The sequence below is a fragment of the Schistocerca cancellata genome, chromosome 5 (assembly GCF_023864275.1).
Source record: "Schistocerca cancellata isolate TAMUIC-IGC-003103 chromosome 5, iqSchCanc2.1, whole genome shotgun sequence".
In the NCBI taxonomy this organism is placed as follows: domain Eukaryota; kingdom Metazoa; phylum Arthropoda; class Insecta; order Orthoptera; family Acrididae; genus Schistocerca; species Schistocerca cancellata.
In genome coordinates this window covers 13,625,255-14,778,687 of record NC_064630.1, presented here as the reverse complement: position 1 = coordinate 14,778,687, position 1,153,433 = coordinate 13,625,255, and the positions used below count along the sequence as shown (strand labels likewise).

General features: G+C 43.7%; 2 protein-coding genes, 2 non-coding genes and 1 pseudogene across 4 annotated transcripts; 4 read left to right on the top strand and 1 right to left on the bottom strand.

Annotated features, from left to right (window-relative positions):
• Positions 1-63,532: 63,532 nt before the first annotated feature.
• LOC126187877 (G-protein coupled receptor Mth2-like) lies at positions 63,533-67,370 on the top strand. Its single transcript, XM_049929210.1, has 2 exons — positions 63,533-64,391; positions 65,828-67,370. The coding sequence occupies exons 1-2, from the start codon at positions 63,568-63,570 to the stop codon at positions 66,363-66,365; spliced, it is 1,362 nt and encodes a 453-aa protein (XP_049785167.1). The 5' UTR covers positions 63,533-63,567; the 3' UTR covers positions 66,366-67,370.
• A 160,091-nt stretch (positions 67,371-227,461) lies between these two features.
• On the bottom strand, positions 227,462-978,986 carry LOC126187749 (discoidin domain-containing receptor 2-like). Its single transcript, XM_049929002.1, has 19 exons — positions 978,898-978,986; positions 808,314-808,428; positions 603,392-603,623; positions 584,314-584,461; positions 548,120-548,169; positions 546,977-547,073; positions 542,769-542,902; positions 521,027-521,243; positions 483,815-483,961; positions 468,183-468,313; positions 467,991-468,152; positions 467,771-467,936; positions 451,578-451,783; positions 313,729-313,881; positions 274,321-274,433; positions 267,465-267,632; positions 263,257-263,349; positions 247,880-248,021; positions 227,462-227,830 (listed from the first exon to the last, which is right to left on the bottom strand). Exons 1-19 carry the CDS (start codon positions 978,962-978,964, stop codon positions 227,462-227,464), a joined length of 2,910 nt encoding a protein of 969 aa, XP_049784959.1. The 5' UTR covers positions 978,965-978,986.
• On the top strand, positions 264,776-264,893 carry LOC126189311 (5S ribosomal RNA; annotated as a pseudogene).
• On the top strand, positions 376,717-376,791 carry Trnat-ugu (transfer RNA threonine (anticodon UGU)). The gene has a single exon. It is a non-coding gene; the product is annotated as a tRNA-Thr (tRNA).
• Trnas-cga (transfer RNA serine (anticodon CGA)) lies at positions 559,009-559,083 on the top strand. Its single transcript has one exon. It is a non-coding gene; the product is annotated as a tRNA-Ser (tRNA).
• Positions 978,987-1,153,433: the final 174,447 nt, after the last annotated feature.

Here is a 1,153,433-nt window from a genome sequence, read left to right as displayed (position 1 = left end):
TTGTACCTATGTTTTCCTTCCCACTTTCAGTGATGGCCCATTTCAGAGTTCTCCAATCCTCTTCAACTGTTCTGCCTACTGAGCTATTCCTTGTTGCTGTATCTATAGCCTTAGAGAACTTCAACATTATCTCGTCATTCCTTAGTACTTCCGTATCCCACTTCTTTGCGTATTGATTCTTCTTGGCATCTTAAATTTCAACCTACTCTTCATCACTACTATATTGTTTTTGAAAACAGTCTACAAAAACAACTGTGTTTATTCTAACTGCTCTTCACGATAACACGAAGCTGTTCAATAGGATTTCAGTTGTCTTCCACAAATCTATGGTAAAAACCATTGTAAGATTGGCATTACAAGATTCTCTCACACCATCTCCCCTAATACTTCTCTACACATGTAATACAAGTTTTCAGTATTCAGAAGTTCAGTCATATCGAAGTTGTTGAATATGGTGACCTAACTGATATAATGGGTGTGACGTCATAAGCGCGTGACTCTGTGTGAGATTGCTAGGTTTTCATATATTTTTAGGTTTCAGATATATATTTTAACGGTTTAGTGATAATATTTACTATATAAGTGACTTATTAGTGGTTTCTTGACTCACCTCTGCCTTTCTTGTGCTGTGACCTGATATGTGTGAGTGTTTCGTATCGAGCAACTTAACCTGTGTTTACATTCCGCGCTGACCAGTTGCAGCTGTAGCGGCGCATCGAAAGCTTAGTACTAATTAATTCAAAATGGTTCAAATGGCTCTGAGCACTATGGGACTTAACATCTGAGGTCATCAGTCCCCTAGAACTTAGAACTACTTAAACCTAACTAACCTAAGGACATCACACACATCCATGCCCGAGGCAGGATTCGAACCTGCGACCGTAGCGGTCGCGCGGTTCCAGACTGAAGCGCCTAGAACCGGTCGGCCAACTAATTAATTGTTTGTATAGTGGTTTATTTAGGAACTTTAGTAGTCTTCAACCGGTGTTCTTGGAGTTTTCTGGTGAAATAATTTCAGAAGAAATTTTTGGAAACTGCTTTCAGTTTCGTTACTGTGTCATTAGACGTTTGATTTTTTTTCTGTTTTAATCTTTTGTTATATTCTCATTTGTTGTTGATTAATACTGTCAATAATAGTAGTTACTTCCCTTGCACAGCAAGTTTGTGATTATTGTAGTCAGTTTTTTAACATCTTATTGTAGTAGCGGAACTTAGATAAAGTAGTTTTCTTGTTTCAATAACTGTAAAATTTTACCATGAGTGAGAAGTGTGGGCTTTGCCGTAGGTTCGTGAGTAGTGGATTGCGGTGTGAGACTTGTTCGAAGTATTTTCACTGGGGGGAATGCAGTGGGGAAGCCAGTGGCATTCTGGTGAGATCCTCTCCTGGAACTGCAGGTTGTGTAGCAAGAGTAAGTTGATAGAGGAGCAGGAGTGTAAGATCTGTGCCCTTCAGGTGCAGTTGAAAAACGCACAGGAGGAGCTAGATAGGATGAGGAGGGAGAAGGGGGTCGGGGAATGGGAGCTGGTTGTTGGCAAGAGATCTGCTAGGAGAAGGAGATTTTCATATAGTTTTACTATTGGTGTTTGCAATAGATATTACTAGATATTACCAACTGTCAGAGTCTAGTGGAGTGGAATCTCTAGTAGCTGTAGATGTAGGAAGTATGCAGTAGACCTAAGTAGTTACGGTGGATAGAACAGTTGGAAAGTCGAAGAGAAAGAAGAAGGTTCTGCTGTTAGGTAGTTCTCATGGCAGAGGTGTAGGCCAGCATGTGCAGGAAGTGATGGGGAGTAAGTACCAGGTCACCAGCATTGTGAAGCCTAATGCAGGATTGGCTCAGGCGACTGTTAACATAGGGGGGTTATGTAGGGATTTTACTAAAGAGGATCAGGTAGTGATTGTGGGTGGGGCTGGTAATAGTATTGACAGGGATGGGGAGTATGACATAGATGGTGACCTGGAAAAGATAGCCACTCAGACTAGCAACGCGAATATGCTTTTCGTGGAACTGTTTCAGCGTCACGGTCAGCCTCATCTTAATACACCCGTCAGGCGTAATAACATGAGACTTGGGGGTGCGCTGATGACAAAAAGCATGGGTCACATTTCAGTGGTGTCGGTGGAGTCTATCAGCGGAACGGGTTTCGCTAGACATGGCCTGCACCTCAACAGATATGGAAAGGGGAGGTTGGCAAAGCTTATAGGTGACAGCATAGGTGAGGGTGGTGGGATCACTCATTGGAAAATTCCTGTAGCAGTAGGGTGTTAGAGCTGCACCTTTTTTAGATTGAAGTCAGCTGAAAGGTATTCCTGCCTAAGGGAAGTCTCTCTAACAAAGAAACCACTTTCGACAAAGCTTAGGCATCCGATTAATGAGGGATTAGTATATTTCATCAAAATATACAAGGTATTAGAGATAAAGTTAGTGAACTGCTTATAGATGTTGACTCTGAAATTATTGGTATATCTGAACACTTCTTAAATAAGGAGATAATTCAGTGGCTTCCTTTACCAGGATACGGGTTGGCTGGCATTTTTTCTAGGAGCTCTTTGCGGTGTGGGGGAGTAGCCATGTATGTGAAAAACGGTATCCCATTTGAGTCAATTGATGTTTCAAAGTTCTGCACTGAAAAGGTGTTTGAATGTTGTGCAGGTGTGGTTAAATTTAGCGAAGCTAAACTTCTAACTGTTGTTATTTATAGATCCCCAGACTCCGATTTCACAACATTTTTGCTAAAGCTAGAGGAGGTTCTTGGTTCACTTTATAGGAAATACAAAAAGTTAGTTATATGTGGTGACTTCAATATTAATTGTATAAGTGACTGTGCAGGGAAAAGGATGCTGGTAGACCTCCTTAATTCATATAATCTTATGCAAACCGTATTCTTTCCAACGAGAGTGCAAGGGAACAGTAGAGCAACCATAGACAACATTTTTGTTCATTCCTCATTACTAGAAGTGCATTGTGTTAGCAAAAATGTGAATGGCCTTTCAGATCATGATGCACAAATTTTAACTCTAAAAGATTTTTGTGCTGCAAGACATGTTAAATATAGTTATCAACTTTTTAGGAAAGCTGATCCAGTGGTTGTAGAGACCTTTGTAAACCTTATCAAGGATCAAGAGTGGCAAGATGTTTATAGTGCTGATACAGTAGACGATAAATATAGTGATTTCCTCAAGACTTTTCTCGTTCTCTTTGAAAGTTGCTTTCCGTTAGAACGTTCAAAACAGGGTTCTAGCACAAACAGGCAGCCTGGTTGGTTCAAATGGCTCTGAGCACTATGGGACTTAACTTCTGAGGTCATCAGTCCCCCAGAACTTAGAACTACTTAAACCTAACTAACCTAAGGACCATCACACACAGCCATGCCCGAGGCAGCATTCGAACCTGCGACCGTAACGGTCGCGCGGTTCCAGACTGTAGCGCCTAGAATCGCTCGGCCACCCCGACCGGCAGGCAGCCTGGGTGGCTGACTAGAGGGATAAAAATATCCTGTATAACAAAGTGGCAATTATTTCAAAACGTTAGAAATAGTTAAAATGTAAATGCAGCAGCCCATTACAAACAGTATTGTAATGTACTTAAAAAAGTTATTAGGAAGGCAAAAAGTATGTGGTATGCAGATAGAATAGCTAAGTCTCAGGATAAAATTAAAACCATATGGTCAGTCGTAAAGGAAGTGGCTGATGTGCAGAGACAGGTCGAGGATACAGAATCAGTGCTTAGTGGGAATGTCCGTGTTACTGATAAGTCGCATATATGTACAGTATTTAATAATCACTTTCTGAATATAGCAGGTGAACCAAATAGAAACCTAGTCCCAACAGGGAATCATATAGCGCTCGTAGAAAAAAGTGTTCCCAGACTGTTACCTGAAATGCTCCTCCATGATACTGACAAGAGGGAGATTGAGTTAATAATAAAATCACTGAAGACCAAGAACTCTGATGGATATGACGGGCTATCTATCAGAATACTGAAGTATTGTTCTATGTATGTTAGCCCAGTACTTAGCCATATCTGTAACTTTTCCTTTAGGAGTGGTCGGTTTCCTGACCGATTGAAGTACTCGGTAGTGAAGCCACTTTATAAAAAGGGAGACAGGGATAATGTTGACAATTATAGACCTATTTCTATGCTATCGCTGTTTGCTAACGTTATCGAGAAGGTTGAATATGCAAGGTTACTGGAGCATTTAAATTCACATAATTTGCTGTCAAACGTTCAGTTTGGTTCTAGAAATGGTTTAACAACTGAAAATGGTATATTCTCTTTTCTCTGTGAGGTTGTGGACGGATTAAATAAAAGGTTGCGAACGGTAGGTGTTTTCTTTGATTTAACTAAGGTTTTTGACTGCGTTGACCACAAAATATTACTGCAGAAGTTGGACCATTATGGAGTAAGGGGAGTAGCTTACAATTGGTTCGCCTCTTACTTTAAGAACAGAAAGCAAAACATAATTCTCCGTAATATTGAGAGTGGTAGTGATGTTCCGTCCCAATGGGGCACTGTTAAGTGGGGCGTTCCCCAAGGGTCGGTGCTGGGGCCACTGCTGTTTCTTATTTATATAAATGATGTGCCTTCTAGTATTACAGGTGTTTCAAAAATTTTTTTGTTTGCTGATGACACCATCGTGGTAGTGAAGGATCTTGTGTGTAATATTGAAAGAGTGTCAAATAATGTAGTTCATGAAATAAGTTTGTGGCTTGTGGAAAATAATTTGATGCTAAATCACACTAAGACTTAGTTTTTACAGTTTCTAACTCACAATTCAACAAGAACCAATATTTTGATCAGACAGAATGGGCATATTATAAGCGAGACGGAACAGTTCAAGTTCCTAGGCGTTCGGATAGATAGTAAGCTGTTGTGGAAAGCCCATGTCCAGGATCTTGTTCAGAAAATAAATGCTGCTTTATTTACCATTAGAACAGTATCTGAAATAAGTGACAGTTCAACAGGAAATTAGTCTAGTTCGCATATTTTCATACGCTTATGTCATATTATTTTTTGGGGTAATTCTTCTGATTCAAAAAGGGTATTTTTGGCTCAAAAACGGGCTGTTCGAGATATATGTGGCGTAAGTTCGAGAATCTCTTGTCGACCCCTATTCAATAGTCTGGGAATTCTGACATTGCCCTCACAGTATATATTTCCTTTAATGTCGTTTGTTGTTGGCAATATTAGCTTATTCCCCAGAGTTAGCAGCTTTCACTCAGTTAATACTAGGCAGAAATCAAATCTGCATGTGGAATGCACTTCCTTGACTCTTGTGCAGAAAGGAGTGCAGTGTTCTGCTGCATCCATTTTCAATAAGCTACCACAAGAACTCAAAAATCTTAGCAGTAGCCCAAACACTTTTAAGTCTAAACTGAAGAGTTTCCTCATGGCTCACTCCTTCTATTCTGTCAAGGAGCTCCTGGAAGAGCTGAAAAATTAAGCAAATTCCAGTGTTACATTGTTGATTTTCTTTATTTAAACTTACGAATTGTCGCCTGAATATGTTACTTATATTTCATTTTATCTGTTTCCACTATCGTGTTATAATTTCATGTATTGACTCGTTTCATGACTATGCAGACTTCTCCAAATTTGGTCCCACGGAACACTCTGCAGCGGAGTGTGCGCTGATATGAAACTTCCTGGGAGATTAAAACTGTGTGCCCGACCTGGACTCGAACTCGGGACCTTTGCCTTTCGTGGGCAAGTGCTCTACCAACTGAGCTACCCAAGCACTGTCCGGCACAGAGTGTTAATGTGCCAGGAAGTTTCAATAAATAAATAAATGAATGAATTCTGACAGCATGTACTCCGAGCTGAGGGAAGGTTGCTTAATCAAGCCTGTTTTCATACTGCATCATAAAAAATAAGAAGATAAATTTTGGGTCTGTGTAGTTTTATCATCTGAATATAGAAGGGTTGGAAAAAGTGGAAACACCGGGAGAAATGCAAATGCTAGCCAAGCCTGCGGATTGCACTGTTGTATATCTATCTCTACCTCTACTTCTACATCTACATCTATGTGATTACTGTGCAACTCACAGTTAAGTGCCTGGCAGAGGATTCATCGAACCACCTATAACCTACTTCTCAACCGTTCCAGTCTCGAACAGTGCACGGGAAAAATGAACACTTAAATCTTTCTGTGCGAGTCCTGATTTCTGTTACTTTATTATGATGATCATTTCTCGCCATGTAGGTGGGCGCCAACAGAATATTTTCACAGTCTGAGGAGGAAGCCGGTGATTTAAATTTCGTCAGGTCCTTCCGCAGCAGAAAATGCCTTTATTAACGACTGCCATCCGAACTCTAGTATCATATCCATGGCACTCTCTCCTCTATTTCGTGATAATACAGCACAAACTGCCCTTTTTTTAACTTCTTCCATCAATCCTATCTGATGTTGATCCTACACCGCACAACAACACTCCAGAAGAGGGAGGACAAGCGCAGGATTAGTCGTCTTCTTAGTAGAACTGCTGGAATTTCTAAGTATTCCTCCAGTTTACGTTTCTTTTCTGTTCTTTTTTTTTTTCGCCGCAGCATTATCTGTGTGATGGTTCCCATTTAAGGTGTACGTGATTGTAATCCGTAAGTAATTAGCCGAGTTTACAGCATTTAGATTTGTCTGACTTACTGTGTAACAGAAATTTAGCGGATTCCTTTTAGTGCCCATGGCTTCACGCTTTTCATAATTTAAAGTCAATTGCAACATTTTGCATCATACAGATATTTTATATAAATCATTCTGGAATTTGTTTTGATCATCTGATGACTTTACATGACGGTAAATGGCAGAATCATCTACAAACACTCTAAGAGGACTGCTCATATCGTCTCCTAAATCGTTTATGTAGATCAGGAACTACGAGGGGGAACCCCAGATATTACTTCCGTTGTACTAGATGACTTTCCGTCATTTATTACAAACTGTGGTCGTTCTGACACGAAATCACGAAATCAGTCATACAACTGGGCCGATACTCCATGGGCAAGGAATTTAATTAGAAGTCGCTTGTGAAGAACGCTGCCAGTAACCTGCTGGGAATCTGAAAGTATTTAATCAATTTAACGTCTCCTGTCGATAGAACAAAAAGCTATTTGTGTTGCACAAGAACTATACTTTCTGAATCCGTATTGGCTATTCGTCAATAAATCATTTTCTTGGAGGTGGTTCATAATGTTCGAGGGCAGTATAGATTCCAAAATCGTACTGCAAATTGACGTTAGTGCTACGGGTCTATAATTCAGCGGACTACTCGTTTCCTTTCTTGGGCATTGTTGTGAGTTGTGCAACTTTCCAGTCTTCCAGTAGGATTATTTCTACGAACGGGTAGTTTCTATGATTGCTAAGTGTGGAACTATTGTATCAGAAAATTCTGAAAGCAAACTGGCTGATTCACAACCTGGACCGGGAACCTCCCCGTCCATAAGTGTTTTAAGCTGTTACGCTGTACCAAGGGTATCTACTTCTAAGTTACTCACGTTGACAGCTGTTCTTGTTTCGAATTCTGGAGTGTTTACTTCGTGTTCTTCTGTGAAGGAATTACGGAAAACCGAATTCAGTAACTCTGCTTTAGTGGCACTGCCATCGATAACATCCCCATCGTTATTGGGCTGTGAGGCTGTTGATTGCGTCTTCACATACGACCAGAGTCTCTTTGGGTTTCCTGCCACGTTTCGAGACAGATTTCGCCACAGATTTCGCCCTCAATTTCGAGCTTCTGTAAAACTTCACCAATCTTCAGGATTTTGCGTTCTTTTGAATTTGGCATGCTTTTCTCGTTGCATCTGCATTTTTTTTCTGACCAGTGTTAATCCGGTGCTTCACCATCGATTCGTCTAATTTGTTCTTCACCTGTGGATTGAAGCAGTCAGAGAACTGCTGAAGAAAAGCAAGTAGAATAAAATATGGCGTTTCAGTCTTCGATCGCTATTCTTTATTTTCAGTTACCGGTTTCGGGCTAGCTGCCCATCTTCAGATCTGTTAGACAAAGTTAAAAATCCAATTAATAAGAGAGATACAGTCAGTGATAGAAATATCTTAGTTTACAAAAGGAGTTTTGGAACGTATTAAATGCCAAAATACCATATATTGTAGTTACAGAGTAACTCGTCCGTACAGAACACTCGGTTCGCTGTCATAAGTAAAGTAAATTTTAATCTGTTAAAACCTTATATCGCAGTTTTTAAGAGTAACCTGATTGGTAACAGTAAAAAGTGTCCTCTACCTATAACAATTGTGCATCTGTTATTATTTCACCGTATATATTAATGGCGAATATTCTTTTTAATAAAACAATTTTTAAGGTAATAACACACGAATAATCTTTTTTGAGTGGACCATGAAACGAAAAATTTACACTAATTTAAAATTTATTTATAAACAAACATAAAATTGAATTAAAATGTAGATATTCTTTCGAAAACGTGCGTTTCCTCTTGTTTGTTTTGATTGGTGGTGGAGTGGATTTCCCTACGTCAGAACGTATACAACGCCACGCCGAGTCCTCTTCCGCCGCGCCCAATTCACCTCGCCGCCAGTACATAGAGGACCGTTCGGCTGTAGCTGTTTCCTACTGGGGCGTGCTGTTGCATTCAAGAGTAAGCCTAAAACAGGTCTTTAAAAATCTCATAATAATTCCTGTGCATAAAATCACTTTGCTCATTAAGTAGTAGGCATGGGGTTTTTCTTTGATGAGCGTATTTTCCAATCTCTTCGAGCACGTTGAGATACAGACTTTTTGGTGCTTTACGTAGAACCTCCATTTGTTCATTTATATTACTCACTTCAAGTCTACTCTCTTTTACGTGTGTTACAAATGCTGTTCGATTGCTATGACTGCAATGTTCCCTGTATCGAATTTCAAAATTCCGCCCCGTTTGTACTATATAATAACTGTCACATTCAGCACATTTGATCTTATATACTCCCGAATTATTGTATTTCATTTGTTTTGTCGTTGCTGGTTTATGTCTTAGTCTATGTGCCATTTGCCCTTCATTCTGAAATGCCACATAGACTAAGACATAAACCAGCAACGACAAAACAAATGAAATACAATAATTCCGGAGTATATAACATCAAATGTGCTGAATGTGACAGTTATTATATAGGACAAACAGGGCGGAATTTTGAAATTCGATACAGGGAACATTGCAGTCATAGCAATCGAACAGCATTTGTAACACACGTAAAAGAGAGTAGACTTGAAGTGAGTAATATAAATGAACAAATGGAGCAGCTACATAAAGCTCCAAAAAGTCTCTATCTCAACGAGCTCGAAGAAATTGAAATATACGCTCATCAAAGAAAAACCCCATGCCTACTACTTAATGAGCAAAGTGATTTTATGCACAGGAATTATTATGAGATTTTTAAAGACCTGTTTTAGGCTTACTCTTGAATACAACAGCACGCCCCAGTAGGAAACAGCTACAGCCGAACGGCCCTCTACGTACTGGTGGCGAGGGGAATTGGGCGCGGCGGAAGAGGACTCGGCGTGGCGTTGTATACGTTCTGACGTAGGGAAATCCACTCCACCACCAATCAAAACAAACAAGAGGAAACGCACGTTTTCGAAAGAATATCTACATTTTAATTCAATTTTATGTTTGTTTATAAATAAATTTTAAATTAGTGTAAATTTTTCGTTTCATGGTCCTCTCAAAAAAGATTATTCGTGTGTTATTACCTTAAAAATTGTTTTATTAAAAAGAATATTCGCCATTAATATATACGGTGAAATAATAACAGATGCACAATTGTTATAGGTAGAGGACACTTTTTACTGTTACCAATCAGGTTACTCTTAAAAACTGCGATATAAGGTTTTAACAGATTAAAATTTACTTTACTTATGACAGCGAACCGAGTGTTCTGTACGGACGAGTTACTCTGTAACTACAATATATGGTATTTTGGCATTTAATAGGTTCCAAAATTGCTTTTGTAAACTAAGATATTTCTATCACTAACTATATCTGTCTTATTTATTTTTACCTTTGTCTAACAGATCTGAAGGTAAGCAGCTAGCCCGAAACCGGTAATTGGAAATAGAGAATAGCTATCGAAGACTGAAACGCCATATTTTATTTAATGAACGAACGGGGAATTCCCATTGAGACAATCATGTCCAGTTTTGATAAATGCAGGTAGCTTCTTATGTGGTTCCTTAGTGAGATCTGGTGACAGTCGAGCCAGAAAATCTTGTAGTGTTAGCGCTAATTTCGCCCACAGACTCGGCATGGGAATTTTTTATGACAGTCAGCTGTTCTGCAGTTAACGGCTGAGCGTTTGCTGCACACATATGTCTTGGAAGGATCTGCGGTTCTAGGTGACAGTTAACTATCCATAATTCATCGAATCCGTTGTTAAACGAGACGACAGAGGCTGGGATGACCAAGTTATTCTTCAGTTTCTTCAGTGCTATGCTTCTCTTACAGTCCACTACAAGATCAATGGGTTGATTCATGGCATGACAGATGACAGTTACCTTTCTAGCACTGTGTAACATCCACGACATTAATTTTAGCTACAGGGTGACGAGAGGAAATTATGCCTCTAACAGTTATAAACATTATCTATCCCACACATAGAAAAACAGTGAAATAAAACAAAACGATGATAAGTATTAATTATTTATATAATATTTTATATGTAATGAGACATATCGATGTGTATCATACAAAGACAATGATAATTGTAAATTCCTTTTATGATTTGCGTTTGTCTTCCTTTGTTTTTACCTTTTTTTTTGGTTGTCTTTTGTAGGTTTCAGACGCAAGACGCATATCAAACTGAGGTCTGTTAAGAAGTTGTAATTATTTGTTAATTATTACTTGAGAATATAGTTCATTATTATTATAAATATGAGTGCATAGTTATTTGTAACTTTAATTCCTCTTTCAATAGGCATTATCTGTGTTAATTAATTCTTTCCGCTGCAAGGAACGCAGCCATTGATGATAGCGATTTCTATCGGATTTTTATCTGTGTTTCTTACGAAAGTATCAAAGGTTTGCTTGATGAAAATTAATCTCAGTAGTGCACAATATAAAAGTAAAGTTTAATAAGCATTAATTCAAATACTTATCCTGTTAAAAGGAAATTTTCTCTAACAGTAGAAAGTCTTGGTCAATTGTCTGCCGCCATCTTACCAATTATCTCAGCGGAAAATTCAAATTACACAACTCTGCAGACATAAATGCCGAAGTTAACAAAAACGTGTAAAAATAAATGTGCACCGGTGGTCCTGAACTCATTTTAATGAAAATAATTCGAATCAGATTGGTTCTTTAAAAACATATAACAAACTTTTCTTGCTGATCTAGTGAGCCGAAATTAATTACGTACAAGTTGCGAAGAATATTGTTTCAGGTAACATACGTCAGTGTTGTGCGCGGCTGATATTCGGTGGTTTTAATGATCATTTTGCTTAAGATAACTGTTTATAACATAATCAATAGTTGTATAGAATCTGTTGTATGAACTGTGATTTAGTGAGACTTACACAACTTACAGACAACACTTCAACACAACGTTAACTTGGATTCCTTTAGCAACTTGACCAAATCTTTAGCCGGGAGAAAAAATTATTTTGTAATTACTCACTGTAATGAAATAACATTATCATTTTCATTTACCAATTAGTTAAATGCCGAACCACTGATTAACACAGCAAACGCTGAATGCAGGAATGATCACTTCATCCAGCACACACAGTCTGCACACACTCGGATGCGCATCTTCCTGTCCACAGTATCTCATCTCGTCTAGCATAATCTTCGAGCCACCATAATCTATAATTACCTGAAAAGCTTTCAAAAAGTCCTATTCGAGAATGACATCATGACTACACTCTTGTAAAACGATGAATTCTAAGGGCTGTGTGTGGCCACTTATACCCACACGAATTACACATCTTCCTGTAGGTTTTACATATTTCCCATTAGCCACCTTAAGTAGAGATGTTTAGTTGTCGACGTATACGGGTTTCTGCAACTGGCGACTGACTGAATATGATGCTCCAGAGTCCACAAAAGCTTGGGCTGGTCGGCCATCCATGAGGATAGCGACGTAGTTTCCTATCACTTTTGTAGTGGTGGACGGCGGAGGATTTTTCTCTCCCACGGCCTCACCTCCAGGTTTTGGCGGCTAGGTGATCGGCTGGAGCTTCTAAACGGCGATGGAGACTTTGATCGGCGTGTTGGGCAGCGTCCCCTCCAGCGGCTAGCTTGCGGCGATGGTGACCTACGCCGCCCTGCACCCACATCTTCTTGTTCATCTTCGTCGTTCCGGAACTGGCGTCGACTAAGATCGGTCTGCTGTCTTCTGACGCGGGCGTCGTCAAATATCCGCCGCCTTTCTCGACAATAGCGCACCACATGTCCCTGTCGTCCGCAGTGGAAACACACTGGTTGGTTATCCTGTGTTCTCCAGATGTCAGTCTTCCTTGGTGCCCAAACTGGTTCCTCATGCGGCATTGTAGGAACGTAGCTTCGTCTGGGTCTCGACTCTTTCTCCGTGTTAAAGGGAAATGAAGGACGAGAGATTGGGTTCAATGTATGTTCCACTTCCTCCCTTATGACCTCTTGAAGCGTCTCGATTTTTTGCTCGTCGCGCAATCCAAGTGTCTTCTGAACATCCTTTCTCACTATTTGATGAAGAACACCTGTGAAATCAGTTTCTTCCGTCGATACGACGTTTGGAAGCCGTTCAAACTTCTTTTTTGATCCATTGACTATACATACAGGCACCATTTTATGAAGTCGTCTGCTGTCGAAACTTCCTTCAGAAGTAGGGCTTGATACATGTCCTCAGCAACACCCTTCACGAGATGTGTAACCTTATTTTCGTCCTTCATTCTAGGATCCACTACTTTACACAGCTCCAAGACGTCTTGAATGTAGGATGCTGTAGTTTCTCCAGGACGCTATGCCCTGCACTTTAATTTATCTTCAGCCTTGCACTTCTGTCGATGTGTGTCGCCGAAATACTTGCGCAGTTCCGCCTGGAATACTTCCCAGCTTGTGAACTTCTCCTCGTTGTTCTCATACCATTGCTTGGCAGTGCCCTCCAAGTAAAAAAATACGTTAGCCAAACACACGGTGTTATCCCATTTGGGGGGAGTTCTCTTCTCTGTGGCTCCCGCTACTAACTACTCCAACGCACATACCCAGAAAAAATTACAAGAACTCAATAAAACAAAACTGTATGTAACAATATGACTCAGTGTCACATACAGTCTACACACGAAGGAGTTTTGAAATTAATTTTGTAAATATAATTACAACCTACTTCTAGTGTACTGTAATTTTCATGTGGATGTATTGTTACTAATTACTTTGTGAAATATTTTAACTGGTTCATGTGTAGATATAATAGAAAAGTATATAAAATTGAGTAGAAAAGCAATGAGAAAGTGCCTGTGTTGTAAAAAGCTGTTTAGGCTCCAAAGGAAATACCACAGGACGTGAAGTGTATGACTGCAAAGTGGGAACCGCCCAGTCGGGCAGAAGCTAACTTGGGTGCAAGGCGTCCAGAGCCAAATTTGCTCAAACTAGAGCAAGTAAATGGATCAGATAGTCTCGGACGTTGGTTATTTGCTTTTCAGAACTGAAAAAGAGTGAGGGGCAAGGCTCCATAGCACCTTAGTGGATACTGACAGGGAGTTGTCTAAGTACAGTCAGAACTGTCATGTGTGAGCCATATGTACAAACAGGCTACACGGACGACGAGAGCAAAGACAAAACTTCACACTGCCTACTTTACAACTGTAAATGCACGGATCAGTATATGTTTCTTCAGCCCAATGTATCAGATGTGACAACTTAATCATATGCTTGTAGCAACTGATTGTCTCTTTTCTTGATACCTGGGATAGTCTCCTATACCCATGCTGCTTTAGGGAACCATGTTGTTGTTGTGGTCTTCAGTCCTGAGACTGGTTTGATGCAGCTCTCCATGCTACTCTATCCTGTGCAAGCTTCGTCATCTCCCAGTACCTACTGCAGCCTACATCGTTCTGAATCTGCTTAGTGTATTCATCTCTTGGTCTCCCTCTACGATTTTTACCCTCCACGCTGCCCTCCAATACTAAATTGGTGATCCCTTGATGCCTCAGAACATGTCCTACCAACCGATCCCTTCTTCTGGTCAAGTTGTGCCACAAACTTCTCTTCTCCCCAATCCTATTCAATACTTCCTCATTAGTTATGTGATCTACCCATCTAATCTTCAGCATTCTTCTGTAGCACCACATTTCGAAAGCTTCTATTCTCTTCTTGTCCAAACTATTTATCGTCCATGTTTCTAGAGAACCATAGCGATCATAAGGTCTGCAAATCACAATCTAGACTGACAGTGCAAGTAAAGGAGAGCAAATTTAAATGTTTGTAAGGAGGTCAGGGTGACCGCTGTTCAGCTGAAAGCGCTTTTATGGGTGCAATACGATTTAGCTCTCTCTCTCTCTCTCTCTCTCTCTCTCTCTCTCACTCTCTCTCTCTCACACACACACACAGACACACATTCTTGTGAAATAGATCTCTCAACCATCTAACTTCAGGTTTAAGTAATTTCAGCTGATATCATACGTCACAGTTTTTGACGTCTCTGCTCTATTTATATGAAGCACAACTCATGAGCCAAAAATAAATCTTAATTTCATTGTTTTATCGTTATAGCGGATTAATGGCATTGATCCAAGCCTTCATGGCAGATTAACTCGGTACAGAGATAAAATTGGAGGTTAAGCACATAGACTTGTGTTAGGAGCATCACGATTACAGCACAGACTCTATATGTTTTCACTAACGGGTAATTCACTTAAAATGCCCACTCACTCATCAATCGTGCAGCTGGTATGATGTAGCCCGTTACGAATTCCTCTCTTGCGTGAACCTCTTCAACTCAGAGAAGGACTTATACCCTACGTTCTCTGTTATTTGTGGGATGTATCCCAATCTATGCCTTCCCATGCATTTTTTACTCTTTTCACTTCCTCTTCAGCTATGAAAATTATCCCTGGTGTCTTAACACATGTCTTATCCTCTTGCTCCTTCTTCTTGTCAGTAGCCGGCCGGAGTGGCCGAGCGGTTAAAGGCGCTACAGTCGGGAACCGCACGACCGCTACGGTCGCAGGTTCGAATCCTGCCTCGGGCATGGTTGTGTGTGATGTCCTTAGGTTAGTTAGGTTTAAGTAGTTCTAAGTTCTAGGGGACTTATGACCACAGAAGTTGAGTCCCATAGTGCTCAGAGCCATTTGAACCATTTTTGAAATCTTCTTGTCAGTATTTTCGACATGTTGATTTCCTCCCTGATCCTGCTGAGATCCTCCTCCTTTCTTATCTTATCAGAGTACCTAATTTTCAACACTGTTCTGTAGCACCATGTCTCAGACACCATAATTTTCTTCCTTTCTGGTTTTCCCGCTGTCAGTGGTTCACTTCCACGTGCTCCAAAAGTACGTCCTCAGAAATTTCTTCCTTAAATTAGATCCTGTGGTTGATGTAAGTAGATTTCTTTAGGTCAGGAATATGTACATGAGCTGAAGAGTACTATGAGAAGGTTTTAACATACCGCCACCAATCACAAAATCTGTTGACAACTAACTTATTTATTTAGCGACATGCTTCTAAGGAATACCTTATCATCAGGAAATATTGGCATTACAAAAACGTTTAATACGTGTTTGTACATATACTGATGCTTCTTTACATGACTGCTGTGATCTTCCTGTGGAGAGAGAGAAGGGAAACCTAATAAAGGGCGATGTCACTTTGTGTATTGGTCTTCTGTTCAAAGGAAAATTTTATAAAACAGTCGCTGACTTTGTTGTGGCGTATCAGTTTTTTTTTATGTGTCGAGGCATTCCTATTTCCATGGCTCTTTTGGAGTTCTTCACCATTGCCTATTACACTTATCAAAACGGTTTCAGCTAGCTCCAAAAGTGGTCAATCCTCCTTCTTACAAACATTTGTAAGTGAACTCCTTCACTTGCATCCACGAATCGTAATCGTCAGTATTCAATGTTAACCTTTGTGTGATGAATGCTGATGAATAACCTTGATCCTTGAAAATGAAATTTTCTTTCTGCAGCGGAATGTACGCTGATACAAAACTTCCTGACGAACTAAAATTGTGTGCCAGACGGGGACGCGAACCCGGAAACTTTCCATTTTGGAGGCAAGTGCTGTACCAACCGAGGTACCCGAGCACAATGTAGAACCAGTCCTCACTGAAACTTCCTGGCAGATTAAAACTGTGTGCGCGACCGAGACTCGAACTCGGGATCTTTGCCTTTCGCGGGCAAGTGCCCTACCATCTGAGCTACCGAAGCACGACTCACGCCCGGTCCTCACAGCTTTACTTCTGCCAGTATCTCGTCTCCTACCTTCAAAACTTTACAGAAGCTCTCCTGCCAGGAAGTTTCATATCAGCGCACACTCCGCTGCAGAGTGAAAATCTCATTCTGGAAACATCCCCCAGGCTGTGGCTAAGCCATGTCTCCGCAATATCCTTTCTTTCAGGAGTGCTAGTTCTGCAAGGTTCGCAGGAGAGCTTCTGTAAAGTTTGGAAGGTAGGAGACGAGATACTGGCAGAAGTAAAGCTGTGAGGACCGGGCGTGAGTCGTGCTTCGGTAGCTCAGATGGTAGAGCACTTGCCCGCGAAAGGCAAAGGTCCCGAGTTCGAGTCTCGGTCGGGCACACAGTTTTAATCTGCCAGGGAGTTTCATATCAGCGCACACTCCGCTGCAGAGTGAAAATCTCATTCCAGTCCTCACTGTTTTACTTTCGGCAGTACTTCATCTCCTACGTTCTCAATTACATACAGTTTTAAGGTGTGAGAAAGTTTCATATCAGCGCACACTCCACTGCAGAGTGAAAAATTTCGTTCTGAAACCAACCCGAGGCTGTGCCTATGCTATATCTGCGCCATATTCTGTCTTCCAGGAGTGCCAGTCCTGCAAGTTTCACAGGAGAACTTCAGTAAGGTTTCGAAGGTAGAAGATGAGGTACCGGCGGAAGTGAAACTGTGAGGTCGGGTCGTGGATACTGCTTGGGTACCTCATTTCGTACAGCACTTGTCAGTGAGAGGTAAAGATCCCGGATTGAAGTCCTGATCCGGGACACAACTTTACTCTGCCAGAAATTTTCAAATCTTGACCCTTTTCCTGCATAGCTTTCTTTCGTAAAAGTTTGGTGTTGATGCCATATAACTACACCGTGTGATCAAAAGTATCCGGACACCCCCAAAAACATATGTTTTTTTCATATTACGTGCATTGTGCTGCCACCTACTGCCAGGTGCTCCATCAGCTACCTCAGTAGAGATCATGAGAGAACGGAATGGGGCGCTCCGCGGAACTCACGGACTTCTTTCTTGGTCAGGTGGCTGGGTGTCATTTCTGACATACGTCTGTACGCGAGATTTCCACATTCCTAAAAATCTCTAGGTACACAGTTTCCGGCGTGATAGCGAAGTCGAAATGTGAAGGTATACGTACAGCACAAAAGCGTACAGGCCGACCTCATCCCTTGACTGACAGAGACCGCCGACATCTGAAGAGGGTTGTAATGTGTAATAGGCAAACATCTGTCCAGACCATTACACCGGAATTCCAAACTGCAATACGATCCACTATAAGTACTATGACAGTTCGTCGGGAGGTGATAAAAGTTGGATTTCATGGCCGAGCGGCTGCTAATAAGCCACACATCACGCGCGTAAATGCCGAACGAAGCCTCGCTTGATGCAAGGAGCGTAAACACTGGATGATTGAACAGTGCAAAAACGTTGTGTAGAGTAACGAATCGAGGTACACAATGTGGCGATCCGATGGTAGGGTGTGGGTATGGCGACTGTGTAGTGCCAACAGTAAAATTCGGAGGCGGTGGTGATATGGTGTGGTGGTGTTTCCATGGAGGGGGCTGCACCCCTTGTTGTTTTGCGTGGCACTATCACAGCACAGGCCTACATTGATATTTTAAGCACCTTCTCGCTTTCCACCGTTGAAGAGCAATTCGGGAATGGCGATTGCTTCTTTCAACACGATCGAGCACTTGTTAATAATGCACGACAATAACATCCCTGTAATGGACAGGCCTGCATAGAGTCCAGACCCGAATCCTATAGAACACCTTTGGGATGTTTTGGAACGCCGACTTCGTGCCGGCCTCATCGACCGATATCGATACCTGTTCTCAGTGCAGCACTCCGTGAAGAATGGCCTGTCATTCCCCGAGCACCTGATAGAATGTACGCCTGCGAGAGTCGAAGCTGTCATCAAGGCTAAGGGTGGGCCAACACCATATTGAATTCCAGCATCACCGATGTAGGGTGCCACGAACTTGTAAGTCATTTTCAGCCAGGTGTCCGGATACTTTTGATCACGTAGTGTGTATTACGTTGATTGCTAAGTAGCGTGATTAAAAGCAAAGCGTACACTTTTGCGGCCAGCGACTTGGAAAAAGACCCTAGCAGGCGCATGTGGCGAGCCCCTGGCCAGTAAAACACCCCTACGTCTCCCCCCCCCCCCCACGCCGCTTCCCCCCTCCCTTTCTGTGTTTTACCGTCCGCTGCTCGGACCGAAGCGGTGTATCTCGCGCTCGGCTCCATCCCATTCGATAAAACGCCGAAAAAACAAATAAAATGAAACCTTTCAGAGCGGTGACGGGAAATGGTGTTCCCCACGTTATCAGCGCGTGATGGGCTGCAGAATGTTTCTCCGAAATGGATGATACTATCAAAACACTGGCGGATGAAATGTTACGCCCGCCGCGGCCGCTGTGGGCTGCTTCTGCGCCGCTTCGCGGAAGCCTGAGCCAGCGGTGGAAAACACTTTCCACGGTCGAAATCCACACCCGCGCGAAACAGTCGCATTCGTGTGAATGGTTGTGGTTTTGCTTTCCGACCAAGTTTTGATAGACTGTGAATGAGAGCATCCAGAATATTAATTCCGAGTTTCATTTCAGTCGGAAAGAGGTAGAATTGTTTTGTTACGTTGGTGGAAGTGTATATAAATTATGTTTGACTACAAGTCGACAAAACATCAGTACGCCTATATTTACATAAAAAGAAACAGATAAATTATTAATTTGGTGACACTGACTCGAAACAGTTGTTGAGCCTCTCATTTTAGTTACAGTTTTGGAGCTGGAGTCAAAACCTGCAATTACACTTTTTCCTCCCAATATTGTGCTCCACAAATCTGCATTTAGAAGTTTTGTGTATGTTTTAATTCTAACAGGATGATATAGTTCAAATTGTTCAAATGGCTCTGAGCACTATGGGACTTAACTTCTGAGGTCATTAGTCCCCTAGAACTTAGAACTTAAACCTAACTAACCTAAGGACATCACACACATCCAGATTGTAGCGCCTAGAACCGCTCGGCCACCCCAGCCGGCGATGATATAGTCAAAAGATCGAGAACATGTTATGAAAATGTCCGTCACGTGATCAGTATTGTTGTGGCCAGGTAAGGGTCCGCTAGGGCCCATGTAACGTACTATTGTTGTAGTAAGGTGGCCGTGTTTTGAGGCTTGTCACCAGAAATCTTATATTAACACGCACGTATCATATTGTTTGGCAAATTTTGTTGTAATGGTATCACTGCTAGTATGTCTGCAAGATAATGACATTTTGATCGAGGAAGTGGTCAACTACACTTTATAAACAATGGGCATATTTATTGTATTTAGATTCTAGGATGAGTAACCAAGACAAAAAAAAAAAAAAGAAGAGGACTCACACATAGGGAGTGATACGCGTTCGTCCAATGTCAATGTGTGAGTGAATGTCGTCGTATGCCGCTTGGACTTGTGATGATTCGGAGGGAGGCCATCAACTACACCACTGACTTATTTCTGGACGGTGTCCCCAGTGAAGAGTCTCCATATCGAGGTCGACCACATTCGTACACCTTAATCTATAATCGACAATTCACATAAAATTATGTAAAACTGAAACTTAAGAATTATTGATACCTTAAATGTAAATGTATCTGCGTTGATGTATTTACGCAAAAAGTTCCCTAACCCCAGTTTCAGAGAAGTATAAGAAGATTTGTTTATCGGTCAAAAAATCAGAAAACTTTTTGAAAGAGACTCAGAACGAAATGGTCAAATCTGGCATGTTGAAATCTGATAATTTTTTTACAGGAAGAAATCACCAAAAGCAATACACTGCTAAAAGTTTCAGCTGCTAAGACGGCTTGCAACTATTATTTTTAAAAATGTTGAAATTGGTCAGTTTTCCCGCAAGCAGACCTGCTTTTAACAGTGCCAGCCATTCCTGTGCAGTGCTCTAACAGGCGAATGAGCAGAAGCAGTTATGACAAGGGAGTGAGGCATCGTGGATGTCGCTCCTAAATCATACGAAAAATATTGTGTATCATTAATTTTTTTGGATAAGTTACAGTACACGCTACAGAAACTACCGTTTTCTGTGGGAATTTAGGTTGCTGCAACGGAAAATCATTTTAAAACAATCTTCTCTTGTTTGAAACATATTTACTTTGCAGTTAGTGATTAAGAATTTACCTCTTTCAGTAGTTTGTGTGGGCCATCAAACATATAATTATCGCTGGTTACGTTACCCAGAGCACAGCACAAAGGAACTCTTATTTAACCTATCTCAGCTACTAATCCGGTATGACGTCCTTTCAGAAGGGCTTTTGCCACCCTACTATTATCATTGTATCTTCTCATCTCCAGGATTTCACTTCTGGCATTTCGTGGGGCCGCAGTATTTCCCTTAATTTATGGCCAATTTCGACCTTGATGTCCTGCAATATACAGGGTGATTCAAAAAGAATACCACAACTTTAGGAATTTAAAACTCTGCAACGACAAAAGGCAGAGCTAAGCACTATCTGTCGGCGAATTAAGGGAGCTATAAAGTTTCATTTAGTTGTACATTTGTTCGCTTGAGGCGCTGTTGACTAGGCGTCAGCGTCAGTTGATGCTAAGATGGCGACCGCTCAACAGAAAGCTTTTTGTGTTATTGAGTACGGCAGAAGTGAATCGACGACAGTTGTTCAGCGTGCATTTCGAACGAAGTATGGTGTTAAACCTCCTGATAGGTGGTGTATTAAACGTTGGTATAAACAGGTTACAGAGAATGGGTGTTTGTGCAAAGGGAAAAGTTCTGGACGGCCGAGAACGAGTGATGAAAATGTAGCACGCATCCAGCAAGCATTTGTTCGCAGCCCAGGAAAATCAACTCGCAGAGCTAGCAGAGAGCTGCAAATTCCACAATCAACTGTATGGAGAGTCCTACGAAAAAGGATAGTTATGAAACCTTATCGTCTGAAATTGGTTCAAGCATTGTCTGCAGCTGATAAGATTAAAAGAATCGATTTCTGTGATTTTATCCTTGCTCAAATGGAAACAGATGAATCTTTCGTTTCAAAGATTGTGTTTAGTGATGAAGCAACTTTCCACACTAACGGGAAAGTCAACCGTCACAATGTCTGTATATGGGGCACTGATAATCCGCGGGAAACAACTCAGTATGAACGTGACTCGCCTAAGGTGAACGTTTTCTGTGCCATTTCAGCCAATAAAGTTTTTGGTCCCTTTTTCTTCGAAGGTGCTACTGTAACTGGACTACAGTATCTGAAGATGTTAGAGAATTGGCTGTTCCCTCAGCTCGAACAAGAAGCACAACAATTCATATTTCAGCAGGATGGAGCGCCACCATATTGGCACTTATCTGTCCGTAACTACCTGAACGTCAACTACCCGAGGCGATGGATCGGCCGCCAGGCAGCCCGTGACAGAGCATTTCGTCACTGGCCTCCAAGAAGCCCTGATCTTACCCCCTGCGATTTTTTCTTATGGGGGTATGTTAAGGATATGGTGTTTCGGCCACCTCTCCCAGGCACCATTGATGATTTGAAACGAGCAGCTATCCAAACTGTTACGCCTGATATGCTACAGAGAGTGTGGAACGAGTTGGAGTATCGGGTTGATATTGCTCGAGTGTCTGGAGGGGGCCATATTGAACATTTCTGAATTTGTTTTTGAGTGAAAAAAAACCTTTTTAAATACTCTTTGTAATGATGTATAACAGAAGGTTATATTATGTTTCTTTTATTAAATACACATTTTTAAAGTTGTGGTATTCTTTTTGAATCACCCTGTATGTTAATGACATGAACCCAATCACTTGAAAATAGCATAAAAGGCTGAAACGTAAGTCGTAATTACACAAACAACAATGCAGTCAAATGGTGATGTGTTCATTTAAAAATTATCGCACGACTGTTGCTCAGCAATATCAAAAACTGTTTATTTATAGCGTAATTGGTGTACTGTAACAAAACTACTGAACCATTGTTTTGGTAGAAAGCCACTCTGCTATCAACAGTCGTCAGCTGCGAATTGTAGGATTCCAGTTACGATTTTTATGCTGGTAAATTAATTTCTCCACTGGATTTTTAACTGAGGCCCCTTATAGCGTTGGTACACCTGATCCTAAACTTAGAGCGCGGGTGCAATACAATGAATGGTTTTTCAGTTTATTTCTAGAGAAGGGAGCTACCACAGAAGCTACTACAAAAGGTAGCCATCCAGACAAAGGTAACACTTTCTCTGCACTGTAACAAATAGTTTCGTATGTCGTTGTTGTGGTCTTCAGTCCAGAGACTGGTCTGATGCAGCACTCGATGCTACTCTATCCTGTGCAAGCTTCTTCATCTCCCAGTGCCTACTGCAACCTACATCCTTCTGAACCTCCAGTACTAAATTGCTGATCCCTTGAAACCTAAGAACTTGTCTTACCAACCGATCCCTTGTTCTACTCAGTTTGTGCCACAAATTCCCCTTCTGCCCAATTCTATTCAATACTCCCTCAATAGTTATTCTATTCTCTTCCTGTGTAAACTATTTATTGTCCATTTTTGTCATTCATACATGGCTACATTCCATACAAATACTTTCAGAAAAGACTTCCTGACACTTAAATCTGTACTCGATGATAACAAATTTCTCTTCTTCAGAACGCTTTCGTTCCCATCGCCAGTCTACATTTAATATCCCGATCCTCAGTTCTTTTGCTCCCCAAATAACAAAACTCATCTACTACTTTAAGTGTCTCATTTCCTAATCTAATTCTCTCAGCAGCACCTGATTTAATTCGAGTACTTTCCCTTATCCTGGTTTTCGTTTTGTTGACGTTCATCTTATATCCTCCATCCCGTGAACTGGTCTTCGAGGCTCTTTGCTGTCTCTGGCAGAGTAACAATGTCGTCGGCAAACCTCAAAGTTTTTATTTCTTCTCCATGGATTTTAATTCCTACTACTAATTTGTCTTTTGTTTCCTTTACTGCTTGCTGAATATAATGTTTGAATAACTTTGGGGATAGGCTACAACCATGTCTCACTCCACTGCCAACCACTGCTTCTCTTTGATGCCCCTCGACTCTTATAACTGCCATCTGGTTTCTGTACAAATTGTAAATAGCTTTTCGCTTCCTGTATTTTACCCCTGCCATCTCCAGACTTTGAAAGAGAGTATTCCAGTCAACATTGTCAAAAGCTTTCTCTAAGTCTACAAATGCGAAAAACGTAGTATTGTCTTTTCTTAATCTATCTTCTAAGATAAGAAGTAGGGTGAGTATTGCCTCGAGTGTTCCAAAATGTCTACGGAATCCAAACTGATATTCCCCGAGGTCGGCTTCTACTAGTTTTTCCATTCGTCCGTAAAGAATTAGTGTCACTATTTTACAACCGTGACTTACTAAACAGGTAGTTCAGTAATTTTCACACCTGTCAGAACCCGCTTTCTTTGGGATTGGAATTGCTATATTCTTCATGAAGTCTGAGGTTATTTCGCCTGTCTCATACATCTTGCTCACGAGATGGTAGAGTTTTGTTAGAGCTGGCTCTCCCAAGGCTATCAGTAGTTCTAATGGAATGTTCTCTACTGCCGGGGCCTTGTTTCCAGTTAGGTCTTTCAGTGCTCTCTAAAATTCTTCATACATTATCTCCCATTTTATCTTCATCTACGTCCTCTTCTACATCTACATCTACATACATACTCCGCAATCCACCATACGGTGTGTGGCGGAGGGTGCCTCGTACCACAACTACCATCTTCTCTCCCTGTTCCACTCCCAAACAGAACGAGCGAAAAATGACTGCCTATATGCCTCTGTACGAGCCCTAAACTCTCTTATCTTATCTTTGTGGTCTTTCCGCGAAATACAACTTTGCGGCAGTAAAATTGTACTGCAGTCAGCCTCAAATGCTGGTTCTCTAAATTTCCTCAGTAGCGATTCACGAAAAGAGCTCCTCCTTTCCTATAGAGACTCCCACCCGAGTTCCTGAAGCATTTCCGTAACACTCGCGTGATGATCAAACCTACAAGTAACAAATGTAGCAGCCCGCCTCTGAATTGCTTCTATGTCCTCCCTCAGTCCGACCCGATAGGGATCCCAAACGCTCGAGCAGTACTCAAGAATAGGTCGTATTAGTGTTTTATAAGTGGTTTCCTTTACAGATGAACCACATCTTCCCAAAATTCTACCAATGAACCGATGACGACTATCCGCCTTCCCCACAACTGTCATTACATGCTTGCCCCACTTCATATCGCTCTGCAATGTTACGCCCAAATATTTAATCGGTGTCGAGCGCTATGCTACTAATGGAGTATTAAGACATTACGGGATTCTTTTTCCTATTGATCTGCATTAATTTACATTTATGTATATTCAGAGTTAGCTGCCATCCTTTACACCAATTATAAATCCTGTCCAAGTCATCTTGTATCCTCCTACAGTCACTCAACGACGACACCTTTCCGTACAGCACAGCATTATCAGCAAATAGCCGGACATTGCTATCCACCCTATCCAGAAGATCATTTATGTTGATAGAAAACAACAGCGGACCTACCACACTTCCCTGGGGCACTCTAGATGATACCCTCACCTCCGATGAGCACTCACCATCGAGGACAACGTACTGGGTTCTATTACTTAAGAAGTCTTCGAGCCACTCACATATTTGGGAACCAATTACATTTGCTCGTACCTTAGTTAGGAGTCTGCAGTGGGGCACTGAGTAAAACGCTTTCCGGAAGTCAAGGAATATGGCATCCGTCTGATACCCTTCATCCATGGTTCGCAAGATATCTTCCATTTCCATAATACTGAGGTCAAGTACATTGCTCTTGTATAGACCCTCTGTATACTCCTTCCATCTTTCTTCTTTCCCTTCTATGCTTATGACTGGTTTTCCATCTGAGCTCTTGATACTCATTTCTCCAAAGGTCTCTTTAATTTTCCTGTAGGCAATGTATTTTATACCTGATGAGATATGCCTCTACGTCTTTACATTTGTCCTCTAGTCATCCCTGCTTAGTCATTTTGCACTTCCTGTCAATCTCATTTTTGCGACATTTTGTAACGCCGGAAATGCATATCCTCCTATTTCCATCTATTGTAGTATAATTTTTTTCCTTGTTTTGTTACCTCAAGATATGACATTTCTGTGTCTTTACATATTGTAATTGTTTTACTGTTTGTATATACATATTTATGCATTTATGTCAATGTATAATTGGTTTGTTTTGTAAATATTATTTGTATTTTTACGCTGGGTCTGACCTAGGGAAAACTATGCTATCGAACGAATACATCGATAGGTCGTGCGGAGAACCAAAGTGTTTAGGATCTTTGGTAGTGTTAACTCTCATGTCCATTATAATTATCCGGGCTGTTATGCCGTGGTCGGTTGATGAATTCTGTGGTGATTCCCAACGTTTCGTCTCCGACTGCGGGAGACATCTTCAAGGGGGTCCGTAGCTTGATGGAAGGTCCAACACACACACTGGCTCGCTACTGACTGCCGCTAAATTGGTCAGCTTCGATGTGGTATCGCTGTTTACCATGGTTCCACTTAATGATGTATTGGAACAGCTGGATCGAATTTTTCCTGCCGATATTTTAGAGCTGTTTAAGTGTTGTTTGACGACCACATACTTCAAGTGGAATGAACAGTTTTATGAGCAAACGGATGGCGTGGCTATGGGAAGCCCCCTAAGTCCCGTAATTGCAAACTTCTTTATGGAGAAATTCGAAGAACAGGCCTTAGGTACTGCCAGCAAGAAACCAAATGTATGGTTCCGATACGTGGATGACACGTTTGTGTTGTGGAGACATGGTAGGGAGGAACTAAGCCGGTTCCACGAACATCTGAACAGTATAAACTCAAGAATTCAATTTACAATGGAGGAGGAGGTAGACGGCAATCTACATTTTCTCGATGTGCTTGTGTTTAGAAACGAAAATGGTAGTTTGGGCCACTCAGTGTACCGCAAACCCACGCACACGGACCGTTATTTGCACCGGGATTCGAACCACCACCCACAACAGAAGCGGGGTGTTATCAAGACGTTAGCGGACAGAGCTAGAAATATTTGTGAACCTGACTTGCTCGACGCTGAGATGGAACATCTCCACAATGCACTAACGAAGAACGGATATTCGTCCGCCGAAATAAAACGTGCGTTGAGGCAGCCACGCAGAAATCATACTGACGTACAGGCTACTGCAAAATCTAAGGTTTTCCTACCGTTTGTTAAAAATGTAACGGAAAGAATAGGAAGGATCTTGACGAAGCGGAATATTACCGTAATTTACAAGCCCACCAGGAAGATACAGGAATACCTTAGGCCTGCCAAGGACGCTCGCAAACCATTGGAAAAATCTGGAGTGTATAGGATCCCATGCAGCTGTGGTGATGTTTATGTCGGTACCACCAAAAGAACTGTTTCTACACGTTTGGAAGAGCACAAGGGAAATTGTAGAAGAGGAGAAACGGAACGATCAGCTGTTGCGGAGCATGCTTTCCAGCCAGGGAACCACAATATTCGTTTCGAGGAGACGCAAGTTCTAGCGGCCACGAGCGGATACTACGAAAGGCTCTACAGGGAGGCAATCGAAATCGCTAAACACCCAAATAATTTCAACCGAAAGGAGGAGGGCGTCAAATTAAACGGTATATGGATGCCGGTGTTAAAGAAGATGTGTACCACTCGTCCACTACTGGGTGATGGCAACGGCGATCGACGGCGACGGACAGCGGCCAATTGCACTGACGTTTTCAAAACACGTGACGTCACGCCGCGGCGCGGGGGCGCGCGGACACGGAATTTAGCGGCAGTCAGTAGCGAGCCAGTGTGTGTGTTGGACCTTCCATCAAGCTACGGACCCCCTTGAAGATGTCTCCCGCAGTCGGAGACGAAACGTTGGGAATCACCACAGAATTCATCAACCGACCACGGCATAACAGCCCGGATAATTATAATGGACATGATATTTCCGGCCGTGAAAGTTTACATTTTAGTATCAGTGTTAACTCTGTCGCGTGGAGCGCGGGCAGAGAGAGTCTGTCTGGGGTAGTGCAGTGGAGCAGGTGTGTTGTGTGACGCTCCCGCGAGTTGCCGCGCTTTCGGGGTTGGGCAACATGTAATTGCCCTCGACTTGCAATGATAGTTTCTGACACGGTATTGCGGACGGGAAGCCTTAGCTGGCGCACATCAAGAGCCCGTTTCGCCTGGTGACCGTGTCGAGAAGAAGCCGCGCCAACATCCAGCTTCTGCAACAGCGACGGGCGACAATGCGTGACTGCCGCCACCTCCTCGATCGACGGCTTCAAACCTTCAATCAACCAACAAGGAAGACTGGAAGCACATGAAGTTTTAGAACTGTATGGCAGACCTCAGCTTTTCAAACTGTTCAAATCACAAAATTACAGCAACGTAGCATGAACCTTTGTTGCTCATTGTCCCCTGCATTACCAAGCAGGGTCCCTTCCTTTTCCAGAATGAACCCAAGTGTCGTTGAAATTCAAACGCCAGCTTCATTCGATTTCACTGCTTTAATTTCAAAGTTCAGTTAAGGTATTCGTAGCTGGTTACAATATTTAGATTACACAAGCACAAGTTAAGAGTGCGAGTTTTGTTACCATATTTTAGCTTACCTGTGACTGCAGTTCAGCTTGGTATGTACAAAATTTTACTATTGTTAATTGTTCAGAATCATTTAATTCAAGTTCAGAGTTAAATGTCTTATTTCTACATTGTGTAGATTCAAGTAGCTTTTGAAATGATTGTTGAGGTAGTCCAAGACTAACCGTATTTTACTGAATTTCGATGTGCTTCAGAAAGAAAGTTCACTATTAACTTCAGTCACTAAATTAACTTTCGATTTTCCAGTATTATTAATCCTTTTGCTAAATTAAGTCAGAGTGTAGCGAAATTTATTACTTCTGACAAACTTTCAGTTTTCACACTACACGTGTCAACCTTCAGTTGCCACGCTTCTAGTGCTAATTATATGTGTATTAACCTTTCTTTTTCAGTTACTATAGTAATTGTCCTTAGGACTGGCGACCGTAATTTCCCCCAAATCTCAATATCTAATTACCGCTAGTTAATTGTTAACGTAACGGCCGCACATTTAGTTTCTTTATTAACTTTACCCTGTTTCAAAATTAATTTCCACCAGTTTCATTAGCATTTTTCCTTTCATTTAGATGTAACCCTTTCCTCCCTCTTTACCGACAAATTAACTTCGGTGACGATTGCTTTTCCCAAATTTCCATTAGGTACACGCGGTTTAATTTTTCACTGTCATTAAGGTCGATAAGTGAGGGGGAGGATACAATTTGTATTCCATTTCGTCTGCTTCAAGCTAAATGAAGCAAGCGAAAAGGAGTAAAAACGTCCCAAAAATGAGGGTTTCTCCTAGCGCTCGGCCTTTTACCTACTTGATCCTCTGCTGCCTTCACTATTTCATCTCTCAGAGGTACCCATTCTTCTTCTACTGTATTTCTTTCCTCTGTTCTTGTCAATATATCGCCCGCAAATCTAACGCCGAAGGCTCGGAGGAGGCCGCAGTGACACGGGTGGGCGCAGCCGGCGCCTCGGCGGCTCTGCCGCGTCTGGCGCCGCAGCCGCAGCCGCATCCGCGGCGTGAGATCCGCTCCAGGCCTCCAGGCCTCCAGGCTGTGACGTGAAAGCGCGCAGAGTGGCGCGTGCATTAGCCGGACGCGCGGCCAGTTTCTCACTTGTCGCCGCGCCCGGGGGCGCAAACAGAGGCGGGAGCAGGGGCAGGCGGCCGTAATGGAGGCGGCAGCCACAATGGGCGGCGGCGGCGGCGGCGGCGGGGGCGGCGCCTCAGCGGGCTGCCGCCGCCGCCGCCGCCGCCGCCCACCCCCCTGTAATTAACCCGGGCGCAAACTGGGCCGGCAGGCGGCGGGGCGTAAATCTGCAGGGCGCGCGCTCTGGCCCGGCCGGCCCCGCTGCTGTGCTTTTGTGACGCCGCGACCTCTAATTGCCGAGCCGTGTTCCCCGCAGCTCCGGAAGCTCCGCACGCTCATTGATTAGCGGCAATTGTCGTAGGCGCGGCTCTCGGCACTGGCCGAGCCTCCACTGGAGCCGGCTCGGCTGTCGCCCGCTACCCCTCTAACCACCCCACGCAGCCAGCGCACAGTTCCCACATTTCTTGACCTCTGACCCACTTTACTTATTAATCGTGTGGCAAAACGTATACAAAGATCATGTCAACATTTAAGCACAGCTCTCCAGCGTAAAATATCTCAAATGCGAATAGCTATATACGGATATCAAGGTCTTTTATGTACAGGGGATAGGCAAAGTAGTATGAACAGTAATAGTAATGGGATGTAGAGATGGGCAAACTGAAACACGTAAATGTTTCGGAACAAATGAAACAGTACAATGTAATGTTTCGATACGGTGTTTCGAAACAGTGAAACAGTTTGTTTTGTAATCTAATAAACCTACACATTTTATCATCATGAATGTCTACTGTATAAGTATGTCCATATAAACACAAATGAGGTGCGAGAGCGCTAATCATGACGCAGAAAGTATGAAACTATCACTTGGGCGTCTTGGCAGTTTCGTATTTCCTGCAGCAAATGCGCTGCTTTTGTGTCATGTGACTTTCACTCTTTTCAATTGGCTGAGGAAAGCCTTAGCTGAAGACAGAAGAACCACCACCAACTGAACTGGAGGTGGGAGCAAACTGCAGAAACAACAGATATGCTACTGGGATTCCCACATTCCATTAGTATGGCTAATATACCCATCCTGCTAATTTCCATGCACACAAAGGGAATCATTATGCATAATAGACACAGTGACTATAGACTCACAAATAACGCCAAATAATTCGAATAAATAACAAAATATAACAGAAAAAAATTGTGTTTCAAGGTGTTTCGAACCGTTACTATGAATTTACGATGCTTCCCGTTCACCATTACACTATCAGTGATATGTCAAACAGATTGCTTGCAATTATACCTACATCAAATTTATATACATGTCTAATAACTGTCACTCTACGCCTTTTTTATTTAAAATGTTGTAGTCTTACTTGCGTTTCTTAATATGATTACTGTACATGAACAGAGAAGCATATGTTATAAAAAAGTGTAATGTAACTGAATGATTTTGACATATTTATTATTTTGAATGCGAATAGTATGCGTCGTTTTATTGTTTGGTTAGTGTTTATAAAGCAGATGTTACGCCATTTCGGAATAGGACTGTCAGCTAGAAACGAAGCTTTATTTTCGGATATCTTGAGCTTCATGCTATTGCTTGTCAAAAGATTTCGACACTCTTGAAAGTGTTTCATGAAGTGGTATGTTGTGTTTCAGTACCTGTGCCGAGCCCGAATCTCGTCCGACACAGAGCGGAATGAAACATCACTGTTTCGATACAATTAGTCCGTTCCAGGCGCAGGTGGACTGAAACAGTCTTATTTTGAAACAACGATACAGTTTCTGTATCTGGCTCGAGATCCGAGACAAGGGCGGAATGAAACACCACTGTTTCGAAACAGTGAACCATAGCCGTTCCGAAACACTGAAACAGTTCCAGGTATCGATACACTGTATAGAAACATAGAAACAGTGGCCAAGTCTAATGGGATGGTTGTGTTTGACAGTCAATGCACATGTCACGATGGACTGTGCGTATTCAGTGCGGATTAGGCATCAGTGCAGGTTCTTTACGAGTGGTGCACACTTGGTATTTGCATTCAGAGGCCGAGGTCCACGTGCCGTGAAAGACCTAACAGAGTTCCAAATAGGGCAGACTGTGGCGGCCCGGTTAGCTGGAGCATCAGTAACCAAGGTAGCCATTTATTCCATGTTTCAAGAGCAATTGTTCCAACAGTCATGACTGCCTGCAGAAAACATGGATAGACATCATCGCGTAAACGAAGTAGTGGGTGCAAACCAAACTACATGATAGAGATCGTCGTACGCTAACACGAATTGTGTCAAAACAACACAAAACTACGGCGGCTAAAGTGACTGCAGAGCTCAATAGCCATCTTCGATACGCCCTATCTATGGACACTGTCTTCCGAAAACTTCATAAAGCTAATAGTCATGGACGATCTGCTATACCGAAACCAACGCAAAGGCGTGTAAAACATGGTGTGAGGAGCATGCATCCTGGACGGATGATCAGTGGAAACACGTCATGTGGTCAGACAAATCAACGTTTTCGTTATTTCCAACATCGGGCCGGGGTTACGTCTGGAGAACGCGAAAAGAAGCCTGGTTGGTTGATTGCAACGCTTAAGCACGGAGTCGGAAGTGTGATGGTGTGGGCAGCCATATCGTGGTATTCTGCTGGTCCCATCGTTACTCTTAAAGGCCGTGTGAAACGTCCCCTTTGAATAATTATGAAACATCCCCTTTGAACAATTATACAAGACTGTGCTTAAACTGACACACAATATTTTTAGCGCAACGCAATCTGACTTTCAAAAATCCCTACAAAAGAATGGCCCTGACTAACATTAAACTATACCTTTCAGAAATCACTTACCTCACAAAAATCTTCATTACTCGAACTACTGCAATACAGCGAGCGCCACTACTGCCAGCTAAATAAAAGATTCAAACTACGGAAGGCACTAACTACTGATAGGGATAGTTAGCAAATGAAAGATATTAATAGAGAACAAACAATGTATTTACCTTAATAGTCATAATATATATCGCAGTTCATGACAAATTACAAAACTCCGCCATCTCTCTCCCCACATCCACCACTGCTGGCTGCTCACCTCTAACTGCGCAACGCTACGCGCTGTTAATCCAGCTGCCGCTGCCCAACACTACAATGGCAGACAACAATGCAAACTAGCCACAGACTGCACACAGCACAGCCAGTGATTTTCATACAGAGAGCGCTACGTGGCGGCGGCGTTACCAATATAAGAACCTAAACAGCCTACTTACAAGTGTTACACCCGACGATTATCTGAACAATTTAGGTGATCACGTGCATCCGATGATTCAAATATGTATGTACTACATGGTATCTTTTCTTTCGCACATGTCCGAAAGAACAGATACCACTGATGATCTTTCAGCTCTCGATGAATGAAATTACAGTCAAATCCAGACTTAAGCTGCTTACAGGCGTTCGTAAATATCAACAGGGACATCTGAAAATGTGTCCCGACCGGGACTCGAACCTGGGATCGCCTGCTTACATGGCAGATGCTGTATCCGTTTAGCCACCGAGGACACGGAGGGTAGTACAACTGCAGGGACTTATCTCCGGTACGCTCCCCGTGAGACCCACATTCCCAACTTTACTGTCAACACACTACATTTGTAGTGCCCCTGCACATTATACTCATTACTCGCGGCAGTGAATCTACCGGTTCCCGTAAGACCTTCGGGCAATGTGACTGCATCCGAAAGAACAGATACCATCTTCATATAGATAAGGGTTATCGGCCATTGATATTCTTCAGTACGGATGCAGTCACATTGCCCGAACTCTTACGGGAATCGGTAGATTCACTGTCGCGAGTAATGAGTATAGTGGGCAGGGGCACTACAGATGTAGTGTGTGAACAGTAAAGTTGGGAATGTGGGTCTCACGGGGAGCGTGCCAGAGATAAGTCGCTGCAGTCGCACTATCCTCTGTGTGCTAGGTGGCTCAGACAGATAGAGCGTCTGCCATGCAAGCAGGCGATCCCAGGTTCGATTACCGGTCGGGGCACACAATTTCGACTGTCCCCGTTGATATTTATCAACGCCTGTAAGCAGCTAAAGGTCCGGATTTCATTGTAATTTCATTCGATGATTCAAACGTTGTTCCCTAACGATGATGCCATATATCAGGATGACAATGTACCCATTCACACAGCCAGGACAGGCAGGAGCATTCAAATGAACTGCAGCGTCTTCCCTGGCCAGCACAATCCCCGTACTTAAACATTATCGAACCCTTCTCGGCGGTATTGGAGCAGATTTCCGCCTTCGTCGTCACTACACGTGTTACAAGAGGTTCTGGTCGGAGAGTGGCATAAAACTCCACTGGGGACTACACAGTCATTCTATGCCATTATTCCAAGAAGAAGCACAGCTGTATTAAGGGCAAATGGGGGCCAACGCCTTCTCAATAAACTATTCCCAAGTAAGTACAGGTGTTCACATTATTTTGCCTATCCGCTGTACTTTATAACATCACTCGTCGCTGTGAAAAATTCTTCGAAAGCACCCTTGTAGTCACGTGAGGGATTTGTCGACACAACACGAGCAGCTGTCTGTCGCTCCGCACCTCAGTCACACCATGCTGATGTCGATTTGCCCCACTTGTAGACAGTGTCTGCACACCGCCCATCCCCTGTTCGGATGCTGTTCAAGCAGTCCAAATTTCCCGATGCTGGTCGAATCCAGAGGGTTTCTTCTGGATGTGAGGCAGCGTCAGGCATTGTGGGGAACAGTTTTGTTGCCAGCAGCGTTTCCATTCGTCTCTGTTATTGAGTTCCATTTCCACGAGAGTCCTGGCTGTGATGAGAGTCGGTTCTCTCGATCCTAGTGTTTTTCGCTCCGCGGGAAGTACGTCGTCCATTACTGGAAGATCGGTGTTATTAGCAATCTTCCGATATTCACGCAGTAGGGCGCTCTTCCGTCTGATATCAGGAGGTGGAGTGTGGCTCAAGATACGTTGCCAGTATGTGGGAGTAGGCCGTATTGACCCACTAACGGTGCTCATGGCCTCTTTACGAGGTGCATTCAAGTTCTAAGGCCTCCGATTTTTTTCTAATTAACTACTCACCCGAAATCGATGAAACTGGCATTACTTCTCGACGTAATCGCCCTGCAGACGTACACATTTTTCACAACGCTGACGCCATGATTCCATGGCAGCGGAGAAGGCTTCTTTAGGAGTCTGTTTTGACCACTGGAAAATCGCCGAGGCAATAGCAGCACGGCTGGTGAATGTGCGGCCACGGAGAGTGTCTTTCATTGTTGGAAAAAGCCAAAAGTCACTAGGAGCCAGGTCAGTGGGGTAGGGAGCATGAGGAATCACTTAAAAGTTGTTATCACGAAGAAACTGTTGCGTAACGTTAGCTCGATATGCGGGTGCGTTGTCTTGGTGAAACAGCACACGCGCAGCCCTTCCCGGACGTTTTTGTTGCAGTGCAGGAAGGAATTTGTTCTTCAAAACATTTTCGTAGGATGCACCTGTTACCGTAGTGCCCTTTGGAACGCAATGGGTAAGGATTACGCCCTCGCTGTCCCACAACATGGACACCATCATTTTTTGAGCACTGGCGGTTACCCGAAATTTTTTTGCTGGCGGTGAATCTGTGTGCTTCCATTGAGCTGACTGGCGCTTTGTTTCTGGATTGAAAAATGACATCCACGTCTCATCCATTGTCACAACTGACGAGAAGGAAGTCCCATTCATGGTGTCGTTGCGCGTCAACATTGCTTGGCAACATGTCACACGGGCAGCCATGTGGTCGTCCGTTAGCATTCGTGGCACCCACCTGGATGACACTTTTCGCATTTTCAGGTCGTCATGCAGGATTGTGTGCACAGAACCCACAGAAATGCCAACTCTGGAGGCGATATGTTCAACAGTCATTCGGCGATCTCCCAAAACAATTCTCTCCACTTTCTCGATCATGTCGTCAGACCGGCTTGTGCGAGCCCGAGTTTGTTTCGGTTTGTTGTCACACGATGTTCTTCCTTCATTAAACTGTCGCACTCACGAACGCACTTTCGACACATCCATAACTCCATCATCACATGTCTCCTTCAACTGTCGATGAATTTCAATTGGTTTCACACCACGCAAATTCAGAAAACGAATGATTGCACGCTGTTCAAGTAAGGAAAACGTCGCCATTTTAAGTATTTAAAACAGTTCTCATTCTCGCCGCTGGCGGTAAAATTCCATGTGCCGTACGATGCGGCCATCTCTGGGACGTATTGACAATGAACGCGGCCTCATTTTAAAATAATGCGCATGTTTCTATCTCTTTCCAGTCCGGAGAAAAAAAATCGAAGGCCTTAGAACTTGAATGCACCTCGTAAGTTGTACTTCTATCTTTCTTACATGTGGACTACTAAGCTAGACAGGCGCACAGTACTCTGCTGATGAGTATACCAAACAGAGTCCTGATACACGGAGAGTGTGTGCTGACGATCCCCAACGAGAGCCGCAGAGTTTATGGAGAATGTCCTGTCTGGTTCTGAGGTTCGCAGACGTTCGTGCCAAGTGCTCCTTAGAAGGAAGTATCCTATCTAACATGATCCCAAGATATTTTGGATGCATATTATGCCGAAGTTTGTCTGCTTCAAAATAGATATAAAGGGCTACGTGTGCCAGTGTGCTGGACAGATAAAAACATGAAACTTCTGTTTTATTTGAGTTTGATTCCCACCTCCATTTACGAATATAGTGGCCTGAGATGTCTAGATCATAAGTTAGAATTTCTTCCGTTGTTTCAAACGTTTTGTGTTAAGTAGCTATTGCCAGTAGTCTGCATACCCAAGTTTTATTAACTGTGTTAGAGGGATATCAGATACGTAAATTAAGCAAGAAAGGAGGAATGACAGATCCCTGTGGTAAGCCATTATTGAATACTTTTGGGCAGCCATTGTCTCTTTCTTTAGTTACAGTCATACGTGTCTTCAAGATGGCGCTACAGAACAGTCACTTCCAGGCAAATATTTAATGTTGAGAAGCAGAGGCAGCCACATTATCTCTAAAGGTCTCCTGGCTAATTTCAATTTGTCACAAGAACTCTTACCCAAGCTAGCCTTAAACAATTTATGGTGGAGGTATCCTGCGTAATCGAAGCGGTGGTGAAGTAGTCCAACATACAAAACTGGAAAAAAAAGTGCAACAGCCTCAAGGACTGTGTTCAGCTGCACAGGGGTACGATAGACATGCACAATATGATGTAACAGGTGGCAGAGAAGCGCGCCGGGACCAAACGGAGAGCGGCCCATTAACAAACAAACGGACGGAAAGGACGGACACGAAACAACGACGGACGATCGAGATAGACCTTACGACGACAACGCGCAAGAAGCAACGGAGTGACAGAGACTACCAAACGAATCCAAGACTTCCACTAGTAATAAAAACAAAGAACGGTAAACACGCTGTCTGTTGTCGAGGCGATGTGTCAAGACCTTCGACCATAGATACTAGTAGACTGGCCTTGCTGTGCAGAAGTTATAGGGCTGGTGTGGCTCCAACATAAACCACGTGACTGTTGGCAAAACGTGGCGGGATTTCAAATGAGCGGTCTGCCATCCTCTGTTTGTATCGTATTTTACCCACATTTCTCAATTGACTGCCAAACGCTTCCAACAAAAACTACTTTTTTATTTGTGAAAAATTATGCCAGAACTACATTTGACCTGGATTTGTTGGAAGTACCATTTATAAAATCTAAAAAAAACGTCGAACGGCACTCTGGTGGGCAGCGGGACGAAGTTAGTATAAACTATCAATTATAGTAAAATGTCGTTAAAATTCTTTTAAACAGTAAGAGTGGGCTCGTGTCAAAACTTTAAACGTTGTATTCGCCACGTTTCGAGCTCTAGTCACTTGTAAAAGAAAATGGGCTATGGGAATTATGTCAACTATAGGCGTCAAAATTGTTTACATTAGGAGCAGGTCCATTTTAGAGTATCAATTTTAGGTGCACTTCAAAGGTTCAGTTCCCACTATTTTTACAAAAGTTTAAACTATCAGTTTAAAAAAAATGATATTTTAGATGAAAGGTGTGACTTTGAAGTGTAAGAAAATAATTTTGGACCCTATTTTTAAAAATGACAGACACTGTAAATATAAATTATAAATATACATTGTACATAATAACTAACCTATCAAAACACTTCTCCGCGGAGCGCTTCGAGCAAAGGCGCGTATGTGCAGATGGCTTAAAGTTTTTCCGTTTCAGGGCCTGTATCCAAAGCTGCCTTCGGTTTTCATCCTTACGGAACCTACGAGTAGGAACGAGAAACAATTATACATACTTCTGTAACTGAATTATCACAGATACTTTCCAAAATGTAATATGAGTCTGACTTTACAGGCACCACTTTCAACACATTAATTTACGTGGTACTCTATTTCAAGTGTAACAAACATATAAAACTCACTTCAGCAGATTTCAATAAACGCATCTGCGAATGTAATGCCATTTCCCCCGACAAAACGCTGAGTACAGCCATAAGCGCAACACGAAACAACCATGTTTTGCCAACATTCACGTGACTTTAGCCAAGAGATGTTGGAGCCACGAAAATGACGTCAGGGCCAGTCTATTATATTTATGGTCGAAGGTCAAGACGCACTCAACGATTAGACTCGCTGGGTGAGCGAGAGGCAGGCGCTTGAGTGCGCTATCGGGGGCGCCGCTATTGGCCGCTGGGACCACGTGTTCCACTGTGGCACCCTCACACTGAAAGCGGGCCAGGGGCCGTGGGCCGCCACAGCTTACGGCGCGATGGTGCAGACACCTCTAGGCGTCTTCGGCGTCCATGAGGTCTGGTGCGGAATCAAATTCCGCGGCACGCGGTACCAGACAATAGACATCTAGGCGTCTTCGGCGTCCATGAGGTCTGATGCGGAATCAAATTCCGCGGCACGCGGTACCAGACAATAGACATCGTGTGAGACATGAAAGGTATTTGCAGTTCCCAATACGGACGACCGCCGTCAGCCGTATAATGGAATGACGAGACTGAAAATTAGGGATTCCAGCCCGCGAGCGGTTGCCTTGACCGCTTTGGCTATCCATTCACGATTCACAGCCACACCCAAACTTCCGTATGTCGTCGATCATGAGTCACTGATGGTTGCAGGTCCGAAGGAGCATTGTACCGTACTTCTGAACAATACAGCCACTGCAGTATCGTATTTCTCGTACCAGGCAGTAACTTTCAGCTAAAATCGCTTTCCGCTGTGAAGTAATTACACAGTGTGTACGAGTGCAGGGTGTGACGCATGAACGAAGAGCTATGGAAATTTGGGTGTCGCCGTGAATCGTGCACGGATATCCAAAGCGGCTAAGGCGACTACTCGCGTAAAGCGAGACATCTGGCTTCAAGTCCTGGTCTAGCTCAAATTGTCGCTGTGTTCATTTCACTACATAGCTGATGGTTATCCGCATTCGAAGGTACGAATCCATTTTATGTATTTCGGCGTATACAGCCATTTATACGCCGCAGTGGCTGTTCCTTCAGAAATGCATCCATGTCCGAAGCAACATTGCATCGTACTTCGGAACACAGGCATTGTAATGTTGTACATACGGTTCAAATGGCTCTGAGCACTATGGGACTTAACATCTGAGGTCATCAGTCCCCTAGAACTTAGAACTACTTAAACCTAACTAACCTAAGGACATCACACACATCCATGCCCGAGGCGGGATTCGAACCTGCGACCGTAGCGGTCGCGCGGTTCCAGACTGAAGCGCCCAGAACAACTCGGCCACTCCGGCCGGCTGTCATCCATATTGAGTGGTTGTAGTGTTAGTGATTCATTTGTCACGGTCGCCGCCGATCAAACTGCGCTCAGAATGCCTGTCTCGTTTTTGACGTTGAAGGCACTAACTGTGCCCAGTTTAAGAGGTAAACAGTGTTGGCAGCATTCGTCCAATGGTACAAACATGCCCCACCGACGAGAATCGACTCGTGGTGAGCAGCTTCAACCATTCGAATGAGGCAGCGCAGTGGGCCTGCGTTAAGCTTTGAAACGTGGCGAAGTGATGAGCACGAATGTCGACGCTGTGACTTAGTACTACTTTTAAACTGTAACTCGTGTAAATGAGAGTAACCGCTCATTGTAGACGCAAATGCGGTTGCTGTACGAGCAACAAATCAGAAGTTATACCGAGTGTAATTAGGAAGGGCGAATCAGAATTCAGTTTGATATCGGGTGCTTTACCGTTATAAGTTCCACGATATCTCGAATGAACATATCGGATAAAATAGGAAAATTAAAAAAAAGTCTTAGTCCATATACTCTTCATTCCTTTTCCCAAATGAGGTGCTGAATTCTGCAAGAAATCAGTGCTCTCCTATAGATTTTAATTTTTTGAAACACTGCTCAAAAATAATGTTGTAATCGAGAATCGTAACACTACCTGGGTAATGCGGAGAGACAGTGTTAAAGGATGAAAACTAATATTGGACGACTCTGTTTTTCGTGTTAAGTTGTCCGCTTGCAGGGGCTATTAACACATACATAAAGGCATACTTTGTACACACAGGCAGCACAAAATGGCTCTGAGCACTATGGGACTCAACATCTTAGGTCATAGGTCCCCTAGAACTTAGAACTACTTAAACCTAACTAACCTAAGGACATCACACACACCCATGCCCGAGGCAGGATTCGAATCTGCGACCGTAGCAGTTCCGCGGTCCCGGACTGCAGCGCCAGAACCGCACGGCCACCGCGTCCGGCCACAGGCAGCACATCAACTACTTACTATTTTTATTATAAACAATGAATGAACTGATAAGTTTTTAATTTATTAGTGTTGTCTTAATTTCCTTTTATTGGGTAACACAAATAACGGACAAATAAGAAGATTTTGTGTATAACTTGTAGCATTCTCTTTCTTTATTTTTTCGAATGAAAATTTCGTTTTCTAATCAAACGTATTTACTTACTTTTTGACAGGAATTTGAATGCAGATGACGTTTTGATGACAAAACTGAAACTGAAAAATGAACCATTTAGATGGTAGGTAACATAGAAAACTTACCACGTACAGCTAACCGGCAACATTTAAAATTTCAATAATGAATTAATCCATTGGCCAATATTTGTTGTCTGTACGTGCATGAATACTCGTTCTATGATGTCTTGATCTGTAAGTCGACTCCTTTCATCACAAACAATACATTTAAAGACGATATATCTACGTATATACTCCGCAAGCCACAGTAGGGTACCATGGTTGATAGCGGGGGGGGGGGGGGGGGGGGGATGGGGGGGGAGGGGGTGAATCCCGTGTCACTACTAGTAATTTCCTTTCCCGTTCCACTCGCAAACAGGCTCCGAAAGCCGATATCAATGATATTTTGCTGAATGGTTAGCACAGTGACTCGTGTTGATGGCCCAGCATTGAAATCTACAGCAGTTTGCGGAAGGGTTGAACTTGTGGCACGTTGAACGATTCTCTTCAGTCGTCGTTGTTGCAGGATGTTATTCCGGCTGCAGCGATGTCGGGGACTTGATGTTTTACCGGGTTTCTGATATTCTCGGTACACTCGTGAAATGGTCGTACGGGAAAATACCCACTTTATCGCTACAGGGTTGTAGCCTCTCCCCGATGTTATTCAATCTGTATATTGAGCAAGCAGTAAAGGAAACAAAAGAAAAATTCGGTGTAGGTATTAAAATTCATGGAGAAGAAGTAAAGACTTTGAGGTTCGCCGATGACATTGTAATTCTGTCAGAGACAGCAAAGGACTTGGAAGAGCAGTTGAACGGAATGGACAGTGTCTTGAAAGGAGGATATAAGATGAACATCAACAAAAGTAAAACGAGGATAATGGAATGTAGTCGAATTAAATCGGGTGATGCTGAGGGAATTAGATTAGGAAATGAGAAACTTAAAGTAGTAAAGGAGTTTTGCTATTTAGGGAGTAAAATAACCGATGATGGTCGAAGTAGAGAGGATATAAAATGTAGACTGGCAATGGCAAGGAAAGCGTTTCTCAAGAAGAGGAATTTGTTAACATCGAGTATAGATTTAAGTGTCAGGAAGTCGTTTCTGAAAGTATTTGTATGGAGTGTAGCCATGTATGGAAGTGAAACATGGACGATAACTAGTTTGGACAAGAAGAGAATAGAAGCTTTCGAAATGTGGTGCTACAGAAGAATGCTGAAGATAAGATGGGTAGATCACGTAACTAATGAGGAGGTATTGAATAGGACTGGGGAGAAGAGAAGTTTGTGGCACAACTTGACTAGAAGAAGGGATCGGTTGGTAGGACATGTTTTGAGGCATCAAGGGATCACAAATTTAGCATTGGAGGGCAGTGTGGAGGGTAAAAATCGTAGAGGGAGACCAAGAGATGAATACACTAAACAGATTCAGAAGGATGTAGGTTGCAGTAGATACTGGGAGATGAAGAAGCTTGCACAGGATAGAGTAGCATGGAGAGCTGCATGAAACCAGTCTCAGGACTGAAGACCACAACAACAACAACATCGCTACTTCGGGGATGCTGTATCCCATCGTTCGTGGGCCGACTATAACACCACGTTTAGACTCACTTAAATCTTGATAACCTGCCATTGTAGCAGCAGTAACCGATGTAACAACTGCGGCAGACACTTGTTGTCTTATATAGGCGTTGCCGACCACAGCGCCGTATCCTGCCTTTGTACAAATCTTTGTATTTGAAAACGCACCCCTACACCAGTTTCTTTGGTGCTGCAGTGTGTAATAATTCACATTGAAGCGTTAAAGAAAATCTGAATACAAGTGCGATTGGAGATAAATGAAGTGCATCGAGTGACAACGATATTTCGATGTCTTTAAAACTGTGGTAGTTAATATATCCCAGCCACCACAAATTTTACATTTTGACAACTTTCAAACGCTTTATGCGATTTCAACGTATGATATCTCAGATGATAGTATTGCACTATAGCTATCGTCTCTGAAAGCTACGTATCTTGATCTAATTTATTTCTTGATTTGTTACACTTTTCACATCTTTTCATTAAGCAAATGTTTCCCAGAACATGGAATCTTCTACAATTACTTAGGTAATGAATACACCATGAATACCTGATATTTTGTCATACTTGTGTATTTATTTAATCACCAGTTTACTCTTTTGCGAGTAACTATATTTACATATTAACGACAAAAGATAATTCAAAAACATGGTAATTTAAGAAATGGTCAGTCACTTGCTTTAGCCAGCACCACTTTTGTGAAAGACTGTCATAAGACGCTTCTGACAATGAGGCCTAAATAACTTTAAACATATAATTTAATATAATATATAATTTAATATTATATATTGCATGACAATCTCGTGTCATTTATCGCAAGTGCACTTCCGCAGAAATACTAGCAAATTTGTTTATGAACAAACCATATTTTTGATTGTTGTGAATATCCTGAATCTGACCAAATATTTATAACATTTATGTATTTAAATATTGTTGCAGTATACAATATTACGAAAATGGTAGTTGCTACTCATCACATAGCGGAGATGCTGAGTCGCAGATAGGCACAACAAAAGACTGTAAGAAAGTGAGCTTTTAACCAACGAGCCCTTCGTCGAAAATAGACAGCATACTTACACACACACACACACACACACACACACACACGCACACACACACACACACACGTAAACGCAACTAACACAAACATGACCACAATCTCTGGCTGGGCCTCAGCAACCAGAGACTGTGATCATGTGTGTTTCTTGTTGCGATTGCGTGACTGTGTGTGTGTTGTCTGTTTTCGACAAAGGGGAGTTGGTTAAAAGCTCACTTCTGACAGTCTTTTTGTTGTGTCTCTCTATGACTCAGCATCTCCGCTATGTGATGAGTAGCAACTACTCTTTTCATAATGTTTTTGCATTCCATCCTAGATTTTCTATTGTTGTAATATGTTAGTTCAGCCCGGGGAGTGGTCAGGTTGAGCCAAATGATGTCTATACGACATCGGTACAGGATCATAAAAATTACTGGCTCTGCTTTGCTTGTGGTGGAGAGACACAGCACCTGTTCTGCTTCATTCGCCGTGTCTATCAGCGAATTTTTCTCGTTTTAAAATTTTAATTCCAGCATGTAATCGCAGCAATACGTGTCAGAAAGAGACTGTTGGCCCATGTGCACAGATCAAAAGTCCTGGTAGTAGGGCATAGGCTGCGAAACTGAAGAATCCACAAATGATTCTGGTTCACGTTGTGATCCCCACTAGAAAAGAAAACTTTAAAATAGCTACAACATCAAGTTCATTGAGACGGTTGGAACCCACAGCAACACCCTGACAGTTATTAGAATTATTCCTTAGGTTGTTGAATGAGACTACGGAATAAACACTTATCACTGACCTGAGACAGTCTCGTAACGTCAGTAGCTGATATACACTCCTGGAAATGGAAAAAAGAACACATTGACACCGGTCTGTCAGACCCACCATACTTGCTCCGGACACTGCGAGAGGGCTGTACAAGCAATGATCACACGCACGGCACAGCGGACACACCAGGAACCGCGGTGTTGGCCGTCGAATGGCGCTAGCTGCGCAGCATATGTGCACCGCCGCCGTCAGTGTCAGCCAGTTTGCCGTGGCATACGGAGCTCCATCGCAGTCTTTAACACTGGTAGCATGCCGCGACAGCGTGGACGTGAACCGTATGTGCAGTTGAGCGAGGGCGTATAGTGGGCATGTGGGAGGCCGGGTGGACGTACCACCGAATTGCTCAACACGTGGGGCGTGGGGTCTCCACAGTACATCGATGTTGTCGCCAGTGGTCGGCGGAAGGTGCACGTGCCCGTCGTCCTGGGACCGGACCGCAGCGACGCACGGATGCACGCCAAGACCGTAGGATCCTACGCAGTGCCGTAGGGGACCGCACCGCCACTTCCCAGCAAATTAGGGACACTGTTGCTCCTGGGGTATCGGCGAGGACCATTCGCAACCGTCTCCATGAAGCTGGGCTACGGTCCCGCACACCGTTAGGCCGTCTTCCGCTCACGCCCCAACATCGTGCAGCCCGCCTCCAGTGGTGTCGCGACAGGCGTGAATGGAGGGACGAATGGAGACGTGTCGTCTTCAGCGATGAGAGTCGCTTCTGCCTTGGTGCCAATGATGGTCGTATGCGTGTTTGGCGCCGTGCAGGTGAGCGCCACAATCAGGACTGCATACGACCGAGGCACACAGGGCCAACACCCGACATCATGGTGTGGGGAGCGATCTCCTACACTGGCCGTACACCACTGGTGATCGTCGAGGGGACACTGAATAGTGCACGATACATCCAAACCGTCATCGAACCCATCGTTCTACCATTCCTAGACCGGCAAGGGAACTTGCTGTTCCAACAGGACAATGCACGTCCGCATGTATCCCGTGCCACCCAACGTGCTCTAGAAGGTGTAAGTCAACTACCCTGGCCAGCAAGATCTGCGGATCTGTCCCCCATTGAGCATGTTTGGGACTGGATGAAGCGTCGTCTCACGCGGTCTGCACGTCCAGCACGAACGCTGGTCCAACTGAGGCGCCGGGTGGAAATGGCATGGCTAGCCGTTCCACAGGACTACATCCAGCATCTCTACGATCGTCTCCATGGGAGAATAGCAGCCTGCATTGCTGCGAAAGGTGGATATACACTGTACTAGTGCCGACATTGTGCATGCTCTGTTGCCTGTGTCTATGTGCCTGTGGTTCTGTCAGTGTGATCATGTGATGTATCTGACCCCAGAAATGTGTCAATAAAGTTTCCCCTTCCTGGGACAATGAATTCACGGTGTTCTTATTTCAATTTCCAGGAGTGTAGTTATACGTGTGACTTTGCACATAAACTTTTCAGTAGCCGTACCTTTTCCCACCCTAGTTTAATCCATAGTCATTCGTGCTTACTGCGCACTGGTGCTGATCGTTGCTGACAAACGAAGTAGACACGAGTTTTATTTCATGTGTTCTTTTCCTGTCTGTCACATAACGATGGTGCATGTGGCTAAGCCTGAAAAGAGCACTGGAGGCTCTCGTCATTTTTATTCCTTTTACTGGCAGCTCCTGCTGTGTTTACAATACCTGTTACCCACTAGACACGTAGCAAAATAAAGGTAGCAAGAGACACAATTTTCAACTACGGCAAGACTATTGTAGAACACAATGTAGTGGGTACGGAAAATTTCATTTTATTGTTGTTGTGTTCAGTGAAATTTTATACCTCCCTGTTGCCGGCATTAACTTTTTTAATCGTATTTCTTATGCCACACAAGATAATGTGAGCCGGTGTTCATTATTGTTTTATTGTCAATCGTTTGTTTAATCTTAGTTAACATCTCAGCTTTGGTTGGGCATATATAGGGTTAAGACAGATTATTTCTGGGTTTCAGTATCTCCTTCTACTGTTGTGTTATTATTTTTAGTAGAATATTTCCTGTCACTTTATTCTAAAGACTTTACGGTTCCTTAGTCTACCGTCCAAATTTTTCGGTATGAAAAATGCCGGAGTTATGTTGGCTGACTTCAGTTTCTAACCATTCCTCTCTGAGACGTATATATGAATATGGAATCTTATAAAACCTGTTATTTTTCTCTATAGCTGTCACAGTGATTCTCTTACACGCTTCCCCCCCCCCCCCCCCCCTCCCCATCGTTCACTAGTGTTTTCATACTTAGTTTCTTTATCATAGACCTAGGATACCTGTTATTCGCGGCGATATACTTGATTACTTGATTATATCGAAATATATTTCATATGAATCTGTTGGGAATATTATTTAATCCGTTTAGAAAGGAACCGAACGCAGCCGTTTTATATTTAAACTAGTGGTTGGATGATACATTCAGAACTAAGTCGCTACTAGACTCTCTCCCATAGATGTCAAACTCTAAGGTTTAAGTCTAAGTATGGCAAAGATGACCTCAGATGATTAAGTGATTTTTTTTGTATGTAACGGCCTGTTCTATTGCAACGTAACCTTCCTGTACTGGTGGTGGTAAAAGTCCACCTAAGTAGGTAGATTACCGTCGCTTTGACATGTCCTACCGCTCCTGCAAGCTGCCGTTTGTAGTAAATGGTTTCCTAAATTCGTGTGGTCCACGAAATTACTGGCCTCTGCGAGTTATTGCTGGGTATTAATAATTTCTAACGGAAGGTTTGAACGAACCGGTAGAAATTTGAACGCAACGGATAACGCATTTTTTTAACCACTACAGAAGGCACCCATACAGGGCTTAATAGGCATTATATAGCTTTTATTTGCTTTCATGACCCAGAATTCGACTGCGGTACTGACTGCCACCTATTCTTTATGATGGAAGGAGTAAATAATCAGTCGAGGGTAGAGATTAATTGATATTTATTCAATACCGGTGGTATTTCAACAACTAGTCGTGTTTCCCTTACAATGTACATAATCAAAACCGGTCTCTAGTTAACATGGTTCAGTTTCGCCACGTAATTATGGAATGGGACAGAGGAGCGCAGACCTGGCTGCAATGAAATTCTATACAACCGCACAATTATACCTAAACCCTCGGTTATTACATTCAGTTACTATAGATTAGTCAGAACAAGTTCCGCAAAGACAATACAAGCAAAACTAGGTCAGAGTGGAAGAGTATTTCGCAAATCTTTATCAAATCAGTGGGCATTAAAATCCGATACTTTTCCTAGTGGTACGAGTATTTTACTTAACGCACAACATCGCCAAAAAATCAACTCGTTATGGGGGTGCACAAGAAACATCACTTCAATGCTGTTCAACCAACATGTCCAAGTTTCAGTAGCCAATAGAAACCCAGAAAAATATGGACACATACTATTATTCCTTCCCTATTTTACACTCGCTCACTATCGTATGATTATTCATCGTGTAAAATATATTTTCAGAAAGAAACTACAATTTATCAGTGCGGCGGTTGCTCCAACCGACCACGTGGCGCGAAAGCAGGTTCACAAAGAAAACATATGGAAAATAAATAAAGATGCAAAAAATATTACTCTAAATGGAAGGGCAGATTAAAATACATTGAATGAGTGAATTTCCGTTAAGCACAGAGCAATAACGTGACCGTGAGCTTAAGGCACATGAATCTACAATTTATCAGGGCGGCGGTTGCTCCAACCGACCACATGGCGCGAAAGCAAGGTCAGAAAGGAAACATATGGAAAATAAATAAAAATCCCCAAAATATTACTGTGAATGGGCCAATGTTGTTTTCACAGACGAGTTCCGATTTAGTCTGGAGAGTGACTGTCGATGGATTCTCATCTGGAGGGAACGTGGAACACGATTTCGGGACTCAAACGAGAGTGATTCTCGATGGATTAGCATCTGGAGGGAACGTGAAACACGATTTCGGGACTCAAACATTGTGGAAAGAGACCGAGGTAGAGGGGGATTCCTAATGGTGTAGGTTGATGGTATGTTTACAACACGAACACCTCTTCATGAAATTGTGCAGGTGAATCAGCAGGGTTTAACTGCTGTCAGGTGTGGTGACGAGATCTTGGGACCTCATTTGCGTTTGTCCGCAGCTCGTGGTCGTGTGGTAGCGTTCTCGCTTCCCACGCCCGGGTTCGATTCCCGGCGGGGTCAGGGATTTTCTCTGCCTCGTGATGACTGGGTGTTGTGTGCTGTCCTTAGGTTAGTTAGGTTTAAGTAGTTCTAAGTTCTATGGGACTGATGACCATAGATGTTACGTCCCATAGTGCTCAGAGCCATTTGAACCATTTGAACCTCATTTGCGTTTGTTGAAAGGTGCTGTGGGCCAAGACGTCATACTGATGGCCGATAATGCTCGACCTTATAGAGCAAGGGTGTTTGATGTTTTCTTGGAAACGGAAGATATTGCATGCATGGCGTTGTCTGCTGGCTCTCCCGCTTTGAATATCATAGAGCATGTCTGGGATGCACCAGGGAGACGGCTTGCATCGCGTTAGCATCCACCACCACTCTCCAATACTGCGAGCAGCTCTGCAGGAAGAATGGACGTTATTGCCTCAACGTGAAACTGATGACACCGTTCACAGCATGTCCCGACGTTGTCAGGCCTGTATTACTGCCAGAGCTGATCACACTCCAGACTGAGCACATTAACGAGTTGTCGGAATGCGTGTGAAGAAGTTGAGAAAAAACTAAGAACTTTTTGTTCACCGTTACGGATGTTTAAGTTGTTTCCGTTCTCTATTCGTTACATAGTTTCTGCTTTACTATCGCCTGTTGATACGGTTTCGTGGCAAAGTAAAGACAACCTTGCAAAATTTTGTTTTGTTGCATGAACTATGTGCCACAAGTGTAGTTCTTGTTGAGTGCAAACTCTTTGGGAACTTGTCTTACAAGGGCAAGGCCTCAGACACGGCCAACCGATTCAGCTCAAATTTGCCAGGTCGCTTGTGTACAACCTAAAATGAAGGAATCTAAGATATTCTGGGTCAACACCCCCGAAATTTTGAGAAAATCGCTCCTAAAGGTTATGACGAGCAATCGACTCAAAATTGGCGGAATCGATAGATAACTGTAAATAGACCATTTTTCATCATGAGGTATAGTGTCCGAAAATGCATTCTTTTCCAGAAATCGAGGTAAGAGACTTTTACGACTGCCACTTCTGTACCCACATGGTAAACGCTTTTCGCCGATAGCACCGATAGCGCAACGGCCAAGGTAACTGGCTTGGACTTAGCGAACCCAGGATCGAATCTCGAAGAAACCTAGAGGATGTTGTTCTTTTCGTTTGTATTTTTCCATATCTCAATTAATAGGTTCAAATGGTTCAAATGGCTCTGAGCACTATGGGACTTAACTTCTAAGGTCATCAGTCCCCTAGAACTTAGAACTAGTTAAACCTAACTAACCTAAGGACATCACACACATCCATGCCCGAGGCAGGATTCGAACCTGCGACCGTATCGGCCGCGCGGTTCCAGACTGTAGCGCCTTTAACCGCTTGGCCACTCCGGCCGGCCAATTAATAGGGATAGGAGGGTTAATAAGGTAAGTATTATTATCATTCCTTATTGATTTACTTACCTTATTAACAATCCTATCCCTATCAACTGAGATATGGAAAAATACAAACGAAAAGAATAACATCCGCTACGTTTCTTCGAGATTCGAACCCGGGTTTTCTGATTCCCAGCCAATTGCCTTGGCTATTGCGCTATCGGCGCCGTCGGCGAAAGTCGTTCACCGTGTAAACGGCAGTTGTAAAAGTTTCTTTCCTCGATTTATGGAAAATTTTGCATTTGCGGACCCCATACCTGATGATGAAAAATGCTCTACTTACAATTAATTATCTATCGATCCCGCCAATTTTGAGTCGATTGCAGGTCATAACTTTTAGGGATGATTTTCTCAAAATTGCAGGTGTGTTGACACAAAATAACTTATAGTCCTTCGTTTTAGGTTGTACACAAGCGAGCTGCCAAATTTGAGCCGAATCAGTTGGCCGTGTCTGAGGCCTTCCCCTTGTTAGCTCAGTAGCGCCTGAGACGTAGACAACTCGTCGCACTCGTGTGTACGGCGGTGCCCCGCGCCTTCTAGAGCACGCGGCACTAGGGCGTGATTGCGAGGTGGGCAGGCAGCGCCCCCGGTCACACGTTCGGGGCGGACTGGCGTGTTAATTAGCCCGAGTGGCCGGCGGACCGGTGGCGCTGAATGGCCGCATTGTCCCGCGGAGCACTCCATTTACGGGGCGCGGCTGGACTGCGCCGACCGCTAATGAGAGGCTGGGCTGATGCCGCTGGCCCGAGGGCGCCGGCCCGTGTCAAGGCGTGGCCGGCTGGAGTCCAGTCCAGTCCAGTGCAGTCCAGTCCACAACGTCCACTCGGGAGGCCGCGTCCGAGGATGGCGACCGCGCCAGGACCGGCGGCCGCGTCTGCGTCGGAGCGTCGTAAGGCCGCTATCAGTTACGTCTTCTGTTCACCTCCCTACCTAGTAACCTTCATTTAGTATCAAAATTACACTAGGAAAGATAGGAAATACCGAAATTTTACCTGTAGTGTGTGCACAGTACTGTGTTGCAGATGACCCGTGCTCTAGGGGTAGCTTCTTTGGCTGGTAATCTGAACGTCATGCCTCCCGATTTGTAACCCACCCGAAGTTTCCCATAAAAATCGTAAGGAATGGCAACCGAAAGACTTCCAGTGTAAGGAGTAACTCTTGTTCTTATAAAGGCCTCGTCAAAGAGGATGGACGAGGCGACTGAGGTTACTCATGAAGTGTGTAACTGTCACGTAAGGGGCGGAAGAACCACCAGCAACGATGGGTGGCGTGAGGACAGATGGTTCAAATGGCTCTGAGCACTATGGGACTTAACTTCTGAGGTCATCAGTCCCCTAAAACGTAGAACCACTCAAACCTAACTAACCTAAGGACATCACATACATCCATGCCCGAGGCAGGATTCGAACCTGCGACCGTAGCGGTCGCGCGGTTCCAGACTGTAGCGCCTAGAACCACTCGGCCACTCCGGCAGGCGCGTGAGGATAGAGAAGACGACGGAAACCACTGCATGCAAGACACGTAACGCACTGGTATGCAGGGTAGTCAGAAACAGTCTGAAAAGCTTTTAAAAGTGTTGCACGATAGGCTGTGCTGAGGAATAATTGTTAAAGGAAAAGCTTGTCACGCTGCGACGTTTCCGAGTTAATTAACACTGAAATTAGCCAAGCATGCTTTTGCGCGAGCAAATTCAAGAGGCCCGCCAGGTACAGTGTCGCCAACCGTGTTCTTCGTTTGGCTGCCAGAAACCGAACAAGAGAGCGATACAAGAATAGGACCTGGGACGGTAGTGAAGATCGATCTCGAGCCAAAGGCTGAGCAGTCTAATGTACTATCATATACACTACGACAACAACTGACACAATTGTACCTGACAGGCGTCTTGAACGGTCTGGATAACTTCAGTACTAATTAACTCGGAAACGGAACAACGTGTCGAATTTTTTTATTATTTCTTAGCACTACAGTTCGAGTCACGAACGTTGGCGGTCGATTTTAGGCTTGTTCTGCGCAGCTACGTCACGTATTCTCCGACAGCCAGTGACTGTTCAGCAGTGTCCTGAGCGTTCTGCTGCGAATGCCGTAGCCCATGCGAGCGTTAAACGTGATCGTACCGAGTTGTATAGTGGATTTCTACTCGATTTGTTGCGAGCTGTAACCGCTGATGGTGGTGATAAATGATAAATTGTGCATAACCGAGGGAGAGACATAATTTGCAGGATATACGCTTCCTTCGAGCGCTTGCGCACACCCTAATGTCGCTTGGAATCGGCAACAATTCAGTTCCCGTCAGTGCCTCGACAAGCGGCAACCGCCATCGTCCGTGCATCGGAATATAACTGCCCTGCCACGCCCTTACAAGCTCTGCAGACTGTTTCTTACTACCCTTTACACACAGAACCTGTAATTGAAAAAGTGCCGGTCTCTACACTGGGAAAGGATTCCATATCAGTCCCCTAGATCTACATCATACTCCTCGAGCCACCTAATGGTGTGTGGCGGAGGGTACTTTCGGTACCACCATCTCATCCCTCCAACGCTGTTCCACTCGCGAATAGTGCGTGGGAAGAATGATCGTCGGTAAGCTTCTGTATTCGCTCCAATTTCTAGAATGTTGTCCTCGTGGACAATACGCGAGATGTATGTGGGTGGAAGTAATATGTTGTCCGACTCCACCTGAAAAGTGCTGCCCCGAAATTTCGGTAGTAAATCTCTACGTGATGCACAACGCCTCTCTTGTAACGTCTGCCAATGGAGTTTGTTTAGCATCTCGGTAACGCTCTCTCGCCAGCTAAACGTTACGTGTTACAAATAGCTTAACCTGCACCCCGCGTGCGTTGCTAGCTGCCTTCACCAAATCAGCCAGCCGCCGAAAGGAGCCGAGGATGGCCTCAGAATCTACATCTACATCTACATCTACATCCATACTCCGCAAGCCACCTGACGGTGTGTGGCGGAGGGTACCTTGAGTACCTCTATCGGTTCTCCCTCCTATTCCAGTCTCGTATTGTTCGTGGAAAGAAGGATTGTCGGTATGCCTCTGTGTGGGCTCTAATCTCTCTGATTTTATCCTCATGGTCTCTTCGCGAGATATACGTAGGAGGGAGCAGTATACTGCTTCACTCTTCGGTGAAGGTATGTTCTCGAAACTTTGACAAAAGCCCGTACCGAGCTACTGAGCGTCTCTCCTGCAGAGTCTTCCACTGGAGTCTATCTATCATCTCCGTAACGCTTTCGCGATTACTAAATGATCCTGTAACGAAGCGCGCTGCTCTCCGTTGGAACATCTCTTCTATCAAACCTATCTGGTACAGATCCCACATCGGTGAGCAATATTCAAGCAGTGGGCGAACAAGCGTACTGAAACCTACTTCCTTTGTTTTCGGATTGCATTTCCTTAGGATTCTTCCAATGAATCTCAGTCTGGCATCTGCTTTACCGACGATGAACATTATATGATCATTCCATTTTAAATCACTCCTAATGCGTACTCCCAGATAATTTATGGAATTAACTGCTTCCAGTTGCTGACCTGCTATTTTGTAGCTAAATGATAAAGGATCTATCTTTCTGTGTATTCGCAGTACATTACACTTGTCTACATTGAGATTCAATTGCCATTCCCTGCACCATGCGTCAATTCGCTGCAGATCCTCCTGCATTTCAGTACAATTTTCCATTGTTACAACCTCTCGATACACTACAGCATCATCTGCAAAAAGCCTCAGTGAACTTCCGATGTCATCCACCAGGTCATTTATGTATATTGTGAATAGCAACGGTCCTATGACACTCCCCTGCGGCACACCTGAAATCACTCTTACTTCGGAAGACTTCTCTTCATTGAGAATGACATGCTGCGTCCTGTTATCTAGGAACTCCTCAATCCAATCACACAATTGGTCTGATAGTCCATATGCTCTTACTTTGTTCATTAAACGACTGTGGGGAACTGTATCGAACGCCTTGCGGAAGTCAAGAAACACAGCATCTACCTGTGAACCTGTGTCTATGGCCCTCTGAGTCTCGTGGACGAATAGCGCGAGCTGGGTTTCACATGACCGTCTTTTTCGAAACCCATGCTGATTCCTACAGAGTAGATTTCTAGTCTCCAGAAAAGTCATTATACTCGAACACAATACGTGTTCCAAAATTCTACAACTGATTGACGTTAGAGATATAGGTCTATAGTTCTGCACATCTGTTCGACGTCCCTTCTTGAAACCGGGGATGACCTGTGCCCTTTTCCAATCCTTTGGAACGCTACGCTCTTCTAGAGACCTACGGTACACTGCTGCAAGAAGGGGGGCAAGTTCCTTCGCGTACTCTGTGTAAAGTCGAACTGGTATCCCATCAGGTCCAGAGGCCTTTCCTCTTTTGAGCGATTTTAATTGTTTCTCCACGCGGCAGGCGTCATTCGTGCCGACATGAGCCACTACATGCAGCCGGTTGCAGCCAGTGATCTCGATAGCCGCCGGCAGGGCCTCCTCCACATCACGGATGAGACCTCCCGGCAAACATACCGAATGCTCATTCTTTCCCGCCTTGCCTGCTACCTCCATGAGGGGCTCCATCACCCGCCTAACGATGAAGCTCCCAGTGACTAACATACCCACCCTCTACGCTTGTCCAGACTGGGCAGGAAAATCGACCGCTGGCCCAACAGGAGAGGCGTCTCGTGCTGGCTCAGAGTCATCATCAACACTGGGTAGCACCTCGTACTTGTTGCTAAGAAGTTGGGAGCCAGCCGCACGGCCTGCTCCCTCTTTCGCCTTCAGCCCAGTGACACCCGAACCCACCACTGTCTGCCACCCACTCTGGACTGAGGAAGGACTGGTCAGATGTTGCGTATCAGGAGCCGCTGCCACGTCCGGGTCACCAGGAGATTTCAGTGCCACCAAGGATGTCGCAGGTCTCGTCACTGGCGCCCCGACGTCACCGCAACTTCGAGCATCAGCTAGGAGCTTGTCAACGGTAGACAGCGCAGCTTCCAGCAGTTTAAGGACAGCAACCAACTCTGCTTGTGACCGTTCAGAACAAGCACAGTCCCTAGCCGTGTCGTACTATAATGTATTATGGTAAGAAGAATAGATGCTGAATGATGAATGCCTGCAGCTTGCCGCTAACTTTGTGTAATGTCTTGTCTGTATAGGCGTGTATCTGTTGCCTTTAAGATCCCTTCACTTTCACACATAAATCTATACAGTAAAGTAAGGGCCTCCCGTTTTGTCTTTAGGCTGATCCGTGATAAGACAGGCGAAAAATTAGACTAATGGAGGATTATTAGTATTTTCTCTAATTTTCATTCGCTCTCTCTCTCTCTCTCTCTCTCCTTTATCTATGTACAGTTTTTGATATAATATTTCATTACGTGAAATCAGCCAAATAGAATCTCAGGTGGAGCCCTTCGTCTTAGTATTCAGCGGCTGGCTTGCTGTAAGAGATCTTTACATTTATTATTATTGTTAAGCGCTGCATTCAGTTGGGAAAATCAATCGTTTGAACAATTCGTTCCTTTTACGAAAGATTTCGAATTCCAGATGTGTACGAAGCCTTTTTGGACGATTTAACAAAGACTCGGTGATTGCAGGCTCTCTTCGACACAGCTGAAACTTCCCCACTAATTACAGGGCCAACGCGATCATCAATGATTCAGACAAAGAACTCATTCGTTCATTCACTCCAGAATAAAAGGGGTCACAAACCTTATTTATGAAGGAAATTGTATATTCAATCCATCTCCATTACATGTCCAGATCTCTGTTGGTTCCAAGTCTTAATTATTTTCCGTTACAGTTTCTTTCTCTTCAAACAACCCGCTAGTGGCACAAATATTAATAGCTCGCTTTAGCGAGAAGAAAAGCAAATATGTCTCTTTTAGAAACCCGTCAATCTTTCAACAGATACTTCCGAAGCTGTCCTAGTTACCAGTCTAACAACCTTGGAGAATACATACATGTATCTCTGTTATTCCAAAGAATAAACGTACTAGAAAATACTTTGGCGTCGACGAGCTGTCGGCGCATATATTACTAGAAAATCAGATCAGATACTTTTCCAAAGTGAATGAATGTGGATGGTTTGATTGGCAATGATTAACTGGTGCGTGGTAGAGGGTATTTTCTGTGGGGACATTACAGTACTGTGTATAAAATAGATATAAGATCTCAAATATCGCTATCGAGTTTGAAATGTATACATAGTATACCAAAAGAGAATAAAGTAACACTAAAAAATTGCTGTGCAGATTTCTCACTGTACTCTGAGACCGCAAGCTATTAAACAGAAATAAATTTCTCTTCTGAAGTTAATGTATTTGCAAATACCTGTTATTAAAAACCCTATTTACTGAAAAGTTACTGCACGAAACAAATATTCATACTAGAATGCACCGATCTAAGCTGTATGCTGTCTACTAGCTCAAAATTAAAATTTAGTGACGCGACGGAGTTTATGGCGACGGGAAAATTCACGCTAGGAATCTGCCCTACACGACGATATTCAGAAGACCTACGCAAAAACAAAAACTACGATAAATTTTTTTAACCACTATTCTACACAATAAAATACACACGTATAGTTCACTTCTTTGCAGAAACACGAGAAAAAAAAACAAAGTCTAAATTAATTTACTGTTTGCCCGACAACTGCTGCTGGATATCCGGGAAGCGACTGCCACAGGCAGAGGACCTATTCGAGACTTTGTAACCGACAGAATAACATCCGACGACATGGAGCGTGGAATGTTGGATGTGTGAATGTGGTAGCGAGGCTAGACATCCTGAAAAGGGAAATGCAGAGGCTCAATCCACATTTGTTGGAGACCAGTGGAGCGAAATAGAAAGAATATATGGATTCCTAGTCAGAAGAAAATAACAAAATATTTTCAGCAGCAGAAAATGTTATAACAAGATTAGGTTTAGTTATGAATAGGAAGCTACGGCAGAGAATCAGTTACTGTGAACAGGATTATTCTCCTCAGAATCGACACAAACCAAAGCTAACAATAATATCTTTGATAAACATGCCGACATCACATGCTGGAAATAAAGAGACAGTGAAAGTATAAGAGGACTTTTTAACGCCTGATTCAGTATGCAATGGAAGATGAAAATCTAATAATCATGGATGTTAGGAAGGCTGTAGAAGAGGAGGGAATATGAAGTATTCGTGACTGTTAACATTGTAATTACTCTATCTTTTGAATTTACTTTTCGTTAATCAGCTAAAGTTTTTTGTCCCTCGATACTTTCAGAATTAACCGCAATGAGGGAACACTGGATACTTCTGTAATGTAATTAGTTTTCCATCAACGTAGAAATATCTGCTTACAGCTTTGTTTGTGTATCAGTGGCAATGTCAATACAGCATGAATTTATTCTCTGAGTTCGTTAATTCTGATACGATTAATTTAAATAAATGATTGGAATTTATCGTTATTGACCGATTAGACGGAAAACATTCCTAAGGAGAATCCGGCCTGACTTTAATTATAAAAACACATTTAGTTACAGAGCTGGAATAACGATCAGTACTTTTGGCCGTCAGAGAATACACGGTACAACTCATAATCGAATCTACCCTAGATATCTGGAGAGTAAAAAGGCTTAATGAGATTAGCTACCTACATGTACCAATTACAGTTATATTACCAATTAATTGATTCGATATCACTGTAGTGCATTTATTTGCTAAAAATCACAAATGCCACTGATCTGACAGGAAAGAAGTTACATGAGCGTCTTATTGTAAGATAGAATAAAACAAGTGAGGAGAATACAGCGTGTTCACGGCTTTATAATAAAGATAATAGGTACATAAAACACTGTTATAATGTCACTGGTAAAGGTATGAGAAGTACAGCTGATATGATAAATTTCTTGTACAAAATTATTTTCATTTATGTTTTTTCATGAAGTTTATTATGTGTAGAAGAAGGTGTTACGGAAGAATAAGGGCTCGGTACTAAAAGTGAGAGAGGAGGGTGACTAGCAGAATTATGCAATAAATTTCAGCGACTAACACCGAATGAAATCACAGAAGGAAGAGCTATACTTGTAAAAGACCCGGAGACAAGGAAAGATTCCACATGAATTACATCACGCAGACTTTCCGAAATTAGATCGTAGATTGCAGGGAGTACTCAGGAGCAGATACTGATTCGGATCAGAATTTAATAATGATGAAAAGTAGACTGAGGTTTAAGAGAATCGTACGGAAGTATAACATGGAGAGAAGTCAGATACCGTGAAACGCGTACGTTCCATATGTATTCATTACCAGCGATGGCGAGGCATGACAGAATCTCTGACCAGAGAGTTATTTATCGTTGCTAGTCTGCGCTTGACCGCGCGAGATGACAGTAGCAGTAGCGCGCAGGAGAGAGTAGCAGTAGCGCGCGGGAGACGGTAGTAGTAGCGTGTTGCGAGTCGGCAAGAGCAGTAGTGTGTGTGGAGTCGGCAGAGAGAACGGTTCATTTGCGAGTTGCACTCTGTCGACAGTAGTTGTAGCGAATGGACGGTTGTACTGAGCGGGCGTCGCTATGCGTCGGCGGCGTGCTCTCCCTCCATCTCTGGTCACGGTTCGGGACGAGGTATTTTGTTATAGAAGGTAATGATGCAGCATTGCGCTCAGCTAATAACATATGTTAATTGTAATTAATTTGTTCAAGAATTGCCCCAATAATAATTTTTATAAAGTAAATCTTTTAAAGAAGAGTAATCATTTCAATTTAAAGAATTTTTCCACCCTTTTGAAGAAAAAGATTCATTTCAATTCAAAGAATATTTCCTATGCATTTCCTCCAAGAATCAGAATTAAATATACGCCAGCATTGCACGAACCTGTGCCAAAAATAAGAGCAGATAGACATACAGTTTTACTGTGGTAAGAATTTATCAGGTTTGATTATTTCACAGGGCCATAGGTCAGCGCTGCTGCGCCACTCTCGCAGTGTCCGGAGCAAGTATGGTGGGTCTGACACACCGGTGTCAATGTGTTCTTTTTTCCATTTCCAGGAGTGTAGTTACATTACTTTCCAACATGTTACGCTCTACAATTCTTAGCCCTCTGGAAGCAGACGCCAGCAAATATATAGACATGAAGGATATAGATGTGGAATGTAAATAATGTTCGTTTTATTTAAAAAGCTTTAAGATTTTTCACATCACAAATTCGGGGAAATACGTCTCAGCACGGCCTCGTAAAGAAGAACTAGGGGGCCCTAAGGCGAAATCAAGAAAAATAAGAAGACATCAACAAATATATGGTCGTTGAAGGACAGATTCTGCATCTAGAAAAGATGAAACAAACTTTGGTGAAATTAAAAGCAAAGGTGCCAACATAAAGAATGAAAAGGGAATTCTACCGTTAAGTGTAGAGGAGAGAAAGGATAGAGGGAAAAAGTACATTGAAGGCATCTAAGAATGGAGAAAATGTCTGATGACGCGATGGGAGGAATGAGAATCGATGTGGAAAATAAGTGGGTATCCAGTATTAGAGTTAAAATTGAACAGAGTTTTGGAGGACTTGAGACTAAGTAAGGCAGAAGAGACAAATAACATTTCTTGAGAATGTCTAAAATCCATGAGGTTGGTGGTAACCAAATGACTATTCATGTTGGTTTGTAGAATGTATGAGACTGGAGATGTACCTTCAGACATTCGGAAAAATATCATCCACATTCAAAATAGCAGAGATAATTAATTGCGAGAACTAATGCGCAGTCAGATAATGGCTCATGAAACCAAGATGTTGACAAAAATACGTATACAGAAAAATATAAAACAAAATTGAGGGTCTGCTACACGAAGATCAGTTCGGCCTTTATAAAGCTGAAGGCACCAGAGAGGCAATACTGACGTTGTGCTTGATAATGAAGGCAAGACTGAAGAAAAATCAGGTCACATTCATAGGATTCGTCGACCGAGAATAAAAGCGTTTGATAGTGAAAATGATGCAAGAAGTTGCAAACTCTGAGAAAAATAGGAGCACTCTGTAGAGAAAGGCGCATCATATAGAGTATGCACAGAAACCAAGAGGCAACAACGCAAATGAATGATCCAGAACGAAGTGCTTCCGTTACAAGGCATTTATGTAAGGGATGTATGTTTTACCGCTAATGTTCAACCTATACGTCGAAGAAGTAATGATGGAAAAAAAATATAAGTTAAAAGGTGGGATTAAAATTCGCGGTCAAAGGACATCAGTGATAAGATTTGCTGATGACATTGTGAAAGTGAAGAAGAATCACGGGACGTGTTGTATGAAATGATCAGTCTAATAAGTACAGAATATGGTCGGGAGTAAACCAAAGAAAGACGAAAGTAATGAGATTAGCTATAAACTTAACATCAAAATTGGGGATCACCAAGTAAACCAAGTTAAGGAATTCTGCTACCTTGAATGTGCAATAACAAGCGATTAAGTACACAGGACTAATGTAAGTACAGGCGAAGAGGGCTGTTCTGGCTAACAGTCAAGTATCAAACATAGGATTTAATCTCAGGAACAAATTTCTGAGAGTGTATGTTTGGAGCCCAGCATTGTATGATAGTGAATCACGGAATGCACCAAAACCGAAAAATATAAGAATCGAAGTGTTTCACACGTAATGCCAATAGAAGGACGTTGAAAATCAGGTGGTGTGACGTAGTAAGGAGTGAAAAAGGTCTCCGCAGAATCAGTGAAGAAAAGAACGTATGGAAAACACTGACAAGAGAAACGACAAGAAAATGGGATATGTGCTAAGATATCAGTGGATAATTTCCAAGGTAGTAGAGGGAGATGTAGCGGGCAAAAACTATAGCGCAAAATAGATACTGAAATACATTCAACAAGTAATTGAAGACGTAGGGTGCAGGTGGTATTTTGAGATGAAGAGGTTCGCACAGGAGAGGAATTCGTAGTGGGCCACATGGAACCAGTCAGAAGACTGATGACATGCATCCCCCCCCTCCCGCTGCCTCCCCCCTCCAAAAACAGAAAAATGATTTCAGAAGAGAAACTGTAGTATTTATGTGTGATATTTGACTTATTGGCTTTCATGTTTTCAGTTAGTCTAAATTACTAGCGTAAGTTGCTGGGAAACAGCTGGTGATGGCGTATTGTCTTTCAGCAGTGTGCATTTCCTAATGCAGTGGTCGCGTTTTATTTAGAGAAAAATTGAAATTGTCAACGTTTAATTCAGGTTCTATTCGAAAATTGTTGATTTGTAACGTAAAGCAGAGATACGGTGTAGCAAAATGACAAAGCGCGAGAAAACGCTATTTCCTTCCAAAAAAAAAAAAAAAAAATAAATAAATAAATAAATAATAAATAAATAAATAAATGGTAAAATTATAAAAAAAAACGAAAAAAATGTCAAACAGAGCTTCAATGCTTTGTCGAGTTTATATAAAACACGTTTCTGTTACTCATAAACAACTTTTGCAGTTATGAATAATAACATAAAACACTTATAATAACAATAATTACATAATTTCTTATGTTTGTGCATATAAACTATAGATGCAGAAAAATTAATTGCTTTTGTTCCATAAAAGCCCAGAAGTTACTCTATCAACCAATTTTTATTACTTTTAAAATGAAATTTGTAGTCTGTAAGGCTATGAAATATACACTCCTGGAAATGGAAAAAAGAACACATTGACACCGGGGTGTCAGACCCACCATACTTGCTCCGGACACTGCCAGAGGGCTGTACAAGCAATGATCACACGCACGGCACAGCGGACACACCAGGAACCGCGGTGTTGGCCGTCGAATGCCGCTAGCTGCGCAGCATTTGTGCACCGCCGCCGTCAGTGTCAGCCAGTTTGCCGTGGCATACGGAGCTCCATCGCAGTCTTTAACACTGGTAGCATGCCGCGACAGCGTGGACGTCAACCGTATGTGCAGTTGACGGACTTTGAGCGAGGGCGTATAGTGGGCATGCGGGAGGCCGGGTGGACGTACCGCCGAATTGCTCAACACGTGGGGCGTGAGGTCTCCACAGTACATCGATGTTGTCGCCAGTGGTCGGCGGAAGGTGCACGTGCCCGTCGACCTGGGACCGGACTGCAGCGACGCACGGATGCACGCCAAGACCGTAGGATCCTACGCAGTGCCGTAGGGGACCGCACCGCCACTTCCCAGCAAATTAGGGACACTGTTGCTCCTGGGGTATCGGCGAGGACCATTCGCAACCGTCTCCATGAAGCTGGGCTACGGTTCCGCACACCGTTAGGCCGTCTTCCGCTCACGCCCCAACATCGTGCAGCCCGCCTCCAGTGGTGTCGCGACAGGCGTGAATGGAGGGACGAATGGAGACGTGTCGTCTTCAGCGATGAGAGTCGCTTCTGCCTTGGTGCCAATGATGGTCGTATGCGTGTTTGGCGCCGTGCAGGTGAGCGCCACAATCAGAACTGCATACGACCGAGGCACACAGGGCCAACACCCGGCATCATGGTGTGGGGAGCGATCTCCTACACTGGCCGTACACCACTGGTGATCGTCGAGGGGACACTGAATAGTGCACGGTACATCCAAACCGTCATCGAACCCATCGTTCTACCATTCCTAGACCGGCAAGGGAACTTGCTGTTCCAACAGGACAATGCACGTCCGCATGTATCCCGTGCCACCCAACGTGCTCTAGAAGGTGTAAGTCAACTACCCTGGCCAGCAAGATCTCCGGATCTGTCCCCCATTGAGCATGTTTGGGACTGGATGAAGCGTCGTCTCACGCGGTCTGCACGTCCAGCACGAACGCTGGTCCAACTGAGGCGCCAGGTGGAAATGGCATGGCAAGCCGTTCCACAGGACTACATCCAGCATTTCTACGATCGTCTCCATGGGAGAATAGCAGCCTGCATTGCTGCGAAAGGTGGATATACACTGTACTAGTGCCGACATTGTGCATGCTCTGTTGCCTGTGTCTATGTGCCTGTGTTCTGTCAGTGTGATCATGTGATTTATGTGACCCCAGGAATGTGTCAATAAAGTTTCCCCTTCCTGGGACAATGAATTCACGGTGTTCCTATTTCAATTTCCAGGAGTGTACAATGGACCAATAATAAACGACGTATGGTTTTAATTATGTGGAAAACGAACGAACAAACAAAAATAAACAGAAGTCGTCGCTTCCAGTTTCTCTCTGACACATTCATTTGGGTTTCTCTCCCTACCATTTTCGGCGTCATTTACTTTGCATGTGCTGTACCAAAATTACCCAGCCGTAGTTTTGATTAAATGAAACTTTGATTGTAGTACATATTGTGCTCAGTAATACGAAGCGTGTTCAATAAGTAATGTAACGCATTTTTTCTCAGCTGATTTCAATGAAAAGTGACGTATTTGTTGTGGGACATCGTGGAATATTCCCACTTCAGTCCGTATTGGTTCATGAAGTTCCGACAGGTGCCGGAGCTGTACGTAGCCTTCAAAATGGCAGGTGAAATCATGGCGACGGTCTTCTGGAACTCTGAAGAGGTTATTCTGTTTGGTGTCGTCCTTCACGGGGCAGCGATGAACTCGGAAGTGCGTTGTGATGCCCTAAGGAAATTGAAGAAACGACTTTAGGATGCTCGCCATTTTTCAAAGACAACGTAATGCCTCACAGAACTCTGCGCATCGGTCTGTTCTTCCTCATCCACCCTACACCCCGAATCTCGCACCTTCCGACTTCCATCTGTTTGGTCAATGAAGGATGAACTCCGCGGGAAGGAGTACCTCGATGAGAGGGCGGCTGCTGATGGAGCAAGACGTTGGCTCCCACTTCGACTAGTAGAGTGGCTCCATCCGCAAGGCGACGTGAGGCCACCGCACTTAATGGAGCAGTATTGAATAGTAGAGTTTTGTAGCTAAAAGGGTGGGGAATAAAAGAATGGCTCTGAGGACTATGGGACTTAACATCTATGGTCATCAGTCCCCTGGAACTTAGAACTACTTAAACCTAACTAACCTAAGGACAGCACACAACACCCAGCCATCACGTGGCAGGTAAAATCGCTAACCCCGCCGGGAATCGAACCCGGGAACCCGGGCGTGGGAAGCGAGAACGCTACCGCACTACCACGAGATGCGGTCAGTGGGGAATAATATGTAGTTTTGAAATCCTGAACAAAACCAACCCGATTTCATTAAAAAGAGTGTTGCATTACTTACTGAGCGTCCCTCGTAAATAATGGCATTATTTCGGAGCAGGTGCGAATTCGTGGCCATCAACGGTTGTCGCGGATTAGAGTAGACGTCGTTAGCGTTTCAGTTTTTTGGAGGATTCAGCTTTGTTTTGTTTCGAAATTGTAAAGTTGTGTAAGGAAACGAGAAACACGTCGTTCCGGTATAGACGCGTCATATCAGTTACAGTGAGGGAACCGCGGCGCTGTTTCCGGTGGCGACTGCGTGGCTTTGTCGGCTGGCGGGAGGAAGGGACGTCCGTCGTTTTCTCAGCCTCAGATAGCGGGCAGAGGTGTCCGCGAGCAGTCACTGGAGAGTCGGACGGCGGCGATGGACGCCTGCGCAGCGGCTGCGTTGCTCGTCTCGGCGGCCGTCTTGGCCGCAGCACAGCTGGGTCGTGCAGGCGAGCCGCCCGAACTGGAGTTCGACTACCGCGCGGTTCAGCTGGGAGGATACTCCGCAGCCACAGCCCCGACGTACCGAAGCGAGTCCCGGACCGCGGCTGCAGCCGAAACGGCAACGTCCGCTTCGTGGGAGTCGACACCGCCTTCCGAATACGGCTCGAACGAGACCGATACCGAAGAGACCGTCAGACGCTTTCTGGAAATAAACGCCAGAGCGTTGGCAGATGCCGAGTTCCAGAGGCGAGAAGTCCAGGTGCTGACGTGCTGTTTCGCCGAGGGCGAGGAGGAGGCGTGCGACGTGGAGTGCCTGGAGCACTTCGTGGCGAGCGTGGGCGGGGGCGGCGGCGGCGGCGCGGGCAACCGGACGACGGCGGCGGTGCGGCTGTGCAGCGCGCTGTACGGCCTGCTGGAGTGCCCCGGCGACCCCCGGAGCGCCCAGTGCTCGCAGTACTGCCGCTGCTTCAGCGCCGACCCGTGGGCGGACGCCGCCTGGGGCGCCGCGTCGGCGCTCTTCTTCGTCTGCACGCTGCTCACGCTGGCCGTGTACCTGTGCGTGCCGCGGCTGCGCAACCTGCACGGCAAGTGCCTCGCCTCCTACCTGGTGGCGGTGGTCGCGGGCGAGGCCGTCGCCACGGTGGCCAGCGCGCTGGTCTGCGGCGACCCCGACTCCTGGGTGCTCGCCGCCGTCCACTACCTCACTCTGGCGCGCTACTGCTGGGTCAACCTGCTATGCGTCGACGTGTACTGCAGGTTAGAGATGGGGGATGCGCTCTTGAACTAATTCATAGAGTTGAATCTTTCAAAGGAGTGAACAATCAGTGATTCAGAAAAAAAGAACGGTAGCTCCAAACGTTTCCCACGGCAGAGAGAGAGAGAGAGAGAGAGAGAGAGAGAGACGGAGCATATCAGCGGCGCCTCTGCTGGTCAGAGCACAGTGCACGCCACACAACACAGCCGGCGCCGGCCTCTGCCCTGCTTCTACCTTGGCTGCCTGCATTGTGCAGTGCCCCATTGGATTTTGTGTTTCACATATGCCGTGGCGTCTCTGTGCGTCCTCTGCCGCGTGCAGTGTCTGGCGCAGCTTAACTTAGCATCGCACTCTGTCAGCGATCGTTTCAGTCGCTCGTCCTGCCCTCTGGGCAGTTGATGCGAGCAACAGGACAGAGAGCCACCTAGCGGATAACATAGGAACTACTTGCAACAGCCTGCTCGCAAGGGAACTGACGATTTGTCTCGGAGCGGGTGAGTTCACCGCTCCCCCCCACCCTCGAAACTCGCCCGCTCAACGCTCACCCCACCATTCTCGACTCTAGCCAGAGCATTGAGCAAAGCAACTCAGGTGTCACTCTGGTCTCTGCGGTCTTAGCTCACGCTGTAATACAGCTCGTGGCTCGACCTGCTCGACTCAGTGCTTCTGCATCGGAGTTCGTCTCTACTGGATATTGTTCTTCGTAGTAATACCGCTATGTATATTACATTATTATGTTATGTATACATCATTTGTTTTTATTTTATTTTGATTTGTTTAAACTGATCAGATTAGGTTCCTGATGACTCCTCTTACTATAGGATTTTTATTATGGACACTCGAATTTACGCTTTAATTACGAGCGAACCGATAAACGTATCGCAAAATGTGATACACAAATATTTTCCTTGTTTTATTCTGCGTAAGGCTATATGCAGCACTTTAGTCTTACAGTCAAATTTATATTTTTTTTTTCTTATTCTGCTACGGATTTTGCGATTTTAGGCGTCTTCAGAAGGAAATGTTCACTTTAAAAATATATGGCTTGCGATGTATTTGTATGAGGTTAATGAAATTTTAATACTTTATAGCCAAATATATTGTTAATGTAAATCTCAAGTTACAACATTTTCCGATCACCCAAAAAACCACGATAGTGCAAAATAAATCAATAATCAAAAACTTTGCCATATCGTGGAAATTTTAATAAACAATACAAAATTCTTACTCATTATCTGTGTTACTTCAAAATAGGATCAAATAAGATCAAAATACAGGTATAGTACTGGAATAAACCAAGTTTAAAGGGCAATGTGCCTTACACTTATTTTCTATTGTAAATGAGTGGTGAGTCATGAAAAAGATCTAATTCATTTCAGGGAGTGAACAGTTCTGATCCGATTTCTGAAAAGAACACTTTTGCCCATCTCTACTGCAGGTGCCGGCCGTTCCGCTCGGTGCGCCAGCAGCCGCGCGCCCGCTGCCTGTCCCCGGAGCGCCGCAGGTTCCTCTGCTTCTCGGCGGCCGCCTGGGGCGGCTCGGCGCTCGTCTTCGGCGCGCTCTGGGCCTTCCAGGTGGAGGCCACGCCCGTCATCTACACCGGCATCGTCTTCCTCCTGCTGGCCGCCAGCTGCGTGCCGCTCCTGCTGACGCTGGCCAGGATCTGGAGGACGAAGCGGCAGACCAGGAAGAGCTGCGTCAACATCTCCAAGATGAGGCTCAACTGGTTCTACCTGACGTCGAAGCTGCTCTGCCTGAGTGGCGCCGGCAAGCTGCTGTCGGTGGTGCTGTACTTCACGGTGCGCGGCAAGCCGTACTACAAGTGGCTCTTTGTCGTGCTGAAGCTGGAAGGTCCCATCGTGTTCTTCCTCTTCGTGTGCAACGTCAGAGTCAGGGGCCTAGTACGCAAGCATCTTACGAACCTGGAGTGGATAAGCGGAGAAAAAATCAACGAGAACTGCAGTAAATACAGCTGAGTGAGGTGCTACAGTTGCGTGCCTGAACAATGCAAAGTGACAAGTGAGTCAATTCCTACGAACTTTACATATCACTGTGGATAACTGCAAATTTTAGTAAAAGTGGAATACATTTCTTTCTTTTTTTGAAAAATATGTAAAAATCTGCCAACCGGTTTCATAGGTTTTGTATATACCTTGACCAGGTTTCGTCAGCTCTAAGGGTGACTTCATCAGAAGGTAAGGTAATTACATGAAGAACATATCGTCAAAGACGTACAGTGATTTAAGAGCTGAGTTGCTCAAGTCATACATTAAAATATAAGACATAATGTTCTTCAAAGAGTCAAACATTAAAACATAAGTAACACTGGTGTGGTTTCAAAATGGCTCTGAGCACTATGGGACTTAACAGCTATGGTCATCAGTCCCCTAGAACTGAGAACTACTTAAACCTAACTAACCTAAGGACATCACACAACACCCAGTCATCACGAGGCAGAGAAAATCCCTGACCCCACCGGGAATCGAACCCGGGAACCCTGGCGACTGGCGTGGTGTCAGGAGACTGACTGTCTCCTCACACCACGCCGGTGTTACTTATGTTTTAATGTTTGACTTTTTGAACGACATTATCTCTTATATTTTAATGTTTCCTCACACCACGCCGGTGTTATTTATGTTCTAATGTTTGACTTCTTGAAGAACATTATGTCTTATATTTTAATGTATGACTTGAGCAACTCAGCTCTTAAATCACTGTACGTCTTTGACGATATGCTCTTCATGTATTTACCTTACCTTCTGATGAAGTCACCCTTATAGGTGACGAAACCTGGTCAACGTATATAGAAAACCTGTGCAACCGGTTGGTAGATTTTTACATATTTTTCAAATTTGTGTTACTGTTGCTGCAAACGTCAGCCATGTTCAAAGTTGTACATTTCTTTTTGATTTTGTGAATATTGTAGCTATGTTGTCGTTGTGTTTGATAAATAATTTTTGATACAAAATGCTACATTTCTTAAATGACGATTCTCCTTGTCTTAATATTTGTGGCAGCTCCCTTTGTGAAAATTCAAATTACCACTGGATGTAATTACATGTTATTTAGTGTCCTCATATGCCAAGTTCAGTAAAAATTTGAATTATTGTAGTCTGTCTCGGGTGACCGACCGCTAAAAGAGGCCTAAGATAAAAATTTCCTGGTAAAATTACCAGTGTTACGTACCTACGATAAATAAAGCCTATGCTTGTCTGTGAAAGTGGACTCGATAAGCAACCTGAGCTATCAGAAATCGGAATCTAACCTGCATAACACTGTGAGCATGTTGTATGAGTCACAGTTTCACTGTCGCCAGCCGGGGTGGCCGAGCGGTTCTAGGCGCTTCAGTCTGGAACCGCGAGACCGCTACGGTCGCAGGTTCGAATCCTGCCTCGGGCATGGATGTGTGTGATGTCCTTAGGTTAGTTAGGTTTAAATAGTTCTAGGGGACTGATGACGTCAGAAATTAAGTCCCATAGTGCTCAGAGCCATTTGAACCAGTTTTTTAGTTTCACTGCCATGTAAGCCCTGAACAGATCGTTACATGAAAAACTTAAAACTAACATTTCGGTAAGCTATCTGACTGCGTATTTGAATAAGAATTTACAAGTGATACAGAAACTGGTTTGTGCAACGGAATTTGCTGGATTAGACTACAAGACATCTTGTGGTGTCAGTGTCTCTATTTTGGTCCTAAGTTTTGCACTCACTTCTTTAGATGACTGCTTTTCTCCATGTGGTTTACAGCAATTCGCACCAGCATGCAGCAGCAGCGGCTAAAGCTTATTCTTACTAAGAATGAGTTTAATACAAAGAAGTTTGCTTGGGTCCTGTTAACTACTAAATAACTTGTTAGAATGGATTTCATAAATTAAGTCAATTTAAAAACTTCAGAAATCACCATGACCAATAGTAGTATGACAAGTATTAATAATTGCGAAATGACTGACAATGATCTTATAAGTATCAATAAAGGCTGAGTGCAAGATTAATAAATTACTTCAGTTTGAAAGTTACATTAACGTTTAACAAACACACCATATTTTTGAATTAAATGTGGAGAATAATTATTATTATTTGGGGGATAAACGAGGCTTCTTAACAAGCAAAACATGGGATTATTGCAAACTCGGACTAACAATCACGAGCCTAACCCTGCAATTGCGCTTTACGCTATGCTCGAGAACTTTACCTTGATTTCCACCTACAAGTGTAGTTAAACCATCTAAATCTCTTCTGGCCATATAAAAGAAAACAGGCCTTGAGTGTGGTGAGATCTGCCATCACCGACGTGAGGGCAGCGTGACACGTCTTCTGTCTCCGAGCTCTCAACCAACACTACTGAATTTCCCCTCTCGCAGACAGACCTCCTCTCACAACAATGCTTAGAATCGCGCTCCCATGTTTCGCCCTCGGATTGTTACTAGCGATGTCTGAGTGGTTATTTATTTCCATAGGGAATCGCAGAATATTACACAATGCAAACAATAGCCTTAAGTTGGCTGTGTGTTTTCTCCGATACTCAGTGTACTATGTAATCAATGTTCTGACACACTCCTTACACCAGTGTGAGAATTATAACTGAGGCCCTAGAAATCACAACTGACTGCACCCATAAACTTCAACCTGCTAACAAAATCAAAGAATACTAAATGATAAATCGAGGAGCAAACATTTATCTAAACTGAAGGAGTATGAAACAGGGACAAAAGTCATAAGCCATGTTTTGCAGGAGATCCATTTCTCTAGATTATACATTTTTAATTAAACATGAATTTAGACATTCTTAATTGGTGACAGTATGACTATACTTAACAAAAGTAAATCCTTCACCACTAAAAATTTTCAGAATTATACATTAAACTGGCTTTTAATAATCAGCATGTCTACTTTCGAAACGCAGTTTGGTTCGTGGCAAGCTTTGAAACAAACGTTTCAGGCTGGCTGTGTCATTTTCTACCTTTAACAGGTGGAGTTTTGTTTATGCTATGCCCCAAGTAATTGTTGCTAATAACGACCAAAATTAGAGCACTTAACGTAGACCGGAGTTTCGATACGTGTAGTACCAACACATTTGCTTGTCGTATTAAAAATTATGACCCTGAAGCTTTCTGATTGGCTGCAGAGTTTACGTCCGCGATTGAAACATAATAGTAGAAGAAATGTCCGCTTATGATACAAAACTCATACTTCACAAGCAAAAACGAATACTTTCTGGCAGTTTTTAACACACACATTGTTCAGAATCAAATATCTGATGGAAATGTCTACTATACACAACTTGTATTTAATTTTCAATCAAAGTGAAAGTGGCATATGTTCCGCTTCGATACTAGGGTCCTCAAATAGCAACTTAAAAAATTGCACACAGCATTAAATTACCTGAAAGGCATTGACAAAGCTTTAATTATAGTTGAGTAAGTAAAATCAAATAACTGCCCACTGCGTTAAAAGTACAGTGTACATATTCTTTGAATACTATTGTAAGCAATTCGCCTAACAGGCTTTAAACATTGTTATGCTACCCGCCTTGGCCTGGCGCAAATATACACACGTCCGTGAAGAACGAACACAATGCAACGACTGATTATTACAGCTTTAAAATCGTCTCCTTTTTTTTGTGACAATGTCGGTCTGTGGAGGCCGTGTTTCTCATACCGTTGCATGCTCTTCTACAGTTTCCCGAGTACCGCATCTCCTGGAACGCGAAGCTGGGCTCCGGTTTGGACGCCCTCAGACGTGAACATGATACAATTTTTTCCCGCTTTTCGCCCTTCCCAAATCATTCAGAACAGTTTCCATTTTCCTCGCCTTATATTCTTCATTTGAGTGGCCATATTGTTTCGAACTTAGAAGTATAAAAATAAACAGTCAACTGTGGTGTTCGAAATTGCGCTACGCTAAACTTCAAAAATGCGTAGTTCTGCAAAGCAGAGTAATATTACACCACTGTTACGTGTGCCTAAAGAAGAAAGGAGCCAAAGACGTGCTAGCAGAAGGCATTTCCTGATGTCAGCGAAAATCCAAAAAGAAATTACCAGCACTGATAATGCTTTAACTCACTTGAGCGAAACACTTCTGGTGAGAAAAACACGCATTTTTTGTAGCTGTAACGAAGTTACAAAAATACCCTAAGAAATACTAGCCTTATGTTTGAAATTAATACTTTAGTTGGCACTAAAAAAGTTTATAATTCGACCGTTACATATTGAAACACATAATGTCACCAATGTTCGGAAGTACTAATCTATTTTTACTACTGAAAGCCATTAACTTAAAGTTCAGAATCAAAACAGAATATTTAGAAGGCAGAAGGCATCATGTAAGTAAGTTCTGTAGCTTGGCTGAAGCCCCAACAAATCTAACACTTGAAAGGCAAACAAGTTTAATTTAAACACGGCTGAAGGCCCATGATTTAAGTGCAGGTAAAATTAATTTAAAAAAACACAAAGCAAAAAGCCTTATATTCAATTAGGGCTGAAGGCCCCACACAGTCTGATACTTGAAAGACAAGAACTTTAATTTTAAAACGGCTGAAGGCCGAATACTTAAAAAAGCTAAAACAATTTTTAGTAGGCAGAAGGCCCAAAGCATTATCTTTAAACAATATTTTACACAGGCTGAAGGCCCAAACAATCTAAGATTTAACAAGTAAGGAATTTAAAATTTAAAGCGGCTGAAGGCCCATTATTGAAAAACACAACTACAATATATTTTTGAAAGGCAGAAAGCCCAAAGCTTTATCCAAAAAAATATTTTAAATGAGGCTGAAGGTCCAAACCATGCAAGACTTGACAAAAGCCGCTGAAGGCCCATTATTTAAAACCCAACTAAAAGCATACAAATTCAAACCGTCGGCTATAAGCCATTAAAATACACAATCAAAGACCAATAAGAAAAGGCAATGCAGCCCGCGACGCTGACACGTTTCCCGTGGTCAGTCTGCTCTTGACATATTAACGTTCGCTTAGGCGAGACAGGTAGACGGCCCAACTACACTCCTGGAAATTGAAATAAGAACACCGTGAATTCATTGTCCCAGGAAGGGGAAACTTTATTGACACATTCCTGGGGTCAGATACATCACATGATCACACTGACAGAACCACAGGCACATAGACACAGGCAACAGAGCATGCACAATGTCGGCACTAGTACAGTGTATATCCACCTTTCGCAGCAATGCAGGCTGCTATTCTCCCATGGAGACGATCGTAGAGATGCTGGATGTAGTCCTGTGGAACGGCTTGCCATGCCATTTCCACCTGGCGCCTCAGTTGGACCAGCGTTCGTGCTGGACGTGCAGACCGCGTGAGACGACGCTTCATCCAGTCCCAAACATGCTCAATGGGGGACAGATCCGGAGATCTTGCTGGCCAGGGTAGTTGACTTACACCTTCTAGAGCACGTTGGGTGGCACGGGAGACATGCGGACGTGCATTGTCCTGTTGGAACAGCAAGTTCCCTTGCCGGTCTAGGAATGGTAGAACGATGGGTTCGATGACGGTTTGGATGTACCGTGCACTATTCAGTGTCCCTTCGACGATCACCAGTGGTGTACGGCCAGTGTAGGAGATCGCTCCCCACACCATGATGCCGGGTGTTGGCCCTGTGTGCCTCGGTCGTATGCAGTCCTGATTGTGGCGCTCACCTGCACGGCGCCAAACACGCATACGACCATCATTGGCACCAAGGCAGAAGCGACTCTCATCGCTGAAGACGACACGTCTCCATTCGTCCCTCCATTCACGCCTGTCGCGACACCACTGGAGGCGGGCTGCACGATGTTGGGGCGTGTGCGGAAGACGGCCTAACGGTGTGCGGGACCGTAGCCCAGCTTCATGGAGACGGTTGCGAATGGTCCTCGCCGATACCCCAGGAGCAACAGTGTCCCTAATTTGCTGGGAAGTGGCGGTGCGGTCCCCTACGGCACTGCGTAGGATCCTACGGTCTTGGCGTGCATCCGTGCGTCGCTGCGGTGCGGTCCCAGGTCGACGGGCACGTGCACCTTCCGCCGACCACTGGCGACAACATCGACGTACTGTGGAGACCTCACGCCCCACGTGTTGAGCAATTCGGCGGTACGTCCACCCGGCCTCCCGCATGCCCACTATACGCCCTCGCTCAAAGTCCGTCAACTGCACATACGGTTCACGTCCACGCTGTCGCGGCATGCTACCAGTGTTAAAGACTGCGATGGAGCTCCGTATGCCACGGCAAACTGGCTGACACTGACGGCGGCGGTGCACGAATGCTGCGCAGCTAGCGCCATTCGACGGCCAACACCGCGGTTCCTGGTGTGTCCGCTGTGCCGTGCGTGTGATCATTGCTTGTACAGCCCTCTCGCAGTGTCCGGAGTAAGTATGGTGGGTCTGACACACCGGTGTCAATGTGTTCTTTTTTCCATTTCCAGGAGTGTATATCCGATCCGCCGGCAACCCAACCAAGAGACAGTCAACGGACCCACCGACAAGACGACTTGCTTTCCACCTGACCAGTGCACAAGGAACTTAAAAGCCAAAACGTAAAAGGCGTAGCCGCCCACAACCAAGTATGCATAAGCTGTCAAAACTACACACACGTGTTGGACAGCGACAACACGGTGAGGAAAGGACACTGCCTGCATTTTACGTCAGCGACGAGAGCAGGTAACCGGAACGCTAACGGCCACAGGGCAGAAAATTCCGCTGGTGCACTTGGACTTCAAATATCCAAAATACAGTTAAACTCCACCGGATGGTGGCCAAACTTTCGCCAACTCGAACACTCGCTGTTGCTCACGGGAATACCCCCGACAGCCAACAATGAAAACCAACGGCACTATGTGAACAGTCTGGCTCCGGTAATTTAATCGTCACTCAACTTTGATGTCCTGGGTCGGTGAGCCACGAACCCCGTAGCAATCGGAACAGCTCCCACACACTCCGACACTGCGTAGAGATCGCCAGCGGGCCCTGTCCACTGCGCCGCACGGAGAATTCCTGGCTGATCCACACCAACCGACCGACTGCCGCACACCGGCTAGCCGGAAACCATAAGCACCAGGCCAAAGATAGTACTTGGTGCGAATATCGGTACACACCGCTGCTGCCACACGTAGAAAGAGGAAGAACCACGGCATATCCGCAATAACCATGGGAAACCAAACGCAGTCAAGGTTTAAACCGACGAATAATCTGGGGTCAGCACAGCTAATCTTGATTTTCGTACTCCTATTTTCCACTGTAACGCATAACGTTACAACTTCGTGTCAGGAGCGCAAAGCAAAACTTCCTGTGCATTTGTATTCACCATTTGAATTAAAATATGTATCGCTGTGAGAATGGAATGCAATGATGGGAATCTTACGTCTCTGACAAATCCTCGGATTTGTTACAGGTATATTTCATTTACTCCATTATAGGTTCTCTCTTCTTACGCAGAACACGTAAGGGGGAGGCTGCAGATTCATAGCTCTGGTCTTCAGTCCCCAACTGATGCCAGAATATTATCTATAACTTATCACTTCTGCCATCCGCGGCAATGATATACACCGTAGCTCACAGCCTACGTTCAGCTGTAGCTCAGCCTTTTAATATGCTGGATAAATCAAGTAAGAATTCGGGGAACGGCAAGGTCATACCACAATCACTTAAACCGTACTTAATAATATTCTACAGTGTTCAGACCAACGTTCGTGTTTAGGACACATGTACTTTACCAGAAGACTTGTAGCTTGTAGTATTGCGTGCTTTTTGCAAGTGTTAAATCACAACTAAAAATCTATATTAATTGTTTTTAACCTTTATAAAAGTACCCTTTTCGTTTTTCTTCATTGTACTCAGAACTGGACAGAACGTAGTGTACAGGTCTTCTGAGTTCCTTTAGATTTCCCTATATTTCTTGAATACTTTATCTTCAATATCTTTTGGTACAGCACACTGATGCATAAGTTGAACAGTATTGTGATGCAAGCTTTACAGTTGGAAACAAGACAGAAATAGTTTAGTAGCAGATTACGTTGTAAATGGATCTTAGGCTGGGTGAACAGTGGATCGTGACTACCACCAATTCTGTTCAAGATGGTTGCGTGGGATCGTGGTGGAACGCTGTTCAAGGCAGCAATCAAAGTCGACAATAATTTGACATTTTTTTTCTTCGAAAAGTTTAGATTTGAAACGAAAGTTTCAAAATTTCGAAATACACTAACGTTCAATAGATAAACAGCTGCGAAACGGACGTCGAAAAGAACACCTGCTCTAAATTTCCATTAAATCCTCACCAAAGTAGAAATGTTTGTCTATTAGTACCTAGCTAATTACATAATTGAATGTTAACGCTGTTTAAACACTGCTCGAGGAAACTAGCGTTGTATGTGAGGTTATTTATTGTTCTACGCACATAGGTACGACAAAGAAAAGTGCAGAATAGGACGTCGACTGCAGGATGTCCAAGTTGTTTGTGCTCCACTGTGGGTTACAGTTGACATTATTTTTGTTGATTCTGCGTTACGGTCTTTGGATAAAAGTTTGGAAAGTTCCCCCCCCCCCCCTTGATGTTTTATCTTATAGGACTTCTATGATTACTTAGTCAGACGTTCTAAGAAATACTGATACTTCTGGATACTTTTTATAGACAAATAATCGTGTATGTTTCTTTTACGGGCTGTGGAATTTCTATGAAGTTTACATTTGTTGGCAATATGACACTGTATATAAGTACTTATATGTGTGTGGTATGTTGTACATATTTATTAAATGAACTACACACTCATCTTGTCAAAAGCCGAGAATCAATTTCTTCTTTTCTTTTGTAACCCTCCCCCCCCCCCCTCCCCATTCTGTGAACTCGGTGATTACGTAATCTCTGGCAGTACGCTTTTGCGGTCTGTTGACCTTGGCCGCGGATAAGGACATGACCGCCAGCCACTATATCTAGAAAGTACAAAGAAGGGCAACTCGTTTCGTATTATCGCGGAATAGGCGACAGAGCCACGGATATCATAGACGAATTGGAGTGGCAGTCATCAAAACGAAGGCATTTTTTCGCTGCAGCGAGCCTTTCTCACGAAATTTCAATCACCAACTTTCTCCACAGAGTGTAAAAATATTTTGTAGGCACCCTCTACATACGGAGAAATGATCATCATAATACAATAAGAGAAATCAGTACTATCACTGGAAGATTTAATTGTTGGTTTTTCCCGCGCGCTGTTCGTGAGTGCAACGGTATGGAAGTAGTTTGAAGATGGTTCGTTGAACCTTCTGCCAGACACTTAAATGTAAGTTACAGAGTAATAATGTAGATACAGATGTAGAAATATTTATTTGCAATGGTTGCTGATTTCGGTCAGAATGTGACCATTTTCGAACCATTTGAATCACGTTGGTAGGCGGTGGCCGTGATCGGAACAGGTGTTGTGAATCCACGAATGTCAACCATCATCGTATGAACAGTCTGAAGATGGTTACATTCTGATGCAAACCGGTAACCATTGCGAACAAAGATTTTATTGTGGTCATGACAGTTTTTAGCCATTTTCTGAAATACAGTTAGTTAATGGATTTATTTACCACCATCTTGAAAGACAGCAGGTTTCAGCAAAATCTAATATTATTAGCAAATTTATTTGAAAATTCCCTACAGCTGGAGGAATGCCTATAAAATTTTCCATATGAGAAGATTCTTGCGAAAAACATATTAAACTACGTGTTTTTGCTGATTATAATTTTAGTAGATAGCCAAATATACATCGGCTAGTAACCACATCGGGTAGACTTCAGTAATCGCTGTACATTATTTTTATCGGCTGCACTGTATATGAGCAAACGAATGGCACTCATGTCGAGTTGTCGAGTATGGACGAAACGTGAAAATGCCTCGCTTGAACGAACCTTCTAACATAATGTAGAGCAAGTTCAGAGTAATTAACGGTTGGCCAGATGCGAGTAGCACTTGCGCTCTGACGGTTCCCTACGCACTTAATTGCGTTTACAGACAGTTCATCCATCCCGGGAATCGAGAATTTGTCGATTTTTTACCTGTTATAGTCACTGATACGGGCAAGGTATAGGTCGCAGGAAATCCAAGACTTCCGAGAATCTTTTAAGTTTGAAGTCGGTAACAAATGAGAAAAGAAATATTTTTTTCGCGTGATATTATTACAGTTTGATAATTTTCTCATTTTTTTTCTCTTACTTGTACTGTGAAACCTTACTTCCTGCTAAATTTCATGATCCTAGGCCAATGGGAAGAACCATACAGGTTTTGATGTGTGAATTTGCGAATATCAAAATACGTGACGTAAATGGCTGTATCTTTTTATTACACTAAGTTAAGAACTTCAACATTGTGTTACATACACAACCAATTCACAAAACCAGCAAGGCACATAAAAACTGGACACCCATTCGAAAATACAGAAGTAGATCTTAAGATACATTGCCCCTTCCAAAAATTGTTTACAGTGGATTTAATGGAATAGCTGGAAATTCTTTGTACACTTCAAAAACTACGGATAAAAATTTCTCAGTGACAAAGTACACAGCAAATCAGTTAACTGTATTCAAAAGTTTCTCCTTTGTATGATATTATGTTCGTTTTCAGATAGACTCTGCTCGACATAAACAAAACAGCATATAAACGTAATAGATAATTTGATAGTCAATCTACATCAACATCTACATCTACATGACTACTCTGCAATTCACATTTAAGTGCTTGGCAGAGGGTTCATCGAACCACAATCATACTATCTCTCTACCATTCCACTCCCGAACAGCGCGCGGGAAAAACGAACACCTAAACCTTTCTGTTCGAGCTCTGATTTCTCTTATTTTATTTTGATGATCATTCCTACCTATGTAGGTTGGGCTCAACAAAATATTTTCGCATTCGGAAGAGAAAGTTGGTGACTGAAATTTCGTAAATACACTCCTGGAAATGGAAAAAAGAACACATTGACACCGGTCTGTCAGACCCACCATACTTGCTCCGGACACTGCGAGAGGGCTGTACAAGTGATGATCACACGCACGGCACAGCGGACACACCAGGAACCGCGGTGTTGGCCGTCGAATGGCGCTAGCTGCGCAGCATTTGTGCACCGCCGCCGTCAGTGTCAGCCAGTTTGCCGTTGCATACGGAGCTCCATCGCAGTCTTTAACACTGGTAGCATGCCGCGACAGCGTGGACGTGAACCGTATGTGCAGTTGACGGACTTTGAGCGAGGGCGTATAGTGGGCATGCGGGAGGCCGGGTGGACGTACCGCCGAATTGCTCAACACGTGGGGCGTGAGGTCTCCACAGTACATCGATGTTGTCGCCAGTGGTCGGCGGAAGGTGCACGTGCCCGTCGACCTGGAACCGGACCGCAGCGACGCACGGATGCACGCCAAGACCGTAGGATCCTACGCAGTGCCGTAGGGGACCGCACCGCCACTTCCCAGCAAATTAGGGACACTGTTGCTCCTGGGGTATCGGCGAGGACCATTCGCAACCGTCTCCATGAAGCTGGGCTACGGTCCCGCACACCGTTAGGCCGTCTTCCGCTCACGCCCCAACATCGTGCAGCCCGCCTCCAGTGGTGTCGCGACAGGCGTGAATGGAGGGACGAATGGAGACGTGTCGTCTTCAGCGATGAGAGTCGCTTCTGCCTTGGTGCCAATGATGGTCGTATGCGTGTTTGGCGCCATGCAGGTGAGCGCCACAATCAGGACTGCATACGACCGAGGCACACAGGGCCAACACCCGGCATCATGGTGTGGGGAGCGATCTCCTACACTGGCCGTACACCACTGGTGATCGTCGAGGGGACACTGAATAGTGCACGGTACATCCAAACCGTCATCGAACCCATCGTTCTACCATTCCTAGACCGGCAAGGGAACTTGCTGTTCCAACAGGACAATGCACGTCCGCATGTATCCCGTACCACCCAACGTGCTCTAGAAGGTGTAAGTCAACTACCCTGGCCAGCAAGATCTCCGGATCTGTCCCCCATTGAGCATGTTTGGGACTGGATGTAGCGTCGTCTCACACGGTCTGCACGTCCAGCACGAACGCTGGTCCAACTGAGGCGCCAGGTGGAAATGGCATGGCAAGCCGTTCCACAGGACTACGTCCAGCATCTCTACGATCGTCTCCATGGGAGAATAGCAGCCTGCATTGCTGCGAAAGGTGGATATACACTGTACTAGTGCCGACATTGTGCATGCTCTGTTGCCTGTGTCTATGTGCCTGTGGTTCTGTCAGTGTGATCATGTGATGTATCTGAACCCAGGAATGTGTCAATAAAGTTTCCCCTTCCTGGGACAATGAATTCACGGTGTTCTTATTTCAATTTCCAGGAGTGTAGATCTCGCCGCGACGAAAAACGTCTTTGCTGTAATGACCTCCATCCCAATTCGCGTATCATATCTGCCACATTCTCTCCCCTACTACGTCATAATACAAAACGAGCTGCCCTTCTTTGCACCCTTTCGATGTCCTTCGTCAATCCCACCTGGTAAGGATCCCACACCGCGCAGCAATATTCTAACAGAGGACGAACGAGTGTAGTGTAAGCTGTCTCTTTAGTGGACTTGTTGCATCTTCTAAGTGTCCCACCAATGAAACGCAACCTTTGGCTCGCCTTCCCCACAGTATTATCTATGTTGTCTTTCCAACTGAAGTTGTTCGTAATTTTTACACCCAGGTACTTAGTTGAATTGACAGCCTTGAGAATTGTACTATTTATCGAATAATCGAATTCCAACGGATTTCTTTTGGAACTCATGTGGATCACCTCACACTTTTCGTTATTTAGCATCAACTGCCACCTGCCGCACCATCTTTTCTAAATCGCTTTGCAACTGATACTGGTTTTCGGATGACCTTACTAGACGGTAAATTTCAGCATCATCTGCGAACAAGCTAAGAGAACTGCTCAGCTTGTCACCCAGGTCATCTATATAGATCAGGAACAGCAGAGGTTCCAGGATGCTTCCCTGGGGAAGACCTGATATCACTTCAGTTTTACTCGATGATTTTCCGTCTATTACTACGAACTGCGATCTTCCTGACAGGAAATCACGAATCCTGTCGCACAACTGAGACGATACCCAATAGGCCCGCAGCTTGATTAGAAGTCGCTTGTGAGGAATGCTGCAAAACCCTACTGCAAACCGACGTCAATGATATAGGTCTGTAGTTCGATGGATTACTCCTACTACCCTTCTTAAACACTGGTGCGACCTGTGCAATTTTCCAATCTGTAGGTACAGATCTATCGGTGAGCGAGCAGTTGTATATGACTGCTAATTAGGGAGCTATTGTATCAGCGTAATCTGAAAGGAACCTAATCGGTATACAATCTGGACCTGAAGACTTGCCGTATCAAGCGATCTGAGTTGCTTCGCAACCCCTAAGGTATCTACTTCTAAGAAACTCATGCTAGCATTTAACCTCCCCACAAAAAATATAAATATAATTATATCGTTCACATTCAGCGTAACCTACCAACAGTTTACTTCCATAACCTTGGAATAATAAAGTGACTAATTTCTCAATAAAATTGTGGCTCACTTATAACCTTTCAATAGTTGACTGTGAATTTAAACTGGTAAATTTTGGACGTCAGCAGTGCTGCGTCATGGCCCTGAAAGATCATTCTGAATAAATCGAAAATTCTTACCTCAATAAGGTCGCCGGATAAAGCATATATATCTGCTGCTATAAGAAATTTTTCTGGCACAGCCGAGTGCAATGCTGGCCGATAGATTTGTCATGTATAAAAAGAACAACTGATTTTTCTCTTCAATAATCGGGATGACCAAGGATTGGAGAAATTAGTAAAATCTTTAAATTGAGTTGAATGATTGTCAAAAGTTAATTTTTATAAGAAAAATTATTATTAAGAGATTTTTTGTTAAAAGCATTTACATGGGACTTGATATAACAATACTACATATGCGCGAGGCTGCTTTTACCTTATACTACAACGCTCAGGCTCCGCCATCGTTCCCACACGACCGTCCCAGCCAACACGATACACCAGACTGCTCGCTAGCTGCTACTTACTCCAACTGCCACACAGTTCCTGCTGCTGACAACACTGCTCTCTGGTCTGAGATTCTCTTATACCTTTGATGTCGCACCTATACCTTACATGTCGCAGGCAGCGTATGAACAATCCATCGAAATTAAATCTGCTCGAGTGCGTTAGCAACAAATTCCTTAATCATGGACGTCTTACATAACCCTCCACTTGGGGGGGGGGGGGGGGGGGGGGCAAAAATTTGGCCGCGATGGTGAGTCAATTGGAATTGCCATGAGCAACAAATTTTTTTACAATCTATTTAGTTTACTAAGTCTAGTCACAGAATATATACATATATATAACATTATTGATAAATAATGTAAGTACAGAAATGAAATAGCGTGCACACACACTGAGGTCAGAACATATTAAGAAATGACAAAACGTATATGCTATGAGTACAAAATATATTAACAAATGACATAAAGTGCACATGCACTGTATAAGTCTTTAGCATTTTTACATGAACTGATCACATTAACAAATGAAATGGAGTGCACACACACTGTATAAGTCTTTACCATTTTACAAGAATTTAAACATATTGAGAAATGAAATAAAGTGCACAAGCACTGTATAAGTCTTTAGAATTTTAGAAGAATTTAAACATATTGAGACATGAAATAAAGTGCACACACACTGTAAAAGTCTTTAGCATATTTACGAGAACTGATCATATTAACAAATGAAATGAAGTGCACACGCACTGTAAAAGTCTTTAGCATTTTTACATGACCTGATCACATTATCAGATGAAATTTGTGCATATGCACTGTATAAGTCTCTATCTTTTTCAAGAACTAGGAAACAAGTGGGAAGGATAGCATCATGGTTGTAGCACAGTGGGTTGCATGTAGCTGCACTGAAAGTCCATATCTTTCTACAGAAGAACAACACCAAGTGAGACAATCTGAAGTTCTGCCGGCCGCGGTGGCCGTGCGGTTCTGGCGCTGCAGTCCGGAACCGCGAGGCTGCTACGGTCGCAGGTTCGAATCCTGCCTCGGGCATGGGTGTGTGTGATGTCCTTAGGTTAGTTAGGTTTAAGTAGTTCTACGTTCTAGGGGACTTATGACCTAAGATGTTGAGTCCCATAGTGCTCAGAGCCATTTTTTTGAAGTTCTCTTCCCTGAAGTATTTATCAGTGTAGCCAAAACACTGAAATGTTGTATTAATATTGTATGTTATCATTTTGGTAGTACATTAGGTACACCAAACAGTAGGACCATAATAACATCTCCATCGTTCAAGGTGGTGAACAGATTGATATGTCAACACCACATTCTTGTAGAATCATACTCGCACATCAACGTAGAATCAGTGCAAAAACCAAATATAATGCTCCATGATCATGAGGATGGACAGGACATACAGATATTGCAGTAATTACTGGTAATTATGTCAGAAGGTGAAGGACATTATGTCTCATGCTAGTCATCATTCAGAATTACACTAGTGTATCAACCGATCTGAATAATTATTGGCACTCATTGGCTAGTTGCTAAACATTTATGTAGTGTGTATGGAGTATTACAGAACATTATTCATAAGTCATCTCATTACAGTAATTATTGGCATGGCATTTATGCATGGGTCATCTCATTACAGTAATCAGTGGCATTCATTGGCTATTTACTTAACATTTATGTAGTATGTATGGAGTATTACTGAACATTATTCAGAAGTCATCTCATTACAGTAATTATTGGCATAGAATTTATGCATAAGTCATCTCATTGCAGTAACCATTGGCATTGATTTATAGAGTATAACAAAATATTGGCATAGCATTTACGCATAAGTCATCTCATTACAGTAATTATTACAGAACATTATTCGTAAGTCATCTAATTACAGTAATTATTCGCATCATAAGTCTTTTCATTACAGTAATTATTGGCATAGCATTTATGCATAAGTCATCTCATTATAGTAATCATTGACATTGCATTTATGCATAAGTCATCTTATAACAGTAATCATTGGCATAGCAGTTATAGAGTATAACACTACATCATTCAGAACTCATCTTATTATGGTTATTATTGGCATTCATTTATGGAGTATAACAAAATATTATTAAGAACTCATGACATTGCAGTAATTATTGGCGCTCATTGGCCAGTTACTAAATATTTCTATGTATGTATGGAGTATTACAGAACATTATTCATAATTCATCTCATTACAGTAATTATTGGCATAGCATTTGTGCATAATTATAAAACATTATTCAATATTACTCAGAAGTCATCATTCAAAACAGGAGTTACTGCGTGTAGCAACAAATTGTTAGTGTTTATATATGCTATCAAGCAAATGACATGACATATTTAAAATGTAGCAAATTGTAACTATTACTCAAGGTCTGTAGTACAATAATACGTAGATATAATAGATTCAATACAACAAAGAAATTTGTATTATATTTAGGACTAGAAATATATCTTAAACTGATAGCATTATTTAGTTATATACTCGTAATAGCTGGGACTGGTAATAAAAATTTTTTTTGCTAGCAATGCATTGCATTGGGATCGATAATTAATTGCTGTGCCATGAAAATATTTGCTTTTGACTTATTGCTGTAAATTAGGATTAATAACGTCATTTGTCATGAGTCAGCTGTACCAAGGTTATCAAACAAGTAGGGTATATGTGATCACATTCATGAATGATACTCAACTGGGTAAAGAAAATGAAAGTACTAGAACAGACTTAATAACTAAATGCTTATAGAATATTAATATCATGAAAAGCTTCTCCTGGAAAAAATACAAAATGGATTATTGACCTGAAAGAAAAAATGTATATTGTGCTGAAAAGTAGTAAACTTCGAATTAACAGGTAATGAAATGTGTACTTAATATGTATGTACTCTAACTGTCTTTCCCAAAGCATTCAATCATTATACTATGCAACATAAGACATACTGCCAAAAGGAACTGCAACAAATACTTAAATAACTACATAGCATCTCTTAACTAATAGTAAATATATAAACTTCATCATTATTCTCATCTGCAAAGAAAAACTTCATTATTCATATTACCATCATCATTTATTATCAACTGCAAAAATATAGACACTTCATTATTCATATTAATATTACCATTTACTTCATACAACTATTCATTATCATTCATTACTTCATATAGTATAGATTTTCTTACTTCTAGCATATATCATCACTAAAATTAACATCTGTAGTTCTGTCTGACAGCTGTAACGTCTAGAGAAACAAAAACAATATATTATGTAGTAATTAGAGAATTAGATGTATCATATTGTGTCATTGCATAAAATTATGTATTTTTTTTATTATTTATTTTTGAAAACGTCTGCGTCGGCGAGTAATAAAACCGACACAGAAGATAAATGTTAAACAGAGATAAAAGAAATGAACTAGTATATAATACGTGATGTAGATTAATGTCTTTGTCTTCTTAGTTTGGAAGTTGAGCGAGTAAGATCTCCTGTTGTTGTCGTAGAGAACGCGAATGTAGCACTCTTTTGTCGAAACTAAGCATTTGACGCCATTATGTCTGAATTCACAAAGGTCTGTAATCACTGAGATATTTAAAGGTTTTAATAGAGTTGTTTAAATGAAAACTTGTATCATTTATTGTTAAGCTTGCTTGCATATTATCCCATCCTGTTGAGACATTTTTCAGTTATATAAATATTATCTGTGGTGCTGAGCTGCGTGGAGAACGAAAAGCCGCTGCCGCGGCGTATTTAAACGACTTACGATATAGTCGAGCATACCGCAAGGAAGCGGTAAAATAATAGTAAAATAATATTATTTCTTTTAGCTCCCAGACTGGCAGTGAAGATCAGCGGATTTTATGATGTGTTGCAGATTGACGCGGGCTGCTGATCGGATATAATTTACAGTGCAAATAATTTAATGTACCTTCAGAATCTGATAGGAATCTTGCTGTGCTCCGTTATGATCTGGCAAACTTTATAGTGACAACGTATTTTTTAGTGAGAGTCTCATGTTCTTGGGCTAGTCGTGGTGTGAAATAGCATTTTAACGAGAGATAAAATCCACTGCGAACTTGTGTTTTCGAACGATCATACGAACTGTAACATCAGTGTTCATAACAAAGTAATTTCAACTTTTACTCATTATGAAGTAGGGAAGATATATTGATTTCTAGCATGAGTTGCAGTTACGAAAAATCGTTCCTTAAATTGTAGGCCAGATCCAGAACAATCAAACTTCCATATATACATTTTATTCCGCTAAAAGGTAATGATGATAATGAAAAGCAAAGCACAGCATTGATAAAAGTATTTCGCGTAACTCTTTCCGTAAATGTGTTGTTACAAAGAGAATAAATAAACCAAAGAGTAACAATTTAACAATTCGCGAGAGAGAACTATTACGCGAAACAGCCTGCATCAATCGCCTTGTATTCTGAAAGAAAAACAATTACTCAAGACTGCTATCATACGATGTGTATAGTATATTCTCGTTAATGCTTGTTAATTCTGATCCATTTACTCTTTATGACAATGTATTGCGTTTTCTTTCTTTCATTCCGATGGTGAAATTTCTATTTCATAGTAAGCCACTGTGGTTTGTTTAATTTATTTCTTTTACACGTTATTGCTTTCTGAAAATGATGAATAAGGATTAATACCTTGGATTTAAATCATATACTCATTATATAAAAACTTGTTTCTAGTGATATACCTAGGCATACAGCATAGCATGACAGAAAACGTATTATGTCAAAAACATTGCCAATTTTCAAGTACAAAAATGTACACACAGTATCATAATGTAGTAGCAAATAATGTAGAATAGTCAAGATATTGAGATGTCATAAGGCGAAATGTCAAAGTCAACTGGTGTTTGTTATATCTTAAAGATTACATAGTGCATACAGACAAAAATGCTACTTTCGATAGGAAGACAATCATACATACACAAAAAATGGAAAATGTGCATGGTCTGATGTCTAACGACAAGAAAAGCGACCTGCTAACCTTACCTTGCCGGGCACTTGCCAAGAAAAAATATAATCATCATCAGTAAGTGGTCATATAAATATCTGGAAATGGCATTACAATGTGATAAATCATAAAGTATGTTCATTCAATAAAGGGTTTAATATTGGAGACACGGTGATTGCTTTTGTTTTTTATGGTTCTCGAAGTTTCGACATGTACTACATTGGGGTGAGGAATGCTGCGAATTCTATATGGACCTGCGTATAGAAGCTCAAATTTACTGCATCTACTCTTTCCTCTGTTGGATAAATGATGTGTGCGTACTAATATCTTCTGTCCCATGTGAAAGTCACGGCGTGTAAAAACCTGTTTTTGCTGCCTTCTCAGGCGCACTTCGGCACGTTTGATGTTGTTGAGCGCAATGTCAATTATTTCATGGTGGCGTAGCCGACGTGATGTAGGAAAGGTTAATAATTCTTTAATTTTGTTAGGTGGTTCAACATTTTTCAATATAACAGTCGGAGATAGCGTAGTAGATTCATTTGGTATGGAGTTAATTACATCCTGGAATGAGAGTATGTGTGTATCCCAATCAATATGTTTTTATGGCAGTATATTCTACATAGTTTACCAATTTCTTTCATTAGTCGTTCAGAAGGGTTCGAACAAGCGTGATACCTGGATACATAGATTGGAGAAATGTTTCTAGCTCGTAACATACGTGTCCATACCGCAGATCGAAACTGTGGTCCATTGTCGGAAATTACTTTCAATACATGTACTACATGCAATAAAAAATGTTTTACAAATGCATTCGAAATAGATTTAGCAGTAGCTTTGCGTAACGGTGTGAAGGTAACAAATTTCGAAGTGAGTTCAACAGTGACAAAGACGTAACAAAAACCTCTACTAGCTCTGCGAATCAGACCAAAAATGTCTACAGCGGCCATATGTCTCAATTTAATCGGTACAATAGGATGTAACGGAGGAATATGTGAAATTGTGTCTGATTTAGCTCTCTGGCAGATTTTACATGACACTAAAACTCGTCGAATACGTTTCTCCATGTTGGCAAAATAACAGTTCTGTCTCAGTGTAAGAAAACATTTTCTGGCCCCATAATGTGCGTAACTTAAATGAGTATACCAAATTAATTTGTTAACAAGTTCGTCAGGAATACATAATAACCAGTTGTTGCTGTCAGGGTGAGAGCGGCGAAAGAGAATATTTTTGCGTACAGTATAATGGTTTCTAATGGTAACGTTATTCCTATCTTGCCAAAGGTGTTTAATTTCTTTCCATACGTTATCTTTGCTTTGCTCTTGTGCTATGTCACGTAATGACGACGAAATGAAATTTCCGAATGCAACTTGTTGAATATACATGAGGCTAAAATTTGCTTGGCAGAAGTTGGTTGCGATGTCTTGCTGATTGTTGCTGAGAGAACGGGATAGTGCGTCTGCTACAACATTTTGTGTACCTGGAATGTGAACAATTGTAAAATTAAATTCCTGTAAATAAAGTTTCCATCTGCTTAATCTGTCACGTGTAAATTTAGCGGAAAGAAAAAACTGTATATCTCTATGGTCTGTGTAAACGGTAGTATGTCTTCCATAAAGAAAATGCCTAAATCTGGTAAATGCCCATACAACACATAATGTTTCAAGTTCTGTAACAGAATAATTGCGTTCAGCAGGTGACAGAATGCGACTTGCAAAGGCGATGTTTTTAATTACTGTATTACCGTCTTCTTCAATTTCCTGAAAAATGTGTACGCCTAAAGCGGTGTTAGAACTGTCGGTGGCAATGGAAAAATTTCTGGTAAGATCTGGGTGTGATAAAAGTGGTGCATTCAACAAGGCATGTTTCAAATTAACAAACTCAGACTGTGCTTGGATATCCCAGGACCAAATAGCGTTTTTACCCGTCAATTGGCATAATCTAAGGGTGTCTAAAGCAGAGTAATGAATAAATTTACGGAAAAAGTTAATTAATCCCAAAAATCTGCGTAGTTGTTTCTTCGTCGTTGGAACAATAATGTCACGTAAAGCTTGAAGTTTTTCCGGGTCAGGCACAATACCTTCTACTGAAATTTCATGTCCAAGAAATTTTGTGAAAGTTTTGCCAAAGTGCGATTTGCTAAGATTAACTGTGAGTCCTTGTGCACGAAAAGTTTGCAACAGTTGTTCCAGAATCAGACTGTGTTCAGACCAGTTAGCTTCTGCAATGAGAATGTCGTCTACATACGTTGTGATTCAGTCTTTCACTTCTGTCGGAAGTATACTATTCAAACCGCGAATAAACGCTGTTGAAGAAATTGTTAAACCGAACGGTAATTTGCAAAATTGATAACAATCACAAAAACAAAGAAATGCTGTGTAATTTCTGCAGTTCGGCTGGAGCTGAATTTGCCAAAATCCCGATTTCAAATCTAATGTGGAATAAATAGCAGTATCATGAAATTTCTGTAAAAGTTCTTCTAGTGTCTGTGGTGTCTCAGATGTCGTCAAAAGTAATAACATTTTCGTGAACAAGATTCTGTGTATCAAAAGTATTGCTTACGTTGCTGGAAGATGCAACCTGTACTGTATCTAGTCAAATTCTTTCTGATGTGCTGTTATTTGCGGGAGGATGCTGTGGCAGTTCAACTATTTGAACTGTTCTGTTATTTCTTCCTGACGTATTAGGTTCGGGATGATACCGACTGTCTGGTTCATTCATGATAATCTGTTGTTGCGGATGATTCTGCTGCTGGTAAGACCGACTGTTACGCTGAAAACTGTGCTCATTACTTTTACGTCTGTCATAATAATCATTGCTATACGGCGCGTTGCGATACGAGTTGAAATGATGTGTCTTCTGTACGTAGTGATTTCCTTGTTGCTGTGTGTTACTATTTGTCGGAGCCGACGCTATACGTATACGCGGCGAGACATTAAAGCTTGGTTGACCTTGGACATTACATTCTTGGTAAGGAGTGCTAACAGGCTGGTTTTGTTGCTGTTGTGGTGAAAACCCTCTATTGTTGCCAGAATGTGTCTGCGATTGCTAAAAACTTTGTACAAACTGATGATTAAAATTTTGTCTATTATTACAATTATGCTGGTAGATCTTGTCATTTCGGCAGTCTCTAATGAAAACTGTCACTTTCAGGTAAAACTTGTCATATCAGGTTTTCTTCACTCATTCTTAATCATAGATAGATCGATAGCTGAAGAGCTCTTTTGACAGATATAAAAGATAGTAAAAGAGTAGGCATCAGTGGAGAAAACTAAAGACGAAATAGCACTACTACGGCTCGGGGCCCTGTGCACGCTATGGCACATATTCATCGAAGTGTAATGAATCCCCTGAGGTTTCTTACGCGCTGCAAATAAATTTTGTTTCTGCGTTGTAGGCGATGCCGGTGAAAATTCAAAAGCAAATTGTTGTATCCAGTCCAAAGGGTGAATCTGTATTCTGTCATTCTTAAATACCTTAAATTTTCTCATGGATAGAAAGTGCTTATAATCAAAATCATCGTCTCTGAATGTCTGAACAGGTTCAGGATTATATGATTATCCGTTTGTCTGTGTCTGTCCGGAATCCAAGTCACGTTCTCTCTGTAAATTACCTAAGTTATACTGGCTGTGTGAGTGTGACAAATGTTCAAGATGTGGCATATGCTGTGACGTGTTAGAGACTGAAACATTTTTCATTTCTCTTACTTTAAAACGTTCGTCAATTTGGCTGTTCTGTCGGTCAAATTTCGTGTCTACTTTCGCGTCCAATGTGCGTGAACGTTCTGCTGATATTAATTTAAACTCTTCGCGTAACTGTGTTGCGTTTTCAGAACATTGTTTAGCAAGTGCACTAATTTCATCTCTAAGTGATTTTGTTGTGGCTGCATGTGTATTACGTAACTCTTCGCTACTGTTCCTAGCACAAGCCTTAATTTCTTCCCGTGATTGTTCTTTAGTTTCATTACATTGCACGGAAATGGCTGTAATCTGTTCATTAAGCTGTTCAATAGAGGTGTCAATTTTTTCATTAATTTGTTTAAACGATCTGTCGGGGTTTTCATTTGACTGTTTGAAACTTTCATTAAGTTGTTTGTTCGATTCATTAAGTTGTTTATAATTGTTGTCTTGTTTTTCATTGAGTTGTTTGAAATTGCTGTCTAGTTTTTGATTCCACTGTTTGAGATTTTCATTAAGTTGTTTGTACATTTCATTAAGTTGTTTGAAATGGTTGTCGTGTTTTTCATTGTGTTGTAGTAATAATGCAATAACTTGATCCCAGCCAAAATTACCGACTCTTTTCTCTGTGCTGTGTGAAGGTGTATCTGCATGTGTCACGTTTTGTGTAAGCATTTGGTCATTGTCTGATTCACGAAAAGGTTTGCTAATCGGATGTGCACAGTTTGTCACTACACCGGAATCAAATAAATCTGACGTATTTTGACCACATTGTTCATCTTCGTGAGAAACATTAATCTGTTCACTGTGTAAATTTTGCAAGTCAGGTGTGTCAAACTGGGCAGCGTTCATTGTAACGGAATGTGCCGCGTCATTAATTGTTACATTTACTGTGGACATAATTGAATTTGTTTGCTCATCATTAGGATCAAAATCATTACTAGTGATCGGCATGTACTGATTATTTGTGATTAGAGGATTATCACTATTACATTGAGTGTCGCTAGTATTATCGGTCAAATTATTCGAGTTGGCTTTTTCACTCATTGCACATCGGGATGTACTGTTAGCAGTTTTTCGCGGCATTTTCACAAATCAAAGTTAAGCACAAAATCAAACAAAGACAAAGCAAAAATGCAACAAATACAATTACAACAAATAGCAATAAATTGCCGATGATCTGTGAAAGAAAGAGTGACAAATTAGTAAATGCGTTGCGCCAGATGCAAACTCCATTTAACATTAAGTAAATAAGAGCAGGTATAAAACTGAATACATCTCAGAAATTCACAAAAATACGATCCTGGCCGGTTGTCGACAAGTGTAACCTCCCCACAAAAAACATAAATATAATTATATCGTTCATATTTAGCGTAACTATCGTTCATATTTAGCGTAACCTACCAACAGTTTACTTCCGTAACCTTGGAATAATAACGTGACTAATTTCTCAATAAAATTGTGGCTCAGTTATAACCATTCAATAGTTGACTGTGAATTTAAACTGGTAAATTTTGGACGTCAGCAGTGCTGCGTCATGGCCCTGAAAGATCATTCTGAATAAATTGAAAATCCTTACCTCAATAAGGTCGCCGGATAACGCATATATATCTGCTCCTATAAGAAATTTTTCTGGCACAGCCGAGTGCAATGCTGCCCGATAGATTTGACATGTATAAAAAGAAACAAATGATTTTTCTTTGCAATAATCGGGATGACCAAGGATTGGAGAAATTAGTAAAATCTTTAAATTGAGTTGAATGACTGTCAAAAGTTAATTTTTATAAGAAAAATTATTATTAAGAGATTTCTTGTTAAAAGCATTTACATGGGACTTGATATAACAATACTACATATGCCATCGCTCCCACACGACCTTCCCAGCCAAAACCATACACCAGACTGCTCGCTAGCTGCTACTTACTCCAACTGCTACACAGTTCCTACTGCTGACAACACTGCTCTCTGGTCTGAGATTCTCTTAATACCTTACATGTCGCAGGCAGCGCATGAACAATCCATCGAAGTTACATCTGCTCGAGTGCGCTAGCAACAAATTCCTTAAGCCGTCGGCACACGGACCGTGCTGTCGAACGTTAACGTTGAGCGTGCCAAGTTCAACGTGCTGCTGAACGATCAGGAACGATGCGACTTGTGCATACGGTACGTGGGCCACAACGTGGTATACGCGATCGCAACGCACTCCAGCGGCAGCTGAGGGATGTTTCTAGTTCTTAAATCACACTGTTTACTCTACGGGCGCGCGTAAAATTCCCACGTTAGCTCTATTAAAACGCACATTTCCTCCATGGTCCTCGAAAAGGAAAGTACCATGTCCAGTCAGTAAGGACACAGGCTTGTAAAAGTTCCATTACATACACTGCGGTACAAATTTGGAATACTTCTCCGCATAAGATAAACATTATTTCATCATTCCCACATTTTAGTAAAACCCTAAGGTCCGTCTTACTTGATCACTGTTCCTACCCAGAAGCAGAATCTTTCCAACATGTGAATTACGAAGCGTAAAAGAAAAAGGAGCAAAATATCTTTATACAAGTAGTGCAAGCTGTCCTGTAGATTAAGCCAATCGAACACACCCCTAAAAAAAAAACGTGAACTTATATTTACATAACATCAAATATTATAGTATATACTTATATTAAACCGATAAGAAAGTATCAAAACTTAATAAAAACGCGAATGTAAGGAAAAAAAATTGAATGTGTCAAGACGCGAACCATCGCCCCATCAAACAATTAAATTTGGGCACATGATGCTACTTTTTTTTTTTTTTTGCATTTTGTTCGTTATTGATCGTTGTGTTTGGTCGTTGCGGACGTCGCAAGACATCCTGTTCAAGTTCGGTGGTTGATCCTTCCAGTCAGTTTTTTTTTTTTTATTACAGAGGTCTACTCGTTACGCTAAACCAATCACGCAACTTTTCCTCCTAATCATAGTATGTTACACCTTGCTGAAAACCTTAATCGTAGATATGTTACTAACTGAAATTTAATTATAACAAAATGCGTTTTACGTGGATCTTCAGTGTGTGGCTGCCTTCAAATAGCCTACTCTCATAATGCGCAAGTTGCAATAATTCTTTTGCCACGAATATGATGTTTCTCATTATTTTATTGCAACTAATCACGCAGTTAACAAAGGGTTTTCCAGTGATTGCCAATTTGCTGGTGCTCAGAACGGCATATATAGGCTTGAAATGAATGCCAATATGGCGCCTCACAACTCTGTACTGATGGGAGACGGCGTGCGTGTGACGTAGGTGGCGTTGTGCCATCTCATTGGTCAACGCTCAGGCGCACGCTCAGAATATCTGACAAGCCAGGTGTTGCTCTGCACGTTCGGAAAGACTCCTGAACATGCTATTCCACGCTATGACGTCAGAAACTCGGCACGCTCAACGCTCAATGTTCGGATGCACGGTCCGTGTGCCGACGGCTTTAATCATGGACCTCTTACAAGCAGCTGTTCGTGTTTCAAGTTCTGGAATATTCCAGTCGTCTTCCCTGGTGAAGGAATTTCGGAAAACTGCATTCAATAACTCCGCTTTAGCGGCACAGTCGTCGCTAACAGTACCATCGGCACTGCGCAGCGAAGGTATTGACTGTGTCTTGCCGCTTGTGTACTTTACATACGACAAGAATTTCTTCGGATTTTCTACCAAATTTCGAGACAATGTTTCGTTGTGGAACCTATTAAAGGCCTCTCACACTGAAGTCCGTGCCAAATTTCGCGCGTCTGTAAATTGTAGCCAATCTTCGGGATTTCGCGTTCTTCTGAACTTCGCATGCTTTTTTCGTTGCCTCTGCAACAGCGTTCGGACCTGTTTTGTGTACCATGGGGGATCAGTTCCATCTCTTACCAATTTATGAGGTATGAATCTCTCTATTGCTGTTGCTACTATATCTTTGAATTTGAGCCACATCTCGTCTACATTTGCATAGTCGGTTCGGAAGGAATGGAGATTGTCTCTTAGGAAGGCTTCTAGTGACACTTTATCCGCTTTTTTTAAATAAAATTATTTTGCGTTTGTTTCTGGTGGATTTGGAAAAAACGGTATTGAGCCTAGCTACAACGACCTTGTGATCAAAAATCCCTGTATCAGTCATGATGCTCTCTATTAGCTCTGAATTGTTTGTGGCGAAGTGGTCGAGTGTGTTTTCGCAACCATTTACAATTCGCGTGGGTTCGTGGACTAACTGCTTGAAATAATTTTCGGAGAAAGCATTTAGGACAATCTCGGAAGATGTTTTCTGCCTACCACCGGTTTTGAACAAGTATTTTTGCCAACATATCGAGGGAAGGTTGAAGTCCCCACCAACTATAACCGTATGAGTGGGGTATTTATTTGTTACGAGACTCAGATTTTCTCTGAACTGTTCAGCAACTATATCATCGGAGTCTGGGGGTCGGTAGAAGGAGCCAATTATTATCTTAGTTCGGCTGTTAAGTATAACCTCCACCCATACCAATTCGCACGGAGTATCTACTTCGACTTCACTACAAGATAAACCACTACTGACAGACACGAACACTCCACCACCAATTCTGCCTAATCTATCTTTCCTGAACACCGTCTGAGACTTTGTAAAAATTTCCGCAGAAATTATTTCAGGCTTTAGCCAGCTTTCTGTACCTATAACGATTTCAGCTTCTGTGCTTTCTATTAGCGCTTGAAGCTCAGGGACTTTCCCAGCACAACTACAACAATTTACAACTACAATTCCGACTGTTCCTTGATCCAAGCACGTATTGCCATGCACCCTTTGAGATTGCAGCCCACCCCGTACTTTCCCGAGGCCTTCTAACCTAAAAAACCGCCCAGTCCACGCCACACAGCCTCCGCTACCCGTGTAGCCGCCAGCTGAGTGTAGTGAACTCCTGACCTATTCAGCGGAACCCGAAACCCCACCACCCTATGGCGCAAGTCAAGGTATCTGCAGCCAACACGGTCGCAAAACCGTCTGAGCCTCTGATTCAGACCCTCGACCCGGCTCTGCACCAAAGGTCCGCAGTCGGTTTTGTCAACGATGCTGCAGATGGTGAGCTTGCCTTCATCTCGCAAGCAAGACCGGCAGCCTTCACCAAATGTGTTAAAATAAATTTCATAATTGACAACTTTATGCAAAGATTGTAAACCAAAAAATGTAACACTCCTGATGGCATACAAATTTTTTGTGAAACCTACCTCACAGTCATAATACCTGTGTAACATGTTTTAATTGTAAAAGCAAACAGTGTAAGTGATGATTTGCTTGTGTATGATATTCTACGTGATAGACGAGGCTCAATAATTGTACAATATAGGCACAAATACTGTTCCTAACATTGGCATGCAAGAAATCCCAAGATTTATTTTGTCCAATTTTTCCGATTGTAGTATAGCCTCAAAAAGACAACTACAGTTCAAGAGAAGCGGAAAACCTCACACGCAAACATCACAATAGTCAGTATGTAAACAAATGCACTTAAAAATGAAAATAAATTCTCGAAACGCGTTGTACTAAGCACGAAAAATTACGTCACTGATTCAGTTTTTAACTACTCAAATCATAATGACACAGTTTTAGGCTTTCGAAACACCTCGATTATGATGAACGAAACAAAGTCAGTATAAAGATTGTTTTCATTTCTACCTTCAGTTAAAAAATGGTTCACATGGCTCTGAGCACTATGGGACTTAACATCTGAGGCCATCAGCCCCCTAGAACTTAGAACTACTTAAACCTAACAAACCTAAGGACATCGCACACATCCATGCCCGAGGCAGGATTCGAACCTGCGACCGTAGCAGTAGCGCGGTTCTGGACTGAAGCGCCTAGAACCGCACGGCCACCGCGGCTGGCTACCTTCAGTTACCCAAGACTATGGAAGTGTTACCGTCATTTGCTTACTGTATCAATTCCTTAAGTTAATTATACAAACACATTTTATGATTTTGTTCATAGTCGTAATTCAGCAGCTGCTGTGCGTATGCTTTTAACAAAGACAAAAATTCCTCATCAGCTGCAGCTCCAGCTGTATCTAAAGCACATTCACCGGCCGGGGTGGCCTAGCGGTTCTAGACGCTACAGTCTGGAACCGCGCGACCGCTACTGTCGCAGGTTCGAATCCTGCCTCGGGCATGGATGTGTGTGATGTTCTTAGGTTAGTTATGTTTATGTAGTTCTAAGTTCTAGGGGACTGATGACTTCAGAATTTAAGTCCCATAGTGCTCAGAGCCATTTCAACCATTTTGAAAGCACATTCAGTCACACACTGCCAGGCACAAACTGCTGCAACTCGACTCTTTGTCGACAAGTAACATCTTTGGCCTACCCGGCGCAATTATCTTTGAAATATTAACAAACAAATGTTCACACATAATTGATTTTGTACTACACACACACAATTATTTGCATATTATCGAAGCTGCGGTGTCACCCGAAGAACGAAGCCGCACTCCACAGTTGCTAACTGACGACGGAACCGCAGGTAAGGACACTTGCTGCCAGACGTAGCGAGAAATGAGAGACGTCATCATAGACACGCACTCAAGAGTCTAAACACGCCACAGCTGTTCGAAGACTGCTTACGTCAGAGCGCAGCGCCGCTCAGGGCAGTCTACATTCATCTCTTACTGTGACAGCAGCGTCTTACTTCAGATCCAGCGGTGCGGAGTTGTATTAGAAGACAGAACACCGTATACCAGTTACAGTCAATTTGCATTGATATAATACTATCATTCTGTGGGAAACAAAGTCCTAATTGGTAAGCAACAGCTTCAGTAACAAATTCATTTCATTTATATTGACAAGCAAAATTCGGAGTAGGTATTAAAATCCATGTAGAAGAAATAAAAACTTTGAGGTTCGCCCATGATATTGTAATTCTGTCAGAGACGGCAAAGGACTTGGAAGAGCAGTTGAACGGAATGGATAGTGTCTTGAAAGGAGGATATAAGATGAGGATCAACAAAAGCAAAATGAGGATAATGGAATGTAGTCGAATTAAGTCGGGTAATGCTGAGGGAATTAGATTAGGAAATGAGACACTTAAAGTAGTAAAGGAGTTTTGCTATTTGGGGGGTAAAATAACTGATGATGGTCGAACTAGAGAGGATATAAAATGTAGACTGGCAATGGCAAGGAAAGCGTTTCTGAAGAAAATAAATTTGTTAACATCGGATATAGATTTAAGTGTCAGGAAGTCATTTCTGAAAGTATTTGTATGGAGTGTGGCCATGTATGGAAGTGAAACATGGACGATAAATAGTTTGGACAGGAAGAGAATAGAAGCTTTCGAAATGTGGTGCTACAGAAGAATGCTGAAGATTAGATGGATAGATCACATAACTAATGAGGAGGTATTGAACAGAATTGGGGAGGAGTTTGTGGGACAAACTGACTACAAGAAGGGACCTGTTGGTAGGGCATGTTCTGAGGCATCAAGGGATCACAAATTTAGCATTGGATGACAGCGTGGAGGGTAAAAATCGTAGAGGGAGACCAAGAGATGAATATACAAAGCAGATTCAGAAGGATGTAGGTTGCAGTAAGTACTGGGACATAAAGAAGCTTGCACAGGATAGAGTAGGATTTGAGAGCTGCATCAAACCAATCTCAGGACTGAAGACCACAACAACAACAACATATTGACAAGGAGTGTGTCTCAAGTTAAGTGTTCTACCTCAATGACATTTAATTTAGTGAATTACTAATTTTGTATTGAAACGTACCCTTATGAAAAATTGTACACGACTGTGCTTAAACATACACACAATATTTTTAGCGCAACGCAAACTGACTTTCAAAAATCCCTACAAAAGAATGGCCCTGAGTAACATTAAGCTATACGTTTCACAAATCACTTACCTCACCAATAATCTTCGTTACTCGAACTACTGCAATACAGCGAGCGCCACTACTGCCAGCTAAATAAAAGATTCAAACTACGGAAGGCACTAACTACTAATAGGCATAGTTAGCAAATGAAAGATTTTAATAGAGAACAAACAATGTATTTACCTCAATAGTGTTCAAAAGTCATAATGTATATAGCAGTTCATGATATCCAGTATTACAAATTTCAAAACTCCGCCATCTCTCTCCTCACATCCACCACTGCTGGCGGCTCACCTCCAACTGCGCAACGCTACGCGCTGTTCACATCCAGCTGCCCAACCCTACAATGGCAGACAACAATGCAAACTATCCACAGACTGCACATAGCACAGCCAGTGATTTTCATACAGAGCGCTACGTGGCGTTACCAATATAAGAACCTAAACAGCCTACTTACAGTTTGTGTGTGTTGTTGAATGTGCTCGACCTTCTCCCGAAGTAAACATAGGATTGCAACAACGCCACTACATAAGCTTTTAAGAAGATATATCATGACACTAATATGTGGCACTACTTGTTATGTTAACAGAATATTGACATATAAATTCTAAAGTAAGAAATAAATAAAAAATAAAAAAAAAACACGAGTGGGACGGAAATACGTAGATGTATAGACGTACAGACAAACAATTAACTACAATTCCAGAAAACTGGGTGATTTATTCAAGACACGGAGCTTCACAAATTGAGCAAGTCAGTAAGGCGTTGGTCCACATGTACCCTTATGCAAGCGTTCATTTGGCTTCGCACTGATTGACAGTGTTGGTGATGTCCATCTGATGGATATCATGCCAACTTCTGTCCAGTTGGCGCGTTATATCGCCAAAATCCCGAGGTGGTTGGAGAACGCTACCCCATAATGCCCCAAACTGTCTTCATTGGGGAAGATCCGGCGACTTTGCTCGCCAAGGTACGGTCTTGAAAGCACGAAGTCACTCAGTAGCAACTCATGCCGTTTGCGCGCGGGCATTTACTTGTTGGAATTTAAGTCCAGAATGTCTTGCCGTGAAGGGCAGCAAGATGGGTCGCAGAAAATCAGCCTGGAATCTCGCTGACTGGAGTAGAGTTGTGTTCGGTGACAAGTGCCGCTTCGAACTGAGCCCCGATGAACAGAGAAGATGTCCCTGGAGACCCCCGGAACAGCAGTGGGATACCAACCTGTCTGTCGCCCACCATATGTCGCGCCAACCTTGGAAGGCACGACGACAGTAACCCACTTTGAAAACTTGTTCATTGTTTTGCCCACCAGCAGAGGAGAAATAAATCGATGCGACGATACTCATCAGATGAATTGCCTACGTTTTCTGACTCACCTGCCCCCTAGCGGTATGCGCTGCAACTATTCCGGGGCACGCATTACGCTAGAGTTGGACAGATACTCCATCCACTGCGTGACGTCCGCTTTCCCCTTTTGTTGTCGTTGTTGATGTTGAGCCGCTACTGCTACAGCTCGGTCGGTGGAATGGAGACGCGACGCGCAGTGACGGATAACTTGGAACACCACCTGAAAATCTCTAAGGAAAATTATTCCTCGCGTAATGTATGAAAGTCCGTTTGCGAGTCCGCACAGTCTTCTCAGCGATTCGAACTGCTGGTTTTAATTGCCTGTTATTGCTTTATGATGATTTGCAATGCCCGGTTAGTTAGTTATTGCGACGTCGAGTGAATGATTCATCACCGGCGTCGTTTAACACCACTGAAGCGAGGAAAAATTCAATTGCGGTTCAGTATCAGTAGTTGTTGTTACGTTGCTAGGCAGAATTGTTCAGAGATAATCTACAATGTTATCTTGCTTTCGTGTATCGTAATATTATTTCGGCAAAACACTCCTTTCAATGCTCAATGATCACCAAGTCACTCTTTCAGTTAAAATGGTCACAGTCAATTAATTTTGATCATCAAGTGTCACACAGTTCAATTAATGATGGAGGCAACACGTGAGATTTCCATTACTGACGAACAATTTTTATTGTTCCTTCTTAGCAGTTAGTTTATAATCGTCACACCAAACGCACACCGATGGATCAGATCAATTACGATTCTTTTCAGTTCGGTGGTCGTGACAATTACAACTTCTACAATCGGCGTATTTGTATTATCCTCATCTGGTCGTTTTAATGTTTCCTGCTCAAGGCTAACCAGGTACTGCACTCTTCGATACTATGTCCATTCTTCGTTGTAAGTGTTCACTTTGACGAAGGTTGTGTCCAACCATAATATCTCCAATAATTAGAGTTCATTAACTCGTACACTATCAGAATATCACTTCCAAGTTCTCAAGTCAGACTATCTGAGAAGGAAGTCAGCGCATCTCTGTCACGCAATAGTACTTTTTTTGAATAGAAACAATCTCGTAGCGATCCGTTTGTAGTTCTATAATAAACGTTGCTCTCCCACGACTTGATAGCAAGCAAGCTAGCAAGCGACTAACATTTGCACGATTGAGCATTGTAGACGCATTGAATTTCCTTTTCGCCGCGTTTCACAATAAATGTTATCTCTGACCGACATATCACTTTGGACTTAACTTTCGTAGTACTGATTTGCAGTTATTACTGAGATGTTTGATAGCTAATTAATAATAACCTTTCTTTTTTTCTACCTTCATATCATGACATAGCACTCTGTCTTCAGGCCACGAGTGGCCTACCGGGACCATCCGACCGCCGTGTCGTCCTCAGAGGAGGACGCGGATAGGAGGGGCGTGGGGTCAGCACACCGCTCTCCCGGTCTTTATGATGGTATTCTTGACAGAAGCCGCTACTAATCGGTCGAGTAGCTCCTCAATTGGCATCACGAGGTTGAGTGCACCCCGAAAAATGGCAACAGTGCATGGCAGCTGGATGGTCACCCATCCCAGTGCCGGCCAGGCCCAACAGCGCTTGACTTCGGCGATCTTACGGGAACCGATGTATCCACTGCGGCAAGGCCGTTGCCCATATCATGACATACTCAGTAATTATTGAAATTGGTGTTCATCAAAACTTAAAGGTGTTATATTATTGTCAAAGTTGTCTTACCTGTCAGGATAACACTGTTCCCTACTTTAAACTATCATGACATTCTTATTTGGGTTTTCGGGTTTCTTGGGGTGTTACAACTGGCATTTTATTGTTGTGTGTATATATTGCAATTTTCGCACAGCCGTCTTGTGAATCCGCAAGAGCTACTAGTAAATAACTCTGTACTTGGGAGTCTTGTGCAGCGCGGGTGTTGCTGCGTCCTGTACCAGAACGCTAACACAGCAGCCGGGCAGCCAAAGCAACGCGGAGAAAACAGCAGCAGGCGTGGCGGAGCGCTCGGCTCGCCTCGGCGCGCTTCGGCACACTTCGGCTCGCTTTGGTCGCCTCCGGTCGGCCGGAAAGCGGCCGAATTAAAACGAAATTTGCGTTTGAAATCACATCCAGCCATGCGGGCGCCGCCGCCGACGCCGACCGTGCCGCTAATTAACAACATTTGGCAATAAGCTTTTCCGGTTATTTACGGACGCACTCCGGCAACATTTGATCGGCGTTATCCGCGGTCCCTCCTGTTTATTGGCGGGCAACATAAGGTTCTGATCCGGCTGGCCGCGCCCTTTCTGACGCGCGCGCTGCTCGTAATTAAACTGCTGCCAGTCTGCTCTCTGCCCTTTTCAGGAACGCGGTTCGCGCACCGAAAAGCGAGACAGCCGACTAGATTGAAAACAATAGTACACGACGAACTTCAAGCCTGTTGGAGCAGCTTGGGTCAGCAACTCCTGTTAATCAGTAAAACGAAAAGCCGGTACAAGTTGCAAATTTGTACTTTTTATTCATTCGATGACTAGTTTCGGGCCGAGATCAATTTTCAAATCATCATAACATAGTCGAGAATGGCGTTTCCGAGGATGTCAAAAACGTGCAATGAACTTTTACAGTGCACATATCTTCGGAAATGCCATTTTCGACTATGCTATGATGATTTGAAAATGGATCTCTGCCCGAAACTAGTCATCCAATGAAAAGAAAGTACAAATTTGCAACTTGGACCGGGTTTTCGTTCTGCTGAATTGTACATGCATCCTAAGAAGATATTGACATATAGCGCTGTGAGAGGAAAAGGTAGTTTCTCGGAACAAAAATAAAAAAATGGTTCAGATGGCTCTGAGCATTATGGGACTTAACATCTGAGGTCATTAAGTCCCCCAGAACTCAGAACTACGTAACCCTAACGAACCTAAGGACTCTGTAGGAGTCAGCAAGGGTTTCGAAAAAGACGATCGTGTGAAACCCAGCTCGCGCTATTCGTCCACGAGACTCAGAGGGCCATAGACACGGGTTCCCAGGTAGATTCCGTGTTTCTTGACTTCCGCAAGGCGTTCGACACAGTTCCCCACAGTCGTTTAATGAACAAAGTAAGAGCATATGTACTATCAGACCAATTGTGTGATTGGATTGAAGAGTTCCTAGATAACAGAACGCAGCATGTCATTCTCAATGGAGAGAAGTCTTCCGAAGTAAGAGTGATTTCAGGTGTGCCTCGTTGCTATTCACAATACACATAAATGACCTTGTGGATGACATCGGAAGTTCACTGAGGCTTTTCGCGGATGATGCTATGGTATATCGAGAGGTTGTAACAATGGAAAATTGTACTGAAATGCAGGAGGATCTGCAGCGAATTAACGCATGATGCATGGAATAGCAATTGAATCTCAATGTAGACAACTGTAATGTGCTGCGAATACATAAAAAGAAAGATCCTTTATCATTTAGCTACAATATAGCAGGTCAGCAATTGGAAGCAGTTAATACCATAAATTATCTGGGAGTAGGCATTAGGAGTGATTTAAAATGGAATGATCATACAAAGTTGATCTTCGGCAAAGCAGATGTCAGACTGAGATTCATTGGAAGAATCCTAAGGAAATGCAATCCGAAAACAAAGGAAGTAGGTTACATTACGCTTGTTCGCCCACTGCTTGAATACTGCTCAGCAGCGTAGGATCCGTACCAGATAGGGTTGATAGAAGACATAGAGAAAATCCAACGGAGAGCAGCGCACTTCGTTGCAGGATCATTTAGTAATCGCAAAAGCGTTACGGAGATGATAGATAAACTCCAGTGGAAGACTCTACAGGAGAGACGCTCAGTAGCTCGGTACGGACTTTTGTTGAAGTTTCGAGAACATACCTTCACCGAGGAGTCAAGCAGTATATTGCTCCCTCCTACGTATATCTCGCGAAGAGACCATGAGGATAAAATCAGAGAGATTAGAGGCCACACAGAGGCATACCAACAATCCTTCTTTCTACGAACAATACGAGACTGGAATAGAAGGGAGAACCGATTGAGGTACTCAAGGTACTATGATGTATCATGCAGCGTAACTTGCTGTGACAGTGCGAGAGAGAGACAAAGATATTGTTTATTACTCTGTGGCGGTCAGCGCTCACATAATTATTCTTAGGAGATAGTTTTTTTTGTTTTGTTCTTGTTAAGAGTAATTTGAAGGAGGAGAGCCATTCTTGTGATGTAAAAATCGACGCCATTGCGAGTTTGTGATTCATATTGTAAAATATAAGTGCATATGGAAGGAAATCAGTTAATAGAACAATAAAAATATTGTTCATTTCAAGAAGGTACGTCTTATTATACACCCAGCGATATACTGCTATTGTGATCTACTAATATCCCACAGCTGAGAACAGTTCCGACGGGAGCGTTCAGTTCTAGTGAAATAGTTCGATGTTTTCTTCGGAAAAGAAGTCACTTCATGGATCATTCAAATCCACAATAGTAACTGGACATTTCTCAGAACTGAAAGCAATCTGATTGCTATGCAACAGAGCCCCGAAGAATATTTCTCCGTACTTTGGTTACCACTTTCAGCTCAACACGGTATCTGCAGCATCTGGAGCAGATTTCTACAACAGCGGAAGAGTGTAATCGCTATCCGTTTCACACACCGCCCTGTGTACGCTGTATGTATTTACCCACAACAGTGAACAAACAGTTACTCACACACATAGAAGTCAATACTAGGTGGTGTGGAGAACCATTTCAGTATAAAGGCCCTGTAGAGCTAAATAGTAATTACTAGGCTAATTACTATTTAGCTCTACAGGGCTATGACATGTGTATCCCTTGATTACACCAGGTCTTTCTTGAAAGACTTCGTGATATTCCTGTAGAAGATCATATAATTGCTTTCTTTGGTGTTGTTGCAAATATTCAGGTTCTTGTACCTTTTCATATACCGTATCTTCAGGGTTTAAAACTGGTTGCAAGTAATTAATTTGGTAATACCGTACAGGTTTGCTATGTATCCACTTTATTTGCAGCTTTCGTCCCTGACAATACTTTCCATGGGTACTATATTCCCTGAGAAGATTCACTTGATGTTTCTGATCCATTATTGTAAAACTGGCACGGCCTAGAGAAAAATCGATATGCCAATTTCTCTCTCTAAATTCATCTATACCCAGGATACAGTCCTCAACCAATTTTTCTATTACAAGGAACGTGCAATTTATAGCTACATTTCCTATATCTAACTGGAGTTGAGTCTGCACTTTAACCTGAGAAGACTTATGACCAGTAGGACCTACAATTCTACAACATTGAACAGGAAAAACCGGTGGATTTGCTTTCTGGAGTATTCTTTGAAATAACTTCTCAGAAGCGACATTTACTGCTGCTCCTGTATCTAAAGTAACTTGCACAGTAATGCCTTCAATTGCCGCCTGAATTTTCGCAACAGGTTCAGTGATATGTTCCTCTTGACAAGGCATCATATCTTTCTGAAGTTCTTCTATTAATAATTTGCCATCATTGTACCGAAAGAAATTGACGCTTGAATTTTCGCCCCTGAGAACTTCCTCGACTGCACCGTCGGGGCTTCTGACAGTCGAGTTTAGTTTGACGATCGTCCATTATTAGTAGATCTCTGCTCCGTTACGTCGGTTATTATTGGTGGTTGATTTCTCCATTCATTTGCATTATCATTTGGTATCCAACCTGAAGTTTGTGGTTGGTTGTGATATTCTTGGGTTGGTTGCTGATATCGGCGTTTTTGCTGATAATTCCCTTCTTGATAGTATCCTTTCCTCTTCTTATTATTCTTCCTCCATTTCCGTTTATATGTTTGTTCACATTGTTGGTCATGATTACACTGGTCGGGATTTTCGTTACCAAATTTCACGTTTTTCTGGAAATAATTCACCTGTGGGTTTGGTGAATTGTGTGCAAAAGGTTTGTTTCCATACTGTTTGTTGTTACTATTATATTTGTTAGGTTGGTAACTTGGCTGGTTATAGCGCACACGTGATTCTTCGAACAGAATGTCTATTGAATCCAATGTGGCTAGAAAATCTTCCACATGTTGTTCAGGCACATGTAGAAGTTTTTCCTTAACTTCAAGTGGAAGTTTGCCCTTTAATATTCGAATGACATCCTGCGTCGGGATTGGTTCATTCCAGTATTTACTTTTATTTATATACTTCTCGAAATACTTTCTTAAAGATCCATTTTTGAAAGAAAAAGGTTGTGGGTCAAAAACTTCCTTACGTAGTCTTTCTTGTACTCCCTTATTCCAGTATTTGTGCAAGAAAGCGCGTTCAAATTGGTCATAATCTTGACACCAATCGGATGCTTCTGACGCCCACATCGATCCATCTCCATGTATGAATCCTGCAACGTACATAATTTTTTGTTGCTCAGTCCACATTTGCGGCAATATCCCTTTAAATTGCTTGATAAATACCACGGGATTGATCGACTTCCTTTCGGGAATAAATATCTGGAATTGACGATATTTAAGCATTTTTTCTTCATTCATGGTCACAGGTGTATTCTGGTGGCTACTTCGCGGCGAATGATAATCTCGATCATCTGTTTCTGGTTGATTACGTAAATATGCACCAATACATGGATATTGTTGCATGGATTCGGTTTCACTGGTTTCATCAGGAATAATGTCTGCCTTTGATAAACTGCAAGTAGTATGTGCCCCTCTAGTATTAACTAGACCTTGCTGGCATGCTTTTAATGTATTTTCTATCTTTGCTTTCCAAGCAGGAAATTCATCTCCTATATTCTCCTTAATCTCTTTAACTTCTACCTTAAGTTGTTCTTGTGCAGCTTCGTTGTTAACTTGCACGTTAGAAACCGTTTCTTTCAAGGTTTTGTCAACATAATTTCGCACTGTCTCGGTTTGCTCTTTCGCCCAATCTTCAATGTCCTTAGAGAATGCGATCTTATGTTCATTGAAAAGTTTCTCTATGTGTTTCTCGCCTTCGAGACTGAGAGTGTCTATCCTCCGAGTAAGCTCAATGACAGCTTGCTCGTTATCGTGCTTAATTGTATTCACGTCTTGCGCAATAGTGTTCTGTACATGAATAACTTCCTGCACTTGATGATTTAGTGTATCTTGACGACATAAGATGTCTTTGTATTTGTTTGTTAATTCCTGATACTGTTGTCCTTGTGTAACTATGAGTTGTTCCTGACTGGTAATCAAGTGACTCTGCTTTGTTTCCAAACTCTGGAATTTTTCAGTAATCTTATCATTTATTTCTTTTAGTTTATTAGATTGCTCCTGAGCCAAATTAAATTGCGCACTCTCCAATACTTGGAATCTACGATTCATGTCGTTTGCAAAATTAGATTGCGATGTTTCCAATGCCTTAATCCCTTGTGTTATGACAGTCAAACTTGACATCAGCTGGGATAACAAATCGGTATTCTCAGCAATTGGCGATTGCACTGGGCTTAATGAGCATTGTACCGACACAATTTTCGGTACAGTCATTTCGTTTTCGCACGCGTCTGTGTCAGAGATGAAATTCATGTTGTTTGTTGGTTGCTGCATAATTCTCTGGACTTCTTTCGACATATGAATGTCGGAACTAGCAACCGTTTGTGTCGACGGCGTGAGCGCATTAATTGCTGGTTGCTCAGCCGTAATCGACATATCGCTAACTACGGCGGTATTAAATTCTGTGGCACTAGTTGACGATGCATTCACACTATTTAATTCATTTTGTGGCATTGTGATGCGTGCTTGTTTATTGCCTTTGAACATAGATCTAGTTACCACCATGTAAATGAGCAATTGACAGTTTCTCCTCTAAATAAGTCCTACAAAAGTGACTATTGAACTTTTACACACGCAAAAAAAACGTGAATGTCCTAATGCTGTCAATGTACACTTTACAATGTGACACAAACACAGTACATAGATAACACATAAAATATTGTCTTACTATATCTACTGAAATACAGGAATTCTAGTAAAAGTAATATAGCAACACTATTTATACTTAGAAAATTAATAGCTGAAAGGTAACTAAATGCATAAATGCTCAAGAAAGCTAGTAATTCAAATGTTCTGGCCTTTTAGAAGTTTCTGCTCGGCTGCTGGGACGGCGTACTCGTTCTCTTCACAAGATACTCCCGCACGTTCAGTTAGCATGAAACATACAAAGGACCATAATGTAGTTACTCTATAAAACTAGACATATATACACACAATGAAACATTAATTACTAAATTACTAACATGGTTATATTTCATGTTCACTATGAGTGTTGTATCAGGATCGCGTCCTGTCTAACGGTAGACATTTATAAAGACTCCTCTTATTACTAGGCTAATTACTATTTAGCTCTACAGGGCCTTTATACTGAAATGGTTCTCCACACCACCTAGTATTGACTTCTATGTGTGTGAGTAACTGTTTGTTCACTGTTGTGGGTAAATACATACAGCGTACACAGGGCGGTGTGTGAAACTGATAGCGATTACACTCTTCCGCTGTTGTAGAAATCTGCTCCAGATGCTGCAGATACCGTGTTGAGCTGAAAGTGGTAACCAAAGTACGGAGAAATATTCTTCGGGGCTCTGTTGCATAGCAATCAGATTGCTTTCAGTTCTGAGAAATGTCCAGTTACTATTGTGGATTTGAATGATCCATGAAGTGACTTCTTTTCCGAAGAAAACATCGAACTATTTCACTAGAACTGAACGCTCCCGTCGGAACTGTTCTCAGCTGTGGGATATTAGTAGATCACAATAGCAGTATATCGCTGGGTGTATAATAAGACGTACCTTCTTGAAATGAACAATATTTTTATTGTTCTATTGACTGATCTCCTTCCATATGCACTTATATTTTACAATATGAATCACAAACTCGCAATGGCGTCGATTTTTACATCACAAGAATGGCTCTCCTCCTTCAAATTACTCTTAACAAGAACAAAACAAAAAAAACTATCTCCTAAGAATAATTATGTGAGCGCTGACCGCCACAGAGTAATAAACAATATCTTTGTCTCTCTCTCGCACTGTCACAGCAAGTTACGCTGCATGATACATCATATATGCCCCTCTTGTGGACGAACGTTTTTGGGCAAAAACAAACACGAGCGTTCACACAACACTATATCGATGATTGTTTATGACGCTGTATTAAAGTCCACTAGAGTATTAATGTCCACTGTATTTCTTATGATATTTGGTATTAGTGAATGACTATCTAAATGTAAATTATAGATTTGGTGCATATTATTATTATTATTATTATTATTAAGCATTACAATCCATGAAGGCTTTTTGCTGCAGAATGGACAATGTTGAACCACTTTGCTCTGTCTTTACAAGTAATTTGCCACTGTCTGTCATGTCCTAGTTTTCTGAGATCGTCTTGAATATTGTCCAAGTATCTCATGCGTGGGCGTCCAAGAGGTCGTCTTCCGGTGGGAATCTCTTCAGTCACTTTCTTGATGGTCCTGTTTGGTGGTGCTCTGATGACAAAGGCTGTTCTGAATTCCTGATGCAGCATATATGCATAGCTTACATGCTGCTTTTATTCATTTGTCGAGGATGGCATGAGATGTGATCAGAAACCTTTTTCATCATCACTCAAAGCTTCTGTCACTCGCCTTGGGATGTCTCAAACGGATAATCTAGCCATTCGGCCAAGCCCCACAAAGGAAAACCAAGGAAAACCTCGGGGTAGATTTACCATCCTCGTATTTCTCATTTGCAAAGATAATTAATTGAATTACAATGGAAAAAAAAAAAAATATTTACAATATGGATTTTTTTTTGTTGAATGAATTTAAACACTGTTCACAAAAGAAATACAACACTGTTAATCTTCTGTGTCTTGAGGTGAACCGTCGACGCGTTGATTTTTACGTCCATCTACGATTCCCTTCTATCAGTCATCTCCGGGTAACTGATTGAATTCTATTCCCATTTCACTGTCTCCTCGTGGGTATTATGGTTTTCCGCATATGGTTAACATGAAAATAAGAGTCAGTGTAAGTTCCGTGGAAAAGGTGTTTGATCTATGCTGAGCTGAAATAGAATCTAAGATTAAAGTTCTTTCTAATTCTCTGTCCTGAATTCGAAATATTCGGAAGTCGTAAGGTGTTCTTCATTTCTATCAACAACCCTAGAATGCACTATACACAAATCCAACTGGAGCTGCCGTGTCAACTTATGCTCGTCATCTTTCAGATGGACTTTAACACTTGTTGATGTGCTTGTAACTGAAAGGCATTCGCTCAGTTGGTAACTTCGCGAGCAACAATTGATACAACATAATTTACATACACAGGTATGTTACAACAATAGTACAATTTTAAAGACAATGTTCATCACAAAAGATTGAAACAAAGTGATATGCGTCCTTTTAAAACTGAGAACGGGTTACCCCTTCCGAACAGCATGACTTCAGCTCAGCGAGTAAAAAAAACAAATACAAACATACATTGAGATTGTTAAATTGACATAAGAAAAAAAATATCTTGCCATAGACCAGATTCATTTGAGTTACTAACCCATGGTCATTATGCATTGTGAAACCTGATTGAAGTTACTATCAACAAAATAAAAATTAAAAAAAATTTTAAAAGAAATCATTCATACTATAGCTAAATTCTCTGTATACTGAAAAGAAAACTTATCTTTACAGTGGAAAACAAATACATAATGCCTGCATATCTCTCGTACATTATGCCTGAAAAGAAAAACTAACTACTAAATTGCAAAAAAAAAGAAACTATCCTAAGTATGATTCATAGGTTTAATGAAAATTTTGTAATCAATATTATTTGATAAGAATAGTATTTTCAATCTTCAGAATCTTCAGTCATCATGAAATTGCTTTAACAAGTGATGAGGATACATTCCTTTCACCCTTCCATTCTTCACATCCTTCAAAACATAAGTTCCTGGATGGGGTATTTTGGTAATCACAAATGGTCCTTGATACAGTAATTGCCATTTTGTGTTCTTCCTCTGTATAAGTGAAGCCTTAGGATGAGTTTTTACTAAAACTTGGTCTTTCACTTTATATGTTTTTATTTTTCCAAGTCGATTGTCAAAATATATTTTCCTTTTTCTTGTCTTGTCCATTATATTAAGTAAGGATTGTCGTACTTTATTTTGTAGGTCTATTTTGTTAATAGCTACTTTAGGAATTGGTCGAATCCAGTCATTCTGTTCCTGTTTTCCAAACATCAGTTCGTATGGGGTGTATTCCGTCGTAGTATGTGGCATATTGTTTACAATTTCCTGAAAATCGTGAAGATAATCGATCCATTTGGGTTGCTGGTTGTGGCAATATGTTCTCATGAACCGGTTTAATTCACGAAAAATTCGTTCCACGGGATTCGCCGAAGGGTGGTACACTGATGTTAGAATTTGTTTTATATCACAACTGGCTAATGTTTGCCTCCAACGAAATCCAGTGAACATTGACCCATTGTCAGAAAGAATAGCCTCTGGTTTGCCAACCTTGACTATATAATCCTTGACCAGCTTCTTGGCTATGGATGCAGCAGTAGCTGATTTTAATGGATAAAGTTTGACATACTTAGTAAATATATCAAGAAAAGCTACAATATATTTGCATCCTCCCTTTGATGATGGTAGAGGACCACAGACGTCGACCGAAATGATTGACAGCGGTTTAGTGGGTATAATAGGATGTAGGAAATCTTTCACACAAAAATTTCCTGGTTTGGCTAGCTGACAAATTTTACATTTCCTTAACTGTCTGTGCACTTTCCTGCGAATGTTTGGGAAGTAGCAATATGCTTGAATCTTCCGAGCACACTTTAATACTCCAAAATGTCCCCAAGTGATGTGCGTGTGCAAAATTAAGTCATTCTCATTCTTCTCGGGAATACACACCTTCCAATTATCTGAATCAAGATGCCCTTTGAAGAATAAGACGTCGTTCTCAACTTTGTACAGTCTCTTCAGATCATCGTTTCCAGGCTTTGCTAAAGTTTCCTTTATTGAATGCCAACGAGGATCTTCATTCTGCAGTTTTTCCATGTTCTTACACATGTCAAGAAAATGTTTCCTATATATTCTATCAGTCATTATAAGAACATTAAATTCGGACGGATTGTCCGTGATGTTGATAGTTGACAAATCTCCATCTGGCATTCTAGACAGTGCATCAGCGATGAAATTATCCTGTCCGCTAACGTACTTAATTTCAAATTGAAACTCTTGGAGTGAGAGCGTCCATCTTGCTAATCTTGGATGTAATAATTTACATGTTTGCAAAAAACTTAACGCTTTGTGGTCACAGTATACTGTTGTCTTCGCTCCATATAAGTAATAGTAAAATTTCTTAAATGACCAGACAACGGCCAATGCTTCCCTTTCGGTAGTCGTATATGTTCTTTCACAAGCAGTTAAGAGTCGGCTCGCAAAGGCTATTGGACAGAAAGTTGATTTTCTGTCTATCATCCTTACTTGGAAGAGGCATGAACCTATTCCAATTTCCGAAGCATCTGCCATTAAACCGAATTCTTGGCTCATATCTGGATGATATAATATTTGTGAATTGACTAAGGCATGTTTTATTGCTTCAAATGCATTCTGACATTGTTGCGTCCACACCCACGGACTATTTTTGCGCAACAAGCTGTACAACGGTTCTGCATTAATAGAGTGGTCGTGAATGAAACGCCTGAAGAAAGAGACAACTCCGAGGAAGCCCTTTAACTGCTTTTTTGTTGTTGGAAGTGGAAAGTTTTTGATTGCCTTTAGTTTCTCGGAGTCCGGTAAGATGCCTTTTCCATTTATAAGATGACCCAAAAATTTGATTTTATCTCGAGCAAAGTGGGACTTTTGCAGATTTGCGGTTATGCCTGCTTCCTTGAAACGTTCTAACACTCTTCTCAATAAATCAACGTGCTCCTCCCATGTGGTCGTAGCTATGAGCATGTCGTCCACAAACAAAGTTAAATTGCTTCGAAGTGCAGGTCCCAATGCATAATCTAGAGCATTTATAAAAACTCCTGAGCTCACGTTTAACCCGAAAGGTAAAACCTTAAATTGATAGCTTCTACCTGCATGTACAAATGCGGTGTACTTTTTTGATGGTTCGTCTAGAGCCACCTGCCAAAATGAACTTCTCAAATCAATATTTGTTAAGTATTTCATCCCCTCGAACTTTTGAATTAGCTCATCGATATTTTCCGGATGAGTTCGCACGGGCACGATAATCTTATTTATCTGCCGTGCGTCTAGCACGAGACGAACTTTTCCTCCCTTTTTCGAGACAACATGAAGCGGACTACAGTATGGACTCGTCGAAGGTTCGATCAGATCCCATTCAAGCATCTGGTGGATTTCCGCATCAACTGCCTTTCGTTGGTGCCACGGTACTGGATAAGAAATACGGCAGAAAACTTGGTGTGGTATCACATCTAAATGACATGTGTATCCCTTGATTACACCAGGTCTTTCTTGAAAGACTTCATGATATTCCTGTAGAAGATCATATAATTGCTTTCTTTGGTGTTGTTGCAAATATTCAGGTTCTTGTACCTTTTCATATACCGTATCTTCAGGGTTTAAAACTGGTTGCAAGTAATTAATTTGGTAATACCGTACAGGTTTGCTATGTATCCACTTTATTTGCAGCTTTCGTCCCTGACAATACTTTCCATGGGTACTATATTCCCTGAGAAGATTCACTTGATGTTTCTGATCCATTATTGTAAAACTGGCACGGCCTAGAGAAAAATCGATATGCCAATTTCTCTCTCTAAATTCATCTATACCCAGGACACAGTCCTCAACCAATTTTTCTATTACAAGGAACGTGCAATTTATAGCTACATTTCCTATATCTAACTGGAGTTGAGTCTGCACTTTAACCTGAGAAGACTTATGACCAGTAGGACCTACAATTCTACAACATTGAACAGGAAAAACCGGTGGATTTGCTTTCTGGAGTATTCTTTGAAATAACTTCTCAGAAGCGACATTTACTGCTGCTCCTGTATCTAAAGTAACTTGCACAGTAATGCCTTCAATTGCCGCCTGAATTTTCGCAACAGGTTCAGTGATATGTTCCTCTTGACAAGGCATCATATCTTTCTGAAGTTCTTCTATTAATAATTTGCCATCATTGTACCGAAAGAAATTGACGCTTGAATTTTCGCCCCTGAAAACTTCCTCGACTGCACCGTCGGGGCTTCTGACAGTCGAGTTTAGTTTGACGATCGTCCATTATTAGTAGATCTCTGCTCCGTTACGTCGGTTATTATTGGTGGTTGATTTCTCCATTCATTTGCATTATCATTTGGTATCCAACCTGAAGTTTGTGGTTGGTTGTGATATTCTTGGGTTGGTTGCTGATATCGGCGTTTTTGCTGATAATTCCCTTCTTGATAGTATCCTTTCCTCTTCTTATTATTCTTCCTCCATTTCCGTTTATATGTTTGTTCACATTGTTGGTCATGATTACACTGGTCGGGATTTTCGTTACCAAATTTCACGTTTTTCTGGAAATAATTCACCTGTGGGTTTGGTGAATTGTGTGCAAAAGGTTTGTTTCCATACTGTTTGTTGTTACTATTATATTTGTTAGGTTGGTAACTTGGCTGGTTATAGCGCACACGTGATTCTTCGAACAGAATGTCTATTGAATCCAATGTGGCTAGAAAATCTTCCACATGTTGTTCAGGCACATGTAGAAGTTTTTCCTTAACTTCAAGTGGAAGTTTGCCCTTTAATATTCGAATGACATCCTGCGTCGGGATTGGTTCATTCCAGTATTTACTTTTATTTATATACTTCTCGAAATACTTTCTTAAAGATCCATTTTTGAAAGAAAAAGGTTGTGGGTCAAAAACTTCCTTACGTAGTCTTTCTTGTACTCCCTTATTCCAGTATTTGTGCAAGAAAGCGCGTTCAAATTGGTCATAATCTTGACACCAATCGGATGCTTCTGACGCCCACATCGATCCATCTCCATGTATGAATCCTGCAACGTACATAATTTTTTGTTGCTCAGTCCACATTTGCGGCAATATCCCTTTAAATTGCTTGATAAATACCACGGGATTGATCGACTTCCTTTCGGGAATAAATATCTGGAATTGACGATATTTAAGCATTTTTTCTTCATTCATGGTCACAGGTGTATTCTGGTGGCTACTTCGCGGCGAATGATAATCTCGATCATCTGTTTCTGGTTGATTACGTAAATATGCACCAATACATGGATATTGTTGCATGGATTCGGTTTCACTGGTTTCATCAGGAATAATGTCTGCCTTTGATAAACTGCAAGTAGTATGTGCCCCTCTAGTATTAACTAGACCTTGCTGGCATGCTTTTAATGTATTTTCTATCTTTGCTTTCCAAGCAGGAAATTCATCTCCTATATTCTCCTTAATCTCTTTAACTTCTACCTTAAGTTGTTCTTGTGCAGCTTCGTTGTTAACTTGCACGTTAGAAACCGTTTCTTTCAAGGTTTTGTCAACATAATTTCGCACTGTCTCGGTTTGCTCTTTCGCCCAATCTTCAATGTCCTTAGAGAATGCGATCTTATGTTCATTGAAAAGTTTCTCTATGTGTTTCTCGCCTTCGAGACTGAGAGTGTCTATCCTCCGAGTAAGCTCAATGACAGCTTGCTCGTTATCGTGCTTAATTGTATTCACGTCTTGCGCAATAGTGTTCTGTACATGAATAACTTCCTGCACTTGATGATTTAGTGTATCTTGACGACATAAGATGTCTTTGTATTTGTTTGTTGATTCCTGATACTGTTGTCCTTGTGTAACTATGAGTTGTTCCTGACTGGTAATCAAGTGACTCTGCTTTGTTTCCAAACTCTGGAATTTTTCAGTAATCTTATCATTTATTTCTTTTAGTTTATTAGATTGCTCCTGAGCCAAATTAAATTGCGCACTCTCCAATACTTGGAATCTACGATTCATGTCGTTTGCAAAATTAGATTGCGATGTTTCCAATGCCTTAATCCCTTGTGTTATGACAGTCAAACTTGACATCAGCTGGGATAACAAATCGGTATTCTCAGCAATTGGCGATTGCACTGGGCTTAATGAGCATTGTACCGACACAATTTTCGGTACAGTCATTTCGTTTTCGCACGCGTCTGTGTCAGAGATGAAATTCATGTTGTTTGTTGGTTGCTGCATAATTCTCTGGACTTCTTTCGACATATGAATGTCGGAACTAGCAACCGTTTGTGTCGACGGCGTGAGCGCATTAATTGCTGGTTGCTCAGCCGTAATCGACATATCGCTAACTACGGCGGTATTAAATTCTGTGGCACTAGTTGACGATGCATTCACACTATTTAATTCATTTTGTGGCATTGTGATGCGTGCTTGTTTATTGCCTTTGAACATAGATCTAGTTACCACCATGTAAATGAGCAATTGACAGTTTCTCCTCTAAATAAGTCCTACAAAAGTGACTATTGAACTTTTACACACGCAAAAAAAACGTTAATGTCCTAATGCTGTCAATGTACACTTTACAATGTGACACAAACACAGTACATAGATAACACATAAAATATTGTCTTACTATATCTACTGAAATACAGGAATTCTAGTAAAAGTAATATAGCAACACTATTTATACTTAGAAAATTAATAGCTGAAAGGTAACTAAATGCATAAATGCTCAAGAAAGCTAGTAATTCAAATGTTCTGGCCTTTTAGAAGTTTCTGCTCGGCTGCTGGGACGGCGTACTCGTTCTCTTCACAAGATACTCCCGCACGTTCAGTTAGCATGAAACATACAAAGGACCATAATGTAGTTACTCTATAAAACTAGACATATATACACACAATGAAACATTAATTACTAAATTACTAACATGGTTATATTTCATGTTCACTATGAGTGTTGTATCAGGATCGCGTCCTGTCTAACGGTAGACATTTATAAAGACTCCTCTTATTACTAGGCTAATTACTATTTAGCTCTACAGGGCCTTTATACTGAAATGGTTCTCCACACCACCTAGTATTGACTTCTATGTGTGTGAGTAACTGTTTGTTCACTGTTGTGGGTAAATACATACAGCGTACACAGGGCGGTGTGTGAAACTGATAGCGATTACACTCTTTCGCTGTTGTAGAAATCTGCTCCAGATGCTGCAGATACCGTGTTGAGCTGAAAGTGGTAACCAAAGTACGGAGAAATATTCTTCGGGGCTCTGTTGCATAGCAATCAGATTGCTTTCAGTTCTGAGAAATGTCCAGTTACTATTGTGGATTTGAATGATCCATGAAGTGACTTCTTTTCCGAAGAAAACATCGAACTATTTCACTAGAACTGAACGCTCCCGTCGGAACTGTTCTCAGCTGTGGGATATTAGTAGATCACAATAGCAGTATATCGCTGGGTGTATAATAAGACGTACCTTCTTGAAATGAACAATATTTTTATTGTTCTATTGACTGATCTCCTTCCATATGCACTTATATTTTACAATATGAATCACAAACTCGCAATGGCGTCGATTTTTACATCACAAGAATGGCTCTCCTCCTTCAAATTACTCTTAACAAGAACAAAACAAAAAAAACTATCTCCTAAGAATAATTATGTGAGCGCTGACCGCCACAGAGTAATAAACAATATCTTTGTCTCTCTCTCGCACTGTCACAGCAAGTTACGCTGCATGATACATCATAGTACCCTCCGCCACACACCCTCAGGTGGCTTGCGGAGTGTGGATGTAGATGTAGATGTAGATGTAGATCACACATCCATGCCTTAGGTAGGATTCGAATCTGCGACCGTAGTGGTCGCGCGGTTCCAGACTAAAGCGCCTAGAACCGCTCGGCCACACTGGACGGCTTCCCGGAAAAACGTACACAAAAAAAGTCTTTTCTTTCAGTTTGTCTCAGTGAATAAGTATTACGTCTGATCCTGACTGTGCGAAAGAATCTGAGTGTAGAGTGCCTGTACATTGATCACTGTAACTATAGTTTTGGCCATAGTAATTTAATTTTTTTAAATATTTTCTAACTATTGTATATGAGAAAACGTATAGTGCACACTATACAGGACTATAAGAAATCTGTCTATCAGTGTATTCTATTAACTCTATAAAATTTAAATTACCATACATCGGGTTTTTGATGAAGTCAAACATTGTCGTAAAAGATTTGTCTGTCATGAAAACTGGTAAGTACGGATACAAACAGATCAGAGTCCGCCCCTGGTAGCTGAGTGGTCAGCGGGACGGACTGTCAATCCCAAGGGCCCGGGTTCGATTCCCGGATGGTTCGGAGATTTTCTCCGCTCAGGGACTGAGTATTGTGCTGTCCTATTCATCATCATTTCATCCCCATCGTCGCGCAAGTCGCCGAGGTGGCGTCAAATCGACTGATGACCTCAGAAGTTAAGTCACATAGTGCTCAGAGCCATTTGAATCATTTGGCGTCAAATCGAAAGACTTGCACCAGGCGAACGGTCTACCCGACGGGAGGCCCTAGTCGCACGACATTATTATTTAACAGATCAGAGGTACCGACACTGGACGACAATATGGAAAAAAAAGATAACTCATTATCATGCCCAATACGGTACAGGAAACCCATCGGCATTGAAAACAGCTTCGAGTCTGGTACTATGTGGTTTTCAAGGGTATCATATACCATTCTTGCCACAAAATAGTGGCAAGTCCAGGTACGCTAATGGAGATAGATAGCGATCAGGTAAACTTCTGTCCAAAGTAGACCAAAAAGGCTCAATAACATTGAGACCTTGTGACTGTGCTCACAAAACCAGCGCTGGAGGATCTGAGCTGAGTGAAAACGGGCCCCGTCGTTTTAGAACACAGCATCATTATTGAGAAATGAATATTGTTCCATGGGATGGGCCTGATCACCCAAAACGGTCTCATAATCCGTGACATTAACGCGATCTTACGAAGCGTCCCATCGAATACCACTGTATGGTTGTCCAAATCACGACAGAACCCCCGCCATGTTTCACTCTTGACAGCAAGCAGTCTGCATCGTAGCTTTGGGACGACGTACTCGAGACGTAAAGTCGGCCAGAAGTCGGAAACTGTGCCGAACTTCATGCGACCAAATGACTTTCTTCCCTCGTTCAGCTTGTACTGCTTCAGCACCAGGTTTCGCATTTGATGGGTTGTTTTGGAATTCCGACTCGACCCTCAGTTCCCAGCTTATGGAGCTTCCTTAGTCTTATTCTGGTGTTGACGGTGTTCACGAATGCGACATTGAGTCTACAGGCACTTCTGCAGCTTTCGACCTCTTATTTTTCATCACAGTCGTCTTCAGTAACCGTCTCTCACGCTCACTCAACACGCACTTTCGTTCGTCTCGTCCGTTAGTGGATGCTGTTGTTCTGTTTTTCCTGTGTGTGGTACAAATCTTCATTACGTTGCCTCTTGAAACGTCAAACACTTCCTCTACCTTGGTTACGGAAGCATCCACCAAACGATTTGCCAACGTTCGAATTCACTCAGCTAAGACACCATGCAGTCGCAACTATGCAGCACGCCGTTCTGACCTAGACTGATATGTACTTGCAACGTACAGCGCAACCTGCAGGCGTGGCTAGAATCCGCATTTATGTTCAAGCATCTACACTCCTGGAAATTGAAATAAGAACACCGTGAATTCATTGTCCCAGGAAGGGAAAACTTTATTGACACATTCCTGGGGTCAGATACATCACATGATCACACTGACAGAACCACAGGCACATAGACACCGACAATAGAGCATGCACGATGTCGGCACTAGTACAGTGTATATCCACCTTTCGCAGCAATGCAGGCTGCTATTCTCCCATGGAGACGATCGTAGAGATGCTGGGTGTAGTCCTGTGGAACGGCTTGCCATGCCATTTCCACCTGGCGCCTCAGTTGGACCAGCGTTCGTGCTGGACGTGCAGACCGCGTGAGACGACGCTTCATCCAGTCCCAAACATGCTCAATGGGGGACAGATCCGGAGATCTTGCTGGCCAGGGTAGTTGACTTACACCTTCTAGAGCACGTTGGGTGGCACGGGATACATGCGAACGTGCATTGTCCTGTTGGAACAGCAAGTTCCCTTGCCGGTCTAGGAATGGTAGAACGATGCGTTCGATGACGGTTTGGATGTACCGTGCACTATTCAGTGTCCCCTCGACGATCACCAGTGGTGTACGGCCAGTGTAGGAGATCGCTCCCCACACCATGATGCCGGGTGTTGGCCCTGTGTGCCTCGGTCGTATGCAGTCCTGATTGTGGCGCGCACCTGCACGGCGCCAAACACGCATACGACCATCATTGGCACCAAGGCAGAAGCGACTCTCATCGCTGAAGACGACACGTCTCCATTCGTCCCTCCATTCACGCCTGTCGCGACACCACTGGAGGCGGGCTGCACGATGTTGGGGCGTGAGCGGAAGACGGCCTAACGGTGTGCGGGACCGTAGCCCAGCTTCATGGAGACGGTTGCGAATGGTCCTCGCCGATACCCCAGGAACAACAGTGTCCCTAATTTGCTGGGAAGTGGCGGTGCGGTCCCCTACGGCACTGCGTAGGATCCTACGGTCTTGGCGTGCATCCGTGCGTCGCTGCGGTCCGGTCCCAGGTCGACGGGCACGTGCACCTTCCGCCGACCACTGGCGACAACATCGATGTACTGTGGAGACCTCACGCCCCACGTGTTGAGCAATTCGGCGGTACGTCCACCCGGCCTCCCGCATGCCCACTATACGCCCTCGCTCAAAGTCCGTCAACTGCACATACGGTTCACGTCCACGCTGTCGCGGCATGCTACCAGTGTTAAAGACTGCGATGGAGCTCCGTATGCCACGGCAAACTGGCTGACACTGACGGCGGCGGTGCACAAATGGTGCGCAGCTAGCGCCATTCGACGGCCAACACCGCGGTTCCTGGTGTGTCCGCTGTGCCGTGCGTGTGATCATTGCTTGTACAGCCCTCTCGCAGTGTCCGGAGCAAGTATGGTGGGTGTGACACACCGGTGTCAATGTGTTCTTTTTTCCATTTCCAGGAGTGTATTTCTCGCGGTCTTCCCGTATTTTCGTCCAACCCCTGTAAATAACGGCAAGGTAACTGCGAAGAAAGCATGGGTAGCAGAAAAAATACTTCAGCTGATCGAAGAGAGAAGGGAGTACAAAACTTTTCAGCAGAAGACAACAACACAGCAATACAAGTCAGAAATGAAATAAAAGAGGACGAGCAGGGAAACCGAGGCGAAATGGATGCAGGTCCTCCACTTCTCTTGTGATTCTCCGCTCTTCTCAGATGCGTGGTTTGCTACTGCATTCTTTGTCACACACACTTGTTCGACGTGTGCGCGTCATGTGGCAAACGTTGTGTCATACGACGGTGAATTGTTGTCGTACGCTTCCATCAACTCAGCACTGATTGTTGCAGCGTTTTCCCCCTTCAAATACAGAAAAGGAATTTTTGCATGATTTCCACTTTTTTTTTTGCCTCTCCCAGAACCGTGCTACGGTACTGCGGGACGTGGATTCCAACGTGAACTTGTACTGCCGACACGTAACTTCAAATAAACAAACGAAATAATTACACAAATTTATATTTTTCAACATGACAATTACGACTTTCAACTTTCAGACTATTCTCCTACACCGTGAGCTAGGAAGAGCGAGGCTGAGGAGTGGTTAAGGCACTGGACACGAATTCAGAAGAAGAGAGTGAAAGACTTGGCCGGCCATTCTTATTTAGGTCTTTCTTGGTTTCCCTACCAGTTCTGGAGTAAATGCTTGGACGTAATAAAATAAAACACCTACAGCCGTCGTTTTTATGTTATTTTATTATATTGCATATAAAATGAAACACCTACCGTCGTCGTTTTGATGTTATTTTATTGTATTGCATATAATAAAATAAGGACGGCTGTAGGTGTTTCATTTTATTACATAAGTGAACGGGAGAAGCCCTCAAACCATCAGTCACAAGGATAGACAATTTGTTCCCTTCTCGTTCGACTGAGACCGTATACATCGCCTCTGATGAGGTCGATTTCGGAAGCATGTTGCACTGTAGCCCGTTTTCCTGCTTCCCTCTTTCCATTAGTCACGACAGACCGTCGACAGTGCCCGATATTGAAAATGGTGTATATCTGTTAACCAATTTTTTCCTACATATGTATCTCGTAACACTGAGTCATATTTAATGTGTCCAAGGTTTTTTTATTTACTGATTTTGGATATAACCTTTTTCAGCTGATTGTAGACACCTTTGAACAGACATAATTTTCGACTTCTGAACTCTTATTAATGTTACTTAACGTCTGCGACAATTTACTTACATCTGTGGTGCGAAGAGACAGATTTAGGTAGTCGAGGTTGACAGTTATCTCAATAAAAATAATATTCTGAAAGTAATCTTAGTAAAATGATTGCTATTATTTATTAAATATTTATCTTGTATCTTTCCACGTTAGAATTCGTAAACTTTTATCATAAGGAGTGGACTGCGATAATGTGTTGTAAAATGTGACTGCGAAAAAGTAACTTGAAAGTGTCTATCTGGTTTCCTGTCAGCTTAAACATTCCTAATGGCAAGACTAACTGCCTGAATACAACGCTGTCATTAAACTTTTAAACTCATAAATTTGCCCTGGAAAAACTCAACGTTTCCTTTTTTTTATTATTTAACTTGGGTACCTGTTGCACAATGGAAACGCTGTGACACTGCTCATGTCTTGAAAGCGCGTCGCATTTGCTGAGCTGGTGCAATGTGGTCTCGATATGAAAGAAAAAGCCAAAGCACAGTTTGTTAATAACAGATCCGAATAAGTAAAAACAATAACTCATATTTTGACATTGACACTGGATGCGGACAATGAGTTGAGATAATCTATAACACTGAATGTAATTACTTTTCTGACTAGAGAAGTTCCACACTGAAAAATTATCTCTTTCTTTGCTTCAAAAACATTAATACGCAAAAAATTACAATTCTTGAGCGGACAAACGTAAGTAGTCTTTAACATCAAAGGAGAACTTCTCAAAAATGCAACTCGTAAAAATGACATTAAATATTCAACCGTTATCACTAAACCCAAGTTCAAATTGAAAATTATGCGTGGCTGTTTATCTTTCCCTGTACTCAAATCTCCGGATGTCTGAACCAAGAACGCGTCACTACAAGCTGCCGCAATAACGTTCAATATCTAAAATCAGTTACCTTGAATCAAATCCTATTCTAACACGCTTCCAAATAATCATAATAAAATATTCTTCTCAGAATGTTTAAATCTCTCCCCTCGTCTCAAATAATTTATCAGTAAATCAACACGTTCCAGTTCCTCAGAACATGAATGCAACCGTACCACTCGGCCTATGCCGTACTACTGTTCATGGCACACCACTGCCGACTAATGTCTCTCCTCATCTCTCGATTAACAGTCCGCATCACCTCCCGCGCATCTTGCAAAGCAGAGATGGTGTAAGCAAGCCTACAAGTCGACGCAGCATCTCTGGTGACACTGCGTGCTTATAATTTCAAACAGTACAAACGGTCTTACGCGTTCACGGCGTCCAAAGACTAGAGAAATGAACATTAATTTACGTACGGATCCATATCAAGATAACCGAAACATACCGAAGTCCTCCTTTTAAAAAATACACTAGTGGCCATTAAAAATGCTACACCACGAAGATGACGTGCTACAGACGCGAAAGTTAACCGACAAGTAGAAGATACTGTGATATGAAAACGATTAGCTTTTCAGAGCATTCACACAAGGTTAGCGCCGGTGGCGACACCTACAACGTGCTGACATGATGAAAGTTTCCACCAGATTTCTCAAACACAAACAGCAGTTGCCGGCGTTGCCTGGTGAAACGTTGTTGTAATGCCTCGTGTATGGAGGAGAAATGCGTACCATAACGTTTCCAACTTTGATGAAGGTCGGATTGTAGCCTATCGCGATTGCGGTTTATCGTATCGCGACATTGCTGCTCGCGTTGGTCGAGATCCAATGACTGTTAGCAGAATATGGAATCGGTGGGTTCAGGAGGGTAATACGGAACGCCGTGCTGGATCCCAACGGCCTCGTATCAGTAACAATCGAGATGACAGGAATCTTATCCGCATGGCTGTAACGGATCGTGCAGCCACGTCTCGATCCCTGAGTCAACAGATGGGGACATTTGCAAGACAACAACCATCTGCACGAACAGTTCGACAACGTTTGCAGCAGCATGGAATATCAGCGCTGAGACCATGGCTGCGGTTACCCTTGACGCGGCATCACAGACAGGAGCGCCTGCGATGCTGTACTCAACGACGAACATGGGTGCACGAATGGAAAAACGTCATTTTTCGGATGAATGCAGGTGTTGTTTACAGCACCATGAAGGTCGCATCCATGTTTCGCGACATCGCGGTGAACGCACATTGGAAGCGTGTTTTCTTGATCGCCATACTGGCGTTATCACCAGGCGTGATGGTATGGGGTGCCATTGGTTACACGTCTCGGTCACCTCTTGTTAGCATTGACGGCACTTTGAACTGTGGACGTTATATTTCAGGTGTGTTACGACGCGTGGCTTTACCCTTCATTCGATCCCTGCGAAACCCTACATTTCAGCAGGATAATGCACGACCGCATGTTGCAGGTCCTGTACGGGCCTTCCTGGATACAGAAAATGTTCGACTGCTGCCCTGGCCAGCACATTCTCCAGATCTCTCACCAATTGAAAACGTCTGGTCAATGGTAGCCGAGCAACTGGCTCGTCACAATACGCCAGTCACTACTCTTGATGAACTGTGGTATAGTGTTGAAGCTGCATGGGCAGCTGTGTCTGTACACACCATCCAAGCTCTGTTTGACTCAATGCCCAGGCGTATGACGGCCGTTATTACGGCCAGAGGTGGTTGTTCTGGGTACTGATTTCTCAGGATCTATGCACCCAAATTGCGTGAAAATGTAATCACATGTCAGTGCTAGTATAATATATTTGTCCAATGAATACCCGATTATCATCTGCATTTCTTCTTGGTGTAGCAATTTTAATGGCCTGTAGTGTATTACGTAACACACTAAAATATCTATTAATACACTGTTCGCTAAAACTTAAGCAATTATTTATCTCCCTATCACTTTGACTTTCCCTTGATCCACTCTAATTGATTTTGAAAAGTGTGCTGACGTCTGCACCTCGCCTTCTGTATACAGTACAGGCTGTGTGTCTACTGCTCGTCACGTGCATTTCCTGTGATATTTTTGAAGGTATTTGAATATTAGCTTCTGCACTGTGCAGCTAGAGTCGTCGCAAACAAATTCTGCTCGTCATAACTTTCATGCAAAGCCCAGTGTTCGAGGAAAGCGTCGGTTTGTTTTCCATTAGGAACAAAATGATTTTTAAAGGGGTATTTTAAGTGCCGATTCGATAGAGCGGTCCAGAAGTAGAGCAGTGCGGTATTCGTTTTACATGTATGTATTCAAGGGCAGTAAAAGACGAAGAATAACCGGTACCCCAGCAGCGGGAGCACCGACCTGGGCCGTGCTGACTGCTACGGCCATCTAGCAGCGCTTCTCAGTCGCTGTTGCAGTACTCTTTATTCTAAGACTTATCGATAAATACTGCACTCGGGATTGCTGTATCGAATGGACACATAAAATATCTCTATGAAAATGATTTCGTTCGTAATGGGAGAAAAAAAACCGACACTTTCCGTCGACGGTGAGCGTAGTATGCAAGAAGTGATGAGCAGTATTTGTTTCATCTGACTCCAGCTACACATTGCAAAAACTAATTTGCAAATATCTGCTGAAACACCAGAGAACATGCGCCTAACAGCTCTTAGGAGGGACACCTGGTTTACTCTTATCCCCAACACAGCACTATAATGAAACATTTTAGAACACTCTGTAACATCCGCAAACTTTGTAAAACATTTGCAGACACTATATTTTGACAGCAATATCTTCGAACTCAAGCCCTGAATTTCGAATCCGAAACCTTCTTCATGAATGGACTTTGGAACGACATCATGCCGTGTAATCCCCCCGCGGCTGTGGGGTGGGTCACGCACCTATATTGGCGTGCACCGGGCAAACCACGTACACATTATTTTATTATACATAGTTGTGTCCTAGAAATCTCACGACAGATTTCCAGGGGTTGTAGATGGTGTCTTGAGGAACAATTCGATGATAGAAACAAGTGACCTGAAACGTCATTCACCTATGCTATAGTGCGCAGAAGTTGAAGGCACCGTCGCCTATACCGGGCCACCCCTTCGGCAGCAAACTTGACTTTGTACTCTGACCGTATGCGGAACGTCTCGCGATGTTGATTTGTTACCGACTGACTGTCACAATCTCCAGTCGAGAACACAGCACTACCAGCTGCGTAGACAAACCATATCTTTTACGAATGCGATGCTCTGTTGCCTCAGTCGATGACGGTTTCTGTCTCGCGTTGCCATCCGCATTGTTTTTTCGTATACAGGAGAAAAATAATCTGCAGGTGGAGACACACGTCAGAATCCGTCATCCACGGAAGCAACAGGCATCGAATTCAAAAGAGACATGGTCCGTCTATCCATCTTCTTCACCGGTGTCTCTGGCAATCCGTCGCGATCACTGCACAGTAAACGACACTGCAAGTTGTTCCGTCTACGCTCCGTCAGCGTACAAAGTCACGGTTTACTACCCTCGATTTGTTCCTCACGACGCCCTATACAGCCCCTTGAAATCTGTAGCAACATTTCTGAGACACCCTGTATATTGATTAGCAATCTAAAAGTGAACTAAATCGCTACCGCATTGTTAATCGAACAATGAAAAGTCAAAAACATGCGTGGAGGGAGCAATTACTGCAGGAAAGATTATCAAAATTTTTTGGCGAATGATACATGTTTCATTTCCCGGGGGATGTGGTAAATATAGTTAAAAAAGAAATAATTGAATAAGAAGTAATACTATCCGAAATGGACAATCGAAGGATGACCAGATAATAAGATGGTTAACTGTGTTCATTTCCCAGAGAAATGTCTGAATAACGAGGTAGAAATGGCTGTACGTGGCAATATTTTGTTCCGTGTTACTCTGTTCGGAAATGTCTGAATACGAAATGGATGAAAGAGGGCTATAATCCAATTATAACTTCTTGCAAGTTATCTTGAAAGGCTGTTAAAAGAGGTTGCATTCTATTATTTAATAACAGTTACGAATTAGGTTGTGGCGGGGTACCACGTAAAGCGCGGAAGAAGTTTGATTTTCCCAATAGTGAAAGGTTCTTGGAGATGAAGCCATTTGTATCTGCTATCGATAGAAAACATCCAGAAAAGGAAAATATAGCTGAGTTAGTCAAAAACGAGAAAGACGGAAATAAAAAATATTTATTTTTTCCCCATGAAATGTCTGGTCTTGAATGTTGTTGCTGTGCTCCTACATCTTCATTCATACTCCGCAAGCCACACCACTGTGCGTAACGGAGATACCCTGTACTATATCCTTCCCTGTTCCACTCGCAAACAGAACGAGGGGAAAACGGCTATAGCGTGAGTCAAACGTCGAAGTACACTCTGTTATTTCAACTACCTTGTTGGAATGAGAAATCTGAATATTCCAGTAAGGTATAGGTGAGGGGTCTATCTTTAACAGTACGTACCCAGCATGGGAGCCATCTTGAAATCGACCATCTTGAAACTAATTCAATTTTTTTTAAATGGAAATGGAGTCGTGTGAAATAACACCACCATTTTCCTATAAACAGATTCGAAGCAGCAGTTATGGTTCAACATTTGAAGTCATTTTGATGTCCGGAGAACGGAGTTTCCGTCTTAGCGGTAGATTTTAACAACCGGCATCCACAAAGACCTCCAGTTTCACGTAACACCGTCAGGTGTTGAATATCCAAATTCCGAGAAACTGGAACTGTGTCTGACAAGGTACGGGATGGTCGACCAAAAGGTACTACACACGAGACTGCTCTAGCAATTGTTTTGGCACCCTTAGTGAAGAGTACACACCTCAGCACAGGAAGTTTGTCAGCAAAATGTGGAATCAGGCAGTCAACGATAGTACGGGTCCTCCGTTCTTGTCAATGGCATCCATTCAGGATTCAGCTACTCCAGCGTGTATCATAGGCTGATCCAGACAGGCCTATGCAGTCTTGCACGTGGGCCCCAGAGTAAGTAAAACAAGATCCCTCTTTTGGACAAGGTACATTGTTAAGTGATGAGGCAAACTTTTTGCCAATGGTGAAGTCAACTTTCAGTCACATATACTGGAGAGACCACAATCCACACTAGATGCAGCCTTCCAAGGTAGTTGGTGAGGTAGAGGTTATGGTGTGGTGTGCAGTATGGGTTACCCATGTAACTGGACTCATTTTCATTCACCAGAACCTACATGTTCAACACTACCTGGAAACACTGCAAGAAGTGGTGTTTACCTCAGATGTACTTGGTTTTTCACAAGTATTTACTGCTTTTATAATATTTGTAAATGGGAATAATTCTGCAAGCTATGATGACATTATTTTGCCTATACTATGTAATACACACTTACATATTTATATCTTTTGTGTACTGAAAGTTCTTGATTGGTGGAACAACTGTACACTGCTATGTGTCTGGTAAACTACTTGGTTCGTCTTTTACTCAGCATTGGTCCAATGACCACAAATAGAGCCTTTTGTATTTACTTAAAGTTCAAAATCTGTGGAGTGGATTCTACATACAGTTATTTACGAATGGAAAATAAATTTAGCTATGTCGAGTACAATGATACGCTAATGACTATGCATATTGCTTATTACAGTACACCATGACTCACTGATTATGTGAAAAGATGCCATGTTTGTGTCTTCAAATTACTATTGCATTCAGCATTTGCATGGTCATGGATGATGAGAACTGAAAATAATTTTTGAAAAGGTTTCGTTCTGATATGACCATCTGCTATCGGATGATATGCTGTAATTATTGTATTTACTATCACAAATATAAATTTTAGTTACTGTGCTTTGTTTGCTGTTTCGTGGATTTTCTGCAAAAGTTTTGTCTAACCTGTGGTTGTAAAGTAATTTTGGAAGTGGGGTATTGAAACGTAACAGCTCATTCTTCATATGATGCCAAGAATTTATTTAGCATATCTTTCACACAACACTAAAGCTAATTCAGGTTGTTTAATTGACTGTTGTATCGTCAGGCATGGCCCATGTAAGTAATTTCACGTTTTGACCACCAAACTGTAATTTACAATAACATCTCGTCGAAGTACTCGTCAGTATTACAGCCATCTACTGCTAGGAACATGTATAATCAATTAGCTTAGTTACAAGTAACAACAGTTGCAGGGAAGCCTCCAGAGCATCAAGAGCAATATAAGTTAATGACATTCATTATTATTCTGAAGATACTTAGTTACACCTACCAGATTACAAGAACTTTATTTACTGCTACCATTAACGTTACGACATTAATTTCACTTTATTTTTTTCTTAGGACAACATTATTTTATCCCCAAAGTTCCAGTTACCACGCAGTATAGTAGTGGTAGCTGTTGTATTCTTCGCGAATAAATCTCTTCGCAGATGTACGAATCTCTGTTAGCCTTTTCCTGTCGTAATTTGCGTTTTCTCTTTTGAACTGAGAGTGCAACAGCCTCTGCTTCCACTGCATTTACCGAATTTCGTGTCCCGTCCTTAACCCACTTACTAGGCGTGTACTTCTGCAGACTGCGATTTACAATATGTTCAAACTTTGTCCAAAATTCCTCTGTGACCATCCTACTAGAACTAAGAGATGTCGTTTCAGTGTCTAAAAACTGCTTATCTTCTCTTCTTTTCTTTCTAGCAAGAACACTCTCCTAGCCTTCTTGACTGATTTATTAACTTCCATAACAGTAGTTGCTATAATGACATGTCTCTAGTCCTCATCTTCATACTGATGCTGTCGATAAGGTCCAGCCTGTTTGTAGCTTGGATGTCCTCCGTTACGAAAGACATTAAATGTGCTCGCAGTTGCAGATATGGACAACCATCATCTGTATAACAGAATGATGACAATGAGGATTTGTGTCGGATCACAATAAGAGGGGAACCAAGCTTCGAGTCTCTGTACGGCATAAATTTTCATTGTCGTCATTCCATGATGGTTGTCCACATTCGCAACTGTGAATACATTTCAAGTTTTCAGAAAATACGTTCGAAAGTACTTCGCAAGGCTGTCTGTACCTCCCCTGCCCCTCCCCCTCCCCAATGAATGTGTAGACACCTCAGCCTTTATTCAGTTGGTTGAAGTCGCCTCCAACTAGCGTTGCATGATCCGGGTGTTTCCACTTTGCCCACCGTAGACTTTCTTTGAATGACCATTGAACTGTCACAGCACAATCGGGTGGCCGGTAGAAACATCAAACAATTAACTTGGTTCCACCTACACCCGTTACACGTGACCAGATGACTTCACTCTCACACTCAGCTTCGAACTCAATTGAGACAATATTTTTGTCAACTGCAACGAACACTACTCCTTCTACGGCGTCTAATCTATCTTTCCGATTTACATTCCATGACTCGCTAAATACCTCAGAACTTTTTACTTCAGGTTTCAGCCAATTCGTGGTCCGAAGAATAATTTGAGCAGGAGAACTTTCCTGGAGGGCAGTTAATTCGGGAACTTTGTTACGAATGCTTTGACAATTTAGTGATAAAATTTTGGCTGTCGAAGTGTCTTTACGCTGAACGTGGTCTTACTTCACCTTAGCTGCTGTGTGTTCATCAGAGGACCACAGACTACCGCCTTGTCTAAAGAACTCTCATGTGCACTCCACAAGTACTCTGCTACCCAAGTAGCTGCTTTCTTTGTGTAGTACAACCCCGACCCATCAAAGGGAGTCCTACAGATCCATACCAATCTAGAAATCCGCATCCAAGACTGTCACAGAGCTGATGAAACTTTTGGTTGAGACCCTCCACTCTGCTCAAAACGAAGGACCCCGATCAAGTCTGGGACCACTGCTGCAAACTGCGAGCTCTGCTTGCAACCCACCCATGAGGTCAGCAGCCTTCACCACCTCTGCCACCCAAATGTATGAACTGGCGATGGCCTCAGAACACATGTGACGGACGTCGATGACGTCGACGTGAGCTATAACTTGCAGTCGACTGCGCCATGCGTGCACGACAGCCACTGGCAGCGCCACCTTTACATCTCGGATAACGCCACCCCCAGCAGAGATGCTGAGTGCACCTTGGCTTTCTTTGCAGCCGTCATTATGGGATCTTTGTAAGGGACTCTGTAACTTGTCTAGCGGTGGACCTCCTCACAACTACCAAACCTTCGGCCGTGTATGCCGCCTCGGACGTTGCTGAAGGAACAACCACCTGCTCACTCACAGGGTGAATGGGCGGGGTGAGACAGCCAGTCTCCACACTGGCCAGTCGCCTCGAGCGATGCGACGCGTTACCGCTCGCCAGTCATTCTGCAGTGAGTGCAGATCCACCGCATCAGTTACACTAGAAGGTCCCTCGACAGTAGAGCCCGTTGGCGAAACGAACAACACCTGAGGTGCCCCAGGTGACACGCCAGATTTTCCGTCACTGCTGCACCCTTAGGCAGGAGAGAAGCCTAAAAGTGACTGACCTTAGCCAAAAGCGTATCAGCTGTTTGCGAACTGCGGCCGTCTTCTCCTGCATCCACTCACAGCTTGCACACTTCCTACTTGCGCTAACAAGACTAACTGTAGAAGTAAACTATAACGGCAGAGAGAAACCTATACGTGCAACCTGCTGCCCCTCTGACGTGTCAGCAATGGTCGCTGATACTTTAACGAGCTGTGTAGCTGACTGTTCACAAGAAATGAAAACTGCGCTGCAGATTGCCTGTATTTACATATAGAGTTAAAAATGCGAGATTAAACCTCTTAAATAGAAAACACACACGAAACGTAAGAAGTATGCTATTAGTAAAATATAGCAAAAGCTAAATACTAAACTTGCCATGCTGGAGATATGAACAGACGACAGCAAAGTGCCTGACTCAAAGACAAAGTGTATGCCGAAGAGAAAAAAAATGATGGACTGAACTGGAGAGTGATACGAGTCACTGCCTATTGCAGATTTATTCTGTGCCACTCAAAAAGTGAACAGATAAATGTGCTTAGACCGTGCCAAAAGCATTCTGGAAGTTTTTTGCAAGAAAACAAAAAATGGGACAATGTACATTTGCTAGTTAGCGACCGTAGTGTAACATTACACGTGCACCCTGGGTAACGATAAATGAACTACTGGCAGTCAGATAATCTGAGGATCTCCTGACTATAAGACACTTTCAGTAAGAGTTATGTCACCAGACAGACCAAACGGCCCTTCTCAGGTCCCTCTGACCAGGAAACTCGGACCCGTGGTTCGAATTTGTCACATAAACATAGAAGGCATAAGCTATGCTAAGTGCCAGTTTCTATCAAAACTATTAAAAAATTACAACATTGACTTGGTTGCTATACAGGAAACTCACTGTGAAACAGTGCAACAACTAAATAAAAGGGGCAAAATACCAGACTATGAACTGTTGGGAGCGACCTATCATAGGTCTTATGGAGTAGCCACATATGTGAAACAAGATATTGAAAACGCTTTCCTAATTTCTACATCCACCAACGAAGACATTCATAACGTTGTCACAAAAATCGGAAGCATTACCGTCTCCAATATTTATAAGCCACCTGCTACACCTTGGCCAGCCCACGTTCTTCAAACTCAGCCACATCCTGCTGCATACGTTGGGGATTTCAATAGTCATCATGAACAGTGGAAGTATAAAGACAATGATGCAAATGGAGAAGCACTAGCAAAATGGGCAGAAGACGAATACTTATACCACGTATTGGATGCTAAGGATCGATTTACGTTTAGATCAGCTGCCTGGAGATAGGAATACAACCCTGACCTGTGTTTCGTCTCGTCCAACAACAGAGACCAACCTCTCATGGCCTCGCGTAGAGTTCTGCCCGACTTTCCGCACAGTCAACACCGTCCAATCATAATAGAAGTAGGAACTCAAATTCCCCTAATTACCTCTATTCCTCGCCCACGATGGAATTTTAAAAAAGCCAATTGGACTGGGTTCTCCACAGATCTGGACAAATGTTTGGGATGGATACCATCTACTAGCAAGTATTACCAAAGATTTGTTGGTGCCATGATAAGCACGGCCAAGAAGCACATACCAAGAGGGTACCGCAAAGAATACATCCCCCGATGGTCCCCAACCAGCGAAGAACTATACCAGAGCTTCCTTGAATCCGGAGATGAGGAAATAGCGGATGAACTGCTTCACAACCTGGATGCTGCCAGAAGACAAAAGTGGACGGAACCTGTAGAAAGCCTCAATTTCCAAACATCTAGCAGGCAAGCATGGTCACTGCTGAGAAAACTAGGTAGCAGCCCACCAGCACAACGACGAAAAGCAGCTGTAAGACCAAATGCCATAGCTGCACATCTAGTTAACACGTCTAGGACACCAAAGGGTAAAACGCATACAATCCAAGTGAAGCGAGAACTCAAAATCTTAAAACATGAAGCCACAGAAACTGGACACTCCCGCCATTTCTCTAGCGAAGACATAGAAAAAGCTCTGAAAGATGTCAAACCAACAAAGGCACCAGGTTTCGACAACGTTCATCCTGAATTCATAATAAACTGTGGCAAGTGTACAAAAGTATGGCTGGCTCAATTTTTCACAAACGTAATGCAAACTGGCAATATACCACAAGAACTCAAACGATCTAAGGTAATAGCTATTCTAAAGCCTGGGAAGTCAGCTGACAACCCAAAAAGCTACAGACCAATTGCCCTGCTGTCTGTAATTTACAAATTAGTAGAGAGGCTTATATATAACATAATTAGCCCAGAATTGTTCAGGACGATCCCAGTTGAACAGGCAGGCTTTCGGCCAAGTAGAAGTTGTACTGACCAGGTGTTGTCACTCACTACTTACATTGAGGCGGGATTCCAGAGAAAATTGAAAACATCAGCCTTTATTGACTTCTCAGCAGCTTACGGCACTGTGTGGAGAGAAGGCATCATGTACAAAATTCTTCGAGTAATTCCTTGCAAATCTATAGCACGCTTAATAGACAGCATGCTCAATGATAGGGTGTTCCAAATAAGTATGGACACTGACTACAGCTCCATCAAAAAAACTAAAGAATGGTTTACCACAAGGATCAGTGCTTGCACCACTGCTGTTTAGCGTCTATATTGCAGACCTGCCGGAAACACAATCAAGAAAGTTCGGGTATGCTGTCGATTGGGCCCTCGCTACAAGATGTAGCACAATTGAAGCATCTGAGGATACCCTGACGTAAAACCTGAAGATAATGGGTGAATATTTCCGTAAGTGGACTCTTCAACCAAATTCTTCCAAAACGGAGGTTAGTTGCTTACATCTCAACAACAAACTCGCTGGAATGGAACTCAACATTCGATTTGAAAACACCGTTCTCAGGCATAATAAAACTCCGAAGTACTTGGGCATGACGCTGGACTGAACACTATCTTTTAAAGAGCACCTGACAAAGACTGCCGAAAAATTAAAGACAAGAAACAACATTATTCAAAAGCTCTGTGGTACTACCTGGGGAACAACGGCCTCCACTCTCCGCACTTTGCTTTAGCAATTGTATTCTCGGCTGCATCTAACAAAGCTGAATAAAGGTTAAATGTTTAGGTAAATTTACAGCAGTCTTTAAAAAAGTCCTACACAGATACATACACTCCTGGATGATTTCTGGAGTAATTAAATCCACTCCAACGCAATGGCTCCCAATATTGTGCCACATCCCGCCGCCACACCTGCGACGTACTGACGCTCTTGCACGTGAATACAGAAACATCATGGGAAATGGAAGCCTGCCAATCCACCAAGACACTGAGGCTGCAAACACTAATAGGCTTCGATCTAGGAACGCGCCAACAAGAACAGCAATGACCTGTGTACAAGAAGGTTTCAGTATCACAAACGCATGACCTGAAAAATGGAACGCATGGCAAAATCATAACATGCCTTGCATCGCACAAAAGCCACCTGGTTTTGACCTACCACACAAAACGTGGTCCACTCTAAATAGGATTAGAACTCGTCATGGCGGATGTGCTTACTCCCTGTATAAATGGGGTAAAATACCATCCCCTCAGTGTGACTGCGGAGAAAGTCAGACCATCAGCCACATTGTTGAAGAGTGTTCCAGAAGAGCCTATAATGGGAGCCCCGACGACTTCCTGCTTGCAACTCCAGAGTCGATAGATTATGTTAATAGACTTGATGTTTGTTTGTAATCCGTAAACTTTGTTGTATTAGTAATGTTGGTTTGCAATTATTAACGTTTGTTGTATTAGTGATTTGTCTGTTTGTTTTTTATGTGTCTGTATTGCCATACAATAAATAAGTAATGATGTATATTAAATTTTTTTATCACTAATATTACTCAACTAGGATTCCAGTAAGTACTTAACGTAAATTGACCGGCATAGTTATATAGCTTTTGTGGACTTCTATTTACGATCCTCTCAGCTTCCAAATACACGTCTTCAGTCTGCGCAGACACCCTGCTAAGGCTGATGTTACATGATATTGAATAGTCACCAACCGAGATTCGCAGAAACACAGTTCAAATAAGGAATAGGGGAATGCCACAGTTTGTATCATCCAAAACAAAGTTCTCTGACTACCTCAGCCATTTAACTCCATTCCATAAATCATAAAATTATCTTAGTTGTTGATGAACTTACAGAATAAATCTGGTGGCAACCATGCTTGAACTTCCCACACCGAACTGTCACAGAGATGAACATCCATTTCTGTAGGCAGTGGTAGTCAGTCAGGATCAGAGTATGATTCTACTGCTGCGGGCTGCATAGACGAGAAGTCAAGCTGCAGCAGTCACTTCAGTGCTGCAACAGCTTCCCGCCTTCACACAGTAGTTCTGTGAGCGTGACGACGCTGAGGACAGTCGCTTTCTGCTCGTCAACTCGTTCTCTCTTCATGAAGTGAGCGTGAATGTAAGGATAGTCGTAACGTAGTATGACCAGTTGTTGGGACCAGATGGCATCTAACAAAGCTGAATAAAGGTTAAATGTTTAGGTAAATTTACAGCAGTCTTTAAAAAAGTCCTACACAGATACATACACTCCTGGAAATGGAAAAAAGAACACATTGACACCGGTGTGTCAGACCCACCATACTTGCTCCGGACACTGCGAGAGGGCTGTACAAGCAATGATCACACGCACGGCACAGCGGACACACCAGGAACCGCGGTGTTGGCCGTCGAATGGCGCTAGCTGCGCAGCATTTGTGCACCACCGCCGTCAGTGTCAGCCAGTTTGCCGTGGCATACGGAGCTCCATCGCAGTCTTTAACACTGGTAGCATGCCGCGACAGCGTGGACGTGAACCGTATGTGCAGTTGACGGATTTTGAGCGAGGGCGTATAGTGGGCATGCGGGTGCCGGGTGGACGTACCGCCGAATTGCTCAACACGTGGGGCGTGAGGTCTCCACAGTACATCGATGTTGTCGCCAGTAGTCGGCGGAAGGTGCACGTGCCCGTCGACCTGGGACCGGACCGCAGCGACGCACGGATGCACGCCAAGACCGTAGGATCCTACGCAGTGCCGTAGGGGACCGCACCACCACTTCCCAGCAAATTAGGGACACTGTTGCTCCTGGGGTATCGGCGAGGACCATTCGCAACCATCTCCATGAAGCTGGACTACGGTCCCGCACACCGTTAGGCCGTCTTCCGCTCACGCCCCAACAAGGTGCAGCCCGCCTCCAGTGGTGTCGCGACAGGCGTGAATGGAGGGACTAATGGAGACGTGTCGTCTTCAGCGATGAGAGTCGCTTCTGCCTTGGTGCCAATGATGGTCGTATGCGTGTTTGGCGCCGTGCAGGTGAGCGCCACAATCAGGACTGCATACGACCGAGGCACACAGGGCCAACACCCGGCATCATGGTGTGGGGAGCGATCTCCTACACTGGCCGTACACCACTGGTGATCGTCGAGGGGACACTGAATAGTGCACGGTACATCCAAACCGTCATCGAACCCATCGTTCTACCATTCCTAGACCGGCAAGGGAACTTGCTTTTCCAACAGGAAAATGCACGTCCGCATGTATCCCGTGCCACCCAACGTGCTCTAGAAGGTGTAAGTCAACTATCCTGGCCAGCAAGATCTCCGGATCTGTCCCCCATTGAGCATGTTTGGGACTGGATGAAGCGTCGTCTCACGCGGTCTGCACGTCCAGCACGAACGCTGGTCCAACTGAGGCGCCAGGTGGAAATGGCATGGCAAGCCGTTCCACAGGACTACATCCAGCATCTCTACGATCGTCTCCGTGGGAGAATAGCAGCCTGCATTGCTGCGAAAGGTGGATATACACTGTACTAGTGCCGGCATAGTGCATGCTCTGTTGCCTGTGTCTATGTGCCTGTGGTTCTGTCAGTGTGATCATGTGATGTATCTGACCCCAGGAATGTGTCAATAAAGTTTCCCCTTCCTGGGACAATGAATTCACGGTGTTCTTATTTCAAGTTCCAGGAGTGTACAATAAAACATATACATGCATACATACATGCACAATACACACATAAATATATACATAGAGTTGACAAAAGTCATGCGATAACCCCTAATATCGTGTCAGGCCTATTGCTGCCTCTTTTGCACATTACCTGTGCTCGACGGGAAGCGTATTTGATTAGAAATCAAATCAGTTCCGGACCGCGCCACCACTAAAATTTTGAAGAACAATAATCAGCAAAGGCAGCCGAAGACTTCCAGCATAAGAAGTCACCCTCATTCAGCCAATGACTTTGTCAAAGAGGATGTGGGAGCGACAGAGGTTTGGCGCACTCTCTTGCCCTTGATGTGCGTAACTGTCCCTAAAAGCAGAAGAATCAGCAATGATCTGAAAAACTATTCCAAATCTCTTTCAACTGTTAAACGTCAGACACGTTTCCTACGTCTTTAGTGAAGCCGAGACTCCTAGTCATTCCCTAGCTAAGTTAATTGCCATGGTACACGCTATTTGGCTGAAATAGCATGTACGTCGTTGCCATCAAATCGCTGTTAGTGCTCTCCATACTAGGAGACTTTGCAGTTTAACTCCTTACGAGATAAGACCAGACTGTGAACAAGCGTTCACATACTAACTTTCGCAATCGTCTCAGCGTGGCGCGAGTCGCATTGCTCAAGCACTCGACGATTTTCTGCAACAGAATAAGCGAATTGCTCTGTCTGCAATTTACCTGTAGCAACGCTGGTGGTCACGCGTTTTCTTTCTGGCCAATCAGAGCGTTAATACTTGTTATAACTCCACCCACTAGAGTTTTTGTAGCCTATCACAGGCGTCGTTTCTTTCGCATCGCAGAGTTTAAATTCTGCTACGTAATACTGAGATAAACAGCTTTTTCTTTCATGTGAGTTTTAACACAGGTGGCTACAGTGAGTTATCAGGGTTTTGAGCGTGGTTTCTCTTTACGTTTATCTGCGATCTCTGGCCGTGTTCCTGTAGAAAAGCTTTCCAAAGGGTTGTCGTTAAAACAGGGATAAGGGCTGAAGGGCTGCTTTTGCCGGCTGCCTCCGCAGTGACTCCGGCGTCTCATTGTGTCTGCCGTATGTCCCGCTGTGAAGGTTTTAGCCGAACGCCGGATGGACGTCGTAAAACTCTCTTTCACTCAGAACTGCGTCTCGTAGCTTTGGTCGGGGAAATTACTTGCATGCAATTACTAGTGTGGGTGTTGGTGGTTTACATGCATGAAATACTGGCTTATTCACTTCATCTACATCTACATGGATACTCTGCAAATCACATTTAAGTGCCTGGAAGAGGGTTCATTGAATCACCTACACAATTCTCTATTATTCCAATCTCGTATAACGCGCGGAAAGAATAAACACCTATATCTTTGCGTACGAGCTCTGATTTCCCTTATTTTGTCGTGGCGATCGTTCGTCCTTATGTAGGTCGGTGTCAACAAAATATTTTCGCATTCGGAGAAGGAAGTTGGTGATTGGAATTTCGTGAGAATATTCCGTCACAACGAGAAACGCCTTTCTTTTAATGATATCAAGCCCAAGTCCTGTATCATTTCTGTGACACTCTCTTCCATATTTCGCAATAATAAAAAACGTGCTGCCCTTCTGTGAACTTTTTCGATGTACTCCGTCAGTCCCATCTGGTAAGGATCCCACACCACGCAGGAGTATTCTAAAAGAATACGGACAAGTGTAATCTATGCAGTCTCCTTAGTAGATCTGTTACATTTTGTAAGTGTCCTGCCAATAAAACATAGTCTTTGGTTAGCCTTCCCCACAACATTTTCTATGTGTTGCTTCCAATGTAAGTTATTTGTAATTGTAATTCCTATGTATTTAGTTGAATTTACGGCCTTTAGACTTGACTGATTAATCGTGTAACCGAAGTTTAACGAGTTCTTTTTAGCACTCATGTGGATGACCTCACACTTTTTGTTATTTAGGGTCAACTGCCAGTTTTCCCACCATTCATATATCTTTCCTAAATCGTTTTTCAATTTGTTTTGATCTTCTGATGACTTTATTAGTCTATGAACAACAGCGTCATCTGCAAACAACATAAGACAGGTGCTCAGATTGTCTCCCAAATCGTTTAACCTATATAGATAAGGAACGGCGAAGGCCTATAACACTACCTTGTGCAACTCCAGAAATCACTTCTGTTTTACTTCATGACTTTTCGGCAATTACTACGAACTGTGACCTCTCTGAAGGGAAGTCACAAATCCAGTCGCATAACTGAGACGATATTCCATAAGCACGTAATTTCACTACGAGCCGCTTGTGTGGTACAGTGCCAAAAGCCTTCCGGAAATCCAGAAATACGGAATCGATCTGAAATCCGTTGTCAATTTTTCTAAACCCGTGTTGACTGTGTGTCAATAGACCATTTCTTCGAGGTAATTCATAATGTTCGAACACAATATATGTTCCAAAATCCTGCTGCATATCAACGTTAACGATATGGGCCCGTAACTTACTGGATTACTCCTCCTACCTTTCTTGAATATTGGTGTGATCTGTGCAGCTTTCCAGTCTTGGGTACGGATCTTTCGTCGAGCGAACGGTTTATGATTGTTAAGTATGGAGCTAATGCATCAGCGTACTTGGAAAGGAACCTAATTGGTATACAGTTATTTAAGTTGCTTCACTGCTCCGAGGATATTTACTTCCACGTTACTCATGTTTGCAGCTGTTCTCGATTCGAATTCTCGAATATTTACTTCGTCTTCTTTTGTGAAGGCATTTCGGAAGGCTGTGTTTAGTAACTAACTCTGCTTTGGCAGCACTGTCTTCGGTAGTAACTCCATTGCTATCGCGCAGAGAAGACATTGATTGTTTCTTGCCGCTAACATACTTCACATACGACCTGTATCTCTTTGTATTTTCTGCCAGGTTTCGTGTCAAAGTTTCGTTGTTGAAACTGCTGTAACCATCTCGCATTGAAGTCAGCGCTAAATTTCGAGCTCCTGCAAAAGATCGCAAATCTTTGGGTTTTTACGTTTGTTTAAATTTGGCATGTTTGTTTCGTTGTTTCTCGTTTTGTGTGCCAGGGGGGATCAGCTCCGTCGTTTGATAATTTATTTGGTATAAATCTCTCAAATGCTGTCCATACTATTTCTCTGAACCCAAGCCACATCTAGTCTGCACTTATATTATTAATTTTGAATGAGTGGAGATTGTCTCTCAGGAAGGCGTCAAGTGAATTTTTTCTGCTTTTTTGAATAGGTATATTTTTCACTTATTTTTCGAGGATTTGGAGATTAGAATATTCAGTCTCGTTACGACAACCCTGTGTTCACTAATCCCTGAATCGGTTTTGATGTTCGTTATTAACTCAGGATTATTTGTTGCTAAGAGGTCAAGTGTGTTTTCACAACCGTTTACCATTCGCGTGGGCTCATGAACTAACTGCTAGAAATAATTTTCAGAGAATGCGTTTAGCACAATTTCGAATGATATTTTATCGATACCTCCGGAATTAAACATGCATGTTCGTCAACATATCGAGGGTAAATTAAAGTCACCACCAAATATTGTAGTGTGAGTCGGGTACGTGTCTGAAATCAGACTCAAGTTTTCTTTGAACCTTTCAGCAACTGTATCATCTGAATTGGGAGGTCGGTAAAAGGATCCAATTGTTATTTTATTCCGGTTGCCAACGATGACCTCTGCCCATGAGCGCGGCTCTTGGTCTTGTGGTAGCGTTCCCGCGTTCGATTCCCGGCGGAAACAGGGATTTTCTCTGCCTCGAGATGACTGGATGTTGTGTGTCTTTCATCATCATTTCATTCTCTTTCACTCGCAAGTCGCCGTAGTGGTTCCCTTATCTACGTTCTTCCTGTGTTCAGCCTGCACCCTTTGTGACTGAAGTCCGTCTTGTGTTTTTCCGAGACCCTCTAACCTAAAAAACCGCCCAGTCCACGCCACACAGCACCTGCTACCCGTGTAGCCAGCCCCTGCGTATAATGGCCACCTGACCTATTCAACGGAACCCGAAACCCAACCACCCTTTGGCGCAAGTCGAGGAATCTGCAGCCTACATGGTCGCAGAGCCGTCTGATTCAGACCCTCCACTTGGCTCTGTACCAGAGGTCAGCAATCGGTCCTGTCGACTATGCTGCAAATGGTCAGCTCTGCTTTCATCTTGCAAGCAAGACTGGCACTACCTCTGCTAGCCACTCGAAACCAGAGAGAATCTCTTCTGATCCAAAGTGACACACGTCATTGGTACCGACGTGAGCAACCACCTGCAGTTGGCTGCACCCTGTGCTCTTCATGGCATCCGGGAGGACCCTTTCCACATCTGGAATGATTCCACCCGGTATGCACACGAAGTGCACATTGGACTTCTTACCGTCTTTCTCAGCCAAGTCCCTAAGGGGCACCATAACGCGCCTAACGTTGGAGCTCCGAACTTAGAATTACCCCACCCTCTGTGATTGCCCGGATCTTGCAGGCTGAGGACAAGACAGGCGACAGCATCTGGCTCAGCGACAGTGTCAGCCACAGACAGCACCTGCAACGTGCTTGTCAGACAAACCGGGGAGGCCTTACGTGTGGCCGCCTGGGAAGTCTTTCGCCACCTGCTTCGCCCCCGGGGGCGACCTCCCACTCGACCACAGGTGGGGGGTCAGCCTCAGTGCGAGTAGAAACTGGGTTGGCCACCGGTGGACCGATCGGAGGACTACTCTGATGTCCATACTAAAGACCGTGGAAAACTAAACTATGCAGATAAACGGACCATCGGTACGTGCTGCGCAACTTGTAATGCCGGAAATGCATATCCTCCTATTTCCATCTATTGTAATATAATTTTTTTCCTTGTTTTGTTACCTCAAGATATGACATTTCTGTCTCTTTATATATTGTAATTGTTTTACTGTCTGTATATATATATATTTATGCATTGATGTCGATGTATAATTGGTTGTTTTGTAAATATTATTTGTATTTTTACGCTGGGTCTTGCCTAGGGAAAACAATGCTATCGAACGAATACGTCGATAGGTCGTGTGGAGAACCAGAGTGTTTAGGATCTTTGGTAGTGTTAACTCTGTCGCGTGGAGCGCGGGCAGAGCAGAGGGAGTCTGGCGGGAGTAGCGAGTGGAGCAGGTGTGTTGTGTGACGCTCCCGCGAGTTGCCGCGCTTTCGGGGTTTGTCAGCATGTAATTGCGCTCGACTTGCGATGATAGTTTCTGACATGGTGTCGCGGAAGGGAAACATTAACTAGCGCACATCAAGAGCCCGTTTCGTCTGGCGACCGTGTCGAGAAGAAGGCGCGCCAACATCCAGCTTCTGCAACAGCAACGGCCGACAATGAGTGACTGTCGCCACCTCCTCGACCGACGGCTTTAAACGTTCAATCAACCGACAAGAAAGACTGGACGCACGTAAAGTTTTAGAACTGTATGGCAGACCTCAGCATTTCAAACTGTTCCATTTTCGTCACTATAATTACAGAAACTTAGCATGAACGTTTGTTGCTCATTGTCCCAATTGCATTATCAAGCACGGTCCCTTCCTTTTCCGAAATGAACCCGAGTGTCGTTGAAATTCAAACGCCAGCATTAAAGTAATATAGCTAATTCGTTTTCACTGCTTTAATTTCAAAGTTCAGTTAAGGCATTCATATCTGGCTACAATATTTAGATTACACAAGCACGAATTAAGAGTGCGAGCTTTGTTACCGTATTTTAGCTTACCTGTGACTGCAGCTCAGCTTGGCACGTACTAAATTTTACTATTGTTAATTGTTCAGAATCATTTAATTCAAGTTCAAAGTTAAATCTCTTATTTCTAAATTGCGTAGATTCAAGTAGCTTTTGAAATGATTGTTGAGGTAGTCCAAGACTAACCATATTTTACTGAATTTCGATGTGCTTGAGAAAGAAAGCTCACTATTAACTTCAGTCACTAAATTAACTTTCGATTTTCCGGTTTTATTAATTCTTTTGCTAAATTAAGTCAGAGTGTAGCGAAATTTATTACTTCTGACAAACTTTCAGTTTTCACACTACACGTGCAACCTTCAGTTGCCACGCTTCTAGTGCTAATTATATGTGTAATAACCTTTCTTTTTCAGTTAAAATAGTAATTCTCCTTAGGACTGGCGACCGTAATTTCCCCCAAATCTCAAATATCTAATTACCGCTAGTTATTTGTTAACGTAACAGCCGCAAATTTACCTCCTTTATTAACTTTACCCCTTTTCAAAATTAATTTCCACCAGTTTCATTTGCTTTTTTCCTTTCATTTAGATGTAACCCTTTCCTCCCTCTTTACCGACAGATTAACTTCGGTGACGATCGCTTTTCCCAAATTTCCATTAGGTACACGCGGTTTAATTTTTCACTGTCTTTAGAGTCGATAAGTGAGGGGGAGGTTACAAACTATACTGTAGAAACTGATGAAAACGCACGAACTGTGTCTAGTAATACGCAGATATTCGAAACGTAACTACCGAAGCACTCAGGTTAAACTAAATAATTTGCCCCAAAATTTGTTACTGATAGGATCGATCAGCACGCATGTTTTACGACGATGCTTCGTGAACTCAAATGGGAGTGAAGACGATGCTCCGCGTGGCACTGTAGTGGAAATTTAGAGAACTCGCATTTGAGCCCGACTGCAGAACGATTCCACTGCCGCCGACTTATATTTCGCGTAACGAGCACGAAGTTAAAAAGCGAGAATTTTTACTTTGCCGATAATCCATCTACGCCCACCTTACTGGAACTAAGTGATGTCAGTTCACTCTCTGAGATGCTAACAACTGATTACCTGTTCTGTCTAGCAGAAGCACTCTCCTAGCCTTCCTGACTGATTTATTACACCGTTCGTAACGCTAGTTACTGTCATGACATCATGATCGCTAATCCCAGTATCTATACTGACATTGTCATAAGGTCCGGCCTATTTGTAGCTACAAGGTCTAAGGCATTTCCGCTACACGTAGTCTGCCGAGCTAACTGTTCAAGACAGTTTTCAGAATGCGAGTTCAAAATAATTTCGGACGATTGTTTGTCTGTATCCCCACAATGAATCCATAGACATCCCAGTCTATACTCGGCAGGTTAAAGACGCCTCAAACTAGGATTGCATGATCTGGGTATTTACACGCTGCTGGCCGTAGACTTTCTTTGAATGACTCTAGAACTGCCACATCGGAATCGGGTGCGCGGTAAAAACATGCGACAATTAACTTGGTTTCACCTCCATCTGCTACACGCGACCAGATAACTTCACTGTCACACTCAACTTGGACCTCACTACAGACAATATTTTTGTCAACTGCAATGAACACTCCCTCTCCTGTGCTCTCTAATCTGTCTTTCCGATATACGTTCAACGACTCGCTAAATATCTCAGAGCTTTCCACCTCGGGTTTCACCCAGCTCTCGGTCCCAAGGATAATTTGAGCGCGAGAAAGTTCCTGGAGTGCAGTAAGTACGGGAACATTATTACGAGTACTTCGACAGTTTACTAATAAAATTATGACACTAGAAGTGTCTTTACTGTGAAAGCAGTCTGACTTCCCTTGTTGCCAATCGGTTGGCGAGTGTTCATCAGAACACCTGAAAGTACCGTCTAGCTTAAAAAACCCTCATACATAGTCCAGAAGTATTCTGCTACGCGAGTAATTGCTTCTTTTGTGTAGTGCAGCCCTGAGCTGTCGAGAGGAGTTCTACAAATCTTCACAATATAACGTAGATGAAGAAATCTGCATCACAGACCGTCACAGAAAAGACGAAGCATCTGGCTGAGACCCTCCACTTGGCTCCAAATGGAAAGACCCGATCAACTTTGGGAACAATGGTACAAGTTGCCAGCTCTATTTGCACCCCGTGTGTGAGACCAGCAGTCTTATACAACCATCAACGCCAGCCGCCTGTATGAACTGACTATGGCCTCAGAACCCATGCCACAGGCGTCGTTGGTGCCGACATCAGCCACAACTTTCAGACGTCTGAACGCTCCTCACTCGATAGTCGCAGGAACAGTCGCCTCCACATCTAGGAAGACGCCCTCTGGTGGTCATACCAAGGGCACATTGGCTTCCTTTCCAATCCTGAACGCTGTCTACGTAAGGGCTCCATAACGCGCCTAACGTTGGTGCTCGCGAGAGAACTAGTCAATCCTTGCCCCGTGAGCATGCTCAGACGCTGCTGAAGGAGCAGCCAGATGTCCTCTCGCAGGATGAATGGGCGAGGCCAGGTGGCCAGTCCCCACATTCAAATGGTTCTAATGGCTCTGAGCACTATGGGACTCAACATCTTAGGTCATCAGTCCCCTAGACTTAGAACTACTTAAACCTAACTAAGGACATTACACACATCCGTGCCCGAGCCAGGATTCGAACCTGCGACTGTAGCAAAAATGGTTCAAATGGCTCTGAGCACTATGGGACTCAACATCTTAGGTCATAAGTCCCCTAGAACTTAGAACTACTTAAACCTAACTAACCTAAGGATATCACACACACCCATGCCCGAGGCAGGATTCGAACCTGCGACCGTAGCAGTCCCGCGGTTCCGGACTGCAGCGCCAGAACCGCACGGCCACCGCGGCCGGCGCGACCGTAGCAGCAGCGAGGTTCCGGACTGAAGCGCCTAGAACCGCTCGGCCACAGGGGCCGGCTGTCCCCACATTGTAAAACTGAAACATGCTGAGAAGAGTGATAAAACAGAGGCAGTTATTGAAAGGAAGAGAAACAGGATATATCATACATTCCGAAAGAGGGTGGGACTTATAAAAACAATTTTAAAAGGATTTGTGGAACAGAATAGGAGGTGAGGTAGGAAATTGTGTCATTTCCTGGACGATGTGCTGGACGCTAACCACATACAGTGGCATTGCGAAGGAACAGATGGACACCCAGATATAGAGATGCAAAGGACCTGGTAACTTAGAAAAAAAGAAAAACTGACTATCATGACGATGAGATGTAAATGTAGATTTGCATCATATTTTCTCTTACAATGCGCTGTACCAGGAGACGAAGGCGTAAGAAAGCGTTCCCAGTATCAACAAATGGCGACCGGAAGCACTATTTTCTCTTCGACGAAAAAACATTATTTTTCTCTTCAGTTCCGTTACAAAAAGCGACGTAAGTACGTCGGCAGAGACGCGCTGGCTTCGATAAGCTGCCTCCCGGCCATTTGGAAAGGATGTAATATCCGTCATTCCCATCACTGTTTCATTAACTTTAACAGTGACAACGCCGAACAGGGAGTCGCATTATGGGATTATACCGGATAGACTGATGAAAATGTGAAAAATTGATGAGATGGAAAAAAGCGCTCCGTTCGGCTCGGAGGCGTGTTGACCGTTGGGCTGTGTTTTTTCCATTTCTGTCTGGCGCCGGTGTGTAGCGCGGCGGAAATGGCAGGTAGGGTGGTGGTGGGGGGGGGGACAGAGCAGAGTGAGGGAGGGAGGGAGGGAGGGACGTGGAGGGAGGAGGGGGCGGTGAGGCGGACGCGGGCCGTGGGCCGCAGCCCGGTGCAGATATAGAATTGCAAATGGTAACGGCCTGCGCGATGGAGTTGGAGCGCGTGTTGCCACTTGCTCTCTCCTTTAATCTCTCTCCCTCCCCCGTTCGCCCCTCACTCAACATTGCCCTTTCGAAACATTGCGGAACACGTCCACGGCCGCAGGAATTGCCTACCAGCGAACGAACTGCGCCGAATGTTTTGTTCGCCCACCAGGAAAGCACAATTCAAATCGTCTACGAAATAATCGTATAGGAAATTCTGGAGCGACTTTCATCGCTCGTTCAAAGCGGTAATAGTTTCCAGTTCTGCGACCAACTTTCATTTAGAAATGCAAATTTTGTACAAATACTGTTACGTTCCCGAACAGAAATGGTACACCGTGGAGCACCAGTCCTAAATGTTACAAACTTTGCGGAGATGTTCACCACGTAACGGTATTAAATGGTTAAAATTTCATTCCACTCGGAACTGATGTCTTTTGTCAGTAAGAGTATGACACGGGCTTGAATACACTCTTGTATCCGTTCTGCCATGAAAGCAAACAGCCACTGGATGTCACGGCTAATAATGAAAGATGCTGTCTTTCCATCACATCCTATACGTTGTCTGTGGGTGCCAAATCAGGGGACCAGGTAGTCAGTGAACGATAAGTACACTCCTCAAGGCAGCGGGAGGTGTTGGTGAATTCTGCTGGAATTTGCGTTTTGCTTCTCTAGTCATAAAGAGTATGACAACAGAGTTTATGGTTTTTCCTACGTACTATCAAGCATCAGTCTCCCGTCAACAATTACCAAATCAGGCCACTGAAATATCCAAATATCCAAAAGCTTCCCACTCCATGATTACAGGAGTTAGAGTGGTATGCGTCTTGAGAATGGCTACTGCGTGACACCTAGATGGTGTACGGACCTGTCCGTGCCCATCGGACCACCACACTTACAAGTGAGACTCATCGTAGAACACCACAGAATGACACTGAATGTCGCAGCTGCCTCTGACTGCACGTCATGCAAGTCTCTGTTGTGTGTGGTACAGCGTCAGCGGCAGACGACACTTGGCAACCTCACGTCTTGCACCAGCGTCCAGTAATCTGTTCTCTACAGAATGACACTGAATGTCGCAGCTGCCTCTGACTGCACGTCATGCAAGTCTCTATTGTGTGTGGTACAGCGTCAGCGGCAGACGACACTTGGCAACCTCACGTCTTGCACCAGCGTGCAGTAATCTGTTCTCTACAGTTAGCAGTGACCCTCTGCCTGTAACCTACGCCCGAACTGGAATCGTTGTCGTCATTCCAGTCGGTAGGAACAGTCGAACAGCGCTACGACCTTCTCTTGGCGCCCCAATCGGCAGCGAGTCCCACGCCTTCTGTGCACCCGTTCTGCAGCGGCTGCACTGTGGCTAGCTGTCTGTCTGGTCTATCGATACGATGTCCTCCGGGCATGCTGCATTGCCATCTGCATCTGAATAGTTCTAATAACGTAGGCACAATCAAGCACAATCAATAGCTACCTATCACCTGTGGGAATGACTTTTTACGCACTGAAAATATATAAAATGTACCCACATTAGGATGAAATTTTAAACAACGCGAATTACAGGCGTGAAAATACTGGAGTATCAGTTGCGTAGCGCTTGGTACGGTGTTCCTTGTCTAACACAGTTGATTTCCGTCAGTGTAGAACAACGGATGAAGTGAAAGATGGAAAAGCATGAAAAACTGGTTACGGCTAACAGAAAGAAAGTAGTACAACCTACAACGGTCATATAATAATCCCAGAATTTGCATAAAATCTGCGACAATGCAACAAGATGATTGTCACTTAGCAGACAATTACAAAATAAAAATTATCAACGTTTCATATGTACGCATATAAAAATGTTATCTGGAAACCATGTTGTTGTTGTTGTTGTGGTCTTCAGTCCTGAGACTGGTTTGATGCAGCTCTCCATGCTACTCTATCCTGTGCAAGCTTCTTCATCTCCCAGTACCTACTGCAACCTACATCCTTCTGAATCTGCTTAGTGTATTCATCTCTTGGTCTCCCCCTACGATTTTTACCCTCCACGCTGCCCTCCAATACTAAATTGGTTATCCCTTGATGCCTCAGAACATGTCCTACCAACCGATCCCTTCTTCTGGTCAAGTTGTGCCACAAACTTCTCTTCTCCCCAATCCTATTCAATACTTCCTCATTAGTTACGTGATCTACCCATCTAATCTTCAGCATTCTTCTGTAGCACCACATTTCAAAAGCTTCTATTCTCTTCTTGTCCAAACTATTTACCGTCCATGTTTCACTTCCATACATGGCTACACTCCATACAAATACTTTCAGAAATGACTTCCTGACACTTAAATCTATACTCGATGTTAACAAATTTCTCTTCTTCAGAAACGCTTTCCTTGCCATTGCCAGTCTACATTTAATATCCTCTCTACTTCGACCATCATCAGTTATTTTGCTCCCCAAATAGCAAAACTCCTTTACTACTTTAAGTGTCTCATTTTCTAATCTAATTCCCTCAGCATCACCCGACTTAATTCGACTACATTCCATTATCCTCGTTTTGCTTTTGTTGATGTTCATCTTATATCCTCCCTTCAAGACACCATCCATTCCGTTCAACTGCTCTTCCAAGTCCTTTGCTGTCTCTGACAGAATTACAATGTCATCGGCGAACCTCAAAGTTTTTATTTCTTCTCCATGGATTTTAATACCTACTCCAAATTTTTCTTTTGTTTCCTTTACTGCTTGCTCAATATACAGATTGAATAACATCGGGGAGAGGCTACAACCCTGACTTACTCCCTTCCCAACCACTGCTTCCCTTTCTGGAAACCATATAGCACTCGAATACATCGTGCTACGTCTGCAGTAGAGGTGCCAGACAGTATATGAAGAAGTCGGCTATAATCACTGAGCATCTTATATCACATACTATACAGAACTGAAGACAAAGCCTGTTCTAATTAATCACGATATGCAAATGTCCCAGAACATGGAGTCGTTCGCACCTACACGTATTATAAACAGATAGACTTTCCAGTCTATCTCGAAATTTTTTTAATAAGTAATTGATTATGTTTTGATTTAGTCATTAATAAAGACTCATGTCATTCTGATGGAATGCATCTTGTGTATATTTTACGAGCGCCTTTGGAAAATTGGTAATTTTATTGATATTTAATGAACCAATACAGTTGGAAAGAGTCGTGGAACGAAATGACGTGTGAAGAGATGTTCTCTGATATATCCATTTCCACGGAGATATCCACTAAAGAGGTAGGTAGTAAAAGTAACACAAGTTTATTCCTCTAACACAACGTTATCAAAATCCCCAATCTGTTATGCAGGTAAAATACGTTTAAGTTTCAAATTAAACAAATTTTTCCACAATCGAACCTAAAAGTTATGGTAGATGTTCAACGAGAAACGACATTAAATACACTGAATGACAAAAAAGAACTTCCTCTTTAAGGTGAGGCAAGTCTTGAATCTGAATAAAGTTAAGTTCAGCAGGAAGCAAGCTCCTTAGTTCTTGGGCTTGAAAACAAAGTCCGCACCATAGCTTAAGTCACATAAACAAAACACTTTCATAGTGTCTTACAGTCGTACTCCACAGGAAAACCATCGACGGTCAAACAGTTTAGAAAAAAATTTCTAAACCTAGCAAGGATAGACGCACTACTTTGTCAATGAAGAAAACAAACATTAGAAATTGTAAGTCCCAGCTAACACGCCGCCGATCACACTGTGTAAGCGAATGGGGGAGGGTGGGGTTATAGTTCCGTCTGAGTTGGCTAATTGTACCCATTCACCTCGTAAATCCAATCGTCATTCGCTTCTTCCCTTGCAGTCTAGGAACAGCAGCTTGAGTATTCCTGTAATAAACGATAACTATCATGGGGAACAAAGGATTGCCTATTACCAAAATTCTAGTTTTAGCCTAGTATGATCCACTGATGTATTTTTTAACACTTGCGCTACACAGGGCTGCACTGTTACACTCTTCACAAAATAACAAATATGTTGATTCACTGATACATGAAACGTCCCCTTAGAACATTTTATACAAGACTGTGCTTAACCTGGCACACAATAATTTTAGCGCAACGCAATCTGACTATCAAAGATCCCTGCAAAAGAATGGCCCTGAGTAACATTAAACTATACCTTTCAGAAATCACTTACCTCACAAAAATCTTGATTACTCGAACTACTGCAATACAGCGAGCACCACTACTGCCAGCTAAATAAAAGATTCAAACTACGGAAGGCACTAACTACTGATAGAGATAGTTAGCAAATGAAAGATATTAATAGAGAACAAACAATGTATTTACCTTAATATTCATAATTGACATCCAGTATTACAAATTATCAAAACTCCGCCATCTCTCTCCCCACATCCACCACTGCTGGCGGCTCACCTCCAACTGAGCAACGCTACGCGCTGTTCACATCCAGCTATAGCAGTTCTTGACAACAATGGCAGACAACAATGCAAACTAGCCACAGACTGCACACAGCACAGCCAGTGATTTTCATACAGAGTGCTACGTAACGTTGCCAATAAGAAAACATAAACAGCAAACTTACATAAAAAAACATAAACAGCCTACTTACATAGCCCCCATGCTCCCCACAAAAAATTTTATTGGCAACGTTACGTAGCGCTCTGTATGAAAATCACTGGCTGTGCTGTGTGCAGTCTGTGGCCAGTTTGCATTGTTGTCTGCCATTGTAGTGTTAGGCAGTTCTAGGGGACTTATGACCTAAGATGTTGAGTCCCATAGTGCTCAGAGCCATTTGAACCATTTTTTTTGTTGGCGCGCCTTCTTCTCGACACTGTCACCAGACGAAACGGGCTCTTGATGTGCGCCAACTAATGCTTCCAGTCAGCGACACCATGTCAGAAACTCTCATCGCAAGTCGAGCGCAATTACATGCTGACAAACCCCGAAAGCGCGGCAACTCGCGCGAGCTTCACACAACACACCTGCTCCACTGCCCCACCCTAGCCAGACTCTCCCGCTCTGCCTGCGCTCCACGCGGCAGAGTTAACACTACCAAAGATGCTAAACACTTTCGTTCTCCACACGACCTATCGATGTATTCGTTCGATAGCATAGTTTTCCCTAGGCAAGACCCAGCATAAAAATATAAATAATATTTACGAAACAAACCAATTATACATCGCCATGAATGCATAAATATATATATAGAAACAGTAAAACAATTACAATATATAATGAGACAGAAATGTCGTATCTTCAGGTGACAAAATAAGGAAAAAATTTATAGTACAATAGATGGAAATAGTAGGATATGCGTTTCCGGCGTTACAGGTTGAACACCACCACGTGGCTCCTTCACTCGTTCTGGCGAAAAACAAAGAAGCGACCATAGCGATGTTATTATAATCGATATCAGTGCTACTCGATACGTGCTTATAACTGACAGAGGACGTTGGCAGAGTCCATAGCGAAGCAAGCACAGCAGAAATCTTCTGGTCCGTTGCTCATAGCGACAAAACTGCTCTGCTCAGCTGGCACGCTGCCTCGCGTCGTGTGTCTGTTTACGGCGCGTGGGACTGCGGGTGCAGCGAGAGGTCAGGTGCACGCTGCCTGATGACATACCTACCGTGGGTGAACACTACTTTTATTCTTACTGCTCGCTTTTGTGTGATTAATACTTTCCGCCTAAGAGATGAGTTACGCCATAAAAGTCTTCCGTACGGCGTTATTGAATGAAAATATGCAAAATATTTCGGGAGGCTGCTACTTTTTTTTTTCCATGATTAGCAGTTATACGAAGAGAAGAAGTGGCCGAACTTAAGTGTTTCAGAAGCTCAGTAACGTGCTTCTTCTGGTTCAAGTTTTCATCAATATGTACACCAAAAAATTTGGAGGATTCTACCCTACTTACTGACTCCTGCTTAAGTGCTACATCAGTTGTTGGTATGACTATATTTGTTGTACAGAACTGTATGTAGTGTGTGTTTTTTTTCTATTCAAAATTTAGGAAGAGTCAGTTTTCAGACAAGCATATAATAATTCTCTAGAAAATATCACTTACTTGGCCTTCTGTTACTTTCCCTCTAATGGAATTTATTATAACTCTAGTACCATCTGGAAAAGTTGAGAGGTGGCATGAGCCCCCTCTCATATTTCTATCTTATGGTTTTCCTCTCTAATTGCATGCAGTGAAAAGTCGCTATTCCTTCACAAGCGGACTTCCCACGCAGCGTCTCTCGTCACCCGGGTGGTCCAGTGACAGGCGGGCTCTGCTGATCTGGAAAGCGTTAAGCCGACGGGCGTGAGGAAGTCGAGTGAATGCTTTGCAGACGCCGACATTGTCAAAAGACACGCCCGGAGGTGTCTGAAGTAGCGGCTGGGCTAGAGGTTCCGTTACTTCGCAGAAACTTAGCGAAAACACTTTCTGGCAGGCTACCAGCGAGGCGTGGGAATGACTTGTGTACCCAGGCAGCTGTGGCGGGAAAATTCCCGCGCTTTCTGCAAAATAGTAACTGTGATTGGCTTGCTCAGGACATAGCTCCGTGACGTAGCAAAATCAGCGCAGAAATTGGCGCCAAGAATCTCCATTGGTGGAATGGTAGTGCTCCCGCAATAGAGTAGAATTTTCCGCCAGTTTTCGAGTTGCTGATTGGAACGTTTAACCACGGCCACTGTCGTGGGGGCGGGAATGTTGTGTGTTCGGCCTGTACGGGTGCTCTAAGTAGTCGGCTCTCACCTTTCGGTCGAGGACGTCGAAGCAACCAGCCATCGCCTCCAGTATGCCAGATGGTGTTCTGGCAGTTAAGAAGACAGTTTGGTAATGTATGTCCGCAGCACCGGCAGATAGGGATTTTCCTAGGTGATAATCAGAGCTCAGCAGAGCACGCCTGTTCGTCTTTTTCTAACTTTGTTCTGTCTTGAGTAGCAGCAATTAATGTTGGGTTAGCTGTGTGTCTCTCTTAAGATTTGAGTGGCAAGGAATTGGCTCCACATACCACTTCGTCTTAAACCTCACAATCTAGTTTAGGGACAACTTCACCTTCATAGCGTTTGTTTGAGTATCCAATTTGAGCCAATTTGATGTATTATAAATGTTTCATGTGTTTTTGTTTATTATTTTGTGTTTAGTCTTAATAAATCATATTGTTATTTTGGACAGAACTTTCATTCTGTTAATCGGTAGAGCAACCCCATCATTCCTCACTATGCTAATGAAACCTTCGTTTATTTAACGTATTTATCAAATTAAATTTTTGCAGGTGCCAAACTCTCTTCTACTCCACTGGCAGCGTTGATTAGAGTCAGTTCGCGTATTTTTTTTAATCCTTGTGCAACAGCAAAAGTTGGAGTTAGAACAGGGGGGGCTTAGAGCATCATTTACATATGTAGATTCTAGAAGAATTGAGTGTTAAATACACTGCTAGCCCCGGCACCTCGAAAAGTTACCGATTTTGCTTGTTGTATGTTAAGTAACATTATAAGCTTATACGTATGTACGAACAAGAGTGAACTCAAAATTGAACCCTGTGGGATTCTGGGATTTTACTCCAGTCACTAAAATTTTCTACCTTTTCGACATTATGTGAACTATTCCGCAAAACTTTTGCGTTCTGTTTGTCAAGTATGATTCAAACTAGTTGTGTGTAAAGCCATCAGTTCTACAAAACTTAAGTTTTCCCAAGAAAGTATCATCATCTACACAGTCAAAGACTTTGGAGATAGCTGGAAAAAAAATACGAACTGGAGAAATATTATTATTTAAGGCTTGTACTATCTGATAAGTGAATGTATAAATAACATTCTCAGTCGAACAACCTTTCTGGAGTCTAAACTCTGATATACTAAGTACATTATTTCCACTTAAGTGTGTGATAACTATTGTGTACATTCCTTTTGCGAATATTTTGGGAAGAGATGTCAGTAAGGCAAGTGGAAGATAATTAGTGAAATCCGTCTCGTCACCTTTCTTGAGAAGTGGTTTCATGACTGTATATTTCAACCAGTGTGAAAAAATTCCCTGAGCTCGTGATGCATTGCATACGTAATTAAGGACATTACTTATTAAGACGCAAAGGAATTACACGCATTGGCTGAGAGTGGACAGTGATTCAAACGAATGAAAATTTGTGCCAGGCCGGAATTCGAATTCGGTCTCCTGCTCATTAGGCAGATGCTCTGTCCACTTTTTTTTAATTGAGTTAAAAGTTAATCCGTTACTCTGAAAGTTAACTTCGTCAATTAGCGATTAACAAATTAACTGTCTATCCACCCAGCAATGGCAAGCTCCGTGTGACGACGCCTTCGACTGTCGTAAGAATTCTGGTAAATAAACTTGTTACCTCTCACTGCCACTGTGACGCCATGACAGCTGACCATCTTACAGGGTGGTTGTAATGAGACTTTCACTACTTGAGTCAGTGCAGACGGAAAACTATTTACCGTGTGGGTACCCAACTTTACAGGAATGATGTTCACACTATGAGCTGCAGGATTTGCGTTGTTAGTAATGTTAGTTTCATGACTTGCCGTTAGGCGCCGTACTTGTATACTAAGACGTAGGGTTGAAACACAAACATCAGCGTGCATCGCAGTTGCCAACAGTCAACAGAGGTCTGGCCAAGGTGTGCAGGACTTTACTGGTTAAGCTGTCTCATCACGACAACAGCAATAGTGCTGCTGCCCTTAGCGAGTATCGACGCAGAGAGATCCTCTTTCCATGCCTGGGTTGAAGATCGTGATTCGGAGCTTCGAATTAAATGGCGATTTGGGAACTACTCCTGGAAGAGACCGACGGCAAATTGCTCCACAGATTGCCAAAGAAGTTACCGCTGCCATGCCTGAGAACGCTGGCCACAATGTCAACATTCCATGGTCCTGTCCTGTGACCACTCCTTTCCCTTGGGGGCCCTCTTAAGTAGTGTAGTGGCACCACCGTTTAGGATAGGGAAAGTTAGTTTTGTGCGATATTCGGAGCACGAGTTACAGCCAGGTGGAGGCCAGATTGCAGTAAGTTACGCATACCAGCAGTTGCGAAGGCAAATAGAGGCCACAGGGGTGTAGAACGGCTGGAGAGGGCGTACACGGCAGTTTCCATGGCGCACGTCACAGGCAGAAGAGGGACACTGGCCAACCTGAGCGTTATGCGTACGTGACACGAAGCTGCACGCTTGGCCAAACAGAGGCACACAGCCGAGTATAACTAGGTGCCGTTTTCTAACGAGATTCATTCAAGTGCGGCAGCTCTCCTGGATGGCAGGGCGTATCACACCGCCGCGCTACACGCAGCAACAGATGGGGCGACAGCATCCCAGTCTACAGCGGGTCATTGGTTCGACCCTCTCAGGCCGACACGGGGTCCGCAGCCAGCCAGCGGAGAGCCACTCTTCAGCTCACTACCGTGGGCAGTCGTCTTGTAACGCCGGAAATAGATATCCTCCTATTTCCATTTATTGTACTATAAATTTGTTTTCCTTATTTTTGTTACCTGAATATATAACATTTCTGTGTCTTCGTATATTGTAATTGTTTTACTATTTGTATATATATAATTATGCATTTATGTCGATGTATAATTGGTTTGTTTCGTAAATATTATTTGTATTTTTACGCTGGGTCTTGCCTAGGGAAAACTGCTATCGAACGATTACATCGATAGGTCGTGTGAAGAATCAAAGTGTGTAGGATCTTTGGTAGTGTTAACTCTGCCGCGTGGAGCGCGAGCAGAGGGGGAGTCTGGCTGGGGTGGTGCAGTGGAGCAGGTGTGTTGTGTGACGCTCCCGCGAGTTGCCGCGCTTTCGGGGTTTGGCAGCATGTAATTGCGCTCGACTCGCGATGATAGTTTCTGTCACGGTCTCGCGGACGGGAAGCATTAGCTGGCGCACATCAAGAGCCCGTTTCGCCTGGTGACCGTGTCGAGAAGAAGGCGCGCCAACATCCAGCTTCTGCAACAGCGACGGCCGACAATGAGTGACTGTCGCCACCTCCTCGATCGACGGCTTCAAACCTTCAATCAACCAACAAGGAAGACTGTAAGCACGTAAAGTTTTAGAACTGTATCGCAGACCTCAGCTTTTTAAACTGTACCATTTTCGTAACTATAATTACAGCAACTTATCATGAGCGTTTGTTGCTCACTGTCCCAATTGCATTACCAAGCAGGGTCCCTTCCTTTTCCGAAATGAACCCGAGTGTCGTTGAAATTCAAACGTCCGATTTCACTGCTTTAATTTCAAAGTTCAGTTAAAGTATTCATAGCTGGCTACAATATTTAGATTACACATGCACAAATTAAGAGTGCGAGTTTTGTTACCTTATTTTAGCTTACCTGTGACTGCAGCTCAGCTTGGTACGTACTAAATTTTACTACTGTTAATTGTTCAGAATCATTTAATTCAAGTTCAAAGTTAAATCCCTTATTTCTAAATTGCGTAGATTCAAGTAGCTTTTGAAATGATTGTTGAGGTAGTCCAAGACTAACCGTATTTTACTGAATTTCGATGTGCTTCAGAAAGAAAGGTCACTATTAACTTCAGTCACTAAATTAACTTTCGATTTTCCGGTTTTATTAATTCTTTTGCTAATTTAAGTCAGTGTGTAGCGAAATTTATTACTTCTGACAAACTTTCAGTTTTCACACTACACGTGTCAACCTTCAGTTGCCACGCTTCTAGTGCTAATTATATGTGTAATAATCTTTCTTTTTCAGTTACTATAGTAATTGTCCTTAGGACTGGCGACCGTAATTTCCCCCAAATCTCAAATATCTAATTACTGCTAGTTATTTGTTAACGTAACGGCTGCACATTTACTTTCTTTATTAACTTTGCCGGCCGCGGTGGTCTAGCGGTTCTAGGCGCTCAGTCCGGAACCGCGGGACTGCTACGGTCGCAGGTTCGAATCCTGCCTCGGGCATGGCTGTGTGTGATGTCCTTAGGTTAGTTAGGTTTAAGTAGTTCTAAGTTCTAGGGGACTGATGACCACAGATGTTAAGTCCCATAGTGCTCAGAGCCATTTGAACCATTTTTGAACCACCCTTTCTTGCCCTGTTCCGCAGTCAACGCTACACAAGACCCAAAACAGTCACTTGCCTGTACATCATACTACCGAGCCCAAGGAGGTAAGTTGGGTCGCCACCGCTATTGCGACATTACAGCTGGAACGACAGCATGCACATTTGTCGATACTTGGAACTCGCGCTGCGGCACACCAGAATCCATCACCACGGAACAGGGCTGCCAACTTGAATTGGTGCTCTTCACGGCATTCTGCAACCTTTGTGGTATTAAACGTACCTGCACCACCACCTACCACCTGCAGGGCAGTGGGTTGGTCGAGAGGTGACACATGTGCCTTGGCAGATCTTGAACCGAGACTCTGCCCTGCTTCTGGAAGTGTTCATTGCGTACAAGAAAGACCTGAAAGCATAGTCGGCCAAAATCTTATACAGTGAATCTCTGGTCCTCTCGGCAGATATCGTGCTACCTGCACAAAACACCGCACCTAAAGGATTTGTACACAGAGCCTCGTAAAACAGTAAATATACACTCCTGGAAATTGAAATAAGAACACCGTGAATTCATTGTCCCAGGAAGGGGAAACTTTATTGACACATTCCTGGGGTCAGATACATCACATGATCACACTGACAGAACCACAGGCACATAGACACAGGCAACAGAGCATGCACAATGTCGGCACTAGTACAGTGTATATCCACGTTTCGCAGCAATGCAGGCTGCTATTCTCCCATGGAGACGATCGTAGAGATGCTGGATGTAGTCCTGTGGAACGGCTTGCCATGCCATTTCCACCTGGCGCCTCAGTTGGACCAGCGTTCGTGCTGGACGTGCACACCGCGTGAGACGACGCTTCATCCAGTCCCAAACATGCTCAATGGGGGACAGATCCGGAGATCTTGCTGACCAGGGTAGTTGACTTACACCTTCTAGAGCACGTTGGGTGGCACGGGATACATGCGGACGTGCATTGTCCTGTTGGAACAGCAAGTTCCCTTGCCGGTCTAGGAATGGTAGAACGATGGGTTTGATGACGGTTTGGATGTACCGTGCACTATTCAGTGTCCCCTCGACGATCACCAGTGGTGTACGGCCAGTGTAGGAGATCGCTCCCCACACCATGATGCCGGGTGTTGGCCCTGTGTGCCTCGGTCGTATGCAGTCCTGATTGTGGCGCTCACCTGCACGGCGCCAAACACGCATACGACCATCATTGGCACCAAGGCAGAAGCGACTCTCATCGCTGAAGACGACACGTCTCCATTCGTCCCTCCATTCACGCCTGTCGCGACACCACTGGAGGCGGGCTGCACGATGTTGGGGCGTGAGCGGAAGACGGCCTAACGGTGTGCGGGACCGTAGCCCAGCTTCATGGAGACGGTTGCGAATGGTCCTCGCCGATACCCCAGGAGCAACAGTGTCCCTAATTTGCTGGGAAGTGGCGGTGCGGTCCCCTATGGCACTGCGTAGGATCCTACGGTCTTGGCGTGCATCCGTGCGTCGCTGCGGTCCGGTCCCAGGTCGACGGGCACGTGCACCTTTCGCCGACCACTGGCGACAACATCGATGTACTGTGGAGACCTCACGCCCCACGTGTTGAGCAATTCGGCGGTACGTCCACCCGGCCTCCCGCATGCCCACTATATGCCCTCGCTCAAAGTCCGTCAACTGCACATACGGTTCACGTCCACGCTGTCGCGGCATGCTACCAGTGTTAAAGACTGCGATGGAGCTCCGTATGCCACGGCAAACTGGCTGACACTGACGGCGGCGGTGCACAAATGCTGCGCAGCTAGCGCCATTCGACGGCCAACACCGCGGTTCCTGGTGTGTCCGCTGTGCCGTGCGTGTGATCATTGCTTGTACAGCCCTCTCGCAGTGTCCGGAGCAAGTATGGTGGGTCTGACACACCGGTGTCAATGTGTTCTTTTTTCCATTTCCAGGAGTGTATTTACCGTGTGGGTACCCAACTTTACAGGAATGATGTTCACACTATGAGCTGCAGGATTTGCGTTGTTAGTGATGTTAGTGTCATGACTTACCGTTAGGCGCCGTACTGGTATACTGAGACGTAGGGTTGAAACACAAACATCAGCGTGCATTGCAGTTGCCAACAGTCAACAGAGGTCTGGCCAAGGTGTGCAGGACTTTACTGGTTAAGCTGTCTCATCACGACAACAGCAATAGTGCTGCTGCCCTGAGCGAGTATCGACGCAGAGAGGTCCTCTTTCCATGCCTGGGTTGAAGATCGTGATTCGGAGGCTCGAATTAAATGGCGATTTGGGAACTACTACTGGAAGAGACCGACGGCAAATTGCTCCACAGATTGCCAAAGAAGTTACCGCTGCCATGCCTGAGAACGCTGGCCACAATGTCAACATTCCATGGTCCTGTCCTGTGACCACTCCTTTCCCGTGGGGGCCCTCTTAAGTAGTGTAGTGGCACCACCGTTTAGGATAGGGAAAGTTAGTTTTGTGCGATATTCGGAGCACGAGTTACAGCCAGGTGGAGGCCAGATTGCAGTAAGTTACGCATACCAGCAGTTGCGAAGGCAAATAGAGGCCACAGGGGTGTAGAACTGCTGGAGAGGGCGTACACGGCAGTTTCCATGGCGCACGTCACAGGCAGAAGAGGGACACTGGCCAACCTGAGCGTTATGCGTACGTGACACGAAGCTGCACGCTTGGCCAAACAGAGGCACACAGCCGAGTATAACTAGGTGCCGTTTTCTAACGAGATTCATTCAAGTGCGGCAGCTGTCCAGGATGGCAGGGCATATCACACCGCCGCGCTACACGCAGCAACAGATGGGGCGACAGCATCCCAGTCTACAGCGGGTCATTGGTTCGACCCTCTCAGGCCGACACGGGGTCCGCAGCCAGCCAGCGGAGAGCCACTCTTCAGCTCACTACCGTGGGCAGTCGTCTTGTAACGCCGGAAATAGATATCCTCCTATTTCCATTTATTGTACTATAAATTTGTTTTCCTTATTTTTGTTACCTGAATATATAACATTTCTGTGTCTTCGTATATTGTAATTGTTTTATTATTTGTATATATATAATTATGCATTTATGTCGATGTATAATTGGTTTGTTTCGTAAATATTATTTGTATTTTTACGCTGGGTCTTGCCTAGGGAAAACTGCTATCGAACGATTACATCGATAGGTCGTGTGAAGAATCAAAGTGTGTAGGATCTTTGGTAGTGTTAACTCTGCCGCGTGGAGCGCGAGCAGAGGGGGAGTCTGGCTGGGGTGGTGCAGTGGAGCAGGTGTGTTGTGTGACGCTCCCGCGAGTTGCCGCGCTTTCGGGGTTTGGCAGCATGTAATTGCGCTCGACTCGCGATGATAGTTTCTGTCACGGTCTCGCGGACGGGAAGCATTAGCTGGCGCACATCAAGAGCCCGTTTCGCCTGGTGACCGTGTCGAGAAGAAGGCGCGCCAACATCCAGCTTCTGCAACAGCGACGGCCGACAATGAGTGACTGTCGCCACCTCCTCGATCGACGGCTTCAAACCTTCAATCAACCAACAAGGAAGACTGTAAGCACGTAAAGTTTTAGAACTGTATCGCAGACCTCAGCTTTTTAAACTGTACCATTTTCGTAACTATAATTACAGCAACTTATCATGAGCGTTTGTTGCTCACTGTCCCAATTGCATTACCAAGCAGGGTCCCTTCCTTTTCCGAAATGAACCCGAGTGTCGTTGAAATTCAAACGTCCGATTTCACTGCTTTAATTTCAAAGTTCAGTTAAAGTATTCATAGCTGGCTACAATATTTAGATTACACATGCACAAATTAAGAGTGCGAGTTTTGTTACCTTATTTTAGCTTACCTGTGACTGCAGCTCAGCTTGGTACGTACTAAATTTTACTACTGTTAATTGTTCAGAATCATTTAATTCAAGTTCAAAGTTAAATCCCTTATTTCTAAATTGCGTAGATTCAAGTAGCTTTTGAAATGATTGTTGAGGTAGTCCAAGACTAACCGTATTTTACTGAATTTCGATGTGCTTCAGAAAGAAAGGTCACTATTAACTTCAGTCACTAAATTAACTTTCGATTTTCCGGTTTTATTAATTCTTTTGCTAATTTAAGTCAGTGTGTAGCGAAATTTATTACTTCTGACAAACTTTCAGTTTTCACACTACACGTGTCAACCTTCAGTTGCCACGCTTCTAGTGCTAATTATATGTGTAATAATCCTTCTTTTTCAGTTACTATAGTAATTGTCCTTAGGACTGGCGACCGTAATTTCCCCCAAATCTCAAATATCTAATTACCGCTAGTTATTTGTTAACGTAACGGCTGCACATTTACTTTCTTTATTAACTTTGCCGGCCGCGGTGGTCTAGCGGTTCTAGGCGCTCAGTCCGGAACCGCGGGACTGCTACGGTCGCAGGTTCGAATCCTGCCTCGGGCATGGCTGTGTGTGATGTCCTTAGGTTAGTTAGGTTTAAGTAGTTCTAGGTTCTAGGGGACTGATGACCACAGATATTACGTCCCATAGTGCTTAGAGCCATTTGAACCATTTTTTTATTAACTTTACCCCTTTTCAAAATTAATTTCCACCAGTTTCATTAGCACTTTTCCTTTCATTTAGATGTAACCCTTTCCTCCCTCTTTACCGACAGATTAACTTCGGTGACGATCGCTTTTCCCAAATTTCCATTAGGTACACGTGGTTTAATTTTTCACTGTCATTAAGGTCGATAAGTGAGGGGGAGGTTACAGTCTCAGCTCCCGACACATGCTGGAGACTTCCCGAGGCGAGACGCTGTATCGTGGGCGGTCATTGCCGCCGTGTTCTCAGGTACGCCAGCCAGGAAGAAGCAGCAGTGGTGCCAGCCTACGGCTCCCAACAGGGCTGTGCGGAGACAACGGAGATGGTGGCAGCTGAGTCGACTGCTGCAGCAGCCATCCTGACTTCATCGGAACTCTGACCTCAGCGGGCTGGCCAAGGCTGGCACGACACAGCGTTGCACTGCACAGGCCACTGGGGTGCTTCCTCAGCATTGCGGGGCCCTGTGACGCAGACCGAGGTGAATGGAGCACTGTAGTGTAAACAAATCAATCATTTGGAAAGTTCTCTCTGAGTTTCAATACGGCACCTCCTGGCACCCACCCACCACATTTGGTGTCTTTCCGCTACATTTGATCATTCTGATACATTCGGTGGCAGAAGCTGCCATTACAGTAGCGAAAGTTTAACTATAACAGCTCTGCACCTGCTCCGGCAAACATCCCACAATGTCATCGTGACATGCTATGAGATCAATAACCACTCGAGCCATTCTGATCCTGCTGTAAAATACATATCACTAAACACCCAAACCACGATTAAAAGAATGAAACTTCCATACATAAAACACCTTCAAACGTCTGATTACTGCACAAATGAGTTAACACGCTAAATATTGGACATTAATTGTATAAATACTTTCTAGCTGAAGACATTGCAGTTTTTAACAGATAGCAGTGCTCAGAATGTTAAACCCTTGGACTATGTATCGTTCAATGATATATTTTTGCAAGCACATTCAGTAGCCTATTTGGATACTGTCTGCAAAATCTGTTACAAATAGAGTCAGTAAATAAACAAAGAGAAAATCTCAGCTAACCTGGCCTCAGACAGCCATTCAGCACCGACCGACCGCCATGTCATCCTCAGGCAATGGCGTCATTTGACTGCAGTATTGACGGGCTAGCGGACAGCACACCACTCTCCAGTCCACTGCAAATCTTGGAGTCCCTACTTGTCATTCAAGTAGCACCTCAGTTGGCATCGCGAGGCTGAATGATGCTGTTCCTCACCTCACACCAAGGAAAAACCACTGGCAGTATCGAGAACTGAACTGGGGCCCTCTGTATGGCAGTCAGCCGCTCTCACTATCCAGAGATGGGCAATGCAGTTTGTAATGAAGAATTGCTAAATAAAGACATCTTACCTGATGCTCAAGCATGAAGGAGTAACTGATAAAAAAATTTCTTTTCATTGCTTTGCGGCGGGGGGGGGGGGGGGGGAGAAGGGGGAAAGGGGGAGAGGGGTGTCAGTGAGGAAAAGTTTCTAAGAGATTTGCAGTTACGTATGTAGTTGGTTGGATATCGCTAAGTGCTCTCATACTAAAGTAGAAGAGTAGTATAATTTGGATGATTTTCGCACTGTGACTCACACAGTCTTAAGACATATACAGTACCCAGTTTCTAACTTTAATACTTGTCATTGTGTGAAACCTTTAACTATGCTTATTCCTCTTTATGAGTAGATTATGCCAGCAATTGAAATTTTTAAGTTCGGTCAGTAATTATACGAAATTCTGCAAAGCAAATTATTTTTGCCCCTTGAAGCCGTTAGAAAGGCAACCAGGCAGCCTAAAATTGTGACTTAGCGACCGCTTCAGTCATTGCATGACATAGGAATCTGCCAGCATATGCTTTCAAAATACACAACCTAAACTCCACAGATAATACTTCAAAAATTTAAATAATAATCCATTTATTTCCGCTAACTTAAGCATTCACTAATGTCTTACTAAGAATATACAATAAATCATTCATTTTATTGAAACATGCAAGTTTGGACTTGGACAACACTGCTAAACATCGAGGTTTATGTGATTCATCTATTTCGCAAACTTGCTTAACGGGGAGCACGACCATTTCTAAAACATTTTTCATTTTCACTAAGTAAAGCTGCAGCACACACAATCTAAGACAATAAACAAATAGAAAATCCGCACCAGAAGGAAATATCTGAATGGGATAGAAGCCGGTATACGTGATGTACATGTACAAAAAAAGAAATGATTGTAATTTCAAAAAAAAACTGGATAATTCATTCAACCTCCCCCCATGAACCATGGACCTTGCCGTTGGTGGGGAGGCTTGCGTGCCTCAGCGATACAGATAGCCGTACCGTAGGTGCAACCACAACGGAGGGGTATCTGTTGAGAGGCCAGACAAACGTGTGGTTCCTGAAGAGGGGGAGCAACCTTTTCAGTAGTTGCAGGGGCAACAGTCTGGATGACTGACTGATCTGGCCTTGTAACGCTAACCAAAACGGCCTTGCTGTGCTGGTACTGCGAACGGCTGGAAGCAAGGGGAAACTACAGCCGTAATTTTTCCTGAGGGCATGCAGCTTTACTGTATGATTAAATGATGATGGCGTCCTCTTGGGTAAAATATTCCGGAGGTAAAATAGTCCCCCATTCGGATCTCCGAGCGGGGACTACTCAAGAGGACGTCGCTTTCAGGAGAAAGAAAACTGGCGTTCTACGAATTGGAGCGTGGAATGTCAGGTCCCTTAATCGGGCAGGTAGGTTAGAAAATTTAAAAAAGGAAATGGATAGGTTAAAGTTAGATATAGTGGGAATTAGTGAAGTTCAGTGGCAGGAGGAACAAGACTTTTGGTCAGCGAATACAGGATTATAAATACAAAATCAAATAGTCGTAGCTTTAATAATGAATAGGAAAATAGGAGTGCGGATAAGCTACTACAAACAGCATAGTGAACGCATTATTGTGGCCAAGATAAACACGAAGCCCACGCCTACTACAGTAGTACAAGTTTATATGCCAACTAGCTCTGCAGATGACAAAGAAATTGAAGAAATGTGTGATGAAATCAAAGAAATTATTCAGATAGTGAAGGGAGACGAAAATTTAATAGTGATGGGTGACTGGAATTCGGTAGTAGTGTATTGTAACGACGTAAGTTTTTTTATAAATGATTTTCTTTTGACATATGACCATGTGTAGACTTCGTCGCCTACGTCAGTTACAACACACTTCAAAATTATTTAAGTTCTTTAAATTGTCTCAGAATGGTTCTTGAACGAAACTGTAAAACATCATTTGAGTCGTATGCGCAGAATTACGTCACTCAGTCCAATTGGTTTGAGCAAACTTTTTCAATTTAGATGTCGTTTGTTTCTCCTCAGATATTATATTAATGCACGTTATCTGATTTAATAAGTATTAGAACCACATTGAATAAACTTTCGAGATTCAAACTCGCGATGAACGTTGTCAAAAATTAATAATCTTGTCAAATATATTATTAATTCATTCACATAATTCTTCATAAATAAATTCTCGGAACACGTATTTAAACTTTTGTAGCATTCACTAGTTTATTATCTTCCTACATATAGACGTGAACCTGAGCCTTGACAAGACAGAACTGAACATTTACAACATGATTAAACTTTCTATGACGTCATTGTTGTGCAAACATTACAAATCCTCAATTTTTTAATTTTTAGAAGCACGACGCAACAACTCGGTTTCGGGATCTTCTGTTGCTCTTTGGCTGTCGACCCGCGACGTATAGTGGCCGGCAATTTTCTCTCTGGTCGCGGCAGCGAAGATGCTGTCTCCGTTCGTTGCGCCGCCCTCTCCGTACATGAAACATAAAAAATAAATACAAAACTTTAGATAATTCTCAGCCATTACAAATGTTACAAAAATACATAAACAAAACAGTAAATTAAACTTATATTCACCTGCAAACTGGGCTGACACTGGTGGATGGGTGACGCTTCAATTTCGCGTCCCACTACAGTAGGAAAATGGAGAGAAGGAAACGTAGTAGGTGAATGTGTATTGGAGTTAAGAAATGAAAGATGAAGCCGCCTGGTAGAATTTTGCACACATCACAACTAAATCATTTGCCAACACTTGGTTCAAGAATCATAAAAGAAGGTTGTATACATGGAAGATGCCTGGAGATACTGACAGGTTTCAGATAGTTTATATAATGGTAAGACAGAGATTTAGGAACCAGGTTTCAAATTGTAAGACGTTTCCAGCGGCAGATGTGGACTCTGACCACAATCTATTGGTTATGAACTGTAGATTAAAACTGAAGAAACTGCAAAAAGGTTGGGATTTAAGAAGATGGGACCTGGAAAACTGAAAGAACCAGAGATTGTACAGAGTTTCAGGGAGAGCATAAGGGAACAGTTGACAGGAATGGAGGAAAGAAATACAGTAGAAGAAGAATGGGTAGCTTTGAGGGATGAAATAGTGAAGGCAGCAGAGGATCAAATAGGTAAAAAGACGAGGGCTAGTAGAAACCCTTGGGCAACAGAAGAAATATTGAATTTAATTGATGAAAGGAGAAAATATAAAAGTGCAGTAAATGAAGCAGGCAAAAAAGAATACAAAAGTCTCAAAAAGGAGATTGACAGGTAGGGCAAAATGGCTAAGCAGGGATGGCTAGAGGACAATGTAAGGATGTAGAGGCTTATCTCACTAGGGGTAAGATAGATACTGCCTACAGGAAAATTAAAGAGACCTTTGGAGAAAAGAGAACCACTTGTATGAATATCAAGAGCTCAGATGGGAACCCAGATCTAAGCAGAGAAGGGAAAGCAGAAAGGTGGAAGGAGTATACAGTGGGTTTATACAAGTGCGATGTACTTGAGGACAATATTATGGAAACGGAAGAGGATGTAGATGAAGATTAAATAGGAGATATGATACTGCGTTCAGCGTTTGACAGAGCACTGAAAGACCTGAGTTGAAACAAGGCCCTGGGAGTAGACAACATTCCACTAGAACTACTGACGGCCTTGGGAGAGCCAGTCCTGACGAAACTCTACCATCTGGTGAGCAAGATGTATGAGACAGGCGAAATACCCTCAGACTTCAAGAAGAATATAATAATTCCAATCCCAAACAAAGCAGGTGTTTACAGATGTGAAAATTACCGAACAATCAGTTTAATAAGCCACAGTTGCAAAATACTAACGCGAATTCTTTACAGACGAATGGAAAAACTAGTAGAAGCCGACCTCGGGAAAGATCAGTTTGAATTCCATAGAAGTATTGGAGCACGTGAGGCAATACTGACCTTACGACTTATCTTAGAAGCTAGATTAAGGAAAGGCAAACCTACGTTTCTAGCATTTGTAGACTTAGAGCAAGCGTTTGACAATGTTAACTGGCATACTCTCTTTCAAATTCTGAAGATGGCAGGGGTAAAATACAGGGAGCGAAATGCTATTTACAATTTGTACAGAAACCAGATGGCAGTTATAAGAGTCGAGGGACATGAAAGGGAGGCAGCGGTTGGGAAGGGTGTGAGACAGGGTTGTGGCCTATCCACGATGTTATTCAATCTTTATATTGAGCAAGCAGTGAAGGAAACAAAAGAAAAATTCGGAGTGGGTATTAAAATCCATGGAGAAGAAATAAAAATTTTGAGGTTTGCCGATGACTTTGTAATTCTGTCAGAGACAGCAAAGGACTTGGAAGAGCACTTGAACGGAATGGATAGTGTCTTGAAAGGAGGATATAAGATGAACATCAACAAAAGCAAAACAAGGATAATGGAATGTAGTAGAATAAAGTCGGGTGATGCTGAGGGAATTAGATTAGGAAATGAGACACTTAAAATAGTAAAGGAGTTTTGCTATTTGGGGAGCAAAATAACTGATGATGGTCGAAGTAGAGAGGATATAAAATGTAGACTGGCAATGGCAAGGAAAGCCTTTCTGAAGAAGAGAAATTTGTTAATATCGAATATAGATGTAAGTGTCAGGAAGTCATTTCTGTAAGTATTTGTATGGAGTGTGGCCATGTACGGAAGTGAAAAATGGACTATAAATAGTTTGGACAGGAAGAGAATAGAAGCTTTCGAAATGTGGTGCTACAGAAGAATGCTGAAGATTAGATGGGTAAATCACATAACTAATGACGAGGTATTGAATAGGACTGGGGAGAAGAGACGTTTGTGGCACAACTTGACTAGAAGAAGGGATCGGTTGGTAGGACATATTCTGAGGCTTCAAGGGACCACCAATTCAGTATTGGAGGGCAGTGCGGAGGGTAAAAATCGTAGAGGGAGACCGAGAGATGAATACACTAAGCAGAATCAGATGGATGTAGGTTGCAGTAGGTACTGGGAGATGAAGAAGCTTGCACAGTATAGAGTAGCATGGAGAGCTGCATCAAACCAGTCTCGGGACTGAAGACCACAACAACAACAACAACAATTCATTCAACTGAAGATTCCTCACATTTTCACCAAATCAATGTTGTGATGGTCCAACTCTTGCCCTTAACCAAGCAGTTATTGGGTTTGGCAATATTGATGGAGTTTTAGGTGTCCTCATGGATATCATGCTAAATTCTGTCCAGTTGGCACGTTGGATTATCAAAATCCTCGACCCCATTGGTAGAGACCACCTTTTAGTCCTTGTCACCATCTCCTCAGCCCATCGCCCCGCCCAGCCCCCTCACCTGCTGACCCTCAGAAGACCGTCCATAACTACCGCTGCGCCTGCTGGGATGCCTGCCGGGAATCCATTGCCTCACAGGTAGAAAGCCACCCACTTACCTCTCGCCATCTCGCTGACATCACCCATGTCTCGTCCGGCCTCCAGAAGACCATCACTGACGCTGCAGAGGTCCATGTTCCTACCAAATTTATCCACCCTCACCACCCTACTCTTCCTCTACAGGCTGTCCTTCTTCTCTGTGAATCCTGTGGGCCCTACCGCTTCTTCCTCTGCACCCATAACTGGGATACACTCCTCCACTACTGGCAGTGACAATGACACGTCCGAAACCCTTCTAACAACAAAGAAACGCCAGACGTGTACATACCTCTACTCCGTGCTCCTTGTCAACTCCTTCAAGTACTGGTCTGCATTCCACCCCTTACTGGCAGCCATGCCGCGCCTCATTACTCCCTTCTCCATGACAACCGTCCCTGCTAACCATTTTGCTTCCCATCTGTCTGAGGTCTTCTCAAATCGTGACGATCCCCATTTTCATTACTCCCTGCTCCCCACAGCTCTTTAACACACTGATACCTCTGTCCCGCCCTTCACCCCTAGTTACTGGTACTTGGATCAGTTACCATCCTCAGACATAAACACTCCCATTACCGCACATGACATCAAACTCATCCTCTGCTCCAAACGCAACACTGCCCCTGATCATGGCTGTCATCTACCACCACCTCAAGGAATCCCCCCCCCCCTCCTTCCTGGCTGTCTTTGTGACCCTGTATAATGTCATCCTCTCCACTGGCCTTTACCCTGACCTGTGGAAGATTTCCTGCATCCTGTTGTTCCTTAAACCCAGCAAACACCCTCTGACATCTCTTCATATCATCCCATCTGCCTCTTCTCTGTGTTCAATAAGGTCTTTGAGTCCATCCTCTCCCAATGTATTCATCACCACCTTAACCAGCACTACCTCCTTCCCCTTACCCAGTGTGGCTTCCTGCCTTGCTTGTCAGCCAGCGACCAGCTCCTTAACCTTACCAGTCTTCTTTCCCTCCAAGTTAATTCCCGTTACTACACTGTCTTTGTTTCCCTCGACCTCCAGGAGGTCTATGACTGTGCCTGGAATCCCAGGCTCCTATTTAAACTTCAGAGCTACACTCTTCCCACCAATTTCGTCCATCTCGTTGCGTCCTTCCTGTCCTGTCGTCCCTCCACCGGCCGGAGTGGCCGAGCTGTTCTAGGCGCTACAGTCTGGAACCGCGCGACCGCTACGGTCGCAGGTTCGAATCCTGCCTCTGGCGTGGAAGTGTGTGGTGTCCTTACATTAGTTAGGTTTAAGTAGTTCTAAGTTCTAGGGGACTGATGACCTCAGAAGTTAAGTCCCATAGTGCTCAGAGCGATTTGAACCATTTTTTTTGTCGTCCCTCCTATGTCACTATCCACAATACCAGTTCCTGTACTTTCTATCCTACAGCCAACCTGCCCCAGGGCTTCACCCTTTCTCCTCTCCTCTATCTCCTATAAACTGCAGGTATGCCAAAACCTCCTCCAGTTTGCTGACAACATCGCCTTCCAGGCCCTTTGTCCTACCCTTCAACTGTCCAACATACCCTTCAAACCCACCTTGACCCATTGACCACCAGATGCCATCAGTGGTTCCTTCGCATCAACCCTTCCAAGACCCAGATAATCGTCATAGGTCATACCACCTGCTCCTTCTGGCTCCACGTTTTTTACCTCACCATTTATGGTCGTCCTATGCACCTACCCTGAAATATCTTGGCCTCACCCTCAACTTTCACCTCACCTGGACTCTCCATCTCCTTATGATCCAACACAAAACCCCACCTGAAACTACTGTCCAGGTGAACATGGGGACTGCATTATTTCACCATCCTTGACACCTACAAATCCTTGACCCACCCCATCCTTTGTTATGCCACTGTCATCTGGATTTCTGTCCCTCCCACATTCTATAAAGCCCTCCAAATCCTTAAATGCTATGCACCCTGCCTTGCCTTCCATATCTGCCTCCTGTCCGCCACATGGATCCTCTATGACCTTATCCCCTTCCCACATCTTCTGCTTTTCCTCGAACACATCTCCCCCCCCCCCTGTACATAACGCACAGTCCCGATCCCACCCAACCCCTGGTGTCTTCTATCCTTTCTACCCCCAGGACATTGCCGCACCTTTACCATGTTGTCTCACCCTGTCTCAATCTCTATACCCTCCACCTCCTTTCCCAACGCAACTTCCAGTGCCTACACCTAACAGATGATGAGATTTACCCTGATATCTACCTCTGCTACCAACTATAACCCCACCTTCCCCCCTCCCACTCCTCAGGGCTCCCTCTCTCCTCCTCTTCCCTTCCCTCCCTCCTGTCTTTCTAGTGCACCTGTGTCTCTGCACTCACTCCTGACTTGCCTCCTCTCTCCATCTCCCATTCCGCCCATCTCCTGCCCCTTGGTGCGTCCCCTGACCCCCCTTTCATTTCATTCCACCCCCTCCAGTCCCCTCTCCCCCAGTGCCCCATCTTCTCCCCTCTTTTTCCCTCCTCTCAGACCTCCACTCCCTCACGATGTCCTCCCAACAGGTTTTAATCTTGTCGTGTGTGCTCCATCTAGTACAGTGGTTTTTAAGTGTTGTCGATCTCTGTGGCCAACTTTTAACTTGTGTGTGTGACTTCAGTGTTCCTTATGTGTGACACACATCACCCACTGTGTTTTTTTAACTTTATGTGTACTTCTTTAACCATACCACATGACAGTCTCCATGTACGTGTATATTTTAACCCCCAGTGTGTCCTCTTTTCATTTTCTCATGATCACTTTATCGACTTTTATATGTCTCGTTCTCCTATTTTTATGGACTGTATTATTCGGCTGATGAGCAGCGGATTGTGCCGCTGCCAGCCCTTCCCTGCATGTATGGGGCAGAAAAATGAAATCACAATAAAGAAAACAACCCACCCCTGGCAGTTAGCTGGTTGGTTGGTTCGGGGGAGGGGATCGAACAGTGAGGTCACCGATATCATCAGAGAAGGGAAGGGTGGGGAAGGAAGTCAGCCGTGCCCTTTCAAAGGAACCATCCAGGCATTTGCCTGAAGTGATTTAGGGAAATCGCGGAATACCTAAATCTGGATGGCCGGATGCGGGTTTGAACCGTCATCCAACCGAATGCCAGTCTAGTGGGCACTTAGTGATTATAACTCCTGATGAGAATGGCGGAGACAGCTATCGAATGCTTGAATGTTTTATTCGAAGTGGCACGTGTTACAAACCGAGAAGATTTCACTGAAGCATGCCACCGCGACACATCTGCGTAGTTGATTGAAGATGGAATGTCTGTGATCTGTAACTCTGATCACTATACGCTTTTCACCAACCGCTCTTAAATAAACGATCACACTCATACACATTCTGTTCCAGCGTCTTTCTCCTAGTACTCAATTCAAATACGTACCGAAATAACTACGTCAGCGATGACGACGTCAGTGACTGCACATATCACTGCCACACGTCCAGTGATCCCTTTACTTATATTTACTTTATCAACTTTGTTCGCGTGATTGAAGTTTACGTATTTGGTTTCACCTTTAAAAAATTTCTCCAGCTTTATTAAGGAGATTGGAAGTCAGAACTAGATTGTCACTGACCTAAAAGGTTTTTTGAGGGTTGGTTTCCACTGGCAAAAGCCGATATCTGACCACTGCTCGTCTCAGTTTTCACACTCTGGAAGTCAGAACTACCTTCTCTTGCAGGGACATAAAATGGTTTTGGGTGATGGGTTGCACTGGCAAAAACCGATATCACAATACTGCTCTTCTTAGTTTTGACATTTTTAATGAAAAATCATTTGAATCAATACATATATTTTAATAGAAGCAGGAGCTCTCGTCTCTGTCAACTAGTTTCACTTAAAAGATGATGTTTATTTAATTACGGTTTACGAATCAAAACATCGATAAAGAAGTATTACTAACATTCATGTCACTTTGCCTAGACAAAATCCGATTACAGTTTGGTCAGATAGGATAGTGTGATGCACATCATGATAACATTCTGTCACATTTTTGTTTTGGCATTTTTTGTTTTTGTGTGTTTTAACGCTTACCAAACCTTTCAACGCGTTTCAGTGAATACGTTTGACATGAACCGGCTATTTGTGAGGGATTCCCAGTGTTTATTTAGATACACTGAATTTCCTGCATTATTAGCGATCAGCGTAACTTAGTCTAACAGTATACTTAATTTGAGTTGCAAGACGCATCGTAGTTCTGAGTTAGGGCTTGTCTGACGTAATGGGAATGATGTCACTAGCCACTAGAATAAAATAAACAGCCTTATTTTAAAGGAAGTCTTTCTTAGAAGTAGCACTTGCGTGGGCGGTGAGAGTCTTGGGAGATGTTTTAACTGGCGACTGATGTGGATATGTTTCCAAGATGACGCTGCATTGTTTTTGCGTAGAGTAAAGGTGTCAATACAGACCCACCGTTACAGCAAAGTACTTTAGTCTTTCAGTGCAACGATCCCATGCGCTTGTTTACGTGCGGAACAGTAATAAACCAAAGCTATTCGAAATATTTGTTCCTTCTTCTTCTTCTTCTTTTCGTTTTGGCCATCTGCGGACTACGTTGATTCTCGACAGCTTCGTTTTTTCTGTATTTCTTCGTGTCCAATATTCTTTCATTCTCATATTTTGCAATCTTCTTCGCTCTTCTGCCCATGATGATTTTGTTCTGGGTCTAACGCTATCTTGGAAACCTGTGAAAGGTTTTGTATTTAAAAATCACCCTGTTGCCTACCTCGTGTCCCTGCATTCTCATTTCTTCCAGATCCCTTTGCACCTCTTGTGTCCAGCTTACTTTGGTCCTATTATTCACACGAAACTTTATCGTTTCATCCCTTATGGTTAAACAGCAACACAGCTGTGTTCCTACAGCGTAATTTAAGAAATGTATTGGTTTCTGCGTTAATCTCCTCTGGCCCATTCTTAGGATGTGTCAGAAGAACACGCTCCTCGTGATGTCCGTGATTCTATCTTCAATCTGTACATCGAGGAAGCAATGATGGAAATAAAAGAAAGGTTCAGGAGTGGAATTAAATACAAGGTGAAAGGATATCAATGATACGATTCGCTGATGACATTGCTATCCTGAGTGAAAGTGAAGAAGAATTAAATGATCTGCTGAACGGAATGAACAGTCTAATAAGTACACAGTATGGTTTGAGAGTAAATCGGAGAAAGACGAAGGTAATGAGAAGTAGTAGAAATGAGAACAGCGAGAAACTTAACATCAGGATTGATGGTCACGAAGTCAATGAAGTTAAGGAATTCTGCTACCTAGGCAGTAAAATAACCAATGACGGATGGGGCAAGGAGGACATCAAAAGCAGACTCGCTATGGCAAAAAAGGCATTTCTGGCCAAGAGAAGTCTACTAATATCAAATATCGGCCTTAATTTGAGGAACAAATTTCTGAGGATGTACGTCTGGAGTACAGCATTATATGGTAGTGAAACATGGACTGTTGGAAAACCGGAACAGAAGAGAATCGAAGCATTTGAGATGTGGTGCTATAGACGAATGTTGAAAAGTAGGTGGACTGATAAGGTGAGGAATGAGGAGGTTCTACGCAGAATCAGAGAGGAAAGGAATATGTGGAAAACACTGATAAGGATAAGGGACAGGATGATAGGTCATCTGCTAAGACATGAGGGAATGATTTCCATGGTAGTAGAGGGAGCTGTAGAGGGCAAAAACTGTAGAGGAAGACAGAGATTGGAATACGTCAAGCAAATAATTGAGGACGTAGGTTGCAAGTGCTACTCTGAGATGAAGAGGTTAGCACAGGAAAGGAATTCGTGGTGGGCCGCATCAAACCAGTCAGTAGACTGAAGACAAAAAAAAAATAAAATGCAATCCACGGTTCGTTCGTCTCCTAAACGACGCGTCCCAAGACCCTCCTGTGAATCTTTCGTTGCACCAGCTCTAGTCTCTTACGTACTCTTGTTCTTACTCGGTTAAGAGTTTTTGGTGTGTACAACGGCTTCAGAGCGGATCACTGTCCGGTAATGTCTCAGTTTTGCTTCGATCAAAATATTCTTCTTATTGTAGATGCTCGCAGTTAGTTTGAATGCTACATTAATTTCGTTTATTCCTTCCCCCATTGCTTCCCATTCTGTCAGCACAGTTTCTATCCACTCTCCTCCGTATTTAAATCTCTCCATATTCTGAATTTTCCCTCCTTCCACTTTAATCCATGTAGGAGCTACCTTGATGCCTGTCATACACTTCGTCTTCTCGACAGAGATCTCTAGGCCTGCCTTAGGCGCTTGTGTCTGTTGTAGCGAGGTCTGGTTAACCGCCTCATCTAATCATTCCGACAATATAACAATGTCGTCCATTATTTGTAACGCTGAAACACCACCTCAAAAATATATATGAAGCGGTGTGCCTCCATCCCTCTGCAACAAACGAGTACAAGCTACATATATCCACGGGAGTCGCGGGTCTGGAACCTACGTTACTGGTTGGGGCTCAGCGTGCAATACAGTTGATATTGCAGTTCTTGCAGAAAGTGTTTGACTCAGCACCAGACTTACTGGTACTCAAACCTGGACACAGATGGGTAAGTGGTCTATTATGTCGCACGCTTCTCTTCACATTTAACTGGTCCTTTAATTGGAAAATAAGGTATCAGCGTTTGATGTCCGTTCCACGAGTACGGCGCAAAAATGGTTTATTTTACTCCATTGTATTCGATCCAGTAACATTTTTATTCTTTGATCTACGTCAAATTATACACACAAAGCACTGTTACTAAACTGAACGATCTAAACCACAAGATCTTTGACTGCGAATAACCTAATTCGAACTACAATAGCACAGTTATTATGTTGTCTTCTATTGGAGGTCCGGAATATGAATCTTTGAGGCAAATACCTGGGGATTATAATTACTAATAACTTAAATTGGAATACTGGCAAAACACTTAGCAGCAACAAGAAAGGTATTAAAGAGATTGCCTACACTGTGCTTGTGCGCCCAATTCTGGAAGACTGTTGAGCGCTATGGGGTCCTGACCAGACGCAGTTGGCGAAAGAGATCGAAAAAGTTGAAAAGTGAAAGGCTCGTACTGTATTATCTCGAAATATGGGCGAGAGTGCCACGGAAATAATAAGGAAGTTAGGGTGGCAATCAACAAAAGAAGGCGTTTTTTGTTGCTGATAGATCTTTTCACGAATGCCATAATACACTGCGTGATCAGCAGTACCTGGACGGCTGTTAGTGGACAGTAATCTGGGGTGCCGTCTTCATGGCGGCTTGGGGTCTGCTGGAGACACTGAACGTCTGTGAAGGGACGGCAGCGCATTCTTCCCCAGTAGCCGATACCAGAGGATGTGGTGACGTTGCACGCTGGAATCTGGAGAGCAGCCGACGTCCTAGTTCATCCTAGACATGTTCCGTTGGCTATTCAGGTCGGAACTCTTGACAGACCAATTCATTTCATGAATTCTCACAAACCATTACCTCACAGATGCTGATTTTTGATCGGGCTCGTTGTCGTGCTGATGCAAACGGTCATCGTGTGTGGACTGTTTCTCTACTGTACGCAGTTCACTACGCTGTAGAAGTCCTCTCGCATGTAGCCTGTTTCACGTGTAATGACGGAACCACCCCACGAAAAAAAGCCCATGCCGCAACTCCACCTCCTGCGTACTTCACGTTGCCACTACACGCGATAGCAGGTAACGTTCTCCAACCAGCCCCGAACCCAAACCTTTCCAGCGGATAGTCACGGGGTTTAGCATGATTCATCACTCCAAATCTCTCGTTCTCATTTAGCTACGGTCCTACAGTGTCGCTCATTACGCCATCTACAGCAGCGGTTAGGTGGTTTACGGTATGAGCTTTCTTCGGTGATTACGGCGTGGTTCCCTCATTACGCGCAAGAAAACGGACATGTTTGAACACGTAGCGTAGTGCGTACAGCAAAGTGACAGTTCAGACACGATGCGTTAGCGTTGTGTTGATCACAAAGTATTGCTGCGGAATTCATCCATTATGGAATACTGGTAGTAACTCACCCTCTGGGTCATCTCTTACGTTAACAACAGACAGCAAAAGGCCATTATACACAGTATTGAGAATGGCTATGATGTGGGGTCTGAGTGGGGCAACGTCAAATCGGGGGTGCCGCAGGGATCAGTTCTGGGACCTCTCCTCTTCCCTATTTATATACACTCCTGGAAATGGAAAAAAGAACACATTGACACCGGTGTGTCAGACCCACCATACTTGCTCCGGACACTGCGAGAGGGCTGTACAAGCAATGATCACACGCACGGCACAGCGGACACACCAGGAACCGCGGTGTTGGCCGTCGAATGGCGCTAGCTGCGCAGCATTTGTTCACCGCCGCCGTCAGTGTCAGCCAGTTTGCCGTGGCATACGGAGCTCCATCGCAGTCTTTAACACTGGTAGCATGCCGCGACAGCGTGGACGTGAACCGTATGTGCAGTTGACGGACTTTGAGCGAGGGCGTATAGTGGGCATGCGGGAGGCCGGGTGGACGTACCGCCGAATTGCTCAACACGTGGGGCGTGAGGTCTCCACAGTACATCGATGTTGTCGCCAGTGGTCGGCGGAAGGTGCACGTGCCCGTCGACCTGGGACCGGACCGCAGCGACGCACGGATGCACGCCAAGACCGTAGGATCCTACGCAGTGCCGTAGGGGACCGCACCGCCACTTCCCAGCAAATTAGGGACACTGTTGCTCCTGGGGTATCGGCGAGGACCATTCGCAACCGTCTCCATGAAGCTGGGCTACGGTCCCGCACACCGTTAGGCCGTCTTCCGCTCACGCCCCAACATCGTGCAGCCCGCCTCCAGTGGTGTCGCGACAGGCGTGAATGGAGGGACGAATGGAGACGTGTCGTCTTCAGCGATGAGAGTCGCTTCTGCCTTGGTGCCAATGATGGTCGTATGCGTGTTTGGCGCCGTGCAGGTGAGCGCCACAATCAGGACTGCATACGACCGAGGCACACAGGGCCAACATCCGGCATCATGGTGTGGGGAGCGATCTCCTACACTGGCCGTACACCACTGGTGATCGTCGAGGGGACACTGAATAGTGCACGGTACATCCAAACCGTCATCGAACCCATCGTTCTACCATTCCTAGACCGGCAAGGGAACTTGCTGTTCCAACAGGACAATGCACGTCCGCATGTATCCCGTGCCACCCAACGTGCTCTAGAAGGTGTAAGTCAACTACCCTGGCCAGCAAGATCTCCGGATCTGTCCCCCATTGAGCATGTTTGGGACTGGATGAAGCGTCGTCTCACGCGGTCTGCACGTCCAGCACGAACGCTAGTCCAACTGAGGCGCCAGGTGAAAATGGCGTGGCAAGCCGTTCCACAGGACTACATCCAGCATCTCTACGATCGTCTCCATGGGAGAATAGCAGCCTGCATTGCTGCGAAAGGTGGATATACACTGTACTAGAGCCGACATTGTGCATGCTCTGTTGCCTGTGTGTATGTGCCTGTGGTTCTGTCAGTGTGATCATGTGATGTATCTGACCCCAGGAATGTGTCAATAAAGTTTTCCCTTCCTGGGACAATGAATTCACGGTGTTATTATTTCAATTTCCAGGAGTGTAAATGTTATTCCCTCCACTATTAAAGGTGATTCTAAAATACTTATGTTTGCTGATGACACTAGCTTGGTAGTAAACGACGTTGTGTGCAAAACTCACTCCGTTTCAAATGGTGCAGTTCGTGACATAAGTTCATGGCTGATAGAAAGCAAATCAACGCTAAATCAGAGTAAGTCTCAGTTTTTACAGTTTCTAACACAATTCAAGAAAATTCGACGTTTTAATTTCAAAGAATTGGCATATGATTAATGGAACTGGAGAGTTCAAATTTCTAGGTGTTCAGATAGATAGTAAACTGTCGTGGAAAGCCCATGTTCAGGATCTTGTTCAAAGACTTAATTCTGCCATTTTTACTATTCGAACGGTATCTGAAGTAGGTGAAATAACTAGTCTACTTTGCTTAGTTTTATTCACTTATGACGTACGGCATTATACTTTGGGGTAACTCTTCCCACTCTCAAAGGATATTTTTGGCCCAGAAATTGGCAATCGGGCAATAAGTGGTGTAAGTTCGCGACCCTCTTGTCGAACCCTGTTCACTAGTCTGGGTGTTGTAACTCTGGCCTCTCAGTATATATATCAGTTGCTGCCGTTTCTTGTTAACAATATCAGCTTATTCCCAAGAACTGACAGCTTTTTCTCAGTTAATACTAGGGACAAATCCAATCTGCATTGGACGAACTTCCTTGACTCTTGTGCAGAAAGGTGTGCAGTATACTGCTGCTTGCGTTTTCAGTAAGCTTCCACAAGAATTCAAAGATCTTAGCAGCAATCCAAGCGATTTCATATCGAAACTGAAAAGTTCGATCATGAGTCACTATTTCTATTCTGTCTGTTGAAAAATTAAGCTGATTCCTGTTGTTGATTGCGTTTACATAAACTTATCGCTTGTCTTTTTTTTGGGTTCATAAACATTTTATTTAATCTGTTATTTGGTCCTATGGAACCAGACGTGTAAAATAATTAAAATTAAAACAGAAATATATGGTTTTTTGAGAAGTTGCTGGACTGTCGTACTCCATCCTTTTGAACTCCCTGCACACGGTCATTGCACTAGCTGGACTGCTGGTAGCACTTTGGAACTAGTGAGTGATTCATTCCGCTGATAACACGCGTTTTTGTATAACCACCTCCCGCAAAGCTAGACACTCCCTGTTAGCCGGTAGGTGAGATCTGCCTGTTCTTGCTTCTGCTGTGGTTCCTCCCAAGCACTTCTGATTCACGTTCACAGCATCAACAGTCCCCTTGGGCACTAAATACATGGGTTGGAAAACACTTGCGACATACATTCGCAAATGAAGCCTGTCAACATAATGCAAATCTACAAAATTTCTTATATCTCTGCTGAATACGTCGTTTGAAACTTACAGATAGTTCGAGTCCAACAAATGATATTTGACGCATTCTTCTTGTTGTTGTGGTCTTCAGTCCTGAGACTGGTTTGATGCAGCTCTCCATGCTACTCTATCCTGTGCAAGCTTCTTCATCTCCCAGTATCTACTGTAACCTACATCGTTCTGAATCTGCTTAGTGTATTCATCTCTTGGTCTCCCCCTACGATTTTTACCCTCCACGCTGCCCTCCAATACTAAATTGGTGATCCCTTGAAGCCTCAGAACATGTCCTACCAACCGATCCCTTCTTCTGGTCAAGTTGTGCCACAAACTTCTCTTCTCCCCAATCCTATTCAATACTTCCTCATTAGTTATGTGATCTACCCATCTAATCTTCAGCATTCTTCTGTAGCACCACATTTCGAAAGCTTCTATTCTCTTCTTGTCCAAACTATTTACCGTCCATGTTTCACTTCCATACATGGCTACACTCCATACAAATACTTTCAGAAATGATTTCCTGACACTTTCTCTTCTTCAGAAAGGCTTTCCTTGCCATTGCCAGTCTACATTTTATATCCTCTCCACTTCGACCATCATCAGTTATTTTGCTCCCCAAATAGCAAAACTCCTTTACTACTTTAAGTGCCTCATTTCCTAATCTAATACTCTCAACATCACCCGACTTAATTCGACTACATTCCATTATCCTCGTTTTGCTTTTGTTGATGTTCATCTTATATCCTCCCTTCAAGACACCATCCATTCCGTTCAACTGCTCTTCCAAGTCCTTTGCTGTCTCTGACAGAACTACAATGTCATCGGCAAACCTCAAAGTTTTTATTTCTTCTCCACGGATTTTAATACCTACTCCGAATTTTTCTTTTGTTTCCTTTACTGCTTGCTCAATATACAGATTGAATAACATCGGGGAGAGGCTACAACCCTGTCTTACTCCCTTCCCAACCACTGCTTCCCTTTCATGTCCCTCGACTCATTTGACGCATGTTGGGCGTAAACTATCTTCAGAATTCCATACAAAATGTCTCCGTACAAAGTGTAGCACCACATACGAACGTCCTCAACATCAGTGCTCAAATACAAATTGTTGAACAACGACCGATCTGTGCATTTCAAGCGACTTATTCAGAACTGCTGTTAGGTTGAAATGTGGTGGATTTGTTACTCAGCTGATATCCGTTGCCTATGTCAGTGAGCTCTCCTGACCGACCCATTATGGAGTTCCAGCTCCTTTACTGGCAGCACAGTAGTCTCCACCACCCTCTGTACTGGTGGATCCATCTCACGTGACATCTAGTGGCAAATTCCTCATTACACAGGGCTATCCAGACACTAAATCAGAGTTCAGGTGTGAAGATGAGTTAGAATAATAACCTTAAAGCGGTTCAGTGCAAACCTCCAAATAGTGAGGTGTGATTTGCAGAATAATCATAAAAATGTAGATGTGAATCAACTGTCGATCACACCTCCCGCATAAAGACCTGTTTATGTTAGCCTCAGAGGACATTAAGAACTGCCATACCACTGACCACTTCGGTGACTGCCTCATGAGACATACACAAAGGCAACCATTAACAACTCCAGTAAAGAGATTTCGGTCCGAAGACTTACATCTGCATCTACATCTACATGATTACTCTGCAATTCACATTTAAGTGCTTGGCAGAGGGTTCATCGAACCACAATCATACTATCTCCCTACCATTCCACTCCCGAACAGCGCGCGGCAAAAACGAACACCTAAACCTTTCTGTTCGAGCTCTGATTTCTCTTATTTTATTTTGATGATCATTCCTACCTATGTAGGTTGGGCTCAACAAAATATTTTCGCATTCGGAAGAGAAAGTTGGTGACTGAAATTTCGTAAATAAATCTCGCCGCGACGAAAAACGTCTTATCTTTAATGATTTCCATCCCAACTCGCGTATCATATCTGTCACACTCTCTCCCCTATTACGTGATAATACAAAACGAGCTGCCCTTTTTTGCACCCTTTCGATGTCCTCCGTCAATCCCACCTGGTAAGGATCCCAGACCGCGCGGCAATATTCTAACAGAGGACGAACGAGTGTAGTGTAAGCTGTCTCTTTAGTGGACTTGTTGCATCTTCTAAGTGTCCTGCCAATGAAACGCAACCTTTGGCTCGCCTTCCCCACAATATTATCTATGTGGTCTTTCCAACTGAAATTGTTCGTAATTTTTACACCCAGGTACTTAGTTGAATTGAAAGCCTTGAGAATTGTACTATTTATCGAGTAATCGAATTCCAACGGATTTCTTTTGGAACTCATGTGGATCACCTCACACTTTTCGTTATTTAGCGTCAACTGCCACCTGCCACACCATACAGCAATCTTTTGTAAATCGCTTTGCAACTGATACTGGTCTTCGGATGACCTTACTAGACGGTAAATTACAGCATCATCTGCGAACAACCTAAGAGAACTGCTCAGATTGTCACCCAGGTCATTTATATAGATCACGAACAGCAGAGGTCCCAGGACGTTTCCCTGGGGAACACCTGACATCACTTCAGTTTTACTCGATGATTTGCCGTCTATTACTACGAACTGCGACCTTCCTGACAGGAAATCACGAATCCAGTCGCACAACTGAGACGATACCCCATAGGCCCGCAGCTTGATTAGAAGTCGCTTGTGAGGAACGGTGTCAAAAGCTTTCCGGAAATCTAGAAATATGGAATCAACTTGAGATCCCCTGTTGATAGCGGCCATTACTTCGTGCGAATAAAGAGCTAGCTGCGTTGCACAAGAACGATGTTTTCTGAAACCATACTGATTACGTATCAATAGATCGTTCCCTTCGAGGTGATTCGTAATGTTTGAATACAGTATATGCTCCAAAATCCTACTGCAAACCGACGTCAATGATATAGGTCTGTAGTTCGATGAATTACTCCTACTACCCTTCTTAAACACTGGTGCGATCTGCGCATGGTCGTGCGGTAGCGTTCTCGCTTCCCACGCCCGGGTTCCCGGGTTCGATTCCCGGCGGGGTCAGGGATTTTCTCTGCCTCGTGATGGCTGGGTGTTGTGTGCTGTCCTTAGGTTAGTTAGGTTTAAGTAGTTCTAAGTTCTAGGGGACTTATGACCACAGCAGTTGAGTCCCATAGTGCTCAGAGCCAACCGATCTGCGCAATTTTCCAATCTGTAGGTACAGATCTATCGGTGAGCGAGCGGTTGTACATGATTGCTAAGTAGAGAGCTATTGTATCAGCGTAATCTGAAAGGAACCTAATCGATACACAATCTGGATCTGAAGACTTGCCCGTATCAAGCGATTTGAGTTACTTCGCAACCCCTAAGGTATCTACTTCTAAGAAACTCATGCTAGCAGCTGTTCGTGTTTCAAATTCTGGAATATTCCATCCGTCTTCCCTGGTGAAGGAATTTCGGAAAACTGCGTTCAATAACTCAGCTTTAGTGGCACAGTCGTCGGTAACAGTATCATCGGCACTGCGCAGCGAAGATATTGACTGCGTCTTGCCGCTTGTGTACTTTACATAAGACCAGAATTTCTTCGGATTTTCTACCAAATTTCGAGACAATGTTTCGTTGTGGAACCTATTAAAGGCATCTCGCATTAAAGTCCGTGCCAAATTTCGTGCTTACACACAGCTCTCCAGACTTGTCCATCCTGTGCGAGCCTCTTCACCTCCGAATGACTACTGCAACCTACATCACTTTGAATCTGCTTACTGTATTCATCACTTGGTCTCCCTCTACAATTTTTACCCTTCTAGCCAAGCTGTGCCATAAATTTCTATTCTCCCCAGCTAAATTCAAAGCCCCATCATTACTTAAAGCGCTCTACCGATCTAATCTTCAGCATTCTTATACAGCACCACATTTCAGAGGACTCTCCTTTTGGGTCAACTGATTATCGGGTACGGTTCACTTCTGTACAAAGCTACACTTCAATAAATACCAACTGCAAAATTCTTCTAAAATTTATATTGGAAGTTCATTTATTCTCTTTGTTATAAATTCTTTTATTGTTATTGCCAGTCTGCATTTTACATCTTCTTTACTTTCACCCTTATAGGTTGTTTTGCTGCCCAGATAGCAATACTTACCTACTGATTTCATTGTCTCATTCCTAATCTACACTACTGGCCATTAAAATAGCTACACCACGAAGATGACGTGCTACAGACGCGAAATTTAACCGACAGGAAGAAGAAGCTGTGATATGCAAATGATTAGCTTTTCAGAGCATTCACACAAGGTTGGCGCCGGTGGCGACACCTACAACGTGCTGACGTGAGGAAAGTTTCCAACAGATTTCTCATACACAAACAGCAGTTGACCGGCGTTGCCTGGTGAAACGTTGTTGTGATGCCTCGTGTAAGGAGGAGAAATGCGTACCATCACGTTTCCGACTTTGATAAAGGTCGGATTGTAGCCTATCGCGTTTGCGGTTTGTCGTATCGCGACATTGCTGCTCGCGTTGATCGAGATCCAATGACTTTTAGCAGAATATGGAATCGGTGGGTTCAGGACGGTAATACGGAACGCCGTTCTGGATCCCAACGGCCTCGTAACACCAGCAGTCGAGATGACAGGCATCTTATCCGCAGGGCTATAACGGATCGTGCAGCCACGTCTCGATCCCTGAGTCAACAGATGGGAACGTTTGCAAGACAACAACCATCTGCACGAACAGTTCGACGACGTTTGCAGCAGCATGGACTATCAGCTCGGTGACCATGACTGCGGTTACCCTTGACGCTGCATCACAGACAGGAGAGCCTGCGATGGTGTACTCAACGACGTACCTGGGTGCGCGAATGGCAAAACGTAATTTTTTCGGATGAATCCAAGTTCAGTTTTCAGCATCATGATGGTCGCATCGGTGTTTCGCGACATCGCGGTGAACGCACACTGGAAGAGTGTATTCGTCATCGCCATACTGGCGTATCACCTGGCGTGATGGTATGGGGTGCCATTGGTTACACGTCTCGGTCGCCTCTTGTTCGCATTGACGACACTTTGAACAATGGACGTTACATTTCAGATGTGTTACGACCCGTGGCTCAACCCTTAATTCGATCCCTGCGAAACCCTACATTTCAGCAGGATAATGCACGACCGCATGTTGCAGGTCCTGTACGGGCCTTTCTGGATACAGAAAATGTTCGACTGCTGCCCTGGCCTGCACGTCCTCCAGATCTCTCACCAACTGAAAGCGTCTGGTCAATGGTGGCCGAGCAACTGGCTCGTCACAATACGCCAGTCGCTACTCTTGATGAACTGTGGTATCGTGTTGAAGGTGCATGGGTAGCTGTACCTGTACACGCCATCCAAGCTCTGTTTGACTCAATGCCCAGGCGTATCAAGGTCGTTATTACGGCCAGACGTGGTTGTTCTGGGTACTGATTTCTCAGGATCTATGCACCCAAATTGCATGAAAATGTAATCACATGTCAGTTCTAGTATAATATATTTGTCGAATGAATACCCGTTTATCATCTGCATTTCTTCTTGGTGTAGCAGTTTTAATGGCTAGTAGTGTAATTACCTCAGTAACGCCTCATTTAGTTCGATTACATTTCAGTACGTTTTACTTCTATCGATGTTGATCTTACGAGGGTCGGCCAGAAAATAATGCCCCGCATTTTTTTCTTCAACAATTCTTTATAGAACATGAAAATTACGCGCAAGAAAGAATGGTGTTTTATCTCCACACCTTATTTTTCCACGTAACCTCCATCCCCGTTCTATGGCCTTCCTCCAACGCGAAGCAAGGGCTTGTCTGCCCTGTCGGTAACAATCCCTGTCCCGATGGCGGAGCCGTGCTTCACTGTGTGAATCACCTCCTCATCTTCCACAAAATATCTTCCACGAATGGCATCCTCTAATTTTTTGAAAGACATCATGTTAACGGCAGTGACTGTTAAACTTTATTTCTACTATTGCAATATCAGCCTTACGCCATTATCACGTGCAGATGTTTTGGCTTTAAGCCATGTCAACTTTATACAGGCTGACACATTTATATGTCGTTGTCATCGTTCAATGGCTGAGAGAAGTGGAAGTCCGAGGGAGCTAGGTCAGTTGTGTCAGGTGTGACAGCCGCTGCAAATCGTAAAGCTCCGCCGAACCGCCTTCTGCTGAGCTCACCCTCCTTACTCTGCGACTAACTGTACTGCTGTAGACAGCAGATGCTCTCTGGACTTCGCAAAAGCGTTTCTGAATATTCCCCACAGTTTCTTTCTCTGCAGTGAGAAACTCAATGACGGCATGTTGCTTGTAACATACATCATCTACAAACGCCATTTTGAAAATGTCCTGCAGCTGCGCTATCTTTCGAAAGTGACGGAAACTTGGCGCCCTCACTCAGGATATTTCAAATAATACATACGTAACGTTTCGTGTTCGTAGCATTGTTTTCGGTTGAGAAAAAAAAAAATGTGGTGCACTATTTTCTGGCAACCCTTGAAGAATCTCATTTCAGGACATGCATTCCATTCAACTGCTCGTCCGAGTCCTTTGCCGTCTCTGACAGAATTGCAATATCATCGGCAACTCTCCAAGTTTTTATTTCTGTTCCCTCGAGTTGAAATACTTCTCAAAATTTTCGTCGTTTTCTTTACTGCTTCCTCAGTGTAGAGATTGAGTAAAACTGCGTCTCAACTGCTGCTTCCCCTTCATGCCCTCCGAGTCTTAATACTGAAGTTTGGTTTCTGTACCAGTTCTAAATAACCTTTTGCTTTCTGCAGATTGTCTTTGCGAAGTGAAAAAATTTCAAAGAGGGCATTAGGCCCATCGTAAGCCAAGATAGCGTGTGTAATTACGCAGTATTACTGATGTACTTACGGGGTGACAGTTACTGGACCATATCACATAAAATCCTTATAACTTCTGAACACTTTGCGTCACGACTCTCACACTGGGCAGTTGGCGGAGCGACATAATTAGAATTAGTATGCTCATGTATGATCTGGTTTAGCGACGAAGCCCACTTTCATTTGGATGGGTACGTCAATAAGTAAAATTGGCGCATGTGGAGGACTGAGAATCCGCACTTCGCTATCGAGAAGTCTCTTCAACCTCAACAGATGACTGCGTGGTGTGCAGTGTCCAGTCACGGAATAATCGGTGCTACATTCCTTGACGGTGCGGCGACTACTGAACGGTATGTGAAGATTGTGGATGATGATTTCATCTCCATTATCCAAAATGACCATATTTTGACAAGATGTGATTCACGAAAGACGGGGCTCGACCCCATCGAAGCGGGAGAGTGTTTGATGTCCTGGAGTAGCACTCTCTGGAGTACCCAGAGGCCACTGGCATGGGCCTCGATTGGCCACCATATTCTCCGGACCTGAACACGTGCGACTCCTCTTTGTGGGGCTATAATAAAGACAAGGTAACCCCAAAACCATTGCTGAGCTGAAAACAGCCGACCAGGAGGTCATCGACAGCATCGATGTTGCGACACTCCAGCTGTTCGTGCAGAACTTTGCTATTCGTCTGCGCCACATCATCGGTAATGATGGCGGGCATATCGAACATGTTATAATCTAAATAAGAATATCTGTAGTGACGTTTACAAGTTGAAAAAGGGGGGTGCACGTCGTAGTTCGTAACTAATTTACGTTTTTTTCCATATAGTTCAATAATTGTCACCCTGTATACTAGGCACTCTTCGGAGACTCCTGCTGGCAACAGCTGCAGAAAACGAGGTGGCAGAGTCGCGGAGTGGCTGAGGAAGAGCAGGCGGGGAGCTGGCGCGGAAGCCGCGGGACCGCCTAAGCACTCAGGGAAGCCAGCCAACAGGCTAGCTGCGCTGCTCATTACTCGTAAACAATGGGCGCCGCCCCTATGGGTTCTTAGCGGCTCGGCTCGGCGGGGATCGCCGCGTTTAAGTGGGGTCTCAGATCAAATGCGCAGCCGCCCCGGCCCGTCGCAGGCTTCGGCGGCCGAACGCGCGCCCCCATTGTCCCCGGGACGGGCGTCATTGTGCGCCAAGATGCCGTCGATGGCCTTTGTCGGCGGAGAGCAGGGGCGGCCTTTTTAACCCCGCCGGAGGGTCGAACAAATGGCCGGCTCCAGAGACAATCGCCGCTTTACGGCACTCCGCCGGCTGCCGCTGTGGCTGCGGTTGCGACGCCGACACCCCGAAGGCCGCGTCTGGCACCTCCGAGCGTTAGCCCGCCCGCGGCAGTTCAAGGCGTGGGGACTCCACATAAAGGTCCTTTTCGTTTTCATTTATAACTCACGAGACCTGTTTCAGCACAGGTCAGAGGGGGCTTGGCTACAAGTGTCCTAAGACCCCTCCCTCTTACCATTTCCAGACGAATGCCTGCAGGAAGCCATAGAGACCCCAGGAAAAACCGAATAAGGCCAATTCTCCCCCTACGAGAGCCTACATACCAACGGCCTTACATCGATTCCCCTCAGATCACCGAAGGTAGTGCTGTATGACTTTGCTAGGACTTGGATGAGTGAGACCATCCGGTCTGTCGAGCGCTGTTGGCAAGTGGCGTGCACTCAGTTCTTGTAAGGGCAACTGAAGAGCTATTTGATTGATAAGTAGCGCCTCCGGGAGAGCAGTTGTAACCTCCCCCTCACTTATCGACCTTAATGACAGTGAAAAATTAAACCGCGTGTACCTGATGGAAATTTGGGAAAAGCAATCGTCACCGAAGTTAAACTGTCGGTAAAGAGGGAGGAAAGGGTTAGATCTAAATGAAAGGAAAAATGCTAATGAAACTGGTGGAAATTAATTTTGAAATAGGGGTAAAGTTAATAAAGAAAGTAAATGTGTGGCCGTTACGTTAACAATCAACTAGCGGTAATTAGATATATGAGATTTGGGGGAAATTACGGTCGCCAGTCCTAAGGACAATTACTATAGCAACTGAAAAAAAAGGTTATTACACATATAATTAGCACTAGAAGCGTGGCAACTGAAGGTTGACACGTGTAGTGTGAAAACTGAAAGTTTGTCAGAAGTAATAAATTTCGCTACACTCTGACTTAATTTAGCAAAAGAATTTATGAAACCGGAAAATTGAAAGTTAATTTAGTGACTGAAATTAACAGTGAGCTTTGTTTCTGAAGCACAACGAAATTCAGTAAAATACAGTTAGTCTTAGTTACCTCAACAATCATTTCAAAAGCTACTTGAATCTACGCAATTTAGAAATAAGAGATGTAACTTTGAACTTGAATTAAATGATTCTGAACAATTAACAATACTAAAATTTAGCACGTACCAAGCTGAGCTGGAGTCACAGGTAAGGTAAAATACGGTAACAAAACTCGCACTCTTAATTTGTGCTTGTGTAATCTAAATATTGTAGCCAGCTATGAATACCTTAACTGAACTTTGAAATTAAAGCAATGAAATAGAATGATGCTGGCGTTTGAATTTCAACGACACTCGGGTTCATTCCGGAAAAGGAAGGGACCCTGCTTGGTAATGCAATTGGGACAATGAGCAACAAAGGTTCATGCTAAGTAGCTGTAATTTTGTGATGCAACAATTTTAAAAGTTTGAAAAGCTGAGGTCTGCCATACAGTTCTAAAACTTTACGTGCTCCCAGTCTTCCTTGTTGGTTGATTGAAGGTTTGAAGCCGTCGATCGAGGAGGTGGCGACAGTCACTCATTGTCGGCCTTCGCTGTTGCAGAAGCTGGATGTTGGCGCGCCTTCTTCTCGACACGGTTACCAGACGAAACGGGCTCTTGATGAGCGCCAGCTAATGCTTCCCCGTCCGCAACACCATGTCAGAAACTATCATCGCAAGTCGAGCGCAATTACATGCTGCCAAACCCTGAAAGGGCGGCAACTCGCGGGAGCTTCACACAACACACCTGCTCCACTGCACCACCCCAGCCAGATTCCCCCGCTCAGCCCGCGCTCCACGCAGCAGAGTTAGCACTACCAAAGATCCTACACACTTTGATTCTTCACACGACCTATCGATGTAATCGTTCGATAGCAGTTTTCCCTGGGCAAGACCCAGCGTAAAAATACAAATAATATTTACGAAACAAACCAATTATACATCGACATAAATGCATAAATATATATATACAAATAGTAAAACAATTACAATATGTAAAGACACAGAAATGTCATATATTCAGGTAACAAAAATAAGGAAAACAAATTTATAGTACAATAGATGGAAATAGGAGGATATGCATTTCCGGCGTTACACGGTGTGCTGAACACACGCCCCTCCATATCCCCACTCAGTGACGCCTGTGAGCTGAGGATGACTCGGCGGTAGGTCGGTACCCTTAGGCTTCGAGTCCTGTTCGGACGGTGCTCAGTTTACGACTCTACACAGCGTCAGTTCTGAGGTAACTACAGACAGACCATCAGTTCATTCGCACACTGGCAACAAAGGAAATGCTGGCCGCTGTGGAGGAGCGGTTGTAGGCGCTTCAGGCCGGAACCGCGCTGCTGCTACGGTCGCAGGTTCGAATCCTGCCTCGGGCGTGGATGTGTGTGTTGTCCGTAGGTTAGTTAGGTTTAAGTAGTTCTAAGTTATAGGCGACTGATGACCTCAGATGTTAAGGCCCACAGTGCTTAGAGCCATTTGAACCATTTAATAAAGGAAATCCTCTTCGCACAGCTTCAGTGTGTAACGCCGGAAATGCATATCCTCCTATTTCCATCTATTGCACTGCAAATTTTTCTCCTTATTTTGTTACCTGAAGATATAACATTTCTGTGTCTTTGTATATTGTAATTGGCTCTGTGCACTATGGGACTCAACTGCTGAGGTCATTAGTCCCCTAGAACTTAGAACTAGTTAAACCTAACTAACCTAAGGACATCACAAACATCCATGCCCGAGGCAGGATTCGAACCTGCGACCGTAGCGGTCCTGCGGTTCCAGACTGCAGCGCCTTTAACCGCACGGCCACTTCGGCCGGCTATATTGTAATTGTTCTACTATTTGAATATATATGCATTTATGTCGATGTATAATTGGTTTGTTTTGTGAATATTATTTGTATTAATACGCTGGGTCTGGCCTAGGGAAAACTATGCTATCGAACGAATACATCGATAGGTCGTGTGGAGAACCAAAGTGTTTAGGATCTTTGGGAGTGTTAACTTTGTCGCGTGGAGCGCTGGCAGAGCAGAGAGGGAGTCTGGCTGGGGTAGCGAGTAGAGCAGGTGTGTTGTGTGAAGCTCCCTCGAGTTGCCGCGCTTTCAGGGTTTGGCAGCATGTAATTGCGCTCGACTGGCGATGACAGTTTCTGACATGGTGTCGCGGACGGGAAGCATTAGCTGGTGCACATCAAGAGCCCGTTTCGTCTGGTGACCGTGTCGAGAAGAAGGCGCGCCAACATCCAGCTTCTGCAACAGCGACGGCCGACAATGAGTGACTGTCGCCACCTCCTCGATCGACGGCTTCAAACCTTCAATCAACCAACAAGGAAGACTGGAAGCACGTAAAATTTTACAACTGTATGGCAGACCTCAGCTTTTCAAACTTTTAAAATTGTTGCATCACAAAATTACAGCAACTTAGCATGAACGTTTGTTGCTCATTGGCCCAATTGCATTACCAAGCAGGGTCCCTTCCTTTTCCGGAATGAACCCAAGTGTCGTTGAAATTCAAATGCCAGCATCATTCGATTTCACTGCTTTAATTTCAAAGTTCAGTTACGGTATTCATAGCTGGCTACAATCTTTAGATTACACAAGCACAAATTAAGAGTGCGAGTTTTGTTACCGTATTTTAGCTTACCTGTGACTGCAGCTCAGCTTGGTACGTACTAAATTTTACTGTTGTTAATTGTTCAGAATCATTTAATTCAAGTTCAAAATTAAATCTCTTATTTCTAAATTGCATAGATTCAAGTAGCTTTTGAAATGATTGTTGAGGTAGTCCAAGACTAACCGTATTTTACTAAATTTCGATGTGCTTCAGAAAGAAAGCCCACTATTAACTTCAGTCAGTAAATTAACTTTCGATTATCCGGTTTTATTAATTCTTTTGCTAAATTAAGTCAGAGTGTAGCAAAATTTATTACTTCTGACAAACTTTCAGTTTTCACACTACACATGTCAACCTTCAGTTGCCACGCTTCTAGTGCTAATTATATGTGTAATAACCTATCTTTTTCAGTTACTATAGTAATTGTCCTTAGGACTGGCGACCGTAATTTCCCCCAAATCTCAAATATCTAATTACCGCTAGTTAATTGTTAACGTAACGGCCGCACATTTACTTTTTTTATTAACTTTACCCCTTTTCAAAATTACTTTCCACCGGTTTCATTTGCATTTTTCCTTTCATTTAAATGTAACCCTTTCCTCCCTCTTTACCGACAGATTAACTTCGGTGACGATTTTTTTCCCAAATTCCCATTAGCTACACACGGTTTAATTTTTCACTGTCATTAAGGTCGATAAGTGAGGGGGAGGTTACAAGTGCAGCTCGTCATGTATTTCTATACTGCACTTGTGCCCTGCCCCTCAGTTATTTATTGGACTTATTTCAATGTCTGGCGTCTCTTACAGTTTTTACTCTCTGCAGCACCTATAGCATCATGCAAAATCTTTGCTACTCTCTTACACAAGTCCTATCTTCCTGTCACTTCACTTTCTCATTGCTTCGCATATGTTTCCTGTAACATTATGTAAAGGATTATTTTAATGTTGATGCCTCATTCTGAACAGTTCTTGTTCATGTTATTAACTTCACGAACAGTTGTTCTCACTTTAATGACGATGTAAGCCGAAAAAGCTGAGCAGCTCCATCGTCCGACCCACAAAATTTGTTCTAAAGGGTAATTATCACGAAGGAAATGGTCAGCCTGCATCAGGCTGATTTAGTTGACCTCACTACATATTTCAAATACGATTCAGGCTATAAATATTTATCAATAGTAACTGGTGTGTGCTCCAAGTATACATTGGTTGCCCTCTAAAGGGTAAAACCTGTGTCGAGGTTGCAGATGCATTAAAAAATATTCCGAACCATTTACGAACGAGCATAAGTAATTTTACAACACTCGTTTCAGGAAGTTAATGCAGAAATACAAGATTAATCACCGTGCATCATTTTCTACACTGGAGTGATTCACTAGAACTCTGAAATGTGCCATGTTTAATCGTTTCTCAGCACAAGGTTATTTCAGATGGATTGATATCGTACAAGATGTAGTAAGTCAGTATATTACACAAAACACAGTACAATTGATATGTGGGCTGTAATCTTAGGAATAACAGCCTTTTGTCTGCGGTGTATAATGACACGAAGGTGACAGATCAATGAACATCTAAACTGAAAGTCGACGATTATGTTAGAATTAGCAAACATAATACAATTTTCTATCACGTTTTCAGATCAAACGGTCTACTAAGAAATTAAAAAATCAAGCAGTTCAGGAAACATACCCAAGAACATATCTTCTGGAAGATTACGTGCCATGACATGCACAAGGAGGTTTCTACAGAACAGAGCTACAGAAAATCAACCAGACATCCACAAACCTACTTGAAAAAATCGTATTAAGGAAAGGAAACAAATCTCTCGTGAAAAGATGCGTTTTATGAGAACCCACAGTTCCTGGATTGTTTTGTAAGATAATGCATGATTAAGAACTTCGCAGCATGGAGACAAGTGAAGAATAATAAAATTCCAGCCTCAAAGGCAGACAATTATACAATTGCCACCACTGGATGAGAATGATGTCATGTCCCCTCACCCATTTTTCACAGTAAGCTGTATGTGTCCCTGTTTCATTTCTATGGCAGTTAAAATACTGAGCTGCAGATTGGGAGTGCCAAATAAGCGTAACACAACTGGTTTACTAGGTCTCTGGTGTGTTTCGAAGAAAAGTGTGAGGACCTAAAACGCAGTTCAGACATTTAAGTGGACCTTCTTTTATGGCAGTAAGGTATCGAGTTGTGAGTGAGAGAGCTCAGTAGGTGGAACACCACTGGCTTAGAAGCTCTCTGACTGGCCAGTTTCCAAGAAATGAGTGCAGCTTAAGGAGTTGCTAAATGTGATTGGTTGGGCTCATATGGCAGTAAAATACCAAGCTGCGACTGGAAAGTGAAATATGTGTAACTCAAATAGCCTAGAAAGTCTCTGACTGGCCTGTTTCGAAGACTAGGGCATGGTGTAGGAAAGGGGAGAGAAAGAAGGGAAGAAATACAGCCCAGTGTTGTGAAGAGGAGAGGATGAGAGAGAGGGGTGTTGCTTATGAAAGGAGGAGGGGAGGCAAGAGGCAGGAGAAGGAAGGAGTGTTTGTAGGTGAGGATGATGGGAAGGGAGAGTGGGAGGGGAGGGGGGAATGAAGAAGTGTTTAATGGGAGTTTAAGATCAAATTTTATTTAGACTGCCCATTTCATTCATACTCGCCATAGAACAAAATAATCTCAAAGCATGGAACATCAATGTCAGTCGTTTGTCTCCAAAGAATAGTAGGATCCAGGTTTTTCCACATGCAGTTAACAGAATAGGCAACAAAAGATAGAAGAGTCAAACTGAAGAGAGTTAAAAATTCGCTTGAGAGACAAAAATCAAGTTTAATGAGTTTTTAGTATTGTACATACAGACATTATGAGCAGTGAGTCCACTAAGCATTGTACATGTATGCAGAATACTTGGCTCAGCCATATTGGCTGTCAAGTTGACGTCATGCTGCTGAGCAATATGGATCAGGCTGGATGCTGGGCAGAATGTCCGAGCAGTGGAGGCAAGGATAGGAACAAGCCCAGTGCAGAAATTCAAAGGACATGCCCACTGAGCAAGTAAGATGACAAGGTGACTGAATGTGTAAAATGTAGTATTAGTTACTGTGTACGGAATTAGATAAGTAATAGCTTCTGCATTCCTGCAACTCCCTGCCTATCTTTTAGGTGAGTGACAACCAATGTCTATCCATTCGTAAGAAGGTGGAAAAGTTAACTACTTATCGGACTTTTGTTTAATGAAGTGTCTGAAAATGAGTGATGAATGATGCTTTCGGAAGAGTGACAAAAGGAAGTAACTTGATTGTGATACTAGAACGTACTGAGGCAGGTGATTAACCAGCCTGTGATTTTAAGTACCATCCTGGAAATTTTTCATTTTCTTGGAACATAATTTATTTTCTGTGGTTCTGAAATTATGCCAGGAATATAATATAGCACTACAGTGTTACTGAGTTAACACATGCCAAATTTATATGCGTTTGACCAAAAATCACGGAGGTACAAATTGTTCTAACTACTTACTTGACTCGAGTTGTTGGACAGTTTCGTTTATGAGTTTGGTTCAGTATGGATGCACTGAACGAAGTCTCTCGTAAAGGCATAGAATTATCAACATTACAGAACCTGAAAATACTCTACTACTGCCTACAAATCACCTGCTACTTCTAGTGCAAAACAGACAGAATTGTTTATAGAGCGACGACATGTCGAATTCCTTGGTATGTAGGAAAATCCATTTAACCAAATTGTCAATAAAATCACATGTTACACGATATGAAAAATTGCCTTTCACTTCTACATTCAAGAAATAATCATCTCCCTGCACAGTAGTTTTTGTGTTTAAATTATTTTTTATAAGTTCGTCTTAACGGACAAACCACAAGACATACGTCTTTCTGTTGTTCTTCTTCTATTTCCTTGACGTTGTCCCACCTATATTATGGTATGCTAATGCGCAAGTGCCCAACCACATGTTTTTTCGTGTTGACATTTGTGTCCCAAGATGACAAATTTACATTCATGTTTAAAGAGGTAGCTTTAAAGATATTGTATTCACATTTCAAATAAGTATAATGCACTTGTGAAACTTTGAGTTACATATCTTACCGTTATTTGGAAATATAATACGAAAACTATTGTATCTAAGAGAAGTTCACAAAGAGTCCTTGCAACTTCTAGGAGCCTGTGGGAACAACAAAAATCTCAGTCAGTATCAATTACTTGCTATTCAACCAGAAGACGACTAATACGCGATCTTACACTTCTTAATATGGCTCATCTACTCAACAGAGGTTCCATCACGCACAGTTGCATTAGGCCCTTATAGAAACATGAATCACTGATGATGCACATTGCTTAACAAAGACAATAGTGAAATAATTAAGTAAATAATAAAGGCATAATGATCACTGAACGAAAAACAGTAAGAAATACGCTGTAGGATTGTTAAATGGGCTACAAAGCATAGGTTACTCTTGACTATACATTTATTCAAGCAAATTCACACAAATCTATGTTCAGATGATAGTCTCACAATCGTTTTTAACAAAATACTGATTCAAGAAAGCACAGAATGGTAAATGCGTAGCGAAAGCTAAGCATTCATAGACAGTAGCAAAAGTGGAGTAACTGCTTGGAGCTGACCAACAAAATCATTAAAAGCTGCAACGAAAATTTCAAAGTTCAATATCTGCATACAGGTCTTTAACAGCAAAAAATTTACCATCGTCAGAAAATATTCAAGTCACTGATAACTGGGCTGTTGCTCTACATTTACCAGCATTCAGATTTCCGCCCACGTGGTCTCGCGGTAGCGTTCTCACTTCCCGAGCACGGGGTCCCGGGTTCGATTCCCGGCGGGGTCAGGGATTTTTCCTGCCTCGAGATGACTGGGTGTTGTTGTGTCGTCTTCATCATCATCATTCATCTCCATTACGGTCGGAGGAAGGCAACGGCAAACCACCTCCATTAGGACCTTGCCTAGTAAGGCGGTGCGGGTCTCCCGCATCGTTCCCCTAAGCTCTGTAAAGAAGCATGGGACTTCATTTCCATTTTCCTCCCCATGAACCATGGACCTTGCCGTTCGTGGGGAGGCTTGCGTGCCTCAGCGATACAGATAGCCGTACCATAGGTACAACCACAATGGAGGGGTATCTGTTGAGAGGCCAGACAAACGTGTGGTTCCTGAAGAGCGGCAGCAGCCTTTTCAGTAGTTGCAAGGGCAACAGTCTGGATGATTGACTGATCTGGCCTTGTAACAATAACCAAAACGGCCTTGCTGTGCTGGTACTGCGAACGGCTGAAAGCAAGGGGAAACTACGGCCGTAATTTTTCCCGAGGGCATGCAGCTTTACTGTATGATTAAATGATGATGGCGTCCTCTTGGGTAAAATATTCCGGAGGTAAAATAGTCCCCCATTCGGATCTCCGGGCGGGGACTACTCAAGAGGATGTCATTATCAGGAGAAAGAAAACTGGCGTTCTACGGATCGGAGCGTGGAATGTCAGATCCCTTAATCGGGCAGGTAGGTTAGAAAATTTAAAAAGGGAAATGGATAGATTAAAGTTAGATATAGTGGGAATTAGCGAAGTTCGGTGGCAGGAGGAACAAGACTTCTGGTCAGGTGACTACAGGGTTATAAACACAAAGTCAAATAGGGGTAATGCAGGAGTAGGTTTAATAATGAATAGGAAAATAGGAATGCGGGTAAGCACCTACAAACAGCATAGTGAACGCATTATTGTGGCCAAGATAGATACGAAGCCCACACCTAATACAGTAGTACAAGTTTATATGCCAACTAGCTCTGCAGATGACGAAGAAATTGAAGAAATGTATGATGAAATAAAAGAAATTATCCAGATAGTGAAGGGAGACGAAAATTTAATAGTCATGGGTGACTGGAATTCGAGTGTAGGAAAAGGGAGAGAAGGAAACGTAGTAGGTGAATATGGATTGGGGCTAAGAAATGAAAGAGGAAGCCGCCTGGTAGAATTTTGCACAGAGCACAACTTAATCATAGCTAACACTTGGTTTAAGAATCATGATAGAAGGTTGTATACATGGAAGAACCCTGGAGACACTAAAAGGTATCAGATAGATTATATAATGGTAAGACAGAGATTTGGGAACCAGGTTTTAAATTGTAAGACATTTCCAGGGGCAGATGTGGACTCTGACCACAACCAATTGGTTATGACCTGTAGATTAAAACTGAAGAAAGTGCAAAAAGATGGGAATTTAAGGAGATGGGACCTGGATAAACTGAAAGAACCAGAGGTTGTACAGAGTTTCAGGGTGAGCATAAGGGAACAATTGATAGGAATGGGGGAAAGAAATACAGTAGAAGAAGAATGGGTAGCTTTGAGGGATGAGGTAGTGAAGGCAGCAGTGGATCAAGTAGGTAAAAAGACGAGGGCTAGTAGAAATCCTTGGGTAACAGAAGAAATATTGAATTTAATTGATGAAAGGAGAAAATATAAAAATGCAGTAAATGAAGCAGGCAAAAAAGAATACAAACGTCTCAAAAATGAGATCGACAGGAAGTGCAAAATGGCTAAGCAGGGATGGCTAGAGGACAAATGTAAGGATGTAGAAGCTTATCTCACTAGGGGTAAGATAGATACTGCCTACAGCAAATTTAAAGAGACCTTTGGAGATAAGAGAACCACTTGTATGAACATCAAGAGCTCAAATGGAAACCCAGTTCTAAGCAAAGAAGGGAAAGCAGAAAGGTGGAAGGAGTATATAGAGGGTCTATACAAGGGCGATGCACTTGAGGACAATATTATGGAAATGGAAGAGGATGTAGATGAAGATGAAATGGGACATACGATACTGCGTGAAGAGTTTGACAGAGCACTGAAAGACCTGAGTCGAAACAAGTAGAGTAGACAACATTCCATTGGAACTACTGATGGCCTTGGGTGAGCCAGTCCTGACAAAACTCTACCATCTGGTGAGCAAGATGTATGAAACAGGCGAAACACCCTCAGACTTCAAGAAGAATATAATAATTCCAATCCCAAAGAAAGCAGGTGTTGACAGATGTGAAAATTACCGAACAATCAGCTTAATAAGCCACAGCTGCAAAATACTAACACGAATTCTTAACAGACGAATGGAAAAACTAGTAGAAGCCGACCTCAGGGAAGATCAGTTTGGATTCCGTAGAAATACTGGAACACGTGAGGCAATACTGACCTTACGACTTATCTTAGAAGAAAGATTATGGAAAGGCAAACCTACGTTTCTAGCATTTGTAGACTTAGAGAAAGCTTTTGACAATGTTGACTGGAATACTCTCTTTCAAATTCTAAAGGTGGCAGGGGTAAAATACAGGGAGCGAAAGGCTATTTACAAATTGTACAGAAACCAGATGGCAGTTATAAGAGTCGAGGGACATGAAAGGGAAGCAGTGGTTGGGAAGGGTGTAAGACAGGGTTGTAGCCTCTCCCCGATCTTATTCAATCTGTATATTGAGCAAGCAGTAAAGGAAACAAAAGAAAAATTTGGAGTAGGTATTAAAATCCATGGAGAAGAAATAAAAACTTTGAGGTTCGCCGATGACATTGTAATTCTGTCAGAGATAGCAAAGGACTTGGAAGAGCAGTTGAACGGAATGGATGGTGTCTTGAAGGGAGGATATAAGATGAATATCAACAAAAGCAAAACGAAGATAATGGAATGTAGTCGAATTAAGTCGGGTGATGCTGAGGGAAATAGATTAGAAAATGAGACACTTAAAGTAGTAAAGGAGTTTTGCTATTTGGGGAGCAAAATAACTGATGATGGTCGAAGTAGAGAGGATATACAATGTAGACTGGCAATGGCAAGGAAAGCGTTTCTGAAGAAGAGAAATTTGTTAACATCGAGTATTGATTTAAGTGTCAGGAAGTCATTTCTGAAAGTATTTGTATGGAGTGTAGCCATGTATGGAAGTGAAACATGGACGGTAAATAGTTTGGACAAGAAGAGAATAGAAGCTTTCGAAATGTGGTGCTACAGAAGAATGCTGAAGATTAGATGGGTAGATCACGTAACTAATGAGGAAGTATTGAATAGGATTGGGGAGAAGAGAAGTTTGTGGCACAACTTGACCAGAAGAAGGGATCGGTTGGTAGGACATGTTCTGAGGCATCAAGGGATCACCAATTTAGTATTGGAGGGCAGCGTGGAGGGTAAAAATCGTAGAGGGAGACCAAGAGATGAATACACTAAGCAGATTCAGAAGGATGTAGGTTGCAGTAGGTACTGGGAGATGAAGAAGCTTGCACAGGATAGAGTAGCATGGAGAGCTGCATCAAACCAGTCTCAGGACTGAAGACCACAACAACAACAGATTTCCAAAAATGTTGTAAGTACCTAACTGGTTGACAATGATATATTTCTAAGTCAGAAAAAACACACCTGTACCCAAGTGGTTCTCTGGCTGGACAGTATCTTCAGAAGGCCTTATGAATCCAATCGCAGTAGGATAAAACACCCTCCAGGTTGTACGCCTGTTTAAAAGCTTTGTCACATGATTACTGCCTTAGAGAGTTTTGTGTCTTTGAACCTGACCACCTTCCATGAAATCAGATGTATTACCAAATTTACGCAGCATTGAATATACACATTAAATATTCTTGACTAAATTTTATGGTTTCATTTTCAAATATTCTCTCTACAGTTAACATTAAAAGTCAGGTGTATTTATCTTCTTCATCGTATCCAAAGTTGATGCTGATGCTTGTCACTAGAACTCATTTATACATAATCGCGCTTCTGTCCTATATTAGTCAAATGACAATATTACATACATAAAGTTAATGAACCATTATTAAACAATTAGGTGAAGTGAAATAGTAAAAGGATGGGATTCTCATGCTGACGATAATCTATGTGCATGTGGAGGATGATAGTCCCTAAAAGATTTATACATATTCTCTCGTTTATTTAACAATAGCAGAGACTTGTTCATTCTATAGGTGGCAGGAAATGTTCACAATGGCATGCCATTAGGATACATTCCATCTATGTATCATTAGTTACAAAATTTGTAATTCATTTTAGATTCAGTCATTAATAACATTGTTAATAATCTATTAGATATCTAAAGCAGAGTGTTTGTGTGTATATCAGGGATCCCCTCCCAAACCTCTGCATCTATTTGAACCAAATTTAATACAGAAACAGAAGGTCTCATGAGTATCAACACTGTGGTGTTTATAGCCTCCTAGCCCCAACAGGAGCAGATACAGGACAAAGAAGAGTTTTTCCAGCTCCTCATGTATAGGGTGCCCTGCATGACAGGCTAGTTGCGTAGGAATGGAGTCGACCTGTGAAATCAACCTGTTTTGTAGGCCAGACTACATCTCAGGGGCAATAAATGGTATTCCAAGCCTCAACATGTAGGCTGACCTACATCACTGGCATGTTGTGCTGGAATAGAACCCCACTTGCTTTACCGAAATTATTTATATTGTATTAGGGGCAAGTAAGTGATTTTCAAGCCCCTGATGTGTAGCTTGCCCTGCATGACAGGTATGTTACGGCAGTAGTGACGGCTTTCTGTATTGAACAGTATTGCAGGGACTACATGTACTGATGAGTACAGCTGGGGACAGGTTGAGATGGATAGAGGAGGGGGTGAACAGACCAAGGGGGACCAAGAAATGAACAGAGGGTAGGAGGGGGAGATGCATGAGGTAGGTGAAAGGTGTAGAGAGATGGTGGACAAGTGGAAAACAGAGGATGTGGAGATGGGGAGGAGGATATGGCTAGAGGGAGAGGTAGGAAGATGTGGTCAGAGAGGGTGTGGAGATAATGGACAAAGAGAAGGGGAGGAGGAGATGAAGAGACAGGAGTAGTGGGGAGGAGGAGATAAAGAGATGGAGATGGGAGAATAAGATGGGCCGACAGAAGGAGGAAGAGGAGGACACAGACAGGAGAAGGTAGTGGTGCATTCAATATAGGTGTCAAATACGTATGTGGGCAGATCTGTGGGGGAATATCTAGTAATTTTACACACATGGCTAATAATTTTACTGAGACTGTCTCGCTATCGCAAATCAGGCTCTAGATGTTATGTAATGTGTCTGTAAGTAGTTTTGGTGTTTTTAGTAGTTAACTTTTCCACCTTCTTACGAATGGATAGACATTGGTTGTCACTCACCTAAAAGATAGGCAGGGAGTTGCAGGAATGCAGAAGCTATTACTGATCTAATTCCGTACACAGTAATTAATACTGCCGCGAGCTGTGCCGCTTGCACAGTGGTGAAGCGGTGGGTGTTGCTGCCTGCCGTGCTACGGACCGCCGGTTCAAAACTGGTCACCACAAAATACTTGTTATATATTGTCTGTCACTACTGGAATGTTATCGAAATTTCTCGTGTAATATGCGATGTTTCTATAAATAGCAGTACTCTTCACCCAGGAGGCAGTTCTGTACTGTCTGTAAGTTGGTGTTCGTAGTAAACGTGTTTTCAGTGCTAAGTATTGTACTTCACTGACAGCTCTATCTTCGGATTTGGACTTGATTGTGGTAACGACGTGACATTGGTTGGTGGAGATGCTTCAAAACATCGTAATAACCGTGGTGCCAGTTAGGCAACGTAAAAGCCGTCAACTACTCGAGGCCAAGCATAACATTATTCCCAGGATCCGTATATTCAGGAGACAGACAAATTCCAAAACAGCAATGAGTCAGCTTTACATCAGGCATCCGTCAGTGTTTTCTGAAGACGCTAGTCAGAACCTGACGAAACGGCGGAAGTGATACAATCGTGTCGCCAAATACAACGGATGGGAAGATGTAATGAATTTGGCAAATGTGTTCTTTCATGTGGACAGCAAAACCCCGCGGTGGTTCGAGATAACGAACAGAAGATCAATAGTCGGGAAACGTTTGGTGACAATCGAGAACAAGTCCAGTTTAGTGGCAGAATGATTAAAGAACAGGGCCTTCAGGGTGATTTGGTACGTTTGTGTTTTCGAGGAAATTTTGAAACAAGTTTACTCATGTAGCCAACTGTTTGAGGATCTAAGTTCTCGCTGTACCTCTGCGTCTGCCAGCGGCAATTTGCGAAGATGTGCTATCACTGCATGGAAGAATGTTTCTTTTACATTGTGAAGGATGTTTAGAATCTGCCCGCATTATCACACCTGACTGCGCTGGCTTAACGATGGACAGAAAAACTTATTTTATCCTCCTTCCCAGTGACCGTTACATCCAAAAATATGTCTTTTTATCCGTTTTCTTAAGTATCGTATACTTCATATTCCCATTTTGGTGCTTAGAAGGCTGATAATGTGTGTCATGAACATTTCATCGACATAACGCTTACAAATAATAATTTTCTGTGCCAGCTTGGGGCTGTTTATGAACACATTTGTTTCTAAGTGAAACGTCTGGCGTTATTTGGAACACTGTAAAACGCAGCAGTCAATATCGCCGCAATTTAGTAGCATAAGCTTTAAACTAGCTATCTTTAAGAATACGTTTTAGTTCATTATTTTTTATTTTGATTTTATAAATATTTTAGGTTTTTTATTAAGATTATTAATTTAATTTTCAAATTTTTGTAATAATCATAGAATTAGTATATTTATTTGTATAGAATTTTTACCTTGTAAACTTACTATAAGGAACTAGGCAAAATTGATTTCCGCCTGTTTATGTGTGTGTGACTTCGGCTGGATATGGCGTACGTGGAGAAACTTGCACACTCGACCTAGAGGTGGTGCTGTGTGGTATTAGCATGACGTGCTCTGGGGGCCACTACTTCTTGTTCGGTGTATGCACTACCACAGTCTTACATATACAGCCACGACACTTCTGCTCAGTTTTGTTATTCACTGGGATGACAGCGCTCCAAGCGGCCAGTAAACGACACTTTTGAATACAATGTCGGACGAGTGCGAGTGGTATCGTTTGTATTCATTTGTAACCACGGAGGTAAAAAACGAGGGGAGTTGTTATTACGTCATAATCTTGAAGCCAACGTGCGCCATCTTACGTAGCCCAAAGCGTTGGGTTCCCCGTTATGTCACTCTGATGACCCCGTGTCCAGTTTCGAACGTTGGAGACATCTGTTGACTTTTGTGGTCGTATACCATATAGCACCTGGTGCTTTGAGTGTGTGGAGACGAAGTTGTTTCATTAAAAATGCCAGCTTGCATTGTTTACGCGTGTACTGATCGATCCAATGGTAATATAAAGTTTAAAGGGATCCTGTGTTTTTCACTGCCTTCCAAACCGCAAACGTTCCGACATCTGGTTCCCACACTACACACGGCTAGGTGACCACGCTGATTGTTGATGCAGCGTCTTAGACCATAAATTCCTCCAGCAGATAATTATTTGTTGTTAACTTTCTTCCCTCTTTAAAAAATATTCTGGCTAGGACAGCCGGAGACAGCGGTTATGCAGGTGTGTTGAATGTGTGTGTGTGTGTGTGTGTGTGTGTGTGTGTGTTTGAGTGAGTGCTTTGCTTCCTTGCTGGCCGCGGTGGTCTAGCGGTTCTAGGCGCTCAGTCCGAAGCCGCGCGACTGCTACGGTCGCAGGTTCGAATCCTGCCTCGGGCGTGGATGTGTGTGATGTCCTTAGGTTAGTTAGGTTTAAGTAGTTCTAAGTTCTAGGGGACTAATGACCATAGATGTTAAGTCCCATAGTGCTCAGAGCCATTTGCTTCCTTTCTGAGGAAGGCTTTGGCCAAAACCTAAGTGAACATTCTTTTCGTCGTGCCTGCCTGTTGGTAAGCGTGTGAGTAGCAATCTACCTGCTTCATATTAGAGTAATTCCGTCATGAAGTTTGTTGTAAATAACCCACTGCACTTCGTCATGAAAAATGATGTACATTGCTAGATGTCATGTGTAATTTTGAAATCTGAATCGATTGTGTGCGTACTGCGATGTTGTAAAGCTGTATTGCAGAAATTAGGCTATGATCTATGGCGTACACGAAGGCGCAGTAGCAGATAATGGTTAGCTGTGTTAAAGTGAGGAAGCACTTATAATGTTACGTTTCAAATGTAAAGTTTCAATTTATCGATGTGTTTAATTAAGATTATTATGTAATGATAACTGATCTGAGAAGGAGGAAGTGTAATGGAATCTTTTACTTACGTGACGAGGAATTATAACATAATTTTTTGAAGTCACTCTTTTATTATTGCAGCGTCATTTTTCACCTACCTTTCTCTTACAATTTTAAATTGATCACGTTTTATTAAAACAATAGAAAAGGAACCAAATGTGTTCCGAAAATACTTCGATTTCCAACTAACAGAGAACTCATTGTACCTCATGAGTGTCTCACTGTAGATATAGTAATTTGCAGCTTTAGCACAGCTTCACACAAGGCAGAAAAGTACAACAACGCGTTACTCAGATTTGCAAACAGTAGAGGTAAGGATTAAATATTTTTAAGCGTTCAGTTCAGTAAGGGTCAACTTCTTTCTTACTGAGACGTTTTTATTTTTTGCGTTCTATATCATTTTCAGTTCTGGGATCTGGGATCAATTTTGCAAAACTATTTATCGTAGATTTTATGTCAAAGTTCATTATTCAGGCATTTCATACTATTCAAAATTATTGCAGTCAGATTGTTAACTTTTACAATGTGAAAGACTTCACTTTACATCACGACATTTAATTATTATTACAGTGCAGCTTTGCCATTACATTACCACAGTACAAGTTTCATTACGACAGTTCATTTATTATTACAGCTCAGATCTTACAGTCAGAAACAGTACTTCAGTCTGTTTTTTTATTTAGATAACTTTCAACACAGTTACAATATCAGAAGAAAAAATGAGATTTATTACATCACATTAAGGTTGTCTGCAGTAAAAACAGGAATTCGGAATGCTGCAACCAAAACTTTTGATCACTTACCCACTGATATGAAGTGCCTGACAGACAGCAAATCAAAATTTAAAACTAAAGTGAAAACGTTTCTCTTCGACAAATCTTTCTTCTCCGCAGAAGACTATCTATTATTGTAATGTGTAAATGGTGATGGACAGGAAATGCGGACATCGATCTGTCTTTAACTAAAAAACAAAAAAACTAATAAACGATGAGCTTTGGGGCATACTTACAAAAAAAATTGATTTTATTATGAACTTACACATAACACATCATTATGATTTATCGTGCAAATGATACAAGGAACACGAAACTATCGTTGGCGTATCATAAATCATGGAATAGGCTTACGTACTTCGTCAACCTCAAAATGAAATTCAAAAGTAAAATGAAGCAGATGATCAAAGTAGACGTACATTCCAATTGTGATGTTTGGCTATACCTGAAAACTAACAGTTACTGGCGAGAAATATTCCAGAAAAAGAAGCAAATAAGTCAGTTTTGGAAAGCTACACCTATATGTTACTCAGGTTAGGCTATCATTACTAAAAAAAAATGACTTACATCCATGTTAAAGTAAAACATCTGTTTTGGGATCCAAGCGTTTGAGTCATTATGGTTTTTTAGCCCTGTAAGCTGCTCTTATTGGTCACACACTGAATGACGCATCATAGGGAAGATTTCAAAGCGAGAAGATGTGCAAACTACAAAGAGACTAATGCATTAAGTAAATAAAATAATCTCTTTTCTGCATGGAGGTATACTTCTGTGCAGTTCTGTTTCCTTTGAAATTTCAATAATAGTTCACTTTGTTGACATATACAAGACACAGTAGCATGCCTTGCCTCTTTCCTCACTGCACACATTTATGAGCTAACAAAGAACACGTAGGTAAGTTTTCTGCAAACGTGAACATTAAGAATCTTGCGCATACCAGTTGAAAGCTGAAAATGTAACGAAGAAAAAGCAGTTCCAGTGAGCAAACAAGCATTGGTTTGGGAGTTCAGCTTCATTTGCTATCGATAAATATACAGTGAAAGTGGAATTAAACGTATTACGAAAACATCCTTTTCTCGTCACATCCTTATCTTCTTGTTTATTCGAAATACATGAACAAAAAACAAGTTACACTCTCGAGGCCGAATGTGTCCTATTGCTAGAGCAAATACGTTTTCAAAAACAGAAAAACGATCGAAACTGTCTTCTTGACATTATGTTACTCGTGTAAACACTGTGAGTTTTAGCATTTAAAATAGTTGTTGCGCGCACACAACAGAAATATGAACAAGAAGAAATCGTAAACAGGAATCTGCAAATGTTTTGGACCTCTTACAGAGTAAGTCTAAAGCGCCATCTCCCTTCTTCTTTTATCTCCACGTTCGTAACATAGGTTTCACAAAAGGGAGCGTATACAGTGTAATAGAAGTTGACAATAACCTAAAATCCATACCAAATTTGTCTTTCTTCAGTTCCCTAAGGACACTCGGAGGTACGAAACAGTACACTACAACACAATTTATTTACGATTCTCTTCTAACGCACAGACATTTACTGATTAACGTTGTTTTCTTTTAAGAACAAAAAAATTGCTAGTAAACAGCAGAAGACCTGGCCTTTTACTAAAAGACATCGTGTAGCTATCCAACAACGTTCTGTTCGCTACACTTACAGCAAAATCACTAAATGTGAAACGCGTAAAACTTGTATAGAATTTCATACCTACGTCACTTAACGTATCAAATAAACTACCACAAGTGTAGCTGAAGAGAAAACCACACAGGCGTTGTAATAAAACGTCAAAGGCAATAAAACTCTTTCAGCAACTCGTTTTTGAAATAGTGCTACCTGTGAGTTACAAATTGGATGAATCTTTAACTCAGTCGTCTTTTGAATGAAAAGTAATTACAGTTACAAAAAGGTTAATGTGTCAGAAAGTCGAGTGATGTATAAGAATCCGTGAGTCATTAGACTCTACACAAAATTTTTTCGTATCGGTAAAAGTGGTCATCATAATAAAGAGCAGACAACTTTAGAAATATATGCTTCATAAAATACCGAGTTTATATTCTATGGCTTTCAGCAGAGTTAACTACAGTTATACACATGTTCGAAAGTATTTCCTTATGAGCAAGCTGTAGCGGATCCCACCGAATGAGTGCGATTCGGCACTATTTACATTTACTTCTCTTGACTGAAACGCTAAAGCATAATAATTATTTGTAGCCGGCCGAAGTGGCCGTGCGGCTCTAGGCGATGCAGTCAGGAACCGCGAGACCGCTACGGTCGCAGATTTGGATCCTCCCTCGGGCATGGATGTGTGTGATGTCCTTAGGTTAGTTAGGTTCAACTAGTTCTAAGTTCTAGGGGACTGATGACCTCAGAAGTTGAGTCCCATACAGTGCTCAGAGCCAGTTAAACCAATTATTTGTATAGTTAAGTATAAATATGTGATTCTTCAATTTCTCCAGGCGTATTTTATGACGAAATAAATATCGGGTGAAAATCCTGGTATGAGTGTGCATAGGACACAATATTTCGTCAATCGACCACGTTCTCATCATCAGGTGCGCTGATGTACTGACCTACATCAGCGCACCTCGTGATGGCAACGTGGTCGATTGACGAAATATTGTGTCCTATGCACACTCATACCAGGATTTTCACTCGAGATTTATTTGAAGTATAAATATAATTAAAAACAGACATTAATCTTGCAGGTGGCTTTCTCACCGCTATTTACTATTGAAATTTCGAGGGAGAGTGTTCCTTTAAGAGTCAGACAACATATTACTTCCTCCCACATACGAGGAGAAAATTTGAATAATTAAAGCCAACACAGAGGCTTACCAGCAATCATTCTTCCCACGCACTAGTCCGAGTGGAACAGGGTTGTAGGTCTCAGTTAGTGGCACAAAAAGTACCCTTTGCCACGTGCCAGTCACACTGGACTCGCATTCGGGAGGACGACGGTTCAATCCCGTCTCCAGCCATCCTGATTTAGGTTTTCCGTGATTTTCCTAAATCGTTTCAGGCAAATGCCGGGATGGTTCCTTTGAAAGGGCACGGCCGATTTCACTCCCACTCCTTCCCTAACCCGAGCTTGCGCTCCGTCTCTAATGACCTCGTTGTCGACGGGACGTTAAACACTATCCACCACCACCACGTGCCAGTAGGTGGTTTGCGGAGTATGATGTCGACGTAGATGCTGGTTGTCCTCGTGTCGTTCCAACTGTCGTGCTATGAGAACTTCCACAGCAGTGAGTGTCGTAACAGACTGTGTTACTACTGTGTCTCGCTAACGAACACAGGTGTGAAACGCCGACTACAGGAAAGCGAGGTGGATGAGGCAGTTACAGACAGTTACAGACAGCCGGGCGACCACCGCCATCGGCAGCGGCGGCTGGCTGGGGGCGGAGGGGGTGGAGGGAAGACCCGACCACGGGCCGCGCGGCTGATCCGCGTTAATATCGCGCCGCTCGCCGCCTTATTACGAGTATAATAACGGCACGCGGCGGGACGCGCTCCGTATTCAGCCGAGACACGGGGCCTTGCGGAGCCGCCGCCGCCGCCGCCTCCGCCGCCCCCGGGGGGCCGCGATATTAGCTGCGCCGCCTCCAGCTGCGAGCCGGGCCCGGGCGTCGCAACCTGCCGCCCGGGAAATGAAACTCGTCGCCACATTTGCGAAACAAAATTATTTTGTAAAGCAGACGCCTGCGAAATATCACCGGCAGCAGAACCCCTGCCAGCAGCGTACACTTGATGGTGGTCTGGAGGTTACCATTATTTTTCCCTTACGCGCGCAGCGATTACAGTACTGCGGCAGCTGGTTTCACTTTGGATTACGTCTTCTGACTGCGACATTCAAACTAGGAGAAAATTAATGAAAACAGCAAATTACTAATTGGTAGAACATGAGGACTGTACTCCTCCACTTGTAAGTAGGATGTTTATGTTTTTTTTATTGGCAACGTTACGTAGCGCTCTGTTTATATTTTCTTATTGGCAACGTTACGTAGCGCTCTGTATATACACTCCTGGAAATGGAAAAAAGAACACCGGTGTGTCAGACCCACCATACTTGCTCCGGACACTGCGAGAGGGCTGTACAAGCAATGATCACACGCACGGCACAGCGGACACACCAGGAACCGCGGTGTTGGCCGTCGAATGGCGCTAGCTGCGCAGCATTTGTGCACCGCCGCCGTCAGTGTCAGCCAGTTTGCCGTGGCCTACGGAGCTCCATCGCAGTCTTTAACACTAGTAGCATGCCGCGACAGCGTGGACGTGAACCGTATGTGCAGTTGACGGACTTTGAGCGAGGGCGTATAGTGGGCATGCGGGAGGCCGGGTGGACGTACCGCCGAATTGCTCAACACGTGGGGCGTGAGGTCTCCACAGTACATCGATGTTGTCGCCAGTGGTCGGCGGAAGGTGCACGTGCCCGTCGACCTGGGACCGGACCGCAGCGACGCACGGATGCACGCCAAGACCGTAGGATCCTACGCAGTGCCGTAGGGGACCTCACCGCCACTTCCCACCAAATTAGGGACACTGTTGCTCCTGGGGTATCGGCGAGGACCATTCGCAACCGTCTCCATGAAGCTGGGCTACGGTCCCGCACACCGTTAGGCCGTCTTCCGCTCACGCCCCAACATCGTGCAGCCCGCCTTCAGTGGTGTCGCGACAGGCGTGAATGGAGGGACGAATGGAGACGTGTCGTCTTCAGCGATGAGAGTCGCTTCTGCCTTGGTGCCAATGATGGTCGTATGCGTGTTTGGCGCCGTACAGGTGAGCGCCACAATCAGGACTGCATACGGCCGAGGCACACAGGGCCAACACCCGGCATCATGGTGTGGGGAGCGATCTCCTACACTGGCCGTACACCACTGGTGATCGTCGAGGGGACACTGAATAGTGCACGGTACATCCAAACCGTCATCGAACCCATCGTTCTACCATTCCTAGACCGGCAAGGGAACTTGCTGTTCCAACAGGACAATGTACGTCCGCATGTATCCCGTGCCACCCAACGTGCTCTAGAAGGTGTAAGTCAACTACCCTGGCCAGCAAGATCTCCGGATCTGTCCCCCATTGAGCATGTTTGGGACTGGATGAAGCGTCGTCTCACGCGGTCTGCACGTCCAGCACGAACGCTGGTCCAACTGAGGCGCCAGGTGGAAATGGCATGGCAAGCCGTTCCACAGGACTACATCCAGCATCTCTACGATCGTCTCCATGGGAGAATAGCAGCCTGCATTGCTGCGAAAGGTGGATATACACTGTACTAGTGCCGAAATTGTGCATGCTCTGTTGCCTGTGTCTATGTGCCTGTGGTTCTGTCAGTGTGATCATGTGATGTATCTGACCCCAGGAATGTGTCAATAAAGTTTCCCCTTCCTGGGACAATGAATTCACGGTGTTCTTATTTCAATTTCCAGGAGTGTATTTTCTTATTGGCAACGTTACGTAGCGTTCTGTATGAAAATCACTGGCTGTGCTGTGTGCAGTCTGTGGCTAGTTTGCATTGTTCTCTGCCATTGTAGTGTTGGGCAGCGGCAGCTGGATATGAACAGCGCGTTGCGTTGCGCAGTTGGAGGTGAGCCGCCAGCAGTGCTGGATGTGGGGAGAGAGATGGCGGAGTTTTGAAATTTGTAAGACTGGATGTCATAAACTGCTATGTATATTATGCTTTTTCATGACTATTAATGTAAATACATTGTTTGTTCTCTATTAAAATCTTTCATTTGCTAACTATGCCTATCAGTAGTTAGTGCCTTCCGTAGTTTGAATCTTTTATTTAGCTGGCAGTAGTGGCGCTCGCTGTATTGCAGTAGTTCGAGTAATGAAGATTTTTGTGAGGTAAGTGATCTGTGAAAGGTATAGTTTAATGTTAGTCAGGGCCATTCTTTTGTAGGGATTTTTGATAGTCAGATTGCGTTGCGCTAAAAATATTGTGTGTCAGTTTAAGCACAGTCATGTATGCTTGTTCCAAAGGGGACGTTTCACACTATATTCCACACGTACAAAATGGTGATCCAATTCATCCTCTCCTATGTCAAAGCTGCACGGACACCTGCTCCACCAAAGTTGTAAATCACTCCCTCTAAATCCTCGAACGTCGTCCACTCCACCTGGGGTTCATCGTGCTTTTATCTTCACTCACAAGGATCCGTTATTATCTCATAAAATACTCTCGCCTCCTCAGACACACTGAACACCTTCATACATCCTACATCACGGCCTACCTCATCTCCGATAAATATTTTGTCTCCCCCATAATTTCCAATCCTGGCATTCTCTCCCAAATAAATATGAACTGTCTCCTACACAGTGAAATCTGCCCCGATATATGTCCATCCTATCAATTACATATCTGACCCCCTACCCCATATCACATCCTCTACTTTCCTCTCCATTTTTTTCATTTTCTCTTCAGGTAGTGGACATACCCACAACTCAACCTACTATTCCCTTTCTCTGTTCCCACCATACACCCCAGCACCTACACTCAGCTGAACAGATTCAACTCCACGGATTCCTTCCACACACTAATCACTTTGCACCTTGTCCCCCGTCACCCATAGGTCTTTACACTTTTAGTGAAAATGCGTTCATCTCTTGTTCTTAAGATCGTCACCAGCCTTAAAAGTCTTTTAAATATATCTTTGTTATTTTTATTATATCTGTTAGTATATATGCCTCAATCTAATATGAAAAATTGCGCTACTACCTTTTAAGATCATTAATTGTCTTAAATGTCATTTAAGTATAATTTCATTGTATCTGCAAGCTCTTGGGTTTAATAAAAACTGAGGGAAGTCATCATAAGTTTATACAAATAGCATTTATAAGTATTTAAAATATTTTAAATCTATTTGTTCATGTACAAGAAAATACGCAGTTCCGTCACCAAACGCCTTTAGTTTTTTTTTTTTTTTTTTTTTTTTTTTTTTTACATAGAACGCCATCAGTGGCCTGTAATGAAATGTTAACAATTTGGATTGCTTTCCAGGTTCAAAAACTGTTCCTTACAAAGTTGGTTTTTCACTTACAATGTGTAATGGAAGACCTAAGTCGAAACAAGGCCCCGAGAGTAGACAACATCCCATTAGAACTAATGATAGCCTTGGGAGAGCCAGTCCTAACAAAACTCTACCATCTAGTGAGCAAGATGTATGAGACAGGCGAAATACCCTCAGACTTCAAGAAAAATATAATAATTCCAATCCCAAAGAAAGCAGGTGTTGACAGATGTGAAAATTACCGAACTATCATTTTAATAAGCCACGGCTGCAAAATACTAACGCGAATTCTTTACAGACGAATGAAAAAACAGGTAGAAGCCGACCTCGGGGAAGATCAGTTTGGGTTCCGTAGAAATATTGGAACACGTGAGGCAATACTGACCCAATGACTTATCTTAGAAAATAGATTAAGGAAAGGCAAACCTACGTTTCTAGCATTTGTAGACTTAGAGAAACCTTTTGACAATGTTGACTGGAATACTCTCTTTCAAATTCTAAAGGTGGCAGGGGTAAAATACAGGGAGCGAAAGGCTATTTACAATTTGTACAGAAACCAGATGGCAGTTATAAGAGTCGAGGGGCATGAAAGGGAAGCAGTGGTTGGGAAGAGAGTGACGCAGGGTTGTAGCCTATCCCCGATGTTATTCAATCTGTACATTGAGCAAGCAGTAAAGGAAAGAAAAGAAAAATTCGGAGTAGAAATTAAAATCCATGGAGAAGAAATAAAAACTTTGAGGTTCGCCGACGACGTTGTAATTCTATCAGAGACAGCAAAGGACTTGGAAGTGCAGTTGAACGGAATGGGTAGTGTCTTGAAAGGAGGATATAAGATGAACATCAACAAAAGCAAAACGAGGATAATGGAATGCAGTCGAATTAAATCGGGTGATGCTGAGGGAATTAGATTAGGAAATGAGACACTTAAAGTAGTAAAGGCGTTTTGCTACTTGGGGAGCAAAATAACTGATGATGGTCGAAGTAGAGAGGATATAAAATGTAGACTGGCAAGGAAAGCGTTTCTGAAAAAGTGAAATTTGTTAACATCGAGTATAGAATTAAGTCTCAGGAAGTCATTTCTGAAAGTATTTGTATTTAGTGTAGCCATGTATGGAAGTGAAACGTGGACGACGAATAGTTTAGACAAAAAGAGATATCTAAATGAACGCGTTTACCAGGGACACGTTTGGATTCTACCTGATCTGAAGGCCGTATACAGGAACACATTGCTCAGATTCCACCGGAGATGCTGCGAGTAACTGTTGATCACATCGTTTTACAGACGCAGCATTTCGTCGACGTCTCCAGTGCTCATACTGAACAAATTGTGTCAGTAGCAGTTAACAATAAAATCAGTGTTATGCCTTTCCCAATTGTTTGACCTTTTCTGCTCAGATCCCGTCCTTAGCCCATTACATATGGAAACATTTATATTCGACTTCCTTGCATTCACAGCGCCAGAATTGCACCTGGTGGCCAAAATTGGAACTAACTTTTTACCGTCGAAATTCGGTTCCCCGTTAACGCATTAGCATATTTAACACGTTCTCCTGCCAAATGATAGTTGGAGCCCATTCTAGACCTCTGCACTTTAATTAAAAGCATTCGTTGTTGTGGATGGTGGTGTTGCTCAATCCTTGTGGACTGCCAATTAGGAGCTGTTGATTACAGTAGGCTTCCTATAGGAAGTCTGGAAGCTTGTACAGTTGCACCTTTTTTCGGTCATTTGTTCACTGCCAGTCGTCCGAAGAAGCTGCTCCTCAGCCTGAAACATACAAAGACTGATCCGTTGGTTGATTCGGAGGAGGGAGCGAACAGTGAGATGGACGGTCCCATCGGATTAGGGAAGGAAGTCGACCGCGCACTTTCAAAGGAACCATGCCGGCGTCTGCCCGAAGCGATTTAGGGAAATCACGGAGAAACTAAATCAGCACTGCCGGACGCGGGTTTGAACCGTCGTCCTTACGAATGCGAGGTCAGCGTGCTAACCACAGCGTCACCTCGCTTGGTAACATATAAAAACAGAACACTGAAACTGAAGGCTGAAATATCGCATATGGTTTTAAAATTGGTAAAAGATGAATATGGGTGATGCGTCTTCAGTGTGAGTGAAAATCGTACATTACACATGTTGTTGTTGTTGTTGTGGTCTTCAGTCCAGAGACTGGTTTGATGCAGCTCTCCATGTTACTCTATCCTGAGCTTCTTCATCTCCCAGTACCTACTGCAACCTATCTGAATCTGTTTGGTGTATTCACCTCTTGGTCACCCTCTACGATTTTTACCCTCCACGCTGCCCTCCGTTACTAAATTGGTGATCCCTTGATGCCTCAGAATATGTCCTACCAGCTGATCCCTTCTTCTTGTCAAGTTGTCCCACATACTCTTCTTCTCCCCAATTCTATTCAATACCTCCTCATTAGTTATGTGATCTACCCATCTAATCTTCAGCATTCTTCTGTAGCACCACATTTCGAAACCTTCTATTCTCTTATTGTCTAAACTATTTATCGTCCACGTTTCACTTCCATACATGGCTACACTCCATACAAATACTTTCAGAAAAGATTTCCTGACATTTAAATCTATACTCGATGTTAACAAACGTCTCTTCTTCAGAAACGCTTTCCTTGCCATTTCCAGTCTACATTTTATATCCTCTCTACTTCGACCATCATCAGTTATTTTGCTCCCCAAATAGCACAACTCCTTAACTACTTTAAGTGTCTCATTTCCTAATCTAATTCCCTCAGCATCACCCGACTTAATTCGACTTCATTCCATTATCCTCGTTTTGCTTTTGTTGATGTTCATCTTATATCCTCCTTTCAAGACGCTATCCATTCCGTTCAACTGCTCTTCCTAGTCCTTTCCTGTCTCTGACAGAATTACAATGTCATCGGTGAACCTCAATGTTTTTATTTCTTCCCCATGAATTTTAATACCTACTCCGAATTTTTCTTTTGCTTCCTTCACTGCTTGCTCAATATACAGATTGAATAACATCGGGGATAGGCTACAACCCTGTCTCACTCCTTTCCCAACTACTGCTTCCCTTTCATGCCCCTCGACTCTTATAACTGCCATCTGGTTTCTGTGTGAATTGTAAATAGCCTTTCGCTCCCTGTATTTTACCCCTGCCACCTTCATAATTTGAAACAGAGTATTCCAATCAACATTGTCAAAAGCTTTCTCTAAGTCTACAAATGCTAGAAACGTAAGTACTCAATCTACCACAAATGCGTATGTTTTAGTTACAAATTTTGTTTACAGTAAATTACTCGAAAACTATTAGAGGTAGCTTAACATGGTTTCTTAGTTATTATTTTTAGGTTGAACTGAAAGATCATACAAATTTTTACATTTCTAAGTTTAGTATTTAGCGCCTTAACTTTTTCTTAAAAACGTAGATTCTGACTATAATTTTTATTCTATCCTGTTGAAATTTGCACCATTTATTTTTGACATACATTGGCACGTTATGACCAAATTGTCACTTTCTAGCTTTATTATTTAGCGCCACTTATCTTTTTCTTCCCCCCCCCCCCCCCATGAACCATGGACCTTGCCGTTGGTGGGGAGGCTTGCGTGCCTCAGCGATACAGATAGCCGTACCGTAGGTACAACCACAACGGAGGGGTATCTGTTGAGAGGCCAGACAAACGTGTGGTTCCTGAAGAGGGGCAGCAGCCTTTTCAGTAGTTGCAGGGGCAACAGTCTGGATGATTGACTGATCTGGCCTTGTAACAATAACCAAAACGGCCTTGCTGTGCTGGTACTGCGAACGGCTGAAAGCAAGGGGAAACTACGGCCGTAATTTTTCCCGAGGGCATGCAGCTTTACTGTATGATTAAATGATGATGGCGACCTCTTGGGTAAAATATTCCGGAGGTAAAATAGTCCCCCATTCGGATCTCCGGGCGGGGACTACTCAGGAGGATGTCGTTATCAGGAGAAAGAAAACTGGCGTTCTACGTATCGGAGCGTGGAATGTCAGATCCCTTAATCGGGCAGGGAGGTTAGAAAATTTAAAAAGGGAAATGGATAGGTTAAAGTTAGATATAGTGGGAATTAGTGAAGTTCGGTGGCAGGAGGAACAAGACTTCTGGTCAGGTGACTACAGGGTTATAAACACAAAGTCAAATAGGGGTAATGCAGGAGTAGGTTTAATAATGAATAGGAAAATAGGAATGCGGGTAAGCTACTACCAATAGCATAGTGAACGCATTATTGTGGCCAAGATAGATACGAAGCCCACACCTACTACAGTAGTACAAGTTTATATGCCAACTAGCTCTGCAGATGACGAAGAAATTAAAGAAATGTATGATGAAATAAAAGAAATTATTCAGATAGTGAAGGGAGACGAAAGTTTAATAGTGATGGGTGACTGGAATTCGAGTGTAGGAAAAGGGAGAGAAGGAAACATAGTAGGTGAATATGGATTGGGGCTAAGAAATGAAAGAGGAAGCCGCCTGGTAGAATTTTGCACAGAGCACAACTTAATCATAGCTAACACTTGGTTTAAGAATCATGATAGAAGGTTGTATACATGGAAGAACCCTGGAGATACTAAAAGGTATCAGATAGATTATATAATGGTAAGACAGAGATTTAGGAACCAGGTTTTAAATTGTAAGACATTTCCAGGGGCAGATGTGGACTCTGACCACAATCTATTGGTTATGACCTGTAGATTAAAACTGAAGAAACTGCAAAAAGGTGGGAATTTAAGGAGATGGGACCTGGATAAACTGAAAGAATCAGAGGTTGTACAGTGTTTCACGGAGAGCATAAGGGAACAATTGACAGGAATGGGGGAAAGAAATACAGTAGAAGAAGAACGGGAAGCTTTGAGGGATGAAGTAGTGAAGGCAGCAGAGGATCAAGTAGGTAAAAAGACGAGGGCTAGTAGAAATCCTTGGGTAACAGAAGAAATATTGAATTTAATTGATGAAAGGAGAAAATATAAAAATGCAGTAAATGAAGCAGGCAAAAAGGAATACAAATGTCTCAAAAATGAGATCGTCAGGAAGTGCAAAATGGCTAAGCAGGGATGGCTAGAGGACAAATGTAAGGATGTAGAGGCTTATCTCACTAGGGGTGAGATAGATACTGCCTACAGGAAAATTAAAGAGACCTTTGGAGATAAGAGAACCACTTGTATGAACATCAAGAGCTCAGATGGAAACCCAGTTCTAAGCAAAGAAGGGAAAGCAGAAAGGTGGAAGGAGTATATAGAGGGTCTATACAAGGGTGATGTACTTGAGGACAATATTATGGAAATGGAAGAGGATGTAGATGAAGATGAAATGGGAGATACGATACTGTGGGAAGAGTTCGACAGAGCACTGAAAGACCTGTGTCGAAACAAGGCCCGCGGAGTAGACAACATTCCATTGGAACTACTGACGGCCTTGGGAGAGCCAGTCCTGACAAAACTCTATAATAATTCCAATCCCAAAGAAAGCAGGTGTTGACAGATGTGAAAATTACCGAACAATCAGTTTAATAAGCCACAGCTGCAAAATACTAACACGGATTCTGTACAGACGAATGGAAAAACTAGTAGAAGCTGACCTCGGGGATGATCAGTTTGGATTCCGTAGAAATACTGGAACACGTGAGGCAATACTGACCTTACGACTTATCTTAGAGGAAAGATTAAGGAAAGGCAAACCTACGTTTCTAGCATTTGTAGACTTAGAGAAAGCTTTTGACAATGTTGACTGGAATACTCTCTTTCAAATTCTAAAGGTGGCAGGGGTAAAATACAGGGAGCGAAAGGCTATTTACAATTTGTACAGAAACCAGATGGCAGTTATAAGAGTCGAGGGGCATGAAAGGGAAGCAGTGGTTGGGAAGGGAGTAAGACAGGGTTGTAGCCTATCCCCGATGTTATTCAATCTGTATATTGAGCAAGCAGTAAAGGAAGCAAAAGAAAAATTCGGAGTAGGTATTAAAATCCATGGAGAAGAAATAAAAACTTTGATGTTCGCCGATGACATTGTAATTCTGTCAGAGGCAGCAAAGGACTTGGAAGAGCAGTTGAACGGAATGGATGGTGTCTTGAAGGGAGGATATAAGATGAACATCAACAAAAGCAAAACGAGGATAATGGAATGTAGTCGAATTAAGTCGGGTGATGTTGAGGGTATTAGATTAGGAAATGAGACACTTAAAGTAGTAAAGGAGTTTTGCTATTTGGGGAGCAAAATAACTGATGATGGTCGAAGTAGAGAGGATATAAAATGTAGACTGGCAATGGCAAGGAAAGCGTTTCTGAAGAAGAGAAATTTGCTAACATCGAGTATAGATTTAAGTGTCAGAAAGTCGTTCCTGAAAAATGTATTTGTATGGAGTGTAGCCATGTATGGAAGTGAAACATGGACGGTAAATAGTTTGGACAAGAAGAGAATAGAAGCTTTCGAAATGTGGTGCTACAGAAGAATGCTGAAGATTAGATGGGTAGACCACATAACTAATGAGGAAGTATTGAATAGGATTGGGGAGAAGAGAACTTTGTGGCACAACTTGACCAGAAGAAGGGATCGGTTGGTAGGACATGTTCTGAGGCATCAAGGGATCACCAATTTAGTATTGGAGGGCAGCGTGGAGGGTAAAAACCGTAGGGGGAGACCAAGAGATGAATACACTAAGCAGATTCAGAAGGATGTAGGTTGCATTAGGTACTGGGAGATGAAGAATCTTGCACAGGATAGAATAGCATGGAGAGCTGCATCAAACCAGTCTCAGGACTGAAGACCACAACAACAACAACATCTTTTTCTTAAAACAGTATTTTTGTGCAAACTATTGATTTAATTTCTTTAAGACTTAACATTTAAACGTGATTACATTAAAGTTTATGTTGACAAAGTTTGAATAAGAAATTTTGACTTTTAATTTTATACGTAATTATGGTGCAATACTTGTTAAGGTGACGTGGCGCCACTAGCAGTGAACTGGGGTAAGTCGTGGCACGTTCGCTCGCCTCTGCATCTCACAAACGATACGGCGCTCGTTTCGCTTCACTTTGTCTACTTAACATATTTAAGTAATTAACATTTGAAGAATCACATTCAAATGGCTCTGAGCACTATGGGACTTATCATCTGAGGTCATCAGTCCCCTAGACTTAGAACTACTTAAAACTAACTAACGTAAGGACACCACCCACATCCATGCCCGAGGTAGGATTCGAACCTGCGACCGTAGCACCAGCGCGGTTCCGGACTGAAGCGCCTAGAACCGCTCGGTGACGACGGCCGGCCATTTGAAGATTATAGGATAATGTGAACACGAGAAAGCCATTGTAAATGTGAAATACTGGTACAAAATGTTGTAACTGCCAGGCTGTTGAGTACAAGCGTGTAAACGTGTATTCGTTGTGTTGTACAGGTGCTGGATATCAGTTTGTGTGGTGGAATTTTATGCCTGTCGCACTTATTCAGTCAACACAGGGACAGTTAATGCTGTTTGTGTATGACTCTGGAGTTCTCATCCGGTGATGTCCCACATGAGTTCGACTGGAGACATGTCTGGTGATCGAGCAGGCCGAGGAAACGTGCCGACACTGTGTAGAGCGTTCGCGAATGGCAGGACGACAGGTCGAAACACAAGACTGACGTACGATTTTGCTATCAGAATCTGCGAGATAACCACGAAAGTTCTCCTGCTGTCATACGAAATCACACCACGGACCACAACTCGACTCAGTTCCAGAGTGTCTAGCACGCAGGCAGTCTGGCTGAAGGTCATCGACTTGTCCCCTTCTAACCAACACACGGCCATCACTGGAAACACAATACACCTCCACTCTGCCCTCCAATGAGCTCTCGCTTGGCACCCCTGTAGTGGCAAATGGCGATGTTCTGCGCAAATGGCGGTGGATAGCACGCTACAGCGTCTAGCTCGGAGCTGTGGCTGAAGTGACCGATTTGTAACAGTTAGTTTGTAAGTAGGCTGTTCAGGTTTTTATATTGGTAACGCCACATAGCGTTCTGTATGAAAATTACTGGCTGTGCTGTGTGCAGTCTGTGGCTAGTTTGCATTGTTGTCTGCCATTGTAGTGTTGGGCAGCTGGATGTGAACAGCGCGTAGCGTTGCGCAGTTGGAGGTGAGCCGCCAGCAGTGGTGGATGTGGGGAGAGAGATGGCGGAGTTTTGATATTTGTAAGAATGGATGTTATGAACTGCTATATATATATTATGACTATTAAGGTAAATACAATGTTTGTTCTCTATTAAAATCTTTCATTTCCTAACTATGCCTATCAGTAGTTACTCTGAGGACAATGTATGTCGCATTAGGTGAATCGCAAACCATCTTGTGCATGAATTCTTTGATATTCCCGTTTACTAGAACAGAAACCCTGCGTAAAGAACCTCTTCACCATTCTTTCGTAAGGTGAAGTTACCTAGTGCAAGGGGCCTCAGCCTTTTCTCCTGGTACACGTGGCTCACAGATGTACAGGGTATCTCAGCCGATTTCATGCCGTTCCTCTCACTTCTTTACTCTTTCTTCTCTGATTTTGGCCCGCCCCAAATTCCTTGAGGCGGCTGTTGGATCATGAGTGTGAGATTGTGAGAATTTCTCTCTACTCGCTCAGGGTAGCTTCGTTTGAAAATTCACTGGAACTTACACGAGGTGATTGACATTCAAAACGCAGCACTTGCAAGGCGTGGTGAGTTAATATTCAGCCGCCCCTGACGGGGGGAACAGACGTTGTTCGCAGTTGCCCCTAACCTGGAGAACAGGCCTAGATCAGCCAACAACTTTTATATTATCCCCAAAAGTATGGCTGCCTCTTCCGCCATTTTCACCATATTGCTGTCTTCATCTCTGTCTCCACTGCGTAACGCTGGTAAGGGGTCCGTGCCAGGTGAACCAAGGTTTTTTTTTGACAAGGTGGTAATGGTTCCTCTCATCCTTTCTCAAGCCTGCTGACGAAGGAATCCTCATTAGTGACTTGTTACGTCAGTGATGTCTTCAGCACTGTACTCTACTACCATCGTATTTCAAAATCCTTTTAATCTCTTCTCATCTGAACTTCTTATCATCCGCGTTTCACTGGTAGGTAAGGAAGGCACATACTATAAGAAACGCCTTCCTAACACCTGTATTTATGGATCAACGCATTTCTCTTTTTCAGACTTACCGCTACCAGGCTACATATTATGTCATCTTCATTCTGCCATCATCAGTTAATTGCTTTCTAAATTAGGAAACATCTGTTAATTTTGGTTCATAATTTGCTAATCTATTTCCCTTAATTTCATCTGATTAAAAGTGACTACACTCCACTACCCATGGTTTACTTTTCTTGATTTTCGTTTTATAAGCTGTTTTCGAGACACTGTCCATTCCACTCAATTGCTTATCCAATTCCTTAGTGCTCTCCGACACAATTATATTGTTATTGGTAAACCTTTAAGGTTGTTATTTCTGGTGCATGAACTTTTAATTCGTTTTCCAAATTTCTCATTGGTTTCCTTGTAGTGTACAAATTTAATTAGCTAAACCCCATATCACTCCTTTTCTTAACTACATCTTGCCTATCAGGTATTTCGACTGTTATAACTTCGTCTGATTTCCGTACAAGATGTAGATAAACTTCAGAGTCACATATTTTATACTTGAAGCCTTCAAAATTCCAAAGACTCAACAATACAGAAACTTTTTATAAATCTGCAATTGCTATAAGTCTGGGTGTGTCCCATTCCCGTCTATTTTATTAGAGGAGTCGTAGGGTCAGTATTGCCTCGCCTACTTCTACATTTCTCTGGAAGTCAGTCTGATCTATCCCCAGGTCGGCAGCTGCCTGAGGTTTCATTTTCCTGTAGATAATGTCTTTGATACTACGATTGTTACATTTGTCTTGAAGTATCAGACTATTTCGCTTGTCTCATGTATCCCACACGCCAGGTGTAACAGTTTTATGGTCATAAATTCTTACCACGATATTAAAATTCTAAAGGAAGATTATCTACTCTAGGTGCGTTGTTCCGACCTACGTTTTACAATACTCTGTCAGATTCTCGCCACAGGTTCACGTCTACCACCACCTACCACTTCCATTTCCCTAAGACTGTGTTGAAGTTTCCTTCTTTTATACAGCATATCTATACTGAGTGATTCAAAAGTCATGTCCCATAACACAAAGTCTGCATTGGTGATTCAATAGTCCTGGTCATCAGGACAAAGTCATATTCACTGATATGACAGAGAAGATCATTCGATGCAAAAACGTCTACTAAACATGGGATCCAAAACTATGAACTATGAGCACTTTTTCATCTTCGCTACTGTGAAACATGTTTTCTATCGAACAACTGTCCATAGCTCTTAAGATATCCAGAACTCTTAAGATATGCATTTTAGAGCCCGTACTGACCTAGTAATTTTTCTTGTTTTGATCCGTACTACCTCCTCCCAAAATATGGAAAGCAAAGAGCTTTCAGTAGAAGAGATCCATTTCACGGCATCGAAGATGAATAAGTGCTCATGGCTCTTCATGTATGTATATTAGAGGACATGTTTATTAGCTTTTTTGCTTCGAATAATCGTTCCTGTCAAATTCCTGAATACGCCTTTGTCGTATGGGCCAAGAATACTGAATCACCCATGTCGACTTTGGAACATGATCTTTGAATCACCCTGCATATTCATTCTACCATTCAGCCTTCCCTTCTTTGCTTGGTTCTAAAATGCCACCTTATCTCAAGACATTGATGCACCTGCTTCTCCTTTTCCCAAATGTTTCTTTTTTCTCCTATGCTCAGTATCCAGTGTTTTGTCGTGCGTGTTTCTACAGTTTTGTATTTCTGTTTTAGTCGTTATTGGACTGACACATAGCAATTTTAGTCAATATTATTTTTAAGAGGCTTGTCTTCCCTTTCGCTTTCTTTGTTTGCTGCACTTTAATATTTCTCCTGTCATCAGTTATATTTATTGACGCATGTGTTATCCAAGTACATCTACTTGGCTATTTGTTCCTTTGGTGGTTGCGCTATTTACTCCCTCGAATATACTAGTTTATCTTTTACTGTATTTTTTTCAGCTCTTTCGCTCAGTCATAGGCTAATGATCCTTTTCGAAAGTCTCGTATTCCCTACTTGTTCACGTTACACTTATTTAATTTCATATCTTTCTGGAGTTTGTTCACCTTTAAAAAGTATTTAAAAGCCAACAATTTATGGTCAGAGTCAAGATCTTCTCCAACAGTTGTTTTTCCTTAAAAGCAGGTTTCTAAATATCTTATGATTTCTTAAAACGTACGTTTGGAGAACAGCACTGCGTGGAAGTGTAGCACAGACTGTGCAAAAACTGCAAAAGAAGTAATTTGAAGCATTGGAAATGTTCCAATTTATGTGAAGCGATAAGCAACAAGAAGGCTCTGCGCAGAATCGGCGAGTAGAGGGAAATGTGGAAACTACTCCCAAGAAGAAGGGACAGGATTGTAGGACATGTGTTAAAACATCAAGGAATTCTTCCCACGGTACTTCAGGGAGATGTAGAGGGTAAGAATTGTAGACGAAGACACAGTATACCCAAGAAATAATTACATGTATTATGTGCAAGGAGTACTCGGAGACTGGGAGGCTGTCACAAGAGAGGAATTCGTGGTAGGGCGCATCAAATCACTCAGAAAAAAAAATCTTCTAGTACTTCAAGATCGCTTCCATGAGACAGTTTTCTTTCATGATTCGTTCAGTAAGTGTTAACAATGATTAAATTTTGCTCTGTGTGAAGGTATATCAGATGGCCTCCCATCAGATTCTTTTGCTCCAGTCCACGTTCTTTTATTACTTTTCCTTCACTTCTTTGCTCTACTCTTGAATGCCAGTGCCCATTCACAATTAAATTTGGGGCATCAGTTATACACTATCGACTAACGAAAACATATATCCTTGTATTGCTTTTAAATTGTTTGTACCATTGGACGTATTTAAGAATCATGAACCTATATCTGCATGATGGAAGACCTTTTTGGGAATTAGTGTCGTGATTCCGATGGCATGGTTACTTTCATTGGTTATAGACTGCATTGGACATACTCAGTAAGTGATTACCTCACGTCTAAAGCAAAAATGTTTCTGTAACGGTTTCCTCGTTCACCGTCTGATTGTGCTACTTGATCGTATCAGTCATGTAAAACACAGAAAAACAGTATCCTTGGTCAAACAAAGAGAAAGGTTTATTTTCAAGAACTTTTACAGACAGAAAGTAATTTTCTGCAAACAGTGATTTTTGAACCATATATCACATGACACATTTAAACTAACATCATTGCTCTTCAAAATGAAGTCAAAATGTACCGTACATGGTAGCCATATAAGATACAAAGTACATAAAAACGAAAAACACTTCTTATATGAATTCTTGTGTGTTCCCTCTACTTTGGATAATGTGAAGTTTCTCCAGATTATAGCAAATGAATACATACTGACATGTACTTTACATAAGCTATGCATAGGAATTTCTGAAATGTTTTATAGTTAGGACTGTCAACAGCCAATGGACCACTTACGATTTGGTAAATTAATGAATACGATTCTTACAACAACTACGTGTAGTGAACCAATCTGAACGTTTGTTTACTTAGACACAGATCATAACTCAATAGAAGGTTACTGCAAGGATTCGAAATAATGAGACAAACCTGTAATAATTTGTATGAAATTACTTTTCTAACAGAGATCAACTATATGTGATTGTCAAGTGGAAAGCCTTTTCGTAATCAGGATTAATTTTACAATAGAGAGGGTATGTAATTGTATTCTATACTACTGGGTTGAATTTCCTATGATAGAAGTTAGAAAAAATATTCTTTCTACAAGAGCACTGACTTCCATTCCACAAAGTTTTAGAACAATATCCCTCCAGGATGAGACATCGTGATGAAAATTCTGGAGGTACTTTTATTTATATGTATATATCTTCATTTATTTTATTTACAGTCATGTGTAGGAAAGATAAATATATTTTAGCGTTGAGAAGGCATAGCGTTTCGGCTAATAAAGAGAGATACAAAATAGCAAAACAACTGTTATCATTAAAATATATATGTTTGTCAAAAGTGTCCTAGTAACAGCAAATCTACAGCTACACATTTTTGGTTTAAAAGCTTACATCTTCATGAAGCGCTTTGAAACATTTCACTTCCAAAATTTGCTAAAGTCATGTTAACCATTAATTAAATAATGAAATTATTTTGAAATCAAAAGGACTACCAAATTTTCGATTGCATTTCAAGTCGTTGCATTACTTTCTTGAAAGTAAATTAGCAGATATGTACACAATGTTTGGTCCATTTTGAGTAATTAAACAGAAAGCATAGCTGAAGTAACTATGCTAATACTACTAACTAATCATATGAATGAGAGCTGCTTTTCTTTTAGAAGAACAGAATACTCTGATATGTAACAGAAATTTTACTTACAGCAATTAAAATGTGAGTGAAAGTCTTAATTTCATGATAATACTTTACGATTTGCCTATTAAACAAACTGTAACACTTCAGTTCTCACTGCTCTGATATTCCTCGTTAGGAGCACAGTCAGATGTGCTGTTTGCACAGCGATCTAGGCTCTTGATAAGTTATCGACGTCATTATCTAAATACTGGATTTCAAAAAAGTTCATTTTTACTCTACTGATAGTCTCTACAAAAATGCTATCTTACATATACTATACACTAATTAGTTTTAGGAAGCCCATACCGATATTAAAAATTTAACCCTAATCGTTAGTAATATGGGCATAGAAAACTGTGTTTAGGAGTCAAGGTATAGGAAATTGTTGCCAGTTACATAAAATTATTAAGGAGGTAAAAATGGTTAAGTGGAACATGCTGTACCCACCAGAGGAAAAAGTTTAGCTCTTGATGACATCGATCTAGAGCGATATCTGAATCATAATGAAACAACCAAGGAACAACACATACCGATCATAAGAGGCAAAGCAAAAGAAACCAGGTGCTGCACAGGGTGTGTGGCTTTCTTTTAGTCTGAAAGTAAATGTTCCTTGGCAGTGAAATATTGCTCAAAATGATGAAAAGATTTTCTGAAAACTGACGGAGTAAACAGGTTAATTTCGTTGTAAATCTGTTCAATAACGACACGTTTATATTGGCATACTAGTTAATTACTTAGGGTAAGAACAGAAAACGTTTATTTGTAAAATAAATTGTTTTTATGAATTATTTTACAGTATCTATGAAGGTTCTTTGGCCCTAAATATGCTCGATTTCGCTAGTTCAAGTAAACACTGTCTTCTAGAATTGTTACCAACGAATGAATGTCTGCCTCCTTTCAAAACCTCCAATTTACTCAAGTCGTTCTAGGGAGCGAAACGGTTGCTTCCTGTTATTCAGAAGGTTTTCTCAGTTAACATGTTAACAAGATATGACACCAAGTTACAGTAATCAATAATTCGAACATTAAAATTTGTCACACTTACAAATATTCATAGTAAGAATTTAACATTTTATAGACATATATATTAAAACATTTTATCACATATGAACACAGTATGTTTAAAGTCGTGTTTTGATACTTACTTGATTTAAATAGTTTTCAACATTTGTTGAACGTAGTAATACAAGTACAGAATCCACATAGTTACAGATCAGTTGTTATGCAGTCAGAAGACTGATAAAATGTGAGATATCTTTATCGCTTTGGTTTCCACATGTTTTAAATAAATTACGTTTTCCTCATATTTTACATTATCAACCATCACCTAGTCAAAATATGTTATAATAGTCTTCTGACAGCATCTTACATACAAACTGCATATAAAGCATGTACCAGCATCTTGAAATGTTAACAGAAATTACTTTATCGATTGTATCTCTATTTACATTACACAGATAATGATACCAACAAACATCAGTAACATCTTCTTAATACATGGTGAATTATTGCCTAATGGTTTATTCAGAATAAAAACACTCGATGTTCGCTAAAATGTGTAATATACCAACATATAATCTTTTACGTTGGTCAAAGGTAACTGAAAGTTCCATAACTAGTAACGGAGTCCTCTATATCTGCAATGAGAAAACGGCTTTAATACATGTAAACCAAAGAAGAAAATCTACTATCGCTGAAAAATATTTATCTACAGTGGGAAACCGATATTTTTTACTAACATGCAATATTTCTGAGAATATTTCTTCCCACAAACTACACATGGGCAACTGTATTTCACTCTCATTTGTTTTATTACCTGAGGAGGTAGCGGAAGAAGAAAAATAATTTATTTTTGTGCTGTGATATTTCAGAGAAAGGATTCAGGTTTATGCAGTCAGCTGTACACATTTTTGGTTGAAGGATGTAGTTCGTAGTGCAGAAAACTGGAATGACACTTGAATGCATGTATGAAAGGGAATGCCTGTTGTTGAATACATGCGTGTACAAATATCTTTGATAACGTAATAGTTAGAAGACTTACTCTGTTCTTTAATGTGCTCAGTGGATACTTGTATGCAACTGCTCAGAGAAATGTATTTATATACATACTGACAACATGTATTTGGTTCTATGAGTAACATGCATAAATATGTAACAATGGTACTGCCTACTGTATGCAAAAAAGCATATTGTTGGACAATTTCGTTGTAAAATATTCAGAAGGCAAGGATGCAAATTACCGTTAGGAACACAGACAGGAAATTCTGCTTTTAGTGAGTACGTGGTTTAAGATCGTGTGAAATAAAGAAGTGCTTATGGAACTGAACGAGCAATAGTTTCCGCGTACGTCAGATATCTGCTTTCGTCTCAGAAGTGTGCTGGCAACACTCGTAACAACAATGTGAGTAAATATTACACGGAACACTTAACAATTAATTGTCGACGATTTGTGGTTTTTTTTTTTGTTTAACCGTATTCGATTCACGCGAGGGCCATAATCCTCGCAGTTTTCACATTTTAAAGGCTCAGTCGGAGCTGTAAACGTATAAAAATATTTCGTACTACAAACATCTCATAGTAAAATTTTGTTCAACTACAAGATCTTGCAAGACTATTAGTGAGATAGTACTTTTAGGAGTAGGGCCTTCGAATGGGCTTTCGTGAAGAAGAGGGCAATGTCCGTGTAGTGCGAGGGGGTGGGGGTGAGTAGGGGGGGAGGGGGGGTAAATCGTGCGCGGTGGTGTGAGAGAGGTAGGGTAGGTGACAGTCGATAGGAGGCCAGTCTTCCAGTTCGGCGTCGGCAGACCGTCGAGTCGGTCCTAGCCGGGGGTGGCCGTCGCCGATGCCGCCGCCGCCGCCGCCGACGCCGGCGCCGCAGCCGCCTGCGCCTGTGGTGTGGGCGTGTAGCCGAGGTTCTTGCGCTGCAGGAAGAGGTGTATCTCGGCGAAGCGGGGGCGTAGCGCGGCGTCGCGGCGCCAGCACTCGGCCATCAGGTCGAAGAGCTCGCGAGGGCATGCGGCGGGCCGCGCGGGGCAGCGCTGGCGGCCGTCGTCCAGGTGCCACCGGCTGCAGTTCTCCACCACCTGCTGGTCGCTCAGCTCCGCCAGCGGCTGCACCGCGCACAGCGTCAGCGTCTCCCACAGCGTCACGCCGAACGCCCACACGTCGCTCTTGGTCGAGTACTCGCCCTGCAAGTGGGCGGGGCACACACACATATACAACGGCAGAGTCAGCAGCACGCGAGAACAAGAAAGAAAGTGAGAGGAGTACAGTCAATTCTGCCAACGATCTCCATGTCAGCAACTGTGACTGTACAGGGTGTTACAAAAAGGGACGCCCAAACCTTCAGGAAACATTCCTCACACACAAGTAAAGAAAATATGTTATGTGGACATGTGTCCGGAAACGCTTAATTTCCATGTTGGAGCTCATTTTAGTTTCGTCAGTATACAGGGTGAGTCACCTAACGTTACCGCTGGATATACAGGGTGATTCAAGAAGACTACCACAACTTTAAAAATGTGTATTTAATGAAAGAAACATAATATAACCTTCTGTTATACATCATTACAAAGAGTATTTAAAAAGGTTTTTTTTTTTCACTCAAAAACAAGTTCAGAGATGTTCAATATGGCCCCCTCCAGACACTCGAGCAATATCAACCCGATACTCCAACTTGTTCCACACTCTCTGTGCCATATCAGGCGTAACAGTTTGGATAGCTGCTGTTATTTCTCGTTTCAAATCATCAATGGTGGCTGGGAGAGGTGGCCGAAACACCATATCCTTAACATACCCCCATAAGAAAAAATAGCAGGGGGTAAGATCAGGGCTTCTTGGAGGCCAGTGATGAAGTGCTCTGTCACGGGCGGCCTGGCGGCCAATCCATCGCCTCGGGTAGTTGACGTTCAAGTAGTTACGGACAGATTGTGGAATTTGCAGCTGTCTGCTAGCTCTGCGAGTCGATTTTCCTGGGCTGCGAACAAATGCTTGCTGGATGCCTGCTACATTTTCATCACTCGTTCTCGGCCGTCCAGAACTTTTCCCTTTGCACAAACACCCATTCTCTGTAAACTGTTTATACCAACGTTTAATACACCACCTATCAGGAGGTTTAACACCATACTTCGTTCGAAATGCACGCTGAACAACTGTCGTCGATTCACTTCTGCCGTACTCAATAACACAAAAAGCTTTCTGTTGAGCGGTCGCCATCTTAGCATCAACTGACGCTGACGCATAGTCAACAGCGCCTCAAGCGAACAAATGTACAACTAAATGTAACTTTATAGATCCCTTAATTCGCCGACAGATAGTGCTTAGCTCTGCCTTTTGTCGTTGCAGAGTTTTAAATTCCTAAATTTGTGGTATTCTTTTTGAACCACCCTGTATTTCGTAAACCACATCAAATACTGACGAACCGATTTCACAGAGCGGACGTGAGGAGAGGGGCTAGTGTAATTGTTTAATACAAACCATACAAAAATGCACGGAAGTATGGTTTTTAACACAAACCTACGTTTTTTTAAAAGGAACCCCGTTAATTTTGTTAACACATCTGAACATATAAACAAAAACGTAATCAGTGCCGTTTGTTGCATTGTAAAATGTTAGTTACATCCGGAGATATTGTAACCTAAAGTTGACGCTTGAGTACCACTCCTCCGCTGTTCGGTCGTGTCTATCGGAGAGCACTGCAACATACATCGCGTTTCTACAGAACGATCTGCCAACGTTGCTCGAAAATGTCCCACTGGAAACGCGTCGACGTATGTGGTATCAGCATGATGGTGTACCTGCACATTCCGCAATTAACACTAGGCTGACCCTTGAGAGGATGTTCGACGGGCGTTTCATAGGACGTGGAGAACGCATAAATTGGCCAGCCCGTTCTCCTGATCTTACACCTCTCGACTTCTTTCTGTGGGGTACGTTAAAGGAGGATATGTACCGTGATGTGCCTACAACCCCAGAGGATATGAAACAACGTATTGTGGCAGCCTGCAGCGACATTACACCAGATGTACTGCGGCGTGTACGACATTCATTACGCCAGAGATTGCAACTGTGTGCAGCAAATGATGGCCACCACATTGAACATCTATTGGCCTGACATGTCGGGACACACTCTATTCCACTCCGTAATTGAAAACGGAAACCACGTGTGTACATGTACCTCACCCCTCATGGTAATGTACATGTGCTTCAGTGAAAAAGACCAATAAAAAGGTGTTAGCATGTGGACGTAATGTGCTGTTCCAGTCTCTTCTGTATCTAAAGTCCATCACCGTTCCCTTTGGATCCCTACGTAATTCGGTGCTCTCCGATACACACGATCGAACAGCGGAGGAGTGGTACTCAAGCGTCAACTTTAGGTTACAATATCTCCGGATGTAATTAACATTTTACAATGCAACAAACTGCACTGATTACATATTTGTTTATATGTTCAGATGTGCCAACAAAACTAACGGAGTTCCATTTAATAAAACGTAGGTTTGTGTTAAAAACATACTTCCGTGCATTTTTTTATGCTTTGTATTAAACAATTACATTAGCCCCTCTCCTCACGTTCGGTCTGTGGAATCGGTTCGTCAGTATTTGATGTGGTTTACGAAATATATCCAGCGGTAACGTTAGGTGACTCACCCTTTATATTGTACTTCCTCGATTCACCGCCATGATTTCATACGGGATACTCTACCTGTGCTGCTGGAACATGTACCTTTACAAGTACGACACAACATGTGGTTCACGCACGATGGAGCTCCTGCACATTTCAGTCGAAGTGTTCGTACGCTTGTCAACAACAGATTCGGTGACCGATGGATTGGTAGAGGCAGACCAATTCCGTGGCCTCCACGCTCTCCTGACCTCAACCCTCTTCACTTTCATTTACGGGGGCATTTGAAAGCTCTTGTCAACGCAACCCCGGTACCAAATGTAGAGACTCTTCGTGCTCGTATTGTGGACGGCCGTGACACAATACGCCATTCTCCAGGGCTGCATCAGCGCATCAGGGATTCCATGCGACGGAGGGTGGATGCATGTATCCTCGCTAATGGAGAACATTTTGAACATTTCCTGTAACAAAGTGTTTGAAGTCACGCTGGTATGTTCTGTTGCTGTGTGTTTCCATTCCATGATTAATGTGATTTGAAGAGAAGTAATAAAATGAGCTCTAACATGGAAAGTAAGCGTTTCCGGACACATGTCCACTTAACATATTTTCTTTCTTTCTGTGTGAGGAATGTTTCCCGAAAGTTTGGCCGCACTTTCTTTTAACACCCTGTATACCGATGAGTCATGATCCTACCTCCACTTGCTACGAGTGTTATTCGTCCACTATTAATCAAATTGCGAGCATATGGAGTATCGTCTCAATTGAGTGACTGGATTCGTGATTTCCTCTCAAAGAGGTCACAGTTCGTGGTGATAGACAGTAAATCATCTAGCAGAACACAAGTCATATCTGGCGTTCCGCGAGGTAGTGTCATAGGCCTTCTGCTGTTCCTGATTTACATAAATGATCTAGGTGATAATATGAGCAGCCCCCTTAGATTGTTTGGAGATGATGCTGTAATTCACCGTCTAGTAAAATCATCAGACCATAAAATCCAATTACAAAATGATCTAGAGAGAATTTCTGTATGGTGCGGAAAGTGGCAATTGGCACTAAACAAAGAAAAGTGAGAGGTCATCCACATGGGTACTAAAAGAAATCCGAAAAGTTTTGGGTATACGATAAATCGCACAAATATGAGGGCTCTCAATTCGACTAAATACCTAGGAATTACAATTACGAGCAACTTAAATTGGAAAGACCACATAGATAATATTGTGGGGAAGGCGAAACAAAGACTGCGCTTTGTTGGCAGAACACTTAGAAGATGCGACAAACCCATTGAAGACACAGCCTACATTACACTTGTCCGTCCTCTGCCGAAATACTGCTGCGCGGTGTGGGATCCTTACCAGGTAGGATTGACGAAGGACATCGAAAAAGTGCAAAGAAAGGCAGCTCGTTTCGTGTTATCGCGCAACAGGGGTGAGAGTGTCACTGATGTGATACGCTAGTTGGGGTGGCAGCCACTGAAACAGAGGCGGTTTTCTTTGCGGCGGGATCTATTTACGAAATTTCAGTCACCAACTTTCTCTTCCGAATGCGAAAATATTTTCTTGACACCCACATACGTAGGGAGAAATGATCATCATAATAAAATAAGAGAAATAAAGACAAGGAGATGCGCTGTCCCCGGTACTCTTCAACTATGTTCTGGATAAAGTCATAGCGGAATGGAGAAAACTCACGCAAAAACATGGAGTTGAGAAAGTGCAAATTGGAGGGAAGTGCTACAAAGCCATTGAAACCAACTGTTTTGCCTTCGCTGACGATCTCGCCTGTTTAGCTTACACACAAAAAGACACAATAAAACAAATAGAATTACTTAAAGAAACTGCTGAAAAAGCAGGCTTGCAAATTTCATTTGAAAAGACAGAAATCATTACAAATATCAAAAATCCACCAAAGAAAATAACTACGAAATACGGGAAAATACAGGTATCTAAACATTTTAAATATCTTGGTGAACTAATTCAGCCTGTGGCAAAAGGTCATCCAGCCTGCAGGGCTAGAATACAAAAACTAGAGACAGCAACTCACAACTGCAGACAAATGTATTCAAAAAAATGTATATCCAAAAACATTAAACTCAGACACTACCAGACTGTCATTAGACCGCAGATACTACATGCATCAGAAACACTGACAAATTTTACATACGCAGAACAGATAGAAAATTGTGAAAGAAGAATTGTGAGGACAATTCTTGGACACAGGAAAATAACAGATGATCAAGGCAAGCCTGTATACAGACTAAAAAGCAACAAAGAAGTGTATACGAAGTGCAGCAAAATTACAGACGAAATTAGAAAAAGAAGATGCTCCTTTTATGCTCACATCATGAGGATGAACCCGAATAGGCTTACAAAACAAATATTTTCGTACATCGCAAATCTAAAAAATAAAAATTTATGGTTTATCAACACAGAAAGAGATCTAAAAGAAATGGACATAGATCAGGAAACAATATTTAACAGAAACCTTTGTAGAAAAAAACTGAATTCATTCACGGGTTTCGGTGTGAAAATTAAGAAAACTTGTGGAACTAAATGGTCTGAAGAGAGAAAAGCCGCCCTCAGCGCAAGAATGAAAGAAGTGTGGACTGAGAGAAAAAAGACTTCCCAGATGCGCAAGAAATAACTGTTTTCACGGTCTTTAACGGCCAAATTTGTATAATAATAATAATAATAATAATAATAATAATAAGAGAAATAAGAGCTCGAACGGAAAGATATAGGTGTTCCTTTTTCCCACGCCCCATTCGGGACTGGAATGGCAGAGAAGTAGTATGAGAATGATTCGATGAGCCCTCTGCCAGGCATTTAAGTGCGAATTGCAGAGTAACCATGTAGATGTAGATGTAGATGTAGATGCACTGAGCTAGCCCATTAGCGCTCATTGTCCTCGACTGAGGGCATCCAGCTATTCCATCATTATTACAGTGCATGCTACCTGAAAACCAACAATAAGCTTTTGCTGCGATAAAGTTGGTTTCTTTCAAGAATGGGTACTGTCGTTGTCTTTCGAGGCTGTCGGCTTATTCTTATGACATCTGCATCCGCTCAGCCACACAACGCTGACTTCGTATCCCGCCTACCCGTCGGTCACGATCTGGACTTCGATGCCCACAATGACGTGTGGTTTTCAGGAGGAATCCGCCGCCGAGGAAGCCGTGGTCAGCTTTCCGCTGGACGCCGGCTTCTCAAACACCACACTGCGTCAGACCCAGTACTGCAGGAGGACATCCAGTACAACAGCAGGTGTTGTGCATCAAACAGGAAGACACACCCGGATCTACAATCTTTCTGGACGCGATGGCACGACCTATTGGTAATGCAAGTCATCGTCTTCCTGAAAGGTGATAAGAGGAGCACCGAGGTCCTTGTCCCACACACCCTTTGCCGGTAGGCCCTGAACTTCCTGCACCAAAGGCACTCAGGTTTGCTGCTCATAAAGCAAATGCCAAGACATCACACCTATTCGTGAGGTACGGACAATGATATTTCCTCCATGGAAGCTGCGTGCTCCACTGGCCAAAACAAACAATCTGCCCCACTCAGATCCTATTTCCCATGGCCCACTACTTCAGCCCCATGGTCCTGGATTCATTTCGATTTTGCCGGTTCTTCCAGGAGCCACTCGGCTCACCACAGTAGACGCAGCAACTGGATTCCCTAGCCTGACAAAGATTTCTTTCACTTCCTTGGCCCAGGCTATACAAGAGAACTGGCAAAGATTTTTGACCTTGGTGGGCTTCGCAAGTGTATTGCCACAGACACTGGACCACAATTTATCTCTGCTGAATTTCAAACCTTTTGTCAAACCAATAACATCTCTTTAATCCACACTGGGCCACTCTATCGAACGGGTTGGCAGAAATATCCTTCCACATTTTTAAGGCCCAATTGGATACTGTCTGTCATCACCAACCACTGAAAGACACGTTTTCCCTTTTCTTGGCATCATACTGAGATATGCCCCAAGATGGTTCCCCTCCAACAGAGAAGTTCCGTGGCCAACCATACTTCTCCAACCTTCCCATTCTTCATCCATGAGCAGATGAACCACCACATTCAGGATGCTGTCACAGCCACAGGTTCTCTGCACAAGACCTAGGGAGGGCCCTTACCTTCTTGCATGGTTACCTGTGGCAGTCACCTGTGTTCTCGGCAGAGCCATGTTGGAGGTGGCATATCTGGATGGCATTTTGGGCTGGAAGCGTACTGAGCAGAAATGCCCCTACAGAGGTCTCAGTCCACCACATGACTGCTTAACACAGTTCTCTGTTATACAGTCTCAGACGGCTGGAGAACTACCGTTGGGCACACCATAGCCTGTTCTCCCACCAGAAAACGTCACACACCAGACAACGGGACACGGATGTTATGAGTCCGCGATCCCGCTGGACGTGGATCCCAGACCAGCTGCCTCTCCCCCTAGAGACCGGAGACTGGGACGTCATCGAGGACACCAAAGTCTGTTGCCATCTCTCCATCTTCATCCTGCTGGGGAGGAATCTTGTGGTATGACAGCTGCTACAGCTAGTATGCACCGACGGCACCTCTGGGAACATCAGCCTGGCCAGTGGCCAGACGAACACGAATTCACGCCAAGCATCTTGTGACAAAGGAGAGCGGCAGCCACGGGCCGGCCAGCATACTTAGGTGCCCGCGCGTGACCTGGAGGAGCTGCCGCCGAGGAGACAAGCGCGGCCAGTCATAAATATACACTCCTGGAAATTGAAATAAGAACACCGTGAATTCATTGTCTCAGGAAGGGGAAACTTTATTGACACATTCCTGGGGTCAGATACATCACATGATCACACTGACAGAACCACAGGCACATAGACACAGGCAACAGAGCATGCACAATGTCGGCACTAGTACAGCGTATATCCACCTTTCGCAGCAATGCAGGCTGCTATTCTCCCATGGAGACGATCGTAGAGATGCTGGATGTAGTCCTGTGGAACGGCTTGCCATGCCATTTCCACCTGGCGCCTCAGTTGGACCAGCGTTCGTGCTGGACGTGCAGACCGCGTGAGACGACGCTTCATCCAGTCCCAAACATGCTCAATGGGGGACAGATCCGGAGATCTTGCTGGCCAGGGTAGTTGACTTACACCTTCTAGAGCACGTTGGGTGGCACGGGATACATGCGGACGTGCATTGTCCTGTTGGAACAGCAAGTTCCCTTGCTGGTCTAGGAATGGTAGAACGATGGGTTCGATGACGGTTTGGATGTACCGTGCACTATTCAGTGGCTCCTCGACGATCACCAGTGGTGTACGGCCAGTGTAGGAAATCGCTCCCCACACCATGATGCCGGGTGTTGGCCCTGTGTGCCTCGGTCGTATGCAGTCCTGATTGTGGCGCTCACCTGCACGGCGCCAAACACGCATACGACCATCATTGGCACCAAGGCAGAAGCGACTCTCATCGCTGAAGACGACACGTCTCCATTCGTCCCTCCATTCACGCCTGTCGCGACACCACTGGAGGCGGGCTGCACGATGTTGGGGCGTGAGCGGAAGACGGCCTAACGGTGTGCGGGACCGTAGCCCAGCTTCATGGAGACGGTTGCGAATGGTCCTCGCCGATACCCCAGGAGCAACAGTGTCCCTAATTTGCTGGCCAAGTGGCGGTGCGGTCCCCTACGGCACTGCGTAGGATCCTACGGTCTTGGCGTGCATCCGTGCGTCACTGCGGTCCGGTCCCAGGTCGACGGGCACGTGCACCTTCTGCCGACCACTGGCGACAACATCGATGTACTGTGGAGACCTCACGCCCCACGTGTTGAGCAATTCGGTGGTACGTCCACCTGGCCTCCCGCATGCCCACTATACGCCCTCGCTCAAAGTCCGTCAACTGCACATACGGTTCACGTCCACGCTGTCGCGGCATGCTACCAGTGTTAAAGACTGCGATGGAGCTCCGTATGCCACGGCAAACTGGCTGACACTGACGGCGGCGGTGCACAAATGCTGCGCAGCTAGCGCCATTCGACGGCCAACACCGCGGTTCCTGGTGTGTCCGCTGTGCCGTGCGTGTGATCATTGCTTGTACAGCCCTCTCGCAGTGTCCGGAGCAAGTATGGTGGGTCTGACACACCGGTGTCAATGTGTTCTTTTTTCCATTTCCAGGAGTGTATACAGTTTATACTGGCGCTTAGACGTCGTTCGGTTATCAGTGCTTGATTAATAAACGTAATGAAGTGCTTTAACTTCGATTATATCCAGGCCCGGATATAACGTTAGGGACGAATGCTGCACTGTTTCCATACAATCAATTGCCCTGTACACACTACTTCTCTGCTATGACTTACTTCACCAGAGGCGGACGGTCACATGATCGCCAGATATCGGTTCCACACCATCTACAGTGCTCAGAGCGACCTGTGTGCTCTTTCAAGGGTGTTGTAAATAATTTCTGTGTAGAGCTTATTTAAAAGCGATTCGTTGTTGGACTTGTACTCAAATGATCCAAGTTCAGTAACGCTTTGGGAGATCGTTTTGTGATTTTCAAGGCGTAGCTAATTTAATTGATGACGATACTACTCATGCAACTGAAATAAAGACAAATATTTATTTTCGGGATTATTTTACAGATGGACAGTAAGAAATCAACACACTCAGCTACTTATAAGAGGAGGGAGGGGGGGGGGCATCATGTTAGGGTGGATTCTGGACCGCACTGCAACTGGCCATTTTTCACATTAACAAGCAGAACCAGAGATGAAAGAAGAGAAAAGTAATTTTTGAGAACTTTTCTCTTGGAGAAACAGCAGTCTAGCTAAAAGTGCTTTAAAAATGAACACAAACGGTCGCGACCGCAAAGACATTTATTTCGGTGGTAACTGGTTTCGGTCTGTTTTTGACCATCCTCAGGCACCCATACCATGATGGTAGATGGTGGCGGTGAATGGAATGGGTGTTGTGACTCCAGCTGACGTTCGTGACGTCACGACGTCCGCTCAATTCACCGCCACCGCCTGTCATTCTGGTACGAGGGCGGTCGAAAGCTACCCAAAACAGCTTACCATTGAAATAACTCTTTTCGCTATCAAGACTGCGTCCGTTTTTGAAGAGAAATGTCAATTTGAGAGCTTATTGGTAGTTAAGCCACGTCATATTTCATCTAAACGATCAACGCGTCGACCCCTCTGATGGGATCTTCTTGAGGATCTTGTGTGTTCACTATTGACTAAAAAATGTCAGATCACTGTTGCGTACTCTTACAAAAGGGAGTTTTCCCGCGCTTGTGCTGGAGAAGTGGGATTATAGGGTAAAAATTCTTGAGGCTACCATTGGTGGGCAGTGGTCATTGGAGAGCAATTGAAGTATTCCAGTGCTAATGCAGAAGAAGGGGAGCATTAGTTACATCTGTTGTGGCTACCACTGACGGGCCATCGTCGTTGACTGCAGTGGACAGCACAGGAGTCGAAACATCAATCACTTAGAAAAAAAAAAATGACGCGGCCTAAGAAGCGAGAAGCGTTTAATTTCAGTGACACTGGTCACGAAAGCAACGAAAGTTTACAGACTTACATTAGAGGTAAGTGATTTTGAATATTTTACGAGTATTCAAATGGTTCAAATGGCTCTGAGCACTATGGGACTTAACATCTGAGGTCATCAGTCCCCTAGAACTTAGAACTATTTAAACCTAACAAACCCTTAGGACATCACACACATCCATGCCCGAGGCAGGATTCGAACCTGCGACCGTGGCAGTGGCGCGGTTCGAAACTGAAGCGCCTAGAACCGCGTGGCCACCGCGGTCGGCTACGATTATTCAGCCAGGCTGTATCAGGATAATCTGCTTTCCTTGGCATGGGGAAAAAAAGCACTCCGAAGACAGGCCACGAGTGGCCCATCGAGACCAACCGACCGCCGTGTCATCCTCGGTGGAAGGTGCGGATAGGAGGGGCGTGGGGTTAGCACACCGCTCTCCCGGTCGTAAGATGGTATTCTCGACTGAAGCCGCTACCATTCGGTCGAGTAGCTCCTCAACTGGTATCACGAGGCTGAGTGCACCCCGAAAAATGGCAACAGTGCATGTCGGCCTGGATGGTCACCCATCCAAGTGCCGACCACGCCCGACAGCGCTTAACTTCGGTGATCTCACGGGAACCGGTGTATCTACTAAGGCAAGGCCGTTGTTGTGGTGAGGACACGGGGCCTTAAAGGCGGAAGATTCAACCATGACCAACTGAATCAGGATGCAGTACGCCGTCACCTGGCTGAATACTGTAGAAATATTCAATATCTTCCTACACTGGAAAGACCGAAAATTACACAAGAAATATGTGACGTAAATAATTGTCAGGACTTTTTTGCAGTCATCACTCTTCTGAGACGTTAGATATGGCCCGCTACGAATTACCCTCTTGTGCCAGCCTCTTCGTCTCAGAGTAATGCTTGCAACCTAAATCCTCAATCCTTTGTTGGATGGCTTCCTAATTCCGTTTTTATCATGTTTACCATACTTTCATTTCTGCACCATTCCTGCGGAGTATCACCTCATTCCCAATTTTATTAGACCACCTAATTTTCAATATACTTCTGTACCACCACATCTCAGACACACTTTCGGCTGATCCCATTCACCAGCAGATCCTGTGCACCAGGCAGTACTGCTCGGCAGCCAATCACATGTTCCACATGATCACATTCGTCAGCTAATCCCGTGCACTGGGAGATCCCAATCGCTAGCGAATCCCACTCACCAGTCGATCCTGACTGCCAGCCAATCCCACGTGTTGGACTATCATGATCACCAGCTGATCCCACTTGTCAGCGGACCCTGCACTCCAGCTGACCCCATGGTCCAGCTGGTCCCGATCACCAGCCCATCACACAGAGTGGATTACAAAGCTGCTCTGGAGTCACTCTGCCATCCGTGCTCTGCGGTAACCCACTGATTTAGCTTGCAGCTCACTTCCCTGGCTAGTGTCCCTTCATCCATGTATGGCTTTACTGGATGTTGTCCTTTATCATAATAACAATGTATTTTCACATAATTGTTTTTATATATATGAAAGCACAATGACATTTTTTAAATTATTTATTTATTCAACCTGGTCGTACTGATGCTTGCAGCACTCTTCTTAGATTGGGCCAGAGTTTTAAAAGTAATTTCAGAACTTATTACAACACAATCACTTAAGAAATCATTTATTATTAATATGAGATTCTTCTTTTACCTGTCTTTATTGTGGATTTGCCTGTTGCACCATCTTGATTGAAATTACTGACCTTACCACCTTTTTCTCCATCTTTCGAAAGACCCTATTCCCAATATATAATTTGGGTGTTCTCTTGTTTTTCAGTCTTGTAGAATAGTCAATCCAGTTGTTTCTGTATTGCCTAGTCTATTCATTTAAGCTTTTCCCTGCCTGTTCTTCTCTGATGACAGCATTCATCCTCCTGTCAGAGGGTGTGTAACCAGCTGTTCTTCTCAGGAGTTGCATCTCCAATGCTTGTATTATTTATTCTTTTGTTTTGCACTGTACAGTTCATTTCCAAAAGTCATAGTTGCTTCTGACACTGTTTTGTAGAACTTGGGTGTAGTAACCTTTCTTATTTTAGATCAGAAGATTTTACACATTTTTCTGCTAATGTAATTAAATCTATCTACTTTCTTTTGTACATCCATTTCTGCCATGAATGAGACCATATTTCCGAAGAGACTGAACGAATTTATACTTTATATTTTCTGATCATTTATTATTATTTTGTTGGGAATTGGCTTCTGGCCTCTGAGTGACAGAACTTCTGTTTCCCTTGAAGGTACAAATAGATTATATCCCTTTGCGGTTGTGGATAAAACATTAACAGCTGTCTGGAGTGTGATCTTAGTCCAGGGAAATCATGTGCAGTGACTGTCGAACTAGACAACTATTTATCTAAGACTTGTTTGCCTATAAACAACTATTCCTTAAACTGGTGGGAAACGAGGAAATTGCTCTATGCAGTAATAATGTATGCAAGCTATGTTAGTGCCCTGTGAATGCATACTTTCAAAAGCATGACAAATATGCTCTGAGGAAAGAAACTGACTCACTTCAAATAAAAAAAGTTTTATTTGTAAATGATAACACTGATTAATTTTTCCTCTTTGGAGATATATATAGTAATAATGATTGTAAATGGATACCCTACATACTTAAATTAATTACATTTATGCTATATTACTTGTATTATATTCTGTCTCCAATAAAAGTATGAAAGCATAACAAGAATAGGCCTAATTTTGAAATTTTTCCACTTAGCAAAAAGTGTTTGGCATTTCGTTGTAAATTTTTTAAATAATACAGAAGATGAAAAGCAGATGATTTAAATCTCATAATTAGTGGGCATATGACAAACTAATTACGTCTCTTTTTGTGATATTACAAAACAGAACTAAATCAAATAAAGATACAGGTACAATGGCCTGAATTAAAAAGCCAAGGTAACTTTTTTTCATTTATTTTGGTGAGTCATGAAAAAGAGCTAGTTCATTCCAGTGTGTGGGAAGTTCTGCCCCGACCTCTGAAAAAATGGTTTTGCCCATCTATACCATATACATCATCCTACTGTGATACTTTTAACTGTATTCGCTATTTCTAGCTGAAAGTTATTGTGGAACGAATATAGTCTTTCTTCCCTCTCATTTGTACTACGAAGCGTATATTCTCCTGTTATTATTTGTTCTACTCGTTCTTCTACTACAGTGTTTCGGTCCCCCATGATTATTAGATTATCGTATTTTAGGTTCTGAATTACCCAATATTCTCATACTTTTATACTGTATTTTCTCTATCTCTTCAACTTCTGCTTGTGATGTCTGCACGTATAACTGCTCTGTTGCTGCTGCCATTTACTTGCTTTTGATTCTGATGAGAACAGTGACTAACTCTCTGCTCTACTTACCTATTCATAACGAATCCTACTCCTGTTATACTGTTTTCTCATGCTGTTGACATTACCGTATATTCGTCAGAGCAGGAATGCTTATCTCCCCATTTGATATCACTGACCCCCACTGTTTCTATCCGGCTGGAGTGGCCGTGCGGTTCTAGGCGCTACAGTCTGGAACCGAGGGACCGCTACGATCGCAGGTTCGAATCCTGCCTAGGGCATGGATGTGTGTGATGTCCTTAGGTTAGTTAGGTTTAATTAGTTCTAAGTTCTAGGCGACTGATGACCTCAGATGTTAAGTCGCATAGTGCTCAGAGCCCTTTGAATCATCTGAACCACTGTTTCTAGACTGTGCCTTTGCATTTCCCTTTTTAGTTTTTTAGCTTTCCTACAACGTTCCACAAGCCGACTTGTAGAATGTTATCCTTCGGTTGGTTATTCAGTCTTTCTCACATCGTTAGCTACACGTTGGCAGTCCCTTCCCAGAGATGAGAGTGGGAGACTAATCTGGAATCCATTGCCAATGGAGAGATCATCACGACTCTTTTTCAGTTAGATGCGACATATCCTATGGACACACACTGCGTATCTTTAATGCTGTGGTTTCCATTGCCTTCTGCATCGTCATGTCATGGATAATTGCCGAGTATTCCACCTTTTGGGGGGCAGTTTGTCACCGCAAACATAAGAGTGTGCCCTGAACATCTGTCCGTTCTTCTGCCCTCTTTGACATGGCTGTTAGCAGAACAAGGGCAACTTCGTAAGCCAGAAGTCTTTGGCTCCTGTTGCTCATCTCAAGGTAAATAATTAAATAGGTTTTTAAAAATGTGCACCTAAAAGCTATAGGCTTGATAGTTTTTTTGAAATTGCATCTAGTGAATATCCCATTAATTTTCTTTTATAACACGCAAGTTTGGTGATCCCTTACCACCTGGGAATCAACTGAAATCATCCACAATATCCCATTTGTTTCTATTTACGTCTAATCTTGTCAACTGGAAATGACTTAGTGTATTATTTTCTATTAAATTATAGGGAGCAAATCTGACATAGGTAGTACCTTCCGGCCAGGGTGGCCGAGCGGTTCTAGGCGCTACAATCTGGAACCACACGACCGCTACGGTCGCAGGTTCGAATCCTGCCTCGGGCTTGGATGTATGTGATGTCCTTAGGTTAGTTATGTTTAAGTAGTTCTACGTTCTAGGGGTCTGATGACCTCAGAAGTTTAGCCCCATAGTGCTCAGAGCCATTTGAACCATTAGTACCTTCCGTAATAATTCGATTTATAACACGTAGATGAAAAGCACTTTGTTGTGTACGATGAGTGCTTACCAAGGCGACACGAGAGATCAGATGAACAAGCTGAAAAATTTCCTATGAAAAATGTATGTTGTTACAGGACTCTTAACATTTTGCGATTCTTCAGGCCAGCAATACACGCTGTGTTAAGAGCCCAGGCAGAGCCACAGAGCAGCTATTGATATCAGAGACAATAATGTACTCTTTATACATGTTTTCGTAAGGAAGAGACATAACTCCAGCAATTCTCCGAGCAAAAGTAAAGTTTTCTTCTTATTGTTCTGAATCACATTCTGAAGCAGGTCATGAGGAGGTGTAGTTTGAGATCTTTTGTCATTGAAACTTACAGGTTTATGTTTACTCCTCACTGGTGTGGGCTCTGTACTAGATAGGGTTGATAGAAGAGATAGAGATGATCCAACGGAGAGCAGGATCATTTAGTAGTCGCGAAAGCGTTACGGAGATGATAGATAAACTCCAGTAGGAGACTCTGCAGGAGAGACGCTCAGTAGCTTGGTACGGGCTTTTGTTGAAGTTTTGAGAACATACCTTCACCCAGTAGTCAAGCAGCATATTGTTCCTTCCTACGTATATCTCGCGAAGAGACCAAGAGGATAAAATCAGAGAGATTAGAGCCCACACAGAGGCATACCGACAATCTTTCTTTTCACGAACAATGCGAGACTGGAATAGAAGGAAGAACCGATAAAGGTACTCAAGGTACCCTCCGCCACACACCGTCAGGTAGCTTGCGCAGTATGGATGTAGATGTACATGTTTATTATTATTCGAATTGGGCTTCTGTTTGTTAGCGAGTCTTATCTGCAATGTCTAGATCTCGTTGGTCAGACAGCTTCTGACATTCTACCAGCATCACTGGAGTCCCTCAATCAGCGCATTATTTCGCTCCCCCAATAGAGGCGCTGTTCTACATCTGGGTTCAGATCCGTCCATGAAACCTTGATATTTTTCCATCGTGCTACTGAAACTATACATGTCACTTGCTTTATCTTCATTAGAAGAAGCAAGGCACTTAATGGAAGAGGCTTTACCCACACCATTTGATACAATTGAAATTCCACCCACCTCTCCTTCTGAAATTAGGAAGATAATAAACTCTCTCAAGAATAAAAGCTCACATGGAATTGATGACATTTCCAGTAGGATAATAAAAGCTTGTTCCCAAAAAATAAGTGGGATTCTTAGCCACATTGTAATAGCTCTCTGAAGCAGGGTATTTTCCCAGACAGACTGAAGTATGCCATTTTTAAACCACTGCATAAAAAAGGGGATACGTCTGATGTCAACAACTACTGCCCAATCTCTCTTCTGACTGCCTTATCCAAAATTCTTGAAAAAGTAATGTATTGTAGAGTAGCTTCACACCTTTGTAAAAATAAAGGTTTAACAAAATATAGCTTCACACCTTTGTAAAAATAAAGTTTTAACAAAATATCAGTTTGGTTTCCAGAAGGGTTTTCAACAGAAAATGCTATATATACTTTCACTAATGAAATATTAAATGCTCTGAGTAACCGGAAGTCACCCGTTCCGATTTTTTGTGATCTATCAAAGGCTTTTGATTGTGTAAATCGTGGAATACTTCTAGATAAGCTCAAGTACTGTGGTATCAATGGGACAGTGCTTAAATGGTTTAAATCATACCTAACTGGAAGAGTGCAGAAAGGTGAAATAAACAGTTCACATAATATGCAAAAAACTGGTGATTTCTCAAACTGGGGAACAATCAAGAATGGGGTGCCGCAAGGTTCGGTCTTGGGCCCTCTGCTCTTCTTAATATATATTAATGACTTGCCATTCTACAGGGTGTTTCAAAAATGACCGGTATATTTGAAACGGCAATAAAAACTAAACGAGCAGCGATAGAAATACACCGTTTGTTGCAATATGATTGGGACAACAGTACATCTTCAGGCGGACAAACTTTCGAAATTACAGTAGTTACAATTTTCAACAACGGATCGCGCTGCAAGTGATGTGAAAGATATAGAAGACAACGCAGTCTGTGGGTGCGCCATTCTGTACGTCGTCTTTCTGCTGTAAGCGTGTGCTGTTCACAACGTGCAAGTGTGCTGTAGACAACATGGTTTATTCCTTAGAAGAGAGGATTTTTCTGGTGTTGGAATTCCACCGCCTAGAACACAGTGTTGTTGCAACAAGACGAAGTTTTCAACGGAGGTTTAATGTAACCAAAGGACCGAAAAGCGATGCAATAAAGGATCTGTTTGAAAAATTTCAACGGACTGGGAACGTGACAGATGAACGTGCTGGAAAGGTAGGGCGACCGCGTACGGCAACCACAGAGGGCAACGCGCAGCTAGTGCAGCAGGTGATCCGACAGCGGCCTCGGGTTTCCGTTCGCCGTGTTGCAGCTGCGGTCCAAATGACGCCAACGTCCACGTATCGTCTCATGCGCCAGAGTTTACACCTCTATCCATACAAAATTCAAACGCGGCAACCCCTCAGCGCCGCTACCATTGCTGCACGAGAGACATTCGCTAACGATATAGTGCACAGGGTCGATGACGGCGATATGCATGTGGGCAGCATTTGGTTTACTGACGAAGCTTATTTTTACCTGGACGGCTTCGTCAATAAACAGAACTGGCGCATATGGGGAACTGAAAAGCGCCATGTTGCAGTCCCATTGTCCCTGCATCCTCAAAAAGTACTGGTCTGGGCCGCCATTTCTTCCAAAGGAATCATTGGCCCATTTTTCAGATCCGAAACGATTACTGCATCACGCTATCTGGACATTCTTCGTGAATTTGTGGCGGTACAAACTGCCTTAGACGACACTGCGAACACCTCGTGGTTTATGCAAGATGGTGCCCGGCCACATCGCACGGCCGACGTCTTTAATTTCCTGAATGAATATTTCGATGATCGTGTGATTGCTTTGGGCTATCCGAAACATACAGGAGGCGGCGTGGATTGGCCTCCCTATTCGCCAGACATGAACCCCTGTGACTTCTTTCTGTGGGGACACTTGAAAGACCAGGTGTACCGCCAGAATCCAGAAACAATTGAACAGCTGAAGCAGTACATCTCATCTGCATGTGAAGCCATTCCGCCAGACACGTTGTCAAAGGTTTCGGGTAATTTCATTCAGAGACTACGCCATATTATTGCTACGCATGGTGGATATGTGGAAAATATCGTACTATAGAGTTTCCCAGACCGCAGCGCCATCTGTTGTTGAAAATTGTAACTACTGTAATTTCGAAAGTTTGTCTGCCTGAAAATGTACTGTTGTCCCAAGCATATTGCAACAAATGGTGTATTTCTATCGCTGCTCGTTTAGTTTTTATTGCCGTTTCAAATATACCGGTCATTTTTGAAACACCCTGTATATCCACGAAGATGCAAAGCTGGTACTTTTTGACGATGATACAAGTATAGCTATCACACCCAACACACAAGAATCAACTGCTGAAATTGTAAAGGATGTTTTTCAGAAAATTATTAAGTGGTTCTCTGCAAATGGGCTCTCATTAAACTTTGACAAAACACAGTATATACAGTTCCACACAGTAAATGGAATGACACCATTAATAAATATAGACTTCGATCAGAAATCAGTAGCTAAGGTAGAATATGCAAAATTTCTAGGTGTATGCATTGATGAGGAGTTGAACTGGAAAAAACACACTGAGGATCTGCTGAAACGTTTGAGTTCAGCTAGTTATGCTAATAGGGTCATTCCAAATTTTGGAGATATACATCTGAGTAAATTAGCTTACCACGCCTATTTTCATTCTCTGATTTGGTATGGCATCATATTCTCGGGTAACTCATCATTGAGTAAAAGAGTGTTCATTGCACAAAAGCGTGTAATCAGAATAATTGCTGGAGCTCATCCAAGATCATCCTGCAGACACTTATTTAAAGAGCTAGAGATCTTCACTGTAGCCACACAATATATTTATTCACTTATGAAATTTGTTATTAACAATCTGAACGAATTCAAAAGATATAGCAGTGTACATGGCTACGACACTAGGAGAAAGGATGATTTTCACTACTCAAGGTTAAATCTAACTTAGGCTCAGAAGGGGGTAAATTATGCTGCCACGAAAGTCTTTGGTCACTTACCTAATAGCATCAAAAGTCTGACAGATATCCATATAGCATTTAAAAGGAAATTAAAAGAATTTCTTAATGGCAACTCCTTCTACTCATTAGATGAATTTTTGGATATAGTAAGTGGGTAATTTCCCAACCCCTACAAAAATTAAAAATATTTAGTGTCATGTAATATTTTGTCTAATGTAATATCTTGTATAGACACCTTTTATTAACCTGACACGTTCCACATCATTACGAAGTGTCGTATTCATGATCTATGGAACAAGTACTAGTCCAATCTATAGCAATGTGTTTTTCTCGTTGGTTTATCTTCAACTCTTGCAACTAGCTTAACTTCTTGCAACTAGCTTAGCTTAAAGGAGTTCTGTTTTAGAAATTGCCATGGCTCAGATCATATTCTGTCGCGTAAAATAAGGATGACTGATGCGAGAAATGAGCTCCAGGAGTCTCTTAGATCTTCCTAAGCAATTTTTGACGACCTTCGTTGGAAGTCACAGAGGAGGGAAACAGCGTACACCACTTATACGGTAGAGGAGAGGAGAACGGAAAGAGGTGTGTGTTGTGGTGTGTTCACGGAGAGGAGAAGGGAAAGAGGTGTGTGTTCTGGTGTGTTTACGGAGGGGAGAAGGGAAAGAGGTGTGTGTTCTGGTGTGTTTACGGAGAGGAGAAGGGAAAGAGGCGTGTGTTCTGGTGTGCTTACGGAGAGGAGAAGGGAAAGAGTTGTGTGTTCTGGTGTGTTTACGGAGAGGAGAAGGGAAAGAGGTGTGTGTTCTGGTGTGTTTACGGTGAGGAGAAGGGAAAGAGGTGTGTGTTCTGGTGTGTTTACGGAGAGGAGAAGGGAAAGAGGTGTGTGTTCTGGAGTGTTTACGGAGAGAAGGGAAAGAGTTGTGTGTTCTGGTGTGTTTATGGAGAGGAGAAGGGAAAGAGTTGTGTGTTCTGGTGTGTTTACGGAGACGAGAAGGGAAAGAGTTGTGTGTTCTGGTGTGTTTACGGAGAGGAGAAGGGAAAGAGGTGTGTGTTCTGGTGTGTTTACGGAGAGGAGAAGGGAAAGAGTTGTGTGTTCTGGTGTGTTTACAGAGAGGAGAAGGGAAAGAGGTGTGTGTTCTGGTGTGTTTACGGAGAGGAGAAGGGAAAGAGTTGTGTGTTCTGGTGTGTTTACGGAGAGGAGAAGGGAAAGAGTTGTGTCTTCTGGTGTGTTTACGGAGAGGAGAAGGGAAAGAGGTGTGTGTTCTGGTGTGTTCACGGAGAGGAGAAGGGAAAGAGTTGTGTGTTCTGGTGTGTTCACGGAGGCTCGCTCACCAGCAGCAGGCTCTCCCAGGCCATCCAGCGCACGGGCAGCCGCGCCTGGGTGTCGCTGACGTAGTAGTCGCGGTCGTAGCGCGAGCAGTAGGTCGCGTGGTCCGACACCTTCACGCTGAACTGCGGGCCCACCACGCAGTTCCTGCAACACCACAACACCGAATCACACACTGTGCACTCTCTGAATCACACACACAACGCGTCCAATACCTTCATCCGTTCTCCTCAGTTCCCACTTCCGTTACTTTGCCCACGTAGGCAGCAACAAATACACTACTCAGCTTGCCCTCCATGGGGTGGTTGCACGCAACAACTGTGGTTGTACTGGGTTAGACAGAGCAGCGGTCAGTCGTAGTATTAAGTTGCTTTAGTATGACATTTATGGTTACAACGCAGATCAGATTTCGACCTGTGTCCGTAATGGTTGAACTGTGTAAGCATTCACTTGAACACGAACAACTGCTAGAATTCCGCACTGCACTGATAATGACCTGACACAGGTCGAAATCTGATCTTCGTTGTGACTATAAATGTCATATTAAAGCAACTTAATTCTACGACTGGTCGCTGCTCTACGAGGTCATTCAAGTTCTAAGGCCTCCGATATTTTTTTTTTCTAATTAACTACTCACCCGAAATCGATGAAACTGGCGTTACTTCTCGACGTAATCGCCCTGCAGACGCACACATTTTTCACAACGCTGATGCCATGATTCCATAGCAGCGGCGAAGGCTTCTTTAGGAGTCTGTTTTCACTACTGGAAAATCGCTGAGGCAATAGCAGCACGGCTGGTGAATGTGCGGCCACGGAGAGTGTCTTTTATTGTTGGAAAAAGCCAAAAGTCACTAGGAGCCAGGTCAGGTGAGTAGGGAGCATGAGGAATCACTTCAAAGTTGTTATCATGAAGAAACTGTCGAGTAACGTTAGCTCGATGTGCGGGTGCGTCGTCTTGGTGAAACAGCACACGCGCAGCCCTTCCCGGACATTTTTGTTGCGGTGCAGGAAGGAATTTGTTCTTCAAAACATTTTCGTAGGATGCACCTGTTACCGCAGTGCCCTTTGGAACGCAATGGGTAAGGATTACGCCCTCGCTGTCCCAGAACATGGACACCATCATTTTTTCAGCACTGGCGGTTACCCGAAATTTTTTTGGTGGCGGTGAATCTGTGTGCTTCCATTGAGCTGATTGGCGCTTTGTTTCTGGATTGAAAACTGGCATCCACGTCTCATCCATTATCACAACCGACGAAAAGAAAGTCCCATTCATGCTGTCGTTGCGCGTCAACATTGCTTGGCAACGTGCCACACGGGCAGCCATGTCGTCGTCCGTCAGCATTCGTGGCACCCACCTGGATGACACTTTTCGCATTTTCAGGTCATCATGCAGGATTGTGTGCACAGAACCCACAGAAATGCCAACTCTGGAGGCGATCTGTTCAACAGTCATTCGGCGATCCCCCAAAACAATTCTCTCCACTTTCTCGATCATGTCGTCAGACCGGCTTGTGCGAGCCCGAGGTTGTTTCGGTTTGTTGTCACACGATGTTCTTCCTTCATTAAACTGTCACACCCACGTACGCACTTTCGAAACATCTATAACTCCATCACCACATGTCTCCTTCAACTGTCGATGAATTTCAATTGGTTTCACACCACGCAAATTCAGAAAACGAATGATTGCACGCTTTTCAAGTAAGGAAAACGTCGCCATTTTAAGTATTTAAAACAGTTCTCATTCTCGCCGCTGGCGGTAAAATTCCATCTGCCGTACGGTGCTGCCATCTCTGGGACGTATTGACAATGAACGCGGCCTCATTTTAAAACAATGCGCATGTTTCTATCTCGCTCCAGTCCGGAGGAAAAAAATCTGAGGCTTTAGAACTTGAATGCACCTCGTATCTAACCCAAAATACACTACTGTCTGTAGAAAGTGAAACACCAAGACCGAGACATGCGATCACAATGAAATTTTTTCCATCGGTTAGGAGCATGACGCTACACAAAATTATTGGCATTAGAGACCTGTACATGCACTGTGACTGTGGAATTTTAGTACGGAGTAGCGCCAACACGTGCTATAATCAGAGCTGGTAGACGTCATGGAACCGAATCAAAGAGAGCCTGGGTATGTTGCTGGGGAATACTCTGCCACACGGTTTGTAGGCGCGCCAGCAATCCATCAGCTATGGCTACACGAGGACCTGAGCGAGCAGGCTGCCTACCCACCACGTCCAAGACACTTTCGATGAGTGACGTGTCATGGATCAGGCAAGCCAGGGAAGCAGTGGTACCCGTTGTTCTTCGAAGAAGGCTTGCACATTCCTCGCCACATGTGGCGGAGCGTTGTCCTACTGAAAATGGCATACGGGGCGGCCTGCAGGAGGGACAGTGCCTCGGGTTGCAGAACCTCCCCGATGTAGCGCTAGGTGTTCCGATTATCTCAAGACGTAGTAGGAGAGCTCGCGTTTTGTAGGCAATGGTGCCCCAAACCATCACACTTGGCTTTTGCCTACTATGCCGCTCAACAGTAGTCTGCCAGACTGCATTCACCACAGTGCCATCGAACGCATAAACGGCCATTACTGTAGTACAAGTTGAAGCAAAACGCTACATTCTACCCCTTAGCACGCCTGTGTCTGCTTTGAGGTGTGTGTGCTTTCACGTGCCGTTTTCAGTCTACGGCGTTTGTGGGTTCTGGTCAACGGAAGCCAACAAGATGGCATACGTGCCACAAGTCCGCAGAAGAAGGCATGGGACCGTCGACACAGACATGTTCACACTCATGCAGTGCTCCAAAGTCGTGCCTACACTGTGAACGAAGCAGTTCTGTCTTTCACAGCCAAGTGTCACGTTGTGGTCACACTGTGTCGTCCAGCACCCCGTTGGTGCTGTGTGATTCCCTGTTCCACCACTGGCTCTACCTAGCCCTCACTGTTGGCAGCGTGCCTTGTACGAACCGCAGACTCCCGAAGACCAACCATTATACCCCGCTTGAACGCACTCACATGCCGATATTCCGTGCTGTGAAGTTCTTGAGCCTTAGTGGCACTTTGCCACACGTTTCCACTTCGTGTGACGGCTTCGCACCAAGTGAGCGTTTCGTAACACTGATGCCCCCCTTCTAACAGCCGTGTACCGCGGGTCTCTAGAGGAACGGAAGGTACCAAATGATTGGAAAAGAGTACGGGAAGTTGCAGTTTCCAAGAAGGGTCGTCGAGCACATGCGCAAAACTATAGGCCTATACCTCTGACATCGATCTCTTGTAGAATTTTAGAACAAGTTTTTTGCTCGCGTATCGAGTCATTTCTGGAAACCCAGAATCTGCTCTGTAGGAATCCACATGGATTCCGGAAACAGCGATCGTGTGAGACCCAACTCGCTTTATTTGTTCATGAGACCCAGAAAATATTAGATACAGCCTCCCAGGTAGATGCCATTTTCCTTGACTTCCGGAAGGCATTCGATACAGTTCCGCACTGTCGCCTGATAAACAAAGTAAGAGCCTACGGAATATCAGAGCAGCTCTGTGGCTGGATTGAAGAGTTTTTAGCAAACAGAACACAGAATGATGTTCTCAATGGAGAGACGTCTACAGACGTTAAGGTAACCTCTGGCGTGCCACAGGGGAGTATTATGGGACCATTGCTTTTCACAATATATACACTCCTGGAAATTGAAATAAGAACATGCTCAATGGGGGACAGATCCGGAGATTGTCCCAGGAAGGGGAAACTTTATTGACACATTCCTGGGGTCAGATACATCACATGATCACACTGACAGAACGACAGGCACATAGACACAGGCAACAGAGCATGCACAATGTCGGCACTAGTACAGTGTATATCCACCTTTCACAACAATGCAGGCTGCTATTCTCCCATGGAGACGATCGTAGAGATGCTGGATGTAGTCCTGTGGAACGGCTTGCCATGCCATTTCCACCTGGCGCCTCAGTTGGACCAGCGTTCGTGCTGGACGTGCAGACCGCGTGAGACGACGTTTCATCCAGTCCCAAACATGCTCAATGGGGGACAGATCCGGAGATCTTGCTGGCCAGGGTAGTTTACTTACACCTTCTAGAGCACGTTGGGTGGCACGGGATACATGCGGACGTGCATTGTCCTGTTGGAACAGCAAGTTCCCTTGCCGGTCTAGGAATGGTAGAACGATGGGTTCGATGACGGTTTGGATGTACCGTGCACTATTCAGTGTCCCCTCGACGATCACCAGTGGTGTACGGCCAGTGTAGGAGATCGCTCCCCACACAATGATGCCGGGTGTTGGCCCTGTGTGCCTCGGTCGTATGCAGTCTTGATTGTGGCGCTCACCTGCACGGCGCCAAACACGCATACGACCATCATTGGCACCAAGGCAGAAGCGACTCTCATCGCTGAAGACGACACGTCTCCATTCGTCCCTCCATTCACGCCTGTCGCGACACCACTGGAGGCGGGCTGCACGATGTTGGGGCGTGAGCGGAAGACGGCCCAACGGTGTGCGGGACCATAGCCCAGCTTCATGGAGACGGTTGCGAATGGTCCTCGCCGATACCCCAGGAGCAACAGTGTCCCTAATTTGCTGGGAAGTGGCGGTGCGGTCCCCTACGGCACTGCGTAGGATCCTACGGTCTTGGCGTGCATCCGTGCGTCGCTGCGGTCCGGTCCCAGGTCGACGGGCACGTGCACCTTCCGCCGACCACTGGCGACAACATCGATGTACTGTGGAGACCTTACGCCCCACGTGTTGAGCAATTCGGCGGTACGTCCACCCGGCCTCCCGCATGCCCACTATACGCCCTCGCTCAAATTCCGTCAACTGCACATACGGTTCACGTCCACGCTGTCGCGGCATGCTACCAGTGTTAAAGACTGCGATGGAGCTCCGTATGCCACGGCAAACTGGCTGACACTGACGGCGGCGGTGCACAAATGCCGCGCAGCTAGCGCCATTCGACGGCCAACACCGCGGTTCCTGGTGTGTCCGCTGTGCCGTGCGTGTGATCATTGCTTGTACAGCCCTCTCGCAGTGTCCGGAGCAAGTATGGTGGGTCTGACACACCGGTGTCAATGTGTTCTTTTTTCCATTTCCAGGAGTGTATAAATGACCTAGTAGATAGTGTCGGGAGTTACATGCGGCTTTTCGCGATGATGCTGTAGTATACAGAGAAGTTGCAGCATTAGAAAATTGCAGCGAAATGCAGGAAGATCTGCAGCGGATACGCACTTGGTGCAGGAAGTGGCAACTGACCCTTAACATAGACAAATGTAATGTATTGCGAATACATAGAATGAAGGATCCTTTATTGTACGATTATATGATAGCGGAACAAACACTGCTAGCAGTTACTTCTGTAAAATATCTGGGAGTATGCGTACAGAACGAATTGAAGTGGAAGGATCATATAAAAATGGTTCAAATGGTCCTGAGCACTATGGGACTTAACTTCTGAGGTCATCAGTCCCTTGAACTTAGAACTACTTCAACCTAACTAACCTAAGGACATCATACACATCCATGCCCGACGCAGGATTCGAACCTGCGACCGTAGCGGTCGCGCGGTTCCAGAATCATATAAAATTATTTGTTGGTAAGGCGGGCGCCAGGTTGATATTCATTGGGAGAGTCCTTAGAAAATGTAGTCCATCAACAAAGGAGGTGGCTTACAAAACACTCGTTCGACCTATACTTGAGTATTGCTCATCAGTGTGGGATCTGTACCAGGTCGGGTTGACATAGGTGATAGAGAAGATCCACAGAAGAGCGGTGCGTTTCGTCACAGGGCTGTCTGATAAGCGTGATAGCGTTACGGAGATGTTTAACAAACTCAAGTGGCAGACTCTGCAAGAGAGGCGCTCTGCATCGCGGTGTAGCTTGTCCAGGTTTCGAGAGGGTGCGTTTCTGGATGAGGAATCGAATATATTGCTTCCCCCTACTTACACCTCCCGCGGAGATCACGAGTGTAAAATTAGAGAGATTCAAGCGCGCACGGAGGCTTTCCGGCAGTCGTTCTTCCCGCGAACCATACGCGACTGGAACAGGAATGGGAGGTAATGACAGTGGCACATAAAGTGCCCTCCGCCACACAACGATGGGTGGCCTGCGGAGTATAAATGTAGATGTGGACGTAGACACACAAAAGAGGGAGCCCTTGGGCGTACGTGGACGCCACCCCTCTGCTGTTTAAATCACTTTTTACGGTTCCGCTGTTCTACACGTCCTCTCATCGCGGCGTGTTGCATACCACTGCTTCTGAGTGTTTCACTTTTTACAAACAGTAGTGTACATCCGTCTTCTGCATTTGACCAAGACATTTTGTAGTGAGAAGGTCAATACTAAGGTTAAGTTACGACACAATGCTCATTTTAGTTTGTTCAGAAATATGCAAGTTCATGTTTTTGTCCCATTACAAATGTTAACTACTTGCGAAAATGTTACCAATAGCTGCAGTTCGTGTAAAGTTTTACCGAACACTTAAAAAGTTAAGTCTAACGTGATGTAAATATACTAGTACATATTGTTTCATAAGTAACTTCTGATGAAGTCTTTCACACTATTCATAAATACATGATTTAACGAAATGCAAATATTAGCAAAATTAGACACCCAGTAATTATGCCAGTAATTATTAAATAGTGGTTTAGTATTCTTAATTTCCCTAATATTTCGATTTTCAAATGTAAATGTTACGTGTCTTATTATTCCAAGTAATCACTTTATGTCCTTGGTTCATTTTATTCATCATCATTGCAATGTTATTAACCTGAAGTTAAATTCTGTAGCTGTAAATTTGAAAAAAACTGTAAATTCAACTAAGTTTCTACTACATGTGATTGGAATAGTGTAAACCCAGGCACCTACACACGTAATGTCAACGTTAGTCAACAGCTATTTTCTCAGGCACTGTACTATTGCCATTGCTTTTTGATTAACTTCTTTAACTGCTTTACTTAGAAGATTTCAAAATTTTATTAAAAGTCAGATCAAAATTCAACCTCCGTCTACATGCTTTTCTTTCAAATGCCACAAGACGCCTTGTACTGCAGGAACCTGGCTATTTACGACTCAGAGCAATGTTCAACACGCCCATATTATTCGTGGATAAAGTGTAAGAATTTTTACTACGATTTGTACATTAATGCTATACAATCGAAATTTCGTGTTAACTGCTTCGTTTTGACCAGTCAACTGAATCGAAGCATCGGGCTATGATGTTCCTATTTAAAACTAATAACGTAGCACGACATTATAATGCCTATAAACTAAATATACATTCATTTGTGAAACACGGAGAATATTTGCTCCTACCCACCTAGTAAACATAATTATGCCAATGTGTATATGTGCTGGATGTTTCTGAAGAAGAAGTGAGTACTCTATGACTCAGCTGTACAGGTAATTTCGACAAACGTGCACTCGAGTCTCAGGGATGGTGTGATATACAGTAGCTGCTTCTATATCCCCAGTTAAAGTACTTCACAGCTACTGGGCTGTACTACTGCCGCCAGCAATACAGCAAAAGGAGCTGTCCTGGCACTCTTGGCCCCTACTGTGTTGGCACTGTTGCTATGCAAAGAGCTTTGCCTGACAGTTCTCAACTAGGAAATTTTTCAGGCTGCGAATATTTCACGTATTACATGAAAAATGTACCTTTGGTACTAATTTAAATTAAGAACTGAATTTCGACGTGCTTAGAGCCCCAAATATTTGGAAATTTTTACATGACTTTTGTCAGAGATAGAAAATTTGAACTTCATACGTGATGTGAGTTGACCACTGACGAAGTGCTAAAAATGCTGTCTTCCAAATCTCATACATAGCAAACGCAATATGATATCCAACTTTGGAAAGACCTCTTGCCTAGTGAGACATTGTGGTAACCACTGAAAAGGAAAAGTCAGAGAATTCGGTAGTTTTACAGACATGTTACAGTAAGTCTGAAGCTCTATCCCAAACGAGAAAAGTTCACTTATTCGAAAAGTAACGTAACTAGGGTTCTTATTAAAATTAAGTATACATATTTTTTTTACGTTCTTAAAGACACTAAACATATCTAAACACATTCTACTTTAGGATTTTATAACTGATTCTCGTAGAAATTTTTCATCGCCATCGAAGGCAAGGCCTGTGTCGGATGGCTGCAGATTGTAGTTGTTGGGATAACATCACAACTTTGGATGCCAGTTAATGTAAAACAGACTGTAGGTGACACTCAAAGTCATATTGTGAGGCTGTGAAAGTATTACATATAATACTGAATATCCGGATATCCCAACATAGCACATATGGAGGTACTGTAATACAAACTCTCGATTTGCTAGAGAAAAGTGCCCTACTAAGTTTTCAGTGGGCGTGGTAGTGTATTCGTAAGAACTTACTCCTGTTTTTGGAACAACTTCTGTGAGTCTTCTACAGTTTGGAACACACGAATTCTACCCAACGTGCAGATGTATGGAATGAAGATGAATTAGATTAATATTATAATTTTACAGAAACTGCTGTCACATAAAAGGAACTGATCTTGCGAATTGTTGCTGCAGAATACTTATATGGTAATTGTAACAGTCTAGAGATCCCTCAAAGAAATTTTAAGCAGTTCATGAGAAATCAAGATGCGTTATTGAGCTATCTGAAACTTCCTGGCAGATTAAAACTGTGTGCCCGACCGAGACTCGAACTCGGGTCCCTTGCCTCTCGCGGGCAAGTGCTCTACCATCTGAGCTACCGAAGCACGACTCAGGCCCGGTACTCACAGCTTTACTTCTGCCAGTACCTCGTCTCCTACCGTACAAACTTTACAGAAGCTCTCCTGCGAAACTTGCAGAACTAGCACTCCTGAAAGAAAGGATATTGCGGAGACATGGCTTAGCCACAGCCTGGGGGATGTTTCCAGAATGAGATTTTCACTCTGCAGCGGAGTATGCGCTGATATGAAACTTCCTGGCAGATTGAAACTGTGTGCCCGACCGACACTCGAACTCGGGACCCTTGCCTCTCGCGGGCAAGTGCTCTACCATCTGAGCTACCGAAGCACGACTCACGCCCGGTACTCACAGCTTTACTTCTGCCAGTACCTCGTCTCCTACCTTGCAAACTTTACAGAAGCTCTCCTGCGAAACTTGCAGAACTAGCACTCCTGAAAGAAAGGATATTGCGGAGACATGGCTTAGCCACAGCCTGGGGGAGTGAAAATCACAAAGCAATGAGCCCTGTTAATAAGAACAAGATACAGTGTTTTAAGAGTATATTAAAAAGGTGCTATAGGATCATATACATACAGAAATTTATTCTACAGAAAATTCGTGTCAATATTTGAAAGTAGCTTTCTGAAAATGTTGTCCAGAAAATCCATTAAAAATCAAGTAAGCTATCTATAACAAAATGTATTAAAATCTCATGTAAGAGATAGAGTAAAATTTATGTGATGGACAGAATAAGTGATGATCTTACACTACTTGTACGTTAAAAAACTGCAATATCTTAAGGAAAGTCATTAAAATGTGAAGAAGTATACATGTCTTTACGTGAATTAATAATGCAGATAATAATATTCAAACTATAGGGAATATTTTCAAACAGCAGACAGGGCACCCAGTCACTATACCAGGTACCATAACAATTAAACTAAATGACAACGTTGTGAGCGATAATTCATCAGCTGCGAGTACTTCTAACAAACATTTCCTAAATATAGCGGTAGGGTTAAATGTCTTATTTAAAGGAGTAACAGAAGATGTGAAAATGTCATTCCAAAAAACGTTTTAGCAACTAGAAGTAGCACCAACACCCTTTACTTACATTAACGTAATTATAAAATTATAAACTGCAAAAACTCATATAGTCTTGATCGAATTTCAACCAGAATTCTGAAAAGTTGTTCTGTCTTCTTAAGTAAATTCATATGTTAAACTTGTGATGTACTACTAACAAGGGAATCTTTATCGACAGATTAAAACATTCAACTGTTAAATCTTCTTGTAAGAAAAATGACAAGAAAGACTCGAATAATTGTCGACTGATCCTTATTGACATCTGTTTCCAAAACATTTGGAAAAGTAATGTACTCAAAAGTAGTCTCACATTTAAGCAGAAAAAAATTACTTAGCGTATCATAGTTTGGATTTAAGAGGAGTGGATCGACTGAGAATGTTATTTATACATTCACTAATCAAATGCCACAAGGCCAAAATAATAAACTATCGCCAGTTGATATTTTTTCCGACCTTTTCAAGGTGTTTAGTTGCATTAATCATCCTACACTCCTAGAAAAACTTAAGTTTTATTGAAGTGATGGCTTTCCAAACAAGTGGTTTGAGTCATACGTAACAAACAAAACGCGAAGAGTTGTGTTGAATAGTAAAATAGAAAGGTAGAAAATCTTTGTGAGTGGGGAGAAATCGCAAAGGGAATCCCACAGGGTTATATTTTTGGTCCAATCCTATTCTTTCTTATATGCGAATGGTCTCTCACTTAACATTGAATAAGCACAGTATGTGCATTTTGTAGATGATACTAGTTTTATAATAAAGCCCATCAGACAAAAAGTAACAGTAGAAATTGTTAATTATGTTTCTCAACGAATTATCAAGTGATTCTCTCAAAATTGGTTCTCCCTACATTTTGAAAAATGAAACTGTATTCAGTTTTGTACAAGAAACAACATCAACAACTGATGTAGCATATGAACAGCAGTCAGTAAATAGTTTAGAACGCTCCAAATTTTGGGTTCTACATATTGAGGAAAACCTGAACTGGAAGAAGCATATTACTCAGCTTCTCAAACAATTAACTTCAGCTTCTTTTGCTCTTTTTGTAAGAGTTAGTTGATGAAATGTATGATGAGATAAAAGAAATTATTCAGATAGTGAAGGGGGTTGAAAATGTAATAGTCATGGGTGACTGGAACTCGATAGTAGGAAAAGAAAGAGAAGGAAACATACTTGGTGAATATGGAATTGGGTTAAGGAATGAAAGAGGAAGCTGCCTGGTAGAATTTTGCACAGAGCATAACTTAATCATAGCTAACACTTGGTTCAAGAATCATAAACGAAGGTTGTATACATGAAAGAACCCTGGAGAGACTGTAAGGTCTCAGATAGATTATATAAGGGTGAGACAGAGATTCACGAACCAGGTTTTAAATTGTAAGACATTTTCAGGGGCAGATGTGGACTCTGACCACAATCTATTGGTTATGAACTGCGGATTAAAACTGAAGAAATTGCAAAAAGGTGGGAATTTGAGGAGATGGGATCTGGGCAAATTGAAAGAGCCAGAGGTTGTACACAGCTTCAGGGAGAGCATTAGGGAACGACTGACAGGAATGGGGGAAAGAAATACAGTAGAAGGGGTAGCTTTGAGAGATGAAATAGTGAAGGTAGCAGAGTATCAAGTAGGTAAAAAGACGAGGGCTAATAGAAATAGTTGGCTAACAGAACAGATATTGAATTTATTGATGAAGGAGAAAATATAAAAATGCGTAAATGAAGCAGGAAAAAAGGAATACAGACGTCTCAAAATTGAGATCGATGGGAAGTGGGTTGGGTTGGGTTGTTTTGGGGGAAGAGACGAAACAGCGAGGTCATCGGCCTCATCGGATTAGGGAAGGACTTGGAAGGAAGTCGGTCGTGCCCTTTAAAAGGAACCATCCCAGAATTTGCCTGAAGCGATTTAGGAAAATCACGGAAAAATTTAATCAGGATGGCCGGACGCGGGACTGAACCGTCGTCCTCCCGAACGCGAGCCCAGTATGACAGGAAGTGCAAAATGACTAAGCAGGGATGGCTAGAGGAAAAATGTAAGGAGGTAGAGGCGTGTATCACTAGGGGTAAGATAGAGACTAGCTACAGGAAAATTAAAGAGACCTTTGGAGAAAAGAGAATCACTTGCATGAATATTAAAAGGTCAGATGGAAACATAGTTCTAAGCACAGAAGGGAAAGCTGAAAGGTGGACGGAGTATATAGCGGGTCTATACAAGGGCGATGGAAATGGAAGAGAATGTAGATGAAGATGAAATAGGAGATATGATACTGCGTGACGAGTTTGACAGAGCACTGAAACGCCTAAGTCGAGAAAAGGCCCTGGAAGTAGACAACATTCCATTAGAATTACTGACAGCCTTGGGAGAGTCAGGCCTAACAAAACGCTACCATCTAGTGATGTATAAGACAGGCGAAATAACCTCAGACTTCAAGAAGAATATAATAATTCAAATCCCAAAGAAAGCAGGTGTTGACAGATGTGAAAATTACCGAACTATCAGTTTAATAAGCCACGGCTGCAAAATACTAACACGAATTCTTTACAGACGAATGGAAAAACTGGTAGAAACCGACCTCGGGGAAGATCAGTTTGGATTCCGTAGAAATGTTGGAACACGTGAGGCAATATTGACCTTACGACTTATCTTAGAAAATAGATTAAGGAAAGGCATATCCTACGTTTCTAGCATTTGTAGACATAGAGAAAGCTTTTGACAATGTTGACTGGAATACTCTCTTTCAAATTATGAAGGTGGCAGGGGTAAAATACAGGGAGCGAAAGGCTATTTACAATTTGTGCAGAAGCCAGATGGCAGTTATAAGAGTCGAGGGGCACGAAAGGGAAGCAGTGGTTGGGAAGGGAGTAAGACAGGGTTGTAGCCTCTCCCCGATGTTATTCAATCTGTATACTGAGCAAGCAGTAAAGGAAACATAAGAAAAATTCGGAGTAGGAATAAAGATCCATGGAGAAGAAATTAAAACTTTCAGGTTCGCACATGATATAGTAATTCTGTCAGAGATAGCAAAGGACCTGGAAGAGCAGTTGAACGGAATGGACAGTGTCTTGAAAGGAGGATATAAGATGAACATCAACAAAAGCAAAACGACGCTAATGGAATGTAGTCGAATTAAATTGGGTGATTCTGCGGGAATTAAATTAGGAAATGAGACACTTAAGTAGTAAATGAGTTTTGCTATTTGGGGAGCAAAATAACGGATGATGGTCGAAGTAGAGAGGAATAAAATGTAGACTGACAATGGCAAGGAAAGCGTTTCTGAAGAATAGAAATTTGTTGACATCGAGTAGAGATTTAAGTGTCAGGAAGTCGTTTCTGAAAATATTTGTATGGAGTGTAGCCATGTACCACAGAAGAATGCCGAAGATTAGATGGGTAGATCACATAAATAATGAGGAGGTGTTGAATAGAATTGGGGAGAAGAGGAGTTTGTGGCACAACTTGGCTAGAAGAAGGCTCCGGTTGTTAGGACATGTTCTGAGGCATCAAGGTATCACCATTTTAGTATTGGAGGGCAGCGTGGAGGGTAAAAATCGTAGAGGGAGACCAAGAGATGAATACACTAAGCAGATTCAGAAGGATGTAGGATGCAGTAGGTACTGGGAGATGAAGAAGCTTGCACAGGATAGAGTAGCATGGAGAGCTGCATCAAACCAGTATCAGGACTGAAGACCACACACACACACAGTATTGCCAACACGTGAATCTGCCTCATGACATATTTTGCGTAGTTAAACTCAACAATATCTTATGTAATACTTTTATGTGGTAGGTCACCACTTAAAAACAAGATACCGATTGCACAATAGCAAGCATTAAGAGTAACATGTGGTGCTCATCTGTGGTCTTCATATAGATATATGTTCAAGGAGTTTAGGATATAATACATACAGTCACTAATGAAGTTCAGTATAAATGATTCATCAAAATTTTAGAGTAATACTTACAGTACAAGAGGAAAGAATGATCTCTAGTACCCATTATTAAACCTACCAGTGCCTCAAAAAGGAGTTCAATGCGCAACAAGAAAAAGATTTGAACATTTGTTGTATAACACAAAATGTGTGACTGCAAGCATAGAGGGTTTTAAATTTAACCTAAAATAATTTCTCCTGGACAACTCCTTCTGTATTGTGGGTCAATTTATGTTTAAAGGTAGTAGCCTGTGAAAGAAACGTTAAAAATAATAGTTATTATGTTTAACTGCTTGACACAACTAAAAACAAATGTGTTCATTAATGTTAACACAAATCATGTATATGTAACCTGTAAACTCACACGTTTCACATCTTTCGATAAATGGATTGTTCAAATGATGTATATAACATGTAACTAACAAACTAATTGATGATGATGATGTCGGTTTGTGGGTCACTCAACATCGTGGTCGTCAGCACCCGTACAAGTTACAGTCTTTCCATTTCCAGTCTCTCTACTAGCCGAATGATGACGAGATGAGGATGAGATGATGAGGACAACACAAAGACTCAGTCCCCAGGCGGGGATAATCCCCGACCTGCCCAGAAATCGAATCTGCGACCCCATGATCCAGAGGCAGAAACGCTTGCCTCTAGGCCACGAGCTGCGGACTAACTAATTGATGCATAATCTTCATATGCTGAAGACAGCAGTACAAACCCTACAGCTGTTTATAGAGAGTACTTTCAGGGCATGCAGATATCTATGTAGTCTACTGCTCAATACCTTCGGAGATGTAGTAGAGGACTTCTGAAATGTATTGGCTGAACAGGAGCCATTGGAATTATTACTCTTAACACACAACGCCGTGAGTGACTTAAAGAAGTCATCATTATAGCTGGCTGGCGAGTTAGCTACCTGCTTCTCCAGGGCCGTAATACCGTTAATTGGAGGTCAGTATAACAATTAATGGGTAACCTCCCAGCAAGAGTGGGCAAATCTAGAAATATTATATAGGAAATATGCCTTGGCACCAGAAGTGTAACACCACTCACGAACTATGGGCTCAGTCAGTGTTAGTGAATATCATCACCAAAGACAATCTTTCATTTGCAAGCGCTTACATACAAGACTGCATGAAGTGCTGCAGTGATCAATATACTGGGCTCGTATTCGAAAGGGGCGAGATCCAAATCTGCACCCGGCCGTATTGATTAAGATTTCTTGTGATTCCCCAAAACACAGGAGCTGAATACATGAGCGTTTCCACGGCATTCCTATATTTCATTCTAGAGTTTTCTCGACGTTGCTGTAACGATTCACTTTCCCTTTTTTTCAGATTACAGAAATTTTTTTGGAGATACCATTTGAATCGGACGTGACATGTAGATTGCTGTTTGGAAGCGTCTAATATGATAGAATAGATATGTTTAATGATGGACATGTCGCGAATTTTTTTGAGAAGCAGGAGAAAAATAACTTTATTTCATACCTACGGTCAGGATCCAACAAACTAAACAGGAGGAAACTCCACCGAAAACGAGGTAAATACCAGTTCAAATGTTTCATCTTGAAGAAATGTAACGATTGTACAATATAGTTTTACAGTGAAACATATGCTACTTTTGTGTACTCTCTGTGTTATACAGTATGTTAGTTGAATAACGGAGTACCTACCTTGCTGCTAAGTCGCGGTGTATCAGTTCCATAGATTCGAGGTATTTCATTCCCGATGCAATCTGCGACGCCATATATATGAGACATCCGTAACTGGAATGGAAATAATATTCATAAACTGAAGGAATAACTAATTCACTACCAAAAATTTTGAAATGTTTTCTACTCACCAACTTATTAAGAACACAAATTTCTACTTACTGAGAGGAACAAGTATTACTTATGAGTATTGTTAAGTAGAGAAGTATGCTGATTTCGTTAGTCTACTACAGAAAGATGGAGAACATTCCGGAAGACGAACAGAAACAGTCATTTGCAGATACTACTGATCTGCTCCCGTGACACAGTAACACTTTAACACCTGTAGCAGAATTGTGTATTATTTTTCTCACCGATATTTGTCTCAAACTGAAAGAGAGATGCGTGTTGACATACTACTCGTAGACTCATTTCAGTTTCTACGTTAGTATCTTATAGTATGAATATATACAACTGTGCACTGTGATTTTGGCTTCGTAGGGAGTAGTATTATCGTGTCACATATAATTCCCTGTCATTACTTAATCTGGAACAAGTATAATGTCTTTAATGTCCGCTCCCTCGAATGGGCGTTAAACTGTAATCTTCTTTTCATACTTTTTTTTCATGGCATTTTAAAGACTTAAATTTGTCAGAAAGACCTATGTACACGATAAAGTTTCTGTCTTCTGCCAGCATAAAGAGAGCAACCCGTCTTTCGTCAGGTTGCAGAGAATGGTTACGGAATGACCCGTCCCAGGCAGAAATTATTTAGCTTCAAAACTCACCGTGACACTCGTTCCCAAAACTTGGATGCAGCGTTATTTTCATTGCTTTCTGAGTATAAAACAATCAACACGTGATCATAAATGACAGATCTGTGCTAAAGAACCTGAGATGAATCATTTCTACTTCTTACAAGGTACTGGGTAACAAGCACATGTATCCTACTTAAACGCACAATTTTTAAGTTTGCATTGTACTGCGTTGAGTACACTCAGTAAAGTACAATATCTGACAAAGTATTAGTCTCCCCATCTAAAAGTTCGCTAGGCCCTTTCAAGCACTGTATGTGGTGTGAAACTGTTACCAAGCCTTCACATGACACTCCATTGTTGACATAAGACATGGCAGCGAAATGACGTGCGTGCGCTGTTCGCTTGTACGGAGCAAGTCCTGCAAGATGGCTCAACTCGACAGAGTGATAGAAGGAAGATACCGGGTTTGGACGTAAAGACGACCACACAGTGAAATGAATTGCTCAATACGTTCGTGTATCAACGCAGACTATCCATCATATTTACAAGAAATGGTGTACTACTCACAGCGTTGTGCCACGGCGTCAGTACAGTGGTGGTAAAAAATATTCTAACCGAGAGGGACAGCAGGCGGGTGTCACGACTTATAAAAAACAATCGATATCAAATCTGACCAGTTTCTGAGCGGTCACTGCGGAGGGAACTGCATGATGTGTATATACGGAGTCGGGTATCTCGTTAAATGCAACGGCCTTGCCGCAGTGGATACCCCGGTTCCCGTCAGATCACCGAAGTTAAGCGCTGTCGGTCGTGGCCGGCACTTGGATGGGCGACCATCGGGGCCGCCATGCGCTGTTGCCATTTTTCGGGGTTCCCTCAGCGTAGTGATGCCAACTGAGGAGCTACTCGACCGAATAGTAGCGGCTCCGGTCAAAGAAAACCATCATAGCGGCCGGGAGAGCGGTGTGCTGACCACACGCCCCTCCTATCCGCATCATCTCTGAGGATGACACGGCGGTCGGATGGTCCCGATGGGCCACTTGTGGCCTGAAGACGGAGTGATATCTCGTTAAATGGTGTTGCTTGTAGCGGCAAGTGAAGCTAGATGCGTGAAGGGATCAAACAACACACAATCTGGAAAACAGCTGCACACGTGTTTGTGTGCCGCAACTTGCCTCTTTTGAATTGATGCAAGACTTTGAGTGCACCGACAGCCTAGCGAGGCGTTCAGACCACAGTGTGAGGAGGGTGCAGTTCAGATCAACCTGGAGGCTCACGTGTGTAGTTTTATGCGTTTTACGTATGAAGACAATAACCTATTCATTCTGGTCTACATGGATATGAAGCCGCAAGTTTATTTCAGTGTTTTCGATGAACAGGCGACCAGATGTTCCTGTTTCTTCTTCATGAGTGAGATGTGGACACTGCTTTCTCTCACGTTGAGAGCAGCCGTTTTCTCAGGGCATCATACATACATCCCCAGTGTGACGAACACTCAGGCAGGCTATCAATTCTGTAACAGCCTACGAAATCAACCGACCTGAAATCAACAAGAAATGTCTGACAGTATTTAAAAACCTAGAGAATTATAGCTATCACGATTCCCGCAGCTTGGTAGATATGCAGGTAAAATAATTAATGGGTAGCACCATGTGGCTACGATTGTGACTCTACAACGCAGTCTTCGATTACTTAACACATGAAACTGTTTGTATACGATGTATTGTCTAGTGTAAATATGTATTGTAAATACTATGTTTAAATTATGTAATATTTAACACTGGCAAGTCAGGGCATATTTAGTTAACGTTGAAGTCAGAGAGATTGTTTTGTCGCGCCTCTGGGCGCGGGAGCGCGCCAGCGGGTAGTAGTAGCAGTGACGCCGTGCTCGGAGTAAGACGTACAGTGGAGTGCTGCTAGTCCTAGCTGTGTTACGTCTAACGGCTAGTGTGTGGATCTAAGTACGACGGGAAAGAAATGGTCGGCATATCTGGAAGGATGGCCGGGCAAGTTATTATGGATTAGTGGGCATGGTGCTGAAGAAAAGAGGACTTAAATGTGAAGCGCACTGTGGGCCCAAGTCGCAACAGTAAAAGCCCGCTGCCACATTGTGTCGCTGCCGTGGACTTCCGTCGATCCACCGACAACGAGAGAAGTAAGATCCACGAAATTTTCGTAGGATAAAATTGTAGAGGGCTTGCCAGTGGCTGTGCTTTTCTCTGAAGTTGAACCGAGTGTGTCACGCCATTATCAAGAGAAAATATGTTAATTATCAAATTATTTGCATAGACGGTGAAGAGTAAATTTCAGACTGGTTATTGTAGTTAATTGTTGCACTTAATAAGCATACACCAACCGTAGTAACTTAATCATAGACTGAAGTAATAAATTTGATTATTAAGATATATTTCAATGCATATTCAGCTGAAGTTGATTCAAGGATATTTCATGAAACTATAAAGCTTATAGCACCTGACAACACCCCAATTAATGAATTATTATCATTCAAAACATAGTTAATCAATTATTGGCAATATATTTCATTATCAGTAGATTAAACTGTGCAAAGTACCTAATTTTAAAGACAGAATGAGAGTCCACTATTCAAAATCTCGATAGATAATTATTTATGTTGTCAGCATTGCACTTAGCTGACAAATTATGAGCAAAATAAATGTAGTTAGATTGTTATGACATTGTTTTATACGACTACTGAGCCTGAGACAGCACTTACGTAAAAGTTCCCGTTCCACCTGCTGCGCTACAAACAGGTAAACTTTATTTTTGACACAATTATTCACGTACTTAACAGTACTGTCGCTCATCAGCTGAGCTGGCGACCGATTTTTTAATTGCTTTTACAACTTAATCATTTCTTTCGGCAAAAATTTCCACTCGCAAAATTTATTTCCAAATTATTTCCATTATTTCATTTACCGATCGTTATTGAATGAAATTACTCATTGAATAACGATCAAGTTACAACGTCTCCTGTTTCCCGCGGAATAATCATTGTTTACATCGGATTCAGATGCCTTATCCCGACGCGGGTCAAAATTCATAATTCACAGTCATTGTCAACTTGTAATTTCGCAAATCCCGGGAAGCAGGGCGGGGGGGGGGGGGGGAGTTAAACGATGTACTGGAAGAATGCTGTGGGTCCTTCTAGGCGGAATTGGGGCCAGTTTCAAGGCTACAGTGGATGTCACATGGTGTCTGCTGTGGGTGATAATTGTTTGTTTTGTGTACTTAATTGATGAAAAATTGTAAGGAGTCCCATCTCGACGACTTCTGGTGTGTAACCCTCGGTAGCTTCGAGGCAGGGTGCTTATTTTTCTCGTACGTAGGTCTCCTTGTACCCATTACATAGTCGGCAGTGGTATAGGAAAGGAGCAACGCCAGCCGCTGGCAGGCACAGTGGCTGCTCCCTACCTGAGCTCGCGGCCCTCCGGCCTGGACAGGAATGCGGGCAGCGCGCCCACCTCCCCGTACTCGTGCAGCGAGCAGAGCGGCTCCTCGGCGGAGCAGACGGCCAGCGCGCGCGCCACGTTGTCGTCCCGCAGGCTCGCCAGCCAGCCCACCTCGTGCAGGAACTCCTGTCTGCCAGAACACACACACACACAACATGCGTCAATACAGCTACCCTACCAAAGTGATCCTGAGTGTCTGCTAGCAAACCTGACAAAGCTGACCTCTCTCCCAACCCTCCCATAAAAATACCATCATGTAATTTTGGCATATTTTGTAATATACAGAGTGTGCAAAAGAAAGGGGCGTGTAGAGGACAATCAAACAAGCAGATAAATAGATGCAAGTGCATGCGTATGTGAGCCGTGGTAAAATTTGCTGTTTTGAAGAGCGCGCCGCAGCGGGTAGTGCTAACCAGTCGCCTTCCGTTTCTCCCGGTGGGGCCGCTGTGTCTCTCTCTGGGGGAAAGGGGAAAAGTTGCCTGGTCACCTGCATTTAAGGGGCGCTATGAGCTCGGCAGTCGCTCCTCTACACCTCCCATAAACTCTATCCTCCTCACCCGCTTGTCTCACCCATCCTCTCCCACCTCCGCCCGCTGCCGCGCCTGTATTCCCACGTCCCACCTGGTCTCCATCTCTCCACCCTCCTTACCCTCTCCCAAGGTGGCTTCCGCCAGCTCCCCCTCCCTGATGATGCGCTCCTCCCCTCCATCTACCCCTCCTATCAACTTTGATCCTCCCCTCCCACTTCCTGTGTATTTTCCTTTGGGCACCCTACCTCGCTTCCCTCTCCTTTTCCCCCCATCCCCCCTGCCACCACCCCTCTTCCCCCGGGCGTCCCCTCCCCCTTCCTCCCTTCCTTCCTCCCCCCTGTCTCCCCTGCCCTTGGCATCTCTGCTCTCCCCTCTCCCTCTCCCACCCCCCTCGTCCTCTCTTGGCAGGTCCCCAGACTCGTACACGCTCAGTGGACATTCGCGCGCCGGAGATCATCGCCATCAATGTCTCATGTGTGTGCCTTCGTGTATGTGTTTAGTGTTCTTTCGCCGTCACGCCACCACCGTTACCCTGTGCCGTCGCAGTCGTCCTTGTTTTGTGCGCCGTGTCAACAGGTTTTAGTGTTTTTTCTTGTCCAACGTGAACGGCTTCGTGTATGTTGTTTTTCGTGTCTACAGTATTTGCCCGCCATTTTTATTGTATTATCTGTACCTCCTTTCTGCCATATATTGTACCACTTGCGGCTGAAGAGCAGCGTACTATGCTGCTGACAGCCAACCTTTGTACAAGGTGTTTAAAATAACAATAAAGAAAAAAAAACTCGGAAGTCGGTCAGTCTGTCAGTCTCGGCGAGTCTGGTCAGTTGGTCAGCCGGGTCAGAGTGGGGCAGTCAGTGTCTGCCTGTCGTCCGGAGTGCTAGTATGTGTTAGGCCGCCCGTCTGCTCGAGTTTGTTCAGGCAATGGTCACTGGCGGTTGCATCGATCGGTTGGTCGGTCGCGCACTGGGACAGAAGATGACTTGAGCGTCTTGAGCGTCGGCGCATGTGAGGGCCGCACCGTATAGCTAGGGGTGGTGGCTTCGCGGTCGACACGAGAGCAACAGGAGTCAACCCACGACATCGGTCTGCCCGGAGCGAGCTGCGACGCCGTGAGACGGGAGATCGGCGCGCCTTCCTGCGTCCGTTGAAGCGGCTGGCAGCGGAAGGTTCGGGAGAGCGTTTTGGGCGTGGTGCGCCAGGTCTTCGCCAGACATCACACTGTATTAGAAGTTAAGTGATTCGTGATACGTTGTTTCATTTACTTATTAGATTCTACTACTTTTCTTGGACAGTCTCTCGTCACCAGCTTCCTCGTCTGTCTCTCGTCAGCATTTGTAGGCAGTTAGCGTCTGTCTGTCTGTCTGTCTGTCTGTTGGTCTGCCGTACGTTAATAGCTGCCTCTGTCATGTTTGTCGGATTCGGTGTTAACGAATTTATTGCTTGAAGTGTAACGGCTGAATTCCTGAAATATGTTTTTATCTTGCCTATCATCTTGAGGGGCGGTATATGTGTAATGTAGAGCATGTTTGTATATTTTAGGTAAGACTGCATTTCATGGGTTTTTATTTAAATGGTCATTTTAGTATATAAGTTGCCGCCCTTCCATCGTAAGAGTTTTCTTTAAAAAATCAAGTAGTACCTTCTGTGCCAAGTTAATTTTTTTTTAATGTTAGTGTTTTGTGCCATTTCCATCCGTCCTACGGGTCGCCTAGTTTATATGCTTCTGTGAGTTGTTAAAATTTTTAGTTTAAAGTAATCTGGTGTGATGCAGATTTGCACCAGTGTAGTCTTTCAGAGCTTGTTGTGAGCAGTCGTGACTACGGCCGTGTCAACGGCAGTGGCAAAGTTCTCAGCCCGAAAGCTCATACTGTCAATATTTGTTCTTTCTGCCTCTGAACAAAACTGTAGCTTGATATTTTGAGGGTGCTTTCTCGGAATAAAATTTCCATTTGCTGAAAGAAATTTAATTTGTTTCCATCAGTTACCCATTGGCAACTACTTCCAAGCTCACATAGTGTGATTAAATGTGTTAATGTTCTTGATGAATCGATAGTAAATAAAATAAATTCTTAAGAAAAGGTTTCTAAAGTCAATTCTTAAGAACAGTTTTCTAAAGTAAATTCACGGTTCAGTATGTATGTTTCAAATCTCCTCCTAAACAACTGGGCTGATTTCAACCAAGGTTGGTGCACATGCACACACACTACTGATTGCCTGGAAATAAGTGCTATCAGGGTAAGTACCACCTAGCTGCTATAGGAATGAGGTAGGGGTGGAAAAGAGTTGGTAATGCCTGACATCTAGGCAGCTCTGCAAGACTGATGTGTTGTATGATTAGTGGCAGAATGCATTCTGGGGGATATACGCACAGATGGGCTCAGCTGATCAGAGAAAGGGGGCAGGAGGAGATGGATAGTTAGAGGGGGGAGGATGAGTTGGATAGGAGATGGACAGAGAAAGTGGCCAGAAGGCGAGCGAGAGAACAGACGTGAAGCCTGTCGTTGTGGCCGAGCTGTTCTAGGCGACTCAGGCCGGAACCGAGCTGTTGATATGCTGGCAGCTTTGAATCCTGGGTCGGGGACGGATGTGTGTGATGTCCTTAGGTTAGTTAGGTTTAAGTAGTTCTAAGTCTAGGGGACTGATGACATCAGACGTTAAGTCCCATAGTGCTTACAGCCATTGGAACCATTTTTGAAGAAGAGACGTGAGGGAAGGTTTAGAAGGCAAATGGAAGGCAGAAAGGGTGTGAGATGGTAGAGGTTATAACAAGACCGTTGGAAGAGACGAGAGAGACATAGGAGGAGGAACGTAGATTAGGGGAGACAGTTAAATTTTCCAGATGAATATTACGAAATCATAGCTTACTTCTACTCTCACGGATTTACTCACTTGGAGAACTTTAAAGGTATCAAATACTGTTTGTCTCTTTCTTGTGCTGTTCAGTGTAGCAACGAGGTCTTGCGAATCAGCACTGCAGCGAGATCAAGCCACGTGGGTGTACACCACACACAAACGTAATTTCCTCTCTGGAATTGTATGGTGTAAAAGTGCGGAAATTCAGTCGTATATTTGTCCAAGATATATGACATACACAGAATAAGAAGCTAGTAATTCTAATAAACATAGATCCAGAAACCAGCGCAGTTAGGCTTAAAGAATGGCAGCTAACTCTAAATATAGATAAAGGTAAATTAATGTAGATGAATAGGAAAAAGAATCCTGTACTGTTTGAATACTCCATTAGTGATGTAGCGCTTGACACAGTCTCGTCGATTAAATATTTTGGCGTAACATTGCAGAGCGATATGAAGTGGGACAAGCATGTAATGGCAGTTATGGGGAAGGCGGATAGTCGTCTTCGGTTCATTGGTAGAATTTTGGGAAAATGTGGTTCATCTGTAAAGAAGACCGCTTATAAAACACTAACACGACCTATTCTTGAGTACTGCTCGAGCGTTTGGGATTCCTATCAGGTCGGATTGAGGGAGGACATAGAAGCAATTCAGAGGCGGGCTGCTAAATTTGTTACAGGTAGGTTTGATCATCACGCGAGTGTTACGGAAATGCCTCAGCAACTCGGGTGGCAGTCTCTAGAGGAAAGGAGGCGTTCTTTTCGTGAATCGCTATTGAGTAAATTTAGGGAACCAGCATTTGAGGCTGACTGCAGGACAATTTTACTGCCGCCAACTTATGTTTCGCGGGAAGACTACAAAGATAACATAAGAGAGAATAGGGCTCGTACAGAGGCACAAAAGCAGTGATTTTTCCCTCATTCTGTTTTGGAGTGGAACAGGGACAGAAGAAGCTAGTTGTGGTACGAGGTACCCTCCGCCACTCACCGTATGGTGGATTGCGGAGTATGTATGTAGATGTAGAATTGAAAGTATAGGTTAAGAGACTCTTATCCAAAACGTTTAACTAGCTTTGATGAAACTTCCTGGAAGATTAAAACTGTGTGCCGGACCGAGACTCGAACTCGGGACGTTTGCCTTTCGCGGAAAAGTGCTCTACCAGCTGAGATACCCAAGCACGACTCACGCCCCGTCCTCACAGCTTTAATCACGCAGAAGAGCTTCTGTGAAGTTTGGAAGGTAGGAGACGAGGTACTGATAGAAGTAAAGCTGTGAGGACAGGTCGTGAGTGGTACTTGGGTAGCTCAGTCGATAGAGCACTTGGCCGCGAAAGGCAAAGGTCCCGAGTTCGAGTCTCGGTCCGGCACACAGTTTCAATCTGCCAGCAAGTTTCATATCAGCGTACACTCCGCTGCAGAGTGAAAATTGCGTTCTGGAAGCTGTGATGAAATTTATACAATGCCAATAACTGTACCGTTTTGTAAACGCAGTTTCAGCAAATTTATGGTGAAGTAAAGTTAAGTGTGTGTTGTAAAGAGATTGTCATTCTTTGCCTATAGAATATCAAACTACTCCTAAAATAGGCGTTCATGGCAGAATCAATGTGTTTCCTCCGCTCAAAGAAAAAAAAATAAAATAAAATATAATACAAAGAATTTTTGCAAAAAAAATACTTCATAACTTAATTATAGCCGTTTTCTTTTAATTCTAACCACTAATGTACGCACTATGAACTGTTACTGTGGAGCAAATGAAGTCTGTTCTCTGTTACACAACATACCAAACCTAAGGTACAGTTGTTTATATAAATAGTAAATAAACATATTGTTTAAATTTTTAAACGTTTTACACAATTTGTAATTTATTTACTGCAACGATACATTTAATTTCTTGTATACAACATATTTCATCAATAATTTCTTTAATTAATAATTTTCTATAGTTCTTAATTTTCATTAAACCTACTTATAGAGCATATATGACCAACTAAAGGGGGCGACAAGAGGAAAACTGTACAAGCAAATAGTCCTAATAACCATACCATAGTCCTAATAACCATACCTGTTTGTATGCCCGATGCGACATGTTCCGACTAAATACATGAACACCTCCGACACAGACTCTGAGTATTCAAACAACAGATAAGCCCCTGAGGACAAAAACATTATTACAAGTTTCCCACATGACCTCCATATGTGCCCACACACGTAGAAACATCCCACGCGTGTTCCGAAGGGATTGACAAACATCCACAATGTATTCCGGGAATTCGTCGACAATATCAAAAGGACTGGAATACACCATAGCTTTTACGTATCCTCACGCAAAAAAATTCGAAACGTTCGAGTTGGAGAACCTGGGGAGCCATGTGATTCGCGCCAGAAAGTCCATTAACGGAGTCTCTTGAACTGACAAACTAAAACTGGCGCGTAGGTTTCGACGCCTAAGTTAGAAATCACCCAGCGTTTCTCTACTAATTTATGAGTTGTATTCTTGTGTACTGGGGATGAAATTGTTTGAAACACCATGTTCTGAACATTCTTTTGTCACGACAGCATGTAGAGACGTACCGAAGGGCTGGCGAAATCTGCCCCCACCGAGGGCAAAAGCACAGTTGGGACGCAGAAACTGACGGAACAAAACCAAGGAAGAAAACCCTTTAGCAATAAACAGTCTGCAAGAAGAATCCTTTCTCTCGAGGCGCCCCTGTAAACGCACGCCGCTGTCGCAAAGTAATTTTACAGTGTCATTACACCCTGTAGCATCATAAACAAGTGTCCACTACCGAACAGACGTCTATCGCTAATATGGTTCATGTGGCAACAGTGCACTTAGTTTACACAGGCACTGCATACACAGTTCGTGTCGTACCACGGAGCTCTCGCTGCTACTTTGTTAGGTTACTGTAGGAGCCCAGAAACCGTAGAGTGGTTGCTGAAGTAGATACGCTACTTTGCCGGCGACTCTCGGTGTTTGCCGCTTAATACCGACACAGGACCCATACGAGACTGTTTGAACTGAACTGCTTCAGTGTTCTTTCACAGAATGGCGACTGAGATTAAATGCAGCTGTATCATGTATCACAACATATCATGTGCCTTTAATTTCTGGTCAGGAAATGCCTTAAGTGAAAAATGTGCAGTTTCTCATGATTTTAGTCTCAATGACTGCTTACAAGATGGAAGTAAAAGAGATGATTAAGAGCAATGAAGCGGCTTCCCATCTGGATATTTTAAAGACTAGCTGCAGCAGATATCCTTGACGAATAAGCTGCGATAAACCTACCTCGAGTACACTCAGTGCTAGAAAACACCGACGGATATGGAAGTGACGCAGTGAAGTACCAGTTGCTAAGAGGTCCTACTGTTATTTAAGGACAGCAGTCCCCCAAGCAAGTGATTTGCAGTGGTGAGCAGAAACACTGCGCCTCGCTCACCTCTTGGAGTCGCCGCAGCCCCTCCACAGCGACTTCACCAGCACCATCTGCTTCTTGTGCGACGTCGTGACGCTGTCGTACTCGGGGGCTCCTTCAGCCTCGCACAGCAGCACCTGAGGACACGCCAGGCCGTCAAGACACACGTGTACACACACCGCTCAACAAAAGTCTGCAACACTATGTAACGCCGGAAATGCATATCCTCCTATTTCCATCTATTGTACTATAAATTGTTACCTGAAGATATGACTTTTTTGTGTCTTTATATATTGTAATTGTTTTACTATATATATATATATATATATATATATATATGGTGTTACAAGAGGGTACGGCCAAACTTTCAGGAAACATTCGTCACACACAAAGAAACAATATATGTTATGTGGACATGTGTCCGGGAACGCTTACTTTCCATGTTAGAGCTCATTTTATTACTTCTCTTCAAATCACATTAATCATGGACTGGAAACACACAGCAACAGAAAGTACCAGCGTGACTTCAAACACTTTGTTACAGGAAATGTTCAAAATGTCCTCCGTTAGCGAGGATACATGCATCCACTCTCCGTCGCATGCAATCCCTGATGCGCTGATGCAGCCCTGGAGAATGGCGTATTGTATCACAGCCGTCCACAATGCGAGCACGAAGAGTCTCTACATTTGCTACCGGGGTTGCGTAGACAAGAGCTTTCAAATGCCCCCATAAATGAAAGTCAAGAGGGTTGACGTCAGGAGAGCGTGGAGGCCATGGAATTGGTCCGCCTCTATCAATCCATCGGTCACCAAATCTGTTGTTGAGAAGTGTACGAACACTTCGACTGAAATGTGCTGGAGCTCCATCGTGCATGAACCACATGTTGTGTCGTACTTGTAAAGGCACATGTTCTAGCAGCACAGGTACAGTATCCCGTATGAAATCATGATAACGTGCTCCATTGAGCGTAGGTGGAAGAACGAAACTAAAATGAGCTCTAACATGGAAATTAAGCGTTTCCAGACACATGTCCACATAACATCTTTTCTTTATTTGTGTGTGAGGAATGTTTTCTGAAAGTTTGGCCGTACCTTTTTGTAACACCCTATATATATATATATATATATATATATATATATATATATATATATATATATATATATATGCATTTATGTCGATGTATAATTGGTTTGTTTTGTAAACCTAGGGAATACTATGCTATCGAACCATTACATCGATAGGTCGTGTGGAGAACCAAACTGTTTTGGATCTTTGGTAGTGTTAACTCTGCCGCGTGGAGCGCGGGCAGAGCAGGGTCTGGCTGGAGTAGGGCGATGGATTGTTTGGGGGAAGGTGACCAGACAGCGAGGTCATCGGTCTCATCGTATTAGGAAAGGACGGGAAAGGGAGTCACCGTGCCCTTTCAAAGGAACCATCCCGGCATTTGCCTGAAGTGATTCAGGGAAATCACGGAAAACCTAAATCAGGATGGCCGGATGCGGGATTGAACCGTCGTCCTCCCGAATGCGAGTCCAGTGTGCTAGCCACTGCGCCACCTCGCTCGGTGGGTGGAGCAGGTGTGTTGCGTGAAGCTCCCGCGAGTTGCAGCTCTTCCAGGGTTTGGCAGCATGTAATTGCGCTCGACTTGCTATGATAGTTTCTGGCACGGTGTCGCGGACGGGAAGCATTAGCTGGCGCACATCTATAGCCCGTTTCGCCTGGTGACCGTGTCGAGAAGAAGGCGCGTCAACATCCAGCTTCTGCAACAGCGACGGCTGACAATGAGTGACTGTCGCCACCTCCTCGATCGACGGCTTCAAACCTTCAATCAACCAACAAGGAAGACTGAAAGCACGTAAAGTTTTAGAACTGTATGGCAGACCTCAGCTTTTCAAACTTTTAAAATTGTTGCATCACAAAATTACAGCTACTTAGCATGAACCTTTGTTGCTCATTGTCCCAATTGCATTACCAAGCTGGGTCCCTTCCTTTTCCGGAATGAACCCGAGTGTCGTTCAAATTCAGACGCCAGCATTAAAGTACAATCATTCCATTTCACTACTTTAATTTCAAAGTTCAGTTAAAGTATTCATAGCTGGCTACAATATTCAGGTTACACAAGCACAAATTAAGAGTGCGAGTTTTGTTACCATATTGTAGCTTACCTGTGACTGCAGCTCAGCTTGGTATGTACTAAATTTTACTATTGTTAATTGTTCAAAATCATTTAATTCAAGTTCAAAGTTAAATCTCTTATTTCTAAAATGCGTAAATTCAAGTAGCTTTTGAAATGATTGTTGAGGTAGCCCAAGACTAACCTTATTTTATTGAATTTCGTAGTGCTTCAGAAACAAAGTTCACTATTAATTTCAGTCACTAAATTAACTTTCAATTTTCCGGTTTTAATAATTCTTTTGCTAAATTAAGTCAGAGTGTAGCGAAATTTATTACTTCTGACAAACATTCAGTTTTCACACAACACGTGTCAACCTTCAGTTGCCACGCTTCTAGTGCTAATTATATGTGTAATAACCTTTCTTTTTCAGTTAAAATAGTAATTGTCCATAGGACTGGCGACCTTAATTTTCCCCAGATCTCAAACATCTAATTAACGCCAGTTAATTGTTAACGTAGCGACCGCACATTTACTTTCTTTATTAACTTTATCCCTTTTCAAAATTAATTTCCACCAGTTTCATTTGCATTTTTCCTTTCATTTAGATGTAACCCTTTCCTCCCTCTTTATCGACAGATTAACTTCGGTGACGATTGCTTTTCCCAAATTTCCATTAGGTACACAGGGTTTAATTTTTACTGCCATTAAGGTCGATAAGTGAGGGGGAGGTTACAACTATCGTAAAATGTAGTCTACGATGGTAGAGGTCTCACTGACCTAGGCACTTCACGCATTATCCAATTAGAGTCCATGTACTGGACGGTGTTTACTTGCTGGCATACTTTGTGACCGTTTCCTTAGTCATGTAAACATAGCGCTGCCGCAGCAGCACACCGCTAGCAATCCATTATCAAGAACTGCCTCGTTTACTTTGCGTTCAGCACTGCGGTCACATGCCACGTAGAGGCGCACAACACTTTGATAGAGTCAGGATAGTGGCTTTACTTTGAGCAGATCATACACAATTAGATGTTGCAGATAGGTTCCATATCACTCAAAGTGGTGTGCATAAGGTGTGGAGAAAGTACAGACAGACGTCGCAGTGGTCTGCCTTCCTCGTACGAAAACACCAATGCAGGCTGGTTTCCTCCAACTGTCGGCTCGCTGGCGCCCAACATCAACTGCCAGAAATATTAGATATCTCGCGGGAAACAGGGATTTTTATCTCAGACAAAACAGTGCGTCGGAGTGGTCTTCACTGCAGAAGACCCAATGAGAAGTTCTGCACTGAACCAACGAAACCGACGCAATCGGAGGACCCGGCCTCTTGCACATCAACATGATGATGAGACCAGGATTGGTTTGCGATCGGACACTAGACGGGTTATGGTTTGGAGAAACGCTAGACGAAACCAGAAACGCGGATACGTTGACGAAGTCCATCCGTTTCCAGGTAAAAATGTAGTGTTCTGGGCGGCAGTATTTGACTGGTCACCGATACCTCAGGAGGTCCTACAAACGATTGTGAGGCCCTACAGTCATGAAGTCGATGATAACTTCATTGAAGCCCGTGACAACGGAAGACCGACCACACCATACTCTAGCAATGTCTCACTATCTTTAAAGATGCCACATCAAACGAATGTATTGGCCATGTCAGTCCCCAAACATAATTGCAACTGTTCATGAATCGGATCTTAGCTGCCACTGAGGAGTGGGACGTCATAACGCAAGATAAACTTGATCGTCTCATCCACAGCATGGCTTGCTGAGTGGAAGAACTCGTCAAAGTGCTGACAGGACATACTCACTATTAAAGGCTGATAATCATCATAATTAGCTAAAGACATTCATTTTAGGCCGGCCGCGGTGGTCTAGCGGTTCTAGGCGCTCAGTCCGGAACCGCGCGACTGCTATGGTCGCAGGTTCGAATCCTGCCTCGGGCATGGATGTGTATGATGTCCTTACGTTGGTTAGATTTAAGTAGTTCAAAGTTCTAGGGGACTGATGACCACAGATGTTAAGTCCCATAGCGCTCAGAGCCATTTGAACCATTTGAACATTCACTTTGTTCGCAAGATGAACACTTAGGAGAGTTTTGTAATGTTTACTGCAACTCACAAAAATCATTTTTGATGTCAGAAGGACTTATGTTTATTAGGTATTCTACAGACCTCAGTGGGTGTCCTACAAGAAGTCATTGTAGTGGAATCTATGATTCCCTACTTTCTGTTGAGCTTTGTGTATAGGAGAGAGTCACATTGTTCAAATGTGTGTGAAATCTTATGGGACTTAACTGCTAAGGTCATCTGTCCGTAAGCTTACACACTACTTAACCTAAATTATCCTAAGGACAAACACACACACCCATGCCCGAGGGAGGCCTCGAACCTCCGCCGGGACCAGCCGCACAGTCAGAGTCACATTGAAAGAAAAATGTCGTGAAGGAAAGACTAATTTGGAAGCGGATACCACGCTCAAGTTAGAAGGCAACGGATAGAGTGTTTTAAAGGCTGAGGTCAACCGATTACAAACTCGGACTGAACAAGGGCATCACAACGAGACCGTCTGCAACCTCTTCATATCTATAGGTCATTGGCTCTAATCTGAGATCTGATAAGCCTCGGACTTGATTTTCATTTATTGGGAAACAGCTATTCCAGGCAAATAACAGAGCACACGAAACTTCAGTGTTGCACAATGCAGGATAATCTCATCTGGTCAACATGTATTGCGTCGCAGTCAAGCACTGTGTGTGTTGCCTCTCACGAGAGGCGACTGAGAAATGCGTTTCTGGTCTCCCGCTGGGTGTCCAGAGCACGCCCTTATAAAGCAGCGCTGCCCCCTCTCTGGCCTCTGATTGGCCCGCTTCCGAGGACAGAGACTCCGTAACTTACTGGCACGAAGGATGGCCGTCAGTCTGCGTGTGAACGTCCACGGGCAAAGACGTACATATTGCGAGATTGTGTTTTATTTCAATTATGTGTCATTATTTTCATAGAGTGTGTGATAAAGCGTGGAACATATCGCAAAACGGCAATTATTAAATTATATTACAGCATCACTAAAAATTATGTAATTATTCATTGCCAGCAGGTCAGCAGACAATTAAAACCACAGCGATCGTCAGTGCAATCAATGTGATTGTTACCAGCATCTACGTGAAGGGCACACACAAGATGACTAGGCAGGACATTCGCGGCATGTGCCTGAAGTGCGTGCTTACAGCTACAGTGCCTACATCAAATATCTGGTTGTTACAACCAGTCCGCATCATCTCGTTTTCAGGAATAATGTCGATTGTTGCAAAGAGCAAGTACACTAGTAATTGTTTTAGATTATTTCGAGACAAAGCGGAAAACGTAAATCAGGATGTCCGGACAAAAAGTAGAACCTCGTTCCTTTCCAATGTGAGTCCAGTGCCTCAATCGTTTCACCTCGCTCATTACTTGACAGTTTCAGAACTTGGGCCTAAAATATGTTACAGTCAGTCAAGGAAAACTGGAATACCCTGGTATATATACCATTGTTGTTGTTGTTGTTGTTGCGGTCTTCAGCCCTGAGACTGGTTTGATGCAGCTCTCCATGCTATCCTATCCTGTGCAACCTTCTTCATCTCCCAGTACCTACTGCAGCCTACATCCTTCTGGATCTGCTTAGTGTATTCATCTCTTGGTCTCCCTCTACGATTTTTACCCTCCACGCTGCCCTCCAATACTAAATTGGTGATCCCTTGGTGCCTCAGAACATGTCCTACCACCGATCCCTTCTTCTAGTCAAACTCCTCTTCTCCCCAATTCTATTCAGTACCTCCTCATTAGTTATCTGATCTACCCATCTAATCTTCAGCATTCTTTTGTAGCACCACATTTCGAAAGCTTCTATTCTCTTCTTGTCTAAACTATTTATCGTCCACGTTTCATTTCCATACATGGCTACACTCCATGCAAATACTTTCAGAAACGACCTCCTGACACTTAAATCAATACTCTATGTTAACAAATATCTCTTCTTCAGAAACGCTTTCCTTGCCATTGCCAGTCTACATTTTATATCCTCTCTACTTCGACCATCATCAGTTATTTTGCTCCCCAAATAGCAAAACTCCTTTACCACTTTAAGTGTCTCATTTCCTAATCTAATTCCCTCAGCATCACCCGACTTAATTCGACTACATTCCATTATCCTCGTTTTGCTTTTGTTGATGTTCATCTTATACTCTCCTTTCAAGACACTGTCCATTCCGTTCAACTGCTCTCCCAAGTCCTTTGCTGTCTCTGACAGAGTTACAATGTCATCGGCGAAACTCAAAGTTTTTATTTGTTCTCCATGGATTTTAATGCCTACTGCGAACTTTTCTTTTGTTTCCTTCAGTGCTTGCTCAATATACAGATTGAATAGCATCGGGGAGAGGCTACAACCCTGTCTCACTCCCTTCCCAACCACTGTTTTCCTTTCATGCCCCTCGACTCATATAACTGCCATCTGCTTTCTACACAAATTGTAAATAGCCTTTCGCTCCCTGTATTTTATGCCTGCCACCTTCAGAATTTGAAAGAGAGTATTCCAATCAACATTGTCAAAAGCTTTCTCTAAGTCTACAAATGCCAGAAACGTAGGTTTGCCTTTCCTTAATCTTTCTTCTAAGATAAGTCGTAGGGTCAGTATTGCCTCACGTGTTCCAACATTTCTGCGGAATCCAAACTGATCTTCCCCGAGGTCGGCTTCTACCAGTTTTTCCATTCGCCTGTAAAGAATTCGGGTATATATACAGTATATATACAGTATACAGGGTGAGTCTCCTAACGTTACCGCTGGATATATTTCGTAAACCACATCAAATACTGACGAACCGATTCCGCAGACCGAACGTGAGGTGAGGGGCTAGTGTAATTGTTTAATACAAACCATAAGAAATGCACGGAAGTATTATTGTAACAGAAACCTACGTTTTTTTAAATGGAACCCCGTTCGTTTAGTTAGCACATCTGAACATGTAAACAAATACGTAATCAGTGCCGTTTGTTGCATTGTAAAATTTTAATTACATCCGGAGATATTGTAACCTAAAGTTGACGCTTGAGTACCACTCCTCCGCTGTTCGATCGTGTGTATCGGAGAGCACCGCAACATACATCGCGTTTCTACAGAATGATCTGCCAACGTTGCTCGAAAATGTCCCACTGGAAACGCGTCGGCGTATGTGGTATCAGCATGATGGTGCACCTGCACATTCCGCAATTAACACTAGGCTGACCCTTGACAGGATGTTCGACGGGCGTTTCATAGGACGTGGAGGACGCATAAATTGGCCAGCCCGTTCTCCCGATCTTATACCTCTGGACTTCTTTCTGTGGGGTACGTTAAAGGAGAATGTGTACCGTGATGTGCCTACAACCCCGGAGGATATGAAACAACGTATTGTGGCAGCCTGCGGCGACATTACACCAGATGTACTGCGGCGTGTACGACATTCATTACACCAGAGACTGCAATTGTGTCCAGCAAATGATGGCCACCACATTGAACATCTATTGGCCTGACATGTCGGGACACACTCTATTCCACTCCGTAATTGAAAACGGAAACCACGTGTGTACGTGTACCTCACCCCTCATGGTAATGTACATATGCGTCAGTGAAAAAGACCAATAAAAAGGTGTTAGCATGTGGACTTAATGTGCTGTTCCAGTCTCTTCTGTACCTAAGGTCCATCACCGTTCCCTTTGGATCCCTACGTAATTAGGTGCTCTCCGATACACACGATCGAACAGCGGAGGAGTGGTACTCAAGTATCAACTTTAGGTTACAATATCTCCGGATGTAATAAACATTTTACAATGCAACAAACGGCACTGATTACGTATTTGTTTATATGTTCAGATGTGCTAACAAAACTAACGGGGTTCCATTTAAAAAAAACGTAGGTTTGTGTTAAAAAACATACTTCCGTGCATTTTTGTATGGTTTGTATTTAACAATTACACTAGCCCCTCTCCTCCCGTTCTGTCTGTGGAATCGGTTCGTCAGTATTTGATGTGGTTTACGAAATATATCCAGCGGTAACGTTAGGTGACTCACCCTGTATATACTGTCTGATCAAAAATACGCGGACACGGCTGTGTAATGCGGAGTTCACCACTAGACGTCACGAGAGCCTGACCCACATAGTAAAAGTAGTCTGGGACTGCTGGGTTACAGTTAGAGAAGCACTAGATCGTACAGGTGACCTTAGTAGTTTGCAAAGGAAGGAAGAATACAGTTTAACGTCTTGTCAACATCGAGTTAATTAGAGATGGCGCTCAGTGTTCTAGTAATTGGTGGCCACCTAAGTAACAACCTCACTAGAGAAATTATTAAACCTTCTAACGCTGGCCAAGGCGACTGTTGGTGTTGTGACTTGAAGTGCAAATGCGGAGGAACGACCACGGCTGTAACAGCACCAGGGAGACCTCGTGTACGGACGGTTCGGGGCCGTCGAGCGTTACAGCGGGCGGTTGTGAAATATCGGATGAAATCAGCAGAAGGAATCACTCGTGACTTCCCATGTGCTACCTGCGCTGCATCTTGTGGACTGACCGTGCCTAGGGAGTTAAAGGTAATGGGATGCAGTGGCCGAGCACCACCTCATGAGCCAGACGTTCTTGCGGTCAGTAATACGCGGCACTTGAGGCAGTGTAAAGAGTAACGCTACTGTACGTGGATGACAGGAAACAAGTGGTCTGAAATCAAGAACCACGATGTGTCCTGTGGCAGCCCGATTAATGGGTCCAGGGTTGCCAAATGCCTCCAGAACCTTAACTATCGTTATGTGTAGCGCCAGCAGTGGAGTGCGAAGGAGATAGTGTTACTGTATGGGGTGGTTTTCGTGGTCAGGGTGTGGTCTCCTTATTGTTCTCAATAAAACGCTTAATGTGGAAGTGTACGAACACACCTTTCAGATTTGTGTGCTTCCACTGTAGAGGAACTGTTAGAAGGTGATGACTGTATGAACGTACGAATGCACTCTGTCACCTCATAAAGCAGCATCTGCGATCCAATGGTTCGGGGACAACGACAGTCCTAAAATGGACTGACCTGCATACAGTCCTAACCACAAGGCAGAGGAACACCTTTCGGATGGTTAGAACGTCCACTTCCCTCCAGACCCTAGCGTCCAACAACAGTATCTTGTCCAGTTTCGGCTCTTGAAGGAGAACAGGCTGTCATTCCTCCATAGATTCAGACACCTCACTGAAAGTCTCTCCAGCAGAGTCCAAGCCATCAGACAGGCGAAGGATTTACTCGACCTAAACAGAGACCCACAAACAGCAGCCCGTATGCTTTTGATCAAATAGTGTACAATCATTTCACTACATAACAGTTCACCGATGCTTACATTTTAGTTGCGACCACTATGAAAATCTGTCTGAAAAACCAATTACTGCATTCAGTCACATTTATTTTGTTTTCCACTACACATGTCATAAGAATATTTATTCCACCACTGGCTATAGCTCCCAGCCTCGCTCAGAGAGTTAGTAATGGAGTTTTTCCATTCATACAGCACAAGCCTGGCGTTTCTCTACTGAATTTTTTCGCGTTGTAAAATTGGTAGATGTATCCATTTTTCTAATTATGAAGTGTTTCAGTTTATTAAATTCTTTCCTCTGGATGTAATTTGTTAGGCTGTACTGTTCACTTGTCCTCGTTCGCGCTTCTGTTACGGTGATATTTTCATGGCTTGCTTGATTTCGTAGTCTTGGAAAATTTTGGAAATTTGTGGTAAGTTCCTATGGGAACAAACTGCTGAGGTCATCGATCCCTAGGCTTACACACTACTTAACCTAACTTAAACTAACTTACGCAAACACCCACACCTATGCGCAAGGGAGGACTCGAACTTCCGACGGGGGAAGTCCCGCGTACCGTGTAAGGTGCCTTAGACCGCACGGTTACCCCGCGCAGCATCCTAGTCTTTTATTATAAGATTGTTTCGCAATTCTTGAGTATTCAGTCGATTCATATCGTTGTTCTTTGTTTTATCTGCTTCTCTCGGCGCTCATTCTCGTTCTTTGGGAACTTAAACGTGCTTTATGCTGCTCATCTGTTTCGTTTTTCCGCTGTTCTTTTTGTTCTCACCGTTTTACTTGAGAACTGGCTAGACCTCCTCCTCTTTTACAGCTAGGCATAGTCTACATCACAGATTAAATCAGCTTTTTATTAACAAATACACTAAGTTCACTTTACACAGTTTTCAAACTCTACTTTCGATTTATATTCAGTCATGTATCACTCTGATTACTCACATTTCACTGTTTGTTGTTAATCACTCACTGCACTACTTTTTCGGCTCCTCCCTTCGTCACTGATAAGAAACTGACATTCGAATCCACGACAGATGTATCCCTACCAATGGATAGCCCCACCAGTGGTGAATTCCAGAACATATCAAAAAGGCTTCGAATGGTCCACAATGTTTCAGAACATTCCACAACATTCGAGAGTGTTCTATAAAGTTTCACAATGAACTGGGATGTTCCCAAACATTCTGGAATCTTCCCGAATGTTCCAGACTATTCCAGAACATTCCAGAAAATTCCGGATCATTTTGGAACACTACAGAATGTTCTGGAATGTTCTGGAATGCTCTCTAATACTCCTGGATGTTCTGGATTGTTCACGAATACTCTCGAACGTTCTGGGATGTTCTAGAAATTTCTAGAGGGTGAAACTTCCCAGCCCTTGTATCTTCATAAGCCCACTCTTCAGGCGAAAAGGGGAACCTTCGTCATGGATGGCGGATAGAGAGCTACCACACCATATAACGCCCTTGATCGTGCCGAGACTCTTTCTGAGTTTTAGCTGCCTGCACGCACACTGTACACTTACTTTTATAATATTTATTGGTTCTGAGGTGGACTTCTTATAAATGGAAAGGCATACAATCTTTGTGTAGACGATGTTTTGTGGCACCTGTCGCTACGTCTCGCAGCAGAGGACAAAAATCGTTTGCTGCTACAGAAGCCCACGAAACGAAGTATATACAAACCATGTATGGCATTTTAATTGTAGTAAGTACACCAGATAATGGCGGCATAAATATCCAAACGAAATGCGTATTGGAAGTCTTAATAAATGTGACATGTTGCAGACACTTATATTTTCAAATCTCACGGATGCGCCGATGGAAAAATATGCCATATAGTGACCACATACTGCTTAACAACTTCTGGTTTCCTTACACCACCCTGTCGTCGTTAAAGGTTGCAGAAGAATTATAATATTTGTCATTAACTATACATGTCATCTAATTGTAAACGCGACAGAACAGCCAGACTCAAAGTGACGTGTGTCAAGAAGAAGACTAAAAAGAGCAAGGCGTTGAAGAGAAGGACAAGCAGGTGGAAGAGGACAAAAAGATATGTTAAGGTGAGTGATGAAAAGAAGGAAAAATCAAACAAGATGGAGAAGGAAGGGATGGAGCAGGAGAAGGAGGAGAGAGAGACAGAGCAAGGCAAGGAATGACCTTCACTGTACCTGGAGGAAAACAGTTCTTCCAGAGATTCAGACGTTCCCAGTGGCGGACGTAACGATATTTATTATTCGAGAATGTGATACTTAACTACAAAACTATTACTTCATTTCTAACAAAGCGGTAGCAGTTTTTAACGGAAATATTCAAGATTATTAACGTCAGTCCATTTTACTTCGGTGTTTCTTGGTACATCTCTGGGAATTATACTCCCTCATCATTAAGATCGATTTATTTATTGTCATTGGGGTAAATCTGGGAAAGCTGGACCAGTGGGCGAGACAGACCAGTAGCATATCTCACAGATGCGATGCTGGAGAGCAGCTGCCGCCACTTGCAACGAAGCTCTTTTGTGTACAAACGTGGTGCAGAAGTGTTGCTATCATTTCCGTGTTAGTTCTCGATAAAAATCACTTTCTCTCTTCTGGTGAACTGAAAAATTTTGTAGTGTAGTTACACAATTTTAGTATTAAGGCTTTGTTTGTGAAATGTTGATGTAGTTTTTTTATTGCGATCTTGAAACGTGTGTAGGCACGAAACTAACCTAAAATGGCAACAGAGTTCGATGTCTATAGACAAGTCGGGATGGTGCATCTCCCTAGACAGCCGAAGACAGATGGATCAGAGTTATTTGGATGAAACTGACCACTTGTTTTAATGTGAGACATATGGAGCACAATTAAATTTAGTTTCAAAGAATATGCAATAATTCCACTGGAGATGGCTGCAGTCTCAAACTATACTTATTTGTCGCAAGATACGTCTGTGCCAACAAACAGAAGGGCAGAGTCCTGACACTGGCCAACCAACCCCTTCAAAGCTCATCAAAACAGCTACTGGTGCCGAGCACACCAAAAGGACAGAGTTACTTGCGCAAGTCAAATTTCTTCTCTGACACAACTTCGGCCTCCACTCCTATTAAACGTACAACTTTCAAGATTACCACTTCAAATGTGACTGTTCATAAGTCAGCACAGACAACCTTTACAAGGAATATCACCTTTTCCTCCTACTAAGAAAACCATGAATTTTAAGAGGAAGTTAGTAACTGTATCCAAACGACTAAACTCTGTTGAAAATATTGAAACTGTAAAGAGAGAGACGGATAGAAAAAGGAAGAAAACAGAAGAAAGGACAGAAAGCTCACCAGACGGAAATATTAGTGAAGAGAAAGAGAGACAGGTGGAGCTCAATAAGAAAAATACTGAAAATAGCTAATTATGTGCAGACACTAGAGGATTACGAAAATAATTAGATGAATGAGATGAGAATTAATATGTTAGCTGTGATGAAAACTATTACGAAATTAATAGAAATTGCGATTTTTGTCTATTCACGATGGTTAACATTTCGTAAAAAGTGTAATTACTGTGGTAAGAGACAGACAGGTCAGTGTTTGAACAAAACCAACAAGCAATGAGAAAAGCCTGTGTTCATTCAAGATTTACAATAAACTGATAAAACTGTTTTGAGGTGAAATATTTACTAGTATAATTCTGTATTCATTACAAAATATTCCAAACAAAATACGAAATTTTATTTGACTCTTTGCTTCATGTATAGCCATTTTTACGTAGTCCATCTCTCCCAGCACTCAGTACGTGTAATTTTTCATTTTATCATGTATCTCGTATTTTAGATGGTTCAAATGGCTCTGAGCACTATGTGACTTAACTTCTGAGGTCATCAGTCTCCTAGAACGTAGAACTACTTAAACCTAACTAAGGACATCACACACATCCATGCCCGAGGCACGATTCGAACCTGCGACCGTAGCGGTCGCGCGGTTCCGGACTGTAGTGCCTAGAACCACTCGGCCATATCATAGGTGACAATGCCTCAGTAACATATTGTACTGAAGTTCATAGGACACTCTACACGAACATGCTACCATAAATTAAAAGAAGTATTGAAAAACAAATGAATTTTGTGCTGAAGGAAGAAAGTGCTCCAACTCCACCGGGACTATCCCATATCATAAATGTGTTTCTGCTGTGGTAGAAGCAGAGTAGAGTAATATGATTGAAGCCCCGTGATGACAGAGAAACAATTCTCAGAAGCGCATCGCGGAAATGTCCAACAGAGAAGAGCACGAAGCAGTTTTTTTTTTTTTCGATTTATGAGTTGACAGTCATGACAATCACGGTTATGCCTAAGGAAAACGCTTTGCGTAATAACTCTGGTAGGCTGTCGATGTGAAGAACGCGACTTGTGCGAATAAAGCCAGCAGCATGAATGTTTTACGAGCTGCTGATTCGCAAATAAAATAGCCGTATAAAGCTACGCATGTGCTGCCACCTCGTTTTTTATTATACTGCAGCGTGTCGTTGTTACTACGAAAAGACGGCAGCTGGACATACTGTAATAGTGTCTGTCTGTATTCAGAGTACCTGTTCAAACCGAAATAGCTGGAGAATAGCATTCAAACAAGGAAGTGTTTGATGCGCGTTGAATATTTCTTTGATCGTAGACGATAGGGTTCCGCGTAAAATTTCCATACCGAACACGGCGCTATTTCAGAACTTTATAGTGATAACATTATTTCCGGTATGAAAAACGCATTTTCGCACGCGCACGCCCCGACGGCCGAGCAGCGTAGCCCGGACAGCCGGGCGGTGTTCGCCGGCGGCGCGCGCTGCCGTCTCGCCGTTTGCGCGTGCCTCTAAATGGAAAGAGATGTGAGCGCGCACGGCGACGTGTGGCGGCAGTAAAGTTTTACCGCCGCTGTTAAGCAGGCGGGGGCGGGCCGCGGGCTGGCGCAGGTGCTGCGACATGTATTATGGAGCGCAATTCCTGGCCGCGCCGCGTCCGCCGTGGCCGCAACTTTACAGCTTTTAATATCGGGGGACGAGCCTTGGCAGCCGGGAGCCACGCCACGCTAGGCCACGCCACGTCACGCCATGTCACCCACCATACAACGGCGTTCGCTCGCCTCCAGCTCTCTATTTGGGTAATGAAGGCCGCGGCGGGCCTGCTAGCGTGTACACACACACACACACACACACACACACACACACACACACACACGCACACACACACACACACACACACACACACTGCGGGGCCTGTTACGGCCTCACGTCTTAGTGGGTCACAAAGTACAACTGATGGTAGTTCTGAGAACAAACAGCAAAGGAGCGTCGCAAAGACACGTCACGGTCAAACACCGTTGATCTACTCCTCAACGAAACAGTAGTTATGGCTTAAAGTCTTACAGGGATTCTACATGTCAAACGTATTTTTGTAGTCCATGTTGTCGCTGTTTTTGTGGTCTTCAGTGTGATGCAGCTCCCCATGCTACTGTATCCTGCGCCAGCCCCTTCATCTCCGAGTAACTACTGCAAGCTGAATCTCCTTACTGTATTCACGTCTTGGTCTCCCTCTACCATTTTTACCCCCCCCACCCCCACCCCAAGCTTCTCCCTCCAGTACTTGATGCCTCAGAATGAGTCCTACCAACCGATCCCATCTTTTAGTCAGGTGTTACCACAAAGTTCTCTTCTCCTCAGTTCTATTCAGTACTTCCTCATTAGTTACGTAATCTACCTATCTAATCTTCTACATCTACATCCATAGTCCGCAAGCCACCTGACGGTGTGTGGCGGAGGGTACTTTCAGTACCTCTATCGGTTCTCCCTTCAATTCTAGTCTCGTATTGTTCGTGGAAAGAAAGATTGTCGGTATGCAACTGTGTGGGCTCTAATCTCCCTGATTTTATCCTCACGGTCTCTTCGCGAAATATACGTAGCAGGGAGCAATATACTGCTTGACTCATCAGTGAAGGTATTTTCTCGAAACTTCAACAAAAGCCGGTACCGAGCTACTGAGCGTCTCTCTTGCAGAGTCTTCCACTGGAGTTTATCTATCATCTCCGTAACGCTTTCGCAATTACTAAATGACCCTGTAACAAAGCGCGCTGCTCTCCGTTGGATCTTCTGTATCTCTTTTATCAACCCTATCTGGTACGGATCCCACACCGGTGAGTAGTCTTCAAGCAGTGGGCGAACAAGTGTACTGCAACCTACTTCAGCATTTTCAGAATTTTCGAAAGCTTCTATTCTCTTTTTGTCTGTACTGTTTATCGTCCATATTTCAATTCCACACCTGGCTACACTCCACACAAATACTTTCAGAAAAGACTTGCTGACCCCTAAATCTGCACCCGATCTTAACAAATTTATCTTCTTCAAAAACGCTTATCCTGCCATAGCCAGTCTACATTTTATATCCTCTCTGCTTCGACCATCATCAGGTAGCAGAACTTATGTACTACTTTAAGTGTCTCATTTCCTGATCTAATTTACTCGGCATCACCTGATTTAATTCAGCTACATCCCATTATCCTCGTTTTCCTTTTGTTGATGTTCATGTTATATCGTCCTTTCAACATACTGCCCAGTCCATTCAACAGCTCTTCCAAGTCCTTTGCTGTCTCTGACAAAATCGCAACGTCATCAGCAAACCTCCAACTTTTTATTTGTCCTCCCTGGACCGCACTTTAATTCCTACTTCAAATTTTTCTTTTGTTTCCTTTGCTGCTTGCTCATTATACAGATTGAATAACACTGGGGATAGGCTAAAACCTTATCTCACTCCCTTCCTAACCTCCGCTTCCCTTTTGTGCCCCTAGACTCTTGTAACTGCTATCTGCTTTCTGCACAAATTGTAAATAGTCTTTCGCTCCCTTTATTTTACTCCTGCCAGCTTCAGAATTTGGAAGGGAGTATTCCAGGTATTCCAGTCAACATTGTTAAAAACTTTCTCTAAGTCTACAAATGATATAAACGTAGGTTTTCCTTTCCTTAATCTATCTTCTATGAGAACTCGTAGGGCTAGTAATGTATCGCGCGTTTCTAACATATCATAAGGATGTATCTATTGTGTGTGTGTGTGTGTGTGTGTGTGTGTGAGTGTGTGTGTTCCACACCCCTTCCTAAACCAATGGACCGATTTGAACCGAACTTGGTACACGTATCCCTTACTATCAGACAACAATCTTTGTGAGGATTACAAGCATCTCCTACATAGTTCTGGTGATATAACGTCATAAATAATAAGATGCGTAAAAAAGTGCCGCAACATGCGTGACGTTAAAATTTGTTGCACAACTATCTGGAAAAAGTGAAACAGAAGCAATGGTTTGCAACACACCACGTCAAGGGGACGCGTAGAACAGCTGAACGATGATAAGTGATTTAAATGCAGAGGGTTGGCGTGCAAGTAGGCCGAACACCGCCCTGTTCTGTGTATCCGGCCAGGGCTGTGTTACGCAATGATCGGTCGGTGCGGAGTCGTCATACGAAGTGGGGACGTGAAACTAAGTGCCACTGCGCCTCGTAGACATCACAGGGTGGAATATTGACATGTGAGTGCGTTCGAACGAGGACTGTCTCCGGAACGTGGTCTGTCGTTGCCTCACTTTGTGGCTCGATCGGGGCACGCTGCTTCAACAGTGAGGCGTATATAGAACACGTGGAGAGAAGAGGGCCGCGCGGGACTACCCGAGCGGTTTGAGGCGCTGCAGTCAATGACCGTGCGGCTGGTCCCGGCGGAGGTTCGAGTCCTCCCTCGGGCATGGGTGTGTGTGTGTTTGTCCTTAGGATAATTTAGGTTAAGTAGTATGTAAGCTTAGGGACTGGTGACCTTATCAGTTAAGTCCCATAAGATTTCACACACATTTGAACATTTTTTGAGAGAAGACGGTCGTATATAGCGCCGACAGGGTACGGGACGACACAATGTGAATACAGCGCGATAGTCGCCATCTTTCCCACGTGGCTATAACAGATACGACAGCTTCGTCCACAGCGTTGACGCGACGTTGGAGCACTGTAACGTGGACATGTCTGCGTCGACGGCTCGACGCCATCTTCTGCAAGCTCATTTTTGCACAACATGGTTGTTGAGAGAAGCAGACATTAGTATAATTAATCAATAATTCAAGGACAGTCTTAATCGCATTTATTATTGTTATAATACCGCCAACCGGTTTCAACCCGACGTAGGGATCATCTTCTGGGCGTTTACACTATTGGTCGACTGCTGGTGGTGTCACTCCTGTCTACATAACGGCTGGAAACATGACCCCTACGTCGGTTTTAAACCGGTTGGCGGTATTATAACAGTACTAAATGCGATTAAGACTGTTCTTGGATTATTGATTCTGCAGGCTAGGGTGGTGGCACGTATGCCCCTGTACCGGCTTCCACTGACCAGTACCCACCAACGCTGCAGACTACAACAGGCACATGGACGCTGACACTGGTGTGCTGAAACGGAAAATACAGTGTTTTTGGACGAGTTCTGCTTCAACTTCTCCTACAGTGATGGCCACACACTCTTTAGAACGTGTGTGGTGAACCAATCGGGCAGACTGTATTCTTGAGCAGCATAGCGGACAAAAGCCAAGTGTGGTAGTTTGGGGCGCCATTGCCTGTAAACCGCGATCTACGAGGTGCATTCAAGTTCTAAGGCCTCCAATTTTTTTTCTCCGGGCTGGGAAGAGATAGAAACATGCGCATTGTTTTAAAATGAGGCCGCGTTCATTGTCAATACGTCCCAGAGATGGCAGCACCGTACGGCAGATAGAATTTTACCGCCAGCGGCGAGTATGAGAACTGCTTTAAATACTTAAAATGGCGATGTTTTCCTTACTTGAACAGCGTGCACTCATTCGTTTTCTGAATTTGCGTGGTATGAAACCAATTGAAATTCATCGACAGTTGAAGGAGACATGTGGTGATGGAGTTACGGATGTGTCGAAAGTGCGTTCGTGGATGCGACAGTTTAATGAAGGCAGAACATCGTGTGACAACAAATGGTTCAAATGGCTCTGAGCACTATGGGACTCAACATCTTAGGTCATAAGTCCCCTAGAACTTAGAACTACTTAAACCTAACTAACCTAAGGACATCACACACACCCATGCCCGAGGCAGGATCCGAACCTGCGACCGTAGCAGTCCCGCGGTTCCGGACTGCAGCGCCAGAACCGCTAGACCACCGCGGCCGGCCCCGTGTGACAACAAACCGTAACAACCTCGGGCTCACAGAAGCCGGTCTGACGACATGATCGAGAAAGTGGAGAGAATTGTTTTGGGGGATCGCCGAATGACTGTTGAACAGATCGCCTCCAGAGTTGGCATTTCTGTGGGTTCTGTGCACACAATCCTGCATGACGACCTGAAAATGCGCAAAGTGTCATCCAGGTGGGTGCCACGAATGCTGACGTACGACCACATGGCTGCCCGTGTGACATGTTGCCAAGCAATGTTGACATGCAACGACAGCATGAATTGGACTGTCTTTTCGTCGGTTGTGACAATGGATGAGACGTGGATGTCATTTTTCAATCCAGAAACAAAGCGCCAGTCAGCTCAATGGAAGCACACAGATTCACCGCCACCAAAAAAATCTCGAGTAACCGCCAGTGCTGAAAAAATGATGGTGTCCATGTTCTGGGACAGCGAGGGCGAAATCCTTACCCACTGCGTTCCAAAGGGCACTACGGTAACAGGTGCATCCTACGAAAATGTTTTGAAGAACAAATTCCTTCCTGCAGTGCAACAAAAACGTCCGGGAAAGCCTGCGCGTGTGCTGTTTCACAAAGACAACGCACCCGCACATCGAGCTAACGATACGCAACAGTTTCTTCGTGATAACAACTTTGAAGTGATTCCTCATGCTCCGTACTCACCTGTCCTGGCTCCTAGTGACTTTTGGCTTTTTCCAACAATGAAAGACACTCTCCGTGGCCGCACATTCACCAGCCGTGCTGCTATTGCCTCAGCGATTTTCCAGTGGTCAAAACAGACTCCTAAAGAAGCCTTCGCCGCTGCCATGGAATCATGGCGTCAGCGTTGTGAAAAATGTGTACGTCTGCAGGGCGATTACGTCTAGAAGTAACGCCAGTTTCATCGATTTCGGGTGAGTAGTTAATTAGAAAAAAAAAATCGGAGGCCTTAGAACTTGAATGCACCTCGTACATCTTGAGTGCGGTCGAACAGCTACCGCTACATTAGGGAGGTTTTGCAGCCCGAGGCACTGCCCCTCCTGCAGGCTGTTCCATACGCCATACTTCAGTACAATGCCCGGACATATGTGGCTTGGCATGTGTAAGCCGTCTTCAAAGAATTACGGATACCAGTGTTTCCCTGGGCTGCCCGTTCGCCTGAGACATCGTCCGTCGAACAGCCACAGTTGAGGCTTTGTGGACGCGTCTAGAAACAGCGTATCACAGTATTCCCGAGCAGCGTATTCACAAGCTATTTGGTGCTATGACGCGACGCATCGCTGTTCTGAATGCAGTAAGTACAGGGTGTTTCAAAAATGACCAGTATATTTGAAACGGCAATAAAAACTAAACGGGCAGCGATAGAACTACACCGTTTGTTGCAATATGCTTGGGACAACAGTACATTTTCAGGCGGACAAACTTTCGAAATTACAGTAGTTACAATTTTCAACAACAGATGGCGCTGCAAGTGATGTGAAAGATATAGAAGACAACGCAGTCTGTATGTGCGCCATTCTGTACGTCGTCTTTCTGCTGTAAGCGTGTGCTGTTCACAACGTGCAAGTGTGCTGTAGACAACATGGTTTATTCCTTAGAACAGAGGATTTTTCTGGTGTTGGAATTCCACCGCCTAGAACACAGTGCTGTTGCAACAAGACGAAGTTTTCAACGGAGGTTTAATGTAACCAAAGGACCGAAAAGCGATACAATAAAGGATCTGTTTGAAAAATTTCAATGGACTGGGAACGTGACGGATGAACGTGCTGGAAAGGTAGGGCGACCGCGTACGGCAACCACAGAGGGCAACGCGCAGCTAGTGCAGCAGGTGATCCGACAGCGGCCTCGGGTTTCCGTTCGCCGTGTTGCAGCTGCGTTCCAAATGACGCCAACGTCCACGTATCGTCTCATGCGCCAGAGTTTACACCTCTATCCGTACAAAACTCAAACGCGGCAACCCCTCAGCGCCGCTACCATTGCTGCACGAGAGACATTCGCTAACGATATAGTGCACAGGATTGATGACGGCGATATGCATGTGGGCAGCATTTGGTTTACTGACGAAGCTTATTTTTACCTGGACGGCTTCGTCAATAAACAGAACTGGCGCATATGGGGAACCGAAAAGCCCCATGTTGCAGTCCCATCGTCCCTGCATCCTCAAAAAGTACTGGTCTGGGCCGCCATTTCTTCCAAAGGAATCATTGGCCCATTTTTCAGATCCCAAACGATTACTGCATCACGCTATCTGGACATTCTTCGTGAATTTGTGGCGGTACAAACTGCCTTAGACGACACTGCGAACACCTCGTGGTTTATGCAAGATGGCGCCCGGCCACATCGCACGGCCGACGACTTTAATTTCCTGAATGAATATTTCGATGATCGTGTGATTGCTTTGGGCTATCCGAAACATACAGGAGGCGGCGTGTATTGGCCTCCCTATTCGCCAGACATGAACCCCTGTCACTTCTTTCTGTGGGGACACGTGAAAGACCAGGTGTACCGCCAGAATCCAGAAACAATTGAAGAGCTGAAGCAGTACATCTCATCTGCATGTGAAGCCATTCCGCCAGACACGTTGTCAAAGGTTTCGGGTAATTTCATTCAGAGACTACGCCATATTATTGCTATGCATGGTGGATATGTGGAAAATATCGTACTGTAGAGTTTCCCAGACCGCAGCGCCATCTGTTGTTGAAAATTGTAACTACTGTAATTTCGAAAGTTTGTCTGCCTGAAAATGTACTGTTGTCCCAAGCATATTGCAACAAACGGTGTAGTTCTATCGCTGCTCGTTTAGTTTTTATTGCCGTTTCAAATATACCGGTCATTTTTGAAACACCCTCTACATGTTGGCGCTACTCGATACTGAACTTCCACGGTCACAGTGCATGTACAGGTCTGTAAGTTTTCTCATTTTCGTAGTTTTTTTGTCCCTGATTGGTGGAATAAGTTCCACTGTGTCCACGTCTCGCGATCTTGGTGTTCCATTTTCTCCAAATAGTAGTGTACTGTAATGCTATTAACACACTGTGCAGACGGTATCAACATATGTAACTGACTGTACCTACAAACGTACATGACTGTATGACACATAGGTCAGGAAATACGACGCCATAAACAGTGAAGCGCATGAAAAAATCCCGCATCATTTATGAAGTCGTAATAAATTTATTCTTTATTACTAAGACACTCCTACAGTCGAGCCAACTTATGGATATTCCTGACACCTAGCAGAGATTTTGACAGCTTTCAACTGAGAGGAGTAAATGGCTGTCAGCGAAAACAATAGTAACCTATACAACTATGAAGAGACGTTGCCATAGAGACGTTTACAAAAACGCATTTAGACACACGAAGCAGTTGCGCCAAGCGTACAGAAACTGCCCTCGATAATGTACTTACACGTTTCTACACCATGCAAATTTCTTTGAATGACTATTTCATAATTTCAAAGCTCTACAAGCAGTTCATTTGATTGTTTTCGTTTCTAATATACACTCCTGGAAATTGAAATAAGAACACCGTGAATTCATTGTCCCAGGAAGGGGAAACTTTATTGACACATTCCTGGGGTCAGATACATCACATGATCTCACTGACAGAACCACAGGCACATGGACACAGGCAACAGAGCATGCACAATGTCGGCACTAGTACAGTGTATATCCACCTTTCGCAGCAATGCAGGCTGCTATTCTCCCATGGAGACGATCGTAGAGATGCTGGATGTAGTCCTGTGGAACGGCTTGCCATGCCATTTCCACCTGGCGCCTCAGTTGGACCAGCGTTCGTGCTGGACGTGCAGACCGCGTGAGACGACGCTTCATCCAGTCCCAAACATGCTCAATGGGGGACAGATCCGGAGATCTTGCTGGCCAGGGTAGTTGACTTACACCTCCTAGAGCACGTTGGGTGGCACGGGATACATGCGGACGTGCATTGTCCTGTTGGAACAGCAAGTTCCCTTGCCGGTCTAGGAATGGTAGAACGATGGGTTCGATGACGGTTTGGATGTACCGTGCACTATTCAGTGTCCCCTCGACGATCACCAGTGGTGTACGGCCAGTGTACGAGATCGCTCCCCACACCATGATGCCGGGTGTTGGCCCTGTGTGCCTCGGTCGTATGCAGTCCTGATTGTGGCGCTCACCTGCACGGCGCCAAACACGCATACGACCATCATTGGCACCAAGGCAGAAGCGACTCTCATCGCTGAAGACGACACGTCTCCATTCGTCCCTCCATTCACGCCTGTCGCGACACCACTGGAGGCGGGCTGCACGATGTTGGGGCGTGAGCGGAAGACGGCCTAACGGTCTGCGGGACCGTAGCCCAGATTCATGGAGACGGTTGCGAATGGTCCTCGCCGATACCCCAGGAGCAACAGTGTCCCTAATTTGCTGGGAAATGGCGGTGCGGTCCCCTACGGCACTGCGTAGGATCCTACGGTCTTGGCGTGCATCCGTGCGTCGCTGCGGTCCGGTCCCAGGTCGACGGGCACGTGCACCTTCCGCCGACCACTGGCGACAACATCGATGTACTGTGGAGACCTCACGCCCCACGTGTTGAGCAATTCGGCGGTACGTCCACCCGGCCTCCCGCATGCCCACTATACGCCCTAGCTCAAAGTCCGTCAACTGCACATACGGTTCACGTCCACGCTGTCGCGGCATGCTACCAGTGTTAAAGACTGCGATGGAGCTCCGTATGCCACGGCAAACTGGCTGACACTGACGGCGGCGGTGCACAAATGCTGCGCAGCTAGCGCCATTCGACGGCCAACACCGCGGTTCCTGGTGTGTCCGCTGTGCCGTGCGTGTGATCATTGCTTGTACAGCCCTCTCGCAGTGTCCGGAGCAAGTATGGTGGGTCTGACACACCGGTGTCAATGTGTTCTTTTTTCCATTTCCAGGAGTGTAAAATGGGCAAAATGAATACCCAGGAAATGCGACGATTATCAGCTTGTTTTTGTCTTATGGGACATTAAGTTCCTAGCTCAAATATGAGTCCCCACAGCAGCTCGAAAAAATTCTCGAGAAAATAGGCTTTGAATAATTTCAAAGTGTCTTTAAAACCCTGAAGTCAGATCCTTTTTCTGAACTGTGTTGGTATGAAAATGATTTGCGGCTGTGGGACTGTGTTGTATCTGCTACATCCATTTAATATTTTCTTGTCATCTCGATCAAATATTGTGAATAATTATCACAGAAGAAGTGGTTTTGAGTTAGGAAACGTACTTCAGTTCAAAATGGTCGCTTCATGCAAAAGGTAGTCGTACTCCCATGTTTTACATTGCGAGCTGTATACTTCAGCTACGATTATGGTAAGAGCAGTATTTACTACTGTGCAAACAAGGCACTGCTGCAGTAAGAGTGCTCAATTTATATAGCTATAGCTGTTTCTTTCATTAGTTCCAGTTTTTCTGTAAAATCTTGATCTTATCAATTCCTTCCGATAGTGCTCTTTTTTATGTTCTAGTGCCTAAGGGACCAAACTGCTAGGGTCATCAGACCCTAGATGTAGAAACTACTTACACTAACTCAAACTAACTTATTCCAAGGACAACACACACATCCATGCCCGGGGGAGGACTCGAACCTCCGGCAGAAGCGTCCGCGAAATCTGTGACACGTCTCCGTACACCGCGCTGCCACCCCGCGCAGCAACTGCTATTCTAAAGGTCACCACTAAGAGACTACTCTTAACCCTCCGTATCATATGGGTTCTAGAAACCTCTCAGGATTTGCGACAGTGGTATTCTTTGCGAATACCAATTTACATCAACAACAAAACAAGACTAAGTCCCTAAAGAGACTAGAATTAACTGTCAGGGACCCGAATTTGTGTTGTTTATATCATCTCGGTGTCAAACAAGACGGTAACAGTCACTGAAGCAATAAACGAAGTTATTACTGGTTATTACTGACGTACTAACTATGGCAGCAATGAAGATAAAAACGTAGGAAAATGCACATTAGCGCATTTTCCCATTGTTCCCTTTCTTCACCAGTAGTCTCACATTACATTCTTCTTTGTGAATCCACCATATGAGTTCCATGTGTTGAACTATTATCCATAATAACACCTGATATTCTATTCATGTATAACAAATTTCAGTGAAGCTGATCAGTATAATTACACGATTCATTCGTAGATTTCAGCGGTGTAATGTGCTATCAGGTTGGCGTCTGGCAGCGCAGCCTCCACTAGGGCTGACAGAAACAGGCTATGGATAGCAGCGAGGCCTTTCTGATCTGTCCAATGCTTTCTTCATATTGCTGCTGTTTTTGGTACTTGAAAGGGTTTAGCACGCCTGTGGTCATTCACTCTCTTTCAGGACTGGTGCCGAAGGACCATGCTCATTTCCCAAAATATTGTCTTTTTATATTGACGAGTAATCTGGATAGTCGTCACCTTCATGTGCCATCTACATCGCAAATTTGATATTACGATCCTAGGAACTAACCTGCAATACCTTTTGTATTTCATAATCGGAACTATCTGCATTAACCGTCTTCAGAGCAATGTCAGTGAACAGAATGCACCAGTACCTTGGTAGCTCCTTGGGGACCTGCTTGAGTCGTGTACTAAGGAAAGAGTAGTTGATGGTTCACATTATATTACACTAGCAAGAAGTACCGACTTTTCCTTTTTCTCTAAAAAACTAAATTCAGTAACAAAATGATAAGAAGATATTTGCATTGTACCCCTGTTGATTTAACACAGCGTTACCAGATAAACTGGTGCAGCAGAATCGAAAATGTAGTACGGACTATGCCACTGTAGCAGAGAGCTGCTAATTTCGGACCCTGACCGTGGATTATCCTTGGGTCAGCTGCTGGTTACAGTGTTGCAACTGTAAATGGTAGGCTTTGTTTGATAGTCTTGTGCTTGATGCTGTCTGAATAAATTATGCCATTGGATAAAAAACGGTTAGGTTATGAGACCCTCAAGGGGGGGATGGCACAGTGGCCTGCTTCATGAATTCCAAGCAAAAAAAAACATGCAGGAAGGGTTCAATCAACTAATTTTATGCAGAGACATGCATTTGGAATCTGTTCATCATTAAGGGGCCAAACAAAATGGTAACATCACGGAAACAATGATCAGGCAACTTAAATTATAATAGAGCATACAGATTTCAAGGAGGAAACGTATGAAGACGCAGACTTCCTCGTTATCCACATGTGCGGCATATCTTTCGTGTTAACGAAAGTAATATCCCGCTTTACCTCTTCTTACATCTCAAATGAATGTCATGAGGAATGGAACATTTGTTGACTGCGTCTCTTCTTGCTTCCATCCATACCAACATACTTCTTCATTCTCGTGGTAATCGTGACATTCTATATGTATGCTGCAAAAGATTGCACGGGCACACATTCGACATCGAGGTGCAAAGCGTTTGATATCTTACATTATATTCAATTCAAATGAGCTTCCGATGTATTTTCACTACGTTTGTTGATATTAACGTTACGGAAAATTATCTCACATGCTTTATGCTGAATGAGAAACACTGAATCATCCGTTTTTCTTTCCCTACGTTGAAGTGATATAATGTCGGCGTCAACAGCCTTCTTCCACGCCGGAAGCTGAAACTTGTATTATACTGGATTAATGATGATTGAGTGCCTCAAATGTATACATAGCGCAAAAGGTGATGTTAGAAACTATCAGGGGAGAACGCCGCATAAAAAGCAAACGTGCGCGCGCGTCTCCCCTCTGAAGAACCGTATCGGACAGTCACGACAAGCATTCCGCTAAAGAGCTGCCTCGTAAGAGAGCCGAGAATTGACAGCGTCGTAGCAAGTATTTGTCAGCACTGTGATAGTGCATTTACTTCCGGGTGTAGCCCGGCATTTCCTCGCTAAATTCACTTGAAATTCGTTTTTCACATCGAAGGCTCATACGATATAATCCGCTGTAAGATGAGACACTTAGAAAGTATATTTAGCTTCTGAACTCCTAGAACGGTGTTCCTCACATAAGTAACACCTGTTTGTGTGTTGAAGGTTGCGTTTTGAGGCTCAGGCAATATCGCAATGACTATAGTCCGCCTGTTGCCGCCAGTGTGTCGTTAGCTCAGTGGTTACCTTATGCGTTGCTATGTTAGTGCTAGATGAGATTGCAGTTCCAATCTCGGTGAAATCCGCTGAATACAACCTTTTATTTTCCATTTTAATTAATGGAGTTGCAAACTGCTTGTAAAAATTCCTTATACGAAACCTGAAGAATGCCTCGGTGAAAGCCGCTGAATACAACCTTTTATTTTCCATTTTAATTAATGGTGTTGCAAACTGCTTGTAAAAATTCCTTATACGAAACCTGCAGAATGCCTTTACACATCAGTCTTCGTGCAATTTCGACTTAGTAAAATATGTTTATATCATGGATTCATGAAGTATTTAACGTTGATCGGAAGTGATAGTTAAGGTCATCAGATTTAAACCAGAAAAATTTATCTTTTTGGAGGTTTCAGATAACGGAAATAAATTGCTAACGCCAGTGTCAGAAAACGTCTACAGTTAAATGCTATTGCAACAATTTACAAGAGAGGAATATATTAATCAACATGTGCACTTCATAAACAACGTCCTGCCATGTTAGACCTATACGACGAACAAAGTTCAAATTCGTATCGTTGACAGTCGGTTTGAATCTTTACAGGAACTACTTTACTGTGAAGCTACAGAGCATGCATTGCAAGGTATTCACACAGTTTATCGCATAGACTTACCATAAGGAATGAAATAACATCTGTCATACACTTTACACCACAGACGCTCAGTCTGGCTTGGCAAAAACATCCGAATATTGGCCAAAACTTGCACAAATAATTGACTTTGAAAGGGAAAGAAGCATTTATAAATTCATCGAATGTAGTGAGGTGGTTTAATTTCGTCCCAGTCTATAAAATTAATTTCGGGCCATACTCAGCTCTTTCCGATTAATGTAATACAGTACCCACCTTCTAATCAGGACGTCTGCCTCCGTTGCTTTCGAGTGTGAATGAAAATTCTAGAAATTTTCTGTGGAGCAACATTTAATAATAAAGCGTTTTAAATTATCAAAAGCGATGAGCGGTAGCAGACGCTTTCGAGAAAGAACGGGGGAGCGCAGCGCCACTGCTGTCGCCACGGCCGCTGCCGGTAGCCAGCAAATGGATCCCGGAGCTTTGCCGCATACGGCGTCCAGAGGAGGACAGTCTGCAGGAAATCTGCCGCAAACTGGTTACTGGATAAAAGTTTGATATTGGTGTGTCGGAAAGCGAAATATATTGAATCTGCGCTACCGTTACATTCACATATTCAGCATTCAGCCAGAAGAGGCTATAAAAATATTTTGCGCACGCTGCTCTCGATCCACAGACACTGTGAACAGAAACAACGCACGCTAGAGCTAGACCACAGGCGTAAACAGCCTACGATTTCTCCATCATGGGACATGACTTCCTCCAGGAAGTTCCGCAGTCTACAGAGTTGCCAGATTATGCAGATAGGCGGACTTAGAGAATGAGCGAGTTGGCCAGTTTGTTTGTCCCATGTCGCGGTCGGCGCGGATTTAGCCTCTGCAGCGGCCGGCCGCCGGTCGAGTTTTATGTCAAAGAGTGTACGTTTGAAGCACTGCATTGTTTGGTAGTGAGACATGGACTGTGGGAAAACCAGAAGTGAAGAGAATCGAAGGCTCCGTGACGTGATGCTACAGAAGAATGCTGAAAATTAGATATGCTGATAAGATGAGAAATGAGGAGGTTGTCCGCAGAGTCGGCGAGGAAAGAAACACACGGAAAACGCTGACAAGAAGAAGGGACAGAATGATAGCCCATCTGTTAACGCATCAGGAGTAACTTTCGTGGTACTAGAGGGAGCTTTAGAGGGTACAAAATGTAGAGGGAGACAGAGATTGGAATACATCCAGAAAGTAACTGAGGGCGCAGAGTGCAATTGCTACCCTGCGACGAAAATATTCGCACAGGGGAGGAATTTGTGGGCGGGTCGCATTAACCACTCCGCAGACTAATGACTACAACAAAAAAAAAAATACTGAGCGTAAGCGTCAGAGACAATTGTAACTCTGCTATTGCAGACCACTGCCTTGGCACCCGTTTTCCTATGGTGCAACGACGCAGAGATTGTGGCTTGCACTGCCGGTTATTGGGATAGCATGATTAAGCAATTAGTTGAGATCAGATCAACATGTAACTTTGTAAATAGAAACGGAGCTTTTTGCTGGAATTCTGCTTGCAAACCTGCTTTTAACCTCGTTAAACAACAGAGACCCAGAGTTATTATTTGCTCATCCGTTGATAATTAATATTCACTTCCGATAGCTTCTTACGTTGTTCATATTTGTTTTTGTGTTGGCACAATGTTTCTTTTGTGTGTGTGTGTGTGTGTGTGTTTTTCCTTTCTGTATATGATATATTATTGTTCTTATTCGATGTAACACCACTTACTGAGGTTACAGATTTCCTTGTAGAGAGCTCTTGTTTTGCATTAGTGCCTAGAAAATGGCGGAGTGTGGTACCTGCCACTGTAACTGAAGCCGGCTGCGTTCCCTTTAGTTATTTGGACGTCTAATAGGACGGGTGAAGCTCAAGTTACACATAGTACTTATAATCATAAAATAAGAGCGAAGGAGTTTCTAGAAGATTTCACGCTGGGTACGTGACGTCTCTAGTAGGAATAGAATCACAGAAAGATACCAGTCTGTTGGAAGATATACCTTATTGTAGAAAACTGTTGGAAGATATACCTTATTGTAGAAAACTGCAACATGCTTTAAGTTAAGTGAAAGTGTGGTGACATTACGAGCACAGAAATTGAGGAGATCCAGAAAAGTGGATGGTCGAATGCTCGCTTAAGTGTGTAACATAAATTAGGAAAATAGTACTTTCGAGAAAATCGCAGTACTAACGTTAACAGTCGAACTGTCAGCTATTCTACACTGCCCGTGAAGCTCCCAGAAGACTTCGTCAGATGTCAACGCAATTTCGTACTCTTGCACTCCATAGGTGGGTGTGTTACCGATTGGATGAGATGATGATGTTTGGTTTGTGGGGCGCTCAACTGCGTGGTTATCAGCGACCGTACAATTATCCAATCTTTGCTCAGTCCAATTTCGCCACTTTCCTGGATGATGATGAAATGATGAGGACAACACAAACACCCAGTCATCTCGAGGCAGGTGAAAATCCCTGACCCCGCCGGGAATCGAACCCGGGACCCCGTGCTCGGGAAGCGAGAACGCTACCGCGAGACCACGAGCGGCGGACAAATTTACCGATTGGAGTTGCAATGCCCCGTGACAGGTAGAACGGCTACCAGGCGTTGTTCGTGTTTTTACCAGGTTTGCTGGGGTACATAAGAGGCGTCAATAGCGAAAGATGTTATCACTGTGAAGGGCACGAGGTAGGCGCATAACCGAGTGGGACTAGGTTGTCATCAGCACCCAACACGCTTTGAAACGGGTCTCATCGTGTGTCTCCATCTGGGCTGGTGGTCGTACCGTCAAGAATCCACATTTGTAGAGCGTGCGGCTTTGACAGGGGCCCGATATTCAACTATATGGGAACGTGAAGGCAGACATACTTAGAGAATTAGCGAGTTGGTCAGTTTATTTATCCCATGTCGCGATCGGCGCGGACTTAATCTCTGCAGCGGCCGGCCGCCGGTCGAGTTTTATGTCAAAGGCTCCGGTCGAAGACTTTTCACTAGCAGAATCCCCAGATCTGCCCCCGATAGAACACGTGTGGGACCGTCCTATTTCTAGTACCTGTGAAATCAAGGACCAGTTACAACAGCTGTGGAACAGCATCATTTCCCTTCCTGCACCCCTTCTGGAAGCCTTACTTTTTCTGTCAGGCGGGGTATATTAACTCTAAGCTGGATTCATGAAGTTGAAGGTACGATCATACGTCTCAAATCCCAGGGGCTATTACAAGACAACTAGATCACATATCTATGTTATGAAAAGATCCGGGAGTATGTAAGAAATGCCGAATGCTGGGTCATGATGAACGAAATGCTTTGCCTCTGATGTCTCAGTTAACTGCTCGAATAAACGTCCATTATGGAGCTGGAAAGAGCTACGACAGTATTTAAAGGCACAATGTTCACCGATAGCTCTAGGAATGGCGATTTCCAGGAAGTCTACTCATCTTCAACGGTCATTACTTTTGAGACTTATTAGATATTCGGAAACTTGACTAGAAGAAGGGATCGGTTGGTAGGACATGTTTTGAGGCATCAAGGGATCACAAATTTAGCATTGGAGGGCAGTGTGGAGGGTAAAAATCGTAGAGGGAGACCAAGAGATGAATACACTAAGCAGATTCAGAAGGATGTAGGTTGCAGTAGATGCTGGGAGATGAAGAAGCGTGCACAGGATAGAGTAGCATGGAGAGCTGCATCAAACCAGTCTCAGGACTGAAGACCACAACAACAACAACAACAGATATTCGGACAGTGATTGTCTGGCAGGGAGCTGGAAAACTTCGTTTCTCAGGCATCTGTTTTAGGAACGACGATGTTTGCTAAAGCACTCAGTAGTATTATGTTCACGTTTTAGTCTGTTTTCCAAGGGTTACTGTTAGCCAATGACCAACAAGGGTTGCACAGAAATGATGCAACGCTTTTTGTTTCTTCAACCATTCTTTATTGAACACACGAAAGAATAAAAATGTACACACCCCATTTTTCCACGTAATCTCCATCGCGTTCCATGGCCTTCCTCCAGCGCGAAACAAGGGCGTGTGTGCCCTGTCGGTACCAGTCCGTGTCCTGGTGGCGGAGCCAGTGCTTCACTGTGTGAATCACCTCCTCATCCTCCTCAAAACGTCTTACACGAATGGTATCTTTTAATGGCCCAAACAAGTGGAAGCCAGAAGGGGCTAAGTCAAGGCTATAGGGTAGACGTGGTAACACTGTCCAGCCCTGTTTTGTGAAGCGTTCAGCAGTCCTCAGACTTTTGTGGAGCCGAGCGTTATCGTGTTGCATGCAGCAAAACATCTCCTGGATTGCTGTGGCGCCGAAGTCGCCAGAAGCTCGTCTTAAGCTTTGTAAATGTATTGACTCTGAATTAATGGTACCGGCTCTTGGCATCACATCAATGAGAATCACACCTTCACAGTCCCGCAACACGGTGAGCATGGCTAAAGCAGTTGCTCTGAATTTTTTCTTCAGTGGACAGTGGGAATGGCGCCATTCAATCGACTGTCGTTTTCTTTCGGGCTCAAAATGATGAACCCTGGATTGATCACCTGTCACAATCTGGGACAAGAAGGCCTTCCTCTCAGACTCTAAACGTTGCAGCAAATCAAAACAAATGCTTTCTGTGTGCGATTTGTGGTCCACCGTTAGATACCGCGGGAGCATCTTGCACACACTTTTGAATATCCAAGGGTGTGGATAATTGCATCCACACTTCCTTTGTTGATTGACAGCCGAGTCGTAGAGCGTCTGTCCTCACGAATGACATTATCAGCTCGTTGCACATGTCAGGTATGACAGCCGTGGATGGTCTCCCGGACCTCTGCAAATCGTGGAGCTCCGCCGAACCACCCTCTGATGACCTCACCCTCCATGTCCAGCGACTAAATGTACGTCTGTCGACAACAGATGCTCCATAGACTTTGCACAAGCGTTTGTGAATATTCCTCACAGTTACTTTGTCTGCAGTGAGAAATTCAATAACGGCACGTTGCTTGTAACGTACATCACCCACAGACGCCATTTTGAAACTGTCCTCCAGTTACGTTTTCTGTCGGAAGTGACGGAAACTTGGCGCGCTCTATCAGGAGACGTCATATAATACAGGGCTATTACAAATGATTGAAGCGATTTCATAAATTCACTGTAGCTCCATTCATTGACATATGGTCACGACACACTACAGATACGTAGAAAAACTCAAAGTTTTGTTCGGCTGAAGCCGCACATCAGGTTTCTGCCGCCAGAGCACTCGAGAGCGCAGTGAGACAAAATGGCGACAGGAGCCGAGAAAGCGTATGTCGTGCTTGAAATGCACTCACATCAGTCAGTCATAACAGTGCAACGACACTTCAGGACGAAGTTCAACAAAGATCCACCAACTGCTAACTCCATTCGGCGATGGTATGCGCAGTTTAAAGCTTCTGGATGCCTCTGTAAGGGGAAATCAACGGGTCGGCCTGCAGTGAGTGAAGAAACGGTTGAACGTGTGCGGGCAAGTTTCACGCGTACCCTGCGGAAGTCGACGAATAAAGCAAGCAGGGAGCTAAACGTACCACAGCCGACGGTTTGGAAAACAGGATGGTGCTCCACCGCACTTCCATCATGATGTTCGGCATTTCTTAAACAGGAGATTGGAAAACCGATGGATCGGTCGTGGTGGAGATCATGATCAGCAATTCATGTCATGGCCTCCACGCTCTCCCGACTTAGCCCCATGCGATTTCTTTCTGTGGGGTTATGTGAAAGATTCAGTGTTTAAACCTCCTCTACCAAGAAACGTGCCAGAACTGCGAGCTCGCATCAACGATGCTTTCGAACTCATTGATGGGGACATGCTGCGCCGAGTGTGGGAGGAACTTGATTATCGGCTTGATGTCTGCCGAATCACTAAAGGGGCACATATCGAACATTTGTGAATGCCTAAAACAACTTTTTGAGTTTTTGTATGTGTGTGCAAAGCATTGTGAAAATATCTCAAATAATAAAGTTATTGTAGAGCTGTGAAATCGCTTCAATCATTTGTAGTAACCCTGTACATACGTAACGTTTCGTGGTCGTAGCATTGTTTTTGTCTGAGAAAAAAAGAATACTGTGCGTTACTTTCTGGGCAACCCCCGTATATTCTATTCCGCAAGCGTTGCAGCAATTACCCGTCAGTTGAAACAGACTTCATATGTATTGCTATTTGTAGGACTGAATAGACAGTACTGGTGTCAAATTTTGTTAGTAAAACTTGCTTGCGTTAATCTTAATTTTTTCCGTCACTATTTTAACATGCGTGCTTTTTAAATGAGAGACACTACCCTGATGTTTGAAAAACCTGTGAGATTTCTGGGTCTCACATTCGATGTTTACTTGGTTGCCACACCTGAATCATTTAAACCGCAGAAGCTAAAACGTCCTGCTCATTTTGAGATGTTTCACGCACAGCTCCTGCGTTAACGACCTTGCGTGTCTGTTCCATGTCACTTCGTATTCTGCCACGGACAGAGTCAGTTAACACAAAAGGATTTTGTGTGCTAAGCCCTGTCAAACTGTAAAATAAACACAATTTCATGTGCCCTCTTGGAGAAATCTGAAGATATGCATGGATACCGGGTTATTAGCTCATTCCTTTTTTACTTAATGACCAGATAACCGTAGACTGCTATTATTGTATGTTAGCTACTGCATCGTTATTTTATCTGCATTTTAACAATATACTTCTGTATTTTGAGGCTCTGTGAGAATGTGTGACTGAAAGTCAATGATATTGAAATACAATAGATGAACAGTTTGGTAGCACTTCTTAGTGTGCAGTTATATATATATATATATATATATATATATATATATATATATATATATATATATATATATATATCTGTGTGTGTGTGTGTGTGTGTGTGTGTGTGTGTGTGTGTGTGTGTGTGCCAAAAGCGTCTCAAAATCATATAGTAAGGGCGACACTGAACTTGACGAATACCCTCTTTCATTCAGCTCTCTGAAACAAGATTTACAGCAGAACAAGTTTGCTAATTTGTGACGTCAGAGTGCAGAGTCAAAGAACAAAAGATGCCGAACAGAACAATTTAGTTTATGTCCAGAAATGCTAATTCAGCTTGTCGTAGAAGTAGTGGAGTCTTCCAATATGGTAAGCCAGTGCGTATCCCAGTCCACAGGCTATAAGGTAATATAGTCGATTATCCGAGGATAATCTTGTAACCGCATTGTTCGACTAGTAAGAGACCGTTACGGCCCTGCTTCAGAATATTACATGAGGTCTTTCTAAAAAACACCACACATTCGTAAGGAATGGCTCTGAGCACAATGGGACTTAACATCTGAGGTCATCAGTCCCCTAGAACTTAGAACTACTTAAACCTAACTAACCTAAGGACATCACACACATCCATGCCCGAGGCAGGATACGAACCTGCGACCGTAGCGCCTAGAACCGCTCGGCCACAACGGCCGGCACATTCGTGAGGAAACGATATTTGATAAGTTTATTGAATTGTTGTTGGAGACATATTGCAAAATGCATCTAAAGTCACCTTCGAGAGAGGATCGCAAGGAGCAGACAGTAAAGATTAGAAACTGTTGGTTGTTTTTATGTCGCTCCACTCGCTTGTAGGATAGATGAGGGCGATGATAAGCAACCGTACGAAGTATCCTTCAGCACGTGCTGTACCACGTACGCGGCGACCAGCGATTGGTTTCAGTCTGACCCACGGAAGGAAGTCATGGGAGAGAGAACCAGTCAAGGGTCCCTCACATGTTCAACATTAATATCAATACGCCAATACAGTCACCGCCTGAGGCTAAGTATTGTCGTAATGTCAGTATTGGAAGTATTCACGAGCTGTATTGAAACCTTCCGAAATATTCTCAGCGTTACCAACACATTCCGAGTGTATGAGGGCAAGTATCATCGGCTTGACAATTAGCCTTTCTGTTGTTCACATTTTTCCTGGTTGGCTTCTGTGTAATAGCGCCGATGTCCGTTACGTTCAAGGGGAGTCCTGTATTTCAGGAACCACTGTAGCCATTGAATTGAAACTTTTTCAGGACATTAAACTGTATGTTCTGGGTCTACTAAACTATAATAATTGCATTTTAGCCACTGCTTTTGGAAATACAATTTTTTAACTACACAGTTAAAATTGTGTACTTTTTTGCACATTATCCTAAATAATTTGAATTATACACAACTTTATGTTGTTCTTTTAGTTCAGTAGACTCACGATTTGTATGTCATTACTCCTTGAAAATTTGAATACTCTACTCGAAGTTGTTTCTGAGATATAGGGAAAATTGCAAAAGAAAATGTAAATTTTCAGGAACGGCTTCCAAAGTTTCAAAAGACTGTAACTCACTTAACATATACTTAATTTGTTTATGTTTAGTCGCTCAGAAGCAACCTGCACTACACTATATATATCATCCTCTTGATTTTTTTCCAAGTTTCTTCTTCTTTTCTTCTTTCTGGACTCCTTAGTGGCCAACTGTGCTCCATACTCTGCTTTATCAATGCGAACCTTGTCCATCCGTTCAAGTCCTCTGATGCAGTTCAGTCCAGGATTAATTCCCATATGCTGTGTCACTTTCACCGTACCAATGTTGCCATCGTTAAAAGCAATAACAGCATCACTGAACCCCCACTTTAGTGTCTTCACTCCAACAAAAACAGTTTTTTGGTAAGCGAGTCCATATAATATTATTGAACGACATTTTGGGATTTTGAGTCTGCCCATGCAGACACTTCTTCAGTAATTCAGGATTTGCCAGGTCTCTGTAAATTGGTTTTATGATATCCATGACTGCTGCTGGGATGGCATTTTTCTGGCTGTATGAACTGTTTGAGTACTGGCCATTACGGTAATTGCACCATGACTCAGGTCCAGGAGAGCAAAGGTGGTGTACTGATTTTTCATAAGTTGACAGTCTGTGGAAGAAGGTACCTCATACTGCCTGCTTCATTTTCAACAAATCCTCGTGTTATTTCTAATGACCATCCCATAAAACTGCTGTAGTTCATCAATCATTTTGCCCATCAGCCTACCTCTTATGGTTTTACCATCAGAATGTTTCTTGTCTCTCAAACTTTGTTGTAACTTCCTCAATCTATTGCCCATCCTCTTCTGGAAATGACCTTCTATCACAGCAATCCACAGTTCCTATACAAAAAAAATTACCGATTTTATTAGATCTTGAAGTAATGCACATAAAAATATTAACATTTTCAACCGGTGTAGATTATATTTAAAAAAATAAAATACTTCCCATGTGAGTTTATAAATGATATGTATATCATTTTATTCGGAAAATTGTAAATTTTATAATGAGGTAAAAATCCGAAAATGTGGAAAAAATCCGTTCTAACTCCCCTTAAGCGATTTAGATGTTTAAGTTTTTTAAAATGAACACGGTAAGATGGCTTAATTTATTTGAACCTGTACATATGAAATCAGTTATCAGAAGTCTTTCCGGGCAAGTATTTAAAAGGTACTTGCTAATTGTGTCTGTGAATATGAACACACTCGAATGACCTGTGTGTTGCCCGAAAACACCAAGTTACTCCTAACTGTTTGTCGACTGGGACTGCCGTGTTCCGTTTTTATATTTTTTCTCGTATTAACATCAGCAAATAATTCTTGTGCATTGTGGACCTGTTACAACACTGAAACTGTTATGTAACTATTCTAATAAACCAGCTGCAACCTGTTGCTTTTATTGGCGTTGATTTTTCCATGATGATGTTTAAAGGTGCCTGGTATTCCATCTTCAGATGTTAACATTTATTTGCGTGTCTCAAACATTGCATCTTTACCAAATGCGTTGCAGAACTTTTAAGACAGCTCTTTTTAAAATGTCATAAGTAAAGAAATAATGATGGAAGCTGAAGAAATGAATTAAAATTCGTGCTACAGTTGGGACTTGAACCTGATCTACTTGCTTAGTAGGCAGGTATGCTAGCCATTACACCACCACAGCCCTGTAGTTAACGTCTGAATAGTCCAGTGCCCTCCTTAACGCAAACTTCAATTCACATCTTCAGCTTATTTTAAGCTGAAGATGCGGACTGAAGTGTGTGTTACATCGAGCATTGGACTAGGGTAGTGTGCTGTAAAGCCATGTTAGCTGGAGTTCGTGGTGGGGAATGGCTAGCATTCCTGCCTAGTAACCAAGGAGCCCTGGGCTCAAGTCCCAGCCATGACACAAATTTTAATTCATTTCTTCAGCTGCCATCACTATTGTAGATAAAGATCAGACGAAAATGTCTTGAGAAAAATTTGATTATATCATATCTATTGAGAAATAGTGTTTGTGGCCTCTATATAAATGAGGATGGGATGAATACGAAATGAATTTACTTTCACAAACGCGTGTTTTGAGGGATGATTTGTTGGCTTGGCACACTGGGAAATGAGTGCCATTCATATCAGTCTGTATGTGTTTGGAGCGTTGCTATCACATCACGTGATGAGGCGTCCCACTAGCTTAAGTGTGGGAATCACGCCTGCAGATCATCAAAGGTTGCCCATGCCTCAGCTGGACATTGATGTGCGAATGCACTGATGCAGATGTATCTCCACGTTGCTTGTAGTGCAACTGTTACAGCGGCTGGGTTGTGGACTAGAGATGGGAAAAACTGTTCTTTTCAGAGATTGGATCAGAACTGTTCACTCCCTGAAATGAATTAGCTCTTTTTCATGACTCACCACTCATTTACAATAGAAAATAAATGGAAGGCACATTGCCCTTTAAACTTGGTTTGTTCCAGTACTATACCTGTATTTTGATCTTATTTGATCCTATTTTGAAGTAACACAGATAATGAGTAAGAATTTTGTATTGTTTATTGAAATTTCCACGATATGACAAAGTTTTTGATTATTGATTTATTTTGCACTATCGTGGTTTTTTGGGTGATCGGAAAGTGTTGTAACTTGAGATTTACATTAACAATATATTTGGCTATAATGTATTAAAATTTCATTAACCTCATACAAATACATCGCAAGCCATATATTTTTAAAGTGAACGTTTCCTTCCGAAGACGCCTAAAATCGCAAAATCCGTACCAGAATAAGAAAAAAAAATATAAATTTGACTGTAAAACGAAAGTGCTGCATATAGCCTTACGCAGAATAAAACAAGGAAAATATTGGTGTATCACATTTTGCGATACGTTTATCGGTTCGCTCGTAATTAAAGTGTAAATTCGAGTGTCCATAATAAAAATCCTATAGTAAGAGGAGTCATCAGGAACCTAATCTAATCAGTTTAAATAAATAAAAATAAAATAAAAACAATTGATGTATACATAACATAATAATGTAATATACATAGCAGTATTACTATGAAGAACAATATCCAGTAGGGACGAACTCCGATGCAGAGGCGCTGAGTCGAGCAGGTCAAGCCGCGAGCTGTATTACTGCGTGAGCTGAGACCGCAGAGACCACAGTGACACCTGAGTCGCTTTGCTCAACGCTCTGGCTAGAGTCGAGACAGTGGGGTGAGCGTTGAGCGGGCGAGTTCCGAGGGTGGGGGGAGCGGTGAACTCACCCGCTCCGAGACAAATCGTCCGTTCCCTTGTGAGCAGGTTATTGCAAGTAGTTCCTATGTTATCCGCTATGTGGCTCTCTGTCCTGTTGCTCGCATCAACTGCCCAGAGGGCAGGACGTGCGACTGAAATGATCGCCGACAGAGTGCGATGCAAAGTTAAGCTACGCTAGACACTGCGCGCGGCAGAGAGATGGCACGGCATATGTGAAACACAAAATCCAATGGGACACTGCACAATGCAGGCAGCCAAGGTAGAAGCAGGGCAGAGGCCGGCGCTGGCTGTGTTGTGTGGCGTGCACTGTGCTGTGACCAGCAGAGGCGCTGCTGATATGCTCCGTCTCTCTCTCTCTCTCTCTCTCTCTGCCGTGGGAAACGTTTGGAGCTACCGTTCTTTTTTTCTGAATCACTGATTGTTCACTCCTTTGAAAGATTCAACTCTATGAATTAGTTCAAGAGCGGATCCCCCATCTCTACAGCAGATTGCAAGTGGTGTGTGGCAGGTAGCCTACTCACCATGCCGAAGGCGCCCTCGCCGAGCTTCTCCAGCGGGCGCAGGCGGTGCCTGGGGAACTGCAGCAGCGGCGTCGTCTCCGGCGGCGCCTCGCTCGGGATGCGCACCGTCGTGAAGCAGCCCGGCTCCAGGTGCTGCTCGCGCCGCTCCGACTGCTGGAGACACGCGAGACCGCTCCACTGTAGTCATACTGCACAACACCTAAAGCACTGAAATACACATCGAGTGAGGCGGCGCAGTGCTCAAGCACACTGGAAGCTGGCTGAAACCTTCATCTGTAACGGATAAAAGTCCAGCACGCTGCAACGCCGTCCTCAGCATCAAGGTATCGACATATGCTAAAGAAAGGCTATGGCTAAGAAGTTTTTGTGAGGAGTAATGATCGGTTAATGATGTCACTTCTGACCACAATTCTTCACAACGTGACCATAGATGTATTACACTATGGGAAGGCCTTTACTCCAGCCCCCCCTCCCCCCATTACTCACATGAGAACCGCAACACCCTGCATTAAATCACTGTTTTCTTATGGGTGAGCGAGGAAAACATTTCGGTAACAATGCTGCTCAAATGTTTCAATGGTTCAACTAGCACTGAGCACTATGGGACTTAACATCTGAGGTCATCAGTCCCCTAGAACTTACAAGGGAACCTCCCCATCGCACCCCCCTCAGATTTCGTTATAAGTTGACACAGTGGATAGGCCTTGAAAAACTGAACACAGATCAATCGAGAAAACAGGAAGAAGTTGTGTGGAACTATGAAAAAATAAGCAAAACATACAAACTGAGTAGTCACGTGCAAGATACGCAACATCATGGCTAATGTGAACACAGCCGCGCCGTGGTCCCGTGGTTAGCGTGAGCAGGTTGGTTTAAGTCTTCCCTTGAGTAACAAGTTAACTTTTTTTTTTAAGTTATGATCTGTCCGTTCGTTCATTGACGTCTCTGTTCACTGTAATAAGTTTAGCGTCTGTGTTTTGCGACCGCACCGCAAAACCGTGCGATTAGTAGACGAAAGGACGTGCCTCTCCAATGCGAACCGAAAACATTTGATCGCAAGGTCATAGGTCAACCGATTCCTCCACAGGAAAACACGTGTGATATATTCTATACGACAATGGTGACGGCATGTGCGTCACATGACAGCAATATGTTGTCGACCCACCTAACTTGTACACTTGGCGAATGGGTAAAAAGATTCTTCTACCTTGCCCGATTTAGGTTTTCTTGTGGATGTGATAATCACTCCCAAAAAAGTGATGGAAACAGAAGAGTTTGTCACATAAACTGCAACAAATTAATGCAACAGTTTCACAGTCGGACAGTTTTCCCTGTGGTCTGTCATAACATATGTTTTTAACGGTTTCAAATTTTTCCGTGTGTAGACCATCAAATACTGCATATGTCCAAGGAAATCTGAACATGTCCTGGAATATTGGAGAGCGAATTTGATTGTGTGTGAGTGCCTGAACTTTGATAATTGTCTGAAAATAAAAAATTAAACTTTTCACTGGTGGGAAGACTTGAACCAAGAACCTCTCGCTGTGCAGCTGCTCACGCTAACCACGGGACCACGACGCTCCTGTGTTCAAACTAGCCATGATGTTGCCTATCTTGCGCATGGACTACTCAGTTTGTATATTTTGCTAATTTTTTCATAGTTCCACATAACTGCTTCCTGTTTTCTCGACTGATCTGTGTTCAGTTTTTCAAGGCCTATCCACTGTGCCAACTTATAACTAAATCTGAGGGGGGTGCGATGGGGAGGTTCCCTTGTTAGGACTACTTAAACCTAAATAACCTAAGAACATGACACACATCCATGCCCGAGGCAGGATTCGAACCTGCGACCGCAGCAACGCTACTCAGAATCAACACGAAAAGGCCTCAGGAATTGTAGTAAAGGGGGTCAAAGAAACTACCCCTTTCCTCAGTGCGTTCATTTTCACGTATTTCATGGTCTAAAACGACAGTTTGCACTATGATGTGTGACAGGACGACTTTCATGACAGCCTATGAGGCAGCTGACAGCCTCCTGGACGATTCAACGCTTCTACAAGGACGCCATGCGGCAGCAATCCCACTGAACGTAATCTCATCCCAGCTCACCCCACCGAGTGTACGCAACTACTACGATACTGATTGTATTGGATTGTTTGGGGGGGGAGGGGGAAGAGACCAGACAGTAAGGTCTCATCGAATTAGGGAAAGACGGGGAAGGAAGCCGGCCGTGCCCTTTCAAAGAAATCATCCCGGCATTTGCCTGGAGCGATTTAGGGAAATCGCGAAAAACCTAAATCAGGATGGCCGGACGCGGGATTGAACCATCGTCCCACGGAATGTAGGGCGACCGCTATTTTTGCTCTAGTACACAGGAGTGTTCAAAACTACTCGACGAAATTTGAACGTTATCCGAAGCAGAGAAGGATGTTAATGATCGCTCATATTTCGTGTTCTCTTATGGTGTGTGGATACAGGAGTCTGAATTTGACACATGCGTGAATAAAACGGCGAAGAGGCCTTTTTACAGCCTCAGTTCAGTAATACCGCTGATGTCACCTACACACCTTTGTTGAGAACTTCAAAAATGTACCTGTACGGGGTCAACCTTTCACTGATTCCTAGGTGCCTGCGGGACAGGCGGCTTTCGACACCCCACAGCTGAGTGGCCCTAGGCAGCAGCATTATCACCTGCATGCCTCACTGCATCTGAGACGGTGTCGAAGGGTTGCCTATCGCGCAAGCACCTAGGAATCGGTGAATAGTTCTCTCTGTACAAGTACATTTTTAAAGACCTCAACGCTGGGCCCCATGTGCTAACGACAGTGTTTTCAAACTAAGGTGTCTTAGAGGGACCCTTCGCTGTTTTATTCACGCAAGTGTTAATTTCGCACCCCCTCGCCCCCCTTCTCCCACGTGCACACTGCATTCCTACACTACAATCAGGTCATGAGAACTGTACTGACGTCGAACTGCGAAATAATCGAACTAAATTCTCCAGTTTTTCCTTAAATCAAAAACCAAATGGAACTACACGATCTATGATTACTCTGTTCCTTCACAATTGTGACCCTTCGTACATTGTAACTTTAATGTCCATGTAATGGAAGCTGATGCTGATATAACGTACAGGCACTTTTAACTACAACATAAAATTGTTTGAAATTATCTGCCTCTTCCCACATCCATCTTTTTGCACATATTTACACTGACAGTTTCTTCTTTCAAGAATTATCGCCTGCATTACCAACATGTAGACTATTGCAACTCCGAATCACGTCTTCTTCAAAGGGACGCAATGAATTTTGTGGGACCTACATCCATCCAGTAATCCTGTGAGGCGTGGTGTGGGAGTCCTCTTCCACTTACTTCAAAACAGTTTCTTTGAAATGTATTTTGAAACTACTGAAATATCACAGAAGATGTACAAGGTCAAAATTGCCTAATAAAGTTCATTTGTTTCATCCGAGAGACAATGTTCCCTAAATAATATTTTTAGTTCAATTATTGTCAGAAATGCATCGAAAACTTATTAGATACATCGCCCTGTACGTATTTGTAATCTATGATCGAAATGTTTTCATTTGTGTATTAACTACATTCCGTTTCATATTGTTTCTGTAACTTTTATAACGACATTCCTTCTTCTACAATATTAGTCTTTCTAGCCCCACATCAACCGGGTTCAGTCAATCTATGCTACAATATTTACACGATACTTTAAATATGGACAGGTTTCCTGTCAAAACCGACTGCGAGAAAATGCTGTGCTATGCTTTGCTCGAAAAGAGTGGTTTTCTTTTCTTTTCTTTATCGCAATTAGTTTTAACTGCGATGGCAGGGCAGTTAAAGCATTCGACATTGTTTCTCCCATATATATTCTTAATCTTTTTATATAATTTCAAACAATAATTATATGCATGTACTGTTCTGTTTTCTTCCTCTAGTAGGTTTCACAGAAAACAGGAATGTTTTATTTATAGATTATTGGCTTATCCTTAGACAACTGCTATGGAATCTGAATTTACAACTATAAACAAGACTCAAGGTCAGGGAGAGGAGGGGAGAGATGGACTGAAAGGTGGGGGAGGAAATGGAGATAGGATCGATGAAGTAGGAGATTCGCAGAGAGTGTGGCAGGAGGACATAGTGAGAAATTGGGGGCGGAGTTTGGGGGGAGGGAGGTGATGATATGGACTGAGACAGGAGGAAGAAAGAGATTAGGATGTATATCCGATTCCCATATTTATTTAGCAACTGAGAAGCACTGCCGGGGCCGCTAGTATATTATAAATATGGTTTGCATGCAAGCAGAACTTCCAGTCTGTGAGGGTCCCTGAATACTATTTGGATCCACCTGAATCACACAGGAAACTGGTGTTCAGCGTCATTATGAACATTATAAATTGTAATATTCATTTAATTCATAAGAAGGTATGTAATTCTGGTGTGCGGTGTGTCTGATGCCACAGATATGACGTGCCACTCTAAAGAATGAAGCACTTCAGCTGGAGGTTAGCAGTTCTAGAGAGTGTTCAGTTAGGTAGGTCAGTTACTAGCAGAGTGAGTCTTCTGATTCGATTCTATTACTCAGTATGGTGGCAACACGGACTATTACATTGACGAGTAGGAATATATCTTGGTTTTGTACTGAACGATAAATGAACAAACATTACGGAAAACTTTTATTTGTTTTTCAACCACTTAAAATCACCTCAAACACTATACGAATCCGTGGATATTTAGTCTTGCACGAACCAATGACCACAAGATAAATATAAATAAATCCATGGGAGGTGTAGATTTGAGAATCTACTGAGGCTTCTTTTGACAGACGAATCAACCACTATAGTTAGATCTCAAAACCATCCCAGCAAATAAATCAGACCCTACGTTTCTCCTCGTTTACGTTCCTCTTTACTTCTCCACCTCTGCTTGCATACAGTAGTACGTTGAAGTAATCTTTTCTCATCGTCGGTTAGAATATACTCCTTGATGTTATGAACGTGAAAGAGGTAAAATACAGGGAGCGAAACGTTTTGTAAGGCTTGTACAGAAGAAGACCAAAATCATAAAGCTCCGATGTAAAACGAATCAGGAATCAGGCCTTCCCCCAGACTTGCTCAATCTGTACAATGAGTAAGCAGACAAGAAAACGAAGGAGATATCTGGAACGGAAATTAAAATTTAGGGAGAAAAAATAAAAACTCTAAACTTTGTCTCTGACAGAGACCAGTTGGAGAGAGACATTCAAATTACATCCGGCGACGATGAAGGAATTAGATCAATAATGACAAACTAGTAGCAGTAGATTAGTATATTTTCATTTGGGTGGCAGAGTGACTGATGGTTGGCGAACATTAATTTACTTGTTAGGAAATCTTTTCTGAAAGTATTTGTCTGGAGTGCAGCCTTTTTCGGAAGCGTGGTGTGAACGACAGACAGTTCAATTAAGAGAGCAGAAGCTCTGAAAATGTCGTGCTACAGAAGAATGCTGAAGATAAGAGGGACAATAGGATAACTAAGGAAGGGGTACTGAATCACAACAAGGAGAAGAATCTGTGGCACAAACTGACGAAAAGAAGAAAGTAGTTGGTACAGAACGGCCTTAGGCAAGAATCAACCGTCCATATGGTAACGAAGGGACGTGTGGGGGTAAAAACTGTGAAGGGAGACATAGGATTCACTAAAATAAGCAGCAGTCATGCAGAGATGAAAACGCTTGCACAGCACAGACTAGGGTGAAGTGCTTCACCAAACCAGTCTTCAGAATAACGGCTATAATAGAAACAACGATAAAGCGAATGACTGTTCATATTAAAATTTACTTCTTCGGAAATCTCGTAGTGAGCGGAGCTTGCGCAGTACGCGTTTCTGCCGCTAGGGGAGTACAGCGCAACGCATTGCCAGTTCAGCGCCACCTGTGTTGTTGACATGATTTCTTCTGACCATCCGAAGTAATTGCTTTTGCTAGCGCTGTTTTTTTTCGTGTTTCGTTTTTTATGATGGCAACTTTAAGTGAACAACTTACAGCGGTGAAATTTTGTTTACTACACTGTAAAAAATGCTTCTGAAACTGTTTTAATGTTGAAAACAGCTTACCAAGACGACGCTATGGTAAAAACTGAAGTGTACGAGTGGTTAAAAACGGCGACATGTCGACTGATGACAAACATCGTTCTGGACGTCCGTCGGCTGTCCGAATCGACGAAAATATTGGAAAAATTCGAGAGCGTGTGCTCAAAGACTGTCGACAGACAATTGATGAACTGTCAGAGATTAGTGGGTTATTTTGGAGCTCGGTCGTCGTCAAAAAAATCCGATTTGTGTCAGACAGGAGACTGGTTCCTCCACCACGAAAACGCACCTCCACACACAGCCATCTCTGTTAGACAGTTTTCGGCTAAAAATGGCATGGTTCCACCACCCTAAGCACCTTTCTCACCTGACCTGGCTCCATGCGAGTTTTTCTTATTTCCACGCATGAAAAGGGCTACGAAAGGACACCAGTTTGACAACACTGGAGAAATGAAGAAAAAAGAGGAGGAGCAGACAGCTATTTCTAAAGATGACAAAAAAATTTTCGAGTAGTGGAATTACCACTTGGGCAAATGTATTAGTTGTAAGTGAAAGTATTTTGAAGGTGCCAGGGTTGGTATGCTACAAATTTGAAAATATATAGCTTTTAAAAAATAATTCCAGTTCCTTTGGGTAACCCCTCGTACAACTTTCAGCTGTGTGACATTACGTAAATCATCAGTTTACCGAGGCTAATTAATAAAAGACTAAGGACAAACTCATAAAAGGCAAAGGCATAAGAAAAGGTTACACTTAGTACATAAAACAAATCCTTCATAAATCCATGCCTGCATATCTAAATCGACACCGTCTCACTGCTGCTGTACACCTTAGCCTCAGAAGAAATTAAGACATACTCGTACTTTTTTCCTTCCAGTCGCTCCATTTACCTAGTGCAGTTCAACGAAATCTTTATGATCGGCTTGAATTATATAATATGAACTTCATAAAAGTACTTCATTTAACATTCAGTTCACAAACTTACAACTAACTTCATTTTTATTCAGTAACAATCTCAACACCTGGCATTGACCGAGTATTTATTTATTCCAAACTTTTATCTCCCCCTTCACACCCTCTCTGTCCATCTCCTCCACTCCTGTCTGTCCGTTTCCTCTACTCCTTCTCTGTTCAACTCCTTCACTCCTTCTCTGTCAATCTCCTCCACCTCCACACTCTGTCCGCCTCCGCCACCCAACGCTCTGTATTCATCTCCTCCTGTCCCTCTCTGTGTCCACTTGCTCTTCCCCCCCCCTCTCTGTGAATCTTCTCCTCTCCCTCTAAGTCCACCTCCTTCTACCCTATCTCTTTGTACATCTCCTCCACCTTTCTCTCTGCCCATCTCCTTTCCCCCTCTCTCTATCCATCTCCTCCTTCCCCCTCTCCCTGTTGGTCACCTCCTCATTTCTTTGTCCAGCTCTTCCTCTCTCTGCCTGTCTCTTGCACCTCATCTCTCTGTGCATCTTCTCCAACCTCTTCTCCCTCCTTCTTCCCTCCCCCCCACCCTCTCTCTCTCTCTCTCTCTCTCTCTCTCTCTCTCTCACTGCCCCTCTCTTTGTCCATTTTCCCTCTCCATCTTCCATCTGTCCATCTCCTCCCCCCCTCCCCACTTCTCTTTCCACGTAGTCACGCTGATCCAATAGCAGGCTGGTGGTTCTTACCCCTGGAGTATTTCTTTCCAGACTGTGTACCAAATTTGACTGACATCGTTCCAAGTGTTTAGGATGAACTTTGTCCCCGTGGCTTCCTTCACGTTCGCACATGTCAAATATATTTCACATATAGTTAACATATTTCACACGTACAGGGTAGCGCACAATAAGTCACCCTATTGGATTTTGATCCTACAAGTGTACTACTGGGGCAATAGCTATCAAATTGTGCGCTCAACTTCGTGCAGTTCATGGAAATTATGCCAGATGACGTTGCGACTTCATCGCTTCCGTTTGTGAGTCTGTCATTTCAGTTTGTCGCGATGGCGGACAAAGGACGGTTGATCGTCGCACAAAAGACGATGATTGTGTTACTGTTCGTGGCGACGAAGTGTTACATTGACACAGAGAAGGTTTCGTGCACCTTTCGTGCTCCTTTCAGCACACGTTGAGCTCCAAGCCCATAGATTACATCAAAAATTGGAAGGTACTGCATCTGATTTGTAGTGTCTGATTTGGAGTTCGTCGCAAAACATTGAAGCAGTTCGAGTGGCTTTGACTTGTAGTCCTAGTAAATCAACAAGAAGAGCCAGTGCCGAGTTGGGAATTTTACGCCGATCTGTACAAAGAATTATTCAATTCGACCTTCGTTTGTATCCATACAAGATGACTGGGGCGCATAAGCTTACTGCGAGAGATAAAGAACGGAGACTGCAATTTGCAAGGTGGGCAATCGAGCAAGACCGAGAGGCAGTGCTACACAACACGTGGTTTTCCGACGAAGCTTATTTTTACGTGAACGCTGTTGCGAACAAAGAGAACGTTCGATTGTGGGCACGTGAACCTCCGTGAATAATCCACACGAAAGACACCTACGGGGAGAATGCGTGTGGGTCGCGACGTCAAGCCGTGGAATCGTCGGTCCTTCTTCGATGCTACAGTAACCGGTGAATGCTATTTACAAAAAATGGTTCAAATGGCTCTGAGTACTATGGGACTTAACTTCTAAGGTCATCAGTCCCCTAGAACTTATAACTACTTAAACCTAACTAACCTAAGGACATCACACACATCCATGCCCGAGGCAGGATTCGAACCTGCGACCGTAGCGGTCGCGCGGTTCCAGACTGTAGCGCCGCTATTTAGACATGCTGCGAAATCAGTTCTTTCCTCAACTCATGGCCTCGTGTCTTCCACTGCAGACACAGTGGTTCATGCAGGATGGAGCACGGCCCCATACTGCCAACGTTGTGCTTCATTTCCTACACGAAAGACTTGGCCTTAGGGCATTGTCAAACAGATTTTTCAGAACGTTATACAGGAGGAGGAATGTGGCCGCCCCACAGCCCGGACATTAAAGCATTTGAGTTCTTCCTTTGGAGGTTCCTTAAAGAGAAAATGTACCACAGAAAACTCGAAAATGTAGTGCAACTTAGGGTCATCATTGTGGAGTGCCATTCCACATCTGTGTCGGAAAGTCGTCACAAATGCACGTGTGCGAATTGAAGAAGTTGTAAACCAAAACGGCAGTCACATTGAACAAGTGATTCATTACCTTGTATTTCCAAGCTGTATTGTGAAGAGTTTGGCAGAGCACTGAAAGACCTGAGTCGAAACAAGTCCCCGGGAGTAGACAACATTCCACAGGAACTACTGACGGCCTTGGGAGAGCCAGTCCTGACAAAACTCTACCATCTGGTGAGCAAGATGTATGAGACAGGTGAAATACCCTCAGACTTCAAGAAAAATACAATAATTCAAATCCGGAAGAAAGCTGGTGTTGACAGATGTGAAAATTACCGAACTATCAGTTTAATAAGTCACGGCTGCAAAATACTAACGCGAATTCTTTACAGACGAATGGAAAAACTGGTAGTAGCCGACTTCGGGGAAGATCAGTTTGGATTCCGTAGAAATGTTGGAACACGCGAGGCAATACTGACCCTACGACTTATCTTAGAAAATAGATTAAGGAAAGGCAAACCTACGTTTCTAGCATTTGTAGACTTAGAGAAACCTTTTGACAATGTTGACTGGAATACTCTCTTTAAATACAGGGAGCGAAAGGCTATTTACAATTTGTAAATTCACAAAAACCAGATGGCAATTATAAGAGCCGAGGGGCATGAAAGGGAAGCAGTGGTTGAGAAGAGGGTGAGACGCGGTTGTAGCCTCTCCCCGATGTTATTCAATCTGTATATCGAGCAAGCAGTAAAGGAAACAAAAGAAAAATTCGGAGTAGGAATTAAAATCCATGGAGAAGAAATAAAAACTTTGAGGTTCGCCGATGACATTGTAACTCTGTCAGAGACAGCAAAGGACTTGGAAGAGCAGTTGAACGATTGGACAGTGTCTTGAAAGGAGGGTATAAGATGAACATCAACAAAAGCAAAACGAGGATAATGGAATGTAGTCGAATTAAGTAGGGTGATGCTGAGGGAATAAGATTAGGAAACGAAGCACTTAAAGTAGTAAAGGAGTTTTGCTATTTGGGGAACAAAATAACTGATGATGGTCGAAGTAGAGAGGATATAAAATGTAGACTGGCAATGGCAAGGAAAGCGTTTCTGACGAAGAGAAATTTGTTAACATCGAGTATAGATTTAAGTGTCAGGAAGTCGTTTCTGAAGTATTTGTATGGAGTGTAGCCATGTATGGAAGTGAAACGTGGACGATAAATAGTTTAGACAAGAAGAGAATAGAAGCTTTCGAAATGTGGTGCTACAGAAGAATGTTGAAGATTAGATGGGTAGATCACAAAACCAATGAGGAAGTACTGCATAGAATTGGGGAGAAGAGGACTTTGTGGCACAACTTGACTAGAAGAAGGGACCGGTTGGTAGGACATGTTCTGAGGCATCAAGGGATCACAAATTTAGCATTGGATGGCAGCGTGGAGGGTAAAAATCGTAGAGGGTGACCAAGAGATGAATACACTAAGCAGGTTCAGAAGGATGTAGGTTGCAGTAAGTACTGGGAGATCAAGAAGCTTGCACAGGATAGAATAGCATGGAGAGCTGCATCAGTCTGAGGACTGAAGACCACAACAACAACAACAATTCATTACTTCTACATCAATAAATTACAAATCTTGTCAACAACAAATGTGTTATTCATGAAACAAATCCGGCGACTTATCGTGCGCCAACCTGTGTTTGAACACATACTTCATCTATATCTTCAGCGATTTTCGCCTTACTGTTTCATTTTCATGCAGGTCAATGTTTACGACGTCGTATCTCCCAAACTACACGCTGTACAATGACATACTTTTACACGCACATTCCATGTTTTATGTTGATACTGTCTGAAAGTTGGGTCCCGAACACAGTTAACAGTAAACGTCACGTCTGATGCGGTAGTGTTACCGTATGAAAGACGAAAATGTAGTGAGTGATAAAACTGTTTCCTTTCGTTTCATAAAGATTTGGAGTTACGTGTACTTAGCCCTCTCATTCTGCAACTCTGGATGAATAAAATCTGACTATACCTACGTCGTGCTCTGTAGTCTTCTTTCACCCCCAAACGCAGCGCTTTTATAGGTAGGTGGTACTTACCCCTACTGCGATTGTTTCTGGACAGGAAGTGACATGTGTAGCAGGTTTGGCTGAAATCGGTCCAGTGGCTTACGGGGAGAAGCGGAACTTACATACATACGTACGTTTTTATAAAACGTATGCATATGCGATAACCACGAGGCCTAGAATTGTAGGGTGTTAAACTGCTTGGATATTAGTGCCCTTCATAAGTATTAATGCTGTTGATGTAAAAAATTTAGTAGTTTTTCTATTGACTGAAGACAAAATTCTTCAGACGTAAATTTCTCGATCACAGACGCGTTTCCAAATTGACATTGCTACTATCAGAATACCACAAAGTAAATAATGTAAAAATTAAATACCGTCCTATAACAGGGTCTGTCTAAAGCGTACAGAAGGAATGTTACATCTTTCTCTGTACATTAGTTGTAATAGATAAAAATACAACTGATGTGAGGTAATTGTCATAACGAAAAAGTTTCACTAACTTTGCAGTTAAAATAACTTTCCGTGTGGTTTCTTATTATTAGGGGACGGTGGGGAAGAGTCATCAGGGCGGAAAAAGCGGCCATTGGATACTTTTTTTGTTCCGAATAGTGCTGCCGCATGCCGAGAAGTTCTCGCACTAGTTCTGATTTACACTCTCCGGGCGTTTGACAGAGGAAGCTTGTTCCGTTATTTCTAATAAAAACTTTCCTGGTTTTCTGTCGTCTGATATAAAGTAAGTCATTTTATTCTTGCTACCTCACTCATACGTGAAGTATCGTTTCCTTATCAAACGTCTTTTTGGCTGCAAACGTACTTTATTGTTGTTTCTTCCGGTGGTTTGATACTTTCATTTGCGAAAAACTAATGTCGACATGGTGTCAAAATCCGACATATAACGGACTGCTCCAGTCGTCTGTTATTATTTCCGATTCGAGGGCATCAAGATGCCTAGATAACATGTCTGAAAATCAGAATAATGAACAAGGGATGCTGCTGCGATGGCCCTGGCCCCATTACTCCCCTAGGTAGGGAAAAATGGCACTAAATAAGTCTTCACAAAAATGCGTCTAGTTCGTATATATTATTTGATATTTCACTTAAAACACTTTAAAATACCTCATAATAAATAGATTCAAAATGGAAGGGGCAAGTTTCTAGCAATCAGTTTCCCTTAGAATGACCTTGCCCTAACATTTCAGTATTCGCCTAAACTAACTGAAGGTACCAATGTAAGTAAATCAAGATATCTGAATGTTTCTTTGAAGTCCTTTCCATTCAAAGCCCAATGCGTCAACCACTGTCTTATTTCACCAGTTAAGAAAGTAGCAATTCTGATCCATTCGTTTCATGTAGTCTTTGAAGTAGGAGAAGGGAGGGGGAAATATACTAGCCTAATCTACGGGTATTATCATCGATTTCATTTTCTCCATTTTATTCATAATAGCCGAATCCAAAAGGATACAATAAAAAAAAAACAAGCAAAACACACACACACACACACACACACACACACACACACACACACACACACGGCCACGTGCGTGGGTACACATGTACTCACTTAAGTGGCATTATGCAGTGATATATGACATACATTATACACAGATTACAGGTATATGGGTGCAGGACATTCTACTAGGACAGTTTCACCGAATTATTTAAGTACAATATTATGGTCATATAGACGCTACATTTGAAAAGGTGTGGGGTTGTTTATGGTATTCTAACCCTAATAGATTAGTCTGGACCACATATAGGTTGCTTGTTTTAAATAGAATCAACTAAATATCTCGAAAACGAGGCATCGTACGAAAAAAATGTTCCAGGTAGTAACGGGACACCCTCCTCTAGCACGTCTTTTCCTTAGCAGACGTTGTCGATACCAGTATTATTTTTCGAATTTTGGACACGTCAGTATTATCTGAGATGGTTTTCTGAAAAGTTTCGTGTAATTTTATACACAATTAGTTATATTTCAAGCTAAAATTTATGAAAAGGAATTACTCTATTTTCGATGCTACACTCGAAAAGTACAAACTCTGAATGTACAGTTAAAATAATTTTTTTTAGAAACATTTGAAATTACGAATTATTTGGCACACTTAAAATTTATATTATTAATCACGCAACCTAGTACTGTTCACTATCTTTATTTCTGGATTCATTTATGAAATAATAATCGAAATTAATAGAAATTCATTTGTCAAGAAAAATTGTAAACGCTTTGGAATATGGTTATTATCGCAGAGTGAAGTAGTAGTAAGCATGCCTCTGGTGTGATCGAAAGAATTTTTGTATTTTGGGCGACCAGTACGATTTCGGCTTTGTTATCGTGAAAATTCAAAAGACTGTATGATATACTATAATGTGACGGAATATACTAACGTAACATCAAAAATTCTGCAACAACAGTCTTCAAATTTTTTAGACCAATTCAACCACTAGAACATAAAATTTGAGAATTTCAGCTCCAAGAATCAGACCCCTAGACAAAACTGTAGCCATATCTACACAAAAGCTAGATAACCTAGAAAGTTCATTGTAATCTTAGCTCCTCTAAAATTTTTCATAAAAGAGTTTGATTATTATGGACAATAACAGGAACTAGGAAGGGGCGGGAGATATTACAAGGTGCAAAGTTAATACTAGTAAAAGGGACACCCGTCTGTGCTACAACTGATCAACTCCTAACACTTCTCCTGCGTGGGCGGGGTTAATTTCCTATTTTCAAAGTGGGACTCCAAATTTTATTTTATATTCTGCTTCCACGTCCAAACAAACGTATGAGTTACTCGAATCATTGTTTTTCATTCGTTGTAGACGGCGCTGTAATCGACAATAATGAAGCGTGCTTGTTTTTGTAGTTAAGATCCGACGCATTTCATTCTACATTTTATTTACAATCTAAATGTAAACTTTTGTGTCCTAATGGTTGATGCTTGTCTTTGAAATTTGCTTTATTGTTGCAAATTTGATTGTACAATACAATACTGTTAGCCGTTTCAATCTCAGACTAGAAAATACGTTTAGCTTGCTCGAGGAACAACGACGTTGTAAAAGTTTTCTTATCGCACTAAGATGCACCATATCAGTGAGTCCCTTGCTTCTCACCATCAATGTGCTTGATTTCAAAAAGTATCCATGGCTAGAGCGCCTCTTACCATCACTTCATGGGTATTTTACCTTATTACAATGGTTGTGGTTTGTATTCCTCCGGTAGCCGTGTAGCGGCCACCGAGAGACTTACGCCAGTTGGATGAAAACACACACAGAAATCAATTATCCTGATAGCGGAGTTCGAAGACGGCCACCGAAATCAAGCATTCCGATGGTTTGCGGACTCAACACTATCAACCACGTAGGGAGACAGAAAACTACGTTACCGCAAAAGTAGCTTATTTGTCAGAAATGGCAATGTTTAGCCATATTATTTGTAGTGTAAAATCCCATTTTCAGCACTCAAGTAATGTTTGAACTTCGCTATCAACGGTTAGGTTTACATTTACACTGTAAATGAAATGTATAATCAACTCAACACTATCAACCACGTAGGGAGACAGAAAACTACATTACCGCAAAAGTAGCTTATTTGTCAGAAATGGCAATGTTTAGCCATATTATTTGTAGTGTAAAATCCCATTTTCAGCACTCAAGTAATGTTTGAACTTCGCTATCAACGGTTAGGTTTACATTTACACTGTAAATGAAATGTATAATCAAATGCGCCTGTTCTGCATTGCTGAAACACACACACTTGGTATCTGTCGATTAGTGCGCCATCTGCCACAAATGGAAAACAATGGTCTGAGTAAACCGTAGGTTTTTTTTCCCATAGAACCCGAATATGCGATAAAAATTGGGGGCTACCGCTTGGAAATACGAAGTTGACCCCACCCACGCAGAAGGGAAGGCTAGGATGTGGCCAATTGTAGCACACACTGATCTCCCGTTCACTAATATTAACTTTGCTCCTACAATATCTTTTTTTCTTTTCGTACGATGCGTCGTTTCCGAGATAATTAATTTTCTCAAGTTAAAATAAACGTCCTCTGGAGTATGATGTTTGTGTCGCATACATTTCTCCACAGTTACGCGTATTATTTGTTTGTGTACAGTGGTTAGCAACATCGATCAAACTTCAGTAACGGGACATTCGTGTTCAGATTTTTCTCAGTGATACGACGTAAAAAATGAGGGGAACTTCCATAAAACAGTACCACTGTGGGCGTACGTCATTGTGTCACTTCATCTGAAGTGTCAAGAGAAACTCTATCCGCACATTTACAACACTGCAGGCGGCAGCGGGTGTAGTGTTTTCACTCCTGATGACAGAACCATAAGTTCTTAGTACATACATACTCGTGGAGTGGCTTCTACGAAATCGTACCAAACCTGAAAGCCGCAACTCAGAGCTATCAAGAACGTAAGATACGAGGATTATCGTGCATTCTTTTCCGTTATTTGCATCTTACCTATACTACACAAAGACATGTTCAGTAGAAGAGCTTTCTTCCCTCTAACATTACACAGTGTGTTTCAGAAGCGATGCACAATAGTCAGGGATTGACAGGAATGATCATTCGAAACAAAAAAGTCTAGTAATCATGGGCTCTGAAACGCATACCTTAAGAGCTATTACGAATTCTTGCTCTTCGATACACAGAAACAAATGTCTTCTACTGTAAGCTGTTCCCTTCACATATTTTCGCAAGTGATAATATGGACAAAAACAAGAAAATAGTGTCTCTAAAATGCATATCTTAAAAGTTACGAACACTTCTTCATTAGGAGAGTTGTGTTTCAAAGTAGCTGGCCGCTGTGGCTGAGCCGTTCTAGGAGCTTGAGTCTACAACCGTACTGCTGCTACGGTCGCAGGTTCGAATCCTGGCTCGGGCACGGATGTGTGTGATGTCCTTAGGTTAGTTAGGTTTAAGTAGTTCTAAGTTCTAGGGGACTGATGACCTCAGATGTTAAGTCCCATAGTGCTCAGAGCCATTTGAACCATTTTTTTTTCAAAGTATTGATGAATAAGTGCTCATAGCTCTTAAGGAATGCGTTTTAGAGCTCATGTTTATTTGACTTTCTTGTTTCGAATGATCGTTCCTGTAATATCCCTGAATATTGACCATCCCTTCTGATACACCCTGTATATGTTGCCATGAAGGGCGATTAGCTTACTTTCATACATATGCAAAAGATATGCAATGAAAGAAAATTTTCAGCATTAGGTATAGAACTTAACGTTACCAGGACATTTCTGAAGAAGAAATAGAATACTCTTTGCATGCGGGTAAATCGATGTAGGTTTAATTACACTGCATTTCCTGTAGGCTGTCACTAGCATTATGAGCATAGGAACAAATCGTTGAAAAATATATGAACGGTAGGTATCTCTCCAAACTGTGATTCATCCACACAGCTCACTCGAAACTCTCTCTAGCGCTGAGTGCATTTATAACCTTTTTCTCGCAACGCTTCCTTTGTTAACGTAATCGTGCACATTAAAAAGCGAAGTCGAATGGGCGCGGATGCTCGACGCGCTAACCAGCGTATGAATTCATTTCGCAGCATATTTTCCTGAGCTGACGCGAGGGGACGCTTTCGCCCACGCGCGAGCTTTGAGGTGTACGCCAAACTTCGAGGCAAAATTTCACGCGCAATAAACTCGTGCATGAATTCATCTGAATAACAAACACGACCCCCCCTGTTGCGGAATTTGTTACGCTGCGCTACGTTTCCCCGCTTAACAAGTTACACGCAGCCTGCTATTTTTCGCTTTGTTCTTTCGGGAATTTCAAAACAGCTTTTAACGTGGTAGCTTTCTACACAGCTGGTCCAGACTGCAGCTCGAAATTACTAGCTTATCCTTTCGCGCAACTCCGGTACACAACAGGCGGGAAAACTATGATTTCAAAGTGGCACTCTAGTTGTCATATCTGAACACAAGGTTCGTTACTAGTCTGGGAAAGAACTTGGTGGTGTGGATTTCTGACGTTCACCGCCGTTTTAAGCTTAATCTAGAAATAGTCTACACTTTCTCAGGTCTGTTTAATGGGATTTGAACAACAATGAAGGAAGTTAGTGTCCCTACATCTGACAATTTGCCCTCGTTTGCTAGTTTCCTTTCAAATAGTTTACCTGTGATGCAGAGTGAAAATCTCATTCTGGAAACATCCCCCAGGCTGTGGCCAATCTATGTCTCCGCAATATCCTTCTTTCAAGAGTGCTAGTTCTGCAAGGTTCGCAGGAGAGCTTCTGTAAAGTTTGGAAGGTAGGAGACGAGGTACTGGCGGAAGTAAAGCTGTGAGGACGGGGCGTGAGTCGTGCTTGGGTAGCTCAAATGGTAGACCACTTTCCCGTGAAATGCAAAGGTCCCGAGTTCGAGTCTCGGTCCGGCACACAGTTTTAATCTGCCAGGAAGTTTCATATCAGCGCACACTCCGCTGCAGAGTGAAAATCTCATTCTGGAAATTTACCTGTTGTTTACACATCAGTAGAACCGCTTTCAAATATCGGTTGTGCTATCTTCTCCCTTTATCAAAGACAGAAAAAGAAATAAAAAACTTCGTTTCAAGAAAAAAAACTGGTGGACTGTTAAGCAAAATCATAATTGAATCTGAAAAAATACCGAGCAGACGGAAAATAAGTCTGGAGTAATGCAGTAACAGTAAAAGTTAAAATTTTACCAATTAATTAAATGATAGTTAGTACCACTATAATGTTAGACAGGCAAAAACCTTTGCATCTAGTAAAAATTAAGTCATTGTCTTGAGTATAGCACTGCCAGTACCTTAAAATTCAGGATATTCTGTAAAGTATTGAAACTTCCAAAACTCACAGAAAAGCATCTATGCAACTTCATTATCACACAGAGTACTGGAACAAATGCCACAACGTATCATAATACACATTAGACTGATTAGGAGCTACTAACAGCTAATATTAAGCGACTTTAGCAAATAACCATCTTGTGGTGCAGTTCGCACAGTACAGACTGCTATGGTCCAATGCTTGGGAAGGAACGTCTTGCAAAGATCGAAGCTGGTCGGCTATTCGCTCTTCTGTCTAGAGCGTGAATATTACTGAGGACCACCGCCATCTGTTCCTGTCTGATGTCTTCTCTGACGTCCATGGAATCTTCAAACAGGATGACTATCCACGTCACATGACAGGATTACTGATTCAGTGGTTTGAGGAGCTTGATAGTGAACTCACTATGTCTTCGTCATCAAATTCTCCTGATCTTGATCCGATGGAACTCGGGACTGTATCTATCGGGTGCCAGCTTCATGACGAAAACCTCAGGCTCGTAATTTATGGAAATTCCGTGACCTGTCCGTGGACATTAGGTGCAGCATACCTCCACATGTAACGCCGGAAATGCATATCCTCCTATTTCCATTTATTGTACTATAAATTTGTGTTCCTTATTTTTGTTACCTGAATATATAACATTTCTGTGTCTTCGTATATTGTAATTGTTTTACTATTTGTATATATATATTTATGCATTTATGTCGATGTATAATTGGTTTGTTTCGTAAATATTATTTGTATTTTTACGCTGGGTCTTGCCTAGGGAAAACTGCTATCGAACGATTACATCGATAGGTCGTGTGAAGAATCAAAGTGTGTAGGATCTTTGGTAGTGTTAACTCTGTCGCGTGGAGCGCGGGCAGAGAGGGAGTCTGGCTGGAGTAGCGAGTGGAGCAGGTGTGTTGTGTGAAGCTCCCGCGAGTTGCCGCGCTTTCGGGGTTTGGCAGAATGTAATTGCGCTCGACTCGCGATGATAGTTTCTGACATGGTGTCGCGGACGGGAAGCATTATCTGGCGCACATCAAGAGCCCGTTTCGACTGGTGACCGTGTCGAGAAGAAGGCGCGCCAACATCCAGCTTCTGCAGCAGCGACGGCCGACAATGAGTGACTGTCGCCACCTCCTCGATCGACGGCTTCAAACTTTCAATCAACCATCAAGGAAGACTGGAAGCACGCAAAGTTTTAGAACTGTATGGCAGGCCTCAGCTTTTCAAACTGTTCAAATCGCAAAATTACAGCAACGTAGCATGAACCTTTGTTGCTCATTGTCCCAATTGCAATACCAAGCAGGGTCCCTTCCTTTTCCGAAATGAACCCGAGTGTCGTTGAAATTCAAACGCCAGCATTAAAGTAATAATATAGCATTTCACTGCTTTAATTTCAAAGTTCAGTTAAGGTATTCATAGCTGGCTACGATATTTAGATTGCACAAGCACAAATTACGAGTGCGAGTTTTGTTACCGTATTTTAGTTACCTGTGACTGCAGCTCAGCTTGGTACGTACTAAATTTTACTACTGTTAACTGTTCAGAATCGTTTAATTCAAGTTCAAAGTTAAATCTCTTCTTTCTAAATTGCGTAGATTCGAGTAGCTTTTGAAATTATTGTTGAGGTAGTCCAAGACTAACCGTAGTTTACTGAATTTCGATGTGCTTCAGAAAGAAAGTTCACTATTAACTTCAGTCACTAAATTAATTTTCGATTTTCCGGTTTTATTAATTCTTTTGCTAAATTAAGTCAGAGTGTACCGAAATTTATTACTTCTGACAAACTTTCAGTTTTCACACTACACGTGTCAACCTTCAGTTGCCACGCTTCTAGTGCTAATTATATGTGTAATAATCTTTCTTTTTCAGTTACTATAGTAATTGTCCTTAGGACTGGCGACCATAATTTACCCCAAATCTCAAATATCTAATTAGCGCCAATTAATTGTTAATGTAACGGCCGCACATTTACTTTCTTTATTAACTTTACCCCTGTAGATGTAGATGTAGTTTCAAAATTAATTTCCACCAGTTTCATTAGCATTTTTCCTTTCATTTAGATGTAACCCTTTCCTTCCTCTTTACCGACAAATTAACCTCGGTGACGATTGCTTTTCCCAAATTTCCATTAGGTACACGCGGTTTAATTTTTCACTGTCATTAAGGTCGATAAGTGAGGGGGAGGATACACACAAACCTACCAAGCATTTATCGAATCCATGGCATACTGATATATTACATTCCAAAGGTGGGCCAACATGCATGTAATAGCAAGTTTGAACATTCTTTGCCGCTTTCAACTTGCCGTGGCGCCTAGACAGTAGGCGCCGACGACACCATGCACAACATTTACGTCGTGCGGGTTGCAGCTATCTCGGCACCTACAGTTCAGATGATGCTCGACTAGGGAACTCAGTGGCCAGGCCAACAGAGGGCATCAACAGCGCTCCAGCCAGGCTAATCAGGCGGCGAACACGGCGACGACAGAGGACATTGACAAACCAAATCTCGTCATGAACCCGCTACGTCACGTACCGACAATAGCCCCCCCCCCTCCCAAGTATCCATTCTCCAGCCAACTACTTAGGCCGGGGCCTGAGCCCCGGACAGCAGTTCCGTCACATCCAGCAGCCGGAATACCTTCACCTGCGTCGTGTCAAGCAGTCAGCCGCCGCTTTGTACAGCACGCCGCCTCCGCGACGCTGTGATCCAAGGTGTTCAGTGACGTACCAGCTAGGACTTGATATCATTTGTACTGTTGTTTTACCGACCAACAAGATAGTACTAGGCCTAAAGTTTTCTATCTTCATTACTGCTAGGCTGTTAACACTTTAGCAAGTTAAGTACATACGTAAGATTTAGTCAAGTGTTTGTTCTTCCTATAAACTGAAGTTGGTTGCGTTCTAAATATTGCATTATTTGTTTACTTAAAGTGAATATTTCAACCATTGTGGACTTTAATTATTTATTTTGTGAACTTGGAACTCTCAAGTAATTTCTTTTGTGAAGATTCGTCATTTAAAAAATTTGATCTTATATAATGTAATTAAATATATATAATTAAAAAACAGTCTTGATCGCAAATTTCTTTTAATCGAAGTGACCGGTTTCAATCCTTAAGGACTGACTGCAGTTAGTTCAGCATCGTGCGTCGGCGCAGCTTGGTCCATGGAGATCCACCTGCCGTTCTGGAGTCTGAAGATGACCCTTCAGGATTGAAACCAGTCACTCTGATTAAAAGAAATTGACGTCCAAGACTGGTTTTTAATTATGTACCATTAACTTTCATTTATTTGATTTTTGGGGGCTTTTTCTATTTAGACTCCTGGGGACTTCAGACGAACTGGAACTGTATAAATTTCCTATACTTCACATCTATGACCACAAAGTTTTATGTCATCAGACTACCTGCTTCGGTCTATAATGACTATCTTCAGATTTTTTTGGAAAAAATGCCCTAATTCATGAACTGTGTTCATCAATATATTTGTATGGTTGTGACTACGTGTGTTCTTTTTGGATGTCTTTCTAGAATGGACTCATCACAGTTGCTACTATAGTTCGTGTCATGTAAGAAGACGCTTCCGCTAGTAGAGGCGGAGCAGTTAAGGGATGAGAACTGCGCACGCGCTGCAGCAGAGAGCGGGCAAACGGAGTCCACGTAGCCGACTGCATTGCTGTGGACAACAGTCAGACTCATTTGCCTGTGGTACATCGTATTATACGTTCAAATCAGTGAGGGGGATAGTAAATATCAAAGCAAAAGTCGATCAGTCGTCATGAGAGAAATATTACACTACTGGCCAAGAAGAAATGCAGATCATAAACGGGTATTCATTGGACAAATTAATTATACTAGAACTGACATGTGATTACATTTTCACATCTGGGTGCACAGAGCCTGAGAAATCAGTACCCAGAACAACCACCTCTGGCCGTAATAACGGCCTTGATACGCCTGGGCATTGAGTCAAACAGAGCTTGGCTGGCGTGTACACGTACAACTGCCCACGCAGCTTCAACACGATACCACAGTTCATCAAGAGTAGTGACTGGCGTATTGTGACGAGCCAGTTGCTCGGCCACCATTGACCAGACGTTTCAATTGGTGAGAGATCTTGAAAATGTGCTGGCCAGGGCAGCAGTCGAACATTTTCTGTATCCAGAAAGGCCCGTACAGGGCCTGAAACATGCGGTCGTGCATTATCCTGCTGAAATGTAGGGTTTCGCAGGGATCGAATGAAGGGTAGAGCCAAGGGTTGTAAGACATCTGAAATGTAACGTCCACTGTTCAAAGTGCCGTCAATGCGAACAAGAGGTGACCGAGACGTGTAACCAATGGCACCCCATCCCATCACGCTGGATGATACGGCAGTATGGCAATGACGAATACACGCTTCCAATGTCCGTTCACCGCGATGTCGCCAAACATGGATGCGACCATCATGATGCTGTAAACAGAACCTGGATTCATCCGAAAAAATGGCGTTTTGCCATTCGAAAACCCAGGTTCGTCGTTGAGGACACCATCGCAGGCGCTCCTGTCTGTGATGCAGCGTCAAGGGTAACCGCAGCCATTGTCTCCGAGCTGATAGTCCATGCTGCTGCAAACGTCGTCGAACTGTTCGTGCAGAAGGTTGTTGTCTTGCAAACGTCCCCATCTGTTGACTCAGGGATCGAGACGTGGTTGCACGATCCGTTACAGCCATGCGGATAACATGCCTGTCATCTCGGCCGTTGGCATCCAGCACGGCGTTCCGTATTACCCTCCTGAACCCACCGATTCCATATTCTGCTAACAGTCATTGGATCTCGACCAACGCGAGCAGCAATGTCGCGATACGACGAACCGCAATCGCAATAGGCTACAATCCGACCTTTATCAAAGTCGGAAACGTGATGGTACACATTTCTCCTCCTTACACGAGGCATCACAACAACGTTTTACCTGACAACGCCGGTCATCTGCTGGTTGTGTATGAGAAATCGGTTGGAAACTTTCCTCATGTCAGCACATTGTAGGTGTCGCCACCGGCGCCAACCTTGTGTGAATCCTTTGAAAAGCTAACCATTTGCATATCACAGCATCTTCTTCGTGTAGGTTAAATTTCGCGTCTGTAGCACGTCATCTTCGTGGTGTAGGAAATTTAATGGCCAGTAGTGTAATACACGTCTTGACGACGTTGCGCCCACCACTCTACATATTACTCCGCGTGACATTAGGAGGCAAGAACAGCTGACAGAGCTTTGTGAAGACGTGAAGTACAATTTGCTCAACATGACAATTGTCTAACAACAAGATCATTCAAACTGCTTGCAATAAATATCTTTTATTGTGATTTGAACTGTATTACAAGTAAAAATTTAATACACAACAAAATTAGCTTCAAGCACAAACAGAAGTCATTTTATTTGCTTGACAACTGCTTCTTCTCAATAGAGTTTATAAAAGTGTGTATTAGGTGTGTGTGTTGATTTGTTTGACTGTATTTAAGTGTAATCACTGCGCATAAAGGAGAAGTAGTGGTAGAAAAGACTAATGAATAGACTGTCGTAAAAATGATCGGTAAGTTATCATTTTTTCGCAGTTAACGGGCATTATGAGAGTAAACTCGTTCGACATTACAGTGAGAGACCGCATTTATAATCCATTGAACAAGCAAACAGTTAACCATCATCTGCGAGTAACTCCAAGGAATGATGACCGATAACATCGATAACGACCAATATCTCGACAAGTAACCGTTGCTGTCATTTTAGGGCATTACCCAATTCGTCCCCTGAAAATGACTGGATATGTGGAAATATCGGACTTCTGACAAATTTATCCAGCTGCATTCTCGCGTGTTAGTAGAGCATACAACATGGTGGGAGGAGCTTAACTTCTTCTTGGGCAATATGTTGGACATCATAGTCTGCATAATTCAAAGACCTAATCAAAAAGGCTCATTATTATGTATGCAACTTATATGTTGACAAACACATTTTTTAAACCACTAGTCTTCAAAACTAAGAAACATTAGTACTTTTTTTCCAAAGTCAACATCGCAATACCACCGTCACTTCCATTTGAAACTGTTCCGAAGAGTCTGATCCGAAATTTATGATGATAGGTTCAAGGCTTATATCCATCATCACTTCCCTGTCAAATTATTCTTTCTGAAGCTTTTCAGCATGCCACACGGACTGTGCCCACGCTACAGATGGGATGCTGTCTATTGCCTCATGCGCAAGTTATTCAGTGAATGTTATCTTGAATGTTTTTTTTTTCTCCCACATAACCTTATCCTTTGCCCAAATTAATTCCATAGGGCTACACTGGCAGTGACATGTGGGTGAACGCAAAACTGTGTGACCCCATTCAAGTGCAAGGAAGTCAAGTTTGTGTGTTCTGTTACGCGAGTTGTATAAATTAACGAGCTGTAGGAGACGAGTGTGGTTTATACTGTGCTTTATATTTCTATTTTTAAGCCAGGGAAAAATATCCGATTTTCTGGTGTTTATACTTGGTGTTTTCTCTGTAACAGTTGAGTTATAACTGACAATGACCGACTTCGAAGCGAGGTACGACAAGAAGTGTGAATCACGTCACGAAACAGACAATGTTCATTTCCGAATGGTAGTGACTGCTCTTTTTCTCATATGTACATACAAGTTTACTCTCAGAAACAAAACCAGACGAAGAGTCAGCATGCAGAATAATTATCCGAGAACCTATTCCTATGAAAACTTTAAAACCACCAGTACCATCACTCATTTTCCAGCAATTATTCCTGGCATGATTCTGGCTGATCCATGTTTCATCGAGGTAACACACTGTTGAACTACCTCGTTCTCTTGTATCGTGAATCCTTATATGGGATGTAGTTCATGCTGTTCCTACGTCACTTCTTTAAACTAAAAACTCTTCTTAACATATCAGAAACCAACGTATTTTAAAATTCTTTACATTGACGAAGCGCTTACCATTGAAGCCGATTTTCTTCTGCATAACTGTAACACGTTTCTGTGATGTCGGACATTCATCACATGGAGCGCTTTAAAACATCGTTCTTAAAATCACCCATTTGTTTTACAGGTTCCTTGCGATGTCGATACTTTTCAGCCGGCATGAAACCAGCTTTTTCTATGGCTCCTACAGTTCTGACACTTCCGTTTATAATTCTGTTTACAGTTCTCTTGCCGACACCATATGATTTTGGAGTGTGATCTTGTGTCCTCAAACGTCAACAACAGGAGATCTCCTTTCAAATTCACGTTTGAAAAAGTTGTAAATGCGTAAATAATCCCCTCGCCTGCTTGTGAAACGCTTCACGTTTATTGCCGTCACCTGACTTTTTTTTTAATCTCACTCAAATGTCTACAGATACACATTCACAGAGATACTGCTACAAGAAAGAAAAAAGAAAACAAAAACAACTGATAGTTGAATCAATAATTCGGTTGTCGCGAAGTACGGCAACAGAGCAGCATGTAGGAGCGACATCCTCGCTGTCTAGCTGTAACTTTTTTCTTTTTTTTTAAATCGAATGCTGTACCGACTTTTATTTTTATTTTATTTTGTTCAATATAGTTCGTTGCGTTTGGTCTGGGCGGACGTCACAAGATATCTGTTCAAGTTGATCGTTGATTGCTTGACTCAGTTTTTTTATTACAGAGATAACGCAGCCCTCTGACCGAACACGCTGAGCTACCGTGGCGGCTAGCTGTAACTCGGTGCTAGCCGCTCAGAAACAAAGTGGATATTAACGGCTATCAGTGGCTAGTGGAGGGGGGATGCGGAGAAGGGCTGAAAATTGGGCCGCCTTCCAACTTGATGTGGACTTTACCTGTACAACAAAATCGTTTCTTAAAGTATTACACTGTATCTTTACAAGGAACTGAAGAAACTGACGGTGCCCGATGCGGATTCCAAAGGAAATAACGTACCGGTCCCGAACATGTCACTCTTGATGCAGAATACTTATGAAATATGGCCCTAGACAATCAGTTACACACTATTTTACTGTATCATCGAAAAAAATTCGATTCAATCTAGCGCTGATGGTTACTAATGAAAAGTGAGTCTTTGTTCATTTACTTTGCTATTGGCTTTCTGAATAAGTTAAGATACTGAATTTGCTTACGCAATGGGATTAGGTTTATAAGTTCTATCCCATTCTTTTTGTTTATGTTTTCCGTGGTATCCTTAAATTAATTCAACCAAATACTAGGTCTGTTCCTACAAAAAGATTATGGTCGCTCAACTTCCCGATGCTTGTCTTATCAAATCTCTATGTGATACGACAGTAAAGAATTTCTTTCATTCCTAAGAAGTGTTGAAGATAATTCTTTTTAAAAGAATAAGGGCAGGAACATCCTACTCGATCCTTGTAAATATTTGAAAGAGCAAGAACGGTAACTGACTTGAAATGAATAGAATGTTTGACATTGAACTTGTCTTTTACTATAAAATAAATGAGGTTCTTGGTTAGAGTATGCTTTCGCCGGCTTAACGATGCTTGGGTATATGAAGAGGAAACATCACTTTGTTACATTCCTGTGTAACGTGACTGCAAGACTTGGGAACATTGACGGCTGTAAGTAAATTGTAATTCATTCTGAAATAAAAGAGCATTGGTAGATGCTTGCGATGCTGGAATAAAGAGGATGTAAACGTGTACTGACACGGTAGGGCCGCGGCCGCAGTCCGCCAATAATAGTCTCGTTAGTGTGTTCAACTCTATTCCGCCAACAATAGCCTCGTTAGTGTGTTCGACTGTAGGCCACCAACAATAGTCTCGTTAGTGTGTTCAACACTATTCCGCCAACAGTATTCTCGTTAGTGTGTTCGACTCTAGTCCGCCAACAATAGTCTCGTTAGTGTGTTCGACTCTAGTCTGCCAACAATAGTCTCGTTAGTGTGTTCGACTCTATTCCACCAACAATAGTCTCGTTAGTGCGTTCGACTCTAGACCACCAACAATAGTCTCGTTAGTGCGTTCGACTCTAGTCCGACAACAATAGTCTCGTTAGTGCGTTCGACTCTAGTCCACCAACAATAGTCTCGTTAGTGCGTTCGACTCTAATCCGCCAACAATAGTCTCGTTAGTGCGTTCGACTCTAGTCCACCAACAATAGTCTCGTTAGTGTGTTCGACACTAGTCCGCCAACAATAGTCTCGTTATTCTGTTCGACTCTAGTCCGCCAACAATAGTCTCGTTAGTGCGGTCGACTACAGTCCGCCAACAATAGTATCGTTAGTGTATTCGACTCTAGTCCGCCAACAATAGTCTCGTTAGTGTGTTCGACTCTAGTCCGCCAACAATAGTCTCGTTATTCTGTTCGACTCTAGTCAGCCAACAACAGTCTCGTTAGTGCGGTCGACTAAAGTCCGCCAACAATAGTCTCGTTAGTGTGTTCGACTCTAGTCTGCCAACAATAGTCTCGTTAGTGTGTTCGACTCTAGGCCGCCAACAACAGTCTCGTTAGTGCGTTCGACTCTAGTCCACCAACAATAGTCTCGTTAGTGTGTTCGACTCTAGACCACCAATAATAGTCTCGTTATTGTGTTCAACTCTATTCCGCCAACAATAGTCTCGTTAGTAGGTCAACTCTACATCTACATCTACATTTATACTCCGCAAGCCACCCAACGGTGTGAGGCAGAGGGCACTTTACGTGCCACTGTCATTATCTCCCTCTCCTGTTCCGCCAACAATAGTATCGTTAGGGTGTTCGACTCTACTCCGCCAACAATAGTCTCGTTAGTGTGTTCGACTCTAGATCGCCAACAATAGTCTCGTTATTCTGTTTGACTCTAGTCCGCCAACAACAGTGTCGTTAGTGCGGTCGACTATAGTCCGCCAACAACAGTCTCGTTAGTGTGTTCGACTCTAGTCCACCAACAATAGTCTCGTTAGTGCGTTCGACTCTAGTCTGCCAACAATAGTCTCGTTAGTGTGTTTGACTCTGGTCCACCAACAATACTCTCGTTAGTGTGTTCAAAACTATTCCGCCAACAATAGTTTCGTTAGCGTGTTCGACTCTAGTCCGCCAACAATAGTCTCGTTATTCTGTTCGACTCTAGTCCGCCAACAATTGTCTCATTAGAGCGGTCGACTACAGTCCGCCAACAATAGTATCGTTAGTGTGTTCGACTCTAGTCCGCCAACAATAGTCTCGTTAGTGTGTTCGACTCTAGTCCGCCAACAATAGTCTCGTTATTCTGTTCGACTCTAGTCCGCCAACAACAGTGTCGTTAGTGCGGTCGACTATAGTCCGCCAACTATAGTCTGGTTAGTGTGTTCGACTCTAGTCCACCAACAATAGTCTTGTTAGTGCGTTCGACTCTAGTCTGCCAACAATAGTCTCGTTAGTGTGTTCGACTCTAGGCCGCCAACAATAGTCTCGTTAGTGCATTCAACACTATTCTGCCAACAATAGTCTCGTTAGTGTGTTAGACTCTAGTCCGCCAACAATAGTCTCGTTAGTGCGTTCGACTCCAGTCCGCAAACATAAGTCTCGTTAGTGCGTTCGACTCTAGTCCACCAACAATAGTCTCGTTAGTGCGTTCAACACTATTCTGCCAACAATAGTCTCGTTAGTGTGTTAGACTCTAGTCCGCCAACAATAGTCTCGTTAGTGTGTTCGACTCTAGTCCGCCAACAATAGTCTCGTTAGTGTGTTCGACTCTAACCCGCCAACAATAGTCTCGTTAGTGCAGTCGACTCTAGTCCACCAACAAAAGTCTCGTTATTCTCTTCGACTCTAGTCTGCCCACAACAGTCTCGTTAGTGCAGTCGACTATAGTCCGTCAACAATAGTCTCGTTAGTGTGTTCAACTCTAGTCCACCAACAATAGCCTCGTTAGTGTGTTCGACTCTAGTCCAGCAACAACAGTCTCGTTAGTGCGTTCGACTATAGTCTGCCAACAACAGTCTCGTTAGTGCGTTCGACTCTAGTCCGCCAACAATAGTCTCGTTAGTGTGTTAGACTCTAGTCCGCCAACAATAGTCTCGTTAGTGCGTTCGACTCCAGTCCGCAAACATAAGTCTCGTTAGTGCGTTCGACTCTAGTCCACCAACAATAGTCTCGTTAGTGCGTTCGACTCTAGTCCGCCAACGATAGTCTCGTTAGTGCGTTCGACTCTAGTTCGCCAAAAAGTCTCGTTAGTGCGTTCGACTCTAGTCCGCCAACAATAGTCTCGTTAGTGTGTTCGACTCTAGTCCGCCAACAATAGTCTCGTTAGTGTGTTCGACTCTAACCCGCCAACAATAGTCTCGTTAGTGCGGTCGACTCTAGTCCACCAACAAAAGTCTCATTATTCTCTTCGACTCTAGTCTGCCAACAACAGTCTCGTTAGTGCAGTCGACTATAGTCCGTCAACAATAGTCTCGTTAGTGTGTTCAACTCTAGTCCACCAACAATAGCCTCGTTAGTGTGTTGGACTCTAGTCCACCAACAACAGTCTCGTTAGTGCGTTCGACTATAGTCTGCCAACAACAGTCTCGTTAGTGCGTTCGACTCTAGTCCGCCAACAATAGTCTCGTTAGTGTGTTCGACTCTAGTCCACCAACAATAGTTTCGTTAGTGCGTTCGACTCTAGTCCGCCAACAATAGTCTCGTTAGTGTGTTCGACTCTAGTCCACCAACAATAGTTTCGTTAGTGCGTTCGACTCTAGTCCGCCAATAATAGTCTCGTTAGTGTACTCGACTCTAGTCCACCAACAATAGTCTCGTTAGTGCGTTCGACTCTAGTCCACCAACAATAGTCTCGTTAGTGCGTTCGACTCTAGTCCGCCAACAATAGTCTCGTTAGTGTGTTCGACTTTAGTCCGCCAACAATAGTCTCGTTATTTTGTTCGACTCTAGTCCGCCAACAATAGTCCCGTTAGTGCGGTCGACTATAGTCCGTCAAAAATAGTATCGTTAGTGTGTTCGACTCTAGTCCGCCAACAATAGTCTCGTTATTCTGTTCGACTCTAGTCCGCCAACAACAGTGTCGTTAGTGCGGTCGACTATAATCCGCCAACAACAGTCTCGTTAGTGTGTTCGACTCTAGTCCACCAACAATAGTCTTGTTAGTGCGTTCGACTCTAGTCTGCCAACAATAGTCTCGTTAGTGTGTTTGACTCTGGTCCACCAACAATACTCTCATTAGTGTGTTCAAAACTATTCCGCCAACAATAGTTTCGTTAGTGTGTTCGACTCTAGTCCGCCAACAATAGTCTCGTTATTCTGTTCGACTCTAGTCCGCCAACAATTGTCTCGTTAGAGCGGTCGACTACAGTACGCCAACAATAGTATCGTTAGTGTGTTCGACTGTAGTCCGCCAACAATAGTCTCGTTAGTGTGTTCGACTCTAGTCCGCCAACAATAGTCTCGTTATTCTGTTCGACTCTAGTCCGCCAACAACAGTCTATTTAGTGCGGTCGACTATAGTCCGCCAACTATAGTCTGGTTAGTGTGTTCGACTCTAGTCCACCAACAATAGTCTCGTTAGTTCGTTCGACTCTAGTCTGCCAACAATAGTCTCGTTAGTGTGTTCGACTCTAGGCCGCCAACAATAGTCTCGTTAGAGCGTTCGACTCTAGTCCACCAACAATAGTCTCGTTAGTGTGTTCAACTCTAGTCCACCAACAATAGTCTTGTTAATGCGTTCGACTCTAGTTCACCAATAATAGTCTCGTTAGTGTGTTCAACTCTATTCTGCCAACAATAGTCTCTTTAGTGCAACAACTCTCTTCCGCCAACAATAGTCTCGTTAGTGCGTTCGACTGTAGTCCGCCAACAATAGTCTCGTTAGTGTGTTCAACACTATTCCGCCAACAATAGTCTCGTTAGTGTGTTCGACTCTAGTCCGCCAACTATAGTCTCATTAGTGCATTCGACTCTAGTCCGCAAACATAAGTCTCGTTAGTGCGTTCGACTCTAGTCCACCAACAATAGTCTCGTTAGCGCGTTCGACTCTGGTCCGCCAACGATAGTCTCGTTAGTGCGTTCGACTCTAGTTCGCCAAAAAGTCTCGTTAGTGCATTCGACTCTAGTCCGCCAACAACAGTGTCGTTAGTGCGGTCGACTATTGTCCGCCAACAATAGTCTCGTTAGTGTGTTCGACTCTAGTCCACGAACAATAGTCTCGTTAGTGCATTCGACTCTAGTCTGCCAACAATAGTCTCGTTAGTGTGTTCGACTCTGGTCCGCCAACAATAGTCTTGTTAGTGTGTTCGACTCTAGTCCGCAAACAATAGTCTCGTTAGTGTGTTCGACACTATTCCACCAACAATAGTCTAGTTAGTGTGTTCGACTCTAGTCCGCCAACAATATTCTCGTTAGTGTGTTCGACTCTAATCAACCAACAGTAGTCTCGTTAGTGCGTTCGACTCTAGTCTGCCAACAATAGTCTCGTTGGTGCGTTCGAGTCTAGTCTGTCAACAATAGTCTCGTTAGTGCGTTCGACTCTAGACCGCCAACAATAGTCTCGTTAGTGCGTTCGACTCTAGTCTGCCAACAATAGTCTCGTTAGTGTGTTCGACTCTAGTCCGCCAACAATAGTCTGTCTCTCTGCCATCTCCATTCTTTGTGTCGTGTGTCTCACTGACATCCTGTCTGAGGCAACAAGTCTAACGTGATTTGATCACGTAGCGGAAGTGAATAATTACCGATATACATGGTGGTCAGAAACAGTCTGGAAAACTTGTAAGGCTGCTGCAGGGGGCGTTGTGCTGAGAAACAATTGTTACGAAAAACGTTCGATACGTTGCGCCGTCTCCTAGTTATTTAGCACTGAAGTTAGCCAATCAGGCCGTTGCGCTTGGAAATTCAAGTGGCCCTCGATAGAAGGTGTTGGCAAACGTGTTCTCCATTTGGTTTCCTAAAACCCAACTAGAGAGCGATACAGAAATTCAACGTGGGGCGGTAGTAAGGATCGAACCCGAGCCGAAGACTGCGCAGTCTTGTGCGCTATCATACACGCTTGAGAACAACTAACACTAACTGAATCCGGCGGGCCGCTTGAATCTGAGCGCGCAACTCCCTGATAGTCTACCTTTAATGCTAATTAATCAGTAAACGGTGCAACGCATCGAATTTTCTTTAACAACCAATAGTGTCGTTAGTGCGTTCGACTCTAGTCCGCCAACAATAGTCTAGTTAGTGTGTTCGACCCTACAACACACTTCCAAGCTTTCCAGAGCGTTTCTGAGCATCATGAATATAAGAAAAATTACCGATTGAAATAACAGACTTCAATTTACTCGTCCAGGCAAACAGATGTAGGTTCGGTATAATTTCCCTAAATCGATATAAGCAAATAACGGAATATATCCATTGAAAGAGGCACTGCCGAATATTTTGACCACCCTTGTCCAATCCGAGCTTATTTTCCATCATTGATGAAGCTAAAGAAAATAACGCCCTTCCTTCTTTAGCGTAAATGAACCGCACACAAGAAACTCTACAAAAGCATACTCTGTGTCTATGTCTCTCTCTCTTTCTCTCTCTCTCTCTCGCTCTCTCTCTCTAAATCACTCTTCATTACTCTATCACTACGAAGCTACATTGTGGCTTACTGTCTCAGCAGAAGTTGTCATTTCGAACATACCACTACAGAATGATAACGGATTTTTTATAAATATTACTGCTATCTTCAGTTTGAAAAGTTTGGAAAGAATTTGTTATGTTTCCACTTAAAACTACAGACCTCCCTGTTTCTTTCCCGTAAATTATCGGGAAACCGATTTCAGATGTCGTAGCAATATAAATATTTGCCTCACATTTGTCTAAGCTGTAAATATTGTAAATGCAATCACATGATATTTCTCGCTGTGTTACTTTTTCATTTCGATTATGCAGCTTTCGATGTTTGCAGAAATAACGTGAAAACCCAATAAAAAGTGTCTACAACTGCTTTCTACAGTTTAGTATTCTTGTTAATGCTGACACTTTCTGTTTCATTTTATACACTGTATTTGCATTTCTGAATAGACACACAGATGAGTGCAGAAAGTTCTCACTTGCTTGTAATCGCAGCTGAAAGAGGGATACGGGCTGCAGTATTTTCGCCGCAAGTTTTTGGATGATTGACTTGTACCTTAATTTATTTTTGCTGATGTTAATTTCAAGCGCTGTCGGTTTACCAGATACGGCAGTCGTTATTGACGTTTCAGTCTGATTCGGATAATTTGAATCGACAATCTGTTAACGTGAGCCGTAAATAACGTAATACAGGCCGAGCTATTATCTAGTAATGAAATGATCGGCACCCGATTATTACGAATAAAATGACTGGCAATATGATACTTGTTTTGTCAAAAAAGTGAATACACTTTTTTCTGTTTACGTTACACCTGCCAGAATTCTGTGAGTGAACCACGGGTAAGGACCCTGCACCTGTCGATTACTTGTTCCGCTTTCATGAAGTTCTAAATAAACGCATTCCGATAAAGGTCGCATTACTGAGACGCATAAAACATTCGGAAAGAACTTCACTTCTTGCTTCCATCAGCATACGTTCAAGCTTTCTTCACAGCTCCAGTAGTCCTTCCCAGTACTATAGACCATTGGCAGAGAGTTGTTACTTTCAAATTAATTTCCTTGTCCTTACATGAAACATTACTTCCTTTGGAGTATCAAATGCCGCAGCTGAACCCGTCATTTTTGCAACTGGCATAAAAGCATTACGATCAGTAATGATACAACGTGTGCTCCTAAGTATGGTACCACTTTGTCGGAAGTTCACGTGTAGGGCAACATCGAACTGTTACCCCTTTATAAGATATATGTCTCCATGTCCTTAGGATCAGCAGTTGCTGAAAATTTTGCACGAATAAACAACTGACAGTTGCCAAACACCTGTTACTAACAGGTGTAGTAGAACCAGGAATGTCAAAGAAAACTGGAGCATACAAGCAATAGATGCAGGTGAGGAAATTGACGAAGCAATACCGAAGTAAAAGCCACCACATGACGCGAAGGAAATGAGAAATAATAAGCGCAGAATGGTTATCTGGATGCCGAATTAACAAAGCGAACAGATGGTCAGGAAACATTGTTTTGTTTTAATCACAAGGACACGTCGAAGAATGAGTATGGGAGAATGTAAGAACTGCTGATTACGATGAGGTTTTGTCATAGCGTTAATACTGTATTATCTAGTGCATGAATAGTCGCATGAACTTAGTCATACGGAGACATTTGTTCTGAAATTCCAGATAACTACATGAAATGTTCAATAAAATTGCAATACCTTTCTGTCGTCGCCTCCGGGTAGGAGTCGGGAGGCAGTGGGACACAGGAGCATGACACGACGTTTCAGCTACAATTTTCAGGACATTTCTACCATAACAGATTAGAAATCTTAACATTTACAGACACAATTTCGCAACATGATACGGAACGAGGACTTTTGCACGTTCAGCTATCCAGTGTTCGTGAGCTTTTTGCATTTTCCAGTACAAGTTCCTGCAGTACATCGCCACTTGTCACAAAAGACTAGAGGGGCTTTTAAGGCGCAACCTGTACGTGGGACTTTCCCAAAACCCATACAGGGACAGCTTGACCTTATTGTTTGCCTCGCTTGGGAAGGTTTGTCTTGTGTAATGTCTGTCGAACAACAAGAGGGATGCCACCAAGTCATGTGCGCAGTTAGGGACACTGTGCAAAGCACTGCTGCTACTAACATGCTGGTTTGTGGCTGAGCAGCTGCATTCGCGATGATTCGGGAATGTACGTAGACAATCTCTTTAAACAACGCCTAGCTATGTACAATTCACCGGAGAGATGACGTCCAACGCAGGGAGCTGCTGTAACAAGGAACGGTCTGAGAACGAGACAGCGAACCGTTTTACACTCCGTCCACTGCAAAATGAAAAATGTTCACCCTATACGAAGACCTGGAGGCGTGGTTACGCTGCGTCGATCATTCATTGAGTGAGATTTCAAACTGAATCTGCCACTGACTAAGACGATACAACAGTCAATTAGGCACTAAGAGGGAGGGAGAGAGAGAGAGAGAGAGAGAGAGAGAGAGGATCGGACAGGATACAGGCAGCAACACAGTCAGCAGAGTAGACAAACAATGGACATAATGAGATGTTGAGCAGGAAATTAGAGGAATCGGAAGGGACAGTGAGATTTCCTTTTGCAGGCATGCAAAACTATTGTCGACTCAAATTTCAGACCTCGAATCAGATCCTTGCATTCATTGCGATGACTTGTCAGTTTGCGACGTAATCATTTCTCGTTCGATGTTGAATGGATTTACCTTTCGGTCCGAGGTACAAACCTTTAAGCATCCTATCAAATTTCCTTGTCTGACTTTGCCTTCTCGACATTATTCTAACACCGCGTCTGCGAGACTGTGGTGCAGTAACAATGACCAGAGCGTGGTCCCAGGAACACGACGTCGGTCGACGTGTTCAAGCGTGCAGCAAGAGGGAACGAATTAGCCGCCCTGGACGTCGCCACAAAAGCCGAGAAACAGGGACGGTGAAAACATCGACTCTCAACCCTCCGACACACAAATAACGACGGGTGACCCGAACATAGTATCTGCCGAAAACACGTTTATCCAATAGCAATTCCGTCCATTCCTTACATTAGAAACTGCCCACCGCATTCCCTTGCTTCTTGTTTATAACTGAGTCGCGTCTATGCGATGAATTCCAGGGAATAACTTTAAGTAACTGAATATTACCGCTTCCGCATAACTTGCGGAGTGTAAGCAGTGCATGGCAAGGAAAGTTGTCTAGAGGCATGAATGTATGTGTTCCACATTCAATTGGCGTTTGAAGGAACATTTCATGCTAAAGAGGGGAGCACATCGGCATGTAAGTAATATGGTTACAAACAGTTTAAATACTGTACGCATATCATAGGTGAATGCGTGTGTCTGTCTGTGTGCGATTCAATATGTAACGGATATTGGCTAAAGTGGCACAAATACAAGAAAAAAAGGAAAAACACACATGATGTACATTTTTAAGTCGTGTTACACACTGCCCCAGAGAAGCTTAGTATGCACAGAGATGCACTCTTGAGACTCATTGCCGCAGTTCATTGTCGTGGGCTCTTTACGGCAAAGTTCTTCATCACGCCACACAAAGAATCGTGTCGACATTTAGGTTTGATTTAAGTATGACAGAAAGCTAAAAGTGGAGTCACCTCATTCGCTGTTGAAAGAATGCACTGTATGTAAACAAAGCAAAGGTGCTGAAGTAGTCGTTGGGAAAATTTTTTCCTTGTACCATAAAATACTGCTGAGTGCGAATCTCTACACCACTGACAGGTGAAAGCAAGGTTAAAAGGCAGAGTTGAAAAGTAGCCCCACCAGGATTCGATTCCAGAACCCTTCGATTTTCAGCCAAACTCTCTACAATTACTCATCTACATCTACATTATATTCCGCGAGCCACCTAATGGTGTATGGTGGAGGGTACTGTTTGTACCACTAGCTGAGCCGTCCAAATATTTTCCACTCGTGAATAGCGCGTGGGAAGAATGATTGTTGGTAAGCCTCTGTGTTGACTCTAGTTTCTCGAATTTTTTCGTCGTGGTCGTTCCGAAAGGCGTATGGGGGTGGAGATAATACTTCGCCCGACTCTTCCCAGAAAGTGCTCTCTCAAGATATCAATAGTAAGTCTCCCCGTGATGTATAACGCCTCTTTTGTAACGTCTGCCAGTGGAGTTTGTTTAGCATCTTCTTAACGCTCTCTCGCCAGGTAAACGATCCGCTGGGGAGACGTGCAGCTCTTCGTTTTCGTTGGACTTCTCTCTCTTCTATCAGTCCTATCTGGTAGGGATCCCAGGTAGATGAACAACGCTTCCTTCGTGGATGTCTTACATTTCCTTAAAATTCCTCCTACGAATCTGACTCTGGGATGTGCTTTTCCCACTGTTTGTTTTGTCATTCCGCTTAAGGTCGCTTTGGGTAGTTACTCCTAGATATTTTATGGAAAATGGTTCAAATGGCTCGGAGCACTATGGGACTTAACATCTGAGGTCATCAGTCCCGACTACTTAAACCTAACTAACCTAAGGAAAATGGCTCTGAGCACTATGGGAATTAACATCTATGGTCATCAGTCCCCTAGAACTTAGAACTACTTAAACCTAACTAACCTAAGGACAGCACACAACACCCAGCCATCACGAGGCAGGGAAAATCCCTGACCCCGCCGGGAATCGAACCCGGGAACCCGGGCGTGGGAAGTGAGAACGCTACCGCACGACCACGAGATGCGGGCTAACCTAAGGACATCACACACATCCATGCCCGAGGCAGGATTCGAACCTGCGTCCGTAGCGGTCGCGCGGTTCCAGACCGAAGCGCCTAGAACCGCTCGGCCACGCTGGCCGGCTGTTTCACGGCAGATACTGTTTCTGTTTGTCATCAATAGTGTGGCTATAAAGTAGTGGAATTTTTTTTCTACTATGTACGCGGAATATGTCACATTTCTTTACATTCAGGGTCAACTGCCAGGGTCTGCACCATTCGTCAATTCTCTGGAGGTCATTCTGCAAATTGTTACTATCTTCTGGTTTGTCACTTTGTTATAGACAATGGCACCATCTGCGAACAGCCTTGGGCAGCATCCTACGATTTCTACCAGATCATTTATATATATTGTAAACAATAACGGTCCTATCACACTTCCTTGAGGCACTTCGGAAACTACGGTTACGTCTGTCGATTTTGTTCCGTTAAGAGCGACGTGTTGATTTGTATCTGCAAGGAACTCGTGAATCCAGTCGCGAATCTACTCCGATACTCGACAAGCTAAACAGCAGTGCGGGCAGGTGTCAAATGCCTTCCTAAAGTCAAGGAACACGGCATCAACCTGTGCGCTATTGTTTAGGACGCTGTGGATTTCATGCAGAAACAGAACGAACTGAGTTTCTCAGGATTTCTGCTTGCGGAAACTATGTTGATATTTACAGAGGAGACTTTCTTCTCCAAGAATGGCATAATTCTTGAGCATAAGACATGTCCCATAATTCTACAGCAGATTGATATCAAAGACATAGGTCTATAACTGTGTGTCCCTATCCCACGGCCCTTATTAAAAACGGGAATGCCTGCGGTTTCTTCCAGTTGTTAGTATCCTTCGTTGCTCAAGCGATCTACGATAAATAACTGCTAGAAGGGAGAAAGTTCTTTCACATAATCTGTGTAAGATCTTAGAGGTGTCTCATATTGTCCTGACGCCGTCCACTACTAAACGACTGTAGTTGTTTTTCGGTTCGGCGATCCGTTATCTCAGTGTCTGCCGTTTCGACGTTCGTACGACAATTAAAAGGAGGGACCTTGTTACGATCTGCCGCGGTGAAAAAATTTCGGAAGACCGAATTCAGTGTTTCGGCGTTCTCTGTTGTCTTCCCTTTCGCTGAGTAAATAACTAGATGATTTCGATCCACTTACTGATTTTCGAAACGACCGAAACTGCTTAGAGTTTTTACTCAGACCGGTTGACAAAGTTTTACTTTCAAAATCATTGTAAGCTTCTCTCATTGCTCTTCTTACGCTCATTTCCGCTTCGTTCAGCTTTTATTTGTCAGCTAGGTTTTCCATTTGTTTTCCTCATCTTCGTCCTCAACACCGTATATCTTACGCTTCCTGCTCAGATACTCACCACCATCATCATCTTGGACAGTTTCCAGCCACTGGCTGGGTCTGTCGGGAACACAAGCCTCTCCATCGTGTTCTGTCTTTCCACCATTCCCCCTCTTCCACCTTCGTCCAGTTCTCTCCTCTTCTCATCACACATTCCTTCACTCCCTTCACCCATCTATCCCTTGGTCTTCCTCTGGGCCTCTTCCCCTCCAGTTGCAGATCAAACATCCTCTTTGGAATTCTTCCCTCATCCATTCTCTTCATGTGTCCATACCACTGCAGTCTTGAATTTTCTATCCTGTCCTGTACTGGTTCCTCCTTTAGTCTTTCCCTCACATACACATTTCGCAATCTGTCTCGTCTTGTTACACCCAACCTGCTCCATTGGAACTTCATTTCACTAGCCTGTATTCTACTTTTGTCGCTTTTGTGCATTACCCATGTCTCACTTCCGTATGCCAATATGGGGACAAAGTAGGTTCGGTATATAATTCCCTTGATTTCTGTGGCACCTCCTTGCTCCAAATAAGCCCCCTAATACATTTGTAGAACTGCCCTGCTTTTCTGCACCTTTCATTTATTTCCATTGCGTTTCCCCCCTTACTTTCAATCACGCTTCCCAGGTACTTGAAGTTCTCTACCACTTGTAGTTTTTCCCCTCCACAAGTTATATCCACATTTGGCCTATTCTTCTTCCTTGTTGTGACGATTATTTCACTTTTCTTTGCAGAGAAATGCATTCCATATTGTGCTGCCGTTGCCTCCCATGCATCTAACTGCTCTTGCACCTCCTTCTCGCAATTTCCCCATAACATCAGGTCATCGGCAAAAAGCACTGCTTTCATTTTATGATCTCCAATTGCATCTGATACTTGCTGTAGGATTTCATCCATAACAATAATAAACAATAAAGGCGAAAGTGCACTTCCCTGTCGCAGCCCATTTTCCAGCTTGAACCATGCAGTACGTTCCCTCCCCACTTTCACACAACTCTCACTTCCCTCATACATTTTTCTGACTTTTCGTGTTATCTCTTCATCTATCCCTTTTGCGTTCAGCACATCCCAGAGCTTGTCCCTACAGATACTGTCATACGCCTTCTCAATATCCAAAAAGGCCATGACTAAGTCCTTCCCGTACTCATAGTGCCTCTCCTGCAGTTGCCTTACGGCAAATATGAGGTCCGTTGTTGATCTTCCCGGTCTGAAACCGTACTGCTCCTCTTGCAGTCTACTTTCAATACTGCTTCTTATTCTCTTCTCCAGGATCTTTTCATAGATTTTTCCACAGTGGCATAGCAGGGTGATTTCTCTGTAGTTCTCACATCTCCTTTTATCCCCTTTCTTGAAGATCGGGACTATAATTCCTTTCTTCCAATCCTCAGGAATTCTGTTCTCCTTCCACACCACCCTCAGCACTCTGTATAGCCACTGGGTTCCTACTTCTCCTGCTGCTCGTATCATATCCACTGTTACTTCGTCCCAACCTGGTGCCTTGCCCCCTCTCATCCTCTTTATGGCTTCTTCCAATTCATTCCAAGTTAGATCATCAATTTCCCCACTATTATAATCGTCTGCTGCCTTAGGCTCTCCATCGCTGTTAGTTACCCGCTTGGCGGCATTCAACAGATCTTCAAAGTACTCCTTCCAAATCTTTTTGAGCTCATGCATTTCATCCACAACTCGTCCATTATTATCCATGATCGTCAGGCACTCGCTTCTGTCGTTCCTCTTATTTCTTACCATGGTGTAAAGTACTTTTTTGTTCCATTCACTGTCCTCTTCTAACATTCTTGTCCATTTTTTCAACCACTTCTTCTTCTCCGCCCTTACTATGGTCTGTGCCGCTTTCTTGCTTTCCTTATATTTTACCCTAGCTTCCTCTGTTCACGTCTGGAACCATTCTCTGAAGGCTTTGTTCTTTCGAAGTACTGCCTCTTTACATATGTTGTTCCACCATGGGGTTTCCCTACTTTTCCTCTTTGCGCTAGTTCTTCCGCACACAGTCTCAGCTGCCTCAACTAGAGCCCTCTTAAACTCTCCCCATTCTTCTTCCACTGTTCTCTGATCTTCCTTTGGCAGCTTCTTCCTGATCAGTGTCTGGTACTGGGTCCTCCGTTCATCCTCTTTCAGCATCCATGTCTTCAACCTTTTCTCCTGTATTTCTGTTGCCCTCCTATCTTTTTTCTCTCTCAGGGTGGCTACCAACAGCCGATGGTCACTGTCTAAGGCCTCACCACACGAAATGCAAATTAGATGACGCTTGCTGCATTCCTGAGGCACTGAAGGTCTCTCAAAATATGGACGCTGTTCACTAGGCGACAATAGCATCTTCTCCGTAACTTATCATGAATTCATCATAATTCAGACAATTTGTACGAAACATTTATAAGTCATATACAAGAACCTTCCTCGTGAATCAGTGTATCTATTATCAAAAACCGGAATAAAATCCCTACAGCAGTTCCTGAGTCTGGCCTGCATATACTGACGGATGCGAGCAAGTGAGCTCAATTTACAAGAAATGTAAATGTTTCCATATATTAATCGTCCGAACTCTGTGTTTTCCTACATTTTGGAGCCTAACATGGAGCAATTTGCATATTAACTTCCGATGATCTGAGTTTCTTAAATTACACCGCAATCCGCACAGGGTGTTCTCAAATTGGCAGCCAAGTTTTTTGCTGCACAATGCAGAATTCAATTTTGAAACAAAAGTATTCGTTGACAAAATCTCGTGCGTTCCACCGGTTCCGAGATACATATGACACAGTAAATGAAGTGGCAACATCTGCAAAATCTGTAGCGTCATTTAAATTTACCTTATAACTCACAAATACTGTCGATAACTTGGCTTTAATTCTAACTACCAAAAGTTTCATGAATTGTAGCAGTGCCCATAGCTATACTACTTCCTACCTAACTCTATTTAGAAGTATATATGATTCGATTTAGGACGAGGACTTAAGCATAATTCTTTATTCGTCACATGTAGAGGTACGGAGCAGTTCGAAATTCAGTACAGGTACACCCACAATAGTAAATAGAATGGGTTATAGTGAAAATCACTGAAAGTATTCACATTAATTTGCAATTGATTTTCGAAAACAGTTGTCTTGGCGGCCACGTTTGCTTGTAAATGCTGAGTCATGTGAATGCAAATTTTCCCAGAGATGAATACTTGGAGCCGTGCTACAAGTTAAACAGTGTCTGGTTGATTGCTGTCACTGTTTCAACAACCTCATTGTTGTAAAATATGGGCGTCTTATGTAAGAAAACAAGGTTACATCCGATTCATATTGCTTGTCTTGACTGTACACGGCTTTCCAGCTTGCAATGTTTGCGCATCACTTACACTATTAGAGAATTCGTTCCAAACGAACTGTATGACATTTACACAAGCATTATTGATTTTACAACTGAACGACAGTGCATACGGTAAAGATAAACTGATTAGCGAAAAGATTATGACCACCTGCTCAATACTTTGTTTGACCCTCTTTGGAACGAATTACATCTCTGATTCTGCGTATCGCGGGTCAGTTTGTTGGTAGGTTTGTTGAGGAATGTGGCATTAGACGTCTATGCGCAGGTCATGTAATAATGGGCCGCTGATCCGCGTACGCTGTGATTACGCCCGATAGTCATCCGGATGGGTTCCATAGGATCTACAGCAAGTGAATTTGGTCGCCGAGACATCAACCTGAGTTCACTACGAAGCTCCTCTAACCACTATAGCGCGGTTCTGGCTCCGAAACACGGACAATTGCACTGCTGAAATACACTCCTGGAAATGGAAAAAAGAACACATTGACACCGGTGTGTCAGACCCACCATACTTGCTACGGACACTGCGAGAGGGCTGTACAAGCAATGATCACACGCACGGCACAGCGGACACACCAGGAACCGCGGTGTTGGCCGTCGAATGGCGCTAGCTGCGGAGCATTTGTGCACCGCCGCCGTCAGTGTCAGCCAGTTTGCCGTGGCATACGGAGCTCCATCGCAGTCTTTAACACTGGTAGCATGCCACGACAGCGTGGACGTGAACCGTATGTGCAGTTGACGGACTTTGAGCGAGGGCGTATAGTGGGCATGCGGGAGGCCGGGTGGACGTACCGCCGAATTGCTCAACACGTGGGGCGTGAGGTCTCCACAGTACACCGATGTTGTCGCCAGTGGTCGGCGGAAGGTGCACGTGCCCGTCGACCTGCGACCGGATCGCAGCGACGCACGGATGCACGCCAAGACCGTAGGATCCTACGCAGTGCCGTAGGGGACCGCACCGCCACTTCCCAGCAAATTAGGGACACTGTTGATCCTGGGGTATCGGCCATTCGCAACCGTCTCCATGAAGCTGGGCTACGGTCCCGCACACCGTTAGGCCGTCTTCCGTTCACGCCCCAACATCGTGCTGCCCGCCTCCAGTGGTGTCGCGACAGGCGTGAATGGAGGGACGAATGGAGACGTGTCGTCTTCAGCGATGAGAGTCGCTTCTGCCTTGGTGCCAATGATGGTCGTATGCGTGTTTGGCGCCGTGTAGGTGAGCACCACAATCAGGACTGCATACGACCGAGGCACACAGGGCCAACACCCGGCATCACGGTGTGGGGAGCGATCTCCTACACTGGCCGTACACCACTGGTGATCGTCGAGGGGACACTGAATAGTGCACGGTACATCCAAACCGTCATCGAACCCATCGTTCTACCATTCCTAGACCGGCAAGGGAACTTGCTGTTCCAACAGGACAATGCACGTCCGCATGTATCCCGTGCCACCCAACGTGCTCTAGAAGGTGTAAGTCAACTACCCTGGCCAGTAAGATCTCCGGATCTGTCCCCCATTGAGCATGTTTGGGACTGGATGAAGCGTCGTCTCACGCGGTCTGCACGTCCAGCACGAACGCTGGTCCAACTGAGGCGCCAGGTGGAAATGGCATGGCAAGCCGTTCCACAGGACTACATCCAGCATCTCTACGATCGTCTCCATGGGAGAATAGCAGCCTGCATTGCTGCGAAAGGTGGATATACACTGTACTAGTGCCGACATTGTGCATGCTCTGTTGCCTGTGTCTATGTGCCTGTGGTTCTGTCAGTGTGATCATGTGATGTATCTGACCCCAGGAATGTGTCAATAAAGTTTCCCCTTCCTGGGACAATGAATTCCCGGTGTTCTTATTTCAATTTCCAGGAGTGTATTTCACCGCCGTCGGGGAAGATATCAAGCATGAAAGGATGCAGGTTTCTCGCAGCTGTCAGCGTATCTTCCAGTTACTACCACAGATCCTATGCAAACGCAGGAGGATGTCTCCCACAGCTCGATACTGTTCGCACCAGCCTGCGTCCGTGGCGCGCTGCAGGTTTCGAGCCGCCTTTCCCATCTGTCACGGCGTTTGTGGAGACGACCATCGAATCCGAACGATCCGGTGCCCGCTGCAGTCTTAATTGTTCCCTCCTCAACAGTGTACGATGAACGGCGTACTCCGAAACACTTGTGCATGCACCAGCATTGTGCCGAAAGGCAGAGATGCCACAGAACACCATCCACCCCACTGTACCGAGCAGACAAGTCTCCGGAGAACACGTTCTGTAAAGAGTCGTAGACGTTCAACCATTTAACGACTATTGTTAATTTCACTGTCCTTGTACCCCATTCCGTACACGTGACGACCGTAGCACCCGAACGTTCGACCGGCTTCGCCGTTCTCGAGATATTCGTTCACAGGCTCTGCGTTATAATAATCTCGGCGGATTTCTCCATCTGCAGCCGCGTCTTCGCTAGGGTGATCCCCCGTCCGTGTCTTCTCCGCTTACGCACTTTCGTCACCGCGTCACGTGCACGTAACGCAACAGGTGGCGTGCACCTTCGCGACGGGCAGTGGTCATAATTTTTTGCCTTATCAGTGCATCAGTTGCGAATTTGAACTGTAATCTGTAGTGAAACTTGTTATATACGAGGTGCATTCAAGTTCTAAGGCCTCCGATTTTTTTTTCTAATTAACTACTCACCCGAATTCGATAAAACTGGCATTACTTCTCGACGTAATCGCCCTGCAGACGTACCCATTTTTCACAACGCTGACGCCATGATTCCATGGCAGCGGCGAAGGCTTCTTTAGGAGTCTGTTTTGACCACTGGAAAATCGCTGAGGCATTAGCGGCACGGCTGGTGAATGTGCGGCCACGGAGAGTGTCTTTCATTGTTGGAAAAAGCCAAAAGTCACTAGGAGCCTGGTGAGGTGAGTAGGGAGCATGAGGAATCACTTCAAAGTTGTTATACGAAGAAACTGTTGCGTAACGTTAGCTCAATGTGCGGGTGCGTTGTCTTGGTGAAACAGCACACGCACAGCCCTTCCCGGACGTTTTTGTTGCAGTGCAGGAAGGAATTTGTTCTTCAAAACATTTTCGTAGGATGCACCTGTTACCGTAGTCCCCTTTGGAACGCAATGGGTAAGGATTACGCCCTCGCTGTCCCAGAACATGGACACCATCATTTTTTCAGCACTGGCAGTTACCCGAAATTTTTTTGGTGGCGGTCAGTCTGTGTGCTTCCATTGAGCTGACTGGCGCTTTGTTTCTGGATTGAAAAATGGCATCCACGCCTCATCCATTGTCAGAACCGACGAAAAGAAAGTCCTATTCATGCTGTCGTTGCGCGTCAACATTGCTTGGCAACATGCCACACGGGCAGCCATATGGTCGTCCGTCAGCATTCGTGGCACCCACCTGGATGACACTTTTCGCATTTTCAGGTCGTCATGCAGGATTGTGTGCACAGAACCCACAGAAATGCCGACTCTGGAGGCGATCTGTTCAACAGTCATTCGGTGATCCCCAGAACAATTCTCTCCACTTTCTAGATCATGTCGTCAGACCGGCTTGTGCGAGCCCGAGGTTGTTTCGGTTTGTTGTCACACCATGTTCTGCCTTCATTAAACTGTCGCACCCACGAACGCACTTTCGACACATCCATCACTCCATCACCACGTGTCTCCTTGAACTGTCGATGAATTTCAATTGGTTTCACACCACGCAAATTCAGAAACCGAATGATTGCACACTGTTCAAGTAAGGAAAAAGTCGCCATTTTAAGTATTTAAAACAGTTATCATTCTCGCCGCTGGCGGTAAAATTCCATCTGCCGCACGGTGCTGCCATCTCTGGGACGTATTGACAATGAACGCGGCCTAATTTTAAAACAATGCGCATGTTTCTATCTCTTTCCAGTCCAAAGAAAAAAATTAGAGGCCTTAGAACTTGAATGCACCTCATAGTTTCCCCACTGAAGCTCTTTTGTCTGAAAACTCCGTCATTGTCGCCTTTACTACTATGTTGAGAAGCTTTTCGGACAAAAATACTCCTCTTTTACTACGAGGACGTCCTAAAAAGTACTGTCTGCCACTTTTCAGTGACAGAACTCTTCACTCCATTTAAACGAAACAAACATTATCATTGTTCTACATGTTCATTCCTCAAGTCTACATATTCATTTCTCAACGTAGTCGCCCTGACGACGAACATATTTCTCCCAGCGAGGGACCAGTTTCTTGATACTGAATGTTTGACTTTGTTGTCGGAGCCACAACCTCACCTCTGCTTGCACCGTTTCATCAAATCAAAGTGAAATACTCGAAGGTATAATTTAAGTTTTGGGAACAGCTGACAATCGGATGGGGTCAAGTCAAGACTGGACGGAGAATGATTGACGACAGAGAACCCCAGAGCCGGCCGCGGTGGCCGAGCGGTTCTAGGCGCTTCAGTCCGGAACCGCGCTGCTGCTACAGTTGCAGGTTCGAATCCTGCCTCGGGCATAGATGTGTGTGATGCTCTTAGGTTAGTTAGGTTTAAGTAGTTCTAAGTTCTAGGGACTGATGACCTCAGATGTTAAGTCCCATAGTGCTTAGAGCCTTTTGAACCCTAGGCGTCCGATTGTTGCAGATGACGCAGTATTCGTGTGTGGTCCGGAATTTTCATGCTGAAAGAGTGGCAGCTCCATGTTGTGGACAAACCCTTCGAATTCGAAACTCCATTACAGCAGGCTGTTTCTCGAGCATCGACATAGTTACAGAACGCCATGTTACACGCTACGATTCGGAGCCCTCTAGCAGCTGAGGACTGTGAAGATGGAGGCATGAATAATAAAGGTGTAGAATGTTTTATTGTTTTACTTAAAAGCTTTAAGAGTTTTCAGATAAAAATTTCAGAGACATTTCTTTTCAGCGCCCCCGCTTATCTCAGCTTCGACTCCAAAAATCGAGATTCTACACTATTTGTTTAACTGAGTGATGATTCTACACTGCCCTCGAATTTCAGTGGTGTTTTATTATTGTCATCTAATGGAAGTTACCAAATAATATATTTACGAATGCGATGAGCTTCGTGGACGTAAATTACTCGTAGAAGTGTACTACAGACAGTTGCGGTGCAGTTGGTGCCAGGTGCCGAAGGTCATTTGAGGACACCGTAGTTTAGGTTAACGTTTCGGGATGTCCTCAAATCACTTTAAGGTTGCTTAGAAGAAGCAGTGTGTTTTCTTGAAGCATCCAATGGAACCAGAGCTTGATGTCAAATGATCTAGATGATAACGGCATGTTAAGTTCCTTTCTTCCTGTCCACAGTTAGCATTGTTTATTTGCTGTCTTGTGAATGCAGATCCGTTTCAAGTAATTTCCGAGCGAACACTGCGAATGTGATAGCACGCAGTTTGCATTTGGAGTCGGATACCTCCCAGTAGACCATTACTGTCAGCGCACGTAAGACAGCACGATTTCAGTGGGCCAAACTGCACTGCGACTGGATTGGCTGCAGGCGTGGAAAGTGATCCCACGAGGCGTTACAGACAACTTTCTTGGAAGGGCAACAACAGCCCAGATACAATGTGAATAACAATAAAAAACACTCAATAACCATTTAAATTATAAAAATTATAACAACTGCAGAAGTCAAGAATGATGAGATGTTTGCAAGATCCGCTTAAATGTATGAAGGTACTATATTCGCAACTACCGGTTCCACGTCAGTATAGACATCCACAATATGAAAATAAAACCATTATAAACCTGAAGATGCGTCTGTACTCACGTAAGCCGGCAGTTGCGAATAAAGCACCTTCATATATCTGCGCGGCTTTTGGAAACGCTTCGTCATTCTTGGATTTTTAAATTGTTATAATCTTTTGATAATTTAATGGATATCGTTGTTGAGTGTTTTTTATTGTTATTCACGTCTAGGCGTTGTTTCTCCTCTTTTCAAGTGTTGACAATTACCGAGTGTAGCGATATCCCCGGTAAGATGTTTAATCCTCAGTATGTGGGGGCTACAGTTTAGACCAGAGCGGCTGAGTGGTGTTATGGGACTATTCATCGATAAGACCGAGAACAAGAACCAGGATGTTTATTTCAACATTCTCAGTGACCAAGCTCCACCATTTCTTCTTTGTCTCCATGATAAAAGAGTATAATGAGCACACTCTCGTCTTGACAACAGCTGTGTGCCCAGGGCTGTGCGAATTCCGTCCTGGTTGATTCAGGCACCCCATATCGCTCTTCGAAAGGCCTCCTAAATCAACCGAGCCTCATCTTCCAGAGAATGTCTGGGATTACATGGAACACGAGATGAAACGAGGTACCCACTACCTCGAAATTTTGTTCCTCTGTGTGATATAATCGTCAACGCGTGGCTTCAGCTCAGGCTGGCACACCTGAACAAATACTAGGAATGACTTCCTCATCGAATGGAGACCATTTTCAAGGCTACAGGATGTTTTTCTCGGTGTTACTATGGTTTACCCTGCGGTGTCTAAATTTTTTCCTAGTGTGCTTACCAGACTTTTAGAAACATCTCGAAGACAGTAACTGATATTAAAAAAAAACACTCCGTCTACAGGCCTAAAGTGGCCCATCGGGACCGTCCGACCGCCGTGTCATCCTCCGAGGAGGATGCGAATAGGAGGGGCATGGGGTCAGCACGCTGCTCTCCCGGTCGTTATGATGGTATTCTTGACCGAAGCCGCTACTAATCGGTCGAGCAGCTCCTCAATTGGCATCACGACGCTGAGTGCACCCCGAAAAATTGCAACAGCGCATGGCGGCCAGGATGGTCACCCATGCAAGCGCCGACCACGCCCGACAGCGCTTAACTTCGGTGATCTCACGGGAACCGATGTGGCCACTGCGGCAAGGCTGTTGCCACAGTAACTGATATTAGTGAACAAAAATAGCAGGGTAGCCGATAATTACGTATGAAGACTCCACATCACATGGGGGGACAGGGTTAGAAACTCGGACTAAGGCGTGGAAAAACTATCATGGACATGAAGAGATTGTGCGAGAATAGAGAGGAATGGAAGAAGTTACCCTACGTGTGAAAGCTTAAGGGAGTTGAAGAATAAGATATTTGTGTGATTGTAGTATTTGTAATTCTGGACAAATAGTTTCGATATGGAAACACTGTGTAGTCTGAGAATGAGGCAACGGTCACAGGACATGAAACCGTTAGTGGTATACCAGACAGGTACATGGCTGGTTGGTTGATTTGGGGAGGAGACCAAATAGCGAGGTTCAAAAATGGCTCTGAGCACTATGGGACTTAACATCTGAGGTCATCAGTCCCCTAGAACTTAAACCTAACTAACCTAAGGACATGACACACATCCATGCCCGAGGCGGGATTCGAACCTGCGAGACCGTTACGGTCGCGCGGTTCCAAACTGCAGCGCCTAGAACCGAATGGCCACTCCGGCCGGCAATAGCGAGGTCATCGGTCCCATTCGGTTAGGGAAGGTTGGGGAATGAAGTCGGCAGTGCCCTTTCAAAGGAATCATCCCGACATTTGCCTGAAGCGATTTAGGGTTGGTTGGTTTGGGGAAGGAGACCAGACAGCGTGGTCATCGGTCTCATCGGATTAGGGAAGGATTGGGAAGGAAGTCGGCCGTGCCCTTTCAGAGGAACCATCCCGGCATTTGCCTGGAGCGATTTAGGGAAACCACGGAAAACCTGAATCAGGATGGCTGGACGCGGGTCTGAAGCGTCGTCCTCCCGAATGCGAGTCCAGTGTGGTAACCACCGCGCCACCTCGCTCGGGGCGGACAAGTGGTCTCTGGAACACCGTGCACTTTGTATGCGTCTGTATTCTGAAACAATCACTCGGAGGCCAGACGTAGGAGAGCAGTCGAGTTTGGACGAAATGGCCCCTCTGTGTTAACAACTACATAACAAGTGCAAGAATAAGCAATAAATTTGACGCTGCTGGTAGTGTTTTGCATGCGAAGGGAGCGGGTAGGCCCCGGACTATGCATACAGATAATAAGAGTGTTCATGTATTGGAAGCGGTTAACTCGTCCCCAGGGAAGCTGAAAGCTCAAACGCATATGTCCAGAGAGTCGAACGTTTCGCGCACAACACTGCAGAGAATAATGAAGGATCTGAAATTAAAGACATATCTTTACTTACTGGTTCATGGTGTGGGTTCCTGTAGTCATGTCCTAGTTCATGAACCACAGGCAACGTATGAGTGGCCAAGTAAGTGGTCCCGACAGTCGGGATACCAGTTACTTTGGAATAAGGCTGGGCATCTCGGACGTATTCTGAGTTGTGGCCACCTTGTGCTCATACGGCAAAGACTACCAAATCCACCGGTTAGTCCCTCAGCCGTTAGGGGTAAAACCCAATGGGACTCGGGGCAAGTAAGGCTAGCAACCTGCTTCCCTGGTACTTTAAATATGATGCTGGCAACAATCAGAGCAAAATGCCTCGGACCTTTGGAGGTGACGGAGTCCCACCTCTAACTGACTGGATAGTCAGGCAGCAGTTAGAGTTGACGGTAAATTGAGTTCATGGTTCGGAGTAGTTTCAGGGGTAAGACAAGGCTGCAACCTATCTCCAGTGTTGTTCATATTATTTATGGATCATATGTTGAAAACAATAGACTGGCTGGGTGAGATTAAGATATGTGAACACAAAATACCCAGTCTTGCATATGCGGATGACTTAGTTGTGATGGCAGATTCGATTGAAAGTTTGCAAAGTGATATTTCAGAGCTAGATCAGAAATGTAAGGACTATGGTATGAAGATTAGCATCTCCAAAACGAAAGTAATGTCAGTGGGAAAGAAATATAAACGGATTGAGTGCCAAATAGGAGGAACAATGTTAGAACAGGTGGACGGTTTCAAGTACTTAGGATGCATATTCTCACAGGATGGCAACATAGTGAAAGAACTGGAAGCGAGGTGTAGCAAAGCTAATGCAGTGAGCGCTCAGCTACGATCTACTCTCTTCTGCAAGAAGGAAGTCAGTACCAAGACTAAGATATCTGTGCACCGGTCAATCTTTCGACCAACTTTGTTGTATGGGAGCCAAAGCTGGGTGGATTCAGGTTACCTTATCAACAAGGTTGAGATTACGGATATGAAAGTAGCTAGGATGATTGCAGGTACTAGTAGATGGGAACAATGGCAAGAGGGTGTCCACAATGAGGAAATCAAAGATAAAACTGAGTATGAACTCTATAGATGTAGCAGTCAGGGTGAACAGGCTTAGATGGTGGGGTCATGTTACACGCATGGGAGAAGCAAGGTTACCCAAGAGACTCATGGATTCAGCAGTAGAGGGTAGGAGGAGTTGGGGCAGACCGAGGAGAAGGTACCTGGATTCGATTAAGAATGATTTTGAAGTAATAGGTTTGACATCAGAAGAGGCACCAATATTAGCACTGAATAGGGGATCATGGAGGAACTGTATAAGAGGGGCTATGCTCTAGACTGAACGCTGAAAGGCATAATCAGTCTTAAATGATGATGATGATGACTTTACTTTCAAAAACAGTCTTGATCACAATTTATTTATTACGGTGACCGGTTTCGACCACTTCTGTGGTCATCTTCGGACCAATGAGTAAGGACCTCCTTCTGCTGGAGAATAACTACTGCAGAAGGAGGTCCTTACTCGTTGGTCTGAAGATGACCGCAGCAGTGGTCGAACCTGGTCACCGTAATAAATAAATTGTGATAAAGACTGTTTTTGATAGTAAATGTTTGTAACACTTTGGTCACTGTTCACTCCCACAATGTATTCAAAAGTAATTAAAGACATATCATCTACGTTTGATAAATGGTCTTAATGACGATGATCCGGATAGGCGGTTGTAGTTCGCAGCAAAATAGCTGTAAATGCTGAAGGAAAATCCAGTTTTGGAAGAATACATCGGGGCGTTTTGAAGGACAAAGAATATCATCATGACTTACTCAATGTGGCCGAACCACGGGATGCCGTCACAGAAGAGTTTCACAAAATACCAAGGAGGGTGTGTCGAGCTACTCGTGGCAACGTTGCTCTTCGTCCCCAGGCGTGTATCGATTTGGGTGGTGGTGGACTACACCATGGGGAATAGAGGTAAAAATTCTTGTCAGGAAAGATATGTGATGTGATTATGCTCAATTTTATGTTCAAATTACGTTTCTAAGTTTCTTTACCACTGTATTATGGTCTACCTTGTACACCTCCTTAACGATTGTACGAGGGGCGTTTTAAAAGTCCGTGCAAAGACCGAGAGATGGCACCACCGGTGCATATCGAGGTCATATGTTTAGTTCTTAGCATCTTTGGAAAGAACGCACACCAGATTTCAGCCATATTGGTCTATTTCTTTGTGTTCGGCATTCGCGTGAATCAAGGAAGTCGAGTGATTGTCAAAAAATGGACGAAAAAGAATTTCGTGTAGTGATTAAGCATTACTTTATGAAAGGCAAAACGCCTCAGCAGACTAAGGAGAAGCTTGATTAACATTACGGTGACTCTGCATTTTCGGTTAGAACAGTTTCTAAGTAGTTTCAAAACATTCGGTGTGGCCACGGCACAAGTGATGCTGAACGTTCTGGACGCCCTGTAGAGGTTAAGACTCCAGAAATCATTGATAAAATCCATGATGTGGTGATGGATGACAGAAGAGTTAAGGAGCGTGAGATTACCAGTACTGTGGGCATCTCGAATGAACGGGTACATTATATTTTGCATAAACATTTGGACATGAGAAAGCTATCTGAAAGATGGGTTGCACGATTGCTCACACTTGACCAAAAATGAAATCGTGTGAAGTGTTGCGAGGATGGTTTGCAGCTGTTCAGGAAGAATCCGCAGGACTTTAAGCGTCATTTCATCACTGTAGATGAAACATGTATACATTACTATACTCCTGAGACCAAACAACAATCTAAACAATGAGTTACCAAGGGGGAATCTGTACCAAAAAAGGCGAAGACCATTTCTTCGGCTGGAAAGGTTATAGCGACTGTCTTTTGGGATTCGCAAGGGATAATCTTCATCGACTATCTGGAAAAGGGTAAAACTATTACAGGTGCATATTATTCATCGTTATAGGACCGTTTGAAAACCGAGCTGCAAGAAAAACGCCGGCGATTGGACCGCAAAAAGTTCCTTTTCCATCACGACAATGCACCATCACACACCTCAGCAATTTTGGTAGCAAAATTATTGGAAATAGGATTCCAACTCGTTTCACATCCGCCCTGTTCTCCTGACTTGGCTTTGTTCCCAAATTTGAAGAAATGGCTGGCAGGACAAATATTTTATTCAAACGAGGAGGTGAATGCAGCAACTAATAGCTAAATAGTAATATCACAAATTGAGTCCGCCTTGATGCAAACACAGTGTTATTTGTTTATTTCTTTATTATCCCAAACTAGTGTCGGCGACTAATATCGCCATCGTCAGTGGTTTTTTTTAATCTAAAACATTCAGAAAATGGTATGGTTGTACACAGTGAAACATAATTACATTTATATAAAAAGACGCCAACAGAAAAGGAGCACAGAAAATATGTCACAAACAGCGCCAATAATAGCTTAAAACATGCTGTAGCATACAATAAATAAGGTAGTATAAAAGTATCAATATAAAACTATGTTTAAAAAGACGATTTGTAAAAATGTAATTATGTTTTACTGTGTTTGTACATCCATACCATTTTCTGAATGTTATAGATTTTTTAAAAAAAAGAAACACTGATGATGGTGATATTTGTCGCCGAAAATAGTTTGGGATAATAAAGAAATAAACAAATAACACGGTGTTTGCATCAAGGCGGACTCAATTTGTGATATTACTATTTTTCTACGCAAACACAGACCAAATGGAAGAGTTCCAAGATAATATTATTGTTTAACTAATAACTACTTTGCAGACTTGGACAATTCCTATTATTCGGAATGGATCAACAAATTATAACAGCAATGGACGAAGTTTATAAGTCTAAAAGGAGACTACTTCAAAAATAAAAAAATTGTTGACCCCAAACACGTGAGTAGCTTTTATTTCTGCAGGGACTTTTCAAACGCACCTTGTAAATGTGGCGAACATTTTCAACATCTTTACTTACTTCCCCGCTGTTGGGCGCACTGGCGCGATATGCTGCCTGTCACTCAAAAGAAATTTTTCCCCGTACCGCCTACCTGATAACCTCGTAAAACCGTGTAGGAACCCCCAGCCTGCCGATTCGGAAGGATGGCGTGTGCGGCACGCAAGAGGGCGCCTTTGGCAGGTTAGGGGGTTCCCCGGCGGCCGCGTCTCCGCACGGCTGCCCTCTTTCGTTTACCCGGTGGTGCATCCCCCCCCCTCCAACCCAACCTCCCATTTCCCACCCTCCTGGTTCCTTTTCGGTGCAGACGAGCGAGCAAACAGCTGCCGACAGGCCAGGGGGTTGCGTGGGGCGAACCCCGGCGTGTCCGGGCCCTGTCCATCGCGTGTCAACCGTCCGTGCAACGCAGAATCGTCCGCCCCTTCCGTAGGCGCCCGTAAACTGATAAAAAAATTCTCTCGTCGAGATCTTCAGTTTCAACAAACTGAAACTTCCCCTTAGAACTATTATATAAGACTGTGCTTAAACTGACACACCATATTTTTTTAGCGCAACGCAATCTGACTTTCAGAAATCCCTACAAAGGAATGGCCCTTACTAACATTAACCTGTACCTTTCACAAATCACTTACCTCACCAAAAATCTTCGTTACTAGAACAACTGCAATACAGCGAGCGCCACTACTGCCAGCTAAATAAAAGATTCAAACTACTGAAGGCACTAACTACTGATAGGCATAGTTAGCAAATGAAAGATTTTAATAGAGAACAAACAATGTATTTACCTTAATAATCATAATATATATGCCATCCAGTCTTACAAATTTCAAGTCTCCGCCATTTCTGTCCCCACATCCACCACTGCTGGCGGCTCACCTCCAACTGCGCAACGCTACGCGCTGTTCAAGTCCAGCTGCCCAACACTACAATGGCAGACAACAATGCTACCTAGCCACAGACTGCACACAGCACAGCCAGTGATTTTCATACAGAGCGCGACGTAACGTTGCCAATAAGAAAACATAAACAGCCTACTTACATAGCCCCCATGCTCCCCACAAAAAATTTTACAAATTGTTTTGGGCAGTGGCCAATAATGATTTGATAAAATTTTTCATAATTACAATAACAAAGATATCAAATGCACACACTTATTGATATAATGTTGGTCAAAAGCTAAAATTTTCTCACAGTCCATAAACATAGTCCTCATCATTCATCACAATAGTAATTACAGTTTTTTTCACAAAGTCTCATTAGTAAAAGAAATTGCACACGGAAGTAGTGGATTTCCATGCAGTCTTGAAGAAGTAGTGTTGTCCTTCCAACGGAAAGACAGTGCTGACTCTCGACATGCAGACAGGTAATGGGCCACAACAGAGCAAACCCACAGCAGAGTCAGTTTTGAAGAATATTGGTAGGTAGGTCATCACAGAGTAGACCCACTGTAGTCCTGGTAGAGATTACGGTATTTGTAAGTAGGCTGTTTAGGTTCTTATATTGGTAACGCCGCCGCCACGTAGCGCTCTCTGTATGAAAATCACTGGCTGTGCTGTGTGCAGTCTGTGGCTAGTTTGCATTGTTGTCTGCCATTGTAATGTTGGGCAGATGGACGTGAACAGCGCGTAGCGTTGCGCAGTTGGAGGTGAGCCGCCAGCAGTGGTGGATGTGGGGAGAGAAATGGCGGAGACTTGAAATTTGTAAGACTGGATGGCATATATATTATGATTATTAAGGTAAATACATTGTTTGTTCTCTATTAAAATCTTTCATTTACTAACTATGCCCATCAGTAGTTAGTGCCTTCAGTAGTTTGAATCTTTTATTTAGCTGGCAGTAGTGGCGCTCGCTGTATTGCAGTTGTTCGAGTAACGAAGATTTTAGGTGAGGAAAGTGATTTGTGAAAGGTACAGGTTAATGTTAGTCAGGGCCATTCCTTTGTAGGGATTTCTGAAAGTCAGATTGCGTTGCGCTAAAAAAATATGGTGTGTCAGTTTAAGCACAGTCTTATATAATAGTTCTAAGGGGAAGTTTCAAAACTAAGAGTACCACCATTCGTTTTCTCAGTACAAACGATTGTACCACACTGTTTCATCCCTGATTTCTCTGTCTTAGCATCCCTTTTGTGTGCAGTAGAATTTGCTGCAATCTCATGCTCAGGAAGTAACGGGGAACACTAGTTGCTGTCGTTGCAGTCTTCACTGCCATGATTGGTTTGACGCATCTCTCCACACTAAACTATATTGTGCAAGAGCTCCAATTTCCTCTTAACTACATCCACGCCAACCTGCTTGCTACAGTCAAACGTTGGTCGCCAATTTTTCGCCCCGTACATCCCTTCGATACCAGTCTGATGATTAGCTTGTGCCGCAGGATATTTCTTTCACTCAAGTGGTGCCCTATATTTCGATTCTCCGAGAGATTCCATTCAGTACCTCTTCATTAGATAACCACTGTTCTCATCTAATGTTCAGCATTCACCTGTAACACCAAATATCAAAAGTTTCTGTTCGCTTGCTGTATGAACTGTTTATTGTCCTTATTTCAAGCCCACACATGGGTTACATTGCAGACGAATACCTCCTCTAACGACTCTATCATACTTATTGTCTTGTACTGCATTGTATTGTATGTTAAATGGGGACCTAGAAACGACGGAGAGGCTCCGTCCCCGCCGCAGCCGCAGTGGTCCACAACCCCACGACGACTACCGCAGTCCACTTCACCCCTACGCCGCCCCACACCGAACCCAGGGTTATTGTGCAGTTCGGCCCCCAGTGGACCCCCCCAGGGAACGTCTCACACCAGACGACTGTAACCCCTAAGTTTGCGTGGTAGAGCAATGGTGGTGTACGCGTATGTGGAGAACTTGTTTTGCGCAGCAATCGCCGACGTAGTGTAACTGAGGCGGAATAAGGGGAACCAGCCCGCATTCGCCGAGGCAGATGGAAAACCGCCTAAAAACCATCCGCAGACTGGTCGGTTCACCGAATCTCCACACTAATCCGCCGGGCGGATTCGTGCCCATCATACTTAAGTTTATATTAAACTGCACGTATTTCTCCTTTACCGAAATGATTTTCAATTCATAGCCAGTCTGTATTTTATATCACGTCTACTTCGGCCGTCATCAGTTAATTTGCTGCTGTTGTTGTTGTTGTGGTCTTCAGTCCTGAGACTGGTTTGATGCAGCTCTCCATGCTACTCTATCCTGTGCAAGCTTCTTCATCTCCCAGTACCTACTGCAACCTACATCCTTCTGAATCTGCTTAGTGTATTCATCTCTTGGTCTCCCTCCACGATTTTTACCCTCCACGCTGCACTCCAATGCTAAATTTGTGATCCCTTGATGCCTCAAAACATGTCCTACCAACCGATGCCTTCTTCTAGTCAAGTTGTGCCACAAACTTCTCTTCTGCCCAATCCTATTCAATACCTCCTTATTAGTTACGTGATATACACACCTTATCTTCAGCATTCTTCTGTAGCACCACATTTCGAAAGCTTCTATTCTCTTTTTGTCCATACTAGTTATCGTCCATGTTTCACTTCCATACGTGGCTACACTCCATACAAATACTTTCAGAAACGACTTCCTGACACTTAAATCTATACTCGATGTTAACAAATTTCTCTTCTTCAGAAACGATTTACTTGCCATTGCCAGTCTACATTTGATATCCTCTCTACTTCGACCATCATCAGTTATTTTGCTCCCCAAATAGCAAAACTCCTTTACTACTTTAAGTGTCTCATTTCCTAATCTAATTCCCTCAGCATCACCCGACTTAATTCGACTGCATTCCATTACCCTTGTTTTACTTTTGTTGATGTTCAACTTATATCCTCCATTCAAGACGCTGTCCATTCCATTCAACTGCTCTTCCAAGTCCTTTGCTGTCTCTGACAGAATTACAATGTCATCGACGAACCTCAGAGTTTTTATTTCTTCTCCATGTATTTTAATACCCACTCCGAATTTTTCTTTTGTTTCCTTTACAGCTTGCTCAATATACAGATTGAATAACATCGGGGATAGGCTACAACCCTGTCTCACTCCTTTCCCAACCACTGCTTCTCTTTCATGCCCCTCGACTCTTATAACTGCCATCTGGTTTCTGTACAAATTGTAAATAGCCTTTCGCTCCCTGTATTTTACCCTTGCCAGCTTTAGAATGTGGAAGAGAGTATTCCAGTCAACATTGTCAAAAGCTTTCTCTAAGTCTACAAATGCTAGAAACGTAGCTTTGCCTTTTCTTAATCTTTCTTCTAAGATAAGTCGTAAGGTTAGTATTGCCTCACGTGTTCCAACATTTCTACGGAATCCAAACTGATCTTCCCCGAGGTCGGCTTCTACCAGTTTTTCCATTCGTCTGTAAAGAATTCGCGTTAGTATTTTGCAGCTGTGACTTATTAAACTGATAGTTCGGTAATTTTCACATCTGTCAACACCTGCTTTCTTTGGGATTGGAATTATTATATTCTTCTTGAAGTCTGAGGGTATTTCACATGTCTCATACATCTTGCTCACCAGATGGTAGAGTTTTGTCAGGACTGGCTCTCCCAAGGCCGTCAATAGTTCTAATGGAATGTTGTCTACTTCCGGGGCCTTGTTTCGACTCAGGTCTTTCAGTGCTCTGTCAAACTCTTCACGCAGTATAGTATCTCCCATTTCATCTTCATCTACATCCTCTTCCATTTGCATAATATTGTCCTCAAGTACATCGCCCTTGTATAAACCCTCTATATACTCCTTCCACCTTTCTGCCTTCCCTTCTTTGCTTAGAACTGGGTTGGCATCTGAGTTAATTTGCTGCCCAAATAAAAAACCCACTTAGTACTTTCAGTATCTCATTTACCAATCAAATTCCTTTAGCATCACCTGACTTACTTTCACTATATCCCATTACCCTTCTTTTACTTTTCTAGGTGTTCGTCCTACAAGGGGCGATCAAAAAGTTCACATGTTAGAGAGCAGCTGCAGCGTATACGCAACGTAGCGAGATTCCGATGCGGGTATATGAGCACAGACATGTTGGCAAGGGATTAGAGCGGCGTTCGTGTCTTTTCGACGTGTGCTGTAAACGCAGACGCGAAATGAAATGGTCGTGTGGCATTGACGGCCGGAAGGCCCCACCCGCAGAAGTTCGGCCTCAGGGCTGCAAGTCTTATTTCAGGTGACGCCACACTGGGCGACTTCTGTGTCGGCGATGGCGAGGCCTGCAGGACACCCACTCCACGAGTGGAGAAAATCTCCATCCCGGCCGGGAATCGGACCCGGGTCCGCTGTACGAGGTGTGGCTAGAAAGAAACCAGACTAGTACTGGTGAAACAATAAAACGAATGCAATAAGGCTGAAAGTCGCGTGGCCTGTCACGTGACTCTCGCTCCGCCTACTGCTCAAGTTTCATCTGCCTCCTGCACTCAGTCTGCCCATGGCGTCTGTTTTAAGTAGTTGACGTTTTGTCTGTGCGTCGGAAAATGTTGAGTGTACAGAAAGAACAGCGTGTTAACATCAAATTTTGTTTCAAACTAGGAAAATCTGCAAGTGAAACGTTTGTAATGTTACAACAAGTGTACGGCGATGATTGTTTATCGCGAACACAAGTGTTTGAGTGGTTTAAACGATTTAAAGATGGCCGCGAAGACACCAGTGATGACACTCGCACACTTTGTTCGTGTTGAAACTTTCATGAAGAATCTGCCTAACACTTTCCTTGTCAACTCCTGTTAACTCAGACACTGCTCTGATTGTTAAACGGCGATCTTGTCGAACAAGTTTACCGATTTTTTCAATGTTTGCATCAGTTTTTGCTGACAATGGTCTGCCAGTACCAGTACTAGCCCGGTTTTTTTCTAGCCACACCTCGTATGGTAGGCAAACACGTTACCACTCAGCTAAACAGGCGAACGCTAAGTGCGGAAATGCAAACTGTGGCGGTATTATTACCAAATGCCTCCAAACAGGACCAGTGTGCTGTTATCCTGTTCTTGATTGCTGAAGAACAAACACCGGTGGAGGGGTTGTTTGGGGGAGGAGACCAGACAGCGAGGTCAGCGGTCCCATGTGATTAGGGAAGGACGGGGAAGGAACCCAGCCGTGCCCTTTCAAAGGAACCATCCCGGTATTTGCCTGGAGTGATGTAGGGAAATCACGGAAAACCTAAATCGGGATAGCCGATCGTGGGATTGAACCGTCGTCCTCCCGAATGCGAGTCCAGTGTGCTAGCCACTGCGCCACCTCGCTCGGTAAACACCGGTAGACATCCATCGGAGAATGAAGAACTTTTTTTTTTTTTTTTGGGTCGCATGTCTGTCGTCCATCGTCCCCAGCATCGTGAGTTGCTGCTTCACGGTAACGTAACGTCCCAACATCGCAAATGTCGTAACGCAGAAGTTATGCCAAATCAAATGACAGACAGTCGAGCACCCGCCCTACAGTCCTGATCTCCGCATCTCTGCGCACGTGACTGTGGCACCTTCGGCCCTTTAAAGAGGGCCTTGAAGGGTCGACGAGAACGTACAGCAGGCCGTCGCGGACTTGTTCACGCAGCACGGCACGGTGTTTTGCCAAACGCCTGGTGTATCGATGGCACGATTGCCTCAAAGCTCACGGTGATTTTGCCCGTTTGGCATATCTATTCTGATCTCCGAACGGAAACTTTTTGGTCGTCCCTTATTAAATCTCTATTGGAGACATTATTCATACCATTCAATGTCTCCACGAAGTACTTCCCCACCTTTGGAGTAATTACGTTATCAATGCACGCCTCAGAGTTTATCTTTTTTCTTCATGTTCCATAATTCCAATCGTAAATCAGTCCTTGCCATCGTTTAATCCTTTCTGAATAAAAGTTTGATTACCATTGAAGGAAGGCTACAAAACTCTATGACTCCCTTGTCAACCACCGCTTTCCTTTCATGTCCTTTGTAATATTATTGGATTTCAGATACTCTGCAAATGAGACACTTGTCATAAAAGAGAGGAACAGCCATCGGGCTGTAATCCGTAAAGATATTAAGAATGACAGCCCATGTCTAAAGAGACAAAATACATTATAACGTGCGCATACACCAAGACGCGTGTTTAGCGTTAAAATATTTCAAATAAACACTATGACCCGCTGGGCGCAGATATTTAAATCATTGCCACAACGCGCGACAGCAATAAGCTGTGAAACATTTGAAAGAACATCCATCATTTGTTAAGAAATGTTCTAGAGATTTCATTACCTTTTTACGTCTGGTCGCCGATTTGTTAAGACGTCTTGTGTAGCACCGCTACAAGTTATATTTCATTTAGTGTCAAAATCATGGAAACACCAAGCAAAACGCTTCGGTAAACCGTGTGACTCTAAAAAGTGCTTACGCGCACGCCAGAACATTTAATTTTTAAGAAATCTCGGACAGACAAAAGCAGCTATTGTTGGACTGCTCCACGTATGACAGAAACATAAAAATGTAAGTTTTGTATTCATTGTGTATCTGTTACTGTCTATTTGTTTAGCGCCCTTTTCTTTGAGAATATATTGATGCTTCACTTTACAGAAAATCTCTGCTTATTCTTGTCTTTAAACTCACCATGATTTTTCAATGTATGTAAGCTTCGTTACAGGTTCGCTCTTCGTCGCGGTATCTCGATTGTATTCGGGAGGACATTAATGTGTTCACTTTCCAGTCTGATAACTTTTTACAAAATTTTACTGTTTTGCATCCATTTCCATTTTTATTATTATTCAAATAGTTCCGTTAGGTATTTTCATCGAAGATTCTGATTGCTTGAAGGCAATCCGGGTCAAAGGTCAGTCACGAAACCACCTTCGCCTAATCAAACCTTACGTCTCCTGAACACAATCGAAAACCGACGCATCGACGATCATACATTAATTTTTCTCTCTTACATATTTGATTAAATGTGTGTGAATAGAAAAATCTATAACACTAGACCTTCCACTCTAGTTCGACGAACTGCAGTCTGATTGCTGTGGCCTCTGTAAAGAACCTTTCGCTCCCTGTGTTTTTACCCCTTGTAGCTTCTGGTTTTCAGAGTATAAAAGCATGAGTATGAATTCGTACATGATGGAAGAAAGCTGATTCGTAGGCAGCGGAAGGCGACTGTTAAATTTTTTAATTAGGTTTTTAATGTTTTCAACTTTTTGTCGTTTATTTATGGATTTTACGTAGAAAATTGATGAAAATCAATAGAGGAAACGGTTGAAATTTAGAATTTGTTTAAATCTCTCTTTCTGTTACAAATAACAAATAGTTACAAAGAAGTATGCAAATTGTCCATCATACATACAATAAAAATTCACGCTTCTTGTTGGTCATTTAAGTAGTTTGTAAGTCACTGAATTTTGGGGGTAGACGTGAGACTCGTGAACCTGCAAAAAGTGGTAAAAGGCGGAGAGTACCAGCGATGTGGCTTCTGTCTGACCCGAAGAGGCCCAGTCACTGAGCAAAGGAGCACGCTCTTCCACTTTTTGTGAGACATTTCGTGATGAGTGGAAGTAAATGTAACTGGCGATTTACTGGTGCAGGGTAAATGTCGCTCCCTCAGCATTTCTGCATAGAAGCGAGCGATGAAACCCTCGACACAACAACAAAAATACTAGGTGTAGAAATGGAATTCGTAGGAAACTCGGAGTCATTTAAATAAGGTGCGACAGGTGTCGTAACGTCTGGTATGAACACGTGAGCAGGACAGATGACAGAAGGATTTACAAGGTCTATTCATTGTGCAACATTTCTAAGAGTGAAATGATAATTAATTGGACACCCTAGCTGCAAGCAGGCGTTGATATACTTCATTGGGGACATGTTGAAAATGTGTGCCCCGACCGGGACTCGAACCCGGGATCTCAGGAGATCCTGCTTACATGGCAGACGCTCTATCCATCTGAGCCACCGCTCACGGGGAGCGTGCAAGGGATAAGTCCCTGCAGACGCACTATCCTCTGTGCCCGCGGTGGCTCAGATGGATAGAGCGTCTGCCATGTAAGCAGGAGATCCCGGGTTCGAGTCCCGGTCGGGGCACACATTTTCAACATGTCCCCAATGAAGTATATCAACGCCTGCTTGCAGCTAGGGTGTCCAATTAATTATCATTTCATTTCTAGCAAAGCTGCATGGTCATTAACGGTAACTGTTCTTTCGGGAACAGATACTACCGTCATATATAATTTCTAAGAGTTATAAGAAAACATGAGAGGTAGAACAGTCTTATGTGTGTGAATTTCTAAGGGACCAAACTGCTTAAGATCATCGGTCCCTAGACTTACACATTACTTAAACTAACTTACGCTAAAGACAGCACACACAGCCATGCCCGGGGGAGGACTCGAACCTCCGTCGGGGGATGGGGGGGGGGGGGGGCGCAATTAGTGACATGGCGCTTCTAACCGCGCGGCCACTCCACGTCGCGAACAGTCTTAAAGCTTAAGCCAGGAAGGGCAGAAGAAATGAAAAGCAGATGCACCTGCAATAAAACACTGTAGACACGAGTATTCGTAATGGGTTCTGCAATTTAAATTGTAAATGCTTTCTTTGTTGACAACAGTAACGGCACGGGTTCGAGGCAAGCAAGGTCGCTGCCGGAAGGCAGCCGCTCGCCGTGGTACGCTGCCACATTATTCTGTACGTCTGTCGGTTACCGAAACCAGGGACGCTTTGGCACGCGGCATACGCTACAGCGGCAGCGGCCAAGCCACAACAAACCCACCTTACCACGTATAAATACAGGGCTGTACGCCCAGGCTGCTCATCGAATAATTATCGAGACATCGAGTCGACACTTGCGCTGTGGTGCGGGCTCCCGCCAAGAGACCGCCGTGACTCAGGTGTCCTTCTGACTGGGCCGCCTGTGGTCAAGGGGTCAGCTGCAGCCGAGGGTCGAACCGAGCCACCCCCTCCGGCACCCACCCACTCAGCCACTGGACGTTCGGCAGTGCCAGACGCCGCCAGACAGACACACAACTGCCTCGGCTTACATAAATGAGTGTCCAAAGTGCTTTCCGCCTTGTTCTTAGCACTTTGAAAGGCAAAAGTATCTCTGCGTCTGGAAGCGAAGGATATGTTTCGTGATATACAGGGTGAGTCACCTAACATTACCGCTGGATGTATTTCGTAAACCACATCAAATAGTGACGAATCGATTCCACAGACAGAACGTGAGGAGAGGGGCTAGTGTAATTGGTTAATACAAACCAAACAAAAATGCACGGAAGTATGTTTTTTAACACAAACCTACGTTTTTTTTTAAATGGAACCACGTTAGTTTTGTTAGCACATCTGAACATATAAACAAATACGTAATCAGTGCCGTTTGTTGCATTGTAAAATGTTAATTACATCCGGAGATATTGTAACCTAAAGTTGACGCTTGAGTACCACTCCTCCGCTGTTCGATCGTGTGTATCGGAGAGCACCGAATTACGTAGGGATCCAAAGGGAACGGTGATGGACCTTAGGTACAGAAGAGACTGGAACAGCACATTACGTCCACATGCTAACACCTTTTTATTTGTCTTTTTCACTGACGCACATGTACATTACCATGAGGGGTGAGTTACACATACACACGTGGTTTCCGTTTTCAATTACGGAGCGGAATAGTGTGTCCCGACTAGAGATGGGGGATCCGCTCTTGAACTAATTCATAGAGTTCAATCTTTCAAAGGAGTGAACAATCAGTGATTCAGAAAAAAAGAACGGTAGCTCCAAACGTTTCCCACGGCAGAGAGAGAGAGAGAGAGAGAGAGACGGAGCATATCAGCAGCGCCTCTGCTGGTCACAGCACAGTGCACGCCACACAACACAGCCAGCGCCGGCCTCTGCCCTGCTTCTACCTTGGCTGCCTGCATTGTGCAGTGCCCCATTGGATTTTGTGTTTCACATATGCCGTGGCGTCTGTGCGTCGTCTGCCGTGCAGTGTCTGGCGCAGCGTAACTTCGCATCGCACTCTGTCGGCGATCGTTTCAGTCGCACGTCCTGCCCTCTGGGCAGTTGATGCGAGCAACAGGACAGAGAGCCACCTAGCGGATAACATAGGAACTACTTGCAAAAACCCGCTCGCAAGGGAACGAACTATTTGTCTTGGAGCAGGTGAGTTCACCGCTACCCCCTCCCTCGGAACTCGCCCGCTCAACGCTCGCCCCACCGTCTCGACTCTAGCCAGAGCGTCGAGCAAAGCGACTCAGGTGTCACTGTGGTCTCTGCGGTCTCAGCTCACGCAGTAATACAGCTCGCGGCTCGACCTGCTCGACTCAGCGCCTCTGCATCGGAATTGTTCTTCGTAGTAATGCCGCTATGTATATTACATTATTATGTTATGTATACATCAATTGTTTTTATTTTATTTTTATTTGTTTAAACTGATTAGATTAGGTTCCTGATGACTCCTCTTACTATAGGATTTTTATTATAGACACTCGAATTCACGCTTTAATTACGAGCGAACCGATAAACGTATCGCAAAATGTGATACACCAATATTTTCCTTGTTTTATTCTGCGTAAGGCTATATGCAGCACTTTCGTTTTACAGTCAAATTTATATTTTTTTTTCTTATTCTGGTACGGATTTTGCGATTTTAGGCGTCTTCGAAAGGAAACGTTCACTTTAAAAATATATGGCTTGTGATGTATTTGTATGAGGTTAATGAAATTTTAATACATTATAGCCAAATATATTGTTAATGTAAATCTCAAGTTACAACATTTTCCGATCACCCAAAAAACCACGATAGTGCAAAATAAATCAATAATCAAAAACTTTGTCATATCGTGGAAATTTCAATAAACAATACAAAATTCTTACTCATTATCTGTGTTACTTCAAAATAGGATCAAATAAGATCAAAATACAGGTATAGTACTGGAATAAACCAAGTTTAAAGGGCAATGTGCCTTCCATTTATTTTATATTGTAAATGAGTGGTGAGTCATGACAAAGAGCTAATTCATTTCAGGGAGTGAACAGTTCTGATCCAATCTCTGAAAAGAACAGTTTTGCCCATCTCTAGTCCCGACATGTCAGGCCAATAGATGTTCACCCCTCATGGTAATGTACATGTGCGTCAGTGAAAAAGACCAATAAAAGGGTGTTAGTATGTGGATGTAATGTGCTGTTCCAGTCTCTTCTGTACCTAAGGTCCACCACCGTTCCCTTTGGATCCCTACGTAATTCGGTGCTCTCCGATACACACGATCGGACAGCGGAGGAGTGGTACTCAAGCGTCAAATTTAGGTTACAATATCTCCTGATGTAATTAACATTTTACAATGCAACAAACGGCACTGATTACGTATTTGTTTATATGTTCAGATGTGCTAGCAAAACTAACGGCGTTCCATTTAAAAAAAACGTAGGTTTGTGTTAAAAAACGTACTTCCGTGCAATTTTTTATGGTTTGTATTAACCAATTACCCTAGCCCCTCTTCTCACGTTCGGTCTGTGGGATCGATTCGTCAGTATTTGATGTGGTTTACGAAATATATCCAGCGGTAACGTTAGGTGACTCACCCTGTATAAGCTACAGGGAAAGACAGATAATGTACAAGAACCAAGAGGGAACAATAGGAGTGGAAAACCGAGTACATTGTGCACGGATCAAAAAGGGTGTAAGAGAGGGATGTTGTTTTTCGCCGCTTCTGTACATCTGTGCAACGAAGCTGCAATGATGAAAATAAAAGAAAGATTCAAGCGTGCGATTAACACTCCAGGAAAAAGGATATTAGTGTTAACATTCGCTGATGAAACTGCTGTCCTTAGTTGATGTGAAGAAGAGTCACAGGCTCCGCTGAATGGAGTGAACAGTCTAATGGGTACAGGCCCTGTATACAAGGTGCGGCTAGAAAAAAACCGGACTGATGCTGGAAAAAACATTTATTTACAATTATTTACAATTTCATGTTACCTCCTTCAATGTACTCTCCTCCTCGGTCTCTACACCGCTCCATACGAATTTTCCAGTGTTCATAGCAATGTTGCAGATCATTTTCGGTAAGTCCATACATTACTTCCGTCGCTTTTTCTTTTACTGCTTCAACAGTCTCAAATCTAGTTCCTTTCAAAGCTGACTTGACTTTAGGGAAAAGAAAAAAGTCACAGGGAACCAAATCAGGTGAGTAAGGTGGATGATCTAAGATGGGAATGTTGTGTTTTGCCAAAAACGTCTTCAATGACAACGCACTGTGAGCTGGGGCATTGTCTTGGTGAAGGATCCATGACTTTTTTCTCCACAAATCGTTCCGTTTTCTCCGTACTCGCTCACGTACGGTAGCCAGGACGCTAATGTAGTAATGCTGATTCACTGTTTGTCCCTCTGGTACCCAATCAATGTGCACAATCCCTTTGATGTCAAAAAAAACAATCATGATTGCCTTGAATTTCGATTTTGACATTCGTGCTTTTTTTTGTCGTGGAGAACCAGGAGTTTTCCAATGCATCGATTGGCGTTTAGTTTCGGGATCGTAAGTAAAAAACCACGATTCGTCGCAAGTAATAACATTTTGTAAGAAGGTGGGATCACTTTCAATGTTTTCCATGATGTCAGAACAAATCATTCTTCGGCGTTCCTTCTGTTCAATTGTGAGACACTTTGGAACCATTTTTGAACACACTTTGTTCATGTTGAAACTTTCATGAAGAATCTGCCTAACACTTTCCTTGTCAACTCCTGTTAACTCAGACACTGCTCTGATTGTTAAACGGCGATCTTGTCGAACAAGTTTACCGATTTTTTCAATGTTTGCATCAGTTTTTGCTGACAATGCTCTGCCAGTGCGAGTGTCATCACTGGTGTCTTCGCGGCCATCTTTAAATCGTTTAAACCACTCAAACACTTGTGTTCGCGATAAACAATCATCGCCGTACACTTGTTGTAACATTACAAACGTTTCACTTGCAGATTTTCCTAGTTTGAAACAAAATTTGATGTTAACACGCTGTTCTTTCTGTACACTCAACATTTTCCGACGCACAGACAAAACGTCAACTACTTAAAACAGACGCCACGGGCAGACTGAGTGCAGGAGGCAGATGAAACTCGAGCAGTAGGCGGAGCGAGAGTCACGTGACAGGGAACGCGACTTTCAGCCTTATTGCATTCGTTTTATTGTTTCATCAGTACTAGTCCGGTTTTTTTCTAGCCACACCTCGTAGAGAGTAAATTGAAGAAAGACGGAAGTAAAGGGAAATATCAGAAATGAGAACAGCGAGAAACTTAAAATCGGAACTGGTAATCATGAAGTAGATGAAATTAAGAAATTCTGCTACCTACGCAGCAAAATAATCCATGACGGACGGAATAAGGAGTACATAAAAAGCAGACTGGCCGTGGCCAAAAGGGCATTCCAGTCTGCCAGTATCAATCACAGGTCTTCATTTGAGAAAGAAATTCCTGAGAATGTAAGTTTGGAGCACAGTATTGTATGGTGGTGAGACACTGACTGTGGGAAAACTGGAGCAGAAGAGAATACACTGAAGCGCCAAAGGAACTGGTCTAGGTATGTGCATTCAAACACCGAGATATGTAAACAGGCAGAATATGGCGCTGTGGGTGGCAACGCTTATATAAGACGACAAGAGTGTGGCGCAGTTGTTAGATCAGTTACTGCTGCTACACGATGTGATCAAAAGTATCCGGACGCCTGGCTGAATTCAGTATGGTGTTGACTCACCCTTTGCCTTCATAGCTTCCACTCGAACAGGCATACGTTCAGTCAGGTGCTGGAAGGTTTCTTGGCGAATGGCAGCCCATTCTTCACGGAGTGCTGCACTGAGGAGAGATATCGATGTCGGTCGGTGAGGTCTGGCTAGAAGTCGGCGTTCTGAAACATCCTAAAGGTGTTCTGCAGGATTCAGGTCAGGACTCTGTGCAGGCCAGTCCATTACAGGGATGTTATTGTCGTGTAACCACTCTGCCACAGGCCGTGCATTATGAACAGGTGTTCGATCGTGTTGAAAGATGCAATCGCCATCCCGGAATTGCTCTTCAACAGTGTGAAGCAAGAAGGTGCTTAAAACATCAATGTAGGCCTGTGCTAGGATAGTGCCACGCAAAACAACAAGGGGTGCAAGCCCCCTCCATGGAAAACACGACCACACCGTAACACCGTCCCCCGAGTTTTACTGTTGGCACTACACACGCTGGCAGATGACGATCCGCCGAACGCCCCATTCTACTCTCTCGCGATGTCTAATGACTACTTAGGTCGCTGATGTGTAGTACCTTGCAGTAGGTGGCAGCACAATGTACCTAATATGAAAAACATATGTTTTTGGGGTGTCTGGATACATTTGTTCACATAGTGATAGGTTATCAATACTTACGTGAGTTTGAATGTCGTGTTATAGTCGGGACATGAGCGATGCGACACATTATCCGAGGTAGAGATGAAGTGGGGATTTTCCAGTACGACCATTTCACGAGCGTACCGTAAATATCGGGCATCTGGTCCGGCGTTCCTGGTTGCCATGTACTGCTGTACCTCTTCCCTTAGTATCCGGCGTGCAGGCGAGGTCGTGGTGGTCTTCCACAACAACCACAGAGACCATTTAGGCAATCAATCACACCTACTTCGTCCAATTCCTTTTCTGTTGAATTTTCTCGATGCGATGGCACCTTTTGATGAATTCCTCTGTCGTTGTCATATCCTTCACCAGAAGAGCTTGCTACATGTCTTCTGCGACTACTTTCATCAAGTGTCGGTTTTTGACATATTCGGATTCACAACATGGCACACGGGCAAAACATTCTATGTATACTACTGTGCCGTTTCCCCATGACTTTGAGCTCTGCTCTGTAATTTACATCCGCTATGCGGACTAGCCACTGATTGATGCCTAATGACTCCCTCAGTTCGGTCTGGAATTTGGCCCAGCTACTGAACTTTCATTCATCGTTTTCGAACTACTGCTGAGGCGGTTCAAAATGGTTCAAATGGCTCTGAGCACTATGGGACTTAACTTCTGAGGTCATCAGTCCCCTAGAACTTAGAACTATTTAAACCTAACTAACCTAAGGACATCACACACATCCATGGCCGAGGCAGTGTAATGTCTCTTGCAGCGGTCTCTCCGCGATATTTTCAGAAATTTTATAAATTATATAACTCAGTACATATCTCGAAATATCTCTTCTTATCTTACCGATTATCAATGCAAAGTAGTTTCAAGCCCAATTATTCGTCGGAGCGTCCATTTACTCCATGGAATAGCTCCTGTGCTATCTATGTTTTCTCTTATGAAAAGAATAGGGGACTTCTTGCCGATTAGTCGTGAAAGGAGGATGTATATGTATGTATTGTTGAGCTAGTCGCCATCTTGATGAGATTCTGTGTGAGAAGGAATTTAATACATGAACTAAACTAAAGTAAGTGTGTTCGCGTATTATTTAGCTGATTATTATTGACAGTGTCTGCTTACTACGCTGTGTTGCACGGGATCAGTGGGGAACGTCTCATTTACACTGGACGAACCTGCCGTTTTGTATGCTCAAGATATCCAGTTATTTCAAATAAATAGGCTAACACGGTCTTACCAGCAGATCTCCGGGCTTCCCCATGTGATCACCGAAAGTTAATAATTATTACAAATGTTTTCAGGAGATCGACTGACAATTTTCGTCGCACCGAGACTTCAAAATGGCTTCACTGCCTTATGGAATTTAAGTTAAGCTCAATTTAATCAGGATAGAACAATATTGGACTGTGTGAATGTGATAAGCCTGCTTTGTCAATGAAAATTCCCTTAATATACGCGTGTTTTTACTATCCTGATCAGTGAAGCTAAATCAGGCCGGTGTGAGAGAGGTTTTTAAATTTTAGATTCCACAAAAAATATTAAAGCAGGATTCGAACCTGCGACCGTAGCGGTCGCGCGGTTCCAGACTGTAGCGCCGATAACCGCTTGGCCACCCCGGCCGGCACTGCTGAGGTCGACCGACTAGATAAAGTACACACTTGCCAATCGCACCATGTCATCTTCACCTGCTATATTTCACCATTCGATCTATTAGTCGGGTCACAACCAGCATCTCTGGAGAGCGCTCAGGGACGCCTGATGTGCAGAGGAGTTACTGCTATTTCGGAATCCGTCTCTCTCCTGAATACGCAGCTTCATAACGAATACTGCTTGTATTCCGGTTCCTGTCAGTGTAGGCGATAGCTTTTACGTTGCCTGATTGGTACCGTGATGATGTAAATGTCTTGAAGTACCCGGCGACTCCAACAAATACTCTCATGTCGAAAGCACAGGCAAGTCCGAATCGTAAAGCAGTGTTATCAGTGAAGTAGAGCTCTTAGAACTAAAAGCACCTTCATTACTGGCACCGATATAGTGACGGAATAGAACTGACCCCCTGAATGGTACAACTATTGATATAAACTTCGAATTTCCGGAATGCTGGTATTTATACAAACATCGAATATTCCAGAACATACAGACATAACGAATTTCCAGAACGTTCCAGGAACGATAAATACCAACTGACAAATGATTGCCGCAGCTTGCGTTTGAATTAAGCTGGCCGGAGATGCTAACCGCTACGCCAGGCAGAGTGCGCGAGAGCCCGCGGCAATGTTGACATCTCTCCGAAGAAACGCACAGCGCTTCTAAGTGAAGCTGTTGACACATTTCGAGTGCATAAGGGTATCAAAGGACTCTTCGTTAGAATATCCCATCACTGCGCGAGCAAAGATAAACAAAGACCAATGCGGAGACTTTTGAAACCGTATCGCCGAAACTTCATTTCTTACAAGCGTGTAGTGGCAATAGCGGAGAGAAAATGCCAGTTACGCAATCTGGCGTCAAACTTCTCTGCTCATTTCAACTGACTGGTGGTATGTGGCGTGGTATGTTGTCGATAAAAGCATTTGTATCATATTATGGTGAAAGCCACATGGAAAAAGTGTAAAATTGTGAGAACTCTTTTCAATGGTATCCCAATAATTTTTTCCCGTTTTTCTATTGCCAATTCTGAAGATGAGTTCGTTCCACTGTTTGCCGGTAGTAACTACGAAATGTAAGACTGACTAACCAGTTCGGTCCAATCGGTTTGCCTAAAACAGATCTTACACGAAAAAGATTTGGAAATGTCAGATGAAGAAAAAACAAATTTGCATCACCACATTACGATGAGCAGCACATTTCATAACACTGAAATACTGGATGTAAGCAAACAGAAGTTTCAAGTAAGAGGATGATTAGGTAATTCGGGGAAGATCGTGTCTGAAGGCGATTTACTCAAACCAAAGAGCAGCAGTCCTGGACGGGAAAATGTGAATGCGCTTAGAAATAGCCCAAGGTGGACACAAATGGTTGAGAGACGATGACGATGATGATGATGATGATGATGATGATGAACGCTATACCAGGAGCAGTGTTGTGTCATGCATGTTTATCTCGATATGAGGACTGATTTAGGATTTTTGTGAAGCACTCTTATTTCATTCTTACACAGTGCTTTTTTAAAATGATTTTTAAAGTTTAACTACCGCTTTCACCAGATCTACATCTACATATCTACATTTATACTCCGCAAGCCACCCAACGGTGTGTGGCGGAGGGCACTTTACGTGCTACTGTCATTACCTCCCTTTCCTGTTCCAGTCGCGTATGGTTCGCGGGAAGAACGACTGTCTGAAAGCCTCCGTGCGCGCTCAAATCTCTCTAATTTTTCATCCGTGATCTCCTCGGGAGATATAAGTAGGGGGAAGCAATATATTCGATACCTCATCCAGAAACGCACCCTCTCGAAACCTGGCGAGCAAGCTACACCGCGATGCAGAGCGCCTCTCTTGCAGAGTCTGCCACTTGAGTTTGTTAAACATCTCCGTAACGCTATCACGGTTACCAAATAACCCTGTGACGAAACGCGCCGCTCTTCTTTGGATCTTCTCTATCTCCTCCGTCAACGCGATGTGGTACGGATCCCACACTGATGAGCAATACTCAAGTATAGGTCGAACGAGTGTTTTGTAAGCCACCTCCTTTGTTGATGGACTACATTTTCTAAGGACTCTCCCAATGAATTTCAACCTGGTACCCGCCTTACCAACAATTAATTTTATGTGATCATTCCACTTCAAATCGTTCCGCACGCATACTCCCAGATATTTTACAGAAGTAACTGCTACCAGTGTTTGTTCCGCTATCATATAATCATACAATAAAGGATCCTTCTTTCTATGTATTCGCAATACATTACATTTGTCTATGTTAAGGGTCAGTTGGCACTCCCTGCACCATGTGCCTATCCGCTGCAGATCTTCCTGCATTTCGCTACAATTTTCTATTGCTGCAACTTCTCTGTATACTACAGCATCATCCGCGAAAAGCCGCATGGAACTTCCGACACTATCTACTAGGTCATTTATATATATTGTGAAAAGCAATGGTCCCACAACACTCCCCTGTGGCACGCCAGAGGCTACTCTAACGTCTGTAGACGTCTCTCCATTGATAACAACATGCTGTGTTCTGTTTGCTAAAAACTCTTCAATCCAGCCACACAGCTGGTCTGATATTCCGTAGGCTCTTACTTTGTTTATCAGGCGACAGTGCGGAACTGTATCGAACGCCTTCCGGAAGTCAAGGAAAATAGCACCTACCTGGGAGCCTGTATCTAATATTTTCTGGGTCTCATGAACAAATAAAGCGAGTTGGGTCTCACACGATCGCTGTTTCCGGAATCCATGTTGATTCCTACAGAGTAGATTCTGGGTTTCCAAAAACGACATGATACTCGAGCAAAAAACCTAAAATTCTACAACAGAACGACGTCAGAGATTTAGGTCCATAGTTTTGCGCATCTGCCAGACGACGCTTCTTGAAGACTGGGACTACCTGTGCTCTTTTCCAATCGTTTGGAACCTTCCGTTCCTCTAGAGACTTGCGGTACACGGCTGTTAGAAGGGGGCAAGTTCTTTCGCGTACTCTGTGTAGAATCGAATTGGTATCCCGTCAGGTCCAGTGGACTTTCCTCTGTTGAGTGATTCCAGTTGATTTTCTATTCCTTGGACACTTATTTCGATGTCAGCCATTTTTTCGTTTGTGCGAAGATTTAGAGAAGGAACTGCAGTGCAGTCTTCCTCTGTGAAACAGTTTTGGAAAAAGGTGTTTAGTATTTCAGCTTTGCGCGTGTCATCCTCTGTTTCAATGCCATCATCATCCGGAGTATCTGGATATGCCATTTCGAGCCACTTACCGATTTAACGTAAGACCAGAACTTCCTAGGATTTTCTGTCATGTCGGTACATAGGATTTTACTTTCGAATTCACTGAACGCTTCACGCATAGCCCTCCTTACGCTAACTTTGACATCGTTTAGCTTCTGTTTGTCTGAGAGGTTTTGGCTGCGTTTAAACTTGGAGTGAAGCTCTCTTTGCTTTCGCAGTAGTTTCCTAACTTTGTTGTTGTACCACGGTGGGTTTTTCCCGTCCCTCACAGTTTTACTCGGCACGTACCTACCTACAACGCATTTTACGATTGCCTTGAACTTTTTCCATAAACACTCAACATTGTCAGTGTCGGAACAGAAATTTTCGTTTCGATATGTTAGGTGGTCTGAAATCTGCCTTCTATTACTCTTGCTAAACAGATAAACCTTCCTCCCTTTTTTTATATTCCTATTAACTTCCATATTCAGGGATGCTGCAATGGCCTTATGATCACTGATTCCCGGTTCTGCACATACAGAGTCGAAAAGTTCGGGTCTGTTTGTTATCAGTAGGTCCAAGATGTTATCTCCACGAGTCGGTTCTCTGTTAAATTGCTCGAGGTAATTTTCGGATAGTGCACTCAGTATAATGTCACTCGATGCTCTGCCCCTACCACCCGTCCTAAACATCTGAGTGTCCCAGTCTATATCTGGTAAATTGAAATCTCCACCTAAGACTATAACATGCTGAGAAAGTTTATGTGAAATGTATTCCAAATTTTCTCTCAGTTGGTCTGCCACTAATGCTGCTGAGTCGGGAGGTCGGTAAAAGGAGCCAATTATTAACCTAGCTCGGTTGTTGAGTGTAACCTCCACCCATAATAATTCACAGGAACTATCCACTTCTACTTCACTACAGGATAAACTACTACTAACAGCGACGAACACTCCACCACCGGTTGCATGCAATCTATCCTTTCTAAACACCATCTGTACCTTTGTAAAAATTTCGGCAGAATTTATCTCTGGCTTCAGCCAGCTTTCTGTACCTATAACGATTTCAGCTTCCGTGCTTTCTATCAGCGCTTGAAGTTCCGGTACTTTACCAACGCAGCTTCGACAGTTTACAATTACAATGCCGATTGCTGCTTGGTCCCCGCATGTCCTGACTTTGCCCCGCACCCGTTGAGGCTGTTGCCCTTTCTGTACTTGCCCAAGGCCATGTAACCTAAAAAACCGCCCAGCCCACGCCACACAACTCCTGCTACCCGTGTAGCCGCTTGTTGCGTGTAGTGGACACCTGACCTATCCAGCGGAACCCGAAACCCCACCACCCTATGGCGCAAGTCGAGGAATCTGCAGCCCACACGGTCGCAGAACCGTCTCAGCCTCTGATTCAGACCCTCCACTCTGCTCTGTACCGAAGGTCCGCAGTCAGTCCTGTCGACGATGCTGCAGATGGTGAGCTCTGCTTTAATCCCGCTAGCGAGACTGGCAGTCTTCACCAAATCAGATAGCCGCCGGAAGCCAGAGAGGATTTCCTCCGATCCATAGCGACACACATCATTGGTGCCGACATGAGCGACCACCTGCAGATGGGTGCACCCTGTACCCTTCATGGCTTCCGGAAGGACCCTTTCCACATCTGGAATGACTCCCCCCGGTATGCACACGGAGTGCACATTGATTTTCTTCCCCTCTCTTGCTGCCATATCCCTAAGGGGCCCCATTACGCGCCTGACGTTGGAGCTCCCAACTACCAGTAAGCCCACCCTCTGCGACCGCCCGGATCTTGCAGACTGAGGGGCAACCTCTGGAACAGGACAAGCAGCCATTTCAAGCCGAAGATCAGTATCAGCCTGAGACAGAGCCTGAAACCGGTTCGTCAGACAAACTGGAGAGGCCTTCCGTTCAGCCCTCCGGAATGTCTTTCGCCCCCTGCCACACCTTGAGACGAGCTCCCACTCTGCCACAGGTGAGGGATCAGCCTCAATGCGGGCAGTATCCCGGGCAACCACAGTCGTAGTCCGATCGGGGGATGCGTGGGACGAGCTGGCCGTCCCCGACAAACCCCCATCCGGACCCCCACAGTGATGCCCATAGGCAATAGCCTCAAGCTGTGTGACCGAAGCCAACACTGCCTGATGCTGGGAGCGAATTGATGCCAACTCAGCCTGCATCCGAACACAGCAGTTGCAGTCCCTATCCATGCAAAAAACTGTTGTGCAAAGAACGTCTGAACCAATCTATAGAGGCTGTTGCCCAAACAAATCGACACAAAATTAAAACGGTTATTAAAATACAAGATTGCCTAGTAAATGCAGTACTGCTGCTACTTACGCACTGCTGACACACTGCTCGGCGGCGGAAGGAGACTACGCGATTTTCACACTATTCAGGTACTAAAACGCGATGCTACAACTCTCAAATACTATAATACGCCCGAAATTTATGAATTAAACAATGCAAGTACCAAAAACACGCAAAAAAATTAAGAATTAAACTATCTAACAAATGAGTGAGCTAGGAATATACGACTTGCTGCTGCAGCTGCTTATCCAACGGCGGCAGGGAGCACACAGATGATGGTATATTGGACGTGAATGGTGGGGAGTGGCTACAGGGAATGTTCAACTTTACTATGTTATAAATAGCGTATATTGCCTCAGGATGGACCGATAAGTGGTGCGAAACCTGCCACAGATTTAATAAATATCATTGATACAGCCAGTGCAGAATTTTCTTTGGAAAAATGTCGAAGTTTGGCTTTGGTTGCCCGCCCTACAAAACAACATGTTACAGTTGTATCTATGTGGGCTAGGTGTAACCAAGAACAGACCGAAGATCTATAGGTTAAAACGTATTCGTTTCTTGACTTCCTAGTTGCAAATAAACTTGCGCAATGCTAAACACAAAACTGATAATTCTATAGCACCTTAAACAGCGTACTTTGTTCTTAACTCCTATTTTTGGCTATTTTTCAAATCTAAAAGGTAACTAATGTAACATACAATTCCAGTATTTTCAAAATATTACAACTGCTTACAAGAATGTAAGGTGGGAAGACTGAAGGCGATATTTGGAAAAAAAAGAAAAGGAAAGAAAATAATCTGCAGTTCTTAGAATGAAAAGGAAAGAAAATAATCTGCAGTTCTCATAATCCTGGCCAACTGGCTGTTTCCACGAAGAAAGATATTCGTAGGCATTGAACAACCTCAGATTAAAAAAAAAGAACATATAGAACACATACACAGTGAGAGAGTTGAAGCTGCCCAGCAGTTGTAGTAAAAGAAGACCTCACCACTCTTCTTGGTTATACACGGACTCTCATTTTAAGAAAACGAGGTCATCGTCGAATTTCGGATATCCATCCGTCAACCTAAACTGGTACGTAGAGTCCCGACAGATTTATGGAGTGTAACATGTTCATCGTTCAAAATCGATTCCAGTGTCAGTGTGCGAATAGTTTAACAGAAGAAAATTCCGAAAGCAACTAGTGCAAAGTCTGGTCGTGTAAGACCATAGCTGCCAGAATTTCCGTACTATATGACAAACGGAAAAATTATTTTCTGCTACAAATGCAACAAAGAGCTTAGTTGTTATGGTTTTATGCTGCTTAGTTTTTCGTGCCATTTCGGAACTTACATTTTTGTACAGCACAACAACTGTTAAGTAGATTATTTGGTAAATATTGTTTAAAATTATACTAAGATACCGTGACTGCCGGGACTCAGTTGTTCACTTTTATTATGATCCGTAAGTTGGTAAGTTCAGTTTTGATAAAATAGAAAAATAAGCAATGTGAAAATGTCACACGTATAGAACAAACCACGAATGTTTTTGAAATGATGCACCAAGTTCTGATTTTTTTTTAAGTTTTAAGTTGTAACAAAAATATATTCTGCGACAGAATAATTGGATTACTACAACTGCTAAATTGTATTTTATGCCTTTTTATTTTATTATCTTTTTATTCCTCTAAAATTAAATTGTTAAGGGACACCAGTATATCTAATACTTTTTATAGCGACTTTTATGTAACACCTTGTGTCTTCGTTATGTCAGGTTACGACAGTCCCAGCATACAGATGGGACGTTGCATAAGGCAAATGGTGAAATTGCGTGCTTATGGAGTATCGCCTCAGTTACGTGACTGGATTTGTGACTTCTTGTCAGAGAAGTCGCAGTTCATAGCAACTGACGGAAAGTCATCGACTAAAACAGAAGTGACTTCTGGTGTTCCCCAAGGTAGTGTTATAGGCCCTTTGTTGTTCCTTATCTATATAAACGATTTGAGAAACAGTCTCAGCAGCCGTCTTAGGTTGTTTGCAGATGACGCTGTCGTTTATCGACGAAAAGTCATCAGAAGATCAAAACAAATTGTAAAACGATTTAGAAAAGATATCTGAATGATGCAGTTGAACCTACATAACGAAACGTGCGAGGTCATCCACATGACTGCTAAAAGGAATTCATTAAACTTCGGTTTCACGATAAATCAGTCAAATCTGAAGGCCGTAAATTCAACTAAATACATAGGAATTACAATTACGAACAACTTAAATTGGAAGGAACACTTAGAAAATGTTGTGTGGAAGGCTAACCAAAGACTGAGTTTTGTTGGCAGGACACTTAGAAAATGTAACAGATCTACTAAGGAGACTGCCTACACTACGCTTGTCTGTCCTCTTTTAGAATACTGCTTCGCGGTGTGGGATCCTTACCAGGTAGGATTCACTGAGTACATCGAAAAAGTTCAAAGTAGGGCAGCACGTTTTGTATTACCGCGGAATATGGGAGAGAGTGACACACGATTTCGACTGGACGTCATGAAAAGAACGGCGTTTTTCGTTGCGACGGAATCTTCTCACGAAATTCCAATCACCAGCTTTCTCCTCCGAATGCGAAATTTTGTTGTTGACACCGACCTACATAGGGAGGAACGATCACCAAGATAAAATAAGGGAAATCAGAGCTCGTACGGAAAGATATAGGCTAGATGTTCGTTCTTTCCGCGCACTGTACGAGACTGGAATAACCGAAAATTGTAAAGTTGGTTCGATGAACCCTCTGCCAGGCATTTAAATGTGATTTGCAGAGTATCCATGTAGATGTAGATGTAAATCAAAACCCAAGCAAAAGCTTTTAACAAGGACATTCGATGAATCCATCAAAAAGAACCAATTGTGCAGTGGCTTGTGTCACGCTATTGTGATAGGAAACCCCTTTTCAAAAACTAAAAAACCCTGTTTCCAAAGGTTTTCTTGAGTAGTACTTCCATCCTGTTGAGCAGTGGTTCCCAACTTGGGGCTAATTACGTCATGAGGGGTAAAATGAAATTTTCTGAAGGGTAAAGATTAAACGGTTCTATTCCGTTGCAGTTACGAGCCTAAATTATTTTCAAAAGATCATCACTATTATCACAATTTTGTAATATACGTAATATTCATTAGATAAATTGTCAATAACGTGTTTTCTCAATTAGTAGCATTGATGCAGTGGAAGTTAGAGGTTCCTCATAGAGTCCACCCACTACACACGTATGTTGTTCTTTGCCCCAGAAGTCGCCGATGATAAAAGTGAGACATATAGGTAACAGATGGTAAATATCTGAAGAAAATGTCTTCTCCAAGATGTAGACGGTACTTGCAGTTGTCCAGGAATTAGTTCATTAGTCGCTTTGTTGGGAAGCAGCCTACTCACGCCGTAATAAATTCACATCAGTCTTTCCATTGTGTGCTAGCCGAGTCCGCTGTAACTAGCTCTGACGTCATGAATGTTGCGCAATACTTTAAAAATCAAGTAAATAACCTGAAACGGTTCTAGCATGTCAGGAGTAGTACTAAATTAATATGTGTTTAATATCAGTTCGATAACTATAACCATTTCGAAATTTGGACGTTTTTCTGTAAAAATCACTGGCGCAACAGAAAAGAGCTAGAGACTTAAAAATTTATATTTAGATTCCTTTTTCATAATTATTTAATAGAAACAGTCTTCTGGATCTCACAAATTACGATTTTAGTTGAAATTCATGATTTTCTGGTTTTTGTCTTAAAAATTAAGGAAGCAAGATAGATTAAGTAGGCTAATAAATAAGGCTAGGATGTTTATATTTAAGTAGAATGGAGATCCGCTATAACCATAAAGATGTGAGAAGTTTCATTTGAATAACTAAAAACTATAGCGATATCGTATCTCCAAAGGGCAAGTTCAGAGCTCGTCTACTGCGTGTAGTGTAATTAAATTAATTCTCTCGCCTATAATAATTGACTTAGCCACATTAGCCTTTTATTATGATTACTTACGTGTGTGCTGATTGCGCATTTAAATTGAGAGCTTCATCTGCCATCAGCAAAGGAAGCGATGATTTATTGAATAACTTAATGTGGTGAATTACAGTCGGGAGAGCCGATTTGATCAGGCGTTCCCTTAGCCGTCCGCACCGCGGCTTTATATATAAGAACGCTGCGCGAGGAAGCAAGGCCCCAGTTCTCTCCAGACGCTGATTAGCGCACCACCTGCGCCGGGAGTCGCGTCGCGTCGGTATCATTGCTATAAACAGCCTCGGGTGCCGTATTAAGTTACTCAGGATACGCGTAACCATGAAATCGATTTCGAGTGAAGTGTTAATTCGGGGATGACTTTAATTATCTTTCTTCAGTTTGCGTATGTCGTATTTTCACGTGCCGTCGCGGGACAGACATTCTACCATTATTTAGCGTGGCGTTTGATGAGCATATTCATCAAATTATGGCGAGCATTCACTTATACATTTAATTTGAACAGTTATAGTTATATCTGCGCAATTGGACTCTGAACTGCTCTGGTAGTTGGATTGTGTGGATTCTTTTTCTTTTCATCTGTGTCTTTCAGAATATAACGAATTATTTTTTCACGATCGTTTTTGATTATGAATCCCAGACAATCTTCTAATTCCTCAGAGCTATAAGCTGTAGCTATAAGTGTATTTCTCAGATGAAGTGGGCACTAGGAATTCTAATTACAGGCCTCACGTTTTGCTAATCACTTTCTGGTTGCCTAAATTGTAGTTAGAGAGCCAGTGTTGAGAACGGCAAAACAGCAGCATAAATAATAGGAACATTTTAAACAACATAATTCCACCCGCCGCCCCACATGTGGTTAAACGGCTGGGAAATGAAATGTTTCTACATAACAAACCATATATATAATAAACCAATTAATTCCACCCGCCGCCCCACAATTGGTGCATCGGCCGGGAAATGCATCTTTTCTGCATCTACATTACATAACAAACCAAACATTATATATAAACAGCAACTAATTCCACCCGCCGCCCCACAGCTTCGAAAGATATAAATAAATTAATTGACAGCACGACATAGCAGTAGTTACATAATGGCTACTATAGTGCTGCAACAGTTTTATTCTCATTATTATCAGAGTGGTTAGACACAAAGCATTAACAGCCTGAAGTCGTCCAGTTTCAATCACTTCAGAAGTGAGGAGTGCAGCAATGAAGTGATTTAAGGACAGTGAGTAGAGTCACACATCTGAACCTTATTGATTTTAAATGGGGTTGCAGTGTGCTTGTCAAGCAGGAAGAGGAGTAAAGCAGGGGAACCACGTTCTGTAGCAAGTGTCTGCCCTCACTGAGGATAGTCAGCTTTCTTATCAGAGAAGGAGTTGTAGTTACCACTTGCTATGCACCACGCATTCTTTCGTCATTCATTCTAATACACATACACACACACACACACAACTATTATTCATTTTCCATGATTTCAAAAATAAGTGTTCCAAGAAAAGTCTTTCATTCTACAGTTTGGTCAGCTGCAAAAGTTGGTGATAATGAAGGGAAAGGGGGGGGGGAGGTAGGAACAGATCGTAGGGGGGGGGAGGTTGGTACTAGTTAATATCTGATTGCACTCTGGGGTAATGGTCTAAGAAAGGTTGGTAAAAACTGCTGTAGAGTCAAAATTGCGTTACGTGGATTCAAATGACGCATTGCGCAGAATACAAGGTGTTGGGGAGCTTTGCATATGGATTTCTGTTGGTGAAACTACTGCAATCTTAGCCGGTACGCCACAAATCTAGTTGTTGTCAAGTTGGACCTAGAGGCGCCACTTGATTTGTTTAAAACAACACACTTTGTCAACAATGGGATGAAGGTACTATATCCTACTAGCGTGAATGAAAACGAGGTGCTTCTGGCCTTCACAATGCCCCTGTTTGTTTATTTGCAACACGTCAATTGCTTCAAGTATTCTACCCTTTGATGGTGCATGTAAGTTGTGGTATCAACCGTAAAGCAGGACAAGTAAGACAGCCGGCCGGTGAAGGCCGTGCGGTTAAAGGCGCTTCAGTCTGGAACCGCGTGACCGCTACGGTCGCAGGTTCGAATACTGCCTCGGGCATGGATGTGTGTGATGTCCTTAGGTTAGTTAGGTTTAATTAGTTCTAAGTTCTAGGCGACTGATGACCTCAGAAGTTAAGTCGCATAGTGCTCAGAGCCATTTGAGCCAAGTAAGACTAGAATTGCGTAAGGTAGATAAAGTTTCGGTATCTCGTCATCGAGGATCCATGTATTCAGACAACAACTTCCAGATGTCGCCGTGCCACCTGAAATGGCTGATACTCACTGGGACACGTGCTTAGGAGCAGTCCAGAACGCAGCTGAAATCTGCCAGGGAAAGCAGCTTCCGTTTCTTCAGGAAAATACCATTCAAACATCCCTCAACCTAACGGGAGTTGACTTATGTTTGAGCCAATTACTCATGTCTGGCAAGAATTACTACCGAATTAGATGGCTCAGGGAGAGCTATCTAGTTAAACATACAAAATTGTTAAGGCTTTCGTGGCCACTTGTTGACAAACTGCCTATTGGCTTCTGTCTCGGGTTCTTCGGCCGGCGTTCATCTAATGATTTTTCTGACGTTTCGCCAGCACGAGTGGCTGGCATTGTCAAAGCTTCACCCTCCATTGCCGGTGGTGAACTGGAGGCGAGCTCGCGGCCGCAGGCTATATGTACCTGACGCACCATCGTCCGATGGCTTCTCCGCGGTCATTTCCGGTCCGTTTCTCCTCTTGCTACCTGCGACGGTCGTTCGCTGCAGTACGGGAAGCCAGGATCCGTTTACCTTAAGGCTTTCCTCTTTCTTGTTGAAACTGTTCGCGTGTTTTTGGATTTCTACAGCTTCTCTGAACAAGCGCGTGTGATAGTGCTTCTCTACAGACAGAACTTCCGTGTCGGCGAATTTTAGTACGTGGTCGGTCTCATTCAGTGCGTGCTCTGCCACGGCCGATTTCTCCACCTGCCCCAACCTGCAATGTCGCTTATGCTCTTTGATCCTGGTGTTAATGGATCGTCCAGTCATTCCGACATAAACTTTTCCGCATGTGCAAGGTATACGGTATATTCCCGACATTGCAAGTGAGTCTCTTTTCTCCTTCGCCGATCTAAGACACTCTTTGATCTTCCTTGTCGGTTTGAAAATCGCCTTTACGACGTGTTTGCGCAATATACGGCCGATTCTGTCCGTCACTCTGGGAATGTATGGCAGAAAGGCCGTACCCGACATTTCTTTTTCTGGTTCCTTACTTCGCCGAGTGTTTGGCTCTGTTACACTTCTAATGTAATTAGTGGAGTACCCATTGCTGCTCAGAACAGTTTCCAGGTGTTGCATTTCTCGTTTGAGGTGTTGAGGCTCACATATTCGTCCTGCTTTCGTTACGAGCGTACTAATCATGCCTCTTTTCTGGCTCGGGTGGTGGTTTGACAGTTTGTGAAGGTATCGGTCCGAGTGTGTCGGTTTTCGATAGACGCTGTGTCCCAGGTTTTCGCCGTCCCTTGTGACTAGCACATCTAGAAATGGCAGTTTCTTGTCCTTTTCTACTTCCATGGTAAATGTTATGTTGGCATGGAGGCTGTTCAAGTGTCTCAGGAATTCACCGAGCTGTTCTTCACCATGGCTCCACACCACGAAAGTATTATCGACGTACCTGTACCACACCTTAGGTTTGCAAGTCGCCGAGTCCAGTGCCTGTGCTTCGAATTGTTCCATGAAGAAGTTGGCCACCACTGGACTGAGAGGACTACCCATGGCGACGCCTTCCAGCTGTTCGTAGAAATCGCCATTCCACGTGAAATAGCTCGTGGTGAGACATGCATGGAAGAGCTTTTTGATGTCTTGCGGGAACATGGAACCGATGTGCTCCAGAGCGTCGCTGAGTGGCACTTTCGTAAATAACGAAACAATCACACGCGCTTGTTCAGAGAAGCTGTAGAAATCCAAAAACACGCGAACAGTTTCAACAAGAAAGAGGAAAGCCTGAAGGTAAACGGATCCTGGCTTCCCGTACTGCAGCGAACGACCGTCGCAGGTAGCAAGATGAGAAACGCACCGGAAATGACCGCGGAGAAACCCTCGGACGTTGGCGCGCCAGGTACATATAGGCTGTGGCCGCGAGCTCGCCTCCAGTTCACCACCGGCAATGGAGGGTGAAGCTTTGACAATGCCAGCCACTCGTGCTGGCGAAACGTCAGAAAAATCATTAGATTAACGTCGGCCGAAGAACCCGAGACAGAAGCCAATAGGCAGTTTGTAGTTAAACATAATTTTACTAGAGGAATTTAAAAAAAAGTAATGAAGGTCCTGGTGAAGTGGGAGTGAAAGCAAGGGGAAAATTTCAAAAGGTTTTGCAGAAGAACACCAGACCGAAGGACTTGTGCACATCAGCATACATACGTACTTAGCGGAGCTCCCCGGATTGCAGCATTCCCGTCTAACACGTGTCGAAAGCGAAGTACGCTGCTGTCACATCCGTTGTTGTAGAATGTTATTTTTCGGCGTATAATTTAATACTGGCTTACATGTGCCACAGTTTTTTCTTTGGAAAACCTAGGAAAGGCTTTAGTTATCTATTGTGAAGCTAACTATAGTATGAATGTTTGACACCACCGATTTATCTGGTATTTATTTACATATTACGCATGTTTGAATGTATGGGACTTTCAGGCGCATTAAAACTATATGCTGGACCGACACTCGAACTCAGGATCGTTGCCTTTTTGCTGGCAAGTGCTCTACCATCTGAGCTACCCTCTTCACAGCTTTACTTCCGCCAGTAGCTCATCTCCTACCTTACAAACTTCACAGAAGTTCTCCTGCGAAACTTGCGAAACTATAGGACTGAAAGAGAGGACTGAAGTGGTAACGGGGGAAGCCCACGTGGCAGACCCGGGCCACTTCCGCCAACACCACGCTACCTGCAGCCGTACCAGACCCCCGAAGTTGCCAAACCTTCACCCCAAGCCACAACACTTCCTGCCTGCAGTGGGCCTCATTTGCGCTCAGCTCACCGTCCTGTGCGATCGCAGCAACAGGCGACTTTCTGTGTGTTCCGTTTTTTACGGTTGTAGAAGTTATTCTTTTATTTGTTACTGTTACTGTGTGGTACTCAAAGATGTCAGTGGGAAGTTCGTCGAAAGTTATAAGTGATAAAGTTCGACGTCTTTCTCTTGACCAAGGTTTTGTCGTACAAGCGCAGTCGAGACAAATGTTTCGCATGCCTACTTAGAGAATGAAAAACTTAATGGAGGCCCACTGCTCTCGGTTAACAAAGTAATCGAGGGAACCACTGCAGCTTTGAATGTAAACAGAAACACTGTTCTGAAGACTGGGAAGGAAACGTTCGGACAAGGAAAAGAGCGCTGAGGAGCCATCGAAACTTAACACCCCTGGGGAAAAAAACGTAGCATGGGTAAGCGTATTATCTGTATCAATTCTTTTGCAGAAGATGCGACTCATTATCATATATATAATTATTATTACAGGAAGAAATATCCGACACACGAAGGTACTGGTTACCAAAAGAATCAGGTCTTTTTCAAAGCAGTCGCACATCCCTGTCCACAGTCTTACACAACCTAGACTTTCACTAGGAACGTTACCGTGGCCTTAAGTTGTCGATGGAGAAGGAGGATGTAGCTGCACTGTGATGTCTATTTTTAAGGGATAGCCATAGCATAAATATCGACGAAATGCTGTGGCTTGACGAAATGCGGGTCAGTTATGGTCACGTTGTCGAGAAGGGCTGTCGAGACGACACAGATAAAGCTTCTGAGCTTCTGACAAGGAAAGGCTCATTCTTCTTCGTGCAGGCATCTCGCCAAGTTTTCTCCTAAACATTCTCCTGCTTCTTAAATCAAAGAAAACAGGAGATTGTCTGGAAGAAATGAACCACTTTACATTTACAAAGCTGTTCGGAGATTCACTAATATCAAATCTTGCAAATTGTTATAGATAAAACTCCTTACCATTCAGTTCTGGTTGACCATGCACCTGCAATGGCAAACTGAAAGGAGGAAATGATTGATTGGCTTCAGCGTCATACTATCGGTGTAAGTGACGATCTTAAAAAGGTGGAGTTCATGGAAAAAATCTCTAACCAAAAGCCACAGTTCCCCCTGCACGAAATCGACGAACTGGCAACAAATATGGGCATACAGTCGTTAGGCAATCACCTTACCATTGCCATTTCAACCAGTAGGCTTAATATGGGCCCAAATTAAAGGTACATTGAAACTTCCTGGCAGATTAAAACTGTGTTCCCGACCGAGACTCGAACTCGGGAGCTTTGCCTTTCGTGGGCAAGTGCCCCAGGCGGTGGCTAAGCCATGTCTCCGCTATATCCTTTCTTTCAGGAGTGCTAGTTCTGCAAGGTTCGCAGGAGAACTTCTGTAAAGTTTGGAAGGTAGGAGACGAGGTACAGGCAGAAGTAAAGCTGTGAGTACCGGGCGTGAGTCGTGCTTCGGTAGCTCAGATGGTAGAGCAGTTGCCCGCGAAAGGCAAAGGTCCCGAGTTCGAGTCTCGGTCGGGCACACAGTTTTAATCTGCCAGGAAGTTTCATATCAGCGCACACTCCGCTGCAGAGTGAAAATCTCATTCTAAAGGTACATTGTCAGGAATAAAAATAAAAATTTACCCTCTGTGCAGTCGAAGCAGTCACGAGAGAAGCTATCAGGAAGGTCACCCCTGAACATTGGAAGAAGGCAGTCAAAAACAGTTAGAGCATCGTGGAAGGAACATCATAGAATGAAGCTCTTTTGGAAAATTCAGAGGAGGAGATGATAATTTCATTAAATGGCACAGTGAAAATGACAGTTATAATGGCACTTCAAGAATCCGTCGTAGCGACGACAGTCATATCAGTGGAGGTTTTCCATTATTCCCGTAGAAATGGAGCACAGGTGGATTCAGATACGTGGGTGGCGCGCTCAGTTTACCTACATAAGAAAATTACATCGTCGCAAATTTAGAACTTTTAATAAGGTGGCTTTAACAGCAAGTAATTCCAAAGAAGTTCACCACAGAAATTCAGTATGTATCGCACAAAATAAATATTTTTTACGGTATAACTGTTGTTATGGCGTAAAGTGAAGCGCCGTTACGCCAGTCGGGAACGGCAAGAAAGAGAAGGCTGTGAGTATAAGTCAGCCAATCGCACGCTGACCGACCTCCCTTCCAGGACGACAACGCAACAGCAGTGGCCCTTATGTGAAGAGAACATTAGCACCGCGACAGACTGGTGACGGCCCAGTTCAATAGCAACTTCAAGATTAGTCACTTGGATAGCAGTGTCAACAATGGTGACTTCGATAGCAGTTCAGGACAGACATTTGTCAGTTAAAGATCTCAGCTTATAACACTTATATCGCTCAGTGGCAGGTTTATATTAGGTAACCGTGTATCTACGATTACGGAGTGTGTGTTCTTTGTTAGTTAAGGTCATTGATTTGTGACAGGAAATTTAAAGTATTGTAATGTACGAGGTGTATTCAAGTTCTAAGGCCTCCGAATCGATGAAACTGGCGTTACTTCTCGACGTAATCGCCCTACAGACGTACACATTTTTCACAACGCTGACGCCATGATTCCATGGCAGCGGCGAAGGCTTCTTTAGGAGTCTGTTTTGACCACTGGAAAATCGCTGAGGCAACAGCAGCACGGCTGGTGAATGTGCGGCCACGGAGAGTGTCTTTCATTGTTGGAAAAGGCCAAAAGTCACTAGGAGCCAGGTCAGGTGAGTAGGGAGCATGAGGAATCACTTCAAAGTTGTTATCACGAAGAAACTGTTGTGTAACGTTAGCTCGATGTGCGGGTGCGTCGTCTTGGTGAAACAGCACACACGCAGCCCTTCCCGGACGTTTTTGTTGCAGTGCAGGAAGGAATTTGTTCTTCAAAACATTTTCGTAGGATGCACCTGTTACTGTAGTCCCCTTTGGAACGCAATGGGTAAGGATTATGCCCTCGCTCTCCCAGAACATGGCCACCATAATTTTTTCAGCACTGGGGGTTACCCGAAATTTTTTTGGTGGCGGTGAATCTGTGTGCTTCCATTGAGCTGACTGGCACTTTGTTTCTGGATTGAAAAATGGCATCCACGTCTCATCCATTGTCACAACCGACGAAAAGAAAGTCCCATTCATGCTGACGTTGCGCGTCAACATTGCTTGGCAACATGCCACACAGGCAGCCATGTGGTCGTCTGTCAGCATTCGTGGCACCCACCTGGATGACACTTTTCGCATTTTCAGGTCGTCATGCGGGATTGTGTGCACAGAACCCACAGAAATCCCAACTCTGGAGGCGATCTGTTCAACAGTCATTCGGCGATCCCCCAAAACAATTCTCTCCACTTTCTCGATCATGTCATCAGACCGGCTTGTGCGAGCCCGAGGTTGTTTCGGTTCGTTGTCACACGATGTTCTGAATTCATTAAACTGTCGCACCCACGAACGCACTTTCGACACATTCATAACTCCATCATCACATGTCTCCTTCAACTGTCGATGAATTTCAATTGGTTTCACACCACGCAAATTCAGAAACGAATGATTTCACACTGTTCAAGTAAGGAAAACGTCGCCATTTTAAGTATTTAAAACAGTTCTCATTCTCGCCGCTGGCGGTAAAATTCCATCTGCCGTACGGTGCTGCCATCTCTGGGACGTATTGACAATGAACGCGGCCTCATTGTAAAACAATGCGCATGTTTCTATCTCTTACCAGTCCGGAGAAAAAAAAATCGGAGGCCTTAGAACTTGAATGCACCTCGTATATATGGAAAAAACTAAATGATGTTTAAAATAATGAAATATTATAATATGTGTATATTCAGAAGAAAAAAATTGTATATTGTAAGCTGGATCAAAAGTAGTTCACCGTTTCCTTTGGATGAAAGAGACTCGTTATCGCTTGCTAAATGTACACAAAGTGTTTACACAGTGGAGCTGCTACAGCGTGTGGTCTCTGGAGAACGTAGCGTTGCTATACTCTAGGTGTGTGCAAATATATACATCAGAATGATAATACCATTTTGTGTAGAAAAAGAAACGAAACAAAGCGAGAAATTTAAAGGTAAGAGAGACACCCTCTCCAGGGATGAGGAACTACCCAAACTCTATGGGATGCAACGCAGCGCCAGATGCAGTAACAGAGATACGGATTCCGCAACCCAGTTGGCCCGACAGCACAATGATGTGGTAAACTGAAGAGAAGAGCAACGCATTGGTTTAGTTCAAGGCTACCAAAAGTCTATTCTACACGCCAGTTCGTTGTTTGTTTTGGGAAGTCACCCACATTGATCCAGTAGAGCTCTAATCCTGCGTTACCCTTATTCCAACCAACCCAAAAATCGTAGCTTTTGAAATACATTTTACTTAACTTTGGTTGTGTCAGTCAACGATAAGACCATAAAGCATGAAAATAGTGCACTAAAGAGATCAGATCTGAAGTTACGTATGCAAGAGTATAACACTACAACACAGTACCTCGTAACCAATCCGTTATTTGTTTTTGCAATCGCGACATTATTTTCCGAGTAAAAATGTGTCAATTTAATTATTTTGTTGTCAACAATACTTAATTGAAGGGATAGAATTTATAAGTATGACAATTTATTTGAAATCAAAATTGCAAAGGAATGCAGTAGACCCCTTGAATTATGTCTAATGCAATGCGTCTTTAAGAGTGTTACACTAACAACCTAGAGATGCGACAGACAAAGTTGCAAGCTAAGAATGACAGGACCGATGTAACGTGGATGTGCGAGCGTGCATAACCTCAGTGTCGAATCCCAAGTGCGGCAAGGCGTTGTGAATTTACGAGCGTGAATTTATGTAGGCCACAGAGTAATTGTTAAAGTGGATTATAGGAAGCCGAGTACAGTGTGGCCAGGGTTCATTTCTGAAATAAGAGCCTATTGCCAATAATTGTTCTCACAGGATCGTTACAGTACGCCAACCGAAACTTCACCAGAGAGTAAGACTGTGCCATTTTAGCAATGTAGAATTGCAGTGTCGTAGGCTCAGGAGCATTAAAGTGCTTTCAGATAAACTAGAAGTAGTATTCACTGTTAATAAGATTCCCAGGTCATCAGTCAACACTTGGATCCTTTTCATCACCATTACTACCGAGTGACTCGTTAGTAAAAGACATATCATGTAAAATAAAAGAATTTGAAAACATTAGCCTCTAAAACTTAATTTTTGCTAATTTACTCAAAGAGAAACAGTAATAAGTAATTGAAGACATTAATTCATTCCAATGCGTGAACAGCATTCTATAACTATTCGGGGAAGAAGTTTAATCCATATTAAAAGTAACTCCAACAGATTAGGGATGTCCATCTAACTGCGTGGACGAGGGACTTCAGCTGATCATATACATGAGGAAAAGTACCACCACAGCTGTATCTCGAGAATGTCTTCAATCTGTCAGACGACTAGCTTCAGCGGCACATTACCGCCATCTTCAGGCCCCACCACTGCCGAAAGAGTATTTGATTTCCTTGGCGTATTTACTGTGGGATCCTTGTTATCAGCAAACGTGGGCTAACTTTCATCAGGGGTCTATTCGATACGGTTCTGTTGTGTGAACTCCGTTCTCGTATTTTCGGCGTTGCCTAAATTGATTGCTGCTATGTTGTAAAATCGTACTGAACTTAATTATCATTATCTGGTATGCAATATTTATTAATCATAGCCATTTCTTAATAAAACCTGACGATATGAACATTACTGTGAACAACGTTGCTCAGACTATACCTCATTATGCATTACTGGTAACTAATCAGCACTGGTTTCCATTGCTTCTAAAGTGTTCAATGCAGTGATTGTCAATTTTCGTTCATGTCATTATCGTGGCATTTTCATTTGAGCTTCCAAGTGCGCATTTACTGTTGCCGCCTAAACACACGTCAGTAATTGCTTCGTAATATCAATTTCAATCAAATACATAAAAATTCATAACTCATGATTTTAAACATGGCTGTGGCAGCAACTGTTAAAATTCTTCACAATAAAGGATGACAGCCAAAAACAGTTGCAGGATAAAATTTATTAAAATTCTTGACCAAGGTTTCGGTACATATAAATATACCTTCATCAGAAGTAAAACTACTAAAATTACATCATGTAATGGAGAATAATAAAAACAATTATGCCAAAGGCGTCGTCAGTAATTAAAACATCATCTCCATTTGTACAACATGTGTAATGAGCACAGGGTCAAAGCGAACAGTATTAGCAGCATTACTTCACTTATGAACTATTGAGACATGAGTGTGACAGCACTAGGGCAGATGGTTTCGCCGAGAGATGGCACTTGCATGTCCATCTCTCGGCGAAACCATCTGCCCTAGTGCTGTCACACTCATGTCTCAATAGTTCATAAGTGAAGTAATGCTGCTAATACTGTTCGCTTTGACCCTGTGCTCATTACACATGTTGTACAAATGGAGATGATGTTTTAATTACTGACGACGCCTTTGGCATAATTGTTTTTATTATTCTCCATTACATGATGTAATTTTAGTAGTTTTACTTCTGATGAAGGTATATTTATATGTACCGAAACCTTGGTCAAGAATTTTAATAAATTTTATCCTGCAACTGTTTTTGGCTGTCATCCTTTATTGTGAAAAATTCATAACGTCAACTCATACGTTATCTGCCCCAAGGCCGTAGACAAAAGGGGCGGAGGGGGGGGCCGGGTCCAGGGGATCCGGACCAGCGACCGACATAACAGTAATGAAAGTACACACGACCTAGTTGTCGTGCAGTGAGATTGGGCCGGCCAGTGTGACCGAGCTACAGTCTGGAACCGCGAGAGCCCTACGGTCGCAAGTTCGAATCCTGCCTCGGGCATAGATCTGTGTGATGTCCTTAGGTTAGTTAGGTTTACGTAGTTCTAGGTTCTAGGGGACTGATGACCTCAGAAGTTAAGTCCCATAGTGCTCAGAGCTATTTAAACCATTTTGCAGTGAAATTGAAATATATTTTGATTTTCAGTTATACGGCGAAAAAGGGATACGCGCCATCAATATTCAGCAAGGCCAATGACAGGTTTAAACTGTCTATACATCTATAGTACTATCGTCTGTCGCCCGTCCTTATTTTAGCCAAGACCAATTGTTGACCTTGAGCTGAATTGTGGTGCTGTGTGCTGTTGTGATGGATTCTAATCATGGGTAAGTTTGTAACAAAAGAGAAGAAGAGAATCGATTGTGATTTGTCCGTTAGCGTCAAGGTAAGTTAAAAAGATATACGCACTATTACAATAGCCTAATTACCTATCTATAGCAGTTTAATGTTAGCACTGGATTCGTTATTTGGAGGCTGGTAGAACTTTGGGGTTGCAAGATTTTAGTATTCCACAAGGCAGCGCAGCGATGAATATCGTCACAAATATTATCAGATTAAAATCAGCGCATAAGAATACGCTTGGATTTGTGTTTGTCGCTCAAAAATTGCGTCTATCAAAAAATATCACCCAAACGGTGATGGTTGTACTTTAAAAAAATTGCTCAATATTCTGTCATCAGTAGCCCTAAGAGCAAAATATCGCTCAGTCTGGTGACCTGGGTGATAGTTATGAAATCCGATTCCGACGCGTAACGATAGGGAAGGGTTTGTAGAGGCCGTTAAGGGTACAGAACGGCAGCACATGCTATAGTCGGTTCGTTTCCAAACAGATATTTTCAGCATGAATTCCTCCGAGCCGAGGTGCGTTCTGCTTCTGTCCCGTCCCATTTCGTCCAAAACCAATTTACGCTATTGTAATACAGCAGTAACTGCAGCTAGTAATTCAACGCGTAACTAAATCTTAAAATATCCAAGCATTCATGCAATATCTAATGATTAAACATTAAAGGAAAAGTACGCAATGTTAGAATTCAGTCTTTTGTAGCGAAGCATATTATTTTATTTTAAAACAATGTACATGAACCAGTTTTCCCAAGTCCTCCCCCGAGACGTAGGTTATCACTGCGTGTTGGGCCGCCGGGCTGGCAATCCCTAGCGGTAGGCGAGCTGGTGGAAATCCATCAGTCAGCAACCCTGAAAATAGTTTTCTATGGTTTCCCGTTTTCTATGTTTTCCCATTTTCAGTTGAGCCAAACACCGGGGTTGGTTCCTCAGTACAGGCCGCAGGCAATTCCTTCCGAACGCCTTTCTATCCAGAAAGCTTCCACTTCCCTAAAAGACGCAGCCCCTCTGCTTAAATGAAGAGAGTTTGTGACGCCGAAAATGCATATCCTCCTATTTCCATCTATTGTACTATAAATTTGTTTTCCTTATTTTTGGTACCTGAATATATGACATTTCTGTGTCTTTACATATTGTAATTGTTTTACTATTTGTATATATCTATATATTTATGCATTTATGTCGATGTATTATTGGTTTGTTTCGTAAATATTATTTGTATTTTTACGCTGGGTCTTGCCTAGAGAAAACTGCTATCGAACGATTACATCGATAGGTCGTGTGAAGAATCAAAGTGCGTAGGATCTATGGTAGTGTTAACTCTGCCTCGTGGAGCGCGGGCAGAGCAAAGAGAGAGTCTGCCTGGAGTAGCGAGTGGAGCAGGTGTGTTGTGTGACGCTCCCGCGAGTTGCCGCGCTTTCGGGGTTTGGCAGCGTGTAATTGCACTCGACTTGCGATGATAGTTTTCTGACATGGTGTCGCGGACGGGAAGCATTAACTGGCGCACATCAAGAGTCCGTTTCGTCTGGTGACCGTGTCGAGAAAAAGGCGCGCCAACATCCAGCCTCTGCAACAGCGACGGCCGACAATTAGTGACTGTCGCCACCTCCTCGATCGACGGCTTCAAACCTTCAATCAGCCAACAAGGAAGACTGGGAGCACGTAAAGTTTTAGAACTGTATGGCAGACCTCAGCTTTTCAAACTTTTAAAATTGTTGCATCACAAAATTACAGCAACTTAGCATGAACCTTTGTTGCTCATTGCCCCAATTGCGTTGCCAAGCAGGGTCCCTTCCTTTTCCGAAATGAACCAGAGTGTCGTTGAAATTCAAACGCCAGCATTAAAGTAATATAATCCGATTTCACTGCTTTAATTTCAAAGTTCAGTTAAAGTATTCATAGCTGGCTACAATATTTAGATTACACAAGCACAAATTAAGAGTGCGAGTTTTGTTACCGTATTTTAGCTTACCAGTGACTGCAGCTCAGCTTGGTACGTACTAAATTTTACTATTGTTCAGAATCATTTAATTCAAGTTCAAAGTTAAATCTCTTATTTCTAAATTGCGTAGATTCAAGTAGCTTTTGAAATGATTGTTGAGGTATTCCAAGGCTAGCCGTATTTTACTGAATTTCGATGTGCTTCAGAAAGAAAGCTCACTATTAACTTCAGTCACTAAATTAACTTTCGGTTTTCCGGTTTTATTAATTCTTTTGCTAAATTAAGTCAGAGTGTAGCGAAATTTATTACTTCTGACAAACTTTCAGTTTTCACACTACACGTGTCAACCTTCAGTTGGCACGCTTCTAGTGCTAATTATATGTGTAATAACCTTTCTTTTTCAGTTACTATAGTAATTGTCCTTAGGACTGGCGACCGTAATTTCCCCCAAATCTCAAATATCTAATTACCACTAGTTAATTGTTAACGTAACGGCCGCACGTTTACTTTCTTTATTAACTTTACCCCTTTTCAAAATTAATTTCCACCAGTTTCATTTGCATTTTTCCTTTTCATTTAGATGTAACCCTCTCCTCCCTCTTTACCGACAGGTTAACTTCGGTGACGATTGCTTTTCCCAAATTTCCATTTTAACTGTCATTAGGGTCGACAAGTGAGGGGGAGGTTACAAGTTGCATCGAAGGCGAGCGGAGAATCTCTTTGCAGAATCCCAGCACTAAAAGCCATATGATAAGTAAACAGTAATTCAAGTTCCCCTAATTTAGGCTCGTGTAATCGTCTGCTGGGACATTCTTTAATGCAGAAAAAGATCTTTCTTACATTGCAAGAAGTGAAATGCATACTTAAATGAGGATATTTGAGAAAGAATAAAACTGAATAATACCGGATCTTTTGCATTTTCGGAACAAAAAATTTGTTCTAGCTTCTCTGTCGAACAGAGCTCACATTGTTCCAAAAGCAAAGTTGGTAATAATCACGGTGTCCCAAAAAACTAGCGGTAGTCCGTTCCTAATGACTTCCTCAGCTCAAATCCAGACTGAAAGAAGAAGAGTGTAAAATCACCTTGGAGGGTGAAGGAAGATTTGAGCAGGATTATTTCTCAGTGGTTCAACAAAATACAGCGCTCCTAAGTAAGGAGATTATATCACCGCTTCGTGAAAACTCCGAGATCATTGTCGAATGAAATGGTTTATCGTTCTTTACGGAAATTTTGAGAATAAATGAAAAACTCGAGTCTTTTTAAGGTCCTCTTTCACAGATCGGACGCCTCGCTCTTTTGACAGAATCATGGCGACCGTACATTTTGATTCAATAATTAATATTTCAGACAATTTCAATCATGTAATTAATTACAACATTTACTAATTACACATATGTAATTAACTTGTTCACAAGCTTTGTTTTCGATCGTTGCTGTGCAGTGTAATTACGACTGCTGTTGTGCAGTATAAGTATCTGTTCTTCAACGATCAGTAGTACACTCGCCAGCATTATTTTGGTCAAACTTTTCTTCAGAATTCATGTCTTTTCTAGGAGTTTCAGAGCATTTGGTTATTAATGTACGGGAGAGTGTTCTTTGGGGTACAAGTGCTATAATCCTAGACATCGTCAAAGTTGACTAAGTGTTTTATAAGGTTTAATAGATATTTCGTCTCTTCTTCAGAAACTAATATCGTACTTTCTGTCTTTCTGTTGGTTATTTTTGTCGGTATCCAACAGAATCTTCTCAGTCACTCAGTTTTCTTATATTTCATATTTTTTAATTTCTGTATCAACCTAACATTACTGGAATATAACAAATCTTTCGTGAATATTTTCTATTATTATAAGTCATTGGTACCCTGGATGTAATCATATTACTATACAATTTCGGATTGTTGAATATCAAAAAAATGGTTCAGATGGCTCTAAGCACCGTGGGACTTAACATCTGAGGTCATCAGTCCCCTAGACTTCGAGCTACTTAAACCTAACTAACCTAAGGACATCACACACATCCATGCCCGAGGCAGGGTTCGAACCTGCGACCGTAGCAGCAGCGCGGTTCCGGACTGAAGCGCCTAGAACAGCTCGGCCACAGCGGCCGGCTGTTGAATATCAAAAGATTACGTGCATTACTGAAAAGAGCGTACCATTTACGTATCGAACTAATCTTTCTTGCAAGCGCTTATTGTAAGTGGATAATTATCATTGATTTGAGATACAATTAAACTCATATACCTACTGTAAAAAATGTGTGCTTGGGTAACGGCACGTCTTCAAACTCTGAAAATCAGTTATATCAAATGGCAATTTTAGAATATTTCTGCCTCTTTGATATACTTCTGTGAGCCCCCATGGGTCTATCACTACCATCCCGACATAAGAGAGCAAAGCTAGGAATAGAAACATATGGATACTCAGCCGCCAAGATGAAGAACCACTTAATAATTCTTTGGAAAATATCATTTACTGACTCTTCTATTGCTGCCTCTGTACCAACAGTGTCGTTTACAAAACGTACCAATTTTGCTTGTTACTTGTCATTCACATACTTAAGGAATAGGAGTGGATCCAAAATTGAACCTTGTGGAACTTCCTCTGTGATTTTTTTTTTTAAAGATCAGCCAGTAAAATATTCTACGTTTCCGACATAGTCTGAGTTATTGAGCATAATTTTTGCATTTTGTTTAACAAGTATGATTCAGACCGGATGTATGTAAAGCCAAGATAACCTTGGTGGTCCCATTCGTGATTTACGTGAGGAATAGTCTGTGTGTCCATACGAGATTTCACCCTCTCCCTTCCCTCGTAATCTCCAAGAAGAACGTGACACTATAACCAACAGACACGTTACAGTCACGGACACATGACAAGTACCCTTCCCTATACAAATCCCGTACTTCGCGATGGGAAAGTGCCTGTGTGCAGGAAGGAAAGGAAAAAATTTTGCAGTTAGGTGGCTGTACGTGCACTGCGGGGTCTTCCAGTCATTCATGGCATTTATTTTTTGACGAGTAGGTCTTGGAGGGGAACCTTCAATCAACAGCAAGAAGCAGACTTCTACAACCAAGGTCTCCGCCAGATCGTCCATAACTGGGGAAAAATTTATTGCACTCAAGGATGAGTGTGTAAAGGAGACAAGCATAGCGGTCGCATATTTACTTTGCCGAGGAGATGCTTAAATCTTTACGGCTATTCCTGGAATTGCTTAATGAGAATGTTAGGATATGGGGGGTAGCGGAATAACAGCACAGCGTAGTGACTATAAAGCTGAAAGAGAAAACCGTAAGACTTGGCACGGAAAAGATGGATTGCGAAGCGCGTCGTGACAGAGTGGAGTGCTGTCTCGCAGGTAGTATATTCTGCCGCGGTGCGAGACCCCGAGACCTCCGGACGGGAAATGTGTGACCCGGGGCCGTAGTTAGCTAAAGCCGGGATTTGGAGCAGCCGGCGGTGACAGAGTCAGGCAGAGCTGGGAGCGCGCAAATCCACCTCCATCCTGCGTGCTGGCGCGGCCCAGGCCGTATTTCGCGGACGCAACGACCCCACCAGGGGCCGCGCCTCTGGCGGGGCTGCTGTGACGTCAGACTCTGTCGCGATCCGCCGCCGATGTTTACTGCCCGTCACCCGGGGCGTCAGCCGGGACACCCCAGGGGCCTCCCACTCCATCTGCGCGGCGCGTACTGCGGACTTTAACGACACGTCGGTAGCCGCAGGGTCATCCCGCTGGCTTTAGAAACGGACGGAAGTATCGGCTATACCTTCGTAGAGATGTGTCCCATCTCAGAGTACCACCTACACCCTACGTCCTCAGTTATTTATTGGATGTATTACAATCCCTGCCTTCTCCTACTGTTTTTACCCTCTACATCACCTTACTGCTTCTTTTCTCATGTCTTAACAAATGTCCTATCACTCATATGTTCCTTTCTTCCCCGATTCTGCGACTAACCTTGTAAGACACATCTACGTATACAGGCTGGTCCATTGATAGTGAGCGGGCCAAATATCTCACGAAATAAGCATCAAACGAAAAAACTACAAAGAACGAAACTCATCTAGCTTGAAGGGGGAAACCAGATGGCGCTGCCATAGGTCAAACGGATATGAACTGCGTTTTTTTTAATAGGAACCCCCATTTTTTATTACATATTCGTGTAGTACGTAAAGAAATATGAATGTTTTACTTGCACCACTTTTTTCACTTTGTGATAGATGGCGCTGTAATAGTCATATACGTGTAAGTACGTGGTATCACGTAAACTTCCGCCAGTGCGGAAGGTATTTCCTTTGTGATACTTTACCCGTGTTAAAATTGACCGTTTACGAATTGCGGAAAAAGTCGGTATCTTGTTGATGTATGGCTATTGTGATCAAAATGCCCAACGGGCGTGAGCTATACATGCTGCTCGGCATCCTGGACGACATCATCCAAGTGTCCGGACCGTTCGCCGGATAGTTACGTTATTTAAGGAAACAGGAAGTGTTCAGCCACGTGTGAAACGTCAAACACGACCTGCAACAAATGATGCTGCCCTAGTAGATGTTTTAGCTACTGTCGCGGCTAAACCGCAAATCAGTAGCAGACTAATTGGGCGAGAATCTGGAATCTCAAAAACGTCGGTGTTGAGAATGCTACATCAACATCGATTGCACCCGCACCATATTTCTATGCACCAGGAATTGGCCGGCCGCGGTGGTCTAGCGGTTCTGGCGCTGCAGTCCGGAACCGCGGGACTGCTACGGTCGCAGGTTCGAATCCTGCCTCGGGCATGGGTGTGTGTGATGTCCTTAGGTTCGTTAGGTTTAAGTAGTTCTAAGTTATAGGGGACTTATGACCTAAGATGTTGAGTCCCATAGTGCTCAGAGCCATTTGAACCGGGAATTGCATGGCGACGACTTTGAAAGTCGTGTACAGTTCTGCCACTGGGCACAAGAGAAATTACGGGACGATGACAGATTTTTTGCAAGCGTTCTATTTAGCGACGAAACGTAATTCACCAACAGCGGTAGCGTAAACCGGCATCATATGCACTATTGGGCAACGAAAAATCCACGATAGCTGCGACAAGAGGAACATCAGCGACGTTGGCGGGTTAATGTATGGTGCGGCATTATGGGAGGAAGGATAATTGGCCCCCATTTTATCGATGGCAATCTAAATGGTGCAATGTATGCTGATTTCCTACGTAATGTTGGATTGGTCGTCAAAGCACTGTACCATGGCTCGCACGTTCACCGGATCTGACGTCCCGGGATTTCTTTCTGTGGGGAAAGGTGAAGACTATTTGCTATCGTGATCCACCGACAGCGCCTGACAACATGCGTCAGCGCATTGTCAGTGCATGTGCGAACATTACGGAAGGCGAACTACTCGCTGTTGAGAAAAATGTCGTTACACGTATTGCCAAATGCATTAAGGTTGACGGACATCATTCTGAACATTTATTGCATTAATGTAGTATTTACGGGTAATCACGCTGTAACAGCATGTGCTCTCAGAAATGATAAGTTCACTAAGATACAGGTATCACATTGGAACAACCGAAATAAAATGTTCAAACGTACCTACGTCCTGTATTATAATTTAAGAAACCTACCTGTTACCAACTGTTCGTCTAAAATTGTGAGCCATATGTTTGTGACTATAACGGCGCCATCTATCACAAAGCGAAAAAAGTGGTCCAACTAAAACATTGATATTTCTTTACGTACTACACGAATATGTAATAAAAATGGGGTTTCTATTTTAAAAAAACGCAGTTGATATCCGTTTGACCTACGGCAGCGCCATCTAGCGGGCCAACCATAGCGCCATCTCGTGTCCCCCTTCAAGCTAGACAAGTTTCGTTCATTGTAGTTTTTTTTGTTTGACGCTTATTTCGTGAGATATTTAGCCCGGTCACTATCAATGAACCGCCCTGTATACTCCGATAGCCACCAAGCGGTGTGTGGCGGAGGGTACAATTCTCTCCCAAGTCATATTCTCCTCCCCTCCCCCCTCCCCCCACCCCTCCGGTTCCACTCGCGGATCGCGGGAGGGAAAAAACGACTGTCTGAAACGCCTCAGTAGGAGCTCTATGTTATCTTCGAATGGTGATCATTCCATGATTTGAAAGTTGCTAATAATATGCTCTACATCCTCGGCGAAGATCGGATTTCGGAATTTAGTGAGCAGCCCCTTCCGTTTAGGGCGTTGTCTATATGCAAGTGAGTCCCACTTCAAACTTTCTATGAGATTCGTAACGCTCTCGCGATAGCTAAATGTACCAGCCACGAATCTTGTCGCTCTTCTTTGGACCTTCTCAATCTCTTGAATCAGACCCAACTGGTAAGGGCCCCATACAGAGGAACAATACTGTAAGACTGGACGAACTAACGTATTGTAAGCAATTTACTTTCTTGATGAACTTCATCGCTTCACGATTCTACCAATAAACCGCAATCTAGAGTTCACCTTACCCGTTACTTGTGTAATCTGATCATTCCATGTGAGATCATTTCGAATAGTCACATCCAGATACTTGACGGATGTTACCACTTCAAAATACTGGGCATTTATTTTGTACTCTTACATCAATGGGGATTTTCGCCTTGTTATACTCAGTAGGTTACTCTTACTAATATTGAGAGGTAACTGCCAGTCATTACACCACGCATTTATTTTCTTCAAATCCACATTTGATTTTTTCACAACTTTCGTGTGATAATACCTTCCTGTAGACTCCAGCATCTTCGGCAAACACTCTAATGCCGCTGTCAATACCATCAACCAGAACGTTTATGTAAATCGTAAAAAGCAGCAGACGTATTACGCTGCCCTGGAGCCCACCTGAAGTTATGATTGTTTCTGTTGAAGTCTTCCGATTCAGGACGACATACTTCTCTCTATGTGTAAGAAAACTTTCTATCTAAGCGCATATGTCATCGGATAGACCGTAAGCGCGCACTTTTTGGAGCAAGAAACAGTGCGGAACTGAGTCGAAGGCCTTTAGAAAGTCGAGAAACATGGCATCAACCTGGGAGCCGGTATCTAGAGCCTGTTGTATATCATGGACAAAGAGGGCCAGATACGTAGTGTAAGCTGCATAATCAAAACGCGTCACAGGAGAGCATATTTATTTGTATAAAACTGTAGAGAGTGGCAGTGTCGAAAGTACAGGTATACACGCGCGGCGTTTGGCACTGCGCGAGAGCAACCTTTCTGATCAGGCTTCTGCTCAGACTGCTATTCGGGCTCCTTCACCGACTGTCGTGTACCTGACGTGCTCTCGGTTTAAGTTTTGAATATTTCTCTGTCGCGTACATAGTACAATAGGCAAACCGTAAGAAAGTGGCATTGCTCCTAGAAAGTTCTTTAGTGACACAAAAATACAGTATAAGACAAAAAAAAGGCGCACCACGAAGGAATTATCCAATGAGACGGAAATCGGTAGATGTGATGTCCATGTATGGACAAACGAATGATAATATTTTCAGAAAAACTGAATCATTTATTCAAGACAACGAGCTTCACAAAGTGAGCAATTCAATGAAGCGTTGGGCCACCTCTGTCCGTTATGAAAGCAGTTGTCCGGTTTGGCACTGATCGACAGGGTTGTTGGATGTCCTCCTGAAAGATCTGAAAGATTTCGTGCCAAATTCTATGCAACTGGGGAGTTAGATCCTCAAAATCCCAAGCTGGTTGGAGGGCCCTGTCCATAACTCTCCAAACGTTCTTAATTGGGGAGAGATCTGGCGATAGACGTGGTGAAGGTAGGCTTTGGCAGGCACGAAGACAAACAGCAGGAAATCTCGGCGTGTGCGGGCGGCCATTATCTTGCTCAAATGTAAGCCCAGGGTGGCTTGCCATGAAGGGCAACGAAACGGGATGTAGAATATCGTCGACGTAGTGGTGTGCTGTGAGGGCGCCATGGATAACAAACAAAGGTGTCCTGGCATGACATGAGACGACATCCGAGACAATCAGTCCTGTATGATTGGCGACAGTCATGTTGGTACACCACAGCTGTCCAGGCCGTCTCCAGACACTTCTTCTGCCTTAAATCTCATTGACTGGAGTACAATTGTCTACAGTGTTGAGTCTCGCTTTGAACTTCGGGGGCCCATATGACCAGCGAAGCTGTATCTAGAGGCACCCCAGGCAGCTGTGAGGTGCCAACCGCTATCAGACCCGACAGCCATGATGGATAGTTTGGGGTTCTATTTCATTTCGTAGCAGGACCCCTTTCGTTGTCGTTCACGGTATCTTTACAGCACATCAATACGTATTCTATTCACGATTTTATTGCCCTTCATGCCAAGCTATCCTGGGCTTCTATTTCAGCAAGATAATTCCCATCCGTATGCGGCGAGAGTGTGTTTGGAGCATTACGGGCACGATCCTCCAACCAGTTCGGGATTCTGACGATCCAACATCCAAGTTGGATAGAATTTGACTCGCTATTCTTCAGGACGACATCCAACAGCTCTATCAATCAGCGCCACGCCCAAAAACTGCTTCCATAAGGACCAGTGGTGGACGAAAGCGTTATGGAGTTGCTCAATTTGTGAAGCTCTTTCTCCTGAATAAATTATCCAATTTTTCTGAAATTGTAATAGTTTATCTGTCTGTACTTTTACGTAATTCCTACTGATTTCCGCCCTACTAGGACAATTCCTTTATGGTGAGACTTTTTTTGGCTTAGAAATGTGAAACCGCGAGACGAAAAGTGTTAATAAAAATTGGCTATTGTATTATAGTGCTTCTTTTCTTAATCAACCACCGTGTGCTCGAAAATCCAAGTAACAAATACTACAAATCACTTTTCTGTGTCATCCACTGAACGCGGTCTACGTGTATTCAGGGATAAGCGATGTTACACGCGTCTCTTTTCTTTACTTGTAAGACTACCTCATTTTCGACATCCTTCCATAGCAACACACCTCAACCTCTTCGATTCTCTTCTTTTCCGGTTTTCTTACAGTCCACGGTTCAGTATTATATATTGCTGTGCGCCAAACGTACATTCTCAGAATTTTTTTTTACTGATATTAAGGCCCATGTTTGACACTAGCAGACTTCTCTTAGCCGGGAACGTCCTCATCATCTGTTCTGTTCTGCTTTTTGCGTCGTCCTTGTTTCGTCCGTCATGCTTTACTTTCATGCGTTACTTTTGCCTTCGAGGTAGAACAACTCGTTAACTCTGCGTATAGTTTGAGATCCCCATTTTTTATGTAAAGTTTATCACTAATCTCATTTCTGCTATTTTGCCTAAATTCTGTTTACTCTCGATCCATATTTTGTACTCTTTAGACTGTTGGTTCCATTCAGCACCTCCTGTGTTTCTTGTTCACTTTCACTGAGGATAGCAATGTCGCCAGCGAATGTATTCTTCCATCCAGAATTTTAGTCCCAGTCTTTAGTCGTTCATTTCCATCATTGCTTCTGCGATGTGTAGACTGAATAGTAGGGGAAAACGATTACTGCCCCTCTTAATCCTGTTCCTTCCCCTCTCTCTGTCCATCACCTCTTCGACCCTCTCCATTCTCTCTCTCTCTCTCTCTCTATCTCTATCTCACCTCCTCCTTTCCCCTCTCTATGTTCATTTCCCTCCAACCATCTCTGTCCATCTCCTCTTCCCCCCTCTCTCTGACCCTGAACCTTGTTTACTGCTATTGCAAATGAAATCTTAATGGGGAACTGAAGTCACTTAAAATGAGTGAGCAAGTTCTTCTTCCATTCTCAAAGTTACCTCTTGGCTCCTGTACATACTGCATATTGTCCGTCTTTCCCTGTAGCTGTGAAACCAAAAAATGCAGCTTCTCCGTCACCTCAACTCTGTAGTACTATTTCACTGAATGAAGGGCAAACTACTGTCTACAATATAATCCAACGCACATCTTTAGTAAGATGTATTCTACTCTGAAAACGATTCCATTACATTACTGACGACAAAGTTCTCTATAGTTAGTGTAATATCTTCAAAATTGAAACAAAATAAAAATTCCTTCCTATCACCTGGCATTCGGAGTTCACTAGCATCAGAGCTTCATTAATTAAAAAAAAAAAAAAAGGTAAGAAACTGGCAGCTAAATTGCTGTTGGCAAAGTTCTACATTGCACTTGGTGCAGGGAGTGGCAACTGACCCTTAACATAGACAAATGTAATGTATTGCGAATACATAGAAAGAAGGATCCTTTATTGTATGATTATATGATAGCGGAACAAACACTGGTAGCAGTTACTTCTGTAAAATATCTGGGAGTATGCGTGCGGAACGATTTGAAGTGGAATGATCATATAAAATTAATTGTTGGTAAGGCGGGTACCAGGTTGAGATTCATTGGGAGAGTCCTTAGAAAATGTAGTCCATCAACAAAGGAGGTGGCTTACAAAACACTCGTTCGACCTATACTTGAGTATTGCTCATCAGTGTGGGATCCGTACCAGATCGGGTTGACGGAGGAGATAGAGAAGATCCAAAGAAGAGCGGCGCGTTTCGTCACAGGGTTATTTGGTAACCGTGATAGCGTTACGGAGATGTTTAACAAACTCAAGTGGCAGACTCTGCAAGAGAGGCGCTCTGCATCGCGGTGTAGCTTGCTCGCCAGGTTTCGAGAGGGTGCGTTTCTGGATGAGGTATCGAATATATTGCTTCCCCCTACTTATACCTCCCGAGGAGATCACGAATGTAAAATTAGAGAGATAAGAGCGCGCACAGAGGCTTTCAGACAGTCGTTCTTCCCGCGAACCATACGCGACTGGAACAGGAAAGGGAGATAATGACAGTGGCACGTAAAGTGCCCTCCGCCACACACCGTTGGGTGGCTTGCGGAGTATAAATGTAGATGTAGATGTAGATGTAGATTACTTGCCCTACTGTAGTTTTAGCAGTCTGTCCTGATAATCTAAATTAGTTCTGTACACCTAAACAAGTCCACTTTGCTTCTTCTGTTACACGCAGATAGTTTTATGGACAACAAAAAAATGTTCAAATGTGTGTGAAATCTTATGGGACGTAACTGCTAAGGTCATCAGTCCCTAAGCTTACACACTACTTAACCTAAATTATCCTAAGGACAAACACACACACCCATGCCCGAGGGAGGACTAATCCCGCGTGGCTATGGACAACAATTAATATGAATTCAGTATAGTTAATTCAAATTTTAAAATATCCTTCGGAATTCAGACTCGTTCATTGTTGACAATTAAACAGGTTTGTCCACATCCGAGACAGACAAGACAAGGAGACTGCATCTTCTAACTGCCCAGGCTCCTCCTCTAGCGGTCTACGTTCTTAAATTCTGCTGACGGGTGCGGCCGGCATTGGGAACTGCCTGCTGTGAACAGCTAGTGCCCCCAGCTGCCTCTAATGACCGTAGCCATTATGATCATTAAAACTGATCACAGTCTGCCCATTAGGGACTATGCATTGACATAATAATGTTCTACTGTAATGGGATCTTTACCTGAGCGAAACCCAGTAAAAAGTATCACCTTCTCATGTAAAATAGAACGAAGAGAATTTATTAAGGACACGTCGCGAATGGCTGCGTGCGCTGAAAGGGTTTCAAATGTCGAATTTCGCTGGAATATTTATGAGACGATAACCAAAACTCGCATAAGCCACAGCACACCACTAATTTCCAGCTTCTTCAATATTTTGCAATTTCAAATCTGTTAAATCAAAACTCAGTGACAGATAATCCACAAAGGTTCCAATCAGTTTTCTACAGAATTGGTTTTCAGCGAAATCACTCTGTCATTATCGTAAATATAGAAAAATCAGCCTATAGACAGCTTACTGTATGTAGAAGTTCTGGTTTCAGACAAATTTAGACTTTATACCTCCCTTTCCTGACGTTAGTAATAAACTTCGGAGAGTGGAAATAACTCCATATTTACTTCATCTGTTTGGGAAAATTGCCAAAATATCAACTCTTTTCTGCTATTACAAAGAAGTTATCGTAAAATAATTATAACAAAAATAATTACTGTATAATGATTTCTCAATGAGAGTGACGTCATGCATGTGCACTGGGCATCACGCAGCAACAGTATGAATTCAGTGACAACGAGAGGGAAAGTAGAACACCGAGACGATCGCAAAGACACAATCCACACGTGAAGCACGAACTGCAGGCACGCTTAAACTGCATGACGATCTAGGTAGGAAGCCTCGCCAATGTCACAAGCGAGCGAGCGCAAAGAGCTTTTTCACGAATCAAATTCTAAAATACAACGTGAACCATGTAAGTTGTAACAGTCTTATTATTTTCACTAGTAATACATGTTTCCTACATGCTGTAGTTGGCTACTGGGTAAGTATTCATACGTGTTATCAAAGTGGACACGGGTGTGTGTGTGTGTGTGTGTGTGTGTGTGTGTGTTCCACATGCCCTCCTAAACTACAGGGTCAATTTCAACCAAACTTAGTATACGTATCATTTACTGTCCTGAAAGAACCACTGTTGGGGTAAGGCACTCCTGCCTCTAAAACGGGTTGGGCTGGAGAAGAAGAATGGCTCACGACGCGAAAATAGGCAGACTATAGTCCTTCATTTTTTGAGAACGAGAGTACTTAGCGACTTGCAACTAACTTTATACATAATTTGCAGACTTCACGAGACTTTTCTCGCTGACACCACCCTCCCCCCCCCCCCTCCACAAAACGACAAAGGAATATGGGTTTTTCGGTTGTTGCATTTTCACTGTTCCTGCTGTAAAAATGCCTAATCAGTCATTAACTTTTAATTTATTAATTATTTACTACCAACTACACTTGCAGCAGATTTTTCAGACGGTATTCACTTATCCATTGCGCGAACTTACAAAAGTATATCATTGTACGACACATGGTTCATCAACACTGAGATATGCGAAAAGCAACTGCACCATGCATGACATTTTAATTTATCACTTCATTACTACTGTCTCTATTCGCAACACGTTTCCCAGACAGTATTGACGTATACAACTGGACGTGCCCGAGGATTTATATCATTACAAGATTTATAGTGCAAGAGACATTGGCCTGCAGGAAAACGAAACTGCAGGATTAAATTCGCTAGAGATACAGGTGATGCATGTGTACAAATATGTGTGAAATACGTTAAAATAGACGTGAAATGTATGTGTGACAAGTTCGTACATGGGAAAAGCCACGGGTAAAAAGCACGTCTCGATCCCGGGAGACTCTTCATCCATACTACTCACCAGTGCTTTAGGTGCCGGCCGGCCGAAATTAAGCCCTGCTACTTACTATCTTGAAAAAAATACTGTGGAGGTAAGCAACGACATTCACGACTCCAGGAACATATGGACCAGTATGCCGATATCGTTTAGTTTTGAGCGATGCATACTGAGCCTGAAGATGGCATAATGGAATGCAGAAATTGGTATTAAAAATGAAATAAAATAACGTCTCAACTGTACAGCAGTTGGCGAATTTCATTGTTAAATACTTGACAAGACGCTGTTCCATGTCCACAATGGATCAACAGAGACCTCCTATTGGGATGGAGCAAATGGACATGGAAAGAAAACAGGAGGAAATTGACAGTGAGAGGGGTAGGAAGAGATGGATAGAGGAGGAGGAGGAGGAGGAGGAGGAGATGGGCAGAGAGAGGGAAAAGGAGTAGGTGGACAGAGAGGAGAGAGCAGATGGAAAAAGAGAGGAAAGACGAAATGGACAGTAAGAATGAGAGGAGGAGAGGGAAAGAGAGATGAGGTAGATGAGATTGACAGAGAGAAGGGAGGAAGGAGATGGACTTAGAGGTAGGAGGACAGAATGTGGGAATATCACTTGGAGAGATGGAAGAGGAGCAGATGGGCAGAGAAGGGAAAGAGGAGTAGATGGGCAGAGAGAGGGGGGAGGTGGGCATGGACAGAGGAGCGGTGAAGGACGAGATGGACCAAGACAGGGGAGCAGGAGATGGAGTTGGTGACGAGGAGATAGTGAGCAAGGAGAAAGGGAGACAGGAGGAGATGGCCAGAGGGAGAAGGAGCAGATGGACAGAGAGGGGGGCAATAGGATGGAAAGTGAAGGGTGGAGGAGATGCACAGAGAGAGAGAGAGAGAGAGAGAGAGAGAGAGAGAGAGAGAGAGAGAGAGCGGTGGAGATTGACAGAGAGGGGGGAAGGGATGGAGGAGATAAAGTAATAGAAGACTAGAATAGAGACATATCTAAGCAACATCAGGTGTTCAGCTAATTTCGTTATATTGTCAAAACCCTAAAATTTTTCACGGAGCGAAATGTAGTATATCTAACGCGCATCATTAGGTTCATTGGAATGATGTGATTTTTAATGTTTCGTGGAGACTACAGTGATACGCCAAATGATAATTTTTTTACAGAATAAGGAGCAAAGTCCTGTATGTGTGAAGACAGAGTTTGCTGTCACGAAACTGATCGCCCCATTTCTTGACTAACACAAAGTCACATAGCTACAGGTGTGTTGTGCCAGTATACGTCCGCCTCAAATTTAATCAATCTTTCCACATTGTTTGCAAAAGGTTCAAAATGGCTCTGAGCACTATGGGACTCAACATCTTAGGTCATAAGTCCCCTAGAACTTAGAACTACTTACACCTAACTAACCTAAGGACATCACACACACCCATGCCCGAGGCAGGATTCGAACCTGCGACCGTAGCAGTCCCGCGGTTCCGGACTGCAGCGCCAGAACCGCTAGACCACCGCGGCCGGCGTTTGCAAAAGGGTCCATTAACATTAACAAGCGCAACATCACTGTGCTTCCTTTCCCACGATCTATCAGACTCCTTAAAAAAAAGCCTTACTGTTAAGAACATTGCACAGCAATGCGTGAACTTCCATTCTGTGTTCTTATTCATAATGTCTGCACAAGAACGCGTAAGAACAAATAGGAGATAAAATGGAAAGATATTTAGAAGAATCGCATCATTATAAATGGCAAAGGGCAGACGTATAAAAAATGTGATTTATTAGATCCATTGCGTATTGTGTATCGAACTGGGAGCCTAGAAACGACGTAGAGGCTTCGTCCCGCCGTAGCCCTCAATGGTTCACAACCCCACAACAGGCCAAAGCAGTCCACCAACCCCATCGCCGCCCCACACCAAACCCAGGGTTATAGGGCAGTTCGGCCCCCAGTGGATGCCCCCCACCCCGGGAACGACCCATACCAGACGACATGATGGCCGGTACACGGGACCTCCACCCTAATCCGCCGGATGGATTCGTGCCGGCAACTGGTACGCCTTCCCGCTCGGGAAGCAGCGCTTTAGACCACGCGGCTAGCCGGGCGAACCTATTACACTGGTACTGGAACCGGCCGGTGTAGCCGAGAGGTTCTAGGCGCTTCAGTCTGGAACCGCGGGACCGCTACGGTCGCAGGTTCGAATCCTGCCTCGGGCATGGATATGTGTGATGTCCTTAGGTTAGTTAGGTTTAAGTAGTTCTATGTTCTAGGGGACTGATGACCTCAAGTGTTAAGTCCCATAGTGCTCCGAGCCATTTGAACCACTTGAACCGATACTGGAAGGTAATTGACTGTTGATGGATTTGTTGCGTTTTTCAGTTTATAAACTATTTTATAATATTTACATTTATCAGTTACTACAATTTTCATGTAACTGCAGCGCATGGGATAAACAAAAAATAAAAATATATTATGTGCCACCTGCAGCAATAAAGTAAAATATTTGACCCTGGGGAAATGGCACCCAACCGACTATTCAAATTGGTATTTAGAATCTATGAGACGGCGACGTACCATAAGACTTTCGAAAAAAATCATCCACAGAATGCCGATGATAGAAATAGCTGAGAAGTGCCATAAGAATCGCACTATCAGCTTAACACCTCATGTATCCTAGTTGCAGACAAGAATAACATACAGAAGAATGGAAAAGCGAAATTAGGATCTGTTAGATGGCGAGCCCAAATTTCAGTGTCAAAAACAAGATAGACTTTATTCTGTCAAACATTCCGCAGACTGTAAAAGACGTATCAGTGCTAAATCAGTTCAACACTGGCAGTGATCACCGTCTTGTGAGAGCAAGGGTCGAACTCAATGTAAGAAAAGAAAGGAGTAAACTTATGAAAGGGAAGAGAAGGGTAATCAACCTCAAAAGCCTGGAAGAACATTCCTCGAAATTTCAAGAAGTCCTCCAAAGCAAGTTCCACGTAACTAAAGATGGTGATTTGGCGGAAATGATTGTTTCAAGTGCACAAGAAGTCGGTGGCCTATGCCAAAAAAATAAACAACCGAAGAAATTCAGTGTCAAAACTGAAACCCTTTCACAACAGAGGAGAGAAATGAAAATCCAAACCGATCGTGATATGGTGGCGTACTCCGAACTATGTAAGGCAGTGCGAAGAGAAATGAAAACTGACATACAGAAATTCACTGAAGACACCTTACGAGCAAGCTTGGAGAACAAGACAAGTTTAAAGTCAGCCAAACGCTAACTCACAATCGGTAAAAAACAGATTATCACACTCGATGGAAATGATAGTCGAATCACTGAAAAGGAGGAGGTTTTGAAGCTCATCAGAGACTTTTATAGCAATTTGTATAGCAATCCAAGGGAAAATTTGAGTCTATCTAAATTAAATGATGTACCTAGTGTTCCAGATATACTCCCATCGGAAGTCAAGTGTGCTCTAGATAGCATGAAGAAGGGAACAGTGCCGGGTGGTGATGACGTCAGTGTTGACATCCTCAAATTGGCAGGGGAGGTAAGAATAAATCACTTGGCAAAAGTATTTATTTCCTCCCTGCACTATGCTCAATCCCACTGTCGTTGAACAAGGCTAAGATTATTTAGATACACAAAAAAGGAAGTATTCACAATATTAAAAACTACCGTCGTATCAGCTTGCTCTCAATTTTGTACAAAATTTTCACAAAGACCTTGTTAAACCGAATTAGTTCCACCCTAGACTCATCCCATCCTACAGAACAAGCAGGATTCCGAAGCAATTTTAGCACTATTGACCACATTCTGACCGTTAGTGAAGTGATAAAGCAGAGCGAATGAATACCAACTGCCTCTCTCCACTGCCTTTGTTGACTTTGAAAAGGCACTTGACTCCGTTAGCCATGTAGCTGTCCTCCAAGGCTTGAGTGAGCAAGGAGTGGGAGCAGCATACACTGAAGTGCTCAGGAAAATCTACGAGAATTCTTCAGCTTCTGTTAACATCGGCGAATCAACTCAAGAATTCCGCATCATGAGGGGTGTCAAGCAAGGCGATCCCATCTCCCCAAAACTGTTCTCTGCTGTATTGGAAATGGCTATGTAAAAGCTGAGCTGGGAAGTTAAGGGAATTAGAATTAATGGAAGAAGGCTTACCAACTTGAGATTTGCTGATGATATTGCCTTACTGGCCAAAGACTTCGCAGAGCTCCAAAACTTAGTTACAGATCTTGCATCGGAATGTCAGCTGATTGGCTTGAACATGGACCATTCCAAAACAAAAGTAATGTCCAACAAATGGGTCCCAGCTGGAGATGTGAAAGTCAAGGACAGTCTACTAGTAGAGGTCAGTGAATATGTCTACCTTGGCCAGAGTATAAATATGAAGGGAGACATAAGGCCAGAAATCTATCGACGCATCAAGCTTGGCTGGCAAGCATTTGGGAAGAATTCAACAGTATTCAGATCAAAAATGCCAGTAAATCTGAAGAGAGCAGTATTTGATCAATGCATTCTTCCTGTGATGACGTATGGCTGTGAGACATGGACACTGAACTCATTCACAAAAGGGAAACTTAGGACAGCACAGAGAGCCATGGAGAGATCAGTGCTAGGCTATACAATTAAGGATAGGAAAAGGGCTGATGACATCCGGTCTGTGGCGAAGGTTAATAGCATTTTAGGGACAGTAGGTTCCTTGAAATGGCTGTGGGCTGCCCACGTCGCAAGAAGAGAAGACAACAGATGGACGAAGTTAGTACTGGAGTGGAGTCCGAGAGAGCACCGGAGGCCTAGAGGAAGACCACCAGACAGATGGGACAAAGACATCGAGAAGATCGCTGGTAACACCTGGCAGAGAACTGCCCAAGACCGTCCCACTTGGAGAAGACTGCTGAAAGCCTACCTGAATCCACGACTCGAAGAGGCCACATCATTTAATGATTGAATTGGCTGATGATGATGATGATGTGATGGCGATCAGTTTGACTTTAGGAAAGGTGAAGATACCAGAGAGGCAGTTCTGAAGTGTGGATAATAGTAGAAGCAAGACTGAAGAAAAATGAAGAAACTTTCACAGAATTTGTCGACCTGGAAAAAAAGAGTTCGACAGTGAAATGGTGCAAGACATACGAAATTCTGAGAAAAGTAGGACCAAGCTACAGGGAAAGACGGGTAATGTAAAATGTACCAGAACCAAGAGCAACCAGTAAGATTAGAAGACAAAGAACGAAGTGCTCGGATTAAAAATTGGGTATTGCAAGTAGGCAGTCTTTCGCCCATACTGTTCACCATACGAGTATATGTCGAAGAAGCAATGACAGAAATAAAAGAAAGGATCAAAGGTGGAACTAAAATTCAGGTTGAAACAATATAGATAATATTATTTGCTGATGAGATTGCTGTACTTAGTGAAAGTAAAGAAGATTTACAGGACCTGTTGATTGCAATGAACGATCTATTGAGTACAGAATGCGCCCTCAGAGAAAACCGGAAAAAGACAAAAGTAAAGAGATGCCGCAGAAATGAGAACAATGAGAAATAACAAAGTTAGGAATCACAAAGTAGACAAATTCAAGAAATGCTGCTACCTTGGCAGCAAAAAAACAGACGAAGGACGAAGAAAGGAGGACATGAAAATCATATAACACATGTAAGAAGAGCTGTCCTGGTCAAAATAAATTTACTAGTATGAAACACAGGCCTCCATTTAAAGAAAATGTTTCTGAGAATGTATTCGTACGTTTGGAGCACAGCATAGCAGTGAATCATGAGCTGTGGAAAAGCCGGAACAGAAAAGAATCGAAGCGTTTGAGATCTTGTGCTAGAGAACATTGTTGAGAATTAGCTGCAATGGTAAGATAAAGAATGGGGAGGTTCGGAGTGGAATTGGCGAAGAAAGGAACGTACGGAAAACACTCACAACAAGAAGGGCCAGGATGATAGGACATATGATAAGATATGATGGAACAACTTCCTTGGTACTGGAGGGAGGTGGAGAGGAACACACAGACCGGAACACAAGCAGCGATTAATAGAGGACGTAGAGTGTAAGTGATAAAGCTGAGATGAAAACGTTGGCACAGGTACTGCTGTCATGGCGAACCACATCAAACCAGTCAGAACACTGATGACTAAAAACATCATTTACCCTTTATACTATTTATTCTGAAATATTTTCCGGTCATTTTTCATTGTTTTTCGATTGTCAGTCTTCTGACTGGTTTCCACGAATTATTCTCCTGTGCCTTCCTCTCAGAATAGCACTTGCTACCTAGGTCCTCACTTATTTGCTCGATGTATTCAAATCTCTGTCCTCCTCTACAGTTTTTGCCCTCTACAGCTCCCTCTAGTAGCATCGAAGTTGTTCCCTCGTGTCTTAACAGGTGACCTATCATGCTGTCCCTTTTGCTTGTCAGTGTTGTCCACATATTCCTCTCCTCTCCGATACTGCGCAGAACCTCCTCATTCCTTACCTTATCAGTCCACCTAATTTTCGACAACCGTCTGGAGGACCTCATCACAAATGCTTCGATTCTCTTCTGTTCACGTTTTCCCACAGTCCATGTTTCTCTACCAAACAACGCTGTACTCCAGACGTACATTCTCAAAAATTTCAACCTCAAATTAAGGTCAATGTCTGATAGTGGTAGAATTCTCTAAGCCAGGAAAGCCCTTTTTGCCATTGCTAGTCTGCTTTTGATATCCTCCTTGCTCTGTCCGTCATTGCAGGTAGTGGAATTCCTTAAGTTCGTCTACTACGCGACCATCAATCCAGATGTTAAGTTTCTCGCTGTTCTCATTTCTGCTGCTTCTCATTACTTCTGTCTTTCTTCGATTTATTCTCAATGCATATCCTGTACTCGTTAGATTTTTCACTCCATTCAGCAGATCATGTAACTCTTCTTCACTTTCACTCCGTTCATACACCAAGTTTAAAAAGAAGTCAATAATATTGCAATGTATTAGTAATTATTTTTTTGTTATGTCGGTCTCCCTTTCCGGGTTGTTAGCCACTAATTTGAGACAAACGGAACAGAGCTATGTGGGAAATAATGGGAGTGCTATATTGCAGTTCATTATCAGGTGTTGCATGGTCGATGAGATGTGAGACACGACACTGCATGCAGAGGTCGGAAGTATCAGCAGTATATCGAAGGTGAGGGCTTGAAGGCAGTAGATGGCTGTGCTTTGATTCAACTACCAACGCTGTTGGCAGGTGATATCGCAAAGAACTGTATAGCGGGATAGACTAGCAAGATTAAAGTTTGACCTCCCGCCGAAAGGACTGTTATTAAAGACGAAACACAAGCTCCAATTAAGAAAGGACGGGGAAGGAAATCGGCCGTCCACTTTTACAAGGAACCATCCTGGCCAAAATGTTGCGAGACGTCCGCAAGGCTCTGGTTTCCACTGCAGTCTGCGTCCTCGTGACGTTGACCATTGCTAATTCTTCTGTCTCTAGGGGCAGTTTCTCACCTGAAAGACATATGGGTGCCCGGATTTCGAATCCTCCGTTCTCTTTTTGACAAGGACGTGGGCTAACTGTGCGTGACTGCTTGTGCCTGAAGTCTTCGGTCGTCATAGCTCGTGACTATCATTTAAAACGTAAGCAGTGATCGAGGTGTAAATTGGGACCCAGGACTTTTTCGTTGATCGTCAAAGATGCTAGCTACCCCTAGACCCCTAACGGTCTGCAAATATTGTTCCGGGCGAGTCGTTATACATAACTGCCCACCTCAAGTCTTCGTTCTGCTAATCCAATTATTTTTAGCTGCCTTTGCGGTTGGTGTGTATTATCTTCCTTTCTCACGCTAAAAGTATCACACTAGACAAAAATGTTTGTCTAAAAGCACTTGTAAGCACTTTTTTGCGGATATCTCCATGCTCTGGTGACTCATAAATCTTGCCCACTTTCTTCGGCCACTGTTGTTGCCCTCGTCAGCTGAGTAAGACCGGCTCTGGGTGCCCTCCGGCCCTGAGATCACGTACGGTGGTAGGGCAGCCTCCCTGTCCCCGTCTCACTGTACCGTGAGGGCGCGCCCTTTCTCTGTACACAGTCTCACTACGAATGTGTGCACTAACAGACGATTTCACATTAAATTTCGAATTTACCTTAACGGAAACTTAAACTACACTACTGGCCATTAAAATTGCTACACCACGAAGATGATGTGCTACAGACGCGAAATTTAACCAACAGGAAGAAGATGCTTTGATATGCAAATGATTAACTTTTCAGAGCATGAAGTGGCGACACCTACATAGTGCTGACATGAGGAAAGTGTCCAACCGACTTCTCATACACAAACAGCAGTTGACTGCCGTTGCCTGGTGAAACGTTGTTGTGATGCCTCGTGTAAGTTGGAGAAATGCGTACCATCACGTTTCCGACTTTGATAAAGGTCGGATTGTAGCGTATCGCGTTTACGGTTTATCGTATCGCGACATTGCTGCTCGCGTTAGTCGAGATCCAATGACTGTTAGCAGAATATTGAATCGGTGGGTTCAGGAGGGTAATACAGAACGCCGTGCTGGATCCGAACGGCCTCATATCACTAGCAGTCGAGGTGACAGGCATCTTATGCGCATGGCTGCAACGGATCGTGCAGCCACGTCTCGATCCATGAGTCAACAGACGGGGACGTTTCAAGAACAACAACCATCTGCACGAACAGTTCGACGACGTTTGCAGTAGCATGGACTATCAGCTCGGAGATCATGGCTGCGGCTACCCTTGACGCTGCACCATAGACAGGAGCGCCTGCGATAGTGTACTCAACGACGAACCTGGGTGCACGAATAGCAAAACGTAATTTTTTCGGATGAATCCAGGTTCTGTTCATAGCATCATGATGGTCGCATCTGTGTTTGGCGACATTGCGGTGAACGCACATTGGAAGCGTGTATTCGCCATCGCCATACTGGCGTATCACCCGGTGTGATGGTATGGGATGCCATTGGTTACACGTCTCGGTCACCTCTTGCTCGTATTGACGTCACTTTGAACAGTGGACGTTACATTTCAAATGTGTTACGACCCGTGGCTCTGCTCTTCATTCAATCCCTGCGAAATCCCACATTTCAGCAGGATAATGCACGACCGCATATTGCAGATCCTATACGGGCCTTTCTCGATACAGAAAATATTCGACTGCTGCCCTGGCCAGCACATCCTGCAGATCTCTCACTAATTGAAAACGTCTGGTCAATGGTGCCCGAGCAACTGGATCGTCACGATACGCCGGTCACTTAATGAACTGTGGTATCGTGTTGAAGCTGCATGGGCAGCTGTACCTGTACACGCCATCCAAGCTCTGTTTGACTCAATGCCCAGCCGTATCAAGGTCGTTATTACGGCCAGAGGTGGTTGTTCTGGGTACCGATTTCTCAGGATCTATGCACCCAAATCGAGTGAAAATGTAATCACATGTCAGTTCTGGTATAATATATTTGTCCAATGAATACCCGTTTAAGATCTGCATTTCTTCTTGGTGTAGCAATTTTATTGGCCAGTAGTGTATTTCATCCTGTGACGTCCCTTGCAGTGTCAGGTCTGCTTTTTCTGCAGTCAACAAGTACCAAAAAAAAAAAAAAAGTTTCATCACTCTCTTCTATCGCACTTGCCGTCTTCGCTTTATTGTGGTTGTGATGTAAGTAGGCTGTTTATGTTTTCTTTATGTAAGTTTGATGTTTATGTTTTCTTATTGGCAACGTTACGTAGCGCTCTCTGTATGAAAATCACTGGCTGTGCTGTGTGCAGTATGTGGCTAGTTTGCATTGTTGCCTGCCATTGTTGTCATGAACTGCTATAGCTGGATGTGAACAGCAGATAGCGTTGGGCAGTTGGAGGTGAGCCGCCAGCAGTGGTGGACGTGTGGAGAGAGATGGCGGAGTTTTGATAATCTGTAAGACTGAATGTCAATTATGAATATTAAGGTAAATACATTGTTTGTTCTCTATTAATATCTTTCATTTGCTAACTATCCCTATCAGTAGTTAGTACCTTCAGTAGTTTGAATCTTTTATTTAGCTGGCAGTAGTGGCGCTCGCTGTTTTGCAGTAGCTTGAGTAGCGAAGATTTTTGTGAGGTAAGTGATTTGTAAAAGGTATAGGTTAAAGTTAGTCAGGGCCATTGTTTTGTAGGGGTTATTGAAAGTCAGATTGCGTTGCGCTAAATAATATTGTGTGTCAGGTTAAGCACAGGCTTGTATAATTGTTCTAAGTGGACGTTTCACATGTAAAATTGTTCAAAGGGGACATTTCATATGTCGACCCTTAGCCTAGGATACCTCACTGGAATCTTCTGATTTTTTTCTTGTAGTTTGTGTATTTAGTGTAGCTTTTGTTTATTGCTAGCGCGTAATTGTAGAGAGAATCTCCTTTGTAGTTGCAGTCTTTCATTGTTGTACAGTAAAACAGTTGTGGCATGCATGTAGCTTTGCGCCAAGTATTTCGCTGCTGCAATTAACTAGATATTATTTTCAGTGCTATGTTAATGTGTTCTCTTGTTTTTGCTATTCAAGTTGTGCTTTTCTGTGTTGTCGTGTGAAATATTGTGACAATAATGGCGTGTGAAAAACGTAACACTAGGCTCCAAACTAAATTGAGAAATAATAGTGACGACGAGCGTAGCTTATCAGCACCACTGGGTAGTGAATTAACTAATATTCAAAGTAGTAATTTGGTAACTGTGCATAGGGAAATGGAGCGGGCGTCAAATAATGGTGTAGACAGTCAAACAGGTAGTGAACAGGGAAGCATTATCGATCGATCGGTCGGCAACAGCTCGCCTCAGGAATCCGAAATGACAGGACACAATCTTGCAAATACTGTAGATTCAGGTTTTGCGTCCTCACCGTTTTCTCAAATGAGTCAAGACACATTTTCCGCTTGTCAAAATGTGAATGTTGCCGGTGCAAATTCACTGCCGAAAAGCACTGAGGAACATGTTTCAGACACCAGTACATTGTTATTACAGTTAATGCAACAAATGGGACAAAGGCTACAAAAGTTAGACACAACGCTTGAACAAAATCAGAAACAAATGGGACAGAATCTTCAAAAGTTAGACACAATGGAACAAAATCAGAGACAAACACAGCAAAAACTTCAAAAGTTAGACACAATGGAACAAAAGCTTCAAAAGTTAGACTCAGTGGAACATATGCTTGAACAAACACGTGAAGATTTAACTACTGAGTTACATAAAATAGAATCGAAATGTCAGAAAGTCTGTAATGACGTAAAAACACAAATTTGTGAGCATTTCCAACCTATTTTTTCGCGTCATGAGAATGTATTACAGAATCACGAAGCAGCCATAAAAGAACTGCAAACCATTGTTCATGAAAATCATGAGACCTTGTGGGCTAAAATTGACTCAGTTGCATCTACCGATTCGGTTACGCAACTGGCAAAAACTCAGGAAAACTTAAAGAACACAGTAGATTCGATTTCAACACAAATGGACACTCTGAAACTTGGTTCAGAAAAACACACTGAGGAAATGTGTTCACTATCGGAGAAAGTAGCTGAACTTTCGGATCAGGTCACTAACTTATCTACAAAGGTAGATGATGATCTGAATGACACAAGACCCGTAGCCTTCACTGACACAGAAGACTATGAACAAATAAGAAAATTCAAACAAAATCAAAATCAAATTAATACACAGTATAAAAGAGAAATCCGGGAAGTACAAGATCAGTTGACGCAGGTGATACAAGAATTACGTATTTCAGAGGACACTCGCGCCCCAATACTGGAAGAGGGACATAGAAATACGGAAAAGCCACAATATAATAACACAGAGCATTTCGGTAATTATGAAAGAAATTGGCAAGGTGCACCGAATTTTGAGATGGAACCGCCGACACGACGTAACAATGACCGATATGTGACTCGCCGACATGATGATTTTGACTATAAGCTGTTCATTACTACACGTAAATTCAAAACATTTAAGAATTCTGGCAACGACATTCATCCACAAGCGTGGCTCCATCAATTCTCTCATTGTTTTCTCCCAACTGGTCATTAGAACACAGATTAGAATTTATGTGTGGCTACTTGGAGAATGAACCAGCTGTAAGAATGCGATCGGTCATTCACGATTGCCACAGTGAAGGAGAATTTTACCATGCCTTCCTCTCAGCATATTGGTCTCAAGCCACACAAGACCGCGTAAAACATAGCATCATGATGATGAAACACTTTGAACAATCTGAATTTTCCAGTCTTGTCAAATATTTTGAAGACATGTTGCACAAGAATCAGTACCTATCAAACCCATACAGCCCCTCAGAACTCATCCGCATTTGCTTAATCAAACTGCCTGAACATTTACGACACATTATTTTGGCAGGACGTTGCAAAGACGACATTGAAGCTTTTCAGGGACTGTTACAAGAACTGGAAATTGACACAGACAGTCGTGGGATGCGAAAACAGGAAATCAATCACTACAGGTCACATCCGTCACAATTCCGTGACGACAGAAATAATAACTGGACACGACAAGTCTATTCTTACAACGCAAATCGTGACCAAAACAGACACCACCCATATGACAACCGTTGGCAGAGTAGTAATAATTACAGGGAAAGATCACCTCTCCGCAGTAATGACTATCACAGAGACAATCAGAGAAACAGACAATATGGGAACCAAAATAACTATTATCAAGGGAGACAGAATAACTTTAGACGCAACGGTCCAGCGCGTAGTTACGATTCAAGGAGAAATTCTCCACCACGTGACCGACAAGAAAGAAACTATGGAATCTACCGACATGACGACAGACGATATGATCGTAACGACAGACCTGAATTGCATCAGAACTGGCGAGATTTAAACAGAGCAGAGCACTCTCGTCACGATGAATTTGTAGAAGTTAGGTCTCCAAATCCCAATAACGACGCGCGCCAACAAAGAGACAATAGGCGATGACTCACACCACTGGCAGCCACAAGACGTACTTATGAAACTGACGACGCAGCTGCCGTAGCTAGTAATTACGTAAAAATGGAAGACATTAGGGACATCTTACTCCAGGAAGACGACGTAAAACATAACAACATTGCATATCCTGTGATTCATATTACTGTAAATGACGTAAAATTTACGGCAGTACTTGACTCTGGCAGTCCCATTTCAGTAATTAGCGAAACAGCTTTTAGCAAATGCAACAAAGCGAACGATTGCCCCACACTTCCGTTACGTAAGATTAAATTACAAGGTGCAATCTTTGGAAAAAGTGTAGATGTACGCCAACAAACCAACTTAGAATTCTTTTGTCAAAGCCACAGCTTCTCTATGAACTTCCTTATTGTTCCATTATTGTCGACGGAAATTATACTGGGAGTAGACTTTTTGAATGAATATAAAGCAATCTTAAGTTTTCACGATGCTGAAATAAGTTTAGAGAAAGAAGGTAAGTCAATAGCTTTGAAATTTGTAGACTGGCTCTCAAACCATGATGAGGAAATTAATCGGCTTTACCTTCTGTTAGATAACAGTTCGGAATTTTCTACGGAACTAGACACTAACAATCACTCTGCAAGTACTGACAGGGATGACATCGACGGCATATTTGAAATTAATGAGTTAATTCAGAATAAAATTCAAACAATTGAGAATTGTAATGACACTGATAGGCAGGACCTTTTTGAGATTTTACAAGCACATTCCACAGTTTTTACTCACAAAACAGGAACAATCAAGGGATTTCAATACCAATTTCGTGTTCGTGAGCATACTAAATTTTGTGTAAGACCATACGTAATTCCAGCACATTATAGGGACCGTGTTAGAACAGAAATACAATCTATGCTTGACGAGGGCATTATTGAGCCTGCAGTAAGCTCATACAACAATCCGTTACATGTTGTTGAGAAGAAAAATGGATCGATCAGACTTGTCTTAGATTCGAGATAAATCAATACTATCATTATTCCTGAAACAGACAGGCCGCAGACGATGGAAGAACTTCTTCAAAATTTTAATGGTGTAAAAGTGTTGTCTTCCATTGATCTCAGATCAAGCTTTTATCAGATCGAACTACATCCAGAATGTAGAAAATACACAGCTTTCCTTTGTTTCGGCGTTTGTTATCAGTTTCGGAAACTTCCTTTTGGTTTGAACATTTCTTCAGCAGCATTCATTCGCGGGTTAAATTCCATATTACCTGAGTTCTTAAAACGTCACATCACCTTATATGTGGACAATATTCTAATAGCAGAAGCCTCATGGGAACAACATAACCGCATCCTCAACAGTTTGTTACGTATTTTTGCAGAATCTGGAATTACAGTTAACTTGGAAAAGTCTGAATTCGGTAGGACAAAGGTGAAGTTTTTGGGACATATTATTTCTTCTGAAGGCATTCAGCCGGATCCTGAAAAGTTAGAAGCAATTAGAGCCATTCCAGTTCCATCCACAAAAAAACAAGTCCGCAGTTTTCTAGGTCTCGTAAATTTTTACCGTCGTTTTCTGAATATGCAAATTCTAGTTACACCAAAACTTTGTTCTCTCACTGGAAAAAATACTATTTGGAACTGGGACGAACAAGCACAGTTGGAATTCAATTCTTTGAAAGAAGCGTTACTTCACGCGCCAATACTAGCCCATCCAGATCTGTCACAAGATTTCTGCCTTAGCACGGATTCTTCCAAAGTTGGTCTTGGTGCCCATTTATTTCAAGAAGCCATAGAAAATGACACTACCATACAGAAAACCATTGCTTTTGCTAGCCGAGTGCTAACAAAATCTGAAAAAAATTATTCCGTTACTGAATTAGAAGCTTTAGCTATCGTTTGGGCATTTAACAAATTCCGTTTCTTTCTTTCTGGTAAGCACGTAAAAGTATACAGTGATCATCGTGCATTACAATTTCTTATGTCTTCAAAATTAAATCATGATAGGTTAAAACGTTGGGCATTGTTTCTGCAAGAATTCCGCTTCACAATAGTCTACATTCCCGGCAAGGAGAACATTGTTGCGGACGCACTGTCACGCGCACCGGCTGGGCTTGAGAAAAGTAACACAGAAGGCAACCTCGAGAAAAATTTCAGTATTCTTTACATTCAAAAAGTCGCCTTTGAAAACTTCATCACCACATCTTTAAAGGACATTGCTCATGAACAAGATAAAGATCCGATTTGGAAAGACATCAAAGGTAAATGGCATGAAAAGACACACACTCAGATTCGGCATTATTACCTGGTTAGAAACAACATACTCTTCAAACGCTGCACTGTTGATGACAAGCTATGGGTACTTTGCATTCCAGACGATTTTGTTAATAAGCTCATTTGGTACATTCATTTCAGCTATGCACATTTTGGCCCACGAAAATGTTTTCATATTCTTCGAACGACTTGTTATTTTAACAATATGGAAAAGCGAATTCGAAGAGTCTTGTCTATTTGTAAACTTTGTCAAAAGGCGAAACCGTCTACTATCTCACATCGTGCTCCGCTGTTTCCTATCATTCCTTCTAAATTAAAAGAATTTGCTGCTGTTGATCTCTTGGGACCGCTTGTCAGAACATCTAATGGATTTGCATACGTTCTAGTCGCTGTTGAACTTACTTCAAAATTTGTTTCTTTCACTCCGTTACGTAAAGCCACTGGACGGTCTGTATCCAACGCCTTTGTTAAAAATTTCTTACGTGAAGTTGGACACGTTAGTAAAGTCATTTCAGATAATGGACCGCAATTCAGATCTGCTGTTTGGTCACGCATGCTTCGGAATCATAAAATCAAACCTGTTTTTATTTCATTGTATTCACCACATTGTAACCCGTCTGAACGGATTATGAAAGAAATCAATAAGCTTTGCAGACTTTATTGTCACAGAAAGCATCAGCATTGGGACAGATATTTACACTTATTTCAAAATGTGCTGAATGAAATGCCTCATGATTCCACTGCTTTACCACCTACTCTTGTACTGAAGAATGTAGAACCACCGAACAGAATCAGAGAGCTTGTACCTTTCCCGAATACACGTAAACTGCGACACAAAGACATAATTGATTTGGCTCTTAAAAATATAAAATCTGCAGCAGAGAAAAGGAGAAAACTACACGGTAAAGCAAATGCAAAGAAATTATATATTGGTCAGAAAGTTCTCATTAAAGCTCATTCATTGTCACATAAGAAGAAACACTTGAGTCACAAATTCTTTCTAGTTTACAATGGACCTTACAGAATCCGACGTATACCACATGATAATTGCGTTGAAGTTGAAACTCTGCGTACTAGGAAGAGTAAAGGTTTACACCACATTTCTCATGTCAAACCATTTATTGACAGATAATTTGGTTTTTAACTTAGTCTTTGCAATTTTCACTTCACGCTACTTGTACAATTTGTCAGACTTAAGAAACTGTTAACATGCAACATTTTGGTTTGCTTACGAGTGGATTCTGGATTTGAGGTGCTTTCTGTGAAATGCCAGATGACACAGTGGTTGGTTTGTGTGACAGCTACACGATTATATCACGACGTTACTAATGAGTGACAATTTACAATGTTGCTTTTGCGGTGTATCTGTTTGATATCTGCACAGTTTTTCTGAATTCTTCTGTAAAGTAAAACATGTTTTAGTGGTGACTTTTGTGCTATTGCTACAAGGAGACAGCCTTTTCCGTAGGACAACAATACGTTACAGCACAGTACTTTCCTCATCACGGCAATAAGCGTAATAAGTATGATATCTATACGCAAAGCATTTCACTTTTGTGTATCATGAGGTAAGTACATTGACTTCTGCAGAACTTAGCTTTCGGAGGACAATAACTACGACACTCCCCAGAGATTATCTTAGAGCAAGACGCACATTTAGCGCTACTGGACACGTATTTGAGTGATTAATTTTGTACTTAAGACATTTATTTTTAGAGATTTTTGAATTACAAAGAAAGTTTTTCGTGACACATTTCATTTCATTGCTGTAAGCTGTAATACCTGAGGATACAATTACAATAAACCTCAGGGGGGTACACGCCTACTTTGTGTACCATGTGTTTGGCAAGCACAAGGAGCCCTAGCTAATATGGTATTTGCTTATACAACTTTACACATCGGTACCATATTTCTCTAACACATAAATTACACACCTATCTGATCATTTAACAGAGAAACAAACATCCTTTTACTACGTCAGTGATACATGTTTACGCAATTACAGAGTTGGATTACTTCACACTTAAGAAATTGTACTTTGTCTGTACTTTGTGCACTGTTCATATTTTTTTGGAACCATTGTGATACTATGAGAACTTTGAATGATGTATTTGGTAAGGGAGTATAATTTTTAAAGTACGTTTGAGGTAGATGACACTACTGAAATGAGCAGAGAATTTTCTTTAGGTTTTGAAATCATTGGAGGAAGCCACGACGTTTTTGACATTTGACTGAGGTGTTATGATGTTATTTTTACGACGACGATGTGTATTATGCTGTTGAGGTATGTTTATGTCAATAAAATTCTTGACCTATGAAATGTTTTTATATGAGACTGTCACTGTAGCGGAAACTGCTGTCGTAAATATTTCCGTAAGAAAGTTAAGTGACCACCTGCACATAATGCGACGTGGGCACCCAGGTGTGTCAGACACCTGGAGAACAAGCCTTTTCAGACGCTCAGGTAGAAAAGAAAGCCATTAGGATGTGCCTTTCATCGCTAATGCGACACGCTCGTTACTTGAAAACATATGATTTTTGTAATGCGTTGTGGGCACACAGCTGTGTCAAACACCTGGAGAATAAACCATTAGGATGTGCCTTTCATCGCTAATGCGACACCCTCGTTACTTAAAAATTTATGATATTTACTGAAATGCCTAACAAAATGACAAGAAATATTTTTACATCTGCACACCTGATTATGACAAGAGTCTTTGTACGAGAGTTGAGAGCAATTAACTTATGAAATGAAATGTCACATGACTACTGAATGACATTTTTATGCTTTGGTTTGTGTAATTGCTTATTTCATTTGATGTCTGGTTTCCAGCTGTGTTGCAGCATTGCTTTTATAAAATGAGATGCATTTGCTAATGTGAACTCTTTCTGTCAACAGATCTATTAAATGATAATTTTGTAATCCACATTCTTTAAGAAAGGAGCACTTGGAAAGGAAAGAACAATAAGAAGTAACTCGTAACAGTAACACTTAATTTTCTTTTCAGGTACATGGTAATATTTTTTTTACAATAAGTTGTTATGGTGCACCACTTTAATTACATAGACATTAAGATGACCACTTTAATTACATAGACATTAAGATGTGAATATGCATTTCCCTTGTCTGCATTGTTGTTTTTACTGTAATATTTTTTCTGCTTGCGCTATGTCATGTTTAGGTATAAGTTGCTGCTGTTTGCAAGGCATAGTGTTATTGAATTTGACTTTTGCTAATTTATGCTGCTAGCTTTGCCAATTTGCATTTCTTTGTCATTTCTGTTTGTGTTGATATGTTGTGATGCTGCATTGCCTCGTCCTTTGGTATATATATCTGAGCTCAGTAGATTTAAGTTAGCTTAAGAGGGGGTAGACTATATAAGAAACTGACTATGGAGAATAGGTAAAGAATGCATTGCGAAGAAAGATTTGGGCCCCAATGAGTATTGTACAATCAGAAATAATTATTTTGAAAGAAATATGGATAGAATACAGGAACGAGGTATAGGTAGGATTTTCTTGGAAATAAATGATGAGGTAAGCAATGTGTGAACATATAAATACAGAAAGCATGCTTGGATAGGATTTTTTTGGTGGAAACAAATGTTGAAATAAGACGAAAGATCTATCGAATGAAGTTGTGGGGTGGACTGCAGTACCAAATGTTACACTGAAAACAAACCCTGTCCTTTCCTTTTGTGTTATCCCACTATGTGTTTGGGTACCCTTGTGTATTTGTGTTTTTCCTGTCTTTATGTGTTTAGCTGATGAGAGCTCTGTTGTAGACTTTTTCTAATAATATGTTATTTACTTTGTAAAGATGCTTAGACATTATTTATTCTGTGTTGTTTTAATGCTCATGTGTGAAGTTGAATTTTTAAAAGTGATTCTGATCTTTTATGTATGTACTCATGTCATCATTCCTGTAACACTGATGTATATGTTTATTTCTATTGTTTTGTAAAGCCTGCACTACAAATATTATCTGTATTGTTATGTTTTTAATGATGTATTTTGTATCTTTGTAATTGTATTCTTATGTTATATAATTGTAATTGACACCAGTTACTCAAATTAAGTAACTTGTAAGCATTCATTTCACTGCACACATTTCTGTTGGTCATAGTATATGGACAATATGTGAGAAGTAGGGACTGTTAGTGTTTGCACGTGTGTTAATAATTCAGCAAGGGACTGGATAACAGCATTGCTGGTTCTAAGGACAATTCCAAAAACTTTGTGAGTGCACAAGTGGTGGTTATGGACTTGCTCTATTATCCGCAAGACTCTTCAATGGTGATTGTGCACCTGCACAGTCGCAACAGATGGCTGCTGGCCATCTCTACAAGGACTACAGTGGGTCTGCATCTCTGGTGGCCCATCAATACCATACTCTCTACCAGGACTGGAGTGGGTCTGCTCAGTGATGACCTACCTACCAATATTCGTCAGAACTTAGAATGACTCTGCTGTGGGTTTGCTCCATTGTGGCCCATTACCTGTCAGCATTTCAAGAGTCAGCACTGTCTTTCCGTTGGAAGGACAACACTACTTCTTCAAGACTGCATGGAAATCCACTACTTCTATGTGCAATTTCTTTTACTAATGAGACTTTGTGAAAAACAAAAACTGTAATTACTATTATGATGAACAATCTGGACTGTCTTTATGGACTGTGAGAAAATTTTAGCTGTTGACCAACATTGTATAAATAAGTGTGTGCATTTTATATCTTTGTTACTGTAATTGTGAAAAATTTTTGTCAAATCTGTATTGGCCAGTGCCCAACACCATTTGTAAAAATTTTTGTGGGGAGCATGGGGGCTATGTAAGTAGGCTGTTTATGTTTTCTTTATGTAAGTTTGATGTTTATGTTTTCTTATTGGCAACAAGTAGGCTGTTTATGTTTTCTTTATGTAAGTTTGATGTTTATGTTTTCTTATTGGCAACGTTACGTAGCGCTCTCTGTATGAAAATCACTGGCTGTGCTGTGTGCAGTATGTGGCTAGTTTGCATTGTTGCCTGCCATTGTTGTCATGAACTGCTATAGCTGGATGTGAACAGCAGATAGCGTTGGGCAGTTGGAGGTGAGCCGCCAGCAGTGGTGGACGTGTGGAGAGAGATGGCGGAGTTTTGATAATCTGTAAGACTGAATGTCAATTATGAATATTAAGGTAAATACATTGTTTGTTCTCTATTAATATCTTTCATTTGCTAACTATCCCTATCAGTAGTTAGTACCTTCAGTAGTTTGAATCTTTTATTTAGCTGGCAGTAGTGGCGCTCGCTGTTTTGCAGTAGCTTGAGTAGCGAAGATTTTTGTGAGGTAAGTGATTTGTAAAAGGTATAGGTTAAAGTTAGTCAGGGCCATTGTTTTGTAGGGGTTATTGAAAGTCAGATTGCGTTGCGCTAAATAATATTGTGTGTCAGGTTAAGCACAGGCTTGTATAATTGTTCTAAGTGGACGTTTCACATGTAAAATTGTTCAATGGGGACGTTTCAGTGACTGTATTCAGTTTTAAGCTTTTTTCAGTGTTGTTCATGAATACTGCATCCTCTTCGAAGACGCCAGTCAGTTAAAGTCTGCAAATAGCCTTTTAAGCCAGAAACTGATCAACAAAATAAATTAACTGTGTAGAACATGAATATTCTGCTTTTCATTTATAATTATAAAGTTGTTCTACCAAGAACCAACAAAAGGATCAGTTAACGTGATTCCCAGTACCGTGAACCAGGAGGTCCATCACAGGTTCAACTGACCTGTCCCACTGCTAGACTGGCGCCTCATGGTGGTGACCATGATCTGTGGTCGCGGCGCCGTGCTCCAGTCTATGGTGTCCAGTACACACGATCAGTTCGATTTAATGTTCAGTACTGTAACTATGTTCAACAAATGCTGAAGGCGGAAGGTTAATCTGAAAGAAGGAAGAAGTGGCCAAGGAGAATTATAATTACTGGAATTAATAGCAGCCACATGTCGTGAATGGATTAACCTATGATACAGTTAATAATCAATAGCAGCCATCCTTCTTTATTGTTATTTTTAACCATCCGGAGGCACTGTGAAAGACCGCCAGCACTCAGTCTGCTGCATCGCCGTGCTGTCCAGTACAGCTATATGCCCCTCCCTACCGGGGCACACGGAGAAAGCTGGTTAGCCCGCGAGTCGAGGCGCAAGAGTGCCATTACCAGAAACACGTCTGGCGTCCTCTGTTAACACTGCAATATTTGTCGCACGATTTTACAGAAACTGTACGCTTGAAAAACTTGAGCTTTGTTTTACTTATAGCATGATGCATCGGCTTTCCTTACTAGTCACAGTTATCGTGATGTTTTTCGTTTTAGTAAGACACTACACGAAATTCTAAAAGTCTGCAATGAAAAATAGTGGTCAATATTATTTTCTGTTTGGTACATTTTATACGATATATTGCTTCATACGAAATTTAGCTAGCATATTGAGCTTCTCTTTGTACCTGGGAAGAGGTCTCTATCTACCTGCAGTCTCGAGAAAATCGATATTATGTAGCGCAGTCAGTTCCCATTGGCTCGCCAGTAATAAATCCAGAATGAAATGTGCCTCATATCTCATAAACAGTTTGAGTTATGAAAACGAGATTTTGGCAAATGATATCACACAAAGAGAAGGGTAATTTTCATATGGTTTACATGCAAAACTTCATCATTTATGTTAATCAAGTAATATAGACTTTTTGAATGAGACAACATACTTTTTAATGGCCATCGATAGCTAGTGGAATGAGAATTGCTGTGAGTTGTGCAATAAAATATGTGAAAAAATGGCACGTTTATTTCTATGGATGTATTTCTTCGTAAACTATCGATGTTCTCACTCAATAAATCAGTTTCATTATTATGTCACAATTGCATCTCCATTAACTTGTTAATGAGATTGCATTGTGTATAACTATGCTGCGTTTTTGCGAAAGGAGCAAATTTTAACATGGCAAGAAGAAAAATGTAGGCTTTAGTCAAAATTTGCTGCTGATGTTTCCGTAAACAAAGAAAATGGGTAAGAAGTCTGGAGAAATAAAATTTCTCCTTTTGTTGCAATTTGAGTGAATCTTATAACCAAGTGTGTGTTTAATACTGAACAGCTGTTTCTGAAACTCACCATAGAATTTACTTTCTACACCTCAGTCATCTGACAAATATGAAAAAACTCACACCCAGTTGTAAACCATCGTTTCTGTCATATGAGTAAAGAACTGAATTTATGCAGCTCAAATGTCTTTCCTTCTTACCCACCCTGTTTTCTCACCTTGACGTGTAGTCTACAGGATTCTCCAAGTAATCAGAGTGATCACAGCTTCAGAACTACAAAATATACTGTCTCAAAAGAGAACAACTATTCCAGAGCCAGAAACGAGAATAATTTTGTTCGTAGAGACACCGTTAATTGCTTTTATGAGCTACTTGCAACTGCTAATCAGGACGAAAATACAATATACCTTTAACATACCAAAAGATATTTGAGGCGAAACAGTTTAGGAACTCTCTTTGAATGTGGATGAACAAAGAGATGATGTACTGTATACTGTGAATTGTTTTCATTTTCCACGTGGCATTGATGTGTAAAAAGAAATGCTTTGGTAAGTTTCACTACCAGCTGTTCATTATTATAAACACGCTTGGTTACAGGATACTGCTGAAATTGCAAAAGGAGCGGCGTTTTATTTTTGCCTGACTTGCTAATCTTTGTTTACTTTGGTATAAGTGTCATCAGCGAGGAATTCTTAGTAACACATACTTTTCTGTTGACGCTCTCTGTAACTTTGCTTCTGTTGCCTAAACACAGTACAGATTCATCTCACTATCGTTCTACTGTATTTTAAACTTACTCAGAATCTCTGGGAACTGTACTATTAGATCAACAATTGAAGGCAAAACAGGTCAATAGTTTGTGAACAAAAAACAACTTCTTGGCAAAAAACGACAGCAATTCTCGTTGAGCCAGTTGTCAATGGCCCTTAATAATAAGTTCCATCGAAAAAAATTGTAGTTACTTGAATAACACAATAAATGATTAAGTTTCCCATATTACCAATGTCGACAAATACTGTCTTCATCGTTCGCTGCCATTTGCCAAAATCTCATTTTGGTATCTCAAACCATTTAAGAGATATCAGGGATATTTCATTCTGGATTTAATGCTGGCGCGCCGATAGGAACTGAGTGTGTTATATAAAATACATTTCCTCATGACTGAAGGTAGATAGTGAGCTCCAACTGAGTTTAAGGTTCTTGGCACGAAAAACATTTGGACCTCCAATCAATTGCTGTTTATTAAATTGCCTCTGCGACGTGGTTACCGTCGTCGCTGGAGGCGCAGCGTACCTGTGTATCGCAGTTTGAAGGCGATTGATATTGACTTGGCTGGGCAATTTAATAAACAGCAATTGATTGGAGGTCCAAATGGTTCAAATGGCTCTGAGCACTATGGGACTCAACATCTTAGGTCATAAGTCCTCTAGAACTTAGAACTACTTAAACCTAACTAACCTAAGGACGTCACACACACCCATGCCAGAGGCAGGATTCGAACCTGCGACCGTAGCAGTCCCGCAGTTCCGGACTGCAGCGCCAGAACCGCTAGACCACCGCGGCCGGCGGAGGTCCAAATGTTTTTCGTGGACTCCATCTGAACTTTACCTGTGATGTTCAGGCAGTGTTTGGAGGTAGTACCTGGTTGACACTTGCTGTTGTATGGGGCAATCACGCAGATTATGGTGGCCTTGAAGCATTTCCAGATGCTAACATTTTGGCTTGGAAGACATGGAGTATAGCTGAGACTACAGCACTCTTGGCTAAACAGCCTTATGGTACTCTTGTTCCAAGCATGCCATTTGTTTTGACTACGAGAAGGAAGAAGAAGTTAAATGCTGTTGAGTAACTCTTTATACGGGCGAAAGTCGGCAATGGCAATTGTAAAATAAAGATCAACAGTGATTGTATGATTTATTATAGACAATAAAGTTTGTCCTGTCCTTTGCTTATCTGTTTTCCTTATCTCCTTCCCTTTCTTTAATAAAAAAATATATTCACTTTTTGTTTTGGTGGCCGTGCCGCTTTTGGTTGCACGCTAGGCGCGTGACCTCGAACGGGACTTAGCCGCTGGATGAGGCTGCCGGGCAACACGGGCCCTAGTACAGGGTGATTCAAAAAGAATACCACAACTTTAGGAATTTAAAACTCTGCAACGACAAAAGGCAGAGCTAAGCACTATCTGTCGGCGAATTAAGGGAGCTATAAAGTTTCATTTAGTTGTACATTTGTTCGCTTGAGGCGCTGTTGACTAGGCGTCAGCGTCAGTTGATGCTAAGATGGCGACCGCTCAACAGAAAGCTCTTTGTGTTATTGAGTATGGCAGAAGTGAATCGACGACAGTTGTTCAGCGTGCATTCCGAACGAAGTATGAACGTGACTCGCCTAAGGTGAACGTTTTCTGTGCCATTTCAGCCAATAAAGTTTTTGGTCCCTTTTTCTTCGAAGGTGCTACTGTAACTGGACTACAGTATCTGGAGATGTTAGAGAATTGGCTGTTCCCTCAGCTCGAACAAGAAGCACAACAATTCATATTTCAGCAGGATGGAGCGCCACCACATTGGCACTTATCTGTCCGTAACTACCTGAACGTCAACTACCCGAGGCGATGGATCGGCCGCCAGGCAGCCCGTGACAGAGCACTTCATCACTGGCCTCCAAGAAGCCCCGATCTTACCCCCTGCGATTTTTTCTTATGGGGGTATGTTAAGGATATGGTGTTTTGGCCACCTCTCCCAGCCACCATTGATGATTTGAAACGAGAAATAACAGCAGTTATCCAAACTGTTACGCCTGATATGCTACAGAGAGTGTGGAACGAGTTGGAGTATCGTGTTGATATTGCTCGAGTGTCTGGAGGGGGCCATATTGAACATCTCTGAACCTGTTTTTGAGTGAAAAAAAAACCTTTTTAAATACTCTTTGTAATGATGTATAACAGAACGTTATATTATGTTTCTTTCATTAAATACACATTTTTAAAGTTGTGGTATTCTTTTTGAATCACCCTGTATTACTAGGCCCGTGTTGCACAAAAATTGGTTTCCGGTAGCGCCGGTCGGGACTGATAAGGCGCACTGGCGCTGTGCGAGCGCGTGGCGACCGGAAGTTGCGGTTGCGATAAGCGCTACTGGGGTCCAGCTGCGCCGCAGCACGGAGCGTCATTCGCTCTGCGAACGTCGAGGAGCGCGGGCGCATAGCTCTGGGTGTCTCGCTGGGCGTCGGCTTGCTACGTTCACTTGTGTCAACGTGCCACAGCAATGCCTCTGCGACGTGGTTACCGTCCTCGCTGGCGGCGCAGCGTACCTGTGTATCGCAGTTTGAAGGCGATTGATATTGACTTGGCTGGTCCCCTAGAACCTAGAACTACTTAAACCCAACTAACCTAAGGACATCACACACATCCATGCCCGAGGTAGGATTCGAACCTGCGACCGTAGCGGTCGCGCGGTTCCAGACTGTAGCGCCTAGAACCGCTCGGTCACTCCGGCCAGCAACTGAGTTTAAGGAAAAGTTCACCACGGCAGGTTAATTTCATACACAGCAACATACGGTGTAACATGAACCTAACGCAAAATCAAAGACCCCTATTTTGCACTGCAAACTTACAGAATTTCGCACAGTGTCTTACTCAGACGCAAATACTACGATAAGTATGACCATTAGAAAGATGACGGTCACTTCCTTTTGATGCTGGTATGTAAAGTTGTAAGTATTACACAAATTAAATTTTTTTATAGAGAACAGTTTCTGTAAAATCGTTTGAGACAGGTAGTAGGGCTCACACGTCGGTTCTGTCAGCGCAGCGCATGGCTAACTCAGGGTCGCCGAAAGTGGGGCAACAAATATCGTACATTACGTGCTGCCTCGTAAGGTGAGACCGGGATAGTGTCCGTGACAGTTCAAGCCACTTTGCGCTGAGCGCTCCTACACGATTAATACACTTCCTTTCTGTGGGCACCCTCTTTAACCCTTTCGTGGGCAAAATTATTGAGCAGTTTTTTTAGTGAATGAAGATCAGATAGCAGTTAACAGATAGGTATATTTATCATACAGAATATCAAATTTGCTCTAACTGTGAAACTGAGGTCACACAACAAGGTGGGAAGTATTCTTCCCTTCCTTGGAGTTAAATGACAAAAACAGCTTTTTCAATATATGTCATATTTATTTGATAAATTTACTTCTCATGTTACAATGATTGTTCACAATTACTTGCCATGAAATTTTCTGTAACATGGGTCTATGCAAAGTGGTATTTGACAATATGTACAAACACAGCTAGTGCTCTTTTCCGCAGCTTTGGTACTACAATGACGGCACGTCCAGTAGGTTTCTCCTAAAATGGGTTGATGCTCCCCTACAGCCATATGACGAAAATCTTAAGGTACTTTACCACTTTTTGCCAGAAAGACAGGTTTTTGGCCACGCCTTTTTTGGGGTGAGAAGCCAGCGATCAATTGTCTGGCTAGATGGATACTGTATGTGAGCTGATCATGCTGTCCACTTTCTCTTTTACTAATTTTCCACGGAATAAAACTGTTCACCGCAGCAACGTCCACCAGGAAATAAAATATTCTGTGCCGCCATTTTACAGAACGTCTCCCAATAGCATACCTTTCTCGTAATTGATCAAACTTATCGACATCACCCATTATTTTGATGTATTCTGCCACAACTTCAGGACAAGAAATCACTGTACTAGTACCACCCTTGTTTTTCCTTTTCACTGTAGCTGTTTCTCGTGAGTCATGAATTGAGGACAGGAAACTGGTTGGATGGTTATCCATCCATTTTACTGCAGAAATGGTTCCTTTTGTTTCAAACTGGAATTCTCCTCGTTCCAATTTTACGTGCTCCTTCATAAATTTGGGTAAATCAAAAGTATTTACCTTATACTATAGCTTTGAGGAAAAAAAATCACAAAAATGTCACGCAAACAGCACTGAAAGCCTCCTCTAGAGAGCAACACTCCGCTATACAATGCCTCTGCGCGAAGGTACAGCAAAAACGGCGGGAACTTCCGATTGGAAGCAGTACCCTATACTGTTCACTAGGTGGTAGCACCGTACAGAGGTGGGAACTGTGAATCCCACGGGACTAGGAGCGAGTTCATTGTAGTGGGAAGCATGTTTCCCACGGGTCACGAAAGGGTTAAGAGAGCGTTAGCGGTCTGAAAGATATATCAGACCGCAACGCTCTCTTAACCCTTTCGTGAGCCGTGGGAAACATGCTTCCCACTACAATGAACTCGCTCCTAGTATATATATATATATATATATATATATATATATATATATATATATATATATATATATATATAGAGAGAGAGAGAGAGAGAGAGAGAGAGAGAGAGAGAGAGAGAGAGAGGCGCCAACCACTTTGCCTCCCACCTCTCTGATGTTTTTTCTATCCCAGATGTTCCCCACTTTGATTATTCCCTCTTCCCTGATGTCATGGACCACACGAATACCTCTGTTCCTCCCCTTGCTCCTAGCTTCCAGTACTTGGGCCACACCCCACCATCTGCACTTAACACTCCCATCACTACACATCAGCCTCACACTCCGCACTAAACGCAACACTGCTCCCGGCCACGACTGCGTTACCTACCGCCACCTCAAACACTGCCCTCCCTCCTTCCTTTCCCTCCTTGCCACCCTCTACGATGTCATCCTTGCCACTGGCTTCTATCCCGACCTGTGGAAAACCTCCCGTATCCTGATGTTCTCCAAACCCAATAAGCCTCCCTCTGATGCCTCTTCCTATCGTCCTATCTGTCTCACATCGGTGTTCAGCAAGCTCTTGGAATCCATCCTTTCCCGGCGTATCCATCTCCACCTCCACCAAAACCACCTCCTCCCAAACACCTAATGTGGCTTTCGACCTTCCTTCTCTGCTGATGACCAACTCCTCCGCCTCACTCCTCTCCCTCCAGCTTAACTCCTGTCGCTCCGCCATTTTTGTCTCACTTGACCTCGAAAAGGCCTACGACCGTGTCTGGCATCCCGGTCTCCTCCAAACCTACGCCCTTCCTATCAACTACATCCGTCTGGTGGCCTCCTTCCTCTCCCACCGCCCCTCCTATGTTACCATCCATAATGCCAATTCCCACACCTTCTACCCCTCTGCCGGTGTGCCCCAGGGCTCTGTCCTCTCCCCTCTCCTCTACCTCCTGTACAGGCGGATATGCCCCAACCCCCCCCCCCCCTCCAGTACACCTCTTGCAATATGCTGATGACACCGCATTCCTCGCCCTCGCTCCTACCCTCCAACGATTCCAACGCCTTCTCCAGAATCACCTTGACCTTATTACTGCATGGTGTACCCAGTGGCTCCTGAAACTCAATCCTTCCAAGACCCAGGCAATCATCGTAGGTCATACCACTCGCTCCTTCCGGCTCCTGGATTTCTCCCTTACTGTCTGCACACGTCCTGTCCGCCTCACCCCCACCCTCACCTACCTTGGCCTCACCATTGACCGCACCTCACCTGGATACCTCATCTCCGCTCCATCCAATCCAAAGCCCACAACCACCTCCGACTCCTCAAACTCCTCTCTGGCCGGACATGGGGGTTGCACCCCTCTACCATCCTCCACACCTACAAATCCTTAATCCGTCCTATCCTCTGTTATGCCAGTCCTGCCTGGATATCTGCCCCCCCCCCCCAAATTCTATCAGTCCCTCCAGATCCTTGAGCGTCATGCACTCCGCCTCGCCTTCTGTATCCGCCTCCCGTCCCCCACGCGGATCCTCTATGATCTCATTCCTTTCCCCCATCTGCTCCTATTCCTCGAACATATCCGCATCCTCTACACCTCCCGCCGTCTTGAACCCCGTCACCCCCTGGTTGCTCCTCTCCTCTCCCATCCCCGCCCCCTGCCACGTCTTCACCGTTGTGTCCCCCCTACCCTCCATCTCTACACCCTCCATCTCCTTTCCCAAGGTGGCTTCCGTCAACTCCCCCTCCCGGACGATGCCCTCTCTCCCTCCATTTATCCTTCCTATCAACTCTGATCCTCACTCCCCCTCCTTTCCTCTGTCCTTTCCCTGGGCTCCCTCTTCCCCCCCCTTCCGTCCTGTTCTCTCCCCACTAAACCTCTCCCTACCTCCCTTCTCCCCCCCCCCAAGTCCTTTTGTATTCCCCTCCTCTGCCTACCCCACTCCCTGTCGTGTCTGCCCCCCACCCCTCTGATGGGTCCTCATCCTCCATCAGCTCCTTTCCTGGTTCCCCCTTCGCTTTTACTCTCCTTTCCCCCCTTTTTTTCCCATCTTCTGTCCAGTTTCCCCCCACCTGCTCTCGACTGTGGTATGTCACATTTGCCAACTTTTTAGTGCAGTGTTCCAGTGACTATTCAGTGTTGTTTGTCTTTCTCGTGTTGCGAACAGAAACCGTGCTGTCGCTAGGTGTGAATTTTATGTCTTTTGCGAACAGAATCCAGACTGTCGCCGTGTTTTTTAATTGTCTGTCTATTGTTTTACCTGTCTGCTTCGTATCTATTTTATTAGCATCATCATCCCTCTGTTCTTTGTTTTAAGTTCCATGATTTCTTTTCGCCATGTTACTCTTTAAGTCTCCGATTTTATCGCCTGTTTTTTTATTATTTATTCTCTTGATCTTTCTCACAAAGTCTGTAGGCTGAAGAGCGGCATACTAAGCTGCTGCCAGCCCGCCCCCTTCGGGGGGAATTGAAATTCAATAAAGCAAAAAAAAAAAAAAAAAAAAAAAGAGAGAGAGAGAGAGAGAGAGCAGTGGCTTACCATGACGATGTCGGTGGCGGCGTAGTAGGCCTCGGGCACGGCGGGGGTGGCGCTTACGGGGGCGGCGGCCTTGGTGGGCGTCGCGAACGGCTGCAACTCGAACTGCGAGGGCGGCCGCCCCACCGCCGCCGCCGCCGCCGCCGCGCTGTGGAAAGATGGCGACGCGAAGCGCACCTCCTCCTGGAAGCTGGCCACGCTAGTGAAGTCTGCGGGCACGCCAAACACGGCAGCCATTCAGCACACTGAGGGAGACCTCGCTACCACGTAACAGCGTAACAACATTCCCACACAATTCGACGTCTCCTTAAGACTTAATGATTTACGCTATTTACTAGTACTCACTGTTTGAGAGTGAAATGAAGTTTCCTATACGAGGCCAGCGATAGAGACATAGGCCCATCCGTCGGGCGATGTTTGAAGGAATTCATCACAAGTCGACTCTGTTCCGTTCCAACACTTACTTCAACACTGAGATGTAACTAAATGTTGAAATGTGTGTGGATTCCTAAGGGACCAAACTTCTCAGGTCATCGGTCCCTAGACCTACACACTACTTAAACTAACCTATGCTAACAACAATACACACACTCCCATGCCCGAGGAGGACTCGAACCTCCGGTGGGAGGGGCCGCGCAGTCCGTGACAGGACGCCTTAAACCGCGCCGCCACTCCGCGCGGCTCACATGTAATTGATGCCGTAGAAAGTTGATGTATAAAATGCATATTGGAACCATCAGCTGTTTGTATTTGAAACCGAAATATCTACCAGCTTCGATCTTGGACCGTCTTCATGGATGAAGGGTTAAAATGATTTGAGCCGGCATATTGCATTAGTCATTACTTAAAATGTGTAGTGCATGCCTTGAATGTAAATATATGGTACAGTACTGCTCTGTATACAATTAATATTTGTATGTTTGCTTTTAAAGTTTATTTACATTCATGGCAAGCACTACACATTTTAAGTAATGACTAATGCAATACGGGGGCTCAAATCATTTTAACCCTTCATCCGTGAAGATGGTCCAAGATCGAAAATGGCAGATATTTGGGTTTAAAATACAAACAGCTGTTGACGGTCACCTTCCAAAAACGTTTAAAAGAAAGTAATTATGGTTTCCGGTAACGTCATATTATGAACCGTTTGAGACGTGCAAGTGCGTAAGTGAAACATTGCTTTTTATTCACGATAAAGGATGACAGCCAAAAACAGTTGCAGGATAAAAATTTATTAAAATTTTTATGGCTGGTTGTGTAAATCAAAGAAATAATACTATATCGGGGAATAATGATGGATAGACAATTTGTGTGTGCCAACGTCGTTTTTTGGTTTGAAAATATACTTTTCGTACTTTAAATAGTGAAAAACGACACACTAACAGTGCATAAACCATTCTTCGATACTAATAATTTCTTTATTTTTTAATATTGCTAAGGTGGTCATGTGATGAAACTATTAATACTAAGAGCATGTAAATGAAGATAGAAGTTCAATGCTCAGAAAAATATCAATGGGTAAAAACGTATAGCTGAGTAACATAAAAATTTTGTATTACGAGGTCAACAAGAAGAAATTTTTGCATAACTGAGACGTTAATGAAAATGGAAAAGAAAGTACAATACACACTGTAACATGAGAAACTTCTTAAATTTTCTCAGACGTATTAAGCTAGTTGTAATGAAATTTATAATAATAAAATACACTGAGTTCATTCTTTAAAATTCGCAGGATGATTTTCAGCAGACGCCGCTTCAGTTACTTGGTGAGGGGAGGGGGGGCGGGGGGGGGGGGTCAGGAAACATGGTGTACTGTTAAAGCCGAAATTTCAGTCACCAGATTTCTCTTCCGAATGCGAAAACATTTTGTTGAGCCCAACCTACATAGGTAGGAATGATCATCAAAATAAAATAAGAGAAATCAGAGCTCGAACAGAAAGGTTAGGGTGTTCGTTTTTCACGCGCGCTGTTCGGGAGTGGAATGGTAGAGATATAGTATGATTGTGGTTCGATAAACCCTCTGCCAAGCACTTAAATGTGAATTGCAGAGTAATCATGTAGATGTAGATGTAGACTGTGTTTGGATTGTCTGTACGATGTATGTAAGCTGTTCCCCTTTGTTTCACCTAGCGCTTATCGCACCCAGTAAGTGGTAAGCCTTTCAGGATTTCACAAATTCTGTTTCGTTTTATAACTTTGTGACCAAATATCCTGCTTGACGTCATTGCCCTCAAGGTAAGCTAAGGAAAGTTGTGGACGCCAAATTTATGTCAGTCGTGTGAACATCCGTCTCTTTTTTATTTTTGGTCATCAGTCTACTGACTGGTTTGATGCGGCCCGCCACGAATTCCTTTCCTGTGCTAACCTCTTCATCTCAGAGTAGCACTTGCAACCTACGTCCTCAATTTATTTGCCTGACGTATTCCAATCTCTGTCTTCCTCTACAATTTTTCCCCTCTACAGCTCCCTCTAGTACCATGGAAGTCATTGCCTCATGTCTTAGCAGATGTCCTATCATCCTGTCCCTTCTCCTTATCAGTGTTTTCCACATATTCCTTCCCTCTCCGATTCTGCGTAGAACCACCTCATTCCTTATCTTATCAGTCCACCTAATTTTCAACATTCGTCTATAGCACCACATCTCAAATGCTTCGATTCTCTTCTGTTCCGGTTTTCCCATAGTTCATGTTTCACTACCATACAATGCTGTACTCCAGACGTACATCCTCAGAAATTTCTTCCTCAAATTAAGGCCGGTATTTGATATTAGTAGACTTCTCTTGGCCAGAAATGCCTTTTTTGCCATAGCGAGTCTGCTTTTGATGTCCTCCTTGCTCCGTCCGTCATTGGTTATTTTACTGCCTAGGTAGCAGAATTCCTTAACTTCATTGACTTCGTGACCATCAATCCTGATGTTAAGTTTCTCGCTGTTCTCATTTCCAGTACTTCTCATGACCTTCGTCTTTCTCCGATTTACTCTCAAACCATACTGTGTACTCATTAGACTGTTCATTCCGTTCAGCAGATCATTTAATCCTTCTTCACTTTCACTCAGGATAGCAATGTCATCAGCGAATCGTATCATTGATATCCTTTCACCTTGTATTTTAATTCCACTCCTGAACCTTTCTTTTATTTCCATCATTGCTTCCTCGATGTACAGATTGAAGAGTAGGGGCGAAAGGCTACAGCCTTGTCTTACATCCTTCTTAATACGAGCACTTCGTTCTTGATCGTCCACTCTTATTATTCCCTCTTGGTTGTTGTACATATTGTATATGACCCGTCTCTCCCTATAGCTTACCCCTACTTTTTCAGAATCTCGAACAGCTTGCACCATTTTATATTGTCGAACGCTTTTTCCAGGTCGACAAATCCTATGAAAGTGTCTTGATTTTTCTTTAGCCTTGCTTCCATTATTAGCCGTAACGTCAGAATTGCCTCTCTCGTCCCTTTACTTTTCCTAAAGCCAAACTGATCGTCACCTAGCGCATTCTCAATTTTCTTTTCCATTCTTCTGTGTATTGTTCTTGTAAGCAGCTTCGATGCATGAGCTGTTAAGCTGATTGTGCGATAATTCTCGCACAGCTACATCTACATCTACATCCATACTCCGCAAGCCACCTGACGGTGTGTGGCGGAGGGTACCTTCAGTACCTCTATCGGTTCTCCCTTCTATTCCAGTCTCGTATTGTTCGTGGAAAGAAGGATTGTCGGTATGCCTCTGTGTGGGCTCTAATCTCTCTGATTTTATCCTCATGGTCTCTTCGCGAGATATACGTAGGAGGGAGCAATATACTGCTGGACTCTTCGGTGAAGGTATGTTGTCGAAACTTTGAGAAAAGCCCGTACCGAGCTACTGAGCGTCTCTCCTGCAGAGTCTTCCACTGGAGTTTATCTATCATCTCCGTAACGCTTTCGCGATTACTAAATGATCCTGTAACGAAGCGCGCTGCTCTCCGTTGGATCTTCTCTATGTCTTGTATCAACCCTATCTGGTACGGATCCCACACTGCTGAGCAGTATTCAAGCAGTGGGCGAACAAGCGTACTGTAACCTACTTCCTTTGTTTTCGGATTGCATTTCCTTAGGATTCTTCCAATGAATCTCAGTCTGGCATTTGCTTTACCGACAATCAACATTATATGATCATTCCATTTTAAATCACTCCTAATGCGTACTCCCAGATAATTTATGGTATTAACTGCTTCCAGTTGCTGACCTGCTATTTTGTAGCTAAATGATAAAGGATCTATCTTTCTGTGTATTCGCAGCACATTACACTTGTCTACATTGAGATTCAGTTGCCATTCCCTGCACCATGCGTCAATTCGCTGCAGATCCTCCTGCATTTCAGTACAATTTTCCATTGTTACAACCTCTCGATACACCACAGCATCATCTGCAAAAAGCCTCAGTGAACTTCCGATGTCATCCACCAGGTCATTTATGTATATTGTGAATAGCAACGGTCCTATGACACTCCCCTGTGGCACACCTGAAATTACTCTTACTTCGGAAGACTTCTCTCCATTGAGAATAACATGCTGCGTCCTGTTATCTAGGAACTCCTCAATCCAATCACACAATTGGTCTGATAGTCCATATGCTCTTACTTTGTTCAATAAACGACTGTGGGGAACTGTATCGAACGCCTTGCGGAAGTCAAGAAACACGGCATCTACCTGTGAACCCGTGTCTATGGCCCTCTGAGTCTCGTGGACGAATAGTGCGAGCTGGGTTTCACATGACCGTCTTTTACGAAACCCATGCTGATTCCTACAGAGTAGATTTCTAGTCTCCAGAAAAGTCATTATACTCGAACACAATACGTGTTCTAAAATTCTACAACTGATCGACGTTAGAGATATAGGTCTATAGTTCTGCACATCTGTTCGACGTCCCTTCTTGAAAACGGGGATGACCTGTGCCCTTTTCCAATCCTTTGGAACGCTACGCTCTTCTAGAGACCTACGGTACACCGCTGCAAGAAGTGGGGCAAGTTCCTTCGCGTACTCTGTGTAAAATTGAACCGGTATCCCATCAGGTCCAGAGGCCTTTCCTCTTTTGAGCGATTTTAATTGTTTCTCTATCCCTCTGTCGTCTATTTCGGTATCTACCATTTTGTCATCTGTGCGACAATCTAGAGAAGGAACTACAGTGCAATCTTCCTCTGTGAAACAACTTTGGAAAAAGACATTTAGTATTTCGGCCTTTAGTCTGTCATCCTCTGTTTCAGTACCATTTTGGTCACAGAGTGTCTGGACATTTTGTTTTGATCCACCTACCGCTTTGACATAAGACCAAAATTTCTTAGGATTTTCTGCCAAGTCAGTACATAGAACTTTACTTTCGAATTCATTGAACGCCTCTCGCATAGCTCTCTTCACACTACATTTCGCTTCGCGTAATTTTTGTTTGTCTGCAAGGCTTTGGCTATGTTTATGTTTGCTGTGAAGTTCCCTTTGCTTCCGCAGCAGTTTTCTAACTCGGTTGTTGAACCACGGTGGCTCTTTTCCATCTCTTACGATCTTGCTTGGCACATACTCATCTAACGCATATTGTACGATGGTTTTGAACTTTGTCCACTGATCCTCAACACTATCAGTACTTGAGAGAAAACTTTTGTGTTGAGCTCTGGTACTCAGGTACTCTGAAATCTGCTTTTTGTCACTTTTTCTAAACAGAAAAATCTTCCTACCCTTTTTAATATTCCTATTTACGGCTGAAATCATTGATGCCGTAACCGCTTTATGATCACTGATTCCCTGTTCTGCGTTAACTTTTTCAAATAGTTCGGGTCTGTTTGTCACCAGAAGGTCTAATATGTTATCGCCACGAGTCGGTTCTCTGTTTAACTGCTCAAGGTAGTTTTCAGATAAAGCACTTAAAAAAATTTCACTGGATTCTTTGTCCCTGCCACCCGTTATGAACGTCTGAGTCTCCCAGTCTATATCCGGCAAATTAAAATCTCCACACAGAACTATAACATGGTGGGGAAATCTACTCGAAATATTTTCCAAATTATCCTTCAGGTGCTCAGCCACAACAGCTGCTGAGCCAGGGGGCCTATAGAGACATCCAATTACCATGTCTGAGCCTGCTTTAACCGCGACCTTCACCCAAATCAATTCACATTTCGAATCTCCGTCAATTTCCTTCGATACTATTGCACTTCTTACCGCTATAAACACGCCTCCCCCTTCACTGTTCAGCCTGTCTCTGCGGTATACATTCCAATCTGAGTTTAGGATTTCGTTACTGTTTACGTCTGGTTTCAGCCAACTTTCTGTCCCTAGTACTATATGGGCGTTGTGATCGTTTATTAATGAGAGCAGTTCTGGGACCTTTCTATAGACGCTCCTGCAGTTTACTATTAGCACATTAATATTGTTATTCCCTGTTGCATTTTGCCTACTCCTATCTTGCCGCGTCTCAGGAGGCGTCTTGTCGGGCCTAGGGAGGGGATTCTCTAACCTAAAAAACCCCCATGTGCACTCCACACGTACTCCGCTACCCTTGTAGCCGCTTCCGGCGTGTAGTGCACGCCTGACCTATTCAGGGGGACCCTACATTTCTCCACCCGATAGCGGAGGTCGAGAAATTTGCACCCCAGATCTCCGCAGAATCGTCTGAGCCTCTGGTTTAAGCCTTCCACTCGGCTCCAAACCAGAGGACCGCGATCGGTTCTGGGAACGATACTACAAATAGTTAGCTCTGATTCCACCCCGCGAGCGAGGCTTTCCGCCTTGCCGTCTTCGGAATTGTGTGGATGATGCTTTTCCGAAAGTCAGATGGTATATCGCCAGACTCATATATTCTGCACACCAACGTGAATAGTAGTTTTGTTGCCACTTCCCCAAATGATTTTAGAAATTCTGATGGAATGTTATCTATCCCTTCTGCCTTATTTGACCGGAAGTCCTCCAAAGCTCTTTTAAATTCCGTTTCTAATACTGGATCCCCTATCTCTTCTAAATCGACTCCTGTTTCTTCTTCTATCACATCAGACAAATGTTCACCCTCATGGAGGCTTTCAATGTATTCTTTCCACCTATCTGCTCTCTCCTCTGCATTTAACAGTGGAATTCCCGTTGCATTCTTAATGTTACCACCGTTGCTTTTAATGTCACCAAAGGTTGTTTTGACTTTCCTCTATGCTGAGTCTGTCCTTCCGACAATCATATCTTTTTCGATGTCTTCACATTTTTCCTGCAGCCATTTCGTCTTAGCTTCCCTGCACTTCCTATTTATTTCATTCCTCAGCGACCGTCTTTTACAGTAATTTAATTGTTTGTGTATTGTATTCTCTGGGGTGGAATTTGGTGGTCAGCGCAGCATTTTCCCAAACGAGCGTTGTAAACCGCGTAAAAGTAACACTCAAGCTGGCCGGCTTACCGGCCTGCGGTCGTTAATGTGCCGCACCGATTCGAGCCGGCTCTTACTCACCTCCCTGCCTAGCAAGCGTTACTCTATACGAATCGGTCCTAATTATTCGACAATTAATGTACAATGAACATCGTCTCTTCTGGTAGTGTATTGTGTATTGAACTGGGGACCTAGAATAGACGGAGAGGTTTCGTCCCGCCGCAGCCCTCAGTGGTTCACAACCCCACAACAGGCCGCAGCAGTCCACCCGTCTCATCCCTGCCCCACACCGAACACAGTGTTATTGTGCGGTTCGGCCCCCAGTGGATCGCTCCGGAAATGTCTAATTCCAGACGAGTGTAACCCTAGTGTTTGCGTGGTAGAGTAATGATGGTGTACGCATACGTGGAGACATTGTTTGCGAAGCAATCGCCGACATAGTGTAACTTGGGCGGAACAAGGGGAACCAGTCAGCATTCACCGACGCAGATGGAAAACCACTTAAAAACCGTCCACAGGCTGGCCGGCACACCGGACCTCGACACTAATCCGCCGGGGCGGTTCGTGCCCGGGACCAGCACGCCTTCCCGCTCGGGAAGCAGCGCGTTAGACCGAGCGACCAGGAGGGCGGGCTGCCTGGTAGTACTGCATTGACAGTTAGATATGTTAAGGGGGGTAGGACGTGAAATGGGCCGACTCGGAGCAGGAGAGGCACCACAGGACATTTTAATTTGCACTGTCAATAATTTTACAAATAAATTCATAGAACTTTGTCAGCATGAGCAGGAAGAATTCAGGATTTACACTCATAGCAGTGGAAGTTAAAAAACACGAAAAAATAATATTTTTTAAATGTGAAATTTCATGATTTCTTTCACTTACTGTAGGCTGCATTTGTTGCTATAGGTACACTTTCCTTCTTAAGTAAGATAGATACTTTGATGAATTTTGCACAGCTTACAAACCATACTTACAGGAGTATGAAATCCTATGGAAAAATGAATGGGCTGTTATGTTTTAAACTTCGTGTTTAGAGAAAATTCTAATTTTACAGTTAATTATCTCAATTTTTAACCACAGTTTTTAACAGATTCGGGAAATTCTAGAGTTTTATACACCTTTAAGTATGGCTTGTATGCTGTGCAAAATTCATCAAAGAATCTCTCTTATTTGAGAAGAAAATGTACATACAGCAACAAATGCAGCTAATACCAAGTGAAAAAATGATGAAATTTCACATGTAAAAATATTGTTTTGTTATGTTTTTGAACTTCCTCTGCTATAAGTGTGAATTCTGAATCCTTCCTGGTCATGCTAACAAAATTTTATGAATTTATTTGTAAAAGTATAGACAGTGTAAATTAAAATGTCCTGTGGTGCCTCTCCTGCTCCAAGTCGACCAGTTTCCCGTCCTACCCCCCTTAACAGGGGCATCGGTCGGCCAGAAGAGGTCAGTTACTTAGAATGTGGACTAGTGGATGGATGTCACCTGAGAAACAAATCCGCCAGAGAACTTTCAACGATTTTAAAGCTGTGCCTGTCGACTGCTGGAGGTGTGATTGTGAAGTAGAGAGGTGAAGGAACAACCGTAGCTATATGAAGAGCAGGCAGGCTTCCTGTACTGAGGGGCAAGGACCGTATGGCATTGAGGACGCTGGTCGTAAAAATCGCATCCAAATCAGCAGAAGGACTGGTTCATGAGTTCCAGAGTGCTAACAGCCACGCAGCTAGCACAAGGACTGTCCGCAGAGAGTTAAGAGACAGAGGTACAGTGGTCAAGAAGGTCCTCATGAGGCACGCATTTCTGTACTCGGTGGTAAGCGATGCTTGGGCGATACAAAGAGCGGCGCCCCTGTATCGGAGGCGACTGGAAACGAGTGACTGGGAGTGATGAATCGCGCTACACCCTGCAGCAATCTGATGGAAGGGTTTGGGTTTGGAGAATGCCTGGAGAACGTTACATGTCATCATGTGAAGTGCTGACAGTGAAACACTGTGGAGGTGGCGTCAGTGTGTAACAACACTAACGTTATCCTACTGTATATGTAATACATTTTTTCCTTCTGAATTTCAATAAGTTAGTATAATCGATGTTCTGATTTCATTTCTTTTTTGTTTCATGCCATGATGTTGAAGAAGCTATAAACAATTTTCGATGTAAATTTTAATAATTATGTCAAATTTCAAGCAATGTTGTAATCGAAGGGAAGTGTACCTAATGTTGAAGCTATTGTAAGATGTGAAAGTTGTATTTGTACGCCTGGTCCATACGTAGGCAATGTATTAGAATATGTGGAATGTAAAACCTTTGGTGAATACCCTGGCTGTAGGGGAGCGGTAAAAGGTGGAGGCAGGCGTGTGCGGGAAAATGCACACGGGCGCTGCACGGCATAACGGGCTCAGCAGAGTAGTCGGAGTTGGGCATCAATCTGAGAAACACGTGCTGGATCGAGGAGGCTCTCCTGGAAAAAGTGGTTTCGTTGAGCCTCGGATACGCTGTTTCCGACGTCTATACAGCATGACAATATTCCATAGACACTAAATGGAAAAGCATTGCGACGCCATGAAAAAGTAAAGTGCCGATATTTCATGAGCCATTGCTGTAATTGCACGTGTGCTTTGTGCCTCGCCATCTCGCCGCCTGCCGACCGCCTCATCGATACGAACAGGTTGAAACTTTCAGTACTGTATTTGTGTGGACCAGTGTCACTTTTGCTACATACTGTTCAATAACAACTTAAATTTTACCAGAACTGTCCTATCAATTAATTATCCTCACAACTAACCTAGACAGGGTCCTTTCCACATGTTGTGCAATCCGAGTATCCCAAGATGAAGATTTAAAGTTTATGTTAATAATAATTACCTGCAGACCTATCAATGTTAATATGATGTTTAAAGAACTTTGTTGTTAATGAATACTGGACGAATAATACAGGTATGACAAATTTGGAAGATAATGTTGAAATTGATTTAGTAATGAAGTTTATTTAAATTGAGACAAAATTAACGGTAGTTAAATGAGCAGGAAATAAGACAAAAAGAATGGTAAATCATATTTTGAAACTTTCACTACAGTGATCATAACAGTTTCAGGGTCTCCCCCCCCCCTTTTTCTTTTCTATTCATTTGAATTCTGAAGTGTACTGGACTGCTTTGACCAGCAAAGTTAAAGTCAATATAAAACCCAAATTTATCAGTGTTTTACCTTTCTTAAAATTGACATTGTATGTGTGTATCAAAAGTGCTATTTCTAGGGTAACCCATGCCCGATTTCAGTTGGATCAATAGACAAAACGCAGGTTGTAGTAAACATTATAGTGTATTGTTGTGTATTTATGGTGTGTCCATATTAGTACAGAAAGTGAGATTCTTAGTTCAGTAGATTTTTCTGGTTCTAAAATTTACCATATAATGCAGTATTACTACGTGTTCTTATGCTTGAACGTACTTCCTCTTGTACAGGGAAGAAACTCGGTTAATGCCTAATTAGGCTGGCGACCGTATTATTAACAATTGGTAGCATCTGCTGTGTATGTTTCTTGTCCATCCTAACGTGTAGTTGCACTTTAGACATTGTTGTTACTGAGTGGGTGTAAGTCTGATTTTGCCTCCATTCAGGTATACGCAGTCAACATATTTACTAAAATCCTTTCTTACAAGGTGAAGCCCGTCAACTTACCATAGTACAGGCTTTAAAGAGTTAACGTACGCCCGAGCGTAGACGTTACAAATGTGCGGCGTAGTACATTGGTCAGCACACTCGACTCGCATTCTGGGGGACGACGACTCAAACCTACGTCTGGCCGTCCATATTTAGGTTTTCCTTGATTTCTCTAAATCGCTTAAGGTAAATGCTGGGATGGTTCCCTCAAAAGGGCACGGCCAATTTCTTTCTCCAATGTTCCCTACTCCGAGCTTGTGCACCGTCTCTGATGACCTCACTATCGACGTGACGTTAAACACTGATCTCGTCTCCTCCTCCTCCGAGATGGTGTTGCAGCAAGGCTGGTCACGACGTGCCAGACAGCACGCGAGTCAGACGGTCAGGCAGTATCGGCTTTCCTCGGTCCGTTTCGGAGGTACTCGGTGCCAAGCAACATTTCGTTTCGTACTGCGGTGCGCCATTTTTCAGTAGGCACAACTTTCGCCATTTCGTCAGAATCGTGGTGTCAGCGCTGTTTACCGAGCGCTCTTTCGTTTTAGTATGAAGGACGTTCGCAGGTCCACTGGCAGTTTCCAGAGAAAAGAGGCACTCTGGTGACATAACGTCGCAAACTTTTAAAACTAAATCACAATGACAGAAGAGAGCGACGAGAATTCGCAGTGTCTATTATGCATTCACATAATCGACAGGTAGCGAAAATTTTTGTTGTGAAATGATATTACAGCACCATGCAGAAAGAATTTGAAGCTTTGTTTGAGGATGAAGGGGCAAAAAATTACGACGGTCGACAGCCGGGCTTCATTGCTCTGCACATCAAGAATCACTTTATGTTGAACTTTCACGCATCGAGAACGTGAAGAAATTCGTGGAGCAATAGTAAAATTTCCGAAGTCGCACGCATTACCCCACTGTCAGTTGCAACGGTCGTCGATGGAACTGAACGAAGAGTATGAAGACTTCATATATTACTGTAATATACGTTGGTTAAGTCAAGGGGAATGCCTGAAACAAATTTTCGACTTATTACTGGTTTTTTTATGGAAAAGGGATTGCAAGATCGAAAATTAGAACATCCAGAAAACACTCCTGGAAATTGAAATAAGAACACCGTGAATTCATTGTCGCAGGAAGGGGAAACTTTATTGACACATTCCTGGGGTCAGATACATCACATGATCACACTGACAGAACCACAGGCACATAGACACAGGCAACAGAGCATGCACAATGTCGGCACTAGTACAGTGTATATCCACCTTTCGCAGCAATGCAGGCTGCTATTCTGCCATGGAGACGATCGTAGAGATGCTGGATGTAGTCGTGTGGAACGGCTTGCAATGCCACTTCCACCTGGCGCCTCAGTTGGACCAGCGTTCGTGCTGGACGTGCAGACCGCGTGAGACGACGCTTCATCCAGTCCCAAACATGCTCAATGGGGGACAGATCCGGAGATCTTGCTGGCCAGGGTAGTTGACTTACACCTTCTAGAGCACGTTGGGTGGCACGGGATACATGCGGACGTGCATTGTCCTGTTGGAACAGCAAGTTCCCTTGCCGGTCTAGGAATGGTAGAACGATGGGTTCGATGACGGTTTGGATGTACCGTGCACTATTCAGTGTCCCCTCGACGATCACCAGTGGTGTACGGCCAGTGTAGGAGATCGCTCCCCACACCATGATGCCGAGTGTTGGCCCTGTGTGCCTCGGTCGTATGCAGTCCTGATTGTGGCGCTCACCTGCACGGCGCCAAACACGCATACGACCATCATTGGCACCAAGGCAGAAGCGACTCTCATCGCTGAAGACGACACGTCTCCATTCGTCCCTCCATTCACGCCTGTCGCGACACCACTGGAGGCGGGCTGCACGATGTTGGGGCGTGAGCGGAAGACGGCCTAACGGTGTGCGGGACCGTAGCCCAGCTTCATGGAGACGGTTGCGAATGGTCCTCGCCGATACCCCAGGAGCAACAGTGTCCCTAATTTGCTGGGAAGTGGCGGTGCGGTCCCCTACGGCACTGCGTAGGATCCTACGGTCTTGGCGTGCATCCGTGCGTCGCTGCGGTCCGGTCCCAGGTCGACGGGCACGTGCACTTCCGCCGACCACTGGCGACAACATCGATGTACTGTGGAGACCTCACGCCCCACGTGTTGAGCAATTCGGCGGTACGTCCACCCGGCCTCCCGCATGTCCACTATACGCCCTCGCTCAAAGTCCGTCAACTGCACATACGGTTCACGTGCACGCTGTCGCGGCATGCTACCAGTGTTAAAGACTGCGATGGAGCTCCGTATGCCACGGCAAAGTGGCTGACACTGACGGCGGCCGTGCACAAATGCTGCGCAGCTAGCGCCATTCGACGGCCAACACCGCGGTTCCTGGTGTGTCCGCTGTGCCGTGCGTGTGATCATTGCTTGTACAGCCCTCTCGCAGTGTACGGAGCAAGTATGGTGGGTCTGACACACCGGTGTCAATGTGTTCTTTTTTCCATTTCCAGTAGTGTAGATTGCAGACTTCGCATTTTAAGTGGACTTGACTGCACACTGCCCACAGTAACGTGCTGCAATGACAGAAGCAATTATCTTATGATTTGATGGGGCTGCATTTAGAAAGAGAATCGGGTCGCAGAAGGCGTTGTAGAAAATGCGAGGTCTGAAGAATTCACTGTAGTCTTGGAAGAAGTAAAAGGATAATTTGCTAAACATTTTGAGGGAGCTACCGATCTTATATCAGTTTTCCAGTTGTATTCCAGAGCGTTTGCAGGTCAGTTCAGTTCAAAGTGCTCCTGTGCACGTGCAGATGGAACTAATTGATCTGCGATGTAATTCCCGTTTTGAAGACAAATCATATTGCGATAGCTCTCCAGCAGTGTTTTCTTGGGAGGAGTTTCCATGTCTCCACAATGAGGTTGCCAAAAACCTGGAGTATTTCGATCAACGTATGTGTATCAAAGACCTTTTTTCCATTATGAAACTAAATAAGTCAAAATTACGTGTCAACTTGCGTGCGAAAATTTGTGAAACTGTCTGTCAGTATACCGACAGTTTGCACTAAATGTCTTCCACGCACCAATAATTAACTGATACTGTCTGTGATCTATCATACGAAAAATGTGAAAAATAATACTAACTCATACGCAATGCAACTGCGTCACCATGTAAGTGCAGTGCATTCACAGTTGCCAGCCGCAGTGGCCAAAGGTTCTAGGCCAAAGGTTCTAGGCGCTTCAGTCCGGAACCGCGCGACTGCAACGGTCGCAGGTTCGAATCCTGCCTCGGGCATGGATGTGTGTGATGTCCTCAGGTTAATTAGGTTTAAGTAGTTCTAAGTTCTAGGGGCCTGATGACCTCAGATGTTAAGTCCCATAGTCCTCAGAGCCAGTTTTCAGCATTCACAGTTTCCTGCTATTCCCCCCTCCTGACGCTCAGACAGCGTTCTGTGACGGTGTGGTGAATGTGCAGCGAGGCTGAGCGCTGTAACCCTCGAGCCAGGAGTCCGCATCTCGTGGTCGTGCGGTAGCGTTCTCGCTTCCCACGCCCGGGTTCCCGGGTTCGATTCCCCGCGGGGTCAGGGATTTTCTCTGCCTCGTGATGGCTGGGTGTTGTGTGCTGTCCTTAGGTTAGTTAGGTTTAAGTAGTTCTAAGTTCTAGGGGACTGATGACCATAGATGTTAAGTCCCATAGTGCTCAGAGCCATTTGAACCATTTTGAACCTCGAGCCAGGAGGCGGGTCTAGAGACGAATGCTTGGCTACCCCTACGTTACGATATGTGGGTGGCTGTCAAGGTTTGTGTGTGGTTCTCTTGTTGCACTTAAGAAAACGCTAAATGCGGAAAGATATGAACAAATTCCACGGTATCATATACTGCGTGCAGTAGAGGAACGATAGCACGACGAAGTAACCTGTCATAAAGCACAATCCGTGACAAGGGTGTCTGTAGACAATAACATTCCTCCACTTGACTGAGCTGCCCAGAGACCCTACCTGAACCCAACAGAACTCCACTGGGATAGGTTAGAATGTCTACTTCGCTCCAGAACCAAGCATCAAATATCACAACTTCTCTGGTTTTGGCTCTTGCGAAAAATGAGCTGCCCTTCTTCCACAGACGGCCGCACGTCTCTCGAAAGTGTCCCCGCCAGAGATGAAGCCATCATAAGGGCAAAGATTCTAGTGGATAGCGTTGCTACCTCTAGACACAGAGTTCTGGGTTCGGTTCCAGACTTGGTTGGGAATTTTCTCTGCCCGAGGACTCGGTGTTTGTATTGCCCACATTTTATCATCATCGTCATCATTCATGACAGTGACTAGGTTGGACTGTGAAAAAAATTGGACTGTGAAAAAATTGGACTACGAAAAAAGTGGGACTTTGTACGGGCGCTAATGACCGTGCAGTTGAGAGCCCCACAAAGCAAACATAATAAGGGCAAAGAGAGGTTCACCCATTATTAATGTCCTTTAACTGGGATCAGTACGCTTCTGATCAGACAGCCTATTTTTGTAACTGAAGCATATATTTCTGCAACGCCAGTTAGAGCCATACAGTAATGCTGACTGTGAGAGAAAGAAGGATGGGTGGTTGGTTGGTTTGTTTGAGGCGGGGACGAAAGAGCGATGTCATCGGTCCCATGAGATTAGGGAAGGATGGGGAACGAAGTCGGCCGTGCCCTTTCAAAGGAACCATCCTGGCATTTTCCTGAAGAAATTTAGGGAAATGATGGAAAATCTATATCAGGATAGCTGGACACGGGTTTGAACCATCATCCTCCCAAATGCGATTCCAATGTTGCAACCACTGTGCCACCTTGCTCGGTTAAAGAAGGACGGCTCACAGGCATAGTTGGGAAGAGAGAGTTCATTACATTAGGAACGTAGGGAATTTTCCTACGTGAAATACATGTAGCTATTGGTTAGTGAAGATGGCCGTGGTCTATTTTTTTTTTCCTTTTTAATGAGAAAAAAAAGATAGGGACATTCTAAACTGGCACCTAACTCAATCATGTCACTGAGACTGGATCGCCATCAACAATGTCCCATGTATCAGTTCGCATAAAATGAGTGTAGAATTTTAGGTAAAGGATTTATATTGAGTACGTGGGCGAGTGTTCATTCTTTGCAATCCACTGAATGGCAGTTAACACGGGAAGGCGGCAGTGCTCACCGGTGTACTGCCCGACGCTCTTGCTGGTGGTGAGCAGGCAGCCGTACTCCTGGTGTCCCCCGGCGCCCGCCTTGGCGAGCAGCTTGTACGGCTCGTGGTACACGCTCGAGCCCTCGCTGTCCTCACTGTCCGCGCCGCCTCCGCCGCCTCCGCCGCCCCCGTCGCCGGCCTTGCCGCCCGCCGCCGCCCCCACGACCGCCCCCGCAGCCGCGCCCCCCGCCGGCGGCGCGGCCGCCTTGGGCTTGCAGGGCGTGAGGACGCGCGTGAGGCCGCCGCCGGCGCCGACGCCCAGCACGCCGCCCCCGGGCGCCAGCATCTCCTTCATGTTGAGCGCGACGCCGTTGGAGACGAGCGCGGTGTGCTTGTGCAGCAGCGCCACCTTCTTGCGGCCGCGGCGCACCATCAGCAGCACCGTGCAGCCCAGCAGCAGCAGCAGCGCCACGGCCAGCGCGCCCGTCACCAGCCCGATGTACGCCTGCTGGCCGCTGCTCGCCGCCGTCGCTGCAAAAGGCGCGCGCCACTGTCCAGCCAACATCGTCTCCACTGTCTCCACCGACATTTAGTCATTTACCCGCTTGCTAGTCTGCCTTTTTTGGATCTCCTCCTCCTAAAGCACTACATCCATTAAAACCAAAAAATGGGATGCATATTATTAACTGTCTGGGAAGAAGTTCTTTGGGAGTAAGAAGTACCTAGCTCCGATAGGGCCAGGGAGAGGTTGAAAAATGGATTGTAACCCCTGACAAGTAGGTTGCCCTGCACGACAGGCGTGTTATGATTTTAGTATTTGAACGTACTCCAGGGGCTACGCAGAGAGAGGGAGTAGGAGATGCATAGTGAGAAGTGTGAAGATACGATGGATTGAAAGGGAAGGCAGAAATGGACAGAGAGAGGGGAGAAGTAAATGGACAGACAGAGGGGAAAAAGAGATAGAAGATGAGGGTAAAATGCTACTGTCATAAAAATATATGTGAATGTGTGTGTATGTATGTTCAATATATCATCATAAACTTACGGATCCATTTCTACAGACGTCGCTACATGGAAAGCAGCATTTTGGGGAGAAAAAAAATGTTCTAATGTGTGTGAAATCTTATGGGACTTAAAAGGTCATCAGTCCCTAAGCTTACACACTACTTAACCTAAATTATTCTAAGGACAAACACACACACGTGCCCGAGGGAGGACTCGAACTTCCACTGGGACCAGCTGCACAGTCCATGACTGCAGCGCCTGAGACCGCTTGGCTAATCCCTCGCAGCTGCATTTTGGGGAGAAGAACCACCTATCTCTAAAATGGCGTGATGAGAGTTCAAAAGAAGTGTAATGCATTGTGTGCAAATACCCAGCCAATATTCACCCAGTAATGAGAGCACTTGGCTACTTGCAGCAAACGTCACCCATATAATTTTAAACCTTTGAAAGCTTTTTCTCGCTAACATCCCAGACAATATGATCATCGGAAAAATTTTTTCGCTTTCTACATTTTCACCTATCACGAAGTAACACTACCGCATCAGGTATGACGTTATAATGTAATACTTCTTTTTCTACTACTTCTATTCACAATACATTTTCCAGACAATATTCAGATATAGTACTAAATATGGCTGCAAAATTATACCATTATGCGGCACATAGTCCAGGGAATATGACCTCATAAACACTAATATGCGTCAAAACCTGTCGCATCAGGCATGGAGTTTTAATTTATGACCGCTTTCTTGCTAACTCTATTCACAAGATATCTACGTATATAACTGCATGTATCTGCAGAAGTGTATCACGATACAACATCTAGTTCAGAGGTATGACATCATAAACATTGAGACATGTGAAAAACTACATACGACTGAAAATTACCAACATTATAGTCATCCTGTTTTGATAATGGGAGCACTTAGTAGCTTCCAAATAAATGTTAAAATAATTTCAAAACTTTCGTAAAATTTTGTCTCTGGGTTCTTGGTTAATGTCAAATACACACATAAAAAAAGTTTTCCATCACCCCGGTTCCCACAACTCCTGAAGACAGAAGTTGCCTGTGGATATTGTATCACAGACATAGTCCCTTTGGCTGTTCAGAGATGTCACTAAACTAGCCCAAAGACGTAAAAAACCATGCATGGGCAGCGCCTACTAGACGGAGGGGGTTCGACAGCCGATCAATTCCAGTCATTCCACCAGGAGGGAGGTACAGGGTTCGTGTTGTCTGTAGTTCAACCATGTCAATACTGCGGTTCGATCGCGTCCGCATTGTTACTTTGTGCCAGGTAGGGCTCTCAACAAGAGAAGTGTCGAGGTGTCTGGGAGTGAAGCAAAGCCATGTTGTTCCGACATGGAGGAGATACAGAGAAACAGGATGTCGATGACATGCCTCGCTCAGGTCGCCCAAGGGCTACTACTGCAGTGGATGACCGGTACCTACGGATTATGGCTCGCAGCAACCATGACAGCAGCGCCACCATGTTGGAAAATGCTTTTCGTCCAGCCATAGGTCGACGTGTTACGACAGCATGCAGCGCGGTACAGACGGGCCCAGCAACATGCCGAATGGACCACTCAGGATGGGCACCTCTTCACTGATGACTGTCTCATATGCCTTCAACCAGGCAGTCGTTGGAGGCTACGCGGTCAGGCTGAAAGCCTTAGACACACTGACAAGCGAGGGCAGCAAGGTCCCTGCTGTATTGTGGTGGCATTATGTGGGGCCGACGTACGTCGCTGGTGGTCATGGAAGGCGGCGTAACGGCTGTACGATACGTGAATGGCATCCTCCGACCGATAGTGCAACCATATCGGCAACATATTGGCGAGGCATTCGTCTTCATGGACGACAATTCGCGCCCCCATCGTGTACAACTTGTGAATGACCTTCTTCAGAATAACGACATCGCTGGACTAGAGTGGCCAGCATGTTCTCCAGACATCAACCCTATCGAACACGCCTGGGATAGATTGAAAAGGGCTGTTTATGGACGACGTGAACCACCGACCACTCTGAGGGGTCCACGCCGAATTGCCGTTGAGGAGTGAGACAATCTGGACCAATAGTGTCTTGATGAACTTGTGGATAGTATGCCACGACGAATAGAATGGAAGAGGACGTGCTATTGTGTATTAGAGGTACCGGTGTGTATAGCAATCTGGAGCACCACCTCTGAAGATCTCGTTGCATGGTGATACGACATGCAATGTGTGGTTTGCAGGGGAAATAAAAAGGGCGGAAATGATGTTTATGTTGATCTCTGTTCCAATTTTCCGGAACTCTCGGAATCGAGGTGATGTAAAACTTTTTTTGGTGTATGTATTGAGCACAATAGTTCAATCGTAAAGTAATCAGAAGTTTGAAGCTATTTGTATAGGTGAGTTCGATTCTTTACAGAACCAGGGGTCTGCACGTTACATATTATCTGCCAAGAAACACTGTGGGGTTAAGAACCACGCACACCCTATACGGGTTAGAGTGAAATGGGGCTGACATCGAAGCATAGCTGAGGAACACCTAGAGCAGTTGCAACCAAATTAGTAAGGTAAATATTCTATTATTTATATAAAAATGCTTTGGGAGTAAGTGTCCCATCTGGCACTAGCGGTGCGGGTATGGGTGACGTGAAAATGTTCGGAAACGATTTATTGGTATTTATTTCTTGTATATTTATTATATCCCCCGTCTCCAGGTATTGGGGCTGATTTCGAAGCAGGACTCATCACTGAAGACAATTCTACTCCAGTCAATGAGATTCCTGGCCGAAGACACATCTTCAGAGGCCCTAGACATCAGTGGAGTATCAACCCGACTGTCACCTGCCACACAGCCGGACAGCCGGGAGTGATGGTCTGGGCTGCCATTTCTTTTCAAAGCAACACCCCTTTCGTTGTCATCCGCTTAACCTTCACAGCACATCGGCACGTCGACGATATTTTATTTCCAGTAGCTCTTCATGGCAAGCCATCTTGGGCTTACATTTCAGCCCTGCACGCAGCGTAAGTTTCTACTGCTTGCCTTAGTGCTTGCCGAATCCCATCTGTGCCATCAAGGTCGCCGGATCTCTTCCAATAGAGGTTTGGAGCATTATGGGCAGGGTCCTCCAACCAATTCGGGATTCTGACAGTCTTACGTGCCAGTTCTACACCGTTTGACACGATATCCCATAGGACTTTATCAATCAATGCAAAGCCGAATAACTACCTGCATAAGGGCCAGAGGTGGACCAATGCGTTATTGTCTTGCTCAATTTGTGAAGCTGTTTCTCGCGGAATAAACCATCCAATTTTTTTCTGAAATTCTAAACATTTGACTATCGGTACATGTACATAACATCGATCAATTTACATCCATTCGGATAATTGCTTCGCGGTTCGTCGCTTTTCTTTCCCATCCATAACTCAGTCGTTTATATGGAAGCCTTATATGATGATTTTGTTGTCCGTAGTGTCTGTCTGTCTGACCGACTGTCTAAAACCGTTGTTCTCAGGCACAGGTAGACGTATGAAGTTGGAATTTACTATGTTTCTCTTGCGGTACACCAAATGTAAGCTTCCAAGTCAATGTAATCAAAATATGCGGCCATTTATGTCACATATTTTGGACTCGAAAACTCACTCGTTAAAACTTACAGTGTACCTCCTGCTGAGCTAGACTCATGAAATTTGCCAAGAAGCAAGATTTCACTGCCCGAGAAAAGAGAAAGACTCGAAAGTTTGTAATTTGTAAATGTATCACATGAAAAAAATATTGTCATTTGTTACCCAGCCGTCTGTCCCTACGCCTTTTGAGACGCGTTTTTCTCAGGAACTGGTAGATGTGTCAAGTCACATACTGAGGTCTATTGGTGTTGTAAAAATGTTAAGCTAAAGTCGATGCAGTCAAAAGATACAGCGATTTTTGTCACATACTCAGATACTCGCAAACTCACTCCTCAAAACGTATTGACATAGACTTGTGACATCTGGTAAGAAGAAAGATTTCACAGAGGAAAAAAAAAATCATAAAATTATTAATTCATATCATCACACGAAAAAATATTTCTTTTGCCATTTACTACGCGACTTCAAAGTAGAAACGGAAACATTCTCAAAAGTCTTGGATTAAGTGGGGCAGATATTTTGCCAGTATCAGTGCTGGTAAGTCAAAAATCATGGCGGTCGTCGATTCTGGGAGTGGATGAAAATGTCGTGTGACTAGGGCCTCCCGTCGGGTAGACCGTTCGCCGGGTGCAAGTCTTTCGATTTGACGCCACTTCGGCGACTTGCGCGTCGATGGGGATGAAATGATGAAGATTAGGACAACACAACACCCAGTCCCTGAGCGGAGAAAATCTCAGACCCAGTTGGGAATCGAACCCGGGCCCTTAGGATTGACATTCTGTCGCGCTGACTACTCAGCTGCCGGGGGTGGACTGGGAGGGGATGATCCGCCTACATACATAATTAGGTTTGTACGGAACCCACAGTGCGCAGTGCTAGTCGCATCTGGACAATTTTTGTCTCACAGTTCATTTTCTATGATCCCCTCGGTACCTTATTTGCTACTTCATACCTCTCTAACTATGCCATTTAATACGCCAGTACCTATTATCTGAGACCGCAGATCTTCACAGCCCGGGGACTCTTTGACGATATGTTCTATTTGTCAGTCGTTTCTTTATGCTACCTAAATATTCAGTGCATCATCGACAGGCTGTCAGGCAGCGAGTCATACCTCAGGATAGGTTTAAATGGGTCTGTTCTCATATTGTGCACATCTTTCTGCCACTCACGCACACTGGACCAAAAGTAATTCCCCACCCCTAGTAGCCATCACGCTAGTACGTTGTAATACCGGCCACAACCAAGATAATAGCCTAGGTTTGGCGAGGTTGTGAGTCCAAAAGTCTCTGAAGATATGCGTTACCCAATTAAAGCACTAATTGATATCACAAACCTCCTATTTCACAATTTTCGTCACATGATGTCTCAAAAATAGCTGTCCTCGATTTAATTGGTAGTACTGATTCCCGAAATTACTTTCGTTATTTTCTGTCACGGCAAGATATTCTACAAAATAAAATCTTACATTATTTAATCACGTATATCAAATTAAAATACGAATCAAATTCTATATTTTATAATTATGGCCTCGCTTTTGTACATGATAAAAATACTATAAGCAATTCTCTTAGCAAAATTATGAGAACTCTGTTCCATCGACTACGGCCCACATTATTTTGTAGCTTTCTATTCTTTGATTTCCTCGCAAAGGCTTCATTTTTACTGTGCCTGTTCAACATCCATCAATACCGCTCATCATACTTTCATTTCATATTTCGTGATACCTCTTCTCCTACTCCTTAACTTCCTGGTGCAAGTGTACTCCTTGCTCTTCACTGTGATGTCTCAGATCTTCAGGTAAGTAGTCACTACGTAAGTGCAGGACGTGGACTTTTGCATTCATGTCACAAAACAACTTCTTGAAATTTTCCAACATGGTTTTGACAATATTCAGGAAATTGGGATATTAGTAATTCCCCAGATAGTTTTCAGAATTAGACTGAACACAGTGCATTCATATATTCTCTGACCTTCACTGTATTCTCGAACTCGCCATCCTTCATCAACATGTGAGTTTGAGCAGCAAAAAAAATTTCTACTTATATAGTTTTTCTTAACTGATGAAGGGAAATATTGTAGAACCGTACTTGAAGCAGAAACTATCTTTTGGAAGATCCCTTAGAAAATACTTCATCAATCGTAGGTTTATTTGTTGTGAAAGCATTTTTTTTATTTGCGGTCTACAAGTGGTTCATGAAAGATATGTTTAGTCCGATCGTCAAAGTATCTCCAATTTGGTCAAATAATTACAGTCTAGCGCTTGTGCATTTGCCAGCACCCCATTCACATAAAAAGGGCTTTTTCATGTATACAGCTTCCTATTCTAACAAACTCCCTATAAATGAAATTAAAATACATACTATGTCATTATGAAAAAATTGTATGTGATAGAAGAAAACTAAGAACAGTTTTCGTATTAGCACAAAATTTAGTAAACAACATACATTCTTTTACAGTCATTTTACGTCGTAGAGACTGGAGAAAGTAGATTTGCCGAGCTGCCAACCTGCAGGAGTGTTGACGGTTATGTTACATTAACAGCCCCAGAGGTTTACGATGTGTTTAAGATAGCGTGAATTAGCGGATATGTGTATGTGATTCGTGAACGTCTATTGCCAGTTCGTGAACACTGACAACCAAGCTATGCATAACGTTGGATCTCCTGTGACTGGTTTCACACAAATTACGAGGATGATGTATCCACATCTGTTATGAACTTGAGAATGAGTAACGGTCGAACTTAGTTAGCAGTGCACGATAAAAAACTATTTCAAAATAACAGCCTGGTGGAAAGTGCCGTACCCACAGCCTTTGACCGACCACTTAGGCTAGCAGAAATCTTTTGCGTTTTCTATCTTATACTACTCCTAATAAGGAGTGCACTATTATTGGTCCACATGGAGTTCAGTTTTTCCACTTGTACGACACCATCGGACACATCTATAATGATTCCATTCTTCAAATTTATCGATGGTGTAGTGGCCCTCTAGAACTCAAAAAAGATTTTGATTAGTTGTTCAGCTCGATCTCTTGTGTTTATAATTAAATGTAAATGTGGTACTTTAAACAAAGTTATGCGGTTCGTGAAATAGATGCACGAAGCAAGCTCTTTTTCTGCTTCTTAAAGGATACAATAAATTATCGGATTTGTTAATTGCCTATCCAGGGATAAACATTATTTGAAAAGTGACTAGGTGCGAGCGGGACTCGCTCACTAAGGGTTCCGTACAAACTTAATGACGTCAACGATCTCAAAGATTTTTGCTTATTATCGGCATTGACACTGGCAAGATATAGCTACCACAGATACCAAGACGTTCGAGAATATTTCAGTTTTAATTTTGGAGATGGATAACAAACGACAAATATTTTTTTCGTGTGACATAATTATAAATTCGCAATTTTCTGATTTTTCACCTTTTTTTGTACTGTAAAACATTTTTTCTTGCCAAATGTCGTGATTCTGCGTCAATTCGTTTCAATGAGTGAGTTTGCATATATCGAAGTACGTGACATAAATCGCAACATCTTCTGATTGCATTGACTCACAAGCTTGACATTTTTCACACCAGCAAAGGACTATGGATGTCAGTATGTGACGTGATACGCCTACCTCGTCCTGAGAAAAAGGGGTCTTAATAGATGGATGGACAAGCAGACATTTGGATAAAAAGTGACACAAAATTTTTTGTTTAAAGTAATTACAGACTAACAGTTTTCGAATTTTTCCCTTTACTTGTAAAGTGAAGCTTTATTTTTAGCTAAAAGACATGATTCTAGCTCAACGGGAGTGAGTGAGTTTAAGAGTATCAATACGTGTGACATAAATGCCCATATTTCTGATTACACTGACTGATGCTCCACTTTTTTACATAGCAAAGAGACCGTAGACCTTAATATGTGACATTTCAACTTGATACCTTTACCATTTCCTAATAAAAATGCTTTTGAACAGCTGGAAAGGCAGACAGACAGGCAGACAGATGGAAACAAAGTGCGATCCCCCTAGGGGGCTTCCCACTCTGTGGCGGTTTTGTGCTTGGCTATCACGAGGCCCCAGCCTTTGCAGCACTTTTTCCCTTCCGTGCTGCCTGTCTACCCTCTTGCTATTCTTTTTACCCTCCCTTGGGGAACATGTCTGGGGTATTGTTGGGAATGTTTTGCGTCTGTCGCTGACGTGCAAACAGTGTCAACTTTGTCTTTGGCTCCATTTTCCTTTCTTTGTTTCCCTTCTCCTCTCGTTCCTCCGCTTCGGCGTTTGAGGACCCTTTTTTTCTTCTTCTTCCTGCCTGTGCACTCCAGAAGGCCGACCTACGCAACTGACGCGTAACAGGTGACTGGGTAACGCGTAATTCCCAGCCCCGAGTCGACATGTAGGGTGTGTATGTACCCCCTGGTACAGGCCAGGCTCAGGGAGAGGTGACTGCCTGAGCTGTAACCTTCTCAAATTGCCGATTGGTCCCTCCATCAGGTGTTCGGGAGGTGTGACCTGAGGTGTGAAAAATCACGTAATGCAGGTGCACTCCCTTGTGAAGGAAGCCCCCAGTTGGAAGGAGTGTGCCATCGGAGACACAGGCAGTCATAGGGGACTTGCTCGTGATGAGTCAATGATCCTCCCTATCGACGTCTACAAAACGTAAACGAAATTAGTCTACCGATTCGAAGACCCTTTCCGCTGCACGATGGTTCCTTTTGGTCTCACGTACTGAAGATGGTCAGTCCTTCGCCATGGTCAATCCGTTTGTTATCCAGAAAGGTTTTGATGCAATTGCTGGCCCTGTGAAATCCTGCTCTCGTTTACAGAATGGCACTTTTCTTTTGGAGGCGGCTTCTGATTCTCAAAACAACAACAAATGCCTGCTGCCTCGCTTCTCCACAGTTACCTGATCGTGTCGAGGCACATAGAACTTTGAATTCTTCCCATGGTGTAATTTACACTAGGCTGCTTGAAAGTCTAACTCTGGCTGAAATACAGTCTTACCTGTCTGATCAGGGAGTCATTGCCGTCAATCACATAATGAAAAAGATCGATTCCTACTTTGTGCCCACCTGCACTCTTTTCCTCACCTTTGATAAGGGCGGTGCTGCCGTCCAATATCAAAGCAGGCTATGAAATTATCACAGTCCTGTCGTACCCACACTCGAAAATATTGTTGGCACCCAGCCAAATGTGTAACCTGTGGCAGGGATGCACACGAGGGCGAATGTCCGCTTCCTTCTCCCCACTGTATCTTCCGCAATGGGGGCCAAGCCGCCTCCTCTCGGGATTATCCCATGTATCTACATATATCTACATCTACATCCATACTCCGAAAGCCAACTGACGGTGTGTGGCGGAGGGTACCTTGAGTACCTCTATCGGTTCTCCCTTCTATTCCAGTCTCGTATTGTTCGTGGAAAGAAGGATTGTCGGTATGCCTCTGTGTGGGCTCTAATCTCTCTGATTTTATCCTCATGGTCTCTTCGCGAGATATACGTAGGAGGGAGCAATATACTGCTTGACTCTTCGGTGAAGGTATGTTCTCGAAACTTTGACAAAAGCCCGTACCGAGCTACTGAGCGTCTCTCCTGCAGAGTCTTCCACTGGAGTTTATCTATCATCTCCGTAACGCTTTCGCGATTACTAAATGATCCTGTAACGAAGCGCGCTGCTCTCCGTTGGATCTTCTCTATCTCTTCTATCAACCCTATCTGGTACGGATCCCACACTGCTGAGCAGTAATCAAGCAGTGGGCGAACGAGTGTACTGTAACCTACTTCCTTTGTTTTCGGATTGCATTTCCTTAGGAATCTTCCAATGAATCTCAGTCTGGCATCTGCTTTACCGACGATCAACATTATATGATCATTCCATTTTAAATCACTCCTAATGCGTACTCCCTGATAATTTATGGAATTAACTGCTTCCAGTTGCTGACCTGCTATTTTGTAGCTAAATGATAAAGGATCTATCTTTCTGTGTATTCGCAGCACATTACACTTGTCTACATTGAGATTCAATTGCCATTCCCTGCACCATGCGTCAATTCGCTGCAGATCCTCCTGCATTTCAGTACAATTTTCCACTGTTACAACCTCTCGATACACCACAGCATCATCTGCAAAAAGCCTCAGTGAACTTCCGATGTCATCCACCAGGTCATTTATGTATATTGTGAATAGCAACGGTCCTATGACACTCCCCTGCGGCACACCTGAAGTCACTCTTACTTCGGAAGACTGCTCTCCATTGAGAATGACATGCTGCGTCCTGTTATCTAGGAACTCCTCAATCCAATCACACAATTGGTCTGATAGTCCATATGCTCTTACTTTGTTCATTAAACGACTGTGGGGAACTGTATCGAACGCCTTGCGGAAGTCAAGAAACACGGCTTATATCTGTGAACCCGTGTCTATGGCCCTCTGAGTCTCGTGGACGAATAGCGCGAGCTGGGTTTCACAGGACCGTCTTTTTCGAAACCCATGCTGATTCCTACAGAGTAGATTTCTAGTCTCCAGAAAAGACATTATAGTCGAACACAATACGTGTTCCAAAATTCTACAACTGATCGACGTTAGAGATATAGGTCTATAGTTCTGCACATCTGTTCGACGTCCCTTCTTGAAAACGGGGATGACCTGTGCCCTTTTCCAATCCTTTGAAACGCTACGCTCTTCTAGAGACCTACGGTACACCGCTGGAAGAAGGGGGGCAAGTTCCTTCGCGTACTCTGTGTAAAATCGAACTGGTATCCCATCAGGTCCAGAGGCCTTTCCTCTTTTGAGCGATTTTAATTGTTTCTCTATCCGTCTGTCGTCTATTTCGGTATCTACCATTTTGTCATCTGTGCGACAATCTAGAGAAGGATCTACAGTGCAGTCTTCCTCTGTGAAACAGCTTTGGAAAAAGACATTTAGTATTTCGGCCTTTAGTCTGTCATCCTCTGTTTCAGTACTATTTTGGTCACTTAGTGCCTGGACATTTTGATTTGATCCCCCTACCGCTTTGACATAAGACCAAAACTTCTTAGGATTTTCTGCCAAGTCAGTACATAGAACTTTACTTTCGAATTCACTGAACGCCTCTCGCATAGCCCTCCTCACACTACATTTCGCTTCGCGTAATTTTTGTTTGTCTGTAACGCTTTGGCTATGTTTATGTTTGCTGTGAAGTTCCCTTTGCTTTCGCAGCAGTTTTCTAACTCGGTTGTTGTACCACGGTGGCTCTTTTCAATCTCTTACGATCTTGCTTGGCACATACTCATCTAACGCATAATGTACGATGGTTTTGAACTTTGTCCACTGATCCTCAACACTATCTGTACTTGAGACAAATCTTTTGTGTTGAGCCAACAGATACTCTGAAATCTGCTTTTTGTCACTTTTTCTGAACAGAAAATGTATCTAGATGAGCGGGCTGTTCAAGAGATTCGGGTACAGGAAAAAGTGTCTTATCCAGTAGCTCGCAAGTTACTGGCTAGTCGCAAACCCTGTGTTCTCCCGACTGGCACCTATAGTTCTGTTCTTGTTACTTCTAGCTCCATGGAGGACATGACCATGCAGACATGCGACCTCAATTCGGCTCTGAGGTTCTGAAATCGCCCAGTGTCAAGGTAGCATCGCCATTGCCCCGTCCTGCTGTGGAACAAACCATCGAACTCTCCCCTCAAGGGGCAAAGCCGCCCACTACACAACCAGCAGGCAGGAAGTGACGGACGGAGTACTCCCGTGACGACTTCCTCTGTCCCTCCAGCCAAACAACACCCAAGACTTCCCCTAACCAGAAGGGCTCAGAGAAATCCGCTAGAGACAAACGGTCTTCTCCACCACCAACTCGAAGACACAGCTCGACAGTGTCGCCACGTGGTCACTTAGCCAGGCTGGCCTCTGACTCGCCGGTGTGCACCAACCGTTTTTCAGCGATGGACTCCACAGACTGACTGCGCCAGCATGCCGATGCTTTTGTGGACCACATGGAGCAGGATACTCCTGCTTCTGAGCCCTGTAGTAGCGAATCTACACCGGATGTCACTCCGCAGCCGCCGAGTTGACATCTCTTCCTCCTCATGACTGTCCTCCAATTCAACGTTCGCGGCCTTCGGTAGCACAAAGAGGATCTACGGCTGCTTTTAGCGTCGTGGCATCCCCTTTTACTCTACCATCAGGAAACGAAATCGCACCCTCACGACCACTTTGAGCCTCCACACTACTCACCAATTCTTTTTTACCTTTCCCCTGAGGTCGGCATTCCATCTCATCGAGGTGTCATGCTGCTCATACGGGATGACCTTCATACTCATCCCATCTCCCTGACTACCTAAGCTGCCTGACTTTTTCCCTCTGTACCATTTATGTCCCTCCATCATTCGGTTGGGCATTCCTACAGTTCATTGGGCAGCTACACACCTCCCCCCCCCCCCCTCCCCATAAGAAATATCTTCCAAATGGGTAGACACCCACAGGGAATTTCTGCTGCGATGTTCAGATTCAGTGAATATTTAGGCACAAGCGGGTTAAAGGGAGAACACAGACTGTTTTTCTGTATCATGACAATGCACCTGTCCTCGTCTCGCATACTCTGAGGGAATTCCTAACGAGAAACAACATTGCAGTTATCCTTCACCCACCCTTCTCTTCTGATCTAGCTCTCTGCGTTTTCTTCCCCTTCCTGAAAATAAAATTAAACTACAAAAGATAACATTTTAACTCTATAGAAGAGAGTCAAGATTAATCGAAACTAATTTTGAACAAGATTCATCCATCAGGTTTCCAGAACTGAATGCTACAATAGGAAAATCGCTGGAAGTATTGCATAAAAGCGTGAGGGCACTGCTTTGATGAAGATGCTGGGCTTAATGTGTAAGTTTTCTAATTTTTACAGGAATTTTCTCAAAAATTTAGGGTAGCACTTCGTACACATCAGTGCTTAGGATAGGTTAAGGGGAGACAGTGACTACGGATGTTTCCCATTGGTCAGTTAAACAGCTTGAAGTTCCAGGGATCATTTATACGATTAATCATAATTATGTAGAATGAGTCATTTTATATTCATATTAGTGATCGATATGTAAACATGGCTGAAAGGTGATCATTCACACGTCTGTTTTCTATTTATATTTCATTCCACCGTTTTTTAAAAATATGGCTGTGAATTTTTATTCCTACCCATCACCTTTTATACATAGGAAAAGAGAAATTCTTCTACTAAATAGAGGGAATTGTCAAGGAGAAACTTTTGAGTTTGCTTTAAAATATAACTTTGATGTGTGTTAGAAATTTTATATCAATGGGTAACTGATGAAAAATTTTGATGCCAGCATTGTGCATGTGTTATTGTACCAAAGACAATTTTAATGTGAAATAATAAATCCCATTTTTCTATTCTGATATAATTATATACATCATTGTTCTTTGTGACCTGTAGTGGATTATTTACAAAAGCTTCATAACATGTTATGAAGCAGTAGTCAAAATACCTAACACCTTAAACAAGTATCTAGAAGGTGATCGTGGGTGAGCATCACATACAGGGTGTAGCAAACATGTATGGTACAAGTTGCAGGACACATTCCTCACATGTAGACAAAGAAATTATGTTACATGAACATGAGCCTGAAAACGCTTTGTTTCCATGTTACAACTCATTCTTTCCAACACACTAATCATGGGAGACACACATGAACAGAACGTACCAGCATACCACATGCAACTCTTTCTCACAGAAGATGTCCAATGTGCCCTCCTTGGACACTGATACATCAGCTCGCCTTTGTAGTGAATCTGGGATGCGCTGAAGTATCCATGGAGTACTGTGTATGGTGTTGCAACCATATGGACATGGAGACTTTGAACATCTTATGCTGCAGTTCCATATACAAGAGCTTTAAAATGCCCCCACAGACAATAGTGGCTTTAGATCTGGAGAGCATGCAGGCCAGGCAATAACAGATTCGGTGATAGATGGATAGGTGGGGATGAACCACTTGGGTGGTCTCCTCACTCTCTGGACCTACACCCACTGTTATTTGTGGGGGAATTTGAAAGCTCTTGTTTACGGAACCATAGGCAAAATGTTGTGTCTCTGTGTCCGCATTATGGGGGGCTCTAAAACTGTATGCAATGCTCCAGCAATACATCAGCACATCTGAGATTCATGATGAAGAGGATTGATGCATGTATGAATGTCCAATGAGGGCATATTGAACATCTCCTGTGAGATCTTTCTCATACGTACATGTGGTATGCTTGTGCATTTTGTTTGTGTTTCTTCCCATGATTAATGAGTTGGAGAAAATGAGTTGTAACATGGAGACAAAGCGTTTCCAAACCCATGTCCATATAACATAATTTCGTCTACACACGAGAAATGTGTACTGAAATTTGTGCCGTGCATTTCTGCTACACCCTGTGTTATTTTTGCAGCAAGCTTTTGAGGTATGAAGATTTTCTATCTTAAACATTAATTGCCTCACAAAATTATTCCACATGACATTACTCAACAAAAATATGCAAAATATGTCAAATTGCTGATTTGTAATGAGTCAGAGTGCAAGCAAACTGTGTTTCTTTCCGGTTTAAATTTGCATCAATATGGCCCACCAAAATTTTTTGGAATTTTTCACCCTTGTTATTTCCTCACTATGTGTTACATTTATCATTGGTGTAGTACCTCTAAGAGAGTAGAACTAAATATGTTGTGTCTTTTGAAATAGATAGTGAAATCATTTGCTGAAAACCACTCACTTATATTTTTAAGAACATTATATGCCATGTCTTCTGTTGATAGTTGTATGTTTGGTTCCACTGCAGTTCTAGTATCATCTTTAAAAGGAACTAATTCTACTTGGTGTGTAGTAGATGGTAGGTTGAGTAGATGTAGAGGAAAGAATAGTGGACCTAAGGTCCAGCCTTGTGGAACACAAGTGATTTCTCAGCATTCTGCAGAATCTTCCCTGCTGACGACGGTTGAACTGTCAAGTGAAACTCTGTACACTATTGTGGTGAGACGCAGCACTGTAAGCAGCACGCTAGCAGCAGAGTGCAGCAGCAGACAGGAAGTAGGCGCCGGCTACTGGCAGGTAGGTAGGCAGGCAATATTATATGCCATGTCTTCTGTTGATAGTTGTATGTTTGGTTTCACTGCAGTTCTAGTATCATCTTAGAAAGGAACTAATTCTACTTGTTGTGTTGTAGATGGTAGGTCGAGTGCATGTAGAGGAAAGAATAGTGGACCTAAGGTTCAGCCTTGTGGAACACAAGTGATTTCTCAGCATTCTGCAGAATCATCCCTGCTGACGACGGTTGAACTGTCAAGTGAAACTCTGTACACTATTGTGGTGAGACGCAGCACTGTAAGCAGCACGCTAGCAGCAGAGTGCAGCAGAGTGCAGCAGAGTGCAGCAGAGTGCAGCAGCAGACAGGAACTAGGCGCTGGCTACTGGCAGGTAGGCAGGCAGGCGCGCTACTCACCGGTGGCGACCCCGTTGCGCGCGCGCGTTGCGTCGCCTGGGGCACCAGCGGTGTGCGCCGGTGGCTGCGCCGGCTGCTGCGCCGCGGCGTCCTGCTGCAGGAAGAACTCCTCGAGCGCCTCCTGCGACACGTTGTGCAGCAGCGCCGCTGGAACAGGCACAACACCCGCCGCTCAGTATGCGCGGGCACGGCCGCGACGCGATGCTGGCAACGGGAAAGCGCCGCTGAGCGACGTAATAGGCATGCTGCACGCAGAAGCGCAGTTTGACTCGCAACAGCCAGGTGATTTCGTCCTGTTTACACTCGCGAGACTGGAAGGGACAAGTGTTTGTCGTATCTTTCTGATAGCAGCCATGCCGAGAAAACTGTGCTTCAGGTGGCGAGGACAACTGCGTCCTCTTATCCTCTGAAGGCAAACGGAAAATGTTGTTTGTAAATTTAGCGTGGATCATAAAGAGACTAGTAAGTACAAAGTAGCACAGTTGGACTTACATCGACATTGTGTTTAGAAGAAAATTTTCACTCTGCAGCAGAGTGTGCACTGATACGAAGCTTTCTGGCAGATTAGAACTGTGTGCCAGATCGAGTAACGAACTCGGGACTTTTGCCTTTCACGGACAAGTGCTCTACTGACAGAGTCACCCAAGCACTAATCATGCCCCCTCCTCACAGCTTTACGTCTGCCAGTACCTCATCTCCTACCTTCCAAAGTTCACAGAAGCTCTCCTGAGAACTTTCCAGAACAAGGTTGGCAGGAGAGCTTCTGTGAAGTTTGGAAAGTAGGAGACAAGGTACTAGCAGAAGTAAAGATGTGAGGAGGGTCCGTGATTTTTGCTTGGGCAGCTCTGTTGGTAGAGCACTTGCCTGCGAAAGGCAATGGTCGTGAGTTCGCGTCTCGGTCTGGCACACAGTTATAATCTTCAAGGCAGTTTCATTGTGCGTAGAAATAAAGGGAACAAATTAAAAAGAAACATTTGGCGGTATAAACAACAAAAAGCATCATTATATTCTGAACTGGTTATGTGTGTGTGTGTGTGTGTGCGGTGGTGCAAGTCGAGCGATACACAATGTTCATAGCTGTCAGACAACAGAACTCAATAGTGTCGATGGAGGACGAGAGAGTCCATTGCTCGGCGCACTGACAGTGAAAATTGTTGTGGGTTGGCAGGAGAGCCAACACCGGGTTACTAGAGGAAGCCGAAAGGCACGCGTTTTAGCTCACGCAGGCTGGCGTGAGGTCTGGAACAGGACAAGGAAATTACACTTTAAAAAACGGACGTAACTGGTGGAATACTTAACCTTAATCCATTAATGGTGAACGTCGCTCTTGACGGTACATGTCTTACAGTATGAATAGTAACTGGTAATGGCGCCTTGCTAGGTCGTAGCAAATGACGTAGCTGAAGGCTATACTAACTATCGTCTCGGCAAATGAGAGCGTATTTAGTCAGTGAACCATCGCTAGCAAAGTCGGTTGTCCAACTGGGGCGAGTGCTAGGAAGTCTCTCTAGACCTGCTCGGTCTGCAATCACTGATAGTGGCGACACGCGGGTCCGACGTATACTAACGGACCGCGGCCGATTTAAAGGCTACCACCTAGCAAGTGTGGTGTCTGGCGGTGACAACACAAAAATTATGAGAAATTAACTCGTACTAATACAATGCGATTCTCATTGCACTCACAAAATACACTCCTGGAAATTGAAATAAGAACACCGTGAATTCATTGTCCCAGGAAGGGGAAACTTTATTGACACATTCCTGGGGTCAGATACATCACATGATCACACTGACAGAACCACAGGCACATAGACACAGGCAACAGAGCATGCACAATGTCGGCACTAGTACAGTGTATATCCACCTTTCGCAGCAATGCAGGCTGCTATTCTCCCATGGAGACGATCGTAGAGATGCTGGATGTAGTCCTGTGGAACGGCTTGCCATGCCATTTCCACCTGGCGCCTCAGTTGGACCAGCGTTCGTGCTGGACGTGCAGACCGCGTGAGACGACGCTTCATCCAGTCCCAAACATGCTCAATGGGGGACAGATCCGGAGATCTTGCTGGCCAGGGTAGTTGACTTACACCTTCCAGAGCACGTTGGGTGGCACGGGATACATGCGGACGTGCATTGTCCTGTTGGAACAGCAAGTTCCCTTGCCGGTCTAGGAATGGTAGAACGATGGGTTCGATGACGGTTTGGATGTACCGTGCACTATTCAGTGTCCCCTCGACGATCACCAGTGGTGTACGGCCAGTGTAGGAGATCGCTCCCCACACCATGATGCCGGGTGTTGGCCCTGTGTGCCTCGGTCGTATGCAGTCCTGATTGTGGCGCTCACCTGCACGGCGCCAAACACGCATACGACCATCATTGGCACCAAGGCAGAAGCGCCTCTCATCGCTGAAGACGACACGTCTCCATTCGTCCCTCCATTCACGCCTGTCGCGACACCACTGGAGGCGGGCTGCACGATGTTGGGGCGTGAGCGGAAGACGGCCTAACGGTGTGCGGGACCGTAGCCCAGCTTCATGGAGACGGTTGCGAATGGTCCTCGCCGATACCCCAGGAGCAACAGTGTCCCTAATTTGCTGGGAAGTGGCGGTGCGGTCCCCTACGGCACTGCGTAGGATCCTACGGTCTTGACGTGCATCCGTGCGTCGCTGCGGTCCGGTCCCAGGTCGACGGGCACGTGCACCTTCCGCCGACCACTGGCGGCAACATCGATCTACTGTGGAGACCTCACGCCCCACGTGTTGAGCAATTCGGCGATACGTCCACCCAGCCTCCCGCATGCCCACTACACGCCCTCGCTCAAAGTCCGTCAACTGCACATACGGTTCACGTCCACGCTGTCGCGGCATGCTACCAGTGTTAAAGACTGCGATGGAGCTCCGTATGCCACGGCAAACTGGCTAACACTGACGGCGGCGGTGCACAAATGCTGCGCAGCTAGCGCCATTCGACGGCCAACACCGCGGTTCCTGGTGTGTCCGCTTTGCCGTGCGTGTGATCATTGCTTGTACAGCCCTCTCGCAATGTCCGGAGCAAGTATGGTGGGTCTGACACACCGGTGTCAATGTGTTCTTTTTTCCATTTCCAGGAGTGTACTAGCTGCAGAACCTAAGCCATACGAATAGAAGAGGAGCGCATGCAGTGTGGTTGTTGCTTTGACAAAATAATACGTGAAGCTTTTCTTGTAGGGTCAACTGCACACAAGTACAACACCGGCACAGTGAAGTGAACAAACTCGAAATATAGTCGGTTATATTTATTTCTGGAATGTGACCTAATCAGGACAAGCTGGAAGAGCTTGGAATCCAAGCGAAGACTGAAAAGAACCTAGCGGGCACACACAAAGGTGGTTGAATGTCTCGGCACGACCATATGCAGAGAGGTGTTTGATTGTCGTTCGTCGATCACCTCGAATGAGAGTGTCCACACGTTCCAACACTGGCAGAAGTCACAGTTGTGTGCGGCCGGCCGGTACACGGGATAGCGGACAGGTTTGTGTGACGTTGTTGCGATGATGACAGACGCCTCGCCCAACGACTCACCTAGCTTTTGAAACTTCCTGGCAGATTAAAACTGTGTGCCCGACCGAGACTCGAACTCGGGACCTTTGCCTTTCGCGGGCAAGTGCTCTACCATGTGAGCTACCGAAGCACGACTCACGCCCGGTACTCACAGCTTTACTTCTGCCAGTATCTCGTCTCCTACCTTCCAAACTTTACAGAAGCTCTCCTGCGAACCTTGCAGAACTAGCACTCCTGAAAGAAAGGATATTGCGGAGACATGGCTTAGCCACAGCCTGGGGGATGTTTCCAGAATGAGATTTTCACTCTGCAGCGGAGTGTGCGCTGATATAGGAGACGAGATACTGGCAGAAGTAAAGCTGTGAGTACCGGGCGTGAGTCGTTGCTTCGGTAGCTCATATGGTGGAGCACTTGCCTGCGATAGGCAAAGGTTCCGAGTTCGAGTCTCGTTCGGGCACACAGTTTTAATCTGCCAGGAAGTTTCATATCAGCGCACACTCCGCTGCAGAGTGAAAATCTCATTCTGGAAACATCCCCCAGGCTGTGGCTAAGCCATGTCTCCGCTATATCCTTTCTTTCAGGAGTGCTAGTTCTGCAAGGTTCGCAGGAGAGCTTCTGTAAAGTTTGGAAGGTAGGAGACGAGATACTGGGAGAAGTAAAGCTGTGAGTACCGGGCGTGAGTCGTTGCTTCGGTAGCTCAGATAGTAGAGCACTTGCCCGTGAAAGGCAAAGGTCCCGAGTTCGAGTCTCGGTCGGGCACACAGTTGTAATCTGCCAGGAAGTTTCATATCAGCGCACACTCCGCTGCAGAGTGAAAATCTCATTCTGGCACCTAGGTTTTGTTCACTGCCAGTTCTCCGTAGACATTCTGCAAGCGCCTATGATGCTGTGCCATGGTTTCAAACTCAATGACAGTTCTCTGCTTGAAAAGCACACACGTTCCCCGTTACAGACGACGTTTTGGAGTCTACGTATAACGCCGCCACATATCGGACATCATGTAACTATAGGGTCTGAAGCGAGAATGTTCCACGATGTTCCACAACAAATTCGGCATTTTTTAACCGAAATTGGCCGGGAAAAATGTGTTGCATTACTTATCCAAAGCCCGCTGTATGTTTGCTTAAACGACTAGCGTGCACCAACCAGTGCAGAACGGTCGCTTCCCCTCAACGCCCCGGAACAGATCACCTGGAATCCAGGCTCAAGACTCTCAACTCTCTGCTCTCAAAGCCTGTACGTGGAGGGCACGCTATTACTAATGTGGAGGGCAACAACTGTTGCTAAATCTGTGAATATACAGGAGACAGCACATGTAACTTACCTCTTTCTGCATACAAGACGCACAGTTACTAAATGTCTTTTACTAAAGCTGTTTCACAGAGGAAGACTGCACTGTAGTTCCTTCTCTAGATTGTCGCACAGATGACAAAATGGTAGATATCGAAATAGACGACAGAGGGATAGAGAAACAATTAAAATCGCTCAAAAGAGGAAAGGCCTCTGGACCTGATGGGATACCAGTTCAATTTTACACAGAGTACGCGAAGGAACTTGCCCCCCTTCTTGCAGCGGTGTACCGTAGGTCTCTAGAAGAGCGTAGCGTTCCAAAGGATTGGAAAAGGGCACTGGTCATCCCCGTTTTCAAGAAGGGACGTCGAACAGATGTGCAGAACTATAGACCTATATCTCTAACGTCGATCGGTTGTAGAATTTTGGAACACGTATTATGTTCGAGTATAATGACTTTTCTGGAGACTAGAAATCTACTCTGTAGGAATCAGCATGGGTTTCGAAAAAGACGATCGTGTGAAACTCAGCTCGCGCTATTCGTCCACGAGACAGAGGGCCACAGACACGGGTTCCCAGGTATATGCCGTGTTTCTTGACTTCCGCAAGGCGTTCGACACAGTTCCCCACAGTCGTTTATTGAACAAAGTAAGAGCATATGGACTATCAGACCAATTGTGTGATTGGATTGAGGAGTTCCTAGATAACAGGACGCAGCATGTTATTCTCAATGGAGAGAAGTCTTCCGAAGTAAGAGTAATTTCAGGCGTGCCGCAGGGGAGTGTCATAGGACCGTTGCTATTCACAATATACATAAATGACCTGGTGGATGACATCGGAAGTTCACTGAGGCTTTTTGCAGATGATGCTGTGGTGTATCGAGAGGTTGTAACAATGGAAAATTGTACTGAAATTGACGCATGGTGCAGGGAATGGCAACTGAATCTCAATGTAGACAAGTGTAATGTGCTGCGAATACACAGAAAGATAGATCCTTTATCATTTAGCTACAAAATAGCAGGTCAGCAACTGGATGCAGTTAATACCATAAATTATCTGGGAGTACGCATTAGGAGTGATTTAAAATGGAATGACCATATAATGTTGATTGTCGGTAAAGCAGATGCCAGACTGAGATTCATTGGAAGAATCCTAAGGAAATGCAATCCGAAAACAAAGGAAGTAGGTTACAGTACGCTTGTTCGCCCACTGCTTTAATACTGCTCAGCGGTGTGGGATCCGTACCAGATAGGGTTGATAGAAGAGATAGAGAAGATCCAACGGAGAGCAGCGCGCTTCGTTACAGGATCATTTAGTAATCGCGAAAGCGTTACGGAGATGATAGATAAACTCCAGTGGAAGACTCTGCAGGAGAGACGCTCAGTAGCTCGGTACGGGCTTTTGTCAAAGTTTCGAGAACATACCTTCACCGAAGAGTCAAGCAGTATATTGCTCCCTCCTACGTATATCTCGCGAAGAGACCATGAGGATAAAATCAGAGAGATCAGAGCCCACACAGAGGCATACCGACAATCCTTCTTTCCACGAACAATACGAGACTGGAATAGAAGGGGGAACCGATAGAGGTACTGAAGGTGCCCTCCGCCACACACCGTCAGGTGGCTTGCGGAGTATGGATGTAGATGTAGATGTAGATGTAGATGTAGTGTATTCATCTCTTGGTCTCCCTCTACGATTTTTACCCTCCACGCTGCCCTCCAATACTAAATTGGTGATCCCTTGATGCGTCAGAACATGTCCTACCAACCGATCCCTTCTTCTGGTCAAGTTGTGCCACAAACTTCTCTTCTCCCCAATCCTATTCAATATTTCCTCATTAGTCATATGATCTACCCATCTAATCTTCAGCATTTTTCTGTAGCACCAAATTTCAAAAGCTTCTATTCTCTTCTTGTCCAAACTATTTATCGTCTATGTTTCACTTCCATACATGGCTACACTCCATACAAATATCACTTACATAGTGTGCAGGGCTTACTAGCGACAGACTTTCCTTACAGGCAGTAGTTTTATCACTTCTCTCTTCACCAGGGAACCACGTTTGCGGGATTTGTGTCATCCAGCCTATTCACAAATGAGCCCTCTATTACGCCGAGGTCGCAGGTTCGAATCCTGCATCGGGCATGGATGTGTGTGATGTCCTTAGGTTAGTTAGGTTTAATTAGTTCTACGTTCTAGGCGACTGATGACCTTAGAAGTTAAGTCGCATAGTGTTCAGAGCCATTTGAACCAGTTTTTATTACGCCGAGTGGTATCTTCAACTTTCATAACAGAAATCTTTGGGATAGTATTGCAGAACCCACATAGTATGGTGACAGCGAATCATCAGCTTCGGTGCCGCTGGAATGTGTGGGCTGCGATAATTGGCGACCGTATTTTGGGACCAGTCTTCCTTCCACGCCGCGTAACAAATGATTCAAATAGCTCTAAGCACTATGGGACTTAACATCTGAGGTCATCAGTCCCCTAGACTTGGAACTACTTAAACCTAACTAACCTAAGGACATGACACACATCGATGCCCGGGGCAGGATCGGAACCTGCGACCGTAGCAGCAGCGCGATGCCGGACTGAAGCGCCTAGAACCGCTCGGCCACAGCGGCCGGCCGTCGCGTAACAGGCCGTCACTATCGGCGTTTCTAGCGTGTGACTTTCCATACACTGGTGGATGAAATGCCATCGATGATTCGAAGGGTTATGTGGCTGCTAGATGCTGCTACTCCAGCCCACTTCTCCATTAACATCCAGACACTTCTCAATTGTTTCTTCCCTGGTCGATGGAGAGAGTCCAGTTGCATGGCCTGCTCGATCAGAGGATCTCAATCTGAGCGTTTTCTGACTATAATGCCATCTCAAAAGTGTCATGTATGCAGAGCCCGTTCCAGATGTGGAGACATTGGAGCAGCGTATTGGCGCTGCCTTTGACACCGTTCGGATGCCGCCTGCTGATGTGAACGTGTGAAACAGAACATGCTACAGCTCGTACAAGCATGTGCTGAGGCACATGGAAACCGTTTTCAACACATGCTGTAACTCTGGCTGCAGAGTACTGAGCAGTCTGTGTAACAATGTGTGATCCAATAAATGGTCTCGAGTATGGAAACTATGCATTTGCAGACGTAAGTTCCTTAGACCTTTTTTGTTCCGTATCCTCTCATCGATCAGTCCCAGGAGTTTGTACACGGTGGAAAACATCACCCCGTGTAGTAAGCACATACAGAGAGGGGAACGTAATACAAAACTGTTATATTTCTCTACGAGCAGCTCAAGCCAATGGAAATAAAAGACCGCTGCTCTTGCGACCATTAACAAGCTGTCGGAAAAAAGAAAAAGGAAAACTGCAGCACGTGTGACAGCGTTACAATCTGACGTTGATTAAACGGAGAGTAGCGGAACGCAGCTCCAGTGCTTCCGTGCCTAAACTGCAGAAAACTCGGGCAGCGGCTGTGGGGGCGGAATGCGAGTGGCGGGGGGGGGGGGGGGCGGGGTCGGGGGCGGCTGCGGTGTTTCCCACAAAGAGCAGCGGGCCGAGGAGGGCGAGCGCGGGGGCGGGGGCGCCCGCAGCGTCGCGACGCGTCTCCCCATTTGCGCCGCGGCGCCGCTGTTTGCATCGTAATGGCCGCTTCTGTGCGCGGGCTGAGGCGGCAACTGCCCCGCCGGCGTCGGGGGCAGAGCAGAGCAGAGCGGAGCGGAGGAGGCGAATTGAAAAACAGTGGGCTGGCTAGCAGCCAGAGCCTACACGGCCACTGAGCACCGCCCCCTCTCTCTGCTGCGCCCCTCGTGCTTTTAGCTCGCGCTCGGCTCTGCTCTTCGCTGCAGTGGCCCGTCCCCTATTCAGCGGGCAGGTGACTCGCTCGCAGCCCCATCGGGCACTTAGGGGATGCGGCGTTCCGTTCATTCACTGAATCCAACGAACTGTTAAGACGGTCTATCTGCACTAGATAGGAGCGACGAAAGGGAAACTGCCAATATAAACGAAACTGTAGAAGAATCATGGATCCGGCACAGTAAACAATTACGGTATATTGAAGAACAAACCGCCTTCAGTCACAAGTTGTGTTTATTTACTGCACTATGCATTTCGAGCCCTGGAGGCTCATCTTCAGGTGCTTTTTAGTGATTTACATCAGGTTTTTTTAATTTTTTTATTTTTTAGTTGTTTGCAGTTTAACATTTTATGGTGTCTGCTTCTGTTGTGCAGCTGGTATACACAATAAACATCTTTAATTTTGTAGTAAATACATAGTCACACACTTTTTCGCACATTGTAGTAGCAGAATGTGTGTGACTATGTTGTTGTTTGTTGTTGTTGTGGTCTTCAGTCCTGAGACTGGTTTGATGCAGCTCTCCATGCTACTCTATCCTGTGCAAGCTTCTTCATCTCCCAGTACCTACTGCAGCCTACATCCTTCTGAATCTGCTTAGTGTATTCATCTCTTGGTCTACCCCTACGATTTTTACCCTCCACGCTGCCCTCCAATATTAAATTGGTGATCCCTTGATGCCTCAGAACATGTCCTACCAACCGATCCCTTCTTCTGGTCAAGTTGTGCCACAAACTTCTCTTCTCCCCAATCCTATTCAATACTTCCTCATTAGTTATGTGATCTACCCATCTAATCTTCAGCATTCTTCTGTAGCACCACATTTCGAAAGCTTCTATTCTCTTCTTGTCCAAACTATTTATTGTCCATGTTTCACATCCATACATGGCTACACTCCATACAAATACTTTCAGAAATGACTTCCTGACACTTAGATCTATACTCGATGTTAACAAATTTCTCTTCTTGAGAAACGCTTTCCTTGCCATTGCCAGTCTACATTTTATATCCTCTCTACTTCGACCATCATCAGTTATTTTGCTCCCCAAATAACAAAACTCCTTTACTACTTTAAGTGTCTCATTTCCTAATCTAATTCCCTCAGCATCACCCGACTTAATTCGACTACATTCCATTATCCTCGTTTTGCTTTTGTTGATGTTCATTTTATATCCTCCTTTCAAGACACTGTCCATTCCGTTCAACTGCTCTTCCAAGTCCTTTGCTGTCAGTGACAGAATTACAATGTCATCGGCGAACCTCAAAATTTTTATTTCTTCTCCATGGATTTTAATACCTACTCCAAATTTTTCTTTTGTTTCCTTTACTGCTTGCTCAATATACAGATTGAATAACATCGGGGAGAGGCTACAACCCTGTCTTACTCCCTTCCCAACCACTGCTTCCCTTTCATGTCCCTCGACTCTTATAAATGCCATCTGGTTTCTGTACAAATTGTAAATAGCCTTTCGCTCCCTGTATTTTACCCCTGCCACCTTTAGAATTTGAAAGAGAGTATTCCAGTCAACATTGTCAAAAGCTTTCTCTAAGTCTACAAATGCCAGAAACGTAGGTTCGCCTTTCCTTAATCTTTCTTCTAAGATAAGTCGTAAGGTCAGTATTGCCTCACGTGTTCCAGTATTTCTACGGAATCCAAACTGATCTTCCCCGAGGTCGGCTTCTACTAGTTTTTCCATTCGTCTGTAAAGAATTCGTGTTAGTATTTTGCAGCTGTGGCTTATTAAACTGATTGTTCGGTAATTTTCACATTTGTGAACACCTGCTTTCTTTGGGATTGGAATTATTATATTCTTCTTGAAGTCTGAGGGTATTTCGCCTGTTTCATACATCTTGCTCACCAGATGGTAGAGTTTTGTCAGGACTGGCTGTCCCAACGCCGTCAGTAGTTCCAATGGAATGTTGTCTACTCCAGGGGCCTTGTTTCGTCTAAGGTCTTTCAGTGCTCTGTCAAACTCTTCACGCAGTATCGTATCTCCCATTTCATCTTCATCTACATCCTCTTCCATTTCCATAATATTGTCCTCAAGTACATCGCCCTTGTATAGACCCTCTATATACTCCTTCCACCTTTCTGCTTTCCCTTCTTTGCTTAGAACTGGGTTTCCATCTGAGCTCTTGACGTTCATACAAGTGGTTCTCTTATCTCCAAAGGTCTCTTTAATTTTCCTGTAGGCAGTATCTATCTTACCCCTAGTGAGATAAGCCTCTACATCCTTACATTTGTCCTCTAGCCGTCCCTGCTTAGCCATGTGATTATGTATGTACTACAAAATTAAAGACGTGTATTGTGTATACCAGCTGCACAACAGAAGCAGACATCATACAATGCAAACAACTAAAAAAAAAACACTGATGTAAATCACTAAAAAGCACCTGAAGATGAGCCTCCAGGGCTCGAAATGCATACTGTAGTAAATAAACACAACTTGTGACTGAAGGCGGTTTGTTCTTCATTTTACGAAAGTAAAACAGTCGTGGACGAAACACTGGAAAACAATGGATAAAATTAAATCACAGTATAACTGGAGCCATAGAGAGAGATAGAGTCACGAAAGCCGAACCATCGATAATGGTGTGGCAGGAATTGACCCAATGGACATGGAGGAATTTAAGGTAATACAGGGTGGTCGGAAATTCCCTTTACAAACTTCTAGGACATGTAGAGGGTAGTGAGTACAGAACATTTTGAATAGGAACCCATGTCCCGAATCGTATCGTTTCCGTTCTACGACAGTTTCAATTTAGATGTGTACCTCGTCAACGTCTGCTTAGGGCAAGAGAAACGTCTCAGAGTACCCGGTCCTGGTATGCAACAGGGTAGACACGATGACGTGTACTACGTCAAACGATGCCCAGATGTCACTTACTGTCCACTTTGCTGCGAGACCGAGTCAATATCTGTGCATCACCGATAAAGGAAACATGGTGCAGTACACGTTTGCGGAATACAGGGTGAAAAGTATTTAAACCGACAAACTCTCGGAGGTTGTAGGGGACATTAAAACAAATATTTTTCCTCAATGTCATTTTTTTCCTATGAGGAGTATTTAAACCGGTAGAGAAAGATTTCTCTGGCGGCAAATTAATTAAACCAACAAACACCTTTCCATTTTTTTTATGACCAAGAGACAACACTTTAACACAAATCAATTTCAATAGCAGTAGATTTTCAAAATGCCTCCATTGACACGTAAACAAAGGTTACACCGTCGGATCATGTTCTGTCTGACACGGGCAAAAACCCCAGGAGTATCCTGAATTGTTCCTGCTGCTGCTACTGTGCGGGTAACCAGATCCTCTTCTCATGCAACAGGTGTTGCGTAAACAAGGTTTCGCATCTCTCCCCACTCACATATCTGGGGCTCGAGCAGGCCATGGTACAGGACAACTTCTCCCAATCCACGTTTCTGGGAGCCGTCGGTCCAGGAATCGATGCACATGACGACTGTGCCGGCGCCCCGTCATGTTTGAACCACATGCGTTGTCTTGTAGGGAGCGGGTCGTCTTCCAGCAATTCTGACAATGTTTGAGAGAGAAAACTGTGATAGTGCCTGCCATTTAATGGCCTAGGTAGCAGATACGGCCCAATTAAACAGTCCCCAACAACACCGACCCACACATTAACGAAGAACCGCACTTGATGAGCGCTAGTAACTGTGGCATGTGGGTTATCCTCACTCCAAACATGCGAATTGTGCGTGTTGAAGACTCCATCTCGCCCGAACGTTGTTTCATCGGTCAATAACACAGAGGATGGAAATGAAGGATCATTTCACACAGTTCCAGGTAGCACTGCGAATACTGGGCTTTGGGTGGATAATCAACTGGTTCCAGGTTGTGGACACGCTGTAAGTAAAATGGACGTAACAATTGCTCTCGAAGGACTGTTCTTACATCGTCTGATTCGTCACCATGTTACGTGCAACTGCACGAGTGCTGATTGAAGGATCCCGCTCCACATGCTGCAAGACACCTTCCTCAAATTGCAGCGTTCTTACCGTGCGACGGCGTCCCAGTCCAGGTAATCTGCTAAATGACTCGGTCTCACTTAGACGTTGGTACACAGCAGCAAAGGTCGTATGATGCGGGATACAGCGATTAGGATATTTTTGTTGATAAACCCACTGTATAGCTCGTCTGTTGTGGTGCGATACATAGTACGCAGCAACCATACCAGTGTACTCACTCCAGGTGTATCGCTCCATTAGGAAACAGAGACAATGTACAGGGCTATTACAAGTGATTGAAGCGATTTCATAAATTCACTGTAGCTCCATTCATTGACATATGGTCACGACACACTACAGATACGTAGAAAAACTCATAAAGTTTTGTTCGGCTGAAGCCGCACTTCAGGTTTCTACCGCCAGAGTGCTCGAGAGCGCAGTGAGACAAAATGGCGAAAGGAGCCGAGAAAGCGTATGTCGTGCTTGAAATGCACTCACATCAGTCAGTCATAACAGTGCAACGACACTTCAGGACGAAGTTCCACAAAGATCCACCAACTGCTAACTCCATTCGGCGATGGAATGCGCAGTTTAAAGCTTCTGGATGCCTCTGTAAGGGGAAATCAACGAATCGGCCTGCAGAGAGCGAAGAAACGGTTGAACGCGTGCGGCCAAGCTTCACGCGTAGCCCGCGGAAGTCGACGAATAAAGCAAGCAGGGAGCTAAACGTACCACAGCCGACGGTTTGGAAAATCTTACGGAAAAGGCTAAAGCAGAAGCCTTACCGTTTACAATTGCTACAAGCCCTGACACCCGATGACAAAGTCAAACGCTTTGAATTTTCGGCGCGGTTGCTACAGCTCATGGAAGAGGATGCGTTTAGTGCGAAACTTGTTTTCAGTGATGAAGCAACATTTTTTCTTAATGGTGAAGTGAACAGACACAATGTGGGAATCTGGGTGGTAGAGAATCCTCACGCATTCGTGCAGCAAATTCGCAATTCACCAAAAGTTAACGTGTTTTGTGCAATCTCACGGTTTAAAGTTTACAGCCCCTTTTTCTCCTGCGAAAAAAACGTTACAGGACACATGTATCTGGACATGCTGGAAAATTGGCTCATGCCACAACTGGAGACCGACAGCGCCGACTTCATCTTTCAACAGGAGTGTGCTCCACCGCACTTCCATCATGATGTTCGGCATTTCTTAAACGGGAGATTGGTAAACCGATGGATCGGTCGTGGTGGAGATCATGATCAGCAATTCATGTCATGGCCTCCACGCTCTCCCGACTTAACCCCATGCGATTTCTTTCTGTGGGGTTATGCGAAAGATTCAGTGTTTAAACCTCCTCTACCAAGAAACGTGCCAGAACTGCGAGCTCACATCAACGATGCTTTCGAACTCATTGATGGGGACTGCTGCGCCGAGTGTGGGAGGAACTTCATTATCGGCTTGATGTCTGCCGAATCACAAAAGGGGCCCATATCGAACATTTGTGAATGCCTAAAAAATTTTTTAGTTTTTGTATGTGTGTGCAAAGCATTGTGAAAATATCTCAAATACTAAAGTCATTGTAGAGCTGTGAAATCGCTTCAATCATTTGTAATAACCCCGTACTACTACACTGGTGGACAGCAGTTGCCTAAAACTGAAGAGCGTAATACGGCCTCCAACGGTTTATATAATCCTCATAGGAAAAAATGACATTAGCATCCTACAACCTCCCAGAGTTTTTTGGTTTAAATACTTTTCACCCTGGGTTCGATTCCCGGCGGGGTCAGGGATTTTCTCTGCCTCGTGATGGCTGGGTGTTGTGTGATGTCCTTAGGTTAGTTAGGTTTAAGTAGTTCTAAGTTCTAGGGGACTGATGACCATAGATGTTAAGTCCGATAGTGCTCAGAGCCATTTGAACTTTTCACCCTGTACACAGACACGCTCCTTGCGTACGGCGAAGATGGAAGTAACGGAAAAGCTGCTAGTCGGCTGTATCACGAACGTTTTCCACACCGTCACACTTCATCGCACAAACTGTTTGCCCAAGTTACACAACAGGCTACGAGAAGCGGCTACCTCCACCGTGAGGAGGCAGGACTGTGGTGCTCAACGGCGACGCCGCACTCCCGAATTTGAAGAAGGTGTACTGCGTCGCACTGAAGACAGCCCGTCAACGAGTTCGCGCACAATTGCGCGTGCAATGGCTGTCAGTCACAGTACCGTCTTGGACGTCCTGCGTGAGCAACAATTACACCCGTACAACCTGCAAAGGGTACACGATATGGGTCCAGCAGACTTTCCACAACGCGTCACCTTCTGCACATTGTTCTTGCACCGTTGCATCGACGCGCCCCTGTTTCCACGTCGAGTTCTCTTCGCAGATGAATGTAGGTTCACAAGGGGTTATGTTCTGAATGCTCTAAATAACAATGTCTGTTGTTGTTGTTGTGGTCTTCAGTCCTGAGACTGGTTTGATGCAGCTCTCCATGCTACTCTATCCTGTGCAAGCTTCTTCATCTCCCAGTACCTACTGCAACCTACATCCTTCTGAACCTGCTTAGCGTATTCATCTCTTGGTCTCCCTCTACGATTTTTACCCTCCACACTGCCCTCCAATACTAAATTGGTGATCCCTTGATGCCTCAGAACATGTCCTACCAACCGATCCCTTCTTCTGGCCAAGTTGTGCCACAAACTTCTCTTCTCCCCAATCCTGTTCAATACTTCCTCATTAGTTATGTGATCTACCCATCTAATCTTCAGAATTCTTCTGTAGCACCACATTTCGAATGCTTCTATACTCTTCTTGTCCAAACTATTTATCGTCCATGTTTCACATCCATACATGACTACACTCCATCAGTTATTTTGCTCCCCAAATAGCAAAACTCCTTCACTACTTTAAGTGTCTCATTTCCTAATCTAATACCCTCAACATCACCCGACTTCATTCGACTACATTCCATTATCCTCGTTTTGCTTTTGTTGATGTTCATCTTATATCCTCCCTTCAAGACACCATCCATTCCGTTCAACTGCTCTTCCAAGTCCTTTGCTGTCAGTGACAGAACTACAATGTCATCGACGAACCTCAAAGTTTTTATTTCTTCTCCATGGATTTTAATACCTACTCCAAATTTTTCTTTTGTTTTTGTTGCAATGTCTGGGCGGACGAAAACCCTCACGTCACGCATGTTTAGGAATTTCAAGGCAGGTTTGAAATTAACGTGTGAGCAGGTATTCTGGGTGGTGATGTGGTTGGACTTCCATCCAAGCTCACGGGTCCCACCTACTTAGTCTTCCTACGACACGTAACGGACCCGTTCTTGGAAGCTGTGTCATTGAACGTCCGTCAGGAAATGTGGTTTCACCATGATGGAGCACCACCTCACTTCTCACTGGCCGTCCAGAGACATGGTGAAAGATGGGTAGGCCGTGGTTGTCCAACCGCGTAGCAGCCACGATCGCCGGATTTAACCCCTATGGACTACTACTTGTGGGGTAGTACGAAGTGCCTAATTTGTGAGACACCTGTAGAGACAGAGGAAGATCTGCTGGCACGAGTTCTGGACGCTGCACAAGACACTGAAGGTGGGATGGAGAGAGTGTATCAGAACATGCTTCGGAGGTACAACGTGTGTAACAACGTTGGTGGTCGCCACATCGAGCCGCTGTTGTAATGCACCGGTACGTTGCGGCTGGTGCCGTAGATGCTGGGTTCTTGCTCTTGTCGACTTCTGTAAACCATACGGTGTAAGTTGTAATGCAAATGCGTAAGTAATAACGGAACGAGTCAGTATTCTTTTCAAACGGATTGCAACAATTTTACTGGGTCACGCCTAAGTACATTCCTAACGTGGGTGTGGATGAGATAATCATCTGCATTGAAACTGTCTAGAACGGAAACGATACATTCCCGGACATGGCTTCCTATTCAAAATGTTATGTACTCACTACCCTCTACATGTCCTAGAAGCTTGTAACAAGAATTTCCGACCACCCTGTATAATATGGTACTTTTTCATTCCGTTAAAAAAGTACTATATTAAGTTCTTTCCTGAAAGAGTCATTTACGAAAGAATCTCAGCTGTAGTACAGGGTGTTTCAAAAAGAATCATCTGATTTAAAAACTCCATATTTGTTGACAAAACCATACTACAACCATGAGATGAAATGCAAAATATTCACAAAACTTTAAAGTTTTACCTATGCTGCTACAAATGGTCTATGCATCGACCAGCAGCAGCGCGAACAACATCCAGACGATATATGGCACAAAAAACGTTCACTTTTAGGTGAGTCTCTTTCGTGCTCAGTAATTCCTGAGGGTTCTAGAATCCCCATACGCGCACATTATTTCGGTTTACTTTACCGCTAACATAAGATGTTGCTTCTTCATTTAACCTTAGTCGAGCTAAAAATGCATCGTCTTGCTTGTCCTCTGGCAGAGCATTGCTGAAGTCAACCAGTTTCCTTTTATCACCAATCCTAAGAGCATGCACTAATTATAGTCTGTAGGGTTTATAGAGCAAATGACAATGGTCGTATGAGGCATTGTCAGTTCCTTCGCGGACTCCGCTCAAACGTTTGTCGAATTATTTCCACCATGTCGTCAATAGTGCGAGGTCGGCATGGACTCTTACCTTTCCGTAAGCGTCCTCTCTCTTCCAATTGGCGTTACCAATGACGCATGTTTTTGTTTGCCGGTGGATCAATGCCAAAATGCCGACCAAAACACGCTGGACCGAAATCACTGTGTCATTTTTTGCAAACTGCAGCATACTAAACGTCATCTGTTGAGAAAACGCCGTCTTGCTTCTTATTGACCGCAAATTGAGAAGAATCTGAGATTGAAATCTAACGGCCATTTTTTGAGACTCTAGGCCATGCCCATTCAAACAACACAAATTTCCTTGCCCGCATGCCCTATAATTATTACCCCCCCCCCAAAAAAATGTTCAAATGTGTGTGAAATCTTATGGGACTAGACCGCTAAGGTCATCAGTCCCTAAGCTTACACACTGCATAACCTAAATTATCCTAAGGACAAACACGCACACCCATGCCCGAGGGAGGACTCGAACCTCCGCCGGGACCAGCTGCACAGTCCATGACTGCAGCGCCTTAAGACCGCTTGGCTAATCCCGCACGGCTTATTACATCCAAAACAAGGTTATTCTTTTTGAAACACCCTGTTCTTGAGAAAATTCCGATTGAGCAAGCCGGTTTTCGCCCAGAAAGAAGCTGTTCAGACTCATACTGTCAATCACGATGTACGCGTGAAGGGCAGTCAAATGAAAAACTTAAAAGTGTAATTAAAAAGCGAGTTTTCGAGCAATTGTTCTGTAAATTGGCAGTACTGTTATCAGTGATGGAAAGAATGCCCTACAGGCGGTAGAATACTACAGACAAGCGAAACGTGGCCACAATACCAGTTCAAAACAGCTGGTCCCAATAAATAACAGCATTCTGTTGTACTTTTTCTGTGCACTGAAGGTACGAAACCTATTGAAATCTATCGACCAATAGAGATAGGTACAGTATGGTGATGTATGTCTATCACAGTGTACGCCAGTGTACGAGTGGAGTAGAAAGCTTCGAAATGACGCAACTTTTGTGGCACGCGCTCAGCACTTTGGCCAGGCACATTGCGTTGTAACACCAGAGTCTACAGCAGCAGCTGAAGCCACTGTGATGGAAAACCGCCATATGATGGTGGGTGAAATAGCCGGAACGTTAGTTATGTCTCAGCATATCAATCAATCATGAGGGGCTTAAGTTTCGCAAAGTTTCTGCGAAGTGCGCTCCACGGCAGCTCATTCCAGAACTGAAATACAACGCGTTGATGTCTATAAAGAACTTCTGTGGCGCTTTGAAGCAGAAGGTGATGGTTTCTTGGTGAGAATCATTATAGCAGACGAAACCAGGCTACAGTACCATCAACCCGAAGCAAAGACAACAACCAAGGAATCACCATCACCAAAACCCAAGAAGTTCCGGTCGCAGGTGTCTATAGTGAAGGTTCCGCTGACTCTTTTGGGATGGACGAGACGTTGTCTTGGGACACTACACGACTGTGGAAACACAATGACCAGAGCGTCATTTTTCAGCACGTTAAAAAGCTTCGCCCTACAATAAGATCAAAGCTAGGTAGACTTCTTACAGCAGGTATCATTTCCCTACATGGCAATGCTCGGCCGCATACAGCCCGTGAAACACTTGCAATCGTCGATGAAGTGCATTTTGATACTGTGCCACATATGTCATGGTTGTCAGAGCTCACACAGAGTGGTTATCACATGTTTGGACCATTCAAAGAGGCGACGGGAGGAAAGAAATTTCGTTTCGATGAAGGGGTGCAGCAGGCGGTGCGTGAGTAGATGCGCACACGACGAGAACAAGTTTTTTCAGAGGAATTCGCGTACTTCTACACGCTCGAGGAAGTGTGTTGAATGACGTTGAGACAATGTCGAAAAATGGTACACTTATGTTCCACTTCTGCTCCATAAAAATTTTCTTAAAAATATTTTTGTCATTTGACTCCCCCTCGTAGAAACAGGTTGTCAAAAGAATTTAAAAACATCAACTGCATTCATAGATCTCCGAGCAGCCTACGACACAGCATGGAGAAACTGTTCTCTAGAAACTCATTCACATAATCCCATGCAGCTAAACAGCCCAACTTATTTACAGCATGCTTGTAGGCATCTCATTTCGGGTCCTACTGGATGACAGGATAAGGTTTTGAAAGACGCTGAACGATGGGCTACCACATGGATCTCTCCTCGCCCCACTCCTGTTTAATCTCTACATCTCCGATACGCCTGAAAGTAGATCTCGTTAGTTTGGATACGACGATCGTTGGGTGCTGGTAGAGGGACGCCGAAATTTTGAAGAAACGGAAGCCGTCTTAAAATCTGATCTAACAGTAATGGGAACTTACTTTCGTCGACTGAACCCAAACCCCACCAATACGGGGACAGCTTGCTTTCATTTGCGCAACAGAACGAAGAACAGACAGCTCAAGGTAGATTTTGGTGATTACATCACAACCAGCACCCAGCGTATCATAGGGTCTTCGACCCTTGGCTGCTCTACTGTGGAACATGATGCACCTGTATGACTCAATAGCGCATGCACACAAATTCTAGACGCACATCTGGAAAGCAAAAGGAGCATTATCAGTGGTACACTAGTGTCAAACACCGACGAATGGCTGCCATTTGTGAGCCACATTCCACCCTCTGACCTTCGAGGAAAAGCAGCTCTTCTCCGTGATTTGTAACGCATACAAGGCAACTCGCATCTTCCCGCCCATCGAGACGCGTTTAGAAAGAAACCGTATTCGATAAAGCAAACCATCCATGAAAACAGCGACGGACCTGCACATGTTTCAGTTCAACTTAACAAAGTCATAGGATCGAGTGTGGACAGAAGCTTTCCCTCCACATTACCAGAACTTGCCCCGCACTAGGGTATGCTGTACATCTTTCGAAGATTTTCTGATGGCAACGAACGGGGCTACTGATTATATTAGAAACTGAAACGACTGTAAATTATGTGCGTCATTGTTAGGATTTTATTTAATATTGTGCTTCAAAACAATACGATAAATTAATAAATCTAGTACTCAGATCTTTTAAACATAGGAGCTGCTCAAATGTGGTATGATGATTATTATATCCACGTACTTACATTCAATTAACTCCTATTGGGAAAGGCAAATCACACCCAAAAATGAACAAAAACTGAAGTAACCTCACTTTTCAATCAATGTGACTGAAATTTTTCTAATAACTACCGTGGAACAAGTTTCCTAAGTGATATGTATAAAACACGTGCTAAAATAGTAAACAATAGAGTTAATATTGTAGCGTATTCTTTTACAGGAGGAACAATGTGGATTCGCAGATCTTCCATAGACAGTAAATTTAGCTTAAAACAGATATTGGCAATGAGAATTTAACTCAAAAACCCTACTTCGCCTACTTGATTTTGTATGGTAGATAGGGAACAGTTATGGGGCATAATAAAAGGAATGAGTACCCCAGACACTAGATTCAAGTCATCCAAAATGTATGCAGGAACGAAAATTGCTTCAAATTTGTGGTATAAATTAAAGAAAGACGTTCCAGTTAATCAAGGAGTACGCCAGTGTTGTGCCTCTGTTCAGCGCTCTTCGACATAAATATAAAGATGAAATAATTAGGAACTGAAAGGAGCATGTGCAGTGTCGAATAAATCTGAATAACAACGTGTATATAAACACTATGCTTTTTGCAGGTGATCAGTTCGGCCTATGAACATAAGAGTCAGAAATCAGTACATACGCTACATATCATTCGTGAAAGTTGTAATTTTCAGATACGTAGCACTAACACAAAGATCATGCCTTGAGAAGCAAAATACCCATTTACAGCCGGGATAATAGCGGATTATCAACAAATTGAACAAATTTCCAGCTTCACTTATTTTGGTTCTAATTTTTCAACGATGATAACGAAGTGAGAAAAAACCTTCAGCGATTTTAATAAGGTGTGAAATAATTTGGTTGGTGTGTTGGTGTGTTGATGTGTGGAAGCGAGTTGTGGGCGAATAAAATAAATCATCGAAACATAATACAGTTGCTTTAAAAGCGGTTCGTCAGATTTGTGAAATGATTGTCTCTAAAACACGAGAATCGCAATGAAGAGAAGGCAGGTATGACATACACACATCAAAAAAAGTTTTGCATCATCCCGGTTCCCATAACTCCTGAAGACTGACGTTGACTGAGGATATTGTATAACAGACATAGTCCCTTTGACTGTTCAGAGATGTCACTAAACCCGCAGCATGAGCAGCGCCTATTAGACAGAGAGAGTTCGACAGCCGGTCAGTTCCAGTCATTCCACCAGGAAGGAGGTACACGGCTCGTGTTGTCTGTAGTTCACCCATGCCTAGATAGTCAATTCCGGGGTTCGATCGCGTCCACATTGTTACTTTGTGCCAGGAAGGGCTCCCAACAACGGAAGTGTCCAGGCGTCTCGGACCGAACCAAAGCGATGTTGGTCGGACATGGAGCAGATACAGAGAGACAAGTACTGTCGATGACATGCCTCGCTCAGGCCGTCCAAGGGCTACTACTGCAGTGGATGACCGCTACCTACGAAATATGGCCTGACAGCAACGCCACCATGTTGAATAATGCTTTTCGTGCAGCCACAGGACGTCGTGTTACGACTCAAACTGTGCACAATAGGCTGCATGATGCGCCACTTCACTCCCGACGTTCAAGACGATCATTACAACCACGACACCATGCAGCGTGGTACAGGTGGGCCTAGCAACACACCGAATGTACCGCTAAGGATTGGCATCACGTTCTCTTCACCGATGATTGTCGCATATGCCTTCAACTACGCAATCGTCGGGGACGTGTTTGGAGGCAACCTGGTCAGGCTGTACGCCTTAGACACACTGTCCAGCGAGTCCAGCAAGGTTTAGGTACCATGCTGTTTTGGGGTGCCATTATGTGGGGTCGACGTACGCCGCTGGTGTTCGTGGAAGACGCCGTAACGGCTGAACGGTACATGAATGCCATCCTGCGACCGATAGTGCAACCATATCGGCAACATATTGGCGAGGCATTCGTCTTCATGGACGACAATTCGCGCCCCCATTGGCATATCTTGTGAGTGACTTCCTTCAGGATCACGACATCGCTCGACTAGAGTGGCCAGCATGTTCTCCAGACATGAACCCTATCGCACATGCCGGGGATAGATCGAAAGAGGCTGTTTATGGACGATGTGACCCACCGACCACTCTGAGGGATCTACGCCGAATCGCCGTTGAGGAGTGGGATAATCAGACCGATAGTGCCTTGATGAACTTGTGGATAGTATGCCACGACCAATACATGCATGCATCAATGCAAGAGGACGTGCTGTTGGGTATTAGAGATACTGGTGTATACAGCAATCTGGACCAGCACATCTGAAGGTCTCGCTATAAGGTGGTACAACATGTAATGTGTGGTTTTCATTAGCAATAAAAAGGGCGGAAATGATGCTTATGTTGATCTCTATTCCAATTTTCTGTACTGGAACTGTTCGAACTGAGGTGATGAAAAACTTTTTTTGATTTGTTTATATACTCGTTCAGTGACAGAATTTCTCCAAACGAGAGAAACTGAGGAAAACACAACTTTAGAACAGAGGACAATAGAATTTCGAAGCTTGCTCTTACATACTCTACCAGAAGAAGGAATTCTGGTGAGATGGCAGGAAGACTGAGGGCAGAACACGCTATGAGCCTGACCCTGGAATAGCTCAGTAAGTAATCACTGGACATGTGTTGATAAAGTGTTGCTCGTGAAGTACTGGTTTGGGAGACAGTGATATCACCTGGACTGGGATAGAATGTGACAGTGTCATTGTGGAGGTTCATTTGATAATAATAGTAATCGGGTGGTATGTTCCAACTCACTCGACCACCTTAAAGACGTTGAGGGGAATCCGCTACTGACGGCGCCAGCACCTCGCCTAGGGAGGATGGAACGTCCCTCGCTATTGGCCTCCAGGGTCAGCTGAATGTACTGTCCGGCGACTTGCAGGCCCTGGAGATTAGCCACACCCATGAGCTCAGGTACCAGAAAGCAGAGAACGCCGGTCGCATTGAAGTTACGATGTTTGCTATGACACCTCTGCGATACAAGGAGTAGATATCGAACTGTAGTAACGCTGGGAACTCCGAGGCTATTAGTTAGCAAGCAAGAGGGTCTCCACCATTAGCAGCAATTAGTTGCTTCTATTTCGAAAATAGATACTTGTGTTACTTTGAGACAGCTATATCGAGAATTTCTGCTTGTACGAAAGTGGGGTGGAAGGCCACCAAGTAAACAATGGAACGTCGTGATTGATGGGTATGAGAGCACCAATGAAAGGGTGAAGGGGGGGGGGGAAGAAAACGGGAAGTGTGTGTTGAGGGTACGACAGTTTTGTTGGAACTTGTAACGGAACATATTAAAGGCTTTACTTTACCGAAGTATGCGATACCCTCCAAATTCAACCAGTTTAACGAGTGTTTATGATTATAGAAAAGTTATTGTGTATGTTAACAATGATTGCATAACATGTCTCCATAAACAGTCAACCCATTAAATTATACTGAATAACTGACCCAAACAAAAGTTAATATCACTTGATCACTGATACAGCAAATGTCATCATGTAAAAACACTAAGTCCATCTTAAATAATTAATACGAAGTACGAAAAATAGTGGCCAACTTAGGTATTTTGGATCTCCTTAAATAAAAATCACCCAGTGAAATCTATTTGTTCACTAGGAGCGTTTTTACTCAGTATTCATGTAATCAGTCCTATTTTAGACGAAAACCAATGTAATTCTTAATAATTCATGTTATTTACTTATTTATGCAAATTAGAGAAGTCAATTGACAAACTTTTAAAAAACGGCCTTTTTGTAACAAAGAATTATTCTGTCAAGTCAACAAATCTGTCTGTCATTTTAATAACATGTTAAATTATGTCACTCGATGCAAATTAATAACTTTTCTGCACAAATTATGATAACAGATGTACATGTGACTTGTAAACTATATCTCTTTTTAGTAGTTCTTTGACAATGTTATAAATACAAGCAGCAAGAACGGTCGGGAGGGCAGTCGGAATGTCACTTTGGTAAAGTGTGTTTGTGTGTTATTGTTTGAGGTGGATAAACAATGCAAAGAACATGTAAAGGAAGTACTACTTTGTGTTGTGTCATGGTCTTTGGTGGACAGTGGAATTAAGATGGCCACCAGAGTAATAAATATTTGAAGTTTACATATCTGTTGGTTTCGCTCGTTCTTTATCATCAAAAGCGTATAAAAAACACGGGACCTCATGTTTTTAACCCTAGACAACCAGATTTAGAGCCAGCATCAGCATCGAGACACAGCAGCGATCCAGCAAGTAGCAGCGATTACCACAACACAATGCATTTTAATGGCGCCAGCCTAACATCAAGTGCTAACAAGCTCCGTAAATGGGAGTGAAATAGTGCGATTATAGCAATTAGCAATATCTACGACCAGGCGACCATTACAAACTGTAGCAGTCGGGGTTAGGCTGGAGTGGTCTCCTGTGTTTGTTTATGGCGAGTGTTGAATACGGCAGCAGATTAGGGCCAGTGAGCGAGCTGCAAGGACAAATAGGATGGCAGGTGGCGGAAAAACTGAGAGATGCAGCCCTCGCAGCATAGCGCACAGTGCCGAATGGAGCTCGCTGGAGTCAGCGCACGGGTGGGAGGAGGGAATTACGTCAGAAGAAGTCTGGAGAATCCACTGCTGGCTTTTCCTGGGACTAGTTTCAAGGAAGCCTCGAGTTTCTCAGGATGTTGCTGAGACCTAGACAAGCCTTAAACATCACTGTGAGTGACGGTGCACAGTCAGTAACTAGTTCAAACTCTAAAGGCATTACATTATACTGGCGTGTTCTTCTCAGTCTTTTCAACTTACATATGTTTTCAGCATGTTTTTTGCTGTCGCTATGTTCTAGTGTGAAAATAATTTTTATGTGTGCTCCAGATAAAACTTATATGTGGACAAAAGAGGCCACTTCCACCATTCAGGGTTATTAGCTCTGTTGGTTTGGATCTATTAGTTGTGGTCAGTCTTCCGGCGTTAACATTCCTGTAGTTCGTTGATGCCATACACTAACACTGTGCTTCGCGAAATCAGCAGTCCGAAAGGCCCGATGGTTTGCACATAGGGTTCAAATGGTTCAAATGGCTCTGAGCACTATGGGACTTAAGGGGCTCCGGAAAGGCTCAAAATAATGAAATGTTCAATTTTTACTTTTTTGCGTTTTCTGAATCTGCAGACTATTACCTTTTAATAGATATATAATTTATTCAATTCCGAAGACTACAACTATTTTCAAATTTTTTTTGAAACGTGTTCTACATGGGCGTGACCCACTGTGGCGCTGTTAAACTGCTGTCAAATGGTGTTATTATTAACGTCCGTGTTCATCAGGTACATTTTAGTGATGTGAGATAAAGTATGAGTTGTGGCTAACCTGTGATGGTTCAATATATATCGCTAGTGTGATTGTCGATTGTTTCATGTTTATTTACTCTGTCGTTATCTCGATAATATTCGCAATTAATTCTGTTTCTTGAGTCTCTGTTTTGTTGAAGTATAATAATGAGTAAAAGTAAAGTTGCTGTTGCGACTTTCAGTGATGGCAACATTGTAAGGTGCAAGGTATTTAGAAATATGGGAATGAAGATAGGTTCTAACATGGTACGAGCGATGCTTGCTTTAAACAAGGAACGCCTTCGGGCTGCAGACAGGGCTCTAAAGAGTCTAGAAATACAAGCAAGAGTAAACAGGAGGAGGAACAAAAGGAAGCTGGAGGAGGAGTTTGCAGAGGATGAAGATAATCCATCCTATGGACCTGGAATGCACTAAAAAGTTAATCCAATCTTTGTCGCTCGATTCCCAAAACTTTTATTTCCTCATACTAATTACATGTTTTCTAAGGATCTTCCAAACATATTTGTTTCAAACTTGCAGTAAATGTTACACAGTACCTTCTGCATAATTTAACACTGCCTTTTTCCAAAAAACTGTATATTTTTGAATATATAAATAAAAAATTGCAAAAAATTGTTGTGAATTTTCATTACAATTGAAAAAAAAAATAATCTTTAATAACTGAGCTAAAATTTTGTAAAATCCCTGTGTTAAGTTGTAGCCCATATTCCAATAAATAATCTGTAAAAAGTTCAACTTCCTACCTCAAATACTTTGTGAGGAAAGATGTAATTTATAAGCGTTATTTTAACATTGCAAGTATAGGGCGTTCCGGAGCTCCTTAACATCTATGGTCATCAGTCCCCTAGAACTTAGAACTACTTAAACCTAACTAACCTAAGGACATCACACAGCACCCAGTCATCACGAGGCAGAGAAAATCCCTGACCCCGCCGGGAATCGAGCCCGGCAACCCGGGCGCGGGAAGCGAGAACGCTACCGCACGACCACGAGCTGCGGACTTGCACATAGGGGAGTACCTTTGTGGCATGGGGTAAGTATTTTACGGTGAGGCTGACGACGCTATTAATTATCGTTAGATGTTCTGATAGCCAGCGTTCTACATCTACATCCACATGGATACTCTGCAAATAACTTTTAAGTGCCTGGCAAAGGGTTCATCGAACCACCTTCATAATTCTCTATTATTCCAATCTCGTATAGCGCGTGGAAAGAATGAACACCTATATCTTCCCGTCCGAGCTCTGATTTCACGTATTTTATCATGGTGATCGTTCCTCCCTATCTAGGTCGGTATCAACAAAATATTTTCGCATTGAGAGGAGAAAGTTGGTGATTGGAATTTCGTGAGAAGATTCCGTCGCAACGAAAAACGGCTTTCCTTTAATGATGTCCAGCCCAAATCCTGCGTTATTTCAGTTTCGCGATAATACAAAAAGTGCTGCCCTTCTTTGAACTTTTTCGGTGTACTCCGTCAGTACTACCTTGTAAGATTCCCAAACGGTGCAGCAGTATTCTAAAAGAGGACGGACAAGCGTAGTTTAGGCAGTCTCCTTAGTAGGCCTGTTACATTTTCTTCGTGTCTTGCCAATAAAACGCAGTCTTTGGTTAACCTTCTTCACGATATTTTCTATGTGTTTCTTCCAATTTAAGTTGTTCGTATTTGTAATGCCTAGGTAGTTAGTTGAATTTACGGCTTTTAGATTAGACTGATTTATCGTGTAATCGAAGTTTAACGAGTTCCTTTTAGCACCCATGTGGATAAACTTTTCGTTATTTAGGGTCAACTGCCACTTTTTCACCATTCAGTTACCTTTTCTAAATCGTTTTGCAGTTTGTTTTGATCTTATGATGACTTTATTAGTCGACAGACGACAGCGTCACCTACAAACAACCGAAGACGGCTGCTCAGATTGTCTCCCAAATCGTTAACGCAGCAGAACGGAATGCATTATTTTGGTGACGAAATATGGAAGCTGTACATCACATCAGCAACTACAGGTGCTCTGTTACCACGACCACGGGTGTTTCGCGAATTACAGCACCCCACCCTTCTTCGGGGACCCACCACAATAACAGAGTACATGTTGTTCATGTACAGACAGCCTACAAAATGAACCTCTCCATAAATTAGGATGGATGTTCCTTATGATCTCGGGGTAATCAAACGGTGGCAATAATGTTATCGTATCTAGGCAGTACAATTATTTAGACTGCAATTATTAATGTTTCACAACCGTAATGTTTATTCACTGTTTTATGTCGAAATTATGAATAAACTATTGTTAAGATGCTCGTAGAGTACGGATAAAAACGAATCTGCAACAGTGGAAAAGTTTACTGTATAAAATGTAACCTCACCGGCTACAAAAGGCAAGCTAGATGCCAAGTTAAGAGATGTTTTCTATTAGTTTACAACATTTAAGAAGCGGTCTGCTGAATTTGAAAGTCACCGTATAGCCATCGATCATCATGAGAATTTAGGTAGACCAAAAACCTGTAAAACTATCTTAACTGTCGTAAAAATGCACTGCGTCTATTCATGGCTTTCGGGCGCAATAACATTTCAAAGATCTAGAAAGGCCTTTTCTGCCACATATCTTACTGACTCCTGGGACTCTGACAAAACTTTCTTTTCAGTGGATATCGCGTCGATCAACTGTCTAAGAAAAGCGTACCACGACGAGCAGTACCCAGGACAGATTAGATGAAATAAAATTCCAGCAAGTTCCTCCGGTGTATCCAGAATGAGATTTTCACTCTGCAGCGGAGTGTGCGCTGATATGAAACTTCCTGGCAGATTAAAACTGTGTGCCCGACCGAGACTCGAACTCGGGACCTTTGCCTTTCGCGGGCAAGTGCTCTACCAACTGAGCTACCGAAGCACGACTCACGCCCGGTACTCACAGCTTTACTTCTGCCAGTACCTCGTCTCCTACCTTCCAAACTTTACAGAAGCTCTCCTGCGAACCTTGCAGAACTAGCACTCCTGAAAGAAAGGATATTGCGGAGACATGGCTTAGCCACAGCCTGGGGGATGTTTCCAGAATATTTTCACTCTGCAGCGGAGTGTGCGCTGATATGAAACTTCCTGGCAGATTAAAACTGTGTGCCCGACCGAGACTCGAACTCGGGACCTTTGCCTTTCGCGGGCAAGTGCTCTACCAACTGAGCTACCGAAGCACGACTCACGCCCGGTACTCACAGCTTTACTTCTGCCAGTACCTCGTCTCCTACCTTCCAAACTTTACAGAAGCTCTCCTGCGAACCTTGCAGAACTAGCACTCCTGAAAGAAAGGATATTGCGGAGACATGGCTTAGCAGGAGAGCTTCTGTAAAGTTTGGAAGGTAGGAGACGAGGTACTGGCAGAAGTAAAGCTGTGAGTACCGGGCGTGAGTCGTGCTTCGGTAGCTCAGTTGGTAGAGCACTTTCCCGCGAAAGGCAAAGGTCCCGAGTTCGAGTCTCGGTCGGGCACACAGTTTTAATCTGCCAGGAAGTTTCATTTCTCCGGTGTATTTAAGAACGTCAGAAACGAAGGAACTGGTGACGCAGTGGCCGATAAACTTTGATGGCGCGGGAGATGCGCTTGTTCTTGTCCTCCGGGATCCACACAGAGTGCTGTTCACTGACTACCTCCACAGAAGCAGTGCTATCACTGTTGCATATTAGAAGTTAGATATCTAATATCAACAGTGAAGTATTTATTAAGAAATGGCTTTATTTTAACCGGTCGTGCGGTAGCGTTCTCGCTTCCCGCACCTGGGTTCCCGGGTTCGATTCCCGGCGGGGCCAGGGATTTTCTCTGCCTCGTGATGACTGGGTGTTGTGTGCTGTCCTTAAGTTAGTTAGGTTTAAGTAGTTCTAAGTTCTAGGGGACTGCTGACCATAGATGTTAAGTCCCATAGTGCTCAGAGCCATTTGAACCATAGACTGTCACGAGATAGCAAAGTTATTTAATTTTCACTGCATTAGGTTCGGCACATTAAGTGACAGGCAACAATTTGTACCAGTTTTGCAGTGAACACATGGTGTGTCATGGGGCGATCGCTCTGTTTTTAAAATAATTGAAAAGCCACGGTAGCTTCAATCGTTTATTAGATGACCGGTTTCAGCACTCTGAAGGTGCCATCATCAGATCTGACACGTGCATTAACATTTATAAAACCATATGGACATCATGGCATATGAGGCAGACCATTTGATAAAATCATTGTGACAACCAATGAAAAATAATAAAATTGCTCTCGTGGTCGTTCTTTCCATAAAATATAAAACTGAAGTCGCCAAATGAGACTACCACCGCTCGCATAACACCGGTCGGCATCCAACCGGGACTCCAACCCGGAGCCTCCCACGCGCAGCGGCCTGCTGTATGCCGCCAGCCACACGCGGCCGAAATAAGGTACGTTGTCCAAGACGCGACGCACACTAGCGACTGCGTCGGGTCGCTACGTGACGTCAGAAGTTGCCTGCTGGCGCATGCGCAGTTCGAGTTTGGGATGCGACGTGCGACTGCTGCGACAGCTGCCGCAGCACTGCACCAGTGAGCAGTGTTGCGACGGAAGACGGACGACACAAAGACGTACGGCTGCCAGAAAGATGTCGAGCCAGTCAAGGAAAACTGAAATGAGGCACTCACAGGATGTGATGCTCTGTGAGCTGGTCTCTGCTTGATCACTTGGCTTTAAGAAACCTACATTTCGTGGCATTTTAAATGAAATTGTCAAGAGCATATGGAGAAATATTAGTAACTCATACCGGAGGAATATATGGCATAAAATGGTTTCATTAGGTCCAAATGTGTCAGCGAAACAAAACAAATGCATTCTCTATCATGTGATGACCACACGATTCTCGTTGCGTGTCGACAGAACTGGCGGCTAGTCGCGACGCTCCCGGAGATATACGAGCCCAAATCTCATAAACGGAGATCAATATCATTCTGATCTCAACTTTAAAAATAATTTCGATATGTTAGCTTCTTTTCATCGGCAACGATGTATGACCTAACGCGAACCATACGTAAAGTAGCCAGCGACCACATTTTTCACTGTACACAATTCAAATTTTATGCAGTAGGTTACTTGTAAATTAAGTATCGGAATAACTGTGACGAATATCGGAAAAATAGACACTTCATTATCAAGCTGTGATGTGAAACTGTAAGATACGCAAACATCAATTTTTTGTGCCTTTTACTTTCCTCACAATTGATAGAGAAGTAATATACAGCGAAAAAAACACGCAAAACCGGAAGAGATAATTTTCAATTTTTTAAAGTAAAAGGAGAATCTGTATCGAAAAACTAACTCTGGGAGCCGATTTAACTTTGTTGCATTAACATACATTATTTTTTACAGCAAGAAAATCGGAATTCTTATTTTTCTTATGTATTTGAATCCGCCGCCGCTGACCGGAGCTTGGGAAACAGCGACGACTCCAGTCGTGTTGCGGCCGTGTCGCCGTCTGCCAGGGTGGGAAAAGAGGAGGGGGCAGTGTCGCAGTTGCAGCCAACTTTCGCATCTTGCACAACGTAACTGGGTGTTCCGCCGCTACGTCATAGCACGCGGCGCTGCGCTAGCAAGACTGCTGCGGCCCGGAGCTGGTGTCATTGCTCCCAGTCAGCGAGCACTCGGGGAAGGTCGTTGATATCACCGAGTTCAGCCAGCCTGTGTTACGCGGGCCACATTGTACTCGGCAGGAATAAAGGTGTCACGAATTAATAATATTTCTTTGGCGTTTCTGACACGTCCACAGTCATTACCTAGCATCCTGACAACTGGAGAGGTCACCGCTCGGCTTCCAGTCCACCGTAGGCGACCGGGACCACCGGGGCGCCTACACTTGATGCCTCAGTACATGTCCTACCAACTGTTCCCTACCTCCTGTCAAGTTGTGCCACAAACTCCTCTTCTCCCCAATTCTATTCAATACCTCCTCATTAGTTATGTGATCTACCCACCTAATCTTCAGCATTCTTCTGTAGCAGCACGTTTTGAAAGCTTCTATTCTCTTCTTGTCCAAACTATTTATCGTCCATGTTTCACTTCCATACATGGCTACACTCCATACAAATACAGGGCTATTACAAATGATTGAAGCGATTTCATAAATTCACTGTAGCTCCATTCATTGACATATGGTCACGACACACTACAGATACGTAGAAAAACTCATAAAGTTTTGTTCGGCTGAAGCCGCACTTTAGGTTTCTGCCGTCTGAGCGCTCGAGAGCGCAGTGACACAAAATGTCGACAGGAGCCGAGAAAGCGTATGTCGTGCTTGAAATGCACTCACATCAGTCAGTCATAACAGTGCAACGACACTTCAGGACGAAGTTCAACAAAGATCCACCAACTGCTAACTCCATTCGGCGATGGTATGCGCAGTTTAAAGCTTCTGGATGCCTCTGTAAGGGGAAATCAACGAGTCGGCCTGCAGTGATCGAAGAAACGGTTGAACGCGTGCGGGCAATTTTCACGCGTAGCCCGCGGAAGTTGACGAATAAAGCAAGCAGGGAGCTAAACGTATCACAGCCGACAGTTTGGAAAATCTTACGGAAAAGGCTAAAGCAGAAGCCTTACCGTTTACAATTGCTGCAAGCCCTGACACCCGATGACAAAGTCAAACGCTTCGAATTTTCGGCGCGGTTGCAACAGCTCATGGAAGAGGATGCGTTCAGTGCGAAACTTGTTTTCAGTGATGAAGCAACATGTTTTCTTAATGGTGAAGTGAACAGACACAATGTGCGAATCTGGACGGTAGAGAATCCTCACACATTCGTGCAGCAAATTCGCAATTCACCAAAAGTTTACGTGTTTTGTGCAGTCTCACGGTTTAAAGTTTACAGCCCCTTTTTCTTCTGCGAAAAAAACGTTACAGGACACGTGTATCTGGACATGCTGGAAAATTGGCTCATGCCACAACTGGAGACCGACAGTGCCGACTTCATCTTTCAACAGGATGTATTGTAGAGCTGTGAAACGGCTTCAATCATTTCTAATAACCCTGTACTTTCAAAAACGACTTCCTGACACTTAAATCTATACTCGATGTTAACAAATTTCTCTTCTTCAGAAACGCTTTCCTTGTCATTGCCATTCTACATTTTATATCCTCTCTACTTTGACCATCATCAGTTATTTTGCTCCCCAAATAGCAAAACTCCTTCACTACTTTAAGTGTCTCATTTCCTAATCTAGTTCCCTCTGCATCACTCGACTTAATTCGACTACATTCCATTACCCTCGTTCTGCTTTTGTTCATGTTCGTCTTATATCCTGCTTTCAAGACACTGTCCATTCCATTCAACTGCTCTTTCAAGTCCTTTGCTGTCTCTGACAAAATTGCAATGTCATCGGCATACCTCAAAGTTTTTATTTCTTCTCCATGGATTTTAATAGCTACTCCGAATTTTTCTTTCGTTTCCTTTACTGCTTGCTCAATATACAGATTGAATAACATCGGGGAGAGGCTACAACCCTGTCTCACTCCCTTCCCAACCACTGCTTCCCTTTCGTGCCCCTCGACTCTTTTTGCAGTTGGTATTTATAATAACGAAGTTTAGTGTACATCACAATTGTTGGTGGGAAACTGCGCTTCCAAATCCTGAACGTTTGCTGTTGATTTTTGTGGATTAACGTGCAGGTAAGTAAACTATGGTCACGCGTGTATCTGTATTCGATGCTCTGCACGCAGTAGATACATCAGTTACTGTTAGACTGTTTTTCATTGGAATCCGCAATTTATGTGAGGTCACCATTGACATGTGTTAATAGTATTCAGTAAACATTTACTTGTTTTACAGTACAATCTTTTGTTTCATCAACGCTATGGATTCTCTTCAGTAATTTCACCTTTTTATACGTTATTCGCTAACTTGCCTACTTGCTTGAAGGATTTAGGATCATTATCTAATTAATGGGTGGGCTTTGGAGCACTGGTTCATCCCAGACCCAAATATCATAAAAAGGGAGGCCAAAAAAATTAGGTCGTGTACTGATCACACCGACAGCAGGCATTAAATCTACCACTGAGGACGTAACACTCCGCAGCTTAAACGCCTCTCTGGTCCATTGGTGAAGGTCCACCATTTGAAAAGACGCCAAGCTGCGCGTCAACGAACCGTGCTACGAGTCCAGTCAGCTACTGTCCGTTGTCTTACTTATACGTCTACTAGAGTTGCACTGTCACGCTACTGCCTTTTAGCACTCTACAAGCGGCGAACAAAAGGTTTCCGCTTGAACGCCGCACTAACCACTTGCCTACATATTGATGTTTATATACGTGGATTGGAGGCGTGCTGGGTTACATACATGGTGCAGCAACGCCCTCAAATGAAAAGTTTTTGATCGCGCCTTACACAGGGTGATTCTGTTACCCCTGCAGCTGGGTTATGTGCAGCCCACACCGCCTTCAAATAAGAGGGCTATTCGGAAAGTAAGGAACGTGAAGTCGCGAAATGGAAATCACAGTGAAAATCAAAAGTCTTTTATTTGGAACAGTTAGCTACAACTTCCAGCTACTTATCTCCATAGTCGTCGATCCGACATAGACGCTTGTCGTAGCGTTATACCAACTTACCAATACCCTCGTTATAGAAGGCAGCCGCCAGTGCTTTCCACCAATTCTCTACGCTGGCCTACAGCTCATTGTCTGTGCCAGAATGTTGTCTTCATAGCCAGCGGTTCATTTGCGCACAGATGAAACTCAGAGGTAGACAATTACGAGCTGTATTGAGGGTGATCAAAAATTTCCAACTGAAAACGATGCAGGATCATCTCCGTTGCCCCTGCAGAATGTGGCTGAGAATTGTCTTGAGGAAGAAAACGCACGACAGTTATGCAATGTTGGCTGCATAACTTCAGGCGAAATTTCTCAGCAGACCCTCGTACTTGGCGGGAGACACTGTTGTTCTAGGTATCTTTATGTGCTCCCTGTGTGCTCAGAAGTAAAAAGAACGACGTAATGCGATCGACGGGCATACTAGAGACACTGCCCAACACACCTGTGCAAAACTTCATCCGATTTTCACTGTGGTCTCCATTTCACGACCGATCGTTTCTTACTTTCCGAATAACCCCTGTAGTACGTTCAAGATTTTCATATTATCTTGCTCACCAGGTGCAAACTATTACCCCTACAGAAAAAAAATGAGCAGGATCTTTTTGTAGGAAATTTTATGTAGTTAAATTTTGAACTGGGAAGTATTTTCAGTGGAGTCCACAGTTTCCGAGTTATTCAAGAAAAACGCGTCTGAAGACCATTTTTATAAGTTTTTCTTGAATAGCTAGAAAACTATGGCCTCTAGAGAAAGAGTATCCCAGCACAAAATTCAACTGCATTAAATTTTATACAGAAAAATCCTGTTCATTTTCTCTGTAGGACTAATTGTTTATGACTAGTGAGCGCGAAAAAATGAGAATCTTGATGCGGTATTTGAAAGCGTTGTGGGTTGCACAAAATCCAGTGGTAGGGGCAGCTAAATCAGCCTGCATTTCGTCTACACAGCTCCTAAAACGCCCAGTGTGCTCATTGAAGGCGGTAACTAATATTTTCCCTGGTGCGGTAATATGAGAGGGTTTTCCAGTTCCGCCATTTGTATTGCAGTCAAGGGAAATCTCCCGATTACCTGACCTTGAACCGAAAGAAATTATTTGTGTTATAATAAGTACCTTACAAAAATGTAGGTCTAGTTGATGAGTCATCGTTTATGCGAGTCACAGAATAACGTACACTCCTGGAAATGGAAAAAAGAACACATTGACACCGGTGTGTCAGACCCACCATACTTGCTCCGGACACTGCGAGAGGGCTGTACAAGCAATGATCACACGCACGGCACAGTGGACACACCAGGAACCGCGGTGTTGGCCGTCGAATGGCGCTAGCTGCGCAGCATTTGTGAACCGCCGCCGTCAGTGTCAGCCAGTTTGCCGTGGCATACGGAGCTCCATCGCAGTCTTTAACACTGGTAGCATGCCGCGACAGCGTGGACGTGAACCGTATGTGCAGTTGACGGACTTTGAGCGAGGGCGTATAGTGGGCATGCGGGAGGCCGGGTGGACGTACCGCCGAATTGCTCAACACGTGGGGCGTGAGGTCTCCACAGTACATCGATGTTGTCGCCAGTGGTCGGCGGAAGGTGCACGTGCCCGTCGACCTGGGACCGGACCGCAGCGACGCACGGATGCACGCCAAGACCGTAGGATCCTACGCAGTGCCGTAGGGGACCGCACCGCCACTTCCCAGCAAATTAGGGACACTGTTGCTCCTGGGGTATCGGCGAGGACCATTCGCAACCGTCTCCATGAAGCTGGGCTACGGTCCCGCACACCGTTAGGCCGTCTTCCGCTCACGCCCCAACATCGTGCAGCCCGCCTCCAGTGGTGTCGCGACAGGCGTGAATGGAGGGACGAATGGAGACGTGTCGTCTTCAGCGATGAGAGTCGCTTCTGCCTTGGTGCCAATGATGGTCGTATGCGTGTTTGGCGCCGTGCAGGTGAGCGCCACAATCAGGACTGCATACGACCGAGGCATACAGGGCCAACACCCGGCATCATGGTGTGGGGAGCGATCTCCTACACTGGCCGTACACCACTGGTGATCGTCTAGGGGACACTGAATAGTGCACGGTACATCCAAACCGTCATCGAACCCATCGTTCTACCATTCCTAGACCGGCAAGGGAACTTGCTGTTCCAACAGGACAATGCACGTCCGCATGTATCCCGTGCCACCCAACGTGCTCTAGAAGGTGTAAGTCAACTACCCTGGCCAGCAAGATCTCCGGATATGTCCCCCATTGAGCATGTTTGGGACTGGATGAAGCGTCGTCTCACGCGGTCTGCACGTCCAGCACGAACGCTGGTCCAACTGAGGCGCCAGGTGGAAATGGCATGGCAAGCCGTTCCACAGGACCACATCCAGCATCTCTACGATCGTCTCCATGGGAGAATAGCAGCCTGCATTGCTGCGAAAGGTGGAGATACACTGTACTAGTGCCGACATTGTGCATGCTCTGTTGCCTGTGTCTATGTACCTGTGGTTCTGTCAGTGTGATCATGTGATGTATCTGACCCCAGGAATGTGTCAATAAAGTTTCCCCTTCCTGGGACAATGAATTCACGGTGTTCTTATTTCAATTTCCAGGAGTGTAGATTGCTTTTCCAACTTGAGCAGCTTAGTCACCAGAGCCTAGGATCAGTGATGTAGAGATGTCGACAATATATCACGCGACACTGTACGGGATGCAGGTATGTGAGCAGCAACGGCCGAGGTAAACATTAATTCCACAACGAATAAGAAAACAACTGGAGAATTGTAGCCCTGTGGAACTGCATCGTGACTGGGACACTGGATACACGGGGCGGTTTTCCACAGCAAGAAGGCGCGATCGAGAATGAGTCACGTGTGCATCGCAGTCGCAGCGTGGTTCCGTCTTCCGACGGGTCGTGGTTTCCTAAGCGGAAAACAGAATAACGAATAACAGCGGACGTTCCGGCCGCCCGTGTAGGCAGGACTCACCCGAGTCGATGCGCACTTCGCTGACGAGTATCCAGGCGGCGGCGAAGTACAGCTGCAGGCGCAGGAAGCGCGCCACGCGGCTGTGCAGCGGCAGGCTCACGTTGACGCACGAGGGGGCCGAGTCCGCCGCCCCCGCCGCCCCCGTGCTGACCGGCGCCGTCGCCCACTGGTAGTGCACGCCGTCCAGGCTCAGCCACACCGACGCCTCCGTGAAGACCTGCACAGCGCGAGCGAGCGGCCGACGTCACACAACTCTGTTACAGTACAGTAGTACAGTACAGCACAGTACAGAGACCGCCACCGGCGCTACAGGCTGTAACGGTACGTCCTCCTCCTCTTGCATTCGTTTCCCTCAACAGTAGTTGTCGATAACAGTATTATTTTTCAAATTTTGGACAGATCGATATTATCTCAGTTGCTTTTCTGAAAACTTTCATATAATTTTATGCACAGTACGTTATATTTCAAGCTAAAGTTTAGAAAATGAACTACTTTATAAAATGTTTTAGTCTTCATGTTATACTCGACAAGTGCTAGTTCTGAATGTAGAGTTAAAATAATGTTTTTGGAAACATTTGAAATTACGAACTACTGGAACACTTAAAATTTATATTATTAATTGGTTCAAATGGCTCTGAGCACTATGGGTCTTAATATCTACCGAGCGGGGTGGCGCAGTGGTTAGACACTGAACTCGCATTCGGGAGGATGACGGTTCAATCCCGTGTCCGGCCATCCTGATTTAGGTTTTCCGTGATTTTCCTAAATCACTCCAGGCAATGCCGGGATGGTTCCTCTGAAAGGGCACGGCCGACTTCCTATCCCAATCCTTCCCTAATCTGATGAGACCGATGACCACGCTGTCTGGTCTCCTTCCCCAAACCAACCAACTTAACATCTGAGGTCATCAGTCCCCCTAGAACTTAGAACTACTTAAACCTAACTAACCTAAGGACATCACACAGATCCATGCCCGAGTATTATTAATTACGCAATACTGTACTGGTTACTATGTTTATTTCTGGATTCATTTATAAAATGAAGATCGAATGTAATAATGTAACAGAAATTAGGAGAAATTCATTTGTCAAGGAAAACCGTAAGCCGTTTCGAATATGGTTATTTGCGCAGAGTGAGAGAATCGTAAGCATGACTATGATATGATCGGACGTATTTTTGTATTTTGTGCGAACAATTTAATTTCGGCTTTGTTAATGTGAAAAATCGAAACACTGTATGATATACAGGGCTATTACAAATGATTGAAGCCATTTCATAAATTCACTGTAGCTCCATTCATTGACTTATGATCACGACACACTACAGATACATAGAAAAACTCATAAAGTTTTGTTCGGCTGAAGCCGCACTTCAGGTTTCTGCCGTCAGAGCGCTCGAGAGCGCAGTGAGACAAAATGGCGACAGGAGCCGAGAAAGCGTATGTCGTGCTTGAAATGCACTCACATCAGTCAGTCATAACTGTGCAACGACACTTCAGGACGAAGTTCGACAAAGATCCGCCAACTGCTAACTCCATTCGGCGATGGTATGCGCAGTTTAAAGCTTCTGGATGCCTTTGTAAGGGGAAATCAACGGGTCGGCCTGCAGTGAGCGAAGAAACGGTTGAACGCGTGCGGGCAAGTTTCACGCGTAGCCCGCGGAAAATTGGCTCATGTCACAACTGGAGACCGACAGCACCGACTTCATCTTTCAACAGGATGGCGCTCCACCGCACTTCCATCATGATGTTCGGCATTTCTTAAACAGGAGATTGGAAAACCGATGGATCGGTCGTGGTGGAGATCATGATCAGCAATTCACGTCATGGCCTCCACGCTCTCCCGACTTAACCCCATGCGATTTCTTTCTGTTGGGTTATGTGAAAGATTCAGTGTTTAAACCTCCTCTACCAAGAAACGTGCCAGAACTGCGAGCTCGCATCAACGATGCTTTCGAACTCATTGATGGGGACATGCTGCGCCGAGTGTGGGAGGTTCAAATGGTTCAAATGGTTCTGAGCACTATGCGACTTAACTTCTGAGGTCGTCAGTCGCCTAGAACTTAGAACTAATTAAACCTAACTAACCTAAGGACATCACACACATTTGTGCCCGAGGTAGGATTCGAACCTGCGACCGCAGCGGTCACGCGGTTCCAGACTGAAGCGTCTAAACCGCACGGCCACACCGGCCGGCCAGTGTGGGAGGAACTTGATTATCGGCCTGATGTCTGCTGAATCACTAAAGGGGCACATATCGAACATTTGTGAATGTCTGAAAAAACTTTTTGAGTTTTTGTATGTGTGTGCAAAGCATTTTGAAAATATCTCAAATAATAAAGTTATTGTAGAGCTGTGAAATCGCTTCAATCATTTGTAATAACCCTGTACTAAAATGTGAGAAAACATATTTACGTAAAAACAAAAATTCTGCAACAAAAATCTTCTAATTTATTTACATCAACGCAACTGTGAGGGCCTAATATGTAACATTTTCAGGTTCAAGAATCAGACCCCTAGTCAAGAACCACTGGAGGCAACTCTACATGACAAGCTAAGTAAACTAGAAAGTTCATTGTAATCTTCCCTCCTCTCAGATCTTCATAAAAGACTAATGTGTGCAATAGATGGAATTAGGAAGGAGACGGGGAGATTACGCTATGCAGTTACGCTAAGGCGCGTCTTTAAAACTGATAGCAGGTTACTACGCCTTGACGTTCGTATGAAACGCTACAACGCTGACCACCTCATGGTACGGATGACGGTTATCGCAGAAACAACCAGTTTTCCGTTATATAGGTTTCTTTGAAAGCCAGTTTAATCGAACCGTTAAAACCGCTCCAAACGACCGGTGTCTGTAATGACCGATTTTGGGTTATTTATTCGTATTATTTCCTGTAACGCGTAGACATCGAACAAAAATTGAGAAATTTTGACTCCCTTAGTTTCAAGTTACATAGCGTCAATATCTTACATTAAATAGGCAAATAAAAGTAAAATTATTCAGTCCACCATTCGCTAGTTTTCTCGAAAAGTGGTTGACTACTACAAAAAAACAATAGTACCCTACCGATTCTAAGTTTTTGTAATTCTGCTCAAAAATCATGACGCAATCGGCCATCGTGCCACTATTTGGACACTAGAAATAGTCAGAGATAAAGGGAGGAAACTGAACGGTCGGTTTTCAAAGGCTCAAAGCAGTTGAAGGCATATTGCGTTGACACAGGATGATCAGCTGCTTTCTATTTTTATTGCAAACTATGAATAAAATGTTAAGTTTTGCGTTTTCAGCTTTCTCCTATGTCGCAAGTTTGTAGTGGCTGCCCCCGCTTTTAATCTTTTAAAGCATACGGAGCACTGTGCTTCGCTGATACCACACTCCGTAAAATACTTCCAGTGGAGGCATGGCGACACTCTGTAAAACAACTGATGTCCGACGACGACAGCGACGTACTACCGTACACAGAGTGATGTTTCCCACTGTGTACAAACTCGACGGAACGATCCATGAGAGAACACGGAACAAAAAAGGAATAATGAACTTCTGTCTGAAAATGCATTTTTTTACATGCTAGAGACCATTTATTCAGTCATACTTTGTTACAGAGACTACTGTACCACACAGCCCACTGTTGCAGTATGCATGGTTTCCTCCTAGAGGCTGTTACCAGTTCCGGATACTACATCCCATGGCGCCCCCTCCTGCCATAGTAATTGGTAATGTTCTGTCCGATACACATACCTTGCTGACTCACCTTGTAGTGGAGGTGATACGGCGTTGTACAGAAAGCTTTTGTATTCGAATCGAGAGCATGCCGACATGGCGTTTACTTACGAAAAGTCAAATGGCAACGAGCGACAAGCAGCAAGGTTGTATCAGGAGACCTGTCCCCGCCGGCAACAACCACAGCATTGAATGGTTGCAACAGTTGTAACGCCGGAAATGCATATCCTCCTATTTCCATTTATTGTACTATAAATTTGTTTTCCTTATTTTTGTTACCTGAATATATAACATTTCTGTGTCTTTGTATATTGTAATTGTTTTACTATTTGTATATATATATATATATATATTTATGCATTTATGTAGATGTATAATTGGTTTGTTTCGTAAATATTATTTGTATTTTTACGCTGGGTCTTGCCTAGGGAAAACTGCTATCGAACGATTACATCGATAGGTCGTGTGAAGAATCAAAGTGTGTAGGATCTTTGGTAGTGTTAACTCTGTCGCGTGGAGCGCGGGCAGAGAGAGAGTCTGGCTGGAGTAGCGAGTGGAGCAGGTGTGTTGTGTGAAGCTCCCGCGAGTTGCCGCGCTTTCGGGGTTTGGCAGCATGTAATTGCGCTCGACTCGCTATGATAGTTTCTGACACGGTGTCGCGGACGGGAAGCATTAGCTGCCGCACATCAAGAGCCCGTTTCGCCTGGTGACCGTGTCGAGAAGAAGGCGCGCCAACATCCAGCTTCTGCAACAGCGACGGCCGACAATGAGTGACTGTCGCCACCTCCTCGATCGACGGCTTCAAACCTTCAATCAACCAACAAGACTGGAAGCAAGTAAAGTTTTAGAACTGTATGGCAGACCTGAGCTTTTCAAACTGTACCATTTTCGTAACTATAATTACAGCAACTTAGCATGAACATTTGTTGCTCATTGTCTCAATTGCATTACCAAGCAGGGTCCCTTCCTTTTCCGGAATGAACCCGAGTGTCGTTGAAATTCAAACGCCAGCATTAAAATAATAATATAGCATTTCACTACTTTAATTTCAAAGTTCAGTTAAAGTATTCATAGCTGGCTGGCTACAATACTTAGATTACACAAGCACAAATTAAGAGTGCGAGTTTTGTTACCATATTTTAGCTTACCTGTGACTGCAGCTCAGCTTGGTACGTACTAAATTTTACTACTGTTGCCGGCCGCGGTGGTCTCGCGGTTAAGGCGCTCTGTCCGGAACCGCGCGACTGCTACAGTCGCAGGTTCGAATCCTGCCTCGGGCATGGATGTGTGTGATGTCCTTAGGTTAGTTAGGTTTAAGTAGTTCTAAGTTCTAGGGCACTGATGACCACAGATGTTAAGTCCCATAGTGCTCAGAGCCATTTGAACCATTTTACTACTGTTAATTGTTCAGAATCATTTAATTCAAGTTCAAAGTTAAATCCCTGATTTCTAAATAGCGTAGATTAAAGTAGCTTTTGAAATGATTGTTGAGGTAGTCCAAGACTAACCGTATTTTACTGAATTTCGATGTGCTTCAGAAAGAAAGCTCACTATTAACTTCAGTCACTAAATTAACTTTCGATTTTCCGGTTTTATTAATTCTTTTACTAAATTAAGTCAGAGTGTAGCGAAATTTATTACTTCTGACAAACTTTCAGTTTTCACACTGCACGTGTCAACCTTCAGTTGTCACGCTTCTAGTGCTAATTATATGTGTAATAACCTTTCTTTTTCAGTTACTGTAGTAATTGTCCTTAGGACTGGCGACCGTAATTTCCCCCAAATCTCAAATATCTAATTACCGCTAGTTAATTGTTAACGTAATGGCCGCACATTTACTTTCTTTATTAACTTTACCGCTTTTGAAAATTAATTTCCACCAGTGTCATTTGCATTTTTCCTTTCATTTAGATGTAACCCTTTCCTCCCTCTTTACCGACAGTTTAACTTCGGTGACGATTGCTTTTCCCAAATTTCCATTAGGTACACGCGGTTTAATTTTTCACTGTCATTAAGGTCGATAAGTGAGGGGGAGGTTACACAGTGTTTCGCCGTTTGTCTGAGACAGGATCGTTTCAGGCAGTACGATATCATGAAGGACATGCCCGAAATATTCGGACACCAGACTTGGAAGAAAATGTGATTAAGCTCTGGCAGGTGACAGCCGTGTCGGTACCAGGCAGTTAGCCCGCCAGTACGTGACAGCTGTTACTTTCCTCATCACTTACAGCGTGTGCAGGGCCTACTAGCGACAGACTTTCCACATCGGGAGTACTTTGGTCACTGGTTTCTTCACCATGGAACCACGATTCCTGGATTTGTATCATCCGGCCTATTCACAGATGAGGCAACCTTTACGCAGAGCGGTATTTTCAACATTCATCACAGTCATCTGTCGAGTAGTATGCCGAACCCGCATGGTGTGGTGACAGCGAATCATCAGCACCGCTATAGGCGTAATGTGTGGGTCGGAATGATTGGCCACCATATTCTGGGACCAGTCTTTCTTCCATTTCGTCTGACAAACTGAAGCTATCGGCGTTTTTGGGGGTGCCTTTGCCTCCCCTGCTGGAAGAAGTGCCATTGATGATTCGAGGGGTTATGTGGCTGCTACATGATGGTGCTCCAGCCCACTTCGCCGTTAACGTCCGGACGCATCTACGTCGTATCTTCCCTGGTCGACAGATCTGACGATGGGGTCCAGTTACAAGGCCTGCTCGTTCACCGGATCTTAACCGGTGCGATTTTTGGTTATAGGGCCATCTCCAACGTGTATGCAGAGCCCATTCCAGGTGTGGAGACACTAGAGCAGCGTATTCGTGCCGCCTTTGATACTGTTCGGATGCAGTCTGCCCGATGTGAACGTTTGAGAGAGAACAGGCTATGGTGCTTACACGCATGCGTCGAGGCACATGGAAACCATTTTCAGCATACACTGTAACTGTGGCAGTATGGTACAGCACCTACTCTACCGCAATCTCTGTAACAATGTATGATTGGCTTAACTGTCTGCACCATGGAAACGATGCTTTTCCGAACATAAGTTCATTAGAGCTCTTTTTGTTGCGTATCCTCTCATCGGTCAGTCCCTAGAGTTTGTACACCGTTGAAAACATCACCCTGCAGACGACATGAGGCAACTCTTACACACTGCATGTGCTGTACATGCGTACCATCTAACAGGCCAGCCAAATGATAACACGTAGAATGGCTCTGAGCACTATGGGACTTAACTGCTGTGGTCATCAGTCCCCTAGAACTTAGAACTACTTAAACCTAACTAACCTAAGGACATCACACACATCCATGCCCGAGGCAGGATTCGAACCTGCGACCGGTGCGGTCAAGCGGTTCCAGACTGAAGCGCCTAGACCGCACGGCCACACCGGCCGGCAATAACACGTAGATTATTGTCCCAGCAATGCTGTACAAGTTCGTATGTCATGTGTTTGTTGTTCGTTTATATTGACATTTCCGGCGGCGCGGTTCTTTCCGTCGCATTACCACGAACCTGCACCTACCTGTGAACATTGTCTCAGCAGATCATCAGTAGGAAAGCCGAGTGAAACCTATTGTACTTCGACGTGAACCAGGCTGCAATTTAACTCACTAATCTACGTTTCGCGAGAAAGTTTTCACACAAATGAAAGGTGGGAAATTTTGTCTTCAATTAATATATTCTGAAACTTAGGTGAACAAGTATCACTGCCAAGCCCGTGCTAGCCTTAACACAGTCACTCAAAATCCCTTTCACTCACGTTAGCAAGTTTATGGTGTTGCGTTTCCCGAAAACGTAATAGCTACAAAAGTACTGATTGTTTTTGATTGATAATGCTCGCCAGATATTAAGTCTGTCGGTACCAAATGCAGTTACAGTTTTTAGTCACCAACCTGCTCAATACGCCACGTGGAATTTATGTCTTTTCTCGTCACAAAATTCACTAAAAAATTCCGAAGTCTCTACCCACACACCGGAATAATTATGCCGTCACTTGCCAACACTTTTGATGTACGGAAAACTGCTAGATCCGGCAACTTATCATTTCCATCGGATCTACTACTACACACGTCCGATCTGTTTCATGGCTAGACTTCCACTCCTTTTTTTTAGAATACTTTTATGTCTTCTCTACCAGCAGAGAAAGGCGCGCGAAGAATATTGCTTTACCATTGGTCAGTTTACTCAACAGTCAATAGCAAAACAACATTCTCCCGCGTCAGTCCGCGCTTTTCATCTATAACCAATCGCAAAATAATAAACCTCCAATCGCAAAATAATAAACCTCCAATGGCAAAATAATAAACCTCCAATCGCAAAATAATAAACCTCCAATCGCAAAATAATAAACCTAACGACTGCACTTTTTACCGACGTAATTATCTAATATGCTGAAGTTTTGCTTATGCATAAAGTTATTTACTATTGTTATTTATACCTGAATTAACTTTCCCTTTACCATAAACTTACTTTACAAATCTATTCTACAAAAATAGCCTTTGTCCATATCCATACTTCTTCTGAATGTTCCCACACTAAATCCCCCTTCGCCACACATTAAACAATTATCTTCATATTAACCTTAAACCACACTCACGCATCATTCATACTGCTAAAACACATTTATAACATTTTACATACACAAAAAGACATAAGAACACTTTATGAAAATACTAGAACAATAGCCGGCCGGAGTGGCCGTGCGGTTCTAGGCGCTACAGTCTGGAACCGAGCGACCGCTACGGTCGCAGGTTCGAATTCTGCCTCGGGCATGGATGTGTGTGCTGTGCTTAGGTTAGTTGGGTTTAATTAGTTCTAAGTTCTGGGCGACTGATGACCTCAGAAGTTAAGTCACATAGTGCTCAGAGCCATTTGAACCAACTAGAACAGTTTACGAAAAACATTGTATTACTTTAGTGCACTCTAGTGAGCACAATCGAAACTAAAATCACAGTCCTCCTATCCAATATTGTCCTCTATCGGCTGATACATAAACTACGTGCGCGTCCAGTCTCGCGTCACCATATGTCACTATCCAGCTCACACATATCTCCCACTTAAGCGCCTCCAAGGCAGGATCGGTATACGGCGCTACGCCTCACATTGTTAGTGGAATAGGCTGTTCACTTTTCCGCATTCTCTATAATAACGCAATGTTTCAAAGCAATGCAAGTTTTACTAACAAACTTTTTTTAAGAAAAAGTTTATTCAAACACGAAAAATTTTGGCACTGCTGTTGCGGCCAATTGATATTTAGGCTTTTACAATATTATTAGGAACAAATGAAAACACAGAAACAACCAAATAGGAAGAAATACCGATTATTCACAACAAAAACACCGGTAACGATTTTCAGCTGTCGGATTTCCCCATCCCTACATCTAGGCGTTACGGCACTTTCTACAGTAAATTAGAGATTTTTTCTTTCTTTTAACAGCATTTCGCCAAATGCGCACTTTATGTGTCTACGCGTAGCCCACGTGATGCAAATTCCAATAACTCAGCAGAGACCAGTTTTCCGCCATAAAGTGTTATGCCGAAGTCCACCGACAGAATTCGGAAGTTGTTCAGCGATATTTTCTCAATATTTTGGTACAAGGGACCCGTGGTATCTGGTGGCTCTTAGCAGAGCAATAACGTAATTATTTTCCATTTGGTTACGCGATATACCTTCGTTTCAGTAAAAATACCATCACTATAGTGAAAAAGGTTGTAATATTCAATAACCAAAACGTACAACACGAAACAGGTAACAGATGGTAATACAGCAACCCTCAGACAGAGACAAAAGTATTGCACTGCGCCGTCACCTCCGGAGGTACAGAGCTTATTGCCACTTTGCCGCTCTGCCACTGCAGTCAGTGAACTCACACATGAGGTACAGCTATCCAAGCTATCCATACCATACAGTAAAACTGTTAACATGCAATTAATACTGCCGGTAAAATAAACCAGAGACACGATGTAGCAGCAATGAAAGCAGTTTGAGGAAGAAGAGTAAAGTGGACATTACTGTTGTCAACAGCAAATACCTTGGGGTTAATGGAAGACCTTCCTTTCCAAACAAGAGGTACAGCACATATCTTCGACGTTTGCACTGTTGTGCGTATCTTTCTACTACAGATACAATGATAAATAGGTAACAAGGCCAGGGGACAACGGGAGACCATAGGTATTTTTTACCAAAGTACTCGTAACATATCCCTGAAAACTTCTCAAATTCAGCCGAGGAGTTTCGTGTCGCCATGTGCATACTAGCTGTTTACTCCTTGCACGAAATAACTACGACTTGAATTTTATGCAAGCACTCTTCTTCAAATGCGTAACTCGATTCATAAGCGCTAGTGCCATCGCTTTGTTTGGTGTCACCGCCAGACACCACACTTGCTAGGTGGTAGCCTTTAAATCGGCCGCGGTCCGTTAGTATACGACGGACCCGCGTGTCGCCTCTATCAGTGATTGCAGACCGAGCGCCGCCACACGGCAGGTCTAGAGAGACTTCCTAGCACTCGCCCTAGTTGTTCAATCGACTTTGCTAGCGATGGTTCACTGACAAATTAAGCTCTCATTTGCCGAGACGATAGTTAGCATAGCCTTCAGCTACGTCATTTGCTACGACCTAGCAAGGCGCCATTATCATTTGCTATTTATCTTGTGATGCATGTACCTTCAGACCGATGTTCACCAATTATGGATTAAAGTTAAGTATTCCACAAGCTACGTACCTTTTTTACTAGACTCCTATAACTGTTCCAGACCTCACGCCAGCCTGCGTGAGCTTAAACGCGTGCCTTTCGGCTTCCTCAGAGTGGCTTGGTTGTCTTGCCAAGTAACAACACTTTGTTTACAGACTGCGTGTCTATCTTTCTAGATTTCCTCTGCCAGCCGAGGTCTTCGATACCATTGCACAGCGCTTACTTGCTGCAACCTTGAAAATGGCAGGGAGTGTCTTTTGTCCAAACATCGACTGTGGTCGACGATGTCACCCGGCAGCATTCCCGTAACTTATTTCAAGATTGTGTGGGCCGGGAGGATCTCAGGTCTCACCGTAAAAATCAGTCACACATTGCTTCAGATTTCCGGACGTACTAAAGCAGCCGGTCGGCTTAGGTGTCTGTTTACATTTTTTCATGTATTCACGACAGCTAACAGCATCACAGTCCATTACTTTTACATGCGGAGTGCGCGGGAACTAGCCATCGTAACCCATTGAAAACATTAAGGCAATCTTGTCCGATTGAGATAATCATAGATACGAACACTTGAGTGAGGCTATTAAACAGAACATACATGATAATGTTCGTTGTTGATTATAACCGGTCTCGACGATGTTTTCTAATGAAGAAAGAGTTTTTGCTTTCAAAATGTGTCATAAAGGTAGTTAAAATCTAATAATAAATGGGTGGAATATTAGTTTCAGTACTGTTTCACCTGCAAGAAAGGATATGATTCGCCGAGGTCATGTTGCCCCGAGGGAACAATCACCCGACACAGTTTAGGAAACGTCTTGAGGAAAGTGGATCTACACCGGACTGCCACAGGTCATGTAGGCCATTAGTAATGGATTATCCATACCCCTAAAAACTCTATTCGTTGACTATCTCTCGAACAGGATATTTCTAGAACATCCGCGAGGTCAATTTTACATAAGGAAAAAATTCAAACATTACATCTCTTGTCTCACAAACGGGCTATTGATCCTGATCGTACGCTTCAATTTCGCGAGACAATGTTAAATGAACTAAAATAAGGTGATGATAAGTTGTTTCTTAAGATAATTTGGAGTGATGGACAACTTTCAAATTGTCAGTTCGTGTCATCAGACACAAGTGTACCTGTTGGTATACGGAGAAGAATAGAATTGTTTTTGAGAGTGAGTTAAATGGCCGGCCGCGGTGGTCTCGCGGTTCTAGGCGCACAGTCCGGAACCGCGCGACTGCTACGGTCGCAGGTTCGAATCCTGCCTCGGGCATGGATGTGTGTGATGTCCTTAGGTTAGTTAGGTTTAAGTAGTTCTAAGTTCTAGGGGACTGATGACCATAGTGCTCAGAGCCATTTGAACCATTTTTGAGTTAAATGAACCTAGTATTGCCTTTTGCGGCAGTATCAGATTTCGTGAAGTAAATGGACGTTGGTTTGTTGATGGAATAGTAACCTGGAAATGTTGACAACCTATGCCGTTCCGGGACTGCAAATAACCAACGACTACATCTATTCACTTTATATGAAGATGATGGAGCCTCACGACATTACGCAACACCCTTGTACAACCAGGTTGATGAGGGGTAGTGACTTTTGGCCCACCGTTCTCCTACTGAACGAAGCACACTTTTCTTTACTATTTTCACTTAATTAATGTTATCAAATATTTGGTATGTTCTGCAGGTGCATTACGACAAATATGTAGGAAATGTGCAAATCGAATTTGCGTTTGAACTATACATTGGAGTTATGTGGTTGCACATTAGCTGAAGAATTAGTATAGAAATCTGACTTACGTTGTGATTTTACCGACTCCGCAACATTTTCTCATTACGTCAATATTCTCCCCCAAATACTTGTTCTTTCTACACTATTTGGGTTGCAACGCTGTCTCATGTGGGTGCTTTGAAATGTAGGCTTCCTCATTTCATATTAAAGTCTTCTAAACTAGTAGAAGTCGACCTCGGGGAAGATCAGTTTGGATTCCGTAGAAATACTGGAACACGTGAGGCAATACTGACCTTACGACTTATCTTAGAAGAAAGATTAAGGAAAGACAAACCTACATTTCTAACATTTGTAGACTTAGAGAAAGCTTTTGACAATGTTGACTGGAATACTCTCTTTCAAATTCTAAAGGTGCCAGGGGTAAAATACAGGGAGCGAAAGGCTATTTACAATTTGTACAGAAACCAGATGGCAGTTATAAGAGTCGAGGGACATGAAAGGGAAGCAGTGGTTGGGAAGGGAGTAAGACAGGGTTGTAGCCTCTCCCCGATGTTATTAAATCTGTATATTGAGCAAGCAGTAAAGGAAACAAAAGAAAAATTCGGAGTAGCTATTAAAATCCATGGAGAAGAAATAAGAACTTTGAGGTTCGCCGATGACATTGTAATTCTGTCAGAGACAGCAAAGGACTTGGAAGAACAGTTGAATGGAATGGACAGTGTCTTGAAAGGAGGATATAAGATGAACATCAACAAAAGCAAAACAAGGATAATGGAATGTAGTCGAATTAAGTCGGGTGATGCTGAGGGAATTAGATTAGGAAATGTGACACTTAAAGTAGTAAAGGAGTTTTGCTATTTGGGGAGCAAAATAACTGATGATGGTGGAAGTAGAGAGGATATAAAATGTAGACTGGCAATGGCAAGGAAAGCGTTTCTGAAGAAGAGAAATTTGTTAACATCGAGTATAGATTTAAGTGTCAGGAAGTCATTTCTGAAAGTATTTGTATGGAATGTAGCCATGTATGGAAGTGAAACATGGACGGTAAATAGTTTGGACAAGAAGAGAATAGAAGCTTTCGAAATGTGGTGCTACAGAAGAATGCTGATGATTAGATGGGTAGATCACGTAACTAATGAGAAAGTATTGAATAGGATTGGGGAGAAGAGAAGTTTGTGGCACAACTTGACCAGAAGAAGGGATCGGTTGGTAGGACATGTTCTGAGGCATCAAGGGATCACCAATTTAGTATTGGAGGGCAGCGTGGAGGGTAAAAATCGTAGGGAGAGACCAAGAGATGAATACACTAAGCAGATTCAGAAGGATGTAGGTAGCAGTAGGTACTGGGAGATGAAGAAGCTTGCACAGGATAGAGCAGCATGGAGAGCTGCATCAAACCAGTCTCAGGACTGAAGACCATAACAACAACAACAACAACAATACAGAACCACAATTGGTGCACATTTACTATAGTGGAGGTTAGATTATGGCTCAAATGACATCTAAACCAGTCGACAGCAGAATCTGTCGAGCCAGGAACGCTCCGAAGTGAGCAGATTCGGGGAAAGATTCGCCACGAAGAGACGTGCCGAGTGTGCACCGGCAGCTGCTCCTCAATATCTGGCGTGCGGCCGCGGCTACCGGCTGTTTACCCCTGCAACCACTTGTTTTCGCCGCTCAGCGTATTCGGTTGATATTCATACCGCCATTCCAGTCCCTCCCATGCGCGCGCTGCGAGGCATCATAATAAAAGTTTGTGTCCCGAGACAGATAAAGTTTCCCGCAGCGGGAGGAACATCTGTGAGATATCAGGTTGAGGCATTTGAGCGCGCGCCGCCCGCCGTTCCCTCGCGGAGCGTTTCAATATCGGGCGCGCGTGCTCAGGGGAGTCCGCCGGCGCTGACGTCATTTCCGCTTCCTCTGCGGTGCGACTTCCGCCTCCGATGACGGCGCGCGCGACGCCACGTCCGCAGAGGTGGAGGCGCCGGTCTAGCAGTTAAACATGGTAAAAAGTCGTCAGCGAAACGAATCCAGCGAGCACACAGCTATGTTATCCATCTTGCGGATTCGAACAGTTGTAACGAATGTAACACAGGGGATACACTCACACACCGACTCACAAGACACCACGCACACGGTATCTGTGAATGGACGCTACAGAGACGTGGATCAAAACTGAAGCGGGCAATGCAGACTGTCAGGATACAAGAAGTTAAGACACCACATTAAAAGCGGCATCCCGGACGCAAAAACAGCAAGGTTATCTGGCTGTCGGGTCAATTCATGTACTGTCTGGTAACATCAGAAACACCGAGTTCAACGGAATATACACTACTGGCCATTAAAATTGCTACGCCAAGAAGAAATGCAGATGATAAACGGGTTTCATTGGACAAATATATTACACTAGAACTGACATGTGATTACATTATCACACAATTTGGGTGCATACGTCCTGAAAAATCAGTACCCAGAACAACCACCTCTGGCCGTAATAACGGCCTCGATACGCCTGGGCATTGAGTCAAACAGAGCTCGGATGGCGTGTACAGGTACAGCTGCCCATGCAGCTTCAACACGATACCACAGTTCACCAAGAGTAGTGACTGGCGTATTGTGACGAGCCAGTTGCTCGGCCACCATTGACCAGATGTTTTCAATTGGTGAGAGATCTGGAGAAAGTGCTGGCCAGGGCAGCAGTCGAACATTTTCTGTATCCAGAAAGGCCCGTACAGGACCTGCAACATGCGGTCGTGCATTATCCTGCTGAAATGTAGGGTTTCGCACGGATCGAACGAAGAGTAGAGCCACAGGTCATAACACATCTGAAATGTAACGTCCACTGTTCAAAGGGCCGTCAATGCTAACAAGACGTGACCGAGACGTGCAACCAATGGCACCCCATACCATCACGCCCGGTGATACGCCACTATGGCGATGACGAATACACGCTTCCAATGTGCGTTCACTGCGATGTCGCCAAACACGGACCATCGTGATGCTGTAAACAGAACCTGGATTCATCCGAAAAAATGAGGTTTTGCCATTCGTGCACCCAGGTTCGTCGTTGAGTACACCATCGCAGGAGCTCCTGTCTGTGATGCAGCGTCGAGGGTAACCGCAGCCATGGTCTTCGAGCTAATATTCCATGCTGCTGCAACCGTCGTCGAACTGTTCGTGCAGATGGTTGCCGTCTTGCAAACGTCCCCGTCTGTTGACTCAGGGATCGAGACGTGGCTGCACGATCCGTTACAGCCACGCGGCTGAGATGCCTGTCATCTCGACTGCTAGTGATACGAGGCCATTGGGATCCAGCACGGGGTTCCGTATTACCCTCCTGAACCTTCCGATTCCATTTTCTGCTAACAGTCATTGGATCTCGACCAACGCAAGCAGCAATGTAGCGATAAGATAAATCGCAATCGCGATAGGCTACAATCCGACCTTTATTAGAGTCGGAAACGTGATGGTACGCATTTCTCCTCCTTACACGAGGCATCACAACAACGTTTCACCAGGCAACGCCGGTCAACTGCCGTTTGTGTATGAGAAATCGGTTGGTAACTTTCCTCATGTCAGCACGTTGTAGGTATCGCCACCGGCGCCAACCTTGTGTGAATGCTCTGAAAAGCTAATTATTTGCATATCACAGCATCTTCTTCCTGTCGGTTAAATTTCGCGTCTGTAGCGCATCATCTTCGTGGTGTAGCAATTTTAATGGCCAGTAGTGTATTAGTAGTCTAACAAATTACACCATGAACTGCAAAAAACGGAATTATGAAAATGATTTTTCAGACTATGTAAGATCTTTGTATATCGGAAACCGATGAATTATGACTATTATGTACACTTCTGAGTCTTCTACTTTTTATTTTGTATTTAGACTGCGACTTTACACATTCCGTTACTTGTATTTTAACTGAAGTTTTCACAACGATGTAGGGTAAAGGTAGTGAAAAGGAAACAATTAAGGACAGTAATTTTGATTTCGTTAGTTTGTATTTTTTTTTTAACCTTAGGAAGAAACAAGAATTTCAGTTTCTGTATCCATATCGAGGAGACTGGAACTGGACAAAACATCAAAATTCAAGCATTTATAATGAAGCAGAAATTTTGATCAATGAAGTATTTCAGAAGAATGAAAAGTGTGAAAGAACATACAGGTTGGGGCATCCAAAACTGTTCTTGCAAATGTCTGGAAAAATACAAATATGACTGGAAAGAGATCGCAACAAAAGTTGTTCGTCTCAACCACTCTGCCCACCCCCTTCGAAATCTGAAAGAAGAATTCCCAATTCTTGCTTCTGATTAGGATTCTCCGGAAAAAATGCCTAACTTTTATGTTTAACGATTTTGTTTACAGGTCACGCGGTAATCGACAAAAATCAAAACTGGTTAAAACAGTTGAAAGATGAAAATATCTCACGAAATACACATGAAACTTTTATCCCAGGAGGATAAAATGACAGTTATTCTAAAATCTTAAATGACAATCCCATTTTCTATTGCAAAAAGAGTTGATTTTCCAGAACATAATACATTGCCCACATAACGGTTGTAATTTGTTTCACAAACAGCACTCGACTTGCTTAATCATTGGGGATTCTGCACTAACCAATAATGCGTATTATGCCGATTCAATTGACCACGACTGGTAAAAGTTGAGTCATCAGAGAAAAGTATGTGTGAAATAAAATCATCATGGCTGTTAGTTGGTGTTGTATACAACTGTAGAAATTCAAGCGGTTTCGAAAGTCGTGCCTATGTAGTTCTTTATCCAACCGTAAGTGACGTGGATGTAATTTGTGTTGAGGCGCTGAACACCCCTTTCAGAAATATTGACCATGTGCGTTTTGCCGGAAACAAATGCATATTTTTGCTATAAAAACCGGTTTCTCTCTAATGAGTTTAGAATGACTGCCGTTCTAACCTTCTGGGTCCTAATCTGATGTGTATTTCCTGAGATACGATTTTTCAGATTTTTCAACCCATTTTGATTTCTGTCGATTGCAGCACAAAATTACAAAACTTACACATTTTTCCGGAGAATCCGAAGCCGTAATGAAAAAAAAATGGAGATTCCTGTTTAGGAAATCAGTAGATGAATGAGTGCTTTAAGTTGGGGCTGCGGTCCCAGTACTAGTTACAAAAAATGAAATAAATGTAATAAAGATCAAATGTACCTATGGAACTTGTGTTTGCCGGCCGGGGTGGCCGAGCGGTTCTAGGCGCTACAGTCTGGAACCGCGCGACCGCTACGGTCGCAGGTTCGAATCCTGCCTCGGGCTTGGATGTGTGTTATGTCCTTACGTTTGTTAGGTTTAAGTAGTTCTAAGTTCTAGAGGACTGATGACCTTAGATGTTAAGTCCCATAGTGCTCAGAGCCATTTGAACCATCTGAACTCGTGTTTCAAATCAAAGAATACTGAAAGACACGTGCAGTAAGACATTCGCGACGTGCTAGTTTTATGTGGAATACCTCTCAGTGAAAGACTCCCTGCCAAGAAATTCATGTTGTTAATCAAATGGTGACCAACTGTCACCCAGATTTATTGAACATGGAACTTTCGGAATAGTCCACCAAGCTGCAGTGTGATTAGTGATGCATTTAGAAAAGTCAAAGTAGCCCCAAACTCGGAAAATGAGAACAGGTGAGCGTATGAAAGAATCTTGCATCACTGTACTTAGCAAGGTGCTAGTGTACGTGGGTTGCCGTTGTCTTCCTCCGACGTGTTAGTACTGGCTTTATGTAGTCGAGGCTGGAGGTTAGGGAGAGGGTGAAAGCCTGGGCTATATCACACTGCTCTGAAAGAGTCGTACGTGGTTTGACAGCCGCGGTTTGCCGAGCTCTGGACTAGCCTACAGCCGTCTCTATGATATTGATACAGGCTGGGCCCAGAAAGCCTTTCATGCACGTTGACACAGACAAACCAACTTGCGCGAAATGTCCCTGGTGTGGACGACGTAACTTGGGTTGCCGACGTCAGTCTGCACAGATTACTTTTAATTTTTCTCACCCTGTATCTCGCAGAGAATGTTCTTACCGTCTTCACGATAAATTCGTTTCTGCAGCCTGATTTCAGAAGATTACTTAGCCGGAAGTACATTGAAAAAGTGAACAGTTCAAAATAAATTGCGATCCAGACCAAATTTAAAAAAAAGTAAGCCCAATCTGAACCGGCCTCCGAAGGTGTAACGTACGCCTTATTTGCAGATAAAGAGTGCATTTTACTTTATTTCCAGTTTTGCAGCACATACGGAGTAAGGAGTGAGCGGTAGTTACTCATGCAGGCTAGCAGAGGCGGTTGGCCATCTGGCTTTCAGAGGCAGTGGAATAAGATGCCGAAGCAGAAATCGCTCATGATTTCAGCAAAGACACACGTATGGAATGTACATTTATTCTGGTGCGCATCACGTAATTGTTGTCAATAAATATTTGCTAAAAAAGTTGCCTTTTGCCACCCAGACATTAGGAGAAGTCTACGGCTCATACAGGGTGTTTCAAAAATGACCGGTATATTTGAAACGGCAATAAAAACTAAACGAGCAACGATAGAAATACACCGTTTGTTGTAATATGCTTGGGACAACAGTACATTTTCAGGCGGACAAACTTTCGAAATTACAGTAGTTACAATTTTCAACAACAGATGGCGCTGCAAGCGATGTGAACGATATAGTAGACAACGCAGTCTGTGGGTGCGCCATTCTGTACGTCGTCTTTCTGCTGTAAGCGTGTGCTGTTCACAACGTGCAAGTGTGCTGTGGACAACATGGTTTATTCCTTAGAACAGAGGATTTTTCTGGTGTTGGAATTCCACCACCTAGAACACAGTGTTGTTGCAACAAGACGAAGTTTTCAACGGAGGTTTAATGTAACCAAAGGACCGAAAAGCGATACAATAAAGGATTCGTTTGAAAAATTTCAACGGACTGGGAACGTGACGGATGAACGTGCTGGAAAGGTAGGGCGACCGCATACGGCAACCACAGAGGGCAACGCGCAGCTAGTGCAGCAGGTGTTCCGACAGCGGCCTCGGGTTTCCGTTCGCCGTGTTGCAGCTGCGGTCCAAATGACGCCAACGTCCACGTATCATCTCATGCGCCAGAGTTTACACCTCTATCCATACAAAATTCAAACGCAGCAACCCCTCAGCGCCGCTACCATTGCTGCACGAGAGACATTCGCTAACGATATAGTGCACAGGATTGATGACGGCGATTTGCATGTGGGCAGCATTTGGTTTACTGACGAAGCTTATTTTTACCTGGACGGCTTCGTCAATAAACAGAACTGGCGCATATGGGGAACCGAAAAGCCCCATGTTGCAGTCCCATCGTCCCTGCATCCTCAAAAAGTACTGGTCTGGGCCGCCATTTCTTCCAAAGGAATCATTGGCCCATTTTTCAGATCCGAAACGGTTACTGCATCACGCTATCTGGACATTCTTCGTGAATTTGTGGCGGTACAAACTGCCTTAGACGACACTGCGAACACCTCGTGGTTTATGCAAGATGGTGCCCCGCCACATCGCACGGCCGACGTCTTTAATTTCCTGAATGAATATTTCGATGATCGTGTGATTGCTTTGGGCTATCCGAAACATACAGGAGGCGGCGTGGATTGGCCTCCCTATTCGCCAGACATGAACCCCTGTGACTTCTTTCTGTAGGGACACTTGAAAGACCAGGTGTACCGCCAGAATCCAGAAACAATTGAACAGCAGTACATCTCATCTGCATGTGAAGCCATTCCGCCAGACACGTTGTCAAAGGTTTCGGGTAATTTCATTCAGAGACTACGCCATATTATTGCTATGCATGGTGGATATGTGGAAAATCTCGTACTATAGAGTTTCCCAGACCGCAGCGCCATCTGTTGTTGAAAATTGTAACTACTGTAATTTCGAAAGTTTGTCTGCCTGAAAATGTACTGTTGTCCCAAGCATATTGCAACAAACGGTGTATTTCTATCGCTGCTCGTTTAGTTTTTATTGCCGTTTCAAATATACCGATCATTTTTGAAACACCCTGTAAATACTATGTTTCAGTAATTTTACAATGCCAGGAAACGTTCATATTAACAAATAAATGAATAACTTTAGCATAACCGGAGATGTACGATATTATACGAACTATACCGATGGTGTGCTCAAGTTGCAGACCGTGCGCCATAGTCGGCAGTCGTCGATACGATGTCTTTCAATCTAGTCGTGCAGTACCCCATGCTCTCGCACCGTTAATATTTAAGTTATAATCAGTGAGAACAAGTTTATTTTACGGTGTTTCCTAAATAAATGCATAGTAATGTGCACACTGTGTAAAAATTATTTGCACAGAAAACTTCTTCCCTTCTATATGTACAACATAGCAGTATTGCACTTTGAGAATCCGATGGCGTTGCTACGGCTCCGCAAGGGGACGTAAAACTATGAGAGCATCTCCACATAAGGGGTAGGAAGAATTCCTGCGCGGCAGCTCACTAAGTCAGTTCAACGACGGACTGACTGACTTACTGCAAAACTCGGGTGGGAAACCGTGGCCAGTTATACTGCTCACCCCTTGCAACACCATCTACGGACTCTCCGTTAAACTGAGACACTTCTGGAGGCTTAGTAGGAATGAAGGTATGAAACGTCCCCTTAGAAAAATTAATGAATTATTGTGCTGATAAACCTCTTACGTTATTTGATTTTCAAACAGCTGAGCAAAACTGAACGTACTCAGACAATTCGCTCCTTACCTAATCTGATCAACACTAAATTGACAGCCAATATTTTTAGCGCAACGCAATCTGACTTTCAATAATCCCTACAAGAGAATGGCCCTGACTAACATTAACCTATACGTTTCACAAATCACTTACCTCACAAAAATCTTCGTTACTCGAACTACTGCAATACAGCGAGCGCCAGTACTGCCAGCTGAATAAAAGATTCAAACTACTGAAGGCACTAATTACTGATAGGCACAGTTTGCAAATGAAAGATTTGATAGAGAACAAACAATGTATTTACCTTAATAGTGTTCAAAAGTCAATATATATATATCAGTCCATGATATCCAATATTACAAATTTACTCTTTCTGATGTACGCACGTCCAGATCGTCCGCTCCCAGAATTCCGCCATCTCTCTCCCCACATCCGCCACTGCTGGCGGCTCACCTCCAACTGCGCAACGCTACGCGCTGTTAACAGCCAACTGCCCAACACTACAATAGCACATACTCCAACAATGCAAACCAACCACAGCCTTCACACAGCAGAGTCAGTGATTTTCATATAGAGCGCTACGTGGCGTTACCAACATAAAAACCTAAACAGCCTACTTACAAGGGGTTCTTGCAAAGGCCCAACGTTGTCGACCGACTTCTGTGTCGTTCTTAGTCGACAGCTGTCATTGGATGCAGATATGCAAGGTCATGAGGTCAGCTCACCGCTTTTCTGGTCGTTGTCAGCTTCTGTGATCGGTGATACCACAGTTTAACAGGGCCACCAGAGGCCTCATGGCTAAAGGGTGGTCGCGGGGTGTGGGAACAGGGGGGAGGGAGGGGAAGGGTGGAGGGAGGGAGGGTGGGAGGGGAGACTCACCTGGACGCCCAGCTGCGGCGCGTGCAGCACGTGAAGGTGGGTGGCCGCCAACTCCCTCGGCGTCTCCAGTTCGAATTCCAGCTCCAGCGGCTGCCCGCCCAGGCTGGCGTTGCTCCAGCCCACCCACCGCCAGTCTGAAACCACAACAGTGCCAGTTAACCCCGCGTGTCGTAGGTAAATGTGCTCTCCATTATAAATACCCAGTCTGTATGAGTAAATTCTTCTCGCTTTTGAAATCGCGTCACTTCGGGTTTTCGACAGATGTTTCCGCCACCGTTATTGGGAGTAAAACTATTGACTATCACGGCTGGCAAGTTGTGTTTACAACGCCTGCATCAACCTGGAGCAAAATGAAATTGAACGTTATGCATGGACCACAACTGTCATAAAAGTGACCGTGTCCTCGTCCTTGCCTCTACTTGCCTCTACTTGCTCCGCCGGCCGAGGTGGCCGAGCGGTTCTAGGCGCTACAGTCTGGAACCGGGCGACCGCTACGGCCTCAGGTTCGAATCCTGCCTCGGGCATGGATGTGTGACGTCCTTCGGTTAGTTAGGTTTATGAAGTTCTAGCGGACTGATGACCTCAGAAGTTAAGTCCCATAGTGCTTAAAGCCATTTGAACCATCTACTTGCTCCCCGCCCCTCGCCATCAAATAAACTTTTATTTTGCTCAAATCTTCTTCATTATCATAAGCACACCATCATGACAAAGGGTGACGACCATATTACTTGTAACTAAGACAAGTACGTCAGTATTGTAATCAAATCAGCTAATTAGCTTATCAGATTAGATGAGATCTGCAATGGCTGTCTCTCCATTCTGAAATAGAGTTGTCTGTTGACTGAAATACGCTTGCAAAAGAATCACATACTTAGTGCCAAAGAAAGAAAAGTTACCAATTAGTGGGTGTATCAGTGCTGCAAGCTTGCAAAGAAGGGTTTTGTGGCTATGGTCACATGAACAGTTTGCATTGTCTTTTCAATTACATGTTGCGGAATAGTGATAAAATGAAAAAAATAATTCAAAAACGCTTCGTCAGTAGCTGTCGAAATACACGAACATAGACACACATGATCAGTGACTTTAGTTAGATCAAACAAATGTTATGCATAGGAAAAGTATCAGGTTAGGCACAGCTCTTAATATACAGCGTTTGCACGTAAAATCTATACATAACAAACACCTCGAAGATCTCATGTTTATGTAATTCTTAGCAGCGTAACTGCAACAGGTACCAAGAATTGAGATAATAACGGAACACACAGTTCAGTAAGAGCATAGCTTCACATCAGACTTCTCTAGCGTGGCGTAGTGCATCGACCGGAATTGGCGCATTAACGAAACGAACCCGAGAGAGAGCACACCCGGTGTGATGTGACGTGAATTGGAAATAAATAAATCAAGACTAAATTACTGTAAATGAGTTCGTTACTGCTCGAGTACAACTGAAATGAAATTTATTGATATGGATCACAGAATTTTAAATGTTTAAATGTCGATTACCAATATCAAGCACCACGTGGAGTTAACTGCATGCTGCGCCATCACTCCGATCTGTTTGAGAATTCGCCACCGAGTGATTGCTAGCGTTTCCTGTTTAACTCTCCCTGCTGTGGGATGGAAGGTCCGTGACATCACGTCGTGTGACCCGCTGAGCAATTGCTTCAGCCTCCAGCATGTCCCGTTACCGAGTATGAAGAATGTCATGAGCTTTGCAAGATGTGTACCCCCGCAGTAGTCAGAGAGGTACACTAATCAGTCACAACGTGATGACCACCGACCTACCATCAATATAAACCCGTCCAGGCGATAGTAGCGTCATCTGGCGAGGAATGACTTCTGGTCAGACACACACGGTGCGTGTTTACAACTCCTACATCCATCTGGAGCAAACTGTATTATCAGGGAGAGTGCTGTCCGTGTTTAGAATAGGGAAGGCGCGCGATTTATCTGACTTCGACCGAGGAAAGATTGTGATTGACCGGTGGCTCGTCATGAGCATTTCGGAAACTGCACGAGTTTTCGGGTGTTCGAGGAGTGCTGTCGTGAGTGTCTGCAGCACATGACGAAACCAAGGTGAAACCACGTCCAGACGACGTGGGGGTAGGCAGCCATCCCTCACTACAGGTGACGGACAGTACTAGAACCACCTGCAAAAAGAACCAATTCTGTTTGTTTTATATTACTCGTAGGTGGAAGATAATTTGCACATATCAGGACCTAAGATTGATCCCTGGGGAACCCGGAACGTGGTTTCTCCCCAATCAAAATAATGTCGACGGATTACATTGATTGAATTACTAAGTACAGCTTTCTCCACTCTTTTCGTTAGATCCGACATTATCCACCGGTTTAGTACACCATCAATCTCATAAAAATTAAATTTGTCCAGAAGAATATTGTGATGTTATCCGAATAAGAGTAACTTTGGCAGGCCGTTAAAATACTTCCATGTGCAGGACCTACTGACAAGACAGTTTCTGGTTCTAATAGTTTGGAGGTATGACGTTTGAAGTACAATTAGTGAGTAGTTCACTTGATATTAAGCTGACAGAAAGCAGTGTCTGATGTTCCACACGTCACGCAGCCCTCATAAAGAATGTGATTCCGAGTGGCAAAGAAAGATAACTGCTATTGCTGTTCCCAGCCCACAGTTCTGGGACCACTCGTGTACTTGATACAAGTGTTGTTATTGGTTCCCAGTAAATGGCCTATCACTCGGAAGAAAACATTTCATTAAATTATGTACAAGGCATCAATAGCAATAGACCATATGGGAAAGTAATTATATAAAACCGATTGTTAAAAATTTTGAGTGATGCTGTCGATCAGAGCGTGAATGGGAAACCCTTATAGATGAATGTATGAGCTGAGCAACATTTTTTGAATGCGTAATTCATGAGTCTAGTGATAAAGGCTTTATAAAATTAACTTATTTTACATATTGCCATTGACTGAGATCATATGAAACGATGTTTTGAGGCAATCTTACATGAAGGCGGAAAGTAGTTATTGCTCATAACTGTACTGTGAAGATAATATCCTATGTTTATCGTGGAACTTCATTTAGGCAAATGTTTCGAAAGTTAGGAGCACTAGAAACGGCCGCACAGCACGTTAACCTCTTACAAAGTTTGCCATGAGGAAAATGGCACAATAATAATAACAAAAAAGTGCTTGCATTCATAGACATATCACAGCGAACAAACTAGCCTCCATTGCCCACAACATAACCTTATTTTTGAACAGAAAGCAGCCAAGTATGCAACCGTAAAAATATTAGACTCTCTCTCTTGTGAATAAATGGGGTTGCCAGATAATGAAATAAATTGAATTCTGCTTGATAATTCCCAATGCGTAGATTAATAAGCATGTGGATGGATTACATGACACAAATTTTGTTTTATGTTAAGTTTTCAAAAAATCCAATTATGCTGTACAGTGGCAGAATAAATGGTCAGATTCGCACCTTACATGAGACCTTTACAAACCACAATGAGAAAATGAAGATGACACCTAACGTAAATCGACAGTTATGAAAACATTTGCCTATCAATATGTAATGCAAAAAGGGATGACAGTCAATTGACGGTAATTAACACACCATTCCTATACAATGCATGTCTTTGAGCGGAAGGTAGAACAGGGAACGCGAGTCGTTTTCAGTTTTGAAAAGCCAGCTCCACAACGGAGTAGCGAAGCTGTGCTGTGGGAGTTACGCCAGAAACCACTTAAAGGGGTGGCAGGAAGGAGGACAGCGACCGTGGACCAGGTGATTCAGGCCGGAGGACTGCCTGTGGCGAGGTATCTGCTCAAGGGCAGAGAAGAAGCTTTAGAAAACTGCGTTTTGGAATTCTAACGGGATATGAACAAAAGCAAGTGACTCATTTTCGTCCAGCGAGTGCGACACATGGAAAGGTCAATGTACTTTAGGCACCTGGAACGGGCACAAAACGTCCAATTGGCAGAAACGCACTAGGAAGGAGAAAAATACTGAAGTTTCGACGCAGTTTGATAGAAGGGACATTGCAATTGGTAGAGGGTGTTTCTACAAATTAAGAGAAACGTTCCTATTGATCGAACAAAGCCATTACATGAAAAAGGAACCTGAGTGGAGGGAGGCAGTTCTGCCACGAGTAGGACAAGAGAGAAATTTTTCGGGGAGGCTCTTCTCTGAACTGGCAACAAGTGCAGAATGGAGCACTTACCTCTCCGTACGACACACAGAAGAAATTTGTGTGGGCACTGCGTTCGCAGCGGCTGCACTCCAGCTAAAATATTAGCTGTAGCAAAGTTTAGCTCCAACTGTGGAGAAACGAACCACCCAAATTAGTTAATTGTTCTTGCGAGAACTGAGAGGGCACTATAATATGCACGCTGCTCCAACCATGTGCGTGTATATCGCCACATAATAACGAGAAACATAGGGAAATTTTCCGCTGGAAAGTTCAGCAAAGGCGAGATTAGTTTTGTAGGAATTTCAGTGGGAGAGAGTGGCCTTGCAGACAGCAGCACGTTGCAGCTTAAGGTAAATATCGCGTGCACAGGCGTAAAATTTGTTGGTTCACCAGCTTGCGTCCACTGTAAATTCGAGCGGCCTTGGGTAATCTTGCGTTCAAATTTGTCACTTGATTAACCATCCATCGTAGACTTATTTGTCATCCTAAATAGTACTGTACTTTCATATTATTGTGCTTAGGATTAATGTAAAGAAACTTCCAATTAAACTTTCACAATATTATGTTTAGGATTAATGTTCTTTCAGAGAGTTAATATTTACCATTATTGTGTATAAACTTATTTCACTTTTGATGTTGGCAAGATGCGTTATCCATTGCGCTGTTTTTATGTTGGTGAGTTGAAAACTGTGTGAAAGCTGTAATTTTGTGAGAAGTAGTGCGACATTGAACTTGTCATTTCACCTCACACAGTTGTTCTCAGTTCTAGAATAAGCAAAACAAACCTCCGCTATTACAATGCAAATGGCCAGTATGTAGTGATGTTTTAGAGAGAAAACGTGTGTCACCTGTAAACTTGCTAACGCCTCCCACACCGAGTTTTCGAGAATGAGCTCCAAGAAAGAGGGAAAAAAGAGAGAAGCTAGTGTGCCTTGTATACGCGGACACGACAAGCGCGCGCCGCCACTCACCGGAGAACCAGACGCCGGCCTCGGCGGCGCGGTCCGAGCGCATGGCGCCGCCCCCGCCGCCGCCGCCGCCCCCGCAGCCCCCCAGAACGCCGTCCACCAGCTGGCCGAGGCCGCCGCGCCACGTCGCCGCCTCCCGCCGGCCGTCGTAGCTGCCGTCCTGCAGCGCCGCCACCGCCACCGCCGACGCCGACGCCGCCTCCGCGCCGGGGCCGCCCCCGCCGCCCGCAGGTGCCGAGTACCGCAGCACGCCCTCTGCGCCCACAGTCAGCACACGCTAGATTCTAAGTAAAGCTACTTGTTATCTTTTTTGGTAAACATTTTTGGAATACAGTTATCAATAGATTATTATATTTTGACTAAAGTTCAGTCTTGATCACACCATTTATGTTTCAATGACATAGGTAACCGGTTTCGGTTATTTTTACATAACCATCCGCAGACCCATGGCTCCCTTAGGATAGTAGGCCGAGCTCTCCTCAGCTGCTACAAAGTTAACTGATCTCTCTCTCTCTCTCTCTCTCTCTCTCTCTCTCTCTCTCTGTGTGTGTGTGTGTGTGTGTGTGTGTGTGTGTGTGTGTGTGTGTGTGTGTGTGTGTGTATGTGTGTGTGTGTGTGTGTGTGTTTGACAATGGAAATGATGAGATCTGAATTACAAAATAAGATCAGTTAACTTCGTAGCAGCTGAGGAGAGCTCCGCCTACCATCCTAAGGGAGCCATGGGTCTGATGATGGTTACATAAAAATAACCGAAACCGGTCACCTATGTCATTGAAACATAAATGGTGTGATCAAGACTGAACTTTAGTCAAAATATACTCGTTATCTGACTTTTTTCTCATGGAGCTATAAGTTTCGGACAACACTAGCAAACTACACAAATACGGTATACGTGGAGGTAATTGCAACTGGCTTTCTAGAAGGCAACAGATGGTGGAAATATGTCACGAAAACAAAAACTACTTATCAGGATACAGGAGATTTAGTTACGGATTACCTCAAGGCTTCGTATTAGGCCCTTTGTTATTCTTTATTTCTGTAAATATGTTACCACACCACACGTCAGTAGCAGAGCCAGAGTCATTTTGCAGACAACACTAGTATGCTCACTGATGGCCACAAGGAATTAGTGAGACAGCCGAAACTCTCTGCCAAGAGAAGAAGCAAAAATATCTTTGCGTGGTGGTTAGGAAATATGTTATAGATGAGCTTTACAGATGTAGGAACAAAAGCGACAAGCAACACAGTTCTAGAACAGGGGGCTCTACCACTGAACAGACATCTTACAAGAAGTTTCTAGCACGTTCATAATATGATCATTTAATAAAGTAAAAAAAAAAAAATAAAAAAAACTGAACTACTGAACAAACTGTTGCGCGGGGACTGCTGTAGCACTGAAACAGTAATTTCTGACTGCTGCACAGATGTGCATAGTGTGAAATGTAAAGTTTTCCAAACAGCACTTAAAACTCAAAAATAAATAACGAGAATAATGAAAGGGGTTATAGATAGTGGATCGAGCAGTTACATTTTGAAGGAATTTAAAATAGTGATCCGCCAGGGTTATATAAATGCTAAGGTGTGTGCTGACTTAAATCACACACGGGAAATTCAGCATCACGAAGCTAGGTTAACAATTATGAAATTAGAAGTAGATATGATTTTTACAGAAAACTATATAGAAACTACCTATAACATGAAAGTATGAACATTAAATAATCTTCAACGCATTGCCTGCTGAACATACATATGTAAAAGCATTAGGTATGTTTAACAAATAGTTGAAAAAGATGATGATGATGATATCTACTAGTTTCTATTGATCATACAATCTTTTACCTGTAGCTCCTCTGTTTTCTTTACTGCTTGCAGTCCAGCACGTAGAAAGTCAGGAGGGCGAACAACGATAGTAATTACGCTAGTCAACTAATGTGTGGGAGTGGAATTCTCTCTCTCTCTCTCTCTCTCTCTCTCTCTCTGTGTGTGTGTGTGTGTGTGTTTGACAATGGAAATGATGAGATCTGAATTACAAAATAAGATTTTAATTGTTATCTGTATATAAATTTGATTGTGTGTTAATATCTACCTCTTCTGACTGCCTTATCATAGTCTGCAAAACTGATGAAAGGATTAATAATAATAATAATAATAATAATAATAATAATAATAATAATAATAATAATTAGACTGCTGTTGAATTTCCTTATTTATTCTTTATTTACGATCGTCATTTCGGCCATTGTGCTAATCTCAAATAAATGTCGACTATGAAGTAAGTCAACACATATTCACTGCTGTTCAGGGGACATAGTCATCGGGCCAAACGTCACACCTGGTGGCCGCACAGTGAGGAAGGGTGCAGTGTTTACATGAAAGCGACAGGAATTATTGTAGCCTTTCATACAGACGACGACGAATACTGTTTCCTTAAATTCATCAAATGAAATATATAAATATGATAGATACGAGAACAATGTCCTCTTAACAATAATGAACATCTGCTGACGCACACCACATTGACCTGTTACTTGACAATGACACAATAGCCCGAACCGCGATGGTAAGTGAGTAAAACTAGAAAGGGTCCAGGGGGAACATGTGGTCGTTTCTAATTTGCAGCAGTGCTGTGGGTGGAAGCAAGTAACCAGAAAACAGGGGAACGTGCTGTCAATAGCAGGAGGACTTAATGACTGCTGCAGTTGGCAAGTTGACGGACGCTAAGCGTCAACTAACAAATGCGTTAAGTTTTATGAGGTTGCAGGGAGTTATTACTTTACTGTCGGTGACTGTACTCATCGACAGCTTCATTAATGTTCAAGGTAATAAAGTTGCGGTAGAGTCATGTCTACGAACCACTGTTCCCTAAGCAGCATCATCTCTCAAACTGGCTACTATCGTGACGCCAACAAAGCTGCTTGCGACGGCTCCTGCATCGAACCCATTACCGCAACACCAACGGTCAACACTCAGCACACGAACATCTTTGCACCTTCATATTACCTACGTAGTGTCCCCGACTTTCTCTGACAGATATATTGGAGAGCACATCCAATTCGAAACTTTGTCTGGCTGCTGCTAGCATGGATTTTTCACGTGGACAGCTGTTTTGAAATGTCAAAGACTGTTTCATTCGTCCACTGGCCACCAAAATAAATGGTGTCTTGAGCACAGTTTTAGGATACCAGTGCTCTAAAAACGTTTACGTTTCACTCTAATATAACCCAGTATGTGAAATAATCCGTAGTACGGGAACGAAGAACAGTTCAAGTGCAAAGTTCTTTTCTAAATAGTGTGTTTTCCACACTTTTGAATTGATTCCTCTTTCTCAGTGAAAAACTGGAGTGTGTCGTGACATTATTGACAGGTTCATTATTAAAAGCTAACACAGCTTTGAGAGAGTAGAGGGCACCAAAACAAGACGTTCAGATTGATATTATACGATTGTATGTTGGAGGCTAAGAAACGTGCAAAAGAACACAATATTTGAAGATACCCTGAGAGAACAGTAGTTCCACTTTAGAAATGTGGTACTCCACAAAAATTTGTGTCCTTCCGATGAGCAATGAAGAACGAAGGATCAACAGACATCCTTCATGACTTATCAGTATTGATGAACTGCATTCATCAAAGCTGACATGATTCGCTCGAAATCCTAAAAAGATCAGCGATAAACAAATAAAAGAAAATGTGACTGATAATGTTAGACTGGGATGCAAGTTATTTCAACTTTTGGAAACAAGGAAAGAAGTGCTGAATGACATCCAGACTGAGAGTAAACGTGTAATGGGAACAAGCCTAAACGCTCAATGTGGGTTTTCATCTTTTCGCGGCGCAGTAACTGATCCTTTAAATTTAGTGAGTTCATCAGCATTAACTTTATGCTTTCTGTTCTTTCTGCCGTAAGCGTTCCAGTATTCTCAGAATAAGGCTACAGGATTCGCTCCATTCTTTTACACATGGACTGCGGTACTGTGTATGCTGCCACAAATATACAGGGTTATTACAAATGATTGAAGCGATTTCACAGCTCTACAATAACTTTATTATTTGAGATATTTTCACAATGCTTTGCACACACATACAAAAACTCAAAAAGTTTTTTTAGGCATTCACAAATGTTCGATATGTGCTCCTTTAGTGATTCGGCAGACATCAAGCTGGTAATCAAGTTCCTCCCACACTCTGTGCAGCATGTCCCCATCAATGAGTTCGAAAGCATTGTTGACGTGAGCTCGCAGTTCTGGCACGTTTCTTTGTAGAGGAGGTTCAAACACTGAATCTTTCACATCACTATGCGTGAAACTTGCCCGTACGCGTTCAACCGTTTCTTCGCTCACTGCAGGCCGACCTGTTGATTTCCCCTTACAGAGGCATCCAGAAGCTTTAAACTGCGAATACCATCGCCGAATGGAGTTAGCAGTTGGTGGATCTTTGTTGAACTTCGTCCTGAAGTGTCGTTGCACTGTTATGACTGACTGATGTGAGTGCATTTCAAGCACGACATACGCTTTCTCGGCTCCTGTCGCCATTTTGTCTCACTGCGCTCTCGAGCGCTCTGGCGGCAGAAACCTGAAGTGCGGCTTCAGCCGAACAAAACTTTATGAGTTTTTCTACGTATCTGTAGTGTGTCGTGACCATATGTCAATGAATGGAGCTACAGTGAATTTATGAAATCGCTTCAATCATTTGTAATAGCCCTGTAGAAGGGGCAGAGACGTTGATTGGTGGCAAAGAAAAAGACAACAGAGGAAGATCAGCATTTAACGTCCCATTGACATCGAGATCATAAGACACATAGCGCCAGCTCGGATTGTTTGAAGGATGAGGAAGGATATCGACCGTATCCTTTCAAATGAACCATTCCGGCATTTGCCTGGAGCGATTTAGAGAAGTCACACGACCGCAAACAGTACGCATGAACTGCATCTATGGCTGCTCGGTTGCTCCATGCTGGCATGTTGCTGAGTTGTTACGAGCGGTACTGTAGCGACATCTTTCCGAGTTTATTAAAAATGCGCCAGACTGCACAATTTTCTCAAGCTGAAACTGCTGTTTCTAGTAATTAAATGCTTCGTCAAACGATTGTGGACTGCTCCTTTCACAACCGGGTCCCAAAATGATGAATTAAATGCTAGAACCACTTCACTTTCGTATCATATAGAGTGACCAGCGTGGACGCAGTGGACGTAAGGAACGAGCAGGAAGACAGATTTAAATGCGCAGCTTACCTTTCATGTCAAAAATACGTCGGGTGCTCAGTGAGAACAAAGTTAAAGTGATTTTTTGGCCCTCCACAGAAGACAGCAGGAACTCTGGGTTCCGTCAATGATAACTTAATAAAGCGGAAGTCTACATAATATCCGAACGAGTCTAAAAACTAAACTCCGCCCGAACAGGCCACGGAGGCCCAACGGTACCGACCGGCCGCCGGGTCACCCTTGGCACACAGGCGTCAGCGGATGCGGATATGGAGCGGCATGTGGTCAGCACACTGCTCTCCGGGCTGTATGACAGTTTATGAGACCGGAGCCGCTACTTCTCAATTACGTGTCCTCAATTACCTCAAAAGGGCTGAGTGCGGCCCGTTTGCCAACAGCTTTCGTTAATCGCGCATACGACTCGTTCAGTTCATAAAACACCCACGGAACACCGAACGTACTCCCGGCTCTTTTTTTTTTTTTTTTTTTGGGCATCAGGCTAATGACTGGTTTGATGCGGCCCGCCACGAATTCCTTTCCTGTGCTAACCTCTTCATCTCAGAGTAGCACTTGCAACCTACGTCCTCAATTATTTGCTTGACGTATTCCAATCTCTGTCTTCCTCTACAGTTTTTGCCCTCTACAGCTCCCTCTAGTACCATGGAAGTCATTCCCTAATGTCTTAGCAGATGCCCTATCATCCTGTCCCTTCTCCTTATCAGTGTTTTCCACATATTCCTTCCCTCTCCGATTCTGCGTAGAACCTCCTCATTGCTTACCTTATCAGTCCACCTAATTTTCAACATTCGTCTATAGCACCACATCTCAAATGCTTCGATTCTCTTCTCTACCCGTTTTACCACAGTCCATGTTTCTCTACCATACAATGCTGTACTCCAGACGTACATCCTCAGAAATTTCTTCCTCAAATTAAGGCCGGTATTTGATATTAGTAGACTTGTCTTGGCCAGAAATGTCTTTTTTGCCATAGCGAGTCTGCTTTTGATGTCCTCCTTGCTCCGTCCGTCAATGGTTATTTTACTGCCTAGGTAGCAGAATTCCTTAACTTCATTGACTTCGTGACCATCAATCCTGATGTTAAGTTTCTCGCTGTTCTCATTTCTACTACTTCTCATTACCTTCGTCTTTCTCCGATTTACTCTCAAACCATACTGTGTACTCATTAGACTGTTCATTCCGTTCAGCAGATCATTTAATTCTTCTTCACTTTCATTCAGGATAGCAATGTCGTCAGCGATTCGTATCATTGATATCCTTTCACCTTGTATTTTATCACCACTCCTGAACCTTTCTTTTATTTCCATCATTGCTTCCTCGATGTACAGATTGAAGAGTAGGGCGAAAGGCTACAGCCTTGCCTTACACCCTTCTTGATACGAGCACTTCGTTCTTGATCGTCCACTCTTATTACTCCCTCTTGGTTGTTGTGCATATTGTATATGACCCGTCTCTCCCTATAGATTACCCCTACTTTTTTCAGAATCTCGAACAGCTTGCACCATTTTATATTGTCGAACGCTTTTTCCAGGTCGACAACTCCTATGAAAGTGTCTTGATTTTTCTTTAGCCTTGCTTCCATTATTAGCCGTAACGTCAGAATTGCCTCTCTCGTCACTTTACTTTTCCTAAAGCCAAACTGATCGTCACCTAGCGCATTCTCAATTTTCTTTCCCATTCTTCTGTATATTATTCTTGTAAGCAGCTTCGATGCATGAGCTGTTAAGCTGATTGTGCGATAATTGTCGCACTTGTCAGCTCTTGCCGTCTTCGGAATTGTGTGGATGATGCTTTTCCGAAAGTCAGATGGTATATCGCGAGACTCATATATTCTACACACCAACGTAAATAGTCGTTTTGTTGCCACTTCCCCCAATGATTTTAGAAATTCTGATGGAATGTTATCTATCCCTTCTGCCTTATTTGACCGTAAGTCCTCCAAAGCTCTTTTAAATTTCGATTCTAATATCCGGCTCATAACACCTAATAAATTGGCTGTCGTAGGGCACTTACGTCAAGGGTAAAATATAATTCTTTTCAATCATTCCTGGAGCATCTTGTGTGGCAAGAGAGCATCGCAACTGTTTGGAAATACTGTACGAACTGCTTGTCACTCGTCGACGTCAGATTTCCTTGTGCCCCTCTCTTCACGGTCAAGTCGTATGGCGTTCTCGGACCGGACACTGCGCCCGCGTCTTCCGTTCCCGGATATCCTACCGAGGAAACAGCAGCGCGCACGCCGCAGAGACCTGGAGCTCTTGCAGCACTGTTGCAACACGTTGCTTGGTTCCTCATCGGCGGTTTGTACACGAGCAGTGCATGTCTAAAGGAACTTTGCACCGTAATTCAGAATGACACAAGCTCTGCAATATCGTACTGTATTTATCCTCCAACACCACGCAAGCGACTTTGAAATAAAATGTCTCACCTGTACGGGAATATATATACAGGGTGAGTCACCTAACGTTACCGCTGGATATATTTCGTAAACGACATCAAATACTTACGAACCGATTCCACAGACCGAACGTGAGGAGAGTGGCTAGTGTAATTCGTCAATACAAACCATAAAAAAATGCACAGAAGTATGTTTTTTAACACAAACCTACGTTTTTTTAAATGGAACCCCGTTAGTTTTGTTAGCACATCTGAACATATAAACAAATACGTAATCAGTGCCGTTTGTTGCACTGTAAAATGTTAATTACATCCGGAGATATTGTAACCTAAAGTTGACGCTTGAGTACCACTCCTCCGCTGTTCGATCGTGTGTATCGGAGAGCACTGAATTACGTAGGGATGCAAAGGGAATGGTGATCGACCTTAGGTACGGAAGAGACTGGAACAGCACATTGCGTCCACATGCTAACACCTTTTTATCGGTCTTTTTCACTGACGCACATGTACATTACCATGAGGGCTGAGGTACACGTACACACGTGGTTTCCGTTTTCAATAATGGAGTGGAATAGAGTGTGTCCCGACGTGTCAGCCCTACAACCCCAGAGGATATGAAACAACGTATTGTGGCAGCCTGCGGCGACATTAGACCAGATGTACTGCGGCGTGTACGACATTCATTACGCCAGAGATTGCAATTGTGTGCAGCAAATGCTGGCCACTACAGTGAACATCTATTGGCCTGACATGTCGGGACACACTCTATTCCACTTCGTAATTGAAAACGGAAACCACATGTGTACGTGTACCTCACCCCTCATGGTAATGTACATGTGCGACAGTGAAAAAGACCAATAAAAAGGTGTTAGCATGTGGACGTAATGTGCTGTTCCAGTTTCTTCTGTACCTAAGGTCCATCACCGTTCCCTTTGCATCCCTACGTAATTCGGTGCTCTCCGATACACGCGATCGAACAGCGGAGGAGTGGTACTCAAGCGTCAACTTTAGGTTACAATATCTCCGGATGTAATTAACATTTTACAGTGCAACAAACGGCACTGATTACGTATTTGTTTACATGTTCAGATGTGCTAACAAAACTAACGGGGTTCCATTTAAAAAAACGTAGGTTTGTGTTAAAAAACATACTTCCCTGCATTTTTATGGTTTGTATTAACGAATTACACTAGCCCCTCTCCTCACGTTCGGTCTGTGGATTCGATTCGTCAGTATTTGATGTGGTTTACGAAATATATCCAGCGGTAATGTTAGGTGACTCACCCAGTATAATGGATGTACAGTTTGTAGACGCGTGGTTGGTGACGCACGGAAGTTTTGGTCTGGCCGTGAGACGAACAACGGATAGCCAAATGGTAAGGCGACCGGTCGCGATAAGCGGCAAATCCGGGTTCGAGTCCCGGTCGGGCAGAAATTTTCATTGTCATCACTCCAATCTACAGCTGATAGTTGGCGATATTCGCAATTCGGAATGCATTTATTGTGTTATTATCTGGTTAACCCTTGTTCTTAATCTATAATTAGTGTTGAAATGAAAAGGTACGAAACTTAGTAACAACCAACCGGGTTGAAATTTGCATATGCCGCTTTGGGATAATGTATTGAAGCTTTCAAGCAATGGCAGCACGTGTCGTCACCTCCCTCCAATAAATTCATAGCTGTGCCCTCACAACGCAAGGTGATGGTTACCAGTTTTTTTTCCGACGTCCGATATTCATCCAGTCCCTCGACACGGAAAAAACCATCAACAGCGACGTGTACTGGGAGACACACCGTAGCCTATGCAAGTGGCCTGGGTTCATCATGGAGGGAGTGGTGCTAATCCACGATAACGCGCGTCCACACGTCGCTATGGTCGGTGAGAACAAAGTGATTTTATGTCCTCCACAGAAGACAGCAGGAACACTGGGTTCCGTCAAAGATGACTTACCATATCGCAAGGCTACGTAATATCCGAACGAGTCTGAAAACCACTAAAGTGTAATGGCCAAGCTTGAGCATCCGCCCTGCGACCCAGACATACCGCTTTGCGACTTCCATGTGTTTGGCCCGCTATAAAAAGGTCACAGGGAATCGCCTTCACTCGGACGATGAACTGAGAGGCACCGCGGAGAACGGGCTCCTGTCACAGCAACGGGAATTCTGGGAAATCGAAGCATTCCGCTGGTGAGGCTCGGATAGTTGCGCTCAGGCCTGTGGCTTTTACTTTTGAATAAAGACGTAGTTTATACCCACGGTGTTGTCGCGTACCTTTTCTTTTGAACACACCTTATATGCGTATGCAGCAGTGGGATACCAATCTCACTTGCTCGCCATGCAGGCCCACGAGCGGGAACGATGAAATGATAATTAAATGAAGACCCTAAGCTGCCGACAGGTGTTGATATACATCAACAGGAATAGTTGAAAATGTGTGCCCCGACGGGGACTCGAACCCGGGATGTTTGTTGCTTTAATTTTGGACACCAGTACAGAATACCGTTTTCGGGAATTCTCTGCGGCCATCTTCTGATATGCAAAAGATGGAGCCGAAAATGTTAGGGTGCAGTAACTAATGTAACAGCTCACATACTTATATCCAAGATTTGCAACACATGGAATAACAACGTACCTATGTTTACATCATTACACAATCTCCTCCTTCAGTACAGTAAGTGTTGCTGTACAACTAATGTCCATGTTGGTATCATGAGCTGCACTAGAAGGTGGCAAGTCACTTTCAGAATAGCAGCTATGTACACACATGTTATTGCGCCGATTACAAGTGCTCAGATTCGTCACCGCTTTGCACCTGACAGATGCCAGGGTAACCATTCTTAGAGATAGATAAGTACATCAGATGGCGCAATGGTAGTAAGAATCAATAATACCATCTCACGCTGGATGACAACAGTTTAGGCATATGCAATTCTATGGAATAAAAGATACACCCCTTTATACAGGGTGATATGGTAATATCGATTGGCACTACCACTGCGCCATCTGATGTACTTATGTATCACTGTGAATCGTTACGCTGGGATCTGTCAGTTGTAAAGTGGTGATGAATGTGTGCTCTTGTAACAGGGACAACAACATGTGTGTTCATAGCTGTTACTTTGAAACTGACATACAGATTTCTAGTGTATCCAGAATGAGATTTTCACTCTGCAGCGGAGTGTGCACTGATATGAAACTTCCTGGCAGATTAAAACTGTGTGCCGGGCCAAGATTCGAACTCGGGACCTTTGCCTTTCGCGGGCAAGTGCTCTACCAACTGAGCTACCCAAGCACGACTCACGCCCCGCCCTCACAGCTTTACTTCTGCCAGTACCTCGTCTCCTACCTTCCATGGCTAAGCCATGTCTCCGCAATATGCTTTCTTTCAGGAGTGCTAGTTCTGCAAGGTTCGCAGGAGAGTTTGGAAGGTAGGAGACGAGATACTGGCAGAAGTAAAGCTGTGAGCACGGGGCGTGAGTCGTGCTTGGGTAGCTCAGTTGGTAGAGCACTTGCCCGCGAAAGGCAAAGGTCCCGAGTTCGAGTCTCGGCCCGGCACACAGTGTTAATCTGCCAGGAAGTTTCAGATTTCTAGCGTAGTTCGCGATACCAACATCGACATACATTGTACAGCAATGAAGGAGAAGATTGTGTAATGATGTAGAAAGAGGTATGTTGTTCTTACACGTATTGCAAATCTTGGACATAATTATGTGTGCTATTATGTCAGCTGCTGTATCCCGGCGTTTTCTGTCCCATCTTTTGCAGATATGAAGATGGCAACAGAGTTGCCGAAGATGGTAATCTATACGAATAAACGATTTTAGCGATATTGGCAGTTTCAAATTTAATCAGTGTTCGTGACTAAAATTACTCATTCCCCGTTTTATTTTAGCTCTGTATCCACTTTATGAACGGAATTGTTTCACAACGGCAGTCTAATAATGGTTTCTTTATGTGAAATGGCTAGGAAGTTAATTTTGACTTAGACAGTTAGTCGCTTTAAGCGAACCATGGTACTTAACGGACGTGAAAAATACACCGCGGAAAAATACAATAGCCGTTTCAGGAATTCCGGGTCATCTGCGCCGTGCTGCTGTGTGCACAGCGTATTACTTTGTGCAGACAATGGCGCGCGCGCCCAGCAAAAGGGCCCAGAGGACGCGGAATTACGCTCTTCTTTAGCCAACTATTTAATGAGCTACTTTACATTCGACTAATTCCCAAATAATAGGCTCCGCTAATGAGCACTTGTGGAAGGCAAACACTTTTTATACGGAGCCGCGCGCTCCGGCCGCCGTATTTCGCCCGCTCTCCCCTTTTAGCCGCCCCCCCCCCCCCCACCGCCTCCACACCGCCTATTGCCCACCCCCTCACTGCGCTGCATTCTGGCCGACCGCTGCAGCCGTGCGATGCTATAGGCATGAGCTTATGTGGAACGAGCGCGTGTGTGGCCAATCAAAATGGCCGTACGGGATTGGAAAATAATTTGTCCAAGAAGGATATTACGAGGGTGGGTCAAATGTAAACCTTAAATTTTTAATAACAAATCGAAATTTCGCACCGATTCGGATCTCCGGGCGGGGACTACTCAGGAGGACGTCGTTATCAGGAGAAAGAAAACTGGCGTTCTACGGATCGGAGCGTGGAATGTCAGATCCCTTAATCGGGCAGGTAGGTTAGAAAATTTAAAAAGGGAAATGGATAGGTTAAAGTTAGATATAGTGGGAATTAGCGAAATTCGGTGGCAGGAGGAACAAGACTTTTGCTCAGGTGAATATCAAGGGCTCAGATGGAAACCCAGTTCTAAGCAAAGAAGGGAAAGCAGAAAGGTGGAAGGAGTATATAGAGGGACTATACAAGGGCGATGTTCTTGAGGACAATATTATGGAAATGGAAGAGGATGTAGATGAAGATGAAATGGGAGATATGATACTGCGTGAAGAATTCGATAGAGCACTGAAAGACCTAAGTCGAAAAAAGGCCCCGGGAGTAGACAACATTCCATTAGAACTACTGACAACCTAGGGAGAGCCAGTCCAGCCAAAACTCTACCATCTGGTGAGCAAAATGTATGAGACAGGCGAAATACCCTCAGACTTCAAGAAGAATATAATAATTCCAATCCCAAAGAAAGCAGCCGTTGACAGATGTGAAAATTACTGAACTGTCAGTTTAATAAGCCACGGCTGCAAAATACTAACGCGAATTCTGTACAGACGAATGGAAAAACTGGTAGTAGCTGATCTCGGGGAAGATCAGTTTGGATTCCGTAGAAATATGGGAACACGTGAGGCAATACTGACCCTACAACTTATCTTAAAAGCTAGATTAAGGAAAGGCAAACCTACGTTTCTAGCATTTGTAGACTTGGAGAAAGCTTTTGACAATGTTGACTGGAATAATCTCTTTCAAATTCTGAAGGTGGGAGCGGTAAAATACAGGGAGCGAAAGGCTATATAAAATTGGTACAGAAACCAGATGGCAGTTATAAGAGTCGAGGGACGTGAAAGGGAAGCAGTGGTTGGGAAGGGAGTGAGACGGGGTTGTAGCCTCTCCCCGATGTTATTCAGTCTGTATATTAACCAAGCAGTAAAGGAAACAAAAGAATAATTCGGAGTAGGTATTAAAATCCATGGAGAAGAAATAAAAACTTTGAGGTTCGCCGATGACATTGTAACTCTGTCAGATACAGCAAAGGACTTGGAAGAGCAGTTGAACAGAATGGACAGTGTCTTGAAAGGAGGGTATAAGATGAACATCAACAAAAGCAAAACGAGGATAATGGAATGTAGTCGCATTAAGTCGGGCGATGCTGAGGGAATTACATTAGGAAATGAGACACTTAAAGTAGTAAAGGAGTTTTGTTATTTGGGGAGCAAAGTAACTGATGATGGTCGAAGTAGAGAGTATATAAAATGTAGACTGGCAATAGCAAGGAAAGCGTTTCTGAAGAAGAGAAATTTGTTAACATCGAGTATAGATTTAAATGTCAGGAAGTCGTTTCTGAAAGTATTTGTATGGGGTGTAGCCATGTATGAAAGTGAAACATGGACGATAAATAGTTTGTACAAGAAGAGAATAGAAGCCTTTGAGATGTGGTGCTACAGAAGAATGCTGAAGATTAGATGGGTAGATCATGTAAGTAATGAGAAAGTATTGAATAGGATTGGGGAGAAGAGGAGTTTGTGGCACAACTTGACAACAAGAAGGGATCGGTTGGTAGAACATGCTCTGAGGCATCAAGGGATCATGAGTTTAGTATTGGAGGGCAGCGTGGAGGGTAAAAATCGTAGAGGGAGACCAAGAGATGAATACACTAAGCAGATTCAGAAGGATGTAGGCTGCAGTACGTATTGGGAGATGAAGAAGCTTGCACAGGATAGAGTAGCATGGAAAGCTGCATCAAACCAGTCTCAGGACTGAAGACCGCAACAACAACATCCTGTAAGTTGGCAAGCGTGCTAGAAACAGGGTGCAGAATGGCCTGTAGGTGGCAGCATGGTGCAGATGCACACATACCGTCGCAATATCAGTATAAAGATGGCCGCCCCACTTGCGACTTGCACCAGGGAAGAACAACTTTCTGTTATTCGGTTTTTGCGTACTGAAAGTGTGAAATCTATTGAAATTCATCGACGAATGGAGGTTCAGTATGGTGATGCATGTTTGTCACAGCAGCAAGGCTACGAATGGAGTAGGAAGTTCGCAAATGGTGTGACTTCAGTGGAAGATGCTCCTCGTCCAGGTCAGGCACAACGGGTTGTGTCTCCACAGAACATTGCAGCAGTTGAAGCCATAGTGAAGGAAAACCACCGAGTGACACTGAATGACATTGCGGCATGTTTACAGATTAGTCATGGGTCAGCACACCACATTGCGCATGATGTGCTCCAGTTTCACAAAGTGTCTGCAAGATGGGTGCCACGGCAGCTGACTCCTGAAATTAGAGAACGACGTGTTGATGCTTGTGAAGAACTTCTTCGGCGCTTTGAACGAGAAGGTGACGGCTTCCTTGCAAGAATCGTTACTGGGGGGCGAAACCTGAGTTCACTTCCACCAACCGCAAACGAAGAGAGCGAGCAAGGAATGGAGCCATTTCTCATCATCAAAAGCAAAGAAGTTTCGAACAGAACCAGCAGCAGAGGAGGTTATGCTGACTCTCTTTTGGGACGAAAAAGGCGTCATTTTGGAGCACTACATGCCTAGTGGGACCACTGTCACCAGTGCATCAAACACAGATCTCCTAGAAAATCATCCGCGGCCTGAAATCAAATCAAAGCGACGTGGATTGCTGTCAGCAGGTGTCCTTTTGCAACATGGCAATGCAAGGTTCAAAAAAATGGTTCAGATGGCTCTGAGCACTATGGGACTTAACTTCTGAGGTCATCAGTCCCCTAGAACTTAGAACTATTTAAACCTAACTAACCTAACGACATCACACCCATCCATGCTCGAGGCAGGGTTCGAACCTGCGACCGTAGCGGTCACGCGATTCCAGACTGTAGCGCCTAGAACCGCTCGGCCATTCCGGCTGGCGACAATGCAAAGCCCCACACTGCCCGTACAACAGTTGCAACAGTCACAGACCTGCATTTTGAGTGTCTTTCTCATCCACCATACTCACCAGGCCTTGCCCCAAGTAATTTCCATATGTTTGGACCACTGAAAGACGCAATTGGAGGAAAGAAGTTCCGTTCTGATGAAGAGGTACGCCACGCAGTGCATAAGTGGTTGCGCGGACTACCAAAAGAATTTTTTTCCAAAGGAATTTATGCACTTTGTAAGCGCAAGAGGACTTGCATTGCGCGTGGGGGAGATTATGTTAAAACGTGATGCAGCTTTGTACCGCTTCTGCACAATAAATAATACTTTAAAAAAATATTTAAGGTTTTCATTTGACTCACCCTCGTATTTCCAGCTGAGGCTGTGGAAAATTACCTGTCTTCTTCCCTCTGCTAGACTATAAATGGGGTTTTCTATACAGGATGTAACGTGTATAAGAGTACTTATTTCTATCGGTGACTGAGGAAAGGATGCTGAACAACACTACATCAGTACTTACTTCATTTGCAGACTAACAATTATAGCTATTAGTAGTAGTATGTTTTTAGGTTGGTTAGTACCTCCAAGTACATGTGGCAACAGAAAACAGTCAATGCTTATTTTCCCCTGAGTAGCAGGTCAAGTGTTGAAGTCTGGACATGAGTACGCAAAACGGTTGGTCTATACTGACAGACTGACAGACGTAGTCCACAAGATGCAGCACTTACGTCCATGCAGAAAACATCAAGTCGTAATTTTTGTGACGGGTCTATGCGAAGGCCGTTTGACGCAAAGAAAAAATAATCAACACAAATCAAATGGCCCTGAGCACTATGGGACTTAACTGCTGTGGTCGTCAGTCCCCTAGAACTTAGAACTACTTAAACCTAACTAACCTAAGGACATCACACACATCCATGCCCGAGGCAGGATTCAAACCTGCGACCGTAGCAGTCGCGCGGTTCCGGACTGCAGCGCCTAGAACCGCTCGGCCACTCCGGCCGGCATAATCAACACATTGATGGATGAACATATTACGGTACCACATAAAAACAATCTGTACCCGTTACATCCTGTATTTCACCTGCTCAACAGGTTTGATCAGTACTTTAACAACAAAATTGACCAAATTTTAGAAAAGTCGTATGACGCTAGTTACGGCGTCCTTATGTGATTACAGAGTGATCTGTTTGTGAAGTTCACGATGTTGTGGCTGTCACTCCGAAGACGGGTTCGGTGCCGCTCTCCACGCTGGCCCATCCTGTACATGTCTGTTCGCCTCTGCGTAACTGCTACAACCTTCATAACTTTCAACCTACTCACTGAATTCAAGCTTTGATCTTCTACACTTTATACCCTTTGCACCTCTGTTTTTTTACCAAATTGATGATTCCTTGGTGCCACAGGACAATCCTTGTAAACCGTTCCCGGCTTTTAGTAAAGTTGCGTCACAAATTTCTCTTCTCCCCAGTTCAATTTAGTACCTCTTCATTAATTATTCGATGTACTTATCTAATATTTAACATTTTTTATGTAGTGTAAAATTTCAAAACGTTCTATTGTTATCTTGTCTGAATTGTTTATCGTCTACGTTGACTTACGTACGGTGCTACACATGAAACTAATACCTTCACAAAAGATTTCGTAACACCTAATTTTTATTCGACGTTAGAAAATCTGTATTTCTCGGAAATGCATTTCTTGTTACTGTCGCCGTGCGGGATTAGCCGAGCTATCTAAGACGCTGCTCATGGCCTGTGCGGCTGGTCCCGGCGGAGGTTCGAGTCCTCCCTCGGGCATGGGCGTGTGTGTTTGTCCTCAGGATAATTTAGGTTAGGTAGTGTGTAAGCTTGGGGACTGATGACCTTAGCAGTTAAGTCCTATAAGATTTCACACATATTTGAACTTTTTTTTTTGGTACTGTCATTTTATATCACTCTACTTCAGCCATCAGTTATTTTGCTGCCCACATAGCAAAATTCATCAAATACTGGCAGTGTCTCCACCACTCACCTTACTGCCTCAGTATCATCTGATTTTATTCGACTACATTCCATTATCCTTGTTTTAGTTTTGTTGATGCTCATCATATAATAAGTTTTCAAAAACTAGTGTAACTAGTGTATTTAATTCAACTGCTCTCTTAAGTCCTTTGCTGCCTGACTAAATTACAATGCCACCGGCAAATTTCAGAGTTTTTGTTTCTTCCGTTTACAAATATCTCCTTGGCTCGCTTTACTGCTTGTTCGATGTACAGACTGAATAAAATCGCGTATTAGTCTACGAACCTGTCTTTCTTTCTCTTTCCAATTACTGCATCGCCTTCATAACCTTCCACCCTTAAAACTGCAATGTGATATCTGTGGAAGTCGTTTCGCTGACGTATTTCATCCCTGCTATCTTCAGAATTTCGAGGATCATATTTTAGTCAATACTGACTAAAGCTGCAAATATACGTTGCTCTTTATCCTTCAGTCTGTCTTCTGCCGTAATTCGTTGGTTTACTACAACCGTGACTTAAATGTATTAATCGTTTAAGTTAGGTCCGCAAACTGCAACCAAGCAGTAGAGAAGTAAACACGTAAAAGACTGGTTGATGTTGCCCGCTACAGACACCTTGTTTGAATACCGCCATTAAGAACGGAATCATCATACTGTGCTGTCTCCGATGACGTCAGTCAGACTTTGAGAACATTCAGCACATCAGCTTGAGTCTTCCCAATATTCACTGTTTATTTACCCAAAAAAGGTATATTGTAGGGTTTACGCACGTGTGGTTGGGAGTGGTGCGTCGCCACACAATATATCCTGTTTTTTCCACTTCCTCGGTCGACTATTCCCTACAGTTTTCCACCACTCTGTGATTCTGTTGCCTCAGGAACTGGTGCATGTCAGGGACGGCATCCGATATCGTTGCACCTGGTGCGCTAGCCGGCCAGCGCAGCGCCTGGAGCAAAACTGGAAAGACACGTGACCCGTGCTGAAGCTCGTCAGGGACGTGCTAACTGAACTGAAACCCTAACGCATGCGGTCAACACGTCTCTTTCGCAGGGCAAACACGTGCCAACAGCCTGTTCACATTATTTCACAGTCAGTACGCACTCTCTGTATGACTTGTAACTAACTTCTAAACATTGACTCATCCGACCTCTCTCTCAAGCTATAGGGCAAAACGAGTCACATTATAGATACTAAGAACTGAACGCAGTGAATGTCTGGACCGAGAACTGAGATCCACCCTGGTCTGCCTCTTAACACACACCAAGCTGTAACTAAGAGCCCTCTTCCTAGATCTTCACAGGCCCTACGTACATTCACCTGAACTTGTTTTTTTTTTTTAATTCCGCTATCTATGCTTATAAGTGATTCAGTAATAAATGGATTTGTCGAAACCAATGGTCAGATAAATGGATGGAATACCCCCACTAATGTTCGATTTAGCCCTGCGAAAAGTGACCTGGAAATAGAAAAATGAAACTGAAGTCATAAATAGTGGTTCAAGATTTGAAAACAAAATTAGCTTGTATTGTGTAGCATTTATGGAAGCGACCGAAATCATCTTCAATAGAAGATTACAAGGAATCTTATCTCCGAAGAAATCAAATAAGATAGTGGCAAAAACTGTGCTCAAAATTTCACATGAGTAAACGCACTATATGCAAGGGATCAGATTACGATTCAAAATTCAGCCTTTAGTCACTGGATTCGACAAAATTTTCCAAGTAGATAAATACAAGAATCTAACAAAAATTATTGAAACGGCAGAACTGTATCGGTAAGAAAACAAAGAAATAATTCTAAAATGACAAAAACCATAAAAGATGTCACAAAACGTATATCTTTCAAAAGGCAAAATTACGACATTTCGCCCGCATCTCGTGGTCGTGCGGTCGCGTTCTCGCTTCCCACGCCCGGGTTCCCGGGTTCGATTCCCGGCGGGGTCAGGGATTTTCTCTGCCTCGTGATGGCTGGGTGTTGTGTGCTGTCCTTAGGTTAGTTAGGTTTAAGTAGTTCTAAGTTCTAGGGGACTAATGACCATAGATGTTAAGTCCCATAGTGCTCAGAGCCATTTGAACCATTTTACGACATTTCAACACAGTTATTAAAATGAAATCATAATAATTGGTGGCAGACACTAAATAAAAATGATTGAAAAATGACAAAGAAATATCGTCTGAGAATTCTTAGGACCGAATTGCGCAAAGATAAGATTGGTGTGAATGATTTGAACACCCAGATCGCGCGACGTGAATCCCACTGAACATTTATGAGACGTAATCGATATGTCAGTTCACGCACAGAATCCTGCAACTGCAACACTTTCGCAATTATGGGCGGCTATAGAGGCAGCTTGGCTCAATATTTCAGCGTTGAGTCCCTGCCACGTCGAGCTGCTGCTCTACTCCGGGCAGCAGGTGATCCGACACGATATTAGAGGATATCCCACGACGTTTGTCACCCCAGCGCATGCGCCGAACGCTTACTCCAGCGAAGCCGCGGAGAAAAGACTGCTAAATAAACAAAATTAAAAAATCATAAAAATGAACAGGGAATCAGCGATCATAAAGCGGTTACGGCATCGATGATTTCAGACGTAAATAGAAATATTAAAAAGGGTAGGAAGATGTTTCTGTTTAGAAAAAGTGACAAAAAGCAGATTTCAGAGTACCTGACGGCTCAACACGAAAGTTTTGTCTCAAGTACAGATAGTGTTGAGGATCAGTGGACAAAGTTCAAAACCATCGTACATTATGCGTTAGATGAGTATGTGCCAAGCAAGATCGTAAGAGATGGAAAAGAGCCACCGTGGTACAACAACCGAGTTAGAAAACTGCTGCGGAAGCAAAGGGAACTTCACAGCAAACATAAACATAGCCAAAGCCTTGCAGACAAACAAAAACTACGCGAAGCGAAATGTACTGTGAGGAGGGCTATGCGAGAGGCGTTCAATGAATTCGAAAGTAAAGTTCTATGTACTGACTTGGCAGAAAATCCTAAGAAATTTTGGTCTTATGTCAAAGCGGTAGGTGGATCAAAACAAAATGTTCAGACACTCTGTGACCAAAATGGTACTGAAACAGAGGATGACAGACTAAAGGCCGAAATACTAAATGTCTTTTTCCAAAGTTGTTTCACAGAGGAAGACTGCACTGTAGTTCCTTCTCTAGATTGTCGCACAGATGAAAAAATGGTAGATATCGAAATAGACGACAGAGGGATAGAGAAACAAATAAAATCGCTCAAAAGAGGAAAGGCCTCTGGACCTGATGGGATACCAGTTCGACTTTACACAGAGTACGCGAAGGAACTTGCCCCCCTTCTTGCAGCGGTGTACCGTAGGTCCCTAGAAGAGCGTAGCGTTCCAAAGGATTGGAAAAGGGCACAGGTCATCCCCGTTTTTAAGAAGGGACGTCGAACAGATGTGCAGAACTATAGACCTATATCTCTAACGTCGATCAGTTGCAGAATTTTGGAACACGTATTGTGTTCGAGTATAATGACTTTTCTGGAGACTAGAAATCTACTCTGTAGGAATCAGCATGGGTTTCGAAAAATACGGTCATGTGAAACCCAGCTCGCGCTATTCGTCCACGAGACTCAGAGGGCCATAGACACGGGTTCACGGGTAGATGTCGTGTGTCTTGAATTCCGCAAGGCGTTCGATACAGTTCCCCACAGTCGTGTAATGAACAAAGTAAGAGCATATGGACTATCAGACCAATTGTGTGACTGGATTGAGGAGTTCCTAGATAAGAGGACGCAGCATGTCATTCTCAATGGAGAGAAGTCTTCCAAAGTGAGAGTGATTTCAGGTGTGCCGCAGGGGAGTGTCATAGGACCGTTGCTATTCACAATATACATAAATGACCTGGTGGATGACATCGGAAGTTCACTAAGGCTTTTTGAAGATGATGCTGCGGTGTATCGAGAGGTTGTAACAATGGAAAATTGTACTGAAATGCAAGAGGATCTGCAGCGAATTGACGGATGGTGCAGGGAATGGCAATTCAATCTCAATATAGAGAAGTGTAATGTGCTGCGAATACACAGAAAGATAGATCCTTTATCATTTAGCTACAAAATAGCAGGTCAGCAACTGGAAGCGGTTAATACCATAAATTATCTGGGAGTACGCATTAGGAGTGATTTAAAATGGAATGATCATATAATGTTGATCGTCGGTAAAGCAGATGCCAGACTGAGATTCATTGGAAGAATCCTAAGGAAATGCAATCCGAAAACAAAGGAAGTAGGTTACAGTACGCTTGTTCACCCACTGCTTGAATACTGCTCAGTAGTGTGGGATCCGTACCAGATAGGGTTGATAGAAGAGATAGAGAAGATCCAACGGAGAGCAGCGCGCTTCGTTACAGGATCATTTAGTAATCGCGAAAGCGTTACGGAGACGATAGATAAACTCCAGAGGAAGACTCTGCAGGAGAGACGCTCAGTAGCTCGGTACGGGCTTTTGTCAAAGTTTCGAGAACATACCTTCACCGAAGAGTCAAGCAGTATATTGCTCCCTCCTACGTATATCTCGCGAAGAGACCATGAGGATAAAATCAGAGAGATTAGAGCCCACACAGAGGCATATCGACAATCCTTCTTTCCACGAACAATACGAGACTGGAATAGAAGGGAGAACTGATAGAGGTACTCAAGGTAACCTCCGCCACACACCGTCAGGTGGCTTGCGGAGTATGGATGTAGATGTAGATGAAAAGAGTAAGGAATCCCGTACGTAGTGGGGTGTAGGCTCTAGAACAGACTGATGGATGCTTTTTTTACTTAACGCTGCTGTATATCGACTTGACTGTATTGGCCTTAAGTTTTCTGTCACTTAGAGCAGAGGGCATACGAACCTACTTTTCGCTGACTTTAGTTAATGTATTTGGAAAACTTTAAATTCTATATCAACATACACGCGCGCGCGCGCGCACACACACACACACACACACACACACACACACACACACACACACACAGAGACAGACTTGTGGTGCTAAAATTTTCTTGTAATAGAACCGAATGGACAAAAGCTAAAAGGGTACGCAACAGTTTTCAAGCTGTGTGCTTCTGGTTGACCACTTGCAAATAAACTGATTTCATATTAGCGTAGTACCTACCACACATATCGTCAGCAAATGCTGCCAACTCGTGGAAATAGATAGAAAAAAAAGAAACAAATGAGAATCGAGTAATGGCTGGACACTGATTTCGATACTCCACAAGGATGACAGAATGTTGTGGGTCATTTCTGGAGATACAGTCGTGTATCGTAGTGTAGTGCCCTATTTGAATGTATGCACAGGTCTCTTCATCGCCTGTCCGTAGTGTAAGAGGCTTTTAAAATGGGAATGACATGGTGACTGTATCGATCACAGACTTGTGCAGCACATACGGCGCACAATCTCCCAACGGTCTGTGGCACACCTCTTCAGGAATGAAATAACGAAACAGGGAGACTATGGATCTCTAATGACCTCGCTGTGGACAGGGCACAAGCTCGGGTCGTGAAAGTGTGTGAAAGGAAATCTGCTGTGGCTTTTCCAACGAACCATCCCAGCTTTACCTGGATGGTGTGAGGTAACGGGCGAGTTGTGGCGCCCTGAAAATATTCTAAGTCCGGAGTAGGCGTGGCCGCACCGGCTGCTCGGCAGGCCGACCACGTGGTGCCAGGTGAGAGGGGAGCCCCAGCGCGTGGTCCAGGCCGACCACGTGGTGCCACGTGAGAGGGGAACCCCAGCGCGTGGTGCAGGCCGACCACGTGGTGCCAGGTGAGAGGGGAGCCCCAGTGCATGGTCCAGGCCGACCACGTGGTGCCAGGTGAGAAGAGAGCCCCAGCACGTGGTCCAGGTCGACCACGTGGTGCCAGGTGAGAGGGGAGCCCCAGCGCATGGTGCAGGCTGACCACGTGGTGCCAGGTGCGAGGGGAGCCCCAGCGCGTGGTCCAGGCCGATCACGTGGTGCCACGTGAGAGGGGAACCCCAGCGCGTGGTGCAGGCCGACCACATGGTGCCAGGTGAGAGGGGAGCCCCAGCACATGGTCCAGGTCGACCACGTGGTGGCAGGTGAGAGGGGAGCCCCAGCACGCGGTCCAGGCCGACCACGTGGTGCCAGGTGAGAGGGGTGCCCCAGCACGTGGTCCAGACCGACCACATGGTGCCAGGTGAGAGGGGAACCCCAGCGTGTGGTGCAGGCCGACCATGTGGTGCCAGGTGAGAGGGGAGCCCCAGCGCGTGGTCCAGGCCGACCATGTGGTGCCAGGTGAGAGGGGAGCCCCAGCGCGTGGTCCAGGCCGACCACGTGGTGCCAGGTGAGAGGGGTGCCCCAGCACGCGGTCTAGGCCGACCACGTGGTGCCAGGTGAGAGGGGAACCTTAGCGCATGGTCCAGGCCGACCACGTGGTGCCAGGTGAGAGGGGAGCCCCAGCGTGTGGTGCAGGCTGACCATGTGGTGCCAGCTGAGAGGGGAGCCCCAGCACGTGGTCCAGGTCGACCAAGTGGTGCCAGGTGAGAGGGGAGCCCCAACGTGTGGTCCAGGCCGACCATGTGGTGCCCTGAGAGGGGAGCCCCAGCGCGTGGTCCGGGCCGACCACGTGGCTGGGAATTCCATGTTGACGCTGTGATCAGGACTGTGCTTTGTGTCGATCAAGGAGATTTGTATGCTGGGAGCGCCAAAAATGGCGGACTTTGTGAAACCATAATGGCAGACATTTCACAGTTCATGTAGAAATTATTAATAAACAGAGGAATCATAATACCTCAAAAAGAAACATGTAAATTACCATCATTTTCAAGATGGTTCGGATGGTGTAATAAGATTTTCTATATGTTTATTAGTTTAAAGTTTAGTATCTGACTGTAAATTATACAAGTAACACCCAGCAACGAATTTCCTAAATCCAAACGGTTCATCCAATTTTGTCGATCGACGTGTCTTTAGAAAGCTATTTGTGTAAACCTAAATTGGTATGAATTACAGGTGTGTAACTTGAATAGTACATGAGATATTGGAGGTCAAAGTAGCCAATTACTATTAATCGCGTCAGGCTATAAGTGCTCCACAGTTACACGAAAAAACGGTAGCAGCAGGCTTATAAATATATTTATTCGTCTATGTTTTTGTTTATATCCGATATATACTATTCATGAAGAAATTGGTCAAATATTTACCCTATTTTAGAGAGCACAGAGACGTTAGGCTACTGGCCTACTTTTGGTTTCTATTCGATTGATATATGCCTTTTACATTGTATACTCGCTCCTGTCGTAAAGTTATTAATGATGAAAAAATACATCTATGGATGAAAGGACTTGGTATACTTGCTGAAAATGTAACTCTAACTGGTGATCTAACCCTGTACTATAATTATTAATAAAGTGTCATCTGTAGCGTTAGCCAATATCCGGGGAGCGTACATCGCGAACCAGGGGTTTCTGTTCCTTTGATATATGTTATTTAATTTGTTTATGTATTTAATAATGCGAGTTTGAGTGTGTTTATGGTCCAGCTGTAGGTATATTTATTTAATTTAAAGTTATTTAAACGTAAATAGAAGATTTCGTTTGTGTTTCAATACGTTTGCGAGTGTGCGTTGGTTTGAAGACATGGCGGGAACGCTCTTGGCAGTCACAGCGCTCGTTAATGGGGTGACTGGCTGGAAGCGCTGGACAGGGGGGTGCTGGACGGGCAGTCGCGGGAAAGACTTGTAGACTGGAGCAGTTTGCGTGTGGTCGCGGGAGACAGAAATATTTCTTAGTGCCGACTTGTGCACTTGCGAGATTTCCGTGGCTCCTACAGTGAAGATGTAGTACGCGTTTAGAAGTGAATATATCGTGAGCTATGTTGTTGTTCACAACTAATTGTGTTAAATAGGAATCTATTGTTTCCCTGTTATTCTATTTATATTTCATCTAATTGCTATACCATCGACACCAATAACGGTTTTACAGTAATAAAGGGCATTGTTACAAGTACTTCTGCTATAATACCCATAATTTAAAGTCGTTGGAATAGTACCTGCAGAATTTATTTAACTGCAATCTTTCATTTATAAATTTCTATATAACATTCAAAATTCGCACTTGCCGAGTGATAAGAACCTTCGACCACTCTATTCATGTGTATATTCATATTGTATACTGTAGACTCTGCAGTATTTGGCCTGTAATTCGGCAACTACGTATCCCAGCTCCTAGACAACGAAACCAGCCGAAACTTTCAGTATTTCAACCCTGAGTCTGAGGTAAGTAGTTGAGGGCCACCACCCCACACTTTCTTATTAGAAAGTCCGAAATGGTAAGACGAGGTTACGAACTGCAGTCATCCCCAATGTGAATACAGTGTGCTAACAACTCCACCACCTCGCACGGTGAATGAAATTATAGCTTACACAAAGAGGATTTATTAGATTTATATTTCACTGTAGTTACAGCAACACAACTTTGAGCCTGTTCTCTTACATGTGGGATAAGCGACGTCGTGCCTATGTGTCATCGCATTTCTCTAATGGATTCGGACTTTAGCTGCCCCGGTCGTTGCGATGTTTTAGCCGAGGGCCAGAGACCGTGGAAGGGTGCGATCAGAGTTCCCCAGAGACCTCTTGTGCTTTATCACGATAGCGATAGTAAATGAAGTGTAAAATCATCGCAACTCAACACTGTAATTAACGGAGTGTAAAACTGTAGTGCGCCTTGAGATCCGGTTGTGGCGGCTGCGGTCTGTTCGTTGTGATGTCATCCTTGTTGCCCACAGTCAGAGAACAGGCAACCCATATAAAAATATAGACCTTTAACTACGGCTGGAAAAAATTTAGGGGCAAAAGAATATTAGGAAATTCAATATTTTTTTATTTGAAAAGTATTAAATTATCCACATTCCTGAAACTAATATTATTGGAATTTCATCGAAGTGAAAAATATACTAAACACAAATATTTCTAACAAGTTTCACGCGATGTCGAGTGTATCGTTACCGAACCATATTTATCTCTGACTTACTAGCTGCGAATTTTTGTTCTGGAAGTGGGAATGATCTTAAAAAAGTATCTTGTTCTTCTACACAGAATAGTAAGGGGTACCTCCTGCTAAGGAGAAAATGTTTCAAAGAGAATTACAATTAATGAATATCGTTCCTACAAAAAAGAAATGTATTCATATTTGTACTCTGCCCTGACGACCTGATCCAAATCCGGATCAGGTCCAGGCGGCGGATTAACGACCGTGGCTGGTGGCCAGTGGACCTGACTGTGAGCTTCAGGCAGTTTTCCACGCTTGTCAGGCAAATGCTGGGCTCTTCCCCTTTCCTCGCCTCAGAAAACGCTTGCGCAAACAGTAAAAATGACCACACTGTGAGGTGTCGGTTGAGCACCCATCATATCTACGTGATGCTACAGGATCTATCCCCGTGACCTACAGAGATACATGGCGCCCCCTTAAGGTCATGCAAATGAAATGGAAACGAAGTTGCGCAATAGAAAACGGTTTGTCTAACTAAATTACCACGGGTGGCCCAGATAAGCAAAAACATGGGTACCCCGCCTCATATAGGATCCATCTACTACCAAAAAAACAAAGTATCACTCTAACAATCAGATTTATTGCTAAAAGACGTGAAAAATACTTTATGCGCTGAGACAGGAATCATCGCCGGTACAAGTGACTGAAAACATGCGTGATAAGACTTGGCATAACTGTATAAAAACTGTGTTCGCAAATATGACCAACGATTGCTCAGTGAGTTAATGAGCTAAAGAGAGGATTCGGGTAAGAATGAACAAACACCAGTACTCTCGCCTAATCAGGTCGCCGGTGCAACTATCCAGCTGTGAGAGTTAAATCAGCAAAACGAAACCTTGATGCACGTCCAGGGGGAACAGGAAGCAAACTGGTCAAAAAATCGATTCTTAGATTTTTGCGTATTTGAAACGAGTAATTTTTTTTGTTTCATATAAATATGACAATTTTTTCGTGAGTTACAACGGTTTTCCTGGCGCTCTGTGCAATCTGACATTTCAGTGCCACGCCTCCCTTTTTGTACCGTGCAGACGTAATGCACAGGTTTCTTTAAAAAAAAATGGTTCAAATGGCTCTGAGCACTATGGGACTTAACATCTATGGTCATCAGTCCCCTAGAACGTAGAACTACTTAAACCTACCTAACCTAAGGACATCATAAAACACCCAGTCATCACGAGGGAGACAAAATCCCTGATCCCGCCGGGAATCGAACCCGGGAACCCGGGCGTGGGAAGCGAGAACGCTACCGCACGACCACGAGCTGCGGACAGGTTTCTTTAATTCCTTGTACGTTATTTCCTGCTTCTCTCGTTTTATCGTGTAAAGGTTTCCTACCCTGCAACTGCTATCGATACTCATCGTTCCGATCGTGTTTGTTATTTTTTCGAGCGGCATTGGTCGTGCTTAGTGAAGTACGTTGAGAGTGAACTAACAAGGGAACCTCCCCATCGCACCCCCCTCAGATTTAGTTATAAGTTGGCACAGTGGATAGGCCTTGAAAAACTGAACACAGATCAATCGAGAAAACAGGAAGAAGTTGTGTGGAACTATGAAAAAATAAGCAAAATATACAAACTGAGTAGTCCATCTGCAAGATGGACAACATATAGCATAATGTGAGCCCAGGAGCGCCGTGGTCCCGTGGTTAGCGTGAGCAGCTGCGGAACGCGAGGTCCTTAGTTGAAGTCTTCCCTCGAATGAAAAGTTTAGTTTTTTATTTTCAGACAATTATCAGAGTGCAGGCACCCACACATAATCAACTTCGCTCTCGAAAATTCGAGGACATGTTCAGATTTGCTTGGACATATGCAGGATTTGACGGTCTATACACGGAAAAATTTTAAAACGTTAAAAACATATGTTTTGACAGAGCACAGAGAAAACTGTGCGACTGTGAAACTGTTGCATTCATTTGTTGCAGTTTATGTGACACACACTTATGTTTTCATCACTTTTTTTGGAGTGATTATCACATCCACAAGAAAACCTAAATCGGGCAAGGTAGAAGAATCTTTTTACCCATTCGCCAAGTGCGCAAGTTAGGTGGGTCGACAACATATTCCAGTCATGTGACGCACATGCCGTCACCAGTGTCGTATAGAATATATCAGACGTGTTTTCCTGGAACAAATGTTTTCGGTTCCCATTGGAGAGGCACGTCCTTTCTTCTACTAATCGCACGGTTTTGCGGTGCGGTCGCAAAACACAGACACTAAACTTATTGCAGTGAACAGAGACGTCAATGAACGATCGGATGGATCATAACTTTGCAAAAATAAAGTAAGTAAACTTTTCGCAAGAGGGAAGACTTGAACCAAGGACTTCTCGCTCCGCACCTGCTCACGCTAACCACGGGACCACGGCGCTCCTGTGCTCACATTTGTCCTTGATGTTACCTATCTTGCCCCTGGATTACTCAGATTGTATATTTTGCTTATTTTTTCATAGTTCCACACAACTTCTTCCTGTTTTCTCGACTGATCTGTGTTCAGTTTTTGCCGGCCGCGGTGGCCGTGCGGTTCTAGGCGCTGCTGTCCGGAACCGCGGGACTGCTACGGTCGCAGGTTCGAATCCTGCCTCGGGCATGGATGTGTGTGATGTCCTTAGGTTAGTTAGGTTTAAGTAGTTCTAAGTTCTAGGGAACTGATTACCTAAGATGTTAAGTCCCATAGTGCTCAGAGCCATTTTTTGTTCAGTTTTTCAAGGCCTATCCACTGTGCCAACTTATAACTAAATCTGAGGGGGGGTGCGATGGGGAGGTTCCCTTGTAAGTATTGATTTACATTCTCTGTGTTTTATCACGTTTGCATAAAAACGCCGCGAATGAAAGATTTCTCGCCTAAATTAAAATTCAGAGTAAATAAATAGGTATAGGTAACAGAGGTTAGTGGGTCAAAGGAACCAAGTATGTTCGACGTGAAGACAATTAGCCCCTCAAGAAAGAGACTACAGTGTCTTCAAGGAGTTCCGCCCCCCCCCCCTTCCCGAGTCAACTTGTGGAGATGAACACTCGTTTACAAATATTGTGCTGAGCCTTAGCATACTCTGTGATTTCATTTCCAAAAATAATGTGTGCAGAATATGTCGACGTGACGTATCCTTGGGAGAGAATCAGTGACTTCGCAAAGAGATTGTGTCAAACCTGGGTTTGAATAGTACAAAATGAGGGGCAGATGCTACAACAGTGACATTATAAATCATCATCTGTATGATAGTAACATAAGGCTAGTTTATGGTCTCAGATGTATTGGAAAAGGAATGGAGGCAGGCAAATTCTTATGTGAATTACTTGACATTCCAAATCCACCTGAAAATTTATGACTTACAATAAAATTATTGGAAGAGCTGTTGCTGACGTTTGTAACATATCAATGAAGGAAGTAGCTGAACAAGCACTCAAGGAAAGTGATGACAGCGAAAGTAATGATATTTGTGCATGTTTTGATGGCAACTGGCAGAAACGTGGCCACACTTTACTAAATGACGTCATGACAGCTACATGTTTTGATACAGGCAAGGTAGTTGATATAGAGATTTTAAGCAAGTACCGTAAAACTTGTGGTAGTGAAACTGAGAAAGACGATGAACATACCTGTCAGACGAATTATACTGGTCCAGGTGGTGGGATGGAAGTAGCGGGAGTTCTCAGAGTTTTTAATCGTTCTGTAGCAAACAGAGGTGTCAGAGACACGCAGTATTCAGGGGACGGTGATAGCAAGGATTATTACTGGCTATGTGCACAACAACCCTATAGACCTAATGTCACAATTTCTCTCAGGAAGAGAATGGGATCCAGGTTGAGAAGATTACTAAAAGAAAAGTCAACATAGTACTGGAAGATGGGAAGAATATATGAGGTAAAGGTGGCCTGAGAAAATTATGGCTTGGCCGTAAGAAGAAACGTTGAAAACTTAGAAAACATGGAAAAACCTGTATGGGCTATCTTTCTCCAGAAGCTTTCCACTAATGGTAATCTTTACCCGAATGCTCGTGCCACTTTGTGCAACTGCAAGACAAATGCAATATATGACCTGAAACATCATTTACCTGCAGCAATAATGAATGAAGTTAAGCCAATATTCATGATCTTTGTGAAGATACTTTGTTGAGTAAATGTCTTCATGGGAAAACGCGAAATTTAAATGAATCTGTGAATTCTGTCATTTGGCTCTGGTTACCGTAAACACTATTCCTTCAAATTACAACCCTTAAATTTGGTGTTCGTGATGCCGTTTTATGCTTCAGTGAAGGTGTAACAAGAAAACTGGGTGTTTTGGAAGTATTGGGCATAAAATCTAGCGGAAATAACGCAAAAAATTCTTGGTGTAAATGGAGAAAGAGAGAATCTACAAAGCAGAAATTGATCATTTAAAATGCACAAAAGAAGCTAGACATAAAAAATAAGGGACGAAAAGAAAAAAAGAACATCAGTATGATTCAGATGATGCTCGATATGGTGCAGGAAAATATTAATGGTAAGTACTTCTCATCAATAACTATACTAAAATAGCAATACTGAACTTTAAATTGAGTTTTCTCAAAACTACATTTTTTGACTGTCAGGTAGTATTATTTTCTAAACTAATGTGGTTAGAAATATGAAATTTGGTCAATTTTTACTGTGGCTGATAATAGGTTATTACAAGTAAATTGAGAACCACCAATCCAACAGAGATTGTTTTATAATAATTAATGTATTAAGAAAGTGAAATTTTATTAATGAAAGAATAAAAAAAAATAATTTTCTTCACATCCATAAGATTTCCTTTGTTCACTTTACTTGTAAATGCAGGTATATATGTTACATACACTACTGGCCATTAAAATTTCTACACCACGAAGACGAAGTGTTACAGACGCGAAATTTAACCGACAGGAAGGAGATCCTGTGATATGCAAATGATTAGCTTTTCAGAGCATTCACACAAGGTTGGCGCCGGTGGAGACACCTACAACGTGCTCATATGAGGAAAGTTTCCAACCGATTTCTCATACACAAACAGCAGTTGACCGGCGTTGCCTGGTGAAACGTTGTTGTGATGCCTCGTGTAAGGAGGAGAAATGCGTACCATCACTTTCCCGACTTTGATAAAGGTCGGATTGTAGCCTATCGCGATTGCGCTTTATCGTATCGCGACATTGTTGCTCGCGTTGGTCGAGTTCCATGACTGTTAGCAGAATATGGAATCTGTGGGTTCACGAGGGTAATACGGAACGCCGTGCTGGATCCCAATGGCCTCGTATCACTAGAAATAGAGATGAGAGGCATCTTATCCGCTTGGCTGTAACGGATCGTGTAGCCACGTCTCGATCCCTGAGTCTACAGATGGGGACGTTTTCAAGACAACAATCATCTGCACGAACAGTTCGACGACGTTTGCAACTGCATAGACTATCATCTCGGAGACCATGGCTGCGTTTACCCTTGACGCTGCATCACAGGCAGGAGCGCCTGCGATGGTGTACTCGACGACGAACCTGGGTGCACGAATGGCAAAAGGTCATTTTTTCGGAAGAGTACAGGTTCTGTTTACAGCATCATGATGGTCGCATCCGTGTTTGGCGACATCGCGGTGAATGCACATTGGAAGCGTGTACTCGTCATCGCCATACTAGCGTATCACCCGGCGTGATGGTATGGGGTGCCATCGGTTACACGTCTCGGTCACCTCATGTTCGCACTGACGGCACTTTGAACAGTGGACGTTACATTTCAGATGTGTTACGACCCGTGGCTCTACCGTTCATTTGATTCCGGCGAAACCCTACATTTCAGCAGGATAATGCACGACCGCATGTTGCAGGTCCTGTACGGGCCTTTCTGGATACAGAAAATGTTCGACTGCTGCCCTGGCCAGCACATTCTCCAGATCTCTCACCAACTGAAAACGTCTCGTCAATGGTGGCCCAGCAACTGGCTCGTCACAATCCGCCAGTCACTACTCTTGATGAACTGTGGTCTCGTGTTGAAGCTGCATGGGCAGCTGTACATGCACACGCCATCCAAGCTCTGTTTGACTCAATGCCCAGGCGTATCAAGGCAGTTATTACGGCGAGAGGTGGTTGTTATGGGTACTGATTTCTCAGGATGTATGCACCCAAATTGCGTAAAAATGTAATCACACTTTAGTTCTAGTATAATATATTTGTCGAATGAATATCCGTTTATCATCTGCATTTCTTCTTGGTGTTGCAATTTTAATGGCCAGTAGTGTACAGTCAGTAAAAATTTCACTATTTTAGTAGTTAGAGTTATTTTGAAAGGTGTACCTACTCAAAGGGTGAAATAGCATTGGCAGAATATGGATAAAAATTGCCTTCCGTCTCCCCTTAAGTGACTTCACAATGGCCTCGTCTCAATGAATTCAAATACGGCTCATGTTTACCACTGTACTAGTGATGCACGAGAGTGATGAGCAGTGGCTGAGAAATCTGGCTCAGCCCTGGCACCTGAGTTCTGCTGTAAGGCGGAGGCATCTCGCACTGTGAAGCCCATGGAGCAAGTGCTCGGCTACAATGCCACTGGAGCAAGTCTTCGCTGCAGCTGTCCTGGAGCAACGGCTTGTTATTGCGCCCCAAAGAGAAGTGCCCTCTTACTTTCGTCTACAAAAATTAGTTGGTTCTGCCAGCACCCGAATCTCACCAACCAGTTGCAACAGACTCTGCTAGTTCCGATCAAGGATAATTCGATAAATATGCTAACAAATTCCCTACTCTTATGGATTCGGCCATGACTAACCAGTGACGTATTTTTCTACCTTGAAGTTGGTTAAAAGGCAGAAAGTCTTTCCCACCATGTGAAAGTTTCCTATTTACGCGAATGAGAAGGCGTGCACGTGCGAGAAGTTTTCCCTGCTACCAAAATAATTTCTATGAGCCGATCAGCGATCTCTACGACTACATCTACATGGATACTCTGCAAATCACATTTAAGTGCCTGGCAGGTGGGTCATCGAACCACCTTCACAATTCTCTATTATTCCAATGTAGTTCAGCACGCGGAAAGAACGAACACCTGTGTCTCTCCGTACGAGCTCTAATTTCCCTAATTTTATCGTGGTGATCGTTTCTCCCTATGTAGGTTGGCGTCAACAAAATATTTTCGCATTCGGAGGAGAAAGTTGGTGATTGGAATTTCGTCAGAAGATTCCGTCGCAACGAAAAACGCCTTTCTTTTAATGATGTCCAGCCCAAATTCTGTATCATTTCGGTGACACTCTCGCCCGTATTTGGCGATAATACAAAACGTGCTGCCCTTCTTTGAACTTTTTCGATGTACACCGTCAGTCCTATCTGGTAAGGATCTCACACCGCGCAGCGGTATTCTAAAAGAGGACGAACAAGCGTAGTGTAGGCACTCTCCTTAGTAGGTCTGCTACATTTACTAAGTAACCTGCCAATAAAACGCAGCCTTTGTTTAGCCTTACCCACAAAATTTTCTGTGTGTTCCTTCCGATTTAAGTTGTTGGTAATTACTAAATTTTGAACAAAAGTTTCAGCTGGTCTCCTTCGGGACTAACAACTCGATCCCACAGTAGCATCATCATGTGTTTGTCCTGTTCTTCAGATCTTAATCTTGCTAAAAGGCATTCTTTGCCCGTCACGCACAATAAAACTTTGTAACGAGCTCACTCGCCTTCACCTGTCACCCCCGTAGCGGCCAGCACAGCACTCTTCTCAACGAATCCGTGGCTGACACTCACTTTCAGTGGAAAACGTTTTTGCAACCCGTGCAGTACCTCTCACGACTCTCACCTTTTGCTAACCAGGTAAAGCACCAAGCTCCAGCACACTACAAGAAACTACCACCCTACCAAAGGGAAAATGGACAGAGATAGTCAGAATTTTAATGACTGCCATTTGTTACTATTAGTTTGAGATTTCATGCAACGCCAGAGACTTGATTTAATTTACTACGCGAATTAATTAATAAACACGTTGCGGCATAGTTTTGGAAAAACTGCCACGTAACTACAGACAGAACGAAGTTTACACAGCTCACAGACGGGAGGGCCACACTACTTTGCTCCCTCAGGTAACTGCGGCGACAGGAATGACATCTGGCGGCAAAGTTAAACACTAAAATAAATTTGCCAATTCTCGGGTATAGGGGACCCCACTAAGGATTAACGTTAAGTAAAAGAAGAAGGAGGGGAGTTTCACGACGCTCGCATAAAAAATCTGATGCAGACAAACTAAAAAGAAAAGGTACCGAAAAAGACTGGATTTCGTCTTTCTTTTTTATTTCTTTTTTAGGAGCAGAAAATTGATGTTTTAAGACTTGGAAGTAATCTTATTCGATCTCATTTAAAAAAAGAACTTATTTTCTTTCAGTCGATCTGAACAGAGCCCTACTGATCAAATCAGGCCCGACTTCTTTAGGTAAAAGGACGAACAGGTGCTGAATGAAATAGTAACCCTAGGTTACTAAACACTCGTAAAACGTACGATTGCAGTATGGTGTTAAACAGGAAATTTTGTACTTAGGTTGGTATGTAACGTACTATTGGAGATCTAATAATTGTAATTAACTAATGCGTAACCTGAGTAGTAATACATACGATATTTTAATAGCAATGTAACAATACCCCCCTCTCGCTTTAGTGTTCTACGCACTTTTGCAGTAAAAAAAGAGGAAAAAATCGTTGATTTATATGAGCTCCCGTTACGCTAGCTGCGTTAATTGTCCGATGCTGACTTTCCACAGGAACGACCAACATCTGCAACAAAGCAGTCTAGAAATCAGCATATGGGGGGGTCCACATACTTCGTTACATCATCACATTCAGTGTCAACTCGGACTCCACGGACAAAATGTCGGACGATGCTGATGGATATTGCCTGAGTATTTTGATGTCATCCACGGAGTCTCGTTACAGAACAAATAATAGTTGCAATTTACTCCAGTTACCTTGGTTTCTGTGAAAATACAAGCGAATAAATGAAGAACCCTGAAAAAACAAACGAGGTGAAATAATATTGCAACAACTCTCGAACCAAACAAAGTGCTTCGATGTGAGTAACCTTGTTGGGGAGAAACTTCAGCACAGTCCAGTTGTGTCGCTCTTCTGCTGAATTCACTGAACCTGTGAAATGAGGTGCAAATTCGCCAACTCTCCATCAGCATACATATCGGTACTGGTGTGAATCACTGTTAACGTACGACTAACCCTATCAAAAAAGCAAACCTGAGACAGAACCGAGCACTGCTCAATGCACGGTTGAGAACGGACAGTAGATTGGCCTCACGGTCGTCAACAGCAAGTACCGTCAGTGAATGGAACAACTTCAAACAAGACACTGAGCATATCTTCTAAATTGGCACTACCGTGCAGGTACTAAGATCAAATGGAAGTTAGAAATCAGACTAAATGCAGTTACTCTGTAACCAGTCAGCGTAGACCAAGGATTCACTGCACAAAAAGATTCAGGTAATATCCCCGAACATCCTCCGAAATCCTGTTTGTATCGCTCTCGGGTACAGCGGGATGTAGTCGTTTACGAAACACGATATTTCGACAGCGCATCTTGCATCATCTTCAGGTGCGACATTTAGAACGAGCTTCTCAGCTACATCGCGTCTTCCTCACAATCTGCTCCAGGCAAACGCCGGGATGGTTCCTTTGAGAGGGCACGGCCGACTTCCTTCCCCATCCTTCCATAATCCTATGAGACCGATAACCTTGCTGTTTGGTCTGTTCCCCAAAACAACCAACCAACCTCACAATTTATCGCACGCTACTCCTTCTCTCGCAAGCCGGTCACACGGTGTGTCGGCTGGGACAGCGGGTGTATACGATCGCCAAGTGGTGGGCGCGAACCCTGGTACCTCAGCGCTTCTGCCGCCCTCGTCGGATGCGGAAGCCACCCTCGGCCGACGTTGTAGATTCAGTTGGCCCACGCTTTACTGAGAACGAAAGGAGGCCGTTGTTCACTGGTATCTCAGAACCAACGTACTCTGTCGAAATATCGTGTTTCGTACACGACTGCACCTATTGGACACCCGAGAGCAGCACAAACAGCTGATTCGCTTGGAAAGCTTAAGATCACAACTCCGGAGGAAATATTGTCGGCGGCGCTCGACTTCACCTCGAATAATGCACTGTCGTAGTGAATGAACAGTGCGGCTACTTAACACTACGGAAAGCATAGGGTTTCCGGCTTCAGCTTATCCCTAAGCACTGTAGTGGAACTAGGAGTAGATGATATGAGTGTGTACTCACGCGTCCAGGGACAGCCGTAGAGCTCGACGCGCATGCATACGGTCCTGGTGTGCTGGGAGTAGGGCATGAAGCGCACGCGGCTCGCCACGAACGGCAGCTCCAGCTGCTGACGCACCGCCAGGTACGTGTTGCTGTTGCCCCTCAGCACCTGTAGGGGTAGACGAGGGACGGTTGGAGCTGCGGAACACATAGCAGGAGAAGCAAGCCAGTCGAGGCTGATGTTGCCTCGAAATATTGTATCTGCTGACACTGGTGGATCTAGGGAAAGTTGATAATTCACTGCCTGGCCAAAAGAATAAAGCACTCACAATGACATGGTCGGATACCAATCTAGCTTCGTGCACGAACACACTACAGTCGAGTATGTCAATTACGAGGCGTATTCCGAAAGTAAGGCCCGATAGTTCGCGAAATGGGAACCACAGTGAAAATCGGATAAAGATGTTTAATATCAAAAACAGTCTTGATCACAATTTATTTATTACGGTGACCGGTTTCTACCACTACTGTGGTCATCTTCAGACCAATGAGTAAGGACTTCCTTCTGCTGTAGTGATTCTCCAGCAGAAGGAGGTCATTACTCATTGGTCTGAAGATGACCACAGTAGTGGTCGAAACCGGTCACCGTAATAAATAAACTGTGATCAAGACTGTCTTTGATACTAAATATTTGTAATACTTTGACCACTGTTCACCCCCATAGTGCATTCAAAAGGATAAAGATGTGCTGGGCGGTGTCTCTAGTATGCCAGTAGATCGCGTCACGTCTGTCTTTTCAGTTCTGATCGCACAGTGAGCTCATAAAGACTGTAAGTAGGCTGTTTATGTTTTCTTATCGGCAACGTTACGTAGCGCTCTGTATGAATATCACTGGCTGTGCTGTGTGCAGTCTGTGGCTAGTTTGCATTGTTGTCTGCCATTGTAGTGTTGGGCAGCTGGATGTGAACAGCGCGTAGCGTTGCGCAGTTGGAGGTGAGCCGCCAGCAGTGATGGATGTGGGGAGAGAAATGGCGCAGATTTGAAATTTGTAAGACTGGATGGCATGAACTGCTATATATATTATGATTATTAAGGTAAATACATTGTTGTGTTCTTTAATGATGTATTTTGTACCTCTGTAATTGTATTCTTATGTTATAAAATTGTAATTGACACCAGTTCATCATATTATTAACTTGTAAGTTACATTTCACTGCACACGTTTCTGTTGGTCATAGTATATGGACAATATGTGAGAAGTAGGGACTGTTAGTGTTTGCACATGTGTTAATAATCCAGCAAGGGACTGGGTAACAGCATTGCTGGTTCTAAGGACAATTCCAAAAACTTTGTGAGTGCACAAGTTGAGGTTATGGACTTGCTATATTATCTGCAAGACTCTTCAGTGGTGATTGTGCACCCGCACAGTCACAACAGACGGCTGCTGGCCATCTCTACAAGGACTACAGTGGGTCTGCATCTTTGATGACCCACCAATACCATTATTTCTACAAGGACTACAGTGGGTCTGCACCTCTGGTGGCCCACCAATACCATACTCTCTACCAGGACTACAGTGGTCTGCTCTGTGATGACCTACCTACCAATATTCTTCAAAACTTCGAATGACTCTGCTGTGGGTTTACTCTGTTGTGGCCCATTACCTGTCTGCATGTCGAGAGTCAGCACTGTCTTTCTGTTGGAAGGACAACATTACTTCATCAAGACTGCATGGAAATCCACTACTTCCGTGTGCATTGTCTTTTACTGCTCAGACTTTGAGAAAAACGCTGCAATTTTACTGTGATGAATGATCAGGAGTGTCTTTATGGACTGTGAGAAACTTTTAGCTTTTGACCAACATTGTATCAATAAGTGTGTGCATTTGATATCTTTGTTATTGTAATTATGAAAAATTTTATCAAATCATTATTGGCCACTGTCCAAAACAATTCGTAAAATTTTTTGTGGGGAGCATGGCGGCTATGTAAGTAGGCTGTTTATGTTTTCTTATTGGCAATGTTACGTAGCGCTCTGTATGAATATCACTGGCTGTGCTGTGTGCAGTCTGTGGCTAGTTTGCATTGTTGTCTGCCATTGTAGTGTTGGGCAGCTGGATGTGAACAGCACGTAGCGTTGCGCAGTTGGAGGTGAGCCGCCAGCAGTGGTGGATGTGGGGAGAGAAATGGCGCAGATTTGAAATTTGTAAGACTGGATGGCATGAACTGCTATATATATTACGATTATTAAGGTAAATACATTGTTTGTTCTCTATTAAAATCTTTCATTTGCTAACTATGCCTATCAGTAGTTAGTGCCTTCAGTAGTTTGAATCTTTTATTTAGCTGGCAGTAGTGGCGCTCGCTGTATTGCAGTAGTTCGAGTAACGAAGATTTTTGGTGAGGTAAGTGATTTGTGAAAGGTATAGGTTAATGTTAGTCAGGGCCATACTTTTGTAGGGATTTTTGAAAGTCAGATTGCGTTGCGCTAAAAATATTGTGTGTCAGTTTAAGCATAGTCTTGTATAATTTTTCTAAGGGGACGTTTCAAGACGCCTAGTAAACAGTGTCTCCCGCCAAGTATGGGTGCCTGTGAGAGATTTCGCCTGATTTGATGCAGCCCACACAACATAACTGTCATGCATTTCCTTCTTCATGACAATCCTCGGCTGCACTCAGCAGGGGCAATGAGGACATCCTTGCAGCGTTTTATGTGGACAGTGTTTGTTCGATCGCCCTCCATACAGCCCAGATTTTGCTCCCTCTGATTTTCCTCTCTGCTGACGTGAACTGCTGGCTATGAAGTCAACGTTTTGGCACAGACAACAAACTGCGAATCGTCATAGAGAATCGGCGAAAAGTACATGCCTCTGTCTTCCATGACAAGGGCAATGGAAAATTGGTACAACGCTACGAAAAATGTCTCAGACGGAGTGGTGACCATGTAGAGACGTTGCTGGAAGGTGTCGCTAACTATTGCAAATAAAACGCTTTTGATTTTCACTGCGGTTTACATTTCACGACCGATCGGTCCTTACTTTAGGAATACCACCCGCCCCCCCCCTCCCCCCGTATTAGAGTTCCAGTTACCTATCACAGTTAGCATAGCCACCAGTGTTGGTGTTTAGCGTCCTTACTGGGCCCAGTAGGATACATAAGGGGCGTTAACAGCACCATATGCTGAGGACATGAAGATGTGATGCACTCATGTGAAACAGCGTTATTAGCATCTGAGGGAGTTCGAAGGGCGTCATAGTGGGTTTCCATTTGGCCAGCTGATAGGATCGTACGATGACGAGATTTATGTGGTGTTAGGATGGCCTGATGTTGGGCTGCACTGGAATCTGAGGGCACATCGACCACGTCTGTGCACCACAAGGGAGCACAGCTGTGTTCTCCATTAAGCACATCGTAACCACTTCTCATCCGCGCTTGCCACCTGAGAACAAGTAATGGACTCCCTGCAGCCCTTCTGTGTCATCTCGCGGCGTTGTTCATAGACGGCAGCAGCCAGACAGGAAAATTACCAGCCATGCATAGCCTGTCGTTAACACCATGTCGTGTACAGAGGACAATGCGAGAGGAAGCGACCGCCACAAAACCACAACTAGTGGCGTAGAATCTCTCAGTTCTGTGCAGCAGCCAACAGAGGGCGCTGACAAACTCGAACCTCTACTTGCTTCTCTGCCACATCCTCCAGCGCTTCGTATTCGTGTCAGCCGCGGACTGCACTGCTTCGTCATCGTACTGGCGAACATGGAAATCCTTCAACTGACAGGTAGCAAAGTGCGCCACGATGTGTCGCAGACGCCAACACAGTTCAGTACCACCAGTCAGATAGTTGCGTCCAGTAACTGCATTCAGCGCAGTACAGATCTGTATTCTGAAGACTGCCTTGCGACTTAGTAATCACTGTTTACTGAAAACTAGGGCCAGTAAGGCAGTGTTTGCGTAATTGCAATCAGTCATAGCGCCAATATTATAGACCGTCAAGAGACAGCAAAGTTATTCACGTTTCATTGTATTAGGTTTAGGACATCAGTACCATGCAACAAACTATACCAAAGTTAAATCCCATTTTGTATGTTGTTGTTGTTGTGGTCTTCAGTCCTGAGACTGGTTTGATGCAGCTCTCCATGCTACTCTATCCTGTGCAAGCTTCTTCATCTCCCAGTACCTACCGCAACCTACATCCTTCTGAATCTGCTTAGTGTATTCATCTCTTGGTCTCCCCCTACGATTTTTACCCTCCACGCTGCCCTCCAATACTAAATTGGTGATCCCTTGATGCCTCAGAACATGTCCTACCAACCGATCCCTTCTTCCGGTCAAGTTGTGCCACAAACTTCTCTTCTCCCCAATCCTATTCTTCCTCATTAGTTATGTGATCTACCCATCTAATCTTCAGCATTCTTCTGTAGCACCACATCTCAAAGGCTTCTATTCTCTTCTTGTCCAAACTATTTACCGTCAATGTTTCACTTCCATACATGGCTACACTCCATACAAATACTTTCAGAAATGACTTCCTGACACTTCAATCTATACTCTTCTTCAGAAACGCTTTCCTTCCCATTGCCAGTCTACATTTTATATCCTCTCTACTTCGACCATCGTCAGTTATTTAGCTCCCCAAAAAGCAAGACTCCTTTACTACTTTAAGTGCTTCATTTCCTAATCTAATACCCTCAACATCACCCGATTTCATTCGACTACATTCGATTAACCTCGTTTTGATTTTGTTGATGTTCATCTTATATCCTCCCTTCAAGACACCATCCATTCCGTTCAACTGCTCTTCCAAGTCCTTTGCTGTCTCTGACAGAATTACAATGTCATCGGCGAACCTCGAAGTTTTTATTTCTTCTCCATGGATTTTAATACGTACTCCGAATTTTTCTTTTGTTTCCTTTACTGGTTGCTCAATATACAGATTGAATAACATCGGGGAGAGGCTACAACCCTGTCTTACTCCCTTCCCAACCGCTGCTTCCCTTTCACGTCCCTCGACTCTTATAACTGCCATCTGGTTTCTGTACAAATTGTAAATAGCCTTTCGCTCCCTATATTTAACCCCTGCCACCTTTAGAATTTGAAAGAGAGTATTCCAGTCAACATTGTCAAAAGCTTTCTCTAAGTCTACAAATGCTAGAAACGTAGGTTTGCGTTTCCTTAATCTTTCTTCTAAGATAAGTCGTAAGGTCAGTATTGCGTCACGTGTTCCAGTATTTTTACGGAATCCAAACTGATGTTCCCCGAGGTTGGCTTCTACTAGTTTTTCCATTCGTCTGTAAAGAATTCGTGTTAGTATTTTGCAGCTGTGGCTTATTAAACTGATTGTTCGGTAATTTTCACATCTGTCAACACCTGCTTTCTTTGGGATTGGAATTATTATATTCTTCTTGAAGTCTGAGGGTATTTCGCCTGTTTCATACATCTTGCTCACCAGGTGGTAGAGTTTTGTCAGAACTGGCTCTCCCAAGGCCGTCAGTAGTTCTAATGGAATGTTGTCTACTCCGGGGGCCTTGTTTCGACTCAGGTCTTTCAGTGCTCTGTCAAACTCTTCACGCAGTATCGTATCTCCCATTTCATCTTCATCTACATCCTCTTCCATTTCCATAATATTGTCCTCAAGTGCATCGCCCTTGTATAGACCCTCTATATACTCCTTCCACCTTTCTGCTTTCCCTTCTTTGCTTAAAACTGGGTTTCCATCTGAGCTCTTGATGTTCATAAAAGTGGTACTCTTATCTCCAAAGGTCCCTTTAATTTTCCTGTAGGCAGTATCTATCTTACCCCTAGTGAGATAAGCCTCTACATCCTTACATTTGTCCTCTAGCCATCCCTGCTTAGCCATTTTGCACTTCCTGTCGATCTCATTTTTGAGACGTATGTATTCCTTTTTGCCTGCTTCATTTACTGCATTTTTATATTTTCTCCTTTCATCAATTAAATTCAATATTTCTTCTGTTACCCAAGGATTTCTACTAGCCCTCGTCTTTTTACCTACTTGATCCTCTGCTGCCTTCACTACTTCATCCCTCGAAGCTACCCATTCTTCTTCTACTGTATTTCCTTCCCCCATTCCTGTCAATTGTTCCGTTATGCTCTCCCTGAAACTCTGTACAACCTCTGGTTCTTTCAGTTTATCCAGGTCCCATCTCCTTAAATTCCCACCTTTTTGCAGTTTCTTCAGTTTTAATCTAGAGGTCATAACAAATAGATTGTGGTCATAGTCCACATCAGCCCCTGGAAATGTCTTACAATTTAAAACCTGGTTCCTAAATCTCTGTCTTACCATTATATAATCTATCTGATATCTTTTAGTATCTCCAGGGTTCTTCCATGTATACGACCTTCGATCATGATCCTTAAACCAAGTGTTAGCTATGATTAAGTTGTGCTCTGTGCAAAATTCTACCAGGCGGCTTCCTCTTTCATTTCTGTGCCCCAATCCACATTCACATACTACGTTTCCTTCTCTCCCTTTTCCTACACTCGAATTCCAGTCACCCATGACTATTAAATTTTCGTCTCCCTTCACTGTCTGAATAATTTCTTTTTGGAGACGCTTGATAAATGTTATTTGTTATTCCTTATTGTGTTGTCATATTTTAGCCGTGTTGCGGCTCGCGTTGGTGCTGTTTGTAGGTGTCCACCCTCTGTCGGAGGCCAGATGGTATTGTTTAGTTGGCATGGTTGCATCTCTTTGTCTTTGTGTTCGCAAGTGCTGCCTGTCCGCTAGTGGCAGCAGCGGCGGTTATCGATGTGTAGTAACTATTGCCGTGTCTTTGGGGCAACGTAGTTGTTTTTCCTGGTCGTGTGAGTGGGCGAGTTCGGTTGGGGACTCAGGAGCTGCCAGGTCCTGGGAGCGCGAGGAAACGCCGGGACCGCTGGCTGCACGCGTGGACTGCCGGATGGAAGGGCTGTGGTCGCAGCAGTGTACGACCTCATCGTAAACCAGATCCCGCAGGCTTTAAGATGAGTGCATTTCAATCCACGTAGAGAAACCTCCACCAATGTGATACCTCGGGATTCTCTATTGACTTGGGTTCGGGCTGCTGCTCGTAGTGTCGCCAAGGCGAAGAGCAGCGAGTGAAGGTGCTTGCGGAAGGCGGATCTGATTAACTTTCCTCGACTTCTTATTACTATTTGCTACGTTCAGCATGTTACAATTTGTTAAGTTCAGCCAGCGGGACTTTTCGCGCCTGGTGGCCGCTAACGCCCCAGTTACCTGCCTTGGGGGTTAGTCTATGTAACGGCAGTGTACGTTTCCTCGCCTTGCCGCTGCTGTCCGGTAAGGCATGTACAGGGTGTTTCAAAAATGACCGGTATATTTGAAACGGCAATAAAAACTAAAGGAGCAGCGATAGAAATACACCGTTTGTTGCAATATGCTTGGGACAACAGTACATTTTCAGGCAGACAAACTTTCGAAATTACAGTAGTTACAATTTTCAACAACAGATGGCGCTGCGGTCTGGGAAACTCTATAATATGATATTTTCCACATATCCACCATGCGTAGCAATAATATGGCGTAGTCTCCGAATGAAATTACCCGAAACCTTTGACAACGTGTCTGGCGGAATGGCTTCACATGCAGATGAGATGTACTGCTTCAGCTGTTCAATTGTTTCTGGATTCTGGCGGTACACCTGGTCTTTCAAGTGTCCCCACAGAAAGAAGTCACAGGGGTTCATGTCTGGCGAATAGGGAGCCCAATCCACGCCGCCTCCTGTATGTTTCGGATAGCCCAAAGCAATCACACGATCATCGAAATATTCATTCAGGAAATTAAAGACGTCGGCCGTGCGATGTGGCCGGGCACCATCTTGCACAAACCACGAGGTGTTCGCAGTGTCGTCTAAGGCAGTTTTTACCGCCACAAATTCACGAAGAATGTCCAGATAGCGTGATGCAGTAATCGTTTCAGATCTGAAAAATGGGCCAATGATTCCTTTGGAAGAAATGGCGGCCCAGACCAGTACTTTTTGAGGATCCAGGGACGATGGGATTGCAACATGGGGCTTTTCGGTTCCCCATATGCGCCAGTTCTGTTTATTGACGAAGCCGTCCAGGTAAAAATAAGCTTCGTCAGTAAACCAAATGCTGCCCACATGCATATCGCCGTCATCAATCCTGTGCACTCTATCGTTAGCGAATGTCTCTCGTGCAGCAATGGTAGTGGGGCTGAGGGGTTGCCGCGTTTGAATTTTGTATGGGTAGAGGTGTAAACTCTGGCGAATGAGACGATACATGGACGTTGGCGTCATTTGGACCGCAGCTGCAACACGGCGAACGGAAACCCGAGGCCGCTGTCGGATCACCTGCTGCACTAGCTGTGCGTTGCCCTCTGTGGTTGCCGTACACGGTCGCCCTACCTTTCCAGCACGTTCATCCGTCACGTTCCCAGTCCGTTGAAATGTTTCAAACAGATCCTTTATTGTATCGCTTTTCGGTCCTTTGGTTACATTAAACCTCCGTTGAAAACTCCGTCTTGTTGCAAAAACACTGTGTTCTAGGCGGTGGAATTCCAACACCAGAAAAATCCTCTGTTCTAAGGAATAAACCATGTTGTCTACAGCACACTTGCACATTGTGAACAGCACACGCTTACAGCAGAAAGACGACGTACAGAATGGCGCACCCACAGACTGCGTTGTCTTCTATATCTTTCACATCACTTGCAGCGCCATCTGTTGTTGAAAATTGTAACTACTGTAATTTCGAAAGTTTGGCCGCCTGAAAATGTACTGTTGTCCCAAGCATATTGCAACAAACGGTGTATTTCTATCGCTGCTCATTTAGTTTTTATTGTCGTTTCAAATATACCGGTCATTTTTGAAACACTCTGTAGTTGTGACCGGTTTCTTGATTCTAGGCCGGTTGGTGATTCTCGTTCAGGGCGCTCTAAACACAGTATTCTGGGGACGTAGTGCAGACTGCCGGGTTCGGCTTTGGCGTATTGTTCCATCGTTGCATTTGGTTTATCGGACGTCAGGTAGCTTCAGCTAGATTATCATTAGTCATTCGTTAGGTTGCCACTAGGCTGAGTTACTATCTTGTGAAGTGAATGCAACTCTTGGCTGCCTATCTCATCGCTCACGAATGTATTTGTTGCCAGACCTTCACAGAGGTCCATTCCTGGAGCACAGTCTGTGGCCCCTTGATTCTTGGGAGGCATGTGTTCTAAAAGGAGGTCTGATGGTCAGTAGCTCCTTCAGTCCACGCCTTCTGTGGCTGTAATCTGCCTCAGTAACCTTTAAGGAACTTACGAACTGTTTCTTGTGTTTTATTATTGTATTATTTATTACAATACCTTGTAATGCCTACATTAAAGGTTATACAGGGTGAGTCACCTAACATTACCGCTGGATATATTTCGTAAACCACATCAAATACTGACGAATCGATTCCACAGACCGAACGTGAGGAGAGGGGCTAGTGTAATTTGTTAATACAAACCATACAAAAATGCACGGAAGTATGTTTTTTAACACAAACCTACGTTTTTTTAAGTGGAACCCAGTTAGTTTTGTTAGCACATCTGAAAATATAAACAAATACGTAATCAGTGCCGTTTGTTGCATTGTAAAATGTTAATTACATCCGGAGATATTGTAACCTAAAGTTGACGCTTGAGTACCACTCCTCCGCTGTTCGATCGTGTGTATCGGAGAGCACCGAATTACGTAGGGATCCATAGGGAACGGTGAAGGACCTTAGGTACAGAAGAGACTGGAACAGCACATTACGTCCACATGCTAACACCTTCTTATTGGTCTTTTTCACTGACGCACATGTACATTACCATGAGGGGTGAGGTACACGTACACACGTGGTTTCCGTTTTCGATTACGGAGTGGAATAGAGTGTGTCCCGACATGTCAGGCCAATAGATGTTCAATGTGGTGGCCATCATTTGCTGCACACAATTGCAATCTCTGGCGTAATGAATGTCGTACACGCCGCTGTACATCTGGTATAATGTCGCCGCAGGCTGCCACAATACGTTGTTTCATATCCTCTGGAGTTGTAGGCACATCACGGTACACATTCTCCTTTAACGTACCCCACAGAAAGAAGTCCAGAGGTGTAAGACCAGGAGAAACACGGTCGTGATCGTAAACATGTCCCTGCACATGCTGCTCGCCGACCGTGGCCCGTGTTTGTTACAACACGCAACTGAACGTGGCATAAATGGCTCTGAGCACTATGGGACTAAACATGTGAGATCATCAGTCCCCTAGAACTTAGAACTACTTAAACCTAACTAACCCAAGGACATTACACACATCCATGCCCGAGGCAGGATTCGAACCTGCGACCGTAGCGGTCGCGCGGTTCCAGACTGAAGCGCCTTTAACCGCACGGCCACATTGGCCGGCCAACTGAACGTCGGAGGTTTCAAGCGTCAACTTTAGGTAACAATATCTCCGTATGTAATTAACATTTTACAATGCAACAAACGGCACTGATTACGTATTTGTTTATATGTTCAGATGTGCTAACAAAACTAACGTGGTTCCATTTAAAAAAACGTAGGTTTGTGTTGAAAAACATGCTTCCGTGCATTTTTGTATGGTTTGTACTAAACAATTACTCTAGACCCTCTCCTCACGTTCGGTCTGTGGAATCGGTTCGTCAGTATTTGATGTGGTTTACGAAATATATCCAGCGGTAACGTTAGGTGACTGACCCTGTATATGTCTAGTTAATATTTCTGCTCGCCTTTTGGAATAAATCTAGCAGTGTTGTGTTCAGTGGATGTTAAAAGTTGTGTTACAAAGTACACCATCATCTTATTTCACCCATTTGTTATCAGTTGTTTGTTATTTTTTTAATTAACCTTTGCTATTGTATTTGCTGTTTTACAGCAGGTGTCTAAATTTTTGTATTATTGCCGTTCCTGACGTGGAAGGCCTTCAGCCGTGACTGTGGTCACGTGCCTTTAATATTTCAATACCTAATTTGTAAGTTGCAGCGAGTTTTAAACAATTCTTAATTTATTGCCATTCCTGGCGTGTGAGGCCTTCTGCCCAGATCACAGTGGCTTGCTTTTAAAACAATATCTGCTGTATTTGTATTTAATGGTGATTTGCTATATTGTAACTCTCTGAAAACACTATGTTGTGGACTGGCAAGACAGCCAATCCACAGTGACGGGTAGCCGAAAGTCACACGTTAAAGTTCACGCAGACTGGCGTGAAGTCTGGAACAGTTAAGGGAAATTATAGTAGCAAATAAAGTACGTAGTTGAAGTAATACTTAACTTTATTCCATAATTGGTGTAAATCTCTCTTGACTGTACATGCTTCAATATCTCAATATTAACTGGTAATGGCGCCTTGCTGGGTCGTAGCAAATGACGTAGCTGAAGGCTATGCTAACTATTGTCTCGGCAAATGAGTGCGTATTTGTCAGTGTAGCTTCGCTAGCAAAGTCGGCTGTACAACTGGGGCGAGTGCTAGGACGTCTCTCTAGACCTGCCGTGTGGCGGCGCTCGGTCTGCAATCACTGACAGTGGCGACACGCGGCTCCGACGTATACTAGCGGACAGCGGCCGATTTAAAGGCTACCACCTAGCAAGTAGCTGTCTGGCGGTGACACCACACACTATTGTTTATTGCTCCATTAATAACGTGTGGTATTTTTATTTATTGTTGAGTCTGGAATTACTAGTTTAAAATAAATTGTGTGTAGCTGTAAAAGGCAATCAATATTAACTGATTACGGCCCCGTCCACAATCGTAACCGAATCCCGCCTTCCCTTGACTGCCAGGTTTCAACATTACTCAGCGCCTCCGTGTCAAAGAAACGCGTAATTAGCAAGCGTGCAGCCGACCGGAGGTGGTCGGGGTGGTTAACAGTAGCATTCAGCTACTACATTCGCAACAAAACACAGATGTCTGCATTTGGACGACGGGACGTTAAACACTAAGCACCACCACCACCACCACCACCACCACCATCTGCATTTGAAGTGGAGCCGTGATTGAGAAGGGCGCACTGCAGTTGAATGGCGATTACGGTCGCGTCCAGGAAAAGTAGTCACATACTTGTAAATATTTTGGAGAGGCGCAGATGCGTTACCCCTGGCGTCACAGTATGGCGAGCCGTCGGGTGTATTTTATAATCTGTCTTCCTTCCACTGATACTTCTGCATGTGGAGATTCTCTTTTATTGTAAATTTATAATTTATGCTATGGCTGGATTTTTGTATTTTTAAATCAGTTTTTGTTTTAGTTGGGGGTCAGTTGTGGGCCATTAGTGGTCAGAAAAGTGCTACGATGGCTGTCACTTTTTAGAGCTCTGGCTTGTTCTGTATGTCTTGGTGTAATGTTCCTGCATGCTTTTCGTATGTGTATTGACTGACAAGTCTTGAACGTAAGTTCATATATGCTTGATCTGGATAACAGGTGGACCGCATGTACAATCATTTCATCTGTAACTACGCTGAATGCAAGGGAATCAAATGGAAATGGTGAACATGGTAAAACAATTCCATTTTACACATAAGTAGTCATCAAAGCTTCCCCGTTATAGAAGTATATTGGAAAGAATACTTCTGGAGTGGTTGACCCAAGAAAACGTTTCAAGCTGTGCTATAGATTCACTGAGGTCAAAGGAAACAGTGAGGAAACAACTTTTTACTGAAATTTCTGCTCACTGACGGAAAAAACAAATCACAACACCAAGAAGGAGTCGTACAACATTAACGAAAGTTGGCAGGCGTGTTTCCCCATCTGAAAGATGGTATCTGGTCACATTTCGCTCCAGTCGCATAAGCGTAAGGCTCGTGGAGTCACTATGAGGATGCAAATCAGGTTCGCTTTAAATACGCGCTGTAACGTTCGTGATCGTTAGTTACCTTGGAGATTCGACGTGGTGAGTTGATGGTAGTCAAGAATGCCTTTAAAGCGACAAAGACGCCATTATCAACACCTCGCAAATTTCGAGCGAGGCCACGCAACAGGGCTACGGGAAGCCGGATGCTACTTATGCGATACTACAGAAAGACTTGGAGGAATATAGCCGATGTACAGGGTGGCGCAGGGGTACGGGAAATTTTGAACGTTCAGGTTGGCAGCACTGTAGCGCCGGTAGATGTTCGAAACTTTGCACAATTGATGTGAACGCATTGCCATTCAGTAATCATGGAGAATTGGACTGGTGCGGAACGTGCAGTAGCTGTGAGAGCGTTTTACAAAAATGGTGATAGTGCGACTGCCGCGCAGAGAACATTTCGACAGCATTACCAGCTCGGACGTCATGGAGGTGTCCCATCTGCGCATGCGATTACAACGTGGGTGCGTAATTTTGAAGAAACAGATCTGCCTTGAAAAAGAAACCTCCAGGTGGCATTCCAACGGTTCGTACCCCAGAGAACACTGCAGCTGCTAGAGCTGCAATCGAGACAAGTCCTCGCCGCTCCGTTCGACAGCATACATCTTCGCTAGGGATTAAGCGACGAAGCTTACAAAGAATACTGCACGAATTAGACTTCCATCCCTATAAGTTGCAGATTGTGCAACACTTACATGAACGAGACCCAGCGTCACGTATGGAGTTTAGTAGCCAGATATTGGCTAAAATCAACGAGGACGCGAATTTCCTTGGTATTTTATGGATATCACACGAAGCCCATTTCCACCTGAACGGATTCGTGAACAAACAGAATTTTCGTTACTGGGCACAGGACAATCCTTGTGAGTTTCACCAACGACCACTACATAGCGCCAAGGTCACAATATGGTGTGCTGCATCATGTCATGGTGTTATCGGCCCTTATTTTTTTGAACGTGAGGATGGTAGTGCAGTGACAGTAACATCCGCTCGATATGTTGAAATGCTTCGAACATTCTTTACACCGAGACTGTACGAGCTTAATCTTAACGTCGAAAACAAGTGGTTTCAGCAGGACGGAGCCACGTCACACACTGTTCGACAATCGATGGCGGCAGTTCGTCAAATGTTTGGAAGACGCGTTATTTCACGTAACGGTGACATTGCATGGCCTGCGAGATCCCCTGCTCTTAGTGTGTGCGACTTCTTCCTGCGGGGATATCTTAAAGGCAAGGTGTACCGTACACGTCCTGCAACAATCCATGAACTGAAGGAGAACATTGAAAACGAAATCACTGCCATTCCCCAAGATTTGCTGCACCGCACATTCCAGAGTTTTCATAACAGGTTGTTGCAGTGTGAACGCCGAATGGGACCACATCTTTACGATGTCATCTTTAAAAAGTAAAGAGACGCTTTTCGACATTTTGATTGTAAAGACATACTGAATAATGGCATACTGAATACATTCACTTTCGTTAATAAATTACTAGTTTTATGAATTTATTCATGGAAATGACGTTATTTCGAAATTTCCCGTTTCCCTGCGCCACCATGAATCACGATAGAAGGTTGTATACATAGAAGAACCCTGGAGATACTAAAAGGTATCAGATAGATTATATAATGGTAAGACAGAGATTTAAGAACCAGGTTTTAAATTGTAAGACATTTCCAGGGGCAGATGTGGACTCTGACCACAATCTGTTGGTTATGACTTGTACTTTAAAACTGAAGAAACTGCAAAAAGGTGGGAATTTAAGGAGATTGGACCTGGATAAACTGACTAAACCAGAGGTTGTACAGAGTTTCAGGGAGAGCATAAGGGAACAATTGACAGGAATGGGGGAAAGAAATACAGTAGAAGAAGAATGGGTAGCTCTGAGGGATGAAGTAGTGAAGGCAGCAGAGGATCAAGTAGGTAAAAAGACGAGGGCTAGTAGAAATCCTTGGGTAACAGAAGAAATATTGAATTTAATTGATGAAAGGAGAAAATATAAAAATGCAGTAAATGAAGCAGGCAAAATGGAGTACAAACGTCTCAAAAATGAGATCAACAGGAAGTGCAAAATGGCTAAGCAGGGATCGCTAGAGCACAAATGCAAGGATGTAGAGGCTTATCTCACTAGGGGTAAGATAGATACTGCCTACAGGAAAATTAAAGAGACCTTTGGAGATACGAGAACCACTTGTATGAACATCAAGAGCTCAGATGGAAACCCAGTTCTAAGCAAAGAAGGGAAAGCAGAAAGGCGGAAGGAGTATATAGAGGGTCTATACAAGGGCGATGTACTTGAGAACAATATTATGGAAATGAAAGAGGATGTAGATGAAGATAAAATGGGAGATACGATACTGCGTGAAGAGTTTGACAGAGCACTGAGAGACCTGAGCCGAAACAAGGCCCCCGGAGTAGACAACATTCCATTGGAACTACTGATGGCCTTGCGAGAGCCAGTCCTGACAAAACTCTACCAACTGGTGAGCAAAATGTATGAAACAGGCGAAATACCCTCAGACTTCAAGAAGAATATAATAATTCCAATCCTAAAGAAAGCATGTGTTGACAGATGTGAAAATTACCGAACAATCAGTTTAATAAGCCACAGCTGCAAAATACTAACACGTATTCTTTAAGGACGAATGGAAAAACTAGTAGAAGCCGACCTCGGGGAAGAGCAGTTTGGATTCCGTAGAAATACTGGAACACGTGAGGCAATACTGACCTTACGACTTATCTTAGAAGAAAGATTAAGGAAAGGCAAACCTACGTTTCTAGCATTTGTAGATTTAGAGAAAGCTTTTGACAATGTTGACTGGAATACTCTCTTTCAAATTCTAAAGGTGGCAGGGGTAAAATACAGGGAGCGAAAGGCTATTTACAATTTGTACAGAAACCAGATGGCAGCTATAAGAGTCGAGGGACATGAAAGGGAAGCAGTGGTTCGGAAGGGAGTAAGACAGGGTTGTAGCCTCTCCCCGATGTTATTCAATCTGTATATTGAGCAAGCAGTAAAGGAAACAAAAGAAAAATTCGGAGTAGGTATTAAAATCCATGGAGAAGAAATAAAAACTTTGAGGTTCGCCGATGACATTGTAATTCTGTCAGAGACAGCAAAGGACTTGGAAGAGCAGTTGAACGGAATGGATGGTGTCTTGAAGGGAGGATATAAGATGAACATCAACAAAAAGCAAAACGAGGATAATGGAATGTGGTCGAATTAAGTCGGGTGATGTTGAGGGTATTAGATTAGGAAATGAGACACTTAAAGTAGTAAAGGAGTTTTGCTATTTGGGGAGCAAAATAGCTGATGATGGTCGAAGTAGAGAGAATATAAAATGTAGACTGGCAATGGCAAGGAAAGCGTTTCTGAAGAAGAGAAATTTGTTAACATCGAGTATAGATTTAAGTGTCAGGAAGTCGTTTCTGAAAGTATTCGTATGGAGTGTAGCCATGTATGGAAGTGAAACATGGACGGTAAATAGTTTGGACAAGAAGAGAATAGAAGCTTTCGAAATGTGGTGCTACAGAAGAATGCTGAAGATAAGGTGGGTAGATCACATAACTAATGAGGAAGAATAGGATTGGGGAGAAGAGAAGTTTGTGCCACAACTTGACCAGAAGAAGGGATCGGCTGGTAGGACATGTTCTGAGGCATCAGGGAATCACCAATTTAGTATTGGAGGGCAGCGTGGAGGGTAAAAATCGTAGGGGGAGACCAAGAGATGAATACACTAAGCAGATTCAGAAGGATGTAGGTTGCGGTAGGTACTGGGAGATGAAGAAGCTTGCACAGGATAGAGTAGCATGGAGAGCTGCATCAAACCAGTCTCAGGACTGAAGACCACAACAACAACAACACCCTGTCTATGACTGCTGGCAGCGGCAGTGACGGGAATGTACCGTCGCAAAAAGACCGGGCCCCGGATGGCCACGTTGCCCTACCGAGAGGGACGACCATCGCTTTTGGCGTATGGGTCTGGTGCATCGTACTGCATCTGCAGCAGAAATCAACAGCCCCGCACCACACTCTTTGTGGTGTATATTCCATCCACCCCAAACCACAGCCCTTTTCAAGCGAGAGCCCATCGGAGGGCATGATGGAGGCCCGTTGTGTTTTCTGATGAATGCTGGTTCGGGCTCGGTGCCAGTGATGGCAGTGTGTTGGCTAGAAAGAGGCCAGCTGGGGGCCTGCAACCAACATGTCTGAGTGCTGGAAACACGGGACCTACACTGGAGTCAGGGACTGGAGAGCGATTTCGCATGACAGCAGCAGCACTCGCGAGGCTGTCGCACACGCCCTCACTGCAAATTTGTGCGCCAGTCTGGTGATTCGAACGATCCCAGGGGGTGTTTTCCAACAGGATAACGCTCGCCCACATACTGGTTCTGTAACCCAACATGTTCTACAGAGTGTCGACATATTGCCTTGGCCTGCTCGATCACCAGATCTCTCTCCAATCGAGCACATGTGGTACATTGTCGGACGACCACTTCAGCATCGTCCTCAAACAGCATTAACTGTCCCTATATTGAGCGACCAAGTGCAACAAGCATGGAACTCCATCTCACAAACTGACATCCGGTCCCTGTAAAGCACAATGGATGGACTCCTCCGTGCATGCATTCAACATTTCGGGGGTTACACAGATTACTGATGTACCTGCGTTTTACATTTGCAGCGGTTTATCTCGTGCTTACATTAACCTGCGATCTTGCAATGTTTATCAGATAAACACTTTACCTAGACAAATTTATTCTAGAATTTTCATTACATTAATCATATTTTGCTTTTACGATTTTTTTCGCATCAGAGTACGAGGTGCATTCAAGTTCTAAGGCCTCCGATTTTTTTTCTAATTAACTACTCACCCGAAATCGATGAAACTGGCGTTACTTCTCGACGTAATCGCCCTGCAGACGTACACATTTTTCACAACGCTGACGCCATGATTCCATGGCAGCGGCGAAGGCTTCTTTAGGAGTCTGTTTTGACCACTGGTAAATCGCTGAGGCAATAGCAGCTCGGCTGGTGAATGTGCGGCCACGGAGAGGGTCTTTCATTGTTGGAAAAAGCCAAAAGTCACTAGGAGCCAGGTCAGGTGAGTAGGGAGCATGAGGAATCACTTCAAAGTTGTTATCACGAAGAAACTGTTGCGTAACGTTAGTTTTATGTGCGGGTGCGTTGTCTTGGTGAATCAGCACACGCGCAGCCCTACCCGGACGTTTTTGTTGCAGTGCAGGAAGGAATTTGTTCTTCAAAACATTTTCGTAGGATGCACCTGTCCTTTGTAACGCAATGGGTAAGGATTACGCCCTCGCTGTCCCAGAACATGGACACCGTCATTTTTTCAGCACTGGCGGTTACCCGAAATTTTTTTGGTGGCGGTGTATCTGTGTGCTTCCATTGAGGTGACTGGCGCTTTGTTTCTGGATCGAAAAATGGCATCCACGTCTCATCCATTGACACAACCGACGAAAAGAAAGTCCCATTCATGCTGTCGTTGCGCGTCAACATTGCTCGGCAACATGCCACACGGGCAGCCGTGTGGTCGTCCGTCAGCATTCGTGGCACCCACCTGGATGACACTTTTCGCATTTTCAGGTCGTCATGCAGGATTGTGTGCACAGGACCCACAGAAATGCGATCTATTCAACAGTCATTCGGCGATCTCCCAAAACAATTCTCTCCACTTTCTCGATGATGTCGTCAGACCGGCTTGTGCGAGCCCGAGGTTGTTTCGGTTTGTTGTCACACGATGTTCTGCCTTCATTAAACTGTCGCACCCACCCAGGAACGCAGTTTCGGCACATCCATAACTCCATCACCACATGTCTCCTTCAACTGTCGATGAATTTCAATTGGTTTCACACCACGCAAATTCAGAAAACGAATGATTGCACACTGTTCAAGTAAGGAAAACGTCGCCATTTTAAGTATTTAAAACAGTTCTCATTCTCGCCACTGGCGGTAAAATTCCATCCGCCGTACGGTGCTGCCATCTCTGGGGCGTATTGACAATGAACGCGGCCTCATTTTAAAACAATGCGGATGTTTCCATCTCTTTCCAGTCCGGAGAAAAAAAATCGGAGGCCTTAGATCTTGAATTCACCTCGTATTATACAGGGACTCCCGCCTGTGGAAGTCTATGAAAACGACCCATTAATGTTAACCTGAGGACAGGAACGTACTATCTGCTCCTAAAAGGTAAGTGAATCTAGGTGACAGTGGTGACTTGTTGACACTGACCTTGCGCCCAGTGGAGTCCCTGTAGACGACCCATCGCTGCAGCGCGTCCCTCCAGTAGAGCAGGTGGAAGGACTCGGCGTACTCCTGGCCCTGGCCGTTGCCGAAGCGGCCCTGCGTCTCGGTGGCGGTGATGAGGTGCGCCCGGCCCAGGTCCACCTCCAGGAACTCCTGCACCTCGCTGCTGATCTGCGCCTTCGGGCACCACGCGCCGCCGTTCTTCTCCTGCCGGATCCTGCGGCAAGCACCGGAAGCGTCTCAGCAGTTTGCAAAGAATACACACACACGCTAACGGTGGCCACCAGATAATTCTTTATGCGTACTTTTTCTATCATGTTTCAAAGAAGCTGTAACACCATAGCTCTAATGCTCTACTGATTTATTTTGCTTTTGTTTCATTCAATATTACATCGTTAAGCTTCTGTAAATATTGTTTGACTGAACGATAACATAAAACTGTATACTCCTTTCTTTGTAAAAACTTTGAGTCATGGTTTGATTCTATGCAATGTAGTATATCTGTCGTTTAAATTCTTTGTCTCATTTCGGGGGAACAAAACTTACTATACATAAATGTAATTCCTGTGTGAATAATTTTTTTGTAGAAATGTCAATATGTGAAAATGTTCTGTTTTATTTAATGTGTTAGGTTGCTGCTATGTAAACTGCTGATCCTCACTTAGAGTTCTTAGTTATTCTGTATGTAAAGATTGTCGTGGTTCCCCTCGCGAACGGAACTGTGTAACGCGCGCAAAATTGTGGTTGGCCTAGGTAGAAAAGGTGGAACAAGAGTCAGTCGGGGACAAGCTACGAGTCGGGGACGAGCTACGAGTCGGGGATGAGGTACCAAACTGTGCACTGCCATGTAAAAGATGCATATTGTGCTGGTTCCGAGAGAGGATTTTTCTGCTACTTTCCAATGCCTCGGATGGATGGATAACTAGCTGGAACTATTCTGGAATTTGTATCTATCATCGCCAGCAAGAAATGACAGAGTTCAGCAATTCTATCTGCAATTCCACCTACCAACATGCAGTTGCCACCACACTGCGCAATCATTGCATCGGAATACTACAACGATGTACAGTGAAGGATCAGCTTAATGGATGTGTTAGTGTGCTCAAATATAAGGTATTTTATATCTGAATTTATGTACCTACCTTGATTTTTTCCTTATCATAACACCTCTCAGGTTCCTCTGCGTTTGAACTAAAGTGATTACCGAGTGTCCCTACTGAAAGAATATTAAACACCAGTTTTTTTTCTAATTAATGCCTCTTGAACATGGTAAAAAGAAAGTTAAAGTTAATGTGGCTTGCTGAAAATAATTTTCCTAGTAAAACTGCTTATTAATGTGTTGTTGCCAACTTCAAATTAAAAGTTCTTAAGACTGAGGCTTATAAAGTTTGCTTAGTAAATGATGACATTACTGCCTGTTGTAAATCGCAGAAGGTGAGTCAGTATCTTTCATATATGTTAATTTTGTAACTCACTGTAGTAAAAGTGGAAAGCTGCAGTTATGAAACGTTATATACTCATGTTTGCTAAGTGTTTGTCTCTCTTGTGTATTAGAAGTGCATATTAATAGTATAAAAGGATCCACAGTTTGTCTATTGTGTTAATGCTCGGTATCAAGTAACGGAAAGACCACTAATTATAAAAACCCAAAATTTCTTTAAGCCCTGAAAGTAATAGTGTGTTTAGGTATCTCTTATAATTTTGCAAATAGTTTTTGCTGCTCTAACTGTTAGTTTCAATCTTACCATAAAAATATGTATGTGTCAGAGTTCACTGCACTCGCGTGTGACAAAGTATAGGTTGTGTTTATCCATTAAAGTTACTAATAACTATTTTCTTGAACGAGAATGTTAATCATTCTCTTGCCTAGTTAGGCTGGCGACCGTTTTCTTTATCCGTTGAACAGCGCAGCTAGGCAAAATTTTGTTTGTTGCTGTTCGAATATTTACGTAATTCTGACTTTCATTTCCGATAAGCCATTTCCGTTAGGTACAACACGGTCAACTTAGCAAAATTCCTGTCAGACGGTAACACTGCTCTGTTGCTTTATACCGTAATTGTTTTAATGAATAGTTTTATTTCACGACCTGCCTACAAGTTTCAAGGTTATGGTATAGCAGTAGCAGACAGGAGTGTTATAAAGCGGGTTCCAGGTATTCCTCGTCCAGCGATCGCTGTGACGAGAACTCGTAATGACGAGCTGCCGGCATCGGCAACGGCGCCCAATGCCGTGCCCGACCACCACGTGGGCCACCAGTGCCGTGCATATTTAGGTTTGGCTTCAGTGGCACACTGATTTGGCTTGAAGTGACTGCTGTGAAGTGGATCTGTGGGTTTTGTCTGCATTTTGTTGTGGAGTTTTTCTATTATTGTGGGTTTATATTCATTATTATGAGCAACTGTTTTAATTATATTGATTTCATTTTGTTGGTCTGTGTCACTCATTGGTACTTTTTTAATTCGGTGTAGCATCGTTCTGAAATATGCCATTTTTTGTTGGCGGGGGTGGCAAGATGAGTTGCTAATACTAACATCTGTGGTGGTAGGTTTTCTGTAAATACTGAATTGATGTTTATTGTTACTATTGCAAATTTTCAGGTCAAGAAAGTTAATGCTTTTATTAGTTTCATGTTCAACTGTGCACAAAAATATTAAATTCACAATTCCTCCAAAGCAAATAATATTAATACACCTATCTGCAGATCAAGTAGAAAATTTATATGTTACTATAATTCTCATGCTGCCAAATGTAATAAAATAATATACTATTTTACCTATACAGTTCTAAATATATATAAAAAACTTTATAATTAAATTAGCAATAACAGATATTTTAAAAAAAATCAATCTCTCTGTACTAATGTAAAAGACATTACAGTTTTGTAAAAGAATATATGATCCTTTCCAAACATAGGACATCATTGTCAAATGTTACGATATATCATAGCATCTGTGACACCCATATGTTTGTAAACTCTTTGTATGTACCAAAACATGTGGTGCGTGGTTGGAATGATCTCAGCGACAAATCTAAAGTGTACAGTGAAAACTATTACGTGTGCAACAACGAGGATGCAGTGGAAATGCATTTACATCGATTGGATGAACGTTATGGAAACAATCACTCGAAACCGACGTTTCACGTAAGTCACATGCAACGAAAATCTGCAACGCAACCATCCGTGTGTGGCGTGTTTGTAATTATGTTTTATTTATATTTTAGGACAATTAATCTATAAAAAACACACCAAATGTCAGAAAGAAAGCATGTAAACCGTCTGATGATGAATCGCAACGATTCGAAACCGGTAACGGTTTCCTTTGAATAAAGGAACTCAAAGTAAATTTGTGGCTGGTTGCTGTCCTAACACCATCAACATTTGTCTTCAAAAACAACCACGGTCTCCAACATGTCATCATATGACAAAATTGCATCTATGTGTCTTTCTTTACAATGTTTATAAATGTTTTGCGTGTTGACCTGTAAGGTTTTCATATCTTTTCTGCCATTGTAAGTAATTCACCTGTACAGCACTGGGACAAAGATACATGGGCGCAGTGCTCGAGTAGTGCATAAGATCTTCAGCTACGCGTTTGAATGCAGTCTGTAGTGCGCCTGGTCACCGATCAGTTGTGCAGCGCCGGGGAATTCCTATTTGAGTTTTTAGAAGTGAAGATATGATATTTGTGACTATGGTAGAAAATACCTGTAATACTTCCTTAGGGAGATGAAAACTTGTTCGTAAACGTATGTTATTGATTCTATTGATGGTGAAGATTTCTTGGAGGAATTTTTCATGCTAGACATCGCTTATGCGAGAATATGTTTTTTTTTTTTTAAACTATTCATTGAATGAAATCTCTGTCCCTCAGATAACTGATAACATTCATGATTAGTGTCAACTTCATCTATTTGTCTTCATCATGTCACAAACATCGCAATTGCTTGGAATGTATGTAATTTTTGTATTGAGAGAATTTACTTTATCTCCTTATGTTGTGCAGCCTTTTTTTACCATAAACAGAACTCAATTATAACTTATAATTATTTAATTTACAATAGTTAATAAATTACAATAATTTAATTACAAGATCTATACGACCACCTAAGGTACACGATTTCCCCATTACGTCCAACGCTAGTATGCTATTGCAGTGGCGGAGAGCCCCAGCAATAGTGACTATTTAGGGTGGAAGAATAAGCTGAAGATATGAAGTTTGTTAGGGAGGCCAATCGACTTGTCTCGTCCGTGCAGCCATGTTAGCCGTAGTGCTGCGGGGGCATAATGGTCAGTGTTCCTCCCTAGTAAACAAGGAGACATGGGTTGAAGTCCCGGCCGTGTCACAAATTTTAATTCATTTATTGAGATTCCATCATTATCGTAGATAAAGATGAGACACAAATGTCTCGAGAAAATTTAATTATAAGATTTAAACAGAATTTAGTTTTTCAGAAACGACTTTCTTTGGTGTAAAACCTTCTTCCATCATTCTCAATAAAGTTCCGAATGTTGTGTCGTGTGTGCATTGTACCTTACGCCACACGAAGCCACAGATAGTTTCTGACATGCAGGAAACAAATTTTGTAGTAAGTAGCTTCTTTGTTGTTTTGCTGGTACATATGCTGATTTCTATTTGCTTTCGAGAACGTCAGCACACCAGACACGAAACATGCTAAGCGCGAGGTAAGTAACTTTTATTTCAGGGCAGCTCTTGCTTTGCATTCTTATGAGGAAGAAATTTCAAGTCAGAATTATCGCGTATGGTACTAAGCAAGCACGTTAATTTAAAGTTTTACATAATATATACATGTAACGTCAAATAGTCAATTCTCTTGTGAGCAGTGCAGCATTTTATTTTTGTGGACATTTCAAGTCTGAAATTTCACTTCCTGTCACGCAACTTCCATAATGTGTGTGTGTGTGTGTGTTTGTGTATTGAACTGGGGACTTAGAAACGACGGTGAGGCATCGTCCCCGCCGTAGCCCTCAGTGGTTCACAACCCCACAAGAGAGTACAGCAGTCCACTCACCCCACCGCCGCCCCACACCGAACCCAGGGTTATTGTGCGGTTCGGCACCCAGTGGACCCCACCGCCCCCTCCCCTCCCCTCCCCACCCCTCCAGGGAGCGTCTCATACCAGCCAAGTGTAACGCCAGATCTTCGCGTGATAGAGTAATTATGGTGTACACGTACGTGAAAACAGAGTTTGCGCAGCAAAAGCTCACATAGTGTAACTGAGGGGGGAATAAGGGGAACCAGCCGGCATTCACCACGGCAGATGGAAAACCGCCTAAAAACCATCCACAGGCTGGCTGGCACAGCGGACCTCGGTACTAACCCGCCGGGTGGATTTGTGCCGGGGACCGGCACGCCTTCCCACTCGGAAGCAGCGCTTCAGACCGCGCGGCCAGCAGGGAAGGTTTTTCGTAATGTACTTCAGTACTGAGTTTCCGTTAAATACGAGGGTTGGAGCTTAAATAGTGGCAACTATTTATTCACAAACGTTACAAAAGAGATTCATGTTTGCACTTGTTACTGTCCTTCAAAGTAGCCACCAGCGTTGTGTAGAACCCGTTGCCAGCGATGTGGAAGGCGTAGTATACCGTTAGCATAGCCTGTTCTGTTGATGTTGCGAATGGAGCGGTCTACTGCCTGTCGAATCTCTTTAACAGTTCTGAAGCGAATGCCACAAAGTGATTCCTTCATCTTCGGAATCAAATCAAAGTCACAAGGACTAAGTCCGCGGAGAATGGTGGATGGTACAGTACGTCTCAGTCCCATCGACCGGACAGAGCAGCCACAGCTTGCGCTGTATGTGCTCGCGCATTGTCGTGCAAAGTGATGAGTGGGTTGCGCAGAACGTGTCGCCGCTTCTTTCGCAAAGGTGGTCGCAGGTGATGCTCCAAAAACGAACAGTAATACGAGGTGCGGCTAGAAAAAAACCGGACTGATGCTGGAAAAAACATTTATTTACAATTATTTACAATTTCATGTTATCTCCTTCAATTTACTCTCCTCCTCGGTCTCTACACCGCTCCATACGAATTTTCCAGTGTTCATAGCAATGCTGCAGATCATTTTCGGTAAGTCCATACATTACTTCCGTCGCTTTTTCTTTTACTGCTTCAACAGTCTCAAATCTAGTTCCTTTCAAAGCTGACTTGACTTTAGGGAAAAGAAAAAAGTCACAGGGGGCCAAATCAGGTGAGTAGGGTGGATGATCTAAGATGGGAATGTTGTGTTTTGCCAAAAACGTCTTCACTGACAACGCACTGTGAGCTGGGGCATTGTCTTGGTGAAGGACTCATGACTTTTTTCTCCACAAATCGTTCCGTTTTCTCCGTACTCGCTCACGTAGGGTAGCCAGGACGCTAATGTAGTAATGCTGATTCACTGTTTGTCCCTCTGGTACCCAATCAATGTGCACAATCCCTTTGATGTCAAAAAAAACAATCATCATTGCCTTGAATTACGATTTTGACATTCGTGCTTTTTTTTGTCGTGGAGAACCAGGAGTTTTCCAATGCATCGATTGGCGTTTAGTTTCGGGATCGTAAGTAAAAAACCACGATTCATCGCAAGTAATAACATTTTGTAAGAAGGTGGAATCACTTTCAATGTTTTCCAGGATGTCAGAACAAATCATTCTTCGGCGTTCCTTCTGTTCAATTGTGAGACACTTTGGAACCGTTTTTGAACACACTTTGTTCATGTTGAAACTTTCATGAAGAATCTGCCTAACACTTTCCTTGTCAACTCCTGTTAACTCAGACACTGCTCTGATTGTTAAACGGCGATCTTGTCGAACAAATTTACCGATTTTTTTCAATGTTTTCATCAGTTTTTGCTGACAATGGTCTGCCAGTGCGAGTGTCATCACTGGTGTCTTCGCGGCCATCTTTAAATCGTTTAAAACACTCAAACACTTGTGTTCGCAATAAACAATCATCGCCGTACACTTGTTGTAACATTACAAACGTTTCACTTGCAGATTTTCCTAGTTTGAAACAAAATTTGATGTTAACACGCTGTTCTTTCTGTACACTCAACATTTTCCGGCGCACAGACAAAACATCAACTACTTAAAACAGACGCCACGGGCAGACTGAGTGCAGGAGGCAGATGAAACTCGAGCAGTAGGCGGAGCGAGAGTCACGTGACAGGCCACGCGACTTTCAGCCTTATTGCATTCGTTTTATTGTTTCACCAGTACTAGTCCGGTTTTTTTCTAGCCACACCTCGTACTGTGCGTTGACGGCACATTCAATCTTGATCCAACTCCGTTGTTCCTGTTTCGAAAACATAGTGACACGGTTACGTTAGACCGCACGCTCACAAGTGACTGTGTTTCCCTCGATTGTGCGCAAGCCCGTGACGTGCGACGAGCGAGTCCATTTGCTCGGAGGCTAGGTAGGTATGTCAACAACGTGTGCTACAGCGACAATAATAGATCCCATTCTATAGTGTCTCACAGCAGTGTTGCCACTATTTAAGTTCCATCCCTCGTATTTTTCACTGAGAACACAGTAAATACTTTTCACTGAGTACTCAGTTAGTTACTTTGGCATAAAACTAGTTTCGTTTCCATTCCTTCAAATTCAGTATTTCACTAAGTTTAATGTTTTGTTTCTCGACACTGTTCACACACGCAACACAGGGCCAGTAAACAGCCAGTGTTTCTCGACAGTAGAACACGATACCTAAATCACGTATTACTAGAGGAGAAAGTTTTTGGAAAGAAATTCAGTAGTTTCATATACAAATAAATGTTTATAGAAAGTTAATCAGTAGTCCAATTCTGCCCACATCCGACCCATCATATCAGGAGTGACAGTAAGAACGGCTTGCTGCGATGCGGTGTCGGAAGTCTTCGAGGCTCTGGTTTAGAAATCATAAAGGCTATCCTTGTGATGTAACCGCACAAGAAAACATGGTAACGCACCAAGTCCGGCGACAGTGGTGTCACAGCTCGTGGTCCACAAGAGCTGCAGTCTGTATGACTTCACTTTTAATCAGTTACGAAAGATTCACCACTGCATTGGCTGAGCACTGTCCTATTCTGCACTTTGTCGGTCTTTGAAACGTCCCGTCTTTCACACGGTCCGCTGTCTATTATGATACGCCCGGAAGGCCAGAACAATTTACATCGCACACATAACCACTCTCCTCGAATTTTTTGTAATACTTGACTATGCTAGTGCAAACTGACGGTATCTTGCGAAACGTGCCTAGGAAAGATCTCTGCACACTCACTAGCGATTAGTAACAGGCAAATTCTAGCACACAAAATGCTTCCTCTACGCCCTTACCCGCCATTTTACGCAACTACGGTAAGTGGCGTCTCTGTCGGAAATCTTCCGAACTAACTTGCTGGTACCGCGTTAAAAAGAAAAAGAAAGCCTAGAGAGCGTTTTTGTAAGACATGTTCAGTCATTAACAGCTGTTGTCAAGGCAGTATATAGTGTTCACTGTATTTAGTTCGAATCTCCGTTTCTTTTTCTGATTCCGAGTATGTATTGTATTGTATTGTATTGAACTGGGGACCTAGAAACGACAGAGAGGCTACGTCCCCGCCGTAGCCCTCAGTGGTTCACAACCCCACAACAGGCTACAGCAGTCCACTCACCCCACGGCCGCCCTACACTGAACCCAAGATTATTATGCAGTTCGGCCCCCAGTGGACCTCCCGGGGAACGTCTCTCACCACACAAGTGTTGTAAGTAGGCTGTTTATGTTTTCTTATTGGTAACGCCACGTAGCGCTCTGTATGAAAATCACTGGCTGTGCTGTGTGCAGTCTGTGTCCAGTTTGCATTGTTGTCTGCCATTGTAATGTTGGGCAGCTGGATGTTAACAGCGCGTAGCGTGGCGCAGTTGGAGGTGAGGCGCCAGCAGTGGTGGATGTGGGGAGAGAGATGGCGGAGTTTTGAAATTTGTAAGACTGGATGTCAGTTATCACTATTAAGGTAAATACAGTGTTTGTTCTCTATCAAAATTTTTCATTTGCTAACTATGCCTATCAGTAGTTAGTGCCTTCAGTAGTTTGAATCTTTTATTTAGCTGGCAGTAGTGGCGCTCGCTGTATTGCAGTAGTTCCAGTAACGAAGATTTTTGTGAGGTAAGTGATTTGTGAAAGGTATAGGTTAATGTTAGTCAGGGCCATTCTTTTGTAGGGATTATTGAAAGTCAGATTGCGTTGCACTAAAAATATTGTGTGTCAGTTTAAGCACAGTCATGTATAATTGTTCAAAAGGGGACGTTTCATATGGCGACCCTTAGCCTAGGATACCTCACTGGAATCTTCTTATTTTTTTTCTTGTAGTTTGTGTAATTAGTGTAGATTTTGTTTATTGCTAGCGCATAATTGTAGATAGAATCTCCTTTGTAGTTGCAGCCTTTCATTGTTGTACAGTAAAACAGGTGTGGCACGCATGTAGATTTGCACCAAGTATTTCGCAGCTGCAATTAACTAGATATTATTTTCAGTGCTATGTTAATGTGTTCTCTTATTTTTGCTCTTCAAATTGTGCTTTTCTGGGTTGTCGTGTGAAATATTGTGACAATAATGGCGTGTGAAAAACGTAATACTAGGCTCCAAAGTAAACTGAGAAATGACAGTGAAGACGAAAGCAGTGTGTTAGCGCCACCATGTAATGAATTAACTAATATTCAAAGTAGTAATATGGTAACTGTGCATAGGGAAATGGAGCGGGCATCAAATAATGGTGTAGACAGTGAAACAGGTAGTGAACAGGGAAGCATTATCGATCGATCGGTCGGCAACAGCTCGCCTCAGGAATCGGGAATGACAGAACACAACATTGCAAATACTGTGCTATCGCCGACACAGTGTACCTGAGGCGGAATAACGGGAACCAGCCCGCATTCGCCGAGACAGATGGAAAGCCGCCTTAAAAACCATCCACAGGCTGCCCAGCACACCGGACCCCGACACTAATCCGCCGAGCGGATTCCTCCTGGGTGTAAGTAAGCTGTTTAGGTTTTTATGTTGGTGTCACCATGTAGCGCTCTGTATTAAAATCTCTGACTGCGCTGTGTGCTGGTTGGACTCATTGTTTGATTATTCGCTAGTGTAGTGTTGGGTCGTTGGATGTGAACAGCGCGCAGCGTTGGGCAGTTGGAGGTGGGTATAGGTTATTGTCAGGACTGTTCTTTCGTAGGGATTATTAAAAGCCGGCCAGAGTGGCCGTCCGGTTCTAGGCGCTACAGTCTGGAACCGAGCGACCGCTACGGTCGCAGGTTCGAATCCTGCCTCGGGCATGGATGTGTGTGATGTCCTTAGGTTAGATAGGTTTACGTAGTTCTAAGTTCTAGGCGACTGATGACCTGAGAAGTTAAGTCGCATAGTGCTCAGAGCCATTTGAACCATTTGATTATTAAAAGTCAGACTGCGTTGCGCTAAAAAATTGTGTGTCAGTTTAGAAATGATCAGAATAAGTAAAGAGGACCGGCACGCCTTCCCGCCCGGAAAGCAGTGCGTTAGACCGCACGGCTAACCGGGCAAGCTTTTCTGAGAATAAAACGCCTTTCAATTTTTTCACGTTAATTATAAGTTATGTTAAAGAGTTATTTCTGGAACAATTATTATCTGCACTCATCTGCAATCTTTTCTTGAACCTAACGTTACAAATCGGAAAAAAAATTCCCGCTTCGTCGGTGTGGGACTGTGCAAAAGCAATTTCACGGCTAAACATTCTAAGACAAGCGTTTATCTGGAATCTGAACAACGTGTTCCTTTATAGTGGCCATCAGATCAGTTAGAGACCGAACCTGTCCCTGAATTATAAACGCGTTCTTTAGATATTCCAATAGCCAAAAGCCACACGGATTCAGATCTAACAGTCAGTACTAAAATGTATCATAAACTGAAGTATTCAATACAGTATTCACAATAACGGTTAAGTGCCACTGGAACAATACGTTATTTCTCGTACTACAGCGCTTCAAGCTCGAAGCTGTCTCCTACACAAACAATTTTTTTTCAACACGCACAATCGAGGAACTGATAAAACTCATTTCGCTGCCAGGGCTTCTACCTGTTATGAAAGGCAAACATCTGGAAGAAGTTCTGGAGAATCGTGATAACGTTCGCTTTTGCGCCAACGGCTCACGCGATCTAAAATGAAATCTGCTCTGTTTTGAATACATGCCCTCTACGTGACAGCACTTAAACACCGCTACTTTAAAGAGGCATTCGATGGTTGCGCAAACCGCAGATGACGTGTTGCACCGACTTAGTAAAAGATGGCGTAATAGCTTCTCTTTTTTTCTGTAATCTTTCGGACACAGGGGGCGGTAGATATAAATAAAACAAACGTAAGACAAGATATGGGAGAGATGTATTCTAATCACAGTGGTTTCATCAACGGCGTCTGTCTAGAATTGAGAGGACTTGTGAACAGTTACGGTTCAGGATGTGGGAGACGTGTTGAAAACACAGTGTTTTCATGTAACTGGGTCTGAGAGGCCGGCGCTGACATGAGCTCAATCACTGCGTTTCTTTCAACCAAATGAACCCAGTATTCAGAGACAGTTAAAGCTGTGCAATAATATTGATTTAAGGAAAATATTTCTACTCAACGATGTCCATGTCTCCTAAACTACAATATACAGGGTGATTCAAAAAGAATACCACAACTTTAGGAATTTAAAACTCTGCAACGACAAAAGGCAGAGCTAAGCACTATCTGTCGGCGAATTAAGGGAGCTATAAAGTTTCATTTAGTTGTACATTTGTTCGCTTGAGGCGGTGTTGACTAGGCGTCAGCGTCAGTTGATGCTAAGATGGCGACCGCTCAACAGAAAGCTTTTTGTGTTATTGAGTACGGCAGAAGTGAATCGACGACAGTTGTTCAGCGTGCACTGAGAATCCGCGCGAAACAACTCAGTATGAACTAGACTCGCCTAAGGTAAACGTTTTCTGTGCCATTTCAGCCAATAAAGTTTTTGGTCCCTTTTTCTTCGAAGGTGATACTGTAACTGGACTGCAGTATCTGGAGATGTTAGAGAATTGGCTGTTCCCTCAGCTCGAACAAGAAGCACAACAATTCATATTTCAGAAGGATGGAGCGCCACCACATTGGCACTTATCTGTCCGTATCTACCTGAACGTCAACTACCCGAGGCGATGGATCGGCCGCCAGGCAGCCCGTGACAGAGCACTTCATCTCTGGCCTCCAAGAAGCCCTGATCTTACCACCTGCGATTTTTTCTTATGGGGGTATGTTAAGGATATGGTGTTTCGGCCACCTCTCCCAGCCACCATTGATGATTTGAAACGAGAAATAACAGCAGCTATCCAAGTTGTTACGCCTGATATGCTACAGAGAGTGTGGAACGAGTTGGAGTATCGGGTTGATATTGCTCGAGTGTCTGGAGGGGGCCATATTGAACATCTCTGAACTTGTTTTTGAGTGAAAAAAAAAACATTTTAAATACTCTTTGTAATGATGTATAACAGAAGGTTATATTATGTTTCTTTCATTAAATACACATTTTTAAATTTGTGGTATTCTTTTTGAATCACCCTGTATTAAAAGAGGAGCTGTGAGAACAAAAGGTCTGTTTGGTCGTTATCACGGCAGTACGAGTTCTCCGGCCACCAAGCCCAGCTGCGAGCGCCTACTCGCGTCCTCACTATTCTACTTCTCTCACTGATATAGGGTTGTATGAGGAACTCTTATTTTGGTTACAGATTTGCGTTCAAGGTATCTAACTACCCCAGAAGCCGGAGTTTCCCGCTCTTGTGACCGATACACGAATTATTAACATTTTACGCATGTCTGAAATTGAGTACCACTGTAGGTTAAGCTACGAACACCAAATTTGGTATAGGGTTTCGGTTAGGTTTAGTAATACATTGAATTCACGGAGAAACTGCCACGTTGTGAGCCGGGTAGTATGTTCACAGTAATTTGTGTTTCTCCAGATTTTGGTCATATCACTGAGAATTATCTAGCATCAGTTTTGATCAGGAGTGCGTAAGACAGTTCAGATGAGAAATCTTTAGCCGACCGGAGTGGCCGAGCGGTTAAAGGCGCTACAGTCTGGAACCGCACGACCGCTACGGTCGCAGGTTCGAATCCTGCCTCGGGCATGGATGTGTGTGATGTCCTTAGGTTAGTTAGGTTTAAGTAGTTCGAAGTTCTAGGGGACTTATGACCACAGCAGTTGAGTCCCATAGTGCTCAGAGCCATTTTGAGAAATCTTTGGTAAATTTGAAGCCCTTCATAACGATAACATCGGGTGCAGGAATGTTTGAAAGATCTCATAGAACCCCTAAATAACAAATTTTTCAGGTTAGAAAAATTCCAACTGGCACAGTTTTATATATGGAAATATACGATTTGCACTTAGGGGAAAATAAGGGCTCTGCCTTTTTAGGAAATATTCAGGAAGTAGGTAGTTGCCCGAATGGGGTAATGGATAGCGGTTTAATATTTCATTACCCTAGCGCTTGACCGTCACGGGGACTGTGCAAGTAGCGAAAATCAACAAGCGTTCTCATAAATAAACATAATCTGGAACACAAGTTTTATTTACGGGCTACCTGTTTCAATCTGCGCTGGAGGTCATCTTCAGGTCGAGGCTGGAACAAAAACACAATAACAATAATGATTTTACTGAACGGCGACATTACGAACACTTGTCTAATGGACTGCACAAATAACAACGAAACATTGCGAAGACACAAATATCTGGCGCCGCAAAGTGCATTTTGTAAAATGGCTCTGAGCACTATGCGACTTAACTTCTGAGGTCATCATCAGTCGCCTAGAACTGAGAACTAATGAAACCTAACTAGCCTAAGGACATCACACACATCCATGCCCGAGGCAGGATTCGAACCTGCGACCGTAGCGGTTGCTGGGCTTCAGACTGTAGCGCCTAGAACCGCTCGGCCACTCCGGCCGGCTGCATTTTGGCAACAATTGTGTAAAACTAACGTAAAAAATAAAGGATGTGGAGATAAAAAAATTCGTATAGTCAAGTGACTTGTGTGTAAGTCACAGAGAGTTTAACATTGTTTATCCATATTAATTAAATAAAAGTTAATTAAATAAAAGTTAATTAAACAAAAATTATAAAAATTAGGACTGAATGAACTGGTTAAAGCAGTATATTTCTGCAAAACGACGCATTACACAATAACAGAGTAAACTGTTATAAAGATACTATTAGGACACTGTGCATCGTACATTTTCGTTCTTTTCTACGTATTTTAAAAAATAGTGCAAAATTACCTAGCATGGTTTCAGATATATTCGGTAATGTTGGACTGTCTTTTAAAATATCTAAATTAGAATGAAAATATCCGATGCACAGTGTGCTGTCAGTACGTTTCCAACGTTTTTTTTTTTTTTTTTATTTGTTGTTGCAGATTCGAATTCACTTAGCTGTGACATAATTAACTCTCGACTACACAAAACACTGTTCTGACCACTGGTGCCATTCGCAACGTACTGAGGTCACTGCACAGGAGGTCAAATACAACAGCGGAACCTGCACGCTTGGCCAGCATCGGCACTTACATTCAAACGTGTGTTTCTCGCGTTGCTTGGACGTTTTTCTCCAACCCCTGCATATACGAGGTGTGGCTAGAAAAAAACCGGACTAGTACTGGTGAAACAATAAAACGAATGCAATAAGGCTGAAAGTCGCGTGGCCTATCAAGTGACTCTCGCTCCGCCTACTGCTCGAGTTTCATCTGCCTCCTGCACTCAGTCTGCCCGTGGCGTCTGTCTTAAGTAGTTGACGTTTTGTCTGTGCGTCGGAAAATGTTGAGTGTACAGAAAGAACAGCGTGTTAACATCAAATTTTGTTTCAAACTAGGAAAATCTGCAAGTGAAACGTTTGTAGTGTTACAACAAGTGCACGGCGACGATTGTTTATCGTGAACACAAGTGTTTGAGTGGTTTAAACGATTTAAAGATGGCCGCGAAGACACTAGTGATGACACTCGCACACTTTGTTCATGTTGAAACTTTCATGAAGAATCTGCCTAACACTTTCCTTGTCAACTCCTGTTAACTGAGACACTGCTCTGATTGTTAAACGGCGATCTTGTCGAACAAGTTTACCGATTTTTTCAATGTTTGCATCAGTTTTTGCTGACAATGGTCTGCCAGTGCGAGTGTCATCACTGGTGTCTTCACGGCCATCTTTAAATCGTTTAAACCACTCAAACACTTGTGTTCGCGATAAACAATCATCGCCGTACACTTGTTGTAACGTTACAAACGTTTCACTTGCAGATTTTCCTAGTTTGAAACAAAATTTGATGTTAACACGCTGTTCTTTCTGTACACTCAACATTTTCCGACGCACAGACAAAACGTCAACTACTTAAGACAGACGCCATGGGCAGACTGAGTGCAGGAGGCAGATGAAACTCGAGCAGTAGGCGGAGCGAGAGTCACTTGATAGGCCACGCGACTTTCAGCCTTATTGCATTCGTTTTATTGTTTCACCAGTACTAGTCCGGTTTTTTTCTAGCCACACCTCGTACAATGCACAGGCACGGGGTCAGGGAGCTCGTCGGCAGTACAGCTACGCCGAATCCATTCGCTTGGTTTTCCGATCAGCACAAAGCCGCAAAATTGTGGAATCTGAACATTTTCTGCCAGGTAGTGACGAGTAGAGAAAGTATTTTAAAAATTTACAATGCGCATCGGTAAGTGGCGCGGTACACACATTCTGTTAACTTAGTTGTGCGAACAGTGCTGATAAATATAAACTTTCACGCATGTGTTGGACTGTGAATTTTTTAGTCACATGGAGTCGAGATTAAATAATTCTAACTGACGTATTCAAATGAGGCACTCAGAATATTTTCGTATGCCTTCCAGTCCTTGCTGTAAATACTGCTTAGCAGCACTAATGTACAGGCTGGCCATAAAGTCCCTTTACAACTTCAAAATTTTATTACAACAGCACTTGTTGAAATACTGTAACAAAATTTCTTTTATTGTAATCACTGTTTACTAAAGTTTTTACATACACTAAAATTTTGTGTTGTCAGATACTCTATCGATGGAAGGAACTGAACTTCTTATAAAATGGCAACTCCTCAAGAGAAGGCACAATGTGTGTCCTGGGTTATTGAGACAAAATCGGATGTTCAGACTCAACGAAACGTCAAAACGAAGTGTGGAAGGGATCCATCATCCCGTCCTTCAATCCGCGCATGCCACAAAAAATTTATGGAGACAGGAACCGTGTTGGATAAAGGGAGAAGCGCTCGACCAAGAACATCCGAGAAAAACATCGATAGCGTTTCAAACGTCTTCACTCGTTCACCTACGAAGTCCATCCGCACTGCTGCCAGACAGTTGCAACTACCACTTTCAATTGTACAAAAGGTCCTCCACAAGAGTCCGCCGCTCGTGGTCTCGCGGTAGCGTTCTCGCTTCCCGAGCACGGGGTCCCGGGTTCGATTCCCGGCGGGGTCAGGGATTTTCACCTGCCTCGAGATGACTGGGTGTTTGTGTTGTCCTCATCATTTCATCATCATCCAGGAAAGTGGCGAAATTGGACTGAGCAAAGATTGGGTAATTGTACGGGCGCTGATAACCACGCAGTTGAGCGCCCCACAAACCAAACATCATCGTCATCACCTCCTCCACAAGAACTTACGGTTGTACGCTTACAAAGTGCAACTGTTACAGACACTTGAGCCAAATGACGAACCAAAACGGACAGAGTTTGCACTCAACATGCTGGAACGCCTTTCGGGCGATGAAGCATTCCTCAAGCGAGTTTGTTTCAGTGACGAGACAACTTTCATGTTTCTGGGGCATTAAACAGGCACAATGTGAGAATCTGGGGACCTGAACACCCCCATGTGACTAGGGAGCTTCACCGGGATAGTCAAAAAGTTAATGCGTGGTGTGGAATCATGTGCAACCGAATAATTCGTCCATTTTTCTTCAACAAGTCAACAATTACTGCAGATGTTTGCCTCGACCTTCAGACCGAATACGTAGCACGACAATCGATTGACTTACAACCACCTATCATTTTCCAGCATGATGGTGCACCATCACATTGGGGAGTGCTTGTCCGTCGGTTCCTCAATGAAGCATTTCCTGGCAGGGATTGGGAGGGATGGGCCAATTCCTTGGGCATCGCGTTCGCCAGATATCACTCCCTTGGACTTTTTTTTATGGGCGTATGTAAAAGATATCGAGCATCAAACACAGATACGGGACATTGCTGACTTGAAGCAAAGGACTCGTAATGCCATTGGCACCATTGATGACGCTATGCTGCAGTGAACACGGCAAGAAATCGAGTACCGTCTTGATGTGCTTCGTCAAAACTAAATGCGCCTATATACAGGTGTATTAAACATTGTCAAAAAACTTTCGTAAACACTGATTACAATAAAAGAAATGTTGTTAAAATATTTCAACAACTGCCGTTGTAATAAAATTTTGAAGTTGTAAAGGGACTTTATGGACACCCTGTGTATTGGACAGTGTTTTAGGGCAAGCAACTTCACCAACTATTATTAATTTTCCTTCTTGAACGGGCGGTATATTAGGATTTGTTAGCTGTGTATTGAGTAGCTCCTGGTAACAACTGATGTTTCATTACAAGGATAGTGAATTATTGATCATAATCCGAGTTCCAAATTACAACCATACGGTACTGTCCGCGTCGTGATGAACGAAATTTAGGACAAGCTTGCTGTTCATGGCATTTTGTTATTTCTTCTCACGTCCCTGTCGTAGGTAACACAGAAGACATTGTAACCTCCCGACAAAATAAAAAAAAATAATATGAATAAGATATATCTGCTCTTACAATAAATTTTTCCGGAACAGCTCTGTGCAATGCTGGCCGACCTATCTGTCATTTATGAAAGGGAGCAACTGATTTTTCCATTGCAATAATCGGGATGATCATGGATGGGAGAAATTAGTAAATTCTTTAAATTGAAATGAATGGTTGTTAAAAGTTACTTTTTATGAGGAAGATTATTATTACGAGAGTTTTAAAACATGTACATGCGACTTGAGATAACATTACTACATATGCGCGAGGCTGCTTTTTATCTTGTACAATAAAACTCAGGCTCCGGCATCGCTGCACGGCGACCGGGCCAGCCAACACGATATACCAGACCAGACCAGAGCAGACTCCAGACTAGCAACAACTTACTGCTACAGCTACACAGTTCCTACTGCAGTCAACACTGCTCTCTGGTCAGAGATTCTCTTCTACCTTGCGTATCTCAGGCAGCGCATGAGCAGTACATCGAAATTACATCTGCTCGGACCTCTTACAACATCACACGCAGGTTAGCATACAAATCACTTGTATGGCAAGAAACATATTTAACTGTACTCCTGCAGATCCAAAAAGAATGAACCACAGCAGACCACGAAAAGTAGTTTATAGTTAAAATATTGAAATACGATTTTTTATAACATTTTACTGTGCGATGCCAAGAATTTCTTCCAGAATGTGGAAGTAACGAGACGCGTGCCCTCCGCTAATGCGTAATATGCATTTCATTCTTTGAAAGTTTCCGGCACCAAGTACGGCCAAAATTTGTTATTCAAATGCGGAACAGCGGAGGTGCTGGCTGCGTACGACGAAAACTGCGGGCTAACTTTGCAGAGGAATGTTTCTTATGCACGGCGTTTGTCGCCCACATACCGGGGAAAACGGGGCGCCGTTAGTGCACCGTAACCGAGTCCCCGACACAAGTGCAGGTCGCTCTGCGGTCTCTCTACACAGTATTTTGTCCTGACTAGTGGTAGGTTTGTTAAGTTTACAGTAGTTGACTTCAGTGATAACCTACCTAGTGCGACAGTAACGAACAGCTTATTGTCCTTGCTCATAACACAGCGGCAAGTCTTGTGGGCAGAGAAGATACAATGTGAGAAGTCTATGTTTGTCGAAAACGTTCTTCACTTTAAAAGCTGTGAGGACATGAGCAAGTGTAGGGAAGTAAAATAAAATGTGTACCTGAACTGCTCACAAAGTCAAAACATTACGGACAAAATGAGGTGTTCAAATGGCTCTGAGCACTATGGGACTTAACATCTGACGTCATCAGTCCCCTAGAACTTTGCACTACTTAAACCTAACTAGCCTAAGGACTTCACATACATCAATGCCCGATGCAGGATTCGAACCTGCGGCCGTAGCGGTCGCGCGGTTCCAAGCTGAAGCGCCTAGAACCGTTCGGCAACAACGGCCGGCAAATGAGATGTTACAGTTATTATTGGCTTTCCGTCTTGAGCTTACTGCAATTTAGTTAAAGAGAACTTAACACCAGACGCGTTTCGCTTTTATTTATAAAGCATCTTCCGTGCTTATTCTGTATATCTGATACGCGTATTTGAAACATTTTTGGTTGTTTTGGATTAAAAAGAGCGTTTTGTTGATAATGTTGGAGTGCAGATTACTTACTGTGTTTCTTTACATATGCTCAAAACCACTGCTTCTTCGCTCCTTGCTAGCAGCGGCTGACGTCCAAAGACTTGGTTTCACATACACACGTCGCAGTTTTTGCCGTTATGCAGTATTTCTTGCTCTCCACTTGAGTTACTTACACGTCACCTTTGTAAATTGAACTGAAGATATGTAACAGGATTGTGAAAAGTTGCTATTCACTGTATAGCGGAGATGCTGAGTCGCAGATAGAAACAACAAAATTTTCACAATGTTGTTATATTCCATCCTGGATTTACCATTGTTTGAACTGAACATATGTATGTTTCTCACTACTCAGTTCGATTTACAAAGTTGGATTTGTAAATAACCCAAATGCGGCGGAAGAAATAGTGCAGAATGGCAAAAGATCCCAAGTGCGTATGTCTCTCGCCGTCAGCCGCTGCTAGCAAGGAGGGAAGAAGCAGTGGTTTGTAGAACATCTAAACAAATACCGACAGTAATTTTCACTCCAGCTACATAAACGAAACGCTGTTTTTAATCCAAAACCAGAAACGTTCAAATATTTATATCCAATTTATTTATTTCTATTTATTTATGCATTTATAGTACCTGGCAAGATTAGGGCCTTCAGGCCCTCTCTTACACCTAACCAGGCATACTCAAATTGAACGAATTACAGTTTGTACAGAACATTATGGACATACCACGTGTTATACAGTATTAATGTTAAAGAAAAAATAGAGATTATAACAGTAGTACAAGGATAATTATAACAATCAAAAAATAATTATAACAATCAAAAAAATAATTATAACAATAAAGAATAATAATAATAATAATAATAAAGACTATGTATATAAAAGTGAACATATTCTTCTTTTATGAATGTCAGTCCTATTGCTAGTTGGGAATATTCTTGTTATGTTGTTGCAGTTTGTGAGTTATTCACATCGAGCAGAGACATAAGACGATAGACTGGGGTGAAAGAGATGTAGAAGAGGTAGCTAGGTTAGAGGAAGAGAAATAGACTGGTAAAATTCGGAGCTATGCTGGAGAGGAGAAAGAAAGAGATGAGAGGGGCACAACAATGGTGGCTATGCCGTCCCTAATATGTTAAGTCTTGAGTTCCCTCTTGAATGTTGAGTGGTTCTGGATAAGGGGAGCGCGTTCCATAGTCGTGTGGCTGAGATGGAGGATGAGACGGAGAAAGATTTTGTGTTATGTAAAGGTACAGCCAAGATGCCAGACGTATCCGATCTGGTATTTCGGTTCTGGAATCATGATAGGTGTTTACATAATAACCACGGAATATGCTTTATTAACAAAAGAGAAACGCGTCTGGTATTAAGACCTCTTTAATTAAATTGCGGTAAGCTTAAGACGGAAAGCCAATAACAATTGATTTTAACACCTGTTGCGTAAAACCGCCATGCAAACGAACGTATGAGCTATTACAGGCTGGGTGGGGGGGGGGGGGAGGGGTACGGCAGATAGTTAATATTTATATCATACACAACAGAGTATATTTGCAGATAATTATAATAAAATTTAGTGACATACAATTTCTTTAATATTTGTCCATATGAGTGCGAGAAGGAAACACGTGAAAGAGTACATAAAGAAATAAAACAAGCGTAAGTGACGACCCATCATCATCATCATGATTTAACAGCTCCCATTTCTCAGGAGCTGTCTACAACCCCTTCCTGTGCGGATGGATCCTACTGTTCTACTGACGCCATCAACTCTTCTCGCTGCGGTGTTCAACTCTGTTCCGTCCGACCAGCGTACTGTTGGTCGTTGTGCCGGCCGAGTCCCATCACTTCTCTCCCCGTATTGACTCAAGTTCTTCACGTTGGTTCCATCCTTAACGTGTGCTAAGACCACCTGACTCTAAATACTTCGACTTGCTCTAGTAGTACTACACTCCTGGAAATGGAAAAAAGAACACATTGACACCGGTGTGTCAGACCCACCACACTTGCTCCGGACACTGCGAGAGGGCTGTACAAGCAATGATCACACGCACGGCACAGCGGACACACCAGGAACCGCGGTGTTGGCCGTCGAATGGCGCTAGCTGCGCAGCATTTGTGCACCGCCGCCGTCAGTGTCGGCCAGTTTGCCGTGGCATACGGAGCTCCATCGCAGTCTTTAACACTGGTAGCATGCCGCGACAGCGTGGACGTGAACCGTATGTGCAGTTGACGGACTTTGAGCGAGGGCGTATAGTGAGCATGCGGGAGACCGGGTGGACGTACCGCCGAATTGCTCAGCACGTGGGGCGTGAGGTCTCCACAGTACATCGATGTTGTCGCCAGTGGTCGGCGGAAGGTGCACGTGCCCGTCGACCTGGGACCGGACCGCAGCGACGCACGGATGCACGCCAAGACCGTAGGATCCTACGCAGTGCCGTAGGGGACCGCACCGCCACTTCCCAGCAAATTAGGGACACTGTTGCTCCTGGGGTATCGGCTAGGACCATTCGCAACCGTCTCCATGAAGCTGGGCTACGGTCCAACACACCGTTACGCCGTCTTCCGCTCACGCCCCAACATCGTGCAGCCCGCCTCCAGTGGTGTCGCGACAGGCGTGAATGGAGGGACGAATGGAGACGTGTCGTCTTCAGCGATGAGAGTCGCTTCTGCCTTGGTGCCAATGATGGTCGTATGCGTGTTTGGCGCCGTGCAGGTGAGCGCCACAATCAGGACTGCATACGACCGAGGCACACAGGGCCAACACCCGGCATCATGGTGTGGGGAGCGATCTCCTACACTGGCCGTACACCACTGGTGATCGTCGAGGGGACACTGAATAGTGCACGGTACATCCAAACCGTCATCGAACCCATCGTTCTACCATTCCTAGACCGGCAAGGGAACTTGCTGTTCCGACAGGACAATGCACGTCCGCATGTATCCCGTGCCACCCAACGTGCTCTAGAAGATGTAAGTCAACTACCCTGGCCAGCAAGATCTCCGGATCTGTCCCCCATTGAGCATGTTTGGGACTGGATGAAGCGTCGTCTCACGCGGTCTGCACGTCCAGCACGAACGCTGGTCCAACTGAGGCGCCAGGTGGAAATGGCATGGCAAGCCGTTCCACAGGACTACATCCAGCACTCTACGATCGTCTCCATGGGAGAATAGCAGCCTGCATTGCTGCGAAAGGTGGATATACACTGTACTAGTGCCGACATTGTGCATGCTCTGTTGCCTGTGTCAATGTGCCTGTGGTTCTGTCAGTGTGATTATGTGATGTATCTGACCCCAGGAATGTGTCAATAAAGTTTCCCCTTCCTGGGACAATGAATTCACGGTGTTCTTATTTCAATTTCCAGAATTGTATATTAATCCCGGCGATCTGTCACCTCTTCAGATAAAGACGTTTTATATAAAATGTAATTAATAAGCTACTGCATAAGCTACGATCACCACGAAAGTTCGTCACTGCTTCGCACTACCGTGGTATGGAGTCAAAGTAGATATGCGTGAGTTCACGTGAGAAATTTTGCCCTTCCAGGAAAGTGTAACCTGCATCAGTGCATTGGTCATAAAAGGCGCTGACTTTATTGTCTCACCTCTTCGAACCGACTCTGGAGTGTGTTTAATACGATAGGTCACTTTGAAGAATGCTAATAAAGGGGACTGTCTGACACCTTCACTCTGAACCACGTCACGTTGTGGGATGTGTCCATGGCAGCGGCATCAGGCAGTGCAACAGGTCGAAGGAACTAGTGCTGGTAACTTAGACAACTCAACTCAAAGAACAGACAAAATGACGCGAGAGGTCCATAGGTTTGCCGTGGCTGATTTCTCCTGCTTTGATTGTCTACTATCACGTATCTCTACATCTAAATCTACATCCATACTCCGCAAGCCACCTGACGGTGTGTGGTGAGTACCTCTATCGGTTCTCCCTTCTATTCGAGTCTCGTATTGTTCGTGGAAAGAAGGATTGTCGGTATGCTTCTGTGTGGGCTCTAATCTGATTTTATCCTCATGGTCTCTTCGCGAGATATACGTAGGAGGGAGCAATATACTGCTTGACTCCTAGGTGAAGGTATGTTCTCGAAACTTCAACAAAAGCCCGTACCGAGCTACTGAGCGTCTCTCCTGCAGAGTCTTCCACTGGAGTTTATCTATCATCTCCGTAACGCTTTCGCGATTACTAAATGATCCTGTAACGAAGCGCGCTGCTCTCCGTTGGATCTTCTGTATCTCTTCTATTAATACTATCTGGTACGGATCCCACACTGCTGAGCAGTATTCAAGCCGTGGGCGAACAACCGTACTGTAACCTACTTCCTTTGTTTTCGGATTGCCTTTCCTTAGGATTCTTCCAATGAATCTCAGTCTGGCATCTGCTTCACCAACGATCAACTTTACATGATCATTCCATTTTAAATCACTCCTAATGCGTACCCACAGATAATTTATGGAATTAACTGCTTCCAGTTGCTGACCTGCTATTTTGTAGCTAAATGATAAGGGATCTATCTTTATGTGTATTCGCAGCACATTACACTTGTCTACATTGAGCTGCTGCTACGGCTGTAATCCGGTTCGGTGTCAGTCGAACTGAGTTTAGGTGATGGACACGGTTAACTCATTCCCTGCTGCTTCAACTCTGCGGTAGAGCTGATCAGTCACTGTGGCTGGCGACAGATGGCGTACCATGTCTCGACAACCCGTGACCAGACGTTTTCAATGGGTGCAAGATCTGAAGAACATGCAGGCCAGGCCAATAGTAGAACCCCCCCCCCCCCCCTGCATCCACGTAGATCAGGAGAGAACTGACGACATGCGGGCTTGTGTTATCTCATGTAAGTCTGCAGGCTTTCGTGGCAGTTGTCACTGAAGTTAAAAGCTTCTGGGTTATTAGGCCGCGTCATGTTTCTTCTAAAATGTTCGACGTTTTGACCCCACTGCTAGGATCTTCCTCATGCTGGGATCTTCCTCAGGATCTTTTTGGTGTCCACTACTGCTAGAACACTCTAGCAGAGGGGTCGAAACGTCGAACATTTTAGAAGAAACATGACGCGGCCTAATAACCCATAAGATTTTAACTTTTCTGTTATCTTGTTGAAAGGTAACGTTATGGAGACCTCGACGACAGGGGACAGCCCTCACACACGTAGCAAATGTAACGGCTGCTGTCCAAATTACCAGTACTGCGGACCAGAGCTGATCGTGTCGTGTCCTCAGTGGTATCCCATACCGTATCACCAGGCGCAGAGCCAGAATGGCGATGTCGAATAAAATCTTGCAACTTTAATGTATTCTTACCACATAACTCATATTCTATACTCAGTGTATAGCACGAAAATTGCCAAGACTACAGAACGAGAAGCCGGCCGCGGTGGTCTAGCGGTTCTGGCGCTGCAGTACGGAACCGCGGGACTGCTATGAAACGTCCCCTTTGAACATTTGTACACGACTGTGCTTAAACTGACATACAATATTTTTAGCGCAACGCAATGTGACTATCAAAGATCCCTGCAAAAGAATGGCCCTGAGTAACATTAAACTATACCTTTCAGAAATCACTTACCTCACAAAAATCTTCGTTACTCGAACTACTGCAATACAGCGAGCGCCACTACTGCCAGCTAAATAAAAGATTCAAATTACGGAAGGCACTAACTACTGATAGAGATAGTTAGCAAATGAAAGATATTAATAGAGAACAAACAATGTATTTATCTTAATATCATCACAAGTCATAATATATGTAATTTCAAAACTCCGCCATCTCTCTCCTCACATCCACCACTGCTGGCGGCTCACCTCTAACTGCGCAATGCTACGCACTGTTCACATCCAGCTGCCGCTGCCCAACACTACAATGGCAGACAACAATGCAAACTAGCCACAGACTGCACACAGCACAGCCAGTGATTTTCATACAGAGCTCTACGTGGCATTACCAATATAAAAATCTAAACAGCCTACTTACATAGCCCCCATGCCCCCCACAAAAAATTTTGGGCACTGGCCAATACAGATTTGAAAAAATTTTTCACAATTACAGTAACAAAGATATAAAATGCACACACTTATTAATACAATATTGGTCAAAAGCTAGAATTTTCTCACAGTCCATAAAGACAGTCCAGATTGTTCATCACAGTAAAATTTCAGTGTTTTTTTTTCAAAGTCTGAGCAGTAAAAGACAATGCACACGGAAGTAGTGGATTTCCATGCAGTCTTGAAGAAGTATTGTTGTCCTTCCAACTGAAAGACAGTGCTGACTCTTGACATGCTGACAGGTAATGGGCCACAACAGAGCAAACCCACAGCAGAGTCATTCGACATTTTGAAGAAGATTGGTAGGTAGGTCATCACAGAGCAGACCCATTGTAATCCTGGTAGAGAGTATGGTATTGGTGGGCCACCAGAGGTGCAGACCCACTGTAGTCCTTGTAGAAATAATGGTATTGGTGGGTCATCAGAGACGCAGACCCACTGTAGTCCTTGTATAGATGGCCAGCAGCCATCTGTTGTGACTGTGCAGGTGCACAATCACCATTGAAGAGTCTTGCGGATAATAGAACAAGTCCATAACCCACCACTTGTGCACTCACAAAGTTTTTTGGAATTGTCCTTAGAACGAGCAATGCTGTTATCCAGTCCCTTGCTGTATTATCAACACACATGCAAACACTAACAGTCCCTACTTATCACATATTGTCCATATACTATGACCAACGGAAACGTGTGCAGTGAAATGTAACTTACAAGTTACTAATATGATGAACTGGTGTCAATTACCATTTTATAACATGAGAATACAATTACAAAGATACAAAATACATCATTAAAGAACATAACAATAGAGATAACATTTGTAGTACAGGCTTTACAACAGAATAGAAATAAACATATACATCAGTGTTACAGGAATTATGACATAAGTAAATACATAAACGATCAGAATAACTTTTGAAACATCAACTTTACACATGAGCATTAAAACAAAACAGAATAAATAATGTCTAAGCATCTTTACAAAGAAAATAACATATTATTAATGCAAAGTACCAAGAGTCCGTGTTTCCTGTAAATCGCTCGATGTTGCACATATTCAGCTTGTACCGTTCACTGTTTCTGTTTTCCTTTTCTTTCACAATTCAGTATACCTTCTTGTTTTCATGCTCGATCTATGTTCAGTTTCTGACTGGTTATCCACTGGGCCATTTTACAGCTGAATCGTAGCGGGGTGCGATGGGGTGTTTCCCTTGTAAGATAATGCCCGCTCTGCACGGCGTGAAGTTCAATGGCTCGTCTTCATGCCAAACCCTACCTTGGCCAGCTAGGTCGCCGGATCTTTACCCAATGGAGAACGTTTGGAGCATTATGGGCAGAGCCCCCAAACCAGCTCGGGATTATGACGATCTAGAGCCCCAGATGGACATAATTTGACACGATATCCCTCAGGAGGACATGCAACAAATCTATCAATCAGTTCCAAGTCCAATAAGTGCCTTTATAAGAGGCAGAGGTGCATCAACGCTGCGACTGCTACGCTCGCAGGTTCGAATCCTGCCTCCTGGATGTGTGTGATGTTCTTAGGTCAGTTAGGTTTAACTAGTTCTAAGTTCTAGGGGACTGATGACCTCAGATGTTAAGTCCCATAGTGCTCAGAGCCATTTGAACCATTTTTTTTTGCATCAATGCGTTATTGAATTGCTCAATTTGTAAACCTCTTTCTCTAAAACAAATCAGCGATTTTTTCTGCAGTTCTGATCATTTGTTTGGGTGTACACGTACACGAATCTACTGATTTCCGTTCTATTCGGATAAATCCTTCGTTTTGTTGTTGCTGTGGTCTTCAGTCCTGAGACTCGTTTGATGCAGCTCTCCGTGCTACTCTATCCTGTGCAAGCCTCATCTCTCAGTACCTACTGCAGCCTACATCCTTCTGAATCTGCTTAGTGTATTCATCTCTTGGTCTTCCTCTACGATTTTTACCCTCCACGCTGCGCTCCACTACTAAATTGGTGATCCCTTGATGCCTCAGAACATGTCCTACCATCGATCCCTTCTTCTAGTCAAGTTGTGCCACAAACTCCTCTTCTCCCCAATTCTATTCAATACCTCCTCATTATTTATCAGAACTACCCATCTAATCTTCAGCATTCTTTTGTAGCACCACATTTCGAAAGCTTCTATTCTCTTCTTGTCTAAACTACACTCATGGAAATTGAAATAAGAACACCGTGAATTCATTGTCCCAGGAAGGGGAAACTTTATTGACACATTCCTGGGGTCAGATACATCACATGATCACACTGACAGAACCACAGGCACATAGACACAGGCAACAGAGCATGCACAATGTCGGCATTAGTACAGTGTATATCCACCTTTCGCAGCAATGCAGGCTGCTATTCTCCCATGGAGACGATCGTAGAGATGCTGGATGTAGTCCTGTGGAACGGCTTGCCATGCCATTTCCACCTGGCGCCTCAGTTGGACCAGCGTTCGTGCTGGACGTGCAGACCGCGTGAGACGACGCTTCATCCAGTCCCAAACATGCTCAATGGGGGACAGATCCGGAGATCTTGCTGGCCAGGGTAGTTGACTTACATCTTCTAGAGCACGTTGGGTGGCACGGGATACATGCGGACGTGCATTGTCCTGTCGGAACAGCAAGTTCCCTTGCCGGTCTAGGAATGGTAGAACGATGGGTTCGATGACGGTTTGGATGTACCGTGCACTATTCAGTGTCCCCTCGACGATCACCAGTGGTGTACGGCCAGTGTAGGAGATCGCTCCCCACACCATGATGCCGGGTGTTGGCCCTGTGTGCCTCGGTCGTATGCAGTCCTGATTGTGGCGCTCACCTGCACGGCGCCAAACACGCATACGACCATCATTGGCACCAAGGCAGAAGCGACTCTCATCGCTGAAGACGACACGTCTCCATTCGTCCCTCCTTTCACGCCTGTCGCGACACCACTGGAGGCGGGCTGCACGATGTTGGGGCGAGAGCGGAAGACGGCCTAACGGTGTGCGGAACCGTAGCCCAGCTTCATGGAGACGGTTGCGAATGGTCCTCGCCGATACCCCAGGAGCAACAGTGTCCCTAATTTGCTGGGAAGTGGCGGTGCGGTCCCCTACGGCACTGCGTAGGATCCTACGGTCTTGGCGTGCATCCGTGCTTCGCTGCGGTCCGGTCCCAGGTCGATGGGCACGTGCACCTTCCGCCGACCACTGGCGACAACATCGATTTACTGTGGAGACCTCACGCCCCACGTGTTGAGCAATTCGGCGGTACGTCCACCCGGCCTCCTGCATGCCCACTATACGCCCTCGCTCAAAGTCCGTCAACTGCACATACGGTTCACGTCCACGCTGTCGCGGCATGTTACCAGTGTTAAAGATTGCGATGGAGCTCCGTATGCCACGGCAAACTGGCTGACACTGACGGCGGCGGTGCACAAATGCTGCGCAGCTAGCGCCATTCGACGGCCAACACCGCGGTTCCTGGTGTGTCCGCTGTGCCGTGCGTGTGATCATTGCTTGTACAGCCCTCTCGCAGTGTCCGGAGCAAGTATGGTGGGTCTGACACACCGGTGTCAATGTGTTCTTTTTTCCATTTCCAGGAGTGAATTTATCGTCCATGTTTCACTTCCATACATGGCTACACTCCATACAAATGCTTTCAGAAACAGCTTGCTGACACTTAAATCTGTACTCGATGTTAACAAATTTCTCTTCTTCAGAAACGCTTTCCTTGCCATTGCCAGTCTACATTTTATATCCACTCTACTTCGAGCACCATCAGTTATTTTGCTCCCCAAATAGCAAAACTCCTTTGCTACTTTAAGTGTTTCATTTCCTAATCTAATTCCCGCAGCATCACCCGACCTAATTCGACTACATTCCATTATCCTCAGTGCGTCTTTTTTTCTTTCTTTTTTTTTGAGTGTATTACGGTTCTGCCACTCCTGCGTTAGACACTTGCTGCCAGGCGTTTCGCCGTCTTAAATGAGGCATATCACGATTTTATAGAATCCGATTTATGAATGAGAGAGCCGCTGCATAATTTTTCGTTGTATAGAGGATGTACACTGCTTCACACAGACTGTGTTGTGCAGTTGAGCTGAAACCATAATGGATTTCATATCCAATCATTTAGTACACATGATGACAATCTGACATCTTCCGTAGGCCGTCTTCATGGTGCTGCAAATTTAACTGACAACAATGTGGAAAGTCTTTCCTTCTTCGCGTTCATCCTTACATTTTCCTTTGCAACAAATGAAAGATTCATCCTTGATGTAATCGATCGAAAGTAACTGTGCTCACCTTTGAACTGTTCCTTTTAGTTACGATGACGACGCGATATTCATCCAGATGGTTTCGTGTATTTGTGGCTGCCGGTAGCCGGCGCATTGTATTTCACTTGACAGTCTTACTTAATCTGATGATGAACAACCACGCCGAAACGCATTATTTTTAAATAAAAATAACTTTGAAATCTGAGTGTTTTATTTTTAATATAATCGTGAAAACCGGTTGCTGTATCAATAACGTAACTACGGAATGGAGTGAAAGGTACTAACAGTGTCTCCTCTACGACAGTTCAGCGAATCGCCGCAGTGTGTGAGCTTCCGCAGCTCGTGCTGTTTGCTGTTCACCGGTAAGAAACACTGGAATCGGCACTCCAGTAGCGGAACTGGACAGCCACTGAGCGGCGATAGGTGGCCTCTTTAGCTGGATCACGTTCTGTGGTCGGTCGTACAGGCGGCCATTGGCGTGTACGGCTCGTAAAGGGGCAGCGAGAGGCGATAGAATCAGCCCGAAGGAAGAGGTCAGGACGCGGGAAAGCGGGAAGACGCAGTGGTCGCAGGGAAAAGTTCAGTGCCGGAGTGAATTTTCTGTACACAATTTACGAAGGGGATTCTGTTTGGTAGCAGAATGGAGGACTTGTAATTTTTCTGTTTAACTTGTTTTCAGGAGGTAGTTGGAGTGTCTAAGGGGGTTACTGGGGCTAAATTAAACCTTAAAAAAAGATCAGAGTGTACAAAAATTACGAAGCGTTAAAGTTGGGAATGTTATAGCTGCATGTTACCATCAATAACCAGCTCTACCATCACCTGTAACAGCAATATAATTCCTACTGTTGCTCAATAAAAGGTGGTAAATTGCGCTAGAACAAAAATATGGCATGAAATAAACATTAATCAGTAACTGTCATTACAGTTCGTTACAAATTGGTACTTAACTGTGATATAGATGATGTGTGGCACTTGATGTCCTACATCCTAATACAGAGATATACTTTTACCTTTGCTATCTCTTGGCAGTTATGATATTGTCACTACGAATGAGTGTAACTGTGAGGACGCCCTTTATTACGGGCCCATATCATTAACGTTGATATGCACCAGGACTCTGGAACATATATTGTAAGTAGGCTGTTTAGGCTTTTATGTTGGTAATGTCACGTAGCGCTCCGTATGAAAATCACTGACTGTGCTGTGTGCAGTTTGTGGCTGGTTTGGATTGTTGGAATTTGCTATTGTAGTGTTGGGCAGTTGGCTGTTACCGTAGCGTTGCGCAGTTGGAGGTGAGCCGCCAGCTAGAGATGGGCAAACTGAAACACGTAAATGTTTCGAAACAAATGAAACAGTACAATGTAATGTTTCGATACGCTGTTTCGAAACAGTGAAACAGTTTGTAATCTAATAAACCTACACCTTTTATCATCTTGAATCTCTACTGTATAAGTATGTCCATATAAACACAAATGAGGTGCGAGAGCGCTAATCATGATGCAGAAAGTATGAAACTATCACTTAGGCGTCTTGGCAGTTTCGTATTTCCTGCAGTAAATGCGCTGCTTTTGTGTCATGTGACTTTCATACTTTTCAATTGGCTGAGGAAAGCCTTAGCTGAAGACAGAAGAACCACCACGAACGGAACTGGACGTGGGAGCAAACTGCAGAAACAACAGATATGCTACTGGGATTCCCACATTCCATTAGTATGGCTAATATACCCATCCTGCTAATTTCCATGCACACAAAGGGAATCATTGTGGATAATAGACACAGTGACTATAGACTCACAAATAACGCCAAATAATTCGAATAAATAACAAAATATAACAGAAAAAAATTTTGTGTTTCAAGGTGTTTCGAACCGTTACTATAAATTTACGATGCTTCCCGTTCACCATTACACTATCAGTGATATGTCAAACAGATTGCTTGCAATTATACCAACATCAAATTTATGTACATGTCTAATAACTGTCACTCTACGCCTTTTTTTATTTAAAATGTTGTAGTCTTACTTGCGTTTCTTAATATGATTACTGTACATGAACAGAGAAGCGTATGTTATAAAAAAAAGTGTAATTTAACTGAATGATTTTCACATATTTATTATTTTGAATGCGAATAGTATGCGTTGTTTTATTGTTTGGTTAGTGTTTATAAAGCAGATGTTACGCCATTTCGGAATAGGACAGTCAGCTGGAAACGAAGCTTTATTTTCGGATATCTTAAGCTTCATGCTATTGCTTATCAAAAGATGTCGACACTCTTGAAAGTGTTTCATGAAGTGGTATGTTGTGTTTCAGTACCTGTGCCGAGCCCGAATCTCGTCGGACACAGAGCGGAATGAAAAATCACTGTTTCGATACAATTAGTCCGTTCCAGGCGCAGGTGGACTGAAACAGTCTTATTTTGAAACAACGATACAGTTTTTGTGTCTGGCCCGAGATCCGAGACAGGGGCGGAATGAAACACCACTGTTTCGAAACAGTGAACCATAGCCGTTCCGAAACACTGAACGAAACATAGAAACAGTGGCCAAGTCTACCGCCAGCAGTGGTGGATGTGGGGAGAGAGATGGCGGAGTTTTGAGAGCGGATGATTTGGACGTGTGTCCATCAGACACAGTAAATTTGTAAGACTGGATGTCATGAACTGATATATATATATATATTACGACTTTTGAACACTATTAAGGTAAATACATTGTTTGTTCTGTATCAAAATCTTTCATTTGCTAACTATGCCTATCAGTAGTTAGTGCCTTCAGTAGCTTGAATCTTTTATTTAGCTGGCAGTATTGGCGCTCGCTGTATTGCAGTAGTTCGAGTAACGAAGATTTTTGTGAGGTACGTGATTTGTGAAAGGTATAGGGTAATGTTAGTCAGGGCCATTCTTTTGTAGGGATTATTGAAAGTCAGATTGCGTTGCGCTAAAAATATTGTGTGTCAGTTTGGTGTTGATCAGAATAGGTAAAGAGCGAAATGTCCGAGTACGTTCAGTTCTGCTCAGCTGTTTGAAAATCAAATAATGTGAGAGGTTTTTCAGCACAGTAATTCATTAATTTTTGTAAGGGGACGTTTCAGTATTCTGCTCGAACATTATCGATTACCTTGAAGGGAACGATCTACTGACAAACTCATCACGGATTTGGAAAACATCTTTTTTGTGAGACACAATTAACTCGTTACTCACACGAAGTTTTGAGCGTTACTGCCAAGGCATTTTCAATTGCTTCCGTATTTCTAGATTTCAATAAGTCTTTTGACTCTGTACCTCACAAGCGGCTTGTAATCAAATTGTGTGCTTACGGAATATCGTCTGAGTTATGTGGCTGGATTCGTGATTTCCTGTCAGAGAGGTCACAGTTTGTAGTACGTAATTGACGGAAAGCCACCGAGTAACACAGTAATGATTGTAAATAAGTTATACACAACTGCAACCAGTCACTTTTTTCAATAATAATGCTTTATTACATTAACCGGTTTTCGAAACCTTTCAGGTTCATCTTCAGATGATTTTGGGAGGATCCGGGAAGTTACATCATTACTGGTAGTAGCATAATGCTGGGTGCTGGTTCTATGGCAGAAAGATGGGTCGCACTTTAATGTATCGTCATGGCTATACCTTATCTGTCGATTAATGTGACCCATCTTTCTGCCATAGAACCAGCACCTAGCATTATGCTACTACCAGTAATTATGTAACTTCCCGGATCCTCCCGAAATCATCTGAAGATGAACCTGAAAGGGTTCGAAAACCGGTTAATGTAATAAAGCATTATTATTGAAAAAAGTGACTGGTTGCAGTTGTGTATAACTTATTTACATTAATATACAGTCACGGTTCTAAAATATCCGTAATGGATAAGCATAAACAGTAATGATTTCTGGCGTTCCGCAAGGTAGTATTACAGGCTCTCTGCTGCTCCCTATCTATATAAATGGTTTAGGAGGCAATCTGAGCAGCCGTCTTAGGTTGTTTGCAGATCATGCTATCGTTTATCGTCTAGTAAAGTCATCAGATGATCAAAACAAATAGCAAAACGGTTTAGAAAAGATATCTGTATGGTGCGAAAATTGTCAATTGACCCTAAATAATGAAAAGTGTGAGGTCATCCACATGAGTGCTAAAAGGAATCCGTTAAAATTCGGTTACACGGTAGTTAATCGATAAATAAGTCAAATCTGAAGGCCGTAAATTCAACTAAATACCTAGGAATTACAATTACAAACAACTTAAATTGGAAGGAACTCATAGAAAACTTTCTGGCGAAGGCAGTATAGAGTCAGCGTTTTACTGGCAGACCTCTTAGAAAATGTAACGGACCTACTAAAGAGACTGCCTAGTACTCCGTCCTCGTTTGGAGTGCTGGTCCGGTATCCTTACCAGATATGATTAACGGAGTACATGGAGGAACTTCAAAGAAGACCAGCACGTTTTGTATTATCTCTACATAGGAGAGAGAGAGAGTGTCACTGAAATGATACAGGATCTGGGGTTGACATCATTAAAACAAAGGCGTTTTCCATTACAGCGGAATCTTCTCACGTAATTTCAGTCACCAACTTTCTCCTCCGAATGCGAAAATATTTTGTTGACATCGACTTACATAGGGGGGAGCGATCATCATAATAAAATAAGGGAAACTAGAGCTCCCACGGAAAGATTCGAGAGTGGAATACTAGAGAATTATTGTGATGATGCTTCGATGAACCGTCTGCTAGGCACTTGAGTATGATTTGCAGAGCATCCATGTAGATGTAGACATAAATGTAAATGCTTTGTGCTTACCTCACGAATTGATAATTGCGTCACTTATTCATGGACAAGGAATATTTACTTCCGTCCATGTCGCGAGACAAAAATCTGGCTTCCATATCGACAATCCATGGAAGTAACGATTTCGTTATGTCAAAAATTGATAAACGTAACATAATGCGAATTAACAAAAATGGTTCAAATGGCTCTGAGCACTATGCGACTTAACGTCTGAGGTCATCAGTCGCCTAGAACTTAGAACTAATTAAACCTAACTAACCTAAGGACATCACACACATCCATGCCCGAGGCAGGATTCGAACCTGCGACCGTAGCGGTCGCCCGGCTCCAGACTGTAGTGCCTAGAACAGCGCGGCCACTCCGGCCGCCGCGAATTAACACGACAGAAAATTCGGCCCAGCGTAAAATCGACAATATGTCTAAGGATTTAGTCACGGTGATTACAAACAAGGTATCGTGTTACGAACCAACATGACGAGGAACGAGATGAAAAGTCATGCCAGATTTTTGTATAACCGGGAATTTCTGGAGATGTGCAACGTATGCGAAAAGTAATTTTCACGCATTTCTGTCTAGGTGTCTATTTTGGAGTTCTTCTTCAATGTTTCGATTTCTCAGTAGGTGGAGTTACAGGGGGACTGTTCCATGACGATTTTCAGATAGTTTTGGTCATAACGTGAATGAAGTTGCGAATTTGATAAATGTACTCAACCACTGTAATATTACATTCTTTGGTCAGAGAGATTACTTCGTCTGAAGAGAGTAGCGGTGTGTGTTGGACAGTCTAGCTAAGTAATGCCCGTTAAGTTTATAACTGCCGTTTTAGCTGGGCGCGGTGCGAACTGTTGACACGTGCTGCTATTGGTTGTTCCGGATGACGCACGAACGGTGTAGCTGCGCTCAATGAAAATGAAACACGATTCGTGATCTGTACTTGGTGTACGCGCAGCAGATAAAACAAATATATATCCTGTTACCACTTTCTTGTACAGAAAAGAATCGAAATGAACAATAATGATATTAATAACTGGTGGTGTTTTGCGGTCGAACAGTGCAGCTGCGCGTGCATTTGGGAGACAACCGTCCATTCCCTTTTAATATATTCTCCTACAGGGAAACGTAGGAAATGAAAAGAAAAACTATTTTGTTACGGTCTAATAAATGGAAAGAACACGTAATACATTTGTTGTTAAAGCATTCTTCTACAGAGAATCGTGAGAAATTAAAATAAAACTGTTGTTTGGGATCTAATAACTTGAGTTGGGGCTGCAGGAGACAAAAATACATGCGGTATTAATACATTTTCTACAGGAAAGCATACGAAAGGAAAATGAAATAGAAATTTAGGTGTATGGTCTAATAACTGACAAAGACAGGTGACGTCTGGGTGGAATCGACTTTTGAAACCATATATACTGTGGTGTAGATTAGGATCCCAGGTATCAAACCCTGGAGTGATTCACCCTCGTCTGCAAGTAATAGACAAACAAAAGTTTCAGAATTTGGCTCTACAATCTACACCACTAAAACAGATAGAGACCACAAAGTTTCACCTGAAGTAGTGCAGTGGACAACACGTCTGCTTACTCTGCTAGAAGTTGTGGGTTCAAATCTTGTCAACTGCTCTAACATTTTCTATTTTTTATTTTCAAATCTTTATTGAAATGACTATGATCACTGTATTGTCAAACCTTAAAACGAAAAATACATTTTTGACCGCATTACACAACCAATAGAAACAGATTATTCTACTTGTGTTTTTAATCAATACAGCAGCATTTTCAGGGTGTATACGGCCCGGGAGATTCGGGAAAAACACGGGAATTTTTTCATCCGGGACAAATCCGGGAAAAACCCGGGAATTTCTTAGAATTCCGGGATTTTTCATTGTTTTAGATTTCAGTTAAAGTTTTGTAGATTTGACGTGTAAGATCTGATACTCTGACAAAGAACTTTAGTCCACTGCTGCTGAATAATACTGCAGCAATGAAACATAAATCAGGGTATAACACCAAAATAAAAGTTAAGTTGCATAGAAAATGGGTAATTTACACAATAGACAGATCAGTTTGCCGACACCGTAAAGTGTCAAAGGCTTTAGGTCGAAGATTATGCAGTACGTCCGTAACAGCTAACGTTCACTCAATGTGCGTGACGTCACAATTGTTTACATTTCTAACAGATCACCAGTAAATATTACGAATAGTGGCTTGAGATGCGTTACTTTCAAAGGAAATTTCCACGCAAGATGATTTATGTTACGTGTGAGAATGTGCAGTGAATTTCTTAAATCACAGGGCGTTATAACTCTCATTCAAAACGTAACACTTTGAGGATCAGCCATTTGAAAAATGTCGGGCTCAGAAGATAAGTCATTTATGCCACTATTTAAAATTTTACCGGCACATTTGTATTTGATATGACTTAACGTGTAACACACGCTAAGAAAAGACAGAGCTTCAAGTTAGTTTTCATATTTCATGTTGTTTTTACATAGACAAAAATTATGCGATCGATGGCAAAAAGTGTAATTGACCTTCAAAAAATGAAATGTGCATAATGTGTTACTGAGTAATGTCACAAGTCTTTTACATGCCAGAACACCTCGACTGATAATCATTTTGGCACGATTTTAAATGCCAAATTAGAGCCTGTTAGTGGGCCTACGGACTTCCTATCATTGTAGGACTAATAACAGTGGATACCAATAGACGATGCAATTCTCGTTCGTACATGCACATCTACGTACGAGTTAACCGCTGTAGAAACGCACTTTGCTGAGTTGAGCGAGCTCGGCCTACCTTCGTAACGTACGCGCCGCGGCCCGTCTTTCTCGTAGGCCTCGTGCTCTGGATAACTGCCGTCATTCGCTAGCGAGATCACGTGACATGAGCTACGACTGGCTGACAAAAGCGCATCGCTCAACGCAATCTCTATTTTAGAGTTTCCGAAGCTACCGTGCTGTAGTTTGTGGAATTTGTGTGTATACTTTCGCAATTCGAAAATAAACTCTGTGCATATTGTCTTGCATCACACATCCTTCCAAACGTTATTGTTTTTCATGGATTTCGTTTTCTAAAGTGCTGGGACGTCCTCTGCCGGTATAAGACCTTTACGCTTCAAAGGACTGATAGGTTTTACAGCTCCCAGGGAAAGTATACTGTTGCTTAACACGGATGTACACTCCTGGAAATGGAAAAAAGAACACATTGACACCGGTGTGTCAGACCCACCATACTTGCTCCGGACACTGCGAGAGGGCTGTACAAGCAATGATCACACGCACGGCACAGCGGACACACTAGGAACCGCGGTGTTGGCCGTCGAATGGCGCTAGCTGCGCAGCATTTGTGCACCGCCGCCGTCAGTGTCAGCCAGTTTGCCGTGGCATACGGAGCTCCATCGCAGTCTTTAACACTTGTAGCATGCCGCGACAGCGTGGACGTGAACCGTATGTGCAGTTGACGGACTTTGAGCGAGGGCGTATAGTGGGCATGCGGGAGGCCGGGTGGACGTACCGCCGAATTGCTCAACACGTGGGGCGTGAGGTCTCCACAGTACATCGATGTCGTCGCCAGTGGTCGGCGGAAGGTGCACGTGCCCGTCGACCTGGGACCGGACCGCGGCGACGCACGGATGCACGCCAAGACCGTAGGAGCCTACGCAGTGCCGTAGGGGACCGCACCGCCACTTCCCAGCAAATTAGGGACACTGTTGCTCCTGGGGTATCGGCGAGGACCATTCGCAACCGTCTCCATGAAGCTGGGCTACGGTCCCGCACACCGTTAGGCCGTCTTCCGCTCACGCCCCAACATCGTTCTACCATTCCTAGACCGGCAAGGGAACTTGCTGTTCCAACAGGACAATGCACGTCCGCATGTATCCCGTGCCACCCAACGTGCTCTAGAAGGTGTAAGTCAACTACCCTGGCCAGCAAGATCTCCGGATCTGTCCCCCATTGAGCATGTTTGGGACTGGATGAAGCGTCGTCTCACACGGTCTGCACGTCCAGCACGAACGCTGGTCCAACTGAGGTGCCAGGTGGAAATGGCATGGCAAGCCGTTCCACAGGACTACATCCAGCATCTCTACGATCGTCTCCATGGGAGAATAGCAGCCTGCATTGCTGCGAAAGGTGGATATACACTGTACTAGTGCCGACATTGTGCATGCTCTGTTGCCTGTGGTTCTGTCAGTGTGATCATGTGATGTATCTGACCCCAGGAATGTGTCAATAAAGTTTCCCCTTCGTGGGACAATGAATTCACGGTGTTCTTATTTCAATTTCCAGGAGTGTATTTCACCCGGTTTATACGTAATTTCATCCGGGAGAAATCGTGTTTTTAACCGGGAAATCCGGGAAAAATCCGGGAATTTCTTTTTTCTTGTCCACGTAGACACCCTGATTTTTCGAATCTCTAAATGTTATGATGGGTAAATAAAAATACCTAAAATTTGATACACAAGTATTGCAAATGGAAAAAGAAATAAAGGGACAAAAAAATGTGACCTAGTGAAACAAGTTAATCCAGTGTTTTGAACAGCCTTTAATCCATATGTAAGGGCTGAACTTTTAACTCTTCTGCAAACAATTCTGTCTCGTCTGCTGACTCGGCAGATCTGTTGCTGATGTCCGAAGAAACCGTCTCTGTCGAGTTTGAATGTGCCTTGTCCGATGTAACCTCAGAACCACGCGATGACACTACACTGTCACTGTCTGGCAGAAGTAGAATAATCACGCTCTCAATAGCTTCTTCCATCAGTGCTCCTCTGCGCCAGTAGTCGTCCACAATCATTTCCACTTTATCACACGCCTTCTTCCAGTCGTCTTTCGTAATGCTCTGTATTGCAGCCGTAGTCATTTGTTTAAGTTGGGAAAGGATAATGCTAATGACGTTGTTCGAAGAAACTTTCTGTTTCATTAAATTCCAGACAAGTTTGATGGGTTCAAATGACTCTGAGCACTATGCGACTTAACTTCTGAGGTCATCAGTCGCCTAGAACGCAGAACTAATTAAACCTAACTAACCTAAGGACATCACACACATCCATGCCCGAGGCAGGATTCGAACCTGCGACCGTAGCGGTCGCTCGGCTCCAGACTGTAGCGCCCAGAACCGCACGACCACTCCGGCCGGCAAGTTTGATGGGGTTCAGATCAGAGTTGTAGGGTGTAAGGGGTAACCCTGTACGTCCATTCCCTGATTCTTAATTTAGTACTCTATCTCCTATATTCTCTACAGGGCTTTTTTTTCAGAGCTGGCCTTGAAAAAACTCTACCATTTGGCGAGCAAAGGACCTGGAAGCGCTGTTGAACGAAATGGGCAGTGTCTTGAAAGGATGATACAAGCTGAACATCAACAAAAGTGAAACGAGGATAATGGAATTGTGCTGAGTCTTGCAGAGTCGGCAAGACTCAGCACAACCAGGAGCACCGCCGAAGATGTCCAACGTAGTCTTGGACGAAACGTCAGGGATAGAAGAGTTCCATGGACCACGGCCATACCATACAATCCGGAAAAATTATCAGCTGCATACAGTTTTTGCCACCACGGCGTGTTGGTATGAATGTGTGAAGACAGTGACTCTAGACGACTGGCTTTTGGGTTTTGAGAAGACGTTCCACGTCGAAAATTGCTTCTGTCTCTCTGTAAATGCTTGCCACTCAATGGTTTCTTCATCTGAGGACACAGGGAGAGGTCACTAGCTCCATAAAATGAATGTAGGGTGGTGGGAGATGGAAGAGGGGGGTGGGTGTGAAGTGTAGCAAAATTTGGTATCCCATGCTGAAGATAAGGTGGGTAGATCACGTAACTAATGAGGAGGTATTGAATAGGATTGGGGAGAAGAGAAGTTTGTGGCACAACTTGACTAGAAGAAGGGATCGGTTGGTAGGACATGTTTTGAGGCATCAAGGGATCACAAATTTAGCATTGGAGGGCAGTGTGGAGGGTAAAAATCGTAGAGGGAGACCAAGAGATGAATACACTAAGCAGATGCAGAAGGATGTAGGTTGCAGTAGATACTGGGAGATGAAGAAGCTTGCACAGGATAGAGTAGCATGGAGAGCTGCATCAAACCAGTCTCAGGACTGAAGACCACAACAACAACATGCGAGTGTGCCCCCATACAACATGAGCTGGGACGTCGTAAAGGAACGTAACCATTTCATGGACAGCTTTCCGCGATCCTTCGTCTTGACAGACTGCCGTAACCTCGTCAGGAGGTATCGGTAGTATGTTTCAATGACGGTATGCCCCCTAAAAGCATAATGTGTTAGCACCACAGCACGATGGTCCCACACCCTCACTTTACCCAATGATGGTTGGGTCTTCACCTATTTTCGGGGGAGGTTAATACAAATGTTTATACTGCTTTTTTGTTCCTGTCTCGAGGTCCTAGTGATACGACCAGTAATTGACCATGATGATTATTCGTAGGTCTGCAGACTTTTCTGAACGGATGTGAGCACCAGCGGAACCCAGCGAGCGGCCGTCACGTGCAAAATGCCACGCAAAATGTTGCAGACTGATTGATGACTGATTTTCCCTTTTTTTTGCTATAGCCTCGATTGTAATACATCATTCTCCTAGCTAGCACCAGGGCCTGCGCATCACCTGCAATGCCCAGTTCTCCACAGAGAAATCGCCTGGCAGATCATTATTCGTCATTTTGAGTTGTCTGATCACAACGGAAGTTGGTGGTGTCTGTTGCGTGAAGGAATTGTGCTATGGATTGGTGCACCGTTGACGGAGATACATTGTTGCTGTGAAGTAATTCAATCGCGCATGGATTGTTCCGTCGCCGTTCACTTAGAAATGCACAAAATAATCACCGCACGATACCCCAATTAATCAATGCACTGCACCGTTTCTTGTGGCTCCTCTACAACTGGAGTCACGTGCGATGGCCGGTGAGTTTAGGTATGTTCTGCGCACCTACGTCACACGTTCTCCGACAGCCAATAAGCTTTCAGTACGGTTCTGACCGCTCTGCTGTGAATGTCGAAGCCAATGTGAGCATTAGCCGAAGCAATACCAAGGGTGGGGAGTGGTGATAGGGGGGGGAGGGGGGGGCGGAAGGTGCTTTGTACCCACCTTATTAAAATATTTTTACCTAGTCAGTTATTTTATGTTTTAAAACTCTGAAAAAATTTATTGTTTGTAATGAATTCTTCTACCAGATTCCACAAATATTTAAAATGTTTCAGTTAAACTTAACCCACAAATTTAAGTCTTTCTAGTAGATGTCACTTTCCACAATGAATGTCATACTGTATATTTTTAGGTTCAGGACCAGTCCACATCTAAAAGAAGTATGTTGTGAGTATAACACAACACAATTAACGAATTTTGTATTTTAAGAATCTTTTTTACTGAGGGCATGAAGTTCCCCCCCCCCCCCCCTCCCTGTCGGTAATACACGTTAGTAAAAATTCACTGATGTTGGTAAGAGCGGTGTAAAATATATTTTCAGGTTCATGGCGCTAATACAGATCAGTATCTGTTTAAAAAGTAAGTTTTTTAATATAAGTCAATATACAATTAACGAACTTCATTTTTTCAATTTTTTCATCATGGGCATATAGTACACCCCTCCCCCCCTCTTTGGTAATGTGCGTTATGGGAATGCGTTAGTATTGCTAGCGTTAAATATAATGGTAGCGACCTATTTCGTGAATTATTATGCCATTGTTTGCGACTTCGCTGATGGTAAGCGGCAAATTCTACACAAGTACGCGAGAAACATAATTTGCAGTATACATGCTTTCTTCAAAGCACGGGTATGCACTTGGAAACGCAACAATGCTAATAGCTTCTGTGCCTCGACCTGCTCGAACCGCCATCGTTCGGGAATCGGATTGTAGCGGCTTGTTGCGATAATGTGGCGTGAGAATTTCGTTGTATACCAGACCTGCAGTTATGCATAAGGAAAACGAAATTAAACGTAAACATCGCTCACGGATTACTTAAGCCTGTTTGTACTAGCCAGCTGCTGGCTACAAAGCAGTGCGAGGAGCGATCTATGATCGTGGGACGTGATATCAGCATGCCGTTAATCTCTCGATCGTTATTGACGGCAAATAAATCCGGATGATGTCACTGCTTCGTTATTCAAGCAGCTTCTCATTTGCCCTCGCAAGTGCTCAGAGGAATCCGCAACGGTTCTCTCCTCCTCATAAAAACATAAGGATATCTGAGACGGTAGGGGGAATCGAACCCAGGTCTTTGCGCACGATGACTGCGTCTCTAACTATTCGTCTACGGAAGCGGTCTGCAAAAAATTAATATATTCTTATATTTTCTAGGTGATAGGTAAAGCGTTATGGCTACGAGCATTATCATGTGTTCTGCTCTTGATCGGTCTTTCAAGTATAGATCTCCCGTAGTCCTCTCATTTGCTATCCTCTTCGTTTTCTCATAGCTGTTTTCTATCCTAATTCTACACTCCTGGAAATTGAAATAAGAACACCGTGAATTCATTGTCCCACGAAGGGGAAACTTTATTGACACATTCCTGGGTCAGATACATCACATGATCACACTGACAGAACCACAGGCACATAGACACAGGCAACAGAGCATGCACAATGTCGGCACTAGTACAGTGTATATCCACCTTTCGCAGCAATGCAGGCTGCTATTCTCCCATGGAGACGATCGTAGAGATGCTGGATGTAGTCCTGAGGAACGGCTTGCCATGCCATTTCCACCTGGCGCCTCAGTTGCACCAGCGTTCGTGCTGGACGTGCAGACCGCGTGAGACGACGCTTCATCCAGTCCCAAACATGCTCAATGGGGGACAGATCCGGAGATCTTGCTGGCCAGGGTAGTTGACTTACACCTTCTAGAGCACGTTGGGTGGCACGGGATACATGCGGACGTGCATTGTCCTGTTGGAACAGCAAGTTCCCTTGCCGGTCTAGGAATGGTAGAACGATGGGTTCGATGACGGTTTGGATGTACCGTGCACTATTCAGTGTCCCCTCGACGATCACCAGTGGTGTACGGCCAGTGTAGGAGATCGCTCCCCACACCATGATGCCGGGTGTTGGCCCTGTGTGCCTCGGTCGTACGCAGTCCTGATTGTGGCGCTCACCTGCACGGCGCCAAACACGCATGCGACCATCATTGGCACCAAGGCAGAAGCGACTCTCATCGCTGAAGACGACACGTCTCCATTCGTCCCTCCATTCACGCCTGTCGCGACACCACTGGAGGCGGGCTGCACGATGTTGGGGCGTGAGCGGAAGACGGCTTAACGGTGTGCGGGACCGTAGCCCAGCTTCATGGAGACGGTTGCGAATGGTCCTCGCCGATACCCCAGGAGCAACAGTGTCCCTAATTTGCTGGGAAGTGGCGGTGCGGTCCCCTACGGCACTGCGTAGGATCCTACGGTCTTGGCGTGCATCCGTGCGTCGCTGCGGTCCGGTCCCAGGTCGACGGGCACGTGCACCTTCCGCCGACCACTGGCGACAACATCGATGTACTGTGGAGACCTCACGCCCCACGTGTTGAGCAATTCGGCGGTACGTCCACCCGGCCTCCCGCATGCCCACTATACGCCCTCGCTCAAAGTCCGTCAACTGCACATACGGTTCACGTCCACGCTGTCGCGGCATGCTACCAGTGTTAAAGACTGCGATGGAGCTCCGTATGCCACGGCAAACTGGCTGACACTGACGGCGGCGGTGCACAAATGCTGCGCAGCTAGCGCCATTCGACGGCCAACACCGCGGTTCCTGGTGTGTCCGCTGTGCCGTGCGTGTGATCATTGCTTGTACAGCCCTCTCGCAGTGCCCGGAGCAAGTATGGTGGGTCTGACACACCGGTGTCAATGTGTTCTTTTTTCCATTTCCAGGAGTGTATCAACCATCTGGTTTCTTCTGCATCTTCTTCTTCTTCTTCGTCTTCTTCTACCTTCATTGACTGTTCCATGCATAGCATTCATCAGTAAACAATCACTTCTCGTACAATGCCCAAGCAAATTGCGTTTCCTCTTCCGAATTACCTTTAAAATTTCGCTTTCTTCCCCAACTCCTCAGAGCTCCTCCTCATTTCCCACTCTACTCTACTCATTTTACCCTTTCCATTCTCCTCCAAATCACTATCTCAATCGCTTCTATTCTTCTTTCTTCCTGTTTCCTCAGGGTATGTTTGAGCTCAGCATAATGCCACGGTCCACATAACGCAATTGCGCAGTCTCTTCAACATGTCCCTGTTCATGCATCCACACAGAAGCGTCCTCTTCTCATTAAATGCCTCCTTGGCTACTCGCTGTATGGTAGTAATAACAGGACTGGAGTACACTTGTTTTTGGATTACAAAAAGTTCTTTTGACTGTTTCGCCCGTGAGTTCTCACCTCCTTTGTGAGGCTGTTGTTAAACTGGGTATTTATACGAAATTTTGAAACGTGTATGAGCGGCAACAGTAATGTAAAAAATTGCCAAGTAGTCTTATTAAAATTAAAATTTATAATAGTCTTGATCGCAATTCTTTTTTATTTATTGGAGTAAGTGACCGGTTTCGATTCTTTCACAGGCTCCATAAAGATATATTGCCAAAGTTTAGAGGGAAGCATACTGTATTTCACACCAATGAACCATTTTAATAGTATAATTTATATTCATTGACGAATAATGATCAATAATTGACATTATGATGTATTATAACTGTAACTGTTCCTTCATAGTTATGTATTAAGTTATCTAATCATGAAAGTGTTTTCTGATTGGCTTCATAAGGTGTCATACTCAGAACGGTGGGTGTGTCCAGCCCTATTAATACCTGTTCCCTCTGTGCAGTCAGCAATTATACGAGCGTCAAGGGTCGACGAAACTCGTCTGGCAGTATCCATCCACCGCTCTGGGTATAATTTATTACTATTTATCTTATTTTTATATATCTTTTATATGCTTATTATAACGTCTACACTACTTTGGCAATATATCTTTATAGAGTCTGAAGGTGACTCTATGAAACGGTCGAAACCGGTCACTCACTCCAACAAATAAAAAAAAGATTGCGATGAAGACTGTTTTAAATTTCAATTTTAACAAATTTTAAGATCGCTGAGTATGTTATCAAAAATTTCAAAAAGTCTTTTCTTACCATAAATAAAATAAAGATATTAATTCATAATGTAACATCAAAAGTGTCGATCATCCGTAATAACTGTGTTGTGAAAATATGTTTCATAGACGTCAAAGAAGTAAATAAAAATCTACTGATGATGGAGTAGATATGCGGAACTAGACAAGCGAAATTTGTGGTTCACGTTAACTGGCAGACCCCTTTCGCATTGCCGGCCGCTGTGGCCGAGCGGTTCTAGACGCTTCAGTCCGGAACCGCGCTGCTGCTAAGGTCGCTGGTTCGAATCCTGCCTCGGGCATGGATGTGTGTGATGTCCTTAGGTTGGTTAGGTTTAAGTAGTTCTAAGTCTAGGGGACTGATGACCTCAAATGTTAAGTCCCATAGTGCTCACAAGGGAACCTCCCCATCGCAACCCCCTCAGATTTAGTTACAAGTTGGCACAGTGGACAGGCCTTTAAAAACTGAACACAGATCAATCGAGACAACAGGAAGAAGTTGTGTGGAACTATGAAAAAATAAGCAAAATATACAAACTGAGTAGTCCACGTGCAAGATAGGCAACATCAAGGACAACGTGCTCCGGAGCGCCGTGGTCCTGTGGTTAGCGTGAACAGCTGCGAAACGGGAGGTCCTTGGTTCAAATCTTCCCTCGAGTGAAAAGTTTAATTTTTTTTTAATTTTCAAAATATGTGACAAACTCTTATGTTTTCATCATTTTTTTGGGAGTGATTATCACATGCACAAGAAAACCTAAATCGGGCATGGTAGAAGAATCTTTTTATCCATTCGCCAAGTGTAGTAGTCAGGTGGGTCGACAACACATTCCTGTCATGTGACGCACATGCCGTCACCAGTGTCGTATAGAATATATCAGACGTGTTTTCCTGTGGAGGAATCGGTTGACCTATGACCTTGCGATCAAATGTTTTCGGTTCCCATTGGAGAGGCACGTCCTTTCGTCTACTAATCGCACGGTTTTGCGGTGCGGTCGCAAAACACAGACACTAAACTTATTACAGTGAACAGAGACGGCAATGAGCGTACGGACAGCCGGCCGGAGTGGCCGAGCGGTTAAAGGCGCTACAGTCTGGAACCGCACGACCGCTACGGTCGCAGGTTCGAATCCTGCCTCGGGCATGGATGTGTGTGATGTCCTTAGGTTAGTTAGGTTTAAGTAGTTCTAAGTTCTAGGGGACTTATGACCACAGCAGTTGAGTCCCATAGTGCTCAGAGCCATTTGAACCATTTGAACGAACGGACAGATCATAACTTTGCGAAAATAAAGAGAGTAAACTTTTCACTCGCGGGAGGATTTGAACCAAGGACATATCGCTTCGCAGCTGCTCACGCCAACCACGGAACCACGGCGCTCCTAAGCGCACACTATCCTTGATATTGCCTATCTTGCACATGGACTACTCAGTTTGTATATTCTGCTTATTATTTCATAGCTCCACACAACTTCTTCCTGTTTTCTCGATTGATCTGTGTCCAGTTTTTCAAGGCCTATCCACTGTGCCAACTTATAACTAAATCTGAGGGGGGTGCGATGCGGAGGTTCCCTTGTCAGAGCCATTTGAACCCTTTCGCATTACTGTTCTGACAAAGAGGACTAGTGAAAAACACGAAAAAGAAGAACATTATTAGTACAGCACTCCGGCAATAATTAAATGAATCGCATTAATTAGTCACTCTGCTGAAGAGCTTCTACGCATACTATTGTGCCAGCAGACCCTTTCACCCCGACCGTTCGCCACGATCCTCCGCGTGGCGGCTCCGGCGAGCAGTTTCGGCAGCGGGCCTGTGCCGCTGGATTACCGCCACTGAAAAGAACCCGCGCCCTACCCGGCCGGTCGCCTCGCCTGGAGCGGCGGCGCCTCGTGTGGAGGCGGTGGCGGGGGCGGCGTCCGGCAGCCAATTAGCGGCGTCGCAGGCGAGAGCGGCTCTCGGCGCTCGCAGAGGCCAATCTGCAGCAACAATTAGGCCAGCGGCAGCCGCGCCGAGCCGCGCCGCGAGCGCAGGCTGCAGCCGCTGCCGCCGCCGCCGATCAATACAAAGGCACGCCGCGCCGCCCACGCCGGACAAAGACGCCGCCGCCGCAGCGCCGGGCCGGGCGGGGCATTAATTACCGCACGGCACACGCGCCGCCCACGCTCTCCCTGCGCGCCTCCCTCTACCAGTGGCCAGAGGCCGCCGCTTGTGGCGGCATCTCTCAGGTGCGGCGACGACCGCATCTGCTCCGCGCAACCTGCTGTGAGGTGCGCGCCGAAAGTTTCGTAGTCCGCGGCTCTCGTTTTTCCATTTACATTGAGCTCTCACGGGAAATGATCCTTTGTTTGTGTGGCCACAGACCACACTCCCGCTATCACAAGAGAACAAACGGGAGACCTCTAAAGGACGCCACACATGAGCGACGCACCGCAGCGATCCGTCACAAGTAATATCGCTGCAGTCCTTTGCTTGCCTCGACCCCGACACACACCGCGATTTACCGAACAATTCCAACCAGTATTATTAACTCTGATGTGTCCAGAAATTCTGCTATGGAAAATGAATTGCTGTGTTCAGCAGTAATATCAGTTGAACGAATACATGGCAAAAATAAATTTAAGAAAGAGCGTAATTTGAATGTATTCTGTATCTATCTATATATATCCGAATCCCGCTCCAGCTACTGCCGGCTCTGGGCGTTGACGAGTCCTCTCCATTTGGCTCGGTCCTCCAACCACCTTTCTTCCTCCACTTGCTGCCAGGTCACACCTCTCCTTTCTACAGATATTCTCATTCCCATTTTCCATCATGTTCTTGGGCGCCCCCTACGTCTTTTCCCATCCATCTTTAGTTCTTCCATAATTTTGGGGAGTCTCTGCCCATGCATCCTCTTAACATGCCCATACCATCTTAATCTCTTTCTTTCAGTTTCTTCTCTCACACTTTCTTGCTTAAGGTACTTTCTAATCTCTACATTCCTTACTCTGTCCATTCTTGTTTCTCCCTTAACTGCTCTGAGAAATTTCATTTCCCCTGCTTGCAGTCTTCTCCAGTCCCTCTCTCTCATTGTCCATGTTTCTCCACCATAGGTGACAATAGGGATGTAATAATTCTTATACATAAGGAGTTTTGCTCTTTCTGAAACTTCATTATTCCAAATCAGGTGTTTTATTGTTTGGCAGAAATTGCCTCCCTTCTGTAACCTCCTATTAATTTCGTTAGTTATCCTAGTTTAATGTATTATACTTCTTATGAAATGGTTTTCTTCCGCTGGCCACCAAACTCCCCAGGCATGAACATTATTGAGCATATCTGGGCTGCCTTGCAACGTCGTGTTCAGAAGAGATCTCCACCCCTTAGCACTTTTACGGATTTACGGACAGCCCTGCAGGATTCATGGTGTCAGTTCCCTCCAGCACTACTTCAGACATTAGTCTAGTCCAAGCCACGTCGTGTTGCGGCGCTTATTTGTGCTCGCGGGCGCCCTACACGATATAAGGCAGGTGTACCAGTTTCGTTGGGTCTTGAGTGTATTTCTACACCCCTTGTACTTTAACTGAAAGTTTTACACAGTTCCTTTAGCAATCTCGATGCTTCTATAAAAATGGTTCAAATGGCTCTGAGCACTATGGGACTTAACTGCTGACGTCATCAGTCCCCTAGAAGTTAGAACTACTTAAACCTAACTAACCTAAGGACATCACACACATCCATGCCCGAGGCAGGACTCGAACCTGTGACCGTAGCGGTCGCGCAGTTCCAGGCTGAAGCGCCTAGAACCGCTTCTATAAAAATGAAGTCAATAATAGTACTGCTAATCACAATAATTTTTGTTAAAATTTTATGATCTTTAACAAAAATAATGGTGTGGTATGGTATGGTGATAGGAAATCGTAAGGTATTTTATTACACCGTAAAACATATTTCCCCTAAAAATTTGAACTCAGTGTCCACTTAATGCTATGTTGCCTCATTTTTTAGTAAAAACTACAATTATGCATGTACTTTCATCATAAATAACTCAAAATCATTTGTTGGATCCCAGTTTATCGTAAGTAATACTTCCCAATACAAGCTACAAAATGTTTATCGCTGCTAAATCGCAGGGGTCAGTGCTTTTGGTATTTCTATTACATACTCGTAATATAAATGGCAACTCCGGCCACCATATCTCAGAGTCGTTCGTAACTATAAATTTTAACGGTAAGTTCTTGCTCTGCGTGGGCAAAGCGAAACGAAACAAATCTACTACCACTTTTAATAACGAGATGCACCACAGCCAGACAGAGCACGCAATTCATGAGAGTGCGGGGGAATTCCAAGCCATCGGCGATCCATTACTGTTGTTTGCGATTCGTCCTCTCACGTGCGATGGCCAGACAGATCGCACGTCCTAACAACGGATCGCTGCGGTTTTTCGCTCGTGTGTGGGGCCGTTATCAATTCGCGATAGAGTGGTTGTGAAGAAACGCCCTGTCATTACGTGGTGTGGGCGTACAGAACACTGTAAGAGAGGTGTAAGGCACGCAAGAAGGCCGGGCGTGGGACGATGTACAGTGGCGAGAGGCGGTCTGCCACGCGACGCTCCAGCCAGTAGCATAATTCTGCGGTGTGTGTGATGGCAGCTCGCACTTTGGGGTACACGTAGAACGCTTTCCGCTGATTGTCGTCCTAGACTGAAGTGTGGTGAGGGTGCTACGTCAGTGTACTGCTAATTACGGGCTGCATAAAGCAAACACGGCAAGTACTTCGACACCGTTAGTATTCCGGGCGTATACAGGGGGTCGAAGTAGAGACGATATAAAATGTAGACTGGCAATGGCAAGGAAAGCGTTTCTGAAGAAGAGAAATTTGTTAACATCCAGTATTGATTTAAGTGTTAGGAAGTCGTTTCTGAAAGTATTTGTATGGAGTGTAGCCATGTATGTGAGTGAAACGTGGACGATAAATAGTTTAGACAAGAAGAGAATAGAAGCTTTCGAAATGTGGTGCTACAGCAGAATGCTGAAGATTAGACGGGTAGATCACATAACTAATGAGGAGGTATTGAATAGAATTGGGGAGAAGAGGAGTTTGTGGCACAACTTGACTAGAAGAAGGGGTCGGTTGGTAGGACATGTTCTGAGGCATCAAGGGATCACCAATTTAGTATTGGAGGGCAGCGTGGAGGGTAAAAATCGTAGAGGGAGACCAAGAGATGGGTACACTAAGCAGATTCAGAAGGATGTAGGCTGCAGTAGGTACTGGGAGATGAAGAAGCTTGCACAGGATGGAGTAGCATGGAGAGCTGCATCAAACCAGTCTCAGGACTGAAGACCACATCAACAACAGCAAACCTAATATGGTATAGGAAAACCGTTATCATTCAAGAGAGCTAAGTGGCTAAATAAGAGTCCTGTGTGGTTTTCAAGGGGTCCTTATTCCAATCTTCATGCAAAATAGAAGGAAAAACTGAGACGGATGGCGATCATATTAGTTTTACTCCCCCCCTCCCCCAACTCCCCCCGCCCCTACAGACACACACACACACACACACACACACACACACACACACACACACACACATTTACCTCCTACTAAACTTGGACGAGGCGTGTTTTTCAAGTAAGTACCGTTTCGAAATTTTAAAAAAAGACGTGCTAAGATCTCAATAATTTTATTTTAACATGAAAGCCTGTACCTTAATCTACTTTTCTACATAATTTCCGCCAATATTGAGGCACTTGTCATAACGTTGTACCAGTTTTTGAATACACCCCTCATAGAAGTCTACCGCCTGACTCGTTAATCACTGCATCACCACTGTTTTGACTTCGTCATCGTCTTGAAGACGCTGGCCGCCCAGGTGTTTCTTCAAATGCAGGAACACATAGTAGTCACTGGGCTCAAGATCGGAGCTGTACGGAGGACGATATAGAGTTTCCCATCGAAAAGATGTGATGAGATCTTTGGTCTGATTCGCCACATGCGGACGGGCATTGTCTTGCAGCAAAACGATGTCCTTGCTCAACTTCCATGGACTGTTGCTTTGAATCTGGTGTGACGTAGGCCACCTATGTTTCATCGCCCGTAACAATATGGCTTCAGAAATCATTACCGTCGTTGTGGTACGGCTCAAGGAAAGTCAGTGCACTGTGTAAACGTTTGGTTTTGTGCACATTTTCGGTGCCCAACGCGCGCACAATTTTCGGTAATTCAAGTGCTCCGTCACAGTGCCGTACAAAACAATACGAGAAACATTAGGAAAGTCATACCGCAAGGAGGAAATCGTAAAGCGTCGGTTTTCTTTCACCTTATTGTGTTTCTCCATAAACTGCACAGATCTCACGATGAATATCGATCGCTTTTATGCCTTTAGCACTAATAAATCTTATAAAAGCCCGTACTTCACAGTCGGCCTGACTCAACGATTATCGGAGGCATCGTAAACACTCTGTGCACAACGTAAACAAGGAAGACTCAGGCTGTAATGGCGTCAGTGCGTAGATTAAGGTACAGGCTTTCATGTAAAAATAAAATTATTGAGATATCTTAGAACATCTTTTTTTAAATTTCAAAACGGTACTTGCTTAAAAAACACGCCTCGTAGAAAGAACTGCTACAGCATAGTACACAAGGTGACTGAAAGAAAAATGCGACGGGACGAACAAGTATGACAATTTTATTCCCCAGGAATTGGCTTCCTGACATATTAATTTAATATAACAGAGCTGCAGAAGGACAACGGTGATTGTGATGATGCTGGTAAGACTTACGTATTAGGGACGGTATAGCCACCATTGTTGTGCCCCTCTCTTCTCTTTCTATCTCCTCTCCATCATAGCTTCGAATTTTACCATTCTATTTCTCTTCCTCTAACCTATCTACCTCTTCTATATCTCTTTCACTCGATTCTATCGTTTTATGTCTCTGCTCGATGAGAATAACTCACAAGCTGCAAGAATATAACGAGAAAATTCAGAACTAGCAATAGGACTGACATTCATAAAAGAAAAATATGTTTACTTTCATATACATAGACATTACTATTATTATTATTATTATTCTTTCTTTCTTTTCTCAGACGTTATGTCTGGTCAAAAATGGAAAGTGACACGGACCTTGATCACGAGTGACTTCCTTTTAACTGTACGGTATATGTTATATTGCATTTAGGAACTTTCGGGTGATTGAAGATGTATCAATAATTACAGATTTCTGTAGTTATATATGTAAGTTTGGATGTAGCTGTATTGCATTGATATACTGGTGGATATTGTGTGGTATGACTCCTGTAGTTGATAGTATAATTGGTATAATGTCAACTTTATCCTGATGCCACATGTCCTTGACTTCCTCAGGCAGTTGGATGTATTTTTCAATTTTTTCTCCTGTTTTCTTTTGTATATTTGTTGTATTGGGTATGGATATTTCGATTAGTTGTGTTAATTTCTTCTTTTTATTGGTGAGTATGATGTCAGGTTTGTTATGTGGTGTTGTTTTATCTGTTATAATGGTTCTGTTCCAGTATAATTTGTATTCATCATTCTCCAGTACATTTTGTGGTGCGTACTTGTATGTGGGAACGTGTTGTTTTATTAGTTTATGTTGTATGGCAAGCTGTTGATGTATTATTTTTGCTACATTGTCATGTCTTCTGGGGTATTCTGTATTTGCTAGTATTGTACATCCGCTTGTGATGTGATCTACTGTTTCTATTTGTTATTATTATTATTATTGATGTTATAATTATTTTTTGATTGTTATAATTATCATTATACTACTGTTATAATCTCTATTTTTTCTTTATCGTTAATACTGTGTAACATGTTATATGTCCTTGATGTTCTGTAGAAACTGAAATTTGTTCAATCTGAGTATGCCTGGTTAGGTGTAAGAGAGGGCCTGAAGGCCCTAATCTTGCCAGGTAAAATAAATGCATAAATAAATGAATAAATAAATAAACATGCTCCTATGCCTTTCCGCTTGGTCAGTGGATACTACATGGATTTACTGAAATACTTCGTTCCGTTCTAACCAACCCAAGCCATCAGGTACTCTCATACACATACCTGTTATGTGTCGATGAGTTCACTGCAGAAGGATTGCACTAAAGCTTTTCTTTCAGTTCAGGCCACCTCGCAAGCGGTGAGAAATCAAAGAGCAAAGGAGTCTACTGGGGAACATTTCTATATGGCACCCAAATATTATTTTATAAACGATGTATGTCTTTGACAGGCTTTATGTCGCTGACTGTGTAAGGCCGGCGACCCAGGGGTACTGCTTCTGGTCTGAGATAATGATGGCGTTAGAGTGAGAGAGCGCTTGGCGCACTGTTGTGGGAAAGACGATGGAGTAGGCAGGTTTTGTTGTGTGCTGTGTCAAGCAACCAAGTGTTGTTAGATTAACTTAGGTATGTCAATATTGTTGAACTTGGAAGCAGAAGTCTTTATGCAAGCAAGATTTTTGTCTTGCCAGCGCGTTAGTATAGGTGAGTTGGCTGATAATTTGTAACTGTTGAGTAACCCCAGAATGTACGTTAACTGTTTTGATAAAAAGGCTAGTTAGATATTTCATTTTTCTAATGCTTCTAAGATTTGTTAACAGAGCTATATGTAATTTGATGATTTGCATTTAAACTGGTTCAGTGAGGTTAGATAATACTTGCTTTTCAAATCTCATTGTTTGTGAATTAATTGTGAGAATGCACCTGTAACTTCATTTGTCTGATGTTTTTGAAAAGACAAACTTAACTTGCATTATAATTTTTCTAAAAAAAAAAACTTAGTGTTAGTAATTCACCATAATCAGTACCGCCTCCCTGTCCAAGTCATGTTTTTTAAAGAAGTTGGATTTTCTTAAATGTTCTAGTTTATCAGCCAAAAGAATTCCATGTGAGTTTGAAGTATTATGGCTGACATTGCACACTGCTGAGCCTGTAGCTAGCATATTTTTGTTTTTCATGAGAGACCAGAATATATTGCGTTACTCCGATGCTGCTTTAAAGGTAAGACAATTTAATTTATTTGTTATGTACACAGGGACCAAAGTTATCAATTTAGAACAGAGCGAGATGATTCAGTGCTTAATGGGCTGAATGTACTTTGCAGTGACTGTATTTCTTTATTGGTATTGGGAGCTGCATTGCTCAATCAATTCGTATAAAGTTTTTGCTGACAGTAAGACAGAGTAAGCACACTACTTACAGTTACAACACGCTACACGGCAATTCGAGTTCAGTACCCTTTCCACTGTTCAGACATTTACTCAACCTAATCGTGAAGCTTATTTTATTTATAAAGAAAACTTTACACCTTCAGTTCAAGTGTCGTTGTAGAGTCTCCATCGGGAAGTCAAAAAGTGTTCTCCACCGCGAAAAAGGAAACCATCTCTTGTATCTCTCAGCACTGAATCTGCGTCTAACGATCGGCCACAATTGAGAAAAAAGTTCATTGACCTCTAGTTACTGTTTTTCTCCCTCGGCAACCTACCTAAAAAAAAGTAATTCTTCAGTCTGATGGATTTTTACCCGAGAATTCTGAACACACAAGCATTCGTCATCGCCTCGCTTCTTTATTCCGCCAACCCATAAACGTTTCACGTAAAAATATTGAGAAAACGGCTCCCGGGCCCTCACACCCAACACGTTTCTTTCTTGCCGGAGAGTGAAAAAAAAAAGAAGTCCCATTCCACCGCAACCTTGCACCTGTTTGTAGGGACAGGCATCCACCGCTTTCACCGAGTACTGAGAGAATACACAACAGTCAGAGTTCTTTGGCAGCTTTCGGGAGAGGCAAGTACTCAGCGATCAGTTGAAATGGCTCTCCTTTCCATCTCCGCTCTGAGAACTCAAGGAGCAAGGTAATTTACTTTCATGTTCAAATTGGTAGTTCTTTGTTGTGTGCTCAGTTATATTCTATGTAATGTCGTTAGTAATATGTACACACTGAATATTTTCTAGCAAAATTGTGTTAGGTTGATCCAAGTTTCTGATTCGATAGCCAGTTAATAATTTTCTCTTACAGTTTATTAGTATTTAGTTATAGCAGTGTCAGTATCCAAGACTCAGTAATAGGGTCACCATTTTACAGCAGTACGTAAAATCCGTTGCATAACATTGCAATTGTCTGAGGACTTCGAGAAGCGATCTGGCTCTGATCAGCCCAACTGACACATATCTTTGTACTGTTCCTGAAGGAAGGTTCAGCTCGAGTGGCATTTCACAAAAAATCACGTAAAACTTACTTTTCTCCTTAACTCTTGAGCAGCAGCGGGTTTCCAACATAAATTATTCTGGAGAACACTGTAGCGTTTTTTCTAGAGGCACGAGCGTTGCCGTGTTTTCCTAACTGTATATACATACTGGTCGACACTCACAAAATTTATCATTTAGTCTCTCTCTCTCTCTCTCTCTCTCTCTCTCTCTCTCTCTCTCTCACACACACACACACACACACACACACACACACACACACAAACAAGCGCACTAACACACAAGCACACAATGTTCCACATATAGTTAGTTAATGTTAGACCTAACCACAACATTGCCAATAATAAAATCTAAAAGTAGATAACTTTTCCACACTAGTTTCTGCATGCTTGGCGGTAACGAACTGTGAAAGATAGCAAGTGAAATAAAAACGTAAAAAACTGGAAAACAAAACCACAGAATGTGGCAACATGGTATATACACAAACTTTTGTTAGTTTTTCAAATAGGCAAATACTATCTAAATAACTCGAATTTATATGTGTACAAGAAGCAAAGAGCACTTTTCCTACATAGTCGTGGTAGTTTACAGCTTTTCAAAACTTGCTGGCAGATTAGAAGTGCATGTTGTACAGAGATGTGTACCCGCAACTTTGCCTTTGGCGGGCAATGTTGTTGCAGACGGAGATATCCAGGCAGGATGCACAATCCTTCCTTAGCATTGTACTTGCGTCAGTATCCCCCTCTGCTACTTTCCAAACTTTATACAAGCTACCTTGCATACCCTGTGGGACTAGTATTGCTCCGAATAACACATAGTGGGAGAACAGCTGGTAAATGTATATGAACGAATGAATAATACAGTCAACAGTGCCTCTGAATTTATTATTTATTAAACTGTGTCTGGGGCCAACTCTACCCCCATCAAGCCATTATGTACACTGAGTATAACATTAACATCAACTGCCTAAAAGAGCACCACAATGATGTCAATAATTACTATTGTGAAACAAACGTGTAGGTACTAGCTAATGCTATTCTGAACCAAATCAGATTAGATCTGTTTTGTTAACAGCAATATCCTACAACCACAAAAGAAACGTAATTAAAAAGCTAGTCCATTGTAAAATTCATTTTTGCTGCTGAAAAGCAAACGCCTAAACCAAAATGTGTACTGCTTGGTTAGAGCAGCTTGTAACATATTGAGTAAGGTACAAACGTATAATGAAACGTGTAGTTCAATTAGGCGCAATTTGAATCACATAGTACAAACATCCAAATATGACAGAAGTAATATGTTAATGCAGTGTTACATCTGGCTGTCTACGAGATTCCACATACTTCATGCAATACAGGCAAAACTGTGAGTTGAATGAGGAGTCGTATCTCTACAAATATACAAAATCGGTGACCCCATAGCAAGGCACGTAAGGAAAACGCAAGTAATCTCAGAGTGTATTGCGGTCATGCGCTAAGTCAAAATAATAGGAAGAAATATGACAACACGTGAGATACAGTAATGAAGAACGTGTAATGAAATAACACGCAGTCAATGATGATGATGATGTTCGGTTTTGTGGGGCGCTCAACTGCGTGTTTATCAGCGCCCGTACAATTTCCCAACCTTTGCTCAGTCCAATTTCGCCACTTTCCTGGATGATGATGAAATGATGAGGACAACACAAACACCCAGTCATCTCGAGGCAGGTGAAAATCCCTGACCCGGCCGGGAATCGAACCCGGGACCTCGTGCTCGGGAAGCGAGAACGCTACCGCGAGACCACGAGCGGTGGACACGCAGTCAATGTAAAATAGACACACATGATACTAAAGATCTATCCACATAAAACATTTATGCTGCCACTGATCACAAGTGACTGATTCAAACCGCAGGTGTTATGTACGGTTAAATTAATTTACCGCACTCCACCACTTTTGGGATCACAATTTTGTACATATTTTTACGAGTTGGTCTTCTAATGTAATTCATATTTTAGCCTATATTTCACGGAGTGAGTGGAATGTCATAGGCGTCAGATGTAATATTGCATTAACATATTATTTCTACCATATTTGGATGTTTCTCCTACTGATTCAGTTTGCCCAATTGAGCTATACGTGTTTTCAAATGGTTCAAATGGCTCTGAGCACTACGGGACTTAACATCAGAAGTCATTAATCCCCTAGAACTTAGAACTACTTAAACCAAACTAACCTAAGGACATCACACACATCCACGCCTGAGGCAGGATTCGAACCTGTGACCGTAGCGGTCTCGCGGTTCCAGACTGAAGCGCCTAGAACTGCTCGGTCACAGTCTCCGCCTATACGTGTTTTATTATACATTTTTATGTTACTCAATACCGATCAGTACACTATTGCTTTAGCTGTTCGGTTTTGAACGATAAATATTAATATTATAACGCATTCTTTAATTATCATTGTTTTATGATTTAACGATGTTTTTGGTAACACAAATAAATGTAATTTCATTTGGTTCGCTGTAATATTAGCTAGGATAACTTTGTTTCACGTTGTTAGCATTGACATTGTGGGGTGGCGGGTGGAATTTATGTTATTATTTAAACGTAGAGTGTAATGTAGAAAAGATGCATTTCTCGGCTGGTGGAATTAATTGGTTTATATGTTCCTATTATTTATGCAGTCTTTTGCTGTTCTCAACACTGGCTCACTAACTACAATATTGGCAACCAGAAAGTGATTAGCAAAACGTGAAGCCTGTAATTAGAATTCCTAGTGCCCACTTCATCTGAGAAATACACTTATAGCTACAGCTTATAGCTCTGAGGAATTAGGAGATTGTCTGGGATTCATAATTTAAAAAAAAACGATTTTCTCTAAAATGTTCACTATATTCTGAAAGTCAACAGACCAAAAAGGACCCACACAATCCAACCACCAGAGCGGTTCAGAACCTAATGTGCTGATGCAACTATATCTGTTCAAACTAAATGTTTAAGTGAATGCTCGCCATAATTTGATGATAATGTTCATCAAACGCCACGCTAAATAATGGTAGAATGTCTGCCCCGCGACGGCACGTGAAAATGCGACATACGTAAACTGAAGATAGATCATTAAAGTCATCCCAGAATTAACACTTCACTCGAAAACGGTTTCATGGTTACGCGTATCCCGAGTAACTTATTACGGCATCCGGGGCTGTTTATAGCAATGATACCGACGCGACGCGACTCCTGGCACAGGTGGTGCGCTATGCAGCGTCTGGAGAGAACTGTGGCCTTTCTCTCGCGCGCAGCGTTCTTATATATAAAGCCGCGGTGCGGACGGCTAAGGGAACGCCTGATCAAAATTGCTCTCCCGACTAGCCACTGGGCTAGTAATGCACCACTTAAAGTTATCGAATAAATCGTTGCTTCCTTTGCTGATGGCCGATGAAGCTCTCAATTTAAATGTGCAATTAGCACACAGGTAAGTAATCATAATCAAAGTCTGACATGGCCAAGTCAAATATTTTGGGCGAGAGAATTAATTTAATTACACTACACGCAGTAGACGAGCTCTGAACTTGCCCTTTGGAGATACGCTATCGCTATAGTTTTATAGTTATTCAATTGAAACTCCTCACATCTTTATGATTATAGCGGATATCCCTTCTACTTAAATTTAAACATCCTAGCCTTATTTATTCGCCTACTTAATCTATCTTGCTTCCTTAATTTTTAAGACAAAAACCAGAAAATCATGAATTTCAACAAAAATTTTAATTTGTGAGATCCAGAATACTGTTTCTTCTAAATTATTATGAAAAAGGAATCTAAATATAATTTTTTAAGTTTCTAGTTATTTTCTGTTGCGCCAATAATTTTTACAGAAAAACATCCAAATTTCGAAAATGGTTAAAGTTATTGAACTGATATTCATCACATATTGATTTAGTATTACTCCTGACATGCTAGAAACGTTTCAGGCTATTTACTTGATTTTTGAGGTATTGCGCAACATTGATGACGTCAGAGCTAGTTACAGCGGACTGGCTGGCACACAATGGAAAGACTGATGTGAATTTTATAAGGCGTGAGTAGGCTGCTTCCCTACAACATTATGATATGCCAATGTAACATTTTCTGTATCTAGGGTTCTTATGACAGCGGAATGGGCCACAGAAACCAGTCACAATTTAAAAAAAGAAAATGATAATTACAGGTGCATAGATGATGGTTTCAATCATTGTGTCACATTATATGACTATGGGATTGCTTGCAGAATGTGACTGACTGGGGCAAGCCACAACAATACTCACGACCCTGCTTCTAGTAGGAATCGACACCCTGATTAGCTGCCGCCTCAGGAACCAATCGCGGTCACACTCCAGGCTGACCGACTGACACTTACATCACTGCCCAGGCAACATGTGGAATCTTCGTAGGCTTGTTACTGTCGACTGCCTCTTACTGTGTATGTAACAAAGGAGAACAGAAGAGGAATGGGAAATGATGTGCGCGTCTGAAACGTTCTTCTCCTTACTTGTGTGTCATTGTTGCCGGTTTTCTTCAAATGATGAAGTGACATAGTGTTGTATTCTTCCTTAATCGCGATGTGCAGAGAAGATAGTAATAATAAAAGGTGCTTGAACGATCCGCACCTCTAAATGTTTCTCAAATTTTAAAACTGAGTTAAAAATATCTTCATACTGTTGAAATTGTTATTCAGAATCAGATGCAAAATTAAATGATAGTCACTGAGTACCGAATTTTCAGATCAATGCTGCCATTTATTTACTCTTAGCGGTTTACTTACAGTGTTGATATTTATTCCTGTCGTCCAATGAACTGTTCACTGGAATTATTTTGTATTGTTATTGTACTAGCCTTTAAATGTTTATTACGTACATTCGATGGTCGGGATGGGAGACAGGAAAGAAAAGGGAAGAGAAGTGTCAGTTGCATCGGGACTGTATGCAGAATAAGTGGAGCTCAGTGAAAATGTGTGCTGCACCGGGCTTCGAACCAGGGATCTCGTGCTTACTAGGCAGTAGCGTTAACAATTGCGCCTCCCATGCACAATGTTTTCGCAATTGTGCGGACTCTCTCGGCCAGCCTTCCATGTCAATGCTCGGTACTTCGAAAATGTTGTGGGGAAGGCAAATCAAAGACTGCGTTCTATTTGCACGACACTTAGAAAATGTAACGGATCTGCTAAAGAGACTGCCTAAACTACGCTTGTCTGTCCTCTCTTAGAATACTGCTGCGCGGTGTGGTATCCTTACCAGACAGGATTAGCGGACCGCGTGCATCGCGGAAGTTCAAAGAAGGGCAGCATATTTTGTAGTATCGCGAAACAGGGGGAGAGAGTGTCACTGACATGTTACAGGATTTGGGGTGGACATCATTGAAACAGAGTCGTTTTTCGTTGTGGCGGAATCTTCTCACGAAACTGCTTCCTGTAACGGCTGACGACGAATGTCAACACACAGTAACCCAAGTTCCATACATCCGTATCTCTTACAAACCCGTAAACAAGTCGAGTTTTGTGTCTATGAACTACGATTTGCGTACAGCATTGGTTTTCCGTTATCGTCTGAAGAAAACTGCTGCAGAATCGCACGGAATGCTTGTCGAAGCTATCGTCGAACACGCTCTTGGTAAAACACAGTGTTGCGAATTACTCAAAAAATTCAAAAGTGGCGATCTTAACGTGTGGAACAACGAGCGCGGGAAACCACCGAAAAAGTTCGAAGACAACGAATTGCAGGCCTTATTGGATGAAGCTGATACTCAACAGGATCTCGCTGAAGAATTGAATGTGACGCAGAAAGCCGTTTCTCTTCGGTTGAAAGCTATGGGAAAGGTGCAGAAAGTGGGAAAATCGGTTCTGCATGACTGAATGAAAGACAGAAAGAAAATCGAAAGAATGTGTGAAATGCTACTCGCGAGATACAAAAGAAATTTGTTTCTCCATCGAATAGTGACAGGTGATGAGAAATGGATATATTTTGAGAATCACAAGCGTCGCAAATCACGGGTGAATCTAGGCAAACCATCGACATCCACTGCTAGACCAAATCGCTTTGGAAAGAAGACAATGCTCTGTGTTTGGTGGGATCAGAAGGGTGTCATCTATTATGAGCTACTACAACCTGGTAAAACCGTTAACACTGATCGCTACCAACAGCAAATGATGGATTTAAATCGAGTATTACGCGAAAAACGACCGGAATATGTAACAAGGCAACACAAAGTCATATTGCCCCATGATGACGCACCATCACACACAGCAAATCGGGCCAGGCAAACGATCAAGGCATTCACTTGGGAAACACTAGGGCATGTGACTTGGTTCGGTCCGATCATCATCTGTTTGCATCACTGGGATACGCTGTCGCTGATCAACGCTTCAGTTCTTATGAAGATGTACGAAAATTGCTCGCTGACTGGTTCGCTTGAAAAAGGAGAACTGTTTCTTTGGCGTGGCATTCATAGCCTGCCGGAGGGGTGGAAGAAATGTATGAATAGCAATGGAGATTATTTTGAATAAAATATTGTTTATTAGTTTCAAACAACATACGTGTAATTATTGCAACCAAATTCCGGTTTCATACTTCTACACCAGGCAAATGAATTAAATGGCAGAAACTGTGTTAATAAACTGGTTTTCATTCATTGCATTTATTTTAATATTCCATACCAGACTTATGTTAGAAGATAACGATTAATGAACAAAATTTTTGTTTATATGTCTTACAATTTTTAACAATAATGCACTGCAGCACAAATATTTCTCTAAAAAGTGTACAATGTAACGTCGGTGTTTCTAGCCATTTAAATTGCTAATCACGAATCCTCCTTCACATTTTCCTACCCCCCCCCCCCCCCCCGTAGAACAAAGAAAACGAGGAAAGAATGAAAACGTTCGTTTCAACAAGTTTATTTAATTTGAAAGGGCAGTAGCAAAGTAATACAAGAAGCGCATGACAACCGTAATATTTACATGTATGCAAACTTTTATGCAAATGATGATTAAAAATACACAGATACCATTTGTTCATATCTGATGAAAAGTATGAGTGAAAGAAAGGCAAATTGTATTGGGACATAATATGCCTAAAAGTTAGTTACGCTAACTGTTTTCACCCGTAATTATCTCGAAAACGGCTCTTTCCAGATTATCGGATAAAATGAGTTCTGGGTGGGCGACCTATTAAGAACGAATCGAATAATGCAGATCACATCGCTTTGAGTCTGTTTGAAACTGGGAGAAATATGGTCAACGACAAAAGTTTGAAAGGCAACATACAATAAATTTAGTGTTGTAGAATATAACTCTCAATACTGACCTTTAATGCCAGAACAATTTTTAACACATACTGCTGATTGTATGATTACAGCAATAATTCTGCCTGTCATGCACTGAGTAACATTTAAGACAAGAACAAAAATCATGAAAGGTAATGAATGTGCTTAGAATTCTTTTTTAGTATTTTCCTGGTAATACGCCTTCTTACACAGTCCCACTGTAAAGAATTTTTTTCTCATTTTGACACTATACCTTTTTGTGATACTAAGTACAAAACGGATATTTTCTTTTGCCTTGGAAAAGAGAGACATGAGGTCATTTGCCTATTTTGGGTATTGTATTACCGGCCCATATTACTCTTCATCAGACGTGTTTTAAATAAAAGCATTTCTGGATCATGTACTGAAAGGTAGAACTAGATTTAACTTATTTTAGATTAATTTTAATGGTGTCTATCAAAGACAAAGTTTTTATCAAAATTGTCTTGAAACAATAGCCGAAATGATAGCTCCAATTCAATGTGTGTCACCTTCAAGAATGCGCTTAAAACAAGAAGAAAGGCATTTTGAACATTTGTTACAGTAAATCGGAATCAGGCAAGTAAATTCTTTTGTAATAGGTTCTAAAGAAGATAATGATTTATCAGAACCCAACGGAATAATTACAGTTTTAACAACATTAACCTTATTTATTTATAAAACAATAAGTAATACATTTATTGAATTCGTGAGTTTGTTTACAATCACTTTAAGAAGGTAATTACAGTCTATCTAGTTCTGAAGAGCCAAGGGTAACTTAATATTCCCTTACGTTGGGTAGCGTTGTAGGCAGTAGTGTCACGACAGCATTATAAATCGATCTGTACCGTCAAGTTACGAAAAATTCTGTGCTGTTAACAGGTGCAAAAAAATAGAACACTCTACAACAATGAGACCATCGTCATTCCTAGTCAATGAGTTTGTTACTGGGATGACTCGCGGTATACAACATGGAGGAGTGTTATGTAAAGTCGATGTCAGTTATCGATTTGTTAGCAGTAATTGCGGCTGACACAGTGCAGTAATGTAAATTAGTACGAGCAGTTGAAATACGGCAGATCATTTGCATTTATAACATACGCGGTTTGAAAATATGTTATGCAAATAAAGGCACACAAATTCCTCATTTTCGTCCGCCGATGTCACGCAAACAATTACATCGACAAATGAATTATGTGCATACCTAACGAAACCAGAGTGGGCCGGTATCGAGCTAATTTTGCTACCTGCCTGAAACCGTGGCCTGCGGAAACGCACGGCTGTTTGCTTAGTTTCTGCTGCAGTACGCACCCACGCTGAAATTTTTGAACTTCACATACTTCTAAAAGATCTGAACCAATTATAAAATAGTTTTATACATTATAAACAAAGCATTTAATCTCGTCTTTCATTTTCTCTTATCAGCATAAAATCGAACAAAAGTGGTGGGATTTCCATCAATTTTGAACATTTGTCAACATCGAACGCGTTATTCGTGCTCTACGAAGGACATTTCGTGTAAGTCTCTGGAAAAACAGTGTGTTGTTTGTTATAAATGTACCCATAATTTGGGAAGATTCTGGTGCTGTTACTTTCACCTTCTCTTGGAGCCTAAGAGACTTCGTCCGGGTCGGTGACTGTGTGTTTTAAGAAATACAGCAGTTTGACTGATATTGATATTCTTTACTTACGTTAGTTAAAAACAGAACAACGCCTTCAAGGAATTTGCAGTTAAAGATAAAAGAAATATACCATTAATGACTGATAGTAAACATGAAACTGATTAGAAACTTGCTACATGAAGTTACTCATAGCTAGAGATCTAGCAGGGACAGTTATGGAATGCTACAGTTTACGTTGTCTGTTTTGTGTTTTGTTTCAGAGTATAAATGCATCTCGACCGCGAATATTGCAACATTGAAAATGTTTATGCACTGCACTGCATTACTTCCTGTAAATGTTGGCGGTGTGTTTTACATTTTTAACTGTGAAAGATTAATTCAGTAACATATAATGCTATTTTATGGATCATAGAATAATCGGTACTGCCATAGACAGATCGAAACAGCGATTAGTTGCAAGTTAACAGGCCAAGTGCACTGAGCTGTTGCGATAGTGACATAAGGGAACTGGGATACTACGTACTCTTAAGTACATCGTACGGGGACTAGTTTTATTCATCAATGGATGTAAAGTACGTCATACGAGGTACGTCACTGAAACTACACTCCTGAAATTGAAATAAGAACACCGTGAATTCATTGTCCCAGGAAGGGGAAACTTTATTGACACATTCCTGGGGTCAGATACATCACATGATCACACTGACAGAACCACAGGCACATAGACACAGGCAACAGAGCATGCACAATGTCGGCACTAGTACAGTGTATATCCACCTTTCGCAGCAATGCAGGCTGCTATTCTCCCATGGAGACGATCGTAGAGATGCTGGATGTAGTCCTGTGGAACGGCTTGCCATGCCATTTCCACCTGGCGCCTCAGTTGGACCAGCGTTCGTGCTGGACGTGCAGACCGCGTGAGACGACGCTTCATCCAGTCCCAAACATGCTCAATGGAGGACAGATCCGGAGATCTTGCTGGCCAGGGTAGTTGACTTACACCTTCTAGAGCACGTTGGGTGGCACGGGATACATGCGGACGTGCATTGTCCTGTTGGAACAGCAAGTTCCCTTGCCGGTCTAGGAATGGTAGAACGATGGGTTCGATGACGGTTTGGATGTACCGTGCACTATTCAGTGTCCCCTCGACGATCACCAGTGGTGTACGGCCAGTGTAGGAGATCGCTCCCCACACCATGATGCCGGGTGTTGGCCCTGTGTGCCTCGGTCGTATGCAGTCCTGATTGTGGCGCTCACCTGCACGGCGCCAAACACGCATACGACCATCATTGGCACCAAGGCAGAAGCGACTCTCATCGCTGAAGACGACACGTCTCCATTCGTCCCTCCATTCACGCCTGTCGCGACACCACTGGAGGCGGGCTGCACGATGTTGGGGTGTGAGCGGAAGACGGCCTAACGGTGTGCGGGACCGTAGCCCAGCTTCATGGAGACGGTTGCGAATGGTCCTCGCCGATACCCCAGGAGCAACAGTGTCCCTAATTTGCTGGGAAGTGGCGGTGCGGTCCCCTACGGCACTGCGTAGGATCCTACGGTCTTGGCGTGCATCCGTGCGTCGCTGCGGTCCGGTCCCAGGTCGACGGGCACGTGCACTTTCCGCCGACCACTGGCGACAACATCGATGTACTGTGGAGACCTCACGCCCCACGTGTTGAGCAATTCGGCGGTACGTCCACCCGGCCTCCCGCATGCCCACTATACGCCCTCGCTCAAAGTCCGTCAACTGCACATACGGTTCACGTCCACGCTGTCGCGGCATGCTACCAGTGTTAAAGACTGCGATGGAGCTCCGTATGCCACGGCAAACTGGCTGACACTGACGGCGGCGGTGCACAAATGCTGCGCAGCTAGCGCCATTCGACGGCCAACACCGCGGTTCCTGGTGTGTCCGCTGTGCCGTGCGTGTGATCATTGCTTGTACAGCCCTCTCGCAGTGTCCGGAGCAAGTATGGTGGGTCTGACACACCGGTGTCAATGTGTTCTTTTTTCCATTTCCAGGAGTGTATATTATGGAGAACATGTGCATCGTTGACTGTTAGATGAATGATGTTCGTGACGTTCACGACAGTAATCACTAAAACTCCAGTGAAACTGAACGGTTCAGTAACCAGAAAAATAATTATGCGCAGTTATCCACGACCCTTCCGAAATTATTGTATGAATTAACAGTACTTGTATAAGTATGTATTTTTGGTTGTTCTGTGGCCAACCGTACTGGCAGTTTTTCCGCAACTAAAAGGTCTTAAACCAACAATACCGAATACTATTAGACTGAAGCAAAGTACAAAAGCTTAATGTTTTCTGTTCCAGATTAAAACCGTACAAGGAAGTTGTTTTCGGGCAAAAAATTTTTTCGTGGGCTCTACATGGTAACCAAATGCTCGAAAGCGTAGTGGAGATTTTTGCGCCGTTCCTATGTTACGCTCAGCCAAGGTCGTAAGTATATGCAAGCTAACAAAATACGATGTAATCAACTAAATTCACGACTGAAGTTTTGCGGAACTGATTATCTCAGTTACTAGATGCACCGACCACCTTTAATTAGTATCATTTGAAACTATTTTTTTCTTCTTTTAAATATGTTCTTGGCTTAATATAAAAACCTAAACAGCCTACTTACAGAAGAAAAACATGTTTGGTAACATTGAGGTATCATGAAGCTTCTGCCACCTCTGATCTCCACATCTCGAACGCAATGCATGAACCAATGCTGTGGTTAGGTTGAATGGTAACAGTTTAACCGAAATTCCTGAATTCAGTTAGTCGCAGTTCAAGCTGAAGGCTGTCATTAGACTTAGTTGTGAGAACGTAGCTTAAATTGTAACTTTACTCTTGTAGGTAATATGGAATTAAGTTCAGGTGTCAGACGAGTATTTGGCGCACTTTTTACATTCCTTATGATTGTCAGACAAGTTGTGTCACAGGCACGACACTAATTTACTACGGACGCTTGTTTGATTAGCTACGCCATTCGGACTTTCTTCAGCTGCTTGTAACATTCATGCGATATTTTTCGTATTTATGCAAGAGCTAAGACTGTTTTTTCTGCTAATTCAAAAACTTCCTAAAAGTATTCTAATAACAAATATTTATACATAACGTACGAGAATACTGTAGAAATTTTTATTGTTTGAGTTTCCAGCGCTGACATTTGCGTGTTGTGTGGTGGTTAATATCGAGTCGGCTTAGCTGGTTGCATTTCAGAGTTAGTCACCAATATACTGGAACACCATCTTTGGAACAGAAATCTGGCACTCGTTCCTCGTATTTCTTCTATTATGTAACTACTTTTTTAATTTTGCTTAACATATTTCCTCCCAGAGAATAGTGTATTTCTTGATAGTACAGTTTAGTTGAATTTGGAAAAAATTAATGGATTACGTCGAAACGTGTGACGTAGCAATAGGACCATATTAATCACAGAAAAGGAATGAATAATTTTTGTGTGAAATGAGGCGTGTCATACAGAGTGACACTCAGTTCTACTGCAGACGTAAACTATCTTTACAGTGATAAGATGAACTGGGAAATCTACTCACGCAAGCGACTATAACAAAGGACTGATTGTTGTGGCGCGCCTTCATGGAACGAGGGCTAAAGTTACGTATTAACTCCTCGCCCCCTCCCCCCTGCGGAATATGGTATTTCGTTAAATAATTAACGTGGTTCAAATGGCTCTGAGCACTATGCGAATTAACTTCCGAGGTCATCAGTGGCCTAGAACATAGAACTAATTAAACCTAACTAACCTAAGGACATCACACACATCCCTGCCCGAGGCAGGATTCGAACCTGCGACCGCAGCGGTCGCTCGGTTCCAGACTGCAGCGCCTAGAAGCGCACGGCCACTCCGGCCGGCAAGTAATTAACGTGTAGTAGGCCCACACACCTCGACGTTGTCTTGAGTCAAACGTATGGTGTTCATACACTTATTTTGTGTTATTAAATAGTTATTAACGATCTTCTCTAAAATACGGACTGCAGGTTGGCAACAAGACTAAGAACCTGTCTCTCGAGCATACATATTAATCTTATTAGTTGACAGTAGTCAATCACAAACAATACGTTTGCGAAGCCTCTGGTGGAAAAAATAACAAACCTCGTCAGAAACAGACGTTCGTGGCGTTTCTACCGGAACAAGCGTGAACTAGAATAGATTGCTGCAGTTGCAGCGCCGCCTACAGAGAGATGCAAACTTACAAAACAAAACATTTACCATTTCCGTTCAGCGTAGTATTTTGGAACAGATTTAAAGAGACCCTCATCTGTAGTATGAACTAATTATATTCCAAAGGGAATATATTTTATTTTGTTCGAAATTAATAAAATTAGGAAGCACTTTCGACGTAATTCTGATTGTATATTTATTGTATTATACGTATTTTACGATGGGAATTAGCAATAAAAATTATGTGCTACGTAAAATGATAAGTGCGTCGGAAGTATTATTTGTTTTTCGTGGGTTGTATTTCACATGTCAGAAAATACCAGACAGTACTGAATATTAATCTTAAAAAATTGCTGGCAGTTGTAATGAGTGGATTAAGTTTATTCAAAATATCGCGACATACAGACGCAAATAGTCCTGGGAAACCCTGCAAAAAAAGTTTCTAGAGCTAGCTAGGAATGTACTACAACTCTGTAATATCGTTTCCGCAGAGGGAGATGAGATTAATTTCAACATAAACAGAGGAATTTAAAGTCATTCTTCTAAGCGTCAGTACATGAATGGAACTGAAAGAAGTGGTAACAACGGCGCCATACACGCAGGGGCGGTAATTTCCAAAAATGGTTGCCTATCGAAATGTGGGCCCGTAAGTGTATATATGGAATGTGCGATTCTATTATTAATAAACACTGATCCACCTTCTTACGTCCATGATTTAGTTAAAACATTAATCCACTCTGAGTGCTCGCGCAGATCGACCGTGTAGGAACACACAGCTGCACGTTGATCTATCTGCGAGAGCACACTAAGTAGATCAATGTTTTTCAGTTAAATCGTGGGGGGACGTAGGAGGATCAGTGGTTACTAATAATAGAGTCTCACATTCATATACACCGTTAGGGCCCACACAGGTCATCATTCTTGGGAATTACCACAGGAGGAAAAGTGGTGGAGGAAAAAAATATTGCATAGTCAGGTGTTTTCCTTTCACGAAAATTATTGAAAAATCGGTTTTAGGCAGGTTTTCAACACTGTCCGAACTGGAAATTTTGTATGACTTCTTGCAAGTCGCCATTCGTCTTGAAAAATACTTCATAACCCCCCCACCCCCTCCGACCCTGTTTGCCCATCCCCTGCAAACTATTGTATGAGCACCCTTGAGCATTAATAATTTGTGCAGTGGAAAGTACCCTCCACCAACCAGCTCTCAGTGGTGTGTAAATTACGGATATAGATGTAGATTTACGACCCTATGGTTACGTCACTGACTAGCAAAATAACACAAAATTACCAGCATAGGCTTGAGTGCAAAAAACCTGCCTGTGGTAACTTACTGATGTGTAACGTATTCCGAGCTCTAGGTTAGCTTGGAATGCAACACTTCGGTAATGAGTTACAGAAGTGAACGAATGCGATAGTGAAAAACGTGTCTGTGGTCACAGACTGATCTGTACCGTAGCCCGACGTCCAGTTTAGATTGGAATGCAACAGTTTGGTTGTGAGTTGGCAAAGCCAACGATTGTGATAGCGAAAAACATGTCCGTGGTGACAGACTCGTCTGTAGTGGAGCCCGAGATCTAGGTCAGGTTGGAATGCAACCGTTTGATTCTGAGTTTACGAACCCATCGAATGTGACATTACAAAACGTGTCTTTGGTAACAAACTGGTCTGCAGTTTGTGTAGACTAGGTGGGAAAGTGAAGAAGCGGCTGCTAGATATTAAATAATAATTTCGTCATTTGAGCCATGTGTGAAACGATTGTCCTTAAATATTGAATTTTATACGGAATGTGACATGACTCGGCTTGTATGACAGTGAAAAATTTCCTTTTTGCCCTGAATGGGAAGTGAACTGTCACATACAGCAGTTACGTATTTTTCATTACCTGTACATTATCGTGTACTGGTCTTCTGTTTCTTGCCTTTTGTGACGTCAGTCTGTAAAAGTACGCTATGTTTTGCAATGATGTATTATCGATGTAATGCAGTGAGCGCTCAGCTACGATCTACTCTCTTCTGCAAGAAGGAAGTCAGTGCCAAGACTAAGTTATCTGTGCACCGTTCAATCTTTCGACCAACTTTGTTGTATGGGAGCGAAAGCTGGGTGGATTCAGGTTACCTTATAAACAAGGTTGAGGTTACGGATATGAAAGTAGCTAGGCTGATTGCAGGTACTACTAGATGGGAACAATGGCAGGAGGGTGTCCACAATGAGGAAATCAAAGAAAAACTGGGAATGAACTCTATAGATGTAGCAGTCAGGGCGAACAGGCTTAGATGGTGGGGTCATGTTACATGCATGGGAGAAGCAAGGTTACCCAAGAGACTCATGGATTCAGCAGTAGAGGGTAGGAGGAGTCGGGGCAGACCGAGGAGAAGGTACCTGGATTCGGTTAAGAATGATTTTGAAGTAATAGGTTTAACATCAGAAGAGGCACCAATGTTAGCACTGAATAGGGGATCATGGAGGAAATGTATAAGGGGGGCTATGCTCCAGACTGAACGCTGAAAGGCATAATCAGTCTTAAATGATGATGATGATGATGATGATGATGATGTACTCTTTATACTGTTTGTGCTTATTTGGAATTATCACTACACATCTGCTCTTTGCTTTTTTTCTGTGGCGTCAGTTGCATTGTCTTCGGCGCCTTTCGAGAAGTGAGTTGTTTGGCACCTATTCAAATAGTGTTAGTTTCGAACGTCTAGTGAGTGTTTGTGGTTCCTTCTAAATGAGCCAGCGAGTCGATCTTGGTTTTCTGTATAGTTTCAAAGACGATAAGAAATTGTGGACTGATGTGTGGCAAGTAAATCATCATAAAAGGGGTGTGTGAGACCAGTCAGCAGCGAAGCTGGTACTGATGGAGTGCGGCTTCAAATGGAACTGTTGCATAAAAGGGAATAGTGGGCACGAGAGGCAGTGTTTGATAAGAAAAGGTTTCTGGTTTGAAGCAGCAATTACCGGTAAGTACCATTTTGAGACTGACGTACTTATGGATATATGAATGCAGCTGCAATACATTTTATGTTAAGATTGGTGGAGAGGGGAAGAAAGGAAAGGAAAGTGGATCACTGCTGTCAGCTGTCTGTTGTTACGGACATGTTCGAAACAGCAGGTACCATACATTCATATAATGGAATACATTTGTTACGGGCTACAAGTTGGGAACCATCTGTTGTTGTGTGGAAAGAATGCTTAGCGTAGTATGTAGTGATGGGGAGCTCGTGAATGAGTCGTTCAAATGAACGCTTCACTCCAGTCAAGTGTGAACTAACCACCCAATTTCAATGAACTGGTACTTCAAACTCTTTACAGGTAGCACACTCCACACTTTTCTCTAGTTCACTCACTCTCTCCCCCTCTCCCACTACATCGGCGCTACGTCACTCATTCTCCCTTTACTTCAGTCCTCCCTCTACTGCCTGTCGACGAATCGCGCGATGTTCGTGGGGAACGATAGGTTTACGCGGGGTTGGGAAGGTGAGGGGCGAGGGGAAAGCAGCATCAGTTGCTTCCTGCAGCGCTGACATCATTACCTGTGACTATTTGTGCAGTTATACTTCGCGTCTACGGGTAGCCTACCGTTGGCAGCGCTTGCAGACAAATGAATATTAAAGATACATACGAAGAGGCTGGCTGTGTGAGCACGCACAGCCGACATGAAAATAAAAGGTTTGTGAATAACACTGAAAGAGGGATTTTACCTGAAATCGTACCAATGACCACAGGTGACAGTTTACGTTTTGAATCTGGAGGGTTATCATTCTCAACAAAAATAAAATCTACAGGAAAACTTCTGAATAATTACTTAACGTAGGTGACAGTGGTAAACATACTAGTTCTATTTTGCATTAAATTTTAAAAGGAATATGAAATTGGACTGCATTTCTTTGGTAGCCCTAGTTTTCAGTCCATGAATACAACAAATAATGTTTCACTTGGCAGATAAAGACGTTTTTGGGCGCTTCATGAAAAAATGTCGAGCAAGATTAAATGTATCACCTTTATATGTGACAGACTTCTCTCTTTATCTTTCCTTTGTCCCCTTCGACCATGCTCTATTTAAGTTTAACTCAGACGCTGTAAGAGCGTAAAACATTGCGTGCACGTTACTGCATAGGTCGGCCATCTGTTGCTAAAATTATGAAGTATAACGAAGCTTTATTGTAGGAGCGAGGCGAAGCGAGCGTAGCCGCGGCTGAGCGGCGAACTGGGCAACTTCGCGAGGCTTCTGTACTTCATGAATGAACTACTTCATTTGTACGCTTCACGGCAAAGAGTGAAACGAATGAAGTAGTTCACGGGAATGAACGAGTTCGACCCATCTCTAGTAGTATGTACTGCTGTGAGTTTAGAGAAAAAAGAAAACTTGTTGGGAAAGATGTAATTGTGGAAAATGATGAATTTCTGTTTGACAAGAAAATATCTGGGAGGGGCATAACGCTCCAGGACCATGGGAATTTGGCGCTATCCAAAGAAAGAGCCACTAGACGTGTTTATTTCGTGTTGTTCAAGAAAAATCTAAAGAAGAATTTGTGGAGCTAATTAAAAACAAATTTTTACCTGGAACAACAGTAGTGTCTGACTGCCTCATTTCCTATAAATGTCTAAAAGATGAAGGATTCAAGCACCTATCCGTGAATCATAGACATTATTTCAAGGGTCCAAAAACTAGAGCATATACAACCACCAATGAAGGAACGTGATCTGCAACTAAAATACGGTTATAAGGAACAAGGCAATGCACAGAGCTGTCTCTCATTTACTTGAAGATGCATGGAGAAAGGAAAGACGAAAATAACTAATTTATGAATTTCATGAACTGCGCAGCTCGTCTGTACGATGAAAAATCGTAAATGATTAATTTTCGGGCGTACAGTTAATGTAATGAAATATATAAATATTTGTCTGTCTGTAATTTGCTCCACACACATTAAAAAAAACTTGACGACAGTTTTTCACTTGCATCTGTGGCATCGTTTTCTGTATTGCGTATGTGTTTCTCCAGTACTTGTTTCCTTGAAAGATATCTGTGATTTATGGTGAGGTTCCTCGATCCTTTGAACGTTTATGAACTGAATTATCATACTGTGAAATTATCTCTTGAGGGCCATTGTTTTTGCTGATTTTATCACTATTGCTTCGCTTAAATATGTCACAGCACTGAAAGTGCAGTATCTTTTTCACTTAACGGAATATCTATCCTCTCTTTGTCACTTTCACTTTGCCAAATATACACTCTTGTTTCTGCTTTCATTGGTCTCCCACCACCCATTTCATTATCTCTAAAAATCATTTCAGTACATTCTTTTCTTGGTTCATTCCAATTGACAGTACATTTATTTCCAAAATTTGTCACATGAATTAAGGCCATTCTTATACCGTAATTAACTGTCTCTTGGAAATTATGGTTCGTTGTTAGTTTATTCTGTGAAATCCGAGTACCATTTCGATTTCAACATTAATCCTCGTGCCAATTTTCCACTTGCTTGTAGGTACCAGACTCATTGTATAGTGGCACTTCTCACAGCTTTCTTTCGTCATAAACCCAATAGTTGTCAGTTGTTGCCCGCATTGCTCCGTATTTAAGACACTTTTCGTTATAAATTAACAAAAGTGCCAGATAAATGGAGAAACGTTGTTTCACGCGATACAAAAAGCTTTACTGATTATTTCGGTGCATAACACACGTACTAGGGCAAGTCAAATGTCAAGGGATTTTCGAGGAATGAATATTTACTCTACTGTTAGAAAACTGAAATGTACATTATTTTTCTACATAACCTCTCCGCACTTCAACGAACTTTGTCCAACGTTCCACAAGTTCTTTGACACTGTCGGAAAAAAGTGTTTTGGTTGCAACTGTAACTAAGTTTGCTCCGAGTCACTTACAAATCTTCTCCTGAGCGCTTCCTTCAATGATCCAAAGATATGCAAATCACATGGAGCCAGGTCTGGACTGTATGGTAGGTGTTCCAGCAATTCGAATCCCAACTCCTTTCGGCCGTCCGTTTGGCAGAATGGGGCCGCGTGTTATCTTGCTACAGAATGACACTTTTTCACAGTTTACCTCGACGTTTGCGGGTTTCATTTTAGTGCGCAGCACATCAGAACAGTTCTCACGCTTCACAGTTCCGCCTCTTGGGGTGAAAACAACGGCTACCACACCTCCCTCGTGACGGAACAGTGTTAGCATAATCGTACCAGCTGACGGTTGAAGTTGAAATTTCTTAACTTCTGGTCATGATGGGTGTTTCCAAACCGAGCTCGCAGCCTTACTTTCAGGTTCGTCATGATGCACCCACGTTTCGTCTGCAGTAATGATTTGCTGTAAAAATACGCCTGTCTCGCGATGACAACGGATCAGATGTTAAGGTGAGACGTCCATCCTTTAAGCCTTATGCTGCATTAACAATTCTTTCGGTATTCGGTACCCACCTTGCAGACACAGGATGTTCAGATGTGTGTGAAATCTTATGGGACTTCAACTTTTATAGTCCTGTCTTCCTCAGTTGCGTGTAATATTACGGTATATTAATAATTTTTACTTATGGACCGTCTGACAGCAACTGAATAAAACACAATTCTAGTGCCATACGCGTTTCGCCTTTATTTTCTGCAAGGCATCATCAGTGGCCTGGAATATGGACATGTGTTAGCTATTTTATTTACATTTTTGTCATTGTGCCTATAGGTTATAAACAGTTCTGGTGGTTGGTATTTCCTATTAAGTAGTAATGTTTTGAACTGTACTTACAGGTTACGTGGACAATTTCCTACATATTACGTTCCTGTTGCATTTTTGGTGTTGTTCTTCTTCTTACGAACGCCAATTTGCGGTTTTTTTCCCCATTCCACAACACTATGCACTGAACGCTTGTTTTAAAGCAATGTTTTGGTTTCTGTTACCGACTGTCAAATGTTTTTGCCAAAGATCGAATGTTATTGCCAAACTTATGAGTGTAACTATTGAAGTATCTGTGGTCTGTTCGTGTATGTGTGTGTGTGTTCCCCACATCATCTGGAGACACACACACACACACAGAAAAAAAACACCGAAATACACATACACACAGCACAAAAAAATATATATGACACAAAAAAAAACCACACACACACACACACACACACACACACACACATACACAAACGCACACACAAATGCATGCTTATCATGTCATATATTAGAATTTATCTCCTAAAATTGTAACAATTAATTTGTATCACACAGTATTCTGTACTACATATAATGTTTGTAATCTTATTTGTATGTAATTTTATTTATTCCGTTTTAGATTAATCTCATACAATAGCAAAGAGATATTTTACTGTACCCACATCGACTATACAGCAACTGTAAGTTAACATCGTTATGACTGTAAGCTCTTTGCAAATATTGTTCTCGTTTGTAATATGAAGCTGGGCCAAGTTTTGTAAACGTTATTCGTGTGAGCTGTGCGTGTGTAATTAAGATGACGAGGTTGAAAGTGACGTCCATTGACTGGAATAGCACTCACATAGTGCATATGGATAAGTGAATAAACGCACAAATATTTCGTCAGGCAGAACCACATAGCTCGTAAGTACAATAACCTGCTCGTTTACTAAGTTTAAAACAGAAAACTGTCTCATGAGCAATTAGATTTTGTAAAAGAGGTAAATCTTTTGTAAAAATACCATTACCGATAAGAGAACTAAAATATTTCTTTTCTTTCCCAGTGCATCAAACGAATAACAAAAACAAAACTAGGTCCAACTTAGAATGCTTGTAACTGCCATCTGAAGATGGATTTGTAAAGAAAAAATCCGAAACCGGTCATGGTCTGAAGATAATAAACCTTTTTAAACCATACATGTGGCTGGTAGCTGTTTTTTTATAAATTATAAACCTTAGTACAACAGCCACGTTTCTCAACATGTCGACTTTCGACAAAATAGCGTTACTCTTTATACCACAGATGTAGATATACCACAGATGTAGATATGTGTCGTAGAAACATGAAAAACTATCATTTTCACAACATCGAGCACACTATACAAATTCTGCATTTTTACATTACAACATGAACCCAACAGAACTGGTCTGGTGCCAAGTTAACGGATATTTGGCCCGAGGAATAACAGGACTGTTAAGCTGCCGGACGTACTGGAACTAACGCACGCAGCTTTTTCACATGTCACAGCCGAACGGTGGCGGGATATGGAACGGTACGTCGTGAAAGAAGAGGAGAAAATGCGGCGCCTGGGTGGGCTGGTGGAGTATGTTGTTGATCGACTCGTTATCAACGCCTGCATTGTTAGCCTGCTCTTTTGTTTGCTGTTTCCGCTTTTTTCATCTTACAGCTGTCAGTGTGTTGTTGATTACATGACTGTCCACTTTGAATCACCTTGGAGGGATATTTATCGATGGGAGAGCGACTGAAAAGAATTAGAATGAGAATTAGAGTTGTGAAAATTAAAAGACAGCATAAAAAAGAAGCTCTGTAAGTAATAACACCTGATATATTTTACGAATGATCATTTTCAGTGAAATTTGTTATGTCTGTGCGTTGAGTTGTTATTCGTATGGAAAAGATTGCATAAATGCACGTTTTTATACTTTGATTGAGCTTTACTCTCAGTGGCTAGAGCCTGACAAGTATTTCGCTTTAGGTACTTCAACTGAGATGCACATTTAAATAATTTTGAGCCACCTTGTAATCACTAAGAAGGCATATTCAAGTGTGGAAGCTTCCCAGTGTTCTACGTGACGGAAGCAAAAAAATAAAGTTTACAGCCTACAGCAAAAAGCGGAAGAAGTTCGGAGACTCAGTTACACGATGAAGGACCGGAAAGCGTTAAGCAGGAAAGCTCGAAATTCCGTTTATAAACCGAATTACCTTACGCTAACAAACTAGAAGTCAATAAACTATTGAAAGCAAGATTTGGAGACAACTGGAAAGAGTTTGATAGTTTGCAGTTTTTGTTTCGGAACTCAGTATCGATGCGACATCAAATGAAACTGGTAGCCGACTTATGAGGACGGTGACGAGCCTTTTTGCCCGAGGAAGGAAGTGCAAGACTGCAACACATCGATCTACTGTCAACAACATATTAATATGTCGAACAATCGGGTCTACTGCCGGATATTTGTGTCGCTCTGGCACAATATTTCGGCCACGTAACTCGTTGCCTTCTTCAGGTGCTACCTGAGACTGCCGTGTTGGAGGATCTTGTCCAGTATTTATGCCCGAGCACCCAGCGTCCTCTGGGCATAAATAATGGACAAGATCCTCCAACACGGCAGTCTCAGGTAGCACCTTAAGAAGGCAACGAGTTACGTGGGCGAAATATTGTGCCAGAGCGGCACAAACATCCGGCAGTAGACCCGATTGTTCGACATGTCAAGATCTCTCCGGGAAAGCCTGAAGAGTTACAACATATTAATAATTTTACTTTCTTGCGTGATGGTTTGAGTCCATCAATAAAATGAATAAAAGTGAAATAAACGTTTCAAATCATATTACTTTAAAACATGATTGAATAAAAACGTATTTTCAGAATGAGATTTTCACTCTGCAGCGGAGAGTACGCTGATATGAAACTTCCTCGTAGATTAAAACTGTGTGCCCGAGCGAGACTCAATCTTGGGACCTTTGACTTTCGCGGGCAAATGCTCTACCATCTGAGCTACCGAAGCACGACTCACGCCCCGTCCTCTGGATAATCTAAATACTTGTCATACTGTCGAAAATTTTGACATTTTTCATTCGGTTAGGAAGAGATACGTTTTTTCGCTTCCTTTAAAATTATGATCTAGGCAGTTAATATGATTTGGAAAGATGCTTCTGAAATGCAACCATCGCTGTTTAGACGAAATTTTTGTTGTTCAATGCGATCTTTGGATGGTACAGGCAAATCCAAATGTATTTTTATGCACTGAGATTAAATTAACGTTGTTTGTAATGATGTTTACCTTTCTGCTGCCTTGTCAAATAGTGAAATATTCCAACCCCAATGTTCTACCAGTTTCCAAAAAATGGATGCAATGTTAATATTAAACAACTACAGACAGGACTATTATAGTAGTGCGTACTTAATAACTTACCATAACGCTTGTGGATGAATCAAAATTGCCGTTTCTCTTCTTTATTGTTACAAACTTATCCATAATTAGAAACTATTACAACAGCAGACGGCACTAAAACAATGAACCGCAACATTTACATTAAATTCAACTGCAAGTAGGAACTGAACTCATGAACAGAACAACAGCTGAGCTCAATTAAGCCAAACATGTAGAGTAGTTGGTTTTGGCTAAAGTAGGAATGGGCCTTTGCCGATGGCGCTATCGATAGTTTAAATGTATCGATGGCGATGTTTACTGTAGGCGCTGAATATCCTTTTTCCGTCGTATGATTGAAAATAAAATTATCTCTCAATTTTACTACACGGCAATGGGGTCGTGTGTAATTTCTTGTAGCTGAAAGGGGTTCCCGGACCTTGCAGACCCCGCCTCCCTTTGGCTACGTCCTTGACACACTCCGGTTCCAGATCCAAGCTCTCATCATGTCGCGATGAGCACTTGGCGGCCATACTTCCCCTACTAGGAGCCTCCCGGCCAACGACGTCATACGCACATTTCATTTCACCATTCAACGCCCAACAAAGCGGTAATAGCAACAATAAACCTTCCATTGCAGCGCCACACGTGGGTACACCAAGTAAGTTGGCAGCAGCTGCACAGCGGCACGAAAACATTCGTATAACTATCGACAAGATTCGATTAAAATATCGCCGGCGTCAAAACATGATTCATACCCGGCCAAGGCTGCGACGACTAATGAAGGGAGATGGGAGCGTACAATCCGTCCTTTCTTCGTAGTGTGTACAGTCCTAAACAAAATTTCTGCGAAAATCCATTATCCTTCACATTAGAGAGATGTTGCTTTAAACACTCAGTTTACCCGTCAAGTGAAGTAACATAAGAGAATTTTTTTATTTACAGTAGAAGGTGTTTTGTTTACTTGTACGCGAATCACGTGAAATGTCATTGCGTACCACCAGTGGTACACGTACAAATGTCTGGGAATCCCTACTCCAGAAGATAGACCCATTTAAAAAAAGGACGTCATAATCAGTAGATTAGTTTTTTCATTCAATGGTTGGCTCTGTTGCATAAATTGAACAGTGTGATTGGGGTATGGCGAGTTATGTTTCTATGACTTACACTTCTATTTTGAAGTTTTTTGGCGTTAAGTGAAAGCGTGATTTCCGTGCCACTGTTCATATGGAATTCGATGTTTCTTTTTCTTTTTTTTTAATTTAAAAAGCTTCCCTATCCAACGGAAAATAGCGGACATACAGCATACCATTCCCATTCCTTACACATTGTGTTGCGGCGATCCAAGAACGTGACCCGCTTTATACGTAAATTTTTGGGTCAAGTAACCTCGCAGCCTCTTCCTATGTATTTCTGCATTCACCTTATGTCACCAAATCACACAGCTTGCCCAACTCTTTTTTTTTTTTTTTTTTTTTTTTTGAGGCCATGCCCCCCTAGAACAGCTAAGAATTCGACAACAGAACTCGTAAGTTTTCGTGACGCTGGCCGCCGTGCTTGCGAATCTACACGGGATGACACTAACTGTTAAGTGGCACTACAACAGCCATTACGCAGTGAACTGCTTCACCTTGAGCTGTTTCATTAATTTAATTTCATATTCATAGCTACAAGTAAGTGCAGGATGTGAACATGAACATGACCCTAACGCGCTTTCACGTTTCCTTATTACGTCCTTGCGTCATTTCCATCACAGCAAGTCGTTAGACCGCAACGCGAGCTGCAAATGTCAAGAATGTGGAAGATTTCCCTCATAACTTTCCACTGACCAACTTATACTGCTATTCATTTACGGGAAAAAAGGACCCCTTGCTGGATTTCCGTAATTTCGCCGTATTCAACAGTTTTGAGTATCCTTCGCCATGTTACCAATTTCTGCTGCTTTCCGGATGGACATAATATGATAATACTCTCGAAACTGTAGATGCGGCGTATCAGGGAAGGATCGGCAGTCATTTAGAACTATTACGGGAATGAAATATCAATCAAAAGCAAAATTTGTATATAGGTATACAGGATGGCTACTCTGTGACCTGCCCTTTCCTCTGTATAACAGGCCAAGCGCTGTGTGCATGGTAATTGAAGGCTCTGAGCACTATGGGACTCAACTGCTGTGGTCATAAGTCCCCTAGAACTTAGAACTACTTAAACCTAACTAACCTAAGGACATCACACACATCCATGCCCGAGGCAGGATTCGAACCTGCGACCGTAGCGGTCGTGCGGTTCCAGACTGTAGCGCCTTTAACCGCTCGGCCACTCCGGCCGGCTGCATGGTAATTACATCACTATAATTCGGTAATGAAACGTTTCCCGTTCTTTTACGAATATTATTCTATTCATTACAGTACCTATGAAGTCATGTTTTCATCCTTAAAATGTTGTCCCCCAGTGGGTCTTCTAGATGATTAGCTTTATTTTTAATACATTTAAAAGGTCTCAGAAACAACTGTTTCTGGTTTATTGAAGTGATAACCCCCTAACCTGGAATGGATGAAACAAAAGTTACATTTATTGTCATGTAAGATTAACTTGATTAAATTAATACAGTTATTAAATAACACTTCACTCTCCCAAAACATAAATGAAAAACAAACCGAGAAATATCACCTCAGGCGAACTGACCAACCAACACAACCCATCACGCTAAGTACTGCAACTACCTTCTTGCTATCTGTGTTAAAAAAATGTTTTAAAAGTTCCGCAGACTGTGTCGTTCAACCACCAAGCAAATATACACACGCTCGGAGATTGGTCAGTGATCCAAGGATACAGCCACCGAGTATTGTTATGGCATTCGAAACAGGTTCAACTTATGTATTATGTATATTCGTAGACGTTCACAGAATATTTTCCAGGAGGGGATGGGGAAAGACTTAACAATTCCTATTTTTTTGTGTAATTGAGTTGGACAGGTTCGAGAGATGTCATGCCATAAGTGCTAAACTGAATGCGTGGTACAAAAACATATCACAGAGAATTGACGGTTATCCACACAACATGTGAATAAAAGGTTTTGGGGGCGGGGGTTGGAGGGGAAGGGGTCAGGTGTTTCCTATTGCTTCCTCTTCCGGATGCCTATGGGTATACTGTTGTTAAATGACAACAAATTAAACCTAAAGTCTTAAAGTTTTAAAAGCATTCACAATCACGTGAGTTATTTTCTTCTATTTTTGTAAGCATAGTGGTCTGAAGATGGCGTCGTTCTGCTCCATAAATATCGCTAGAAGCCTATATAAGTTGTCGGTGTTAAGCTTCGATGGAGAGTGAACTGCAGGGAGAGCAAGGAGGATAATTTTACCCCCCCCCCCCCACATTGAGGAAGGACGTAAGAGGGGGAATGCTATCTGTCTGCCATAAGATGATGCCGCTTTAGGCATGCTTGCGTGCAAATAATCAGTGGCCATGGTATGAAAGATACACGGAAGTAGTAAGATTATATGAAAGCATATCATAGGGTTGTTCGTGTTCAAACGTACTCGTTACGGTATTTATTTTTAAGCTGACACACACACACACACACACACACACACACAAAAACGAGTTCGCTATTCTTCTTCAGCGCTGCTACTTTTAGAGTTGGCAGCAGTTAAAGCAAGAAGACAGTCACCAGGAAGTGTAACAACAAGTAGAGAAATGAAATGTCGTGTGGCTGGGGCCTCCCGTCGGGTAGACCGTTCGCCTGGTGCAGATCTTTCGAGTTGACGCCACTTCGGCGACCTGCGCGTCGATGGGGATGAAATGATGATGATTAGGACAACACAACACCCAGTCCCTGAGCGGAAAAAATCTCCGACCCAGCCGGGAATCGAACCCGGGACCTTAGGATTGACATTCCGTCACGCTGACCATTCACCTACCGGGGCCGGACATAAGTAGAGAACCGAAGCTCCACTTAGCATTGCAAATTAATATACATTGTGGCACTTCTCTCTGAAACCAAACTTTGCGATCTAATACTCATTGCAGACATTGTAAGCGTTGAACAAGAAAAGTTTAATCTTAAACAGACGTAAAAAAAGAAAAAAATATTTCGTGGCTGGAAGGGGGGGGAGGGGTGTAGGGTATTGGACCCCGTCGTCCCTCCCCCTTCCCACGGTATCTGCGTTCCTGGAACACAGCGAAGCCTAACTCCATGATATACAAGTGGCAGTTCGGCTGTTGATGCTTCATTGTCAATAGAAGAATGTTTTACACTGAAAACATTGTAATCGGTTACTTTTGGAAGTTGATGTAAGAGAAATTTTATGTTTCTCCCTTGATAAATGCATTGTCACGGCCCCAATACCCTCAATTTTTTATGAACGGAACACACTTTCTCATTCCTTCATCATCGCTTTTATGTAATCAACTTTTAAACTTCGTTTCCTCTAAGCATTCATTCCGAAATCAGCACACTTTTTCCACTATTTCTTTCTGGGTGAGTGTCGTAATTGTCATCACTAGTCACTGCCACTGCTACTTGTATTTTCACATAAGTTATTGATCATTTAATACATGAATCGCCATTCTAAGAACCCTAGAATCACCGGATTATTAATAATGTTTCGCTCTTACGGAGCAGAGAAAGTAAGGACCATGTTGCAACAAATACGTGCAATTCAATAACTATTATGACAACGAGGCACCGAAACAAGTGACTATTGAACCCATTGTTTTGTTGATCTATTGTGCATTTTATTGAGATTGGCTTCTGCTAACAAGAATAAGATGATAAGCTTAGAATAAATGAAACTACGGGATCAGACCCTGAAAAAAATTTGGAATTAAAAATTATGCAGTATGATATAGAAAAGAAGTAATTTAAAAGTAAAGGAAAAAGTAGGACCTTGTTTGTGTCCCGTCACACTCGTCTAGGGTCACGGAACAATTACAGAAAAGTAGGGGCGTTCTCTACAAATTGCGACACGAGGCAACCCTAGATGGGAGAGACCTCGACAACATTGTGTGCTAGATAGTGTTAGCTGTAATTTCAGGCTTTCCACAGACGATGCGGTTATATATAAGAATTTATATTTATCTAGAAGGGCTATGAACGCCATGAAAAGACTGTAACCTAGCTATTGAAATGCTGAAGAGCTGAATCGTAAAAATTGAGTAGCATTAGAGAACACAATTAATGAATAGTTATGGGCGGAGATATAAACTGAATTGATCACATAAACAAAAGACAGGCTTCTGTTTATTCATAGGATACTGCGTAATTGGAGTTTATCGCAGGATAATTTGATGCCGGCCGGTATGGCCGAGCGGTTCTAGGCGCTTCAGTCTGGAACCGCGCGACCGCTACGGCCGCAGGTTCGAATCCTGCCTCGGGCATTGATGTGTGTGATGTCCTTAGGTTAGTTAGGTTTAAGTAGTTCTAAGTTCTAGGGGACTGATGACCTCAGATATTAAGTCCCATAGTGCTCAGAGCCATTTGAACCATTTGATAATTTGTTGACAGAACAAGTTTCTCGCCACAACTGTTGAAATTTATGGGGTCGGTGGCCGGTCAGATGAGACGGAACCATCGAACGCGTAGAGAGAAGTGCGTTGTGAATGATGAAGAGCTTCTTTAACTAGCTCAGGACACTTAAACAGAAGCTGTAAACTTTTACCTGGCAGACACCTGTAGAAAGACGCTACACGCTTGATGAAAGTAAAATTAGCAAACTCAAGGAAGCGCCTATCAGAACGGAAAGTAGCCTACACCTTATAAAGATAGTAAAGATAAAATATGGCATGTCCCAAAGTTACGTACTAACAGTCAAGCTTACCTCGCTCCAGCTAGGAAACGAGCAGAAACAAATCTTTGTACAAGCCGCTGTGGCTGAGCGGCTCAAGGCGCTTCAGTCCGGAACCACGCTACTGCTACGGTCGCAGGTTCGAATACTGCCTAGGGCATGGATGTGTGTGATGTCGTTAGGTTAGTTAGGTTTAAATAGTTCTAAGATCTAGGGGACTGATGACCTCAGAAGTTGAGTCCCATAGTGCTCAGAGCCATTTTGAACCATTTTTTTTGTGATGTCCCATAGTGCTTACAGCTGTTTGAACCAGAATGAGATTTTCACTCTGCAGCGGAGTGTGCGCTGATATGAAATTTCCTGGCAGATTAAAACTGCGTGCCGGACTGAGACTCGAACTCGGGACCTTTGCCCTTCGCGGGCAAGTGTTCTACCATCTGAGCTACCCAAGCACGACTCACTCCCCGTTCTCACAGCTTTACTTCTGCCAGTACCTACCTTCCAAACTTTGCAGAAGCTCTCCTGCGAACCTTGCAGAACTAGCACTCCCGAAAGAAAAGATATTGCGGAGACATGGCTTAGCCACTGCCTGGGGGATGTTTCCAGAATGATATTTTCACTGTGCAGCGGAGTGTGGTAGAACACTTGCCTTCGAAAGGCAAAGGTCCCGAGTTCGAGTCTCGGTCCGGCACACAGTTTTAATCTGCCATTTGAACCATTTTAACAAGTAGGTATCCTCCGCCACGCACTCCTCAGTATTTGCAAATCGTATATGTAACACATTTAAAGAGGTGCAGAGACTAGCTTCAAAAATGAAGCAGACACCAAGCAACTACTTATGTGTGAAGGCGTCTAACATGTATTGAACATGGACAGGGCTATTACAAATGATTGAAGCGATTTCATAAATTCACTGTAGCTCCATTCATTGACATATGGTCACGACACACTACAGATACGTAGAAAAACTCATAAAGGTTTGTTCGACTGAAGCCGCACTTCAGGTTTCTGCCGTCAGAGCGCTCGAGAGCGCAGTGAGACAAAATGGCGACAGGAGCCGAGAAAGCGTATGTCGTGCTTGAAATGCACTCACATCAGTCAGTCATAACAGTGCAACGACACTTCAGGATGAAGTTCAACAAAGATCCACCAACTGCTAACTCCATTCGGCGATGGTATGCGCAGTTTAAAGCTCCTGGATGCCTCTGTAAGGGGAAATCAACGGGTCGGCCTGCAGTGAGCGAAGAAACGGTTGAACGCGTGCGGGCAAGTTTCACGCGTAGCCTGCGGAAAATTGGCTCATGCCACAACTGGAGACCGACAGCGCCGACTTCATCTTTCAACAGGATGGTGCTCCACCGCACTTCGCCGGCCGCGGTGGCCGTGCGGTTCTAGGCGCTCCAGCCCGGAGCCGCGCTGTTGCTACGGTCGCAGGTTCGAATACTGCCTCGGGCATGGGTGTATGTGATGTCTTTAGGTTAGTTAGGTTTCAGTAGTTCTAAGTTCTAGGGGACTGATGACCACAGCAGTTGAGTCCCATAGTGCTCAGAGCCATTTGAACCATCCACCGCACTTACATCATGATGTTCGGCATTTCTCAAACAGGAGATTGGAAAACCGATGGATCGGTCGTGGTGGAGATCGTGATCAGCAATTCATGTCATGGCCTCCACGCTCTCCCGACTTAACCCCATGCGATTTCTTTATGTGGTGTTATGTGAAAGATTCAGTGTTTAAACCTCCTCTACCAAGAAACGTGCCAGAACTGCGAGCTCTCATCAACGATGCTTTCGAACTCATTGATGGGGACATGCTGCGCCGAGTGTGGGAGGAACTTGATTATCGGCTTGATGTCTGCCGAATCACTAAAGGGGCACATATCGAACATTCGTGAATGCCTAAAAAAACTTTTTGAGTTTTTGTATGTGTGTGCAAAGCATTGTGAAAATATCTCAAATAATAAAGTTATTGTAGAGCTGTGAAATCGCTTCAATCATTTGTAATAACCCTGTACATGAAGAGGTTGGCACAAAATGGGAAGTAGAAAGGATACCACGATAGACGGCTGTGAAGGACTGGAGTTTGCTACTTTTGCTCACGCTCAAGTGTGAAGACGTGAGCCCACGAGTAGAAGGAGCGTTCTCGGACGGCCGTGCTAGTCCATTACGTGCGGGGGGCGGGAGCCGGGGGTTGTGGGGGGTGGAGGCTGGCGGCGTCGGTTCCGCCCCCGCCGATTTCCCGCGGCGCGCGCTCGCTGTAGTTAGTGGCTCCCCAATCAATTATCGACATAAATTATTCATGACACGGCGGACCCCCATCGAACTGGGCCTAAACACCAAACAACGGGCAATCATCCCCTCAAACAGGCCGGCCGCACCCAACTTCCGGTCTAAGCCGCAGGCGTTCGGCGCCCGCAGTTTCGCTTCGGCTACACACTCGCCAAGTGTGCTTTCAGGGATTAGTGAACTTGCGGCGTGCGACAGGGCGTCCCGAGTTGCGCTGTTCTGGAAAGAACCGGCCTTGGTGGCGGCACTAGAAGGGGAGGCAAGCATCTGACCGTGCAGCATTAAGTACAAAAGCTGTTCGTCAGGTGAAGGCCCGACGGTGGCAGGAAATGTGTCGAACATATCAAATCCATTTCTTTTCTTTTTTTTTTCCTCCCTGACTGTTGTCATTCTGCCCATCACGATTCACCCTGCATCTCAGAGTAGATCACACACCAGGCGTCCTCAATTACTTGTTGTATAGCCCTCCACTAACGTCTCACCCTATACGGCTCCCTCTGGGAATACTCTCTTTCAAATTCTGAAGCTGGCAGGGGTAAAATACAGGGAGCGAAAGTCTATTTACAATTTGTACAGAAACCAGATGGCAGTTATAAGAGTCGAGGGACACGAGAGGGAAGCAGTGGTTGGGGAGGGAGTGAGACAGGGTTGTAGCCTCTCCCCGATGTTATTCAATCTGTATACTGAGCCAGCAGTGAAGGAAACATAAGAAAAATTCGGAGTACTGTGTTAAAATCCATGGAGAATAAGTAAAAATTTTGAGGTTTGCCGATGACATTGTAATTCGGTCAGAGACAGCAAAGGACTTTGAAGAGCAGTTTGAATGGAATGGACAGTGTCTTGAAAGGGGGATATAAGATGAACATCAACAGAAGCAAAACGAGGATAATGGAATGTAATCGAATTAAGTCGGGTGATGCTGAGGGAATTAGATTAGGAAATGAGACACTTAAAGTAGTAAAGGAGTTTTGCTATTTGGGGAGCAAAATAACTGATGATGGTTGAAGTAGAGAGGATATAAAATGTAGAATGGAGTGTAGCCATGTATGGAAGTGAAACATGGACGATGAATAGTTTAGACAAGAAGAGAATAGAAGCTTTCGAAATGTGGTGGAAGAGAAGAATGCTGAAGATTAGATGGGTAGATTACATAATTAATGAGGAGGTATTGAACAGAATTGGAGAGAAGAGGAGTTTGTGGCACAACGTGACAATAAGAAGGGACCGGTTGGTAGGACATGTTCTGAGGCATCAAGGGATCACAAATTTAGCATTGGAGGGCAGCATGGAGGGTAAAAATCGTAGAGGGACACCAAGAGATGAATACACTATGCAGATTCAGAAGGATGTAGGTTGCAGTAAGTACTGGGAGATGAAGAAGCTTGCACAGGATAGAGTAGCATGGAGAGCTGCATCAAACCTGTCTCTGGGCTGAAGACCACCACCAACAACAACTAGTACAATGCAAGTTATTTTGTTGTCGGCCACACACACTATTTTGTTATAATTTTTCCACTCTGCTATGTTTATTGTTTCCGTTATCTGCAGCCGATTTCAAATCCTTTTATGGCATCAGCCTCAAGCATTTAGGTACAGTTTTCAAAATGAAATACATCCCCATGTGTATTTTCTTGCTCCACCAAAACTTCTTCTGATGTAATAGTAGGGTCCTCAATATAATACATTAGAGATTACTGTAGTATAGTAACAAAATTCAACTGTGGACGTATTTCATTTTAGAAAGTGTACCTAGGTTCCTGGCGATAAAACTTTAAAACGCCTCGAAATCGATTAGACATAACTGACGTGAATGGAAAGTTAGCATGAAATTAGCCTGTATTTCCAATAATAATATAATAATAATAATAATAATAATAATAATAATGACTCCGCCATTGATAGTCTAAATCATAAAATCTAATTCGTCAAGCACTTGCAGACCCAGTACGTAAAGTGAAACTTATAAGAGAAATACCTCAGTCCTTCTAAATAGCCGGCCGTGTGGCCGAGCGGTTTTAGGCGCTTCAGTCTGGAACCGCGAGACCGCTACGGTCGCAGGTTAGAATCCTGCCTTGGGCATGGATGTGTGTGATGTCTTAGGTTAGTTAGGTTTAAGTAGTTCTAAGTTCTAGGGGACTGATGACCTCAAATTTTAAGTCCCATTATAATTTTTTTTAAAACTTATAAGAGAAACACCTCAGTCCTTCTAAATAGCCAGCCGTGTGGCCGAGCGTTCCTAGGCGGTTCATTCTGGAACCGCGCGACCGCTACGATCGGAGGTTCAAATCCTGCCTCGGGCATGGATGTGTATGATGTCCTTAGCTTAGTTAGGTTTAAATAGTTTTAAGTTCTATGGGATTGATGATGTCATATGTTAAGTCCCATAGTGCTCAGAGCCATTTGAACCATTTGAACCTTCTAAATAAACACGGGTTGTGCTAAGATGTTCGCCTATCCTCACTCAGTTTTAATAGTGTTCTAGATAAAATAGCGAGAATTTCGAATGAAAACCTGAATGAATATAAGATTTCACGTCGGCAAGAGGAAGAAAAAAATTATTGGAATTAACTGTACAGCATTTTCAGATGACTTTGCTATAGTTTCTGAAAACGTGACACCTGCTGTAACACAAAATAATATTTTACAAGAAATACCAGTATGATAGCTAAAGGATTTCTGCAGAAAAATTTTTAACAGACTTTAAAACGCACTTAAATTTACGAGAACAGGTATTGGCCAAACAGAGAATGTTAAAAACTTTAAATATCTTGAGCAACTATCGCAAGAAAATGGTTTCGAAAAATCCGCTGTAGAGGAAACGATGCATAAAATTAGAAAAAAAAATGGTTCAAATGGCTCTGAGCACTATGGGACTTAACATCTATGGTCATCAGTCCCCTAGAACTTAGAACTACTTAAACCTAACTAACCTAAGGACAGCACACAACACCCAGCCATCACGAGGCAGAGAAAATCCCTGACCCCGCCGGGAATCGAACCCGGGAGCCCGGGCGTGGGAAGCGAGAACGCTACCGCACGACCACGAGATGCGGGCAAAATTAGAAGGGCGCGTGATGTAACTGAAGATCTTCACAATAAAAGATGTCGTGTAAAGTGTGAAACTAAGGCATTATAATACAGTAGTGAATTCAGAATTTTTGCATGCAAGCGAATGTCTAGGTTTAAACTAAAAGTTAGATAAATTAGAAAGGCGAATCTTAATAAAATATTGGACTCACGGGAAACTATCTAAGGTTGGGAATTATGAACAAACGACCAAATGCGTCAATACAGGGCGAATAAGTCAGAAGCAGTGAGAAAAGAGAGACCTGTAATTGTTGAAAAATTATATCGAGTGCAATACAGTAGATCAACCTAAAAAGGCTTTCAAATAATTGTGGGATTATAGAGGTTGAAAATACGGCTCCAGTGCTCCCTATACTGCACTCATACAGGGTGTTTCAAAAATGACCGGTATATTTGAAACGGCAATAAAAACTAAACGAGCAGCGATAGAAATACACCGTTTGTTGCAATATGCTTGGGACAACAGTACATTTTCAGGCGGACAAACTTTCGAAATTACAGTAGTTACAATTTTCAACAACAGATGGCGCTGCAAGTGATGTGAAAGATATAGAAGACAACGCAGTCTGTGGGTGCGCCATTCTGTACGTCGTCTTTCTGTTGTAAGCGTGTGCTGTTCACAACGTGCAAGTGTGCTGTGGACAACATGGTTTATTCCTTAGAACAGAGGATTTTTCTGGTGTTGGAATTCCACCGCCTAGAACACAGTGTTGTTGCAACAAGACGAAGTTTTCAACGGAGGTTTAATGTAACCAAAGGACTGAAAAGCGATACAGTAAAGGATCTGTTTGAAAAATTTCAGCGGACTGGGAACGTGACGGATGAACGTGCTGGGAAGGTAGGGCGACCGCGTACGGCAACCACAGAGGGCAACGCGCAGCTCTATCCATACAAAATTCAAACGCGGCAACCCCTCAGCGCCGCTACCATTGCTGCACGAGAGACATTCGCTAACGATATAGTGCACAGGATTGATGACGGCGATATGCATGTGGGCAGCATTTGGTTTACTGACGAAGCTTATTTTTACCTGGACGGCTTCGTCAATAAACAGAACTGGCGCATATGGGGAACCGAAAAGCCCCATGTTGCAGTCCCATCGTCCCTGCATCCTCAAAAAGTACTGGTCTGGGCCGCCATTTCTTCCAAAGGAATCATTGGCCCATTTTTCAGATCCGAAACGATTACTGCATCACGCTATCTGGACATTCTTCGTGAATTTGTGGCGGTACAAACTGCCTTAGACGACACTGCGAACACCTCGTGGTTTATGCAAGATGGTGCCCGGCCATATCGCACGGCCGACGTCTTTAATTTCCTGAATGAATATTTCGATGATCGTGTGATTGCTTTGGCTATCCGAAACATACAGGAGGCGGCGTGGATTGGCCTCCCTATTCGCCAGACATGAACCCCTGTGACTTCTTTCTGTGCGGACACGTGAAAGACCAGGTGTACCGCCAGAATCCTTAAACAATTCAACAGCTGAAGCAGTACATCTCATCTGCATGTGAAGCCATTCCGCCAGCCACGTTGTCAAAGGTTTCGGGTAATTTCATTCAGAGACTACGCCATATTATTGCTACGCATGGTGGATATGTGGAAAATATCGTACTATAGAGTTTCCCAGACCGCAGCGCCATCTGTTGTTGAAAATTGTAACTACTGTAATTTCGAAAGTTTGTCTGCCTGAAAATGTACTGTTGTCCCAAGCATATTGCAACAAACGGTGTATTTCTATCGCTGCTCGTTTAGTTTTTATTGCCGTTTCAAATATACCGGTCATTTTTGAAACACCCTGTAGGTAGCAAACCGCGCCTAGTGCACGTCCACCTCGGCGCTCGGCGGCCGCAGCACAGTTGCGACACCTGAGGATGGGCTTACGAGAGCCCGAAACCGGTCGTGATAATAAAAGAAATTTACAGCTGAAGCGGTATATTCAACGTCTAGTAATTGTGAGGTAAAAAGTCGACAGCATGTAGGATTCATTAACTAGAACAGCGTTTGAAAAAATAATATAAAGGCTGAAGAAACAACTGACAGACAAGTGTTTAGCGTAAAGTATTGAATAAGGAGGGATCGTAACTTAGAAGAATGAAGAAAACTGGTCTGAAGTAGTCAGAAGACAGGATAATGAACAGATGAAAGAGTACTGGAAGGAAAGAAAAGAAGAACGAATAAGGAACTGGAATTGGCGCGTGGTTCTTAGTTGGCCAGTCCGAGAAAAAAAGAATTAATAAAAATAATTTGGAGTCCTCGCTACTACTACCCTGTCGTTTCTTCGAATCACTTTTTTCTACCTGTTGCTTTCCTCGCCGCTTCTGGGGAGATTTTCATCATTTTTTTTTTAATCAGTCAATTTAATTTTCCGCATCTTCCTCATTCCTTTGCGGTTTACCTACACACCATGCTTCAGTTACATATAATACTGTGCTCCAGACTTACGCTCAGATAGAGCGTCTGCCTTGTAAGCAGGAGATCCCGTGTTCGAGTACCAGTCGGGGCACACATTTTCAGCTGTCCCCATCGAGGTGTATCAACAACACCTGTCGGCAGCTGAGGGCTTCAATTAATTATTATTTATTCTGCACGTTCATCAATGGTACCTATTCTTTCGAGAACAGATACTACTTCATATTTCTTTTTGTTATTAAAGCTATAGTTTGATACTACAAGACTTCTTTTGGCCAGGAATGCCGTCTTTGCCAATGTTCTTGATTGCTTCTTATACCCTCCTTGCTTCCTTCGCCATGCGTTATTTCGATGCAAAATTCCTTCGACTGCTGCACGGCCCCTAATTTTAACATATAGTTTGCCGCTAGTCTCATTTCAGTCCTTACTTAATACATTTCTCTTTCTTTGGATTAATCTGGTTTTGCATCTGACTTTAAGCTTCTGCGCTCTACAGGTCCCGTTATCCTTCCTCATTTTAATGAAGAATATTGTTGTCATCAGCGAATCTTACCGCTGATAACCTTTATTCCTGAATTTTAATCCCACTTATTTCCTACATATCTTTCTCAAAATAAAACCTGAAAAGAAAGGGAGACAGACAGTATTACATAACGTCGTTCTTTAATCTGAGCACTTCTTTTTTTGTAGTCTTGTATCTTCTCCTTCTTGCGCATGTTTGTAATATTAAAGTCAAAACGCAGACATTGTTTTCATTGATTAGCTTTCACTCTAAATTTTAATCCAACTTGTGAAACTTTTATTTCCAACACTGAGTCTCCGATACAAAAGCCGGACGGAAAACGAGACAGAATGCATCGTTATATAACACCCATTTTTATTCGAGCACTTCTTTCTTGTTACTATATTTCTACTGTTCAGTTTCGGTTCTTGTACAAGTTGCCTTACTGGAAGAAATAACGCCAGAGTTAAGAAAATGCTCTACCGAGCTGCTTCGTGTTCCAGGTCCATGTGTGTTTTCTGTCTGCACTGTCTGATACTTAAGTACAATAACAAAAAATCACTGTACATTTTTAGTATTTCTTCCGACTGCTCCGTGTCGAGGAAAGAAAATTAGTATGGGTGGCAGACTTTATGGAGAACTGTCTAATTTGTTTCTTCGCAAATATGTTTCAGGAAAATATTGCGATCATCATAGATGTTTTATGTATTTATATACAGGGTGATTCAAAAAGAATACCACAACTTTAGGAATTTAAAACTCTGCAACGACAAAAGGCAGAGCTAAGCACTATCTGTCGGCGAATTGAGGGAGCTATAAAGTTTCATTTAGTTGTACATTTGTTCGCTTGAGGCGCTGTTGACTAGGCGTCAGCGACAGTTGATGCTAAGATGGCGACCGCTCAACAGAAAGCATTTTGTGTTATTGAGTACAGCAGAAGTGAATCGACGACAGTTGTTCAGCGTGCATTTCGAACGAAGTATGGTGTTAAACCTCCTGATAGGTGGTGTATTAAACGTTGGTATAAACAGTTTACAGAGAATGGGTGTCTGTGGAAAGGGAAAAGTTCTGGACGGCCGAGAACGAGTGATGAAAACGTATCACGCATCCAGCAAGCATTTGTTCTCAGCCCAGGAAAATCGACTCGCAGAGCTAGCAGAGAGCTGCAAAATCCACAATCAACTGTATGGAGAGTCCTACGAAAAAGGTTGGTTATGAAACCTTATCGTCTGAAATTGGTTCAAGCACTGTCTGCAGCTGACAAGATTAAAAGAATCGATTTCTGTGATTTTATCCTTGCTCAAATGGAAACAGATGAATCTTTCGTTTCAAAGATTGTGTTTAGTGATGAAGCAACTTTCCACACTAATGGGAAAGTCAACCGTCACAATGTCTGTATATAGGGCACTGAGAATCCGCGGGAAACAACTTAGTATGAACGTGACTCGCCTAAGGTGAACGTTTTCTGTGCCATTTCAGCCAATAAAGTTTTTGGTCCCTTTTTCTTCGAAGGTGCTACTGTAACTGGACTACAGTATCTGGAGATGTTAGAGAATTGGCTGTTGCCTCAGCTCGAACAATAAGCACAACAATTCATATTTCAGCAGGATGGAGCGCCACCACATTGGCACTTATCTGTCCGTAACTACCTGAACGTCAACTACCCGAGGCGATGGATCGGCCGCCAGGCAGCCCGTGACAGAGCACTTCATCACTGGCCTCCAAGAAGCCCTGATCTTACCCCCTGCGATTTTTTCTTATGGGGGTTTGTTAAGGATACGGTGTTTCGGCCACCTCTCCCAGCCACCATTGATGATTTGAAACGAGAAATAACAGCAGATATCCAAACTGTTACGCCTGATATGCTACAGAGAGTGTGGAACGAGTTGGAGTATCGGGTTGATATTGCTCGAGTGTCTGGAGGGGGCCATATTGAACATCTCTGAACTTGTTTTTGAGTGAAAAAAAACCTTTTTAAATACTCTTTGTAATTATGTATAACAGAAGGTTATATTATGTTTCTTTCATTAAATACACATTTTTGAAGTTGTGGTATTCTTTTTGAATCACCCTGTATATCTCAGACATGATATCCTTCGATTTTGCAGTTTGCCACATGATTTGTGTTTGGTAAAATACTGTGCTGTACAGGGTGAAGTGAAATTCGCGACTCGCGCTTCGCAGCACGATTCCTCACATGCCAGTGATAAAAAAAAATGACTGTCTCAAAATTTCGTCTGACGAGGACATCCGTCAGAAAAAGAATGTTAATGAGTGGCAATCTGCCAGCACTGTAACCACATGTACAGTAACTACCTCCGTGAACAACCCATCAATTCTGCTGTTCAGTTGGTGCAGTGGATAAAGTTTTGGGCTAGCACGCAAGAGGTCGAGGGTTCGATACTGGGTGCAAGCACATGTTTTTTATTTGGTGAATGTAGTCCAAGTGGCACGGTATCTGGCATCTTAATCGTCAATAGCGAATGCAGCAGGTCCTCTGGAAAACATTTGCACTTACATACAGCAATCGTAGAAATAGAATATTGGTCAGCTTTCAAAGACGTGGGCTCGAATTTACTCGCACCATTTCCTCTACTAGAAGCGAAACCTGTTTTTGTTGTACCTTCCTATAATGGTCACATAGATTAGTGCCAACTATTATTCTTACCTCATTCAGGTCCATTACGTTTCGTTAGGGCCTTACGTTACCAGTAGCACTAGCAACGTGCTTCACCAATAATGTCCAAACTCGGTTACTATTTGTATGTGTTATCACCATGGTCCCATTAAATGTTTCTTTCGTGGCGGCGTTCGTAGCGACAAACACTTCGCTGTAGAAACGGCTTACGAAATCACCGCGACACTTTTAATAGCGGGCCGACCGGTCCGCTGGAACAGTGAACAGAAAGATGAAACCCAAACACTCGGATTAAATAAAAGTCGGTACTTATCTTTATTAACGAAGATACAGAAACACAGTAGTGAACTCCGTGTCTAGTTCGAGTCGGAGCGGCTAGGTCAGCGTCGGCTGACGACAAACAACAACTCTGCTGCGATGAACACACAACTGACTAGCAAGTACACAAATCGGTGGCGAGTATACAACCGAGCGGCGAATACAGAACTGTCCTAGCGCTCGCGACTCCAGCGCTTAAGAAGCCAGAAGCCAGCGGTGGCGCGCGCAGACTTGCGGCGATTTCCTGTATCGCTGGCGCTGCTTATGCGGACGGCGTCCGGACTTTGATGCTGCCAACCTTTTGGCAGCGGGCTCGGTTGGCATTACTGGCTAGGATATAACAGTTTCAACTGTCTATTTCTTATTTCTTTAAACATGTATTTGTTGTGTTCAGCGTTACAAGATTTTGTCAATTTAGGATACATTCTGACATAAGAAACGGTGTATATTACAGTATGAAATGTTAGAATGAAACCAGCAAATAAAATAAAATAAAATAAATAAAAAAATGTACCCCAACCCACAGATCTCCTGCATGCTAATCCAAAACTCCATCCACTGCACCAACTGTGCAGCACAATTAAAATGTGCTGTCAAAGGTAGTTAGCATACGTGTTCTTACAGTGTTGCCAGATTTCCACTCTTTAACGTCCTTTTTCTGCCGGATGTATTCGCCAGACGAAATTTTGAGACAGAGATTTTTTTATCGCTGGCATGTGAGGAGTCGCGCTGTGAAGCCCGAGTGCGCGAATTTCGCTTCACCCTGTATAGTACATGTTTTTTATTCGGTGTTCGGCTTTAATCCTGAGAGAAAGCAGGAAAACGCAATTATTTTCAGCCATAATGGCTATGTTTGTTAACCGTGACTCTGTGGGATAATTATTTATTTCAATTTTCTGCTACCAGTCACTTTTTATTTTATGCTTAAGCTAAAATAATGCAACGCGTTTCGAACAAGTTCTGTTCATCTTCAGGCGTTTATACATACATACATAGAGAAATGTTACTTAATCTAGTTTAAGACTGTTTATTTTTAAGTAACATTTCTCTATGTACGTATGTATGTATTTATAAACGCCTGAAGATGAACAGAACATGTTCGAAACGCATTGCATTATGTTAGATTAAGCATAAAATAAAACCTGACTGGTGGCAGAAAATTGAAATAAATAATCAGGAAAACTTAGCTTGTTTTTTTTAAATTATGCCCATATGGATGAATATATTACTAAAATACAGTACTTGTTTCGTTAGATTGGTTATTGAAAATAAAAAACTTAGTGACTGATGCTCAAGAGATATGCTGTAAGGGGCGATCAAACATTTTTCGTTTGAGGGCGTTGCTACAGCGTATATGCACCGTAGTGTGACTCCGATCCGGGTATATGACCACCGACATGTAGGCGAGGGATTAACGTGGCATTCCCATCTTTCCGACGTGTGTGCAGTATATGCGGGAACGTAAAGTATCTCGACGTTATTACGAAATGCGTCCAAACGGGACCGACGTGCTGCTATTCTTGTGAAGCGGTGCGCCGAGGGATACTGCTGCTTCATGATAACGCACGCCCCATGTCGCAAATGTCAAGTTAGGCCAGCTCAAGTAAGGGACACTCGAACACGCACCATGTAGTCCTGGTCTACACCCATGAGATTATCACGCCTTCGGTTCCTTACAGAAGACCTGGAAGGAAGAGGATGTGCAGAAGGCAGTTACGGACTTCTTCTCGTAACAGAAAACAATGTTTTACCAAACGGGTATCTTCAGCATCTTGGTGTGTCGATGGGGATGACTGCCTCAAAGTTCGCGTCTGGTGGGCGACCTTCGGGAGGAAATTTTTGTTAGCTCCTTATATATTTGTGAGAATTCACATCTGTTTAGGAAACTAATCTTGAAACACATCAGCTAGCACATACAGAGATTTGACTTTTATTTCATATGAGAAATATTACTTGTGTGCGTCTTTAGAAAATCAAATGCAACCTGCTCTCTAGTAACTAGAGTGACTGACTGATAGTAGTTCTTCACCTTCACACGATGGCAAGTACAACTAAAGGAACCTGCTTTTATTCCTAGACATACTGACCTTTGTGGACTAATCTGATCAAACCATGACTGGCTTTCACAAATGATGATGAGGCTTTTTATGCAAACTGTTAACATTAGAGAGGCTTTAGAGCTGCGGAGAAAGGATGTAATTCTATTGTAATATTGGTATTAAATAGAATGAAGTCTGACGCATGACTTTTCATCCATAGCTATTAGTTATACAGAAACTGAATTTGCCTTTAATCACCTAATTTTATCACATTATTAAAAATGAGGAAAGCGAATTTATACAACTAATTTGAATGGTAGAAAACATTCAGTCGAGCTAACTTTGGAAGACAGTATTTGATTAATTAGAGTTTTGATGGTAATATTAGTCATATTGTTGCAGAAGAATGGAAAAACTGGTAGAAGCCGACCTCAGGGGGGATCAGTTTGGATTCCGAAGAAATGTTGGAACTCGTGAGGCAATACTGACCTTACAACTTACCTTAGAAGATAGATTAAACAAAGGCAAACCTACGTTTCTACCGTTTGTAGACTTAGAGAAGGCTTTTGACAATGTTGCCTGGAATACTCTCTTTGAAATACCGAAGGCGGCAGGAGTAAAATACAGGGAGCGAAAGGCTATTTATGACCTCTATGGAAACCAGACGGCAGTTATCAGAGTCGATGGGCATGAGAAGGAAGCAGTGATTGAGTAGGGAGTGAGACAGGATTGTAGCATATCCCAGATGTCATTCAATCTGTACATTGACTAGACAATAAAAGAAACCAAAGAAAAATTTGGAATAGAAATGAAAGTTCAGATCGACGAAATAATACCTGTGAAGTTTGCCAATGACACTGTCATTCTGTCAGAGACAGCAAGGGACTTGGAAGAGCAGTTGAACGGAATGGACATTGTCGTGCAAGGTGGGTGTAAGACGGACATCAACAAAAGGAAAACAAGGATAATGCAATGTAGTCGAATTAAAACAGGTGATGGTGAGGGAATTAGATGAGAAAACGATCATGTAAAATATTTGATGAGTTTCTCTATTTCGGCAGCAAAATAACTGATGACGCCCGAGGTAGACAGGATATAAACGGTAGACTTGCAATGGGAAGAAAAGCTTTTCTGAAGAAAAGAAATTTGTTAACATCGAGTATAGATTTTGTGGTGTCACCGCCAGACACCACACTTGCTAGGTGGTAGCTTAAATCGGCCGCGGTCCATTAGTACATGTCGGACCCGCGTGTCGCCACTGTCAGTACTTGCAGACCTAGCGCCACCACATGGCAGGTCTAGAGAGGCGGACTAGCACTCGCCCCAGTTGTACGACGACTTTGCTAGCGACTACACTGACGAAGCATCGCTCATTAGCCGAGCAGATAGTTAGAATAGCCTTCAGCTAAGTCCATGGCTACGACCTAGCAAGGCGCCATTTGTAACATTGCATGTATCTTAATGAGTCTCACTTGTATCATCAAGATTGCTGTATACCAAAGGATGCATAAAAGTTAAGTGTTCTAGTAGCTACGTTCTTTTCTTTATCGCATTCACTAATTATCCCGTTCCAGAAATCACGCCAGTCGGCGTGTGTGTACGCGTGCCTTTCTATCGGCTACCCGTCACTGTGGACTGGCTGCCTTGACAGTCCACAACAGATTTTAGGAAGTCTCTCCTCAAAGTATTTGCACGAAGTGTAGCTATGTGTGGAAGTGAAACATGGACGATAAACACTTTAGACAAGAAGTAAATGGAAAGTTTTCAAACGAGAAGCTGCAGAAGAGTGCTGAAGATTAGGTGGGTAGATCACATATCTAATGAGGCGGCACTGAATAGAACACGGTGGGAAAGAAGTTTGTGGCAAAACTTGAGTAACGGATGCCGTGGCCAGTGGCTGCGTCAACTACACCACGGAGACGGTCATTAGCCGTAATTAACAACTCCAAAGAATTTAAGCATCATGGTGAATGTCTTTCGTTGTTTATTATCTATTAAAAAAGACAGGAACAAGCAATGAAATTCAAGTAAATGTTGAAACGTCCCCTTAGAAAAAATTATACAAGACTGTGCTTAAACTGACACACAATAAGTTTAGCGCAACGCAATCTGACTTTCAATAATCCCTACAAAACAATGGCCCTGACTAACTTTAACCTATACCTTTCACAAATCACTTACCTCACAAAAATCTTCGTTACTCGAACTACTGCAATACAGCGAGCGCCACTACTGCCAGCTAAATAAAAGATTCAAACTACAGAAGGCACTAACTACTGATAGGGATAGTTAGCAAATGAAAGATATTAATAGAGAACAAACAATGTATTTACCTTAATATCATCAAAAGTCATAATATATGTAATTTCAGAACTCCGCCATCTCTCCTCTCACATCCACCACTGCTGGCGGCTCACCTCTAACTGCGCAACGCTACGCATAGGGAAATAGAGCGGGTGGCAAATAATGGTGTAGGCAGTGAAACAGGTAGTGAACAAGGAAGCATTATCGATCGATCGGTCGACAACAGCTCGCCTCAGGAATCCGAAATGATAGGACACAATTTTGCAAATACTGTAGATTCAGGTTTTGGGTTCTCCCCGTTTTTTCAAATGAGACAAGACACATTTTCCGCTTGTCAAAATGTGAATGTTGCCGGTGCAAATTCACTGCCGAAAAGCACTGAGGAACATGTTTCAGACACCAATGCATTGTTATTACAATTAATACAAGAAATGGGACAAACACAGCAAAAGCTTCAAAAGTTAGACACAATGGAACAAAATCTTCAAAAGTTAGACACAATGGAACAAAATCTTCAAAAGTTAGACACAATGGAACAACACCAGAGACAAACACAGCAACAGTTACACACAATGGAACAAAATCAGAGACAAACACAGCAAAAGCTTCAAACGTTAGACTCATTGGAGCAAACTCTCGAACAAACACGCGAAGATTTTTGTGAAGTAAGTGATTTATGAAAGGTATAGGTTAATGTTAGTCAGAGCCATTCTTTTGTAGGGATTATTGGAAGTCAGATTGCGTTGCGCTAAAAATATTGTGTGTGAGGTTAAGCACAGTCTGTCAGGTAAGCACAGTCTGTCAGGTAAAATTGTTCTAAGGGGACGTTACAATGTGTGTAATGTGGATTCCACAGTATGTGGTAAAAAGATTAACATAAAACACACTGATGATGTGCAACTGGAACGGAAGATGTTCTGCATAGCACCATTTTCATCGACATCTACATCTACATCTCTGGTATTCACAATAAAGTGTCTGGCAGAAGGTTCAGTGAACAACCTTCAAGCTGTCTCTCAACCCTAACGGCGCCCGGGAAAAACGAGCACTTAAATTTTTCTGCGCGAGCCCTGATTTCTCTTATTTTATCGTGATGATCATTTCTCATCATTTTTGTCATATACGGTATAATTTAACAACGGTGGCACGCGAAAAGTTTACAAAATAACCCGTTTCCGAAATGCTTCCCCTCCTAGGCTCAAAAGCCATGCCCGTTTTGGGTGTTAGACAAATCGTTCCGTTTCCACACTACGACGACGACTGCGCTGTTTTTGGCGTCCTCCCTACGCGCTTTGTAAAGCACCCATTGGTAGCGCTGCGACTTGCCTTCTGTGAGTGGTTATTGCACGTTCTCATCGGACGTAGGCGGTGGTGGCGTTAACGTGGCGGGACCGTGTTGGTACAGTGTTCCCAAACATGAGAGCATTGTCTGTGCCACTACATCAACATCTGCGTGATTACTCTGGTATTCACAATACAGTGCCTGGCAGAGGGTTCGATGAACTAACTGCATGCTGTCTCTCTACCGTTTCACTCTCGAACGGAATGCGGGAAAAACGAGCACTTAAATTTTTCTTTGCGAGCCCTGATTTCCCGTATTTTCTCGTGATGACCATTCCTCCCTCTGTAGGACGGTGCCAACAGAATGTTTTCGCAATCGGAGGAGAGAACTGATGACCCGAATTTCATGAGAAGATCCCGGCGCAACGAAAAAAGGCTTTGTTTCAATAACTGCCACTCCATTTCACGTATCATGTCTGTGGCACTACCTCCCCTATTTCGCGATAATACAAAACGCGCTGCCCTTCTTTGTACTTTTTCGATGTCATCAGTGAGTCCCACCTGATGCGGATCCCACACCTCACAGCAATACTCCAGAATAGGACAGACAAGCGTAGTGTAAGCAGTCTCTTTGGTAGACCTGTTGCACCTTCTAAGTGTTCTGCGAATGAATCGCAGTCTTTGGCTTGCTCTACACACAATATTATCTATGTGACCGTTCGAATTTAGCTTATTTGTAATTGTAATCCCTAAGTATTTAGTTGAGTTTACAGCCTTCTGATTTGTGTGACTTACCGCGTTATCGAAATTTAGCTGATTTCTTTTAGTACTCATGTGAATAACGTCGCACTTTTCTTTATTCAGGGTCAACTGCCACTTTTCGCACCATACAGATATCTAAAGCATTTTGAAAGTCGTTTTGATTATCTCATGACTTTACAAGACGGTAAATGACTGCATCATCTGCAAACAATCTAAGACAGCAACTCAGATTTTCTCCTATGTCGTTAATATACAGGGTGATTCAATAAGAATACCACAACTTTAAAAATGTGTATTTAATGAAAGAAACATAATATAACCTTCTGTTATACATCATTACAAAGAGTATTTAAAAAGGTTTTTTTCACTCGAAAACAAGTTCAGAGATGTTCAATATGGCCCCCTCCAGTCACTCGAGCAATATCAACCCGATACTCCAACTCGTTCCACACTCTCTGTAGCATATCAGGCGTAACAGTTTGGATAGCTGCTGTTATTTCTCGTTTCAAATCATCAATGGTGGCTGGGAGAGGTGGCGGAAACACCATATCCTTAACATAACGCCATAAGAAAAAATCGCAGGGGGTAAGATCAGGGCTTCTTGGAAGCCAGTGATGAAGTGCTCTGTCACGGGCTGCCTGGCGGCCGATCCATCGCCTCGGGTAGTTGACGTTCAGGTAGTTACGGACAGATAAGTGGCAATGTGGTGGCGCTCCATCCTGCTGAAATATGAATTGTTGTGCTTCTTGTTGCAGCTGAGGGAACAGCCAATTCTCTAACATCTCCAGATACTGTAGTTCAGTTACAGTAGCACCTTTGAAGAAAAAGGGACCAAAAACTTTATTGGCTGAAATGGCACAGAAAACGTTCACCTTAGGCGAGTCACGTTCATACTGAGTTGTTTCCCGCGGATTATCAGTCCACGCTGAACAACTGTCGTCGATTCACTTCTGCCGTACTCAATAACACAAAAAGCTTTCTGTTGAGCGGTCGCCATCTTAGTATCAACTGACGCTGACGCCTAGTCAACAGCGCCTCAAGCGAACAAATGTACAACTAAATGAAACTTTATAGCTCCCTTAATTCGCCGACAGATAGTGCTTAGCTCTGCCTTTTGTCGTTGCAGAGTTTTAAATTCCTAAAGTTGTGGTATTCTTTTTGAATCACCCTGTAGATCAGGAACAATAGACAGCCTATAACACTTCCTTGGGGAACGTCGGATATTACTTCTGTTTTACTCGATGACTTTCCGTCTGTTACTAAACGTTCAGTAGAAAGGACTCTTTGTTCCAGCCCTAGCAGACACAAGTAAATACGTTTTAGAAAAAGACAGAGAAACTGGCATTCATGTGCGTAATAGCAATTTCATTGCTGTAAAGTACGGTGCGAAATTCGTTTGGAAACAGTGGTCTGGAGTTTTGAACTGCGCGAATGTAGCATGTGAAATTAGCTGAGGGTCTGTTGATAACATTTTTTCCCCCTTCGAAGTGTGTGTATTTAAGGAAGTGATGTTGGAGCTGTCCTGTGGTACACGCGACATATCGCTCTCGTTTTTTTTTTTTTTTTGTGCGTGGGTGACGGACTGTCTGTGGTGGCAGGCGGGCAGAGCGGCGGGTGATGGATGTTGGGGGCGGCGGGGGCGGCCCGAGGCGGTGCGGCGCCCACGCTAACGTTATTTATGTCTCCCTCCGTCCTCGGCCTATTGTTTGCCGCGTAATAGCGAAACGCTTCTGCTGTGTATTGTGGCCGCGAAGCCTTTCTAACCGATGAACTTTTGTAGTAATGGGCCCGCAATCATTTCGTAATTTGAGTAATTAAGGCGCGCTTCCCCGGCAAAGGTTAATACGGATGCGGGCCCCACAAAGGCGTAATGACACTTAATGGCGAGGCGGCGGGACAACGCCCAGGAGCGCAGACAATTGGCGAAAGCGCCCACGCCTCGCGCCGCCGTAATACATATTGATGCGGCCGACCGGCAGATCACTCGAACTGTGCCCAGCGGAACCTGCGTCAGGGGCCCCCCTACACTGTCCGATCAGAAGAGCGGGTGTCTCGCAGCACCGCGTGGGCCGGAAGGCGTCACTGGTGGCGTGACGTCGACAACGGATTGTAGCGTGCACCGTGCGTCTTGCTTCCTCGTCGGAACTGCACTACTTTGCAAAACGTGAACAGTAGGACACCCCAACATTTAAAAGAACCACGACGAATGGCAGTCAAAATGGTTCAGATGGCTCTGAGCACTATGGGACTTAAGGGGCTCCGGAAAGGCTCAAAATCATGAAAAGTTCAATTTTTACTTTTTTGCGTTTTCTGAATCTGCAGACTATTACCTTTTAATAGATATATAATTTATTCAATTCCGAAGACTGCAACTATTTTTAAATTTTTTTTGAAATGTGTTCTTCATGGGCGTGACCCACTGTGGCGCTGTTAAACTGCTGTCAAATGGTGTTATTATTAACGTCCGTGTTCATCAGGTACATTTTAGTGATGTGAGATAAAGTATGTGTTGTGGCTAACCTGTGATGGTTCAATATATATCGCTGGTGTGGTTGTCGATTGTTTCATGTTTATTTACTCTGTCGTTATCTCGAAAATATTCGTAATTAATTCTGTTTCTTGAGTCTCTGTTTTGTTGAAGTATAATAATGAGTAAAAGTAAAGTTATTAGAAATCCTCTGAAGGCTTTTAAGAAAAGGAGAAATGTTGGAAAGCCAAAGGTATGTGTTATTACTGTAAATAATAACATTCTATCATGGTACGAGCGATGCTTGCTTTAGACAAGGAACGCCTTCGGGCTGCAGACAGGGCTGTAAAGAGTCTAGAAATACAAGCAAGAGTAAACAGGAGGAGGAACAAGAGGAAGCTGGAGGAGGAGTTTGCAGAGGATGAAGATAATCCATCCTATGGACCTGGAATGCATTAAAAAGTTAATCCAATCTTTGTCGTTCGATTCCCAAAACTTTTATTTTCTCATACTAATTACATGTTTTCTGAGGATCTTCCAAACATATTTGTTTCAAACTTTCAGTAAATGTTACACAGTACCTTCTGCATAATTTAACACAGCCTTTTTCCAAAAAAACTGTATATTTTTGAATATATAAATAAAAAATTGCAAAAAAATGTTGTGAATTTTCATTACAATTGAAAAAAAATCATCTTTAATAACTGAACTAAAATTTTGTAAAATCCCTGTGTTAAGTTGTAGCCCATATTCCAATAAATAATCTGTAAGAAGTTCAACTTCCTACCTCAAATACTTTGTGAGGAAAGATGTAATTTATAAGCATTATTTTAACATTGCAAGTATAGGGCGTTCTGGAGCCTCTTAAACATCTGAGGTCATCAGTTGCCTATAACTTAGAACTACTTAAACCTAACTAACATAAGGACATCACACACATCCATGCTCGATGCAGCATTCAAACCTGCGACCGTAGCGGTCGTGCGGTTCCTGACTGAAGCGCCTAGAACCGCTCGGCCACAGCGGCCAGCGAATGGAAGTCAGTATGATACGTGACTGCCGTACACAGACCCCAACGCCTGACATCTAGCCACTGCACTGCGGATGATATTTTGGACCAAACTTTGAGGCCAAGTGGAAACTCCTCCAAGGGTTATTTCACACTTTAAAAAAGTATATTTACTTGCTAGTTGACGCCAGTCATATAGCCAGGGTTGTGAGTAGCCATAAATTGTTATTTAATGTACAGTGCGATTTTTTCCACCGTGTACTGTGTATAAACTGTGAAACGTCTCTGTGAAGTAGTTTCATAGGACGCTTTGTAGAGAAGCAGCCTACTCACGCCGTATAAAATTCACATCAGTCTTTCCATTGTGTGCCAGCCTAGTCCGCTGTAACTAGCTCTGACGTCATAAATGTTGCGCAATACTTTAAAAATCAAGTAAATAACCTGAAACGTTTCTGGCATGTCAGGAGTAATACTAAATTAATATGTGTTGAATGTCAGTTCAATTACTTTAACCATTTTCATAATTTGGATGTTTTTCTGTAAAAATCATTAGCGCAAAAGAAAAGAGCTAGAGACTTAAAAATTTATATTTAGATTCCTTTTTCATAATAATTTAGTAGAAACAGTATTCTGGATCTCACAAATTAACATTTTAGTTGAAATTCATGATTTTCTGGTTTTTGTCTTAAAAATTAAGGAAGCAAGATAGGTTAAGTAGGCTAATAAATAAGGCTAGGATGTTTAAATTTACGTAGAATGGAGATCCGCTATAATCATAAAGATGTGAGAAGTTTCAATTGAATAACTATAAAACTATAACGATAGAGTATTTCCAAAGGGGAAGTTCAGGGCTCGTCTACTGCGTGTAGTGTAATTAAATTAATTCTCTCGCCCAAAATATTTGACTTAGCCACGTCAGACCTTTATTATGATTACTTACCTGTGTGCTGAATGCACATTTAAATTGAGAGCTTTATCGGCCATCAGCAAAGGAAGCGATGACTTATTCAATAACTGAAAGTGGTGCATTACTAGCCCAGCGGCTAGTCGGGAGAGCCGATTTGATCAGGCGTTCCCTTGGCCGTCCGCACCGCGGCTTTATATATAAGAACGCTGCGCGAGGAAAGAAGGCCCCAGTTCTATCCAGACGCTGAATAGCGCACCACCTGTGCCGGGAGTCGCGTCGCGTCGCGTCGCGTCGCGTCGCGTCGGTATCATTGCTATAAACAGCCTCGGATGCCGTATTAAGTTACTCGGGATACGCGTAACCATGAAATCATTTTCGAGTAAAGTGTTAATTCTGGGATAACTTTAATGATATATCTTCAGTTTGCGTATGTCGTATTTTCACGTGCCGTCGCAGGACAGACATTCTACCATTATTAGCGTGGCGTTTGATGAACATTATCATCAAATTATGGCGAGCATTCACTTAAACATTTAGTTTGAACAGATATAGTTGCATCAGCACATTAGGTTCTGAACCGCTCTGGTGGTTGGATTGTGTGGGTCCTTTTTGGTCTGTTGACTTTCAGAATATAGTGAACATTTTAGAGAAAATCGTTTTTTTTTAAATTATGAATCCCAGACAATCTCCTAATTCCTCAGAGCTATAAGCTGTAGCTATAAGTGTATTTCTCAGATGAAGTGGGCACTAGGAATTCTAATTACAGGCTTCACGTTTTGCTAATTACTTTCTGGTTGCCAATATTATAGTTAGAGAGCCATGTTGAGAACGGCAAAAGAGAGCATAAATGATAGGAACATTTATATAACAATTAATTCCACCCGCCGCCCCACAATTGGTACATCGGCCGGGAAAAGCATTCTTTACTACATTACATTCTACATTTAAATAACAACAAATAACTAAATTCCACCCGCCGCCCCACAGCTTGTCGAATTCGGTACAACTTAGTCACTTTAATACCTGGTTTTAGCTCAATTCATGAACTCTTCCAGAAAGACAGAGCACTCAAATAAGGCCTATTGAATATTATATGTGTGTTTTAATTTGGGGTTTCGGTTTTGTTTTGTGGTAAACGTCTGTTGCGAGCAGACGATGTTGCTTCTCGTTCGAAGGAGAGCACAGGATGGCCAACTTAGATTTCCAATACCTGAACAGAGAGGTTTACCCAACTTAGTAGAAGACTGTTATCGTCTGTGAGGTTGGTGACGGAGGGTTCTGGTAGCTTCCGCTGCACAGGGAGCTAGGTAATCTCGAAAGAGAAAGGGGCACTCTTTGGTGAACGCTTGGTGAGTACGGATCGTAACTCTTAAGGGGGGTTTCAGGTGTTAGGAAGCAGGTTGACTTAGGACTTCGTTATGTTTAACTGTTGAAATACTTAAGAACTTCAGCTTAACTGAAGCGCGTGAAGCGAGTTATTTTTCCGAATGTGCCATAATCACATTGCTTTAAATAGGCGATTTTTGGGTGTTTGAGTTAAAAGTGTGGAAGTTACTTTGTTCAAAAATGGCTCTGAGCACTATGGGACTTAACTGCTACGGTCATCAGTCCCCTAGAACTTAGAACTACTTAAACCTAACTAACCTAAGGACATCACACAACACCCATTCATCACGAGGCAGAGAAAATCCCTGACCCCGCCGGGAATCGAACCCAGGAACCCGGGCGTGGGAAGCGAGAACGCTACCGCACGACCACGAGATGCGGGCTTACTTTGTTCATTTTGAACAATGATGAAGTAGAATTTCAAACGGTAAATCTGATTAGGAAAAGCTGGTTAGGATCACTTCAACCGTACGTCAGTGTAATACTGTTTCGAAGCGAGTATGATTTTTAATGATTTTTAATCTTATATTTTGTGGAAGTTGCTTTTGTCTTTGTGTGACGATTTTGTGCCACGCGTTTGATAATCAATGGCCCTTCTGGTCCACCACGGTACCGCAATAGGCTTCATTTTAACAGTTTGCTCGTTTAATGAGCTACAATTTCTTCAAGAATATCTGTTCTTTCGTGCGCTTTCTACAAAGCAGCACGACAGTTTGATTCGGAATGCACCACGTGCTCTAGTTCGGCCGTTTGCAAGTAGCAGACGCAGTTAGAATGTTGAATAGTTATCGCACAACCTCGTGCATTGGTTAAACCTGTGTCCAGAATAGTGCATGCGTAGAACTGTAAAGCGAATCCCACTGAGATATTTTTATGGTATGAATGCAAAGGAGATGATAGTATCGTTGTATCCAACCCCCGTTTTCTGTGTTTCCTCTTGCTGTAGTTAAATTGTGCTCTGTTACATTCTCACGTAATTATTACTTAAATATATGTAGTCAGGCACCAGTTACGTGTAGTTCGGATGTGCAACCGAATACCTAGATACAATAAATAATCTACGTGATAGATAAATTCTGTTGTGTTGATCTTACCCACTTATTCCGATTTCCAATCCTGAATTTCTGACTTTTTATCATTATTTGTGTGAGAGTAGCAGCTATAATTGCCAGATAACGTATATGGTTCGATGAGAAACGTCGTAAAGATAGTAATACCTTACAACTGTAGGGCTTGATCGATGAGATGATACTTGTGTCAGGAAATGCATGGCTACCATGCTAGGGACCACTTATTAAATCATACATTGCTACAGAGACTGCAGTCTAATAAGCGCTGTACCATGCAGCCACAGTTACAGTATGTGTTGGAAACGGTTTCCATGTTCCTCAACGAATCCTATATGCGCCGTAACAAGGTCTGTCTCATACGTTCTCATTGGCCAGGGTGCATCCGAACAGTGACAAAGGCAGACTGCTCCAATGTCTCCACATCTGGAATGGGCTCTGCATATACGACACTTTTGGAATGACCCCATAACCAAAAATCGCACGGTTGAGATCCGGTGAACGAGCAGGCCATGCAACTGGACAGTCTCGTTCGATCCATCGATCAGGGAAGACACAGTTGAGATGCGTCTAGACGTTCGCGGCGAGGTGGGCCGGAGCACCATCATGTAGCAGCCACGTAACCCCTCGAATCATCAATGGCGCTCCTTCCGGCAGGGGAGGCAAACTCACCCGCAAGAAACGCCAACATTTTCGGCCTGTTAGGCGACATGAAAAGAAGACTGGTCAAAATATACGGTCGCCAGTTATCCTGGTCCAAACATTCCGCCTACACCGATGCTGATGATTCGTTGTCACCATACAATGGGGGTTCTGCACTATCCCACAGATGATTGTTATGAAACTTGAAGACACCACTCCGCATAAAGGCTGTCCAGTTGCATGGCCTGCTCGTTCACCGGATCTCAACCAACCGTGCGATTTCTGGTTATGGGGCCATTCCAAAAGTGTCGTATATGCAGAGCCCATTCCAGATGTGGAGACATCGGAGCAGTCTGCCTTTGTCACTGTTCGGATGCACCCTGGCCAATGAGAACGTATGAGAGAGAACATGTTACGGCGCACACAGGATTCGTTGAGGAACATGGAAACCGTTGCCAACACATACTGTAACTGTGGCTGCATGGTACAGCGCTTATTAGACTGCAGTCTCTGTAGCAATGTATGATTGAATAAGTGGTCCCTAGCGTGGTAGCCATGCATTTCCTGACACAAGTTCATTAGATGAATAGGACGGATAACACAAATCCCGGTATCGTGGTCCCTGGTCAAGAAACCAGTGACAAAACTATTCCCGACTTGGAAATCCTGTCGCTAGTAAGCCCTGAAAACGCTGTTAGTGATAAGGGTAGTAAGAATTGTCGTGGGGAATGTTTCACACGGTCATCTGGCTTAGCCTGTACTGGCGGACCAACTGCATCGTACTGACACGGCGGTCGCCTTCCTCAGTGTAAATCACATTTTCCCCCAAGTTTGGTGTCTGAAAATTTCGGGTACGTCCTTCATGATTTCTTGCTTCCTGAAACGACTCCGTCTCAGACGAACGGTGAAACACTGTTTCAGACATTGAATGCTGTAGTTGTTGTCAGCGGGGATAGGTCTTCTGGCACAAGCTTGCTCGTCGCCGCCTGTTGCCATTTGCCTTTCCGTAAGTAAACACCATGTCGGCAGGCTCTCGATCCGATTACGGAACCATTATGTACAAAGGAGGGGCATGAAAGGGAAGGAGTTGTTGGGAAGGGAGTAAGACAGGGTTGTAACCTATCCCCGATGTTATTCAATCTGTATATTGAGCAAGCAGTAAAGGAAACAAAAGAAAAATTCGGAGTAGGTATTATAATCCATGGAGAAGAAATAAAAACTTTGAGGTTTGCCGATGACATTGTAATTTTGTCAGAGACAGCAAAGGACTTGGAAGAGCAGCTGAACGGAATGGACAGTGTCTTGAAAGGAGGATATAAGATGAACATCAACAAAAGCAAAACGAGGATAATGGAATGTAGCCGAACTAAGTCGGGTGATGCTGAGGGAAGTAGATTAGGAAATGAGACACTTAAAGTAATAAAGGAGTTTTGCTATTTGGGGAGCAAAATAACTGATGATGGTCGAAGTAGAGAGGATATAAAATGTAGACTGGCAATGGCAAAAAAAAGCGTTTCTGAAGAAGAGAAATTTGTTAATATCGAGTATAGATTTAAGTGTCAGGAAGTCGTTTCTGAAAGTATTTGTATGGAGTGTGGCCATGTATGGAAGTGAAACATGGACGATAAATAGTTTAGACAAGAAGAGAATAGTAGCTTTCGAAATGTTGTGCTACAGAAGAATGCTGAAGATTAGATGGGTAGATCACATAACTAATGAGGAAGTATTGAATAGGATTGGGGAGAAGAGAAGTTTGTGGCACAACTTGACCAGAAGAAGGGATCGGTTGGTAGGACATGTTCTGAGGCATCAAGGGATCACCAATTTAGTATTGGAGGGAAACGTGGAGGGTAAAAATCGTAGAGGGAGACCAAGAGATGAATATACTAAGCAGATTCAGAAGGATGTGGGTTGCAGTAGGTACTGGGAGATGAAGAAGCTTGCACAGGATAGAGTAGCATGGAGAGCTGCATCAAACCAGTCTCAGGACTGAAGACCACAACAACAACAACAATGTACAAAGCTGTATCACATTCACTACAAGGTGAGTCAGCAAGCGACATGAATCGGACACAACACCACCAGTTACTATGGCAGGAGACGGTGCTAGGGCATGAAGTATGTGGAACAGTACCACTCTCTAGGAGGAAACCATGCATACTGTAACTGTGGTTGCATGGTGCAGCGTGTATTATGCCGCAGTCTCTGTAGCAAAGTATGGTTGAATAAATGGTCGCTAGCATGGAAACCATGCATTTCTGGACATAAGTTCATTAGACCCTTTTTGTTTCCGTATCCTCTCGTCGATCAATCCGTAGAGTTGTACACAGTGAAAAAAAATCATTCTGTACACAGGGTGTCCCAAGAATGGGACGTAAATAACTCAAACAAAAATAACGAAAACTATGAATTTTTAAGACACATAAATGGTTTTTTCTTTACTGTTGAAGATGTTCAAAAAGTCCTCCATCGGGAAGAGTACAGCGTCTGCAACGCTGTGGAAGAGGTCGACATACATGTGTTATAGTTGCGACCGAAATGGATTCACAGCCAGTGACAATTGCCTCTCATGTCATTCAGCGTACATGACTTTGCGACGTACGCGATATCCTTCAGATTTACCCACAGAAAGAATTCTAACGGCGTTAGATCGGGAGATCTGGGAGGAAACTCAACTCTTCCTCGTCGACCTATCCACCTCTCAAGAAATGTTTTATCCAGGAAATGCCCCACGCCACGATGGTAACGTGACGTTGAAACGTCTTGTTGAAAGAAACGATCTTCATCCCGGTACGCTTGGTGAACAGCTAGAACAATCTGTTCCTGCAACATGGTAAGGCACTTGGCGCCTGTCACTGTTTCTTCGAAAAAGAAAGTATCCACAAGTCCTCTGACAGACGGTCACGCCACACTGATAATCCAGGTAGATTAACAGCTCGTTTTTCCATAACGTGTATATTATGTCTTTCCCAGTATACTTATGGAGACTGATGGTGCCATTCGATTTGAACGCCGCCTCATCAAAGAAAACAATGACATAGTTCAGTTGTTATTTATACGAAATGAATTCACAAAATTCGAGAGACCTATGCGGTTTGTTCTCATTCATCTCGTGAAGTAACCTGTGAATGTATGGTTTCCACTTTCCTTGCCTTAAAATGCGGCAAACACTTTATTTGCTAACACCTAATTCACGCGCATCTTGCCGTATGCACTTACAGGGTGTTTCAAAAATGACCGGTATATTTGAAACGGCAGTAAAAACTAAACGAGCAGCGATAGAAATACACCGTTTGTTGCAATATGCAAATATGCCCGCCCACCTCCCCAGGGGTCGGAACCCCTGCAACCCACACACATTTATTTAAGATATCTATGTACCTACTTTAATCACCCTGAGAGGAGACCTCACTTAATGTGAGGCCATTTTATAGGATGGCCTTCGGCTGTGCATCTGAGCAGGACTTTGAGGTTTTTAATCTATTGAGGTTAAATAATAATCTACCCTAATAGCCTACTTTAACCTAAAAATGAATTTAATGCCACAGAGTCTCCAGTAATAGTAGAGACTCTGTGTGGCACGACGAACTACAAAATAATACAAGTCCATTATCTATGACGTCAATCTCATTCAAAAGCATTGCGCAACACCGGAAGTGTTTGATTATAGCCCCACACAAATCTAAGTAAATATATAGGCGCGCTCGAGCGGCTAAGTCAGTCGTAACTGAAATTTCAGTTACGACTGACTTAGCCGCTCGAGCGCGCCTATATATTTACTTAGACTCGTGTGGGGCTATAATCAAACACTTCCGGTGTTGCGCAATGCTTTTGAATGAGATTGACGTCATAGATAATCACCTTGAAGCGGACTTAGCCGCTGAGCGAGGCAGCCTGGCCACACGGCAGACAAACTTTCGAAATTACAGTAGTTACAATTGTCAACAACAGATGACGCTGCGGTCTGGGAAACTCTATAGTACGATATTTTCCACATATCCACCATGCGTAGCAATAATATGGCGTAGTCTTTGAATGAAATTACCCGAAACCTTTGACAACGTGTCTGGTGGAATGGCTTCACATGCAGATGAGATGTACTGCTTCAGCTGTTCAATTGTTTCTGGATTCTGGCGGTACACCTGGTCTTTCAAGTGTCCCCACAGAAAGAAGTCACAAGGGTTCATGTCTGTCGAAAAGGGAGGCCAATCCACGCCGCCTCCTGTATGTTTCGGATAGCCCAAAGCAATCACACGATCATCGAAATATTCATTCAGGACATTAAAGACGTCGGCCGTGCGATGTGGCCGGGCACCATCTTGCATAAACCACGAGGTGTTCGCAGTGTCGTCTAAGGCGGTTTGTACCGCCACAAATTCACGAAGAATGTCCAGATAGCGTGATGCAGTAATCTTTTCGGATCTGAAAAATGGGCCAATGATTCCTTTGGAAGAAATGGCGGCCCAGACCAGTACTTTTTGAGGATGCAGGGACGATGCGACTGCAACATGGGGCTTTTCAGTTCCCCATATGCGCCAGTTCTGTTTATTGACGAAGCCGTCCAGGTAAAAATAAGCTTCGTCAGTAAACCAAATGCTGCCCACATGCATATCGCCGTCATCAATCCTGTGCACTATATCGTTAGCGAATGTCTCTCGTGCAGCAATGGTGGCGGCGCTGAGGGGTTGCCGCGTTTGAATTTTGTACGGATAGAGGTGTAAACTCTGGCGCATGAGACGATACGTGGATGTTGGCGTCATTTGGACCGCAGCTGCAACACGGCGAACGGAAACCCGAGGCCGCTGTTGGATCACCTGCTGCACTAGCTGCGCGCTGCCCTCTGTGGTTGCCGTACGCGGTCGCCCTACCTTTCCAGCACGTTCATCCGTCACGTTCCCAGTCCGTTGAAATTTGTCAAACAGATCCTTTAGTGTATCGCTTTTCGGTCCTTTGGTTACATTAAACCTCCGTTGAAAACTTCGTCTTGTTGCAACAACACTGTGTTCTAGGCGGTGGAATTCCAACACCAGAAAAATCCTCTGTTCTAAGGAATAAACCATGTTGTCTACAGCACACTTGCACGTTGTGAACAGCACACGCTTACAGCAGAAAGACGACGTACAGAATGGCGCACCCACAGACTGCGTTGTCTTCTATATCTTTCACATCACTTGCAGCGCCATCTGTTGTTGAAAATTGTAACTACTGTAATTTCGAAAGTTTGTCCGCCTGAAAATGTACTGTTGTCCCAAGCATATTGCAACAAACGGTGTATTTCTATCGCTGCTCGTTTAGTTTTTATTGCCATTTCAAATATACCGGTCATTTTTGAAACACCCTGTATACAATGTACAGTCTCGTTAATGTGACTACCTAAAGCCTGAACAACAACTTCTTGTGGCGCAGGAAGTGCAGCAAGAGTGTCAGTGAGGTTCTAGGGAAGTACCGACGGGCTTACCGGGGCGTCTCCCCTGCCGTGGCCAGCTCGTTAGATATTTCGGTTGAGGATCCATGGCGAGAACAGCCCTATCGACGTATCCAAAATATTCTCGACTGGGCTTAGATCTCGTGAGTATGGTGACCAGGGGAGTACGGAAACTCGTCCTGGTGCTCTTTGAACCACGCACGTGCACTGCAAGCTGAGTGACATGTTGCATTGTGCTGTTGGTAGGTGCCATTGTGCTGAGGAAAAAACAAACTGACTGTAGGGGTGGACATGGTTCTCAAGGGTAGGTTGATCCGTGTGTTGACCCACTGTGCCTACCAGAATGATGAGGTTACTCACTAAATGTATGTATGTATGTATGTATGCTGATGACCTTCAGTTGTATCTAAGTGCGAAACCAAGCAATCTTAAGAAAGCTATTGAAAATTTCAATACTGACCTCGATGCACTGTCAAAATGGGCACAGGACATAGGTCTAAAACTAAACCCATCTAAAACCCAAGCGGTACTTGTTGGTCACTCTAAGCTCATCAGCCCAAAATATCGGGAATCCGTACCACCTCTTATCCTAAATGGAACAAATATTAACTTCTCTCGCTCAGCAAAGAGTTTGGGAGTAATAATAGATGAAAATCTAAATTGGACAGAGCACGTAACTGCAGTGTGCAAAAAAGCATCAGCATCCCTTCATGTCCTACAAAAATATAAAAAACTCTTCCCTTTCGATCTGAAAAAGAAATTAGTACAAACGCTTATACTCCCAATCGCTGACTACACCTATATTATCCTACAAGGCCTCTCCCAGGAAAATTCCCGACGTCTAGAACTGGTCATGAATGCCTGCGTCCGATATATCTGTGACGTTCGACTTTGATCACATTTCACCAGCATATTGTAACCTCCCCCTCACTTACCGACCTTAATGACAGTGAAAAATGAAACCGCGTGTACCTAATGGGAGTTTTGGAAAAGCAATCGTCACCGAAGTTAACCTGTCGGTAAAGAGGGAGGAAAGGGTTACATCTAGATGAAAGGAAATGTGCTAATGAAACTGGTGGAAATTAATTTTGAAAAGGGGTAAAGTTAATAAAGAAAGTAAATGTGCAGCCGTTACGTTAACAATTAACTAGCGGTAATTAGGTATTTGAGATTTGGGGGAAATCACGGTCGCCAGTCCTAAGGACAATTACTATAGTAACTGAAAAAGAAAGGTTATTACACATATAATTAGCACTAGAAGCGTGGCAACTGAAGGTTGACACGTGGAGTGTGAAAACTGAAAGTTTGTCAGAAGTAATAAATTTCGCTACACCCTGACTTAATTTAGCAAAAGAATTAATAAAGCCAGAAAATCGAAAGTTAATTTAGTGACTGAAGTTAATACTGAGCTTTCTTCCTGAAGCACATCGAAATTCAGTAAAATACGTTTAGTCTTGGACTACCTCAACAATCATTTCAAAAGCTACTTGAATCTACGCAATTTAGAAATACGAGATTTAACTTTGAACTTGAATTAAATTATTCTGAACAATTAGCAATAGTAAAATTTAGTACGTACCAAGCTGAGCTAAAATATGCTAACAAAACTCGCACTCTTAATTTGTGCTTGTGTAATCTGAATATTGAAGCCAGCTATGAATACCTTTGAGATTAAAGCAGTGAAATGATGTTACTTTAATGCTGGCGTCTGAATTTCAACGACACGCGGGTTCATTCCGGAAAAGGAAGGGACCCTGCTTGGTAATGCAATTGGGACAATGAGCAACAAAGGTTCATGCTAAGTTGCTGTAATTTTGCGAGGCAAATGGAACAAGATTAAAAGCTGAGGTCTGCCATACAGTTCTAAAACTTTACTTGCTTCCAGTCTTCCTTGTTGGTGGATTGAAGGTTTGAAGCCGTCGATCGAGGAGGTGGCGACAGTCACTCATTGTCGGCCGTCGCTGTTGCAGAAGCTGGATGTTGGCGCGCCTTCTTCTCGACACGGTCACCAGACGAAACGGGCTCTTGATGTGCGCTAGTTAATGTTTCCCGTCCGCGACACCATGTCACAAACTATCATCGCCAGTCGAGCGCAATTACATGCTGCCAAACCCCGAAAGCGCGGCAACTCGCGGGAGCGTCACACAACACACCTGCTCCACTCGCTACTCCCGCCACACTCCTTCTCTCAGCCCGCGCTCCACGCGGCAGAGTTAACACTACCAAAGATCCTACACACTTTGATTCTTCACACGACCTATCGACGTAATCGTTCGATAGCAGTTTTCCCTAGGCAAGACCCAGCGTAAAAATACAAATAATATTTACGAAACAAACCAATTATACATCGACATAAATGCATAAATATACAAATAGTAAAACAATTACAATATACAAAGAGACAGAACTGTCATATCTTGAGGTAACAAAGCAAGGAAAAAAAATAGTACAATAGATGGAAATAGGAGAATATGCATTTCCGGCGTTACAATATGCAAAATTGTCCTGGCTGCGTGCAGACAAACGCAGAGATTTCCATACACTCTGTGTCATCTGCTGCCTTATAAATGTACACTGTCCCTCATATCTCTCCTCGTCCCTAAAGCTCATGTCGGAACAACATGAGAGAAACACACGTTCCCATTATAATAAAATCCTCTCCGTTCCACTGCATCGCTCAGTCACCTTCTCCAAGTCCTTTACAGTAGCGGGAACCCGACTCTGGAATAACCTCCCTCGTTATGTTAGAGAACTTAAAAACATGTCTGGCTTCAAAAAACAGTTAATGACGTATCTACTTAAGCAACAGTAATGCCTTCCTCTGTACATGAATGCAATTCACCTCATTACTTCCCTCTTTCCCCCTCCTTAAATCTCCCTTCCCCAAAACTCGATATACTAGAAAACATCTACTTTACACACCAATATATTATGTACATCTGCATAAACCTTCGTTACTACAGCCAATCCTCCTCATGTTTGTCATTATTATTTGATTTTTTTTACTGCTATTATTATTGCTTTTATCATAATCTGTATGTATAGCACCTGTTGTAAAAATACCGCCAGCATTTACTTTATTAGGTCTTAGTCATGTTTATCATTATTATTTGAATTTTTTTACTGTTATTATTATTGCCTTTATCATAATCTGTATGTATAACACCTATTGTAAAAATACTGCCGCATTTACTTTATTAGGTCTTAGTCACTACTCTTTATTCATATTGTCACTAGAGTAAGCTAATTTTCTCATTTAAACTATGGTCATGATATAACTCTGATGTGTGAAATGCTGCATGTGTGGAACACTGGTCTGATGTAAGAGAGGGCCTGATGGCCCTAATCTGATCAGGTTAAATAAATAAATAAATAAATGCCATGGAAACTTCCCCAGACCGTAACAGTCCCTCATGGTTGCAGGGTGTCTGGTCCAAGGAGCTTCATGCCGTACACTCCAACGGCCATCTGTCCGCTGGAGCATAAAACGTGACTCACCTGAAAAGGGCTACCCGTCGCCACCCACTGGACGTAAAAATGCGGCACTGGCGTGCAAATTGCAGCTTTCGTAGCCAATGAACAGCCATCAGCATGGGTGCTCGAAGCAGGTACCTGCTGCGGAGACCTGTTTGGACCAGTGTCCGTTGAACGATCGTTGAGCAGACACTGCTGGTAGCCCCTTGGTTCATCTGGGCGGTCAGCTGCTCCACAGCTGCACGTCTGTTCCCCTGTACACGTGCCCGCAGCGATTTTTCACTCCTGTAGAACCTCACAGTTGCCTCGGCGCCGGTTTGCAGTAGAGATGGGGGATCCGCTCTTGAACTACTTCAAAGAGTTCAATCTTTCAAAGGAGTGAACAATCAGTGATTCAGAAAAAAAGAACGGTAGCTCCAAACGTTTCCCACGGCAGAGAGAGAGAGAGAGAGAGAGAGAGAGACGGAGCATATCAGCAGCGCCTCTACTGGTCAGAGCACAGTGCACGCCACACAACACAGCCAGCGCCGGCCTCTGCCCTGCTTCTACCTTGGCTGCCTGCATTGTGCAGTGCCCCATTGGATTTTGTGTTTCACATATGCCGTGCCGTCTCTGTGCGTCGTCTGCCGCCTGCAGTGTCTGGCGCAGCGTAACTTCGCATCGCTCTCTGTCAGCGATAGTTTCAGTCGCACGTCCTGCCCTCTGGGCAGTTGATGCGAGCAACAGGACAGAGAGCCACCTAGCGGATAACATAGGAACTACTTGCAAAAACCTGCTCGCAAGGGAACAAACGATTTGTCTCGGAGCGGGTGAGTTCACCGCTACCCCCACCCTCGGAACTCGCCCGCTCAACGCTCGCCCCACCGTCTCGACTCTAGCCAGAGCGTCGAGCAAAGCGACTCAGGTGTCACGGCTGGTCTCTGCGGTCTCAGCTCACGCAGTATTACAGCTCGCGGCTCGACCTACTCGACTCAGCGCCTCTGCATCGGAGTCCGTCTCTACTGGATATTGTTCTTCGTAGTAATACCGCTATGTATATTACATTATTATGTTATGTATACATCAATTGTTTTTATTTTATTTTTATTTGTTTAAACTGATTAGATTAGGTTCCTGATGACTCCTCTTACTATAGGATTTTTATTATGGACACTCGAATTTACGCTTTAATTACGAGCGAACCGATAAACGTATCGCAAAATGTGATACACCAATATTTTCTTTGTTTTATTCTGCGTAAGGCTGTATGCAGCACTTTCGTTTTACAGTCAAATTTATATTTTTTTATTCTGGTACGGATTTTGCGATTTTAGGCGTCTTCGGAAGGAAACGTTCACTTTAAAAATATATGGCTTGCGATATATTTGTATGAGGTTAATGAAATTTTAAACATTATATCCAAATATATTGTTAATGTAAATCTCAAGTTACAACATTTTCCGATCACCCAAAAAACCACGATAGTGCAAAATAAATCAATAATCAAAAACTTTGTCATATCGTGTAAATTTCAATAAACGATACAAAATTCTTACTCATTATCTGTGTTACTTCCAAATTGGATCAAATAAGATCAAAATACAGGTATAGTACTGGAATAAACCAAGTTTAAAGGGCTATGTGCCTTCCATTTATTTTCTATTGTAAATGAGTGGTGAGTCATGAAAAAGAGCTAATTCATTTCAGGGAGTGAACAGTTCTGATCCAATCTCTGAAAAGAACAGTTTTGCCCATCTCTAGTTTGCAGTAGTGCCATTTTGCCATGCACCGTATGCTTTAATCACGGTGGCACTGCCGACCGGGGTGGCCGTGCGGTTCTAGGCGCTACAGTCTGGAACCGCGCGACCGCTGTGGTCGCAGGTTAGAATCCTGCCTCGGGCATCGATGTGTGCGATGTCCTTAAGTTAGTTAGGTTTAAGTAGTTCTAAGTTCTAGGGGACTGATGACCTCAGAAGTTAAGTGCCATAGTGCTCAGAGCCATTTGAACCATTTGAACGGCGGCACGGAAACACTTTACAATCTCAGCAGTTTACGCAATGCTTCCGCCCTTGGCCGACAAGCCAATGACCCATGCTTGTCTTCGTTCCCGCATTACGACAATAACTGCACTGATTGCCTCGCCCCCTGACGTCAAAAAAAAAAAAAAAAAAAAAGAAAGAAAAGATTCAAATGGCCCTGAGCACTATGGGACTTAACATCTATGGTCATCAGTCCCCTAGAACTTAGAACAACTGAAACCTAACTAACCTAAGGCCAGCACACAACACCCAGCCATCTCGAGGCAGAGAAAATCCCTGACCCCACCGGGAATCGAACCCGGGAACCCGGGCGTGGGAAGCGAGAACGCTACCGCACGATCGCGAGATGCGGGCCCCCTGACGTCCTTTTGTACCTCTCCACTGGTGGTGCTACCACCTGCCATGTGTGAGTTATTATTGCACGTTAAAATCGAACATAGGCTGTGTTCACGTTGTGACTGGATCGTGTGTAAAACATAGATATTTCAAATAACACTAACATAATTTAAACCTCGTGATACATTTTGTACAAATGGCACTATTATTTCACTGTTAGGAATACTGCCATAGCGCTGAGGAACAATAGTTCTCAGGCCAGGCGCTGCAGACTTTCTTCCTTAAACATCATCTCTTGAAATCTTGAACATATGAAGTCCCATGGATACAGCATCGCTAGGTGGCTGCCAATCCGACGACATTCAGAGCCTCTTGCTTACCAGTGATTGTTCAACACAGTTCACGTGTCATCTCGTGCTGGATCCTAACTGACGGGGTAAGAATTTGTCAGACTGCTGTGTGAACATATACACTGATAAGCCAAAACATTATCACCGCCTGCCTAATACTACACTACTGGCCATTAAAACTGATACATCAAGAAGAAATGCAGATGATAACGGGTATTCATTGGACAAATATATTATACTAAACTGACATGTGATTACATTTTCACGCAATTTGGGTGCGTAGATCCAGAGAAATCAGTACCCAGAACAACCACCTCTGGCCGTAATAACGGCCTTGAGACGCCTGGGCATTTAGTCAAACACAACTTGGATGGCGTGTACAGGTACAGCTGCCCATGCAGCCTCAATACGATACCACAGTTCATCAAGAGTAGTGACTGGCGTATTGTGACGAGCCAGTTGCTCGGCCACCAGTGACCAGACGTTTTCAATTGGCGAAAGATCTGGAGAATGTGCTGGCCAGGGCAGCAGTCGAACATTGTCTGTATTCAGAAAGGCACGTACAGGACCTGCAACGTGCGGTCGTGCATTATCCTGCTGAAATGTAGGGTTTCGCAGGGATCGAATGAAGGGTAGAGCCACGGGACATAACACATCTGAAATGTAACGTCCACTGTTCAAAGTTCCGTCAATGCGAACAAGAGGTGACCGCGACGTGTAACCAATGGCAACCCATACCATGACACCGGGTGATACGCCAGTATAGCGATGACGAATACACACTTCCTATGTGCGTTCACCGCGATGATGCCAAACACGGATGCGACCATCATGATGCTGTAAACAGAACCTGGATTCATCCGAATTAATGACATTTTCCAATTCGTGCACCCAGGTTCGTCGTTGAGTACACCATCGCAGGCGCTCTTGTCTGTGATGCAGCGTCAAGGGTAACTGCAGCCATGGTCTCCGAGCTGATAGTCCATACTGCTGCAAACGTCGTCGAACTGTTCGTGCAGGTGGTTGTTGTCTTGCAAACGTCCCGATCCGTTGACTCAGGGATCGAGACGTTTCTGCACGATCCGTTACAGCCATGCGGATAAGATGCCTGTCATCTCGACTGCTAGTGATACGAGGCCGATGGGATCCAGCACGGCGTTCCGTATTACCCTCCTGAACCCACCGATTCCACATTCTGCTAACAGTTATTGGATCTCAACCAACGAGAGCAGAAATGTCGCGATACGATAAACCGCAATCGCAAAAGGCTACAATCCGACCTTTATCAAAGTCGGAAACGTGATGGTACGCATCATAACAACGTTCCACCAGGCAACGCCGGTCAACAGCTGTTTGTGTATGAGAAATCGGTTGGAAACTTTTCACGTTGTAGATGTCGCCACCGGCGCCAACCTTGTGTGAATGCTCTGAAAAGCTAATCATTTGCATATCACAGCATCTTCTTCTGTCGGTTAAATTTCTTGTCTGTAGCACGTCGTCTTCGTGGTGTAGCAATTTTAATGTCCAGTAGTGTATTAGTCAAGATTTGGAACGCAATACAGAAGCGTTTCTATGGTTACGGAATCGAAAAGACGATGGTACATTTCTGGAGATATGTATCACTGCATGGTATGTCTCCGCATCGATCATGAAATTTCCATACATCACAGGCCAGTGGTTTGTGGACGTGGAGCTGGCTCTACGATGGCCTCCCAGATGGGTTCCATCGATTCCTAATAACTCGGAATTTAGCGCCAAGACACGAACGTCATTTCACTACCATGCTCTGCAAATAACTATAGAACGATTTTGGTCTCCTGACACGAACAGTTATCGTGCTGGAAGATGCCGTCACCGACAAAGAACACATCGAGCAATAAGGGATGCAAGTGGTTCGCAAGACTGTTCAAGTAGTCCACTTTTCATGGTGCCTTCGACTGCTACCACAGTTCCCATGGAAGTCCAGGTGGATATCCTCCATAACGTATTACTGGCCTGCGTCTGTGTTGCGGGGCATCCTTCGAGCAGATGCTCGCCTGGACGATGGCGTATCTGGCCACGACCATCGACGTCGAGTAACATGAAACGTCACTCATCCATCTAGACGACACATTTCCAATGGTCCACGTTCCAATCTCGATGAGCCCGTGCCAACTGGGATCGAAAACGTCGATATTGTCGAGTCAGTGTGGGAACACGCAGAGGTCGTCTGCTGTGGTGTCTTAATGGCCAGCAGTGTGAGCTGAGCAGAGTGTTCACAGGCACTTGTGCCAGCACGAGCACTGCCCTCTGTCGTCAAATCAGACAGCCATGCTGTCTCACAGAGGGGTGAAGCGTCCGAATTCCACGTTCTACGGACGTGCAGCACCTTGTGGTTTCGCCGTTCTTCAACAATTTTCCATATATGCTCACGACAGTAGCTCCCCAACAGCTGACCAACGTTTCCCAGATGCTCCTCTCGGAGTACTGGTTCACGACGATCAAGCCTTTCTCAAGAATACTTATGTCAGTGTATTTCACCATATGATGTGTCCCGTATCGTCGCTGGAATGGTTCCCAATACGTCTCTGCTGCTCTTGTATAGTTTCCTCGTCGTATCCTGTGTCCGCATTGTCAGCAGCTAGCATTCAGTCCCGCGGTGGGCAGTGGTCGTATGTTTTGGCTCATCGCTGTAGATCTCTCTGCACTGAATTTTCCTTTGCGTCTTCGTTATATCTGTCCGCCGTGTATAGCTGCCGAAACAGTTGTGTCACAGACATCGGTTGGGGAATTCTTGCTCTGTCGAAGTCCATTGGTAGGCTTAGGCTGTTGTCTTTAACACCGCGAACACCTTAGTAACACATGGTTGAGGTCTCCGATATCATTTGGATGTTCTTCGTAGTGCAAAGATGCTGGAATTTTCATTCTGTATTCCGACTTTTTGTGCTACAGATGGTATGTCCCGAGCGACTGGGAGAAAACGCAGGTGACGCCTGTATATAAGAAGAGTAGAAGGACGGATCCTCCTAATTACAGACCAATATCCTTAACATCGGTTTGTTGCAGGATTCTCGAACATATTCTCAGTTCGAATATAATGAATTTCCGTGAGACAGAGAAGTTACTGTCCATGCATCAGCACGGCTTTAGAAAGCATCGCTCCTGCGAAACGCAACTCGCCCTTTTTTCACATGATATCTTGCGAACCATGGATGAAGGGTATCAGATGGATGCCATATTCCTTGACTTCCGGAAAGCGTTTGACTCGGTGCCCCACTGTAGACTCCTAACTAAGGTACGCGCATATGGGATTGGTTCCCTAGTATGTGAGTGGCTCGAAGACTTCTTAAGTAATAGAACCCAGTATGTTGTCCTCGATGGTGAGTGCTCATCGGAGGTGAGGTTATCATCTGGAGTGCCCCAGAGAAGTGTGGTAAGTCCGCTGTTGTTTTCTATCTACATAACTGATCTTTTGGATAGGGTGGATAGCAATGTGCGGCTGTTTGCCGATGATGCTGTGGTGTACGGGAAGGTGTCGTAGTTCAGTGACTGTAGGAGGATACAAGATGACTTGGACAGGATTTGTGATTGGTGTAAAGAATGGCAGCTAACTCTAAATATAGATAAATGTAAATTAATGCAGATGAATAGGAAAAAGAATCCCGTAATGTTTGAATACTCCATTAGTAGTGTAGCGCTTGACACAGTCACGTCGTTTAAATATTTGGGGGTAACATTGCAGAGCGATATGAAGTGGGACAAGAATGTAATGGCAGTTGTGGGGAAGGCGGATAGTCGTCTTCGGTTCATTGGTACAATTTTGGGAAGATGTGGTTCATCTGTAAAAGAAACCTCTTATAAAACACTAATACGACCTATTCTTGAGTACTGCTCGAGCGTTTGGGATCCCTATCAGGTCGGATTGAGGGAGGACATAGAAGAAATTCAGAGGCGGGCTGCTAGATTTGTTACTGGTAGGTCTGATCATCACGCGAGTGTTACGGAAATGCTTCAGGAACTCGGGTGGGAGTCTCTATAGGAAAGGAGGAGTTATTTTCGTGAATCGCTACTGAGAAAATTTAGAGAACCAGCATTTGAGGCTGACTGCAGTACAATTTTACTGCCACCAACTTGTATTTCGCGGAAAGACCACAAAGATAAGATAAGAGAGATTAGGGTACGTGCAGAGGCATATAGGCAGTCATTTTTCCCTCGTTCTGTTTTGGAGTGGAACAGGAAGAGAAGATGCTAGTTGTGGTACGAGGTACCCTCCGCCACGCGCCGTATGGTGGATTGCGGAGTATGTATGTAGATGTAGATGTATATCATAACCGAAATTTAACCATTCAATACTGGTCTCAGCGCCGTCTCATCTCTAGCGTGACATTACTACTATATCACTGGGTCACCGCCTTCCATTTCGTTGGCAGCCGATGTGAATCGACCTTAATGGTGCTGTCTTCAGTTTAGAAACAGTAACGACACGTGACTTGCTTAGAGTTGCGTATCAAAGTGATTCATTACTGATAATAGCTTTCATCTCAGTGAAATCAGTTACAAGATGGTGATGACGTGACATCGGGAATACACAACTAAATGCTACTGAAAATTGCAACACCTGCACAAAATATTTTGTGCTGATGACATTGTGCTAAGTAAGTTCCATTTTTTGATAGCCGTTTTTCCGCTGTAAGCTCCCTATCTATTTTATCTATTGTAATTTTTCGATATTCAGGAATCAGACAGATTACCGAGCAGTCTGCTCACATCTGTGGATCAAATTGTTATTAACAATAAGCGCGTGCCTTAACTAATACTATCACGTTTAGATCACTTGTTTTAAATTATATATTTTATTCAAAGAGAATCTTGAAATGAGAACACTTTCGACACTGTTCACTATTGCTGGAGTTTTTGCAAATGGTCAGATTGTGTCGATCCATTTGAAACCACAGGCACCACATCTACAGTCTTAGCTTCATTTGTTAGTTGTCTACTAGTCGAGGTATTAGACTGTTAGCCTTCCCATAGTTTATCTGACATGAGTTCGTTTGTTTCTTCTGTCACTGGTGGTCTAAAAACAGTGTAGTTGAATTTTAATCTCTTTCAACCACCACTATGCAGCCATTGTTAAATTTTACCTGCCGATAAATAATTTCACTTGAAACTACAGGAACGAGGCCTATTCTTAATAAAGCTGTGGTAGCGTTAGATTTCATACACTTGGAGTTCCCATTGTTGTTTGTTGTTGTTGTTGTTGTTGTGGTCTTCAGTCCTGAGACTGGTTTGATGCAGCTCTCCATGCTACTCTATCCTGTGCAAGCTTCTTCATCTCCCAGTAACTACTGCAACCTACATCCTTCTGAATCTGCTTAGTGTATTCATCTCTCGGTCTCTCTCTACGATTTTTACCCTCCACTCTGCCCTCCAATACTAAATTGGTGATCCCTTGATGCCTCAGAACATGTCCTACCAACCGATCCCTTCTTCTAGTCAAGTTGTGCCACTTTCTTCTAGTCACGTTGTGCCACAAACTTCTCCCCAATCCTATTCAATACCTCCTCATTAGTTATGTGATCTACCCATCTAATCTTCAGCATTCTTCTGTAGCACCACATTTCGAAAACTTCTATTCTCTTCTTGTCTAAACTAGTTAACGTCCATGTTCACTTCGATATATGGCTACATTCCATACAAATACTTTCAAAAGCGACTTCCTGACACTTAAATCTATACTCGATGTTAACAAATTTCTCTTCTTCAGAAACGCTTTCCTTGCCATTGCCAGTCAACATTTTATATCCTCTCTACTTCGACCATCATCAGTTATTTTGCTCCCCAAAAAGCAAAACTCCTTTACTACCCTAAACGTCTCATTTCCTAATCTAAGTCCCTCAGCATCACCCGATTTCATTCGACTACATTCCATTATCCTCGTTTTGCTTTTGTTGATGTTCATCTTATATTCTCCTTTCAAGACACTATCCATTCCGTTCAACTGTTCTTCCAAGTCCTTTGCTGTCTCTGACAGAATTACAATGTCATCGGCGAACTTCAAAGTTATTATTTCTTCTCCAAGGATTGTAATACCTATTCCGAATTTTTCTTTTGTTTCCTTCACTGCTTGCTCAATATTTTTTTTTTTTGATCATCAGTCTACTGACTGGTTTGATGCGGCCCGCCACGAATTCCTTTCCTGTGCTAACCTCCTCATCTCAAAGTAGCACTTGCAACCTACGTCCTCAATTATTTGCTTGACGTATTCCAATCTCTGTCTTCCTCTACAGTTTTCGCCCTCTACAGCTCCCTCTAGTATCATGGAAGTCATTCCCTCATGTCTTAGCAGATGTCCTATCATCCTGTCCCTTCTCCTTATCAGTGTTTTCCACATATCCCTTTCCTCTCCGATTCTGCGTAGAACCTCCTCATTCCTTACCTTATCAGTCCACCTAATTTGCAACATTCGTGTATAGCACCACGTCTTAAACGCTTCGATTCTCTTCTGTTCCGGTTTTCCCACAGTCCGCGTTTCACCACCATACAGTGCTGTACTCCAGACGTACATCCTCAGAAATTTCTTCCTCAAATTAAGGCCGGTATTTGATATTAGTAGACTTCTCTTGGCCAGAAATGCCTTTTTTGCCATAGCGAGTCTGCTTTCGATGTCCTCCTTGCTCCGTCCGTCATTGGTTAATTTACTGCCTAGGTAGCAGAATTCCTTAACTTCATTGACTTCGTGACCATCAATCCTGATGTTAAGTTTCTCGCTGTTCTCTTCTCTACTATTTCTCATTACCTTCGTCTTTCTCCGATTTACTCTCAAACCATACTGTGTACTCATTAGACTGTTCATTCCGTTCAGCAGATCATTTAATTCTTCTTCACTTTCACTCAGGATAGCAATGTCATCAGCGAATCGTATCATTGATATTCTTTCACCTTGTATTTTAATTCCACTCCTGAACCTTTCTTTCATTTCCATCATTGCTTCCTCGATGTACAGATTGAAGAGTAGGGACGAAAGGCTACAGCCTTGTCTTGCACCCTTCTTAATACGAGCTCTTCGTTCTTCATCGTCCACTCTTATTATTCCCTCTTGGTTGTTGTACATATTGTATATGACCTATCTCTCCCTATAGCTTACCCCTACTTTTTTCAAAATCTCGAACAGCTTGCACCATTTTATATTGTCGAACGCTTTTTCCGGGTCGACAAATCCTATGAAAGTGTCTTGATTTTTCTTTAGCCTTGCTTCCATTATTAGCCGTAACGTCAGAATTGCCTCTCTCGTCCCTTTACTTTTCCTAAAGCCAAACTGATCGTCACCTAGCGCATTCTCAATTTTCTTTTCCATTCTTCTGTATATTATTCTTGTAAGCAGCTTCGATGCATGAGATGTTAAGCTGATTGTGCGATAATTGTCGCACTTGTCAGCTCTTGCCGTCTTCGGAACTGTGTGGATGATGCTTTTCCGAAAGTCAGATGGTATATCGCCAGACTCATATATTCTACACACCAACGTGAATGGTCGTTTTGTTGCCACTTCCCCCAATGATTTTAGAAATTCTGATGAAATGTTATCTATCCCTTCTGCCCTATTTGACCGTAAGTCCTCCAAAGCTCTTTTAAATTCCGATTCTAATACTGGATCCCCTATCTATTCTAAATCGACTCCTGTTTCTTCTTCAATCACATCAGACAAATCTTCACCCTCATAGAGACTTTCAATGTATTCTTTCCACCTATCTGCTCTCTCCTCTGCATTTAACAGTGGAATTCCCGTTGCACTCTTAATGTTACCACCGTTGCTTTTAATGTCACCAAAGGTTGTTTTGACTTTCCTGTATGCTGAGTCTGTCCTTCCGACAATCATATCTTTTTCGATGTCTTCACATTTTTCCTGCAGCCATTTCGTCTTAGCTTCCCTGCACTTCCTATTTATTTCATTCCTCAGCGACTTGTATTTCTGTATTCCTGATTTTCCCGGAACATGTTTGTACTTCCTCCTTTCATCAATCAACTGAAGTATTTCTTCTGTTACCCATGGTTTCTTCGCAGCTACCTACTTTGTACCTATGTTTTCCTTCCCAACTTCTGTGATGTCCCTTTTTAGAGATGTCCATTCCTCTTCAACTGTACTGTCTACTCCGCTATTCCTTATTGCTGTATCTATATCGTTAGAGAACTTCAAACGTATCTCGTCATTCCTTACTACTTCCGTATCCCACTTCTTTGCGTATTGATTCTTCCTGACTAATGTCTTGAACTTCAGCCTACTCTTCATCACTACTATATTGGGATCTGAGTCTATATCTGCTCCTGGGTACGCCTTACAATCCAGTATCTGATTTCGGAATCTCTGTCTGACCATGATGTAATCTAATTGAAATCTTCCCGTATCTGCCGGCCTTTTCCAAGTATACCTCCTCCTCCTGTGATTCTTGAACAGGGTATTCGCTATTACTAGTGAAACTTGTTACAGAACTCAATTAGTCTTTCTCCTCTTTCATTCCTTGTCCCTAGCCCATATTCTCCTGTAACCTTTTCTTCTACTCCTTCCCCTACAACTGCATTCCAGTCGCCCATGACTATTAGATTTTCGTCCCCCTTTACACACTGCTTTACCCTTTCAATATCCTCATACACTTTCTCTATCTGTTCATCTTCAGCTTGCGACGTCGGCAGGTATACCTGAACTATCGTTGTCGGTGTTGGTCTGCTGTCGATTCTGATTAGAACAACCCGGTCACTTAACTGTTCACAGTAACACACCCTCTGCCCTACCTTCCTATTCATAACGAATCCTACCATTTTCTGCTGCTGTTGATATTACCCGATACTCATCTGACCAGAAATCCTTGTCTTCCTTCCACTTCACTTCACTGACCCCTACTATATCTAGATTGAGCCTTTGCATTTCCCTTTTCAGATTTTCTAGTTTCCCTACCACGTTCAAGCTTCTGACATTCCACGCCCCGACTCGTAGAGCGTTATCCTTTCGAAGATTATTCAATCTTTTTCTCATGGTAACCTCCCCCTTGGCAGTCCCCTCCCGGAGATCCGAATGGGGGACTATTCCGGAATCTTTTGCCAATGGAGAGATCATCATGACACTTCTTCGATTACAGGCCACATGTCCTGTGGATACACGTTACGTGTCTTTAATGCAGTGGTTTCCATTGCCTTCTGCATCCTCATGTCGTTGATCATTGCTGATTCTTCCGCCTTTAGGGGCAATTTGCCACCCTTAGGACAAGAGAGTGCCCTGAACCTCTATCCGCTCCTCCGCCCTCTTTGACAAGGCCGTTGGCAGAATGAGGCTGACTTCTTATGCCGGAAGTCTTCGGCCGCCAATGCTGATTATTTATCAAAATTTAGACAGTGGCGGGGATCGAACCCGGACCGAAGACGCTACCCCTAGAGCACAGATTGAATAACAGCGGGGAGAGGCTAAAACCCTGTCTCACTCCATTCCCAACCACTGCTTCCCTTTCATGTCCCTCGACTCTTGTAACTGCCATCTGGTTTCTGTAAAAATTGTAAATAGCCTTTCGCTCCCTGTATCTTACCCCTGCCAGCTTCAGAATTTGAAAGATAGCAATCCAGTCAAGGAGTTCCCATACTAAGAACTTTAACTGAAAGTTTCATCAGTTTGAAAATGCCTGAAACTCATTCTCATACATGTTGAGAGTACACAGCAGCGGCAGTCGGTGATCGTGCGTTAAGGTGCTACACCACACTGTAAATATCGTACTAAGGTTACGTCATTTCTCTTCGAATGCAAGCTGGAAATAACACTAAAATTGCTCCCATTATATTCTAATGCATGGTGGTATGCAAATAAAATGGATTAAAACATATTTGATAGCGCCTTCTCCGTGATAACTAAAAACTAGTGTCGAGTGCTGAAATTTACAGTGAGCGACCCAGCTGTCAATTCAGAGAAGGGACACAGCTTTCTGTTTTCGACTGTGCACGCTCTGTGTGACGTCATCCCTGCCAGTAATGGAGGGTGCTACGTTGTTCACAACACCAGGTCAGTATTTTTTTTCTGAGCTGATATCTGTGCTGGCGTTCCGTCGCTATGCAGTACTTATCATCCGATTTTTTAAAAAAAACTGTTGGGTGAAAAATTTTGACCGTTACTCGTCCTACAGCCCGACAGCTACGTTCGACAAAGAACTGCATCTCTTTTCGTTATTGATTATACTAACTGTGCTGCATCAAATTAAGTAAACCCTTGCATGAAATTTTCAAGAGTTTTCTGAGGTTAAAATGAATTGCGTTAACTTTGCGTACGGTTAATTTTAGACCGTGTATTACTCCGTACGAAATATCGACATGATATCCAAGTTTGATTTAAAAATGAGAGCACAACGATATCTCAATTCATTCTTGAGCATTTGGTTTTTATATCTGGCTGTCGCAAGCAATGCACCCATTTCTATCCCTGCACATCAGGAACATGTGATCATAATAATCGTCATCTGCATCTACATATATACTCCGCTAGCCACCAAGCGGTGTGTGGTGGAGGGCACAATTCGCGCCAGTCATATTTCCCCCCGTGTTCCACTCGCGGATCGCGCGAGGGAAAAACGACTGTCTGAACGCCTCAGTACGAGCTCTAATTTCCCTTGTCACTGAATGGTGATCATTGCGCGATTTGAAAGTTGGTGGTAATAATATATACTCTACATCCTCGGTGAAGATCGGATCTCGGAATTTAGTGAGCAGCCCCTTCCGTTTAGCGCGTCGTCTATCCGCAAGTGTGTCCCACTTCAAACTTTCTATGAGATTTTTAACGCTGTCGCGATGGCTAAATGTACCAGTCACGAATCTTGCCGCTCTTCTTTGGACCTTCTCAATCTCTTGAATCAGACCCAACTGGTAAGGGCCCCATACTGTAAGACTGGACGAACTAACGTATTGTAAGCAATTTCCTTTGTTGAAGGACTGCATCGCTTCAAGATCCTGCCAATAAACCGCAATCTAGAGTTCGCCTTGCCCGTTACTTGGGTAATCTGATCATTCCATTTGAGATTATTTCGAATAGTCACACCCAGATGCTTGAGGGATGTTACCGCTTCCAAAGAATGAGCATTTATTTTGTACTCGTACATCAATGGGGATTTTCGCCTTGTTATACTCAGTAGGTTACACTTAACTGATATTGAGAGATAACTGCCTGTCATTACACCACGCATTTATTGTCTGCAAATCCTCATTGATTTGTTCACAACTTTCGTGTGATACTACTTTCCTGTCGACTACAGCATCATCGGCAAACAGTCTAATGCCGCTGTCAATACCGTCAACCAGATCCTTTATGTAAATCGAAAAAAGCAGCGGACCTATTACGCTGCACTGGGGCACACCTGAAGTTACGATTGTTTCTGTTGAAGACACCGCATTCAGGACGACATACTGCTGTCTGTTAGAAAACTTTCTATCCAGCCGCATATGTCATCGGATAGACCGTAAGCCAGCACTTTTCTGAGCAAGCGACAGTGCGGTACTGAGTCTAACGCCTTTCGAAAGTCGAATATGGCATCAACCTGGGAGCCGGTATCTAGAGCCTGTTCTATATCATGCACAAAGGGGGCCAGCTGTGTCTCGCATGACCGCTGTTTCCTAAACAGTGCTGGTTACAGCACATGAGCTTCTCAGAGTCCAGAAAGGTCATTATGTCTGAACACAAAATATGTTCCGTGATTCTACAACAAATCGATATCAGTGAAATTGGCCGGTAATTATGTGCATTCGACTTTTTTCCCCTTTTTATAGATTGCTATGACCTGGGCCTTCTTCCAGTCCCGTGGAACTTTCCGTTGTTCCAGTGATCTCTGATAGATGTTGGATAAGAATTGTCCTATATTTGTGGCATTGTTAACATATAATCTTACGGGGATACCCTCTGGGCCAGATGCCTTCATCGAGTGTAAGGATCCTAACCGTTTTATAATCCCAGATACACTAAACATTATGTCAGCCATCTTTGAGTTTGTTCGATAAATGAAAGGGGGAATTGTGCTGCAGTCCTCTACCGCAGACGAGTTTTTGAAAGCTAGGTTTAGAATTTCGGCCTTCTGTTTACCATCATCCGTTACATTACCCGTACTGTCAGCAAGATAAGGTATTGAATTATTTGCAGCGTTCATAGATTTAACTTACGACCAAAATTTTTAGGGTTATTTTTAGAATCTGCAGATAAAATATTGCTTTCAAATTCGTTAAAGGAACCTCTCATTGACCTTTTGACAGCTGCTTTCATTTGGCATAATTTCTCTTTGTCAGCGGGGCAGTGACTACATTTAAAATGACTGTGCAAAATCTCTGCTTTCTGAGCAACTTCCTAGTATGTTTGTTGTACCAAGATGGAACATTTTTGTGGTCGCTAATACCATCTTCTACATTAACTTCCTCAAAAAGATCAGGTCTGTTTGTCGCCAAGATATCTAATCGAGTTGGTTTTCTAACCAATTGCTCAAGGTTGCATGTTGAGAGCGCTCCTAGAATAACTTGCTTCTGCCCCCTGCGATAAACACGTAATTTTCCCAGTCAATGGATGCCAGATTAAAGTCTCCACCTACAACTAATGGATAATTTGGATATTTATTTCCTATGTACTGTAGCGGGACTTTGAATTTCGCCGCGCTACACTCGTTCCCTCAGATAAAAAATATCCCGTCGCAGCGGTATGAGCGCTCGACGGCAGAGAAACTACTAAAATTGTAACTTTTTTTTGTTTTCTATTCGTTTCTTTGTTGTCTCTTGATAGCCGGAGCTTAAGGCAGACGTGATCTGATGAAGACGTTAAAAAAAAAAACTTATTAGCTAGTCTTGATCTGATTTTAATGTGTAGACATGTTGTGGAAGTCGTTAAGAAATTCGGAGGATCGAAGTAGCAAAGTAAATTAAATTGCATACAGTATCAAGATGATTTTAATTGATATAAATTAGTGATTCCTGGACTATTGCAAGATTTCGGAGCAGACTTTTCACGCAGAAATGAAGGAGATTTTTGAAGACCTGGACGCCGCCCGAAAGAAGACAAGTTAACCTGGTAAAGGATGATCTCTCATCTACGCCACTTCCCCCTGACAGTTACATTTTGTTATTCTCTGTTTCTTTTCAGTAAGTTTTGTAGTGGAAATTGGTTTAACTTTTGCTCAAAAACGCCACGAGGACCACCCCAACTATAGCTTTTCTGTAATACGAAGTCCGATTTGCATTTCATTCTTTCCTTTTTTCACTGTCATTTACGATTTTAAAACCCCCTTTTTATTCACCATTTCTTCCCACATTTTCAACCTTTTTTCTTTTATTCTCTCTTTTCTTTTTTTATTAACCACTACAGTACTCAAGACTTTCCCTGAAAAGTTCTGCGACGTTTGTTGCGGATGCTGGTGGTCTATAAAAACACCCTAATACAATGGTCAATCCTTGTCTGATTGACAGCTTTACCCAGTATCGATCTCAACTGTGTTTAAACAGCTTTTAACTGCAATGAACACACCATCTCCCATAGCATCAGTCCAATCCTTCATAAACATTGTCCAATCCGAGTTCAAAATTTCACTGCTATTTATGTCTGGCTTCAACCAGCTTTCGGCACCTAATACAATACTGGCATTGCTACTGTTTATTTCGGAGAGTAAACGTTTCAATACATACTTTGTTCTTCTCCACGCTTTTTATGTTCAGTTCAGACAAAGCCATGTCTGACTGCAGAAACATGAAGTAAATTTCACCTAGCGGAGTACTGAAAAAATCTGAAATTATGTTAGGTGGCCTGTCTTTGCTGTCAAAAAACTCTTTTAATGGAATCCAAGGCTTCAGAATTGTTTCAAATGCGGGCGTTAAAGACATCCGTCTTGTTTTTGGGTGAGACAGAAGAGTCTGCTGATTGACATCAAAGTATAAGCAGAACTGATTTTAGTTTGTCGGCTGTTACTGTGTATGTTGAAAAATAATTCAATATTTTCGTGACGATTATTTCAATGTCTACAGTTAAGACTCCAGCAGCGCTTGATACAATACTGTGGAGAATATGGCCAGAGCATGCAATTCCTTCCACGTTCTTTCCTAGTTTTTCTTTAATTTAATGAAACACACTCCACTGTCCGCATCGATGCAGCCCGGCGAAGTTCGTATTCGTATTGTCTCCACAAGAATCGATTAATTTATGTAATGGAATTTGCAGTTATCTTAAAAGTTTAGAAAAACATTTGCAACTGTCTCCGATTTTGGTTATTCATCGAATCGAACTTCAACAGCTTCTGTTGGATTCCGTCAATTTCAGTATCCTATTGAAAAAGAAAAGGAAATATCTTTTCAGCCTTGTGGTTCGATGTGTCGGTGCCTATGCCTAAAAATGAAACTTCTTGTTATTGTTTTATGGATACGTTGAACCATTCAGTTTCACGGTACAGTCAAGAGAACTGGAGGAATGATGACGATTGGTAACTTCCCATGCTGTTGTTGGTTCTGCAGCAGCAACGAGCAGTTCTTCCTAGGTATCTTCTTTAATCATGAATGTAGAAACAGGTTTTGATGTCGATGCTACCACGAATCTGTTTGTACGATTCTTAATATGATGTCACACATCTGCCTTACCTCCGTGTGTTACTGAGATGAAAAAAAGCTAAAATCTCACACAGTGCTTCCTGATCGGTACCTCCTTTCTTGACGAAAGACCGCCATTTCCTGTAATCACACGAAAAGGGACACTTCCTCTTTCCATCCCTACACCTTTACGTTAACTATGATAAGTTTATTAGATGGTAAACAGTCGACAATAACACTTTAGTCATCGAAGTACATGTCACTATACATTTCATGTCCTATATACCCTCAATAAACAGTTCAAACATTACTAACTGACACTCGTTGTTCGTAATACGTTTAGGAGAATCGTCTTATGAGATCGCTATTCAAATGGGAACTGCCCGATTCTTCCGCGTCGCGCTGCTTAAATAGTTGAGCTGCGCACTACTGGAGAATTCTGGTATTTTCTCGAATAATAACACTAGACATAGAAGGTGCTTGCATTGTCGATACAGGCTACGCAACATGCAACGCCATTTATGAGACGACCTTGTCAGCATAAACTTTTTGACCTAAACAAAATTCATTGCACTAAAAGATGGCGTTACTTCATTGCTTGAGCCAAGTTTGTAACAGTATTTTGCAAAATCGGGACAAAATTGGATATTGTCGGGTAGTCGGGGACAGGAAGTTCCATAATGGTGATGGTCCCGATATATCGGGACGGATGGCAGACGTAATCTAACAACAGGACAATGTTACACACAGCTCACAGTGTATGGTTCGAAGAGCACCAGTACGAGGTGTGACAATAAACTTATGAGACTGATGTGAAAAAATGTTGCTTACCGTTTTAGTCAAGTTTAGTGTTGTCTGCTTCAAGGTAGTTCCCTTCTGATTGCACACACTTTTTCCAGCGCTTCTGCCATTGAAAGTAAAATTTCTGGAACTTCTGTAATATCCTCAAAGACCCTCGTCACAGCTTTTTGGACATCTTGTGTTGTTTGAAGATGGTTTCCCTTGACCGCCATTTTGACTCTTGGAAATAGAAAAACGTCGATCGGAGCGATATCTGGTGAATAAGGCGGCTGTGGTAGTGCTGAAATTCGTTTCAAAAGATTGCTGTACTGACAGAGCAGTATGGGATGGCGCATTATCGTGATGCAGAATCCAATTAAACTCCTGGAAATGGAAAAAAGAACACATTGACCCCGGTGTGTCAGACCCACCATACTTGCTCCGGACACTGCGAGAGGGCTGTACAAGCAATGATCACACGCACGGCACAGCGGACGCACCAGGAACCGCGGTGTTGGCCGTCGAATGGCGCTAGCTGCGCAGCATTTGTGCACCGCCGCCGTCAGTGTCAGCCAGTTTGCCGTGGCATACGGAGCTCCATCGCAGTCTTTAACACTGGTAGCATGCCGCGACAGCGTGGACGTGAACCGTATGTGCAGTTGACGGACTTTGAGCGAGGGCGTATAGTGGGCATGCGGGAGGCCGGGTGGACGTACCGCCAAATTGCTCAACACGTGGGGCGTGAGGTCTCCACAGTACATCGATGTTGTCGCCAGTGGTCGGCGGAAGGTGCACGTGCCCGTCGACCTGGGACCGGACCGCAGCGACGCACGGATGCACGCCAAGACCGTAGGATCCTACGCAGTGCCGTAGGGGACCGCACCGCCACTTCCCAGCAAATTAGGGACACTGTTGCTCCTGGGGTATCGGCGAGGACCATTCGCAACCGTCTCCATGAAGCTGGGCTACGGTCCCGCACACCGTTAGGCCGTCTTCCGCTCACGCCCCAACAACGTGCAGCCCGCCTCCAGTGGTGTCGCGACAGGCGTGAATGGAGGGACGAATGGAGACGTGTCGTCTTCAGCGATGAGAGTCGCTTCTGCCTTGGTGCCAATGATGGTCGTATGCGTGTTTGGCGCCGTGCAGGTGAGCGCCACAATCAGGACTGCATACGACCGAGGCACACAGGGCCAACACCCGGCATCATGGTGTGGGGAGCGATCTCCTACACTGGCCGTACACCACTGGTGATCGTCGAGGGGACACTGAATAGTGCACGGTACATCCAAACCGTCATCGAACCCATCGTTCTACCATTCCTAGACCGGCAAGGGAACTTGCTGTTCCAACAGGACTATGCACGTCCGCATGTATCCCGTGCCACCCAACGTGCTCTAGAAGGTGTAAGTCAACTACCCTGGCCAGCAAGATCTCCGGATCTGTCCCCCATTGAGCATGTTTGGGACTGGATGAAGCGTCGTCTCACGCGGTCTGCACGTCCAGCACGAACGCTGGTCCAACTGAGGCGCCAGGTGGAAATGGCATGGCAAGCCGTTCCACAGGACTACATCCAGCATCTCTACGATCGTCTCCATGGGAGAATAGCAGCCTGCATTGCTGCGAAAGGTGGATATACACTGTACTAGTGCCGACATTGTGCATGCTCTGTTGCCTGTGTCTATGTGCCTGTGGTTCTGTCAGTGTGATCATGTGATGTATCTGACCCCAGGAATGTGTCAATAAAGTTTCCCCTTCCTGGGACAATGAATTCACGGTGTTCTTATTTCAATTTCCAGGAGTGTATTAGCAATGTTGGCATGGACACGAAGAACTCTTTTAATAAGTCTTTCTAAAATTTCTTTGTAGTAATATTGGTTAAATGTCTGTCCAGGAGGCACCCACTCTTTGTGAACAATTCCCTTGGCCCTGGCCAATTTAATATCCGTCCGTGAGGTTGACGGTTGTCCATTGCGGTCTCCATCTTCAACATTCGTTCCGCCTTCACTAAACATTTTATGCCAACGAAAAACTTGAGTTCTTGACATAACCTCCTCCCCAAAACCCTTCTGAAGCTTACCGTAAGTTGTTGTCGCTGTTTCACCCAATTTAACGTAAAAAGGAATGGCATACCGTTGCGCAATATTATGCGGCTCCACTTCCATGACGAGAGACACAAACACGTGTTAACTTATTACAGCACAACTAACGACTGAAATCAGATTACAATTGCACACATTCAGTGGCATTTTATAACGATAAAAAGCCTGCTAACTCAAATTTCGTGTTGCTTGCAACTCAACTCTTATAGTTAAAATAGAATGTGGTTCACAAAGAAAAATTTATCTTCTGCTGTATATGGTCTGGAAAACGAAAGATGGATGGAACAGCATCATCTTTCAGCTTTCTGCGATTTACGTAATTTTCAAGAAAACAACTTTCTTCAAAATGATCGGAACATATAAAATGGTATTCAGTCGGTCGGAAATCTTGCCTCCTGACATCGTGTAACCATTTTTGTAACAGCTGTGGTTTTGAGAAAGGAAACCTGCGAATATATGCACAGACATTATGCTAATACCGTGTTACAAAAACATTTACTAAGCAAGTGCACTGACATACGAAACAACTTAAAATATCCACATACCTGTGAAATGTAATATTCGTTCTTTTCTCGAATTTATTTGTACAATTCATCACTGCACAACTCTTCACCATTGTACTTCTTTTGATTGGAACGTACAGACAGTAGACTTACGAGTAACAAATACTGTATGTACGCCCCAACAAATATACAACGTTGAATCAGGGTCTTCATAAACAACAGTACTACACAACACATCAGACTACAACCACTATAATGGCGTCCAGCCGAAGGTTCAAATTATCCCGCGACTGCAGCGCCATCAGTGAGTCTAGTTATTTTTTACAATGTCTTTGTTACAGACCAAGGTCAAAGATATTGTGCCTACGCAAGCCTGCAGGGTTGCCACATGTTGCAAAGAAAATCAGTCTCATGACTGTCGCACCTCGTATACCGTATGCCCCCAGCCACCAGACTCCTATGATCTGGACCCAGTCGACGATCTGAGGAGCAGCTCGATCAAGCTGCTGTCGCCATGGATCCTCAACCGAGAGACACAGCGCGGCTGGCCACGGAACTGTGGTCGGCATGGCTGCACGTTCCATCCAGTACCTTCCAGAACTTCACCGAATCTCCTCCTCTTTCGCTTCTGACAGGAGGCCATATTAGCGTGACCTGATAGTGTAGGTGATGTATGGTAGCACTTGCAAAACGATAGTACAGTGTATGAACATAAGATTAATGTCATATTGTTTTGATTCCATTCAAATCTGATTTCTAAAACCTTTTGGAAATTTATGGCAGATTAAATTTGTTTGCTGGACCGGGACTGTGCCTTCGGAACCGGCCTTCCAAAGAAAGTGCTGTAGCTGGCTTCGCTACCCCAGTGCCACAGCTCGCCTTTTGCCAGTAACGCCTGTACCCCACTCTGAATCCCACAGAAGTTCTCCTGCACACCGTACCTTGCTGCACTAGCTCTGGTGGAAGAATCGATACTGTGCAGTAATGGCTTACCTACAGCCAAAGGGATATTTACTGCAAGGAATATTTCACCCTGTGGCGCAATGTGTGCTATGTTAAAACTCCTGGCAATTTTAAAGTATGTGTTGGACCGCTACATGAACGCATAACCTTGCATTTCGCACGACTTGGTCTTACCGACTGTGTGAAAACCAAACATGCCGCTGTACGATGAGAGGTTCAGCCTATAAACGATCCGCCGGCGTGTGTAAGACATTATCCTTTCTTGCTTCTTGCATAGTCCAGTCGAATATGTAGGACACACTGTGTGAACTTTGGAAAGTAAACGAAAGGTAGTGGCAGAAGTGTAGCAGTGAAATTGGCTAGGGACTCTTGCCCGAGTAGCTCAGTTAGAGTGCATATCTGCAACGAAAATAACTGCAACCTGCTTTTCGGACCACTGTGGATTAAGATGAAGTATACAATTAGTTACAGAAAAAAGAAATATACTGGAGCTGTGACCGTTGCAACGTCTCGCAAAATAATATCAGTGCACCGTAGGTGAAGCGTTAGGTGTAAATACACAGCAGACCTGGTATATGCGTCTAACATCAAGAAGAATATATGAATTTAATAATGATTTGTGAGCAAAAACAGTAAGATGAAACTAACGTCGACATGGAAGAAAGTGAGACCTAGTACACAATACAATAGAATTATACTGATGGGTACCAAGTCCTACTGATGACGACTTGAGAAATGTGGAGAAAACAAAAGGTCTCTCGACAAAGTTAAAGATAGAAAAGCATGAAAGTTTAAAAGGTAAAAGATGTACCGAAATCAGCAGTAACGGAAGAAAATTCCTCACCAAATCACTTACTCAGGAAACTAAAGAATCCAAGGAAAACTTTTCTGACTCAATCGTGTGCAGCGAAGAGAGAAATTCTCAAAGAAGAAAAGGAAATAGTCAACAAAGTACACTACTTTTAGAAAGAATAGTTTATGAGGAGCAGTCGGTAGATCTGTTACGCGAAGATATCGATTGTGCAGCCCCGTATTCGGTGTTCCGTACCAAAGTATTGTAACGCCGGAAATGCATAGCCTCCTATTTCCATCTATTGTACTATTTTTTTTCCTTGCTTTGTTACCTCAAGATATGACATTTCTGTCTCTTTGTATATTGTAATTGTTTTACTGTTTGTATATATATATATTTATACAATTATGTCGATGTATAATTGGTTTGTTTCGTAAATATTATTTGTATTTTTACGCTGGGTCTTGCCTAGGGAAAACTGCTATCGAACGATTACGTCGATAGGTCGTGTGAAGAATCAAAGTGTGTAGGATCTTTGGTAGTGAACTCTGCCGCGTGGAGCGCGGGCTGAGCAGAAGGAGTCTGGCGGGAGTAGCGAGTGGAGCAGGTGTGTTGTGTGACGCTCCCGCGAGTTGCCGCGCTTTCGGGGTTTGGCAGCATGTAATTGCGCTCGACTTGCGATGATAGTTTCTGACATGGTGTCGCGGACGGGAAACATTAACTAGCGCACATCAAGAGCCCGTTTCGTCTGGTGACCGTGTCGAGAAGAAGGCGCGCCAACATCCAGCTTCTGCAACAGCGACGGCCGACAATGAGTGACTGTCGCCACCTCCTCGACCGACGGCTTCAAACCTTCAATCAACCGACAAGGAAGACTGGACGCAAGTAAAGTTTTAGAACTGTATGGCAGACCTCAGCTTTTCAAACTGTACCATTTTCGTAACTATAATTACAGCTACTTAGCATGAACCTTTGTTGCTCATTGTCCCAGTTGCATTACCAAGCAGGGTCCCTTCCTTTTCCGGAACGAACCCGAGTGTCATTGAAATTCAGACGCCAGCATTAAAGTAACATCATTTCACTGCTTTAATTTCAAAGTTCAGTTAGCTGGCTACAATATTCAGATTACACAAGCACAAAATAAGAGTGCGAGTTTTGTTACCATATTTTAGCTTACCTGTGACTGCAGCTCAGCTTGGTACGTACTAAATTTTACTATTGTTAATTGTTCAGAATCATTTAATTCAGGCTCAAAGTTAAATCTCTTCTTTCTAAATTGCGTAGATTCAAGTAGCTTTTGAAATGATTGTTGAGGTAGTCCAAGACTAACCGTGTTTTACTGAATTTCGATGTGCTTCAGAAAGAAAGCTCACTATTAACTTCAGTCACTAAATTAACTTTCGATTTTCCTGTTTTATTAATTCTTTTGCTAAATTAAGTCAGGGTGTAGCGAAATTTATTACTTCTGACAAACTTTCAGTTTTCACACTACGCGTGTCAACCTTCAGTTGCCACGCTTCTAGTGCTAATTATATGTGTAATAACCTTTCTTTTTCAGTTACTATAGTAATTGTCCTTAGGACTGGCGACCGTGATTTCCCCCAAATCTCAAATACCTAATTACTGCTAGTTAATTGTTAACGTAGCGGCTGCACATTTACTTTCTTTATTAACTTTACCCCTTTTCAAAATTAATTTCCATCAGTTTCATTAGCACCTTTCCTTTCATTTAGATGTAACCCTTTCCTCCCTCTTTACCGACAGGTTAACTTCGGTGACGATTGCTTTTCCAAAACTCCCATTAGGTACACGCGGTTTCATTTTTCACTGTCATTAAGGTCGGTAAGTGAGGGGGAGGTTACAGTATGAGTGGTACAGTATTTTTTGTATTCCATTCACATCGATAATGTATTCATTGATTTGCAAGATCAAGTCATTAAACACTTGGTGCCCTGTTACCAGCGGAGTGTGCTGCATTTGGAACAATTACAAAGTAAAGCTACGAGGGTTGCCTGGAATGTAATGCACCGCATTTTTGTCCACAGCCAAAAACAATGCTACGAATGTGAAACGTTACGTATGTAGTATTTGAAGTCTTCTGCGTGAGCGCGCCAAGTTTCCGTCACTTCCGACAGATAGCGTAGCTGCAGGACAGTTTCAAAATGGCGTCTGTAGGTGATGCACGTTACAAGCAACGTGCTGTCATTGAATTTCTCACTGCAGAGAAAGAATCTGTGGGAAATATTCACAAACGCTTGTGCAAAGTCTATGGAGCATCTGCTGTCGAAAGACGTACAGTTAGTCGCTGGGCACAGCGGGTGAGGTCATCAGAAAGCGGTTTGGCGGAGCTCCACGATTTTCAGGGTCGGAGAGACCATTCACGGCTGTCACACCTGACACACCTGACCTATCCCCCCTCTGACTTCGACTTGTTTGGGCCATTAAAAGATGTCATTCGTGGAAGACATTTTGAGGACGGTGATGAGGTGATTCACACAGTGAAGCTCTGGCTCCGCTACCAGGACAAGGATTGATACCGACAGGGCATACACGCCCTTGTTTCGCGCTGGAGGAAGGCTGTAGAATGGGATGGAGATCACGTGGAAAAATAGGGTGTATAGACTAAAGCCATTCTTTCGTGTGTGTAACTCTCATTGTGTTGAATAAAGAATTGTTGAAGAAAAAAAAATGCTGTGCATTAGTTTCTCCTACTACCCCACGAACTCGATGTCGTGGAAAACGTTATATAGGCGCCCAATACAAAAGTGTTATCAAAAGGATAATGGCGGCTCCACGCCGCAATGCTCATGTGGAAAGAGCACGTGAATAATTTATGGTATGGCGCTAGAAACAAATTTTGTGTCGATATAGCGAAAGAAGAATTATGCATTAGTTGTAATTTAAAGTTTGCAGCATCCAATGACTTTTCCCAAAAAACAGGACATACCAAAAATTCGTTGTAATTTTTACTAAGTGTTTTATTGTGTTCACCCTGCAGCCCTGATATAGCTAAGCCTTTCGAGAGGCGATGTTTCTCGTAACGGTACAATACTACGCTCCTGGAAAAACTAAAAAACCCTACGCTCCTCCCCTCTTCCGTAAAACTACCATTCTGTAATTTATTCTGCGCATATTTAGTAAATTTTGTAATTGCTTAAGTTTAATGAAAATTAAACATTATTACTCCCATATTATTAACCAGGAAGAGGAAGTTTATTCCTGGATTGTTCTTAGTTTCGTGCCAGTTTCTACCAACCGAATTTTAACAACAGTACTGGCTGAAGGTGGACATACATTACAAGTTCGCTAAACCAGTTTTGCTTGATTCCTCCGCTGCCACGTCTCAGTACTCTTCTAAGTCGGCAGAAATCATTAAAAACCCAGAGCCTTCGTCAAACAACCTATTTGTTTCAGTACCCGGTCACCGACCTTTGAGATCGTACAGTAGCATAACTAACAACAACTAGCGGTAGGAACTGAATTATTTACTATGAGCGAGCCATGTAGGCGGAAGCAGTGCGGACCAAACGCATTGCTTCCACGTTTATTAGTTATTGGGAGCTCCAACGCTAGGCGGGTGATGGAGCCCCTTACGGAAATAGCGGGAAGGTCGGGGAAGAAGGCCAGTGTTCACTCTGTCTGCTTGCCGGGGGTCTCATCCGAGATGTGGAGGAGGCCCTACCGGCGGCGATAGAGAGCACTGGGTGCACCCGACTGCAAATTGTTGCTCATGTCGGCACCAATGACTCCTGCCGTCTGGGTTCAGAGGTCATCCTCAGTTCGTACAGGCTGTTGGCGGAATTGGTGAAGGCGGAAAGCCTCGCTCGCGGGGTGGAATCAGAGCTAACTATTTGTAGTATCGTTCCCAGAACCGATCGCGGTCCTCTGGTTTGGAGCCGAGTGGAAGGCTTAAACCAGAGGCTCAGACGATTCTGCGGAGATCTGGGGTGCAAATTTCTCGACCTCCGCTATCGGGTGGAGAAATGTAGGGTCCCCCTGAATAGGTCAGGCGTGCACCACACGCTGGAAGCGGCTACAAGGGTAGCGGTGTACGTGTGGAGTGCATATGGGGGTTTTTTAGGTTAGAGAATCCCCTCCCTAGGCCCGACAAGACACCTCCTGAGATGCGGCAAGGTAGGAGTAGGCAAAATGCAACAGGGAATAACAATATTAATGTGCTAATAGTAAACTGCAGGAGCGTCTACAGAAAGATCCCAGAACTGCTCTCATTATTAAACGGTCACAACGCCCATATAGTACTAGGGACAGAAAGTTGGCTGAAACCAGACGTAAACAGTAATGAAATCCTAAACTCAGATTGGAATGTATACCGCAGAGACAGGCTGGACAGTGAAGGGGGAGGCGTGTTTATAGGGATAAGAAGTGTAATAGTATCGAAGGAAATTGACGGAGATCCGAAATGTGAAATGATTTGGGTGAAGGTCACGGTTAAAGCAGGCTCAGACATGGTAATTGGATGTCTCTATAGGCCCCCTGGCTCAGCAGCTGTTGTGGCTGAGCACCTGAAGGATAATTTGGAAAATATTTCGTGTAGATTTCCTCACCGTGTTATAGTTCTGGGTGGAGATTTTAATTTGCCGGATATAGACTGGGAGACTCAGACGTTCATAATGGGTGGCAGGGACAAAGAATCCAGTGAAATTTTTTTAAGTGCTTTATCTGAAAACTACCTTGAGCAGTTAAACAGAGAACCGACTCGTGGCGATAACATATTAGACCTTCTGGTGACAAACAGACCCGAGCTATTTGAAAAAGTTAACGCAGAACAGGGAATCAGCGATCATAAAGCAATTACGGCATCGATGATTTCAGCCGTAAATAGGAATATTAAAAAGGGTAGGAAGATTTTTCTGTTTAGAAAAAGTGACAAAAAGCAGATTTCAGAGTACCTGTTGGATCAACACAAAAGTTTTGTCTCAAGTACAGATAGTGTTGAGGATCAGTGGACAAAGTTCAAAACCGTCGTACATAATGCGTTAGATGAGTATGTGCCAAGCAAGATCGTAAGAGATGGAAAAGAGCCACCGTGGTACAACAACCGAGTCAGAAAACTGCTGCGGAAGCAAAGGGAACTTCACAGCAAACATAAACATAGCCAAAGCCTTGCAGACAAACAAACATTACGCGAAGCGAAATGTAGTGTGAGGAGGGCTATGCGAGAGGCGTTCAATGAATTCGAAAGTAAAGTTCTATGTACTGACTTGGCAGAAAATCCTAAGAAATTTTGGTCTTATGTCAAAGCGGTAGGTGGATCAAAACAAAATGTCCAGACACTCTGTGACCAAAATGGTACTGAAACAGAGGATGACAGACTAAAGGCCGAAATACTAAATGTCTTTTTCCAAAGTTGTTTCACAGAGGAAGATTGCACTGTAGTTCATTCTCTAGATTGTCGCACAGATGACAAAATGGTAGATATCGAAATAGACGACAGAGGGATAGAGAAACAATTAAAATCACTCAAAAGAGGAAAGGCCTCTGGACCTGATGGGATACCAGTTCAATTTTACACAGAGTACGCGAAGGAACTTGCCTCCCTTCTTGCAGCGGTGTACCGTAGGTCTTTAGAAGAGCGTAGCGTTCCAAAGGATTGGAAAAGGGCACAGGTCATCCCCATTTTCAAGAAGGGACGTCGAACAGATGTGCAGAACTGTAGACCTATATCTCTAACGTCGATCAGTTGTAGAATTTTGGAACACGTATTGTGTTAGAGTATAATGACTTTTCTGGAGACTACAAATCTACTCTACCAATTGTGTGATTGGATTGAGGAGTTCCTAGATAACAGGACGCAGCATGTCATTCTCAATGGAGAGAAGTCTTCCGAAGTAAGCGTGATTTCAGGTGTGCCGCAGGGGAGTGTCATAGGACCGTTGCTATTCACAATATACATAAATGACCTGGTGGATGACATCGGAAGTTCACTGAGGCTTTTTGCAGATGATGCTGTGGTGTATTGAGAGGTTGTAACAATGGAAAATTGTACTGAAATGCAGGAGGATCTGCAGCGAATTGACGCATGGTGCAGGGAATGGCAACTGAATCTCAATGTAGACAAGTGTAATGTGCTGCGAATACACAGAAAGATAGTTCCTTTATCATTTAGCTACAAAATAGCATGTCAACAACTGGAAGCAGTTAATACCATAAATTATCTGGGAGTACGCATTAGGAGTGATTTAAAATGGAATGATCATATAATGTTGATCGTTGGTAGGGCTGATGCCAGACTGAGATTCATTGGAAGAATCCTAAGGAAATGCAACCCGAAAACAAAGGAAGTAGGTTACAGTACGCTTGTTCGCCCTCTGCTTGAATACTGCTCAGCAGTGTGGGATCTGTACCAGATATGGTTGATAGAGGATATAGAGAAGATCCAACGGAGAGCAGCGCACTTCGTTACAGGATCATTTAGTAATCGCGAGAGCGTTACGGAGATGATAGATAAACTCCAGTGGAAGACTCTGCAGGAGAGACGCTCAGTAGCTCGGTACGGGCTTTTGTTGAAGTTTCGAGAACATACCTTCAGCGAGGAATCGAGCAGTATATTGCTCCCTCCTACGTATATCTCGCAAAGAGACCATGAGGATAAAATCAGAGAGATTAGAGCCCACACAGAGGCATACCGACAATCCTTCTTTCCACGAACAGTACGAGACCGGAATAGAAGGGAGAACCGATAGAGGTACTCAAGGTACCCTCCGCCACACACCGTCAGGTGGCTTGCGGAGTATGGATGTAGATGTAGATGTAGATGTAAACCGTGTTCCGTACTAGTCGCTTCATTACGGTGCCACGTGGACGAAATGTGACAACAGTGTGGGGTTTCAGTCGCACGTCGAGGGAAAGCTGCTTCTCACAGACAGAAATTAAGAACACGAGGATTAAGATAAGTCACGTACCGCTTGCAGTTTATACTTTAACGGCCTTCCATTTCTCTTTTTTTTCTTTCTGCTATTTTTAGAGTAATTTTGTTTTTTGCAGCCTTGAAGCCGTATCGTGACATGGTCTCAGTAGGGTCCTGACCGAGGAAGTCAATACGGGGTTGTGACTGCCTTTCTCTTGAAGAGCTGTTAACATTATACAATCGCCCCCCCATTCAAATAATATACCAGCGCCGTTTGGAATACTAGTGACATTTTACATAGACTTTTAGACCATAATGAGGGGTAACCTAACTGATGTGATCACCGTAGTAACCAATGCTACTTCTATACCACGAGAATTCAAGGATGTCATGTTTCGGGTTACTGTATGACGTGAAAAAGACGAAACCAGTATGTTTGTTAGATTACAAAATAGCTACAGTGTGTAGCAATTTTGTAGGTGCATTCGATTGGACCATTCACGCTATCTTTTTAGAGCATGAAGAATGGTTATTCAAAACACTATGAAACATGATCACAGGTATGAAAGCTCGAATAACTGATAATGCACATCGAAATTCGCGACTCGTCCGGAAAGTTTGCCTACTGTCCATTTTGCTGAACGCTGTAGCAACTGAACGACGGATTAAGAATTTCCACAGTTATTTGGAGGTGCTCAAGGTGAAGTCCTCAAAAACACAACAAGTGTTAACACTCTGCCTTCCGGCGACACCACAGTGGTGTCGTGCCCGAAATAGCGGTCAACGGCCGGCGGCACCACAGTAGAGATGGGCAAAACTGTTCTTTTCAGAGATCGGATCAGAACTGTTTACTCCCTGAAATGAATTAGCTCTTTTTCATGACTCACCACTCATTTACAATAGAAAATAAATGGAAGGCACATTGCCCTTTAAACTTGGTTTATTCCAGTACTATACCTGTATTTTGATCTTATTTGATCCTATTTTGAAGTAACACAGATAATGAGTAAGAATTTTGTATTGTTTATTGAAATTTCCACGATATGACAAAGTTTTTGATTATTGATTTATTTTGCACTATCGTGGTTTTTTGGGTGATCGGAAAATGTTGTAACTTGAGATTTACATTAACAATATATTTGGCTATAATGTATTAAAATTTCATTAACCTCATACAAATACATCGCAAGCCATATATTTTTAAAGTGAACGTTTCCTTCCGAAGACGCCTAAAATCGCAAAATCCGTACCAGAATAAGAAAATAAAATATAAATTTGACTGTAAAACGAAAGTGCTGCATATAGCCTTAAGCAGAATAAAACGAGGAAAATATTGGTGTATCACATTTTGCGATACGTTTATCGGTTTGCTCGTAATTAAAGCGTAAATTCGAGTGTCCATAATAAAATTCCTATAGTAAGAGGAGTCGTGAGGAACCTAATCTGATCAGTTTAAACAAATAAAAATAAAATAAAAACAAATGATGTATACATAACATAATAATGTAATATACATAGCGGTATTACTACGAAGAACAATATCCAGTGGGGACGAACTCCGATGCAGAGGCGCTGAGTCGAGCAGGTCGAGCCGCGAGCTGTATTACTGCATGAGCTGAGACCGCAGAGACCAGAGTGACACCTGAGTTGCTTTGCTCAACGCTCTGCCTAGAGTCGAGACAGTGGGGTGAGCGTCGAGCGGGCGAGTTCCGAGGGTGGGGGGAGCGGTGAACTCACCCGCTCCGAGACAAATCGTCCGTTCCCTTGCGAGCAGGTTGTTGCAAGTAGTTCCTATGTTATCCGCTAGGTGGCTCTCTGTCCTGTTGCTCGCATCAACTGCCCAGAGGGCAGGACGTGCGACTGAAACGATCGCCGACAGAGTGCGATGCGAAGTTAAGCTGTGCCAGACACTGCACGCGGCAGAGGACGCACAGAGACGGCACGGCATATGTGAAACACAAAATCCAATGGGGCACTGCACAATGCAGGCAGCGAAGGTAGAAGCAGGGCAGAGGCCGGCGCTGGCTGTGTTGTGTGGCGCGCACTGCGCTGTGACCAGCAGAGGCGCTGCTGATATGCTCCGTCTCTCTCTCTCTCTCTCTCTCTCTCTCTCTCTCTCTCTCTCTCTGCCGTGGGAAACGTTTGGAGCTACCGTTCTTTTTTTCTGAATCACTGATTGTTCACTCCTTTGAAAGATTCAACTCTATGAATCAGTTCAAGAGCGGATCCCCCATCTCTACACCACAGTGGTGTCACGTACACAGTATCGCTCAGCACCGCAGTGCTGTCGTCAGCATAGTATCACGAAGTGACCGGCGACAGCAGTTAAGTATCTTTTGCATTCTGTTAGTGTTTGGTTTAGGTAACAATAACTTATGCACGTCAATAAGTTTTTTGTTTTTTATAAGTACTTGTGCCCTTTCATCATGGCAGACAAAAGAGACGATACGATTATTTACGATGAATGCGCGAAGCAAAACTTGGAGGTTGCCACTACATCGCGTACATCTCATCATGATCCGGCTGACAGACTTTCCGGTCACGTAAAGTAACACCAAGTAATAGGCCTACGTATTTCCGAAAGGAATAAAAGAAAACGAAGATACTGCCATGTATGTTTCAAAAACAAAAACAACAACAAACTTAACATGCAAGACTTGTGGAGTTGCGTTACATCTTGGACACTGTTTTGCTGCATATCATATGAAAGAGAAGTGCTAAGTACCAAAGACAATGCAAATTAACAAATATATGAAACAAATAAATTTTGTATTTATTTACGTATGTATATCTTCGAATTTCATGAAAGTAGGGGATCAGGGTTGAGAACGTATGAGAACTAACGATGAGATTAGTAAAACGTAACAATTTATAATCTCCTGATAATGTCAAGAACGGCCGGCGACAAGCCAAGTAATCCGAATCAGCGCTGCCGGTGCCAAGCGAATAAATTTGTACGAGACGTGCGGGCGGCAAAGTGTTAAGCAGACGTCTTCGGAGTTACAGTAAGAAGTGATGATGAAAACGTAAAATTAAAGAATCGAGTCCAGCTTACTGAAATGATATGAGCGCTGTCGTTAACGAAACGACAGATCCATTCTTTAATGTGAATTGTTTTCAGAAAACATGATTACAGTGGGCTAACACTACAGATCACTCTAGTTTATTGAGAGTAAACTCTTCTAAAAGCTGTCTCGAGATGGTTGCACCAAACAGTAAGGAAAGTCTTGGCAAAACTAGAGGGACAGCAAAAGAAAGCAGAAACAGGGAACTGAACCATAGCAGTACGGTGAAGGAGGCGTAACACGTTCTGTGTTCTGTGCCCCTCCCCTCCCCCCCCCCCCCTCCCCACCCTGGTCACGCCAGGCGTGGTAGCTCGGGGAAAGGTAGGTGGCCGACGCCACGCAAGGCATATTCACACTACCGGCGCCGTCTAGTCCGTGTTTTTTTGTACTGTGCGGGGAGGTTTCTCCTGGGCACTCCGCAGTAAACGTCGGACAAAAAGTAGCTCCAGTTTCGTATTTTATCTTCATTTCCGGTCGAGCCGGTAGAATGAGAAGGTCCTGATAAATCACAAGGAGGAATTTCATCTTCGCATTCAACTGAAAAAAAAAAATGTTAACTGTCAGAGCTGAAGTGGGGTACAAGGAATACTGAGAATACTCCATATATCACAATAAGAAATTTCATCTTCGTATTCAATTGAAAATAAAAGTTAACTGTCAGAGCTGAAGTGGGGAACAAGGAAAGCTGAGAGTACTGCATATATTCCTTGTCAGATTATCTCAGAATATTTCACTGAGAAAAAAAAATTATTGAACATTTAGCGAAAATTCTGTAATAAAATGTTGATATGGAATATTAGATATTCATGAGAAACGTGCAGTGAACGAAGATAACAAAACAGAAAACAATATACGAAGGGTACCCACTGTAATTTATACTTATTACAAATTTCAACAGGGAATAATTAACTTCCACGCCTGATTTTGAGACCTGTCTATGAAAGTAAAATTTGTGTTTTATTACCCTGAAAATCATTATTTTTATGGGTACAGAACGATAAATTAAAAAGAAATGCACTTACCTGCGCACGGAATGATAGAAACATAAATCAACAGCTAAAACGCAGCAGAGTGCCCGGGCAAACCTAGCTGCACAGTAAACAAAACACAGACTAGGCGTCGCTGGTAGTGTGAACACGCTGGAGTGGCGTCTGTCGGCCATCTGCCGTTACCAGAGTTACCATTCCTGGCGGGACGGGCGGCAGGGAACGTGGTAAGTCCAGTCGACATTCAACTTAATACATGGGCTTAATCATCACAAATGTTCTGTCAACATTACCACCTTGTTACCCAGATAACGGAGCACATCTGTCTAGATCATTCTGTCAAAAATGTGTCGATATGTTTGTCATTCAGACATATCAGAAAACAGGGCGAAATATTTCTGCAGGTGGTAGTATAGGCCAAAACTAGACCAAACGCTCCTACAATGTTATGTCTTGAAGCACAGCACATGGACTGTGGGAAGACCGGAACAGAAGTGAATCGAAGCATTTCAGAAGTGGTGCTGCACACGAATGTTGAAAATTGGGAGGATTGATAAGATAGGGAATGAGGAGGTAGTGCACAGAATCGGAGAGGAAAGGGATATGTGGAAAATGCTGACAAGGAGAAGGGACAGGATGATAGGGCATCTGTTAAGACATCAGGGAATGACCTCCATGATACTAGAGGAATCTGTGGAGGTCAAAAACTGTGAGGACGAAAGATACTGGAATACATCCAGCAAATAATTGAGGACGTAGGTTGCAAGTGCTGCTCTGAGATGAAGAGGTTGACACAGGAGAGGAATTCGTGGCGGGCCGCATCAAACCAGTCAGAAGACTTATGACACCCCCCTCCCAAAAAAAAAAGAAAGGTAACGGTACGTCCTGAAACCAAGGCATGTTGAGATATGGACAAATCTTTTCTCTCATTCCCATTTGTGTCTTGCGAAGTAGTAGTTAGTATAGGCAGAACTGCATGTGGTCACCGTGCATCCGGACACATCCTTCAGCTCACCGTCGCAGTGAGCCACGCATTTCTTTTAATACGCCTGGCTCCATTCGGATAGCGTCTCATTTGGTCATATGTCCTGTAATGTCTGCACAGTGTTCATAGGTTGGGCATAGACCGATTCCTTGAAATGTTCCCATAGCCAGTAATGCAAGGCACTCAGAACCGGTGAACAGGCAGGCAATGCTACTGGTGAATGTATGTTGTTGATTAACTGTACACATTGGATTTACACGTTAATAATGTGTTAATGTTGTCTCATCAGGGCCTACAATGGATGAGTATGACAGCACTAAGATTATTAACAGAAGGAGCCTATAATGGCTGAAAGTCATCCGTACGAAATAATTGTCATCAGCTCTACTCTACACGACAGTGCAGAGGTATCTGGAAAAGCTTGAGTCATGGTACACCGTCTGAGTAACAGGGCCGGCCGGTGTGGCCGAGCGGTTCTAGGCGCTTCAATCTGGAACCGCGTGACAGCTGCGGTCGCAGGCTCGAATCCTGCCTCGGGCATTGATGTGTGTGATGTCCTTAGGTTAGTTAGGTTTAAATAGTTCTAAGTTCTAGGGGACTGATGACTTCAGAAGTTAAGTCCCACAGTGCTCAGAGCCATTTCAAACATTTTTTGATTAACAGGACCTGCACATTGTCACATTTCTTTCTATCACTCGTCATAAATGACGCCTTAATCTAACAAACTGATAAGTACATCAGTTTGTTAGGTCAGTAATAGAATCGGTGGCGAGCTTTCACCAGAGACAACGACGTCTTTAGGAGTGCGCCAGGGAAGTGTGACGGGACCGCTATAATTTTCTATATACAGGGTGTTTCAAAAACGACCGGTATATTTGAAACGGCAATAAAAACTAAACGAGCAGCGATAGAAATACACCGTTTGTTGCAATATGCTTGGGACAACAGTACATTTTCAGGCGGACAAACTTTCGAAATTACAGTAGTTACAATTTTCAACAACAGATGGCGCTGCAAGTGATGTGAAAGATATAGAAGACAACGCAGTCTGTGGGTGCGCCATTCTGTACGTCGTCTTTCTGCTGTAAGCGTGTGCTGTTCACAACGTGCAAGTGTGCTGTAGACAACATGGTTTATTCCTTAGAACAGAGGATTTTTCTGGTGTTGGAATTCCACCGCCTAGAACACAGTGTTGTTGCAACAAGACGAAGTTTTCAACGGAGGTTTAATGTAACCAAAGGACCGAAAAGCGCTACAATAAAGGATCTGTTTGAAAAATTTCAACGGACTGGGAAAGTGATGGATGAACGTGCTGGAAAGGTAGGGCGACCGTGTACGGCAACCACAGAGGGCAACGCGCAGCTAGTGCAGCAGGTGATCCGACAGCGGCCTCGGGTTTCCGTTCGCCGTGTTGCAGCTGCGGTCCAAATGACGCCAACGTCCACGTATCGTCTCATGCGCCAGAGTTTACACCTCTATCCATACAAAATTCAAACGCGGCAACCCCTCAGCGCCGCTACTATTGCTGCACGAGAGACATTCGCTAACGATATAGAGCACAGGATTGATGATGGCGATATGCATGTGGGCAGCATTTGGTTTACTGACGAAGCTTATTTTTACCTGGACGGCTTCGTCAATAAACAGAACTGGCGCATATGGGGAACCGAAAAGCCCCATGTTGCAGTCCCATCGTCCCTGCATCCTCAAAAAGTACTGGTCTGGGCCGCCATTTCTTCCAAAGGAATCATTGGCCCATTTGTCAGATCCGAAACGATTACTGCATAACGCTATCTGGACATCCTTCGTGAATTTGTGGTGGTACAAACTGCCTTAGACGACACTGCGAACACCTCGTGGTTTATGCAAGATGGTGCCCGGCCACATCGCACGGCCGACGTCTTTAATTTCCTGAATGAATATTTCGATGATCGTGTGATTGCTTTGGGCTATCCGAAACATACAGGAGGCGGCGTGGATTAGCCTCCCTATTCGCCAGACATGAACCCCTGTGACTTCTTTCTGTGGGGACACTTGAAAGACCAGATGTACCGCCAGAATCCAGAAACAATTGAACAGCTGAAGCAGTACATCTCATCTGCATGTGAAGCCATTCCGCCAGACACTTTGTCAAAGGTTTCGGGTAATTTCATTCAGAGACTACGCCATATTATTGCTACGCATGGTGGATATGTGGGAAATATCGTACTATAGAGTTTCCCAGACCGCAGCGCCATCTGTTGTTGAAAATTGTAACTACTGTAATTTCGAAAGTTTGTCTGCCTGAAAATGTACTGTTGTCCCAAGCATATTGCTACAAACGGTGTATTTCTATCGCGGCTCGTTTAGTTTGTATTGCCGTTTCAAATATACCGGTCAAATTTGAAACACCCTGTATATGAATGATCTGGCTGAAAAGGAAGGGCAACAACCTGCGGTGGTTTCCTGATGATGCTGTAGTGTACGGGGAGGTGTCGAAGGTGAGTGACTTTCAGATGGTATAAGATGACTTTGACAAAAATTCTAGTTGGTGTGATGGAAAAATTTAAGTTAGTCCGGATGAGTAGGAAATACGAACTCGTAATGTTCCGATACAGCGTTAGTAGTCTCCTTCTTGACATGGTCATGTTACTTAAATATGTGGGGTAACGTCGCAAAGCAATATGAAATGGAATGCGCCTGTGTCTATCATGGTAGGGAAGGAAAATGATCGACTTGGTTTCTTGGGAGAATTTCAGAAAATTGTGGTTCATGGTTGAAGGACACCGCATATAGGACGTTAGTGTGACCTATTCTCGTGTACCACTCGCGTAGTTCGGTTTCGCACCAGGTCGGATTAAAGGAAGGTGCCGAAACAGTACAGAGGCGGGCTGCTGGATTTGAACTCAGATGGGAATTCCTGGAGGAAACGCAACGTTCTCTTCGAGAACGATTATTGCGAAAATTTAGAGAACCGCCATTTCAAGCTGACTCCAGCTCGATCCTACTGTATTCATCATGCATTTAGCGTAAGGACCACGAAGAGAAGACACGAGAAACTGGGGCCCATACGGAGGCATAGGGACAGTCGTTTATCCCTCGCTCTGTTTGTGAGTGGGACTGCAAGGAAAATGACTAGTAGTACAGAGTATCCTCCGCTACGAACCGCACTGTGGCTTGCAGAGTATGTAGTGAGATGTAGATGTAAACGTAGAATTACAGGTAAATGGCACTAGTTTGACAAATATTGCGTTCTGGACACTGGATGCAATAGTAATCGATATCTTTCTCTCCCCTCTGTTTAGCTTATAATGAATATTGAAACCACCCCTTGGAAAAATTTATGAATTACTGTGCTGGTGAACCCCCTTACGTTATTCGATTTTCAAACAGCTGAGCAAAACTGAACGTACTCAGAGATTTCTCTCTTTACTTATTCTGATCAACACTAAACTGACACACAATATTTTTAGCGCAACGCAATCTGACTTTCAATAATCCCTACAAAAGAATGGCCCTGACTAACAATAACCTATACTTTTCATGAATCACTTACCTCACAAAAATCTTCGTTACTCGAACTACTGCAATACAGCGAGCGCCACTACTGCCAGCTAAATAACAGATTCTAACTACAGAAGGCACTAACTACTGATAGGCATAGTTAGCAAATGAAAGATTTTGATAGAGAACAAAAAAAGTATTTACCTTAATAATATTCACAAGTCATCATATATATATATATATATATATATATATATATATATATATATATATATATATATATATATATATATATATCAGTTCATGATATACAGTATTACAAATTTACTCTTTCTGATGGACACACGTCCATATCGTCCGCTCTCAAAACTCCGCCATCTCACTCCCCACATCCACCACTGCTGGCGGCTCACCTCCAACTGCGCAACGGTACTCACTGTTCACATCCAACTGCCCAACACTACAATAGCGACTATTTCAATAATGCCAACCAGCCACAGACTGCACACAGCACAGTCAGTGATTTTCATACAGAGCGCTACGTGGCGTTACCAACATAAAAACATAAACAGCCTACTTACAGTATTATAATATACTCAGTATACATGAAACTAACGACTTCCATACAGAACCCACAGAGCCACAACCCTTCGCATTAACTGATAGGAGGAGGGTGTGTACAAAGAATGAAATTTTCCTGATATCTGTTACTAGATATTCAGATTCCTGGTGATCATAACTAAACATCCGACTCGTTTTTATATAGTGGTGACTGAATGTGCAGGACGCAGCCTACATAATAAGGTACTGTATACCTTTTTATTAGCTGACTGTGTCACGCTCTAACCAGTCACGAAGCGCTATAATTGACACAAACGTCAGCCAGTATAGTCTATGCCTAGTCTATGGCAGTGCTATGCCAGAGGGGTCCGCAAGATGCTATTAGAATAAAAAATATATTAAATATATTTCGTATGATAACAGATTTTTTTTGTTTTGGCCGCTTCCTGCATGAGCAGAACTTTTTGCGAACGCTAACTTCTGCGTCTAGCGTTTTCCTAGAACCAACTAACACTAGCACACTCTAGCGCAAAACTAGAATTAGATACAGGCAAATAGTTCTGCTGTATGGCGTTAGACTGTGCGCGCTGCCTCTTTGCAGGTGGTAACTGACAGTCACTTTACACAGAAACTCGCATTTCAGACGACTATCGGCCATTGTTAATTTATTGCCAGTGCTTTCGCAGATCGTGTTGTTTACACATTCAATATTCTGTATGAAAACAGAAGTGTTTGTAAAGCGTTGTTTTTCGCAAAAGCTGCAGTTCGCGTAGTTAAAAATGGACCGTTGGTTAAAAAGTGGTTAGTTAAAACGAGAAAACTCAGTTTTAATTTTTTCCTGTCATTTTCAGTTCATATTCAATTTTTATTTTTTTAAGGAGTTTGTTATACTAAACAGCTAGATTTGAAGACAAAGATTTTGAACAATAGCCAAAACTTAAACAATAACAATGATGGCTAAATTGAAAAGTCTTAAGCTCAATATTTTTTCAATAATGAATATGTAACTGTTTTTTTCAACAAGGGACCCTCCCCATCGCACCCCCCTCAGATTTAGTTATAAGTTGGCACAGTGGATAGGCCTTGAAAAACTGAACACAGATCAATCGAAAAAACAGGAAGAAGTTGTGTGGAACTATGAAAAAATAAGCAAAATATACAAACAGAGTAGTTCATTGGCAAGATATGCAGTATCAAGGATCGCGTAAGCTCAGGAGCACAGTGGTTCCGTGGTTAGAGTGAGCAGCTGCGGAACGAGAGGTCCTTCGTTCAAGTCTTCTCTCGAGTGAACAATTTAATTTTTTATTTTCAGACAATTATTATCTCCTTGATAGCTATACAGGACAGAAGGATCAGGCATTGTACAATTTTAGTGTGGGAGAAGACGTGATTACCATTCCTCCAGGGTGTAGACCTTTTGTGCAACCGTTAGATGTGTTCAGCTTTCGGCAAGTGAAATACTTTATGAAAAGATTCTATGATTTTGCGAAGCCTGACAGGTACACAGAGCAGTATTGTTTACATGACCGTGTGTCAATTATCAAAGTTTAGGCACTCACACATAATCATCTTCGCTCTCCAAAATTCCAGGACATGTTCAGATTTGCTTGGATATATGCAGGATTTGACGGTCCACACACGGAAAAATTTGAAAACGTTAAAAAGATATGTTTCGACAGAGCACAGGGAAAACTGTGCGACTGTGAACTGTTGCATTCATTTGTTGCAGTTTATGTGACGAACTCTTTATGTTTTCATCACTTTTTTGGGAGTGATTTTCTCATCCACAAGAAAACCTAAGTCGGGCTAGGTAGAAGAATCTTTTTACCCATTCGCCAAGTGTACAAGTTAGGTGGGTCGACAACATATTCCTGTCATGTGACGCACATGCCGTCACCAGTGTCGTATAAAATATATCAGACGTGTTTTCCTGTGAAGGAATCGGTTGACCTATGAACTTGCGATAAAATGTTTTCGGTTCCCATTGGAGAAGCACGTCCTTTCGTCTACTAAACGCACGGTTTTGCGGTGCGGTCGCAAAACACAGACACTACACTTATTACAGTAAACAGAGACGTCAATGAACGAACGGACAGATCATAACTTTGCGAAAATAAAGAATGTAAACTTTTTACACGAGGGAAGACTTGAAACAAGGACCTCTCGTGCCGCAGCTGCAGCTGCAGACGCTAACCACGGGATCACGGCGCTCCTAAGCTCCTCCTACCCTTGGTGTTGCCTATCTTGCGCATGGACTACGCAGTTTGTATATTTTGCTTATTTTTTCATAGTTCCACACAACTTCTTCCTGTTTTCTCCATTGATCTGTGTTCAGTTTTTCAAGGCCTATCCATCCACTGTGCCAACTTATAACTTAAACCGGGGGGGGGGGGGGGGGGGGGGGGGTGCGATGGGTAGGGTCCCCTTGTAAGTACCAAAAATAGAAAACCTACGAGGGTTGTTTTTTAAGTAAGGGCCGTTCGCGCGTATAGTCCCGTGTAGTTCACGCGGACGCCGCAACAAGCCACCGCGCCACCTGCCGGCATCCTTCCCGTTCACACTGATGCAAGTTGCAGCTCTGTAGCTGACGTGTACGCATCGCTCTGCTACTTTATAATGTTTACGATTATTGAATCGCCCGCCGCGTGTGAGATACGGTCAGTGATACGTTTTTTGACCGCGAGAAACCTATCAGCTGCAGAAATTCATCGTCAGTTAACAGAAGTTTATGGCTTGAATGCAATGAGTGAAGGTAAAGTGCGTCAATGGGTTAGAGAGTTTAAAAATGGCCGTCAAAACGTCCATGACGAAGAACGCTCAGGCCGGCCCTCTGTGATCACTGGTGATTTGGTGGCTGCAGTCGAAACGAAGATTCGTGAGGACATAAGATTCACAATTTCCACTCTATCTTTGGAATTTCACAAGTTTCAAGATCGGTTTTGTACAAAATTGTGTCTGAAAACCTAAACTTTAAGAAACTGTGTTCTCGGTGGGTACCCAGACTCTTCACAGAGGACCACAAAAGGAAGAGATTTGCCACTTCATTGGACTTTTTGATTCGTTATGAGGAAGAAGGGGATGACATGTTGAGTCAAATTGTCACTGGAAATGAAACATGGGTATCCCATATCACTCCGAAAGCAAGCGACAATCGATGGAATGGCGACACACAACCTCACCTGTCAAGGTCAAAGCCAAACAGACGCTGTCAAAGCGCAAGATTACGGCAACTGTGTTCTGGGACGGCGCGGTGTTTTGCTAGTGGACTTTATGCCACGAGGAACGACAATCAACTCAGATGCCTACTGTGCAACTGTAAAGAAGCTCCACGGAGCAATTCAAAACAAAAGGCGCGGCATGCTGACAAAAGGAGTTTTGCTCCTGCACGAAAACGCTAGGCCTCACACTTCTCAAAAGACTCGGGATTTGATTGATTCTTTTGGCTGGGAAGTTTTGGACCATGCACCATTAACAGCCCCCGACCTTGCTCCTAGCGATTTTCACCTTTTCCGGTGCCTGATACACCATGCAGTGCTTCAATGACGACGATGAAGTGAAAGCGGCCGTGAACTCTTGGCTGTCGGAGCAGGCGGCCGAATTCATTGAAGAGGGAATTAAAAACTTAATTGTACGGTATGACAAGTGCTTAAGTAAACAAGGCAACTACACTCCTGGAAATGGAAAAAGAACACATTGACACCGGTGTGTCAGACCCACCATACTTGCTCGGACACTGCGAGAGGGCTGTACAAGCAATGATCACACGCACGGCACAGCGGACACACCAGGAACCGCGGTGTTGGCCGTCGAATGGCGCTAGCTGCGCAGCATTTGTGCACCGCCGCCGTCAGTGTCAGCCAGTTTGCCGTGGCATACGAAGCTCCATCGCAGTCTTTAAAACTGGTAGCATGCCGCGACAGCGTGGACGTGAACCGTATGTGCAGTTAACGGACTTTGAGCGAGGGCGTATAGTGGGCATGCGGGAGGCCGGGTGGACGTACCGCCGAATTGCTCAACACGTGGGGCGTGAGGTCTCCATAGTACATCGATGTTGTCGCCAGTGGCCGGCGGAAGGTGCACGTGCCCGTCGACCTGGGACCGGGACCGCAGCGACGCACGGATGCACACCAAGACCGTAGGATCCTACGCAGTGCCGTAGGGGACCGCACTACCACTTCCCAGCAAATTAGGGACACTGTTGCTCCTGGGGTATCGGCGAGGACCATTCGCAACCGTCTCCATGAAGCTCGGCTACGGTCCCCGCACACCGTTAGGCCGTCTTCCGCTCACGCCCCAACATCGTGCAGCCCGCCTCCAGTGGTGTCGCGACAGGCGTGAATGGAGGGACGAATGGAGACGTGTCGTCTTCAGCGATGAGAGTCGCTTCTGCCTTGGTGCCAATGATGGTCGTATGCGTGTTTGGCGCCGTGCAGGTGAGCGCCACAATCAGGACTGCATACGACCGAGGCACACAGGGCCAACACCCGGCATCATGGTGTGGGGGAGCGATCTCCTACACTGGCCGTACACCACTGGTGATCGTCGAGGGGACACTGAATAGTGCACGGTACATCCAAACCGTCATCGAACCCATCGTTCTACCCATTCCTAAACCGGCAAGGGAACTTGCTGTTCCAACAGGACAATGCACGTCCGCATGTATCCCGTGCCACCCAACGTGCTCTACAAGGTGTAAGTCAACTACCCTGGCCAGCAAGATCTCCGGATCTGTCCCCCATTGAGCATGTTTGAGACTGGATGAAGCGTCGTCTCACGCGGTCTGCACGTCCAGCACGAACGCTGGTCCAACTGAGGCGCCAGGTGGAAATGGCATGGCAAACCGTTCCACAGGACTACATCCAGCATCTCTACGATCGTCTCCATGGGAGAATAGCAGCCTGCATTTCTGCGAAAGGTAGATATACACTGTACTAGTGCCGACATTGTGCATGCTCTGTTGCCTGTGTCTATGTGCCTGTGGTTCTGTCAGTGTGATCATGTGATGTATCTGACCCCAGGAATGTGTCAATAAAGTTTCCCCTTCCTGGGAGAATGAATTCACGGTGTTCTTATTTCAATTTCCAGGAGTGTATGTAGAAAATAGGTAAAAGTGTGTAGAATCAGAAAATAAAAGTATTTTTACAAAAGTATTTGTATCTTTTTTTAAAAATAAAAACGGTCCCTTACTTAAAAATCAACCCTCGTATAAACAGACTGTTAATGTCTTTTTTAGGTACTTGATACTGTGATACGACAAGGTACCAATCATGTTCGATGGGGGGGTCTTCGAGAAAATTTTGTTGGTAACCTCTGGTCCATGCAACACGTCTGGAGGAAACAGTGTCGCTTTCTATGTATAGGCGAGGCCCCGCAGCCAAACCGGCAGCGCGGGCTATGACTATTGGCGCGTGTGGCGGCGATTGACTGACACCAGATGTCATCCCGTACGAGGCAGGGGGGGGGGAGGCGGACACCCTGGGGACGTTAATAACGGTAATGTTGGGCGCTATTAGCGGGATTAACTTCCATTTTAGGCGGTAAGAATCACCGCCGGCGGCAGCTGCCTTCAATTTCGGAGATTGCGCCGCCTCGGCGGACTCGCGGCCGCCCCCCTCTGCTGGGACGTGACGGAGACCACCCACTCCCTCCCTCCCTCCCTCCCCCCCACACCCCAAACAACCCCACCGCCAGCCCGTTCCTCTCCCGCCCAATGCCTCCATCACGGCTCTACAGCGGCGTCCAATATTGCGACTGTAGCCTGTAGCCGGAGTGACGCAACGCAGTGCTTCGCTGTGCCAGAATTGAGCCTCCCCGATAGGCGCTGCTCCGGCGGTGAGGAACTGATATCGATTATTGGTTTTCATTGTAGCGGGTGTCTACTCTGCGTGTATCATCTCAGTGATCACGGTACTTTGCTAGTAATTTTCAGTTCCATACTGGGCTCACGATTATTGAACCTTGTAAGACTCGCACCCCCTTGTGATTTGTTTGGTTTCCATTGACAGTGTGACTCTGGTCGGCATAATACTACCTACTTAATTTTGAATTCAGTTGCGTTTACCTGCGTTAACTTGCTGTTAGTTGTAAATGTTGCCTCACAACTCTTGTTACTGGACATACACTCACCAAATGAAGAATAAAAATAGAAATGTAATAAATAACGGCTGTTGCAGAAAACTGGTTTCTTTCAACGAGTTTCTAACGACTGTGGACCCTGCTGCAGCTGAATTCTGGAACATTGCTCTGCACTTCCACTGTAGACACGTTAGTTCTCTGGGTGCTGCATCCCCCGGGACACGAAGCTCGGTGCTGCCAAGAGAGAACAATTTTTGTTCCAAAATCATTTAATAAATGGTTTTTCCCCCACTTGCTCCTTTCTCCCGTCACTCAGTTACGCATTGAAGTTAACATTTCCGTAGCTTAATACACAAATCAAAAGAAATTTTGCATCTTCTCGGTTCCGGAACCAGTACAGCTACGAGGAGGCGGTATTCAGACAGTTATAGTTTGCGTATATGCAATAGATCTAACCAACTGTCAGAGTTGGGTGGAGAGGAGCCTATTGTAGCTGTAGATGTAGGGAACATGCAGCAGTCCTCGGCAGTTAGGAGGCCTAGGATAGTTGCAAAGTGTAACACAAAGAAGAAGGTTCTGCTGCTAGGTAGTTCCCACGGTAGAGGTGTGGGCCAGTTGTGCAGGGGCAGTTGAATTTAGTGAAACTAAACTTCTAATTGGTGTTGTTTATAGGTCCCCTAACTCTGACTTCAGAGCATTTCTGCTCAAGCTAGGGAGGGTTCTTGATTCACTTTGTACGAAGTACCAGAAATTAGTAATATGTGGCGACTTCAATATAAATTTTGTGTATGATGGTGCAAGAAAAAGGATGTTGGAAGATTTCCTAAATTCATATGATCTGATGCAGACGGTGTTTTTTCCACCGAGGATGCAGGGGAACAGTAGCACAGTCATAGACAATATTTTTATTCATTCTTCATTACTAGATGGGCATTCCGTTAGTAATAGGGTGGTTGGCCTTTCAGACCATGATTCACAAATTTTAACACTAAAAGGATGTCCTACTCAAACAAATGTCACATGTAATTACAAATTATGCAGGAAATTTAATCCAACGGCAATAGAGAGTTTTTTTAAACCTTGTCAAGGAACAAAAGTGACAGGATGATTATAACGCCTGTAACATAGATGAAAAATATAATGCTTTCCTTAACACATTTCTCATGCTCTTTGAGAGTTGCTTTCCATTAGCACGTTCTAAACGGGGTACTAGCAGAAATAGGCAGCGCTGGTGGCTGAGTGATGGGATAAGGGTATTATGAAGAACAAAGCGGAAATTATATCAAATTGTTAGAAGCAGCCGTAATCAAGCTGCAGTAGCCCATTACAAACAGTACTGTAAGATGCTTAAAACGTTATTAGGAAGGCAAAGAGTATGTGCTATGCAAATAGAATGGCTAATTCACAGGATGAAATTAAAACCATATGGTCAGTTGTAAAGGAAGGGTCTGGTCAGCAGCACAAGATCGACAATATAAAGTCGCTTCGAACATATTTCCGTTTCTGATAAATCAGATATATGTACAGTGTTTAACAATCATTTTCTGAGCATTACTGGTGAATTAAATGAAAATTTAGTTTCTGCAGAGAATCATATAACTTTCTTGGGAAATGATGTCTGAAATACTCCTCTGTGATACAAACAAGGGGGAGTTTGAGTCAATAATTATATCAGTGAAGACTAAGGCCTCTCATGGCTATGATGGTGTGCCTAGCAGAATATTGAAGTACCATGATGCACATGTTGGCCCTGTATTTATTCATATTGTAGGGAAGCAGCCTACTCACGCTGTAGTAAATTCACATCAGTTTCCATTGTGTGCCAGCCAGTCTGCTGTAACTAGCTCTGACGTCATAAATGTTGCGCAATACCTTAAAATTCAAGCAAATGATCTGAAACTTTTCCAGCATGTAAGGAATAATACTAAATTAATGTGTATTAAATATCAGTGCGATAACTTCAGCCATTTTTGTAATTTGGGCATTTTTCTAAAAAAATATTTGGCGCAACAGAAAGGAGCTAGAGACTTCAAAATTTATATTTAGACTCATCTTTCATAATGATTTAATAAAAACAGTACTTTGGATTTCACAGGTTAAGACTTTAGTGGAAATACATGATTTTCTGGTTTTCATCTCAAAACTGAAGGAAGCAAGATAGATTAAGTAGGCTAATGAATAAGACTAGGATGTTTAGATTTAAATAGGTTGGAGATCCGCTATGACTATGAAGATGTGAAAAGTTTCTTTTGAATACCTATAAAATTGTAGCGATAGCGGATCTCAAAAGGACCAGTTCAGAGCTCATCTGCTGCGTGCAGCGTAACTTAATTATTTCTCTCGCCCAAGATATTTAACTTAGCCACGTCATAATTTTATTATAAATACTTACCTGCGTGCTAAATGCACGATTAAATTAACAGCTTCATAAGCCATCAGCAAAAGAAGCTATAAATTATTATGTAACTTGAAGTGGTGCGTTACTAGCCCAGCGGCCAGTCGTGAGAGCCAAGTTAGAGCCGGCGTTCTCTTAGCCGTCCGCACCGAGGCTATATATATAAGAGCACTGCGCGAGTAAAAAAGGCCCCAGTTCTCTCCAGACGCTGAATAGCACGTCAGCTGTGTCGGGAGTCGCTTCGCTACGGTAGCGCTGCTACAAACTGCCTCGGGTGCCGTATTGAGTTACGATGTATACGCATAACTGTGAAAACATTTCAAATGAAGGATTATTTTTGGAATGATTTTCATTATCTAGCTTCAGTTGGCGTGTTGTTGTATTTTCACGTGCCGTCGCGGGACAGACATTCTACCAATCATTTTAGCGTGGCGTTTGATGAGATTTTCTCATCAAATTTTGGCGAGCATTCTTTTGACATTCAATTCGGACATTTATAGTTGCATCAGCGAATTAGACTCTGAACTGCTCTGTTTGTTAGGCTGTTGGGATAATTGTGATGTTATCAGTGAATTTCAGAATATACTCAACTATTTTGGAAAATTGTTTTTGATTAGAAATCCCGAACAATCTCCTACTTCTTCAGAGCTATAAGCTGCAGCTATAATAATATTCTCAGGTTAAGTGGGCACTAGGAACTCTCATTACAGGCTCCACGTTTCGTTAAATCACTTTCTGGGTGCCAAAAAGCAAAGAGAGAGCCAGTGTTGAGAACGGCGAAAGACAGCATTATACAACATTCCAAAAGCCGGGAAGTGCAGTGTTTTTCCCACGTTTAAATAACAAACTTTATTTCACAAGCAAATTGCTTACTCACACTCGCCGCCCCACATATGGTGCATCGGTCCGGGAAAGTCAACTAAGTGAAAGTGATTTTTAACTATTCGGATTCGCGAGTGAAATGCGACACGCAACTGAGTATAGAACAGTGAAAGTGTTACATAGGCAGGTGGACAACGCAGTTGAATCAACAACGCATCTAGATTTACGGAGCTGTCACTGAGTCTAGCGGTGCTGCCGGCATCGCGAGAAGCCAGTTTCGCCGTACCGCAGTCGTCCGCCGCAGCAGCCGGGGGCCGAGCCTGCAGTTACGGGCCACGTAAACACACCACAGCCGTCGGAGTGCCGTCTGCAGTTCAACGTGCCACGTCGCATCAGGAATCCTGGTACGCCGCGCCGGCTACGGCAACGTCGTGCAGAAGGAACTAAGTTAAGTGGAAAACTGTTAAAAATTTTACTAACCTGCACTAAGAGACTGTCGGCGATGGAACCGCCAAAAGAAACTGAGGTTAAACTTAAATCAGAATTTATGTCTGTTGAGGGAACTGTAAATTCAGACAAAGTTTCAAGTATAAACATGCATGAAAGTAGTAATGTTAAAGTGAAATATGAAGTATTGTCTTCTGACAGTAGTGTGCGAAGGGGCAATGATTCAATAATAGAGACCCCTGTAGTAAAGCAGAAAGTAGAAATTGTAAATTTATTGGATGATAGTTTCTCTGATGAATTAAAAATGAAACAGTCATCAGAGACGGTAGAGTTTAAGAAGGAGAAGTTAGATAGGACTAATCAATCAGAAGTTTCATTTAATTTTGATGATTCTGGTGTTGGAGCTAGTTTTTCGTCACCTGAGTGTGATAAAAAGCCAGCTAGTGAGCAACCCAAAAATGCTGGGGTTGTTGATCTAAATGTTATATTACAAGCAATCGCTGCCAGTAATGCACAAATGACAGCTGAATTAAAATCTGATATAATTGAGGTAAATAACAGGATTGTGGCCAGTCAAACTAATTTTAATAAACGATTGGAGGTAATGGACGATACCTTCAAGGCTGGTTGCAATAAGTTGAAAGAGGATCTAGACAGTTTGAATTATAAAATTGATTACAACCATGAGGATATTAAGAAAAAGGTTGCTCAACAATTTTCTGAAATGTATAAAACAGTAAAATCCGAAGTTGCTGAGGTTCGCAAGGACTTCCAAATGGAAGATGCGAAGCTGGAGCACAAATTAACAGAAAAGATCGAGTCGGAATCTGAACTGTGCTCAGATAGATTTAAAGATGTTAATATTAAAGTAAACATATGTCAAGCAGACGTAGATGCAATCAAAAGTGATACTACTCATATTGTACAAAGAGTAGATAATGTTGAATTGAGAGTAGAAAATATCAGTACTAACATTGCTAACATTGAGAGTAAAGTAGCTTCAGTAACTTCTGGTAATGGTAGTATACAACAAGTTGTAGCTGCAAACGCCGCTTTTATCGGGTGTCGGCAGTTCTTGCGATTCAATCCAGATAAAAATATCCACCCGCTAGATTTCTGGAACGATTTTGAAGATGTGATTCCACCAACTTGGTCTGAACGAGAGAAAATCTCATTTATTAGAAGCCATTTAGCAGGTGACGCCATGCGTTGGTCAGCTGATGTTATGTTGAAGTGTAAAACATTAGCGGAGTTTAAAACAGCTTTCATTAATGAATATTGGTCTAGTAATAAGCAAAATGAAGTGTTAAGAGAATTTTGGAGTGGAAAACGCTTCAGTGCAGGCAAGGAATCAATTAAAGAATTTGCTAGGTCATGGATTTCACGTTTGTCACATTTGGCGGAAAAGCTAAAGCCAGAAATGATTATATTAGGTCTTGAAGCCAAACTGCCATGGTATTGGCAAACCAGAATTATATCGGCCCCTAGAGACAATCTTGATCGTTTCATTGAATATTTGGAACGTGTAGAACGTGTTGCTGCCAATGAGGAGCAGGCACGTAATAACAGAAATGCCACTAACAATAATAGTAATTTTAGGAATGAGCAAAATGGTAATGTAAACATCAGAACAGTAGGTATTCGCCATCCTAAGAGAGGTAGGAATTGGGGAAATAATTATCAGAACCAACAATGGCGTCCAAGAGATAATAATTTTGTTCCGAACAGAAATATGCATGTAAACAACAGTACGGAAAGCAATGCTGTGCCAGTCAATTATAATGAAACTAAAGAAAACAGCAATAGGCCGAGGCAGGAAAACTAGTTCCCGTCTATGAGGACACTGGCGCTCACCAGGCGGTTACTTTTCCTAAGCCAGTAGTTAAGGGAATTGGTAAGACAGATCAGAATACTCAAACTGAACATGTGGATGAAGAGTCGGTAGCATCTAAAGATACAACAGAAATATTAGATCACTCACAGTATTTGATAGATACCGTGTTAGAAACGCTTTCTAAGTGGGAAGAGAAAGAGAAGGCGCAGCAGTGTAACAATAGGGAAGAGCTACAAAATATTGAATTGACAGGTGAAGAAGCAGAAGAAATTCATGCTTATATTTACGATGAAGATGATGTGCTCTTATCTAAAGTGCCTGTGCAGGATGTTGATACTGTACTAATAAATTTAGGACAGGAGATAAGTGAGAATGTAGAGGGTAGGCTGTTGAGGGTCGATGAACCCAGTAGCTGTGACCAGTTGTCACTTGAGAAGGAAACTGACGATAATGGTAAAAGTGGTTTAGCTGTAACTAGTGTTATGCCCGGTCTGGAGACGCAGAATCGCTCAGACTACAGTAATTTGGGTTATGTTCAGCAAACTAAATGTAATGAAGTCGTGCGGTGTTTCGATTTAAAATTAATAGACCGACTGGAAAAGGCAGCTGAAAATGTAATTCAGGAAACCCCTACACACTGTGACCTAAATGTAATGAAGACAGATGTCAATCACTTTAGTTGGAGACAAATCCAAAAGGAACTACTAGATGAATTTGAGGAACCACCTGCACAACCTAGAATAAGCCACCCTATAATAATAGTGAATATGTTGGGTATCAATGTACGTTGTCTCTTAGACAGTGGAAGTGAGGTGAGTGCAATATCTCAGTCCTTCTTTGATGCTTTACCTGGTAAAGACAAGCTTACAGTAATGAGGGTATCAGGACTAAGAATAATTGGTGCTACTGGCAAGGTTTCAAAAACGGTAAAGCAAGAAGCTTTACTACCCTTTAACATTAATGGTAATTTAATAGATCATCCATGTTTAATTGTAAACAATCTCAGTATTGAGGTTTTAATTGGCATAGATTTCTTGTCAAAATATCAGAGTGTTGTGGACTTTGAGAACAGCCAATTAAAAATGGTCTTACCAATAACCGGAGTAATTATAGTACCTTTTAGTGATAAGCATGTAGTAACTGATCATGAAACTTGGGAGTTGCCTATAAGAATTTTGAAAAATAGGAGGTATTGGGACGAAGGTGTTAATCTTAGTAACAATAAGCTGAACACAGAAGAAGAAGAAGCAATTATTTTGGACAAAATAGAAGCTAAATTGCAGGAAATAGATAAGATTTCAGACAATCAGAAGGAAGAACTGAGACATGTTCTAAAAAGGCATCATAAGGTATTTTCAGATCGACCTGGCATAGTCAAAGGTTATGAGTGTCAATTAAAGGTAAAACCCGGCCAAGTGTTTTTCAGGAAGCCATACCAAATACATGTAGCTAGGAAGGAGGCGGTTCGAAAACAGATACAGAGAATGCTGGAGTGGGGTGTGATTGAGAAAGCGGTCAGTGAGTACAATAATCCTCTTGTTGTTGCACCAAAAAGAGACGGGAGTGTCAGATTGGTCTTGGACGCTCGTTGGTTAAATGAAATAGTGGTTAGGGAAAGTGATAGACCGCAGAATATGGACGAGTTATTGCAAAAATTCCGGGGAGTAAAATTCTTAACTTCTATGGACATCACGTGTGGATATTGGAACTTGCCACTGGCGGAGAGTTCAAGGAAGTACACAGCTTTCTTGTACGAAGGAGTTTGTTACCAATACCGTGTGGTACCTTTCGGACTTAATATCTCTGTTTGTGCTTTCGTACGTGTGATGTGCCATGTTTTAGGACCAGCTTTAAGTAATAAAATAACAGTCTACGTAGATGATCTGTTAATAGCAACTCCTACCTGGGAAGAACATATAGCTTTATTAGAGGAAGTGTTAGAGACTATTGGGAAAGGTGGCATGAAATTAAAGATTGAAAAGACAGAGTGTGTTAAAGAGGAAATAGGTTTCTTGGGATATAGGATAAGTGGAAAAGGTATTCTGCCTGACCCAGGCAAGCTGGCAGTCATTGAAAAATTTGAGGCTCCCAGAAACAAGAAGCAGTTGAGATCAATGTTCGGTCTTTTCGGCTTCTATAGGCGTTTTGTTAGTGACCAGGCTTTTAATGCTCGCTGTCTTCACCTCCTGCTGAAAAAGAATACCCCTTGGGTTTGGACAGCAGAATGTCAACAGGCGTTTGAGGTGCTTAAACAATCTTTAATTAATAGTCCAATTTTACATCATCCTGATTTTGAAAAGCCATTCTGTATGTCTGTTGATGCTAGTGGCTATGGTATAGCTGTGGAAATATTCCAGGTAGAAATAGAGAACGAGCAAGAGGTGCACAAGACTATAGCTTTCGCAAGTCGATCTTTACAGGCAGCAGAGAGAAATTATGGCATCTCCGAACTGGAAGCATTAGCCATTGTATTTGGAGTACAAAAGTTTGAGCAGTATTTATTAGGTCACAAGATAATTGTTTACAGTGACCATAAGGCGTTGACCTTTTTAAAAACCTGTAAGTTGAGGAATTCTCGGTTGGTAAGATGGTCATTGTATCTCCAGCAGTTTGACCTTGAGGTTAGATATATTCAAGGGAAAGACAATCTGGTAGCTGATGGGTTATCTAGAAGTGCGGAGCTCTGTGATGACGCGGGAATTACAGCAACAGACCTAAATGAAGTTCGAATGTTTGCATTGCACGAAGTAAAGGAAGAAAGTGCATTAAAGAGAGTGATTAAGAACTTGAGACGTGAGCAGAATGCAGATGACCAACTGAAATTAGTGAAGAGCTATTTAGGAAATGCGAGCTATCCTAAAGTTTCGCAATACTATTGTCTGCATAAAGGTATTCTGTTTAGGAGGAACAAGGTAGGTGTTGCTGAATGGAAGCTGTGCTTTCCCTCACAACATGTAGACTTACTAATCGACTATGTACACCTGAGGTATGGGCACTACGGTGCAAAGAAGTGCATTGCAAAATTAAAAGAGAAGGTTGTGTTTGACAACATGTACCGCCGTGTGGCCAAGCGTCTAGCATCTTGTGTAGTGTGCCAGAAAGTCCGTGCTGCTAACACCAGAATACAAGGGGATATGCATTCAGTAGAGCCAACTGAAACCCTAGAATTACTGGCTTGTGATTTGTTTGGCCCTCTTCCTGTTTCGAGAGGTGGTTGTACTCATGTTTTTGTTGTTGTGGATGGATTCAGTAAATATGTTAAGCTATACCCAATTAAAAGAGCAAATGCAAAAACATTGGTTGAAAAGTTGGAAAAAGATTTCTTCGTGAACGTTGGCGTTCCGAAGAATTTGCTGTCAGACAATGGGCCTCAATTTACTTCTGATAGATTTAAGGAATGTCTAGATAAGGCCGGCGTGAAACATCTGAAAATATCTCCGTGTTTCCCCCAAGGAAATATGAGTGAACGTATTATGAGGGAATTGAATAGGCTTTGCAGAACTTATTGTGCTCGAAAACACTCAAGTTGGGCAGAGCACATTAAGTATTTTGAGAATGTAATTAACACCTTAAGACATGATGCAACTGGTTTTGCACCTTGCGAATTGATGTTTGGCCAAGAACCTCACAATGTGATTGCAGATATGGTAGAATTCCCTATTCTAACGCAGATATCCACAGACGAGAAGAAACTAAAGGCTAGGGCTAATATGAGAAAAAGAGCGTTGGAAAGGAAGAAGCGTCATGACGCAAAAGCTGTACCTACTAGCTTTAAAATAGGTCAATTAGTCCTTGTTAAAACCAAAGAAAAATCAAAGAAAGTAAATGCAGAAACAAAGAAATTCATGTTCATATACCAAGGACCTTTCAGGATCATAGGAAAACCACATGCCAATGCATATAGGCTAGAGTACCCTAGAAGTAAGAAGCTATTAGGTCTAAGGAACGTGATTGACCTATAGAAATTCATAGGTAGTGAATGAATGCTGTAGGGAGGAGGTTGTTCTGTAACCTCTACACAGTGTGGCAGCTGTGCAGTCCCAGCTGTGTGGGATCTTCTTTCCATTTCAGGTCTCACTCGTTCTTCCTCTTTCCTGTCCTCAAAAATTTCGACCTCTTCTTTCATACATTAAATTTTCCGGTATGATTATCAAGCCAGCATTGAGCCAGTGAATGCTGTAGGGAGGAGGTTGTTCTGTAACCTCTACACAGTGTGGCAGCTGTGCAGTCCCAGCTGTGTGAGATCTTCTTTCCCTTTCAGGTCTCACTCATTCTTCCTCTTTCCTGTCCTCAACAATTTCCACCTCTTCTTTCATACATTAAATTTTCCGGTATGATTATCAATACAGCATTAAACTAATGAATGCTGTAGGGAGGAGGTTGTTCTGTAACCTCTACACAGTGTGGCAGCTGTGCAGTCCCAGCTGTGTGAGATCTTCTTTCCCTTTCAGGTCTCACTCATTCTTCATCTTTCCTATCCACCAAAATTTAGATCTCTTCTTTCAGACATGAAATTTTTCTGTCATGACTATCAGGCCATGAGTTATGTTACCATTCTATCTACCGATCAGTGAAGAAAGATACCTAATGTGATAAACTGAATAGTGACAAACAATAGAGAAGTATGACGTAATTAAGATACAAAAGTATTTGAGTAACAATTATGTGTAGTACCCTGGTAATATAGTAAGTACAAAGTGTTGTTTGGTTGGAAATGGTCCATCAACAGTAATTTAAAAAGATGTATGAATTCGTGTACAAGCAGAATCTGAAGTGGTAATGAAACCTAGTGGATACATTAGAGCTAACTAATAAATAATAAGAAAGAGATTGCTAAGTGTTATGAAAAATATGCAGATAAGTTGTAAGTTTAAACTCACCTGATGTAGCAAGGAAAGGCAGTGTAATAGAAGTGAGCAGTGTTTGTGGTTGAGTCGTGAAGGACACGTCCCTGAAGTATTTATAAGGTTGGAGCTGGCCATTATTTTAGTGTAGTGTGTGACAGGATACACCTACGCGTATTGAGGTTATGAGTTGGAAGCGTGAATGCGACCATAGGTACCCTTATGTTAGATGAGACAGAGCAGCTCATGGTGTCCTATAGGTTTAAGGAATTTAGCATTACGCTCGTCCATAATTATTTGATGCACTTTAGTGGTAGGTCCGAGAGAGACTACCTGAGGTTTCAGCATCCGATCGAGTGGAAATGGATTGCCACGTGAGCAAACTAATCAGCCGCAATACACTATGAATATGAAATAAATGTGCTATCCTATGCTTTAAATATTAATAGAGTGAGTGGTAAATAAGTACATACACTAGCAATATAAATAAGAAACATAATAGCAGACGTGAAACAGTAATTTTAGCTCAGCATAAATACACTTCAAAGTAAGTAAGACCCTAATTGCAGATGTGGAACTGACAACAGCCGAGGACCAATAAGTGGATTTTGTAGGCAACTAAACGTAGTGTGTTTTGAACACTCAGGACTGTACTATTACCAAAAGTTACTCACATATACAAAGAAGCTGAGAAAACAACCACTAATCATACTCATACTATCTCTAAGAATAAGATAATCAAAGATGATTCAGTTAAGTGCTTAATATACAAATGTCAGGAATGTACCGAGCATTGGTTCAGTGTTCCGGCCCAGAAATAATAAATTGACGTTAAATAGGATTCATGATTGTATGCCATGAGCATAGATTTTCTCTAGTACGTGACTAACGGCGTTTTGAGCCATTTATTTACCGATTTTATGACATTTAAGTAACCGCAAGAGTAATGTTGAAAAAAAAAGTTCTGTTAACTTTGTTCCAGTAATATATTGGAAGTTAAAATGTATATATCCCCATTTCATTGTGACCTACCCTTAGATATTAAGTGAACAGAGTCTGAGGCACTCTTTTGTTTGTTCTACAGGACAAACCAGATAATGGCAGCCTGGTAGCTGCGTGAAAGCGTGGAGTGACTTGGACACAACTCACAGTGACCCTCCCCTTTCCCCCATGTAAGTTAGAGAGAACGTGAAGGACGCACACCATAGCAACTTCCCCTCCTCTACCCTTGTGAATGGAAGTGTAGGACGCCAGCCAAAGCGGCTACAACCACGTGTGTAAAAATTATTTGTGAACTTTCTTTCAGGTTTAGAAAAGACTGCTAAGAGATAATCATCTGTTTATGTATAATGTTATTTTCTTTGAATTTGTGTATGTAAAAGTGTATTTAATGTATTTAATGGGTCTAAAATTTTCATAATTTTTCAATTATTATGTGTTTGTTGGTCTAAGGCAATATGTATGCCGAAATATTTCAGTGACTTCGCTTAAAATTTTGAGTACTGACATTGTTTAAAAGGCAGTGAACATGCCCACAATTTAAATAATTAATGTAGATAATCGGTTTTCTTTAATGTTTCTACATGTTTATATTTCAATTTTGATTTTATAGGGAGTTAAATTGTACTCTTGCTTCCCTTTTGTAATTAATTTTTTTTCTCATTCATTAACATTCATAAACAAAAAACTTAAGTAGAGGGTGATGTAGGGAAGCAGCCTACTCACGCTGTAGTAAATTCACATCAGTTTCCATTGTGTGCCAGCCAGTCTGCTGTAACTAGCTATGACGTCATAAATGTTGTGCAATACCTTAAAATTCAAGCAAATGATCTGAAACTTTTCCAGCATGTAAGGAATAATACTAAATTAATGTGTATTAAATATCAGTGCGATAACTTCAGCCATTTTTGTAATTTGGGCATTTTTCTAAAAAAATAATTGGCGCAACAGAAAGGAGCTAGAGACTTCAAAATTTATATTTAGACTCATCTTTCATAATGATTTAATAAAAACAGTACTTTGGATTTCACAGGTTAAGACTTTAGTGGAAATTCATGATTTTCTGGTTTTCATCTCAAAACTGAAGGAAGCAAGATAGATTAAGTAGGCTAATGAATAAGACTAGGATGTTTAGATTTAAATAGGTTGGAGATCCGCTATGACTATGAAGATGTGAAAAGTTTCTTTTGAATACCTATAAAATTATAGCGATAGCGGATCTCAAAAGGACCAGTTCAGAGCTCATCTGCTGCGTGCAGCGTAACTTAATTATTTCTCTCGCCCAAGATATTTAACTTAGCCACGTCATAATTTTATTATAAATACTTACCTGCGTGCTAAATGCACGATTAAATTAACAGCTTCATAAGCCATCAGCAAAAGAAGCTATAAATTATTATGTAACTTGAAGTGGTGCGTTACTAGCCCAGCGGCCAGTCGTGAGAGCCAAGTTAGAGCCGGCGTTCTCTTAGCCGTCCGCACCGAGGCTATATATATAAGAGCACTGCGCGAGTAAAAAAGGCCCCAGTTCTCTCCAGACGCTGAATAGCACGTCAGCTGTGTCGGGAGTCGCTTCGCTACGGTAGCGCTGCTACAAACTGCCTCGGGTGCCGTATTGAGTTACGATGTGTACGCATAACTGTGAAAACATTTCAAATGAAGGATTATTTTTGGAATGATTTTCATTATCTAGCTTCAGTTGGCGTGTTGTTGTATTTTCACGTGCCGTCGCGGGACAGACATTCTACCAATCATTTTAGCGTGGCGTTTGATGAGATTTTCTCATCAAATTTTGGCGAGCATTCTTTTGACATTCAATTCGGACATTTATAGTTGCATCAGCGAATTAGACTCTGAACTGCTCTGTTTGTTAGGCTGTTGGGACAATTGTGATGTTATCAGTGAATTTCAGAATATACTCAACTATTTTGGAAAATTGTTTTTGATTAGAAATCCCGAACAATCTCCTACTTCTTCAGAGCTATAAGCTGCAGCTATAATAATATTCTCAGGTTAAGTGGGCACTAGGAATTCTCATTACAGGCTCCACGTTTCGTTAAATCACTTTCTGGGTGCCAAAAAGCAAAGAGAGAGCCAGTGTTGAGAACGGCGAAAGACAGCATTATACAACATTCCAAAAGCCGGGAAGTGCAGTGTTTTTCCCACGTTTAAATAACAAACTTTATTTCACAAGCAAATTGCTTACTCACACTCGCCGCCCCACAATATTCCTTTAGGAATGGTCAGTTTCCTGAACGAATAAAGTACTCAGCAGCAAAGTCGCTTTATAAAAAGGGAGAAAAGGATATTTTAGACAAATTTAGACCTATTTCTATGCCATCAGTGTTTGATAAAGTTATTGAAATGGCTGCGTATGTAAGGATAATTGTTCATTTTTATATCAAAAGATTTGCTATCAAATGAACAGTTCGGCTTTAGAAGTCGCTTAACAACTAAAATGCTATATTCTCTTTTCTCTGTGAGGTATTGGTTGGGTTAAACAATAGGTTTCGAACGCTAGGCATATTTTTTTATGTAACTAAGGCATTTGATTGTGTTGACCACGGCCGGCCGGGGTGGCCGAGCGGTTCTAGGCGCTACAGCCTGGAACCGCGAGACTGCTACGGTCGAGGTTCGAATCCTGCCTCGGGCATGGATGTGTGTGATGTCCTTAAGTTAGTTAGATTTAAGTAGTTCTAAGTTCTAGGGGACTGATGACCTCCGAAGTTAAATCCCATAGTGCCCAGGGCCATTTGAACCATTTTGTGTTGTTCACAAAATATTGCTCCAGAAGTTGGAGACAGCAAATGGTCATTACTCACAATTTTGAGAATGGCTGTGATGTGGGGTCTGAGTGGGGTCACTCAAGTGGGGGGGGGGGGGGGTGCCCAAGGGATCAGTGTTGGGACCACTCCTGTTCCTTATTCATATAATTTATATGCCCTCTAGTATTTCGGGTAACTCTAAAATACACTCCTGGAAATTGAAATAAGAACACCGTGAATTCATTGTCCCAGGGAGGGGAAACTTTATTGACACATTCCTGGGGTCAGATACATCACATGATCACACTGACAGAACCACAGGCACATAGACACAGGCAACAGAGCATGCACAATGTCGGCACTAGTACAGTGTATATCCACCTTTCGTAGCAATGCAGGCTGCTATTCTCCCACGGAGACGATCGTAGAGATGCTGGATGTAGTCCTGTGGAACAGCTTGCCATGCCATTTCCACCTGGCGCCTCAGTTGGACCAGCGTTCGTGCTGGACGTGCAGACCGCGTGAGACGACGCTTCATCCAGTCCCAAACATGCTCAATGGGGGACAGATCCGGAGATCTTGCTGGCCAGGGTAGTTGACTTACACCTTCTAGAGCACGTTGGGTGGCACGGGATACATGCGGACGTGCATTGTCCTGTTGTAACAGGAAGTTTCCTTGCCGGTCTAGGAATGGTAGAACGATGGGTTCGATGACGGTTTGGATGTACCGTGCACTATTCAGTGTCCCCTCGACGATCACCAGTGGTGTACGGCCAGTGTAGGAGATCGCTCCCCACACCATGATGCCGGGTGTTGGCCCTGTGTGCCTCGGTCGTATGCAGTCCTGATTGTGGCGCTCACCTGCACGGCGCCAAACACGCATACGACCAACATTGGCACCAAGGCAGGAGCGACTCTCATCGCTGAAGACGACACGTCTCCATTCGTCCCTCCATTCACGCCTGTCGCGACACCACTGGAGGCGGGCTGCACGATGTTGGGGCGTGAGCGGAAGACGGCCTAACGGTGTGCGGGACCGTAGCCCAGCTTCATGGAGACGGTTGCCAATGGTCCTCGCCGATACCCCAGGAGCAACAGTGTCCCTAATTTGCTGGGAAGTGGTAGTGCGGTCCCCTACGGCACTGCGTAGGATCCTACGGTCTTGGCGTGCATCCGTGCGTCGCTGCGGTCCGGTCCCAGGTCGACGGGCACGTGCACCTTCCGCCGACCACTGGCGACAACATCGATGTACTGTGGAGACCTTACGCCCCACGTGTTGAGCAATTCGGCGGTACGTCCACCCGGCCTCCCGCATGCCCACTATACGCCCTCGCTCAAAGTCCGTCAACTGCACATACGGTTCACGTCCACGCTGTCGCGGCATGCTACCAGTGTTAAAGACTGCGATGGAGCTCCGTATGCCACGGCAAACTGGCTGACACTGACGGCGGCGGTGCACAAATGCTGCGCAGCTAGCGCCATTCGACGGCCAACACCGCGGTTCCTGGTGTGTCCGCTGTGCCGTGCGTGTGATCATTGCTTGTACAGCCCTCTCGCAGTGTCCGGAGCAAGTATGGTGGGTGTGACACACCGGTGTCAATGTGTTCTTTTTTCCATTTCCAGGAGTGTATATTGTTTAGCTTTGTAACAGACAATCATTTAGGTTAAAAACGGGTTATGTTAATCTATCCACGTTACTCTATAATAAGTTTCATTATAAAGTATGTGAATATGTAAATATGAGTAGTCCTTCGAGTAACTGTGCTGTGCTCTAATCAGAAGTGCATCGATATCTTGTCTTAATACACTCCTTATTAACAGCAACTCACGAATAATGAGAAGTAACTCATGGAGGCTTTCACCACAGCGTCCTGTTAGCCATACAGTGGATGTAAACACATCGTAGAGGATTATACAGCTGATGTGTACCAAGTCCTGTAATATATCCTCTTGGATGTTATCCACCCTGGTTCATTCAGCAGTCATGCTTTCTACACTTTTTGAGAAACATCTTCGGGGGTGGGGTTGTACTCAATTTTATTATGACAATCCACCAATATGGTTTGACTCTTAACGTGTATGACCTCCCGAATGATGCGACTCCGAAATTGTCCATCTACATCATGAATATACAACCATTATAAAGCTGAAGATGCGTCTATACTGGTATGAAACCAGTAGTTGCGAATGAAGCACCTTCATAGTGCTATGCGGCTTTTGGAATCACCTCGTCATTCTTGAGTTCTTTACACTAATTGTTATAATTTCTATGTTAATTTAAATGGTTATTGAGTGTACACTGTTTTTAGTGTTATTCACTGTCAGTAAGTTTCATACGAGCGCACGCTCCGCTGCAGAGCGAAAATTTCACTCTGGAAACATCCCCCAGGCTGTGGCTACGCCATGTCTCCGCAATATCCTTTCTTCTAGGAGTGCTTGTTCTGCAAGGTTCGGAAGAGAGCTTCTGTGAAGTGTGGAAGGTAGGAGACGAGGTACTGGCGTAAGTAAGGCTGTGAGGGGGGGGGGGGGGGGAGGGTCGTGAGTCGTGCTTAGGTAGCTCAGTCGCCAGCACGGTATCTCAGCGCATTCGGTCAGAGAGCTAGCTGGTCTCTGTAGTAAAAAAGAAACTGAGTGAAGGGATCAACAACGAATTCAACGGATGTCATGTGACGTCCGCTACAACCAAATACAACTAACAAAATGCAAAAAAAAAAAAGGTCGGTAGAGCACTTGCTCGCGAAAGACAAACCTCCCGAGTTCGAGTCTCGGTCAGGCACACAGTTTTAGTCTGCCAGGAAGTTTTATTCACATTGTCTCTGAGCTATGAATGTCGTCCCCAGAAAGTTCTTTTGTAGAATGCTCAGCAATGTTAATTGAAACATTCGTTAAGTGGTTCATATAAAAATTTGTTGATTGTGATAACTGACAACTGGTTTTGAAGATAGTTATAGACGATATAGATTAATTCAATAAAAATAAAGGTTCTGTGTACTCGGATAAGGCACGTCACTTCACTTAACGACCCACGACGTTGAACAGCTAACCCTACCGGGGAAGCGTGCGAAGTGGCACAGCGCCAAACACAGGACGCACATTTCGCCAAGGGATGTTCAGATTCCCATTCGAACTTCGAGATTTACGTCTTACACGCTGAATTTCAGTATGACAACTTTGGGAAGGACGCGGCTCGTAGTATTCGCTATTGTTGCACTGCAGACCTCTTGCCGCGTGCACCAATGAATTTTTGAAGCAATTGCTCGATACAGACGGTAGAGGAACCGAGTCCAACCGAGAGCGTGAGTCGCAAACGTGATCTGGAGCACTCATTGCAAAAGCAGGGCAGTGCCCGTAACTCACTGCAACACAGCGAGAAGTGCCTTAGGAAGGAGAGCAAGACAACAGCCAGAACGTCGTCCTGAAGACTCTACATTGCGGACTAACGACATGCGACCGCTCAGCTCCACCGCTCCAAGACGTTCCAGTACTGATGAGAAATGGGAGGGCGGGGAAAGTCATCCGTAACTGAGAAACCACGGTGCGGACAGGATCGCTGACACCTCTGGGTAAACGAGGGAAAATGGCCGCCTAATTTGCTGCAATAATGTGATGTCTTGTTTTAGATACCCCTGTTTCTGCCATCTCTTCCTCTGCGTCTAATTATTCTGCCTGTATCACCGATCCCAGAGGAATGACAGTCTCGCTAGTTACAGGTTAACTATGCTGGCGAACCGTCATGTACGAGGTGCATTCAAGTTTTTTTTCCAAATTAACTACTCACCCGAAATCGATGAAACTGCCGTTACTTCTCGACGTAATCGCCCTACAGACGTACACTTTTTCACAACGCTGACGCCATGATTCCATGGCAGCGGCGAAGGCTTCTTTAGGAGTCTGTTTTGACCACTGGAAAATCGCTGAGGCAATAGCAGCACGGCTGGTGAATGTGCGGCCACGGAGAGTGTCTTTCATTGTTGGAAAAAGCCAAAAGTCACTAGGAGCCAGGTCAGGTGAGTACGGAGCATGAGGAATCACTTCAAAGTTGTTATCACGAAGAAACTGTTGCGTAACGTTAGCTCAATGTGCGGGTGCATTGTCTTGGTGAAACAGCACACGCACAGCCCTTCCCGGACGTTTTTGTTGCAGTGCAGGAAGGAATTTGTTCTTCAAAACATTTTCGTAGGATGCACCTGTTACCGTAGTGCCCTTTGGAACGCAGTGGGTAAGGATTACGCCCTCGATGTCCCAGAACATGGACACCATCATTTTTTCAGCACTGGCGGTTACCCGAAAATTTTTTGGCGGTGTTGAATCTGTGTGCTTCCATTGAGCTGACTGGCGCTTTGTTTCTGGATTGAAAAATGGCATCCACGTCTCATCCATTGTCACAACCGACGAAAAGAAAGTCCCATTCATGCTGTTGCTTGGCAACATGCCACACGGGCAGCCATGTGGTCGTCCGTCAGCATTCGTGGCACCCACCTGGATGACACTTTTCGCATTTTCAGGTCGTCAAGCAGGATTGTGTGCACAGAACCCACAGAAATGCCAACTGTGGAGGCGATCTGTTCAACAGTCATTCGGCGATCCCCCAAAACAATTCTCTCCACTTTCTCGATCATGTCGTCAGACCGGCTTGTGCGAGCCTGAGGTTGTTTTGGTTTGTTGTCACACAATGTTTCTGCCTTCATTAAACTGTCACACCCACGAACGCACTTTCGAGACATGCATAACTCCGTCACCACATGTCTTCTTCAACTGTCGATGAATTTCATTTGGTTTCACACCACGCAAGTTCAGAAAACGAATGATTGCATGCTGTTCAAGTAAGGAAAACGTCGCCATTTTAAGTATTTAAAACAGTTCTCATTCTTGCCGCTGGCGGTAAAATTCCATCTGCCGTACGGTGCTGCCATCTCTGGGACGTATTGACAATGAACGCGGCCTCATTTTAAAACAATGCGCTTGTTTCTATCTCTTTCCAGTCTGGAGAAAAAAAATCGGAGGCCTTAGAACTTGAATGCACCTCGTACTGCTTGACATCTGCTTGAAAACGTCAACTAAGTGACTGCACGCCCGCCAGCTATGGTTGGACTCCACGCTGCTGATGCCGAGGCGTCAGACCCGGAATGACAAAAGGCTCGGACCTGCTGGGCCTTCCTCTGGTGAAGGGCCCACCCAACTGACTGGAAGCCGCCATCTTCTGCCTGCCAGGAGGGCCCCTGAGTGCCGCCGTCAGGCTGTACGGGTACTGCATTACTGGTTGTACGCCGTGTAAGCCGAAGGATCTCTGGAAATCCGCCGTCATGACAAGCGACTTCCAGCAGGTGCTGTAGGTACATGTCTACTGAAGGCAAGTCAACCGCACGGGCCGTCGCTACCGCAGCCCACGCTGCCTCACTGTCAGCCAGTGTGACTGACCTGCCACCAGCTACGTGGGTGGCCAGAGTGCTGTGTCTGTCATTTCTCGCCTACTCCTCAGCGAGCAGTGCAGTTCGTTTCCTGCACAACAGAGAAGACAGTATGCATTGCGGCCATCACATAAATAAAGTCTTATGACAGATACCGCTGTTCCACTGCCGCCTTCTGGTGTAAGTCTGGTAGACGCACGAGTTCCAACAAAATGGCTCTGAGCACTATTGAACTCAACATCTGAGATCACCAGTCCCCTAGAACCTAGAACTACTTACACCTAACTAACCTAAGGACATCACACATCCATGCCCGAGGCAGGATTCGAACCTGCGACCGTGGGGGTCGCGCGGTTCCAGACTGAAGCTCCTAGAACCGCTCGGCCACCAGGGCCGGCTCCATTTCCAACAGCTCGGCCTCCGACACTTGTAACGTCACCAAATGCGACATGGTCGCGTATACAAACAGTGATCCAATATTGTCAAATGTTTTTTATTATTCCAGTGTTTGATCACAATACGAATTATTTAGACCGTGACCGGTTTCAGTCCATAATGACCATCCTCAGATATTTTTTACACCATGTCCTAAAGTGATAAGGCCACAATGGCGTCGTAAAAACATATAAATCAGCATAGCATCGTCATATGCAGATTATATTTATATGTTTTGACGACGCCATTATGGCCATATCACTTTAGGACATGGTGTAAAAAAGATCTGAGGATGATCATTATGGACTGAAACCGGTCATCGTCTAAGGAATTCATATTGTGATCAAAGACTGGAATTATAAAAAACACTTGCAACGTCACCGCCCCAACTGCTCACCCTGGAAGCCCACTGACATTCTGACCTAACGGATGATCGTTATACTATCGTTAACCCATCCAAGCACGTACTCTGCTTTTATGTGCCTCAGCGCTGACTGGGCGTTAAATGCTAGACTTACTACCATCCTTCCTGTCTCAAGAAGTGACATTAAATGTTCCACAGTACCTATGGAAATGCGTATAATTTCCAAAATCCTTGAATTGTGTAACAAAATGATGGGATCTGTATACTCCGAATGTGTCTGTTGTGCTCATTAACCGTTCTTACCCCGCTGCTACTCCTTTTACTGGCGAACACACAAAAAAGCATCGTGGCATACTAATACTGTATGCCAGATTGGCACTCAAAACTTGGAATTTTGCCTTTCGCGGGCAAGTGCTGTACAACTGAACCACCCAAGTACAACTGACAACTGACGATCCGTCCTCACACCCTCACTTCCGCCAGCACGACATCGACATTCACGTACCTAGAGTACAACATCAGCTACATTCAAGAAAATTATATACACCCCAGAATCGCAAACTTCTGAAAAGTGATGGGGGTTAGTAAATATCATCTCTTAATTGGTGGCATGCCAGAGTCAAAGTATGCGACACTCCGGCCAAACACCTATCCTCTCGTATGGCAGTGAAGCATGGACACTTCAAAATGTTCAAATGTGTGTGAAATCTTATGGGACTTAACTGCTAAGGTCATCAGTCCCTAAGCTTACACACTACTTAACCTAAATTATCCTAAGGACAAACACACACACACAACCATGCCCGAGGGAGGACTCGAACCTCCGCCGGTACCAGCCGCAAAGTCCATGAGTGCAGCGCCTTAGACCGCTCGCATGGACACTTCTTTGAGACGACCAGAAACTATGAGCATCTGAAAGGAGTCTACTGGGGTACACTTATATGTGGCACCCGAATATGATGATAATACTATTGTAAACTAAAATGAAACTATTATATTGTAAACGATGTATGTCTCTGATAGGCTTTATAAACTTTGTCACTAAACTTTGAAAAAACACACTATATGCAGTTCAGAACTTGTAAGGAGTGTCCCAAGAGTATATGTCTAACATACGATGACAAGAAGATAGAAGAAGTGGACAGTGTTAAATTCTTGGGATTACAGCTTGATAATAAATTCAACTGGGAGGAGCACACCACAGAACTGCTGAAACGTCTTAACAAATCTCTGTTTGCAATGCGAATTTTGTCAGACATAGGGGATATAAAAATGAAAAAGCTGGCATACTATGCTTACTTTCATTCCATAATGTCATATGGGATTATTTTTTGGGGTAATTCATCAAGCCAAGCTAAAGTTTTCCGGGCACAAAAACGTGCAGTAAGAGTTATATGTGGTGTGAACTCAAGAACATCCTGCAGAAGCCTGTTTAGGGAACTAGGGATACTAACTACTGCTTCCCAATATATTTATTCCTTAATGAAATTTGTCATTAAAATATATCACTTTTTCAAACCAATAGCTCAATTCATGGAATCAATACTAGAAATAAGAATAATCTTCACAAGGATTTAAAGTCACTTAGTCTTGTACAAAACGGTGTGCATTGTTCAGGAATACACATTTTCAATAACTTGCCAGCAGCCATAAAAAGCTTAACAACCAATGAAATTCAGTTTAAGAGAAGCCTGTAGGATTTATTGGTGGCCAACTCCTTCTACTCCATTGATGAATTTCTTAGTAAAACCAACTGATTTGTATATCAGTACAACATAACTTTTGCACAATTTCAGTGCATTAATGTGTTCATTGAAAAGTTGTGTGTGTGTGTGTGTGTGTGTGTGTGTGTGTGTGTGTGTGTGTGTGTGTGTGTGTGTGTGGTGTGTAAGTATAATCTAACTTCTGCACCATTTCAGTGCAGTAATGTGTTCATTGTAAATAAGTATTACAGTAGTTGTATTATAAATAAATAAAAAACTTTTTTAATTTAAATTCAGTGCATTAGTATTTGTAAAATGACTCTTAGTGTTCATTAAAAAATGATCATTCCACTTGGGACCTGTGGAATGGTACATTAGCTTATTTGTTTTAGTTGTAAATATTTGTCATGTATTGTTGTTTTTCTGACATGTTCCACATCCTGGAGGACCTCCTCACTACGGATCAATTGTAATGAAAGTAAATCTAATCTAAATCTAATAAAGCGTATCGCTGACTGTGCACGACCGCACAGCCAAAGATACTGCTTCTGGTCTGAGATTGTAGTGCTGGAGTAAGAGAGCGGATGGCGCACAGCAGTAGGTAGCTGTCCGTGAGTGAAAGAGGATGGAATAGGCAGTTTCTGTGGTGTGCTCTGTTAAGCCACCAAGTGTTAGACTATAATTACGAGTACGTCTATTAGTGGAAATAGAAACTTGGAGGAAGAAGTCTCCTCTTAAGCAAAGTAAAGATGTTAAATATTTATGACTTTCGTTCTGACAGCGCGTTAGTGTAGCTGAGTTGGCTGATAATTGGCAATTGTAGAGTAACGCCGGAATGTACGTAAACAGATTTGATGTACGCATTTTTCCGGTGTACAGTTATGAGGTGTTCAAGCTCCTATGGCAGACTCTCTGCGTCTGAAATGGTGCGCGCTCTGTGTGCCCAGAATGGAAGATTAGGCGCGCTCTCCGCCCCACCACAGCAGTACAACCTGTGGAGACGGAAGAAGTCACCGAGGAAGGGGCAGCCTCTGCCTTCATAGCGTACACTGAGGCACTCTCTGAAAGCCCGCCCAATAAAGCACGAGCATTACTGGGAAGTGTCAAAGGTGGTATTGGTTTGCGGTAGGCCTGCGTATATCAGATTCCGTGTCAATGTGAGAAGACAGATATTGGACAGGCAGTGCGCAGCGTCCAAGCTCATTGGCGAGAGCACCAGAGGCACACTCGACTGATGTATCCCAACAAGTAAGCGGTTGCAGAGCACTGTTTGTCCGAGGATCGCGCGATGGAGTACGAACGTACCAGGATCTACATCTACATCTACATTTATACTCCGCAAGCCACCCAACGGTGTGTGGCGGAGGGCACTTTACGTGCCACTGTCATTACCTCCCTTTCCTGTTCCAGTCGCGTATGGTTCGCGGGAAGAACGACCGTCTGAAAGCCTCCGTGCGCGCTCTAATCTCTCTAATGTTACATTTGTGATCTCCTCGGGAGGTATAAGTAGGGGGAAGCAATATATTCGATACCTCATCCAGAAACGCACCCTCTCGAAACCTGGCGAGCAAGCTACACCGCGATGCAGAGCGCCTCTCTTGCAGTCTGCCACTTGAGTTTGTTAAACATCTCCGTAACGCTATCACGGTTACCAAATAACCCTGTGACGAAACGCGCCGGTCTTCTTTGGATCTTCTCTATCTCCTCCGTTAACCCGATCTGGTACGGATCCCACACTGATGAGCAATACTCAAGTATAGGTCGAACGAGTGTTTTGTAAGCCACCTCCTTTGTTGATGGACTACATTTTCTAAGGACTCTCCCAATGAATTTCAACCTGGTACCCGCCTTACCAACAATTAATTTTATATGATCATTCCACTTCAAATCGTTCCGCACGCATACTCCCAGATATTTTACAGAAGTAACTGCTACCAGTGTTTGTTCCACTAGCATATAATCATACAGTAAAGGATCCTTCTTTCTATGTATTCGCAATACATTACATTTGTTTATGTTAAGGGTCAGTGGCCACTCTCTGTACCAAGTGCCTATCCGCTGCAGATCTTCCTGCATTTCGCTACATTTTCTAATGCTGCAACTTCTCTGTGTACTACAGCATCATCCGCGAAAAGCCGCATGGAACTTCCGACACTATCTACTAGGTCATTTATATATTTTGTGAAAAGCAATGGTCCCATAACACTCCCCTGTGGCACGCCAGAGGTTACTTTAACGTCTGTAGACGTCTCTCCATTGATAACAACATACTGTGTTCTGTTTGCTAAAAACTCTTCAATCCAGCCACACAGCTGGTCTGATATTCCGTAGGCTCTTTCTTTGTTTATCAGGCGACAGTGCGGAACTGTATCGAACGCCTTCCGGAAGTCTAGAAAAATAGCATTTACCTGGGAGCCTGTATCTAATATTTTCTGGGTCTCATGAACAAATAAAGCGAGTTGGGTCTCACACGATCGCTGTTTCCGGAATCCATGTTGATTCCTACATAGTAGATTCTGGGTTTCCAAAAACGACATGATACTCGAGCAAAAAACTTGTTCCAAAATTCTACAACAGATCGACGTCAGAGATATATGTCTATAGTTTTGCGCATCTGCTCGACGACCCTTCTTGAAGACTGGGGACATAGGTCTATAGTTTTGCGCATGTGCTCGACGACCTTTCTTGAAAACTTGGCACATACTTCCAAATATTGGGACATCGTCGTTACAGAAGCCATAAAAACTCGTACCAGGGACGAACTCATCAGCCGACACTGGGGCTGTAATCTAAGTAAGGATTGGGAACCAGCACCGAGTTTAAATAAGAAGACTCTCAGCAAACAAAACGATCTGGCGACCAGGGCGGACAGAGGACTTACATCTACGCCGTCACAGGCGCCGAGACTAGCGTCTCCGCGACCGCCGACGCCGACGCCGACGCCGACGCCGCGGACGGAGGTGAGTCCGTTAGCGTACCTGACGATGGCGACATGTCTGATCGCCGAAATATTGTCCGTTTGAACACTCTGAACCGGCAGTACATCCGTGGACCGTTCGATCAACAAACAGACCGGGAGAAACTGAAGAATAACAGTGTAAATGATTATTACCTCTTGATGTAATTCTTACTCGGATGTAATGCCTTTCCAAACAAGTGAAAAAGGGTGCAACTGAACTTATTTCTTAGTGCGACTGAAATCGATCACACGACGTTACCGATAATACTGGGTATTTAGTGAAACTGTTTAAGTTATTCGTTATGAATATGCTTTTGGTTTTTGGCAACAATTGTCAGTCACAACGACATATTACTCGAGAAAGAATGTGACTCCAAGCCTTCTATGGAACCTCCATCAAGTAAGGTGACACGGTGTTGAAACTCGTTCTACCTAATTCAGTCGTGGTAACGTTGACACGGTATAGGACGATTGTGTAAACATGCATGTCGTTTCGTAGATTAATTTTGCCACTATTAAAATGTTACACTGGAATATGGAAGAGTACAGTAACGATGTCCCTCCTGTAGGTTTTACATTCTTTACTCCAGTAAACAGTCACGCACAAATAAAATATCGAAACAGATATTGTTTACTTGGACGTTACCAACGAATTCAGTTAACTACGAAGTTTGAATGAACATTGAAGCCCCTACCTTCGTAATCTGGGTTCCTATGGGTATATTGTAACACAAGAAACGTGGCAGTGATCCATCGATAGCACTCTTCAGTTGACGATTTCCACTTTCCTGACTAATTACCACATAACTGGATACACATCTGCCAACGATGAACAAGTTTTGTGGAGTCATCTCGGAACAACACTACGTCTATTTTCGCAACGAGCCTCCCAAAGTTGCCTCAGTTTTGTCATCATATGTGTAGTGATGCACCCGCAGATGTTCTGTCGTTATCGGGAACAGGCGGAAGACAATTCTATGCTGCGTAGATGATGCCGTGGCTATGATGAGCTTCAGTCTATTAGTTAGTTTCATATTCCGTGGATCATTTTGGACGATAAATCGTAAGGATGCAGAACGAATTATTTTTAAGAGCATACGGATGTTCAAAAATGGTTCAAATGGCTCTGAGCACTATGGGACTTAACAGCTGAGGTCATCAGTCCCCTAGAATGTAGAACTACTTAAACCTAACTAAGGACATCACACACATCCATACCCGAGGCAGGATTCGAACCTGCGACCGTAGCGGTCACGCGGTTCAGGACTGAAGAGCCTAGAACCGCTCGCCCACCGCGGCAGGCCATACGGATGTTTTTTAGTAATTCCTACCAATCACCTTTTACACAGTATAATACTATAAATTCTCCTCTAGATAGGAGTCGACAAGGAGAAACATTTTAGTTTGTGCTCAAATTTCACTTTTCTGTCCGTCAGACATTTAATCTCATTGGGTAAGGGATGAAAAATTTTTGTTGCAGCAACGTGTACCCCTTTCTGTGCTAAATACAAACTTAATGTGGACTAACGAATGTCATTTTTCCTTCTGGTATTGTAATTATGTACATCATTGTTCCGTTCGAACTGTAGTGGATTATTTACAACAAATTTCATGAGGGAATACATATACTGTGAAGCAACTGTCAGAATGCCCAAGTCCTTAAACAGATATCTACAAGTTGATCGTGGGTGAGCGCCACATACTATTCTTACAGCACGTTTTCGAGAAACGAAGACTTTCTTTCTCAAAGATGAATTATACCCACAGAAAATTATTCCACGTGACATTATTGAGTGAAAATATGCAAATTATGTCAACCCATTGATTTGTCTCTGCTAAGATTCGCTATGATTTTAAGTGAGAATGTGCTGAACTAAGTTGCTTTAGGAGTTCCAAAATCTGCTTTTGCCAGTTTACATTCTGGCCAATGTGGACACTTAACTATTTTGAAGTTTCCACTCTCTTTATTATTTCCTGACCATATGTTACACTTATCATTGGTGTGGCACCCGTAGATGGACAAAACTGAACATAATGCTTTTTTTTTTAAAAAAAAAAAAAGGTTGAGGATGAGGAAACCAGTTAATGATATTTAGCGTGTCTTCTCTTTCTGTATGTATGCTTGGATTGATTGCAATATTAGTGTGATATGCAAAAAGAACTAATTCTGCTTGTTGCGTATTAGATAGATCATTTACATATAAGAGGAACAACAGTCGACATAATACCGAGCCTTGGGAAACCCCACACGTGATTTCTGCCCAGACACAATTACGTCTCCTACAACATTCGTTGATTTACTAAGTACAAAATTCTCCATTATTTTGGTTACACATGACATTATCCATTTGCTGGTTATACCATCAATCCCATAAAACTTCAATTTATCTAAAATACGATTCACACAGTTAAATGCCTGAGACAGATCGCAGAAAATACTAACCGGTGCTGTTTTATTATTTAATGCTTGTAGAATCGGACGAGTGAGCACGTAAATGGCGTTTTCAGCAAAGCAACTCTTCCCAAATCCAAACTGTTATTTTCTGAGGATATTATTGCTGCTAAGGCGACACAATATCCTAGAATACAACAGTTTCTCCAAAATTTTGGAAAATGATGTGAGCAATGAAACATGTCGGTAGTCCTTGACATCTCTCCTATCATCTTTCTTAAATAGTGGTCCGACAACGGCGTATTTCAGTGTCTCTGGAAAAATGCCTTGAGTTCGTGATGCATTACATACTTTAGATAAGACTGGGCTTTTTGCACGGGACCAAATTTTTAGTACTCTTTCGGAATCGCCATCAAAACCAGATGAGCTTTTATTTTTAAGAGAATGTGGAATATTCTTACTTTCAGATACTTTGGTGATACATTCATATGACTGAATTTTATGAAAGTTAGTTTTTCAACATACCGTTGTGATTTTTCTCTTTAACTGTTTGTCCCAATACTTCCTACTATATTTAAGAAATTAGTATTAAACATATTTGCTACCTGTGAGTCATCGTTTATAGCCTTTCCATTCAGTTCAATAGTGATATAATCGTGTTCTGTGGCTTGTTTCCCGTCTGTCGTTTCACTACATCGGAATTACTGCTGTCTGACGTTATGTGCGTATTTCTTATTTTTTTTCGTCCCCCTTTAAATACTAAATTACCCTTTCAATATCCTCATACACTTTCTCTATCTGTTCATCTTCAGCTTGCGACGTCGGCATGTATACCTGAACTACCGTTGTCGGTGTTGGTCTGCTGTCGATTCTGATTAGAACAACCCGATCACTGAACTGTTCACAGTAACACACCCTCTGCCCTACCTTCCTATTCATAACGAATCCTACACCTGTTATACCATTTTCTGCTGCTGTTGATATTACCCGATACTCATCTGACCGGAAATCCTTGTCTTCCTTCCACTTCACTTCACTGACCCCTACTATATGTAGATTGAGCCTTTGCATTTCCCTTTTCAGATTTTCTAGTTTCCCTACCACGTTCAAGCTTCTGACATTCCACGCCCCGATTCGTAGAGCGTTATCCTTTCGTTGATTATTCAATCTTTTTCTCATGGTAACCTCCCCCTTGGCAGTCCCCTCCCGGAGATCCGAATGGGGGACTATTCCGGAATCTTCTGCCAATGGAGAGATCATCATGACACTTCTTCAATTACAGGCCACATGTCCCGTGGATACACGTTACGTGTCTTTAATGCAGTGGTTTCCGTTGCCTTCTGCATCCTCATGTCGTTGATCATTGCTGATTCTTCCGCCTTTCGGGGCAATTTCCCACCCCTAGGACAAGAGAGTGCCCTGAACCTCTATCCGCTCCTCCACCCTCTTTGACAAGGCCGTTGGCAGAATGAAGCTGCCTTCTTATGCCGGAAGTCTTCGGCGGCCAATGCTGATTATTTATCAAAATTTAGGCAGTGGCGGGGATCGAACCCGGGACCGAAGTCGTTTTGATTATGAATCAAAGACGCTACCCTTTTTTTTTTTTAAATCTCATTTTGTTCCTTTTCGTTCGTTGTATCTGCTCGGGGCGGACGTCGCAAGACACCCGTTTCAGTTCGTCGTTGTTCCACTAACTCAGTTTTTTTATTACAGAGGGCACCCTTAGACCACGGGTTTTATTTTTATTTTTTTTGTATAATTTCAGCATTTTTCTGTGGTGACGTGTGGATTTCGTGATCTGACGTCGCCAAGCTGTAGGAAAATATTTTCCTTATTCTTTCGCACCCTTATTAGTCGTCATTTCAAAACTCGTAGTGTTGTTTTTCAGCACTATCTGCGTTCCAAGACAATGTCGTCATGATATTTCTACCTGATGACTGTGCCTCGAATTTCTTTATCTGGGACGAGCCTTAGTGTCAGTATAGCGCGGACTGACGTTTTACCTGCCGTTCGCAGTATTATACCGATGTTTCATCGCCTGAGACAATTAAATGTAGAAAGCTCTCGCCTCCATTCTCTTAATGTAAGAGGAGCTTCCTGGAAATTTTAAGGATGTGCGATTTCTTTTCAGAAGTCTAAATCCGTGGCATCCATTGTGCAGAGATGTTCCGATAACCAGGCAAAGCACCTACGTGATGTACACTTACTTTTGAAATGCCGATTAAGCTTGCAGTTTCTCTCTTAGTAACACGACTATCGCCATTAATGGAGGTTCAACTATTTCCTTGTTACGTAATTCAGGCATTCCTGTGTCACGCTTTTTAAACTTGCTGGACCAACGACGCACAGTCCTCACACCAACACATGGCTGTAGCGAGAGGGGCATGTTCGAGGTTCAAACGCCACTCGAAACGTTGTCAAACATAAAAAGTGGAGAAGCGATCTTAAAATCGATTGCAATGTAATCTTTGTTTCAGAATTACCCAGTTTTTGCTAGCGAGGCCTAGTGCGCGTTGGGAACACGGCTGCGATTAGTTAGCGGTGGCGACCGCTTTGGCACCAGTGAGTGGACTGAGCCTCAAAGGAATGTGGTTTGTCTGATGTTGAGTTCCGTAATTCACTTGCCGCTCAAAGTGCCATAGGATGACATTTTCAAACCGGTCAGGTCAGTCTGTAACGCCGGAAATGCATATCCTCCTATTTCCATCTATTGCACTGCAAATTTTTTTCGTTATTTTGTTACCTGAAGATATAACATTTCTGTGTCTTTGTATATTGTAATTGTTTTACTATTTGTATATATTTATGCATTTATGTCGATTTATAATTGGTTTGTTTTGTGAATATTATTTGTATTTATACGCTGGGTCTAGCCTAGGGACAACTATGCTATCGAACGAATACATCGATAGGTCGTGTGGAGAACCCAAGTGTTTAGGATCTTTGGTAATGTTAACTCTACCGCGTGGAGCGCGGGCAGAGCAGAGAGAGTCTGGCTGGGGTAGTGCAGTGGAGCAGGTGTGTTGGGTGACGCTCCCGCGAGTTGCCGCGCTTTCGGGGTTGGGCAGCATGTAATTGCGCTCGACTTGCTATGATAGTTTCTGACACGGTGTCGTGGACGGGAAGAATTAGCTGGCGCACATCAAGAGCCTGTTTCGCCTGGTGACTGTGTCAAGAAGAAGGCGCGCCAACATCCAGCTTCTGCAACAGCGACGGCCGACAATGAATGACTGTCGCCACCTCCTCGATCGACGGCTTCAAACCTTCAATCAACCAACAAGTAAGACTGGAAGCACGTAAAGTTTTAGAACTGTATGGCAGACCTCAGCTTTTCAAACTGTTCAAATAACAAAATTACAGCAACGTAGCATGAATGTTTGTTGCTCATTGTCCCAATTGCATTACCAAGCAGGGTCCCTTCCTTTTCCGGAATGAATCCGAATGTCGTTGAAATTCAAACGCCAGTATCATTCGATTTCACTGCTTTAATTTCAAAGTTCAGTTAAGGTATTCATAGCTGGCTACAATATTTAGATTACACAAGCACAAATTAAGAGTGCGAGTTTTGTTACCGTATTTTAGCTTACCTGTGACTGCAGCTCAGCTTGGTACATACTAAATTTTACTATTGTTAATTGTTCAGAATCATTTAATTCAAGTTCAAAGTTAAATCTCTTATTTCTAAATTGCGTAGATTCAAGTAGCTTTTGAAATGGTTGTTGAGGTAGCCCAAGACTAACCGTATTTTAGTGAATTTCGATGTGCTTCAGAAAGAAAGCTCACTATTAACTTCAGTCACTAAATTAACTTTCGATTTTACAGTTTTATTAATTCTTCTGCTAAATTAAGTCAGAGTGTAGCGAAATTTATGACTTCTGACAAACTTTCAGTTTTCACACTACACGTGTCAACCTTCAGTTGCCACACTTCTAGTGCTAATTATATGTGTAATAACCTTTCTTTTTCAGTTACTATAGTAATTGTCCTCCAAATCTCAAATATCTGATTAGCGCCAATTAATTGTTAACGTGACGACCGCACATTTTTTTTTATTAACTTCACCTCTTTTCAAAATTAATTTCCACCAGTTTCATTTGCATTTTTCCTTTCATTTAGATGTAAGCCTTTACCGTCAAATTAACTTCTGTGACGATTGCTTTTCCCAAAGTTCCATTAGGTACACGTGGTTTAATTTTTCACTGTCATTAAGGTCGATAAGCGAGGGGAAGGTTACAGACTTTCCACCTGAGTTGTGTATTGTTTACATGAGCGGCTAGAGAGCAATGTGTAGCAACGTAGGTAACGCACCCCTCTAGCATTCCATTCTTCTACTAGTTTTTTTTTTCGTTAAAAGCGTGTGGTCTTGACTAGGGGAAGCCATTTTTGCCGGAGCGTAAGCAAGAAGAACTTTCGCGGGTTCTGGAAGAGCTGGCCGGCATTCTAGAGTGCAGGGTCTTACGCTAGTGGGCCGCAGCGGTTATCCTCCTGGCTGTACTTCTGTGAACAGTAAGGGGCAAGACGGAAGACTGGCGTCCTCAGCAGCAGAGCAGGAAACCACTGGTGGAAGGGCTGAGGACTCTGCCTTGTCCGTGGAGTCCTCGGCTGTCCACTCGCCGCTATGCTGCTGTGTGTGGTATCCCAGACACGTTTCCTCAAGAAAAAGATTACATATAGCCACACGTGTGTCTGCAAATTTCTGAACATTGCCCCGGGCGTGGAACTGGCGTTCAAAACCCAACAAAATGTCCAGAATTTCTGAGAAGTCCGAATGTGGGAACGGGGGTGACACTCGTCTACCGTTTCCATATCCATAAACATGAATCTCATTGGCAGATGTATTTTAAGTTTATAGTGGGAGCCAGGGAACAAACTTCTGTTTTGTGTTGTGCTGTGGGCCGGCCGAAGTGGCCGTGCGGTTAAAGGCGCTGCAGTCTGGAACCGCAAGACCGCTACAGTCGCAGGTTCGAATACTGCCTCGGGCATGGATGTTTGTGATGTCCTTAGGTTAGTTAGGTTTAACTAGTTCTAAGTTCTAGGGGACTAATGACCTCAGAAGTTGAGTCCCATAGTGCTCAGAGCCATTTGAACCATTTTGTTGTGTTGTGTTTTAAGTCTACTTTAAAACGATGTCCGTTTGTTGAAACTCCACCGAAATCAAATTCTGGCTACGCCTGTGCATGAACATCATCATCATCATCATCATCATCATCACAGCCGGCTTGTGTTCCCTGATGAATGTCACCAGCGTTGACCCTGAAGAATGTCACCAGGTTTGACATCTTATTCTATCAAGTATTCAGTGATACCACGTTTCTTAACTGACACTGACGACGGCCAGTGCTCAGTTCCGTTGTTTACACTGTAACAACAAACCGTTTTCTGTTAATGCTTCCCTCCAACAGCACCTGTAAAGGAGATTCTAATGAGCAATGCAGAATATGCTGTATAGCAGTGCCGCCAGGCAAACTGTGCTAATCGGCTAATTCCATGTGCAAAAGATTTCAATTAGGATGAAATTAATACTCAGCGAATGGTGAGATTTGTATGTTGACCGTTCAAACTTTACGTGCAAAAGCAGTCCCATAACTTCGGACTGGGAGGAGACTGATAGTTGGGATTCGGTCCATCGGTGTATCGAACCTTGGTCTAATATAAGGTTTAGCCATTTGAAACAATATTCCTCCATTTGGATTTTACAAGCAATAGCAGCGCGGGGTAGCCGAACGGTCTTAGTTGCCTTGTGGCGGTTCGCGCGGCTCCCCCCGTTGGAGGTTCGAGTCCTCCCTCGGGCATGGGTGTGTGTGTTGTCCTTAGAGTAAGTTAGTTTAAGTTAGATTAAGTAGTGTGTAAGCTTAGGGACCGATGACCTTGAAACCTCCCCTTAGAAAAATTTATGAATTACTGTGCTGGTAAACCCCTTACGTTATTTGATTTTCAAACAGCTGAGCAGAACTGAACGTACTCAGACATTTCTCTCTTTAGTTATTCTGATAATCACTGAACTGACGCACAATATTTTTTGGGTAACGCAAAAGAATGACCGTGACTGACAATAACCTATACCTTTCATGAATCACTAACCTCACAAAAATCTTCGTTACTCGAACTACTGCAGTACAGCGAGCGCCAATACGGCCAGCTAAATAAAGGATTCTAACTACTGAAGGCACTAACTACTGATAGGCATAGTTAGCAAATGAAACATTTTCATAGAGAACAAACAATGTATTTACCTTAATAGTGTTCAAAAGTCATTATATATATATATATATATATATATATCAGTTCATGACATCCGGTCTTACAAATTTACTCTTTCTGGCGGACACACGTCCAGATCGTCCGCTCTCAAAACTCTGCCATCTCTCTTCCCACATCCACCACTGCTGGCGACTCACCACCAACTGCGCAACGCTACGCGCTGTTCACATCCAATGCTCAACACTACAACAGCGAATATTCCAAGCACAGCCAGTGATTTTCATACAGAGCGCTACGTGGCGTTACCAACATGAAAACCTAAACAGCCTACTTACAACATCAGCAGTTTGGTCCCATAAGACCTTACCACAAATTTCCAAATTTCCGATGACCTCAGCAGTTTGGTCCCATAATCCCTTACCACAAATTTCCAAATTACGTGCAACAAAGATGTGTGTCTTGGATGTTTTTTAAGTGCGCTGCTTCTACACTTTAAATTTGTAAGAATCGGTTTAAGCTCTGCACGAAGGATGATAAATGGATAAAATCAAAAGGAGTTTTTTTATCCAATAATCTTTATCCGTTGTCGAGTTGCAATGATTTAAAGTCGAGTTAAATGTAGCATGTAAAATTCGTTCTTACGTCTTGAACTGAATGCGCGCAAACGGTTTAAACTGAACGAGATAAATAAAAAATGCATCCTTATGGTAAAATTGACAACTCGCTTTCAAAAATCTGGCTTCGAATTGATTTTCCGTGCCAAATTTTTTTTCTTTTACGCGCGCCACTTCTGTGTTTCATAGTTGTGCTCATCGGCTCAAATTTTGTAAGAAGGTAGATAGATACTCGTAGATGGCATTAATGGTCGACCTGTTTTTTTTTTGTGAAAGTTTTATGCGTTTGCCATGATATAAGCAACATGATTCGAAAGACAATAAAAATATATTGGATCAGTCGTGAACAGAAATCTACATTGGTTGTCAAGCTATGGCAGTCTAATGTCAAAATTAGAGTAAAACTTGGGGAGCAGAATGAAAAATGTTCCTATTGTAACACAAAAAATGCTAATATATCGTGGGCAGAGTTAGTGATGTAAAAGAGGGCAACTAGATTTCGACTTATCTGGCAGCTTCAAACATATTTAAGTCAAAACCTCTTGACATATTCGCCATTTTTTACGAGTTAACCCCACTTCCCCAGCGCAATGAACTCTGTTAGACCCACCCACTGTTATACGTATCCTGAGGGGGCGTGAGAGCAAATAAACACAGATTTATGTGCTTCTGGAGAGTGGGATGCATCTACAGCGGAAAGTATCAGAGAGTGAGGGTGCATCTATAATCCCAGAGTGGGGAAGTGTGCGTCCTGAACGGGTGGCTTGGTGGTATGTGTCATGTTGCAAAAAATGGTTCAAATGGCTCTGAGCACTATGGGACTTAACTTCTGAGGTCATCAGTCCCCTAGAACTTAGAACTACTTAAACCTAACTAAGCTAAGGACATCACACACATCCATGCCCGAGGCAGGAATCGAACCTACGACCGTAGCGGTCGCGCGGTTCCAGACTGTAGCGCCTAGAGCCGCTCGGCCACTCCGGCCGGCCGTCATGTTGCGCGACGTGACGTTATGTATGAGGCTACTTGACTTGAGACGGTGAATTACATTACATGACATGGGTAGTAACAATAACACGCGAAAAAGCTCGAATATGTCAAGATGTAAACAACTTCCAGATAAGTCGAAAGCTAGTTCCCTTCCTTTACATCCCGATTCAGCCAAGGACAAATTGGCTTTTTTGTGTGCTACGATAGTAGCGTTTGTATTTCTCGAAACAGCGTCGGGTAACTGACGGAAAGTGAATCGGATCGAACAGAAATGTTTGGTCTGTCACGATGGTGACAGTAGGTCACATAGCCCAACATACGTTATTAGTAATCAAGTATTTCATTGTAATAAAAGTTTTCCAGAAACGCCAAGAAGTAATGAACTTCGCAACTATTGTCATAGAGCGAACAGACAAGCATTTTTTTTAAGAATGCTGCTGTTCTGAGAAAAGTGTCTTGAAATCTACAGTGCAGTATAGAATCCACCTCGGGCACATTAATGTTTTAATAGACGTCGTTCCTTCCACTCCACACAATTGCATGGCGCCAGGCCGTTAGCTGGAGCCGTCTCACACCCCTCTCCCTCTCCCCTCCTCCCCCCCCCCGCCCATCCAACACCCGCCCTTCCACCCTCACCCCCTTCCCGACACCCCCGCGGCTGAGGCCGCCGTAACTCTCTGCTTGCGCACTCCTCCAATTACAAGAGATAATCGCTTTCATTTATTTCCGCACGAGTGCAGACGTTGCCGTTCCAGGGGAGCAACATTCGCAATTTATTTCAATCACGGCTGAATAAAGATGAACAGACTTTCTGTGTGAAATACCCCGCAGGTAGGCGGGATAAGAAATGACTCTAAAAGCACGGCGCGAGAAGAACCGTGCAGCGAAGCCTCTATGTTACACTGGTGTACGTCATTCCGACAACTTCTTCCCTGAGCCCTCATCTTACAGTGAGCCAACAGTGTGAAATAGTGCTGTTTTCGGGATACGCGAAAGTACAACGAGCGTAATTACTAGCAAAAAAAAGTTCAAATGTGTGTAAAATCTTATGGGACTTAACTGCTAAGTCATCAGTCCCTAAGCTTACACACTACTTAACCTAAATTATCCTAAGGACAAACACACACACCCATGCCCGAGGGAGGACTCGAACCTCCGCCGAGACCAAAATGTACGTTTCGTGCGGGGGCCGGGAATCGAACCCGGAAATTACTAGCGTAGTGCCGTGAATGTTTCATTTGCTTTAGCCAAGTGAACAGTTCAGTTCAGTGGCGTTTGGACTCTGGTGATTATACTATAGAAGGTTCGCGTCCAGATGTTTTACTTCTTTCCCGAGAAATAGAAGATTCTGAAAAATGAGAACAAAATCTAAAAGTTGATATTGCTCGTTTTGTTCATCCACTTTCTTTCATTAAGAGAGAAAAAACCGTCCTCCTCATGAAAAATATGGCTTTGTTGTAGCAAATTGACTTTGAGGGCTGAATCTTTGACTCGGGATTGATCACCGAAGCTCACTTTCTGTCGTTCTCTCGTCCGCAGCTCGTGGTCGTGCGGTAGCGTTCTCACTTCGCGCGCCCGGGTTGCCGGCTTCGGTTCCCGGCGGGGTCAGGGATTTTCTCTGTCTCGTGATGACTGGGTGTTGTGTGATGTCCTTAGGTTAGTTAGGTTTAAGTAGTTCTAAGTTCTAGGGGACTGATGACCATAGATGTTAAGTCCCATAGTGCTCAGAGCCATTTGAACAATTTTTCAGTCGTTCTCGTTGTTATAATCTGTGTACACCGCAGGGACCGACAGTTGCTTAATTAAATCCTCCTTCACACTAAAAAATTTAGAGAAAAATATTTTGGTCGTTGGATGGATGCCCATGACAATATTGTTTCTAGCTGCATTTCAATTGCTTCTTTCATCGCAACACTGTCGAGAGGCACTACGTACTGCGACAGGTGCAAAGCGAGAAAAATTAATCACCAAAACTTAGAATATTTTCGTATTAATATGGCTGGAAACGGTAGTTTTTGCGCACTCTGGAGCTAGTGTACAAAGAATTCTTGTTTTCAGGCCTCCGTACCTGAATCGATAGAAAAGGAACCCATTATAGTAGGACCTTTTTGCTGTCTGTCTGTCTGTCTGTCTGTCTGTGTGATCATCCGACTGTTAAGATCCCTTTCTCTGATGAAAAACGTTTCAAGTTGAAATTTATGTCACCTACTAAGGTCAGTGCAATCAAAAGATACGGCCACTTATGACATCTATTCCTATATTCGCAAACTCTTTAATCAAAATCTGTAGCGTACTTACCGCTGACCTAAAATCATGAAATTTGACAAGAAACAAGGTTTCACTGTACAAGTAGGAAAAATTCCTAAACTTACAATTTGTGATTTTATCACACTTCAGGCTTGGTGTTCCTTGGACAGCTACCTTGCCAGTATCGATATACAGAACAGGCAAAAATCTTCGAGATACTTTGTAATTAAAAGCTATGTTAATGTTCTATGGTGAACAGGGTGTTATTGTGTAAAGTACTGAACCTGTTTAATAGAGTTTCTATTTCTTCATCAGTTCCGTTGTATATAATGAATGTGTCATCAACATATGTGCAGTAGTGTACAATTTTCTGCGTTATTATGTCTTTGTTGTTAAGAAGATTATTTTGAAGGTGGCTAATGAAAACCTACTTTAAAGAACGCATTTACTGTTTCAGACTTGGAAAATCGAATAAATCAGCTATAGCGAAACATATAAATGAAACAGGACACAACGTTAGACAACGATCTCAAAGTACTACATCATTTAGAAAAGAGCTGGAAAATGGACATCTTGGAAGAAACGGAAATATTCATCCATGGCCACATGGGGAATAACGAGATCCTTAATGAAATGAAACATTTAAAAAATTCACATTTCTTTTCCAATTTCACTACAGTACCCTCAGAATAAAAGATGGATAACATCACAGTCTTCTGACTCTAGCCCCAGCTATAGCTTAGAAATATGTAAAATAAATAGTTCTTATATCATCATTTGTACAATAATATTGTCACTGAGGCTCAGTTTGTAATACACACTACTGGCCATTAAAATTACTACATCACGAAAATGACGTGCTACAGACGCGAAATTTAACCGATAGGAAGAAGATGCTGTGATATGCAAATGATTAGCTTTTCAGAGCATTCACACAAGGTTGGCGCCGGTGGCGATACCTACAACGTGCTGACATGAGGAAAGTTTCCAACCGATTTCTCATACATAAACAGCAGTTGACCGGCGTTGCCAGGTGACGCGTTATTGAGATGCCTCGTGTAAGGAGGAGAAATGCATACCATCACGTTTCCGACTTTGATAAAGGTCGGATTGTAGCCTATCGCGATTGCGGTTTATCGTATCGCGACTTTGCTGCTCGCGTTGGTCGAGATCCAATGACTGTTGGCAGAATATGGACTCGGTGGGTTCAGGAGAGTGATACGGAACGCCGTACTGGATCCCAACGGCCTCGTATCACTAGCAGTCGAGATGACAGGCATCTTATCCGCATGGCTGTAACGGATCGTGCAGCCACGTCTCGATCCCTGACTCAACAGATGGGGACGTTTGCAAGACAACAACCATCTGCACGAACAGTTCGACGACGTTTGCAGCAGCATAGACTATCAGCTCGGAGACCATGGCTACGGTTATCCTTGACGCTGGATCACAGACAGGAGCGCTTGCGATGGTGCCCTCAACGACGAACCTGGGTGCGCGAATGGCAAAACGTCATTTTTTCGGATGAATCCATGTTCTGTTTACAGCATCACGATGGTCGAATCCGTGTTTGGCGACATCGCGGTGAACGCACATTGGAAGCGTGTATTCGTCATCGCCATACTGGCGTATCAGCCGGCCTGATGGTATGGGGTGCCATTGGTTACACGTCTCGGTCACCTCTTATTCGCATTGACGGCACTTTGAATAGTGGACGTTACATTTCAGATGTGTTACGACCCGTGGCTCTACCCTTCATTCGATCAGTGCGAAACCCTACATTTCAGCAGGATAATGCAAGACCGCATTTTGCACGTTCTGTACGTACGTTTCTGGATACAGAAAATGTTCGACTGCTGCCCTGGCCAGCACATTCTACTGATCTCTCATCAATTGAAAACGTCTGGTCAATGGTGGCCGAGCAACTGGCTCACCACAATACGCCAGTCACTACTCTTGATGAACTGTGGTATCGTGTTGAAGCTGCATGGGCAGCTGTACCATTACACGCCATCCTAGCTCTGTTTGACTCAATGCTCAGGCGTATCAAAGCCGTTATTACGGCCAGGGGTGGTTGTTCTGGGTACTGATTTCGCAGGATGTATGCACCCAAATTGCATGAAAATGTAATCACATGTCAGTTCTAGTATAATATGTTTGTCCAATGAAGATCCGTTTATCATCTGCTTCTTGGTGTAGCAGTTTTAATCGCCAGAAGTGTATTTCGTTAGCCTACATCTGTATTACGATACAAAGACCTGCAGAAGGCATGTAAACAATTGACACCACATAGATCGACAGATCGTTAGTCAAATCGGAACCAGCTGTATTTTGACCTCCATCTTGTCCACTACACTACAGATTTGTTTTTGTGATCGTGTTTCCAAGTTACTGGTATGTTTGTGAAACTTTGTGAACGGTGATCAAGCAAGCCAAGAGAGATACAGAAATGGAAACACCTCAGCTCGGCACAACAAGACTGCGACGCCATAAGAACAAAGTGAGTTACTGTTACAAAACAGTTTCATGCAAACGTCAGTCCAGCTTACAAAGTGACACCGCCTATTACTAGGTTCTCTCTTCTTCCACAGGATAACCACGGCATTTCCGAAAAGACTGCTTAACATCTGTATGATGTTATGGTGAAATTGTTTCTTGTAATGCCATATTGTCTGATGGTGAGGTATTCCCTCGAAACAGAAATACAGGGCTATTACAAATGATTGAAGCGATTTCATAAATTCACTGTAGCTCCATTCATTGACATATGGTCACGACACACTACAGATACGTAGAAAAACTCATGAAGTTTTGTTCGGCTGAAGCCGCACTTCAGGTTTCTACCGCCAGAGTGCTCGAGAGCGCAGTGAGACAAAATGGCGAAAGGAGCCGAGAGAGCTTATGTCGTGCTTGAAATGCACTCATATCAGTCGGTCATAACAGTGCAACGACACTTGAGGACGCAGTTCAACAAAGATCCACTAACTGCTAACTCCATTCGGCGATGGTATGCGCAGTTTAAAGCTTCTGGATGCCTCTGTAAGGGGAAATCAACGGGTCGGCCTGCAGTGAGCGAAGAAACGGTTGAACGCGTGCGGGCAAGTTTTACGCGTAGCCCGCGGAAGTCGACGAATAAAGCAAGCAGGGAGCTAAACGTACCACAGCCGACGGTTTGGAAAATCTTACGGAAAAGGCTAAAGCAGAAGCCTTACCGTTTACATTTGCTACAAGCCCTGACACCCTAGGACAAAATCAAACGCTTTGAATTTTCGGCGCGGTTGCCACAGCTCATGGAAGAGGATGCGTTCAGTGCGAAACTTGTTTTCAGTGATGAAGCAACATTTTTTCTTAATGGTGAAGTGAACAGACACAATGTGCGAATCTGGGCGGTAGAGAATCCTCACGCATTCGTGCAGCAAATTCGCAATTGACCAAAAGTTAACGTGTTTTGGGAAATCTCACGGTTTAAAATTTATGGCCCCTTTTTCTTCTGCGAAAAATACGTTGCAGGACACGTGTATCTGGACATGCTGGAAAATTGGCTCATGCCACAACTGGAGACCGACAGCGCCGACTTCATCTTTCAACAGGATCGTGCTCCACCGCACTTCCATCATGATGTTCGGCATTTCTTAAACAGCAGATTGGAAAACCGATGGATCGGTCGTGGTGGAGATCATAATCAGCAATTCATGTCATGGCCTCCACGCTCTCCCGGCTTAACCCCATGCGATTTCTTTCTGTGGGGTTATGTGAAAGATTCAGTGTTTAAACCTCCTCTACCAAGAAACGTGCCAGAACTGCGAGCTCGCATCAACGATGCTTTCGAACTCATTGATGGGGACATGCTGCGTCGAGTGTGGGAGGAACTTGATTATCGGCTTGATGTCTGCCGAATCACTAAAGGGGCATATATCGAACATTTGTGAATGCCTAAAAAAACTTTTTGAGTTTTTGTATGTGTGTTCAAAGCATTGTGAAAATATCTCAAATAATAAAGTTATTGTAGAGCTGTGAAATCGCTTCAATCATTTGTAATAACCCTGTACAAGGTTGTAACTTTCTATGCCCTAAAAATCCATCTTACAAGGGGCATTTGAATAATTTCGTGATTCGCACTGCAAGATTGCCCAAGTTAAGTTTAATAAGTACGTTTTAAGCATTCGTGTTAAAGTCGAGGCTGTGTGTCAACTGTTACTTTAAATGTAATGTTAAAGTTTGCAATTGAAAAGGATCTTCAATAATGTGTCTGAAATAGAGTTGTTTGTTAAAGTTATTTATTAACTTGATATGATTTCTGTAATGAATGTCTCTTAAGTAATCTGTGTGTCTGGCGTGCCGCTGCTGTCACCCACCTGGCGTTCTGCGGCCCCACGGACTTGGGCTCATAGGAGGAGCTGGCGGAAACCGCGGAGTCGGGGATGCGGCCCTCCTCCATGCCGAGCGCCGAGTGGCAGCCCCCGGAAGTTGCTGTGGACAGAAAACACGGCCGGGTCGGTCTCAGAGGGCGCGGGTGTGGGCAGTGCTCAGGGGCGCCCCCAGCAGGGCTGCCAGTGGCACTAAGGAACAGAGACACCAATAAAATAAACTTACCCTTCATTTTGCAGTTAACTAGCAGACGGAGATTACACAAGATGTGTTAGAAGGATACTAAACCAAACTGTGAGCATACTGACAAAATTTCTATGTGGAGAACTGAACGGTCGTCATACCAAAGATTAAGTACATGGCAGCACCAAATAATTTTCTATGCAGAACTTAATCTCTACGTTTACAGTCATATAATCAAAGTAACACTGAAATAACGGGTATATTGGTATGTTGTTGTTGTTGTTGTGGTCTTCAGTCCTAAGACTGGTTTGCTGCAGCTCTCCATGCTACTCTATCCTGTGCAAGCTGCTTCATCTCCCAGTACGTACGGCAGCCTACATCCTTCTCAATTTGCTTAGTGTATTCATCTCTTGGTCTCCCTCTACGATTTTTACCCTTCACGCTGCCCTCCAATACTGAACTGGTGATCCCTTGATGCCTCAGAACATGTCCTATCAGCCGATCCCTTGTTCTAGTCAAGTTGTGCCACAAACTCCTCTTCTCCCCAATTCTATTCAATACCTCCTCATTAGTTATGTTATCTACACCTCTAATCTTCAGCATTCTTCTGTAGCACCACATTTCGAAAGCTTCTATTCTCTTCTTGTCCAAACTATTTGTCGTCCATGTTTCAGTTCCGTACATGGCTACACTCCATACAAATACTTTCGGAAACGACTTCCTGACACTTAAATCTATACTCGATGTTAACATATTTCTCTTCTTCAGAAACGCTTTCCTTGCCATTGACAGTCTACATTTTATATCCTCTCTACTTCGACCGTCATCAGTTATTTTGCTCCCCAAATAGCAAAACTCATCTACTAATTTAAGTCTCTCATTTTCTAATCTAATTCCCTCAGCATCACCAGATTTAGCTCTACTACATTTCATTATCCTCGTTTTGCTTTTGTTGATGTTCGTCTTACATCCTCCCTTCAAGACACCATCCATCCCGTTCAACTGCTCTTCCAAGTCCTTTGCTGTCTCTGACAGAATTACAATGTCATCGGCGAACCACAAAGTTTTTACTTCTTCTCCGTGGATTTTATTACCTACTCGGAATTTCCTTTTGTTTCCTCTACTGCTTGCTCAATTCACAGATTGAATAACATCGGGGATAGGCTACAACCCTGTCTCACTCCCTTCCCAACCACTGCTTCGCTTTCATATCCCTCGACTCTTATAACTGCCATCTGGTTTCTGTACAAATTTTAAATAGTCCTCCACTCCCTGTATTTTACCCCTGTCACCTTCAGAATCACTTCAGGGACTCACACCTAGTGAGTACGTGGCTGGCGACCACGGGGTCCCGAGCTGAGTCCTGGCATTGCTTCCACTTACTTATGGCAGGCGGCTCACTTTTATCTTTCCTATTTGGCCACCCTCGGCCAACCCTTGTTCTTTTCCGACCCTGACGCTATTAGGTTTCGAAGGCTAGGGGTCTTCCATTTCCAACCTATACTTCTACTGAGCCGAATATCTCCCGGGATAAGGAGATTACCTTCTATCAATTGCCAACGGCCTTCTAGGAGGGTGGATGAGCGGCTAGAAGGAAGGGCACTCTCTTGCCCTTGGGGTGGGAAACTGCTTCTAAAGGCGAAGGAGCCACAAGGTGGCCAACGGCATAGAATGGAGAAGGCAACGGGAAACCACTCCATTAAAGACCCGGGCGGGTATCCCAAGTATCAACAGCTTATGATGGAACGCTCTTTGGTAAAAATTCTCCGGAGGTAAAATAGTCCCCCATTAGGATCTCCGGGCGGGGACAACTAAAGAGATACCAAAATCCAAAAGCATTAATGTAAGAAGGATAGCAACATGGAACGTCAACTCACTTCTTAAATGTGGTAAACTGGAAAACTTGAAAATGGAAATGAAACGAATGGATATTGATGTACTGGTAGTCTCAGAAATGAGATGGCCAAACGCTGGCGACTTTTGGTCAGGGGATTACAGAATCATACACACTGGAACAGCACAAGACAATCCCGGGATTGCAGGAGTGAGAATTATCCTCAGTAAAGAGATGGGGTTAAGAGTAAAAGGATTTGTTCAACATAGTGAGAGGATAATTTATGTCCGATTGGAAACTAAACCAAGAGACACAATCATAATCCAAGTATACATGCCAACTACGAGGCACGAGGATGATGAAATCGAAGAAGTAATTGTCAGAATTAAAGGAGCTGAAAACCTTGTCATCATGGGCGATATGAATGCCGTTGTTGGAGAAGGTAAAAAAGAGGATGTGGCAGGGAATTTTGGATTAGGATTAAGAAATGAAAGCGGGGATAAATTTGTAGAATTCTGCCAAAGAAATAAACTTTGCATTACAAATACCTTCTTTAATCATCATCCAAGAAGAAGATATACTTTGAAAAATGCCTGGTGACATTAACAGATATCAAATTGACTTCATATTAGTGAAGCAATGATTTAAAAACCAAGTTAAGGACAGTAGATCATATCCAGGCTGTGATGTGGAAAGTGACCACATACTCGTTATGATAACGACTGAACTAAAATTCAAGAACATTAAAAAAAGAAGTACATGTAAATGGGATTTGACAAACCTGAGAAACGAAAATACACTGAAGCACTATCAACTAGAAACAGACAAGAAAACAAATACACAGGGCTGCAATGACATCTAAAGCAGCTGGGAAAAAATAAAGACTGGTATTTTAGAAGCAGCAGAAGAAGTAATAGGAAAAGAAAGGACAGAGAAAAGGAAGGAATGGATCACTAATGACCTACTAAATATGATGGAAGAAAGAAGGAAATTAAAAAATTCTGTGAAGAAGGAAGACCAAGAGAAATACAAGAGTGAAAAACAGAATCAACAGAGAGGCAAAACAAGCAAGAAAAAAGTACTTTGATGATCTCTGTATTTAAGTTGAGGACAACACGCGATACTGCTACTGTCGCAGGTTCGAATCCTGCCTCGGGCATGGATGTGTGTGATGTCCTTATGTTAGTTAGGTTTAAGTAGTTCTAAGTTCTAGGGGACTGATGACCACAGATGTTAAGTCCTATAGTGCTCAGAGCCATTTCGGGGACAACATGAGCGAGGGAAATATCAACAACGCCTATAAATGTGTGAGACACTGCTTTGGAGACAGAAGAAACAAGTGTAAGGCTGTGATGGATGAAAATGGCAATATGTTGGATGACGATGATGAAGTTGCAAGAAGATGGAAACACAATATAGGAAAACTGTACAGCGGACCAGACCTGTCTGAAAACATCATGGAATAAGAAACAGAAGTAGATGCACACAACATAGGTGAACCTATATTAAAGGAAGAGTTTGAACTAGCTCTGAAAAAATTGAAAAACAACAAATCGCCAGTATAGACAATGTCCCAGCCGAACTTCTGAAATCTGGAGGAGCAAAACTGAATCAGGAGTTGTACAATCTTGTTTTCAAGATGTACGAGCAGGGTAAAATTCCTACAGACTTTGAGAAAAACATTATGATCCTCATTCCAAAGAAAGCAAATGCTACAAGATGCGAAAATTATAGGACGCTCAGCCTAGTTACGCACGCCTCTAAAATATTAACCTCAATTATCCTAAAACGCATAGAACAAAAAGTCGAAGCTACACTCTCCGAAGACCAGTTTGGATTCCGGAAAGATAGAGGAACCAGAGAAGCAATATTTGCTGTAAAACTAATAATAGAGAAACGACTAGATAAGAATCTGAAAACATACATAGATTTCGTAGATGTAGAGAAAGCCTTTGATAATGTTAAATGGGATAAGATGTTTGAAGTACTCAAAAAAGTAGGAATAGACCATAAGGATAGAAAAATGATATGGAACCTGTACAAAAACGAGACAGCAGTTATCCGTGGACGGACAAAACAAGAAGACGTGCAGATGCGGAAAGGTGTCTGACAAGGTTGCGCACTATCCCCTGTTATCTTTAACGTATACATTGAAGAGGCGCTGAAAAAAGTAAGGGAAAATTCACAGACAGGTGTAGTAATTCATGGCCTACGAATAGATATGGTAAGATATGCCGATGATATAGCTGTCCTGGCTGAAAGTGAAGATTATCTTGTAGTCCTACTGAATAGAATGGATAAAGTTATGGATGAAGAATATCATATGAGAATTAATAAAGCAAAAACAAAAGTAAGCATGCGACAAAGAAGATCAAGTGAATGTCCAAGTTCATGTAGGCAATGAACTGCTTGAACAAGTTGATAAATTTACTTATCTGGGCAGTAATATTACCAGGGATGGAAGGAGCAAGGCAGAAGTGAGAAGTAGAATAGCTCAAGCAAAGGCTGCTTTTAACAAGAAGAAAAACATATTAACATCTAGGAGCATCAGCCTTGAAATCAGGAAAAGATTTTTGAAATCATATATGTGGAGTGTGGTATGCTATGGGTGTGAAACATGGACTCTCGGGACAGAGGAAGACCTGAAGCTAAATTCTTTTGAAATGTGGTGCTATAGACGCATGCTAAAAATAAAATGTATCGACAAGGTCACAAACGAAGTGGTTCTGGAAAGAGCAGGTGAGAAGAGAAACTTTTGGAGTTTCATTGTTAAAAGAAGAGTGCAATTTACAGGCTATCTATTAAGACATAAAGGCCTCCTGAACACAATCATAGAGGGATATGTCGAAGGAAAAAGACCAAGAGGAAGACCACGACTGAGGTACATGGATCAAATCGTGAAAGATGTGGGATGTAACACCTATAAAGAAATGAAGAGAAAAGCTGAAAGAAGCACAGAATGGAGACAAGCTGCCATTGTAGCTGTTGCAAACCAATCCTTGGATTGACCACTACAGAAGAAGACCTTCAGAATTTGAAAGAGAGTATTCCAGTCAACATTGTCAAAAGCTTTCTCTAAGTCTACAAATGCTAGAAACGTAGGTTTGCCCGTTCTTAATCTAGCTTCTAAGATTAGCTGTAGGGTCAGTATTGCCTCACGTGTTCCAACATGTCTACGGAATCCAAACTTATCTTCCCCGGTCGGCTTCTCCCAGTTTTTCCATTCATCTGTAAAGAATTCGCGGTATTATTTTGCAGCCGTGACTTATTAAACTGATAGTTCGGTAATTTTCACATCTGTTAACCCCTGCTTTCTTTGGGATTGGAATTATTATATTATTCAAATACGATTTTCAAATGAGAAAAACACTATGTAGTTTCTCCCTATGTACTGAATGTAGACAGCGATACCCTTGCTTTCTTTGTCCGTATGCACAGATATGCTATTCATTTGCATGCAATACACTTTTTTGCGAATTTGACGTTTGCTACATGCCGAGTTCGTGGTGTTGCCATTTTAATGGCCAGCAGTGTACCAGCTACTGCTACCCGGCGCACCTTGTGATCTCTATTGTGACGGCATTCTGCTCCGCTTAGGTGAGTTCCGAACGAGATTCGTGTATGGCTACGTGAGGTCTCAACACACGGAGTTAACCACGAACGGACACCGTGCAATTAAGACTGCAGGTGCTACAAGAATGCTACGTAGCAGAGCTAGCCAGAAACTTCTTGCTACAGGATGCCATATGAAACAGCGCATTTACCCTTTGTTTTAATTATCAGTCTTGTGACAGATTTAGTACATCTTAACGTGTTACCCAAGTATTCCTATCCATGGAACTATTACAGAGAAACTTCGCATCTTAGCAGCCCATTTAATTTTCGACAACTTCATTTAGTAACAGAGCGAAAACGCTTCGATTATCTTGATCATGATTTTCCCACAGGTCATGTTTCACTTCCATACAAACCTCTGCTTCAATGGAACATTCTCAGAAATTTCTTTCTGAGATTAGGCCTCTGTATGATACTGGTAGGCGATTACAGCCGAGAATTCCGTCTTTACATGTGCTACTCTGCTTCTTTACACCTTCTTAGCATCGTTCTTCTTGCGCTATTTTGCGCACTGTAGCAGAAAATCCTCATTTCATCTCCTTGCTGATCTCCAGTTATGATATTCAATTTATCTCTAACCTCATCTCTAGTACCCCTCATTATTTCCGTCTTTCTCTGGTTTCTTCAGAGTTCGTATTCTCTGTTCATCAGACTTTTCGGTCCATTCAATGGGTCCAGTAATTCTTTCGTTCATTGAGGACAGTGGGTGACAAGTTTTGTCACTTCGCCTCTACCCAGTGGATACCTTAAAGGCAGAAAAAGGTATATCGTTGATGAACGGTGCGTAATACGCGGAAGAAGAGTGTCTGCTGTTTTGGGAAAGCGCGGCATCTTCTTCGTTCCTCCGCCTCTTGTCGGGCTTGCAATTAATGAATAGCTTTTAATATTTTCGGCCATGTTAGGGAGGTTTTACGTTGCTTTTGTAATATAGGAAGTATGGTGTATTTTCATAAGCATCATGTTGAATAATGCGGTTCTAGGCGCTACAGTCTGGAACCGCGCGACCGCTACGGTCGCAGGTTCGAATCCTGCCTCGAGCATGGATGTGTGTGATGTCCTTAGGTTAGTTAGGTTTAAGTAGTTTTACGTTCTAGAGGACTGATGACCTCAGATGTTAAGTCCCTTAGTGCTCAGAGCCATTTGAACTATTTTTTGTTGAGTAATGTCACAGTACTGTGCTTTCGGCTGTACTTTTCAAGCCAAGAAGCGATGGAAACTTTGCACGCTTCTGATGAATAGATGCTGCATCAAAAAGAATCTGGCTAGTGAAAAATCAAAAGACCTAACCGGAAGGCTACAAGAGAAGATCGACTGTGTGTAGTAAGTACAATATTCGTGCATTAAGGTAAATAATAAGATTTAAGATTCAGAGCAGATCACACAACAAAGTTTTGCAGTTTTTTTAACTTGAACAGTTTCTGATGAATGTTGTTGCATAATATTAAGAGGTTAAATTTTTAATGTATAATTGTTTTCTTTGTGGGCAGTTGTTTAATACAAAGAAAAAGTATGTCGCATAACGGAGACAACAGGGCAGATTCTCGTTTCATTTTGTAACAAATGTGAAACCCCTGAAACACGCTTTTCTCGTCCGTTTACTTGTGTTTAATACATCATTACAGGAAATTAAAAACTGAAACAAAATTAGAAAAGCATAACACACATGCAAATGTCGAGGCTATGGTATAGTCGATTACTTAAATCCTCAGTATTTTATAGCCGTTTCTACACTGCAGTAAAAAATTTCAAACATAGTTACCAGACATAGTATGGTTTTAACATTTTGTTACACATGAAACGTAACGAAAGTAAGTGGCAAAAATGAATATTAGTTAAGAGGAGGTGTTAATTGTGGTGTCACCGCCAGACACCATACTTGCTAGGTGGTAGCCTTTAAATCGGCCGCTGTCCGTTAGTATACGTCGGACCCGCGTGTCGCCACTATCAGTGATTGCAGACCGAGCGCCACCACACGGCAGGTCTAGTCTAGAGAGACTCCCTAGCACTCGTCCCAGTTGTACAGCGGACTTTGCTAGCGATGGTTCACTGTCTACTTACGCTCTCATTTAACGAAACGACAGTTTAGCATAGCCATCAGCTACGTCATCTGCTACGACCTAGCAAGGCGCCATATTCAGTTACTAGAATGTATTCTGAACAGATAATATTGTGAATCATGTACCGTCAAGAGCGACGTTCATCATTAATGGATTAAAGTTAAGTATCAAACTAATTACGTCCGCTTTTTGAAGTCTCATTCCTTGGCATGTTCCAGACCTCACGTCAGTATAGTTCTTCCCGCCTCACTCCAGCCTGTGTGAGCTAAAATGCTGGCGTTTCGGCCTCCATTGTAACACGGTGTTGGCTTTTCTGCTAACACAAAATTATTTTTTTAAATTAATTTCGGACAGTTTAGTAAGTGGTGTGGAACATATGAGGAAGTGTCCTAGTTTATTTCTCAAACATTTTGTGCACATTGTGTGCTAAAGGTATCAATAATGTGTGCAAAATTGTTTTGTTGCACAGGTGAACGTTTTTTTCCTTCTAAACATAATTGTAATGGACTGTTAAGAATGTTTAGCACTTTTAATGATAACGATGGTGAAGAAATTTGTTAATACTAATTTTACTGATTATTAGAACCACGTCATTATAGACTAATTGGAAACCTAGAGAGCTGATAGGTTGGTGAAACTTAAATCCGATGCTGTACCAATAATGTTTTGTCGTCGCAAGCCACCCAGTGATATGCGAGGCCCCAGCTGAGAGGAAACACGTGTTTGAAATACATTCAGTGGAAACAGCTGATATACGAGAAAAATTCCTTTTACAGGTGCAGTAGCTTTAAAATTTTAGTCATACTGTCATATGCAGCTGACCACGATTGTCTGAAGTACCGTTACCAACAATTCTGATTTTAAAGTTGGGCCAATAGGACGTATGACGTTTGCCCTATCACCATGCTGCAGCTGAAAATTCGAGTTTGCAGGTTCTGCTCTACGTTGGCAATTTGTGAAGTATCTGAGCTAGCTCCTTTAATAAAAACGACTCAGTATACTGTAGCAGCGAGATAATTACATCTACATCGACGCACATAGTCCGTAAGCCGCCGTATAGTGTATGGCTGAGAGTACGATGTTCCACTATTAGTTATTTTCTTTCATACTTCACTCGCGAACGGAACGAGGGAAGGACGACTGTTTATATGCTTCCTCACGAGCCCCAATTTCTCGTATACTGCTATCGCGATCTTTATGAGAAATGTGCGATGGCGGCAGTAGACTCATTCTGCACTTAGCTGTAAATGCCTGTTCCCTAAACTTTCTCAACAGTGTTTCGCAAAAAGATCGTCACCCTCCCTCCAGGGTTTTCCATTTTGTTGTTCGCGTAACATGTCTACAGCACGCTTCTGAATTGCTTCGTTCTTTAACCTGGTGGAAATCCCAAAAACTCGAGCAGTACTCAAGAATAAGTCGGACAGGTGTTCTATCTGCTTAGTGATTATGCGAAACTTTCTTAAATCTCTCGCAATAGCCGAAGTCGACCATTTGCCTTCCCTATTACCGTCCTTACGTGCTCCTTCCATTTCGTATTGCTTTGCAACTTTGTGGCTAGATGTTTAATCGACATGACTGTGTCAAACAGAAAGCTGTATTCGGACATTACAGGATTGGTTCTTCTACTCATCTGCATTACCTTACACACTATAGCTTTTGAGCCAGCTGCTGGTGGTCACATTAAATATAAATTCTAAGTCGTACTGTATCCTTCTGTGGTCATTCAGCGACAATACTCTGCGTACTACAGCGTCATCAGCAAACAACCTCATATTGGTGTTCACCCTATCCATCAAAACATTTGTGTGTACAGGGGGTCCCAGAAATGTTGCGACTAACTTCGAGAGATAGTGGAGCGTGTCATAAGGAACAAATCGAGGATAGGAACCCATGTCCAGAAACGTCATCCAACAACGCTACAGGGCACTGAAGTCATAGGCGCTGGCGCCTGTCACTAGGCAACCCCTTGGACAGCAAATGTGTCTTTGTATGCTGACAGACTGCAAGTGGTACGCCTCACAATGCTGTTTGTTGATCAGTGATTGCAACTGACTGCCATGATCAAAAATGGTTCAAATGGCTCTGAGCACTATGGGACTCAACTTCTGAGGTCGTCAGTCCCCTAGAACTTAGAACTACTTAAACCTAACTAACCTAAGGACATCACACACATCCATGCCCGAGGCAGGATTCGAACCTGCGACCGTAGCGGTCGCGCGTTTCTAGACTGTAGCGCCTAGAAACGCTCGGTCACCCCGGCCGGCACTGCCATGATCGCCAGAGGAGATGATGGAGCCAGATGCTGCGTAAAAAGGCTTCATCTCCTACGAATGCGATATTCTGCTGCCTCAGTGGATGACGGTTTCAGCCATGGTTTTCCATAGTAATTTATTTTTGTCCTAGTGCCCTCTAAAATTTCCTTTGTTTTTCGGTATACGGGACGATGATAACCTGCAGATGGAAACCCATGTCATAAACTGCGACCCAATAAGGCAACAGAGCATCGCATTCGTAGGAGACAAGGTCTTTCTACCCAGCGGCTAGCTCCATCGCCTTCAGTGGCGATCGTGACAGTAAGTTGCAATCACTGAACAACAACATTGCTGGTCTTTCGCCTACCGTCTGTCAGGCGTACAAAGACACGTTTGCTGCTGAATGGGTGGCCTAGCGGCAGGCGCCGGTCCCTATAACTTGGTAGCATCGTTGGACGATGTTCCCGTACACGGGTTCCTATCCTCGATTTGTTCCTCAAGACACCATTTACAACTCCTAGAAATTTGTCATGACATTTCGGGAACACCCTGTATAGAAATTAAGAGCGGTCCTGACACACTTCCCTTAACATACCCTCGTCTCTATTGAACGCTGGCCGTTCACGGCAATGTACTGGATTCTGTTACTTAGGAAGTCCTCCAGCCACTCACTTGTTTGGGAACATATTCCGTATTTATCCTTGCGCCTGGATGTCAGGAGGACTTTGGTCGTTCACTTATGTAAGAAAATGAAACACCTACTGCCGTCCTTATCACGTCATTTATTGTATGGCTACCAGTCTCTGTGGTTCAGAGCGCCATGTTCAGCATCCCCACAGCATCTGCTAAGGCCTGCAGGTGGAGCACTGAAGCACCGAGGCTGGTAGCCATACAGTACATGACGTCATAAGGACGGCAGTGGGTGTTTCATTTTCTTACACATATTCCGTATGCTGACACCTTCGTTAATAGCCCGCAGTGGGGCAATATGTGAAACGTCTTCTGGAAATCTGGAAATACGGATTCTTCCTGTTGCCTTTCATCTGTGTTTCGCAGGATAACGTTGTGAGAAAAATGAATTCCGCACGTGCGGTGCTGATTTGTGGACTGAAACTGTTTCATTTCAATTTATTGTACTCGAATTGAGAATCATCACCATCATCATCATCATCATCATCATCATCATCATCATCATCATCCAACTCAATCATTAAATGATGTGGCCTCTTCGAGTCGTGGATTCAGGTAGGCTTCCAGCAGTCTTCTCCAAGTGGGACGGTCTTGGGCAGTTCTCTGCCAGGTGTTACCAGCAATCTTCTTGATGTCTTTGTCCCATCTGTCTAGTGGTCTTCCTCTAGGCCTCCGGTGCTCTCTCGGACTCCACCCCAGTACTAACTTCGTCCATCTGTTGTCTTCTCTTCTTGCGACGTGGGCAGCCCACTGCCATTTCAAGGAACCTACTGTCTCTAAAATGCTATTAACCTTCGTCACAGACCGGATGTCATCTGCCCTTTTCCTGTCCTTTCTTGTATAGCCCAGCATTGATCTCTCCATGGCTCTCTGTGCTGTCCTAAGTTTCCCTTTTGTGAATGAGTTCAGTGTCCATGTCTCGCAGCCATACGTCATCACAGGAAGAATGCATTGATCAAATACTGCTTTCTTCAGATTTACTGGCATTTTTGATCTGAATACTTTTGAATTCTTCCCAAATGGTTGCCAGCCGAGCTTGATGCGTAGATAGATTTCTGGCCTTATGTCTCCCTTCATATTTATAATCTGGTTAAGGTAGACATATTCACTGACCTCTTCTAGTAGACTGTACTCGAATTGAGACTATGCTCAACAAATCTGCAGCAAAGGACATTGATCTGTAATTCTATGGGTCCGATCTTGTACCATTCTTACACACAGGGGTCATATGAGTTTTTCCAGCCGTTTGGGGCTTGGCAAGAGGATCACACAAATGCAAGCTTAGTAAGGAACCAATGCCGTACAGTTTTCTCTGTCCAGATCTGGCGAGTTAGGTGTTTTCAAGTCTTCAGTTGCCTCTCAGCGCCAGGGACGCCTAAATCTATTTCGTCCACACAGGAGTCTGTACTACGGGCAGAGTTAAACGAAGAATTTAAAACTTAAGGTTTACTGCTGCTGTCTTCGATTGCCACACCAGACTGGCCAACGAGTGACTGGATAGAAACTTTTGATTCACTGTGTGAGATTTTACGCACAAACACAATTTTGCTCGGTTCTCGACACGATCCTCCGCTAAGGTATGACGGAACAAGTTGTATACAGGGTTATTACAAATGATTGAAGCGATTTCACAGCTCTACAATACCTTTATTATTTGAGATATTTTCACAATGCTTTGCACACACATACAAAAACTCAAAAAGTTATTTTAGGCATTCACAAACGTTCGATACGTGCCCCTTTAGTGATTCGGCAGACATCAAGCCGATAATCAAGTTCCTCCCACACTCGGCGCAGCATGTCCCCGTCAATGAGTTCGAAAGCATCGTTGATGCGAGCTCGCAGTTCTGGCACGTTTCTTGGTAGAGGAGGTTTAAACACTGAATCTTTCACATAACCCCACAGAAAGAAATCGCATGGGGTTAAGTCGGGAGAGCGTGGAGGCCATGACATGAATTGCTGATCGTGATCTCCACCACGACCGATCCATCGGTTTTCCAATCTCCTGTTTAAGAAATGCCGAACATCATGATGGAAGTGCGGTGGAGCACCATCCTGTTGAAAGATGAAGTCGGCGCTGTCGGTCTCCAGTTGTGGAATGAGCCAATTTTCCAGCATGTCCAGATACACGTGTCCTGTAACGTTTTTTTCGCAGAAGAAAAAGGGGCCGTAAACTTTAAACCGTGAGATTTCACAAAACACGTTAACTTTTGGTCAATTGCGAATTTGCTGCACGAATGCGTGAGGATTCTCTACCGCCCAGATTCGCACATTGTGTCTGTTCACTTCACCATTAAGAAAAAATGTTGCTTCATCACTGTAAACAAGTTTCGCACTGAACGCATCCTCTTCCATGAGCTGTTGCAACCGCGCCGAAAATTCGAAGCGTTTGACTTTGTCATCGGGTGTCAGGGCTTGTAGCAATTGTAAACGGTAAGGCTCCTGCTTTAGCCTTTTCCGTAAGATTTTCCAAACCGTCGGCTGTGGTACGTTTAGCTCCCTGCTTGCTCTATTCGTCGACTTCCGCGGGCTACGCGTGAAACTTGCCCGCACGCGTTCAACCGTTTCTTCGCTCACTGCAGGCCGACCAGTTGATTTCCCCTTACAGAGGCATCCAGAAGCTTTAAACTGCGCATACCATAGCCGAATGGAGTTAGCAGTTGGTGGACCTTTGTTGAACTTCGTCCTGAAGTGTCGTTGCACTGTTATGACTGACTGATGTGAGTGCATTTCAAGCACGACATACGCTTTCTCGGCTCCTGTCGCCATTTTGTGTCACTGCGCTCTCGAGCGCTCTGGCGGCAGAAACCTGAAGTGCGGCTTCAGCCGAACAAAACTTTATGAGTTTTTCTACGTATCTGTAGTGTGTCGTGACCATATGTCAATGAATGGAGCTACAGTGAATTTATGAAATCGCTTCAATCATTTGTAATAGCCCTGTACTTCGCGCAGTATGGTTGGCGCCGGGAAGGCGCCGCGGCGTCGCAGCGCCGCCACGGCAAGCAGCCTCACCGACTACCGGCGGGGCGGTTGGGGCGGCGGAGCTCTGGCGGGCAGACAGCCCTCAGGGCCTGGCCGGCTGCCGCCCTTCTGCCCTCCCCCCTGTCCCTTCCCTTCCCTTTCCCTTTCCTCTGACCCTGCCGTTGTCGCTCTCGCTGTCCCGGCTGATTATGGCCGCGGTCGCGGGGCCCTGCGCCCTAATCACATCAGACGCTGCGAACTGCCCTGCAAGAAACGGGCCTAACCTGTTTATCACGCCTGCTGCCGCCATTCAGCCCGGCAAAGCGCCGCCGGTGGGCAGCGGGAGAGAGGAGAGGGGAAGGAAAGGACAGGGAAACCGTGGACAGGAGCGTCTCGTTTCTTCCTGCGGTCGAATGTCCCACTCTTTGATGTCCAAATGAGGCTGACGTTTCAAGAAGTGTGCAGATATTCAACATAAAATACTTGAAGACGTATTTCATCACCTACACGTACACGAACTTGCCTGGGCCAAGAATAAAATGGAGCACGAAGTGAAGGAATAACAGAAGCAAAACAAAGGTGATCTAGAAAGTGCACGTCGTTGTACATCCGATAAATTTAATTTTTATTAGTGCAAGCTGAGCATGAAGTCTCCCTGTGATTTTAAAAATCCATTTATATGCAGCTATGCTAGACTGCAAATTGTAGCTTAACTCAAGAAGTTTTTTAATCGATACATTTCTCTTTCTTCTCCTTTTGTTCCCCGTAAAAAACATCTACGTCATACGAAGTTTTTCCTTCAGTCTCTGCCAACATCTCTTCCGTTACAGCTTCTACAGAATCTCGTATTCTTGTTGAAAGAGTTTAGTTGGTTGGTTGATTTGGGGACGGGACCAAACAGCGAGGTCATCCGTCCCACGCCGGTCGCGGTGGCCATGCGGTTCTAGGCGTTGCGGTCCGGAACCGCGCGACTGCTATGGTCGCAGGTTGAAAGGTCTCTGTTGGATACCTTTCATGTTTAATTTCTTAAATCTGTTGCCATTTATGGAATAAATTCCTCTTCTAAATGTACTGTGGCGTTTCTGACTATCTGGGAGGAGACTGAGCAGTGGAACGTGTTACTTTTACACATAAACAAGAACGATCTGTCACACTACTACACTTTAAAGCACAGTTTATATGTAATCCTTATATGTAATTCATGTCACACAGTCGCATACGGAACCTACATCCGCTTTCTTTTATATACTGTATATGATAAGATACTGTCATCCCCCTTCCCTTTTGTGTGAGAGGATGAACGAGCATATGTATTTCTAGTTGCATGCTTGAGGGTAGCAGACAAGGCTGTCTGCTAGAGAACAGTAGGACCAACGTCGGAACAGGTAGCTACGCTTCCTAAAAGCAAAGAGGTTTCTATCCTTAGTATGGTCCTGTCCGTCCGTTGTCATGTTGGTATAGGAAGCTGCCCCTCTGGCCACTTCCGTTGGTCTTTGTGAGACCGAGGAAGCACGCTGGGCAGTAGGCAGTTGCAGGGTGGCCGTGGCGAGCGTCTGAAGTGGTAAGATCTCCGGCTAAGCGCGTGTCTGTTAAGTCCGTAGGACAATGGATTTCTTAAGTTCAGCCTAACTGAAAATTTAATCACTTTTATTTCGGGTTTAGGTCTAAAATATCCGAGGTTATCTTAAATTGCAGCGCAGTGTAATTATCGTGTGAAGTTCAGATTATTTTTCGGTAGTTGCTTTGTTACTACTTTGTGAGTAAAGTGGAACCACGTGTTGATCAGTAACTCTAACTAAGTTCATCAATCTTAAATCCGAATGTGGGTGAGATTATAACGTCTCGTCTTGAGAATATTTTTTTAATATAGCAACTTTTCTTTATGCTTTTCTTTATGTTCAACCCACGTGGGGTGTACTTTGCGAGACCAGTACCACGTGCTTATATAACTGTTTGACCCATCAGGTTAATAGTAAGACGTTAGTAACCAGTTCAAGGTTTTTCTTTTGTCAATTGCTTTTCGATCTAATGTATTTTAATTATCAAAATTATTGTGGAGTTGTACGCTTTGTGTAAACCAAGTTGACCACGTGGAGCATGTGGTGTAATCATCAAAGTAGCCCTCAGCTATTCTTTTTGCGAAGACTTCACAAAGAGTTAATATGAATTTAGTATACCAGTGTGTGGTAATTACATGACGGACAGGATTGTGATATGAACGTAATTTCTTTGGGTAAAAACTGAATCTGTTGGTTGTGGTTAATTTCTTCTTGCTTATGTTTCAATGTTCTTCGTGTGTTATTTTATGAATGGAGTGTTGTATGCAGTTTCCCAAATCTTGGCTCCATATTTTATGTGTTCCGTAAGATTACAATCTCACATTCTTTTCAATCGTAAATAAGGCACCAGCTCAGTTATAACTCACGTATAATATGCTGAAATTTCAATGAACAATCTTAAAATAAATTTCCAAGTATAAACTGATTTCTTTCTTTTTATTTAAATTCTCCTTTATATGTATATATTTTACCGGTTTTGTATGACTATTAAAAGATTATCATTAGTGTTAGTCTGCTAAATATCTGATGAAACAGTTGCCCAGTAATCCACGGTTAATGTCCCCAGACAGATCACGGCTTTTAACCCACTTTCATTGTCAATTAGCACCGATTTCAGCATACCAAATTAAAGTAACAACGTTACAAGGTTCGAATCCTGCCTCGGGCATGGATGTGTGTGATGTCCTTAGGTTAGTTAGCTTTAAGTAGTTCTAAGTTCTAGGGGTCTGATGACCTCAGATGTTAAGTCCCACAGTGCTCAGAGCCATTTGAACCATCCGTCCCACCGGATTAGGGGCGGATGGGGAAGGAAATCGGCCGTGCGCTTTCGGAGGAATCATCCCGGCAATTGCCCGAAGCGATTTATGGAAATCAGGAAAACGTAAATCAGGATGACCGGACGCGGATTTGAAACACTGCCCTTCCGAATGTGAGTCCAGTGTGCAAACCACTGCACCGCCTCGTCGGTGTGAGAGTTTGTTCTTCAGAAAGTAGTGGACTGAACACTTTATCCTTTACGTAACCCTACAAAAATGTCAAGAGGCGTTCTGTGTACTTAGCGTACTGGCCACGATGTTTAACCAACTCTGTCGACCCACCTGCTGAGGTCGGGGTGTGCGACGTCTCTGTTTGCCGTTGAAGCTGGCTGTGATACGTCGGGGTCCTGTACAGTTCACCTCCCATGGCGTGGCTGCAGTGCTGTCGTGGCAGCTGTTGGACGGTGACCCGTCATGGAAATATTTCTAGTCGGATACGTCTTTCAATCCTTAGCAATTACACTGGTGGAGTCCGAGCTCGAGAAGCGGTCAGTGTTCTTGAGACACAGGCGGTCACTTACAGGTAACAAACCCAGTAGAACATTTCTGCATTGCATCGACGTGTTGCTTTGAGTTGGTGGGGATCCCAAACCCTCGAGCAGTATTCAAGTTTGGGTAGCACGTGGCCTGCTCAGTAGGTGAGCTTGTGGTGTGTCAGTCGTGGACAGCAGAAAACGGCCACGGCGGTTGGCCCGCTCGTGCAACTCGGTGGAGAGCACACCGAGACAGGCGGGATCAAACGACAGCCTCCAACATGGCGGGTGGTGGACAACAGCAGTGTACACCTGCCTGGGGGACAACAGCGATGGTGTGCTCGCTTGGACGGTGGGGGTTGGACAGCTTGATGCTTCAGTCTCAGCTTGTAGGCCCACGAGGACGAGCGTCAGCAGACGGTAGTCACACAGCAGGTGGCCCGGTGGCGTGAAGGCACCAGAGTCTACAGCGTTCAGGCTCATCTGAGGCAGTGAGGTTCAGGCTCATCTGACGGCGGCGGCTTGCTGTTCGTCTCTGACTACCAGCGTACGTGGACCTCTTCTCGTAACTAGCGGCTGGCATCGACTGTTGAAGTCAACATACTGAGCACGACTGAGACCAACAGGCTAAATTATATGACATATATACGAGGTGTGATCAAAAAGCAAAAGGAATTTTTTAATGTCGCGGCCTTTATACATCCGACTTTTAATTTTTTTACCTTGTTGTTGCACATGTTCCTGATGTAAGATTGCATTTTCGGCTGTTTTCACTATTTAGTTTTTTGCTTGACAGATAAAAAGGTTGTACGTGTTTTCATGCGCTAGGCGAAATTTTAGTTTCCAAAAAGATGAATCAAACAATTTTCATTAAATTTTGTTTGACAAATGGAATAACGTGCAACACCGCATTCGAAATGTCTCTGTGGCTTTTGCCGAGTCAACTATCAATATGTTTACGAGTGGTATAAACGTTTCAAAGAGAGGCGAGACGGTGATGAAAACAACATCCGCCCTGGACGCCCTAGCACAAAAATTACTGACGACAATGTGGAAGAAGTAAAGAAAATGGTTCTAGGAAGTCGCCAAATAACTTTCAGAGAGATCACTGATGATTTAGGCATATCCTTTGGTTCATGTTAAGTAATTTTCCGGATGTTCTGGGCATGAAACGTTTGAGTGAAGCAATCCGAAGAAAACGACCAAAATTAAAGCAAAACCACTCGTGAAAATTGAATCACAATTAGGCTCCCGCTCGCATCTCAGTGTTTCTTCGTGATTTTTTGGCAAGACACGAAACTCTTATGTTGTCTCAGCGACGGTGTTCGCCGGACATGGGCTTCTGTGACCTCTTTATTTTCCCGAGGCTGAAGAGGACCTTGAGAAGATATCGTTTTGCCACCATTTTTGACAATTTAACACAATCGCTGAAGGTGCGAAACACCATAATCAAAAGTGAGTTCCACAAGTGCTTCCAAGAATGGAAAAAGCGCTGGCAGAAGTGTGTCATATCTGAGGGCGATTAACTTTGAAGGGGAAAAAGTTGATGTTTATGAATAAATAAAGATTCTTTAAGAAAAACAAAAAATCCTTTAAACTTTGATCACACCGTGTGTGCGAGCGTAGCTGGCTAGAGGTTCTTGAACGGGAGCGTTTCTGGCCTCTTAAACATATGTCTTCTCTCACACTACATACGTGTTTTTGTGTCATAGCACCTGGTTACAGAGCTGACTTGCGACATCCTCTTTGTGACGTCATTCAGCGGAATACGCACAGGAAGTGTCCACTTGGCCAGGCAGAAATGTGGCGTAAACTCCTATTCCCTTTAGAAAATACGGTCCACTGGCCTGTGACCTGTTTACATTTCTGTAACAACATGTTCCATGGTTTGATTTATAGATACAATATTCTCCGCTTCTCCTTTTTGTCTGAAGTAGCGTGAACCACGTTGTTTATTGACAGCTTATTAACTAATGAACTACTTTCTCATACCAACCAACTTTGATGGAAAATAAAGCACTGTTAACTCTTGCGGTTATGTGGTTTTCCACCTTAAATCGGTACAGGTTACATAAAGTAGACGTTTCAAAGGGTTCCGTAGGTACGTTAGGTTTTAGGTTGGAAGTACCTTCAATGGTAATCCAGGCAGTACAACAAGGGCTGTGTCATATTCACTATTTTGGTCCGAGTCGCAGTAGCTGGAAGACGAATAGCGTTTCCAGCTATGTCCTAGGTTGAACCATTAATCAGAACGCACTACCTCATTGTTCTCGCGTCATAATTCCTTCAGTTCGACTCTAGTCATAACAGTCTACGATAATTGCTTTGTATGTGTACATGGTAAAGATAGACTGCATGCCAGCCCTTTAGATTTAACGATGTGGCGTCAGGATGTACCTATGACATCCTACTGCATCTGTTTTCCCTAAACACAGCTGTAATTCGCAACCTTTGTGTCGGTGTGGACCATCTGGGTCTAGCAGTTTGTGACCCACTCTCTCTGTTACTCCCACATTACGATACGCCCTTTCTCACAAATTCTCAACTGCACTTGAGATGTGGTAGTGACAGATACAGTCACTGACCCTATTTGTTTCTAAATCATAACATCTGAGTTACAGGAGGAAGAGGTTGCAACAGAATCTGTGTGGTTGCGGTAGTTTGTTTAAGAGCATTCAGTGAAAACCGCGTGGTGATCAAAACTTTTTACTGTGACACTTCTATGCAGTTACCATTACTACCAAAGTGCCCAGAATGAAATTTTCACTCTGCAGCGGAGTGTGCGCTGGTATGAAACTTACTAGCAGATTAAAACTGTGTGCCCGACCGAGACTCGAACTCGGGACCTATGCCTTTCGCGGGCAAGTGCTCTACCATCTGAGCTACCGAAGCACGACTCACGCCCGGTACTCACAGCTTTACTTCTGCCAGTATCTCGTCTCCTACCTTCCAAACTTCACAGAAGTTTCACATCAGCGCACACTACGCCTCAATCTCATTCTGGAAACATCCCCCAGGCTGTGGCTAAGCCATGTCTCCGCAGTATCCTTTCTTTCAGGAGTGCTAGTTCTGTTTGGTTCGCAGGAGAGCTTCTGTAAAGTTTGGAAGGTAGGAGACGAGATACTGGCAGAAGTAAAGCTGTGAGGAAAGGGCGTCAGTCGTGCTTCAGTAGCTCAGTTGGTAGAGCACTTGCCCGCGAAAGGCGAAGGTCCCGAGTTCGAGTCTCGGTCGGGCACACAGTTTTATCTGCCAGGAAGTTTCACTACCAAAGTGGTTATCGCCAAGCGTGAACGTGCATCGTTTGCCTTTCGGTTCTTGCTGTAAGGGGGAGAGGCACCTCTGGCAGGTCGTTGATGTACAGAATATCTAATAATATCTCAATACTGAAATACACTCCTGGAAATTGAAATAAGAACACCGTGAATTCATTGTCCCAGGAAGGGGAAACTTTATTGACACATTCCTGGGGTCAGATACATGACATGATCACACTGACAGAACCACAGGCACATAGACACAGGCAACAGAGCATGCACAATGTCGGCACTAGTGCAGTGTATATCCACCTTTCGCAGCAATGCAGGCTGCTATTCTCCCATGGAGACGATCGTAGAGATGCTGAATGTAGTCCTGTGGAACGGCTTGCCATGCCATTTCCAGCTGGCGCCTCAGTTGGACCAGCGTTCGTGCTGGACGTGCAGACCGAGTGAGACGACGCTTCATCTAGTCCCAAACATGCTCAATGGGGGACAGATCCAGAGATCTTGCTGGCCAGGGTAGTTGACTTACACCTTCTAGAGCACGTTGGGTGGCACGGGATACATGCGGACGTGCATTGTCCTGTTGGAACAGCAAGTTCCCTTGCCGGTCTAGGAATGGTAGAACGATGGGTTCGATGACGGTTTGGATGTACCGTGCACTATTCAGTGTCCCCTCGACGATCACCAGTGGTGTACGGCCAGTGTAGGAGATCGCTCCCCACACCATGATGCCGGGTGTTGGCCCTGTGTGCCTCGGTCGTATGCAGTCCTGATTGTGGCGCTCACCTGCACGGCGCCAAACACGCATACGACCATCATTGGCACCAAGGCAGAAGCGACTCTCATCGCTGAAGACGACACGTCTCCATTCGTCCCTCCATTCACGCCTGTCGCGACACCACTGGAGGCGGGCTGCACGATGTTGGGGCGTGAGCGGAAGACGGCCTAACGGTGTGCGGGACCGTAGCCCAGCTTCATGGAGACGGTTGCGAATGGTCCTCGCCGATACCCCAGGAGCAACAGTGTCCCTAATTTGCTGGGAAGTAGCGGTGCGGTCCCCTACGGCACTGCGTAGGATCCTACGGTCTTGGCGTGCATCCGTGCGTCGCTGCGGTCCGGTCCCAGGTCGACGGGCACGTGCACCTTCCGCCGACCACTGGCGACAACATCGATGTACTGTGGAGACCTCACGCCCCACGTGTTGAGCAATTCGGCGGTACGTCCACCCGGCCTCCTGCATGCCCACTATACGCCCTCGCTCAAAGTCCGTCAACTGCACATACGGTTCACGTCCACGCTGTCGCGGCATGCTACCAGTGTTAAAGACTGCGATGGAGCTCCGTATGCCACGGCAAACTGGCTGACACTGACGGCGGCGGTGCACAAATGCTGCGCAGCTAGCGCCATTCGACGGCCAACACCGCGGTTCCTGGTGTGTCCGCTGTGCCGTGCGTGTGATCATTGCTTGTACTGCCCTCTCGCAGTGTCCGGAGCAAGTATGGTGGGTCTGACACACCGGTATCAATATGTTTTTTTTCCGTTTCCAGGAGTGTACACAACTACAAAACTCGCAGTATATTTACAACGAGCAGCCGATATTTGTGTAGGCTGGTATGTCGATTTTTTTTCCTGTCGATATATCGGTAGGTCTGCGTTTCCTTCGCATATCGAGAAGCTATTGTGATAATTTTTTTAAAATTCGAGACATCGAAAAACTGATATTTTTTAAAATATCACATCCCCAGGCGTTTAGAAAATGCCTCGTAACTGAGGGGAGTATTACGTCGAGCAGACCGTACGCACCATAAAACAATGCTAGGTTGGCTAAGCGAGATGTCTGTGACCGCGCCATCCGGTGAAACTGGCAGTCGTTGAATATGCATCGGAAAAAGGAAAAAAATGGTTCAAATGGCTCCGAGCACTATGGGACTTAACTTCTGAGTTCATCAGTCCCCTAGAACTTAGAACTACTTGAACCTAACTAACCTAAGGACATCACACACATCCATGCCCGAGGCAGGATTCGAACCTGCGACCGTAGCAGTCGCGCGGTTCCAGACTGAAGCGCCTAGAACCGCTCGGCAACCGCGGCCGGCGAAAAAGGAAACAAAATGCATTGAACGGTAACCATATGTCCACGAAGGCTAGCTGTTTATTGCACAGCGTAGTCAGAGAAGCTCTAGAGATCAGACTGTATGGTAACACCTCAGTACAGACTGCTGTTTATGCCGCGACAGCTGCTTGATTAAAGCAGGCGCAGCGGCCGGAAAGCACAAGATGCTGCTGGCCGCCCGAGAACATCTCATGTCGTCGCGAGACCGCACGTTCACACTGTACTGTGCTTTACTTCTACGAAATCTGAGGTTGTGGCATGTGTTTGTACAACGTTTTCATAAAACAAACACCCAAACTGATCCCTCTGTATAAATTTACAAGTTAGTTGTTTGTGCCCGTTTGCAGTGGCGGATCGTGAACATACATTCTGAGTGTTCACGAATTTCTGGATTCAGATAAATTTGAGAGCGGGCAATAGCATTATCTGTTATGCGTATGAGAAACTGCAACCACTGCCAATAATAAAAACAATAATAATAATAATACGAGGTGCATTCAAGTTCTAAGGCCTCCGATTTATTTTTCTCCGGACTGGAAAGAGATAGAAACATGCGCATTGTTTTAAAATGAGGCTGCGTTCATTGTCAATTCGTCCCAGAGATGGCAGCACCGTACGGCAGATAGAATTTTGCCGCCAGTGGCGAGAATGAGAACTGTTTTAAATACTTAAAATGGCGACATTTTCCTTACTTGAACAGCGTGCAATCATTCGTTTTCTGAATTTTCGTGGTGTGAAACCAATTGAAATTCATCGACAGTTGAAGGAGACATGTGGTGATGGAGTTATGGATGTGTCGAAAGTGCGTTCGTGGGTGCGACAGTTTACTGAAGGCAGAACATCGTGTGACAACAAACCGAAACAACCTCGGGCTCGCACAAGCCGGTCTGACGACATGATCGAGAAAGTGGAGAGAATTGTTTTGGGGGATCGCCGAATGACTGTTGAACAGATCGCCTGCAGAGTTGGCATTTCTGTGGGTTCTGTGCACACAATCCTGCATGACGACCTGAAAATGCGAGAAGTGTCATCCAGGTGGGTGCCATGAATGCTGACGGGCGACCACACGGCTGCCCGTGTGGCATGTTGCCAAGCAATGTTGACGCGCAACGACAGCATGAATGGGACTTTCTTTTCGTCGGTTGTGACAATGGATGAGACGTGGATGCCACCTCTCAATCCAGAAACAAAGCGCCAGTCAGCTCAATGGAAGCACACAGATTCACCACCACCAAAAAATTTCGGGTAACCGCCAGTGCTGAAAAAATGATGGTGTCCATGTTCTGGGACAGCGGGAGTGTGATCCTTACCCATTGCGTTCCAAAGGGCACTACGGTAACAGGTGCATCCTACGAAAATGTTTTGAAGAACAAATTCCTTCTTGCACTGCAACAAAAACGTCCGGGAAGGGCTGCGCGTGTGCTGTTTCACAAAGACAACGCACCCGCACATCGAGCTAATTTTACGCAACATTTTCTTCGTGATAACAACTTTGAAGTGATTCCTCATGCTCCCTACTCATCTGACCTGGCTCCTAGTGACTTTTGGCTTTTTCCGAGAATGAAAGACACTCTTCGTGGTTGCACATTCACCAGCCGTGCTGCTATTGCCTCAGCGATTTTCCAGTGGTCAAAACAGACTCCTAAAGAAGCCTTCGCCGCTGCCACGGAATGATGGCGTCAGCGTTGTGAAAAATGTGTACGTCTGCAGGCGATTACGTCGAGAAGTAACGCCAGTTTCATCGATTTCGGGTGAGTAGTTAATTAGAAAAAAAATCGGAGGCCTTAGAACGTGAATGCACCTCGTAATATGCATATCTTGTCTGACAAAAGAAAGAATTGTTTTTATGGAATTTTATTGCTTTGTACATAATTAAGTACAGTTTAGGACAAGAATAAAATAATGAAATAATGTTTAAGTTTTTGATACCTTCCCTGTCGTATTTTTGTGTCAGTGGGAGGTCGCGTGTTTTTTTTTTAAATTTTTTCAGGCAAGTGTTCAAGATCCCTGAAACGTGTGTTAGTCCAGGAATTAACTTCTGGGCGGAAAATCAGACATTCTTACGTTGCTCCCACACAACCAGCTACGCTTTCTGTACAATTAGTTGCTAAATGTTCGCTTACAGTCACGATTATTTGATTTCGTCATTTTCACAATGAATGGATCTAGTCTAGGAGGTTTTAGTTTCTTTGACGCTAACTTTTCCTTGTAATTTACTTTTCTGTTTGCACTTAATATACACTGAACCGCCAAAGAAACTGGTACAGGCATGCGTATGCGAATACAGATGTATGCAAACAGGCAGAATACGGCGCTGCGGTCGGCAAGCCTATATAGGACAATAAGTGTCTGGCGCAGTTGTTAGATCGGTTACTGCTGCAACAATGGCAGTTTATCAAGATTTAAGTGAGTTTGAACGTGGTGTTATAGTCAGCGAACGAGAGATGCGACGCAGCATCTCCGAGGTAGCGATGAAGTGGGGTTTTCCCCTACGACCATTTCACGAGTGTACCGTGAATATCAGGAATCCCGTAAAACATAAAATCTCCGTCATTGCTGTGGCTGGAAAAAGTTCCTGGAAGAACTGGGGTCAACGACGACTGAAGTGAATCGTTCAATGTGACAAAGTGGAATCCTTCCGAAAATTGCTGCATATTTCAATGCCGCGCCATCAACAAGTGTCAGCGTACGAAGGATTCAACGAAACATAATCGATATGAGCTTTCGGAGCCGAAGGCCCACTCGTATACCCTTGATGACCGCACGACACAAAGCTTCACGCCTCGCCTGGGCCCGTCAACACTGTTCAAAAATGGTTCAAATGGCTCTGAGTACTATGGGACTTAACTTCTGTGGTCATCAGTCCCCTAGAACTTAGAACTACTTAAACCTAACGAACCTAAGAACAGCACCCACATCCATATCCGAGGCAGGATTCGAACCTGCGACCGTAGCGGTCACGCGGTTCCAGACTCTAGCGCCTAGAACCGCTCGGCCAACCCGGCCGGCGACAACACTGTCATTGGACAGTTGATGACTGGAAACATGTTGCCTGATCAGATGAGTCTCGTTTCAAAATGTATCAAGCTGATGGACGTGTACGGGTATGGAGACAACCTCATGAATCCTTGGGCCCTACATGCCAGTGGGGGGCTGTTCAAGCTGGTGAAGGCTCTGTAATGGTGTGGGGCGTGTGCACTTCGAGTGATATGAGACCCCTGATACGTCTAGATACGACTCTTGCAGGCGGCACGTGCGTAAGCATCCTGCCTGATCACCTGCATCCGTCCATGTCCATTGTGCATTCCGACGGACTTGGGCAATTCCATCAGGGCTGTGTGACACCCCACACGTCCAGAATTGCTACAGAGTGGCTCCAGGAACACTCTTCTGAGTAAACACTGCTGCTGACCACAAAACTCCCCAGACATTTATGGATTTATGGACAGCCCTGCAGGGTTCATTGTGTCAGTTCCCGTTAGCATTACTTCAGACATTAGTCGAGTCCATGCCACGTCGTGTTGCAGCAGTTCTGCGTGCTCGCGGAGGCGCTGCACGATATTAGTCTGGTGTACCAGTTTCTTTGGCTCTTCAGTGTAGATTCAACAGAGTTCCTGTGGACACTGCACACTAAAGCTGATTCCTGCAAAGTAAACAACCAGCTTCAAAAATAAACTGTTGTTTTTGGAAATGATTAAATTCAATTAGTAATGTTTACAAAAATCGTCACTTGACTAGAATACAAATGGATTACCGTATGATACAATCCAAAATTTAATACATTTTAATTCATTTAGAAACCCACAAAATAGGTTTTCTGTGAATATCACAATATCATGTACTGACGTCGCATCTAATTTTACTGTACAGGAATGAATTCGCACTGGGTGCGTGCTGTCTCATAGCAGGATTTATGACAAGCAAACGAGGTGTTGAGTGGTACTTAAGATAAGTAGATAAATTAGTGAAATCAAAGTGAAGTAGAAATTAGAATATAAATGAAAAACTTAGTTTAGTTTAGAAGAATTACACACTGGCAAACAGCGGGCAGAACAGCAGAGCAGAAGAGACAATGACCATGAAGTCAGCAAGTTCCACATAGACGGACGCTGTTGATTCAGCCATCAGGGCATCGCCTGACCGGCTCACGTGTTTCTCGGTTGTCACATGTGAGCAGAGGCCCTCGCCTACATTCCAAGAGCCAATGACCGACGTTAAGAAGATTCTTCGAGAAGCTTTTCAACATGACAGAAGAGGCAATGACCAGCTCACGTGTTTCTCAGTTGTCACATGTGATCAAAGGCCCTCGCCTACATTCCAAGAGCCAATGACCAACGTTAAGAAGATTCTTCGAGAAGCTTTTCAACGTGACAGACGAGGCAATGACCGTGAAGTCGTTAACCTCCAGTGGACTGAAGTTAGTAAATACACGAGACGCAGTGGGCCTGATGGAGAAAGATGAAGGAAGAAGAGAAGAGCAGCAGTAGTTTTCAGTCAGTTTCGGTGCTGAGGACCGTCATGCAAGAAGAGACTACATGATGCACAGACGCACCAAGTCCGCCACTGTAATGGAATAGCAAGCAACAGGCTCGGCGCCAGAAGACAGAAGTTAAAAGGTATTTTAAGTCTGATTTTTACGCACCCGGGTGACTCGTGAGGACGGGAAGGAGACGGCCTCACATCAGCAGTCTCCTGTGAGCTTGGATGAAGATCTGACAGCCGAAGACGGGCAAGCGGGAGTCCGTTGTTCGAGTCCGGGACACTGGCCTTCCCCCGCCGCGCCGCTCCGCTGGCCGACGCACAACACACGCGGCCGCTTAGAGAAGAGAAACACTGGGACGCCACATCCAAGGTATCACCATCCGATGCACGACTTCGCTCGCTCGCAGTAATTAAACGGGCCACCTCGCGCTGCGCGTCTCTAGTCAGCTGGGCGAGACGACGACACGAGATACACACCGCCACGCGTAATCAGACGCCGCCGCTGCTGCAGCAGAAGGCTTCGCAAACGACACAGCTGCCGTTCTCAGAGCCAGAACATCGAGTAACGAAACAGTTGTACGAAACTTGCAATAAAAGTTATGTAAAAATGCTGTTTCATTCTACCTCATACCCGAGCCAAGGAAGAACCCACACTGCCCACATGTTGTTAAGAGAGAAAAATTAATTAATTTAGTATTTTCACCCTGACATAATGCTTCAGAATCAAATGCCCTTTGCAGTAATGCTCATCCTGACAATTAACTAGCATCAAAAGAGAAAACCCAGTTACATTTAGTGACAGAACCGTTACAGAGGATAAAACTGTGCTGCAGTGCGCTAACACCTGACGTAAACTTGTAGTTGAGTGGTAAGGGTAGCTCTGCACGCTATAAACCGAGCACGTTGTTTATCTCATATGTATTTGACCCATAAGGCAATTACGTCTGGCCAGTTGCGCATGTGCGAAGCGCAAAAGCTCCTTAAAACGGACACAACTGAAGATGTGCTTGCGACCCTGATGCCACGTTTTACAGAGTCTAGAGGAGAGCAATGTAACATAGCACGGTAAATTTAAGTGCCGTACAAGTTTATATGCCAACTAGCTCTGCATATGATGAAGAAATTGAAGAAATGTATGTTGAAATAAAAGAAATTATTCAGATAGTGAAGGGAGACGAAAATTTAATAGTCATGAGTGACTGGAATTCGGTAGTAGGAAAAGGGAGAGAAGGAAACGTAGTAGGTGAATATGGATTGGGGCTAAGATATGAAAGAGGATGCCGCCTGGTAGAATATTGCACAGAGCACAACTTAATCATAGCTAACACATGGTTCAAGGGTCATAAAAGAAGGCTGTATGCATGGAATAACCCTGGAGATACTGGAAGGTCTCAGATAGATTATATAATGGTAAGACAGAGATTTAGGAACCAGGTTTTAAATCGTAAGACATTTCCATGGGCAGATGTGGACTCTGACCACAATCTATTGGTTATGAACTGTAGATTAAAACTGAAAAAACTGCAAAAAGGAGGGAATTTAAGGAGATGGGACCTGGATAAACTAACCAAACCAGAGGTTGTACAGAGTTTCAGGGAGAGCATAAGGGAACAATTGTCAGGAATGGGGAAAAGAAATACAGTAGAAGAAAAATGGGTAGTTCTGAGGGATGCAGTAGTGAAGGCAGCAGAGGATCAAGTAGGTAAAAAGACGAGGGCTAGTAGAAATCCTTGGGTAACAGAAGAAATATTGAATTTAATTGATGAAAGGAGAGAATGTAAAAATGCAGTAAATGAAGCAGGCAAAAAGGAATACAAACGTCTCAAAAACGAGATCGACAGTAAGTGCAAAATGGCTAAGCAGGGATGGCTAGAGGACAAATGTAAAGATATAGAGGCTTATGCCACTAGAGGTAAGATAGATACTGCCTGCAGGAAAATTAAAGAGACCTTTGGAGAAAAGACAACCACTTGTATGAATATCAAGAGCTCAGATGGAAACACAGTTCTAAGCAAAGAAGGGAAAGCAGAAAGGTGGAAGGAGTATATAGAGGGTCTATACAAGGGCGACGTACTTGAGGACAATATTACGGAAATGGAAGAGGATGTAGATGAAGATGAAATGGGAGACACGATACTGCGTGAAGAGTTTGACAGAGCACTGAAAGACCTAAGTCGAAACAAGGCCCTGGGAGTAGACAACATTCCATTAGAACTACTGACGGCCTTGGGAGAGCCAGTCATGACAAAACTCTACCATCTGGTGAGCAAGATGTATGAAACAGGCAAAATACCCTCAGACTTCAAGAAGAATATAATAATTCCAATCCCAAAGAAAGCAGGGGTTAACAGATGAGAAAATTACCAAACTATCAGTTTAATAAATCACGGCTGCAAAATACTACCGCGAATTCTTTACAGACGAATGGAAAAACTGGTAGAAGCCGACCTCGGGGAGGATCAGTTTGGATTCCGTAGTAATATTGGAACACGTGAGGAAATACTGACCCTACGACTTGTCTTAGAAGCTAGATTAAGGAAAGGCAAACCTACGTTTCTAGCATTTGTAGACTTAGAGAAAGCTTTTGACAATGTTGGCTGGAATACTCTCTTTCACATTCTGAAGCTGGCAGGGGTAAAATACAGGGAGCGAAAGGCTATTTACAATTTGTACAGAAACCAGATGGCAGTTATAAGAGTCGAGGGACATGAAAGGGAAGCAGTGGTTGGGAAGGGAGTGAGACAGGCTTGTAGCCTCTCCACGATGTTATTCAATCTGTATATTGAGCAAGCCGTGAAGTAAACAAAAGAAAAATTCGGAGTTGGTATTAAAATTCATGGAGAAGAAATAAAAACTCTGAGGTTCGCCGAAGACATTGTAATTCTGTCAGAGACAGCAAAGGGCATGGAAGAGCAGTTGAACGGAATGGAGTGTGTCTTGAAAGGAGGATATAAGATGAACATCAACAAAAGCAAAACGAGGATAATGGAATGAAGTCGAATTAAGTCGTGTGATGCCGAGGGAATTAGATTAGGAAATGAGACACTTGAAGTAGTCAAGTTGTTTTTCGATTTGGGGAGCAAAATAACTGATGATGGTTGAAGCAGAGACGATATGAAATGTAGACTGACAATGGCGAGGAAAGCGTTTCTGAAGAAGAGAAATTTGATAACATCGAGTCCAGATTTAAGTGTCAGGAAGTCGTTTCTGAAAGTATTTGTATGGAGAGTAGCCATGTATGGAAGTGAAACAGGGACGATAACTAGTTTGGACAAGAAGAGAATAGGTTTTCGAGATGTGGTGCTACAGAAGAATGCTGAAGATTAGATGGGTAGATCACATAACTAATGAGGAGGTTTTGAATGGAATTGGGGAGAAGAGGAGTTTGTGGCACAACTTGACAAGAAGAAGGAACCGGTTGGTAGGACATGTTCTGAGGCATCAAGGGATCACTAATTTAGTACTGGAGGGAAACGTGGATGGTAAAAATCGTAGAGGGAGACGAAGAGATGAATACACTAAACAGATTCAGAAGGATGTAGGTTGCAGTAGGTACTGGGAGGATAGGATAAAGTAGCATGGAGAGCTGCATCAACCCAGTCTCAGGACTGAAGGCCACAACAACAACAACAACAACATTTCAGATTAGCGTATATATGTTAAGCTTAGCAGAATTTTAAAAAAATTACCCTCCAATCTGTAAGGTGTCAAATGTCACGTGTTCATTTGGTCTTATATTCGTACACAACAACCGCCACTGCCAGTTCGTGAAGTGTGAGTGTGGCAACTCAGTGGGAAGTGTATTGATCTCATAACAGAAGTCTTTGATTTGGGCTCCGAACGTGCTTACGTCACTTTTCTTCCGCTTTCCAAGCCATGGGTAAACGCTGTCTTAATGAACCTGCTGCTATTCTCCAAGAAGGGAAAGAAAATTTTATCAGTATGGCGTTTTATTACACTTTTCCTATTTGTGCACCATTACCCGGCAGCCAACGACGGCTTTTGTCGCCTTTCCCATTTTTAGGCTGTTTTTCCCCGAACCCTGCTCGGGTTAAAAATGGACATCGGCCTGCGGTGCCCATATCCGGTTGAGCTATTAATTAACCAATGGGCAAAGGGAAAGCGAGCGCGGTGCTGCCGTGTTTTGTTTCGTTGCCGTCCTGTGAGCTCTGACTCCACAAAGCCGGCGGCCGGTCTAATTAAGCCTTTGTTGTTTGCCCCTCCCCCGCACCCCCCCGCACCTCCCTTCCCCCCCTCTTACCCCATTACGAATTTCGGTATATATCGCCGGGCAGTCGACGCCGCCCAGGAATCCTCGCCCGCAGTGCGGCAGCTGTGGGCGCCGCAATGGCAGCACACACAGTGTCTCGTCCTGCCGGACCTTCGACCATAGATACTAGTAGACTGGCCTTGCTGTGCAGAAGCTATGAGGCTCGTGTGGCTCCAACATAAACCACGTGACTGTTGGCAAAACGTGGCGGGATTTCAAATCAGCGATGTGCCATCCTATGTTTGTATCGGGTTTTCGCCACATTTCTCAATTTACCGCCAAACGCTTCCAACAAAAATTACTTTTTTATTTGTGAAAAATTATGCCAGAACTACATTTGACCTGGATTTGTTCACAGTACCACTTATAAAATGTAACAAATACATCGAACGCCACTCTGGTGGGCAGTGGGACGAAATTACTATAAACTACCAATTAAAGTAAAATGTCGTTAAAATTCTTTTAAACAGTAAGAGTGGGCTCGTGTCAAAACTTTAAGCATTAGATTCGCCACGTTTTGAGTTCTAGTCACTTATAAAAGAAAATGGGATGTGGGAATTGTGTCAACTATAGGTGTCAAAATTGTTGACTTTAGGAGCAGGTCCATTTTAGAGTATCAATTTTAGGTGCACTTCAAAGATTCAGTTCCCACTATTTTTACAAAAGTTTAAACTATCAGTTTAAAAAAAATGATATTTTAGATGAAAGATGAGACTTTGCAGTTTCAGAAAATAATTTTGGAGCCTAGGTTTAAAAATGACAGACACTGTAAATATAAATTATAGATATACATTGTACATAATAACTAACCTATCAAAACACTTCTCCGCAAAGTGCTTCGAGCAAAGGCGCGAATGTGCAAACGGCTTAAAGTTTTTCCGTTTCAGGGCCTGTATCCAAAGCTGCCTTCGGTTTTCATCCTCATGGGACCTATGACTAGGAACGAGAAACGATTATACTTACTTCTGTAACCGAATTATCACAGATACTTTCCAAAATGTAAAATGAGTCTGACTTTAGAGGCATCGCTTTCAACACTTTAATTTACGTCATACTCTATTTGAAGCGTAAAAAACATATAAAAGTCACTTCAGCAGATTTCAATAAACGCATCTACACTATCAAAGAAACACTTACACGTGAAATGTAATGCCATATCCCCAGACAAAACGCTGAGTACAGCCATAAGCGCAACACGAAACAACCATGTTTTGCCAACATTCACGTGACTTTAGCCCTGAGATGTTGGAGCCACGAAAATGACGTCAGGGCCAGTCTATTATATTTATGGTCGAAGTGCCGGACTGCCCCGGGCTCTCGGGAACCTTGCACAGGATCGAGTCTGGTATGAAGCAACATGCTCTGCGCACTTCAGAAAATATGTTGACAAAATGACCGCACTTCTGCAGAGTGCCGTCGGAAGCATAGTTTATAACTGACAAGTTGACACTAGCTCTCATTGAAAGAAAATTACCGAGTGAGGTGGTTAGCACAAGGACACGCATTCGGAAGAACGTTGATCGTCGGTAAAGCAGATGCCAGACTGAGATTCATTGGGAGAATCCTAAGGAAATGCAATCCGAAAACAAAGGAAGTAGGTTACAGTACGCTTGTTCGCCCACTGCTTGAATACTGCTCAGCAGTGTGGGAACCGTACCAGATAGGGTTGATAGAAGAGATAGAGAAGATTCAACGGAGAGCAGCGCGCTTCGTTACAGGATCATTTAGTAATCGCGAAAGCGTTATGGAGATGATAGATAAACTCCAGTGGAAGACTCTGCAGGAGAGACGCTCAGTAGCTCGGTACGGGCTTTTGTCAAAGTTTCGAGAACATACGTTCACCGAAGAATCAAGCAGTATATTGCTCCCTCCTACGTATATCTCGCGAAGAGACCATGAGGATAAAATCAGAGAGGTTAGAGCCCACACAGAGGCATACCGACAATCCTTCTTTCCACGAACAATACGAGACTGGAGTAGAAGGGAGAACTGATAGAGGTACTCAAGGTACCCTCCGCCACACACCGTCAGGTGGCTTGCGGAGTATGGATGTAGATGTAGAACGTCGGTTCGTACCCAAGCCCGGTCAGTCAGATTTAGGTTTTCCGTGATTTCGCTAAACCGTTTAAGCCGAATTCCGCGACGGTGCCTTTGAAAGGGCACAGAAGCTACACACGGTTCCACGTAAACACACTTGCACGAGAACCAGAACAATCGTAAAAGCAATCACTGTGGAACAACAAGGATGAATCAATTGGACACACAGAGTGTTTCCACAAGCGGCCGGCGACCAAATACACGTCGGCCGATGAGACGACCTACCAACGGTCGTCCCGCTGCTATCTCCTTCCGTCGCACAGTTCTGTGTGTCGGCCAACGGTCGGCAAGTACTGGGTGTTCGCACCGCACTGGCGCTCCGTCCCGACTCCCTTCGGCCCCACGACGTCCCGGAGACACTGGGTCGGACCCAGTCATGCGGAGGGAACACTTGACCATTGGCCACCCGACGTCTCCGCCCAAGCAAGGGACCGACCCACGTCCTGCCAGATGACTAACTGAAGGGGCCCGGACACGGTCGGACGAGTACTCGCTGATCGGACCCCACTGGCGCTGCGTCCCGACTGAACTTCAGTGCTGCACAGACGAAAAAATGGCTGACATCGAAATAAGTGTCCAAGGAATAGAAAAGCAACTGGAATCACTCAACAGAGGAAATTCCACTGGACCTGACGGGATACCAATTCGATTCTACACAGAGTACGCGAAAGAACTTGCCCCCCTTCTAACAGCCGTGTACCGTAAGTCTCTAGAGGAACGGAAGGTTCCAAATGATTGGAAAAGAGCATAGGTAGTCCCAGTCTTCAAGAAGGGTAGTCGAGCAGATGCGCAAAACTATAGACCTATATCTCTGACGTCGATCTGTTGTAGAATTTTAGAACATGTTTTTTTGCTCGAGTATCATGTCGTTTCTGGAAACCCAGAATCTACCATGTAGGAATCAACATGGATTCCGGAAACAGCGATCTTGTGAGACCCAACTCGCTTTATTTGTTCATGAGACCCAGAAAATATTTGATACAGGCTCCCAGGTAGACTTCCGGAAGGCGTTCGATACAGTTCCGCACTGTCTCCTGATAAACAAAGTAAGAGCCTACGAAATATCAGACCAGCTGTGTGGCTGGATTGAAGAGTTTTTAGCAAACAGAACACAGCATGTTGTTATCAATGGAGAGACGTCTACAGACGTTAAAGTAACCTCTGGCGTGCCACAGGGGAGTGTTATGGGATCAGTGCTTTTCACAATATATATATATATATATATATATATATATATATATATATATATATATATATATAAATGACCTAGTAGATAGTGTCGGAAGTTCCATGCGGCTTTTCGCGGATGATGCTGTAGTATACAGAGAAGTTGCAGCATTAGAAAATTGCAACGAAATGCAGGAAGATCTGCAGCGGATAGGCACTTGGTGCAGGGAGTGGAAACTGACCCTTAACATAGACAAATGTAATGTATTGCCAATGCATAGAAAGAAGGATCCTTTATTGTATGATTATATGATAGCGGAACAAACCAAACACTGGTAGCAGTTACTTCTGTAAAATATCTGGGAGTATGCGTGCGGAACGATTTGAAGTGGAATGATCATATAAAATTAATTGTTGGTAAGGCGGGTACCAGGTTGAGATTCATTGGGAGAGTCCTTAGAAAATGTAGTCCATCAACAAAGGAGGTGGCTTACAAAACACTCGTTCGACCTATACTTGAGTATTGCTCATCAGTGTGGGATCCGTACCAGATCGGGTTGACGGAGGAGATAGAGAAGATCCAAAGAAGAGCGGCGCGTTTCGTCACAGGGTTATTTGGTAAGCGTGATAGCGTTACGGAGATGATTAACAAACTCAAGTGGCAGACTCTGCAAGAGAGGCGCTCTGCATCGCGGTGTAGCTTGCTCGCCAGGTTTCGAGAAGGTGCGTTTCTGGATGAGGTATCGAATATATTGCTTCCCCCTACTTATACCTCCCGAGGAGACCACGAATGTAAAATTAGAGAAATCAGAGCGCGCACGGAGGCTTTCAGACAGTCTTTCTTCTCGCGAAGCATACGCGACTGGAACAGGAAAGGGAGGTAATGACAGTGACTCGTAAAGTGCCCTCCGCCACACACCGTTGGGTGGCTTGCGGAGTATAAATGTAGATGTAGATGTAGATGCTGCGTCCCGACTGGTCTCTCAACTGAACTGCCGACGGACGACGACCCGGAAACACTAGCGCTCGCTCCAGAGATGGTACGACACTGCACTTATCGATATGCGCTGCTGCTGACACCCACGTGGAGGTCATGCAGGAAGTTAGTGACGCTAGTAAATGGAATAAGTAAACGAGGCGACAGTGCCATAAGAGAAGATGACAAACAATAAACGGCATGAACACGAGCCGCGCACGGATCACAATGGTTAGAGAAGATCCGCGACAGTTGCGCTGCCAGTGTAGTTACAGAGGGGCGTTCACTCCCACCTCGGTGCAGAAGTAAGTCGCCCGCACAAGGCGAGCACCGCAATGGGAACTGACTGCGAGCCTCCCACGCAGGAGCCACGACGCGCCCTGGCAGCTGTACTCCAACCAGTACCTCCTCAGCTATCTTTCTAGCTTCACAAACGTTCTCCTCCATACCTTTGTATACCAGAAATCCTGTAACAAATGCCGTTTGTAAGAAATAGCTGAGGCACTGCCTAGGTGATTGCTTCCAGAACGAATGCTTCCTCGGCATCGGAGTATGCGCCGATTAAAAGTGTGTGCTGGAACGGTACTCGGACCGTTGATGGGTCTACGGGTGGCAGTAGAGCTTAGACAGTTGGTGGAGCATTTCTCGCGTGAAGGGAAGATCGCTGGTGTGAATCCCGCTGCGACACGGAGTTTTAATCTTCCAGCAAGTTTCAAGTCAGCACGCACACTGCTTCAGGGCGAAAAGGCGCTCTGGAGAACAGTGCTCATTGAAAAGCAGAAAAGGTATTCAGTATGATAGGAGGCTCTCTAAAAGAATCCAGCTGGTCACTCTTAATAATTCTTAAGAAATGATGCTGTCGCCATTGTTCATGATTTATACAGGGTGTTACAAAAAGGTACGGCGAAACTTTCAGGAAACATTCCTCACACACAAATAAAGAAAAGATGTTATGTGGACATGTGTCCTGAAACGCTTAATTTCCATGTTAGAGCTCATTTTAGTTTCGTTAGTATGTACTGTACTTCCTCGATTCTGACGATCAAATAGTAAATTTTCACAATCAACATGTGTGGGCTGACGAGAATCCGCACGCAATTGTGCAATCACGTCATCAACACAGATTTTCTGTGAACGTTTGGGCAGGCTTGTTGGTGATGTCTTGATTGGGCCCCATGTTCTTTCACCTATGCTCAATGGAGCACGTTATCATGATTTCATACGGGATACTCTACCTGTGCTGTTAGAACATGTGCCTTTACAAGTACGACACAACATGTGATTCATGCACGATGGGGCTCCTTCACATTTCAGTCGAAGTGTTCGTACGCTTCTCAACAACAGATTCTATGACCGATGGACTGGTAGAGGCGGACCAACTCCATGGCCTCCAAGCTGTCCTGACCTCAACCCTCTTGACTTTCATTTATGGGGGCATTTGAAAGCTCTTGCTTACGCAACCGCGATACCAAATGTAGAGACTCTTCGTGCTCGTATTGTGGACGGCTGTGATACAATACGCCATTCTCCAGGGCTGCATCAGCGCATAAGGGATTCCATGCGACGGAGGGTGGATGCATGTATCCTCGCTAACGGAGGACATTTTGAACATTTCCTGTAACAAAATGTTTGAAGACACGCTGGTACGTTCTGTTGCTGTGTGTTTCCATTCCATGATTAATGTGATTTGAAGAGAAGTAATAAAATGAGCTCTAACATGGAAAGTAAGCGTTTCCGGACACATGTCCACATAACATATTTTCTTTCTTTGTGCGTGAGGAATGTTTCCTGAAAGTTTGGCCGTACCTTTCTGTGACACCCTATATAAAGGATCTTGCAGACAACATTGTCCTGCACGTAGCCAAAAAATTTCCAAAATGCTGTATTACTTTAAGTTGAGCAGTTGATACAGAGACTGGCTGGCTGGTTAGCCTCAACACATAGAATAAAATATATCATTTGATCACATATTTGTGGGTACATAACTGGGATCAGCTCCTGTCACATATCAAAGAGTATCTGCTCAGAGACATTAGTGTTGGAAAGACTACATAAATATAATCCTGGGGGGAGTGTAGTGTATGATTGAGATTTATCGAAATATCCTAAGAAAGTGCAATTCACGCTGAAGGTGCTTGCGAACAAACCATAGTAGTTATTTCAATCTCCCAGGAGGTGTTACCGCGATCATATCTTTGCGTGATGTGCCAGAAGCTCGTCCTTTGGACGTGGTGTAAGGTCGGTTGGACAATTTGAAACCACCCTATCACTCATTGTCTAGAAAACTATTTGTAACGCTCTGTCATCGAGTAAGCGCATGTGGTGTGAATTGCTCTTCTGACGGCTTGAAGTTATGAAAGTTCCTGGCAGATTAAAACTGTGTGCCCAACCGAGACTCGAACTCATATCAGCGCACCTCCGCTGCAGAGTGAAAATCTCATTCTGGCTTGAAGTTAGTTTCTCACGTGAGCAAAACATCAAAGTTGTCAGTGTAACGATGTAGAGGTGTGCCTTGCAATGTGACATCCTTGGCGCTCAGGAATCGACTGTACCTGCCCCGTTTGTGTGTGTGTCCTGTTGCTGGGATACCGGATGACGCCTGCTTGCAGCAAGGCACTTAAGCAGTGGCGGCCAGCGATACACTAGCGTGCTCGGCAAGCGAGAGGGAAGTACGTTGCTGGCAGCGGAGGTCCAGATTTGCCTAGCATTTGTGACAGCTCTGTTGAGCTGAACGTAGCTGGAAGGTGAGGGAGTGGAGTGTTTTTGGAGCCGTCACGGCAGATGGATTTTAACTGTCAGCTACTCAGCATGGTGGAAGCGAGCCTGCCTGCTCGGGGAACCGTTGCATATCCATTTTGTGCATTACATGGCGAGGCCTCTTGTGACTGGCAATAATTTTGTTCTTAATCGACGTGTGACCCACTGCATTTACTAGGCTGTGTTCAGCCGATTTTCTGGACACATATTCGAAATTTGTAGCGGACGTGGATATAATTCGATTCTGTCGCCTACTGCACATGATACAGGGTAGCGCGGCTCGGTTGTATGTATGTAAAAGCCGTCGAAGACTGAATGAAGATGACAGAAAGCATACTGCGGTCGCTCAAATCGACCACACAGGCACCGTTTACCAGGCTGCGCATCGGACACAGCCCGTTACCTCGTGGCAACCACCTCCGGCGGGAGTATCCGCCATTCTGTGAGGCTTCTGGTGCGCCACTTTCAGTTCATCGTATTTTTGCAACGTGTGTTTCATATACTGATATCATGGCAGTCCTCAGTCTCAATAGAAGTGTGCTCTCTATCCTCGCCAATAGTGATTCCAGTGTTACAAGAGTGCTGACATATTATGAACAGTCAGGACACATCCCTAAACTGGTAGGCCGGCCGGAGTGGCCGAGCGGCTCTAGGCGCTACAGTCTGGAACCGTGCGACCGCTACGGACGCAGGTTCGAATCCTACCTCGGGCATGGATGTGTGTGATGTCCTTAAGTTAGTTAGGTTTAAGTAGTTCTGAGTTCTAGGGGACAGATGACCTCAGCAGTTAAGTCCCATAGTGCTCAGAGCCATTTTTGAACCTAAACTGGTATGGGAATGAAGGCAGACTATGCCCTTGAGATTGGCATCCTGACTTACCGTCAAGGCCCTGGTGACCATGATGTTAAGCGCACCTCACATAAAATCATCATCATCATCATCATCATCACTATCACTATATGTAAGCCTGCATTTTGTCAAAATTTTCTGTAAAGTTAACTGAAAACTAATTTTTATGGTATGTTATCTATTTAGCACTTTCGAGCCTTGTTTTATTGATCGATGTTTTGGATTTTATTGAAGTTGTGTTTAACGCCTTAAGTGGTCGCCAAACGTGTTTCATTCATTGGTGTTACCTATTGTATTAGAATAAAATTTAATTCTGAAGACAGGGTAGATTACTCACTATTAAAAGCCTTGTCTATTCATTATTCAGTTCAGGAGCGAACCCAGAAGGAGTCCCCACTGTATGCTTTGGTTACTCTTGTGGCAGCCACGAAATCATTTTGTATTGTAAATACCTCACATGTCTGTGGAAAAGGTACCTATTTCGGTAAGTAAATCTACCTTATTTATTATTACCTCTTCTCCGAACTAGCCGCCAGTGCAATATTATATTATCTTCTGATTTGTTTGTTAGCCGTTCCTGCCCGTCGGGCTGAGTTGATTCCTTCCGTACATTTGGTCTGCTACTGCCTTCGTTCGCTTACCTATAGCCCCTAAGATTAACTGTTTGTCTTACTTCGCTGTTCTATATTTCAATTGCGTATGCTACTGTGGGGCGGCGAATAGAATTAAATTGTTAATATATAACGTAGAATGTTATGCAGAAAAGATGCATTTCCCGGCCGATTAACCATATGTGGGGCGGCGGGTGGAATTAATTGTTGTTAAATGTTCCTATTACTTATGCAGTCTTTTACCGTTCTCAACACTGGCTCTCTAACTACAATATTGGCAACCAGAAAGTGATTAACAAAACATGAAGCCTGTAATTAGAATTCCTGGTGCCAACTTTATCTGAGAAATACATTTATAGCTACAGCTTATAGCTCTGAGGAATTAGGAGATTGTCTGGGATTCATAATAAAAAAAAACCGATTTTCTCTAAAATCTTCACTATATTCTGAAAGTCAAGAGACCAAAAAGAATCCACACAATCCAACTACCAGAGCAGTTCAGAGGCTAATGCGCTGATGCAACTATAACTGTTCAAACTAAATGTTTAAGTGAATGCTCGCCATAATTTGATGATAATGTTCATCAAACGGCACGCTAAATAATGGTAGAATGTCTGTCCCGCGACGGCACATGAAAATACGACATACGCAAACTGAAGATAGATAATTAAAGTCATCCTCGAATTAACACTTCACTCGAAAACGATTTCATGGTTAAGCGTGTCCCAAGTAACTTATTACGGCATCCGAGGCTGTTTATAGCAATGATACCGACGCGACGCGACTCCCGGCACAGGTGGTATGCTATTCAGCGTCTGGAGAGAACTGGGGCCTTTTTTTTCTCGCGCAGCGTTCTTATATATAAAGCCGCGGTGCGGACGGCTAAGGGAACGCCTTATCAATTCCGCTCTCCCGACTAGCCGCTGGGCTAGTAATGCACCACTTTCAGTTATTGAATAAATCATTGCTTCCTTTGCTGATGGCCGATGAAGCTCTCAATTTAAATGTGCAATCAGCACACAGGTAAGTAATCATAATAAGAGTCTGACGTGGCTAAGTCAAATATTTTGGGCGAGAGAATCAATTCAATTACACTACACGCAGTAGACGAGCTCTGAACTTGCCCTTTGGAGATACGCTATTGCTATAGTTTTATAGTTATTCAATTGAAACTTCTCACATCTTTATGATTATAGCGGATCTCCCTTCTACTTAAATATAAACATCCTAGCCTTATTTATTAGCCTACTTAATCTATCTTGCTTCCTTAATTTCTAAGACAAAAACCAGAAAAATCATGAATTTCAACAAAAATTTTAATTTGTGAGATCCAGAATACTGTTTCTACTAAATTATTATGCAAAAGGAATCCAAATATAAATTTTTAAGAGTCTAGCTCTATTCTGTTGTGCCATTGATTTTTACAGAAAAACGTCCAAATTTCGAGAATGGTTAAAGTTATTGAACTGATATTCAACACATTTGATTTAGTATTACTCCTGACATGCTAGAAACGTTTCAGGTTATTGACTTAATTTTTAAAGTATTGCGCAACATTTATGACGTCAGAGCTAATTACAGCGGACTAGCTGGCACATAATGGAAAGACTGATGTGAATTTTATACGGCGTGAGTAGGCTGCTTCCCTACACTACCAATAGAAGGACCTTCATGTTCATAATTTACTTATCTTAAGATTTAATGTAACTTTTTTTTTTTTAATTCCGCTAGAGTAAGGGCAAACAGCACCATCTAGAAGCAGCCTTTAGTTTAAATTCGACCTTGCTATCTGTAGTATCATGTACAGGGTGACAGTTATAGAACTACATGAAATAAAATCGTCATAACTTCTGAACCGGTTGTGTTAGGATGTTCAGACTGCGTGGTTGGCCACGGGGCGCTGTATGGTTTGGTTTAGCGACGAAGCCCACTTCCATCTGGACGCGTTCTCAGTAAGCAAAATTGGCGCATTTCGGGTACTGAGAATCCCCATTTCGCGATCGAGAAGTCTCTTCTCCCCTAACGCATGACTGTGTGGTACACGATGTGGAGTCACGGAATAATCGGTGCTATGTTCCCTGATGGCACAGTGACTACCCAACGGTACCGGGAGGTTTCGGTAGATGGCTTCATCCACATTATCCAAAGTGACCCTTATTTTGACAAGATGTCGTTCATGCAAGACGGAGCTCGACCACATCGAAGCAAGAGAGTGTTTGATGTCCTGCAGGAGCACTTTGGAGACCACATTCTGTCTCTCGGGTACCCAGAGGCCACTGACAAAAATGTTCAGATGCGTGTGAAATCTTATGGGACTTAACTGCTAAGGTCATCAGCCCCTAAGCTTGCACACTACTTAACCTAAATTATCCTAAGGACAAACACACACACCCATGCCCGAGGGAGGACTCGAACCTCCGCCGGGACCAGCCGCACAGTCGATGACCGCAGGCCACTGGCATCGGCCTCGATTGGCAGCCATATCCGTTCTCAACACATACGGCTGCTTTTTGTGGGGATTTTAACACTTTCATACCGATGTGCTCTTTGACCATTTTATTATCGTATATATACTTGCTTTTATCTTTACGTAAATTTATATGTACACGATGTATGAATTTGTTTATTTTGCCGTATAATCAGTTATGTATATTATATAAATATCACTGAGTAATCGCTGAGGGAATGTTGGGGAAACGTTAGGTTTTTGTCAACGAGTAAGTATCGTTGGAGTAGCGGAGTCTCTGGACGCGGGAGGATGTTACGTCAGAGCGCGCGGTACACAGAGAGAGACCTCTGGTGTGAGACTTGGTGAAGTGCGGACGCATGGATGGCGTGCACTGTACTGGAGGAGTGGTTGTTTAGCGGCACGTGGCAAGTGATGAGCGTGGGCGGTGGAAATATTGACTGCAGCAGCATCAAGAACCCGCCACGCCAATATCATTGCCAATAACTCCCGTGGTCGCTAATTATCATGGAAAGGAGCCAGCAGCAGTATCGCCGTCAATAACTTCGTCACGGCGAGAATGGACTGAAGTAAGATTGCTGCATCACAGCTTATTGTCAACTAGTTTTGTAACGGCGTTACTCAGCTTTGTGGTGTTTTGCGAGTAAATAATTACCACATTTTAATCAAAACTGTTTACCAGCGATTCTCCTAAAACCATTCACCAAGTAGGTTCCTGTCCTGTTCTATTATTACAATAATCCGAGTCCCGTTTATGAAAAATGAAAATTGCAGCGCCAGTTAATTTTGATTATGAACTAACAGATTCAGTTAGATTTGATCTTAAAGCATTCAGCAATTTCAGTCTCACTAACTTTAAACTTGAGCTTTAATCCGAGGCGATCTAATTGTTGCAAACAGTAAATCAAGTAATCAAATTAAAATGATTCCTGGGACTATGAACAAAAGCACTAACTAGAATTAATGAGCGAGTGCAAATATCAGTGATTATTGTCATTTGTTGTTAGTAAAGTTCTGGTTCACATTTTGACTTGCAGTCGTACTAAAGTATAATGATTACCTTTTGATACAGTAATTATCAATTTCTACTTCCCTGTTCAGAAGTCAATAGAGTTTCTTTTAATTGTATTTTGACATTTTCCAAAATTCATATGAAAATAGTAGACGTTATTGTGAGGCAGCGCAATTGTCACTTACAACAGTAAGAAACCATTAATCTAAGTGTTATCTTGTATGTTTTCAAAATTTCAGCTCTATTAGTTAATGATATTCCGAGTGCAAACTATTTTCTTTCTCGCTTTATTACGTAAATGTTTCAGTTGTGTTTGCTAACGTGCGTGCAGCCCTCTGTTGCCGCGCGTGTTCGAGTAATTCTTGACATTGACTGTTCGGCTCATTAATTCACCTACCGAACAGAAATTTTGCCCAATTGGGCTGGTGACCGTATTTCCTTTAGCTATAATTATTTCAGTAACTATTATTATTCTGTTCTGACCCACGTGGTATCCCTTCTCGTTGGCACAGTACGTGAATGATAGCACAAATCTTACGAACAACCATACTAAATTTGACAGTAATTATGTAGGCGGAATAAGTTGCCCTAGAAGGCATCTTGTTGTTAACCTCCCCCTCAATTATCGACTTTATATCGAATCTTCGGAACGATAGCCATTTCAAAAATTGTTCAAATGGCTGTGAGCACTATGCGACTTAACTTCTGAGGTCATCAGTCGCCTAGAACTTAGAACTAATTAAACGTAACTAACCTAAGGACATCACACACATCCATGCCCGAGACAGAATTCGAACCTGCGACCGGAGCGGTCGCTCGGGTCCACACTGTAGCGCCTAGGACCGCACGGCCACTCCGGCCGGCAGCCTTTTCAAAATTTTATTCCAATTGTTTAGGCACATGCTTACACGGTCATTATATTTCTAACATTGTCGATACAAGGGAAAGGGGACGTTACAGGCTGTATTAAAGGCCAGGTGAACAGCAACAGCAACAACCTCAAAAAACTGGTTCAAATGGCTCTAAGCAGTATGGAACTTAACATCTGAGGTCATCAGTCCCCTAGAACTTAGAACTACTTAAACCTAACTAACCTAAGGACGTCACACACATCCATGCCTGAGGCAGGATCCGAACCTGCGACCGTAGCAGCAGCGCGGTTCCGGACTGAAGCGCCTAGAACCGCTCGGCCACAGCGGCCGGCAACAACCACAAAACCATTGCTGAGCTGAAAAGCCATTCCGACACTTCAGCGGGTCACACAGAATTTCGCTCTGCGAATCTTCAATGATGGCAGGCATACCGAACGTGTCATAATCTAAATGCGAATACATGTAGTGACGTTTACACGTTGAGTGAAGTGTGGGCAGGTCGTAATTTGTAACTAATTAACGTTTTTTCCTATTATTCAGTAATTTTCACCCTGTATGTCCTGAGCCATTCGCCGTGAAGCTCTCACGACTTTTCGCCTTGTTGTTTGGTTGGTTGTTTGGGGAAGGAGACCAGACAGCGCGGTCATCGGTCTCATCGAAGTAGGGAAGAATGGGGAAGGAAGTCGGCCGTGCCCTTTCAGAGGAACCATCCCGGCATTTGCTTGAAACGATTTAGGGAAATCACGGAAAACCTAAATCAGGATGGCCGGACGCGGGATTGAACCGTCGTCCTCCCGAATGCGAGTCCAGTGTCTAACCACTGCGCCACCTCGCTCGGTCTTTTCGCCTTGTACCTAGCTTGTTCGCATGGCCGCCGGCCGTTGATTCTGCCATCGTGTAACTATGTTATATGCTATTAAAGTTTTTTTGTACTGAAATTTTGTTTACTTGATTTTGGTCACTGTTGCCCTAAACTGGTCTTTATGGCTGAGGCACCCTGTACCTTAGCGAAATTTGTATTTAAAATTAGGTACTTTAAATTATTTTGGCTTCAACATAGATATTTTTCATGGGCCCTTAACCGTTTGTGCACTTGCTAGGTATAGTTATTGCTTTTACCATGTGATATTCTTGAGTTGTAATTTTCTGTTCAGAAGTAACGCTATAGGGCAATTAATAAGTCTTGGTAATACTACCTAGTATCTAAGATTATTTGGTAATTTATTTTGGGCACGGTAACGTGCGACGACGTGATTTTTTTTATCATCTTACATTAGTGCGTTTCAAGAATTATACCTGTTGATGTTTCGAACGTTTGCTGTAACTGCATTATTCACTAGCCACCAGTGCTCCCATTATTAAATTGTGTATTTCGCAATTGCAACAATTTTAAATGTTTCGATGATAAAATGAAGTTCAAGTGTACACAATTTTGTAATCCTAGTATCTTACCACCCCCCAACCAGTCACGTACCGCTTCAGGGAGCCTAGATGTGACTCCTGAATTCAGATACATTCGGGTGTCACGGTAGTGTTCGCAAATGACCGCATAATAAGTGGTGTTGTGAATGTAGAACTATGAATTAGTAGGGTGAAAAACTTTCCGCTGTATTTCATTTTACATGACTATACTATCGTTTCGTTTCGGGGCACTCCGTGACGTCACTTATTTATTTTCCTCCTTTACTCCCATGACCGGCAACGGCCTTGCAGCAGTGGATACACCGGGTCCCCTCAGATCACCGAAGCTAAGCGCTGTCGGGCGTGGCCGGCACTTGGATGGGCGACCATCCGGGCCGCCATGCGCTGTTGACATTTTTCGGTGTGCGCTCAGCCTCGTGATATCAATTGAGGAGCTACTCGACCGAATAGTAGCGGCTCCGATCACAGAAAACCATCATAACGACCGGGAGAGCGATGTGCTGACCACACGCCCCTCCCATCTGCATTCTCAGCTCAGGATGACGCGGCGCTCGGATGATCCCGATAGGCCACTTGTGGCCTGACGACGGAGTGGTTTTTCCTTCTCGTGACCATAAGCGATTCTTGTAAGCCTTTTGTTGGAAAGGAGAGGCCAAGGGACGGACAGAGACATTGAAAGGAGACGTGTGCTCTGTTTGTGAATCTAAGATTGCTGTTAGTGTTTGTCAGCTTATCTTAATACTACTCCTACGTAATTTGTGGTGTTTTACTTTTTTATGTACCGCTTTTCCGTAATTTTCCAGTGAATTCAAGGGATTCCAGTAGCGACTGAGGAGTTCGTTATGGGCAGGGCCTTCTTACATCTGCGGACTCCTGATGACAATCCATCGTGGCTTTCCCATCTGCTTACCTGTGTCATCAGGGAGAGACATTTGCATCCTAAAATGCAATCGAAGAACATTTTTTGTATCGTACATATCGACACGATGAAGAGAAGTAATAATACTGTTAACTCTGGAACGAAAAAAACTGTCAGTCGATGTTCTCGCTCTGCATGAAGATAATCTGAAATTAGCTCTCTGACAATAATCAGATGGTTGTTTTTGACCACTTTTGCTGACCTACATGGAAGACTTATACACATTGCCTTATGTGGACACAGGTCGTCGTTGCTAGGCTACAGTAACACAGTAGTGTCAATTTCGATATGTGAATACAAGAAGTAAGTAATTGTATTCTTCCAGAAAGGCAGTCCCACTTCCATGACATAGCTAAGACACTCTACTGGATTGGTGTTCAAGCTTAAGGTAGTCTTTCCGTACCTTAGGAAAGCACGAAGTTTTCACTGGCTTTGTTTCACCAGTAACAGAAGCACAGGTGACAATGTATGATACGTGAACTCGAAACTGTACCATATTGACGCAGAAGTCGTACCTACTCACGGTAAGTAACCGATAACGGGAGTACGCTCCTCAGATGTAGAATGTTATCTTTTCCGACACTTCTGGACTTTACGCGAGACTAATAGGTTGTCTGATGACACCAGATTTTGTCTCCTTCTATTCATTTCTTTAAGTGCCCATAATGAATTCAACACAGTTTTGCACAAATCACAAAAAGTCGTACGTACAACAGAGATCCATAGCTAAAAGGGAGACAAACTTTTTTAGTACACGACAACAGTGGTGTCGAATCAGACCCTTTTGTGCCTCATACTTATCGAGTGAACACTCACGTGTCGTGCCGTTCGACATAGCTGGAAAAGAGCGGCATTTATAAGAAAGATAAGAGAACGTTTTAATGGCGATACAAAAGTACCTAGTTTGTGTTTTTAATCTAAGTCTTAACTGTACTTAATTGCCGACTGATGACAAAGCCACAATGATATGGGTTCCCGCAGAAACAAAACGAACATCCCGTATGCGGTAACGGAGCGGAAAGGGACCCCTTATGTACCCAGCTCATGTAACAGGTTTAACGTTTAGGACCAACAGCACAGTCACATTGTTCGCAGACGATGCAGATTGTCTTCCTGAACGCTTTGTACATGGACGACTATAGGGAAGGACAAGATGATTTGCACATTGTTCCCACTTAATAAAACAAAGGAGTACTGTTCTCAAACGAGGATGATGTCAATAAACAAGAGAGAGAACTCAACTGCTTCAGATTACAACTTCGGTAGTACGAGGTGCATTCAAGTTCTAAGGCTTCCGATTTTTTTCTAATTAACTACTCGCCCGAAATCGATGAAACTGGCGTTACTTCTCGACGTAATCGCCCTGCAGACGTACACATTTTTCACAACGCTGACGCCATGATTCCATGGCAGCGGCGAAGGCTTCTTTAGGAGTCTGTTATGGCCACGGGAAAATCGCTGAGGCAATAGCAGCACGGCTGGTGAATGTGCGGCCACGGAGAGTGTCTTTCATTGTTGGAAAAAGCCAAAGGTCACTAGGAGCCAGGTCACGTGAGTAGGGAGCATGAGGAATCACTTCAAAGTCGTTATCACGAAGAAACTGTGGCGTAACGTTAGCTCGATGTGCGGGTGCGTTGTCTTGGTGAAAAAGCACACGCTTTTTCCCGGACGTTTTTGTTGCAGTGCAACGGAATTTGTTCTTCAAAACATTATCGTAGGATGCACCTGTTACCGTAGTGCCCTTTGGAACGCAATGGGTAAGGATTACGCCCTCGCTGTCCCAGAACATGGACACCATCATTTTTTCAGCACTGGCGGTTACCCGAAATTTTTTTTGGTGGCGGTGAATCTGTGTGCTTCCATTGAGCTGACTGGCGCTTTGTTTCTGGATTGAAAAACGGCATCCACGTCTCATCCATTGTCACAACCGACGAAAAGAATGTCCCATTCCTGCTGTCGTTGCGCGTCAACATTGCTTGGCAACATACAGCCGTGTGGTCGTCCGTCAGCATTCGTGGCACCCACCTGGATGACACTTTTCGCGTTTTCAGGTCGTCATGCTGGATTGTGTGCACAGAACCCACAGAAATGCCAACTCTGGAGGCGATCTGTTCAACAGTCATTCGGCGATCCCCCAAAACAATTCTCTCCACTTTCTCGATCATGTCGTCAGACCGGCTTGTGCGAGCCCGAGGTTGTTTCGGTTTGTTGTCACACGATGTTCTACCTTCATTAAACTGTCGCACCCACGAACGCACTTTCGACACATCCATAACTCCATCACCACATGTCTCCTTCAACTGTCGATGAATTTCAATTGGTTTCACACCACGCAAATTCAGAAAAAGAATGATTGCACGCTGTTCAAGTAAGGAAAACGTCGTCATTTTAAGTATTTAAAACAGTTCTCATTCTCGTCGCTGGTGGTAAAATTCCATCTGCCGTACGGTGCTGCCATCTCTCGGATGAACGCGGCCTCATTTTATAACAATGCGCATGTTTCTATCTCTTTCCAGTCCGGAGAAAAAAAATCGGAGGCCTTAGAACTTGAATGCACCTCGTAAATATCTGCTGCCCGGTTAGTCGTTTAGTCACGTATGCATAATACAATAAAGATATGAGAAACAGAAGGATCTCAAGAAGTCGATTAGAAAATTTAGAATTGCAGGAAGAATTCGTATTAAACTGCAATGAATCTGATAAGGCAACACATGTTTGTGAGAGAACGTATAGAAGCTAATGGACACCGTTGTGTAAGGAATCAGTATTTGATGTATACTGTGCAACAATCCTGGTAACTCTATCGCGTTTCTCATCTAGAAATTATAAGAATAGGGGAATAGATTATACGCATCTACACAGTCATTTTTTCTAGTTGCATACGCTTATAAAATAGGTCTGGCATTGAATACCATTGGTGCTAACAACCCTCCGTCAGTCACTGTGTAATTACGTGAAAGATCTCTGTGTGTCGGTACTTCACGTAGGCTACATCCGCGATAATTGGCCAAAAAGTTGAGGTTCGAGCTGATGACCTGACTTTAGTATCTCTACAATGTTATTCGCCAGGCTGAGGAGTTGCAGAGTAACAGTTAGTAGAAGTGTCTGAACCATTTTTATTCCAAAATTATACTAGGGGCGTTCAGCAAGTAATGTAACAGATTTTTCTCCTTGGTCAATTCAGGAAGAAAAAATGCGGAATTTGGTGTGGAACATTGTGGAATATTCCCGCTTCAGACCGCGTAGTTTCGTGAAGTTCCGATAGGCGGCGGCTCCATTCGTGGCCTTCAAAATGGCGTGTGCAGCGGAGGTCCGTCCCAAGCAAAGAGCTGTCATCGAGTCTCTTTTGAGGGGAAACCAGAGCATCGCAGATATTCGTAGACGCAGGCGAAATGTCTACGGATACCTGGCAGTGAAAAAAAGGCGCAGCTAGCTCAGATGTCTACCAGTAGAGAGTTCTTACAGGCATTGAGGCCCTAACAGCAAGGTGGCGTAAGGCCGTGGCCTTGAATGGAGATTATGGCGAAAAATAAGATTTTGTAGCCAAAAGAGAAGGGAATTATAAGGTCTGTTGGATTCCTGAGTAAACAGAGCTTGCGTTATGAAAAATATATTGCCTAGTTATTTTACGCCCATCGTGCTTAATTTATTGTTCTTGCGTAATTACACGAACCTGAAGAGCTGGGGTCACGTGTAACACATTGTATCGAGGAAATGTCGCTCTATGTCATCGCTGTTTTGGCCCTGTCTAGGGTATGGTCTTAGAGATGTCCTTTATGGATGTCAGTGGCAGTCGATGTGGAGAGACACTTAATGGGGGTCGTTGATGAAAAACACACACACTGTTTCAAAAATGCACCAAATCCACAGTTTTGGAGATATGGCAATGAAATTTTGTACCACGCTTTACATAAAAAGTAACACAGTTACATATAAAATCCTTTGATTATGTATATTCAGCTTTTTTTAAATGAAATTTGAAGTTTTATTTTCAAAAAATACTGTATGTTCCTCTTTGTCAGAAAGTATTCGAGCAATTTCTACAAAAATTTCTCTGTTTCATCTCTTTATATGTTGTAAGCTTCTCTCATGAGGTGTTTGGAATAGGTCAAATAGGAGAATTTTCATAATTTTTAAATTATAATTCCACAAGTACAATTTTATATTCATGCAAAATTCTAAGCACTTTGCTCCGTATCTAAGCTTGCAATCAGAATTTCAAAATTTGCTCTTGAGATAACGTTTATTAGTTTTACGGAAATATGTGTACCAAATTCCATAATTGTAGCTTTCAAAGAATCTGAGGAAAAGGTACATAAGCTTTAAAAAACAAACTTTTCAGGAAACGCAATTTAAAGTTCAACCTAACTTTTTTCCTTATGTCACTTCTTCAGAAGGCACCAAATTTGTACTCTGAGTCGTCTTTCCCTTCAAGGCTTCTCTTCTGGATCTTATAGTCTGTCTTCTTTCCTTAACCAGGTCTACAACTGACTTTTCAGCTCCAGAGACGCGCTGCATAGACATTGCTGGTTTGTCGTTGTTTCTCATGTCTTCCATTCACTGACTTATTCAAATGCAGTTTATCCAGTTTTTTACACACACTTTGTGATCGTGGCATAACGGAAGAATCGAACCCTTGTATAAATCTCCGTCAGTATCACAAGGCAAAAAAGAATTGCTTCGTCACAAACGATGCAGCTAGTTTGCTATTATTTATAAGATATGGAACAGAGTCAAAGTTTGGTTGAAAGTAAGACACAGAATCGTTGTTCACTGATCTGGTATTGAAGTGCTGCTTCAAAACGTGTGCATGGTCGGGGAGCCGCGTCACACTTTTAATTAATTTTCAGGCACTTCGGATGCGATTTCAACATTGTAACTTTGGGAACCTATTGTCCATGACTTGTACTAACAAATAAAAAAATAAATCGAAAATTGACATTTTTGGTCAATTTCATCAACGTCCCACCTTAATCGTACGGCTAGTAAGCATTGCCTGGCAGCCTTGGATCACGGGGTCCTGGGTTTGATTCTCTTCCTGGTTGGGGATTTTCTCTGCCTGGGGACTAGGTGTTTGTGTTGTCCTCATCAGTTCATCATCATTCGTGAAGGTGGCGAGATTGGACTGACTAAAGAATTCCCATTTTGTACGGGTGCTGATAACCGCGCAGATGAGGGCCCCACAAACCAAACATCATCATCATTGCCAGGCAGCCGATCTGGAGAAAACTTTAAGTACTGGTTACGTTAGTAATAATGCAACGAACAAATCCTACCTATATTCATAAACGGGTAGTGTTAAAAAAAAGGAAAGTTTCATCCTGGCATAAAAAATAATGAACTACATTACGCTGTAAGGAGCCAAGATTTTGTCACTTACACGTTAGCTTTTCAACATTAGTACGAGGTGCATTCAAGTTCTAAGGCCCCCGATTTTTTTTCTCCGGACTAGAAAGAGATAGAAACATGCGCATTGTTTTAAAATGAGGCTGCGATCATTGTCAATAAGTCCCAGAGATGGAAGCACCGTACGGCAGATGGAATTTTACCGCCAGCGGCGAGAATGAGAACTGTTTTAAATACTTAAAATGGCGACGTTTTCCTTACTTGAGCAGCGTGCAATCATTCGTTTTCTGAATTTGCGTGGTGTGAAACCAATTGAAATTCATCCACAGTTGAAGGAGACATGTGGTGATGGAGGTATGGATGTGTTGAAAGTGCGTTCGTGGGTGCGACAGTTTAATGAAGACAGAACATCATGTGACAACAAACCGAAACAACCTCGGGCTCGCACAAGCCGGTCTGACGACATGATCGAGAAAGTGGAGAGAATTGTTTTGGGGGATCGCCGAATGACTGTTGAACAGATCGCCTCCAGAGTTGGCATTTCTGTGGGTTCTGTGCACACAATCCCGCATGACGACCTGAAAATGCGAAAAGTGTCATCCAGGTGGGTGGCACGAATGCTGACGGACGACCACACGGCTGCCCATGTGGCATGTTGCCAAGCAATGTTGACGCGCAACGACAGCATGAATGGGACTTTCTTTTCCTCGGTTGTGACAATGGATGAGACGTGGATGCCATTTTTCAATCCAGAAACAAAGCGCCAGTCAGCTCAATGGAAGCACACAGATTCACCGCCACCAAAAAAATTTTGGGTAACCGCCAGTGCTGAAAAAATGATGGTGTCCATGTTCTGGGACAGTGAGGGTGTAATCCTTACCCATTGCGTTCCAAAGGGCACTACGGTAACAGGTGCATCCTACGAAAATGTTTTGAAGAACAAATTCCTTCCTGCACTGCAACAAAAGCGTCCGGGAAGGGCTGCGCGTGTACTGTTTCACCAAGACAACGCACCCACACATCGAGCTAACGTTACGCAACAGTTTCTTCGTGATAACAACTTTAAAGTGATTCCTCATGCTCCATACTCACCTGACCTGGCTGCTAGTGGCTTTTGGCTTTTTCCAACAGTGAAAGACATTCTCCGTGGCCGCACATTCACCAGACGTGCTGCTATTGCGTCAGCGATTTTCCAGTGGTCAAAACAGACTCCTAAAGAAGCCTTCGCCGCTGCCATGGAATCATGGCGTCAGCGTTGTGAAAAATGGGTACGTCTGCAGGGCGATTACGTCGGGACGTAACGCCAGTTTCATCGATTTCGGGTGAGTAGTTAATTAGAAAAAAAAACGGAGGCCTGAGAACTTGAATGCACCTCGTATTAATAATAAAGGGACTGGCAAGGGCATCAGGTCATGACTTTACTGACTTATGATGAATATAAGGCACACTCTAGGAGTATTCCCTGCATGTCTGCATGATTAAGTTACTAACTTAAAGTGTTGGTGAAAAGTGTCGAAGCAGAGAATTATGGAATATAATGTCTGCAGCTGGCCGTAGCTCGCCGGGCCGCCGTGGGCGGCAGGTAGCGGTCACCGGAACGGGACTATACGGCCCCGGGCCCAGCTTCCGGAGCCACCTGTGCTGGGCAGCACGTGGCGAAGACGGTATTTTCGTTTACCTAGGGGCGATGTGACCGACACGATCATTGGGTAGAATATCAAAAATGGCGTTGGAGGGATTACGGCGAAGTTACAGTGTTCTACATTGGCCGAAACTGAGTATTCTTCCGCCGCGTTTTCGTGCGCGCGGAAGACGGGAGAGTTGTGGAGAAGAGGACTTCCCCTTCAGCCATCGAGCGGTACGGACTTGACGTCTTGGTCATCGTCTTCGAAGGGAGAGGACACTGAGTTAGGACGTCGGCGAGTTAGGACGCATATCGCGAGATATAAGACGCGAATGTCCAGGATAGTGCAGATAGAGCTGGCGGAGGTTTGAGTCCTCTCTCAGGCATGGGTGTGTGTGTGTGTTTGTCCTTAGGATAATTTAGATTAAGTGTAAGCTTAGGGACTGATGACCTTAGCAATTAAGTCCCATAAGATGTCACACACATTTGAACATTTTTTGATAGTGCAGAGAGGGACTTTTCTCTAATTCGAGTTACGGGTATTGTCAAAAGAAAGTTGGCATCTGATTTCTAACTTTCAGGATTTCTGCTGTCCTGTGGGGTGGAAGTTTTGAAATGGTACAGTACCGCCCGACATTGAAAATAGGTACAACATACTTCATTATTCTTGTCAGAACAACGTATTTTTTGTCAAAATAACTCAATTTCAATTAAAACAGCGAAGCTGGATACCAGTGTGGGAAAGAATGACAATTTATTTATTTAATTGATCAAATGTGCACTCCCACAAAATAAATCCCTACATCCAGTTTGATGAGATCTGTGAAATGAATGAATGTATGGTTGTCTGCTAACAGCAGATAGTGAATGTGAATATATGATAATCTTTGAGACGATCCTTTGGCCACCTTTAGTGGAACGAAAGAGATGAAACTTACCGGAGCTTTGAGCGCCTGAAATCTGGCTGACCAATACGGTAGCAAGGTGCTCCCCCACCTCGGTAGAGGTGCGAGAGGACCTGAGGAATGGCCATGTTTCAGCACTCTGCAGCTGGATCTAGTGTTGGTAAGACCTGTCTTAGGTGTGCTCCGTAAAGACAAAAGAGTGGAGACATGGTATGCATGTGAAATACTTAAGAGTAATTTGGATTAATAATTTCTCTATTTCATGAACTTTTGTGGGGAGAATTAAATGTCAGGCAGGTAATATTAAGGGGATCGTAGTAATCTTCGGAAGTGACCAACGGTCATAATGAAACCACGTATAGTAATAAGTTGAAATACTTCTGAGTGTTTAAGTTAAGCTGAATTACTAGCATGTGTACTATAAGTTGGAAATATTTGAGAAATGGCGTGTGCAGGACTTGAAATTAGAGACGAGTACTTCCACGTGGTGAGTACTGTGTGAGTCTCAATCTGTGTATGAGACAAAGGATAAAGAGAAGTACTCGTCCATGGTATCAGTTGAGGACTCGCGTGTGTGATGAATATCTTCTTAATATTACTTTGCGCGTTATGTTTCCGTGTGACGCTTGGTTCAAACTATAATACCCTGAGAGAGAAGCAAGGTGAGTCAGCCATCTATCCAGCAACGCCACTTGGCTTGCATTGCACAGGAAGACGTGTATATATCCTCCAGAGTTCATAGTAGGAAAGAAATATTACGAAGTGGGGCAGTATCGTGTGAAACTGGGATAAATACTATTTGAAGTTAGGAAGCTGAAAGTGATGTTATTATAATGTTGTGACTATTCCTTGTGTTGTATTCCATGTTGCAGTGTGGTGTATGTCATGTAATTTAAGTATGTGTGGTTTGGATGGGAAAGTAGCAAGGTAGTTTCAGAGGTAGTGGGTTATGCATGTTCCTTTTGTACTGCTCGGTCTGGAGGAAAGTTTCGTGATGATGGTTGTGAGTCGAAGTGTGAGATATAGCAAAAGATCCACCATCCTATCCAGTAAGTGCACTGTAGCATTAAATAATTACGAGACTATAAGATAGAGAATCACCAATGTAAAGCCATGCCCACTGGGCGGAATTTCTCATGTGTTATTGTTCTAGGTTATAGAATTTGTGTGTTTAGGTTATAGAATTTATCGGAATAAATAAGATAGTGAAAAGAAAAAGATTGGTGGCCTTTTCCTTCGAATTGTATGTTGTCATGATATCCAGAATTTATAATGTGTGCGCCATTCATATTCAGTGCGACGGCCACATGTTGATAAAAGCCGTTAAATAAGAAAGAAAATGTGGTATTGCCAGTGCGCAGTGAACAGTCAGTGTTGTGTAAATTACTAATAGTCAGATGTGCGTTTCCGTTGCGTGATATTCATACAGGAGAATAATTTGTAACTTAATTGTGAGTACTAGAGTTGATGTTACTCGATAAATAAGAATGAATCCACTCGCTTGGCAGACCACTCATCTTGCAGGCCTGACTGCTTGATGCCACAGTATGAGCAGGGCATGTGGGTGCCTCTCAGTTTGAGAAGCAACATTCAACTAAGGTTGCCTCAGACTGGGAGTGCTATGGTTCGGAGACGGCAGAGCCATCCGAATTATCGGTATCTTCAGCATAGTGCTAGTTTGAGTGATTGCCTTCACTATAGGTGTAGGATTGCGCATTTTTTGGTCTACACGACGAGGTTCAGCAAGGCAGATAAACGGTCTGTATCGCAGCATTGCACCAACGCGCGTTCCATGCAGAGTTCTGCGCTTAGAGCTCTCTGTGTGCTCAGAGGCGAGATTTTCACCAACGCTTAATCACTTCCAACAACTTACCTAATAATCTTGATCTTGTGGTTATCCTTGCGATGTGCCGAGTATTCATCAACGTAGCTGTCGGTAACTGGGGCGCGTAACTGCAGATTAGTTAATGTGCCATTCTCAGAAGTGTGTGGGTGGTCAAAAAAATTAAGATTTTTGTAATTTTTAATCAATTACGAGGAATATCAAAACCGAATGCCAGGATTACAATCGAATTATCTACTTCACTGTAGGTAGCATTTAACCTGACGCAGGAAGCTTTCCCCGTACCCTAGTCACTGAACAGCTTGCCCAGACGGTAAGCAAAGAAGGTTTGCGATTTTCTGTATCAGCGACGGACAAATAAGCTGCATTTCTCAGTTAGAGAAAAGAGAGAAGTTCAAATGGTTCAAATGGCTCTGAACATTATGGGACTTAACATATGTGGTCATCAGTCCCCTAGAACTTAGAACTACTTAAACCTAACTAACCTAAGGACATCACACACATCCAGGATTCGAACCTGCGACCGTAGCGGTCACGCGGTTCCAGACTGAAGCGCCTTTAACCGCACGGCCACACCGGCCGGCAAAGAGAGAAGTGAATATCACATTCTTGCTGAGATACATGACAGAGGCAATAAAACGATTACGACATTTGACATAATACAGTATAAAAGTTTTAAAAATCTGGACGCTCTTTGATCTGACGAATAAAAGAAGTAGAGAGACAAAAAGAGATAAAGTCCGAGTTTCATAGACAATCAGGTGCATAGAGAATAGATCACGTTTTCCAACTGTATCCGTACTGACTTTGGAATTTTTTGGAACGTGCTGTTGTAAATGGAATTTTGTTTTCTGTTACTGTGATGTGGTTGTGAGTAATCTGTTGAATAAAAGTTTGTAAAACGGAAACGCTAGAGTTTCGGTTGTGTTTAAAAGCCGACGTATAAATAGAAACCGGCTTTGGTTAACTGTAGGCTATTGAAACATTAGATAACTGGAAAGTGTTAAAACCATGTTAATGTGAGCGTTTTGCTCTCGAGTACGAAACAGCGGCAACCAATGCATCCTAGTTTTTTTTTTTATTAACAGCCGAGCTTACGAAGGAGCCGCTGACCCGGGTTTAAAGTGTTCCAGCGCAGAGAGAGAAAAAAAAAAGGTGTCGGCGAGTGTCGAGCAAGAGCGTCACGGAAACAGCGGCGGACAATCAGTTCAGAGGGGCTCGCAGGTAACACGGTAAACACGCCCGGCGGGGCGTTCAGCAGAGAGGCGTGGGCCGGCTGCCGGCGGCTGCCGCCGCGTCATGAAAGCTGCAAATTACGGCGGCTCCAGCGCGCTCCAGCCGGCGCTGGAGCCGCGCCGCGCCGCCGTATTGATTGCCAGCGGCCGGCGAGGCCTTTGAATGCCGGCCACGTTTTGCGCCGCTGTTTGTGGTATGCGGCCGCGCACCGTATTTGTTTGCGCTGTTTATCGGCTGAACAAAAGGGAGCGCTTGGAGCGGCGAGGCGCGGCTCGCCTGGGTCAGTCACGTCGGCCGCTGAATGCCGGGCCGTGTTTCCGTAATGGCTGTGTGCGGAGGCGCCGCCGGACGGTCTCTGCCGTTGCCTCACAGCACAGCACTCAGACACTGCCAGCAGCTAATCTACAGTTTTATTACTCTCTGGCGTACGGAGCCAGTATTCCTGTACCTTACGCGACTACCACAGAAACGCAGCAACCCCATCCATCTAAGTGACCGATGACAGAAATGCAATATGTTACAAAAAAAAAAAAAAAAAAAATGATTCAAATGGCTCTGAGCACTAGAACTTATCATCATCATCATCATCATCATTTAAGACTGATTACGCCTTTCAGCGTTCAGTCTGGAGCATAGCCCCCCTTATACAGTTCCTCCATGATCCCCTATTCAGTGCTAACATTGGTGCCTCTTCTGATGTTAAACCTATTACTTCAAAATCATTCTTAACCGAATCCAGGTACCTTCTCCTCGGTCTGCCCCGACTCCTCCTATCCTCTACTGCTGAATCCATGAGTCTCTTGGGTAACCTTGCTTCTCTCATGCGTGTAACATGACCCCACCATCTAAGCCTGTTCGCCCTGACTGCTACATCTATAGAGTTCATTCCCAGTTTTTCTTTGATTTCCTCATTGTGGACACCCTCCTGCCATTGTTCCCATCTGCTAGTACCTGCAATCATCCTAGCTACTTTCATATCCGTAACCTCAACCTTGTTGGTAAGGTAACCTGAATCCACCCAGCTTTCGCTCCCATACAACAAAGTTGGTCGAAAGATTGAACGGTGCACAGATAACTTAGTCTTCGTACTGACTTCCTTCTTGCAGAAGAGAGTAGATCGTAGCTGAGCGCTCACTGCCTTAGCTTTGCTACACCTCGCTTCCAGTTCTTTCACTATGTTGCCATCCTGTGAGAATATGCATCCTAACTACTTGAAACACTCCACCTGTTCTAACTTTGTTCCTCCTATTTGGCACTCAATCCGTTTATATTTCTTTCCCACTGACATTACTTTCGTTTTGGAGATGCTAATCTTCATACCATAGTCCTTAAATTTCTGATCTAGCTCTGAAATATTACTTTGCAAACTTTCAATCGAATCTGCCATCACAACTAAGTCATCCGCATATGCAAGACTGCTTATTTTGTGTTCACATATCTTAATCTCACCCAGCCAGTCTATTGTTTTCAACATATGATCCATGAATAATATGAACAACAGTGGAGACAGGTTGCAGCCTTGTCTTACCCCTGAAACTACTCTGAACCATGAACTCAATTTACCGTCAACTCTAATTGCTGCCTGACTATCCATGTAAAGACCTTTAATTGCTTGCAAAAGTTTGCCTCCTATTCCATAATCTTGTAGAACAGACAATAACTTCCTCCTAGGAACCCGGTCATATGCCTTTTCTAGATCTATAAAGCATAGATACAATTCCCTGTTCCACTCATAACACTTCTCCATTATTTGCCGTAAGCTAAAGATCTGGTCCTGACAACCTCTAAGAGGCCTAAACCCACACTGATTTTCATCCAATTGGTCCTCAACTAATACTCGCACTTTCCTTTCAACAATACCTGCGAAGATTTTACCCACAACGCCGATTAAAGAGATACCTCTGTAGTTGTTACAATCTTTTCTGTTTCCATGTTTAAAGATTGGTGTGATTACTGCTTTTGTCCAGTCTGATGGAACCTGTCCCGACTCCCAGGCCATTTCAATTATCCTGTGTAGCCATTTAAGACCTGACATTCCACTGTATTTGATGAGTTCCGACTTAATTTCATCCACCCCAGCCGCTTTATTGCACTGCAATCTATTGACCATTTTTTCCACTTCCTCAAATGTGATCCTATTTCCATCATTCCTATCCCATTCTACCTCGAAATCTGAAACATTACTGATCGCATTTTCACCTACATTGAGCAACTCTTCAAAATATTCCCTCCATCTGCCCAAGGCATCCACAGGATTCACCAGCAGTTTAGAACCTATAACTACTTAAACCTAACGAACCTAAGGACATCACACACATCCATGCCCGAGGCAGGATTCGAACCTGCGACCGTAGCGGTCGTGCGGTTCCCACTTGTAGCGCCTTTAACCGCTCGGCCACTCCGGCCGGCTGTAAGCTTTACTACAGAAGTTATATTAAATATGTAATGAATGTACACTACTGGCCATTAAAATTCCTACACCACGAAGATGTCAGGCTACAGACGCGAAATTTTACCGACAGGAAGAAGATGCTGCGATACGCAAATCATTAGCTTTTCAGAGCATTCACAAGAGGTCGGCGCCGGTGGTGACACCTACAACGTGCTGACATGAGGAAAGTTTCCAGCCGATTTCTCATATACAAGCAGCAGCTGACCTGCGTTGCCTGGCGAAACGTTGTTGTGATGCCTCGTGTAAGGAGGAGAAATGCGTACCATCACGTTTCCGACTCCGACAAAGGTCGGATTGTAGGCTATCGCGATTGCGGTTTATCGTATCGCGACATTGCTGCTCGCGTTGCTCGAGATCCAATGACTGTTAGCAGAATACGGAATCGGTGGGTTCAGGTGGGTAATACGGAACGCCGTGCTGGATCACAACGGCCTCGCATTACTAGCAGTCGAGATGACAGGCATCTTATCCGCATGGCTGTAACGGATCGTGCAGCCACGTCTCGATCGCAACAGACGGGGACGTTTGCAAGACAACAACCATCTGCACGAACAGTTCGACGACGTTTGCAGCAGCATGGATTATCAGCTCGGAGACCGTGGCTGCAGCTACCCTTGACGCTGCATCACAGACAGCGGCGCCTGCGATGGTGTACTCAACGACGAACCTGGGTGCACGGATGGCAAAACGTCATTTTTTCGGATGAATCCGGGTTCTGTTTACAGCATCACGATGGTCGCATCCGTGTTTGGCATCATCGCGGTGAACGCACATTGGAAGCGTGTATTCGTCATCGCCATACTGACGTATCACCCGGCCTGATGGTATGGGTTGCCATTGGTTACACGTCTCGGTCACCTCTTGTTCGCATTGACGGCACTTTGAACAGTGGACGTTACATTTCAGATGTGTTACGACCCGCGGCTCTACCCTTCATTCGATCCCTGCGAAACCCTACATTTCAGCAGGATAATGCAAGACCGCATGTTTCAGGTCCTGTACGGGCCTTTCTGGATACTGAAAATGTTCGACTGCTGGCCTGGCCAGCACGTTCTCCAGCTCTCTCACCAACTGAAAACGTCTGGTCAATGATGGTCGAGCAACTGGCTCGTCACAATACGCGAGTCACTACTCTAGATGAACTGTGGTATCGTGTTGAAGCTGCATGGGCAGCTGTACCTGTACACGCCATCCAAGCTCTGTTTGACTCAATGCCCAGGCGTATCAAGGCCGTTATTACGGGCCAGAGGTGGCGGTTCTGGGTACTGATTTCTCAGGATCTATGCACCCAAATTGCGTGGAAATGTAATCACATGTCAGTTCTAGTATAATATATTTGTCCAATGAATACCCATTTATCATCTGCATTTCTTCTTGTTGTAGCAATTTTAATGGCCAGTAGTGTACTATTGTATTTATTTTTGACTGTGTATAATTGATTGTAATTATAATAAAAATATTGTAAATTGCTCGGTAATAGTCAAGAGAACTTTATTGAAACGTGTCGATACCAACGAAAAAGTAGTAGTTGTTTGTGCTGTTGTTTATCTTTGTGTGTGGACAACCTCTGTCCCGTTGCGAGCGGAGAGGAAGCAGAGCAGTCTGAGTCACGAAAGAGGGCGGAAGTGTTTGCTGGGCGCTCCCGCCTGATTCGTTAATCTGGGAGTATTGAGGGCGCGGTAAGTGTGGACAGGCGGAGGAAGCTGCAGTCCTAGATGTTGGCTGTCCCATAGTTATCCGGGTCTCTGGAGACGACTCGGAGTTCTCGAACAGCAGCAGCAGCAGCAGCAACAACAACAACAACAACGGCAGTTCAGCGTTGTCGTCGTCTACGTTCTTCGTCATCCGCACAGCGACAACATCGTTAGACTGTTAAGTGAAAAAGTATAAACTTACGTAGGCATTACCCAGCAACATTTCTTTTACAAAACATCGCTAATCTGAATAATAACCTGCAATATTTAAAATTGTAGGGCACCTGTATTGTCATTGTCCCCAGACATTATTACCCAGCGGGGTCCCTTTTGCTTTACATCCAATCACCGAGTGTCGAAAGAATATGAAAAATTTAAATATAAACGTAGGCCTCCGCGGTTATTGGCACATTCAATAAAATTTTTCTGGGTTTGTGACCGCATTATATATATATATATATATATATATATAATATATATATATATATATATATATATATATATATATATATATATATATATAGTGACTGGGACAAATATCTCACGAAATTAACATCAAACGAAAAAACTACAAAGAACGAAACTCGTCTAGCTTGGTCTAGCTTGCAGGGGGAAACCACATGGCGCTATGGGTTGGTCTGCTAGATGACGCTGCCAGAGGTCAAACGGATATCAACTGCGTTTTTCTTTTACATAGGAACCCCCATTTTATTACATATTCGTGTAGTGCGTAAAGAAATGTGAATGTTTTAGTTGGACCACTTCTTTCGCTTTGTGGCAGATGGCGCTGTAATAGACACAAACGTATAAGTACGTGGTATCACGTAACATTCCGCCATTGCGGACGGTATTTCCTTCGTGATACATTACCGTCCGCAGCTCGTGGTCGTGCGGTAGCGTTCTCGCTTCCCGCGCCCGGGTACCCGGGTTCGATTCCCGGCGGGGTCAGGGATTTTCTCTGCCTCGTGATGACTGGGTGTTGTGTGATGTCCTTAGGTTAGTTAGGTTTAAGTAGTTCTAAGTCCCATAGTGCTCAGAGCCATCTGAACCATTACCCTCGTTAAAATGGACCGTTTATCAATTGCGGAAAACGTCGATATCGTGTTGATGTATGGCTGTTGTGATCCTAACGGGCGTGTGCTATGTATGCTGCTCGGCCCCTTCGCCGGATAGTTATGTTATTTAAGGAAACAGGAAGTGTTCAGCCACATGTGAAACGTCAACCACGACCTGCAACAAATGATGATGCCCAACTAGGTGTTTTAGCTGCTGTCGCGGCTAATCCGCACATCAGTAGCAGACAAACTGCGCGAGAATTGGGAATCTCAAAAACGTCGGTGTTGAGAATGCTACATCAACATCGATTGCACCCGTACCATATTTCTATGCACCAGGAATTGCATGGCGACGACTTTGAACGTCGTGTGCAGTTCTGTCACTGGGCACAATAGAAATTACGGGACGATGACAGATTTTTTGCACGCGTTCTATTTAGTGACGAAGCGTCATTCAACAACAGCGGTAACGTAAACCGGCATAATACTCACTATTGGGCAACGGAAAATCCACAATGGCTGCGACAAGTCGAACATCAGCGACCTTGACGGGTTAATGTATAATGCGGCATTATGGGAGGAAGGATAATTGGCCCACATTTTATCGATGGCAATCTAAATGGTGCAATGTATGCTGATTTCCTACGTAATGTTCTACCGATGTTACTACAAGATGTTTCACTGCATGACAGAATGGCGATATACTTCCAACATCACAGATATCCGGCACATAGCTCGCGGCACATTGGTCGTCGAAGCACCATACCATGGCCCGCACGTTCACCGGATCTGATGTCCCCGGATTTCTTTCTGTGGGGAAAGTTGAAGGATATTTGATATCGTGATCCACCGACAACGCCAGACAACATGCGTCAGCGCATTGTCAATGCATGTGCGAACATTACGGAAGGCGTACTACTCGCTGTTCAGAGGAATGTCATTACACGTATTGCCAAATGCATTAAGGTTGACGGACATCATTTTGAAAATTTATTGCATTAATGTAGTATTTACGGGTAATCACGCTGTAACAGCATGTGCTCTCAGAAATGATAAGTTCCCTAAGATACAGGTATCACATTGGAACAACCGAAATAAAATGTTCAAACGTACCTACGTTCTGTATTTTAATTTAAAAAACCTACCTGTTACGAACTGTTCGCCTAAAATTGTGAGCCATATGTTTGTGACCATTACAGCGCCATCTATCAGATAGCGAAAAAAGTGGTCCAAGTAAAACGTTCATATTTCTTTACCTCCTACACGGATACGTAATAAAAAATGGTGATTCCTATTTAAGAAAAAAACACAGTTGATATGCATTTCACCTATGGCAGCGCCATCTAGCGTGCCAACCATAGCGCCATCTCCTTTCCCTCTTCATGCTAGACCAGTTTCGTTCGTTGTAGTTTTTTCGTTTGACGCTTTATTTCGTGAGATATCTGGACCGGTCACGATCAATGGACCACCCTGTATATAAAACTACCGACGTTCCGGTCTGAAGTAGGTCGCTTGCAACAGGGACCGAAACGTCGGTAGTTTTATATATATTGACAATACGGTCACAAACCCAAAAAAATGTTATTGAATGTGAAAATTGAGTAACTATTTACTGCCAGTTTTGTTTGTTTGCTAATGACCAGTTTCGGCCTATGCTCTCTGCCTCAGTAACTGTTCGTTCTTGTATTGCATGACAGAGGCTACTGAAATTAAAATAAAATTTCACTGGAAATACTAATAATGGTACAGCACAAATTTAGAGCGCGCAATTCTACACTGAGGTTACTCAAAGTCGTTCTTTTTACATAAAAATGTTTAAGTTAACCCAGTCATTTATTTAACCAGAAACTTTATATTTCCTTTTAAAATTTAGTATTTTATAGCAAGTAACTTCTAACTCAGCGCTTACTGATTCATTTGTTTTCTCGTGAACTGTTGTGCTGTGGCAAAGCGTGACAACCTTACGTTGCCACGCCAGTGATTATTGCTTTAATTTCTTTGCCATTATCTTCCTGAAGATTCTAGAGATTCATTGCCCTAGCGGGCTGGCGACCGTTTATAATTATCCCCTTTTTAGATAATCAGTGTTTTCTTCGCGGTAACAGTGATTTTTGTAGTAAATATTACGTGGTACCCTTCCCTTCATCCCCCCCACCCCCCTCCCGGTTCGTCAGTGATTACACTATATTCCACCCATTTCAAAATTATAATCGCTTGCCGCTGTGGCCTAGCGTTTCTAGGCACTTCAGTCCGGAACCGCGCTGCTGCTACGGTCGCAGGTTCGAATCCTGCTTCGGGCATGGATGTGTGTGATGTGCTTAGGTTAGTTAGGTTTAAGTAGTTCTAAGTCTAGGGGGCTGATGACCTGAGATGTTAAGTCCCATAGTGCTCAGAGCTTTTGAACCATTTCTGAAAATTATCATCGTACTTAGCTTAAATATAGAATAGATTCTTCCTTCAGAAGAGTCTGTTGTACACATTCCTTCTACTAATTGGTATTATTTTCCTACGGTAACGATACCTTACTCATTGTAAAATTTCATTAGGCATATGGGATCACAGTTAGTTACACCGCAATCCAGTAGGCCGTTTAGCACGAGGGAGTCTACACTCTCTCTACTATATTTAACCCCAGCACTTCCCTCTAATACTAAATTGCCGATCCCTTGATGTCAGAGGTTGTGTCTTATCAACCGGTCTCTTCTTTTAGTCAAGTTGTATCACAAATTTCTTCTCTCCTCGACTCTGTTAAATACCTCTTCAGCAGTCGCATGATCGAAAAATCTGGTCTTCAGCCTTATTCCGTAGCACCACATTTCAAAAGTTTCTACTCTCTTCTTCTCCTCCTCAAGTGCTTATCGTCCACGTTTCACTGTCATACAACGCTTCGCTCCACACGGATACCTTCAGAAAATAATTCCTAGTTTTTAAGTTACTATTCATATGAACAAATTTCTCTTCTTCCAGAAACCCTTTTTTGCTATTGTCGGTCTACGTATGCACTTCGACCATCATGAGTTATTTTGCTGCCCAAACAGTATAATTCATCTACTCCTTTAAGGGTCGCTTTTCCTAATCTAATTTCCTCACCATCACCTGATTGTGACAGAGGTGACAAAAGTCATCGGACACCTCCTAATATCGTGTCGAACCTCTTCCTGCATAGCGTGTAAGTAGTCTGTTTAGGTTCTTATACTGGTAACGCCACCGCCACGTAGCGCTCTGTATGAAAATCACTGGCTGCGCTGTGTGTAGTCTGTGGCTGGGTGGCATTGTTGGAATTTGCTATTGTAGTGTTGGGCAGTTGGCTGTTAACAGCGCGTAGCGTTGCGCAGTTGGAGGTGAGCCGCCAGCAGTTGTGGATGAGGGGAGAGAGATGGCGGCATTTTGAGAGCGGATGATCTGGACAGAGACAGTAAATTTGTAATATTGGATATCATGGATTGATATAGATATTATGACTTTTGAACACTATTAAGGTAAATACCTTGTTTGTTCTCTATCAAAATCTTTCATTTGCTAACTATGCCTATCAGTAGTTAGTGCCTTCAGTAGTTAGAATCCTTTATTTTGCTGGCAGTGTTGGCGCTCGTTGTATTGCAGTAGTTCGAGTAACGAATATTTTTGTAAGTGATTCAAGAAAGGTATAGGTTATTGTTAGTCAGGGCCATTCTTTTGTAGGGATTATTGAAAGTCAGATTGCGTTGCGCTAAAATATTGTGTGTCAGTTTAGTGATGATCAGAATAAGTAAAGAGAAAACTGTCTGAGTATGTTGACTGCAGTTTAGTGATGATCAGAATAAGTAAAGAGAAAAGTGAGTACGTTGAGTTTTACTCAGCTATTTCTGTATCAAATAACGTAAGAGTTTTTCCAGCACTGTCATTCTTTACATTCAAATGAGGAGTTTCACAAGTACATTCCATTATCCTTGCTTTTACTTATGTATATCTTATATTATCCTTTCAAGCCATTGTTCTTCTGTTCAACTGCTCTTCCAAGCCTTTTGCTGTCTCTGACAGAATTACAATGTCATTGTCAAACCTTCAAGTTTTTATTTCTTCTCCCTACTGCAAATTTTTCTCTGGTTTCCTTTACCGGTCGCTCAATGTAGAGATCGCATAACATCAGGGATAGGCTACAAACCCTGTCTCACACCCTTCAGAACCAATGCCTTTCTTTCATGCACCTCAATTCTTATAACGGCCATCCCATTTATGTAAAAGTTGTAAATAGCCTTTAGATCCCTGTATTTTTACCGCTGTTCCCCTTCAAAATTGAAAAGAATGTATTCAAGTGAACAGTGTCAAAAATTATCTGTGAGTGTTCAAACGCTATACATGTAGAGCTGTCCTTCCTTAACCTAGCTTCTAAGAAAAGTCGTAGGGTCATTACTGACACGCTAGTTCCTATGGATGTGAAGAACGTTGAGAATACATTTTGGCTATTGGGTGTGCCTAATGTTACTGGAGCTTTTTAGATGGGCAACCCCCACACATCATGCACTACATCTTGCGTTCATCTTTCTGACTCAGAGCAAGCTAGAATAAATGCAGTGAGAGACATGGATGGATCATACCGGCAGTCGCCCAGACAGCTGGCTGCAGATTGGGTGCTGATAAGGAGGGCTCAGGCCGGCAGTGCATGCGGATTCTTCTAGGTGGCCCCCGGCACGAGCAGATCGTGCAACTGCTGCACGGTCTCTGACAAAAAGGTGGGTGACAACAGCTGAAGAGGTTACATGCCAAGAGTCGCCATAAACCCGACAGATTACAGGAAACTGGGTGTAAAACTCCAGTTGTCGTGCGTATTTTAAGGCTGACAGCATACAACAGACAACAGACTTGTACGTTGTAGAGCAGGAGTCAACTGGGGCAGCCTGTGGTGTCCAACGATGAACCTCATTTCCATTTGTGGCGGCCAGATCGAAGCCAACATTTCCGTAGAGGACTTCATGAAATGTCACAGCCAGTATACATCTTCAACCGGAGAAAATAGTGTGGAGGGCTATTGTACGTACACTGTCCAGTTTTCATAATCTGACCACCTGTCAGAAGCTTGAATAACACCTTTTGCAGCACGAGACTTGCAGGAAGTGGAAGATACCGACAGGCACGCGTGCCCAGTTGGGCTTTAAACAAGACGGACTGGGAAACTTTCACCTCTGCCGTCGCTGTTGAATTTCCCCCACACGGTAACATCGATGTAGTGGTTGAGCAGGTAACTGCAATGATCGTTTCCGGCGGAAAACGATCCCTCTTCCTTAAGGATGCCCCGGCGAAAGACAGTCCCTTGGTGGTCGCCGGAAGTCGCTGAGGCAATTAAGGAGCATCGGCGAGCTCTAAAAGCGGCATAAGCGGCACCCTTCCTGGAGAACCTCATAGCCTTTAAATGGCTCCGTGCCCGCGTTCGCCAGCTTATCAGAAGGTGGAAACAGGAGTGTTGGGAGAGGTATGTGTCGACCATTGGGTGTGCCGACTCCAGTGCGGTGGCCAGCTGCGTCATGTTCCTCGGTTGAGCGTCCGTGGCACGAACAGCCCGATCCGGGTGGCTCCACAGATTCTCGATAGTGTTTCAATCCAGGGAGTTTGGTGCCCAGGGAAGCGTGGCAACCTCATCCTGGAGCTCTTTGAGCCACGCAAGTACACTTTGTGACACGTGGCATTGTCCTGCAGGAGGGAAAAACAAACGGCATGTAGCGGTGGGCGTAGTCTCCAACGATGGATGCGTACTTCTGTTGGTCCATTGTGGCTCTCAGAATGATGAGATCACCCAGGGAATGCCATGTAAACGACGGAAACGTTCCCTCCAGACCATCACGCACTCTCCTACAGCTTGCACGCACACGTCTGACGCAGTTTCCGTATGTCAGATGGAGCATAAAACGTGAGTCATCAGAACAGGCCACCTACATCTACATCTACATTTATACTCCGCAAGCCACCCAACGGTGTGTGGCGGAGGGCACTTTACGTGCCACTGTCATTAACTCCCTTTCCTGTTCCAGTCGTGTATGGTTCGCGGGAAGAACGACTGTCTGAAAGCCTCTGTGCGCGCTCTAATCTCTCTAATTTTACATTCGTGATCTCCTCGGGAGGTATAAGTAGGGGGAAGCAATATATTCGATACCCCATGCAGAAACGCACCCTCTCGAAACCTAGACAGCAAGCTACACCGCGGTGCAGAGCGCCTCTCTTGTAGAGTCTGCCACTTGAGTTTGCTAAACATCTCCGTAACGCTATCACGGTTACCAAATAACCCTGTGACGAAACGCGCCGCTCTTCTTTGAGGAGGAGGAGGAGATTAGTGTTTAACGTCCCGCCGACAACGAGGTCATTAGAGACGGAGCGCAAGCTCGGGTGAAGGAAGGACGGGGAAGGAAATCGGCCGTGCCCTTTCAAAGGAACCATCCCGGCATCTGCCTGAAGCGATTTAGGGAAATCACGGAAAACCTAAATCAGGATGGCCGGAGACGGGATTGAACCGTCGTCCTCCCGAATGCTCTTCTTTGAATCTTCTCTATCTCCTCCGTCAACCCGATCTGGTACGGATCCCACACTGATGAGCAATACTCAAGTATAGGTCGAACGAGTGTTTTGTAAGCCACCTCCTTTGTTGATGGACTACATTTTCTAAGGACTCTCCCAATGAATCTCAACCTGGCACCCGCCTTACCAACAATTAATTTTAATGAGATCATTCCACTTCAAATCGTTCCGCACGCATCCTCCCAGATATTTTACAGAAGTAACTGCTACCAGTGTTTGTTCCGCTATCATATAATCATACAATAAAGGAGCCTTCTTTCTATGTATTCGCAGTACATTACATTTGTCTATGTTAAGGGTCAGTTGCCACTCCCTGCACCAAGTGCCTATCCGCTGCAGATCTTCGTGCATTTCGCTACAATTTTCTAATGCTGCAACTTCTCTGTATACTACAGCATCATCCGCGAAAAGCCGCATGGAACTTCCGACACTATCTACTGGGTCATTTATACATATTGTGAAAAGCAATGGTCCCATAACACTCCCCTGTGGCACACCAGAGGTTACTTTAAAGTCTGTAGACGTCTCTCCATTGATAACAACATGCTCTGTTCTGTTTGCTAAAAACTCTTCAATCCAGCCACACAGCTGGTCTGATATTCCGTAGGCTCTCACTTTGTTTATCAGGCGACAGTGCGGAACTGTATCGAACGCCTTCCGGAAGTCAAGAAAAATAACATCTACCTGGGAGCCTGTATCTAATATTTTCTGGGTCTGATGAACAAATAAAGCGAGTTGGGTCACACACGATCGCTGTTTCCGGAATCCATGTTGATTCCTACATAGTAGATTCTGAGTTTCCAAAAACGACATGATATTCGAGCAAAAAACATGTTCTAAAATTCTACAACAGATCGACGTCAGAGATATAGGTCTATAGTTTTGCGCATCTGCTCGACGACCCTTCTTGAAGACTGGGACTACCTGTACTCTTTTCCAATCATTTGGAACCTTCCGTTCCTCTAGCGGTACACGGCTGTTAGAAGGGGGGCAATTTCTTTCGCGTACTCTGTGTAGAATCGAATTGGTATCCCGTCAGGTCCAGTGGACTTTCCTCTGTTGAGTGATTCCAGTTGCTTTTCTATTCCTTGGACACTTATTTCACACTCAGTGATTTTCCAGTTACCTTACTGGTTTGCAAATTCCATCCTTTGTCGCCAACGAACAGCATTTAGCACGGGTGCAGGAACCAGCTGCCTGCTGCAGAGGCCCATACGCTGCGACGTTCGCTAAACTGTCGTTGAGAGGATGCTGCTGGTGGACCCTCGGTTCATCTGGGCCGTCAGTTGGTCAACAGTTCCACGCTATCAGCCTGTATGGATTTCCGCAGCGGACGTTCACCCCTCTCATCTATGGAGCGGTTTTGGACAGCACCTCTTTGCCATGCGCGGTAGACGAGGTGCATTCAAATTCTAAGGCCTCCGATTTTTTTTTCTCCGGACTGGAAAGAGATAGACACATGCCCATAGTTTTAAAATGAGGCCGCATTCATTGTCAGTACGTCCCAGAGATGGCATCACCGTACAGCAGATGGAATTTTACCGCCAGCGGCAAGAATGAGAACTGTTTTAAATACTTAAAATGGCGACGTTTTCCTTACTTGAACAGCGTGCAATCATTCGTTTTCTGAATTTGTGTGGTGTGAAACCAATTGAAATTCATCGACAGTTGAAGGAGACATGTGGTGATGGAGTTGTGGATGTGTCGAAAGTGCGTTCGTGGGTGCGACAATTTAATGAAGGCAGAACATCTTGTGACAACAAACCGAAACAACCTCGGGCTCACACAAGCCGGTCTGACGACATGATCGAGAAAGTGGAGAGAATTGTTTTGGGGGATCGCCGAATGACTGTTGAACAGATCGCCTCCAGAGTTGGCATTTCTGTAGGTTCTGTGCACACAATCCTGCATGACGACCTGAAAATGCGAAAAGTGTCATCCAGGTGGGTGCCACGAATGCTGACAGACGACCACATGGCTGCCTGTGTGGCATGTTGCCAAGCAATGTTGACGCGCAACGACAGCAGGAATGTGACTTTCTTTTCGTCGGTTGTGACAATGGATGAGACGTGGATGCCATTTTTCAATCCAGAAAAAAGGCGCCAGTCAGCTCAATGGAAGCACACAGATTCACCGCCACCAAAAAATTTCGGGTAACCGCCAGTGTTGAAAAAATGATGGTGTCCATGTTGTGGGACAGCGAGGGCGTAATCCTTACCCATTGCGTTCCAAAGGGCACTTCGGTAACAGGTGCATCCTACGAAAATGTTTTGAAGAACAAATTCCTTCCAGCACTGCAACGAAAACGTCCGGGAAGGGCTGCACGTGTGCTGTTTCACCGAGACAACGCACCCGCACATCGAGCTAACGTTACGCAACAGTTTCTTCGTGATAACAACTCTGAAGTGATTCCTCATGCTCCCTACTCACCTGACCTGGCTCCTAGTGACTTTTGGCTTTTTCCAACAATGAAAGACACTCTCCGTGGCCGCACATTGACCAGCCGTGCTGCTATTGCCTCAGCGATTTTCCAGTGGTCAAAACAGACTCCTAAAGAAGCCTTCGCCGCTGCCATGGAATCATGGCGTCAGCGTTATGAAAAATGTGTACGTCTGCAGGGCGATTACGTCGAGAAGTAACGCCAGTTTAATCGATTGCGGGTGAGTAGTTAACTAGAAAAAAAATCGGAGGCCTTAGAGCTTGAATGCACCTCGTACTTTCACCATGGCATCAGTCGAACAGTTGACAGACGTAGGCCTTCCGCAACTGCTTCCACCCTTAGCTGAAAGCCAAAACTAGTGGCCATTTTTGGTTCAGATAAATCGCTGTGTTTCCACACTACAACATCGACTGCTCTGTGTCCCTCCGACACGCTTTATACATTCTGCACTGCTAGTGCTGCCACCTGCAGTCTTTAAGTTGTTAATGCACGTTGCACCGAAAATAGGCGGTGGCCACATTATTGTACTGGGTTGTGTAACAACGCGACTGCTTTCTAATGGTTGAAGGAAGGCTAAATACTCACCAGTATGTGCCAAAAATGGTACACGCTGTTGTCGTGGCTACTATGACCATGGTACCGAATGGCACATACCAGCACAATGAAAGACGCACACACACCACAAAAACTTTGAGCAATGTACGGGTCCCTGACTTGCTTAAGTGCTCCCCAGATAGGTAACCCACTCAGAACGTTTGTGGGAAGACATCCTTCCATACTGGCCCCCAGTTACCAGTTTTGATGAACTAATACAGCATGTCTTGCATGCATAGCAAGAAATGCCTCCAGATAAGATTTTGAGGGTCTTTGCTTCCGTATCACAGTGGGTGTAAGATTGGACTCCCAACCGTAGGAGTCACACGTCATTCTGTATTTGATGACAGAATGAAAGTTTAATCATTTAGTGCTCACAATGTGATGAAAATAACTACAAAGTTGAATGAATATCTTAAGGGTGCCCGTGGTACGACGTTTTCCGTCTTCTTCAGTCAGAGTAGAAACTGACTGTCGTTGTGTAGAATTTATGTCCAGTGTGGGTACCCAAGAGTACTAGGGCACTGCGCACTCTGATGTACTAGTTCCGATTTCTGGCAACGATGACGTCTCTTTTTCTGGCGTTGCTGTCGTCCCCTCTCCCTCCCTCCCTCCCTCGACGTCACTTCCAATAAAAACGGTGCGAAATAAACATGGGGGTGGGGGGCGGGGGCGGGCAATAGCGCATATGACGTACAAGAATGGAAGAACTATCCCACCACTGTCCAATCCTGTATGTCATGGTTTACAAAAAGCAAATGGTACTCAGGGTGAGAGTGTTCACCGAAATCCGACGCACACTGGTCGGTATCTGCATGCTAAGAGTTGCTACCCGCCGTACCAACGCACTGATGTCCTTAGGACTCTGGTTCGCAGATCCGAGCTAATATCCCAAATAATTACTATTAAAAACAGTCTTGATCACGATTTATTTAACAAGGTGACCGGTTTCGACCACAGTAGTGGTCGAAACCGGTCACCTTGTTAAATAAATCGTTATCAAGACTGTTTTTAATAGTAATTATTTACAAGACATTGATCACTGCTGTTCCCGTAATGCATTCAAAAGTAATATCCCAAAGATGTTCGGGATTGAACCGCACGTGTCGCATTACACACCCTAAATTAGACACTTGTGACCCTTCGGTCAAATTGTCTGGCTCATGGAAAGTTTGCGAAATACAAAGTTAAGATAACATATAACAACAGTAATAATAATAATAATATCGGGAACTAAATTAACGACCCATAAATGATATAGGCCACGCAGTTGCGATTTTGATAGAATAATGTTTATTCAGAAAGCAAACTAATAGCGAAAGAGGTCGTATTTAGAGCTACTGTTACACTCGAGCGCATATCCATTTGACACAGTTCGATCATTCAGTCTCATCGCGAATTACAAGTTCGATACTCCAACTCGTTAACTATTCATAAAGCTAGAGTTCACACCAGGCGGGCGGCTGCTCACCGCTCAGACGCTAAAGTCCTGCGATACCACACAACGGACATTTCCAAAGTCGTTTCACTTCCTAGCTGCCTGAATACCGACCTTCCGCTTCCGCGTCTCCACCAGCACCGTCCTCTTTGGTGTCTACGCCAGAACTGTCCTCGGGTCGTCTCCGACCGCCTTTCTCGCACGCCGAACACCTTCGCTTAACCCACTAGCGCAGTTCCCTTTCCTGAAGCCGTCCATCTGCTTGGCTACAGCTTAGTCCACTTTACTTTACATTTTAACATATTTAAATAATCAAAGCTTGACCACTTTCACGTTCTAAATAAAGTTACAATAATATCCATTACATAATAAACGTTAAATTCTTTTACATAAAACCAGTACAATTTCCTTTTTAACTTTGGATGTCACGGCCAGTACCCTTGCACCGATGTGCTTTCAGATAAATATATAATGAACAAAAATAACTATTACGCACTAAACTTTACAACAAGCATTCTATTACCTAATGATTCAATAAGCTGTCATGCTGTCTTCGTTCCATGTGTTTTGTGTGAAGGGAACGATGATCTGATGCTTAACTGAAAATACTGATAATTTAAATTTACTATATCTTTCAAACAAATGAAGTTACGGAGTTGATATTTACAACATTTGCCATCTCAATGATGCGCTTCTATATGAAATGTCGATCGTTAAGATCGGCTAAAGCGTTCAGATTTTAGCATTCATGTCTTTGTTACAAAATTTGTGAATTTCACTTTAACAGTAAATCGTAAACTATTATAGCTATGATTAATACTCAAGTTTCATTGGGATCGCCAAAGATGGTAGATTAAAATTACTGTGACTAATTCCCTACAATATTACAGAATTAAATAGTTTTCATAAATGTTTCCATTTATGGCCGACCTTAGGTCCGCCATACACTGCTACGTCTCCTTGGCCACAAAAGCCTTCTACTGGGTTTTCTTATGACCTAGGTTCTCGTCTGTCTGATTCGCACACTACAGCGGTTAGGCCTCAGTAGACAATAGACACCTGTGAGTTTTCCCATCTCGTGGTAAATCTGTGCTCTTTGTGGCATCCAGTCCTGGACTACAGGGTTCGTTTCACAATTCCTAAACACTGACTCTTTCCGCCATATACAGGGCTATTACAAATGATTGAAGCGATTTCATAAATTCACTGTAGCTCCATTCATTGAAATATGGTCATGACACACTACAGATACATAGAAAAACTCAAAGTTTTGTTCGACTGAAGCCGCACTTCAGGTTTCTGCCGCCAGAGCGCTCGAGAGCGCAGTGAGACAAAATGGCGACAGGAGCCGAGAAAGCGTATGTCGTGCTTGAAATGCACTCACATCAGTCAGTCATAACAGTGCAACGACACTTCAGGACAAAGTTCAACTAAGATCCACCAACTGCTAACTCCATTCGGCGATGGTATGCGCAGTTTAAAGCTTCTGGATGCCTCTGTAAGGGGAAATCAACGTGTCGGCCTGCAGTGAGCGAAGAAACGGTTGAACGCGTGCGGGCAAGTTTCACGCATAGCGATGTGAAAGATTCAGTGTTTAAACCTCCTCTACCAAGAAACGTGCCAGAACTGCGAGCTCGCATCAACAATGCTTTCGAACTCATTGATGGGGACATGCTGCGCCGAGTGTGAGAGGAACTTGAAAATCGGCTTGATGTCTGCCGAATCACTAAAGGGGCACATATCGAACATTTGTGAATGCCTAAAAAAACTTTTTGCGTTTGTTTATGTGTGTGCAAAGCATTGTGAAAATATCTCAAATAATAAAGTTATTGTAGAGCTGTGAAATCGCTTCAATCATTTGTAATAACCCTGTACTTAAATGAGAGCGAAATGCTCGTTAACTGACACAGAGTATATGCAATTTCCGACACAGACAGTTTAACCCAGGAACTTTCATATTTGATGGTTGTTTCTAAGGAAAATGCACCTTCTGAGAAGCAGATTATTCGAGCTATGGAGTTTGGACATCCCCCGAGGTGCATGAAGAGGAGCATAGATCTGTGGAAGAATTTAAGGAGTTTTAACTTTAAGAATGTGTTCCGTCCACCTTCCAAGATTGGGGGACTACTGGGCTCTGTGAAAGATGATTTGGGGCTTAGAAAGACTGGCATATAAAACATTGGCCATTCGATTCTCACAGTTCAGGACAGGTGCGTGGAACATTGCAGTTGTACAAGGCTACAACAGCCGAAAAAAATCAACGGTAGCAGAACATTGCTTAGGCTTGGGACATTTGACAAAACTGTGGTAGTTCCCAACACTTCTGATTTTTGGAACAGTGTTTACAAAGAGGCAGTTGAAATTAGGTTGGTTGAGAATTTGATTGACAGAGACAATTGGTTTCCTCTTAGCAGGGCGTGGAACCCTGCAGTATCCCGCATCAAAACAGAACGTTCTTCGGTGCGGCGAAAATAGCCTCCGAGTGCGATATATCCTTGCCGCCAGTGTCCCACTAAGGGCGGCGCCACCTGACCAGTCTTGGACGGCAGCAACTGTGGTGGGCGGCGCAAGCGCCGTGTATGGTACGGAGACCTACTTAGATCGTTGATTTCCAACCTTGGCGCCGGCCAATGTGGCCGTGGGGTTCTAGGTGCTTCAGTCGGGAACCACGCGACCGCTACGGTCGCAGGTTCGAATCCTGCCTCGGGCATGGATGTGTGTGACGTCCTTAGGTTAGTTAGGTTTAAGTAGTTCTAAGTTCTAGGGGACTGATGACCTCAGACGTTAAGTCCGATAGTGCTCAGAGCCATTTTTTGAACCAGCCTTGGCGTCAGTTCTCAGCGGGAGGCAGCAGCAGAAGCAGCGTTCTCCTGAAGATGGCGAACAGTTGGATTGCCGAAATACTGAATCGAGTCGATGTTAGGATCCGGCAGCAAACTGTAAGAGAATTTCAAGACTTATTACGCTGGGAAAGCTTACGAAGTACCAATAGAGCATATTGTTTTTCATATTCTTGAAATACTGCCAGAGACGCAATAGTTGCGTGCGGTTGTGTATATAGATCTTTTCGTTAGTTGTTAGTAAGCTGAAGAAAAGACTTTCAGCGTATCTTTTACTTAGCTGTCACTAATTGTGGTTTATCGGAACCGGATTGTTCCAATGATTAAAGTCGCACGAACTGCACACTAAACTCCAGTTCTGCATCGTGTAGAGCAGGCCTTTTAACCTTTCCTCTCGTGTGAGCTGGCTCGCGCCACAGAGTAACATCTTTGTCTGTGCTCGCGCTCACACCTCAGCAGCCAGAACCAGCCGGCTGACAGCGGGTAATGATAGTGAAAGGGGGGGATGGGGGGGTAGCAAGGTAGCTGTTGTCAGAGAGTGTTCTCTGCGGCCGCTAATGTTCTACGAAGACGTATGGCTTCGCGGTGGCTAATTAAGACCTTTCACGGCAAGCTTATTCCCCAACACTTGCATTGATGAGAAATGACAGTAAAATGAAACCTGAATTTCTTTTAACTCTTGAGGCGAAGAACATTTGGCAGCTGAGTGTACAATACGATATTTCTTACGACTGATAAAGCTTTATTATGAATCTTGTTTTCGGACTAAGTTTAAATTGGTTCAAAAATGGTTCAAATGGCTCTGAGCACTATGGGACTTAACATCTGTGGTCATCAGTCCCCTAGAACTTAGAACTACTTAAACCTAACTAACCTAAGGACATCACACACATCCATGCCCGAGGCAGGATTCGAACCTGCGACCGTAGCAGTCGCGCGGTTCCGGACTGAGCGCCTGAACCGCTAGACCGTTTAAATTGGCGTCTACTTATATTTCGTGAGGTTTATTTACACGTTAAGCATAAAAAACTTTGAATATCAATGAATACTATTTATTTCGCTTTTCAATGAAGCATCAGTGTCTGGTACCACATTCTGAACACCACTAATTCGAAGGTAAGCTTTTGAGTTGAAGTCTTTCAATGAGACATTATGGGTAGATTCTTCACTGGGGAAAAAGTCGCTCGCACAAATATGGAGGCCCAAACACTGAAAACATCGCAGCTGCACACTTGTAAAGTCGTGAGAATTTATGCTAAAGATAATTTTTGTAGGAATCTGCAATTTTCAAATTGTTATGAAACTTATGCAGGTTCCTGTCACATTGTAAGTTTATAACTGGTGCTTGGCATCCTGCACTGACGCGTTGTAAATCGATACTGGTGTGTCCGACATACAGTTTGAAATTCCTGACGTGGCCATAAAGTTGATTCTCACCGATTTTAAACTAGCTGCTGCCCATTGTAAGTACTGCGACTTGCCTTAACACATGGCCGTTCACCTGAAGCCAGGGCATAGTTTGGACTTCCCGTAGGCTACATAATGAAGTCTGAAGACCCCATTTTACCAAAAACACTCTCTACCCAGGTTGCAGGCGAGCGTGAGCGCTCGTGATCGCTTAGCCACCTCCTGAACACGCCTCACATGAAGTATCTCGATGTAATCGATGATTTTTAGAGCTCCTGCCACGATGGTTCCGCAATACGAGGTCCATTCAAGTTCTAAGGCCTCCGATTTTTTTTCTCCGGACTGGAAAGAGATAGAAACATGCGCATTGTTTTAAAATGAGGCCGCGTTCGTTGCCAATACGTCCCAGAGATGGCAGCACCGTACGGCAGATGGAATTTTACCGGCAGCGGCGAGAATGAGAACTGTTTTGAATACTTAAAATGGCGACATTTTCCTCACTTGAACAGTGTGCAATCATTCGTTTTCTGAATTTGCGTGGTGTGAAACCAATTGAAATTCATCGACAGTTGAAGGCGACATGTGGTGATGGAGTTATGGATGTGTCGAAAGCGCGTTCGTGGGTGCGACAGTTAAATGAAGGCAGAACATCGTGTGACAACAAACCAAAGCAACCTCGGGCTCGCACAAGCCGGTCTGACGACAAGATCGAGAAAGTGGAGAGAATTGGTTTGGGGGATCGCCGAATGACTGTTGAACAGATCGCCTCCAGAGTTGGCATTTCTGTGGGTTCTGTGCACACAATCCTGCATGACGACCTGAAAATGCGAAAACTGTTATCCAGGTGGGTGCCACGAATGCTGACAGACGACCACACAGCTGCCCGTGTGGCATGTTGCCAAGCAATGTTGACGCGCAACAACAGCATGAATGGGACTTTCTTTTGGTCGGTTGTGACAATGGATGAGACGTGGATGCCATTTTTCAATCCTGAAACAAAGCGCCAGTCAGCTCAATGGAAGCACACAGATTCACAGCCACCAAAAGAATTTCGGGTAACCGCCAGTGCTGAAAAAATGATGGTGTCCATGTTCTGGGACAACGAGTGCGTAATCATTACCCATTGCGTTCCAAAGGGCACTACGGTAACAGTTGCATCATACGAAAATGTTTTGAAGAACAAATTGCTTTGCACTGCAACAAAAACGTCCGGGAAGGGCTGCGCATGTGTTGTTTCATCAAGACAACGCACCCGCACATCGAGCTAACGTTACGCAATAGTTTCTTCGTGATAACAATTTTGAAGTGATTCCTCATGCTCCCTACTCACCTGACCTAGCTCCTAGTGACTTTTGGCTTTTTCCAACAATGAAAGACACTCTCCGTGGCCGCACATTCACTAGCCGTGCTGCTATTGCCTCAGCGATTTTCCAGTGGTCAAAACAGACTCCTAAAGAAGCCTTCGCCGCTGGCATGGAATCATGGCGTCAGCGTTGTGAAAATTGTGTACGTCTGCAGGGCGATTACGTCGAGAAGTAACGCCAGTTTCCTCGATTTCTGGTGAGTAGTTAATAAGAAAAAAAATCGGAGGCCTTAGAACTTGAATGCACCTCGTAATACAGCAGAGAAAAAGAGGATTTCACGATCAAACTCTCCAGCATGCACACACTGCAAGAGTCAGTTGCAGCTTTGGTGTGGATCAAAATTATGGTTCAAATGGTCAGTCGATGTACCGTCGTTACTTCGTGAGGTTTCATTGTGAGCTCTGTCAGCTGGTACACCAGTGTGAAGTGTTGAACTCTACAACGAATGTTCGGGCGTGTTTTCGAGACCACTCAAAAACCTGCCTATTTCGACTAAACGTGATACGCCCTCTACTGAACCCTCAGGCACTGCGCTTGCGCCGCGCGTGAGTTACAATGTACCACAAGAAACGCAGAAAACACACGTTATTAATTTGAATACGATAACAAGTGCAGGCATACGTAATAAAATGGTTCAAATGGCTCTGAGCACTATGGGACTTAACATGTGTGGTCAACAGTCCCCTAGAACAGGGCTTCACAACATACGTGCTCGCGGAGCAAGCTGTGAGCAGCAAGGCGCGAGCACGGAGCAGTGCGAGCACGCTACCCCCACTACCCGACCAGAGCGGAGAGTAGGGAAAGTCACGTGGGGCACACAACAGCTGCCGCCAGCCAATGTAAATCCGCGCCCACCTGCAGGGATATCACTCACGAATTATTACTGCGACAAATGAAACAAATAAAGGAGAAAGAAAACTGGCGTTCTACGGATCGGAGCGTGGAATGTCAGATCACTTAATCGGGCAGGTAGGTTAGAAAATTTAAAAAGGGAGATGGATAGGTTAAAGTTAGATATAGTGGGAATTAGTGAAGTTCGGTGGCAGGAGGAACAAGACTTTTGGTCAGGTGATTACAGGGTTATAAATACAAAATCAAATAGGGGTAATGCAGGAGTAGGTTTAATAATGAATAAAAAAATAGGAGTGCGGGTTAGCTACTACAAACAGCATAGTGAACGCATTATTGTGGCCAAGATAGACACAAAGCCCATGCCTACTACAGTAGTACAAGTTTATATGCCAACTAGCTCTGCAGATGATGAAGAAATAGATGAAATGTATGACGAGATAAAAGAAATTATTCAGGTAGTGAAGGGAGACGAAAATTTAATAGTGATGGGTGACTGGAATTCGTCAGTAGGAAAAGGGAGAGAAGGAAACATAGTAGGTGAATATGGATTGGGGGGAAGGAATGAAAGAGGAAGCCGCCTTGTAGAATTTTGCACAGAGCACAACTTAATCATAGCTAACACTTGGTTCAAGAATCATGAAAGGAGGCTGTATACATGGAAGAAGCCTGGAGATACTGACAGGTTTCAGATAGATTATATAATGGTAAGACAGAGATTTAGGAACCAGGTTTTAAATTGTAAGACATTTCCTGGGGCAGATGTAGATTCTGACCACAATCTATTGGTTATGAACTGCAGATTGAAACTGAAGAAACTGCAAAAAGGTGGGAATTTAAGGAGATGGGACCTGGATAAACTGAAAGAACCAGAGGTTGTAGAGAGTTTCAGGGAGAGCATTAGGGAACAATTGACAGGAATGGGGGAAAGAAATACAGTAGAAGAAGAATGGGTAGCTCTGAGGGATGAAGTGGTGAAGGCAGCAGACGATCAAGTAGGTAAAAAGGCGCGGGCTAATAGAAATCCTTGGGTAACAGAAGAAATATTGAATTTAATTGATGAAAGGAGAAAATATAAAAATGCAGTAAATGAAGCAGGCAAAAAGGAATACAAACGTCTCAAAAATGAAATCGACAGGAAGTGCAAAATGGCTAAGCAGGGATGGCTAGAGGACAAATGTAAGGATGTAGAGGCTTGTCTCACTAGGGGTAAGATAGATACTGCCTACAGGAAAATTAAAGAGACCTTTGGAGAGAAGAGAACCACTTGTATGAATATCAAGAGCTCAGATGGCAACCCAGTTCTAAGCAAAGAAGGGAAAGCAGAAAGGTGGAAGGAGTATATAGAGGGTTTATACAAGGGCGATGTACTTGAGGACAATATTATGGAAATGGAAGAGGATGTAGATGAAGATGAAATGGGAGATACGATACTGCGTGAAGAGTTTGACAGAGCACTGAAAGACCTGAGTCAAAACAAGGCCCCGGGAGTAGACAACATTCCATTAGAACTACTGATGGCCTCAGGAGAGCCAGTCATGACAAAACTCTACCATCTGGTGAGCACGATGTATGAGACAGGCGAAATACCCTCAGATTTTAAGAAGAATATAATAATTCCAATCCCAAAGAAAGCAGGTGTTGACAGATGTGAAAATTACCGAACTATTAGTTTAATAAGTCACAGCTGCAAAATACTAACGCGAATTCTTTACAGACGAATGGAAAAACTGGTAGAAGCCGACCTCGGGGAAGATCAGTTTGGATTCCGTAGAAATGTTGGAACACGTGAGGCAATACTGACCTTACGACTTATCTTGGAAGAAAGATTAAGAAAAGGCAAACCTACGTTTCTAGCATTTGTAGACTTAGAGAAAGCTTTTGACAATGTTGACTGGAATACTCTCTTTCAAATTCTGAAGATGGCAGGGGTAAAATACAGGGAGCGAAAGGCTATTTACAATTTGTACAGAAACCAGATGGCAGTTATAAGAGTCGAGGGGCATGAAAGGGAAGCAGTGGTTGGGAAAGGAGTGAGACAGGGTTGTAGCCTCTCCCCGATGTTATTCAATCTGTATATTGAGCAAGCAGTAAAGGAAACAAAAGAAAAATTCGGAGTAGGTATTAAAATCCATGGAGAAGAAATAAAAACTTTGAGGTTCGCCGATGACATTGTAATTCTGTCAGAGACAGCAAAGGACTTGGAAGAGCAGTTGAACGGAATGGACAGTGTCTTGAAAGGAGGATATAAGATGAACATCAACAAAAGCAAAACGAGGATAATGGAATGTAGTCAAATTAAGTCGGGTGATGCTGAGGGAATTAGATTAGGAAATGAGACACTTAAAGTAGTAAAGGAGTTTTGCTATTTAGGGAGTAAAATAACCGATGATGGTCGAAGTAGAGAGGATATAAAATGTAGACTGGCAATGGCAAGGAAAGCGTTTCTCAAGAAGAGAAATTTGTTAACATCGAATATAGATTTAGGTGTCAGGAAGTCGTTTCTGAAAGTATTTGTATGGAGTGTAGCCATGTATGGAAGTGAGACATGGACGATAACTAGTTTGGACAAGAAGAGAATAGAAGCTTTCGAAATGTGGTGCTACAGAAGAATGCTGAAGATAAGGTGGGTAGATCACGTAACTAATGAGGAGGTATTGAACAGGATTGGGGAGAAGAGAAGTTTGTGGCACAACTTGACTAGAAGAAGGGATCGGTTGGTAGGACATGTTCTGAGGCATCGAGGGATCACAAATTTAGCATTGGAGGGCAGCGTGGAGGGTAAAAATCGTAGAGGGAGACCAAGAGATCAATACACTAAGCAGATTCAGAAGGATGTAGGTTGCAGTAGGTACTGGGAGATGAAGAGGCTTGCACAGGATAGAGTGGCATGGAGAGCTGCATCAAACCAGTCTCAGGACTGAAGACCACAACAACAACAACAACAAAGGAGAATGTACACGTGCCACATAATTTTATTAGCTTAGTGTATGCCTCTACATTCGCATTAATTTGTGAACTGTTACAGAATAAAAGGTGTCACTGAAGTGTGGGATTCTCGGTTATCTTGTACTTTTTGCCCTTTGCAATTGCGTCTATGTTCAGAGTAATTGTTCTTGTGCATTTTAGGCGCAGCGTGCAGTTTAAATTTCGATCAGACAATACGTTTCTCAGGCGCGTCTTGTTACATTTCATTGCAGAGAACAGTTGTTCACAAACATAAGTGGAACCGAACACTGATATTATTGTAGCCGCCAATTTGTGCAAACGAGGAAATCTATCCTGAGGGAAGTGTCTGTAGAATTCCAAAACGTTTTTCTTGTTCTGAAATTTGTCTCTGTATTCTCTGTCACACTGAAGGTCAATAATTTCTTGCTGCAGCTCAGGACGAATCTCTTAAATATTCGCAGAATATGGAGAGAACAGATCAAAATCACTATCTAGTACTGTCAGATCTTGAAAGCGCTGATCAACTAAACTATGTGAATAACGTTCATAGTCTTTGTGAACATCTTGCATGGATGATAATTTAGGAAAATGAGCTAGGTTTCCTGTTTCCAGCTGACTCACCCAAAGTGTCAATTTCATTTTAAAAGCTCGTATTCAATCATGAAATGAGTAATTAGCAGATCTTTCCCTTGTAGTAAAATGTTCAAAGCATTCAGATGGCTAGTTAAAGCTGCTAAGAACGCGAGATCACATTCAAACGTGCGCGCGCATTTCCCCTCCCTCCCCTCCCTCCCTACTCCGCGACCTTGCACCTGCTCCCGAGCACGTGCCTGAACAGACGCTAGTACTCGCGCTCAAAACCGGCCAGTTGTTAAGCCCTGCCCTAGAACTTAGAACTGCTTAAACCTAACTAACCTAATGACATCACACACATCCATGTCCCAGGCAGGATTCGAACCTGCGACCGTAGCGGTTACACGGTTCCAGACTGAAGCGCCTAGAACCGCACGGCCTCACCGGCCGGCCATAAATAATAAAGAACTGCCGTTTTGTCATAATATATACCAAATACACCAGCCGCTCTCATCATTTCATTCGATACAATAGGGGACTCATACAATACAATACCAGTTTCTTTTTGGTCGTGACATGTACCTTTTAACGCATTCGCATACTACACATGATACAATCACACTTCGCACACTTCCGGTCTCTGTGCCTATCGCCCAAGTTTCCGTCACGACGTGCTTTAACTCTGGGTAGCGAACAATATCTGTCCGACGCCGCAAACGAAGTCACGGTCTGAGATGTTGGCCTCAACAGGTTGGTTAGTAGGTACCCCAGACGCTCATGCTGTGTGTAGACGAAAAAGTTACAAGCCTTCTCTCTCTCTCTCTCTCTCTCTGTCACACACACACACACACACACACACAAAATAGTCTCAAAATTCCGGTACCTACTTCAAACTGACCAGATGGGAAAGTAGCCACAATCGGTCTGCAGCATCAATATTTGGCACTTCGTATCACCAAGAGCACTTCATTAATCAGAGGAGGCAGGAAAAGCCTCATCTATAACTGTTGTGTCCACACGTTACAGCTGAACTGTTGCTGACAGTTTGTGGTCACTGATTCACGAGGATTCTGCGTAGATCATAGATGTGGTTCGGAGGATAAAGATGCGTTTCCACCTGTGGGCCTCTCTCTCGAGATATGCGCATGCGTGATTCCGTGCGCACGCCGCTCCAGTGATGAAGATGTCGGTTTTGCTAGCACCAATTGTGACCGGAGCCGCTGTACGACGGATGGAACTTCAAAAATGGCAACTGTTTATTTACAGCTCGTACAAAACACATACGTGTTTTAAAGGTTTACTGACCTCCATAGTAGTCACCAGCATTGTTTATAATCCGTTGCAAGTGATGTGGATGTCGTAGGATACTCTTAGGAGTGCCAGTTGGGTTAACAGTTCGAGCGGCGCGGTCTGTTGACCGAAGAATTTGTAGCAGTTCTGAAGCGAATGCCGTGAAGTGTTTCCTTCAGTTTAGAAATCGAGTTGAACTTACGTCGGCCTAAGTCATGGGAGTGCAGAAGGTGGTATAGCACTTATAAGCCCCATCAGTCAAACAAGTCAGTAACAGCTTGCACTGTGCGTACTTGTGTGATGGTGCATTGTCCTGCAAAATGATGGTCAGGTCCTGTAGAAAGTGTCATCACTTCTGTCTCTAAGCTGGTCGTAGGTTGTGTTCCAAAAATTAACGCATAGAGACTGAAGTGATGACACTTTGTGCAGGACCTGACCATCATTTTGCAGGACAATGCACCATCACACAAGTACGCACAGTGCAAGCTGTTACTGACTTGTTTGACTGATGGGGCTTATAAGTGCTATACCACCTACTGCACTCCCCTTACTTGAGCCCTCGTGAGTTCAGTTCTGTTTCTAAACTGAAGGAAACACTTCACGGCATTCGCTTCAGAACTGCTACAAATTCGTCGGGCAATAGACTCTCCTTAAGAAAGATAACAACTCGTTTGACATATTCAACGGTTTTCTGTATGGAATTCTGAATTGGATCTTGTGCAGTGAAGTTTAAAGAATGTGCAAAGCGTAGGATCTGTGGAAATTTCAGAAGCGTTGCAGTTAATTTCATATTTGACGCATTTTCTGTTATTAAGGAAGTGATTTTAAATTTGATATTGTATTTGGGGTAACAGACTTTACCCAGTATGCGATGTTTTCTGCAGCGTGTCTGTCTTCGAACTGTGAGCACTCTAAAAGGTATGACTCAGTTCACTCTTCTCATCTATTAAATGTGCAGTGAGTGCATAGAAACTAATGTTCTCTACACTCGTCCACGCATCAGATGAAAGACAAATTGCCTTTGCGCCAACAGCTGACCGGCTTCGCCGTTTCAGAGATGCTCGTTGCCAGGCCCTGGAAAACAAAAAACTGCCATTTTCCAGAGTCGTTTACGGCAGTGAGTTTCCCCAATAGCGTTCCGCATCGTCGCTGAAATGGTTCCACATTTGTCTCTGATGCTCTTGGGCGCTTTCGTCATAGGCCACGTGGCCGAAACGCGAGCATGCGGCATTCAGTCTTACATAGGGTAGTGATCATTATTATTTGGCTCATCAGTACATCTATGTAATGAAAACAAAAAAAAAACTTAGAGGCATGTTAATACGAACAGTCAGCGGAGTAGGGTCTCGCTGTTCATATACTTTTATGGTACTGTAGTTGTATTTTACTAGCTTTCATATGTCCTTCCATTTCGGACTGGAAACGCCAGCTCGTGCAAGCACTCGTTCTACCGAACCTCCACTATTGTGATGTGATTCAACAAGGCACGAGTAGTGAAAACAAAAGACAGCTAGAGCTACCGATGAATGCCTGTGTGCGTTACACATGCAACATTCACCGATATGATCATGTTAGTGCTTCATACTCCGAGCTAGGGTGGCTGCTGCCGGACAAATTGCGTGACTACCACACTCTATGTCTACTTCACCGACTCCTCGTCGCGCAAGCACCCCAGTACCTTGCTTCAGAGATTAAAAAACCTGTCATGCCATCATAATCGAAACACGAGGTCACTCTTATTTGGTATCCTAACTGTGCCCACTCACAAAACAAAAACTTTTGCAAACTCCTTCTCAGTTGCCGCTGTCCGCCTCTGGAACAAACTGCCCCTTACCTTGCGCAAAATTCAATCTCCTGCTGCTTTTAAGAAGAAGTTGAAGCATTTCCTGCTATCATCCTCATAAAGTTCTCCACATAATTAATGTACCAGGCCAATCCTCTCATCTGTCAAATAGCAAAGCTAGCGTCTCCTATCTTGCTCCTGAGATGCCTTCCTCTTCATCTATCTCTATTAGCCACGCAATCTTCTTTTCCTTTATATTTCCTTAATTATGTTTCATCATGTCTCTCTATTCTTCTCCTCCCTTCACCATGAGTCTCCCTCATACTCCCTGCTGCCAGCACTCCTATCCAAAATTTGTCTCTTCAATAATGTCTAATTATAACAGTACTTATGATCTACGAATATAAACTCTGTATGTATGTATTTTTCCAGGTGTACCTTTCTAATTGTTTATTTCACTTTTTGTACTAGATGTAGTTTAACATGCCTACTAAAACATATGAATGTAAAATAAGTAGAATGCCTGGTTAGATGTAAGAGAGGGCCTGATGGCCCTAATCTTGCCAGGTTAAATAAATCAATCAATAAATAAATAAATAATAAAATTTCTGTAACAATACAATCTCCTCAATATGCGTCTCCTAAGTTACTTCGTGGTGGAAAACTTGTGCCGAACCGGGGCTCGAAACTGCGATCACTGGATTTCGCGGGCAAGTGCTCTACCGCCTGAACTACCCCAGCACGGCTCACGACCCGCCCCACGTCTCTACTTCCGCCAGTGCTTCATCTACCACCTTCCAGATTTCACGGAATTAGTCCTGCTTACATTGCAGGAATAGCACTCCTGGAAGAGAGGCTACGCAGAAAAATGGCTTAGTCACAATAAAATTATGGGATCCCTAATGGAGTTTCGATAACTCAGTTGGTAGAGCACTTCCCCACAAAAGGCAAAGGTCGCCAGTTCGAGTCCTGGTCCGGTTTCAGATCAGCGCACACTCTGGTGCAGAGTGAAAATTCATTCGGAAACTTTGACTGAATCTTGGAAATACGCTCTGGAAAAAGACCTGAAAAGTGAACATACAGGCAGCAGGCGAACTGTACTCTTAATATAAGCATCTGAAATGTATTTCCCCGTGTTTGAGACTTACCCCAGCCCTCGTTTTCGGGACGAATTTTTGCTGCAGTTATCTACGCAGCTGTAAGTTACAGTGTGTTTCTACGCATTCCATTCACAGAAGCAGTATCTCTTTACGAATATATGCCACGTACTAGAGTATGGGAACTTACGCGACCACATGTTTAGTGGCTCTCTCCCTCCAGCAGTAAGGTTCCGATGTCAATGATTTGCTTGGCCCTGTGCTTCCAGAAGTAGCGTTCCAATATCAATGAGTTAGTGGGGCCCTTTCCTTCCAACAATAGAGTTCCGGAGCACTTTCCCACGAAAGGCAAAGGTTCCGAGTTCGAGTCTCGGTCCGGCACACAGTTTTAATCTGCCAGGAAGTTTCATAGAGATCTGACATCAACGAACTGCTGGGCCCTCTCGTTCCAGAAGTTGGGTTACAATATCAATGATTTAGTTGGGCTCTTGTTTCAGCAGTAGGGTTCCGATATCAATGACTTGCTGGACCCTCTGCTTCCAGCAGCAGCGTTCCATTATCAACGACTTAGTGGGGCCTCTCCTTCCAGCAGTAGGGTTCCGATATCTGCTTCCAGTAGTAGGGTTCCAATGTAAATGACTTAGTGGGAGCTCTCCTTCCAACAGTGGGGTTCCAATATCTATGATTTGTTGGGCCCTCTGCTTCCAGCAGTAGCGTTCCAGTATCTAAGTGGGGCCTCTACTTCCAGCATTATGGTTCTGACATCAATGACTTAGTGGGCCCTTTGATTGCAGCAGTAGGTTCTGACAACCACAGCAACTGATATGTACACCTGGTGGGCTGATGCTAGTCCAATTATGAACATTTTGACGGAAACAACAGGCAATACATTTCTTACTACATTGAACTTTACGAATGAGATCAGATCACCAACACACTAACTGTTTACTAGAACGACAAAATGTAATGCAGTTGTCGGCGTACTTCTTGAATATCTTTTGTGGAAACTGTACACAATTAAACAAAACACTGGATCACAATGTTCGATTACTGTCACCTACGTTCCCCACTGTTTTCATTAGTTTCCATGGAAACTGCTTAAGAACAGGAGTATGTTCATATGACTTCGTTCAGAACCGCTAATAATATCACCCTTCACAGCATGTAACTTTTCTCCTGAGTCACTCTGTATTATAAGCTCTATTTTATAGGTTCATCTGTTGACAGAATTGTGTACTTTCGTATATTTCCTGCTATCGTATGTTCAGTTTTCACTTGCCTGCCGGCGGGCCCCGGTCTGCCTGCACCGGCCGCTAGAATGCGCCACTGGACCGGTGCCGGCGCCCCCACGTTCCTCTGCCTCCGCCAGTCTGCGGCCCCCCCGCCCCGCCGCCCTGAACACTGCCGCAGGCAGGCGGGGGCGGGTGGCGGCGGTGTGTTGAGTTCTCTGCGCCTCGGCTGCTGCCTCTCGTTTGTGAAACGCCGTCGCAACAGGCGAGGGGGAGACGCCATTCACTTTTGTTTCTTTCGCAGCGTCATTAACAAAACATACGCATTACGCCAGCTTACAGCCCGCTCTAAAGCATTTTGCGTTGCAAGGACGCTGAGAGCTACTTCAAAAGATAAGAGGACTTCCGTGAGACATGCAAACAATTAAGACTGAGATTTCCTTCTCGTACAAAAGAATGAAAAATAATTTATTTAACTGCTGTAAACGAGGCGAGATACTTTCAAGTATTTGTATGAAAAGGGGGAACGGTCTGTATACACAGCAAAAAACTTCATAAATTTGTTGTTTCCATTACCGAGCGAGTGTATTAATTCCGGTTCCTTTCAGGGAGGAAAATAATCAAGACAACACGCTTGTTTGTTGAGATTATTAACCGTAATCCTAAAGACTTATCTTCAGAATCTCTACAGTGTTGAGCTACTTACGGAGTTTCACGTATCTCACACTAGTTTCATAATCATCACGTGATACGAAATAAAGATAAGTGACGAGTTGAACAGAAGATACGGATAAAGAAATGTAAAGCAAACATATCCAACTGTGACTATTAAGAACAACATTATACAGAAGGTTGCTCTACTAATTATTTTATTTTTGAATATAAGACCATCCTTGGATCTTTTATATCAAAGGAGAACAAATTAAACATAATGTGTATACATTGACTAGAGATAGTGAATTTTAAAATTTAACTGTTTAGAATGTCTCTGAGCCTGTAACTTAAGATTTTTGGACAGCAGGTCAAAACCCTAGTTACTAACGATTGTTCCAGGCACTTTAATGTTTAAATTGCACGACAGAGTGCATCTACATCTACATTTATACTCCGCAAGCCAGCGAACGGTGTGTGGCGGAGGGCACTTTATGTGCCACTGTCATTACCTCCCTTTCCTGTTCCAGTCGCGTATGGTCAGCGGGAAGAACGACTGCCGGAAAGCCTCCATGCGCGCTCGAATCTCTCTAATTTTACATTCGTGCTCTCCTCGGGAAGTATAAGTAGGGGGAAGCAATATATTCTATACCTCATCCAGAAACGCACCCTCTCGAAACCTGGACAGCAAGCTACACCGCGATGCAGAGCGCCTCTCTTTCAGAGTCTGCCACTTGAGTTTGCTAAACATCTCCGTAACGCTATCACGCTTACCAAATAACCCTTTGACGAAACGCGCCGCTCTTCTTTGGATCTTCTCTATCTCCTCTGTCAACCCGACCTTGTACGGATCCCACATTGATGAGCAACACTCAAGTATAGGTCGAACGACTGTTTTATAAGCCACCTCCTTTGTTGATGGACTACATTTTCTAAGGACTCTCCAAATGAATCTCAACCTGGCACCCGCCTTACCAACAATTAATTTTAATATGATAATTCCACTTCAAATCGTTCCGTACGCATACTCCCAGATATTTTACAGAAGTAACTGCTACCAGTGTTTGTTCCGCTATCATATAATCATACAATAAAGGATCCTTCTTTCTATGTATTCGCAATACATTACATTTGTCTATGTTAATGGTCAGTTGCCAGTCCCTGCACCAAGTACCTATCCGCTGGTTATAGCAAATGTTGTTCTATAACAGAACATTTCAGAATGAGTAGGCGTTGAAGTTATGGAATATACAGTTGTATAGGTTTTATGGGCATATTCTCTATATAATTATGTGACTTTTGTGCACATACAATGTTTGTATGAATGATCTTTTATGAGACATTAGCCGTAGTCATTGTATCAGTAAATCGAAACCCGAAAATAAATCGGGTAGTATAGTTGTGTGTATTGTATAATGTAGTTCTTAAAAGCAGCCTATGATTTCTAATGTCATTGAGTCACAGTTGAAATCGGCCAACTCGTGAAAGTATCTGCATGTAACACTTTATAAGGAAATGAAATGGAATGATCACATACTTTCAGTCGTGGGTAAAGCAGATGGTAAACTTCGGTTTATTTGTAGAATAGTGGGAAGTGAAATCGGTCTACAAAGGAGATTGCTTACAAATCACTGGTGCAATCGGTTCTTGAATATTGCTCAAGTGTGTGGGACCCGTACCAGACAGGAATAACAGGGCACAGTGAACGTATAAATAGAAGGGCAGCGCGAATGGCCACAGCTTGTTTGATCCGTGGGAGAGTGTCACAGAGATACTGAAGGAACTAAACTGGCAGATTCCTGAAGATAGACGTAAACTATCCCGAGAAAGTGTAACAGCAAACTTTCTAGAATCGGTTTCAAAATATGACTCTAGGAATATACTACAACCCCCTACGATCACTCACATAGGGATTGTGAGGATAAGATTAGAATAATTACTGCACGCTCAGAGTAATTCAAACAATCATTCCCCCTGCGCTCCATGCATGAGTGGAACAGGAAGAAACCGCAACAACCGGTACAATGAAACGTATCCTCTGGCATGCACCTCGCGGTGGTTTGCAGAATATAGGTATAGATGTAGATGTAGATGTAGATTCATATGCTGTCGAACACTGCCTACACAGAATGTTTCATATTACTTTTATTTGAGGCCTGCGGGTGGGACCAAGAAACTGGAGTAATGCAACTTGCTACAGAACGTATGCTGATTAGTCTCTGTACTACAAGTTATTTGAGTATCACAGGAAGTCTTCCTGAACTTCGGAAGTGCGATGTACATGGCTGAAAAGTGACAAACGTATCGTATAAAAACGAAACAGGAAACCTTTTCCAATGTAGTAGTGAAGTTAGTTCAAAACTGTCACAAAACTAAGTCATTGTGTTTTAGAATTCACTTCAAATAGTTTTCAATACTTTAGCTGACCTAAGAATACTCATAGTCCATAGAAATTCCGATTGTAGTTACTAATTCCGTAGTATTTGCCTTTTGTTGTTTCCAGTTGCCGTTCATTTCAACTAATTTCCTAATCCAAATGAAATTATTTACTCTACCAAAACACTAAAGCTTCTTGAAAGAATCGTTGCCTTAATCTACAGCTTCTTTTACAGAAGACATACCTCCAGAAATGTAATTTATTTGTTTTATCTTCGTATACACACTGATGTGACAAAAGTGACGGGTTAGCGATGTACGCGTATGCGCATGGCAGTAGCATCGCGTACTCGAGGTAAAAAAGGGCAATGCATTGATGGAACTATCATTTGTAATCAAATGATCCATGCGAAAAGATGTCCGATGTGATTATGACCGCACGACGTGAATTGACAGACTTTCGAACACAGAGCTTTAATTGCAGCTACACGCATGGGACATTTCGTTTCGGAAATTGATAGGAAATTCAATACTCCGATATCCACACAGTACCAACAGTCTGCCGAGAATACGAAATTTCAGGCATTAGCTCTCACCACGGACGGCGCAAGGGCCAACGGCGTTCACTTATTGACCGAGAATCGCGGCGTTCGCCTAGAGTCGTCAGTGATAAGAGACAAGCACCATTACATTGTGTGAGATAACCGCACATGTCAATGTGGGGCATATTGATGTTGTGGTCTTCAGTCCTGAGATTGATTTGATGCAGCTCTCCATGCTAATGTATCCTGTGCAAGCTCCTTCATCTCCCAGTACCTACTGCAACCTACATCCTTCTGAATCTGCTTAGTGTATTAATCTCTTGGTCTCCTTCTACGATTTTTCTCCTCGACGCTGCCCTCCAATGCTAAATTTGTGATCCCTTGATGCCTCAGGACATGTCCTACCAACCGATCCCTTCTTCTAGTCAAGTTGTGCCACAAACTTCGTTTCTCCCAAATCCAATACCTCCTCATTGGTTACGTGATCTACCCACCTAATCTTCAACATTCTTCTGTAGCACCACATTTCGAAAGCTTCTATTCTCTTCTTGTCCAAATTATTTATTGTCCATGTTTCACTTCCATACATGGCTACACTCCATACAAATACTTTCAGAAACGACTTCCTGATACTTATATCTATACTCGATATTAACAAATTTCTCTTCTTCAGAAACGCTTTCCTTGCCATTGCCAGTCTACATTTTATATCCTCTCTACTTCGACCATCATCAGTTATTTTGCTCCCCAAATAGCAAAACTCCTTTACTACTTTAAGTGCCTCATTTCCTAATCTAATTCCCTCAGCATCACCCGACTTAATTCGACTTCATTCCATTTTCCTCGTTTTGTTTTTGTTGATGTTTATCTTATATCCTCCTTTCAAGACACGGTCCATTCCATTCAACTGCTCTTCCAAGTCCTTTGCTGTCTCTGACAAAATTACAATGTCATCGGCGAACCTCAAAGTTTTTATTTCTTCTCCATGGATTTTAATACCTACTCAAAATTTTTCTTTTGTTTCCTTTACTGCTTGCTCAGTATACAGATTGAATAACATTGGGGAGAGGCTACAACCCTGTCTCACTCCCTTCCCAACCACTGCTTCCCTTTCATGCCCCTCGACTCTTATAACTGCCATCTGGTTTCTGTAAAAATTGTAAATAGCCTTTCGCTCCCTGTATTTTACCCCTGCCACCTTAAGAATTTGAAAGAGAGTATTCCAGTCAACATTGTCAAAAGATTTCTCTAAGTCTACAAATTCTAGAAACGTAGGTTTGCCTTTACTTAATCTTTCTTCTAAGATAAGTCGTGAGGTCAGTATTGCCTCACGTGTTCCAACATTTCTACGGAATCTAAACTGATCTTTCCCAAGGTCGGCTTCTACTAGTTTTTCCATTCGTTTGTAAATAATTCGTGTTAGCATTTTGCTGCTGTGACTTATTAAACTGATAGTTGGGTAATTTTCACATGTCAGCACCTGCTTTCTTTGGGATTGGAATTATTATATTCTTCTTGAAGTCTGAGGGTATTTGGCCTGTCTCGTACATCTTGCTCACCAGACGGTAGAGTTTTGTCAGGACTGGCTCTCCCAAGGTCGTCAGTAGTTCTAATGGAATGTTGTCTACTCCGGGGGCCTTGTTTCGACTCAGCTCTTTCAGTGCTCTGTCAAACTCTTCACGCAGTTTCGTATCTCCCATTTCATCTTCATCTACATCCTCTTCCATTTCCATAATATTGTCGTCAAGTACATCGCCCTTGTATAGACCCTCTATTTACTCCTTCCACCTTTTTGCTTTCCCCTCTTTGCTTAGAACTGGGTTTCCATCTGAGCTCTTGATGTTCATACAAGTGGCTCTCTTCTCTCCAAAGGTCTCTTTAATTTTCCTGTAGGCAATATCTATGTTACCCCTAGTAAGACAAGCCTCTACATCCTTACATTTGTCCTCTAGCCATCCCTGCTTAGCCATTTAGCACTTCCTGTCGATCTCATTTTTGAGACGTTTGTATTCCTTTTTGCCTGCTTCATTTACTGCATTTCTATATTTTCTCCTTTCATCAATTAAATTCAATATTTCTTCTGTTACCCAAGGATTTCTACTAGACCTCGCTTTTTACCCACTTGATCCTCTGCTGCCTTCACTACTTCATCGCTCAGAGCTAACCATTCGTCTTCTACTGTCAATTGTTCCCTTATGGTCTCTCTGAAACTCTGTACAACCTCTGGTTCTTTCAGATTATCCAGGTCCCATCTCCGTAAGTTCCCACCTTTTTGCAATTTCTTCAGTTTTAATCTACAGTTCATAACCAACAGATTGTGGTCATAGTCCACATCTGCCCCTGGAAACGTCCTACAATTTAAGACCTGGTTCCTAAATCTCTGTCTTACCATTATATAATCTATCTGTTATCTTTTAGTATATCCAGGATTCTTCCATGTATACAACTTTCTTTTATGATTCTTGAACCAAGTGTTAGCTATGATGAAATTATGTTCTGTGCAAAATTCTGACAGACGGCTTCCTCTTTCATTTCTTACCCCCAATCCATATTCACCTACTATGTTTCCTTCTCTCCATTTTCCTACTGTCGAATTCCAGTCACCCATGACTATTAAATTTTCGTCTCCCTTCACTACCTGAATAATTTCTTTTATCTCATCATACATTTCTTCAATTTCTTCATCATCTGCAGAGCTGGGTGGCATATAAACTTGTACTACTGTAGTAGGCGTGGGCTTCGTATCTATCTTCGCCACAATAATGCGTTCACTATGTTGTTTGTAGTAGCTTACCCGCACTCCTGTTTTTTATTCATTATTAAACTTACTGCTGCATTACCCCTATTTGATTTTGTATTTATAACCGTGTATTCACCTGACCAGAAGTCTTGTTCCTCTTGGCAGCGTACTTCAGTTATTCCCACTATATCCAACTTTAACCTATCCATTTCCCTTTTTAAATTATCTAACCTACCTGCCCGATTAAGGGATCTGACATTCCACGCTCCGATCCGTAGAACGCCAGTTTTCTTTCTCCTGATAACGACATCCTCTTGAGTAGTCCCCGCCCGGAGATCCGAATGGGGGACTATTTTACCTCCGGAATATTTTACCCAAGAGGACGCCATCATCATTTAACCATACAGTAAAGCTGCATGCCCTCGGGAAAAATTACGGCCGTAGTTTCCCCTTGCTTCCAGCCGTTCGCAGTACCACAACAGCAAGGCCGTTTTGGTTAATGTTACAAGGCGAGATCAGTCAATCATCCAGACTGTTGCCCCTGCAACTACTGAAAAGGCTGCTGCCCCTCTTCAGGAACCACACGTTTGTCTGGCCTGTCAACAGATACCCCTCCATTGTGGTTGCACCTACGGTACGGCCATGTGTATCGCTGAGGCACGCAAGCCTCCCCACCAACGGCAAGGTCCATGGTTGACGGGAAGGGGGGGGGGGGGGCGTATGACGAACGTATCCGTTGAGACAGTTTGGCGAAATTTTTCGTTAATGGGCTACAGCAGCAGATGATCGACCCCAGTGCCTTTGTTAAGAGCACGACATCGCTTGGAGAGCCTCTCCTGGGTTCGTAACCATATCGGTTTGACCCTAGATGAATGGAAAGCCTGGCCTGGTCAGATTTCAATTGGTAAGAGCTGATGGTAGGGTCCGAGTGTGGCGCAGACCCCACGAAGCCATGGACCCAAGTTGTCAACAAGGCACTGTGCGAGCTGGTGGTGGCTCCATAACGGTGTGGACTGTGTTTACATGGAATGGACCGTAGCCTCTGGTCCAACTGAACCGATCGTTGACTGAAAATGGCTAAGTTCTGCTGCTTGGAGGCCATCTGCAGCATTAGTGCACCTCACGTTCCCAAACAACGTTGGAATTTTTGTTTGTTGTTGTTGTGGTCTTCAGTCCTGAGACTGGTTTGATGCAGCTCTCCAAGCTACTCTATCCTGTGCAAGCTTCTTCATCTCCCAGTACCTACTGCAACCTACATCTTTCTGAATCTGCTTAGTGTATTCATCTCTTGGTCTCCCCCTACGATTTTTACCCTCCACGCTGCCCTCCAATACTAAATTGGTGATTCCTTGATGCCTCAGAACATGTCCTACCAACCGATCCCTTCTTCTGGTCAAGTTGTGCCACAAACTTCTCTTGTCCCCAATCCTATTCAATACTTCCTCATTAGTTATGTGATCTACCCATCTAATCTTCAGCATTCTTCTGTAGCACCACATTTCGAAAGCTTCTATTCTCTTCGAGTCCAAACTATTTATCGTCCATGTTCCACTTCCATACATGGCTACACTCCATACAAATACTTTCAGAAACAACTTCCTGACATTTAAATCTATACTCGATGTTAACAAATTTCTCTTCTTCAGAAACGCTTTCCTTGCCATTGCCAGTCTACATTTTATATCCTCTCTACTTCGACCATCATCAGTTATTTTGCTCCCCAAATAGCAAAACTCCTTTACTACTTTAAGTGTGTCATTTCCTAATCTAATACCCTCAACATCACGAGACTTAATTCGACTACATTCCATTATCCTCGTTTTGCTTTTGTTGATGTTCATCTTATATCCTCCCTTCAAGACACTATCCATTCCGTTCAACTGCTCTTCCAAGTCCTTTGCTGTCTCTGACAGAATTACAATGTCATCGGCGAACCTCAACGTTTTTATTTCTTCTCCATGGATTTTAATACCTACTCCGAATTTTTCTTTTGTTTCCTTTACTGCTTGCTCAATATACAGATTGAATTGGAATTTTTATGGATGACGATACGCAATGTCTCAGGACCACAATTGTTCGAGACTTGTTTTAAGACCATTCTGGACGATTCGAGCGACTAATTTGGCCACTAACTTCACGCGATATGAATCCCATCGAACGTTTAGGGACTAATTCCTGTACCGTGTACCGGCAACACTTTCGCAATTATGGATGGCTACAGAGGAAGCATTTCTGCAGGGGACTTCCAACCACTTGTTGAGCCCATGGTACGTTGAGTTGCTCCAGTGCGCCAGGTCCGACACGATGTTAGAAGGTATCACATTAATTTTGCCTCCTTATTGTAGGTAACAACATCGTCTTTCTGGTTTCTGTTGTATTTTCATGGAATCCTTCATTTATTTCTTTCAGGATTTTGTGATTGGTTTTCATCTCTGTCCAGCTGGTTCTGGTGAGTCTCCTGTACATGTGAATCTCCACCGCTCGTAGCTATTATTATTATCACTGTAATAATAATAAAAACGTGATAATAATAATAATAATTATTTTCCCATTTTACAGCTCTCATAGCACGATCCAGATGAATGATTTAACGAACACCTCCCTCGTCTTGAAGTTCATAAGTAGGTTCAAAAAGTTTTACACGAAATATCATATGCTTTTGGGGGTCTGAATCAGTTTCCACGAACTACTTCTGAGTGGTAAACTGCATCATATTGTAAAACGGTGAAGCAGTTTTTCGCCAGCTGTTTGGCGTGGTCTTCATCACAATACACTTTGCTTTTAATACACTGTCGTCTCTCCAATTCCTTAAAATGGACATAAATAAAATCCCCCAATGTAGATGTCGGCAGTGAGGAACAGAGAATAGAGTTTCTCAAGTGATTTTTAACTTAAGATGGAATTGCGTTCGCCCACGCTGACGAATTTGTATGTAGCTGCTTTCGTGACGCTGTGCAAATTCCGTGGCGTCTGGAGACGGTGGCGCTTCTTTTAAGTAACTATACAGGGTGTGTCACCTAACGTTACCGCTGGATATATTTCGTAAACCACATCAAATACTGACCAATCGATTCCACAGACCGAACGTGAGGAGAGGGGCTAGTGTAATTGGTTAAAACAAACCATACAAAAATGCACGGAAGTATGTTTTTTAACACAAACATACGTTTTTTTAAATGAAACCCCGTTCGTTTTGTTAGCACATCTGAACATATAAACAAATACGTAATCAGTGCCTTTTGTTGCATTGTAAAATGTTAATTACATCCGGAGATATTGTAACCTAAAGGTGACGCTTGAGTACCACTCCTCCGCTGTTCGATCGTGTGTATCGGAGAGCACCGAATTACGTAGGGATCCAAAGGGAACGGTGATGGACATTAGATACAGAAGAGACTGGAACAGCACATTACGTCCACATGCTAACACCTTTTTATTGGTCTTTTTCACTGAAGCACATGTACATTACCATGAGGGGTGAGGTACACGTACACACGTGGTTTCCGTTTTCAATTACGTAGTGGAATAGAGTGTGTCCCGACATGTCAGGCCAATAGATGTTCAATGTGGTGGCCATCATTTGCTGCACACAATTGCAATCTCTGGCGTAATGAATGTCGTACACGCCGCAGTACATCTGGTGTAATGTGCCGCAGGCTGCCACAATACGTTGTTTCATATCCTCTGGGGTTGTAGGCACATCACGGTACACATTCTCCTTTAACGTACCCCACAGAAAGAAGTCCAGAGGTGTAAGATCAGGAGAACGGGCTGGCCAATTTATGCGTCCTCCACGTCCTATGAAACGCCCGTCGAACATCCTGTCAAGGGTCGGCCTAATTGCGGAATGTGCAGGTGCACCATCATGCTGATACCACATACGTCGACGCGTTTCCAGTGGGACATTTTCGAGCAACGTTGGCAGATCATTCTGTAGAAACGCGATGTATGTTGCAGTGCTCTCCGATACACACGATCGAACAGCGGAGGAGTGGTACTCAAGCGTCAACTTTAGGTTACAATATCTCCGGATGTAATTAACATTTTACAATGCACCAAACTGCACTGATTACGTATTTGTTTATCTGTTCAGATGTGCTAGCAAAACTAACGGGGTTCCATTTAAAAAACGTAGGTTTGTGTTAAAAACATACTTCCGTGCATTTTTGTATGGTTTGTATTAACCGATTACACTAGCCCCTCTCCTCACGTTCGGTCTGCGGAATCGATTCGTCAGTATTTGATGTGGTTTACGAAATATATCCAGCGGTAATGTTAGGTGACTCACCCTGTATGGTAAGGATTGAAGAGGCAATATTACAGTTGCTTTACCATCTTAGTATAACGTACCCTAATGGTGGATACACGTACTGACGACTCAAACATTGGCTCATAATGCTACTCTATGAGACAGTCTACCTCTCATTATAGTGTTGCGCATAGGATTCTCTGTCTGTGTAAGTGATACTCCCTAAATAAGAACATTATTTTACATGTTACATTTCAGGTGTTTAGAGAGCCATCTTTAGACAACTGGGTCACCTGTATTGCGTACTTCTGATACTTATTTTTATTGCTGTTTTACTTTCACCGTTTGTGAGTTGTTGCCAGTACATTCAGCACACTGTTCATATTCTTTTCTTAATCTACCAGTAAAGCAATGTCACGTCGTATGCAATTGACAATTCATCCAATAACCTTTAATCTTAGGTTTAACATCTTACTCTCTTCGTAAACTCAATTCGAAGTAGTACGATGTTAGCGGATAGCATTAACTTTATTTTTTATTCTTACTGTTCTTTCACTTTACGTTATAGTCATTAGTGAGAAGTCTCCTCATGAGCCGTCTGTCTTTCCAGTTGTTATCACACGCCGCACAGAACGAAACATCTTTCTTCAATTGACCATGCCACATGTGTTGCAAATCTACAAAATCTTCAAAAATGTTCGTGATTACTTTCACTTTTCTCTTCAGTATCATCAACAGTGCTGAATATTGGTTCTCTAGTTCTGGAACTTTGGTGGCGCGGTGGCTAGAACAGTGAACTCGGATTCGGGAAAGCGGCGTTATAGATCCCCGTACGACCACGCAGATGTTCGTCTTCTGCAGTTCTGTAACGGCAGGTCCACTGCGGAGTTGGTGCTCCGCCACTGATGCTCCGACTCTACTCATCCCTTGTGTGATACCTTCCTTTCTGTCTTTCCTTCCGCTTGTTGGAGAGTGGTTAAGATGAACAGCTGCTACCACATTGTAACGCCCCTGGAAATGTCTTACAATTTAATACCTGGTTCCTAAATCTCAGTCTTACAATTATATAATCTATCTGATACCTTTTAGTATCTCCAGGGTTCTTCCATGTATACAACCTTCTATCATGATTCTTAAACCAAGTGTTAGCTATGATTAAGTTGTGCTCTGTGCAAAATTTTACGAGGTGGCTTCCACTTTCATTTCTTACCCCCAATCCATATTCACCTACTACGTTTCCTTCTCTCCATTTTCCTACACTCGAATTCCAGTCACCCATGACTTACATTTTCGTCTCCCTTCACTACCTGAATAATTTCTTTTATTTCATAAAAAATTTCTTCAATTTCTTCGTCATCTGCAGAGCTAGTTGGCATATAAACTTGTACTGCTGTAGTAGGTGTGGGCTTCGTATCTATCTTTGCCACAATAATGCGTTCACTATGCTGTTTGTAGTAGCTTACCCGCATTCCTATTTTCCTATTCATTATTAAACCTACTCTTGCATTACCCCTATTTGATTTTGTGTTTATAACCCTGTAGTCACCTGACCAGAAGTCTTGTTCCTCCTGCCACCGAACTTCACTAATTCCCACTATATCTAACTTTAACCTATCCATTTCCCTTTTTAAATTTTCTAACCTACCTGCCCGATTAAGGGATCTGACATTCCACGCTCCGATCCGTAGAACGCCAGTTTTCTTTCTCCTGATAACGACATCCTCTTGAGTAGTCCCTGCCCGGAGATGCGAATGGGGGACTATTTTACCTCCGGAATATTTTACCTAGGGGGCGCCATCATCATTTAATCATACAGTAAAGCTGCATGCCCTCGGGAAAAATTACGGCCGTAGTTTCCCCTTGCTTTCAGCCGTTCGCAGTACCAGCACAGCAAGGCCGTTTTGGTTAATGTTACAAGGCCATATCAGTCAATCATCCAGACTGTTGCCCCTGCAACTACTGAAAAGGCTGCTGCCCCTCTTCAGGAACCACACGTTTGTCTGGCCTCTCAACAGATACCCCTCCGTTGTGGTTGTACCTACGGTACGGCTATCTGTATCGCTGAGGCACGCAAGACTCCTCACCAACGGCAAGGTCCATGGTTCATGGGGGGGGTCTCAATAACTATATAACAGAAAAATCATCGCGTTTCAGATTTTTACTTCAAGTGTCAAATATGAACACCATGAGCTTTAATTGACGATCGACACTAGTATTACGCAAAAAGGGGGTGTAACAGATGAGACTTCTGCAGTTCTGAGTGAAGCTTTATGCGCTGTTATGCGGCATCGCGTGCGCTCATTACCTTGTCGGTGTTCGTCAGGGGGCGGCGGGCAGCACAGCTCCGCTCACCTCGCCGTCTCGGAAGCAACTTCTCCTTACTACATTTTACCAAAGTTGGTTTAAAAAATCTATCTGGCTGTGTTTTCATCTGACCAATCAGAGTCTCAATGTTAACCTTAAGCTCCGCCTACAAAAATTCTGTCCATCCAATGAGAAACGTTATACTTTTCTTGGTGGGGCAATGTTTTTAAAGTTTGCAACGTAACAGAGACGCGAAAAAGTCTCACGCTAAAACTTGCGGCTGGGGTGGCCCTTTTAGTGTTATCGTAAGATCTATACTGTTCTTCTGGAGGGCTTTAGCTTTTAACGTGGTCTGGGGGGTGGTCCTAGCGGTTAGCTGGCGACGTGGGTGTCCGTCCCTCATCGTAGGGCCTTCCAGCTTAACACGGTTCTGCTCTCGGCTTCTGTTATCGTTTCTCCTCTCGGAACTGCGTCTGTCTGACGGTGGGAAGGTATGACATGCATTTAGACATTCTTGTGTTAGTCTGTGGTATTCCATTTGCCCACTCGTTACTGGTATTACTTTGGTTAATTTAATGTCACGATTTATTCGCAGCTATGTGACATACTACTGGATTTGCTTATCATGTCAGGGTTTTCACGGAAGGTGTTGGATTTGCCTGAAACCTTACAACATAGTTCACACCCGTTTATTTGTTTTCATTTCTATGAGACATCTGTGTGCTATCCAGCCTGCTCTCACTGTTCATCACGTTTACTTGCGACGGCAACGTATTCTTACCACGTGACTCGTATTCTATAACCAATATGCAGTATGACAACTGCCAAGACTACAGAAAGAGAAAAAAATTTCAATGACCGGACGGACAGTTCATAGTATTGTGAAAATAAAAATAAATAAATGGCACCAGGGAGTTTTGAATACGACTGGCCCGCTCGGCAGGCCAACACCGTTGCCGCTTGCCCTCGACGCCTTTAATGTTTCAGGCTGCTCTTTATTGCCCTTCCTGCTCTTCAACCGTTCACTGTTTCTTCTTTGCTTGTTTTTTCCACAGTCCAGTGCACCTTCTTCCTGTTTTCATCCTTGATCTGTGTTCAGTTTTAGACGGGCTGTCCACTGCGCCATCTGACGACAAAATCTGAGGGGTTGCGATGGGGAGTTTCCCTTGTCAGCACTTTGGTTGCCTCACAGTATATCTTACCTTTTGTGAATCGTGATTCTTATTTTACTATTATCTCGCTATAACCAGCTTCGTTATCGACTCTAACTACCTCGATACCTCTTTACTTAGTCACTGTGTCAGTATGAAATGTCTGCTGAGTTGTTTCCTGCTCGACCAATAGTAATCGCTTGCAGCCCACTGGCTCCTTTGCTCCATTACTATTGAAGTCTTCTTTATGTTGTGAGTTAGAAAGCTACATTCTAGTTTACGGGTGTTGAGAAGGAATTTTGCTTTTGTCTGGTGGAGATCTACGCTCTTGAGCAGACGTCATGATGAGCAAGATATCCGGTAAGATCAGCCCAACTGATATTCAGTGACTACGTTTAGCTTTGCGTGTCAGGTTAGGCTGCACTGCTTATTAATATCATTCTGTGCGTAGGTATCCGGTTACGTGTCTCCAAACAGTGCAATATGTGCAGATGGGTTACAAATTCAGAATTGCTTGGAAGCTGATTACAGAATCACACGTGCTTTATTCAGTTCTTGCTACGATAAATTAAAGCTGATGCCTACATCTACATCTACATCTTCATGATTAGTCTGCAATTCACATTTAAGTGCTTGGCAGAGGGTTCATCGAACCACAATCATACTATCTCCCTACCATTCCACTCCCGAACAGCGCGTGGGAAAAACGAACATCTAAATCTTTCTGTTCGAGCTCTGATTTCTCTTATTTTATTTTGATGATCATTCCTACCTATGTAGGTTGGGCTCAACAAAATATTTTCGCATTCGGAAGAGAAAGTTGGTGACTGAAATTTCGTAAATAGATCACGCCGCGACGAAAAAGTCTTTGCTTTAATGACTTCCATACCAACTCGCGTATCATATCTGCCACACTCTCTCCCCTATTACGTGATAATACAAAACGAGCTGCCCTTTTTTGCACCCTTTCGATGTCCTCGGTCAATCCCAACTGGTAAGGATCCCACACCGCGCAGCAATATTCTAACAGAGGACGAACGACTGTAGTGTAAGCCGTCTCTTTAGTGGACTTGTTGCATCTTCCAAGTGTCCTGCCAATGAAACGCAACTTTTGGCTCGCCTTCCCCACAATATTATCTATGTGGTCCTTCCAACTGAAGTTGTTCGTAATTTTTACACCCAGGTACTTAGTTGAATTGACAGCCTTGAGAATTGTACTATTTATCGAGTAATCGAATTTCAGCGTCAACTGCCACCTGCCACACCATGCCTATGCGGAAGTGTAGCATCACTTTTCTTATAGCTTTGTAATTACGTATTTTATGAATAGTATTATGTCTCCAGAACGAAATTTTCACTTTGGGGTGGAGTGTGCGCTTATATGAAACTTCCTGGCAGATTAAAACTGTGTGGCGAACCGAGACCCCAACTGGGGACATTTGCCTTTCACTGCCGAGTATTCTGCCATCTGAAATACCCAAGCACGAGTCAGTGCCCGTCCTGACAGCCCTATTTCCTGCAGTACCTCGTCTCCTGCATTCCAAAGTGAAGTTTGGAAAGACAAAGATCACGGCTTCCAGTCTCGGTGGGCACACAGTTTTACTCAGCCAGGAAGTTTCAGTGTTACGTTTGCTTGTGAGCTCAATAGCTCGAGTCATAGGTTACAGTATCATTGCAGCATTGGATGTTCGTTTTTGTAAGCTTTTGACAGTATAGTGTTGATTGAACTAAATTATCACGGCTTTCTTTTAACGAGAAACCTATCATTCTCCGTACACAATCAATCTGCGTATTATCTGGTAGCTGGCAGCCATCTGTTTTTGCTTTTTGTATTACATGTTGTAACTGCTTAACTCATCATCACTCCAATGAGTAAGTCTACGGCTACAGAGTCGTGTCTGTGGCAGAATGGTAAAAAACAGAAAATCTATTCTTCTTAGTTGGGTTACAGGAATTGAAGAGATACGGCTACATACGCCGTGCTGCTCGATGCTGTTATCAGAGCTGTGGTTGCTCTGAAGTGCTTCAGTAAGATGCACGAAAGAAAGTTAAAGTGTTGTTGGGTGGTCATCCTGTTAGTTAATAGTTTTAGGAACCGGGGGAAAAAGTGCTAACCCACAATTTATTGAAGATTGGACTGATCACGTAATATGTTGCAAAAGGTCTTAACGATTAGTTCGTATGTAATGCTTGAATGGATTTAACTCTTCAGGCTTTCCCGGCGATCTAATGACATCTTGGGTTGTCGGGTGTTCTGCCGGATATCAGCGTCGTACTTGCACGATATTTCGGTCATGTAGCTCGTGACCTTTATCAGGTGCGACCTGAGACTGCTCCTCGAGTGGACCTGGTCCAGTATTTATGCCTATGACCTTCCCCCTCCACCAACGGCTGCAGGCGCTTCCTCTGTGGTCCGCGCCCATTCCCTGCGACCTGCTGGAGCGTTGCTGCTCCGTTTTCCGTCCGCTGCGGTTCTAGGTGTTCCCTCTGCGGTCCGCGCCCACTAAACCCGCTCCTGGGGCTTTCATCTACGGTCTGGGGTACCAAGCGTTCCCCCTGCGGTCCGCGCCCGCTCACCACGACCTGTTGGAGCGTTGCCGCTCCGTTTTTCGTCCGCTGCGGCTCTGGATGTTCCCTCTGCAGTCCGCGCCCACCAGTCCCACTTCTGGGTGTTCCATCTTCGGTCTGGTGCGCCTGGCAGTCCGTCAGGGGCTCGTTTTCCATCTCCATGTCTCTGGTTCTTCTGTTTGTGTAGTGCTGCAGCTGGACCCGTTGCCCCATTGCTTCTTGAATGGATTGTCTACTATAAAAACTGTTTTGTCTTATGGTATCTATGGTTTTGTCTTCCAGGTTAACGAAATATGTAACATCCAACTTCTCAAAGTACGCCATTTGTGGATTTACACTTTCTTCCACTGACCCTTCAGTTCTCTTCATTTCGTAGTGATGTCCACAGAGCTGCCCCACTGCACTGCTGGGCGCTACAAGCGAAAGGCTAACGTACATTCTAAATATTCAGCACCACATACGAAGTAGTTTGTTCATATACTACATGCAGCATTAAGACATGCAAGATCTCAGTCTTCCTGTTACGTTGAATTTATGAAAGTGTTTATCGTGTGACTGTTCTCTACATCATTATCATACGCCTTTCAAAGAGCTCTATGATAACAGCCGCAGTAAAGACAAGTCAACTTGGAGATTCGATAGAATGCAAGAAAAGAGCTATCGTGTTTGGACATGCTCGGAACTATATACACTCCTGGAAATGGAAAAAAGAACACATTGACACCGGTGTGTCAGACCCACCATACTTGCTCCGGACACTGCGAGAGGGCTGTACAAGCAATGATCACACGCATGGCACAGCGGATACACCAGGAACTGCGGTGTTGGCCGTCGAATGGCGCTAGCTGCGCAGCATTTGTGCACCGCCGCCGTCAGTGTCAGCCAGTTTGCCGTGGCATACGGAGCTCCATCGCAGTCTTTAACACTGGTAGCATGCCGCGACAGCGTGGACGTGAACCGTATGTGCAGCTGACGGACTTTGAGCGAGGGCGTATAGTGGGCATGCGGGAGGCCGGGTGGACGTACCGCCGAATTGCTCAACACGTGGGGCGTGAGGTCTCCACAGTACATCGATGTTGTCACCAGTGGTCGGCGGAAGGTGCACGTGCCCGTCGACCTGGGACCGGACCGCAGCGACGCACGGATGCACGCCAAGACCGTAGGATCCTACGCAGTGCCGTAGGGGACCGCACCGCCACTTCCCAGCAAATTAGGGACACTGTTGCTCCTGGGTTATCGGCGAGGACCATTCGCAACCGTCTCCATGAAGCTGGGCTACGGTCCCGCACACCGTTAGGCCGTCTTCCGCTCACGCCCCAACATCGTGCAGCCCGCCTCCAGTGGTGTCGCGACAGGCGTGAATGGAGGGACGAATGGAGACGTGTCGTCTTCAGCGATGAGAGTCGCTTCTGCCTTGGTGCCAATGATGGTCGTATGCGTGTTTGGCGTCGTGCAGGTGAGCGCCACAATCAGGACTGCATACGACCGAGGCACACAGGGCCAACACCCGGCATCATGGTGTGGGGAGCGATTTCCTACACTGGCCGTACACCACTGGTGATCGTCGAGGGGACACTGAATAGTGCACGGTACATCCAAACGGTCATCGAACCCATCGTTCTACCATTCCTAGACCGGCAAGGGAACTTGCTGTTCCAACAGGACAATGCACGTCCGCATGTATCCCGTGCCACCAAACGTGCTCTAGAAGGTGTAAGTCAACTACCCTGGCCAGCAAGATCTCCGGATCTGTCCCCCATTGAGCATGTTTGGGACTGGATGAAGCGTCGTCTCACGCGGTCTGCACGTCCAGCACGAACGCTGGTCCAACTGAGGTGCCAGGTGGAAATGGCATGGCAAGCCGTTCCACAGGACTACATCCAGCATCTCTACGATCGTCTCCATGGGAGAATAGCAGCCTGCATTGCTGCGAAAGGTGGATATACACTGTACTAGTGCCGACATTGTGCATGCTCTGTTGCCTGTGTCTATGTGCCTGTGGTTCTGTCAGTGTGATCATGTGATGTATCTGACCCCAGGAATGTGTCAATAAAGTTTCCCCTTCCTGGGACAATGAATTCACGGTGTTCTTATTTCAATTTCCAGGAGTGTAGTACATGAAGTTGCCCGATTAATTGGTGTTTCGACATAGACGGTCCAACAGGTCTGCAACGAACGGTGCACTGTTCACAGCCACATAACTTGCCCAAAGAACACTGGTCGGGAAGAACAGTCTAGCCAACAGTGACCTAGAACGAATGCCGCACCGTTTTAGATGACTATCGGTTTCCATCCCAACAGGATGTTCACACCTGTGAGCGAATGTCAGTCCACCTCAGTTTCTGGAACGATGTATATCGCAAAAGACCATCGCTCAAAGCGACAATAAGGCTGCACGTCTCGAATGAGCCCAACGACACGTAAACTGTATGGTAGTCACACTGTAGCCGATCAGTGTTGCCTGGTGTGGCGGTACTGTGCCTCGCTGGGTACGCCGATACCCGAGGATGCAGTTTAGCCTGCAGTGTCTGGTATAGCCCGACTCCCGTTAGGCTTCCACTTCTAGGTTCTGACTATGCTGTGGACCCAAGGTGGCAACAGCTCCTTCATAGGACTGCACGCTCACGTTCCTGGTTTGAGGACCACTTTGGTAGACTATCACCCCTCTATCGTCCCACTAAATCACACGTTGTTAAAGCCATTTAAACTGTTTGGGGCTATTAGCAAACAGTGGGTGAACCGTAGCAATAAAGATTCCTGCAATGAGGTACGTCAACGAGATCGAACAATCAGTTAATGGGTTTAGCTGCATGTGACACTCCCGAAAAGCCATATGCACTATCTTGCTCACCCAATTCAGGCCATCAGAACGGTTGCATACGGTCTTACATGGTACTAGACTGATTTCTTCTGCAGGTGTCCGCTGTTCTCACGTTCCGTTTTATGCCCCTCTGCTGGTACTAACACAGCCTTCCGATATACGGTGTGTAACAGGTAAGAATGCATATGCAGGGTGACAATTATTGAACTGTGTGAAATAACATAGTCGTAACTTCTGAACGGTTTGCGTTAGGACGTTCAGGCGGTTGGCCGCCGGGCATGATGCGAATTAGTATGGTTTGTTTCAGTGACGAAGACCACTTTCATTTGGATGGGTTCGTCAATACGCAAAATTGGCGCATTTGGGGGATTGATAATCTGCATTTCGCGATCGAGAAGTGTCTTCACCCTCAACAGGTGGCTGTGTGGTGTGGAGTGTCCAGTCACGTAATAATCTGTGCGATATTCCTTAATGGCACGGTGACTAGCGAACGGTACGTGAAGGTTCTGGTGGGTGATTTCATCCCCATTATAGAAAGTGACACTGATTTCGACAAGATGTGGTTCATGCAAGACGGCGCTCGGCCCCATCGAAGCAGGAGAGTGTCTGATGTCCTGAAGGAGCACTCTAGGCACCGCATTCTGGCTCTGGGGTACCCAGAGGCCACTGGCATGGGCCTTGATTGGCCGCCATATTCTCTTGATTTGAACACATGCGATTCCTTTTTGTGAGGCTGTATTAACGACAAGATGTACAGCTATAACCCGAAAACCACTGCTGAGCAGAAAACAGCCATTCAGGATGTCATCGACTGCGTCGATGTTCCGACACTTCAGCGGGTCATGCAGTATTTCGCTATTAGTCTGCACCGCTTCATCGCCAACGATGGCAGGCGTATAGAACACGTCATAACCTAAATCCGAATATCTGTAGTGACATTTACATGTTGAATAAAGTATGAGCGTAATTTCAAAAGTAAGGTCTCCTACTTTTTTTTATAAGTACATAGACCTGTTCATTTCTACAATGGTTTACATCAGTTTACAGCATGAACATTTAGCTATTATTCGACATAATCACCATTTCTGTCGATGCATTTTTGCAGACGCTGTGGCATACCAGCTCGCTGCCAGCTCCGCGGCTTTGTCGAAGAAGGATGCCGCCACTGGCGTGATTGTTGCTTGGTCTCAGGTGTAAAGTGGTATGCCCAGGTTTCGTCACCTGTGACAATTGAGTCCTGGAAGTTCTCCTGTTCGGTTGCAAGGCAGTGAAGAAATGCGCGGGAAGCATCAACTTGTTGCATGTGGTCTTTGTTGTGCTGTATCATTTGGATTAATAGAGAAAGTATCAACACTCTTGTAAACAGGCATTCTGTTCCTCCTCCTGTACATTCTCCTCCTGTACAGCATGGCTGTGTGGCTTGTGCAGCTACCTCGAGTCGAATGATCATGCTGTTGCCTCACGAGCGAGATATACAGTCCCCTGACGTCATACCGATAAGCTTTACTGGGCGTGGCCAGAAGTAAGCCCATTCAGTGGAGCAATGGCGGCACCGGAAGCAGACCTTTCCAGCAGATCGCGCTTAGTTAAAACTAAAGCGCGATCCAGCGCGGCCCTGGTGGCGGCCACTGAAGCTCGTTCAAGGTCACCCGCCTTGCAAAACAAGATGGCGGACACACAGCCATGCTGTGCAGACGCTGTGGCATACCAGCTCGCCGCCAGCTCCGTGGCTTTGGCGAAGAAGGATGCCGCCACTGGCGTGATTGTTGCTTGGTCTCAGGTGTAAAGTGGTATGCCCAGGTTTCGTCACCTGTGACAATTGAGTCCTGGAAGTTGTCCTGTTCGGTTGCAAGGCAGTGAAGAAATGCGCGGGAAGCATCAACTTGTTGCATGTGGTCTTTGTTGTGCTGTATCATTTGGATTAATAGAGAAAGTATCAACACTCTTGTAAACAGGCATTCTGTTCCTCCTCCTGTACGTTCTCCTCCTGTACAGCATGGCTGTGTGGCTTGTGCGGCTACCTCGAGTCGAATGATCATGCTGTTGCCTTACGAGCGAGATATACAGTCCCCTGACGTCATACCGATAAGCGTTACTGGGCGTGGCCAGAAGTAACCCCATTCAGTGGAGCAATGGCGGCACCGGAAGCAGACCTTTCCAGCAGATCGCGCTTAGTTAAAACTAAAGCGCGATCCAGCGCGGCCCTGGTGGCGGCCACTGAAGCTCGTTCAAGGTCACCCGCCTTGCAAAACAAGATGGCGGACACACAGCCATGCTGTGCAGACGCTGTGGCATACCAGCTCGCCGCCAGCTCCGTGGCTTTGGCGAAGAAGGATGCCGCCACTGGCGTGATTGTTGCTTGGTCTCAGGTGTAAAGTGGTATGCCCAGGTTTCGTCACCTGTGACAATTGAGTCCAGGAAGTTGTCCTGTTCGGTTGCAAGGCAGTGAAGAAATGCGCGGGAAGCATCAACTTGTTGCATGTGGTCTTTGTTGTGCTGTATCATTTGGATTAATAGAGAAAGTATCAACACTCTTGTAAACAGGCATTCTGTTCCTCCTCCTGTACGTTCTCCTCCTGTACAGCATGGCTGTGTGGCTTGTGCGGCTACCTCGAGTCGAATGATCATGCTGTTGCCTCACGAGCGAGATATACAGTCCCCTGACGTCATACCGATAAGCTTTACTGGGCGTGGCCAGAAGTAAGCCCATTCAGTGGAGCAATGGCGGCACCGGAAGCAGACCTTTCCAGCAGATCGCGCTTAGTTAAAACTAAAGCGCGATCCAGCGCGGCCCTGGTGGCGGCCACTGAAGCTCGTTCAAGGTCACCCGCCTTGCAAAACAAGATGGCGGACACACAGCCATGCTGTGCAGACGCTGTGGCATACCAGCTCGCCGCCAGCTCCGTGGCTTTGGCGAAGAAGGATGCCGCCACTGGCGTGATTGTTGCTTGGTCTCAGGTGTAAAGTGGTATGCCCAGGTTTCGTCACCTGTGACAATTGAGTCCTGGAAGTTGTCCTGTTCGGTTGCAAGGCAGTGAAGAAATGCGCGGGAAGCATCAACTTGTTGCATGTGGTCTTTGTTGTGCTGTATCATTTGGATTAATAGAGAAAGTATCAACACTCTTGTAAACAGGCATTCTGTTCCTCCTCCTGTACGTTCTCCTCCTGTACAGCATGGCTGTGTGGCTTGTGCGGCTACCTCGAGTCGAATGATCATGCTGTTGCCTCACGAGCGAGATATACAGTCCCCTGACGTCATACCGATAAGCTTTACTGGGCGTGGCCAGAAGTAAGCCCATTCAGTGGAGCAATGGCGGCACCGGAAGCAGACCTTTCCAGCAGATCGCGCTTAGTTAAAACTAAAGCGCGATCCAGCGCGGCCCTGGTGGCGGCCACTGAAGCTCGTTCAAGGTCACCCGCCTTGCAAAACAAGATGGCGGACACACAGCCATGCTGTGCAGACGCTGTGGCGTACCAGCTCGCCGCCAGCTCCGTGGCTTTGGCGAAGAAGGATGCCGCCACTGGCGTGATTGTTGCTTGGTCTCAGGTGTAAAGTGGTATGCCCAGGTTTCGTCACCCGTGACAATTGAGTCCTGAAAGTTGTATTGTTCGGCTGCAAGGCGGTGAAGAACTGCGCGGGAAGCATCAACTCGTTACCGCATGTGGTCCTCAGTCAGCATGCGTGGCATCCATCTCGCGCACACCTTCCGGTAGTTCAATGTTTCCGTTAAAATTCTGTGAGCGGTGCTTCGGGAAACCTCAGGAATCAACGTGCAGAGATCATCCAGGGTGATCCGCCGATCTTCACGCATGCTTTGCTCAACGTTCAACGCTGTCTCCTCAGAAATTGATGGTCTCCCGCTCTTTTGTTCGTCGTGAATTTCGGTCCGAGCAGCTGCAAACTCTCTACACCACTTACGAACATTTTTGACGTCCATGCACGACTCACCATACACTTCCATCAACTGGCGATGGATTTTAATCGGCGCAGTGCCCTTTGCGTTCAAAATTCGAATAACTGCGCCCAATTCGCACTTGCCAGTAATATCCATCGGGAGCTCCATTCTCAACGGCTGTCAAGCCAAGACTGAGCGCCTCAGTGCGGCGTGCGCATGTTTACACAGAGAGCGTGAAGCACTCTTCATAACAGTGTGACCAACTGCTACACAAACAGAGTTCTGCACTCATAAAAAAATAGGAGATCTTACTTTTTGGATTACCCTCGTATGTACACGCCGTAGTTTGTAACTAATTTACCTTTTTTTCGTATAGCGTAGTTCAGTAATTCCAACCTGTGTTTCCATTGGTGACTGTGTACTGAGCCAAATTATATTATTTACGTCATTTGCAGACTAATACTTGTAGCTATTACAAGTTCTATGCTTTTAGATTGCTTAATACCTCCCATTATGTGTGCCAAGAGCAATCCACCAATGTTTATTTCCCCCCAGATAGCAAATCAGATGCTGATGTGTGGACACATACATACATTCATACATACGTTAATCCTTGTTCCATGGGTCATGAATACGACATTTTGTAATAATGTGGAACGTGTCACTTTAACATAAGTTTTCCTTACACAAAATAATTAATTTTTTTACAGTTACTACATCATATCTAAGAATTCATCTATTGAGTAGAAGGAGTCGTCATTCAGAAATTCTTTAATTTCCTTTTAAGTGTAGGTTGGCTATCTGTCAGACTTTTAATACTATTTGGCAAATGATCAAAGATTTTTGTGGTAGCATAATTCATCCCTTTCAGTACCAAAGTGAGATTTAATCCAGAATAGTGGATATCATCCTTTCTTCTAGTGTTGTAGCTATGCACTTTGCTGTTATTTTTGAATTGGGATGGGTTATTAATGACAAATTTCATAATGAATATACGTATTGCGAAGGTATTGTGAATATCCAGAGTTCCTTAAATAAATATCTGCAAGGTGATCTTGGGTGGGCTCCAGCTATTATTCTGATTACATGCTTTTGTGCAACGAATACTTTCTCTCTTAATGACGAATTGCCTCAAAATATGATGCCATTTGAAAGCAGTGAATGAAAATAGGCATAGTAGGCTAATTTACTGATATGTTTATCACTAAAATTTGCAATAACCCCAATAGCATAAATAGCTGAACCTAACTGTTTCAGCAGATCATCGATGTGTTTATGCCAATTCACTTTATCATCAATGCACACACTCAGAAATTGAGTGTTCTGCCTTAGCAACAGACTTCCGTTCATAGTCTGTATTTATCAATGATTTTATGCCATTTTACTGTACAGAATTGAATAAACTGTGTTTTCTCTAAATTTAATGAGAGTCTATTTGCAGATAACCACTTAAGACATTATTTACAATATCCTCAGCTGATTATTGCTTGCTGGGTGTGATTAATGTAATTGTATTATCACCAAAAGACCTAGCTTTTTATCTTCATGAATATGGAGTAGAAAGTCATTAATATATATTAAGAACAATAAGGGAACCAAGACTGAACCATGTGGGACATCATTCTTGATACCCCCCCAATTAGAGGACTCTGCTGGTTTTGCAGACTACCTGTACTTTTAATTTCAACCTTCTGCAGTCTTCCAGTATAGTATGAATTAAACCATTTGTGCACTGTCCCAATCATACCACAACACTTAAGCTTATCTAGAAGAATTTCATGATTCACACAATCAAAAGCCTTTGAGAGATCACAAAATATCCCAATTGGTGATCAGTGAAAGAATATATAGCATTTTCTGTTGAAAAGCCTTGCTGAGAACTAAACTGACATTTTTTTAGTACTTCATTTTTACAAATATGTGATGCTACTCTTGAATACATTACTTTTTCAAGAATTTTGGATAAATCTGTGGGATGTGAGGTTGGGTGGTAGTTGTTAGCATAGATCTATCCACTTTTTTATGCAATGGCTTAACAATAGCATATATCAGTCTATCTGCAAAAATGCCCTGTTTCAGTGAGCTACTACGTATGTGGCTGAGAAGCCTACTTATTTGCTGGGAACAAGCTTTTAGTACTCTGTTGGAAATGCCATCAATTAAATGTGAGCTTTTACTTAGAGTGAATTTATTATTTTCCTAATTTCAGTAGGTGAGGTGGGTTTAATTTCAATGTTGTCAAATTGCATAGGTACTGCCTCTTCCATATACTGCCTTGCATTTTCTAATGAACAGCTGTGTCATATTTTCTCTACAACACTTAAAAAATTATTATTAAAATGTTTTCTACTTCTGATTTCTTGGTAACAAACGTTTCATTGAGTTTGATAGAAATACAGTCTTCCTGTGCTCTCTGTTGCCCTGTTTCACTTTTCACAATCTTCCAAATTGTTTTAATTGAATTACCAGATGTGATAATCTGTGACATAATGCCCATGCTTCTGGACTTTTTAACAACTTTTCTTAATACAGTGCAGTAGTTTTTATAACGTTTCACTTTTTCGGAATCATTACTCCTCATAGCTATAAGATACATTTCCCTTTTCTGTTTACAAGATATTTTATCCCTTTAGTAAGACGTGGCTTTTTAATTGGTTTCTTAGAATTACATTTCACTGTTTCCTTAGGGAAACTGTTTTCAGATATACTCACAAAGGTATCACGAAATAGGTTAAATTTTAAATTAGCATCATATTCCCTGTACACCATATCCAGTCTAACTGTTGCAAGCTCTCCCTATAATTTTGAATTGCTAAATCGTTAATTCAATGCACTATTTTGGAGGACTGTTTTGCATTACTGTATGGAGCTATATATTATACTGTAACTAGCTGTGCATCATGATCAGACAGACCATTCTTAACAGGAATGTTTTTATTTGATTAAATTTATATTTATCTATGAAAACATTATCTATCAGTGTGCTGCTTTCCTGTACCACCCAAGTAGGAAAATCAAAAACTGATGTCAAATTGAAAGAACTAACTAAGAGCTCAAGATCAAGCTTTCTATCGAACTCTTTCGAAAAATCTACATTGAAATCCCCACAAACAATAATTTGCTTTCCTCTGTCTGACACACAGCACAACAAAGAATCCAAGTTTTTCAAAAAAAGTTGAAAATTTACCAGGGGGGACCTATACACAGCTACAATTTTAAAAGTGTCATTATTTAGTTTAAGCTTACATGCACATATCTGTTGCTCTATGTAAAATGTTTTAGTTTCCAATTTTTATCACTATGAGTGATTTTAACATATATGGCAACTCCTCTCCGTTGTGTCTCTACTTAAATGTGCTGAAAGCTTATATCCACCTACATTTACCATTTCCAAACCTGTGACTGTATTATGTTCTGACAAGCATAGTACATCTAATCCACCCCCAGTTTCTAAATCTTCTAAACAAACAAGAAGCTCATCTACATTGTTTTTAATCCCCCATTATGATTAGTGATAGGCATAGTCCACTTAGTAGTACAGGAAACATCACGTCACAAAGTTTGTGACGTGTTTGTGGGAAGATTGTTCGTCGAAGAGAAAAAACAACGAACACGCTGATGTGTGTACATATTAAGATACAACATAAAAATATCTGAAATTGTATCAATTACACCCCACATACTTTTCGGGATTGTAGAAATTCTTTTCACTTCTCTAATGTTTCCTTATACACAAAATCAATTTTATTTACTAATCCGTTCTAAGTCCAACATCTAGCTACACTCCCCTCTGTTCATGTTTACTGTTCCTACACAACATTAAAACTGCTTGCATTTCAAGTTCCTTACTTCCAGACGACCCTTCAAAGACTAGAGCGGATGAATAGTATCCTGCACAGGGATCATTCTGCATGTCTGTCTTCTTCGGCTAGAATTTGGATGTTGTAACATTAGTGTTCCTTTTCGTTTTGCGTTCCAGTTCCGATAGTTTCTTAACACAAGACAAAGCGTTATAAACCACTAACCGATTTTACTGTTGCTGTTAGCAGAATGAGGTGGAACCCCTGCACTGGAAGGAAAGAAGTTTAAAAGTTTAACTCCCTGTCGAAGGCGACGACACGGTACACTCACCGGTCACATTGTTGTGACCATCTCTCAGTAGCCTGAAGAATCACCTTTAGTAGTGCACACTGGTGCGAGACGTGCAGGAAGAGTGTCAATGAGGTTCTGAAAGGTATGTAGAGGGATGTGGAGCTATGCCGACTCCAATACCGTGGCCATATGCGCTAGGTCTCTAGATTGAGGATTTGTGGCGTAAACATCCCGATCGAGGTGGTATCACGGAATCTCCACTGAGTTTGGGGCAGCTTGATGCCTGGGGGACTACGATGAACTCACCCTGGTCCTCCTGCAACCAGGCATGTACACTGCGAGATGTGTGACACGTTGCAGTCACCTGCTGGTAGATACCACCGTACTGAGGAAAAGCAAACTGCATGTGGGGGTGGAAGTGTTCCCCAAGGATTGAAATGGCTCTGAGCAGTATGGGACTTAAAATCTGAGGTCTTCAGTCCCCTGGAACTTAGAACTACTTAAACCTAACTAACCTAAGGGCATCACACACATCCATGCCCGAGGCAGGATTCGAACCTGCGACCATAGTGGTCGCGCGGTTCCAGACTGAAGCGCCTAGAACCGCTCGGCCACCAATGATTGAAGCACACACACGTTGATCCTCTGTGCCTTCCAGAATGACGAGATCACCCAGGGAACGCCATAAAAACATTGCCCACACCATAAGGCTCCCGCCTGGCTCCTTTGGACGATTGTTGCAGGGTGTTTCCTTTGAGAAGTTTCAGTCGTTGGAGCGTGGAACGTGGTACATCTGGAGAGGTCACCTGTCGCCACTCAGTCGGCTTCCAGAAGCGGTACTATCACTCAAATTCCAGCCTTAGTCGCAGATGAACAGCAGTCACATGGCTGCATGAAGTGGGCGCCTTCTAAAGAGGCCCGTACACAATAATATTCTCTGAACGTTCGTTGAGGGGACACTGTTAGATCCCTCTTGCTTTACCTGGGGGGTCAGTAGTTCAACAGCTGCACGTCTGTCCCCCAGCACACATCTCTGAAGCTGTCGTTGACGCTTGTCATCTATGACCAATACTGTAGGGTTTGAATAGCGCCATTTTCCCAAGCACTGTGCACTTGAACTAAAGACATGAAAACGTGCCTCTCTCTCTCTCTCTCTCTCTCTCTCTCTCTCTCTGCTAGAAAGCCAATGATCATGCAATTTGCGCTTCGAATAAATCGGTTCCTTTCCGCATTACAATTGTACTTTTATCCCCAGAACGTTTTTATACCCTCCACTGCTAGTGCTGCCTCCTGTCGAGTGAGAGTACTTATTGCATGTTGTCGCCGAACAAAGGCGGTGCTCACATTAAAGTGACTTCACTATGTAGATTGAAATCAGGTTTAGACTGAAGAAAAACGTGTCAGTTTCCTTCGAATCATGCCTTCTTCTACCACAATCGATTTGGAAAAATCTAGCAAATACGTATAGTAAGCAAATCTGAAATATGTGGAAGTGTGCAGAAAGCCCGAAGTTTACAGAAAAGTACATTAGAAAACTTGTTTTTTCGGAACAGAATTTCCTAATCAACACTTCTTTTCAAGACCTCCCTAAACAGGCTATTGTTTTATATTAGATGTCAACATTCTGTCTCGATATATCATCTGAATTTGGGAGAAGAGACATTTGTGGTGCAACCTGACTAAAAGAAGGGATCGGTTGGTAGACACATTCTGGGGCATCGAGGGATCACCAATTTAGTACTGGAGGGAAGCGTGGATTTGGGGGGGGGGGGGCTGTAAAATCGCAGAGGGGGACTAAGAGATGAATACAGTAAGCAGATTCAGAAGGGGGTAGGTTGCAGTAGGTATCGGAGATGAAGGGGCTTGCACAGGATAGAGTAGCATGGAGATCTGCATCAAACCAGTCTGTGGACTGAACACCACCACCACCACCACCACCACCAACACAACAACAACAACAACAACATCATTTCATCGAGTTTCATTCATTCGTGCAGTCATATTGACCGTAGTTGCTTTACAGTTCCAGGCTCTTTTTCGATCTTAAAAAAAATTAATATTCCAAATACCTTTAAATACAAACCACTGATGATGCTTTACCTCAATAAAGTGAAACGTATCTGGTGAGACAAACATGCATTCTTTTTGTAGTTGGAAGGAAAACACCCTCACGAATCTAGTCCCAAATTTTCTGTGTCCAAACAAGAGAACTAAAGCAGCAGTTTGATGTTAATTACTTATTAACACAATCAGGATTTGATCTGGTGCGTGCAGAAAATATTATGCTCACGTTACGATTCAAGCCTGTAACTAACGTTGCGGTATCAAATGTATAGTCTGTCGGTAAACTGAAGAGCGAGCGAGCGAGTCCCCACTCTGCCAACCCAGCTACGTCACAGGGCGCTTCTACAGGCTGTTTCACAATGTAGTATCGCCCCTTCCGCGGCGCGCGCTTTAAATCTGTGGAGATGCCGTGTACAGATACGTCTCGGCTGCCTTCATTTTTAGACAAATGTATGAAGACCATAAGGAATACAAAAAACTATAGCTTCTTCCGAAACACAACATTATAGAGTAAATAATATCAAGATAAGAATGTTCATGTGAATGTATTGATGTTCCCCTACTGCTATTCGTAAAACGAACCCCATATAATGCAATCAATCTGTAGAAATTGAGGCTTGTTCTTACTTTGTGTTTCTACTAGAAGGTAGAAGTTTTCTTTGAAGGACTGCATTGAAACTTAACAAGTTTTGCAACACGATAAGTGGTTAAAAAGTAAGCATAAATTTATAATTTTGCGTGTTGTATTAGTCCGATTTGCACTACTTTTTTGTCACTGTCTTCGTAAACACGACTCAAAAGTATGTGTACAATGTTATGCATATTGGGTATTTACTCTGTTGTGAGCTATCAAAAAGGTTACATGTGGTTTGGTAGCAGCAAAGTTATTTGTTTTGTATAAAAATAGATTACAGAATCTGCATTAAATTTTGTTATAGAAATGGAATAAAGTTTATGAAATTTTTGAAAATGTTAAATATTGCTTTGGTGAGCCTGTTATAAGTGAACCAAGGGCATACAAGTGGTATAAACATTTCAAAGCGGGCCTTAAAGGACAGCGGTTTTACGGGCATGGATGAGATTAAAAATGCACAGTTAAGAGACCTACAAACTACCCCGAAGAAATAGTTCCTAAAGAATTTCGGGAATTGGAAAAAGCACTGGCACAAGTATATAGTAGGCAATGGGGAATATTTTGAAGAGGATAACATTGCTGTAGATTAACAAATAAAGTTCTTACCAAAAATTAAAAATTAATACGTGAACGCACCTGGTATTTCAAGCTTTTTGCTTAGAAGTCCAGAATCAATGTACATGTTTCGAAGAAAATTTCAGCAGTGTTTAGAATAGCTACTGCGCACAAATTTCAAGCAATATGTCTCAGAATCAGGTGAATAGCGACCGAGATAGACATTTAGTGTTCCATAAGCATCAAAGGTTTTATGTTATTTTGAAACTGTCTATAACGATCGGTTTCCTCCCAAGATTATTAGTTTTCCTTCGTGGCGATTCCACTAAACCATGCGGCTTATTTTCGCGTTCCTTCCTTTTGCGTCCTATTGGACGAGGCTGACGTTTGCATAAATTGCAGCCCTTTGATTGAGACTGGTAATATTAGCCAACAGCTCTTTTTGGGTCGCCTCTTTAATACACGCTGTTATAACATTAGAGACGATCGAACGCTCGTTACTGCGCAAATACCTCCTCTTCCTCGTATTCTGCACATTTTATTACAATGCTAGACGATTATCCATCAGAAGTATACAAAGTTAACTGACTGACACTGGCAACTAAGATCATATGAACAGAAACGACGTATATCACTGGACGCCGATCTACACCGCTAGACAGGTAACGGGCAACAGATTTTGGGTGCCCCTGTGGCAGCGTTCTTCCGGGAAAGGCCACTTCCCCCCCCCCCCCCCCAAAAGCGCTGCTCGCTCTTGAGTTTACCGACAGACTATAAATGTATGAACAGAAGCGTGGCAGGTACGTTAATGTCAGCGGCGAGCGTTGGCGCAGGTTTGCAGAGGTCGTCTGTAAATTCTTAGTTGAGCAGACGGCGCTTGTTTGTGACAAATCAATCAGCGCGCGCCAGTGGCGCAGAGGGCCGCACTCTTTGAGTGTCCGGCGGAGTGACAAGTTAATTCCGGCTCCCGGCAAAGGACCGGCATGCGCGTGACGTGTTCAAGAGCCCGGGGACAGGGAAACGGCTCGGCGCGGCTGCTGCGGGCCAAAGGTGGCAACAGCCGGGGCCGCGTGCAGCGGGCAGCATGCAGCGCAGGCGCGCGTTTCAGCTGCTCGCCCGCGCGGTGGTTGGATCTGGAATACCAGGTGCGACAATAAAGTAATGAGACTGATTTTCTTTGCAAGATGTGGCAACCCTGCAGGCTTGCGTAGGCACAATATCTTTGACCTTGGTCTATAAGCTGCTTCTAGTCCAAGCAGTACATCGATGCAACTGCTCAGTCGTGAGTTGTGCTCCAGTAAGTTAACACGTGTTTGTATCTTTCGTCGCGGAATAGGAACCGCATAATATTGCGCAACCGTATGAGATTTCTTTTTGCGTTAAATTGGGTGAAAACGCGACGAAAATTTAGGGTGAGCTTCAGAAGGCTTTGGGAGAGGAGGTTACGTCAAGAGCTGAAGTTTTTCGTTGGCATAAAATTTTTAGTGAAGGCAGAACGAATGTTGAAGATGAAGACCGCAGTGGACGGACGGATGTCAATGTGGCCAGGGTGCGTGAACTCTTACGATCTGATCGAAGATTATCCGTGAAAATGATTGCAGAGGAAGTGAACATTAATCGAGAAACGGTTAGTCTAATAATAACTGAAGATCTTGGTATGAGAAAGATTTGTGTAAAAATGGTCCCCAAAAATCTCACACCACAACAGCGAGAAACGCGGAAAAATGTGGCAGCCGATCTGTTAGAGAAAACGGAAATCAATCCAGAATTGTAGAGCTGTGTTATCACTGGTGATGAAATTGGTTTTCTTTCCTTTTTTTCAGTTCGAATAGACCAAAAAAAGCTCGCATGTCAAAGTCGAAAGTGAAATGCATGCTTGTGTGCTTCTTTGATTCCAAGGGAATTCTTCATAAAGAGTTGGTGCCTACTGGACAAACAGTTAACCAATATTACTACAAAGAATTTTTAGAAAGACTTCGTAAAAGAGTTCTTCGTGTCCGTGCCAGCATTGCTGGTAATTGGATTCTGCATCACAGTAATGCGCCATCCCATACTGCTCTGTCAGTACAGCAATTTTTAACCTCAAAACAAATTCCAGTACTACCACAGCCACCTTATTCACCAGATGTCGCTCCGTGCGACTTTTTCTATTTCCAAGAGTCAAAACGGCGGTCAAGGGACACCGTTTTCAAACAACGCAAGATGTCCAAAAAGCTGTGACGAGGGTCACAGAGGATATTACAGAAGATGAGGTCCAGAAATGTTACCATGAATGGCAGACGTGCTGGAAAAAGTGTGTGCTATCAGAAAGGAACTACTTTGAAGGAGATAACATTACACTTGACTAAAATGGTAAGCAACTTTTTTTTCACATCAGTCTCACACCAGTCTCACCTCGTATATGCGGTCACAGAAGTCGGCAATTTGGGGGGGGGGGGGGAGGGGGGCTGGCATTTGCCCCTCTCTGAAATCAGGATGCAGCCATTTCACTCATTACAGAATTTTCTCGGATATATAGCCATCATTGTCTGTAGTTCCTGTAAAAAAGGGCGTTTAGCTTTATCGGCCACGATGAGAAGTATTGTAAATGGTTCAAATGGCTCTGAGCACTATGGGACTTAACATCTGAGGTCATCGGTCCCCTAGAGTTAGAGCTACTTAAACCTAACTAACCTAAGGACATCACACACATCCATGCCCGAGGCAGGATTCGAACCCGCGACCGGAGCAGCAGCGCGGTTCCGGACTGAAGCGTCGAGAACCGCTCGGCCACAACGGACGGCTGAAGTATTGCAGCTTTAGCTATCATTGTACTATGTGTTTCACAATTCTTGCTACGACCTTCTAGTGGTTGTAGAGGCGACTTAATAGATCTAGTTTTACATACAAATCCGAGTCTGCAAACGTCATCCAACGACGCCACAGAACGTCAAAGGTATAGGCGCCTGTAAATGTACGTACGGGATCTGTTCAAACAATTCCGGAACATTGTCCACCAAATTTTTCTACGCTTACCTTTTACTTACTGCGCATTGTCTCTTCCGAAATACTCTCCTTCAGAACGCCGGTTCCACTTCCGGAAGCAGTCTTGGTACGTCTCCTGCCAGATCGCGCGAGGTGCCGTCTGCGAATTTTCTTCTACAGTCGCCTATAACTCTGACGCTCTGTCGCATCTTCGGGTGACGTGTCCAGACATGGGTTTCGTCTATCGTTGTAAATCTTTGTCTTTCAAGGGGTTTTCATCTTTGGAAATAAAAGATGACGGCAGGGGACACGTCTGGAGAGTACGAAGATGAGGTAGCAAAGTGATTTCATTTTTAGTGCAATAGTCACGCAGCAGCAGGGATGGACGTGCGGCCACGTTATCGTGATGCAAGACTCGTGAATCGTCTCCCCACATTTCAGGTCATTCCCTTCTCACATTTTCTCGCAGGCGACGTCACACGTCCTGATAGTTTCACCATTAAATGTTGTCCATGTGACACGAATTCGTGATGAACTTGTCCTTCAAAGTCAAGTAAGACTGTCAGCATGGCTTTGTTATTTGACATGACCTTGTAACGCCGGAAATGCATATCCTCCTATTTCCGTCTATTGTACTATACGTTTTTTTCCTAATTTTGTTACCTGAAGATGTCTGTGTCTTTGTATATTCTGTGTCTTTACATATTGTAATTGTTTTACACATATATATATATATATATATATATATATATATATATATATATATATATATATATTTATGCATTTATGTCGATGTATAATTGGTTTGTTTTGTGAATATTATTTGTATTTATACGCTGGGTCTGGCCTAGGGAAAACTATACCATCGAACGAATACATCGATAGGTCGTGTGAAGAATAAAAATGTGTAGGATCTTCGGTAGTGTTAACTCCGTCGCGTGGAGCAGAGGGAGTCTGGATGGAGTAGCGAGTGGAGCAGGTGTGTTGTGTGACGCTCCCGCGAGTTGCCGCGCTTTCGGGGTTTGGCAGCATGTAATTGCGCTCGACTCGCGATAATAGTTTCTGACATGGTGTCGCGGACGGGAAGCATTAGCTGGCGCACATCAAGAGCCCGTTTCGTCTGGTGACCGTGTCGAGAAGAAGGCGCGCCAACATCCAGCTTCTGCAACAGCGACGGCCGACAATGAGTGACTGTCGCCACCTCCTCGATCGACGGCTTCAAACCTTCAATCAACCAACAAGGAAGACTGGAAGCACGTAAAGTTTTAGAACTGTATGGCAGACCTCAGCTTTTCAAACTGTACCATTTTCGTAACTATAATTACAGCAACTTAGCATGAACATTTGTTGCTCATTGTCCAAATTGCATTACCAAGCAGGGTCCCTTCCTTTTCCGGAATGAACCCGAGTGTCGTTGAAATTCAAACGCCAGCATTAAAATAATAATATAGCATTTCACTGCTTTAATTTCAAAGTTCAGTTAAAGGATTCATAGCTGGCTACAATATTTAGATTACACAAGCACGAATTAAGAGTGCGAGTTTTGTTACCATATTTTAGCTTACCTGTGACTGCAGCTCAGCTTGGTATGTACTAAGTTTTACTACTGTTAATTGTTCAGAATCATTTAATTCAAGTTCAACGTTAAATCCCTTATTTCTAAATCGCGTAGATTCAAGTAGCTTTTGAAATGATTGTTGAGGTAGTCCAAGACTAACCGTATTTTACTGAATTTCGATGTGCTTCAGAAAGAAAGCTCACTATTAACTTCAGTCACTAAACTAACTTTCGATTTTCCGGTTTTATTAATTCTTTTGCTAAATTAAGTCAGAGTGTAGCGAAATTAATTACTTCTGACAAACTTTCAGTTTTCACACTACACGTGTCAACCTTCAGTTCCCGCGCTCTTAGTGCTAATTATATGTGTAATAACCTTTCTTTTTCAGTTACTATAGTAATTGTCCTTAGGACTGGCGACCGTAATTTCCCCCAAATCTCAATATCTAATTACCGCTAGTTAATTGTTAACGTAACGGCCGCACATTTCCTTTCTTTATTAACTTTACCGATTTCAAAATTAATTTCCACCAGTTTCATTAGTATTTTTCCTTAGATGTAACCCTTTCCTCCCTCTTTACCGACAGATTAACTTCGGTGACGATTGCTTTTCCCGAAATTCCATTAGGTACACGCGGTTTAATTTTTCACTGACATTAAGGTCGATAAGTGAGGGGGAGGTTACAACCTGACGAGCTTTTTTCGGTCTTGGAGACTAGAGATGGGCAAACTCGTTCATCCTTGGGAACTAGTTCACTGTTGATCGTTCTTTTTTGGGAACCGTTCATTTTTACTCGTTCACCGTTCACTTGTGCTTGGTATATGGTTCTTATGAAAAACTGGTAACTAGTAGTGTAGGTGACTGAAGGATGGAGGGCACCAAGAGGAGAGACTTGCCTCCCCCCTGGAGTAGAGAGTTTTTATTCATTACAGAATTCTTACACACTTTTAGAAGTAGTTCCTGTGATTCTGCAGAACCTCTCGTTTAGCCAACCGTAGCCTTGTGTGGCTGATCGCAGGGAAATAATTTAGGGTGACGCACGGAAAACCGGCCCCGAGTACAAACTGCTCGCCAATTACGGACGATGTGTTGCCCATTTCGAGCAGATATGACAAACAGACAAACGTAATAATTAGGCAATGAAGAAATAACAAGCTAATGCAAGCAACAATTGCGAAACAATCGATGACGATGTGTAGAGAGCTGGAGAAGAGAACATGACAATCTCACGCGACGCGCATGGGCTATAGGTCATGTAGTCTTCTAAACCTGTTGGTGGCTGTTTCCCAAGTTAACAGACCACAAGTGTCTTGTATAAAATTCTTCGTTTCGACTTCCACTACATAGCTATGCTACCTTGTAAACAATAATCGTTTACACTCTATATATACTTCACGTTGTCTCTGAGTCTGTAGGCGAAGTAATGACTTAATGGAAGAATAAAATAAAATGTGGTTTTCTCATACTTGCGTCACACGCTTAGTAAAAATTAGGTTTTTATGTTGCTTTATTAAAGTTAATGCAGCAATAATAATAATAATTAAGTTCGCAGTAATAAAGTTTTTGGTCTGAAAGCCCCTTCTGAACAAATGGTTTTGAGATTAGTAAATACGATTTTATGGCAATCTATGTCTTTGCAAATGGAGAGGCACCGCTTTTCCTACTGAGCCAAAATAACCCACAAGCCACGTTTTTTTTTTCTTCAAAGAAACCAAACTAGCAGGTAATGCAAATTGGAAACAAATAAACTTAAAAATAATTAGAGCCTTCCTAAATGTGATGTTTTGTATATGAAAGATACACGAAAATCGTTTTATATGAATTTTCTTACACTAAAAATTAAGCAAATTATTGAAAGTTAGCTGCTAAATCAAGTCGATGAAACCAAAAAATATATGAATTACTAAAAATACTTGCCTTGTTATAAGTATGTCTTCTGCTGTTCATCGATATAATGAAGTGAGCTGATATACCCTTTTGTTACCTGAAAAGACGTACGTATTACATACAACGTAATTTTTATGTAATTTTCGTAACTATAAAATACTTTTTGATTACCGGTCGTGGACGCTGAATAGCCAGAACCAAGTGCAAGAACAGGTTGGAACACATGTAAAATAGGCGAGCGCAGTGAACGAAACGAACAACTGGATACTGTACTAACTAGGAGCAGTCGGCAGTGGAACTGAGACAGGTGGTCATGCGAAGAACAAAGAGTGCGGCCGAGGGAGACCGAGACTCAGACGAGCACGCGACCGAGGCTGGAACGAGAACTGCCGAAGTGACCGCCACGACCGAAGTGAACTAGTGAACTAGTGAACTATGAGCCCATCGTTCCTCGTTCCCGGGAACTATAAGTAGACACCCGCGACCGAAGTGAACTATGAACCGATCGTTCCTTGGAATTCATTCCTCGGTCCTTTCGTTCATCTTGGTGAACCGTTCCTTTGCACCCGTTCGTTCGTGGACTACCCAATTCTATTGGAGACCCTTTCCCGATCCATTGTGAAGTTAGAATGTTGGTCTAAACATCATAACTTAGACCCAAGTCGGAACATCTGGTTCTCATTTACGCGATCCAAAAGCTCTTCAAGATGCGATCTGGCCTTGACTCATGAGCGGCGTGACGAACTTGGCGGCAATAGAATGTGTTCCAAGGTGCTGTGTCAGGATTTCATGACGTGATCCAACTGAAACATTACACTCGCCTGTACTCTCTCGGAAGGTCAGCCTTCGACTGGCTCGCACAACTTCATTCACGTTCCTGACATGCGCGTCATCGGCAGTCGTCGAAGGGCGTGTGGTCAGTTTTAAACCGTGTGAGCCATTCGAACCACCGACCACGGCTTGAGCACTCCGCACCGCAGGCTTCCTGCATCACTCGGTGTGTGTCTGTAACGCCGGAAATGCATATCCTCCTATCTCCATCTGCTGCACTATAATTTTGTTACCTGAAGATATGACATTCCTGTGTCTTTATATATTGTAATTGTTTTACTGTTTGTATATATATATTTATGCATTTATGTTGATTTGTTTTGTGAATATTATTTGTATTTATACGCTGGGTCTAGCATAGGGAAAACTATGCTATCGGACGAATACATCGATAGGTCGTGTGGAGAACAAAAGTGTTTAGCATCTTTGGTAGTGTTAACTCTGTCGCGTGGAGCGCGGGCAGAGGGCAGTCTGGCTGGGGTAGGGCAGTGGAGCAGGTGTGTTGTGTGACGCTCCCGCGAGTTGCCGCGCTTTCGTGGTTGGGCAGCATGTAATTGCGCTCGAGTTGCTATGATAGTTTCTGACACGGTGTCGCGGACGGGAAGCATTAGCTGGCGCACATCAAGAGCCCATTTCGCCTGGTGACCATGTCGAGAAGGAGGCACGCCAACATCCAGCTTCTGCATCAGCGACGGCCGACAATGAGTGACTGTCGCCACCTCCTCGATCGACGGCTTCAAACCTTCAATCAACCAACAAGGAAGACTGGAAGCACGTAAAGTTTTAGAACTGTATGGCAGACCTCAGCTTTTCAAACTGATCCATTTTCATAACTAAATTACAGCAACGTAGCATGAACCTTTGTTGCTCGTTGTCCCAATTGCATTACCAAGCAGGGCCCCTTCCTTTTCCGGAATAAACCCAAGTGTCGTTGAAATTCAAACGCCAGCATCATTCAATTTCACTGCTTTAACTTCAAAGTTCAGTTAAGGTATTCATAGCTGGCTACAATATTTAGATTACACAGTCACAAATTAAGAGTGAGAGTTTTTTTACCGTATTTTAGCTTACCTGTGACTGCAACTCAGCTTGGTACGTACTAAAGTTCACTACTGTTAATTGTTCAGAATCATTTAATTCAAGTTCAAAGTTAAATCTCTTGTTTCTAAATTGCGTAGATTCAAGTAGCTTTTGAAATGATTGTTGAGATACCCCAAGACTAACCGTATTTTACTGAATTTCCATGTGCTTCAAAAACAAAGCTCACTATTAATTTCAGTCACTAAATTAACTTTCAATTTTCCGGTTTTATTAATTCTTTTGCTAAATTAAGTCAGAGTGTAGCGAAATTTATTACTTCTGACAAACTTTCAGTTTTCACACTCCACGTGTCAACCTTCAGTTGCCACGCTTCTAGTGCTAATTATATGTGCAATAACCTTTCTTTTTGTTACTATAGTAATTGTCCATAGGACTGGCGACCGTAATTTTCCCCAAATCTCAAATATCTAATTACCGCTAGTTAACTGTTAACGTAACGGCCGCACATTTACTTTCTTTATTAACTTTACCCCTTTTCAAAATTAATTTCCACCAGTTTCATTTGTATTTTTCCTTTCATTTAGATGTAACCCTTTCCTCTCTCTTTACCAACAAATTAACTTCGGTGACGATTGATTTTCCCAAATTTCCATTAGGTACAGGCGGTTTAATTTTTACTGTCATTAAGGTCGATAAGTGAGGGGGAGGTTACATATCTGTAACGGCTTCCTTGAGTTTCACGCAAAATTTAATGCCTACGCCTTGCTTCTCTTACTTTGCCATCTCGAAATTCGCAAACTGTACGACACAACGTCCTCTTCAATACAGCACTGAACAATAACTAAAAAACGTAAAACAACAAAACTTCCGGCCGTTGCACATTAAATACAGGAGCGTGCAGGGATCCCAAACGCATTTCGCTCCAACACACCATTTCCCACGAAATTACAAACGTTCCAACATTTTTTTCAACAGACTTCGTATATACGGATTGATTCCGTGATGATATTACAACTCTTTTAAGGGTGGTGGACAAGGATAAATACATCAATCTGAGGTAAGGATGCCTGCGCCGGAAACGACCGAATGGAAAGTTGTATGCGGAAACGTTCTGATACCTCTGACAGCAGAATACATGTATCGGCACTGTTGTTGCTAAGATTGTAGGGTAGGCAACTTTCGGAGGACGACGGATCAATCTCGCGTCCGGCCATCCTGATTTAGGTTTTCCGTGATTTCCCTAAATCGCTCCAGGCAAATGCTGGGATGGTTCTTTGAAAGGGCACGGCCGACTTCCTTCCCCGTCCTTCCCTAATCCGATGAGACTGATGACCTCGCTGTCTGGTCTCCTTCCTCAAACAACCCAACCAACCAACTTTCGGAAGTGGTAGTATGGACTGAAACAAGGAAAAAATGTCCAGTAAACAAGGGCTCTGAAATGGACACCTGTGGAAATATGTTCGTGTCCCCTACTGTGAAACACATCTCATCTATTGAACAAGTACTCACAGCTCGTAAAGTATGCATTTTAGATCACATGTTTACTGGATAATTTTCCTAGTTTTTGTCCATACTACCACCTCTGAAAGTTCCTAGCCTACAATCCTAGCAACTACAGCACCGGTACATGTATTCCGCTATCAGTGATATCAGAATGGTTTTCGCTTATAAATTAAGCCTCGTTCCTTTCCGGTACACAGACCTTACCTCAAACTTATACATTTACCCTCCTTTATGATGCTTGATAGTTTGTAACATCATTACGATATCACCCTGGATATACATATATCCAAAGGAGCCGGAGCCTATAACTCTGACGCGCTGTAGCGTCGGGGGATGAGATTTCTGGAAATGGGTTCCTATGTAAAGCTCGATCTCGTAAGTCCCCTCTACAGCCTCTAGAAGTGTGTAACATGAATTTCTGAAATGCCCTCTATATATTGGATTTTCTTAGCTCTCACTGTTCAGGGGAAATTATGCCGATTTCTTTAAGAGACTGCGATTTCGGCAGAAAAATGCTCCTGTCGGAGAACAAAACAAGTGTAAGTAGGCTGTTTAGGTTTTTATATTGGTAACGCCACGTAGCGCTCTGTATGAAAATCACTGGCTGTACTGTGTGCAGTCCGTGGCTGGTTTGCATTGTTGTCTGCCATTGTAGTGTTGGGCAGCAGCAGCTGGATATGAACAGAGCGTAGCGTTGCGCAGTTGGAGGTGAGCCGCCAGCAGTGGTGGATGTGGGGAGAGAAATGACGGAGTTTTGAAATTTGTAAGACTGGATGTCATGAACTGCTATGTATATTATGATTTTTCAACACTATTAAGGTAAATACATTGTTTGTTCTCTATCAAAATCTTTCATTTGCTAACTATGCCTATCAGTAGCTGGTGCCTCCAGTAGTTTGAATCTTTTATTTAGCTGGCAATAGTGGCGCTCGCTATATTGCAGTAGTTCGAGTAACGAAGATTTTTGATGAGGTAAGTGATTTGTGAAAGGTATAGGTTAATGTTAGTCAGGGCCATTCTTTTGTAGGGATTTTTGAAAGTCAGATTGCGTTGCGCTAAAAATATTGTGTGTCAGTTTAAGGACAGTCATGTATAATTTTTCTAAGGGGACGTTTCAAAAGGCAAATCTGCTTCTGTTTATTAGAAGACTCTGATTGAATAGTGGGTTAATAGCTGCTTCATTCTATGTTCCTTCGCACTTTTAAAATTGTTCTACAAAGTTTTGACATAGAGACATATTCGCGTTCTTCTTAACATGCAACTCACCTCTCACTCCCACAACCTCTCCTAACTGTAACTCCCTCACGCCCACTAGTACATCGCTCATCTCCACGCACTTGTCCATTCTCTCTCTCACTCATTCGGCCCAATTCATTGTCATTATCTCTTTGTGTCTCACTGTCGCTGTCTCCTATTTCACAACCACAGTCCTCTTCGTTCTGTCCTGCTACTACTGTCTGCTCTCAATGTCATTGTCTCCCTCTTGCTCTCTCTTACTGCTATTATCTGACTCATTCCTCCTCACTGCTGCTCTCTCTTCTCACTGTAGTCTCTTTATTGTTATCACAGACTCTGTCCCCCATTATTACTGCCTCTCCCATCCCTTCCACTTTTTCCTTCTCTTTGTCCCTCTCCTACTGCCACTGTCTTCTTCACACTTTTCTTACAAGGGAACCTCCCCATCGCACCCCCGTCAGATTTAGTTATAAGTTGGCACAGTGGATAGGCCTTGAAAAACTGAACACACATCAATCGAGAAAATAGGAAGAAGTTGTGTTGAACTATGAAAAACTGAGCAAAATATATAAACTGAGTAGTCCATGTGCAGGATAAGCAACATCAAGGATAACACAAACACACAGCGTCGTGGTCCTGTGGTTAGTGTGAGTAGCTGCGGAACGAGAGGTCCTTGGTTCAAGTCTTCCCTCGAGTGAAAAGTTTAATTTTTTATTTTCAGTTTATGTGACAAACTATTATGTTTTCATCAGTGTTTTGGGAGTGATTATCACATCCACAAGAAAAACTTAAATCGGGCAAGGTAGAAGAATCTTATTACCCATTCGCCAAGTGTACAAGTTGGGTGGGTCGACAACAAATTCCTGTCATGTGACACACATGCCGTCACCAGTGTCGTATACAATATATCAGACGTGTTTTTCTGTGGAGGAATCGGTTGACCTATGACCTTGCGATCAAATGTTTTCGGTTCCCATTGGAGAGAAACGTCCTTTCGTCTACTAATCGCACGGTTTTGCGGTGCGGTCGCAAAACACAGGCACTAAACTTATTACAGTGAACAGTGACGTCAATGAACGAACGGACAGATCATAACTTTGCGAAAATAAAGAAATAAAATTTTTCACTCGAGGGAAAACTTGAACCAAGGACCTCTCGCTCCGAAGCTGCTCACGCTAACCACGAGACTACGGCGCTACTGTGCTACGCTCTCCTTGATGTTGCCTATGTTGCACATGGACTACTCTTTTTGTATACTTTGCTTATTTTTTCACAGTTCCACACAACTTCTTCCTGTTTTCTTGATTGATCTGTGTTCAGTCTTTCAAGGCCTATCCACTGTGCCAACTTATAACTAAATCTGAGGGGGGTGCGATGGGGAGGTTCCCTTGTTAGCACTGTTCTGTCAGTGTCAACTACACTCCTGGAAATGGAAAAAAGAACACATTGACACCGATGTGTCAGACCCACCATACTTGCTCCGGACACTGCGAGAGGGCTGTACAAGCAAAGATCACACGCACGGCACAGCGGACACACCAGGAATCGCGGTGTTGGCCGTCGAATGGCGCTAGCTGCGCAGCATTTGTGCACCGCCGCCGTCAGTGTCAGCCAGTTTGCCGTGGCATACGGAGCTCCATCGCAGTCTTTAACACTGGTAGCATGCCGCGACAGCGTGGACGTGAACCGTATGTGCAGTTGACGGACTTTGAGCGAGGGCGTATAGTGGGCATGCGGGAGGCCGGGTGGACGTACCGCCGAATTGCTCAACACGTGGGGCGTGAGGTCTCCACAGAACATCGATGTTGTCGCCAGTGGTCGGCGGAAGGTGCACGTGCCCGTCGACCTGGGACCGGACCGCAGCGACGCACGGATGCACGCCAAGACCGTAGGATCCTACGCAGTGCCGTAGGGGACCGCACCGCCACTTGCCAGCAAATTAGGGACACTGTTGCTCCTGGGGTATCGGCGAGGACCATTCGCAACCGTCTCCATGAAGCTGGGCTACGGTCCCGCACACCGTTAGGCCGTCTTCCGCTCACGCCCCAACATCGTGCAGCCCGCCTCCAGTGGTGTCGCGACAGGCGTGAATGGAGGGACGAATGGAGACTTGTGGTCTTCAGCGATGAGAGTCGCTTCTGCCTTGGTGCCAATGATGGTCGTATGCGTGTTTGGCGCCGTGCAAGTGAGCGCCACAATCAGGACTGCATACGACCGAGGCACACAGGGCCAACACCCGGCATCATGGTGTGGGGAGCGATCTCCTACACTGGCCGTACACCACTGGTGATCGTCGAGGGGACACTGAATAGTGCACGGTACATCCAAACCGTCATCGAACCCATCGTTCTACCATTCCTAGACCGGCAAGGGAACTTGCTGTTCCAACAGGACAACGCACGTCCGCATGTATCCCGTGCCACTCAACGTGCTCTAGAAGGTGTAAGTCAACTACCCTGGCCAGCAAGATCTCCGGATCTGTCCCCCATTGAGCATGTTTGGGACTGGATGAAGCGTCGTCTCACGCGGTCTGCACGTCCAGCACGAACGCTGGTCCAACTGAGGCGCCAGGTGGAAATGGCATGGCAAGCCGTTCCACAGGACTACATCCAGCATCTCTACGATCGTCTCCATGGGAGAATAGCAGCCTGCATTGCTGCGAAAGGTGGATATACACTGTACTAGTGCCGACATTGTGCATGCTCTGTTGCCTGTGTCTATGTGCCTGTGGTTCTGTCAGTGTGATCATGTGATGTATCTGACCCCAGGAATGTGTCAATAAAGTTTCCCCTTCCTGGGACGATGAATTCACGGTGTTCTTATTTCAATTTCCAGGAGTGTATATTCCTCCGCCGCTGTGTGCCTCTCTTTCTCTCACGCCACCATTCTATCCTTCGCTCTTTCTATACTACAACCGCTGTCTACTACCTTCCAGTATTTCTTTCTTTTCCGTCTCTGTCGCACTGCCACTGTCTCCTCTCTTAGTATAAAAAAGCGCGAATATTTTCGTATGCTAAAATTGTTGGGAACATTTTTTGAAGGTGCTGAGGAATGTACCGAGGGTTGTCCAGAAAGTAATGCACCGCATTTTTTTATTCAACGATTCTTTATTGAACATAATGGTAATTACACACACAAAAGAATAGTATTTTATCTACACAACCTATTTGTCCACGTAATCTCCACCCCGTTCTGTGGCCTTCTTCCAGCTCGAAACAAGGGCGTCTATGCCGTGTCGGTAGCAATCGTTGTCCTGGTGGCGGAGCCAGTGCTTCCCTGTGTGAACTTCCTTTGCTGATTCACAGATGCAGCGCCAACTGCCGAGTCGTAATTAGAGATAGGGGATCCGCTCTTGAACTGATTCATAGAGTTGAATCTTTCAAAGGAGTGAACAATCAGTGATTCAGAAAAAAAGAACGGTAGCTCCAAACGTTTCCCACAGCAGAGAGAGAGAGAGAGAGAGAGAGAGAGACGGAGAATATCAGCAGCGCCTCCACTGGTCAGAGCACAGTGCACGCCACACAACACAGCCAGCGCCAGCCTCTGCCCTGCTTCTACCTTGGCTGCCTGCATTGTGCAGTGCCCCATTGGATTTTGTAATTCGCATATGCCGTGCCGTCTCTGTACGTCGTCTGCCGCGCGCAGTGTCTGGCGCAGCTTAACTTCGCATCGCACTCTGTCGGCGATCATTTCAGTCGCACGTCCTGCCCTCTGGGCAGTTGATGCGACCAACAGGACAGAGAGCCACATAGCGGATAACATAGGAACTACTTGCAACAACCTGCTCGCAAGGGAACGGACGATTTGTCTTGGAGCGGGTGAGTTCACCGCTCCCCCCACCCTCGGAACTCGCCCGCTCAACGCTCACGCCACCGTCTCGACTGTAGCCAGAGGGTTGAGCAAAGTGACTCAGGTGTCACTGTGGTCTCTGCGGTCTCAGCTCACGCAGTAATACAGCTCGCGGCTCGACCTGCTCAACTCAGCACCTCTCCATCTGAGTTCGTCCCTGCTGGATATTTTTCTTCGTAGTAATACCGCTATGTATATTACATAATTATGTTATGTATACATCAATTGTTTTTATTTTATTTTTATTTGTTTAAACTGATTAGATTAGGTTCCTGATGACTCCTCTTACTATAGGATTTTTATTATGGACACTCGAATTTACGCTTTAATTACGAGCGAACCGATAAACGTATCGCAAAATGTGATACACCAATATTTTCCTTGTTATATTCTGCGTAAGGCTATATGCAGCACTTTCGTTTTACAGTCAAATTTATATATTTTTTTCTTATTCTGGTACGGATTTTGCGATTTTAGGCGTCTTCGGAAGGAAACGTTCACTTTAAAAATATATGGCTTGCAATGTATTTGTATGAGGTTAATGAAATTTTAATACATTATAGCCAAATATATTGTTAATGTAAATCTCAAGTTATAACATTTTCCGATCCCCGAAAAAACCACGACAGTGCAAAATAAATCAATAATCAAAAACTTTGTCATATCGTGGAAATTTCAATAAACAATACAAAATTCTTACTCATTATCTGTGTTACTTCAAAATAGGATCAAATAAGATCAAAATACAGGTATAGTAATGGAATAAACCAAGTTTAAAGAGCAATGTGCCTTCCATTTATTTTCTATTGTAAATGAGTGGTGAGTCATGAAAAAGAGCTAATTCATTTCAGGGAGTGAACAGTTCTGATCCAATCTCTGAAAAGAACAGTTTTGCCCATCTCTAGTCGTAATGCGTCTGTCCTTGCGAATGACATCAGCTCGCCACAACGTGTCAGGTGTGACAGCCGTGGAAGGTGTCCCCGACCGCTGCAAATCGTGGAGCTCCACCGAACCGCCTTCTGGTGACCTCACCTTCCACGCCCAGCGACTAACTGCACTTCTGTCGACAGCAGACGCTCCAAAGGCTTTTTATAAGCATTTGTGAATAATCCCCACAATTTCTTACTCTGTAGTGAGAAAATCAATGACAGCACGTGGCTTGTAATGTAAATCATCTACAGACGCCATTTTGAAACTGTGTTGCAGCTACGCTATCTGTCGGAAGTGATGGAAACTCGGGGCGTTCACTCCGGAGACTTCAAACAATACATACGTAACGTTTCGGATTCGTAGCATTCTTTTTGTCTGAGGACAAAAAATAGTGGTGCATTACTTTCTGGGCAACTCTCGTAAAATGAAGCAGCTAGTACTGACTTGACCTTAGCTGGGTTGGAGGCGACGAGTCTATATTTCAATGACCTGCTTCCCTCAGATCATATGATGATTTCAACGTCTACACGTGTTGCAGATGAATGTTGACAGTTCTCCAATATGTCACAGTCCATGGCACTCTATCCCACAGCTAAACTGAACGCGAGTCGGGGCGAACTGCACCACAAGCGGAGACTTCCTGCTCTAATCCTCCATTCCCCTTCTACATACACCAGCTGATCGTCCTCTCTGGTGCCAAAAGTTGATGGAAGGAATCAGAAACTGTTTCAATCATTTATCTCTGAAGCGCGAAGGAGCTAAAGTGAGTCTAGCGGTGTCGTTCATTGTCAAGACAGTGCTGGAAGTACAGAAGCGCCGAGCCACCACTTCCAGCCAGACTTAGAACGGCAGTGGCGCCCACCTGCTGGAGAAGCAACGTAATCAGCTCTTTCGTACAAACTGCTTGTGGTCTGTCACTGGTCGCCTGGCAGAAGTCTTGCCAGTCTACTCGAAGTTGCACACACTCATCTCCCGTGCCCCATTATTTCATACAATATAATACAGGGCTATTACAAATGATTGAAGCGATTTCATAAATTCACTGTAGCTCCATTCATTGACATTTGGTCACGACACACTACAGATACGTAGAAAAACTCATAAAGTTTTGTTCGGCTGAAGCCGCACTTCAGGTTTCTGCCGCCAGAGCGCTCGAGAGCGCAATGACACAAAATGGCGACAGGAGCCGAGAAAGCGTATGTCGTGCTTGAAATGCACTCAAATCAGTCAGTCATAACAGTGCAACGACACTTCAGGACGAAGTTCAACAAAGATCCACCAACTGCTAACTCCATTCGGCGATGGTATGCGCAGTTTAAAGCTTCTGGATGCCTCTGTAAGGGGAAATCAACGGGTCGGCCTGCAGTGAACGAAGAAATGGTTGAACGCGTGCGGGCAAGTTTCACGTGTAGCCCGCGGAAAATTGGCTCATGCCACAACTGGAGACCGACAGCGCCGACTTCATCTTTCAACAGGATGGTGCTCCACCGCACTTCCATCATGATGTTCGGCATTTCTTAAACAGGAGATTGGAAAACCGATGGATCGGTCGTGGTGGAGATCATGATCAGCAATGGACTCCACGCTCTCCCGACTTAACCCCATGCGATTTCTTTCTGTGGGGTTATGTGAAAGATTCAGTGTTTAAACCTCCTCTACTAAGAAACGTGCCAGAATTGCGAGCTCGCATCAACGATGCTTTCGAACTCATTGATGGGGACATGCTGCGCCGAGTGTGGGAGGATGTCTACCGAATCACTAAAGGGGCACATATCGAACATTTGTGAATGCCTAAAAAAACTTTTTGAGTTTTTGTATGTGTGTGCAAAGCATTGTGAAAATATCTCAAATAATAAAGTTATTGTAGAGCTGTGAAATAGCTTCAATCATTTGTAATAACCCTGTATATGTTGTGGATTGGCAAGACAGCCAATCCACTATAAGGACGCCGATAGGCACGCGTTTAAACTCAAGCAGGATGGCGTGAGGTCTGGAATAGAGTCCTGCATGACCGAGTAAGCGAGCACAAAATACGAGGTGGGGCGAGCACGCCCTACCTGGATAGGCTACCCGCACTAGTTCTTGTGACCGAGCATAGAGGCCGTGACCGAATACGTAGCACATTACACGTGTTATTATCCGTGTGACACTGGAGCCAGTACGGGCTTCTTATTTGTGGTATGTGTCTCTGTAATCACGCAGCGCGAGGAAGCCAGTGTAGTAAGACGTAAGATTGAAACCAATGTTTACACATTAAAGAAACGGGAAGGTCTAAAAAGCCAAGTATGGAGTACATTTCTGTTGGTTGTAGATGAAAACATTGCGTCTACTGTGTACATATCGTGCATAAACTGCTCCACTTTATTGTTTTTTCCAGTCGGCAACCACTCATTTAAAGAAACACAGTTGCAAGAAACCTCACAAAGATCGTTTCTTTGGACGTCCTTCCGTTATCTTAATATGCTTGAAATAAGTGAAAAGCAGGAAATTCTTAACAATGTGCGACAAATGTGTGCTACATACGCAGGTACAACATTCAATCATTAACATAATCGTTTTTGCATAGTTAGTGGAAAGTGTATTATAGAGAAACGGGAATGTTGTGACTCGTATAATATTTCATTAACGTAAAACATCTCGTTTTTATGGGAACGGGGGTCGGGTTGTTTGGGGGGAGAGACCAAACAGCGAGGTAATCGGTCTCTTTCGGGAATGTTTCGATGATTTCCATATCAGTTCTGTCTTACTTGTCTCTTTTGTTTATTATCATAGATCCTTCAAGTACTGTGTCATCACAACCCAGAAAGAGAGCTCGTTTCAAGGAATGGAGGAACAACAGATCATTCGCAGCAGATGAAATAGATGTGTACATTTTAATGCACCCCGGAGATGATGATGACATCTTAAAGTGGTGGAGCAGACATGAAACAGATCTGCCAGGTTTGGCTGCAGTTGCAAGATGTATTTTATGTATCCCAGCAACAAGCGCACCTAGTGAAATGTGCTTTAGTAAAGCCGGCATGTTACTAACAAATTGCCGCAGCCAATTATATCCGGAACGCGTTAGTGATTTCCTGCTGATCAACAATAACTATAATTTTGTTTATGTTGCAAACAATTGAAACGTATGACAAGTTACGTCTGTAAATGTTTAATGTTCTTTGTATGCTTTCTTTATGAAGATGGTTGTCTTCTAGATACAGGGAAAGCTCTTATTTAATGTTTCCTATAAATGAAAGGAAAAATATCTCTTTTGTTTGGAAATGAGACTCGTCTTCTATCCGCGATTGTATTGAAATATCATTTTACTTTCCAGGTGCTTTATGAATTTAGCTGTGTCACGTATCCGTTCTTGGAAATATTACTTTTGTATTAAAAGAGAGAGAGAGATAGAGAGAGAGCCGTTGGATTTGTACAGTAAAGTACAGAGCAGCTAGCCGGGGCGACGCGAAGTGAGACGTCAGCGGTGACCGGTCATGCTCGGTTATCCGCGTGTCCGGAATCCGGACAACAGACATGGGGCGAGTACGTGACCGAACCGAGTCGTGTGGGGCCGGGCACGAGCTGCTCGGTCCCCCCGTCAACAGGCGAGCCGTGACCGGTCAAACACTGAGCGTTGCAGCACTCTAGTCTGGAACAGGACAAGGAATTGAGACTAGCAAAAAACGTACGTAGCCTCTGGAATACTTAACTTTAATCCATAATTGGTGAACATCGCTCTTGACGGTACATGTTTTACAGCATCAATAGTAACTGGTAATGGCGCCTTGCTAGGTCGTAGCAAATGACGTAGCCGAAGGCTGTGCTAACTATCGTCTCGGCAAAGGAGAGCGTAACTTGTCAGTGAACCATCGCTAGCAAAGTCGGCTGTACAACTGGGGCGAGTGCTAGGAAGTGTCTCTAGACCTGCCGTGTGGCGGCGCTCGGTCTGCAATCACTGATAGTGGCGACACGCGGGTCCGACGTATACTAACGGACCGCGGCCGATTTAAAGGCTACCACCTAGCAAGTGTGGTGTCTGGCGGTGACACCACAATATATGCGTTTCGAACCATCTCATTGAGTCCTTGTGTCTCGTGTGCAGCTATTGCCGGAGTTGAAGGCGTGTGGAACTAACTGTAAACAATTCTTCAGAACGTAGGCGGAAATTACGGAATCCTAGTTCAAATAATTCGTCTTTTCCTGGAATACTGTTCGCTTTACGACTGGATCTCACCTTACCTATAATGTGCAAGTGGTCGCTGGAGTGGCTTCAAAATCAGTCAGTAGCTCTGTACTAACAACTGCTCTCTGACTGTCTCTTAAGGGGAGCCGGAGGTTGTCAAATCCAAAAAAGTACGATTTTTTTTGCTACTGAAAATTAATTGGAAGATTCCTCTTTAATGTAAACTTTGAATTATTGTTCTACTCGCCCTAGAAGTGGAGTTATTACCATTTTCCCCCACGCCTGCAGAGGAAATGGGCGGCCGCTGAATGCATCTAATACCTTCTCGTGACTTCCTGGCGAACTGCTTGGGATTTTCTCGGCCTGTTACGCATACAGCGCCTTATGTTACGCATACAGCGAGTGTGCAAGGGTTGGCTACATTGTTTTCCGTGACAAATGAAGCGCTAAGAGCGCGGAACATCGTCTCTTTGCTGTTTTTCATTTCGAATTAGTTCAGTGTTGCGCCTGTTGTTGGTAGTATTATACTTCTTGTGTAAAGCGTTGTTCTGGTTACGATGCCAGGTTTCAGTAACAGTGTATATAAGAAGAGGAAGAACGTAGGGAAAAGAAAATTAACACTAATACCAAGTTGCGATACTAGAATTACTGAAACAGTGCGTTCTTCTGCTAAGCAACACGTGGCAGGCCATAGCCCTGTGACATCTTCGAGCAAGAAGCTGACTGGTGGAAGTGACAGATTTCGTGAATATGTTAGTGACAGTGATGATATTTTTCATGACTTAGCACAGCCAGAATTGTTACACAAATGTCTACATGGAAAGACGCAGAATCCTAATGAGAGCGTAAACAATTTGATTTGGAAAGTGATTATTAAAAGGGTGTTTGTAAGCATAAAAACACTGCACTTTGGCATTTATGATGCAATTGCAACCTACAACCAAGGGAACAGTGTGAAGTGTGAAGTTCTGAAGGCATTAGGATTTACAGCTGGGGTGAACACCGTACGAGCACTAAGAAATATTGACAGAGAAAGGATAAGAGGAGCAGAAAGAAGAGAAAGGCATATGAAGTATGATGGAACAACAGGTCAGAAAAGAAGACAGAAGAGGAAGCTTTTGGAGGATGAAGAAGAAGACCCTGATAATCCATCCTATAGTGCAGGAATGTATTGAGAAACTTTGATAGCCATTTCCTGTAAATTAGAATTTGTCGAATATAAGGAACATTTTCTCAAAATCCACTCAAGCTAGGGAGATGAAATTTTTATACAGCACTCCTAGTGGTCAAACTTACATTGTAACACAGCCATTTGGCAATATGTTCAGTAGTTTCATTTCAGTTCAATTGTAAAGCAATTATTTGTAAAAAAAATTTGGGTCATTAATAAAAACAATAATTGTAAGGAAACTAGAAAAGATACTCCAAAATCCCTCTGTCATAACTGCAATACTAATCCACTCTATATGTAAAAAAAATTCAAATTTTTCTATTTGGTAGTTTATTCATAAATGTTCCTCAAACTTAGTGATTTTAACATGGGCAGCATAGGCACCTCCGGCTCTCCTTAATTCAACACAGCTAAATGAGAGTCTCTCGCAATAGACGAGAGTGGAGAAGTCGCCTGGAAGTGAAGTCTGCCCGTGAAGCCGCCTGCCTCGTGAGGAGGAGGAGGGGTTATCTTCTGCACATAGAGAAGCCGGACAGTCAAGGAACTTTAAGTTGCTCCAGAGCACTTCTGACAAGTAAAACTCCGTGCTCAGTGTTGTTTGGTGTAACGTCGGTTGTAACTGGCTGAGTAAAAATTCCTGAGAGTGCCGACGAGTGAGATGTTGTCTTACATGACGCTGGTACGCCTACCTTACTTGCGTTTCAGGTGTTTGATCAGTTAAAAAAATTGTTAGTCTTGGAAATAGGTTGGCTCTTTCAGAGAAGACAAAAGCGACCAGCCACTTTTTATAACGCTATTTACTTGTTTAAAAGGTAGCTGTTTGCTGTTATCTTCTCTGTAAGAGTCAACCTATATTTTGTACACATCCACGGGCTCCGAAAGTTAGTTTTCGACAAAATAGTATTGTTAGTCCACTACAAAATGTCTCTGAACTACTTTCTCTCTCTCTCTTCCTATTTTCGTGTGCTAACTAATCTCGAAGGATCGCTATAAGCGCAGTAACACTCCCTACTCCTACTTTTAAGTTTTTTACATAAACTAATAGTAGCTGTTTTTAAACTCGATCAGCTATTAGGTTTTGCGGCACCTTGATGTTCAAATGGGCCCTAAACTTTATGTTGCCATTCTATTTTGTGGGATGTTATCTCAACAGCCCGTGTTTTTCAGCGAATTTTTACTGCCCTCTGATTCTCTTCACAACAGTATTTCCCCCGGGAGTCTGACCATATCTCATGACCACACATCTCGCTAAAAACAGTCTCCGTTGTCCCTGCACATCCTGGAAACGTAATCTGCATTATATGACTTTGAACGGTCGGCGCTTGGAGATTCTCCTTTCAAACCACAACCCGACCCACCTCTGTAACTGCTAAAATGATAATCAAATCAAGACCCTAAGCTGTCGACAGGCGTTGATATATATCAACGGTTGAAAATGTGTGCCCCGACCTGGACTCGAACCCGGGATCTCCTGCTTAGACGCTCTATTCATCTGAGCTACCGAGGGCACAGAGGATAGTTTGACTGCAGGGATTTATGCTTTGTACCCTCCCCGTGGGACCCACATTCCCAACTTAATGTCCACACACTACCGTCTCAGTGCCCCTGCCCATTTCACTCGTTATTCGCGGCAGACAATCTTACCGAGTCTCCTAAGAGTTCGGGCTAAGCGTGTGCATCCAGCACAGAAGGAGGTCAGTGGCCAGTTACCCTTAACTATATGAAGATGGTATCTGCTCTTTCGGACATGTCCGTATCCGAAAGAACAGATACTCTCTTCATTTATCCATAACTGCTTGGCGAGTCCCTCTGCAAAGGGGTGAGCGGTTATTCGGCGAATGGGAGTGGGGCATTGACCACCTGCTTTACTGTACTTCCCTCATTCTCCGTGTAGTTCAACTTCATGCCATAGTGGCTTGTCAGTTAGCTGTGCGTGCAGTGTAATATAGGAAACTGTAACCAAAGTAGTCAAGTGCTAGCAGTCACAGGTACAAATGCACATTTCACTATTTGGTAGGGATAAATTTATTACGATTAGGTTTGATTCTTTCTTACGGGCTTTGTGTAAGTTTTGCGACTTCTGTGAAATGTGGACATGTAAGTGGTTGAGAAGGAGTGAAGCATGATTGTAGCTTTTCCCTAATGTTATCTAATCTGTACGTACAATGGCTGACCTGCAAAAGAAGCCCAAGAGATTTAAAGTTCAGGGAGTTGAAATAAAAACTTCGCTGTTTGTTGAAGGCATTGCCCTTCCGTGAGGGCAAAGGACTTGGAAGAGCCGTTGAATGGAATGCATTGTCTCGAAAAGAGACTGTATAATTATTATCAATATAAGTCAAATAATGGCGCAGGAATGTAGTCAAATTAAATCAGATGATGGTGTGGGAATTAGATTAGAAAATAAGCGCTGAAAGTAGCAGACGAGTTATGCTATTCGGGTCATAAGGTAATTAATGAAGGTCAAAGCAGAGAGCATGTAAAACGCAGACTGGTTATAGCAGGAAAACCGTTTCTGCATAAGAGGAATTTGTTAATGTACACTACTGGCCATTAAAATTCCTACACCAAGAAGAAATGCAGATGATAAACGGGTATTCATTGGACAAATATACTAGAACTGATATGTGATTAAATTTTCACGCAGCTTGGGTGCATAGATCCTGAGAAATCAGTACCCAGAACGACCACCTCTGGCCCGTAATAACGGCCTTGATACGCCTGGGCGTTGAGTCAAACAGAGCTTGGATGGCGTGTACAGGTACAGTTGTCCATGCAGCTTCAACACGATACCACAGTTCATCAAGAATAGTGACTGACGTATTGTGACGGGCCAGTTGCTCGGCCACCATTGACCAGACTTTTTCAATTGGTGAGAGATCTGTAGAATGTGCTGGCCAGGGCAGCAGTCGAACATTTCCTGAATCCAGAAAGGCACGTACACGACATGAAACATGCGGTCGTGCATTATCCTGCTGAAATGTAGGGTTTCACAGTGATCGAATGAAGGGTAGAGCCACGGGTCGTAACACATCGGAAATGTAACGTCCACTGTTCAAAGTGCCGTCAATGCGAATAAGAGGTGACCGAGACGTGTAGGCAACGGCACCCCACACCATCACGCAGGGTGTTATGCCAGTATGGCGATGACGAATACACGCTTCCAGTGTGCGTTCACCGCGATGTCGCCAGACACGGATGCGACCATCGTGACTGGTAGTAGACGAGTTATTTGTAAACAAACCTATTGTTTTCACAGTCGCACGCTTTCAGAACCATTTATAACGGAACAAAACAGATTTCTTACATGAATTCAACTCTTCCAGCAGATGTGCCCTTAAAAGCACACACATACACACACACACACACACACACACACACACACACACACACACAACAAAGAGAGAGAGAGAGAGAGAGAGAGAGAGAGAGACAGAGACAGAGAAAGAGAGAGTGTGTGTGTGTGTGTGTGTGTGTGTGTGTGTGTGAGGGAGGTGGGGAGGATGATGAATCCTTCAACTCACGGCGCAACACACAGTGGCCTCATCGTGCGCAAACCGCGTGACGGCAGCTGCGGAGCTCGGAGCTAATGTTATGCTTAAACCGAGAGCACCGTTGTCAGCGACGACAGCAGAACTACTCGGCTCGCGCGTCCGTAAATCGGAAGGCGCCGCGGCACAAAAGCGGCGCCGGGCCGCCAAACTCGGCGCCCAAGTTGCTGAGGCGCGAGCCAGCCAGCCAGCACCTGGCCACGCCGCGCCGCATAAATTCCAGCCGGAAGTTGGGACGCGGCTCCAGCTGACGTCACGTCGCCCGCCAGTTTGTCAACAACAGAGGTGCGCGCGGCGGAGCGGCTCAATAGCGCGCCCAGGCAGCAGCGCGGCGCGGCGCGCGTATCCCGTGACAACCTGCAGCCACTCACCCTGTCTGCCGGTTGTCCATACTCTCACATAACACAACTGTCCATCAGACCGATCCACGTCAACCACTTCCTGTAATCATCACACTTTTGTCTTAGGTTTGTGTACAAGGTCACAGCGTTTTGTTTTACATGTTGGCACTCCGGTTGCTACGGGTACTAAACAAAGAAAAGTGCGAGGTCATCCGCATGGGTACTAAAAGCAATCCGATAAATTTTGGGTATACGATAAATCGCGCAAATCTGTCAATTCGACTAGAAACCTAGCAATTGCAATTGCGAGCAACTTAAATTGGAAAGACCACATACATAATATTGTGGGGAAGGCGAAAAAAAACTGCGCTTTGTTGACAGAACACTTAAATGCTGCGACAAAGCCACTAATGAAACAGCCTACATTACATTTGTCCGTACTCTGCTGGAATATTGCTGCGCAATATGGGGTCCTTACCAGGTAGGATTGACGGACGACATCGAAAAAGTGCAAAGACGGGCAGCTCGTTTCGTGTTATCGCGCAGTAAGGGTGAGAGTGTCACTGATATGATACGCGAGTTGGGGTGGCAGTCATTGCAACAAAGGCGGTTTTCTTTGCGGCGAGATCTGTTTACGAAATTTCAATCACCAACTGTCTCTTACGAATGCGTAAATATTTTGTTGACACCCACCTACGTAGGGAGAAATGATCATCATAATAAAATAAGAGAAATCAGAGCTCGAACGGAAAGATTTACGTGTTCCTTTTTCCCACGCGCCATTCGAGAGTGGAATGATAGAGAAGTAGTATGAAAATGGTTCGATGAACCCTCTGACAGGCACTTAAGTGTGAACTGCAGAGTAACCATGTAGCTGTAGATGTAGATGTAGGTATTGTAACCTCCCCCTCACTTATCGACCTTAATGACAGTGAAAAATTAAACCGCGTGTACCTAATGGAAATTTGGGAAAAGCAATCGTCACCGAAGTTAATCTGTCGGTAAAGAGGGAGGAAAGGGTTACATCTAAATGAAAGGAAAAATGCAAATGAAACTGGTGGAAATTAATTTTGAAAAGGGGTAAAGTTAATAAAGTAAGTAAATGTGCGGCCGTTACGTTAACAATTAACTAGCGGTAATTAGATATTTGAGATTTGGGGAAAATTACGGTCGCCAGTCCTAAGGACAATTACTAAACTGAAAAAGAAAGGTTATTACACATATAATTAGCACTAGAAGCATGGCAACTGAAGGTTGACAAGTGTAGTGTGAAAACTGAAAGTTTGTCAGAAGTAATAAATTTCGCTACACTCTGACTTAATGTAGCAAAAGAATTAATAAAACAGGAAAATCGAAAGTTAATTTAGTGACTGAAGTTAATAGTGAGCTTTCTTTCTCAAGCACCTCGAAATTCAGTAAAATACGGTTACTCTTGGACTACCTCAACAATCATTTTAAAAGCTACTTGAATCTACGCAATTTAGAAATAAGAGATTTAACTTTGAACTTGAATTAAATGATTCTGAACAATTAACAATAGTAAAATTTAGTACGTACCAAGCTGAGCTGCAGTCACAGGTAAGCTAAAATACGGTAACAAAACTCGCACTCTTAATTTGTGCTTGTGTAATCTAAATATTGTAGCCAGCTATGAATACCTTAACTGAACATTGAAATTAAAGCAGAGAAATCTAATGATGCTGGCGTTTGAATTTCAACGACACTCGGGTTCATTCCGGAAAAGGAAGGGACCCTGCTTGGTAATGCAATTGGGACAATCAGCAACAAATGTTCACTCTAAGTTGCTGTAATTATAGTTACGAAAATGGTACAGTTTGAAAAGCTGAGGTCTGCCATACAGTTCTAAAACTTTACGTGCTTCCAGTCTTCCTTGTTGGTTGATTGAAGGTTTGAAGCCGTCGATCGAGGAGGTGGCGACAGTCACTCATTGTCGGCCGTCGCTGTTGCAGAAGCTGGATGTTGGCGCGCCTTCTTCTCGACACGGTCACCAGGCGAAACGGGCTCTTGATGTGCGCCAGCTAATGCTTCCCGTCCGCGACACCATGTCAGAAACTATCATCGCGAGTCGAGCGCAATTACATGCTGCCAAACCCCGAAAGCGCGGCAACTCGCGGGAGCTTCACACAACACACCTGCTTCACTCGCTACTCCAGCCAGACTCTTTCTCTGCTCAGCCCGCGCTCCACGCGGCAGAGTTAACACTACCAAAGATCCTACACACTTTGATTCTTCACACGACCTATCGATGTAATCGTTCGATAGCAGTTTTCCCTAGGCAAGACCCAGCGTAAAAATACAAATAATATTTACGAAACAAACCAATTATACATCGACATAAACGCATAAATATATATATACAAATAGTAAAACAATTACAATATATAAAGACACAGAAATGTTATATATTCAGGTAACAAAAATAAGGAAAACAAATTTATAGTACAATAGATGGAAATAGGAGGATATGCATTTCCGGCGTTACAGTATACGTGGTGGGTCTAAAACGTTTGGTGAATGCTATCCGACAGCAAGCAAAACAAAAGATACAAATAAATGTTGTTTATTGCCCCTCAAAATAGTCACCACCCGCTACATCGCACTTTTGACAACGTTCGTACAGCTTCTGAAAACTGTCAGTAAATGCCTCCTGTGGAATCGATCGCAGAACGGCTGTGACACGATCTTTGATGGCATTCACGGGTGCAGAACGCTGATCTTCCACGGTCGCCTTCGAGCGGGGAAACTGGAGGAAGTCCGCAGGAGGCATATCAGGGGAACTGGCCCACACAGATCGCGCACTGTGCAGGGGCATGTCTTGCAGCAGCATCCATTTTACAGTCCTGTGCAAGTCTGGCCGAAAGCGCAGAACACGCTGTAGCAATCGGCTCAAAATGGAATAGCAAAATGCGGCATTAATGGTTCGGCCTGAGGCAACAAATCCCCTGTGGACGATGCCATCGTTGCTGAAGAAGGCGGTCAACAGTGTTTCCACGTTGCATCTTTGCAGACAGTTCTTTTCTTGGTCGCGGGAAGCACGGTGAACACAATGACATCAATTGCCGTTTTGATTCCGTTTCGAACTGATTCTGCCAGGTCTCATCTGTGCCCAGTTTCTCCGCGAACAATCTGAGAGTCCGTAGCCGATCTTGCGCCACCATTTGCCGCACTTTCTCGAGCTTTCCTGGGCTTCTACTTGTCGACGGCCGACCTGAACGTGGCTCGTCCTCAGTTGTTTCCTTCCCCTCACGGAAGCTTTTAAACCATTCGTAAATACATTTTCTGATCACAGTTTCCCTCCGGTACATCTGCAATAATATACATGGAGAATTTATTTTTCATTTATAAAGTTTGTTTCTACACAACGTTCGAAGTAGTGTGACTGGGGAAATGTGCGAAGAACTTGTGTGTTCTGTTAACACGGGAGAGAGACACGAAGAGTTGGTCATGTGAAAAGCAGCTGACTCTAAGGTCAACTCCTGCCACACTCACCTTCTGGCCTTGTGCTTTGTTTTTGCGGTCAAGGCGTAAGTTCGCCAGGAACTGTAAACGTTTCAAGCCAAATGGTAGGGACAAGCTGGGTTTCGGGTATACCAGGTGTAGAAGTATGAAACCGCAATTCAACTGCAGTAATTACACGTCTGTTGTTTGAAACTGATAAACAATATTTTATTAAAAATAATCTCCATTGCTATTTATACATTGCTCCCGCCTCTCCTGCAGGCTATAAACGCCACGACAAAAAACTGTCCGTTTTTTGAAGTTAACCAGTCGGCGAACGTTCGTACATTTTCATACGAAGTGAAGCGAGAGCGTAAACCAGTGATGCAAACATATGATAATCGCACGGATACAAGTCTGGAGAATAAGCCGCATGCACTAGTATTTTCCAACTAAACGCCTTGATCGTTTTTCCCGGCCGTTTTGCTGTGTGTAATGGGGCGTTATCGTGGAGCAATATGACTTCGTGTTGCCTTTCCCATATTCCGTTCGTTTTTCACTTAATGCTCGATCTAAATAGGTCATTTGCTGTTGGTAGCGATCCGTGTCAACGCTATGACCAGATTTTAGCAGCTCATGACATATGACAGTCTTGTGATCCCACCGAACACGGAGCTTTGTCTTCTTTCCAAAGCGATTTGGTCTTGCAGAGGATGTCAATGGTTTGCCTGGATTCACCCATCATTTACGACACTTAGGATTCTCGAAATATATCCATTTTTCGTCATCTGTCACTATTCGATGGATAAACGACTTTCTTTTGCATCTGGCGATCAGCATTTCACAAGTGGTCTTCCGATCTGCTTGCTGTCGTTCACACAGTTCATGCAGAACCTATTTTCCCACTTCCTACACCTTTCCCACAGCTTTCAACCGAAGCGGATTTCTACGTCACATTCAAGTGTTCCGCCAGTTTTTGTTGAGTTTGAGTATCATCTTCATCCATAAGGCCTGCAATTCGTTGTCTTCGAATTTTTCGGTGGTTTCCCGCACTCATCGTTTCTCCGTCAAAATCGCCACTTTCGAAATTTTTTAACCACTCCAAACACTGTATTTGCCCAAGAGCATGTTGTCCGAAAGCTTAGATAAGCATTCGATGTGATTCTGTAACAGTTTTCTTCAAATGACAACAGAAAACCAATGCTGTCCGCAAATCGTAATTCGTAATCTCAAAACTCGACATGTTTCAGGGTTTGAAACAGATACCGATGTACGAAATTTTGGTTACTGTGTGTCGACATTCGTCATCAACCGTTACAGGAAGGAGATGGGGCTGCAGACGCGATCTCACAGGCCCTACACTGATGGTTAGTACCATCTATAGGGAGATTCCGGTTTCATGCTTCTACACCTAGTAAAAATTCGGTCACAAGCAACAGTTCCCCTTCAAAATATCAGTTTCTATGATGTTATGCTGGAGAGAAGAAACGATAGAGCCTCTGTGAGTGGAGGGTTCTGAGGAGCAAGGAAACAGTTTTCAAAGAGCGAGTTGTATCCTGCCGTTCTCTAGCCACAGCAAGTATCGCCTCGCGATGTTCATTAGATTCTTCAGATTGCATTGTCTTCAGTGTTTTAGCCACTTTCGTGTATTCTGAAAGACTCGGCCGTTTCCTAGGCGTTTTATTAGTAAACGAAATGAAATTAAAATGTAATGAACAGGCACCCAAATCACAAACCAAACTTAATAAATTCGTTTGACCTAACAAGCAATATAAATAAAAGCTATCGAAAGGAGCAAAGCAAGGTCGTTAAGTTTTTAATACACGAAGCGAAATCAAAAAATCCATAAATTTCAATCAGGTAAATACACTTTTGTTCCTATTCGTAAACATAGGACTGTGGCGCTTAATTCTGTCGCTGACGTAATCTTCGTAAATTAAATCTTGCACTGATTTAAGCAAACTAATAGTGGAATGTACTGTCCTTTGGCGTACTTCGTCTTGGTGATAAAACATACACGAGTTGGTCTGCTGAGCAGACTGTATTAGATAAAACTTTAAATGACGGTATCTTTTTTCTCGTCGTCCGATTTGAATGAAATAAAGCATATCGTTGCCTCAAACTACGCTCAACTCACATGTGAAAACCATATAAAAACTCGCCCAGTGGTTCTGGAGATAAAACAGACAAACATACAGTTTTACCCTGTTATTATCAGTATACAGACAGATACACACTACTGGCCATTAAAATTACTACACCACGAAAACGACGTGCTACAGAAGCGAAAGTTAAGCAACAAGAGGAACATGCTGTGATATGCAAATGATTAGCTTTTCAGAGCATTCACACAAGGTTGGCGCCGGTGGCGACACCTACAACGTGCTGACATGAGGAATGATTCCAAACGATTTCTCATACAGAAACAGCAGTTGACCGGCGTTGCCTGGTGAAACGTTGTTGTGATACCTCGTGTAAGGAGGAGAAATGCGTACAATCACGTTTCCGACTTTGATAAAGGTCGGATTGGAGCCTATCGAGATTGCGATTTATTGTATAGCGACACTGTTGCTTGTGTTGGTCGAGATCCAATGACTGTTACCAGAATATGGAATCGGTGGGTTCAGGAGGGTAATACGGAACGCCGTGCTGGATCCCAACGGCCTCGTATCACTAGCAGTCGAGATGACAGGCATCTTATCCGCAAGGCTGTAACGGATCGTGCAGCCACGTCTCGTTCCCTGAGTCGACAGATGGGGACGTTTGCAAGACAACAACCATCTGCACGAACAGTTCGACGACGTTTGCAGCAGCACGGACTATCAGCTAGGAGACCATGGCTGCGGTTACCCTTGACGCTGCATCACAGACAGGAGCGCCTGTGATGGTGTACTCGACGACGAACCTGGGTGAACGAATGGCAAAACGTCATTTCTTCGGATGAATCCAGGTTCTGTTTAGCGTGTGTGAGACTCTGCACATACTTAAAGTCAACAAAATGAAGCAGAATCTCACATCGACAACATCACATAGGAATGACACAACAAACACAAAAAAACGCACTTGAAAATGGGAATCATTTCCTCAAACGCGTCGTGCGAAAAATGAAATAAAGAAAATCGTGACTGGTAGCAGACGAGTTATTTGTAAACACACCTATCATATAAGAAATATTTGAAGCGTAATAAATGAATCTACACTCACGTCCACATCTGTACTCTGCAGATCACCTTCAAGTGCCTGGCAGAGGTTCATCGAAACATCTTCACAATTCTCTATTGTTACAATCTCGTATAGCGCGCGGAAAGAACGAGCACCTGCAGAGGCGGACAAAAGTATTCAGACATTGGAAGTAATCACAGAAGTAAGCCTTAAATATGTTTTTAACTCAAAACATATATTTTATTCTTTACAAATGTGTAGTACATATGTCAGTCCGAACATATGCAAATCAACAAGTAACGAAACACACATTATGTAAAAAAAAAAAAAAAAATCGAAATACACTATGGACAAAAGTATCCAGACACTCAGCAGTCAGTATTTGGTTATGCGTCCCTTTCTCTGTATTACAGCCCTCAATCTTTGTGGCGTGGAGTAAACAACATTTTCCGTTCTATCCGAGCCGATATTCACCCATTCTTCTTCTATCAATACACGCAAATGTGTGAAACTGTTCACATATCGTTTGTATAGTCTCGTTTTCAGTTCATTCCAGAGGTTCTCGATGGATTGAGGTTCGGAGATTGCGGTGGGGTGAAGGGGTGATGAGGCGTGCTGTGTAGGATACCCAGCTGGAATACTTCCGCCGTGTGCTTAGGATCATTCTCTTGTTGGAAATAAGAGTCACTTCCAACATCCAACTTCGCAGCAGTTTTCGTCAGATTTTGTTTGAGTATACTCTACTATGTGGTGAGCAAGATGTATGAAACAGGCGAAATACCCTCAGACTTCAAGAAGAATATAATAATTCCAATCCCAAAGAAAGCAGGTGTTGACAGATGTGAAAATTACCGAACAATCAGTTTAATAAGGCACAGCTGCAAAATACTAACATGAATTCTTTACAGACGAATGGAAAAACTAGTAGAAGCCGACCTCGGGGAAGATCAGTTTGGATTCCGTAGAAATGTTGGAACACGTGAGGCAATACTGACCTTACGACTTATCTTAGAAGAAAGATTAAGGAAAGACAAACCTACATTTCTAGCATTTGTAGACTTGGAGAAAGCTTTTCACAATGTTGACTGGAATACTCTCTTTCAAATTCTGAAGATGGCAGGGGTAAAATACAGGGAGCGAAAGGCTATTTAAAATTTGTACAGAAAACAGATGGCAGTTATAAGAGCCGGGGGGCATGAAAGGGAAGCAGTGGTTGGGAAGGGAGTGAGACAGGGTTGTGGCATCTCCCCGTTGTTATTCAATCTGTAGATTGAGCAAGCAGTAAAGGAAACAAAAGAAAAATTCGGAGTAGGTATTAAAGTCCATGGAGAAGAAATAAAAACTTTGAGGTTAGTCGATGACATTGTAATTCTGTCACAGACAGCAAAGGACTTGGAAGAGCAGTTGAATGGAATGGACAGTGTTTTGAAAGGAGGATATAAGATGAACATCAAGAAAATCAAAACGAGGATAATGGAATGTAGTCGAATTAAGTAGGGTGATGCTGAGGGAATTAGATTAGGAAATGAGACACTTAAAGTAGTAAAGGAGCTTTGCTATTTGGGAAGCAAAATAACTGATGATGGTCGAAGTAGAGAGGATATAAAATGTTGACTGGCAACGGCAAGAAAAGCGTTTCTGAAGAAGAGAAATTTGTTAACATCGAGTATAAATTTTAGTGTTAGGAAGTCGTTTCTGAAAGTATTTGTATGGAGTGTAGCCATGTATGGAAGTGAAACATGGACGATAAATAGTTTGGACAAGAAGAGAATAGAAGCTTTCGAAATGTGGTGCTACAGAAGAATGCTGAATATTAGATGGGTAGATCACATAACTAATGAGACGTGCTGTGTAGGATACCCAGGTGGACTACTTCCGCCGTGTGCTTAGGAATAGGATTGGGGAGAAGAGAAGTTTGTGGCACAACTTGACCAGAAGAAGGGATCGGTTGGTAGGACATGTTCTGAGGCATCTTGGGATCACCAATTAGTATTGGAGGGCAGCGTGGAGGGTAAAAATCGTAGAGGGAGACCAAGAGATGAATACACTAAGCAGATTCAGAAGGATGTAGGTTGCAGTAGGTTCTGGGAGATGAAGAAGCTTGCACAGCATAGAGTAGCATGGAGAGCTGCATCAAACCAGTCTCAGGACTGAAGACCACAACAACAACGACAACATCGAGATAGACGAATTTGTCCATGGTGCCTTCAATAAAGACAAGCTCGCCAGCACCTCTGGAAGACATCCATCCCCACACCGTCACACTGCCGCCTGCATGTTCGATGGTTGTTTGCATGTTTCTGGGCTCCCACTATGTGTTTGCTTCACCCCACACTAAACCGCAGCCATCCACGCTGCTCACAGTAAATCTGCATTAATTACTCCACAGAATCGTGTCCCGAAAGGTCACATCCTTGCCGACAAATTCTTCGGCAAAAAGCATCCGCTTTTTTGCGTTTCACTTACTGGCGAAAGTTTGCGCCTTGGCACTCTGGCACTGTACCCACCACTGTTCAGGCACCTGCGCACTGTTCTGACACTAATTTCGGTACCTAAAGCCTTCTGCCAGTTCTGCCGCTATAGCAGGGGCCGTGGTCGGCGGGTCGTTTCTCACCATTGGAACTATCTTACTCTTATATCTGTTCGTGAGTTTCTGAGGACGCTCCTGTCGTGGACGATTGATGAGAGTTTTTTCTTCTTTCTATTTGTGGACGGTACTAAATGCAGTTTACGGCTTCAGTTGACGACATTGCCTATTTTTGCATACGATTTTCCCTCTCTATGCAGCCTCCGCTCTTCCACTGTCGTTTCCCTACCTTTACGGGGCACGGCGCTACGTTGGTCTTTTTCGACGAGACCTGAGCTTTCCTGTAGTACGAGAGAGCTGCCTTGCGTACACCGACTGCTTGCTGCCGCCGAGTTGAGCCTTCAGACTGCGGTTACGTTATCAAGCGGCGCGGTGTCTGATTACTTTCATCCGGCGTGAAACGCACTCCTGTGATGGTGACACAGAACTGATCGTTCCAGGTAGAGGCTACGAAGACATTCGCATAGTAAACGTCTTTCGAAATATTCCCTGTACGAGGTGCATTCAAGTTCTAAGCCCTCCGATTTTTTTTCTCCGGACTGGAAAGAGATAGAAACATGCGCATTGTTTTAAAATGAGGCCGCGTTCATTGTCAATACGTCCCAGAGATGGCAGCACCGTACGGCAGATGGAATTTTACCGCCCGCGGCGAGAATGAGAACTGTTTTAAATACTGAAAATGGTGACGTTTTCCTTACTTGAACAGCATGCAATCATTTGTTATCTGAATTTGCGTGGTGTGAAACCAATTGAAATTCATCGACAGTTGAAGGAGACATGTGGTGATGGAGTTATGGATGTGTCGAAAGTGCGTTCGTGGGTGCGACAGTTTAATGAAGGCAGAACATCGTGTGGCAACATAACGAAACAACCTTGGGCTCGCCCAAGCCGGTCTGACGACAAGATCGAGAAAGTGGAGACAAATATTTTGGGGGATCGCCGAATGACTGTTGAACAGATCGCCTCCAGAGTTGGCATTTCTGTGGGTTCTGTGCACACAATCCTGCATGACGACCTCAAAATGCGAAAAGTGTCATGCAGGTGGGTGCCACGAATGCTGACGGACGACCACATGGCTGCCCATGTGACATGTTGCCAAGCAATGTTGACGCGAAACGACAGCATGAATGGGACTTTCTTTTCGTCGGTTGTGACGATGGATGAGACGTGGATGCCATTTTTCAATCCAGAAACAAAGCTCCAGTCAGCTCAATGGAAGCACACAGATTCACCGCCACCAAAAATATTTCGGGTAACCGCCAGCGCTGAAAAAATGATGATGTCCATGTTCTGGGACAGCGAGGTCGTAATCCTTACCCACTGCATTTCCAAAGCGCACTACGGTAACAGGTGCATCCTACGAAAATGTTTTGAAGAACAAATTCCTTCCTCCACTACAACAAAAACGTCCGGGTAGGGCTGCGCGTGTGCTGTTTCACCAAGACAACGCACCCGCACATAAAGCTAACGTTACGCAACAGTTTCTTCGTGATAACAACTTTGAAGTGATTCCTCATGCTCCCTACTCACCTGACCTGGATCCTAGTGACTTTTGGCTTATTCCAACAATGAAAGACACTCTCCGTTGCCGCACATTCACCAGCCGTGCTGCTATTGCCTCAGCGATTTTCCAGTGGTCAAAACAGACTCCTAAAGAAGCCTTCGCCGCTGCCATGGAATCATGGCGTCAGCGTTGTGAAAAATGTGTACGTCTGCAGGGCGATTACGTCGAGAAGTAAAGCCAGTTTCATCGATTTCGGGTGAGTAGTTAATTAGAAAAAAAATCGGAGGCCTTAGAACTTGAATGCACCTCGTTTTATGACACATACGCAGACACACATTCCGTGTACGCATCAGTCACAATTGACCATGAGATACGCATATGAATTGTGTCTGAATACTTTTGTCCGCCTCTGTATGTCTTTCCGTACAAGCTCTGAAATGCCTTAGTTTGACATGGTCATCGTTTCTCCCTATGTAGCTCGGCGTCAACAAAATACTTTCGCATTTTCAGGAGAAAGTTGGTGATTGGAATTTCGTGAGAAGATTTCTCCGGAATGAAAAATGCCTTTTTCTAATAATTTCAGAAGTCACAAAAATGCCTTTGTCTTAATTATGTGCATCCCAAATCCCGTATCATTTCAGTGACGCTCCCTTCCCTATTTCGCGATAATACAAAACGTGCGGCCCTTCTTTCAACTTTTTCTTGTACTCCGTCAATCCTATATGGTAAGAATCCCGCTAGGCGCAGCAGTATTCTAAAAGAGGACCGGAAAGCGTAGTGTAGGCGGTCTCCTTAGTAGATCTGTTACATTTCCTAAGTGTCCTGCCAATAAAACACAGTCTTTGGTTAGCCTTACCCACATCATTTTCTATGTGTTCCTTCCAACTTCAGTTGTTCGTAACTGTAATTCCTAGGTAGTTATTTGAATTTACTGCTTTTAGATTTGACTGATTTATCGTGTAACCCAAGTTTAACGAATTCCTTTCAGTACTGATGTGGGAGACCTCACACGTTTCGTTATTTAGTGTCAACTGCCAATTCTCGCACCATACAGATATCTTTTCTAAATCGTTTTGCAATTTGGTTTGATCTTCTGATGACTTTTCTAGTAGATAAACGACAGCGTCATCAGCAAAAAACCTAAGACGGGTGCTCAGATTGTTTCCCAAATCGTTTATATAGATAAGGAACAGCAAAGGGCCTGTAACACTGCCTTGGGGAACGCCAGAAATCGCTTCTGTTTTACTCGATAACTTTCCGTCAGTTAGTACTAGCTGTGGCCTCTCTGACTTGAATTCATGAATCCAGTCACATACCTGAGACGATGTTACATAGACATGCAATTTCAATGCAAGCGAAATCCAGAAATACGGAATCAATCTGAAATCTCTTGTCAATAGCACTCAACACTTCGTACGAGTAAAGAGGTAGTTGTGTTCCACAAGACCGATGTTTTCTACATCCGTGTTGACTGTGTGTCAATAGGCCGTTTTCTTCGAGTTAATTCATAGCGTTCGAGAACAATTTACTTACTAAAATCTTGCTGCATATCGACGTTAATGATATGGGCCTGTAATTCTGTGGATTACTCCTAAATTTCTCGAATATTGGTGTGACCTGTACAGCTTTCCAGTCTTTGGCTATGGATATTTCGTCGAGCGAACGGTTATATATGATTGTTCTGTATGGAGCTATTGCATCAGCATACTCCGAAAGGAACCTAATTGGTGTACAGTCTGGACCAGAAGACTTGCTTTTAGTAAGTGATTTAAGTTGCTCCACTGATCCGTGGATATCTGCTTCTACGTTACTTATGTTGGCAGCTGTTCTTGACTCGAGTTCTGGAATATTTACTTCGTCTTCTTTCGTGAAGGCATTTCGAGAGGCTGTGTTTAGTAACTCTGGTCTTGGCAGCACTGTCTTCGGTAGCATCCCCATTGCTACCGAAGAGAGAAGGCGTTGATTGTCTTGCCACTAGCATACTTCACATACCACCAGAATCACTTTGGATTTTCTGCCAGGTTTTGAGACAAAGTTTCGTTGTGGAAACTATTATAAGCATCTCGCATTGAAGTTTGCGCAAAATTTCGAGCTTCTGTCAAAGATCAGATGTTGGAAATTTTGCGTCTGTTTAAATTTGGCATGTTTTTTTCGTTGTTTTTGTAACAGTGTTCTGACCCGTTTTGTGTACAAAGGAGGATTAGCTCCGTCGTCTGTTTGTATAGATCTGTCAACAGCTGCCGATACTATTTCTTTGAATTCAGTTTTCAAGGAGTTAATTTGGAAGGAGTGGAGTTTGTCTCTCAGGAAGGCGTCAAGTGAATTTTTAACTGATTTATTGAATAGGTATATTTTTCGTTTATTTTTGGAGGATTGGGGTTACAATATTCAGTCTTGTTACGACAACCTTGTATTCACTAATGCCTGTATCAGTTTTGATGCTCGTTATTAACTCAGGATTATTTGTTGCTAAGAGGTCAAGTGTGTTTACACAACCGTTTACTACTCGCGTGGGCTCATGAACTAACTGCTCCAAATAATTTTCATAGTGTGCGTTTAGCACAATTTCGGATGGTGTTTTATGCGTACCTCCGGAACTGAACATGTATTTTCATACATCAAGGGTATATTAAAGTCACCACGAAGTATAGTTGTATGAGTCGGGTACGTGGTTGAAATCGAACTCAAGTTTTCTTTGAACATTTCAGCAGTTGTATTATCTGAATTGGGAGGTCGGTAAAAGGATCCAATTACTGTTTTATTCCGGTTGCCAACAATGACCTCTGCCCATGCTAACTTACGGGAACTGTCTACTTCAATTTCGCAATAAGTTAAACTACTTGTAACAGCAACAACCATGCCACCGTCAACAGTGTTTAGCTTATCCTTTCGGACCACCGTTATGATCTTGGCAGAAATTTCGGCTGAGCTTATATGCGGCTCTAGCCAGCTTTCAGTGCCTATAACGATTTGAGCACCAGTGCTTTCTATTAGCGCTTGGATCTCTGGTGCTTTCCCAACACAGCTACGACAATTTACAACTGTTATACCAATGGTTCCTGTATCTACGTTCTTCCTGTGTTCGACCTGCACCCTTCGTGACTGAAGCCGTTCTTGTGTTTTCCCGAGACCCTCTCACCTTCCACACAGCCCCTGTTACCCGTGTGGCCGCCTCCTGCGTATAGTAGACTCCTGACATGTTTAGCGGAACCCGAAACCTAACAACCCCATGGCGCAAGTCGAATAAACAGCAGCCTACACGGTCGCAGAACCATCTGCGCCTCTGATTCGGACCCTCCACTCGGCTCTGTACCAGAGGTCCGCAATTGGTCCTGTCGACTATGCTGCAAATGGTCAGCTCTGCTTTCATCTTGCAAGCAAGACTGGCAGCCTTTACCACTTCTGTTAGTCGCTCGAAACCAGAGAGAGTCTCTTCTGATTCAAGGTGACACACATCATTGGTACCGACGTGAGCGGCCACCTGCAGTTGGCTGCACCCTGTGCTCTTCATGGCATACGGGAGGACCCTTCCCACATCTGGAATGACTCCACCCGGTATGCACAGGGAGTTCACAGTGGATTTCTTGGCCTTCTTGGCAGCCATATCGCTAAGGGGCCCCAGCTATCAATAATCCCACCCGCTGTGACTGACTGGATCTTGTAGGCTGAGGGGTTTCCTCTGAAACAGGACAGGCGTCGGCATCTGGCTGAGCGACAATGTCAGACTAACTGGGGAGGAATTACGTGCGCCCCCCCTGGGAAGGCTTTTTTCGCCTGCTGCGCTCCGAGGCGACGTCTTGCTCGACCACAGGGGAGGGGTCAGTCTCAGTGCGACAGTAATTGGACTGGCCACTGGTGAGGACCGATCTGAGGACTCTGACGTCTTGGACGTCCGTTGGATCCCCACGGCCGGCCCATAACACTGGTGCCCATCCACCAAGTTGGGTTGAAATCTATCCAGTGGTTTAGGAGGAGATGTGGAACATATACACATACATATACACAATACATACATACATACATTTTTAAATACATATGGATATAATTAATAGTTGAAGTTATTCTACGAAGCACTGTTTTCTCCCATTTGCCGAAAAGTCCCAAGCTCATCATCATCATCATCATTTAAGACTGGTTATGCCTTTCAGCGTTCAGTCTGGAGCATAGCCCCCCTTATACAGGTCCTCCATGATCCCCTATTCAGTGCTAACATTGGTGCCTCTACTGATGTTAAACCTGTTACTTCAAAATCATTCTTAACCGAATCCAGGTACCTTCTCCTCGGTCTGCCCCGACTCCTCGTACCCTCTACTGCTGAATCCACGAGTCTCTTTGGTAACCTTGCTTCTCCCATGCGTGTAACATGACTCCACCATCTAAGCCTGTTCGCCCTGACTATTACATCTATAGAGTTCATTCCCAGTTTTTCTTTGATTTCCTCATTGTGGACACCCTCCTGCCATTGTTCCCATCTACTAGCACCTGCAATCATCCTAGCTACTTTCATATCCGTAACCTCAACCTTGTTGATAAGGTAACCTGAATCCACCCAGTTTTTGCTCCCATACAACAAAGTTGTTCGAAAGATTGAACGGTGCACAGGTAACTTAGTCTTGGTACTGACTTCCTTCTTGCAGAAAAGAGTAGATCGTAGCTGAGCGCTCACTGTATTAGCTTTGCTAACCTCACTTCCAGTTCTTTCACTATGTTGCCATCCTGTGAGAATATGCATCCTAAGTACTTGAAACCGTCCACCTGTTCTAACTTTGTTCCTCCTATTTGGCACTCAATCCGTTTATATTTCTTTCCCACTGACATTACTTTCGTTTTCGAGATGCTAATCTTCATACCATAGTCCTTACATTTCTGATCTAGCTCATTATTTTTAATTTTATTTATTTATTTATTTATTGTTCCGTTGGACCAAATTAAGGAGAAGTCTCCATGGTCAGGGAACGAGTGAATACATGAAATTATAACACGATATTAGAAACAGATAAAATGAAATATAAAAAAAACATTCAGTTGACAAGTCGTAAATTTAAATAAAGAAAATCAACAATGTAACACTGAAATTTGCTTAATTTTTTAGCTCTTGCAGGAGCTCCTCGACAGAATAGAAGGAGTGAGCCATGAGGAAACTCTTCAGTTTAGACTTAAAAGTGTTTGGGCTACTGCTAAGATTTTTGAGTTCTTGTGGTAGCTTATTGAAAATGGATGCAGCAGAATACTGCACTCCTTTCTGCACAAGAGTCAAGGAAGTGCATTCCACATGCAGATTGGATTTCTGCCTAGTATTAACTGAGTGAAAGCTGCTAACTCTTGGGAATAGGCTAATATTGCAAACAACAAACGACATTAAAGAAAATATATACTGTGAGGGCAATGTCAGAATTCCCAGACTATTGAATAGGGGTCAACAAGAGGTTCTCGAACTTACACCACAAATAGCTCGAACAGCCCGTTTTTGAGCCAAAAATACCCTTTTTGAATCAGAAGAATTACCCCAAAAAATAATACCATACGACATAAGCGTATGGAAATATGCGAAGTAGACTACTTTTCGTGTTGAAGTGTCACTTATTTCAGATACTGTTCTAATGGTAAATAAAGCAGCATTTAGTTTCTGAACAAGATCCTGAACATGGGCTTTCCACAACAGCTTACTATCAATCCGAAATCCTAGCAACTTGAACTGTTCCGTCTCGCTTATAATATGCCCATTCTGTCTGATCAAAATATCGGTTCTTGTTGAATTGTGTGTTAGAAACTGTAAAAACTGAGTCTTACTGTGATTTAGCATCAAATTATTTTCCACAAGCCACGAACTTATTTCATGAACTACGTTATTTGATACTGTTTCAATATTACACACAAGGTCCTTCACTATCAAGCTGGTGTCATCAGCAAACAGAAATATTTTTGAATCACCTGTAATACTAGAAGGCATATAATTTATATAAATAAGAAACAGCAGTGGCCCCAGCACCGACCCTTGGGGAATGCCCCACGTAATAGTGCCCCATTGGGACGGAACATCACTACCACTCTCAATATTGTGGAGAATTACCTTCTGCTTTCTGTTCTTAAGGTAAGAGGCGAACGGATGTAGTATTTCGCCGCCACTGTTCAATCTGTACGTCGAAAAAACAATGATGGAAACGAAAAAATTGGTCGGGAGACGGATTTAAATTCGAGGTGAAAGGATATCAATGACACGACTCATTGATGACATAGCTATTCTGAGTGAAACAGAAGAAGAATTACAGGATGTGTGGAACGCAATGAACAGTCTAGTGAGTACTCGATCGACAGTGCATCGAAGAAAGACGAAAGTAATGATATGTAGTACATGAGAACATCAGGGAAATACCAGAACTGGTGATCACGAAGTCGATGAAGTTACGGAATTCTGCTTACAATGCAGCAATATAACCCACGTCGATCGGCGAAAGGAGGACATAAAAAAGCAAGCACTGGCAAAAAGGGCATTCCTGGACAAGATAAGTCCCCGACGATCAAACGAAAGCCTTAATTTGGGGAAGAAATTTCAGATAGTGTACGTTTGGAGCAAAACATTGCACGGTTGTCAAAAATGGACAGTGGGAAAACCAGGACAGAAGAGAATCGAAGCATTTGAGATGTGGTGCTACAGTGAAATGTTGTAAATTAGATGGACTGAGAAGGTAAGGAACGGCGAGGTTCTCCGCAGAATCGACGAGGAAAAGGACACATGGAAAACACTGAGAGGATGGGACAGGCTGATAGGACAGCTGCTAAGACATCATGGAATAACTTCCATGGTACCACGGGGAACTGCAGAGGTTATAGAGGAAGACAGAGATTGGAATACATGTAGCAAGTAAATGAAGCAAGTTTGAGATGGAAAGGTTGGCGTAGGAGAGGAATTCGTGGCGGACCGAATCAAACCAGTGAGAAGATTGATGACCACCCCCCCTCACCCCCCCCAAAAAAAAAGTCAGGTTAACCAGTGCTCGGTGGCTGGGTCTGACTTTATATGCATCTTGTGTAAAGTCCTGTTTTTAAGGCAGTCGCCTCGTGTCACCGAGATGCTCTGAAAATCGCAGCGTCCCTGTCCCGATGTGGGTACGTGTCTCGTCTGCGGCTGCTGACCCCAGCGCAGGTGTGGTGTACAGATCGTGGCATAACTACGTCCTGTAATACTTCCAGCTAATGTGACGCAGGACTAGGCCACATTTCGGTGGAGGAATGCTCTCTTGATGGCCGGGACAAGGTCGGACTGCAGCATCCTCTCGGCGTTGGCAGCTGTGTTTACACGCGGTAGTCCCTTCAAGTCACCACGTCGAAGCCGTCTGGACGGATTCTGCGACGTTTGATTGTTGGGTCGTAGGTCAGTGTTCGCAGGGCCTCATGTGTTACGGCCACCCTTTTCAGCCGTGTTCCGCTGGTGTTTGTCATCCTGGAGTTTTCGGCTTCAGAACTGATCGCGGAGTGGCAGCGACGCCACAAAGTCGGAGGGAGCCAGGTTTCAGCCAAGTCTACACAGCCACGCGATCTTCCAACGGCGGCGCTGGGAGTCATCGGCGGGAGCCCTGCGACGTGATGATTTATGAACTACTTTCTGCCCTGGCGGAGGTATAAGTAACGTCTGTCGCAGCAGTGGGGGCCGCGTATGGGCACTGTGCAAATGCAGTATTCTCTACTTCCACTTGACTGCTACGGTCGCAGGTTCGAATCCTGTCTCGGGCATGGATGTGCGTGATGTCCTTAGGTTAGTTACGTTTAAGTAGTTCTAAGTTCAAGGGGACTGATAACCTCTGATGTTAACTCCCATAGTGCTCAGAGCCATTTGAACCATTTGAATCTACTTCCACTTACAGATAACATTTAATAATGAACCCATTTTACTTTCATTCGTTCTTCATACTTTTACAACATATAACATCAGTAGTCATGGGAACGGTTGGAACGGTTCTACTTAACACCTGTTTTGTTAAAGCTTTGAGTGTAAAGGGGGTGGAAGGGCTGACCCAGCAAAGTGAACATTTCAATTGCAGTGGGTTTATTAACTACCCAAAACAATCTCAAATAAAATTAGACAGGCACCACTCGGGCAAGATTATTTAAGAGACATTCATTACAGAAATCATATCAAGTTAATAAATAACTTTAACAAACAACTCTATTTCAGACACATTATTTAAGATCCTTTTCAATTGCAAACTTTAACATTACATGTAAAGTGACAGTTGACACGCAGCCTCGACTTTAGCACGAATGCTTAAAACGTACTTATTAAACTTAACTTGGGCAATCTTGCAGTGCGAATGACGAAATTATTCAAATGCCCCTTGTAAGATGGATTTTTAGGGCATAGAAAGTTAGAACCTTGTACAGTGATACATGTGTAATAACAGAAGCAAGGTGCAAGGTTGTAAGGCCGAAGTTTAACTACGAACGTCAGAACCGACTGAGAGAAGTAATACTTAACTTCGAACCAAGACGTGGCTCCGTTTGCAGCCCTACGTCGAGTAGAGCACCAAAATGTGAACCAAGCAAACGCTACCGAAGAGGAACACACGAGCTCTGCGAAGTCCACCACCCGTAAGCCAAACTTGTAATCTAAAGGGAAGCCCTGCATTTGGATTGCCCGCTGCCCCAGCTCTCTGAAATACAGATCACACCTGACAACAGAAGGCACAAAAATTTTTCTTAACCTTTACATCTAAGATTGATCATTAAATTACCCTTATGAAATCAAGGCTAAGCAACAACTAATTTCATTAGGAAGTGCTTCCTTCAAGTGAAACAGTACTTGATAAACAAAGAGTGGGAAATGAACTGGCGCACGAGAACCGGCACTCACTAGAACTTAATGACAAACATATGCAAATACATCAATACTATGCGGAAGCAGAGCACACGCTTAGTAGGAGGCCTCAAATGAAATTGAACAGGCATCACATCACACATCGTGCAACGTCTTACTGTACCAAGAGCGATCACAATCACACTTAACCAAGCGCTCTTAGTAATTAGCGTACTTAACTGCGTGTCTTGGTTCAAATGGCTCTGAGCACTATGGTACTTAACATCTATGGTCATCAGTCCCCTAGAACTTAGAACTACTTAAACCTAACTAACCTAAGGACATCACACAACACCCAGTCATCACGAGGCAGAGAAAATCCCTGACCGCGCCGGGAATCGAACCCGGGAACACGGGCGCGGGAAGCGAGAAAGCTACCGCACGACCACGAGCTGCGGACTGGGGGTGTCTTGGTGCTGAGGCGATTTTGCGAAGATGCCAGACCATCCCTTCGCAAGACCATAACAGCGTGTCCCTCCAAGGAAGCGGGCACAACCACAGCTCACGAGGTTGCCGGAGAACGCACAGCGCCGGCCAACTCCCGCCGACTCCAGCACAACCACGTGACAACCTCCGCCCGGCCTTCGCTTCTGTCCTCCAGCCAGTCGCCGACTCCAGCACCGCCGCGTTCCGTTCTCAAGCTTTGTGTCCTCCCCCTACTCGCCGTCGGCACTCCCTCATATCTCGAGCCGGCCCAAGACAAACCTCTGCACTAGGAAATCGATCCTACTCATGTCAGAGGTACTACTGGCGCAAGTCCCGCCACGGCTTTCGACCATAAATATAATAGACTGGCCCTGACGTCATTCTCGTGGCTCCAACATCTCTGGGCTGAAGTCACGTGAATGTTGGCAAAACATGGTTGTTTCGTGTTGCGCTTATGGCTGTACTCGGCGATTTTTCGGGGGAAATGGCATTACATTTCACGTGTAAGTGTTTCTTTGATAGTGTAGATGCATTTATTGAAATCTGCTGAAGTGACTTTTATATGTTTTTTACACTTGAAACAGAGTATCACGTAAATTAAAGTGTTGAGAGTGATGCCTGTAAAGTCAGACTCATATTACATTTTGGAAAGTAACTGTGATAATTCGGTTACAGAAGTAAGTATAACTGTTTCTCGTTCCTACTCATAGGTTACCTAAGGATGAAAACCGGAGGCAGCTTCGGATACAAGCCCTGAAACGGAAAAACTTTGAGCCATCTGCAATTACGCGCCTTTGCTCTAAGCATTTCACGTAGAAGTGTTTTGATAGGTTACTTATTATTTACAATGTATATTTACAGTGTCTGTCATTTTTAAACCTAGGTTCCAAAATTATTTTCTGAAACTTCAAAGTCTCACCTTTCATCTAAAATGTCATTTTTTTAACTGATAGTTTAAACTTTTTTAAAAATAGTGGGAACTGAACCTTTGAAGTGCACCTAAAATTGGTACTCTAAAATGGACCTGCTTCTAAAGTCGACAATTTTGGCACCTACAGTTGACATAATTCCCATATCCCATTTTCTTTTATAAGTAACTAGAGCTCAGAACGCGGCGAATCCAATGTTTAAAGTTTTGACACGATACCACTCTTACTGTTTAAAAGAATTTTAACGACATTTTACTTTGATTGATAGTTTATAATAATTTCGTTCCGCTGCCCACCAGAGCGGTTCAAAGGTTCAAATGGCTCTGAGCACTATGGGACTCAACTGCTGAGGTCATTAGTCCCCCAGAACTTAGAACTAGTTAAACCTAACTAACCTAAGGACATCACAAACATCCATGCCCGAGGCAGGATTCGAACCTGCGACCGAAGCGGTCTTGCGGCTCCAGACTGCAGCGCCTTTAACCGCACGGCCACTTCGGCCGGCTCCACCATAGTGGCGTTCGATGTATTTGTTAGATTTTATAAATGGTACTGTGAACAAATCCAGGTCAAATGTAGTTCTGGCATAATTTTTCGCAAATAAAAAAGTAGTTTTTGTTGAAGCGTTTGGTAGTCAATTGAGAAATATGGGAAAAATACGATACAAACATAGCATGGCAGACCGCTGATTTGAAATCCCGCCACGTTTTGCCAACAGTCACGTGGTTTATTTTGGAGCCACACCAGCCCTATAGCCTCTGCACAGCAAGGCCAGTCCACTAGTATCTATGGTCGAAGGCCAAGGCTCAGTCAAACAAAAGCCTCTAGATGGGACTGTGCACTTCACAGTTACAACGGTGTGGTATTTGGCTGTTCCCCACTTGCCGGAGACAGTAAGAGGGAGGGCGAGGGGCAGCACTGTCGCTTTTGCAGTGCCAATACTAACGTTTGGCTGCAAGGTAGTTAGCTATTTACTCCGAATGTTTTGTGTTTAATCATGTACAATTTTCTTGGATGATATAAAGTGAGGAATTAGGATATTGTCCTGCTTCTAGCTATTTTCTTTGACTGATTTTTCTGCTTTTTATCTTACAGAAAAATTTAACTATGGCGTTACATCCACAAGATCCACAAGAAATAAGTCATATGACTGTAAACGAACTTCGATAGCTTAAGTTTTCAGAGTTGTTTCTCTATGAGAAAAAGTTAAGAGAAGAGGTCGCTTAACACAAGAAAGGTAGTTATAGGCATCAACAAAAACTATCTTCATAGCTTTAATCTAGCTGGTCTGAATGCAAAAGTTGGCTTCCGTTTGCTGTTTCATTGTGTCTCCAACGTGGACAAATGATGGTTCTAGTAATATAAAGATAAGAAAGAAAAAAACTGAAGAGCATGAGGGGTCAAAGCAGCACCTTGATAATGCACTTTCACCATCACATTTAGGAACCATTAGTATTAAGGAGAAACTTAGTGAGTCATACAGACTTTCAAACAGAGAGCATAACATATAGGTTCAAAAGAATTGCGAAATTTTTGCCAAAATTGTAGAGGGTATTTTCTTTTGTAGAAACTTTGAAACTACCCTACATGCACATGGTGAAACAGACGATTCAGTAAACCAGCTGTATTTAGAGAATTATTAATTTGTGTGTCTAACCTAGATTCAGGTTTGAAAAAGTGCTTATAAACCAGTGCAATTTCTAAGACGATTCAGAATGAGATAGTTGCCTGCCTGCCACAAAACAGGTAAGGACGGAAATTAGAAGAGCTTCCTTTGTTTGATGACCCAACAGATGTTTTAGAAGTAACTTAAATGGTACTTGTTCTACGGTAGGTAATGAATGGAGAAATATGTGAGTGTCCTTGGGGTTCTGTATTCCAGAAAATCGAATTGCAAGTGGCATATCAAAACGTGTTTTAGCGTAATAGGACATAATCCTTCGAGGAAATGGACAAAAACTGATAGCCCACACACTGCATGGTCCCAGTGTCATGAAAGGTAAAACAGCAGCAGTTGAAGCAAAAAACATAGCTGTTTATAGTAATGCACGTATCATCTACTGTTATGCACATAAGTTTAAATCAGTAAAAAGAAACGCAGCAAGGATTTCACGAAACCCAAGAATATTTTTTTCTAGCATTCTTCTTATTCCAATGTTCTTCTCAAAATCATGTCAACCTGTATCCATTCTCAAGAGGCATATGGACGTAAGCATTCCACGTTCATCTTCTACGACGTCGAATTTCAAGATACGGATCACAAACAGAACTGTAAAAATTTGTAACCTTTAAGAAACAACCATACTCAAATTTACTAAAAATCGACTGAAGCTCAATCCACCACAGAAGCAACAAAAATTTTAAAATACGCGAGTGATAAGAGCGTCAAAGTGAGGTTGGACCTTTTTCATAAGATTATACCTCATTCTGAAAGAACTTACAAGTAAAACCAAGCACAGTCTTGAGAAATTTGTGTGTTTAAGGCTAATTAATACGTAACAAACTGCTATTTTAGAATTAAGAAAACCAAGTGGGAATCGTTCCGACCCTCTTTTGACAGAAGCTAACGAAGTTTGTGACTGCACATGCAATCGAGAGATATTTTTCTACTAAACACTTAGTAGCTACTATATTGTTCTACAAGAAATGATTTGCTAGTTTTAAGGATGAACATCCTACACAAGAGATACTATTGGCCACTGAAAACCTTGAAATTGAATTAAATGTATATTGTAGGTCAGATATTCATGAACTAAGTAACATTAGCTGACTAGCTGAAATTTTCTTGGAAAAAATTTCGTGGTCAAGGTACGAAAGTGATATAAATCCCCTTCACTGTACCCATAACTACATCAGAGAGAGAACACTGCTTTTCCACATTTAAAATAATAAAACCTTTTCTGAAAATCACTATGAATTCAGAAAAAATAAATGCCCTTGCGGTGTTTCAATCGAGAAGTGTTTCCTGAGGTGGCATCCAGAAATGAAGAAGAAAATAACAGTTCTTCGCGCGCAAAATGTAAGAATGGATTTCCGCTTTAATCGTAATAATACAGGTTAAAGTAAGTAAAACACATTTGACTTTTGCCAAAGAAAAACCGCCAAACAGCCGTATGTTTTCAGAAGCTATTTTATTTAGACGACCAGTTTCGGCATCACATTAATGCCATCTTCAGGTCTATGTATTTTATGCACAGACAATCAGATATACTGTATCCATCAGTATCTGAATTTCATGAATTCTGTTTTGGAGTGTTTACTTGAAAGACTTGATGGCTCCAGTCATGCATGTATCGATATATATCTTACCATCTATACGTGGAATGCATAGGGGCCAGAAGAATGCATTAATAAGATGCCGAAACTTGTCGTCTAAGTAAAATCATTTCTGAAAATATACAGCTGTTTGGAGATTTTTCTTTGCGTAATTACCCATGTCGGCTCAACAGAGTTATCTGGCTTTATTGCGGTAGGATTTTCATTTATACATGTTTGCTTCCTTTTACATCATTTTAAAACAAAGGCTAAAATTTTTCTGGGCAGCATCTCCGCTGATTTTAACTTTGAGCCCCCAATGCGTTCCAGGTGTGTGAGTAGCACTCTGAGGACACAGGGCTATCTGCGAGTAACGGGTTTCGTGAAGGCAGTCTGAGGTTGCATATTACAGTGATGAGAAGCAACTGGCAGTGATTTGTTTAAAGTCACTGAAATTTCAACAGGAATAACAAGTGGATTGCAGCAAAATACACTCCTGGAAATGGAAAAAAGAACACATTGACACCGGTGTGTCAGACCCACCATACTTGCTCCGGACACTGCGAGAGGGCTGTACAAGCAATGATCACACGCACGGCACAGCGGACACACCAGGCGCCGCCGTCAGTGTCAGCCAGTTTGCCGTGGCATACGGAGCTCCATCGCAGTCTTTAACACTGGTAGCATGCCGCGACAGCGTGGACGTGAACCGTATGTGCAGTTGACGGACTTTGAGCGAGGGCGTATAGTGGGCATGCGGGAGGCCGGGTGGACGTACCGCCGAATTGCTCAACACGTGGGGCGTGAGGTCTCCACAGTACATTGATGTTGTCGCCAGTGGTCGGCGGAAGGTGCACGTGCCCGTCGACCTGGGACCGGACCGCAGCGACGCACGGATGCACGCCAAGACCGTAGGATCCTACGCAGTGCCGTAGGGGACCGCACCGCCACTTCCCAGCAAATTAGGGACACTGTTGCTCCTGGGGTATCGGCGAGGACCATTCGCAACCGTCTCCATGAAGCTGGGCTACGGTCCCGCACACCGTTAGGCCGTCTTCCGCTCACGCCCCAACATCGTGCAGCCCGCCTCCAGTGGTGTCGCGACAGGCGTGAATGGAGGGACGAATGGAGACGTGTCGTCTTCAGCGATGAGAGTCGCTTCTGCCTTGGTGCCAATGATGGTCGTATGCGTGTTTGGCGCCGTGCAGGTGAGCGCCACAATCAGGACTGCATACGACCGAGGCACACAGGGCCAACACCCGGCATCATGGTGTGGGGAGCGATCTCCTACACTGGCCGTACACCACTGGTGATCGTCGAGGGGACACTGAATAGTGCACGGTACATCCAAACCGTCATCGAACCCATCGTTCTACCATTCCTAGACCAGCAAGGGAACTTGCTGTTCCAACAGGACGATGCACGTCCGCATGTATCCCGTGCCACCCAACGTGCACTAGAAGGTGTAAGTCAACTACCCTGGCCAGCAAGATCTCCGGATCTGTCCCCCATTGAGCATGTTTGGGACTGGATGAAGCGTCGTCTCACGCGGTCTGCACGTCCAGCACGAACGCTGGTCCAACTGAGGCGCCAGGTGGAAATGGCACGGCAAGCCGTTCCACAGGACTACATCCAGCATCTCTACGATCGTCTCCATGGGAGAATAGCAGCCTGCATTGCTGCGAAAGGTGGATATACACTGTACTAGTGCCGACATTGTGCATGCTCTGTTGCCTGTGTCTATGTGCCTGTGGTTCTGTCAGTGTGATCATGTGATGTATCTGACCCCAGGAATGTGTCAATAAAGTTTCCCCTTCCTGGGACAATGAATTCACAGTGTTCTTATTTCAATTTCCAGGAGTGTAGAATCCAGTGTGGAGACCCAGATTTGCTTAAAAGGTACAACTCAGCAACAGTGTTATTTCAGTCGCAAGTAGTGGGCTAACCAGCGCTCTGGACTCACCTGCGGGCGCGGCCAGGCAGGCGAGCAGCAGCAGCGCCGCCAGCAGTGACGTCACGAGGGCGGCCATCCCGCGAGCCTTCAGAAGCAGCAGCAGCAGCAGCGTTGCCGCCGAGCGCAGCCGCCCCACCGTCCTGGCACCGCCATCTGCTGGCAGAAGAGAGACATGTCTCATTTTAGAAAGCTGATGGCTACCTGCTCCAAGGAGGGGTGTTCCAACAATTCCTATTACTGTTTTCTACGGTTTTTAGAGCTGACTTTGAAGAAAAACGTTTTGACTGGAAACCCACGTCCAGAAAGGTACCATTTGTATATAAACTAAGTTTGATGAGAGGATCACTTATAAATCTCCAGTTTCATGGTACATTAAGTAGTGGTAGAACTGTACAACGTATGTATCGAGATTGTCTCAGTATGTCTTGCACCACTTTCGCCTAATTTAAACAATGGCTGAGAGAAATGAGAACATACTAAACAAGGAGGGTTGCCGATGATGCTCCATTGATGCGCATCAGGAATTGTGGATCGTATGTATGAATGCTTGTGTTGCAGACACAGCTTGCAGCGTCTCCACATGGAGCAGCTCCCATAGAGCACACAGTTCAGAGCCGAATGTCTCCACTGTGTGTACTGTGAAGGGGGAGATTTGAAAGTGACCGAAATTCATACTTACTTTACACTACACATTTCATTTTTGGATGGGTTATATATCGAAAAGCCACTTAAGCGGTTACTGAGTGAAGAATGTACATGTATGAGATGGTGATGTTGAGGAACATGATGCATTAAGGAAGGTACATAGACATAGCTCAGATGAGTGGGGAATCATTCTGGCGACAATGCAGAAAGCATATAGCGACATGACTTAAAGTGTAAGTTCTTATGCCTCGGCTTCAGGGAATGAGCAACTCTGAAAGAGCGAAGTTGGTCGGCTCTTGGTGTGCAGCTGTTGTGAATATTGTCGTTTTGTCCATTTTCTGTCTGTCCTTAGTTGCTTCAGAAGGTGAGGTACATTCCGTCTTCGGAACAAAAAAGAAAGGCAGTCTGCTTTAGTGTACACTTTCCGCTTCTTTCATTTATGAAGCATCTTCGATGGCGTCTTCTAGTGTTTGACTAGCAATACAGCGAATTGCTACTGAAGATGCTTCATAAATGAAAGAAGTGGAAAGCTTATGGCAAAACGGACTGCCTTTCACTTTGTTGCACAGACGGAACGTACCTCCATGTATAGTGAATATGTATGGAAGTAGTTGAAGGATTTTCAAACCACAAGTAGGCGATAGCGTATTGGACGCTCACGCCTTATCAGAGATGTGGAAGCTGGAGGCTTGGTCGCTCTGTAAAAAGAACAGGTGGAGATCTACCTGGCGACACACTACAGTGTTTCAGATGACACGATTTGCACACGGCCACAGGCGCGTTCCATGTAGAGTTCTGCGTTTAGAGCTCTCTGTGCGCTCAGAAGCGAGATTTTCACCAACGCTTAATCACTTCCAACAACTTACCTAATATTCTTGATCTTGTGGTTATCCTTGCGATGTGCCGAGTATTCAAAATGGTTCAAATGGCTCTGAGCACTATGGGACTTAACATCTATGGTCATCAGTCCCCTAGAACTACTTAAACCTAACTAACCTAAGGACATCACACAACACCCAGCCATCACGAGGCAGAGAAAATCCCTTACCCCGCCGGGAATCGAACCCGGGAACCCGGGCGTGGGAAGCGAGAACGCTACCGCACGACCACGACATGCGGGCTCGTGGAACTAATCAAAGGCACTATAACTATAACAGCTAAGGATTGTGTGAACATTATAGCAAACCAACTGCATACCTTCATTATTGATGTCTTTCTCGACAACGATGGCATCTTCCACCTGCAAAATTGTCTGGGTCCCAATGTCCCAATCGTTCTATAGCGGTTTTGGGAGCATGATAGTGCAGTCATGTTGATGGGTCCCAACCTGATCTAAGCCATGGATGCTTACAGGTGCAGGCTCCACTCCTACAAACCATGTGGATTGTATCTAACAGGCTGTTATTCTTTTCTTGATGGCCAAGGGCAAACACCGGTGGTAGGTGTTCATCAGAGAATGTAGGATGTGGACAAGGCAGCATGTCTGTCGAAAATCACCAATATGGTATGGTGCGCAAAGTTCATGATACCGCACATCCCTATATGGCAGATGTCGTCATGCAGAAACTGTTCCCACCCAAGTACGTGACACTCGAGAACGCGCCCTATACGCCCGACCTCTCCCCACGTGATTGTCACGCCACCAGTTCATCATAAAAGACTTTGAAGGGTCGAACATCCCTGTCGGACGAGGATGTGCAGCTGGCAGTTGCGGACTTTTTTTACACAGTGTGACACTGTGTTTTACTGAACAGGTATCTCTAACCTAGTGTGTGGGTGGGATGATTGCCTCAATGCTCACAGTGATCTTGAACTGTACCGCCTTCGAATGGAGACTGTTTGATCGCCCCTCATATTACGTCTACAGCTTTGATTCCGCCATTATTTCTCGATGATCGAGGCTTTATTGAGAAAAACTTGCGAAAAATTTACAACTGAAAGTACTGGCAATCGCTGGACACTAATTTCTCCTACCTTTCTGACACCATACGAGTCCCGCAGTGGCAGAACTGGACTTCTTTTGAGAAGATCCACCAATCGATTCAATTTTGCACTTGTTCATATGACCGCAACTCGTGGTCGTGCGGTAGCGTTCTCGCTTCCCGCGCCTGGGTTCCCGGGTTCGATTCCCGGCGGGGTCAGGGATTTTCTCTGCCTCGTGATGACTGGGTCTTGTGTGATGTCCTTACGTCAGTTCGGTTTAAGTAGTTCTAAGTTCTAGGGGACTGATGACCATAGATGTTAAGTCCCATAGTGCTCAGACCCATTTGAACCATTTTTGCTCGTCAGCCAGGCTATATCCCATTAATCGGAAAAGGTCGTGGTTAGAGGGAGAAATGTCCAGAGAATGTGGAGGGTGGGCTAGGACCTCCCATTTTAACAAGTTCAACGAACGGTTTTCAGACATGGGGTCGAACATTGCCATGTTTCAAAGTCAGCTATTCGTGTCTGTCGCTGTATTGGGGCCGTTTGGCTGTCAGTGCTTAAATGCATCAAATGCTTTAGATAACGGTCACCTGTGATTGTTTCCGGTGGTTTCAGTGGCTTTGGAAATCTTCTCTCTTTCTCCGCCATGCCAGTCTTCGTCGTCGAAATCACCGTTGTTGAAGCGATGAAACAATTCGCTTTTATCATTTGCTCAGTTTGCTATTTGTGCGACAACTTTTGGCAATCAGTTAGGTCCCGATCCGTGTTAACTTTTTAATCCTGCTCCCATGCATAAGAAGAGCGTTTCCTGGCCGCGCGCATGCGCAGTGATTTCGATAGCCGCGCATGTGAGCAGCCTGCGGTGCCTTAGTTCGGTGGAGAGCCTGCGACCATCTTACGTTGGCTGGGGCGAGGCAGCACACACAGGATTAAGATAAGCAACATTATTGACTTGGTACATATGTGCCGTGTATTTGTAAAAAAAAATTTTGGGGTCTTGCCGTTGTAGGTGTTTATTTTAGCCTTTGACTATGCCTAGTTAGGCAAGCTGTTTTATATTTGTTCTTAGGAAGGCGTGGTTACCCACGCTGAAACTTAGGTAAACACCAGGTATTTTGTGCAACCGAGGCGGATTTTTCATAATTATTTCGATACTTACGATTGCTGACGCGCTGCAATGCTGAAAGTTCTTAAATTCTCTGCACGTTATTTCACTAATAGGTGCCTCACCACAGGTCTTTCCCACCATCTTCCTAGCCTCAGGCGCCGATATCTTCGTGTTAAAGCAAGAAATTAAATTTTTCGCAACTTACGAGAATTGGGCTCTTAAGCTTACACATACAGTCGAGAATAAGTCTATGATGCAATCACAAATTGACTAATACCTTGATGACGTTATGTTTACACATGTCTAAGCTTATTGTATGAGATTTACCTTCACTTGCTGCTACTGCTGTCTACTGGAGAACAGCGGTAGCAAAGTTGTAGACATAATAATAATAATAATAATAATAATAATAATAACAAGCGCCTAGCTTGTGCTTCAAGAAACCCGATGGCTCTTTGGAAACCAACACGAAAAATAACTGCAAAATCTTAGCCCAATATTTCAGTTCCCTCCTCAACTGCGAACCACCCCAAGAAACTTGTCTTCTCTTCTCCAGTATTCACACACCCAGACTCACATGCTCCGGATCTTGAAGAAATTATGGAGATAGTCAAGCAGTTGAAAAATAACAAAGAACCAGGAGAAATTGGGATCATTGCTGAGTTCTGGAAACTAAACGATCCTATACTTATGCAGATTATGGATAACGGAGCAGATACCAGAGGGCTGGAAATGCGCTCTAATTCACCCGCTACACAAAAAGGGCGACAGACAGACATGAACAATTACAGAGGAATTTCCCTGCTCGCAGTCGCTTACAAAATCCTTTCCAAAGCGCTTTTAAACAGGATAGAATCCCAAGCAGATACACTAATTGGTGAATACCAGGCCGGATTCAGAAAAGGACGCTCATGTGCGGAACAGATCTGGTGCTTAAAGACAATATTACAAATGAGGAAATGCAGAAACACAGTAGTTACATTCATCGACTTCAGGAAAGCATATGATTCAGTGGACCGTGGAACCCTGTTTAAAATCCTGGAAGAATTTGGGATCGACCGAAAGACACGAAAAATCACAGAACAAACACTTACAGGAACAACGGCCAAAGTGAAATTCATGGACGAAGTATCAGAACCCTTGGAAATCAAATTGGAGTCCGACAGGGGACTGACTATCCCGAATCCTTTTCAATATTGTTCTAGAAAAGATAACCAGGGAATGGGAACCTCACGTAAAGGGTATCCAAATTGGTATCAAGAAAGAGAACCGAATTAAAGTCAAGTGCCTTGTTTCCGCTGACGATATTGCAATTATCACCAATAACAGAACAGAAGCGATTCACGCAGTGGAAAAACTACATGAAATTTCACAAAAAACCGGACTACAGATATCTTATGAAAAAACACAATATATGGAAAGGCAGCCAGAAAATAAATCCCCTTTAATAACAAAATAGGGTAAAATTGCACAAGTCTACCATTTTAAATACCTCGGTGAAACTATACAGTCCTCAGGATTAAACCGAATTGCCAATGAACAAAGAATCACCGAGCTCCAGAAGGCCTACAAGCTAACATGGACGCACTACAACAAGAAGTGCATTTCGACAGACGCAAAATTAAGGCACTATACAACAGTGATTCTTCCAGAACCAATCTATGCAGCTGAAACAATGGTAATTGATGGTCATTCAAAAATTAAGGAAATAGAAAAGCAGGAAAGAAAAATTCTCAGGATGATTTACGGTCCAATCAACAAAAATGGCATTTGGATGAAGAGACCACAAAACGAACTCTATAGAAAGATCAACATAGTAACAGATGAAATCAGAAAGCGCCGAGCCAAATTTTATACACACTTCTACAGGATGGAAGACTCCAGAACAGCAAAGAAATTATTCAATATTATAACAAAGAGTAAATGTGGCACAGAATGGCTGAAAGAAGTCCAGAGGGATCTACAGCAGATCAACATAAAAAATCCCAAAGATCGCACCGAGTGCCGGCATAAAATCACAAGTGTGAAGTTTGGGGAAAGAACATCACGTCAGGCTAGTAAAAAATGGACAGAGGAACGGAAGAAGGAGCATTCTGAGAGGATGAGGAGGTACTGGGAAGCAAAGAAGAGAAACATCCGAAGATGAATTTATGAATTCAAGTTCAATCGCTCTCCTAAAGGGGAACAATCGTTATAATAATTCTGGATTTACAATGTGAGTCCATTTTTCCAGCACCTATTCTAGATTACAGTAAGTCACTAATTATTGTTCTCCACTCTTCTCTATTTGTCCATAAATCTTCAGGAATGTTGTTCTTCCTCATTGCTGACTGAACTCCCTGTTTCCATGTATCAGGTGGTCGTCCCCTTTTTCTTCTTCCAATTGGTACCCAGTCGATTATGCATTTTGGTAGCCTTTCCTGTTCCATTCGTCTGATGTGTCCATACCATTTAAGTTCTTTGTGCTCGATGAAATCATTTAATTGAAGTTTTACATTTCATCTTGTCTCTGATTACTTCATTTCTTATTCTTTCTCGTCTTGATGTTCTTGCTGAACGTCTCCAGAAATCCATTTCTGTGGCTAATAATTTTGATTTCAGTTGCCATTTTGTTGTCCACACTTCTGAACCATATGTAATAATGCTCCTAACTATTGTTTTAAAAATCCTTATTTTGCTATCAGTTGTTATGTGTTTGTCCCAGAGAATTCCATTCAATAAAGAGATTGTCGTCTTTCCAGAATTTATTCTTGATCTAATTTCTTTGTCCTGTTTCCCATCATTTGTAATTTTCACATCTAAATATTTATATTCCTCAGTAGCTGTTATTGTTCCCATCCCTTCTTCTAATATTAAGTCTCCATTCACATAATAATAATAATAATAATAATAATAATAATGAATAATAACAATAAATTCGTGTGGCTCAGCGGCCTGGTGCAAGTCTTTCTATTTGTCGCCACTTCGGCTGCCTGTGTGTCCCTTTCCTACCCTAATTATCTAACAACCGAGGCAGTGGGATCTGGAGTTTAACGTGGAACCCCAACCATGTGCCGTTACTGGTGAGTGACCACGTCGTTGAGGGGTGGGCGCTAGATTAAAGGCAGATTGGAATTTTCGTGATCCGACTGGGTTTCTATCCCAACACCTCTCTGTTTCCCGATACACGCATTACCAATAGTCCACAAGACTCGAAGCACAGATGCAATGAAGTGCTCCATTTAGGTTTCAAATTTGTAATATCTTCCAGAAATAAATAAATAAATAAATAAATAAATAAGTAAATAAAATAAAATGTGTAATCTATTCAATAGGCAGACGTATCATATACCAAAAAGTGCAAAATGCTATCGATGTAAATGTGGCTGAAACAATCGAATTGTGTACCTGGAAGGGCAGCAAAGAATTTTTCGAACTCTTCATTGGTCAGACATTTTGATGATCCCTATCACTTGTTCCTTTATGATCTTTGTCTATAAAACAAAAAAACAAAAAAATGGTTCAAATGCCTTTGATCACTATGGGACTTAACATCTACCGTCATCAGTCCCCTAGAACTTAGAACTGCTTAAACCTAACTAACCTAAGGACATCACATAACACCCAGTCATCACGAGGCAGAGAAAATCCCTGACCCCGCCGGGAATCGAACCCGGGAACCCGGGCGTGGGAAGCGAGAACGCTACCGCACGACCACGAGCTGCGGACGTCTATAAAACAGATTAATATGAACTATAAATGATTATTTACTAACTTTGCGGAACATTTTGATAGTAATGAATGACCTGAATTATACACAATTCAATAGCACTGGAGCGTTTATTAAGGTTGCACAGAGACGTCGTACAACAGCCAACTCACGTCTTTTGTGTTATGCCTAACTCAACCATCCACTGAAGAGCCGTCAAGTGAAGCGGAAATAAAGAGAGGAAGTTCCTGTATGCTCATACCACATCAAATGACGCAGGACTGGTATATATTTCTTTAAAGAGCCAGTCGATCTGATTCCATAACACTTTACTCCATACAGAGCTTGCTGCTATGTCAATGGCGCTCAGTTGTCCAGAAATAGAGCAATCCTCTAATTAGTGAAAGGCTGCACACAATTTTAAGAGGGAATGTTACGTGCTGATCACCTTCAGAAGAACTTCGTACGTTTGAGTGTATTTTATGTCTGGATTCTACTGTTGCTCTCGCTTTTCTGGGACAATAAGGCTTGCCTTAGGCACTCCTGCTTCCTATTCCATTGCAGTGGCTGATCGGTTCTTCGTCACGATACAACAAATCGCACGGCGGGAGGTCCTGCTGCGAGTAATCCAAGCAAGATTTGATTCGTTCCTCGATATTTAGTGGCTTAGCATACATTACGTACGCGCTTAACATTGATGGAATTCCATGTACCAGAAATCAGATCCAGTTTTCCAATCATATTTATTTGTATACTGTTACATACCTAAACAGCAGTTAAAGTGAAGGCTTTCACGACCGGATGGTACTGTTGTTGATCATTCTTCCGGGTTATATGGCCGTGGTCCATGGAATTCTTCTATTCCATGGACCACGGCCATATAACCCGGAAGAATTATCAACAACAATAGTTAAAGTTCCATTCAGTGATGTACATCGTCTCTTGATTTTTGGTGCACTTTCACGTGCTTATTGTTCCATTTTTGTTTTCCCTTCAAATACAAAAGTGTAATTTTTTTTGCCTCCGAAAGACAGCCCACTACGTTCTTGAAGGCGAGAGAGTGTAAAGCTGTCAACGATACTCCTCATATGGTTAACTTACTGGTCGAATGAACTCAAAACTCGTGGTTTTAAAGAGAGTCAAAGCCACGGTTCGGTTATTTGGAGTATTTGTTGATAATCAGGAATAACTGTCTTAAAATGTCAGAATATGTAAGGAGAAAATTGTAAGCAACGAAACAAAGAACTCCCAAAGACCAAAGGAGACTAAAGATGAACTTATGCCCTGTAGTGTCACATCGTAACATCAAATGGCGTTAATACAAGTAATAGGGTTCAGTCTGGATTTAAGAGAGATACCCAAATACTAATTTTATTCACTCTCATGCTTGATTTCTACAGACCACACTTCTCTTGAAACAAATGTCAAGTAATGGCTTTGCTGATGGGAGAAAGTCGTCAGATAACGAACAGGTGAATTTTAAGCAAACAAGCAGAACCAAAATGCTATTTAAATATGAATTGGACATCAAATTACAATTAACGTTCGTTATCCGTATCTAAGAGTACTTGGTTGATACGCATACGACGCAGGGCGCCAAATTTCTTCATACCACTGCTAATGGTTCAAATGGCTCTGAGCACTATGGGACTTAACATCTATGGTCATCAGTCCCCTAGAACTTAGAACTACTTAAACCTAACTAACCTAAGGACAGCACACAACACCCAGCCATCACGAGGCAGAGAAAATCCCTGACCCCGCCGGGAATCGAACCAGGGAACCCGGGCGTGGGAAGCGAGAACGCTACCGCACGACCACGAGATTCGGGCATACCACTGCATGTAACCAGTTGCTACAAGTGGAAATTCCCTGACAGAAATCTACGTTCACATCTATACTTCGCAAGAGACATTAAGGTGTGTGGCAGAGGGTGCTTTGTGTACCAGTATTACTTCCCCCGTTCCCTGCTCCAGTCGCGAATGTTTAGGATGGCCACAACGACTGTTGGCAACCCTCCTTGTGGGCTCAACTCTAGACCAAGTGTCCATCGTCTTAGGTTCGCTTTCATTTCAGTACAAGTTTTCAGCGTCGCGACTTCTCTGACGTTAAAGAACCATCTGTGAAAAGGTTCATGTAATTGTCAACGTTATCCAGTAGTTAATTTATATACACTGAAGACCCAAAGAAACAGGTATACCTGCCTCATATCGTGTATGGCCTCCGAGAGCGCGCAGAAGTGCCGCAACACGACATAGCATGGACTCGATTAATCCCTGAAGAAATGCTGGAGGGAACTGACACCTTGAAACCTGCAGGGCTGTCCATAAATCAGGAAGAGTATGAAGAAGTAGAGATCTCTTCTGAACAGCACATTGCAAGGCATCCCAGGTATGCTCAATAATGTTCATGTCTGCGGAGTTTGGTGGCCAGCGTAAGTGTGTTCCTGGCGCCACTCTGTAGCAATTCTGGATGTGTGGGCTGTTGCATAGTACTGCTGAAATTGCCCAAGTCCTTCAGAATGCACAATGGTCATGAATGTATGCAGGTGATCAGACATGATGCTCGGTCAGAGTCGTATCTAGACGTTTCATGGGTCCCATATCACTCCAACTGCCCACGTCCCGTACTATTACAGATCCTCTACTACCTTAAACAATTCCCTGCTGACATGGAGGGTCGATGGATTCATGACGTGGCCTCCACACCCCTACGCGTCCATCCGCTCGATACAACTTGAAACGAGACTCGTCCGACCAGGCAACATGTTTCTAGTCATCGACAGTCCAATGTCAGTGTAGACGGGCCCGGGCGAGGAGTAAACCTTTGTGTCGTGCAGCCATCAAGGGTACACGAGTGGGCCTTACGTGCCAAAAGCCCATATCGATTATGTTTGTTGAATGGTTCGCATGCTGACACTTGGTGAAGGCCCAGAATTGCAATCTGCAGCAATTTCCGAAACGGTTGCACTTCTGTCACGCTGAACAATTATTTTCAGTCGTCGTTGGTCCCGTTCTCGCAGGATCCTTTTCCCACCGTAGCGATGTCGGAGATTTGATGTTTTACCAGATTCTCAATATTCAGAGTTTGCTCGAGAAATGGTCGTACGAGAAAACCCCCACTTCATTGTTACCTCAGAGATGCTGTGTCCCATCGCTCTTGCACCGACTATAACATAACGTTCAGACTCAATAAAATCTTGATAACCTGCCTTTGTAGAGCAGTAACCGATCCATCAACTGCGCAGGACACTTGTTGCCGACCACAGCGCCGTATTCAGCCTGTTTTCATACCTTTGTATTGTAATAAACGTGCCTGTACCATTTTCTTTGGCACTTCAAGTTACTTCTAAAGATGTTTCTCCTTTGAGAATGATATGCTGTGTTCTGTTTGCCACAAACTCTTCAGTCCAATCACACTGCTAGTTCCACATTCCTTACCCTATTATTTTCTTTCCTAGGAGAAGAAAAACTTCTTAGCCATGATCGCAGTATAACAGTGTTTAACATTTATTATTATTACTGTTAAACACTGCATTCAGTCGGTAGAATCAATCGTGTGGACAATTTGTTCCTTCTACGAAAGATTGCGAATTCCAGATGTGTACGAAGCCTTTTTGGACGATTTAACACAGACTCAGTGATTTCAGGCTCTGTTCGACACAGCTGAAACTTCCCCACTAATTACAGGGCCAACGTGATCATCAAATGATTTAGAAAAAACTCATTCGTTTATTCACTCCAGAACAAAAAAAGTCACAAACCTTATTTATGAAGAAAATTGTGTATTAAATCCATCTCCCTTACATGTCCAGATCTCCGGTGATTCCATGTCTTAATTATTTTCCGTTTACAGTCTCTTTCTCTTCAAAGAAACCGCTAGCGGCACAAATGTTAATTGGCTCGCTTTAGCGAGAAGAAAAGCAGAATATGTATCTCTCAGAAACTCGTCAATCCCTCAACCGATACTCCAGAAGCTGTCCTCGTTACCACTCTAACAACCAAGGAGAATGCATATATGCATCTCTGTTATTTCAAAGAATAAACGCACTAGAAAATACTTTGGCGTCGTCGAGCTGTCGCCGCATATGTTACGAGAAAATCAGATCGGATACTTTTCCAAAGTAAATGAATGTGGATGGTTTGATTGACAATGATTAATTGGTACGTGGTAGAGGGCATTTTCTGTGGGGACATTACAAGTGTATTGCGGATAAACGCTTTCGGTTAACTACGTTATCCCCATCAAAATTTCGACAGGTTATTATAAAAGTATTGTGCCATATGCACAGAAAACCTTTCCATTAAATCTCCACATACCGAGCATATGACGTGAATGAAGTGTTGGCACGTCAAAAGTAAAAGTTAATATGACTAAGTACACAAATCGCCACGACATTGCATCCATATGACTACACGTCGTGCATGCTATGGCGGCACATGACTGACTCAACAGCCAATGCATGAGATGCAGTGTTACAAAGGATAAGGTTGCCAACTACGCTTTGCAAATCAACTGTCGGCACCCTTAACAGTTAAGACTGTATTGTGCCAGGGCGATCCCATGTCCCGCCAGTTCAACATTTCGGTGGAAAGGTGAGCCGCGCGGGTGGTCGTAATAGGATGATCGAGATGGTCACAAGCGAGATGATCGTTGCATTTGCACATGATATGGTGATTGTGAGCGAAACTGTGACTGACATGACAGCAGATACATATAGATTTATACTAGAGGCGAGCAGACTAGCTCTACTGGTCGACGATGAGAAAACGAAGTATAGGGTAGCGTCTCTTCGACAAAATGATGTGGACACCATCAGTATAGATGGTCACTATTTTGAAAGAGCCGAAACATTCAATTACCTGGAGTCAACATTGTAGAAAAAAGTGAGACAGAGAAGGGAATTCGTCAAAGAATGAAAAATGCACGCCGGATGTACTACAGTTTAACTGCCTATACGTGTCCCAGGAAGGCAAGATATACGAGGTGCATTCAAGTTGTAAGGCCTCCGATTTTTTTCTCCGGACTGGAAAGAGATAGAAACATGCGCATTGTTTTAAAATGAGGCCGCGTTTATTGTCAATACGTCCCAAACATGGCAGCACCGTACGGCAGATGGAATTTTACCGCCAGCGGCGAGAATGAGAACTGTTTTAAATACTTAAAATGGCGACGTTTTCCTTACTTGAACAGCGTGCAATCATTCGTTTTCTGAATTTGCGTGGTGGGAAACCAATTGAAATTCATCGACAGTTGAAGGAGACATGTGGTGATGGAGTTATGGATGTGTCGAAAGTGCGTTTGTCGGTGCGACAGTTTAATGAAGGCAGAACATCGTGTGGCAACAAACCGAAACAACCTCGGGCTCGCACAAGCCGGTCTGACGATATGATCGAGAAGGTGGAGAGAACTGTTTTGGGGGATCGCCGAATGACTGTTGAACAGATCGTCTCCAGAGTTGGCATTTCTGTGGGTTCTGTGCACACAATCCTGCATGACGACCTGAAAATGCGAAAAGTGTCATCCAGGTGGGTGCCACGAATGCTGACGGACGACCGCATGGCTGCCCGTGTGGCATGTTGCCGAGCAATGTTGACGCGCAACTACAGCATGAATCGGACTTTCTGTTCGTCGGTTGTGACAATGTGGATGCCATTTTTCAATCGAGAAACAAAGCGCCAGTCAGCTCAATGGAAGCACACAGATTCACCGCCACCAAAAAAATTTCGGGTAACCGCTAGTGCTGAGAAAATGATGGTGTCCATGTTCTGGGACAGCGAGGGCGCAATCCTTACCCATTGCGTTCCAAAGGGCACTACAGTAACAGATGCATCCTACGAAAATGTTTTGAAGAACAAAGTCCTTCCTGCACTGCAACAAAAACGTCCAGGAAGGGTTGCGCGTGTGCTGTTTCACCAAGACAACGCACCCGCACATCGAGCTAACGTTACGCAACAGTTTCTTCGTGATAACAACTTTGAAGTGATTCCTCATGCTCCCTACTCACCTGACCTGGCTCCTAGTGACTTTTGGCTTTTTCCAACAATGGAAGACACTCTCCGTGGCCGCACATTCACCAGCCGTGATGCTATTGCCCCGGCGATTTTCCAGTGGTCGAAACAGACTCCTAAAGAATCCTTCGCCGCTGCCATGGAATCATGGCGTCAGCGTTGTGAAAAATGTGTACGTCTGCAGGGCGATTACGTCGAGAAGTAACGCCAGTTTCATCGATTTCGGGTGAGTAGTTAATTAGAAAAAAAGATCAGAGGCCTTAGAACTTGAATGCACCTCGTACTTGTACATGACACTAGTGCGACCAGTTATATTGTATGGTTGTGAGAATTGGGAAACCACCACAGGCAATGGAAGAGCGCATCCGTGCATTCGAAAATTTTAAGGAATCTATGGCCCGGTATGCAGCACAGAAACTGGGAGATGGGAGAGAAGGCACAATGAAGATCTGCACCGGCGATTTAAAAAAAGCTGATATTGGGAGAGTAATTGTAAGAAGAAGACTACACAGGGCAGGACATGTTCTCCATGCAGAGGGTACTCTCGCTATCACAGTATTAGTTCATCTGCCAATTGGTAGACGTTCAAGAGGTCGTCCGCGAACGCGGTGAAAAATGGCTCTAAGCACTAAGGAACATCTGAGGTCACCATGTAACGACAACTGTACATATAATAATTTTTTTTCTTTATGAATTTAGATAAATTAATGTAAGCAATGTTTTGAATTTCTTTTTCTTTTCGTGTCATGTTAAAGAAACTGTAAGCAACTTTTGAAAATGAATGTTATTATTTATGTTAGATTTCAAGCAATGTGATAATCAAAAGGAATTGTACTTAATGTTAAAACTATTGTAAGATGTGAAAATTGTAATTTATACACTTGGTCCATACGTAGGAAAGGTATTAAGATATGTGAAGTAGAAAACCTGTGGTGAATACCCTACCTGTAGGGGAGCGGGAAAAGGTGGAGGCAGGCGAGCGCGGGAAAATGCACACGCGCGCGGTTCGGCACAACGGGCTCAGTATTACAGTCGGAGTTGGGCATCGGTCAGAGGAACACGTACCGTATCGAGGAGGCTGTCCAGGAAAAGTGGATTCCATTGAGCCTCGGATGTGCCGATCCCGACGACTACATGGCATGGCTATATTCTTAGGCACAAAATTGGAAAGATTACGACGCTAAGAAAAAGGAAAGTGCCGATGCAGTGAGAGCCTTAGCCGTGCTTGTATGTGTGCTATGCTTCTCGCTGTCTCGCTGCCCGCCATCCGCCGCACCGACGTGCACAGGTCAAACATTTATTTCATCATTAGAATTGTATCTGTGTGGACCAGTGTCGAAAATATTTCTAACTGTTCAATAATAACGTGACTTTTACCAGAATTGCCTCAGCCATTACTTATCCTGATCACTGACCTAGACAGGGTCCTTACCACATATTGTGCAACACGAGTATCCCGAACTGAAAGTTTAAAGTTAGTGTTAACGAGAATTATCAGCAGACAAATCTATGCTATAAAGAAGTTTAAAGTTCTGTGTGTTATTGCGAATGTTGATAAAGAACAAAAGTATGACTAAATTGGAAGAAAGTTTTTTTGAATTGAGTTAGCGATGTTGTTTAATTAATTTGAGACAGAAATAATGACAGTTAAATAATTCAGAAGTAAGACAAACGAGTAGTTATCCATAGATTGATAATTTTGAGTGTTAATTTACCTTCAGTACTTAATAGTTTCAGTATAACGACCATAACAGTTTCAGGCCCCCCCCCCCCTTCTCTTGTCCATTCTTTCAAACCTTGAAGTGTACTGATCAGATTTGACCAGCAAAGTTAATTTCCATATTAAACTTAAGTGTATTAGTGTTTATCCATCCTTAATAGTGACATTGTATGTGTACTTTCAAGATTGCTAATTCTAGGGTAATCTATGCCCGATTTCAGTCTGATCAATATACAAAATGCAGTTCGTAGTAATCATTGCAGTGTGGTGTTGTGTATTTATAGCTCGTCCAAATTAGTATAAAAGAAGAAAACCTTAGTTCAGTAGATTCTTTCTGGTTCCAAACTTTGCCATAAAACGCAACATTATTACGTGTTATTATGCTTGTACATGCACCCACTTGTACAAGGAAAAACTCACTCAATGCCTAATTAGGCTGGCGACCGAATTATTAATCTTTGGTAGTATCTACTGTGTGTACTTCTTGTCCATGCGAACGAGTAATTATACTTTACATTTGCTTGACGCATAACTGTAGTTACTGACTGGATATAAGTCCGAATTGCTTCCAATTAGGTACACGCGGTCAACTTATGTACTAAAATCCTTGTTTATAAGGTGAAGCCCGTGAACTTATTACAGTACAGGCTTTAAAAAGCTAACGTACGCCCGAGCGGGCAGTAGCGTTACAACCAGTGCCCTAGAGTGAGAACTACCTAAACCTAACTAACCTAAGGACATCACACACATCCATGCCAGAGGCAGGATTCGAACCTATGAGCGTAGCAGTAGTGCGCTCCAGGCCTGAAGCCCTTAGAACCACTCGGCCAAACGTGGTGAAAAGACAGAACTTAAATGATCCTGGAAGAAGCAGGTCCAACTGCCAACCTTGAGGCTGCCGGAGATAGAAGGAAGTGGGGAATCATATATAATCAGTTTTGTGGTGTTACATATCTATTTAGCAATGATTCGTAGACTTGATATGTTGATAATTTCGTTATGTTTTATGTTTATGTATTTGTACATATTTTCCTTCGTACCTGGGCCTAAATGGCCTTTTTATATGTTTTTTTCATGATGACGATATGGTAAACCAGGGATTACATGCATTCAACACATGCTATTTAATTATGCATTAGCATTATTAAAAATATTATTTTATGGTAATATGGCATGGATTTAAAGCGTACTCGTTTCACCGTGAATTAGTGTGTACCTTGGGTGAATGTAATGCACTGCTGTATGATGAAAGCTATGAGATTCCGTGAGGTATTCATACAAATAAGGTCTGATACTACGCATTCTCTTTTCAATAGATTGGAACCGGTTAGCCAGTAATGATCTGTGTGTGCAGTATCCCGACGCTGTTCACGTCCTGTTCCAACACACGACAGTGTTCATACAAAGAACGTTTTCTCCAGCGGGTGTCTCAGCTACTGTGTTTAGTGGTCTACCATTAAAACCCGATCTCTCTCTAAATATATTACTAGATTCCACCTGTTTTTTATCGTGTAATTTCCTGCCATCAACGCTGTGACTTTTCACCACGCTGTCCACTGTAAGGACACACATGTTTATGGACGAAGAAATAGGGGACGAAGAAATACAGAATCTCCATTCACCTGCTTCCACGATATTTACAATAAATAAATAAAAATGAGGAGAAAGTGTTTCTTATTGCTAGCAGCAGATCTTCAGACTGATTTATATTTTTTGTGCTTCTTTCGTATTTCGTGACATGAAAAGCACTTTGAAGGTATTACGTTTCATATCTTGACAAAGTTAGAAGATGTGACAGAACTATGTCGTCGTTAAAAAATATTTTTGCAAGGTGGTGCAGCAAAGATGTAATAAGTTTAACGAAGGACACGTTCGTATACACCATCAACTGCTAAAATGACGGTGTACAAATATGTATTTAATTAATTTATGTTGTCATCATTCAAGTTATCAACGCTACATGACCGATTGCTGTATGTACGCCGTACGTTGTGCAGCGTCCGTTCCGTCCACCTGCGACATCGGCATCCCGCATGACAGAACAGAGACGCGGGATGCCTTCTTCACAGCGAGTGAAACCACAGCAGGTGTTTACAGTACGACCGCAGCCGCTGCCGGGGACGAAAAAACACAACCTCCTCGTATCTCAGTCAACGCCCGCCAGGGTCCGCTATCCGAGCACCGCGCATCGACAGCAGCGGCCGCGATCAACAACCAGACTATTTTCCTACACCAGTCACGAGATCGAAAACTGTCCCACAAGATCCCCCGCCAACCGGCCTTTTAAGGCGGCGCAGCGCCGGCCAGACGGCAGTTCGACACGCCGCCCGCCCCTTCTGCGACATCCACGCGCCTCGTCTGCTGGTAGTCCCGAAACGCCAGGAGTGGTAGCAAAAAATGGCTCTGAGCACTATGGGACTCAACTGCTGTGGTCATCAGTCCCCTAGAACTTAGAACTACTTAAACCTAACTAACCTAAGGACATCACACACACCCATGCCCGAGGCAGGATTCGAACCTGCGACCGTAGCAGCAGCGCGGCTCCGGACTGGAGCGCCTAGAACCGCACGGCCACCGCGGCCGGCCAGGAGTGGTATCTTCGGACTGTGACTCCATAGTGTCGACAGACAGTGATCTGGCCTCCCTTGACAGCTTGTGCCGACCACTGTCTAGTAATTCTGTTTCCGTCTTTTCTTTGATGACCTTTCTTGAGCGAAAGACGTGTGAGGAAACATTTTTTTCTTATTCTTCTGTTATAAGATCCGAAGTGAGATCCATACTTCGTTTGTTGTTTAAACTCACTTTTTTCGACTGATTTGCAGACATCAGCAATGTCCTTGTTTCTTGGTTTTTCCAAATAAAAACAATTGAGGAATATCGTTTGCGTTTCGTCTCTGCTACCGCAGATACTGTAGGTTGCTTTAATCCATGCAGGTTCCGTGTATCATCGAGAGAGTGGGCGACTACTCGATTCGGACTCCGACCGAACAAAGAATTAATCTTTCTGGAATAACGGCAGGCAAAACGACATGTTATTGTTGGCCTCCCGATGCAGTGAAATGAATTTAAAAAAACTATGAAGACCAGGATATTAAAGTTTGTAAATTAACTATTAGCCGGCCGCGGTGGCCGAGCGTTTCTAGGCGTTTCAGTCTGGAACCTCGAGACTGCGACGGTCGCAGGTTAGACTCCGGCCTCGGGCATGGATGTGTGTGATGTCCTTAGGTTAGTTAGGTTTAAGTAGTTCTAAGTTCTAGGGGACTGATGACCTCAGATGTTAAGTCCCATAGTCCTCAGAGCCATTTGAACCAAGGCTGCGACAAGCGTTCACCGGTAGGACGGCCTTGGCAGCGGACAGAGCCACGAGCAGCAGTTAGTCCAGTGGCTGTTGATATACTTTCCGGGATGTGAGGTCGTGGTCCAATAACTTTTCTGCTCCTTACGTTTCGTCCAGAACTGCGCTGGACTTCCTCAGAGGTGCTGCTTTGACAAGGTGGTAATCGATAGTCAACCTTATCTTTGCTATGGATTATCACTGTTCATCACGTGTCACCTGAACCACGCCCCCCTTTCTCACAATATATAAGTCGCTCTCAGACACCCGACCAGTCAGTCGGCAAGACTCAGCGTAGCAGCGCCTCTGAGGAAGTCCAGCGCAGTCCTGGACGAAACGTAAGGAGCAGAAAAGTTCTTGGACTACGACCTCACATCCCGGAAAGTATATCAACAGCCATGTCACCCGGTCGTGAAAGCCTTCATTCTACAGTTAGTCCAGTCACATCCAAGGTAACCGACAGTAAACATGTACCGCACAGGATGTATTAAAAGCCGGTGAGATGAACCTACAGACATTAAAAATGTATTCTGGACCGAGACTCGGGAAAATGCTCAGTACCCAGACACCAATCAAAACCTACCCCACAGCCCTGATAACCTAGGTGAGAGCGCATTTAATCCGCGAAAGTCTTGATCTGCCTGTGAATTTCACATCAGCGCGCACTCTGCTGCAGAGCGAAAATTCATCCCTCGTATGGTTTGTTCTAAGTGTCTCATGAACCCACCAAGTAATGCAAGAATGCACGACAGCTCATTTCATGTTCTCTGAATACTTGATATGAATGTAGCCGCCTTTGGTATCAATAAGATCGGTGTATTTTGAATTGCTCTTTCTGTCGTTGTGTGCAATGTAACGTGTTTCTGTGAATACACGAGTTATCAGCAATGTAATTGTTATTTCTCTTTTCCGTCACTAAACTGCACTTGGGTAACACAGATTTTTGTTGTAGTTTGACGCACTTTTCCGAGTTAGTGTATATCGAGCCTACCTCTTCACCTTCGCTTAACTACTACAACATATATCAGTTTGTGCCAACATGCTGTGGTGAAGCCTCGGTCTCCGTCTACAATTCAAAAAAAAAAAAAATGGTTCAAATGGCTCTGAGCACTATGGGACTTAACATCTGAGGTCATCAGTCCCCTAGAACTTAGAACTACTTAAACCTAACTAACCTAAGGACACCACACACATGCATGCCCGAGGCAGGATTAGAACCTGCGACCGTAGCAGTCACGTGGTTCCGGACTGAAGCGTCTAGAACCGCTCGGCCACCGCGGCCGACTGTCTACAATTATTACGCAGCATACTCCCTCTGTTGCCAAGTTGACGATTATTCGTTGTCTCAGGACGTTTTGCATCAATTAATTACTTTCGTAAGTCAAGTTTTGCCGAAAAGTTCTTTTCTACCCAGTTCAGTTCAGTATCTCTTCTTTAATCTCCAGATTTTCCCAGTTCAACTTTTCCTTTACCACGAAGTTTCCAAAATTGTTTTATCTTCTTGTCCTTCTTGTTTACAGTTAGTGTTTCACTTTTCAACAAGGCTGCAACGGTATGGGTGGTATCTCCGCTGTTCAGCGTGTTAAGTACAGGGTGTTTCAAAAATGACCGGTATATTTGAAACGGCAATAAAAACTAAACGAGCAGCGATAGAAATACACCGTTTGTTGCAATATGCTTGGGACAACAGTACATTTTCAGGCAGACAAACTTTCGAAATTACAGTAGTTACAATTTTCAACAACAGATGGCGCTGCCGTCTGGGAAACTCTATAGTACGATATTTTCCACATATCCACCATGCGTAGCAATAATATGGCGTAGTCTCTGAATGAAATTACCCGAAACCTTTGACAACGTGTCTGGCGGAATGGCTTCACATGCAGATGAGACGTACTGCTTCAGCTGTTCAATTGTTTCTGGATTCTGGCGGTACACCTGGTCTTTCAAGTGTCCCCACAGAAAGAAGTCACAGGGGTTCATGTCTGGCGAATAGGGAGGCCAATCCACGCCACCTCCTGTTTGTTTCGGATAGCCCAAAGCAATCACACGATCATCGAAATATTCATTCAGGAAATTAAAGACGTCGGCCGTGCGATGTGGCCGGGCCCCGTCTTGCATAAACCACGAGGTGTTTGCAGTGTCGTCTAAGGCAGTTTGTACCGCCACAAATTCACGAAGAATGTCCAGATAGCGTGATGCAGTAATCGTTTCGGATCTGAAAAATGGGCCAATGATTCCTTTGGAAGAAATGCCGGCCCAGACCAGTACTTGTTGAGGATGCAGGGACGATGGGACTGCAACATGGGGCTTTTCGGTTCCCCATATGTGCCAGTTCTGTTTATTCACGAAGCCGTCCAGGTAAAAATAAGCTTCGTCAGTAAACCAAATGCTGCCCACATGCATATCGCCGTCATCAATCCTGTGCACTATATCGTCAGCGAATGTCTCTCGTGCAGCAATGGTAGCGGCGCTGAGGGGTTGCCGCGTTTGAATTTTGTATGGATAGAGGTGTAAACTCTGGCGCATGAGACGATACGTGGACGTTGGCGTCATTTGGACCGCAGCTGCAACACGGCGAACGGATACCCGAGGCCGCTGTCGGATCACCTGCTGCACTAGTTGCGCGTTGCCCTCTGTGGTTGCCGTACACAGTCGCCCTACCTTTCCAGCACGTTCATCCGTCACGTTCCCAGTCCGTTGAAATTTTTCAAACAGATCCTTTATTGTATCGCTTTTCGGTCCTTTGGTTACATTAAACCTCCGTTGAAAACTTCGTCTTGTTGCAACAACACTGTGTTCTAGGCGGTGGAATTCCAACACCAGAAAAATCTTCTGTTCTAAGGAATAAACCATGTTTTCTACAGCACACTTGCACGTTGTGAACACCACACGCTTACAGCAGAAAGACGACGTACAGAATGGCGCACCCACAGACTGCGTTGTCTTCTATATCGTTCACATCACTTGCAGCGCCATCTGTTGTTGAAAATTGTAACTACTGTAATTTCGAAAGTTTGTCTGTCTGAAAATGTACTGTTGTCCCAAGCATATTGCAACAAACGGTGTATTTCTATCGCTGCTCGTTTAGTTTTTATTGCCGTTTCAAATATACCGGTCATTTTTGAAACACCCTGTAACAGCAGGTTTGATTCAACATTATGTAATTGGCAAAGTGCCGTGGCCGCCTCACGAAGGTAAGCGAGCACTGATAAGTGGCAGGAGTCGCTGCAGCTTCAGATGAGGTGGGGGACGCTACCTAGCGGGCCCCTGGCCACCATTTCCCGTCACAGTTAGCTGAATTACAGCGCTGCGTGCTTGTGAACGCCAAGCAACATGGCCACTGTCTGACTGTGCTAAGACTAAAACATCCGAATATTCCGTGAAGGCACGAAAACCACTTCCAGACACTAACAGAAAAGTCATAACGCATTGTAGTAGAGAGATGAACTCAACAAAATTCTTGCCGTTCTCGTACAGTAAACGTTAATAAATGCGACGGCTAGCTGAATGAAGACATGACTGTCACTAACGCTTGTCGTTCCGTTTGAAGATCTATAAAATATAAATAAAATTTGATTGTTTTGTGGCGTTGAAGGTGTCGTAAAGTATTATCTGTCTACAAATTGTCTAAAAACGTTACTACATATATTTGAAATATGCAAATATTGCAACATACACACTCACTAGAGAGGTGACCTAGTTCCGTGATGAAATTACAAGGAAATCCAGACAATTGGCTGCTTACAGGCGTTGATAAATATCGACGGGGACAGTTGAAAATATATGCTCCGACCGGGACTCGAACCCAGGATCTGCTGCTTACATGACAAACGCTCTATCCGACTTTTTTTGTTTTTTTATTTTTTATTTTTTTTAAGTTACGCCTTAACCACTTTTTTCTTTTTTTACCAAATTTTTTTTGAAAGCCCCTTAATGAAATGGAACTAAAAAAAACCTAAGTGCCACCGCCACTTTTCATCCTATAACAAAAAAATCTGGTCCACTTCAGGCGTTGGCTATTCGACTGAGCCATCGAGGACACACAGTATAGTGCGACTGCAGGGACGTATCTCTGTCACACTACCCGTGAAACCCGCATTTCCCATTTATTATCCACAGACTACATTAGTAGTGCCCTTGCCCACTACACTCATTAATCGCGGCAGACAATATAACGATTCCCGTAACAGTTCGAGCAATGTCGGTGCATCCTCGCTGAAGAACATCATTGGCCTTTGTTCCTGAGTGAGGTGAAATAAATTTTCCTGTTATGAGAGAGATATAAGGATTCATATTTCGTGGAGTGAGTGTGGAAAAATCTGAGAAACAGAGGGAAAAATACAGTGAAAACTTACCGAACAAACAAGGACGAGCACTTTTTGTTTTATGAGATCAGCATACTTTGGTTTATTCATACTGTCATTGCAATGACGTCACTCAAGCTCGAGGGTGTTTAAAACAGCTTAAAAACACTTTTCAGATGTAGTTTAACCCGATCTCATCGAAGATGAAATTCACTGCATAGTACCAGGGATCTGAGTTTTAAGAGGTTGATAAATGCAAGGAACAAATTTAAAATAAGTCTTCAATATCATTAAAGTAACTATGGCTAGTGAAATCTGTGTGTTTAACTTAGATTCAGGCTTTTTGTTTTTGTGGAGGTATGTTTCCAATGGTTGTAACAGATTTAGGATCTTACCATTGGCTTTATTGTGTAGTATTACCAAATAGTTTTTTATTTTATTTATCATATGCTTGGTTTCTAGCATATGCTGGGCAATAACTGACTGTGTTTGACGTAAATAAATTGCTAGCTAACTTTAACCTTAGGGATCATCCGTTTGTTATCTGCTTTAGATATTAACCATCAAATTACTTACGCCTTCATAAAATACGAATAGTCGATGCTTCCATAAGCGTTTACTACAGCAATACACGGCCGAATCCCCAATTTGCAGACGAGCCATTTTCAAATTTAAGGTCTTGTACTCGGGTTCTGGCAGTTAGTTATCAACAAATGGATCTCGACTGATGACTGATATCGTAACATTTATCACTTAGTAAGCACCCTCAAGCTAATATGTGCGGATTCATTAAAGACTTCCTCACACACTTACGTTATTAGACTAGCGACGCGCCTCTGCTACGCCTGCCATGGCGTAGGGGTAGAGAATTATATACGCAAACCTCCGAAGTTATCCATTGTATCTGTTGCTGAAAACCGTTGCGAAATCCCTAAAGCGGTTCTTGAGATTATTCCTCATATACAGACAGAAAAACGGAGTGATGGAGTTTAATTCATCGTATTTCAGCCAGATTTGCTCGAAATTTATGTTGCTGAAATACACAAACAACCCTCCCTCGCGAATCAGTTTATCTACGTAGGGACTTCAAAAAGTGAATTCCACGTATCGCCCGCGCTATTTGCGCAAAAAGAGTGTCGCATTATCAGAAGGGAGTGTATGGTCCAGATTTCCCGCAGACGCAGTTCTGCTGCGGTACGGATAACAGGCGCGCTATAAGGTACGACTGAAATGGCGCTGCAAATGGAAACAAACTCAAAAGCTGAAGCAGTACGATTTTAGTTGGCGAAAAGTTTAGACTGCACTCAGAGCTACCGTGATACTCTGGCGGCATGTGGACCAATGTAATGTCGCACCCAGCTGTAGTGAAAGTGTGCCAACAATTTGACTACCAAGACCCCACATATGTGCGTGATACCGATGGGGAAGGGAGGCCACAGACATCTACAGCAGACTATAATGTCCAGGCAATCGAGAAACTAATCCGCATCGGTCGCAGGGGAAAGAGATTTCCCAGTGATTCGGACGTTCAGACAGCCTTTCTCCACTGGCTCCTTGATGGAGGAGCAAATTGCTATCGACGAGGACCTGAATGATTGATAGAACGTTCCGATAGTTGAACAGAGGGACTACGAGACTACATTGAGAAATAGTGTCATGTATCTATATCAGTTTGAAGTGGTTGGCAGCATTCAACAAAAGATACTAGGTCTACCATTATAATGTGTAACGCACTCTTTGATGTCTCCTCATATTAGGCAAAACCGTACCAAAATCTTTACAGTAGTTCCTTTGCATACTGATAGAGGAAAGTGGTGGGGGGATTGTGATTCATAATATATTAGCCTTCTCTCTGGGGCTTCGCAAATCTACATGTTCGACAAATGTATTGAGCCCGTCTCCTACTCGCCTCCCCCCCCCCCCCCCCTATTCTACCTATTCCTCCTATCCTCACCCTCATCTCTCTGCCCAACTCATTATAACTCGTCTGTCTCTCTATCTCCTCCTCCATACTGTCTTTGTCTCTCTTACTCCTCCTCCTCCTCCCCCCTATCCTTCCCCATCTCCTGTGCTCCCTCACGTCCCTCGTTCCTTCCTCCCCAACCCATCTGACCACATTCTCCTACCCATCTCTGTGCATCTCCTCCTCTCTCTCTTCCTTTTCCACCTGCTCACTATTCCTCTAAATCTTCCACCTGCGTCCTACATTCGCTCCTTCCAGTTTCACTGCCTTACACCTCTCTATCTTTTCTTTCCCCTGTTTCTGTTCAACTCCTCCTCACATCTCCGTCAAGCCCAACGTTCCTCTTCTCTCTGTCCATAGTCTCTGCTCCACTCTATACCTCATCCTTCCCTCTGTCTTTGTCTCTTAGTTTTCACTCTCTGTATCTACTTCATCACCCCCTCTCTCACTATCCATCCCCTCCTCCTACCATCTCTGCCCAGCTGCGCCTATCTGCACATGTAACACCTGCAACGCAAGCTGATACTACCCGTACAACATGCGTGTTGGTAACAAAGCCTAGATGTAAGAGGTAGATACTCATTTTTCAGGCTGTATCTCCACTCCTATTGGAGGCTCTAAACCCCACCATGCTGTTCGCCAAACAACAAGCAGTGTATGTCTCAAATTTCACTGAAATCGATCCAATGGTTTAGGAAGAGGAGCTGGACATACACAAAGACATAAATACAAACGAAATGATCTTATGGCATTGCTGGCCGGAAAAGTTCTGCTGCCTAGTGCGAGTCTTATTTCAGTCGGCGCCAAGCTGGGCGACACGCGTGCGGGTATTGAGGATGAAATGATGACCAGGACAACACAACACCCAGTCCACTAGGGGAGAAAATCTTCAACCCCACCGGAAATTGAACTCATGCCCGCTGCATGATATGCAAGCACGAAAGCACTCAGCTAAGCAGGCGGACATAAATACAATTAGTAACATACCTATCTTTTTAGAAATGACTTTCTTGATATAGCCAGTCTGCGTTTTATTCCATTTTCACTTATTCCACTGCCAAAACAACAAAATCCATGTACTATAGTACATTTTGTATTTTTCTAATCTGACTTCATTTCACACGGTTTAATTCGACTACATTCCCTTACCCTTGTATTGCTTCCGTCGATATTAATCTTATATCCTCTTTCTAGATAGTGCTGATTCCGTTCAAATGGTTGTGAAAAATCCTGTCAATCTCTAACAGAATTATAATGTTATCGGCGATGATAAGAGATTTTAGTCCTCTTTCTTGAACTTCCACTCCTTTTCCGATTTTCTCCGTCATTTGGTTTAGTTCTTGCTCAATGTACAACCGTTTTCCACACCCTCCTCAACCACTATATTCTGCGGCGCTTGCAACTGAAGTCCTCTTCCTGTCATAGTTGCCTACGTCTTCTCGATTCCTCTGTCTTATCGCTGAGACTTCCAGCTTAAGGAACTGCCAAGCTTACACCGAGCAGTAAACAGCGTGCGTCGGCCTTTTATCCGGGAGAGACAGCCGCAGAGTGACTGCAGCAGCGGTACGCCCTCGCCCCCCCCGCCCGCCCGCCTGGCTGGCTGGCTTGCAGTGCTCTGTTTCGGATCTCCGCCCCCAGCCGGTGTACGCTCCGGCCCCCGGCCCGGCTGGCGGCAATCAAATTGACTTTTAATGACGCAGCCCCCGGGAGGCGGTGCCGTGCCGCGCCGGCTCTTAACGCCCTCTCCTCCCGCTACCCCGGCCCGTAAAAGGATTCCTAACGAAGTTAATGGTAATACCTGGGCGAGTGTTTCGCAATCTGTGCGGCAGGAATAAGGGTCCGCGAGGCAGCAATTCCGCTGCATTAGGCCGCCTCCACCCTCCCCCAGACTAGCGCATCTTTCTGCTAGACGTGCATTTCTGACGAGCTTCGTACTCTCAAAAGCAAAGTGTGATTCTGTTCTCCATTCCCCTGGCCTGCAGTATTTTATCAGCGAAAAATTAGGGAGCGCAGAGATCCCAAAATCACAATTTCAACAGTTCCGCCCTGCTTTTTAAACATGACAGTTTATGAGAAACCGAAAGAATGAAATGAAAATTGGAACACCTGCAGTCGTCATTTCACGCAACCATTTTCGGTGATCCATTGTATCATCATAAGGCCTCTTCACCAACGTAAACCTGGAGGAATCCAATTTCACGTGCAGTCATAATATTGGCTCCCGTTATGACGGCACACGCGATTGGATTTGGATTACCCCCGATCTTACTGCGGTGAAGGCGCTTGAAGGATGTGTAACGCAACACCAAAACTGATTGCATAAATACGCTGGTGACCAAAATTAAAGCAGCAAACGGAAATTTTGCAAGGTTGCATTTATGTTTGCCGCAAAACAGTATAAACAGATGATAGTAAAGGAGAAACAATGCAAAGAATACAGAACGTAATCAACTGCAACACGCATAACGGTAGACAAAAATGTTCTTCGTTTCTTCAACTTAACCGATTTGCACACACATACTGACAACTGGTTACTGTGCTCAGTGCAGGTATCACCACCTCTGGCACCAGTACAGGTCTGACAACGACTAGGTATGCTGTGACTGACGTCATCAGTCTCATGTCGAGGCAATGACGCCCTTCTTCCTGCGAGCTGCTCACAAGTCTTGAAGAGTGGTTGGTGTATTCTGATGAGATGCAGCCCCTCTTCCTAGTGTATCCCAGACATGCTCTATGGCATTCAAATAGAGAGAGCGAGTAGGCCACGCCATGTGTGCATTATCTTCAGTTTCTAATAAAATATAGAGCACTCTGTAACATTATGTGATTGCCTTATCATTTTAAATCATTCACTAATCGAGCAGTCGCTCGGCAACAGCTACAGTTAGCAAATAATGTTGCGAGAATGTAAAAGGTGAACGACCTGTGACGTAACTTGTTTATTGTCGAAGCGCCGTCAGAGATGCAGCGAGTTATTGACTTTGAAAACCGCGGCGCGAAAAACGGACAGAAGAAGAACACTTTTACACGTTTTTTTAATGTACGAGATACTCTCGATGAACAGTTACTCATTCTTCTATTGTCTCCTGTAACTTGTGTCGGACGCGCATGTCTTGCCGCCGTATTATTATCGTTAAAAATAATATTATTTTAGTGCAAAGTAAAAGTGCAATACTGCATAGCAGTAGATTTATTGTGCGACGTGTATGTGAAAACATCAAAGGAATTACTTTTATTACGAGAAGAGAAGTGCTAGTCAAAACGGCATCCATGTTAAATCTTTCATTGCAGTGTAAGTTCATCTATTAATTGCCATAAATTCAGATTTAAATGGAATTGGTGTATGGACTATTTATTTAATATAGAATCTATGTCTCACTCCTTCATGAAGTTATGTAATTTTCTTTATGTTTCTGCCAAATAGAGAGTTCACAGTCACGAATTCTTTCGTCGAAATCGGACGGAAGTTGTATGCGGCGAAATATTTCCTCCGCGCCATATTCTACTGGTAAATGCATGATAAACTACGGTCCCTTAGGAAATTCATGTTGAGCTATCCTAACATAATTATATTTTGAATAGGCATTTACTCTCCTCTGCAATGCAACTTCTGACTGATCAGACGATCCAACAAGAAACAGCCGCACACGGTCGGCGTTCGCAAATATATTTCCACCGCTGATTATAGCTATATGTTCTTTTTTTTTTTTTGTTTCCTTTATTGTAATTTAAACACCTATACAGGTGGGCTGGCAGCAGCATGGTTCGCTGCTCTTCAGCCTTTAGTTGAACAATAAACATGATAGAGAGGTGATATACAAAAAAGACGGCGGGCAAAAACATGGAGATACAAAAAAACAAGAGACAAGAAGCCGTTCACGTTGGACGAAAAAACACTAACACTTGGAAACATGGCGCACAAAACACGGAGAACGGCGACGGCACATGTGAACAGTTGAGTCGGGACTGTACGAAACACAGAACGATGCACACACACTAAACACTGGTGGCGATGGTCTCCGGCGCGCGAATGTTCACTGAGCGTGTACGAGTCCGGGGACCTGCCAAGAGGGGGGATGGAGGAGGAGGAAGGGGAGATGGGAGAGGGGAGAGCAGAGATGCCACGGGCAAAGGAGAGAGGGGGAGGGAGGAAGGGGGAGGGGAAGGGGGAGGGGAAGCCCGGAGGAGAGGGTAGGAGGGAGGGGGAAAGGAAAGAGAAGGGAAGGGAAAGGGGGGGAGGGAGGGTGCCGAAAGGAAAGGACACAGGAGGGGGGGGAAGGATCAAAGTTGATAGGAGGGGTAGATGCAGGGGAGGAGGACATCATCAGGGAGGGGGAGCTGGCGGAAGCCACCTTGGGAGAGGGTATGGAGGGTGGAGAGATGGAGACCAGGTGGGACATGGGAGTACAGGCGCGGCAGCGGGCGGGGGTGGGAGAGGATCGGGGAGACGAGCGGGTGAGGAGGATCGAGTTTACGGGAGGTGTATAGGATTCGTATCCTTTCGAGGAAGAGGAGGAGGTGGGGGAAGGGGATAAGGTCATACAGGATCCGCGTGGGGGAAGGGAGACGGATGCGATAGGCAAGGCGGAGAGCATGGCGTTCAAGGATTTGGAGGGATTTATAAAAGGAAGGGGGGGCGGAGATCCAGGCGGGATGGGCGTAACAGAGGATAGGGCGGATGAGGGACTTATAGGTGTGGAGGATGGTGGAGGGGTCCAGACCCCACGTTCGGCCGGAAAGGAGCTTGAGGAGACGGAGTCGGGAACGTGCCTTGGCTTGGATTGTCTGGAGATGGGGAGTCCAGGAGAGGCGACGGTCGAGGGTGACGCCAAGGTACTTAAGGGTGGGGGTGAGAGCGACGGGACGGCCATAAACGGTGAGATAGAATTCAAGGAGGCGGAAGGAGGGAGTGGTTTTGCCTATAATGATCGCCTGGGTTTTGGAAGGATTGACCTTGAGCAACCACTGGTTGCACCAAGCGGTGAACCGGTCAAGATGGGATTGGAGAAGGTGTTGGGAGCGTCGCAGGGTGGGGGCAAGGGCAAGGAAGGCGGTGTCATCGGCAAACTGGAGAAGGTGGACGGGGAGTGACGGCGGCGGCATGTCCGCCGTGTACAACAAGTACAGAAGGGGGGAGAGGACGGAGCCTTGGGGCACACCGGCGGAGGGGAAAAAGGTGTAGGAATCGGTGTTATGGATAGTGACATGGGAAGGACGGCGGGAGAGAAAGGAACCGATCAGACGAACGTAGTTAATGGGAAGGGCGAAGGTTTGGAGCTTGAAGAGGAGACCGGAATGCCATACGCGGTCATATGCGCGTTCGAGGTCAAGAGAGAGGAAGATTGCGGAGCGACGGGAATTGAGCTGTTCGGAAAGGAGATGAGTGAGGTGAAGGAGAAGATCGTCGGAAGAGAAGGACGGCCGAAAGCTACACTGGGTAACGGGGAGGAGGCGGTGCTGGCGGAGATGCTGGTGGATGCGGCGGGTGAGGATAGATTCCAGGACCTTGCTGAAGACCGAGGTAAGGCTGATGGGACGGTAGGAGGAAACGGCGGACGGCGGTTTGCCAGGTTTGAGGAACATGAGGATACGGGAGGTTTTCCACAGGTCGGGGTAGTAACCAGTGGACAGGACTACATTGTAGAGCCTGGCCAGGGTGGAGAGAAAAGAGACAGGAGCTTCACGAAGGTGACGGTAGGTGACACGATCGTGACCAGGAGCGGTGTTGCTTTTGGTGCGGAGTGTAGTGATGAGATCCTGTGTGGTGATGGGGGCATTAAGGTCTGTGTGTGGAATGTTGTCCAAGTACTGGAAACCAGGAGCGATGGGAAGGACAGAGGTGTCAGTTCGATCGCGGATATCTGGGAAGAGGGAGTAATCGAACTGGGGATCATCAGGGATGGAAAACACATCGGACAGGTAGGAGGCAAAGTGATTGGCCTTACTAAGGGCGTCAGGGAAGGGGTGATCATCGTGGAGAAGAGGATAGTAGGGGGAGGGTTTGGTTCCGGTAAGGCGACGGAAGGCGGTCCAGAACTTGGACGAGTTTATAGGGAGGGTAGCATTTAAACGGGTGCATGTCTGTCGCCAGTCCCGGCGTTTCTTAGCCGTGAGCAAATTTCGAATGTGTCGCTGTAGTTGCCGGTGGCGTCGTAGTGTGTCCGGGTCACGCGTGCGGAGGAAGGCACGGTAGAGACGACGGGATTCACGGAGGAGGAGGACGGTCTGTGGCGGTAAGGTAGGACGGTGGGGGTGGATGGCAACAGTAGGGACGTGGGCCTCAGACAAGGTCTGCTGGAGAAAGGAGGCGGCATGGGTGACATCATCGGGACGGCGGTAGGCGAGAGGGTGGCTATCGACCTGAGTGGAGAGGGTATCCCGGTAGGCATTCCAGTTGGCACGGGAATAGTCATGGATGTACTTAGGGGGAGGGTCATGACGAGGGTCGGGGCGGGGGTGACGGCCGTCTGAAACGGTGAGGAGGACAGGGAGTTGATCGCTACCAATAGGCTCCAGGACATCCACCGTAATGCGACCAAGGAGGTTGGGGGAGGAGAGAATAACATCGGGAGTGGAGTTGGATTCGGGACGGGTGTGCTGGGGGATGGGGATGAGGTCGCCTTGAAGGGAGGAGAGGAACCGATGCCACCGCCGTAACTGGGCAGCGGAGCGACTATGGATGTTGAGGTCGGCGGCGATCACATAGGAGGAGAAGGTACGGTCGATGTGGGAGAGGAAGTCGAAAGGAAGAGGGGCGTTGGGGCGGACATAGATGGTGGCACAGGTAATGGTAAGGCCGGGGAAGATGAGACTAAGGATCAGGTGTTCGGTGGGGTCGGGAAGGAGAGGTTGGAGCCGAACGGGGATCTGGCGGTGGTGGCCAATGGCAACTCCGCCACGCGCAACTGGGAGGGGATTATCGGAGCGGTGGAGGAGATAGGGGGAGGTGTGGATTGAGTGGTGGGGTTGGAGGAAGGTTTCATTAAGGAGGAAGGCATCCACACGGTGGGTAGCAAGGGAGCTATATGTTACAGCACAAAAGTAAACATATTGTTATAATTAGCGACTATGAACGGGGACATTTACAACGGTATGTTTATATATACACATTACGAAAATACAGGGTGTTTCAAAAATGACCGGTATATTTGAAACGGCAATAAAAACTAAACGAGCAGCGATAGAAATACACCGTTTGTTGCAATATGTTTGGCACAACAGTACATTTTCAGGCGGACAAACTTTCGAAATTACAGTAGTTACAATTTTCAACAACAGATGGCGCTGCAAGTGATGTGAAAGCTATAGAAGACAACGCAGTCTGTGGGTGCGCCATTCTGTACGTCGTCTTTCTGCTGTAAGCGTGTGCTGTTCATAACGTGCAAGTGTGCTGTAGACAACATGGTTTATTCCTTAGAACAGAGGATTTTTCTGGTGTTGGAATTCCACCGCCTAGAACACAGTGTTGTTGCAACAAGACGAAGTTTTCAACGGAGGTTTAATGTAACCAAAGGACGGAAAAGCGATACAATAAAGGATCTGTTTGAAAAATTTCAACGGACTGGGAACGTGACGGATGAATGTGCTGGAAAGGTAGGGCGATCGCGTACGGCAACCACAGAGGGCAACGCGCAGCTAGTGCAGCAGGTGATCCGACAGCGGCCTCGGGTTTCCGTTCGCCGTGTTGCAGCTGCGGTCCAAATGACGCCAACGTCCACGTATCGTCTCATGCGCCAGAGTTTACACCTCTATCCATACAAAATTCAAACGCGGCAACCCCTCAGCGCCGCAACCATTGCTGCACGAGAGACATTAGCTAACGATATAGTGCACAGGATTGATGACGGCGATATGCATGTGGGCAGCATTTGGTTTACTGACGAAGCTTATTTTTACCTGGACGGTTTCGTCAGTAAACAGAACTGGCGCATATGGGGAACCGAAAAGCCCCATGTTGCAGTCCCATCGTCCCTGCATCCTCAAAAAGTACTGGTCTGGGCCGCCATTTCTTCCAAAGGAATCATTGGCCCATTTTTCAGATCCGAAACGATTACTGCATCACGCTATCTGGACATTCTTCGTGAATTTGTGGCGGCACACACTGCCTTAGACGACACTGCGAACACCTCATGGTTTATGCAAGATGGTGCCCGGCCACATCGCACGGCCGACGTCTTTAATTTCCTGAATGAATATTTCGATGATCGTGTGATTGCTTTGGGCTATCCGAAACATACAGGAGGCGGCGTGGATTGGCCTCCCTACTCGCCAGACATGAACCCCTGTGACTTCTTTCTGTGGGGACACTTGAAAGACCAGGTGTACCGCCAGAATACAGAAACAATTGAACAGCTGAAGCAGTACATCTCATCTGCATGTGAAGCCATTCCGCCAGACACGTTGTCAAAGGTTTCGGGTAATTTCGTTCAGAGACTACGCCATATTATTGCTACGCATGGTGGATATGTGGAAAATATCGTACTATAGAGTTTCCCAGACCGCAGCGCCATCTGTTGTTGAAAATTGTAACTACTGTAATTTCGACAGTTTGTCTGCCTGGAAATGTACTGTTGTCCCAAGCATATTGCAACAAACGGTGTATTTCTATCGCTGCTCATTTAGTTTTTATTGCCGTTTCAAATATACCGGTCATTTTTGAAACACCCTGTATATCGTTATAACTCGCGCTCTATGAGACCGAGCATTATCGTCCATCAGTGCGAAGTCGCAACAATCTCGCATGAATCCCAAGATCCACTCAGGGCGCCTGACAGCAGTTAAATCACGCCGATTCACTCGTACAATTTCATGAAGAGGTGTTCGAGAGGTCAACATAATCCCCATCCACACCATTAGGTATCCTCCTCGACATCATCAGTCTCTTTGCACAACGTTTTGGCCCCGAAATCGTGTTCTACGCTTCGTCCAAATGTCAATCCGTCGAAAATCACTCTCCAGATCCGATCGGAGCTCATCTGTGAAAAGAACTTTGGCCCACTGTTCCGCCGTCCAGAAGGCACGGTGACGGCTCCACTCTAGACGTTCCCTTCTGTGAAGACACGCCAGAGGTAAACAGACAGCAGCAGTCCAGCAACGAAAGCCACTCTGCTGAAGCCTTCTGTACACCGTCTGCCTCGATGAAACACGTTCAGGGAATGCTGAGAAGTAAGATGCCAGTTGCAGTGCAATGCTAAGGCGGAACTGCCGTGCCCTTACAGCTCAGCCAAATAACGGTGCACTCTTTCTGTTGTCACACTTGGTCGCGCCTGTCGTGGTCTCCGGGATACAGTTTCGGCCTCTATAAAGTGTCTCCGTATCCTAAAAACAACGATTCACATGAAGCCATCGGTCCACATCAGTTTGCGACTCTCCTTTTTCCATTCTTCCTATGGACCTCCACAGCAGAGTGTCTGTCGGCGTCTTTTCTGTGCCGTGGTGCACCGTCTGTGACTGTGTACGCACCGATTGTGGATGTGGGACTACCCTGAAAATACTACCCCGTTTGATATCAGTCCTGATGCCATTTTTGGCTTCGTTCTCCGTTGATCGGAATGTCGTCTTTCATGCAGAACACGATCGTAACGACATCAGTTGACAGTTTGTAGGATTATATCGTGAATTATACAGGACGGGCAAATAGCAGTTTATTGCTTTAATTTTTGACTCTAATGTACGAGGGCAGTTCAATAAGTAATGCAACACATTTTTTTCTGAAACAGGGGTTGTTTTATTCAGCATTGAAATACACCAGGTTATTCCCCAATCTTTTAGCTACACAACACTATTTTTCAACGTAATCTCCATTCAATGCTACGGCCTTACGCCACCTTGAAATGAGGGCCTGTATGCCTGCACGGTACCATTCCACTGGTCGATGTCGGAGCCAACGTCGTACTGTATCAATAACTTCTTCATCATCCGCGTAGTGCCTCCCACGGATTGCATCCTTCATTGGGCCAAACATATGGAAATCCGACGGTGCGAGATCGGGGCTGTAGGGTGCATGAGGAAGAACAGTCCACTGAAGTTTTGTGAGCTGCTCTCAGGTGCGAAGACTTGTGTGAGGTCTTGCGTTGTCATGAAGAAGGAGAAGTTCGTTCAGATTTTTGTGCCTACGAACACGCTGAAGTCGTTTCTTCAATTTCTGAAGAGTAGCACAATACACTTCAGAGTTGATCGTTTGACCATGGGGAAGGACATCTAACAGAATAACTCCTTCAGCGTCCCAGAAGACTGTAACCATGACTTTACCGGCTGAGGGTATGGCTTTAAACTTTTTCTTGGTAGGGGAGTGGGTGTGGCGCCACTCCGTTGATTGCCGTTTTGTTTCAGGTTCGAAGTGATGAACCCATGTTTCATCGCCTGTAACAATCTTTGACAAGAAATTGTCACCCTCAGCCACATGACGAGCAAGCAATTCCGCACAGATGGTTCTCCTTTGCTCTTTATGGTGTTCGGTTAGACATCGAGGGACCCAGCGGGAACAAACCTTTGAATATCCCAACTGGTGAACAATTGTGACAGCACTACCAACAGAGATGTCAGGTTGAGCACTGAGTTGTTTGATGGTGATCCGTCGATCATCTCGAACGAGTGTGTTCGCACGCTCCGCCATTGCAGGAGTCACAGCTGTGCACGGCCGGCCCGCACGCGGGAGATCAGACAGCCTTGCTTGACCTTGCGGCGATGATGACACACGCTTTGCCCAACGACTCACTGTGCTTTTGTCCACTGCCAGATCACCGTAGACATTCTGCAAGCGCCTATGAATATCTGAGATGCCCTGGTTTTCCGCCAAAAGAAACTCGATCACTGCCCGTTGTTTGTAACGCACATCCGTTACAGACGCCATTTTAACAGCTCCGTACAGCGCTACCACCTGTCGGAAGTCAATGAAACTATACGAGACGAAGCGGGAATGTTTGAAAATATTCCACAAGAAATTTCCGGTTTTTTCAACCAAAATTGGCCGAGAAAAAAAATGGGTTGCATTACTTATTGAACTGCCCTCGTAGATTAAAATGACGGTTAATTTTGATTTCGTGTTGAATAGCTGAAGTCCTGGTAACCATCCATTACAACGATCCACATACTGAGAAGAAAGAATGCTTGTTAATAGGGCATATCTGAACCACCCCCATTTTCGTGATGGCATTGTACAGCTGAAACTATCGAATACGATTTTCAACAGCGACGTTAGAAGAACAAGTGTCGGATGCCTTCCAGAAGTTAAGGAACACGGCAAGACCCCGAGCGCTATTGTCTCAGGCGCTATGGATCTCATAGGTGAACGAAGCTGAATGCCGCAATGTATTTTACTTGTTGACTTTTATAGAGGATATTTTCATTCTCCTTAAACTTCACAATTTTTTCTGAGGTTTACTCGTAATTCTTTTATTTTAGTTTTAAGGGAAACCAGTGGATCGTGTGTTGAATTAAAGCTCTGAAACCGCCCATGAGATACGTCTGGAATATTTATTTGTAAAGCGGCTCTGAGGCGCATAAATCCGGGTTTGAATCTCAATGCGGGCCACTATTTTAACTCATGAGATACAAATATCTCAACAACGACACTATTTAGAGTAAAGAAAATAATCGGCGGAGATTAGTACAGATTACCCCATGTACCAGCGTCTTGAGCCTTAATATTTCTGTAGTGTGAGTGGTTGAGTTCCTCGCAAGTACCCAGAGAGGTGCGTATTTGTGTTACACGGGTACGGTTATTAAGTTTTGTCTCAAGGTGTCGAAACCAGTACGACAATTTAAACGGAAACGTTTTTATGGGTATTTTAAGGTTATTGACAGAAAGATTACAGGAATACAACGCTTGTTAACGTTGGAATTGACACTTTTCGCGAAAATGCCTGAGAAATGTTAAACTGAGAGGCGTTCTCATACCGGGCTATATCTTTTATATTCAGCGTATATTAACCACGAGGACGTTGGGTATAAGAAACGGAACGTCTGTGAGTCCAATGTTGAGGCCTGCATACATCAGGCGCCAAGGCGCCGCTTTTACGTCAGGGCTATACTGGCATCCCTCCTCCCGCCAGTTCGGTGGGTATGAAGTGCGCTGCGGTCGCTCCATATCCGTCGACTCGCTCCCCGTTGCTGAAGCGAGCAAGGGCGTAATTCTAGTCGTTACTTAGCACGGAAGTCGAATTCACGATCTTGCTGTGGTACAGGAGCACTGACTGGGCCTGTAACGAGGCGATGTTTTGTGACAGTGTAAGAAAATTAAGTGATGCACTGTGTTCCCTAAGAGGAAGAGTGATGCCTGGAAAGACCTTCATATTGTGCTCCACACTTCAGACGAAAAACGCACAAACTTCGGCCAGCACAAGAAGTAAAATTTCTGTTTATTGCACCTCCACCACGAGAACATACAAAAGATATTCGGAATGTAAGTTCCGATCGGCCGCGAAATGGAAACCACTCTGAAAATAAAAAAAAATATTTTCAAAATTTTGAAAAACACAGCCCTCAGTCACGAACAGAATTAATTTGTGACCTAGGTTTCGGTGTTCCAAGGGACACCTTCGGACAAAAATTAAAACTACATGTTACAGCATAACGTACCAAAAAATACGAAAGCTCCGGTCATACCTGACAGCGTCAGATAGTGAGAATTAAAATAAAATGCAACAGAGGTGCAAACCACTAGGGGTTGCCATGTGTCCTCTGCTACAGTCAGTTTTGTATTGACTGTAGCAGAGGACACATGGCAGCCCGTAGTGGTTTACAACTCTCTTGCATTTTATTTTAATTCTGATTATCTGATGCTGTCAGGTATGACCGGAGCTTTCGTATTTTTTGGTAAGTGATGCTGTAACATTTAGTTTTAATTTTTGTCCGAAGAAGGTGTCCCTTGTGACACCGAAACCTAGGTCACAAATTGTGTTCGCGACTGAGGGCTGTGTTTTTCAAAATTTTGTATTATGCAACAGTCGCTGATTGACAGCGATGTTAAAAACCTTAAAAATATTTTATTTGCGAAAATGAGCTACGACTTCCAGCTCCCTATCTACGTAGTCGAGCTCTGGCTTTGACATTTGTCCCAGTATTGTACCAACTTCCCGATACTCTCGCCAGAGAAGGCAGCCGCCCGTGATTTCCGCGAATTCTCTATGCTACTTCTCTTCATACCCAGCGGTTTATGTGAGCAGGGATGAAACTGAGAGGGAGCCACCTACAGGCTGTATTGTGTCTGATCAAACATTTCGCATCAGAAGCGGTGCAGGAGCATCCTCATTGCCCCTGCAGAATTCGGAACCGCATGACAGTTACATTATGTGGGATGCATAGCTTCAGGCGGAATTTCTCACTGTGCGCTCAGAACTGAAAACAGCGACGTACGTGATCGACAGGCATACTAGAGACACTGCCCAACTATGGAAAGCTTCATCGGACTTTCACTGTGGTTTCCATTTCGCAACCGATGGGAACTTACTTTCCGAATAGCCCTCGAAACAGGACACTGACGAACGTCACTGTTAAGTTCCTACGGCTATAAACCGTGCTTTATCTGTATTATTTTGGTTAAAGTAACTTGTCTTTATACGATAATAGAGAAATTTGAGGTTTTCCATTTATTTCTGTAACCTTTTTGAAGACTTCTGTAAGTTTAATTTAACAGTTAATCTCCACTTCGGGAATACACCTCGTCCTCATGTCCTGTTTTCTGCTACTGGCATCACAGACCTGGTAACGTGTGGTAAGAGTGTGTACATCAACATAATTATTTTCGGGATATGGATTAAAATACATTTCCAGCAGTCTCTGAAACAGTTTTATACTTATCTACATTGTTACGTACATACATACAGATATACACTCCTGGAAATGGAAAAAAGAACACATTGACACCGGTGTGCCAGACCCACCATACCTGCTCAGGACACTGCGAGAGGGCTGTACAAGCAATGATCACACGCACGGCACAGCGGACACACCAGGAACCGCGGTGTTGGCCGTCGAATGGCGCTAGCTGCGCAGCATTTGTGCACCGCCGCCGTCAGTGTCAGCCAGTTTGCCGTGGCATACGAAGCTCCATCGCAGTCTTTAACACTGGTAGCATGCCGCGACAGCGTGGACGTGAACCGTATGTGCAGTTGACGGACTTTGAGCGAGGGCGTATAGTGGGCATGCGGGAGGCCGGGTGGACGTACCGCCGAATTGCTCAACACGTGGGGCGTGAGGTCTCCACAGCATACGACCGAGGCACACAGGGCCAACACCCGGCATCATGGTGTGGGGAGCGATCTCCTACACTGGCCGTACACCACTGGTGATCGTCGAGGGGACACTGAATAGTGCACGGTACATCCAAACCGTCATCGAACCCATCGTTCTACCATTCCTAGACCGGCAAGGGAACTTTTTTTTTTTTTTTTTTTTTGGTTGGGTTTAAGGGCGCTCAACTGCTGAGGTCATTAGCGCCCAGTCACTGTTGTTTGAGCACATGGAATCTGGTAAAACTCAAGGGGATGGAGGGGACACCAGAAGGACCCGACAAAGATGCAGACAAAATAAGTAAAAAGATTAAATGTCCTTGGACAAGCCAGTTAAAGTTATAAAACGCAGAATACGAGCAGCTGCTCGAGCGTCATCAGCTAAAACATCCGGTAAAGTAGATGGCAGGGACAGGACAACACGAAATTGACTAAAACGGGGACACGACAATAAAACATGGCGCACTGTTAATGCCTGACCACAAGGGCACTGCGGGGCTGGGTCACCGGAGAGCAGGTAGCGGTGGTTAAACCGGCAATGCCCAATCCGCAACCTGGTCAGAAGGACCTCCTCGCGCCGAGATGATCGGGAGGATGTTGTCCAAGCAGTTGGTAGCGGTTTTACTGCCCGGAGCTTGTTTCCTTGGAGGGATGACCAAGCATCCCACCACAACGACACAAGCCTCTTACAGACATCCCCACGAACGTCGGATGACGGGACACAATGGGAGGCTGGCCGAGGCAGGAGGACTGCAGCCCTGGCTGCAGCATCCGCAGCCTCATTCCCAGGCACTCCCACATGTCCGGGAACCCACAGAAAGCTGACAGAACCACCGTTATCAGCCAAAGAATGGAGGGACTGCTGTATCCGTTGTATCAAGGGATGGACCGGATAGGGAGCTCCAAGGCTCTGAAGAGCACTGAGTGAGTCAGAGTACATATGATGAATGGTGGTGGCGGCGGGCATACTGAACGGCCTGATGGAGAGCAAAAAGCTCGGCCGTAAAGCTGGAACATTGGTCGAGGAGCCTGTATTTAAATGTGGCGGCCCCGACGACAAAGGCACAGCCGACACCATCGTCAGTTTTGGAGCCATCGGTGTAAATAAAGGTGTGACCGGCAAGTCGAGCACGAAGTTCGGCAAACCGTGAGCAATACATTGCAGCCGGAGTACCATCCTTCGGGAGTGAGCTGAGGTCGAGATAAATATGAACCGGAGCCTGGAGCCAAGGTGGTGTCGGGCTCTCACCCTCTCTGAAGGTGGTAGGGAGGGCAAAATCCAATTGTCGAAGCAGGCGACGGAAGCGGACTCCGGGGGGCAGCAGGGCAGACACATACAACCCGTACTGACGGTCGAGAGAATCGGCGAAGAAGGACATGTAAGAGGGGTGGTCGGGCATAGACGACAGCCGGCAGGCATACCGACACAGCAGTACGTCGCGCCGGTAGGTCAACGGTAACTCGGCAGCTTCAGCATAAAGACTCTCGACAGGACTAGTGTAGAAGGCTCCGGTCGCAAGACGTAACCCCCGATGGTGGATGGAGTTGAGCCGGCGTAAGAGGGACGGCCGAGCGGACGAGTAGACGAAGCTCCCATAATCCAGCTTCGATCGGGCTATGGACCGATACAAGCGAAGCAGGACAGTGCGATCCGCTCCCCAAGATGAACCGCTAAGAACTCTGAGGACATTAAGGGAACGTGTACAACGGGCCGCCAAATAAGAGACGTGTGGAGACCAACACAGTTTCCTGTCCAACGTGAGCCCTAGAAACTTAGTTGTGTCCACGAATCGGAGAACAACGGGACCGAGATGTAAGGATGGCGGAAGGAACGCTTTATATCGCCAAAAGTTGATACAAACCGTCTTTTCTTCAGAGAACCGGAAGCCATTTGCCACGCTCCATGAGTAGAGGCTGTCTAGACAACGCTGAAGGCAGCGCTCCAGGAGGCATGTTCTCTGGGCACTGCAGTAGATCGCGAAGTCATCGACAAAGAGAGAGCCTGAGACATTAGGTGGAATGCAATCCATAATGGGATTGATCGCGATGGCAAAAAGGGCTACGCTCAAGACGGAGCCCTGAGGCACTCCGTTCTCCTGGAGGAAGACGTCGGACAATACGGAGCCCACACGTACCCTAAACTTTCGATCCGTTAAAAAGGAATCAATAAAAAGGGGCAGGCGACCGCGTAGGCCCCACCTGTGCATAGTGCGGAGGATACCTCCTCTCCAACAGGTGTCATAAGCCTTCTCCAAGTCGAAGAACACGGCTACCGTTTGGCGCCTTCGCAAAAAGTTGTTCATGATGAATGTCGACAAGGTCACGAGGTGGTCAACAGCGGAGCGGCGGCGACGAAAGCCACATTGGACATTAGTAAGGAGCCGTCGAGATTCAAGAATCCAGACTAACCGAGCATTAACCATGCGCTCCATCACCTTACAGACACAGCTTGTAAGAGAAATGGGGCGGTAACTAGAAGGAAGGTGTCTATCCTTCCCGGGTTTGGGTATAGGAACAACAACGGCGTCACGCCAACGCATGGGGACTTGACCTTCGGTCCAGACGCGATTGTAGGTACGGAGAAGGAAGCTTTTGCCCGCCGGAGAAAGGTGTGCCAGCATCTGAACGTGAATGGCATCCGGCCCCGGAGCAGAGGACCGGGACAGTGCAAGCGCACGTTCGAGTTCCCGCATAGTAAAGGGGGCATTATAGGTTTCCAGATTCAGCGAGTGGAAGGAAGGTCGCCGAGCCTCTTCTGCCTCTTTCCAGGGAAGGAAGGCAGGATGGTAATGGGCGGAGCTGGAAACCTCCTCGAAAAAGCGGCCAAAGGCGTTGGCGACAGCCACCGGATCAACAAGGACCGCATTACCTGAGGTCAGGCCAGGTACCGAGGAGTGGGCCTTAATGCCCGACAGCCGGCGCAGGCTACCCCAAACGACGGAAGATGGAGTAAAACTGTTAAAGGAGCCGGTGAAAGACGCCCAACAAGCTTTTTTGCTGTCTTTGATGACTCTACGGCATTGCGCTGGGAGTCGTTTGTATTCAATACAATTCGCCAACGTAGGATGGCGGCGAAAGGTGCGTAAAGCACGTCGTCGAGCACGGATAGCGTCCCTACAAGCCTCGTTCCACCAGGGGACGGAAACGCGACGTGAAGAAGTAGTACGAGGAATGGAACGTTCGGCAGCATGGATGATAACAGCCGTGAGGTATTCGACCTGACTGTCACAACTGGGAAAATCGTGGTCCGGAAAGGTCGCCAGGGATGAGTAAAGTCCCCAGTCAGCTTTCAGTATGTTCCAGCTCGAAGGACGTGGGGATGGGGTGTGGTGCAGGAGACGAACGACACAGGGGAAGTGGTCGCTCGAATAGGTGTCAGAAAGGACATACCACTCGAACCGACGGGCAAGAGTGGTAGAACATATTGAGAGGTCCAAGTGGGAGAAGGTATGAGTGGCGTCCGAGAGGAAAGTCGGGGCGCCGGTATTGAGGCAGACAAGATTGAGATGGTTGAAGACATCTGCCAAGAGTGAGCCTCTTGGACAGGATGCAGGAGAGCCCCAAAGGGGATGATGGGCATTGAAGTCGCCAAACAATAAAAACGGCGGGGGAAGCTGAACGATCAGGTGCATCATGTCAGCCCGACTAACGGCAGACGACGGTGGAGTGTAGATGGTACAAACTGAAAAAGTAAAAGCAGAAAGAGTAATGCGGACAGCTATTGCTTGGAGTGGGGTGGTCAATGGGATGGGATGGTAATAGACGTCGTCCCGAATGAGCAACATGACCCCACCATGAGCTGGGACACCGTCCACAAGGGTAAGGTCATACCGCTCCGAGGTATAGTGGGTAAAGGCAATACGGTCAGTCGGGCGCAACTTGGTTTCCTGGAGTCCAAGGACGAGCGGACATTGCAGGCGGAGGAGCAGTTGTAATTCCTCCCGATGAGATCGAATACCTCGTATGTTCCAATGAAACAAGCTGGTCACCTCGACGGCCGCGGAGGGCCTGGCAAGGGAACTTGCTGTTCCAACAGGACAATGCACGTCCGCATGTATCCCGTGCCACCCAACGTGCTCTAGAAGGTGTAAGTCAACTACCCTGGCCAGCAAGATCTCCGGATCTGTCCCCCATTGAGCATGTTTGGGACTGGATGAAGCGTCGTCTCACGCGGTCTGCACGTCCAGCACGAACGCTGGTCCAACTGAGGCGCCAGGTGGAAATGGCATGGCAAGCCGTTCCACAGGACTACATCCAGCATCTCTACGATGTCTCCATGGGAGAATAGCAGCCTGCATTGCTGCGAAAGGTGGATATACACTGTACTAGTGCCGACATTGTGCATGCTCTGTTGCCTGTGTCTATGTGCCTGTGGTTCTGTCAGTGTGATCATGTGATGTATCTGACCCCAGGAATGTGTCAATAAAGTTTCCCCTTCCTGGGACAATGAATTCACGGTGTTCTTATTTCAATTTACAGGAGTGTATAATACATATAGACATGCATGCATATACATAAATTTACATATATGCATACATTTTGACACACAAACGCAATCTCTCTCTCTCTCTCTCTCTCTCTCTCTCTCTCACTCACACACACACACACACACACACACACACACTTGCGTCAATACGTCGGTTGATACAATTAAGGATATTACCCTTATGACAACATTAAACGCGCCTCTGTGAACTATCATTTGTCGAAAACCTCGTGACGATTTCTGTAATTTCTCGCGAAATAGAATATTATATGTTACGAGAGATACCCTCTGCTATTCGATTCCAGTAGAGGCTGAAAATGGCGGATGACTTTTGACACTTAACTGACACCAGGTATGTGGGGAGTTTGAGTGAGTAAAATAGGGACAATACTAACACAATTTTTAGCAGTTGTCAGGTAGTGGTAAGTCCCAAGTGGCCTCTTGGTCGAGAGGAAGTAAAAGCAATCTGTCTCGTAACTGTTTTGCTTACTGTCTCGTTATTTGTACTCTGAAAGTTAGACATTCCAGATAACGTCACAAGTGTACATCTTGCTCTTCGGAATTTTTCTGGCGTTTGATGACTTCAGAGGTGTTTTTACAAGTGTTGCCTTATCAAATTAAGTAGTTTAGTCACTTCAGTCACCGAAGTTCAATGCATACTTTTATTAATATTTGACGTTGAATACGCAGAAATTTAGAGACAGGTTTGACGTCAGTTTCCAAAATGATCATCTTTGAAATCGTGAAAGATTATGCATTTCAAACGAAAAAATTGAAGCATTCAGCAGACATGGCCGGAGATCAGTGAAGCTTTGTACATCTAGACACTACTGGCGAGTGTGTAAATGATTACAGTTCTCTATCGCATACAGAACGAACACTCGAGTGCAGTAGTACTGCTAGGGTCTAGGGTTGTTGGCAGGCCTGGCACAATGGAGAAAGCGGCCCGAACAGCGTCAGCTGGTGGGCGATCACTGCTGAAGACACGAAGATGCTGCGTACTCGTGTCAGGCAGCCTTATCAGCACTTGACTGTAACTGTAAAGCCCTCATTGTGGTCTCCATTTGACCCGCTGCTGGAATCACGCAACATCTATATTTGTGGGGCATCAGGATGTGGGAGAGACACGATTTTCGACTGCATGGAAACTCGGGGCCGGGCATACCCGAAGGTTCTGGTCGACCACACCTTACCACCCCAAGAGAGGTTCACCGTATTGTACTGCAGGCACGTCGTACAACTTTCACATCTGTGTCTGCCATCCTAAAACAAATAATGGACAGCCTGTATCATTCTGTCTCATCCCGGGCCATTGGTCGGAGGCTATCAACAGGCAGGCTAGTGAATCACCATCCCTTGCAGAAGTATCGTGGTGCTATTTTTCAGCAGGAGAATGCTCGCTGGTACCAAACATGGCACGCGTCTTCGTAAATTGTGTCCGTGATGTTGAATTACTCCGGTGGCCGGCACGATAACCAGATCTGTCCGTGACAGAACGTGTGCGGAAACAACTCGACCGGTAACTCTGTCCCAGAGCCAGTGTCCAGGATGTTAAGGACCTGTTACAACAGTTGTGGCCGAGTTTGCCTCAGGAGTGGATGCAACGGCTTTACAACGCCCTTTCCATGGGCATCAGTGGTCGCATCCAGGCCAGACGGAGTGCAACGTCATACTGGTAAGTGGGCTCATGCCAAGAGTTTCATTCCTTTTTTTTCCTTTTAGACTGTATTCCTCATGCAGCTTAATGTAGGTTCACTTACAGTTGTTGACCATCTGATACATGTCTGTCGCAAAGATGATGGTGCATAGTGCCAAACCAAAAATAATTATATATAGTCTGAAGATATTTAACATTGATATATATCTAGGATACTTTGTCATTTTAATATTCAGTTGTTCTGTTACTCATAGTCTTTGATTTCACTATCATTACGTTTTGAGGACATGTGATCATCTTTTATTTACCAAAGTAAGCCTGTTTTACTAAATATTACATGCTCCCACGATTATTTACTTATCTACTACAAGATACTGATTTTACATCTGGTATTTTCTAGGGAACTGACATTTTTCTGAATTTATGGCCAACTTTGAGCTTGACAACATACTAAGTTCAAAAATGGTTCAAATGGCTCTAAGCACTATGGGACTTAACATCTGAGGACATCAGTCCCCTAGACTTAGAACTACTTAAACCTAACTAACCTGAGGACATCTCACAGATCCATGCCTGAGGCAGGATTCTAACCTGGGACCGTAGCAGCAGCGTGGTTCCGGACTGAAGCGCCTAGAACCGTTCGGCCACAACGGCCGCCACAAATTAAGTGGTCTGCATGCTAAAGAGTTAAAATGTAAGTAATTAGACGCCAGTTTAAATTAATTGTTTAAGTCATTTTATATCTTTTGAAATTTTATGTGACTTTACCGTATGCAGTTTTTGCTTTAGCAAATACTTGAAAATGGTATAAAAGGCTGAAACGTGAGTTATTCTTGAATAAACAATAACACAGTTGAATGGCGGTGTGTACCTTTAAAAAATATTATCGCTTACCCTCCCAACCAGTGACTTTACGCTTCGTTACGTCCTTCTCTACTGCATGCTTCACTTTTTCTTCAGAAAGTGCAAATTTATTTGGGACGATGTTTTGTGGTCTGGCGATCATAGTTTTTAAGATCGGAACAATAATAGGACTCACACGGTACCTTTCAATGTGTTTTTCAACATGCCTTCGATGAAACTTTGTTTTTTACTGTTGGTGCTATTGCCATTGACGAAAATTAACATCACAGTTCAGCAACTGAATTTACTGCTACGAGACGAATACTTATAAATATAGGACCAGAGTCACGCCTTTCAATGGAATGCTTACAATCGGAAAAAAAGAATTTACTTTATGACGAAACAAATTTTTATCATCATGGTGTTATATAGTTGTGACTGTTAAAAAAAATAAATACCAAAACCAGTTGAAAATTCCTGTAAGTGAAATTCCGGAAATGAATAAAAAAAGCAGTTTACAACACATGTCTTCCAGAATGAAATTTTCACTTTGCAGTGCGCTCTGACACGATGGTAAAAGATGAATCACTGAAAGAAGTAAATATGTGAGTACGGGTCGTGAGTCGTTCTTTGGTAGAGCACTTGCCCGCAAAAGGCAAAGCTCCCGAATTCGATTGTCGGCGGCCTGGCACACAGTTGTAATCTGCCAGGAAGTTTCAACACCTGTTTTACTCTGCAACTACTTAGAACGAAGCTATGATGGAATATGTGATGTACAAATAAAATAAGTACTCATAGATATCAGTGTGTTCAGGTTGAACCAGAACTCCAATGACAAAATTTCTCAGACCGTACGAAGACTCTTTTCTAGTTTGGTGGCTCATTACTTTACCATGTCGTTTGAATTCTCGCCGCTATTTTGTCTTCGTGCATGTATTGCAGAGAAAATACCTCACACATCAAGAAAAATATTACTTGTATGTGCGCGTATGTTGTTCGTAAAAAAAAAAAAAAAGATTTCTTCCATTCGTCATTGTACTTGGTGCTTCAACAGTTAGGACAACAATGGATTCGTCTCATTGGTCCTGTTCGATGACCAGTTCGGTCATCATCAGACATGACAGCAGTTGACTGGTTCCTCTGCTGGAGTGGAAATATCCGAGCCTGCGCGACTCCAGTCGATACTCAGGAAGATCCGACTGCTAGGATCGTTGCAGTCGCGGTAGTAAGGCCCACAGCTCCCCGGCTACATGTCTGTGGAAGTCGATGGTGAGTCGCTTAGCACTCCGCAGCGGCCTTGGTGGTCGACATTTTGATAAATCCTTGTAAGGGGCATTACTGCGTTTGTTGCGTACTGCACTGTACATTGACAGAACATAATGAACACAATGTGGAAAAAGTATAGACCTGCGTGTCTCGTCTGAAGCTTGTTGCGTCACTGACTTGTACGTTTTATTGGTTGCACGTTACAAGCTTTTTGAAAGGTACAGGGTGTTTCAAAAATGACCGGTATATTTGAAACGGCAATGAAAACTAAACGAGCAGCGATAGAAATACACCGTTTGTTGCAATATGCTTGGGACAACAGTACATTTTCAGGCAGACAAACTTTCGAAATTACAGTAGTTACATTTTCAACAACAGATGGCGTTGCGGTCTGGGAAACTCTATAGTACGATATTTTCCACATATCCACCATGCGTAGCAATAATATGGCGTAGTCTCTGAATGAAATTACCCGAAACCTTTGACAACATGTCTGGCGGAATGGCTTCACATGCAGAAGAGATGTCTTGCTTCAGCTGTTCAATTGTTTCTGGATTCTGGCGGTACACCTGGTCTTTCAAGTGTCCACACAGAAAGAAGTCACAGGGGTTCATGTCTGGCGAATAGGAAGGCCAATCCACGCCGCCTCCTGTATGTTTCGGATGGCCCAAGGCAATCACACGATCATCGAAATATTCATTCAGGAAATTACAGACGTCGGCCGTGCGATGTGGCCGGGAACCATCTTGCATAAACCACGAGGTGTTCGCAGTGTCGTCTAAGGCAGTTTCTGCCGCCACAAATTCACGAAGAATGTCCAGATAGCGTGATGCAGTAATCGTTTCGGATCTGAAAAATGGGCCAATGATTCCTTTGGAAGAAATGGCGGCCCAGACCAGTACTTTTTGAGGATGCAGGGACGATGGGACTGCAACATGGGGCTTTTCGGTTCCCCATATGCGTCAGTTCTGTTTATTGACGAAGCTGTCCAGGTAAAAATAAGCTTCGTCAGTAAACCAAATGCTGCCCACATGCATATCGCCGTCATCAATCCTGTGCACTATATCGTTAGCGAATGTCTCTCGTGCAGCAATGGTAGCGGCGCTGAGGGGTTGCCGCGTTTGAATTTTATATGGATAGAGGTGTAAACTCTGGCGCATGAGACGATACGTGGACGTTGGCGTCATTTGGACCGCAGCTGCAACACGGCGAACGGAAACCCGAGGCCGCTGTCGGATCACCTGCTGCAGTAGCTGCGCGTTGCCCTCTGTGGTTGCCGTACGCGGTCGCCCTACCTTTCCAGCACGTTCATCCGTCACGTTCCCAGTCCGTTGAAATTTTTCAAACAGATCCTTTATTGTATCGCTTTTCGGTCCTTTGGTTACATTAAACCTCCGTTGAAAACTTCGTCTTGTTGCAACAACACTGTGTTCTAGGCGGTGGAATTCCAACACCAGAAAAATCCTCTGTTCTAAGGAATAAACCATGTTGTCCACAGCACACTTGCACGTTGTGAACAGCACACGCTTACAGCAGAAAGACGACGTACAGAATGGCGCACCCACAGACTGCGTTGTCTTCTATATCTTTCACATCACTTGCAGCGCCATCTGTTGGTGAAAATTGTAACTACTGTAATTTCGAAAGTTTGTCCGCCTGAAAATGTACTGTTGTCCCAAGCATATTGCAACAAACGGTGTATTTCTATCGCTGCTCGTTTAGTTTTTATTGCCGTTTCAAAAATACCGGTCATTTTTGAAACACCCTGTAGTTTCACGGAAAGAAAGAAAACCGGGAGTAACAAACCGACAAAACTCTTAATTATATCACTACTCTGTAACTGGTCTCAGAGACCAAGGATTCCTTCTACCGAGAAAATACTCAGAAAATATTTGTTAACAACCTCTGAAACTTTGTCGGTGGATTTCGGGATGGTATTTATAACGTATAATGGGACTAATATAAACGTCTTGGTGAAACGTTAGAAGTCAATGGCAGTCTGCAGAGCGGCACAGAAATGAAACAGACGGACAGCTCAAATGAAGTTCCCTACAAAAGCGAAAGGTAGCCCCCTACCGGAGAGACAAAAGAACGAAATGGAATGAAAGAACATTATATACACAGCTTATTAGGAAGATTCAACAACAGGCAGAGTTGGCAAACAAGTGTTTCAGAAACAGACGTTGCTGGTGAGCCTTTCGAGTTGTATGAGCACGGCCCAAGAAACATTTCGGTCAGAGCGGTGCCGGACATCTTCGGAGGTGCTCCTGGCGAAGCTGAGTCTTGCAGATTGACGAGTTGGACGTCTAAGAGGGAATTAGATGCTGTCTAAAATGGGTGTGGTCGAGTTTACACGTGGACAGCAGAGATAACCCTAACCAGAGGAAAAAAAAAGTACGACTGACGTCTGCCAAGGATAAAAACTATCGATTCTGCATGGCCACTGTCTATATTTCATGAGTTTCATCGATTCTTTTCTGTTGAAATTTCCCCTTGCTTATATATTTCGACGGCTTCTCATAAAGCCGTGGTTAATATTTGTTTGCTATAGATAAAATCTTAGACCAACTAAGAAAATATGACAAGCCCTTTGATCTCAAAAGAACAAAAGTGACCTCGTCAATAGGCATCCGGGGTATAAAAAATTCCATGTACGTGAGGAAAGGTTCACAATACTAGCACCAAGGAAAGCGTGAATACAAGACTGAAAGACCGTAAGTCTTTGCCGAGTAGGGAAAACAGAAAAAAAAGCTGTAGCAGAGCGTCCTCTTCAGTCAGGAAATCATGAAGTGAAGTTTTCTGAAACCAAAATGTTATCTACAGTGAAAAATTACACTGAAACGCAAAAGAAACTGGTATAGGCATACGTATTCAAATACAGACGTGTGCAAACCGTCAAAATACGGCGCGTAATGCCGGAAATGCATATCCCCCTATTTCCATCTATTGCACTGCAAATTTTTTTCCTTATTTTGTTACCTGAAGATATAATATTTCTGTGTATTTGTATATTGTAATTGTTTTACTGTTTGTATATATATATATATATATATATATATATATATATATATATATATATATATATATATATATATATATATGCATTTATGTCGATTTATAATTGGTTGGTTTTGTGAATATTATTTGTATTTATACGCTGGGTCTGGCCTAGGGAAAACTATGCTATCGAACGAATACATCGATAGGTCGTGTGGAGAACCAAAGTGTTTAGGATCTTTGGCAGTGTTAACTCGGCCGCGTGGAGCGCGGGCAGAGCAGAGAGAGTCTGGCTGGGGTAGTACAGTGGAGCAGGTGTGTTGTGTGACGCTCCCGCGAGTTGCCGCGCTTTCTGGGTTGGGCAGCATGTAATTGCGCTCGACTTGCTATGATAGTTTCTGACACGGTGTCGCGGACGGGAAGCATTAGCTGGCGCACATCAAGAGCCCGTTTCGCCTGGTGACCGTGTCGAGAAGGAGGCGCGCCAACATCCAGCTTCTGCAACAGCGACGGCCGACAATGAGTGACTGTCGCCACCTCCTCGATCGACGGCTTCAAACCTTCAATCAACCAACAACGAAGACTGGAAGCACGTAAAGTTTTAGAACTGTATGGCAGTCCTCAGCTTTTCAAACTGTTCCATTTTCATTACTAAATTACAGCAACGTAGCATGAACCTTTGTTGCTCGTTGTCCCAATTGCATTACCAAGCAGGATCCCTTCCTTTTCCGGAATGAACCCGAGTGTCGTTGAAATTCAAATGCCAGCATCATTCGATTTCACTGCTTTAATTTCTAAGTTTAGTTAAGGTATTCGTAGCTGGCTACAATATTTAGATTACACAAGCACAAATTAAGAGTGCGAGTTTTGTTACCGTATTTTAGCTGACCTGTGACTGCAGCTCAGCTTGGTACGTACTAAATTTTACTATTGTTAATTGTTCAGAATCATTTAATTCAAGTTAAAAGTTAAATCTCTTATTTCTAAATTGCGTAGATTCAAGTAGCTTTTGAAATGATTGTTGAGGTAGTCCAAGACTAACCGTATTTTACTGAATTTCGATGTGCTTCAGAAAGAAAGCTCACTATTAACTTCAGTCACTAAATTAATTTTCGATTTTCCGGTGTTATTAATTCTTTTGCTAAATTAAGTCAGAGTGTAGCGAAATTTATTACTTCTGAGAAACTTTCAGTTTTCACACTAGACGTGTCAACCTTCAGTTGCCACGCTTCTAGTGCTAATTGTATGTGCAATAACCTTTCATTTTCAGTTACTGTAGTAGTTGTCCATAGGACTGGCGACCGTAATTTCCCCCAAATCTCAAATATATAATTACCGCTAGTTAATTGTTAATGTAACGGCTGCAAATTTACTTTCTTTATTAACTTTACCCCCTTTCAAAATTAATTTCCACGAGTTTCATTTGCATTTTTCCTTTCATTTAGATGTAACGCTTTCCTCCCTCTTTACCGACAAATTGAGTTCGGTGACGATTGCTTTTCCCAAATTTCCATTAGGTACATGCGGTTTAATTTTTCACTGTCATTAAGGTCGATAAGTGAGGGGGAGGCTACAGGCGGTGCAGACGGCAACGCCTTTATTAGACAACAAGTGCGTGGCGCAGTTGTCATATCGGTCACTATTGCTGCAATGCCAGGTTCTCAAGATTTGAACGTGGTGCTATAGTCGGCGCATGAGCGATGAGACACAGCATCTCCTATGTAGCGATGAAGTGGGGAGTTCCCCCTACGATCATTTCATGAGTGTACCGTGAATAATAGGAATCCGGTAAAATATAAAATCTCCGACATCGCTGCGCCCGGAAAAGGATCGCGCAAGAATGGGACCAACGACGATTGAAGAGAATCGTTCGACGTGACAGAAGTGCAACTCTTCCGGGAACTGCTGCAGATTTCAATGTTGAGCTATCAATTAGTGTCAAGTTGCGAACCATTCAACGAAACGTCATCGATATGCGCTTTCGGAGCCGAAGATTCACTCGTGTGCCCTCGCCGACTGCGCTGCACAAAGTTTTACACCTCGCCTAGGCTCGTCAACACCGACAGTGGGCTGTTATCGATTGGAAACATGTTGCCTGGTCGGACGAGTCTCGTATCAAATTGTATCGAGTCGATGAATGTGTACGGGTATGGACACAACCACATGAATCCATGTCAGTAGGGCACTGTTCATGTTGGTGGAAGCTCTGTAATGGGCGTGTGCACTTGGAGTGATATGGGACACCTGATACGTCTAGATACGAATGCGACAGGTGACATGTACGTAAGCATCCTGTCCAATCACCTGCATCCATTCGTGTCGATTGTGCTTTCCGACGGACTTGGGCAATTCCAGCAGGACAATGCGATACCCCACACGTTCCTAATTGCTACACAGTGGCTCCAGGAACAGTCTTGTGAGTTTAAAAACTTCCGCTGGCCACCAAATTCCCCAGACATTAACATTACTGAGCATATCTTGGATGCCTCACAACGTGCTGTTCCGGAGAGATCTCCACCCCCTCTTACTCTTACAGTTATGGACAGCCCTGCAGGATTTATGGTATCTATTTCCTGCATTACTACTTCAGACACTAGTCATGCCACGTCGTGTTGCGGCACTTCCGCGTTCTCGAGGGGGCCCTACATGAATATTAGGCAGGTGTACCAGTTTCTTTGGCTCTTCAGTGAATTAGCGTCAGCTATACTGAGAAGCCATCTAAAATACAGGGTGTTTCAAAAATGACCGGTATATTTGAAACGGCAATAAAAACTAAACGAGCAGCGATAGAAATACACCGTTTGTTGCAATATGCTTTGGACAACAGTACATTTTCAGGCAGACAAACTTTCGAAATTACAGTAGTTACAATTTTCAACAACAGATGGCGCTGCGGTCTGGGAAACTCTATAGTACGATATTTTCCACATATCCACCATGCGTAGCAATAATATGGCGTAGTCTCTGAATGAAATTACCCGAAACCTTTGACAACGTGTCTGGCGGAATGGCTTCACATGCAGATGAGATGTACTGCTTCAGCTGTTCAATTGTTTCTGGATTCTGGCGGTACACCTGGTCTTTCAAGTGTCCCCACAGAAAGAAGTTACAGGGGTTCATGTCTGGCGAATAGGGAGGCCAATCCACGCCGCCTCCTGTATGTTTCGGATAGCCCAAAGCAATCACACGATCATCGAAATATTCATTCAGGAAATTAAAGACGTCGGCCGTGCGATGTGGCCGGGCACCATCTTGCATAAACCACGAGGTGTTCGCAGTGTCGTCTAAGGCAGTTTGTACCGCCACAAATTTACTAAGAATGTCCAGATAGCGTGATGCAGTAATCGTTTCGGATCTGAAAAATGGGCCAATGATTCCTTTGGAAGAAAAGGCGGCCCAGACCAGTACTTTTTGAGGATGCAGGGACGATGGGACTGCAACATGGGGCTTTTCGGTTCCCCATATGCGCCAGTTCTGTTTATTGACGAAGCCGTCCAGGTAAAATAAGCTTCGTCAGTAAACCAAATGCTGCCCACATGCATATCGCCGTCATCAATCCTGTGCACTATATCGTTAGCGAATGTCTCTCGTGCAGCAATGGTAGCGGCGCTGAGGGGTTGCCGCGTTTGAATTTTGTATGGATAGAGGTGTAAACTCTGGCGCATGAGACGATACGTGGACGTTGGCGTCATTTGGACTGCAGCTGCAACACGGCGAACGGAAACCCGAGGCTGCTGTCGGATCACCTGCTGCACTAGCTGCGCGTTGCCCTCTGTGGTTGCCGTACGCGGTCGCCCTACCTTTCCAGCACGTTCATCCATCACATTCCCAGTCCGTTGAAATTTTTCAAACAGATCCTTTATTGTATCGCTTTTCGGTCCTTTGGTTACATTAAACCTCCGTTGAAAACTTCGTCTTGTTGCAACAACACTGTGTTCCAGGCGGTGGAATTCCAACACCAGAAAAATCCTCTGTTCTAAGGAATAAACCATGTTGTCTACAGCACACTTGCACGTTGTGAACAGCACACGCTTACAGGAAAAAGACGACGTACAGAATGGCGCACCCACAGACTGCGTTGTCTTCTATATCTTTCACATCACTTGCAGCGCCATCTGTTGTTGAAAATTGTAACTACTGTAATTTCGAAAGTTTGTCCGCCTGAAAATGTACTGTTGTCCCAAGCATATTGCAACAAACGGTGTATTTCTATCGCTGCTCGTTTAGTTCTTATTGCCGTTTCAAATATACCGGTCATTTTTGAAACACCCTGTATAAGCATGAGGATAGTTTTAACAGAAAAGTAGAAGGCATAGTGATATGTGCTGAGTGGCTCTGTAGAATCGCTAGATAAGTTTTATCCTTGGCAAGCGACAAGTGCACACGTAGTTTTACGCAGTGTTTATGTCGCACTGCGCTGTCTGACATGTCAATCAAGAAGACTCGGTGCCGCCAGAAGCGCCTCCGAAGATGTCCAGCGCACCTCTAGGCGAAACAGCGGGAACCGGTAAGTTTCTTGGACCACGGCCATAGGATCCGCAAGACTCACCAGCACAACTGCTGGGAGCAAATGTGTAGCGACAAGGTCCTTATTAAGTAACGAATACTATCCAGTACGGATGCATGTGGTGTGCTGACTGCTGTTCGCCATATTTTATACAATGACAAGAGGGTTCAAGCTAGTTTACTGATGGACCTGCCCTCAATTTTAGGTGATCATGAGTTGAATGTTGCACGTGTTTTACTATTTTGTGTTTTGTCTTCGCTTCTACCTGAGCTCTAGGTCGAAGCTTTTAGAATGTCAGGAAACGACTGGCTCACCCAGTTACTATTTTTATGATCCGCCGATCTTCTTTCCTGGACTTGTTTATAATGGTCTGCCTTGACTCGCTCGCTCCATTGTACCGTTCCGAGGAATCGTGTGTGTTCACGTAAGATAGAGTACTAGGGCGTGTATGTGGTCGTGTGTTGTATTTTAAACGTGTAATGGGACATCCACCTCTAGCATTACCTTTTTCAATAGCAGTTGTCGATACCAGTATTATTTGTCGAATTTTGGACAGGTCAGTATTATCTCAGTTTATTTTCTGAAAACTTTCCTATAATTTTATACTTAATATTATATATTTCAAGTTAAAATTTATGAACAGGAACTATTTTATAAAATATTTTAGTTTCGATGTTATAATCGGTAAGTACTACATCTGAATGTACAGATAAATTTTTTTTTCTTATATTAGATTATTTTAGAATAAATGAGCCCTCGGTGACAAATATTAAGTCAAAATTGACCAGATTTCGACGCTACTATGAGCGTCGTCTCCAGAATTAGACTAACTGTTCTAAAACATATTACGTATATAATACACTAATAAAATTAAAGTTTGTTCTGACTGGAAAAAGATGCAGTACTTACAAGTCACGTGTTGAAAAAGATCTAAGCCGGAAATGCGACGTCATGAATAGTTGTAAGTAAGACAGGGAGCCGCTAAGGGCTGCTCGTACTTTAGTGAACAAGGGTTGCAACTGACTGAGGTGTCCACGTTAGAAAGTGTGGGCAAGTAAACATGGTGTTGCTACGAGCGCCATCTAGTAGCCGCAGAAACAACTAGGCTACTGTACATTCAAAATTAGACACATGAAATTGTGATGCAGCTGATTCAGGCATAACGTAAGCACTAATAATAATAGGATGAAGATACATATTTATCTGCTTTAAACAGAGATACATTTTGTAACGTAAAAAAAAGTTACTTATGACATACACGAAAACAGCAAAGATGTAACAGGGAAACAACATTTCGGTAAATTGCATGAGGAAATCTGAATCAAAGATCAAGCAATGGCTTTATACAGTCGAAAAAGTTTTTATTTCGCAGCTGCAGCTGTTCGTTGAGAATGAGGCCATCATGACGAGAGAGATGTTTGAAAATCTCCAATTCCTTTAAAACATCTAACCTACGCCCCTTCTTTTCGGTGTGCAAAATATTGTTATCGCCTATGGCTTTAGGCACGCGTCCAGTAATTGGCTCAAAATGGCTCTGAGCACTATGGGACTTAACATCACTTAGAACTACTTAAACCTAACTAACCTAAGTACATCACGCACATCCATACCCGAGGCAGGATTCGAACCTGCGACCGTAGCAGTCTCGCGGTTCCGGACTGAAGCGCCTAGAACCGCACGGCCACCGCGGCCGGCCGATCCAATAATTAAGAGATTGTCGGCAAAGGATGAATTTAGGGGACTGATGCCGTTCTTTCTCAAATGATGTTCTTTATATCTGATGGTGAAAGCACGTCCAGTTTTTCGTGTATAATACGAGGAGCAGGTATCGCAGATGATCTTATAAACGCCAGAACTTTCTGTAGGGGAGCGAACGGATTTCAAATTATGAATGAAGTTTCTCATTAGATTATTATTAGTAGAGAAGGCAACATTGCAGTTGTATTAGTTGCGAAGCATGCGCTGAATCTGATAGGAAATGGCTCCTGTGAAAGGAATAGAAAAAACGTTTTTTTTTTGTTAATTTCAGTGCATGAGGTGTTGAATGTGGCAGTTCTTGCAGTTTTCTTTTTTAGGATATCGTCCACTATGTTAGGCGTATATTCATTATTGACTGCTATGGTTTTAAGTAAATTAATCTCCTCATTAAACTTTTCTGTTGAAAGTGGTATAGAGGTGGCTCGGTGGACGGCAGAGTGAAAAAAGGCCATTTTTTCTATTAGAAACATTTGAAATTATGGGCACACTTAAAATTTCTGTAATTAATTACGTACTGTTTACTAACCGAGCGAGGTGGCGCAGTGGTTAGACACTGGACTCGCATTCGGGAGGACGACGGTTCAATCCCGCGTCCGGCCATCCTGATTTAGGTTCCTTTCAAAGGGCACGGCCGAATTCCTTCCCCATCCTTCACTAATCCGATGAGACCGATGACTTCGCTGTCTGATCTCCTTCCCCAAAACAACCAACCAACCAACTGTTTACTATGTTTATTTCCGGATTCGTTTATGAAACAATAATTGAAATTAATAATGTAACAGGAACTGGTAGGAATTCATTTGTTAAGAAAAATTGTAAACGCTTTGGAATACTGTTATTTCGGCAGTGTGGGAGTCATAAGAATGCCTCTGGTGTGATGGGACGGATTTTTGTATTTGTGGGAACAGTATAATTACGACTTTTTCATGTAATAAATTAAAATACTGTATAACATACTAAAATGTGTGAAAATATACTTACGTAAAAATGCTGCAATAACAATATTCATATTTTTCAAACCAACCCTGAGGACGTGATGTGAAATTAAAAACTTCAAGAATCAGGCCCCTAGACAAGAAGAACTGGAGCCAACTCAGCACGACAAGGTAAGTACGAGGTGCATTCAAGTTCTAAGGCCTCCGATTTTTTTTCTCCGGACTGGAAAGAGATAGAAACATGCGCATTGTCTTAAAATAAGGCCGCGTTCATTGTCAATACGTCCGAGAGATGGCAGCACCGTACGGCAGATGGAATTTTACCGCCAGCGACGAGAATGAGAACTGTTTTAAATCCTTAAAATGGCGACGTTTTCCTTACTTGAACAGCGTGCAATCATTCGTTTTCTGAATTTGCGTGGTGTGAGACCAATTGAAATTCATCGACAGTTGAAGGAGACGTGTGGTGATGGAGTTATGGATGTGTCGAAAGTGCGTTCGTGGGTGCGACAGTTTAATGAAGGCAGAACATCGTGTGACAACAAACCGAAACAACCTCAGGCTCGCACAAGCCGGTCTGACGACGTGATCGAGAAAGTGGAGAGAACTGTTTTGGGGGATCGCTGAATGACTGTCGAACAGATCGCCTCCAGAGTTGGAATTTCTGTGGATTCTGTGCACACAATCCTGCATGACGACCTGAAGATGAGAAAAGTGTCATCCTGGTGTGTGCCACGAATGCTGACGGACGACCACACGGCTGTCCATGTGGCATGTTGCCAAGCAATGTTGACGCGCAACGACAGCACGAATGGGACTTTCTTTTTGTCGGTTGTGACAATGGATGAGACGTGGATGCCATTTTTCAATCCAGAAACAAAGCGCCAGTCAGCTCAATGGAAGCACACAGACTCACTGCCACCAAAAAATTTCGGGTAACCGCCAGTGCTGAAAAAATGATGGTGTCCATGTTCTGGGACAGCGAGGGCGTAATCCTTACCCATTGCGTTCCAAAGGGCACTACGGTAACACGTGCATCCTACGAAAATGTTTTGAAGAACAAATTCCTTTCTGCATCGCAACAAAAAGGTCCGGGAACGGCTGCGCGTGTGCTGTTTCACCAAGACAACGCACCCGCACATCGAGCTAACGTTACGCAACAGTTTTTTCATGATAACTTTGAAGTGATTCCTCATGCTCCCTACTCACCTGACCTGGCTCCTAATGACTTTTGGCTTTTTCCAACAATGAAAGACACTCTCCGTGGCCGCACATTCACCAGCCGTGCTGCTATTGCCTCAGCGATTTTCCAGTGGTCAAAACAGACTCCTAAAGAAGCCTTCGCCGGTGCCATGGAATCATGGCGTCATCGTTGTGAAAAATGTGTACGTCTTCAGAGCGACTACGTCGAGAAGTAACGCCAGTTTCATCGATTTCGGGTGAGTAGTTACTTAGAAAAAAAAATCGTAGGCCTTAGAACTTGAATGCACCTCGTAAAGATTTGTTGTAATCTTCGCTCCTCTCAAATCTTCATGAAAGGCTTTGGTTAATGTGGGCAATAGATTAAAGTAGTAAGGAGGGGGTAGATTATAGCCTATAGCCCCATCCGCCTCAGAGAGTCAGCATACGAGCGCTAGTGACCGCGACTTTCAGCGCCCTCCAGATGCAGCCACAACAGCAAAATAATCCGGTATCGGTCAGGAACGTGAAAGACTGAAGAAAGTCAGAGGCCAAACATACAGTTGACAAATCGGGGAAGGACAACATTTTAGAATCCGAGACTATGTTGTACGGGAAAACCAGTGCGATGTTTTCGCCAGCGGGTGTGAGAAAGCACATCCAGTATAACAGGGGCACCAGAGCACCTGTTTTGTATAGAGTGTACGGCTCACATTACTGATTCACTGAGGTCAGTCAGACTGGGGGCAAGGCTAAGGTATACCTTGGCGATAGCTGTAGGATAACTGTGGTTTCGCCTAAGTGCCTACGCTCAGCGAGACCCCTGAAGTCACAGTTTCCTGCACTTTGCGAACAATCCGGCCCGGCGGAGGTGCGCTCTCGAGGTGTGTTTAGGTGCTCTCCCGTAACAAGCGGAATTTTTTAAGACGTCGCGGCGCACAAAGGCGCCTCGCGAGATATACGGGCGGGGCGTCGGCGATATTGGCCGCTGAAGAATGGCCGACGCCCCGGCCCGCCCGACAATGGCGCCGGAGGCCCACAAAGGAGATATATCGAGCCGGCTGCCGGAAACTTCGCGCGCGCCTCACTCGGCCGGCCAGATTGCATTCACCGGGCGGCCGGCCTCCGCCGTCGCCAGAAGAGCGCGGAAAGCGCCGCCATAATGCATAATCTGATTAGGGCCACTTCCCGCGGCCGCAGATAATCTGACGCTTTTGAGGGCCGGGGCCCGCTGCCCGCTCCGGCTGCCAGAGGGTCCCACACACCTTCCCGAAGGCGTTCCTCAGCGTCCTCAATACGCTCACAGTCCGCGAGGATAAAAGTTAAGTCCATACAGTGCCAAGGGATCGATAACATCCATTCGGAAATCAAAGGGGGAAGTGACAACCGAGAGACCATAATGTATTATGTAAGGAGATGATAAATGCTGAATGATGAATGCATGCAGCTTGCCGCTAACTTTGTGTAATGTCTTGTCTGTATAGACGTGTATCTGTTGCCTTTAAGATCCCTTCACTTTCACACATAAATCTATACAGTAAAATAAGGGCCTCCCGTTTTGTCTTTAGGCTGATCCGTGATAAGACAGGCGAAAAGTTAGACTAATGGAGGATTATTAGTATTTTCTCTAATTTCATTCGCTCTCTCTCTCTCTCTCTCTCTCTCTCTCTCTCTCTCTCCTTTACCTATGTACAGTTTTAAATATAATATTTCATTACGTGAAATCAGCCCAATAGAATCTCTGGTGTAGCCCTTCGTCTTAGTATTCAGCGGCTGGCTTGCTGTAAGAGATCTTTACATTTATTATTATTGTTAAGCGCTGCATTCAGTTGGGAAAATCAATCGTTTGAACAATTCGTTCCTCTTGCGAAAGATTTCGAATTCCAGATGTGTACGAAGCCTTTTTGGACGATTTGACAAAGAGTCGGTGATTACAGGCTCTCTTCGACACAGCTGAAACTCCCCCACTAATTACAGGGCCGACGCGATCATCAATGATTCAGACAAAGAACTCATTCGTTCATCCACTCCAGAATAAAAGGGGTCACAAACCTTATTTATGAAGGAAATTGTATATTCAATCCATCTCCATTACATGTCCAGATCTCTGTTGGTTCCAAGTCTTAATTATTTTCCGTTACAGTTTCTTTCTCTTCAAACAACCCGCTAGTGGCACAAATGTTAATAGCTCGCTTTAGCGAGAAGAAAAGCAAATATGTCTCTTTTAGAAACCCGTCAATCTTTCAGCAGATACTTCCGAAGCTGTCCTAGTTACCAGTCTAACAACCATGGAGAATACATACATGTATCTCTGTTATTCCAAAGAATAAACGCACTAGAAAATACTTTGGCGTCGACGAGCTGTCGGCGCATATATTACTAGAAAATCAGATCAGATACTTTTCCAAAGTGAATGAATGTGGATGGTTTGATTGACAATGATTAATTGTTGCGTGGTAGAGGGTATTTTTCTGTGGGGACATTACAAGACAATTCAAATCGGTGCGTTGAATACACGGATCTGCAAGAATACCTTCGGTCTTTCGGAAAAATATCACCCTCGTAATAACCCTGCAGATGGAAAAGGTGGTTTAGTGTGAGAAATATCTCACAATCAGCTTAAGGGGGGTAGGGCATATGGGCCGACTTGGAGCAGGAGAGGCACCACAGGACAGTTTAATTTCCACTGTCTATACTTTTACAAATGAATTCACAAAACTTTGTCAGCATGACCAGGAAGGATTCAGGATTAACACTTATAGCAGTGGAAGTTCAAAGACGTAGCAAAAAAAACTTTTTTAAAATGCGGAATTTCAGCATTTTTTCACTTGACTATTGGCTGCATCTGTTGCTATAGGTACAATTTTCTTCATAAGTAAAATTTTGCACAGCACATAAACCGTACTTACAGGTGTATGGAACTCTAGAATTTTCCCAATCTATTAAAAACTGTGGTAAAAATTGAGTTTTTTCTAAACATGAAGTTTAAAATGTTACAGCTCATTCATTTTTCCATAAAATAAATAAATTCTAGAGTTTCATTTGCCTGTAAGTATGCTCTGCATGCTGTGCAATATTCATAGAAGAATCTCTCTTACTAATGAAGAAAAGTGTACCCCTAGCAACAGATGCAGCCAATAGTAAGTGAAAAAATGATGAAATTTCACATATAAAAAAAGTTATTTTATTATGTTTTTGAACTTCCACTGCTGTGAGTGTGAATCCAGAATCCTTCCTGTTCATGCTGTCAGAGTGTTATGGATTTATTTGCAAAAGTATAGACAGTGGAAATTAAAATGTCCTGTGGTGCCTCTCCTGCTCCAATTCCGCCCATTTGACGTCCTAACCCCCTAACCCACTCCCCTCCTCCCAAAGCGCTCGTGCATTCAACTTTCTGACTATAATAACACACAGGAGAACGGAAGGTAAAACTGAGGAGCTGTTAGATGATCCGTTCGGATTTAGGAAAGGTAACGTAGCGTTTGATAATGGAAGGAAGGCTTAACAGAAATTGAGATCCGTGTGTGGGTTTTGTTGACCTCGGAGGTAGGGGGGGGGGGGGAGAAAGCGTTTGACAATGTGAGTTGGTGCAAAACCTTAGATATTCTGAGAAAAGGTAAGTAGTAGGGAAATATCAGCAATATACAATATGTTCAAGAACCAAGACGGAAGAGTAAGAATGGAAGACCAAAAGGGTGTAAAAAAAGTGCTGCGTCGTCCGAACGAGACACAGCCAGGGCAAATGGACCACAGGTGTAAAGATGCGAGTCAGTGCCATAGACACTCGCCACTTTGCGCGAGTTCCACCAGCGCCACGGGCGGCGCTGAGGATGAAGATATCGACTTCGCCTCGGCCAATTGCCGGCCGAGAACAATCCGCCAATGAGCGGACGACAACGGACAGAACCCTAGTCGGAAGACAGAAGAGCATCTCTTGCCCACTTGGTTATACGAGGTGCATTCAAGTTCTAAGGCCTCCGATTTTTTTTCTCCGGACTGGAAAGAGATAGAAACATGGGCATTGTTTTAAAATGAAGCCGCGTTCATTGTCAATACGTCCAAGAGATGGCAGCACTGTATGACAGATGGAATTTTACCGCCAGCGGCGAGAATGAGAACTGTTTTAAATACTTAAAATGGCGATGTTTTCCTTGCTTGAACAGCGTGCAATCATTCGTTTTCTGAATTTGCGTGGTGTGAAACCAATTGAAATTCATCGACAGTTGAAGGAGACATGTGCTGATGGAGTTATGGATGTGTCGAAAATGCGTTCGTGGGTGCGACAGTTTAATGAAGGCAGAACATCGTGTGACAACAAATCGAAAGAACCTCGGGCTCGCAAAAGCCGGTCTGACGATATGATCGAGAAAGTGGAGAGAATTGTTTTGGGGGATCACCAAATGACTGTTGAACAGATCGCCTCCAGAGTTGGCATTTCTGTGGGTTCTGTGCACACAATCCTGCATGACGACCTGAAAATGCGAAAAGTGTCATCCAGGTGGGTGCCACGAATGCTGACGGACGACCACATGGCTGCGCGTGTGGCATGTTGCCAAGCAATGTTGACGCGCAACGACAGCATGAATGGGACTTTCTTTTCGTCGGCTGTGACAATGGATGAGACGTGGATGCCATTTTTCAATCCAGAAACAAAGTGCCAGTCAGCTCAATGGAAGCACACAGATTCACTGCCACCAAAAAAATGATGGTGTCCATGTTCTGGGACAGCGAGGGCGTAATCCTTACCCATTGCGTTCCAAAGGGCACTACGGTAACAGGTGCATCCTACGACAATGTTTTGAAGAACAAATTCCTTCCTGCACCGCAACAAAAACGTCCGGGAAGGGCTGCGCGTGTGCTGTTTCAACAAGACAACGCACCCGCACATCCAGCTAACGTTACGCAACATTTTCTTCGTGATAACAACTTTGAAGTGATTCCCCATGCTCCCTACTCACCTGACCTGGCTCCTAGTGACTTTTGGCTTTTTCCAACAATGAAAGACACTCTCCGTGGCCGCACATTCACCAGCCATGCTGCTATTGCCTCAGCGATTTTCCAGTGGTCAAAACAGACTCCTAAAGAAGCCTTCACCGCTGCCATGGAATCATGGCGTCAGCGTTGTGAAAAATGTGTACGTCTGCAGGGCGATTACGTCGAGAATTAACGCCAGTTTCATCGATTCCGGGTGAGTAGTTAATTAGAAAAAAAATCGGAGGCCTTAGAACTTGAATGCACCTCGTAGATCATCGTCCAGGGCTGACTTAGAAAGGGAACATTGTTTAGTGAGCTCTTAGAAGTGAAGAGACACTTGTAAATTGCATTTCCTATGTACTGTGAAGTTTACCTACGTTTGTTTGCACTTAGCTATTGAGGGTGTTTTATTTGCGTCATATTACATGCAGTGTAGCAGATTTCATTATTCAAAGAGGCACGAAGACTCATTTGTGTGACTTTGTTACTAATTTGTTGGAGTGTTGCAGAAGCTTCGTTATCTTATTCTGTTACCTGCCCTGGGGTATAGCTGTGTAATAGTGGCAGGGGGAAATTATCTTAGCACCAGAAGCTGTTTCACGAACTCACAAACTCTCCTACCTAACAACAGCGGCCACTCGGCCCCTATAGCAGTACCGACGAAGCCTTTGCATAACTGGCGACGAAGGTTTACAAAAACGAGGATAAGTCATTCACCCCAAATGTGCAGTCTATATACATCGAAGAAGCAATGACAGAAATAAATCAGAGATTCAAGTATGGGATTAAAATTCACGGTGGAAGGATCTGATGGTAACATTACTACGCTCAGTGAAAGCGAAGAAGAGTTGCAATAAGTACACCCTGTGAACTGAGACTAGCAGAAATGATATTAGCGATGAACTTCACATCGAGACTGGGGACCAATGTGTAAACGGAGTCAAGGATTTCTGCTGCCTTGGATGCAGAACATGTCACAGACAAAGTAAAGACAGGCTGTAATATGTAGGGATGGGAGATCCGCTCTTGAACTGATTCATAGAGTTGAATCTTTCAAAGGAGTGAACAATCAGTGATTCAGAAAAAAAGAACGGTAGCTCCAAACGTTTCCCACGGCAGAGAGTGAGAGAGAGACGGAGCATATCAGCGACGCCTCTGCTGGTCACAGCACAGTGCACGCCACACAACACAGCCAGCGCCGGCCTCTGCCCTGCTTCTACCTTGGCTGCCTGCATTGTGCAGTGCCCCATTGGATTTTGGGTTTCACATATGCCGTGCCGTCTCTGTGCATCGTCTGCCTCGTGCAGTGTCTGGCGCAGCTTAACTTCGCATCGCACTCTGTTGGCGATCGTTTCAGTCGCACGTCCTGCCCTCTGGGCAGTTGATGCGAGCAACAGGACAGAGAGCCACCTAGCGGATAACATAGGAACTACTTGCAACAACCTGCTCGCAAGGGAACGGACGATTTGTCTCGGAGCGGGTGAGTTCACCGCTCCTCCCATCCTCGGAACTGGCCCGCTCAACGCTCACCCCACCGTTCTCGACTCTAGCCAGAGCGTTGAGCAAAGCAACTCAGGTGTCACTCTGGTCTCTGCGGTCTGAGCTCACGCAGTAATACAGCCCGCGGCTCGACCTGCTCGACTCAGCGCCTCTGCATTGGAGTTCGTCTCTACTGGATATTGTTCTTCGTAGTAATACCACTATGTATATTACATAATTATGTTATGTATACATCATTTGTTTTTATTTTATTTTTATTTGTTTAAACTGATCAGATTAGGTTCCTGACGACTCCTCTTACTATAGGATTTTTATTATGGACACTCGAATTTACGCTTTAATTACAAGCGAACCGATAAACGTATCGCAAAATGTGATACACCAATATTTTCCTTGTTTTATTCTGCGTAAGGCTATATGCAGCACTTTCGTTTTACAGTCAAATTTATATATTTTTTTCTTATTCTGATACGGATTTTGCGATTTTAGGCGTCTTCGGAAGGAAACGTTCACTTTCAAAATATATGGCTTGCAATGTATTTGTATGAGGTTAATGAAATTTTAATACATTATAGCCAAATATATTGTTAATGTAAATCTCAACTTACAACATTTTCTGATCACCCAAAAAACCACGATAGTGCAAAATAAATCAATAATCAGAAACTTTGTCATATCGTGGAAATTTCAATAAACAATACAAAATTCTTACTCATTATCTGTGTTACTTCAAAATAGGATCAAATAAGATCAAAATATAGGTATAGTACTGGAATAAACCAAGTTTAAAGATCAATGTGCCTTCCATTTATTTTCTATTGTAAATGAGAGGTGAGTAATGAAAAAGAGCTAATTCATTTCAGGGAGTGAACAGTTCTGATCCGGTCTCTGAAAAGAACAGTTTTGCCCATCTCTAGTAATAAGGCGACTACCACAGGCAAAGAGGACGTTCCTGGCCAAGAGAAATGTACTGGTGTCTGAGGAAGAAATTTCTGAGAATGTACGTTTGAAACACGGAATTATATAGCAGGAAATCATGGCCAGTGGGACAACCCAAATTGAAGAGAGTCAGATTATTTGAGATGTGTGTGCTGTATAAGGCTTTTTAAAATTAGGTCGACTGATAAGATAAGCCGTGAGGTCATTCTCCACAGGAACGGCAAAGAAAGGACGTATGAGAACGACGACAAGAGTGCACAGGATAATCTGGTCATAAGATACCAGGGATGGAGCTATAGAGGGCAGAAACTGTAAGCGAAAACAGAGACTGGAATACATGCAACAAAAACAGCAGATGTAGGTTGCAAGATGAAGCGGTTAGTACAAGAGAGAAAACTGTGGTGGTCTACATGAAACTAGTAGGAAGACTGATGCAAAAAATGTGAGTTACTGTTCTGGGTAAGTCCATTTTCTTTGATCTGGTGAATCACTAGCATGGAATTTTGAATCCGACGATAAAATTGGTCTCACGGCGTAGCAGTGGGGCGAAAGATTATTTACAACTTGTACAGAAACAACAGACAGTTGTTTCCTTTACTGCTTGCTCAATATACAGATTGAATAGCATCGGGGAGAGGCTACAACCCTGTCTCACTCCCTTCCCAACCACTGCTTCCCTTTCATGTCCCTCGACTCTTATAACTGCCATCTGGTTTCTGTACAAATTGTAAATAGCCTTTCGCTCCCTGTATTTTACACCTGCCACCTTTAGAATTTAAAAGAGAGTATTCCAGTGAACATTGTCAAAAGCTTTCTCTTAATCTACAAATGCTAGAAACGTAGGTTTGCCTTTCCTTAATCTTTCTTTTAAGGTAATTCGTAGGGTCAGTATTGCCTCACGTGTTCCAACATTTCTACGGAATCCAAACTGATCTTCCCCGAGATCAGCTTCCACCAGTTTTTCCATTCGTCTGTAAAGAATTCACGTTAGTATTTTGCGGCCGTGACATATTAAACTGATAGTTCGGTAATTTTCACATCTGTCAACACCTGCTTTCTTTGGGATTGGGATTACTATCTAATTCTTGAAGTCCGAGGGAATTTCGCCTGTCTCATACATCTTGCTCACCAGATGGTAGAGTTTTGTTAGGCCTGGCTCTCCCAAGGCTGTCAGTAGTTCTAATGGAATGTTGTCTACTCCCAGGGCCTTATTTGGACTGAGGTCTTTCTGTGTTCTGTCAAACTCTTCGCGCAGTATCATATCTTCCATTTCATCTCCATCTACCTCCTCTTCCATTTCCATAATATTGTCCTCAAGAACATCGGCCGCGTATAGACCCTCTGTATACTCCTTCCACCTTTCTGCTTTCCCTTCTTTGCGTAGAACTGGGTTTCCATCTGATCCCTTGATATTCATGCAAGTGGTTCTCTTTTCTCCATAGGTCTCTTTAATTTTCCTGTAGGCAGTATTTGTCTTACCCCTCGTGAGATAAGTCTTTGTATTCCTTTTTGCCTGCTTCACTTACTGCATTTTTGTATTTTCTCCTTTCATCAATTAAATTCAGTATCTCTTCTGTTAACCATGGATTTCTACTAGCCCTCGTCTTTTTACCTACTTGATCCTCTGCCGCCTTCACTATTTCATTCCTGAAAGCTACCCATTCTTCTTCTACTGTATTTCTTTCCCCCCTTATGCTCTCCCTGAAACTCTGTACAACCTCTGGTTCTTTCAGTTTATCCAGGTCCCATCTCCTTAAATTCCCACCTTTTTGCAGTTTCTTCAGTTTTAATCTACAGTTCATAACCAATAGATTGTGGTCAGAGTCCACATCTGCCCCTGGAAATGTCTTACAATTTAAAAACTGGTTTCTATATCTCTGTCTTACCATTATCTAATCTATCTGAAACCTTTTAGTATCTCCAGGGTTCTTCCATATATACAACCTTCTTTCATGGTTCTTGAACCAAGTGTTAGCTATGATTAGGTTATGCTCTGTGCAAAATTCTACTAGGATGCTTCATCTTTCATTTCTTAGCCCAAATCCATATTGAGTTTCCTTCTCTTCCTTTTCCTACTCTCGAATTACAGTCACCCATGACTATTAAATTTTTGTCTCCCTTCACTACCTGAATAATTTCTTTTATCTCTTCATACATTTCATCAATTTCTTCATCATCTGCAGAGATAGTTGGCATATAAACTTGGAAAATGATTAGGCTCATAATTTCAGAAAAAATTTGTAGGTAAAATACTACGCTAAGCAGGCAAGCACGTAAGCAAACATTCAGACTCTGTGACTAATTACACCTACTCTTGACCTAAGTCACAACAGACTTTCAGAGTAAATATTTCCGGATATAAATTGTTCTCAGGCACCATTTTAAGAGGGAAAGATGTTCTATCATATTATACACTACAAAAAATAAACTACCGATACTAATTGACCATTATTGGAGGTTATGTACAGTAGCATCAATCTGCAATCAGAACTATGGTAGCAAGACTGTAGTTTTACTGTATATTTTCTATATAATTTTCCACATCTATGTTGTAACATATTCTAAAAACGTGTACGAAAAATACATCGGCAACGCGAAAAGGGCAATGTTTATATACATGTTCTACGACCTAGTTGAGATTAAGTGCAAAACAAAAAGCTGTAAGGCTCAAATCAATAAATTTGCCACATCTTTGACGTCACAATATTGTAAGACGAGTCAGAAAATGTAACGTTTACGTTAAGCACACACTCACGAGAGAGTCGACCAAAGACGGTAACAGTGAGAGTTATGACGTTTTCAAAGAATCTCAGAGTCGATATCTCGGAAATATAGCTTGACTTTTATTGTGAGCCGTCTCACACATTGCAAGTACTATGAAACTTTAAACACTGCCGCACCAGTACTGTATGACTCATTAAAATACGTGTTTATCGCAATATGCAAGACCTCTGCGAAAATTCGATTTTGCATAGCAGGTGCAATGAGACATCAAATACACCTAATTCAAGATATTCTCTGTGTGCACACCATTATGCGACTATCACCCATTGCTATAAATGGTAAACGAATGCTGCAATGCGTATTAAAACGATGTTATTCTCTACAGCGTACATATATGTACAGCAGATGCGGAATATTTGTGTTCTAAAATTTAGGGGTCACAACAGGAAACGACCTAAGAGATTGTACCAATTCTTGATGCTGCTACAGCTGAAGTATACACTTAATATCAAGTCCACAATCACATCGTCTATGTTCGGACCTCCAATAAGCAAATCTTAATCAAAATGGCTGTAAATATTACGAGTTATGGTACCTCAACATTGCAGTGTGACGGCATAACATTGCCGGTTTGTAGAGACGATGATGTTGACGTCGTAATACACAGAAACAGGGACGCAATAATGCGATTGCAACGGCATGAGCGGCAGGGAGTTACTAACAATTCTCGAAGTTGCGTAATTACTCGTATATTCCGTAACAGAGTTACTGAACATGTCGCCATGTAAATACTTTGAATCATAACGGCTCGCCGCTTGTTTTGAGCTGCCTTCGGGCAACATATCCTCTATTCTACCTCTATTCTCTCGCTCTACAATTTAGCAATATACAGGGCATCATACCTACTACGGTAACGGAGCATAAGTTAAGCTGATACCCACAATTCAACAAACACACTATCACATCTATTCACCCTCACAGATGTGAAGTCAAGTACGACGTAGGTTCAAGCTAGCGGTAAACGAACAACGTGATGTTGATGTGTAGATGACTGGTGAAATAACACAAGAATACGTTTCTTAGTAAATATGTTTACTGATCATTTATTGCAAGAGAAATTGCAATCACTAAAAGAATTTATACAGTGGCATTCGATTTAGGTCTATTCCATACATTTTTTTCATACCTTGCCCAAACAATTTTTGAGATATGTACATACCATACACCACTTCTGAACATAGAAGCACTGTAACACAATGTTACAGGAGTTTTTGCCATAACGTAATGTGGCGTCTTGAAGTGAAAATTTGTATGATCCATTATAATTATTCTTGTATTTACACATTCTTGTAGTCCAAAATTATTGATTTTATTAGTTTTTGTAAGTCCATAATTAATCATTGAGGAACAACACATTCATGCAAGGTACTTTACAATGAATGTGGTTGACTAATTAGTGAGATGCAAATCTTTACCACTATATTACAAAGTAGCTGAGAATTTTACAATACGTGTATGTGTGTGTATATATACACACATACACACATATTGTAATATATATATCTCAAGGATGTCACAAGCGCTAGCATCAAGTTATACTATTAATGTTTTGCCTTGTTCTATTAATGTGTGCACTGCAAATGCATTATAGTATTTTAATATTATTTCAATATTTTTAGTATTTTTAAAAATTTGGTTAGATTATTGGGCTAGTGAAATATCACTAACCTATTTTCAGTTTGACGTGTATTACCTAATGAAATATATAGTTTCTTGCATTAATCTGCAGTGCTCTGAAAAATGGCAAACCAGTCTACATCTTGTTACAGATGGATTACCTCTAATAATAGTCTCTTCTACAGTTGTATCGATTGTGAAATAATAAGTCAATCGAAAGTCAAAACATGATTTTAGACATCTGTTGCATTTGGTGAAGTGTACGAAAGACGTCTTTCCTATTATGACATTTAAGTTCACCATGCTGTTTTTCCAATTTCTCTTCCTCTGGTGCCTTTAATGTATCTTCATTATGTTCTACATTTGGGGAATGAGTGTAACTACGCATGGCTAACCGAACAAAATAATTCAAGTAGGAATCGCCACGTAATTTCTAAATGACACCTGTATTACGAACATTGCTAATGTGACATCTGCATCAATTACATACGTAATAATTACATTCAGACATAATTACTCACATATTTGGTCCATCAATTCGTCAGACGTATACAGTAATTTAATTGTTTGCTTGAAATTAAGCCGCTTCTCAACATATAACCTCGGAATGTATTTTTGCATTTGGTCTCATTTGCAACCTGACCAGCGTAGTCTGTTTATTTCGACGGACTTTAACCACAGATAACTGCCTTTTGCAATTAATTGATCTTGAGGATCTGTTCGAAGCACTTCAGACAACGTCTGCTCTCCACTGACTGAAGTTGCATGGAATAAGTCTTCTATTATTTGAATAAATAAATACAAAGCTTTGTTTAAAAGACAATTTATTTACTGGCGGCCTACATGATGGTATTTTGTGGAAGCAACTAGCCTAGTCTACAGGCTCGCGCCGCAACCGACAACGTGCAATTTTACGCGTTCCTAGACAGCCCTCAGGGTTTGCATTAAGCACACTGATAATGCCTGACGATGACATTTAACCCCTAATGGCTAACGCTAACGCCTAATGCAGAATGCATAATGCCAGACTCAATAATGTGTCTGTAAGCACACGATGGTGTGGCCACCTTCCATTGCTATAGATACTAAGAAAGTGCCACAGCACATATTAAAGGGATACATAATGACGTTATGATTTTATATCCGTAAGCTCACCCATCTCACATCGCTATTTGCTGTAACTTCTACTGATTTGTTTCCTCCATACATCCGCAGGTTTCCATTCTAGCTTTGGGACCACAGATTTACTTCAGACTTTGTACACCTCTAGAAGGCCATCAAAACAACGTAGTGTTCAGGTAGGAAGGTGCGCTACACTCGCAATTCCGACGAAGTCATAAGAGAAGTTTTACGCGTCTATTATGTGGCTTATGCATCTGTGAATAGTTGCTGGACATTAGAGTTCATGGTGGTTAAATGGTTAGCGTTCGTGCTTCGTAAGACGAACTTCAATAAGGCGACGGTTCGGCTTCTGCAACTTCATTTTTAACCTGTACTGTCGGAAGAGAGAGAAACTTTTCAAAATCTTGAAGGGCTGTGTTTTCCCTTAGAAACTCTGAACATTCCTTCTAAATGCGGGAAAGTTGCATTAATTCCATGTAGTAGACGCTGTTTCAATATATATTTTCCATGTATGTACGACAAGTACCATCCTGCGACGTGTGGTGTCTAGAGCACATCCGACGAGTTACTGTCCGTTACTCTTGCGGTCTGGCACATTGTGACTAACTACATTACTTAATAACGTCATTCACATCATTATTTATCGAGGTTTGATTTCTGCTTTCGAAGCCTGTCCCTTGCCCTTGAAAATTTAATTAAAAATAGTAGACAGTCAAATAATATTGAAATTCACTACAAGTTCATAAAAATACACGTGGTAATTTTTTTCATTGTACGAGGGTTATTCGGAAAGTAAGGAACGATCGGTCGCGAAATGGAAAATACAGTGAAAATCTGATGAAACTTTGCACAGATGCGTTGGGCACTGTGTCTGGTACGCCAGTCGATCGCATCATGGCGCTCTTTTCAGTTCTGAGCTCACAGTGAGAGTTTAAAGATGGCTGGAAATTAGCGTCCCCTGCGAGGTAAGAGGACCTGGCGAAAGATTTCGCCTGAAGCTATGCAATCAACGTAACATAACTGTCATGCGGTTCCTTCTACACGACATTTCTCGGCCGCACTAGGCAGGGGCAATAAAGATGCTCCTGCAGCGTTTTCGATGGAAAGTGTTTGATCATCCAAGATACAGTCCGTAATTGGCTATCCCTTAGGTTCATCCCTGCTCAACTGAACCGCTGGCTATGAATACAATATTTTGACACAGACAACGAGCTGCAGTCCAGAGTAGAAAATTGTCGAAAAGCACTTCTGGCTGTCTTCTATAACGAGGAAACTGAAGAGTTGGTACAACGCTACGACAGGTGGCTAAGTCTGAGCGGCGACTGTGTAGAGAAGTAGCCGGAAGGTGTAGCTAACCGTTGCAAATAAAGCAGTTCTGATTTTCACTGTGGTTTCCATTTCGCGACCTATAGTTACTTTCCGAATAGCCACCGTATTCTCTCTCAAATGTCGTATAAATTACATAGTGTGACGAGTGATGAAAAAATATAGATTAAAAAATAAGTGTTAAAAGGCTTCAGATCATCGCCTTGTCCACGACTCTCTCAAACAGAACTCTAACCACTAGACCACAGTGTCTTCTTACAGTCATCTACTTCCCATAAATACATCAGTTACATAACAGACGCGTGAAATTTCTGTTGCGTTTTTCTCGGAGCTGCCAGAGTAGTGCACCTTACTAATTGCACATTAATTTGTTTTGATGGCCTACTGAAGGTGTACAAAGTCTGAAGTAAATGCGCGATGCCGAAGTCGTGGCGTCCCTTGTAAGATGTGTTGGTAAGCACGTCGTTTTAAATGACTAACAAATAGCACAGTACGGCAGTTTTACAAAATATACTCTTTTAGTGTAGGTATGTTTAATAGCTTCTTGAGAGGAGTACGAAACTAACAGTACCGCGTTTGAAAATCTCACATTCGTGTAATGATTCAGCAGCATCTTAAAAAGTTATAGAAATCATTTTTATGTATCGGGTTGATATGGAATGTATTCACGGCCTTAGCAGGTTCAACAACCATGTGAGAATTTTCCCGAACAAAAGCTCTGACCCATTGCTGTTGGCACTCCTGAAGGAAGGACTGCCTAGCGTAAGGGCCATGCACCACCTAGTAGCGAACGTTTTTGAACTTTTTCAGTGTCACGTGGCAGTTGCAAAACATTCAGGAGAGAACCGAAAACACAATAGCACCGGAAACGTGTTTTGTGAAAAAATGATTACTAGGACGTCTGACGTTCAGCTCTTCATATGTCGTTCCCGTATGAATACGATGAATTGCTTACGTAACTTCGCAGATCTGCAGATGATCAACTTTGATTTAAAATAGTCATCTCGTAAAATAAAGGTGCAATTGAGATGGCAGAAATAGACGTAAGTTTTTTAAAAATGTTTAAATGTGTGTGAATTCATAAGATACCAAACTGCTGAGGTCATCGGTCGCTAGACTTACACTCTACTTAAACTAACGTATGCGAAGAGCCACACACACACGCATGCCTGAAGGAGGACTCGAACCTCCGGCGGGAGGGGCCGCGTAATCCGTGACATGGCGCCTCAAACCGCGCGGCCACTGCGGGCGTCGCTAAGCTTTCTAAAACATCAACAATGTTGCTGAATGATGCGGTCACGAATACGCTCGTAATTAAATGAAACAGCAAGTTTACTGTTACCAGTCACTGGTTTATATATTTCCACGACTCGTTTCAAAGGTTTAGACCTGCATCATCGGGTGGATTTACATTAGCTAGTATGACATTTGTGTGTGTGTGTGTGTTGTGTTACGATTTTGTGGAGGAACTTGTGGCACTGTCTCCAGTGGTCGCAGGTTCCTTTCGATGTCGTAACACTCCGTAACAGTCACTGTTGCGGTGACTGGTAACAGTTCAAATGGTTCAAATGGCTCTGAGCACTATGGGACTTAACATCTATGGTCATCAGTCCCCTAGAACTTAGAACTACTTAAACCTAACTAACCTAAGGACATCACGCAACACCCAGCCGTCACGAGGCAGAGAAAATCCCTGACCCCGCCGGGAATCGAACCCAGGAACCCGGGCGCGGGAAGCGAGAACGCTACCGCACGACCACGAGCTGCTGGTAACAGTAAACTTATTGTTTCATTTCATGTGGATAACAGTCACGGTAAAGCCTAACCCAACATGTTCGCATTTAAACGCTCGTAATAGTCAATAAAACACTGTTTCGGAGATTTCAGCTGCTTTGAAGTAAGCTTTGAAACTCTTTGCATGACGAGAAAAATAACAGCCCTTTTATTTAAAAAAAAAATAGTAATACGTAAGTTCGGCCCATTTAACATTAAAAACAGATTTCTGTCACGATCAAGAACACTGTGGATCAATGCCACACGTGATTTTCAGATTTCTAAAGCGACGTCTCTAACAGACAGTGACTTCAAAGTGATTTTGCATCGCCTCTGCCAGAGTAGCGGTGCAGCGGCTGCCCGCAGACAGAGCTGTCGCGTCGACGTCACGACTCCTGACCTCAGACGCGTGTACGGTTGCGGACATCGGTTGCCGGGCAACGGCCCGCGGCGCGTCTCAGGACGTCCGGTCGGCCAGGCCACCGGCGGCTGCAGCGCCCGCTCTGGCGGCGTCTCGAGTGTCGCCGCCGCCACCACCACCGCCCCCCGCCGCCCCCCCCCCCCCCCACCACTTGACGCAGAGTGGACGCCAGCGCCACTCTTCACAGCTGCGGCCTGTTCCCACACCACACCCACCCTCCGCCACGCGCCACACCCTCCACCCCTGACTGCCACAGCTGGCGCCCGATGCAATTACCGCTGTCTGCGCTCTCGAGGGCGGGTCGTAATGATCTGCCGTACCGCCGAGCCGGCCAGATACGTGTCCGAGATCACGCGTCAACATGCGCAGCCGAGCAGCGGGGAAACCGAAACGGCTGCTGCGAAACAACACTCCGAGTTGGTATGGCGTGTACGGTTTTCCCTCAGAATACTTTCACCGTGTTGTTCAAGATAGTAAGGAGTAAGTGTTATGATTGTTGGTAATTCTTCCGGGTTATATGGCCGTGGTCCATGGAATTCTTCTATTCCTAACAGAAGAATTATCAACAACAGTACCGTCTGGTCGTGAAAGCCTTCACTGTATGATCGGCAGGACTCAGCAGGACCAGCCATACCTCTGAGGATGTACAACGTAGTATTGGAGGAAACGTTAGGAATAGAAGAATTCCACGGACCACAGCCATATAACCTGGAAGAATTATCAACAACAGTACCGTCCAGTGGTGAAAGCCTTCACTGTATGATCGGCAGAACTCAGCAGGACCAGCCATACCTCTGAGGACGTCCAACGCAGTAGTGGACGAAACGTTAGGAATAGAAGAATTCCATGGACCACGGCCATATAACCCGGAAGAATTAACAACAGTACTGTCTGGTCGTGAAAGCCTTCACTGTATGATCGGCAGGCCTCAGCAGGACCAGCCATACCTCTGAGGATGTCCAACGTAGTATCGGACGAAACGTTAGGAATAGAAGAATTCCATGGACCACGGCCATATAACCCAGAAGAATTATCAACAACAGTACTGTCCGGTCGTGAAAGCCTTCACTGTATGGCCGGCAGGACTCAGTAGGACCAGCCATACCTCTGAGGATGTCCAACGTAGTATCGGACGAAACGTTAGGAATAGAAGAATTCCATGGACCACGGCCATATAACCCAGAAGAATTATCAACAACAGTACTGTCCGGTCGTGAAAGCCTTCACTGTATGGCCGGCAGGACTCAGTAGGACCAGCCATACCTCTGAGGATGTCCAACGTAGTATTGGACGAAACGTTAGGAATAGAAGAATTCCATGGACCACGGCCATATAACCCGGAAGAATTATCAACAACAGTACTGTCTGGTCGTGAAAGCCTTCACTGTATGATCGGCAGGACTCAGCAGGACCAGCCATACCTCTGAGGATGTCCAACGTAGTATCGGACGAAACGTTAGGAATAGAAGAATTCCATGGACCACGGCCATATAACCCAGAAGAATTATCAACAACAGTACTGTCTGGTCGTGAAAGCCTTCACTCTATGATCGGCAGCACTCAGCAAGACCAGCCATACCTCTGAGGATGTCCAACGTAGTAGTGGACGAAACGTTAGGAATAGAAAAATTCCATGGACCACGGCCATATAACTCGGAAGAACTATCAACAACAGTACCGTCCGGTCGTGAAAGCCTTCACTGTATGGCCGGCAGGACTCAGTAGGACCAGCCATACCTCTGAGGATGTCCAACGTAGTATTGGACGAAACGTTAGGAATAGAAGAATTCCATGGACCACGGCCATATAACCCGGAAGAATTATCAACAACAGTACTGTCTGGTCGTGAAAGCCTTCACTGTATGATCGGCAGGACTCAGCAGGACCAGCCATACCTCTGAGGATGTCCAACGTAGTATCGGACGAAACGTTAGGAATAGAAGAATTCCATGGACCACGGCCATATAACCCGGAAGAATTATCAACAACAGTACTGTCCGGTCGTGAAAGCCTTCACTCTATGATCGGCAGCACTCAGCAGGACCAGCCATACCTCTGAGGATGTCCAACGTAGTATCGGACGAAACGTTAGGAATAGAAGAATTCCATGGACCACGGCCATATAACCCAGAAGAATTATCAACAACAGTACTGTCTGGTCGTGAAAGCCTTCACTCTATGATCGGCAGCACTCAGCAGGACCAGCCATACCTCTGAGGATGTCCAACGTAGTAGTGGACGAAACGTTAGGAATAGAAAAATTCCATGGACCACGGCCATATAACTCGGAAGAACTATCAACAACAGTACCGTCCGGTCGTGAAAGCCTTCACTGTATGGCCGGCAGGACTCAGTAGGACCAGCCATACCTCTGAGGATGTCCAACGTAGTATTGGACGAAACGTTAGGAATAGAAGAATTCCATGGACCACGGCCATATAACCCGGAAGAATTATCAACAACAGTACTGTCTGGTCGTGAAAGCCTTCACTGTATGATCGGCAGGACTCAGCAGGACCAGCCATACCTCTGAGGATGTCCAACGTAGTATCGGACGAAACGTTAGGAATAGAAGAATTCCATGGACCACGGCCATATAACCCGGAAGAATTATCAACAACAGTACTGTCCGGTCGTGAAAGCCTTCACTCTATGATCGGCAGCACTCAGCAGGACCAGCCATACCTCTGAGGATGTCCAACGTAGTATCGGACGAAACGTTAGGAATAGAAGAATTCCATGGACCACGGCCATATAACCCAGAAGAATTATCAACAACAGTACTGTCTGGTCGTGAAAGCCTTCACTCTATGATCGGCAGCACTCAGCAGGACCAGCCATACCTCTGAGGATGTCCAACGTAGTAGTGGACGAAACGTTAGGAATAGAAAAATTCCATGGACCACGGCCATATAACTCGGAAGAACTATCAACAACAGTACCGTCCGGTCGTGAAAGCCTTCACTGTATGATAAGTGTTATGGGACCCGCTGTGTGAAGCCAGCGCTAAGAATGGACAGAATGTCTCTGAGCACTATCGGACATCTGAGGTCATCAGTCCCCTAGAATTTAGAACTACTTAAACCTAACTAACCTATGGACATCACACACATCCATGCCCGAAGCAGGATTCGAACCTGCGACCGTAGCGGTCGCGCGGTTCCAGACTGAAGCGCCTAGAAACGCTCGGGCACACTAGCCGGCTAAGAATGGACCGGTCATGTTAGTCTGACCTCCCTCGATCCCGATTGTCTGTTCGAATCACTTCAGACTTTTGTAAAGTAGCATTTAGACTGAATAGTACATCTGGTTAAGTTGTCACCAGGAAGGACATCCGGCTAGCAACTATGAGTAACATAGCGGAAACACATACAGGGTGTCTCAAAAAGAACTTTACAACTTTAAAAACTGCTATAAATTCATTGAAAAAAGATATAGAGCTGAGTTTAGTACTACTTAGTCGGGAAACACATTCAGATTTTTTGCCTTAAACTGAAGATGTTGTATGTGGCTTCCGTTGGTTATCCTGCATACATCCCATCGGAAGTGAATTTCTTCCCTAATTAACTGTTGCATGGCACGTGTAGCTAGCTGAGTGGCACTGTAAATTCTTGCTCTAAGTTCAGGTAGAGAAACCGGCAAAGGAGGTACAAACACAATATCCTTGATAAATCCCCACAAAGAAAAATCAAGTAGTGACAGGTCTGGGGGAAGTGGAGGCCATGTAATTGGCGCATCACGGGCAATCCATTGACCTGGAAAGCGGTCGCTGAGAAAATCAATTACGTCAGCCAGGTAGGGGGGTGGTGCACCACCTTGCGTGAAGTAAACATTTCGTTCTTGGTCATCGTTATCGATCCGTCGCATCAAAAATTGTTGGAACATATCCAGGTACACTATCCCGTCAACGGTTCTCTCACGGAGAAAAAAGGTGACCGTACAATTTGTTCTTTCTCAATGCACAAAAAACGTTCAGTTTAGGGCTATCACGAACATTTTACAATGTTTCGTGTGTATTTTCACTGCCCCAAATCCTAAAGTTGTGTGTGTTAACCTTGCCACTTAAGTGAAAAGTCGACTCGTCAGAGAAGATGATTTTATCCAAGAAATGTTCATCCTCATGTAAATGATTTAACATATCTGCACACAAGTTCTTGTGAGCAATTTTATCAGTGCCTTTTATTGCTTGTACGATCGTCAATCTGTACGGTTTGAAATGCAAACAGTTTGTCAACACATGCCAAACAGTCGTATGTGAGATTTGCAGTTCGCGAGATGCACGCCGGATCGATTTACTCGTAGTAGGGCTGTCTACAAAACGTTGTCTCATCCGCTCAGCGACGCCGTGAGATGTGCGTGTGCCACTGATAAATTGCAAGCGTTCCAGGAAGATATTTAGCGTGCTCGGGTCCAGTCAGTGATTCTATACATCCTGGATGTAGAAGTCTGGTCTGTGACTGGAGCGTGTCTGCAGACGCGTGTGCTTTGCATCGTCCGACATGTTGTAGTTTGGCAAACAAGTTTCCATCGGACTGTACGTGACAAAGAATTGAACTTTACGTCGATACGTGATGTAATAGGCTGATGTGGGAGCGGAATCGAAAAGTATTTTCTTTTCGTGTTGTCGTGACATATCATATGCAGCCATGCTGTAATTTGGGAAGAAACGAAGTATGAGCATCTATGACTGGCACGATCAGACAACTGAAGTTCAACATCCAGGTAGTCTAGAGACCACTGGGTCCAGTGAAGGCAGCTATCTTTAACGCAACTGCCGCTAGCGCTTCTTACGGTGCGATTCGGCACTAGCGAACTACGCGAGACTAAACGTGATGTATTTCCCTACAAATTGACACTACAATCAACTCTGTAGGTACTATGAATTAATTCATGTGAATTTTCGAAATTGTAAAGTACTTTTTGAAACACCCTGTATAACCATGTCGATCTCTTGCAGAAACGGCAAAAGCCAAGGAGGAAGATGAAGAAGAAAAGGAGAAGAACAAGAAGAAGCTATGCGTATCTGCTTCTAGACTATATTCCGATATGAAACAAGAATACCTCCCACGCTGAAATACCTTGGCCTCACCCTCGACCGACACCTCATCTGGACCCCTCATCTCCAGACCGTCCAGCAGAAAGCCCATTCCCGCCTCCGCCTTCTGAAACTCCTGTCTGGACGGACAAGGGGACTGCATCCTTCTACCATCTTCCACACCTACAAAACCCTCATCCGTCCTATCCTCTGTTATGCCAGCGTTGCCTGGATCTCCGCCCCACCCGCTTTTACAAGGTCCTCCAAATCCTTGAACGACATGCGCTCCGCCATGCATTCCGTATCCGCCTTCCTTCCCCCACACGGCTCCTGTATGAACTGATCCCCTTCCCCCACCTCCTCCTGTTCCTCCAACATCTCCGCATCCTTTACATTGTCCGCAGGCTTGATCCCCCCCCACCCTCCGGTTTCCTCCTTCCTCTCCACCCCCCGCCCATTGCCGCGCCTCTATCGCTGTATCCCTCCCTCTCTCTACCTCCACACCCTCCATCTCCTTCATCAGGGCAGTTTCCAACGCCTCGCCCTCCCAGATGACGAACTTCGCCGTGACATCTACCCTTCCTTCCAACTATAACCTGGCCTTGTTCCCCCCCCCCCTCCCCAGGGCCCCCTTTGTTCCTCTTCCCTCCTCCTCCTCCCCCACCCCTGAGACCCTGCACCCCATACTTGCCTCTTTCTTTCCCACATCCCTCCCTACCTGGCCCTCTTAAGCGCGCCCCCCACTCATCTCCCCCATCTCTTCCCCTCCCTCCCTTCTTCCGGTCTCCCTCATCATTATATACCTCCTTGAGGTTCGCCGTCAGTGTTTGTTCTGTGCTACGCCAGCCGTCGATACCTTTCATGCTCCAGTCACCCTGTGCCTTGTGTTCTTTTAATTGTCGCAGTGTGGCCTTTTGTGTGTGCTACTTTTAAACAGTTTTAACAGTTTTTTATCTCCATTTTACGGTCACCCTGTTTTTTTTGTCTATTGCCTTCCATGATGTTCCTCCTTTTTTTATATCTATGTTCACCATATTCTCTCCTTTGTTATTTTTAAATGTCTTCTAATGTTTGTTCTATGTCTTTCGGCTGAAGAGCAGCGCATATGCTGCTGCCAGCCCGCCCCGATGGGGAATTGAAATACAATAAAGAAAAAATAAATAAAAACAAGAATACCGTCGGTTACACTTTATGTGCTGCACAAACTGAACTTCGAACAAATTAACGGTATGTAGATACTAGTTGTATGGAATACTGCTGTCTTTGATGTTGTAAGGTATCGATGTTGCACACCTTACTTATCGTTGGATTCTGAACCTTAGGAGCCGAGTCCTCTGTTTCTCCTATGGAGCGTTCTCTGGGTGTATGATGGCAACAGTGCCCCAGCGCTAGTGGTCGCGTGTCGTCTTGGTGTGTGAAAAGGAAGTTGAGTTCCCACTAGGAGCGGTCATGCGCAACCTAGTCGCGGTTAAGTAACGTGCAATTTTGGTAGAAACTGGAATTAATAGCCCAAAAAGCTATTGCGGTTCGTAGAAAAAAAAAGTATTTTAATAATTCAGTCGTTTCGCGGAAAAGAGCGAGGGATGAACTAATGGATATACTGTTGGCACAGTGTTGTGTTTCAGAATCAGCAATTGTCGTGGAGAAATATATTCATAGTGGAACGCAAATGACATGGCTAACGTAATCAGTGATTACCTGTTTAATAGTGTGAAAAACGTAACAATGGTTACTTCAGTTTGAATGTGAAACGAACATAACTGTTAAACCGAGACGGGATGAACATAGCCATTGTTAGGAAAGTTTGTTACATGCAAAAGGGATAATAAAGGAAAGTAATTTGAGGTGAACTGTTATTATTTCAAAGTAACACTTTTCACTATTTCATTCTTTACAACTAATTCCTTATCAAACAATGAAAACCCAGGATGGTATGTAACAATGTTATGAAAAGGAAATTATTGGTGAAGTTTTTTGAATCAAGAACTACGTACCAGTCGACGTCCCCCAGGCCGTAATGGACCGACAAATGGTTCAAATGGCTCTGAGCACTATGGGACATAACATCTTAGGTCATCAGTCCCCTAGAACTTACAACTACTTAAACCTAACTAACCTAAGGACATCACACACATCCATGCCCGATGCAGGATTCCAACCTGCGACCATAGCAGTCCCGCGGTTCCGGACTGCAGCGCCTAGAACCGCACGGCCACCGCGACCGGCTAATGGACCGACAGGACAGTACTGTGCTCTGTCATCAGATGTGCCACAGACCGTCGCCCATCTTGTTTGTGTCTACGACCTTCACGTTCTGTAATATGACGTGGTTGTCCAATGCCTCGTCACCCACTAGGTGTTTCGACATCCTCCAACCACTTTTCGTAATTTCTAATGACAGCAGCACAAGACAACCAACCAGTTTTGCCGCTTACGACATTCTTCTTCCCAGGTGCCGAAGCAAAAAATTTTCCCTTTGCCGCTTCTCCATTTACAGTTCGTACTGTCTCTGGAATAATAATCGAATCACCTCTGGTTTGCATATAGGGTGTTACAAAAAGGTACGGCCAAACTTTCAGGAAACAGTCCCCACACACAAATAAGGAAAAGATGTTATGTGGACATGTGTCCACAAACGCTTAATTTCCACGTTAGAGCTCATTTTAGTTTCGTCAGTATGTACTGTACTTCCTCGATTTACCGCCAGTTGGCCCAATTGAAGGAAGTTAATGTTGACTTCGGTGCTTGTGTTGACATGCGACTCATCGCTCTACAGTACTAGCATTGTTGGTGATGTCTTGATTGGGCCCCATGTTCTTCCACCTACGCTTAATGGAGCACGTTATCATGATTTCATACGGGATACTCTACCTGTGCTGCTGGAACATGTGCCTTTACAAGTACGACACAACATGTAGTTCATGCACGATGGAGCTCCTCCACATTTCAGTCGAAGTGTTCGTACACTTCTCAACAATAGATTCGGTGACCGATGGATTGGTACAGGCGGACCATTTCCATGGCCTCCACGCTCTCCTGACCTCAACCCTCTTGACTTTCATTTATGGGGGCATTCGAAAGCTCTTGTCTACGCAAGCCCGGTACCAAATGTAGAGACCCTTCGTGCTCGTATTGTGGACGGCTGTGATACAATACGCCATTCTCCAGGGCTGCATCAGCGCATCAGGAATTCCATGCGACGGAAGGTGGATGCATGTATCCTCGCTAACTGAGGACATTTTGAACATTTCCTGTAACAAAGTGTTTGAAGCCACGCTGGTACGTTGTGTTGCTGTGTGTTTCCATTCCATGATTAATGTGATTTGAAGAGAAGTAATAAAATGAGCTCTAACACGGAAAGTAAGCGTTTCCGGACACATGTCCACATAACATATTTTCTTTCTTTGTGTGTGAGGAATGTTTCCTGAAAGTTTGGCCGTACCTTTTTGTAACACCCTGTATACCAGGTGTCTAAGTATGAAACCCGAATTTGGTTGCAATGATTTGAAACTGATAAATAATATATTATTCAAAACAATCTTTATTGCTACTTATACATCTCTCCCACTTCTTTGGCGGGTTATGGATGCCACGCCAAAAATCTGTTCCTCATTTGAAGTAAACCAGTGAACGAGCCATTTTCGCACATTTTTCGTACAAAATGAAGGACTGTTTAGCGAGACCGTGTCCCAGTGGTGCAAACAGATGATAATCGGACGGAGCCAAGTCTGCAGAATAAGCCGCATGTCCTAGTATTTCCCAACTGAACGCCTCGATCGTTTCCCTAACCCATTTTGCTGTGTGTGATGGGGCGTTAACATGGAGCAATATGACTGTGTTGCCTCTTTCCGTATTCCGTTTTTTTTTCACGCAATGATCGATTTAAGTCGATCATTTGCTGTTGGTATCGAGCAGTGTTAACGCTTTCACCAGGTTTTAGCAGCTCGTAGTAAATGACACCGTTCTGATCATACCGAACACAGAGCATTGTCTGCTTTCCTAAGCGATTTGGTCCTGCAATCGATGTCAACGGTTTCCCTGGATTCACCCATGATTTACTACACTTCAGATTCTAAAAATACACTCCTGGAAATTGAAATAAGAACACCGTGAATTCATTGTCCCAGGAACGGGAAACTTTATTCACACATTCCTGGGGTCAGATACATCACATGATCACACTGACAGAACCACAGGCACGTAGACACAGGCAACAGAGCATGCACAATGTCGGCACTAGTACAGTGTATATCCACCTTTCGCAGCAATGCAGGCTGCTATTCTCCCATGGAGACGATCGTAGAGATGCTGGATGTAGTCCTGTGGAACGGCTTGCCATGCCATTTCCACCTGGCGCCTCAGTTGGACCAGCGTTCGTGCTGGACGTGCAGACCGCGTGAGACGACGCTTCATCCAGTCCCAAACATGCTCAATGGGGGATAGATCCGGAGATCTTGCTGGCCGGGGTAGTTGACTTACACCTTCTAGAGCACGTTGGGTGGCACGGGATACATGCGGACGTACATTGTCCTGTTGGAACAGCAAGTTCCCTTGCCGGTCTAGGAATGGTAGAACGATGGGTTCGATGACGGTTTGGATGTACCGTGCACTATTCAGTGTCCCCTCGACGATCACCAGTGGTGTACGGCCGGTGTAGGAGATCGCTCCCCACACCATGATGCCGGGTGTTGGCCCTGTGTGCCTCGGTCGTATGCAGTCCTGATTGTGGCGCTCACCTGCACGGCGCCAAACACGCATACGACCATCATTGGCACCAAGGCAGAAGCGACTCTCATCGCTGAAGACGACACGTCTCCATTCGTCCCTCCATTCACGCCTGTCGCGACACCACTGGAGGCGGGCTGCACGATGTTGGGGCGTGAGCGGAAGACGGCCTAACGGTGTGCGGGACCGTAGCCCAGCTTCATGGAGACGGTTGAGAATGGTCCTCGCCGATACCCCAGGAGCAACAGTGTCCCTAATTTGCTGGGAAGTGGCGGTGCGGTCCCCTACGGCACTGCGTAGGATCCTACGGTCTTGGCGTGCATCCGTGCGTCGCTGCGGTCCGGTCCCAGGTCGACGGGCACGTGCACCTTCCGCCGACCACTGGCGACAACATCGATGTACTGTGGAGACCTCACGCCCCACGTGTTGAGCAATTCGGCGGTACGTCCACCCGGCCTCCCGCATGCCCACTATACGCCCTCGCTCAAAGTCCGTCAACTGCACATACGGTTCACGTCCACGCTGTCGCGGCATGCTACCAGTGTTAAAGACTGCGATGGAGCTCCGTATGCCACGGCAAACTGGCTGACACAGACGGCGGCGGTGCACAAATGCTGCGCAGCTAGCGCCATTCGACGGCCAACACCGCGGTTCCTGGTGTGTCCGCTGTGCCGTGCGTGTGATCATTGCTTGTACAGCCCTCTCGCAGTGTCCGGAGCAAGTATGGTGGGTGGTGGGTCTGACACACCGGTGTCAATGTGTTCTTTTTTCCATTTCCAGGAGTGTATATCCATTTTTCACCACCTGTCACTATTCGGTGGAGAAACGACTTTCTTTTGTATCTGGCGAGCACCGTTTCACATTCGATTTGCTTGCTTTCTTCCAGTCAGCTCGTAAGGAACCCATTTTCCCACTTCTGTACCTTTTCCATAGCGTTCATCAGAAGAGAAACGGCTCTCTGCGTCACAGGCAGTTGTTCCGCGAGTTCCTGTTGAGTCTGACTATCATCTTCATCGAATAAGATTTGCAATTCGTTGTCTTCGAACTTTTTCGGGGGTTCTCCGCGCTCGTCGTTTCTCACGTCAAGAATCACCACTTTTGCATTTTTTGAACCTCTCGAAACACTGCAAAATCTCCGACAAGCATTCTATGCGATTCTGCAGAAGTTCTCTTTAAATGATAACTATTGTCGTCTGAAATCGTAGTTCGTAGGCACATGTTTACAGGTTTGAAACAGAGAGCGATGTATGGGGCTTGGGTTACTGTGTGTTGACATTCGTCGTCAGCCGTTGCAGGAATCAGATGGCCCTGCTGACGCGGTCTTATGGGCCCTACACCGACGGCTATGGATATTCCGGTTTCATACTTCTACACATGGTATACTTCCCTTACCGCAGAACGTGCCCGTAACAGTAACAGGAGCAAATGGAACGTCACGATGGTCGCATATTTTGCCGCATCATTATATTTGGTAAAACTGTGGTGTCACAACCAGACACCACACTTGCTAGGTGGTAGCCTTTAAATGGGCCGCGGTCCGCTAGTATACGACGCACCCGCGTGTCGCCACTGTCAGTGATTGCAGACCGAGCGCCGCCACACTGCAGGTCTAGAGAGACAACCTAGCACTCGCCCCAGTTGTACAGCCGACGTTGCTAGCGATGGTTCACTGACAAATTACGCTCTCATTTGCCGAGACGATAGTTAGCATAGCCTTCAGCTACGTCATTTGCTACGACCTAGCAAGGCGCCATATTCTTTGCTATTTATCTTGTGAAGCATGTACAGTCAAGAGAGATGTTCACCAATTGTGGATTAAAGTTAAGTATTCTACCAGTTACCTCCTGTTTTGCTAGTCTTATTTCTCTGACCTGTGCCAGACCTCACGCCAGCCTGCGTGAGCTTAAACGCGTGCCTTTCGGCCTCCCGTCCTAGTGGATTGGCTGTCTGGCCAGTCCACTACAAAAACATTTATACGAATTCTGTCGTTTAACGTAGAGAGTACACGGTCTTGTATTTACCACTAAGGAATAAAGCTTCCTGATATTTTTCAATATGTTACGTGACGGTTTTCCTGGGTGTGTTACGTGCTCCCAACCCTCGTCGTATGACGATACATGCTGCATAGTCGTTGATGATCTTTCTGGTCGTCCTGGCTTTATGGCGTGAGCACTATAACGGGACATCCTCCTCTAGCATTACCTTCCCTCAACAGTACTTGTCGATACCAGTATTATTTTTCGAATTTTGGACAGGTCAGTATTACCTCAGTTGCTTTTCTGAAAACTTTCATATACGAGAGTTGGAACTTAAATAGTGTCAACTGTTTATTCACAACCGATGCCAAAGAGTTACATGTTTGCACCTATTACTGTCCTTCAAAGTAGTCACCAGCATTGTGTAGAACCCGTTGCCAGCAATGTGGAAGGCGAAGTATACCATTAGCAGAGCCTCTCCTGTTGATGGCGCGAATGGAGCGGTCTACTGCCTGTCGAACCTCTGGAACAGTTCTGAAGCGAATGCCACGAAGTGGTTCCTTCATCTGCAGAATCAAATCAAAGTCACAAGGACTTACGTCCAGGGAATATGGTGGATGGTACAATACTTCCCAGTCCCATCGACCAGAGTTTGAGCTGTATACTCCCACGCATTGTCGTGCAAAATGATGGGTGGGTTGCGCAGAAACTGTCACCGCTTCTTTCGCAAGGCTGGTTGCAGGTCATGCTCCAAAACCGAACAGTAATTCTGTGCATTGACGGTCTGCCGTGGAGGAACGTAATGCGTTAGCATAACACCATCACAGTCGTACACGAGTATCACCATATTTTATAGACCGCTCCATTCGCATCATCAACAGAACAGGCTCAGATAACGGATTACTACGCCTTCCACATCGCTGTCAACGGGTTCTACACAACGCTGGTGACTACTTTAAAGGACAGTAAAAGATACAAACCTGTAACTGTTTTGTATCGGTTGTGAATAACTAGTTGCCACTATATAAGTTACAACCCTTGTAATTTTATGCTCAGTACGGTATATTTCAAGCTAAAATTTATAAAAAAGGGTTGCTTTATAAAATAATTTGGTTTCGATATTTAATCGATACGTGCTGGTTCTTAATGTACAGTCTTTTTAGAAAGATTTGAAATTTCGAGTTATTGACACACTCAGAATTTCTATTATTAATTAAGCAATCACGTACTGTTTAATATATTTAATTCTGGATTTGTTTATTAAATAAATATCGTAATTAATAACGTAACAGAAACTAATAGATATTTACTTCTTAAGAAAAATTTTAAACCCTTTGTAATACGGTTATTTCGGAGGAGTGTGAGAGTTTTAAGCATGCCTCTGATGTGATCGGACGTAGTTTTGTATTTTATGCCAACAATGTAATTTCGGCTTTGTTGATGTGAAAAATCAAAATACTTTATGATATACTAAAATGTGAGAAAATATATTTAGGTAAAAAAATGCTGCATCAACTATCTTCAGAGTTATTTAGTTCAACCCAACGGTGAGGAGCTGATGTGACATTTTTCAGCTTCAAGAATCAGACCCCTAGACAAGAAGAACTGGAGCCAACTCAACATGACAAGCTAAGTAAACCAGAAAGTTTATTGTAATCTTCGCTCCTCTCAAATCTTTATATACTGGGTGTTGTGTTATGTCCTTAGGTTAGTTAGGTTCAAGTAGTTCTACGTTCTAGGGGACTGATGACCATAGATGTTAAGTCCCATAGTGCTCAGAGCCATTTTTGAAATATTTATAAAGGACTTTGTGTATTGTGGACTGTAGATGGAAGTAGGAAGGAGAGGATAGATTACAGCACGCATGATGCTGCACCGGCATACTGACCTCAAAGTCTTTAAACACTGCACACTCACCAGTGAAAATGGATGTGGCACTGTGGTCTTCCCCAATGTGCGGCTTTCCAGGGGTGAATTCCGGTCTGACTTCATTTTTATGGATGACTATGCATGATCCGCACCTAACGTTGCAGACAGAGCAGCTCTTTGAACGAGAGGACATTCGCTGAGTGGACTGGCGCGCCTCTTCCCTCGACTTAAGTCCCAACGAGCGAGTGTGGGACTCATTGGGGGGACGTACTGCACCCTGGCCAAATACACCAACCACAATCCAGCAGCTACCAACAGCGCTGGCGGAGGAATGCAACGCCCTAACACAACAAATCCTTAGCAACCTTACGGAGAATGAGGGAGCGTTCTGTAGGGTATGCATTGCTGTCCATGGTGTGTGGTCACCTAATACGTGTCCCCCCGTTTGTGATATCGAAGAGACCATCAATTGCGATGACTACTTTGTAACTATTATAATAATTAAAAAATAATAGTCTTTTCTGTTCCTCTCATTGAGTATTTCTTTTATGTATCTTCTGTACTGTACTGTATCATTTCATTCTATGTAGGGCCCAAGTTTCATAGAGCTACGTTCTTTTGCAGCGAGATGTTACGCGATAGTTACTTTCGTCCTTAAGTTTTCCACACCAGTCAATTATTTATAAGAGACGATCAGAGACTTTCTGTTCGAAGGCCACACTAACCCCTTGCCTGCACGTCGGTTCTTATATATCCACAACGGAGTCGCGCTGTGTTGCATACACGCAAACGCCTTCAAACTGCAACTGTTCGACCGCCCCTTTTGGTAGAATGCTGCAATATCTTTCGAAGTTGTGGTGTACCTTTTGAGGCACACCTTACTCAGCTACCCGACAGAGGTCATAGTGATTTCAGGAACAGTGTTTAGATACTTATTAGTTTATTAACATTAATTATTAGGTGCCATGTGTGTAACAAATATGTAGCTGTAAAACGTTTGCTAGGTAAACAGTCCGGCAGGCGGCGGGAGGTGTCAGCGGAGGGAGCGAGGCAACTCGTTATGCAACTATCGACTTTGTCTTGCGTTATGTAACGGTGTTCACTTGCTGTGGAGGCGACGGATGAGGGATCGCTTGGAACGGCGGTAAGGAATACTTAGTTGATGATACTGCGACAGGGAGATTAATACTGCTCTTCACGAATGCCTTAAGAAAAGAAGGGGTTAATCGCATTACTTCTTGATGCACTCAACACACAATTTTATGATTCATGAGCTCTAATTTCAATTTCACGGGATGTTGTAGCTGTGGTCTTCAGTCCTGAGACTGGTTTGATGTAGCTCTCCATGCTACTCTATCCTGTGCAAGCTTCTTCATCTCCCAGTACCTACTGCAACCTACATCCTTCTAAATCTGCTTGGTGTATTCATCTCTTGGTCTCCCTCTACGATTTTTACCCTCCACGCTGCCCTCCAATACTAAATTGGTGATCCCTTGATGCCTCAGAACATGTCCTACCAACCGATCCCTTCTTCTAGTCAAGTTGTGCCACACACTTCTCTCCAATTCTATTCAATACCTCCTCATTAGTGTACCCATCTAATCTTTAGCATTCTTCTGTAGCACCACATTTCGAAAGCTTCTATTCTCTTCTTGTCCAAACTAATTATCGTCCATGTTTCACTTCCATACATGGCTACACTCCACACAAATACTTTCAGAAACGACTTCCTGACGCTTAAATCTATACTCGATGTTAACAAATTCCTCTTCTTGAGAAACGCTTTCCTTCCCATTGCCATTCTACATTTTATATCCTCTGTACTTCGACCATCATCAGTTATTTTGCTCCCCAAATAGCAAAAATCTTTTACTACTTTAAGTCTCTCATTTCCTAATCTTATACCCTCCGCATCCGACTTAATTCGACTACATTCCGTTATCCTCGTTTTGTTTTTGTTGATGTCCACCTTATATCCTCCTTTCAAGACACCATCCATTCCGTTCAACTGCTCTTCCAAGTCCTTTGCTGTCTCTGACAGAATTACAATGTCATCTGCGAACCTCAAAGTTTTTATTTCTTCTCCATGAATTTTAATACCTACTCCGAATTTTTCTTTTGTGTCCTTCACTGCTTGCTCAATATACAGATTGAATAACAACGGGGAGAGGCTACAATCCTGTCTGACTACCTTCCGAACCACTGCTTCCCTTTCATGCCCCTTGACTCTTATAACTGCCATTTGGTTTCTATACAAATTGTAAATAGCCTTTCGCTCCCTATATTTTACCCCTGCCACCTTCAGAATTTGAAAGAGAGTATTCCAGACAACATTGTCAAAAGCTTTCTCTAAGTCTACAAATGCTGAAACATAGGTTTGCCTTTCCTTAATCTAGCTTCCAATATAAGTCGTAGGGTCAGTATCGCCTCACGTGTTCCAATATTTCTACGAAATCCAAACTGATCTTCCCCAAGGTCGGCTTCTACTAGTTTTTCCATTCGTCTGTAAAGAATTCGCGTTAGTATTTTGCAGCCGTGACGTATTAAACTAATAGTTCGGTAATTTTCACATCTGTCAGCACCTGCTTTCTTTGGGATTGGAATTATTATATTCTTCTTGAAGTCTGAGGGTATTTCGCCTGTCTCATACACCTTGCTCACCAGATGGTAAAGTTTTGTCAGGACTGGCTCTCCCAAAGCCGTCAGTAGTTCTAATGGAATGTTGTCTACTCCCGGGGCCTTGTTTCGACTCAGGTCTCTCAGTGCTCTGTCAAACGCTTCACGGAGTATCGTATGTCCCATTTCATCTTCATCTACATCCTCTTCCATTTCCATAATATTGTCCTCAAGTACATCGCCCCTGTATAGACTCTCTACATACTCCTTCCATCTTTCTGCTTCCCTTCCTTGCTTAGAACTGGGTTTCCATCTGATCTCTTGATATTTATACAAGTGGCTCTCCTTTCTCCAAAGGTCTCTTTAATTTTCCTGTAGGCAGTATCTATCTTACCCCTAGTGAGATAAGCCTCTACATCCTTACATTTGTCCTCTAGCCATCCCTGCTTAGCCATTTTGCACTTCCTGTCGATCTCATTTTTGAGATGTTGGTATTCCTTTTTGCCTGCTTCATTTACTGAATTTTTATATTTTCTTCTTTCATCAATTAAATTCAATATTTCTTCTGTTACCCAAGGATTTCTACTAGCCCTCGTCTTTTTACCTACTTGATCCTCTGCTGCCTTCACTACTTCATCCCTCAAAGTTACCCATTGTTCTTCTACTGTATTTCTTTCCCCCATTCCTGCCATTTGTTCCTTTACACTCTCCCTGAAACTCTGTTCAACCTCTGGTTTAGTCAGTTTATCCAGGTCCCATCTCCTTAAATTCCCACCTTTTTGCAGTTTCTTCAGTTTTAATCTACAGTTCATAACCAATAGATTGTGGTCAGAGTCCACATCTGCCCCTGGAAATGTCTTACAATTTAAAACCTGGTCCCTAAATCTCTGTCTTACCATTATATAATCTATCTGAAATCTGTCCAGTATCTCCAGGCTTCTTTCATGTATACAACCCTCTTTTATGATTTTTGAACCAAGGGTTAGGTATGATTAAGTTATGCTCTGTGCAAAATTCTACCAGACGGCTTCCCTCTTTCATCTCTCTTCCCCAATCCATATTCATCTACTACGTTTCCTTCTCTCCCTTTTCCTATTCTCAAGTTCTAATCACCCATGACTATTAAATTTTCGTCTCCCTTCACTATCTGAATAATTTCTTTTATTTGATCATACATTTCATCAATTTCTTCATCATGTGCAGAGCTGGGTGACATACAAACTTGTACTACTGTAGTAGGCATGGGCTTCGTGTCTATCTTGGCCACTATAATACGTTCACTATGCTGTTTGTAGTAGCTTACCCGCACTCCTATTTTTTATTCATTATTAAACCTACTCCTGCATTACCCCTATTTGATTTTATATTTATAACCTTGTATTCACATGACCATAAGTCTTGTTCCTATTGCCACCGAACTTCACTAATTCCCACTATATCTAACTTCAACCTATCCATTTCCCTTTGTAAATTTTCTAAGGGATTTGACATTCCACGCTCCGATACGTAGAACGCCAGTTGTCTTTCTCCTGATAACGACGTCCTCCTGAGTATTCCCCGCCTGGAGATCCGAATGGGGGACTATTTTACCTCCGGAATATTTTACCCAAGAGGACGCCATCATCATTAACCATACAGTAAACCTGCATGCCCTCGGGGAAAATTACGGCTGTAGTTTCCTCTTGCTTTCAACTGTTCGCAGTACCAGCACAGCAAGGCCGTTTTGGTTAGTGTTACAAGGCCAGATCAGTCCATCATCCAGACTGTTGCCCCTGCAACTACTGAAAAGGCTGCTGCCCTTCTTCAATAACCACGCGTTTGTCTGGCCTCTCTACAGATACCCCTCCGTTGTGGTTGCACCTACAGTACGGCTATGTGTATCGCTGAGGCACGCAAACCTCCCCACCAACGGCAAGGTCCATGGTTCACGGGATATTCATAATTTTTTGGTCGCTGCCAAAGTGCTTAGATAGCCAAAGTAATTTTTTCCACTAAATTTCTGCAATATGGAAATAGTCATTAATTTCAATTAACGATGATTTATTTCCTGAGATGTACTGGTAACTAATCAAACATTTAGACGAATTCTGTCCGACAGTAATACACTGTGCTCGAAGCCCTCAGACCACCTCATTGGAAGATAGTCTGTGAGTGTCACAACTTCGAACGTGGGTAATAGAGTTGTGAAGAGGGTGATCCCAAGTGCTGCGATTATTCTTCTGGTATCCGCTGTAGCCACCATTCCACAAGAGAAGACCGCCACGGCTGCTGGACTGGTGTTTAACAGTTTGCATAATTATTAAAAAATAGGAACAGAAAAAGAGAAGATCAGCAACGTTTGTAAAATTTCGTCATGATTTCTCGTTTATATGGAACTCAGCTGTCAGTACAGGAAATAAGTAGCATTTTGCCTCTATCAAGCACCTGATTCAAAGAGAAGGAATAGCATAAATAGCATAGCGTAAGAGCAACAACATATCACTTGCACTGAGGACTCAGAGCTGTTTCTTCTAAGGTTTGAACCAAAGCTGTCACATCCGATTTCTTCATTGTTTTGCAGGACAGAATGCTGGCATACGAGTGAGTTGGTGGTGTTGCTAATACGGTTTAAGAACAAACAGAGGAAAAACACAATTGATATACGAGCGTTGCCCAGAAAATAATGCATCGCATTTTTTTCCTCAACCGAAAACGTTATGTATGCATTATTTGACTTATTGCGCCAAGTTTCTGTGACTTCTGACAGATGGCGTAGGTGCAGGACAGTTTCAAAATGGTGTCTGTAGGTGTTGTACGTTAGAAGCAACTTGCCGTCATCATTGCAGAGGAAGAAAAATCAAATGGTTCAAATGGCACTGAGCACTATGGGTCATCAGTGATGGTGGTTAGTGATTAACGTCCCGTCGACAACGAGGTCACTAGAGACGGAGCGCAAGCTCGGGTTAGGGAAGGATTGGGGAGGAAATCGGCCGTGCCCTTTCAAAGGAAGTATCCCGGCATTTGCCTGAAACGATTTAGGGAAATCACGGAAAACCTAAATCAGGATGGCTGGAGACGGGTTTGAACCGTCGTCCTCCCGAATGCGAGTGCAGTGTGCTAGCCACTGCGCCACCTCGCTCGGTGTGGTCATCAGTCCCCGAGAACTTAGAACTACTTAAACCTAAGTAACCTAAGGACATCACAAACATCCATGCCCGAGGCAGGATTCGAACCTGCGACCGTACCGGTCACTCGATTCCAGACTGAAGCGCCTAGAACCGCACGGCCACACCGGCCGTCTAGAGAATGAAACTCTGCGGAATATTCACTAACGCTTGTGCAAAGTTTGTGGAGCATTTGTTGTCGGCAGAAGTACAGTTAGTCGCTGGGCACGGAGGGTGAGGTCATCAGAAGGCGGTTCGGAGGAGCTCCACGATTTCCAGCGGTCTGGAAGACCATACACAGCTGTCACACCTGACATGTTGCACACAGCTGATGTTGTCATTCGCGTACTGCCAGCTAAATAAAAGATTCAAACTACGGAAGGCACTAACTACTGATAGGCACAGTTAGCAAATGAAAGATTTTAATAGAGAACAAACAATGTATTTACCTTAATAGTCATAATATATATAGCAGTTCATGACATCCATTCTGTACTCAAAAATCCGCCATCTCATTTCCCACATCCACCACTGCTGGCGGCTCACCTCCAACTGCGCAACGCTACGCGCTGTTAACAGCCAACAGCCCAACACTACAATGGCAGACAACAATGCAAACTAGCCACAGACTGCACACAGCACAGCCAGTGATTTTCGTACAGAGCGCTACGTAATGTTGCCAATAAGAAAACATAAACAGCCTACTTACAACAATTATAGATAAACATTACCGTGAAACAAATGATAACAATTAAAACAAATACAAATCCAAAACCAAAACCATAAAACAATGAACAAGAAATTCTATTAACTACGAGAAGCAAAGACGGATAGAGAGAAGAGGAAAGAAAGGAGGAGAGAAAGAATGTCCCAAAACCGATTTGGAGCGAGGGTGAGGGTGTTGGATCTCGACTGCGAATTTCTATACTTACCTTGAATTTGCTAGTTCTCTACTAAAACTATGTGTAACTACCACTCCAACTTAGACTCTGACGGTATGTAACAGTGTGGAGAGCTGTGCCAAACCATTCATTGGACTGAAGGAGGCCGCTCGATACGATGAATGTATGGCAGCCCGTCTCCGCCAAGGCGCAAAAGACGCCGGCCACCTCTACAGCTAGTCAGAGACTTTATGTCGCCCATACACCGTCGCCAAAGATAAGCAGCAGGAAAATAAAAGGAGAATAATTTGAATTACTGCCGAAGGTTCCGTGTGAAATGAGTCGGTGCTCTCGCTACAGTCGCAGCTCTTTCATCGGGATAAACCTCGGTTCGCGGTGCTCTCGTGAAAAGGCGAGAGATACTCGTCTTTCAGAATATCAAAGCCGGTCGGCGCGGCAGAGGAACGCCAGCGGTCTGCTTTTCAGCGCGAGCCGCTGCCGGTTCCGTGTGGAGGAAAAGGCCGGAGAGACCGGCTGCCGGCTCCCTAGGCAGGCAGAGTCTTTGGTGGCGAGCGGCCAGTAGCGGAATCGCCGGACAGGTAGGCGCGTGCCGGCGCTGGCAGGAGCACAGCAGGGGCCGAGCAAAGCGCGGGCAGGTATAACTCGGCGCGGCCCGATCAATAGTCGGGCCCGCGCGCGGCCTGCCCAGCTCCCTCCTCTGCTGGCATTAACTGAGAGGGCACGCCGGAGTGGCGGCAGCGGCAACAGGTTCTGCCGCGGCCGCAGGCAGCGCCTGCCTCTGGCGGCCTCCCAAGTGCTCGGCCACTTTATTCGCGTGTCGCTGCCGCCGTATACCGCTGCAGCTCAGAGCACTTCAGCGACGACAAGTGTCGCATCAGTGCGGCAGGAGTAACGCGCCAGACAGAGTCCTACACGGACCACCCGTCGCATATTCCACGGCCGAAGCCAACTGCCATCAGTACGAGCTGCTTCCACTCTTGGCCAACGGTATACTCTGCCACTGGGTGCGCGCCCAGATACCTGGAGTATCGTTTCTATCCAACGCAATTTGGTGACAATTGTCATTTAAATGCCTTAGGAACTGAGGATAGCAGAGAGAAGGCTGAGATTAATTCCTTTTACCACAATTGTTCCACGGAGGAATGGTTCAAATGGCTCTGAGCACTATGGGACTCAACTGCTGAGGTCATTAGTCCCCTAGAACTCAGAAGTAGTTAAACCTAACTAACCTAAGGACATCACAAACATCCATGCCCGTGGCAGGATTCGAACCTGCGACCATAGCGGTCTTGCGGTTCCAGACTGCAGTGCCTTTAACCGCACGGCCACTTCGGCCGGCCCACGGAGGAATATCCTACTGTATCTTCTCAGCGGCCGTACTGTCATAGCACCTTATGCTAGATCTGAACACATCTGTAGCGCATCGGCGCTTGTAACTTCACATCCGGCGTTTTCTACATGTTATTAATGAAGGAAATGAATTTTCTGTAGGAGTCTGCGATCATTATTAATACTTCATGAATAAAATCGTCTAAATCGCTTAACAAAATTTATTTTCACTACTGAAGATTAGATGGGTAGATCACATAACTAATGAGGAAGTATTGAATAGGATTGGGGAGAAGAGGAGTTTGTGGCACAACTTGACCAGAAGAAGGGATCGGTTGGTAGGACATGTTCTGAGGCATCAAGGGATCACCAATTTAGTATTGGAGGGCAGCGTGGAGGGTAAAAATCGTAGGGGGAGACCAAGAGATGAATACACTAAGCAAATTCAGAAGGATGTAGGTTGCAGTAGGTACTGGGAGATGAAGAAGCTTGCACAGGATAGAGTAGCATGGAGAGCTGCATCAAACCAGTCTCAGGACTGAAGACCACAACAACAACAACAACTGGCCATTAAAATTGCTACACCACGAAGATGACGTGCTATAGACGCGAAATTTGACCGACAGGAAGAAGATGCTGTGATATGCAAATGATTAGCTTTTTAGAGCATTCACACAAGGTTGGCGCCGGTGGCGACACCTACAACGTGCTGACATGAGGAAAGTTTCCTAACCGATTTCTCATACACAAACAGCAGTTGACCGTCGTTGCCTAGTGAAACGTTGTTGTGATTCCACGTGTAAGGAGGAGAAATGCGTAATATCACGTTTCCGGATTGTAGCCTATCGCGATGGCGGTTTAGCATATCGCGACACTGCTGCTCTCATTGGTCGAGATCTAATGACTGTTAGCTGGATCCCAGCGGCCTAGCAGTCGAGATGACAGGCATCTTATCTGCATGGCTGTAACGGATCGTGCAGCCACGTCTCGATCCCTGAGTCAACAGATGGGGACGTTTGCAAGACTACAACCATCTGCACGAACAGTTCGACGGCGTTTGCAGCAGCATGGGCTATCAGCTCGGAGACCATGGCTCCGGTTAACCTTGCCGCTGCATCACAGACAGGAGCTCATGCGATGGTGTACTCAACGACGAACCTGGGTGCACGAATGAGAAAACGTAATTTTTTTCGGATGAATCCAGGTTCTGTTCACAGCATCATGATGGTCGCATCCGTGTTTGGCGACATCGCGGTGAATGCATATTGGAAGCGTGTATTCGTCATCCAATACTGGCGTATCACTCAGCGTGATGGTACAGGGTGCCATTGGTTACACGTCTCGGTCACCTCTTGTTCTCATTGACGGCACTTTGAACAGTGGACGTTACATTTCAGACGTGTTACGACCCGTGGCTCTACCCTTCATTCGATCCCTGCGAAACCCTACATTTCACCAGGATAATGCACGACCGCATGTCGCAGGTCCTGTACGGGCCTTTCTGGATACAGAAAATGTTCGACTGCTCCCCTGGCCAGCACATTTTCCAGATCTCTCACCAATTGAAAACGTCTGGTCAATGGCGGCCGAGCAACTGGCTCGCCACAATACGCAAGTAATTACTATTGATGAATTGTGGTATCGTGTTGAAGCTGCATGGGCAGCTGTACCTGTACACGCCATCCAAGCTCTGTTTGACTTAATGCCAAGGCGTATCAAGGCCGTTATTACGCCCAGAGCTGGTTGTGCTGGCTACTGATTTCTCAGGATCTATGCACCCAAATTGCGTGAAAATGTAATCACATGTCTGTTCCAGTATAATATATTTGTTCAACGAATACCCGTTTATCATCTGCATTTCTTCTTGATGTAGCAATTTTAATGGCCAGTAGTGTATTTCGCCGCGTCGACTGCTGCCATATAAGATATCTGCAGTTGCGATTACAGGAACATACACAGAGATAGTGTTTGTTATATAACGCCAAGCTACAAAGAATGAAAAATTCGAAAGTTAAAAATTTAAAAAAAAATGTTTTTAAAAATACACTTGTCAATAAGCTTAAGACGTGGGAAACAACATTCAGTATGAGTATTAAAACATATGCCCAGAACAGTAGGTTTCTTCGAATTAAATAAATAAATATAGTGATCATGTCATACAAACGGGAGCCAGCTGAAGCATCGTGCGAGCAAACCACACGTAATGTACTGGTTGTCCGAGAAGAAATGCTCATTTTTAACGGGTATGACAGAAATGCTCATTTGAATGAAAAAACTTTGTGTGGATTTACGATCTACTCGGAATGTTTCCCGAGGTAGAAGACATTTAATGCACATTTGTTTTTGGTTGGGTGCTTGGTTGATTTGCGAAAGGGCCTCAGAGAGCTAGCTGATAGATCCCATCGGATTAGGGAACGATGGGAAAGGAAGTCCGTCGTGCCTTTTCAATGGAACCATTCCAGAATTCGCCTGAAGCGATTTGGCGGAATCACGGAAAACCTAATCAGGATGGGCGGACGCGGATTTGAACCGTCGTCCTCCCGAATGTGAGTCCAATGTGCTAACCCCTGCGCCACCGCGCTCGGTATTTGGTTTTGAGCTGGTGGTGTGCACTTAACCAATGGCGGTCTGTTATAGCTCAACCTACCTCGTTTCTTTCAACCTCTAAGCTCCGGATGTCTTTCTGCGATTAAACAACCTCGTTGAACACATGTCCAAAATGCGTTGTGAGTAAAGTACTGCGAGGGACAGAATATGTCAGAAAGAAGCACCTGTTAACTGTGTTTGTACACGCGCTTACACGCCACACATCTATACTAATGAAGAATGTGCACATATGCTGTATGTTTCTGCTTCAGCGATGGTAGTGCTCCTGCTGAAGAATATCGTCGACGACTTTCTGACCGTTCTAATCCTGATAGTAGAGTGTTCATCACAGCTGGGAAACCACCACTTTGCGAAAAACAGGTATTTCTTCCAAGTTCCCATTTTGCTTCTAAACGTGTGCAGGATCAACAGCAAATGGTTGAAATGATGCAGCGCGATCCTACTATAAGCACGTGGCGACTTTCTGCACGTATCGGTGTCCCGCGAACAGCAGAATGTCGAACGCTACATACGGAATACTTTTACCCATTTCACGTACAGCCTGTCCTCAATCTTCATATTGGCAACAGTGCCACAAGATATGCGTTTTTCAGTAGTTAAATGACAATCGTCGTTTCCATCCAGTAATACTATTCACTGATGAAGCAAAGTTTACAGGGAAGGGAATGAAAAACACACGCAATAGCCATTGGTGGTCGCAGGAAAATCTACATTCCACAGTAGAAACGAGTTTCTAAGTTCGTTTTCGGACAGTGTTTTGTGCTGCGTGATCGGCAACACGTTGAAGAGCCAATGACGGGACAGAAGAGCTTGTATTTTTTTTTAAATACGTTTGTTGAACACACAGAGGATGTTCCTTTTGCAACGCGGACTGCAATCCACATCCAGCACGACGGAGCCCTCCCCTTCCCCCCCCCGCCCGCCCCTCCCCCCCGCCCCCCCCCCCTCCCCCCGACATCGTACCAACCGTGTGAGGAAACATCTCAGCTGCACTTATCCTAATCGCTCTTATCAGTCGTGGTAGTACAATTAATTGGTTACCGAAATGTTACACTTACCGCCATTACATTTTTCTTTATGGGGTTCATTGAAATCTGACATGCGTACTAACGAAAGACAACACGCGAGATGAACTGCTTGGTCACATCTTGCCGGTGATGTCCTCAGTAGAAACTCGCAGAGGCACTCAGAAGCAACGTAACTCGTTCTACCAAGAATGCACAAATGCACTGAAGTTGACGGCGGGATGTTGGAACATTTATTATGAATCATACAACAGCTATAATGTGGAGTGTACAGTAATGCTTAGAGGTGAGCGTGGTAAAATTACCCTTTTTGGTGATGACACTTCGTAATATGCCAGGTTGTAATGCTTGATACTCTCCTATCATTTGTTGCCTGATCCTAAAATCACCATGCTCCTCTATTTCGGCGATCCATCTGTCCCACATCAAAGCACAACGTTCTAAGATGCGGCCAGTTCGAGAATTTGGAAATAGTCTTTTAGTGCGATAGATCTTTGGCGCCGGGGTTCTATTAAGGGCTGCTCCACCTGCCCAGTCTTTTAGGACAGCAACTGTTGTGGGCGGTGCATGTGCCTTTTACTGTAGGAAGGTCTATATGGGACGAAGATGTGCAACTTTGGCATCAATTTTCAGCAGGACTCAGCAGCAGCAGCAGTTGTAGTAGTAGTAGTAGTAGTAGTAGCAGTAGTAGCAGTAGCAGTAGCAGTAGTAGTTGTTGTAGTACCAGTGATCTCCTGAAGATGGCGGGCAGACCGATCGCCGAAATATTGTATCATGTTGACTTTAGGATCCGGCAGCAAATCCAAGGAGACTACAAGTGTTATTACGCCGGGAAATCCTATGAACTCACTGCATGTTGTTATATTTACTAGCTGTTGTTCATTTTACATGTATGCAGTGGACAAGATGTCGAATAATACAGCAAATAAAAGTATACATTAAGGTGTGAATACGGTGTGTGTCCATGTGAAATATTTGCTTCAAATGATCGTTCCTGCCACAACCTTTACTACCAACACCCTGTGATCAAAGGAGTGAATATACCGATGTGTGGTTTCCGGTAAGCTATAGCAGAAAATGTGGAGAATGTTGATACATGAGCAAGTAAGCTTATAGTTTTATAGCCGCCTAATCATGACAGTGCCATTTCTTAAAAATAGAAATATATAATTTATTATGTAGCATTGGAAACTTACTTCAAAAAAGACTTTAACGACACAAGGTGCGTGAGTTGTGTGGAACTTGCTCAAACAGTAACAACAAGATGTCATCTCCGCGAACCACTGTTGCAACATGAGCAGGAGGAGGAGGAGGAGGAGGAGGAGGAGGAGGAGGGGGAGTGGGAGGGGGTAGAGGGGGAGGAGTAGGAGTCGCACAGACATCTAACTCGCTCTGCAAATGTTGTAACGTCCCCTTAGAACAATTATACAAAACTGTGCTTAAACTGGCACACAATATTTTTTAGCGCTACGCAATCTGACTTTCAATAATCCCTACAAAAGAATGGCCATGACTAACATTAATTTATACCTTTCACAAATCACTTACCTCACCAAAAATCTCCGTTACTCGAACTACTGCAATACAACGAGCTAAATACTGCCAGCTAAATAACAGATTCAAACTACTGAAGGCACTAACTACTGATAGGGATGGTTAGCAAATGAAAGATTTTAATAGAGAACAAACAATGTATTTACCGTAATAGTCATAATATATGTATAGCAGTTCATGACAAATTACAAAACTCCGCCATCTCTCTCCCCACATCCACCACTGCTGGCGGCTCACCTCCAACTGCGCAACGCTACGCGCTGTTCACATCCAGCTGCCGCTGCCCAAGACTACAATGGCAGACAACAATGCAAACTAGCCACAGGCTGCACACATCACAGCCAGTGATTTTCATACAGAACGCTACGTGGCATTACCAATATAAAAATCTAAACAGCCTACTTACAACGCAACCGAACACGTAATTTAAGTGACACTCGTTTCACTATTATTTAGACTGTCATATGTACTCAAAGCCTTTGCCCTGAGCAGTGATATATGCAATAAAGCAGTTACGGGCAGATCATAATGAATTTTGACTTCCGTCTGGACTCATAGTAACATACAGTGTTATACGGAATACCATGTGTTTGGGCGTCGTCGTTGTTATATTTCGGACCTCTCGCTTCAGTTTTTCCAAAAGATAAAACTCGAGAGGTTTTCAAGTACACAAGCCATTTTGTGCTTCCAGAAGCACTTTTCCCAACTACCTCTAAATGTCCTGTTAAGACAGTTTGTACTTATCCCCGCAGAATATTCGGGGCGTCCGTCATGTTGGCATTTCATGGACTGCCTTATCTCCAGTGAGATGTCTTTTAATATCTGCAGCATCATGTCGATTTCTTTTTCATCTAACTTCTGACTGGTTCGGTGAGGCCCGCCACCAATTCCTGTGCTACCCTCTTCATCTCAGAGTAGCACTCAACCTATGTCCTCAATTATCTGCTGCATGTATTCCAATCTCTGACTTCCTCTACAGTTTTTGCCCTCTACTGCTCCCTATAGTACCATGGAAGTCATTCAATCATGTCCTATCATCCTGTCCCTTCTCCTTATCAGTGTTTTCCACATATTCCTTTCCTCTCCGATTCTGCGTAGAACCTCATCATTCCGACCTTATCAGTCCACCTAATTTTCAACATTCGTCTATAGCACCACATCTCAAATGCTTCGATTCTCTTCTGTTCCGGTATTCCCACAGTCCATGTTTCACTACCATACAATGCTGTACTCCAGACGTACATCCTCAGAAATTTCTTCCTCAAATTAAGGCCGGTATTTGATAGTAGCAGATTTCTCTTGGCCAGGAATGCCCTTTTTGCCACTGCTAGTCTGCTTTTGATGTCCTCCTTGCTCCGTCCGTCACTCGTTATTTTACTGTCTAGATAGCTGAATTCCTTAACTTCATCTACTTCATGACCATCAGTCCTGATGTTAAGTTTCTCGCTGTTCTCATTTCTACTACTTCTCATTATCTTCCTCTTTCTTTGATTTACTCTCAACCCATACTTTTTACTCATTAGACTGTTCATTTCGTTCAGCAGATCATGTACTTTTCACTCAGGATAGCAATGTCATCAGTGAATCGTTTCATTGATATCCTTTCACCTTGAAATTTAATCCCACTCCTGAACCTTTCTTTTATTTGCGTCATTACTTCCTCGATGTACAGACTGAAAAGTAGGGGGCGAAAGGCTACATCCTTGTCTTACACTCTTTCTTAATACGAGCACGTCGTTCTTGGTCGTCGACTCTTATTATTCCCTCTTGGCTGTTGTACATAATCTATGACACGTCTCTACAGCTTACGCCTAATTTTTCAGAATTTTGAACATCCTGCACCATTTTACATTGACAAACACTTTTTCCAGGTCGACAAACCCTATGAACGTGTCTTTATTTTCTTTAGTCTTGCTTCCATTAGCAACCGCAACGTCAGAGTTGCCACTCTCGTGCCTTTACCTTTTCTAAAGCCAAACTGATCGTCATCTAGCACATCCTCAATTTTCTTTCCCATTGTTCTGTATATTATTCTTGTAAGCAACTTGGATACATGAGCTGTTAAGCTGATTGTGCGATAATTTTCGCACTTGTCAGCTCTTGCCGTCTTCGGAATTGTGTGGATGATGCGTTTCCGAAAGTCAGATAGTATGTCGCCAGACTTTTACATTCTACACACCAACGTGAATAGTTGTTTTGTTGCCATTTTCCCCAATGATTTTAGAAATTCTGATGAAATGTTATCTATTCTTTTGCCTTATTTGACCTTAAATCCTGCAAAGCTCTTTAAATTCTGATTCTAATACTGGATCCTACTGGATCCCCTATCTCTTCTAAATTGACTCCTGTTTCTTTTTCTATATCATCAGACAAATCCCCCCCCCCCCCCCCATAGATGCTTTGAATGAATTCTTTCTACCTATCCACTATCTCCTCTGCATTTAATAGTGGAATCCCGTTGCAATCTTAATGTTACCACTCTTGCATTTAATGTCACAGAAGGTTGTTTTGACTTTCCTGTATGCCGAGTCTATCCTTCCGACAATCATTACTTTTTCGATGTCTTCACATTTTTCCTGCAGCTATTTAGTCTTAGATTCCCTGCACTTAGTATTTATTTCATTCCTAAGCGACCTGTATTTCTGTATTCCTGAGTTTCACCGAATATTTTTGTACTTCCTCTTTTCATCAATCAACTGAAGTGTTTCTTCTGTTACCCATGGTTTCTCCACAGTTGTCTTCTTCGCATCTATACATTCCTTCCCAACTTCTGTGATGGCCCTTATTAGAAATGTCCACTGCTCTTCAACTGTACTGCCTACTGAGCTATTCTTATTGCTGAATCTATAGCATTAGAGAACATCAAGCTTATTTCGTCATTCCTTAGTGCTTCCGTATCGCACTTCTTTGCGTATTGATTCTTCCTGACTAATGTCTTAAATTTCAGCCTACTCTTGAACACTACTATACTGTGATCAGATTCTATATATTCCCCGTGGGTACACCTTACAATCCAGTATCTGATTTCGGAATCTCTGTCTGACCATGATGTAATCTAATTGAAATCTTCCCGTATCACCTGGCCTTTTGCAAGTATACCTCCTCCTCTTGTTATTCTTTAACAGGGTATTCGCTATTACGAGCTGAAACTTGTTACAGAACTCAGATAGTCTTTCTCCTCTCTCATTCCTTGTCCCAAGTCCTTCCCCTACAACTGCATTCCAGTCCCCCATGACTGTTAGATTTCCATGCTCCTTTATATACTGTATTGCCATTTTAATATCCTCATACAGTTTCTCTATCTCTTCATCTCCAGCTTGCGACGTCGGCATATATACCTGAACTATCGTTGTCGGTGTTGGTCTGCTGTCGATTCTGATTAGAACAACCCGGTCACTGAACTGTTCACAGTAACACACCCTCTGCCCTACCTTCCTATTCATAACGAATCCTACACCTGTTATACCATTTTCTGCTGCTGTTGATATTACCCGATACTCATCTGACCAGAAATCCTTGTCTTCCTTCCACTTCACTTCACTGACCTCTACTATATCTAGATTGAGCCTTTGCATTTCCCTTTCCAGAATTTCTAGTTTCTCTACCACTTTAAGCTTCTGACATTCCACGCCCCGACTCTTAGAACTTTATCCATTCGTTGATTACTCAATTTTTTTCTCATGGTAGCCTCCCCCATTGGCAGTCCCTCCCGGAGATCCGAATGGGGGACTATTCTGGAATTTTTTGCCAATGGAGAAATCATCATGACACTACTTCAATTAAAGGCCACATGCCCAGTGGATACACGTTACGTGTCTTTTATGCCGTGGTTTCCATTGCCTTCTGCATCCACATGCCACTGATCATTGCTGATTCTTCCCCCTGCAGGGGTAGTTTCTCACCCCAAAGACAAGAGAGTGCCCTTAACCTCTGTACGCTCCTCCACCTTGTTGACAAGGCCGTTGGCGGAATGACGGTGATTTCTTATACCGGAATTCTTCGGCCGCCAACGATGATTATCGATCAAAATTTGGGCAGCGGCGGCATTCGAACCCAGTACCGAAGACGTTTTGATTATTAATAAAAAGACGCTACCTTCAGACCGCGGGTGGATTAGGAATCTTAAATCTTGTGACTATTTAAAGCCCTCTCTAAGGATTAGCAACCAACGACGTGAATCTTGAAAAACGCGCACCAGTATCATGGAGAGAGGCGGTCAGGACAAAAATATTTAGCGTGGTGCGTGTCATGTATGAGACAGGAGAAAAATTTTGACTTCAAGAAGAATGTAGCATTTCCAATAAACCAGTAGTAAACCATGTTGTAAGCTTGCTATCCATCCAAATTGTTCATCCAAATCCCTTCGCCAGCGTGATTTTGAAGCAACCTCTAGCGTGTATTCAAAATATTGATTTGCCCATAGTTTGTAAACAAAGCTTCCTCCGTGGACAAAACCTTCGCGGCTTTTGTTGACACTACTCAGACTTGTAATCCATTTTAAAGTCATTGCCATGAATCTATTGATGGAAGGTAAAATAAGTCAGTTGATTAGAGTTTGTCAACTAATTGACCGACTGGTTTCATACAATATTTCCTACTCCATTCCGGTAAAGAAAGGATGAGAATAGTGATCACAAATGACATAAACAGTAACACTAGGTAAATTGATAACGCCTAACACATACCATATTCGGTGTTGTTTATTGTATATACAGCTCTGCGAAGTTTGTTTGAGCCGTTCTAATGGTTAGAGTTGTAGAACTACCGTATGATCCTGCAGGTTACTTATGTAAGCGTCGACAACGGTAGTTCTCCTGGTAGGTTCTGTCAGGTAAGGTCGTACCCGCGTTAGCCGTACGTGGGGGGTGTTGCTTACCTACTGGGCAGCATCTCATAACAATAACTTTCTTTATCTGTCCGTTCAGCATCCTACTAGATTGTTCCACAAAATAGCCAAATCTGAACCTCATTATATGCTTTAATTCATCTCGAGTTCCTCTTTTACTGCCTCCTCCTCCTCCTTCTTCTTCTTACCGATTTCTCCAACTACCTGTTCTTCTCCTTTTCTTCTCTTTCGCTCTCCCACTTTTCCTCTTTGCTTTCTTATCTCTACCGTCCGTCACAAATCTGCACCCCCGAGGAAACATAGCTACAGACACGCGTCGCACTTCTCGTACCGTACTGATCTCACTCATACCCACAGAAAAAAATAGTTTCTGTTTAGTATTTTGAACATAGCTGCGCAACAGCAACGGTTCTACGTAATAAGACTAAAAACAGCCGACCAGTTGCAATGGATAAAGTAATCTTTACCTAGGTTTCGACAGATTTAAATCTGTGTTCTTCAGAAGGCGGCAGTATTACATTAATATGGAATGATGTATCATCGTCGTTTTTACAAATATCTGCATAGATCCATTAGTCCAAATTAAACTATAGCCCTGAAAATAGGGTTTGTCATGTAAATAAAAATTAGTGCATGGATGTTGCAGAGCTCACAAGTTTCTGTTTACTTTTCAGCAAAGGTACTCCTAGTGACAATCTACAGCCTGCAGAGTCTGAGGGGTGTTGAGGGGTTGCATGCCAGCAGGCGCCCCGGAATGTGTCATAGGTTCTCTGTATTGGTACATTTTTGACGTTCTCAACAATGGTGTGGAGGCGACAGCAGGATGTTGCTTAACTGTGGGTTCTTAGACAGATACTTTGCCATTTTATTTCACTTATGCGTCAATGACACGCCATCCTGCAATCATGCGACAATAGAGTGGGAAACAGGAGGAATGAAGAAATACAAACAACTTTTGTTGCTCCAGTTCACTTTCAAACTTCGTTGAATGGTTTTTAAAGGCCCCTAGCGGTTACACCCCGTATACCAGAGCGAAAACTGTGGCTGTGCTATACTCCAAATGGCCTTGCCACAATGGTAATACTGGTTCCTGTCGGATCATCGAAGTATAGTGCTGATGAGCTTGGCAAGCACTTGGATGGGTGACTGACTGATTCTGCTCAGTGTTGTTGCTAAATGGGGAGCACTGAGCCCTTGAAAGGCAAATTGATTGAGAAGTAGTGGCTCTGGTCACGAAAACGTACAGTAGCTGGGAGAGTGGTATGCTGAGCACATGGCCCCCCCCTCCCCATATCCACATCCAGTGACACTTATTGGCTAAGGGTGAGACGGTGGTCGGTCGGTAGTGTAGTGCCTTCCGAGGCCCATACGGTTGGCGTTTGGTTTGGTTTTATACTCCGAAGTGGTCAGGTCACATTCAGTGCTGTTGAAGCCCCATTAAAATTACAGGAAGTTTGAATCGTTCCTGGGGAGGGGGAGGCGGTGCAGGCAGTTTCAAAGATTGTCGAGAACGTCGCTGTGTTGCACATTTCACTGCAAACTGTCGTCTGTGACCGCGAAATGTGTGTAGATAAACTTCCAAAGGGAAAGGGTGGTTTCATTGTCGCATTTATGTCACCTTCTAATGCATTTTCTTGTCGATTCTGAGCGGTGGGGTGTCTGAAATGTTTTCCTCTGTCTTTCATAAGAAAATCGCGTGATCTGAACCGTGTGTGTTGCGGTTCTGACCTTCATTGCAGAGAAGAGGTGAGATGTGGGTTGTGACGAGCGTCCCATCGTGGGGGGTGTCGACAGCGGCGTCGGGCAGAATTGTGGTGACATTTCGTACCAATCTGACATCATTAACCAACTTTACACCTCACATGAACTTCTGAGTGCTGGCATTTCTTCACATGTACCGTGTCCTTGATGTTTCGAGTGTCGCCGATCCCGAGGGTGGCGTCATATGGTGCCACACTTATTTACCATTGCAGAGGAAGGTTGCAGACTCCTCCGAGTCGCATTTCACACTTCTGCATCGCAGTGGAAGAAAATGGCTTCGGAAAAATTGACCCTTCAATTCTTTCGCGCAGTATAGCTGCCCTCTGTTCGAAAGATCGTGCCGTACACTGCACTTTGAATTCCACGTGCATAGATAGCTCGCAACCAACACAGTTTCGCCGGACAGCTTTAGCGTGTCTTCGTGTTTGATCTGCAATACGTAGGGACCAAGCCACAGTTCACGGAGCTTGTGTATTTAATTAAGAATATTTATCAAACATTTCTCCGCATCCTGCCTCCAAATGTTATATTAACCCACTGGCGCTGCGTATTCGATTTCCAATTTTCCACGAGCACTTCGGCCAACATGGCGCTCTTGCTGCTCGCACAGAAATACCAACTGCGCCGGAGGTAAATATTTGATGTTACAAGTACATGGGCTCTATACGTTCTGCGATATTCAGCAGACACAGCCAGGCATAATTTTCCGTGCCCGCTGGTACTGTTCAGGCGTTTTATTTGGCTTGTGCTCTGTTGCAACGCTACAACGAAACTTCTTGTTATGTTTGCATTCGTCGACGAGTCACATGCAGCAAGTGGGGGAACAACTTTAATTTTGTTATAACACTGTTCATCATTGTCATCGTCAGGTCGCTTTCAAAAGCGCATTGATGAGGTTATTTTCTTTTTCAAAGTCTGTTTGGCTGCCCTTAGTCCCTGTGTCTAGTTTATGATTTTGCTGTTTTTCTGCCTTCGTTTGTCAGTGATCTGAAAATTAGTCCAGACTCAGTTCTTTGTCTAAATTTCCGCCATTTCAGCTCGTCCTCTCTGATGTTCTACTTTTTATGTTACCCCAAAAGCTTGTTCGATTGTTCTAATATGTACCACGTAGATCAAACTGCCTTGCTATCCTCTGATTTTCGTTCAATAATTTATTAAAATTTTTCGTAATTTATATTTTATTTCTTCCTTCTTCCCAAGGTAGCTACAGTGTGAAGTGTTCATATAAGATTTACCGAAGACTGCTAACGGGCCTGCACCATCTGCATCTCCACCTACATCTATACTCCGCAAGCCACTTTTCGGTGTGTGACGTAGGGTGCTTGTTCACCACTCTCACTTTTTCCTTCTCCTGTTCCTGTCGCGAATGGTTCTGTGAAAAATTATTGCTGGTAAGCTCCCGTGTGCGTCGCAACGTTGATGGACTTTTCATGAGATCTACATAGGAGGAAGCAATAAACTGGTTGACGCTCAAGGAACTTAAGTGCTCTGAATTTTGACAATAAAGAACACGTTGACGCAGAACGCATGTCTTGCATCTTCTGAGTCGAGTTGACTGACCGCCTCAGTGACGCTTTTGTGCTTATTAAGTGAGTCTGTGACAAAACACGCTGCTCTTTGGATCATCTCCTCCTCCTCATCGGTCCTATCTGATACTGAACGCGGACTGACGAGCAATATTCAAGAATTGGCCAATGGAGGCTGCTGTAAGCTTTTTCCTTTGTGGATGGACTGCACTGTCCGACAATACTTTCAGTGAATCTCATTCCGGCATCTGCCTTATACGCGATTAGTTTTATGCTTTCGTACTTTAAACCACTCCATGCGCATGATCCTGCTCTGCAGTCGTGCAATCATACAATAACGGGCTTCTCTGCCTATTTATGTATCATATTTATTTACTTTGAGCGTCAACTGCCAATAACCGCACAAAGTGTTGATCGTCTGCAGGTTTTCTGTTTCTAGGTATGATTTTCTGACGTTACAGATTCTCTGTTTACAACAGCATTGTCTGGAAACAGCCTCATGGCTTTGCGACCATTATCCACTACGTCATCTGTATATACGAGTGATGTACAGTTATACAGTAGCGGTGCTACAGAACTCGCTTCGTGTACGCCTGAAGTTACTTTTATTTCTAAAGCTTTCTCTCTGTTGACCAGGGCATGCTGTGCTCTGTTTGCCAGGAAATCTTCAGTCCAATCATCAATTGATCTCATATTCTATACGCTCCTGTTTCTTTGATTAGACGACAGTCTGCAATGGAATGAAAGGGCCTTCCGGAAGTCAAGGGACCAGATATCTACCTGGGCACCGATATCTACTGCTCTCTGGGTCTCTTGCACGAAGAGAGGGAGCTGGGTTTCACACGATCGTAGTTTCCGGCATCCATGTTGATTCCTAATGAGGAGATTTTCGGCCTCCATGAATGATATATTGTTGTTCTTCTTGTGTTACCTTCGATTAGAAGGTTAGTTTGAGGCATCTCTCCACGCTACTCTATCCTGGGAAAGCCTTTTCATTTTCGAAGAACTACTGCAACTTACATCCATTAGCACTTGCTTACTGTAGTTCTCTCTGGTTCTCCCTTTCCAGTTTTTACCCTTCCACACTTCCCTTCAATAATAAACCGGCGATTCGTTGATGTCCCAGGTGCTTGGTCCGTATTTTATCGACGGCACGATGAATGGACGCAAATATCGAAATTTTTTGTAACAGGAACTACCGGTAGTACCGCAGGATGTTGCCGTGGACGTTCGACAACGCATGTAGTTTCAGCATGAGGGTAGCCCATCTGAAGCCAACCGAAGCACCGGAGATATCAGACCTTGTTTACACTGGATGATGGATCGGCAGAGGTGACGCTATTAATTGGCCAGTTAGGTCGCCGGGTTTGACGTCACCAGAATTCTTTCGGCGTGGATATTTAAAAGGTAAGGTGTACCAGCAAGTGCCAACAGGCCTTGAATGCATGGCTGACCTTGTCAGGAACACCAGTGCTGACATTCCCGGAGATATGCTTCTGTCATTTGAAAAGCAAATCCCTAAGTGTATTGAAGTTGGCGGTACTACTTTTGAATACTTGCTCTAATTGGAAAAGTAGAGCAGCTTTGGCCTCGAGCCACGGCCACAGTGACCCCTCGAACACTTTCCTGGTCGATACGTTGGACGAAGACAACGTTGTGGATGGGGTTTCCAATATTGACTGTTCTACCCTCGGAGCATGGAGGTGGGGTCCCACTTGCCATTGGATATAAGAGGACATATGAATAGCATGTCGTAAATTACGATTGTGTACCTATTTCTATTCCTACGATGACAGCGCCATCTGTGGCAATAAGAAGAAAATGATTCAGACAAAACTGATTTAGATTTTGCCGCAGCATCGTAATCTGCAATAAAAAAGTAGGGTTTAAATTGAAGATTTCAAAGTTTCGCACCGCCGCCCACGCACGTGGTGGGGCGGTTAACTGTGGTATAATTGGATTTCCGCCTCCAAGACAAACTGGAACAGTAACCATACTTCAATGTCTTCGTTTAAAATGAACACCCTGCACGTCAGCAGGATAATGCTGCCGCAAGTGGGAGTGGAATTACAAACCTTATTCTAAACACGATGTTTGCAACTTTTACCATAGCCTACACGTTCCCCTAACTCGAACCTCATCGAAAATATCTGGGATACAATTAATCGAAATTCTGTTTGCTACTGTTCCCCAGCAACAATAGCTAATCCTTTGTGAACTACGTTGATGAAGAGTTTACAGTAAAGTATCTAGTATTTAAAGCACAACGATGCAAAATCTTATACGTGACTGTAAATTCAGCTACTGTACGACAATAAACTTGGACAGTTTGAAACGATCAACCATTCATTTAGACAGTTTTAAAATTGTGCTCTTCAGAAAGTGTATTAAACCTAAAAAATACATCAGTGATTACAAAAATATTTTAAACAAAACGAAGTAACAACTATAGACAAAAATGGTAAGGTAAGCATACTCACTTGTTACCTCTAAAGCTGATAAAACTGCAGCAACACATAATTCAGGTGAGAAGACTAAATGCCAAGTGCAGAGGTCCATTAACAAAAGGCTCTCGTCAACGTAGAACTTGACATATAAAATAAAACATCGATTTCCCACCTACAGAGTTAGAAATTCATGAAGCCATCAAAACACTCAAAAACAATAAAGCAAGTGCTGAAGTCTCTATTACAGCAGGATTATTGAAATAGTCAGAACCAAAAATCATAAAGGATCTACAGCTGCTTTTTGAGAACATTTGGAAAACTGAAAAGATTCCAGTTGAACGGAAAACAGCATTAATCCACCCACTACATGAGAAGACAGACAAACAAAATGTCAGTAATTAAAGAGGAGTGTCACTTCTGCCATTGGCATACAAAATATTATCAAAAATTCTCCTGAAAAGAGTGGTAGATACTTTAGACAAACAACTGGGAGAATATGAGGGTGGTTTTCGAAAGTGAAGATCCTGTGCCGAACAAATTTTTCACTTTAAGTCAATAATTCGCCATAGAATGTTAACCAGCAAACCAATAATAATGAAATTTATTGATTTCAAGAAAGCATTTCATTGTATAGACATAGAAACAATAGATAAGGTCATTAGAGAATATAATTAGCAAATATAATTCGTGAAACACTAACAGGTACAATATCTAAAGCCAAATTTATGGGAGAAGTATCTCAGCCATTTGTAATAAAAACTGGTGTTAGACAAGGTGATGGTTTATCACCTTTACTGTTGTGTTCTAGAAAAACTTGCAATAATATGGTTTTCGGGGCTAAAAAATCACAAAATCGAACCAATAACTCTGGGAACGAAAAAAAATGGAATTAAGATAAACTGCTTGCCTCTTGCGGATGATTTTCAGAAAACCTGACACAAACAGTTATTCAAATAAACCTTCTGGAAAAAATAGCAAACAGAACTGGTCTCAAAATTTCAGCTGAAAAAACAAAATTCATGACAAATATAAAAAAATGCACCAAAATTCATGGAAACACAAATAGGTAAAAGAGCAAGTAAATAAATTTAAATATCCTGGAGAAACTATACAACAGAAAGGACTAGAAAAATCTGCAATAGATGTAAGAATTAACAAAATGGAAAGAGCATATCGTTTGACCAAAATATTTACAAGAAATGTTTATCTAGAAAAAGAAAACTAAAACACTGCACCACAGTGGTACGACCAGAACGTTTATATGGATCTGAATGCTAACGATGAACTATAAGACGGAGAAACTAGAGGTACTGGAAAGAAGGATTATTAGAAAAATAAGGGGTGCAATAAAAACTGCAGATAGTGGGAAAATAGGAAGTAATGAGGAGATCTACAAAAATATAGAGAAAATATCTGAATATTAACCTTTTTCGGACACCTCTACCGAATGGATGGAAATAGACAAAAAAATGCACATATTTCTGGAGGAAGAAATCGACAATAGCATGGATTGCAGAAGTAAGGAAAGATCTAGAAAGAAACAACATCAAAGAATCAGAAATAGCAGAAATAAACCGTTTTAAAAATAAAATACGCAATTTGGAAGGCTTTCAAAACAGAAGAAGTAAAAAATCGGTAACAACACGGACAGAAGAAAGGAAGAGACTTCATGGGGAGAAAATGAGGGAATGCTGGAAAAATAGGAAACAACAAGAAAGGAAGCAGAGCAACTGAAGTTTTCACCGTGATCCCAGTTGATCAACAAGACTGTAAAAAATACACAGTGACGGCATCTGGATTATAACATTGCACGTATGACAATTAGTAAATGGCAACTAACCAAATATACAGCCTCTAGCGCTAAGGGAAGCTGCATGCAGAGGTCGCTGAGTATGTGGACGTAAAGAAAGTGCCTAGACTGCATTGAGTAGCTTATGAAAAATAAAATCGTGACTTATGTGAATCCACTGTTAATCTAAAACGATATACAATTAAATACAGTAGTAATGATATTTCCTGTTCCAAGACTTTCGATATTTCGCTGAGCACGTAGCAAATGGCACTATTAAAAGTAATAAATTCTGTTAGGAAAAGGGAGTGGCGACCGCGAACTAAAACTTGTTGTAGGCGAATTGCTAAAATGGACAAACTTCCGCATATCATTGAAGAAAGTTAGAACAGCCAACAAATTCCAAATTCAGTTTAGGCTCAAGAGTGTGTCGAAAAGCCGAGGGTAACAGTATGTACATGTACAAATTGGCATGCATATGAAAAGCGGAACTGAATCACAGTAACAAGAAAGGAACGAGGAAAATAACCCGCAAGCCGAAGCCAACGGAGACAGTAAACACATGCTACGAGGGCGTGAGCAGCGGCTTAAAGGCGCGAGAAGAACAGCTTACTTGCCAGCTGCAGTTGATCATTCAAGATGTCACTACCTCTTGTAGGTAAATATTTGAATATTTCAAGTTCTCCTAACAAATCTAATTTCCAGCCTCTTACGTCTTTACGTGTCTTCCAGTTTTCCCTGAAAATGATCATAAATAAGCAAACGCTTTGCAAAATAAGAATTGTGTACATTGCCGCCGTTCTTTCCCAGCGGATTTTCCTTATACCTGACATTAAAAGCCCTCCCAAGATATCATGTATAGTATGATAACTACGACAACTATTATAGATGCTGTAGTTTGTAAAAGGAACTACTTCAGTTTTCAGCATGTGTACTCAGTTTTTCTGAAAACTGTTGTTGATAGAAAAGTAATGTTACAGGCATATTTTTTTAATCAAACGGCGGCTAATCCTGTAAGATACTACCTACAAATGGTATAAAAATAAAATCGCCATTTTTCTTCTTTGATACAAGGACGTGAAACGTTAATTATGCTCCTGCTTCTGACACCACGATGTGTGCAGACCGAAAACTGGAAAATCGTGGTTTAACGTCCCGCTAACAACGAGGTCGTTACGGACGCAGAACAGTCTCAGATTTGAGAAGGAAACCAGCTGTGCTCTTTCAAGGGAACCATCCCAGTATATGCCCTAAGCGATTTGGGGAAATGGTGGAAAATCTTATCTCGATGGCCGCCTTCCTATCGAGTAAAGTTGCAGTGTCTTAACGACTGCTCCACCTCTCTTGGTTGCCAAGGCACTAGCTGAGCGACGTGGGGGCTGGACAGCCCCCATGATTTATTCTCGAAGTTGCAAGTCGTTCACAGATCTATACTCTACATCTACGCCTACATGGATACTCTGCAAATCACATTTAAGTGCCTGGCAGATGATTCATCGAACCATCTCTATTATTCCACTCTCTATGTGATGAAAAAATAGGCACGCATATCTTCCCGTGCGAACTCTGACTTCCCTTATTGTACTGAGAGGTGGCATGAGCCCCCTCTCATTATCTATCTTACGATTTTCCTCTGTAATTGCATGCAGTGAAAAGTCGCTATTCCTTCACACGCGGACTTCCCACGCAGCGTCTCTCGTCACCCGGGTGGTCCGGTGACAGGCGGGCTCTGCTGATCTCTAGAAAGCGTTAAGCCAACGGATGTGAGGAAGTCGAGTGAATGCTTTCCAGACGCCGACATTGTCAAAAGACACGCCTGGAGGGGTCTGAAGTAGCGGCTGGGCTAGAGGTTCCGTTACTTCGCAGAAACTTAGCGAAAACACTTTCTGGCGGGCTACCAGCGAGTCGTGGGAATGACTTGTGTACCCAGGCAGTTGTGGCGGGAAAATTCCCTCGCTTTCTGCAAAATAGTAACTGTGATTGGCTTGCTGAGGCATAGCTCCGTGACGTAGCAAAATCAGCGCAGAAGTTGGCGCCAAGAATCTCCATTGGTGGAATGGTAGTGCTCCGGCAATAGAGTGGAATTTTCCGCCGGTTTTTGAGTTGCTGATTGGAACGTTTAACCACGGCCACTGTCGTGGGGGCGGGAATGTTGTGTGTTCGGCCTGTACAGGTGCTCGCGGCAGTCGGCTCTCGCCTTTCGGTCGAGGATGTCGAAGCAACCAGCCATCGCCTCCGGTACGCCAAATCGTGTTCTTGCAGTTAAGAAGACAGATTGGTAAGGTATGTCCGCAGCACCGGCAGACAGGGATTTTCCTAGGTGATAATCAGAGCTCAGCAGAGCGTGCCTGTTCGTCTTTTTCTAACTTTGTTCTGTCTTGGGTTGCAGCAATTAATGTTGGGTTGGCTATGTGTTTTCTCTTAAGATTTGAGTTGCAAGGAATTGGCTCCACATACCACTTCGTCATAATCCTCACAATCTAGTTTAGGCACAACTTCACATTCACAGCGTTTATTTGAGTACCCAATTTGAGCCAATTTGATGTGTTGTAAATATTTCGTGTGTTTTTGTTTATTATTTTGTGTTTAGTCTTAATAAATCATATTGTTATTTTGGACAGAACTTTCATTCTGTTAATCGGTAGAACAACCCTATCATTCCTCACTACATTAATGAAACCTTCGTTTATTTAACTTGTTTATCAAATTAAATTATTGCAGGTGGCAAACTCTCTTCTACTCCACTGGCAGGGTTGATTAGAGTCAGTTCGCATATTTTTTTTAATCCTTGTGCAACAGCAAAAGTCGGAGTTAGAATAGGGTGGTCTTAGAGCATCCTTTACATATGTAGATTCTAGAAGAATTGAGTGTTAAATACACTGCTAGCCCCAGCACCTCACAGTACCATGACGATCGTTTCTCCGTCGTCAACAAAATATTTTCGCATTCGGAGAAGAAAGTTGGTGATTGGAATGTAGTGAGAAGATTTCTCCACAATGAAAAACGCTTTTGTTTTAATGACGTCCACCAGAAATCCTGTATCATTTCAGTGACAGTCTCTCCATTATTTTGCGACAGTTCAAAGCGTGTTGCCTTTCCTTGAACTTTCTCGATGTACTCCGTCAGTCATATCTGGTAAGGGTGCCACACCGCGCAGCAGTATTTTAAAAGAGGACGGACAAGCGTAGTGTAGGCGATCTCTTTAGTCGATCTGTTAGATTTCCTAAGTGTCCTGCCAATAAAACGCAGTCTTTGGTTATCCTTCCCCACATTTTCTATGTGATCCTCCCAATTTACGTTGTTCGTAATTGCAATCTCTAGGTATTTAGCGAAACAGCGAGCGGCAGACCAAGAGCAACGTATTTTAATAACATCAAAGGAGATATGGGGATAAAATCGTATGATGAATTGAAGAGGATGACAATGGAGAGAGGGACGAGGCTAAATCGACAAACAAGGCATAGCCTTTAGTTTATGATGATGAGGTATTTAGATGTATTTGCAGCCTCTACATTTCACTGGTTTATCGTATAAACGAAGTTTAACGGATTCCTTTTAGCACTCATGTGAATAACCTCACACTTTTCATTATTTAGGGTCAATTGCCAATTTTTGCATCACACATACCTTTTCTAAATCATTTTGCAATTTGTTTTGCTCTTCTGATGACTTTACTTAGACGATAAACGATAGCGTCATTTGCAAACAACCTAAGACGGCTGCTCAGATTGTCTCCCAAATCGTTTACATAGATAAAGGAACAGGAAAGGGCCTATAACACTGCTCCTTTTTACTCGACGACTTTTCGTCAAATACTGTGCACTGTAGAGGCCTAACATTGGAGCTCCCAACTAACAATAATCCGACCTTCTGTGTCCAGATCTTGCAGGTTGAGAGGCTTCCTCTGAAACAGGACAGGCGACTGCATCTGGCTTAGCGACAGAGTAAGCCACAGACAGCACCTGGAAACTGTTTGTCAAACCAGGGAGGCCTTAAGTGAGGCGCCCTGGGAAGTATTTCACCCCTCCCACGCACCGAGGCGACCTCTCACTAGAATATGGATGAGGGTTCAACCTCAGTGCGAGCACTAACTGGGTTGTCCACCGGTGAGGACCGATCAGAGGACTCGGACGTGCTGGATGTCTGTTAGTTCCCCACGGCCGGCCCACAACAGTGGCACCCATGCACTGCAGCTTCAAGTTTTGTAGCCGAAGCCATCGCAGCCTGGAGCTGAGAGCTAAGTGTCACCAACTCGACTGGCATCCGCACATGACAGTCACAGTCCCTGTCCACACTTAATAATATGAGTACTTATATACGTATTTGGAGAGAGAGAGAGAGTGGGATTGATTTTTGATTGAGATTTTTACTTCGAGTCGTAACTGGTACCTGAATTTTGGTTGCTGCCTCGTTGAATGATCAGCTTCTGCACCAGTTGGTAATGTATTACAATCTGGAGGAAGTTATTGTTCTTTAAGGTTTAAAATACGACTCAGTTACTTGACCGTATTGCAGATACCTCTGAGCCCAAGTTTTTGTAGCTTTTCATACCTAAGGGACCACTGTTGTATGTAAATAAGATTAAACAGCAATCTGTTTTTCGTGAGAAAAGGAGATTGCTTGGCACAGGAACTTCCTTCAAACTACACGTCCTGCTACATCAAAATTGGTCAGTGGAGTTCAGCACCATACTATTGTACAAGAACATAATCCAATTACTGTAATTAAGAAATTATGAGATGTTGTTACTTACTGAATGAAAACTATAGAGAATGCATTTCTTTTCCTGTATTTTAGTGAATTATGTACACTTACAATTCTTTCGGTTCATAGAGGGCGACGACAATGAAGTTCACCTCCTTTTCCAAAAACAATGTATCTCTATTCTTGAATTCCAGAACATTTGTATACATAAATGTTTGGTAACTCTTACACATACTTCACTCGGTTTTATCACTAAAATATCAATTTTAATTAAATGTAACAATACGTTCTGAGCGACAGCCTAGCAACACGTGCTCTTTCCACAAGATACAGATTAACAGTTTTTTTTAATAAATCAGTTGTCTCGAGTCCATACTCAAAGATTCACGACTACCATCGTTGCAAGGAATGGGCGCTAAAGAGTTTGTTGCTGTGCAGCTGCGCTTCACTTCACTTCAGATACTTTTTGAATCAAATTTATATTTCCGGTATTTATATACATTACTGAGCTTCTCAGAATAAAATCAGGCACAAATTAGTTAAAAAAAGGGGCAGTGAGGCTCACATAACATTACAAAGTGCTGCGCAACTCTACTGTACACTCTGAAGAAACCGCAAGAAATGTGTCTAATAAATTAGGTTAATACACAGACAAAAACGAAATACCAAAGCAATCGGGTGAGGCTAAATAATTTGCCCCTGATTAGGAACATGTAATACGTTACAAAATCGGATTGTTTTCCGACTCAAGCGAAATCGCGACGGCTATGTCTATTAGATATTAAATTAACACGCAGAAACTCAAGAAAGTAAACTGTCAAAGCACACATATGAAATTGTACAATTAGCTGCTGGCTAGGAAGTCGTAAATGTCACAGAATCGTTTGCTTCCCTGTTGCTGCTTCTGTCTCCTGCTGACTGCTACCTAACCAGTAAATTAGTGTATACGAGAACCAATAATTTTTTCACCTGGGGAAAGAATAAAGCGGAAGAGCAGAAGGACGACGCCACCGGTAACCCCCCACCCCCCACCCCCCTCCCTGAGCAGGTGGCAGCGCGGCTGGTGCGCATGCGCGCCACGCACGCCAGCGGCTCGGGCGGCGGCGGCGGCGGCGGCGCCGGCCGTGGCGACCGCGAACAGCGTTTTGCCATCTGCAGCGGCCATTACCCACACCCCGGGACCCTCCATCCAATCGCAATTCTCTTTCGGCGTCCCGGGCCTCGCCTCGCCTGCAGCGGACAGCGCAAACACCGCAGGAATGAGATCGGCAGCCGATGCTGCGGCGGGACGGGCGGCTGTAGCAGCGCCCGAAGCCCGGCGCACGCCTGGCCATCTCGCGCTGCTGCGCTCTGCTGTCCCACCCAGCAGCCTCCGAGCCCGTCAGTGGCACTGCCGCAGCTACTGCTCTTAAGGGGCTCCGGAAAGGCTCAAAATCATGAAAAGTTCAATTTTTATATTTTTGCGTTTTCTGAATCTGCAGACTATTACCTTTTAATAGATATATAATTTATTCAATTCCGAAGACTACAACTATTTTTAATTTTTTTTTGAAATGTGTTCTACATGGGCGTGACACACTGTGGCGCTGTTAAACTGCTGTCAAATGGTGTTATTATTAACGTCCGTGTTCATCAGGTACATAATGCAGGTGATAAAACCTATTTTCAGAGACTTAGCAGCACCTGAACTGTTGGAAAAACTCAAAACCCCCAATGAAAGTGTAAATAGTGTTATATGGTCGAGAATCCCCAAGACTGTATTTGTTGGAATAGAAACACTTCACTTTGGTGTGTATGATGCTGTTGCGACTTTCAATGATGGCAACATTGTAAGGTGCAAGGTATTTAGAAATATGGGAATGAAGATAGGTTCTAACATGGTACGAGCGATGCTTGCTTTAGACAAGGAACGCCTTCGGGCTGCAGACAGGGCTGTAAAGAGTCTAGAAATACAAGGCAAGAGTAAACAGGAGGAGGAACAAGAGGAAGCTGGAGGAGGAGTTTGCAGAGGATGAAGATAATCCATCCTATGGACTTGGAATGCACTAAAAAGTTAATCCAATCTTTGTCGCTCGATTCACAAAACTTTTATTTTCTCATACTAATTACATGTTTTCTAAGGATCTTCCAAACATATTTGTTTGAAACTTTCAGTAAATGTTACACAGTACCTTCTGCATAATTTAACACAGCCTTTTTCCAAAAAACTGTATATTTTTGAATATATAAATAAAAAATTGCAAAAAATGTTGTGAATTTTCATTACAATTGAAAAAAAATTATCTTTAATAACTGAACTAAAATTTTGTAAAATCCCTGTGTTAAGTTGTAGCCCATATTCCAATAAATAATCTGTAAAACGTTCAACTTCCTACCTCAAATACTCTGTGAGGAAAGATGTAATTTATAAGCGTTATTTTAACATTGCAAGTATAGGGCGTTCCGGAGCCCCTTAAAGATGACACTGCAAGCAGCTGCAGACGATGACGTTTGCTTTCACTCTTAGACGAAGCACATGTTTCCCAGGTTTTACGAAAACAAAAAAAAAAAAAAAAAAAAAAGCAACAACTCAAAGCGTGGGATACCGGCGTTACTGGAACACGTGTTTCCGAAATATTTGCGAACCCTGAGAGAATACGATGGTTGTTCAGAAAGTAACTTCCGATCGGTCGATGAATGGAAACCACAGTGCAAATCAGGAACATTTTATTTTCCAAGAGTTAGCTACACTTTCCAGATGCATCTCTACATAGTCATCGCTCCGACTTTGATATTTGTTGGAGCGCTATACCAAATTTCCAACACCATCGTCACAGAAGGCAGCCGCCTGTGGTTTCCGATAATTCTCCATCCTGGTCTGTAGCGCGTAGCCTGCCCCAAGTGTTGTCTTCGTAACCAGCATTACTTGTGAACAGAGATGAAATCAGCATGAGCCAATAAGGGCTGTGTTCAAATGGTTCAAATGGCTCTGAGCATTATGTGACTTAACATTTGAGGTTCAAAAATGGTTCAAATGGCTCTGAGCATTATGGGACTTAACTTCTGTGGTCATCAGTCCCCTAGAACTTAGAACTACTTAAACCTAACTAACCTAAGGACATAACACACATCGATGCCCGAGGCAGGATTGGAACACGCGACCGTAGCAGTCGCGCGGTTCCGGACTGAGCGCCTGAACCGCTAGATAACATCTGAGGTCATCAGTCCCCTAGAACGTAGACCTAGTTAATCCTAACTAACCTAAGGACATCACACACATCCATGCCCGAGGCAGGATTCGACCCTGCGACCGTAGCAGTCGCGCGGTTCCGGACTGAAGCGCCTAGAACCGCTCGGCCACCGCGGCCGGCCAGGGCTGTGTGGTGGCTCACCGAACACTTCTCATCGGAAAGGCTGTAGGAGACTCTTCACTGCCCCTGCAGAGTGTGGCTGAGAATTGCCATGAACAAGAAGTGCGTGGCAATTGTGTTAGGTGGGATGTACTCACTAAGGCGAAGGCTCTCGGTGGGCCTTCCTACTTGGCGGGAGCCATCGTTGTTCTACGTACCTTTACTCGCTCACAGAGCGCTCACAACTGAAAAGAGCGCCTTGATGCGATCGACGGTTATACTAGAGACACTGCCCAACACATCTGTGTGCTGCTTCATCGGGTCCATTTTGCAACCTATCGGAACATACTGTCGGGACAACCCTCCTATTACTGATAGCCGAATCGATTCTATACCCCATCACTGACTTTGCACATCTTGCCTCAGAAGATGAGAAAATGAAAGAGACATACATGTAACTACGAAAAACTTGGTTCACAGAAGGATACCATGATGCCGTCTGTGATGCACAGACAAATAACAATGCAAATAAAAGGTCTTAGTCGAAGAACGGAGCATACATGACATCGCGACGGAATGTTCTTTGACGTATTGAACAAGGCAAATCATGTAGTGTGATGATATGAGCTACAGTTATATGTGTAAGGGAAACACGGAAATTATGAGTGTAGCGACCCAGAGGACTTGACAGAAAGAGTGGCGACAGACTAGGGTCGACAATAAGGGGTTGAAGTGTAGCTGAAGATTACAGAAACGAGGAGGGATCACTCAAGACGACAAAACAGGAACAGTAATAACCGTCGTAGTGAGTCTGTACTGGACGTCACACCAACACGGAAAGGGAATGACTCTGATGATGACCTGCAAAAGCAATTATTCATAAGTAAATTGAACGCAATAAAAAATTACAAGAATGTTAATTTTTAGGGTTAATAGAAATGCATTGAGGCCTATCACAAATGTGAACAAACAGAGAGTTTCACTAGTCTTATAGCACAAGTTTGACCAGGAAACAAACTGATTAGGTGCTGAAGATCATTATAGCCACCTGGAAAATAATTGTAGGTAGCATTTCATCCAGAAAGCACCGCGCAGGAGATAGAAGATAGGATTGCCGATCCAGGGTTGCTTTAAGTGTACTGTCAGCGGAAACCAAGATGACGATCAGCACACTAACTGATGCGAGCGCCGTAAAGAGATTTCACATGTAGAGTCATTTTCTTCAGCCATCCTGCCGAATGCCAGCTTCGTTTGCTCGAACAGTACCCGTTTATTGCGCTGATTCCACTCTACGTTATGCGGTAGTTGATGAGAAATTTTTCTGTAATAACTTTCAGGATATAAAACAGATTTACTGCTACATTAATACATTGATGAGCAGCAACATTATGACCAACTGCTTAATAACTTGCTTGTCCGTCTTTGGAACGAAATGCATCACCGATTCTACATATCTGCGATCCGACAGTTTGTTGGTAGCTTTGTGGAGGTATATGGAATTAGATCAGAGTGGACGATCAAGAACGAAGTGATCGTATTAAGGAGGGTGTAAGACAAGGCTGTAGCCTTTCGCCCCTACTCTTCAATCTGTACATCGAGGAAGCAGTGATGGAAATAAAAGAAAGGTTCAGGAGTGGAATTAAAATACAAGGTGAAAGGATATCAATGATACGATTCGATGATGACATTGCTATCCTGAGTGAAAGTGAAGAAGAATGAAACGATCTGCTGAACAGAATGAGCAGTCTATTGTGTACACAGTATGGTTTGAGAGTAAATCGGAGAAAGACGAAGGTAATGAGAAGTAGTAGAAATGAGAACAGCGAGAAACTTAACATCAGGATTGATGGTCACGAAGTCAATGAAGTTAAGGAATTCTGCTACCTAGGCAGTAAAAAACCAATGACGGACGGAGCAACGAGGACATCAAAAGCAGACTCGCTATGGCAAAAAAGGCATTTCTGGCCAAGAGAAGTCTACTAATATCAAATACCGGCCTTAATTTGAGGAAGAAATTTCTGAAGATGTACGTCTGGAGTACAGCACTGTATGGTAGTGAAACATGGACTGTGAGAAAACCGGAACAGAAGAGAATCGAGGCATTTGAGATGTGGTGCTATAGACGAATGTTGAAAATTAGGTGGACTGATAAGGTAAGGAATGAGGAGGTTCTACGCAGAATCGGAGAGGAAAGGAATATGTGGAAAACACTGATAAGGAGAAGGGACAGGATGATAGGACATCTGCAAAGACATGAGGGAATGACTTCCATGGTACTAGAGGGAGTTGTAGAGGGCAAAAACTGTAGAGGAAGACAGAGATTGGAATATGTCAAGCAAATAATTGAGGATGTAGGTTGCAAGTGCTACTCTGAGATGGAGAGGTTAGCACAGGAAAGCAATTCGTGGCGGGCCGCATCAATCCAGTCAGTAGACTGATGACCAAAAAAAAAAAAAAAATGGAATTAGATGTCTACGCACAAATTATGTAATTCATGTAAATAATGGACCGCTGATTTGCGTACGCTGTGTTGACGCCTGACAGTGACCCAGGTGGGTACCACTGGATCTACATCAGGCGAATTTGGTCGCCGATACATGGACAGTTCACCATAACGCAACTCAAGGCACTGCAACGCGGTTCTGGCTCCGAGATGTGGACAGTTATACTGCTGAAGGATAGCATCGTCGTCAGGTAAAACGTCGAGGGATGCAGGTGGTTCGCAGCTGTAAGCGTGTCTTAGATTACCACCACAGGTCCCATGGAAGCGTAGGAGAAGCAAAGAATATTACTGCTCCCACCAGCCTGCGTCTGTGGCGCCTGTCACATTCATGACAGCGTCTGTGGAGACGAGTGTCGACCTAGTGCAGCAAAAATGTGATTCACCCGAACGACAGGCACGTTCTCTTTGATAGACGGTCGGCTCCCGATGCTCCTGTACCCACTGTAGTCGTAACTGACATATGTCGTTGGGTCAATATGTGAACACGTAGGGGTGATATGACACCGAGCTCCATGTTCAACAATGTACGATGAACGGTGTGCTCCGAAACAGTAGTGCGTGCACCAGTATTGTCGTCTTTCCGCAGAGATGCCACAGATCACCAACTATCCTACTTTCCAGGGCAGACAAGCCTCCGAGCCCCACGTTCTGTGAAGTCGTGGAGGTTCAACCACTTAGCACCTGGTGGCAGTTTCACTGTCCATCTACCTCTTTCCGTACATGCTCACGACAGCAGCACGTGAACATTCGACCAGCTTCGCCGTTTTCAAGATACTCATTCATAGGCTCTACGTAATAATAATCTGCCCTTTGTCAAAGTCGTTCATCTCAATGGATTCCCGCATTGGCATCCCACGTCTTCGCTATAGAGATTTGTCGTCCGTGTCTGCTCTGCTGACATACTTTTTTCACCACGTCACTTGCCTGCAACGCCACCAGGCGGAATTCAACGTCGCGGTGGGAAGTAGTTCGTTGGTTGGTTTAAAGGAGGGGGAGAAGGGACCAAACTGTGAGGTCATCGGTCCCTTGATCCCGGTAAAATAATTACAAAAGGGAAAGAAGAAAAGGAAGGAGATGTACAGCACAAAAACAGGAGAGTGGCAGAACCAGAAGAACGACAAAAGGACAACCAACAGTACTGTGGACAAAACAGGAAAAGAAAACCACAGGTATAAGCGAGAAGCAGGTAGAAGAAAGAAACAGGTAGAAGCAAGAAGCAGGTAGAAGCAAGAAGCAGGTAGAAGCAAGAAGCAGGTAGAAGCAAGAAGCAGGTAGAAGCAAGAAGCAGGTAGAAGCAAGAAGCAGGTAGAAGCAAGAAGCAGGTAGAAGCAAGAAGCAGGTAGAAGCAAGAAGCAGGTAGAAGCAAGAAGCAGGTAGAAGCAAGAAGCAGGTAGAAGCAAGAAGCAGGTAGAAGCAAGAAGCAGGTAGAAGCAAGAAGCAGGTAGAAGCAAGAAGCAGGTAGAAGCAAGAAGCAGGTAGAAGCAAGAAGCAGGTAGAAGCAAGAAGCAGGTAGAAGCAAGAAGCAGGTAGAAGCAAGAAGCAGGTAGAAGCAAGAAGCAGGTAGAAGCAAGAAGCAGGTAGAAGCAAGAAGCAGGTAGAAGCAAGAAGCAGGTAGAAGCAAGAAGCAGGTAGAAGCAAGAAGCAGGTAGAAGCAAGAAGCAGGTAGAAGCAAGAAGCAGGTAGAAGCAAGAAGCAGGTAGAAGCAAGAAGCAGGTAGAAGCAAGAAGCAGGTAGAAGCAAGAAGCAGGTAGAAGCAAGAAGCAGGTAGAAGCAAGAAGCAGGTAGAAGCAAGAAACAGGTAGAAGCAAGAAACAGGTAGAAGCAAGAAACAGGTAGAAGCAAGAAACAGGTAGAAGCAAGAAACAGGTAGAAGCAAGAAACAGGTAGAAGCAAGAAACAGGTAGAAGCAAGAAACAGGTAGAAGGGGTAAAAGCAAGAGAGCAGATGACCGTGGCTGGCCGACCACGAGAATAAAAAGTAAATGCCAGCCTCTCTGAGACACATTAAAACATCCACACTAAAAGCATTAGAGCGGAGATCACAAAGGGACAAAGGACATGCACGAAAACTTATATAGACTAATAAAACCCACCGTCACGTTTAAAACTTAACCTAGCCTATGAGGTGTTGTTAGCTAAAATTAATGACAACGACTCCGGCAACTGAAGAGTCCGTAGCAGGGCAGCCAAAGAAGGACAGCTCGCCTCACCGGCCCTGAGGTGGGTCAGCACGGGAAAGGAGGTGGCCGTGTGTCACCCAAGCATGGCCAATGCAGAGCCGACAGAACCACAGAGTCCTTGCGATGGGCCTGCATGGAGGTCTTCAACACATCCGTAGTCTACTTAATGGCACGCAGTTTGTTGTGCATACTGAGGTTATTCCATTCCGTCTCCCAAAGCCTCAGAACCTTGTGGCATAGTACTGAACGCAGGTCAGTTGCACAGAAGTGGTTTCCGCGTTGCATGTTTGGCCAGCCTGTCGGCAAGTTCGTTGCCTGTGATTCCGACGTGACCTGGGGTCCACACAAACACCACTGAACGACTGGACCGTTCCAAGGCATAGATGGACTCCTGGATGGTCGCTACCAAAGGATGGCTAGGGTAGCACTGGTCGATAGCTTGTTGGCTGCTCAAGAAGTCAGTACACAGAAGAAACGACTCCCCAGGGCATGAGCGGATGTGCTCAAAAGCACGAGATATAGCCACCAGCTAGGCAGTGAAAACACTGCAGCAATCGGGCAACAGATGCTGTTCATCGTGTCTTCCATGGACATACGTGAAGCTGATGTCATCGTCAGCCATCGACCTGTTTGTGTAAACCACTTCATGGCCTCAGTAGACGTCAAGAATCGAGAGGATGTGGCAGCAGAGAGCTGCAGGGTTAAATGAGTCCTTAGGGCCATTCACAGGTCCAGGCAAAACTTCGGTCTAGGTTTACACCATGGAGGTGTACGTGAATGGACCTCCAGTTCGGAAACAAGAGATCGGACACGAACTGCAATTGGAAGCCCTGACGTGGGCCACCAATGCAGAAGATGAACCGCTGTGGGTGAGAAAAGCAGACGGCAATTCGGATGCGCAGGAGAACTATCAACGTGTGCAGCTTAACTGTCCAGCAGTTGTGCACTCATAACCTGCAACTGAGGAACTCTGGCCTCCACCAGGATGCTGGTCACCGGACTCGTCCTGAAAGCTCCTGTCGCTAGGCTAACGCCACAGTGGTGCACTGGGCCGAGTAAACGCAACGCTGACGGGTCACCGAACCATAAACCAGACTCCCATAGTCAAGGCGGGATTGAACAAGGGCTCTGTAGAGCTGTAGCAGCGTAGAGCAATCAGCACCCCAGTTGGTGTTGCTCAGGGGGCGGAGGGCATTGAGGTGCTGCCAGCACTTCCGCTTAAGCTGACGAAGGTGAGGTAGCCAAGTCAATCGGACGTCAAAAACCAGTCCTAAGAATCGATACATCTACATTATAGTGAGCAGATCATCGTTAAGGTAAAGTTCTGGTTCCAGATGAATGGTACAACGCCGATGGAAGTGCATGACACACGACTTTGTGGCCGAAAACTGGGAACGGTGGGCTAGAGCCCATGAGTGCGCCTTCTGGATGGCTCCCTGTAGGTACCACGCAGGATCACCAGTACTGGTGGAGCAGTACGAAATGCAGAAGTCGTCTGCATACAGAGAGGGGAGACGGATGGCCGTACAGCTGCTGATAGACCATTAATGGCCACTAAAAACAGAGATGCACTCAATACAGTGCCCTGCGGGACCCCATTCTGCTGAATATGGGAGGAGCTATGTGAGGCACCAACTTGGAAACGGAAAGTACGGAACGATAGGAAAATTTGTATAAAAATCGGGGGCGGACCTCGGAGACAACATTCGTATAATGTGGCAAGGGTATGATGGAGCCAGGTCGTGTTGTAAGCTTTTCGTAAATAAAAAAAAAACTGCAACCAGGTGTTGTCGTCTGGAGAAAGCTGTTCAGATGGCAGACTCGAGGGAAACTACATTATCAGTGATAGAGTGACCCTGGCGAAAGCCACCCAGACATGGAGCCAGTAGGCCACGTGACTCCAGGATAAAACCCAACCGCCAACACACCATACGTTCCAGCGGCTTACAAAGAGCGTTGGTGAGGCTCATGGGTAGATCACATCAAGCGTGTTTTTACTGGGTCTGAGCACCGGAATGATGAGGCTCTCCCGCCCTTGCGATTGGAAGACGCCATCGCACCAGATCCGGTTGAAGATGACGAGGAGATATCGCTTGTAGTCAGATGATAGGTGTTTAACCATCCGACTGTGGATCGGATCTGGCCCAGGAGCAGTGTCGGGGCAATGTGCAAGGGCACTGAGGAGCTCCCACTCTGTAAACGGGGCTTCATGCAATTCACTGTGGCGTGTAGTGAACCAGAGGACTGTCCATTCCAGCCGCCGTTTAACAGTGCGAAAGGCTGAGGGGTAATTCTCCGATGCAGAAGTTCGAGCTTCATGCTCGGCAATCGCGATTGCGTCGGTAGACAACACGCCATTTCAATGAAGGCATGGAGCCGTTTAAAGGCTGTGAGGTGCTCCAGGGAATGGTGCCGCCTATGCCGCTCCAGAGAGCGCCGAATCTCCGTAACTGCTTCAGCGACCACCAAGGGACTGACTGTGGCCGGGGTCACCCGAAAGAGCGAGGGATCGCGTTTTGTGCTGCAGAATGGAATTTTGTAGTCACCTGCTCAACCATCACATCGATGTTCCCATGTCGGGGAGATTCAACGGTGACAGTAGGGGTGAAAGTTTTCCAGTCCGCATTGTTTAAAGCCCATCTGGGCAGGCATCCGTTGGCCTGACGCTGGGGCAGTCACAAGAAGATGGGGAAGTGGTCACTACCACACAGGTCGTCATGTGCTCTCCGTTGGATAGATGGGAGAAGTCCTGGGCGGCAGATTAATAAATCAATGGCCGAGTAACTACCATGAGCCACACTGAAATGTGTGGTGGTCCCTGTATTTGAGGTAGAGGTCGAACTGAGTCAGTAAGGTTCGACATCTCTGCCTCAGCCAGTAAGCACGGTGCCACCCCACAAGGGGTTACGGGCGTTAAAATCTCCCAGAAGTAGGAAAGGTTTAGCGAGTTGATCAATCAGTGCAGATAATACATTCCGGGGTACTGTACCGTCTGGAGGAAGATATACATTGCAAACATTTATTTACTGCGTCATCCTTATTCTGACAGCCACAGCATCAAGGGCACAGAGTCACTACAGAGTGAGTTTAGGACATAAATGCAAACTCCACCTGACACACTATTACAGTCGCTATGGTTCCTGTAATATCCCCTATGTCCGCGGAGGACAACGCAGAAAGCAGGTGTAAAGCGTGACAGTTGCTGTAGCTCGGCCAGGCGGTGGAAAAAACGGCCATAATTCCACTGTAGCATGATGTCATCGTGAGACTGGGAAGGCATGTAACTTTCAATGAGGCAGTATACGCCTGAGGGTCACCTGCTGCCACCGACATTGTCTGAGCAGTCTATATCCATTGTGTCTGTGGGTCTGGCGAGATCTAGGTCCTCAGCATACGCCAGAATCTGCACCGCAACGTAGGTGGTGTGGGTGCTACTGCAATTCCATTTGTCTTGGAGACCTACTTTTTGGATTTCTCTCGCTGCTCCTTGGGTTTCCCTGGACGGGAGGACATCACTAATTCAATCTCTGGGATGAAGATGAGCGTGAAGCCGTATGACCAGCTGCTTTTGGGCTCTTCAGCCACTGGCAGGTGCCATTTTTCCCACTAGCAGACACCTGACAAGGGAGTGACCCTAAAGACCCTATCCTAACGAGAGGTGCCATAGAAGACTTACCCTTCTCCGACACAGAAGTGGGGACTGATATCCCCGATGGTTCGGGGAGGGGGTGTTCCTCCCAAAGGTGGTGCAGGAGCAACAGAAGTGCCCCCAGCATCAAGGGTGCAGGTGTAGTCTTCCAGCTCTGAGAGGTGACGGGTTGGCAGAGCTGATGGGGCTAGAACTGTTGTAGCGGCGGCGTAAGACGAAGTCATACATAAATTTCCTCTTAGCCTCAGTGTAGATCAGTTAGTCCAGGGTCTTTTGCTTCACGATTTTTCCTTCTTTCTGGGGAATCCTGCTGTCAGGCGAGAAAGGCGAATGGTGCTCTCCGCAGTTGACAAAGATGGGAGGTGGAGCACAATCTCAACATGTGACGCTGGAAGTACAGTGGGAAGACATATGACCAAACTTCCAGCGTTTAAAGCAAAACCTTGGGGGAGAGATATAGGGCCTTACATCACAGCAGTAGACCTTCACCTTGACCTTCTCAGGTAATGTATCTTCCTCAAAGGCCAAGATGAAGGCACCAGTGGCAACCTGTTTATCCACTGGACACCGGTGGACATGCCAAACGAAATGTACACCTCGCCGCTTCAAATTGGCGTGCAGCTCATCGTCAGACTGCAAAAGAAGTTCTCTGTGAAATATGATACCATTAACCATAATTAAGCTCTTAATGAGGTGTGATGGTTACAGGGACATGCCCAGCTTGTCACAAGCGAGTAACGCCCGTGACTGGAGGGAGGATGCTGTTTTGATCAAGACTGACCCAGATCTCATTTTGGACAAGCCCTCCACCTCCCAAAACGTGTCCTCTAAATGTTCAACAAAAAACTGAGGCTTCATCATCATGAAAGATTCCCCATGAGGTCTCTAACATGCAAGGTACCGGGGTGAATAAAATACGCTGCCATCCTTAGCCTGACGTTCCTCGCATGGTGTGGTCAGGAAGGGGAACGATTTGGGTTTGTACTTCTGTGTTTGGCCACCAGCAAGAGATGATGTACTATGCTTCACCACGTGTCATCCACCCTGATGCCACCCACTCCAGCCAGGGGCCCTCCCCACTGGCGCCACCCAGCCTCAGCTAAGGCCACCTGGCAGGATGACCACTGCCAGGAGTCCCAATGCGCCAGGGTGACAGGCATCTACTCCTCGGCATACGGGGGAGTTAACGGCGCAGGCATCAGCACAGCGATCCCTGTGTGATCAGGGGGCTACAACCAACATGGCGGCCCCAGCCCACTGGATTGGTTACTGTGCTGCTTATCATGTGCAACCAAGCAAACAAGTCCATTATCATCGTCAGCGTAGAAAACGATGCTGCACAGTTGACGGAAAAATATGGATCCAGGAGGGTGACCTCGCCCAACAGTTGGAGAATGAGCAGAAGTGCAGATCCACGACGACGAAGGATGTAATAGGTATCAGCGCATGATGGACACGATGCACCATGTACGGCGCCCTTCCGCAATTGGCTCGCTCTTCAGGAAAGTTTTGAAAACTGGAGGTCAAACCCCACAGGGGATCATCACAGAAAGGCCAAAACGTGTGAGACTGCTTTTAGTCGCCTCTTACGATAGGCAGGAATACCTCGGGCCTTTTCTAATCCCTGGACCCGCTGGGGGTGGTGAGAAGTGGCCAAAATGTTTTGCCTTTTCAGTGTAAATAAGTAAAAAAATGGACGTATCAGACTATGAGACATTTTTTGATGATTGTTAGATGTTATTAGATAATGTAGTTAATGAATCTTTGTGCAGTTCACTGCAGAACTTCAGCTGTGTCTTCCCTGGATATACGCATGTGACTCTGCTGATACGAGGACTCATTACATATAAGAGGTGTCATTAGGAACAGACACTACGTTATTAAATTATAGTATGCCGTTCTTTCTTTTGCAGTAGTGATCACAGATAGTCATAACAGCTAGATGTCAAAATATGATGAGAAATAAATAATTGAAAAATAAATTTGTAAAGCATAAAACAATCGAAGGGAAAATTAACGATACTGTTAACACAACAGCATTTCACGCAACCGTTACTTATAAACCAAAAGCAATGCCATTCGCTTGTGTGGTCTGTGGGTAGCGAACTCTGGATGTTACAGGCAGTTGCTGCAACGACTGTGACAGAAGATAGCTGGGGATGGCATCAGAGTGTGGGGTGGCATTCGGGGACAAATTCGTAAGGCTTCCAGCATTCTTTGTAATACAAGAGAACGCTGAGAGGAACGTGGAAGCACAGAAGCGATCATTCGGACTAGTATTCCAAGATGAGAAGATGAGCATGTCACATCTCACACAATTGGCCATTGCCCCATTTCCAATTTCGCAGTCACGCACGTGTCTCGATAATAGTGCAGCCAAAATAGTTGTCAGGCGTTGCTTGTCTGAAGGAATTTGACACTGTTCTTCGCTGCGGATCGACATATTTGAGTTTAGCCTGGGGCACATGACATCTGTGTCAGTAGCACCCATACTGTTCTCCTATCAAGTGAATATTGCTAAAAAAGATAATATGATGTGCGAAACATAAGTACAGTTTCAAATGGTGGTGCCTAAACGTTTCTTAGGACTATATCTTGTTTAAATCTCTTACACTCTAGAAGAAATTTCTAACGGAAGTGGTAGCTTAGTCTTTAAGGGATAAGCATTATCCAACTACTGTGAAACACATAAATGACTCTAGTTGCAGTTAGTAGTTTCTGTACGAGAGCAGCTTATACCAGAAAACTTTGAAACTAATTGCCATGTCAATTCCTCGATTCCTAAACCAAATGCTATGTCAGACAAATTTCTGTACTTTTCATCTTTCGGATCTGTAGCTCTTGTATTTCTTTCCGTGTTTGCAGATTAAATTATAGGATATAGGTTCCGACTTTTTGTAACCGCACTAATTTTTCCCAAACATGTTTCAGCACCTCTGTGTCATCCTCAGTGAGTTTTGTTTATTGAAACTCTAAAAAGTGAACATGTTTTGGTTATAACTGCTCCAACAAAGAGAGGCTTGAAGGAAGTTTTTGTTCGTTTTGCTTCTTACCGTGATTTTACATTATATGGTCCTGCAGGACGAACTGTGTGGTGTCATGCACTGACAGCTTGTCATCTGCAAACCATGTAAATGTGAATTTCATCGGCGGGTTAGCATGCCCCTCGATTTTTAATAAACATGATTTTGGTGTCTCAATGCTTTGCGTGCATCACTCATAACAAAATATACGCAGAATGTTTCAATAAACAAAGCTCAGTGATGACGGCAAATAAGTGCCTAAACATATTTGGGTAAAAAGAAAGATCAGTATGTTTGCTAAAAGGCGGAACCAATATCCTATAATTATGCTCTTTTCTCTGCTTATAGAACGTAATCAGTAAGGTGAGTTGCACTGTAGCTGGCACCAAAAAATCGCTACAATTCGTAACTGCTGCTCCCTGTAGACCAAGGCGGCCAAGTGTAATATCGCAATTCCTCGTTCCCATCCTTCTTAGGACCGCTTCTTTTCATGCAGCATCTGCGTGTAAAACTTTGTGTATAAGTCTCATGTCACATTATCTTGTTTCACAAAACCCGCTTTATAGTAAAACAGTATGGGGTTACTGACACAGATGTCGTTTGCCCTAAATTCAAATATTTTCATCAACCCATCCTAGCTGGTGCAACATGCCGTAAAATCGCATTTCGTTCTGCGGGCGACAACGGGGCACTGTGTCTAATACCTACAGTGAGGTGAGCAATGCATCATAACTGTACTGGATACAGCATTATCAGCTCACGCGCGTGCGTGAGTGACAAATGGGAAATGGAACACTGTCTGAGATATGACACTGTTATCGTCCCATAGTAGTCGGAATGATTACTTATCTCTTTCCACGTACCCCTCTGCGTTTTCTCGTACCACGAAGAATGCGTGTAGTCATACGAATACCTCCCCGTATCCGTATACCATCCCACAGATTCACGCCATACCTAACTATTTTCTTGTATGAAGCTTCCTGGGAGATTAAAACTGTGTGATTCAAACGGCTCTGAGAACTATGGGACTTAACATCTGAGGTCATCAGTCCCCTAGAACTTAGAACTACTCAAACCTAACTAACCTAAGGACATCACACACATCCATGCCCGAGGCAGGACTCGAACCTGCGACCGAAGCGGTCGCGCGGTTCCAGACTGAAGCGCCCAGAACCGCTCGGTCAAAACTGTGTGGCGGATCGAGATTCGAACTCAGCATCTTTGCCTTTCGCGAGCAAGTGCCCTTCTTGTATCCTCATTCCGTCTTGCCTTGGCATTCCCAAACATACAGAGTTTGCTGTACAGAGACCAACAAGAGGATGGTAGTACGTTTTGTTTACACGTTACAGTTTTGTGCACCACTACAGAATGACTGGAATGCTATTTACCGTGGCTTTGTAACAGACTTCACTTGGTGCAGCTTTTTTTCTGAATACTCTGAAGGACAATAAGCGTATCTGCGAAGAAAGCGATTCTACATATACTATTAAATAACATTAGGTTGTTGTCAACGATCAGAAAACGTCAGATGTGAAAAAAGCTTATGGTGTATGTATATAATGAAGGATGGTTACATGACTGTTACTGATTACATTATAACATGGGGTGAACTTCGGGAACTCGGTGTGTTCAAGGACGATTTTGTTTTGCAGAAGGAATTCCGAACGCTATACAACTGCAGTGAAACGCAAGAAGACGTGAGGCAGATTGAAGCTCGCTGCAGAAACTGGAAGCTGCCAGTCGCCGATAACAAACGTATTACTCGTAACAAGGCACGGGGAACCATTACTGTTAGAGTTTAGCTCCGGAAATCATGCACTGGCTGCTTTCACAACCGTAGAACAGATGGCAGCACTATCCACTTTTATTTAAAGGCGTTTCATCAACGACGAAACTTTTTCTAGGAAAGGTAGAGTCCAGACAAAATTATAATGTAATTTCTTTGAAGAAAATACAGACATCACAACAAGTTTTTCATCTCCCCCGTTCCCAGAACTCCTGAACATAGACATTGTGTCACAGACACAGTCCCTTTGGCTGTTCAGAGACGTCACTAAACCCGCGCAGAGACGTAAATAAACATGCATGAATAGTGCCTATTAGATGGAGAGGGTCCGAGAGCCGATCAGTTCCAGTCATTCCACCAGGAAGGAGGTACACGGCTCTCGTTGTCTGTAGTCTAACCATGCCTAGACGGCCAATACCGCGGTTCGATCGCGTCCGTATTGTCACTTTGTAACAGGAATGGCTCTCAACAAGGGAAGTGTCCAGGCGTCTCGGATTGAACCGACGCAATGTTGTTCGGACTTGGAGGAGATATAGAGAGACAGGAACTGTCGATGACATGCCTCGCTCAGGCCGCCAAAGGGCTACTACTGCAGTGGATGACCGCTACCTACGGATTATGGCTCGGAGGACCCTGACAGCAACGCCACTATGTTCAATAATGCTTTTCGTGCAGCCACAGGACGTCGTGTTACGACTCAAACGGTGCGCTATAGGCTGCATGAAGTGCAACTTCACTCCCGACGTCCAAGGCGAGGCCCATGTTTGAAACCACGACACCACGCAGCGCGGTACAGATGGGCCCAACAACATGCCGAATGGACCGGTCAGGATTCGCAACACGTTCTCTTCACCGATCAGTGTCGCATATGCTTTCAACCAGACAATTGTCGGAGACGTGTTTGGAGGCAACCCGGTCAAGCTGAACTCCTTAGACACACAGTCCAGCGAGTGCAGCAGGGGGAGGTTCCAGGCTGGTTTGGGTTGGCATTATGTGGGGCGACGTACGCCACTGGTGGTCATGGAAGGCGCCGTAACGACTGTACGATACGTGAATACTATCAGACCGATAGTGCAACCATATCGGCAGCATATTGGCGAGGCATCCGTCTCGACGATTCGCGCCCCCATCGTGCACATCTTTGAATGCCTTCTTTCAGGATAACGACATCGTTCGACTAGAGTGGCCAGCATGTCTTTATATATGAACCCTATCGAACATGCCTGGGATAGACTGAAAAGGGCTGTTTATGGACGACATGACCCACCAACCACTCTGAGAGATCTACGCCGAATCGACGTTGAGGTGTGGGACAATATGAACCAACAGTGACTTGATTAACTTGTGGATAGTATGCCACGACGAATACAGGCATGCATGAATGCAAGAGGACGTGCTACCGGGTATAAGAGGTACCCGTGTGTACAGCAATCTGGACCACCACCTCTGAAGGTGTCGCTGTGTGGAGCTACAACATGCAATGTGTGGTTTTCCTGAGCAATAAAAAGGGCGGAAATGATCTTTATGTTCATCTCTATTCCCGTTTTCTGAACAGATTCCAAACTCTCGGAACCGAGATGATGTCAAACTTTTTTAGTCTGTATTGTTCAACTTATTTTTGAATAATTCGTGTCAATCTGGAACTCTTACCAGATAGGTTATCACAACTGTCTATTTCGTCACAGGTTCTAGAGACCGACCCCTATTTATTTCCAGTGCCGGAAACTACAAGAGAGGTACTGTGCATTATGTGTGCGCTCACTGAAAAATTCTGCGACCGTTTGTCTCGAGAAAGATCAAGCAATCCATTACTCAGTCGAATATAAATCTCACGAGATCGCTCTGACGCTGGATCAGAGATATCTGTACTTTTACACTGTCTTACTGACACTGCTTCTCAACGCAAATCGTAGGTGGGGAGGGTGTAATCTGACGTACCCTCCAACGCACAGGAAACAACAAATGTGGGTGTTGCTGCATTTCGTTCATTTTGCTGATTTAGGGTTCGCGTTCGTTTCAACGTAGCATCCTTCATTGAGAGAGCCACCACAGCTACACCGAGCCTTTGCCACTGGCCTATTTCTTCAGCTTACTTGTTTTTGTTTCACAAATTTGTTCTTAAGCTTCAATTTATGGCTGTTGCTCCCCTAACGTTGCATTCAGTAACTAAACGCGGTCTTTTCCTCTGCTGGTTGCTTTTCACACGTCTTTCTCCATGGGGCTTGGGTAAATATCTTGTAGATTGCGTGTAGTGGGACGTGAAATTGAAGCGTCCCCCATCCACCAGTGTCAGCCCAGTTTGCAGGTGAATATAAGTTTAACTTACTGTTTTGTTTATGTAGTTTTGTAATATTTGTAATACCTGTGAATTATCTAAAGTTTTGTATTTATTTTTTATGTTTCATTTACGGAGAGGGCGGCGCAACGAACAGAGACAGCATCTTCGCTGCCGGGACCAGAGAGAAAATTGCTGACCATAATACGTCGCGGGTCGACAGCCAAAGAGCAACAGAAGATCCTGAAACCGAGTCGTTGCGTCGTGCTTCTAAAAAATGAAAAAAAAAGAATTCGTAATGTTTGTACAACAATGACGTCATAGAATGTTATTCATGTTGTAAATGTTCAGTTCTGTCTTGTCAAGGCTCAGGTTCACATCTATATGTAGGAAGATAATAAACTAGTGGATGCTACTAAAGTTTAAATACGTGTTCCGAGAATTTATTTATGAAGAATTATGTTACGTAATTTATTTGACAAGATTATTAATTTTTGACAACGTCCATCGCGAGTTTGAATCTCGAAAGTTTGTTCAGTGTGGTTCTAATATTTATTAAAGCAGATCACTTGCATTAATATAATTTCTGAGAAGAAACAAACGAAATCGAAATTGAAAAAAGTTTGCACAAACCAATTGGACTGAGTGACGTAATTCTGCGCATACGACTCAAGTGATGATGTTTTAATTACAGGTTTGTTTCGTTCAAGAACCATTCAGAGACAATTTAAAAAGGGTTTAAATAATTTTGAAGTGTGTTGTAACTGACGTAGGTGACGAAGTCTGCACATGGTCATATGTCCAAAGAAAGTCATTTATACTAAACATACGTCGTTACACTACATGCGTTGTAGCATATGAAGATGACCTTGCACTACTATACGAAGAAAGCCAACTGTGTGTGCGTCATGATGGAAAACGGGCAACTGGAGCTCAAGGCGCCAAACTGCAGTATTGTCGTTAGCACCGAGAAATTTCTAATATATCGCTTAGAACACGGTTTAAAAATACACTGCTACCGTTTCACTGTCATGGAGTTACATAATATCTCGCTCCGAAAGCGCTATTTAAACTTTTACATATAAAAATACCAGAGACCTGTGCATTGTAGCGATATTGGGAACGTTGGAGACAATGAAAGTATCGAGGTTCTGTCTTGTCCAGCCAGTGTTGTTCCTAGCAGCCATAACGTAAAATCACTGTGCAACAACTTACTGTTGTGGCATCTGACCTACCTTTCCGTACGGTTAGAAAACCTGTCTGGATATGTAGAAAGCCGAGATTAGGGAAAATTACAGGAACACGTCAAGGGACTTGATACAGGGTGTTTCAAAAATGACCGGTATATTTGAAACGGCAATAAAAACTAAACGAGCAGCGATAGAAATACACCGTTTGTTGCAATATGCTTGGGACAACAGTACATTTTCAGGCGGACAAACTTTCGAAATTACAGTAGTTACAATTTTCAACAACAGATGGCGCTGCAAGTGATGTGAAAGATATAGAAGACAACGCAGTCTGTGGGTGCGCCATTCTGTACGTCGTCTTTCTGCTGTAAGCGTGTGCTGTTCACAACGTGCAAGTGTGCTGTAGACAACATGGTTTATTCCTTAGAACAGAGGATTTTTCTGGTGTTGGAATTCCACCGCCTAGAACACAGTGTTGTTGCAACAAGACGAAGTTTTCAACGGAGGTTTAATGTAACCAAAGGACCGAAAAGCGATACAATAAAGGATCTGTTTGAAAAACTTCAACGGACTGGGAACGTGACGAATGAACGTGCTGGAAAGGTAGGGCGACCGCGTACGGCAACCACAGAGGGCAACGCGCAGCTAGTGCAGCAGGTGATCCGACAGCGGCCTCGGGTTTCCGTTCGCCGTGTTGCAGCTGCGGTCCAAATGACGCCAATGTCCACGTATCGTCTCATGCGCCAGAGTTTACACCTCTATCCGTACAAAATTCAAATGTGGCAACCCCTCAGCACCGCTACCATTGCTGCACGAGAGACATTCGCTAACGATACTGTGCACAGGATTGATGACGGCGATATGCATGTGGGCAGCATTTGGTTTACTGACGAAGCTTATTTTTACCTGGACGGCTTCGTCAATAAACAGAACTGGCGCATATGGGAACCAAAAAGCCCCATGTTGCAGTCCCATCGTCCCTGCATCCTCAAAAAGTACTGGTCTGGGCCGCCATTTCTTCCAAAGGAATCATTGGCCCATTTTTCAGATCCGAAACGATTACTGCATCACGCTATCTGGACATTCTTCGGGAATTTGTGGCGGTACAAACTGCCTTAGACGACACTGCGAACACCTCGTGGTTTATGCAAGATGGTGCCCGGCCACATCGCACGGCCGACGTCTTTAATTTCCTGAATGAATATTTCGATGATCGTGTGATTGCTTTGGGCTATCCGAAACATACAGGAGGCGGCGTGGATTAGCCTCCCTATTCGCCAGACATGAACCCCTGTGACTTCTTTCTGTGGAGACACTTGAAACACCAGGTGTACCGCCAGAATCCAGAAACAATTGAACAGCTGAAGCAGTACATCTCATCTGCATGTGAAGCCATTCCGCCAGACACGTTGTCAAAGGTTTCGGGTAATTTCATTCAGAGACTACGCCATATTATTGCTACGCATGGTGGATATGTGGAAAATATCGTACTACAGTGTTTCCCAGACCGCAGCGCCATCTGTTGTTGAAAATTGTAACTAATATAATTTCGAAAGTTTGTCTGCCTGAAAATGTACTGTTGTCCCAAGCATATTGCAACAAACGGTGTATTTCTATCGCTGCTCGTTTAGTTTTTATTGCCGTTTCAAATATACCGGTCAGTTTTGAAACACCCTGTACAATAAACACACATAGTGTTCAAATCAGAAAAAAATTTCTTCAGTAGTTCTACCTGCACTGAAATCAAATAAAAAGGAAAAAAATATATATGTTCGATGACGTCATAGCAGGATAGTAATGAATCCTTACTTATCTCAGAATTAAAGTACTTTTTTATGTTGTTTAAAGATATATCTCTGCAATGATAGTACTCATTGAAATTCACGGGCCGCTGAACTCTAGAGAATAAAAAACAAAATGGCTCAGCGCATAAATAGTGTGGAGTCTGATGTCGTAATTTGTTTTCTGCATTTGGAGAGCACAAGGTAGAAAAGCTCCACACCGAGTTGGTGGAAGTGCAACAATGCATCTTTATGTAAAACAGTGGTTACGTGGCGCAGACGCTTCCAGTGTGGCCAAACAAATCTGAATGATTAAGAACGAACGTGTCTCTGTGAAGAAAAGGGAGTCGCAAGAGAAGGGAAAGCCATGGTGCTCGAAAACTGGCGCAGCACAACGGAGTCGATGGTGGAAATAGTGAAAATGAGTAATGGATCAGTTTTCAACATTTATCGCGTCCTGAACGTGACAAATGTCACCGCCCACTGGGATGCTAGATCGCTACCACCCATTCCACTAAGAGCGCCAATCCAGGCAAATTGTTTCGCAAGCTAACTACGTCGGACTACCGGTGGGTGTAGCAGTATGACCAAGAAACAGGAACAGAGTTAGCAGTGGAAACAGGTAGATTCATTGGGACCGAAAGAGGCTAATAGCTAACCATCATCGGGCAACATTGTGCTGTCGGTTTATCGTACTGCCATAGTGTGGTGCAAACAGATTACGCTCATGAGAGGAAAACCGTCGAGAAGGTACGCTACTGAAATCTCTGACGAGTTTATGGGGTAGAAGTTGTTAAGACAAAGCAGCGTGGGGCATCTTTGCCTCACCACAACACTCGAGGTCATTCCACACAGGACTCAGTCAAACGTGGTCGGGCTCTCCGGCGTCGTGCTGACGTGGCATCCAGTGGTTTCTTCTTCTTACGTCGCATCAAGAAACTATTGTGTGGCTGGCATTACCAGAATGGTTACGCTGCGATACAACCAAGGTCCCCGCCGAGCCACTCCGTGCAGGGAAAGAAAGTGTCGCCTTGGTGAATACATGCTCATACCGCGAGAGATATACCGGTCATTGTGGCCGAGCGGTTCTAGGCACTTCAGTCTGGAACCGCGCGACCGCTACGGTCTCAGGTTCGAATCCTGCCTCGGACATGGATGTGTGTGATGTCCTTAGGTTAGTTAGGTTTAAGTAGTTCTGAGTTCTAGGGGACTGATGACCTCAGATGTTAAGGGAGGTATGATGTGAAACTGGCCGACTTGGAGCAGGGGAGGCACCACAGGACATTTTAATTTGCGCTGTCTATACTTTTACAAGTAAATTCATAAAACTTTGTTAGCACGAACAGGAAGGATTCAGGATTCACACTCATAGCAGAAGAAGTTCAAAAACATAACAAAACAAATTTTCGTTACATGTGGAATTCGATTATTTTTTCACTCGGTATTGGCTGCATTTGTTGATGTAGGTACAGTTTTCTTCATAAGTAAGAGAGATTCTTCGATGAATTTTGCACAGCATACAAACCATACTTACAGGTGTATGAAACTCTAGAATTTCCCAAATCTCTTAAAATCTGTGGTAAAAATTGAGATAATTAACTATAAAAATTCGAATTTTCTCTAAACACGAAGTTTAAAACGTAACAGACCATTCATTTTTCCATAGATTAAATAAATTCTAGAGTTTCATGCACCTGTAAGTATGGTATGTAAGCTGTGCAAAATTCGTCGAGGAACCTCTTACTTATGAAGAAAAGTGTACCTATAGCAACTTATGCAGCCAACAGTAAGTGAAAAAAAAATCATGAAATTTCACATTTAAAAAATATTATTTTTTCGTGTTTTTCAACTTCCATTGCTACGAGTGTGAATCCTGAATCCTTCCGGGTCATGCTGACAAAGTTTTATGAATTTTTTTAAAAGTATAGACAGCGCAAATTGAAATGTCCTGTGGTGCCTCTCCTCCTCGACGTCGGCCCGTTTGACGTCCTACCCCCCCCCCCCCCCCCCCTTAAGTCCCATAGTGCTCAGAGCCATTTCGAACGGCGAGAGATGGGAAGACACAATGCACTCAGGAACACAGTCGAACATAATTATTTTGGTGGCAATGCACACAAAGATACTGCCACCAAAGTAGTGTTATTTTCTTCTGAAATTGTCAATGTTACTTGTTTCACAGATTAATTTCTTCTCTTCAAGTAGAAACAAATAAAATTCCCCTAGGCCTTATAGTATCCGATAAAGGCATCCGCCTCAATCGGGACATATTGTTTAAATCAGAAATTTAACACCCTAAAACTGGAAAAAAGTTATAATTTTTGTCTGTATTGACACATTATTTTTAGCTTTCTTTGTCGTTGTTGTTAGACAAAGGTACTACATTTGACATCAATTACACTAAAACAGAAGCCTGCGAATTCGTATGATTTATAGCCTGTAATTATTGTATGTATATTTACTTTTAAACCAGTACCTCTTCCTTTACGAGGACTGTATTTTGATGAAGTGAGTTTTCCCTCTTAGGGGCCTTTTTTGTTTTTCAGTGTAAGAATATATTTTATCCACAGTCATCTTTCGTTTTTTGGGATTCAACTTAATCACTATTATTTCCAAAAGTCATCGTAGCTGATAATTTGTGCGAAGTATTCACTGACTACAGTAATGTTCAAAAAAATGGTTAAAATGGCTCTGAGCACTATGGGACTTAACATCTGAGGTCATCAGTCCCCTAGAACTTAGAACCACTTAGACCTAACTAACCTAAGGACATCACACACATCCATGCCCGAGGAAGGATTCGAACCTGCGACCGTAGCGGTCACGCGGTTCCAGACTGAAGCGCCTAGAACCGCTCGGCCACACCGGCCGGCAGTAATGTTCACAAGTTTCAATAAATATACTATTTTATTCTCTGAGCACACTGATTCTCATCTTGTTATCGTTTAATTAAGCTTCACTAGAGAGAGAGAGAGAGAGAGAGAGAGAGAGAGAGAGAGAGAGAGAGAGATAGAGATAGAGGTAGAGAGAGGCGTTCAGTTATCAGTATTGGGAAAACAGAATTAGAGAAACGTATGACGTGTTGATATAGCAAGTGCGTGGTTAGCTTGTTAACCATTGCGGTTTTCCGTCTCAATCCGTGTTTCTAAATTTGCACTCATATGTAAATAGTTCTACACTGACGAGAGCGCAACTGAGGCGACCGGGAAAAGAATTTATTTCAGCGTCACATAAATGTGTATTCCCGAACTTGTGGCTTCCAGTAAACAAGTTTTCACACTGCGTTCCATGCTAGGTAAGAGTAATCCATATGAGACAGACTGTTGAATTTAAATGTTCTGAAACGTTTGAAAATGTAACAACCGGTTAATTATTTTTAATCCTACACGTTTCAATGTCTTCGACGCAATATTTATTGCTGTATCTTGAGATTCTGATTCATTCTGATCGGTATCTTTAAATTAGAGGATCATCGCTGTCCCGTCATTTCCCGCGAATACAGTGTCAGGTACCATAGATAAACACCGAGGAACACTTCCATGATTTGAAACCACTGTGTCCCTTGGTACGAATATACTGCGACAACAAGCGTAGAACTGCAGTGGACAAGTTGGGTATAAACTTAGGGGTTAGCGACATTGTTCCTCGGAGCACCATGAGGAAACCGTTGTCTGACGGGACTAATTAAAACTCATTTGTTATAATTAGACCGTAAATATTAAGCAGTGGCTGCGGGAACCGAAGTAGTTGGGTGCCAGGGGACGGGGGAAGCGACCGAGCGCGGCCGCCGAACTTGCCCGACCGCCGCCGCTGGCTAATTCACGTGACAAGTTGCGAGGGCCCGCCAGGGGGGGCCAGCTGCTGTACGCTGTGGGACGATCCTGAAGATGATTTACATGCTACGGTCTGAAACGCCGCATCGGTCTAGAGGTGATCAATCGACATGATGTGATGAGATGATACACATTTTCCGATTACAAATATCTTCGTGCCGTAGTACCTACCACATCCTATTTTCAATTTTCAGTTTCCTTTCTGCAGCCTCTGTTGTCAAAGGAACAGTGGATAACTTAATGTCCTATCTTTGCAGAGGTAATACCTCCGTATTCTTATGACGTCGTGTTGTAGAGTTCTATTTTATTTGGTAATTTTGGATATTTCATTTAACAAAGTCTTCAACTTAGAAAATCTCATTCGCCTTTTCAACATTTTCTTCCCTCATTCTAATTGTTAGCAAGTTTGGTTAACCCATAATCTGTCCACATCAATTAAAATATCTCTCTTGCTTTCAGCCTAAAGACACAATAGTCGATTTGTATGCAACAGACAGCTTTCCTCTTCATGTCATCTTTCTATCCGCTGAATTCATGCCTCATCAAACAGCTGCTCTTAATCATAAACTTTTAACTCTATATTCAATCTCTAACGAACGAAGAAGGGAGGAAGATTAGATCTTATCAAACGGTTGGCGGCCAACTCATTTCATACAGAGTTACCTTTCTTATCGAATCTTTCTGATCGACGTGTTTGAAGAGCACTGATTACACTGTCCTGACAATCTAGTGAAGCAATTTTGGAAATCTAAATCAGTTTAGGTGGATACACCTTAATAAATGTACGTTCGCTACATTCCTATTCTTCTAAAAAATTTAAGCTATTTACCTTTATTCTTATATTGGCCGAAATTGACTGCTACAGTTGCTAGATGGTCCTCAGAATCATGAGTCGGTGCTCCATTTTATATCTGTGAAAATGTTCTTTACAGACAGAAACTCAGTACAAAGCTTCATATTTTGCTACATTTTTTTCGGCTGTTGTTAAGGAAAGCAAAAAATAAAGCTTCTGTGTTATTTTCCGACAACACTGTAAAATGAGAAAGCCGGCCGGAGTGGCCATGCGGTTCTAGGCGCTACAGTCTGGAACCGAGCGACCGTTACGGTCGCTGGTTCGAATCCTGCTTCGGGCATGGATGTGTGTGATGTCCTTAGGTTAGTTAGGTTTAAGTAGTTCCAAGTTTTAGCGGACGGATGACCTCAGATGTTAAGTTCCATAGTGTTCAGAGCCATTTGAACCATTTAAACCATTTCTAAAGTGAGAAAACAATATGTGATGCTGATAACCGTAATACGCGTAATTATACGTGTTGATACAATTTTCTGGAACCTGGAGTCACATCTTGTGGTTAAATGACCGTGAGCTTGTAGGGAAGCAGCCTACTCACGCCGTAATGAACTCACATCAGTCTTTCCATTGTGTGTCAGCCGAGTCCGCTGTAACTAGCTCTGACGTCATGAATGTTGCGGAATACTTTAAAAATCAGGTAAATAACCTGAAACGGTTCTAGCATGTCAGGAGTAATACTAAATTAATGTGTGTTGAATATCAGTTCGATAACTTTAACCATTTTCGAAATTTGGACTTTTTTCTGAAAAAATTATTGGCGCAACAGAAAAGAGCTAGAGACTTAAAAATTTATATTTAGATTCCTTTTTCATAATTATCTAATAGAAACAGTCTTCTGGATCTCACAAATTAAGATTTTAGTTGAAATTCATGATTTTCTGGTTTTTGTCTTAAAAATTAAGGAAGCAAGATAGATTAAGTAGGCTAATAAATAAGGCTAGGATGTTTATATTTAAGTAGAATGGAGATCCGCTATAATCATAAAGATGTGAGAAGTTTCAATTGAATAACTATATAACTATGGCGATAGCGAATCTCCAAAGGGCAAGTTCAGAGCTCGTCTACTGCGTGTAGTGTAATTAAATTAATTCTCTCGCCCAAAACATTTTACTTAGCCACGTCAGACTTTTTATTATGATTACTTACCTGTGTGCTGAATGCACATTTAAATTGAGAGCTTCATCGGCCATCACCAAAGGAAGCGATGATTTATTCAATAACTTAAAGTGGTGCATTACTAGCCCATCGGCTAGCTGGGAGAGCCGATTTGATCAGGCGTTCCCTTAGCCGCCCGCACCGCGGCTTTATATATAAGAACGCTGCGCGAGGAAGTAAGGCTCCAGTTCTCTCCAGACGCTGAATAGCACACCATCTGTATCGGGAGTCGCGTCGCGTCGGTATCATTGCTATAAACAGCCTCTGATGCCGTAATAAGTTACTCGGGATACGCGTAACCATGAAATCATTTTCGAGTGACGTGTTAATTCTGGGATGACTTTAATTATCTATCTTCAGTTTGCGTATGTCGTATTTTCACGTGCCGCCGCGGGACAGACATTCTACCATTATTTAGCGTGGCGTTTGATGAACATTACCATCAAATTATGGCGAGCATTCATTTAAACATTTAATTTGGACAGTTATAGTTGCATCAGCGCATTAGACTATGAACTGCTCTGTTAGTCAGGTTGTGTGGATTCTTTTTTTTCATCTCTGACTTTCACGATCGTTTTTGATTATGAATCCCAGACAATCTCCTAATTCCTCAGAGCTATAAGCTGTAGCTATAAATGTATTTCTCAGATGAAGTGGGCACTAGGAATTCTAATTACAGGCTTCACATTTTGCTAATCACTTTCTGGTTGCCAAAATTGTAGTTAGAGAGCCAGTGTTGAGAACGGCAAAACAACAGCATAAATAATAGGAACATTTAAAAACAAAATAATTCCTCCTCGCTTCCCCACATATGGTGCATCGGCCGGGAAAAGCATCTTTTCTTTTCTACATAACATTCTAAATTTTAAAACAAAATAATTCCTCCCCGCCGCCCCACAAGCTTCTTGGCCGAGTTCTCTTGGACCATTGTCAAAAGCTCATCACTTGACAACGAACGAGGTGCGCTCAGCCGAAAGCTCGTTGCATTTAACCACTTGACTTGGCTGGAATTACAGGATCTGATGACTGGTATGAACAGTCAAATGGATACAGAATGTGGATTGAGAGAAAATCGAAGAAAGACAGAATTAACGAGAAGTAGCAGAAATGAGAACATCGAAAAACTTATCAGAATTGATGGTCACGAAACAGATTGAGGGATTCTGCTACATAGGCAGCAAAACAACCCACGACGGATGGAGCAAAGAGGACGCAAAAAGCAGACTAGCAGTGGCAAAAATGAAATTCCTGCCCAAGTGAAGTGCAGTGGTATTAAACATAGGACTTACTCTGAGGAAGAAGTTTCTGAGAATGTACGGTCGGAGCACTGCATTGTATGGTAGTGAAACATGCAGGGTGGGAAAACCGGAACAGAAGAGAATTGAAGCGTTTGAGATGAGGTGCTACAAACGAATGTTGAAAATTAGGGTGACTGTTAGGGAAATGAATGAGGTGGTTCTGCGCAGAAACGACGAGGAATGTATGGAAAACATTGACAAGAAGAAAGGAAAGGATGGTAGGATATCTATGACATCAGGGAATAACTTCCATAGCACTAGAGGGAGCTGTGGAAAGTAAAAACTGCAGTAACTGAGGACATAGGTGGCAAGTGCTACTTTGACATGAAGAGGTTGGCACGCGAGAACAACTCGGGGCGTGCCGCATCAAACCAGTCACAAGAAGGGTGTAAAAAGAAAAAGAGCTAAACTGGTGCAGTCATAATAGTATCGAAACGGCTAACGGACTATAGGCACTTACAGAGATTACGCGGTAAGGAAGACTATAGAAGTTTCCCATACGGAAACTACTGAGATGAAAGCAACTGTCGAGTTTTACAGGAATCTATAGATTACGGTGTCAAGAAACGGAGTGCATGTAATCTGGGTATGAAAACATTATGATGGCGTTGCTGATGCTACATCTCTCGAAAAACATGCGACAAGGAATTTTCATTCATGAATATTATGGAAATGGAAGAGGATGTAGATGAAGATGAAATGGGAGATACGATACTGCGTGAAGAGTTTGACAGAGCACTGAAAGACTTGAGTCGAAACAAGGCCCCGGGAGTAGACAACATTCCATTAGAACTACTGATGGCCTTGGGAGAGCCAGTCGTGACAAAACTCTCCCATCTGGTGAGCAAGATGTATGAGACAGGCGAAATACCCACAGACTTCAAGAAAAATATAATAATTCCAATCCCAAAGATAGCAGGTGTTGACAGATGTGAAAAGTGCCGAACTATCAGTTTAATAAGTCACAGCTGCAAAATACTAACGCGAATTCTTTACAGACGAATGGAAAACCTGGTAGAAGCGGAGCTCGGGGAAGATCAGTTTGGATTCCGTAGAAATGTTGGAACACGTGAGGCAATACTTACCTTACGACTTATCTTAGAAGAAAGATTAAGAAAAGACAAACCTACGTTTCTAGCATTTGTAGACTTAGAGAAAGCTTTTGACAACGTTAACTGGAATACTCTCTTTCAAATTCTGAAGGTGGCGGGGTCAAATACAGGGAGCGAAAGGCTATTTACAATTTGTACAGAAACCAGATGGCAGTTATAAGAGTCGAGGGACATGAAAGGGAAGCAGTGGTTGGGAAAGGAGTGAGATAAGGTTGTAGCCTCTCCCCGATGTTATTCAATCTGTATATTGAGCAAGCAGTAAAGGAAACAGAAGAAAAATTCGGAGTAGGTATTAAAATTGATGGAGAAGAAGTAAAAACTTTGAGGTTCGCCGATGACATTGTAATTCTGTCAGAGACAGCAAAGGACTTGGAAGAGCAGTTGAACGGAATGGACAGTGTCTTGAAAGGAGGATATAAGATGAACATCAACAAAAGCAAAACGAGGATAATGGAATGTTGTCAAATTAAATCGGGTGATGCTGAGGGGATTAGATTAGGAAATGAGACACTTAAAGTAGTAAAGGAGTTTTGCTCTTTAGAGAGGATATAAAATGTAGACTGGCAATGGCAAGGAAATCGTTTCTGAAGAAGAAGAATTTGTTAACATCGAGTATAGATTTAAGTGTTAGGAATTCGTTTCTGAAAGTATTTGTATGGAGTGTAGCCATGTATGGAAGTGAAACATGGACGATAACCAGTTTGGACAAGAAGAGAATAGAAGCTTTCGAAGTGTGGTGCTACAGAAGAATGCTGAAGATAAGGTGGGTAGATCACGTAACTAATGAGGAGGTATTGAATAGGATTGGGGAGAAGAGAAGTTTGTGGCACAACTTGAGTAGAAGAAGGGATCGGTTGGTAGGACATGTTCTGAGGCATCAAGGGATCACCAGTTTAGTATTGGAGGGCAGCGTGGAGGGTAAAAATCGTAGAGGGAGACCAAGAGATCAATACACTAAGCAGATTCAGAAGGATGTAGGTTGCAGTAGGTAATGGGAGATGAAGAAGCTTGCACAGGATAGAGTAGCATGGAGAGCTGCATCAAAGCAGTCTCAGGACTGAAGACCACAACAGTAACAACAATAAAAACTTGTCGGTTTTTCAGTTGTATAAAGATCATAAGGTTGATGTAGATTCTTGTAGCATAGGAAGCAAGGAAGAGGATGTTCTTATGGGTGGACAGCATCCTCTTTCTACAACACAAATGCACACGTGCATTAATATGGCTCTTTATTTACAAGAACTGACACATTCACTTACCTTGAATAGAGTCCGTGTGTTGTGGTGCAAGCTCATCGGCAATAGTCAAATGGTTCAAATGGCTCTGAGCACTATGGGACTTAACGTCTATGGTCATCAGTCCCCTATAACTTAGAACTACTTAAACCTAACTAACCTAAGGACATCACACAACACCCAGTCATCACGAGGCAGAGAAATCGGCAATAGTCCTCTCGCAGACAATATCGGTATTCCTGCTATTACAAACTTTTCTGGACGCTATGTACTGGCGTAGCCTGTGCTGAAGTACGCCACTCTATGAATGAATGATAGACGCCAACTTGGAGTAGTGAGTCGTGTCAGCGATCGAGTTAGTGAGTTAATCCGGCCCTCTGGTTAGCGGCAGCGGCCTAAATACTTGCTGTCGAGAGGGCGTTGGCGGCGTGTTGCTTGCGAGTCTGTCTCTGGCCTCTGTCCTGATAGGCATGCTTGATCGAGTAACTACTATCGATCTTCGCGCGACATCTTTGTCCTTACACGTGTGTTGGCCTCAGATTACACGAGCACAGTTCAGCCTCCAGAGGTTGGAAAAATTGAATATGGTTTAGTTTGTCTGCTGTTTATGTTGTTCTCGTCAGTTGTACGTTTATTTATGGAAAACATCAGAGGACACACAAAAAACAGTCTGTCTGTTCCAATCAGAAAAGGAAGAGAGCTGTCAATGTCTATGGCAGTGGTGGCCAACCTTTCTGAGATAATTATTCCTGGACGGGAGCTTGTACCATGTTTTTACCTCGAATAAAGTTGGACACTTGAGTGAAGTATAGATTGAAAAAGAAATTGGCTGGGCATATTATAAGCGAGATGGAACAGTTCAAGTTCCTAGGCGTTCGGATAGATAGTAAGCTGTTGTGGAAAGCCCATGTTCAGGATCTTGTTTAGAAACTAAATGCTGCTTTATTTACTCTAAGAACACTATCGGAAATAAGTGGCAGTTCAACACGGAAAGTAGTCTACTTGACATATTTTCATATGCTTATGTCATATGGTATAATTTTTTGGGGTAATTTTTCTGATTCAAAAAGGGTATTTTTGGCTCAAAAACGGGCTGTTCGAGCAATATGTGGTGTAAGTTCGAGAACCTCTTGTCGACCCCTATTCAATAGTCTGGGAATTCTGACAATGCCCTCACAGTATAATTATATTTTCTTTAATGTCGTTTGTTGTTAGCAATATTAGCTTGTTCCCAAGAGTTAGCAGCTTTCTATCAGTTAATACTAGGCAGAAATCAAATCTGCATGTGGAGTGCACTTCCTTGACTCTTGTGCAGAAAGGAGTGCACCATTCTTCTGCATCCATTTTCAATAAGCTACCACAAGAACTCAAAACTCTTAGCAGTAGCACAAACGCTTTTAAGTCCAAACTGAAGAGTTTCCTTATGGCTCACTACTTCTATTCTGTCGACGAGCTCCTGGAAGAGCTGAAAAATTAAGCAAATTCCAGTGTTACATTGTTGATTTTCTTTATTTAAACTTACGACTTGTCGCCTGAATATGTTTCTTACATTTCATTTTATCTGTTTCTACTATCGTGCTATAATTTCATGTATTGACTCGTTCCATGACCATGGAGACTTCTCCTTAATTTGGTCCCACGCAACAACAAATAAATAAATAAATAAATAATGACAAAAGATAGATAATTACTTACTTAACAAATGAAACTCACGTATTTTTGTGGTTTTTATTAAAACAAGGAACAATGAATTAATGAGACAGTTGGTACAGCTTATTTCTAAGAATTCTTTTTATTTTGGGCTTGGTGTCCAACAATGCAAATAGAAGGTGATGTTGATATTTCGTAAGGTACCTCTTTCTTCTCATTGCTACCATAGCATATTTTCTACGTTGTCATCTGTAGGTAGTGGTAAATTAAAGTGGTACTCATAAGGCATTTTCCGGTAGTAGTGGATACTAGCCGCCTACATTCGCCAAAAGTATGATAGCTCCGCTATATCAAAATCTTTTTAGGGTGTTGTCTTCATGGAGTCTGAGACATTCCATTTTAGTTGGAATTTCGCATTTCGAAATGTTCGTTCCTTCATTCAAAATAGTCTTCGACCGCAAATACTAATCTGTCGATTCATAAAAATATCAGGAAAATAGCTGCTAACATAAGTAATTACGATGACAAGTGACCGAAAGTAAGATTATATTTACAGAAAAATTAACAGAAATAAGCATAAAGCTTCCCTGCTGTGCTTTTAGTAAACTGGAATGGTATTCCCAATGAAGTTTCCAATGTGCCTGAAGCTGAATATTTACAGTCGACAAGTATTACCAGTATTTGCTACACTGCCCAGTCACATTAATGTTACCACCTGTCAAAAGTCTGAATAATCACCTTTTGTAGCACGAGGGTCAATGAGGTTCTGGAAGTTACCAACAGCAATGTGGAGCCATGCCGACTCCGTAGCCATGACGAGCTGCGCCAGGTTTCTCAACTGAGGATACACGGCGCGAAGATTCCTATCAAGGTGGTGTCACAGATTCTGGATTGGGCTTAAATCCAATGAGTGTGATGGCCCGGGGAGTATGGTGAACTCTTCCTGGTGCTCTTTGAATCGTGCACGTTCGACACGTTGCATTGTCCTCCTAGCAGATGGTATTGTGCTGAGCAGAAACAAACTGCATGTAGGGGTGGACATGGATCCCAAGGATAGCCTCAGACTGAGCATGGCTTAGCTAACCTTAAATACACTGGGGCTCGTGGTGGCATTCCCTCCCTCCCTCCCTCCCTATCTCTGTATCTAACACACACTAAATATCAGGAATCCAAGATAATCTATATTTTAAAAAAATATCGTTATCAGTCCCCGAAATATCGAAAGAAATTATCGATGTATGGATGGAAGAAATATCGACGTACTCGCCAGAAAAAATATCAGCTGCACATTGTAAGTATACTGCCAGTTTTAGAGCTGTATATTTAAGTATTGATTTATTATTAGATAGTCCGGTGAGCAACAAACTAGCAGGTTGCTTATCCCCCTTAGAGCAAGAATTGAAAGGAAAATGATGTACGTTCACGTTTCGCGGTAACCACTTTCCTAACAGTGGTAACTGCACTTAATACAAGTTGTCCGATGGGTCCGTCGTGCAGTTTCGTCACGTATCAGATTCGTGTGGAACGGTTCATGTTGACTCCGCTGTTTTTTCATTTCTGCAAACGCCAGCGACTTAGCAGATGTAGCATCAAAATTGCGTGGCGAAGTTAGATGTTGCAGTTTCCGTGCATTTTCAACTTCTCTCGACATAATGAATAGTCCACTAAATTTTGGGCATGCAGGCGCGCAAATAAATTTCTTTCACTGATATTTCGGCCGCGTATGGTGCAGCCATCCTTAGAGCGAGTCGCAAGACAAGGTGCCAAGTGCGGCCTTATATGCTCCACCGCGGCGGTAATGCGTTTGCGGGTCACATACTCTGGTCGGGGCGCCACTTGTGGCGAAGGCGTACAGACAAGGATGGTTTTCTGTGAGGCGAGATCTATTTACTAAATTTCAAACGCCAATTTTCTCTTCCTAATGCGAAAATAGTTTGTTGACACCCACCTACGTAGGGGCAAATGAACATCAAAATAAAATAAGGTGGTGGTGGTGGTGGTGGTGGTTAGTGTTTAACGTCCCGTCGACAACGAGGTCATTAGAGACGGAGCGCAAGCTCGGGTTAGGGAAGGACGGGAAAGGAAATCGGCCGTGCCCTTTCAAAGGAACCATCCCGGCATTTGCCTGAAACGATTTAGGGAAATCACGGAAAACCTAAATCAGGATGGCCGGAGACGGGATTGAACCGTCGTCCTCCCGAATGCGAGTCCAGTGTGCTAACCACTGCGCCACCTCGCTCGGTAATGAAATAAGGGAAATCAGAGCTCGAACGGAAAGATTCAGGTGTTCTTTTTTCCCCACGCGCCATTCTAGAGTGGAATGGTAGTGTAGTAGTATGAAAAATGGTCCGATGAACCCTCTGCCAGGCACTTAAGTGTGAATTACAGAGTAACCATGCAGATGTAGAGAATGTAGAAATGGGGGAGGGAGATTCACAAAGTCAATCCCTCAGGCTTCCCTTTTGGGTCCTCATATATGTGAATGACCTTCCACTCAATATTCAGCAACTATAATTGTTACTTTTTGCAGAGGTTACTATTATTATAATAAATCCCATAAGAGAGAAAGCAATAGATTCATAATGATCTTTTTAATGCGATTATTAAGCGGTTCTATGGAAATGCACTCTACCGTAACTTAGAGCAGAACACTTAACTGTACCACTGTATGGGTATAAATTTCCTGTAAACTGACTCGTTCCACAGTATTTCAATAAAAGGATCATTCGTATTAATTGTCTGTGGGAAGTGTAACTAACTTACTGTGGATACTGTAACTGCTGCTTACCGTCCGTGACTGTGTGTGGCGAAATTTCAGCAAAGAGTGCCATGGAAGGCTTAGTCCAAAAATGGCGTCACACAGGATCTGTTTTGAACAACTCAAAAAGCATTCCGAAAAGTGTCCGCACACCAGAAAATGTGTCTGCAGTTCACCAGAAAATGCTCTAGAGTCCTGCCTAATCAACCCGACCCCCGTCGCAAGAGACCGACGTATCAGGCCTTTCGTGCGGCCGAATACTCCACCTGCAGCTGCAGCTGCAGCTGCACATGCATACCTGCCCAGTGTCTATTGTTCCTGCATTAAAAATCAGGAGGTGCTCCTCAGCGCTTCCAGTTTTTTCAGTGGCTGCTCACTGAGATAACGATGAATGACTTGGATTTTCTTTATGACTGATGAAGCCTGGTTTTACCCGAGTGGTTATGTCAGCTCACAGGATCACAGGTTCCGAGCAGCGGAGAATCCGAGTAACTTCCACGAAACACAATTACATCGTCAGAAGGTCTGGTGTGCAACGTCTACAAACCGCATTGTTGGTCCCCATCTTCTTTCATCTGACGCTGACTTCGGCGAATTACATTGCCAACAGCTGATATTCTTCACGGGTTTGCAGCCGGATCATGCCGTCGTCCAGACACAATATTTCGGTAGTCCAGCTGGCCGCCATCTTCAGGTGAATTAATGCTTGTGCACTGCCTCGCCGGAACCGAATTCCAGCCACAACGACGGAAACCTTTATACTCCAACGGACAGAGCACCGCGCGTGCGCGAGATGATGGTCAGCGCCTCCTGACGGCAAGTAGACACGCAGCGCGCCGGTGGGAGAAGACGGCGGAGACGATGAATCGCAACAGCACTGGCTGGAAGAATCCAGTGGTCGAAAAGAAGACCGTTGTTGTGTAGTGTCGGACAAAATCGGATTCTGTATCTTACTTAGAGGAAAACCTTTATCCCTGTTAATAATATTACTGGATAATCTAATTTCAGTGGATTCTTTAAGTGGCTCCGGAACGCCCTATACTTTCAATGTTAAAATAATGCTTATAAATTACATATTTCCTCACAAAGTATTTGAGGTAGGAAGTTGAACTTTTTACAGATTATTTATTGGAATATGGGCTACAACTTAACACAGGGATTTTACAAAATTTTAGTTCAGTTATTAAAGATGATTTTTTTTCAATTGTAATGAAAATTCACAACATTTTTTTGCAATTTTTTATTTATATATTCAAAAATATACAGTTTTTTGGAAAAAGGCTGTGTTAAATTATGCAGAAGGTACTGTTTAACATTTACTGAAAGTTTGAAACAAATATGTTTGGAAGATCCTTAGAAAACAAGTAACTAGTATGAGAAAATAAAAGTTTTGGGAATCGAGCGACAAACATTGGATTAACTTTTTAGTGCATTCCAGGTCCATAGGATGGATTATCTTCATCCTCTGCAAACTCCTCCTCCAGCTTCCTCTTGTTCCTCCTCCTGTTTACTCTTGCCTTGTATTTCTAGACTCTTTACAGCCCTGTCTGCAGCCCGAAGGCGTTCCTTGTCTAAAGCAAGCATCGCTCGTACCATGTTAGAACCTATCTTCATTCCCATATTTCTAAATACCTTGCACCTTACAATGTTGCCATCATTGAAAGTCGCAACAGCATCATACACACCAAAGTGAAGTGTTTCTATTCCAACAAATACAGTCTTGGGGATTCTCGACCATATAACACTATTTGCACTTTCATTGGGGTTTTGAGTTTTTCCGTGAATACACTTTTTCAACAGTTCAGGTGCTGCTAAGTCTCTGAAAATAGGTTTTATCACCTCCATTATTGCATGAGGCAGACTATGCTTACGAGTGTACACTTCACCAGTTAGCAATCCTTTGTTATATTTACACCAACTGTCTTCTTCTTTGGGACACAAGCTATGTTGGGGATTTTCATCGGTTGAAGAAGTATGAAAAAAAAAGAGCCCAAACAGCCTTCTTCATTTCGTCGACACTTTGTGTATTTTGCCTAATAGCCATTCCATAATAGTTCAGTATTTTGTCAATTACACTGTCAGTTAACCTTCCCTTCCCATCCAACCCTTTACCATCACTGAGTTTTTGTTTTTTGTACGAAGCTTTCAGTCGCCGAAGTCTTGTTCCCATTCGCTTCTGTACGTGTCCAATACACTCAAATTTCTGCACTACAACATCATCACCATAGGGCTTCAGTCCTTGAACATGTTTGAAACTTTTAGAATCACCGTCACCAAGGTAATTAACATATCGCACAGCGCCACAGTGGGTCACGCCCATGTAGAACACATTTAAAAAAAAAATTAAAAATAGTTGTAGTCTTCGGAATTGAATAAATTATATATCTATTAAAAGGTAATAGTCTGCAGATTCAGAAAACGCAAAAAAGTAAAAATTGAACTTTTCATGATTTTGAGCCTTTCCGGAGCCCCTTAAGAACACATTCCCAATAGCGAGGAGCAGGAGAGATCAGTTGTGTCTTGTCATGCATCATCCTGCGTCCTTCGTTAAGGCAGTGTTCCGCCACTGCTGAATTCTCAGGCTGGAACAACCGGGTGTGCCGATGATGTTCCACGCACCGGTCCTGAATAGTTCGAATAGTTTGACCAATATACTTCTTTCCACAGTGACACGGAAATTCATAAACCCCGGGCTTCCTCAAACCCAAATTATCTTTGACTGAGCCAAGAAGTGCTCTAGTCTTTGCCACCGGCGTAAAAAATCTTGTAATATCATATTTTTTCCTAAAATTCTTGAAATTTTGGATGGTACACTTACCGCAAAGGGGAAATAATGTGACGGTACGTCACATAAATGGACATTTGGAGAATGGGAAAGGAAGTTTTTGTTATGTGACTTGTGAATTATAAATTATTTCAAGACTGTGTACTTGTGCGCGGTGTATAACAAACAGTAAAGAATGTAAGTTATTATTATCAAAACACAAATATCGATGTAATCAACAAAACACATTTTTTTTGGTATAATCTCTGTGTAACATAGGCCATGAAGATGAGAGACAATGCTTTGATTGAAGTAGCTCTCCTGTTTTGTTTCGTCTAGCGGTAGGCCGCCATTGTAGTGCTGTCTGATAATTAACGTAAGTTTTATCTGTATTTTGAAAAATATAATAGAAATTGTTATTAGAAAGTATGTATAATTGACTTAGTTGTCACCTCTCATGATCGCAACCATTAATTATAATTAACAAAGTTTTTTTTACAGGACTTCGTAATGCAGGGAGCTCATCTCCCATGGCAAGATTTAGTCGGCCATTACGCTGACTGTATCATATAATTAAAATTTCAAGTAAATATTAAATGTAAATGCGAGAGACTTCTCAGTTTTGATCTTTCATTAATTTCGAAGTTACAATTAATTTCAGTTACCAAAATTCACAGCACTGAATGAGTTCAGTATGTTTCATTTTGGCCGCCTAACGGCAGACGACACTCTCTCCAGTTTTGCCTTGCAAATCGTGGGCAGGATATATTGAAAAGCATTACATTCCGCAATATCTCAGTTAATCTTTGTGTAATTTGGTACATAAATAACCAGTAGCCCCTGAGACCCATATTAATAATTACAGTTTGCATAAGAATACGCATATTTTATTTTCTAAATAGCAGCTCTCACGCAAACTATTTATTAGAAGGCGGTGAGTCGAGCGCTGTGTTTAAAAAATATTATTGTATCGTACGAACTTCGGGTCAGCCGATGTCTGTACGAGTGTTAGCGCGGTATAAGTTAATTAAAAGTCTCATGCTAGCCCACAATATTTAAAGCCACCCCAACCAAAATCATAAAATATATAATTATAAAAATAAAAATATACACTTATACCGTGATAATAAGCAACAGCTTCAAAAGTATCCTCTATTGGTTCGCCTGACGGACCAAACTGAAAAGCACGGCATATTTGTTGTTCCGTAACTCCATTCTGATTAAAAACAATCTTCAAATGATGACGTTCTTCTTTCAAATGTTTCTCGTCATAAATGGCATAAACTCTTTTCACCAGAGTCCGCAAAACTCCATTACGTTGGTGTGGTGGAGGACAGCTGGTCGGGTGAAGATAGCGGTCAGTATAAGTAGGCTTCTGATACACACTATGTCCAAAAGTCCCATCTTCCTTTCTTTGAACTAAAACATCAAGAAATGGAAGTTTACCATCACTTTCAATTTCCATATGAAGTTGAATACTCGGATGTAGACAATTAAAATGATGTAAAAAGCGATTCAAAGCATCAGTTCCATGTGGCCAAACCATAAAAATGTCATCAACGTATCTCAAAAAACACTTTGGTTTCAGAAACGAAGTTTCGAGTGCCATGTCCTCAAAGTCTTCCATAAAAAAGTTGGCGACTATGAGGAGAGTGGAGTCCTCATAGCCACTCCGTCAGTTTGCTCAAAATATACGTCATTCAAAAGAAAATACGTCGAAGTCAACACCTCACGACATAATTTGGTAGTTTTTTCATCTAATTTCTCATCGGTAAGCTACAGGGTCTCTTCAAGAGGAACCTGAGTAAAAAGAGAAAAAACATTAGAGCTGACAAGCAAGTCAGAAGGACCACAGTACAAAGATTCTAATCGTCGAATAAAGTCGGACGAATTTCATATGTGATGTTCACATTTTCCCACATATGGCCTGAGGACTGAAGCTAAATATTTGGCCAAATTATAGTTGCTGACAATAGGACGCAGAGGAACACCACTCTTGTGAATCTTGAGCAAACATTTGGAAACCATTTGTGGCAGCATTAATGGAGGAGGGAAAGACCTAAAGGTACTTCCAACAGGTTGGAGCAACTGCCCGTACAGCAGGCCGAATCTTGGAGGACATTTACACCGTCTTCACGCCTGTTACACCTGACAGAGCTTTCAGGAGAGGCCAGTCTGGCCGCGGTCTTAGCTGGTCAGCCAGGTCACCTGATGCGTCAGTGCGCCAACACTTTGCGTGAGGAGCCCTCAAGTGTAAGGGGTGCACTGCTATGGCTCTCGTAGCCCTTTAGATGTGCAGCAGAACTTTTCGGATGAGGCACCAGCAATTCCAACAGTCCACCTTCGATACGCCATCAGCAACTTGCTGACCAGGGGCCAAAACTGCCAAGAAATGAATGGTGGTCACGTTCAACATCTGCTATAATCAGATCAGTACTGTATTTCCTTTCCTCGGCTGTATTTCTGTGTACCCTGGAACTTTGTTCTCCGGGTCAATTTTATTTGCCCCACCCTGATTTCATACTCCTGCACCTAGACAAACAGTTGCTTTCAGTAGACACTGATCAATAACAGTGACACAGGAATCAACGTTCTTCTCCTAGTCAACACAGATGAGACCAATTTTTAACGAAGCAAGAATTATTTCAATCAAAAAGTAGGAGTCTACCATCGGGATGAGACGTTTGTCAATACACAATCCATTTTCGACCTTTCACTCACTTTACTTTAAAATCAAATTTAGATACAGTTACGTCACTGATCGAAACAAGTAATTAGAGAACGAGTAATGAAGTCAAAGTACACGAAAATCACATGAAATATTTTTGAAATTCAGGTTACGTACTAAGACAGGACTGTAGCAAACATAGTTCATCCTGTCATCGTAAGGAAAGCCGCTTAAATATGAAACACTCATTGATAGATTTCAAGAGAGACTATGTTACAAAAGGACAAGGGATCGGTTCATTTCAAAAGCAGATTCCAAGGAAGCGCACATCGAACACACTAGAGAGCTGCAGCAGTCGAATCGTGCAGCGCGTAACCGTTTTTTTGCCACCGTATGAACTAATACAGGGACTTGAGCGGCCCTCGTCATGTGCAGACACGTGATTAATCATCGTAATGGCGGCTTTGGCGGAATTAGCGCTGCTTATGAATATGCAGTCAGCTGGGGACACTAGTCCGTGATTAATTACGTATTTGCTGCCGCACGCACAGGACACTAAGGCCAAGGGTAGATTTTCAATGGCAGCCGTATACACGTTGGGTGAAAGTACCGCACACTGCGCAGTCTAACGCAAACGTGCAAAACTGAGGAATGCAATACACGTGACCAGCATCGGCTGCGTCACAAACGGCTACCTAGAATGCAACTGTGGCCGGGCTGGTACAGGCGGCAGCAGCAGAAGTGGGCGTGGCCTGGGTTGGGCGCGCCCTGCTTTCGCACACCTGGTCCTGCCTCCTGCCGTGTCGCAGGCCTGGTCGGACGTAGGCTGGGCCCTCTGGGAGAGAGAGGGAGAGAGAGAGACGGAGCGGGGAGGGGGGAGGGGGAGGCCCCATGCATGTTGTAACGTGTTTGCCCGGCCGCCGCCATCCGTCAGCTGTGGATATTTCATGAGCACCTGCTCCCGTTCGCGACGACCAAACTCCTTATGTCGTCGTGAAGCCTCTGACGAGGAGTACGGGAAGACCCACTGCGTCCTAGTTTCACGTTCTTCTGGAAAGAAACGAGGCTTTCGATCCTTCCAGTAACAGTCGTTCCTGACGTAATATAAACACACACGAAAACCTTAACGAACGCCATCCAAACAAAACGTAGTGTATCATCCAAGTTATTTAAAAGTAACGCAAGAGAGGAGCTGCAAGTACACGTGCCTTACTGCGTGAGATAAGCATAATGACATACTCGTCACCACTTTGCACATATCTTCTAAACTGTGCTATCATCAGGGTGAAGTCAAATTCGACCGAAAAAATTGTACGCTGTTCGGAAAAATTTTCTGAGTATTTTGGTGACATCCGCCGGATCGTTACAGGGTGTTAATGTAATAACAGTAATTGTCATTTATTCGCTTTATTACAGAAATTACGTTCGTCTCTGTGAAGATATATTCACAGTGGTGAAGAAACCTTTAACATGCAATCACCAAAACGCACAGCACAGGGCGCGAAGAAATGAGACGACCCTCAGACAGAACATTTACATGGTGACGTGTTTGCTATCGCTACAGGGACAGCACAACATACCGCGATGTGTCGCTCTTGAATTGCATTACGGGATCTGTTCAAAAAAACTCCGGAACAGTCGTAATTTCGCGCCAATGGTATGTTGGAGCGAAATACGGTTTCCATCCCTGCAAAAGCCTGTGTCCGATGTGTAACTGCATGTCGTTTCACTGTTGTATATCTGTTATTTATTGTTCAGTGGAGAATTGAGTAGAGCGTTTCCGTCGCGCAGTTAGCAAATTTCGAGATGGCAGAGCTAGAGGAGCAATGTGGCAGCATTAAATTTTGCGTGAAACGCAAGAAAACCATTACAGAGGCACACTAAATAATGTAGGAAGCCTACGGTGATGAGTGCTTAAGCCGTACTCGGTGTTAGGAATTGATCACACAGTTTAAAAAATGGCCGGAGGGAAGTTAAATTTGACTCTAGTAGAGGACGCCCTGCGACGTCTACCGTCGACGCAAATGTCAGGAACGTCAGCGGAACTGGGCGTCCCAGAAGACTGTGCGAGAGACTTCAGATGTCAGTTGGATTACGCCATGAAATACTGAAACAGGATCTTGGAATGAAGTGTGTTGTCGCCAATTTTGTCCCACGGGTCATCAGTCAAGGCCATAAAGACCTGACTATTGAAGAAAAAAAAATCTGAAATCACTGTCCCTCATCCTCCGTACGCTTCAGACCTGCAGAACCCTGCGGCCTTTTTATTTCCAATGTTGAAAGGACGAAGATTTGCAACAGTAGAGGAGGATTGGCAGACGGCGCTTCGCGCGATGGAGCAACAGACGTACAAAGACTGATTTCGGGAGTGGAAAGGGCGTTGCAATCGCTGTATGGATTGTGGGGGAGAGTATATCAAAGGATACCACGCAGAATAGGTAAAATGTAAGTGCAGCAAACTTTCATGGACAGACCTCGTATGAGAACCCAAACACGAGGTGCATATTGGGCAAGCTTTCCTCATGAAACCTATCCACACTTACGTCTATTAATATTAATTTGCAGCTAATACTGCTAGAGATACAAAACCGAGACAGCACTGAGTGCTTCGAAATGCAAGCTTGAGGGTTGTCCGTAAGCTGGGCTTTACTGTTCAAAAGTAGCTGCCACGAGTAAGCGAAATGGTATTGCTTCCAAACAAGACACCATTTTCTGTGTTGTACAGAAAGAGTGAAGCACACAGAAGACATGGTCCGTGTATGTCAATGTAACTGCGTACACACTATTAGCGGATATGTAAATAGAGTTTCAATCTCAGTGATGGTAGAACGGCATCCAGAGTTCATGAGTGTATGTGAATTCCTAATGGACCAAACTGCGGACGTCATCGGTCCCTAGACTTACACACTACTTAAACTAAGGACAACATACACTCCCATAACCGAGGAAGGACTCGAACCTCCGGCGGGAGGGGCCGCGCAGTCCGTTACATGGCGCCTCCAACATCGCGGCAACTACACGTGGCTCCCTGAGTTCATTAGCATTCTCCCTGTTCAGTGCTGTTACCAGACTTGGTAGCATATATAAGTGAACTCTGTCGGACGTAGATGGTCAGTGTGAAGGTGACAGAGATGACGCGAACCAGCATAGTATCAGGACCTGACAGAGCTCCAGACACACCTCAGTATGGGGCTTCTCTCGACTGGCTGGTACAATCGTGCCATATCCAGGTCTGTGGGACATTTGGAAGCGACAGTGGGCTGATAATGGTGTGAAGGTGAGGGCATGCATTCTCGTCGCCGAGGCGCCGGTCGAGCACTTCTCCCACGAGGAAGAATGTTCATTTAGAGGGCCGAGCCAACCGTAACCTCTTCATTTTCTGCGCCTGCCTTCCGAGAACAAAGGAATCCCGCTAACAGTCTGTACCACACTGCACCATTTTCTGGAGATTAGTAGCAGGCGGACTATGGGCTTACCAGCCCAAGGGCACACTACATTTGACACCACACCAGAAACGGCGGCGTCTATAGGGATGCAGTGACTGGGAAGCCTGTCAGCTCATTGTGTTAAGCAAGGAATGTCTAATCGCCGGTGAGTATGGCGGGGTAAGGGTGAGGTTCCAAATTCCAATATTTTAGGGAGACACAGCGGTGCTACTTCTGATGTCATGGTGTGAGGAGCTTCAGGATATGACTTCAGGTCACGGCTTGTAGTGAGGGACCTCTGATGGCCCACCGGCACACCACTGACCACCTACGTCCTCCAGTGTTACTTCTGGTGCGGCATCATGGTGTTGCCATTTTTCAACACGACAACGCTCGTCCACAGAGACACCTGTCTCTTTGAACTGTTTGCGTGATGTTGACCAACTCCCGTGGCCACCAAGACCCACAGATCTGTCCCCAATGGCAAACGGGTTGGACCAGCTCTAATGTCAACACTGTTCCAGTACCAGTATGCATGAAGTCACGGACCAGTCAGAACAATTGTGGGCCCGCTTACTTAGGAGTAGGATACAACCGCTATTTGACATCCCTCCCCAACCGAGTCAGTGCATGCGTCTGAGTCAGAGGTGAAACACTGTCACACAGATAAGTGGGCTCATACTGACAACTTCTTTGTACATTAGTTCCTATTTTGTAGCCACGGCAATAACATCACGTGTCCTCTCAAAACGTGAAGTTTCTTTTTCTTTCCTCCTTCCCCTTCCGGTGTTTCAGTATTTTCTCAAGCAGTGTACTTTCAGTGCAATACAAATACAAATATGAATGGGAATATGCAGTCAGAGGAAACACAGTTACTTTCGTAACCAGTCACTGGAGTCTTTGGGTTCCGACGTAGAAAACCACTCAGAAAATTCACCCGAACAAAGTTCTAAATTTTGAAACATCCTGGAAGATTAAAACTGTGTGCCAGACCGAGCCTCGAACTCAGGACCTTTGCCTTCTGCGGGCAAGTGCTCTACCAACTGAGCTACCCAAGCACGACTCACGATCTGTCGTGAGGTAATTTGGTAGCTCAGTTGGTAGAGCACTTGCTTGCGAAAAGCGAAAGTCCTCAGTTCGAGTCTCGGTCCGGCACACAGTTTCAATCTGCCAGGCAGTTTCATATCAGCGCACTCTCCGCTCAGAGTGAAATCCTCCTTCGGGTCCTAATTTTTGTTGATGCGTTGATGGAGCTGGAGCTCACCCCGTGTATGAATGTGAATGGACAGCAGAGAGGTGGCGCTACCATAGCAGTGTAAATTATTAGCGTTAAAAATATATATTCGCTCGTCTGTGCGTCTATCAGAAAACAAAAATATGTATCAATGTGTTACAGTGCGGTAGGTATGTTGTCGGTGTTAAGTACGACGTATACAACCGTTTAAAAGGACTGTAAACAATTTTAACTATCTTTTAACAAAACTACTATAAAATTACACAGTGTAAGGCAGGACGTAAAGTAATGTAAAATACAGAAGGTAGATTTGTTTATAAAGTTGTAATTAAAGATCAGTGTTCCCTTTCATGACACAAAGCTGCCTTGCTACAAATTCGACAACTGATGGGAAGATAGCCATCAGCAACGCACCCACTTACACGTTACAGTACAATGGTATCAGCGTGTGAGTGCAACAAAGCCACGCGCGTTTCGGTATTCCGTGATATGAAACCGCTTCCGCACAATAATCGCAAAGAAATAATTATTCCCTCAGGCTCCTGGTCTCATTAAAAGCATACTATTTTCCAAATATTCCTACTATCGAGCTCCATTGAAAACATACATATGTATCTCTACTGTCCACCGCCGGTAGCTGAATGGTCAGCGCGACAGAATGTGTCAATCCTAAGGTCCCGGGTTCCATTTCCGGCTGGCTCGGAGATTTTCTTCGCTCAGGGACCGGGTGTCGTGCTGTCCTTATAATCATCATTTCATCCCCATCGACGCGCAAGTCGCCGAAGTGGCGTCAAATCGAAAGACTTGCACCTGGCGAACGGTCTAACCGACGGGAGGCCCTAGTCACACGACATTTACATTTTTTTTATCTCTGCTTTCAGTGTGCATATCCATGTCCGCTGTGCACCAACGTGCACATGTCAAATGAATGCACAATTCACAAATATTCATTTTAGTAATACATCGGGAAGGAAACGACAAAATAATAAATAGAATTTCCAGTACTGCAGAATTGTTCTTTGCAAAATTTCTGGCACCGTGAGAAGGGTTCACTAAAATAGTTCAAACTGTTCAAATGGCTCTGAGAACTATGGGACTTAACTTGTGAGGTCATCAGTCCCCTCAAACTTAGAACTACCTAAAACTAACTAACCTAAGAACATCACACACATCCATGCCCGAGGCAGGATTCGAACCTGCGACCGTAGCGGTCGCGCGGTTCCAGACTGTAGCGCCTAGAATCGCTCGGCACTAAAATAGTATAAAATACATTGTAATATGGAGAAAACCACCAGAATTAGCTGACATCTACATTTCTCAAAAGAACACGGAAAGGTCTAAAATTCCGTTCGCTAATGATTCTTGTTTTACGTGCAAGTGTTCCGAAAAGTTAGTTTCCTTGTAGTAAGATATGTTAATAGAATCAGTAGCATTCATTGTACCAGAATAGCTTCACTCAAATTAATGTGGATCGATTATAATGTAACTGAACATCAAAAATTAGTAATCGTGGAACTACAAACAGGCACATGGAACGGTTATGAATTTGTATTTGGATATGAATATTGTTCGGTTTAACAGTGCGCTACTGATAAAAGAAAATAGCTAAGTTTTAGGTTCGATGGTAGGTTCTAGGTGTTTAAAGGCTGATTGTTGGAATACAAAATGCCGCATGTACGATGGCATTTTATTTTTATTTTTGTAACGACTTATTATTCTGAGCATAGCTTGGAACTGCAGGTTGTCAGTTACAATTGCGCCTACGAAGCGTCGACCAACTTCACACCACAGCGCTGCGGGTAGCGGGCGCACAGGCGCCCACACCGCGGAGTGCTACCAGCAGCCATGCATACAAACAGCCGAGTCGGCAGCTGCGGCGGCAGCGGCAGCGGTCGTGACACACAGGTGCGCCGCCTTTCCGACCAAGAACAGGCACTGCGGGGGTGCCGCTGGCTCTGTCCCTGTTCCGGAAAGGAAGTGATTTCCATGTTATGACGTCTACAGCTGCGGGGCACCGGCAGGCAAAGCGAGCGCTTTTCATTCTGCCTTCACTTTATTTGTTTACTGTTTCACGCACACCTATTGCATTTTGTTTTCACAATTACGGACCGTACATTCATGGTACTATCCTGTGAGGAAACTGTAACACTTCGGTGCAGCCTGTATGGAAATATTACAGAAAATTCTTGGAAGAAGGCAGCGTAGTACATATGAGTCGTAATATGACCAATTTACAGAAGTAGGAGTATTGGTTGTTCGCTGTACACAGATACTGCAGCCTACATTTCCTGTAGGGTCTGCGGAAGCAAGAGATAAAGGGGCAAGCGTAGGCACAAATATTGTCACTATATGTGAACCTTCAATGAGAAATATCTCTTGTTAGTGGTGACTAGATTCGAAGGTAACGTTCATCATCAAACTGTCGCCTATAATCAAATTACAATAGTTGTTACAATCTTTCATTTGAAATGCACATTTATATAGACAGAGAGCATAGTTCTTGCATTTATGAACAAGCAGTCATATACCTTCATTGTACGTATTGAAATGCAATTACTCAGCTCATTTGTAATTACCTGTAATCGGCAATCGTAATTAACATATACAGATCAACAGCACCAGGAGGACTGATGCATGAAACAGCAGCAGCTCGTAGATAAACTCGCCAGAGGTCGCAAGAAACATTGATCATAGGCTGTAGACGTTCTGTACCTGTTAGTTATGATTGCCGGTAATGGGTAGATACAAATGAGCTATATGTATTGTATTTCAATACTTTTGGTGGAGGTGTATGGCTGTGTGTTCGTAACAGCAAGAACTATGTCCTCCGTTTATGTGAAAGTATATTTTAAAACAAAGTTTGTGACCACAATTGTAATTCGTTTATACTAGAATTTTTCGTAATTGACGTTGCTTCAGAAACAAGTCACCTCTAGTAAAGGGCATTTCTCATTGCAACTTCGACAGCTTGACAAGTAGTAGTAGTTCAACACTTTTTTTCTACCAGTTTCGGTTGAAAAAAAAAATCCCAATTTATCGTGGGACATCATGGCATGCTCCCACTTCAGTACCTATAGGTGGCGGCACGATACACAGGCTTCAAAATGGCGACTGTGACCGAGATGCATACCAAACAGAGAACAGTGATTGAATTTCTTTTAATTGAAAAGGAGAACATTGAAGATGTTAATAGGCGCTAGCAGAATGTCTCCGGAAATCTGGCAGTAATCAAAAGCGCGGTGAATCTTTGTCTGAGTTGTGTGTCGTCATAATACTCTGCATTGGGGGACTGTGTCAAATGTTTTCTGAAAATCTAGGTTTATGGAATCTGCCTGTCGTCTTTCACCCATAGTTCGCAGGATATGATATAAGGAAAGGATGAGCTGAATTTCGTACGAATGATGCTTTCTAAAACTTGCTGATTCGTAGATAGAATCTCATCCATTACAAACAGCTCGAGCGGCACTACCGTTTGGGATAGGAAAAGTCAGTTTTGGTGCAATATTTCTTAGCACACAAGTTATAGTCAGGTGCAGGCCTGTTTACAGTGAGTTACGCTCACCAGCAGTTGCGAATTAAAATAGAGGACACAGGGGCGTAGAACCGCCAGAAAAAGTACATGCGGCAGTTTGCATGGCGCAAGTCACCTAAGTGTTATTAGTATGTGACATGGAGCAGCGCGTTTAGCGAAACAGTGGCGCACAGCCACATATAAATAGGTGCTGGCTCACTAACAAAGCATTCAAGTGTGGCAGCTCTCCTGGACAGTGGGGCACGTCACACCACCGGCTACACACAGCAGCAGATGGGGCACCAGCATTCCAGCCTCTGAGGCCAACACGGAGTCTGTAGCCAGTCAGAGAGCAAGGGCCACAGATTCAGCTGCCAGATCATGGGCTCTTGTAGTCGCCTCAAGCCAAGCCACGCTGGGGAGGATGCACGGCGCAGGCCACCTTGCCGTTGTTAGCTGGCGGAGCTGAGGCAGCGTAGGACAAAGGCTGCTGAGTGGGCTGCCGGCGCAGCCCTGACATCGTCAAAAAAATGGTTCAAATGGCTCTGAGCACTATGGGACTTAACTTCTGACGTCATCAGTCCCCTAGAACTTAGAACTACTTAAACCTAACTAACCTAAGGACATCACACACATCCATGCCCGAGGCAGGATTCGAACCTGCGACCGTAGCGGTCGCGCTGTTCCTGACTGTAGCGCCTAGAACCGCTCGGCCACCCTGGCCAGCTGACATCGTCATATCAACGTGGCTGTACAAGGCCAACACATTAGCAGAGCACTTGATGCGTCACTGAGGTGTGTCCTCAGCATTGTGGGACCCAGTGATGCAGACCAAGAGGAATGCGGCACTGTAGTTGGAAACAATAAATCTCTTGGAATGCTCGGACGAGTTTTAATATGGTGCCTTCTACCTTTTCCTGCTACACAACTTTATTATATTCGAACTGGGAATACAAGAATTCCGCCGCAAACCGATGTTAAGGAGGTGAGCCTATAGTTTTCTGGGTCCACTGTTTTACGCTTATTACACACAGGATTGACCTGCACTTTTTTCCACTCACTTGAGACTTGGCACCGAGAGAGAGAGATTTGCGATAAATGAAAGATAAGTAAGGTGCAATGCCGAAAAAACTCTTTCTAAAACCGTAACTGGGATTCTATCCGGACCTTGTGACTTATTTCATCTCTTTCAGTTGTTTCTCTTCGCTGGGGATGCCTGTTACTATAGTATGTCCTCCATATAGGAGTCTATGTGTAACAATAATGTACCTATAATAATTTTTTTCTTTATGCATTTAGATAAATGTTTCTTTCTGAATTTATGTGAAATAATGTAAATATTATTTTGGATTTTTTTCCTTTTCGTGTCATGTTAAAGAAACTGTACACAACTTTTGAAATGATTGAATCTTCTGGGAGCTTTTTGTACAGTTCCCAGATAATTTCTGAATCTGATCTTCGGCCTCTTAAATGTGTCAATTTCCGGTACCAATACTCGCAGAAATCTTTCAAAGAATTCCTGCCCCTGTTATCATGCTGTTTGGCCATGATAAATTCGCGCCATAAATGGTCCTGCTTTTGTTCAGACCAATATTCTTCCGTAAAACATCTACATCTACATCTACATTGATACTCCGCAAGCCACCCAACGGTGTGTGGCGGAGGGCACTTTATGTGCCACTGTCATTACCTCCCTTTCCTGTTCCAGTCGCGTATGGTTCGCGGGAAGAACGACTGTCTGAAAGCCTCCGTACGCGCTCTAATCTCTCTAATTTTACATTCGTGATCTCCTCGGGAAGTATAAGTAGGGGGAAGCAATATATTCGATACCTCATCCAGAAACGCACCCTCTCGAAACCTGGACAGCAAGCTACACCGCGATGCAGAGCGCCTCTCTTGCAGAGTCTGCCACTTGAGCTTATTAAACATCTCCGTAACGCTATCACGGTTACCAAATAACCCAGTGACGAAACGCGCCGCTCTTCTTTGGATCTTCTCTATCTCCTCCGTCAACCCGACCTGGTACGGATCCCACACTGATGAGCAATACTCAAGGATAGGTCGAACGAGTGTTTTGTAAGCCACCTCCTTTGTTGATGGACTACATTTTCTAAGCACTCTCCCAATGAATCTCAACCTGGTACCCGCCTTACCAACGATTAGTTTTATATGATCATTCCACTTCAAATCGTTCCGTACGCATACTCCCAGATATTTTACAGAAGTAACTGCTACCAGTGTTTGTTCCGCTATCATATAATCATACAATAAAGGATCCTTCTTTCTATGTATTCGCAATACATTACATTTGTCTATGTTAAGGGTCAGTTGCCACTCCCTGCACCAAGTGCCTATCCGCTGCAGATCTTCCTGTATTTCGCTACAATTTTCTAAAGCAGCAACTTCTCTGTATACTACAGCATCATCCGCGAAAAGCCGCATGGAACTTCCGACACTATCTACTAAGTCATTTATATATATTGTGAAAAGCAATGGTCCCATAACACTCCCCCGTGGCACGCCAGAGGTTACTTTAACGTCTGTAGACGTCTCTCCATTGATAACAACATGCTGTGTTCTGTTTGCTAAAAACTCTTCAATCCAGCCACACAGCTGGTCTGATATTCCGTAGGCTCTTACTTTGTTTATCAGGCGACAGTGCGGAACTGTATCGAACGCCTTCCGGAAGTCAAGAAAAATAGCATCTACCTGGGAGCCTGTATCTAATATTTTCTGGGTCTCATGAACAAATAAGGCGAGTTGGGTCTCACACGATCGCTGTTTCCGGAATCCATGTTGATTCCTACATAGTAGATTCTGGGTTTCCAGAAATGACATGATACGCGAGCAAAAAACATGTTCTAAAATTCTACAAGAGATCGACGTAAGAGATATAGGTCTATAGTTTTGCGCATCTGCTCGACGACCCTTCTTGAAGACTGGGACTATCTGTGCTCTTTTCCAATCATTTGGAACCCTCCGTTCCTCTAGAGACTTGCGGTACACGGCTGTTAGAAGGGGGGCAAGTTCTTTCGCGTACTCTGTGTAGAATCGAATTGGTATCCCGTCAGGTCCAGTGGACTTTCCTCTATTGAGTGATTCCAGTTGCTTTTCTATTCCTTGGACACTTATTTCGATGTCAGCCATTTTTTCGTTTGTGCGAGGATTTAGAGAAGGAACTGCAGTGCGGTCTTCCTCTGTGAAACAGCTTTGGAAAAAGGTGTTTAGTATTTCAGCTTTACGCGTGTCATCCTCTGTTTCAATGCCATCATCATCCCGTAGTGTCTGGATATGCTGTTTCGAGCCACTTACTGATTTAACGTACGACCAGAACTTCCTAGGATTTTCTGTCAAGTCGGTACATAGAATTTTACTTTCGAATTCACTGAACGCTTCACGCATAGCCCTCCTTACGCTAACTTTGACATCGTTTAACTTCTGTTTGTCTGAGAGGTTTTGGCTGCGTTTAAACTTGGAGTGGAGCTCTCTTTGCTTTCGCAGTAGTTTCCTAACATTGTTGTTGTACCACGGTGGGTTTTTCCCGTCCCTCACAGTTTTACTCGGCACGTACCTGTCTAAAACGCATTTTACGATTGCCTTGAACTTTTTCCATAAACACTCAACACTGTCAGTGTCGGAACAGAAATTTTCGTTTTGATCTGTTAGGTAGTCTGAAATCTGCCTTCTATTACTCTTGCTAAACAGATAAACCTTCCTCCCTTTTTTTATATTCCTATTAACTTCCATATTCAGGGATGCTGCAACGGCCTTATGATCACTGATTCCCTGTTCTGTACATACAGATTCGAAAAGTTCGGGTCTGTTTGTTATCAGTAGGTCCAATATGTTATCTCCACGAGTCGGTTCTCTGTTTAATTGCTCGAGGTAATTTTCGGATAGTGCACTCAGTATAATGTCACTCGATGCTCTGTCCCTACCACCCGTCCTAAACATCTGAGTGTCCCAGTCTATATCTGGTAAATTGAAATCTCCACCTAAGACTATAACATGCTGAGAAAATTTATGTGAAATGTATTCCAAATTTCCTCTCAGTTGTTCTGCCACTAATGCTGCTGAGTCGGGAGGTCGGTAAAAGGAGCCAATTATTAACCTAGTTCGGTTGTTTAGTGTAACCTCCACCCATAATAATTCACAGGAACTATCCACTTCTACTTCACTACAGGATAAACTACTACTAACAGCGATGAACACTCCACCACCGGTTGCATGCAATCTATCCTTTCTAAACACCGTCTGTACCTTTGTAAAAATTTCGGCAGAATTTATCTCTGGCTTAAGCCAGCTTTCTGTACCTATAACGATTTCAGCTTCGGTGCTTTCTATCAGCGCTTGAAGTTCCGGTACTTTACCAACGCAGCTTCGACAGTTGACAATTACAATACCGATTGCTGCTTGGTCCCCGCATGTCCTGACTTTGCCCCGCACCCGTTGAGGCTGTTGCCCTTTCTGTACTTGCCCAAGGCCATCTAACCTAAAAAACCGCCCAGCCCACGCCACACAACCCCTGCTACCCGTGTAGCCGCTTGTTGCGTGTAGTGGACTCCTGACCTATCCAGCGGAACCCGAAACCCCACCACCCTATGGCGCAAGTCGAGGAATCTGCAGCCCACACGGTCGCAGAACCGTCTCAGCCTCTGATTCAGACCCTCCACTCTGCTCTGTACCAAAGGTCCGCAGTCAGTCCTGTCGACGATGCTGCAGATGGTGAGCTCTGCTTTCATCCCGCTAGCGAGACTGGCAGTCTTCACCAAATCAGATAGCCGCTGGAAGCCAGAGAGGATTTCCTCCGATCCATAGCGACACACATCATTGGTGCCGACATGAGCGACCACCTGCAGATGGGTGCACCCTGTACCCTTCATGGCATCCGGAAGGACCCTTTCCACATCTGGAATGACTCCCCCCGGTATGCACACGGAGTGCACATTGGTTTTCTTCCCCTCTCTTGCTGCCATTTCCCTAAGGGGCCCCATTACGCGCCTGACGTTGGAGCTCCCAACTACCAGTAAGCCCACCCTCTGCGACTGCGTTGCCTGAATTCCTCGAACGTCATTCGTTCGGTATTTAAATTTATTCCCCAGCGCTTAGCGTCACCTGCTAAGGCGCTAATTACTACATTTATCTTTTCCTGATCAGACAAGTGCTCAGGAAATACTCTTTCGCAATTTTTGATGAAGTCTAACGGATGCCACCCGTTATGTTTCTTGGCGGGATCGAAGCGTTCCTCGCCTTCTAACAGCTTCGTAGTCGGTGTGCCATTACAGACAACACCAGGCCTATCTTTAATTTTGCTTTCCAGATCGAAAATTCTGCCTTGAATTTTCGTAGTATTTTGTTCGCAATTTTGAACACATCCGGTTACTTTTTTATCTAATTCTTTTTCAGTGTCTACAACTACCTTTTTCAATTGCGATATTCCGTGTTGACATTCATTTACGATCTCAGTTTTAAGACCGAAAACTTTTTCGTCTACTTTAGATTCAACCAGAGGTTCTACTTTCTCTTGGATGTTGAGAATTTCAACATCGAATCTACTGTTAATGTTACCAATTTCCTCCTGCATAGTTTCCATATTCTTGTTAATGGTGTCAATTTCAAATTTCATATTATTTACCACAGAACCTAAATTTCCCACTTTTTGTTCTACCTGCTCTATTTGTTTACTAATTCTAATTCCTTGATCTTTGACCTGTGCTTTAATCTGATCACTTTGTGTTTTGAGCTGCTCATCAACGTGTGTTTTTAGCTGATTAACCTGAGTGCCGACTTGTCTTTGAAGTTGCTCATTTTGTGTTTTAAGCTGTGCATCAACGTGCGTTTTAAGCTGCTCATTCTGTGTTTTGAGCTGATGGCCCTGTATTTTCAGCTGCTCAGTCTGTCCTGCAATTTGTTTGGTTAATTGTTCAAATAAGTCGTTCATATTTAAAATTTTTACACTGTTTTGTTCTACGGAATCCGCGTGTTCCGATTCTACTTCATAAGTTTCTTTCGGTTCTTTCTTTATCTGTGATGAATCAAATATGTCAGTGGATTCGTTTACGTACCCACTATCATCTACAAAGTCACCCTCTACTTCCTGTTTTGTCCCTTGCTGTGTTCGAGACGATCGCGACATTTCAAGCTGTTCATTGACGTGATCATGGTATTGTATGTACGCCAATTGTCTTCCGCTAACGCCATCTGTTATTTGGCCGCGTAAACTCCTGCTATTGCTAGCTGCATTCTCCATTCCGCTCGGCACATCTATCCTGTCCCCGTTCTTGTCCATATTAAATGCCAATTACACTACACTATTGTACTTGACGCACACCGTAGTTTATTTTTCTAATGCATTAGAATATGTGTAGTAGAAAACCTGTGGTGAATACCCTACCTGTAGGGGCGCGGGAAAAGGTGGATGCAGGCGAGAGCGGGAAAACGCACACTGGCGCGGTTCGGCACAACGGGC

Bases quoted from the DNA above. Each gene is read 5' to 3' on its own strand.
- LOC126187877 (XM_049929210.1), top strand. From the start codon at position 63,568: ATGGACGCCTGCGCAGCGGCTGCGTTGCTCGTCTCGGCGGCCGTCTTG. The intron at 64,392-65,827 runs GTTAGAGATGGG...TCTCTACTGCAG, and splicing joins TGCGTCGACGTGTACTGCAG to GTGCCGGCCGTTCCGCTCGG.
- LOC126187749 (XM_049929002.1), bottom strand. From the start codon at position 978,964: ATGGCCGCCCTCGTGACGTCACTGCTGGCGGCGCTGCTGCTGCTCGCC. The intron at 483,962-521,026 runs GTGAGTCCTGCC...TGCCTGTTCCAG, and splicing joins CGAAGTGCGCATCGACTCGG to CGGCGCTGCTGCACAACGTG. The intron at 451,784-467,770 runs GTGAGCACTGCC...GCGTGCCCGCAG, and splicing joins GAGCGTCGGGCAGTACACCG to ACTTCACTAGCGTGGCCAGC.